This window comes from Onychomys torridus, chromosome 10 (assembly GCF_903995425.1).
Source record: "Onychomys torridus chromosome 10, mOncTor1.1, whole genome shotgun sequence".
Taxonomy (NCBI): Eukaryota; Metazoa; Chordata; class Mammalia; order Rodentia; family Cricetidae; genus Onychomys; species Onychomys torridus.
Genome location: NC_050452.1, coordinates 35,313,148 through 36,466,580, shown reverse-complemented (window position 1 = coordinate 36,466,580; position 1,153,433 = coordinate 35,313,148). Strand labels below are relative to the sequence as shown.

General features: G+C 43.9%; 7 protein-coding genes, 1 long non-coding RNA gene, 1 other non-coding gene and 1 pseudogene across 21 annotated transcripts; 5 read left to right on the top strand and 5 right to left on the bottom strand.

Annotated features, from left to right (window-relative positions):
- Positions 1 to 58,774: 58,774 nt before the first annotated feature.
- On the bottom strand, positions 58,775 to 133,760 carry Usp46 (ubiquitin specific peptidase 46). Its single transcript, XM_036201009.1, has 9 exons — positions 133,585 to 133,760; positions 103,594 to 103,674; positions 98,802 to 99,015; positions 95,858 to 96,087; positions 80,154 to 80,230; positions 70,196 to 70,279; positions 67,902 to 68,099; positions 62,673 to 62,751; positions 58,775 to 62,127 (listed from the first exon to the last, which is right to left on the bottom strand). The coding sequence occupies exons 1-9, from the start codon at positions 133,618 to 133,620 to the stop codon at positions 62,026 to 62,028; spliced, it is 1,101 nt and encodes a 366-aa protein (XP_036056902.1). The 5' UTR covers positions 133,621 to 133,760; the 3' UTR covers positions 58,775 to 62,025.
- Positions 133,761 to 157,904: 24,144 nt separating this feature from the next.
- On the top strand, positions 157,905 to 159,327 carry LOC118592385. Its single transcript, XR_004946071.1, has 3 exons — positions 157,905 to 157,987; positions 158,213 to 158,274; positions 158,741 to 159,327. It is a non-coding gene; the product is annotated as an uncharacterized LOC118592385 (long non-coding RNA).
- On the top strand, positions 158,412 to 158,533 carry LOC118592641. The gene has a single exon (XR_004946106.1). It is a non-coding gene; the product is annotated as a small nucleolar RNA SNORA26 (small nucleolar RNA).
- A 98,191-nt stretch (positions 159,328 to 257,518) lies between the features above and the next one.
- On the bottom strand, positions 257,519 to 258,566 carry LOC118591867 (translation initiation factor IF-2-like). The gene is made up of 3 exons (XM_036200327.1): positions 258,554 to 258,566; positions 258,140 to 258,458; positions 257,519 to 257,913 (listed from the first exon to the last, which is right to left on the bottom strand). Exons 1-3 carry the CDS (start codon positions 258,564 to 258,566, stop codon positions 257,745 to 257,747), a joined length of 501 nt encoding a protein of 166 aa, XP_036056220.1. The 3' UTR covers positions 257,519 to 257,744.
- On the top strand, positions 258,432 to 262,832 carry Rasl11b (RAS like family 11 member B). Its single transcript, XM_036200880.1, has 4 exons — positions 258,432 to 258,764; positions 259,255 to 259,311; positions 260,519 to 260,595; positions 261,453 to 262,832. Exons 1-4 carry the CDS (start codon positions 258,626 to 258,628, stop codon positions 261,921 to 261,923), a joined length of 744 nt encoding a protein of 247 aa, XP_036056773.1. The 5' UTR covers positions 258,432 to 258,625; the 3' UTR covers positions 261,924 to 262,832.
- Positions 262,833 to 268,640: 5,808 nt separating this feature from the next.
- Positions 268,641 to 588,817, bottom strand: Scfd2 (sec1 family domain containing 2). Its single transcript, XM_036201528.1, has 9 exons — positions 587,841 to 588,817; positions 583,951 to 584,119; positions 558,873 to 559,000; positions 536,826 to 537,001; positions 469,353 to 469,602; positions 302,034 to 302,179; positions 288,386 to 288,520; positions 277,878 to 277,997; positions 268,641 to 270,601 (listed from the first exon to the last, which is right to left on the bottom strand). The coding sequence occupies exons 1-9, from the start codon at positions 588,676 to 588,678 to the stop codon at positions 270,509 to 270,511; spliced, it is 2,055 nt and encodes a 684-aa protein (XP_036057421.1). The 5' UTR covers positions 588,679 to 588,817; the 3' UTR covers positions 268,641 to 270,508.
- An 8,708-nt stretch (positions 588,818 to 597,525) lies between these two features.
- On the top strand, positions 597,526 to 661,648 carry Fip1l1 (factor interacting with PAPOLA and CPSF1). Of its 11 annotated transcripts, XM_036201293.1 has the most exons (19): positions 597,527 to 597,881; positions 598,913 to 598,957; positions 599,044 to 599,083; positions 603,653 to 603,710; positions 604,745 to 604,848; positions 608,416 to 608,480; positions 609,070 to 609,177; positions 609,740 to 609,870; positions 610,144 to 610,212; positions 618,755 to 618,864; positions 625,925 to 626,032; positions 632,331 to 632,424; positions 633,664 to 633,820; positions 645,395 to 645,421; positions 647,313 to 647,367; positions 649,081 to 649,136; positions 654,870 to 655,089; positions 659,135 to 659,272; positions 659,908 to 660,121. In XM_036201293.1, exons 1-19 carry the CDS (start codon positions 597,800 to 597,802, stop codon positions 660,053 to 660,055), a joined length of 1,815 nt encoding a protein of 604 aa, XP_036057186.1. In that variant the 5' UTR covers positions 597,527 to 597,799; the 3' UTR covers positions 660,056 to 660,121. The 11 variants fall into 11 exon arrangements, with proteins under 11 accessions (XP_036057194.1, XP_036057195.1, XP_036057186.1 ...); XM_036201301.1 differs by lacking the exon at positions 654,870 to 655,089 and having other exon boundaries at positions 597,526 to 597,881; positions 659,908 to 661,648; XM_036201297.1 differs by lacking the exon at positions 625,925 to 626,032.
- Lnx1 (ligand of numb-protein X 1) lies at positions 660,851 to 745,710 on the bottom strand. Of its 2 annotated transcripts, none has more exons than XM_036201291.1 (10): positions 745,359 to 745,710; positions 694,069 to 694,310; positions 693,262 to 693,414; positions 688,880 to 689,082; positions 685,342 to 685,713; positions 677,317 to 677,451; positions 673,213 to 673,390; positions 671,574 to 671,799; positions 661,944 to 662,102; positions 660,851 to 661,391 (listed from the first exon to the last, which is right to left on the bottom strand). In XM_036201291.1, the coding sequence occupies exons 1-10, from the start codon at positions 745,448 to 745,450 to the stop codon at positions 661,256 to 661,258; spliced, it is 1,896 nt and encodes a 631-aa protein (XP_036057184.1). In that variant the 5' UTR covers positions 745,451 to 745,710; the 3' UTR covers positions 660,851 to 661,255. The 2 variants fall into 2 exon arrangements, with proteins under 2 accessions (XP_036057184.1, XP_036057185.1); XM_036201292.1 differs by having other exon boundaries at positions 677,317 to 677,412.
- Positions 745,711 to 1,081,022: 335,312 nt separating this feature from the next.
- Chic2 (cysteine rich hydrophobic domain 2) lies at positions 1,081,023 to 1,125,646 on the bottom strand. 2 transcript variants are annotated; one of them, XM_036201307.1, is made up of 6 exons: positions 1,125,204 to 1,125,646; positions 1,108,578 to 1,108,632; positions 1,108,050 to 1,108,205; positions 1,090,201 to 1,090,257; positions 1,089,983 to 1,090,038; positions 1,081,023 to 1,082,489 (listed from the first exon to the last, which is right to left on the bottom strand). In XM_036201307.1, the coding sequence occupies exons 1-6, from the start codon at positions 1,125,320 to 1,125,322 to the stop codon at positions 1,082,477 to 1,082,479; spliced, it is 456 nt and encodes a 151-aa protein (XP_036057200.1). In that variant the 5' UTR covers positions 1,125,323 to 1,125,646; the 3' UTR covers positions 1,081,023 to 1,082,476. The 2 variants fall into 2 exon arrangements, with proteins under 2 accessions (XP_036057200.1, XP_036057199.1); XM_036201306.1 differs by having other exon boundaries at positions 1,089,979 to 1,090,038; positions 1,125,204 to 1,125,645.
- A 4,028-nt stretch (positions 1,125,647 to 1,129,674) lies between these two features.
- LOC118591866 lies at positions 1,129,675 to 1,130,922 on the top strand (annotated as a pseudogene).
- Positions 1,130,923 to 1,153,433: the final 22,511 nt, after the last annotated feature.

Here is a 1,153,433-nt window from a genome sequence, read left to right as displayed (position 1 = left end):
CTGGAAATCATTGTGTCTCAAGTCTTCACCAGTCAAAGGCTTGGGTGCATTGGACCTCCCACTGGCCTGCTCTCTTTTGTACTGAACTATTCTGGAATTCAACTTTATTCAAGTTTCTTCCCAAACGGCGGCTTTTCTTGGAGTCTTTTTATGTTGGGGGTCCTTAGGTTTTCACTCCTTTAGCCCTCGTGTTGACCTAGCCACAGAACAGTTCCCTCACCATTGACATCACCTTATGTTCCCTTATTCCGTAAATCCCACCCTCATTTGGTTTCCAAGATGCCAGGATAGTAAGCCAGTGTCAGGTAAGAACAAGGGCTCAGTAGACAGGCAAGCTAACAGACTGACTAGCGGTGAGTTTATATACATGGCTTAGCAGTTAAGAACACTGGTTGCTCTTCCAGAGGACACAGGTTTGATTCCTCACACCCACATGGCACCTTACAACTATCTGTAATTCCAGTCCCAGAAGATACAACACCCTCTTCTGACCTCTGCAGGTACAGTACTCATACACATACAATAAATTAGAAGAAAATGCGATGTTTTGTTTATGACAGCTTTGTGAGTGCATATGATCAATTTTAGTCATTTTCATTCCCATTACTTCCTCTCACCTCCTTCCTCTCCTGCTAACACCCTTTTTCTTCCCAACAAGTGTGACCCACTGGATTTAATTACAATTGCTTGCATGAGCAAAGGCGGGAGGTTATTCAATGGAACACAGACATATCAGTGGCAAGCCCACTGAAGAGAATGACACCCCTTCTCCATCAAGGTAAGGTGTTCTTCCTAAGCCCGATCCCCTAATCTGTAAAATGAGCATCGCAGCAGCTTCGTAACAACATTACTGTTGTGACATCAAATCCTATAGCGCAGGAAAGTCATGAGCATTCAGTAGCATGCTAATTGTTCTTATACTTTTCTGCTGTTTATCCATGCTCTGCAACTACCTGTTAGAATCCTTGTCTGGCTTTCTCTTCTGTGCCTGCACCCTTAATGTATGTCTTATATTCCTTTGTCCCACTCCCCTGCCTCATCCACCCACCCAGTGTGGTCTCCATACCCAGCCCAGTGACCTACTCTGGCACCTACCAAGCACAGCACATGCCGATAGTACCCAAAGCCTTCTCACTACTAACTCTAGGCTCTAAATCCAACTTACACATGTGTTTCTAATGATTCTCTTCATCACCTTTGGTATGATACACTCCCCGAGAAGAACCCTCTACTGTCCTTTTTAGCCCATTTTGTCTGCAGAACAGTTAACTGACTCAGTCTCATGAAGACCATTCCTCCTTCACCAAGCCTAGCCCCAGCCCTGGCCCAGGCTCCCACTGCCTTGGTTCTCATTTTCTGCACAGCACACTGTGTAAAGGAATCAGCCTCCTGTTTGCTGCCTCTCCCCTCACGTCCTGACTCCCTCTCATAACCACTCACCCTCCAGTGTTCCACTTAATTCAACTTCTTCAAAAAATGAGCTAAAGGAAGCTGGAGGTGCGGGTTCATACAAGAGTGATTACAGCTTGTCTGAGGCCCCAGGTTCAATCTCCAGCATCAAAACAGAAAATAAAATGAACCAGGGCACTACAAAGGTATTATCTGAATGCATAATAAAGGGAATATCTGAATAAATATTTAATATGAAATATTGAGAGTGTAAACAATAATGTCAAGAAACAAACCAAGGGTGCCTAATGATAGTATTTAATATTATCTGGCTTTTCTACTTCAGCATAGTTAAACCCCAATCCCAGCTAGAATGATTGCTTACCCCCTGGGCATCTACCTCATTTCGCTCACACTTTTTTTATTCATACATTCATTTAGTATGTATGAAAATTCTGCTCCCTCTCTCTGTTTAGCAGACATCATCTGCATCTTTATATTCCAAGATTTTTATGCCGCTTCTAACAAGAGTCACAGCTTGCTGGGAAACAGAGAACAATCTTGCTGTTGGCTTTCTGTATTTCCCTCTAGAAATAAAGACAATTAAGATTTCGTTTGAAGTCACAGAATAATATTTTTTTTTAAACAGCAAAGTCATCTTCCTCTTCATGGTTCAGAGCTGATATTTCAAACCCCCTTTGTTTCCGTCTACCTTAAAGCTTAGAGACTCGAGGAGTGAACTTGATTCCACCTACTAAAAAGTAGGCACTGTGTAGCTTTGCATTCCAGAGCTGCCTTTCTATTTAAGTAAGTGGATAGACAGTCTTTTTCTTTTGCATGTATGTATGTTCATGTGTGTGCCTATGTATCTGTTCATGTGCATGCCTGTGTGTGTTCATATATATGCGCCTATGTATATGTCCATGTCTATCTGTATTCGTGTGTGTGTGTGTGTGTGTGTGTGTGTGTGTGTGTGTGTGTTCATATGAGTGTGCACATGTGGAGGACGGATATCATGGAGCACCTTCTCCTACCACTCTGTTTTAATTTTAATTAACATTTCAGTCTTTGAGACAGGGACTCCCACTCAACCTGGAGCTCACTGATGAAGACTAGCTAGCCAGCCAAGGATTCTCCTGTCTCTATCTTTCCCTTGCTAGATTTACGGGTGTGTACAACCACATGTGGCCTTTTTATAAGTGGATGCTGGACAGCCAAGCTCAGATCCTCATGCTTGGGCAGCAGGCTCTTTGCCAAATGACCCATCTGCCCTGACCCTGAAAGAACGTCTTGAAAGAACCAACAGTTGGATCAGATCATGCAGCAGATCATGTTTGAGGGAAGCCTTGCTGCTCTAGCAGGTGAGACTCTCCCGATACTGAGACAGAATCAGATTCTCTACTTTACACATCTCCAGATGCAGGGTTGCATTTCATAAGGAGCCATGGAGTCCAGGAACCAGGCTGCAGCCTAACTCAATTCCCAAAGTCTGGTGCAGGAAGCACAGTGCAATGGAGCAGGAGATTGAAACTGCAGCTCCCCAGCCAAACCTCCTGAAAGGGACCGTCACTGACTGACATCACTGAGGCCAGGAAACTCAGATTTCTTATTTAGTCCATTAGCACAAGTCTGCAGTTTTCTCTCACTTGTAGAGCTCCCGTCTTAAATTCTCTTTAGGTGAATGACATCTTCAGGTTAGCACCAGGCTAGAAATATAAGCTACAGTTATCATCAGGCCCAGATGTTAAAGTTGGGGATATCGGGCACCTGGCCCTGATGTGCTTCCAAATTCTGGACTGGAGTTTTAGTGGCCTAAGTCAGAGTGCTATTTCTCTGAAAGCAATCTACAGCAGCCAAGTGATCCACTCACTTGCTTGGTAAACAGTGTAGTGAACAGAATTCAAGGCCAGGGAAGACGGTTGATGCGATGGATAGTTGTGTCAACTTGGCACAATCTAGACTCATCCGGGAAGACATTCTCAATGAGGGACTGTCTATATCAGGTCAGTATGTTGGGGGAAGACTGTCTCAATTATGTTAATTGATGTGGGAAGGCCCAGCCTAAAAGTTCTTGACATGATTCCCTGGGTTTGGGTCCTGAGTTGTAGGAAAGTCTACTATTGAAAGTAAGCTGAGCAATAGGTGTGGTGCACTCTCTCTTTGCTCTTGACTGTGGATGTGACCAGCTGCTTCTGGTTCTTGCCTTGACTTCCCTGCAATGATGGGATATAATCTGGAATTCTGAGCCAAATAGATGTTTTCTCCCCAAGTTTCTTTTTGTCAGGAAATTTTTATCACAGAAACAGAATCAAAACCAGAACAATGAGTTCTCTGGTTGCCTCTGCCCATCCAGTCCTCAGCCTATCAGACTGGGGAGAATCTTCTACTCTTTGAAATCACAGTTAGATGCTTTCTTGGGGTTTCTAGTTGCTGTGAAGAGACACTATGACATGGTAACTCTTATAAAGGAAAACATTTCATTGGGACTGGCTTATAGTTCAGACATTTAGTCCATTATTATCATGGCAGGAAGCATGGAGGCATGCAGGCAGACATGGTTCTGGAGAAGGAGCTAAAAGTTCTACATCAGGATCTGCAGGCAGCAGGAAAAAATGCCACACTGGGCATGACTTGAGCATATGAGCCCTGAAAGCCAACCCACAGAAACACACTTCCTTCAACAAGGCCACACCTACTCCAATAAGGCCACACCTCCTAATAGTGTCACTCTCTATGGGCCTGTGGGGGCCATTTTCAAGCAAGACAGTGATAAGCACTTTTCCATGGCCTCTGGATCAACTCCTGCCTCCAGGTTCCTGCCCATCTTGCATTCCTGTCCTGACTTCCTTGGGTAATGAATAGCAATGTGGAAGTGTAAACTGAATAAACCCTTTTCTCCAAACTTGGTGTTTTGTCACAGCAATAGAAACCCTAACTAAGATAGTCTCTAAATAGTGGTATTACTTTGGGAGATTCTAGAAACTTTAGGAGATTGGTTCTAGCTGAAGGACATGAGTCTCCAGAGGCATATTCTTAGAGTCTCTATCTTGACATGGTCCCCTCTCTCTTCCTGGCCACCATAATATGAGCTTCTTGCCTTCCTTGCCCATGTATGATGGGCTGAAACCTCCACATTCATGAGCAATAATATATCTTGCCTCCCTTAAGTGGTCACAGTGATGAAAAGCTGATGAACATGGGTTCCCACTCTGCAGACTTTGTACAAGGGAAAACTAAACTTATGGGTTTTTTTAATCCATTATGCATCTATGAATTCCTTACAAGTTCTAGAATCACTTTAAAGACCACATCTGTCCCCATCATCACAAACCTGTCCTTCCTAGAACAGTGTCCTTAGCATAAAAGAACTTAGCAGAAACCCAGGATTTTTCATGGAAACCGAAGCAGGGGCTGACACAAAGTAAAGGTTGCCATCTTCACGCGGGAGGCAGACCCAGAACTTGATGGAAGAGTTCAGCTGTCTACGTTTGTGAAACCAGAGCATGTGGTGAGGAAGAAATAGAAGCCCTGTTCTCCCAAGGTCATTGCTCTCAGAGTTCATCAATCGGACCAACCAGATCCAGAATTACCTGGTGCTAGTTCATTTAGAGACTGTGGGAAACGAGAGTGCTAGAACACACAGGAAGCAATTACAGTGTGAGAAGATTCTGAACAGCACAAGATCCACAGACAGCTATTTAAAGAGGATGGACCACTGAGGTTGCAGAGGATATTAGGTGTGCACAAATGGACCAAATTAAAAACTGGAGGAGTGGAGTGGCCCCCAAGATGGTCTTGTCCTGGGACAGTAAGAGAACCAATAGTAGTAACTGGAAAATGACAGGTGACAGATGCCTAATATTATTTTCAATTGTTCTCTCTCTCTCTCTCTCTCTCTCTCTCTCTCTCTCTCTCTCTCTCTCTCCTCTCTCTCTCTCTCTCTCTCTCTCTCTCTCTCTCTCTCTCTCTCTCTCTCTCCTTCATTGTGTGTGTGTGTGTGTGTGTGTGTGTGTGTGTGTGTGTTATGCATGTTTGTCTGTGTGCATGTGGTGCCATCTTATTTTCTAAGACAAAGTCTCTCAATGAACCTGGAGCTCAGTGATTCAACTACGCCTCCTGCCCAGCAAACCCCAGGCTAACCATCTCCCTCTGCCCCTAGCAATTGGGTTTTAGCTGCATATCAGTGTCCAGCTTTTTACACGGATGTGGGGTGGGGTGGGGGGTTCTGGACTCAGATCCTGGCACTTGAATGGGAGGCACTTTATTGACTGTGCTGCCTAGTTTTGTGTCAACTTGATACAAGCCAGAGTCATTTGGGAGGAAGGAACCTCAATGGAGGACAACGCCCCCTCTAGATTGGCCTGTGGGCAGGCCTCTGGTGCATTTTCTTAATTGATGATTGATGTCAGAGGGCCCAGCTCATCTTAGGCTGGTGGTCCTGAGTTCTGTAAGAAGTCAGGGTGAGCAAGCCATGAGGAGCATGCCAATAAACAGCACTCTTCCATGGTCCCTGCATCAATTCCTGCCTCCAGGCTTCTGCCCTGACTACCCTGAATGATGGACTACAAGATATAAAATGAAATAAACCTTTTTCCTCCTAAAGTTACTTTTGCCCATGGTGTTTTATCACAGTAATAGAAACCCTAACTAAGGCACTGAGTGAACTACCTCTCCTGCCTATCCAAATGCCTTTGTTTCCCTGAAAAGTTCTGCAGGATGAGTCACAGCAAGTTGAGTGTGCCACCAAGGACACGTGAAGTTGTACATCACTATAAACATCTACTTATTTCCCACTATCATTTCTAACCAAAGAAGCAAAATACCAGCTTTCCCCCGCCTCATATTTTACTCTCCATTAAAGAGAAAAGCAGTCTAATCAGGCAGGTGGCAACCTACAAAATGTGGTCTTGGGCCAAGAAGGCCATCAACAGGAGAACGGCACTGGAGGTGGGGATGGTGGGGAGCATGAAGATGTGTGTGGGATGGGAAGTGGTCTAGAAGCTCGCACAGCCATCAGCCCCACATAGAGGGTTGTTACTCAGTGTTTCTCTCCACTTCTACCCCATGACCTCACATGCTGTGTCTTGTGTTCCTATGCTGGTGCTTGGACAGACTCCTTCAACTTAGAAGGAGCATTAGGTGACTGGGTGAGAAGTCTGCCCGGTGGTAGGAGTGTGTGTGTGTGTGGTGGGGGGTAAGCCTCCAGAATCTACTCCTTGGGAAGTGAAGGGGACAGTCTCAACAATGAGAAGTAAACGTGTAGGGAAAGAACCTGTGCCTGGTAGCAAGAGAAAAGGGTCACAGAGAAAACGCAGGCCGTTAGAAAGATGATAAATGGTCGAGGGAAGCTGAAACTATGGAACTAGAGTCAGCAGGAGGCGTGAGAGGACTGATATCCAAATATGTAAAACATGCTGGGAGTGGCAGGCTTAGAGCGGGTTTGAGGTAAGGAGAGATGTAGTCCATAATAGTTGACCTAAGTCTACACTTTGAAGTTTCTGGAATGGAGCAAAGACTAGAGGAGGCCTAGGGAGCAAGATGACTGTGGTCCAGGCCAGTGAGGTTACTCAGTGGCTGTCCAGGTCCCATCATTTATTCTAGACTCTGATGTCCCACTGCCTTGAGGGGACCTTTCTCTTCTGTGGCATCTGGTAGCTTTCCTCCCAGTCCTGAAAGCTCAGAGAGCAGGTCTGAGAGGTGCGTTTTCATCATTTCCAAATATATCTGTCTTCCAAATATAGTCCTTCTTTACTTGAAGTAACACAAGTGAGTCCCTGGCTTACAACAAATGGTGTGAGTGGATGTGGATGTGTGTTATGCGTGTGCATGTGTACATGCTCCTAATGTAGATTATGTGTGTGTTACAGAAGATGAAAAAAAAAAAAAAAAAAGTTGAGTGGTACGTTTGGAAGGATGGGTAGGCACCAGAGTGTGAAAGTCTGGGAGTGGTTGTACAGACCCACTGGGGCTTCTTAGTGTTTGTCTAGAGTGCCACTTCTGCGACTTCCCTCAGACTATCTCGCTCATAAATACACTGTATATCATATGGGCAGTAAAAGTGACATGCCCTTCTGTTTCTACTGTGGATCATTTTGGTTTTACTCAAAAGTTGGTTCATCTTCTCTAATAAATGTTTTGCAATAGGCTGGAGAGATGAATCAGTGCTTAAGAACTCCAGCTGCTCTTACCGAGGACCCACATGGCCTCCCCAGCCTAGTCCACCAACATCCTTGGAGCAGCTGCTCTCCAGGATGGTGAGGATAACTTCCATTTGAATCAAGAATTAGACCTTTAGCCAGGGCTATGGAGAGGAAGCCTCTCAAGTAACTGTTGTGGTCCCCACATAACCTCACTTTGTAACTGCTGTCCAAACTGTTATTATCCTAACTAGCTCTGGTCAGAACAAAAGGATCATCTGGGGCACCTCCTCCATACACTGCTGCTCCCCATTTGGCCAGTAGGAGGCAGCACTGAGCCTCCTTGCCTGCCCAATGTCTGATGTCTGGACTCCAGGCTTCTAGATCAACAGGAACAGGATTGGTTAAAAAGATTTTTGTCTTCAGAAAATTCTATCACTTTTCATCTGCCAAAAATCTCCCAGATTAATCTAGCTTTTTCTCCTCTTTCCAGGCCTCAAATTAAGAAGAAAAAAAAAAATCTGAAACCCTAAAGCCAGAAGGACCTTCTGTATACATACCATAGCCATCCCTGGTTTAAAGAGGAACAGGCTCACAGGGGCAGAGTCTCAATTATACAAGTTTAATATTTAGTAGAAAACTGTGAAGTTGTCAAGCACTAAAAGCAACTGAGGCTATAAGATATCTGAATGAGCTATCGGTTGCCATTTTGGAAGGTAGAATTAAACTTTTAGTTGGAAAACAATACATTCATTTTCAAAGGGCATGGTGGCACATATTTTAATTCCAGTACTCAAGAGACAGAGGCAGGCAGATAGCTGTGAGTTCGAGGCCAGCCTATTCTACATATCGAATTATAGACCAGATGGGGCTACACAGTGAGACCCTATCTCAATCAATTGATCATCAATCAATTGATGAAAGAAACATCACAAACCTTGTTGCTGGAACCACAAGAGGTTCTGCTGACTACCGCTAGAAGAAGTCAAAGAACTCGGAGGCGGAGGCAAAGGAGGACAGGCTTACTCACAACATGTCTGCATGTTGGATGGTACAAAAACTTCTCTGAGAAAGCTGTGCACGCCCAAGAAGTGTTCTTCTGCCATCGTTACAAGGAAGTTGGGGGAACCCAGGGGTACTCCTGTCCACCACCTTTGTGATGCCAGCTGAGTACACCCCAGCCTTCCTGCCATTTTAACCTTTAAACATGCGTTCAGAACCCCAAGCTAAGCATGTCTAAATCATGTCATCCACCTTTCCTTCCCGAAGTCTGACCTTACACTGACCATGCTCGGGAACTTACCTCTTAACTAAACATGTCCAGGAACATACATGCCCCTAAAGTGCTTTCCTACGTGATCTTTGTAAATTTCCCGAACAAAACCCTCACTGGTCCTTTGTTCACAGAGTGGGAGTGCGTTGCTTTTAAGTACTTCCTGTGCCCTCCTTAGCTGCTGCATGTAATAAATCTTCCTCCACCATTAGAAAAGAAACAAGAACCAACTACCTTTTAAGAAGAAACATTTGTAAAACTTAAGTGGACCGACACTGTACAGCAGAAACACAGCAGGAGCCCAGGCTGCAAGGCAGAGATGGGATTTTACAGGGCTACCTAGGAAAATGTGTTATGGCAAAAGAAACGGGACAAGTGGGGCCATCAAAGGTGGCTCAGTTGGTAAAGGTGCTTACCACTCAGACTGAGTTCAGTCTCTGGGAACCACATGGTGGGAGGAGAGAACTAAAGCCCGGAAGCTGTGTTCCGACCTCCACAAGCATACCATGGTGGTTCATGAGTATCCCCACACACGTACAGCAAATAAAATTAAAAGAAAGAACAAAAGAAAAACCAAAAAAAGAAAAAAAGAAAAAGAAAAGAAGCCGCAGAAGTTAAGGGAAGAACAGATTAAATGATGCTTTCCTATTTAACACAAAGACCAAATGTATACTATTATTTCACCAAGCAACAATACTTTTTCCATTGTAGGTGTTGGGCATTTGCTCTTCACATTTGCTACACATTTGAACCGTGTGCTCCATGGTCACATGCAACTGGGCCTACGAAATAAGACAGTGCAGACTCAAACAATGGGTCAGCGCAGAACCTTGCAGAATCTTCAGAACACACTGCAACAGACGTTTCTACTCCAGAGGGCAACTCAGGAGAAATGTTTCACACAATTAGAACGTAATGGGCTGGTGTGTTTTTGTTTAAAGGTTGCTATTTCAAAATCATGAACTTTCAATTCCATATCCCCTTCTCAGATCCACTCCCAAAATACCAATGGCACCATCAAAGTTCTTAAACAGTGACCTACAGAGACACTGGCAAAAGCCGTGTCTGTGGAGTGTGGTGGAAGAGGCTACCCTGACCCATCACAGGGAGCCCTGAAGCTTGCTGAGCCAGGAGTGCTACACACAGTATCAGCCAGCTTCCTGAGAACAGTGAGCGCTTTTGCCCCAGTACTAAAAAAACAGGGTTTGATGCAAGAAGCAGGCTGTAATCACAGTGTGTTAGCTAAGGACAAAGTAGAGTACATCAGGAGGGTTGCTCTTTCTTGACAACAACTGGCCAAAACAAACACAGCTTTGAGATTCCAAGTAGTTGTTAGATGTTCCAGAAAAACACAAACAAACAAAAACCCACAGCAGTTTCCATCACAAAGCTAAGGTCAAGCAGGGTGCCCTTGAGAAGCAGATTAACAGGGACACCCATTTGTGTCCCCAAGTCTGTCCCCTGCCACTCACATCAGTGTTCCTCTTGGGTGGTGTTTCATCATTCTGGGCAACCTTTGGGATCTATTATGGGCACAGTTGCCCAGTGAGGGTCTGTTGATGCCCCTAACATACCCCAAGGGCTGTTTCTGTCTTGGTGGTAACCCCTGAGAGTGAGAGTTTCTCACAAACAACTCCACGGACACATCTTAGCTTGCTCTTACACATTTTAACAGCCAAGACTCCCTCTGATTGTGGGTTCCCTTTTTGTAAAATAATCTATGGTAATCACGTTTGCTGTTCTGAACTTTTGTTCTAAAAATAAGGCCTGGCATTCACTGACAACTTAGGACAGGCCCCATCTATCCTGTATATAATTCATTTAGTGCTCTTCAGGGAACAGTGATTCCAAACTCCATCTGAAGAGCTTCATATATAGTATGAGCTAGGGCCACCATAATGGTGCAGTACCAACTGACTGATGTCACCATGTCTTCTCAGACTTTTCTCACTTATGACCTCTTAAGGACTCCAGGTATATGGTGTCAGGTCCAAAGGGAACCCCAATTCCCCCATATCCAAAAGTCAGTGCCAATGTGTAGGTCCCAAATAGACTATCTTGGCTCAGCTCAAGCTGAACTATAGAAGTATGGCTAAAGCCTACAGCCAGAATTTCTCAGGGTTTCTGCCTGCCAGAAAAGGTCTCTTCTCTTGGTATATACCTGCTGATTGCCTATCAAAGCTCATGCTAGCCTCCAGGCTCCTTCAGTCCCTGTTCTCACATACTTGTTAGGAGTTTCAGAGTCCTCCCTAGCCTCCTGGCCCTTCTCACCTCCCCCACGCCTCCTCTGTTCCAGCTCCCAAGCTGTTCCAGATTATAGCTCTCTTCTTCCTCTCTTTATAACGGCAAGATTCCCCCCTCAGCCCCCCACCCTGCTCTTCTTGCTATTCTCTCTCTTGTTGTTTGTTTTTGCTCTTTTGGGGGACCCGCCATGCAGCTCTTAAATAAATCACAAATGGAGACTTATTCTTAGTTATGAATGCCTAGCCTTATCTTGGCTTGTTTCTTGCCAGCTTTCCTTAACTTAAATTATCCCATCTATCTTTTGCCTCTGGGCTTTTCCTGTTCTCTTACTTCTGTGAATCTTACTCTGACTCTGTGGCTTGCTGTGTAGAGGCCCTGGAGTCCTCCTCTTTCTCTGGCTACTTCTCCTTTCTCCTCCAAGATTTCTCCTTCTATTAATTTTCTCTGCCTGGCAGACCTGCCTATTCTTTCTCCTGCCTTGCTATTGGCCATTCAGTTCCTTATTAGACTATTCAGTCCTTTATTAGGTGTTTTAGACAGGCACAGTAACACAAATTCAGAGTTAAACAAATGCAACATAAACAAAAGTAACACACCTTAAAATAATATTCCCCAACAACCTCTTGCTATTCTTATTTCTCTCACAGAGAGCCCTGACCACATCTAGTCTTCTTTTTCTCTCTATTTTGGACTCTTCCAGATACCTCAGGATGTTCTCTCTCCCTTCCCCTCCCCTCTTTTTCTCTCAGCTACAATAAAAACCTTCTCCCCATTCATGGAGTGGCCATTTTGGTGTGTGTGTGTGTGTGTGTGTGTGTGTGTGTGTGTGTGTGTGTGTGTGTATGTATTTTACTGTGCCTTCAATTACACATAGATGAATAAAAATGGGCATGGAGATAACCATTTATTGACAAATTGTCTTAGTTTGGGTTTCTATTGTTGTGAAGAGATACCATGACCACAGCAACTCTTATAAAAGAAAACATTTAATTGAGGTGCTTACAGTTCAGAGGTTTAGTCCATTGTTGTCATGGTGAGAAGCATGGTGGCATGCAGGCGAACATGGTGCTGGAGAAGTATCTGAGAGTTCTACATCTGGATCCCCAGGCAGCAGGAAGAGAGAGCAACACTGGGCCTGGCTTGAGCTTCTGAAGCCTGTGACACACTTCCTCCAACAAGGCCACATCCCTAATAGTGTCACTTCTTATGAGCCTACGGAGGCCATTTCATTCAAACCACCACACAAACCACAAATAAATACATTTTCAAATGACTCTTTAGGGGGTGTCAAGCAATGGAGTGCCCCCCTGAGCACGCACTTGGCCACCAGGCTCTGGAATGGAACCAGGAGAAGGACAGATGACGGTAAAGACTACGGGAGGCTGCTGGAGTTAATGAGAAGGGGTCTGAGGGTGGACACTGCAAAGAAGCCCAACATGGACACACCCTTCTCCTTTCTCTCCATCTTTCCTTGAATTCTAGGGGAAAGCCACCGAGTCCTGGACCCCCAGCTCCCCAACCATGCCAGTGCTGTGGCTGGTTGTTGTTTGAAAGAACTTCAGTTGCTCTCTCCACACAATCCTGTGTGCTTTAAACATAATGTCCCACCACCTCTTACCTGATAGATTCTAAAAGATACTGGCTGCTGTTTGCCCAATATTTCACACAACTCTTCTCTAAAACAATTTTATTCACAATCATCATGTAAAAACTCACCAGAGGTAATGATTTCATCTTGTTCATGTCTGTATCCTGAGTCCCCAGACACATTGATCATATTGTGTAATGATTTCCCATCTTAACTTGCTAGGCAAATGTTCTCATCCCTCTAGCATGAACCCTGTCAGCACTTAGTGAATCCTGAGGCAGGAGACAGACTCTTACATTGACACAGGGATTCCAAGCAGAATAAAAGCAATTCTCTGTCCCTGTGTGTATGGACTATTACCAAGAAGCAGCCATTACCCAGCAGGAATTAAATCTGCCTGCTGTGCAGGGCATACCTGGCCTCCAATACAGCCTTCACCCCTCTCTCTGTTTAATCTATGACTCACAGCATGGCCACTGTTTCTTAGGATACAGTGCTCGCTGCCCAGTTAATCTTTAAACACCTGTTTTGCTCCATAGATTCTAAACATGGTATTTTACACATGGTGGGCATTCTATGTGGGAAGGGTATGTGGATAAAAGTTATAGTGGTGCCCTAAAACAGTTAGATATGAGGAGTAAGCTAGGGGCTGGAGAGATGGCTCAGACTTGCTGCAGAGGAACCAGGTTCAATTCCCAGCATCCACATAGCAGCTCACAACTGACTATAACTCCAGTTCCAGGGATGTGATGTCCTCTTCTGACCTCTTCATGCATTAGGCATGCATGGAGTGCATGTACATACATACTGGCAAAACATTCATGCACGTTAAAAAAATGAGACATTCTGTAAAGAGAACGAAGGAATCTCTGATATTCTGCATCACACTAGGATGTTTGTAGTAGTTCATGACTATTTAATACTTTACAATACTTTGTGGCTATCAAGGAGAGGGGAGTTTGAAGGTCGCCAACACAAAGAACTAACAGATGCTTAAGAATATGTGAAAGTTAATTACTCTACTCTGTTCATTACACATTGTATAAGTGGAATCAACTTATCACTGTGCTGCACACATATAGACATTTATAATATGTCATCAAAAGATGCCAAGAATTACTCTGTTTTTCTAATTAAGGTGTAAAAGGGGGAAATAGTACATTTTCATTTCTGTGCTGGCTAATTTTATATCAGCTTGACACAAGTTAGAGTGATCTCTGAGGAGAGAGCTCTAATTGAGAAAATGCTCTGGAGTTCGTTCTCTCTCTCTCTCTCTCTCTCTCTCTCTCTCTCTCTCTCTCTCTCTCTCTCTCTCAAGCTGACTCATACAATTGGGCTGGTAGGCAGGCAAGCCTGCAGGGAATTTTCTTAACTAGTAATTGATGAGAGAGGGACCAGCTACTGTGGATGGGGACACCTCTGACATGGTAGTTCTGAGTTCCATAAGAAAGCAGGCTGAGCAAGCCCTGAGGAGCAAGCCAGTAAGCAGCACCCCTCCATGTTCTCTGCATCAGCTCCTGTCTCAGTTCCTGCCTTGTTTGAGTTCCTATCTTGACTTCCCCAAATGGACTGTGACTCGGGACATGTAAACCAAATAAACCCTTTCCTCCCCAAGTTGCTTTTGGCTATGGTGTTTTGTCACATCAGTAGAAACTTGAACTAAAACAATTTCTTTAAACATGGCAGCCTTTGCGATAACCATGGGGATCAACATAATAGGCTATTTGTAAGAGTGTTTCAGTGACACCGCCTGGCGCCTGACCTTGATCCACTTCCTTACTTAGGAACAACATTGTCTATCTGAATTTGAGTGTGTGCCACCTCTAAAGCAACGGACCACTAATTCAAGACTTTGGTGGTAAATTTGAAGTATTGAAGTTCTCATTTGTGGTTTGTTGGCATAAACACTGTGACATAAAAAGAGGGCTATAGGCCACAGTCTAGGTGTCTAGAAATTGTACTTTATAAGATGAGTAAGTCATCAGAGAACCAAGGAGATTGTAAACGGAACTGACTCTGTTTCAGTCACCTCAAAGTGTTTAGTCTCCTTACTCCCCAAGTGATCTTGTCCATTTGATTTCCATCTCCTTCCACAGAAAAGCACACTCTGTGAGAACTGGGTCTTCGTGTGTACTGTAGATTCAGTCCCTTGCACGTGGCATACCTTTAATATGTATAAATTAATATGCATAAATTAGTTTAAAAAAAAAAGAAAGAAAGAAAGAAAAGAAAAAGAAAAAAATTGAGGCAACCCCTGATTTCGCACTATTTCCAGATAATGCCTCGGTAGTTAAAAGCACTGGCTGCTCTTTCAGAAGACTTTGGTTCAATTCCCAGCACCCACATGTTGGCTCACAACTATGTTTAACTACAGTTCCAGGAGATCCACAGACATCAGGCACACATGTGGTTTATTTGCAAAATATATGTAAGCAAAAACACCTGTACACACACAAAAAGGATGCTTTTGGTTCTCTGTGCCCTTGTTACTAGTTTATTTGAGTCTGGTGAGACAGAACACCACAGAAGCTACACAGATACCAAAGGACAGAAGGAACCTCAGCTCCCATACAAGTGTGTCCCCAGCCCAGGGAATGTTGAGGTACATAGTCTTTTTTTTTCTGCTTTGTGTGTGTGTGTGTGTGTGTGTGTGTGTGTGTGTATGTGTGTGTGTGTGTGTGTCTCACTAAGAATCGAACCCAGGGCCTTGTGCTTGCTAGGCAAGCACTCTACCACTGAGCTAAATCCCCAACCCGAGGTACATAGTCTTAATTAAACATGTCCTGCTACAAAGCAGCCCACCCCTGGACCTTGTATCCTGGGCAGTGTGAAATGTTAAGCCCAAACCTTGAAGGACATCTTTTTTCTGGGGGTGAATAGAACATAGCCAGACTCTTTGGGACAGCACCCTGCTACCACCACCCCCTCAAGGACTCACAGTCTTGGTGTTTTCTACAGTTATGTTTGAGAACTACAAGCAAATCAGTGGGGAGCACTCAGTCTTTCTTAGGCCAGCTGTCCTAAAAGTTGTTGACAAAGGGGCACTAGGGAGACCCAGTGGAAAGTTTCTGTTTAAAGGTCACTGACACTTGTTGGAGATTCTTTGACTTTCTCTTCTCTCCAGCATCCAAGTGATTCTGCCCATGACCGCATTCCAAAATGACGTTTTCAGGGTTTTCTTAGCCCTCCCAGGTACCGATATCTGGATTAGTTACCAGTTACTGCGTGAACTGCTGCCCTGGAGCTTAGCATCTATGGAGAGCAGCCTGAGTGACTCTGTGATGCACAACAGAGCTTCTCATCCTGAGACACTCCACTCCATTGCAGGACAGGTACCAAGATGGAATGGTGCTGCATCCTGCTTATGGACACGAATGACCCCAATCTGCACATCACCACCATAAGGCACACTCTGGTCCATGGTTTCTTCATGCTAATAAACAGCAACCACTTGCGAGCTTATCAAATTAAATGAGGAAACACAGACACATGGACTCACTGGACCATACTGAGCACGAGAGCTTGCCAAGTACACCAGACAACCTAAGAGGCAACCTTTTCGCCTAAGACATACACCAAGAGGAATACCCCAGATTGTGCATGAGATACAGATCTATCACCTTGACACAGACCACTGCAGCTCAGCTCAGCTTAATTTCCCTGCCACTAATATTTTCCAGTGCTGTGTGGACACACCTCCCCTGCACTCCCACCCCCAGCAGGCTTGCATCATGTGTTGATCTAAAGCCCAATCACATTGGCTCCCTACATTGTTGCTTTTTCTTTTCTCTTTCCCCAATGATGGGATTCAAACCCAGGGCCTTGCCCATGCCAGGTAAGTACTCTGCCAAATCCTTGGGGTTTTTTTTTCCAACAGTGTTCCCCTATGTAGCCCCGGCTGGCTTTGAACTCCTGACTCTCCTACCTCTGCCTCACTTGTGCTGGGATTATAGATACATGCTGCATTTTTGCTTCGCTCACACTGCAATTATTATGGGTGTAGGCTGCATCTTCAAGTCCTGCAGTCCCTTTACTCTTTGCCCATATTCTGTGGCCTGATAGAAATGCCTAAAGAGTGACACATGATTTGAGTGCCAAGACTGTCGCATGTTAAGATGTTAGCGATTAAGATTGGACTGGAACAGAGAACTCTTGAGGGCCATGCCCTGACACCAAGCGAAGCCAGTGGTGTTCCACAAAGTAAAGCCAGAGAAACTGATGTAGCCTATGAATCTACTGGTCTGTGATGAGTTCTGACACTGTGGAAAGGCCCAAATGCCTAGGTCTGTGCTGATGGTGTCGCTCCCTTCTTTACAACAATAGCATAATCAATCCTGGTAAAATGGAAAATACGTGTTTCCTCTTGGCTCCTGATTCCTGGCACACACCTCCTCAACCTGTAGAGTCTTATGATATCAAAAAAGGTTATTTCTCGATGGGTGTAGTAGCAAGTTCCTTTAATCCCAGCACTCAGGGAGGCACAGGAAAGGGAGAGCTCTATGAGTCTGAGGCCAGCCTGGTCTACATAATGAGTTCTAGGATAGCCAAGGCTGCAAAGTGTGACCTTGTCTCAAAAATAAAATATTTCTTCATGATAATGAGAAAATTGTTGGATGGGTGCCCCTGATAGATTTGGGATGGGGACCAGTCACCAGTAAGTCCACAGAATGGCTTTCTTGGACATCTAGAATGGACCATGGACAGCTCAGACACAATAGAACTTCCCTCAAAGCAATTGCCCTAAGAAAGCAAAGATCTGTGTCATGTGCTTTGTGTACTGTTTTGTAAGTGACAGTTTGTGATTGTCCTTCTGATGTCCTGACCAACTCATCCACAGAAGAGAATTATGCAGAAATGTCACTACCAGAAGCAAGTCTCTTTGGGAACCATCTTGGGAGTTACTGACTCATACCACTCAGATTCATTTTCTGAAATGTTTTGGATAATAAGTTGTTCTGATCAGCTGTAAGCACTCTGAATTCAGTCCACTTGACTCTTAACATGAGAACTTCAGTTTCCAGCAATAGGAAACTTTCTGTGTGCATTTGTGTTTTACTCTGGGGGACCTTACATGAAAATGTTCTACTTTTATTGTACCTCAAGTCTTAATATGGGTATTATAAAATGACTATGAAATTAAGTAATTTGAGAGCCACGGAAAACATTCAATACTGAAACTCTCCCACAGGGTCAGCCCCAGGCAAAATCATGAAGCTAAGAAGTGTGTCATTTCTCACATACCTCTGCAGCCCTCCCCTGCTCCAGTGCCCTGAGTGTGGACTAGTCAGTCCTATAGGGGGAGAGAGACACATACTGTGCAGGATGTCCTGTTGCATACCTTGGAAGTGCCAGTTGGAGATAATGATCATGCATGAGTGAATGTTCCATTCAAACTTTAAAAATACATCACTAAAACTTTGGTTGAACATCTGGTGATATTGTTGCCTTTTAATTAGCAGTTGAGTTGTATGAAAATCCTTAATGTTTGAATATTTGTTGCGGAAAGATTATCCGGTTTCTAGATCTCCCCAAGAGGAAGCAGGCTCCCACATCTCTATATCAGCTCATCTGTAGAGCGTAAGTGCTGAGTAGAAGGACAATCAGAGTTCACTTGCTTTCTCAATCAGCTCATGTTTTCTGAGTTTCCTTTATGTCAGACTATGGGGGCCCACAGACACTCAATAGTGTGGCCTTATTCCATCTTGACTCAAGGCTGGCACACACTTTTAATCCCAGCACTCAGGAAGCAGAGGCAGACAGATCTCTGGAAGTTTAAGGCCAGACTGTTCTACAAACAAGTTCCAGGATAGCCAGGATTGTTATACAGAAAGACCCTCTCTGGAAAAAATAAATCAACAAATATAAGTAAATAAATAAAAGGGGTAGAGAAACAGCTCAGCGGATAAGAGCACTTACTGCTCTTGCAGAGGACCGAGGCACCCACGTGACATCTCACCATAGTCTGTAACTCCAGTTCCAGGGACCCTGATGTTGCCTCTCACCTCCAAAGGTTTCTGAACACACATACATATAAATTAACTAAGTAAATTGTTCAAGAGAAAGAAGAATATAAAACAAATGCTCCAGTCAGACTATGGCTTCTCACAGAACACGCTAAGTGACCTTGTTAGAAAACTTAGATTCTCATCAGGCAGGGGTGGCGCAGGCCTTTAATCTCAGCACTAGGAGGCTGAGGCAGGAGGATCTCAGTGAGTTTCAGGTCAGTCTGGTCTACAGAGCTAGCTCTAAGACAGCTATGGCTACACAAAGAAACCTTGTCTCAACCCCCACACCCCCCCAGGGGGGGGCGGAAACAGAAACAAAGCCTAGATTCTCAAGACACCCAAGGTTCCAGTTTCACACTCCGTGTGTGTGTGTGTGTGTGTGTGTGTGTGTGTGTGTGTGTGTGTGTGAAAATACAGTTTTTCTTTCAAATGTAAATACTCCTGAAACACAGCCATGCCCCATTTACTCTGCCAGTCAACACCTCTGAGGCTTAAAGAAGAAAACATGTTTGTTTTTGTCTCAAGTCGGGTCAATCCAAGTCATCAGGTACAACCTACTCCTGTCAATAAAGTTAAGATGACCAGTGCCCCCTTCGCAAACTATGAAAACGACAAGCCTCATTATGCTCTCCAAAAGCCCCAGGAAAACAAGTGCATTCCACTGACAGTTCAATAGAAAGCAGGACCCACGGCACAGGAAGCATAGTGTAACAACTGCCGTTAAACAAGGGAGCTGCAGAGAACGGATTAAAGGGCCTCATCACACACAACCAACGGGCGTCTTTACAAGATGGTTAATTAAAGTGCGTGAAGGCGGCAACTGACTTCCACAGCATCTACAAGCTCTCAGCAGAGGTCATTATGCTTGTCTGCACAATGAAGGTTAGATATAAGGAACTCTTTTTCTAGACAGAAAACAAAGTGGGAACCAAAAGCATTCTATATCAAGACCAGCCCTGCACCAGCCAGAAACGAAAAGAAGACAAGAGAAGCAAGGGGGAATTACTGAAACCAGCAATTAAGAGCTGTCTTGGGAAGTAAAGGAATGTTCTGGTGGGGAAGGGACACACACACACACACACACACACACACACACACACACACACACACAAACCTTTGTGGTTTTGTTTCCTGTGCTGAAGGAAGAAAGCACTGATTGGCCTTGCAACATGAGACACGGTTGCCGAACCTGAAACTCTGGAGCAGAGCTGCTAGCCACACAGATGGTCTCAACCCCAAATACAATGACACCAGGAGTCAAGATGTTCATTCCTCCAGTCGCAGCATTAGCTAAGTCCTCAGGAGCCACATGTGACCCAGGTCAGCACAGGCCTAGGGCATCTCCTCACGGCAGAAAGTCCTAGAAGACAGCCCTGCTCTGAGCTAGACAGAAAAGCAAATCCTGGCCAGGGTCTGCACCAGCAGACCCTCATGTTCTCCCATCCCAAAGAGAAGCAGGATAGCCTCCCAGTGCTGGAGTCCACCGTCACCATGGCAACTGAGGTCCGGATTCCCGCCACTGTTCTTCTTTAGCTAAATAACAGTTATACATGGTAGATTTCACTCGGCATTTTTACATCTGGGTATTTTGATAATATTCTCCCCTTTTTCTCCCTTCTCCCTCTCACTCCTGCTGACCCCTTCCTCCTTCTAACTGCTCCTCCATGTTGCTCTCATGCCTTCTTTCCCTGACTGGTTTTTTGCTGTTGTTGTTTCTTTTTTAACCCAATGAGTTATGCTGGAGTTGTTTACAGGCACATAGGCATGCCACTAGTGACTACCCCATTGGGGGAAAAGAAGTCCCTCCCTCCCCCAAAGTCCATTTACTGTAAAAATCCTCACGGAGGGAGAAAACTCATAAGCTCCACATCACTGCGTGACAGGACGCTGCTGAGCACAACCCTGTGGAGAGCTTGTGCAGCTGTGAGCTCCAGTGTACAAGCTGTGTTGTTGTCCCCTACCCCGCCACCAGCCTACCTCGCCTTCTGCCAACTCTTTCCTTCTTTCTAGCTGTCCTTCCAAGGCTTCCCTGAGCCTTGTGCAGGTGATCAACCCTTCTCCAAGTGAGAAGCATCCGCACACAAGTGCGTGTGTTGTCATGTGAAGCATTGAAGAGCATGTTTATACTAACGTGAATAAAATGCAATCTAAAACCTGTCTGTCGTCATTCACATACTTTGTCAAGGATTAACATAAAATCAGCCAGTTACTATAATGCTATCAATATAATTATTGTATTATATATGGGGGCTGGAGGAAGGAATCTGTGCTACTGCTGATGTCATGTATTGTTCTTACGGAGGCCCTGCGTTTGGTTCTCAGCACCCATGTCAAGCAGCTCACGACTGCCTGTAATTCCAGCTCCAAGGGATCTGACACCTCTGGTCTCCATGGAAAACTGCATTCACATGCACATACCCACACACAGATGCACATGCATATACAGTATGAGATTATTTTTAAAGAGATCTATTTAGCAGGTTACAGCAGATTGAGTTCTCCAAAACTAGCCAAGGCTGTTAATCAGTTTTCCATCATGCTATCAAATTACCTAAGATATTGGGGGAAAAAAATAAAGCTTTATTTTATTTATTGGTAAAAGCAAAGCTTTATTTTTGGCTCAAAATTTTAAAAGTTCTAGGCCATGGTTATTGGGTCCTATCACTTTGGAGCTATAGTATGTCTTTAGGTTCAAAAAACTTTTCAGGGCATTTAAAAGCAACAACTGGCCTTAAAGATAAGCTGAGGGGTGTACAGGAAAGACCTCCTCCCTCCAAGCAGTGTGCCCGTTCCCTGCACAATAAAATGCAAGCGCTTTTTTATTGAACGATCAAGCTACATTTTCTTTTATCCAATCCAGTCCTCAGCTTGACAGGTAGTGGGAGTTTCAGACAAATGAAAATACTCTGAAATGATACTGGAACTGTATACATAACTGCTATCACTAGGAAGTCTGCAAGCATGTCCCTGTAAGCATTGTGGAATAAGAAATACCTGTGATGTCTGAAAGGCTTCCATGCGTTCCTACTCAAAAGACACGGTTTGAGAGTGAAATAAACCTGGAAAGCCATGCTAAACCAGACAAGGAAATAAACAAGCAACCAGAAGAAAAGAATTAATGACTAGATCTCACTTTCTTCTCAAACAAGTGCTCAGTCGGGAGATTTGAAGAATTCTTGGATGAAAATGGAAAATATCTAACTGCTCTACAGGTGGCTTGCGAAGGTTTGTATTCCTTTGTTCAAGCAGAAACGGAGGGGTGGGGGTAGAAGAAGATGGTGTCTAAGATGAAGAAATCTCTCAGTCAAGTCCCCCCCAGGGTGGAATGAGAAACCTACAGTGTAACAAGAAGAGGCCTGAGGAAATAAGCAAGCATTGGGCTAAGCTGTACAGTGCATGGTGCAACCAAACTCCACTCCCTCTCCGGAGGTAGCTTCCATCCAGGATCTGATGGCGTCAGGGGCTAAGAGTCCATTCAGGTTGATTCAGTGTGGGGTGCACATCAAGGGACATTGTCCTGGATGCAGCAGCAACCTTCCTTACCACTACATCTTGGTCCAACTTCTCTCTCTGCCCATGCCTGCTTCACACAACCCACCCCTGTATTTGAGGATGGTAAAAGCAATCCCCCCACCCCGATTTTACCTCCTGCATGCAAATCTTACTTCTGAATTCCTTTTGCAGGAACCCACCTCTCATACCCCCTTCTACATTGACTGTGCTCTTGGATACGGAGTTCCTCAAAGATCCCACCCAATGACACAATTAGTGGTCTGGATTACATTATCCCTACAAGGATAGCACCAGAGAGGTTGTTGTAGGTAATGCCATCTTTAAACTGGTGTTTTGAACCTTCAGAGAGCTTTCTTCAACATTTTCTAAGCCACTCTCTGGTGCCTGGGACCAATAAGAGACAGCGAAGTCATCCAAGAGGGACACTCACGCCTAGATCAAAGCCCACCTGGCCCTAGTCCACATCCCTCGCCTTCCGGACATTCTCTGATGCGCCTCTGTGTGAAAGATCACCAAGATACCCTGAGAGATCACAGATCTCTTCCCTTTGTGGTGCTGTTTCTCTGTGGCTAGCACTAGTTCGTTCTAAATGGGTATCTGGCAAGCAGATGGCTCCTCCTAGCCAGAACATTTCTCTCTCAGGATCACTTAAGACTTGGCTGACAGATGGTACCAGCACCATGTTTTGGACCGACTTTCAGACACAGAAAGAAATTCTAAGCTCTGGGCTATCACTCACTCACCACCCACTTTCAGGCTTGAGTCATGCTCATGGAAAGGCGGGAAGGGTGACAATGACATTTCGCATTTACCACCCTCCCCAACAGTCACCTTACCTCCTCTACAAACAGCCTGTCAGGAACAGCCATCCCCTGTGTGGCTATGCCTCTATTTCTCGGGTATTTTGTGACCTTTTCTCTGAAACTTGAATAGGTCCTCTGATTGATTTCCTCCCTTGCCCTCAGTGGACATTGTCCCATGTATGCGCTCCATGCTGGGCAAGGGACAGACCTTCCTTGTGTATACAAGACTAACCTTCAAAGGCACCTCCTCTCTCTTCTCTTCTGATGGCCACATGCAGATGAAGGGGTGCCATGAGCACTACAAAAAAAGCTCAAGACAGGGGTGGAAGATGTCTCAGGGGTTAAGAATTCATAACTGTCTGCAACTCCTCCAGGGAATACACCACCTCTGGCTAATTCAGGCACCTGTACTTACGTACACGTACACATACACACACACACACACACACACACAGAGAGAGAGAGAGAGAGAGAGAGAGAGAGAGAGCGAGCTAACTAAAAATAAAACAAGTCTTTTTTAAAGAAGGATTCAAAAGAAGGCATTACTAAGAGACATACTGTTCTATATTTATGCTTTAAAAAAATCGGCAAGTAAACACATTGGCACCCACATTTTCCAACATTCCAGGTTGCTCATGTGGTCACTGTCAACAAAGTACAGGCACAGTCTTTAAGGGAATTTTAGAATGCCAGTAATCATAGTTGGCCTGATGGATGATTCAGTGTTGTGCATAAGTGATGTGATCAGCTTTGCATAAATGGAAATGGGGGACTGAAGAGACAAGAAAACCTGTACTGCTTCAGTAAAAGAAAAAAAAAAAAGATTGCAAACTACTAATGCATTGTGGGTAACCATAGCATACACTCTCTTGGCAGATGGAGGCTATGAAGTCAGCCGGAAATGGTCAGTTTGACAATAAATAAGACAAAGTGATGGTTTCCGAAACTAACCAGAAAGAAGCGGTCCCTGGGTTCTAAGAAGAGCCTTCTCATGTCCTGATTTTACAGTAAGTGAAGACAGCCTTTTCTTTCCTGCTCATCATTCTAAGTCTTCACTGATAGTCACTATACATCACATGGGTCCATAAACTGTGTAGTGTAGCCAAGTCAGGAAGACCCCAGTGATGGCTGCTCCCTGTATCCATCCTCTTGGGTAATCAATCACAATGCTTTTGGTTCAGGAGCTGGATTCAGAAACTCTCTAATTCACAGAACATGACAGACATGAAGAGTATCACTTTTGAAATTGAGTTACAAAATGATGATGTCTTTCAGTTTAGGGACTTCTCTTGTGCCCCTGCCCTCAAAACCTTGTCTGTGTCACACATGTGCTCTTTCTGTCAGGCCGGGGGAACAAGCCGCCATGTTGCAGATCACCCTAAGAAGAAACAAGTGGTGTAAGGAACTGAGATCTCTCCCCAGCACCCAAAAATCCCTGCCATCTGACATAGCTTGGAAAAAACTATTCTGTTGTGTTCCAACAGTGAGTGACCTAAGAGCTTCCGACAGGTCTCCCGGTCAAGCCCTCAGCAACCCCACTCACAGCTTGAAGGAAACTTTATGGAACGTCAGAGCAAGAGCCCCTCAGCTAAGTATCAATGAAATTCTTAAGTCAATGAAATTATGAAATGATAGGAATTTTCAAGCTATTTGGGGAAATTGGTTATAAGCAATAGATGGTTCATGCATTGCTGATGAAGAACAATTCCTCCTTAGCCAGTAGGAGGGGAGAGATACAAAGGCCCTCAAACCAGAAAGTCTAATATCGTCACGAATAATGACCAGACCATTTAGTCCCCCAGTTCTCCTTGAGCCTGTCCTCCATTAACAAATTGGCCGCCTGTAGCTCTTCCTCTCCTGGGCAGCAGCCAGCCACCTCTCTCTCAGCTCTTTTGCTCCTAAAGCACACACTTTACTCCCTAATTCAGTGACACAACAAGAGACAAAAAGTGGTTGGTCAAAAGCGATGAAGGAGTGTCTTAGTTAAGGTTTCTATTGCTGAGATGAAACACCATGACCAAAAGACAAGTTGGGGAAGAAAGGGCTTATTTGGCTTACACTTCAGCATTGCTGTTCATCATAAAGGAAATCAAGGACAGGAACTCAAACAGGGCTGGATCCTGGAGGCAGGAGCTGACGCAGAGGCCATAGAGGGGAGCTGCTCACTGGCTTGCTCCTCATGGCTCGCTCAGCCCACCTTCCTATAGTCGGGGTGGTACCTTCCACCATGAGCTGGGCCCTTCCCCATTGATCACTAATTGAGAAAATGCCTTACAGCTGGATCTCAAAGAGGCATTTTTTTTTTTTCCAGCTGAGGCTCCTTCCTTTCTGGTGACTTTAGCTTGTGACAAATTGACACAAATCCAGCCAGTACATGGAGAATTTTCCAAACCTAGAACAGAACAAAGTTTTGAAATCGAGTGTGGCTTTAAGAATGGCAGGAAAGCCTTTTCGCTAGATGCCTTGAGAAAGGTTCTCAGAAGGACTGAGAAAAATGGACAGCAGATGATAGGAATGAAATGGAGCTTCGTGAGAAGAAATAGAGAGAGATGGGAGGTAGTGAGGATGGGCAATTGGGGTATAGAGAACCCCCATTTTAAACCGAGAATGGAAAGTTGGACCCGGTCCTGAAGCTGGCAGGGGAGGAGCTGAGCATGCTGAGCAGGAAATGAGTGAGGGAATGATGCTGGATTCATGAGTCTGTCCGCAGGTGGTAGATGAACAAGTTTAGAGATTACCTTTAAACATGGGTACCTGACCCGCCTCCCTTCATCTCAATCTATGGCAACTGTCTTTCCATCAGCATCACCTACTCCTGAATACTCATCTACCCCACAACACAGCAACTTAAAACCTGTATTAATTCAGCTTCCATGAGTTAGAAATGCAGATGCCTCTGACTGGGCGGCCGGGGTGGGGGGGGGGGGGGGGGGGGGGGGGGGGGGGGGGGGGGGGGGGTCATGGCTCATGATTCAACTGAAAGCTTAGTTGGGGAATACAAGTTAGTCATCTAAGCAGGCTTCTAAGATCACGATTCAGACAGCTGGCTGATAGCCTTGCCTCAATTCCTTACCACACAGGCCTCTTTGAAGAACATCATTAAAACAAATCGGGTCTTCTTCAGTGTGGGCCAGTGAGAAGAGGGGCAACACAGAAACCCCTGTCTTTGTGGAACTCCATCCCAGAAGCGATATGCCATCACTTTGCCTCGCTGTTCGTGAGAAGCCAAGTTCAGTCCACACCCAAGTGAGAGGATTGTGGGAGTATGAGAATGCCAGGGAGCCAAAGAATAGTTGGAAGCTTCTGAGAGGGTTCCTGCACACCACTGAATTCACTCACTGTAACCAAAGCCAGCTCAGTATGAAGTGGTGAGTGCCGGACACACGCAGCATTCTTTTCCCAAACCCTGTTCAGTTGGTGTCATCTGAGTTCTTGATATTTGTTTTGCTTTGCTTAGACAAAGGTCTCCCTATGTAGCCCTATTTGGTCTAGAATTTGCTATGTAGACAAAGCTGGCCTTGAACTCATAGAGATCCACCTACTTCTTCTTTAGGCTGGGATTAAAGGCATGGGTCATCATGTTATTTATGTATGTATGTATGTATGTATGTATGTATGTATGGTTTTGAGACAGGGTTTCTCTGTACAGCCCTGGCTGTCCTGGAACTCGCTCTGTAGACCAGGCTGGCCTCGAACTCAGAGATCTGCCTGCTTCTGCCTCCTGAGTGCTGGGATTAAGGGCATGTGCCACCACTACCCAGCCCATCTGTGTTTTTAAATCTAAAATTACCATGTTTAGATACTATGGTATAACACATACGCCCTCTTAGTTTTTCAGCCTCCGTGTCCTTGTCTCTTCCTTGGCATTTTCAAGGAAGCATTGACCCTGGAGAAATCTGCCTAGGACATCTGGTTGTGAACTCACGCCCTCTTACCGGGCAACTTGTGAGTGTACTTCAGAGCCGACTCTCCCAGTGGTGTACATGCCTGAACTCATGAAGGGTTGCCAGGAAAGTAAGTGTTCCCCCTTGTTCACTTTGAAGTGTGAACCTCTTATTTTCTTTTTCTGTTGGTAATTACAAGCTGGCAACAGAATCTGGGCAGAAATCAATCCCAGCGGACTTCAGTGTCTCCCTATTGATCTCTACTCTGGGTTTTTCCATCACCACAGTCACTATTACTGATAATTACCAGCACTGATAATTTACTGTGTGCCAGACACGAGGCTCCAATATTGTCACTTGTGTCGTTTTCCTGCAAGAGGACCTGTGAGTTAGTTATTATTGTAACTCCACGTTTTAAGTGTAAAGCCAGTGGCCTAGCGAAGTTAAATAGTTCAGCGGTAGTCAGACAGTCTGCAATGGTACAGCAGGTTTGAGCCAGTTCTAGAGCCTCAGGAGCTGGGGCCTCTCACCGCCACACTCCCCACACAGGGTGGAGTCTTCCCTCTGGATGCTAGCCTGTCTCAGTGGCCTTTCTCTCTAGACCACGGGCATAACAGAAGATGGAAACTAAGAATACCTTGTTGCCATACCCATTTTCAATAAGGAGGCCAACTTCAGCTTTGCTGGGAGCAAGAAAAGATAAATTTAGCCACACTGCACTACCTATTGGGGTGACATAGTGATATACTTGGGGACATCAGAAAGAAATCTTCTCTGAGTTGCAGAAGAAAAGCTCCTTTTTCCACTTCACACAGTGAGTTCACAGAGTACATGGTAGGCCCTGAGTTGTTGAATCGCATGATTGCTTCCTTCAGGGGAATCAGAAGTTCTAACCGATGGTGCCTACAGAGTATGAATAACCCCTGAGTCTCCACATAGCCACCGTGGCAAAACAGACATCTGAGCCAATATTCCCCCTGGGGTGTGAACGCTTTCAAGTCAACCCTCACAATGAAATTTTTCTCATATTTTTGTTTTTCAAGCCAATGCCTGTTTGTCTCTTTAGTCTTTTTTAAGGGAATCAATAGACTGGTGAGTTAGAAGCCAGGGGCCCTGACAGAATTTCTAAGAACATGGGAATATATCCGCAGCAGGGATATATTTTCCTAAGGGAAAGTTAAACAAATCTTCTCTTGGTATGCTGTGGAGATGCTCCCAAGGAGAGGCAATGTATGGAAGTGGAGTCTTCACAAGGATTCCATGACAATCATCACTGAGGGGGATGGTGTAATAAGAGAAGAGAGCTGGGAGACCTGACTGGCTTTGATCTTGCAGACACTGCATATCCTCTCACTGCGTCAGCTCTCCCTGGAGGTGCCTGTTGAAAGAGATGTGGCCCAGTATAGCAGCCCATGCTCCATACTGACTGAGTTTGAGTGTGTGTGTGTGTGTGTGTGTGTGTGTGTGTGTGTGTGTGTGTGTGTGTGTGTGTTTACAGGGCATCTGTGCAGCCTTTCCTAATATCATCTTACATCTCTACCTATCGTAAAAGGCCTCATGAACTAGCTCAGGAACAAAATAAGAAAAGCGTAGATACTCTTTTGCACAGGGCCTGTGGACTGGTGGGTTCTTTGGTAGGGCTGACAAGCCAGCTATCACAAAGTCTTAGGCATCGTGGGATTCATGACTGAGGGTTCTAGAAAACTCCACACTCTGTGGCTGTCACTAGGCTCTAATCCTCAGCAGCAGGGCCACTTTGGCCTTGGGAAGCACTGTCCCAGGGGTCTGGGTACAAATGAGGCAGTTCAGGTCACTTCCCCCAGTGAGCTGTCCCTGATGAATTCAGAGACATCAGGCTTCTGCAGGTGGGACCACTCTCTCCCTGTGATTATCTCTCTAGAGAGTTCTTTCTGTGTCCTCAAGAATGACAGTTCTCTGGATGACACCCAGCAGGTTTAAGCCCAGGATGCTGATGGATGAGGTGAGGCAGCGTATTTTGTACTGCACATTCTCTCTCCTTACACTCTGAGGGCACACTAGGGAAGAACGGGGGAGGGGAGATCTTAGCTTTCTTGATGCTTCCATTCTGCTGGCGATGTCATGGGACCTACATTTAAACACAGCAAGACCAGTTTTAGGGACACCCGAGCCACCCACTCTTAAGTGAGAAAGCATTTGTTATACACTTGGATATCTACCTCTTAGCCAGCTCAGAAGGATGAACACAGTGGCCACACTGGAACAGTGACAGTGAGTGACTCCCCACTCTGGAGAGTCTGTACTAGATGTCACTGTCCCACTGACTGGTAGGCTAGGGACCCAACATTCCAGCTTTCAATGTCTGTGCATTCTCTACTGGACACAGAGACACATGTCAGTGCTGAGGTTAAACACTGACTGACGCTACAGTTGTGGACATCAGCAACCTTCCCTTCTCTCGTTGGTCAAGGCCCAGCGTATACACAAACAATGTCTCCAACAACATTCCATTTATCTGAAAATCCGTTCCCCAAGACGCTTTAGATTTACAATCAAGATAAAATTTATCACAGAACTCCATAGTTAGAAATAGTGGAGTCCTCTTTTATCATCAAGGTATTGAAAGTTTCCTTTTATCGGCACAGAGGGCACAGGGTTGAGCAAGATTGGTAACAGGTGTTTGTTGGTCTAGGTCATCCAGTGTCCTTTCGCCTCCTTCTGCTACCCGTGGCTGTTGTCATTTTCTCTGGGAAATCCTCCCTCTTCTCCCCATATGACTCAGGTGCAGGCTGCCTCCCCAAAAGTGACTTCACAGAGCACATGTGACCTCAGCCAAGCTGTGTGTTCAAAATTCCCACTCGCAGTAACTGGTTTGAGCTACAAGGACATGCTTGCATCAGGACCAGTGAAATGCAATGGGACCTTCAGTGGAAAATCTATGGTTAAAAACAACCTGTGTTCTTAATGAATTTAAAATCTCAGACAGTGGAAGAGCTTTTGAAGGGGGAGTGGGGGTGGGGGGTGGGGAGTGGGGGTGGCGGGGGATGGCAAAGAATAGAGATACAATACAGAATTCGAGTCAGGGAAAGAGGAAAAGATCCTGGGGATGTTATTACTACAGCCTTGAATCAAACTGTGCTGGAGCTAGAAATGGCCCTAGGCTCCCAGTAAACGAGCAAGCTGTCTGCCGGGCATCACTATAGGGAGGTTTATTTATTCTTCCTCACAGTTCTGGAAGTGGCAGTCCATTGCTGACTGGCCCTGTTGCTTTTGAGCCATCTTGGTAGGGAGCAGGTAGCAGAAAACCTGCTTACCTCCAAGGGGGACTCTCTGGGGTTGGGGAAAGGAGATCAGCAGGAGGGAAAGGAGCAGACAAGGGAGGTAGCAAGTGGATGAATGCATGCAAAGTATGTTTGAGAATTATATGACAAAAGTAAGCCAAGCACAGTTATGGGCATATAGATATGTATGTATATATATATATATACATATGTATGAAAATATGTGTGAAATGTAATATACATATGTGCATAAAAATCATACAATGAAAACTATTATTTTGTAGACTAAAAATAATTAATATTTGGAGGATGAGAGCTAGAGCTGTGACTCAGTGGTCAAGAGTGCCTACTACTCTCTTGTAAAGGCTCCATCTGCAACTCCAGTCCCAGTAGATCTGACACCCTCTTCTGGCCAGCCATGGGAACTGCAGGTATGTAGTATACATACCTACATGCAGGAAAACACTCAAATACATAAAAATAAATGTCTTCTAAAAATAATTCTTTAAAGAGAGGATTCCTGCAATCTAGCAATTCCTTCTGGGTATGTACACTAAAGTACCTGCCTAGAGGTGCAAAGACAAGAATGTGCATTGTACCTTAGTTCTTAGTAGTGGTGAGTGTCGGATGAGAAGCATCAAAATGTCATCTGCAGGAGAATTAATGAATCACACACAGTTGTCCAGTAGAATACCCTTCTATATGTTATTACAAATAAGTTATTTCTATATACATCAACATGACTGAATTTCACAAAGTTCAGGAAAGAGCAGATGGCGAATGTGTATGGTACTTATTTTTGTATATTTTTTAAACACATGAGAATGCTAAGCACTAAATTCTGAAGCATGGTTGTCTCTGGATGTTGGTGAAGAAGATCAACAGAAACTTCACAGGAGTCCTGCTGAGCTCTGCTCTCTGTTCGGAAGGCAGCCCAGTGTGCTTGCTGTTACACTCTGTACCCAAGCCCGGTAGGCATCATGTTATACTCTGTACTACTTTTCCAGCTAGAAAATGTTTTCCAATGCATGAAAATACACTTACTGAGAAAAAAAAAAAAGAAGAAGAAAAGAAAAGAAAGAAACTTGCTTACATCATGACTGGGAAGTAAAAAACAGGGGGTGTGGATGGCGTTAGGATCCCACTGTTCCCCAATGACATCATACTATGTCTCACCTTCCAGTATGGTGATAGACTGAGGGCCATGCCTACAACAGACACACACATCATAGACTTTCCCATTTTTCACTTCAATTTGTTTATATTTACAGCCTCTAGGAAAGCTGGAGCCCAGCTATTAAGCCAATGCAGCTACCATCACATAGTAAGCAAGAAAGGATACCCACCCCATTGATATAATTTGAAGGAAAACAGGTCCTCTCTAGCTGCCAACCAGAAGGCTTTCTAGGAGAGATGTGCAAACAACAGACCCTGACAACTGGGAGCTCAGAAAAAGGATGCCACTCTGTCAGGGAAGGCTATGCCTCTCTGTTTACAAATTGAGGGAGGACGTGTGATTTAAGTGTTTACAATTAGGAGGCTAACAGATTGCCCTATAGAACATGATTCTCCCAGGGTCTACCATTTGGATTCACCCAAAGAACACTTATTTCTAAACCCCAGAATCCATTTTAAAGCTGGGGTATAAAATAAACCACATGATGCTGTAGAGTTTCGGATCAATCCTGATACATTACAGCCACTTCATTTACATTCCCAGCTATCATAAAGCTGCTCTGGTTTTTCAAGGCTGCTCTAGCAATTTAGAGTCCTGCCCCGAAGTGTTGGCCTACCTCCAAAACCAAAATGCCCTATTTTCACGGAGTGCATAGGGTTCATTTTGTATTTTTCTTTCATTCCAAGTATGAGCCTGGTTTCTAAAATGGATATGCTACCCCTTGCAGCTGATCAGACAGATCTTCTAAAGGGTTCAGTCAAGAAAAGTAATCCCTATTCATATGAAAGACTCCTGCTGTGAAGGCTTACCTGGGACCACATTCCACAAATCACACAGCCCCAGGAAAGCCCCCTTCCCAAATACAGGATTGCACTTAAGGTTTTTCCAGTAGTGCTCAAGGCCCTGTGAATCTTGTGAGGGCTTCTCCATGGGATAATGAGATTTGGGAATAGGATTAATACCAAAGCATGTATTCCTGAAGTTTCAAAGAATTTATATTCTTTAAATCCACTATTCAGTTGGTTAGAAAATGAAGTTAAAAGAACCTCAAATTGTTTCTTGGCTTGTTGTTTAGTTAAAATAACATAGAGCAAGAATGTTATCTTTAGTCCACCAAAAAGAGAAGAAAGGGGAAAAAAAAAGAAAGAAAAGCAAGCATTTTCTACTCAACTAATCCAGGTTCTCTATCTGGGCTAAAAATAAAATAAAATGAAACAGAACAGAAACATAAGTATTGTCACCCACTCTTTCAAACACTCATTATTAAGGCAAATAACTTGATCTCAGAGGCTTATCCCAATATTGTTATTGATTTTTTTTCTCTTGTTCATAGACACCTCTGTTGGCTGTTGGGGAGGCAGCCTAATGTATCTACTATCTTACAGCTTGTCTTGGGGTGTCCAGGGAGCTTTGGCAGCAGAGGAAGGAGAGCAGACAGAGCATTCATGAGCCTGCTTGCTGGGGATGTCTTTCTGTATGCTGTGAATGTGTTGCTCTGATTGACTGATAAATAAAATGCTGATTGGCCAGTAGCCAGGCAGGAAGTATAGTACAGGCAGGATAAGCAGAGAGGAGAATGCTAGCAAGTGGAAGGCTGAGTCAGGAGACACTGCCAGCTGCTGCCACCATGAGAAGCAGGATGTAAAGTACTGGTAAGCCACAAGCCATATGGCAACTTATAGACTAATAGAAATGGGTCAATTTAAGATTTAAGAACTAAATAGTAAGAAGCATATCACGGCCATACATTTTATAAGTAATATAAGTCTCTGTGTGTTTACTTGGGTCTGAGCAGCTGTGGGCCCTAGTAGGACTGGAGAAAACTCCAACTACACCTGCTGCTAGCCATGGTCATCTGTTGTGGTTTAATGTAAAATGTTGCCCACAGGCTCATATTTTGATTGTTTGGCCCCTAGCTGGTGCTGGTATTTTAGAAAGCTGTAGAAACTTTGGGAGATGGGGCCTGGCTGGAGGAAGTAGGTCACTGGGGCTAATCCGTGAAAGGTATATCGCATTTCTGGGCTGTTCTTCATCTCTACTTCCTGTCAGCCATGATGGAAAGTGTTCAGCATGCCTTCCCCATCAAGATGCAGGCCGAATGAAACCTTGAGCCTAAGGCAATCTTCCAGACTTACATTATTCTTTCCAGTACTTTGGCTAAAACCATGCAAAGATAACTAATATGTTGGTGTAATTGACCCTTGGGCCAGAACTCAATATAGTATCTCTACTGACTCCAAAGGAGGCTGGGAAATGCTTTTCTACTCTGCTCCCAGAAAGAGGACAGTGTTGGGTAATTCCTCCAACTATTCTCTGTCACCCCTGTGATAATCATCATTTGATGTAGTCCTTATCAAAACCAAAGCAGTTTCTTAATTTATAATTTATAAAATCCTTAAATACACATTATACTTAGAAGCATTGTGAGAGACAGTCTTTTGTTTGTTTTGTTGTTGTTTTGTTTTTCAGAGACAGGGTTTCTCTGTGTAATCCTGGCTGTCCTAGAACTCTCTCTATAGACCAGGCTGGCCTTGAACTCACAGAGATCCACCTGCCTCTGCCTCTCGAGTGCTGGGATTAAAAGCGTGCACCACCACCACCACCACCACCACCACCACCACCACCACCACCCGGATGAGACAGCCATCTTGATCCACACTTTAAAGAAGAACACACTGAAGCAAGAGAGAATGGACAGTGGAGCTGGGTCTTGACCCAAGCCTGGTGACTAATGTGTCTAGGGAAGTGGTCAAGGAATCTGCCTGTGTCACAGACTACAGATATTAAAATCCAAGCTCTGTTAAATGACAAAAGCCCAGGGCACTCTGTAAAAAGACTTACTCTCAAGAACCCAACATAAGGCAGTCTTTGGGCTGGATACAAACAGCAAACCCTTCAGCACCATGGGGAATTTATAGTTATAATAACATCACACCACACTTCCACAGACTCAGTAATTTATGAAGATGCTTTTCCCTTTCATTTTTGCCCTATGTATGCCTCTCAAGGGAGACATGGAAGGTAGTATTCCCCATTTCTGAAGTCCAGTAAACAGGGCTGGGCCTATGGTTTATGATTTTAATCCCAGCACTTGGGAGGCAAAGGCAGTAAAATAAAATCCAGCAAACGAAGTCATCGGTTATGTGACCTGGAAGAGCCGGCTGCAGGGCTATGAAACAGCCAGGTTCTACTCGAGCATGTTGGAGGATAAAGCATTACTGCCTTTCTCGGGATGGAGTCTTAGGAGTCCATGAGAAAAAGACTACAAGGCATGCATCATTTTAGAGGCCATCCTCAGAAGTGAGAGGGATAAGGGAGAGAAGGTGTGTGCTATAGAGCAGGTTACCCTGTGGATGACTGAGGCTCATCTGCCAGGGAACTCCTAGAGATCCTCTAGCCAACCTCCCGTTATTGGTTGACAACTTCCTTCAGGGCCATTAGCCTGTTAGCTAAGAGCCACTCTCCATGTGGAGCCTCCTTAGGGATCGCAGGAAGATTTTCATTAGTTTTTAAGAGGGTCTCACTATATAGTAGCCCCAGGAGGCGCCTGGAACTCTCTAAGTAGAACAGGTAAAATTCTTCTGGGAGAGGGAAAGTGGATTTTCTCTACGAGTGTGGCCTTGGTAACCTGACCACACAGCAGTGCAAACTGGCCTTGACTGGAGGAGGGGGACCTCTCTTTGGGGCTCCCACCCGCTGTGACCGCCACACTCCATTTTTTAAAATATACCGTGTAGACTTCACGCTGTGCTTTCCTCGCCTCATCCTGATGTTCCTTCTTTAGATGACTCTGATGGTGTTTACCTGTCCAGAATAGCCAACAGCCAAGTGTGGGGCAGGCCCAGCTCTGCTTGGCTGGCTGACTCCTGTGTCTCCTCCCAGCATACTGCCTACCTCATACCCCCCCCCCCTACCTGTCTCCCACCTCTGCACCTCACACTCTGTCCCATGATGGGTCTCATGAATGTCACAGTAAATTTCTAAACCCTAAATATCGTGAGCCTTATGGCCAGAAAGTGCATCCCTTTAAAAAAATTTTTTTTGGTTCATGCATGGTCATATAGTAGCCTAGGGGGTGGGGGATGGTTTAGTGGTAGACTATAAGGTCCTGGGTTCAGTCTTCCTCTGGTGCACATGCCTAACACACACACACACACACACACACACACACACACACCATGTCTGAAACACTACAGAGGAATTCACTCATTCCCCAAAACTTTAAAGACTTTTTAAAAAAAATATTTATTTATTTATTTATTACGTATACAGTGTTCTACCTGCTTCCCTGCAGGCCAGAAGAGGGCACCAGATCTCATTATAGATGGTTGTGAGCCACCATGTGGTTGCTGGGAATTGAACTCGGGACCTCTGGAAGAACAACCAGTGCTCTTAACCTCTGAGTCATCTCTCCAGCCCAAGACTTTTTTTTTTTTTTTGAAGATTTTTTTGTTTTTGGTTTTTCGAGACAGGGTTTTTCTGTGTAGCTTTGTGCCTTTCCTGGATCTCGCTTGGTAGACCAGGCTGTCTTCGAACTCACAGAGATCCGTCTGCCTCTGCCTCCCGAGTGCTGGGATTACAGGTGTGCACCACCACTGCCTGGCCTTTGAAGATTTTTTTAAGTACTTTATTTTTATTTCTTATTTTTAAAAACTAAAGTTTAATTCCAACTACACGAAAAGTGTGCTTTATAAGAGGAAGGGGGGTGCTGGTTTTACTAACAGATACAAAATGTCTAGTCTAAGTTCCAGTTTCCTCAGTTTCAGATCAAACTCTCTGGACTGAATAGTTACTCTGAGAGGTCAATGGGTGTCCTAGGGCAGCCATACTAAATCACCATACATTCCACAGCTTGAAACAACAAATACTTCCTTTCTTTGTTCTGCTGGAAGACAGAGACCTAGGCGTTGTAGCCAGGACTGATTCCTTGTAAAGACTCAGGAATCTTATCTCCGTTTCTCACCTCACCTGGCCTCACCTCTGGCAGTGGTCTTTTCCCAAGTTCTTGGCTCGTGGCACATCCCTCCACCCTCTAGCTAGCGCGTGCCCTGTGGTTTTGCCCTGTGCTCTGTGTTGATTACCTTTTCCTTCTAAGGAGAGTAGTCTTTTGATTCAGGATTTCCCATAAGTTCAGAATGGTCTCGTTTGAGATCCTGTACTTAATTGCGTCCACCTCTTTGCAATAACTTCACACTCATGGGTATCAGGAGTCAGGACTTGAGTGTATTGTTCTGGAGGCTACAGTATATTTATTAGAAAGCATAATTGTATTGGGGGGGTGGAGGGGAGAGAGAGAGAGAGAGAGAGAGAGAGAGAGAGAGAGAGAGAGAATTTACAAGTTTTAAGGATGTATAGAAAAACATCCGCTTCCTCTTTGCTGCCAAACATTAATTTGTTCACATTGTTTATTTTTTGTCTTCCCGAGATGCCCTAGAGGAAAGCAGAGTTTTCAGTAGTTACCCTAAAGTTTATGAATAAACACAGGAAACAAAGGATTTGTTCCCTGGTTCATGGCCTTGGAGATGTGTACAAGTTCTTTCAAGCTAGCACTAATTATTTAGCTTAAAGGCTGATCATTTATTTGCCAAAGAGCCAGAAAATAGCCAGAGAATAAAGAGCAGCTGTGGATGAATTAATTTTATCCCTGTCACATGAATGAGAGCTGGAAATTTACCAGGAACAGAGCAAGTAGAAGAGCTGAACATCTTAAGTGTGTCCATTAGCCTTCAGCTGATTATTCCTGTCTGTTTTCCACAGCAGCAGATACTAATGGTACAAAATACTGAGCATTCGCTTCCTGCTTACCAGTCACTGCTTGGAGCACTTTGGAGGAATCTTCTCATTTCATCTTCACAACAACCTGTGGCAGTGACCACCCCTTGCAGAAGAGGGCACTGGGGCAACAACTCACAGAGTTTGGTCAAAAAGCCACTCTAGGGAAAGGCTAGGTCTTAAAGAGGGGCAAGATACCAGAGTGCCTACTCCCAATGTCTGCTATTTTAAAAGTTTTTTATTATTATTATTTAAAACTACACAGACAGCAGAGATTTTGTTTCCTGCCTGCTAAAGGTCAAAGTATTGGGTAGAATCTTGCCTATCAAGTACCAACCCTATGTATAGCTTCCCTCTTCCTACCTTCAAATCACTTGATGTGTTGATACATCTTTCTCCAGAAGAATAAGAAGTAAGATCATGCTTCTGAGAGTGGTGTCTCTACTTGCCTGTCCATCCAGCACTGGACACTAGGCATTGTGGACAAAGCCCACATGAAAGATGCTGTGCTGGTTTAAATGAGAATGGCCCCCATAGGCTAATACACTTAAATGTTTGTTCCTCAGTTAGTGGAACTGTTTGGGAAGGATTAGGGGGTGTGGCCTTCTTAGAATAGATGTGGCCTTGATGGAGGAGGAATGTCAATAGGTGTGGGTTTTGAGATCTCACAAGCTCTCACCAGGTTCTCTCTCTCTCTCTCTCTCTCTCTCTCTCTCTCTCTCTCTCTCTGCTTATAGATCAGGATGTAAAGCTTTCAGCAGCTGCTCTAGCACCATATCTATTTGCCTGCTTTCCACTGTGATGATAATGAACTAACCCTCTAAAACTGTAAGCAAGCAAGCCCCCAATTAAATGCTTTCTTTTATAAGTTGCCTTGGTTATGGTATTTCATCACAGCAATAGAACACTAAGACAGATTCCTTCCAATATCACATCCAAGAAAGTCTAGACTATGGATTGTATAAAATAACTTTTTTAAGGTAACAAAAAGATCAATTATAAGAAAAAGAACATTAACTGAACCATGGTGTTCAACCATATGCACTAGGTAATACAATTATTTTTAAAGACCCAAGAAAGTGATAGCTATGTAAATAAGGAGAGTGGTTGCTTTTGACTAGGGAAGGACACGTGGAGGGAACTTCCAGAAGGATCTGCCAGCATTCTGTTTCTTGGCTCATAGTGATGGCAAGAGTCTTCAATCACAGTGTCAGCCACTGGCTTTGCATGCTGTTTTGTATCTGCTTTATTTTACCTATTTCAATGTGTATTTAACATTGAAAATTTTTGAATAACATTTTGGTTTTGAAATAATTTATATTACTTATAAATGCAGGAGCAATCACCGTAATAAATGACAAGAATAGATGGAGGTGGTTCTTCTGGGCTACTGCATTTCTAAGAACAATGAATGCCTGTGTTTCATCACAAATTTTTGGTGCTGTTTGAGATTTTTTAACTACACAGGTATAAGATACAGATTTACAAATCAATTTTAACAGAGAACAATCTAGAGATAGTAAAGATTTACATGCAGAACTATCAAAATGATTTATCGATGAGCACAGACTACCTAGCCTCATGTTCAGCTTGCAGTAAATTCTTAATAAATGGTTGTGGTTCTATTTATTCTTCTGCACAAAACTGTAAGATGGGTTATCAATCCATAGATTCCCCCAGCACTGCACAGCATATGCCACACACTCAACAAATACACATTTATTAAACAAGTAAGTGAATAGTCTTTTTTCATCAAATCCAAAATATCTTCAACATAAATGAGTTTCCCAGCACTTTTACCACTGTGAACCAGCTAGGAAATGTGGCATCACACTAAGGCACTTGCTATCACTATTAGGAGATATTCAGACTGGGGCTAAAGTGATTCAAAAGATTGTAAACACTCCATCCCAAAATAATTGAAAATAAAGAAAGAAACTAAATTTTAAAATCATAAAATAAATACATATACTAAAAACCATTAAGGCTATTGGTTTAATCTCCACTCTTACTTATGAGGTAGACTTAGTGATTTATTTCCAAAAATTGAAAATAGCATAAGAAATATAGAAACTTTTGTAGGGTGTGATGGCACATGCCTTTTATCCCGGCCCTTTGGGAGGTAGAGGCAGGCAGATGTCTGTGAGTTTGAGTTCAGCCTGAACTATATAGCAAGTACCAGGCCAGCTAATGCTACAGACTCAACTAGTCATCTATGATGTCATGCTGATAGCAAGCCCTCCTGATTGGATGCCGTGAAAAGAGGACCTTGCCTATGTGGAATTTCGAAAATTCACAACCCCGTATCATCAGGAAACAAAACAAAACAAAAAACAGACAAGCCCAAATGGAAGGACATTCCATAAAATCCCCAAATAATACTCAAAACTGTCGAAAGCATGACAGACAAAGGGCAGAAATGCAAAGCTGTCTCAGACAAGACGAGGAAGACATGACCGCTACATGTAATGATGTTTGCTGGGTTGCATCAGCAGCAGAACGGGCTAGTGAGTGGGAAAGTCGGAATAAAGGATGCAGTTTAGTTAACAGTAAAAATACAGCAACACTGTTTTCTCCGTGTTAACAAAGGAGCACACTGAGGCTATGGAGGATGTTGAAAGTTGAAAGTGGGTGAAGAACACAGGGGCCTCTGCAATATCTTGCCAATTTTCCTGCACTTCTTCTATTCCTTCATGCCCTCCAACTGTGTGAGAACAAGTACACAGAACATGGGAGCCACCCAGGACACCAGAAACTTACCTGCCAGCACACCGACACAAATCCTTGGATTTCAAAGCTGTGCCTTGGTGAACAGCTTCACCCCTGTACAGATCCATCTCCTGGAGCCTCAGGAACATGGGTTCTTCTGTGAAGCGTTGTGTTCCATCCAGAGTGGAATTGTACAGCACATGTTACCAATTGTAGCTTATCATTTGACCAAGTACTCTAAGTGGAATTATTTAATCCATTTCCCCAGCTTTATAAATATTAGCACACTTGCTCTCTATACCTAAGAGACCAAAACTGTTGGGAATAATAACAAAATACTTTAAAGTTTTTGAAAAGCTACATTTTTAGATTCTCTTATTGAAAAAAAAAATCTTAAACACAGAACAAGCACCTGCTGGAGTCATGTGGCAGTTAGTGAATTGTCTTAGTTAGGTCTCTACTGCTTTTATAAAACACCACGACCAAAAGTAAGTCAGGAAGGAAAAGGTCTGTTTCACCTTACAGCTTAGAAGTCCATCAGTGAGGGAAGCCAGGACAGGAACCTGGAAGTGGAGCCGCAGCAGAAGCTGCAGAGGAACAGTGTTCACTGATTCACTCCTCATGGCTTGCTCAGCCTGCTCTCTTATCCAACCTGAAAGCAGCTGCCCAGGAGTGCCACCTCCTGTGCCATCTCACCTTAATCACTCGTCAAGACAACACCCCCCAGACTTGCCTAGAGGCCGATCTGACAGAGGAATTTTCTCAGCTGTCTTTCCCTCTTCTCAAATAACTCTAACTTTCTCAAGTTGTCATAAAACTAGGCTATACATGTGTCAAGTACCCACACTCTGCCTGTAATCATTTTGTTATTGCAGCCATGACAAATACCTGAGAGACATTATTTGGAAGGAGGAAATATATTTAGTTCCCGACTTCAGAGGTTTCCACTCACAGTCATTCGCTTTCCAATATTTCTGGAGCAAGTGCAGCAGAACATTATGGTGGGAAGGGTTTGGTACAGCCAATCAGCTTACCTCATGGTGACCTTGAGGCAGAGAGAGAGCAGGTCTGTTAGTGGACTTCCATCCTCCTGCTTCTGATCCATGTAGGCCCAGCATATTGGATGGTGCTGCCCACAGTCAGAGTGGCTTCCTGAGTCTACTTAATGGATGTTAGAAACACCCTCAAGGACACACCAGAGGTGTGTTTTAGTAACATAGGTGTTTCTTGACCCAATTCATTTGGTAATCCAGAGTAATCATCGCACTGCTTCTTATCCAAAAGTCAGGAAGTTATGAGAAGCAGGAGCAAAAAGTTAAAAACAAAAGTTACCTACAGGCACTTCCCTACTCTCTCCATAGCTAAACTCTTGAGGTGAACGGACTAACTAATGGGAAGCAGAGAAGACAGGAAGACACCTTTAGGGAAGATACTTGAGTCGGTCGAGGGACTAGACAAAGCCAGCAACAGCCAGAACATCGTGAAAAGGAAAAGGAGGTGGGACAGAAGCAGGGCCAAGGTGTAAAAAACCTTAGTGACAAAGGTACAGAACATTAACCCAGTGAGATGCCCCTGGAGCATAAGATGCTTGGCGGAAGTACCATAACTGCTTCCTATTGTTCAAAGGACCCTCTGCCTTCTGACAGATGCTGCAGAGAGCTGTGTCAATCACCTGTCCTGGGGAATCCTCCAGCAAACACCAGTGAAACAGCTATCTGTTACTGGTCTGCACTCTTCAAGAGTCCTGACTCAAGAGGCAAAGCAAGCCTGGGGTTAAAGAAATCGGAAGACACACAGCAAGATGTCCAGGGTCATCACCTAGAGTGGGAGAAATTATCACACGTGCTATGTTTCATCAACTGATGAAATAGGAATGTGGACTATTTGTTAGATAATGGTTTTGAATCAATGTCTGATTTCTTGAATTTGATCATAGTGTTGTGGGGTGATATAAGAAAATGCCCTCTGAGGAAATCACAAATTGAAGTGTTTAAGAGTTAGGTGCCATGCTGTCATCAGCATACTCTCCAGTGGGTCAACAGTTACAATAAATTGCACATATGTAAATATAAGAAGATATGACAAGGTTATTAAAATCAGAAAATCTACACAAAGGGTAAATATGCATATTACTCTATTCTTGTAACTTTTTGATATGGTTTATGGTCTTTCAAAGTGAAATATGAAGGAAATCCCTTAAGCTGTTATTCTAGGGATATACTGAATGGAGAAGAAAAAGTCAGACCCAGAAAGAGCAAAAGACAGGTTGGGCTCAAAACTTGGTAGCAGATATGGAACGATGCTTCTGTTGTTCACAGATGTCTTGGAGATGATGAGTAAGTCTTGGGAATGAATGAAAAACCATGTTTTATTCGTATATGTCAACAAAATTGCACTAGTTTATTATAATTGGCCTGTTAACATACTACTGATTTCCAAGGTATCATAATAATTATTGAGATCATCATCAACATAAGTGTTATATGTCACATCATTGTTATGATTATTACTAACTCCATAGTAACTTGTTTCCATTATTGTAATAAAGTATCAAGAATGAGCATGCCAAAACTCCAACCAAATGCACCTGTGGTCCAGGAGATGTTGAGAAAGGCAGTGAGGCTGGGTTGTTGTTGGTTGTGGTGGTAGTAGTGGTGGTGCTGGTGGAGGTGGTAGTGGTGTTAGCACTGTTGTTGGTAGGAGTAGTACTGGTTATGTTGATATTGTTGTTGGTAATGGTGATTGTTGGTAGTGGAGGTATTGGTGGTGATTTTTGGTGGTAGTATTAGTGTTGTTGGTGGTGTCTTTGGTGTTGGTGGTATTAACAGTGTTGGTGATGTTGATATCGTTGGTGTTGGTGGTGTTATAGATTGTGTTGGCATTGGTAGTGATTGTAGAGATGGTGAGTTTGCTGATGGTGGTATTAGTGGAAAGCTCCTTCTATTCTGAAGTACAGACTGGTTAGTTACCCATTGCCTTGGGCATAGTCTGAACTCTAGACTCTGATAATCTCTCAGAGTTTCAGAGCAAATATACCCTTAGGTTGCCATTGCACAAGGATTGTCCAACAAACAAAAGATTATGCAATAGACCTTCAGCCTAAAGTGAGGGGAGATGCCATCTCTCCCTGGGGGCTTGAACTGGTCTACTGAGTCTTCTCACCACGCCCTGTCCTTCAACTTTTAAAATTTATATCTTTTATCCCAAAAATAGGCACACAAAAAAGTGAAAATAAATTTTGTTTCATGTACAGTGTCTGTGGTGTGACTGGCAATGATCACAAAACAACAACAAATCAAAAAGAGTATTTCATCAGGAAGACGAGTTTCACAACTGGACTGGTTGGAAATCCTGGAGCCTGTTGAAAGAGCGACAGTGGGAAAATACACTATCAACTTTCAAGCCTCTCTCAGCCGTAGGAAACTTGAGAAGAAAGAATTCCACACACCAGATGAGGACAGACGTTAAGCAAGTGATGCTGTCTTCTAGCAAATTTGAAAATGTGTCTCAGTTTACCATACTTGGATGATGGGTTGTGTATATCAACAAGCATGAACCTTACACAAGACTCTCTTGGCATACTTAAATAAAACCAAATGGTGCTGGGTTTCGGCTTGTTAGCTCTTGGTCCAAAAGACTTAGTGAGGCCCTCCAGTTTCCCCAGTTACATATTCTGGGCTAATTTAGCACTCACACATGGATACAATGTTGCCTTCTATGTCTGCTAGTGTAAATCCTTCATGCTTGGTGTGGAAAAGTTGCAAGTTTTAAAAAAAATCCTGTTCATTCAAAGATATGTACAAAGATATGCACTGCAATGTTGCTTATAATAGCAAAAAAAAAAAAAAAGTTGCAAATAACCTTTAAATAAATGATGGCACATCCATATTTTGGGAATATATGCAGTGGTTTTTATTTTAATGAGATAGAAAGAGCTTCAAAACTACCAAGCTGAAGAGAAAAGCAAGCTCCCCACACAAATTTAATGGTGCTAGTTTTAAAAGTCAGTCAGTTCTGACTCATGTGGCGTATACACGGATACATGTGCTCAAGGAAGGAAGTTTGAAAGGGCCTTCTGCAAACTTTCATTTGGGGAAGAAATGTAAGTGGATTGAGTAAAGGGAACTTTCTGGCTTTCCTCTATTGAACTGGGTAGTCTAAATGTTTAACAATAGTCATGATTGGTATTCATTTTTGTGATTTTATCAAAAAGTAAATGTATTCTAGTCAATGGTAATAAAATGGCAAAAAAATCCTTAAGATATTTAAGATGGTTTTGTATTATATTTCTTAATTGTCAACTATTTATTTATTTATTTTGGTTTTTCAAGACAGGGTTTCTCTGTGTAGTCCTGGCTGTCCTGGAACTTGCTCTGCAGACCAGGCTGGCCTCGAACTCAAAGGTCCATCTGCCTCTGCAGCACTGGAATTGAAGATGTGCGCCACCAGCACCAGACTCCACTGTATTTTTAAAATACAGTGTCTTGTCTGTGAGTGGTGGTGCTGCTTGGGAAGCTGAGGCAGGAGGATCCTTTGAACTCAAGAGTTCAGCATAGTGAGATGCTGTCTCAAGAAAATAATAGACCAGCGACCTCAGCACTTAAGAGATTGAGACAGGAGGATTGTGAATTTGAGATCAATCTGCACAGGATAGTGAATTCCAGGCCAGCCTGGGCTACAGAACAAGTGTTGACTAAAGTTTTCAGGAAAACCCCATACTCACATTAAACATTGCACAAGGTAGATAGATCAGCTGCTTAGCAGTTCACTGACTGGTAGAGGGTTAAAATGACAGGCCCAGAGGCTAGTGATCTTGAGCTGTCATAGACCCTAAGTAGGCACTTACTGCCTGACTCTGTGCTTGACCAAACAACCTTGTGACAGCTAGGTAAATCATTTTGGAGTGTCCAAACAGACCCAAGCTTCCAGCAGCCCCAAGCTAAGAATGCACAAGGTAGTATCTGAGGCCCACAGGTGAGAGTTCCCCACCTTAAAGCCTTCATACCCACAGTTACACACACACACACACACACACACACACACACACACACACACACACACACACGAAAATGCCTTGATTGATGATTTTCTTTGTTTTGTTACAATAAAAACTTGGTGAAACTGTTGCCGCTTGGAACATGGAATTTAAGGTAACTTAAATCTGTTTTCCCAGGCCAGGGTCACTCACACTCCAGAAAAAACTCTTATCCTGTTTGAAGGAGAGCTGTGTTTTTCACATTGACCCAAGATCATGTGTCTCACAAAAAGCAAACAAACAAAAAGTAAAGCGTTTGGAAACAAAATGATGCATAATTTGCCTCAATGAGACTAGGGGACCCAAAGGCAGTTCCAAAGAAGAGCCCAGGAGATCCCAGAGTGGCTCCGGGAACGTCTCTTGGTTCCTGGGTTTATGATACAGTGAGAGAGCCTAACCTCAGCTTCAAGGATGTTTAACCACAGAGGCATCCTGACCTTTGGAAGTTGCAAGACAGCAGTAACGCCATCAGTTCCCTCTCTTCAAACAGCTGATCTAATCGGGAGACACATCTGCCAAGATCCAACTCCAGTCTCATTGCTTCCCTCCCATCTACTCCTTCCCTACCTGGTCTCTCCAGGCTGTTATGAGCACTAGTGAGCCAAGTCATGTTAAACGCTGTGACAGCTAATCACGATTGTCAACTTCCCTGCATTGAGAGGCGCCTCAGTAAACCACATCTCCGTGACTGTGAAGGTCCCAGAGACAATTGCATCAGGAGGGTTCCAACTTCATCAATGATTTAAAATAGTTTTGTTTTTATTTATTTTTAAATTGTATGTATGTGAGTGCTTGCCTGTATGTATGTATGTATGTATGTATGTATGTATGTATACCAAGTGTGTACTTGGTGCCCACAGAGACCAGAAGGAGGCATCAGATTTCTAGAATTGGACTTATAGATGGTTGTGAGTCACCATGTGGATGCTGGGAACTGAATCCAAGTCCTCTGCAAGAACACCAAGTGCTCTTAACCACGGGGGGGGGGGGGGGGGGGGGCATTTCTCCACCCCCTTAATCAATGGTTTAAACCACTGACAGGTAGATTTTGAATGAATTACTGGTAGTTGGTAGAACTGTGGAAGGTGGTATTTCCTTCCAGGAAGTGGGGGTGTGTCTTTGAAGGGTACATTTTGTCCCAGGCCCCTTCCTGTCGTGCCTTTCTTTTTCATGACTACTTTCTTTCATCACATCCTCTTTGCCATGATGCTCTGCCTCTACAGAGGCCCCAAAACAATAGAGGCAGCCAGCATGGGCTAAGACTTATAAAACCACAGCCAGAATAAATCCTTCTATCAAGCGTTTATCACAATGACAAACAGTCTGAGTAAACGAAATTGCTTAGCTTACCACCCAGCACAAAAATAATTACTCGATGAACATGTGATAGAAATCATATATGTTTGTGGAAGAATACCAGTCAATATATCAACCAGATTAGTTTATCAGTTCATCTGCCAACATTCAACCAAGGCACACTCTGGGTCTTGTGGTACTAAATGAGGAAGTCTTGATGGAAGACGACAGAATATATATATTGCACAGCACCTCAGGAGCACAGTGTGTGTTGGGGGAGGAAAGCAGGTGGCATAAAATATGCAAATAAAAGCAAATAGAATTCCCAGCCAAGGCTCCTAATCCAGGGGGTGCCAGTAGTCCTCCTGTGGGATGACTTTACTTGGGTCAGGCTCAGCCCTCACTTGTGGTGTGCCAGCAAGAGGGGACAGATGAGGATGAGATGTGAATGCAGGGACCGTTGGACAACACGCTGCTACATCAGTCTCTTTCCGTGCTCGGTGACACTGAATGAAAGTGAGGTCAAGGCCACCTCTCTGGGGGAAAAATGAGGCGTGTGAGGGAAAAGCAAAAGCTGAAAGATGTCTCGGGTAAGAACAAAAGGTAAGCCTTGCCTTTCAGATTGATGGCTTTCGAACTGTGTTTCATCAAACCCTGCTCCAGGAGTTCCACAAATCTCTTCATTTAGAATTTCATTTTTACAGTATATCTGGGCTCGGTCACCTACCAACACCCTCAAATGTGCTATAAATGAGGTTTGAACTTGATGGAGACTTGAGGTTATCTGCGAGGTGAATTCCCTTCCAGGAAGAGCCCTGAAACAAAGGCCTTCCCACTGTTCTTGTTTCTTTGAGCAGATGTTGCAAAGCAAATGTTAAAAACAGAACAATAACCAAAATCATGTCGAAAATAATACATCTATGTATAGTGGAATTATCATAATCCTATGTGAAACAAAACAAAATTCAGATATTAACAGGTTACAGTGTTCCTATCACCAATTATCCCTGAACGTTCATTGGAAAGCTATGTTGTTCTCACTAATTAACTTTATAAAATCGTTTTTGAGGAGTATATCAGATAACTCATGTAAAGTAGCACACACATGCACACGTGCATGTCCACACATACACAGTTCTGCATCATTTGAAAGCTATGGGAGGTGAAACCCTACCTATACAGCTCTAATTGTGTGTCTCCCTTGACTGCTAAGACCACATCCTCCTCCTTCGTGCCCAGACCCTTCAGACCCACATGCTCCCCTGAGGTGTTGCTTGCAGAATCCAGAAGAGAAGCTGGTATGGAACTAAAATGGAGTTCCCGGGACTGGGGAATGGGCCGCTTAGCAAAACGCTTGCGGCCTAAGCATGAGGCCGTGAGTTCAGATTCCCAGAGCCTGTGTGAAAAGCCTAGTGTAGCAGAGGGCAACTGTAACAAAATTTGGTTACAGTGTATCTATAAACAAAGCACAGGGCAGGAGGCAGAGACCGAGGGATCCCTGGGACTTTCTGTCCAGCCAGTCTAGCCAAACCCTCTCAAGAGACCCTGTCTCAAAGTGTTGGGAGACTAACACAAAGGTTCTTGTGCCCACAGATCTCCAGAGAAACCAGGAATGTTACATATATAGGATTGTCTTTCCAAGGGGAAAGATGAAAAAATCTGTTCTACCCAGAAAGCTGAGAATTGCTAGTAACACCCTGGTGATCTGGGTCATCTGTTGGGCCAAGCCATAGCAAGCTCTTACAACCAAGACTGGAAGTGGCTAGTAATCTAAATGATCCTGATAGCCAGAGGCTCCCCCAAGCTCCCACAACCAGGACCAGAGGTGTCTAACAGTCCAAATAACCTATACACTATCTGTATGACTGAGACCAGGCCAGACCCTTAGGCCCTTAAGTTAGTACATTTCTTGAAGGAAATGACCTGTACCCTGGGTTCAGTTTCAGTGTAATTATGCTTCTTTGTGCAGTGAGGATTGTATTATACCAGGAAACTCCCCCCCACCAAGTTGTACTAGGCTTAAGTACCTTGGGAATAAACCACCTGTTTTTAGATCCCCCGAAGTCTGGTCCAGGCTGTCAAAGTCAATCTGCACCAGGTTTGCATTCTTATGTCTTTGTGTGGTGCACTTCCCTGAAGGACATCTGCAGGGACTCCACTCAGCGCGCGCGCATGCATGCACACACACACACACACACACACACACACACACACACACATACTCTCGCACACCAGTGGACATATACAAGCACAAGAGAGCTCACACCATTTCCACCTGTGTGGATCACCAGTATAGGGGTGCTGCCTTGGTGGAGCATCTCCACCTGGCCCTCCTTATTACTCTAGGTGATACCAATTTGGAAAACCTTGAAAGCAAGTCTGGTTAAGATGTCAGGGCTTCCTTTGGGAAGTGTGGCCTGTTTTTAAGAACTCCCTCCTGTTCTGGTGTTGGGGAATATTATTTTAAGGTGTGTTACTTTTGTTTATGTTGCATTTGTTTAACTCTGTGAAGTAGTGTTACTGATTAGAACACCTGATGGTCTAATAAAAAGCTGAACGGCCAATGCCAAGTCAGGAGAAAGGATAAGCAGGGCTGGCAGGCAGAGAGAATTAATAGAAGGAGAAATCTGGGAGGAGTAAAGAAGAAGGAGTAGTCAGAGAAGGAGGAAGACATCAGGACCCAGCCACCCAGCAAGCCACGGAGTAAGAAATAATGAAAGGTATACAGAAATAGAGAAAGGTAAAAGCCCAAAGGCAGAAGCTAGATGGGATAATTTAAGTAAAGCTGGCTAGCAACAAGCCAAGCTAATGCCAGATATTTATAATTAAGAGTAAGCCTCTGTGTGTGATTTCTATGGGAGCTGAGTGGTAGGCCCCCCAAAATAACAACAGCAAAAATAAAAACAAAAACACTACTACCACCACCACCAACATTCTGGCATTCTTTAACATCATCCAGGGATCTATGAAATCTGTAGATGACCTGCCACCAGGCAAAACACCACAGGGAAAGGTCAGAATGAACCATCAAGTCTGACACCTTTCTTTTTTTTTTTAATTGAAATAAAATTTTTATACAATATATTCTGATCACAGTTTCCCCAGATATTTCCCACCTTCCTACCCATCTACATATCCCCCTCCTCTGGTAAACAAACAAGCAAAAGAAAGAAAAACCCACAAACAAACCAGAATAAATAAAAGGTAAAAGAAACACAGATATGCATACACACACACACAAACAAAACCCATAAAACCACAAAATGAAAACCATAATATGCATGATACAGGATAAAAAAAAAACTGGTCAAGTTAAAAAGGAGAGAGAGAGAGAGAGAGAGAGAGAGAGAGAGAGAGAGAGAGAGAAGGAGGAGGAGGAGGAGGAGGAGGAGGAGGAGGAGGAGGAGGAGGAGAAGAAGAAGAAGAAGAAGAAGAAGAAGAAGAAGAAGAAGAAGAAGAAGAAGAAGAAAAGCACCCAAACAAAGTAATATAAGACAGAAAAAATCTCCAAAAATACCACTGAATTCATGTTGTTTGCTCTCATCTACTGCCAGGAGGCATGGCGCCTGCCCTTAAGGGTGGTTTCTAGCCTCAGACTCCATTAGAGAAAACTACTTTCTTTGCAAGCAGGTCCTATGCATGCTGCCACAGTCTCTATGAGTTCACATGTGCATCAGTCCTGTTGTGTCTGGAAGGCACTGTGTCCTTGGTGTCTCCAACCCTGATGGCTCTTACAGTCTTTCCTCCTCCTCTTCCTCAGGGTTTCCTGAGCTCTGAGGGACAGGTTTTGTGGTGATATATTGTGATGTGGTGATATAATAAACTTGCATGAGGATTAGAGGACAGAGCCAGCCACTAGATTAGACATAGAGGCCAGACAGTGGTGGCACACCCTTAATCCTGTCACTAGGAGGCAGAGATCTGTTTGGATCTCTGTGAGTTCAAGGCCACATGGAAACAGAGCCAGGCAGTGGTGGCATACACCTTTAATCCCAGCACTAGAAAGCACACATGCCTTTAATCCCAGGAAGGGCAGAGAAAGGTATATAAGGCATGAGGAAACAGAATCTAAAGCAGTTCAGCTAAGACCCTCCTGGGTGAAGACTCAGGATTTCAGTCAGAGGATTCATGGAGTTGGTGAGGTAATAGGTGGTGGCTGTGGCTTGCTCTGCTTCTCTGATCTTTCAGCTTTTACCCCAATATCTAGTACCAGTTTTTTGTTTGTTTGTTTTTATTAAAAGACCATCTAAGATTTGAACAACACAGTTTGACAAAGACATCTCATTTAGGACAGAGTGTTCGAAGGTCTCACTCTGCACACAGTCCAGGTGTGTGACCCCATTCTTTTGAAAACAAAGAAAATCAGAAAAGTAAGTGGGTAATTGGAAAGGTGAAAAGCCTAGACAGGGGCATGATTTATGTAAAAGTTTCCACTTTTGCACAAAGGTATATAAAAGTATACTCATGCGGGAGGGAGGGGAAGAGGTGGGAGAAGGGAAGGGATGGGGAACTGGGGGTGGTATGTAAAATGGAAAAAAATTTAATAAATAAATATATTGTTAAAAAACTACACCCATAACTATTTTCATTTTAGTTTTCCAGATGGAGGTAGCCACTCCATCTCCCGCAGCTCTGATTAAGAGGGGTGACAGATAAGTGGTTAATCCTCCAGAGCTGGCTGTCATCTGGAGCACATTCACACCTCCTGCATTCACACTTGCTATCCAGGTGACTTTCCAGTCCTTTCTGACCATCCTCTCAGTCTACAGGCAGGTTGGCCAGAGTTGGCTGCCTACCACCTCCTGGCAGGAGGGAAGGTATTTTAAAGGAGAGACACTTGGGGGTCAGGGGTGGGGAATGAACCAAGGCACTGGAATCCCAACCGGCAACCCCCTGCTGGGGAAAGGGGATGGCTGAAGCCCCTCCCGAGAAGAGATTTCACACAGCTCTGACTGCTTGGCAGAGACAACAGCGGGCAGAACCACACCAGGGCCAAGGCTGCTTGTCCATGCATGCCTCCTGCCCTGTGTTCAAACCTACACATCGAGTCACCGTGCTGGAGGAGAGACTTGGAGGTCACTGGACCCCTCTATCTGTTCTTCTTCCCAATATGGCCACATTGCCTAGGTCTCCTTTCTTTCTCTCCTTTTCACGGTTAGCATGATGGGGACTGGTACTTGAGCCCCGCTTGTTGAGCCTTCCAGAGCCTGGGCTCTGACCCTAGCAAGAACTTCCGTAACTGTGGGCTCAGCCTCATTCTGTATTCTATTCTACCTTTATGCATTTTTAATTCCCCATAATAAGAAAGTTTTCTTATAAATAAAATATATCTGCCCTCCCTGAAGTCTGGTTTTAAAATAAATTCCACGAGGCAGCTCCTTCTAAATCTTAATGTGACAGAAGTTACTAACTAGCCATGCCTAGGAGGACTAGCGTGTTCTTCGTCCCTGGGCCTTTCAGCTCGGCTTTGCAAGTCTTTGGCGGGTATTCTCACATGTCACCATTCACTTCTTCACGGCTCCTGTTCCCAGAATGTCACTGCAGACTTGGTCAGATGTCTCACTCCCCCAGCGAGTCTGCATGCGGAGAAGAGACAAGTCCTGAGGCTCCTGGAGTCAGAGTTCTAGGATACGGCCTAGAACTGGCAGACACAATGACAAATAAACGTCCCTGGCAAAAATAATGTAGGGGTGTTCCAAAGTGCAAGCCAATTTGCCAGAAATTCCACAACAGTGAATGGGTCTTTTTGCATACAGAAGGTCTTAGATACTTTGTGTGCCTGTGTGTGTGTGTGTGTGTGTGTGTGTGTGTGTGTGTGTGTAGGTCAAAAGACAACTTAAAGCAGTAAGGTCTTTCCTTCTTCTTCCAGAGATCTAACTCCAGTTATCAGTCTTGGAGGCAAGCATCTTTACCCACTAAGCAATCTCACCGGCTCATCATATAATTTTTTGTCAGCAGAGTTCCCTGGGTTGGAAAGCATTGTATCAAAAGATTGAACAGTAGAAAGCTGTTCTTGACCCTGGGCAGGACACCAAGGATGGCAGTTGTGCTGTGTGGCCCCTTTTGTGGGCTTACTTTGGGCGGTCTCCCAACACTTCTTAAAACAAGAGTGACCGACCCCTAGGTCTTCCATCTATTTTATTTCCCCCTTTCCTTCCTTTCTCCACTGGAGAGTGTTTCTCTGTAACATTAACAAGTTAAATGAGAATGGAATCATTGCCTCTGACTCTTCCATCTCAGCTCACTGAACTGAAGACCCCATCCATATCATGTACATGTTTCACGCAACAGCCTCTTGAGACACAAGTTTTGAGAGACAAGCAGGACACAGACTCCAGGAGCCCACTGTCTCCTTTTCAGGAGTCTCCTGCTCCATGGCCTTATTCTGCACAGAGATGAGAGCTGCCTGACTTCAGCCTTGGCTTGCTGTTGCAGAAGCAGTCATTGGTTTGGCGTTTCAGTTTGGGATTTTGTTTAGCAGAAAACCCACAGGCAGTACCCATGAGACCACGCTCTCCTGAGAAAGCTCAGGGGTGTTTTAGCCCATTCTCACTAGAGGGCACCAGACCCTACACTTGTGTCCTGGGTCACCTCGACAGCTAGGGCTTGTACTCAGTTCAAGTCCAAGCTTAGGGTTATGGAAATCTTTCGAGTGAACATAATAAGGTAAGAGAGACTGGGATTCCTGAAATAGCCTTCCACAGGGAAGGCTCCGAGTTCCCGCTTCAGGGTTTAGATCCTCCAGTGGGGATTCTGGTGCCTCGGCAAATTCAAAGGTTCTGGAGACAGACACATCTGAGCCAAAGGGACTCCAGGAGAGTGTGGAGGCTCATGCCAATGTGCTTTCCAGAGGCTTCTATGCATCATAACTCTGCTGTGTCGATCTTCCTGCTATAGGGCAGGGAAGACTAACGTCATTATTTAATCAAAGTTGGAAGACTCGGCGTCCGGACCAATACAACCAAGCCTTTAGACAAGAATCGTGGTATTCATGTGTTCTGCAGTCATTTTTCCTTCCTGCTCTTAGACCAGCAAGGCACAGGAAACAGCTTACCTCTCCTTCCAGCACATTCCCGTCATCACCCTCCAGCCAGACTACACACACAATTATGGTGTTATGATAAGTCCAGTGCTCACTGCAGCAGAGACCATGTGTCATTTGAACCCTGGGCATCTACTAAGGAGGCTTTAGAGCCTGGAGCTTTGGCTGGGACTGTGGAGGAGGACAATGGCTTTTCAAGATTGGGCACTGTCAGTAGGAATGATTGTGTATCTTGCTACTCTTATCTGGGTCAGATGCAAGAGGAGGTATAGTGGGAATTGGTAAAACAGCAGTCCCCCCCCATCCCCCCTCACCCCCCCTATCCCCCCACCCCGTCTTCCATTCAGACTCACGGAGCAATGCAATGCTACCATTTTACCATTTACACCGTGACCTTGCTCTCGCCTATGCTTAGAGAAAATTACGAAGTTGACACGTTTCTTGTCTAGCTTCATCATGGTCACAGCATGACCTTGTCTAAGGATGCTGTTCTGTGAGATTGCTTGTGGCAAGCTAGAAGCCCCCATGGCCTAGCTCTGAGCTGCAGGCCAGCCCCTGACAGCTTCTGATACGCAGCGTTCTCAGGCTAGCTCTCGGCTGCCATTGGGGATTTCCCCTCTCTCACCTCATTTTAGTGTTGTCTTTATGCCTAGGAGCACTCATAGGAAAAGAGAAAGCATTGTCGGTCTCCATGTTAGAGTTCGTCTCCAGATGGAGAACTGGTGCTTATCTACCCTGGTGCCTGGTGTGTGTGTGTGTGTGTGTGTGTGTGTGTGTGTGTGTGTGTATGTGTGTGTGCCAACGGGCTTGACTTCTTTGAGCAACTAGCTATTAATAGTTTTATCACTTTACAACTATGTTTTGTGCCCCCTTAAGCATCTGTGCCTGAGTCCCATCTGACTCTCCCGGACAGGGATGGGATGTAGCTCAGTAGTACAGTAACTGCCGATGATATGTAAGGCTTGAGTTCAATCCAAGTCCCTTAAAGGTAGGGCCACCAAACCTAAATTGTGGCAGGGTACCCCAAGGCTAGAAGATAAGCATTGATGAGTCTTAACCTTGTTCCCCAACTCTTTGCCAAAACCCATGCCTTTATTCACCTGCAGTCTACACAGGCCCTCACCCAGACAGGTTCTTCAGAATGTTCCTACTTCATAAGCCATTATAGGCTCCTCGGATGACATGCTACCTAAAATCCCAGCTGTTGACAATCTGTCCTTTCCACAGGCTCCCCACAACTTCTGCTGAAGTCTTCTATGTCCGACCTGGCACCAACATCAGATCCAGGTGACAATCGATATTGTTGTCCCCTGGGAATTAAAGGTGGTGGGTGGGGAAATATGTAGAAGCTATTTGCTTTTAAGGAGTTTTCAAACAAAAAGTCTTTAAACAATTCCTTACCTGAGAGAATGAGGACAGAAGGCAAGTTTCTCTTTACACAGGTTTCCTAACTCATTTAAAAAAGTACTCAGGACTGAGAGATCAGGAGATGTGGAGTTAGATCCCAGAACCCACATAGACACCAGGTGTGGTAGCACACACTTGTGATCCCAGTTCTGGGGAGGCAGAGACAGGCAGAACTGGGGTGCTCACTGGCCAGTCAGCCTAGCATAACTCCCAGTGAGAGACCCTGTCTCAAAAGGCAAGGTAGACAGCTCCTGAGGCACAACACCCAAAGATGACCTCTGGCATATGTATACAGAGAGAGACAGAGAAAGACAAGAGAGAGAGAGAGAGAGAGAGAGAGAGAGAGAGAGAGAAGACAGACAGATAGAGAGTATGTGCGGAAGCAGCAATTCTCCACCTGGAGATAAATAAACTCTAATATGCAAAGACCTAGCTTTCTGCAGGTTTCAAGCCCATCTTCCTGTTCTTCTGATAGTGATTTTTACAGCACATGAATTCTCTCTGGCAAGGTCTACTAAGACAGTCTCTAGAATGTGAATACAGTCTAGTTGATGCACAGGGGGAAGAATGAATATATGGGAAGGGTGGTTTCAATCATGGAGTTATTTTGCTTCCAACTGAGTCAGAGCCAAATCTCCATATTCATCACCAAATCCCCAATGTCACAAGGGGGTGAAACAAAATAGAACCAGAGCCTGTGACACTGGCCTGCCTTTCTGCTTTACATACAGCACACATGCTCACTCTTGAGAGATGGAAAGTAAAGGATAGACCTGTGTTATAACATGTCCCAAGGTTAACACATTACAACCACATGGGAAATTAACACAAGATCAGGCATCCTTTTTCTCTTCATTTCTGACCCTAGACTTTCATCACCAAAACGAAGTTAATCTTCATTTGTCTTTAAGTCCCTCAGGTGTAGTTCAAAGCAATTTTCTTCAGATGGGCACCTAAAAATACCAACACTGGTTAGAATGCCAATATAAAACTACTGCTCACCCCCAACTGGATCAGGCCCTCTGGATAAGTGAGACAACTGAATAGCTTGAACTGTTTGGGAGACACCCAAGCAGTGGGACCTGGGCCTATCCTTAGTGCATGAGCTGGCTGTTTAGAACCTTGGGCTTACTCAGGGACACTTTGCTCAGCCTGGAAGGAGGGGACTGGACCTGCCTGTACTGAATCTACCAGGTTGAGCTGAATCCCCAGGGGAGTCTTGGCCCTGGAGGAGATGGGAATGGAGGAGAGGGGATGGGGGGAAGGTGGGGGCGGGAGTGGAGAGAACAGGTGAACCCATAGCTGATATGTAAAATTAAAACACAAATAAAAAGAAAAAAGAAAAAAAAAAAAACCTACTGCTCACATAGCTTCAAGACTCTCATGCCCCGATTCATTCTGGTAAGTCTGGGTGGAGTCTAATGGCTTGGTCATAATGTAAACAAGCTGTTAGGACAAGACAGATACTGGTGTTCACAAAAGCTACCATCTGGACTTTCAAAAGAATGATTTTTCCAAAACGATTTAGTTTTAATCATGTGTCTGTGCACACATGTGGGTGAGGATGCCTGTGGAGGCCAAAATAACCCTGAAGCTGGAGTTTCGGGCATATGTGAGCTACCAGACATGGCTGGGAACGGAACTTGGGTCCTTTGCGAAAGAAGTATATGCTCTCAGCCAATAAGCCTTCTCTACAACACCAGAAAGTTGATTCTTTTATCATAAGATTAAAAGGCAAAACACTCCAATCCACTAGTGAAAGAAACAATGTGTTTGGTTTCTCCAACTGCTTTATATGGGCATTTAATGCTATGAATTTCCCTCTTAGCACTGCTTTCATAGTGTCCCATAAGTTTGGGTATGTGGTGTATTTATTCATTTTCATTGATTTCTAGGAAGTCTTTAATTTCTTTCTTTGCCAGAAAGCTCCAGGAGTCCAATCGGCGAGAAAGAGGAGGGATTATATGAGTGAGAATTGTTGAGACCATGATTGGAAAAAGCACAGGGACAAATAGTCAAACTAGTGGAAACACATGAACTATGAACAAAGAGCTGTGGAGCCCCCAGCTGGATCAGGCCCTCTGGATAAGTGAGACAACTGAATAGCTTGATCTGTTTGGGAGGCACCCAGGCAGTGGGACTGAGACCTGTCCTTAGTGCATGAGCTGTCTGTTTGGAACCTGGGCTTACACAGGGACACTTTGCTCAGCCTGGGAGGAGGGGACTGGACCTGCCTGGACTGAATCTACCAGGTTTAAATGAATCCCCTGGGGAGTCCTTGCCCTGGAGGAGTTGGGAATGGGGGGTGGGCTGGAGGTAAGGTGGGGGGGCAGGACAGGGGAACCCATGGCTGATATGTAAAATTAAATTAAATTATAAAATAAAATAAAATGTTGTCAGCAAGAGAGCAGAAAAGAAAGGCAGGCAACACTAAATGCAGAGAGGAGAAAGTGGGCCCCAAGGAAGAGAACAGGGCTGCTTGGGGCCGCCTGCGCAGGGACACTGGAACCAAATGCCACTGCCTACCCCATGTGTGGTATTTCTATAAAGTTTAATTTTTTTCCCACACAGACTTTTTCTGAGGCAAGAAACAAGGGGGAGGGTGCATTTGGCTCATCTTTCTATGTCTCCACAAGTGTTAAGTAATTAATGAGAATCCCTCCACCTGGGATATCATTAGGAAAAGTAAGCAGTCTGCTTTGATACTGTCCCTGAGATAAAAATTTACCCTCAAGAAAAGTGACTCCGCAAGTGTCCTTCACACTCATGGAAGGAAGAAGCCATGGGAATGGGATTCTCTGTTAAAGGTGTGGGCTGTCTGTTTGCTGAAGGTTTGTTTTATGTGTAGGAGTGTTTTGCCTGAATGTGTGTATTTGTGCCATGCGCATGTCTGGTACCCAGAGAAGGCAGGGGACTCCCCTGGAATAGAAGCAATGGATGGTTGTAAGCCATCATGTGGGTGCTGGGAACCAAACCTGGGTCCTCTGCATTAGCAGTCAGTGCTCTTAACAGAGCCATCTCTCCAGCCCTGTTAAAGCCGTTTTCAGCATCACTGAAAACAGAAGAACACTGGATGAAGAGGGTGGCTTCTCATTCTCTAGAAATAGTTTTCTGAGTGGCTTATAGCGACAGGCCTGCGCTTAAACCCATTTGACAGAGGACAAAAACAAAGCCTGGGGGAAAAATATCTTATTCCCAAGAAGGTCCTCTATTCCTCTGGTTATCCTGGAAGTCAACAGCCTGCTTGGCCCAGGCACATTCAAGCACATGAACCCAACTGAAGATGCAGGAACAGGGAGACTTAGAGTTAGTTATCCACAGTCCTGGCCCATAGGGTCCCATACTGATGCCAAGTGACTGACTGACTCAGGGTCACAATGTCCAGTCCACACACAGACCCCTTGAAGTCACTAGCTGGGAAGAAAAGCCCAGAGTCTGGCAACTGTGGGCTTTCTTTTTGACTACAGGGTAGGACCTGAACTCATGTATGTGAGTAGGAAGTAGGCTGCATCCAGCTTAGAGTTTTGAGGGCAGGGTCCCCACAAATCAGGCCTGAAAGGCCAGTTCTGGGAACACATTCCTTCTCCTGGAAACCAGTGCTGATGGGACCCCAGAGTTGGGAGCCACATCCTTATTTTGGGAATTGCATGTTATAACTAATAAGATTCCACACAAGGGGAAGTCTACTGTGAAGTCTAGCTAGCTGGTGCCCACACTCTTGCCACTGATTTTCTCAGTGTGCTGTTTCCTCACTAGCAGTTTGTGGCTCCTGTTGTACAAAATGAAATATATTATGTCCAGAACATGGGTCTTACCAGCCTCCACTGAGCTGCTGTCTGTCTTTCCATAGGCTAATAAGCAGACTCTCTTTCACATTTTCAAAATTCAGGCCCCAATGAGTCCCTGCACAGGGGCCTCACCACTGGCTCACATGTGATGCCAAGGACTTGACGGTCACATGTGTGACAGTACTTAGTTACGGTTCTCTATGGAGATAATTCCTGTTTTATTCATTTTTCTTGCAAACACTTCTAGAGGCAGAGTGTTAAAGCAAGTAAAATTTCAGGATACTGACAACATTGCTTAAAGTGTTTGAGTTGGTTACATTAAAAAAAAACAAACTGAGATACAGATTATTTTAAATAGAAACTACAAGCTTTTTTTTTTTTTAAGCAACAAAATCAAGTGAATGTCACACACATACAGTAACTATTTTGGTTACAGAAATAGGAGCCAAAAATAAGTTAATGTAATACTAGAAAAACAGAAATTTAATTAGGCAGAAAAATAGGCAATAATTTTCTCTGGCCCATGCCATTTGCATGGGCTAATCACAATGGTGCTGGCCAATCCCTTGACCAGGTAACAGCAAACCAGGAGAGAACATTTAGTGCACGATATTTTAATACACATGAATATACAAAATTGATCAAAATGAAATGTTTAAAAGATAAAATCCATCCATAATAAAGCTACACTCCAGTATCTAAAATAAGCCTCAAGTGCCAGTTAGAACACACTTTCGAGTTAGACATGCCCATGAGATTAAGGGTACCCATGAAAACAAAGTCACAGGGACCATTTCTGTCATGGTCCATTTTATGTTAAGTCCAAACTATAACCAGGACATTAAACCACATGGGAATGGCTTCCTATTCAGACTGACACCCTGATTGTATTATCTCTGGCTTTCTTCAAGCCAGGCTACCTGATGATGGCTTGGAATGGAAAAACACATCATTGTAACAGCACTATACATGTCACCATTTCACTAAATTTTGCTTTGAAACAAAAGATTTTAGCATACTGTACCATAATCTAGATGTTAAACTAGCAAGTAACCAATAAAACAAACATTTCATTTTTTTAAAAAAGTTTTAAAGTCTCTTCAAAGACACTGTAATTTCTTTTTAAATACCCAGCAATTAGAGAAATACAGCAGGCTTCCTCACTCCTGCTGAAGAAAACACACAAAGCCCCATCTGAGGGGCTGCTGCTGGGTCTTTGTGCTATCGCTGCCATGACCTTGGAGTGGTCTCACATGTCCCACTGTCACTGTCGTTGATACTAGAACCAGGGATGGCAAGTGAGAACATGACTTCTCTAGGAAAAGAAAAATGATGGGGGTGAACAGAGCTGCCTCAGGTTTGTTTTCTTGACTGAGAAAGAGGTGGATAGTTACCAATTAGTCCTACGCTTTAAAAACGGATGGCGTGTGGATGGAGATTTGTATTTGGTCTTCTCCGATCTTTTTTCCCTGTACCACAACCAGCTGAAGGTCAGTACAGTGGTCTCCATGCTTATCTCTTTCTGTTCCAAAAACCTCTTCATGAATACTGAATTTTAACTTGCTTTTTCTGTTAAAAGCAATGACTTTGGTTACATTATTGGGGAAAACTTTACATGCTCACCAAAGAAACAAAGCAAAGGAAAAAAAGAAAAAGGAAAAAAAAAGCACTTTGGACTGCCAATTAAAATATTTTTTGTCTAATAAATTAGCTTCAAGAGTTGTTTCAAAGATAATTTTAATAATTTTTGTTCTATGATCAGTTCCAAATAGATTAGAAACCAGTAACTATTTTCTTAATCTTTGTAACCCACAGTCAAATATATGGACTATATGTGGTACAATCATTCCCCTCCATCAATCACTTTCATTTAGAAAGTTCCTCTCTTTAAAGAATAAAGTTTCACCTCCAAGGTAAGTGATTAATAAATATGCTTCATGGAGAGGGGAAAAAGACACAATATTTATAAATGTGCATTTGCCTCTAACCAAAACAAGGTCCATTTTCGCCATTTGCATAAGACAATAACATGAAATAACCCTGTTCCGTCTTCTCCAGTGAAGAGTGAGACATCCTCCTTCAAGCATGAGCAAGTGAAGTGTTGGCATGCTTAAGTTCTGAGCCATTAACAGTTCAAGATATTTCAAAAAAAATCAAAAGTCCAGTTTTCACCTAGATAAAGTGCTATATCCTCTTCATTGTTGCGAAACGGCCACTGACGTTTTTCAATTACAGTTTTAGTTCACATTATGCCAAGAGTTTGCATGTTCATTCGCCGATGTATTAGGTCACAACATAACACATTCACAGTATATTATAGTGTATGGAAGTCAACTGACATCCCAAGGGAACCCAAGACCTATGACTCATAGTATTTGTAGGAAAACTAAGATTAACTCAACAGTAAAAACACCAAATCAACCCTTTTAAGAAAAGGTACCAATATTCAAATTCTCTAATAAATACACACATAACAAAAGGGAAAATAGTGAGATGAGGTTCTCCCAGGACACTGTCTTGTCAAGCATTCTAGAAATCTGAGCCAGAGAAACAGCAACCATCTTGTTCATCCTTTCCCCCACGCCTTACCACTTCCTGTGACCCATCTTACACTCCACTAACTCCAGCATTCCCTCAGGGAGAGTTTTGTTTTAGCCCTGGAACTCACCAGTGCCCCCGTAAACAGACTGAATATGTTTTTGTTTTTTAAATGAAGCTGTACAATCTGCTGATGATCGTCAAGGCAAAAAGAGTTGTTGATTCATCTTCCTGGTCTAGGAAGGATGTTGGTATTCACTGGCTAGAGAGAGATGTGCCAGAGGCAGCCAACTGGTATCCCAGCCCTGATGCCACTGACTGCAAAACATCAGCAGGATTGGAAAGCCAGCTTGAAAAGCTGAGCAGTGCCAGAAGAATACAGCTACAGGACCCAACAGAAGAAAACTGTCACTGAAAAGGGACAGCATCACACTGTTTTCCTGAAACTCGGCTTTTGGTAGAAAGATAAGGAACTTTTCACTATCCACAAAAACATCTTCCTCCTGGCTTTGCCTGCCCTGAGCTCCATAGTCTTAGCCCCTGGGATTCTACCAGCTAGGTAAGCACAGTTAGGTGCAAACACTGGCCACCAAGAGCCTGGCTTCACCCTGTTCCAATACGGAGGATGATTTCCGCATCGAACGTCACTCACGTTTAAATATTTTCACTTGCACAAACTTAAAGCTATGGCTGCAGCCTTACTGGGAGAAGATCTATCTCCTGCTGTCAGGAGAGGCAGGCACGCTAACAATGGGTAGCAACGCTTCCCGGGACATGTCAAAGGAATGCATGGAAAAGAGACCCCGGAAACCATTCAGGGAGCTTAACAAAGACTCAAAATGGGCTGTGACATTTACAGGAAATGTCACTCTGACTTAGCCAGACATGACAAGCCACATAACATTCACCTCAATCTTCAAATTAGCAACAGTTATTCATCTAAATCTGACTACAATCTGACTGCAGTTAACTCCACCTCAGACCAGGACAAACCCAGGAGTTGTGCAGCTTGTAAAAACACAAAGGAAGAAAGTTGAACACTGCCAGACCAGTGGGCATCAGTGATAACGTCAGTGGGTTGTGGGGGGAAAGAAAGGTCTGCAGAGAAACAAGGCTGTAGTGCTTTGAGTATTTCCCCCTTGAATTAGTCCCACGTTCCGCTAAGTTATTCTCTTGATTGATAGAATAAAATATATCCAGATTCTGAATTTTTTGATATATCTGATGTCAGGCCATAGAATTCTTCAATAGCTTGAGCATCTATTTTCTGCAATGAAGGGGAAAAAAATAATGTAATTATTTCCTATGACTCCTGGGAACACAGATTCTAAAATGTAAGAAACATGAGTTGGTGTAAAACTGTAATTAGGAAACTTTGAGGGCAAATCATTCATTCTATAGATGTGGCAGCTGCCAACTCCTGTGGGAGAAAACCCAACCCTTTCCTCTAACCATAACTGTACATAGATGTCCTTGGAAAAACTTAGGAAGTCCGTCTTCCAGATAGTAATCTGAGGACTCTGGGAATAACCTCAGCTCTTCCAGTTCATCAGAGCTCCTTTCCCTTAGTGCCCATTCCACCAACACAGCTACCCTCGAGGGCTAAAACAGATGCCACCTTTGAGGGTAGAATTTATAATATTCTTTTACAAAGAAAAAAAAAATCAATACATGAAGTACATGGATGTAATCTAAATATTTCTTTACCACTGGAAGGCAGGTCTAATTTAGGTACCATTTAACAACAGTTGCCCACCCTAAATCCCTTCTACACCCTATGCTCTCCCATGGGAGAGCAACCTACATACCCACCTCTACAATGTCATCATCGAACAACAGCCAGAAGCCATGACTTTTCACAATGGTGATGTAATGTCCACGGTTAGGACCACTGGAAAAGAAGGAAGGAGTGAAAGTCACCAGGTAAACAAGTCCTTCTTTATAACCCTCCAATTATCAATGCAAACATCTAATGTCATCAAGTATAGCCAGCCCACCGGCAATTGCAGGCTGAGGCAGGAAGTCAAATCCAGCCTGGGCACCACAGAGATATGCTGTTTCCAAATTAAAAGAATTGTGGACTAGTTCTTGTCTAAGTGCGCAATTTTGGCAGAGTACCTGGGTGCATGGGGAAGGGGTTGCGGTACAGAGGCCCAATGGGGAAAGTATACATTCAGATTCAGTTAACACTGAGAATTACTGTAACCTACTACATGTCAGAAAAACAGTGAGCAAGACAAAGTACTTCCCCCTTCTCTTGGGACTTGGTGTTATAGGTTAAGTGTGAATCCCAAAGTTTATGAGTTATTCATTTAATTCTTGGTCCTCCGTCCCTATAAGAGTGCACTTGTTATAGGGATCAGGCCCCTTTCCCCTTTCTTGCACACTTTTCCCACATACTGTCTTCCTCCATGCCCTGATGTAATAAGAAAGCCCAACATAGATGTAGTTTGGGGACTTGAATTTACCCACCTTAAAAAAAAAAAAAAAACAAAAAAAAAAAAAAAAAGATGAGCCAAATGACCCATGTTATATAAAACTTACTCGGATGAGTACTTTGTTATAATAGTACAAAAGAGAGAGGTGCCTGGGGTGGGGGTCCCACTGGCTATAAACAAACCAACCACATAAGCACATGGGAGAGTCAAAGCAGGGTGCTGGGAAAGTCATGTTGATAAGCAGTGACCAAAGGAGAGCTCTTGAATGTGTGACGCTTGAAGGAGACGGGTCAGGGAGAGAAGGGTCAGGGAGAGAAGTCATATGACTGGATGATGAATGTTTCAGCCGAGTAGAAAGCAAATATACACCAATCAATGCAGAAGTCAGAAAAGCTGGGGCCAAGAAACCCCAGGAGAGGACAAAGGGACAGACCTTCCCTGCACCACAGCACAGTAGCTAAGATCTCTGTCTTTTTTCCTGAGCACACCAGGAGGATGCCAGGGAATTCTTAGCAGAGGCATGATCTAATTTAAGTTTCAGAAAATGTTACGATGCATTATTCCATGCTCTGGGATGCACACCTCTATATACTATGCACTATGAAAAGTGATGGGGTGGGGGAGTGTAACTACATAGTTGCATTTAGATTTATATAAAATGGAGACTTCAATCCTAAATCTAGAATTGTTTCTTAATATACATACTACTAAAATTGAAAAACTGAATTCTTTTCCCCTCATCACTTACCGTGTGTGTGGGTAGTACATGCATGAATGTGGGTGCACACATGTGCATGCATATGTGTGTGTAAGCCAGAGGTTGATATGGTGTCTTCATCAGTTGCATATTCTGGATAGCTCTCTTGCTTAGGGAATTCGCTGTTTCTAGCTCCCAAACCGTAGGAATGATGAGCAGGCTGTCACACTCACCCAGCTTTTTACCTTGTTTCCAGACTCTGGTCCTTGTGCTTGTGAGGCAAGCACTTTATGAGTAAACCACCTCCCCACCCCTTATTTACTTTCTTTACACACAAGATGCTGCACAAGCTCAGTTCCCCATCTCTCCCACCCAACTACTTCTCTCTCCTGAGCTCCAGCCTGCCGAGTTCCTGTCTCCACCACTTGTCCACCTGTGCGTGGTCCCTGCAGCACTTCTAACTCTGGATGAAAAGTGCCTCTTCTACCTTAGTAACCATGGCCCATTCCCCCCACTCAACCTCCACAGACAGCCCTGTCCTGGCCAGCATCCTGAAACCAGCATCCTTCATCCCCTTCTCTTTCCTCTTCCTGCTTCCAACTCTGAGCACCAACTAGCATCCTTCGTTACCAAGCAGAGGCTAAGTTTTGATGATGCAGGCATGTTGGGGAATATTATTTCAAGGTGTGTTACTTTTGTTTATGTTGCATTTGTTTAACTCTGTGAAGCTGTGTTACTGTACCTGTCTAAAACACCTGATGGTCCAATGAAGAAAAGAATTACCAATAGCAAGGCAGGAGAAAGGATAGGCAGGGCTGGCAGGCAGAGGGAATTAATAGAAGGGGAAATCTGGGAGAAGAGGTAGAAAGAAGTAGTCAGAGGAGGAGGAGGAGGAGGAGGAGGAGGAGGAGGAGGACTCCAGGGGCCAGCCACCCAGCTACACAGCAAGCCACAGAGTAAGAGTAAGATTTACAGAAGTAAGAGAAAAGAAAAAGGTCTAGAAGTAGATGGGATAATTTAGGTTAAGAAAAGCTGGCAAGAAGAAAGCCAAGCTAAAGCCGGGCATTCATAATTAGGAATAAGCCTCCATGTGTGATTATTTGGGAGCTGGGTGGCAGGTCTCCAAAAGGGTAAATGAATAAAAACCAACAACACAGGCCACTGTGTGGGCTTGCCCATTCTCCATCTTTCCCACCAGACTCTAAACCTGGCAAGGGTAAGACCCATGCTGTGTGTTGTATTCACTCTTCTGATTGGTTCATATGTTCAGATCCTGACACAGAACCCAGGAAATAAGAGTTCAAACCCCAAGAAGCCATCCATTCCCTACACACATCAGCCCCATCCTACATAAAGGAATGGATTACCTCTACAGGGAGATGAAAAGAGCTGTTTGTAACATGTGAGAATTGGTACTCATTGTCCCTGTGGCTGCTGAGACCTTGTATCCCCATTAAAGAAACTGATGATTCCAGAGTCTGATCTCCCCAGGGATCTGCTAAATGGGTTGGTGCCTTGCCCTCAATGGTCTCCCAAGGATAGAATCGGTCCCCAACAAAAAGCCAAACTCAAAGTGTTCAGGTACCCTGTGCATCAGTACCTCTTCTTCCTCCTTGCCCAACCTCCCTGGAACTCCTCACTTGTCCACTCTTTCATCCCTTCCCATGATTCCCACCCATCCCCAGGCCCTGCGTACCCATGATCTCTACTCCACCCCACTGTGGGCTCCCCTGTGTTCATGGCTGGGTTGTGATCATGGGAGCCCTATGTTCTTTAGACAAATAACCATTAGAACTGTTCAGTGGATCACAAAGTTGAATCACAACTATCCAATAAATAAAACTTACTGAGAAGAAAATATCTAGCGACCTGAAGTGGCGTACTCAGGACAGGAATGGGGTGTGTCAGATGTGAAGTCACAGTCTGATGTGGTTCTCCCCATGGCTGGGCGAAAAAAATGAAGCAGCCTATTCCTGACATGCTGACAATGTCATCTTAGGAAAGGTGTGTTTGCAGTCTCCAAACCAGGCAGAGAGGAAAAGATATTTGTAATATGATGTCCCACAAGCCAAAACCCATACCCAAGGGGGACCCTGTGCTTGTCCCGAGAGAGAACATGAACCTACTTATCCACCCGAGCCAGATGAAGAATGGATAGAAAACAGGTTAATTTTCAATGTACTTCCCCATGATTATACCAAATATGAAATTTTTAAAAATGTGCCAAGAACATTCAGTGAAGCCCTTGGCTTCTTCATTTCTAGGGGCTTCCTTTCTTTTCCTCATGTAAACCTTACTATAGACTGTGGGGAAATGGAGCCAGGAAGGTGCTCAGCAGGTAAAGACATTTGCTGCCAAACCTGACGACTTGAGTTCAATTCCCCAGGATACACTGGGCAGAAAGAGAAAAACAGCTCCCACAGGCTGACCTCCATCCGCTCTCAGGCTGAGGTGTGTTTGGATGCACCTGCACACTAAATATTGTGATCTTTAAAAAAAAAAAAAAAAAAAAAAAGTTGTGTTTTTAAAAAAAAGAATAAATATTGTTAAGAATAGATTTTTTGATTAGTCAAAATGCCACAAAATTACTACATCTGATCTATTGCTTCCAGGTTTGGTTCATACATAGTAAAATACTTTTCAGATCATGATTTTTATATATACACATGCATATATTATGTATGGATGGCTCTTTATGTTTAATTTTTAATTATGTGTGTCTGTGTGCTTGGGGCAGAGGCCAGAAAAGTGTAAGACCTGGAGTTGCTCAGGTCTAGAAGAGCAATACACTCATCCATCTTGCCAACGCCTATACATAGCTTTTCTAAACATAAAATCTGGGGTTGTAGAGATGGCTCACAAGTCAGGAGCACCCAAGTTTGGTTCCTAGCACCCATGTGAAGTGACTTACAAACATCTGTAGCTCCACCTCTAGAGGACCCATTTGGTCTCTGTAGGCACCTGCACTCACATGCATATACCCACATGCAGACACACACCTATAATAATTAAAGTAAAAATCAATCTTTAAAATAGATAAATAAAATCATAATAGCATAAGCACTTATTTAACCATGTTATTTTAAACTCATCGTCTGCATCATTTCCTTACAAAGGAGATGAAATTACTTCCCTGAATGATAGAACATTTGGATTATCATTGTTCTCATGTTATTTCATGTGTCTTTATAGATATGATTATGAACAGCCATGTGCTACATACTGACATGTCTTTTTCTTAATGACATTGGCATAAGTCTGTAGTGATGTGCTGTGGAAGGTTCTGTATGCTGTGAAAATGTGTTGCTATGACTGATTGATAAATAAAATGCTGATTGGCCAGTAGCCAGTCAGGAAGTATAGGCAGGACAAGGAGAAAGGAGAATGCTGGGAAGTGGGAGGCTGAGGCGGAGAGACGCTCGCTGCCAGCCACCATGATGAGAAGCAGATGTTAAGATAACCGGTAAGCCACAAGCCATGTGGCAATTTATAGGTTAATAGAAATGGGTTACTTTAAGAGATAAGAACTAGATAGCAAGAAGCCTGCCACAGCCATACAGTCTATAAGTAATATAAGTCTCTGTGTGTTTAACTGGGTCTGAGCGGCTGCAGGAGCTGGGCGGACACAGGAATGCTCCAGCTACAGTGCTGTACTGTTATATCACCTAGTCTTAGTTTGTGCTAAGTACCCTTGATGATGACCACATGATGAAGTCAGGCAACACTGTATTTCTAGGGTTCACCTTCACATTAAGCATTTCTGTATATTTGGAGGTGATCAGTAAGAATCTGAGTGGCACTTCCAGAAGTGCTATTGCAGTCCTGTAAGGGTGTGGCTGGGTTTATCCTGATGAAGAGATAAGCCCTCTGTTGATCACAGAAACTTGCCTCCCAGCCCACCTTTACCTTCCACAGTGAACAACGACAGCCACCAGGTCGTACATGCGGTCCAGGTTCACAGCGTCACTGGAGGTGTTGAAGAGCCGGAGCTCTAGAGGGAAGACCACCCGGTAAGACAGCTTGGTGTACCTGTGCAGCTGCTCCATGTACTTGAACCTCTTTAGGTGCAGGGCCAGAATCATGGGCAGCTTTTTTACCCTCATCCTAAGAAAGCGAGACACGGAAAACCATTTGCAGCCAATGCCCGTTAGAGGAAGCAAACACACCATTGCCTACACAAACAAGAGCTGGAGGGGTCCAGCAAGTATCCAGACTTCTCATTAGCAGAAAGGTGTGCTCGTCTACAGAGACTAGTACATCCTGCATCTTTGGCTAACCCAAGTAGGAGAAAAGCACAACCATGTGGTCATCGTGGCAGACATTCTCTCGCTATGCCTCTCTGCCAGCAGAATAGAATGTATGTGGACAGTCCACTCCCTAGTATGTGGACAGGAGGGCTGAGAAATTAAGAAAAGGAAGCTGGGAAAAGGAGCAGGCAAAATGATCCAGACAGAATTTCAGATGCTAAAGACCAGCAGAAGGAAGTTTCTGGCACATACCTGGGCATCAGACAACACGGGTGCCAGGTCCATGCCTACTCCTCACTCTGTGATTTCATGCCACATGGGTCCCTTACTAGGATCCTTACTCTCTGCAGGTGTCACCTAAGGGCCATCTTCACAAACTAACAAACTCCAAGGTCCTGGTTACATTAGTAAATTGAGGGGTTGGGGTATGGTCAAGTTTGAACAAAGACTTCTTCCCATGTTGAAGCCTCCACATAGAGTAGTGCATTGAAGGTTTTGAGAAATACTGCCCTGGAGGAACTGTTCTGGTCCCAACCTTACATAAACAGTTCTTCCCCCTACTACCTGACCACTAATTAACATTCCTGGGTAAACTGTCACACAGGAACAGCTTGGGTAGACAACATGGCTAGTGAGAAAAGCACCCAGTTCTCCTCTGGCAACCCTCACCTCCACCCCCACTGATGAATGTGCTGAATTAACACAAATGCCGCGGACCTGTGCACAGTTTAGTTTGTATTGTTTGAAAGGGACTGATTCTAAGAGGCTATCTATTGAGGTATTTACTAAGGCAAAAAGCCCTCTTCACAAAAATAAAATAAAAGTATCCCTAGAGACAGACATGATAGCACAGGCCTTATAATCCCAATGCTTGGAGGGAGGTGGAGATAGGAAGCGGGCAAGTTCTAGCTAGACCAGCCTGGGCCACACAGCCAGACCCTGCCTCATAAAAACAAATTAGTAGAAAAACAATAATTATATGAAACCTCCACATTTCCCAGGAGCATATGTCATTTCAATACATGAAACCTCCACGGCTGAACAGAAAATACCTTCACACCACACAGGTACCCAGACTGCCTGAGGCAGAGTCAATGTCCACTAATGTAGAATACTGGCTGCCTGTTACAGGGGTTGCCCTTCTGCGTTGATGCCATGAGGAAAGATATGCGTAGGTAGTGTGGAGGGTGAGGGAGCTAGGCACCATTGAGTATTTATGAGCTACCTTGAAATCTCCGAAACAAACAAGATAAACTTATCCCAAATAGGCGTTCACAGGAAGATTAAATTTTCAAGTTTCTTGGTTTCTGGGATAAGAAAACGGGGACCAACTAATTAATTCAGAATTTCCAAGAGCTGTAGCTGGAGGGAACTGGTGAAAAAAAAAAAAAAAAAAGATGGAGTTTTGTTTTGTTTTGGTTTTTTGTTTTTTCCGAGACAGAGTTTCTTTGTGTATCCCTGGCTTTCTGACTTTCTCAACACAGGTTCCTCCAACTGATGTGTCCTTGCCTTACACAACAGATTAGTTTTAAATCTCTGGCTGTAAATAAGAGAGCCAAGGTCTATAGCCGAAAGCAGCAATGCTGTGTATACTGTGTGTTATGCATGATGCAAAGTACCTTATATTTTTTATCTGTAAGCCTAAGGGCATAGCGAGTACATCGGAGCCCCACTTGTTCGCCAGCATAGGATCTGGCACACAGTGACACTCGGTATTTGGTGAGGGCTGAAAGAACGTGCAGACAGACAAATGGCAGCTTCTCCAGGACAGCGCTCCTATCCAGGTTTCCCTGATGAGGAAGGTTCCTGACTCCCAGGCTCTGTGAAGCTGAGATCCCAGATCCACGGAGCCCTTCTGCCAGGAGCCACCCCCTCAGCCTCCCCACGCGACCCCCCTCAGCCTCCCCAACCCCCCTCAGCCTCCCCATGCGACCCCCCTCAGCCCTCACGCACCTCTTCTGAGCCTCCTGCTTGCTACAGCATGTTTCACAATAATATTTCTGTTCACTACACAGCGTCTCTGTGTTGCTGAAGTCTCTGTAGAGAAAATTATTTTCACCTCTTAAAAAAAGCCCAGACATATTTAGTGCACCACATTTTACACCCCTCCATTACCCGAAGGGTAATTTCCCAGTGAAAGTGGAGAAAACAGTAATCACAAAGAAGCCTTCTTAAGGCTGGGACTGTTCCGCCATTAGAACACGTCTACAGGACGATGGCTTCACCTTGAGAGGTCTGGAAATACAGCTTGCTCTAAGGCAGACATGTTGGCACACACCTCTAACCCCAGTACTCGGCGATTAAGGCAGGAGGGTGGGGAGTTTAAAGCCAGCCTCAGCTACACTGTGAGTTCAAAAGCGGCCCCTGTCCCCAAACAAAAACAAAACAAAATTTTATTGAAGGACACCCAGACAGATACAAACTAGAGTTTCTAACAGACTCAGGAGTGGGAAAGTCAGTATTTAGTAATAATAACAATATCTGTAAGTTAGATAAATACCATCCATAGCAAAAGCCTACTCTTAGACCCCGATGTCCCAAAAAGGCAATCATAAAATCCAAAGTAGTATTTTTCTATATTAACTTAAAAATGGCATGTTGGAGGTTCCATGTTTCAAAGATCAGAACTATACATAACTGTCCTAACTTTCAGCTAAGAGAACCCTAAGAAGGGTCTAGGGGTATAGCTCAGGTGGTGGAGTTCTTGCCTAGCACATGCCAGAGGCCCTGGGTTCCACCCGTAGAGCTGTATAAACTGTGTGTGGTGCACTCCTATAATCTTTACACTAGGGAGGTGGAGCAGATGGATCAGGGTTCTAGGTCACCCACCACCTAGTGAGTCTAAGGCCAGCCTAGGCTATATAAGACACACACACACACACACACACACAAACATTCTTTCGCGCGCTCTCTCTCTCTCTCTCTCTCTCTCTCTCTCTCTCTCTCTCTCTCTCTCTCACACACACACACACACACACACATTCTTGCTCTCTCTCTCCTCTCTCTCCTTCTCTCTCCTTCTCTCTCTCTCTCTCTCTCTCTCTCTCTCACACACACACACACACACACACACACACACACACACACGACACACACACACATTCTTGCTCTCTCTCTCACACACACACACACGTTCTCTCATACACAGACACACACAGACATACACACAGACACAGACACACACAAGCAGTGATGACCTTCCACCCACCCCTGCTCTCCCGCACACCCCAGGATAAGCACTCTAGTTCACTGCCTTCTTAAAACAAAGGCCGCTGTGGCTGTGCTGGTACAATCTCATCAGAAGGTTCTACTTGCTGCTTAGAGTTTTCACTTTCTACATGTCACAGCCTTTCATTCTTTTTCTGTGGCTGGCTTCAAAAGGCTAAAAACAACATCTAGAATATACTGTGCTGCAGTTTTGAAAATGCCTGTTGACACTTCCTTCTTCACAGACTCCCCCGTGGGGGGGCAGCAGAATGATGAGGTTTTACTAAAGAGAAAATGGTGTTAATGATCTATCACTTATAAAGAGCGCATCAAAGGAAGCCATTATCCATTTGCTAAATTCCCAGATAGGCGCTAGGTCCTCGAGATTTGAAGAATAACTATGCTCATACAGAGACAAGTGCAAATGAACAAATAAATGTAGCTTAGCCACAACCACTAGAGGTGATTTGCCTGCCTAAGGTCCCCTCTCCTAAAGTTTCCTCCTGCACTCAAGAGAAACAGTCCAACTCCCACAACACAGGCCCTGGGCACCAGACCCTACTAATCAAACCCTGCCTCCTCCTTTACTCTGCCTCTTCCTGAGCCAGCCATCTGGGCCTTGGGTAGCCCTCTACTCAAGGGACACAGGTAGGGGCTACTTCCTCAGCAATGAGAGTGCTTTCCAGAGGCCTTGTGGCTGGGAAGGCTAGCTATTCAGAACTCAGTGGATTTCTCTGACCACTTAAGGAATCCCAGCAGGCTCTGATCCCACTGTGGTTGGTTCCTTATGTTTGCTTGTTTTGTTTTTAAAGGTGTGTGTGTGTGTGTGTGTGTGTGTGTGTGTGTGTGTGCACGTGCGTGTGTGAGGCCAGAGAGGGCATTGGCTGTCCTTCTCTATCACTTTCCTTATCTTCCTTTGAGGCAGGTTCTCTACCCAAACCTGAGGCTCATGTTTTCTCAGCTAGTCCTGAGATCCAACCATTATCCTGCCTCCGAATACCTCAGAACTGTGGTTACCTCCATGCACAAGATGCCAGGATTATTACATGATGCTGGATCCTGAACTCTGAGCCTCTGTATCCACACAGTGAGCACTCTTAACACAGCAGGGAAAGACCTTGTCTATTTTGCTCACTGGTAGATATCCAGCCTGACCCTGCTGAATGAATGAATGAATGAATGAATGAATGAATGAATGAAAGAAAAGACAGATAAAGAATGAAGTCCATGGGGAAAACAGAGAGAAAAGAGAAAATAAACATGTACCAGAATAATCAAGGTATTTTTCTAAGAATCAAAGTCCACGTCAGGTTCTCACAGAAGGAAGTGTATCAGGGAGACACAGATGTAAGGCACAGCACGGGGGGGGGGGGGGGGGGGGGGGGGGGTTGGGGGGTGCAGGAGAGTCACAGCTACAGGGAGCAGCTCAGCCTCAGGTATCACTAAGTAGCCAGCATGGCCCCTACAGCCCAGTGGCTCCTGAACAGGCCTCCGCACAGGAAAGACAGAGGCAGGCAGTGTTCCTGAGAGCTGCTGCTGCTTTCAACAGCACTACAGAGAAAGTCTTGCAAGAGACCAGGCGATAAGGAGACCCTTGACAGGCAATCATGACAAACCTTCAGATTTGTCCTCAGTGAGCAATCAGACTCAACCGCCACTGAATGAAGACCTCACCAAGAAACTGCTGTGGAATTTTGTTTGCGATCGTTTCCTTGATCAGAACAATCAAGTAAAGCATAGCAAAGAGCAAGGAACCAAACACATTTACATCTTAAAGACTAAACATTCTTTGTAGGTGGAGATAGGATAAAATAGCCAGAAGCTCTCCCTGATTGAGCAACCCTGGTCTCAACATCCCAAACACAGCTAGTCCCATGCATTTAGATGATGAGGACTCAACTTGTATTCATTTAAAGGCCCAGTTCAAAATTGCCACCGTCCTCCCTAGTCTCAGCTGGTCAGAAGCACAATGCCACACTAAGAATCATGACTGCTGTCTTGACAGTGAACCTGGAAAAATGGACAGGGAAGGTAGGCCCTGAGGGGCCGGCCCAGCAGTAATGGAAGCTGAGCAGCTCTGTGAGTTCACACTGGTGGTTAGAACATGGTGCTGTCCGCCTGTCAGTGCAGTGCTCGGGTGCTTAGGCAAGGAGGCTCAGGAGGTCAAGGCCAGCCTGGAATGCATAAAGAGAGTCTCTCTCTCTCTCTCACATCAAGATCAAAATAATAATAAAGCGAGCAAGAAAGGTTGGGGAAGTTTCCGAAGGCCAAGTTAAAATAGGCAGGAGGCAACAGAGAGATCTCTCTAGAACTCAGGATAAAATTTCTGATGCACGGAGAAGGCTGGGGAAGGACAGAGTGCTCTGTGTTGCTTTAAAAGGGTCGTAATAGCAATCAAACATTATTTTAAGATTCACCATGGGAACAAATCTAATAAGAAATGCATGCCTTTATAAAGAAACTTGAAAGCTTCATGGAGACATACCCAGCCTGAGTAAGTGGAGGAAAACTGTTCTTGGGTGGGAAAGCATTCCCATGTTGCAGAGAGCTAGCTTGCCCAACTAATGAACAAACTTTATAATTTCAATTAAAATGATTTTTTAAATAAAGTTTTTATTGCATTTATTTTTCGTTATGTGTGTATATATGTACGTGGGCATGCACGAGGTCAGAGGACAACTTGTGGGAACTGGCTTTCTCCTTCTATCACCTGGGACCTGGAGCTTGAACTCAGATCTAGAGGCTTGGCAGCAAGCACCTTTCCCCACTGAGCCATCTTGCTGCCCTCAATTAAAATCTTAATCTAGTCAATAAAATAGAACCAACTGGTTTAGAAGAGAAAATTATTTTTTTTAATTGAGAATTCATGTTACAATTCTAATTCTAATGTCCCCCCCATCTCCTCCTAAACCTAATCAACCCCACCACACCTTTTTCTCTGTGTAAAACAAACAGGCAAATAAACGAACAAACCAGAATTTAAAGGGAGGAAGAGGAGGAGGAGGAAAAAAAAGTACAGAAATACACACATACAACATACAGACACACTCAAAAAACTCAGAAACCAGAACATACACACAAAAGACCAGTAAGATTGAAAAACAACACAAACCCTGCCCAAATAAAGAAACATAAGCCAAAAAAATCTACATAAATGCCATTGACTTGTTTGTTGTTTTCTGTTGTCCACCCTTAAGAAGTTTGTATATCCAGTGAGACTCGATTGGAGAAAAGCCATTTTTCCTCTGCACGTGGATGTCAATTGGAGATAGCTTCTTGGTTAGGATGGGAGCTCATGCACACTCCCCCCTCTCAGGGCTGGGGAGGAGAAACTTCTTAGGCAATGCCTCTGATAAGCTTCATGATGTCCCAGGGTAAGCGCATTGGGGTAAACTGTGTGGCTGCTCCTGCAAGCGGTTGTGGGTTATGACAGGCCAGGCTGTGTCCGTCTCTCCAGGGATGAGGGGTCAACACACACCTGTAACCCACGTTCCCCAGTGCTGGGAAGCTTTGTTCAGGGATCTTGAATGCTGCTCCCCTTTTCCCACCAGCTAAGCATTAGAAAATGTGACCTTTGGGCTTAGAAGATGGCTCAGAGGTTAAACTGCCTGTTTCACAAGCTTGGGGACCTGGGTTTGGTCCCCAGCACCTATGTAAGAGCCAAGTGGTGAGACAGAACCCATCTGTAACAGCAGTGCTTGGGAGAGAGGTTATAAGGAAGCTCCCTACAAGCCAGCAGAGCTGAATTAGTAAGTTCCAGGGTCAGAGAGAAATCTCAAAAACAAAAGCCAACAAAAAGAAAAGAAACAGGAAGTCATTGCCCATTGAGTGCCTTATTCCTCCTTCTGGCTCCTTTACAGAACCTCAGCTTTGTCTTTTAAGTACTTTGCATTTCCACTTTTTGAAGATTTGTTTTTGTTTTTAGTGGTCTATATTTTGCTTATGGTGGTGGGTGGGTATGTGCAGGGGAGTACAGGTGTGCCAACTGAGGCCAGAGGCTTCAGATCCCCTAGAAATGGAATAAAAGGTGGCTATGAGCTGCCCAACATAGGTGCTGTGAACTGAACTCAGGTCCTCTGCAAGGGCAGCTAGTGCTCTTAACCACTGAGCCATCTCTCCAGGCCCAAGGGCTCCATATTTTAAAGATTTATTTATTTAGTATGTATGTATGCATTCATGCAGGCCAGAAAAGGGCACCAGATCTCAAACAGATGGTTGTGAGCTGCCATGTGGTTGCTGGGAATTGAACTCAGGAGCTCTGGAAGAGCAGTCAGTGCTCTTAGCCTCTGAGCCATCTCTCCAACCCCAAGGGCTCCATATTTTAAAAGCAATTTCTATCAACACTCAGTTCCATCTTACACTCCCACATCAGTCAAGTCCATCAGATCCCTCCAGGTAAAACCCAGGCACAACTTGGTTCCACCAGACCAGAAATCCCACTGAGCTGCCAGAGTGGAGACCAGCTGTTCCAGTATACCCAGATGTTAGCATGCAAATGAAACACTTGGGGAATCTGGTCAAAATACAGATTCTGATTCTAAAGACTACATTTCTAGTGACATCCCAAGCAGTGTCAATGGTGCTGGTGGTCCCCATAAGTTGGAACTGAGCTTGGTGTTTGGTGTACCAGAATCACCAGAAGCCCAGCGTCACGAAGGTTCTTATCGTGCTCTATGCCTCTAGTTTTGCTAATATCTCAGATGATTCTGCTACATGCACCAAAGTATGAGAACCACGGACTTGAATGTTAAAGAAACAAGAAAGGAGGAGGAGAATGGAGAGACAGACAGAGGGACACAAGAAGGACATACACTATGGAATTCAGTAAAGAGGATCCTCAAAAGCAAACAAACAAATAAAATAAATGGCTTAGCTTACTACTACTGGATTCCTACTTGGAGGCCTTCTAAGTCAGCATACCTCAGAGATAACACATCTATGATAACTGATACCTTATTCACAGTACACAGAACCAGCATAACACCACAGAGACACTAGGACATCCATGCTGACTGCTACAATTCACAAGAGGTAGAACCATCCTAGATGTCTATCAACAGGTGAACAGATTAAAAAAAAAATGTGGTACATATATACAATGGACTTTTATTCTGACATAAATAAGAATGAAACCATGATGTACAGGAAAATGAATGGAACTGGACATCACTATGTTAACTGAAATAAGCCAGATTCAGATATGGAATCGGTGTGTGTGTGTGTGTGTGTGTGTGTGTGTGTGTGTGTGTGAGTGAGAGAGAGAGAGAGAGAGAGAGAGAGGAGCGCTAATGGAAGGGAGGCAGGAGGGAGGTGACAGAAGAGATGAGACAGCTATGACATGAAAGCAGAAGGGCCATGTGAAGGAGAGGGGAACAAAGAAGAGAAAGCAGGGGAGGCGACAAGGGTCGTGGAGATGAGTAAATAAGAACAAATTATGTCTGAAAATGCCACAATGAAACACATTACTTTGGAACCTAACTAAAAAAAAAAAAAAATCAATTAAAAAAGTAATCCATGAGTGTCCAATCCCAGGAAATTCCATATGTCCCTAATGACAAAACCTAAAACAAAGGTCAGCAACGTAAAAGGGCACATAACATAACAAGCAGGAAGAGTAACAGTGTTGTAAACTCAGGACATAAATTAGTTTCTCAAAGCAGGTAGAAACAGGATTCCCACAGATCAGCTTTCACAGGGAGAGAGTGCAGAGAGATTCAAAGGGCGCTCGGACACCTGGTCGACCTCCTGGCCAAGAGAGGATTTCAGGTGAGAGGAAGAGCGGAGAAGGTCCTTTTAAACCTGAGCTCTTAGAGGCGAAGTCTGGGTTCTGTGAAGAGCCGCGGGGAGAGGCAAGGGCACTCAAGGGGAAGAGCAAAAAAAAAAAAAAAAAAAAACCAGAAAGGCTTTGGAAGAACAGTTAGGACAAATGGAACACAGGCTAAGCCTTTGCCTGAGGGCATCGCCGAGCTTTTCAAGGGGGCGGTGGGGGTGGGGATGGAGATGGGGGGGGGGCTCACCCTCTTTCTTAGAGTCCCCAGTCAGAGGCTTCTCACCCTGCCTAGATGCTGAGGTCTGAAGTCTGAGCCTTGGCTCAGATGACAGTGTGGATTTGTGGCTTCTCTCCGTCAGCTCTCTGGATTTTACTGTTATTTATACCACGTCTCTGGGACAAAAGTTCAGTAAGGCAACTCTGGAATCTGTCACCCAAAGCCCTTCTGGAAGGAGAAGGCTGAGCACTTACTTCAGATCCCAAGTTTTCAGCTTGAGTCCTGAACAGCCATTAAAATAAATGAAAGACGGGAACAGCACAGCATAAAACAGTAATGCAGGGATGTCAAAGAGCTGAGTCCTGGAGGCCCATGCCTTTGTCCTTCCTTCTCCCAACTCAAAGACACTAATTATTATTTATCATTTATTCATTTCCCTATTTGAGTCCTGGTTATTATGGAACTCACTATGTATACCAAGCCGGCCTTGAATTTATGAAAGCTGGCCTGCCTCTACTTCCCAAGGGCTGGAATTAAAGGTGTGCAGCACTACAATCATCTTAATCCAAAGATTTATCTGACAAAAACAAAACAAAAAAAAAAACAAAAAAACCCACACCTAATGGATCTGCTGGTGTTATCTACCCCTGGGTCTCCTGTACTTCTGACAGAAGCAGGGAAGCTGGGGCACTGTCACAGAGCCCTCGATGGTGAAGGATATAGGTGAGCCAGCCAAGATCTAATTTAGGGGTGTTATGAAGTGCTGGAGTACTTATCAGGAATGCTGGTCTGAAATGTCCATTCAGTTAGGAGTTTGATGGATTGAAAAGGCCAGTTTGAAACCTATAATAAATAGTTCATCTCCCTTGCCAACTTGAATGGCATTAGGGGGACTTAGGAAACATGTTTCTAGGGGTAGCTGTGGGGGTGTTTCCAGAGAGGAGAATTGGGAACAAATGGCCCTCACTGATGTAGACAGCATCATTGCATGCACCAGGGTCTAGGACTGAATAAAAACAGGAAGAAGCAGGGTGAGGGGGAAGGTGAGCTGAATGTGAGCATTCACCTGTTTCCTAACTGTGGACGTGGTATGACCAGCTGCCCTGTGATCCTGCCACCCTGCCCTCCCCACTGTGATTGACTATACCCTCAAACTGTGAGCCAAAATCAACTCTCCTCCCCTTCAGTTCCCATTTGCCAAACATTTTATCACAGTAATGAGAAAGGTAACTGACTTAAGAGATACTGCATGCTCCCCCATCCCAGCTTTGCCATTTCCAACAGCCTCGACATTTCCTTTACTGGGGAAACTGGACCGACACTCACATACCTCCCTGGAAACAGAAACCTGTTCCAGTGCTACATCTACTACTGCTACCTACCTTCAAACGGTCCAGGAACTCTCCCACAAGGTGCACAAAGCAGCAGTACCTCTTCAAATCCAAATTTCTACCACCAAGGGAATGGGCAATGTCCTCCCCCCACCCCAAAGGATCAATGTTGGGACAACTTTCTTTTTCCAGGCAGATACATTGGGCATCCACTCACTATAGTCATCAAACTCTGGGGACTGCAAAGATGGTCTGTTTTTACAGGAATGTTGAAAACCTGGCCTCTTCACAGAACCAAGCTGGAGAAAGGCCAACCTACAGAACAGATTGCAAATTCTCCTTGCTTGCTCCTCACTGAGAGTAAAGAGGAGAGAAATGGGTAGTGGGCAGTGCTCAGGCCCCTGGGCAATACAAAAGCTATTTGCTCCCAAGTGGGGGTCTTTGTAACAATTCTAAGAACAGTTTCTTTCCTTTAAAAAGATTTATTTAACAAGCAGTAACAACAGTGTGTGTAAACTCAGAACATAAATTGAGTTTCTCAAAACAGGGAGAAACAGGACTCCTAAAGATCAACTTTCACATGGAGAGAGCTCTGAGAGATTTAATGGGTGCTCAGACACCTGGCTAACCTCCTGGCCAGGAGAGGATTTCAAATGAGAAATGGATATAGCTAGGGAGGCCACAAGCACTGGATCCCCCAAAAGCTGGAATTGCATGCAGTTGGGCATTGCCTGACATGGGGGCTGAGAACTGAATTCAGGTCCTCTGGGAGAACAGTGTGACCACAGAACTACTTAGCCATCTCTCCAGCCTCTCTGAACACATTTTCAATGCACAAGTGAATACATTCTATCTACAGCAATCCTAGGCGCATAGTGTTTAACTCTGGCTCATTACTGCCTCTCAACACTAAGGAGAGATCTCTACAGAACATTAAAACAATGCAGAATTCCATCCTAGTTCTCAAAACACACAAAATTAACCTAAGTGGTTACCTTAGAGAACGAGTTATGATTGGCATTTGTATTATTTATTAACTAATTATGTGAATATGTGTTAACTAATTATCTGACAGACAGATGCACACATGCAACATAGATGCATGCACACACACAGAGAGCCAAAACATAGATCTGTGTTAAAGATTAGTTTTAGTTTTAACTATAGTGACTAATTACTTCCACCTGATCCTCTCTCTGCTCCTTAAGACCCTTCTTCAGACTCTGTGTGTTTAATTTTAAACTCTTGAAGAAGAAATACCAAGTAATAAGAATATATTGGTTTAAAAGCAAGATTACATCTTGAAGAAATGTGAGATTGGATTTCCCATATATGTTCACTGACCAGGTCAAAAGCTCAAACACCAGCCAGAATGTAAGCGGTTACCTCAAACAGTGGGTGATGGAAGTGTTCTGCTCCACATCAACAGAGAGGTCAAGAAAATCTTCATCTTTGCTACTCACCTAAAGCAAAAAAAAAAAAGGGGGGGTTAGGTACATAGCAGACATGGCAGCTAGAGCTTTGAGCATTTACGGGTGACCTGACATGTGCCAGCAGTAAAGGTCACATGTGGTTCCGACTGCTCAGCAAACCAGTGACTTCAGAACATCCCAACCAATCCCAGATTCCCAATTCAACTTCATCCCTTTCATAATTCTGATTCAAAACCTAGTAACTGAAACTCAACCAGGTTTCTCTTCCTCTCCAGCAATGTTCCTCATTTTGTTCTGACAAGCATCTACAGAGCCCATGCTGACAGAAGATGGGCACAGAAGAAGGACAAGCAATAAGAAGCCTCCATCCAGATGGTGGCCCTTCACCAAGTCCAGTCCGTTGACATCACTCCCTTCCTCCAGTGCCCTGTCAAGGCCTGTGAGACCAGGGGACTGGATTGTCATGCTAATTCCCATCAAGCTGTCCTTCAAAAGTGGTCACCATGTATAGAATCCTGTGCTGTCATCCCTGAGCTGGTCACACAGCCCATCGTGACAAGGGCCCCTCTCAGGCAAACCAGCTCACTGGTCCTGGTTGCTCCTCAGGACGTCATATGTTTGTCAAAGCTCACCAAGTGACTGCGTAGACTCCACTCACTCAACAACCCTGAGGTTTTATAATTTTGCTGGTGGCGTGGGAGGAATCAGCTGACCCAGCCACAAACTTGAAATGTTCAGTCAACTATGATAAAATGAAGATCACGTTCATGTAAAAAAGCAACTACTCTGTAACCACAGATTCTAGAAAAAGAAATGACCTAGAGAAGTACTCAAAGTCGCAGGCATGCTCTCTGATACTATTATAGGTAAACATAAAAATGGGGCTGTTCCTACTGCTTTTAAAGTGGATGAATTGAGGCCATTACTTAGTCTCTCTATACCTCAGTTTCTTCGGTGGGCTAGGAAGGACACCTTCTAAGACTATATTGTAAGGTATATAATATATGCAAGAGCTTTAACAAGTAACTGTTTAGGGCTGGTTGGTGGAACATTCTTATCCCAGGACTTGGCAGACAGAGGCAGGTGGATCTCTGTGAGTTTGAATCTACATAGCAAGTTCCAGACTGGCAAGGGTTACATAGAATCCTAATCTCTAGCAACAACAAAAAGCTGGATGTAGTGGTGAATGCTTTTAATCCCACCATTTAGGAGGCAAAGACAGGCAGAGTTTGAGGCCAGGCTAGTCTACATAGAGAGTTCCAGGGCAGTCAAAGCATTCAGTAAATGGAGGAGAGGTAAAATGTTTAATGGTCTAAAATGTTCACAGAGCTAGAAATGGTTTGCTACATGGTAGTTACATTAAATGAAAAAAGTAGGCTACACAATTCTGTTCACTAACTCTAAGTCTGTTTAAAAGGTATGGACAGCCTTTCTGGCTCCCGTCACCTGCTTTTAACTGTGTAGAGCATTTATCCCTGCTGTGGTAGAAGCCATCCGTGTGTGTGTGTGTGTGTGTGTGTGTGTGTGTGTGTGTGTGTGTGTGTGTGTAAGAGAGAGAGATTTTGAGACAGTGATTCACTATGCAGTCAAGCCTGGCCTTGAACTGAATTCTTGATCCTCAAGCCTCAGCCCTCTGAGTGCTGGGATTCTAGATGATTGTAGACAGGCAGCCATGCACCAGAACACCCAGCTGTTTCCCCTTCCCTTTTTTAAAAATTCATTTTATTTTATGTGTATGAGTGTTTTGCCTACATGTTTTTCTGTGCATTCCACGTGTTTCTGGTGCCTGCACAGACTAGCAGAAGGGGTTGGGTCCCAGGAACTAGAGTTATAGACAGTTGTAACCCATCATGTGGGTTCTGGGAATCGAACCTGGGTCCTCTGAAAAAAAAGCAGCCAGTGCTTTTAACTGCTGAATCATCTCTCCAGCACCATGAAACTGCTTTCTTGTACTTCTGCCATCACCATAAGAATGCTAAACCCAGGAGCTGGGCATTGGTGGCACATGCCTTTAATCCCAGTATTCGGAGGCAGAGGCAGGCGGATTTTTGTGAGTTCAAGGACAGCCTAGTCTTCTTGGTGAATTCCAGGACAGCCAGGGATACACAGAGAAACTCTTTCTTGAAGAAGAAAAGAAGAAGAAGAAGAAGAAGAAGAAGAAGAAGAAGAAGAAGAAGAAGAAGAAGAAGAAGAAGAAGAAGAATGCTAAGCCCAGGCTGACCCTGCAATCAGGAAGAAAGTGGAAGACCCCAGGAATTGGGTCTCAACTCTGACACTCATCTAAAGCAAAGCCCCCAGCCGACTTTTGACACAGAAGGAATAAGCCGGCTTCAGCCAAGTCCAACCTAAATCAGTTGACCCTAAGCCAACACATAGTACATGAGTTACAGTAACACTTGATGGTTGCACTCAAGCAAGCCTCAGAGCTATGAGGGTAGCTGATAGCAAACAATAGAGGACTGATAGTACCACAAAACATTATATATTTTCTATTTTCCTTACTAAAGCTCAGAAGGTTGGCTTTGATGGTAACTAAGATTAACATGCTTCCAAAAAGCTATTAATCCCTGTAGGTAATTATATACTCAGGTAACCATCCATGAGAAGGAGGCCTCAAAAGATGTTAGAGAATGAATATAGACAATACCTTCCTGAAGGAAGAGCTGTACAGAATGAGAGATAGAAAGGGATCATGGGTCACTATCTTTGCCTGGGTGTCTGTTGGGCAAAAATGCAGTCTTTCTGGTCTGGGGGTGAGGAGACTCGAATCTGAGAAATTATGTTCACCAGAAAGGAGCAAGTCTGAGATCATTCTTCAGGTTTGCCCACACCTGACTGACTACCTAGCTCCACGTGCTCAAAGCACCCGCACTGCACTCAGCAGACCCAATATTCAACTGCCACCCAACAGGCAGAATTTCTGGTTTCAGTCCAAGATAAACACCTACAAAAACTAAGAAAAACTAATATTCATTGAAGAATAATAACAGAATCCAGAATCCCTGCAACTTAACGTCTCAGGGTCCTTAACAAGACCCAAGCTTACAGCACACAAAGAGATAGGAAAATGGAAGACATTCTAAGACAAGGAAAAACCGACCGAGACCAACCCTGGGATGACCCAATGTTAGGATTAGCAGCCCAGGATTTTAAAGAGAAACCCCTCTAAACTCAATCCCCAATACCATGGAAAGAAAGGAGAAAAAGAAAACAAACCAACAAAGACACTGCCATAACCATCTTCAGCGAAATAAAAGAAAACACACTTGTGGCAGGGCATGGTGGCGCACACCTTTAACTCAGCACTTGGGAGGCAGAGGCAGGATGCTCTCTGTGAATTCAAGGACAGCCTGGTCTACACATCTTTCCAGGACAACCAAGATTACATTGTGAGACCTTATCTTGAAAACAAAAATAAAAATGAGTTTCAGGTCAGCCAGGGCTACACAGAGAAACCCTGTCTCAAAAAGAAGAAAGAAAGAAAGAGAGGGAGGGAGGGAGGGAGGGAGGGAGGGAGGGAGGGAGGGAGGGAAGGAAAGGGAAGGGAAGGAAAGGAAAGGAAAGGAAAGGAAAGGAAAGGAAAGGAAAGGAAAGGAAAGGAAAGGAAAGAAAGAAAGAAAGAAAGAAAGGAAGAAAGAAAGAAAGAAAGAAAGAAAGAAAAGAAAGAAAGAAGGGAGAAAGATGCTTGTAATAAATTAAAAATGAGTAGGGTGGTGGTATACACTTTTAACCCCAGGACTCAGGAGGCAGAGGCAGACAGATCTCTGTGGGTTTGAAGTCAGCCTGGTTTACAGAGAGAGTTCCAGGACAGCTAGAACTACATAATAAAAAAGATCCTGTCTAAAATTAAAAAAAAAAAAAAGGAGGGGGTGAGGCAGACCAGAGAAAAGACAAAAACAATAAAATAGAAATCACAGAAATTAACAGAAATGAAAAATAAATGGGATGAATCTCCAGCAAACTGGAGATTGAGGGGAAGGGGTTACATGAACTTGACCTAGCAATGGCAATTCCGCAGTCATAGATAAAGGAGAAGGATTAACAAATGTTCAGGGGCCTTTGAAACATGACTATACAGAGAGCCAGAGCCCTAGAAGAGGGCAGAGAGAGAACTATGCAGAAAAACTATTTGAGAAATAATGACTGAACAGTGCCTTGGTTTGATGAAATGTATACATATAAATAAATTCAAGAAACTCAACAATCACCAAGTGAGACCAGAAACAAAGAATGCCTGTCAAGAAATATCAAAGACCAATTGTTGGGATCCAAAGACAAAGAGCAAGTTATAAGTATACAGAAGGAAAAAAAGAGACATTACATACAGGAGAATGATTCGAGCAGGAATTGAGGTTTCACCCAGGGAGGTCAGAAGACAGTGAAACACCATCTTTAACGTGCCCAAAGAAACCTTATCAATGCAGAATCTTTACATGCCACAAATAAACCCTTCAAGAGCAGAGGCAAAAGGAAGAGAATTCTTTTTTGTTGTTTTGTTTTGTTTTATTTGTTTGTTTGAGACAGGGCTTCTGTGTAGCCCTGGCTCTCCTGGAACTTGCTCTGTAGACTACACCACAGACTCGGAGATTGGCCAGCCTGATACTAGTGGTGATGGTGGCAACAGTTGTTGTTGTGGTGGTGGTGGTGGTGGTGGTGGTGGTGGTGGTGGTGGTAGTGATGGTGATGGTAAAGGTAGTGATGATAATGATGATGATGGTGGTGGTGATGATGGTACCGCTTATAGTTAAAGGCAGATTCGTAGTTTAAGCATGCATATTCATAGACAGAAGAACAGGGACCATCTTTTGTAAGTACTCTTCTTAGTACCTGACATCACTTCCAGTGTGCAACAGGTACCCAATAAATACATACTACGTGAATTACTCGACAGAAGAAATAGAAAGATAGCTAAATCAGTGGCCTCTCAGAGGCAGAGATATGGATCATTTTCCTTTTGATACATAGTTCCCTTTTTACAGTAGCCCACAAATATTATACATTTAAATTGGTAAAGCACTCTCTTAACTGAAACAGCCCTTCCCTGGGAGAAGATAAAAGGGTTATGGCCAAGTGGAATCACACCAAAATTTTGCAGGATGGGGGTACAGAGAGGCGGGGAAAGACAATATTCTGTGGGACTGGATGCAAATCTTGTCTGACGGCTGCGGGAGAAAGGTCGAATCTCAAGAACCTGAAGGAAGTTGCTGACCATTCTCAGTCCTGAATGGAAAGATCTCCCACAATGAGTGCGCTAACGTTCTGCTCAGTGAGTCAGCCCTGGGGGAAGCCGGGCTGGGGGAGAGGGGTATCAAAGCCTGACACACCTTCCCATCTGGACTTTCTCTGTCCCAGCCCCAGGAAGTCCCAGTCCAAGTGAGGCATGGTTTAAAAAATAATAATAATACACTGTGGAGGTGTTTAGATTTTTGACGAGGAGGGGCTGTTCAGCTTTTCGGTCGGGTGTGGTTGGAGGATTTTCTTGAGGGGAGGAAGGGTTCTCTTCTTCAAGCAAGCTGCCAGGAAAGCATATTCTTCCCCCACAAGGAACTGGTCTAAGGGAAAATACAGCTTGTCTCCAAGGAAACACATCTCTAAGAAATTCCAACAGTCTCAGCATGAACAGCCGACAGCCGCTTCTCCTTTCTTCCCTTAAGTCTGAGCCTGGTGTCCTCCCCACCTTACCCTCCCCCAAAAAAAAGAACCTCACCTTTAAAAAGAGGATAAAGAGACCCTATTTGTTCAGTTTTAAATAACTATAATTCAATAAGTAGAAGAAATCAGCCTATTGGCCATACACATACATCATGAACAAGTGAGGTCATCTTTAAATGTGCTTCTAGCTCCCCTGATTCCGGGGTTAGTGGGAAAGGTGACAGCTCATTAGGTCTCTGCCACGATGACATTGCCCTGGCTGGTACCCAAGGTTGGACAGGGGAAAGCAGCTCCTGATCCCGTCTGAAGGCTTGGCCTCCCTCCTGCCTCAGCCCCTATCTGTGGAGCTCTCAGAAGCTCTGCCGGGGTAATATGGACCTCTGCAAACTAGGCAGTAAAAGCTGTAGACTTGGTACCATCAATACAACAGTTCTTTGCACATTAGTTTGGCTCCAGTAGCAAATATAAATATGTCGTAATGCCACTGAGAAGCTCTGAAAAGCCACGGATGTGCAAGGCAAAAACTCAGCTCGACATAAAAAGAGGAAGAATTCAAATAAACAGCAGCAAGATTAAGCTCCAACCGGCCTAATCAATCTTCGGAAGCAAACAAAGGAACAACCAAGGGAATGGTTAGGCTCGAGTGGAAAAATCCTGAAATCTCAAATTCAGAAGTGCCTTTGTCAAGGTTATGTGGACAAGGGAGCCCTGCTTACCCCATGAAATAGCTCCTCCACAGCAGAGGAGAGCATTGGTCTCCACAAATCCTTCATTTGACTTCTGCACTGCAATCCCAGGAAACACTTTGCCAAGAGAGACCTGGCGGAAAATCAGCCATTGTTTCGGAACTTGAAGCCTGGCACAGAGGTTTTCCACAATTGGAGGAACAAGGGGCTGAGGTGGGGACAAAGGTGCCCTCCAGGCTAATTTGCTACTTGGGATCTAGGGTCATTTAATCCACTGTGAGATTTTGGCAATTCTGATTTTAGGGAGTACACAGCCTGTCCTAGGACAGACCTCAAAGGGGTTCCCAAAGGAAACTTAGAGCTCACGAGATGCTCTATGAAACCTAGTCCTGCACTTCGACAGCAGGAAAAGCCCACAGGCCATGCACTTTCTTAGAAAGTCCAAGGCTTTCTAACAAGTAGGGCTGGCTAAAAATGGAATGCATCCTTGGGAGATTGGCTTCCCTGCCTCTGGCCAGGGTCCAGTGGATGATGGTGACCAACTGGCTGGGACATCATAGAAGACACCCGGGCACTGCTAAAACAAGGATTAGATGTTTCCTCAGAGTCTGTCTGGTTCTGGGATCTAAGAAAATAGAGGGGACTATCCAAGTAACCAGAGAAAGAAAAATAAATAAATCTATATATACTCTTGTCTCAAATGATTTATCAATGGGGAATATCTTTTTTTAAAGTTTGTTCTATCTGGATTTTAAATGTTATGCCACGAAGAAATGATAAGTATTTGAAACAGTGGATACACTAATTAGTCAGATTTGCTTTATATAATGTACACAGTGTGGTATTGTGTTCCCCACAATATTGTGCACCCTAATAAATTTATCTGGGGTCAGAGAACAGACAACCACTAGAACAGAGCCAGAAATGGTGGCTAGAAAATGGGTCAGAGCAAGCCATAGCAGAAGTTGGGCGGTGGTGGTGGTGGTGGTGGTGGTGGTGGTGGTGGTGGTGGTGCATGCCTTTAATCCCAGCAGTTGGGAGGCAGAGCTAGCCAGATCTCTGAGTTCAAGGCCACTTTAGAAACAGCTAAGCATGGTGACCCACACCTTTAATCCCAGAAACCCAGCCTTTAATCCCAGGGAGTGATGCAGAAAGCAGAAAGATATATAAGACTGAAAACCAGGCACCAGAGTTAGTTAAGCATTTAGTTAGTTAAGCATTTGGCTGGTTTAGCATTCAGGCTTTGGAGCAGCACAGTTCAGCTGAGAGACATTGGGATGAGGATTCAGAAGCTTGCAGTCTGAGGAAAGAGACCAGCTGAGGAACTGGCGAGGTGAGGAAACTGTGGCTTGTTCTGCTTCTCTGATCTTCCAGCATTCACCCCAATAACTGGCCTCAGGTTTGATTTTATTAATAAGACCTATTAAGATTCATGCTACAACACAGTTTCGAAGCATAACATTGCAGTGCAGTTTATATAACATTAGATATCACTTTAAAATAATAATAAACATGTAAGTTTTTCATTTTGTTTCCACTTTTATTATTATTTTATGCTGCACAGGTGTTTCGCAAGCATGTATGGCTGTGCATCATATTTGGTGCCCATAGAAGCCAAAACGGGGCTTCAGAGCCACTAGAACTGGAGTTACGGACAGTTGTGAGGCACCTTGCAGGTGCTTAGATTCAAACCCAGGTCCTTGGCAAGAGTAATAAGTACACTTAATCTGTAAGCCATCTCTCCAGCTGTTGTTTATTTTTATTTTGAGTGTTTTGCCTACATGGATGTAAGTATACCACGTGCATACAGTGCCCAACAAGGACAGAAGAGGGCATTAGATTCCCCTGGAACTGGAGTTACAGATGGTTGTGAGCAGCCATGTGGGTGCTGGAACCCAACCCAGGTCTTCTGCCAGAGTAGCTGGTGTTCTTAGCCACTGAACATCTCTCTAGCCCCAGTGGGAATGTTCAAAATCAATTTTAAAAAGATTGTTTCTATCCTCCAGAAAGACATACTTGTAGACTATAAAATATAAACAGTTGGAATCCCATTACATGAATGCTTCCATATAATTAAAGAATTGGGGTGGAATCTTTGCATATAGGTTCCTGTCTGGGCCTTTGGGAAATAAGGCTATGTAGTAACTTCTACAGCATGAGTACTTAATGCAATAGTTGTTCTGTTCACGGATTTTTTTTTTTAAGCTATAAAGTATGATGGAGCCTATTATCAGAGTCATCCTGAAAATCCTCACTGAATACTGCCAGGGTCGGTTTAGGCATCATGTTAAATTACAACCTCAGAGGAGAAGCCAGGTTGTAGATGAGGTGCAGACTTCCCAGTGGCAACCACACAGCACAATGCCACACTGCTCTGCTTTCTGTCTCTTAAGCACATAGAATAGTCTCTGCTTCCTTCACAGGGTATTGTGATCACAATTATATAACCGATTATTCCTCTTGGCCTTTGGATCTGGTTCTCTGGCAGAAACACAGAGCAAGCACTGTATCCGGGTCTTAGCTTTCCATAGCAGTGTGTACTGGAAAGACATTCACTGGCTGGCTATAAGAACACTTACCCAGCCACTAGACAGCAAAGGTGATGTTAGAAAAGGGGCTGAGGTGCTAAGAGTGCTCTTACACGTGCTGAGGAGGTGGCTCAGTGAGTAACAGCACTTTCTCGCAAGCATGAAGACCTCTGTTCAGAACTCTAGCAGCTGCACAAGAAGCAGGCACAGGCAGCCATGCGTGCCCATAATGCCATACTAAGTGATCCCTGCAGCTTGCTAGCCCCCAGCCCAGGGGAGAACCAACAAGTTCTTGGCTCAGTAAGAGACTCTTTCTCCACCGACCAAGACATAATGCAATAGAGGAAGACATCTGACATCCTCCTCTGGTCTCCATACGTGCCCATACATGCCTGGCTGCACACACATGCGTACACACATAAATACACTAATACAAAAGAAAGAAAGAAAGAAAGAAAGAAAGAAAGAAAGAAAGAAAGAAAGAAAGAAAGAAAGAAAGAAAGAAATAGAATGCTCATATAGGGTGGAAAGTGATATAACATCTTGGAGAGTGGACACATTCTAATGTTATCAAATGATAAACATATCATAATCTGCTCTCTCATAAATTATTTCCATAGTATAAATTCCTAGAGAATTTTGGATTCTGTGGCTAGATTTTATGTATCATAAGATCCATGGCAGCACTGTTCACAGTTGCCCCAAAGTAAAAATGACCACATAGCCATCAACCACAAAGTAGGTTAATAAACCATGACATTCATGCACTAAGTCACCACATGGCAGTGTTAAAGAATAAAGTATCATGCAGTGATGCAGTGAATCTCACCAGGGATCCTAACCAAAGGGACCAAGACACAAAAGGCCACGTGGTCATTCATATAAACAACATCAACAGGCCAAACTGGAGCAGGTCTCTGAAGAGCGCAGAGGGAAGTCCTGGCGGACATGCAGAAGAGAGAGCTGTCAGAATGACTGCAAATGCTTCCATAGAAAAGCGATTTTGCAAATAATGCTGATTCCCAAAACAGACAAGCACACTATGAGAAAGGACAAGTCCAAGTCAATTTCACTAAAATCCAGTGGCAAAACATTAAACAAACCATCACATCTCAAAATCCGAGATGTATGCAAGAGACAACGAGCAAGCTCAGTTACTACGAGAACACGAAGCAGGGTTCTACTGAGTAAATCTACTAAGCTTACTCCCATCACGTTAGAAACCATTGACTTTACCTAGTACACCTGAAGAGGTGCATGTCCTATGACCAGCAATTCCGTGCCCGAGGGGATACCCTAGAGAGAAGCTCTCTCTCTCACACACACACACACCCCAGATGTGGATAAGAAGGCTTCCAGCAATGTTGTCTCAGAAAAACCTAAACACCAGACATATCATCAAAGAATGGAAAAATAAGCTGTGGTACACTCCAAAATAAAATGCTACACAACAGTAAGAAACAATGGACCACGCTATACACATACAAATACTGAATCACAAAAGCATGAGAAAAACAAACCAGAAGACTGTGTTATATGATTTCGCGCGCGTACACACACACACAAAAGCATAAATGTGCAGAATTAAGTACATGTCTAGGAGTAAACATGCAGAAATATTATATCTAAAACTTCAAAGCAGGGGGCTGGAGAGACGGCTCTCAGTTAAGGGCACTCGCTGCTTTTTCAGAGGACCCAAGCTCAGTTCCACAGCACCCATGCCAGGCAGCTCACCATCTCTAACTCCAGCTCCACGGGCTCAGATGCCTCAGGCCTCCACGTGTACTTGCACCCACACGCAGACACACACACCTACACATAACTAAAAATAATAAAAAAAATAAACACTCTTAAAAGCTGCAAAGCACATACTGGTAATATATAAAACAGAAAATAATGATGAACTAGAAGGTATCAGGTAAGAATAGGAGAAAAATGAAATTTCACAGAAGCAGAAGGTGACAGGGTATGGGTGATGATGCTCTGTTTCTAACTCAATTTGCTGGTGACGTGGGCAAGTTTTTGTTTTAAAAATGCTGCTCCAAAATCAGCTTTCTCCAATGGAACGTCACTGCGTATCAGCCACACTCTAGAGCAGGTCCCACACCCAGGAGTGGTTGGCCAACACGAATCAGACACCACAGGGTTTTATGAGCTTTTTGTTTCCTCTTGGTTGTTTTGTTTGTTTGTTTTTTGTTTTGTTTTGTTTTGTCTTGTTGGCTTCTTGCTTGTTTTGATTTTCAGTTTTTGGTTAGTTTTGTTTTGTTTTGTTTTAGGAGAGAGCAAGAAAGAACATGAAGCTAGGTGAGAGACAGGGGTAAGTTGGGGGAGGGGGGGAAAGATGATCAAAATATATTGTGTGGGAAAAGAATTAGATAAAATGCTGCTCCCAAGCCTTCCTTTGCAAGTGAGTCTTTTGGTACATATGCATGGGCAAAAGTCTTTTCAGAAACAGATCTACTAGGTAATTGCTGGCATTTTATTGTAAAACTTAGGTAAATGAGGAGCCAGAGAGGTGGCTTAGGGGAGGGACGTAGTAAAGGCTCTTGCTACCAAACCTGATGACCCGCTTGGTAGAAAGAGAGGACTGACATCTGAAAGCTGTCCTCTGGCCTCCCACCACCACCTTGGCACCTGCACACACACACACACACACACACACACACACACACACACACACACATGTAATTTAAAAATTTTTAATTAGGTAAATAACACCACACAGATATTTTCAAAATGTAGGAAATACTATAGGACAAACAACCTGATTTCTCAAAACAAATTAATCACAAGAGAGGAAGGAGGGTGGGGATAAATTATAGATTTAACACACATACTGCTATATGGATCGTAAATTAACCAACTTTTGCCCTGGGGAGATGGCTCAGTGATTATTCATTTGCTGTGTAAGCAGGAGGACTCGGAATTGGGATTCCCAGAACCCACTTAAAGGCTCAGTGGTTATGGTTACCCACTTGTAACTCTTGCCTTGAAAACCCCAAAGCAAGCTGGTTCCAGAGATCAGCTAGATCAGTAAGCTCTGGGTTTGACTAAGAGACCCTTCCTCGGTGAACTCTAGGCTTGACTAAGAAACCCTTCCTCCGTGAGCTCTGGGCTTGACTGAAAGACCCTTCCTGAAGGAATGAGGTGGAAACTGTAATGGAAGGTGATTCTAACATTGTTTAGACCTCCACATGCATGTGCACTCACATGCACTGACCCCTCCAGCACACATACCCAAACACATAACGCACACATGAAAATGGAAATTAAAAAATATAATTAACCCACTGCTACAAGAACAGGACATAGTCAGGCTTCAACACTGAGTGAATAACGGTGAAATTATTTTGAGGTGTAAAAATGGTATTGCCCTTTAAAAAAGACTTATCTTTGAATGATATATACAGATAATAAGTTAAGTACAAGTGAAATGATCTCTGGGATTTGCTTAAAAAAATAAACCAAGTTGAGAGAAGAGAGATGTGGATGGAGAGAAAATGAAGATGAGCCAGAGTTACCTCTCTCTCTCTCTCTCTCTCTCTCTCTCTCACTCTCACACACACACACACACACACACACACACACACACACACAGAGCATTGTACATTTCTCTATTTTCACATCCACTTGAACTTTACTGGAAAAAAAGGAAAAAGGGATAGAAAAGAGGGAGAGGAAGAAGTAAGATAGAGATCCAGATAAATAAGTTTGTGCCAAAAACACCTTGTTGGTTACATTTGCAAATGTTCAAGTGTTGATCTCTAGACTAATATAATCACTTTTTTTTTTTTTTTTTAGAAAATGCCATAAATTTTTCATCTCTGGATGGGAAGAATACTTGTAATTCTCAGTCTTCTTTTGACTTATCTATGTTTTCTAACCATTTCTATGAGGAAATGAATCAAAATCTTGATTGGCGCAGTTGAAGAGGACATTAAAAGGACTGTCAAAGGTGCAAGGCCTCCCGCCCCTCTCTGATACTTAAGTGTGAGTCTACATTTCTTAGCTGATTAAGGATCACAACCTGCAAAGGGCTGTCGTGACCTCCTAATGCTGTCATTGACTTTCCACTCAGGTTACACGTGTGTGTGGGAGACCCGCCCCCACATTTATGACCAGGGAACTCTTGAGTAGGGAGAAGTGAGAAATATTTCAATAGAAATATAGTGGGGAGAGAGAGACAAAAAGACAGGACAGCCTCGGGTAGGCCTGGATCCTTATCCACCAGCCCCTTCTGTCTCTTCGAAAGGGCTTTGTAAAGGCATGCCAAGAGGTGGAGCAAAAGACTGCTCCCTGGCACAACCAACTGCAGACCCTTTCCAATCCCCTGGTAACCATGCACGTGGTCAAGCCATCCTCTAATGCAGCTCTGCTGGGTAAAGCAAGCTCAGATCTCACTAGGAACCTTTGTGGGCCTCCACACTTGTGGATGAGAGCTTGCTTTCTCTGTCTCTACCAGACGAGAGTCCACATCAGAGTCCAATCAAACTGGCCTCCTGACCTCAGTCCTCCTGCCTCCAGAACTGTGAGGAGTAAACCTTTACTATTCGGGGGCTCCATTCTTAAACTGTGGATTGTGACCCCACACGAGTTCACCTAACTAAATGTGAGAGCTGCAGAAAACATAGCAATGAAAAGTTTCTGAACATACAATGGCCAGAACTAAGCAAAATCAAACACACAGTGAACCTGAGGTGTTTCTGATGGCCCTCGCCTACGTTGCCCTGAGATTTCACTGCAATTCTGGTCCTGAGCATACAACATACTCATTTAGCGCCGTGCATGCCATTTCACCACTGACAATGAACATTGCCCAGAACATGTGGGCTCAGATCCGAGACTATCGTATTTTACGCACTGCAGTGTTTGTACTGCACAAAGTTTCTGCTCTCATAAAAGCAGTGGGTGAATTACAGAAAACAGTCTTTTTTACATTTTTCTGCAATCACTCCTCAGCATGTAAGTATTAAATTAGCATATGTTTGGATTGTGTTAGAATGTTTGATTTTAAAAATCAAACTTTTTTTTAAAAAAGTTGCTGACTTGAGCTTCTTTTAAAGATTGTTAAATGGGGACTGGAGGGGTGGCTTCGTGGCTACAAGTACCGTGTGTTCTGAACACAACACTGCTCTAGTCCAGGACCTGGATTTGTGTTCCAACACCTACACAGGGCAGCTCACAACCACCGATAACTCCAACACCCCATTCTGTCCTTCAAGGGCATCTACATGAATGTGGTACACGTAAACTCATACAGGTATATACACATACACATAATATATATATATATATACACACATCTTTCAAAAGCAAAAATAAAAAATTGCTAAATTAATTTTTTCTTAGGATTAGAATAGAATTTCCAACACAATATGAAATGGTCCTAAACATATTTCTGTCAGTTTTTTTCCTTTGTGTTTATGTGAAGCAGTTATGTGAATCCGCACTGCTGATTATAAAATCAAAATATTGATCACCTCTGAAAAACACTGAAGATGTTCTGAATCCCACAGCATCAAAGAATCAGCCACTACCAAATTCTTTGTGTGGAAAATAAACAGGTAAATCCATCTCATTAGAATGCAAATATGCTTTCACCTTTAATAAACGGTAAAATTATATGGCCCCCAAAGAACTGTTGTAAAATAAATTTATGATTATTATAAATGTTTAGTTTATATGCCTACTTTATAAACCAGTTGCATAAAAATTGCTTGGGCTAAAGGCGGTTACAAGTGGAAAAAAGTAAAGCCCTGGTTTAAATCACCCATGATGGGTATCACCAGCCCTGGTTTAAATCACCCATGATGGATATCACCGTTAACGGCAGCTGGACAGACCATGACAAGGGGCCCCTAGCGGATTCTGTTAAAAGCCACTTATCTCTCCTCCCCAGAAAAATGCATATTCAGGCAGATCTGTCCAAATCAAGAAACTCTGGGGGGCTCTAAAGAGCCACAGACTTTCTGTGGGTTTAGCAGTTAGAATAAAGGACAGATGACATTCATTACATTCTCTGCCGTGTGTCAAGTCAGCCTGGTGTTTAACAGACATCACCAAATCCTTCCCAGACACCATTGGGATAATGTGTGTGCATCATCCCTATTTTACAGATGAGGACAGTGAAGACAGAGAAGAAAACTACAACTCAATGGCAAGGTTGGAAAACTGTGAGAATCAGGGCCAGCATGGAAACTCAGGCAGCTGGGCTCTCTCCTCACAAAAAATGAAGGCACTCTTAAAGTTAAGTTAAATACAAGAAGTAAATATGTCACTCTGAGTCACTCTCTAGGGAGGATGTCCTTAAATCCAGCTAACTTCAGATGCAACCAAGCACACATAATACCCAACCCCCAAAATACCCTATGACAGGCCTCTCACCTGGCCAGTTGACTAGGTACAAGCCAGAATCGACCGTCCTGTGCCTCCATCTGCACCACAGCAGACTCCCAGAAGTCAGGTCAATGGTCCCTACATCACTCTGACCTCTTCATGATGAGAACCTTACTAAGTGGGTCTAGTTCAATACTTCAACGTTCAGCCCTAAAATCTGTCCATGGAGTAAAATAACCCAACATTTAAGGACACTGTCCTCCTCACTTCAATCCTCCTACCTGAAATGACATCATGATTAGCCCACACTTCCAAGAGTTTGCACTTCAGTTTCAGAGGCATGCTAGACAGGATGGCCCACATGTAAGTGTGTGATATCTCAACACACATATACGAGAAAGACGAACATCATCATTGCCCCTGCCCCACCCCTGCCCCTGTCCCCCAGGACTCACGGTTTCACAGTTCAAGCATCGGGTCTCATTGGTGAGTGTTCCCTGAAAGATCTCGTGGACCCAGGTGAGTTCTGGTTTATTACTCTCTGCGGGTTCGTTCATGTTGCCATTTTTTAATTTCCCGTTTTGTTTTTCCTGTTTCTTCTCTTCCTGCAGGATGTCCGCAATAGTGTTTAGCAAATAATTTAAAAATTCGTGAGCATCCTGCTGCATGTAGTTGTCAAAGAGATCTGGAAAGGAGAAGGCCATGATTTCACACTCTGCATCCTGGAGAGTGGACAGACAGGGTTTAGCTCTCTATGTCACACTCCAGTATTTAGATCGAGAGTGGACAGGGGTGGCATTAAATACATTTCATCTCTACTATACAATTACGAAAAGTAACTTTCCAAAGACTCATTCCTTTCTATTTCCTACCACCCACCAAACACTAATATCTCCTTACAGTCCCCTGTAATAATGAACTAACGTTTAATTATTCTAGAAAAGAACCAAAATTACTAGACAAAAGCCCTGATAAAACATCCATTTGTTTTTGTGTGTATGCATGCAGTGCACCTGCTGGGGGGATGGGGGCACGCATGTGAGCAGGTGCACACTTGTGTGTGTGTGTGTGAGTATGAAGCTGGCGGAGGCTGACACTAGTGTCCTCCTCAGTCACGCTCCACTTTATTAGGAAAAGGTCTCTGGCTAACTCTGGCACTCACTCATTTGGCTGGACCAGCTAGCCTGCTTGCTCTAACCATCCGCTATCTCCACCCTCCACCTCCCATCTATTGGGATTACGGGCTGCCTACCACACCTGCCCAGCTTTTCATGTGAGTGCTGGGGATCTGAAATCTAGTCCTCTCGCTTGCTTGACAAGGACTTTATCTCCTGATATTTACCCCTGAATATCAATTCTTAATATGTCGTGACCACCAGTGACTAATTAGCCATTGAGTCATTCTGCTATAGCAACTAGATTCTCTTCCTGAGAGTCACATTAAACCTAAGACCAGCCTGGAAGAATCTTATATGAAAGATGAAAGAGAAATGTGGAGCATATGTGAACAGAGCCTCTGTGAACCAGCTCAAACACCCCAAATCTACTGCTGCCCCTGCTGTCAGGACAAGCAAGCGACTGGAAGCACCTATTACTAGTCCCGCTCACAACTACACTGGGAGGGTTGGCTTCCTTCTCTATGCAGATCACTTTTACTTTAGCATACACAAAATATTACAACTTGTAAAAGGTAGCTATCAAATTCAACAAGACTGTGTAAGACAAACATGGGGCTAACTGTGTTAGTGTCTTGGAGTAGGTGACATCTGCAGCAGATACAAGTTGACACATCAAATAGCCCCATGGTCAGAAAAATTAACAACGTAAAACTTCTGGAATACACAACATATTTCAATCACCACTTCCCTTCCAAAAACAAGCGATTAGGAACCTTGTCATCGACTTTTGTATTACTCAGCTCATGACTGTGACAAACACCTAACCAAATACACTCAGAGGAAGATGGATTTCTTTGGTCTCACAGTTTCAGAGGGCTCTGCCCTTGGTTGTTCAGCCCCAGACACTGAGCCGGCTCCCTCACAGTGTACAAGAAGCACAGAATGAGGGGACTAGGAACCAGGTGTCACCTTCAAAGGCACACCCCTGTGATCTGCTTCATAGCTAAGTCCCAGCTCCTAAAGTTTCCATGACCTCCCCAAATAATACCATCAGCAGAGAATCAGCAACCCCAGACTGAACACACAGGAGCCTACAGGGGCACATGTCATTCAGCCTCTAACACTCATGTTATTTTTAACACACCAGAGCCACTGATTAGGTAACCTGTGCTTGCTTTAATCACTGTTCATAAGACATCACTGCTCTGCTCAGTGATTACATCAACATATTTAACCCTATGAGTATATGAGTATAGCGCTCAAAAATCTGCCTTGGTCATTTTTTTTTTTCTGTCTTACAATGATCCTTCCAGAATGCAACATGCTTAAAAAAAAAAAAAAGAAAAGAAAGAAAGAAAGAAAAAGAAAAGGAAAGGAAGGAAAAAGAAATCGTTCTAAATGGGATGTCAAATCTCAATTTTAAAATTTCTATTATGTTTCCTGTTTCTTGTAAAATGGGAAAAGAAGAATGTCTTCTCATGGATGGTGGTGCAGGCCTTTAGTCCCAGCATTAAAGAGGCAGAGGCAGGAGGATCTCTGTGAGTTCAAGGCCAGCCTGGTCTACAAAATGAGTTCCAGGACAGCTAGGGCTATAAAGAGAGACTCTGTCTTTCTTTTCTTTCTCCTCTCCCTTTTTAAATTTAATTAATTAATTTTAATTCATTTTTTGCAACAGGGCCTAACCATGTAGCTCTAGGTGGCCTGGAACTCATGGTTATCTGCCTCTTTCTGTCTCCTGAGTGTTAGGATTAAAGTTAAACACCTGCTTTTGCTTTCTCTCTCTCCCTCCTCTCCCTCCTCTCCCTCCCCTCTCCCTCCCCTCTCCCTCCCCTCTCCCTCCCCTCTCCCTCCCCTCTCCCTCCCCTCTCCCTCCCCTCTCCTCTCCTCTCCTCCCTCTCCCTCCCCTCTCCCTCTCTCTCTCTCTCTGATTTTTTTCCACTGTTATTTATGTGTGCATGTGTGTTGGTGGGGGGTGTCTATGTAAATGTATGTAATATGTAGGGTATCCGTTCCCCTGGAACTGGAGTTACAGGTAGTTGTGAGCCACCCAACATGGCCCCTGGGAACCAAACCCAAGACCTCTGAAAGCGGAGCACGCACTTTGAAAGTGCTCGCTCTTCACCACGGAGCCATCTCCCCGGTCCCTGAAAGCACTGCACTTCACCATCCTCACTTTCCTTTAGAGAAGAACTACAACAAGCGTTCCCTTTGGAAGCTACCCAGGGCCGCTGCTTTTTTGCTTCCTCGGGAGCCTGAACCCCACGACGGCCACACCACTCACCGTTCTCTTTCCTCAGCCTCGAAATGAACTTCTTTGGTGGGATGACGCCGACCTTCTTCTTCTGCGTGGCAATGCTGTGGAAAAGGTCTGCCAGGCACGTCAACAGGTTTTCCTTCTTTTTCTGCTGGGCCTTGTATGCCAGCACATTCTCCCGGAACGGCCGGCAGAAGTACAGCGCCTGAAGTACGGAGTTGCAGTAGCACGTGTTTCCAAACTGCCAAAGCACAGGAGGAGGGTTGGTTGGCTGGAATCGTTGTCTGGGGAGCAGCCTCCTCTGAGCAGGGGAGGGGTGACAGATGCCGGGATCCAGGAACCTGCCAACCCCTACGTTCCCGTATCAGAGCCCAACATGCCAACTGAGATAACAGTGGATCTGATCGACAGGGATCGGAACAAAAGCGACTTTGTACCGCAGTGGTTCTCAACCTTCCTGGTGTGGCGACCCTCTAATACTGTTCTTCAAGTTGTGGTGACCCCCCCCCCCAAACATAAAACTATTTTTGTTGCTACTGTATAACTGTAAGTTTGCTACTGTTATGACTCTGTGCTTTCCGATGGTCTTGGGCGACCCCTGTAAAAGAGTTGTTCGGCCCCCCCAGAGGGGTGGCAACCCCAGGTTGAGAACCACTGCGGTACAAAGTCAGTCACTCCCGCCCTTAGCTACAGGTTTGCTTGTCATATTTTCAGTTATGGGGAATCAACCGCGGTCTGTGAACATTATAGATAAAGTGACAGAAATAAATTATCTATCCCAGTTCTGAGCAGTCATCCTGCACCATCCTGCCTGGGATGTCACTCATCCGCTAGTCTAGTGTAGACGCAATGTATGTGGTACCCGCCCACCAGCCACTTAGTAGCCGCTTGGGCCTCACGTGTAACCTTTGTGTTACTCAACAATGGCCCCAGCCTAGTAGTAAGAAACAAAGTAGGGGTTGGGGATTTAGCTCAGTGGTAGAGCGTTAGCCTAGCAAGCACAAGGCCCTGGGTTCTATTCTCAGCTCAAAAAAAAAAAAAGAAAAGAAAAGAAACAAACTAATACTGATGACTTACTGTAACTGTTCTATTTTATTAGAACTTTACTTAATCTCTTGTGCCTAGCATATAAATTAAGCAATCACTAGTGTATACATATAGGGAAACATCGTCTATAGAGTTTGGTACTATCCAGTTTGAGGCATGCGTTGGGAGTCCTGGAGTGCATCCCCCACAGAGAAGACTTCTAGTTCTAGAGCTTTTCTCATCCATCAAAGTCTAACTTACAGCAAGCACTCTGACTGGGACTCTAATGAGATCTGGTACTTAGAAAAGGAGACCAGAAACCGGGCGGTGGGGGCGCATGCCTTTGATCCCAGCACTGGCGGATAGCTGCAAGGCCGTCTGGTTTACACAGCAAGTTCCTGGATGGCCAGGACTTTTATACAGAGAAAGCCTATCTTGAAAAAAGAAAAGGATACAATTTAAAAAAAAACAAAAAAAACAAAACAAAACAAAACAAAACAAAAAACTATCTAGCATGGAGACTCAGAAAAGCAGCTGGCTAAAGCCAAGGCACAATGCTGTATAAAAAAGCTTCTGCAGACATAGTTCATGATCCCAGCTCTTGGGGAGCTGAGACAAGTGGATCATCATTGCAGGTTGGAAGCCAGCCCATACTACACAATGAGTTTGAGGCCAGCTTGAGCTATAGAGGGAGATCCTGTCTCAAAAAAACAAAAAACAAACAAACAAACAAACAAAAAAACTGCTGGGCGGCAGTCCACGCCTTTAATCCCCGCACTTGAGAGGCAGAGCCAGGCGGATCTCTGTGAGTTCAAGGCCAGCCTAGTCTACAGAGCAAGATCTCGGATAGGCACCAAAACTACACAGAGAAACCCTGTCTCGAAAAACCAAAAAACAGCAAACAAACAAAAAACAAAAACAAAAACCTCCTATGCCTATGAAAATTTAAAAAAACAAAATCTGAGAAGACTGGGGATGTAGCTCAGTGGAAGATGTGTGTGTGTGTGTGATATGTGTATATGTGTACATACATATACATACGCATGTATATGTACACATATACACACATACACATATAATGGTGGGAAGGATTATTTGAGGAGTTAGGAGCCACCTGCCCAATAGAAACCTTTAGGGATTAGACCTTGTTTTTCTCTGTCAGGATTGCAGTGGCCGCTGCCCTCGGGTGCAAAGTCTCACTTGCTCCAATGCAATGGAGCAAAAAGTCTCCATAGGCCACCCTCCCATCTTCCTAGCTCTTACCTTTGAAATTACCCTGCTTCGTGTTTCTTCCAAGGTGGCAATTGTCCCAATAAGGTATCGCTCAAGTTCCTGGTCCCCCTATAATCAGATTAGGGCCCACACAGCAACAGTCTATCCCTCTCCAGGTCACAGACACTGAGATTTTGACTGCAGAGGGAAAGTCATTATCTCACTGGTTTCTAAGTGGCTGGAAACCTAATTCTGTGGGAGGACCCAGCTGAGACCTGTACTTTACAGCTATTCCCACTCAGCAAATGATCAGGAAGCAATTCCAGAGAAATAACAAGATTCATAGCCCAGATTTCGAAGGTCAAAGGGAGCGTGGGCACCTTCTCTGAATGACTTGTGGGTGCATACATCTTTGGTTCCTATGTATTTTAATGTTCCTTGACACAACCATGTAATGGGCGACAAACCCCTTCACACAGGGGCTGGCACCCCATAAATTACCAGTCAAGGAATCATAAATGAAGCTATTAATAGTTACAGCTTTCGTAATTCTTCTGCTGTCTAGGCAATAGCCATAATTCTCCACTGTCTGCATTTGTATTTTCCTTAGGAAAAATTCCCATGGATTAAATAACTTTCTTCAGAGAGTTAAGTGGAGGCCCCTGCACAGTGGCTGAAATAAACTGTATTAAAGTTAGTAGACTGGGATTGGCCAGTGTGACACCCTGTATTCCCAGGGCCTTGCATAGCCTTCCTCTGCCCAGTCTTTACTCTGCTTCTCGGTGTCTTTTACCCAGACACTCTTCAGTCATGACTGGCCCAAACTAGTGATCAACTCTGGGGAAATAAAAGGGGTATTTTCCAAGTGTCTACAACATGCCCAAGCCTCCACCGGGGCCTCACATAGGGGCTCTCGTCCACCCTTCCCTGTGGCTCAAGAGGGAGAAACCATTGCAACCACTATTAATGTGGAAATGGAGGGCCAGAAAGGCCACGTTCCTTGCCACAGTTCACACCACCAGTTATCAGTACATGGAGAATAAAAATATAGTTCATTCCTTTATATCCAAGGCAGCATTTACTTGCGAAGAATGTGTTCAACTTCTCCAAGCACACTTCACAGCAGGAAACGACTGGCAGAGCAGCTGCACCAGAAATCCATGTGTCTGTGAGCTAACACCCTTATCACTTAAAACTTATATTCTGTAAAAAGGGTACAGTGAAGTATAAAGCCCACAGGGGTGATGGGCAATACCACCTTAACACCTTGGCAATACCACCTTAACACCTGACTCACCACCTTACCAAGGAAGCACAGCATAAGTAGAACCAGGTACTAGGGGGCTCCTGCTCAGCACAAAGGAAATGTGTATTGTAAAACAGTTTCCTCCAAGATTGAAACACCACATCCTCCGGGGAAGCTCCTTAGGTAGGAAAGTAACCAACTCAAAATAGTTTCAGGAAGTCCCTGAAACTGACTGGATCCACTAGGCCCCACCCTGCTGGGGTGAGCAGAGCTAAACTACAAAGAAGACTCTCAGAAGAACAAAAGCTGCAAAGACGACTCTGAGGCTAGGCAGCTGCCTGGAAGGAGCGGAAACCAGCCAGGCTGCCTGGAGGAGGCTCAGACCAGTCACCTGGAAAGGACATTGTCTACCCTGATGTGCCGCCTATAGGCTGTGCAGTGTGCTCCAGTTTTCCCAACTTTATGGAGCTGTCTGTCACCCATGCTGGGGTGAGCCTTGGTGGTACAGCTGTCTTTGACTCATTTCTGCTCCTCTAAGTAACCCCTCACCTGTATTTCTGTAAGTAACCCCAATAAAACTCATTGGTTCACTAAACAGGACTTTGATGGTATCTGTAGTTTGGTCTGTTGTGAGCTCCCTATTCTGGGGTGAGCAGTGTGCATCTCCTAGGAAAAGTTTTGTCACATGACAACGGGGACAAGTAATTCTGGGATAAATGACTCTTGGTCCTTGATTGACAGCTCACCCCTACCTCAAGTGAAGATCCTATTTATATTATTCTATAGCTCTAATATAAACTTTATTATTAGCCAAATGCAGGTCAAGTTGCATTGGCCCATGCAAAAACAAAGACTGGAAAGTTCATGCTGTGAGAAACAGAGGACAAACCCAAGCAGGTTCGGCCACAAATGCTAATGAAACCACTGTGAAAGCAACATGTACAAAGGGAACCCCTTAAGGCATGCAGGAAAGGGGTTGTGAATTCAATCAATAATGTAATTAAGTCCTTTGCTGGGGACGATTAGTACATTTTAAGTAGTAGATTAAAATACCCTTCTCTAGTATTTGCCTCTACTACTCACTAAAGCACCGTTTTTTAAAAGTGAGTAATGATGGTGATGACTGCAGAGAGCTGAGCGTGGTACATAAGCCTGTAATCCCAGTGCTCAGGCAGAGGCAAGAGGATCGCTGCAAGTTCAAGGCCAGCCAGGACAACACAAGGAGTTGGGGACCAACAGAGCTACATTGCTAGATTTTGTCTCACAAAGCAAAAACAAAAAAGTCAGAAGAGTTACCTCAAATACCCTAAAATATTGGAAACAACAGATACTTACATTGACCAATCCGAAGTAGTGTTCATTGATCGGAAACTGCTCTGGACCAATGTCTTTTTCCAGAGCAGAGGCATTGGTGCCCTACAAGAAAACATAACAAAAGTTTTGTGAGATGAAAATAGATGAGGAGATAAGGGGATGTGAGCTGGTCCACTCCTGACACAAGCATCCCTTGTCGACAATATATGGGGGATATGCAATGCTAAACATCAGCCAGGAGACTTGCTAGCAACACCATAACGGTACTTCTCATCCAACCTGTAAGGTGCCCTGCACTGTATGGTTTCGGTTGCCTCCCGTTAGAAAAGGATATCTGAGACAGCTATGTAAATGAGAAAATGATCTTCTGAATAAAACACCCATGACAGCTGCAGCAACTTTCAGAAACAGAGTGCCGAGAAGACAGGACCACTTTCAAAGTCAATTTCTTTATTCTGATAAGGTTACAGCACAGCACACATCTGTTGAGCCAGGCACTCATCTCAAGATCCAGGCGTTAATGAGCATGGTGACGGGAGAGGCATACATGCCTACTCTTGTGGAGTTCCATTTTCGTACATGAAGATAGCCTGAACCATGAAGCAATAAGACAATCCACGTGGAGATGATGAGTATAATGAAGAAAAAAGAACTAAGAGATGGGCTGGGGATGATGGGATGCTGTGGCTGAGGGGCATGAAAGCTGTTAAAGCCACACAACTGTATCTTTAAGTAATCAGGGAAGGTCTTACTGAGAAGGCATTATGTCCAGAGAAGGTTGCAGATAATCAAAGGATCCAATGGAACACCTGACAGCTGTCAGAGGCATCAGATTGCGAAGCCTGGTGATAGGCCAGCATAGCCAGTGTAGCATCTCCTGTGTCCTCTGCCAGGGACTGTACAGTTTATCCTCATGAAGTTTCTAACAACTAAGAACCATTGGTGATGACTCTTCTTAGTTGTCTACGTCTGGAATTAATTCAAAACCCAAGAGCGTGGGTACACCGGTCAGGGACTTCTTTCTTAAGTCATTTGCAGTAGGAAAACCCACTTTGAATCTGGATCTTTGGAGGTGGGAAGATCCACCTTTAACCTGGGCCACCCCTTCTCCTGGTAGCCTGTACAAAGGACATGAAAGAAGGAAGCTTATTCTCTTTGCCTGCTTGCTCTTTTTCTTCACTGGCATTAGAGCCTACTCCCTTGGGATGCTAGCATATACTAAAGACAGGCTGAGACATCCAGCCTCATGGACTGAGCAACTACACAATGGGCCTTCTTCCATTGGTACAGTCACTGTTAGACTAGCTGGACCTGCAAGCCATTCTAAAAAATTTCCAAACTGAGGAGTCAGGCTCAATCTTATCCAAATGTTGTCAGAGCCTATCCATCAAAACAACGATGAAGGCCCCCTACCTGGAGCCAACCACTGGTGATGGATGGTCATTTCTCCCTAAGATCTGAGAGGTTGGTTGTAAGTAAGAAAAGCTCACTCCAGTCAGGTACAATCATTGGCCACTGGAGCAGGCTCCAGGCCCCCTGGAAAGTTACTCAGTTCCTTTTCAAAATGGTATAGTCAGTGGTTCTCAACCTTCCTAATGCTGTGACCCTTTAATATAGTTCCTCATGTTGTAGTGAAACCCTAACTATAAAATTGTTTTGTTGCTACTTCATAACTATAATTTTGCCACTGTTGTGAATCGTAATATAAACACCAGATATGTGACCCCTGAGAAAGGGGTTGCAACCCACAGGTTGAGAACCAGTGGTATAGTGGTTGCTTATAACCTATGCACACCCTCCCCTGTGTCTTTCCTACATTACTTATAATACTTGGTATAATATAAATGCTATATTGGCTGTTAGAACACTGTATTGTTCGGAGAATAAAAACAAAGTTGGAGCACTCAGTGAGATGCTTGAATGCCTCTGATCTGCACTTAAATGGTCTGTGAGTGTAGAACCCATGCATGGAGAAGGAGCAGTGGGGAGGATCAGAGTCCTTTGCTGATGCTGTTCCCTCACCATCTGCAGCCTTCTACTTCTCAGGCTGTCATGGAGGACCCAGAGTTCACAGGGACACGAGGATTTGGAAAACAGAACAGAAAGCTGAGTGTTTTCTTCTTAGAAAGTAATGCTACTGGGCCTGGAGGGATGGTTCGTTAATGAAGAGTGTATACTGCACTTGTAGAGGATCTGAGTTTGGGACCTCACACCTAAGTCAGATGGCTCACAACCACCTGTAACTTCAGCTCCAGGGGATCTGAGGCCCTCTTCTAGATTCCATAGACACCTGCACACACATATACAGATATACACACACACATACACACATGCATAAATAAATAACAATAAATTGTAAATGATTTCTAACATTGTATATTCCTTTATTTTTTTATGTGTATGAATGTTTTGCCTGCATGTGTGTAAGCGCACTCTGTGTGTGCCTAGTACCAGAAGAAGGCATCAGATCCCCTAGGACTGGAGTTAAAGATGGTTGTGAGCCACCATGTTGGTGCTGGGCCAAACCCAGGTCCTCTACAAGAGCAACAAGTACTCTAACCATTACGCTATCTCTTTAGCCCCCTCCTGCTGTATGCTCCTAACTCATATAATTATCGTCTCCTCCTCCAGGAAGATATGACCATGAAGCAGACTGAGAACTAGTCATATTGTCACTTGCCACAAAGCACAGTTTAAATAGAAAATAACTCGAACCCGAGCCAATTGAGTAGAAGTATGTCAGTTTCATAACTCCCATTCTTGTTCCCATGTGATCTCCCTCTCCGCCTCTCCCTCTCCCTCTCTGCCTCCAGTCTCGACTCCTTTACTGCCATCTGAGAGGGGACTTAAACACAAGCCACTTTCAGTACATTTTCTTCAGGGTTATGAGTGAAAGCGCCATTGTCTCCACAATGATGTGGCTTCAGTCTACAGATGAACTTTTGAAATACCAGATCAAATTATGTCAGGATTTCACCGTACAGACAAAAAAGAAAAAAAACAAAAACAAAACAAAAACAAAAAATTACTAACATTTTTAATGAAGTTATTTCTAAATCACAAATTAATGTAAATGATGGGTATTAAACAGACCTACATCTATCTTTTTTTCAAGAAAATTAGACCATAGGATGGGGAGATCAGGACAGATGTAAGATATGAAACAGTGGTTAGAACAAGATCTCATTAGTTCTTTCCTTTTGAAAAAAAGGCAACATAGAGAAGTTAATACATGATTTTTTCTAGGTAAGCCTTGCCTGTCTTAGCACCAACTTTGCCATTTGTAGAAATGGAGCCTGGAAGTGAGGATGAAGATTTGTACTGAGAACAGAGAGTCCCTGAGGTGACATAGTATCTGCTCGCACCAATGGAAGGATTATTATACTCTACCCATTGGACTTCCCAGCCAGCAAAGCAGGAACCCATTGTGAACCAAATTCTCCATCTTCTTCTGAATGGACACCCAGACAAACATGCAGTACTAGAGGGAAAGAAAGGTCCAACAACCACACTGACTAGATTCACCCAAATCCACTCAGTTCTGGAGGCCTTACGAACATTCAAGCCGGGTGTGGCGACACAAGCCTTTAGTGCCAGCACTCAGGAGGCAGAGGCAGATGGATCGCTGATTTCAAGGCCAGCCTGGTCTACAAAGCAAGTTCCAGAACAACTGGGGCTACACAGAGAAATTCTGCCACATAAAGAAAGATAGAAAGAGAGAGAGAGGAGGAGGGAGGGAGGGAGGGAGGGAGGGAGGGAGGGACGGAGGAAGGAAGGAAGGAAGATAGATACTGCATTCCAACATCGTAGAGTATAATTGCTCCTCACTCTACAATGACTATTTCCAACTTTTCTTGGGCATCCCCTTTACCTCTCTCTAGCTAAATACGAAAAAATAAAATTTATACCAGCAGTCAAGGACTCCCTTAATCGGCTGCCGCTCATAACCCTATGTGCCTCTATGATCTAAGCATCTTTCCTTCTCAGTCCATCGCATCATAGGCTCAACATCCTTCAGCATCCCTCATACCTCACATACTCCATCCACCATTGCTACCCCAATCTTATGTCTCCTTCAGAGCTTAACATCTTCTAACTGTTTCTACTGAAACACATACAAATCAGAGGGTTCCTAAGGTTGGTGAAGCAGGGAAAGGTACAGAAGGTGATAAGGCCATGTGGTCGAAGCTGAGTGACAGGTGTGGGTGGGTTCACTGACTATCCTGTTTATATTTTTACACCTACAGTCATGGATCTCTTAACCATGAGGACATGTTCTGAGAAATGTGTTATTTAGGCCATTTTATCATTGATGGACATAGAGAACACACACAAGCAGACTGAAAAGTACAACCTATCACCTACCTACACTATATGAAGTGTGTATTGCATATATGCACATCTGGATGGAACAACTTATTGCTTCTTGGGGCATGACAAAGGAAACAGAAGATCAAATCAAGTGCAAGAGAAAAGGGTGAGACCAAGAAGGCACATTGGAGAGCTGCATCGATGGCTCACTGGTTATAAGCACCCATTACTCTTGCAGAGGACCCGAGTTCAATTCCCATCACCTACACAGCAGCTCATAATCATCTACAACTCCCTGTTCCAGGCATCTGATGTCTTCTTCTGGCCTTCATGAACTCCTGCACCCACATGGAGCGCATAAACCCACTCAAGCACATGTGCATGCACAAAAACAAATAAAATTAAGGAGACACACAAGCAGGAGCCATATGAGGATGCTTCTGACATTACATTGTACACTACAGGAAGCTTTTTACAAATGGAGTGCACTCGAAAATAGTCCAGAGCACAGTAGATACATAATGCAACTACTTAGCTGTTTTTTATCATTACCAAGTGTTTTGTGCTCTGCCTAATAGTATGTGCTATTCTTTCATATAACTAGCAATAGGTTTGTTACTACATGTCATCACAAAGATGCAGAGCAAGTCACACTGAGGAATAGGTCACTCTGTCCTGTTACATTGATGGCTTTACTTCGGACAGTGCAATAATGTAACAGTGCCCTCCAAGTTAAAATGTTCTTGCCAGAATACAGTGAAGAGGTTCCGGGTAAACAACCTCACATGCCTGGGAAAGCTGGAATGCACAGGATTCATGGAGGCCCCTCTTGAGAGCTACAGAAGCAGTAAGCTGCTGGGGGAGGGGAATGTGACCAGTCTCACTGCAGAGAGGACGTTCTCTGACCTGAGCTGCCTGTGGGTCTCAGTCTCACAGAGACTCCAGGGTTGCAGCTTCCATGAGTGCTCAGCCTTTTCTCAGATGCAGCTGCTTTGGAGTCCTACTTGCTCCTGTAAGTAACCCCTCACCCAAACTCCAGTGAAGAGCCCAATAGAAATCCATTGATTCACCAAATTAGACTTCTGTACAATCATGACTTTGGTCTGTCCTGGTTTCCTTTCTGGGGGAAAAAAAAGAAATGCATATCCATACACACACACACACACACACACATACATGAGAGAGAGAGAGAGAGAGAGAGAGAGAGAGAGAGAGAGAGAGAACGAGAACTATGCCTCCCCAGGGGAAAAACATCTCTCACATACTACACTAGGCAGTAAGAATTTTTTAGCTCCATTATAATCTTATGGAATCAATGTGATAAAGTGACCCAGCATTTACCAAAACATTATTCAGCAGCACATGGATGTGTATATAGGTAGAATAACAGTCCACCAAGGACACCCTTGTCTAATCCCCAAAACTGGTGAATACTTTATCTCACGTGGCAAAGGAAAATGAGATGGTTTTAATTCACACATCTGGGGGTCTGGAGAGATGGCTCAGCAGTTAAGAGCACTGGCTACTCTTCCAAAGGTGTGAGAGCCCATAGAGGTTTCTTAGTGACTTCTGAGTTTGCTTTACCCAGCAGGCCTGCAAAGGGGATGATTGGACCACTGGCCTGAGTGCCAGGTGTTTGGAAGGGTCTATGCTTGGTTGTATCTGGCAGGGGGAGGTGTTTTGCCTTGCCCCTTGGCATTGTTATAAAAAGCCCTTTGAATAAAGTTCTGGGCCAGTGGATAAAAATCCAGGCCTTCCCAAGGCTAGCCTATGTTTCTGTTTCTTTTCCCTCTATATTTCTATCTAAGTCTCTTATCCCTCACTCCTCAAGAGTACCCTGGGGTAAAAAGTGGGAGCTGGTCCCCCACACAAAAATCCTGAGTTTGATTTCCAGCAACCATATGGTGGCTCACAACCATCTAGAGTGGAGTCTGATACCCTCGTCCACCATAAAGGCATGCATGCAGATAGAACACTCACATACACAAAATAAATAAATAAAATCTTTAAAAAATAAATTTGAATGGGGCTTGCTCTGAATTATCCAGTGGGCTCAGAATGCTCACAAGTGTCCTTCAAAGTGAGAGCAGGAATAAGGCAGAGCACAGCAATGCTGTGTGACACCTTCTGAAGCTGCAGGTGTACGGGACACAGCCAAAGCATGCTCCAGCTGCTGCACAGAAATGCTTGAAAAGGAGTCTCTTCTGAGCCCTCCAACAAGGATGCAGCCCTCTAGCTGGGCGGTGGTGGTGCACGCCTTTAATCCCGGCACCTGGGAGGCAGAGGCAGGCAGATCTCTGTGAGTTTGAGGCCAGCCTGGTCTAGAGAGTGAGTTCCAGGACTACACAAAGAACCCTGTCTCGAGAGAGGGGAAAAAAAGAAAAAAGAATGCAGCCCTCCACCAACTCCAACTAGGCCTTGGCCCAGTGAGACCTGCTTTGGATTTTCAAAACTCTAATAAAGTCAATGTGGGGCCAGCAAGATGGCTCAGCAGGTAAAACACTTGACTTGCAAGGCTGGTGACCTACGTTTGATCCCCAGGACCCGTGTAGAGATGGGAGTAGAGAACTAACTTCGGAAACACTGGCCTCTGACTTCCACACATGCACTGTGGGACACAAAGCCCTCACACACTAACAACAATAAATCAATCATTACTACCTAAGTTGGTGTTTTTCAAAAATAGTAAATGTGGATTGTTCAAGCCATGAGAAAACAGAATTGGATACAGCAGCCTAGGAAACTAACACTGTGTTTAGTGATTCCCTTCTGTAAGGACTGTCTGTACTTCCTCACCTCCATATCGCACCTAGCATTTGCAAGGACCTTCAATTCAATCCCAGTACTCCAAAGGGGGTGGGGAACTCATGGATTTCACCCCCACATTACCCGGAGAAGCTACAAACACAGTAAGCTCTCCAGAAGGGGCACTTGTAGACAGCTGGCTTTTCCCAGAGGTGGCCCAAGGGCTCTCCCTGCCTCTCTCTCCAGAGTCCCTGCAGAAGCCACTGCATGGTCCCAGTCAGCGCCTGCAAGACAACCATGTCTAACTATCTGTACCCTGCAAACTTCACTTCGAGCTCCATGCTGCATTAACACAACCCTTCCCACACGCCTATCCATCGGCCCTCAACATCCATCTACTCCAATGGGACATCTCACTACTCTGGTATTTTCCCACTTAGTAAATGGCCCTGCCCTCATCAGGGCTCAGGCTGGAGCCTCCAGGTCACACCCAACATCTGCTGCTGCATCGTCCCCATCCATCTCTGTGCTCCACTGACAAATTCCTTCAATCTCTCCACTCCATGCACATCTTTTTCACCTGCAGCTAGACCAGGCTGCAGGATCCCTCATCCATATCATCACCAGCCCCTCCAAAGCCTCCACCATCCTCCTTAGCCACCCCTAACCATGCAGGAGAAGTGTTCTTTTGAAACACAAAACTGAAACTTCACCTGTCACTCACTCTCCTGCACACCCCGCCTAGACCAATGGCTGCCTTCTGGTCTCCAGTCACCCAAGGTCTTTCCTACTCACTCTCCTCTGCCTGTACCATACAAGCCTAACTTCAAGGCCAGCTCCTCGGGGAATTCTTCACAGGGCAGCCCCTTTCTGTGAACCAGTGCTGTAGTTGGCAGAATGACGTCCCTCCCAAAATGTCCACTTCCTATCCCTGGATTCCATCATGATGTCACCATGCATGGCAAAGGGGACTTTGCAGATATGACTAAAGGAAGGATCTTGATACAGGAACTTTGTTCTGAATTCTCCAGATGGTAGATGGACTTGGCAGGATGCTCACTGTCCCCACAGGTCAGAGTGAATGAAGACCGATGATGTGGAAACAGAGCTCTGGCCCTGGGGACAGAAGGACCCATGAGTCGAGGAACACAGGCAGCCTGCAGAAATCCCAAAAGCCAGGAAGCAGATGCACCTTAGAACCTTAGGAGAATGAGCAACCTGGCCACACACTGTAAGCACTAAGGCTGCTCTTTTTGAACTACTAATTTAAAGTGTGTGTGTGTGTGTGTGTGTGTGTGTGTGTGTGTGTGTGTGTGGTCCATGCATGTGTGTGCAAGTGCACATAGTTCTGTGCAAGCATAAGAAAACCAGAGCAGCAGGGCATTGGGTGTCATACCCTATCACCCTCTACCTTATTCCCTTGAAGCAGGGTCTCTCACTGAACCTAGATCTGGCAGCTAGTAAACCCTAATGGTACTCCTTTCTCTGCTCCACCCCCAGCATTGGAATTATACACACAAGCTGCCACACTTGCCTTTTTACTTGGATGCTAGCATGGGAATGCAGATCCTCACACTTGCACAGCTTGCCTACTAAGCCATTTCTCTAGCCACTAGGGAATTTTTTTTTTTTATAGCAGGAAGAAGAAAGAAACTAATACACCTCCTCCACATCTCTCCATGCACACTATCTCCCACACATGTGACAATTACTATTTATATAATCATTAGCATTTGGCCCCTAAAATCTATATGTGTGGCAGCAAAGACCATATGACCATCTCAATACCACATTCTCAGTGATGAGCACATAGTAGGCCCACAGTACCTGTAGGCTAAATGGATGGCCAGATGGATGAGCACAGATGGGTGGTTAGGGATGTCTGTGATGCAACTGTGTGCATGATAATTTGGACACAGGTCTGTATATTCTCTCAGTGCACTGTTCAATGAAGTATGAGTAGTCCCCTCTACAACTTCCCCATTCTCCCATTCCCTTTATAGACACTCAGGAATTGGTTTCCATGGATACAGAATATAACAGATATTGACATTTGGAACTAAGCTCTTGCTTTTACATCCTAGCATTTTCCTTTGGTAATATGAATCTTTGTATAGTTTCAATAGATTTGGGGATTGTATCCATTAAATGTAAATACATCCACAATACGGTGATATAGACATGATGGTGACTATCTCACCACACAATGATAGTAATGATGATGAATGCTTAAAGGTTAATTAGGATATCAATTGTGAACTTAAATGACCATGTCCCCCAATCCTGCAATTCTACTTTATTATATAGATATATTCATACAGGTAGGTACAGAGAATGTGACAAAGACAAAACTCATATTGTGACACAATGAATGTTCACAAAATGAAAATCCATTTGTCTCATTCACATGAATGTTCAAGAAGATGCGGGGCAGGTCTGGTGCAGCAGCCCTGCAGTGCTGTGGAAACAGGATCCTCATATATTGCACAACTTTGTTGTGAGCAAGAGTCAGTTTGCAGCTTTGGAGCCAAGATCAGTCTTAGTCCATATAGCTGCAAGGGAGCCTGGCATAGTAGTCATTACCTAAGCATTTGGGACCAGTTAAGAATTTCTCTTACATTAGACATAGAAAGTAGATATTGAAGGGACAATCAGAAGGCAGTGTCTCAAATAGTCCTTGCAGCAAGGGCTGTAACAGGAAAAATTAGAAGTACCACAAAGTGATTCAATAATTATAGTAATCTATATAACAGAATACCATGTCAGTATTTTCATTTTTGTGGTACAAGAACTAAACTCATGACCTCCTGCATGTAAGGCAAATGCTTTACCAACTAAACAATAACTCACTCCTTCTCTGTAGGTAATTTTTAAAGTAAAATTTCTTTTTAGGTATTACTATGCAAAATTGTACAAGACAAATGGTAAGTAAAACGCAGTATAGTAGCACTGTACCTAGGACAACCCTGGAAATGTCATTTATCCAGGCCACATACAACTGCCCCTGTTTGTGCCTGCTATGTGCTCCACACTCTTCTGTATCTGAATGAAGCACAAGGTGAACAAAGGCAGCCAAGCCACTGTATTCAACATCTGCATTTTAGTGAAAAGTTCCAGAATACTCGAAAAATTACTTGCTTTTGGCTTGGGGGTTTGTTTTCATTTGGTTTGGGGGGGGTTGTTTTGTTTGTTTGTTTGTTTGTGGGACAGACTCTCCCTACACTGTCCCAGGTAAAGCTCAACTCCTGGGTTCAAGTCATCCTCCTGCCTCAGCTTCCAGAGCAGCTGGGGTAGCGGGTGCATACCACTGCACCTGGCTACCACTCAATAAAATATCAATAATGCCACCCGAGAGCAGGGCTAAGGGGTGAGAAGGTCACAGGGACTTTTCTTTTTTAAAGATTTATTTATTTTATGTGTATGTGGGTTTTACCTGCATGTATGTATATACACTACTTGTATGCCTAGTGCCCCTAGAGGGCAGAAGAGAATATCCAGTCCCTTGGGACTGAAGTTAAAGATGGTTGTATAGCACCAATATGAGTGCTGGAAACCGAACATGGGTCCTCTGCAAGAGTGATAAATACTCTTAACCACTGAGCTATCTCTCCAATCCCAAGAGCTTTCCTTTTTAACCTTTTAACTCTGAACATTTTACTTTGAAGTTATATTATGTTGGAATTCACATTTAATAAGTTTAATAAAAGTTTAGTAAGCTAATCCTCTATACTAGTGAGCTAAGTGTACACATCCCTCTCTGCTGCCTGCCCTTTCTTGCCAGTATTTATTTGTCTTTGAGTTCTGACCCTTCACCTCTTTGGAGCTCAGAGGTCCTGGTGCTGATGTCCAACCTGCCTACTCCAAAGGACAGCAGAGAGGCGGAACATACAGTGAAGGTTTTCGGCACTATATCAGCCATGAAGGACGTTATTTACACAAAGCTTGCCCTCCTGTGCCAAGAGCAGGACAGCACAAACAGCAGGTAGAGGCCCTGAAAACACAAATCCTGTATGACCAGATGCTGAACCCAGAACCAGTCCTTGTGGGAAAATCACAGGATGCGAAGCATAAGAAACAAAGTTCTTACTTCAGTCAGTGAAAGAAAGTGGGAACCTTTTGAAAAACAATACAAAGAATTTTATTAAAAATAGAATCTGAGCTGGGATGAGTTCCAACAAGACTGTAATGTTAGCTTTTCAAAGCACCTCTACAGACTACCGAGGGAGCTTCCAACGCACACAACAAACAACTCTGGAAAGATGAATCATGAATGCACAGGATGGCACAGAAAGGAACTTCTTTTTAAAACAATTTTTCAAGGCAATTTATAAGGAAAACAAGTTAGAATTCCTCCAGAGGAGGGAGGTTGCCTGAGAGAAAGAAATAATTAGAACAACATCATGATAAGGTCAAGGTCTATAAGCAACAGTGAGCACATTGCTGTAATATTTGAGAGCCAAAAAACAAAAAACACTGAGGCCAGAAGGGTCCTTGGAAGAGAGCTAGACTACCCCACAAGTGTAAAGATCAATGCCAGAGAAATAAATGCCCATGCCCTAGATCTCCCCAAGGCAGCTCATTTATCTGCATCCAGGTCATGCCCCCTCTCTTTTAGTTTTGTCCAAAATTGAAAGGGGACCCAGGGAGAGCCAAAGAGTGCATCTAAATTCATACAGAAGAAGGCATTGATTATAGAGAGTGAATTAAAACAGACAACAAGGATGGTGAATGTTGCTGGTAAAACTCTAGATTTATGTTCGAAGAGCTACTCATCAATTAGCTGTCTCTAGCACAATGGAACCTTCAAAAGGACTGTATTCCTGGACTTCTGGTGACAAAGGTCATCACAGCCCAGGGACAGGATGCAGCCCAAGTTTGTGAGATGAGTCAAGAGCCACCAATAAGGCTCAGGAGGAATAAGGGACCTGGTGCCTCATGTGTACTCAATAATAACAACAGATAAGTGGGAAGCAGCATTGATGCTTAGTCAATTCTCTGAAGGCCTTACGCACATTTTACTCATTTTAATCCTTACAACAATCCAGTGAGGTGAGTACAATTATTCTTCCCAGTAGGAGAGAAAAAGGGAGAGGAAGGGGGAAAGGGAGGGAGGAAGAGAGAGAGAGAAGGGGAGAAAGAGGGAGGGAGAGAAGGAGAGAGAGAGAGAGCGCGAGAGAGCGAGCTCTTGAGTGCCCATTCATGTGGAAGTAAGAATATGTAAGAATGATGCTTGGAGTCTATCTCAATCACTCTCTACCATATTTTTAGAGACCAGTCCTCTCACTGAATCTGAGCTCATCCATTAGGCTAGACATTAGTGAGGTGCAGGAGCACCCCTATGTCAGAGGCATCCCCTGAAATAGAAAACATCCCAGTCCTCTTAAACAAAATCTTCATCAGGGGAATGGAGAGATGGCTTAGGGACTGAGAGCACTGTTTGCTCTTTCAGAGGACCAGGATTTGATTCCCAGCACCCACAGGGAGGCTCACAACTTTCTGTCACTCCAACCCCGCAAGGTATCCAACTCCCTGTCCGGCTTCCTTGGGAGCCAGGCACAAACACGGTGCAGACATACATGTTAGCACATAACCATACACAAGAGTAAAACCAAATCAACAAAACCTTTACAGGACACTTGCAACCTGCTTGAAGGAAATGAACCACTGGGGCTGGCAGAAATGGGACATGAGATGTCAAGGGAAACGCCTTTTCCATCCCTGTTTCAAGGCCTTTACCCAAGTATACCACTTACCATCAAATAATAAAATAAGGTGCAATCTTACCCCCTCCAACTTCTAAATTCCTGCATAGATACTGCAGACAACAGAACAAAGCAAGGGAACACAGCGAGAGAGGATATATGTAATTACAAAGAGTACGCAGAACAAAAATGTCTTAGTCTATCCGTACAGCTCATCTCTCGGTAACAGGGCTGGGGGTGGGGGGGAGAGAAAGGAGAAAACCGGAGTTGGATTAGATAGAGCAAAAATGTCTGTTTTATCCAAAGCAAGCTGAAGTACATCTACCACACCTTCAAAACCTACAAAAGCAGATTGGGATGTGAGACCCTTGGCTGGGACTATATCTAGGCCATGGCTCCATCCCTCAGAGTTGCGTCCTGTCTGGCACACGCTCCCGTTCCACCTGTCTCTGCCTCCATGTGGCTTCAATGTCACTTATTCCCTGACCCTTCCTTCTCACAGACCTTGTGCTGTTTCCTTTCAGCACTTGCCCTAGTTTGAAACCAAGTAACTTCTTAGTTGCCATGTCTTCCTACTAGAAGCATGTGTGCCAATTACGCTCACAGACCTACTCCAAGCTACCAACTGTTTATAAAGTTTTACTGGAACACATTGGTGTCCACTCATATATTCTTTGCAACTACGTTCATGAGAGAACAGTGGGATCGTGGAGTTGTGGCAGCGACATTAATGACCCACAAAAATCTAAGCTACTTACTATCTAACCCTTTACAGAAAAGCCCACCAGCCCTACACTAGACCAATCAATCCAGAGTCTCCTCAGGAAGTGATTATGCCTGGTTCATGTGCCAACACCTAATGGTGTTGGCCCTAGAAAGAACTTGACACATCTGCCCTTTGAACAGACTTGGGAAAATGAGGAAGGCTGGTGAATGGCATGTACTCAGTTACTCCAAGAACTGCACATCTGCACACGCATGTAACCTCACCCACCAACCCAAGGCAGAGTCCTCCCATCCTACACATGGAAATGTTGAGGGAGAGCTGCCGGGTTCACGGAGCCAGTAAGAGCAGAGCCGGGGACCCAAACCCACAGCATCTGTCTCCAGAGTCAGCTGCTGACTTGAGTCAGGCCAGAGAATGCTTCCTTCACAGGTTTAGTAAGTCCTTAGCTTCGAGGGAAGGGAGCAGGCAGATGTCCAGAAGTAATTCCTGGCTGCTGACTGGGCACATCCCTGAGTGTTATGAACGGCCATCCTGGGTACTAGCTAGCAAACATCACCACAGAGCTACTGTGCCAATAAGCGACACTGAACCTAACCCTCCCTGCCAATAAATCTCCGATGGGCATGCCCCACCCCCACCTCACAGGCAAAGGAGAAGTGTGGATGATGAAGCTGAAGAACCTGAAGTAACTTGCCAAGACCAGGTCTCAGCTGAGGCGGAAGTCGGTGGTGGCCAAACTCTACAACCCCGGCTCCAGGCTGGCGAATCTTTTCCTAGCACTTCTCAGAGCTTCAACAAGGGGGCCAGCTATTCAAGAAGGCAGAGCATTTCATCAAGTACATGACAGCGTGGGTTCCTGTCACTTCCATGATCCTGAAAGGGGTCATGTTATTCAGAAGGGGTGGTTGTCTGAATGAAAATGGCCCCCATAGGCTCATAGAGTGTGTCCCTCTTAGGAGGTGTGACCTTGTTGGAGGAAGTGTGTCACTGGGGGTGGGTTTAGAGGTCTCAGATGCTCAAGCCAGGCCCGGTGTCTCTCTCTCTTCCTGCTGTCTGCGGATCCAGATGTAGAACTCTCAGCTACCTCTCCAGCACCATGTCTGCCTGTGCACTGCCATGCTTCCCACCGTCATGATGAGGGACTAAACCTCTGAACTGTAAGTTGGCCCAAATTGTATGTTTTCTTGATGAGAGTTGCCGTGGTCATGGTGTCTCATCACAGCAATAGAAACCCTAACTAAGACAGAAGACTGGCATGATCTCATACAACGACTGTTACATGGAAGCCCAGTGTCCACTCCTGAGGGAGCGAACTGTAGGACATCTGACACTACACAGTGGCAGGAAGTCGTCCCACCAAGGACTATCTGCTAGAGGCTTTGACTCCTAAACGGATGCAATCAAGTCCTCACACAGAAGTTAATTTCAATCAAGAGCATAAGAGAAATGTCAGGGTCCATGTCTGCTTTCCAGCTGAGGGAGAGAAGAACAACACAGTCACCCAGCCACTGACCACAGTGAACTAGAGACAAGAACGTCACTCTCAGTCCATTGCCCTGAGATCCCTCCTCAGGGATGATGTCCCTTTGATTCTGTCTTGCCTTTATGTTCTCTGCTTATCACTATCCAAAGAGGTATTGGTAGGGGTGGCACCCTGGCAAGGCCCCAGGGTAAAAGCCAGCCCTGGAAATGTTTACAATACAGTCATTTCATCCTTTCATTTCCTAGTCTGCCATCCCTGTCTCCAGTGTTCAAGGTCTTCAGTGAAAACCATGAGCCAGGCAACCTCCTCCCAGCATGGGTAGAACAGAGGTAGAACCTAGGTATTAGCTGCCTCACCACCTGTAGAGAACCACAGAAGTGAGACTTTATTCAGGGCCAGAGAATCTGAGCTTGCTTAACCCAGCAGGTTAAGCATAAGGGTATGATTTGACCACGGGCATGGTTGCCAGGTGTTTGGAAGGGTCTACACTTGGCTGTGCAGTGTGCTTTGATCTAGCAAGGAGGAGGTCTTCTGCCCTGCCCCTTGGCATTGTTATAAAAAGCCCTTTTGAAGAGCCAGAAGGGACTCTTGGGTTTTGATCCAGGTCCTCCCGAAGCTATCCTATGTTTCTGTCTTTCTCCTCTTTGCTATCTTTCTATCTAAAAGTTTCTTAGCCCTCTCTCCTCCTCATGGGAATCCTTATAAAAGGTGGGAGCTGGCTTCCCACAACCACCTTTAGGAACCACATCCTTCCAGATCAGCATGGCACCCTTAGAGACGTTCTAAGATGATGAAATCATTGGCCATGGCCATTGTGAAAGCAGAAATACAAAACTCGGCATTGTCTCCCCTCATGCCAAAGAGCGAGATGTTGGGAGAAGGAAGACTAGGAGTGAGCAGCACTTCAAAATAGTATTACTTGAAAGCACTAGCCCCAGCCCCCACCAGGCTCAGAAAGTGCAAGCTGAGGGCCACAACAAGCAGCCAGAGCAGTTTTGTATCCGTCAGGAGGAGTCATTAAATAAACAAACAAATGAATAGATAGATAAATCGGAGCTTCTGTTTTATTTATTCTTGGGTTTTTATTCCATTTTGCTAGTGATCCTTCTTTTTTTTTACCCAAAAAATATGGGCCTGAGACAGGTTGAAAATAAAAATACAGCACACCCTTCCCTACAAACTCTGAAAATAATTGCCAGAAGCAAACACTGACATGAAATCGAGTTATTCTCTTACATGTATGAACACCTCTAGTAAAAAAGATGCAAAGAAAAAAAAATACACCAAGATGCCATTTGCCCCCATCCAACCAAGTGCAAAAGGTTTCTGGGTGATATCAGCTAAGGCAAGGCTGTGGGCAACCCAAGCTGCACATGTGGTTAGGGGAAGACAGTTTGGCAAAATCTCTCAGTTACCAAGACAAAACCATTTCTAAGAAGTCAGTGCACAGATATGCCCTTCCACTGACAACATGATGTATGAACAAGTTGGCCCTTACAGTTTTGTCGGTAAAAACCAAAGATTAGGAAACTGCTCATCAGTGGAGAGCTGCCGAAGGGAATCTGATACACCTCAAGCAACTGAATATTCCACAGCAATGAGAAAAAGATGAGCATGCTCTTTACAGAGTTCAGGACGGAAAAACAAGAGGCAGATCAGGGCCATCGTTTGTACTAAAAAGACTGTGCTTTCAAAAACCAGGAAACGGGGTTGGGGATTTAGCTCAGTGGTAGAGCGCTTGCCTAGCAAGCGCAAGGCCCTGGGTTCGATCCTCAACTCTGGGAAAAAAAAAAAAAAAAACAGGAAGCTGAGGCTGCAGAGAGGGCTCAGCAGTTAAGAATACCTGTTGCTCTTGCAGAGGACCTGGGTTCAGTTCCCAGCACCCACATGGTGGTTCACAACCAACCATAACTCTGGCTCCAGGGGAGGTGACACCCTCTTCTGACCTCCAAAGGCACCAGGCATGCACATAGTTCCCATGTGCATGCAAAATACTCATATAAAATAAAATGAGACAAAACATATAGATTTAACAAAAATTTTAAATATGTATTTTAAATAAAAATCTTAATAAAAATTAAAACTAGGAGTATGAACATATTTGCCTGAACCTACATCAGATGCTTCATGAAAACACAAAAGCTATATCATCAGTAGATGTCAAGGGCAGGAATGGGAGGGTACTTGTATTCTTTAACATTTTTCCTTTCACACATCTTGAAAATTTTGCCACGTGAATGCAAATCAAAAGTTTGATTTAAAAAATTAAAGGGACTGTACTTAGTAGGTATGAATTTCCCAGTTCAGAACACCTAACGGCACACCAAATAACTCAAAAGGGGGTGGCATATACTCATGGGATGACTAAACAGACCATGGGCCCTCATTATCAGAGAATGGAAAAATCATCCTAACTGAGGATTCCAACGCTTGGCTACACACTATCGGCCTGGGTATCCTGATGACATTTCAGTCTTAAGTCACAGACCCTTCCTCCTTATGCCTTCCCTGACTAAAGCCGACGTTAGGTTCCAACAAGCCATTCCCGAAGCGAAGGTGCTCACTGTGTAGGCCCCGACGAGTCAGAGACCTGCCCGACATCGGTGAACTAGAAAGAGTCGGGGTCCAGCGATCCGGGATGCCTAGCTCAAGGCTTCGCTACCTCCACTGTCTGGACTCCTCTGTTGATAGGAAAAGGAGAGGAACTCAGAATGTACGTCACAGAATGCGCGGACACCATATAAAGCCCTAGACAGAACTGATTCCTTCTGAGCCCAACAGTAAACCAGGGAGGTAAATTCATTCCTCACCCCTGTGATATGGATGGGAACGGAGTCTGGGGGAGATGGGAACACTGAGCTCTCACACTCGCCCAACAGCGTGGAGAAACCCAAACCAGATCTCAGGCACGGGCTGTCTTCCGTCAGGAAGCTCTCTGAGGTTCAACTGAAACAAAATCTACAGACTTAAGGCAAACTATGAGATACGCTTAGGTGAAAATCAGCATTAAGAGTCACTGACCAGGGCTGGAGAGATGGCTCAGTGACTAAGAGCACTGGTTGCTCTTCCAGAGGACCCGGGTTCAATTCCTAGAACCCACATGGCAGCTCACAACCATCTAGAACTCCTGTAACTCCAGTTCCAGGGAACCTGAAACCCTCTTCTGGCTTCCACAGGCCACAAGTTGTACACAGACATCCATGCAGTCAAAGTACCCATTCATATAAGATAAAAATTTAAATCTACTCCATCATGTTTTTCTAGAGGAAGAGGAATTGGGAGTTATTCACCCTCGGTGTACACGTACACACACACACACACACACACACACACACACACACACACACAGAGAGGAGAGAGAGAGAGAGAGAGAGAGTTCTGAATGTCACTGTACTTAAACTTTTAAATTACCCTCATTTCTCCAGGCCACATGCCTTCTCCTAGAACAAGGAGACAAAGTCCCCTCCACTTATCAAAGTGCCCTGAAGCCTGGCATTTAAATGACAGTGTCCCATGGTGGCTGGCTCTCAGGGTGTCTCCCTGAATAGCTCAGGCACAGCGGAGTGACCAATGCCTTACAGTCATCTTTAGCATTACCTTCCCTTTCAGAAGTCTGATTTGGACAATCAATCACACAGTCTCCTGTTACAGTGCAAAGCTGATTAGGAGACAGCCGTGGGCTTCTCTCTAGCTGTCTCTCTGACAACACAGAAGCAGCGAGACTGGGCCTCCTTCATCTCTGAAGCTCCCATAGTTAGGATGAAGGCAAGGGATGGATTTGTTTTATTTGTTGTTTTAGAATTTCATACAGTGGGACGGTGGTGGTGCACGCCTTTAATCCCAGCACTGGGGAGGCAGAGCCAGGCAGCTCTCTGTGAGTTCAAGGCCAGCCTGGGCTACAAAGTGAGTTCCAGGAAAGGTGCAAAACTACATAGAGAAACCCTGTCTTGAAAAAAAAAAATCATCTAGAATTTCATACAGCGCTCTTGCGCTCTCTCTCTCTCTCTCTCTCTCTCTCTCTCTCTCTCTCTCTCTCTCTCTGTCACACACACACACACACACACACACACCCCACATACACACACACACACACACACACACCCACATACATACACACACACACACACACACACACACACCTTAGTCCATTTAGTGTTACTCTAATGTACATGTGCTTAGGGCTGACTGCTTGGGATGGGATAACCTTTCAAAGAGCCAAGACTGATTCTCCTCTCTCAGCAGCCATTGATGGCCTGTAGCTCTTCATTTAGGGGTAAGGCATCATGACATTTCCACCATCCACACAAGCATGTCAACTGGCACTATCAATAACCAGGACACTTACTGCTAGATAGTGTCTTACAGACGTGATGGGGATGCTACACCCATGAAATCTCAACAAAGGCATAGGTTTGGCCTCTGTACCTTCAATGTCACTACTCCCAAAGCCAGATGGAGCACACCACCAACCACAAGTGGCAAGTCAAATGGAAAGCAAGTCTTCTTGGGCCTTGAGAAATTAAGGGCTTTGTGCTGTCAGCAAACTGAAAGGAAGATACTAACTCACTTCCAGAGGGAAATAATGATAAAAAAGCAACATGCACAAGGCCAGCACAGCTTGCTGAGTGTTTCCGCAGGGGAGTCCCTTTGATGCTCAAGAAAACAGGGAAAGGGGCACTCAGCTGCTTGCTTTTCTTATTAAGGCATGAGGAGATGGCTCTGAGTTTACCAAGCAGGATTCCAATCCCAAGCCCATCACCTTACAACCGCACGGTAGGGAAGCCATCCTTCTGTGTTCCTCCTTAGATCTTGCTGCTCTCACAGGGCTCCTACCAGATGCACCTGCTTCCCCAGGAAAGGGAGCTGCAGGGGCAAAATCTCCATCTCATTCCACACCTGCCAATCAGAATCAACGTGTTCACAAGCTCTTTACATTCTATACCCACAGGCACACTGACTGATGGAAAAGGTCTGGGGTTTGGGCTGGGTTTGTTGTTTTGTTTTGAGTCCAAGCTGGCTTTGAACTCTGAACCCATAATCTTCTATTCACCACCTCTCAAGTGCTAGGATTACAAGTGTACACCACTACACCTGGCTACAAAGTAATTTTCCCATGCTACCAAGCTAGATCTCTTTATTCATTCATCGAGAATTATTTATTGAACATCCATCACCTGAATGTGCTAGGCACCACACTGACAGATGGGAAATTACCAAAAGATAAGCCTAGCTCCTGCCCTGGGGGATTACCAAACACATGGTTTAGGGACACTGAGGTGGCTCGGGTTGTAAAGCGCTCGCTACATGAGACTGATAAATACAAGTTTCATCCCTGGATCCCACATCAGGAGAGAATCAAGACCTGAAAGGTGTTCCCATACACAGATCCCTTAAAGAGTAACATTTCCGCTGGACAGTGGTGGCACACGCCTGTAATCCCAGCGCTCGGGAGGCAGAGCTACAGAGAAACCCTGTCTCGAAAAAAAAAAGAGTAACATTTAACAACCTCAGCAACTCATCAGAATTAACCATCACACACACACACACACACACACACACACACACACACACACACACACACCAACCCAGACTATATACAGTCTGAATATGAGTATAAGGCCCTTTAGCAGCTGAGTATCAAATTCCCACTGACAGGACCATTTTATAGAACACTCTGACAATAGTTAATGTATTTACTCCATCTTCCAGTGCTATAACAAAATATCCCAAGACTGGGTCTCATAAAGAAACAGGAGCCAGACATGGTGGTGCACATCTATAGTCCCAGCACTCAAGAGGCAGAAAGAAGCAAGTGGATCTCTGGGTTCTAGGCCAGTCTGGTCTACAAAGTGAGTTCCAGACATCCAGGACTACACAAAGAAACCCTGTTTCAAAAAAACAAAAACAAAGAAAGGAAGGGAGGGAAGGAGCTTATTTAGCTTACACTTTTAAAATTATATTTTATATATTACATTATATTACACATCCACACACGTGAACATGCATGTGTACAGCAGGCAGTCTAAGCACTACAGGAAGCTTGTGGAATCATAGGACCATTTGTGAGAACTGGTTTTTGTCTCTCCACCATATGGGTCCCAGGGATCCAACTCAAGCCATCAAGCTTGGCAGCAAATGCCTTCACCTGCTCAGCCATCTCTCTGGCCCCAAGTTAACAGTAGAAGAGGCTGAAAGTCAAAACAGCATATGGTGAGGGCTCTGGTAAGAGCCTCACATGCATGGCTCACAGAGACAGGCACACATGTGGCCAGGTGTGGTCTTTACACTGAGGCAAGAAGCCACAGGGGAGGACTTGCCTCTCTCATGACAGTTCATCAAAGAGCTCAGCAGAATCCCAGGAGAACACTATCAGTCTCTCCCTAGGGCATGCCTGATAACCTAACATCTCCCTTTATGCTCCACCTCTTTTTTTGTGGGGGGGGGGGGCATACAGTGAACTTTATTGATGGTGTTCAAGAGAATAGGGCTTCCTAAACCCCTCCTGTTATTCTGGGGGTCTGGGATGGAAACTGAGGGAGATGCTCAATGTCGGGGGCTAAGTCTCCACCATCCTACTGGGGAACCAAGCATTCAACACATGAACCCTCGAGAGACACACTAGACTCCTGTACCCAACACCTAGCACCTGATAAAGTTGCAGATGGTATATCCTAAGAGAGGCACATCTGCTGCAGGACTCTAGGACAAAGAAATGAAGACAGGTACAAAGACAGGACGGGCACGTCCACTGCAGCCCTAATTTCAGAACAGAGTACTTTAGAAGCTATCGAACCTGCCCCTGAAGAAGAGAATGAATAATGGAACCGCAGCCACGCTGCAGAGAGCCGTCACAGAGCAATTGGGATGAGTCAACTGGATTTCTGAGTCAACATACTCTCAGCCATAATTGGTGAGCAAAGCCAGAGAGTTGCAAAAGGCCGCCCGGCACATCTTACACACAAACATTGACGGACTGCCTAGAGAAACACAAATAAAGGCATGCATGGCGAATGCCCTGTCAACTCCAGAAATGATTTAAGTTTTCTAAGTTTTTTTTTTTTTTAAGGCTTCACAGGTGATACACAGCCAGCACTCCGAATCTCTGTTGTAAAAAGGAGAAAGTAATAAAACCATAGTTGTTTAATGTCAAGAAATACAACTAGAGAACAGCAACAATCTATGGCTTTTGAAGTTAAATCACCACCTTAAATAATTTTACATTGATTTTTGAAAGCCTCTCACATGGCAGGTAATTTCTCTAAACAATATTTTTATGAGATTGGGGCTATTACCCAAGAACTTGGTATTTCTCAAATCTTGATCCTCAGAGTGTGCCCGGGATGAAGTAAGAAGGCATAGGCATTTTAAAATGCAGGTTCCCAGGCCCCGCCTGAGCCCTGCTTACTCAAAGTCTCTGAGGGCAGACTCCCTGAGTCTGGCTTTGTTTGTTTGCTTGTTTGACAGGGTTTCTCTGTGTAACAGCCACGGCTGTTCTGGAACTCGCTTTGTAGACCAGGCTGGACTCACATTCATTGAGATCCACCTGCCTCTGCCTCCTGAGTGCTGGGATTAAATTCTTAATAAGAGAACACACGGGTGTGCTCCATTTTTTGCTACACAAAGAGCCACTAAATTATAAAGCATTTTAGCATCTATTGTGCTCAGTGTGGTGACATTCGTGTGGCATCAGAGTTGGGGTAAAGGGAATGGTTTCTGGTACTGGACACAGCACTCACACCAGGACATTCAAGCCAAACCTGATGAACAGCGGACTTCCTGTGCACAGAACCTACCCTACAAGACAAAGAAATGCGCTTTAATAAGATCGGCAACTTCAAACCCTAACTGGGTCGACAGGAAACTCTCCAAGTCCGGCCCTGCAGCTGTGAGTGCCAGAAGAGGCCTGACATGATTTTCACCAGAGCCAATTTCCTTCAAACAAAGCATGGACTTGAACTGGAACAGGGCTTGAAACACAAGGGGCTAACACAAGAACAGATCCAGAATGCACCGCCACACTCAGATCGTCCCCACAGGTGTGCACCACCTCCATGCTGCCAACCTCCACCCCGCCCCGAGCACATGTTGGCATGTCCGTCCACTGTGTCTTTGGATGTCTCCCCTCTCTCCGTGACCTTTGCTCCCTGATTCTCCTCTTCATCATTCCACGCCCTGTTTCCAGACAAAACCAACACTGATCCTGAGTTAGAGACAGCGAGGCACGGTGTACACATGAGATGCTCAGCCTCACCAGTAAAGAGTAAAGTGCAGGTTCAAACCACAGAGATGCAATTTCACACCCATCAGATTGGCAAAGTGCCACATCTAACAATATCAAGTGTCAGCAAGCGTGTGGAACCATTAGACCCCCTCCCCCAACCATGCTGGCTGGAATGCAAATTGGTACAACTGCTTCAGAGAGCAATCTGTCAATCTATTACAGTAAAAGATGCCCATTCCCTTTGACCCAGTCATTTCCTTCTGGACATCTGCCACAGAGAAATTATAAACATTCACGCAGGAAGACAAGTTTAAAACTGTTTATAACAGGCAGGCGATGGTGGCAGTGGTGCACGCCTTTAATCCCAGCACTTGGGAGGCAGAGGCAGGCAGATCTCAGTGAGTTCAAGATCAGCCTGGTCTACAAAGTGAGTTCCGGGACAGCCAGGGCTGTTATACAGAAAAACCTTGTCTTGAAAACACAAAACAATAACCAAAAAACTGTTTATAACATTGAAAATACTAACAAAAAAATTGTAAACCACCATGATTATTAATAAATTGAATATACAGTAGCACATTCATTTGAGGAAATATTATACAGAAGATAAAATAAACTAGAATTATGAATATCTTCATGAATAAACCTCATGATTATTGAATTAATATTAAAGAACTGGCATAAGCTCAGATTTAGAGCTTGTTTAAAACATAAGAATCAGTACTATACCTGGTTTGTCAATGCACCAAGAAAAAGTATGAAACACATGATAAATGCCAAATTTGGAATAATGGTCGCTGTGTCTGTGGAGAAGAGGGATGGGGTGGGGATGCTCACGGGGGTTTTAACTGTGTTTGTCATAGTTCACTTCTTCCCTGGGTGGGGAGTGCTGGCTGCCAGCTCTATTATTCCACATACCTTTCTGGATTCCTAAAGTTCACCACCACCCTTAGAAGGAATTCCAGGATTGGGTTTATTTACTCTGTGAATTCTGAAAGTAGCTGGAGGGACCAATGAATGGCAAGAAAAGCATTGGGAACCACTGGTCCCCTGCCCTTGATCTTTATAAGGGATCCCCAGTAAATAATCACACTCAACGCCATGGTGAACATGGGATAACAATGTCCCTTAATTAAACATAATCCCAGAACAGCAACGGTGTAAAATGCCTATAACACCATCGATAGACAGCAAACAATACAGGACATATTTATCTGAAGAAAGTTTGTGCTGGTTCATTTGGGGGCATTTTCTCTCCAAAGACCATTTCTCTCCAAAGACCATTTCTCTCCAAAGACCTTTTAAATGCCTAGACAAACGCTGATATCACCACAAATGACTGTCCTTGTTAACAACTTGCAAGAAAGTATTTAGACCATACGCGTTAGCCAGATTAAGAAACGCCACCTTCTATAACTCTTCCGGTCAGCTTGCTTTGGAATGGCTTCATGAGGACACTAAAGCTCAAACCAGCAAGAGGTATCTTTCTGATGATGTCACCAAGCTTAATGCCATCAGAAAATTTCAACAACCTGCAAAGACCAGGCTCAGATCTGGTGGACAGGGACCCCACATCTAACTAGAGAAGGCTATCTTGCTTCGAAGTCAATGGAGTTCAAAATTATTTTCAGTTTTAATCCGAACACCTGAAGATCCCACACTACGTGAATAAGCAGGACCTCGTGTATGGTTAAGTAGAATACTGGGCTTCTAACTCAGAAAACAGATCCCAATCTTCAATCCTAGCCAAATATTGGTGTTCAAATTTGTCTTCCCTCAGGAGTCCAAGGAAAAGAGACAATTCTGCAGACTTAATTGTCAGGTTTTGACCTAGAATAAACTCTAACATATTTGACAAGGAAGGCCAGGAGAGCAGGGTTTTGTTTTTTTTTTTTTTTTTCTTTAAACATTAACCCACCTCACCTCAGCCTGCATTTGTTAAACACCTAACAATTACCAGAATGGACCTCTATTCAGAACTGTAACTTCTTCCAACTGATACAGTAAACTCCACATCCAGTGGCCAGTTATCTTTGCAAACAGAACTCATGAGTCATGGAAATAAGTTATCTCTTCATGCAGATTGTGAGACTTTTTTTAATTATTAAAATAAAATTCTAGGCAGGGCAGAGCCAGGCGGAGGTAATGCATACTTTTAATCCCAGCACTCAGGAGGTAGAGGCAAGCAATTCTGTGAGTTTGAGGCCAGTCTGGTCTACAGAATGAGTTCCAGGACAGCCAGGGCTACACAGAGAAACCCTGTCTCAAAAAACCAAAAAAAGAAAGAAAGAAAAGAGGGGGGGGTTCTGATCATTCTCAAACTATTTGCTTTAGGTACATTGATTTATTAAGATGACACCTTTTTATATAAAAATCCACATTTGGGGAATGAAAAGATGGTTCAGCAGTTGCTCTTACAGAGGACCGGGGTTCAGTTCTCAGCACCACAGGGCAGCTCACAACGGCATGTATCTATGCTTCCAGGCTCCCCCCACCCTCTTCTGACCTCTGTGGGCATCAGGCACATGGCACACAGACATATAAGCAGGTGAACATATACATAAAATCAAATTCTTGGCTTTGCTGCGGATGTTTACTGGCCTTACTTTTCCTTCATTTGAAGATGACTTCATCTACATAAAAGGACTCAAAGCTGGCACACAAAGGGACCTCAGAAAACATGCTACAGTGGTGCATTGTAAATCACCAATGTCTGGTGTGAGTTCAGGAAGGTTCGAAACAAGGTAGGTAGGAACCGAAGTGACTGAGTCAATTACGAGAGGAAGGGCTTTAAGAAATACGAGTCACTAAGAAACATCATGACCAAAAATATATTAAACAGTTTTACAAGATGAGAAAAACTATGGTCCCCTAGAAGTATAATTCACCAAAGGCCACCAATACTGTTCTGGTTCTGTACACATCAACACTGAACTGGAATGACTCCCAAGCATACAGCTGCAGTTCTAACTGGTGTTGACTGCGATCATGGCCTCATGAAAAGTAAAAACCTGACCACTTCCCTACTCCTAAGAGGCTGTTCACCCCATCCGTGTGGCTATTACACTGCATTGAAATTGTCTCACCTTTGCCGACGTTGGGCCATAAGCTCAGGGATACCTGAGCTCCTTATTTGTTAAGAACCTGCATATGGTGTGCGCCAATATTAACACTGCTGGTCCTTGAGAGATGTCATTCCCAGGTACAAAATGTGTGTTACACATACACCCACACACACACTGCTGGAGACAAAACCCAAGACTCACACAGGCTAAGCAAGGCACTCCACCCCTAAACTACATGTTCCACCACCCCCCTCACCCAAACCTACCGCTTGATATACAGGCATTCCCTGCAAAACACATCTTAACAACACTACTAACAAATGAAAGGAAGAAGAGTTGATTCAGGCCTTTTACACCAGTACAAGTCCCATTTGGTTCCTTTTTTAGAAAATTCCTCAATTCAGACAGGAAACAAAACATGACCACAAATAATCTCTTCCATTGGAAGGACCATGAAACACACAGGGAGTGAAATCCATAGCTCAGAACAACAGAGGATTATCAACAGGGGACATTTCCTTGTGCTTATGGCAGCTGAAGCATTCTCGAAATTACAACACACCGGCCAAACAAGCTTTACTATCTCCAACCACACACTGCCATGTGGTCAGGCTGACTTGCCCTAAGAGAGCTGATCAAGCATTACTATGGGAGGCATTCACAAGAAGTAAATGGGAACCAGTGCCAGACAAGGAAACCTCAGTGGGATGGGTTGGAGGAAGGGAGGGATGCCACTCAGCTCTCCATCACAGGAAGGACTTGCTGCCAGGCGTATTTAAGCTCTGCTGGGCTCCCCTCCGATGGAGGAAAAGAGTCAACCTTTCAGAGCTAGCTCTTCATCTGTTTATCTTCCCCCAAGAAGACAGCATCTTTAAACACTCTTTCAGAACACACAACAGAAAAGGTCTGAAATATACCAAGTGCCTTCTCTTATATAAAGCAGCCTGAATGTGTTGCTCTATGGGAGAGTACTTCCCTACCATGTGCAAGGCCCTGTTTTGAGCCACTCAGTACCAAGTAAATATAAATTAAAACAAAAACAAGTAATCCTTGCTTGCTCTACAACTCCTTAAACAAGCTGAGATCAAAAGGAGAAAAGAAAGCAGGATCAATTAAGAGCCCCAGTGAGAAGGACAGTCACAAGTGAGACCAGGAACAGACCTACCTGGAAACAATTCATCATCCAGTGAGGTCTCTACGCGGAGGTACAGTGAGCCTTTATCTCACTGTGGGGACAGAGACAGCAGTCCAGCAGTCTCCTCATCACCACCCTTTTCCTCTGGGAAATGAGAAAGGGAGGAGCAGCAGAAGCGACCTGAGCAGCTTTTATAAGGGGCGGGGCTTCCAGTTCCCACCCCAGCTTCTCTATAGTGTAGTTCAGCCTGCTTTGCCTAAGTGACCCTATGGGTTGTTTCTGTTCGGGTAGGAGAAGACAAGGTTTCCATGGCCCCTTAAACAACTGGAAGGCAGCATCATAACAAGAGAGAAGGTGCTGAGCATAGCAGCTGGAAGTCTCTGAGAACTACTATGTCCTGAGCCCTGAGCCCCGGTGACTCATTCAACATAACCATTGTCAGCCCATTTCTACAAATGTACACCAAGGCAAAGAGCACCATGCTCAAGGACACAAAACTGGTGTGCGCTTGAAGCAGGACCTACTTGCAAGCTGGATGAAGAAGAGCACACCTGTCATCCAGTGCTTAAGGCAATCTCAAGCTGGAGGTCTACCAGGGCTTGAGAGACTCAAAAACACAAGCCACACACAAATACATAAGCAGGATTGAACCTAGAGTCTCACCTTAGAATGCAAACATCTCTCCACAGAACAGGAAGATAATAGGTTTACTTCAGTAGGGGAAGCTGGGTAAGGGCCTTAACTCAATACCTTTTAGGTCACCAGAGAAGTGTTGATTCTGTGGACACAATATTGCCCACCCCTCTCATGCCCTCCCAGAAGCTTGCCTCTCTGGCTGAGTGTCACTGAAAACAGGTTGTGACATTCTGTCCAGGTGTGCCAAGAAATCCTAGCTACAGCAAGGGCAAGGACAAGCCGGAGGCAGATGTCCTCTTGGGACACGCTAGCTCTTGAGTTTCCACTCTGTTTCAATACTGAGAAGTGTCACTGAATACAAACTGGACAAGACCAGCACACAAGCATCAGGAGCCTGTGGGCCCAAGGCCACCCCCACAGGCAAGGGGGGGGGGGGGGGGGGGGGGGGGGGGGACGACACAGCATTCATGCCACCATGGTTTCACAGTTTGCCCCAGGAGCTGGGTCACAGCAAAGACTCTGAGAAGAAACGCATTGTCTTCCGGAGGCATCCAGCGACATTAATGCCACTGGACAGGAAGAAGCAGGAAACCTGTGTCTTCAAGCAGAAAGGGGAAATGTCAAGGCTGCAGGAGAGCCACTGCGATCATCTAAGGAGCCCGGTACCGCCAAGCAGACAGCCATCACTCTGGGAGCTCCTGCATTCGCTCTGCTGGCAAGGCCTTGGCTGCCAGTGCTGAAAGCTGGAGCCAGCCGGAGCAGGTCTCAACTCCACCTGAGCTAACACATGGCTCCTTAACGCTCTGTACCATGTGTTGATCTTGCAACAGAATGTGGGACAGAAGATTTAAAAGACTGTGATGGGGGAAGGGAAGCCAGATCACCTTACCTAAAGCCTTCTTAATCAGGCCTCCTCAGATTCCCTTTAGGGGCTAGTATTACTATCTATCATGGGGAGTGGGGAGTAGGGAGGGAAGGATTCCCCCAAATGGCAAAAACAGCAGTGTTCCCGCTTGAAGGGGCTCAGAGCGGGGAGAGGAGAGTATCAGCAAAGAACATACCCTCAATCCCCACACCAGTAAGGTAATGCCTTGCTCCAAACTCACCTCCCTAAGGCTCTCACAAGTGGGGGTGCCTGCTGAGGATATCCAGGGGACCCCAAGGCTGGAAATGGGTCCCAAGAAAACTAAACAGGACAGGAAAGTAATGGGGAAAATCCAAACTGAAGTGCCCGCTGGGTCATGCCCCACCCCCGAGCCCATCAGCACAGAGACATGCCAGGCAGTACCCAGGCTAAGTGGCGAGGAGGCGGGGAAGTATGGCCCCTGCGGACTTCCTCACACCCACAGCCGCCTCACTCCCAGGGCCTGCAAATGTTTACAGCCATACACTCTCTCCTGCAGGTGGGGGAAACTGAGGCCTCCAGAACAAATTGCCGTGCTTCCCAATACCCGGCTTTACTTCACCTCTCTAACCAGATTCTGCACTTGGATTTTTTTTCTTGCCACAGCTTGTACGTCTATCCAATTTCTCCTGATAAGAGCACTGCTGTTGCAAAGTGAATCTTAAATACAATCGAGGCTGAACTCCAAAAGGAGACGAGGACAGTCAGGGAGTCCAACAGAGGGTTTATTTACTGCACCAGGAGGATGTCCCTCTCCGGACTCGTACCCTCCCGGTCCTTCCCTGGGACATCGGTGTGCGGCCACCTCGAGCCCTTCACCCTCACCCACTGCCCGCACCGCAGCTAGAGGGCGGGGGCATGGGGCCGCCCTGGGGATCCCCGGGATCTACTAGGTCCCCAGCTGGGACAGAGGCGGAGGGGGGAAGGGGAGGGAACTGCGGTCAGCCGGCCCACCCCTGGGGCCGAGAACTTCTGGCCGCACGGCCCCTCCAGCCACGACGCGCGTGCAGCTCCAGCCCGGGGTTCCCTTTCTTTGCCTGGCTCGCCGCGGGCGCGACCCCCGGAGGCTCGGTGGCCACTCACCATATTACAGATGGAGGCGATGTTTCGGACAGTCATTAGTCTAAAGGTTGCAGCGATCGCGCACCGCCATCTTTACCAGGGGAAAACGGGACTGTCCATGGTGGCGCGCAGCGAGGCCGGGAGGCGGCGAGGCGGCCTGGGGCCGGCTTGCAGTGGGGTTGGGCGAGAGAGGCCGGGCGGCGGCGAGGGCGGGGCGGCGGCGCGGGGCGGGGAGTGGCGGAGCGACGCAGCCGGGGCCGCGGCCGGCGGGAGGAGGAGCCCGGAGCCGGGAGGCGCTGAACCCGGGGCCCTTACGCTCACACGGCCCGCCGGGACTCGCTCGCCCAACCCCGCTGGAAGCCGTTCTTGCTCCGTTGGCCCCAGGGTCCCGCTCTGCGCCGGCTGCACCGGGAGGCCGGCCCCGGACCAAACCCAGCACCACGGCCTTCCCGCCTCGACCCAGGACCGCACTGGGCACTGGACACTGGCCGATCGCCGGCCAGGGACCCACACCTCGGAAACACCGGAGCTCGGGTCCCGATTTCTTTCTCTCTGCCTGTTCCTGCCGGTCTCCAACAAGCCTTGGGCTTTAGGGGTTGGGTAGAGGAGGGCATGAGGAGTAGAGGGTGACTGTAGTCTAACTTTAAAGTTTTTTTTTGCCAGGGTTCTAGCCAGATGGCATCCGCCGGAACCCAAAAAGTAAAATATGACCAGGACATGGGCGTGGCCAGAAAGCCCTAGCCAGCAGTAACCCAGCAGCTGCCTGGGAAAAGGTCTCTCAGAAAGGAAGGAATTCCGGATCTAGGCAGATGCACTCTGGCAGTTTGTGACATTAACTTGCACAGAGGTCTGGGCGGTACTGAAGGCTGTCCAGGAATGATCAAAACATTGGCCATCCCCCACCCGCAGAGCTCCTGATCTCAGCTTTGTGAGATGGACGCTGTTGGAGTTTTTACACGTTCCTGCAGAGACTTCAGGCTCAGGGTGCAAATGTGTACCCCGCTTGAAGGATAAGTTCATGAGAATGGAAAGAATCCATTTCAAACGCGGGGGAGACGGGGACAACTGTGCAGACAAGGTAGCAATTCCGTGCTTCCCACAGGGAAGCTGTGCGTGTGGAACGTGATAAATTCCTGAACCGATGTGTTTTGTGACAAATTAAATTAGGAGATAAATTAATATAATTGAAGACAGCTTTATCTAGCCAAGAGTAACATACTAGGGGGCAAATAGGGTTATACACATAACATGTGAGAGTTGTCCATTGGTAATTCTTCTAGGGCCTGGGGTGGAAATAGAAGACAGATACTACTGACTGAAGGTTTGTGGGGGACCAAGTGGATACTGTCTTTTTCAGTGTGTAGAAGGCTTAATATTCCCCCTCACATTGAGTCATCCTATCTCACTTTTACTTTCAAAAAACTTTTTTTTGCTATTCTCAGTTAGGATATACTTTATGATTCCTTCAACTTCTACCATGACTATGAAGTAATAGGCGTGATAGTTCCATAAGGCTTAGGAGATCAGGTATCTTACGCCAGGTTCTGAGTTACCCACATGGTACAGATGAAGGTATGCTAACCTCAGTTGGGCACCATTTTGGGAGAAGACATTGGTAAAACACCCAAACTATAACTGGCCAGAGTATTGAGGCCCAGAGAAGCTTAAAGATTTGAGAAATATTGGAAGCTAGAGGCTTCAGTTACACAGGTGGTTGGTCCAAAGCTTTAAATATGGATGTTTTTCTAGTGATAAAGTCCATGATTTCTTCCCATATGGATGCCCTGATGGCAAAGCTTCCAGGATTTAAAACACATTTGAGGGCTGGAGAGGTGGCTCAGTCAGGAAAGTGCTCACTGCACAAACATGGGCCCTTAAATTCAATCCCCCAGAACCCACCCACAAAAAAAAGAAAAAAGAAAAGAAAATGATCACAGTATATAAAGATCCCAGTGCTGGAGAGGCAGAGACAGAATACCTGGGGCTTGTGTTTGCTGGCCGGTGAGTCTAGCCAAATCTTAAGCTACAGGTTCAGGGAAAGACTCTCTCTGTCTCAAAAAGTAAAGTGGATGGGCTAGAGAGATGGCTGGATGGTTAAGAGTACAAACTGCCCTTCCAGAGGACCTGAGTTCAGTTCCCATCACTCACCAACACCTGTAATGTCACACTTGCAACTTCAGCTCCGAGGGATCCCACTGTTTCTGGTATCCTGGAACCTGCATCATGTGGGCATACCACCTACACACACATCCATAGTTAAAAATAAAAATCTTCAAGCAAAAAATAAGGTGGAGAGGGCTTGAGAGAGACACTCAACACCTACCCCAGGGCTTGGCACACACATGTACTCACACAGGAACATATATACATGTTTACACACAAAAACACTGTTGACACAGTGAAAAGTGACCAACACCTGATTCCCAGGTTCTGTGCCAAGAAGAAAAATTATTTCTGTTCCCCTGACCTCCTAAAATTAAGGACACATTGTAGACATCCAAGTTGAAACCCGAGTGTGGTGTGGTAATCCAGCACTGGAGAGGTTGAGTCAGGAGGGCTCCTACACATTCAAAGCCCACCTGGTCATAGTGAGTACCACAAGGCCAGCCAAGGCTAGGTGGCCAGACCCTGTCTCAACCTCTGACTCTGGAGAAAAAAAAGAGTTGAGACTCAGGCTGTGGGTTTGTCAGCAAATCAATTGAACATAGCAGAGTTTATCCAACTCATGAATGATTAAATATGTTTTACAGTTCGACCAGGTTGATATTCACAAGTCTCAATTACAGAAGGCTTGGGTTGAAGAAGAAAAAGGATTGTAACCTTAGCTTCATTCAGTGAGGAAATATTACTCACTGGTGGAAGAAGATAAAAATCTTGAAAATGGTGCCTAGATGAAGAGGGAATTTTGAGGGAAAATATTCTACATAGAGAGGACAGCTGGTATGAGATCTACAGTGAGTAAAAGAATAGCCAGCGGGAAGACAGCCTGTAGGCCAGCATCAGCCTAAGTGACCCAGAGGGAGGTGGCCACTCCAGGTAGTATGCTCCTCGCTGTAAAGGGTGGTCCATGGGCCAGCACTAGCATCAGCTAGGATGCTGTGAGTTGACCGAACAGGTCAAACCCTGCCTCAGCCAACCACTGTGCTGGGATTCCTGATGTGCCTGCCCTGGAATCATTCTGTTTCTTCCAGTAGCTGCTCCTGGACCCACTCTGGGAACTTTGCCTCTCCCATGCTTAGATTCTAGGGTTCAGGTGCATCTTACCTTGCATGTAGAGTCAGAGGGAAGCCTCATGGCCCAGCTCCAGAGACTGATTTGTTCAGTAAGGAGTCAGACCTGGGACTTCATGTGCAGTGAGTGTGAGTACTAGTACATATGGGTAGTGTGTGTGTGTGTGTGTGTGTGTGTGTGTGTGTGTGTGTGTGTAGAGGCAAGGTTAATATTGTGCATCTTCCTCAGCCACTCTCCACCTTATTTTCTGAGACAGGATCTCTCACTCAAACTGGAGCTCACTAATTTCTCTAGGCTGGTTGGCCAGTGAACCCCAGGAATCCTCTTGTCTTTGTTTCCCTAGTGCTGGTGTTATAGATGTGTGCTAACATGCTTATCTTTGCACGTGGGTGCTAGCAATCCAAACTCAGGTCCTCATGCCTCCATTGCAAGTACTTTACCTCCTGGGCAATGTCCCCCAAATGCATTTGTCTTGTTTTGGAAGACAGAGTCTCATTATCAGCCCAGGCTGGTCTCAAACTTGGGCCAGTTCTACCCCTAACCTTTGAAGTGCTGGGATTGCAGGTGTGAGCCACCACCACACACAGCTTTCATCCCTGAGACTTCGGTGGGGAAAATACAGGTCCTGCCCCCATTTCTGATTCTGAAGAGCTGACGGGACATGAAGCCAACATAGGAAAATGGTCCTGGAGCATGGAGGAGAGATCATATCATCCTTTGTTCTACTTCAACCCGATCAAAACCCCAGACTTTTCAGTAACCCCAACCAGTGAAATTACTCTTTTCCCTGACCACCTGCCACTGGAGACTGAAGGAATCCTAACTTCATCAGTGTCTCCCGACACTGGGAACTCAAGATGCAAGTTCACTCTACGCCTTGTTTCTTGCTTCTGTTCTCTGCCCTCTAGCCAGGCAGCTCAAGGTCTGCCTCCTAGGTTGCTCCTCCCTCAGCCGCTGCTTCTCCTAACCTCGGCAACGACGGTTTGCTTTGCCCCCATGTTACCCTTGAGGGACCAGTGCACTGTGCATTGGAACCATTATCTCTGAATCACCGTGCATCCAACAAACACTGGACACCCTCTGCACTACAGCCTGTGAGCAGTACTGGTGGCTTGGGGTAGACCAAGATGATGGGTGCTTTAGCTGGTCTGGTTCTGGCAGCATTTGTGGGCGCTGTTTAGGAAAGTCTCTGCTACTTTGGGGGTACTGTTAGTATAAGGTAAGGCCAGCTTTGGAATGAGCATCATATCAGAAGCCCTCCAATGCAATGGTTCTCAACCTGTGGGTCCACACCCCTTTGAAGGTGGAATGACCCTTACACAAGGTCACCTAAGACAATCGGAAAACACAGATATTTACATTATGATTCATAACAGTAGCAAAACTACAATTATTAAGTAGCAATGAAAATAATTTTATGGGCCGGGCAGTGGTGGCGCATGCCTTTAGTCCCAGCACTCAAGAGGCAGAGCCAGGTGGATCTCTGTGAGTTCGAGGCCAGCCTGGGCTACCAAGTAAGTTCCAGGGAAAGGCACAAAGCTACACAAAAAGCCCTGTCTCAAAAAAAAAAAAAAAAAAAAAAAAAGAAAAAAGAAAAAAAAAGAAAAGAGTTTTATGGTTGGGGGGTCACCACAGCATGAAGAACGGTACTATTAAAGGGTGGCAGCATTAGGAAGGTTGAGAATGTTCTAACGGAATAATTGCATCTAACATCCTGTTATAGTTTCACTCCCGGTGTGTATTTCCTGGGGCTGCAGTCCTCGCAAGCCCTCAGAATAATCAGCCTATTTTGATGGCCACTGAAGGACTTTTGAGCTAGATTGGAGCATGATTAGATTTTTATTTGATAACACATTGTAACTGAAAAAGCATCGCTGCCTTGGTGAAGGAGAGTTGAAGGGCAGGGATGATGCTCCAGGTGAAGCCAATTAGGAATCTGAGCGGGCTGGGGAGATGGCTCAGGGTTCGGATCCCCAGAATCCACACAAATTCCATGTGAGCACAGCAGCCCATTTGCAACCAGCACCCAAAAAACAGAGACAGGAGAAGGCCAGACTAACCAAGGTGGTGAGCTCTGGGTTCAACTAGATACCCTGCCTCAAAAAATAGGCAATCAAGGAAGACTTCTGGATGTCAACTTTGGGCCTACACACACACACACACACACACACACACACACACACACACACTAAAATAAATAAATAGGCATCTGAGAGGGTCCCAGAGTTGATGGTAGCCTGCATTTAGAGGGGTGGCCATGGGGGGGGGGATGGGGTGGACAAAATGAAAACTGGCTTTTGCGGTCGACTGAAGTGGAAGACAGGGACCAGCCCCAAGTTCTGACTAGAAATAAAGTGTGTGCCACTTTTATTTTTAATGTGTGTATGGATATTTGGCTTGCATATATGTCTGTCCTCCATGTGCATGCCTGGTGCCCACAGAAGCCAGAGGAAGCATTAAATTCCCTGGAACTGGAGTTCCCGACAGTTGTGAGCTACCATGTGGGTGCTGGGAATTGAACCCAGGTCCTCTGGAAGAGCAGCCAGTGCTCTTGACAGCTGAGCCTTCTATTGAGCTTCCCCACCCCACCCCCACACTTTTATTCTTTTTTAATGGGACATGCTGAAGGCTGAGACTCAGGTGAGGGTGATCAGGAGCCTGGCTCAGGGTGTGGAGTTTGCAGACCAGCACCAAGTGCTTGAATCATTCCTCAAATGAGCCCTTAACTATGAAAGGCTGAGGCTAAGAAAAATCTTCACTGGAGAGATCGGTCTATGAGTGATTAGTGTATCGATGATGGCGGACATGAACTCTGGAGGAACTTGACCCAGGGGAAGTCAGAACAGAAGACAAAGGGATGGTGATCAGAGAGCTCCACCCTACAAGGCAGGCATGGGAGAAGAGGAGCCAATGAAAACCAGGAGAACCTCTGAATTAGAGAGGACAAAGGCTGGGGGTGTGATAGGAACAGAGTGTTCAAAGAGCAAGGGACTGTAAACTGTCAAATACAATCATAAGATCAGCAGGTCCTACCACCTGGCACACACCACCACAACCAGCAGGTATCAAATCAACATATCTTACCACCCGGCATGCACCACCACAACCTGCATCTGCATAATGATGTCAGAGAAATAATAACGGCAACTATGATCTCTTTCCAAACAGGCTCTAAGATACGTGTCATCCTCACAGTTCTCTGAGAAAGGTGGTACTAGCTTCTGTGTTCGGGAGGAAAGAGAGCCGAGGCTCAGGGAATTTAAGAAAGTTGCCCAGAGCTGGTGTGTGCTGGCACACACCGTTAATGACACACACCTTTAATGCCAGCATTTCTGAGGCTGAGACAGAGTTCAAGGTCAGCCTGGTCTACACAGTGATTTCCAGTTCAGCCAAGTCTACATAGTGAGATATTGGGAAGAAGAAAGAAAAAGAAATCCAGAGTCAGGTGGGGGGTGACTTGGTGGCTAAAGGGGCCTGCTGCCAAGCCCGACCGCCTGAGTTCTACCCCCCAAATCCACACAGGGTGAAGAGAAACTGATTCCAAGGGTTGTCCTCTGGCACCCAAACATATACAGAAAAAAAGAAAAGGGGATGGGAAGACACAGAGAGAGAGAGAGCTCTCCAGAACCACGCAAGCATCAACTCTAAAGGCTGCTCCGTCACTCTCTTGAGGGTAGTTTGGGTGGAAGGCTGAGACACAATGTGGGAAATGGTTATACGGTAAAAGGAGAGGAGACAACGAACTCTGAGAGCTTTTGGCTGTGAGGGGAAGGTCGTGAAGTGAACAATGGAAGAGTTCAAAAGTACCTTCCATGAGGGGTTTCTCCCTGACTCAGCCTGTCACCCCCACTCCATGCTTCCAGGCCTGCACCCACACTTGTCCCTACCATCTTCCTTCTGCTTCAGGTCCACAGATTCCTCAAAGCTTGCTTCTCTCAGGAGAGAAGGCTTCCTGGTTAAGTGGCCAGCGCCGTCCCGGGACGGATGACTTCAGATGCTCCCTTTCCCGGGCCCTTATTTTACCAGAAACAGTCAGCTCACTCCGTCTTAACCATAACACTCACCATCTTGCTTTCCTGAAAAGGGTCTCTGCTCCAGTCCCGGTCTGAATTAAGTAGAACTGGAGGCTCTGGTAGATGTAGGAGGGCGGGGTTTGCCGGACGGAAGTTGAACCGAACTGGCTTCGGTGGAAGTCAGGCATCCTGAAAAAGTCTGGCTATAAAATTAGGATGACTCTCAAGCAAAAGCTTGAGGGAGGTGAGGGACTCTTGGGCTTTCCTACTTACTAGTTTCTCTTGTCGAAATGGTCAGTGTGGGAAACAGCAAATGTGTTTCTCATCTGAAAAGAAAGGGCCTTAGGCCTGGCAGCAGGGGTCTATAATCCCGGAAATTTAGGAGGCTGAGGCAGAAAGATTACAAGTCCAAGGCTTACCTGGGCTGCACTGTAAATCCAAGGCCAACCTGGGCAACTTAGTGAGAACCCTGTGTGTGCTGGAGTGCTGTGCTAGCATGGGTTCACTCCCAAGCAGTACACGAGGAAAAACCAGTGTCAGCTGTTCTCACAAGGGGTGAGCATCAAGGCAAATCAAAGGTCCCAAGATGGAGGACAGGAGGAAGCCCTTCCCTTAGGATGAGGAAATTCTTGTGAAAGGATACCTATCTTCTTAATGAAGCAAGAAGATATATATTCTCCAGGGGGGTCTGATCTCTGTTCACAGCTGGATCCTTCAGACTTGTAGGCACATAGTAGGTGCTCAGAGCATAATGAGCATTCAATGAGCGCCTACTGAGAGACAGTAAAACTGGAAGGAGACTAAACTAGCTGCTAGCGCCAGGTGAGTGATCCTGTAGCCAGATCAGAGTGAGAACAGGTGTTCCTGGGACCGTCATGTGCTTTCCAGCCCATGCAATGAAAGAAAAAATGGCCTCCTTCGGCCTCACACCTCAGTATTCCCCCAGCTCATATGGGCTCATTTCCATTTTAACAACCCCTCACCTGCTCTGGCTGCTTGGAGGCCAGGCTCACAGAAGCGGTACCTGAGACACTGTCCCTCAAAAGGCCATCATCACCTACAGTTCTCTTTGTCCCTGTCCTAGGAAGTCACAACTAAACCGTGTGGCCCACAGAAAGCAAAACAGGACTGTTCTGAATTCTCACATTAGATTTTATGTTATTTAGTATTAGTGTGTAAGTGTGTGCTCACAAGTGCATGCATGGGTGTGTGTGTGTGTGTGTGTGTGTGTGTGTGTGTGTGAAGTCGGTTCTCCCTTTCTACCTTCACTTGGGTTCTGTACATTTTTATCTTTGTACTGCAAGCACATTTACTTTTATGGGGCCATGTCGCAGGCCCATCCACTGCCCCTCTGTCAAGTGTGAGAGTCCCAGATCTTCATCTCTTCTCAGGAAACGGGGCAAACAGACAGAGTGTGGTCTGCCCCTTCAGGTCATGTGAGTCTCATCCTCCTAGGAGCAGCTCTGCTACTCAGTGCCCTGTGGACATCTACATAAATGCGGGTCACCAGTCACTGTCACAAGTGGCCGAAAAAGGTAGTCACGGAGGACCTGACAGGCTCTGGGGGCTGCATTCAGTTAACGAGCCTTTTCAGGATCCCGAGAGCTGGTAACTGGGTTCAAGGGTCTCTCGAGAACTAGTTGATGCAAGAGTTTTATATCCTTTTAATGAGATTTTCGTTCAGTTGCAACCTTGTGTGTGGGAAGACACTGGGCAGTGTAGGGGTCTCCATCTCAGGCACTCACCTCTGTGGGGGCTTGTTAAATGAATGACCATGAGGAGTACATGCCAGAAATCTTCGCACTGAGGACACAGAGGCCAGAGGGTCAGGAGAGCAAGGTCATCTTTGGTTATACAATGAGTTCCAGGTCAGGCTGGGCTACATGAGATCTTGTCTTAAAGAAACAAAACAAACAGACAAATCTCCAGAAAGAGTGCAGGTTGCTCAGTGGTTAGGGGCACTAGCCTCAAAGCCTGAAGGCCTGAGTTCAATCCCCCTGACCCACATGGTAAAATCGGACAGCTGACTCTGACAGGTTGTTCTCTGCCCTCCACATGTGTGCAGAGGGGATATGCACAAGATCACCACCCCACACATACATAATAAATAACAAATAAGATTTTTAAAAGAGTGTAGACACTTGCGGCGGCTTCCATCACCCACTTTTCTGAGAATTTGAGTCAGAAAAGTCTAAGCTTTTCTTTTCCTTGTTTTATTCTTTCTGTTTGGGTGTGTGAGTTTGGTTTTTGAGACAGGGCCTCTCTATGCAGCCCTGGCTGTAGGTTTTCTTTCGTTATCTTTTTTTTCAGGTTTTGGCCAAAGGCGAAGCACGTTTCCCCTGGCACCGTGGGCTCTTTGTTCTCTGCATTCGGTTAAGGAGCCTTTTTGTGCCCCCCACTTTTGCCATGGCTGATGGGTGACCTCCATTGTAAACAGCATGGCTTGCCTTCTTCCTCTTCTCCATGTTCCTCACGAAGCTGCCAGGACTCACAGCCTGCCTGCCCTGTTGTTTCTCTCTTATGTGCTAATAAAAGCATTCTTGAGCTTCAAAGTGTATAAAATAAAATAAAATAAATAATAATAAATAATATATAGACTGGAGGTGTGCTCAGTGGTAAAGCACTTGTCTTGCTTGGCACCCGGCACTGATAAAAATCAAGCAAAAAATACAAAGATAGCGTTATTACGTTTTAAGACGTCGGTTCTCAACCTGTGGGTTGCAACCTCCTTGACAAATTTCTGTCTCCAAAAAAATATGTACATTACGATCCATAACAGCAGCAAAATTACAGTTATGAAGTAAGAACAAAAATAATTTTGTGGTTGGGAGTCAGCACAACATGAACTGTGTTAAAGGGTCGAGGCATTAGGAAGGGTGAGAACCACTGGTCTAGATGATAGTCATTATGAGTCATTTGATAGAAGTCCTGTAAAAACAATGAGCTTCAGCTCCCAAATGGAAGGATTCTTACAGGTTTTTACAACATCGAAAGACTTCTCATATCTAAATAAAAAGATTGTAACCTTGTGCTTTTATTGTTTAATTAAGACGTAACATACAGGAAAGCACATAATACAGGAGTGCTGATTAAAAAAAAAAACAGACACACCTGTGCAACGGCCACCCAGGTGAGGGCATAGAACAGTGCCCATCACCAGGATGCCCATCCCCCAGCACCCTCCCATGCCGATCATTCTTCCATTTCCCCAGGAAACCCCTTCCTCTTTTCCAACACCGTAGTTTGGCTTTGTGTGCGTTTTTTTTTTTGTTTGTTTGTTTGTGTACATTTACATAAAAAACGTGTAGTTTGTGCTTTGGTTTCTTTTCCTAAATATATTTATGAGATTCATCCATGTTGCTCAGAAAAGTTGTGGTTCTGAGCTGAGCCACAGTGGTAGAGTGCTTGCCTACCATATTGCAAGGCCTAGAGTTTCATCCCTAGTGTAAAAAAGAAAAAAAGCAATAATTAATTAGTTTCCAATGCTGCACAGTACTCTAGCCTATTATACAAAAATCTCTTAATGCACTCACAATGGATTTGAGTGTGGTTGTTGTTGTTTTTCTATGACCTCATCACCAAACATGTTGCTGGAATTTTGTATGTCCTCCAATGCACATGTACTCATTTCTGCTTGCTATCTACCTCACGAGCATGAACTTTGGGAGACAATGTTAAACTGGTGCTGAGGTGATCCCATTAACTTATCACCAACAGAATGTCAGAGTTCTCTGTCCCACAGTCTCCAAGGACTTGGATAATGGGCTTGATAATGAATTCTAGTGAATTACAATACAGTTATAATCACTGCATAATTTGTTTTAAACACTGTATTTTAATAAAGCAATTTTGGTTTTGCTTTTAGCACAATAGGGCAAACCATAGGTAACTTCATAATGCTCCTGAATATATTTTTGGGCAGCACGTAGAAGACCAAGGCAGGAGGATTTTGAGTTCCAGGCCAGCTTGGACCATTGGCAAAGGCCCTATAGCATCCTATTTCCTTTCACTCTGGTCTCAATACAAAAACACGAAGACAGACATGAAAGCACCAGTGAGCCAAAGGACTCATCTAACATCCTTGTAAATGAGATGGACAAGCAGGGCTATAGCTGAGTGGCAGAGAGCTGCCTGAAGGCTGTGGGTTCAATTCCCAGCACTGAAAACTGGAAAAATAAAATAGAAGTTAGGCAAATTAAGTCAGCAACTATAAACAGCAACAGGGAAACAATCAACTTTTAAAAAATAATCAAATACAGAAGAGTAGATGGGTCAGTGGTTAAGAGTACTTACTGGCTGCACTTCCAGAGGAGCTGGATTTGATTCCCAGCACCCACATGATGGTTCACAACATCATAACTCCAGTCCTGGGGGACCTAACACCCTTCTCTGGCTTTTAGAGGTACCAGGCACACAAGTGGTACACACACATACATGCAGGCCAAATACCCATACACATAAAATAAAAAATTTTAAAAATTTAAAAATAAATAAAGAATAAACTAGAATGACTAAGCATGATGTGGAGATTCCTCTAATTCAACCAAATTAGAACCCAAAGTAGTTCAGTACCCATAACCTCAGCAGCAGCAGCAGCAGCAGGCAAGCCAGAGTTAGAAGTTTGGCTCATACAATACAGCCTCCCAGAACTGCTCTCCGACGTGACTTCTCTTAAGTCTGACATTTCTCCTGAAACTCAATGTAACTTCTCAAGTTTGGATTCCTTTTTAAAATGTACTCAGTTACAGGTCGGTCTGTGGGCTGTAACTGTAGAGCTATGCTTTCTCTCCCTAGTTAATTAGCAGACAACGCTCTGCTGAAATCCAATCCCAGCAGGACACTACTATCTGCCCATCGCTCTTCAGAAAGGCAAGTGCGGTCTGTCCAAATTGCTGCTGTTTCTCTGACAGCAAGTCAAGGCTTGGAGCAGTGGTCCTCACCCTTCCTAATGCCGTGGCTCTTTAATACAGTTCCCCATGCTGTGGTGACTCCCAACCACAAGACCATTTTGTTGCTACTTCATAACTGTAACTTTGCTACTGTCATGAATTGTAAATACCTGTTGTACAAGGTATCTGAATGTGACCCCGGTGAAAGGGCCATCTGACTGCCCTCACAGGGTCACAACCCACAGGTTGAGTAATACAGGCTTAGAGTCTTATCAAGCAGCCTCTGTAAATACGCTGCTCCCTTTCCATCTGATGAGTATTGACCTTGTAATAGGACAGCCTTCACACAGAAGGACCACCAACACTGGCTCACAGTCCTCAGCATGTGAGCTTTGAGTGACTGGGCTTGAGTGATCCATTTCATCCTGAGCAGCCCGGTGACAAGGGCTCCCATCCACAGAAGCCTGGCCTCCGGTTGCTAACCGTACGTAGCACATTTGTCCCTGCAAGGGCCATGGTTTGAGTCTCCCATGACGGCTTTGACAAAATGGCTGTAATGTGATTTCCATTCATCTCTAATCTGATTCTCTTCTGCTAGTTTCTGGTATTCATGTAAAGTATTTATGTCCCCTAAATCCAAAGTTCTAAAGTGATGGCCCATAGGCAGATCTAGTTTATTACTGTGTTTAAGATCCATTTGAATCCATGCCAATAATCTAAAATATAATGAGTTCGCATGAAACTTAAATTATCACAGCCAAGCATGATGGTGTGTACACCTGTAATCCCAGCACTTGAGAAGAGGAAGCAAGAGGAATCTATAGTCTACTGCCAGCCTTGACTACATAATGAGTTTGAGGCTAGTCTGGGCAACATGATACATTATCTCAGAAGAAATTTAAAAAGAAAAGAAAAGAAACCATCATAAATTCAGATTACTGGGACCAAGGAAAATAGTTCAGTCAGTAAAATGTTTATCCTGTGTCTTAGTTAAGGTTTTTATTGCTTTGAGGTGACACCATGACCACAGCAGCTCTTATAAATGAAAACATGTAACGAGGGTGGCTCACTTACAGTTTCAGAGGTTCAGTCCATTATCATCATGGTGGGAAACATGGTGATGTGCAGGCAGATATGGTGCTGGAGAAGTACTAGAGAGTCATACATCTTGTAGGCAACAGGGAGTCGACTGACACACTGGTTGGTATCCTGAGCATAGGAAACCTCAAAACCCACCCCCACAGTGACACACTTCCTCCAACAAGACCACACCCACTCCAATAAAGCCATACCTCCTAATAGTGCCACTTCCTATGAGCTTATGGGGGCCAATTACATTCAAACTACCACATCCTGCAAGCATGAGGTTCTGAGTTCAGTCCCCAGAACACACTTCAACAAAGCCTGGTATGGTGACAAGCCCATGTAACCTAGTACTAGAGAATCAGAGACAGGAAGATACTTGGGATTCCCTAGCAGCCAGCCTAGCCTACTCAGTGAGCTACAAGCCAAAGACTGTCTCAAAATACAAGGTATGCAATGCCTGAGGGATGACTCCAGAAGTTGACTTATGTCTCCCACGTGTACTCACAAGCATCGACAATATGTGCATACACACAAAAAACACATATATACACTGAACAACACTACCAACAAAATCACATTATTAGTGTCTTTGAGCTATCAAAAGCTTTAGCCATTCAGGGTCCCACATTCCTGGTTGTGGCTAGAAGTAGCTGAGTGGAGTGGCCTCCTTCAAGGGTGACATGTCTCCCTGACTCACAACAATCTTTTATCCAGGCCTCCTCACCTTTTATGTCACCTTCTTAGCAACAATAGGCATTTGAGTTTCCAAACCCTGACCTCAACCAGTTCTCCTAAGGACAGGTGTCCGCCTGAACACAACAGTGTCAAGGCGTCGGCAGCAACTGCGGATTCTCAAATGGGACAGTGGTAATTGTGCCCCCTGCAAGGTCCTGGTAGAGTGCCCAGTCCTTTTGTTGCTGCCCTTTCTGTGTGCTGGATACTGGCAGGACTCCTCTGGCACACACAGGAACTGTGCCCATTGGAGAGTATCAGGATTTCTTCATCCCTAGGAACCTATTCCACATCCTTCTTCCGAAGCACATGCTGAGAAAATTACTGTGTGATGTGATCTAGCTTTCTCTGATGAGCAGGAAACACAATTGACATGGAGATCTGTACATCCGAAGCTCTCTCTCTCTCTCTCTCTCTTTTTTTTAAAGCATCACATTTTCCCTCTGTGAGTCAACACATTCAACAATGCTATTTAAAATTCAATAACTAAAGACAAATGAAATGATAAAAATGGAACATCTTTTATGGAGAACCGACGAAATACATGTTTTGTTCAAAATGTCAAGCATCAGAAGACTTAAATAAAATATGGAAAGTGTGTTCCCTAGGGGAGATGAGCAATTCAGAACCCTGAGTGGCTGACAACAGTGCCAATTCATATTTCAGATAAAAAATGCAAGAAGAAGATGTGTATCACCTGCTGAGATAACATAAACCAAGAAAGGTGGGGAAGGGGACCTCTGGGGCCAGAGGGAGAACAATGCAGGATGTGAGGAGGTAGGTGTTGCCACACTGTGTCCCTGATGATCCACAAGGGAAATTAGTTCTTTGTCAGTAGGACTGCGTTATACCGGATCCAATGTTGGGGGGAATGTCCCTAGGGTTCTGAGAAGGCTGAGCAGTTGAAGCCCAGTCAAGACCCAGCCCTTCAAGGAATCCAGGACTAACAGCCCTGCTCACATCTGCTGGGCCTTGCCAGGGGAGCTAAGCTGTCCTCTCTGCCTTCTTGAATGTCTGTAAACCTATTAAGAATAACTGCAGAGGGTTTCCCTCAAGCCCTTGTCCTTTACTCCCAGTGTCTGATGGCATGCTGCAGCCATTTTAGGAACCCCTTTCCGAAAAACCATCATTTCCTGTTCCTGAAATCCATGTCTTTTTTTTTTTCCTCAAAGCCCTTGCAAAAGTTACTTTTCTATTACTGTAACAAAATACCACAACCGAGGCAACCTGGAAAAGAAAGCATTGAATTTGGGGGCTCATGGTTCCAGGGGGTCAGAATCCATGGCCATCGTGGAGAGCAGCTTGGCAGCAGGCAGGCAGGCGGGCATGACACTGGAGAAGTGACCGGATGCTTAGAGGTTGACACAACCATCAAAAGGGCTGAGAGTCGTTCTGTGGGCTTCTGGAACCTCAAAGCCTCACAGCCCTCAGTGACACACCTCTTCCAACAAAGCCGCACCTCCCAATCCCCAAACAGTTCCACCAACCAGGGATGGAGCACGCAAACATGAGTCTGCGGGGCCATTCCCCTTCAAACCACCACAGTCCCCCAAAAGTATCAATAGTTTCCCTCTGCTGTTTTATCCTCCCTCCCTCCCTCCCTTCCTTCTTTCCTTTCTTCCTTCCTTCCTTCCTTCTTCCTTCCTTCCTTCCTTCTTTCTTTCCTTCCTTCCTTCCTTCCTTTTTTGGTTTTTTGAGACAGGGTTTCTCTGGGTAGCCTTGGCTGTCCTAGAACTTGCTCTGTATGTAGCCCAGGCTGGCCTCAAACTCACAGAAATCCACCTGCCTCTGCCTCCCATGTGCTGGGATTAAAAGTGTGTGCCACACCACTGCCCCGTGTGTCTTACCATTTCTTTAATAGCTCATGAGATCAAAGTAATTGGAACTCCATATGCAGCTTGGAGGTCGGGCATTAAAACACCCTTAACAGCACTGTTTTCCTATTAAGGGATCATAAACACGTTTCCAGGAACATGAGAGAAAACAATTCCTCATATTCGGGAGCTTTTCTGTTGTAAAATGCATTGTTGACACAGTGACAATATGAGAGCAGTAGTGGTCACCCTGGGTTATGGCCTACTTCTAGGGTAAAATGATAGCCATCTCACAGCAGTCACAACTTGAGTTGTTCTGGGTCAATTTAAAGAAAGTGGTATCGGATCCATAATTTCGGCTTCCCTACATTCGGGCTGGGGAAGCTCTTTTTGCCAAGCCTGGTGACCTGAGGTGCATCCCTGGATCCCAAAGTGGAAGAGAATCAACTCTCAAGAGTTGCCCCCTCTGACCTCCACAAGTACACTGTAGCATTCTCTCTCTCTCTCTCTCTCTCTCTCTCTCTCTCTCTCTCTCTCTCTTCCCCATAAAATCAGTTTCCCCTATCTAATTAATTAATTGGAGTGTATTTGCAAATCTGGAGGTCAATACTGTAAAGACCTGTACAATAAATTAGTTATTAGAGGCACCTGGTTTTCATCACCTATAAAGCTAAACTTGGCTCAGGGTGGGAGGTTAAAAACACCACACATAAATCTCATGGCCATCATTCTGTCAATGGTCCAGCTTCACCCCAGAGTTCAGGCCCCGTTTAGTAATTCTAAAAGTGATGTTTGAAAATTTATGTTTTAAAGCATTAGGGAACCTGACAGATGTTTTAATGGCATTTCCTGTGTAATGCTAAGTGTTGTTTAAGTCAAGATTTAGGGACACTTAGGATTTTTTTTTTTTATTTATAGTGTTCTTACATACATGTGTCCAAATTATGTTCAGTATCTGCGAACAGAGCAACTGATGTGTTAAACATACAGGGTCCCAGCCTCCACCAGAGAGCACTTAGAATCATTCTCTGGGACTGGAGAGATGGCTCAGCACTTAAGAGCACTGGCTGCTCTTCCAGAAAACTCAAGGCTCCGCACAGCACACATTTGGTAATCTGATACCCTCTCTGATACCCTCAGCCACCAGGCAAACTCATGGTGCACAGAAATCCATGCAGACAAAATGCCCACATACATAAAATACAATAAATCTATTTTTTAAATGATTCTCATGTAATATAACCTGGTACTCTGTATCTCTAGCAAGCAGACCAGTGGATTTATTTTATGCACTAAAGTTTGACAGTCAAACCTTCAAAAACATGAAATTTCTCTCAAGTTTATGAGAAAAACAGAAATAATAATGCCAGAAGTAAGCAACCCATCAAACCCTACAAGCAGAAAACTTCAGGACAGTGGCCTGGTCTCTAGAGGTAAAAACTAGAGTGTGGTGACCCATGCCTGTCTGTAATCCCTGAAAGAAAGGTCAAGGCTAGCTGTGGGTACACACAAGGAATTCAAGGTCTGCCAAGACTGCAGGGTACAGGAAACAGATGACACAGAACCTGGCTAAACAAAATGCTGTTCATTATAGGGCAATTATTATATAGGTCAACCATAAACTAAACTGATGTGTGATTCACGATATAACATGGAGAAAGCTTGAAAACAAGTATAAATGAAGGAAGTCTAGTTTAAAAGAAAGCCACATGTGTGATTCTATTTCTATGAAAACTATAGAAAAGAAAAATCCACAGAGAATGTTTTCTAAGGACTAGGGAAGTTTTGGGGGTTTTAAAAATTTATTTATTGGGGCTAGAGGGATGGCTAAGCGGTTAAAATTTTATTTATTATTTATTTTTATGTGTGTATGTGTGAATCTGTGTGTGAACTTGTGGGTGTCCAGAGAAGCCAGAGGAGGACTTCAGATCCTCTGGAGCTAGAATTACAGGCAGTCATAAACCACCTAAAGTGGGTGCTGGGAACTGAACTTGGGTTCTCTAGCCCCCCCCCCCCCCACCACCACCAAGAGGAGCAAGTGTGCTTATCTGCTGAGCCATCTCTCCAGCTGCCATGGGGTTTGTTTTTCAATAAAACACTGACTGTGCAAATGATCTGGGAGCAGACGATGGTGCTGATTATAAAACTTAGAGGAATATTAAAAATACTGATTTGTTCACTTAAAAGGGTGACTTAGAACACTCACATTCAACCTCAAAAAGTCATCTAAAAAGTCACAGACATTACAAAGTAGCTGATTGTTTTTCTAGACCAAAAGAGGCTTAAAAGAAACACAAGCAAGCATAATGAAGAGACCTTGTTTAAGTCCTTATTGAAAGGAACACGCTGTAAAGTAACATTGTATGACAATAGAGCCATTGTTTGCTCCAGCAATCACACTGGCATTGTACTCAATCATAATTCTGTCTTTTCTTTCAAAATAAATACTGAAGTTTTTATTTAGAGGGGGGGATAAAGAGGCTCGAGATTTTTTTTTTAATGCTTGGATTAAAAAAAAAGATGATAGCTAGAATGGGTATGCAAAGCAAGTGGTCTGGGGTGAACAGCTGTTTGCTGGGAGAAGAATGCACAGGTGTGGCTCCTTGAAGGCTCTTTTGTGTGCATGTTTGAGAATTTTCTTTCTTTCAAATTTTCTAAAAATACATTTTATTATTAAAAGAAAACTTGCAAATAAAAATCATCTCACACCCAGGAAATTTAAGTAAGTTAAGCACACATCCAGGGATGGTGGTGCAGGGGTGGGTGTAGTCCTTTCTATTCAGGAGGCTGAGGCAAGAGGATGGAAAGTTCAAGGTCAGACTGGTAATTTAGTGAAACACTGTTTCAAAGTAGAGGATTTTGAAGGTGTAGAACATGAGGGAGGCCAGGCCCCCAAACCAAAACCCAAAAAAGAAAGAAAGAAAGACAAGAATACCTGGGTATAGAGTGGTACACATTTCTGTAATCCAGAGCTAAAGAAGATAACAAGTTGGAAGCATGCCTGAGCTACACAAGCTATTGGCTGTTTAGCTCTTTATTAAACCAATCACAGAACTATATCTTCACACAGTATACAAATGTCCCACAACTTTCCCCCCTTTTTGTCTAAATAAGGAAAAGTTTTAACTCTAACATAGTAAAACTATATACAGTAAGGACAACTAGCATGTGTTGTCTAAATAAAAAGGAAGGGTTTTAACTCTAACATAATAAAACTATACACAATAAGAACTATTATCAGGCCAGGTGGTGGTGGTGGTGGTGGTGGTGGTGGTGCATGCCTTTAATCCCAGCACTCGGAAGGCAGAATCAGGTGGATCTCTGTGAGTTTTGAGGCCAGCCTGGTCTACACAGTAAGTTCTAGGGCAGGCTCCAAAACCTACACAAAAAAAAACTCTGTCTCAAAAAAAAAAAAAAAAAAAAAAAAAAAAAGAATTATCAGGTAAGAATTACATTTACAATATCCAGTCCATTTGTATTTGGCAAATTCAGAGAAAGTACTGTATTATCTTTCCTATCCTGATGAATCTAAAGTTTTATACCTAAACTACTTTTTATTGTAACTTGTATTACCATCCTAAAAATATCTTTTTAGATCTTAAAATATCCCTTTTTATAAACAGCTTAAGCTTTTATGTTTCTCAACCTTATAAATTTTATATCTCTTATCTAAGTTTCTTTTCTGAATTTGGTAACAAGAAAAACTGTAACTATCTGGTCTTCAATCACATAAAAGACCTGAGAAGGATATAATATTACCTGAGTAAGCAGGAAGTGCAGAGAAAGCAAGTTACAAAACTATAGAAATGACAGAAACAGCTGGCTTCCGGGACAGTCATCCAAGGTTCCTCTGTGACATTGGGTATCCATATTCAGCCTACAGGCCTAGCATATCTGACAGACTTTTCTGTGAAACAGGAATTTTGAAGGACTGTTCTGCCTTGTCTTGGCAAAGTTCAGCAGTCACTTTCCTTTGTGTCCTGCTTGTCCAGTTTGGACAGCATACTGTCAGCAGTGGAGGCAAAGGCAGTTTCTTGCCCAAATGGCTAGCTTTTCCATATTGAAAGCAAACTCCATATGAAGTTTCTTTGATGCCCATCATCCTTTTTTGAAGTAAATTTGTGCTGCTAGGACCAGACATGTCTCACTGTCATGAAAAGCCTTATATTATTAAAAAATTTTAAATGCCACATTCTGTAGGTCTTTGAAGTGATTGAAGACCATCTGTCTATTTTAAATATATCTGTTTGATCTTGAAAACATACCAAACATGAAAACATACTAACATAAGTTTGATTATTATAGATGACTAACTACTAACTTGTATTTTTTAATTATACATGTTAAATGAGCTACATAGGTACAATATCTTAAACAAGAGTAGAAACACATATACAGTATAACAAAAATAACTTTAAATTTCTATCAATATACAAAAATCCATACCAATGTAAATTTTTGAGATTAGTAGTTTTTTTTTTAGTTCAAAAGTAGACTCAACAATCCACCCTTTTATCCCATCATTTCTATACACTATTCCCCCTTTTTCCTTTCAGAAACAGATATCTAAATCTAATCTCCTTTGATCAGCTTTCTTCCTGACCATGACCAATGACAACTTGTAACGAATACCACTAAATGATGACAAACATCCATAACCCACCAGATGACCAAAACCACCCAACCCACCTCTTGGGAATATGGGCATCATGTTCTCCAGACTGCTTCCTGTTGTCTGGGGGTGATGGCATCTTTAGAGGACCCTGAGAAAATTGGGATAATGGTCAAATCCTGGGAGAGCTAGCTGCTGTCCGGTTTGGAGTGGTGGGAAAGTGCAAGGCTTATCTGAAGTTCTGGCTGAATAGTCTGTAAAGTTGGACCATCCCAGCTAGCAGCTTTGAAGTTGTTCTGGATGCAGAATTTTGAGGAAATTGCAACAGAGGCATTCTGAAAGGCTGGATCACCTGGGATACTCATCTTTGTTGGTGATTTATTGGTCCTTTTTTTCTGAAAACACACAAACTTTTAAAGGTAACATATTTATCTGCATTAACACAAATATGGAATGTGCAGTGTGCACAAGTCAGTGAAAGATGATTTTTTTGTTCTGTGTTTGAGCAGGTAAAAGGCATCTGTCAATTTTATAAGCCCATTTTGACTACATAACCAAATATAAAGCCTGACTATATATTTGACTACATAAACCTGTATGCATGTCCTATGAAAGAATGGCATGTAGTAATAAGTCATGAGGATTCTGTAGCCAATAAGATTAATCATGTCTCATCCAGTCTCAGAGCTGTTCCGACAGTAGGGGGACCAGCATATGCATCACCTGTCCTGTAGTCTTTCTTGGTTTCTTTTTTTCATGTCTGTAGCCAAGATTTTCAGGAGGTCTCCCAATCAAATCTGGTCTTCATTAATTTTGAAGAGAACCATAACTTTTTGTTTCCCATGGAAGCAAAGGCATAACCTCTCCCCCAACACAACACATTTTCCAACTTCCATTTTGAAGCCCAAAGCATTTCTAAAGTATATAGGCTCGTTTAATTCAGCAGTCCCTTCCATAATCCAATGTGTCTCAGAAGCTGCCATTCACTCAACAGCATTAAAAAAAAATCCAAAGTCAACAAAGCACCATATAGGATCCAGATGTCCTATGTACTTCCCATATCTTAATTTTTTTTATATTACTTTACTCTTTCTTTAAAGACTATTACTTTTAAACTATTTTTCTATGATTGCCTATACCCATTTTCTTTTCTTTCTTTAGCATCTAAGTGCATTTGAAAGAATATTACATCTGTTCAGAGATTTTTTTTTTTCAGTCTGGATCTGACTTTTTGCATGTCTGCAGCTTTGCCTGACCATGTGAGCCAAATCTTAAACTGTAAGGCTACTGCTGCATGGCTCTGCTTAGCACATGGCACTTGCACATGGCGCTGGTAACTGGCTCTAGCCCAATGTCAGCAGCGGGTAGCAGTGTCTCTGGACACAGTCTCTGGACACAGAGCACCAACCTGCCTAAGAGACTGCAGGATAAGAAAGTCTCATTCAGGTCCTTGTCCAGAACTTTTCTTAGCTTCCTCAGGCCCTATGTTTGGATATTTGAGCCTCCACATTGGACGAAATATATAATCGATTTTTTCTTTGGGCTGCCAGCTCACAAATAATGACATGGAGACCTATTATGAAAGTTCAGCCTATAGCTTAGGCTTGTTCCTAACTAGCTCTTATAACCTAAATTAACCCATTTCTATCCATCTATGTTTTATGTGACTTTTTTTATCTTTCATTCTTTATGTTTGACTCCCTCCATGTCTCTTTGGCATCCCTCTGCCTCTTGATTATCTCCTTCTATTTCCTCTCTCTTCCTGGAAGTCCCACCTATACCTCCTCCCTAGCTATTGGCTACTCAGCTTTTTATTACACCAATCACAACAATATATCTTCACACAGTGTACAAATATCCCACAACAACAGAGCAGGTTAAAAAGCACCCTGTACACCTAGGAGAGACCCTATCTCAAAATAAAAGGAAAGGCTAAGGGGGTAGCTCTGTGGTAGAGCACAGTTGAGAACATGAGAACTTGGTGTGTTTTGATCATCTTTGTGATAGTGCCGCTTGTATGTGTGTGTGAGGTTGTCAAATCTTAGAGTGACAGACAGTTGTGAGCTGCCATGTTGGTGCTGGGAATTGAACTGGGGTCCTTTGGAAGAGCAGACAGTGATCTTAACCACTGAGCCATCTCTCCATCCTTCCTTTCTCTTTTTTAAAAAAATTATTCATTTAATTATTTTAATGTGTATGGGTGTATGTCTGTGTACCACTTGTGTGCCTGGTGTCCTCACAGACCAGAGAAGAGCATTGGATCCCCTGGAACTGGAGTTATAGATGGTTATGAACCACCATGTTGGTGCTGGGATCAGAATTTGGGTCCTCTGGAAGAAGAGTCAATGCTCTTAACCACTGAACCATCTCCAGCCTCTCCCTCATCTCTTCTATCTCCTTCTGAAACACTAGTCAAATCTGAATCTGTTCTTTTTTGTTTGTTTGTTTTTTGAAACAGGGTTTCTCTGTAGTTTTGGAGCCTGTCCTGGAACTCACTCTGTAGACCAGGCTGGCCTCAAACTCACAGAGATCTGCCTGCCTCTTCCTCCACTGCCCAGCCTGAATCTGTTCTTATTGTTCCTTTGGACAACTATAGATCCACCTAGTATTGAAGACACATTTAGTACACCTATGATCCTATCTTAGCCGATGAAATTTGCTCAGAGCACTGAGGTCAGGCTACAGTTGGGCAGCATCACCCTACCATATATATCCTTCCAGGTTGCCAACGAATGACTGAATTAGTGTCCTAAGATGTATTTATCAGTTCTGAGAGCCTTCGTTTGTAGCTGGGCTACAATTGCCAGTTAAACAAAAGTAATATCTCTGTTGTCCAAATAAACTGGTTGTTCGGTCATAAACTGGTTGTTCGGTCATTTCAACATGGTAGTGGCTGGCTGCTAATATTCCTAAAATTGGTTCAGTTTTTCTTCTATCCAAATCACCTTAGTTAAACCTTAACAACTGACACCAGAACCTACCATTCTCCTGGGCAGAAACACTGGTGCAGCTTTTCAATTATTCTTGGTATAAAACAGAAGCCAACAGGGCCCTCGGAATGCTTTCTTTCTTCTTTTTCTTTGGAATGCTTTCTCCACAAGCACTCTCTCACCTCAAGCCACACTGCTCCTGTATCTTTAGATCCATTTACCCTTTGGGGCCCTCAAGTTGGCAAGCACCTTTCCTTTTCTACCTCTGAGCTAAGAGCAAGCTGCTCTTTCAACCTCTGTATCTTCATCTCTATAGAGACGCCTATCTCCAATCAAACAGCACGACTCATTCAGCATTCAGATGATCTGAGTTCAAATCCCAGAATCACCCTTGCTAGGCTGCTCTCGAGCCCAAGTAAGTCGCTCAACACGTCCCCGTGTCCATCTACACCTTGAGGATGATTAAAAAGAGCTTTGTGAGATTTTTAACTTGCAAACAGATCGGGAAGCAGGTGGAAAATGACATCATTTTACCAATATCCAATTTTACTCCGTTCATCTATTATTTGCCAAGTTCAAGTCCGTCACCTTGAGTACACTGATGGTGGCCCACCTCACCTCTCCCCCGCCTCCAATCCTACTTCTTGATGATTATTCTCCACGAACATAGAAAATGAACACGGAAAAAGGCTGGTCTTTCCAGGGGAGGGCGAGGCCCTGGGAGTGAACTAGCTGAACAAGTCGGAACACATCGAGCACCGGCACGGCTTTAGGGAAGGAATGTTCTTGACCTGGAGCAGCCTCGAAGAACTGGAGATCACTCGGGAGACCACCAGAGGCCCCGCGAGGAGGACGACGCTTAAGTACAGGGTCTCCAGCAACATCGCAAGGGGTGGAGGACCTGCCGCTGGCAGCCAATGGCCCCGCGGTTCCGGCGATGGACAGCCCTACCAGCCCCGCCCACAGTCCTTCTGAGGATTGGCTGCTCTCTTTCCTGTTCTGCCCCTCCGAAAGGCCCGCTGATTGGCTGCGGCTTTCTGGCCAGCCCCGCCCCGCTCCCTGGCGCTTGTCTCGGCGCAGAGTGCAGGAGCTCGGTCTTTCTGTCCCCGGCTCGGTGGTGAGTGTCCTCCGGGAGGGTGTCCTGCGGGAGGGTCGGCACGTGTCCCCTCGAGCTTTGCCCGCCCCGAGCTCAGCTGCTCCCGGCGGCCAGAACGTAGGGGTAGAGCAGTCCTCGGTGGCCCGGGGGGCGGGCGGCCGTGCCCAGCCCGGGGCCGCGCGAGACACAATGTCCCCTGCGCTGTCCGGCCCGGGCGCCCTCACCACCGCCCTTTTTTCTCCGCAGCCCGACTTTCCGGAGCCGATCCCCAGGGCTCAGTCGTGCGGCCGCCTCCGACCCAGACGCAGGTACGTCCCGGCGTCGGTCGAAAGGAGGCCCAGGCCACGTGGCCCAGCCGACCGATTGTCCCGTCCCCGCCCCCCCCCCCCTCCCGCCCGGCCCGTGTTTGTAGAACTGCTTAGGGCCTCCCGAATCGCCCTTTCCTGTGCCCTTTTAAGGTTGTCACGGTACTTTAAGAGGCTAACACAGAAGGGTAAAGGAACTCTCCATAAAACCCACGGAGGAGATTGTACGCCTCCTCTTTGGATCCTGTCTGGAGTCACAGATGAATCAGAAGAATTAACGTAGCTTCTGGAGATTAGGAAGGAGTGAATTAGAATTTAGAAAAGAACTGGGCTACTTAGTTTAATCTGATCCGGACAGAAGTCCAGAAGAGTACATTTACTTGCCTAGAAATGAAGTATGAGGTCAGCTGAAAAGAATATACTTTAGTATTTTCCACTTATCTGGGACATTTTCAATCAATTTTTACAGGTTGAAAACTACAAGAAAGAAACCAGTGAGCAGAATGCCTTGAAGCCGGATCCAAGTGGGTAATGCCTCCAAGGTGAAGTAGTCTGGCCCGCGTCCCGCCTTGGTATTAGGGCGTGGTAGCAGATTCATCAGCATTTTGTTGCTGAGATAGGTGCGGAAGTCCCTACAGATAAAGAATGAGGTCCCGGTGAGAGGATCCCTAAATGGTCTTGTAGTAATTGATTGCACTGAAGGTAGTCTCCCCCAAATTATCAGTATGACAGGTGAGGTTTTTTTGTTTGTTTGTTTTTGTTTTTTTGGTGGAGGAGGTTCGAGCTGGGGATTCTCTATGCCTGGCTGCCCTAGAACTCAGAGATTGGCCCACTTCTGCCACTACATCTGGCTATGACAGGTTAGGGACTTTTAAGGTGCGAGCAAAAGGGAGGTTGAAAAGACACTCATTTGCTAGATCATTAGAATATGTTGGTATAGCATGCTGGGACAAGTTCTTTGCTAGGGCCTAGTCATGAGCCAGCAGTCAAGATGTTATTAACCTGTATATTGCTGCATATCACTCATTTTCCAGAATCTTAAATAAAAGCTTTTCCTGTGTCAATTCCATAATGGTCTTTTTTAAAAAATGATGTGTTTTCTGTGTCCTTATATTGGAATACGTGGGTGTCAGGACAACTTGGGGTGGTCTGTTCTACCGTGTGGATCCCTAGAATCAAACTTGGGATGTCAGGCTTGGTGCCAGGTAGCTTTAGCTGTAGGGTTGTTTTGGCCTTTCCAAACATAATTTCTTATATATTGAATGAGAAAAAGAAGTAAAAAGGTACATTGGAAGAGAAACTTTAGTAGATAAGAGAAACCGTGGGTAGAGGCAGTCATCTGACTGAGCCCAAAGGACATAACCAGACTGGGGTGGCCACGTGGGGAGAGGGGAACACATGCAGCATCCAAGAGGCCAAAGGGTGGGTACAACTTCTGGAGGAAGGGCAGCCCAGCGCCTGGGCTGGAGGGTTCAGGTTAGAGGTGGGGTACGCCAGCCATACCCTGTAACAGATAGGGACTGAGGGATGCTGGGAGAACTTGGCAGTCAGGTTCTATTTGATAAGTAGGCACCTCAACCTTATTGAAACTTGAACCCTTGATTTCCATTCTGCTGGGCAAAGTCCGTGTGGGAAAGACCAGACATGTACCAACATATGCAACTTTACATGTTCCCAGGCTTGTGGAAACTTGTGGGCTGCATGGTAGGCACTTTTACCATTTTTCAAGCAAGGTCTTGTAGAGGAAGCTGGCATCAAGATACAATGTATAAAATTATCAATAACAGTTACAATTTGTGTTTTAAATATAAATTGTTTCTGTTTACACAGTAGCTTTAATGTTAAAAGCACTAATGTGACCCCACTAGACAACTCAGCTACAATCATTCTGGCAACATTGTCAGGGCTCAGTAGCCACATGTGGCCCAGGGACAGTACAGTAATTTTCTGTTTGTATAGGTTTGCTGGTGGTGCTGTTGTAAAGATTATATCCTGTAACATTGATTTTTTTTTTTTTTCCCCAAAAACGTACAACCTGGGTTGGGGATTTAGCTCAGTGGTAGAGCTTTTGCCTAGCAAGCGCAAGGCCCTGGGTTCGATCTTCAGCTTAAAAAAAAATGTACCTGTAGACCGGCCTTGGTAGAGGAATAAGATTGAAAGACTAGGTCCTAATCTGACAGGATCTGATGAAGGGCTTTGGAAATGATGCTGAATAAAACCCTGGTGTGTCCTGAGGAATCAGAAGATCTTAAGTGGGGGGGAGGCAGAAGACAGAGTCAGGAAGCTGGAGGGGGAACATTCCTCCACTCTGAATTGGTTCAGTGAAACTGACTAATCAATAAGATAAGAACACAAGGCTAAAACTAGGGTTGCCACGGATCTCCTAATAGCAACCTGAAGGCGCATGCGCTAGCCAATGGAAAGTGCGTTAATTGAAAGGTGTAATTGATAAAAATTTTACTGAAATTAATGGGGAGAACATTTTTGCCCTCTATCTATATTCAAGCTATGTAGTTTTGACTTTCTCAGAAGCAAAAATAGGTCGTTTGGTGGACTTTGGTTGTCTTTCACACTGGTTTAAACTGGAATCCTGGGAAGCTCTGAAAACAGTTTTGAAAGTAGCAAAGCAGGCTGGAGAGCTGGCTCACCAGTTGAGACAACTTGTCGCTATTGAGGAGGACCTGGGTTTGGTTTCCATCACCATGTGGAGACTCACAACCAACTCCAGTTCTAGGGGGTCTGACACTTCTGACCTCTGGGTACCAGGCAAGCTTGAGACTCAAACTCTAAAATTTAAAAAATACCCAAAGTACCTGGTGTGGGCTTTCATGTTGTTACTTCTGTGTTTCTGTTGCAATGTTAAACAAACAGGAGGTCACACAAAGACAAAGGAAACAGGTATAGACTTGTTGGTTTCTGAGTATATACTTGAGTCCATTTAAAATAGAAATTTAAGATATATACAGAATACAAGATAGTCAAGTTATAAATTTTTACAGTGATTGAGGATAAAGGAAGAATGCAATTTTAAACTGTCCAACCCTCCTCATCCCCTTCCTCCCCCTCTCTTCCCCTCTTTTTTATTTTTATTTTATTTTTTTGTTTTGGTTTTTTGAGACAGGGTTTCTCTGTAGTTTTGCGCCTTTCCTGGACTTCGCTTTGTAGACCAGGCTGCCCTCGAACTCACAGAGATCCGCCTGGCTCTGCCTCCCAAGTGCTGGGATTAAAGGCGTGCACCACCACCGCCCGGCAACTGTTTTTTTTTTTTTTTTTTTTTTTGAGACAGACTCTCCAGTCCTGTTCGGCCTAGAACTCAATGTAGACCAGGCTGGCCTCAAACTCAAGAGACCCGACTCTCCCTTGGATTAAAGGTGTACACAGGCATGCCTGGTGCTTCTATTCCCTTATGATAAGACTCCAAAACAATCCCGGCAGTGGTAGCACACGCCTTTAATGCCTTTAATCCCAGCACTTGGGAGGCAGAGCCAGGGGGATCTCTGTGAGTTCAAGGACAGCCTGGTCTACCGACAGAGATCCAGGAAAGGTGCAAAGCTACACAGAGAAATCCTGTCTCAAAAAACAAAACAAAACAAAACAAACAAAAAGACTCCAAAACAAGTTGGGTGGTGGTGGCACACATCTTTACAGATGTCTTGTGAGTTTAAGGCCAGCTTGGTCTACAGAGTCAGTTCCAGGACAGCCAAAGCTATACTGAGAAACCCTGTCTGTCTCTAAAAACCATAAATAAAACTCCCAAAGGGGGAAAAAATTCTTTTGAGACAGGGTTTCTCTGTGTAACAGTCCTCGATTTGTAAACCAGGCTGGCCTTGAACTCAGAGACCCGCCTGCCCTCTGCCTCCAAAGTGCTGGGATTAAAGCACTGTTAGGAAATTTCTTTATTGCAGTCTTAGTGTTTCTGCCTGCCAGGACCGGTCATTCCCTCAGAGACATTTCCATAGATAATCACGTTGGCCTTTAGCTTTGCATTGGCAGTTTACAGTTTGCAGGTATCCGAGAGTTTGCACTCACCTTGAACATGTGAGCCCTGTGTGCTCTCGGGCTTAGTCGCTCTTCACCCAGAGCTAGCTTGCTGGGCTCTGGATTAACAACTCCATGTATTACCACTCCACAGTTTCACAGGCTGCATGATGCACCCAGGAAACCAATGAAAGATGTTTAGAGATGTTCAGCCTGTGTCACATGCTGACATTTTCCCAAGACCAAGGGGAACACCTATGTACCCTGAATGTATACCCAAGCTACAGGTTCTTGTTCTGTTTGCTTTGGCCTCTGCAAGATCAACAAAAGTAGCACTAAGAAAGTCTGCAGGGGTTTTGTGTGCAAGTTTTCTTTCAGAGTGAATTAACTTTGCCGCTCCTTTTCTCATAATTGGCTGTTGGTACACCTCAGATTTCTGGCCCTCAGTCATTTCATGGATTCTGGATGAGGTCTCTTCAGATGTAACAGTTATCAGGTAACTTAGCACTGTCAGTGGTTCTCAGCCTTCCTAACACTATGACCCTTAAATACAGTTCCTCATGCTGTGGTGACCCTCAGCCATAAAATTACTTTTGTTGCTACCTCATAACTATGATTTTGGTATTGTTATGAATCATAATGTAAATATATCTGATATGTGACATCACACACACACACTCAAAAGGGTTGAGACCCACAGGTTGAGAACTGAACCAAGTTACGACCAATACCAGCAATAGCTACTATGGTTAATTTCACAAGCTACTCATGAAGTAGTAAAGAAGAAAAGTACAAATTACCTGTGGAGAATTGAAGGGTTAGGTACTAAACCATCTCAACCTTCGTTTTTTCCACCTATTAAAGGGTAAGTTTATGTTTCCCCAATTGTCAAGGAAATGGGAGTGATGTTTGAAGTACTACGTTATGGCAGACAGCATCATACACCTGAAAACTGCCCTTGGGCTGTATATTTTAGTTTGAACAGGGTGTGGTAGCTCACAACTTTCATCTTTGCACCCAGGAGGCAGAGGCAGGCAAATCTCTGAGTTTGAGGCCAGCCTGGTCTACAAGGCTAGTTCCAGGGCAGTGAGAGCTGTTACATGCGAAACCCTGTGCCCAAAAAACAACAACAACAAAAAACCACAACAAAACAAAAGAATGAGCTAGTTTGAAGCTAACAGTTTTTCTATGGGTACTGGGGGGTGGGGGGATCAATACGATCAATTTTCAAGTACCTAACAATGTGGATGCTGATGTCTCCTGTCTGAATAATGCACTATGTGGAGCTGGGTATCTAGAATTCTTGTTCTTTGGAACCCACATTGCAAATACTGCATACATTTATTTTTTGGAGTTGAGTGTAACACTGAAAACGAGCTGGACGTTTAGTTTTTCAGGTCAAAGTCTGGGGAATTATTTTTAATTGTATGAGTAAATTCTCTGCATGTAAGTGTACTTCATGCTTGCCCAAGGGCACTGGGTCTCCTGGAACCAGTTAGAGGCTGCCATGTGGGTGCTGAAACCAAACCGGCAACCACCCCACTTTCTCACCAGGAATGCATAAGCACTTCGAAACACTTTCCAGGTTTTGTGAACCTTCTCACTCAAGGTTTGCAATATTAAATATTAGATAATTTGAAGTTACTTGCTAAGTGAAGGAATGTGATCTGCGTTGATAGTCCTTTACTGGAGGGGTCGCATTACCTTTGAGGCAAGAGATAAGGACTGCGGTAAGTGTTTGCACGGGGAAAGGCACTTCAAACTATAAATGTCGCCTTATCCCACTTAAGGAAAAAAAAAAAATCATGAGCCAGAGAATGAGTTGGGAACAGCAGGACCAGTTAACTCCCTTACCCAGGGTACCAAGCCCTGCCTCAGGCACTAAAGAATACTCCAATGGGACCAAAGAAGCTACATTTTCACGGCAGGGGTAGATGGCAGTACCCTTAGGTTAACCCGAATGACTCAAAAGGAAACACCCCGGGGACCTGACAAAAGCGGCTTGGTTCGCGGGACCCGAAAACACTGGTAGACCCGTCTGCCAATCACCGGTGGGAGGCTCCGGGTGCATGTAATAGGTTAAACCCAAGTCCCAACTCCACCCCTTCTTCCTGAATCTCCGCCTCGCCAGAGTTCTGGTCCTCTGCTGACGTCCGGAGAAGGAAACAACCGTGGCTTGAGCTTGATGTTGGAATTCAGAGTACAGAGGCGTCCCGTTTCCTCGGACTCATTTCACGCCTATCTGACGGGTCCTGTTGTCTCTTTCCTACCGTCGGCCTAACGTCCTGTGTCCTACCATCACCCAGTCCCAAGCAGATGGCGGTTTTGCCTGTGTTTGGAGGAAGATGGGTCGCCTAGACCTTGTCAACTCATTTCTCTTGAAGCCGTCTTAACGCTATACTTACATCTCGTTCTGTATAGTTAGTTATACAAGAGGCATTGATCTCGTGGGGGGGGGGCAGGAATATGGCAATTACAACTAAACATTAAATCATTGAAGTAGCACCCAACCGACAGTTATAAACATTGTTCGAGAAAGAACTCAGAGACAAGAAGGCAAGTCCCATCACGCCTGCTGTCTCTCCATCCACCGTAGTCTTTTCTTCCGGGTTGCGCTTGCTTTACATCCAGCCAAGATTACTCCTGCAAACAGTCTGGTGAGGCCTCTCTCCTGCAGATCCTGTACTTATCTCTTCCTAATGCAAATCTGATTGTGTCTCTCAAATCCGACCTGAGTCTCTCAAATGTCAAATCCTGTGATCCCTTGTTGCTTAGAGGTTCTGGCAGACATTTTTTATTCCACTGTAACAGCCAACGGGTAAATACACGGAAAATTAATGCAGTTTGTTGAAATTTCACTAACAAATCACACTCAGGCATGAACATAACCAGCATCCTGGAATGTTTCCCCTCAGACAAAGACTCTCCTCCACCCAGAGGGACCATATCCTATCTTCTGGTAGAGAATTCGATTTGTGTTTATGCAGGCCCAGACATGTCAACATGCATTTTGTTTCTGGTTTCTTTAACTTGCTGTGGTGAAGTTCACCCATGTTTTTCGAAGTTTGTTTATGAGGATGCGTTGCATTCCATTGTGTGAATGCAATAAAATGTATCCAGACAAATGCTGATGACCACTGGAGTCATCTACATTTTGAAACTATTAAAATAAAATATTGCTTCTGTGGCCATAACAATGACATGTTTTGAGTATGATACATGGTAAGTGTATCTCTTGGTCATATGCAAAAAATAGAAGTCTAGGATCAAGGATATGTCCATGTTCAGATTTACTGGATTTTTTTTTTTAAGTTTTCTGAAGTGTTTGTGTTAATTTACACTCCCATCAGCAACATATAGGAGTTGAAGTTCAACGTTCCCATCAACACCTTTTTTTTCCATTTTGGTGGGTGATAATTGAGTTGCCTATGTTTTTATTTTTTATTTGCATCTCTGTGATAATTAAATAGAGTGATTTCATTTTGTTTGTTTTTATTATGAGACAATGTCCAATATAGCCCAGACTGGACTAGAATGCATCATGTAACAGAGGATAACGTAAAAAAAATTTTTTTTCTTATGGGTGGGGTTGAGGAAAGGTTGTCCCATGGTGTACACATAGAGGTCAGAAGACAACCCCATGGGGTTGGCTCTATCATTCTGTCCTATGGGTTGTGGGGATGGAATTCAGGTCATCAGGCTTGACGGCAAGGGTCTTTTCTGCTGAGCCGTCTACCCACATGCTGGGAATGATCTTGGCCTTGATGAAGAATGTGGCTTCTTCTCTGTACAGACATTCACTACCATGCTAGCCCGTTGAGCACTTTTTCCATCTGCTTATTAGCTACTCAGAAATAACTTTGTGAAGCATCTGCTAATTTTTTTGTGCCTTCCCTATTTTTCCCCAATGTTTTGTATCTTCCTGGCATTTGAATATGAAGCATCTTGAACATTCAACAATTTTTAAATAATTTTATAAAATTAAATCCCTTAAACTTACCATATATATTCTGTTGCTAATAGTTTATGAAACTGGCTTTATGATATTTCCAGCCATTTCTCTATCCAACTTAACACGTGCATTTTGTTGTTGTTGTGGTTGTTTTGTTTCTCTGTGCAGACCTGGCTGTCCTGGAACTCACTATGTAGACCAGGCTGGCCTTGAACTCAGAGACCTGCCGCCTGAGTGCTGGGATGACAAGTGTGGACTGTCTTGCATGGTTCTGTTATGCTTTTATAAGATGGAGGTGGTATAAGCTTGGAAGCTCAGGGCTGAGTGATTGAAGAAGGAGGATCTCAAATCTGAAGCCAGAAGGGGTTACAGTGAGGGCTTCGGACTGAGAACCCATCTGAAAACACGAAGAGGGCTCAGCGGTGCCAAGCCTGACAATCGGAGTTTGATCCCGGGGACCCACGTGGTCAAAGGAGAGAGCCAACTCCTGGAAGGTATCCTCAGACCTTCACGTTCATGCTATGGCACATGTGCATGTACAAGCACACTTATGTACAGGCATGCATGTGTACACGAACTAAATAAATGAATAAACAAATGTAATTAAAATAATATTGAAAACGAAGCAGGCATAGTAGAGCAGGCCTTTAATCCTAGCACTCAGGAAGCAGAGGCAGGCAGATCTCTGTGAGTTCAAGGCCACCTTGGTCTACAGAGTGAGTTCCAGAGATACATATGAGACCCTGTTTCAGAAAAATAAAAAAAAGTGTTACATTTTGTTACATTTAATATCCTGAATATTTGTCTACATTTACTGAAAATATTCTTCCCCTTCTGATTTCCTTTTGATTCTTTTAATGCTGTCCTTTGAGGGAAAATGTTCTTGGCATTAAAATAGTCTAATTTTATTGTTAGGGCTTCTTTTTTAATGTGAGAAATCTCTGCCTTCTCCAAGTTTTAGTTTGCTCATAGTCTGCCATCCATGGTTGGAATGGTGAGTGTCCTGCTTTATCTCAATTTTACACAAACCAAAGTCACCTGAGTGGAGAAACCTCAAGTAGGAAAAAAAAAAAAAAAAAAAAAAAAAAGCCTGGAGGCCATAGGTTCTCAACCTGTGGGTCATGACCCCCTGTGTGGGGGGGGGGGGGGGGGGGGGGGTGGAATGCCCATTTCACAGGGATCGCCTGAGAACATTGGAAAACACAGATATTTACATTTCGATTGATAACAGTAGCAAAATGACAGTTATGAGGTTGTAACAAAATAATTTTCTGGCTGGGGGTCACCACAATGTGAAGAACTGTTTTAAAGGGTTGCAGCATTAGCAAGGTTGAGAACCACTGCTGTAGGGCATTTTCTTAATTAGTGACTGATGGACGAGGATCCAGCCTATTATGGTTGGGAACAACCTTGGGCTAATGGTCCTGGGTTCTGTGAGAGAGGAGGCTGGGGCCGGAGAGATGGCTTAGTGGTTAAGAGCACTGGCTGCTTTTCCAGCGGACCTGAGTTGAATTCCCAGGAGCCACATGGTGGCTCACAACCATCTGTAATGAGATCTGGCACGCAGGCAGAACACTGTATACATAGTAAATAAATAAATCTTTAAAAAAAAAAAAGAGAGAGAGAGAGGGCTGAGCAAGCCACGAGGAGCAAGCCAGTAATACCCCTCCACGGCCTCTGCTTCACCGCCTCTGCATCAGCTCCTGCCTCCAGTTTCCTGCCTGGTTTGAGTTCTTGTCTTGACTTCGTTCAGTGGAATATGACTTGGGATAGTAAGCCAAATAAACCCTTTCCTCCTTGTGGTATTTTGAATGTAATTGGCCCTATAAGCTCATAGGCAGTGGCATTATTAGGAGGTGTGGCTTTATTGGAAGAGGTGTGGCCTTGTTGGAGAAAGTGTGTCACTGTGTATGGGGGTGGGGGCGATTTGAGGTCTCATACATAGCTGTTAGGGAATGTTAGCATTCTGGCATGCCCCTTGGGGACCTGCCCAGCATCCTGACATCATCTTATGTAAAGTCCCCTTTAAGAGAAAGCCCCTCCCCCTTCTCTCTCTCTCTCTCTCTCTCTCTCTCCTCCTCCTCCTCCTCCTCCTCCTCCTCCTCCTCCTCCTCTCTCCCTCTCTCCTTCCATGAAGCTGCACGTAACTCCTCTTCCTCTCTTTCCCTTTCTCTCCCTCTTTCTTCTCTTCTCCCCTTTAATAATAAAACTTTCCATGTGGATGCCATGTCTGCATGGTGTAACATTCCCCCATGCCACACAGATGCCACCGTGTCTTCATGGTGTGTCTCCCTCACCCACCTGGGGTACCTTGGTTCAAACCCACCAAGGTCACAGTGTGCCATTTTACAACACAAGCTACGCCCAGTATCTCAGACTACCTCCTGTTGCCTGCAGGTCAAGATGTAAGAATACTCAGCTCCTTCTCCAGCAACATGTCTGCCTAAATGCTGCTGTGTCCTCCCATGACAATAATAAACTAAACCTTTGAACTGTAAATGAGCCACCCCAATTAAATGTTTTTTCTTTATAAGAATTACCATGGTCTAGGTGGAAGTTTCTGTCATATCAGCAGCTCCCAAATAAACACACTGAAGCTTATATTAATTACAAATGTTTGGACAATAGCTCAGGCTTATTACTAACTAGATCTTACATTTAAATTAACCCATTTCTATTAATTTCTCTATTGCCATGTGGATCACGGCTTTACCTGTCCTCTAGCTTGTCTTGCTCCCTCTGTGTTTCCTGGTGACTCCACCCTTCTTCCTCACAGCATTCTCAGTTTGGCTGTCCCACCTATACTTCCTGCCTGGCCAGTCAGTTTTTTATTAACCAATGAGAGTAATATATATTCACAGTGTACAGAAGGACACCATGGCCATGGTGTCTCTTCACAGTAGTAGAAACCCTAAGATACTCCTCAAGTTGCTTTTGGTCATGGTGTTTCATCACAGCAATAGAAACCTAGTGAAGATTGTGGGATACAGAGGTGCCCACATACCATTTCTTTGTGTGGACTCTTCTAGTATGTTTCATTGAAAAGATCATATCCTCACATGGAGTTGTCACAACTGGTCATATCTAAATGGACTAATTTCCGAACTCTATTCCATTCTGTCAGTTGGACTGTGTATCTTTGTATCAATACCAAATGTCTCTACTACTATTGCTCTTGTGACAAGCCTTGATGGTCTACCAGGAAATTTGGTTATAAGTTCATTTAAATGTCTATGCAATCTTTGGATACATGGTAGACAGCATAGATAAAGTACATGTCAATTCTCACTGAAAACTTTTTGGAGTAGCCCCGCTCTGGAAGGCATCTAGATGTCAATTCAGGGGCCTTTGTTTCATAGCTACATGCTCCTGAGTTTAGTGATGGGATATTCTTCAGATTATTTGTCTATGCAGGGGCTCAGCAGTTAAGAGCACCTGATGCTCTTCCAGAGGACTCAGGTTTGGTTCATAGAACCCACATTGTGGCTCACAACCATCTGTAACTCCAGTTCCAGGAGATCCAACACTCTCTTCTGACTTCCATGGGTACCACACATGTGAGTAGTACTGTGGTGATGTATTGTATCCCCCAATATATTGTGTCTCCCAATAAAATTTATCTGAAGATCAGAGGAAAAAGCCAGCCACTATATAGAAGTCAGGCAACAATAGCACACGTCTTTAATCCTATCACTTGATAGGAAGGGATCTGTCTGAATCTTTGTGAGTTTAAGGCCAGACTGGAAACAGAGACAGGTGTGGTGGTACAAGCCTTAAATTCCAATACTAGTTAACCATGGAGGTCTGTACAGACAGACAGGAAGTGACAGAGCTGGACAGGAAGAGGAAGTGATGTAGCTAGACAGAGAAAGCAAATCGGATGGCAGAACAGCAAGGCATATAGGTGTGGGTAGACAGGGAAATCCTGTCTTTGGAAGCTGAGCAGTTGGTGAGGTGAGGTTAGCATGTGGCTTTCCCTATTTCCCTGATCTCTCAGGTTTTCACTCCTATATCGGGCTCCGTGTTTTTTATTTAATAAGACCATTTAGAAATTGTCTACATAGTACACATATATACATGTAGGCAAAACAGTCATATCATGAAATAAAATAAGCAACTTTTTAAATATGAAAATATTTATGTTAAGCCTTTTTACAAGAAACTCAGAACACAGTTTCTTGGCAAGCAGAAGATTCTAGAACTGCACGAATTGGAGATGTGCCATGGCTCCTGCCATAAACAGTACTAATTCTACACGTCTCGTGTAGTCTGTGTATGCCTGGAAGCATGTGTATGTATTATTTTACAGTTTTGGAGAGATAAATAAGATACCAAGTTTTTTTTTTTTGCATTTGTACTTTTAGAAATGAAAATATAAAATGGGTTTCTTTGATCAGTCAGGATGAAATCTGTACCTTCAAATCATAAAAAGATTCCCATTGAAATACAGTGGCTACTAGACAAGGGCTAACTGTTCATTTTGTTCAAGTGGGAGACTGAATAATGGCGTGTAAATAGGCCCACACTCTAATCCTGGAGCCTTATAGAGCAAAAAGGGCTTTGCAGATACAGTTCTGCGGGCACCATGGGCTACGCTGCTGGCTTTGAAACCGGAAGAAGGAGACCCTAACCAAGAAATGCAAAGACTGCAGCTTTTGACAATGGGGCTGGTAAAGAAACATTGTCTCCCCTGCCTCCAGGGCGTGTGGCCCAGTTGACACTTTGATGTTGGCTCAGTGAAACTGATTTCTGATTCCTGGCCTCCAGGCCTCCAGAACTGTATAATGATACATGCATACTGCTTCAAGGCACATACATGTTACATTAGCCGTAGGAGTTGATACAGTCTGTACAGCAGCCGCACTGGTATGGAACACCTGGAATCAGTGAGGGCCCAATCTTACTCTTGCTAAGGAAGCATATGTCACAGATCTCATGAACTCTGTTTTCTGGTGCAGACGCACCTATGTGTGTCCAACATCAACTTATCACAGAGTGCTTTGTGAAGGACACTCATGCCTGGAAAGGTTGCTAACAACATCCGATATAGTGGAACTCTAGGACTACAGTCCCTGAGGGGTTCCCTTGACAATGTTGTCTGTTGCTTTTCATCAGCCAAGACCACACATAAATTGCCTCATTTTTTCCTCACAAAAATCTGATACCAAAGAGAGATGTTTTAGTTCAATTCAAATTTCCCTTTGGAACACTAGAAGCATCAAGTCAGATGCAGCTCACACTTCTCTTGATAACTTATGTCACTTAAGAAGTAGTGATTGGGGGATAATGACAAGCCATTCTCCCTTCAGTGTAGAATTCAAACAGCTGCAGCTGCTGCTCATTAGATCTCACTGGACATTCAAAACAGGCAAGAACCAGTGGAGGGATGGCTCAGTTTTGTTTATGTCCATGTGCATTCCAGGCAGCCCTGCATCAAAGGTGTGAGGGGGATTGAAACACCTTTAATCTTGGCTTCAAAAGGCTCCACACACAATGGTCTTTACAGCGGAGCTCTGCAGATTTCAGCTGCAGGCTCTACTTGTCTACACATGTGTGAGGGTGTAAGAGCAGCTAACAGTTTTTTAGCAAGGTGTAAGTACTGCTTCCCTTGAAAATGGTCTGAGGAACTGGGTGTGGTGGTGTGCACTTATAATACCAATATACTTACAATCCCAGCACTCTGATGGTTGAGAAAGGATGATTGCTATAGATCTGAGGCCAGCCTGCGCTACATAATGAGTTCAAGGCCAGTTTAGGATACAAAGTGAGATCTTATCTCTAGAGGGTCCCAACAAACAAATATACAAATAAATTAATTTTTAAAATCCAAGTAGGGGACGGAGAAATGGCTTAGCAGTTGAGACCACTGACTGTTCTGCCACAGGACCTCAGTTTGGTGCCTAGGACCCATGTTAGGCAGTTTACAACCACCTCTAACTATAGCTTTAGACGATTTGATGGCCTTTTCTAGCCTTCACAGGCACCTAAACATATGTACATGCACACATACACTTAAAAATAAAATAAAACTTAAAAAAAAAATAAGTACTGTGTGGTGGTTTGAATAGAAATGCCCCTATAGGCTCATATATTTGAATGCTTGGTCATTGGGGAGTGAAATTCTTGACAGGGATTAGGGGGTGTGGCCTTGTTGGGGATAGGTGTGGCCTTAATGGAGGAAGTATGTCACTGGAGGTGGGCTTTGGGGGTCCTGCAGATCCAGATGTATAACTCTCAGGGCCTTTCCAGCACCATGTCTGCCTGCACCCTGCCATGCTCCCCACCATGATGATAATGGACTAAACCTCTGAACTATAAGCCAGCCCTGATTAAATGTTTTCCTTTATAAGGGTTGCTGTGGTCAAGGTGTCTCTTCACAGCAATAGAACACTAAGACAACATAATAATGTTCTAAGAAAACAATCATCACTAACAAACTATTAGTCTCTCCTAAAATAAAAGATCTATATTATGTTCCCTGATACTCTGAATCTAGCTGAGAAGGGACGTTTGCAACTATCCAATGTGTATGTGTGTGTGTGTGTGTGTGTGTATGTGTTTTCTTGTGTTAAAATATATGTGATCTTGGCATTTTGGAAATGGAAGCAGGAACAGAGGTTCAAGGAAATTGTTGACTACCTAGGGAGTTTGAGGCTAGCCTGGGTTTCACGAAACCCTGTCTCAAACAAATAAATAATATGGAATATAAAATGTATCCTTTTTACCATTTATAAGCATACAATTCTGTGGCATTAAATACATACAAAATGTCATGCTACCATGTCATTCCTAGGAGGTTTTCAACAGTCCAAATAGAAAACTCCGTACCCATTAAACAACAACTTCCCAGGTCCCCTTAGCCCAACTAGTATACTTCCTGTCTTTGAGAATTTGAGTATGCTCATTTTTATAAACGGGATCATATATTTGCTTATGGTTTGCCTTATTTCACTTAGCCAAGGTTTGTCCATATTGTAGCACAGGTCAGAATTCTCTTCCTTTTTAAGGCTAGATAAACTCTCCCTATATTGTACACACCACATTTTGTCTACCCACTTATTTATTGCTGGGTACTGGGGCTTCCTCCTTTGGGCTATTGAATGGTGTTGTGATGAATGTTGTTTATACACTTCCATAACACATACTTGTTTACTATAGGTTTCACAAACGAATCTGGAATTTGTATAATATAGGCAGTAGGCTGATTCTTGTGTTTGTATTTATTTCCTTCTTCTTCTTTGAGACAGGGCCTTACTATGTTGTTCTGGCTGTCATGGAACACTGTGTAGACTAGACTGGCCTTGAACTTGCTGAGATCTGCCTGCTTCTGTCTCCCAAGTGCTAGGATTAAAGGCGTGCACCATCACATCAGGAAGGAAATAGCTTTAAGAGTCCTCTGAGTTCCTGGTTGGGATCTTTATGTCAGAGCCCTTGGAGGTGAGACTCAGGTATTCATGTCAGTTGTAAAGCTTACCACGTGATTCAGTTGTGCAGCCATGTTTGAGAAATACAGCCCTGAAAATTAATCAGTAAATACTCGTTATGGTTGAGATGAGAATCTTCCCCACAGGGTCATTGCTGACTGCTGAGTCCTCGGCTGTTGGCACTATTCTAGAGAGTTTTGAATACGTTAGGTGGTGGGGGCTAGATAAAGCGGGCCCCGTGGGGGGGGGGGCTTATCTATCCATGCCTCTCCCTCTCTACCCTCTCCCTCCTTCCCTTCCTGGGTTTCTCCTTCTCCTCCCCTCCCTTTCTGCTTCATGTCAGCCAAGAGGTAAAGATGGTCTTCCGTCCAGAGCTGCAGATGCCAGAATGCTTTGTCCAAGTGCATGGAACTAACTGAGCAAGCGTAGACTGAACCCTCTGAATCTGTGAGCTAATGAAGCTTTCCTTAAGGTTGTCATCTGGCGTATTTTGGTCACTGAGATGCAGAAGTGATGTGATGCAGCTTCACCTAATGCTCTTGTTCTCTTTGCCTCCACATTCCATAGGATATCAATGACTACCAGACCTTCCAATGTAGTCAAATCTAATTCACTTCCATACTTTTAAGACTCTTAAGCTAAAGTATTAAACACCTGTAATTAAAGATCAGAAAAGTTGATATGGTGGTACATGCCTGCAATCCCAAAACTGGGGAGACTGAGGAAGGATGGCCATGAGTCCAAGATCGGCCTGGAAGACACAATAAGACAATGTCTGGCAAAACCTACAACAAAGAAGAACCAAGTAGCAGCCTAGTCTCTTGAGCAGCCTAGCTGGTGCTCATGATGAAGGGAATAGTGGCCCTACCAGAGGTATGAGGGACCCTGTATGATGAAATGTGTAGAACAAACTTCAGTAATGAGACTTTAGACGTATTCATTTCAGGACTGAAAAAAACTAATTTGAACACAATTAGTACTCACTACTGCTTTAGAATATGTGAAGTTTTCAGAACAGTTCTATAGAATACAGCCAGTGCCATTTCAGTGCTAGCTTTTAGCTTCATTAATGGGACTCTTGGGGAGGGAATTGCATATATGGGGCATTGCTTCCTGGCTTTTGGCTAACATCTAGTGTGATTGTACAAAGAGCGTGTTCTTCAGCACAGTGAGATTGCCTCCCAAAAGATGAAGGGAGAGAGAGAGGCATTGAATGGCTGGATGCATACCAAGTTCTGAAGCCCAGGAGTAAGTATTTTATATGCCTGTTTAACTCATAATTACACTAATGCACATAAAGTCGGTGTGTTAGTACAATGACTGCTAAATATAAAATATAGGGAAGACGTTTATAAAAATCCACAGCAAGGAGAAGGACACGTAGTTTGACTAGAGGCTTGCATAGTGTACAGTAGGCCCTGGGTCTGCATTACAGTACCATGGAGAAAAATATCCCCACACAAAAATAAGTGAATCTGATATGAAAGAGTATATAAAAAGAAAGGCTATTATTAATTTTTAGAGTCACTTATGCAGCAATTAGAGAATTTCAGTGATTTCATAAAATTTTACTACAGTGATTTAAAATATAAAAACAAACACTGCTATGTTGTTCCAAGCTTTAAGAAGAGAGTAAAACAAAACTTAAATTGGTGGAAATTGCTAGGGAATGGTTGTTTTGAGGTTGTTTGCTTGCTGGCTTGTTTCTTTGTTTGTCTTAAGTCAGGTTGTTGACTGGCCTGGAACTCACAGAGATTTGCCTGCCCCTGGGACTAAAGGTGTGTGCCACATGCCTAGCAGAAACAAGATTTATAACCTGCACTTGGAGGAATTCAATAGAAAAATACTGGAGGATCTGAGGAAGCACCTTATGACTTTATCTGTAAATGGAAACAAAATAACCAAGAAGAGCCTATGAGGCGTGTCGAGGGGGCTCAGCTGGCGAAGGCACCTGCCTTCCAGCCTGAAGACTTGAGTTCGACCCCAACACTCACATGGTAAAAGAAAACTGTCCCCCTCGTCTGTCCTCTGATCTCTGCACATGCACGAAGCACACAGCACATAAATGTAATTAAAACAATTCTTCAAGAGCACATGGTGTTTTAAAAATCAAGATAAGGTCTAGGAGATGACATAGTCGGTGCGAGGACCTGAGTTCTAATCTCCACCACCCCAGTCCAGGAATAGCTATATGCTTCCATAACCCCGGTGCTGGGAGGGGGGTGGGAACAGAAGGATGTTGGTTGGGGCTTGCTGGTGGCCAAATCACAACACAAAATGGTGAGTGCCAGGTGCAGTGAGAGCCTTCTGTTTCAAGGGACTAAGAGCAGGGCATCTGAAGGCTTCCTTTTACATTCACCACACCCCCACCCCACACACAATATAACACACACACACACACACACACACACACACACACACACAGGCAAGCACACTCACATACACCAATTCGAACGCCCAAACAACGCCCCCATAAAACAAACAAACAAAGAAAACCCCAAATATCCTGGCAGAGTCTTCAAACTTCCGAACTGGTCCTCCTGCTAACCAGGCCTCTGCTGCTCTCTTGCTTACCTGGAAGCCCGTCCTCCAGCGTGCTATCGTGAGATCCTTTTGGAGATCTTAACAAGACTGGGCCAACTCTCACCATGTCACACTCCAAATTACCCTCATGCCCCACTTGAATAAAATCCAAATCCCTAGGCAGGTCTACGAGGTCCCATGTGACCACTCACCTCCCCAGACGCAGCATCACTTTTTGGACTGCAATATACGTCCTCAACCCACTGGACAAGACTGGATCCTTTTCATCTTTTAGGTCTCAGCTTAAATGGTTCTTTCTTGTAGAAGCCATATGCAAGCTCTGCATTTAAATAAGAAAGAGGTACTCAATGTTCTTCTGTATGGCAGCAACCAACACTTGATATTCAGTACACGTTCTCAGAACCCAAGGAGACAAGGTTCTATTATTATCATAGGCATCTTTAGCAAGTGAACTGAATCCCAAGAATTAGGTAAAAATTCCAGCAGGCTGCAAGAAAGTGGCTTAACAGAGCTGTCACTGGATTTTTCTGTCCTGCTGTCCACAAGACAGCTTGCTAGCAACCCCAATCACATGATCTGCTGATTTTCACTTGAGCACATTGCAAGGTGCTATTTCTTTGATAATTGTCCCTTCTTGACAGACTGAAAGAGGGTGTTTTGTCTGCTGTCTTGTCTCACACCTAGAATATGTGTAGCATATGCTAAAGACTCCATGAAATGCCTTTGTTCCATTCAGGCCCTCAGTGAATTGGCTGAGGTCTACCCACACCAGAGAGAAACCTGCTTTAACTGGAGTGTTGTCTACAGATTTAAATGTTAATCTCAGCTGAAAACTGTCCTTACAGGAACAGCCAAAATGCTTGAACTATTTCCTGGGTACCCCCAAACCCAGTTAAAGTACACATAAAATACCCTTAGTGTGACTCAGGAAGGCAACTGGGAAAGTGGCCAAGTGTGCAGAGTGGAGCTATGCGTTCAGCTAAGGACTGTAGGGGCCTGAATGATTCAGTGCCCAAGAACACTTCTTCTCTCACAGAGATCCTGAGTTCACTTCCCAGCTCCTATGTTCGGTGACTAACAACTACCTTTAACTCCTGCCCAGGAGATCTGAAACCCTCTCCTGGCCTCTGTGGGAAGCCACATATATGTGGCACACAGATACATACACATAAATAAGAATAAATCTGAAAAAAATTTTAGTAAGATTATTGGCAAGATGGCAACCAGGAAAGTTTTGATGAGCAATTCCATTAATAGACGCTTCAACGAAGGCATTGAGGGTGAGTAGGAGGTGAGGATACTGATATATGCAAGGGTGCTTCATGGAAAGAGAGGTGACTGTGGATACTGACCAGGGTAGGTTGACAGGAAGAGGATAATCTAATTGCTTCTATTCCCAATGAAATATGAGGCAAGCTCATCTGATGAGAATGTAAAGGAGGTGGCCTAAGAATATTCTGAGAGGGCTGGTGACATGGCTCACAACCATTTGTAATAAGATCTGGCACCCTTTTCCAGCCTGCAGGAATACATGCAGACAGAACATTGTATACATAATAAATAAAATCTTTTTTTTTTTTTAAAGAATATTCCAAGAAAACCCACAAAGCATGATTTGGGGCTTTTGTTTGCTTACTTCTTTTGAGATTTTGAGACCAGGTCTCCTGGAGCCTGGGCTGGCCTCAAATTTGTTTTATAATTGAAAATGACCTTCTACCCCTGATCCCTTTGCCTCCGCCTTGGAAGTGCTGAGTGTATATGTGCCACCACACTTGGCTATGACCATGACTTTGAAGAGCACAAACTGGAATTGTGAGGCAGGCAGTGGAAGTCTATCTTGGATTTATGGTCCTGAACTTGGAAAGGAGCCTGATTCTACATTTAGACATTAAATGCCAGCCATGCTCAGGTGCAGGCCAAGAGTAGAGAGCTGCTGAAGGCTAACCAGAGCTGCCCTTGACCAGGTAAATGCAGTGAGGGATGGAAGGTAGGGGATAGGAAATAGTTAACAATATATTTTTTATAAGTATAAGCTCAGATTCTTTGAATATCCTTGTAAGATTCTATACTGGGAACACAAATGGGGAAGAAACTTCTCTATTATTAGGAAGGTATGAGAGGGTAGAATATTTCCTTAAAATGCTCTCTCAGTAAAATTTTCAGCCAAAGAAAACAGGGTTCTAAATATCCCATTACACGTGGAACAACTAATGTGATCTCACTTGAGGATTTAGTATGACCTTAGTACAGGAAAAAAGCTAGGACAATTTTTTTTAATGTATACACATTTAATTTTAATTAGAAGCTTTAAATATCACTTTTAAAACATTTTATTGTGAATTGTGGTTTCTCGGAAACTTGAAAAAACAGTAGAGAGGTTCCATGCAACCCTCACCCAGATTCCGTACACTCTAGGCCACCAAAGAGTGACTTCAAAAGCAGGAAGCTGACACTGGGACATGGCACCAATGTCCAGTGGTTTTCAAGCCATATTGTCACATATGGATATGAATTGATACAGAATCAGGTCCTCACAAAAATCTCAAAAGTCCATCAGTACACCCCACAGCATTTGGTTGGGAAGATACAAAATATCACCTCCGGTTTCCTTAGGCAATTACTTTAGTGTGCCTTTCTTCGGTTGTAACAATGTATACCACGATTGTTTTTGTGGACCAGCTCATCCTTCGCCTTTTATTTTCCAGACCTCAAGGTGTTAATATAAAATAAGGGGTTACAAAGTTGTTACAAGAGAATAATGAAACTGCTCTCCCTGACAATTGGTTAAGATTGCTACATTCAAGTACTATTTTATAAAGTTGCAAAACAGAAACCAGAGAAGTCAAACTTACCTGGTCTGCAGTAGTTCATCTACGTAACATTAAAGTTGAGCAAGGAGAGGGACTGGAGAAAAAGTCCTGGCTACTTTTCAGAGGACCCAGGTTTCATTCCCAGCTCTCACATGGATGTTAGTCTCAGTGGATTTGACATCCTTTTCTAGTCATCCTGGGCACCAGGAACACACGTGGTACAAAGATATACATGCAGGCAAAACACTCATGTACATAAAAATAAATAAAAAAATGAAAGGAGGAAGTATCTCAAACAAAGAGGGCTTTTTGTTTCTTTGCTTCTGCTGTGTACCTAGACCATCCAAATTCCAATATTAATGAATTAACTTTAAAATAAAAGATGTGACTATGTATGCACATCTGGAAATCTGAGAGCAGACTTAACTTTTATTCTTTTGTGGTGTTAGGGACAGAATCCAGACATGCGAGCTCTTTCTCCAGCCCTCTTCTTACTTTGTGAAGACCAAAGACTCACCAAGTTGCACAGGTTGCCCTTGAGCTGATTCTTTCTTTACAGGCAGGCTTTGAACTTGGTATCCTTCTGCCTTGGCCTCTCAAGCAGCACAGATTACAGGCTCACACTGCCACACGAGGATTTCAGCCTTGATCTAACTTTTGTTCTTGCTTTTTGAGACTAGTCTCACTGTGCAGGCAGATGGGCCCGGAATTCATAACAGTCCTCCCTCAGTACCTTAACCTTTGAGAGCAGTGCTTAGACTGGATGCTGGTAAGCTGATGAGAGAGGCGAATTCCGTATTGATGCCGGGAATTCATTTCTCACGGGGATACGGCTTAGCAGTCTGCACCTCATAGAATTCTAAGCACAGCAGAATTGAAGTTAATAGATCTCAAGTGACAGGAAACAGGGCTGGCTGTCACAGAAATGAAGCTACAAACCATAAAAGGGTAAGAATGAAGGGTGCTGTGCTGACTTGATCACTGGGGGAATTGGTATGAGCATCCTAACTGAGAGCATTCTAGATATGTAGCATCTGTGTATACAAGGATTAATATATGGACGACTATGGACAAGCTATGTCCCCAAGGGAGGCAATGTATGGATACCCAACTAGTGCAAGTACTGAGTGCATCTCATGCCCAGATCTTGGTGGTTGTTGTTGTTGTTGTTGTTGTTGTTGTTGTTGTTGTTTTTTAAGCTGAGGATTGAACCCAGGGCCTAAATCCCCAACCCCCGATCTTGGTTTTAAAAACCATTTTTTAAAGGGCAAGGACCATGTTTTTCCCTGTGTTTGGTGGGGGTTTGATGGGTAGGAAGACTACAAGATGAGTCTGGAAGTACTAGAAAATGTATGCTGAACCCCCACAACAAATCCAAGAAGGTCAAAGGCATGATGTCATAAGCACCAAGGAATCTACTTTAAAGAATTCTGAAAGGCCAAAGTTGGAACACACACACACACACACACACACACACACATTCTCCAGGAGTCTATCCTGATAGAAACTGAATAACAGATCTTCTCTATGTAGACAGAAACAGAAAGCTAAAGTGTCTGTGACCCATGACCTGTGAGCTAGTTAACAAACTTTTGTTAATCAGCTTGGTTTTCTTTTCAAGTGTGGCTATTAAAAGAGCCCCCTGCCCCATCATGAAGGCTGAGTGCTGGGGCTGGAGAGATGGCTCAGTGGTCAAGAGCACTGGCTGCTCTTGCAGAGGATCTATGTTTTGTTCCTGGCACCCCAGGGTGGCTCACAGTGATCTGTCACTCCAGTTCCAGGAATCCAGTGCCTTCTTCTGACCTCTGTGGACACTACAAGCATGTGGGGCACTTAAAAACACATAAAAATAGAAGATTTTCTTTATAAGTTAAAATGTTCTCAAAAGTTGAGTTTTAAATATTAAAAATGACTTTATGTCCATCTTTAATGATTCTAGGACTCTCTCCCACAGCCTGCAAAGGGCCAGGATTAAATGTATACACCACCACACCTAGCCCTATATTCAACTTTTAAAGTATTTATCTCCTTTGTCCTATTTAGATTAATTGTCTATTTGACACATCCTAGAGACATCTGGCATGAAAGTCTTGATTGAGGAATTGCCTAGAAAACACTGGCCTATGCACATATCTGAAATGGGAAGGGGGGGGGGGTAACACTGATTATTAGCTAATGCAGGAGTGCTGTGAAATGTCTTTCTGTATGCTGTGAATATGTGTTGCTCTGACTGGTTGATAAATAAAGCCATTTGGCCTATGGCAAGGCAGCTTAGAGGCAGGCAAGAAATCCAAACAGATAGGCAGGAAAAGAAAGGAGAGGCAAGGCAGATGCTGTGAGCTGCCACCAAGAGAAGCAAGATGTAAAGTACCAGTAAGCCAGGAGCCACATGACAAAGTATAGATTTATAGAAATGGGTTAATTTAAGATGTAAGAGCTAGCTAGCAAGAAGCTTGCTATCGCCATAATTTAAAAATAATATAAGCCTCTGTGTGTTTATTTGGGTCTGAGCAGCCACGGGACTGGGCAGGACACAGGAAAACTTCTGGCTACACAGGAGGGCCCAGCTCACTGTGAGCAGCAGCATCCCTAGGCAGGTGGTTCTTGACTGTATAAGAAAGTTAGCAAAGCATGAGTCTGAAATCAAATCATCAAGCATGGTTCTCCTCAAGACTTTTGCTTCAAATTCATGCCCCATTTGAGTTCCTGCACTGGCTTCCTTCAGTGACTGTTTATAACCTGGAATTATTAACCAAATAAAGTAAATCCTTTTCCTTGCCTACGGAGCTTTTGGTCATGGTGGTTTTCAAAGCAACTGGGAGGAAAGTGGAACATCCTTCCTTGTAATCTTTCATGAGTTTTGACTTACTGTTGCACTTTTATTTGCAAATACACATATGGCTAGGTAATGTTTTTGGTTTTGTTTTTTATTTCCTCCTTTTCTTAGGAGCTTACTCCAAGGCTAGGAAAAATGAAGTGTTTGAGACAATAAATGTTTCCTTTACAACATCCATATGGTCCTGATCTCATCCAGTACCCAGGGTGCTAAGATGGCTGCCTTCAGATCAGATGAATACCCTGAGACTTGCAGGGGTCCTCAACCTGCCACCCTTTAATAAGTTAGTTCATGTTATGGTGGCCCCAACCATAAAATTATTTTCATTGCTACTTCATAACTGTAATTTGCTACTGTTAATGAATTATAATGTCAATATTTTTAGAGATAGGGGTTTGCCAAAGAAGTTGTGACTCACAGGTTGAGAACCATTGCTCTAGAGCAAATACATCTAGGAGGTATGTAAGCAGAGGCTATTTGGCTTAAATGCATTATAGATTTCTCCCTAAAGAAAATAGTTTCAGTAAGTCCTCAAATGTATAGGATGACTAGCCAGCTTATTCTCTCTGGGGTGCATTCAAAAGAAGAAAAGCCAAGGATATAGGCATACATTTGAATTTTCTACCTTTAAACAAAATCAGTGTTTTCGAATTCTCTTATTAACATACTCTGGTCTATTTGGAAAAGTCTAGAATGTGTGCCTGAGAGGAAAACTTATCTTCTACCAACTTAGTTTCCAAATTGACTTCATGGTTCATTTTCTAAAGCTTAACAGGTCAATAAGAAAATGGCATATTGCATACAGCGTCAGCACATTCTACAAGGAACTCTTTAAAAGAGCTGGGTTGGGGTTGGGGATTTAGCTCAGTGGTAGAGTGCTTGCCTAGCAAGCGCAAGGCCCTGGGTTTGGTCCTCAGCTCTGGAAAAAAAAAAAAAAAAGAGCTGGGTCAAGGAACTGGAGAGATGGCTAAAAAGGTTAAGAGCATTAACAGCTCTTCCAGAGGTCCTGAGTTAAATTCCCAGCAACCACATGGTAAGCTATAACCATCTGTAATGAGATCTGACGCCCTCTTCTGGTGTGCATGCAAGCATGTAGACAGAATACTGTATACCTAATAAATAAACAAGTCTTTTTTTTTTTTAAAGCCAGAGCAAGGTAAGAGTGGTGTGTGTGTGTGTGTGTGTGTGTGTGTGTGTGTGTGTGTGTGAGAGAGAGAGAGAGAGAGAGAGAGAGAGAGAGAGAGAGAGAGAGAGGTCTATTTATGTAATTCAGTCCCTTGGGAGGTCCTAGTGCTCATTCTCCTGGCTTTCAGGAGGCTCCCTTGTGGGGCGGGGGGGGGGGGGGCGCGTTGTGACAGCTGGATCTGCAGAAAGGTCTGCACTACTCATCAAGAGGCAGTTTAGATGACGTTCTTCCCTGCAGCTGTTTGCTCAGTAGTTTGTAGGCCATCCTGACGGGCTGTCAGGCCCTTCACTGGCCCCCTAGAAAGCTGGCCTGACGTCTCACTGGCCACAACAGCTGCCTTGATTGCAGCAGACAAGACTTTGGTGAGAGGTCAGGAGTTACAGCTCCATGGAAGGCAAGAACACAGATTAGAATGAGGTTTAAAAAAAAAAAAATGCTCACAAGATCAAAGAGAACCGCACAGCCTCGTGTTCCACTAAAAAGGGGTCTCACTCCTGGAAGCAGGTCAGTCCAATTAAATGACGGCACAGCCTTTATTTGATGTTGGGCAGTGACCTGTTCATCTCTACACTGTAGATCAGACATTAGTTCTTATTTACACAGAGGCAGTGCCGCTTACCAGCAGCTGCAGAAGTTTCCCAGTTGTCTGCTCAGAGTGCACAGGACAGTTTGGGAGCGCAGGGGTGGTACTGCATAATGGCAAGGAGTGTTGTCCCAGGGAAACAGTCAGATCTGCTTTTTCTAGATGGTAAGTTTTCAAACTTGGAAAAAAGGTCCACATTGCTCAGTGAGTTTGTGGTATTTGGGTAGACTATCTATGAGTTGGCTGCATCTAAGTGGTGCTCCATGAAGGACCTCAGGTTTGCAATCTGCTTCACAGCTAAGGCGGGATATGCCTTTGCAGTCACTCCTGGAGCATCCCCTGACAAGACTGCATTGCTCATGGGTCAGTAAAGGGCGCAGATGAACCATTCTGGAGTATTTCACGTCAACAGCTATTTATATAGAGGAAGCTGTGATTCACTAGTACATGACCTCAGATTGGACAGGGTCTCCATGCAGAAGAAGCACATTAAAGGAGATGTGGAGAGTGCAGACTCATCCATAGGCCAGCTACCAGCTACTCATGCTGCTCCAGAATTCAGTGTTCTGACTTCTGGTAATACTCAGGAGCATGATGTGCCATGCTTCTTAATTGGAAGTGCAGTGTGCCGGATAGGCTGACTGCCAGGTCATGTGTGAATTTTCCCCTACAGGAATAGTTGTTAGGAAGGTGACAGATAGCCAAGTCCACATTATCTTGATCATTGGGGATCTTTATATAACTTTTTATACATAAATTACAGAGAAAAGGGCCATTTTCAGACAAAGTTAGAGTGATACCTGTGACACACAAGATTGAAATCTGATGCCTCTGTGATCTTTATTACTAGTTATGTTGGATTTTACACATCTCTGTTTTCCATGTGCCTCTGTTGGGCTCGAAGACCCCAAACAGGTGAAATGCACAGCTTGTCCTGGTTTGCTGCTACTGTGATAAAGACCATGACCAAAAGCAACTTGGGGAGAAAAGGGTTTGTTATTTGGTTTATACATCCCTATCACAGTCCATCGCTGAAGGAAGCAGGAACTCAAGAAGGGCAGGAATCTGGAGAAGCAAGAATGGAAACGGAGACCATGGTGGAATTCTGATTACTGACTTGCTTTCCATGACTCAATCAGCTTGGTAGTATTAGTTTGATATCATTATTATTTTACGCACAACTGTGGGTGGTTTGATTGAGAATGGCTCCTATAGGCTCAAATGTTTGTGCCAAAGTTGGTGGAACAGTTTGTGAAGGATTAGGAGGTGTGGCCTTGATGGAGGAGGTGTGTCACTGGGAGCAGGCTTTGAGGTTTCAAAAGCCCATGCCATTCCCAGTCAGTGTTCCCTCCCTTCCTCCCTGCCTCCCTCTCCCCACCTCTAACTTGAAGATCAGGATGTAAACTCTCAGCTATGGCTTCAGCACCATGCCTGCTTGCCTGCTGCCATGCTCCTGTTATGATAGTTGTGAACCAATCCTCTGAAACTGAAACTCTTTCTTGCTAAGTTGCTTTGGTTATAGAGTCTCTTCACAGAAATAGAAAAGGAGCTAAGACAGCCTGGGGCCACTTGCCTAGGGATAGCACCACCCACAGTAGAACAGGCTCTCCCACATCCTTCTTTAATCAAGAAAATGCCTCATAGACTTGTCCACAGGCCATCTGATGGAGGCATTTTTCTCAGTTGAGATTCCCTTTTCCCAGATGTCAAAAAACTAACCAGTACAACAGCCTTACATTTCAGAATGACAACTTGTGGGGGTTTAAAAGAAAATGGTCCCCACAGGGAGTGGCACTATGTTGGCTTTGTTGGAGTGGGTGTGGCCTTGTTGGAGGAAGTGTGTCACTGTGGGGGTAGGATTTGAGGTTTCCTATGCTCAAGCTACACACAGCATAGCACTCAGTTCACTTCCTGCTGATTGCAGCTCAAGTTGTAGAACTCTTGGCACCTTCTCTAGCACCATGTCTGCCTATATGCCACCCACCATGAAGATAATGAATGGACTAAACCTCTGAACTGTAATCTAGCCCCAATTAGATGTTTTCCTTTATAAGAGTTGCCGTGGTCATGGTGTCTCTTCACAGCAATAGAAACTCTAAGACATAGCTCCAGGAAAAGGTGTCAAAAGTAATATCAACGTCAGGGAAGGGAGTTCCTTCAAATATATGGAGATGAAGTTCTTGGTCCAAGATAAAGATTATTTCATTGTGTAATTTACTGTTGGAAAAGGCTCTATGAAGTTTTGGTTTGAGGTAAACCACAGGGAGTACCTTCTGATTATCACATGATGACTTGGCTCCAGCTTAGCTGCCCTGAGTCCAGGGATTTCATTTTGATGGCAGTGTAGGTGATTAGCAGTGCTTTATAGGAGTCCAATCTGGTAGGTGACAATGAGTGTTCTTCCAAACAGTGGTGGATACTTGAGCATTTGGATGAATACATGGCAGGGACTGTCAGTAAAGACCACATATTGAAAATATGCTCCAAGTATAACAACTCGTTATGACTGTTTTTCAGTGCTGGGGGCCAAACCCAGGGCTAGTTTATACAGGTTAAGTGGGTACTCTGCCACTGAGCCTCATCCTCAGCACATTCCTTCATATAACAAGCTATTGTATGGCACTATTTGCTCATGCTATCCTATGTAGCTCAGGATGGTCTTGAACTCACTATGTAACTGAGGTCAGTCTCAAATTTGCAGCAGTCTCCTGTCTGAGATTCCCCAGTGCTGGGATTACAAACCTGTGCTACCACTCTTGGCTTCCAACACCTACTTTAAAAGGTTATGCTCTGCTGGGTTGGTGGTATGTACCTATAGTCCCAGTACTGGAGAGGTGAAGGCAAGAGGATTAGGGGTTCAAAGCCAGTTTGGGCTACATAAGACCCTGCCTAAAAAAACAAACAACAAACAAAAACCAAAGATCATTGTTTCTATGGGAAAAGTCTAGGGTTTTTTTTCTTTTTTTTTTTCGGGGCGGGGGGAGGATGCATTTGAAACAGGGTTCTTCTGTGTAGCCCTGGCTATCCTGGAACTCACTCTACAGGTCAGGCTGGCCTAAAATTCACAGAGCTCTTACTGCCTACACCTCCTGGGTGCTGGGATTAAAGGTGTATGCCATCATCACCACCCAGCTAGACTTTTTTTCCTTTTTATGTAAGAGACAATGGTCATGCTTATGGCCATTTGAGTAGAGTTCTTTTTATGTTTTACTTGTCCTGAGGATTAAGTAGAGAGGTGGAAGTCTAATGGCCAGATTCTTTACAAGCAAAGTGAGTTCCTAGGTGAAAAGTCTTGCTGAATTTGTTACGCAGAGAGTGGAGGTCAGGACTGGAAAAGGGCAACACCAACTTCAGTGTTTTAAAACAGACCAACACAGGGAGGCAGCCATGGCCATGACCAGAAGGGCTAAGACTGGGGATCCATTGGCTATAAATTCCTATCTTTTGTCCTTGGAGAAGGATGGACAAACTGACTCAAGGCATTTTGATCAAGGGATATGAATACCCTGATCTATTTTACACCCTAACTGGGAAGAGCTATGCCTACCCACTGTCTCAGTCAGCCAGTGCCTTAGTCTCTGACCACAGAGTACAAAGGGTATTTTCTATGTGGTTCTGGTGGTTGGACAGGGTTAAGTGTGAATTCATCAGTTGTGCTATGACTTCGAAAAAACCTTCACAAGGACGAAAGTTTCTTCTGGTTCAGCTGCGACTTCTTTCGAAAACTTTTACAATGGTCTTACCGGTTTCTGTGTCAGCCTTAAAAGATGCAGGAAGGGGGTGTTTTGGGGTGTTTTTTCTTTTCCTTTTGGAGGGAGTTTTTCGCGACAGGGTTTCTCTGTGTAGCCCTGACTGTTCTGGAACTCGCCCTGTAGACCAAGCTGGCATCGGACTCACAGAGATCCGCCAGCCCCTGCCTCTCAAGTGCTGGGATTAAAGGTGTATGCCACCACCATCTTGCTGGGGGGTGTTTTACTTTTGTTTCTGTTAAAGCGAATGTCAGCTCCGGCAGCTGCAGCAGACGTGTTCGGGAACGCTCAAGATGTCTTGGTGTCCACGTGCTCGTGGCCTGAGCCATCCCATTAGCTCCAGGCCAGAAATACACTTGCTGCTTGGAGCCTGCTGTGGCATTGGGGACCAGCCCTGGCCGATCGTTTCTGTGGAAGCGCTGTCGTCAGGGTGCCGGGATGCTCTACCCCTCCGTTCTGGCCACCGGGAGCTCAGGACGTGCAAAGCTCGTGGGGACATGGGGAGGCCACCCGGATGCCTTACCGGTGGAGGCACTCAATGCCTGGCATCCTAAAGCCAAGCCCAGGAGCCAGCTGTGCCCCGAAACCTGACAGCTTGTCGCGGGGCGGGGCCCTCGACAGACAGCCAATCCAAAGTAGAGTGCAGCTAGCAGCCAGCCAACCCCAGCGAATACTTGGGGCGGGGCCTGTGCGGGTTGCAGCCAGTTCCCGAACCTGGCCATTGGCTGCCGGAGATCTTCAGCCCGCCTCGCCACTTCCGGTCCTGGGTCTGGAGGGAGAAGCCTGGGAGAGTGTAGAGTACCCTCTCTTGATGGTGGGCTACCAAACCGGATTCGTCAGGCTCCCACCTGTTCCTGGTGGTAGTGGGTCTAGCGCTCCCGGCCTCCAGGCTTCCCAAATGGCTGTTTCTTACGCCGCAAAGATCTGGGCTCCATCCCCAACATCACATAAAGTAGTAGTCGTGGTGCAGGCCTGTAATCCAAGCATTCTGTGGACGGAGGCAGGGAGAGCCTGGGTTCAGGGTTACCTATGACTACCTAGCTAGTTGAGATCAGCCTGACCTTTTTGGTTTGTAAGACTAGCTTTAATAGCTGAGCCATCTCTCCAACGCACCCTCACCCCACCCTGCCCCATCTCAATGTATAAGGTAGAGCGTTATCAATATCAACCTCTGGCTTCTAAACACACATGTGCATATGTTAATCCACACACATGTGAACACGTACGCACACCACACATACAAGCAAAAAAAAAAAAAAAAAAAAAAGTGAAGGCCAGAGATGAGACGTATGTGATTATGACATAGTAAAGGAGGGAAATGCACTTTCTGTAGAAGAGACACATTATGTTGGGATGTCAGTTCATTACACAATCAGAGAGCATGTGGGAGCACTGTCAGTCATGGAGAGAGTAAACAGTGAAACTGAAGTCCAGCACATTGACCCTGGACTGTGGAAGCTTAGTGGATCAACATGAATACAAGAACCATTTTAAGCATGTAAAACTATCACTTATGAGATATTATTGGGGGGGGGGGAGAGAATGGAGGGATGATTCACTGGTTAAGAGTGCTGGGTTGCGCTTTCAGAGAACCTGGCTCATTTCCCAGCACCCACGTGGCAGCTCACAACCATCACTAACTCTAGTCCTGGGATCTGATGCCCTCTACTGGCTTCCTCGGGCACTCATGTAGTGCATAGGCATACATGCAGACAAAACACTCATAAAATACATATGTTTTAAGAGGTATCATGATGAGGGTCAATGACACTGCCATGAGGAAGGGATGATGATGTAGAAAGATAAAGATGACTTTATGAAGCAAAGGAGAGGCAAGAGTCTCATTTCCAGTAAAGGGTAGACCAACACAGAGCATGCTCCAGGAAGAACCTCCATGCATTCATGGAAATGTGGACTGGCCGCTGGAACTTCTGCACCAGCAGCCAAGGGCTGGGGTAACAGGTATGATGTAGTGTAAGGATATCAACTAGGCAGCAGGGGTAGGCGCTGCCAGAGATTCTGGGCTGTCAGATGTGGTTGATACTTGATGTGGTTGAATGTATTTAAAAATCTTTGAGGCTGTAGAGATGGCTCAGCAGTTAAGAACACTGGCTGCTCTTCCAGAGGACCCAGTGTCAATTCCCAGCACCCACATGGCAGCTCACAACTGTCTATGACTCCAGTTCAAGGGGATCTGATACCTTCACACCAATGCAGACATAATAAAGTAAATAAATCGTTTAAAAAATAATTGTAAAAATCTTCAAATACAAAGCTGGGCATGGCAGAACACACTTCTACGTGTGAGCCCATTGCTTGAGAGGCTGAGGCAGCAGGACTGATGGAAGTTCAGGCCAGCCTGGTCGACTCAAGGAGTTCTTGGCCAGCCCGGGATACGTACTGAGACCCTGCTTCAAACAAAACAACAAAATGCCCTTAAACAATATTCAATAGCAGCATGTGGCATAAATGCAGATCAATAAAACATTGGTATTTATAACCAGCATATGTTCAGGCAAATATGTCAGGTAATAGTAGCTGATCTTTAGTGCATATTTATTCCACTCTCTTTAGCTGCTCTCTGCAGACAATCTGGAGCTGGGCCTGGTGTCAGATGCCAGTCATCCTAACACTTAAGACTGAATTGGGAGCCACCCTGGGCTCCTTGATGACAATTTGTCTCAATCAGCAACAGAAATAAGTCAGGTGTAGTGCACATGCCTGTCATCCGACCACCTGATAGGTGGAAGCAGGGGCTGGAATTCAAGGTCATCTTCCACCAAAGAGTGAGTTGGAGGTCAGCCTGTGCTACAAGAAACCTTGTCTCAAAACAAAATAGAAGCAAAAACCCAATGTTGATTCCATTTATTCCACCAATTACTCTTCCCAGCAGGATGATTGAACTCATTTTAACCTGAGGACCCATGTATTGCTAGTTGGGGAAGCTATTTGACCAACCAGTGTAGTAGGTGACATAAATGCATGAAGGATTCCAAACACACACAATCAGTGAGGCAGCTGGCCACTCTAGCCCCAACTTTACACTTGCACACTTATGTTCACAAACATGGACTTAGGAGTTCTGCAGTGGCTAGAAAGTAGACACAAGGTAGCAGGCAGACAGCATGGGAATGTCCATGCTTATACCATCTGTATTGGTATATACTATTACTTTTCTGTGAGTGTGATCAAACACCATGACCTATTACAAGATATTTGATTATACTGTGTAAATATATGTCACTGTGATTGGTTTCAATAAAAACCTAAATGGCCAGTAGCTAGGCAGGAGGTATAGGTGGGACTTTCAGACCAAAAGAGCTCTGGGAAGAAGAAAGGGGTAGTCACCAGCCAGACACAGAGGAAGCAGAACATGTAGGAGGAGAGGAAAAAGCCACAAGCCATGTGGCAACATGTAGATTAATAGAAATGGATTAATGTAAGTTATAGGGACTAATTAAAAACAAGCCTAAGTTAGGGCTGAGCTTTCATAATTAATAAGAAGTCTCTGTGTTGTTATTAGGAGCTGGCTGGCAGGACAGAGAAAGACTCGATACAATGACCAAGGCAGCCTAGAGAAGGATTTTATCTGGGGCTTATAGATACAGAAGGTTAGAGTCCATGATGGCAATGTGGAGGTAGCAGGCATGGTGCCTGGAATAGAAGCTGAGAGCTCACATCTTGAACTACAAGCAAGAAGGAGAGAGAGAGGGCACTCAGAATAGCATGAGTCTTCAGAAACCTTGAAGCCTGTCCCTCAGTGACACACTTCCTCCAGCAAGGACACACCTCCTAAGCCTCTCCAAACAGCCATCACCTGGAAACCGAGTATTCATCAAATGCCTAAAACTTCTTGTGTGTGTGTGTGTGTGTGTGTGTGTGTGTGTGTGTGTGACAATCTCATTCAAACTGCCACATCATTTTTAGGTGCTTTTCCTAAAGGTGATTGCGGGTAGAAATTAGAATCCCTTAAAATTCAGAATTCTATGAGAGTAGCCTTGTTAGAAGTTACCTGTTGACCAGATTGACCCAAGTCACACAGACTCCTCTCTTACAGTATTCAGTTATATTGGATTTAAATCTTGTTTATGGGCCGGTCGGTGGTGGCGCATGCCTTTAGTACCAGCACTCGAAAGGCAAAGGCAGGCAGATCTCTGTGAATTTGAGGCCAGCCTGGTCTACAGAGTGAGTTCCAGAAGAGGCTCCAAAGCCACACAGAGAAAGCCTGTCTTGAAAAAAAAACAAAAAACAAAAAAACAACAAAACCAAAAATAAAAATCTTTTTCACGTTTTTTGAAGATTTTCCTTAGTGTCCAGTGTACTCAATGATATTATAAATACTATTTTCCTGGTTAGTTAAGCTAATTAGCATAAGGTTTTTGATTTGAAATAAGCCAATTTTTTTGGTTGTTATTATTTTGAGAAGGAGGTTTCTTATCTAGGTGGACCTGGACCTCACTACGTAGCTGAGGATGACCTTGAATTTCCAATCTTCCTTCTTCCACCAAGTGCTGGGATCACAGGCATGCACCACCACACCTGCCCAACTGATTAATTCTATTAAAGAAAATTGAGTGACAGGAGAGATCTGATTCCTCTATAACATGATTTAATGAGGCTGCTTCTACATCAAACAAGGAACACAAATCCCCGAGGTTCTATTTCTGGCTCTGCTGAAGATTTTGCTGTTATACCCAGAGCAAGATGGGACCTGTTAGTTCTTTTCTATCTGCAAAACGTAGGCAATGCTTTTGGCCTTTTTCATGGAGAAGCAGGATAAATGAGCACCGTGAGTGACCTTGACCTATTTTGTGACTGCAAATGCATCTTTATTGCTGTAATTTCATGAGAAATGAAAATCATTTCATGGTGGGCGGGGTGGGGGGGAATCTGACAAGTTAATACAAAGCTAAATCTTTAAAATCTAGACCAGCTGCTCTTTAAAATTCCACTTCACACATTTGAATAAGAAGAAGATAAATATATATTTCAAGTAATGAAACTGAGAGGGAGGTAAAAAGATGCCTTCTAACTTGGGGTCAGCTTGTTTGGGGAATGAATTCTATTTTCAGTAAGACTAGTAAAAGCGTCTAAAATACATTATTAAGTCTTAAGTCAAATGAGACTGCCTTATTGGAAAAAAATAACATCAAAGTGAATTTCTGTGTCCATGGGGATGTAGGATCTTAGTCTCTAATCCCAGCACTCAGGAGGCAAAGGCAGGCAGATCTCTGTGAGTTCGAGGCCAGCCTGGTCTATACAGTGAGTTCTAGGCCAGCCAGCACTATGTAGAAAGACCCTGTATTAGAAAGAAAGTAAACTAGCTGAGAAGTCTGGGGTAATGTGCTTTAGGATGGGTTGACCCCTCTGAGATCTCTTCATCCTGAAGTAGGTAGTGATGACTACAATCTCAGTTCTTGGAGGCTGTAGCAGGAGGATCACCACGAGCTCTGAGCTAGTCTGAGCTCTAGAGTGATTTCCAGCCTAGCCTGGGCTCCAGAGTGAGACCGCCTCAACAACAACTGGCCACCCTCCCTTGAGAAGACCACACCCTCCCTTGAGAAGACCACACCCACCCTTGAGAAGACCACACCTACCCTTGAGAAGACCACACCCACCCTTGAGAAGACCACACCCTCCCTTGAGAAGACCACACCCACCCTTGAGAAGACCACACCCTCCCTTGAGAAGACCACACCCACCCTTGAGAAGACCACACCCACCCTTGAGAAGACCACACCCTCCCTTGAGAAGACCACACCCTCCCTTGAGAAGACCACACCCACCCTTGAGAAGACCACACCCACCCTCAGGTATGTCTCATTCTTTCCTGGAGTACCTCTCAACCCCTGGGATGTTTGTTATTGTTGTTTGTTTGTGTGTGTGTTTGCTTTTGAGACAGGGTCTGTCTACATAGCTCTAGTTGTCCTGTAACTCACTACGTAGATCAGGCTGGCCTTGAACTCACAGAGATCTGTCTGCTTCTGCCTCCCAACGTTGGGATTAAAGGCGTACGCCATCATACCTTGCCCTTGTTCTTAAATTCACTTAATATGTCTTTTAATGAACTTCAACTCTGAAAAAAAAAAAAAGCTACCTTAATTCTGATGCTGACTTTCTGGGCAGAGGAAGAAAGAAGTGCTCTTAAATTGGGCCATTTTGCAGGGCTTCTGCTAGCCAGAAGATCTTTTTTATCAATCATAGTCTGTTCTCCATTGCTATAACAGAATGCCTGGGTAGTTTATACAGTAAAGAGGCTTGCTTGGTTCTTGGTTCTGGAGTCTAGAAAGGCACCAAGATTTGCTCAGCTTCTGGTGCGAGCACCACATGGCTTCCTTCATGATGGAGAGGAATGGATGAGGATACAGGAGCAGCTGTTCACAAAAGCGACCATACCCTGAGGGTAGGTGCCTTAGATGCTTTGGAGATAGCTAACACAGTCTCTCTTTTAAAGTTTTTATTGCTTTTTTACCATGCTTCTGTGTGTCTGTGCGAATGCATGTCAAAAGTTTGTTCCCTCAGAGGTCAGACGAGGTATCAGATGCCCTGGAGTCAACAGTGAACTGCCGGACATGAGTAGTAAGCATCCTTAACCCCTGAGCCTTCTCTCCAACTTCCAAACTTCCGGGAGCTTGCTATGTAGACCAAGTTGGCCTCAAACTCCTGGAGATCCATTTGCCTCCACCTTCAGGGTGCTGGAATTAAAGACGTGTGCAATCACAACTGGCTCTAAGTCAGTCCCTAGATAAAGACTTAAATCCATTTGTTGGGGAGTATTATTTAAAGGTGTGTTGCTTTTGTTTATGTTGCATTTGTTTAACTCTGTGAAGCTGTGTAATTTTGCCTGTCTAAAACATCCAGTGGTCTAATAAAAAAAAACAAAACTGATCGACCAATAGCAAGGCAGGAGAAAGGATAGGCAGGGCTGTCAGGCAGAGGGAATATGTAGAAGGAAAAATCTGGGAGAAAGAGGTAGCTAGAGAAGGAGGAGGACTCCAGGGGCCAGCCACCCAGCTACAACAGCAAGCCATGGAGTAAGAGTAAAATTTACAGAAGTAAGAGAATGGGAAAAGCCCAGAGGCAAAAGATAGACAGGACTAATTCGAAGTTAAGGAAATGCTAAGCTAAGGTCAGGCATTTGTAAGTAAGAATAAGATCTATTTGGGAGCTGGGTGGCAGGCCTCCCAAAGAGCAAAAGAAAAAAAACACAACATCCATTCATCCAAGTGTTGCCCCTGACCAGACCACCCAAAGAACACCACCAACTGAGAGTTCATTTTTCTTCCATGTGAGCATGGCAGAGCTCAGGCAAGAATCATTCTAAGATGCCAGGAGAGCTCCACCCATATTCACCTGTGAGACACAAAAAGTAAGTTGACTTGGTTTTTGAAAGACAGCTTAGGTCAGAATCAAAACCAGTGACATCAAGTACTTTAAAATGTTGAATTGCAGAGCTGGAGAGATGGCGTAGTGGTTAAGAGCACTTACTGTTCTTGCATGGGACCTGGGTTCTGTTCCCAGTACTTACATGGTGGATCAAAAACTATCTATAGTTCTGGTTCCAGGGGATCCAGCCTTCTACATGATAGACATGCAGACAAGCAGGCAAAACACGTACACACATAAAACAAAATAAATAAATCTAAAGAAGAAATTTTAAGAATTTGAGATGGTAAGTGGGTAGCACCACTATTCCTAAGTCAGTGGATTTCAAGAGCAGTTTCTGGTAGGTACGATCTGTCTCTGCAGTCTTCCAGCTTCTTCCTGGGGGAGGAGGAGAGCTCCACACAGAAGTCTGAAGAAGGGACTGAGCAGGAGGCAGGCTCTCTCTTGTTTCTGAGACCTCTAACTAGTGTGAATGTTCTCTGAATCAGAGAGAGCCTTCTCACACACCTGCTTGACGCCCTGCCAGGATGCTGTTAACATTCATCATTTGGACCCTGGGATGAGGTTTATAAGCAGTGAAGATGGGGGCTGTAGAGAGGGCTCGTGGTTAATTGCACTCATTGCTCTTACACAGGACCTGGGTCTGATTCCCAGCACCCACAGGGTGGCTCACAACTATCCATGACTCCAGTTCCAAGGGCTCTCATGCCCTCTCCTGACCTTCAAGAGCACCAAGAATGCACATGGTGAATATACAGCACACATGTGCAAGAAAATATGCACACACACAAAATACATCTTTAAAAAGAACGAAGATGATCTCTAATCATACAGTCCTCAAATCAACACACTTTGATTTACTAACACAGAAGGAAAACTACATTTCTGTATGCTAGAATTCAGACATTAGAAAAATACATATCTGTATTTTGCTCTTGCTTACATTCTCCCATACTTATTATTATTATTATTATTATTATTATTATTATTATTATTATCATTATTATTATTAGTTTTTTTCTTTTCCTTTTATTTTTAAATAGGGTTTCTCTATGTAGCACTGGCTGTCCTGGAATTCTCTCTGTAGAACAGGCTGGCCTCAAACTCAGAGATCCACCTGCTTTTGCCTCCTGAGTACTGAGATTAAAGGCATATACCTCCCGCCTCCCATACTTTTAAAAACAGATTCTCTGCTCTGTGGGCCAGGCTAACCTCAGACTCATGAGCCTTTAGTTTCAGGTTTCTTTTGCACTCTGGAAGGCAGCATTTTAGAAGTCAGAGTGAATGGGAAAGTATAGTGCTTTTATTACTTGAAACTAAATTAGTATTTGTTGACTCTGAATTATTAAATTTAAGTTTAAATAAAAAATAATCACTTTTTAACTTTTTTAATTTTTTGAGATAGGATTTCACTGTGTAGCCTTGGCTGGGCTGGAATTCACTATGTAGACCAGGCTGGCCTTGAACTCACAGAGATCCCACCTGTTACTGCCTCCTGAATGCTGGAATTAAAGGTGTGCACACCACACCAGCTTCACAAGTCATTTTAAGGCATTTCCTAATTAGATTGCAGTGGCCGAGTCCCAATTCCAGAGAGCCCATGTCTGATGACCTTGCTTTCACAGTAAGGAAGCACCAAGCACTGTGGGACACAGCGATGAGGAATTAGCCCAGCCTGTGAGAGGTCCAGGGGCAAGGCTGCCTTCCCCAGAAGAGTATCAACAACTCTTAGCATCAGACTTTGCAAAGATGACTCATTCCTGGGAGAGGCAGAGTGGAATGGGACAGTGGAGTTCCGTGGAGGTTCTGGAGAGGAAGGACAGCTCTTCAGACATCACAAAGAAAGTGAAGTCAAAGAGAGAAACATCTTTCAGACATATTTGTGGCCAGGACTCAGCATCCCTTTAAAATCAGTCTGAGGAAATCCTGACTGGGGGGCAGGGGTGGGCAGGAAGATGTTCATGAGCTGAAATTTCTAGTAACACACAAGGATAGAAATGGCAGGTATTTGTGCTGTAAGTGTTTTTATACCACTTTAGAGGAGGCTCGTGGCTTCTCCGCAAGTTTTCAGCATCACAAAGCACACGCCTGTTTAGACAGGTTGAGGAAAAAGGCTGATTGACATTCATTTCAAACTATGGCTGGGAAGGTGTTTTTGTTTGGTGGCTTTGAAGTAAGGATCAGAGGTACTTCTTTGTCACCCTCAAAACTTTGATGTATTCCTGCAGCTACTGTTCACAGCCAAGGGGCAGAGGCACCATGCATATGCAACATGCACCATCATTTCGTGATTAGGTGGGAGATTTGTTAAGGGGAACGCAATTTGTTAATGCTTAGTTGTGACTTTGAAATGCCCGTGGGATTCCTGGACGGAAGCTAGCTCTGGATCATAATCATTCATATCATCTGGTAAATGACTGTAAATGCATGCATGCATCCTACTGCTAAGACAAGCACTTGCCCTTGGCTGGAGTGGGAGCATGGTTAAGCCTGGGGTTCGGGGAGTGCATGGGCTCAACTTTGAATCCTGACTTTGGCATTGACTGGCTGGGTGCCTTCAAGCACACATCATCCTTTCAAGGATCTTCACAAATAACATGAGGATAATAATATTCTCATTAAGGTTAAGCACAGTTATTCATTTAAGGTGCCCAATATGTAAGTGGATGGTAGATATATTATTAATCTTGAGCAAAACTGTCATTTCTTAAAATCACTATGGAGTTTCAAGTGACAAGGTTCAACTTTTGCTTTGTTTATTAATATTTATTTATGTGTTTGTTTATTCAAGCTCTCTACTACTGAACCATCCTCAACTGTCCCCAACCTTGGTTCACTTAAAAAACATTTTTTTTTTAGAGTGACTCACCAAAAGTTGACCAGATTGGCCTTGAACTCACTCTGTAGTTGAAACAGGACATGAGTTTGACTCTCCTGTTTTAGTCTCACAAATAGTTGGAACTATTGACCTGCACTTCCAGGACCAGCTGTGGCATGGATTTTAAATGTTAAAAAAAGCCCCCAGTACCTTGTCCAGATCTTCTTGTGTGTTAACTGGCTTCTGTTTTTCTGATTGCCATAGAAAGCCAGGACAAAAGTACCAGAAGTTGACTTACTGAAGGATACACATGAGATGTGACAGGTAAGCAGAGAAAAAACCCTAGGCATTTCATCCATAGCTACAAGTCTTCCATTTATATGAATGTAGCAATCTATGGTTATTGTTGGCTCTGTCTTCTTAATTTATATGACATAGTATATGTAAAAGGATGCAAAACTAGTGCTATAATTTAGTCAGTAGTATGATTGCCAACCTGTAAAAAATCCCACTGTGCCATGAGGCTTCTTTAGAGAAGAAAGGTGAGTGATTAATTAGGGAAGACCCACTGGGTCTACTTGCACAACCAGGTCCATCCATCCATGTATCTATCCACCTATCCACTCATCCATCTATCTGCCCACCCACCCATCTACCCATCTACCCATCCACCTGTCCACCTGTCCACCTATCCACCCACCTGTTACATTTTTGGGATCTTGATCAGGTTCGTGGTTTTTGCCAGTTAAACAATTAAAAATCAGGACAAATCTTTATGTGTAACAAATATAAGCAGGAAAAAACTGACATGAGGAAGGGCTTTTGTTAGGGCTGAGGAAACACACATGGCAAGGCACACAGAGAGAAAGACCCTCTGAAAAGCAGAGTGCCAGACTCAGGGGCCCAGAGTCCATTCTCTCCTCTAGGACTCAGTGTTTTAAAGGTCTTTGAGGAATCCTTGGGCAGTCTGAACAGAGACAAGGAGGCTGAGAGACCCACAGCTTTGTGGTAAGTATGTGCTGATCCAGTTTTGAACTTGTGTGCTGGACCCACTGACAAGGGACCCTACTGGAAGGAGAGAAAGCCTTTAGCAGGGGGTCAGGGGTGTGAGGAAAAATCCACAAGGTTGCCATCTTTATTATCTGTCTGTGGCCCTTCTTCCTATCTTGCTGTCCATCAGGGATCTGTCTAATTCCTAAACCCTCAAAACCCACTCATACAGCCTCTTATTTGCACCCCTCCACCCACCCACTCCTCCACCCACCCATCCATCCATCCACCCACTCACCCAACTCACCCATCCATCCACCAACCCATCCATCCACCCACCCACCCATCCATCCATCCATCCACCCACTCACCCAACTCACCCATCCATCCACCAACCCATCCATCCATCCACCCACCCATCCATCCACCCACCCATCCATCCCCCCACCCATCCATCCCCCACCCATCCATCCCCCACCCATCCATCCACCCACCCATCCATCCACCCACCCATCCATCCATCCACTCACCCAACTCACCCATCCATCCACCCACCCATCTATCCATCCACCCACCCATCCATCCATCCACCCACCCATCCATCCACCCACTCACCTATCCATCCACCCACCCACCCATCCATCCACCCACCCACCCATCCATCCACCCACTCACCTATCCATCCACCCACCTATCCATCCACCCACTCACCTATCCATCCACCCACTCACCTATCCATCCACCCACCCATCCATCCACCCACTCACCTATCCATCCACTCACCTATCCATCCATCCATCCACCCACCCACCCACCTATCCATCCATCTATCCATCCACCCACCCCTCTACCCATCATCCACCCCTCTACCCATCCACCCACTCACTCCTCCACCCACCCACCCACCCATCCAGAACAGCCACTGGGGACTTCCCTAGGATCACCAGCCCCACCTTTAGTCCCTTCTCGGCCAGCTGCCCCAAGTTCTGAAGAACTAAATCTTACAGTGAGTCTCTGTCCCCTAGCACTTAGAGTTGCTAAGTCCACTGGCTGCTGCCTCCACAATAAAACTAAAGTGAACTTCATTTCTTTAGAATTGTGTTTATCTACATGGTAGAAGGAGATAACTGACTCCTACAGGCTGTCTTCTGACCTCCACATGTCTGTTATGGCACATATGTGAGTACACACACACACACACACACACACACACACACACACACACACAATTTTTATTAAATTAAAAAGCAGGCCTTCAAGTGCCATCAAAATGATGGCTTGTCAAAACAAGAGCTGAAGAGACAGCCCAGCAGACTATGGGCTGCCACCACCTTGATGGCCTGAGTGTGTTTGATCTTCAGGACACACGTGGAAGGAAAGAATCAACCCCTGAAAGCTGCCCACAGCATGTGCACACACACGACACATAAATGTAATCAGAACAAATGAAGGCTTGTATTATGGTCATGTCATAGCTGACAAATGAACTTTCAAACCTCCCAGACCCCCAGTTCCACCTCTGGTGCACACCCGGTATTGGATTCTTCTGGACTTGGCTCACCTAGCAGGTCTGACAACTTCTGCACTGGTCCAGACCCTGGTCAGCCAGATTTGCCCACAGAGATGTCACAGCATTTCTAAGTGCTTGTTCTATGTTGCTACTGGTATAAGCTAAAGGCTGGTTGGTGAGTGACCATGTAAGTAGCCCTCATCTAAAGGGTTACTAGTTTTGATGCTGAGTGTAATGTATGCTACTGTGGGGACATGCAGTATCAACTACATGTGTGGCTAGTGTGGTAGAGATGTGGGGACTATTCTCTCTCAGTTCCCTTTCCTTTTCTTTTCTTTTTCTTTCTCTTTCTTTCTTTCTTTCTTTCTTTCTTTCTTTCTTTCTTTCTTTCTTTCTTTCTTTCTTTTTAGATTTCTTTCTTTTGATCATTAACCTGCTTTTAAAGATATGATTTTATAGTTTACGTGTGTGTGTGTGTGTGTGTGTGTGTGTGTGTGTGTGTGTGTGTGTGTGTGTTGGGTCCTCTGGAGCTGGAATTACAGGCAGCTTTAAGTCACCCGCCTTGGGTGCTGGGAACTGAACTTCGGTCCTCTCCAAGAACAGCTTGGGCTCTTAAGCAGTGAGCCATATCTTAGTGTTCTTTTCATGTTTACCCACCGTATCTAGGTCTTTGAACTTGGACAAATGCCAAGTTCATGAACTTAGACAAATCTGTTAGCTCAGTGAGCAGATTGCCTGGGCTGTGTTAGAAATGTAAAGAATGCATTTGAGCAGATAAAGATTAGTGCATGGTACAGTGGGGTCAGAAGGCGCTTCAGTGCTCCACCCAGTGGAGCATGCGTAGAGGGAAGGGGATAAATGGTAAGATGTTTATGGAAGCAAAAGAAAGAAAACATTTAATTGCTCAAGGTGGATACGTCCTAATTGGTCTGGTTAAGCTTAAACTTTGTTTTACCATTAACACTGAGTCGGGCTTGGCTTACTTCAGCAGGTGTCTTAGGTAGGGTTCCTATTACTGTGATGAAACACCATGACCGTATCACCTTAGGGAGGGAAGGTGCTTCCACATCACAGTTCATCACTGAAGGAAGTCAGGACAGGAACAGAAGCAGGGCAGGAACCTGGAGGCAGGAGCTGATGCAGAGGCCATGGAGGGAAGCTGCTTACTGGCTTGCTCCTCATGGCTTGCTCAGCCTGCTTTTTTTTTTTTTTTTAATAGAACCCAGGACCACCAGCTCAGGGATGGGACCACCCTCCCCCATCAATCGCTAATTAAGAAAATGCCATACAAGTTTGCTTGCAGTCCAATCTTATGGAGGCATTTCCCTAATTGAGGTTCCCTCCACTCAGATGACTTTAGCTTATGTCAAGTTGACATACAACTATCGGGCACAGCAAGAATCCAAGTCCCAGAGCTCTCCCAGGATGTGGCTTCCCAATTAATATTGCCAGGAGCTCCAGGTTGATGATCCTCACTGGACCTGGGCAGGCTCCACTAACCCTACATGGCTCCTGCTGTCTATCTACAGCATGGGGAGAATGGCAGTCACATCCTTTAATGGGACACATAACACTAAATTTATGGCCTGAATTACACAGAAGGTGGTTGGACCACAGTCTGGTGCTTCATTACCATTCAAGAATTATTGAGATTTTCTTATGACTGCACATGGGTGTGCTTTTTCTTGACGTGTGTGACGGTTAGTTTTGTCAACTTGGCAGGATCTCAAATACCCTGGGAAGGAAGTTTCAATGAGGAAATGTATAGATTAGGTTGGCCTGTGAGGGATTTTCTTAATTGGGCTAATTGAGATTGGAAGACCCATTCTAAATAAGGGTAGCACTATTTAATGGGCTGGCACTGGGCTGAATGAAAAGGAGAGAGTGATCTGGGTACTAGTTTCTGTGGGTTGATTCACTGCCCTCTGCTCTTGACTGTGGATGTAATGTGACCAGCTCTCTCAGGTTCCAGCCCCTCTGGCTTCCCTACAACAATGAAGTGTAACTTGGAATTGTGAGCCAAGTAAGCCTTTTTCTCTCTCAAGCTGCTTTTCATCAGGGTGTTTCATCACAGCAACATGGGAGGGAGAACCCTATAACAACATATGACATCAAACCCTTAGAAAATTACTATATGTGGTGTAGTTTGAACATAATTGGCTCCCATAGATCTCATAGGGAGAGGCACTATTAGGAGGTGTGGCTTTGTTGGAGTGGGTGTGGACTTATTGGAGGAAGTGTGTCACTATGGGGGCGGGCTTTGAGGTTTCCTATGCTCAGGATATCACCAGTGTCTCAGTTGACTTCCTGTTGCCTACAAGACATAGGATTCTCAGATACTACTCGAGCACCATGTCTGCCTATATGCCGTCATGCTCCCGGCCTTGATGATAATTGGCTGAACCTCTGAAACTGTAAGTGAGCCACCTCAATTAAATGTTTTCTCTCTTAGAGTTGCCATGGTCATGGTGTCTCTTCTTAGCGATAGAAACCCTAACTAAGACATATAGGTTACATTTTAAAAACTGATTTGGTGATATTGTCTCTGTTCTGAATCAAGTTCTTCCTTTCCTAGGAGGCAGTGGTGTAGGGGGGTGTTGCTTTCTAGGGGTTGGGGAAGAGTTGTGGAGTAGCTAACAGCCTAGGATTCACTATGTCACAAAATACCATCCTTTGGGGTTAGTGAGATATTTCAGTGGAGAAGGGCACTTGCTGCCAAGCCTGACAACCTGAGTTTAAGCCCCATGACTCACATGGTAGAAAGTGAAGCAACTTGCAAAGAGGTCCTCTGACCTCTACACCTCACCCTTGCACCCCAGAATGGACAAATACATGTAAACCGCTTCAAAGGAACTGACATCATCGGCAATGCAGCCGTCTTTATCAATTCTTTCTGCTTTAGCAATGAATAGTTCAGCAAAACGTTGTTTCATTTTTTTTACTTACTTATTTTTGTGGCACTAGAGGTTGATCTCAGGGAGACCCTCACACCCTTCAGGCAAGCATTCTACCAACAGAGCTACATGCCCAGCCCCCAAATGTGAGCCGGATAATAAGGTACAGGAAAAGCCTCTAAAGCCTCTGCCTTTAAATCTGTCTAGGACAACATGAAAATGAGAAGGCTGCTGCTGTGGTATTTACTGGGGGAGACTTCTTGAATGTCAGTGTGGAAAATGCCTTTTTCTGGTGGGGTGAGCTCGCTTCCACCTCTCCATGAAACAAAGCCTGTCATTTACTAAAGAGCTTCCAAAGTCAGAATTTCCCTAATAGGATTTCCCTGTGAAGTCCTGGATGGGTTCCTAAGTTGAACCAGAGCTCTGATCTACATACTGTGTTCCTTGGCTCTAAATTTGAAGAACTTGGCACTAGTTCTGACCTCCCTTGTTTTATGGCAACCGTTAATTGTCTTCACTCTACGTTGATACTGTCATCAAGTACTTAGTGTATTCTAGTGAGGCCGTAAGTCAGTGCGTCTACAATACACGCGTCCCCTAAGGGTTTTGTTGAATGATTATTCATTTTTAATTAGGTGATTTTACTTTGTGTGTGTGTGTGTGTGTGTGTGTGTGTGTGTGTGTGTGTGTGTGAGTGAGAGAGAGAGAGAGAGAGAGAGAGAGAGAGAGAGAGAGAGAATAGCGAGAATAGCCCTGGCTGTCTTGAACTCACTATATAGATCAGATTCGCCTTGAACTAACAGATCTTCCTGCCTCTGCCTCCTGGGTGTTAGGATTAAAGGCATGAGCCACCACACTTGGCTTATTTTTTATTTATATTTATGTGATGAAGCAAATAACTAGTTTTATACTATGCCTGTATATATTGGCATACATAAAATTCTAGTTATTTAACAGGAAGAAAGTCAGAGTTACTCTTTCAAACAATCTATATTCTAAGGGAAGTATTGTCTACAATGCCTGGGGAGTTCATGGTAAAGGAGACTCTCTTCCTTTTCTTTGAAACAGTTCCCTGTGTCGCCTAGGCTGACTTCTAACTCCACGTGCCCAGGCTAGCCTTGACCTTGAAGCACTCCTCCTGACTCAGGTGCTGAGATTACTGCATCACATTCTAGGCTTAGAGGTAACTTTGGCTTTGAGGCACTGTATAAAACATGTTTGATTACCTTTTTCTTTATTTTGTGTGCACATGTATATGCATATGGGCACAAGTGTACATGGGTGGACACATGTGTATGTGTGTGGACACATGTGTGTGGAGGCCAGAGGACAACTTGACTGACTGGTTTTCTCCTTCCACCATGTGGGTCCCCAGGATCAAACTCAGGTTGTCAGCCTTATCAGCAGGTGCATTTACCTGCTGAGCTATGAAGACACCCTCCTTGTTCTTTATGTCTCCCACAGTCCAGGCATCAAATACCTTCTTCTCAGGCTCTCAGAGCAGGGCAGGCAGATGGCTCCTACACTGTGTTTCCAGAGAAGCAGATTCTCTTTTCTCATCGTCCTGAGTGAATAGACACATAGCCCGGAGGTGTCTTCTCAGGATTCTGTCCTTCAATAAAGCCGTCTTTTTGTTTGTTTGTTTGTTTTGTTTTGTTTTTCGAGACAGGGTTTCTCTGTGTAGTGTTGGTGCCTGTCCAGGAACTCACTTTGGAGACCAGACTGGCCTCAAACTCACAGAGATCCACCTGCCTCTGCCTCTGCCTCCCAAGTGCTGGGATCAAAGGCGTGTGCCACCACCGCCTGGCCATCTTTTAAAGTTTTGATTGATTGACTATGGTGCTGGGGATCGAACCAGGCCATTATGCATGTTATGCTAGAGCTAGATCTATGAGTGACATCCCCAGCACTGCACATATACGTGTGTGTGTGTGTGTGTGTGTGTGTGTGTGTGTGTGTGTGTGTGTATGAATGGCCTGCGAGGTTCCCCAGGAAACCTTATTAGTAGTGACATTGAGATGATATTGAATGTATAGATTAATATAGAGAACAGAAGTTTATGGTGATATTTTATTTGTACTGAAATGTAATTTTATTTGTATGTTAATAAATAAAGTTGCCAGGGGGTCAGAGCTAATAGCAAGCCATAGCAGAAGTTGGGTGGTGGTGGCGAACACCTTTAATCCAGATCACATTAGAGACAGATCTCTGTGTGTTCAAGGATACAGCCATATCCTTTAATCTCAGTACCAACTATAGAAGACCTGAAGGTCTGTATAGACAGGCAGTGACAAGGAGATCATATGGTTGGGTTTACAGCCAATGAGAAAGCAGAACAGAAAGTCAATAAAAAAGACAGATACACAGGAAGTAGCTCTCTTTCGGAGGGGAAGGACAACAGTGGCAGTGAAGGGTAAGAAAGGTATTGGTGAAATTATTAAGGCCACTCCACATAGTTAAAAGGGAGGTTTATTTTGTGGGGTAACTTACAAATGAAGGGGTAGGTTGCAGGGTCTGGCAAAGGTATAGCACAGTCCGGCGGTGTTCTCTGGAGAACTCTGCTCGGTCTACCTCCTGCGTCCAGGGTCCGGGAACCAAGAGAGCAACCTCCTCCCGCTCCTTGGTCTTCCGCTTCCTCCTCCACCCTGCCTTGTGGGCGTGACCATTACCGAAGCCTCAATGGGGGTTGGAACTTCCAGGCCAATGCTGGGATGGCTACCCACTACAGAAAGGTTTTTTAATATCAGCTCTTAGCTATTGCTTTGACCTCCTGGGCTTTTAACTCTGCATTTGTTTTTGTGTTTCTTATTTAAAAAGATGGTTACTTCTACAGAAGTCCTCAGAACAATGTTATAATTAATATTTTGGCAAAAAATACCCATTAAAAACATCTGAACATAATTTGTTTTGTGGAAAGGAGGAATTTTAAATGAAAAAAAAAGATTTATTTTATTTATGTGTATGACTGTTTTACTTGCATGTCTGTGCACTATGTGAGAGTACCTGGTGCTCATGGGAGCCAGATTAGGGCATCAGTTCCCCTGGAACCAGTAACAGAAGGTTGTGAACTACCACGTGGGTGCTGGGTCAGTGCTCATAACTGCTGAGGCATCTCTCCTGCCCTGGAAGGAGAGATTTTAAAAATTCTTTCAATATTTATAGGCTGTGGTGGATTTCATTCTATGTTTTATTGTCCAGAATCTAAACCACCTTCCTGTTTGGGGAATTCTGTATTTTATGACTCTTGGCCCAAAGCAGAGCCTGTGTTCCATTATGATGGCGGTAATGATGAAACATGGTTGTCTCTGCCAGCCTGTGTGTATAGGACAACAGGAATGTCGTGTTGGCTCAGCTAATGAGATTTTTCTCATGCAGAATTTTAAGGCTGGAACATAATAACAGAGATTCAAGGACTTTGGAGATTCTTGTGTTTTGTTTCATTTTTATGTAAGGTGATATTATAAGAAATAGCATTACAGGCCAGGCAGTGGTGGTGCATGCCTTTGATCCCAGTACTAGGGAGGCAGAGCCAGGCGGATCTCTGTGAGTTCAAGGCCAGTCTGGTCTACAGAGTGAGATCCAGCACAGGCACCAAAACTACAGAGAAACCCTGTCTCAACCCACCCCCACCACCAAGAAAAAAGAAAAAAAGAAAGAAAAAAAGAAAGAAAGAAAGGAAGGAAGGAAGGAAGGAAGGAAGGAAGGAAGGAAGAAAGAGCATGAGACAGTGGCTGTCTTCCAGATATGACATCATTCTGCTTCTACAATTAAAACATTTACCACTTCATTCCATAAGCTCACACGTCACTTTGTCTATTTGCATATATGTCCATGAGGGAGTCTGACTGATGTCGTCACTCATTTTTATGCAGCTATGATAGAATGTCACAGCCTGAGTGACTTATAAGTGATACAAGTTTATCTGGCTCATGGTTTTGGGGGCTGAAAAGTCCAGGAACATGGCTGGGGGACAAACCAAGTAGCAGTTTCCTGGCTCCTAGCTAGGCGGGGCTCACTTCCTGCTGCCTCTGCTCTATGGGGTACCAAAGCATTGAGCCCCTGGGGGGTTAGAAAGGAATCCTCTAAACCAGATTCCACCTGACTCGACAGGGCTAACCACTGCCCATTTCTGTGCCTATGAAGGACCACTTCATTTGACTATGGGTATGTGCTTTAAAGTTTTTTTTTTTCTCCGAGACAGGGTTTCCTCTGTGTAGTTCTGGCTTGTCCTGAACTCACTCTGTAGACCAGGCTGGCCTCGAACTCACAGAGATTCACCTGCCTCTGCCTCCTGAGTCCTGGTTAAAGGTGTGTGATTTAAATTTTTTTTTTTTTTTTTTTGGAGCTGAGGATCGAACCCAGGGCCTTGCGCTTGCTAGGCAAGCATACTACCATTGAGCTAAATCTCCAACCTATTAAATATTTTTTTTAAGAAGACATTTGTCCATCATTTTCTACCTGTTGAAAGTTGGATTGGGACCAAACCAATGAAATGGCTCTGCAGGTAAAACTGTCTGCCATCAAGCCTGATGACCTGAGTTCAATTCCTGGGAAGACACAGAGGAAAGAGGGAGGCAGCAGATTGCCCTCTGACCTCCACACGTGTGCCATAGCATGTGAACATAAAAGAAAGATTGACTTATTTTTATTTTATGTGTGTAGGTGCTTTGTCTGCATGTATGTCAATGTACCACTCGTGTGCCTGGTGTCCCCAGAGACCTGAAGAAGTTGTCAGATTTCTGAGACAGTTGTGAGTACAATGTGGGTACCTGGGATCAAACTTGGGTCCTCTGGAAGAACAGTTGGTAGTCTTAGCTACTGAGGCATCTCACCAGCCCTCAGGACTTCATTTTCTGTCATTTCAACTACCAAAGTTGTGTGTGTGTGTGTGTGTGTGTGTGTGTGTGTGTGTGATGGTGTGTGTACTTATGTGTGCATTGAAGAGGCCTAAATTAAAATCAGTGCAGCCATGACAGTGTGCAGACTAACAATACTAGACCCCACCATTACAAAAACCAGGGAAAGCCACAAACTGAACCCTGCAGGGACCAATCAGAATTGAGACAAACAAGTACTAGATGCTCTAAACACTAAGGATAGCTTACATCACTGTTTATAAGTTGCCTATTTCCTTACAGTAATGCCGGTACCAATCATTGTTTGACAAGACTTCTGTTACCTCATCCTGCCCAATCAGGAGTTCAACCCCCATCTGAATCCAGAGTTCCCCTACTCCCCCATCCTTTACTCCTTAAAAACCCTGCAATAACTGAGCTCTCCCTGATCCAACCCCTATGTCGGAATGGACAGAGAGCCAAGCTTGAGCTTGCAATAAAGGCTCTTTGCTTTTGCATATGAACTCAGACTCCTGATGATCTCTGGGGGGCTTATGATGCGGGCATAACATGTATGTATATGGAGCATGTATAAGTGTGTGTATGTTTGTAGAATTGTGTATAAGCAGTATGTATATATTTGTCTATGTGTAAATGTGTGTGGGTATGTGTGTATGCTTATGTGTATTAGTATGTGTGTATCCAAGTCTGTGAGCATGTATGTTCAGATATGTGTATGTGTGTATACATGTAATTTCTAATTGTGTGCATGTGTATGTAAGTGTGTGAGTGTGACTGTGATCTGTGAGTATGTGAGGAGATGTGTAAGTGTGGGGGTGTGAGAGTATGTTTGAGTATGTGTGCACAGATATATGTTTATGTTTGTGTTCATGTTTGTGTGTATATTTCTCATTAATAGAGAGCCTTACCTCTGCTTTAATTTTCCAGAATTAACTTGATAAGGAATCAATTCATGATTTGATTCTAAAGAGAAGATAGATATTGTCTATTTGTTGGTGCAGTTCTGTGATCCCAGCTCCCTAGGAGACCGAACTGAGAGGATGGCTACTTTCCAGGCCTGCCTGGACAGTTTAGCAAGACTGCTTCAGGACTGAACATTGAAAATAGGCCAAGGATGTAATTTACCTTAGAATACTTGGCAAAAAAACCAAAACAAAACAAAAAACACAATGCTAACACAATTTCATGTTGTTGTTGTTTTGTTTGTTTGTTTTTTGGTTTTTGGTTTGTTTTTTTTTTTTTTTTTTTTGGTGGTGGTGATGGTGGTTTACATTTGCCAGGCTGGTCTCAAACCCACCATCCTCTTGCCTCAGCTTCTCTAGCCTCTGGGATCACAAGCTCTGCCACAGTGCCTCACTCAGGTAGATGTTATATGATTAGCCTTACCCCTGTGATTTCCCAGCTACCCACAATTCCTTTCACCAGGCAGAGGTCTTCATGGCGAGCTGTGAAGTGCTCTGGCTTTAGGCTTCAGGATATTTGCCTGGGATGGCTGCCATCACACGGTGACTATTGCGAGCAGTGGTGGGGTCTATTCTGGAAAGGACACTAGGGTCCTCTGTGGTCGTCCTACTCCAGAGTGTGTGTCACCGAGAGATTCACCCAGTGGGAGTGCCAGCCTTCTCCTTTCTGGCCTTGGCTGCCTATGTTAGATAGGAGCTAACATCCAAGGGCCTTCCTCGGGTCCTGCCACCTGATTTCTGGGTCTTTGGAGTTCAAAATGGAGAGAATGGCTGTGAATGGCAGGGCAAAAGGGAGGAATTAGAAAACACAGGTTTCCAAGAAAGAAGAGCACCAAGGTTCGGATTCCAACAAGATGAAGCAGTGTCCCAACAGGAGCATTGGAGCCTGAGACCATAGGGAAACAGCCACATGGGGCACATACCAGATGATTTTACACTTTCCCCAACATCCACATTATAACTAGGATTAATTTTTAACTACTAGTTCTTTTTATTTTACTTTGTCTTTGAATGTGTTTAATGCTTACTTCAGCAGTGAGCCTAGCTTGTATCTCGTTTATACTTGGATCAGCACCTCCTCTATTTGCTCAGCTCACTGACTTCTTATCTACGCCTAGCTAGGTTTATCCTCTCGCCCACACAGGGCACTTGCTTTAGTTTGGGGGCAGGGCAGTATACCTTGAAGGGACTGATAGCCAACTGGCTTTTCTTTAATGGGGTGACACTTTTTAGCTTTATCTTATGCCAGGCTCAGAGATTGCTCAGCACAGGGCTCAGGGAGCCGCACAGTACTTGATGGGTATGCATAAGCATGGTTGTGTAATTGTCGAAATGGTGGTCCCTCCAGGACCCTGTGATTAGCAGAATTTTCCTTATGGGAAGTTGGAAAAATATTGGTGTGTAACCCTGCACACTCTCAAGTTCTGTCTTCTCTAGATTACTTATAATAACTCATACAACAACTAGGTAGACCGAAGTCATTGAACTCTGGGAATCTACCAGTCTCTGAGTGACCCCTGTCCCAGGGTTAGAAATGAGAGCCACTATAGGTTTTTACACGGGTTCTGGGATCTGAACTCAAGTCCTTGCGAAAGCAAGGGCTTACACACACACACACACACACACACACACACACACACACACACACACACGCCATCTCCCCAGCCCCTAGTGTGAATTCTTGGTAACCAGGCAAGCCACCTTATCAGTCTGGCCCAGTTCCCTATGGGCTTTGTACAAGTGAAAGAGAAATGAATTTGTTTTGTAGGCTACTGGTTTTCCATGGTTCTTATCTTAGAGGCAGCTGAATCTAGTCCTCAATGATTAACCAGCCAGATATGCAAATATGTACTGTTTAATGTGGCGAAATGTTACATTGTGTTTTCTATGCACACTCTGACTTTTTTACTTTTAAGGAATGAGGCATCATAGTTGCAGATTGAGTAATCAGATAACTGCTTAAGAGGACAGGCTGCCAGGGAGGACAGCTGTGGTTAACAATGATGGTTACAGTGTCGACCTGGGAGAGTCCACTCCTCCAGTAGAAACTGGTACTGTTCAGATATTTACTATGTACCGGCATTAGTTACTTTTCTCTTGCTGTGATAACACACCATGACCAAGGCAGTGTCTGAGATTTTAACTGGGCTTACAGTTCCAGAGGGTTAGCGTCTATGACGGTGAAGTGAAGGCGTGGCAGCAGCTAGCTGGAGCAGCCCCTGAGAATTCTCTTCCTGTCTTTGTGATAGCAACCAGAAATGGACACACCACTATGGAGCCACCTTGTCCACACAAATGATGCAGATGATATGTATGATTCAATGCCGTGTTAATAAAACAACGTCTAGTTAGTAAAGCTCCATGTACAGTATGATTCCATTTATTAGTTATAACATGAAATATTAACTCTAGGAAGCATTTCATGATTTTTTTTCCATTTGTTTGAGACAGGTCCTCACTATGTAATCCAGTCTGGCCTTGCACTTGGTACTTTCTAGCCTCTACCTACCAAGTACTGGGATCATAGGCACATGCCACTATGCTCAGCTTGGAATGTGTATTTTTAAATGAATTACATTATATGACATGACATAAGTGTGTAGATGTCACATTTCTCCACTCCTAAGCCCTGAGTCACAACTTGGGACATAGTTGCCCAATCTTGGCCAAGACAGCCAGCCTCCAGATGGAATGTGTGCAGAACTAACTTGCCACTTCTGGGGTAGGACTTCTAAGAAAGGGCTCATGCACTTTTGTGTTTTCCTATGCCCCGGGGTAGCTGGGTGCAGAAAACAGTATGGAAACAGGGGCTGTGGAAGGGACTCTGGTCTCACAGAGACAACGGGGAGGTACAGTGACTGGCTAGGTAACACTGCTTCTTGAACGTCTATGTGAGTGAAACATGAACTTCTGTTGTGCTGTGCCATAGAAATTGGGGTGTCACGGCCCCCTAGTTCTACCCTACTTAACACCAATGATGGCCATTTTGATTTTTATTTTCCTTTTATGTGAGTTAGTCAAATAACAAAATAATACCTGAAGGATTCAGAGCTGTAGTTCTTACAAGGAATGCCTTTACTGCTTTTGAACTCTCCAGACTTCCAAGACCCACAGAAATTTGTAGAGCTCCACAAAGCAGAGGGCAAAGGCTGGTCAGCTGTCAAACTACCCCAGAACGTTTCCTTTTATTCCAGAATAGGAGCAGTGTAGAAGTTCCCCGAGCATCCCTACACTACCATTGTGCTAGAGCCAGTGTAGAATGTCACCAGAGCATCCCTACAGAATTACTGTGCTAGAGAAACAGATTCGGGGACCAGCTGCTAAGAATTTTGCTTTTCCTTGAGTGCTCTTTTATGTCTAATAATTATGTGTAAGCATGGGATGAGATTACAAAGTGCTCATAAGGGCACAAAGAGGCTGAATAAAAGACCTGTCCACCCTTCACCATGATACCTTATATAAGCAAAGGCAGCTGAATCGAATAGCTCACAGCCTCCCAGAAATCACAAGGTTTTAGAAAAGCCTAGCGGTTCTCTGGGCTTCATTTCCAGTGAGCTATGGTGATACACCTAGTCATCGACAGAAACAGTGAGAGGCCTTATCAAACCACGAGGCTTGATAAGAACCTGACCAGCCCCTACTGGGTAGGGACTTATGAGGCTATAGGAGTCTACACCTGTAGCTTGAGCAATGAGGAGACCAAGGCAGAAGAATCACGAAGTTAAGGCCAGCCTGAGCTACATAGCAAGTTCCAAGGCAGCCTGGGCTATAATATGACACTGTTTCTAAAAAAGGAAAAAGAAAAAAAAAATCAGACAAGCAAACAAAGATCCCAAATCCCAGAAGACAGGAGGAAGGAGACTTGTAATGACTTACAAAATCAAAATAGCTTTACTGCTTGGAATAATCTAAAGGTCTAATAGTCATTCTTGGTTCCTCAAGGTTCTTGCTCCGAGTTCCTTCCTTTAGTATCTATGTGGTAACTGGACCCGAACTCTGTGCACAAAGGCTTTGTTCCTGACAAACCAGTCACATGCTGCCTGATTATGTCCACACAAAACCTACTATATATAAAGCCAGATGAAACAAGGTCTGAGTGCTTGTACAGATGTGTCCAAATATGTAGATGTAGATGTCAGTTTAGTGGACAAATCTCAGACAAGTACAGGACTTTTATTTTTAGACTAGCTATTTTTAGTACAAAATTCTACCAGTGTTCAGGAATAGATGATGGGGCAACTACTTCAAATTCCTGACCCTGGGAAGGGTCCACATACTCTGAGAGTTCTCTGGAAAGAAAGCAGTGTATCCCTCCAGGCATCCACGGTACCATTTCCCCTGTCACTTGAAACCTCATCACTTATATCGGCCGTTCTGAGTTACAGCTGCACCGGACAAGCAGTCACGTGGAAGCCAAGAAGTCATGGTGTGGGGCTCATGGGCAGCTCAGAATACATGAGTACACCTGACAGCCAGCCGGAAGACATTCACAGCCTCCCTTACTACATCTATTCCATGCCAGTATCTGAAGCCACATCTTAACACAGTGTGATACCAGATTCTGCCTGGCTCTCGTGAGGGTCCTCAAGTGGGTGATATCTCTGCAGTGGCAGCCTGTGAAGAAGAGGTCACGTGATGAGAGAGGACGCAAAAGACTCAAGAGGGGCTGCCTTAAAGTAACTACCCACTCTTACAGGAACAAATCAGCTTTGCAAGGGCAGCATTAGTCTCTTCCAGGTGTCGGGGGGGGAGGGGGGTCTGCATGACCTGATGACCTTACACAAGGGCCCTGCCTCTTAGAGGCCCCATCACCACCGCATCGGGAACAAAGGCTCCAACCCACAATCCTCTGGGGGACCCAATCACAACCTATCCAACAGCTCTGCAGCTCCTTTCTGCTCTCTGAGACATAGTCAGATGTCCGTGAAGGTGGCAGACACTGAATCCGCCAGCACCTTAATCTCACATTTCCATGGGCGGCAACGTGAAAAACAGCATCCTGCGGTTTATGACCTACCTACAGCAACCTGACGAGACTGAGCCTCACCTGTGTCAGTGACTGCTGGAGTCAGGACTTCATTCGAGCCCTCTCTCAGACTCTGGGAGATCTGTCATCCAACCGGATCGCCCGCTGGTTGTGTCTATGCGAGTGTCTGGTAGACACACCTACGTCCTCATGGTCCCTGTATTTGTTGCTTTTTTCATAGTGTGAGAGAATGCCTTCCTGAGGAACAATTGGTTGTGGCATTTGGTGTAGGGAAGAGAGTACACCCCAGTGTGGAAGGCTTAGAGGCTGTATGAGGACCCAGGATGGCTGGATGTGTAGAGACAGAAGTCAGGGAGCAGAGACTGGAATGACACCCCACCCCCACCCTGTGACCTACTTCCCACTTTCTCCAGCTGGAACTCACCTCCAGAAGATTCTATGAGCTCTCAAAGTGGTGCTAACAATCTGGGGACCAGGTGTTCAAACACAAGCTGGCAAGGGACATTTCACAGCCGAACCGCAACATCTTCTTTTAGTCAAAGGCAACTCTGTCTGAGGTGATTCAGGCATGGTGATGCACAACTTTAGTCCCAGCACTAGGGAGGCGGAGGCAGCCATATCTCTGTGATTTTGAAGCCAGTCATCATGAGATTCTGCCTCGGAGGATGGAGGTAACTGCTGGACCCCAATCCTCTCACACCCACATCTGCTTCACAGCCACAGAAGTCCTACTGAAGCCATTCCAGAACACATCTGGCATGAGGCTGCTTTTGCCCTCTTTGTAGTTCCACCCTGGTTGGGTCACCAACACCATCCCCTGGGGAGGTCCCTGGCCAGGCTCTCAGTTTCTACCCTTGCTTCCTGCAGTCTACCCTAGCACATAGCCAGAGGGAGTCGCATAGAACCCATCAGGTCATGTTACTCGCCTGCTCTGACCCCTACAGGAGCCCTTCACTCCACAGAGTGGAACTTTATGTTCTATTCTCTTAGTGTGGTGTTCTCTCCCCTACCTGCAAAGTCCCTGTGACCCCCACAGGTTCCCCACCCCTCTCCCCTCTCCCTGGCCACTTGCTCCAGCCCCAGGCCCCTGGCCCTGCCTGCCTCACTGTCCTCCACCTACCTGGTGTTCCCTCTTTCTCCCCTTCACACTGGCATCTCTTCTCCTTCCCTTCTTAAAGTCCACCCTGAGCCCCTGAGTTCTGGGAAATCCTCTGCTTCATTGCTTCTCTTTCCAACCTGCATGCAGTCCCCACTTTTAGCATCAATCATCCCTCATCTCTCAAGAGCTCCAGGAGGACCAGGATTTTCATGGTGGTTAACTGATGTCCCCTACTCCAAGGCTGAGTCCAGAGTCTGGCACGCCACAGGACACTCAGTTGATGTAGTTGGAAAGTATCAAGTCAATGGGCAGAAGAAGCTGGCTCTAATTCTAACAGTGAGGATGGCAGCTGACATTTACTTGGCACCTACAGTATGCCAGGCAGATGCCTACCACATTATCTCACTGAATCTTCAAAACAGCCAAACGGCATAAATGCACATAGTTCCCTGTCTTCAGGTGGGAATTTTCTGTAATTTGCCCCAGGTGACATGATTGGAAGTTGGCAGAGCCAAGATTTGAACCCAAGCTATACACTCCACTTCCCAACTTCCCAGCCATTCCCGCTCATTTCTGAAGTTAGTATTGATGAATTCACCTGTTTGGGGAGGGTAATTTGTCAGTATAAGAGGAGTTTTTAGATGGATATATTCATACTCTTTATTCCGAAGAAACTAATATGGATGTATGTAAAGATCTGTCAAGACCATCTTTACTGATTTTTTTTTTTTTTGTTGTTGTTGTCATGGTACTTAGGGGAGTGAACTTTCTAGCAAGTTCTGTATCACTGAGAAACACCCTCAGCTTCTTTGAAATTTAATTGTGATTTGAATGGTCTTGCTTAGTCATCCAATCATGCCTACCACTCCAATAAGTGGGGTCACAGGCGTGTGCCACTGTGCCTGGCTGTGGGGCTTAATGTTCATCGTCGGGTTGAGTTATGTCTGGGAGATTCATCAAGTACAATTCTGAGTGTGTCTGCGAAGGTGTTTCCAGAGGTGATTGACAGAGAAGCCACAACTGAGGAAGCAAGCTTGCTCTGAGTGTGGGCGGCACATTCAGCAGACTGAGGTCCTGATATGTCCAAAGTAGTTGTTAAGTTCTACTTCTGTGAGGAACACTTTATGTTTGGCTCTCTTAATGGGGGAGCAAATATCTCATTCCACAGCAGAGAGTACCCCAGAAGTTGTTTGAAGAACACTGCAAATAAGATACATTTACCTTGTGTCATCGCATTGAGAAGTTACTCTGTTAAGTGGCACATTCCTAAGCAATTACTTACATTAAGTTTCTCTTTTAACTCCATTCCTGGAGACTTATCTTCTTGACTTGGAAAACAACACTTTTTTTTAAAGCCCTGATTATAAGCCTTTCTGAGAGCAGTCAGAAACCCACGTAGCACAAATAAATACTGTGGGGAGGTTTCTCTTCACATCCAAAATAAGGACAATGCCAAAAAGATTAGTTAACTTACTAAACAAAGAAAGAACAGGACACATTTAACTTTGCTCATGGAGCTTGACAGATTCTAAAAGGTTAGCGCTCCTAGATTAATGGTCCTAAAGTGATTTTTAAAGTGTGTAATTCTTCAAGTCCAGATAGAATCTTGCAACACATTCTTTTGGGTTTAAAGGAGAAACGCTTCTATGCTGGAGAAATGGCCGAGCAGTGAAGAGCATGCACTGCTCTTTGCAGAAGAGGTGTGTTGGGTTGCCCACAACCAGGTGTAACTCCAGCTCCAGGGGATCCGATGCCCTCTTCTGGCCTCCTTAGACACCTGCACTCATGTGCACATGCGCACGCACATTTAAAAATGAAAACACAGTCTTTAAAAAGGAGAAATGTTTCAAAGGCTAGGAATAAGTTTTTTTCACAGAAAGGATACAAGGAGAGTACACAGGCAGATAGAAGATGATGTACACATGGGAGGGGACGTGCAGGTACATACTTGTGCATACTCACAAGAACACACTCGGGTGTAGAAGTCATCCAAGTTCTGCACACTCACTCAGCTGTTTTTACAGACCCACAGCAACCTGGGTCCCAGTCAGACTCTACGGAATCTCTTTGCTCATGGAAGTGAGCTCAACACAGAGATGCTGATGACACTGAAGACATAATGTTGGAACCTGCCACTCAAATGGCATAGACCTGAATTTTCTGTCTACCACATAAGATGGAAATGATGGAAGAGAGCGTTGCCTTCCAGGGCATCACAGGATGCAACACAATAAGTTAATCTCCACCGTCATCGTGACAGACAGGATCTAGAGTCATCTAGTAGACACATCTTCAGGTGTGTCTAAGGGTGTTTCTAGAGAGCTTTAACTGAGAAAGGAAAACTTTTCATCCTGGATGTGAGTGGCAATCCGCAGGGTCCCAGCCTGGAGTGAAAGGAGAAGAGAGGTCAGCTCCAACATTCATCCCTCGGTTTCCCGCCTGCGACTGTCACGTGACCAGCGGCTCTCGCTCTGGTCATCATAGTTCCGCATCATAATGGACCGTACCGAGAGCCAAAATAAACCAACCCTTCCTAAAGTGGCTTTGCCAGCTCGTCTCTCACAGCAACCAGAAAAAGTAACTTCTGTATACATGGACAGGGGGAGAATAATCAAAGGGGCCAGCGATTCCCAGCCAAGGGTCCACGAACAGCGGATAGCCTCCCCACAAAGCTGTTGTGTCCTTTCCCATCATCCTCGGCTCCCTCAGAACCTGGCCAGTCTTTCTTCTAGTCCTTCAGCAGCAGCAGGCAGCAGAAATCCCCCCTCCCCCGCCTCCTGACCCCTAGGGAGCAGTTGACCCAGGTCATCATTTTCCAACTCACAGGGGGACAGAAGGCACCAGTGTCCTGTACAGCCCCTCCTTGGAACCTACTCTGGAGGTGGGGCACTTCTGTCTCATACCCACTTCTTTTCTTTTTCTTTCTTCCTTTCCATTTTTATGTGCATTGGTGTTTTGCCTGCATGTATGTGTGTGAGACTGTCAAATCACTTGGAGCTGGATTGTACAGACAGTTGTGAGCTGCCATGTGGGTTCTGGGAATTGAACCTGGGTCCTCTGGAAGAGCAGCCTGTTCTCTTAACCACTGGGCCATCTCTCCAACCCCAACCTCATAGCCATTTCTACACATGAGTAGTAATCTGAGGCTTGTCTTCAGCCACTTGGCTAAGACTTGGCAGCAACGCCATCTAAAATCACTCAGCTTTTCCTCAAAGCTCAGATTCTTTTAACCGTACCATACATCAACGGGAGAGTTGCAGGCTCAATACTTAAACCTTCTTACCAACTGTGGGTTTACTTTAGACCTTTAAAATGGCGGCAGACACTTGTGAGAGAAGCTGCCTTTTGGAATCCTGGTTCTGAGGTTTCCTCTTTCTCTTCCCCCACCCTCTCTTCTTCTCTGATCCTGTCTGGATCTTTTCTTTCTTTCTGTCTAACACAAAGCTCTAACTCTGCCCCTTGCTGGTCAGCCAACGAAATCTTTGATGTACACAATGGAATTTCTATCCGACCTATCAACACAAGGCCTCACACAGGTTTCTTGGGCCCACCCTAAAGGGTGGTTATCACCCTTGATTGTCACCGAGGCAGCCATCTCCTTGGGGAAGTTCTAGGCCCCGATGGAGGAGGGTTGTGTACTTGTGTCAAGGACCATCTAAACATCTGATGTGTCTGGCCACGGAAGACGACAGACCCAGCCATCCCCTCCCCTCCTGCACTTCTGTAATCTATGCCATGCATGGAGAGCAGTCCTGGCTCCCCATTCTCCTTACCTTCCACAAAGAGACTGAGTGAGAAGGTCTGGGTAGATGTGGGGTGTGGACCCCTCCACCTGAGAAGGGGCCGGAAATGGAACCCATGCTTTGATCTTTTTCAATGTCAAGCCTTGAGTTTTTCAAGAGAATACAAATGCAGCCTGGGGCTCTTGGCAGAAAAACAAAAGTATGAGCCTAGCAACAAGGGGGAATGAAGGTCATGGCAGGCCTGCAGGGAAGCAGAACTGGCATCTTTTCCACCAGGGGCTGCGAGCAGCATCGTCACTGGCCTGCCTCATGCTCCAATGCTCAGGTGCTTGCAAAAAGTTCCAGACACCGTGAGACACAGCAACCATGAAACAGATGGACTGAGGTTCTGGAAGGCCCACCCAGCCATTGTTACAAGGGTAACTAGAGATGTAATTGGGAGGGTTCTACAGAGGGATCAAAAGTCGTGTGTGTGTGTGTGTGTGTGTGTGTGTGTGTGTGTGTGTGTGTGTGTGTGAAGCATGCTTTCTCTTCATGGCCACTTCCCCATGGCCGTGAACCAGGGCCACCAGCTTCTGCTCAGTTGGCACCTCCTCTGAGAAGCCTTCTCTGATTGCTTCTGGAACCATCTCAGGGAGGGTAGGTCTTCCTTGCTCAGCATGGCTCAAACTACCCAGCCACACATGTGTTCACTCACATTACTCTCCTACTCACTCACATCATGGCCTATTTTCCCATCTTTCCAGGAGCCCTTGAATTCCTGGCCCCCATAACACCAACATTCAGCCTACAGCCTGGGGTGTAGCAAGTGTTTAAGAATGATGACCTGTTCTGGAAGTGAGGCACCGAAGGCTCTGGGCAGGTGGAGGCAGAGTAGGACTCAACGGTGGGGGAGTCACTCCTCCTGGGGTCAAGTCCTACCTCCAGCCTGGAGTAACTATGGGCTCTGGGGCCTCAGTTTCCTCATGGTCCACTAATGTGTGATTATACCCACCTGTTCAGGCTTTGGAGCATTGAATCAGACAAGTAAAGAGTTTAGTCAGAGCCTCTCACTCACTTCACTTAGGAGGACATTCATACACAAGAGCTTCTCTGTGCTGGGCCTGAGGATTGGGCTGCCGACAGGCACAGTGTAAACTTGGCATTCCTGATAACTGTGATAACACCAATCCTGTCTGTCTACTGATAACCAGGAGACATCACCTCCCAGTGTATTCACTTGAGGCTGCTTTCTGTGATACAGGAGGAACATGGGAAGACAGTTTGATGTTTCTTGGTACTTCAAATCTCTGAAATTGATCTCAAGATGAACCACATCACTACAAAGAATAGCTCACCCCCTTCAGTGCTAATGGCTTGTATCATCTTACTTTATCAGTTCAGAACCTGCTGATGAGATAGAAGATGTCTTCCTCTGGACAGGACCTGGGATCTCAGAGAAGTTTCATGAATTAGCACAAGTACCCAGAGAAAGTACTGTGTGGGGCCTCACTGTGCAAATTGAGACCCTTGATGATGAAATCAGTATTCTATTTAACAACATGTTCAGGACATCTGCCTGTTATGTTCATTGTGAGAGAATTCACAGGAACCAAGGTGTGAAAACACTGTGACTTGTGTGCACCGATAGACAAAGGGTAAAGAAAATGTGGTGTAGATCCATGCTGATGAGTATTGGATAGTCGTGCAAGGGAAGGGGTCTCTGTGACTTTGAACATCATGGATGAGCCTAGAGGACATTGTGTTTAACAAGATCAGCCAGGCCCAGGAAGAGAAATACTCACATTTGGAATCTGAAAGAACCAAATTCCTAGCAGCAGAGATGCTGCTTTTGGGTCATGGGGTCTGGGGGTGACTGGTGAAGAGAGAGCAAATGGTTCAGTCTGAGTGAGATGGAGCAATGAGTTTTAGAGACAGAGCACAGGGCACAGAGAGAGGAGGTAACCATATCTCACTGCACATTCCAAATTGGCCGCATGTAGATCTTATGGTCTTACGAAGAAACACCAGGTCTGGAAAGTGAGAGGCAAGAGAGTCAGCATGTTTACCATTCTACCACGTGTCCATACGGCATGTATGTCCAATACATACAGAAAATTGTCTTTCCGTTAAAATAAAACAATGAATATAATTTAAGAGTTACACTTTCACTGGCTTCTCCAGCTTTTTATATGGAGGGGGCGGTGGTGGGGACAGGCTCTCACTCTGCAGTCCAGACTGTGAAATCAAACAAGGGAGAGTCCTGGAAGATGTCCATTGGAGCCATAGAATTTCCCTCCCTCAACGACTTTTTTTTTTGGTCTGGTTGTATTTTTATTTTGATCTTGCTGTCAGACTGTCCTCAGTTCATAGTGTTCTCCCTGCCTCAGGTCCCTAAGTGCTGGGGTTATAGTCTTCAGATACCCTGGCTGGGCATTTTTTTCAATCCCGAGGGCTAACATTTTAAGTGGGGAGGAAAGAAGCCCTGGACCCCAAGCTTTTGCTGGGCAAATGAACTTGGAAAGCACTACAGAGGCTGTAGTGGGGGTTGGTAGCTGTCTGGCAGTCAGGGCTCCCATCTTGGCTTACGTGTAAACATTTGGCTTACTCAGCTGGGGCCATCAGTGTTGGTACCTCCAGTGTCTCGGACTCAGCAAACTCTGGTGGGTAGCTGTCAGCAGTAAGCTGCTCTGTGGAGGTGGTTTTGAGCCCCCCTCCCTGACATTAACCAGACCCTATTGAGGGGCCAGTATGAATTCTGTGGAAGAGTATACGTTTCTAATTTGGAGAAAGAAATGTTTACCCTGGTTAGCTTAGGAACTGTTTGACACTGAATCAAATCAACCAGCAGGATGCTCAGGACGTGGGCAGCTAAGAATTTGTCTGTATCTCTACTGGGGATCTCTCAAAGGTATACTTAAAACTCTGTCATCTCATTTGAATCCCCAGACATTCTTGACTTCTGTCCTATGTCAGGAGCCTTTGGAGCCCTGAACCTCTGTAACACATGACACTTATCCATTTAGCAAGAACTTAGTGAACATCTATTATGTACCTACCATTGTTAGAGGTGTACTGATTCTTGTGTTGTGGCCAAGAACAAAAAAAGCTTTATGTTCTAATGGAAGGGAAAAAAATAACAATAGATCGTCATGCAAAGACAAGTAGAGTATGTGAAAAATGCCAAATGCTGAGGAAATCATAACAGACCAGAACAGGGCAGGAGTTATTGGAGGTGTGTGTGTGTGTGTGTGTGTGTGTGTGTGTGTGTGTGCATGCACAAATGTTCCTCCTCCCTCCCCCTGTCAAAAAAAAGATATGCCCCCATCTTGACTCCTGGAACCTATACAGGTGACCTTATTTGGAAGATTTGGAAGTAGGGTCCTGGTAGACACAATCAAAGTTCTGAAAATGAGGTTGTCCTGAATCATCCAAACATCTCTACAACCAATGACAAGCATCCTCCTGAGAGAAAAGGCAGAGAGAGATTTGAGACATAAGGATCCAGGTGGGAGGATCCCACAGTTTCAAGCCAAGAAGAGCCTGAGCCACCAACGCCAGAAAACGTCAGGAAGAATCATTCCCGTGGGCCTGGGTGTAGGCCCGGTGGCCCTGCTGGAACTGTGGCTTCAGGCTTTCACCTCCTGAATTGTCAGGGAACAAATGTCTCCACATGTTTGAGGTGGTTTTTGTTTGTTTTCTCTGCAACCCCGGGAAACTGAGGCAGAGCAGCAGGCCTCACAGAGCAGTGACCACTGGGCCAAGTCTTAGGGGAAAGCAGTGGTGTGTGTTCCTGTAAGAGGAATGGTGTGTGCCTGAGGCTGCTCCAGTGTGCATGGACACAGGCATTAATTACACCTGCAAACGTAAATGGCTCTGTACTTGATTTGTGAACACTGGTTTGAATCCCTTATTTGGCAAAAAGGTGAGCAAAGGTAGTTTCTGGATGTCATCATTAGTGTCAAACTTACCCCAAGATCCCCAGGAATCCACTGTTTGTCAACTAACCAACAAGGCACATATGGCTTGTTTTTTAAAGTCCATCTGCCTAGAGAGCACCAGGGGCCGGGAAAGGTGAGATGGGAGTGATTTCAGAAGAGGCCTCGGAGATCAGGAGTCACTGAATGACGTCCCAAGATACGAGATAAGAGATACCAAGAGTTTGAGAGCGTCACCTCTGCATCCTGCAACATGGTAGGCGTGAGTATAATTCAAAATACTCTTAAGTTGTATATTTTTTAAGTCATAAGCCTATAAACACGGGATTGTGAATCTCCAGAAGAAAAGCCCCCAACCCTAAAGAAATGGTAACCAAAGAGAAATGCTAAGTTTCCTGATTTGATGCATGTATGTGCTGAAAAACCATACTCTATATAACGCATATGTACAATTATTACACCAATGTATTATAATAAAAATTTAACTTAGTTTTAGATGTATTATGTCTTAAGTTATTGTTAGATTTGTTTGTTTTGTTTGAGGCTGTGTTTCACCATGTAGTCTTGACTGTCCTGGAACTCATTCTGTAGACCAGGCTGGCCTCAAACTCAGTAGAGATCCACCTTCTTCTGCTTCCTGAATGCTGGGATTAAAGGCATGCACCATCACCCAGAGATTTTATATATGTAAAATCTTAGTACCTGGAGACCACACAAAGCCACTAGAGCTTGGCAGGGGGCGGGTAACATCGCTACCATTACAGCTAAAGACCAGTAAATGTGTCCCCTGAGATGGAGGGTGAACAGCCAAAGTTTGACAAGAGCCACCAATCACATATATGTAGCAAAAAAAGTAGGATTTTAGCTCCTGGGAAAATTTAGAATAGTGAAGTACTCAAATACAGAGTTACTGTATTGACTAGGAATATTTCATGCTATGAGTAATTTTTAAATCTAGCCTCCCCTAATTGGGTAGTGGTAGCTCATGCCTTTAATCCCAGGACTCAGGAGGTAGATGCAAGTAGGTCTCTGTGAGTTTGAGGCCATCCTAGACTATAGAGTGAGTTCCAGAACAGCCAGGACTACATAGTGAAACCCTGTCTCAGAAAAACAAACAAATAAACAAACAAAAACAAAAGCAATCTAGTCTCACTCCCACATTCTGCCTTCGATGGTTGCTGGTGAGTATGACCATCCTGCTGTTGCGTTCACTGATATCCTTTCCTAACATCAGATCCAGTCTGTTCAGCCTTCCAACATGAGCTAAAGACCAGAAATGATCCAGGGCTTCAGCCTCAGATTGCGCCTGGCTGAGGTACCCAGCTTCATGAACGGAGCAGCTACCAGGTTCTCAGCCTCTCCAGTGTGCAGACAGCCATTGTGTGCTAGTGCAGAAGGTACAAGGCAATCCAACATCATATGTGTGTGTGTGTGTGTGTGTGTGTGTGTGTGTGTGTGTGTGTGTAAGACTATATATAGTTAGAGTCTCACTATGTATCCCTAGTTGGCCTGGAACTCACAGAGATCTGTGTAGCTTGAATTTTTTTCTCCATCTCCCACCAAGCCCCCACAGTCCCACAACCCATGTATAAAGTAATCAGTCAGACTCTTATATTACTTATAAACTGTATGGCTATGGCAGGCTTCTTGTTGTCTAGTTCTTTTATCTTAAATTAACCCATTTCTACTCATCTATAAGTTGCCACGTGGCTTGTGGCTTACCAGTACCTTACATCTCGCTTGTCATGGTGTCGCCTGGCAGGTCTCTCCGCCTCAGCCTTCCACTTCCCCCAATTCTCTTTTCTGCTTGTCCCACCTATACTTCCTGCCTGGCTACTGGCCAATCAGTGTCTTATTTATTAACCAATCAGAGCAACAAATTTGACATACAGAACATCCTACAGCAGATCTGCCCACTTCTGCAGCTCCCATTTACCTCGGCGAGCAGAACATCTACCATGTTCCACTAGTTACCACACCCCCACATAGGGGACATTCAGTCAGCTTGTGGCATTGCACAATTCCTCCAGAAGCAAAGGCAGAAACTCAGTTACCTTAGCCACAATGACTGTGCTTAGATAATGTGGGTAAATATTATTCTGGAATTTTCTGTGTGGGTGTTCTGGGCTGAGATTAGTCAGTGGACTTTTGATAAAGTACTTGGCACTCCCTAATGTGGGCCTCACCCAATCACTTGAAGGCCTGCATAAGAGAAAAGACTGGTCCCTGTCAAACAAGAGGGAGTCTCTATCTGATGGCCTTCAAACTTGAACTGCATGTTGGGGTTTTTCTTGCCTGTCCGGCTTGCTCTCCCATCCTGACGATTGGGAATGTCCAGCCTCTGTAATTGTGTGAGCTGATTCCTTAACATCTCTCAGTCTTCCCCTCACACACATATGTTATAACTTCCACCCCTTTACCCATCGAGGATGCATTCCTAGACTCCCATATAGAGGCATGAAACCTTGGAGAGTATTGAACATTATGTACACATGCACACCTTCCTATCCATAATGGAGTCCCTCCAGGACCCCCATGGACATCAAACCCTGTAGATTCTGTACCCTTTATATAAAATGATGCCATTTATATACAACCTATGCACATCTTCCTGTGTTGTTTAAATCACCTCTAAATTCCTTATAATGCTCAAAGTAAATGCTGTGTGAATAGTTGTTATGCTATAGTATTTAGGAAATAGAGACAAGAAAAGTCTACACACATTTAGTAGTAGACATAACTTCCCACCAAAATACTTTAAATCTCCAATTGATTAAATCTATGGATATGAGACTTGTTAATATAAAGAGCTAACCGAAAAAGAAATGCCAGATGGTTTTATGCGCGCGTACATGTGTGTGTGTGTGTGTGTGTGTGTGTGTGTGTGTGTGTATCTGTGTACGATAAAGTTTATAGATAAGACACAGTGAGATATTAACTAACAATTAAGCAGCATAATTATATAAACTATAATAAGAATTATATGAATATAGTCTTTCTCTAAAAATATCTTTCTGTGGCGTGGCTACCTGTTCCCTTCTGTTGATGCTGTGCGATGATGTAATGCCTCCATTATGAGATAGAGCGAGGCGAATGGTGGCGATATTGTGAGAGGCAGTAGGCTAGTCCACAAAAATTGCTTGATTTGATTGTTTGCAGCACTGTGACAATCTCTCTGATAACCAAGACAGCTAATATTAGATAGCTGGCAGGTGGGTAGTATATACAATATGGATACGCCGGACTATGAGATGATTCATCTCCTGGGTTAGATAGAGACCAATGGCATGAGATTTCAGGCAGTGTACAATTTTAAATGTGTGAATTATTTATTTCTGGAATTTTCCATTTAATATTCTTGTACTACAGTTGACTTGTGGGTAACTCATTTTTTACGAAAGGTAATCAAATCATGGATAAGTGAGTCTGCTCTATGTATATTTTTGTTTCTTTCTCTGGAAAATCTTGACAATTACAATGATATGAACTAATTTTATGTTCTCAAGGCTTTGTAAATGGCAATTTGTAAGCGATACTGAAATAGACAAAGTAATATAAACCCTTACATTCCAAGCACTTAACTTCAATGATAATTTACCTATGAACTAGAATTTTTATGATATGTGTCTACTCACTTAATTACCTCCTGTATTACTTTTAAGACAACCCTAGACATTCCACCATTTCATCCAGACACATTTCAGTGTGCATCTCTGGATGGTAATGACTTAAAAACATAACCACAAGACCATTGGCACACTTAAAAATAAAGCCGATTCCCTAATATCATCAAAGATTCAGTCCTACTCAATTTTATAGCACTTACCTTTTGTAAATTGATTATTTTATGAGTCCTTTAAAAAATCAGCACAAACACAGTAAGTGCATACTCTCTGGGAAATGCAGGAAAGCACATAGAATAGAAGTTAGAGTCAACCACAATTGTTGTGGCTGTTGCGAGCCTATATGGTGCCATTTCATAAACAGAGGAAAAAGAAAAGACTCGTTTCAGGAGGGTAGCATGTGCCAAGACACCCGCCACCCCTCTTCTCTCCAGTAGATGCCCATGTTCTCTTCACAAACTGAGCATTGTGTGCTCAAGCCCCTGAGGGCTCTCTCAGTGTTTATATTTTGGAGAAAAGCCTTCCAGATTTTCTATGGATATATACATAATTTTTGCATAATTGTTTTCATATGGTAAACTCAGTTTTGCAAGCAGCCTTATTTTTTTTTTTTTAACTGAACAGCAGACCATAAATATTTTTCTGTGTTGTGAAATTTGCTTCTCAAACACAACATTCTATGACTACATAGGGTGGTGCACTGTGTGGCTGTCCTGTATGGGCTCAGCAATGGCCAGTTGTTTAGATCTACCGACCTTGGAGTACACTTTCCATCTCTGGAAGACAGAACCACAGGCAAGAACAGTATATTCTTCATGGTAGGAACATGCAGACACGCAGGGAAATTTCTACACATGCATTTGCATGATCACAAAGGCTGTAAATTGGTTCCCCCATGGTTGGTTTGGAAAGACAGCTAAGGTATGGTTCTATTTAGTTCAGCTCATGCCTGGGTTGGGGGACAGGAAGAGCTGTCCACATGTTTAGACTCTCAGCTTTTTCATAGTAAACAAGAAACTTTAGTGAAAAGCTGTGAGGCAAGAGAGAGAGTGGAACATAGTTACAGGACAGTTATTCCCAGAGTTATGCAAGCAAGAGACATGGGTTCTGGAACCAACCTCCATTGACATGTGAGACTGACAGAAAGCAACAGGTGTGTGTGTGTGTGTGTGTGTGTGTGTGTGTGTGTGTACGTGTGCATGCGCATGTGCATGCATGTGCAGAGATGGTGGTGGAGGGGTTTGTCCTGTGTACTGGCCTTGTTGGGTATTAGGGCAGGAGCAAGGCTATTTCTAGATGTAAAAACCACCTAACAGCCTTGTAAGAAACACCCTCATAGACTCAGGAGTTGGTTAATGGAATTCTTAGAAAAATTGCCAGCGTGAAACCTCCATCTCTTGAGAACCAGGATAAACATTGAGGTCAATTGCAAAGCACCCATTTGCCCAAACCCACATCCCACAATCAGCCCAGAGCTTGAGTGGGGGGTTTCTGTGCTGGCTCTTACCATCTGTACTGAGTCCACAGGACTAAATGACTCCGTTTAATGGAGTCTGTGCGACAGGGTGAGGTCACAGGGCAGATGCTAACCAGGAATTCCTAACTTCAGGGGCCACTCAGAAGGGTAATAGAATTTCCATGTTGCAAAGCCTTGCTGATTGAGAAGGCCACTTCCATGCAAGCTTGGAGGCCACCTGTAGAAGAATGAAGTGGAAATGCTCTGGGTTCCTATCAGCCTACAAATTCAAGTATGAAAGTTGATAAGAAGCCCATACCATTGGTAGAGGGTTTTTCTCAGGGTAAGAGGAGATACAGAACATCGGGTCCCATTTGAAGGTGACTTGTACACCAAACAGGATCTAGGATGTAGTCCTGATTCCCAAGGCTCCCTCTCATCACTGTCCAAAGAATATTTTGTACCAATTCCACCCAGGGTTTTATCAGGAACATTATTGTGTGGCATATGAGTTTCCTAGGATTGTGGTCACACAACGTGGGTGGCCTCAAACAACAGAACCTTCTGTTGGTTCTCGAGTGTAGAAATGTGAAATCAAAACATTGGCAGTTCCTTCAATACTTGAGGTGAGGTTTTCTTCAGGAGGCAGTGGCTTTATCCAGAGGGTCCTGGGCTGTGGAACTGATCTCTGCCCCTTCATGCGTGACTTTTTCCTTCTTGTAAGGACACTAGCCTTTCTGGATCAGGGTCCACCTTGATGACCTCATCCCAACATCACTATAGCCACAGTAATGGCAGCTACAGGTCATGTTTGTAAGGATTAGAGGTAGGACTGGCTTATATTTGAGTGTGTGACACAATGAAACACTGTAATTAAAGAGTAAAAACATTTTAATTAGCTAGGCATGATGACATTTGTCTTTAGTCCCAGCACTGGGAGGCAGAGGCAGGCAGATCTCTGTGAGTTCGAGGACAGCCTGGTCTACAGAGCAAGCTCCAGTCTGGCTAGAGCTACAGAGTGAGAACTTTTTTTAAAAAGGAGAAAAAACAATCTGGAATCGTATATTCAAGTGTTTCACTAATGCTGTGTGTTCTCCAACCACCCATTTATCAACACCAGGCTTCAGGTCCCCGCCACTGTCCCCACAGGAGACTTCATGGCCTGCAGGTTTAATGCTGTTCCCATCTAGTTAGTCTCCGAAATACTGAGACTGGATAAGTGGGAAGGGTTAGTCCGATTGAGAGCAGCCTTCCTACTCTGAGAGGCAGTGTAGGGGCCAGACAGGAGGGGCTATGAGAAAGAAGTCCCTAGACTTCTTTATAGTCCAGTACCGTCCTGTCTTAGCCCCTCAATACTGGAGTTATAGGCAGAACCTGACTTTGGCAATAGCTAATCTACAGACAGACTTAAGAACGGCCAGACCAATTGCCCAATTCTTTTTCCCAGCTCCCCAAGCTACCACACACCAGTTCAGTGTTCTGGACAAGTCCCAAGGCCCAGGGCATACATTCAAGGGCTCTTGGCTCTCACTATGGAGCTGGCATCGGCAGGTGGGGCCCCGGTGGCCCAGATGGAGCATGGTTACACTCGGCCCAGCTTCAATATTTGGACAGGCACAAGGCATGTGTGCAGGGGCTGCAAGTGGGTTGAGAGGGTTTCAGCTCTGGGTGAGACTGAAGGAGTTTGACATGTTATTGAATCCGGGTGCAGAAGGTGAACTCTGGGACGCCACGCATCCCAGGAATGCGGATGTAGTGCTCTCAACGCAGATCTGAAGCTGACAGGGGTTGACAGTCCCCATCTGGGAACAATAACCCAAGCTGCACGCAGGGCTGCTTCCCACCCCCCACCCCCGACTCTCTAACACGGGGAGAGGGAGCACAAGGAGGGAGCTTCGCCTCTCTTGCAGTCTCCTGAATCCTGGGGACCACTGAGAGGGGCAGCCTCTCAGATGCTTGCCATTCCCGGAGCAGCAGGCTGCGACATGGTCCATTTCTCCTCTGGGAGACCTGAGTGGAACGCCACAGGGAGGCAATTTGGGATGCCAACTGATCACCCAGCCGGCTGATGGTCTCCTCGCTTCAGGGAGGCCAGGGTAGTGATGTGTTTGTATCCCAGTGAACACCTCAGGGCGTTCTTTGTTCGCTTGGGGAGGGGCTTCCACAGTGAAGTTCAAAGCACTGGTTCACAAGCCACATATCCTAATCCTCTCTCTGATCTGGATTTTGTCCTGTAACTAAACTGATTACAAGACTTAGGCACTTGGGCTAGGCTGGGTCTTTGGGGTAGCGTTCCATAGGCTTCGCTGCCACGTGGTGCACCAACTGCATCACCCATGGTGATGTGGAAGAGTTCATGTTGTGGAGAGTTCTGGAGCAGGAAGAAACCTGGGGCCTGAATCATGCAACATTAGCCTACCTCACTCTTGGCATGGCATCACTCATCTCCCCCCCCCTTTCACCCCCCCCATTGCATCTCCGACCATACACGGCACCTCTCCTAATCCTGTTGTGCCCAACAGTATTGCTCTTAGATTTGGGGGTCCATCCTGGTGGGGTAACTGGAGATCCCCACTCCTATCTCTTTGAACTCTGGCCTTCCTCAAGGTGGCAGCTCCTCCAATGCCCTTGATGCCCTGGCGACCTGGTTTCTGTCCCAGGACCCAGAATTCCACGCCTCTACTATCTGTCCATAAGCTCTTTATAGGACACTGCCACCACATGGCATACGGGCCCCATGCAGGTTGGAGGGCCCTGTGCCAGGCTCTTTGTGGCTCCGGTAGAGGGCTTGGCTTTGAACTAACTGGCCTCTCTCAGAGCCAAAGTCTCAGGTTTTGGCCTACCCTCCTGCCTGATCCCTTTCCATGATACCTCACCACACAGTTATGAAGCAGCAAACCAAACACCATGTTTGAATTCTTCATGTTTGCTACTTAATCACCAAGTTTGCTTGTGAACTCAGTTAACCCTGTGTGCATTTCCTTTTCCCCACTTGAAGTACCTTCTGCTCTCCCGGGGACAGCAGCAGTGGGGACCTTTCTGCCTTCACACCCCCGTCCCTATCTACAGTGCACACTTTGCACTGGAGCCGGAGGGAGCCTGGATTTCTTCACTCCTCACACCTGAATACCTTCCACTTGCTGTTCAGCTCTCAACTTGGAGGTCAAGGACCTGCATGTGAACTGCCGAGGAGCCTCAGGCTTGACCTAGCCTCACCCTCCCACTGTGACGACACAGTTCCTATAATCTCTACTAGACATTGACGGGCTCGGTCCTTGGGATGGCGAGGGAGCAGTGTATTGGGCAGGCCAGATGCGGGACAAGTTCTTGCTGAAGGAATGAAGAGTCTGACAGACAGTGTCACTGTCAGGATAGAACCCAGGTCTTTGAGTCAGAGGCAGATGTGAGTGGTTCAGACAGGAAGTGCTCAGGCCACCAGCCTTTAGGAGACTTCGGATTCTGCTGCGAAGGTAGCACACACTGGGAAATGTGCCAGCATGGCACTCCGCCAGAATGCCCCCCACCGGGGGACTATGGTACACCATTGTGGGAGATGTGTTTGATCACATTCACGCCCCATTACCCTTTTTTATCCCCTCTCACTTCAGATGGAGCCCCACTCCTCCCAACAAGCCCTCTCATACTTTCAAATCTTTTTTCTTTTCTTCTTTTTTGTGGCATGCTGAGTTTAATTAGGATTGTTTGCTTGAACATGGGTCAGGGTGTATCTAGAGGAACATGGGCAACCTCCAGTTAAAGAAACTAAAGGGAGATCTTCCGACATTCTGTGGGAACACTGAGTAACAGAAGGTAATAAACACTTGGCTGTATAAGGCATTTCTTTTTCCTAGAGGGCACCAAGGCTAAAGGTCAGCGCAGACTTGTTCAGGACAGTCACATGGAGCCCCTACGACTCCCGATACTCCCCATCCCTCCCTTCTCTCAGCTCTCCCTCAGTACCTCCATGCTTGCCCAGCCTTCTCTATAAATAGATGTGGCTGCGTGTTGGAGCTTTCATCATAAAAATATGGGATTCTCAGAAAACTCTATAAAGGATAAAAGGCGTGAACCTCTTCTGCATTTGCATGACATTCGCGTTTCCTGGAATGCAAATGTAGTGGGCAGAGCTCCCGACAGCCATGTTGGTTCCCGAGACAACTTTGGGAGCTAAAAGAGATCATTAAGATTTCAGGCCAGAGAACTAAAAGGAGCTTAGTTCCTTGATATTGAGATACTCTAAATTATTTGGGGGGGAATTGGGAGAATAAACCTCCCGCTGAAGGTACCACAGGTAGAATTCTTATACTAGCCACTAAACACAACCCCCAACTCAAGGGCCAAATGAGTAGCTTGCCTGAGGTCCTACATGCCACAGTGGGGTCTGCTCCTGGCCCTTAGCCCGGGACTGTTGTTTCTCTCTCTTTTCCCTCTTCCCACATTGGCACAGCCAGGGCACTCAATGTCCCCTGCAAGCTGCTCATGAGCACCTACCTCCCATGTTGACAAGATGTACCCAGTCTTGCCCAGACTTAGACCTGGACAGGGAATTTAAAGCTAAGCAAGACCCTGGTAGTGACGGGTGCATGGACACTCCTTCTCAGAAGTGTGGACATTTGTGCATGGCCTAGAGCCTCTTCCTGGAACAAGTTAATGAAATGTGATGGTTTTCTTGAAATTATACCCAAGACGCCAGCAGCACAGGGTGTTCAGCGCGCTCTGTACAGCTCTTCTAGGATCTGGATGATCCAGCGCTTCCTTGGAGAGAACATAGGGGAGAAGAAGCACAGGCCAGTTTCCCACAGTCAACACTGCTTCTGGCAGTACCATCCTGCTTCCCATTGCATGACCTTGTCTGCTGCCAATGGCTGTGGCCTCCTGAACATGCTCCTGCAAAATCAAAATCAGGCTCTATCTTGGAGTTAGAGACAGAAAAGGCACTCACTCTCCTTTCCCTATTGTGTTTTGACTGAAGCACCTCGGAGGGCAGGAGCCACCATCTCTGAGGTCCTGAAGCCAACCCAGAGGACATTCTCTAACAACAATTTGCAGCAATAACAGTAGCAGGGAACGGCCACTGCTTCCCTACCACAGAAGAAACTTCCTTTGCGTTGGACATTCTCTGTAGCTTGCACACTCCAGCTCCATTCATCTTCAGAACAACCTCACAGGCCATTCCAGTCTCTATTCTGTAAGTGAAGAGAGAGAGGCACACGAAGGTTAAACACGCGCCCAAAGTCACTGCAGGTTCATGGTGGCACTCAGGTGGAAGGCCCCCTTAGCCCACTGCATTTTCCATCACAGCCCAAGTACTCCAGAAAAGCCATCTGCATCAGAATCCCTTTGGAACGTGACTTGTCTTTGGTGTCTTTCTGGGAGGGTCTCCTCCCTTGTGCACGTGATCAGAGGGGGAAAGCATCAGTGATAGGCCAAAGGTATATACATTGTTGGGACATGAAGTCCCAGGAGCAGAGGAGGCTTCCCACCGTCTCTGACCCTCCCTCCCTCCCTCCTGGCATTCCCTATCTCTCTGCAGGGCAGGGAGACACCTCTGGGGAAATGTGAGGAGAGGACTTCTGGGTGATTAAACCTGGGGACAGGTGACATTTTAAGCAGCAGCAGGCACAATATAAAAAGCTGGGCCTGAGTCTTTTACGATGGCTCCTGATAAAAAGCCTCAAAGCAGTACACATGAAGCCCAGCTCACGACAGGTCTGTGGAGACTCATTGCCAAACCCTGCCATTGCCCACCACCCCTGCCTCACCCTTGCAAGTGTTCTTAAACAACTCTTGTTTAAATATGAATATGTATGTATTTTTTACTCTGAAATATTACCTGATGTTCCATGTTGGGGCTGCTTTCTACTCACAATAACACGATTGGTCCTCAAGGACTGTGGGGAAACAGAAGAGGATCTGGATAGGCCAATAGGAAGATGACTCCATGGCTAGTGGGTTGGTCCAGACCCTGCTGTGGTGCACTGGATCCTCTGTTTCCCTCTGCCCAGATCCTCAAGTGGCACCCGTCTACTTAGCCTACACTTATGTTCAGATGCCACTTGGCATGTCCACTTGGATGCTCAATTGGTATGCTGAATCAACCAGATCCAAATGGAACTTCAAAGTACTCTCGAACCTCTGGCTGTCTGGTCACCGCCCTCCTCATCCTCAGGAGAGCTGTCTATGACTTCTTTTTCTCACACTCAGCATTAGACACTCAGGCAATCCAGTGGATTCAATTGTCACCATGTATCCCACATGTGACCACTCCTTGATTTGGGTCACTCCTTGTCACGGCACTGATCTTCCACATCCGCTCTTGGACTACAAGGCCATGTTGGCCTACAATGACATGGCAGCCTGAATAAACAAACACACAGAAGCAAAGGGTGATTGTGTCAGCGCTCTGCTAGGAACCTTCCACTGGCTTCCTCACAGCTCTGATTGATTCTAAGTGCCTATGTGATTTAAATCATTCCTTCCCATTACACTGCTGATCTCATCTTCTGTGTCCTGCAAAACTCCGCAGCCTGCCCACACCAGTTTCTTGGCTCTCTTTTCCCTAAGATTGAAAAAGTGTTTCTTTTACGTGCATGTATGTTTTGTTTGCATGTTTTTATATGCATTGTGTGTGTATTTGGTGTCCACAGAGGTCAGGGGGAGCACACACACACACACACACACACACACACACACACACACAGACAGAGAGAGAGAGAGAGAGAGAGAGAGAGAGAGAGAGAGAGAGAGAGAGATCTAGTTTTCTGCAACTAAAATAGAAAACAATACTTTACAGGGTTGCCTTAGCTAGACATTTTTTTCCCATCATAAGCAAGAGGCAGATGCTGAACTGCTCCGGCTGTCTGCTACAGTTATTAACTTGATAGTTACCTTCCAAGCCCATACAACTCACCAGGCAAGTTCCAACTGCCGTTCCCTAGCTCCTGATCAGCTGTCCCCAAGTCTCCGCACCACCTCCGTCAGGTCTGTCTGTCCCCTTCCTCTTTCCTGAGGACTCACCAGCTGCTTCATCATGTCTTTTCTCTCCTCTGTGTGACTCTTTGTCATCTTCATTTTTTTCTTCCCACGATTCAACAGCTCACACTGTCGTCTACAAATTTTACCTGTGCCTGAATGTCAACAGGTCATGGAAAGGAGGGAACCCCAAGATTCATAAGATGAGCTCATCTGAGCAAAGTATAATAATCACTACTGTAATCTCTAACATCAATACGTCATTTTTTAGTTGATAAAACAGTATCATATTTTGTCAAGTGGCAGAATCCTGCCCTGGACTTCAAGTTCTAAGATGCTTCTGTGACTGCATGAAACATAGCTTGTAGAAGATCCAGGCTTATATCTTATTCTCCCTAGATCTAAAGTCCAGCATGTCCCACTCTAAGAATCAGTTGCTTGCAAGAAGGGCAGTGCACAGTTATTCATTTTTTTTCCCTGTGTGTGTTGTGTACATGCATGTCAGTATGTGGATATAAACACCCATGTACGTGCCTGTGGAGGCCAGAGGAGAAGGTGAGAGACCTGTTCTATCACTCCCCACCTCATTCCCTTAAGACAGGGAATCTCAGTGAACCTGGAGCTTGGTCAGGAGCTAGACGACCACAGCAATCCTCCTGCGCCTAGTCCCACAAAGTGGATGAGGCAGGTGAGCATAGGGAATAGCTCAGCAACTCAGGACTCCACTTGGCTTGGGCTGTGCACACACCTCTTTCAGAACAACACATCTAGCAACATCTAGCTCTAGAACTTCCTGCATCCGGCTGCACCCACACTCTGCTCTGAACAGTGGGATACATTTCTCTTCCCCTATAGGACAATTAAACTTGGATAATTTCTATTCAAACAAGTTCTCAGTATATCCTGGTCAGAGGGTAGGAGGGCTGCTCTTGTCTGAACTGGTTTGGAGTTCATGGTCAATAAGGGAATATCATATCTCAAATGCACTTTTAGGGGGACTCTCCTATTTATTACTTTATGGGAATGCAAAATTAGGTATGCATATGATTGAAAGCAGATGCATTATGGGGAAGAGTATACATAGCAGAAAAAGGATCATATAATTATAATATAATCTATTGATCACCCAGACAACCATTCTCACTATGTCTCTTAGTAACCTGACTCCTTCTCTTGAACCCCATAGATAATTGGGGTGCTTGGGTACTTTTAACCGTGTGATCCACTGCTCTCTTGCAGCAAATTGTTATATAGCTTATCTTTGAATAGTTCCTTTGTTACTTTTGAAAATCTGTGTGAGTCTTTGATTCAATTCCTTGAAGAAGAGGCTAAGAACCTGGAAACACCTGGCCTAGGCTCCAAACACCCGTCACATTAGGATAACAGATAACGCGTGTGGCCACTCCTGGCTTTTTAAATAGGTACTGCGAACTCGGGTCTTCATGCCTCACACAGCAAGGGTTTTGCCCATTGAGCCATTCCGGCCCCTGGATTCAATCATTTTCAACAAATATTTCTACCTACGTAGACATTCTTTACTTTTCTTCATTCTTCATTTTGCACTGTGCTGGGGATGGAATCCAGGACCTTGCACTGAGCTGGGCCAGCGCCTTACCACTGAGTTCCGCCCCAAGCCCTTGAAACAAATGTTTCTAAAGAATCATCAATAAATCAAGTGGACTACACCCCTGCCCTCGTGAAACCTAAAGTTTTCGGGGCTAAAGGGCTAATTGGGGACTGCGAAAGAAACGTTAAACAAATAGTCATTCGAAGATTTCACCCTGTCACGTGATTCCTGTTGTTGCTGAGGGATGAGCATGGGGTGCCAGGAGCATGTTCTGTAGAACATGTGGGCTGATCTCTCTGACTCACTTGCCCCAGCTTGTCTAGGCAGGCAGACAGACAGACCCCCACTTTCCTAGATTCTTGGAAAGGCCACTTGGGTCAGCCTACGGGACTCAGCCAATGGGAGCGGTTGACTGGCCACTGGAGGGTGGGGCAAAGGGAGAAAAACACCAAGTGTTCCTGGCCCTCCCAGCCGATTGATGGCCTGAGGTCGGCTTGGACCATTTCCTCTTTTGTCTCTCCAGCCTTGGGTTAGTGGCCGCTTCTGCTGTGGCCGGTTCCAGGTTGTCCCACCAATTTGTTGTCCTAGCTCTTCCATCATTTCCCTGGACAGGACTCCCTGTTTCGAATACAGGGTTACTGGGTTTCCCTAGTTGGCCCTGGATGACTGTAATTACCCTTTGCATTTTCAAGCCCCAACCCACTGCCTTTGCTGGTGGCTTGTTCCTGTGACTGAGCAGGGCTGTGACTTCCTAACAGACAGTGTCTGGCTGTTCCCTGTCTTAGGTCACTGCAAAAGAATGCAGCCTAAGGCTTGCAGGCTGGCGTGGCTGACCGCGTGGACCACAAGGAACTCTGGAGGTATAGTGAACGGAGAGCTTTGAGAGAGGACTTCCTCCGAGAGCCTCACGTTTCAGATTCTGAACTTACTTCCTTTCAGCGATGGCTTGTCATCCCAACCCATTACCAGAGCCCTCGGGGTCCCCTACTCTCTGCTCACCTCCCTTCAGGGCCACCCTAGCAAGAAGGTCTGTTCCCGCACCTACCCCAGTCATAGCTTCCATTCCTGAAGTGCTGTGGCTTCCAGAGAGCCCTAGGTGGGCTGAGGAGACACGGGTGAACTGTTCCAACAGAAAGGCAGAGTTTCTAAGCTGGGGGATGGGCATCAGAGTGCTCATGTGGCAAGCTGGGGCTGAAATGGGAGGAGCAGAGAAGGAAAGGGTGGTCCCAGAGCTGCAGTATCCCCAGGGACACTTCTATCTCTGAGGCCAAGACCCTCAGGGTCCATCACTCATTAATTTTTTTAATTATAAATTTTATTATTAAAAACCTTGCAAATGAGCAAAAACATCACACCCTAAATGAAGCAGATCCAAAGTCCACGCATCACTCATTTATGCCAAAACAGAGGCACAGTGTGTTTTATTCCCTGGGTCTGGCATGGTGTGTGCCATCCAAGCAGGATCAGGACCAGTCAGTATTTTCAATGGAAACAAATGTTACTCTCATCTAGGCTTCTTTGCAGAAAGCCCAGCCTCCTTAGAATGGCAGCCAGAAAACTCCACACTCTCCTAATCCTACAGTTCCCCACTAATCAGACGTCTAGACAAGAACGGCCTCTGCTCCCTTTCCTGTTAGCAAATCTGCCCTGACAAGTCACATCCTCCGCCGATGCCATTGAAATGTTCTCTATGTGCTCTGCGGCCCTTCTGAGACTTGGCTCTGGAAATACTATCAGCTCCAGGATCAAGTCGATTCTCTTCGAATCACGTTTGGATTTTCCATTGTCTCAAGAGGAGCTCTCTGTTCACAGGGCAATTAGCACGGCTTTGAATGGAAATAGAGTACTATGGGGTTTGTGTCTGCATGATCAGCGAGCTGACCTTCATTCATGGGTCTGGTGACTTTGGAGAGAACACCATTTAGACAACACAATGGGCTGCCTTAATCTGCTGTGAAAAATGGAGTGGAGACATTCCTATTTCATCCATCTATTGGAGATGGGACCAATTATTGCTTGGTTTCTCTCTGTGCTTGGCTAGATCCAGCAATGGTGGCAAAGTCATATCAAAGAGATTTAAAGCAAATGTTAATTTGTATATTTTAGAATGAGCACCAAAATAATGGCAATCAGAGGCTGTCAGAGGAGTTGGGGAGCCTGGACACTGGTTACAGAGATCTTCCCAGTCCTACCTCTCGTCCTCAGGTTCTGTAGCCCACCCTCACACCATGTCATTCAGAGCCAAGCTAGCCTATTTAAAAGACAGCCTATTCTGAATAAGTAGTGCATGGATACGGTGCAGTCAATACCTCATCTGAAGTTTTCATTTTCAGAGTTTCTGTTTCCCACGGTCAACTTCAGTCTGAAAATATTAAATAAGAAAAAAAGTCCCCCAAGTAAATAATTCTTACATTTTACCACATTCATCATAGCGTGTTATAACAGTTTTATTTTATTGTTAGCCAGTGACATTAATCTCTTGCTATGCATAATCTATAAATTAGACTTTATCTGTACACAAATATATAGGGAAAACATAGTAAATATAGGGCCTAGTACTACCCCATGGTCCAGTACTGAGGGTCTGGAAATGTATTTCCCACATAAGGGATGACTATCGAACACTGGTCCACACTGACAAGATCTACTACAAATCAAAACATAATGAAAATGTTGTGTTTCGCCAAGCCCTGTGGACACAGCTTTTTCTTAGAGCCAGTAGATGTGGTTACCAAGTGACTCCCGCCACAGTCTGAGGGGACTTTACTCCCTGCCCCCTGGCCTGCCTTCCCCATCTGCCACACGTTTCTCATCTGTGGGATACTAATGTTTCATGGAGCACTCTGCAAGGAGAGCCCTCCTTTCCAGACTCGTCAAAAGACAGCTCCTTCAGCGTGCTGAAGCAACCCAGGAAGCATCTTGTAGAGGACTGAGTCCAGACAGGATCCCTGAAGTCCACGAGAGAGGAACTCATGGCAGCACACAAGCCCATGAGAGGTTATTGAGTTTGCATATGACGTTCAAGTATCCTTGGGCATTTTTAGAAGCTGTTCCAAGAAGACAAGACAATGCATAGACTACAGACACAGGCTAGTTTGTAGAAGCATTTGCCTTTTGAGCACGATTTTCCTAGTTTTTTCCAGTGTTTCCAGAAACACACAGGGTAAGCCATTATAAGTGTAAGGCAGTATATATAATTTATCTGATCTCTTTCTTTTTCTTTTTGTCTACTATTATTTATTATTATTACTTTTGGTTTTTCACGACAGGGTTTCACTATGCAGCCCTGGCTGTCCTCTGTAGACCAGGCTGGCCTTGAACTCACAGAGATCCACCTGCCTGTGCCTTCCAAGTGCTGGGATTAAAGGTGTGTGACACCACCACACTCGACTTTTCTTCTTCTTCTTCTTCTTCTTCTTCTTCTTCTTCTTCTTCTTCTTCTTCTTCTTCTTCTTCTTCTTCTTCTCCTTCTTCTTCTTCTTCTTCTTCTTCTTCTTCTTCTTCTTCTTTCTTCTCCTCTCCTCCTCCTCCTCCTCCTCTTCTTCTTCTCCTTCCTCTAGTTCTTCTTCTCTTCCTCTTCCTCCTCCTTTTTTGAAAGCTACTCTATAAAAATGTTAACTTTTAGCACCACAGTGGTGATCGTTCTGGAATATAGTCATCTTCCACACCCAAATGGGCCTTGACCTATTATAATTTCAGGCAGAAGCAACAATAGCACACTGCAATATTATCCAACATTCCAGCAACGTCACAAAGAGAGAATTATGTCTCAATTCCTCTCTATAATGGGAAACTAAGCCTGCAGGTAAAGTTTTGAATGTTGCTAAATGTGTTTGAAATGATCCAAAGGTCAACTGGGAGGCAGCTTTGCAAAAATAAAGATCAAGATGTTCGTTTATAATCTCTTGCATCTGAAGCCTCACTGCAGAAATACCAGTTATCAGTAGTGCCACACAGGCTGCTTGACCTCCATCAGCCTCAGTGACTTTACCTCTGAAATGGGGGTAAGGTGTGCCATGAGGACCAGGTGATCGAAATGATGGCCCTGGGGACAAGGCTGGAAGCAGAAACTCAATGCGTGCTTTTCCCTCATGGAGTTTTTAATGCCACTCAGTCCTGAGCCTGTGGAAACACATGACTGATGGGAAAAGGGCTGGCCGCTTCCCTTGTCTTTTTTTCCTTTTTCATTTTGTCTTCACAGAATGGGAGAGAGGGAGGGAGCCAGGTCTCCAGCCTCACAAAAGACCAGTGTCTGTAACTCGGCAATGTCTGGGAGGCCCATTAGGCTAAAAGGCAACCGTGCCAAGTTTACATATGGTTTTCATATCACCAGGCTTGTTTTGACTCCTGCGAGCTTTTTCTGTAACAATTCCTCTGGAGGAAAGGAAGTGCAGGCAATCTGAAGGCCAGAGCTGTAATTGCAGAGGCAACTAGGGCACAAATAAATCAAAATACCTCTAGGGCTGTTCAGGATCCCCATAGCCGTCCCCTTGGTAGCCACCTCCTTGCTGGCTTTCCAAGGCTTTCAGCTTCTGGTCTGTTCTGGCTTCCAGAGGACTCAGTCATGTCTGAACTCCCTTCCCAGAGGACGACAGGCAGGCAGAAGAATTTGGCAGATGCACAAAAGCCATTAGCAGCGTCTGGTCTGCTGTAGGTGGTGGTAGCATCTGTAGTCCACGGGCTCTGGTAAGCCAGCGTGGGTTGCCCCTTCCATTGTGGCCCTTCGACAAGTACACGCCAGCTCAGCTGGCCGGAAACAAAGATGGGTCAAACAAACCACTTCTTTCTAGGTGTTGCACAAACAGAGTGGCCTGTTGATGGAAGCTGGGTACACCTTGTAGCTGCAATAATAATGATAATTTATTGAATTACATTTATGAATGGGTATGCTTGCGTGTGTGCATGCATGCATGTGTGCATGCGTGCGTGCGTGTACATACATGCCACAGCACACGTATGGAGGTCAGAGAACAACCTCAGGATGCTGCCACTCACTTTTCACCTCTATAAGGTATTTTATTTAGTATTTCTACATGGATATAATGTATTCAGGTCCCACCCACCTCCATCCTCTCTCCTCCATCTTCTCTCCTTTTGAATACAGCCCCCACTGTGCCCATCTAGTGTTGCCATTTCCTTAGCCTGATTATAATTTAATTAGACAGCTGTTTCTAGAGATCCTAGCATTGTTCTAATTCTGGACAGCACAAACAACAGCAGCTGAAGATTATCACATCAGTATGTCATATAAGATATTTATCAATTCATCAGCTTGTTCACCGTATGAAGTAAATGTTATAATTACCCTCTTCTTCAAACCAGGAAACCGAATCCCAGAAAGGATAAACACGTTTTTAATTGTGTTCTGTTTTGAGATAGGATCTTGCTGTATAGCCAGTCTGACCTGGAACTCACCATCCTCCTGCCTCAGCTTTCTGAGTACTGTGATTACAGGTGCGAACCATGCCAGCTAAGGTTAAGCATGCGCCAGATGGCATTACCAGGCTAGGAACCACACTTAGGGCTGCTCCATGACATGTAAATGGAGCCAGGTCTGGACCACACTGTGGCGTCTACCCTGACCACAGCCTCAGACATCCACATCAAGATTTTTGTTGTGTGAAGCTCTGTCTAAAATTAATGAGTGGTCTGTCCAGCCCTGTCTGGAGGTGAGATCTTGACAATAAACATTTTGCAGGGCTCTCAAACCTTGGCCTTGTAACCTTTCTCTTTTACATCCCCTGGGGCTTTCCCCAGGCCAAACAGAGGGAAGGGACCTCAGGAACTCAGTCTCATGTCACAGTCTCCTAGAGTCAGAGAGTCACTGGTCTCATTACTAAGCGCCTATCTTTTCTCAGAGGAAGTCACCATTTCACATGACTCTTCTGCCTTGCTTGTCTGGCTTCTCCGGTTTCCTTGAGACTTCCTGCATGGAGTCTGCCCCTAGGGATAGGGAAGGAAGAAGATAAGCTGCCAGGCATAGGTATCATTTTGCTCCAATGGGCAGGTAGGCAGGCAACAGAAGGATATGTTGGTGGTCTGCTCTCTCAGTTCAAGTAGCATAGACTCTTTGGTCCCTATGTCTTCTGGGCCTTTGTACTCTTCTCAAAATCTGATCATCATCATGATAATCTGTATCATAATCACTGCCAACATCTGCACCCCAATTTAGACTCAGCTTTACAACTCCTCCCCCACACTAGCAACTGAAACAATTACCAGTCTCTTTGGGGGCCAGGGCTGGGCTCAGAATGTTGAAATTTAGCCAGCCAGTCTTGGGGCAAACCAGAGACCCAAGTGGTGCTAGAAGCTTTAGGAAAGAGTGGCTGCCACAAGAACTTTTAACCAACGTTGGAAAACAAGTCCCACCAAGAGTGGGGTGTGTCAGGGAGGCTACAGACACAAGCCAAAAAGATCTGAGCTCAAACCCTAGCTCGACTTCTTTCTGGCAAGACGGCTGTGGCGGGTCCCTTGGCTTCTCTTGGACTTGCTTTTCTCAACACTCGAACCCGAGTAAGATGGACCATGTGTGTGTCACCCAAATCACAGGAAGGACTCGGTGCATTATCCTTATAATTATTCCTAGTAATAATCCTTCAAGTCTTTCTCATCATTCCAAGCATTCATAGCCCCAGCTTTCAGAGGTAGGAAACATACCGTATTTCTGTCTCTCCAAGGGGGAACAGAATCTCAGGAAAACTAGCGGATGGAAAGAGCGTATGAGAAGCAAGTGGTAGAGGTGGAATGGAGACCTAAAGGCACAACGATCTCCACCCTATTCCACCTCTCCAGAAAGCGTCATGTGCAGCCATTTCAATGCAAAGCCTTTCAGGAGTGACTACGAAATTCCATTTCCCCCCTGTCTTCCAGAAAAACTCAGTAAATGAGAACATGGGAAGTGAAGAGCTCCTCTAAATCCTCCAGGACTGGGTACCCGGCTGTATTTCAACATTCTGAGCCCAGCCCCAGCCCCCAAAGAGATTGTTGATTGCTTCTGTTGCTTTTCTAGTTGCAGAGACACAAGGAAGCTGGGGAAGGGTTTATCTGTGCTCACAGTTGGAGGGGATACAGTCTATCATGGTGGAGAAAGTATGTTGGAGTTTGAACTCATTGTCTCCTCACATCTCTGGGCACAAGAAGCAAAGACCAGAAGGATATTGGTCTGAACTATAAAGCTCAAGGCCATCTCCCAGTGGCCTACTTCTTCTAGCAAGGCTCTACCTTTTGGGAACCACATGTTCAAATATAGGATCCTACAGAAGACATGCCACATTCGGAACACAGCATTCATTTACATGTGGAGATGATGTACGTTGGCGATCTGCCCTTTTACCCGCCTGGCATCCATTTCCCATTCATGACTGTTTTGTTCTCATTCTTACTCCAAGACCATCAGGAGAGTAGCCCTCACCTTCTCCTCTCCAAGACTGGCCTGTGACCTAGGCCCAGACAACAAAATTTTTCTATGGTTTTGGCTGAGAGAATTGGTTTGGTTTGGGAATGTACATACCATCCACACAGAGCTTATCAGACTCGATTCAGGAACTTTTGGTGGAGCAACTGGGAAGGGGACTTGTCTTCTCTTTGGGCTAGGAATTGCTACGTCTGAGGCTGAAACAACCCTGGAGCTTCTAGGGAAATAATGTGACCAGAGAAAAAGACAGATAAGAAATGAGCAAGCTCAAGGCCTCTGTGGGAGCCCACAAAGGTTTGCGAGTGAGATCTGAGCTTGTTTTACACAGCAGGCCTGCATTAGGGAATGGCTGGGCCATGTGCATGGTCACCAGGCATTTGGGATGCTCTACACTTGGCTGTGCTGGGGAAGGTCTTTTATTTTTGTTTTTGTTTTTGGGTTTTTTGTTTTGTTTTTGTTTTTGTTTTTCGAGACAAGGTTTCCCTGTGTAGCTTTGTGTCTTTCCTGGAATGCTCACTCTATAGTCCAGGCTGGCCTCAAACTCACAGAGATCCACCTGCCTCTGCCTCTCGAGTGCTGGGATTAAAGGCCTGCGCCACTACCGCCCGGCAGCTGGGGAAGATCTTTTAGCTCATCCCCTTGGCATTCTTTTAAAAGTCCCTTTAGAAGGGGCTGGTGGATTAGGATCCAGGCCCTCCTGAGCTATTCTGTATTTTCTAACTGTCTCTCTCTCTATATATATATATACTTCTATCTACAAATTTCTCACTTCTCCCTACTCAAGAGTACCCTGGGTCATAAAAGTGGTGGTTGGTCCGTCACAGGCCTCTGGACATGTGGATGTCACAGTGGTCTGTGGACCTAGCCATGTACGAACTCAACAAATCCATTTTTAACTTTTCCCATTAAACAAGCCCACAGATTCATCATCTTGATCCTTAAGTCACCTCTAATTAGGCTTCTGTCATGCCCCTTCCACCCCCAGAAAGATCCCATTTCATTTGAAAAGAGATTCTGTTCCTATCTTGCCTAGAAATCCATTTGTCTCCTTGGCAAAGTGAAAACCGCTTCAGTCAGCCTTCTCATTTAGCTAATGGTACCATGCTTCCATGTCCAGCATCAAAGACTGATACAGCAGCTGACACCATCTCCAACAATGACCTGGGATTTAGGGATTTAAGTCAGAGTCAGATACAGCAGTGAGGAGAGGCTCACTGAATCAGCCTTTCAATGGAAACTTCTATTCATGTTCTTAAGCAATTAGACATCTGCTGTGACATTATGGACAGCATAATGCCATAAAGCCACTCATGTGAACATTAATGTTGACTTCCCAAAACACCCTATGCTCACTGGGTGTCAGGGTTATAACTGTTAGACCATGTTCCGTAAATCATGTATACAACAAGGAATAAAAGCCAAAATCATGCAGGAATTGGGGCAAGGCAGTCTATAAATTTTGACTGATTTCACTTTTCTCACTCAAGTAAGTGTTGAATGAGGTCAAGAGGAAGGTGTCGTCACAGTTTTGAAATTGTTCTCCACTTCCAACCTTCTAGAGGGAGCAAGCAACTTATTTACATATTTCCCCACACAAGTTTCTGAATCTCAGATGTGAGAGACAAACTTCTCTCATGGATGGTATACTAACCACCCAGGAGCTTGTAAGAGAGTGCTATGTAAACCCACTCTCTGTGTCTAAGCACGCTTTAATTTCTAGCTGTCCGCCAATATATAAACACTCTGCAGTTTGTATGATGTCTGTTCTGAGCTGAGGGATGGGGATGAATACAGTTGTGGAGCATATGGTATGTACTCTGGGACATTTTGGAATATGAAAAGTTCTGTTCATGTTTATTCTATATCATGCACTAGAGTGATCCTTAATATAGAAAACAATATAAATGAGGGCACCTGGGATTGAGCAATTTGGTGATTTTATGAATAGATGAGCCCAGGAAAGAATGAAAGATGGATTGAATAAGTCGATCAAGGAGAGCTTAAATGAATGTGCTCTCTCTCCACCGTGATTCACATCTCTCTCCTTCCCGTGAGCTGTCTGTTCCAGCCTGTTTTTTCCTAACATAAATGTAGCACATGACAGGCACTCCACAGGTACTGCCTGAACTTGTACCGGTCTCCAGCTTCACTCTATTCCCAGGTCTACTTCCTATCTGGGCAAATGTTACACTTACTTTAGCTTGTCAATACAATCTGCTGAAGCAAATAGTTCTGTAGAGTTCTTCTCTTCCCCTTCCTTTAGATTTGAGGTCACCTAGGTTTGACCCTTCACCTTCTCACCCGACTTTTCCTTGCTCCTGCTGGATCACACATGTAACATGTGTCTCTGGAACACTGATGTGCTTTGTGCCTTTGAAGCTCTTGTTGATTGTGTGATGGCATTGAGAGCTTGGAAGAGGTGGGAACTTGAAGAGAGAAATGGATAGTAATGAGGGATGGGAGTCTATGGTAGCCTGAACAAAAATGGCCCCCCATAGACTCATAGTTTGGTTGTTTAAAAGAAAATGGCCCCAAAAGACAGTGGCACTGTTAGGAGGTGTGGTTTTGTTGGAGTAGGTGTGGCCTTGTTGGAGGAAGTGTGTCACTGTGAGGGTGGGCTTTGAGGTCTCCTGTGCTCAAGCTACACTCAGTATGGTAGATAGTTGACTTCCTGTTGCGTACAGATCAAGATGTAGAACTCTCTGCTCCTTCTCCAGCACCATGTCTGCCTGCAGCCACCATGTCCCACCATGTTGATAATGGACTAAACTTCTGAAACTGTAAGTTACCTCAATTCAATGTTTATGAGTTGCCATAGTCGTGGCATCTCTTCACAGGAATGAAAACCACACTAAGATAGTGTCTATCTCATTGGATCCATTAGTAACACCAACAGCAGGTTGTCACAAAGTGAGTGTGCACCCTTCTTTGGGCTCTTTTATGCACATCTGGTTGACTTTCTGCATTTCCACCATGTTATGATGCAGCACGAGGTCCTTGTGAAATGCTACACCACACCCTTAAACTCCTCAGTTAGACCTGGGTGACACCATTTCTTTGGTCCGTCATTGATGCTCTCCCAATCTGCAATGAATAAATGTTATTTTATGTCTCTCTAGAGACATAATGTTACTCAAGACCACAGTGGTGATTTTCTGACCCTATTTGGCACTTCACACCTTCTACTTCTAGTGGACATCATTTGTTTTTGTTTTTGATTTTTGAGACAGGGTTGGACTGTGTAGTTTTGGCTGGCCTTGAACTCACTATGTAGACCAGGCTGGCTTTGAACCCATAGAGATCAGCCTACCTCTGTCTCCTGAGTACTGGGATTAAAGGCGTGTGCCACCAAGCCTAGTACTTCTGGCAGATTCTGAAATGGATCTGTCTTCCCTATTGGCTCCAGAAGGGTGAGGCCTCTCCCATGTATTGGAATCTTGGGGTTTCCAACTGTGTCTGGTTACTTAGGAAGTACCAAGGCTCAATTCTGAACTGCCTGCCTCCAGGTCCTTCCAGAACTGAGTGATTTCATAGATATTGGGTCCAGGGTCCCACGCCATCTAGCACAATTCCCCTGTCAGTGCTGTCTTGGCCACACATTACCAAACTGCCTCACCCTCTAAACACATCCTTCCACCCAAACCTTAACAACCCTTTAGAGGCCAGTTGAGTTTTTTTTTAAGAAGATTTATTTTCTCTTATGCCTATGTGTATGTATGTATGTCTGTGTGAATGTACCCCACATGTGTTCAGGTGTCTGTGGAAAGAATGTCAGACCCTCGGAGCTGGAGTTACAGGTAATTGTGAGCTCTCTAATATGGGTACTAGGAACCAGCCTCAGATCTCTGGAAGAGTAGCCTGCTGTGGATATCGCTCTGTATAAATAAAATGCTGATTGGCCAGTAGCCAGGCAGGAAGTATAGGTGGGACAAGGAGAGAGGAGAATTCTGGGAAGTGGAAGGCTGAGGCAGAGAGATGCTGCCAGCTGCTGCCATGAAAAGCAAGATGTAAGGTACCGGTAAGCCATGAGCCACGAGGCAATTTATAGACTAATAGAAATGGATTAATTTAAGATATAAGAACTAGTTAACAAGAAGCCTGCCATGGCCATACAGTTTGTAAGCAATATAAGTGTCTGTGTGTTTACTTGGTTGGGTTTAAGTGGCTGTGGGACTGGCAGGTGAGAGAGATTTGTCCTGACCATGGGCCAGGCAGGACCAGAAACACTCTAGCTACAGTAGCCCACGCTCTTGACCACCGAGCCATCTTTTCAACCCTTAATTCTTGTTCTAGCTCCTTGAGGACACAACATATGGCCACTCCAGCTCTTATTGACCTTATCCTTATCCCTCTCCTTAAATTTGATGCTTTATGAATCAGTGTTTACCACCGATTCTTTGTTATGGAAGTCCGTGCCTTCCTCAGACTGTAAATTCCCTAGGGAAAGACAGCCCGTCAAGTTTGTTTTTGTTTGTTTTTCAGTGACCTGCATATTGGACATACCGTGTGCATGGTGATTTAAATACAAAAGCTTTATTGACTCTACATCGTACTTAAATACATAGTGTTTCTGGTAAATTAATTTTTTTAATACTTGAAAAAAAATCAGTAACCTTTCAACTTTGGAGGATCACTTTGACGAGGACACTTGCAGGAAAGCACGTTTCCCTGGAAATGAACTTTCTGCCCCAAATAGTCAAATAAATTGGTTTCCTAGGAAAGAGGATTAGAAATAGAATTCTGTCCTCCACACCTCTGCTGGAGCCTGTTGCCTATCTATACATGCTCGTCACATGGGCAAGACATATGAAGCAATCAAAGGTTTTGTTGATGATTGAAAACTCAAGTGGAGATGTGGCATTTGTCAATAGCCACCAGCGTTCAGCAAATGTGCTCCACGTCATTGGGCACCGGCCCCATTGTGAAGCATTATTTCTATTCTGAATGGGACTGACATTATGTAACAGGACAGAAGGTACGAAAAAGCAAAACAAGAAATAGACTAATGCCACCTTTCCCTTTTTAAGTGCCTTGTTGAGTGCCTGGCTAGGAGTTGGATTAAATTGAATTCCATTCCTCAGACTCAGCTCTGAATGGCTGGAGGCCTTTTCAGACCTCGGGATTTCAGCACAAAAGGAAGAGCCAAACATGAAGTCACATACAAGAGATTATATTCTTTATGAAGCCTGTGTTAAACTTTGTGTATGTGTGTGCTCATATGTATGTTTACATATGTGTGTAGAGGTGAAAGGTCAGTGTTGGTGTTGTTCCTCAGAAGCATTGTCCATCTTGTTTGAGGCAGGATCCCTCACTGGCCTGGAACTCACAGGTTCTCTCGATAGACCTTCCCGTTTGCAGGCAAATACTCTGTCAGCTGTTCCATCTCTCCAGTTCTAGCCTGTGCTAAAGTGTGTATACGATGAGCTTGGACAGCAGAAATAACACATGGCTCAATATTCTACTTTGGCCACACACACACACACACACACACACACACACACACACACACAGGCAGAGAGAGAGAAAGAGAGAGAGAGAGAGAGAGAGAGAGAGAGAGAGAGAGAGAGAGAGAGAGTCTCTAGCCTTTTTCCTAACCTGCCTTCTTTTAATCCTTGCATTTCACACATTCCATTCCAAATACATACCTCCTCCAACCCCCGAGCTGAAGGAAAGATTAAAAGGGGAGATACAGGCTGAGGATAAAGGGCACTTTGCCCTGGGAAGCTAGACAGTGGAGTCTATTGAGAGGTGGGCTATGTGTTCTGAGTTGTGCGTCTCTGGAGCCAGACTGTCTGCTCAAAAGCTGCAGCCTTTCCCGTGTCCTAGCTGTCTCTCCTTGGTCCCCTTGGGTAGACTGCCTAACTCCTCTGGCCTAGATCTCACATGTGGCTTCTGTTGTGACGGTGTTGTGAGTCAATACACCTGGAGTTCATGGGGCAGTGCTGGCACGTAGCCTGTGGTCAGCTGGTGGTCAGTTACTACTGCAGGTGGAGGCGGGTAAGTCCTGTGCGGACGGGCTCAGGACAAGACACCCAGGAGGAAGTACAGCAGAAGCCATGAAGTGGGCAGGACTTTTCACCAGCTGTTGTTTATGGAGGGTCTCTGCTGCTGGGAGTGGAGAACACGGACACGAAAAGCCCAGTACAGTCCCTGCCCTGTGAGTTTGTGGTCCAGCAGGAAGGGCTATTTCTAGCCTCCCTCTGCATGAGATGCCCTTCTCCTGCAGGTCCACAGTGCCTGTCCTGTGCGAAGACACTTGTTACTACTGAGCCTCTTTGGGTGGGCTCCTCATAGACATTCTTGATTCTTGACTGCTCACTTTAATTCCATATTAGCTACTCACTCACATCCTAGGCCAGCTCACCCCTTGGCTGTCTGCAATGCCCTCCCCCCACGGCAAACCACATGCTCTGTCCCCCTTGAGATGCTCTTTTGGTCCTTGGCTGCAGACACTGCCCACCTGCCTGTTCCCCTTGTCTCCAACTCCCCTACTACCTCCTCCATTTATCTCCCATCCTGCCCCAATGACCTTGTTCTCCCTCCCTGAGACCCAAGCTGGCACCCGTCAGGATGCTCTCAGTCTTTTGCAATTTCTGCAGACTTCAAATCACCCTCTTCCTCCTAATGGAATCAGGACAGAGTGAGCCAAGGCTGAGTAACTGACTGGAGAAGCCTGGGGGGCCTGACCCACCTTCAAAGCCAGTCTCTACCTGTCCCTCAGCTTTCCCTCCTTTGGTCACCCATTGCTACCAGCTTAACTTCCTGTGACTCTATCCGATGTCCCTTCTCCTCAGTACACTCAAAATGCACAGATCCACCTACCCACCCACTCATAAATAGACACATTATTTGATAGCATGGGCTCTGTGGTAAACATGTCCCCAGGTTTTGAGGGACAGAGCAGTGAATTCACAGGGCTTATATTCTGGAGCTGAAAGCTGATGAAAAGCAACCAAATAGAACGTGGTATGTGGAACCAAAAACTGAAAATACCCAGGGGGGAAATGCTTGTACAAAGGATGGAGAAAGGTAAGTCTGCTGTAAATAGGACAACCTGTGGTTGTTGAAGTTACTTCATTATGTGAAGGAGGAGCTGCTGAGGGTTCCTGTGCTGGAACAAGCTGTTGAGAAACTTCTAGGGCCCCTGCTGGACTGTCTAACAATTTGGACATTGTTCTCCCTAGTGTTCTGGGGCTGGCATGTGCTGGATCTGTAAGAAGCCAGTCCTCAACTCACAAAGGATCTGCTTGACCGTCAATGCAATAGCTAGTCCGAGGCAATCATCCCATCTCTTCTTGGGGACAGAGGACAGAGGACAGAGGAATGTCTTGACTCCTGGCTGCACTGCACCCTTGGCCAGTGAATACAGACAGGCTTTCGTGGGGCTTTCCTTCTATCTCCTCATCTGAGTGCAGTAATGAGGGGTCAGGGAGAGAAGCTGACAAGTTATAAATAACTACCTCTCCACCACTGATAAGAGACCAATGTGGGCTTGAGAATTTGCTGCCTCTTTCTCCCTCCATCATGAAAATACAAGAATATGAAGCTTGTATAGTTTGTCAGTCCTTTTTTAAATAATTCATTTTTTTATGTGCATTGGTATTTTGCCTGCATGTATGTCTGTGTGAGGGTGCCAGATCCCCTGAAATTGGAGTTATAGGCAGTTGTGAGCTGCCATGTGGAGGCTGGGAATTGAACCCAGGTCCTCTGGAAGAGCAGTCAGTGCTCTTAACCTCTGAGCCCTCTCTCCAGCCCTGTCAGCTCCTTTTTTACAATGGGTCTCACTAGATGTTCGACATACTGTTGTGATACTCAAATCAGCTATACCTTATTTACCATCGAATTACAAATACACCTCCCAGTTAGTGTGTGGAGTTACACCTGCATTTTGGAAACAGATATTTTGTTGTTGCATGCTTTGGGGGTCAGTTAAGAATCAGTTTAAACATCCTGCAGTTTTCCTACCTTGTAGTACTTAAGGTCTAGGGTAGATAGTTTTACATTCCCAGTGAATTAATAAGAACTCATAATGAACTGCACACAAAGTTCCCGGCAGAAATGACCCAACATACCAACCCTCACACTCCTTGGAATGTACGGTCCTTCTACCAGCTCCATTCTGCTGTGCACACAGCTTCTATCTTGGATCTAAGTTGATTCTTTATATAGAAGCCAGTGCCTTTGTTAAATCAAGAACATGAGTCATTCGTACATTTCCTAAAAACCATCCCATCACATTCTTCTCAGCAGCTACCCATTTTCTTTTGTAATCAGGAGAAAAATGCATTAATAATGAGAACATCTCGGTGAGAAGCCTAAATGCTCAAGGACTAGGTAGAGGGGAAATGTCTCCTCGGCGGTGACTGAATTCCAAGCCATGCTTATTTAAGAAACTCATTATGTCTCCGTTTGCATTGTCACCAATTTGGTAACTTCTGTGTTAATTTGGCTATCAGCTCATACCATGACTTCATACTATGACCTGGAGAGTTCAGGTGTGTTGGAATGGACCGAGTTAGTGGCCTGAATGAGGGGTTGGACAGTGGTTGATGGACACTGCAATCCTGATAATGCAATGAGAGCCAGAGGCTTGGGCCCCAAACACAACTCCATAGCTCATTCTCCAGATGACATGAGGACCAGGGTACAGACGCTTGCTAGTTTACAGGTGGATACAAAATGCTTCCATTTCCTCTTAGACTAGTATGCCCATGCGCAGAAGCTTAGGGTTTGGTGAGAGGTCCTTGACTCCTGTGCAAAGATAATAAGGATCCCTAAAATGGCCGTAGGTGGTCCTGCACACCCAGGGGCAGGAGGAGGGTAAATATTACAAATGCCCAATCAGCTTAGGAATTTGAAGCCAACAGCGAATGTTAAAGAACCACCTCAATTGTCTGAGTCTTTCTGGATCTTTCTGCCTGTGTGTATCTTCTGATCATAAAATCTTATCCAGGATCTTGTTCCTCTTTCTGAGGACCCGAGGCTGACACTCATTTATTTTGCTTTGTGATCTTCTGAATAAATGATGCGTTAGCAAGATGTGACCTGCTCAGAGGAGTCGTCCTGCTAGAGAAGGGAGGAAAATGGCCTAAAAGACATAGTCCTGTGTTACCAGGCTTTTTATTCTCCTCGAGGAACTCCTAAAAATGGCCCTGTTAAGAATGTAGTCATGTCAGTTCCCAGTACTCAATACTCCTACAGCCTTGGCTCTGCCCACTCCCCGTGAAAGCACACTGGGAACGCACTGTCCCAAGTCATCTTTAAAACTTGAGTTTATTTCCAACTGTTACCGTCAGATTGCTTGTCAAATGGATGCTGTCTGTTCCCAGAAAAAAAATGACCTGGGCTGTGGTGACAGAAGCCACGGAGAGTGGAGGACAAATTTCAGACCTCTACAGGAAAAGAGTCACCTCTACCTGCCATTGGTGCACTGGATTGAAAGAGAAAGTGGAAACCGCCCAGCTAGAGACAAAAGCTGACAGTTCAACCAGAGACTGGAATCCTAGGACACTATTTAAAGAGGAAAATGCGGCTCCTTCTGCTGCCATAGAAACCAGCCAAGGCATGAGGGGAGGGAAGAGCCTCCTTGAGAGTCCTCCTGCCTAGAATTGAAGACTTTTGTTGTTGATTTTGTTTTTTTTCAGAGTTACGGTTTTCTGAGACAAGATGCACATGTGTGTGCATGCATGTACGGGTGTCTCCTTTTATTTAATGGAGCTTTCCTTGGCCTTTGTCTCTATTTTGTTTTTTCACTCTAGATTCTGGCTGTCTTTCAACTGTGATTAAATCAAAAGGAAGGTTGGGGTTTTAAAGGGGAAAATCCCCATTGATACCTCGCTGTGTGCCAGTGTGGCTCTCTGGGGTGGACTGCACGGGCCTGTCTGCACCTGCACACACTTTGGGGAATCACTGGGTACAATCCCCCTGTCTTGATTCATTGTCTGCCCTGTCCCTATTTGCAAAGCTCCAGTGTGGCAGAATAAACTTTCTGACCTCCTTAATCCAGGGGCTGTTTCTGAGCCCCAGTGCGCTTTAGCTTCAACATTCGAATATATAAACCGTGATTGCAGAGCATGCTCTCTCAATCCCAGTGCTGGAGACATACTCTCATACTTGCTGTCTCTTCAGGATTCCACATAGCAGGCCACAGCCATTCCTGGGTCGCAGTGTTTCCCAAATAATGTGGAAGTGAAAGCCAAAACTGGCCGTCATTTGGAAAGTTGGTGAGCGTGCCAAAGTCTGTCTTTTTAGGAGGAGGCTACAGGAGAGAAGGTACCAAGTCAGTGTGGACATGCCACTGTGGGTGTCGGGAAGACTTAGAACTCTAGTGATTCAGCTACAAAGTTTCTTAGAGGGGATAGTATACAATGGGTAAGGGATTCCAAAGGTTAGCCAGGAGTTAGACTGATGCCCTATATCTGTTTCCTCCCCCAATAAGAGGAAATGGACTTTCTGGGTTCCTTTGTGATGGTTTTACTTTTCATTTTATTTTTTTATTGCCTATACTCCAATGTACAAAGTGATGGAGTTCATAAAGGCATTTTCATCCACAGATAACCTGTATTCTGACTGTGTTCACCTCTGTATCTTCCCTAGATTTTCTTTTTTTTAAGGTAGATGTACAATAAGAGGCAGAGAGAGGGAGGGGAGAGAGACAAGCTAGGAAGAGGGAGGAAAGATGATGTAGGTTCAGCTCCCGAGTACTTGACTGTGGTCCTAGCTCTCTCTTATCATGTTTTCATAATAAGACAACTTTTGATAATGATAAAACTAATCATGTTTTGCTTACAGTAGCCAAAGATGTATCTATTTGCTAGATCCACATATAAATAAGCCTCAAAATAAATAATCAAATAAAATTACAACTCTTGGCAAAAGCCCACGTACTTTGACACATACCAAACTGGAAGCCACCCTTGGAGATATGGGCAGAGTGACACTCATCTGGCTCCTGTGGACATGTTCCTGGGAAAGAAGGAGACCACATCAGCTTCTCTGATTCTGACAAAGTGTGGGTGTCCTTAGAATTCTCCTGTGCTCTGCTCTCGGTCTCCCGGGTCTCTGTTCCATGATTAGCTCTCCTCACTGGGAGTGAGGCGTTTGTCGTATGCTCTTGTTCTGATTCCGCAGTGCACAGATATTTACCAGCTTCCTCTGTCTAGGGGCAAATGCCGCTTCCAGACTAGCTCCTCCATCCTTACACATACAGATATGTACACACATACAACACACAGCTGTGCAACTGTCCAGCCCTGCTGTTCCTTAACTAGAGTCGAGGTCCTTAGTCCTACCAAGTGCCCCTGTAACCCCTGAGTTTCTTTTATCAAGGTATTTTCTCACATTGTATTAGAATTGCTTGGCCACATTTCCTCTTCCCATGCTAGATGTAACTGGAGTCACCAGAGTAAGTCACCAGCCCCAGCACAGTGCCTGTTAGACTCACAGCCCAGATGTTAAATAAATATTTATTAAATTTGCATTCTGGGATCCTAAGGACTTCCAGACACCAAATTATCTCTGGAAGCTCTCAGATCAAAGATAGACTTTAGAGATCAAAGAGAAACTCCAGATGCTGAGGCAAAATCAAAACTTAGCAAAATATTTCTGTCTTTACTTCCCCCCAAATCCCTCCTATTTGAATCTCCCATCCTCTTATCTTTATTTAAGAGAGAGAGAGGGGCAGAGGAAGAGAGAGACAGAGAGGGAGGGACAGTGTGAGAACATCACTTGGCAACATACCATCTTCTAGCTGTTCATGTATGCATGTCTTTATGTGTGGGTACATGTAGGTGGGTGCATGCACATGTGTGTGAGCAAACCTGTGGAGGTCAGAAGTCTATGTTGGGTGTCTACTTCAATCGCTCACCATCTCAGTTTTTGAGACATAATTTTTCACTGTTAGACTGTCTGGATGGACAGCAAGTCCCGAGATGGATCTCCTTCTGTCTTCATATCTCCAAGGCCTGGATTGTAGGTGTGTGTGTCATGGTGCCTGTGATTTTCTTTTCTTTTTTTCCTTTTTTTTTTTTAAGCATGGATGCCGCTGTGAACTCGGGCCTCCATACTTCCTCACAAAAAACTTTGCCAAATGAGCTATCTCCCCAGCCCCATTTAGTTGGTTTTAAATATTACTGATCACCTGCAGATTCATGGTACTGTCTATTATGGGCTGTGTGATCTCTGTGAAGATGTATGTGAAACTTTGTTCTCTCGCTTTTAAAGAAAGATGGTCACAGATTCTTTGGCACTATTTCTAAAGGTGGGACCAGTGTTCCTCCTCTTCCCACTTTGGTTTGGCTGGGTTCTGTGTGCTTGGCCATTAGCAATAGAGCAAGGCTTAGCCAGATTCCATATACAAGCTTTAAGAGATTGGCTTCTCTTTCGTGTCTTGAGTGCTCACTTATGAGAAATCATGTGTTCTGAGGCAGCCTGAGCTATGCCCAATGCTTCCCACCTTTCTAGCTGAAGTGTAGGCATATGAATAAAGACGTCATCCTGGATGCCCAGCCAGAACCTTCCGATGATACCTGACCCAGCTGCCATCTGACAGTGTCTCCGTGAGAGACTCCGGGAAAGAATTGTCCGGTGTCTGGAGAAGGACCGTGAACCGGTTTATGGGGCAGCAGTGGGTATGGTTCCTGGAAGTAATGATATCTGCCTCAGATTAATGTTGTAGCATCCTCCCGTTTCATTCAGGCTTGGGGGTGATGGGATTATAGGTATGTTCACTTCCCTTGCTAAAATTAGAGGTAAAAAGTGAAATTCCTTTCCTATAGTCTGGAATATGGTAAACCCTCAATAGATATCATGTCTCCTGCCCTGTCCCTTCACACCCCCCACCCCCCGATTTGGATTTCCAAGAAGTGATAACTAAGTGCCATTGTCTGAGTTTAACCAGATGCAGGTAGGGGCTACTGGGGAGACGCCTGTTAGCTAGCATCCCTTTCTTCTTGTCATTTTCCTCAACTTCTCTGTCTCTGTGTCTCTGTCTCTGTCTCTGTCTCTGTCTCTGTCTCTCTCTCTCTCTCTTTCTGTGTGTGTGTTAAGTACAGCCAGTTCATTTTGACTTATAATAAGAATACTAAATTCATCCTCCATGATGCAGACAGAAAAATCACAGGTTTGGTTAGTTTCGTGGTAATGAAAATGAAACATCAGAAGCTAAAATGATTCAAAGCAAAATTCCCTTTGAGAACTTTTATCATGTCTCTGTGTGCGCAAAAAACAGCCAAACAAATACCGTAGACTACATAATTATTTCCCATGTAAACACTACAGAATTGCAGGCTGGGGGAGGGGGGGCAAGGGTTGAAAGGCGCATGCTACCTGTAATTATAGCTTTGTCTAGTTTCATTTTATAGGCTGGCAAAACTCAAGTTTGACTTAAACCACACAGAAAGACATGATGCAAATTGGACATGGCCTTTTCTCCCTGATTCAGATGCTGACCTTACTTCATTCCAGTGTTCTCCCTAGAAGGCCACAGTTATTGCTCAGCCTGTGTGCACCACTGATTATGTGTCTGTCCTAGAAGGCTTACCAACGAAGTTCAACAACACCTTTCTGTTTCCTTTCCAATTCCTTCAGCCCTTCAGACTGTTAATAGAGTCCATCACAGTCTGACCAGAGTAGGGTGGTAAATTCTATTCAAATACCTGGTAAATAAAGTCCAGAATGAAAGGTGATTAAACAAGAAATTGTGTAGATACCGGCAGCAGCTTCTTTTACATTTCTACCTTTAATACGGGGTACACAAAAACTCACAGACTTTGCTGTCTTAGGCACCAAGATAAAAGGGCCCGAGGGTTGTAAGGGGGTGGCGGCGATAAGGTCTAGAAGGTTGCTGAAGTTAGGGTTTGGCGAGCCTTTGACCGTGTGCTTTTCGCTGGTAAGAACAATGGGGTGCTAGGCATTTTATGAGTGCTGGGTCCTACATCTTCCTTGGCGTCAAGCCACTTTTAACTAACTCTGTCTTTACGACCAGACTAAATATGGGGCCCTTCTGCCTCCCAGTGAGTCCCATCCAAGCTACAGCGACTGTTTTCTCCACCATTTCACAGCTCCGATCCGGGAGGGGATGTGAGTGACTGGGTGAGAGGTGCAAGCTTGTTCCAGAGACTTCTGGCTTGGTTTTGCCTCTGGGGGAGTAGCACTTGCTTTCCGCGGTGTGTGTGTTCTCATAAAATGGATATTTTGCCCCAAAGGCAAATGCCACATTTAATGGAGGAGAGGGTTGTCTTTGTTTATGGATACAATGGTGGGAAAATGTATAATCCAGTACAATACTTTGGATATAACCAAGTTAGAACAATCAACGTCTCCAGCGCATGAACAGAGCACAGAGCCGGGCCTCGGGCTAGTGGCCATCGGGTTCCGGTGCAGGTTCCTTAGGGTCAGAGGTGGAGAAGCCAGTTAGATGCAGGCAGCGGTCAGCTAGGCTAGGGGACCTAGGACTCAACACAGAGAATGCCTAGGGAGGCCCGGCGGCGAGGTGGGCAGACAAGGATGGGTGCCCCTAAACCCACTGCGGATCTGACATCACCCCACCCCAGCAAATATGACAGGTCCCCCACGCGGATCTGAGACCCAGAAGACACGGACAGGTCTCTCACGCGGATCTAAGACTCGGCAGAGACGGACAGATCCTCCCACGCGGATCGGAGTCCCGGTGACCCCGCAGCCACCGCTGAGGCCTCGTGCTAGCGCAGCGGGAGCCGGCTGGATCCCGCACGTTGCCTCCCTCGCGCCCGCCGCCCTGATTTCCTCCGGTCTCACGGGGCCCCGCACTAGCTCCCGGCTCCTTTAGGGGCGCAGCTTCTCCCCGCAGGCCGGAGGCGGGGCCTCGAGCAGGGCGCCCAGGGATTGGTCGCCCGGGGCGGGGGCGGGGCCTGGGCCGGAGAAAACCCGCGCCGGGCCCGCCAGCCTTCCCAGCTGCGAGCCGGAACCGCTGAGACCCAGACCGGTGTCTCTTCGTCCTCCCTGGTACCTTCTGCCCTCCCTGGACGCACGGCGTCGGACCCGATTACCCTCTCCGCGCATCGCCAGCCTCTCCCATCCTCACTCTCCTCCCCGCACCGTGCAGCCCGGCCGCAGCGGCGATGCGCCTCATCCAGAACATGTGCACCATCGCCGAGTACCCCGCCCCGGGCAGCGCCGCTGCCGACTACTGTCTGGGGGCTGCGGGCCGCCGGCTGGTCAAGATCGCCGTGGTGGGGGCCAGCGGCGTGGGCAAGACCGGTGAGTCCAAGCGAGGAACCTGCTTGGTTGTGGGGCGGGACGTGGGAGACCCCCCCTCCGCCCGGACTGGAGAGGGCAGAGGTGGGCGTTGCAGCGGAATCGTCCGCCCCTTCATAGCCCCTGCCTCAACCGAAGAGGGCCACTCGGGTCCACAGTGGCCCGCCGACTTTCGGGCCGGAGTAGATAGAACTTTAGGGCTTTGAGCCTCTGGTAGGATCTGTGGGCAGAACCGAGAGTTCCGTAGGTTAGGAAGACACTCGCCTGCCGGAAGGTTGAGGTGTGGCCCAGCTGGGCTCAAAGGAGGGGCTGAGCTACAGGACCCTCCCCTCTGGCTGAGCCGTAACTCACCCGGCTTCTACCCCCTAGTGTCTGGCAGAGGGGTCAGGGAGCTACAGGGTAGGCATTTCTCTCTTTTGGCCGAGTTGTGTTCTAGATGGGGGAGGGGTGGAGACCCATCTAACTTGTTCTTGTTCTTGGCCCTCAATTGCAGCATTGGTGGTCCGGTTCCTTACTAAACGATTCATCGGAGACTATGAACGAAATGCAGGTGAGGAAACACACTGAGGAAAGGCCCTGTTGGGATTGCTGCCCTCGTTTCTGAGTGCCTTCAAGGACACTTCCTTCAGAGTGACAGTGTGAGCATCAGGATTCTGCCGCTTCCAATTCTGCACGCCACCCTCCCTCCTCCCCCCGCAGCTGCCATCTGGCCTCATTCCATTCCAGGCCCATTCATCATTTTATCAAGTGCCCGAAAGTATTCCCAGTGGTATGTTTTAACTATAGGGACCCCAGTTGGAAGCACCCTGTGTACTCCAGGGCCTTTTCCTTTAAAACATGCCATGCCTGCAAAAGTCATAAAAAAAAAAAATTTAAAAAAAAATTAAAAAAATTAACCCCCCCCAAAAAAAACCAACCCAGAAACAAAACAAAACCCAAAACTGCAGGCCAGCTCCTCCCCCACCCTCTCCCTCTGTTGGCGGCCTTTCAGGGGTGACCTTTCAAAGCAAAGGCCAAAGGAGGGTGGTTGTAAACCTAAAATCCTTTCCTTAACAGAGAAAAATAACTAGCTGAAGAGTTTAGAAGGGAGAGCTCCTGGATAATAAGAAGACAAATATTTCATTCTCAATGATCAAGACTAGCCACTGTCCCAGGAGACCTCAGGACTTTCTGACTATGACCTGTTAGCAAACGGCTTAAATGAGTAGCCTGTATAAAGTAGCTGTTGGGGATTAAGGGGAAATGAGCCATATAAGCCATCCCAAGATAAGATATGGCAGCCTTCTGCTTTGATAGAGAGTTGATCATGTCACATTTTTATGCCAGGGATATTAACTGTGCATTTACTAATCATAATCACCCATGAATCTAGTACAGCCCATGGACAAAATATAACTGTTTAGAGAATGATAATGTACTAAAATAAAAACAGAAACCCTGCATATACTGAGCCAGAAAATTTGCTTCAAGGAAATATTCTAAATATGGAAACAGAGTTTAAAATTAGACCAGCAAAGTTTCTAAAAACCCACAAACTTTGACCTGCTTTTAATAAATCTACTAGCATGGGGTTAAAATTGCAGCTGGCCTTTAAACAAGATCAGAAGGAAACCCATTAAATAGAAGTGGACTACATCTTTTTTTCTTTTTTCTATGTGTATTGGTGCAGGCTATACTGCATTAAAAAACAAAAAACCTCACCTTTCAGAAGGCTGCGCCTGAAAGAGGAATATGATCTCTTTTCTTTGCCTTCATAGGTAATCTCTATACCCGACAAGTCCAGATAGAGGGGGAAACTCTGGCTATTCAAGTCCAGGACACCCCAGGCATTCAGGTGAGAAACGGTGATGCTGAGTGGGTCAATGGGAAGACTAGTGGCCATGGAATTGTCCAGTGGTTCATCAGTTGAAGGAAGAGGAGCTGTGGGGAGTGAGGCCCAGACTTTTGCATGTTTGACAGTTTAATTGTATCTGGCCTCCGGTCAGCCTTGGCCTGGCTTAGTTTGGGAGATTGGGTGAAGGGCAGAGCCCCTCCTGGAGGAGGGAGGAATCATCACAAGCAGGGGCAGGGCGGGGGTGGGGTGGGATGGGGTTTGGGAGAGGGTGGGTGGGGTGGGAGAGGTGGGGGTGGGTAGGAGGGTGGGGGCTGGGGGGTGGCGCACACCAATACTTGGAATTGGCAGTGTTTCCTTGCTTTGGTTTTTATGTATGTGCCTTTGGCATTAAAAACCAAATATGTGGGTCCAGTCTTCAGCACTCGGAATCACTTTTACATTGTGGAAAGTTTCTCTGTAGACAAAAGAGCTCTGCTAGTATTTTTTTTCTCCTTCCCCGTCCGACACTGGGCAGTTATCCAGGTTTAAATGCTTCCAGCTCCTATCTTTACTTCCCCAGACTTACTGTCTAGCCAGTTAATTTCCCATTTTGTGCAACTACAAAGTCTCTCTGCGTGGAGTTCTCCACAGGTCCATTTTCCACTTGAGTGTGGTGAGCTGCCCTGTTATTTATTCTCAACTCCGAGCAGCTGGATCAACATATTGACAAGAAAGCTGAAGTGTGTGGGGACAGGTCTTGTTTATGGCCTGTAGCCTGCCATCAGCGCTATGAAGGGTTCCTTTGAATTCAGGGTGTGTGTGAGCCAGAGCTCTGAGCTGTACTCACTGTCCACCTTGCTCTCTCGCGGTCTCTGCAGGTACACGAGAATGGCCTGAGCTGTAACGAGCAGCTGAATCGCTGCATCCGCTGGGCAGATGCCGTTGTCATTGTTTTCTCCATCACGGACCACAAGAGCTATGAACTCATTGGCCAGCTCCACCAGCATGTCCAGCAGCTTCACCCCGGCGCTCGGCTGCCTGTGGTGGTTGTGGCCAACAAAGCTGACCTGTTACACCTCAAGCAGGTGGACCCTCAGCTTGGGCTGCAACTAGCCGGCATGCTGGGTTGTTCCTTTTATGAAGTATCTGTCAGTGAAAATTACAACGATGTCTACAACGCTTTCCACATCCTTTGCAAAGAAGTGAGCCACAAACAGCAGCCCAGCAGCACACCCGAGAAGCGGAGAACTTCCCTCATTCCCAGACCAAAGTCACCCAACATGCAGGACCTGAAAAGGAGGTTTAAGCAAGCTCTGTCAGCCAAAGTGAGGACTGTTACGTCTGTCTGAAGTGGGAGACTCCTTGAGGGGGTTTGGTCTTCTGGACAGAGGGCCTGAGGTTCTTAGGCAGGACCATCACAGGCTGATGGCAGTTCATGGTGCCAGAAAGGGCTGCAGCAGAGGGGCCTAAGGGGCTTGTGGAATTCTGCAAAAAGGAAGTGTTTGGGGCCCGAGGACAGATGGACAGATATGTGACTTTTCTGCTTGCTCCTTTAACGTGGGGGTGGGCCATGTTTTTGTTCCTCACTGCCTTATGAATGGTGGTCAGTTTCTCCAGATACATTGATGAGAATTAGGGTAGGCATGAAAGACCCGAGTAAACATTCATAGGCTTTCTCTCCCTTCTCCATTTTTTCCCTCCCAAGAGAGAGGTTTGCTTTTCTCAGTATCTCCAACATGCTATCATTATGGGATGCCTTTCTGACTTGAAGGATACCCAGATTTTTTTTTTTTTTTTAAGAACAAGGAGGGACCCTCTCCACTCCATAAAGGTCAAATTTTAGGAGAAAATATTCTGTGTAAAGACACCTGTGAGCTGTGATCTACAGGAAAGTGCTGGATCTCCATGTTGAGGAGCTGTGAAAAACTCAACCCAGGACTGCCCGACTGTGACAATGTACAGTTGTTTGCTTCTTTTTTTCTTTTTTTTAACTGTGGCATCAGGTACAGAAAAAGTGTTAATTGATGGTGGTGTGGCTTGTGGAAATGACTCATGGCAATGACGTTGGGTTGCTTCGTGGGCCTGGCAGAGTCATGGCTATGGGTGGCTGAGATACTGAAATGCTGTCTTATAGAGGGACCAGATGCAGACCTAGCTGCCAAATCCCCTACACAGATGCACTTTAAGAAGCCATTCATGCTTTGGCTCAAACTGTAATTAATTTATTTTATGTACAATAAATCTCTCATTTGATAAGAGCAGCCATCTGACTGCTTTATTGAAATGTTTACCTTCATCCTCCAGAAAGCCTTGTGTAGGATCCCTGTTTACTGACCACGTTGAGTCAGGGGATATGCCTTCCAGGTGCGATCTCTTATGCCTCAGAACATGTGACAAGTGATACATTTTATTATCCACATTTTACACATCATCACACAACATCCTTGCAGAACAAGTTCAGTAATGTGAGGGCTTCAACCTATAGGCACTGTTGATTGTAATTTGGCCTTTCTGTTCCAGAGTTGCGTGTCTCCTGCTCACTTGCTTCGTGGTCTTCTGGGTAGACCCTGCCTGTGTATGCATCTCAACAGAGCTGAGGGCATGCATGCTGCTCCACATATGAGTGCTGCTGAGGGCATGCATGCTTCCCCACACATGAATGCTGCTGAGGGCATGCATGCTTCCCCACACATGAATGCTGCTGAGGGCATGCATGCTTCCCCACACATGAGTGCTGCTGAGGGCATGCATGCTTCCCCACACATGAGTGCTGCTGAGGGCATGCATGCTTCCCCACACATGAGTGCTGCTGAAGGCATGCATGCTTCCCCACACATGAGTGCTACTGAGGGCTTGCATGCTTCCCCACACATGAGTGCTGCTGAAGGCATGCATGCTTCTCCACACGAGTGCCGCTTCACATGCGACTCATTTAGTAAAGCTTGTTTGAGTATGCTGTGTCCCCAAACTACACTTTCTTCTCACAGAAAGAGCTTACAACCATTGATTTGGAGCTATTCAGGAGCTGCTCCCGCAGAGCTATTGTGACACACATGTGTGCCACAGCTGCCTGGCCTCTCTCTTCTGCTGCCATTGGAGCCTGGAAGGCCTTTCATGCAGACTCAATGAGTCTCCATCTCAGTGGGCAGGGCATTGTCCTTCCATCTGGGCAGCACGTTCTTGGTTAATCCCCCCAGATAACCCTGAGAGGAGGGGGAGCTGACAACGACCTCACAAATGAGTGATGGATGTCCTCAAGCTCACATGAAGGAATTCAGTCAGTGTCTTCTGACTATTCAATGACAGTTATTTATCATGTTTCATATATAAAATGCATACAGCCACAGAAGTGAGGTAGTGGGATGTGTTGGGAGTCTGCTATGATACAGGGCTGGGCTGTTTAAGCTTATATTCCCAGGGGAACATCTGACTGCTCTTGACATTCTGACATTTATGTCTTGTTATACCTAGAACTTGTTACTCTTTAAAAGCAACAACAACAAAACTCTTCAAACCTCACCTCACCTTACCTCACCTCACCTCTGGGAAGGGTGTGTGTTGGCAGCAGGGTGGGGAATGGTGCCCACCGAAGACAGAGACAGTACAAGGGCAGAGATAGGTATCTATATTCTCCTCGGTCTTCCTCTTGGGTGATTGCTAGCAATGCCCAATCTAACAATCATCTTTGCACACTGCGCCTGGGCTCACCCACGATCTGCAATGGGAGCTTTGCGGAGGGTAGAGTTTCGTAGCACAAGGCTGAGTGGAGCTAGCCTTCTGACCACCAGCTGTCTCCTCTTCCCCACCCATCACGTGCATCTCTGCAGGGCTCTGGCTGGTCTCCTCACAATCTCTGCACCTTCTCATCTCCTGCCCGTGGGGCACTAATGACTGCTCCTCATCCCCTTACCCCTGTGCAGACTTGACCTCTCACTTTGCCTGGGTGGGTCTTTTGGCTACGAGGAGTTTTTGGCTACAGAAGGATGAAGTGGAGAGAGAGGAGAGACAGACTATGAAGGTAAGAATAAATCTCTGAGGAAAACCACCCAAGACCTAATCTAGGCTGCTGGTGACATCTACAAACCCTGGCCCAAGACGCACGCACGCACGCAGGCTCCTCTCCCACTAGGCAGGGGAAGGTATGAGTCTGGTGCAGAGGAGAGGAATGAGGGTTTATTGAGGATTTACAACCTGCTCTTTCATCTTTGGGGGACTCCTGAGGGAGGCTACATCACTCCTATTTTAAGACAAGGAAACCAAGGCCTAGAGATTATGTTAGTTTAGGGCCAGACAGTAACAGTGCTCTAGTTCATTTACTGACTGTCTGGGTAGCAGACATCGGAGATGTCTGAAACAAGGACATTGTACACATTCACTCCACTATCTCTCTTCAGGATCCTATACAGCAAAGGGGGCAACTGGCTCAGCTCTCAAGAAGCTGATCCTGGACTCCTAAGCCATTCTGAGGCCAAAGCTTGTCATAATTCCACCCCTGCCCTTTTCTCCCCTACACCCAGTTGTTGATCTGGGCCTTCCCCTGACCAGCCTACCCAGCTGGCCCCAGCTTCCTCCACCTCCCTTCTGCTACAGGCTGGGTTACTGCCTGGCCCCAGGGCTCCTGGCAACAGGACTACATCTGCTGTTGCCATTAGCCAGAGGCTGCTGGCTGCTTTGGCCTGCAGCCCCCTCGGTCATAAAGACGTCCAGGTTGGAGGGGCTGCCTCGCAGCCGCTCTGTCTCAGAGCCCAACCCATGTCTGTCATGATGTCTGGCTTTCTAGTTTCCTCCCAGCCTCAAATCAAAACCATCTGCAGCCCTGGCTGGGCCTGGGACTGCTGTACAGTGGCAGGGGAAGCTGGGAAGGAGGCTGTGAAACTGCCTTGTGTCCTCATCCAGTTCCAGGTTTGTCTGTCCCGCAGCTCAGAACTCCGAACTTTAGGGGCTATGACTGTGTTTATAGAGAGCCCCTTATTTATGGGGGGAAAAAAAAGAAAGGGATTTCAGCATTGATCTTTTACCTCAAGAGGGAAGAAAAAACAAATCTATTTTCTGAGCAAGGGAACAAGTTGTGGGCAGATCCCCACAATGGAGCAGTTGGCACACTATGGTCTTGCTTAGCAGAGTAGAGATGGCAAGCACGCAGCTGTGGAGAGCTCCCAGAATCTCCTGGTAACAGCCCAGCAGGGAGATGCCTGCCTGCTTACAATAAAGAACCCAGAAAGCTAACTGGGTACTCCTCTGAAGGTTTCAGCAGGTTCTTATTGTCTGAGTCAGTTCCTGAATTGGAGGAGAGAATGGGGTTAGGGTCATTAGTGAGGGTGGGGAGACCCTGCCACTCTCCTGCTCTTTCTGGCCTGGCTTGCAAGCCCCTACCATCTGGTTTTCTGAAGTTCCTTTCAAAGCAGAGATGGCATTTTTTGATGTTTCTTGGGCAAGCCAACAGACCACATTTGTAATATTGGATTATTTGTTGTTGACATGCTGTTTCTGGTAACTAGGGTAAGAAGAAACAATAGTGATCTTGAGAGAGGGGGTATGGAATTATTTGTTATGGAAATAACAGTGTAGCTGTAGGGACTCTGGCACAAACAACTATCTGCATGGGGCCCAACCCTCTGTGTGTAGTGCTTCCAAACACTTTGCTTGTGCCCTATGCTCATGGGGTCAGGACTCCAAAGAGCAGACCTCAGACTCCAAAAAGCATTTGCTGGGATCTTAATTGTGTATTAAAAAAAAGTGGGTGCAAGGCCCTTGGTAGGAGATTGGCCTGTGTACGCTTTGGCCAGCATGGTTTAGGTGGTAAATATACTCAGGCTTGAGAGTCACTACAGCTCCTCAGCTGGACCATTTGTGTCAGCTTCAGGTGGCTACCATCTGGGGTGTGGGGGAGGTCCCTTTAAAATTCATACATCTGGATAATGTGGAAATGGTAAATGAAGCTTTCAACCCCAGATGACACATAGCTGCTTTCTGACTAACAGTGATGGGAAAGTTTCTATTGGAAACATGGATGTGTGTAGGCAATCATCTGACATTCATCACTAGTAGTAACGTCTTAGGGTTTCTATTGCTGTGAAGATACACCATGACCATGCAACCAAGGAAAAACATTTAATTGAGGTGGAGGCTTACAATGTCCATTATTATCATGGCAGGGAGCATGGCATCATGCAGGCAGACATGGTGCTGGAGAAGGAGCTGCTACATGTTGATATGTAGGCAACAGGAAGTAGACTGAGTGTCACACTGAGTGAAGCTTGAGCAAAAGAGACCTCAAAGCCTGCCCCAACAGTGACACACTTCCTCCAACAAGGCCACACCTCCTTCAACAAGGCCACATCTCCTTCAACAAGGCCACACCTCCTTCAACAAGGCCACACTTCCCAATGGTGCCACTCCCTTTGGGGGCCATTTTCTTTCAAACCACCACAAGTAGTGATTCTTAGGTATAGTTATGCTTAGATCTAAAAGCTCTTCCAAAGGCTCGTGGGTTGAGAACTTGGCTCTAATGCAGTAGTACTCAGAGGAGGGGCTTTGGGGAAGGGTAACTGGATCATGAGTACCTTGATTTCATCAATGGATTAATCTATTGAGAGACTCACAGCTTACTGCAACACTGGGAGGGAGTGGAACTTTAGAAGATTGGACTCTCCAGAGGAAGCAGGTCACTGGGCTGTGTCCTGGGAGTGTGTAGTTTATCCCTGCCCTTAGCCCCTCCATAATTTCCTGGCTATCATATGTCAAACATGTCTTCACCGCTACATATCCTTTATCACATATGATGCTCTGCCTCACCATGGGCACAGAAACATCAGAGCCACATGACTGTGGACTGACACCTCTGAGACCATGAGCTAAAATCACAGTTATTCTCCTGCAAGTTGATTTTCTCAGATATTTTGTCACAGTGACAGAAAGCTGGCCTTCCATTGGAGCATAGAGTACCTTACCCTGAGCCATATTCTTTTTTGTTTGTTTGTTTTGACTGTTTTTTTGTTTTTTTGTTTTTGTTTTTTTTTTGAGACAGGATTTCTCTGTGTAGCTTTGGAGTCTTTCCTGGAACTCACTCTGTAGCCCAGGCTGGTCTTGAACTCACAGAGATCTGCCTGCCTTTGCCTCCCGAGTGCCGGGATTAAAGAGCTGTGCCACCACTCCCCCCGGTCCTTGAGCCATATTCTAAGTACCACTCTTTCAGTTTGTACCCAAACCCAGTGTGGTATGGCCTCCTGGCATCTAATTTCATGTTCAACCAAGACCTGGACAAATGAACTGCCAGATATATAACATGTGCTCCTGACCTACATCTTGGTTAGACGGCCTTGGCTGGACCAAGACTTTAATTCTCTTCCATTTCTCCTCTCTGCAGAAAGGCTTTCAAACTCTCTACTCATTTACTGTCGTTCTCCTCCTGATGCTTTGTCATTTTGTCAGCAACTCATTGGTGTCCTCAGCAGTAACAGCCACACTTCCTGGAGCCGTGTACCAGCCATTCTATTAGAGGTGGCTCCCTAGCAGCCTTCTCGGCAGGAGGCTCCATTACCATCTATTTCACGGATGTTGGTGCAGCCTTGGATAACCATGGTGCTCTGAGAGGTATAACTGGGACATAAAGTCAGAGAGGACCCCAGAGCCTTGACCCGTGGGTTTCTTCACACTGGTGGAGGATGCTTAGCATCCTCCTTAATCCCACGCTCATCTAGGAAAAGAGCAAACACCCATATAGTGCCCAAAGACTTTGCCCCAGGTTAGTGCTCCACTGCCCAAGCCACCCTCTTTCTCTCATTTGTTCACAGCCATTTGCAGGGTGACAACTAAGCTTTTATTGTGCTCCTGCTGTTTAACATCAAGGATCAGGATTCTCTTCCATTTTTCCAGTCTTCTTCTCCAAACCAGACTCCAGGTATCGGCACCTTCTTCCAGCTCACCTGTCTCCAAAAGCCTCCATCCCTGACAGTCCTCCTGTTCCATTTCTTCCAGCCAGAGGCCACCGAGATGGAAGAGGATGGCTACAAACTAAACTTTTCACACTTCTCCCACCCACCCACCCTGACGCCAGCCATGGCCATACGCTTCCTTCAGTGTGAGCGCATTCTAGAATGCTAATGCAACCAGTAACTTTATCTTGTTAGAAGAGTGGAAGTTTCTGAACATTCTTTTACTAGGTAGGAAACAACTTGCCAAGATAAACTATTCAACTCACAAAAGCAACACACAAATACATATTTGGAGTAAAAAACTGAAACAGTCTAGAAGTAATGGGGGTGACCCCCCTTTCCTACGTTCCCCTTGCTGTGTCTTCCAGATGTAACCGCTGGTGAGCAGTCTGGTTTGGTACCTTCAGATTCCCTTCACATGTAGACGTATGGTGTGTAACTTAACCTTGAGAAGAAAGCCACCGGGGACCCAGGCATCCTGTGAGAGCCACGGAGTCAGGGTGCTGTCTGCTTTGTGACAAGCGTAGCTCAGAACTTCTCAGGGTGTCTGGAATGTTCTCCACAGGTTCCCATTCAACACTGGAGAATAAATGGCTGAATGAATAGAGTTTTGAGTCACATGGCAGGTTACCTTAAATTTCTTTATTTTAGAAAGTACTTATCTCTGCATACATATAATTTCTTTGAGGTTAATGTCATTTTCCTCTTATTCAAATGTAAGACTTTCAGCTTACTGAGATTTAAAAAAGAGTTGCCTTATAGTTCAGCACCATCAAAGAACTGGTGAAGGTCAAAAGCACATGTGGGTGTAAAAACGAACACATAGTTTCATAAAAATTAGCTTCATTCATCTCAAAATGATTCTAAACTCACAATTCTATTTTTTCTACTTCCTTAAAATGACAACATTTAATAGAGAATTAAAATGTATAGCCATGTCTTGGTTTACATTTTATTTGGTCTTCCTGCTTAATCCACACTAGAAATTGTTTTTCGGCTTTGTCTCCTTTCAGACATCCATTCCTCATGCCAGGAGCTCCCATTGGCCATGTACCTGTAAGTGGTATCTGGGTTCCAAGCAGTTCTTTCTTCCTTTTTCCCCAGAGTTCTCACATAATTTCAGTAGATGCATCTGGGTTTTTCTGCTATGACCAGAAAGAAAATATAACGTCCCAGAAGAACGCTATTTCAGTAGGAATTCAAAATCACAAAGGCTTGGGGGTTGTGCTTCCAATCTAGACTCCCTGGGAAGAAATCTTTTCTACATGGGGTTTCCACTGGACCTGAGGAAAGCATCTGCAGCCAGGACAGCCCTGGGTCACCCTCTTTGTCTCTCCCACTGCTGTTCCAAGTAGCGGGGCTGCCCTGCTCCTTGAACCAACTGGAACAAAGCAGCCCTTTGTCACTCTTGGGCTTGGTGATTTACCACTCATGGAGGCCACCAGGCTAGTACTGCCAGGCCCTCCCTCCATTCCTTGTCTTTAGAAATGCTTGGAGTCAGGGAGAAACAAAGTCTCAGGCTCCGCCTGCTACATCCCTTCCTCACTTACACCATCACAAGGACCATCTTGCTTTCCTCAAGCAGAGAATTCTAAGCACATTTAACTTTCCCTAATTCACTTCAAATCATGATGCTCGTCGCTGCCACGGCTTGCAGGCAGGCATTTTACCCAGAGCTAATGGACTTACAGAAAGATTGTCGCTTCAGGAAATTACAATAAGTGTGTGTGGGGGATCAATGAAAGGATTACAATAGGTGAAGTCAGCTAAAGACAGCTTGACACCCTTAGGAGAATGAACACTCCAGTCTTTATTTTGCATTGGAAGAACAAGAGATGTCCAAACAAGCTGTCTTCGGCCTGGTTAGGAAGCCCTCTCTGGCAGAATTAAGTCATACCTATAATTAGTAACGGGGACACTGGCTTTGGAGGCATATCTGGAATGGTGACAGATGGGTATTGGTATTTCCAGCTCAAACAGGTCTTATCTTCTCTTAGATGTCAGAAGCCTAGGTCTGGGTGTAGCCGGTCAGTGGCAAAGAGCAGCTCAGGAATGTTAAGTGGCTTCAGGAGTCTTGTGGACAGCACGATCACCTATGAAAGGAGGGACAGGCACAGCACAATCAGGGAGGTCAGTTATCAGGGGCCTGGAAAGGCCTTTGGAAGGAGGCACGGGGTGAGGCCTGAAGAAAGCACATGTGGCACAGGGTCCCTCATCTATAACCTGGCTACTCAGTGTGGCTCATGCTTTTCACACCTACTCCACGTGGACCCTTGGGATCACCTGCCTGATATTGGGTGACTTCCCTCAGCCTGGACTTCAATGTGAGGCCAATTTCTAGAACACCAAGACTTGCCTGGGGGCATGCTTTGCTTTGTAAGGGCCAGGTGAAGGTCTGCCCAAGCAGGCACCAGCACCTCTCGATAAGAAACTGCCCATGGGAAATTAGGGAGGTAGTCCAGAAGGAATTCCACAGGCCAGCACCAGAGTGTAGCATGACTGGGCTTCACTGGTCCGTGCGACATTGGACAGGTGCAGGTTGGACACCTCCCTGTCCTCTCGCCTGCCCCCAAAGTTATCCCAGGTGGAATGAAATCAGTGAAGTAATCAACTCCAAATTCAACTAGTTCATTGGTGCAAAACAGAGGCCACATTCCAACTCAAGGCAGAACAGGGCAGGGTCATGGTCAAAGGAGGGAGGAGAAAAGAAACATTTAGAATTTTGTTTTTCTTCTTGAAAATAACTTTTTTTTTAAACGACCTTGTCAAAGAGTCCCCTTTCTTCTCCCAGAGCACTGCCTTTGAAGCACTGTTCTTGGAAGACAGTTATCTCAAGAAATACATGGCTAATGCTAGACAACCCATATTTTTGGCAGGGGGAAAAACCCACTGAAACCCGAATTTCTTATTCCCCCTGAAATCTATGCAAAGAGGGCTTGAGGACAGTGGTGACCATCAGCATGTTTTCACCACCCAAACTTGTGTGCTGTACCTAACCAAGTAGGCGTATGGCAAGGGGGCTCCCAGGCCAGAGCTGCCAGCAGAGGCTGGGGAGAGCTCAGCTCCCCGCTGGTTGGCTGGCTTCTCTATGGAAAGTCATTTTACTTGGAGCCTGCCTCTCCCTCCTCATCTATCCCAGAAAGAAAGGAACACCCAGGCTTGCAGCACGTCTCCTGGGTTATGTAAGTTCCTCTGCTGAGAGCCCAGGAAGTGCTCAACTCCTGTGATTCTGTGATGGGTTTGCAGATCTCCTTCCGAATCATTTGAAAGCACAGAATTTTCTAGAAAAACACATACAGGTTCATATAGTTTTAGGGGACCGTTACAGGATTTGTAAACCATCATTAGGAAGCCCACTTTAAAATGTATACATAGGGCTGAGGAGACAGTTCAGTGGGCAAAGTGCAAGCATGAGGACATGTGTGCAACTCCCAGAATCTGTAAGAGAACTCTGGGTGTGGTGGTGTGCTTCTGTAATCCTGGGACTCGTAACGCAGAGGCAGACAGGTTCTTGGGGTTCCCTGGCCAGAGGGCCTACTTGATGAGCTCCAGTTTAGTAGAGAGAACTTATCTTAAAAAACAAGGTAGACAGGTCCTGAGGAATAACAGCTGAGTTTGTCCTATGGCTTCTACATGCTTGTGTACACACACACACACACACACACACACACACACACACACACACACACACATACTCTTTCCCTAGCCTCTGGCTACAGACCCCTGTGAAGCAGAAGAGACCAGCAGTGGTTAATATACTCCATCCCCATGACTTGCCAGTCCCTGTCATACTGCAGCCCTGCATAGTCCTCAACCTGGTCTAATGCTAGTGGATTCCTCTCCAGCTGATGTTAAGGGCTCCAAAGAAGATCGGGTCTTGTTGTCAGCTTGGAAGAACTTGGGAGTGGGGCTGGCTACAAACTCAGTTGATGTCAACACTGAGATCAGCAAATGGCGCCTGAAGAACTTGTCCCACTCAGGCTGTGCTGGGCTCACAGCCATGGCTGACAGATTCTGGAGCGGTTTGCTCTGAGTGCGAACACAGAGAGGCTCCTCTCATCCAAACAAGCAGGCCCATGAGGTGACAGCCTGTTGAACGCCACAGCTGAGGGCGTCTGGGGCCTGCTCTGCATCAGGTGGAAACAAACGATAGGAAACAGAAGCAGTTTGTGAAGTAGGTTAGGGGGCCTGTGAGGAAGGGAGAGAGCAGGGCTGAGCCCAAGGACTCTTCCAGAGCGTTGTGACGGGGGCGAGCACAGGCTCAGGCGTGTCCAGCTGGACCCCAGCTAAGGTGCCTACCCTGGAGCAGTTGCTTAATTCCCCGAGTCCCACTTTTTTCATCTCTAAGGCATGACGACACTGCCTGCCCTGGATGAACCTTGTGCAGAACACTGACAACAAGGCGGCCGCTGCCTTCCCTCCTTGCTGTAGCCCTTAAGTGGTGGAGGGGAGAGGAGGTCACCAGAGTGCTCTTTCGGGGTAAATCTGTTACTTAGTGGATTCAAACCCTTACTCTCTTCTCACCAGGATTGATAAGACCAGCCCCCAGGACAGCATCCCAGGCCTCGGAGTCTGCTTCCTGGGGCTTCTCAACAGTTCTTTCCTCCATCGCTTTGTATGGTCAGTCCCACGTGTCAGCTACCCTCAAGTATCTGCAGCTTCACAATGGGCTCTTCAGAGATGTTCCTTTATCTGGGCAGTGTTCTGTACTCTTTCTGTGGCCTTTCAATCTGCTAAGATGTCTCCGCCTCCAGCAAGCCTTCCTGGACCACCCTCCCACCCTCCAGCCTGAGGATGTCCTGTGGTTGTTTGTCTTGTTTGTCTCACTGACATCTCCCATTGTTTCTTTAGCACAGTGCCTGGTACGCAGCAGGGCCTGCAGCAGTGAGTTCACAAATAACTGAGTAAAAGAACTGACTGGGCAGAAAAGGCACACAGTGAAGGAGGCAAGGGCTTCAGCCCTGGACAGCCGGAAGCTTTTCACGAGGAAGGCCTCAGGAGGGACAGACAAATGACTGCGTACATTTACCCTATCAGTTCAGAGAAACCTACTGTCTGAGGCTGCTGGTTAAAACCAGATCAGGTCATACCACCAGGGTTTACACCCAACCAACCAGGTTACCATTCTTAAACATCTAGAGTGTTTTTCATTTCATGTGTATGAGTGTTTTGCCTGCATGTATATGTGTGTGCCACATGTACACCTGGTGCCCTTGGAGGCCAGGCGAGAGTGTCAGGTCCCCTGGAGCTGGACTGACGGATGGTTGTGAGCTGCCATGAGAGTGCTGGGCATTGAATTGGTGTCCTCTGCAAGAGCAACAAGTGCTCTTAACTGCTGGGACATCGTTCTAGCCCACGAGCAGCACTTTTTACATCCTTGGCATGTTTGACATTAGACTGCGTTAGAGTATTTTCTGTTTTGTTTTTTTCTAAGTTGATGCAAACAAGACTGTGACTGCATTGTTTGGCTAATTGTCATTCTGAAAACTTGGCTCCAAATGGGAGGAAAAAAAAAAAAAAGCAGAGAAGGGTTTGAAACTGGCCTATGAGATGAAATGTAAATGTTTAAATACAGCCATTGATTTGACGTTGGAGAATACCTTCCAGAGAGCTGGCCTTTCACAGGAGACCTGGGCAACAGGCAAACTCCAGGGACCACCCCGCTCCTAGCCCACAAAGGGTTCTTGTTCTCTACATTTCTGGTCCTCTTTCTCCAGCTCTCCTTCTCTCCTCTTAATTCTTAGCTCAGGCCTGATATCATTCAAATTTGAACAGTGTTCCACTCTGACTCCTCAGCTCTCGACTGCCCCATCTCCATCTGTCATCTGCCATGTGTGGCACTCAGAAGTGAGAACTTCTTCACCAGGACCCAAGGTGCAGCCTGGGACACCTTCACCTGCATTGTGCACTGCCACTGACCACAACACCTCCTACAAGCACCACCCATGCAGAAAGAGTCATGGCTGACTGTCCATAGATCTCACAGTCTAACAGAGAAGCAGCATTTAGCAGAGACACATCATTGGTCTATGAAGAGTCCCAGCAGAGCCCCAAGCAACTGTGATGGGACATTATCAAGCATGGCTGACAGTGGAGGGTCTACCACAGACTGTCCGGAGATGGAGCTTACTCACATGCTGGCTGACAGTGAGACAGCATGTGACAACCTCAGTGTCCCCAGAGCCAAGGCGCCAAGTCCTTCCAGCAGCCCTCTGCTTGGTATGTGCTGCACTCAGTTGGGGAGGCCCAGCCCTGGGAGGCCTGCTGGCTGGTATCCCTCTTCTCCAGCCACACTATGATTTGCAGATGCCAACACCTTTCTGTTCTGTGTCTGCTGAATGCAGACACGGCAGTAAAACCTAGGATTTGGGTATCAGAGCGCCCTATTTTCTAATACTGAGAATCAAAAGGAGCAGGCAGTATTTTTTTCTTTCCCTTTCTTCTAAGCCCAACTCCCTACCCCTTGACCCTCCCCAAGTGACCACACGGCACAGCTGCCCATGTGACCCTTCATCCATCCAGCAGAAGCAATGGTTTTGGCACACAGATATTGGAGGTGTGATCTAACCCTGCTTGTACCCGTGCTATACTGCACACATGGTTACACATCCACCTACTGGGGCCAAAACCTAAAATGTTCAGTGGTTAATCCAGGGAGACAGCTATCCTTTTCAGAAGGCCTATGACCGTCCGACCTGCTGTCCACCTGGTCCCAGATGTCGGTGCTGGGGGTCAGCTCTCCTGCAGAGCTTGCACCGTGCAGTCCAGACCCCTTTGTGCTTCATCCCTTCTGGTGTGGGTGTTTTTGCTAATGTCATGGATCTCAGCATCCTTGGGGTTCCCTGTCAATTTGATAATGATTTGGAGCAGGTTGGTACCTAGGTTACCCTGAGCCCCTAAAGATGTATGCAGAATTGTGTAGGGCTAGATTTCTGGATTTAGTTTTTGTTTTTAAATGCTTGTGATTCTCACTGTGCTTCAGACATGTGGAAGTGTGTGAAGGCATGGTGTCCACACCCATGGATGAAAAGCGGATGAGAGCCAGGTAGCTTGCACGCTTGGCCTTTCTTTCTTTTCCTGGCCTGGCTGTTTTTGGTGAGGATACCTCCCTATTACTGTCTTCTTACAATCACAGGCTTCTGTGGGCCTCAGAGCCACCATTCAACAGCAACAGAGTTCAGCTGGCCGGAGCAGCATCTGGCCACAGGGCCCCATGCCACATAGCAGAGTGAGGAGACAGCGCTGGTACCCAGCACACACGCTTTGAGGAACGGAACCTAAGGAGACTCTTGACTTGGTCTTGCACCTGTTTGGGTTGGGTTGGGAGAGTTCCCCTCCTTAGTCAAGTCAAGGAAAGACTTAGTATTTTCTCTTATCAACCGTCCCTGGGTGGGATGGTAAAGGCTTTCTTTCATTGTGTGGATGGATACTGCTCACATATGGTCATGTCAGCAGTGCCTTTGACAGCCTCCTGGTACATTGCTTCTTTGGAATCTGCCCCTTCAGCGGGCTTCACACATACCCAACAGCAGTGTGAACACAAGCAGAGAACAGAACTGATGCACATACCATCTGAATACAGCTCACACAGCAAGACCTGAATCCCAGGGTGTTTCTAAAATCGGAAGGCTGAGCTTTCCATTAGCTGTTGGCTAGTGTGACTACTACCTGCCAGGTGAAGGGGAAGACTCCAGTGAATGTCATTCTAGCATCACTCAGGCAATCTCCCTGCCTCCACAAGCTTAGAGACCAAAGGCATTGTGGTGAGTAGCCGTCCCAGCTTTTCCCTGCTGCTGAGAGAATCTTCTTAGGCCTGATAATGCCTCAGGGAGTTTTCACACAAAGGACAAGGAGTGGTCAAGCCTGTTCCTTAAGCCTCCAACACTCTGAGATGCTCTGTCTGCAGATGAATGGGTACAGGGCCAGACGGGAAAAGCCACTGCTGATTCTGGCTTTTGCCTCCATACTGTCACCAGACTTTGAAGGCATCTGCACTCTATCCTTTTAGAGAAGGGATTAGAGTGTCTGGCAGGCTGTCTCAGTGCACAGTTGTTCTAAGGAATTAGGAATGTGTTTCCCATGTTAGGGACAGCAGAAAGGTACTTACTTATTTGGGGGAAAAAAGGCCTCATTAAACAGATTCCTAACTCTGCTGGCATAGGGGTACAAAATGAGGCTAGGATGATTAGTTTTCCAGAAATTCACCAGCTCTGATGATAATAGATGATAATAGTAGAAGGGCCACATGACTGGCTGTTCCCAGACCTGAGCCTGTCCCTAAACACCCATCTTCTCTTTCCTAGTTGTGAGTTGGTATATAAAGAGAGATTGGGCCTTCTTGATTTCACCAGTAGGCTCAGGCACTCAACACCACAGACTGTTTCTAGCGAATTCTTTTGGATTCAATATATGTACTAAAACCCAGGCTTACCAAGCTCCTGCCACATGCTCAAGCCTAGGCCGAGCAGTGGCAGAGACTATGTTGGCAAATATGGAGTAGTCAGGGAACAGGCAAGAACTTTACTGCACGGTGTGGATTAGGATGCCAGCACAGACTCAGGAAGATTCTGGAGCAGCTGGCAGAATGTCACAGGAGGAGAGAATGCTGGCTGTGTGGATACAGAGAGCTTGTGGAATCAGCAGGAAGCCACATCACCGCCCAGGTAGGCAGGCCTGGGCTACAATGCTACTGTCCCCCAGCTGTTTCCTGTGAAGCTGTGGGGACAGTATTAGCTAGTGTCTTGATGACATCTTGGACCTCTTGATGGCACTCTTTCCCCCTGACTACCACAGACAGGATGAGGTCTCTGGAGTCCCTCAGCATCATAATTTGGAAGTATAATGTCTCCACAGGCTCATTCAATTCAATTCTTGACCTCAGCTGGAGGCTCTGTTTTGGGAGGCTGTAGAATTGTAGAATTTGTAGCAGGTGGGGCTAGCGGGAGGACATGGGATGCTGGGGGCTGGAGGATGCTGGGGGCTGGAGGATGCTGGGGACTGGAGGTCACATGGTTTTGACAGCCTTGCCCTGCTTTCAGCTGCCACCATTTATTATGCAAACAACAGGGATCCCTTTGCTTGGTGTGAGAAGGTAACCAGTTATAATGGACTTTGCCAAAGTGGTAGGTCCTAAACCATAAAGAAAAACAAAACAAAACAAAAAGCCCTCTGGGGAGATGTGGGTGGGCTTGGTCTGGCCAGGAGGATGGCTTTGGGGAAGGAGCCAGAAGGAGAACATGGTAGGTAACAGGATGTGGGGAGGAGGAGAGGACAGAAAAGCAAGCAAGCCAGAGGAACCACGAAGCCCCCACCGCCACCCTTCCCATTGCTGCCCCTGGACTCCTTCCTATGCCAGCCACAATGCAGTACCTGGGTTCCCGGCTTCAGAGATGCTACAAGGTCTTTGACCATTTTGGCTTCAGAGACTGTGACGCCGCCCACCACAAAGAGAATCAAGAGGGGATGGTCACTGGGATGGGGCCGGCTCACCTGCAAAACAGAACAACATCAGGTCAGATAGCAGCCAGTTAAATGCTTCCTTATAAGAGTTGCTGCGGCATGGTGTCTCTTCCCAGCAACAGAACCCTAAGACAGTGCCATGCTGTGTAGGCAGGCATGCTGATGAGACTTGGTGACATTTCTGACTGCTGGTCCCTTTGGCTCTTGTGATCTTTCCACCCCGCCTTCCCTAGCCTCAGGAGGAGGGGCTGTGTTGTAGATGCACCAGTTGGGGCAGGGCGCTGCGTGGTTACTTGTTCTCTGCATTTTGAGGGGTTGCAGTTTTCTGTAATGGCCTCTGCTTAGACATGTCTCAGAACCATTGCCTTCTGAGTAACCAGACCCCGAGAGACCTCCCAGCCCCACAAACAACTGTTGTTATTAATCCTGGGACGGAAATACAACGGGCCCTGGAACTTTAGCATGGCACAGCATGTTCCTCGAGACATATGCTTTCCATAAGAGTTTGGAATCTGAAGTGCATGCTGAGAATCTTGGAGGGACCCAGCAGAAGATGCAAAGGGGGTAGAAAATGAGACACAGTGACAACAGAGAGCAGCCCCTGGGGGTAAGGGATGGGGAGTGTTGGTCTAGGCACAAATGCATGGGTCCAATTAATTCATGCTGGTGTTTGCTAGTTTGATTTCAGTTTAGATTTGTGTGTTGATACCAAACTTTCTCTTCAGAGCGTGTCAGGCTAGCAGGCTGCTGGGAAGAGGGGCTGTTCCCAACCCAATCCCGCATTCCTCCTAAGCAGGGGTACATGACTGCGCCCTGTCTCTGTGTTAGTCTGTGGGGTGACAATCTGAAGAGGAAAGTGTGACACAGCATCGGTCACTGCACATGCAAGGTTTAAAAATCAGGTGGAGTCTCTGCTCTCTGTCACTTGAGCCGCCAAGGGCTGGGATTTGAGGACATGGGCTCTGGTGAGAGAAGATGGTTCCCTGCTCCCAGCACCCCCCCAAACCCAGCTTTTCAGTGTGGTCTATGGGGCCTCTGCAGGGGTGGGCTCTGGGAGCACTCTGAGGTCCTGAGGTCCGGATTGGCTTCCATGCAAGAAATGTCAAGGAGGGAAACTGCCACTCCCAGTGTTTGGAACTTCTCAGGAATTCTGGGAATCTTGCTGCTGAGTCCCCTCTGCATATTGCTCCTTTACGAAGTTTCTCTCCATCTGTGACTCTCTCATCCTCAGAATGGGTAAGACCAGTTCCCTATTCTCCATTAGTGGATCCGTGCCTTACAGAGGCAGCGAGCCTCTTGGAGTTAGAGAGAGCAGGCCCTGAAGAGACCCTTGCTGACTCTGAATGGCCGCCAGGAGTCATTCACAGCATCACCACTGCTACCTTCTGACTTTCCTGTCATCCATTCACGTGTTTATTGAACAGCTACCGTGGGCGTGGGAGGCACTGCTCAAAGTGGTGGGACTCAGCAGTGCCCAGAGCAGCGGGGGGGGGGTGGGGGGGGGGTGGGGGGGTCCCTGCTGCACACAGCGGAGGACAGTGCCCATGAGAGAGTGCCGAGGAAAGGAGGGGAGGGGGAGGGAGAGGGAAGGAGGGAGGAAGACAGGAAGGAGGAAAGACAACCAGTAGAGGGGGCCAAGCATTGTCCCAGGCCATTCCTGAACTCTCTGACTAGGTAAGGGGCCATCTGCAGAGAGAGACAGATGCTGAGGATCCTTGAGGACACTCAGGTCTAAGCACTGCATTGGGGTTAGACTGAAACCTGGCTCTGCCTTGCTGAGGAGCTGGAGGGAAGCGTTCTACCTTGAAATCTACACGCTGCCGTCTATAAACGAGCGAGCGCTTCAAACTAAAGCATTTTCACAGTCACCGTTTGAAACTGCGTGCTGATCTCTAGAAACAAGAGCCAATTACTCGGTCCTCATAGGACTCTGTCGCACTGTGCAGGGGTGCCCGGCAGCCAGAGCCATTGGATTGTTGAGATCCATGCTGTATCTCGGCAGTCAAGGCAGTCATGGCCTCCTCTTTCCTCAAACTTCCCCCTGCCCTTGACTTTCTAAACCTCCAACTTCCCTTTCCTCCTGGGCTCTTCTGTGATTTTCTTGTCACCTCAGTGTCCCTGCATGCTCTGGCCTCTGGACCTTTCTCTTCTCTTGACACTTGCCTGGTGACCCTATCCCTACCTACACTCCATGGCCAGTGGCTCTGGCTTGTCCTGTTGGCCCAGGCTGCTGGGCTACAGAGGTCTCTCACCAGCCCCTAGACTTAACAAGCCCCCAAAGCAGGTCACCCTTTTCTCCATTCCTGTTGCTCAATCAGGACAACATCAACCCATCCACCTAGGTACCCAGAACACACAAGAGACCTGGACAACTGCTTACTGGCTATGCAACCAGTACCCACCCTGGTGGAAGCCAGTGACTCTTCCTGGTCCCCCCTTCCCTCAGCCCTCCTTAATTCAGAGCCCCATCTTTTCCCTTTCTTGTCTCGCCTAGTTTCCAGCTCACCCTGGTTCCCTCACCCAGTGCTTCCAGGGCAAGTCTTACAGAGCACATAGGAATGTGTTACACAGTCCCAAACATCACACAATGGTACTCTTCTAGATCGCTGTCTGTTGCTGTCATAAAACATTGACCAAAAGCAAATTGGGGAGGAAAGGGTTTGGGTAGCTTAGAAGTCCTAATCACAGTCCGTCACTCAGGGAAGTCAGGGCAGGAGCAGAGATGGAAACCACAGAGGAAAGCTGTTTACCGGTTTGTTTTCTATTGTTTTCTCGATTTCGATCTCAGCCAACCAGAACCATCTGCCTATGGATGGTACCCCCTGCAGTGGGCTGGGGCCCTCACACATAAGTAATTGCCAATCTGATAGGGACAATTCTTAAACTGAGGCTCCTTCTTCCCAAGAGTCTCAGTTTGTGTGATTTGACAACAACTAACTAGCAAAGGTAACTTTTTGTTTTTGGTAAAATTTGGTAAAAATCCACATTTCCAACTCCTGTTGATCTAGCTCCAGCTTCTGTTTACCTCTGTCACTGTGTTCTCTTCCTCTCCAGCCATCTGGGATGACATCTCAGCACTTTGGGCCTGACTCCTGCTGGTCTGTCAGTCCCTAACGCCCTCTGACTCCGGCAGAATTCCTCACATCACTTCTCTTTCTTCCTTGCAGTTTTCCTCAACATACTGAGACCCACATGAGGCAAACTCTGCTATGACAGGCAGGTGTCTAGTCCATGTATGTCTCCCTTACCCACAACAGTCACTGCTCCCTGTCAGACAAAGTATGAAGACTGCCACAGTCCAGCTTTTGCTAAATAATTCATGCCAAAGTCCACTTCATAGAACTCTTGGAATAGATTTTGCTAATGTGAGATAGAAATCAAACCTTACCTCATAGCATGCACCATAATTTAGGAGAATTTAAACAGTGGTTATAAATGGTTGCAAAGAGGAACCACACAACTTGTACTTATTTAACCAAGAAACTCAGTGCTGACACAGTTTCATCTAATCAGAAATGCCATTAAGTACAGTGGACCCCATCCAACAGTTTCTCTCTCCGAATCTTGTTTTCCTTATATGAGTAATAAGGAGTAGGTCTAGATGACCTCTTAGGTATGCTCAGCTCTCACAGCTGAAGGATCTGACATCGTCCCTCACATGAAGCCCAGCATTTGCCCCCACCCCCTTCACAAAGCTTCCTTTGGGTGATTGTTTTATCTATAATCCAATCATCTGCTCTCAGCTCAGAGTGGGCTGCTGGCAGCCATGTGGTTATAGTGTGATCCTGCTGTCCAAACATGGTTTTTGGGTCATGGAATGAGGTCCTGAGCCCAACTGGGCCTCTGGTAATCCAGTCATTCTAAGGCAGATGAGGCTCTGTGGACACTTGGCTATCGAGGAGAACCAAAAGGTATGTCTGGACACTCACCCATGTGTTCACCTACCAGCTGAGCATCTATACTACTCTGGACATCATTTAGCTTCTTCTGCAGAACACAGTGAGTCTCAAGGACTGCTCTCCTTCCAGACAGGCCTTCCAGTTCTTGGTCTAATCCTTCTGCATTGCTGTTTTTGGGGTCTCTGGACATCCTCTGGTCCTTAAAATAAATTAGCCTTCCTTTGATTAAGTAGCTGTGACTTTACCATCTCATTAGATAAAGCCCACCTTCTTTACACCAATTCTAGCAGAGAAAACATCTTGACAGATCCTGTCCTTTAGTCAAAACAAACCGAGGTTCAAACACATGGAATAGATATTAAGTATATTACTCTCGGGAAACTGAAATCCAAGCCACAGATTTCAGAAATGCACTTTCAAAGGGCTGCCTATTAGACATGCGAGTTTTAAATTAAATTCCCATTCCACGGAGAGGGGAAAGTATGTTTTGATTGATTCATTAGGTCAAGATCAAGCTTTACTCAGAGGACCTCAAGGTGCTCTATGTGGGAGTCTATTAGGGAACTGGGCTTTTCCATGGCAGCTTCAGCCCATGTTGGTCCTCCCAGCTCAGTGGATCACCCTCACTGGCGTGTACGTCCCTGGAGGATGACAGCCTTACAAGTCCTTCTACTGGCTGAGAAGTGATCAGGCTGACTTGTAACTCTTCCTTAGATGATAGGGACACTTGCTCTCCTAAGCTTCTCATCCAGGAAATTGCTCTTTAATAGACTGTTTAAAAAATGGACAAATAGCAAGTGGCATTTATTTATTTCAGTATAGCCATTCTGGTAGCACTGATTTTGAAGTCAGGTCAGAAGTGTGAATGATTTCAATGTCTTCCAAGAAGGATGGACATGTAGGATCAGTAGGCGCTGCCTTTACTGCCCTGGACAGCCAGACAAGGTAGATTTACCCGCATATAGATTGTATTTTTCAAAAGTGGCCATGACAATACTTCCTGCCCTTCTGGCTCTTGACTCCTTTTCAAGAGGAAGAATGCAAGTTTTATTTCCTTAAGGCGGACTGCCTTCACATGTGGAATGCTGTGCAAGTGATGTCAGCTGACGTTCAGGCCATGACACCCAAAGTCTTTCCCCTGGCTGTCCCTTTTAGAGCACTGACACCATGCAGAGGTGCTGAGGTCCTGGACCACAGGGCCTTCGGAGTTCCCACTAGACACTCAGCTTTGGCTCACTGACTATGTGGGAGAGCCTCTGGGAGGCAGATCCTGTCCTGTGAAGCTCTTCCCGGGGTACAACCTTCTGAGCAGAATGAATGGGGTTCAGGATGACTGCTTATTTGGTACTCAATAACCAGAACCAGTGGGAATGAGAGATTTCTGCAGCACCCGATTTAAGAGCAGAGCCATTCAAAGAAAGTACTTTAACTGCCCACACTATGACACAAGTGAACGTCTGATTCCATGGAGGCAAGATCCTGCTGCCAGGACTTCCTACCCATGGAGAGTTTGTCTGGCAGAGACAGATGCACACCACTTTTTCTTAAGTGTTTTGGCCTACAGAAATGTGTGGACACAAGTAAAACTGAGTTAGGGGGCCACGTCCAAGTGTCTGCAGCGGGGCTAGCACTTGTCACAGCACTGAGGTGGCAGCAGATCTTCACAGAATGTGGTGATGGTGTAGAAGGGCATCAGGACAGTCAGGACCTGAGTCATCCTGGGTCCAGCCTCAGTGTTCGGGGTGGCCAAGGCATGCATGTTTTGCTCCCCCCCCGCCCCCCACAGTCTGCTCGTGTTACTAAGACTGTGGAGATCAGTGAATTGGGCTCACAGTGGAGAGAGACATGGTCTGGAAAAGAGCATCACAACCCATGAACATGGCTCCAGGGACATGCCACAAGGTCACCCAACTGCTTGTCTTCTGGCAAGTGGGAACTACTAGGGATTTACAATGCTGAGACTTTTGTGTGGACAGTGTGTGTAGTCTCTTCTTTGTTTTCATTGAAAAGCAGGTTCTCTATCCTTTCTTCTTTTCCCCTCCAACTTTCTTTTGCTATTTGAGTTTTTTGAGACAGGGTCTTACTGTGCAGCCAGTTTGGCCTGCAGCTCACTATGCAATCCAGGTTGACTTTGAACATACAATCCTCTCACCTTTATCTCCTGAATGCTAGGATTACAGGCATATACCACCATGCCTGACCTCTTCCTTCCCCCTCTCTCTCAAAGAGGTTCTTGCTAATAGCCCAGGATAGCCTCAAACTCATAATCTTTCTGCCTTACCTGTGTGCACCTCAAACACTGGCTGTGTATAGGGTATAAAGATAGCCAACATGGTTCTTTCTTCAAAGATACAGCTTGGCAGGGACCACAGAATCTTAAGAAGCAGCACTGACTACAGACAGCCCTGGTGCTGAGTGCCAAACATGTTATTACGTATCTCACAACAGCTCTACTGCCATCCCATTTTACATATGAGAGAACGGAGGCACAGAGAGGCTGAGTGATGCTCATACAGCCTGGCTGGAGGTGTGTGGCTCTGGTCTCTACCGCCTCCATTGCAGACAGACCCTGGAAGGAAGTTCCCAGAGCATGTTCTAGATGGGTGTGTGTGTGTGGGGGGATACAGATGAGAGAGCTACCTATTATTCAACTACAAATCAAACTACAGAATAAATGCGATGTGGAGAAGAGACCCCAAGCCTCCCCAGCATCTGCTCCCCTTATCTACCACTCTGTAGGGGAGTTCTTCCACTCTACAGCATCAGCGCCTTTGTGTCTGCCCTGCTCTCAGGGAGGCGAAGCACCAGGAGAAGCAGACTTCAGTGCCGTGCTGTGGGATAATGACGGAGTAGAGGTAGACTTCCAACCCAGTGAAGTAGATGCACAGCTGGCGTTACCTGCTCAGCAGCTGCTGGACAGGAGGGCAAGGACAGCTGATGAGGCTCACTGGAGTTGGCTGATAGTACCACTCACTCAAGAAAATTTTGGATGAAGCTTCAGGCTTAAGGGCCAGGCAGCAGTTTTCCTTATCCGAGGTTTTATGTTCCACATTTTCAGTTATTTATAGTACAAAAAGAAACTTCTAGAAATCAATCTCTTAAATTTTATGTTGCAAATGATTCTGAGACACATGATGAAATCTTGCCCTGCTCTCTCCAGCCTGGACATGAAGCATCCCTTTGTCCAGAGTGCCCATACTGCACATGTACCCCTTCCTTAGTGACCAAGAGACATCCCTTTGTCCAGAGTGCCCATACTGCACATGTACCCCTTCCTTAGTGACCAAGAGACATCCCTTTGTCCAGAGTGCCCATACTGCACATGTACTCCTTCCTTAGTGACCAAAAAGCCACCTGGGTTATCAACCAACATCGCCAGCATCAAAGCATTGTGTTTAAGCACCCCCTAATTTACCTGACTATGGCTCCAAAGTGCAAATTATGTCCCAAAAGCAGGGTGCTGGCCAATCTGATAAGCCAAAGAAAAGCTGGAAAGTACTTTAGTGGGAAGATGAAAGTTCTTGACTTGATGAGGAAATAGATAATTGTCTGTGGAGGTTGCTAAGATGCGTGTTAAGAACAAGCCTTCAACCACTGCAAGTGTGAAGGAGGAAAAAGAAGGTGCTAGTTTCATTGTCACACTTGCAAACTGCACACACTATGACCACAACACACACCATTGGCTTAGTGACAAAGGGCACTGCATTGCGTGTCCAGAGGGCTTATACCTGTGGTTTCAGGTATTCACTGAGAGTCTTGGAAGGCGTTCGCTACACTCAGAAAGACTTTTGTAGTTGGAAAGAGAAACCAATGGCTTCAAGCTACGCTACATGGACTCTGTAATCCATCTTCTCTGACCCTTCCCCATTAGTGAGTACCTGCTGTATGCAGAATGCCTAGTGCTGAGCATCCAGAAGATAAAAACCTAGACCAGCCATCCATCCAGGCTCTAGCCATGGTTTTCACAGTCTTCCCAGTCAGCTCTGAACTGAGAAAAATGTCCAAGTCATGCATGTGTAGACGTAGGAGGCAAGGCTGGGCTGTTTGACCTAACTAGGTGTAATGAGTTCTGGTCTAGTCCATCCCCATGCAGTGCTCACTCCAGCCACGCAAACCATCTTAACCTGCCACCCACGTACAATGGGTTATGTGGTATATTTAGAAAAACATTACTCTGAAAGACATCAGCTTGGAGAAAGGCAACTAAGACACATAATTACAAACCAATTTATAAATACAGCCCCGGAGCATGTACAAAAGAGAGCCCTGAGGGAGATACACAGGCCAGGATCACCCTTTCCTGCATTCTTTCTACCACATGCTATGAGACTCATGCCATGCTTCCTGTGGTATGACTGTGGGCCCTGTCTCTCCATGCATTTCTTGTCAGCTCTCCGATCTACTTTCATTGTCCATTTTCTGCATCATGGGTAGACTGCCTCTGCTCACCCCAAGTCCACCAGGAAATGCCTCTGAGTGCAGAGAAAGGACTGACCAGGGACAGACCAGTATTTCCCTTCCAGCTCAAGGTCAATTTTGAGAATGTTCCCGTTTGCACAACAGTAGCCATGCTATAGGGCAGGGACTGCTGTGACAGGCAAGTGCTCTGGAGTGGGCAGGACTAGAGGACACACCCCAGAGCTGCCATTTACTGTGTACTCTTTGGAAATCACATGAGAACAGGAGAGAAAGAGACGAAATCCAGGCTTTTGGAAATTTGCATTCACTGCTTAGCCATGTGGGGCCTCAGTTTCCTCATTGGGCAAAAGAAGGATAAGGATAGGATCTACCTGTTAAGGTTGTCATGAGGATGGAGAGGAGGGTGGACGGAAATGCTCTGGTCCACATGGGTTGTCATTATCCCTGTGTGTGGGAGCCTGGGCACTGTTCACACCTCCATGAGTCTCTCTGTACTCTACCTCCTTCCCTGTCCACAGGCATTGGGGTAGAATGGACGTGCTTCTGTCTAGTCTGGCCTCTTTCTTAACATGGCTTTTTGAGAGGTTATAGCAGCTGGGAGAACACAAATTTTCCTCCTTAATCTACTCCTGGGAGCGTTCCCTCTGAAATCAGCTTGCTGCTGAACGCTTTCTTCAGGAGTTACAACAATGGGGCTGAATATTCATTTCCCAAGGCCACATAGGGATGGCGGGGTAGCTGAGCACAGGACAAGAGGGAGAAAAAAACTCCACAGAGCTTACAGGGGAACTTTCAAGTGTGACAACTCTTGACTCATGGGACAGTGACAGCAAATGCACTTGGGGAATCAACTCACAACTAACATCTTGCTACAGTCCATGGCCACCACCAGATGCCCAAGCTTGTAGAGGAGGCACTTACGTGCAGAGGGTTGGGACCATGAAACCTTGGCTATTGGCTATTCCAGAAGTTACTGCTGTTTTTAGTTTTCTCTTCTCTTCCTTTCCTTTCCCTCCTTCCTTCCTTCAATCTTTGCTTTTTTTTTTTTTTTTTTTAAGCTAATGGCTACCAGGAAGAGTTACTCAGGACAGATGAGCAGACAGTGGACCAACAACTCTGGGCTTAGACTCAGCACAGGAGCCCTGGACACTTTTAAGAAGTTGAGCTGCATTGCTTTATTAAGGAAAAAAGAAAGAAAATGAGCAGCCAGCATTGTGTCAGAAGCTTCTGGTACTTAGGAAGAGCCAAACAAAGGGGGAAGGCCACTCCAGCCAATCTACTGCTTGGTTTCCAGTCTGATGTCTGGCTTCTGTCCTCTCTGCTGTTTGGAATGGACCAGTTTTCCTGGAATATGCTTTTATTGAACTCCAAAAGGCTGCATTTTTTTTAAATTGCAGATTAATTCATGATTTCAAAGACTCTTTGAAGCTGGCAAAACATTCTGTTATGTCCAAGAGTTATTACTGCTGAAATTCGGGCATAGCCTGGGAGGTCAGTTTGCAATCTTGTTTAGATCCTTTTAAATTTAGAAACTTTACAGTGGCTTATAAATAGATCCCATCTGTGTGTTCTCTCCTCCTTTCTTCCCTACTCCAAGGGCTGCTCAGTCATTCTGACCCACCCCAGACACGAGCCAGAGAAATTCACAGAGTCTGCTGGACCATAACAAGTATCATCACTAATGAGTCTTGGGGTGATATTAGTCATAGGAGTATGCAGAGTTGTTCATCATCTTACAGAGTAAGTACTAGAACCAAGAGCAAAGAACACCACTAAATCCGGTAAACAGTAGTATATATACTCCTGTTGGTAACAAATGGATCATGAGTGTAAAAGATTTCCAGTGGTGTTCTTGAGGATGCCCTGTGGTCCCACCAAGGCTATATGTGTTGTTGAGGAAAGACGATAAGACTCAGGTCCAAAGAAGCTGTTGGAGGCTGTGACTCACTCTGCACACATCAAATGGTCAATGAGGATTGCCCTGATTGTGGAAGACCACTGTCTTCCTGGTACTGGGCAGGGCTAACTGTGTGCCAGTATTCCCATGCTCAGCAAAGGGGACATTGTGACACTGAGGATGACCCCTCCATGGCTCCTTACCTTCATGAACATGCTGAATCCAGTTTTAAGGAGATCAGTGAGGCCTGAGGACGTATGTTCAATGTCAATGGGATCTGGCTTCTCCGGATTAAAGATTTCCTCCACAACCTGCTTCAACAGTGGCTTATAGGATGCCTGGAAAGACAGAACACTGTGCTGTGAGCAAAAACACTTCTTTGCTGTATCTGGAGACAGGTTTATCTGCATCAAAGGAAGTAAAGAGAGTTTAGTTTGATACTGAGCAATGGCTGTGATTTTGTGTATGCAAGATTATAAAACAACCTTGAGTCTTTAAAAATATTTTTTAATTCTTTGAGAATTTCACACAATGTATTTTGATGATATTTACCCCCACCCTTCCCTTTAATTTCTTCCAGATCTGCCCTTCTCTCCCTCTCTCTCTAACTTTGTGTCCTTTGTATTATTATTAATTTAATACCACAGGGACTCCATCTTGTGTTCATGCAATTCTCTACCACTGTCCTACCTCTCTAGTCCCTCAACAGAGCTTTAGTCGTAGGAGGACCAAGTGCTCAATCTAGCTTGAAAGTGAAGCTATAAACATGAAGATGGTCTCTAAACATTCTTAGACTCATCCCCTCTGCTTGGAATGTGAATGTTTATTTGCAATGGCTGTCAACATCCAAGCTAACCCCTCTTCCCCCACAGAGCTCAACTCCATGTATGACTATGGCAGAAAAAGAAGCTCAGATAACAGAAGGAATCTGACTCAGGTCAGGGTGGAAGCAGGTCACTGACACTGTAGGCACCTCTGTAGAATAAGAGTGATGTTAGATCACAACACTTCTGCTTTGATGGATGGCGCTGAGCACTTTCCTTTTCTGTGACCTAAATACCCAGCACGCCCATATTTAGTTCTGTCTGGAGGGAGCTGTCTTACTGACCTTTCCTGACTTCTTACTGGAAGTCCTTCCTGAGTCCTCTTTTCTCACAGGCTGAGCCACCTTCCTCCGATCCCATCGCTCCGGTTTCTGCTGCCCCACACTCATCTGGCAGTGCATCGGGGGTGTTCAGCACAAAGGTGTTCCCCTCCCACACTTTCTGAACCATCACCACTCCAGGAAAGCCAGCTTCTAGCAGGGTGTCGCCCAGAGGCAGCTTGTCCTGAGCTCTCTGTAGCTCTTTACATGGGGCAAACATGAGGTGCCATAACCATGGTTACAGATACACAGTGTACTAACCTCATCTCTAGCTTGGTCTTGCTCTTCTTATAGGAACCCTAAGTTATTTTTCCATATTCTAAGTCTCCTAAAATATCTCAGAAATGAAGCAGTGTATCAAATAGCAACACCAAGTTTCACCACACAGTTGGGAGGGCCCAGTGGAAGATCCCAGTCTCTTGATACTTACTGGTCAGTGAGACCATTGTACACTGAGAAATTTCATGATTAATGATTATGCTGAGTGAGTACTGGGCAGGAACATTGATAAGGCAGAGATATAGCTATGGGCCAACCTTGCTTATAACTAGAGGAAATCAGATTAAAGTTACAGCAAGATAGGCTTTCTCTTAAAGATTTATTTATGTGTCCATGCCTTCAGAGGCCAGGGTGGGGTGTGTGTATGATTCCTTGGAGTTACAAGCATTTGTGGTCACCTGACCAAGATCAATTTTTTAAAGATTCAGACTGAAAACATGCTTTAGACTTGGTCCTGGGGTATTATTAGACACAGTCAGGTTGGGTGAAGAGGAAACTGTTTCAATGAATGCAGAATGTAATTTATTAATACCTATCAAAACTCAAACTGCATCTGACACAGCAATTCCACTCCTAGCAATTTATTTTTTTTGGCTATGTCCATGTGTGGAAATGCACTCAGAAATACCATTTATTATTTGAAGTAAGAAAAGATGAGGAGCCACTGTCTTAGTCACTGTTCTATTGCTTAGAAGAGACACCATGACCACAACAACTCTTATAAAAAGGCGTTTAATCGGGGCTGGCTTACAGGTTCAGAAGTTTAGTCCATTATCACAATGGAAGGGAGCATGGCAGCCTATGGTCAGACATGGTAGCTGAGAGTTCTACATCCGGATCCACGAGCAGCAGGGGGAGAGAGAGAGAGAGAGAGAGAGAGAGAGAGAGAGAGAGAGAGAGAGAGAGAGAGAGACACACACACACACACACACACACACACACACACACACACACTCTGGTCCTGGTGTGGGCATTTGAAACCCCTAAGCTCACCTCCAGAGACACACTTCCTCCGACAAGGCCATACCTCCCAATTCCTGTCATTAGGGAGTATATAACCAAGCATTCAAATCTAGGAGCCATTAATTCATTTTTATGGGGGCCGTTCCTATCCAAACCATCACAGGCACTCAAGTGTCCAACAACAGGGGCTGTTTAATAAGTGAGGAATGTCTCTAGGGAGGAGAGCTGCAAACACGACAAGAAAGACTCTGAGGTGACAGGGTTGAAAGCAGGGTGCAGATGGGCATGTGAGGGGAAGGTACCAAGTGAGGAGCATGTGTGTGATGGGCTAGCGATTACACAAAGTGGCAGATTGGAGCTGCTGAGAAACAAATGGAGTGAGAGCAACATCTATCTCCAGCAGTGATTGAAGGCGGGTGCCAGGCCGGGGATAGAGGTCAGTAGAACTCTGTGTTGTGTGCCTTTTGTTTTTCTAAAGCAAACCATCAACACAAATAGACCCCTTGTTGCTTGTTAAAAGTTAAAAAATTATTCATGTGTGGAAATAAGATTGGGATGAAGCACACTAAAATGTTAATCCTGGGCTCAGGAAGTAGCAGGTATTTGTATTTGTTTGCTTTTCTGTCTATATTTTTCAAATTAATAAATTAACTTATGGATTTGTATAATAATAATCTAATAAAAATTTTAAGTAGTAAAAAAAAAAAAAAACAGGCCTTCAGTTCCATCGACAATCTTCCTCATATAAATGGTATGGAGAGCGAGCCGATCTACCATCAGAGCTCTTCTGGACATTTCTTCTCTCAGATGCTCAATCTTTAAAGCCCTCAGGACAGTCCTTACCTCAGCAGCACTGCACTGTCATAGAAAAGCACACGGCTTCTTCTCAGGAGGCAAACTGCTGTGTTTTCTTTGCTGTGACCAAAGACCTGACCAGAAGGGACTCCTGGGAGGTGAGGCTGAGTCTGCCTCCCAGCTCAGGGTGTCTGGGCTACTGTGGCAGGGAGGCCTGTGAGCATGAGGCAGTCAGAAGTGGAGCAGAGTCAGCTGGAGGCGCTGGGCTGGCTGTCCCCTTCCCTTTCATTCCATCTGGGATCTTAGTCCACAGGAGTGGGCCACCCATATTCAGGTGGGTTTTCCTACTTCCTTATCAATCTTCCCTGGAAAAACCCTCACAGACACACCCGCAGATGTGCCTCATCGATGCCCCAAAGCTCAGGAATCCAATGGAGCTGTCTGTCATATTTTCTTAATCATTACAGTAACAGACTCAGGGTTTAGTCAGGTACATTATCAACTGACAGGGGTTGGGAATTAGCTCATTGGTAGAGCGCTTGCCTAGCAAGCACAAAGCCCTGGGTTCGATCCTCAGCTCCAAAAACAAACAAACAAAAAAACAAACAAACAAAAAACCAAAACATTATCAACTGACTGAAAGACCATCCTCCAGCTTGCTATATAGCTGGGGTAGCTGCATTTCCAGTTTCTGGGCAAAGAGACACAAGCAGGAGGATCCCATGCAGCTTTCAGAAACATGCCTTTTAAAATGGAAACATATCCATGTCTTCGATTTCTCTGTTCTGTTGCATGGAACACAAGGATATTCCTAAGGCCACAAGGCAGAGACTGGAGAAGCTGTGCTCATGACCTACAGGGCTGCTAAGACCACGACACAGACCGTCTAACAAGGACCACTTCACGTGAGAAATAAACCTCCTCATGTGTTAAGTAACTGGTCTCCAGATCACTGTTACCTGCAACTGAATGAAGGGCTGATACAAAGCATTACAGGAACAAAAGGCATAAAGGACCATTCCTTCCTTTGAATTATTTGTTTGCTTGGTTTATATAAAACTGGCTATGTAAAGCAACTTCAACCAGAACAACAGAGAAATACTTACAGGCTGCCACATTAAGAGAGAGAAGCCGGGTGGTGGTGGCACATGTTTTTAATCCCAGCACTTAGGAGGCAGAGGCAGGCAAATCTGAATTGGAGGCCAGCCTGGGCTATAAGTGAGATCCAGAATAGGCAGGAAACTCTGTCTTAAAAAACAGAGAGAGAGAGAGAGAGAGAGAGAGAGAGAGAGAGAGAAGAGAGAGAGACCCCATGACCTATGACCTCTACAAAATGAAGTAAGGTTGTTGCTGTCCATAGGGTGTGCCTACCACAGGAAGGAAGAACAATGGTTGGTGGAGGGTTCAGTCGCTGGTCGGGGTGGTTCTGACCCCAAGCAGAAGCACTGTACTATGCTCCTCTCTCCAAGGCAGGGTGTGCCAGGGCTGATGGGATTGTCCTCAGGACTCTGGAGACCCTGGCATGGATGGGGATTGGTAGGAAGCACAGAGGATTTAGGAAAAGCATGGACACTCTTCTCTCCTCTCTCTTCTCTCCTTTCTGCTCTGCTATGAGGATGAACACTATCTGTGCTTGCCAGCTGGGCCGGCCTCCCTTGGAGCAGGGGTTTGAAGGCATCACCTTCATTCTTGCGTCTTTGTGACTGCTGTGCCTTACCTGGGGAAGGTTAAGTATCTTTCTTATTTATTTGAAATAAACAAAGCACCATGCACTTCTCAGCCAAATACTTAGAATGTGGGAATAAACCATAATTAAAAGTACAAGATAGCTAAGACATCACACAAATCCACAAGAGCCATGTACACACCTTTTTCTACAACCTCTCAGACTCTATTCTCATATGACAAAACTTTGGACTCAGTGTGTCTCTTTAGAGATGTGACAGCGACTGAGGTATAAGCCCTTCCTCCTATACGCAGTGGTGAAAGGCTGGCCTGTGACTGCCAGCCACACTGGTGCTTTGCCAGCTGAGTCTGACTCAGGAGGGGGTTGGCAGGCAGCAGGGACCAGCAGGGACCAGTAGCACCTTGGGGCTCTACTAACGCTGAATGCTTCCTCTTACTTTCATGCTGACTCCCACACTTGCTGTGGATCCCACAAATCACCTTTCTAGTAAAAGTCATCTCTAGTGCTCTTCCCTTTTCCATTTTCACTTCTGACCAAAGCACAGTAAATAACAGAAGTGGTGGCTATTTTAAAAATGGGTTCATAAGCTCGGCCACAGAAGTAACAGATCGGAAAATTCCTGACTTGTCTATGAACGCAACAGAGAACAAAGGAACCAAGGCTCGCACATGTAGAGAACACTTTGGGGAGAGCTGCTTTGGGTAGAAAGTGGTACTTGTCCTTCCCTGCCTGGAAAGGCCAGGGCTCCCAGTGTGAGCTCTGCTGCCGAGAACCTGGCCCTCCCTCCCGGCCACTCAGGTGATTTCAAGTCCCTGGACCAAGCAGCTTTGCCGGGGACTTTCCCCTTTGTGAAGCACCATGCCCTTCTCAGCCATGGCCGGCAGAAGGTGACAGGTGGGGCGTCTCTGGAGTGGCACCCACATCTTTTTTAGATGTTAGAGTCACAGAGGGCAGAGCAGCTGTGTGGTCTGCTGTAGAGTTAAGCAGGGGTGTCTCTGGAGTGGCACCCACATCGTTTTTAGGTGTTACAGAGTCACAGAGGGCAGAGAAGCTGTGTGGTCTGCTGTAGAGTTAATTAAACAGGTCCTCACTTGTCATTTAGTCTTTGTTTCTGTCACAACTACTAGGAACTCGGGGGTGCGGTGGCTCTGTGTTTGGCAATCCACTCACCTCTGGTCCCACACAGAAGTGGTTTCAGTATTCCTAGGGCCTTGCAGCCCTGCACTGGAGACTGTTCATCTGACAGCAGGTCCAAGAGAAAGGGACAGGATGCACAGAAAGATGTCACAGGCCCGGCATGAGAATGTACCACTTCCACCCATAATTCACTGACTAGAGTTGGTCACGGGTCCACATTTACCTGCCAGGGAATCTAGAAAACGTGGTGTTGCTTGTTCCCAGGAGGAAAAGGAAATGGGGTTCAAGAAGACAGCATTGTCTCAGCCATGGACACATTAAGGATGAGATGGAGTAGTAATTTTGTGCTTTCCTCACTTGTCTGTGTGGGCAGAGGATTATTAAACCCTTTGTGCCCTCTGCACAGGAATTTGACTTCTGCTTAACTTTCCAGCTCTGTTTCCCTGGCAACCTGATAAAGAAAGAATGTCAAGCTAGGAGACAGGCAAGACTGCTAATGGCATAAATGACCCATGCATGGTGCACTGCTGTAGACTGGGGGGAACTACAAATATTTGATAGACAGCTAGAGCTTCGGGCTTCTCCAGGTCTGATGACTCTTGAATAATAATGGGGAGTCCCTTTGAGGAATGCTGGAACTATAGAGTTGTGGCTGAGAAATTAGCCCCTACAGGGGATGAGGTTTCGAAGCCAAGGGAAACCTTAGCACCAAACAGCTCCCAGATGACTGTGAGGACAGAACCCTGCCTCACGGTGCTCACAAGGACTGTCCCAGGTAAGGAAAATGACCACTGCTCCTCTGACTATTTTCTGGTTCTGGGAACGCTGGCACCGGGGGCTGTGACCACAGAGCTAGCCCTGCTGTTAGGCCCAGAATGCACAACACCCATATTCTGATTAGGAGCTTATGAAGATGCCTTCATTTATAAAAATCTCAGATGGGAAAAAGTACGTTGAGGTCAAAATAATGTTTTGGCTTGAAATATTAGTATATTTGCCTTTATATCAATTCACTGACTGGGGAATAAATACAAATATGCTTATAATAACATGTAAATATGTAAAAATGAAAACTATATATATAAATATAATAAAAATAAGTATAAAAATTGTAATCAATTTTCCATTAGGAGGAAAACTGATTTCTCCTCTCCCATCAGGTAGCAACTGGGGTGGGACTTTGTGTCCACTGCAGTATGTTTTCAAGAACAAACTGGCTTAAAAATATTATACTTAAAGTATGAAAAACAAATACTAGTGTATGTCTGTTAGTTCTGTGGTAGAGATAAGGTGTGGTTGTGTCTAGAAGCCTGAGCTGAGCTCCTGAGGAAGGGGACCAGGTACACAGTGATTTCTAACATTAAATATTACAGTCTAACTCCAGTGTCTTTGGAATTAGGTATCTGTTGCCAAGGAGACCTGAACTGGTGCCCAGCCTTAACTCATCAATGAGGCTGCTGACTTTGCTCTGCTGCCTGGTGCTGGGGGAGCTGGAAACCCTCGGTCCTGCCTCTGAAGAAGCTCGCTTCTCTCTTTTCTACACATGAAGCCATGTACCAGCATCTTAGGAAAACTGGGCTCATGGAGGGTGTCTAGCTTGTTTCAACCCAACACTGCATAGGGAAACATCTGTTCTGAAATGCTGGTGGCTTTATGAGGCAATTCCACGCCTATTTATTTTGCTTTTTGTGAGACTATGATCTTTTTTCTCCTTTCATCTTTTTAAAGGAAATGGTTTGTTTGAAGATAAAAAAGTATTTTAATTTATCTATTCATCCATCCATCCATCCATCCATCCATCCATCCATCCACCTACCCATTTTTCCTTATATCCAGAAGCAAATGGTTCCTTAAAATACTGAATGCAGTTTTTTCAACTTCGATATGAAGAAATGAAAGCCAAGCTTAGTAAAGAATTTCCTTGAATTCACACTCCAGTGTGAAGTGTCTTTGGGACAATGTCAAACTTCCTGGTCCTTAGTTTAGTTCTGTTTGGTGCTAATTACTCCTCCCACCCTGCAAGGTAGTTGAACAGGTCCAGGGTGGGCAGACATTAATACAGTTAGCAGGGAGAATAGAGGCTGGCTTAGGATGTGGACAGTTGTTGGCTGAAGCTGGGGGTGTTCACGAAAGAGATGGGGCCCAACGTCCACCCAGGGAGCCTGACTTCCCGGGGACGAGATGAATCAAGCCTCTGTGGGCACTGAGGCACTAGACTTCCTTGTCCAGCTGCCAAAGGCATGGAAGAAGGCCCACATCTGTGCCGCATTGGCTCCAGCATCTCTGCCTTAAAGACTAATGAACCAACAACTGTCATCATTCTGGGGTCAGATGGCATTTGACTGGAACAGCCGATGAGCTCTGTGCCTCCAAGACATTGCTAATATCCTCCTGATGAGGCATGCGGCACATCAAACACTGTACCCTAGGGAAAGGAACCTGGGGATCATGCAGTGAGAAATGGGCAGGGTAGGAAGACCCAGGCCTAGCCACCTGGGGGGCTTAGGCTTCTAGTCTACAGGGACAATCCCTAAACCAAATCATCACACAAGCAAATGTCAGCAGTGACTCTCCTCATGGAGGGCCATGGTCCTGTCCTGGGCAACTGGAGTTAGTGGTCTGTGACTAGAGAGCCAGTGTATTTATTCTTTATGTGGCAGACAGATACTGTCATAGGCCCATGTTACTTTTAGAGATCCATGGGGAAAAAGGCCTTAATATTTTTGTTGTTTTTTGTTTTTTTGTTTTTTTGCAACAGGAAAAAAAATGAGATTTCAGCTCAAAGTCATGTTTTGACCTAAGAACGGTGCCTTTTCTGGGTGGCTTTTTATTTTTCCTGATGTTACTACAAGCACTTACACAGTACGTCCTGTTTGCGTGTCTGAGACTATCACAAGAGTTGGACTGACATCAATTCTCCAAATTCTTTTTTTTTTTTTTTATATGTGGAGCTGATGATCGAACCCAGGGCCTTGCACTTGCTAGGCAAGCGCTCTACCACTGAGCTAAATCCCCAACCCCAATTCTCCAAATTCTTAAAGCATCTTTGTGAGAGTGTGTCCTTCTCCAGAGGAGGAATTGGCCACAAGAGGTAGTGACTTGCCTGACCACACAGTTAATAAGAGGCACAGCTGGGCCATGAACCCAGATACTAGCATCTACACAGCTGCCTGTCTATCAGCCCACAAGGGGCAAGTGCAAGAGATACCCACAGGTTCACAGAAGAACTGCTTCCAGTCATGTGCTATGATCTTCCAGTCAGGAGCTGCAGTAACAGCCTCCGTGTCCCCATTCCCCCAATGTCCTGACTGGATCTGGTCCTGGCTTCCTAGGACTTCTGCATGTCAGGTCTAGATCCTCTTCTGCTTCTTCCAGAGATTTGATCATTTCTTTCATAAATCATGCTCACCTTCAGATGAGTGGAGCGCTATCTGCACTTTACATATGGACCAAACTGACCTAAAGGGAAGCAGATAAAGATGAAGTATAGGTGCCTCCAGTGCCAGCAGGAAATGAGTGACTCAGAGACTGAGCATGCATGTACATGAGCAGGAGAGAAGGCATGAGGAAGCCTGGTGCTACAGGACTCAGAACTCAGGGCAGAGAGGCCAGCACAGTGCAGAGCAAGTGGAGGACAGGAATCCAGGGCAAGACCAGGACTTGTCCTGTCCTAGGTGTGTTGGGACATCTCAGCTAAATTTTGTGTGGTGATAGCATGTTCCTGGTGGACAGCATACATTTTCCCTCAAGCTATGGGACCAAAGGCCAGATTGGAAGAAGTGAAAGGCAGAAATCTGCCTGGTGTGATATGCAGTTTCCTGAGAGAAGTCAACCCACAGGGGGAAGCTTGAGTTTGGCACACAGCTTCTGAGGGCTGTGGGTGTCTGACGGCTTGTCGTGAGGTGGTTCATTATGGCAGGTGTGTGTGGTGGAAGAGACAATTACTTTCCAGTGGCCAGAAAGTGGGTGAGGTGGGGTGCATGGTCTTGGTGTATCTTTCAGGGGCACACTCCCAGTGACCACTTTTCTTCAATGAGGCCTCACCTTCTAGAGTTTACACCTCTCAGTAGCTCCATCAGGAGAGGACCAGGCCTACGGCACAAGTGCAGTTAGGGACACTCAGGGCCAAACCATGAACCCTGCCAAGTCCTGTCTTCAGAGCCAGAATGGCTGCCGCAGACTCTAGCCTACACCTGAACTTTCCCGCCTCCCTGCCTTGTATTGGGATACGGCCTGTTACTCTAAAGATGTTGTCACCACACAAAGGTTTAATGAGCACCTCCTATGCATAAGCTGCCTCTGGACCCCGAGGATGGGCCAGTGGATAACACATCATCAGCATTGCTCCCATGGGACTCACAGCCATAACTTTAAATACTTTAAATTTACAACAGCTTGGAAAGCCAAAACCGGGTGAAGATGGTCGATAATCCTGTCTAAAGGGTTTGCTTCAGGGAAACAGAGGAGGATCTGCTCTCAGAGAGCTGGAGTGACATGTCCAGTGTCACACAGGAGGAGGCTCAACATTCCTTCTTGGTCTTCAGTCTCTTCCCACCTCCCAGAGATCTGCTTCTTACATTTTCCCCTAAACTCTTTTTTTAACCTTTGCTTTTGATATAATTTATTTTATTGTATGGAATTTAATTTTTTTATTATTATTTTATTTTTTAATTTTATAATTTAATTTAATTTTACATATCAGCCACAGATTCCCTTGTCCTCCCTCCTCCCGCTCCCCCTCTCCTCAGCCTACCCCCCCATTCCCATCTCTTCCAGGACAAGGTCTCCACTGGGGATTCAGCTCAGCCTGGTAGATTCAGTTGAGGCAGGTCCAGTCCCCTCTTCCCAGGCTGAGCAAAGTGTCCCTGCATAGGCCCCAGGTTCCAAACAGCCAGCTCATGCACTAAGGACAGGTCCCTGTCCCACTGCCTGGATTCCTCCCAAACAGTTCAAGCTAATCAACTGTCTCACTTATCCAGAGGGTCTGAACCAGCTGGGGGCTCCTCAGCTATTGGTTCATAGTTCATGTGTTTCCACTAGTTTGGATATTTGTCCCTGTGCTTTTTCCAGCCATGGTCTCAACAATTCTCAATCATACAATCCCTCCTCTTTCTCGCTGATTGGACTCCTGTAGCTCCACCTGGGTCCTGGCCGAGGATCTCTGCGTCTGCTTCCATCAGTCATTGGATGAGAGTTCTAGCACGACAGTTAGGGTGTCTGGCCATCTGATCACCAGACTAGGTCAGTTTGGGCTTTCTCTCGACCATTGAGGAATGCTCAATCGTACCACAAGGGCATTTGCTTAGCTATGTTCATAGCAGCATTGTTTGTAATAGCCAGCACCTGGAAACAACCTAGATGCCCTTCAACTGAAGAATGGATAAATAAAATGTGGTACATATACACAATGGAGTACTACTCAGCAGAGAAAAACCAATGACATCATGAAGTTTGCAGGCAAACTAGATCTAGAAAAAAAATCATCCTGAGTGAGGTAACCCAGACTCAGAAAGACAAACATGGTATGTATTCACTCATAGGTGGATACTAGATGTAAAACAAAGGATGACTAGACTGCTACTCACAACTCCAGGGAGGCTACCTAGAAAACAGGACCCTAAGAAAGACACAGGGATCGCCCAATGACAGAGAAATGGATGAGATCTACATGAGCAAACTGGACGTGAGTGGGGGTAATGAAGGGCAAGGATCGAGGGAAAGAGAGCTTAGGGGAGCGGGAGATCCCAGCTGGATCAAGAACAGAGAGGGAGAACAAGGAAAAAGAGACCATGATAAATGAAGACTCCATGGGAATAGGAAGAAGCAAAGTGCTAGACAGGTCCCCAGAAATCCACAAAGATACCTCCACAATCCCCTAAACTCTTTAATAGTTACTAAACATAAACTTCTCTGTATTTTTAATTTTATAGTTTGTTACATCCTTTACAAAACTAGAATACTGTTTCACAGAGTGATCCATCATGTTTTTTCTCCCCCAAAACTGGGACTCCCCAAGAAGTAGAGCTTGAGGCAAGGATTCAAAGGCAGCTGTCTCTGCTTCATTTATTTTTCTTTCTACTGCTGTGGAGTATTTCACTACGTTTACATTACTACTAATTTAATCTTCACAGTGTGCACTCATCACTCCATGTATCCTCATTTGTCCCCTGCCAATACTGGGGAGTTCTATTGCGTGTGTTGATGTCCCTGGCTTAATATAAGGGGAAGGATACTCAACATGGGAAATTTCATTTTCCTGAAGTCATGACTGCAGGACAAAGTCCCGAGGCCTGCAGAAATGGCAGATGGGGAGACAGAATCCGGGTAGCTCGTCAGTGTCCTTATCACACCCATGATTCATAGCGAATGTGTGAAGTTGGCCAAATCAGTGCCCCATGGTAGTCATGAAATGGAAAGACCTCATTAATTTTGTGGTTTATTTCTCTGCCAACTATTGTAGCCATTTGCCTTCCGACGTTCTCTGATCTAAATTTCACCAGATATTGTCCGTTTCAGCATGTCTTTTGGAACTAGTCCACAATGCAGGATTTAGAATTGTTGATTTTTTTGAAGGGCTATAATTGCACATGTGTAGTGATCTGAGTGACATACATGATCTATATTCTGTGGTGGTGGTGGTATTCTCAGATTTTTTTTTTTAAGGACGGGAAACTCTACAAGTACCAAACTCTATGATCTTGACATCTTGGTGGGTAATTTTGGATGACCATCAGCACTTTTAATTAATACTTCTAGAACCTCTCTTAGAACCAATGTACATAGAGTCATGACTGCAAAGACTGCCACCTACCCATGGCTACTATGTATATGAGGCACCCTTTGGAACTCAGGCCAGGCTTCTCTGGCCTCGTTGCTTTGGAAAGCAAAGGGGAGACCAAGGCCAGGAGTGCTCATGAAGTGTCAGCTGCTGTAGCAAAACCCAGGAGGCAGAACTGGGATTCGGCTGGGTTGTCATGGGGGACATTTGCTTATCTCTACATGCACTCAAACAATCATCAGCCTGAGATGAGTTCCTCACTCTCACAGCCCCCTACTGTGGCACATGAAACTCACCAAGAAGCCTCTATAGATAAGCAGATGTTCTCAGAGCCATCATGGGGAAGTGGAGGGGAGATTCCCATAGCCACACCAGTGATCATATTTGCCATGGGTCCCTAGCTCTGACTCTACATTGACCACGAGGAACTCCCAGGCTCCAGAACACCAGGCGCCTTGTCTCTTTGTACTTCCCTTGGGAATTCCTGCATGGTCTCCCATTCAGGGTTTCACATCCTCTCCCATTCTGGATTGTCATATCATCTTTCTACTCGATGGTCAGTCAAAACAGTCTCTGTAGGTTCTCCTACTGTCCTTAGAAAGCTGCAGGGGGAGTTTACGAACAATTGCTTCTCTTATCATAAAATTTCCTCTTCCTTTCCACAGTCAGTTAAATCCTTGCCTTATTCTGATTGCTGATAATGTTGACGAAGGACTAGAGCTAAAAATTGGGACTATGTAAAGCCAGTCCCTCATTTGGAACCAACAGCAGCTGGGTCCAAAGCAAAGGCCTTGCCTCAGGCTATAGACTACCGTGGATACAGACCCATGTCTATAAACGGGTAATTTCCAATCCAGTTTTCACTAGTTACATTAAGTCTCGGGCACAGATGAATTGAGAGGCTTTCAGACTTAGTGGAGCCCCAAATGGTCCATTTAAAGGGAACTCTGGAGTCCATCTAGAATGGAACCCTTATTCTAAAGGGGTTGAGGGGAAACTCCCTTGTGGCCATGGCCTCTGAATCCTGAAGCACAGCAGCAGACAGGTACTGAAATCACATACACTCACCTGATGGGTATGATTTCCAGGGACATACACAGACTTAAACTGTTTCATGAGAGTTCTAGCTCCGGCAATCTCTTGGAGAGACGTGAAGACATCATTCACAGCAATTTGAGATTTGGGAAATGTCAGGTTAATTGCAGAGTCACAGCCTGAAACAGTCCAGAGATATTTTCATAAGTGGGCAAATCTTTAAATTAAATTTTCTTCATGACAGCTTGAGCTCAATGTAAGAGTCTGGAGTTCTTTCAACCGTATTTCCCCTGGCCTTTTGCTAACTGGGCTGTTGCAATCACTAATGGGACATGAGTGTGGATGCTTTGGACCCAAGTGGGAATTGCCTGGCACCACAGCCACTGGCCTCAGACACTAGACTGCAGAGGCTTCATGGGAAACAGGCTCCCGAGGGGCTTTGCGTCTCAGACACTGCCTTGGAAAACCAAGAGGAACACAAGGAAGACAGGAGTGACTGCTGTGATGAACGTCTGTCTGTACTCCACTGACAGTTTCCAGAAGGTCTGACAGCAAGATGGAGAAAGGCAACAGCCACCCCAAGAGTGGAACTAGCTGGGATGGGCAAATTCAAAGTGGTTGAATGTGCTAAATAAACAGGGTGCCAGGACCAGTGAAAGGGAGCAAGCAGCCTAAGCTAATAAAAACACAAAGGTGGCCATCACTCTCCCTGATTGATTACTCTTCTGTTAGGCATCCATCCAGGAGAGAAACAATCAAAGATAATACAGAGGTTCACAAAACATGGATACATTGAGAGCACTCATCCTCAATTCATAGATATACCAGACATATCAACTCATCACCTCTCATGTGACCCCTGTGAGGTCATAGGTACAATTTCCCCCCTTTAGAGCAGGAGGAAACTGAAGTGCAGGTTTAGGTACTTCTGGGAATAGGCACTGCCATGTACACTCAGTCATCCAGGCCTCACTTGTAGGGTCCACAGTGCCTGTATGCTCTGCTGTCCATCTGGAACACCTGCCTGCCTGCCTTTCCGTCTGTCTATGTCTCTGTCTCTTCCTGTGGGGGCTTTCTCTGGTTGCAGCAGCTTGGTGGGCCTTCATGTGGGCAGGCTAGAAGTTTTGGGCACTATATATTTGGAGAAACAACCCCTACTTTCTCTTCCCTCATGGGGATTAATTGTGAGTGATGGCCTCCACTGCCATTCTGAGGGGGCTCAGCTGCCCCACAAGAACTGGTTCATTAACATTGTATTCCTTCCTTCACAAGAGTGGTCAATGATCAGACACAGGCAGCCTGATCTATACTCTGACCTAGTCTGTAACTCTGACAGCAACTTTATTGACATGTAATTCACATACCAAGTGATTCTCCATTTAAAGTGTCTACAACCTAATAGTTTTCTGTATATGCATAGACATACAACCATTACCCAACAGTTGAGTTCTGAACACCTATCTCACCCCAACAGGGAACCCTAAATCTGTCAGCCTGTGCTCTCAATTCTTTCCCTTGCATGCTCTCTACTCTGTGGATTCACTGACAGGACATTTCATATAAATAGACCATAGATGTGGCCTTTTGCAGCTGGTATCCTGGATTTGCCCTGTTTTCAGGGTTCATTCAGGCTGTAGTAATATCACTACTTCATTTCTTTTTACTGCATGGCTATAGTGAATTCTATTGTATCAATACACTACATTTCATGTGTCTACCCACATGTGTACCCACCACACCCAAGGCAGGAAACTTTAGAAAGAAAATAAAGTTTCTCAGTTGGTAGGTACTTGGGTTGTCTCTGTGTCTACGTTACCATGATAATGCTGGTAGTTTGCATGGACAAGTTTTCATGTGGACATGTATTTTCTTTGTTTTTCTTTTTTCTTTTTTTTCCCAGAGCTGAGGACCAAACCCAGGGCCTTGCGCTTGCTAGGCAAGTGCTCTACCTCTGAGCTAAATCGTCAACCTCATGTATTTTCATTTCTCTTGTGTGTACTTTACTGGCCACTTTGGGTTAATCTTTTGAAGAATGCCAGAGCCACACTGCTTCCCAAATGACTCACTACTTTACCTTCCCACCAACACTTGAAGAGGGTTTCAGTTTCTCTACAGTCTTATTAACATTTATTATATCTATTTTCTTCACCATAGTTCTCTAAATAGCTGTGAAAGAAGGAGATACTTGTCAAGTTTGATGATCAAGGGGAAGGAAGAGGTTGAGTCGAACAAGCTTAAACTGAAAAAGGATGCATCTAGCATACACAGAAGCATCCAACAGACCCCAGCTGCATCCATGCAGAGAGGTGGTTGGCATGTGAGTGGTAGACCCATACTCTTAATTAGTATGTGGCACTGTGTGTGGTAACCCTTAAGGGTAGGCAAAATTCCCTAATAAATACTTGTTTCCAAAGTTCCCCAGTAAATATTTGTTTCCTGGTTTCCACAAATATCTGACTTGTGTCATTAAAAAAACCCTGAACTGTGGCATAGTGGTTTAAATGAGAAATGTCCCCCATAGGCTCAGGTATCTGAACGCTTGGCTCTCCAATAATGGCACTGCTTGGGGGAGATATAGAACTTTCAGGAGGTAGAGCCTTGCTGGAGGAAGCACGTCACTGGGGATGGGGTGTGGGGTGGGGGAGCTGTCGTGATAAAAACGTGATTAGCTAGCTAGCTTCTCATTCCTTCATGATGCCTGCCTGCTGTCATACTCTTCCTGCCAGTACAGACTCCGTCTATCCCTTTGTAACCAGAAGCCCAGACAAACCCTTCCTCCCAAAGTTGATTTTGGTCATAGCGTTTTATCACAGTGCAGAAAAGTAACTAATACATATGGTTTTACTAGTTTTGTTACAGTGAAACACTAGAGGCTGGAGCCTTACAGAGAGAGTTTCCATTATAATCTTGGAGGCTGATAAGCCAAGATCTAGTTAGCCTCTGGTGAGGAGCCTCTTGGCATCATGACGAGAGAAGGTGTGAGGGGGGCAGGGCACATGGTGAGACAAGAGGTAAGGGCAGAGAGAGGCCAGTCTTATTCTCTTCACAAGTCACTCCTCTAAGAACTCTTTTTGCAGAACCAGAACTGATCCCTTCTGGAAAGTGTCAGTGACCTGTTGACCTTCCCCTGTCTTACCTCTTTATGTTCTACCACCTTGTCATATCAGCACCCTGGGGCTTGATCTTTCAGCACAGGAACCTTTGGGGATAACCCACACCTAACCCGTGCAGAGGTGAAGACCAGTGTGAGAAAACCTCTCTGTGTTCAGTAGACTTTGTGTGTATGGAGGACTCTGGGGGCATGTAGAAGGAAGCTGATGGAGAGAATGCAAGAGTCCACACAAATCCTTGGAACAACTCCATGGCAAACCTCATGGGAAGAAGAAACCTGTAGTTTTCTGAGATGCATGCCTGCAACTTCTTCCTGAATCCTGAAAAGGTTCAAAACTAGGAAAAGCTGGACTGTAAAAGGCCAGTGTGGAATAGCCTCCCACCCTGGCTGCTATTTGCACTGAAGTTCAACCTGAAACAACACAGCTTGTGCATTGTTATCAACAAAAGAAGGAAGGCCAAGGATGTAGCTTTTCATTCATTAATGAGGGTTCTTTCTGTAAACCCATGTAAGAAAATCTGTCTAGCACCTATCTATCAATCAATATACCATCTATCTATCATCTATTATCTAATTTATCATTTTAGATTATTCATTACCTTGTCAAGAAACAAAGACATGAAGACAAGGAGAAAGAAACATCCCTAGCTCTAATACCACACAACTGTTTTTAATTCCCCTAAAGGACTAACTAGTAAACTAATACTTTATGTAAATAACTCATTTTCTGTAGAATTGAAAAAGTCAGTCAGTTTTCCATACAGCCCATTTTAATTTGGGGGAAGAGTAAAAAGGAAAACATTTATCCATTAGGCAGAGTTTAGCATGACGTCATCTAGATTGAGATAATTTACTGAAAAGTCTAGACTATTTGGGGGAACTTGTGTATTATATATCAAAGTTATGGCAAAAGCCATGACCTCACATAGGTTAAGGGCAACTACAGAGCAGGCTGGTTAACAGAAATGAGTATGGGTTACTATGAAACTGAACTTAAATGAACCCAACTGAACAACAGAAACTGCTGGAAGGAAGACACAGTCCAAACTTTACCAATAAAGTAAAGATCTTTAAAAACATCTACTGTTCAAACTGCCCACACAGGGTCACTTCTGTTCAAACCGCTAACCCTCCCCAACTTCCCTGTCCTCTTCACAGCAAGTGTCCTGGGGAGCCCGTGTTCTGGGGACAGTGGTAGTGGGGGATTCTCTTCTAATGGCTCTTCAACCATTTTCCATAATTTACTTCATTTTACTGTTTCACATTTACTTATCCAAAACATATAGTAAAAGCTGCACACATAAAATCTTTCCGAAACAAACAGAAACAAACAAACTGGAATGGGACAAAACCAACAAACAGAAAAGGTATCTTACATTCGTCGTCATCATCATCATTTTTAGATCTGGTTGAATTGTAACGAAAGAGAGAGAAAGAAAGGTGTGGACTTGGGGGAGTGAGGAAGTGGGGAGGATCTTGGAGGAGCTGGGGAAGGGAAACCAACCATAACACACTATATGAAAACAATCTATTTTCAAGTAAAAACATTTCCAAATAAGGGTTTGTTGCTAAGTATGATAGCTACACCTATAATTTATAGCCTTAAATGGCTAAGGCAAGAGAATTGCAAGTTCAAGGCCAGCCTGGGCTACATAGCAAAATTTTGTCCCAAAGACCCAAACAAAGAAATGATAAAACAACAGAAAAAGAAACACAGGTCAGATATCAGCTCCTCCACTAATGTCCCTGGTAGAGACAGGGTTCAAGGTGTCTCTTCAATTGTAGACGAGTAGATACCAGGATTCCCACCATCTGGGGAAGCCGTTTATTCATGTTTGTACTGCAGTTAATAGAAAAGAGGGGACATGAACACAAAGGCTGATCATGGGATGCAGTTACCTACATTATTAGCAATCTCTGATCTCTGATGTTCATTCTAGTTCAGTGGTTCCCGACCTTCCTAATGCTGGGACCCTTTAATACAGTTCCTCATGCTGTGGTGACCCCCCCAACCATAACCTTTCTTTGCTACTTAATAACTGCGATTTTGCTACTGTTGTGAATCATCATGTAAACAGCTGTGTTTTCCAATGGTCTTAGGTGATCTCTGTGAAAGGGATGTTCAACCACTAAAGGGGGTATGACCCACAGGTTGAGAACCACCGTTCTCATTGCTAACTACACTAAGAAGTTCATGCACATTAGCACTTCTGATCTCTACATCAAGCCAGCGTGGTAACACGGTAGACATTGTTACTGTTCTCACTTTGCAGATGGAGCAAGTGAGCTGCGGGAAAGTAACAGAAGGCCACCCCAGCAATCTGTGGCAAAGCTAAGAGCTAAGCCATCTCACTCCCAAGGTGGCTTACGCGCCACTGCATGATTCCATACATGTTAAGAGCATGCGAACAAATGAAAAATTAAAAATACGCTTAGTTCATCTTTATACTAAAGAATTTTTTTATACTGCAGTGGTGAATGCCTTTCTTACTGGGAAGAACTGGGCCTGCCCCAGGAGTAGACATTATGGGATGGTTTGCAACTAGACCCAGGTTTTTCTTTCTGGCCATGCAAGGTGTCAGCCTTTCCCAGGCTTGCTGCTCAGCCCCTTTTGAATCTGTGCTCTGTCATGTACCGTATTCAGTTACTTCCAACACTCCCTGGACTGCCTGCTCCATTAAGCCAGTTCACTTGATAACAGTGGGTTGTTGTTTTTCAAGTCAACTCAAGTATATGATTCTAGGCAATGCTCATTTAAGCCACTTAGTTAAAGAGATACTAAAGCAGAGGCAGGTGCCAGCCTTTAGCTGAGCATACTCTGTACACTTCAGAGGCCTACTGCTTGATAAGGGAGGCTCCCAAACCCCTAGGGCACCGCCGTGTTCTTCTAAAATGGGGGATGACTCATGTCCCCACCATGTCTTTCTGTGGAGGGCTGGTGGGTCTCTTGGGCAGTGTCTAGTTACTCCTTGGAGGAACTAAGACAAAGCTCCTGTGTTGCCACCCCTCCCTCTGCTCTCCTCACACCCTTCTCATTTACTCAAGGCTCGTTACTTCAGCCTTGGGAAGAACAGTGGTTTCCATAGCCCTGAACCCTGGAGTGACGGCCCTTTCCAGCCACAACACTGTCCAAATGGAGGGAGGCTTGGGTAGCTTAATGGTCTCCTGGGATGGCTGAAATGGCTCACCCCTCCTCGTTTGGGGAGGCTGAGCTGAATTTTCTTCACTTTTCCCAGGGGCCAGGCTTGGGGCTCCCTGGTTCTTCACAAGGTACTGGCTTTTCCCATGTTTGTCCTTATTTCTCAGGCATTCAAGAGAGTGAAGCATCTCCACTAGGAGGTTGTGCCGGTCCTGGCTGGAGTTGAAGTGGCCCTTAGGTAAACCCTTCCACATATACTTGCACACCTGTGTGCACATGCACTTGTGCTGATCAAACATACAGCGCAGGCACTTGTGCAGTTGGAGATGCTGAAGAGAAGGGAATAGCTAACAGGGTTTGAAATCACTCCTATTTACTGATACCATTCTCCTTAAAGTTCTAAAAATTCCCCCAGGCCCTTGAAATCTCTCTGGGAAATACTGGAGTCAGAAATACACATGAAGCCTGACCAAAAGGCAGTTCTCCTCCAGATCCAAGCTGGTACCCCCATCCTTGTACTGCCCGGGAGTTTTAGCTCCCAGCCCATTTTCTTGTTGCATGCCAGCCATTGGGGTCTCAGCAGGCTCTAAGCAGCAGGGGCTGGCCTCTATGAGGTAGTTAGAGGAAAGGTCATCTCAGGTCTGACATGGCCAAAGAGGTCAGAGCACTGAGAGGTCATGACCTCCCTCATCCATCCAGCAGGCTGACATTCCCTTTTCTTTCTTTTGAAATGATTGCTTTTTAACATGGAGTCTTTTCTTGGGGTTCTCACTATAATTCTTGGTAAATGAAAGCAAAACTTAACAAAATGAAAACCAAATAGACTTTGGAAATGACATGACATCTGAAATCTTCTAAATTTGAATGGGATAAAACAACCCCTGAGGAGGGAGGTCCCTCCTGAGCAGGTGAGCCAAAGGACAGCCCTAGTCCTCTCTCTAAGTCTGCCCAGGATAGTGCAAGAGAATGGGAGATTAAGATCTGATTTCTCATATACATATCGGTAGTCATTTGTCTACCCACCCATCTATCCATCCCCCAAATACAAACATATACATATATACACATCCATCCTCCCAAACACAAACATGTGCACGTACATATCCATCCACCCAAATACAAATGTGTATACACACATACCCACATCCACCCACCCAAATACCAATGTGTATGCATACATATCCAGATACATCCCCCAAATACATATACTCAAATATTTATATCTGCATGTTTACCTACCTACATATATGCAAGTATAATTTTGTTTTAAACTGAAATCTAGCTGTGCGCATTCACTAATGTTTCAGTGTCCTTGTTTGGACACTGTCTGCTGCAGAGTTCTTTTCTCACAAACCGTATGTCTTGCTAGGATTTCTGACTACCGTGTAAGTGGACCAATAAGTTAAAGAAGCCCAAGCACAGTCAGAGGGCAGAGTTCTTGTGGATTTTAACGTCTCACTCCCTCCCCAAACCTATTGCAGTTGCATTATTCAGACTTCAAGAGCACTGTTCAAGAGTGACTCATTTTTAGAGACTTTTGAAAGCATTCAATTAGCTTTGTCACTGAAGACAGTTTTTTTTTTTAAATTTATATTTCATCAGTATGTGAAAACATTTAATTAAATATTGCAATTTAGTAACAAGTACAGCCAACAGAAGCAGGCCTGAGGACATGCATAGTATGACTTTCCAGAAGCACCCAGCTCCACCACGAACAGCAGTCCTGTGCAGACACAAGGCCGAGGCTTTAGAAAAGGGGGTGGGGTTGAAGTCTTGGCTTCCATTACATTTTATATAGGGATTAAAGAATGCTAGTTATTCTGGTGATGGGGTCATGTGGAGGTTGGTTAAGAAGGTGAAGAACACATGTGTACACATGTAAAGTTGTGCCCGTGTGTATAATACATATGTATTTCTGAGGGCCTGCATTTAGACTACCCAGGAGCTGTCTGTGCCATTAATCTCATGTTTAGTGATCTAGGATGGCTTGAGAGTTCCCATACATAAAAGTGTAATCTGCGCCGTCAGGTTTCAGGTCTCACAGGGCCACCTTTCTCCTTTGTTGCTCCACAAGTCCTGGAGCTACACGTGTGGCAGGGCCCTGCGTAAGTGTAGTGGCAATGATATTATGTTTGTATGAACAAATAAGGCTGCCTAATAAAGTCCACACCAGAAATACAAATGTCGAGGTCACAAGGAGCTCAGAGAATAATTAGACACCCCTCAAAGGCTGGCCTTCTGGCAGGCATTCTGCAACCTTTCTCTCTGGCTCTGGAGTCTACCAATCCAAAACCCCTCTGTCACTGAACCTTGACCATTGTCCTCAGTCTCTCAGACCATACATTATCGGTACCCAAGTGACAGTGGAGGGCTGGAGACAAGCTCCCATGGGAGTGGGGATGCTGGGCTGTCTTTTTTTTTTTTTTTTTTTTTTTTCTTTGCTGGTCTATCATAGTGCCTGGCTCAAAGAAGACAGCTGCCTCCTGAATAAATGAATGTGGAAACAGAGAGACTAGTGGGGAAAGTTTTGAATCAGACCAAACATGCCGTAAAGCAACAGTACTGATTTTCTTGGGCCGATGATAAATTATCCCTGCAGGAAATTTCAAACAAAGAGCTCCAGGTTGGTTCTGAGCAATTGCAGGCTACTAGGGGAGGTGAAGGAACTCCCAAAAAAGCTACTGCAGAAGAGCAGATTCAACTGGCAGAGAAATTCTGTTTGTGCAACATGAAAAACTAAACCACATTCCCCTTAAGTATATACATATATCTGACAAAAGTGTTTTAAAAAGAAAAGAGAATGATAAATATGGATCTCAGAGAACTGGTTACCTCTGGAGAGGTTGAGGGTGGGGAGGTAGGTACTGAGCAAAGGAGCAGGATAGGAGGATGGGACTGTGGGTACTTTTATTTAATTATGTTTTCTAGGATGATTACACACACACACACACACACACACACACACACACACACACACACACACGTACCAACTATCATCTTTAAAAGTATAACAAAAACCAGTTTGACTACTTTCTAAGCCTCCAGCAAATTCAGCTTTTAAAAATAGCTGATTAAAGGAATGAATAACAGCTGAAATCTGTTATTATTAGGCAGGTCTGGGATGCTGGTAGACAAGGGAAGACTTGTATATTCAGATGAGAATATGGAATAGTTGCACATGGCGGCCCAGAACTCTAGTCCCAGTTCTGAGGCTTTTACTATAGGTAAGGGGAGGTAGGCTGGCAGCAATATTCTGCAGAACTTGCATATTTAAAAAAGTATTTTTTAGCATGTGTGTCGGGGGGGGGGGGGGGGGGGGGGTTCTCCCATGTGTGCAACCAAGAGCCAGAGGTAGTTGGTACTGGGAGTCATGCTCTACTTAAGATTTTTGAGATAGGGTCTCTCACTGAACATGTTTTGGCTACACCCTGGGATCATCATGGTCCCACCCATCCACCCCAGGGGTCCCAGGCACATGACACTTTCATATGGGGATCCAAATATCAGGCTCACATGGTAAGTACTTTAGTGAATGAGCCATTGCCCAGCCCTGACTTTTTAGAGATAACTTCTCCTGGGAGAGCACAGAGTCAAATTGTCAGAGAGGCCCAGAAAGCAAAACTCTTGTCCCACATAGGCAGAGGGATTGGTGGCCCCCAAACCTAACTTCTGTAATGCTTCAGAAAATACCTAGGCCAGAGCAAAACAGACAGTTCTAGACTACCATAAAAACAAGTCAAGTAGCCCCAGCTATTTCTAAACCTTGCTTCCAAGATGCCTCCGAGAAACCTCTCCAAAGCAGCTCTACTGAAGCCATAACTGTATGTGGCTGAGTAAGGGCGAACCTCACAGACCACGTGATGCAGGTTATGGATACAGTCTCACATGTTGGCTGTTACGTTGTCTGTCAAGTCAACTAAATGCACCACAAAGAGATCTGGAGTTCTCCACTCAGTGTTTGAGTCCATGTGTTGAAGAAGGTGGGCATCAAGCTTCTAGTCACATGTATCATCTGTCCTACTGGCACCGTGGCAAAGACAGATCTCTTTCATATCACATTGACTTGGCCCCTTTCCCAGTCACAAAACTTTCTGTAAGTGGGAAAATGCTCACACATCTGCTTACCCCAGATCTCATGTTCACCAGCTCTGACATCCCCACAGGCAGCTGGCACACGGGCTCCCGCCAGCAGCCACAGCCAAGGATTCACAGTGGCAGATCTCATTGTGAACCTTCCTAAGGGTAGCTTGTTTTTATTATGCTTAGTTGATTCTATTGAACTACAAACTTGCTGTTTACACTCTATGACAGTTCCCTGTCAAACCGTGTGGACATTTCTGGTGATCTGAATAGCACCAAGTGGCCTGACTTAGAGACCTTCCCTCCATCTGGTTGTTTTCAATAGCTGTCAGGTGTAGGCAGTTGGCTTCACTTTGCGCACTACTATAAGGAAGTGAGGCCTGCAAAGGACTCCTCATAACCTGCCCGTGAATGAAGCATGGCTGGTGGTTTTTCATTACAGTTTGCTTACTTCCTAAGGGCTTCTGAGGGTGGGGTGGGATGATGTAAAAAATGAACAGTAAAGATACCGCAGGATGGATATAAACCTGTGGCTGGGACTTGCCTACATGCTTTTCTCTGAGCTGAAAAGAGTTTGCCATTATTGGGTTCTAGAAAGAAAATGCTCTCAGTGCAGAATTTCAGAACCAGTGTTCCAGGCCAGTAAGTCAGAAGGCATGAAAGAGAAGCCCAGAGGCTCCTTCCACAGGTGGATCCCACATGCCCTCCAGGGGTGGGGGTGCCCTAGGGTCATTTTCTTTGATGGGTCCTGAGCCATGTCTCACTCCAAATCCTGTCTCTTCCTGTTCTCCGTCACAGGCTATGCGTGGAGGAGAGAGAGTGTGTGGTGGGGGCTTGATGGGTCTGACTTGATAGGAGTGATGAAGGACCCCTCTCACCTGGAAGACCACCTGGAAGGCTTCCTGGGGTTGTGGCCATAAAGAGCCGTGGAAGACCATGTCCAGACAGCACTTTCTCCTCCATCTGAACCTCCTATTGGGGAGGGCAGAGGCCTGGGCCCAATCTGTTTGCTGGTTTCAAAAATGCTCTGATTTTCCCCCAGGAGATAATGTTGTACTTATTTTAGAAATGGCAATGGAATTGTGTGGGGAGGGAAGAGTGGAGGGCTGGTACAGTGCCCTTTCTAGCTGTGAGGTGCCCCTGGGATAATGTTCTTATCCTTGAATACTCGCTTGTCTTAGAGTAATGCATGTCCAATAGTTACATAACCCTGCACTATAACTAATTGTTCATTTGCAGAGAAGGATGAAATCAGATGTTCAAAATGAGACATATTTAAAAGCCTTTCAAAGGACTGTCTGGCCCTTCAGCCTCTTGTTCTCACAGCCACTTAGAAGATTGCTTTGAAACCTTCTTTACCATTGTGTTCCTTGAGCTTGAATCTCTGAGCTGACTAACAGAAGAGTCTGTGAACACGGGCTGGAGTGTGGGGTTGGCGGGGGTGGGGGTGAGGGTGGGGGTGGGTGGGGGTTAGTGTCTCCCACACCATACTTTTAGGCAAGCAAAGGTGGGTAATAATCTGGAATCACTTTCTAATCTATTTGAGAGGAGCAGAAGAATAGATGGGAAGCCGGTTGGCTTCAAGTTTCTTTCAACCCTCTTGTTTCTTTTAAGAACAGAAGCACAAATGGAGTTTATTTTTCTTCCAGAAGCAGACAGATCAAATGTGCCCAGGCCTCTGCCCTCCCCCAATATGCACACAAATCATTCTCTGCCCCCTCCCCCCAGAAGTCCCCTGCACCTGCTGTTGTAAATCTCTATTGACCTGAGCCAGCATCGCTATGCTTGAAATTTAAGCTTCTTCTAAATGAGGCCCCTTATCTATTGCTTTTCTGTACTTTATTCCGAAGGCAGCGTGGATTCATGTGCGGGTTGGTCATGCCTGATTCATAGATGGGATGTGGGCCAGAAAGGCTGCTAATGGGTCTGGGGCAAGAAAGAGAACAGTAAAAATAGTGCCCTGCTCCGCACCCCTTTTTGCGATGCAGCAGGGGTGCCCTGAGAGTGGAGGACAGAGGAATCCAGCAAGCCTTCAGGCAAGCACCTGCCTCCAAAGTCTGATTGTCCAGGTTCCAAGCACATTCAGGTCTTGCTCCAAGGGGAGCTGGGATGCAGAAAGGGCAGGATAGAAGCTCCAGGATGGAGCTGGGCTGCCGGTGGAGGGAGGAAGGACCTCTTGTACTAGGAGGATGGATGCAGCCTTCCTGATGCACCTTGCCTGCTCCAAGCCCATGTTGACTTAGGCTCCTACACAGGCTCTCACCACTTCTCTAGCAGAGAACTCGAAGATGACTAGCAATGCCTAGGGGGTGTCTTAAACTCTGTCCGCCAAAGTAAATGATGACGAAGACTCAGGGTGTCTAGTGTTTCAGGTGCTTCTGAGCAGGGTCAGTTTCAAGCCAGCAGCTGTTTTCAGAATTCCTCCCTGTCCCTGCTGTCGTGGAGAGTGACTGAGTGAAGGAACAGGGTTCAGAGTTCTTCCCTTTTGCAAGATGGGGATCCAAGGCAGGGAGTCAGAGCTAGCTCTGTGTCCTGCAGGCTGAGAAGGGCTGTGGGAGCCCAAAGGAGAGGACTGAGTTAGTTTAGAAGTAAAGACACCAAGATGATTGGAATTCCTTTGGAGCCTCCATTACAGAGGGAAAAACAATCAGCCCTGATGGGCCAGGTTGATAACACTTGCAGTCTCTTTACACACCAGCGCACAACTGCCTTCATGTCTGCCCACTCCCTGCCTCCTTCCCAGGCAAACACCATTTCCAGAGCTGGGGACCAGGCTTAATGACACCCATGTGTCCCTTGCCCCTCCTCCCAGGCCACAAGGGTTCCATTGTGCACTCACAAAACTAGACATGGTGCCTTCTGAAAGCTGGGTATCCAGGAGGTGGCCAATAAAATTATCATGAGCCTGGATACAAAACAGGCTGTTTGTGTGAGTGCACATGTGCTCACACACGTGTGAGTGCATGAGTGTTTATTTGGGGGGGATGGCACAAACAAACAAAACTGAAACCACCCTCTTTAGAGTGGATGGCTGTAGGCAGCAAAAGGGGCTGATGGAGGCAAGAAGTTCTGGAGTCTGGAGCAATTAGACACGTACCTCCAGGACATCTGTGAAGCCCCATGAGCTGGTGAGAGAGCACTGGGCATCGACTGCCTGGCATGCTGCTAGCACCTCACTGGACATCACTGATCAGAGAGCAGAGGACCCAGATGCAAGCAGCAAGGGCAGACTCATGATAGCAAACTTCAGAATTAGCCAAATGTCTGTTGCTAGGAGGTCAGAATGAATATGTCTGCTACTGATTAATAGACGACGTCCACGCTGGAGTAAGTGACAAGAGGAGGTTTCTGAACAGTATATAGAGTAGATATACTGAACACTCTATGTCTACCATGTCTTATAGACATGCACGCCATATAGAGGTATCCATGTATGTGAGTGTGGGGTAACATAGCACAAACTTCCAGCAGTCATTATTCCTCTAGAACAGTGGTTCTCAAACTGTGGGTCACAACCCCTTTGGGGTTACATATCAGATGTCCTGCATATCAGATATTTACAGTACAATTCATAACAGCAGCAAAATTAGTTATGAAGAAGCAATGGAATAATATTATAGTTGGGGGTCACCACAGCATGGGGAACTGTATTAAACAGTCAAAGCATTAGGAAGGGTGAGGACCACTGCTCTAGAACATCATTGTTCATAGGACTTTCTGCAGGGATAGAAAGTCTGGATCTATTGCCTAACAATAGCCACCAGCTAAGTGGCTAAGTATGGCTACCAAGCTCCTGAAATGCTGCCATTGTAGCTGAGGAATCTGTGGCTAGTGCTGCATAGCGGTATAGAGTATGGCCAGGGAATCCCGAGGCCTGTTGTAATGACTGATGCATTTGAATATTCTACCACAGTGTCTGTGCTGAGCACATGTAGGTGTTTAGTTTGTAGTTGTATGAAATAGACAATTACCAACCCAGGGTTGTTTTGTGTGGAATGAAGGGAGATTTCTACTTGAGGACTCTGTCATGGTGACACCATTTGTGATAGTCAGCCATCAGAACTGTTTTCATAAGCATATAATTTAAGCGTTTAGTGAAAATGACATCCCTCAAACCCCTTATAGTCCAATTTTGAAAAGCAACATGTCAATCTCATTCTTTTAAAAAATATTAGAGAATTTCATACATTATTAGACCACTTTGTGTCCTTCCCGCCACCCCCTTCTAACTCCTCCCATGTCTGCCCAAAGTTGTTTCCTGTTTGGCTGGTGGGGAGGATGGAAGATCTGGGGCAGGTTTATTCCTGGGTACTCAGATTGACCCTCTACAGATGAACACTTCTGGATGTCACCAACCACTTACACAGCCTTACAGAAGGCACAGTGAACACTTCATACTTTACTCTTCAGTGTGGACTCAGGGTTTCCATAGCCCCGGTGAGGGCAGTGGCAGAGAATGTCCAGAGGAGATGCTGTTTCCACCTCTGAAAATCTGGGGAGCCACAGCTCTCACTGATCACCTGGGGAAGTTAACTGGCCTCAGTGATACAACCCTCTTCTCTTGGCCGCACTTCTGTACAGTCTGTTTGCTAACCTGAGTCCCGCCCACCTGCCCTAAGCTCCCTGCCTCAGCTTTGGAGAATGCCACTGTGTGACTTCAGTGTCAGGCTGGCCCTCGACTCTTGCCCTCTGTGGTCTTCTTCCATACCCACAGGCTAGCCCCAACTTGTGAGCACCCACTGCTCCCCTCTGCTAGATCACAGGCACTGCCAGCTCCATCTGTGTTCAGAGTGTCCGTGTTCCCCTTTCCCTGTCTTTCTGCGGCATCAGTGGGCTCTTGTCCTGAAAGCTGCCGCCACAGTCGTTAGCTGTAAGCTGAGCCCTTCTTTCCACACATGTTTATGGAGTACAAACTGTTCTAGGCACCGAAGACACAGTTTCTGCCCTTCTGTGGACTCTCCTGCTGGGGAGGGAAAATGGACATAAACAAACAAGTGAATCCTAACACGTCACGGGAACTTTGCACCTAGAGGTGGAGATAGAAGACAGTGTAAGGAGGCCTCCAGAGGGTCTTGGCAGAAGAGGAATTTCGGCAGAGATTGTGGTTGAAGTCAGTAGGCACACACTGCAGATACCCAGGAGAAAGCTTCTAGGCAGACAGGCAGCAAGGACAGAGGTAAGATGAGGCTTGGGAGTCCCAGGGGAGCAACAGCCTAAGTGGCTGGCTGAGGGGGACAGAGGCAGCTAGGGCCCAGTCACTTTGGGGGCCTGGTACAGAGTCCCTCCAGGAGGGGGAAAGGGAAGAGCTGATCACCCAAAGGGAAGATGACTCCACAGTCCAATGCTGCCTGTGCCAGAGTGGATGGCCCTGGAATGTGTGGGCTGGAAAGCAGACGTTCACCTAGACAGGTTGTGGAAGATTTCTGAATTTCCCGTATTTTTGGCATCTCTCAGTCCTCTGGTCCCTTCCTGACAGCAGAAACATAGTGACTTACAGGGAAGCAAAAGCCCTGATCATCCAAACCACAGAGGGAAGCTGGCGCATCGGCATGGCTGTACTGTCACCAGCCTCTGCTGATCCCTGACTCTGCCATGACAGAGTCACCAACTGAAGGGAGAGCAGAAGTCAGGCCCCAGAAAGCACCAGCAAGGGCAGGGGCCATGAAAACCCCCTACCACTGAGATCAATGGCTGATTTCCATTCAGATAATGAGAATTCAAGGTTGGTCAACTCTCTGGGAAGGAAGGTTCTTATTCCTTCAGGAGAAGAATTAAGAATTAAGCTGCTGGTTAAATTTCATGAGGGTACATCCCATGCAAATATTTACTCAGCCCTTGCCCTGGGCCATGGCTCTGAGAAAAACAGGACAAAACCAAAACAGCCCAACATTGTTGCCTGTGTGGAACTCTCTGCAGCCCCAGGTGCCTAAGCTAACTTCATAGAGTGCTACAGCAGGCGCTGCTCTAAATTCCCAAAAGGGATCCATTCATTTACCCCTCAAAATTGTTGCAGGTAGCCCTGCTATCCCCTTCACACAGATGAGACTCAGAGAAGCCCAGTGACTCTCCCAAGGTCACACAGTCATCATAGCAGAACCATTAGTTTAAGGTAGGCAGTCGAGACCCAAAGCCCAGCCTCTCCATGGTATGTTTTTATAGGCAGCTGGTAAACACCGGAAGGATTATCAATAAGCACAGCATAAACACAGTAAAACAGTTTGAATTTACCCAAGGAGCAGGAGGGAGATCCAAGCTGTGGCAGCCCTGAATGACCGGCTATTTGGAAAGTTATCTGTTTTTCTTACTTGCAGGCACACACTGATAGGGGCTGATCTGTGAGACAGTAACCAGCTCAGGTCTGTTGCCTGCTGCCAGGCACAGTTAAGACTTGATTGCAGCAGGGGCCAGCAGCTCATCCTCAGCACTTAGCATCCTTACAGTACAGGAAGGACCTTGAGAATACCACTTCACTGGCTTGACTCTTCCGCTCAACTCTCTTCACTCACAGTCCAGGTGACAGTGACTTAGATTAGTAAGATTCCATTGTAAGAAAAAGAACTCCCCTTCTAGGCCTCATCCTCAGCACCAATGGGCAGTCACAGGCGGTTAACAACACCCCCATTCTCTTCTTTCTGACAGGTCCTGGATTTCATACTTCCCTGAGTGAGGTGGGGCCATAGGATTGTAAAGTGGAAGCCTCTTGAAGTCCATGTGCCAGTTAACACTTCCCTTGTACCTGCCTTTCTGACCATGGAGGCTTGGAGGCCATGGTTGTCTGGCCAGAGGCCCACAGACCTGAGGGGACACAGCCCTGAGAAGACACTAATCATCATTGTTGAATATTGCAATCCAGCCTCTACATCCGAGGGTTCAACCAACTATAGATAGGAGATATCATAAAAAATACTGCACCCACACTGTACATGTATAATGTGTAGGCTTTTCTTATTCCCTAAAAGTATAGTGTAACAACTGTCTGCATAGCATTGACATTATCTTAGGTATTAAAAATAATCTAGAGATGACTTAAAATGTACAGGCAACTAGCTGTATGTAGGCTGTACAAAAAGTACATCATTTTATATAAGAAAATTAATTGGGCATTTGAGAGTTTGTATCTTGAGGTTTCTGTGAATAACAAGGGATGACTGTCCTGAGATCCTATACCTGTTTGTTGTTCACATCACCTAACTGATCCAAACGTCAAGACTCCAACTTCTAGGTTAAAAGAAAATGAATGGAGAATCTATATCATTGACTGGAGAGGAAATGACAGCACTGGCCATCACTGGGCCTTCAGTGTGTACATTATGCACACCTAATCTTGGTAACATTGAGACTTAGGTACTACCTCCAATTTATACACATGGAAACTGAGGTCAGACAGGGAAGGAGACTTAAGTCAGAAGGCAAACAAGAGTGAGGGGTTTCTGGGTCTTGTGGTTCTGTGATGCTGCCTGTGAAAAGCATGTCCAGCTAGATTACTCTATGGGCCAAACCGGGGCTGCAGGACAGTTCCGGTGATGGGCTACAGTTGATGAAGGCTGCAGTCATCCAAAGCAGCAACTGTAACTGGATGGTTAGAGTTTCCATCTAGGACAGGGGTGGGGCAGGACTCAGGAAGGAAGAAAGGAAAGTGAGCACAGAAGGGGAAGCTGGAAAAGCAGCAAGGAAGAAGAATGGCCAAATAAGGAGGTGCCAGTGACACACTTCCCTTCCTGTCCAGATCTGCACACATTCGGTAAGAATACGCCATATGTCTCACCCTGGCACACACAGCCATTGAGGCATACTGCCATTGGCGGGTGGCATCAAAGCCACCCCCAGCAGCCAAAAAAGAGGCCACTCCACCCTCCTGTAACAGCAGCCCCCAGCCCAGCTGGCCTAGGAACTCAAATTCAAGCAGGCAGTGCACATTCCAACCCAAGAGCGAAAGGCAGCTCTCCACTGATTTTCCCTGCTGAGGACTGTCACTGGGCAGAGAGTGAACAGGAGTGGAGTTAGCCCCATGTGGAAGGAAGCTGAAAGGCTATTTAGCAATGATTCAGCTGATCAGCCCAGCACTGGACTCCTGCTCATTCTCCTTACACTCAGCCATATACCCTGAATCCTGCACTTCAGAAACAGATCCCACCTACTCGCAGACTAAGAAATGGGTGGTTCTGAGGCTAGAGAGGTGGCTAGCTGGTAAAGCGCTTGCCATGCAGCCTGGGGACCTGAGTTCAGATGTTCAGCACCCATATAAAAAGCTGGGTGTGGTGGCATACACCTGTAATCGCAGTGCTCAGAAGGACGAGCCAGGAGGATTCGGCCAGTCTTGCTGTTCTGTTGAACTTTGGGTTTAGTAAGAGACCTTGTCCCCCAAAACAAGGTGGGAAACTATAAAGGAAGATGCCCAACATCAACCTCTGGCCTCCACATGAATCTTCTACCCAGCCTGTCAGAAATAGGTAGCTTTCCTATCTAGGTCCATGGAATCTTGACAGGGAAGCCAGTGTTACATTAAAATCCACGTCCTGTGTACCAGCAGTTTGAATGGAGAAGCTTCAAGCGGATCTGAAGATGACCTGAAGGGCTCTCGTGACCTAGAGTTCCCAACTGCAGCTAAAAAGAGGCACACAGCTGAAATGGCCTGAAATAGGAAGCATTGCTCCACAAATTCAGATCTCAGAAGGGATGTCCAGAGTCCCTAAGTGGAGGGCAGGAAGTGGACAGTGCTGGGGCACTGGGAAGAGGGCCTTCCTATAGGAATAAAGAACAGACGTGGGCTGAGAAAGACAGGGACAGAAGGGCACTGAGTCGTGGGAAGAGTCCACAGCACTCTGCAGGCAGGCTTTCCTGAAGGGAGTGGTCAAGACCGGGCTCTCAGCTCTTGGGAATGCTCCTTTTCCTTACCACACCAGCTCAGATGTCACTTTCCCCATGAAATCTCCTTCAGTCCCTCAGAGACCCTTGATGAGAGCTTTGTAGCCTTGGTGCTCAGCTCCTTTCTCTGAGCACATGAGGGATACTGCTAGATTCTGGAGCTTGCCTTTACCAGCAGGGGCAACCTCACTCTCCTTGCTACGGGCTAGACATGGCACCCGTGTGCCGATGGGTCATGTGGCAGAGGCTTGGTTCCCAATGTGCCAATGTTGGTAGGCGATGGAACCTTAAAGAGGTAGGGCTTTAGTGGATGACTAGGGCACAGGGGCATTGGCTTCTGAAGGGGTGAACACCAATGTGTGGAGTGAGATGCTTATTCATGATCAAATTGTTTCAAAAAGCAGCAGTCCATGGCTTCCAGTTTTGCTTCATGACTGCTGTTGCAGGCCTGTGACTGTAACAACATCTGCTACAGAGCTCGCATCAGATCTAAGCAGAAGTGGAGCTGCAAGTCCTGGCATTTCCAGAACTGTGAGCTAGAGAAAATTCACTTCTTTGTACATTATCCAGCATCTAGTCTTTTGTTACAGCAAAGGGAAATTGACTCATGCACTCTTCTCAATACAGCTTCAGAAAAGCTTTCCTCTGGTTGAATTAAAATGTATTGAGTCTCCACTATGTACCCAATACAGTTCTGTAGGGTTAAAACTATGAACAAGATAACATTCTTCCTTAGTGAACAGGGTTACCTTTAGGTAACTGCTAGAGCCACACCTCAGGTTAGAAGAGAGGAGTGGGAGACCGAGGGCCTAGGAGAGACCAATTCACTCTAATGAATATGACTCAAAACAAGGGGGTAGGAGGTCAATCTTGGAACTGTGTTAGCTCTGCCGAGTGTCTTGATATGAGAATACTCTTCGCTAAGTGGGACTTGTCTATATCACCAAACTGTATAGACAGCTAAGGAAATGGCCCATTTTATAAAGCCACATGCAAGAGAAAAGGGAGGGGGAAGCAGAAGGGAATTTGGCCTTATCTAAATAGACTAAAGACATCTTCTAAAATGGTACAGAATAATTAAAAGATGTGTGAGTAGTTCAGTGAGTCTATCTATATGTGGGGCTGATGCAGGAGGCTGGCTGCCCCCACCCCTCCACACTGGTGACAAAATCAAGCCTTTGGTAACACACTATATATAACAGCTCATGTTAAGAAATCACTTAGTTGGAAACAAAAGGATTAGACATTAGGGTTGTGGGTTTTCTTGGTTTTGTTTTTGTTTTTGCCTCTGAGCATAGTATGATACCACTCTGGAGTAGAGATGAACTTGATTCAGTATTCATGGCAACCAATAAGAATAAAAACACTTTGGTAACCAGGTCTAGTGGTAATGGAACTGTTGACATTCCCTAGTAGATGGAGGAAGCCAGGGTCTCAGTATCCAGCTAGTATTCCTACCATACTCCCTGGCTACAAACGATTTCTAGAAATGTTAGACCATATAGGAAGTAGAAGACTGATTGAAAGAAGTCTATGATGCAGCTTCCAAGAAGTCATCATCCCTGATGGTGTGAGACTGTGAGGTGGCACAGGAATTTGGGAGTTACTCAGTACCTTAGTTGGGCTACTATTGCTATGATGAAACACCATGACCAAAAGCAATTTGGGGAGGAAAGGGTTTATTTGGCTTATGCTTCCACATCACAGTCCATCGCTGAATGAAGTCAGGACAGGAACTCAAACAGGGCAGGAATCTGGAGGCAGGAGCTGATGCAGAGTCCATGGAGGGGTGCTGCTTACTGACTTGTTCCTCATGGCTTGTTCAGTCTGCTTTCTCATAGAACTCAGGACCACCAGCCCAGGCATGATGCTGCTCACAATAGGCTGGGCCCTCCCACATTGATCACTAAGAAAATGCTTGCCTATAGCCTGATCTTACAATAGGCTTTTACTCAATCGCAGTTCCCTCCTCTCAGATGACACCAGCCTGTGTCAAGCTGACACAGAATTAACCAGCACACTCAGGCTCCTAGAGACAACTCTTCATCACTGTTTTATAAATAAGCCCAATAAAATTATTGGTTCACCAAGCAATAAACTCATTGGCTTGCCAAGTTGGACTTCAGTGGACTCTCACTTTGGTTTGCCATTGTGCTCTATTTGGGGTGAACAGACATTTGCTCACATGTCCCCAGGAAAAGATCATGTAATAGTCAATTGTGTGGCTCAGTCCATCTGTACAGATTTAATAGCTGAGAGTGTTATTTATGAAGGTCAGAAACTTCCTCCCTCACAGTTCTGGAGGCTGGAAGCCCGAGATCAACGGGCCAGCATCTGGCATGGGCCTTCTTGCCATGTTCTTGCAGAAAGAACTCACTGCCCTCATCAGGCCCCTTTATAAGGACTTTAATCCTAGTTCATGAGAGTAAAGGCCTCGTGGCCTCCTATGTTCCCTCTTTGATGCCCTGGCTCTTAATATGATCTATTGGCAATAGCCGCAGTCTCGGGGGAGGGGGTGCATAGTCAGTCTCCCCACAGCAGTGTGGAAAACAAACCTCCAGGCCTGTGATGCTGTGCAGTGGATCTGTGTGACCCATATCTTCTTCCTTGTTCTCCTCCCAACCCCCCAATGCATCTAAAATAGAACAATGTGGGAGGGAGGCACACATGGGATACTTTTATTTTTAGCTCACTGAGAACATTACATTTATCAAACAAACTAATGAAATGAAAGCCTAGCATCCGAAAATACCTAAGTGTCCAAATGTCAATGGCACAGCAGATAAGCCCTTAGCCATTGACAAGGATAATAAGCATTAAAAATATTCCCTGTGGGCTTTATTGAATGGTAGGCAATGAATGTAATTTTAAGCCCATCTGTCTTATTTAAGTGTGATTAATACAATTACAGAATAATTGTAATTATTAGCTTAACACTAAGGTCAATGTAGAACATGAGTAAGAACTCTATGATTTCTTTGTTCCTACAAATAACATATTACATAAAAAATATTTCTATGCTGTAGCAACATTACACAGGCCTATAACAACAGATAGGGGTACCGGGAATGTTACACAGGTCAGTGACTCATAGGGGACATTGGGAATGTTACACAGGTCTGTGACTGGGGAGGACACTGTGAATGTTACACAGGTCTGTGACTGGGGAGGGACATTTGGAATGTTACAGTTTTCCTAACATCATAGATCAGAAATGTTCACTTCCTTTCTGTGCCCAGATAACTGGGACTTGAGAGCTGTACCTTGACCTATGGATGAGCATTAGGGAGAAAGACCCCAGGTCAAAAGTAGTCATAGCTGTACAGTTCTAGCTTTTCAAAAACTGTGTTTTAAACCTTGTTTTTTGATTTTTTTTTTTTTTTTTTTGAGACAAGGGCTCACTATTTAGCTAAAGGCTGGCCTAAAACCCATAATCCTACTGTCTCTGTGCCCCCAAGAAATGAGATTATAGTCCAGTCCCACATGTCTAGCTTGGGGTGATTCCTTTATTGACCTCAAATTAAGGGTTCTTCTTGTTGTTTTTGTTTGTTTTAGCCTGTTTTCCATCCTTTCAGTTTTGAAAGCACTCACAAAAATTGCAACTCCCCTTCTCTTTCTTAAGAAAACTGAATGTGAGATTTGTATGGCAAACCTCAGGGGTGCTCTTATTCTTCTATTTTTATATTAGCTAATTTTAAAGGCAAACCATAACCTTTTAAAATTGTTGTCTTGCTCTTATAGTTTGAGAAGAAAATAAAAGCTTGCCGACTTGGAATGATTCATAATGGTGCTAAAATGAAATAAGTTACCAGTAAAAAAAAAAAAAAAAAAAAAAAAAAAAAGGATAGGACAAGATGCTTGACTCAAAAGCACAGAAAAGCTCCTAAATAGATAGCCAGAGTCTCTGGGAGGGTGGCCACGGTTGGTGTGATGGTTCATCAGTTAAGTTCTCTCCTTTGTTTGATCACAAGCCATGGACTACACGGGCTTATCTTAGAAGGTCAAAAACATCCCCACAATCTGACAGTAAAGGATTTTAAAAGTTTCTAGTTAAAAGTACATCCCATTCAGTTCTTTCAGAAGGGTGGTGTGATGATGGCTGTTAGTATTGTCATCTTGATAGGATCTGGAATCTACCAGGCAATGGACTGCTGGGTATGCTGGTTGGAGGTTATCTCAAATCTATTAATTGATGTGGGAAGACTCACTCTAACAGTGGGGTGGGATTCTTCCCTGGGCGGGGGACTTGAGACTGGACAAACTCTAGAAAGCTAGCTGAGCACTACCAGCAAGCATGCTGGATTCATTGCTTTCTGCTTCTTGACTGCACAGACAACGTGACCAGGTCCTTAAGACCTGCAGCTGTGAGCTCCTTGCCATGATGGACTGTAACCTGGAACTGAGAGCCAAAGCCCTTTCTCCGTTATGTTGTTTTTGCCAGGGCAGGTTACTATAGCAACAGAAGAGAAACTAAGGCACATAGGAACATTATGTTCTAGCTACCAGGGAACTTCTAATCTAAAAAGTTGGGGTTAAGACTGGCTCTCTTTATTTCTAAGTCATCTTTTGCTGTGTCCAGTTCAAATTCATCATTCCTTCTTGAACAAAGACAAAGTATTATAATTTTCATTGGTCTTCTATAAATGGAGGTAGGAATGATTTTACAATGATAATGGTTGTGATTAAGTCCATGAACAATCACTAAAGTATTTAATCTTTCCAACCAAAAGTATCATTTATGTTTCTATAGTCTTCCATAATACAACTATGTATTTTAAATTCTAGAAAATTATAAGAGGCAAAAGAAGTAGGCCCTCAGCTTTTAGACACTGCTGTTTTCAGCATTCAAGTATGTCTGAATAGAGGATGGATGTTATTAATTAGCACTTGGAATCCAGGGACTGTTTTTCTTTGACTTTTAGGTATTTATGGCAGGAAAACTGGAACAGACCAGTACACATCAGAAGAAAAGGGTAATGATCTTGAGAATGGAGCTGGCTGGCCCTGTGGAACTCAGCAGGAACACATTGCTGTCTCTTGACTCCTGCTTGCTGCAGCTCCACGCACATCCACTCTCCTAGAGTGCTCTTCTTCTTGCCACCCCAGGGTTCCAGCTCACAGAGCTGTGTTGGCCCTTACACTGTTCTTGCAGGCTTTCTTCTCCCTAATTACATGTAGTTGATCACTCAGCTAGAAAAACATCTTGACAAATCACGCTACAGTAATCATTCCCCTCTTCAGCTCACCATTGAGAAAACCATCTGCTGTAATGAACCCAAGGTTCAGTCAAGGATGGCCATTCAGAGAACCTTCCATTCCAGAGAAGTTGCCAGACAGAAGCTGCGGACTTTTCATACCCATGAGTGAGATTGAGCCTTGGCCTTCATATGTCCATGGCACATGGAACTCAAGTTCATCACTCTCCAACTCAACCTATAAATCAGGTCCAATCTCAACAGAAATCATAAAGCATTGTGCATGTGCAATACAAAGGATCCTATCATGTCTGTAGATGAGCATAGTGCTAAGAACAGCCAAGGAAAGGTTGAAAATGAGCAGACTTCCTGTGCCTATGTAGTAATTAAGACAGTGTGGAACTGACATAGAGACAGACAAATAAACACATAAAGGCAAACACAGTTTTATCAGTTCCGGGCATGTATGGAAACAATATGTGGCTGAGATGGCACTGAAAGTCCATGGGAAAGTGTGAAGTATGTAATAAGTTATATTTACAAAACCAATACAAAACTTTGCCCACCCTCATATTATAAAGTATATGGGAGGGGGGGGGTCCAGGTGTAAGACCAAAATGTGAAAAAAAATCCAACTCTTTGAAAGTTAAAAAAAAAAAAAGAGAGAGAGAGAACCATAAATAATGTGAACAGACAAGCCTTAACCTCCTATATGGCATTTGTAACAAAAGAGCCAGTAAAAGATTAGCTAGCAGAGGAGAAATCAGTGAGAAAAATCAATCGGAAAATGTCAAACATCCAAGGTGAAAACTAGACATAGAATATGGACTCAGAGATCAGAGAAAGACTCCTGTGAACAAGACATGTAGGAAGTGCCTTCGACCAGAATCACGGAAATAAGAAGGATGCATATTTAGAAATCAGATACACCCAAGCCCCCCCACCCCACCCCATGCCAGAGACACAGCAGGTAAGATGGTACAGCCTCGTGACCAAGACTTGGACAAAACCTAAGAGGAGTCTGGTGGGTTTGCCAGGAATCTAGCAAGTGTTTCCTGGATGTACCACGGCCTCCATCATTGCCACCGGGGTTCCAATCCTTCCACTAAAGTCTGTCACCCTCCCAGACTCAGGCATCAGTGATGTGGCTGTGTGCCATAGGAAGACACGGTGTTTTGAGTCTGAGGACCTGGGTGTACAAGCTGCCGGACTTTGGATAGATCTGTGAACTCTGGGTCTGTTTCCACAAAGACAGACAAGACCACAGGGCCTGTGAGTTAGTGAGAGTGTGCTGGCAAAGTGCAGACCTGCCCAAATCAAGTTCAGCTCCTAGAGACAGCTTGCAAAGTCTCCTCACTGTAACTGATGGTTCTTGCATGGAAGTATCTGAGTAAGGTCAGACTCCTACCTCCCTGTGAGAAGTGTGAACCTCAGAAGATGCGACATCAGCTAAGTTCCCAAAGAAACAGGCATAGCCTTTTTCCCCTGCCAGGGTGTAGTGTCAGGGGGGCGGACAGGCTGCATGGAAATCAGTGGGTGGGTTGAGTCTTTTTCTGTATCTGTTTCTAGGGCTGTAATGTATACTTTCTATCTTCCACATCCTGCTTTCTATCCCCCCCCCCCCCCACACACACCACAGGCACTTTAAATACTGATTAGAAGAAGTAGGCATCTTAAGAGACAGACTAAAGGGACTCTCGCCCCATCAGACTGAGCTACTGTTCTGAGCATGAAGGTTACTGGAGAAGAAAAACAGGATGGGCAGTGAGAAGATGGATCACCTTCTCTCTGTGGGGCTCAGGCAAAGTCACAAAGATATCCTCAGCATAATTCTTACAGGATAATAAAAGGGCCCTAGAACATGTGTTTCCTACATGCACACTTCCATGTTCATCCTGCAATGGCGGGACCTTTTCCAGGACACATATCATGGGTTCAGAGCTGAGGGCAAGCCCAGGGGCCTCTTTGTGGGCACATCATACTCATTTGTTTCTGAGTCGTGTTCCCAGCTGCAGCTGTCTCTGAAAGCAAGTACTTCCCCTTTGATGTCAGGGTGATCACTTTCAATTCTGACTCATCCAACAGGTGTTCCCTCACCAGCTCTGTTCTACACCAGCTGTATTCCCTCGAGGTTCCCAGCAGAGAGGCACAGAGACAGAGCCCCTGGCCAGAGGCTCCATTCACAACTGGAGTCTGTGGTGCTCACCCTGAAATCGCCTTCTTCTCCACTTCATGGAATATGCATAGTTACTGGGAGAACCACAGAACATGGCCAGACATGAATGCTCCACTGAAATAATGACAGTCCAAATCATTTATTCTCTGACAGAGGAAAAGGTCATGATTATACCAACAAGACACTGGAATGGGCCAAGCAGTTTTGCCCCTTTGTTCAGAAACAAAGAGAGCTTAGAGAGGCATTGCTTCTAGGCATGGAGTCCCATGCAGGGCACAGAATCTGGCACTGCAATGTGTATGTTGACTGTGCTTCGAAAGCTGCTACAGGTCTGCTCTGGGCAGAGCGGATGGGCGGTGGCACCAGCAAACAGAACTGTACACATTAGTGACAGAAGTCGTGGTCCATGATGCTGCCCATAGTTTAAATCTGGGGACAGGTTACCCCGGGAGTGGCAGCAGCATGGCAGGACACCATTTTGTTTTACTTTTAAAAAACAGCATTGTTTTAAAAAATCCTTTATTTCTATGTGTATTGCTGTGTACCGTGCATACAGTGACTGCAGAGGCCAGAAGAGGGCATCAGATCTCCTAGGACTGTAGTTAAAGATAGTTATGATCCACTACGTGGTGCTGGGAATTGAAACCAGGTCCCCTAAACGAACAGCCAGTGCTCTTAACCACTGAGCCATCTCTCTAACCCAAGCAGAATAATATTTTGAAACATAAATGTAGAGCACATACATGCATTGAGTTTCATTTCTTTTGATTTTACAATCCATCTCCTCTGTTAGGATGAACTGTTTTGGGTACATAGAAAATAGGATTGACAGAGGTAAGAAACCTGACCAGAGAAAGGTCCCTGGATGACAGGTGGTGTGGTACTGGGCGCTGCTCAGGAAAGAGGAACACTGTCAGCAACTCTGCACCTTTGAAAAAGGGCAAGTCGGCTCCCTACCCAAACACACAGAAAAGCTAGGCACGCGTGCGTGCGCGTGTGTCTGTGTGTGTGTGTGCACGTGCGTGCGTGTGTGTGTGTGTGTGTGTGTGTGTGTGTGTGTGTGAGAGAGAGAGAGAGAGAGAGAGAGATACCCCTAAGACATACATAGGTGAATAGAACAAAGGGGCTCTATGCTCTTGCTTGCTTCACCTTGAATGGGGCCCATGAAAACCATAACAGAGAAGAAATCTTTGTGCCATCTGACAGACCATATTACAGAGCACTCAGTACTGTCTGTGGTCTAAAATAGCTAGGACGAACTAGCACAGATCCTGAAGACCCTGAGCTCCTCTTGCATAAGGGCCAAAGAGCCTAATGGGGTTTAAAAACAATACTCACATGCACACTAGATGGACAGTTCAGCAGGAATAGCGTTGGCCTGGGGCCGAGGAGCACTTGTGAATCTGAGACTGTAAAGTCTCTATGGTGTCTGGTCACATAGATGTTGCCTACAGGTGGTTGCCAGCCATTTCAAAAGGCATTTTTAGCAAGGCATTGCAACGCTAATGAAATGTCCTTAAAGTCTATGTTTAGTATTTGTGAGGGGGGAGGTAAACTTTGTTCTGGAATAAAACTAACCTGGCTGTGTTTCGTTTCTCTCAGGACTTATCAGCTTTCCCAATGCCAGGTCTGGGACTGTGCATTCCCTTTCAGCGGACTGCTGGGGTGTCGGAGTGGAGAACAGCTGCCTGAGAACGTTCCTAAAGAGATCCCAGATTGGCCTGTGCCACTCTCTGCTCACCACATGGACCCCATCTGCAGCAGGGGCATGGCAAGGAAGGGAGACCAGGGAATGGCAGGGCAGGAAGTGGCATTCTCCTTCCTCTGTCTGGTGCTTTCCACCCAGCCTCTTTTCCAGCCAGACATCTGCCCCCAACTCTGGGTCCCGCGTCTCGAGAGCTCTGCCACCCTGCTCTCTGCCATCCCTCTCAGCACTTAAGCCATGTGTTTCTTTGATATAAGAAGAGCTGTGTAAGCCATGGCTAATTTATTTACTCCTCTGTCCCTCATGACAGGCAGGGACTTCCCAAGTCTCCTTGCCATCAGTCAGCATGAGGCAAAATCAGAGCAGGGCTGAGCAAAGAACATTGTGACCTAGACAGGAGGCGCTTTCCCCCTCATTCTCCTTCCCTACAGCCAGATTTCTACGGCCATCAGTTTACCCTTTGGTGGCCACGACTCAGCAGCAGCAAGTAGCTATGGTCCCATCTCTAGAGAACTTACTTTACTATCTGAAACTTGGAAATATTCATTTGAACAATATGAAAGTGCTGTTTGGGTACATTAAAAACAACTAGAAATCAGAAAATTCATATACTTCAACTCAAACACACAAGGCAAAGCTTGGAAATGTGGCAATAAAGAGGAACAAGCGGTCTAGCAAGCCGTAGAGAGAGTCTGAAGACCAAATAAGATAACCATGGCTTACACAGCTGCATCCATATCCGAGAAAGACACCACCTGAGCCCAGGATCGGCCTCCAAACACAAACATTCTCTCAAAGGCTGCTGGGACTGCAGAGGTAGGCATCTTGCTAAGGAGTGGGAAGAGGGGGTATTCTTTGGGTCATCCTTTTCAAGGCCAGCTCCTATCTGCAGGGCTGCATACCCCTCTTTCTTCTGTGGCTTTCCTCCCTTGCTCCCTCTGATCCACAAGAACCTTGCCTCCCCTGCCTCCCAGTGCTAGGCCCTTCTGTCACTCTAGGCCCTGTTCAATCTGTCTTTGCTCTGTTTGGTAGCAATGTACCTCTCCTTTTTGAATGTCACCTTCAGGCCCCTCTCTTACAAAGGCACTGGAGGGCAGCCAGTGGCCTGACTTCCCACATGGGTGGCTGGTGTTCCCAGCTGTTTCTTGTCCCACTAGCCTTAGGTAGGAGTAGGGTATAGTGCAGTGGGTACTCAGCACTGTGCTCTGCATTGGACCATGAGAAGGAGTCACACTGGCATGCTTCTGCTTCCTTCCTGCATTCCATTGGTCTTCTTCATGCCAATGTGAGTAGGTCTCATTTCCCAGAAGAAAAACTAATGACTCTAATATAAGAAAGCAGACCCATGGAGAACAATTATTTTTTATTGCTATTTATTAAAAGGGTTATCAGCATGATAGACCTGATCGGACTTTTCTAATTTCAACTCTTCACAATGGCTCCATGAAGCAAGTACTATCATCATCCACACACAACACATCAGGACTTACTTCAGGGGCTGGCATTGGTTGGCAACAGAACTTCAAGTCCAGCCAGGCAGGCAGATTCTAGAGCTCTGGCACTCAGCCTTCCTGTAAAACACCCCATTCCCCACAGCATTGCAGGACATCCATAAAAAGCCTCTGGCAGCATTCTACCTCAGCAATTAGAAACAGAAAAAAAAATCCAACATATTTATACAAAGCAATAGAGAAAAACACACTTTTCCACAGGGTTACTGCAGGCTAAAAGCAGTGGCCGGTGGTCAGTGGTAACAAATGAAGAAAGAAAACCATCCTGAGTGCTGGAGGAGGCAGAAGGCTGCCGTTCAAAGAAAAGTGGCCCTTTGGCTAAGGAGAGATTTCTCAAGAGCAGAGAAGAATTGATTAAATTCACCTGGGGCCACAGTCAGTTCCATGAAAGAGAGCTGTGGGCTATGATGCTGTAGAGACTTGACTGTGGGGACCTGAGACTTGTTGGTAGGTGAAGGCTATGATGAGTCCTTATGTTCTCCCCAGTTTCTGAGAGGTCACATGAGGGTCCTCAAGTAAAGTTCTCCACAGCATGCGCTCTATGACTGTAACAAGCCCAAGACCACTTGGTACAAGTGTAAAGAAGTGCCCTGGAATTGTCTCCCCATAGAACTGGATCTGGTATGTGGCTGAGGGACCAGAGGACAGTGGAGTGGTTTCATGACAGATAGGGCTGAGGTCACGGGCATTGTTATGAGATACAGAAATACGGCACAGGTAACCTGAAGGCCAAGAATGTGCTGGATCATGTAACCTAGCCAACCTAGGACACGGAAGAACAGTTTAATTTTCTTATAGTCTGGTGTCTCCTGTACAACATAAAACATGTCAATCATGAGCGCATCATCCCAGCCTTATGGTAAAGAAGTATACGAACCCTTTCACTTTTGTTAGTAAAAGCCTAGACAAGAAATCCACAAGGCCCATTTATTGTGGCTAAAAAGGTGAGGTACTGTGATTGACAATCCCCACTAAAATCTAGTAAGGTGTGAGGAGAGTGGCCTTCCATGAGGATTCTGTCACCAAAGACCTTGCAGTCTCTGCAGTAGAGTGGAGCCCTGCCCCTGGGGGAGTGGCCATGGAGGGCACCAAAGTAATTGAGACAAAGGGGCTGGAGTTGTTGAAAATCGGGTCAAGAGGAAATGTTTTTCAAAATCCAGGTCTTTTGTGTTTGGGGGAATTCCTATGACCAAGCAGACCAAGGTCTCATAGGGAAGAAGGCAAGAGGATCAAGACATGCTACAATTCCAGAAGCTTCCTTGAGCTTTAAAATCAGAAGTAGCATTCCAGAGGAGGGGGCTTGCCCATGTGAGAGTTGGGGAATGCAAGCTGCCTCACCTGAACTGGGCAGACTACTGTGACAGCAGGCCCAGGACAGGCACAGCAGAGGAGGCGAGCACTGTGTGAGCAATTCCATTTACATCAACAACCCTGGCATACTATATAAATATCAGATAAACATGAAAGTGGCAACATCTGGAGAAGCGTCACCATCTGCCACTCTGAGAGGTTGCTTCACGAAACAGCAGGAGAGGAGCATTATGTGTCAGATTTAACAACAAACAAACAACACAAAAGCCATCGGCAGTTGCTGGCAGCCATCAGCTGCCGAGACTAGCAGTGGTTCTTCCTGACATGGCACTTTATGGGCTCTTCCAAATCCTGGGGGGCCCCTCCCAAAGCCCCTGAATATCACAGGGCTCCAGCAGCCATTCCTCACCATGCACATTTGCAAGGCTTTGTTTCTCTTCCATCCATAGCCTTACAATGGCATGCACACACTGGACTCCAAAACCAGAGAAAAGAATGGAGAGGCTACCCCTGGAGAGATCTGTCAGCAAAACGGCCATCCTGTGTCCACGTTCGCCTACCCAGTCTCCATTTGATTGTATCCACAGCACCAAGACTTCTACCTACACTTTTATGAGCTGGGCCACTGTCCTCACCTGGTGAAGGTATATTTACAGCAGACCACGGCCATACTCACATTTTCATTTGCTGTGGAATAATCCTTCTGTACTCTGTGAATATGTAGTACTCTCATTGGTTAATAATAAAGCTGATTGGTTGATTGGCCTATAGCAAGGGAGGATTAAGTTAAGTGGGAAAATCCAACTGAGGACTCAGATGAAGAAAGGCAGAGTTGAGAAGGATGCCAGTGAGCTGGCCCAAGAAGCAAGATGCTTAGGAGAGGGCAGGTAAAGTCAAGAGCCATGTGGTAATACACAGATTAATAGAAATGGGTTAATTTAAATGTAAGAGCTAGTTAGTAATAAGCCTAAGCTACTGGCTGGGCATTTTGTAATTAATATAAGCTCCCGTGTTTTTAATTGAGACGGGGAAGTCGGGACAAAAAACTCCATTTACATTCATTGTTAGTATAAACCTAAACTAGCAGCACTCAGCAATGGCTGGTTTTAATTAACAAGGCAATAGGTACTATTTTAAAGGGAGTTCCATTAAATCTGACATTGAGTCTCCTTGTGCAGCTAGCTCAACAGTAGAGGTGATTACAAGCCAGTGGCCATCTCCAGATACCCCTTTGAACACAGGCTCATTGTACATGAGTAATCAGGTTAGACACAAAGAAACAAGGCTCATTTTCTCTTATTGCATTCAAACTGTTCCTTCAGACTAGGCAGGGCTATTTTTACTCCCCAAGGTGGGGGGAAAAACAATGACATTTTAAGTCCATTTATGAAGTAAACCTATGTGTGCACACTTGATCCTCCTTTTTATTACAAGGTCATGAACTTGGGCTTACATATTAAAATCCACCTGGGCTGTGAGGCCCTTTGTTAATATTATAAGGCAGGCACTGCATGTTTGTTTATTCCTGGCCAGGAAGGGAATTAACTGGGCTCTTATCCCAGCTCGGTCTCCAGTGGATCCTTCTCTCACTTCTTAGTGGTGGGAGGTGGGGTGCTGGGCCAGAGGACTTCTGAGGTTCCTTCCAGCACTAATGTTCTTCACGTAGTGGTGTTTTTTACTTGATTCAGGAATCTGACTGTTGACCTTCCCTTACGGTTCCCTCCTCCACCCCCCAAGCTGACTTGAGTCTGTTTACTATAATCTGATATCCTTGTGTCCACAGACAGACGGATTTACTCACCCCAGCACGGGCACCAGGGACAGAAGAAAAGTTCCCAGCAGGGGGTATTTAAGTCTCACAGTCAGTCAGTCACAGGCTGCCAGAATGTCAGAAGGGATTTCAGGTCAGGACTAAGGATACAGCCATCTTTACACAGCTTTGGAAGACTCATGCTCCCAAAGATATTTGTACCTTCTAAAAAAATTCTATGGGAAGGAACAATTTAACCCGAGAGCCAGTTACCACATATGAAAATCATAAGCTGATATCATACTTATGAGCCTAAACTCATTTTCAGTAGGCTGGATGATTCACATGTATTAGCATATGGAATCCTCACTATATGCCTCAAGAGGAGGTTACATTATTCGTTCAACTTTAGTAAGAACCTAAGGCTTAATGAGGTAAAGTACCCATGTGAGGTCTCACTCTGGAGGTGGGTACCTGGCGTTGGATGGGCAGACTCTCCCACTGTGTTTCCAAAGCTCTTCTAGGAGAGGTACAGGAACAAGGCTGTGGCAGGGTCAGGACACCCACTTCAGTCTAATGGCTCCATGAATTTCAACAGGTCCCTTCTCAGTTACCAAAGGCAGTTTCTTTGCATTAGGTAGTGGGGTGAGTGTCCTCAGAGATGGTAAGTAGAATCTCCCACAGAGAGTGGGAGAGTGTGTAACTATCTGGGCACCATTCCAAATCTACAAAATCCAAATGCCTGGGGACAAGACCCAGAAACGTTATCTGTTAATAAGGACCCAAGCCGATTCTTAAGTATGTTTAAATCTGAGATACCAACATACACGATTCCTAAGTCTCATGTAGCTCTCAGAATGGCCCATGGCTTTCTTCAATAAGAAACTCTTCAGGAATGCAAGGTTTTCTCTTTCGCTAGATCTAAAGTTAATCCTAAAACCCCCAAAAACCTTCTTTTTAGATCAGCCTTACCCAACATCACAATTTTGCTCCTTATATGACAGGCAAATGCTTCGTTCTCAAAAACAGATTCCAAACAAATTCCTGCCATTTGGAAGGCGTGCCAAAGCAAGATGACATGACCTTGGTTAAAAGGGTTTTCTTAAAGCAGTTTTACCAATGGAAGTGAACAAGCATATGGAACTAGTTACTAAGGAGAGGTCATTAGATCAGAGGCCAGCACAGTACACGGGACAGAGGAGACTCCGATGATGTACTCTCAGGAGAAGACGGCAAGAATTTAGCTACTCAACAACAGGAGAGCAAACAGGCATCCTTTCACTCAGAACAAGCAGGCCTCGTCACCTTTGGCCATAGTCTTGACTTGAGTTGTCCTCTTAATTTATGCCATGACTTTCCCTTAAAAATGCCCCCTTGTCTCTACTCTGTCATTTTGACTGGCTTTTGTCCCTTCATGCTGAAACTGAAGTCAGAGTGACAAAATGACTGGGTACCAAGGAATTTCATCATCTTACTCCCCAAGATAAAAAATAATACATGATCTCCTTACCTGAGGCCTTCATCTAGTTACCAAGATGGCCAGATGCTGGCATCACCACTCAGCCTCCAGGATAGAGACTGCTTGCAGACATGTTTCCATGAAGGTGTGAATCCCCTCCAATGCACATTCCCTTACACACACACACACACACACACACACACACACACACACACACATCACTTTCAGCAATACAAACTCATTAAGTGTTGATTATGTAAATCACTATCTCAGATGGTCAGAGGAAAACAAAGATGTAAGTTGGAAGGTGTAGATTTTAGCATCTAGGTATAGAGACCAGGAGTCCTGTAGGACAGTAAAAATCCATAGCCATAGCCATAGCAAGTGGTCTAAATAAAGAAATGACATCCTAGGGAAGTAATGCAACTCAGGCCTTGGAGGAGAGGCTGGGGACCAGCAGGGCATTTGGGGAGAGGAAACAACTGTATCTCCATTCTCATTTCTTTTGATCTACTGTACACTGGGTCACTGTGAGAGTTTGTAAATAGGCCACTGATCTAGACCAATCTAGTCAGACTGCTGGAGCAATTGTCATAGGAAAGCTCTCCTTTTTCTGGAGTTGCATGCTCAGAGGATAGGCCTGGCGCTATGGTGGCTGTTTCTGCTACCACACGGATGGGAGAAGCTGAGCGTGAAGGCAGCATAGGAAAGTATAACCAAAACAGTCAGACTCCCAAGGACAGAGACAAAGGGAATGAGATCTGACCCCAGTCCTTAATTTAATATGAACCAGTCATTTTAGTTTATTTTATTGAGCTAATTTGGTCTGATTAGAAGCTATTGTAATTTGGAATACCTGTGAGGGAATTCATAAAATAGTAGGAAACCAGACATATTTGCTGGTGTTGAAAGATCCGAGGTGAGATAGGGCTACTAGCTTCTGGCAGAGACAGAGATGAATGTAAAGCTGAGAAGTAGTTGTTTGTAGCTAATATGTAGGAGAAACCATTGGCAGCTTTTAAGTTAAAAAGTACAGATGGGAGAAGAGATGCTCTAATGTGGTGAATGGAAGACTGAGCAAGATAACACATGGGTTTCTCTCCACCTGAAGCTGAGGATTATGGACAACATGGATTTAGAAGGGGTGAGACTAAAAAACTGCCATATTCAAAGTGGCTAATGACAGGCTGGGGTTAATGATGTAGGGGTCCTGGTGAGAATGAGGAAGGGACCTCGGAATGATGTATACAAAGAATTAACACCATATTGATGAATGGATGTAAGGATTGAAGGAAGGAGGCCGATGATGTTGAGTCCTCTGCAGCTCAGAACAAAGAGGATGATGCCTCCACTGGTGGAAATGAGGTGTAGAACAGGTTTGGGAGAGGATGGATTTTCCCTGAGACTTCCGGAGGAGTGGGTAGAAAGGTTGGACAGGGCCTTGAGGTCCTGTCCAATTCTAGAGCTCTCTGGTTCAGGAGCAGATCAGGTTGCAAATGAAGATCTGAGCACAAGAAAACTCATACTACTAAGCAAGCTAGAAGGTACCTAACACAAAGATCCACCTATGGCAGAAGTGACCTTGCCTGATGCTCCCTTTCAGCCGAACACTATTCATCCTGGCACTTCACAACTCCTGATGCCATCAGCGGTGGCCTCTGGCAGTGCTAACACGAAAGAGTCCCTTTTGTAGAGGTGAAGTAGTTTTCCCCAATGAACTTAATCTATAGTTACAGCATCTTCTCCTGAAGATGGCATGGCTGCCTGGGACGTAGGGTGGAGGTCATTTTCTTTAACCACACTCTCGGGAAGCTGGAACAGCATGCCAGGCAATAGTCATTCTAATGCTATGATGAGAACAGTTCAGGGAAAAGAGCAAGCCCAGGGGACAAATTACCAAGTGTCTCAGCTACCCCCCCCCCATCCCTATCAGTGTAGGAAACCAGACTCACCCCAGGCTCTCCTGGTGGGATTTGGCTCTGTGAAGTTTAATCCCTTTGCCCAGGACAGCTTATCCAGTATTTTACTACCAGGGTCATTTTGAATCTTTCTTTTCCACATTCCATATCTCCATGGAAGACACAGCTAAAGCTCTGTGCTTGGCTGAGAGCCCAAAGGGACAGAACAGAAAGAATGGCCACTGCCTGAAAACCACACAAAAGAGACTTGTTTGTGTACAGTTTATGGACGGCCTCTTCTCCTCCCCTAGCCCAACACACAAACACTGGCTTTGTTTAACTCAAGAAGTTCCTAAACAAACACGGTTTTACAAAGCTGATGTCTCCAGAAGTACTCTATTACCAGTAAGGCATTTTAATTACCCTGCTAAAAGGAACAAATGTAACTTCCTAAGTTTGCAAACTGTTATCAGAAATAGTCTGGTCATTAATTAAGTAGAAACAGTAACAATGGCACAGTGAGATTATTATTGGGACTATCTGGGTTCTTCTATTTTCTTTTATTGAAAAAATTAGTTTACTCTGTTATTGTTTCTACCACTGGTTTTTTCTGAGGCAGTTTGAGACTGGAGGAACAGCTTTGAAAATGTTTACATGTACTTAATTCTTTTGCATTAGGAATTTCCCATTGACTTCTCTTTTCTATTCCTCACAGCCAGGTTCAAAGGCAATCTAACTTTCTGAGAGAACCTATGTTCTTGTTGACATTAAAAAAAAAATCCTCCTTCATGTTCCCTATCTAAAATGGAACTACCTCAAATATAAGTGTCTCAAAGCATAGTTACAAACTCAACCATGTTCTAAAGACTCTCCGGGGATCTGAGGGGAATAAAGTTTGGTGTCAAGACCTTGTTTTGTATGCTCAAGGTTCTACAATTAATCTTTAGCAACATAAGAAAAAAAAGCTTCCCATCATACACATTCAGTTACTTTCCCCTCTCTCTTCTAGCCACGACTTTCTGGTTCTCTCTCTCAGGCTCAGTGTTCCCACCACAAGCCACACCATAAACAAGCAAGGGTGGGGCAGAAGGAAGCTTCCTAATTTCACCATCAGCTGGGCAAGGGAAGGTGCAGTAACTATGGGATTTTAGAGGTTCACACTAAGTTGCTTTGTAAATGGCTAATCCAACACAGGAAAATCAGAGCTGCTTAAGAAAAACTGGACCCTGGCATGCAGGATTAGTCATCCAGCTCCCCTTCCTGCACTGCGTTATTCTGTTGTGATTATTTGAGAGGAAGAATAACACAGAGACTGTATTGAATTATTTCCATTGAAAAGCTCAACAGTAGATTAATGAAAACCAACATCTCTTTCCTAGAACAAGCTACTTTCTAATGATCTGTGTGCCGATTTGAGAGATTTTAGAGGCCCCCAAGCTTTTATGTTCCAAGACTTTAGACTTTCTACAGAGAAATTATTTTTGTCTATGCATCATGTGAGGATTCAATAACTAGGTCAGGTCTTCTTCCACTACTAGTTACGTTCGGCACTGGTTGAGGGTACAGGAGCAGAGCAGAAGGTGAAGGCAGACTGGATATGGGCCACTGTTAAGTCATTAGTTAGTAGGAGCTGCTAATTGCTTTAAACCAATCTGCCCAAATTTTCCAAATTAGGAAAAGAAGACATTTGGTTATAGAATGAATGACCTCCATTTTCAGGAAACCAGTGTCTTCTTTAGTGGCCCCTGAAAGAACTCTGTCTCCATTCATATGACCAGGCAGGCACACTTTATTAGCTGTAAGCTAACTGACTTGAGTTTTCACTCTACTCAATGAATAGCTCAGACTCACCAAAATTGGCTCACTACATGAAGACAACACTCTGAGTTACTATAATCAATTGCCAAGAAAATGGAGGTTACGAATAAATGAACTCAGAGTCAGAAAGGACCCTTGAGCCTAATCACAAACTTCCAGCCAATGTAGTAAGTAGATTGTTCATCTCTTTTGCTAGAGTATTCTAAGAATAGCCCAGCACATAACAAGATGGCCTAAGATAGGCATCTTAAATAAAATAACAGCACCATGGTAGCTTAGTTACCATGCAATTCAGAAAATTGTGCCATACTTTAGGCCATCCCACAGTGGAAAAGCCTTTCAGAAGCTATGAAGAGTTACAAAAATGATGTTAATTATTGATTCAAAGCAGAATGTGTGACAGACATAAAGAAACAAAAGGCTTACATAATAACCAAAACAAAACACATGCATGTGTGCAAACACATGGGCACACAGACAAACACACATGGACATGGACACACAGACAGACATACACACATGAATATTTATTTCATGATGCAACCCTTCATTCTAAAACATGTATTGAACACCTATATGCCACAACCATCATTTGCTAGAGACTAAGCTGAAGAATATCAGATTTTTGCACTAATTAATATTAATTAATAATCTCCCCATATCTATATCCTAGTATGTATTTTTTCCCTTTTCTGGGTGCCATATTGAAAGTGCTATAGGAAATTAAGTAGGTTCTGGAAGTTCACACATGGGAGGAGTCTAGTACTGCTATCTTTCTTAGCATATGACTTCTCACCTTTAGAGTACAGTCACTGCTTACTGATTTCCTGGTGTAGCCCAGGTCACATTGCCCCTGAGTTGTCCCACCCCAACACCCACTTTCCTCTAGCTGCCGAGTGTTCCCTTAGTCATGCCCCCACCACAGGAACAAACACTCTGTCCCCACTGTCATGTGTCCCGGACAACCACAGCTTCTGTGTCAACTGGGCAGACTCCCTATGTGTCCTGTCACAGTACCAAATGGTGTCTGTCCTGCAGCCAGCTCTGGCACCCAGCAGGAATGAGCAGAGGACATGGTAAGGCTGGCCTGTGCCCACCTCAGCTCTCCACGCTTCCTTTAGCACTTCTGCTGTAAACAGCATGTCTGTCTGGACCTGGCCACTAGTAGTCACCTTGCCACCATGTACTTAGCCCAAACCTGTGTGATTTCATTCCATCTGGTTTGACAGTTGTTATAAGAGGAGCTTACACTTCACAGTTCCTTCTTCCATAGCCATGACAGAAAAGCCACAGCTTGATTCCTTCCACTGTCACTGTTACTCACGTGACTTGATTTCCTCTTTATGATATTGTGGCAATAATATTAATTAGTGTAAGAATTAAAGCAACATGCAAGTATACCGAAAGCAGAACTTCCTGGGAGGTAAAAATGTATTGTATTTGAATCTGACTCACAAAGACTTTCTACGGACTTTTAGGGGCAAGAACAAGACAAGATTTAAGATACACAATCCTCTAAACCTGACGGCTGGTTGGCTTGCTTTATCAATACTTGGCAGCTGAGCCCTGACAAGTTTGGGTCTGCACCAGACCACCTAGCCTGCAGCTTCCAGCTCCTGCTCAGCTCTGTGCCATCCTGTCATCTCTCACTGTCAGCGTTCGGCTTTGTTCTAAGGAGGTGTGCAAAGGTTTAGTAGCCCTCCCATCGGGAATATGGGGCACATGACTGATTTGTGTGTCTGTTCTTCTGGCTCCCTGCTACAAAGGCGCAGAGGGAGGGCAATGTGAGCATTCGTTCACTGGGTGACCTGGCCCTTTTCCAGCCAGGGCCAGTGAGCACCATGAACCCATCACTGTGACCAATCATCTAAGGTTTTAAGTTCCCCTCTTCCCTCCCATTTTACTGTCCAGACCACATTTGTAACCTGTTTTCAGGCCAATAATGGCCTTTCCAGCAACGTATCCCATTCCTTATTCTACCCAGTTCTTCTCACTTCCTGAACCTTACAGAAATAACCTTTAGAATACAGTTTTAGACTTACTAAGGAATACTGTGAATGGGAGGATTCCAAGAGTTGGTCAAAGTACAACTTGGACAGAGACATGGACAGGAGGAATCGTTAAAGAGATCACTGTACAAGATAGAGACCACAGTTAATGACAAAGTACTGTACCCTTGGGAATTGCTGCTAACATAGATTGCAAATTACATTGAACTATGAGACACTAATGGATATACCAGTCTGATATAATCACTTCATAAGCACACACACTACAGACAGAACAGCACCATGTTGTCCACCATAAATACAATTTTTATTTACAAGGAGTTAGTAAATTTTTGAAGTATGAAGATGTTACAGCGATTTCTCATACATTTCTGTATGCGGTTTTCCCTGCTGTTCACATGTGACATCAATGCGGTACACTGTTACTATACACCTTTTAAAAGCTTTCCTTTTAAAAATTGAAAGTAGCCATCTGAAAATTCTTTGGCTTAGGGTCAGGTGTAGCTCACTGGTTGAGGGCTTATCTGGCATGTGGAGGCCTTGCATTAAATCCCAGTGTAGGGAAAAGAACAAGTGTGTAGCTCACTGCAGTCAGTACATCCCACTACTCTGCAGCTATTGCCAGTGTCTCTACAGAGCTAGTCTGCAAGAACAAAACTTTCCATTAATCAAGAACTCCCCAGTCCTCCTACTCCAAGCTCCTGTCAATCAGTGCTTTAATTCTGCCTCTGTGGGTCTGAGTACTCTGAAGACACGGTGTAAGCGCGGTCATATAGTATTCTCTCTTTCTGTGACCGGCAGGGTTCATGGCTCCCTGTGTTGGCCACAGGCAGCATCCTCGGACAGCTTGCCAAGGGGCAGACCTTACATTCCCCCCTCCTGTGCTTCATTCCCCCTTCCCAGAGACGCTCCACTTGGCAGGCGCTCTCAGCCCAGCCTGTTTCTAGTGCTGAGACTTCCCCTCAAATCCTCAGCACCTGAAATCTAAGACCCCCGAGGAGACATTTTAAAAACACCAATTAATGGCACTCCTTGTCCTGAGCAATTTTACAAATCTTAGTTAACTTCAGAACTTCCTGGCGAGGCAGGGACTAGTTTATGTGATTCTACTTTCCAGCACAGCACGGGGAGGTGCAGTGGCTTTCAAAGGGAACTCAGTTACCACAAGGCAGGTCCCAAACTTCCTGGGGTGTCTCAGTTCCTGCCGGTCCTGGCTCTCCTTCCATGGGTAGCTGTTCAGTTCTCTGCACTCCTAACACACGCACAAATAAACACACTGCTTCGCTGACTGCAGCTGGGCTCTTTCCTCTTCAACTCTGCCTCCACCGCACTGCGTGTCAGCTTGGGCCTCATGGTGCCAGCATCTCTGGGTCATGCCTGAGCTTAGAGGCTCCTGTTCCCGACCTACTGACCACTCGGGAGGCCCTGTATCTTGCCCTGGGCCTCCATCATAATATCAGTGGAGATCTACTTTCCAGTTTCAACTTAACTTCAGCTAGTTTTGTGAGTCCTTAATGTTAAGTTCAACATAACTATCCAAGACCGCTCAGGTGGCTTTCATATCCCACTACCATCTTCCTTTGCTGGAAGGCTTAAGTACACCCTAATTCCATGTCAAACCACCGTATTCCTCTGACTTGACATCAGAAGACACGCTGCAGCTGGGAGGCACCACCACTGCTACAAGAGCAGCACAGACATCAGCATGTCCTCTTCTCACTTCTGAAGTCATCTCTGTTCTCAATGGACGCGGGCTACTGTGTGCCGGGTACGGGGGTGTGGGTGCTGTCATTGGGCTGAGCAGAGGGAAGTGCTGACATTTTAGGTGCGGGGGTACAAAAGGTAGAGTCCATGGCTGTGGTAGGGAGGAGACAGGTGCTGAGGAGGACAGGCCAACTGAAGAGCATGTAAATCCCAACACACACTGCTTGTGTTATACAGCTGAGCTTAGCATCTGATCTTCCATCGATGCCACAGGGCAAACAGGTGATCGTGTGTGTGTGTGTGTGTGTGTGTGTGTGTGTGTGTGTGTGTGTGTGTGCAGTTGTGGCTGGCTGCCTCAGAAGACAGATGCTCTTATAAATTCTTCACTGGGAAACAGGAAGCTCCCACAGAGGTGGTCAGGACCTAAAGTGATGTGACAAGACCTCTGATTTACGGTCCCTTCACTGTAAGACAGAACTAGACAGTGTGAGGAAGGAGCAGCTGCTGTGGGGGCTGGCAGCAGACCGAGTGTGGGTGTGTACATGCTTATCTGTGTAAGAGAGACGTGGGGGAATTGCGCACACTAGGTATCTCATGTTGAGACAGCCAACTGTTACTTGGCGATGATGTCATAAAACATATTCAATCCTAAGTTCTAAAATCCCATAGCTTGGTGCTTCTATCCAAGAGCAGGAAAAAGGCTTGGTAAATTATAGTTCATGATAGAACTTTGGAGTTATATAGGCCATTCTCAAATATTCCATCTTGTCTTTCAGGCACACAGATATTGTATGTATGTATAACTCCACTTCCCTGAACTTGGCTTGTGGTCTGACTGCCTCTGGCTGGTGGAAAGCAAGCTGAGGTCACAGGCACTCCTTCCAGGAAGAGCATTTAACAGCCACTCTGTAATTTGTGGCTCTTCCCTCTAGCTGCAGCAATTTCTGATGTCCTGGCCCGCCTGACCTCTGGAGTCCAGGAGACTATGTGAACAGAGCCCTCTGCTGGCTGGAGTCAGGAATGCAGTGAGTGAAGCCTGACAGGCTTTCTCTCTCTCTCTCCTCTCTCTCTCTCTCTCTCTCTCTCTCTCTCTCTCTCTCTCTCTCTCTCTCTCTCTCTCTCTCTCTCTCCTCTCTCTCTCAACTAATTTTTCATTTATTTTACACCCTAATCATAGTTTCCCTTCCCTCCTCTCCTCTGTTCCTTCCCTCCCGCCTCCCCTCTGCTCTGTTTCTGTTCCGAAAGGGGAAGGCCTCCCTTGAGTGTCAACAAAGCATGGTGTACCAAGTTGAGGCAGGACCAAGCTTGTGACCGTCCTTTGCTCATCCATTTTCTCTTTAGTGAGAAGTAGCATCTCCAAATGCAGGAAACTGCTGCCTAGGGCCACAGCAACCCCTGACAAACTGACCAATTCAGCAGGGAAGGGCTTCTGCAGCACATACTGGATACATGGGGAGCCCAAGGACCCACAACAGAGCTGGGCTGAGCCAAGTCAGAGGCAGTAGGCCCCTGGGATGTAAACATCCTCCACAGGACAGCTGGCCTCCTGTGGCTGTCAGGGGTGAGAGCAACATTCACAGGGGAGAGGGCCTCTCCAGCTGCCCAGCTCTCCAGCTCCCAGCAGCATCAGAGAGACACCAGGAAGGTATTAGCATGAGCTCTGGGGAAGGGCAGTTGAGGTCCTGCTGAGCTGGGTAACTTCAGCAAGCTATCATGTGCTTTCATTTTCTCACTGGTAAAGAGAGGGACAGTAGCGAGGATGACCTCCTATCAGTAGAGTCTGAGGTTGAAACCTCACACAGGCGACTCCCATGGCTGTTTTCATTCCTCCCAAATCCCTTAGCTCCCCCAAGATAGAAGTGGGGGAGGGGGACTTGGAAAGGTTGTATGCAGCTGATAACTACTAGAGACACTCAGCTTCTATATTCAGTGAGTCAGCACCACTAAGGGTCTGAAGGGGCTCCTTACACCTGACTAGACTAGACACCATGGGACAGAGTGTAGCACCATTTATGAAATGGAATATTTCCTGAGGGTTTGGGACACCCTTCCTAACAGTGTTAAGAGTCCATCATATTGCACCCTATGGTGAAGAAGGCTAGAATCCTAGAGGACATTGAAAGGGGCTTAAAAGTGAAAGACCTGTATGACAAGAGCTTCATGTCTCTGAAGAAAGAAACTGAAGAAGATATCAGAAGATGGGAAGATCTCCCATGCTCATGAATCAGTAGGATTAACATAGTAAAAATGGCCATCTTACCAAAAGCAATCTACAAATTTAATGCAATGCCTATTAAAATCCCAATGCAATTCTTCACATACCTTGAATGAACAATACTCAACTTCATACGAAAAAACAAAAAACCCAGGATAGCTAAAACAATCCTGTACAATAAAAGAACTTCTAGAGATATCACCATCCCTGACTTCAAGCTCTACTACAGAGTTATAGTAATAAAAACCACATGGTATTGGCATAAAAACAGACATGTGGATCAATGGAACTGAATCCAAGATTCAGATGTAAATTGACACACCTATGAACACCTGATTTTTGACAAAGAAGCCAAAATTATACAATGGAAAAAAGAAAGCATCTTCAACAAATGCTGCTGGCATAACTGAATGTCAACATGTAGAAGAATGTAAATAGATCCATATCTATTACCCTGCATAAAACTCAAGTCCAATTGTATCAAAGACACCAACATAAATCCAGATACATTGAACCTGATAAAAGAGAAAGTGGGAAATAATCTCGAACACATTGGCACAGGAGACAACTTCCTGAACAGAACACCAAGAGCATAAGCACTAACATTGACAATTAACAAATGAGACCTTATGAAATTGAAGTTTCTGTAAGGCAAAGAACACCATCATAGAACAAATGGCAGCCTATAGAATGGGAAAAGATCTTCACCAACCCATCTGACAGAGAGCTGATATCCAAAATATATAAAGAACTCAAGAAACTAGCTATCAACAGACCAAATAATCCCACTAAAAATGGGGTATAGTCTAAACAGAGAATTCTCAACAGAAGAATCTCAAATGACTGAGAAACACTTAAGGCAATGAACATCCTTAGCCATCAGGGAAATGCAAATCAAAACGACTCTAAGATTCCATCTTTCACCTGTCAGAATGGCTAAGATGAAAAGTACAAATGATAGCTCATGCTGGAGAGGATGTGGAGCAAGGGGAACACTCCTCCATTGCTGGTGGGAGAACAAACTTGTATAGCACTTTGGAAGTCATTGTGACAGTTTCTCAGAAAACTGAGAATCAATCTATCTCAAGTCCCAGCTATACTACTCTTGCGCATATACCCAAAGGATGCTCAGTCACTCTACAAGAACACTTGCTCAATTATGTTCATAGCAGCATTATTCATAATAGCTAGAACCTGGAAAAAACCTAAATGCCCCTCAACTGAGGAATGGATACAGAAAATGTGGTACATTTACACAATGCAGTATTACTTGGCTTTTAAAAACAAGGACACCAGGAAATCTAAGGCAAATGGATAGAACTAGAAAAAAAAAATCATCCTGAGTGAGGTAACCCAGACCCAGAAAGACAAACATGGTATGTACTCACTCATAAGTGAATATTAGCTGTAAAGAAAAGGATAACCATCCACACACCCAGAGAGACTAGTAACAAGGAAGGTTCATGGAGGGATACCCAGATCTCCCTGGGAAGGGGAAATAGAAGAGATTTTGTGAGTGCACTGAGGGCAAGTGGGGATGGGAACGTGAGTGATCAGGTTTGGGGAGACAGAGGGAGAGAGTACTGAAAGAGATTCCTGGAGGGGGGGGCATTTCAGGGTCAGGTAAAAACCTGGCACAAGGTAGTCTCCCAGGAATCTACAGGGAAGACCCCAGATAAGATTCCTAGCAATAGCAGAAACGTAGCCTGAACCGGCCATCTCCTGTGACCAGATTGGTGCCTGGCCCAACTGTCATCAGAGAGGATTCATCCAGCAACTGATGGAAACAGATGCAGACCCACAGCCAAACATTAGGTGGATTTCTGGGAATACTGTAGAAGAGGAGAAAAAAGGAGTGTAGGAGCCAGAGTGGTCAAGGACACCACAAGAAAACTCACAGCATCAACTAACATGGGCTCACAGGGACTCACAGAGACTGAACTGACAACCAGGGCGCCTGCATGGGACTGACCAGGCACTGTGCATAGATGTGACAGCTGTGTGGCTTGGTCCTCTTGAGGGACTCCTAACAGTGGGAGCAGGGGCTGCCTCTGACTCTTTTACAGGCTTTGAGGACCCTGCTCCTCATACTGGGTCCCCTTGCCCAGCCTTAATTCATGGGAGGTGCTTAGTCTTACTGCAACTTGATGTGTCATGTTCTGTTGATACTCTGAGGAGACCTGCCCTTTCCTAAACAGAAATGGAGGAGGAGTGGACTAGGGGGTAGGAACAAAGGGTGGTGGTGGGGAGGGACTGAGAGGAGAGGAAGGAGAAGAAACTGCGGCCCAGACGTAAAATAAATAAGTAAATAACTTTATTAAAAAAATAAAAGAACCAAGCCATTAAAAAAAGAAAGAACTTAAATTTCAAAATAAGACTCAGGGTAGTATTTACCTATATTCTGTCTGCACCCAATAGTGGAGAAAATTGTCCCCACATAATGTACATTTTGGTTCACTGCTATGTTGTCCTTAGAACAGAAGTTAGGTACAGAAAATGCCCAATAATTTCTCATGGAGAGGCTGGATGAGGGACTGGCAGAAGTGTGGTGGGGAGGGCAGTGGGGAGAGCAAACAGCCATCCTAAGTGAGAGAGGAGAGGTGTTGGGTGCTTGCAGCCACCAGGCCGACGCAAGGGGGTGGTCCAGACGCTTCAGGGTCATGGCCAAGGAACAATGAAATAACTTGGGGGAAGAGTGTATCCTAACAGGCCAGACATGATTCTGCAGAGCTTGACCACTGCTCTCCCTGGATCCAATGTTTAGGCAAGCCAAGGCACCCCCATCAGGACTGGGGAGATACCCCAGTTCTATGCATCTGAGCCCAACCCCACCCCCACCCCGCCCCATGTGGAAAACGGAAGCACTGAATCCCTCAGGGTGGCTGAGAAGATTAAATGCAAGGATAAACTGGATGTGATGGATTGTGCCTATAATCCTAGCACTGGGGCTAGGGGAGTACTGAGGCAGGGGGATTGTGAGTTTGAGGCCAGCCTGTACCACAGAGAGAGTTCTGAGTCAGATAGGACTCCATGGAGAGAACTTGTCTCAACAAAATGAAACACAGAACAGGAGACCAGTGCTCAGCAAACAGTAGCCATGTTTTGAAGGTACCAAATTGTACAGGTGTTTTATTTCTTCAAAGTTAGTTTTTGGGTTGTTTTCTAGTTACTAGGTGCTTATTAAAATTAGTCTTGGACACTTACCAGGGCATATTCTGCTCTGAAAGTAGGAAACAAGCCAGTGGAGGCAGCAGCCCTGGTAAACATGGACGGACTCTGAACCTCAGGAGCCTGTGCTCGAAGAGCGGGTACTGGAATATGAGTGAGGCCCCCAGAACTCTCTGTCTCTAGCCCTCAAGAGAGAGGGGACATTGAAAGGTGGTAGGTTTGATAAGTGTCACACAGGGAAAGGACTCAATTCTTGACAGAGTAGTTCAAAGTAAGATGCATAGAAAATGCATTGCTGAATTGAAAAGTGCTAGAGAAATCCAAAGTTCTGTCCCTGGGTGAAGGGGACTTCTCTGGAGCAATGGGTGTGACAAATGTCCAGCTGCATAGGCTTGCCAGGGGCTTGGGCAAAGACACAGCCTTTACTCTTTGTCTCTACCATCTCCAGGATGTTTGGGCTTATTTTTACAAAAAGGATACACACTCAGACCAAATTTTCTTGTGTGTCATTAGAAGTTCACACTTACATGCAATTCTCTATGCTTCATCATTTCAAACACACACTGACACAGTGAAGAAATTTCCCAAGTAAGTCAGAGGCTTCATTTGCATGAACCCCTCTTCCTCCATTTGAAAGTTGAAAGGTGCCTCAAGCAATTAAGACCATCAGTCCTGAGATAACAAGGTCAGCCCTTCCAGACAGAAGACTGCTTCAGTGAGGACTCAGACAAGGTTCTGGAATTTGTCCTGGAACTGAACTTTGTCACTGGGAAATAGCCAATTCCAATTATTTACACTCAAGGGGAAGAGACACATACTTAACAGAAACTTGTGAACAAAAAACAGAATTACTTTCCTTTTTGATGGAAGCTGGAGACACACATTCCGAGATATCCAATCATATGTGTTTATTGCCATACCCCACCTCACCCCTTGGCACACCCACCAATCAGAAACTTCCTCTCCCATTATCCTTCCCTACTCAGTTGGTTCCCCAGCATCTTTCTCCATCTCTGTTCCACGCTTCCTCTCTAGGGTTTCATCATGCTGCATTAAGTCTTGTTATAGTCTACCCAGAGCTGTACACAGCCTAGGTCTCAGGGTCCCATTTAAACTGCCTACCTAAGGGAGACCGTCTTCTGGAGGTGGAGCATCGCCTGTCTCCAGCCCTCTCCACCCCCTCTACTATCTTTGTATGGTTACACTATTCTACTTCCTAAACATGAGCTCTAATCATAATGACGATACTGAAGATGACAGGTCCCAGCCCCAAGCGCTTGGTATGATCCTATTTCATAGCTGATGAGGTTCAGCAGTATTGAGTCATCTGCCAAGGTCACATAATTTCCATGTTCCTCTTCTTTTAGAGATAGAACTGTATCAGAGTGGGACTCAAGGAGGGGCTACCAGGCTGGGGTCTCCTCAGAGGCTTGAGAATTGAATGAATCATGTCATGGAGGTGGTCTGGTGGGGCTGCAACAGAGCAGTGTGTAGTTGTGTCCCTCAGGACTGAGCACGAAGCTCCTGAGAGGAGCAGGAACACACCAGGCCCCTACACTGTGCTCATACCCTCCTGAATCCCAGCTACACCCAGAGGAGCATGTGATGGACTTCCAGTCTTTCTGCACACCTGGTTCCTGTTCATCCACAGGTAAATACCATTCACCCATCCTACCCCTCAATGGTGATGATACCCTTTGTTACTCTAGAGTTCATATCACCTTCCGCCGTTATGTCACTCAGTTTCTGACATCTTTCTACATATGGTCTTTGTGCTGCACTGTGGCCCTTTTGTGAGCATGGCTCAGGGTCCATTCAGTTCCTAGTCTATACTTGGAATGGTGCCTGGCACCCTGAAGGTACTTAGTAAAGTATGCAGAAAATGGATTGAATTAATGAGGAGCTGGCTCAGTTTATAAATAGAGACAGTTTAAAAATTCGCCTCATTTTCTATGGCATATTGGTTTAAGAGCATCTACTAGGCAATGGAGGAACTGTGGTTTGGGTGCCTGACAGTCCACTGGAAACTTTCTGCCGTGCTGGTGAAAGTAGCGTCACACGTTATTAGGAAAGAGTTTAGAATTCCAATCCAGATGCAAACCCACAAGAACATGGTGCATTCAGAGAGAAACTGGTGAGGGGTCAGTGAGTTCACGTTCTGTGAAGTACATCATCTCCTACCCTGTGGGCATCAGAAGTTTTGCAGGGGTTCTCAACCTTCCTAATGCTGTGACCCTTTAATACAGTTCCTCTTGTTGTGGTGACGCCCAACCATAAAGTTATTTCCATTGCTACTTTGTAATTTCACTACTGTTATGAATCCTAATGTAAATATCTGATATGCAGATGGTCTTAGGTGACCCCTGTGAAAGTCATTTGACTCCCCTCTCCCAGGGGTCTTGACCCACAGGTTGAGAACCACTGCCTTAGGCCTCTCACAAAGTTCAAAAAAATCCCTACAGTAATTGAGACCATTGCTACTAGTATATACATCTCATTTCAAAGCTTGCATATTCCTGTTCTAGGAAATATTTTCCAGTGGGCCTGTGGCTAACCTCTCATGTTATTTCAGGATCAGCTCTGGTAGAGATTTATTGAAAGAAAAATTCAAGAGATCCACTGTCTTTCCAAAGGAAACAAAAAGGCCATAGCTAGAACGAAACATACTCCCTTAAGAACACATGCAAAATCTAGGGTCCAGAAGGTTCAACAACATCAAATCGTATAGCCCTCAGATGAGGCAGCAGCATGAAGGAAAGAAATCTCTGAGTCAGCAAGCACGTGAAGCAGGAACAGGGCGAGGCAGCTACATGCTCAGGCTTGGGGGACCACCATCAGAGTCTCCAGTAGTGTCCTGAGATGAAAAGGAGGCAGTGAAGGGTGCCGCCCAGGGAAGTGTTCCATTCCAATCTGTTTTCAGACACAGGATCACAGGAGCTGGGAGGAGGAGGAGGGCAGGTAAAGGGTCACAGCAAGGTGCAGGCTAATGAGCACAGGGCCCTTGGTGGGCAGTGCAGGGCCTGGAAAGAAGCAATAGGCTTCAGATTCACCTTTTATTTTAGGCTTTCAAATTTTTGAAAAATAATATATATATATATATTTTCGAGACAGGGTTTCTCTGTAGCTTTGGAGCCTGTCCTGGACTAGCTCTGTAGACCAGGCTGGCCTCGAACTCACAGAGATCCACCTGCCTCTGCCTCCCAAGTTCTGGGATTACAGGCATGCACCACCACTGCCCGACATTAATTAATTTTATGTGTATGTGTTCTGCCTGTGTGTATGTATGTGCACCACATGTGTACAATGCTCATAAAGCTCAGAAGTGGGTGCTGGATCCCCTGGAACTGGAGTGGTGTATGTGGAGAGAATGTGGGTGCTAGGAATCAAATCCTGATCCTAGCAAGATCAATGACTGTTCTTAACTACTGGGCCACCTCTCCATTCCCCCCACATCCCTGCTCCCCCTTTTGAGGCAGGTCCTGTTTAGCCCAGGCTGACCTTGAACTTGCTATGTAACTGAAGATGACCTTAAATTCCTGATCTTGCCTCTATCTCCCAAGTGCTGGGACTACAAGCATGTGCCATCATCCTTAGCCTGCATATATTTTAGCATTGGAATTATGAAAATTTGACATTGAAGACTTGGAGGTAAGGAGGAGGAATCAAAGATGAGTTCTGGGCAGATGGTGGTATGTTTATAGCTAGGAAGAAGTGAGTACAGGGAACTAACTGGTTGGCTTTAGACACACTGCCATGTGAGACTAGAGACAGAAACAGTGCAGTAGCTGTGGCATTATAAGGTATCTGGCACTGAGAAGGCATGGCTGCCATCATTAGTGTCTCTGCCCCTATTACTGCCAACAACAGAGTCACCAGGACCAAGGGAAGCAGAGCAAAATAACAATGCTTGTATTAGAGCTGGCTTGCCTACAATGTAAGTATCAGACATTTATTGGTAAATTGGTTCACATGCCTTGAATGCTGAATGCAGATTGACATTCACTGATATGACATCGGTTTGAATGGCTCTCTGTAACTCACTCACTCCATGAAGGCCTGCTTTGGGAGAGCACTGACACAGAATGGTTACTGAATGTTTCCATTCTTCCGAAGTGGAAAGCTTTAGCTCAGAATAAAGCTTATCAGTGTCAACAGCAGCATTCCTACTAGAGCACTTTCTATCTGGATGCTATTATGCCTTAGATGCAGTTACCACAGGAGAAAGTCTCTTTAGCTTCTAGTGGACGGTATCTTAAGTGAGCAAAGCTCATCTTGATTTGTTTTTTCCCCTGAGCTCTTGACTTATCTGGGTAATGTGCTCTCATACTCCTCTACTGCTCTCTACTGTTCAAAATGAGTCAGCAGCCAGCAATGTCTGCAACACAGTAAGCGCTGGGGAGGCAGCAGGCTTGACAGTCTCTGCTCCATCCACATTTATTTCAGGAAGATAGACATGGCAGACACAGTTAAAAGAACAATCCGCATGGGGAAACAAATAATTAAGAAACTCCATTGTCAGGGTCTTCCTGTGGGCATAATTTACGATTGCCATTCCTTGCTCTCCCCTCGAGCCTGTTTTAATTGGGCTCCAATATGTACTACTGGATCCCTTACTTTCCTGTGATGGTTTTTGACAATGGCATAGTTCAGCTTACACAGAGTAAGTGTCTACACCCTGCAACCTGGATGCTGCCAGACAAGAGTCTTCAAAAGTAAATGAATAAATGGACAGACACGCATGCTAAGGGCAGCAGATTCACAAACCAAATTGAAATGTTTCAGTCATTTCCCACTTCTCAGTGCCAGGACTTATAGACTTAGTTTCCATGGTGGATACACACAAACTACCTCACTGCAGTGCGTTGTAGTAAGTAGCATCTATGACTCTTCTTTCTGCTACATGTAAAGAAGAAAAGCCCCATTTTAAAGCAGATAAAATAATTTATGATTGTAGTTGAGTATGTGTTCAAAGAAGGTGCATTTACTTTCTCTTCATGAGCATCATCTCAGATGCCAATGTTTAATCAAAGTGCTTTAATAACAAGTATGGTCCAGACAACTGTTAGTTTTTCTGTGTGTGGAATCACGTGGCCTGAAGAAGATCTCTTCTCAGTTTTGGCAGCTGAAGGGTCAGCTTCCCAGATCCCATCAATAATCTGTGGTTATAATTTATAGATTCCATCAGTTCCTTTATTTAAGACTAGAGACTCATTCAGACGATGACACAATGGTGACCACGGCTGACCAAGGGAAGCGAGTCCTTAGCTGGAGACCAGCCTCTTCAACTGTTGCAGCCCCATGTGGGGCCTGTGACTGAAGGTGTGGGTTGTGGAAAAGCTGGCAACAGCAAAAGCTCTCAATGTGCAAGAACCAAAAACGAATTCAAAATCCAATGTGTGAGTCCTGGGTGTTTCTGACAGTACTTGCCTGGGTTGCATTTTCAAGCAACTTCATTGCAACCTTGGTTCTGAACACACAACACCCACAGTTACTGTGTATGCACATCACACAACACCAGGAGAGAAAACATGGGTGAACAGTGGTTTGTCCCAAAAGTAGTTCTTTTTTTTTCTCTTTTAAAAAAAATTAATTAATTAATTTATTATTATTATTATTATTATTATTATTATTTATTATATTTGTGTTTTAATTTTACACATCAGCCATGGGTTCCCCTGTCCTTAGTGCATGAGCTGGCTGTTTGGAACCTTGGGCTTACACAGGGACACTTTGCTCAGCCTGGAAGGAGGGGACTGGACCTGCCTGTACTGAATCCACCAGGTTTAAATTAATCCCCAGGGGAGTCTTGGTCCTGGAGGAGATGGGAATGGAGGGGAGGTGATGGGGGGGAAGGTGGGGGTAGGGGCGGGAGGGGGGAGGACAGGGGAACCCAAAAGCAGTTCTTACTCATGTTGTAGTCCGGTTCTCCAACAGGAAGTCACTGATGCCACAGAGCCCAGTGGGGGAATTAATCTCATGGTACTTTGTGTCAGATATATTCATATCAAAACAAAAGGAAGGAATATATAATAATTTAACATCACTAGTAAAAAGTTGGGGAAACTGAAAACAGGTGTATCTTTAAAAGTAATCTTTTTTACTACTGATCTATAAAATACCTACTTCAATAGTGGGCCAGGAAACCACATAGATGGAGGTGCTCTCTGAACGCTGCTCTGAAAACCCAAGTTGCTCTTTAATTCTTTATCAGGGAAACAAAAAATGCCCCAAGGTAACTGACACTGGTACCAAATACTTCCCAGTAGGAATGCACTGGAAAAGAACTCACAAATTTAAGTTTCTCTGAAACCAGGTCTTTTGGTAGGTGCATGAGTATACACGACCTAAAAGTGACTGAGACGTGACAGAATGAATGGTGAACAGTTTATAAAATGGGATTCCTAAGCAAGACACAGTAGTTCTTGTTGAGTCAGGAAGGGGCACACACCCCCATTTAGTAAACAAGGTCACCTAAAAAGAGACTGTAAACAGAGTGTTCCTAGAAACAATGTTTTTGCTAAGAATAATCCCAACAGAATGCCCCTCCCTTCTGGATTATGCAGAAGGCATAACAAAGACAGACATGGGACTAATGAATGTAGATCAACAAGGGACAGTCAAGATGACCTAGGGAAGCCTCTTGCAGATCTCTAAGTCAAATTCAGTCCAGTTGTTTCCTGTCACCATGGAGGAAACACCTTCCCAGAGCAATTAAAGAACAGAGACCTTTGAAGTCTCCAAAACGATTATGGGGCCCCACAGTGAAGATTCCACAAGGACTATAACACCACTAAACTGAAAAACACCACCTAAAGATCAGCTTTGGACTACAAACTGCTCAGGACAATGCTTAACCTCAGGTCCTAAGTATTTAATTTTGTGCCCTGTTGGCTTTGTGGACTGTCTTCAGTTTTCCCAAACAGCTGTAAAACAGCAGCTGGGTTCTGGACTTCTCCCACAATGGAGATAGGGGAAAATGATTCTGTTTACCTGACCACACCTTTTATAAACCCATGTATGAACAAGTATCAAAACTTTCTGAAACCTATTAAGCTGAATTGTGAAGCCTAGAGCACATTTTTAAAATAACTAAACAAACAAACAAAAAGCTATGGAGAATTTTGAGCAAGACATGGCATTAAACACAGAACTTACTCATTTAATGGGATCCATATAGCTAAGACTCAGGCAATGTATGCTTTCCAATTTCTCTTGGGTCTTAGAGAGTATTGATCATAACATACTTATTTAATTTTGTCTGAATGCATGACTGCTCCCTGGTAAAGGGGCAATCCTTGCCAAACTTTCCCAACTCTGGAAAACTGGGCAGAACATTGAGCATGTGTTAGTGAAAACATATAAGCATACTCAGCATTCTTCAGAGGGTCTGGAGAGGGCCCTTCCTACTGCAGCAAAGTCATTTTGATTATTTCCAATAAATATTTATTTCATTTGGCACAGAGCTTAGTGCCATGTTTTATTAATTAGCCTTGTGTTTCCTGGTAAATACTAAAATAGAAGTCTTTCAAGTTCCTCAGGACACAAGAAGCATTTTCAGTGGCATGCTATTATCACCTTGGGGACTTTGGGGATTTGAGTCCTGATACTGGATGGGTGTCTAGCGCCATACAGAACCACCTTACAAAACAATGTAAGTTTTATTAATAATTCACATCCCCAAAGGTGTCTGCAAAACTTCCTTTAGAAGATCTCAAAGCACCAGATGTGAATTTTTGTTTAAAAAAAATAGCTTAGAAACACAAATACTCGGTGCTTACAATTTTAGAAGACACAGTATCTGTCTGGAATTTTGGGTCAAAGACAGCAGGTTAGGGTCGAGTTAGGCTTAAAAATGTTTGTTCAAATATGCAACAGATGACACTGCAATTCCAGCTATGTTCACCCTTTCTAGAAACATCCTTCAGTACACTGGGGAATGTCCTTGGATAAGGAAAACAACCAGCAAGGCTGAGGCTATCTGCAAGTGGTGCAGAAACTTCCTAGAAATAATTTCTCCTACAGCACGGAGGGGACAGAAGTCACAGGCCATTCTTCACTGTGGGAAGCCAGCTCCCACATTTTAAAGGGTTCCTATGAGGAGGAGAGAGGAATAAGGAATTTGTAGATAGAAAGATAGCGGCGATGAGACAGAAAGAAACACTCCGTCTCTTCAAAAGGGCTTTTTATAACAATGCCAAGGGGCATGGCAAAAGACCTCCCCCTTGCCAGATCAAAGCATACTGCACAGCCAAGTGCAGCTCTTCCACATACCTGGTAACCATGCCCATGGTGAAGTCATCCCCTTATGCAGCCATGCTGGGTAAAGCAAGCTCAGATTTCACTAGGAAACCTCTGTGGGCCCCCACAGCTCCCTCCTCTTAATATAATAAAGGGTCCCTCAGGGTCCCCAGATACACTGTGCCTGCCTTAGGTCATCTACTTCAGCTAGACAAACCTTGCCCATCATGGAGATACACTTTCTGTCAGGCATAATCTGTCTTAAGTCAGAAGCTAGCAAGAAGAACGTTGCCAGTCTTTGACTACCAGCCTCTGGCAGGAGGGGGTACAGAGCTTAAGTCAGCTCTGACTCAGGTCCCTACTAAGAGCTTGCAAGCAGTTGGAACAACCACAGCAATCCCTAGGCTGCCACTCCCCCCAGTAAAGTAGTAGAGGATGACCAAGATGGAGTGTACTTTTTTGAATGGGTTTAAGATGTCTTTAATAGCCTTAGCTGTGCCAAGCCCTTTTTAAAATCAATAAACTCTTGATGCAAATGCATCAAATAAATTGCATCAAACTTAAAAGATTCCCTTATCTTCACCAAACCATGGTGCATTAATATCAACTAATTAACATAATTCTAGTATGAACATTACTATACATATTTACAACTCTCTATAGGACTACCTTACAAACTTTAGCAAACATCTAAAAGAGATCTCTTAACAGAACTAATTACATTTTCTTCCAACAAAACAGAGAGTACATGAAACATAAATCACCACAATTAAAATTGCAGGTGAACTCAAAACTGCTTCATTTCTGAAGTTTGAAGTTCAGAGTCAGTTTTGATAAAATCCTTAAAGTTTTACTAACAGTTTGAAATCAGAGCCTAATTTGTCAGTGGCTCAAGAGAGTCTTTATATCCAACTCCCTCGACCCTGGAATTTTGTGAGTGCTACTGCTAGAGGGCTGTAACACTCGGAATGATGCCCTCCGAGCCATTCTGGAACTGGTGGAAGTGCGCCCAGTGGTGGATGATCGCAAGCACTTTATGACAGTCTTTCCCAAGAACCTTGTTTCAGGGCAAGGATGGTCACCATTGTAACTGAGCTGCCTCTCTGCTCAGCTAGTAGGACTCAGGAACTGCCTCTTAAAGGGGCCATACATTAATTTGCCACTGGTAAACAGAAGTGGTAGGGTTCTGTGCTGTTTCATTACTAAATGGTGATAAAACCTTCATCCCAACTTGCCCCTTTCCTCAAGATGCAGAGTCCCTGATGCTGCTGCCGCTGTTCAGGCTCTCTGGTAGTAGCTTTCTGTTCTGGGGGTAGGGGCTTCCATCCTCATTTCTGCCTAGTTTGTACAGCCGAATGCAGCCTCAGCATTTCCCATGCTGCCATTGCAGCTACTGCTACGGACTTAGACTCTGCTCCTTTCACTGCAAGGAGGATTTCAAAGCCTCTGCTGCTCTCTCCATGCCAGGACTCATCACACCTGGCATCTTGTCAGCTGGCAGCTTTCCCCCGGGTCCTGCACTACCTCTGCTGAAGTCCCACTCTTGGGGATGCTGCCTGGCGACCACAGGAACCCCAGTGTCCCCAGAACTCACTCAAACTTGGAGGTGCCTGCTCCCTGGCCCTCCGCTAGTTGCCTCCCAAATGCTGGCTTGAAGAGAAGACAAAGCACTAAGAGCATGGGTTTGCAATGTTTCAGGGAATTTTTATGCTAGGGCAATTATGGGTGGCTTTTCCATTCGGATAGATGTTCCCTCAGGTGAGTCTAATTCCACCCCTACAGAAGGAAAATGAGACCTGAAGAGTTTCCAGCTTTTGAGAAATAGAAATTACTAAATTTTTCAAGCCTTCCAGTTCCTCCCTTGTCTCATCCCAAGACTTCTGTTTCCTAAACTTGGCTTCATGGTCAAGAGGGAACTGACCCTGATTATACGGTGCTGTAAAAGTGTTTTCAGGCACTGCTGGTGGACCAGAGGGTTTTGCCTCACCTGTGTCTGCCTCAGGAAAAATTCCCCCCTGCACCTCAGGGCTCAGATTTAGGCTGTCCACGGTCCAAAAGCTTCCACAGGAATCTTTTCCAGCCCATTTTCCTTGTAGCATTTTTGCATTTTGACTCTGACTCTCCCCCAGGAGTCTTTGTCCAGACTCACATAGTTAGAGAACGAAGGACACAGCTCCTTCTTGTGTACTTGTTGCTTTTCTACCTCACTCTAAGTTTTTTCCTATACTATATTCCTATACTTAACCCGATATTTTTACCTAAGTTTAATAAACAGAAATTAAGAGAGAGAGAAAGGAAGAAACGTAGACAGAGAGAGATACTCGCTGCAGCCTAATCCTTTCTATATACAATTTTTGATTCTGAAGAATAAAATACCACTGCCTTCATTTCAACACAAAACCAGACATGTCGAACTGCTTCCATGGGGTTTCCTACGCTCACTTCTCTATTCTTGCACCCAAGTAAGTCCCTAGTTCTGGTGCCATCTGTGGGAGGCCAGCTCCCACTTTTTAAGGGTTCCTATGAAGAGGAGGGAGGAATAAGAAATGTTTTAGATAGAAAGATAGTGGAGATGAGACAGATAGAAACATAGGATAGCTTCAGAAGGACCTGGGTCAATATCTAATGACCCCTTCTGTCTCTTCAAAAAGGCTTTTTATAACAATGCCAAGGGATGGGACAAAAGACCTCCCTCTCCCTCTTGCTAGATCAAAGCATACTACATAGTCAAGTGCAGACTCTTCTGCACGCCTGGTAACCACGCCATGGTCAAGTCATCCCCTTATGCAGTCTTGCTGGTAAAACAGGTTCAGATCTCACTAGGAAGCCTCTGTGGGCTCCCACACTTTGCAAACTCTGCTTTTGTTCTGTCTCCTCTGACGGGTGGAGAGAGTCACAGGCAATCTAATCTTGTTCTTCCAGCCTCTCTTGAGTTTGGTAGGTGTCAGGGGCTGAAGTGCACCCACTCTTGCCTCCATAGAAGGCAACACCTTCCATCTCTCATCTCTCCCCTTTCCTGGGGTTATTAAAAAGGAAAATCCTATGAGGTTTTCTTAAAGCTGTTGATCATGTATAAGGTTTGGACCTTTTTTGTTTGTTTGTTTAACTTCCTGCTTTGTATATCAGAGAGAATCTTATTCTGCAAACTAATAGCTGACAGTGAAGGGTCAAGTTCTATGCCTCTGCTATCTAAGAGGTGAGGGATTTGCTTCCTCAGCAGCTACCATGCTCTCCATGCTGTGGGGATGCATATACTTGTCTCACAAAATGAGGATCTATCTAGATGCACTGAGAAAAACACCTAACTTAAAACTTAAAATGTGTAGACTACAAGGAAGATTTTGTGATAAGAATATAAAACAGAAGTCGAAACCACATGAAATGTTACGTGATCAGTTTTCAATGTTTGTAGTGGAAATTTCACATAGGAGATTCACCTAACACTTTATGAATGGACGTGATATTTTGTGATTTTCTGTAACAATCTACCAGGTGTGGTAGAAGAGTATTTGAAATGAGCAATTAGTGTGCTGGTCCCCTCCCCACTTATTGAGGTTGGCATTTTAAAAACATAGTTGAACAAACTCTGGTTTTCTTTTCCACAAGTATTTCTCTCCAGGATGTTTCTCCATGCACACAACGCTCTAGCCACTGAGCCATGGAGCAGGAAGTGTTTTTCTAGGTTCTATTTCCTTTTGCTATCCTTTTCTTTACATCTCTAGAGAACAGGTTCCTAGCTGGTTTCTCTTTAAATGGGGTTTACAAAAGGTGAGTACTCCTGAAGAGGAGAACTGCCACCATCTTCATATATCCTCAAAAGCCAGGGTAACTGAGAAACACATCACTGAACTGGCTCCAAGCTGCAATACCTCATGGTGCCTGAGAAAGACAGAATAACATCCCTCCAGCAGAGGGAACAGCAAGAGAGAAATCACTGGAGGAGGGTGACTCCTAAGACCCCTTCCAAGGTACAATAGAGGAAGATCCAGGTTGGAAGATGTGCTGTGATCAGGGAGTGAGATACCCACATATAACAAAATTTTTTTCTTTTCAATCTGCCTGATTATTTTGTTTTGTGAAAGTCTCACGTCCTCTGTTGGGTAATGATGACATCTGCCCTCTTGCTGAACCTTTTCTCTCCACCCTCATTCCTTCCTCCACACATCTCCAAGCTGGCCTTCCCTTCCCCTGCTTTCATGTTCCACATACTGGCCTCAGCTCCCTGACTCCCTCCCTCCCTCTCATCCCTCACGCCTCCTTCCCCCTCCAATCACCCATACTGCATGTCTAAGTAGGCTAAGGTGATCTATCACTCATCCAAATGGTCTCAGATAATCTGCTGTGGCATCATATGGACAGTAGTTAATGTCAGCAGTCAAATTTAACATGCTCGTTTCTTATCCTCTTAGAAGTGCAGAGGCAGGGTCAAAGGGAAACAACAGCTTATATGATTCAGTGGCTCATGAAGGGTGAACTGACCCTAATAAGAAAGCTGTCTTCTTATATGCAAAGTTAGATTGCACATGTGTGCTTAATAAGACAAATGTGTCACAAACATGTGTAAGCCCTGAACACTATTAGTGTCACCATGGCCAGTGCATTTTTCGTTAGCCTTGTTTTCTGTTAAAGTGAGTACTAACTTGCCATTGCACACTACCAGTGTGCTGCCCCTGAATGTCCCTACTGATCCATTTAGAGTTAATTGCCTTATTGAAGGCTTTTCATATAGTTGCCCAACTTGTGTATTACACCATGGAGTTTAGACAAGGTGGAAAGGTGAGGCTGCCCACCAGTCCACAGGTAGAACTAACTTTTTTCCCATTTTTCAGATGCTAAAATGAGGCAGAGATGAATTATAGAAGCACAGTTGAGTTATATGGGAGAGTCACATAGACTGTGAAGCTCAACGAGGGCATTGCAAGTCAAATGGTGATGACAAATGTGTGATCTACCACACAGAACAAAACTCCGCTTTTATTTTTCATTGTGAGCCTAGCTTTTACTGGCTGAACAATCTCTCCAGCCCCAAATTCCCCTTTAAAGCAAGCAATTATCAGGACTTTCTCAGACCATCCTGAACATGTCTATCTGGTTTGTCCTTATTGTCAAGAGTAGTTTAGAATGAGTGACAGAATCATTTTAGAATAGATGACAAAAGAATCATGAAACATTTTATATTAGTCAGGGCTCCCTAGAGAGAAACAGAACTGGTAGAATGAATCTGTCTATCTATCTATCTATCTGTCTATCTATCTATCTATCTATCTATCTGGGATTTATTAGGGTGCCTTGCAGGTTATGGTCCAACTCTTCCAACAATGGCTGTCTCTGAATGGAGAACCCAAGAGTCCAGTAGTTTCTCAGTCCACAAAGCTGGATGTCTTGGTCGGTCTTCAGTATATGTGGGATTCCCGAAGAAGTAGGCCCTAATGCCAGAGAAGGAATGAACTTGCCAGTGAGAGCGAGGGTAAACAAGGATAGAGCAAGAGCTTCCTTCTTACATGTCCATAGACTGCCACCAAAAGGTGTGGCCCAGATTACAGATGGATCTTCCGACCTCAAAGGATCCCAATTCTTCCCACTTCAAATGATTTAATCAAAGGAAATCCATCATAGGTGTGTCCAGTTGCTTGGGTTTTAGTTAATTCTAGATATAGGTCAAGTTGATAACCAAGAATAGTCATGACATAGCTAAAGGACTGATTTTCTCCCCAATGAAGAGAATATGGCAGTCCTGAAGAAAGCACCCACTGCTGTAGCTCCTCAGCCTTAGTTTCATGTTCACTTCTGTCAGAACCAGTACTGAGGAGGGAGCAGGTATGTCTAGGCAGACACACAGGAACCTGCAGCAGCCTGGGCAATAGCAGGTGGGCAATAGCAGGTGGGCTGCTTTATAAAGAATCAGGAGAGTGGGCAGAGAAGGATAGCAGGAAGAAGGGGGAATTGGCTCTAGTGAGCAACTCTGGAGAGTTCCTGGGGTAGAAACACTGAGTAGACCTGGCTTGAAGGAAAGCTTGTTTCCAGGTCTTGGGAGCTGAATGATGGGTGTCCATTGGGCTCCAGGAGAGTTTTGTTTACAAAAGATGGTAACCTTGCAGTACTGATGTGTTGAATCCCATCTGAAGCACTCTGTGGGCACTGAACCATCCCACCCTATGCCTGTGGATCTCTGAGACCGATCCAGCTACACCTCCCATTTAAAGATAAGGAAACAGCAGCTAAGGAAATTGTCAAGCTTTCAGGTTTCAAGAATGGTAAAAGGCAGACATCCCAGATCAAACTTCCCCTTCTTGTCCTTCTACTGTAGGAGGTGGAATCAGAGCAGAAAGCGAGACTTCCTGCTATCAGGAGGACCAGGGTGAAGACAGAAGGTCACAGAGCCTGGAAGAGCCGGGAGATACATGTTTTGAGGGTGGGCTCTGTTTTGGGAGCAAGACTGACTCAGGGATGAAGCTGGGGCAAGGAGGTGACCCCAGGAACAGACCGCATCCTAGAGCGCCCTCTAGAGTGTCCTCTGAGTCAAACAGCCTCCAGCTGTTCATCCACTGCTGAGCAGGAGCAAATACCTTCAGATCCAAAAAAAAAAAAAAAAAAAAAACATTGATTCTGGAACCTCAGGCAGGGCCAAAGCTGGACAAGGCAGGATACTGTGCAGGCAGGAAGCTATTCTGACAATAACATCTTGATCTCTTATTGTCCTATCTGCCAATATTTCTCCTAAAGCTATCTCAGGTTCTTTTGGAATGAGGTGAGGTATAAACCTAAAACATGTAGACGTCTGTAAAACAGATTTATTTCCCTTAGGCAGGATGCTGTACTTAAGGGCTGAGATGAGCTGTCTGCATGCCTTCTGTGGCAAAGCATGAACACGAGTGAGCCGCTCCATGTTTTGGTCTTCAGCGTTTGGAGGCTCCATGTAATTTTTTACATGTGCCGTTTCTCCCCTCCAAATGACTACTTAAAGACGATGGAAGGAACAGACAGTGGCAAGGCGCTGGCACACACCGAGCCTGTGGTGAAACAAATGCCACTCACGGGTGCCAGGGGAACTCTGGCAGCATCGCTGGAGTGCCAGCCCAAGCTTCCAAACTGTGATGAGAAAAGCAGCCACAGGCCTAACAGAAGTCTGTGCGGCTCTAGGATGGACGGACAGGTATTTTCCTCCTGAGACCGAGATTCTTGGACTCAGAGAAAAGAGCTGGAGACAGGAAGTATGGAAGCTGACTAGAGATGTCAAACAAATGATAGGGTTGGGGGCTGTCCTGGGGTGCAGGGGGGCTGTCCTGGTGTGCAGGGGGGCTGTCCTGGGGTGCAGGGGGGCTGTCCTGGGGTGCAGGGGGGCTGTCCTGGGGTGCAGGGGGCTGTCCTGGGGTGCAGGGGGCTGTCCTGGGGTGCAGGGGGCTGTCCTGGGGTGCAGGGGGGCTGTCCTGGTGTGCAGGGGGGCTGTCCTGGGGTGCAGGGGGGCTGTCCTGGTGTGCAGGGGGCTGTCCTGGTGTGCAGGGGGCTGCCCTGGTGTGCAGGGGGGCTGTCCTGGTGTGCAGGGGGGCTGTCCTGGGGTGCAGGGGGGCTGTCCTGGTGTGCAGGGGGGACTGTCCTGGGGTGCAGGGGGGACTGTCCTGGTGTGCAGGGGGGCTGTCCTGGTGTGCAGGGGGGCTGTCCTGGGGTTCAGGGGGGCTGTCCTGGTGTGCAGGGGGGCTGCCCTGGTGTGCAGGGGGGCTGTCCTGGTGTACAGGCCTCAGTGGCTAGGGTTGGGGGCTGTCCTGGTGTACAGGCCTCAGTGGCTAGGGTTGGGGGGCTGTCCTGGTGTGCAGGCCTCAGTGGCTAGGGTTGGGGGCTGTCCTGGTGTACAGGCCTCAGTGGCTAGGGTTGGGGGGCTGTCCTGGTGTGCAGGCCTCAGTGGCTAGGGTTGGGGGGCTGTCCTGGTGTGCAGGCCTCAGTGGCAGTACCACAGAGTGCAGAGGCACCTTACCTGTCCCTCAGGCATCCTCCCGAGGCTGGAAACAGACAACTACAGCTGAGACAGGACAGCACCAGAGGTGGCTCTGAGGGCAGTCACTGGCAGCAAGGAGCAGGTAATGTAGTGAGGGAAATAAAGACTACAGACTATTTCAGTATGGTTTCAAGATGAAATGTGCCCCAACCCACCCCCGTGTTTAAACATCTGGTCTCTAGCTGGTGGCAGTGTCTTGGGGAGTTCTAAAACCTTTAGGAGGTGAGACCAGTTGGCAGAAGTGTGTTGCTGGGGACAGGCCCTGAAGGTTATAGTGAAGCCCTGCTTCTGGGTCCCCTGTCTCTGCTTCCTGGTTGGAGCTACGCAAAAAGGCAGGTGTAATCTCCTGCTGTGACAGACAGATCCTCAGCTGCCACACCTCCCTGTCATGATAGACTGTGTCCTCAAACTCCGAGCCCAGATCAACCTTTCTTCTTGGTGTTTCTTGTAAGGCACATGAGTGTTGAGAAAAGTGACTAATACAAAACCTCAAAGCTGTCACCTCTGTTCCCACTGTTCTGTTGGAAGCGGCATTTATTGATGCACCGTTTGCTTTTGATGACATAACTCCTCTCTCTCAAAAGCACCTCCAAGGAAAGAAGTAAGGGAAAGGAAAAGAGGGAAGGGGCCTGGAAAAAGTCTCCGCCAGGTGCCAGGTGCTGTAAGTGGACCCCTGTGGAATTCCACATGCCTTCTGCTGCCTTTTCTCCATGAGCTCCGTGGTTACCCACTCCCTCCTGCATGTGAGGCAATGGACATACTGTGCTGGGCTCTCTCTCCATGCCAAATCCAGCCAGGGACCACTGTGTCCAAGCAGCACTGAACCAATGGCTGAACTCTTGAGGCTGTCTTTTGAATCTCTCTCCCCGTACCTAGTTTAAAAGAGCAAAGGGTACAAACGGAAGCTCAACTCGACAGTGAGAGGACTAGCTACCACACTCCTGCCCCAAGTTAGAAAAGGACAAGACCTGAAATTTTAGATGCCGAAGGAGGGTTGGAGTGACATTCCAAGCCTCTCTGACCATTAGGGCCCACTGTCTCCTGGTTGCAACAAGGACTTGGAGACATGTGTGCAGCTGGAGTGGCTGCCTGAGCCTCACTGGAACCCCACCCCTGCTTCCTAGGCAGTGCCTATGCAAACACGCTGGGGTCATTCCCCTTTAAAATGTGCTTTACGTGTTTCATTCAGCTTTCAAGGTGTCCCTGACTCTGCATCCCAGCACCTTCACACACCATCTCAGTGGGTCCATGTTCCCGTGGCCAGAGCTCTCCTCCCTTCCCTTTGGAGGAACGGGAGGACTATTTTGACTTCAGGATGAGCAGCTGTCGGAGTTTATGGAAGACGAAGATGAGCATGAAACTACCCCGCTTAGGCCATCGCATCTCAGAAAAGCAGAGCAGGACTGTTTACGAGTGTCTGCCTCATAGCCATGCCTGTGTGGTCTGTGGTTAGTGCTCCTCCCAGTCCAGAAACAACCTCATGTGGGGAAGAAGTAAGGTCAGCGAGAGAGAGGACACAGGGAAGACTGCATGCACTCCAGGCCTCTCCAGAAACTGCTAACTGAATCCCAAGCTAACCCTGTTTCAAAACTTAGGACGAGTACTCAAATGCACGGGCAAGTTTAAGATGCTCAGAATGGAAAGCAGCATCAGACAGCTTTCAAATGTTAAATTTTCATCTTGCGTTGGGGGCATGCACAGCTTCACACAGGCTACAGACTAGGTTTGCTTCCAGGAAACTTGACCTGCTTGCCCCAAACCCAGGGTCCCTCCCTGGGCTGCGGACTGGAATCCTCAGGATTGTATGAGCTGATCCCCTTGCAGGCCCCTGCCTGTGTACAGTGAGCTGTTATTGTTGGCTCCACGGGTAGCTTTTGAAGAGAGCTCCAGGATGCTTTCCTCTCCCTCAACCATCCACAGAGAGGCCCTCTAGAGTGGATCAAGGGCTTAAAAGAGCTCTTGGGAAAACACAGGTGGCCTCGGCCATTAAGGCTTTCTGTGGTAAGAATAAGAGGCAAAAAGCCTTTAGTGTGGGTTCTCTCATTTTCCCCAGGGGCAGGTGCAGAGAGTCCTGCTTATGGGCGGCCCACTTCAGAGTGGAACTGGGTATGGGAGGTCTGCTGTGGATGTGCCAAGCAAGCATTGGTCTAGCTTTCAGAGACTTGGAGATAGCTTTTCAATTGCTTGTGGGCCTTAGGAATATAAAACATCCAAAAGGACAACTTGGCTGGGTGTGGTGGTGCATGCCTTTAACTCCAGCATGCAGAAAACTGAGGCAGAAAATTGGGATTTCGAGACCATCCTGGGTTACCAGTGAGATCCTGTCTCAAAAGGCCAAAGAGGATAGGTTTGGGCCTGGAGTAAGAAGTCCTTTTACTTCTTGGGAACAGACTTTAAGCAATGAGATCCTTAAAGGAATGTGCGTGGCAGAACCACTCAGTGGAGATGGGTAAGCAAACGAGGCTTCCACCCATTTCTGTGACCTGGATCAGTGTCATCTACACAGTAAGATGGCAGAAAGATGCCATGGAGCTAGAGCCTCACAGAGGGCAGGAATCACTGCATCCTAAGGATGAGCAGTGCCCACAGACTGCTTTCTCATCAGATGTGACTGTATTCCTCTTGCATAAATAAAATGGCAGTGGGAGGTGACGGCAACCTGAAGGAATTGTGGGTGATATCTACATGCATGGGGACATTTTTTTTTTTTTTATTTTGGTTTCTCACTTGAAAATTTTGTGAAAACAAAACAAAACAAGAAGACAAGAACAATTTATACTGAACATCTGATGTGTCTGACAATAAGAAAACATTTTTCTCTCTGGATTCTGTAGTGAGTGAGTGAGTGAGTGTGTGTGTGTGTGTGTGTGTGTGTGTGTGTGTGTGTGTGTGTGTGTATACACCATGCTATAAAGTAGGATGGGTCACGCTTCCCTGCCAGCTTCTGTTAAGTGTAGTGTGGTGACAGGGAAGACAGGCAGCCTTGGGCAAGCCAGAACGTCACTGTGATCCTTTAAAATGTGTTCCTTGTCACCCACCCAGCTTCGTTCCACTCTCTCTCCTATGCACTGCAGCTAGGCTGCTTCTGAGGCCTTTGAATGAGCGATTTCCACTACCTAGAACATTCTTTTCCCTATCCCCATCTTGCTAACTCCTCCTTACCTACTGGGCTCAAGTTTGGTACCACTTCCTCCAGGAAGCCTCCCATGGGGTTTAGCTGTACTGAATTTTGAACTCAGCTGAGCCCATGGAAAATGCCTTAACCACAGCTTGTACTTTTCCAACATGCAGTTTTAGTGGTGAGCCTTCTCTACCATGTGTCCTGGGTTTTGATCTTGCTAGAGAAGGCCTGAGAGAGACCAGGGCTGTTCCCAGAACCACACACACTGATGCTCTTCAGGGAGTACAAACCAACAAAATGCCAAAGGCCTAAGTTTCAGGTTGGCACACTTAGATGTCTCTGCACAGCATGCTTCACGGTTTGTGGACGGTCCAGCTAGTTATCTGCTTCATCTGGGCCACCAGGCCTGCTGTTGCTCAATCTGCTGTCCACCTGTGCAAATCAAAGACTCCAGAAGACATGCTCTGCAGAGCTGCGCACTTAGGCCTCGAGGTAAAACCACAGTGGTGTTTTCTCACCCACACCCTACATACATAGGGGGAGGGGAAGACCTTTGCCCTGAGGTACCAGCTATATAGATGTCTTCTGATTTATTTCACTGTTATCCAAATATGGAAGTCTCCATGCCATATTCATGTCCCTTTGATCTTTAGGTTTATATTCAGGCAAGCCATGACTTTGTAAAGTCACCTGATAAGGCCCATCAGGTTCCTGTGGAGTCTCAGGAAGTGTGAAGAGGACCTCCCCTTGTTCTCTTCAAGCCCTCCTGGATTGCTGTGGGGACTGGGTTCTTGGAGCTCGCTGGGGCTGCATTCTCCAGCACAGAACAGGGTATATTGAGCATACATGAACAGTAAGTGTCCACGGCAGGTGGAGGGACGGCCCTTAAAGCCATGTGCTTTCACAGGTGGTTCCTTTTGGTCATCAGGCAGTGAAGCCCAGGGGAAGCTTAGGTACTCTTACACTGGGAAGGCTTATAGGCAGTTTGGTGACAGCATACAGATGAGCTCTGCCAGAAACCTTACATTGATTTTTCTCCCAATATCTAAATATCAAGATGATTTCACACAGGAACAGATATTTCTAATGTCTCTTGAAAAATCCCACCTTAGGTCTGCATTCCACATTGGCACTGACTGAAATACCAATTGCTTCTTTAGGGGTGATTTGTTCTCTTACCATCCACATTTTGCACTTATACTACACACGTGACTACCAGCCCTGATCCACTGGAACACCGGTTAGAAATCCAGCCACACTGTGGACAGAGGAGCCAAGGGAACTCTGATTGGAGTCTCGAGTCTCCCACGTCTCAGAACAAAGCACTAGCATCAGCATCCAGAGCCTTGGCCTGTCTTCTGGGCAGCCTATGGGGCTTGGTTCCAGCCATCTGAAGCCTCTGAGCCATTCACATATGCTTCTGGAGCTTGGCATGGCAGTGTGCACTTGGAACCCTGATAATCCATGATCAGAGGCAGGAGGCTAGCCTGGGCTACATGGTGAGGCCCTATCTCACAAATCAAAACACATAATAACTACCTCCTTGTGGAGTAAAATAAACAAAACTATGTATATATCACTGACCCAATTTACAAGAAAGATGCTGTACCAGGACAATAACTGATTTAATCAACTTGTACACAGGCGCAAAGAAAACTGGAGATCCTGTACCTGAAGAGACAATGTTTCTCCTTGAGTTGCAAGACTTTAGACTCTTAAAAATGAAAATACAAGAATGCTAAAAGAAAAGCTATGCTGTCTGAAAGTCCCCAGGATCCAGATAGAATCCTCCTCTAGTGGGAAGCCATTTGCAGCTCCTCAGTGCTTCCAGATCACATTCTCAATTTGAGAGAGAAGGTTTTTTGAAGTTGACTCAAACCAACCTTCTGAGTACATACTCCCTGCTTCTAACATATTCTTCCTATCTATCTATCTATCTATCTATCTATCTATCTATCTATCTATCTATCTATCTAGCGATCTAGCGATCTAGCGATCTAGCAATCGATCTAGTGATCTAGCGATCTATCTTTATCTTTCTCTCCCCAACTCAGCAACTTGTAGTCCAAATGTGCTATGTTCTCTGGTATCTCCGAGTCTTGCTCACCTAGAAAATGATTCATTTCTCCAGCCCACTGTAAAGGGAGGGTGGAGCAGGGCTCCAGAGCATTTGCAGCCCTTGCTCTGGTGTGGGAGTCCCTTGAAGGCAGGCATGTGTTCCCAGTGCTTTGCACCTATCACCTCACAGTTGGGAGTCCAATTTCTATTTTCTATGTTATTTATATTGTGTTTGTATTGTAGATGAGCACCTTTTGCAATACCCCTGAAGTTCTAATGAAAGATTTGAAATGAGATTAAAAGTTGTGAGGTGCATTTGTATGGGCGAGGAAGCCTGCTTCAGCCGAAGAGCAGGAAAAGGCCCTTCTCAAAGTGAAATGACAGCTTAATGACAACTCCATCTAGATCTTCTGCATGGATAATCTGAAAAGTGAGCACACTTCCAGAAAGGAGCACAAGAGCAGCCTACAACCCCAGGGGAATTCTCATTAGCAGGGGATAAACAAGATGCACGCCCTTATTTTAGAAAATAAAGAGTTTGCAGTGAGTGTCTGAAATAGCCCTCGCTCCTAAGTATCACTATGCCCTTCAAAATGAATGCTCCAGGAGGCCTGCCTTCTAATCAGCAAACGTGCTCGTCAGAGCCAGCTATAAAAAGAAGCAGCACTTAGGTGTCCATTCCTCAGCCACAGAAGGAAACTGAATAACAACACACACACGCTCTGCGGTCAGCGAGGGAGACCTTTGGGGTCTGATTCAGAATAGCTCTCGTCCTAAGCAGCCCGGTCTGCTGGGCACCTAGCAACACGAGAACTACAAGATTGGCGAGTGTGCAGTGGAGACATAAACAAGGGCTACATAAACCAGGGTGGGAGACATCAGGGACCAGTGTCTGCTGACCCAGGAAGGTAGTTATCGTGCATGAAGATGACCTGGTGGGTGGGTGGACACCCGCCCACTGTCACTGTCATCAGAATCCATCCCATAACTGTCACTTAAATGTCGCTCCACAACTTAGGCTGCATTCTGATTCCTTCTGACAAATGAGAAAACTGTTGCAGAGGATACCTTGCTGGAGGTCACAGATAAGCAGGAAGGAGCCAGCTAGAATGAGACAGAAGGACCAAACCAGAGTTGGATGGTAGCAGGACTCAGCGTTTTCACATACTGTTGGAGGAGGTATCCTGGAAACTTTGCAGGGTGACCCTCGCAGGGCAAGCCTCTGAGGACAGGCCATGTACCACTGAGGGAGGGAGAAGAGAGTCAGGGAGCCCGCTCACAGCTGGAGGGGATTTTAGGGCTAAGTTATCTGCCTCCCTGACCAGCCAACATAGTCTTGAGCAAGATGGGAATTTTTACTCCAGTCTAAAGCAATACAAGTTGAAGAGATATGCCAAGTCTGTACTTTTCCAAAATCCTATGGGGAGTGAACATCAGTTGTCCACAATTGCTTATATCTGATGGTGGGAAAGCCCCTGGCTGCCTTGCTGGAGGTCAAGCAGCTGACCCTGATCAACAAGGACCCACAGCTTGGCCAACTCTACCCACAGCCACTGAGTCTTTCCTAAAGGGGTGTTTGTGGGGTCTGCTCCTCCTCATTCATGAGCGTCAGCAAGCTCTTCATCCACAGGCTTATGGGATATAAATACACCAGCCCCTTCTGTTAGGAAAGATGATTTATTTTCTTATTTGTGTCTATACCCTGAAGTCCCTTGTTTCCCTAAAGGTCAAGGTATAATATGATAAACAAGAAAACTTTCAACCAGAAACCCAAAGAATGGCATGCTTACAAAGAGGCTTATGTGTGCACTTAACAAGGATGAAGCAAGCCTTCCAGTGTGGTTACAGAAACCTCCAGATTCTGCTGAAATTGCCTACATGGTGTGTATTCACAAGTGTCAAGGGCATCATGACATTCTGCTCTGCCCCTTACAGGAACAACAACAGCACTTGTCTTGGAATACACACTACAGTATGCTCGGCATTCTACCCTACACTCTAAGAAGAAAGGAAGGGGCCAGAGTTCTGCCTGCTGCTGGCTGAACTCCCCATCCCTGCTTCTCCCCAGTGCATTGGCCTGGGCACTGCCAAGCCTGGCCTGACACAGCCTATGGCTTGCCTTTTGTACAATTGCCACCTGAGGTTCCTGGTCATTCCTCATCATTCCTGCTCTCAATTTGTCTCCAAACATGCCGGCTCCAGTTCTGTTTGCCCCCAGCCCAGCTCCCCACATCTCTTCTGGGATTCATGTCTACCGGCAGCCCCTTTGTTCTCAGTTTCTCTGATCTCCTTTGCATTTTCATACTCCACCTAAAAGTAGGCTCTCTTCTCTCTTCCTCCCACAATGGCTGTGCTCTCTCCTCTAAATCTCCTGAGACTAGAGGAAGGAGATAGTCTTCATTAGGAGTGATGTTGCCAGGAACTCCCAGATTGTAGACAGGGGCTTTAGAAGCTGACTGAAAGAATAAAGCACAGCCCAAGAACAAGGATGCAGCTCATGTCTGGGTGGAGTCACTTTGGAAACCCAAGTTGTTTTTATAAGTCCACTGTCTCATCTAGGAGAAGCTACTCTATTGTGGGGGTTGAGATAAATTTACAAACTGGACTTGAGTTCACGAAATGAAATGACTAAGGACATGAAGTGCTTCCAGAAGCCCTGACACAAAAACCACTCTGGTGACCAAGCCCCAAACTTGCTGATGGGCAGAGAGGAAGGTGCATAGACACAGGGGTGGGGCAGGCTTGTGGAGGCCCTCAGATGTGGAGTGCAGACACCACACTAGAAGAGGCCAGCTGCCACTTGCGTTTGCTGAGTGGTTGCCATGACCGATGGGTGTCAGCAGCATATTCCATAGTTCTCCAGGAGATGCTAAAAATGAGGATTTTAAATAAAATGAGAATCCCTGATGACAAGTTGAAATGGCAACTTGAAAACTTTAACACACGGTGACTGGTGCCTTGGTACTGTACTGAGAATATGGCTTTTGGAACTGGATTGTCTAAGTTCCCACCCTTGCTCTGGTGCTTCCTGCAGGTGTATCCCAGGCCAATCCATCTAATGTCTCTATTGTCAGAAGCTGTACCTGCCAAGTGGAGATGATGAGTCGCCATTCTCAAGTCTACAATTTGCTTGCCAGTAATGCGAGGTACTCCACAAAAGTCTAAGAATCAGCAATTTGCCATGAGTCAGGCTGTACCTGACTCGGAGTACAGAGCATTGATCTCAGTGCACTTAAGTCACTATACAAGGGCATTTTTGAGTAGATAAGAGGGGCAGAGGGTAGAGGCCAGGGAGTCTCCACAACAGATCCTGTAGAAGGCAGACTTCCTTAAGGTGAACTTGAGCTGCCCTCCATTGGATGATAATATTGGCCAAGCAGCAGAAGGACAGAGAAGGTTAGGAGAATGTGAGTTAATGTTAAAGTTTGGACAGGAAACAGATGACACATGCATAATGGTTAATTTGAAGAGAGTTTACTGGGGGCGGGGTTGCTCCTGCTTATAAAGATGTGGTCAGGGAAATTAACAAGTAGAGGCCTAGTGCTCCAGAGCTAGTCACAGGCCAGGGTTCTGTCTGAATAGACAAAGGAGTTCAATGGAAATGGTGGCTTTATTCCCCTACTACAACCTTCAGCTGGTGCTTCCTGACTTGGAATCCCTAGCAGAAGCCTCAGGGCCAAGGGAGCACATGTGCAGTCCACACAGGACACCAGGCTTTCTCCTGAGCCCTTATGCTTCTCCACACCAGCACAATGGAGAGTGTAAGAAGGACCAGGAGCAGGAAAGAAGCAGCAGCACAAGAACAGACGAAGTGTGCTGGCTTGTGAGGATGTTGCTAGGGGAGCCTTTTGCTCTCCCTAAAGTCTAACAGCAGGGACACTGCACAGAGCTGAAGCCACTGGAGAGTGCTAGAGCCACACTGTAGCTATGTAAACACCTGGGGGTGTGTGGGCAAGGGAGGGGGAGAAGGGAGAAGTGAGTTAATGGATGCTCATGTAAAACATTGTTTTTCCAAAATAGTGAAAGGTATCTAGATGTGGGGGATAAGACAAGTCTACAAAAATGCTGAACTTGAATGCCTAGCCAAGTTTTGGGGGGACAAGATATAGAAAACAGCTGACATTATTGTAATGGGCATGAACACAATGGAGTATGACTTACTTCAAAGTCCAAGACTATTTTTCAGCTCCATATTGAATACTAATGTCTACTGATGTTGCCAAAAGTTAAATGAGTGTCCTCAGTGTACTCCCCTCTTGGTGGAGCAAAAGAGATACGTGATCCTGATGGAATAATCTACACCCCAAACCACTGTGCAGACCCCAGTTTGTTCGTGTGGACTGTCATTATCCACAGATGGCTGGAAGCTTCTACTCCTTGGAAACTCACTTTCCTCCAGTGCTGGCTCCAGAAGCCACAGATTTCACAGCTGTCAGGCAGCACTTTTCCTGTCTTGGCTTAACTTTCTTCCAGGGATCTTAAAAAGATCGGAGTCCAGTCTCCCCTAAAGTGATGTCCGAGCTCCTCATAGGAACGAAGTAAACAAAGGATTCCATGGCTGGACAACCCAGGGAAGCCCTGGTTGCACAATTAACTAACTGTCCTTAGGGATGGCATTTAGAGTTTTTGCTATTCATTGTGAACAAAGAGTGTCCTGAAGAAAACATGCTATGCAGAGATGTTCAAACTCACTTAGTGAGAAAATACCTTTTTGCAATAAGCACTTTGTAGGACAGGGGCACTGTTGGATACTGGGGTCTAAAGAAGTGCACTCTCTTCCTCAAGGCTTCATACCTGATTATATTTTCTTCCCTGAGTCTATAAAATTGAAATTTAACGCTGACCTCACATATAACCTTTTTAATAGATATAAATTGCCTCTCACTCCATTTCTACAAACTGAAGGGTCCCAACCAATGTGTTGCTTCCTAACATTGTATCTGACTTCACTTCTGAACTTTGCTAGTGACTCTTCTGGGCCTTGTGATAAAATAAAGACAGAAGCAATGTAATAAAAGGGTTTATTTTGTCTCATGGTTTGAGGGACTTAAGTTCATCATGGAGAAGGCATGGAAGTTGAACTTTGGAGTGGTGGGAGGATGTGGTGGAGTTTTTCAGATCAGGAAGTAGAGAGATCAGACTGGAAACAGCATCAGGGTACAAATACTCAAAGGCCCCCAGTGACCTACTTCTGACATATATACCCTAAAAAAGGCATCCCCAACACCATCATCATCTGGGGATCAGATGTTCAAACACATGAGCCTCTGGGAGGCATTTCAGATCTAACATGTAGCAATTCCAAGCCATCTTTCTTGAGGAATGAGGCCAGGAACAGCATGCACACTCCAGGTGGGACACAGGTCAGCTATGTCCGTGTCCTGTATCTTTCCCAGCCTCTGGCATGCAGGACCTCACTGCTCACTGTGCTTAGGGGGCTGTATTGAGAGCTTGGAGCATATCATCTTCTAAGTCTAGGGCTTTAGTTCATTTCCTCCCCTGGCTTAGGCTGGAGACAATCTTCTCTGGCCTTCTATCTCCCACTGTGTCCACAGCCTCCACTGTGATTAAAACTTTCTGAAAGTCTTACTCTTGGTTGGCCAAGTTGAAATTTTAGAGGTTTCTTCCCAAATTATTATTGCGCTCTGGCCTCCAGGAGAATATATTTGCCAAATTTCTGCAGCCTTTGCAATATCTTGGTGTTTATATCTGACAGTTATCTTTAGACTTACTTCAAATTCATAGTTTCTTTCTTTAGGTTATTTAAAAAAACATTCTCTACATACTGTTTGGGGCCTATTACCACTTTCTAAGATGTCCCAGAGATTTATATCCAATTAAAGATTGCCTCTAAGGCAGATGATGGCTTTTGCACAACATCAAAGATGTTGATAGTAAAAAGAACAGTTCAGGCAAATATGTTTGCGCTTGTAGATGCAGAATGTCAAGGCTGACTGGGGAGTCCAGCTGCTCCCTATACTACAGCAATGAGAATGGAACATTCTTGGCCAGAGTCCCTGTCCTTGTGGGCAAGTTGCCTTTAAAATAGACCTCCCAGTACCTGGCACAGCGTGCTGAGTTCAGTAGATGCTCAATAAACATGTTTGAACAGACTATTGATTGAATGAAAGAGTGAACAAGAGGACAAAGAGACGACATGGAAACAGAATATTGCAGGCACCGGCTTGGCCTTGGCTCTCAAGCAGAGCTTTAGTTCTCAGTGATTGTTTTCCATGCTTTGGGGTCCAGCCCTTCCCACACGTGTTTTTATACTCTGCACATATTCCTCCAGTACAAACGCAGTAGGGGGTAGTCTAGTCAGCCACATCCTTAAAAAAATGAAAATTCACAACTTCTTCACCTCTTTTGTTCCAAGAATAATTAATGTCATGAGACATCAATGAGAAACGCTGCATAATGCACTCAAGAAATGAAGATTTCTACAGCTCATCTTGAGAAAATACTCCGTTCAAACACTTGCAGTGCTAGTGATGGCTGATTTCATACTTTACATTTGGACTTGATTTTCCCCCTAGAAAAACAGGCAAAAAGACAGTAGAATGCTGTCTGCCAATTCATGGAGCAATTGTTACTATTTTGTATCTGTTTCGGTGAGGATATTGTTACTCAGCTGCATTTACAATAAACCCTCCATCTGAAATCTCTGCACACCTTATGCATTTTACTTCATCTTAGCTTTCCCCCCAAAGAAGTCACTCAGGTTCCAATCCTCATAGAAGCAAATCGCTCCAGCCTTCCACAGCTGCAGAGGCTTAGGTCCTGAGAGATTTTCAATGTTACAATTCATGCTTCCAATCAAAACAGTGCCAGAGTTGACATGATTTAGTGAGAAGAAGGACTTGATTAGGGTCCAGCACATTACCAAGCAAATATTAAACGACAGGGAATTTTTAATATGCAATAGTTGCTCTGTTCGCAACAAAAACAAGCCAGAAACAATTTCCTGTTCTGCAGCTCTGTGAAATGGCAGCTTGTTTTGAGGCTGCTGTTGTGTGGTGTGCACATTTCGGGGAAGCAGGCTGCACCTAGGAGAGGTGCTGGTGCCTTAAATAACTCCATCCTTGCTTCAAATGGAAACCAGCAGTCCTTCTACACAGTAATGAGGACAACTATCTGTGAGGTCAAGGCTGTGCTGGAAGACGCCTCCCTGATACTCAAGTCTCTTTCTGGGGTTCTAAGCTTGGCCCACACTGAACTGTCAGGGACAACCTGTGGCCTGGAATTTAAGTCTTTGATGCTTTCAAACACTGTCATCCTTTTTCTCTCTAGAAATATAAATAAGCACGTGATATGCTATGAATTAGAGCCTGAAATGGACACTGATTTGAGGGACAGGAAGAATGATTATGGAAAGAATTTGCATATTATCTGTAGAGAAAAAGTGACTTCCTTTGAGTAATTTGAGTGAAGTCCATCTTTTCATACCCAGAAACGTAGTTTTAAAAAAAACCCAACCAACCAACCAAACAAAAACCCCAAACCAAACAACAAGTCACTCCTCTGGGGAGTAGCATGCTGCACAAGTGAAATGACAGGAATTTTATTATCGACAGGAATGGTCCCACTGGACTAACTGTGTCATACCCACAGAAGAAACGAGACGAGGAGCTGCAGAGTCCCCTACCAATTCCACCAACAAACCCAGAATGCTTCTATGTTCAAAAGCTGGAAGGAGCTCCAAAAGGAGCCACCTCACAGACCAGGAAAGAAAATCCACGTAGAAAGGACCGTCACTTCTTCACACCTAGCATCTTCCAGGGACGTCTCATTATTAAACCTTCAAACGGCATTACTGCATCAAATTACTGGTCTTGGACATCTATCCAGTATTGGCCTAAAATAAGCGATGCTACATTTATGGCCTTAATTTCCCCAGAGACATGCATTTTACTATGGAGTCATGGGCTCTTTTTTTGTGTAAATAAGTACTGGAAATGCTTAAACAACTCCTTCCAACAGAGACTGTCCACTTGTGTCCTTGTAGACAATTATCCCTCCCTTCCTGAAAAGTCCAATATCAGGGAGGACATCTCTCTTTCTACTATTTGGACTGTTTTAGTAGCATTTTACAATTTTCATTTTTTTATATATAGACAACAGAAGTCACTTAGCTTTTGTGTGTAAAAAGCTATTTGGGAGACAGTCAGCCCTTTTTCTTCTAGACCACTCGATGGAAGTCTCATTAATATTATGTGGGGTCTTGGCAGTAACACAATGCTTTTTTAGTATTTAAGTTAGAGCTCCCAAGGACCACGTTTGCCACAGCAAATGTCTATGATCTTAGACCTGCCCTTGATGTGCTGATGAGAGCAAAGGTTTGGGAGCAGACCCTAGATTATGCACCTCCTTTTAATTTTCAAGAAGATACTTCTTTGGAACAACAAAATGGCTTACCAGGCAAAGGTACTTGCCACCAAGCCTTACAACCTGAGTTTGATCCCTGGAACTCACATGAAGGAAGGCATGAACTAACTCTACAAAGTTGTCCACTGACCTCCAAACATGCATGTATGTACCTACACACATGTACACACACATACAAAATAAATAAATGTAGCAATAATAAAAGAATATACTTATTTTCATATTAAGATAAAACAAAAACTAACACATCAGAACTAGACAAACAGAAGGAAAAGAGCCCAAGAGAAGACACAAGAATCAGGCACTCACTCGCACACTTAGGAATCCCATAAAACCACTCAACTGGAAGTCATAGTACATACATAGGGACCTGGTGCAGACCCGTGCAGGTCCATGCATGCTGCCTCGGTCTCGGAGTTCATATGAACTTTGATAGTGTTGCTTTGCGGGTCTTGTTTTCTTGGTGTCCTCCGATCCCCCTGGCTCTTATACTTTCCACTTCCTCTTCCACAGGCTCGCTCCACTCCCTGAACCCCGAGGGGAGATGTTTGATAGCGACATCCCATTTAGGGCTGAGTGTTGCAAGGTCTCGAAAGAAATGTATTTCTTTATGGTCCTCCAAACCCTCTCATGTTTATTACTGTAGAAAAAACATGAGTGTTTGAATTTTATATAGAGAGGGCTTTTATATTCCTCTCATTTTAGCAACAAATAAAAAAGGATAAACCTCCAAATAACTAGGATCCTGAAGTTACATACAGAGATGTGACAGGGAGCCATTAGGAATTAATTATCTGATTTGATCAATGTATCTTTATTAAGACCTGAGATACCACAAAGGGCCGGGTACTGATAAAAAACAGACACACCACCCTTGCTATGGATAGAGGAGATGGGAACACACTGTGTCATATAGTAGAGTAGCAGGCACTGTGAGGAGGATGTGCAGGCTACTGGAAGGAACAGACCTCCTGCAGGAGGGAAGGAGGACAGAGCTGGCAATAGCGGCTGTGATGCTCCAGGCATGAAGAATGCCTTACATTAAGACCTGGTACACAGGGTTTCAGAGCTTTGTAAAGTTAACATCAGCAAACATGCAGGAGGCAGGAATGGGAGGGATTCCAGGCAGAGTCTGTTTTACCCACCACACCTACAATCCATGCGTTCCTTCCTTGCCTTGCCCAAGTGAACATTCTAAGTGGAATGCAATGTTATTTGTGGAGCTATTCTCACTATTCCCAGACTGACTCGACAGTACACATAGGTGACCCGCTTGCCCTGAGAAGGCTCCAGATTCAATCCATGCAGCATTAGTGTGCACCTCACGTGCACATGTGCCACTGTGCTGCCTTAGCCAGCTGGGTGTGCATGATTCCATGACAGCCCAGGGCATACTGCATCAGCATGCATGGAGCTCCTCACAAGGTTGGGGGAAAACACTCTTATCTACATCCATATCCCACACAATGCCAAGTACATGGTAAGAAATCAATAAATAGCTGTGGAACAAATCCATGAATTTATTGAGATACAGTTCTATTCTCAAACATAGTCAAATACACTTAAAAAAAATCCTACATAGCACATCCTGATACATTTGGTTAGGGATCCCTAGTCTGTGAAAACCAGCATAATTCAGCATTCCCTGCTGTTAGGGAATAAAGGACTACATTTACTCTAAGCTAGTATTCCCTAGAAAATGCTACTGATGAAGCACTGCTGGAAGATGTTTTGAATAACAAATGGACATTGCAAGGTAATAATTTAGCAGATAACTAAAAGTTATAAAGTCACGAGGGAGAAGCAGAGGGATGACGCTCAACGCCTAGCTTCGTTACAGGGGCTGCTGTTTTCTCCCTCAGTTTCTCAGTAAGCAAAGATCACTATATTTAAGGCAATCTAACAAGAGTAAATACAGAGAAGCACAGCAATAGAAACTAAGAATATGCCTGGCTGGTTAGGGGCAGGCCACAATTATGGATTTTATGTCTTGGATGCATCATAATTGGTCCTTAGACATTTCCTCTTCACCCCACGGTGAGCTAGGCTTTGGGCTGCACGTCTGGGGTGTAGAGACGAGGAAGACAACAGCTCTCCTCTGAAGGAGTTGGCACTGAGGGATACAAGAATGTGCATGCGAAAGTCCCAGCTATAATTCCATCCCTGTGTACGGAAGAAGCAACAGGAGAGTTGGTGCAGGCTTGGCCAGGGAACATCCCACTCTCAGGGGTATGCTGTCAATCACGGGCAGTTCAGAAAAGACTGGAAATTGGCCAATATGTGCCATCACCACAGTGCAGCAGCTCAGCGGAGGCCTCCAGCCATGGCCCTGTTCTAACAGCCCAGCTCTGGGGCTCCCTATAGCTTGCTCAGAACACATTCTCAAGCTGCGCCTGTAGTAAAACACACCTCTGTCTCTAAGAATTTTCTAAGCGTGGGGAGGTGAGCACGCTTCGTTTTCTTTCTGTAGTAACCTATGTGGGCCACCAAGAGGCACTATGGATTAACAAATGAGTGAGCACCGATCTGTGAAGGGCTCTGGAGAGCAAACAGGGCTTAGCCGGCCTCGGAAGGCCAGTAACTCTTGCAGGAAGACGGATGTTTGTCCAGCACAGAATACAGATGTTTTTTGACCAGAGTTCCAAAATAAATCTTTCTTATAAGGTATGGTTTGAAGGCAGAGCCTGTATCTTACAGTGGTTTCTAAAGCTAAAAATAACTGCTTTCTCAGTGGGCACCTGGTGGGGAAATAGAGAAACAAAACATTAAACACCACCACCAACAACAACAGACGAGAAAAGCCCTGACAAGCTCACATGAAGCCCTGGGGACGATGAGAACATCTCTTTGCAAGGACACATGCTGGAAGCAGCTCTGATAATGTCACCCTTGGCCTTGGTTTAGAATGACCCTATTCAAACAGAACTCGTCCTTAACCTTCAGGCGGGACTGGCCAACATTGTGTGTTTGTAACATTACAGCCAGTTGCCATGGGAAGTGATCTACCGTCACAGACATCTTTAGGGTCACCACTCCTGGATCACACAGAGGCAAAAGCAGCCAAGCAAATGGTGTCTTTCCTGTGCTAGCATGTTCTTTTCAGGGCTCAGCGAGACTCAGAAAAACTGGACAGAACTGTTATAGTATGAATTTAAAAAATCTTCTAAATACTTGAGCTAAAGTTTGGAAGTGAAATTTCCACTGATCCACACCACTCTAGAACTCACTGGTCACGGACAAGTTTCTCATTTTCTTTGTACTACACAAATTAAGGCCAGTGCTATAGATGAGTAAGTGGCTCCAATTAGGATAAAAGGGAAAGAGACTCAGCTTCCAGAGTTCAGAAGGTTTAGTTTGAAACTAGCTGTGAAAGTATTTTTCAAAAGTCTTGTAGAGGACCTGAAAACACAAATATTTCCTAAGGCTTCTTAATGTGTTCAACAGCATTAAAAAGTGCCCCAAATATTACCCCGCTTTTCCCTCCCACCCACCTCCTCTCCCCTAGAAGAGAGAAGAAGCACCAGTCTGCCGTAATAATCACGTTTGGGTGGGCCCCACCGGCTAATTATAACACAATGGACTATTTTCAGCTTCCTAAAAATAAGGGGAAAACTCATCGTGTGCTGGGAACGGTTGTGTAAGGGCACCACATGGACCATATGACACTCACAAGAACTAAGCGTGGAAAACATTCAATCACATGAGAGAGAGAGAGAGAGAGAGAGAGAGACAGAGAGAGAGAGAGACAGAGAGAGACAGAGAAAGAGAGAGAGACAGAGAGAGAGAGAGAGACAGAGAGAGAGAGAGAGAGAGAGACAGAGAGACAGAGAGACAGAGAGAGACAGAGAAAGAGAGAGAGACAGAGAGACAGAGATAGAGAGAGAGACAGAGAGAGAGAACACGGAGGAAAACAAGCTAAATGGAAACACACCGTTGTAATGACATAACTTGCCCAGACTTCCAATGAGCTGCTGTGATCTATTCTGTGTTGATTCATGAAGAATAGCGAGTGCCGTGCAGTTTTGCGCATGAATAAAAGTAAATAAACAAAAATGTTTTGAGATGAGTGCTTAATATGTAGCCCAGGCTGGCCTTGAACTTGACATCCTTTCTGCATCTACCTCCCAAGCACTGAGATTACAGGCATGCTCGATTATGCCCGGTCCCTAAATAAAATACTTTTTTTTAAAGTACTGTTACTTCTATCTTTTAAATTAAAGCCATTTGGATTTCATCAAAATATGAAGCTTAAAAATATCCAATGGTAGGAACAATACATTATTTTAAAATCAATTTTGGGGAAAAATAAGGAGCTACTGGTTGTAAAACAAAGGTCATGGGGTTAGGAGTGAGGAGACTGGACTGAGAACAGCTCGACACCCAGGGTCTATGTGCAGTGGGGAGGCTACTGCGCCTCTTGGGTGGGCATCTGACTCATCTGTAAACTGAAGAGTAGAGCCGGATGGTTTCCAAGGCCTGTGTGGCTCCATCAGCTCCAGACTTTGATGTCACAACTGAACTCTTAGAGTTACATTGTAGCAATACTGAAAGAACAGCAGCCTCACCGGGGCTGCAGAAGGAAGGCCGCAGAGGCCGCTGCCTAATGTCTTTGAGGTTTCAATGGTCCCTTCCTCATGGAAGCACAGTGTTCATAAGCACAGATTCTTACTCCTCCTGCATTGCTCTGGCCCACCAGCCTCCTGCTCTCCTGCATTACTTATCCTCTCTCTGGTCCTCCCTGACATCATTCTAGCTGGCTGCCTGGCCTTTTGTTATGCAATGTGCAGAAGCCATCAGATGAAACCTTCCCTGCTTTCTCATCCCTCCTCTCCCAAATTCTGGCCCTGTGCCAATGTACTCCTTTCCTCCATGTCGGTGAACAACGTGCCTCTACTGCCAACCCAAATCAGCATTAAATAATGCCACCTCTCTGCTCTCTTTCCATACAGGGACAAAGTCCCTATGGGAGTCATTGAGGTCCCCCACCCTGTCCTAAGTTCTGTCACTTTATCATCTAGTTTTCCTTGCTCCTTCTGGCTCTCCTGGATGTGATCTGGGAAAAAACTCAGCAAGCCACAACATCAAGGCCTTGGCCTTGGTATTATGTGTGGCTGGTGGGTCCTCTCCCATGTCCAAAGGCACACTGCTTTGCCCCATTCAGGTCTGTTCAGAATCTCCTTCAAAGATCATCTCTTCAGCCTTGTCACACAAAACAAGACATCTGCAAACCACACTCTACTCTCCTTACCAGACCCCACCCCTTTCTCCAAAGCCATTATCAAGTGTGTGAGAATACGTATCTGTTCACTGGCATCCACACTATACTGTAAGTTCCACAATGGTGGGACTTTGCTGGTTCTGTGGACTACTGCAGTCAACCTTGGGGTCTTTGACAGGTGTAGGCACTCATATTTACTCAATGTTCTGATTCATTTTCCTATTGTTAATCATTTAAGAAAAAGTTGGACAAAATTTGGTATTGTTGCAGAACACACTAAGCATCATAAATATAAATAGTATACCCTTGCCAGTTGTGGATTGTTAAATTAGAAAAAGAAGTAAGTGGCACATGCATGCCCAGAGAAAGCTTAGAGCAGCCCCAAGTCATAGGGAGACGCTGTATTCCTGACAGGCATTGGCCCTGACGGCAATAATCCAATGCTCTCACACTTCAGAGGCCAATTTCCTTCTGGTGATTTCTCCCTATTCATCCTGAGTGGGCAGAATCACACAAGTCATGGTGATTTAGATTCAGTCAATCAGTTTTCTGTCAGCAGGACAACTCCAGTGGGCCCATGAAGTGCAGTTTTCACGCTTGGGGTTCCATTCACTGTTGGACAATTATGGGAAAGAGACCCAGCATGCTGACCCTGGAGACCACATACAACCTTCCCAAAGGATGCTGAGGACACACAGATCTAAGAAAACTCAACCAGAGCAGTCTTGTTTATGAGGAACAATGTCAGTGTGTGCTCCTGTGGGTCAAGTCTTAAGTGGCTGTGTCTTCTCTCATTAGCCTTTATGTGAGGACAGCCACAATAGGCTTTGTTGTAAATGGATTTGGGGTGACCAGGTATCTCACAGAGCACAGCAGAAAGCTACAGAGGCCAAGGCACGTCCTATTTCTGCTTGGTAAGTGAAGAGCAGTGCCCCAGGCGAGGATGACTTTGGGCAGCAGGCCCTCTTTCCTGCTTGGTGGGAATGAACTGCAGCAAATTTCCTGAGGGTACATGTCAACCCAAAGTCATCAGGAGCCTGAAGAGTGATCATAACCTTTGGCCCAGTGATTCCATTTCTAGGACTTTATCCTACGGAAGTAATCAAAGATAAGGACAAAGATTTATGTACAAGGATGTTCAAAATCTGGAAGCAACTAAATGAACAAAAATAGAAAAGTGCCTAAATAAATAGTAGTAAGTCTTAGAATATAATTCATATATTACAATAAGTTTTTATAAACAAGTCCCTGAAATAAAGGTTAACTTTTATCTGAAGTCGTATATATATATGTATATATACACATACACATATATGTGTATGTATATATGTATATATATGTGTGTGTGTGTGTGTGTGTGTGTGTGTGTGTGTGTGTGTGTATTTATATATGCTTACCAAAATATCTATAGTGATTATCTTTGGGTGATGGGATTAAAAAGTTAAAGCTGACTAAATATTTTATCTTCATAATTTTCTACTACAAATAGATCTTCTTAATATGGAAGAGCAGTGTTGGTTTGATTATACATGGACACATCACAGCATCAGCAGAAGATCAGGGCTCAGAAATCCCATTTGGGTTCAAAGGGGTTTGTTTGATAAATGTGTAACTGTATCAACGCCACTAAAGCCCTCTTTCTAGTAGGCATAGAGTTTTGTCAAATCAGTCTTAAAGACTACACACCAGCACCCAGTTGAGCCACCGGGCACAAACCCCTGTCATTCTAATTTAATCTGATGAACATGGCAGGTCTCCACCTGGGATCATTACGGTCACGAAGGACAAGCTACTCAGAGGGCTCAAGGTTCAGCACAGAGAGCTCTGCTGCATTTCTGTTATTTGGTTCATGGAACTATAAAAGTCTGGTGAGTCAACAGAGAGGATCCAAACTCAGAGGTCAATGCTGGGCTACTGATCTTGCTGACCCTACCCCAGAGCCAAGAATTGCAGTGTGTAGCCTTCTCCTCCCACGCCCAAACCATTAGCAAGCAGCTCCTCCTGCTGGATTCTTTTACAACCCTGTTTTGAATAGGTAATGGCTCTTCCGGTGCCCACACACTAATTTAGCATGTCATTTCATGACTTTTCTTTACAGTAAAGGCCTTTCATGTATCTATAACAGTACTGAGCTTGTTAGTGCTAATTCACATTAATTAGATGATACCCCCTTTGAAATCAAGACTGTGATCCCTGAAAGTCATAAGGTCTAGAGTGGATGTGGAAGCCAGTTTATACACATCTGGTGTCTTAACAGGTCACTGTTTCAGGCAACAGGCAAACCATTCCAAGCCTTGCTCAGTCACATTTTAGAAATGTCTTCAGACACAGGGAAAGGTTAAGAAACTGTCAGTACTACCCTCTATCTTTTTAATTTCCCATCTATAAGCTACTAAATCTGCTGGTTCCAATCAATACCCTTGGCAAGGTTGGGGGCAGTGAAGTGCTTGTTATAGCCTGTGTAAGGACCAGGACTTAAATTCTAGCACTACAAAAAAAAAAAAAAAAAAAAAAGAAAAAAAAAAGAAAAAAGAAAAGGAAAAGAAAAACAAAGTCTAAATGGCTCTCTGCGTGTGGCTTTCACATAGCTCCAGTTCTGAAACAAGGCTTTCTGGGAGATGTTTCCAGATCTCTTGAAACCAGATAGCAGTTCACCAGGGTGCTAATGTCCTCTTTCTCCTGAGCCCTTAGGAGACCATGTATCCCAGCCTCCCTGCTTGGAGGAGGGGGTATGTGACCTCTCATCTACAATGGTACATACCATCATTAAAGATGGATTCTGGGTAAGGTACGCTTGGTTGTGAGGCAGTGTGAAAACCTGTCCTTTGAGGAAAATTTGGTGTGGCAAGTTTTAATGCCAAGAAAGAAAGTCATATTGTCCCCAGCTATTCCTCATTCTGGCACTGTTGCTGTGACATACAGCCACCTCTCCCTAAACTGTCCATGCTTGTCCCAAAGGGACAGGCTTCTTTTTAAATAGTTTCTTTTTTGAAAACTGTGTTAACTAATCTATGATTCTTGTAGAGAGCATGTCAGCCCAAGTGAGATCACTTTGTTCCCACCATACACACACACACACACACACACACACACACACACACACACGCACACACGCACACATACACATATGTGTGTGTGTGTATATACATATATATATACACACACATGTATACACAAACACTTATACACACATGTATACACAAACACTTATACACTAGATGTAATTTAAAGTGAATAAAAAGTAATACGACTCCTTATAGCTTTATCCCCCTGACATCTTTAGTGTATGTAGTACCAGGCACAAGAAACTCCTCTTTGAGTTATTCATCAAGGGAGTCCAAGAGACTCTCAAAAGAATATGGGCTACTGCTGTTGCTTTGGGGTGCTTCCCAGTAGTAAAGGTAAGCCACTATTGCAGAATACATCATGCACTTCAGATACAGGATCCAAGCTGGATCTAACTTGAGAGCTTCTTCCCTGAAGACTAGCTTTGGTAGTACCAGAAGGTTCTATGCATGCCTCCAAAGGAGGGAAGCAACCAACAGTCCTATCCAACTGTGGCTCCTATGAACCACAACAATGACCAGCATTGCAAGGTATCCCAAAGGCACTTATATTGGGGAGGTAACCAACAACTGTCTAATTGGTCTTAATGCCCATTCAACAGGAGGGGTCATGGCCGGAACTCGAAACCTAGTCAAATTTCCAGGGCTAGTGAGATCATGGAACTTTGAGGAGAACCTACCCCTGCCACTGTACTAAACCATCACAAGTCCTAACTGCATTCTAAATACATATTCTTTTACCTAGAGATAAGTAGAGCTCTCACTCCTCACAAAATACATTTCTCCTTGTACCAGACAGAGACCACTGCAGAGAACCACATATGGTCAAATACAGAGAACAGCTGATTGGGGTGTCCAGCCCCAATGGTACATGTACAGCTTAACTCCTGGATGTACACAAAGAACTATAGGCATCTAAAGAATGCCAAGAACAGGGTAGTCTTCCCAAAGGATGAGTCCCTACATGGTTATGCGATAACAAGTGGTCAGTCCTGAAATACACATACATACAAAGTAATACTAAATGGACTGAGCAAGGAGCAAGTTTTATAAACACATATACATACATATATATATGTGTGTGTGTGTATCTATATGTAATGAATACATATATGTATGCATTATATATTGTATACATACACACACATATATGGAACAATAACAGTTAAAGAAAAAAGAGGCCATGAATTTGAGACAGAGCAAGTAGGTGGGAAACATGACAGGGATTGGAAGGAGGTATGGGAAGGGGAGGAAATAATGCAATTTTAAAAATAAAAAATTATATGTATGGGCTGGAGAGATGGTTCAGCAATTAAGAGCACTGCCTGATCTTCTAGAGATCTAAAGTTTAGTTCCCAGACCCTCATGGTAGCTCACAACTGTCTGTAACTCCAGTCCCAGGGTAGCTGGCAGGCTCTTCTGGCTTCTACAAGCAGTAGGCCCACATGTGGGACACAGGCAGCCATAAGATAAAATGCTTATACACATAAAAATAAATAATTAAAATCATGTGTATGTGTGTGCTCGTGAGTGGGTGTGTGCACATGTGGACAGTGGGGGTGTGCACATGTGTACAGTGGAGGTGTGCACATGTAGACAGGTGCCCTGAGGCCAGAGGTGTCCCACTGGAGCAGCAGTTCCTGATGCAGGTGCTGGAGACCAAAGTCAGCTCCTCTGGAAGAGCAGTGTATCCTCTTAGCTACTATGCCATATCTCCATCCCATGACAGAGTTTTTAAAAGTCTATATGTATCTCTTAGATGATGATGTACACATACTATGAAACTTTTGACTAAAGCAGAAATCCATTTTAGGACAAGCATGAACTTAAACCATTTAATTGATGAACCTCAGTTAATGTCTGAGGTCAGTTTTAAATGATATTGAATAGTTTCAAATATCCTATCACTTTTCAACAAAAAGAAATTAAATTATTTCTATTTTTTTCCTTGGGAAAAGATAGTCTCTCAAACACTGAACTTTCCATTCCTAACTTTTTATGAAAAGAGAAACCATTTTTAACCACCATGTTTTAATATCTTCCAACGTGTTTGAGTCCTGTGGGTCTAGTTTACAACTAACAGAGATTATTAATGGTCTCTAAACTTGCAAATCATTTCCTTAAGGGGAACACAGTGTATGTTATCAACTTCAAAAGATACAATGCCTTCTTTCCTTTGAAAGTTTCCAGTTCAGTGGGAGAGTGCAAGACTCAATGAGCAATAGCAGCACACTACCTTAGGAAGCGAGCTTTCGAGGGCCTTCCAGAGAAGGTGACATTTGAGATTTTTCAGGATTTGAAGATGTAGGTGTGGTGGGTAGCTATTCCAGCTTTGACCTGGAAGTACTACCCCAATGAGGCTTCTGGTAACTATCATGCCTACCTATGCCCTGCCCTGGAGGCAGGGCTGAGACAGGAGCCCTTAAGACCAGAGATCCGGATGTGCTGGCTCTCTTGGTTCCTGGTGATACTGGATGTTGGATGGTAGGCCAAGCAGAGTTCTCCAGAGAACACTGCTGGACTGCACTTCACCTCTCCTGGATCCTGTAACCTACCCCTTTACTGGCTGTAAGTTACCCCAAAATAAACTTCCCTTTTAACTAAGTGGAGTTGCCTTAATAAATCCCCCATTATATAGGGGAAAGGGAAGGAAGAGAGGTGGTAGGAAAAGCCTCTCTGGACTTTTTGACTAGAAAATTTCCTAGTAAATTTCTTTTATACAGCAAAATCTTGTTTCGTTTAAAAAAAAAAAATCAATTGTGCAGACAGATAAATATGGTAGTCATTCTGTGGAGCCTTCACCGTGGCCCTAGAGACCATTCCAGGTGATACTCTAGGATGACGTGGGCCCAGCCAGCAGATGGAAACCATCACTGAGACAAGTCTACCCCAGTGACAGGATGCCAGCACCCCTGTGAAAAATGAGGAGAGGATCACAGGTCCATCACAGAACATGATGGCTAATGCCACTGGGGATGTTGTCAAGTGATCTGTACGATTTTCAGAAACTCTTCTCTCTCTAAAGTTCTTGATATTGAGAGTGAGAAAAAGTGAATTGTAGGTTTGGAAAAGGCGTTGGCCTACAAAAGGGTAGCAAGTGAAAGCCAGCTATTGAGAGCTGCATGAGAAATGCAAGAGACAGGAAGAGACAGTATTCTTTTCTTACTGAGTGGTCAGAATGTGGGAATGTTGTTAGTGACAGAGACTAAGAACAGGGTGTTCTGTTCTGTATCTATAAGCCAACCCTGAAAATGTGACCAAATCTGTAAGTTCAGGTCCTCTGAGGCTATTTGATGCCAACATTAAATCAGGTGTGGGGGGGGGCCTAGGAAAAAACCCTCTGTTTAGATTATTCCTTCCTACCCCACCCTTTAAAAATCTGTAAAAATCCATGCACAGGCTCCATGCTGAACACTTGGCTCCTAGCTGGTGGCACTGTTTTGGGAGGCTGAGGAATGTTGAAGACATGGGACCTGGCTACCAGGACTAGGCCTTGAAGATGGAGTACTACCTTGGGTTGTGTCCCAGTGTGCTTTCCCACACACTACAGGTATTCCCTGCCAGGATAGGCTACACCTCTGAACTGGGATCCCAAACAACGCTCTTGCCTTCAACTAGCTTGTGCTAGAAAGTCAACAACATGCTGTCTGGATATTTGTACCTATGGTGTCACAAAAGCGCTGACGTTCTCCATACAGCAAGTTGAAGGCGAGGAAAGAGCAGAAATACAGAGCTGGGGAAGCAATCTAAGCAAGGTTAAACACTGGTGTTGGGAGACAGGGTCTCAGCTCTGAAGAACCTTTGGTACATCTGAAACTCTGCTTCATCCCTCTGGGGGGAATTCATTCCTGCCAAACTTCTCATAGGAGAAGTCAGAGACAAGTAAAAGGGAGATAGTCTGTAAGGACTGTTATTAGCTAAAAAAGAAAAAAAGAAGTTTTTCTTCTTACCATTCAGTAACAACAAAGTAATAATTACAAACTGCTTGTGTGGAAAATTTGGTAATTTTATTCATTGTTTTATTCCTAGTACCTGGCCAACCTGGACTGTGAAAATTATTTATTAGATAATTGAAGGAATGAGTCTAGGGAAAACTATAGGTCATGTGCCTCTTAGAGGATGTTTGAAAGTAATCCAAAAGGCTAAAGAAAGCCACATCATACCTCCTTTGTATATCATAGGCAACCGATTTATTATCTTGAAGCCTCTCTGTACAGAGAGCTCAGTAAACATTTAGACACATGGGTTCATGGTCGAAATGTTAATGACTCCAGAGAGGAAAACCCTTCCAATGATACATCTATTTTTGAACCAGTTCACTTGTCCATATCTCTTTCCTTCCTTCTGATTTGAACGTGCCCCCCACCAAAACATGAGTATGTAAGATGAGAAACTGAAATCTGTCATTGATTTGTGACCTCTCAATGAACTTTTGAGGATACTGAGGATTGAACCTGCAATCTTGTGCATGCTAGACCTTATCACTGAGCTACATCCTCAGCCCAATTCAATGAGTCCTTGACTCCAACGCTACACAAAGGCAAGTGAAGGCCATCAGCTCCCAGCATGCTTCAGGAAAAAGAACAATGAACAGATGTGAACCCTGAAAATACTGTGCCACTTTCAGGAGGCACCAAGAATCCGGGAAGCTCAGGCCTTACTTTGAGTCCAGTCAAAGAGATAGAAGGGGGACTCTATGAGCAAGGAGCATCAGGATCATGATGGGGAAACCTACAGAGACAACCGAACCAAGCTAGTGAACTCATGAACTTTAGACCAACAGCTGCGGAGCCTCCATGGGACTGGACGAGGCCCTCTGCATAAGCGAGACAGTTGTGTAGCTTGGTCTGTTTAAGGGGCCCCCATGGCAGTAGGATCAGGATCCATCCTGGGTGTGTGAGCTGGCTTTTTGGAGCCCACTACCTATGGTGGGAGACCTTGCACAGCCTTGATGCAGGGAGAGGGGGTTGGACCTGCCTCTGCTGAATGTACCAGGCTCTGCTGACTCCTCATGGGAGGCCATACTTTGTTGGAGGAGGGAATAGGGGGTGGGTTTGTGGGGGAAGGCTGGAGGGGTGGGAAGAGGGAAGAGAGGGGAATCTGTGGTTGGTATGTAAAATGAATAAAAAATTCCTTAATAAAAAATTACATAATGTAAAAAAAGAAACGGGGTTTAGAATTAAAAATGTAGTATTTTTCATTGTCCTTTTATGGTGGATTTTTTTAAAAAAAATTTTTTATTAATTCATTAAGCATTCCATGTAATGGATTTTGATCATATTCAACCCCAACTTATTTAACATTCCTCAGATCTACTCTCCCCTTTAACACCTTATCTTCATGTCCTTTTAAAACTTTTATTTTAAACTTTATTATAAAAAGCTTGTGAATAAAAGCATCACACACCAAAAATTATCCAGACCCAAAATCTATACATCTCAGTGAACTTCTATACAGCTAGAACATCTACTCTGAAGCTGTGAGTCTTCACACTGGATTTTGCATGCTTACTCTCAAATATATTTTTATGCATCATTATCATCATCTGCCACCAAAAATGAAAAAACACATGACAGAGTTAGAGCTGGAAAAACAACTATCTTCGTTTCATCTTTCATAATTTGTCAATTGCCAGCCCTAAGGCCTTGCTCATCATCTAATATTTACAATACTTTGTTCCTTTTCCACATGCTATATTGTCCTCCCAGAGACATTTGTTTACAAATATATGTACATTATTGGCTTTGTTCTGCATATGAGAGAGAGAATGCAGTTTTTTTCTTTCTGAGAATGTATGACCTCACTTAAAATTATACATTCTAAGTCCATGCATTTTCTTGCAAATTTTGTGATTATAATTTTCTTTAGAGCTGAATAGTGTTCACACACACACACACACACACACACACACACACACACACACCAGATTTTCACTACTTATACTCATTTTTTGATGGACACCAAGATGGACTGCAGTTATTTGCCATAGTGAATAAATGTCAGCGGTGCCATTCTGTGGGCTGGGGCTCCAGACTGAAGGAAGTGAGAGCCTGAGCTGAGCACCAGCGTTCATCTTTCTTCACTTCCTGAGTGTGGATTTAATGTGATCAGCTGCTCCCACTCCTGCCACGATGCCTGGCGTGCCTCCCCACCATCAGTAACTGTATGCCTTGAACTATAAGGCAGAATGAGCCTTTCCTCTGTCAGGAAATGAAAAAGTAACACAGGGATGCGGCTTCATCCCTCAGCACCCCCTACCCCACGTTCTTCTAATTTGTTACACATAAACAAGATTTAAAGCCCCTCTTAAAATGCAGCATGACTGACGTGGAATAAGATGCCTCGACGCCTCCACCGCCGCCAAGTCAGGGAGGGGACAGAGGCTGAGGGCAGCGACAGGAAGGAGGGCGCCATTGCACACACGATGAAGGAGGAGCTGCATGCGTGAGCAGGAGGCTAAGACACCACCAGCTCTTAGGAGACGCTTTGGTTTGACCTGCTCTCAAGATGGCTGGATATACTGGGTTGGGACCAATACTGTTGCTGAACTCTTTAAATTAAAATAGCTTGTGTAGTTCTGTAAGCAGTCACGGGGCTGGGTAGGATTGTTAAAAGGCTGTCTAAAGACCTCTAGACATTTCCCTTGGGTTCAGCCCCTCCAAAAGAAGTTTTCACCAACCCATAGGATGGCATTACCGTGAAAGGTTTATGTTATCTTAACTCTGACTGTCCTCATCTCAATAACCATACTTTGGTCTAGATAACTGCAGGGCAGAGGCAATTGGAAGGAAGTCCTTGGTAACTTGGCAATACTTGAAGCTCCTAAGTTACATCCCCCACACTCAAGAATATCAGCTTGGACTCTGTAATCCCATTTCATTTGGTCCATGGGTTCTACTGTATCTTACTCGGTCACAGTGAATGTGGCACATGCAATGACTCCAACCAGTGAGCTCCTCCCCAGCCCTACTGTGTGGCTCTCCAGGAAGCTTCTGTTATTGTAGGAATAAAAAGAATGGAATGAGAAAAAGAGAGGGACAGAACAGAAGGGGAAGGAAGGTGGCGGAGCCCTTCTGGGTGGCAATCTATACTTGCTCATATAAATACCACATTAAGTTAGCCAAAGTCTCAAATCATATTTGTGCACTTAAAAATATCTTTATTTCCAAGTGTGGATGAAGCACAGATGGGGACATCCATTTCATAACAAAATGAGAAAATCAACACTAAAGCAGACATTTCTGTTAGCCCATAAAAACATTTTTACTTTAATTGATACCAAATAGCATAGATACTTCCAAAGCAAGAGCACATCAAAGAAGTGAACATGCTCTGTGCTGTGGAGTGTCTAGTGAGCACAGCTTAGAGGAAGGAGCCCACCACAGGCAGACAACTCTTCCCAATGGTTAGCATGTCAGTTAAAGCACAGCTTCTCCCTGCCAACACACAGCGACTTTTACCTTCATGTCTTCCCAGTATATTCCATCAGGATGATACTCATTATTCAAGAGCAAAGTATTTCCATTAGAGAAGTTAATAAGGGGCTGGAGAGATGGCTCAGAGGTTAGGAGCACTGACTGCTCTTCCAGAGGTCCTGAGTTCAATTCCCAGCAACCACATGGTGGCTCACAACCATCTGTAATGAGATCTGGTGCCTTCTTCTGGCTTACAGGATATGTGCAGGCAGAACACTGTATATATAATTAATAAAACAAATCCTTAAAAAAAAAAAGAAAGAAAAGTTAATAAGCCAGGCAGTGATGGTACACGCCTTTAATCCCAGCACTCAGGAGGCAGAGGCAGAAGGATCTCTGTGAGTTCAAGGCCAGCCTGGTCTACAGAGTGAGTTCCAGGACAGTCAGAGCTACACAGAGAAGTCTTGTCTTGAAAAACAAAAAACAAACAAATAAAAAAAGTCTTTAGATGAGAGCTGGAGAGTTGGCTCAATGATGAAGAGCAATTGTTGCCCTTGCCGAGGACCTGGGTTCAATTCCCAGCACCCACATTGCAGCTCACAACCCTCCGTAACTCTAGACACTAGGCATATGTGGTGCACATACATACATACAGACAAAACTTTTTAAGATTAAAAAGAAAAAAGAAATGTTAATAAATCGAGATCAAAAGTGAAATAAAAAGCGACTCAATTCATGCAGGAAAACTACCACACTGTGTGCTCCTTAAACACAAGGACCATGCCTCATTCACCTTAGGTGTTTACCCTACATGGGAAAATTCAATAACATTTTCCTCCCCAATTAAGCTAACATTATTAGGAGGAAAAAAAATCCTCTTTTAAAAACTATTGCTGATCCCCCCACCCCATACGGCTTGCTTGCCCCCAGGTTTCCTTTGGTATACCAGGCACCTTCCCGCTTTCAGATCAGAGCATGCCTGTTGTAAGGGCTTTTTCCAAATGTAAAGAAGGGTTGCTCAGAGCCTGAAATACTTCATCACTTTCAGATGCCTAGAGCAGGCGAGTACAAGCTAGGAGTGGAGAACGACAGATTCCAAAGTCTTCCAGGTTTTTCTTGCTAGTAAAAGTGTGAAGCTGTAGTACTGTCTGGTCAAGTGAGCTGAGGGCGTTCTTCTGTTAGAAACAGCAGTGAATTAACTGCCAACCTAAAAATCTGACGGAATCTACACTGCTAAGCAGATTCCTTCAGTTCCCACTTGATGTGTGAAGAGAAAGACCTGTGTCTAATGCAGAAGGCTTGATTCTCCGGCATTCTGGAAACTCAGGAGCTCCCTCTGAACACGAGTGCACTCGAGCTGCTCATGTCTTCCCAATCTCCGGGCCCCTTCTGCCTTGCTCACTGTTGCTTCCTTACTCGGCCACACACATGCATCTTCTTTGCTACTACATGAAGCGATCTCAGAAGTTATTTACAAGAAAGAGCTGCTCCTGAGCTTGGTGTGGTAGCACGTACTTGTAACTCAGCAGATGAAAAGGTGAGGACAGCCTGGACTACACAGTAAGACCCTGTCTCAGAGAACTAGGGGGAAGGGCTGGGAAAATGGTCTAGCTCTGAAGTGCCCTGGGCAGCATCCTTGCTTTCCTGACAGGCACAGACAGGGTGATTAAAGAAGTCCCCCTAGCCCCATTGTCTATAATTTCATATATCTTACCATTTGTCACTGTGACAAGTCAAATTCCCTTCCTGAAAGTCTGGTGGTGATTTGCAGATAAGTAGCAACAATTTACAAACACACCACACACACACACACACACACACACACACACACACACACACACACACACAGAGAGAGAGAGAGAGAGAGAGAGAGAGAGAGAGAGAGAGAGAGAGAGAGAGAGAGAGAGAAGTATATTTTTATGTTAATACAAATTTTATTATTTTCTCCTTTCTGGGTCAGATTAGTAATAGCAAGTATTAAAGTACTTTTTAAAAAACATGGTTGTCCTGGAATTCACTGTGTAGACCAGGCTAGCCTCAAACTCATGAAGAGTCACCTCTGCCTCCCTGGGACTGGGATTAAAGGTGTGCTGCCATACCTGGCAAGTATTAAAGTTTTCAGAAACATGTATGAGAGAAATGCTTAAAATTTTTTATGCACTAACATTTTTGGCAAATCAGACAAAACTATTATGTGTTATTAATTTTTAAAAGTACATCCCAGTAAAGACAGGTTTTAGAGCATCATTTTTGTGAATCCCACTATAAAATTATTTATGTTGGATGGTGGATGTTCTCTGCCTAACGAAGAGGGGCTGCCACTCTTTCTCTCCTGTGAGTCTCTTAGTCTCTCTCTGTAACATGTATTGGCCCTGGCTGGAAAGAAGGGAGTGAAGCAGAGAGGAAGGGATGAAAGGCAGAAGGAGGGAAGCCCTCCCACCTCCTCCTCCTCTTTTCCTGGTCAGGCATTTTATGAGTTACTATAACGGGGGAGTGACTGTGTGGCTCTTTTCAAAATTTGGGAATTTTTTTTTGGTGGTGGGGGGGAGATTTTTCTCTGAATTCTCCTGTGATTGAGTTACTTATAAAATGTCCCCAGGGTTTGGAGAGGTAGGTGGAGTCAGTGTACAGTAAGTTAGCAGATAGTAAGGGAAATACAGGGGAGAAGTAGGTTATTTCTGAACTATCCACTGGTAACTGTGTACTACACATGGTGTGCACTTACTTAGAGATCCTTTTATAAAGGCAGCAGTTTTTAATACTTTGTTCTAATACAAGAAGAAAGGAAAGTTCTTAGCAACAAAAAAGAACCCAATTATTTTCGGCTTAAACAAATATCAAACATTTCTGAGCTATAAAGTTTTCCTTCTGATGTGGTGTGTGTATGTGTATGTGTGTATTCAAGGAAAAATCCTTCTGTAATTTCACACTTTCCCTATTAGGAAGAATCTGGAGAAGTTTAACACCAATTTTCATCTTTGGAAAAATCCTACCAAAAGTATTTAAGCCCAAGAGTGCACACATTGTGTTGCATTAACTCTATTCTTCTCAGTCTGTCCACCCCTGGAGAGTACCACAACCTATTCAACTGCCCTAATGGAGTAATGTAATCAGAGGCCCAGAGAACAGAAAGACCCCCTAAGATGTTCTTTCAGACCCTTTGGAATACCTTGTGCCTGTGCTCCACTTTAGAGACCTACTCCTCAACAATGAAATGTACTCACTCTGCCTTCACTAATCCATAAACAACATAGTCTAAATGGAATTTGGTAGCTGTACCTGGAAAACTTCAGCACTATGATGGGTCTTTGCAATTTATAACTTTGGAACATACTGAGATGAAACATATGTGCATATATATGATGGTGACGGGTAGCTAAAGGCAGGTCAATGGAGAAATAATAAGCTTTGTAAGGAATGGTGCTTACTTACTTCCAGAAATGAATCTTAATTGATAATTTGCATGAAAAATTAACTAAGTGGGAAATAGATTTGAGTATAAAAGTTAAAACTAAATTTAAAGAAGAAACTACAAGAGAATGTTTTTGAGCCCTTATGTTAGGCAAAGATATTTTAGATATGACACCAAATTCATATTCTGTCCATAAATAATAAGTAGGTTATCACTGAAGTTTAAAACATTTGACTGGTAAAAAAGAATTGAAAGAACAAAATGACAAACAGCCTGAAAGAAAATACTTGAAAAACAATGCCAGATAAAGTATTGGTATCCACAAATTAGAAATAATTCTCAAAACAAATTATAAATAATTCTCAAAATTCAGTTATAACAGAACAACCAAAAAAAGGAAATAAGACGCGAACACACATGCTAGTTTAAAGGTGTGCCAGTGCAAATAAATCTGTGAAAAGAGACTCAGTATCATCAGTTACCATGGAAACACATACTAAAACAACAATGAGATACTACTAGAATATACCAACAAGAATGTTAAAAAACAAAACCAAGAACCCTGATGATGCTGGCAAGCTATTCAGAACTGGAGCTGTCACAGAGATGCACACAGACACTTTGGAGATATCTGGCTGGTTTTATAAGAGACCCTGTCTAAAAAAAAATCAGTCAACCGACTGATAGATCAGTAAACATAAAAGGAATAAAGAATGAAATCTGAGGTTGTCTTCTGATCACCTTTAAGTGTGCATGCATATGTACATGTGCACTCCTGCACACACACAAGCATGCACACACACAAATATGTAGACATATATAGTAATAACAATACAGAAGAAATATACCACAAAATAGAAAGAGATTTTTTTTTCTAAGAAATTGGAATGATAGGGACTTTAATTTTTTAATGATTCATCCATAATAATAATGAGGTCTGAATTGCTTTTATAACATAACACATGCCAAACTAAAAGACATGCAAGCATTTTCCAATAAAAGCAAAATGAATTATTTCATGCTAGGCACTTAAAAATGGATTTTAGCAATAATGCAACACAGAAGCCTGAGTTTGAGTTTAGGGTCAGATTTGAGAGTGAGGCTGGGAGCATCCCCTTATAAGCTAGCATTTGCATGTCGTTTCAGAAGCCCAGCCCAGTAGCACATTATAGAGACATTTGGGGTTGCCAATCAGTAAGTGCCTGCCCAAGTTTAAAAGAACATTCTTCTAGTGCCAGTGTAATAATGGCACATTTTATACAAGAATCACTATATGTAGATTAAAAGAAAGTTAAAGAGGGACTACATTTTAGAAGTTAATGAATGAAAACAAGTTAATTTTTATTTCAGAGCAAACCAAATGTGGGAGTATAATAGTAAAGAAGATATAATGCATTAAAATACCACATTAATCATTAAAAGTTATCTATGAAAAAATTAATTTATTTGACATCATTAAATCTTAACAGTGTAGTGAAGGACTGGAAACTAAAAATATAAAAGAATGTTCTATACAGCAAATGAAAAATGCAAACCCATGTGAGACACACTGTAATCATGGTTCATCCAAGGCTCAGCCTCTAGAAGCCTGCAGTCTTACACTTCACACCGAAGGCTGAAGGCTGTCTTTTCACAGAAAAATGTCTCCTCATTGTAAAGCCACATACTCACTGTAGGCCAGAGAATGCATCCTATCCAAAGTAGGCTGAGGGAAAAGATCTATGATAAACATGACAACAACCCAGCAGGACAATGTCACAGTCCAAGCAAACCCTGGGAAATACAGATCTTGGATATTTTCTTGGAACATTACACCTTACTGTAAGCCAGAATACAGAAATTTTATGAAGATTGTATTCAGTGAAAATAAAATGATTTTTGCCATGGATTTTTGAAAAGTGCTGGCCAACATTAGGCTGTAAATGTAATACTTTTTGAAAATTAATTGGAAACATAAATTGACTCTAGAAGAGCCACATGGTTCCCAGAATTTTCCTTAATAAGAACAATATGTGGAGGAGATACTTCTGAAAAGAACAAAACGAATACAAATCTAGAAAAGCAGAATTTTCTGATTTACCAAGTTATTTACTGGCACCCACTGGAGTCTGTACCTGTGCCATAGGCAAATCCTTTTGTGAACTGAAGAGGATTATACAGAGCAGCCCTCTCCGTGGATGACTTTGCCTTACCTTGGCTCAGCCTCAACTGTAAAGGCAGTAGCATTTTCTCAGATATTTTTCAGATTGATAATTGGGCTCCTGTATATTATTTTACAGATGTTCAAACGTTCACAGAAGGGCTCATTTTTACTCACTCTCACTGTAACAGTCTGGTTGTGATGAAGAGTAGATTTGCAAGGAGAGTTTTGCATATCAACCAAGCCTCTCTGTCTGAAGTCTGTGAGCCTTCCTGTCAGGAATTCACTGTATGCACAAAAGGATGGGGGAAAATCACTGAAACACACACAGAGTGTATGTTACAAGTGTAATTACAAGAGTATTGGGTAAGGATAAGAAGAACAAGGTAATAATACCACACACACACACACACACACACACACACACACACACACACACACACACACACCAAATCCTCTCCATGCACCCACATACACCATTTTAACGCTAAGGGAAATCTTTCTATAGATTCTCAATGTACTTTGATTGAAATTCAACTATTTTTCCCTCTATACCTCAACTTTGTTACTTCAACTTCATAAGAAGGGGTTCCTTTAAACCAATTTAATTTCCTATAATGCGATAAAGTAAAAAATGAAATAAAGTGATCTGTGATGCTATAGTTTCATTATGAGAGCTTTACTAGCTCTTGAGAAGTGTATATATATATATATATATATATACTGGCTGCTTGGCCCAGGATCCGGCTGCAAATGTCTGTCAGGGCTTGAAGCTGCAGGATGATAAACACCTCTGTTCCTCAGGTCTCCTATCTTCTCTGTTACCTCAGTCATATGGGCCTCCCATCTCCTGGCAGTGGCAGGTTCATGGTCCCCCACATTGTTAGTGAGTGTCCTTGATAAGTCTGAAATCTTAATAATTTTGAGAAGAGCTCTATCAGCAATGAAATGAGAAGTGAAATGAAAAAGGTTGAAAAACTCTAAGTTGCTGGTATAAAATCCTTTGTGACCTAGACAAACCCTTGCTGAATGAGACAACTGCCCAAGTTTAGCTGTTTCCTCGCCTTCCTATTGGTAAGAGGGGTGTAGAAAACCATGGGGACTATTTACTCTATAAATTGGCTCCCAGACACATGCTCTGTGCATTTTCATAAAGACTTTTATTATGTGGTCCTTAAGCAGCATATCCATGCCAGATGGGTGGACTGGAATATAAAGCACATCTTAGAAGAAGCTATTATTGGGTCAGTAATATGCTAATTAAAAGGGCTTACACAACCATCTGTGAGACCTCAATAGCAAAGGCTTATTTCTAGACCCTCAGTGTGGTTGCACCCTATATTACCTCCGATAGATTTATGAATGACTGAGAAATTACCATTGTCGGTATTGAGGAGAAGGGATGGCAAATCTGCTGGGTTCCCAATGTGTTTTATAGGCTTGATAGGGATTTACAATCACTGCCTGGCTTGGCAGACTTAGTTTTAATGGCCAGATTTCTGTAACAATTCTCTGTAAGTTACATCACTATCTTGCTACATTTATAGATACACCACCCATGAGCCCAGTAAAATGGCATTTAAATCAGAAGATGAAATAAATGTATGGTATGACCCACCAGGAGAGTGATTTGTACACCCAAGTGCCTAAGTTGAGGGTATCGTAAGAACAGCTTTGGGTGAGGACGAGAGGCAACAAATGACCCACACTGTTGAGGCCTCTGTGCACATGGGACAGGGATGCTGGTCTCAGGAAACCCATCAATGGTTGCTTCAAACACTTACTTATTCATCACTGTGGTGCTGTGCGTCTGCCCTTCAGCCAGTCCTATCTTGGGCTTGCAGGCCCTTCATTTGATTACTTGCTATTGATAGGACTTTTATTTTTGTTTTGTTCTCCTTTTTAGTGTAACCATGCAGCACATAAATACGCCACTCTGTTAGGACAGGTGGAGGGACAAAAGGCTGTCAGTTTAAAAGCGTGTCCCAGATACACTCAGGAATCAAGAGCTAGTCTCATGGGTCAGAATAAAACATCCATGCTCTGCTGGGCTGACAAAGCCATTCTTGACAGGGAAGCCTAGATGATTTTCTTCTCACTCTTTTATGGAAGCCCTAATTCCCCAGCCCAAATTGGGAAGTGCATAAAGTCACTGCTTTGGCCTCAAGAATTCAGTGCCACAGAATTCATTTCTATGTGGGTAACACATGGCTTCTCCTTAAAAAAAAGTCAAATCACATGTTCTGACAATCCAGGGCCCTCATTTCTATGGCTAAACTCAGCTTAAGCTAAACAGCAAGGCAAGATCTTGTGTCTGACTCAGCTTGGTTCAATAAGCCACGCTCTAGCTTTCTTGAATCAAGATGGAAGAGAAATGAACACAAGACTTCTCTGAAGCTGGAATTTTAAGGCAAGATCCAATATCTAAATAAACAAAGTACTACGTCCAGGAAGACATCCACAGAAGAGTTCTGGCTTCAGATAAATACCCTCTAAGAAGAACCACTTATTATCCCAGTCTCCCCCTTTATTTGGTCCCAGCCCATTTTCCCCAGCAGAATGCTAGGATTTGATCCTGCTTCCCTCTACCCACGCAAATGTTACGTTCCTTCAGGCAGGGGCCAACAGGGGCCTCCACCACTCCGCTGACCTTCCTCTGAGCAGCCGCCAAGGTTTCCTTTAGGAATTCCATGCTTGCTATCAAAATAAGACCCCTGGTTTGTCACGGCTAGAGGGATAGGGGCTTTCTCCAGCTTCTGGTCATCAGACGTCATAAGCTAGAACAGTTGTGGGCCACAGGGACCTTTTCTGAAAGAAACCATCACTTCACCATTTGTAACCAAGGCAGCATACGTGACTATCAACAAACACTATGATATCATGCATTAGCCAGGGGACTTCTTGTTAAATAAGGGAAGGTGGCTAGGGAACCAGCTCAGTAAGACTTTACTTCAAAATGATGGCAGCAGCCGCTGCTCAGACGGAAGCAAGGAAGGCACAACGAGGAGCCATCAAACGAAGATCCCGTCAGTGAAGAGTGAAGTCAGAGGGATGGCTTCCAGCCAAAGGAACTCAGGAAGCAGATGGCAGCCAAATTAAAGTGTCATGATTAGGCTGGAGATCTCAGGTGGCTGTCAACTAGCAAATATAAATGCGTCAGGAGGACTCAGCGTTGAGAGAAGAACCCAGCCATGCACAACTCTAAATGATTGCTGTGGAACTCCATGCCTGTGTAAATAAAAATTAACTCAAACAGGAAACGAAATGATAATAAGCATGTGAAACAAAATATTTAGCTAATTACAAGAGAACATGAGGACTGGGACAGGAGCAGGACGCCTCTGCGCTGAGCTTTACTGTGCTGAATACACAGAAAGCAATGAGCACACCATTATTGTCAGTATTCTCCCACGTTTGAATAGTAATACATTATATACATACAAAATAAAATACAGGAAAGAAAAGGCTGTCTGAGGGCACACACCTGATATTCCAGTGGTAAAAGGAAACATTTGGGTCTTTATATTATTTATGCTTTTTAAAACTTGAATTTCCTTTCAAAATACTTTTTTTTTTTTGAGCTGAGGATCGAACCCAGGGCCTTGCGCTTGCTAGGCAAGTGCTCTACCACTGAGCTAAATCCCCAACCCTCAAAATACTTTTTAAAAAAAGAATTGAGAAATATTCCAAAATGATGAAAATTTCAAAAAACATTTGCAAAGCACAGAATGTCACTTCTTTTTTGGACACTGACATGCTGATTACATGCACTGCATTTGATGAGCAAAATATGTCACAATTAATTACAGACAGAGTGGAAGCTCTGTCCTTCACTGTCCAAAGTCCTTTGAGAAAAGGCTTGCCTTTGTCTGTCTTCAAGAAGCACAGTTAGTGGAGAGCCCCCAGGGGCAAGCCAGTGTACCATCCTCAGCTTCTGAGCCCTGGCCACGGTCCCCCAGAGTGGCTGAGAAGAGGAGAGAGCTAGTCTTGTCCATTTCCTCCCAGGCAGGCAACTCTCTCCTTCATTGTCCCCAGGGTTTCTCAACCCTGTGCTCGGAGCTTACCTGCATGGAGGCTCTCCGGTCATCCCAGTCACGGTTTTGCTGTCCCGGCCCGGGGTCAGAACGGTATCATAGGAGAAGGCTCCCCCTTTACCATCAAGGCCCTAAGGAAGCTCTTGTCCTTCCAGTTCCACCCAGCATCGCTCCATAGGGAGCCAAGCAACACAGACCAAGGTCTGTGGGTGTCTCTATATGCCCCAAGCACTCTTCTCCCTCTGAGGGCCTTCGCTCTCCACCTCCACTCCGGAAGCTATTGATCGAATTCCCTCATAGAGACGGTGGTGGAGAAAGTCAGAGCTTCCTCTTCCTCCTCAAACACCTTTTCCAGTTGTAACAAAGCACCTCAGTGATGCCGCACAGCTGGACTGACATCGTAAGGTACTGCCACATACGCCACAAGTCTGTTTGCCCACAGTGAGGCTATTAGGAGTCCAGAGTATTTCTTGCTGCTCTTCTTTCCTTTTTGACAGCTCATCAGCTGTCCTGACCCTAACACCCACCTCTGCTTCCTGAAGAACAAGAGTTGCCTTAGGTCTGTGGTAAACCTGTTACCTGAAACTTACAGCCAGTAAGTCCCAGAGATTTTACCAGAACTAGGCTACAAATAAACAATGCAACTGCAATAAGCGTTCAGATAAATACCTGTCGTCTGCCTCAGTGGACAAGAGCAGGATAACAGCCTGCTGCTCTCATAGCAGTGTGAAAGCTCAACAACACTTCTCAACACAGAAAAGACATGCGCACCACAACTGCTCACTGCACCGAATTGCACGATGCCATCTCTTGGATAGCAACTCCTTTCCTGGACTTCATTGCCTCTTGTTTTGTAATATAGCCTGTCACTTACCGGCATTCCGGGAAATATAGTAGTGCTACTTGCTTTTCTAGCCCAGGGGACCTTGTGGGTAGGGACACTTTACTTATCAATGCAATTTGCATTTTGTCACTTGCAATTTACCATTGCATGGCAGTTAATGTTTCTTAACAGACATGAAATTCAGCTTTAAAAGTGTAATTTTGGGCTGGCATGATCGCTCTGTGGGTAAAGCACTTGTGTAAGCCTGACAATTTGAATTTGATCACTGGGACCAATATACAGGTGGAAGGAGAGAACTGAGTCAACAAGTTATTCCCTGACGTGGCACACGTACCATGCAACCGTGTAAATACCCACACATCACACAAACACACAAACTTGTCATATGCACACAAGTATATACAAATAAATCAATCAATCTTAAAAGTGTCATTTTGATGGTTTGTAGCATTTCTATGTATCAGAATATATTTCTCACTTTCTGTCTGATGAAACATACTTAGAATTATATTGTTTCTAAAATTTTCTTATAAAACTAGATGGCTTCTTGTAATTCTGCCAAACAAGCTATTTTTTATGTACACATAGCACATGATAGTGAATGTTCCAAATGCTTATTGGATGATCACACAAATTAATGGATTTATACTTTGTTACTGAACTTGGAAGATCATACTAGTCTGTATCTATTTAACTTAAATTCAATCAACTAAGAAAGATGTTGCTCTGAGATGTTCTCATAGTTAAAAATATAAATTTTTACTAACTACCCATGCAATGTAAAAAAAAAATTCACAGTTGTTTAGAGCTGGGGTGTCTCTCAGAGGTCATTTAGTGGACCACTACATTTTAATGATGAGCAAAAATGTCATACTTCAATCCAAAGATCACATCCTGCCACTAGACAGGTAAGTAGGCTCCTAGACTTCCAATTTGGTTTATAGTTCTCTTCTATAAAGAGGCTAAGGATCCACACTTAAAATAGTTTTAGTACACCCAATAATGTTCAATCATACCACAAGTCCACTTGCTAAACTATGTTCATAGCAGCTTTATTTGTAACAGCCAGAACTGGAAACAATCTAGATGTCCCTAAACTGAGGAATGGATATAGAAAATGTGGTACATTTACACAATGGAGTATTACTCAGCTGTTAAAAACAATGACATCATGACATTTGCAGGCAAATGGATGGAACTAGAAGAAATCATCCTGAGTGAGGTAACCCAGACCCAGAAAGGCATGTCTGATATGTACTTACTCATAAGTAAATATTAGCTGTCAAATAAAGGATAACTATGCTACAATCCACAGACTAAGAGAAACTAGGTAACAAGGAGGGCTTGCGGGGAGGGACATACCCAGATCTCCCTGGGAAGGGGAAATAGAAGAGATTTTATGAGTGGACTGTGGGTGGGTAGGGATGGGAACATGAGCAATCAGGTTGCAGGGAACAGAGCAGGGAATACTGAAAGAGACTACTAGAAAGGGAAGCATTTTGGGGTCAGGTAAAAACCTGGCACATGGGAATCTCCCAGGAATCTACAAGGATGACCCCAGCTAAGACTCCTAGCAATAGCAGATATGTAGCCTGAACTGGCCATCTCCTGTGACCAGGCAAGACTTCAAGTGGAGGAATTGGGACATCAATGAAGCTACATAACCTTTGACTTACAGTCTGTCCTGCCTATTGGATGTGCTAGGGTTAAGAGTGGCCTAGAGATTGAGGAAGTAGCCAAAAATAGCCTAAAACCCATGCCAGGAGAATAAGCCTACCCCTGACACTGCCTGGAGCACCAGGACCCACAGGATGGATGACCCAGGGACCTAGTAAAGATTCAAACATGACTGGATAAAAAAATGTCAATGTAATGATGCCTAATGATAATCTGCTATATTCATAGTTTGGTGCCTAGCCCATCAGAGAGGCTTCATCCAGCAACCCTGGAAACAGATGTAAACCCACAGTTAAACATTAGGTGGAACTTGGGGAATCCTGCAGAAGAGGGGGAGGAAGATTGTAGAAGCCAGAGGGGTCAAAGACATCACAAGAAAACCCACAGAATCAACTAACCCGGACTCATAGGAGCTCACAGAAACGGAACTGACAACCAAGGAGACTTCATGGGACTGACCAGGGCACTCTGCATATATGTGAGAGTTGTATAGGTTGGTCCTCTTGAGGGACTCCCAACAGTGGGAGCAGGGGCTGTCTCAGACTCTTTTGCTGGCTTTGTGACCCTACTCCTCATACTGGGCTGCCTTGCCCAGCCTTAATACACAGAGGGGAGGGGTTAGTATTACTGCAACTTGATATGCCATGTTTTGTTGATACTCATGGGAGTCCGCCCTTTCCTGAACAGAAATGGAGGAGGAGTGGACAGAGGGGGCTTGAGGGGAGGGACAGAGAGGAGAGGAGGAAGGAAAAACTACAGGTGGAATGTAAAATAAATAAAGAGAAAAAAAGAAAAAAGTTTTAGAAGGATCTTGAGTATCTATGATGATGGGGCATTGCAAAACAGATTGTTTAAAAATATGTCTCAATTTTTCAACAGCACAGATTGTTCTTGTGATACTCAGAAAAATCACAAACTAAGAACAAGCTTTGAAAAATGATATTTCAGAAGTAGAAAGTTTCCATTTTAGTGGTACCTGGCAGTCCCACTTTAGCAAACTATGGTGGCTGCAATGGTGCATGGAGTGAGTATTTCTTGGCGCTTTCATGTCCTTTGTACCTGATCAGTACACTCCTCCTGGATGTACCACGCTAAGCAACTCTTCTACTCTAAGTCAGAGCATGAACTTCTCAAAATGCAGCTCCCCGAAGACTTTCGCAATAGTTGCTTCTTCTTACTCCACAATGACCTGTCATTCACCTACGTAACTACTCATCTACACATCCACAACATACTAGTGTGCCCATATGCACACACGCCTACAATCCTACCTGAAGACTAACATGTTTAGCCCTCTCTGTTTCGAAATTTAGATGACTAATTTCCCATTTTTGGCTTTGTAGTTATACTTGGGGTACTTCTGCCTAAAGAAAACCATAAAGACATACTTGTCTGTTTCCAAAAACTTGTTCTTCTTAGAGAAATGAGGTTAAAACCTTCATGCAAACTGGGATCTCTGGGAACATGGTCCTTAGTTTAAACTGATAAATATTTGGTAGAGGTGTCGAATTCTTCTGAATATGTGACTGCCCAGAGGCTCCTCAGGCCTCCTGTCAGGATGTACACAGTAAGGAAGATGGTCATTTTGGCTAATAATGGTTCAGTTGGGCCGGGCATTCATTCAGCCTGTACCTGAGACCTTGAGGCATGTGGTGCTGGTCAATCTGGATGGCTGCATATAGAATGATACAAATAGATTCGTATTTATCATCCTGCACAAAACTCAACTCCAAATAGATCAATATACGACCCACTACTCTGAATCTGATAAAAGAGAAAGTGGGGAATAGTCTAGAACTCATCAACAGAGGAATACACTTCCTGAACAGGACATTGATAGCACAGGTGGATAAGACCAACATTTAATAAGTGGGACCTCATTAAGCTGAAAAGCTTCTGTATGACAAAGAACACCATCATTCAGACAAAGCAGCTGTCTACAGAATGGGGAAAGATCCTTACCACTTATACATCTGATAGAAGGTTAGTATCTAAAACATAAAGAACTTGTATCAAGAAAACAAATAACTCAATTAAAAAATGGGGTATAGAACTAAGCAGAGTTCCTAAAAGAGGAAGCACAAATGGCTGAGAAACAAAGAAATGTTCAACATCCTTCGCATTAGGAAAATGCAAATTAAATTACTTTGAGATTTCATCTTATCCCAGTCAGAACAGCCAAGATCAAAAAACAGATGACAGCATATGTTGGTGAGAATATATAAGGGGAAGACTTGCTCACTGCTGGTGGAAATGCAAATGATACAGCCACTATGGAAATCAATGTGGTGGTTCATCAGGAAGTTGGCAATAGATATATCTCAAGATCCATCTATACCACTCTTGAGCATATACCCAGATACTTGCTCATCCATGCTCATTGCTGCTCTAGTCATAATAGCAAGAACTGGAAACAACCTAGATGTCCACCAACTGATGAACAGAGAATGAGAATGTGGTACATTTACACAATGGAATATCATCCAGCTGTTGAGAAAAATCAAATTATGAAATTCACAGGTAAATGGATAGAGCTAGAAAAAAAAAATCATCCTGAGTGAGGTAACTTCAAAAGACAAATACTGTGTGTTTTCTCTTATATGTGGATGTTAGCTTTTAGCTTTTGATATTTGATACAATCCAAATAAGCACAGAAGTTAGGTACCTAGTAAGGGAGTAGGCAGGAGCAGAGGCTCTCTCAAGGCAGGGGAAACAGAATACACTGTTATGAAGAGACAGGGAGGAAACTGGAGTGGGGATTAAATAGGGAGGGGAGTGGGAGAGAAGAGGAAAGGATGGGTATGGGGAGGGATAACAAAGATGAAAAATCATGGAAACCTACTACCGCTGAAGCTTCCTAATACACACACACACACACACACACACACACACACACGGAATCTAAATGGAGTCACCAAACAATAGTGGAGAATCTCAACTGGACATTTTATACCACCAAGAAAAGACTCCAGTGCCAGGAATGAGTTACATCTTGCTGAGTTGTCAGTCCAAAGGGCCTCGCAGAAACCCTCAAACATCACAGGCTATTGCCAAGTTATTCTCCACAACCTGATGGCGGGCCCATTACTAAGGATAGCACTTCCTTATGTCATTGAACACAGAGAAGTTAAGCTGGTGCCTAACTTCACTCCTGACTAATGGCCATGGTACTGGAAGGTATTCTGCATGCTGCTAGAAGAGAAAAGCAACCATCAATGTCACCCAGCTACAAACCCTGCATTCTACAATAGTCACCTGTAGGACATACTCGTGCCATAGTGGCACAAATGTTACAGGTGTGACCAACCACTTGACTGAATTTAAGGCCCACTCTGTGAGATGGAACTCACACCTGACACTGCTAAAGTGGGCAAGACCCTGAGACCATGCAGATCACGAGCCCAGGGGAAAACCTATACTATTATTCTGCTAAAGCAACAAATGGCTCCTAATGACATACCACTCTACCAACAATCAGTGCCTAACTCAGCCCACATCGGAGAAGCTTCCTCATCTTGAAAGAGCTGGCAATCTACACAGAAACCCATAACTGGACAATGTGCCGAGAGTGAGAGATTAGGAAGTACTTAGCACTTAGTGGAATGTTTTTATCAAACCCCTTCTCCCACTCAGGTGCAGGTATCCACTCAGAAGAGAAGACAGAAAGATTGTAAGAGCCAGAGAACGCCTCAGAAGCAGTGTTTTCCACACACCGCAGTGCTGATGCACAAATTAACTCCCAGACTATGGCAGCATGCACAGGGCCTGCTCAGGTTCAAGCCAAACAAGGTTCCAGCACTGAGAGGGGGAGGGCATGGGTTCCCAGCCCGGATCAAGAAGCTGTCTCCAATGGAGTCTCACTGATAGATTAACCACACTTCAGGGCAGGCCCCACCCTCAGGAGTAGATGGCCAACACAGAATTAACTCAATGCTGTTCTTGTCAACTTTTGATTTCATTTTGTTTGATTCTGGATTTTTTTTTGTCTTGTTGGTATTTTGTTTATTTATTTTGAATTTTGTTTTTGTGGTGTTCTTTTTGTTTCTTTTTTTAAGAGAGAGAGAAGGATTTGGATGGAAATAGGGGAGGGGAAGACATGATCAGAATATACTGTATGAAAAATTTCAATAAAAAGGACATTAATCTTGGAGATTTTTTTTAGTTTGCACAGTAAATCATACAAAGACTAAAAATTAGAAAGTATATACAACAGACTAAATGTAACGGAACGGTGTGCCTGACTTTAGACATAGCCTGCTTAATTGAACACAAAAGTGTCATGGGTTTATTTCCATGTGGAAAGGCATTTTCTTCTGGGAAACAAACTTAACCTGTGAGTCTGATCCATCAGTAACAGACAATGGCATGTATATGATGCTAAGTTCTGTCCTATGTTACCGCTACAAGTGTGCACAGCAGCACCCTGGCAGGCACACTCAGGCCTTCACGTGGGTGGCTCAGTGATCCTGGGCCTAGATTATCAGCAGTAACAACAACAGCAGCAATGATGACAAACACACACACACACACACACACACACACAAACACGCACACGCACACGTGAACAAGTACAATGTGCCACACTCTGTGCTATGCACTTTTCCCAACTGGAACGTGAATACAAGGTAGCTGTGCATACCTACACAAGCTCTTCACAAGACTGAGTCTTCCTGCTACAGATGGGGGAGGGGCTTGAGAGGGCTCTTCCCCCTATTGGCTATTGGCAGCTAATGGTTTCTGGGGGAGGGGTCTTTTCTTCAGTGGTGTAGCCACTGGTAGGTTTCCATGCTCCAGCCAATAACTCCCTGCCTGTGCTTATGCAAGCAACTCCACTCAATTCAGTATGTTACGAAAAAGAAAATACAAGAAAGTAGGAGGGTAGAAAAAGGGGGTCAGCAGGAGTGGAAAGGAGGTGAGGAAAAGTAATATGCAAAATGGTCTGTTCAAAGCAATTCACTGCCCAAATGCCCTGTCTAGTGGTGGGGTTATGGGCTACTTCATTGTTACATTTTCTTTTAGCTCTGTTAATTTTTCCTTTAGGATTTTAAATTTTTAAAAATTATTCTTCAGTTGATGTGAATTCTTTTGGACATTTATTCACTCAGTAAATACTTATTTACTTCTATAGTTTATTGTGGACAGAAAAGCAAAACTTAGAAGCTACTCAGACATGTGTACCTAAGTACAAAAACACTCTGTGTGGAAACAGTTGTATAATGGAGGGAAGCCATTATTTCTCTTTCTAAGTCTGTGTTTAGTATTGTTCCCATGAACACTTCTGAAATAAGAACAGAGTTCATAAAAGTCCTTCTAAGTACTGAGCAGAATCTCAACTTTCCTTTTCAGTAATGGGATCAGACCGTCTTGCACACATTATACAAGTGCTCTACCATTGGGTGACATGCCTGGCCTTGAGAAGCAAGATCATGGAGGAGACATCTTATCCCCCGATAATGCAGGAGAAATGGAGTATCGATTAAATGTTTTCAGAATGACATAAGAGGAAGGCAGAGTCACTGTGTCCTATTAGCTGGAGATGAAGCGGCAGCCCAGTTTCACCAGCCACAGTCTGGCTAACAAGCTGACGTGATTAACTGAATCAAGGCAGATAGCAGAGAGGCCATGAGGAACACTTCAAGATGACAAAGAACTCAGAACTGGATTTTTTTTTTTTTAAATTGTAATTCACTTCAACAACATCGATAGCATCTGTCTGGAACTGAAAGACACCAGTACACTGGAGCCTGAGCACTTGCTCACAGTGGTGGGAGGCTACAGGGAAGAAGAGAAGGCAGGGAAAAGCAGCCTGGATCACTCTCATGTAGTCTCCACTTGAAGTTGGGCTTTTATAAAACACAGGGACAATTGTGTCGCGGCTGAGCTGACAAACCTCAATGGTTTTGCCCTAAGTCTTTTATTTCTGTGGCCCAGCAGACCCCGGTCACCTCAGTTTGTCCTTCCAGCTCTCTGGGCTTTAACCCATGCTTCCTTTAACTCCTATAACTGTGGTGCCCTTCTTGGTCCCTCTGAAACATGCCTACTTCTGTCTTAATGGTGTCACAGGCTGGGGACTAGACTGCAGGGAACACCACAGCACCAAGGAACAGTGACCCTTTGCCCCTTTAGTGAAATCTCCCCTGCTTCCCTGGGGCTGAGCCAGGAACATCTCTTTGTTCCCCTGAGTATTTTCATCATTCACACAATCTGTGACAAATCGCATTTGATGGTTTTGGTGGCTTTATGTGCCTGCTTCCCTGTTAGACTAAAAGTTTCTTGAGAACAGAATCTTGTGATATCCAGCAGGTAATTTAATACAAGATTAACTTGGTGCCTTGCATGGTATCCATACTATTTATTTGCTGTACTTGAAAAACTCCACAGTAAAGCATATAATAGGTAACAAGAGGACATTTTAATTCATGTCAATCATATAACTAACTGCTTTTGGAGTATAAGAGGCCAAATACAGGTAAAGTGAAACATCCAAATGAATGTCTCAGACTGATGGACAGAGGGCTCAGTGGCTAAGAACACTGGCTATCCTTGCAGGAGACCTGGGCTCTCTATTCCCAGCACCCACATGGTGGCTCACAACTGTTTGCAACTCCAGTTCCAGGGGATATGATGCCCTCTTCTGACCTCTGCAAGCTCAGCACACATGTGGGTCACATACATGCAGACAAAACACTCATACATACTCATACTCTAAAAACAATTGTTACCAAAAATAAACTTTGTTTTAAAGTTAAACTTCAAAGAAGAAAAAGTTTAACAGGTTAAGATGAAGGAAAAAGCAATGCCAGTCTTGAGAGGGTTTTTGCTTGCAAGTGCAGAGTACCCGCTGGGGTAGTCACAGCAGAAGCATAGTATCAGCCAATCTCAGTACCTACCTGTTGTGGGATGACCTTTTCTACACTGTAAAGGTGTGGCTCTGCCTAAGGCTCCTTCTGATTGGCTTAATAAAGAGCTGACTGGCCAATAGCTAGGCAGGAGAGGTTAAGGGGGACTTCTGGGCAGAGAGAGGAACTCAGGATGAATCTAGGCCCAGTGAGAGGAGGAGGGAGTCAGACATACAGAACGGAGGAGAGGTAAAGAAACACGTGGCAGAACGTAGATTAATAGAGACAGGGTAATTTAAGCTATAGGAGCTAGTTGGGAACAAGTTAAGCTAAAGGCCAAGCTTTCATAATTAAGTCTCTGTGTCATAATTGGGGAGCTGACAGTCCCAAAGAAAGTCTGACAAGAAAGTCCAGCTACACCTAACACTCACTCAGCACTTCCTATGTCTGAGGCAATTTGGAGCCACTATCCAGCTTCATCTTCACAGTACTCGCTGAGGGGCTGCCATTATTCTTTGCTTTATATATGGGGAAACTGATGCTCCAAAAGGGCACCATGATAGAAGTCTCATCCACAGGACGTGGCAGTATTCAGATTCCAAGCTAGGCCTGTGAGACCCCAGAGCCTAAGGCAGTGGGATCATGACCAGCCACAGTCCCTTCAGATTCTAACCCAGGCTGTGAGACTAAGAACAACCAAGGTCCCAAAAGAACTCCTTGGAAACTTACAACATGGTGGGCCGACAGGCAGAAAAGCACTCTGGGCTGGCCTCTCAGTGTCTACCTTCAGCATTTCAACTTCACAGCTGCCAGGGAGCTGTTCTCGGGAAAGAAGAGCTGTGAGTGTCAGGAGTTTGAAAAGCACACCCAAACAGGCCTATTTAGAGGCACATACGGTGATGTGTGGTGGCTGCGGGATTAGAACCACCCTGAACCCACAGCCTAACAGATCTGAAAAAATAACTAAAACAGCCACCAATGTTTTAGAAAGGGGGGAGGGGAGGGAAGAAGGGAGAAAGGGAGAGTGAGAGGGAAGAAAGGAGAGAGGGAGAGAGGGAGGGAGGGGAGGAGTTAGGGAGGGAGGGTGTGCATGGGGTTTAACTAGCCTTTTTGACAGACATACAGGTCCTGCACTGACCCACAACAAACACTAGTAAACGCCCTGTACACCATATGTCTTCTAGCTTATTCTGAGCAAATCTTGGACACAGTATATTTAGTGGCTTCCTAAGGTTTTTGGCATTTGAGTGTGTACCCATTGGCTTGGCATCTCCTCCACTGGCCTCAGCAACAGTCACTGCCCCGCCCATAGCAGACCACCCTGGACATACCCAGCAGCCCTGGAGAGATGCTTCATGTGGTTCTTCCATCCCTGGCACTTTCCTGGGGAGGAGGAGCACTGAATTACCCCAAGAACATGCGTATTCCTGGCACTAGAGCCAGAGTATGTGGCCAGACTTTTTTATGCCACTCCTCAGGGTTCCTTCCAAAACTAACATTTCCAGGGTGTCCTACTACTCTGTAATGTAGCTAATTCTTTTCCAGGTCATAAGGGAAGGCAAAGGGACACATTTTTTTATTTTATTTTATTTTACATTGACAGGCCTAAAAACTAACAATGCATTGCCTGTGCTATACAATGGGCCCTTGTACTTTTACAGCTAAACTGCACTAAAATACAGCCAGTGGACCTAAACTAAATCAATTTAATGACCTAAGGTGAGACCCCAGGGTTGTCCATTCTTACAGCAAATCCCTACCCTTCTATGTCAGCCACAGTTTAACACTGAGCCCCACTGACATCTCTACAATGTTAATGAAATGTATGTTCTTTTTCTTCTCAAAGAAAGGACAGATCTTGCACTTAGGGTACACTGTGCACAGAAATGTGAATTCTGTTTTATTCTCAACAAGTAGATTGTCATCTGTATGTTCCTAAGTGTTAGGCAATTAGATATCAGAATGAAGCATGTTGGGTAATTTGTTGTAAGTAGTGTGAACTGCTTTGCCATGCCAGGACTTAGAAACTGGATTTTCCATTACATATTGTATGCTGTTCAGCTTCCTTCATAGAGGAACAAACCCCAATTAGCTAGCAAAACTTGGGCTCCGCCATCTTTTCCTCCATCTCCCATAGTTTCGTGGTTTTCGTATACTGTAACACTGTAATGAAAGGGGAGAAGAAAGGGCACTGAGTGAGGAAACTGTAAAAGATGGAGAAGAGTAAGGAGGACGTGGAAGGAAGTACTGGTGGAGAGGGGAACGGCAAGTCAGCTAACTTGCAATGCCAGGGACAGGTGACTTGCTCATGACAGCGGGGCTATCCTGATGTGCTAACTGAGGTTTGGAGGCAGGAACACTAGAGACCTTAGCTAGTTTCTCACACGGGATACTCTTGTGCTGTGTTAGCAGCCAGAGAGCAAAGTTCCCCACACTAACACTGAGCAGCCACAGGGCAGGGCAAAGACTCCCAGAAAGTCAATGTCAGCTTGCAGAAGGGAGACTGCTTACAGGTAGAAAAGCATGCAGCACACAACATGAACCATCTCAGAAAGTCAATGGAAGGCACAGTCCCTTCAGCATATAATTCCCTGGATAAGCAATGTGATCAGACTAAATCTGGCCATGCAACAGGCAGATGAATTCATTACCAATGAAGCTAATTATAAATGTGATTAGTTTTTTGACACTATTTCTTCTATAATGAACTTGAGAGAGAGGTAATAAATTTCAGTACATTTATAAGTAACACTTTACCAATAAAGTGTTTTATATATATAGATAATTGTGGGGGCATAATATAAGGTTCATTCATGTCAAAATATAAATTAATGTTAAATTTATCAAGACAAAAATAATACATTTAAATATACCAATCAGATAACTTCATAGAGAGTTTTTACTACCTTTAGTTCAAATATACACAATGTCCTGGCAAAATTGGCTATTTCAAAAAAGATGCAAAATTTCAGGTCCAAAGTCTTTACAGTAATGTACTAGTGTAGTACTGACACATGGTGTCATAAATGAAGTTAAAAAAACCAAAAAAACCCTCTAGTACCAGGTCACACATAAGGCCAATGACATTAGCTTGGGTATCAGGCACCAATGCCATGTAGTTCTCTAGTGACTCCAATCTGTAGTCAAAGTTGAAAGCTTTGGAAAGCAATACTGCCCCAACTACCTCCCTTACCTGAATGTCTGGGTTTGGATCTTTGAATCTGGAGCTTTTATCAATTGCTTAAGAAAAAATGGTGGGAACTTTCAGCTAAGTGTGGAAGCTCAGAGTGTTTACTCCAACTTCCAGAATGGGCAGTAAGATGGTAAAGGAACTACAAACCCACAAGGACAGAGTAAGCAGGACAGGCTACAAACACAACTCAAGAGAAAGAGGATTCTAGAAGATGGGAGCACACAGATGAGTGCCTGGGAATCACGGCAGAGAAAACATATTAAAGCACCATCCCGCAGTGTCCCTTCAGTGCCCAGCAGCCAGGGCTGTGGCCAGCATGGGGACTGGAGTTTGTCTGAGGAGCAGTTTAGAATCTAGATTTCTTTCTCCAGCCAGCCAGCCAGTCCTCCCCTTACCCCAAGAGGACAAGAGGTGGATCTTAGCTAAAGAGTCACAGACAACTCCTAAAATCAGAGATACCAGAAACAGCAAAGGCCTCTGCCATTCAAACCTCTCAGCACTGTGCAAGAGAACACCATGAGAGTCCATTTACAGGGGAAGGAAGCTGGGGAGGGGCAGGGCCTGCATTCAGAACTTCCATGGGCCTGCTATGGCAACACCTTTTCTCCCTCAACATAGGGGTGACTGTAAGACATATTTTAGGCTCTGTTTCAGTGAGGAGGGAACAGGTTTAGCACGTGTCCATGTTCCTATATTCACCAAGTGGCAGAACTGGGAACAGACCCTGGCTGTGTCTGACCTCTGAAACCAAGCCTTTGAACACTAACAAAGCCGAAAGGAGGGTCTGTGTGAGGGCCATTCTTGGTTGTCAAATTGACTACGTCTGGAATGAACTAAAACCCAAGAGGCTGGGTCCACATGTGAGGTAAGTTGTCTTCTTTTTCCTTTCCTTTCCTTTCCTTTCCTCTCCTCCCCTTCCCTTCTCTCCCCTCCCCTCCCCTCCCCTTCTCTCTCTCTCTTTTTCTCTCTCTCTCTCTCCCTCTCTCTCTCTCTCTCTCTCTCTCTCTCTCTCTCTCTCTCTCTCTCTCTTTTTGAGACAGGGTTTCCCCATGTAGTTTTGGTGACTGTCCTGGATCTTGCTCTGTAGACCAGGCTGGCCTCAAACTTACAGAGATCCACTTGGCTCTGCCTCACGAGTGCTGGGATTAAAGGTATGTGCCACCGTCGCCTGGCAAGGAAAGTTTTCTTAATTAAATCACTTGAAGCTGAAAGATACACCTTTAATCAGGTTCTTTTGAGGTGGGAAGATCCACCTTTAATATGGACTACACCTTCTGGTGTCAGCCTACATAAAGCACATGGAAGAAGGAAGCTTGTTCTTTTTGCCTGCTTGCTCTTGCTAATAAGCCCATTCCTTCACTGGCAGTAGAGCCTACTTCTTTGGGATTCCAGTTTATACTAAAGACCAGCTGAGACATCCAGCCTCATGGATTGAGAAACTAGTAGATTACTAGACTTTCTGTTGGTAAACAGCTATTGTTGGACTACCCAGACCACAACCTATAAGCTATTCTATTAAATCCCCTCTGTGTGTGTGTGTGTGTGTGTGTGTGTGTGTGTGTGTGTGTGTGTGTGTGTGTCCATCACTGTCCCAACAGGCAGGCACAGAAACTGGAGTGGGATGGGGATGCTGAGAGAAAGAGAGAGAGAGAGAGAGAGAGAGAGAGAGAGAGAGCGAGCGCGCTAGCTCACTGGGAATGGAAGGATGCTTTGAACCCTCAAAGCCCACCTCCAGTGGTAAACTTCTTCCAGCACAGCCACCCTTGCCACAGCTCTCCAAACAGCACCACCACTGAAGACCAAGTGTTCAAATACATGAACCTACAGGAAACATTTTCATACAAACCACCACACACTCACATAAGGAAAACACCTTCCATAATACCATATCAAGATCATTGTCAAGTTCATTGTATGTGGAATGAATGAAGAACAGAAAGGGAAGAAGTGGAGGGGAGAAGACAAGTTGTAGGATTAGGTCCAAGGAGCTAAGAAACAAGAAGCCTTGTTGATTCCACTTCCTCTATGAAAAAATACTGTACTCCATATTACTCAGAAGGTCATCACTGGGGTAAGTGCAGTGTTATATAGGCCCCTGACATATGACCACAATGTAGGTATGTGGCATGATACCCACGAGGTTTTCATGTGAGCAGCCACAGAGGCATTGTCCTGTGTGTTCTTGCCTGGTAATGTGTAGCACATGGCTCTCATGTTTGTAAAGTCCTGCTGCTGTACACACACTACTGCAAGGCCAGTCTTGAAAAGCACAGGACATCATAATTGATGATGAGGACAAATAACTACAGCACAGTTTCTATTACTGGAGCACATACTTAAAAAGAAGTTGCTAGGAGACAGCATGCCAGGCTACACTGGTAGCAGCTTCCTACAGCCCATGCTCACAGAGACTCTAGAAGGTCAAGTGAAGAGACAGCCAGGGATGCAGCATCTACTCTGATGTCCACAAAATGACATCATTTCCAGAATGTGTCCCCACAGTAGGGAGGCACGACTGTGTGCTCTCTGTCTCTTTCTCTCCCCCTCATATCTGAACAGCAGAGCTACCTGAGCTGTGACATCACTGCAGTCCACTGATTCAAAAGGAGAAGAGGACCTCCCTGTGTTCTATTGAGCAAGAGATACAAGGAATTTGTTAAAATTTAGAGCATCAAGCAATATAAATGTGTATATTTTGTTACTATTGAAAAGAAAATTTTTAAAAACTAATGACATATTGCTATGTTACCATGTCATGAGTTTATTATTTTCAGGCTTAAGTTATAATTGATAAAGAGCAACAGCTAAGACCCATATAGACAAAAGCCTCTGGGGGGTTCTCATTCTTTATAAGAGTTTAAGAAAGTCTGACACTCATATAATCTAAGAACTGCCACTGTACTAGGTCAAAACACCCACAAAGTGAATTTAGAATTCATCTTATAATTAATGTTAGAAAATGTGCCAACTATATTTTTGGTTAAAAGTTAAAATCAAGAACTTTTATTTTTAAAGTATATAATGTAAATAATAAAAAACATATTTAAAATATACCATAATTTTTATGAATCTGTATGAATATTTCTTATTTAAAATATACTAAGAATTTCTTCAAAATCAAGCCAGGCAGTGGTGGTGTACGCCTTTAATCCCAGCACTCAGGAGTTCAAGGCCTGCCTGGTTTACAAAGTGAATTCCTGTTTTATAGAGGAATCCAGTCTCAAAAAAAAAAATCTTAACAATCAAATCTTTCTTGAATTTTGTCCTTCTGTTACTAATGAAAAACGAACCTGAACTGTTTCTTTTTGCCATACCCAGTCTAAATGGTGAACACTTACCAAGATCTCTACACCAGGCCTGTTTCTCAGAGCTTCCTTCCCACTTGCTCCCCACTAACCCTACAACAGTTCCTGGAGGGTACTGCACTGAGGCCTAGGTGGCTTCAACTAGACTTTCGGGGGTGGGAATGTCGGTGAGTGGGAAAGCCAGGATTTGATCTCTGGCAGTTTGACTCAACTCCAACCATCAGTGGACAGCTAAGACTTGTCCAGCGCCCCCTGCCTTCAGAGGAGCAGACACTGCAAGTGAAGATGGGGAGAGGAAGCACACAAATCAGGCAGGCTTTCAAGAGGCCCAGAATGTGGAGGGGTTCCCGGATCTGCCTTCTGTTCCTTTTACACAGGGCGCTCCTCCAGGGCAGAGATCTGCTGCTGTCTTTGTGTTATCTACTCATCTGGAAAATAACACCCTATGTGTGAGATGCTTCAGGGCTAGGCAATCAGATGGCATTTGAAAGAATTTCTCCCCTTAGGGAGTATGGTGCATGAAATTCTCATAAAGGCAATATGTCCCTTCTTCCATTATGTAAATACAGCTGCTGACTCAGTCCCCCTCCACAAAGGTGGTTCTAGTTATATATGGTGCCACACTTTAATCCAGAGAGGGGGCAACATGCCTTTCAGCGACGTGAAATACGCATGCCACCACCCTTACAGTTGTAAGACAGGGAGCACTGTAATGGGAGTAATGATGGCAGCTATCACTGTCTGCTCTGAAGACCTCCATCCCTCCCCAGCAGGCCTCCTGCTCCCTTGCAGAAGCAGATGATTGGATGGTTTCCTCTGCATTCCTGCTAAAACTCGGATTCTCGTGGCTGGAAAGAGGTTTAACTGGGGAGAGAAAATCTGTCTTGAATGTGGTAGCCCCACCCCACTGGGGTCCTGGGTAGAATAAAAGGGAGAACCAGAGAATATGCCAACAATCCCCTTTCTTGGCCACTGACCTCCGATGACATGTAACTAGCCCTCATGTTCTTGTCGCCATGCCTTCCCTCCCAGGATGCTAGGATGCCTGCAAACTGAGACGCTTTCCCCTTAAAAACTACGAAAATGTGAATGATGTGTGTGGAAGGAGGCAAGCTATGGGCACACACTATGGAAGTGCTCTACCACTGAGTGAGAAACAAGACCATAGCAGAGGCATTTTAACCCCCTGACAGTGTGGGAGAAATGAGGTGCAGATGAGATGTTTTCAGAATGATGGAAGAGGAGAGTGGAAGGCGGAGGCACTGTGTAGGTGGCTGGAGATGAGTGGTCACAGATCCCTTGAAGCCCAGTGTGGGATCTGGGAATCGAACTCGGGCCCTCTGGGAGGGCATCTTCACTGTCCGCTCTTAAGCCGTCTTTGCTGGTTATTCTGTCACGACAATGAGGAAAATAACTGACAGGAGAGTTACATGGCGCACACACTTACAAGCAAGAGCATCCTGCCTCACCAGCTAAAGAACTCCAGTCAGGAGACCAAGATGAGCCCCTCTGGCTGATGGAAATCTTTAACAATTTACTCAGATCTACAACTTACCCAATCATGATATTAAATATAATATTAGGGTACAGTTATGAATTCTTGGTGGCAGACAGAAAACTAATATATTTTCACTTCACATGAGAAAGAAGCAAATCACACCTACAATTTGATTGTATGTAGCTGTGGGGAGGCCCGAAACAGCTTGACCACACAGCTGCCATGACAGGCTTAGAAGCCCAGACACAGCTCTGGCAGATAGTACCTGGACCCAGGAAAAGCCATAAGCTGACCCCAACCAGGGAGGCCTGCATCTAAGGGGAAATACCTGACATTCCAAACATTCCCTATACCCTAGACAAATGTCAGCCAATCAGGGTCCTGAAAACCCCCTCACTCCAACCTCTGCTACGATAAAAACCCCACACTGTCTAGGCTCCAGGCTCTCTGCTCTCACCTCTGCATCTGACAGAGTCCAAGCTCTGGGTTTGAAATAAAGACTCTTTGCTTTTACATGTGGGATTCGATCTCTGTGGTGGTCTTTCGGGGGTCCCCATGATCTGGGCATAACATAGCTTCCTAGGATTTAGTCTCTTTTGTAACAAAGCTGGTGTTATTACATGGAACTCACAGCATTGAATAGATACAGTGATATGAAAATACCATAATAAATGTAAATGACCATACCTTACCCAAAATACACTGTTTACCTCCTAATATATTTCTTCACTGACTCAAACACAGGCACAAACAAAGCCAGTAATGTCGGGGGCTCAATGGGAACTCACAGAAAGGACTCAGTTGAGCACTGGCACACAGAAGGGACTCAATCAATCACAACGTACAGTAACAATCCTCCTAGTTTTTCTGTTGGAACATTCCTCATTTCCAAGCATATTTATGGAAAAGCATACTTGGTTTTAGAAAAAAGCCAGTTAGTTTTTTCCAACAGCTACAAAAAGGCATAAGGACAACTTTAATAATTAAAAATGCAGAGAGTGTCTCGAGGATGCCAAGGGTACTTTTAAGAGGAATTCATCTCAGGAGAAAATTGCTACAGGAATGGCAGGCATTTATTTACCTAGCAGCCATTACAGGCCACCTAGACCAGTAAGCATAGTAAATCAAAGGAAGCGAAGGATATTTCTACCACATGCAAATTACTTCAGAAGTATAGACCAAGTAGCAGCCTGGGGAAAGGATGCAGATGCGGGTATAAATTTGGAAGGAAATCAGGAAAGAAAATGAATACTTCTGTTGCAAGAACATTCAAAATACAAAGTGAGACATCTGATTGGGAGAAATCTTGGTGATCTCTGCAATCCTGCTGAGGCTGTCAGAGCAAACTGTCAATAACAGTTCATTTGATAACATTTATTATACTTCTTAAGCTAGAGTCGCTTTTTAAAAAGACAAATACCACCCTGGTTTTACATTAACAATATCATACTTCAAAGTTGTCATAGTATCTTTTAGGTCAACATTATTCAATATGCATTATTATTCTACTCCCAAAAAGTTTTATATTAGGAGGAAAAAATCATAATAACTTTCTTTCTATTTTGGCTTCTATTTTCACACTACATCAAAGTAAAAAATTTGGTTTCTTTTTTAACTTAAAATTAAATACACATAACACTTCCTACTGCCCTTGTACTACTACATAATCATTTATCATTTCTAACCATTTCCACACATGCACAGCATGAGCTTCTACATGGAGAAATGAATATGATCAATAAGTGAAGTTTTAAAAAGAACATTATTAACTTAGTCCTTGACTAGCAACACCATATGTTCTCTATTCATTTTCTTGCTACTGTAGTCAATGAATGAACAAGAGTAAAACTTAAAGGAATATTAGCTTGTGGCAAGACCAGACAGAATATTCTGGAACTGTGCTTTGAAGTACAATCATTCCCTTACCATCAGGAGATTTAATACTACCATTTCACCATGAAAATAATCACAGCTGAATGCTCTGACCAAGACTAATTGTCTTTGAAGTACTCGGAGTTCAAGCATTCTAAACAGTGCTCGACAAAACTCTACCTTATCAACAAGTTACAAAGAAAACAACTGTGGAAAAGACCCAGTCCTGGGGGGTGTATATCTAAAGATCAAAGCAGGACCTTGAGCAAAATGAGAAGGTATAGCAGAACATGTCATTAAGACAGCCCCCATGTAAGAGTTTGACCTTTTGTCCTTCTTTTACAGTTATCAGGGTGATGAAATAACTGCCGAGTGACAGTATGAATTTAGTAAACAGGATCCGAACATCCACCATGTGTGCTCTTTCCTCCTGATTGCTTTATGATATGCATTCAAATTCTGTACCAAACAGTACAGCTGTGAAAACAAAGCTCCCAGCCAGTGGGGAGAAAACACTGGAAGAGAACAGAACAGGTTCACAAGAGTGTTTCCTTCTACCCGGTGTGTCCCGAGAGGTTGTCTAGGTCGCAATATAGAAAACTGGAGGTTGGCCATGATGCTTTGCGGGCAGCTATCAGTGCCAGGCAGAGCTGCAGCGCAGGCTGCTCCTCCTACCTGGAAAAGCTTTCATTCTCCCCAGCTCATGCCAAACCGTCCATCAGGGCTTAAGTGAAGTGTCATTTTCCTGGGCAATCTTTCCTGACTGCCAGTTTCAAGCTCTCTATTGTTTGTGTACATTTCCCACATCGGCCTTGACACAGCTGCAACTTTATATTATTATATTGATATTATTATTTGATCAGTTCTCTCACATTAGACTGTAAGTTTCTGAGGGTGAGGACTTATAGGAGTCTGTTCCTATCATCACAGTCCCGGCTCAAAGAGCAAAGCTAGGTGTACATTTAACTTGTGTTTAGGAAAAGATGAAAGAGAAAATGAGTAAGACTGAGTAATGAGAGTTAATTAGTTAAGTGGTTACTGGAGTAATGAGAGTTAATTGGTTACCTGGTTACTGAAGTACTGATAATTGGTTAACTGGTTACTGGAGTAATGAGAGTTAATTGGTTACCTGGTTACTGGCCACCACTAGACAATAATAATGGTTAGGAATAGACCTCAGGACAAGCACCACGGGGTGGTATACCATCCGCCCATTTGACTGAGCATTCTGCCCTCCACTCTCGTCTTCCTACAGCCTTTTGTTCAGGGAACCTGAGTGGAAGGAGGCACGGAGCCCCACCCTGCAGTTTTGGCCTAGAGTTCCTGCACTTAGCTCATACATACTTCAGCATCCTGGACCTCAGAGCTTGCTTGGGGACAATGCAGTTAGGATTTATATTCACCTTGCAGTAAGGGCAGAGGCATAATCAGAAAAGTGGTCATCAGGGCACTGTGACAGCCTTTCAGAAGGAGCATGTGCACGGAGCATACGGAAGCCCCTGAGAACCAGAGTCTCCACCAACACAGGCATCAAAGGCGGAGTCTGCCTGGATTATGCTCAGGAGGGGATGAGGCTGGTGAGGTCTGGGTTCCAAAGGCCTAGAGGAGCCAGCCAGATAAGGAACAGTGGTGGCAGCAGTTTCCAGAGTGCCCAGTGAGTACGTCTTTTTAGATGACAAGAGTGTCTGCTCACAAGCATTGCCCCGTGCCTTGTTAAGGCTCAGGAATGCCATGCTTCTTCTGGTGTAGAGAGAATAAGCCCCAGCTAGGCAGTGTGAGTTCATGAAGAGGACCCTTAGAAACTCTCACACACTGCAGAGCTGATTTAGGCAGACAGAAAAGTCAGCTCCCAAGCTCCACAGCATCCTCTAATGCTGTAAGTATAACAGGGGAAGAAAGTGTTCTGAAATCCGTCCCCTGAGCTTCCCATCAACGGGAAAAGTCTCTAGTTAGTGAAGCTTCAACACTAATTATTTGAAATGATTTAAATTTTAATTTTCTCAAAATTAGAAAATGTAATAAATACTGATGAAGGAGAAAGGGAAAGAAAGATGGTAAATTTACATGTAATTCTTTACTTAAAGCTAACTACAAAAAGTGTGTTGAGCCCATTTTCCTTTGTATGTGTAATTTACATTAAAAAACAAATCTGAGACAATAGTGTATACACTGTTTTGGTTAAATAGTTGGAAAGTATCCAAGTAATAAAATATCATAGACAACCTTGCACATTATTAAATATTCTCCACAACTGCTTTTAAAGGCAGAATAATATACTATTCATTACAAAAACTACAATCTATTTATTTAATCAGTATCTCTTAGTTTTGGACAACCAATATTTATTTGTGAAACTGTAAGTATCTTTCTCCCCAATTCATTCTTAATGCATCCTTAAAGAACAGTACTTTGTAGACTTGGAAAATGAATGCAGCAAGACACTAGATAATTGATTTTATCTTCACACAGGATCCTAGTGTTGCTGGGAAGGGAGAGAACAGCTCCGCCTATGACCCTTATTTAACTGGGGACGGATGTGTATAGTCCAAGGGCAACAAAGTGATAAATAGGTTTTGGCAGCTCAGTCTCCCTACCTTGAGTAGTATTACAGTGTGTCATTGGAGTGGGTCATTTAGAACAGGAAGCCAGGGACACTATGTGGTGTTCTCCCAGGGTAAATTCACAGATACCTCATAGAAGGCTTTGGCAGGATTCTCAGCAGGCACAGAGAAGCACAGAAAGTGGCTTTATTTTTTAAGGCTCAAATTCAGATGAAAGATTCACAGGGAATCCAGCAAAAGGGAATGCCTGGGCTCGAGCTAAAATAGCTGATTTATTCTGCTTTCACAGTGCACAAAAGCTTTACTGATCTGCCCCACAATCATCTGCTAATCTCACACCTTAGGATAAGTAACACACACATCTTTATTAACACTGAATCCTCCATTCTGATGGGAAAGATATTCAAGAGATTGGATTTCTAAATTCACATTGATTTATTATATTTTTCACATCTTACTGCAATTCAGTGCAGTAATTGCAATTCAGCCCACTACAGGCAAAGCACACATCATCAACAGACACACACATCAATCACAACTCTCAGACGCTGTTCTTCAGAATCCCAATCCATTGGTCATGAGGCACACTGTCTTACCTGCTAAGTGGCTATTTTTATAGACTCCAGCTTGGGTGGGGCAGCTCCCCTGTTAATTGATTTTCTGGTAACCTAATGTTTCTCCAAAATGGAACTAGCTCCTTGTCCCATAACCCTGCCTCCTAGCAATAGAAATAATCAAACAGAATACTGAAAAAAAAAAAATCCATGGACTACAAGAGAGAAACTCAAAAGTAAGAAATTTCGATTAACCTCATAGGCCAAAGACAGGTGTTATGAAATAGTTTGACAGGTGATATTTAGTATTAGAGATTTTCTTCTCCCTGATCCATAAATATTGGTAGAAACATTGGGCATGTTTGCTGTGTAACCTCTCTATTTGACAAATACACATATATATCTTGCTGTTGATTCATATTGTTTTTACAGCTGGACAATTAAGTATTTTTAATACTTTAAAAGTCCTGACATAAGTTTACTTTGACAATTAAATTAGTAAGACCATTGGAATGATGTGTTTCAACGTTGACACGTGGCTTCTTTTGAAAGAGGGAGATTTCTTAGTGGACATAAATTAAATAACCCAACCATTTATAGCTACAAAGTTCAGACTAAGCACAGAGAGTATGCACAATAAAAACAGAAACAAAACCATTAAAACGTCTCCAGAACAGTTTGCTTTTCTAAGGCTGGCTTTATCAGTTGTTTACTCTCAAACCCAATTAAATTATAATTTTTGACATTTTATGTGTTGCTCAACATGTGTTACTTAAAATGTGAAAATGAAAAGCTCAGATGATTTGTACAAAGCAAAAACATTAAAGGCAAAAATTGAATTAAACTAAGAAAGCTGTTTACTAGACTTTGTGAATTAGAAATTCAATTATGAGAAGCAAAAGTCAATTAATTCTCCAAAGGAATCTTGATTAGAATTCAAATGATGAAAGAAAAGTGTGTAAACTAGCTTGTGTGAGAATCTTTTCACATGATGAGGAGAGTGCATGACAAAGAGGCCATTGGTTTCTAATGTGTAACAGTCACTATCAAATGACAGCCCCTAATCTGCTCTGTGACCAGCTAGTCATGTGTTCACATCACAGATAAGAATGGCTAGAAAGACACTTGTAATCTCTAGGTTTCCATAACAACGACAACAACAACAAAGTTGTTGGAACAGTGAGATGCTTTTAAACATGTTTCTATTTTATATGTCTTAGACTTTGATAAAAGCTGCAGGTTCTTTCCTTATGCAAAATACTCATGTTATAGACATGCATGATTCTCTCATTAACCATTCTCCCTTCTTCTTTAGTTATTAAAAGCTTAGGGCCAGGTGGTGGTGGTGGTGCATGCCTTTAATCCCAGCACTTGGGAGGCTGAGCCAGGAAGTTCAAGGCCAGCCTGGTCTACAGAGTGAAATCCAGGACAGGCACCAAAACTACACAGAGAAACCCTGTCTCGAAAAACCAGAACAAACAAACAAAAAACTTGGAATAAAGACAACATATTTTAGTTCTTTTGGTTAGATGAGTCATGTGAGCAAATTTTGGTCAATAGGACAACAAATATAAGTACCATGTTCAACCTCCAAGAAGTAGGCTTTACTTTAAAATTAGAGTACATGACCTATACAAAATAATGAGTTTCATTATGTCATTTTCATACATGTATACAATGCACTTTCATCATGTTTTGTTTGTTTCTTATCAATTTAATTCATGAATCTCAGAGGGTGAATAAAATTAAAATGGGTTCAGAGGAAGTGGGCCACAGGTGTACAGGCAGAGAGGGGCAATGAGGGGCTTGCACCACAGCTAGAGAAGAGAGATGCCCTTTTTCCTTCCCATCCCACCCACCCTAGTCCTCCATAGGAAATTCCCCACAGATGCAACTGTAAAAGACACTGTATTTGGCCTGGTATTCAAAGTAGTAATTAACATTTGCAAGGCCATCATTTTCCCTAACTGCTCTCCAGAGGCAACAACAATCTCACAGGCAGACTTGAAATCCATGAGTCCCATATTCATAACAGTACTATGGCAGGGGACTGCCTAGGTGCCCATAACTCACAGCAGCTGTTCCCAGAAATGGCACTGTTTGGAGCCCTTTCATTGAGGCTCTGGGTAGCCTTGGCCTCTTAAAATGCCTATTGCTCTGCATTGTGGGGGCCTGGCTTGCTGCTTTCCAAGAAGCAGTGAACTGTGTTTTGCCTCTGGTTACAGGCCTCTTGTGATATCTCTTATTTCTCCACCTGGGACATGTCCTCATACTCTCCAAGCCTGGCTACTGGTCCACGACAAGGCCATGGCAGCCATCACCCATGGCACATACCCAGCAGTGTGGGATCTAACTTGTGGTAGAACTTGTCATCAGTCCCCACAGCTCCAGTTCTGACAGGAGTCATAAGCCTAAGTGACCCTTGTCACATATGCTGCCATATTTGGGCTTCTCTCTTCTTTTCCTAGATTTAGGCCTTGCTTAAGTCTCCATAGCACCAGAACCTCTTCTCACAAATACCAGAACCTCTTCTCAGAAATCAGGTGACCACACTGCAGTTAGGCAGTTAGGCAAGAGTAGATAAATAATCCACATAGCAACATTCCCTGCTGGCCGAACAACCTATGATTAAAGTCCCCTCCTTGCTTGCACCCTCATCCCCACCCTGCCTATATATGCCTAGAGAGGAAAATAAAATTTTGGAGCTTGATCAGACATCCTGTCTTGCTCTCATTCTTTGTGTCTCTTGTCCCTCTCATTCGCCAGCCCTGCCTTGAGGTCCCCGTTGAAGGTCCCGCTGGCCAGAGCAGAGTTCCATGAAGGAAGCAGGGTTGGCCACCACCAGTTCTAGTCTGTACTTGGACTCTGTGATGCTGAAGGAGGATTGTGTTGCTTCTTGGAATAGAAGCTGATGAAGAAGCCACTGGTCGACAGTCACTGTGGGGGCCAGTGTGCCCTCACCTCATCTCACTGTGCTCTGTTATAGCCCACAGACCTGCTCAGCTGCTTCATATCTGCATTACCCACCACCTTATCCTCTCATCTCCCCTTCCCACACTTCATCTGATCCCTTCCTCATCACAAATAATCCCTTGTTTACTTTCCTGGTTTTTGTTTTTTGTTTTTTAATCTAGATCCCTTCCATATGTGAGACATACAATATTTGTGTTTCTGGTTCTGGCTTATTTCACTTATCAAGATGATCTCTAGAAGGGACATTTTCTTAAAGATGGGCAGTATGGCCTTCTATTCCTTCCTCTCTTTTACCTTTATTGGTGAGTTGCAAGTAGACAGGAAACTTAGATTTGGATGGCTTCTCTAGAGCACTTAAATGCTCGAGAGGGCAATGAAATGAGACTTGTTAAGCCACAGTTACACAGCTGTTCTGTTCTCATAGCTGAACCTAGTATTGACTTATATGAGTTAGCATTTCATTCATAGGGAGAAGTGTCTAGAGGCCTCGAATTTATACTATCACATTCTAAATATAGAATTATACTCTACAATTAATTGCTTTTTATGTCATTAGTCTTTGTGATCTTCACAATCACCTATATAGTAAATATTGTTGATTAAATATAAACAAACAAACTGTGCACAGAAACAAGCCCTTCCTCCCTTCAGTTGCTTGTGCCAGGTTGTGTTATCATAGAATCAGGAAGAGAACTAAGAAGTAGCTTAAGGTCTTTACCAACTCAAAACTGAAGCCAACTATGAGATCAAACTTCTCAAGGCTTTAAATGTCCAATGTGTAATCCACTTGGGGATCTAGCCTGAAGAAACACTAATATACGAATGTTAATATATCATAATGTAGTGGGGGGGAAAGAAACTAGAAATAACCAGCATGTCATTCTAAGGCAGGGGGACATAGGAGAATGAAGGACATGTCTGGCTATCTATAGTTAAGACGCAATCACGCCTTCCCCTGCATCTGCTCTGGTCCCTCCTATTCGCTTGCATATGATGTGACTGGGATTTGCCAGCCCATGAGAACAATGAACCGAAAGGAACTGGAGTGTAACACACTGAAGATACAACCTCTGAACTCGGTTGCCTGAACTGTCACAGAACAGTTTCTGTGCTAGCGTAAGCCCTTGTTAGAAACTGAAACCTGCATCAATACATAGACAACTGACTCCAATTAAGCTATTTTTGGCCTTGCATTTGGCTTATTAGGGGTGGGGTTACATGTAGAACTTGCAGTGTACAGCTATATTAGGACATTATATCCCACAATAAAAAATAATTTTATCAAAATCAAATAGTGCAGCTTCTTTTAAGAATGAGTTAGACATACGCCAACTTTCTAGAAAGTGTCCTTAATTCATTACACAAATAAATGAAAGATGAGTAACACAAATTTTGAAAATCAAATCAAATCAAACATCAAAACCTATATATGCATGTCGATAACATCAGACGATAACAGAGAAAAGTATACAAGGATACACACATTATTGCAGAAACATTGGAATTTTGGGAAAGGAGCTGAAGGGAAATAATTAAATATTACAATTAAAGATCTCATAATGGTTTTATAATAGAAAATTACCAGTGATATAAAACTCAAAACCAGTTACATAAGCCAAATGGCAAAAGTTAATACTGGGTATGAATCCTTATAGTGCTTTAAGCTACATTTAAAAAACATCCTATGATTGATCATATTCTCATCTATTGATTTATTTTTTTCATGTTAAGGAGAATTTGAAATCTATACAAACCTTGAACTAAAAGCTTTGCTTTCCACACTAGAAAGCCATAGACATTTGGAAGTCGCTCATCTTTCTTGGATCAAGTCAACTCTGTGGGTCTAAAAAGGTTGACTGAGTCCCTGTAATTTACTGTGCCATGTTTTTGTATCCTGCAGTACATAGTCTTGAAGGAGGCTAGCAGACAAGCATCCCAAGCCCTGCTTACCTCAAGGGCTGCATTTAGATCCTTCTGAAAATAAGAGCAAGATTCTAAAAAGGCAGGAGCCATTATTTCTTCTTCTTTTCTTGGCCAAGAGATTTGTAGACGTAATTCCAGCAGTTGGGAGGCAGAGGCAGGCGGATCTCTGGGAGTTCGAGGCCAGCCTGGTCTACAAAGTGAGTTCCAGGAGAGGCGCAAAGCTACACAGAGAAACCCTGTCTTGAAAAACCAAAAAAAAAAAAAAAAAAAAAAAAAAAGATTTGTAGACGTTAAGTGGGCAAAATGACATCTGTGTGTGTGGGGATTATTTCAAAAACTGTAAGAGAATCAGCTTTCCAGCAAAAGGTGTAGTTTCCTAATGACATTTGATGACCTCTGGGCCTGGAAAGCATTACTCTCCTCAGCCTTAATTCCCATGCATCACAAGAGAAACCACCTATCACAGTTACAACTTTGTACTTAGATATCTGGCTGGTTACTCAACTCTCTGCTAGACTTTTTGAAAGAAACCTTTTATATACAAAAACCTTTAGTTATTTTCTTTTGGCTGAAAAAAAAATCCTATCTTATAAAGTAGGTGTTCTCTACAGCATGAAGGTTGATGAAAACCATACCCTTGAACAGGAAACTCAAAAGACAGAATGGCAGGCAAGAGCTGACCCATCTGTATGGAAACACGTTCCCATCCTCCGAGGGCCAAAACCGCTGACAAGAACACCCCATTCTTCATGCAGAGCTCTGCTCCCTGGCTCTTGTCAGCCTCCTTCCCAAGCCACTGCAGGGCTAAGCGGGCCTGCTGGTATCTGCTGGTCTCATGTCCTCAGAGCTGTCAGGAACAGAGGTGCTAGTGACATGTGAAGAGGAAAATGTGGTGGATGAACCAATCGGTGGGAGGAGGAGAAGTTTAAAAAGCTGTGAGGAAGAAAGGGCCTGCCAAGGCTGAACGTTTAAATATGACTCTCCATCAAACTTAATGAACCTTTAAATGGTGATGAGCAAGGGGAGAGACTCCTTGGCAGCATTTTTCTACACTGGCCCAGAAGAGGTGTCTGGCCACATTTGGGTCTGTCCAATGCTTTTTCCTATCTGCCTTTTCCTTTAGAAAAATTTCCTTCTTCTTCCTTCTCTCTCCATCTCTTTCTCTTTCTTCCTTCCTTCCTTCCTTCCTTCCTTCCTTCCTTCCTTCCTTCCTTTCTTTCTTTCTTTCTTTCTTTCTTTCTTTCTTTCAACTTTGGAAAACAAATTATTTCTTCATCCAGCAGGAGTGCAGAGCACACTAATTTCAGCACCAGAAGCCATCATGTGTCTTGATCAATATATGCTGAGAAAATTCTAGAAATATAGCTTAGCTAGATGGAGTATCATTGCTTTAGTACCCAATTTTGTAGAACTTACACCATTTCTTCCTGTAAGAAAGACTTTCCTCTGCTCTTCTGAGAGAATCAAGCTTTAGAGCAGGAATACATACATACATACATACATAGGTACATACATATATGCATTCATACATACGTGAGCATGCATACATACATACATACATATTCAGCCTAAGTGTGACCATGTTTAATTTTAAACTCTCAGAGTATGTCATGAAACGTAACAACAAAAAGGTAGAAGTTTTCTACACATAGTTGTTTCAGTGTAGGGGGGGGGAGGGTCAATGTTCTCCAAACTTTATTAATCATTCTATTAAGTGTTTAAATGTGTTGGACAGGTCATCTCTCTCTTTTAGGATCTGGTTTTCACTTCTCCTATCCATGAGCTTTCTCAACAAACCATGGGGAAGTTCAGTAATACCCTATTTGACAGGTACTCAATGTCTCCATGGCATTACACGCCATTCTATCTTTCCTGGAGTCATGAACAGTTCTCTCTAAATATGGATGACCATTTATGTGGTCATCTTGATCAATTCCCCAAATTCAGAACAAGACACAGGACAACTGAATGACAGCTTACACAAGCACACATAGTTTTCTTACTAGTTTGCTAGGTTTTTACATAGAAAATGTATATGACTTTTTTTCCCAATAAACTGTCTTGCTTTGAGTTTAAAATTCTACAGGACAGCTTGGTATGCCATGACTGTTCTTAAGTTCTAGCTTTTTAAAGAGTATCATAAGACAGGCTTACTAGAACCATGTTGTGTTGTGGTTTAAATATAAACCATGTGGCTGGGCGGTGGTGGCGCACGTCTTTAATCCCAGCACTCGGGAGGCAGAGGCAGGCGGATCTCTGAGTTTAAGACCAGCCTGGGTTACAGAGTGAGTTCCAGGAAAGATGCAAAGCTACACAGAGAAACCTTGTCTCGAAAAAACAAACAAACAAAAGTCCCATGTGGTGGAACTTGGTTGCCAGCTGACAGCCTCTGGGAACTGAATGGCTCTTAAATGCTCTTACATAACAGATGCTTTAGTCCCATGCTCAAGCCATAATATGGCATCCTTATTGGACAGTGGAGGAGGTGGCGTCCAGGTGCATGACATCCTTGGCCCTTCCCTGTTACAGAGCTGTTATAAGATGCCTAGTCTCTGTCACAGCCCATTCTTGAGCTATTCTCCTTCAATTAAGGCCCAGGGCAATGGATTCACCGACACTGGCCTGAAACCTATGATGATGTGAGCCAAAACAAGTTTATCCTCCATAGTTGTATGTCAGGGATTTCCTCACAGCTTGTATTGATTTTCTAAATCCTTTCCATGGTCAATAGGAAGTAGCATTGCTAAATGACAAGGATCAGTTGGGAGCACCATCATTTGCTTTCTACTGAGACAGATCAATTGCTGGTTTACTCTCATGTTATACATACACCAGGACCTGTGAGGCTCAAAAGAAGTAACTACCTGCCTGAAATCGGAAAGTGGTAAGTGATGGAATGAATTTCAAACCAGGACTATATAGGATTCTCAAACCCAAATTCTTCCTAATACATTGATCTGCTTTTAACCTAAATTTATTCTTTTATTTGATTACTTTTTATCAGTATGTATAACATGATGTATGGGTGTGTGTGTGTGTGTGTGTGTGTGTGTGTGTGTGTGTGTTTATATATGTGTCTGTGTGTATGCTACATGTAAGTGTGGATTGCATGGATGCACATATGTGGGGGTCATAGGTCTGCTCTGGGGATCAATCTTCTTCTGTGGGTTCTGGGGCTGGATTTGCACAACAAACACTCTAATTTGCCAAGCCATCTGCTGGCCCCCAGTTTGCCCTTTTTTATTGTAAATAATTCAGAAGAAGCATTCATTGTTCTGAAATCTATTTTAGTTCTGAAAGTGGAAAAGGAACCATCATAATTAATTAATTAATAATTTGGAGCAAAGCCCAATTCTAAGGTTCATTTTGACAGACAATTTATAATTCTTTTCTATCTGGGTGAAAATATTCTCAGTATTCCCCTTTTTGTTTTGTGTGTCATATGCACTTCTAAACAATGGAGTCTAAAACTATGACTCGTTCCCTTCCTTGCTTATTCCATGTACTGCTAATGTTTGAAGTGGTTCGTGTATAAAAATTCACCTGTGAGAATAATGCTCAAATCAGGTTCAATAATGCTCAAATCGGGTTCAATGGCTAGCTCCAAATTACAGATAAAGAGCTGGGGCACAGGAAAGCTACCACCTTGCTCAAGAGCACACAACAAATAAGCACTAGATGAGCCCATGTAATCTGATTCCAGTATTCATAGCATTATCTACAATGTTGTACCTTGATACAAATTAAAGCACAAGTTTATCTGCCAAATGGCTATTACCTATATTGTAGTCATACTCACATAGTATACGTCAGTGTTCTCCAAAGAAAAATAACCGTGTGTGTGTGTGTGTGTGTGTGTGTGTGTGTGTGTGTGTGTGTGTGTGTGTGTGTTGGGGGTGGGGAGAGTCCATCTGCATCTAAAGGCCCAAGAATGGGAACAGACAGTATTGATCACATTAAGTATGGGTCTGAAACTGAAATCCCAAGAAGCAGGAGCCATAGGTTTGACAACCTGTCTATAACTCAAGTTCCAGGGGACCCAATGCCCTCTTCTGACCTCCTTGGGCACAAGGCAAGCACATGTTGCACAGACATCCATCCAAGCAACCACTTATACACATCAAAGTAAAGAAATCTTTACAGAAAGAATCAGAAGCTGGACCATCCACCTTAGAGTGCAGTCTTGTTCTACTCAGGTCCTTGCTGCATTGGTGTAAGCCTGCCTCCACTAGTGAGGGCAATGGTGGTCGTTACACACCCAACATCTAATTAATTATCACACTGGGTTAAAGTAGAACAGACAACATGTAAATTAAGGAAGAACACAACATTCTCCTGGATCTGAAATAGCCTTTCATGGGACGTCCTGTACTTACTCTACATGTACTATCACAGGCTATATATCCTGAACAGAGGGAACTAGGTAAATATAGCACTAGAATTTATTCACCTCTTTGTGGCTAGCCCTGAAAAGAAATTGTCCAGTGCATGTGGTCATCCTGGTGCCTTGCAAGTGCCTTCATAAAAAGGAAACTTACAGAAGCCAGAGAATGTGATACCTTAACTTACTGTGTGATTACAGCATCCATCCCCCATGAACACATTCAGTACCACAAGCACACATTCCTAGCGCTTATAATTGCTGTGTTCACTATGTGAAAAGCAGCTTGTTTACAGAAGCCTCAGCATGCCTCTGTGTGCTATCTGCTTCTGTTCCATGAGAGAAATTAGTATGTAATGAATCTTTCATATACCATCAACATACTCTATTTTGTAATCTTTTTAATGTTTTTTAATGATAATAATCCAAACTGAAAAGCTTGGGTATTCAAAGCACTCAGTAATTATTATTGTATGGTCCTGGCACGGTGATTACTAGGCTCTTCCTGGCTGCTCACGCTTTGTTTACATTGTGCTTTGCCACTTGGACTAATCCAAATTCAAATCAGAGGTCTGGGGAGAGAATGAGAATTGTTCTCCCTGTTATAAATCACTACTGTGCTAAAATCCCTAGGGAATGTCTGATGGCTGTATAGCTTATCTATGTTATAAAGAACATACAGATAAGAAAACTTACAGGTATGAACACACACCTCAATAGAGACGTGAAGAAATTCCTTTCTCCATATAGGAAGAGTGGGACAGATAGTAAGGATTTATACACTTAGTTAAAAATAATGAAGTTCTGCCTTGGGAAAGGTGTCATCACACAGACTGACTAGGTGTCCAAGAAGGAAGATGTCCCTTTTCTCTACAGTCCTCTCAACAATTGCTTCTTGATATAAGTTTGCTGAATTCTTATGACATATTTAGAATTTTTAGAAGCATGACACTTGCAATAACCATGTTCAGTTTGTATTTGAGGGTAAAACAAACATTTTGGAAACTATGATTTATAATATAGTCCTAGTTTCTAGTCAAGAACCTTAGACTTTCTGGTTTAAATACCATAGAGAAGTCATGGGGGAACTTTGAAGCTAATTGCATTATAGGCTATTTTAGTATCATTACAATGTTATATCAATAAAATTATTAAACTCGACATTTCTAATGAAAATAAAATGCAGAAACACACACACACACATACACACACGCCACTCAGGAAAACATTGAATGCCAAACCCAAGTCTATGTGACCATACCCAGCAGAAACAGGATTTTGGACAGCCTGATTAAAGTTCCATTTTTCTCTTTGAATTGCAGGTGGGACACATCATAGGCCTTTTTCTTTCCACTCAACAAAAATGAAGAAAGGCCATCATTAATTTAAATTTTTCTATACACAGTATATGTATGGAGGTCAGAGGACAACTCATGGCAGTCAGTTCCTTCCTTGAACTCAGGCCCTCAGGCTTAAACTCACGTATGTTACTTGCTGAGCCATTTCCAAGGCCCCAAAGCCATCATTCTTCATGTTCACAATACAAAATGACCAGGAGGGGGTGGAGGAATCTTTTCTTTAACTCCTGAGAACTATTGTTATGCAATTAGGAGATATAGCAACAACCAGTTGTAAAGCTGTAAAACAAACCCACCACTGAGGAGCATGCACTGGCAGTGCTATTGACTACAAACAGCCCTTCAGGGACTACAGAGTTAATCTGACATGGCTAACTACTCCACAAAGGCATTTAAAACAACACACACAATCCATAACTATCATATTTCATCACACTTAAGAATCAAACCCAAAGACACTAACATTAAAAAAACAAAACAAAACCCATACATGTCTCCTAGACTAAGTGAAACACACATGTGAAGCTGCAGCCTCAGAGATTATCCAGTGCATTATTTCAATGGCTTGTCCCAAATTATTATCTACTCCCAACTGCTCCATAAACGCAGCCCATGAATAAGTCTATGTTGGCATGCATCTGAAGTAGAAGTCCAGCAAGTAATGCTGCCTCTGTGATCTTGGCATTTTAGGAATGTGATTTGTACATGTAATTCATATTCCTAAGCATTTTACCTTTTTAATAAGATCTTAGGTGAGAGTCAGAGCTCTAGAGAGAATTGTCACATCGGGATGGCTATATGTTAGTTGATTTTTTTTCTTTTTTGTTTGCCTTTTTCTAAGCTTTTGCTCTTTTGATTTATTTTGTTTGTCCTATGATGATGATCTCCCTCCCTCTTTCCTGCTCTCTCCTGTATCGCTCAGCAACTCCCTGGCAACTACTCATATTTATGTCCCTTTAATATAAATGAACTCATACAACACGTGGCTTCTGTGTCTTGCTTTCATTTTCAAGCCCCGTCCATGTGGTGGCATATGTCGGTACTCCATCTAATTTCAGGACTGAAGTCTATGAATATATATTGTGCTAAATAAACTGTTGGTTGTGGTGACACTGACTGTTTCTAATTTGAAGTTATTGAATAACTCAATAATAGCTGAACATTGATGGATCAGTTTTGTGTGTACATCCTTGGGGATAGGGGTGTAATTGCTAAATTAATAATACCTTAAAGTAGAATTAGTGGATGCTATGAGTACTTTAGGTTCAACTTCCTCAGGCTGCTAAACCATTTTTCCAAATGTTACTATTTTACATTGCTACCAGTGACAGAAGAAGGTTCAAACATTTCTATATCAGTTCTTGTCTTTTCTTTTTATTATTATAGGTCATCATAGTGGCTGCAAAATAATGTGTTTGTGGTTTTCATTTGCAGGTCTTACAAAAGTTAATTAGGCTTAGCATCTGCTATGCCTTCTGGTTATCCTCTTTGGAAGATGAATACTTAATCTTATATGTTAACTTGACTGAACTAAAGGATGCCCTAAGAGTAGGTAAACATTAAACATTATTTGTGTGTTATGTATGTGCAAGTGAGGTTGCTTGCAAAAGAGATTAGCAGTTGAATTGGTAGACTGAGTAACAAAGATGAATCTACTGTGGTCTGAATAGAACAAAAGGTTCGGCAATACCACACACGTATTCTGCTTTAGTTGGGACTTCCATCTTCAGTCCATGGTTCATGGCCTTAAGAATTCACCACTGGCTATCCTGAGTCTTCAGCTTGCAGACAGACTGTACGGTTCCTCAACCTCTACAGATACATAAGCCAAACTTATAACAAGTCTCTCATCTCTCAACTCATATCTTTTATTGGCTCTATCTTTTTGGAGAACAATGACAAATATAGATTTTGAACTGAGAATGAAGTGTTACCATAACAGAATCCTAAAATATTAAAGTAGCTTTAGAACTGGATAATGGATGAAGACTGGAAAAAATTTTGAGGTGCATGCTAGAAAAATCTAGATTGCTGTAAACAAAATGTGAAAAGTGACTTTAGTTAGGGCTCAGAAGAGAAGAAACATGGAGAAAAATCTAGTCTCTTAACAAACAGCTAAGGGATCATGTACAGAATGTTGGTAGCAATATGGATAGGCAGGGCTTAGACTAAACTGAATGTGTTACTAATCATTGTAGGAAAAATCATCTTTGTTATAAAATGAACTTCACAGCCAGGAACTTGGAAGCAATGTGCAGTCATGCCCAACTGACTGCACTCCACTAGATGGCAATTCACAGACTCCACTCTTCCTTTCATCCACAAACAGGCTGTAGCAAGCTTACACTGAACATGCCTATCTGTCGATATAGTTTTTCTAACAGTGTGTGCCCATTTTGTGTTATATATGGTGAGTCTTACAATATTTTTTTTGCATTATTATTATTACATATGTATGGTACTCATTGATGTTATTATTATAATTGTTTTGGGGTGCTACAGACCATGCTCATATACAGTGAAACATTTTATCAACAAATTGTGTGGTCTGTCTTATCTACCAACCAGCCACTCCCTCATCTCTTCTTAGATCTCTCTATTCTCTGAGACACACAAGTCTTGAAATTAGCCAAAATGGCCTCTAAATGTTCCAGAAGAAGAGAGAGCTGAACACCCTTCCTTTAAATAAAAATTAGACATGATTAATGTAATGAAGAAGATATGTCAAAAGCCAACTGGGTGTCTCGTATCAAGTCATGAGGGAAAAGAAAAGTTCTTAAAGGAAGTCTTACTCCTAAAGTTAGATAGCTAGACAAGCATTACAGGGCTTGTGAGCCACAAGGCTGGACCCTTCCCCTCAACATTGGATTCCATTCCCTGTTCCTTTCATTTTAAATTACTAGATGAAAGGAGGAGGATATCTGGGCTTTGCTGACCCCACTAAGGGAATCTACTTTATCCTGCTCAAAAAGTACAAGCTAAGTTCACCCCTGGCTCTGTGTGCCTGCCATCCTAAACTTCCCTAAACATAATATACTATGATAGTCTCTTCCTTTTATGAATTAATCCAGGTGGGACTTTCAATCACTTGGCCAGGAATGCATACACACAACCTAACTTTTTAAGAACTTTATGAAGATGTGCTAAGGAGGAGGAAGGACTGAGTATCCCTTAATGATGTGACGTACTTATACTTTCTGGAAGCCTCTCCCTGTGTGCAGCTGACCATAACGTGATGAAGCTTATCTGTCAGAAAAGCATTACTTTCCCTTTTTTCTTTTAAATATTTTTATTTTTTTATTATTTCTTTTTTTCTTTAAATTTTTTCATTTTACATACCAACAACTGTTCCCCCTCTCTTGGATAGTCAACACAGGCTGGCATACTAAGTCGGGACAGGACTAAGCCCCTCCCCCAGCATCAAGGCTGAGTAAGGCATCCCATTTTGGTTATCAGACAAATGTCTAAGCATGCTTTCCTTGGCACTCTGGACCTTTTCCCTCTTTCTCTGAAGGCCACTCTCTTACCCCGTTTCCCCATCTCCCTCCTCTGTGAATCTGTTCTGTTCCTTTTCTCTCAAATTCTAGTAAAATTGTCCTTGAGCTTCTGTTGTGTCTGTTTTTAAATTTTTACTAATGAGACTGAGAACTAAAAAAAGGAAACCGGTTTCCCTGGGAACACTGTGAACACATGAATGACAAGAAAGCAGAACAGCATTAGTGCTGAATATAGAAAAAATGTTAGTGATCTGAAGAGGCGATCAAACTAGCCACAACTCTGTCTCAAGCCAAAGCCCAACGGACTAGGGCCTGGCCCTCTTCGAGTCTGCCAGTGGATGAGATGGGCGAGGACGTTTAAAACCTGCAAGGGTTCATCATGAGGTTTAAAGAAAGAAGCATCTCCATTGCTGAAAGTGCAGGGGAGCAGAAAGTGCAAAAGAGGACCTGTAACTAAATTTCCAGGCTCAAGAGGAGTGGTTGATGAGGCTGTATCAACTGTGAGATGTGTTAACCATGAGGCTTTTCCATCAAGTGCTATAAACCCCGTGTTTATGACAGGAACTCAAATGGTGTATCTTCCCTCTCCACAGACAACCGGTAAAATCTTTGTCTACATAAAGACCTCACTACACTCTCAGAACTAGAGTGAGGAGGCCAATTCCTCACCCCTGCTTCCCTTCACTCCCTTTGCTCCAACTCTTCAAAAATTAGCCAATCCCAAAAACTAGAGGTTGAATCCAGCCAATAGGGAAAGACCCTCGTCACCACCTGGTTAGATAAAAGCCAAGTGCACTTCCTGCCCTGTGCTCCCTTTTCCCAGAACACACTCTTGATCAAGAGCCAAGTTTTGCCATGTTCAGACACTCAACTTAAGTCTCTTTCCTTGTTACCATGAACTTAGTGTTAACACAACTGACCAATTTTCCATCAACAAACAGATTTCTCAACCAATCATCATCATTCTTGAAGAAGATGTCATCTAAGATTTTCATTGTTAGAGAGAAGTCAATGCCTGGATTCAAAACTTTGGAGATTCTGTTCTTAGAACCTAATAAACTGAATTGAGTGCTTCTTTCCATTTGCAAATCTCCTAGGGTCCTTAAGAAAGATGTTAAGTTTGCTCCACACTTTGAGAAGGAACAAAGCCTGCATGGGAGTAGCACATCTGCTCACAACATGGTTACTTGATATTTTAAGCTCCTACTATGGGAGGGGTATCTTTTCAAAGTATTACTGATCTTGCCAATGCATCTGGTCCCCCAGGACCTTCAATGGAGACATACAGTGAGATTCATATTGTTTCCAGAATGTAGCCCATGGATCAAGGAATGCTTTTGGCTTTCAAGTCTTATTATTTAAGACATACATTTCATAGGGCTATAGCTACCATAGGTAATGACTCTTTTGATGGATTGGGGAAAAGTACATTGAAAATCTTATAGAAAAGATTAATCATTCTAGACTCCATTAAAAATGCTGGTAATTCATAGGAGGATGTCAAAATATATCACCATTAACAGGTGATTTGGAGAAGTGGATTCCAACTGTTGTGGATGATTTTGAGGAGTGCTAGACTTCAGTGAGGGAACTAAAGTGCAGATGTGTTGGAAATAGCATAAGAATTAATGTTAGAATTAGTAGTGGACTGAAGACATGTCTGAACTACTGGGACACATATAAAGCATTCATGGAGCCTGAGCGATTTTCAAGGATGAGCACAGAAAATGGCTCCTTGAGACAGAATCTGCTGTTGCTAAAGATGCTACAAACCTTGCTGGAATGATGGTAATGCCTTTAGAATAATTGTGTTTGAAAAGATCAACTTTACTTTGGAAAACAACTCTACTGTGTATAAAACACTATCAAGTAGCACCTAATGATACTGAGAAATCTTTCACGAAAGGAAGGGCCAATGGATGCATCAAACATCATTACTATTTTGTTATGATCATATTTTACTTTGTACGTGAAATTTTCACAAAATAAAGAAAAAAATTTCAAACGTTCCCATAGCACCCAACCTTCAGTAACCACCACTTCTATTAGTTAGTGACACTATCACTGAAGTCAGACTCAACAGCAGTGAGAAGATTGACTAAGCAAAGGGCCAGGTGACTGTTAGCATTTTGCAGTAAATTATTCTTTAATTAAGATATAGACATTGTTAAAGAGATTGTGTTATTAGATATTTAACAGAATAAGATATAAAATAAACCTAGTTTTTGTAAGCTCTGGGAAACACACACACACACACACACACACACATGCACGCACACACACCCCTCTCATGTACTCACTTCTCTGCAATATCCATTCAGTCTAGAACTGAACTTGTACCCTCTCCTAAATGCTTCTGTTTACCTAAAGTTATTTCGAAGAAAAATGCTGAAAGTAAGTTGTGATTATTTCTCATAATTTAGAGCAAAACCAGAGATGAGAGGAATGCTAAAGGATATAGAGATGGAATATTAACTTAAGATTTAAAAATGTTTGTTCTATTCATGTTAGTGAAAAAAAATGAAGGCTCTGTCCATGGAAGAAGTTGATAAGGACATTACAGACCTGTTACCACGACAGGAAACAGGGAGGATTCTGGGCTACTGAAGACTGACACTGACAATGGACAGAACTTTTAAGTGCCGGGTCCTGAGTTTCAGAATGGATGATTATCATCTCGTTTTCAACCACCTAATGACTTCCCTCCAGAATTAAAGGGAAACTCTGCCAAAAGCCTGCAACCATGGAAGCAGGCCCACCTAGAATCCTTGACTCAAGCTCTGTCCAGCAGAGCTGCCCAGCAGAACCTCCACTAACTCAGTGGGTCTAGAACACAGGACCCCTGCTCCCGTGGGCACCGAAAGCAGGGCACAAAAGCAAAGAAAATGTGCGTAAGCTTCAAGAGCTTGTGGAACTTGTCTTGTGTTTTGAATTTATTTAGGTTCTGTTTCCCTTTTCTTTATGCCCATCTCTACCTTTTGGAATGGAAACATCCTACTACTTACTATGTTTTAGAAGCATATCATTTATTTAGTTTCCCAAGTTTACAACCAGAGAGTAGTTGCCTTCAGAATAACCATATTCTATTGCTCTCCATAAGTGAGATGGTCATATGTAATGACACTTTGAATTTTAGGCTCCAGTTCGATGCAGGAATGAGTGATGACTTTAGGGGTGCAGTTAGGATGCAATGAATACTTTTGCATCTAAGAAGGACATAAAGTGAAGGAAGGGGCTAGCAGTGGGCAATTTAGACCAATTTTAAGCCAAACGCAAACAAAACAACAGCTAAAGTTTACAAACTCCTCAGCCTACATGTTACTTAAAAAAAAACTGAGATAATTAAGGAAATGACTAAGGAACAAGTTGATAAAGACATCACTATCAGTCTATGGATTCCCCAAATTCATAAGGAGAGATTTTTAATCCCAGTGTGACGGCATTAGGAGGTAGGCTTCGGTAGGTGAACAGGTAGTGTGATGGCATTAGAAGGCGGGCTTCGGTAGGTAAATAGGTAATGTGATGGTGTTAGGAGGTGGGCTTCGGTAGGTGAATAGGTAATGTGATGGTGTTAGGAGGCGGGCTTTGGTAGGTAAACAGGTAGTGTGATGGCATTAGAAGGCGGGCTTCGGTAGGTGAACAGGTAGTGTGATGGCATTAGGAGATGGGCTTCGGTAGGTGAATAGGTTGGGAAGTAAGAGGAAAGCTCCAAAAGGCTCCCTCAGGCCTTATGCTATGGGAGGACACCACAAGAAGGTGCCATCTATGAACTAAAGCAGGCCCCAAGCACATGCTCAGTCTCAGCCATCAGAACTGAGACAAAAAATTCTCATCTATAAGCCAGCAAGCCTATGGCAGTTTGTCCTAGCAATTCAAGAGACCAGGATGAAGACGCATTAAGACATTTCTCACATTTAAATAGCTTTATTGGTCTTTTTCACTTGAGTCATGAGCAATTTTTATATAAACTTAATACTAGATTCTTATCAGACATATGATTTGCAGTATTTTTCTGATTTCTTTGAATTGTCTTTGTTGTTGTTGTTGTTGTTAGTGTCCTATGAAGTACAGTATGCCACTTTGATGAGGTCAAACTGAGTTTTTTTTAATACAAAATTTGTAATGAAATTTACCATTATGATAACAGTGACTAAAATGAAAATGCATTTAATAGCTACTTGTTTTACTTCATTCATTTGGCAAATAATAGCAACAGGAAGTAGTTTATAATCCCTCTGCTAGCACAGAAATCAAAATTTCTTTTTATTCTGAAGTCACAAAAGAGACACATCTATGAAGTGGATGGATTAAAGATGTCACAAAAGCTCCAAGTTCATTTTGTCATGAAATGTGTAGTAATAGTTTTTATACTTTACAACTCCAGGGACACTGTCTAGAAATGATCCTGCCAGTTTAAGGCACAGCTGTCTCTAGACAGCTTGTCTGCTCACAGAAGTCCCACACTTAAAGTTTCTCTTAAGGGCTGGAGAGATGCGCAGTAGTTAAGAGCACTGGCTGCTCTTCCAGAGAACTTAGCTTTGATTCCCAGCACCTACACGGTAGCTCATAACCACCTATACCTCCAATTCCAGGGAATCTGATGCCCTCTTCTGGCTTGTAATCAGACACAAACACAGTGCCAAGATATATGCAAGCAAAATATCCATACATATGAAATAAAATAATTGTTTAAAATATTGCTTTAGAATCTACATATGAGCTAAATACTAGTACTAATCCCCAGAAAATCTTTGTCATCTAAAGTTGTGGAGATATAAAAGCATATTTGCCCCACAACATTTCAAAACATGCTCAGTCATTAAAATGAAATTGATTTTCAGACATCCATGCCAAAATACTTGATATACTTACCTCTCTTAGACAGAGCCCCAACAGCCAGCACTTCTCCTTGGTAATAATGAAATATGTTATGGTGATTGTCAAGCACTGTATAGTTTTGCAATGGAAAACAAACTAGGGAGGCTTTGAAGGCTGGTGGCAAATGAGATTTCACTGGGCCCAGGGGACATTGTGAAACCATCTCCCCCGCCATCTGTTGCTTTGTATCTGTAATTCTTCTGGAAGCCAGTCCAAAAAAAAAAAAAAAGAATGACAAGAGAAAACAGTTTGGCAACCAAACAGAAAATAAGGAACTACTCAACCAAACATCTTCCCACAAACAGGTGATCTTTCTGTTGATCAATCAAGACTGGCAAGGCTTCAGCAAATGCACAGGCTCAACTCACTGCACATGCTCAGATCCAATGGGGAGGGGAAAATAGCCAGGCAAGCAGCTTCATCAGGAGCAGCTGGTCTATTTTACCCCAGAAGACAGAGGCTCTTTCAGGGCAGCATGTGTGCCTATTCTACACTCTTAGTACCTCAGTGCTGGCCCCATAATACACGAAGGAGAATCCGAAGGTTCTGATTGGAGAGAATGAGTTTAGTTCAGGTAAAGCCATGTCATGCTCCAGGAATCACTGACTAAACATAGGTCTGCCTAGCCACTAAGCCTCTAAGCTTACTTCTGCACAGCTCCATCACCCACTCATCATGTGACCATACTTTTATAATCACTGTGCTATACTGTTTAGTTTGGGGCGATAATTATAAAAATTAGTGTTATGCCATCTAGTCCTGCATTCTTCCATTCCGGTCATTCACAGATGAGAGGGAAGGGTCTCAGATTTGTGAAGTGTAAATCCACTGGCTCAAGAAAGGCAACTTTGTGCTTCTGGTGATTGTTGCACAGGAAGGAGAAGGGAATTAGGAGATGCAGTCTTAACAGATGCTCCCAATGGAAAAGGAGCATACTATGAGCATGTTTAAGATGGAAGGGAATTCTCTCATACTACAGATCATTCAGAATGCAGACAAAGAGGAATACTGGTGGCATGGACAATGTCAAGTAATTACTTTAAAAGATATTCAAAATAAAAAGACTAAAAACGTCATTTGAATATACATTGTTGCCTATGATGCTTCCCCTAATTCAGATTCTGGTAAAAACCTTACAAGGTTCTTGCGTAATTCTCCAGGACTGACATAAATATTATTGCTAAGTAATTGCTACCACTTTCTGTTCCATAAAATGCCAATTTAGGTTTCACTCTTAATAGTCCAAAGTTTCAATACATAAAGAAGCCCTTCCTGAATCTGTGGTACAAGATTCATAAAAGCCACTTAGATGACCTCCATTCACAGGCTGCCAGAAGGATTTCCCAAAGAAGGGATGCCCTATCAAGAACAGGACCGTGGAGTCTGGCACCAAATCCAACTATGCAAGGCCTCATTATTGAGACACTCTGGGTCATGCTCATTTACCTCTTATAATGCCCAGTTTTTCTCTCAAAATAATTCTTTTAATTTACATTCTGTTGTGATATCAAAACCCTTAAAAGATGTAATGATTTTACAAATACAGAAATGTGAGGGGCTAGGGATATGCTAAGTACATGTCCAGCAAGCAGGAAAAAGGTTCTGGGTTCAACCCCCAGTACAGGAAGGAAGGAAAGAATGGGGGGTTGGGGAGTAGGAAGGAAGGAAAGAGGATAATCTTCCAGAGTCAACTCAAGTATCACTGAGGGTCTCACCTAAGTGTGGCTGGAAAGCAGACACTGAAATTATTACAATGATATTTTTGAGACTAATCTCACTGAGTAAAAGCTAAACTAAACATTAGAATGTGACCTGTTATGGAATTATAACACACTTGTGCTTCATGTAACCAATATTGCAGACTGTAATAGGATCTGTGTTAGAGAAACATAGAGACAGAACTCAGTGTCAGTCTTTGCTAAACGCATGACATCAAAGAGCTACCTTTTTCTTCAGTGTCTTCACAGGGAGATACTTTTAATCTCACTAGCTGAAATGTAAAATGATACAGCTACTCCTGGAAACAATCTGGCAATTTCTTTAATCGTTAATCATACTTTACCACCCAGTATTTCTACGTTCGTGTATGTGTCCTACAGGACAGAGATATTTACATCCACTCAAAAACCTGTACATGAATGTTCACAATGGTTTTATTTGTAGTGGGCAAGATCCAGAAATAATCCACATACCCATCAACAGACGAAAGGTTAAATAAACTGGTGCATAGTTACATGGACTACGTACTCAGCAGAAAAAAGGCTACAAAAACAGGGCGCCAAATAAGCTGCAGATACATGGAACAACAGGGGCCGGGGAGAGAAGAGAAAGAGGGGAGAGGGGGAAAGAGGGAAAGAGGAAGGAAGGAAGGGAGGGAGGGAGGGAGGGAGGGAGGGAGGGAGGGAGGGAGGGAGGGAGGGAGGAAGGAAGGAAGGAAGGAGGTGTGAGAGAATGAATGTGAGTGAGTATGACATGTCTTCTCCTTCTCCTCCTACTTTCCTTCCATCTGCTCTCTCAGCCTGTTGGATGATGCTCTCTTTCTCATTTGTTCTACCATATGTCAATCATCTGGAAACATGCTCATAGACACTGAAGAGAGCTTTATTAATCCCCTAGGTGTCTCTCAATCCAGTCAAGCTGACAATCAACATTAAACATCATACCGGGCTGCACAACAAGGTTAAGAATAGCCCAGGCAATTGCAGCAAGACCCTTTCTCAAATACACACATACACAGGGCAGAGTTGGGGGGTGGGAGATGGGTGAGAGCAAGCGAGGGGGGAGGGAGGGAAGGAAGAGAGAGAGAGAGAGAGAGAGAGAGAGAGAGAGAGAGAAGGAGAATTGTAAGTCTTCACCAGCCTTCCAAATCACTAAGGTCAAATCACATAGGATTGCTTTGGCAATCTCTCTTTCCATATGGGATCACAAAAATTCACAAACCAGAAAGTTCAAATAGAAAAAAATAAGTTATCATTATATTATTTTTACCTTACTCACTAAACAAACAATTGCTGGTCCTATCCTCATTAAAGATTCCCCGAACGGTTCAGTCTTTGAGGGATACTACAGTTGAATATGAAATGTCTCCTGAAGGCTGTTTTTAAATGCTTGGTCACCGCTGGTGGTATTGGGGGCGGGGGTCGTGAAATGTTGGGAGGTGGGGCCTAGGTGGAGGCAGTAAACTGGAGGCAGGTTATTGAGGTGACACCATCCCAGGGCGTTTCCTGCTCCCTCCCTCTCTTTTCTGGTCAGCCATGAAGTGAGGGGCTCCCAGTGCTTCCACTGCCACGAGGTCCTTCCAAGCGCACAGGCCAAGGGAGTGCGGAGCGGACTTTGAAACTGGGATCTACATGAAGCAGTCTTTCCTTCCTTCAGTTCTTTCTCTCATTCATCGTGGTCACAGAAACTAAAACAAGATTGCAGGAAAGTAACCAGTGTTTTAAAAGTGTGTTCATGAGTGAAAGCTATGGAATGTTTATAAAACATTGAGCTGATCCTCATTCTAGCTCAGTGGACAGAGGAAATCTAAGGGCAAAGTTAGTTAGAAGTATTAGAAATATCAGTAAATGATGGGACCAGAGCTGGTGATTCAATTCTGTTAGCATCACTCTGCTATGGGTCATTTTGAAACCTAGAACCTTAGATTTAACTTCTATTATCATTAAGAACTCGGGAACTAAATTACCAATATGTAAAACTTTCCTCATTTTCTCATCTGTTTAATGTAAATAAACAACGAATGCTTATTAGAGCTTCTATTAAGAATAACATCTTTGAAATAATGGCCAGTACAGAATTATACAACTATTGTTATTTTTTAAATTCTAAAAATATTAACATTCCTAGTGATGGCTCTATGGCCAATCAGAATTATCATCATCATGGTGATGAAAGATTAGGCAATTTATACAAAAATAAATGTGTACAAATATGAGTTCTGGAAAAGAAATGGTGTGTGTGTGTGTGTGTGTGTGTGTGTGTGTGTGTGTGTGCGCGCACACACACAGGCATTCTGGCTTGTGCAATATGGAGGTCAGAGGTCAATGTCAAGTATCTTTCTTCTATTGCTCTCCATCTTATTTTTTGAGGCAGAGTGGTTTATCGTAGTGAGAGCTCACCTTTGCAGCTACACTGGGACCCTTCCGCCTGCCCCCAACTCTCCCATGTTCCTCCATGCTGAAGTGTGCCACTGTGACTGGTTTTTGTATGTATACTAGCAATCTGAATTCAGGTCCTCATGCTCTTGTGACCTACACACTGTCTCATTTCTGCACCTAAGGCATGAGTTCTTTTTTCTTTCTTTCAAAGATTTATTTATTTATTATGTATACAGCACACATGACCAGAAGAGGGCACCAGACCTCACCACAGATGGCCATGAGTCACCATGTGGTTGCTGGGAACCGAACCCAGGACCTTTGGAAGGGCAGTCAGCACTCTCGACCCCATCTCTCCAGCCCAAGGCATGAGTTCTTAAACTGGTAACTTATCTATGAACCATTTTTCCATCCCTGCTTGTTAGCAATGTTTAGTAGCCTTTGTTAAATTAGGTGTTGAAGCATTATTAGGATCACATTACATATCCCCATTCTTTAAAGGATGGTTCTATAGGTATTCTGGCAAAGCATCCAATGAGAATATTATCTGGATGAGGAATGAGTAATAAACAAATTCATATAACCAGGCCAAACTTAGTAGGTATCAAGAATAAGTTTCTGGGTTTATTCCAGCATTTTTCTGGGTCTTGAAATTTTACTTTTTAAAATGTACTTTTTAGTATTTATCTTTATAAGTACATGCAAGATATACCAAAGTTGAAAGTAATTATAAAGAAAATAATTGTGAGTTTCAGTAATATTTTCATGACCATGCAACCATTCATAACTTTTACATATGCAATCACTACTTCTAAACTGTATTTCAGAATAAATCATGCAAACCCACAGCTGTGAGATTAAGTAGAGAAGAGAAAAATCCCCATTTCTGGCACAACTTCAAATGCCTCAACCAAGACAGAAATGTCAAACACAAAGATTCCATTGATGCTCTGCAGCTCCCAGGGGCAGAAAGAAGCCGCCAAGGCTTTCCGGATGCTAACATACTTAACACACTCACCTCCGCTACATTATAAGAAAGCCTGGCTAACGGGAACTCAGGACCAGTGGCTCCATGGGGTCATGCCTGGCACTCCTGTGCTGCGGACGAGCTCTGTTTCCAAGTGCTGATGTGGTTAGAAGGACAATGGGCCTCCTTTGGTCCTTTCCCTCACTTGACTCTTCTTCAGCATTCCTGTCACACTGATCGGAGGCAAATGCAGTTTTCAGCAGCTATTTTCAGCTGGCAATGGTTGGTCTTTTAAAGCTACACAATGCAGGGTTCCACTAGATCCCAGTTCACAGAACACATGTGAAGTTTCACACTTATCTATTGACACTGAGGAAGTTACTCATGGAAGAAGTTTCTTTGGTCCTTGAACATAGGCTGGCAATGCTGCAATGGTTTTTTGAAATGAAACAAAAACAGAAATAAAAATATCCCAATAGTGTAGTAAGCAAATTTTTAAACTAAAATTTTAAGAATTTCTAGTGATGAAGAAACCCCCACTTGCAATAGCTATGGAGAAAGATTTAATTCTTAGGAATACAAACTTAAAGAACTGCTACATACAGGAACAACGAACAGACGCAGATGTGAGCAGGGGAGCAATGTGCCAATTCTTGCTTAGGATGTTTAGTTTCTCTTATTAAACCAGTAAATAATTTCTAAATCACAGTTTAAATTATTTTTCTCCTGGAAGTAGACAAATTGACTTTCCAGCATAGAATTTCACATGAAAAAGTAACCAAAGAATATCAAGTAACTAAGAAGAACTATGAGGCTAGGGATATTGAGACCTTCTTTGAAATCTCTACAGCTAACATGGTGTCCTGAAGCACCAAGAAACACACAGACCAGTGAAACAGAACAGCAAACCCACAAGGAGACATGACCAATGGGCAAAGTCTAATACATGAAACAGGTGTGTCAGCTCTGAGACCAAAAATATAGCTTTAAAATCCATCCACCAGTCTGTCCATCCATCCATCCATCCACCCACCCCCCTATCTACCTACCTATCTATCATCTAGCTAATTATTGCATTTACTTGTGGGGAGCTGGGGTCAGAGGACAAGTTTATGGAGCTGGGAGATTCTCTTCTTCCGCTGTGGGTCCTGGGGACTGAACTCAGGTCATCAGGCTTGGCAGCAGGTGTCTTTACCATCTACGCCATCTCACTGGGTCCCAAATTAGACCTTTTAGCAGACAATGTTAGGAATGGATAGCAATTTGTCAAAAGAAAGTTTGACTTATTCCTAATGTCAACTATAAACAAAAATTCCAAAGTGATCCAATAAAAACAAAAATGACACAATTACCTTTTGATTGGGTAAGTTCCTACATATTTGAGGGTAGAAAATACTCTGTAGTCATCACTCAAAATCCAGACATAATTTAAAATGAAAATCATTACGTTCGAGTACTAAAGAAAATTAAGCAACGAAATACCATAAATAAAATCATAAGACAAATTATATGCAGATAGATCATAGAGAACTAATGTTCCTAATTTACAAACAAATCAAAATTTTGATGAAAAAGACATCAAAAATAATGATTTTTAAAGGTGAGCAAAAAGCATGCATAAATAATTCACACAAAGGATTAAAAGTTAAATTAAAATATGAAAATATGTTCAACTTCACTTAAAAGAAAAAAAATCAAATTGGAATGATACCTGATACCAAACGGGCATTATCACCCAATAGATTGGTAAAAATTCAGACGCTTAATACTGTGGTGTACTGGTGAGGCTTCAGGAAAACAAGCTCTTGTACATATGACCAGTAGGATGGCAGATGGTATGACTATGCAGAGTCATTGGTAATGATTAGTTATTACCTGTATGCCAAAGGAACCGAGACTTCCTGTGAGAGTGTGTCTCCCAGCAATGTCAAAAGCTATACCCGGGGTTTGGGGATTTATCTCAGTGGTAGAGTGCTTGCCTAGCAAGCACAAGGCCTGGGGTTCGATCCTCAGCTCAAAAAAAAAAAAAAGCTATACCCGTAAAGTCTCATCAAATTGACTGCCTAACCATGGCTGAACAAGAGCACCAAGAGACATGCTAACATGGTTGGGAAAAGTCCATGAGGCCTAAACCCTACACAAAGAACTACAGTCAACTAGGGAATCCTGAGGTTGGGAGAAATAGTCTTCCCCATAGAAGAGAATACCAATTGGTTATCTAATACCAAGTGATCAGCACTGAAAACATATATGTACAAATAACATAATACCAAGACGATTGTATTTATGTATTTGGGACACACATGGACATACACACACACACACACACACACACACACATTAATGGAAAAAAAGAGACAATATATGAATTTAAAAGATAGTAATGAGGGGCATTTGGAAAGGTTTTAAGTGAGGGAAAGGGGAAATTGTTTAATTTTATTACAATCTCAAAAAGGAATATTGACTGGATTTCTATTTAGTGAGGTCATATTGACCCATGCCACTTCCTAATATGTAAGTGAATCTGCCACAATTTAGACTTTAGACAATGATTTTGAGTTTTATTAGTGGTGCCTTTTTAAAATGAAGCTGTCTGTTTAAACCAAAACTAAAAATAAGAACCTCAAAATAAACAAAGGTCCCTAGGAAACCTGGGACAAATGGCTAACTGAGGTGCCTATTAACATATCAAGGCGGATGCTGGCCACCAGTCTGCCAGTCTCTCTCAGCATCACAAGAACCAGTTACAGAGCCCTGGCCCTACCCTAGGCCTCTCCAGCCTGAGCCTTGCTTCCCTGCCCCAGGTTCTCTTCCTGGTTAACTCAGCCATTTTGGCTGTGTGCTCTCTCTCCTGCTCTGCTCTTGGCCTTTTGGTGCTCTTGCTCTTTGTCCATTTGTCCTGTCTCCTCTTCCTCCTCTCTTCTCTTCTCCTCTCGCTCTCCTCCCCTCTCTCTCCTCTCATGGCCATGTTCAGTCAGGAATCTTCCAGATGCCTCTGGCTGTTCTCTCCCACATATTTAAAACATAAACCTCTTTAACCATACCGAGGAGCGATCATGTCCTCACTTTCATTCAGTGTTTATTAAGATGGAATGTAATAAAGCAATGCTTTTATAATGAAAAAGACTATAAACAAATAAAGCATCAAGACAGGGGGGCCCATGAGTGGAAAAAGTTTAGATTATTCTGTTTCCTTTAACCATTTCAGTTCAGTTACACTCAGTGTATACCAAACACACTCCAAGAACTTACTGCATACCAGCTACTATGCCACATGAGAGGAAAGTAACTATGAATAACAAAGGATGTTACCATGAAGGCATAGGCTCTTTGAGGGCATAGGCCTTTGCTAGCTTGCCTACAACATCCCCCAGAACCTACTCTTGCCTGGCACATAGGAGGTATTCAATGGTAAGAGGCAGCTGATGAAATGACCATTTCAAGAAGTTCATGGTCTCCTGGGAATTAAAAGTTAGTAACACCAGTCCTAAGGAGGAGTGCATTCACCACCTGTGCTGGCTAGCTTTCTATTGTTCTTGTTGTTTCGTTTTTGTTTTGAGATAGAGTTTCTCTGTGTAGCCCTGGCTGTCCTGAAACTTGCTTTGTGTGGTGGTATGGTGTCCTCCAATATATTGTACACCCTAATAAACTTATCTGGGGTTAGGGAACAGAATTGCCACTAGACAGTCATAGAGGCTAGAAAATGGTGGCACACCCACCTTTAATACTATCACTTGAGAGGCAGAGATCCATCTGGATCTCTGTGAGTTCAAAGGCCACGCTGGAAACAGCCAGGCATGGTGACACATGCCTTTAATCCCAGGAAGTGATGACAGGAAGCAGAAAAGTATATAAGGCGTGAGGACCAGAAACTAAAGGCTTTTAAGCTTTTAGGCTTTTAGCAGCAGATCAGCTGAGATCCATTTAGATGAGGACACAGAGGCTTCCAGTTTGAGGAAACAGGATTGGCTAAGAAGTTGGCGAGATGAGGTTAGCTGTGACTTGTTCTGTCACTCTGATCTCTCAGACATCACCCCAATATTTGGCTCCAGGTTTTTTATTAATAAGACATTTTAAGATTCGTGTTACAGCTCTGTAGACCACGCTAGCCTTGAATTCACAGAAATCTGTCTGCCTCTGCCTCCTAAGTGCTGAGATTAAAGGTGTGTGCTACCATGCCTGGCTCTGGCTATTTTTTATGTTAATTTGACAGAGGCCAGGGTCATCTGAGAAGATGGACCATCAGTTAAGAAAATGTTTCCATATGATTGGCTTGTAGGCAAGCCTATGAAGTATTTTTCTTGACTAATGAATGATGTGGAAGGGCCTAGCCCACTGTGGGCAATGCTGCCCCTGGGCAGGCAGTCCAGAGTTGTACAAAAAGCACACTGAGCAAATCATTGGGATCAAGTCAGTAAGATGCACTTCTCTGGTTTCTGCTTCAGTTTGTGCCTCTAGATTCCTGGCCTGCTTGAATTCCTGCCATTAATCCCTGCAGTGGTGGATTGTTACCTGGAAGTAAAAGATGAAACAAATCCTCTCCTCCCCAAGTTGCTTTTGGTCATGGTGTTTCATCACAGCAATAGAAACTCTAAGTAAGATGCCATCTAGGAATAGTTACTGATTAGATCAAGAGACTATAGTGATCAATACAATCTGAGGTGAGACATGAGCACAGAAAGTTCATCCAAACGTTCTATCAGGGAAAGATTGCTTTGCAAGAGCTTGAGAACACAGCTCTTCCTCATAGTTGGAGAAAGTAGACTATTCTTCCAGGTTCCATGCAGAACAAGGAATGCCCACAGTTGCAGCAATGACAGTGTGCTATTGACCGTGATCAGCTGGAGCACACTCCTCCCACCAACAGACGATTAACTTGAGACATCAGAACTTGCCAGAGTCACAGGCTGAATTGTCAAGGATACACTCAGTTGGGCCTCCAACAGCAGACTCCCTCCCTGACCCCTCTTCTGCCTTTTAAACCCTATACTTTGTCTGGAAGGGCGGAGCCAGAGTGTTAACAAAACAAGTGCTCCTTGTTAACTTAGACACAGCCTTCATAGGAGAAAAAGTACTAGGTTAGACACAGTCAGGCCTGATCAAACTCAAGAGGACACTTTCTTGAATGAAAAGAAAGTGTGTTGAAATTTGTAAGGTCACCAAAGTTCAATATTCCCCAAATGGCTTTTGGCAGACAGTAGCCAAGGTAACCTTTCACAAATAAAAATAAAACCCTAGATTTTCTGCAAATGGAAAATTGCTGGTCACCATCCAAAGTCTGCAGGTATTTAAGGATGTAATTAATATTCCCAAGCTGCCTCTTCCTGTCATCTTCCAACAAAGTCAATGACCCTGAATCCCCTAACACTCGGGATTCCAGTGGCAGATTTATACAGCTAACAAATGTTTCCAAGAGGCTCGTGTACCACCGCTGTACTTGATGCATTTCTGGATCTCTGAGGACACTTGTGCCTGTTGGGGTCTCAAGTTCCTATCTACAAGTTCTGTCACATGACAGAACAAGTGGGCCATTTCCAAGTACATCCCACAGACAGGGAGGTAGCTGTGAGCACCGCATGTGATGGTACAGCAGAAGCCACGCGCTGCATGGCATTTGTGGACTATTGGCAATATTACAGAATGAAGCAAGGAACAGATTTCAGAGGAGCATAGGTCCCTAAGAAGTAGCCGCCACTCAGTTCCAACCACTCCTTGCATTTTTAACATGTTTTTCAAACAGAAAACAATACCAGCCAACTAATCTAGTGAGCTATCTATTCACATAAAGTCTATTTTTTCAAACTGGATTTGGACCCAAAGTTCGCACAAACACTGAGTAGGCCAAACTAAACAGTGAAAGCTTTATGGCTATGTGTCTACAATCCAGGTTGCTTCTGATAGACAAAGGGAAAGAGGTGCAGAACCAGGAGATGCTGTCATATACAATTCCTTCAGGTCCTTTCCAGTGCTATAAGAGAAGTGACCCCATGAGTTACTGGGGAGCCAACTGAGGGCCATGCTTACACTCAGAGGGAGTGTACTGGAAGGACAGGAGATGGGAGAAGCTGCAGAGAGTGTGATCTTGATACCTGTGGTGGGAGAAAGCGGCATTCCAGCCATCTTGACTGCATGCTGTCTCACAAACAAACATCACTAACTGGTTGCGGCTGGTTCAGAGATGATCTCATTGCCAGAGTGACGATTACTTTAAAGCGAGCATTGATCTAAGCACCGACCAAGAGCACTCTTATTTTTCTGTCTTCATTTCCGGAATGGGCAAGGGTTTCAGCTCCCATCACCACATCACGTTATCTCCATAAACCTGTGCCAGACCCACTGGGACCATAGCCATGGAATAACTTTCTAAGATCCACTTACTGTGGTGCTAAGAAAAAGGTACAAAGGAAACAAATCCTGGGCTCCAACTCTAACCCTGACAGGCTCCAGCCCATCCTGTGTGGAAGGGAAGGAAGAGTTCTTGTCCTGCCAAGACCTTCAGCCACTAAATGGACCAGCTGTGTGACAACCAACAATGGAAAATAAAGAGGACACATAAGGGGGGACGGTGGAGAAGCTCAGTCCAGTCAGGAGGCAACACTGCAGGACACGGAGAACCTTGGCTCTGGCCCCGCATGGCCGGGTCGATGTCCAGCTCCTCCACTTACAGTGTCTTCAATAAGTAGTTACTTTGCCTGGCTCATCCCATCTTCTCCTCTGTCAGACGGGGTAGCAACCCCTGTGTCAGGGCTTTGCAGTGAAGACCAAATGAAGAACAGTTCTTAATAAATAGAAGCTGCACTTCTATTTATTCATTCTTAATATTATAATTGCATCTTATTCATACAAACAAATTAAGATATTTCTGAACTGTGAAAGAGCTGTAGTAGTCTCTAATTCATGTCCACCATTTTGCTGTTTGTCTTGAAGTGCTATAGACAGAGTACTCTATTGGCCATTCTCCAGCCAGCATTATTATCACATCATGAGAGACGTTCCTTCCCACAACAATCAGATTGGAGAAGGCCATGGAGTTAAGAGATGGATTTAATAATGGTTTGACGGGAAGTGTTGAGTACTGTGCTCCTTGTCTGACCAGGAAAACCAGGTGATGGGGCAGAGGACAGGAACGACGAGGAGAAAAACCAGGCGAAATGTGGGGAGACACAGCTAACTGAGCCAGAAGTCTCCAGAGTCTAAGAGTTTGATTGTATGAAAACACTAAGATGCAAAGACAGTTGCTATTCTCTGCTCTCACTGCACAGAATGTTGCCCTGACAGTATTTCCCACCGGGAGATGTCACGACTCCCCTTCCCTACATGGTCCATGCTCCTCTTCAGGCACCATTCTGTTGTCTAAACAGGCCCTCGATAACTGGCCCCACATCTGTGCTCTTGCAAAGTATCACAGGAAACTCTGAAACAGAGTCACAGCTTCCTTCTTTGTTGGTATTTACTGTTCAGTTAATACTTAGCAAGAGCATACTGTGTGCCTGCAGACAAGATTAGCACTTGAGGTACAGGGGTGTGCAAAACCCAGGGAGTTTATGGTCCAGAAGGGAAGGCCAGACACCACTGAAAATATTACACAACTATATAATAAATCATGCTCACTTAAAAACACACAGTAGGCTGGGGTGCACTGAAGCAATCTGGAGGGTGGAGGAGGCTGACCTCAGGCTCTGTGGTTTGGAATGAGCTCTAAAGGGGTTAACTGCACTGCCCTGGGGAATCATGGGGGTAGTATAATATATTTAGGTAAGCACAAGACTTGTGGTAGGAACAAAGGCAATGAAAGAAGAAAGCAGGCCCCAGAGGGAGGTGATCATGGAAAAGGATACTCTACTGCTCTACAAGGCCCGGTACTGAGGGCGTGTTGCTGAATCCAGACACAGAAGACGCCCTGGGTGTAGCACACTATTTGTAATTGTTTGGGGCTCCTCCCTACCCTGAGGAATAATATCCCAGATTTTTTTCAGCCTGATCATGTGTACTTTTACTGTTCTATTATATTTTAGGAAAAATGTTGATTTCCCCACCACCACCACCACCACTGTCAAATAGAAAGAAAAACAAGAGCCGATCAAAAACCCACAATATGGTGCTTCGTGTATAGCTCGGTGTTGGAATGTTGCCTAACACCATTATGGTCCTAAGTTTAATCCCTACTCTGGGAGAGGCAGACAGGGGAAACACAGATACAATTTTTCCAGAAATATTTTCCTGATTTTTTTTTCCACACATTAAATATGCATTTAAAATACATTTAGGCTCAAGCAGGAACTGCCAAGATAATAGCAATAGAAATAGCTAATGCTGGTTCCCCTCGCACATGGACCATCCAAACCCCTACCACACACACATCCCCATGACTTTTGTTCTGCTGGAGGCTCTGAGGATGGCTTCCCAGACACTTAGGGCTCCCACACCTCCAGCCTGTACCTAGCAGGGCTGCTCCTCTGAAATGCCATAATCACCCCTAGTCAAAAGCCTTTACAAATGCCTGTTTCTAAAGAGGCAGATGATGTCATTCTTGTCTGGATTCCTTCTCCCTGGGAGAACAACTGGAAATAATCAAGAGAAGTGTGCTAACTCCTCAAGCACCCAGGCACCAAGGTGCTCGGTGCCTGCTTTCAGATTTCTCTCGGAGAGGTGTGAGATGAGGAAGAGGAAAGAGTGAAGCTGACAGCAGGAGATTAAATTTTAAAAATTAATAAAACTATAGTTGCACACTGTATGGAAACCAGTTTCTAGGAACACACTGTAAGGCACTCTGCAGTTGTTAACTATGAACATCTGTGCTGCTTTACTTCCTACAAAACACAGAGGTGAAGGACACTAGCAGCTCTAACTATAGTTATTCCTGTGTTTGGTTTCCACACTCATGAAAAGGGTGTGCATTCCCAGCCAGAAAAGTATCCAAACACAAGTAATGAGGAAGAAACCTTTCTGGCCAGTGTCTGAATTCCTTGCGTGGTGTTGATGTGCACAGGGAAGGAACCTCAAATCCTACACCACTGTGTGAAAAGAATTGTTCAGATTAAACCATACACGATACAGATAAGGAAGAAAGAGTCTACTCATTTCAGTGAATGGTTTGGATAAAACCACAGCTTCTAAAACCTAACACACTAACTCTTGTTGCATTAGAAAATGTAAATTGCTAATGAGCACTGCACCATATCAGCTTCCTGTTCCAGTTGGCTCGCTGTCAGCTTGGCAGCAAATCAAGAGCCTGAAGAAGAGGTGCAGGCATGTGTTTTGCTGTAAAAAATGAAAGGAATAAAAAAAAAAAAGGAGGGAGGGGGCATTTTATACATGCTTCAGTGAAAATCACCACCCTGCTTGGGGCCAATTCAGTCCAGGTGCTAAGGACAGAGTAAACAGGCAACACACGAAGACAGACAGGCAGCCTCTACGAGACTTACATTTCTGATTACATCTATTGCTATGTTTCAAAGCCCAAGTCAGTGTGACTGTGCGTGTACACATACATGCCCCTTTCCGTGTCCACCATGTCTTTCACTCTCCCATCATCCAGGAAGTCTCTGCTTAGTGTCTGTTGTATCTCTTTCTTATCATCCATCCACCCCATCTACCTATTTGTCCATCTTTGCCTCAATCTAGCTATCATCTATCCATCTGTCTGTCTAATCTATATACATGTGATTTCATCTAAGGCATCATGACTACAATAGACCAACTCCAAAACATGTAAAACACAATATTGACTGATACTGTCATCTGGCATTTATCACATTTACTGATTGATTTTGCACCAGTACTTATTAAAATGTTGGGAAGCTTTCTCTGAAGAGTGAGTTTACAAATGATTTAAATTCTATTGTGATAATTAGGGAACAAATGGGAATCACTTTTGTATTCAAGAAAGTCCAATCATAAACCATCCTTAAGGAAATGCCTGCCCTTCAAAAGCTTACACTCAAACAATTCTAGATAATTACACAACAATCACAATTATTAGCGCTAACTGAATGTAGAGGGGCAACTATACGGTGCAAGAAGCTTTAGTCCTTTGTCTTTCCTCTTCCTTTTTCTCTTCCTTTTGAGATAGGATCTCATTACATAGACTAGGCCTGAAACTCACTATGTAGCCCAGGCTAGCTTTGAACTCATGACCCTCCTGCCTCAGCCCCCTGAGTGCTGGGATCATGAGCCTGTGACACCATGTCTGGCAGCAGTTTCAGATATTATTTCAGTCAATACCTGCTCTGACGCTATTTTATAAGATGCTAGAACAGCAGTTCTCAACTGTGGGTCATGACCCCTTTGGGGGTCACATATCAGATATCCTGCACATCAGATGTTTATATTACTATTCATAACAGTAGCAAAATATAGTTTTGAAGTAGCAATGAAATAATTTTATGGAGCCGGGAGGTGGTGGCACACGCCTTTAATCCCAGCACTCGGGAGGCAGAAGCAGGCGGATCTTTGTGAGTTTGAGGCCAGCCTGGGCTATCAAGTGAGATCCAGGAAAGGCACAAAGCTACACAGAAAAACCCTGTCTCGAAAAAACAAAAAACAAAAACAAAAACAAAAAAAAAAAGAAAAGAAATAATTTTATGGTTGGGGTCACCACAACATGAGGAACTGTATTAAAGGGTCACAGCTTTACAAAGGTTGAGAATCACTGAATTAGAGAAATTCGGGTTGCATTCCAATGGGCATATTGAAGAAGCAGGTTTTCTACCCATTCTGGTATTTTTGGACATACCTGGCCCCAACAAAAGCTATGTTTCAAAACAACTACACTTGTATATCACACATTCTTCTATTATTGGGAAATTTATACCATATCTACTATTTATAAAACCTAGTAAAGCCTCTTAGTTAATTTTCAAATCATATGCATAATTATAGTCATTAGCTGCTTAACAATAGGGGTGTGTTCTGAGAAATACATCATCAGGTGATTACATCATAATGTGAACACCAGAGTTGACTATACAAATCTAGATGGTATAAGTTATACTCTATATGGCTTCTTGATATAATCAAGAGACAATAAACATGAGTCACTCTGTGAACCCACTGTCACATATGCTGCCCATAGCTAACTGAAATGTCATTATTTGATGCATGACAGCACTACATTTTTTATACTGTTTGCAGATATAAAATTTGGTGACATAGACAGTATACTCTATGCCTTTATACACATATAAATATCAGCACAAGAAGATCTGTCCTAGTGTTATAATTAATAATGTTTGCTTTATATGATGTGTCAAGGAAAAATGAAGTGCTTGAAAAATAATTTGGAGGGATCCCTTACGTTAGTGAGAGTGCTTTGCAATAGGCAGCTCTGTATTTCTTTCTGCACAGCTCGTGATGTATTTTAAATATGTAGTAAACATTTTAAACTTCACTTGATATGGCTATTTAGTAATATGTGCTGTGGTTAACTGTTTTAATATGTTGGATAGTAAAACCAAATGTAACAGTTCCAACATTTCTCGGGGGAGTGATCGGGAAGCAGACATATGGTATTCATCAGAGTTTGCAACAGAAATCTTAGAAATCGAGAGAAGTGAGGACCCAGGTAGTGAAATGAATTGCAAGCCACGGTAGAAAACAACTCGATGAAGCTCTCTGTTTTGTTCTGGCAGGCCTGAGACAAGAAAGGAAAGCAATCTTTAGTGGAAGCACCTGATACCTACATGCCATAATACAGGAGAATCTACAGGTTAGAACCAACAGACAAGGTGAAACCTTGCATGGATTTTTATTAATCCCAATGAGCTCCTTTAGCTGTATATGTTGATTCTGTGGTCATGGGTTGGTACACTATCACCTACAATAATGAACTAATACTCTTACTCAAGTGTATGAAATTCAAAGGCTAATAATGGACTTACAGAATCACTCTTAGGGTTATTACCAAGCCAGAAGGAATGCTCAAGAGAAAGATTTGTAAAGTCTTGCAGTGTTTTTTAAATTGGAATGGTCTCCATAGGGACAGAAACATAGAGAATGCATCACCTGAAATTTGATGTATTACTGAGAGAAACCTATGAGATGAGAAAAGGATGCATACATGATAGTAAAAGAGATCTCAAAGGAGAAACTCATACAACCTCCTCTTTTGTTTTCTTTAACAATTCTCTGTTTGAAAATGCTTCATATTTTACAAGAATTACCTTCCACAAACCTAAGGAAAAAGTTTAATAAATCACAGGAGACCTGCAAATATTTGTGTGTTCATATACGAGAAGTAACACTGTTTCTAGATGATTCCTGAAGTACTCTATCTGGCGGACCTCAGCTGCAAGTCTTGTGTTTCTGCAGGGACATATAAAGCCAAAGTTGAGAACCACCGCCCTAATAATAACTCTAGACTGAAAATCCAGAGACAGGCTCCAGTCCAATTCCTGCACTGAACAGGATATTTGGGTGGTGCTTTGAGGGAAGGCAGTTACCATTGGTTGTCTTGATTTCTTTGTGTGCAGAGTGAATATACAGGGGTAACTGCTGAGAACAGTTCCACTATCAAAGCACAATAGTACTTTGCCTTATGGATTCTAGGCATAAAAATCTAGGCAACTACAAAACTGTCAAAGAGTATGCCTGGATTTATTGTAGAAAGCAACTCTATTAGTTACTTTTCTATTGCTATGGTAAAATACCATGAGCAAACTTATAGAAGGAAGGGTTTGTTTGGGCTTACGGTTCCAGAGGGATAGGAGTCCATCACCACCACAGCTGGGAAGCAGGGCAGCAGGTAAACATGGCAGACAGAGCAGAATGCTGAGAGCCCCCATGAGGCTTTGAAACCTCAAAGGCCTTCCCTGGCAATATATTTCCTCCCGCAAGGCCACACACACCCTTTAGACCTTCCCAAACAGTACCACCAACTGGGGACCAAGGGTTCTAACTCACATTCAAACCCTCACAACTGAAAAATAAAAACATGGTGAAAATTGAGACTCTATTATTTTTTGTTTTAGATATAACTTTGTCTACTGTCCTAAGACATGTTCAAAAACTAGTAGTGCAATTGTGAAGAAATTATCACAGAGAAAAGCTGGCACTTCAGGTATGCTTCACTGGAGCTGAGATGCCAATGTTTGTGAAGGAATTATCACAGAGAGGCTAGCATTGCAGGTATACCTCATTGGAGCTGAGATGCCCATGGTATGTTTATTAGACATGCAAGTTTATAGACTCTTACTTGTGTATTCTTTGCTATCCCAGGGAGATATAGATGAGCGTGCTTTTAACACTACAGTTTTATTACTTAGGATTATCAGCCAATTACTTAGGATGTCATCACCTGGTATTACAACAAAATTCTGTTCCTAAGAAATCCTTTTTGGTCAGACTCGACTCAACAATGGAATTCACTATTGATGTATAACAACAACGATACATTAGGCATCAGACTTTATGTTGGGCATTTGGGCCATTTTAGCTCATGGGTTTGACTACTACATCTATGTGGACGCATTTTAGTTATAAAGAAGCTGAGAACCTGTGAGGTTAAATGACCCACAATTACTGAGAGTCAGAATCTAGACCTGACAGCTACTGCTGCCCCAGGGTTTCTATGCTTGGAGAATTTAGAATAATGACAAATAAAAAGATGTGTTCAATCAATACTGATAAATTGAAAATGTGATATAAGCCCATGACAATATATTATTTTAGCATTTGAAATAAAAACAATTCCAATATTCTAAGTATAAAATGCAAACATGTGGGTTATTACTTTACCTTAAGGTATATCATTTGGCTTTAGAATTTCCTACCAAGAATGTCTGCAGGGATAACTGTGACAAATGTAAGTTCCTACCTATTGTCCATTCCCACATTCCTTCTATCAGAAAGCTTACTTTGTTGTCTCTGATGAAGCTCTCATGAAAACTACTGTTTCCCTAGAGAGAATGATGGAGTACAGATGCAACTAGGAAGTGCCCTTGCCCTCTACCTTTTCCTTCTTATCTAAACTGGTAGGCAGGTGGTCTCTGGAGAACCCCACCTCAAGACTACAGTGATGGAACTGCAGCTTCAGGCCACTCAAGAAGACCATCTCTAGTCTTTCAGAGAAAAGCAAATCCTCATCTGTTACGTTCAGCTAGTGCAATATATCCTGAGGCACTGGGGCCCAAACCCCTAATCCCATATCATCACAAGGGAGCAAAATAAATTTAACTGTGCATTATGCTATTTCTATAGTTTCACCATGCCTCGAGCTTAAACCACAGAATTTTGAGATACTCAGAATTATTCATTCTCTCATTTTGCAGTAAATTGAACTAAACAGATCTAGAACCCTATGACCTTGTATTTAAAGGCACCATAAAAACCCAGTGAAAATAAATGAATGAACAGTGACAAAAACTAACCAAAAAGTTTATACAAATTAGTTTTATGAATTAAAAGTCAATATGTTCATTTGCAGGAAAACAAGTAAAGACACTGTGTTAAGCTAAATAAGCCAAGAACTGGAAGACAAAAGACCTGAAAATAGAAGAGGAACTATTATGGAGGCAATGTGGTATGTGAGACTGAGTAGCAGAGGGTACACTTCTAGTGGAGGACAGAATACAAAGGAGAGTGGGCATAAACACATTAAAACTCATTAGTATGTGCAACTAATGTGTTTTAATAACAGTTTCAAAATGTGGTTTCCTCTAAAAGAATATGGAGGCTTTTCTTTCTTTTTTCTTGACTTGGTGCTTTCTGACCAATGTCCCCTAGATCAGTGGTTTGCTCCTAACAGGCCACGGGTCTATCAAGCTGATGTCTTACCTTGGTCCACAGGTCAGCTTCAAGCCCAGAGTAGCTAATGCCCCCTGGGCCAGATGCCTTGAACCACAATGGTCTGCCCACTCATATCAGTACCCCATATGTCTTAGGGTATCTATTGCTGTGATGAAACACCAACCAGAACCAGCTTGGGGAGGAGAGGGTTTATTTCATTTTACAGCTATAGTCCATCATGGTAGGAAGTCATGGCAGGACCTCAGGGCAGGCCCCTGGAGGCAGGAACTGAAGCAGAGGCCACAGAGTAATGCTGCTTACTGGATTGCTTCTCATGGTTTGCTCAGCCTTTCTTATACCATCTACCCAGGGGTGACACACCATACTCTGACTTCAACCCCCATCTATCATTAATCAAGAAAAAGCCCCACAGGCCAATCTGGTGGGGGCATTTTCTCAGTTAAGGTTCTTCCTTCCTAAACAACTCTAGCTTGTGTCAAGTTGATTTAAAAACAACAACAACAACAACAACAACTAGCCAGACCAAGTGAGTTCCAGGAAAGGCACAAAGCTACACAGGGAAACCCTGTCTCGAGGAGCTCAACCTATGTGACACATGCTAGTGAAATAATTATTTATTTACAACCCCAAATGGACCCCAAACTAGTTTTCACATAGAACATCATTTTATGCTCATCAAAATCACAAATGATCTATAAGGACAATATCAAGGCTCAAGGCCAGGGAGCTGCCAGCTAGCACCACATTGCTAAGAAATGGCAGGGCCAGAACTTTTAAATCATGGATTTCTGGGTTTGGGGATTTAGCTCAGTGGTAGAGCACTTGCCTAGCAAGCACGAGACCCTGAGTTCCACATTAAAAAAAATCATGGATTTCTGCATTCAAACTTTCTGCTTTTTCCGGTACACCTCTCTGTAGGACAACATTCCAAGAGTACACTTCAAAATCTGAATTAAATTTCATTCTCTGAAGACAGTTCAAATGGATTTATTTTTCTTGTGGCTGGCAAGCAAACACTGAAGTATACAGAAACCCATATTCTCTTTGAACTTAGCAGGACTGAGGAAGCATAACACCAAGCAGCATAAGCAGGCTGGGCCAGTTTCCTCCTTCCAGCTTCCCACCCACAACACTGAAAAGCCAATCCTGGCTTTTTTGCATGAATAGAAAAGAGTTGCCCACCTCTCTAGAAATGTCCCTGGGAAGTACCTATTTAAAAGAGTGTAGATTTAAAAGAAAATAGCATCCTGCCATTGACCAACCTGTCCAGCTTTTGTTTTGTTTTACCAATCACAGTTTCTTATCATCCTTCCCATACAAAGGAAGAATACAGAGACACTAAAGAAACTGTCAAAAATAAATTACATAATGAATAGATAAAAGAAAATATGAATTTTAAACATGGGCAATTACTGTCAAGAGCTATTATTGAAATAAGCAGAATTAAAGCTTGTTACTCTTACTTCTAAAAGCCAGGCAACCAATAGACTTCTATGGCTATAAGTAATATTGTAATTTATTACAATGCAGAGAAAAGAGGATACATGCACAAAAACAGGGGGTAAGGCAGAAATGTCCAACTATGTAATAGTGATGGATGAAAAGCAAAGGCGATATCTAAACTATTAACCACAAGACTGGTTTTCTCTCCATATGCTAATGGAATGGCTGGGCATACATGGCATGAAACAGTGTGGGGAGCAAGCCTGAGCACAGCGTGCAATGGATGTAGCAGTTATATGGGTTTGAAGCAGGTTTTATACCTTACGTCTAAAGACATGGGTTTCATAGTCACAAAACCTGGAGTCAAATGCTAGCCCTATTAATTAGCAACTGAGAAAAGGCAGCTTGGTGAAGCTTTTAACAGAGAAAACAGGCCATTTTGTTGTCCTATAAACAGGTAAGACGGTAAAATAGTTGATGCAGAATTCTTTTATTGATTACTTATTTTCAAAATTACTTTCAAAATATTTTCATTAACTACAAAATATCCATCAGGAATTGAATAAAGTCTGCTACTCATTGTCAAGAAAAGCAAGCCTATGCTTTGGAGTGTTATAAGCCCAGTACTGACAACAGGCTCCCTGTGAAAGCCATTAACCTTGGTACAGCATACTATGTATTTTTGGAAGATAATGTATTTTTTGGATACAGATTGAAGTATCCATTCCTAACAGGACTCAATCACAATTACTCCAATACTATGTGATTAAGTTTTCACCCTGATACACAAATGTTACATTTTCCTTAGCAGCATCTAAAAATATAAACCCTTCTTTTAGAATATTTGAATTTTCAATGTCATTAATAAAGATATGTCCATACCAACCAACTACAAAATTATCTTGAGAACTATAGTCCTTTGGGTGTATTCAGAAGCTGAGAGAGAGAGAGAGAGAGAGAGAGAGAGAGAGAGAGAGAGAGAGAGAATGTGTATGTGCACTCATGTGTATGTTTTCCAGTGACTAGTTCACATATGCAAAAGTAACACCTTCTGTACCACTTAAAATAAATATTCAAAGTGAATATTGGTAAAAAAATGTATGCTTAGTATTTTAAAAGAAAGATTTAAGCCAAACTAAAAATTCCACAACTTATTATTTTTTAATTTTTAAATTGTGAGCTAGCAATTTTTTTCCTGTACAAACATGAATTCACAGAAGTGTTTTCAAAGCAAGAAAATGCAATATCCTGAGCAAGTGTAAAGAAACTAATAAAAAATGAACTGTGGGGTAAATGAACACCTTGAGTGAATATTAAGAGAATATTCCTAGAGCATTCATTACTTTAGTTCCAACAATAAACTGTCAACATACAAACGTTATAAAGCTTACCCAAACAACTGTAATTAGAACACGCACACTAGCCTTGTTGTCTGACTCGGGAATTACTCATTTCAACATCATTTCCAATGAAATTCCTCTAGCATCCAAATTTACTTTAAATCAAAGCTCTGTTCTAAGCATTGTATAAACCATATTAAAACCATTCTAAGTCAATATTTATTTCCAGCCAAACAAACACACGTAATGGCAGATAGTGTTGTATTTAACGGAATGGCAACAAATTCCACAAGTTCTACTTGAGTAGATTATAAACTGGCAAGCAGGTTCCTTTTCAGGCAAGGCAATACTTCCCGTCTGTGGAAACTGAATGAAGTTTCCATCTCATCAGGGATTTGCTCTCCATAACTGGCCACAGGAAAGGTCAGAAGTGAGCACAAAATAAAGCACACATGCATGGGACACTAAGATCTCCAGCACCATGGCCTGGATCAGAGATGTCTCCATACTTCCCCCAACGAGGCCCACAGGGGTCTAGAGGATGCATAATTGGCCTCACTTGAGCTTTGCTGAGCAGGATGTCTACATACACATAAACACATACATACACACATGTGCAAATTAATGAAAGAAAACTTGGACTGCTTTCAAAGTATTCATGCTTTTATTAACTTCTAGGCATGACTTATACCACTGAAATTAGCTTTACACAAATATAAACTATTGAAAGAGTCAATACCCTAACATGTGGATGCTTTCATGAGTGATAACGCAGCCCTTACAGGAGATGGACCATTACAGTCTCTGATAATCGTAGATTCTCCCCAAACTAGCACAGACTACTTTACTGGGAGGCTAGGGTGTCATTTGGGATAGACTAATTAATTAAAATTCAAATGAGGTATAGCAGTCTCAAAATAATATAAAACTCCTGAAAATGGTGATTTCTAATCCCAAGACACTGTAACACCTTACAAAACAATTTTTCTCTGAATATTTTGCTGTTTGACCAAGGCTTTGACACTAACAAACATGGATTCTGATAAGCACTTAGCAGACCATCCCACTACCACTACCAGAAAGGGAAACTATGGGAAAGACAGCTTGACCCTGCAGGTGGCTGGAGACAGTGGCCCCCTCCTCCTGTAAGTCCTGACTCAGAAGCCTGCCTTCTGCGGTCACAGGATACGTGTTCTCTGCGGCACTCCACACTCACCTGTGATTTTCTGTAGCAAAGGAGACAACCCTGACTCCTCAGAGAGGACATGGGCCAATGCCTCCTTCACCCTTTCTTCAGCTTCGCTCAGGTCTTTGTCCATTGTGAGCTCTCCGGTGACAGAGTAAATGTATATGAGGAGGATTAGCAGTTCCTCAGGCCCGTAGTCATCGCTGGTTCTCTGGCTTGGGGACTTGATCATGGGTAGCAGCTGATTTAGCACAACAGTCATGGTTGAATCCCCAAGGCTCTGAAACAGCAGCAAGGACAGGAGATATGTCAGCCGTCCACAAAGACAGAACTGGGTTCCAACTAGTTCAAAGATGGCTTGCAAAATTTGTATGGTACTCGTTGGCCACACTCTTTCATGTCTGTGTTTATTAATCCTGGCTAGAAAACTGCAAGAACTCTGGCATTAGAACTTTTATTCTGAAAAACCTATTTGATAAAATGGCAAGTGACGTCGCAGGCCCTTTGATAATGATCTTACTGTGCTTGGAGCAAATAAGATGGTGATTTTTTTTAGAAATAAAATGTAAGTGGTTCAACAGGCAGGGCATGGAGCTCAGTGGCAGAATGCTTATGCAGCACATACAGGCCCAAGGTTTAAGCCCCAGCTCTGCGAGAAAATGTAAGCTCTTTGAAAACTTGAAATCTAAATGAAAATGTAAAGTAATACAATTTGAACAAGAAACCAGGCCAATTATCTATTCAAAGGAGTGCTGATGCTCCTTTAATGGCATCCACAGATTCATATGAGTGCTGATACAGGATATCCTTTCTGATATCTACTATGTTGGGCAAACATTGGTAAGAATATTTATAGCAACCAAAGGCCATTTCCTGCTAAATCTGACAATTAGAATAATGGCTCAAACTGGGCATTTTCACTGAGGATGGGTTCAAGATTTCTTTTGGTGAATTTGAAGGTAATTCACCATAACTTCTTAATATATATTTTTAAATTTTCTTCACTTATTTTAATGGTGTTTTACTACATGTGTGTGCACTATGTGCATGCTGTGCCTACAGAGGCCAGAAGAGGGCATCTGATCCCCAGGGACTGGAGTGATAGTTGGCTATGAGCTTCCATGTGGGTGCTGAGAATCAAACCGAGGTCCTCTGGAAGAGTGGTAGTGATCTAACCACTGAGACATCTCTCCAATCTACCACCTCAAATTTAAAAAAAGCTATTAGTTCTTGTACCAACTTCTTAAATGACACTAGGAAGATACTTTCAGGATTCTTTACATGTGGTAAGAGTACTGCATTGCTGGAGTTACTATGTCAAGGAACTGCACACATCTTCAGCACGAATCTTGAAGTTTTGGGTAAATAGGTACTAATTTTTATATTCACATTAAAGGTCAAGTTATCCGAGCTTGAAACCTCATTTATAAGTGCCCTTGAACACCTACTATGTTGCATTATTCCAGGCCTGAGAAACAGAGCAGACATGTTCTCTACGTTTGTAGTTTATGTCAAAGGGGGAAACACGATTGAAAAAATGAGAAAGTAAACGCTGTGGTGCAGAGTATGATGGTGAATGCTACAGAGGAAAAGGGAGCAGGAAAGGGAGATGAAGAGACTGGACTTCAGGGTCTTATCACTCTTTACAGGATAGACGCCATAGCAAGAGGACATGGGAACAGAGAAACCCTGCAGAGTGCTTTAAGCAGAAAGATGCAAACAGTTGAAGGGAATTGCAAGGAGAGGGACACCCCAAAAGAGCTCTTCTGGCCACTTCCATTCAAGGAGAGGGACACCCCAAAAGAGCTCTTCTAGCCACTTCCATTCAAGGAGAGGGACACCCCAAAAAAGCTCTTCTGGCCACTTCCGCTCAAATTCAGATGGATCATTTCAAGGTAAGATTCAGAATTTTATTTTGTACATACAAAGGCAGCTTTTACCATTTATTTCTAATATAATTATAAGTCTATGGCATATTGTGCAAAAATAAATCTTTGGATTGGATAAGAACGGAAAGGACAGAGATTTTACTAGTACATGGTAACAAGATGTGGTTTACCAGGTAAAAGTATATTCACCCTTCACAGTACCAGGGGCAGAAAGGTCTGCAGGAACCCTAGGGCTGGTGTACAGCTCAGGGGTGGAGCCTTCCAGGGTGCCCTCCTGCCAGGTGCCCAGTCACCTAAGGAAGGAGCCGTGTGGTTGGCCTGTCCAGAGAGGGTCACAGAGGCTGCAGCTTGCCTACTTGTTTTTCACTCCGTAGCCAGCTTTGTGTGTGGATGATAAGCAGCAGATTCCTGCACTGCCTCCCATCCCATCTCCTAACAGTCAGGTGTAACACAATGTGTCTACTCTGCAGGAGCCCTGCACCCTCAGAGAAGAAAGCCTTTTAAAGGATGGGTGTAAAGAGTGAGTCAGGGCAGGGACTCACTTGTAAAGATGCACTTGCTAGCATCTGCATTCTCAACTCTCTGGCCTAGGACATCTGCTAGAGAGAAAGACCCCTCAGTAGAGACACAAGCATGACTTCCATGGTTCACACAGCAAACATGACATTCAAAATATGCTTCATGCATCCCAAGAAGTCAATAGTTGATTTGATACAAAGCCAAAAGCAGTGGGCAGTTACAAAGCTGTGAGAATTATGGGAAAATAAAAATACCCCATTTTGAAAACCTAATTCCAATTCTGACTGTTCTATTATTTATTTCCTTAACATTATAGGATCTCTTCATGTTTAAATGATACGCTCTGATTACAGCCGTGATTCTCAACTTGTGGGTCATGACCTCCTTGGCAAACCACTACCTCTAAGAATATTTACATTATGATTCATCACAGTAACAAAAGTACATTTATGACGTAGCAACAAAAAAATTACGATTGGGGTCAGCACAACATGAGGAACTGTGTTAAAGGGTTGTAGTATTAGGAAGATTGAGGACCACTGGTCTAGAGGATGGCAGAGGAGGAAGGCACATTTTTCCAGGCTCTCCATTTACTTTACTACAGACAGCAGAAAGTAGTAAGTATATATATTCTTAGTGTTATCTACTCAGTAAAATACAAACTACCCCCCAAAAAGGAAAAAAGTAACTTTACCACACAGACAGAGAAGTTCAGAAATAACATGAGAGTGTGTGAAGTAGGTGGGCTGATGTAGTTCAGCTCTGTTCCATGGGCTGGCCTAACATCCACAGCACCTCAGTGGCAATGGACACACCCAGATCTAGTCTCTGCTGGTTTGCTTTGGTAAAAGAAACCAGGAATCTCCAAAGAGGAGACCGACACCAAGGCTATGGGGGAAAACACAGGATGAGCCCGGAAGATCTTAGAATGTTCCCCTCCACCAAGAGAGATTAGGAATGTGTCAAAAGGACCCATGAACCAATTGCAAGACTTCCTAGGTGGCCACCGTCGGGATAATTTTAAAAACAACATAAAGTAGTATAGTGATATTTTATTTGTATTGAAATGTGATTTTATTTGAATGTTAATAAAGTTGCCTTGGGGTCAGAGCAAGCCATAGCAGAAGCTGGGCAGTGGTGGTGCATGCCTTTAATCCCAGCACTTGGGAGGCAGAGCTAGGCGGATCTCTGTGTGTTCAAGGATACAGCCAGCATGGAGACACACGCCTTTAATCCCAGAAAGCGCCTTTAATGCCAGGGAGTGGAGGCAGAAAGAGAAAGTTATATAAGGCATGAAGACGAGAGCTAGTTAAGCATTTGGCTAGTCAAGCATTTGGCTGGTTAAGCATTCAGGCTTTGAAGCAACACAGTTCAGCTGAGATTCATTTGGATAAGGACTCAGAAGCTTGCAGTCTGAGGAAATAAGACCAGCTGAGGAACTAGCAAGGTGAGGAAATTGTGGCTTGTTCTGCTTCTCTGATCTTCCAGCATTCACCCCTATAACTGGTCTCAGGTTTGTTTAATAAGACCTGTTAAGATTCCTGCTACAAAGTAGCATTTTCGTATAACCTAAAGTACACAAAAACATCCATCTGTTCTTGTTGCCATACTGTGGCTGAGCTAGGGCTAGAGGACAGACAGCTCAGTCAATACAAGGGCCCGAGTTCAATGCCTAGAACCTGTTTAAGCTGAAGTTAGAGATGACTGAGCCACCTGACCTAGGTGCTAGCAACAGAACTTAAGTCCTCCAGAAAAGCAGCCAGCACTCTTAACCACTGACCATGTTTGCTAGCTTGCTGGTCATCTTCTGATGCCTGCTTCTCCTCATAGGAAGAAAAATCAGAGACCCCCCCCCCCAGATTGAAGCCTTCTTAAAGCAAAAGAAGTAATTTCAACAGGAGTAATAGGAAGGTATAAATAAGGTGGTATTTGAAAGGATCTGTGCCATAGGCCGTATGACCTTAGGGAAACCATCTAATATTCCACATCTCAACTTTCCCATTTAGGAAATAAAAATGCCTGACTATTAGGTAGCCCCATTACACAGGCATGCATTTATATAACACTGGCACAAATTGCTTCAACCACTCTGCTTCAAAAATGAAGTAACCCCCACAATAAGGTAGTCTTTATAGAGACTCAAACATCACTCTGTTTTCTGAGGGCTAACTTTGCAGAACACATTCGATATCATTTAGGAATATACAATAATGGCCATACTAAACCCAGTTGTTCTGTGAACTTAATAACAAAAGCGAGTCACACAGCAGGGCCTGTGGCATCTTATTCCGTTACCACCACCCAGTGCTCTATGATCTCCTTTTCTACCCAGAAGGACTAGTCGAGAAAGCTGGCATGGGCATTGGCACATGTTCCAGGGAAGGACATTTGCAGTCTCAGAGGAGAGAGGGACAGTCTACAAACATGGAGTGTAAAGAGTCTATCATGGGACTTCAACAGCCAGTGAAAGGCCAAAGAAAATCAAATGTTACAAAACGCTGCTATGGAAAGCGTGGAGCAGGCAAACCACAGCCGAGGTGGAGGGCTTTAAAAACTGGCTTCTTTGTAAAGCAACCGGGATTAAGTTTTCCATTCACCTTTACAAGAGCAGACCTACTAGTAGACAGTAGAGGACCTGAGCTGTGGCTAGAGTGACAAAGCACCTTGTTATTTCTGCAGTCTGGGCTCTTGTTTTTCTTGACTCGGTCCCCAGCAGCTCCATACAAAGGCCCTCTTTAAAAGGCATGCCCTTAGAAAAGCTGACTGTGAAGTCAAGAGCTGGTCTCTGTTCTGGCATGAGGACCACAGTCCACAGGGCAGCAGGCTGGGCCAGGCTGCCCCACACCTGCTCATCGGAGAGCAGAACCTGCAGACACTCAGTGGAACTCTGAGCCACTAGCAGAGAGCTCCCGTCAGCAGTCCTCAGTCAGCGTGTGCAGGCTGGTGAGCTATTACAACAGGCGTCTTTGAAAAGGGCCCAAATACCTGCTGTCTCCAAACAGTACCGGCCAGAATTAAAACCAATCTGTTATCTTGGATAATTTTGAAAGAATCTGAATTTCCTTTTGTACACTTCATACAGAATGTAAAAATGTAAAAATAATTCACTGATATGTCCAAATATCAACATTGTGCACATAGATACAAACACCAAGTAAGTACATCATTTAATTAATTGTAAAAGTAATTTTAGATAACAAAGAACAAAGTGAGACACAGGCTACACAGGACTCAGGATGAGTGGAAGGAGGAATAAACAGCCATGTCATGAGAAAGTTCTCAATAGAGGTATCTACATTTGCTCTGGAAACACCCAAATCCTGATAGAGGCACATGCCAACTGGGTTTTAAAGAGCCAGCACCCAATATGAGGGAGGAACAAAGCTCTAAGAAATGAACTATAGGGTAGGGTCCTTCTGTTAGTTATTTTGGTGCTCTTACCCCACGAGGAACACGTCCCGAACACGACAAATCCACAGAAGAGTTGTTTATTAAGATAGGATAGGAAGAGGCAGACGTGACAGGCCTATATGAAACATATATGTGGTCAAGAGAAAAGGAAGAGAGGAGAAGAGAGAAGAGACCTGTGCAAAATGGCGCTGGCTTTTTAAAGAGTGGGCCGTGCATGCATGCATACAGGACCGCATGTGGCTACTCCATGCATGTGCATAGATTACATGGTCGCGTGAGTCATGCGAGATGTTTTGTCCTGGAAATGTCTATTTTGAACTGGAAATAACTAGGCGGTCTGCCGGGCAAGCCCAGCCGTGTGGGTATGTTGTGACTTCATATCACCTTCTTCAATAAATATTTCGTGTATATCTACCAAGAAGGTAGGCTAGGCAGGACAATGCCCACTTCCTGGAGTCAGTGACTATGTTACCACATGTGGGCAGACTTGGCAGATGTGATGAAGACTATGTGGTAGTTACTTTCATCACTGCAATCAAAATGCCGTCCAGAAACAGCACAAAAGAGGACAATTATTACAGCTGATAGCTGCAGGGAAGTTTCCGTGTTTGGTGTGTGAGAAAGCATGAGAGCAGGAACAGCTCAGTCCCTGGCAGTAGCCTGAGGCAAAGGCTGTTCACATTGTGGCAGACAGAAAGGAGGAACTCGGGCTAGACTAGGGGGAGGTATAAACTGTTCCTAGTGACCTACTTCTGCTAACACTAGCTGCACTGCCTTCAAATAGTTCCATAAGCTGAAGATCCAGATCTGAAGCAGGAGTCTGTTGGGGATATTCCAGTCGAACCATAAACTATTATGCCTGGTTCAAAACAGAAACAGGCTTCCCAAAGAAACATTTCCCAAGGTCCAGATGCACAAGCACTCAGCAGCCTAGGGCTTTCAATATGTGAGGTCTTCCCCTTAAGAAACATTGCGTATTTCCCCAGTGAAAAATATGTACTTCTCTCTAATGCAGTAAAGCCTCACAGTTATAGCTGCATTACCTGTGCCCACATCTGTAATTACACTTATGTTCTTTTGCTTGCCAGGTGCCAAGTATTTAAAATCGTTCTGTTCTGCTTTTGCTTCAGACTCTCACTATAAACCAGGCAAAAAGTAGCAAACAATAACTATGCCACAGCATGAATACTATACTTTGAAATCTTTATTTCCCAAATACATTAGTCCATTACTTTTTCAATGTGGTCATACTCAAATTTTCAGGACATGGCAAAATATAGCCAGATTATTTTCCAGAAGGCCTAAATCCCAATAGGGTCCACATTCCCATCTGAAACTTCATGAGCAATCTTTACCTTCTGCATTTCTATTGGTAGTCTGGCCTTCTGAGTGCCCATCAGAATACCCCATTAAGGAAAGCTTCCAGGGGCTAGAGAGATGACTCTGTGGTTTAAGAGAACTTGTTGCCTTTCCAGAGAACCTGAAATTGGCACCAAACCAGATGCTCACAACCACTTGTAACTACAGTGTAAGGAATGCAGCAGCATCTTAGGGCTTCCTCAGGTTCTGACACACAAGTACACAGTCATACATAATACAACACACACACACACACACACACACACACACACACACACACACACCACTACCACCACCACCACCACTACCAACAACAACAACAACAAAAGAAAACAGAAAAGTTTATAGCATCTTGGAATTTCTCTAGCCTTTATCTACAATCTCCTCCACACTTTTGAAAACCAGGTAAAACACCTAACTAGAACTACATGGTCATGTTTATCACAGCAGCAACCCTATAAGAGGGGTTTCTGTTATAGGCTAGTCACACTAAGTAGACAGGAAGCTGCAAAGGCAGGTTGGAACCCATGGTAGTTATAACCTTCAGAGGCCCACTCCCAGTGTCTTCTTCCAACCAGGCTCTATTTCCTAAAGGTTCCTAAATTTTCAAAACAGCACCACAAGCTGAGGCCTCCTCGTGAAAAAACAAGAGCCTGTGTGGGCATTGTAAGGTCAAGCTCTAACACTAGAGATCTTGAGATGTAGCAGTGATCCCATGTTATTTGAGTAGGTCCAATCTAATCACAGGACTTCTTAAAGGTTTCCCAGCTATGGCCAGAAATGAGATGATTCACAGATGCAACAATATTGTCGTAGAAGATTGAGGAGAGAATCCATAAGCCAAGAATACAGAGCTCCCTAGGAACTGGGAAGGACAAGGAAACAAACCCTCCCGACAACCTCTGGAGGGGAATACAACCTGATAACATTTCATGCCAATTCAGTAAGATCACCACAATTACAAATTAATAAATGTGTGTTTTGAAGTTTGAGGTCCTTTGCTATAGCAGCAATAAGGAATTAATGTAAGAGGTCTGTGAGGGAGAAAATGAGAAGCTCCATATTAGAGCATATAGCTCTCACTGAGAAACTTGCTTGCCATAGGGTATGATAGTTTAAATGTTTGTCTTCTCTAAAACTCATGCCAGAACTGAATTGCCAGTATATTATACTAGGGCCGAGGCCTTTAAGAGGTTGTGTTGTAAGACTAGCCCCTAGGAGTGAGACCAATGCCACTATAAAAGGCTCTCACCTGGCTCTTTCAATGTCCATCACAGCATGATGCAGCAAGAAGGCCCTTCACAGATGCTAATACCTGGTACCAGACTTTGCAGGCTCCGCAACTTTGAACCTGTACCAAATTCTACTCATTATCTTACCCAAGGCTAATTATTCCATTGTATTAGCACAAAATGAACTAAAACATAGGAATCAATAAAACAATTGTCAAATGATTCAATGGACAAGCAAGAGCCAGCATGAATAGATAGCTCAGTGATATTCATTTCATCTCTGTCCTTAGGGAACCATGAGAGTCTTCAGGGAAATGACAGAAAGAAAAGGCATAGAGTGACCAGAATTCAAACTCATGTAATTTGTCTGTTACTAGTCAGCCCTGAACCATGATGTCTTGGAAGCCAGCACTCATCTTATTATACAGGCTTTCTAAGTGAGATCCAGAGACTTCTGAGGTCCCAGAAAGTCTTTCAAGAGGACCAGGAGTTCAAACATACTTTTATAATAATATCAAGGCATTCCTTGCCTTATTCCTTGGGTACACAATGGCACTAACAATATAAATGTATGGTGAGTTAAAATTGATGAACTTGGACTGGGTAATAAACACCTGTAATCTTGCTGGGCGGTGGTGGTGCACACCTTTAATCCCAGCACTTGAGAGGCAGAGGCAGGCAGATCTTTGTGAGTTCGAAGCCAGCCTGGTCTACCGAGCGAGATCCAAGAAAGGTGCAAAGCTACACAAAGAAACCCTGTCTTGAAAAACAAAACAAAACAAAAAAAAAAACAAAAACAAAAAACACCTGTAATCTCAGTCCTTGAGAGACTCAAGCAGGAAGTGGGGGAGTGGAGGAGAAGGAAGAGAGACTTCAACCATATTTTTAACAGTGTATACAACAAAATAAAAACAATGCATAAGCCAGCCCTCTGTACAATGACTTTTCTCTGGGCAAAGCACTTTGCAAAGGATGAGTGGGAACTGAACTACTCACTGGTCTTGTGCAATACATTGTTCGTGGAATGGTGACAGAGATGGCACTTACTAAGACTGGGGCATCTGGCAAACAACTAGTCAAGGGAAGTGCTGGGGTATGGTGGCAGATGCCTATAATGCCATCTCCTATGCAGCTGAGGCAGGAGTAATGCCAATCTAAAACTGGCCTACAACACACAGCAAGTACAAGGCCAGAGTGGGCTACAGCCAGACCTTCAGTCAAGGGGAAAAAAAACAGCAAGAGGGAAACAACCGATAAGGCTCTTAGCTTCTAAGCAAAACTTCCAGTTTTAGAAAACATCTACCTGCTATTGCCAGATTCTCTATTCTTACAGATTTTTCTGATCAGTTAGTGGTGACGTTAAAATGTGAATTTTGTTTTACAAAATTGCACAATAAAACGTATGAACATTTGTAAGGTCTATAACTGTTAAGGAACCAAAGCTTCTAAAATCAGGCATAGGAGAAAAAAAAGTCCATCCAAATACAGGCCAGTGGTTTTATTTTATTTTTTTTTTAAAGATTTTTATTTAATTTTATTTTCTGTGCATTGGTGTTTTGCCTGTATTCATGTCTGTGTGAGGGTGTTGGATCCCCTAGAACTAGAGTTGCAGACAGTTGTGAGCTGCCAGATGGGTGCTGGAAATTGAACCTGGATCCTCTGGAAGAGCAGCCAGTGCTCTTTACTGCCGATCTCATGGCTATGTCTTCCAATTCTACATTACAACTTCAAGAAGTCAGTACTTGCAGAGTTTAAATATGGTATCAAAAATAATATCCACAAACACCTGGGAGAGCTGTCAAATGCTGCTTTCCCAGGACTCTGTCGTTACACCCTCTCCAAAGTGGCATCTGGCAGCCAGTAAACAGGGACAAATGAGTGTCTGGCTGGTTTCTATCAGCAGAGATTTAAAGTTTGAAAACATAACACAAACCAATGACATCCTCACTTTTTGTTGTTGTTGTTGTTGTTGTTTTTAAAAAATAGTTACTGCTGTCCTGGAACTAACTGTGTAGACCATAGATCAAAGAGATCCACCTGCCTCTACCTGCCAAGTGCTGGGATTAAAGGCGTGCACTACAACAGGTGGTTGGACTTCTAACTTTAAAGTAACAATTTTAAATTTTAAACTTACTGTTTTAACAACCAACACAGCCAATATTATATTTAATAATTTGAGTAACATTCTAAAGAAAATTCATCTTTCTATTCTTCTCTTTCTCATAACTTAAATGGTAAGTCAGCTGTTGCCATGTTCTTTGAGAGGAGGGCCAAGCAATAAGATAAAAAGAAAATGGATTTCCTGGGTCAGAGTTTCTCAAATGCAACATGTATATAAACAACTTGGGACTCCTGCTAAATTCGTCAGATCTGAGACAGAGCCTGGTGAGGCTGTCTCTCTAACAAGTTTCCAGGTTGATCTTGATGTCATTTGTTCATCCACGGATCCCATTAGTTGAGTGGCATCTATAATGGGCCACTCAACTCTTTCTAGACTACAGCACAAAAGTGAAATAAAGAATCCTGCTCAAGTCACTGTGTGGAGTCTTTTAGTTCAGTACTCTACCACTGACTGCTAACTATTAAAATTGACAGAGGTATCAGCTCTATATTGACAAAAGCATCAGCTCTACTCTAATTTCTCCCCTCCCCCCACCCTTGCTGCAAACCCAGCCAACAGCTTATTGGACATGTAACCAGTAAATTTAATTCAACAAATCTACAGCTAAGCTCTTTCCCTCACACACTGTGGTTTAACCTTCTGAACCATTTCTATTGGCCCCTGAGTCTGCACATGCTCATCTCTTTATGCAGAATGTGCTTCTCCTTTTCCTCATTTGTTTCTCAAGCTCCAGCTCAAGAACTATCATCTCTAACTTCTCTTTGGTTTTGAGTTAAATGTGCCTTCAGACCTGCTCTTCAGGCTCTGTCCCTATGCTGCTATATGGTGCCATCATCCTCCCAGTTGACCAAGTTAGAAATTCAGCCCATACTGGAGTTTCCCCTTGTCCCTGCCACATCAAATCAGTCAGTGAGTGCTGATGAGTTTATGTATGCAGCCTGTCTCCTCTGTTCCTTCTCCTGCTGCCCACATTGCAACTATCATCCCTCCCAGCCATGAGCTAACTCATTCTATAATAAAAAACATGGAGTTCTTAGACTTATTTAATGGCATGCATGCCTTTTACCTTCTTGGCCTTAATTAACTGTTCAGCCCATCCATCATGAATCTTTTCCTCACAGATTGTGGTTTAACCTTCTCACCCACTTCCACTTGCCTCTCTGTGTTTACACATGCTTATCTCTTTGTATAGATTGTACTTTTCCGTTTTTTTCAGTTGGTCTCAAGCTTCAACTCAAATACTATCTTTCCTAAACTCTGGTTTTGAGTTAAATGTGTTCAGTTTACGATCCTAGAGAAGCTTTTAAGTCTTCTTAGGTCCTTTTACCCGGAACTTCATTACCCATCTCCAGTTGCCTTCTAAGAGAAAAAAAAAAATCATAAAATAAACATACAAATGTAGACTATTTCAGTCCTCCTAATTGCCCTAAATCATAGGTAGTAATATTTCAGAAGATCCAGGACGTCAGGTATTAGCTGGTTTGTGTGTACGGCAGATGCATGTGTATGTACTTGTATGTGTGCACATTTGAGTGCCAGTGCATGTGGACTTGGAAGCAAGAAGTGGCCATTGTCTTCCTCAATCATTCTCTGACCACCCCACCCCCCTGCTTTTCTTTCCTTTTCTTTCTTTTTTTTTAAAAACAGGGTCTCTCACTTAACTTGGAGCTTGCTGAATGACCAGATTAATTGACGAGGAAACCTCTATGGATGCTACTATTTCTGCCTCCCCCAAGGTGGAATTAGAAGGAAAGCCAGCTTTTTACATGGGTCATAGGGCTCCAAACTCAGATCCTCATGCTTATGCAGCAAGCACTTGACAGACTGAGCCATCCTCTCAACCCTGAACTGGGATCTAGCCCACCATTGTCCGGACCACATTTCTTCTCCAGTGTTCCCTAGTCAGCAACGTTTGTGGGAAAAGAATCTAGACCCTTGGGAAAGGGAAGGTTGTTCCAATGATCTGAGCTAAAACAAATAGTCAAAGGAGACTGACTCCTGAGACAATAGATGAATCATAAAGTTAAGGGCAGCAGGAGATGAATATAAGCCAGCAGAGGTGAGACATTGATCTATGATTCCCAGAGCCCCTTGGCAAGGCACATGACTAGCTGTGGAATCTTAATCAAGGTGGTTCCAGATTTAAACATTAAAGTGAACTGTGATTATGCCATGTTTACCTCACTCTCTAGCCCTAGTTACAAGCAGCTAGAGTCATTCAAAAGCACCTCAGACAGAAGATAGATCTGGTTCTGAGTTCTATCATATAACAACACCCAACTTGTGCTTTATAAACAGCAGAGTTCTACATGTCAAGTCAGCAAGATAATTCAATATGGAAAGATACTTGCTACCAAGCCTGATGGTTCACATTTCATTTCTTAAACCAACATGGTGAAAAGAGATAACCTATTCCCACAAGTTGTGCTCTGACCTCTACAAGTGTGCCATGGTACATGTTCTATCTCTTCCTCCCTTTCCCTCCCCCCCCCCCCCTCACACACACACACATACACACACACAATGAATAAACAAAATGAAATAAATAAATGAATAAATGCACAGTGTTCATTGTGTGCTTACCAGTATGTGAAAAAGAATGTAATGCACTGAAGAGATATGCACGAAAAGGAGCCTAATTCTGAAGTCAGAAAACAGGATAGCAATAGTCTCTAAAAGCAGCTCATTTTAATGTGGTAGACTACAACTATGGCAGGAGCCTAAAATGGGAAGAAGCAGGATGAGTGTTTGTGGGAAGGACACAAGGAAAAGTGACTGCTAGACCTTGCCAAGCCAGGATAGGACAGTCTTTCAAATTTTCTTGTTTCTGAAAATGCTCTGTCAGATATTCTAGGCCTATAGCCAAAGTTGGATGCCCCAACACTGCAGAGAAACATTGAGTGACTGTCCAGGAAGCCAGCTGTTTCTGTCATTTCATTCATTTTTAGGAAGCTGCTTGTTTGCATTTCCTGCTTGCTCAGGTAATATTATTTTCCTCCTCAGGTCTTGGATGGGATTGAAGACTAGACAGTTACAGTTACTGTCCTCTCATATCTTAGCTAAGGTCATATTACATACAAGATTTAGACTCTTCAGGATTGGACGGCTATTGGACTAATCTCTGTAATTTGCCGATTACCCATGGTCTGGACATTTAGAATGTGTTTCTTGCTTGATGTTGTTCTTGTAGGTTGTAGTTCCTTTTTTATGTTATTCCCTTTTTCTTTCTTCTGAACAATACTTGATAATTGTTCCTATTATGTATAGTTTTGTATTAGGATTAGAACCTTCTTATTTAGACAAAAAAGGGGAAGTGTTGTGGGAATTCGATCCATTCAGTCAATGGCTTTGGGGTAACAAGCCCTAGGGTGTGATCTTGTCTGCATACATGACTGCTGAAAAGCTGAGGGAGAGGAGTCGAGTGCTCTCTTTTGAGTGGTTGGATCAGGAGCAAGCAAAAGCTTGTGATTAGTTCTCATCACTCTTGGGCAGAACATCAGGACAATAACTGGATCAGCAGTGGTGTCTACTCTTCTGTTTCATGAGTGTCCCTTATTTGATTTCTTTCCATAATAAATTTTACCTGGCCCATTGCATCAGTGTCTCACTTCAGATGAGTCATACCAATGACGCATAAGCTGTCTGGATAGGCTCAGTGCTCTTAGGCAGGGAAGTGGAACGATGGTGAGCGATAAGGAGAATGAGCAGATACCCCAGAACTGCTTAGCCAGCTGGTTGCCAGAACTTTTGCTTTTCTTCTGAGCTAGAATTGACAGGAATTTTGAGCAGAGAATTGCTGTGATCAGATCTATTTTAAAGATTATCAGTCAGGGTGCAGGGAAGAGAACAGAGCATGGAGAGATGGGGTAGAAGCAGGAAGATAGGAGCAAATTCAACAATGCAAGTGAGAAACACTGAGGCCTGAACCAAGGCAGCAGCATTGAAGGTAGTGTCACCATTGAACTGGGAAGCACCTTGACTCTCATGCCAACACAGTGTGCTGACAGGCTGATAATGGAGAAGGTTTCAGAACTATTTTAAAATTTTTGCATCAAGAATCATAGAAGGAGGTGGTTCAGAGGAAATGGCAGACAGGACAGAATGTTTAGAAAGGGGGATGTTTAATTAAGTACAGGGCTACAATGATAAAAAATAATGGCATGAGAAAGAGGCTAGAGCAGGCCGGGTGGTAGTGGCGCACGCTTTTAATCCCAGCATTCAGGAGGCAGAGGTAGGTGGATCTCTGTGAGTTCAAGGCCCGCCTGGTCTACAAAGTGAGTTCCAGGAAAGGCACAAAACTACACAGAGAAACCCTGTCTCAAAAAACCAAAAAGAGTCAAGAGCAGCACACAGAAGATGAAACAGAGTGGAAAGCAGATGCAAACACAAGGAGGCTGACCTCACAGCATGAGGGTTTGCTTACATTTAACCTCTGTTTAGGGATTTGGAACTAATTGGTTTGCTGTGCTTGCAGAATAGATGATTCCAAGGGACTGAGAAACAGTGATGTCCTTGTGGTTGTAAAAAGAGGTTCCACAAGCTTTCTCTCCTATTAAAAATGCCAGAGGTGAGCATGGTGACAGAAACCTTTAGTCTCCATGCTACAGAGGCAGATGCAGGAGGGTATCTGTGAGTTTGAGGCTACCAGGTCTACACAGTAAGTTCTAGGCCAGCCAGGAACACATAGTGAGACCCTGTCTCAAAAAATAAAACTCACCCCCTAAAATGCCCCTGAGGAAAATCTAAGGTAGTCACATAATGGAATACAACACCACAGCAAGAACGAATGATCTATACTAGAAAGCAAGAGCAAGTATAAATCTCAAAATACAACACTGCAAAGTCAGAAAAATAACATTTGTATTATCCTCTTTATGTAAATTATAGAAACCATGGAAAAGTAATCTGTTTTTAGCAATCTTGCCCCATGATAAGAAGGAGTGGGTAGGGGCAGGGGAAGGCAGGCCTTCCAGGGCTGCTGATAACTATCCAAGCCGATCTGGGTAGTGATTACACAGCTGTCTTTGCTTAGTAAAAATTCATCGAGCTGTACATTTCAATATTATATTTTACCTCAATATGTTTTTAAAATGCCATTACACCAGGCAATGCTTCCTGCATCCTGGGAAGAACAGAGCCATCCACTTAGAGTTCTTATTACAAATTAGCATTTCTCCAAAGCAAGAGCAGGAAAACATAAAACGTTTACAGGTTTCATCAAGTAATCTCCCTGGGACACTTGTACCTTTGGCTAAGGGGGACAGGGAAAGGCCCCGATTTCGGGGAAAGATGGAAAGAACGACTTCAATGGTTGTTCAGTTTAAAACATGCAGATGTTTCAAGGGGGATAGGTATGTTTTTGTAATGTTTTCTCCGTCTCTTGGGAAATGATGTGATGCTGGGCTCTGACGGAGCTGTCCAGCTAAGCGGCTGTTTTCTGTAAACAGGCCAGCAGAGCCTTAAGCTGCATGAAATGAGGGTCAGGGGACTTCTGAGAACACCACAGAGCACCAGGGGGGTTTAGAAAGTGTTCATCCAACAAAACCACCAGCCATTTGTCTCTATCTGGCCACCTTTAATGATTTAAGAGCTCTGTGTCATGTTATCATCAATCTATTACCATGATGGAACAGCTCTCAGAACTGGGAATTTTTAAATGCAACTATCCGTGACCTAAATTTCCTGCTGGTCCTGTCGGCCCCAGGTTAGGCCTGTTTGTCTATCATCAGGGGAAACAATATAAATAATAAAAGCAGGTCAGTGTCCGACTTTCCAAAGCCTCACTAAGAAACACTAAATCACACTCTTGTAATAGGTACCAGCTCAGTGTGTCCACTCTTGGCTTGAACTATTGGTAGATCCTGTCCCAATTATAAAATATCCCACAGATGGTTGTGAGCCACCATGTAGGTGTTGGGAATCAAACCCAGTTCTTTTAGAACAGCAGCCAGTGCTCCCAACTGCTGAGCCATCTCTCCCTCTCCTTGCCTGCTTTTTAATATGGCCAAGAAACAATCCCATAACTCTTAGCATGCAGCAGAAATTATATGAGTTTGAGTTTTGACAACCTAAGAGATATCTGAAAATATAAAATATTTTATAAAGTATAACATTATAAAATAATGTTAGTTATCTCCATGAAGAATATGATAATGAATTCTTCAGCCTGTGTGGAATGTGACTTCCAGGATTCTCAGGGCAAGGCTAAGAGAACAAACCCTTGGGAAGGCTGGGAAAACACTGGTGAGAGGCAATGGGAGAGCTGCCACCTTGAGACCTGTTTCTGTGCACTTCACATGCCACACTGGAGCAAGGAGAATGGCCTGTTAGAGGCCAAGGCCTGGGCTCCCTTAGCAGAGTGACTTCTCAGGAACAGAACGCTGTGGCTCACATTCACGACCTCCAGCTCGAGTGCCGGATGTGGTCTTGTCTTCTAGCAACAATGCAGTTGGCGGGCCACAGACTAGATCTACTGAATGATGGGACAGAGGCCAGAAGCAAACCATGAAGTCAGCAGTTTGCCCACAGTCCCTGCTCTCCATTCTGACTTTGCTCCTTTCTGGTCTCTTCTCAGAACTCCCCAGGTTCTGCCTGTGAGAATTCCTCCTCTCAGACACGGAGGTCTAGAAGGCGGAACTCTTCCAAGACAACACTGCATTTAAAGAGAGAAGCGGCACCCTGAGAGGAAGCAAGATGACTCCTTGGTGGCTGAATTTCTGATTTAATGGTAACTGGGAAGCATTTTGGCATAGAAAATATTTCTGGGTTTCCTCAAATTAGATTTTACAGAAATTAACTGAAGGGCTCTTAGTATTGTTCTCCTATTTTTAAAGTGCGCTGATATAAATTTAGAAGGTAGATTTCCTATTTCTGTAAAGGAATGGTACCAAAGGCTATAATTCAAGCTACTGCACAGCATTTAAATCTCAGGGTCTCGAGTTCTTGCACAGTACCCCACTCCTCACCAGGCTCTTGTAGGAAATAAATAAGATGAGCCCTCAGCTTTCAAGTGTGTGTGCTAGCACTTCCATTACTGTTTGATTAGCTTGCTCTCCAAAGGGAGGCTTAATGGAGAGGGCTGGAGAACTGGATGTATTTACACACCCTCCAACTCCCCCGCTACACATACACACCAAGACTGGCCACTGGTTAATGGGATACATCAGTCCGTGAGGTACTGCACTACCACATCCCAGCACTGCCCACTCTTTCAGGCTGCCTGGAGAACAACTTTGACACAGATATATAACATTACAAACCAAAAGCCTGATGCCTGCGTTCAACCCAACTGATCCCATGGAGCCTCTGGCTTTCTGCATGACCATGTAGAGACACCAGAGGATCCAGCACAAGTGAGGATGGATAGCAGTTCTTGTGACAACCTTTAAAAACAGTGAGAGCAGGGGGAGACAGGCATGTACAGGAGCTCAATGATACATTCCCAGCAGGGCTCTGCCCCGTACACTGGCAGGAACAGCGACAATACACAGGTCCCTTCAGAGTTCCCTCACAGCTGCACAACCATGGTGTGCCTTATGCAGCCATGCAAGTTCAGAGATGTAGGCCTTGGATTTGCTTCTCCCTTCCTCTATGACTTTCGGTTTCCCTCACCCTGTGACATCAGGATTATGCCTGCATTTCCTTTAAAGTAGTTCCATATAAATTTTCCATCGACTCTCTTTCCTAAGGAAATGAGAAAAAGCTACTGAGAGGCCACAGAAGTAAATTACGTAAGAGGAAGAGTGGCCGAGCCCCGGAACTATTTGATTGATAGGTGTTTATTGTTTAACATTTCCTCTTAGAACTACTTTTGCTGTGTCTTACAATTTTTATTATGGTGTTTGCTCAATTTTATTAGTCTCAAAATATTTTTTTACCCATTCATTGTTTAGGAGCATATTGTCTAATTTCCACATATTTGTTAATTTTCCAAAATGTCTTCTGTTATTGATTTTCATGCCATTGTAACTTCAATCTTTTTTATTCAGATATTTCTGTGGCCTTTTAAGTGACTTATCCAGCTGAGTCAGCATGCCAACCCTAAAATATATTCTAATAGGAGCTCCAGAATTTTAAAAATAGAGAACAAACACACTGGATAAGATAATACATATAAATTTCTAGGATTGGTTAAAAGCATAAAACACTAGATACAGGATGTACAACACCAGATACAAGATATACCAAGTAGGGTGAACGTTTTTTAAAAATCCAGAATTAAACATTACAAAACTAAAAAAAAAAAAAGTATTAAAAATAAAAAGAGGAGGAGGAAGAAGAGGAGGAAAGGACCATACATACAAAAGTCTGAAGAGAAATTGAATATGAATCACACACAAAGAAATTAGCATTCTAATATTGCAAATGGCCCACCAACAGCAGATAGACACAATGGAATCACCAGTCAAAGTATTGGGCTAGGAAGATGGAGCAGATAAAGCATTTGCTGAGCAAGCATAAGGACCAAAGCTTTGACCCCTAGAACCCATGCAAAGCCAGATGTGGTAGCATGTATGTATCTGCAATCCTTCACTCCTACAGCATGATGCAGGGTGGACATAGGAGGACCCATGACAGCCCCTGAGCTGGTTATCTTGGTTTATGTGGTGGTGAACAAGAGGAGATCTTGACTCAAACAAGGTGGGAGGTGAAGGCTAACACCCAAGCTTGTTCTCTGACTTCCACATATGTGCCATGGCATATGCCTCTCTCTCTCTCTCTCTCTCTCTCTCTCTCTCTCTCTCTCTCTCACACTCACACACACACACACACACACACACACACACCAAGAAAAATGTCAAGTCAAAGCCCTGGTTATCTTTAGGTCCCTAGCTTCTACTATCAGGCTAAGTATACCCTAACACACACAGAAAATGTTGGTGGGATAAATTAACTGTATTCTCCATCTCCATTTCAATCAAATGATTAAATCAGACATTTGGAAGAATAAAATGAGACTCACATTAATGAAGTCTGAAATTGGTTTATTTCCTCACTTTGTTAGAATTCTGGGGTTTCGATGGGGGTGTGCGGTAAATTCACCACAAAGTTAGAAACATCTGCCGACATGAAACAGTGAGTCCCCACACCCCTGTCTTACCCTATGTCCCCAGTAAAAAGAAATGCCTTTTCTTCAGTAAAGTTAGCATGGAGAGTTCTGAGCATAATAAAGATTCCTATCAGCCATGCAAACGCTGTTGCCCGCCCAGCACAGCACACACAAGGTTGTGCATATTTGCGGCAGCCCATGTGACTGCAGACAGGCTCACTCTTATTTCAGCTTACTCTGGGGTTTCCTATTCTGCTGACTCCAGCCAACACCTCCCCCACAATGGCTGCATATTTTAGCCATTTCCAGGGGTCTTCACAGGAGGTTGAACTGAAATATAGAAACTCAGAAGCTGCCCTAAACAAACAGAGAAACACTTAAATCACTCCTAGAGTTAGTAACTTTTCCACTTAAGAGCAAAAATTATTAGAAAAGAAATATATTTTTTCTTAAACCTATGTAATAAGATACATTATAGCTTGCTTCAGGTTTTTGAGTTTCTTGTCTTTAGAAATTAAAATGCTGGATGAACAAATTCACTTAATACAAAAAACATGTAATCCAAATTATTAAAATACTACTAAATTTACCTTTCCCCTGTATGTGTAATAAGAGTGAACAGCATTTTAATGTGAGTCGTTTTGTGGGTTTGTACAACTCTGTACTTGTGAATCTTTCCATTTTATCTAGCATTGACTCTATGGACTCAGTCCTCCATGACTGAAAAGCACCATGAATGGGATTCACACAGGTTGTTGATGTTTGAATTTCCTGCCCTCTCAGAACACGTCTAAAGAGGAGACAGATGACAGGTTCAGAGCACTGTCACCTTGCAGTTTGCCTCTATGGATGGCACAAGGTAGGAAATGGATCAAATTTTTCTTTTTGGAAAGCCAAACAAAATATTTTCTGAAACTTGAGAAATGAAAACTAACATTTAGCAGGATTACAAGAAGAACAAGTCTGGTCTGATATCCCATATAAATTTCCACCTTCTATACATCCTGGTGTTTAGGATGGCAGTGACTAGTTAGTAGGTATCTGACAACATGTTTTAAGAATAAAGTTGTACTAGTTTCCACCTTGGCATCTACAAATGGTCTAACAGTATAGCAGCTGCCTTGCCCTACATGTCTACATGACAATGCTGCCCAGAACATTAGTGTGAAATGTAAACACCTGATCAAAGACAGACTTAGTCAATCCCATCAGCATTTCCAATGTAACCAATGCCTTTCCCAGACTGTAATTAGCTAGAAAGGGTAACCTGCTAACAGGGCTGAATGTGAAATGTCCCCAACAGGCTCAAATATTGAAGCATTATGTCTCCAGATGATGATGCTGTTTGGGTAGTTGTGGGAACTTCTGCACATGGGAGCTAGCCAGCAAAGCTGTTAACAGGTGCTGTGAAGGGACAGAGATGGGGAATAGGTTCTAGATGGAAGCCAAAGGTCTTTAGAGAGGAGGTTAGGTAGAGCTTAGGTCTCCAAGAATGAGCCTTTATATGTTGCACCTTCAAGAAAAGATTGGTGCTAGGATGTTAAAGCAGAGGTTTTCTGCTGGGTGACCCTGAGCCTTTGTGAGCATCAGGAAGTGGAAGTGGTTAGGCTGACACAGAGGACGATGAGCCTTAGGGCAATTATTCGCATTGGAGGTAGAAGGGGGGCCCACAGCACTAAATGGCCCTCAGTGTCCAACACAGTCCTGCACAAGAACTATGGAGTCCAAAACACTGACTGCCTCTTTCCAGGAGGAAAGGTGGGGAGGCTGTCTCCACTCAGCAGCCTCCACATATCCAAATCAGCAATGAAAAAGCATCCAGGATGCTTCTTAAGAAGTTTGTTCACAGTTGGAAACAAAATGGAGTTCTCCCCATCTGTAGTAAGGAAAAGCACTCTTGTGTGTGTGTGTGCGCGCACACACACACATACACACATACACACATACACACACACACACACACACACACACAACTACTTGAATTATTTCAATTTAACTGTGATTACAATCTATAACTGAGACAGTTAGGCTTTCTTAATTAAACTTCTTTCTAAGATTAATTCACAACAAATGAATAATTTTCAAAATAAAAGCATTATATATAAAATTCAATAAAACTGGCTCCAAGTTAATTAAGTTTATTTTCCTTCTCTGATAGCCTGACCTCCTTCAAGCACAGCACGAACAACTCTGGAAAAGCACAAAAACTGCAAACCAGCTATGAACACAAAATCATCAAGAGGGAGACTCTGCTAGGCAAGTAAGTGCACAAGGTGGAATTCCTCCACCACTGGCGTTTTCCCGTCCTTTGTCCTAGTAGTGATCATGAGAAGTGACTGCATGCCAGGCATGTTACACACACACACACACACACACACACACACACACACTCATTTGATCTTTACTGTGGCCCAGTGAGACAGCTCTATTATTCCCACATTACAGGCTGAGTTTCTCCTGCCTTCAAAACCTCTCTTTCAGTTCCACTCCCTCCAAGCCCTTCCTTAATGCCTCTCATCTTCCCATCAACTGTTTTCTGCCTCCCCACTCCAGCCCCTGTGTGGCTCTTCCATAGTCAACATAGTTCATCCTGAAGTTTCCTCTGTGCATTTCTCTTTATATTACCTCACCAAGGATGGAGTCCATCTCACGCATGTATGCATTCCTACAGTGCCTAGGAGAGATTCTTGCACAAGGAACAAGCCAAACAAAAGTTTGTTGAACTAACAGTATTAATATGGGGGGAAAGAAGAAAAGAATTTAGCAACAGCTTTGAAAACAAAGGAAGAGTTTTGAATGAAAAGCAACAAGTAATTATTCTGTGTCTACAGATGAGAAAACAAAAGTAATCTCAGGAATTATGATATAAACATAGATATGAGTTAAGCCTTAAGTCATAATTATACTAAAAGAAAACACAAGTGAATGTTTGCATCATCCCGAGAGGTAGAAGACTTCAACATAACATCAAAGGTAAAACCAAGTGGAACTAAGCTGGAGAGAGCCAGCTCATACTGAGGCTTCAGAATCCCAACTTCCATCCTGCCACTGACATAGTCTGTCTCCTCACCTGCCAAGAGAGGGGAACAATAGCTGCTGCACATAGATGCGTGGATAAATGGATGATGGAAGGCATTCCATAACATCTTCCATGAAATTTCACAAAACAAACCAAGGAAAGAAACAGATTTGGCTGCATAAAAATAACATATATGCTTAAAAGTATCAATAGTTAATATCAAATGACAAGCATAAAGGTGGTGGTGCACGCCTTTAATTCCAGCACTTGGGAGGCAGAGCCAGGCGGATATCAGTGAGTTCAAGGCCAGCCTGGGTTACAGAGTGAGTTCCAGGAAAGGCTCAAAGCTACACAGAGAAACCCTGTCTCGAAAAAAAAAAAAAAAAAAAAAAAAAAGACAAGCATAATATATGAACATAACAAGAACATGAATATCATTCACAAATTGGAGGAAAACTTCTATAGGAAAAAAAAAAGAGATAAGGATAAAGGGAACCCCCAAAAAGAAAGAAAGCAGAATTTAGTATTTCAAGGCATGTTAATATAGGCAACTGGGACAACCGGACATGAAAAATACCCACCTGACTTAAGTAATTACAATGTGCTAAAGAGGACCGGCTTGTTTTTATTTCTCTTATTAAATCGTCAGCGCTAATGATGGTGCAGTGCAATCAGCAACTTCTGGAACTCCGTACAGCACTTAAGTTGATGTATTGCTGTTGGCCCTTTGCCAATACTGAAATTCTTAAAATGCCTCATGATGTACAAAAATTAAGTATTTATGTTAAAGAAATGGTTATTGATATATACAAAGACATAAACTTCAGCCTTATTTATAACGTAAGGTCTGGGCATGAGCTACTGATCCAATAGAATAATGAGGACATTGAAGGTGTGACCGTGAGAGCTGTGACTGTATGGAAGACTTACAATGGCATGAATAACAGAGAAAACTATGGATGGGTGTTGCTGAGTGGGTCTGTCTTCATGAAAACAACAATAATGACCTGTCTGTGTGTGTATAGAAAGGATATGAAGAGAAACATGCCAACATACTAAGAAGATCTCTAGATATTGAAACTATAGGTCACTTTAGCAAGCTGTAATGCCTTAATTTTGTATGGTAAGCATATAAGCAAATTGTAATCTTTCCCCCAAAGGAAAGATTCAGATGCCCTGACAATAAAATATACACGTGATGGTGGCTGCACTATGTTCCTCAGGAAAAGAATACGAAGCTGAGCTCCCACTGGCTGTAGAAGCATAGAAACAGTGCAATGATAGGGTTAACTAACTGCTAAAGCAGCTAAGGGAGTATCTCATGCTTAATGCTCAGATGGCAAGAGAAAGAAAAGGAAACTAAGTAACAGTGGATAAAACTAAAGCCATAATCTCATGCTTACTCAGCAGCAAACAGAAAAAAAAACAAAAACAAACATTAATTATGGAAGATTTAGTGTTCTGCATGGTCACACTTGTGGAAATACTTCCAGTGTGTTTATCTATACTGTAATTCATCACTTTCTGCACATTTGAAGAAACTCCTTTGGCTCTCGGTGGAAATACTTGGTCACAGCAAAGAGAAAAAATTAGTTCATGCTTAAAAAGATGGTATATGTATATGCGTGTTTACTAAATGTGTGTGAGTGTGTATTAGTATGTGTGTCAGTATGTGAGCATATTTTGTGGATTTCCAGCTGCATAATCAAAAAGGCCTTAATTTCAAACAAAGCCAATATGCAACCAAATGCACGTAGTCTTGTCCTCCTCAGCTGGCAAAGAAGCAAGCAGACCACTGTGCTACTAGTGTGTACATTCACTCTTCCTGACTATCCTGACCCAAGTCCAAAAGGCAAAGGGAGTGAGAGCCAGAGCATTAGTGGAGAGAGCAGTGCCCTGACTTTTATTTTTAAACCAATGAGAAAAGATCCAGTTGAAGACTCAGTTTTATCTAGTAAAATAACCTTGAAAAAATAAAAGAGGTGTCAAACAAATACCCGTTTAAGTTGCTTATCCACTGCCCGTCCTCTACATAATGACACTCAGTTTTCTCTTGGGTGGCTACCGATCATATGTCAGCTCCTATGGAAGTTTTCACCTCATTTCCCAACTTTAATAACTGACAAGGAGCCCAGCAGTGGCCATGGAGGAAATCCCCTCCCTTGAGGGAATGGCCTGCACCAGACAGATGGCCTGTGCCAGGCTCACTGGAGACAGGGACTGAGAGCTTTACTTTCCCTTAAGTTCTTGGGAAAGAAGCATGCTCTTCTGCCCTAGTCCAGACTTCTCACTGTTATCGACACCTTGGAAATACTTGGAAAGAGCCTCTCCCCCTGCCAAAAAAAAAAGCACTAAGGAGAGAATGGAACTAAGTTATACACTCCTGACAAATCCCCTCTAGAAGGCAAATTCAACCATGCTGAAACCATCAATTACCGGTTGATACAACCTTTGTCATAGGAAAGCAAAAGGAGTTAGTAAACATGGGGGGTTTGGAAGGTGGACAGCTGCCCCCTTCCCCCAATGAAGCTGCCTATCTTAGTCACCACAGGGTACTGTAATAAAAATACTCCAGACTAGTGGCTTAAACAATAGACATATAGTCTCAAAGTTGGAGAGTCTGGGGGAATCTGAGATAAAGGTGCCTGCAAAACAAGTTCTAGTTGGACCCTCTTTCTGGCTTACAGACATTGCTGACTTCCTACTGTGTCCTCGGTTTGTATGTGTATAAACTGGAGAAAGAAATAGAGACAGAGGTAGAGTGAAATCATGCATATATACATAGAGAGGGGAGGAAGAGGAAGAGAAGAAAGACACCCTGGCTGATCTTTATAAAGACACCAATCCCAGTATGGGGTTCTCATCCTCATGACCTCATCTAAATGTAATTACCTCTAAAAAGGTTCTGGTTTACTTACAAATTATAAATTGTCACTTCCTCCCAAAAACCATCACATGGAGAAGTAGTTATTCAACACAGGAATTTACACATCTAGTTCATTAACAGACCCCAGACTGCTTTTCAACACAAAACATGGGCTGGAGTTGGTCATCCTGTGGCCCTCCAATCACTGTATTGGCACACATCACTAGCATATTGGCTATATCTATAGGTACATATCAGTGCTTAACCTCGAAGACTAGTTTAGTGCTGGAATAAGAACGTCATTCCGTAAATATTTGCAGAGCAGTAAGAAGGAAGGGAGAAGGGAGGAGAAGGGGGAGGAGCAGCAGCATCAGTGGCCAAACCTCTGCTAACCAACCAATTCCATGAATCGCTGCATCCCCCACCCCATGCCCCTAAAGGAAAATGAAGAGGATCCTCCAGAACCATAGAAAAAGAAGATCTGCAAAGCTGTCTGCTAACCTGCTCCTCCACAGAAAGAAGCCAAGCTTTAAAAAAACCTTCAAAGGTTGGGCAGTGGTGGTACTTAACTTTAATGCCAGCACTTGGGAGGCAGAGTCAGGCAGATCTCTGTGAGTTCGAGGCCAGCCTGGTCTACAGAGCAAGATCCAGGACAGGCACCAAAACTACACAGAGAAACCCTGTCTCAAAAAACCAAAACCAAAACAAAACAAAAGGCCTTCAAAGAAGGGAGAGAAGATGCAGCAGAAAGCAGAGATGCCCAAATGAAGCAGGCAGAGGAAGCTGAAGGTGCTGGAGATGCCAAGAGAAATGTGTACATTTTTGATGACTGTATAGCTTGAAATACTGTCTTTACCAAGGTTCATGAAAACACTGGGCTTTGCTTGACTGCTTTTAAGCTGTGTTGTTAGCACACAGACTACTTAATTGTTTTGTAGGGAAAGAACTTGTATCGCTAACAAACCAAGCTGGACTAACATGGAGGAAACACCCTTCCCTGGGCTTTGAAAGACTCCTCTTGGCTCCCAGGAGCAATTACCTGATATTGACACATGGTGCCACCTTAGCACCAAACACCTGTGATAAAGGAAAACTTGAAATTCATTTTTACATCCTCTGCCCTCTCGAGCACCAACATATACTTAACTCCCTTAAAACCAGAGACCTGGCTGGGAGGTGGCGCACACCTTTGATCCCAGTACTCAGGAGGCAGAGGCAGGCAGATCTCTGAGTTCGAGGCCAGCCTGGTCTACAGAGTAAGTTTCAGGACAGGCTTCAAAGCTACACAGAGAAACCCTGTCTTAAAACAAAAACAAAAACAAAAACAAAAAACCAGAGACCTGTTGGGACCCAACCCCCTACCACTGGTGATGCCAATAGGTGGGGCAATCTGGCTTTGCATTGACATCACTGAGATGGCTTTCCTCAAAAGAGCAGCGGTTCCTTTTCTAAAAGATTGTGGATCTTCAGAATGAGAATTCTGCCATTTTTACTTCATTTCCTGACAACCGGGGTCAGCTTGTGAAAAGAGGTTCAACGGCATGCTTATATCAGTCCTCACTCCAAACTTGCCCTGTTGACAGCATCAGTGAAGACGTCATTAGATTTTACAGCGGCTTTCTGATCTTGGTAGTCTACTCAGGAAGGAGTTTGGAAGGCCTTGTATACTATTAATGACTGCTGGCTCAAATCCTGCCTGAAATACCATAATTGTTTATCAAAAGTTTCCTTAATAAAGTTAAATACAGTTGGACTTAGAAAAAAATGAGATATTTGCTAAAGGAAAGAGCAGGAGATGTACCTTAAGGTACGAGCAAAGGTAAGGACTTTCTGAATAGGACCCTAGTTGCTTAGGAAACAAGTTAAACAAGTAACAAACAGGCCTTCCTGACCTTAAGAAGGTTCTGTATGGTAAGGGAAGCAGTCAATTAAATGAAAAGGTAGACTACAAAACGGGTGAAACGTATTTTCCAGAGATAAACTCAACAGAGGTTAAGTATCTAGACCACTTAATGAACTCAAGAAACGAAACCAAGAAAACAAATAACCCAATCAAAAAGGGACTGTGAACCTAACACAGAGTTCTCAAAAGAAGAGGACGAGGAAGAGGAGGAGGGAGAGGAAGAAGAGACAGACAGACAGATGACTAGTAACCTTTTAAGAAGGTGTGCAACATCATTATCATCAGGGGAACACAAACTCCAGCTCCTTGGCGAGCCCACCTCATTAAGAATCCGTGACAACAAATGCTGTTGAGGATGTTGGGAAAGGAGGATGCTTGTGTGCTGTTGTTAGAAGTACAGACTGTGTGATCACTACAGAAATCAGTAAGGAGGATGCTCCAAAAGCTAAACATATAGCACAGCTACATAACTCCCGGGAATACACCCAAAGCACTCCAATCCTCCCACAGAGACACTGGCATAGGCATATTTCTTGCTGCTCTATTCATAATAGCTAGGAAATGGAGTCAGCCTAGATGTGCACCCACTAATGGATGCATAAAGAAATTTTGGGGCATACACACAATGCAGTTTTAGTTATCTAGCTCTAAAGAAAAGTGAAATTTGAAGGGAAATAGATTGAACTGGAAAATATTACACTAAGTGAGGTAACATACACCCAGAAAGACGAACACTGCATGTTCTCTCATATTAGAGCCTGCATTGGAATTTAACTTTTCTTTTTATGTGTAACTTGCAGTGCCTGTAGGAGTCAGGAAGCTATAAAGGGGTCTGTGGGAGAGGGCCTGATTGGGAGAAGGGCAGTAGAACACACGGGAATGAAGGAAGGGGTATGCTGGGGCTAAAGGTTCAAACAAGGATGGGCTAGTGCAGGATACTCAGCTTAAAGAAAGCACTAGAGGAGCCAGGCTGGTCAAACACACAAGTGGGAGAAACCATGGATTAACCAAATCTAAGAGTGTGTTAAGAAGCACGACAGAAACCCATTACTTTGTGAACTAAACTTGTAATGACATTTATAAAAAGGAGTTCAGGGAGTTGGAGAGATAGCTCAGCTCTTAAGAACCCTGGCTGCTATTCCAGAGCACTCAGGTTCAATTTCCAGGACCCAATGATGGCTCACAAACCGTCAGTAACTGCAGTTCCTCCATGGGCACTGTATGTCTGTGACACACAGATACCCATGCAGACAAAATGCATACACACTGAATAAACATTAAAGAGGAGTTTGAATGGAGGCGCCCTACATGGGTGGACAAGGCATAGGAGACATGGGCTACTGAATGAAAATCTCAGTGCGAGGCATGGGATACCTCTCTATGAGTTATTCGTCAGAGAGCCCACCAAAAGCCTTAAAACAACACAGGCTATTATTGCTCTTAGGTGCCCACCTTAACTACATGTAAGACCCTATTCTGAAGGCACTGCACACTGGGTTGTGGGATATAGAAAAATCAAGTTGGACCTGGCCTGAAAATTTCCTCTTTGTTGGCTAGCTTTTAGAGTGGCACAAGGTGTCTTAGAGTATCTATTGCTGTGATGAAACACCATGACCAAAGAAACTTGGGGAGGAGAGGGCTTATTCATCTTATGCTTCCGTATCACAGGTTTTTCATCAAAGGAAGTCATGACAGGAACTCAAGCAAGGCAGGAACCTGGAGGCAGGAGCTGATGCAGAGACCATGGAAAGGTGCTGCTTACTGGCTTGCTCCTCAAGGGCCTGTTCACCCTGCTTTCTTATAGAACACAGGGACACCAGCGTAGGGGTAGCACCACCTATGATGGGCTGGGCCCTCCCCATCAATCTCTAATTAAGAAATGCCTTATAGACTAATCTTGTGGTAGCATTTTCTCAATTGAGGCTACCTCCTTTCGGATAACTCTAGCTTGTATCCAGTTGACATAAAAACAAACAAACACAAAACACGCCAGGTAGTGATGGTGCACTCCTTTAGTCCCAGCACTCGGGAAGCAGAAGCAGGGCAATCTCTGTGAGTTCAAGGCCAACCTGGTCTGCAAAGCAAGTTCAAGGACAGCCAGGGCTACACAGAGAGACCCTGTCTCAAAAACAAAACAACACAAAAAACGAAATCTAGCCAGTACAACTGACCCCTTGACATACATACCACTGTTAGGCCACAATCTTTCTTTTCTTGTTCATCCCCAAGTTGACACATTAATATCAATATCACAATATAAAACATTTTATAAACTTAAAAAGATCCAGTCTTTACAAATTCAAACATTTTAAAATTCAGTCATTTCAAAATTCAAAGTCTCTTTTAAAACTTAAAAATCTCTTTTAAAATTCAGTCTCTCAACTATGAGCTCCTATAAAAAAAAAAAAATTAGATACATCCTTACTTCAAGAGGGAAGAACCAGGGAACAGTCACAATCTGAGCAAATACAAACTCCAAGGGTAAATAATCCATAACTGGAATTCACTCATGATCTTTAGGGCTCCTCGAAAGGGCTTGGGTCACTTCTCTGGTTCTGCCCTCTGTAGTACACACAGTTTGTCTCCGGCTGGCTTCACTCCACTGTGCTTTTGATCTGGGTGTCATCCCATGGCATTGGCATCTCCAAAACCCAGTTCTTCTCCTGTATCTGAGCTGCACTTTCACTCAGAGCCTTTCCTAGGCTCTCTTCATGGTGCCAAGCCTCAACTTCTCTGCATGAGTTCTTCAGTCCTAGGCTTCCAGCTGCCACTGAGGCTGCCCCTTTACCACTGGCCTTTTCTGGCCTCTCACAATACCAAGTGTCAGCTGCTCTCTATGACCCCTTTATGCCTTCAAAACCCATACTACTCGGGTGACTCTTACACATTACCAGGTCAGGCTGTCAGCATGAGGTACAACCCTGACCATCTCCAGAACACAGCCTCTGTGTGCTGACTCTGAGGAAACACTTCCAGAAGACTTCACCTCCATCCTCTGCACAGCTCTTAACATTCTTATCTTCTAAGCTCCTGCAGAACACTGCACTGAGCTCTCAACACTCAATGGCTTTTCTATCCCAGAACTCCAAAGTCCTCCCACAATCCTCCCTAAAACATGGTCAGGTCTGTCACAGCAATACCCAGCCACGTTAGTACCAACTTGCCTTAGTTGGGGTCAGTATTGTTGTATTGAAACTCCATGTTTCATTATGCTCTTGCCTACCCAGTGCTAGATTCCAACCTACTGCAGATTAGCATGGAAGCAAGGCCAACTGGACGGAGCGACTACACAGGTCACTCATCTCTCTTCCCTATCTGTAACTGGAGAGATAGAGTTCTGTCACCCTCCTCACAGTTTTCCTGTGATGAGAAAATGGATAATGGGTATTTTAAAATGTATAAGCACATAGTAAATGCTTATCTTTGGGCAAGACTGAATATCTTTAAAATATTATAAAGGCTGGGAGTATAGTTCAGTGATAAAACAACTATCTAGCTAAATGTGAGACTACAGGCTTGATTCCCAACATCACAAAAACATTGTAAAATAACAGTAATCTCTGATGAAGTTCAGCTCAGGCAGGGGACAGTCGGCCAGGGCCAGACATCCATGGGCCCACCCTTGTCCACACTTATGGCACCAGGCAGGTGGATCCCATTACGGTGAGCAAATATGTGGTGGAGAAATGGGAGAGAAAGGGAAATGGAATGGTTCATGTGCTGTGGAAAGAGGCAGAAAGGAAGAAGAGAAGGCAGTGAGGAGCAGGCTGATGTGGGAGGTATGCCTGCCACCTGGGGCCATAGTGATATCTGAGCCAGGCGGATGCCAAGGGCCATGTATGGGTCCTTGATCCTACCACAGCCAGAGTCCCTGTGGATTCCATGACCCATGCTGCCACCAAAGGCCATAAGGATGCCTACCACTTGTGACCATGTAGATGCCCAGGGGCCGCCACCAGAGCAAACTGATCTGGTTGGCCTATGCTGCCACCTGGAGCCATAGTATTGTCCAGACCTGAACTGCTGCCAGAAACCATGTCTGGGTCTGTGGCCCTACAGAAGTCAGGGTCTGTGCTAATGTCCATGGCCCATTTTGCCACCAAAGACCACATAGACACCTGGGGTCTGGGCCACAATCTGTGGCCTTGCTGGGGTCCAAGGGCCATGCTACCACCAGAGCCATGTTGGTCTGGATAACCTATGCTGCCACCCAGGGCCCTGATGGCATGGGTGTAGGGGAGCTGGCTCCACCCCCTCGCCTGAGGTGGGTGGCCCCAGTGGTCAGGAATAACCAATTCAGCTACCATTCAGGCCCACAGCAGGGCCTTGGGTTGGCCCATCCTAACATCTACACTAACTAGGACCTGCTCATGAAGTGACTGGGCTTGTGGAGCAATATCAAGGGACTCTAGGAGGCTGAGGGATATCCCAGAGGAGTTCCAGTGAGGATCTAGTGATGATGGTGTACCAGAAACCAGAGGCCTTAAACCAGACCAGTGACTCATTGCAATGAACACTTGCTAGTAAAGCTGATTGAACACACTGGTATGTACTACATGACACACCAAGGCTCCCAGTGCCACAGGACAAATGAAGAGGGGCTGGAGAGGCGAGAAGGAGAAATGAAGAGGTGGGTTGTTTTTGTTTGGTTTGTTCTGATCTTGTTCTTGTTTGCTTGTTTTGTTTTGATTTTCATTTAAATTTTCTTTTGAGGGGCACTACAGCGGTGAGGGGAGGATATGGGGGGGACTGGGGGTGAGAAGAAATAGGGTGCATGATCTGAAATTCTCAAAGAATCAATAAAGAAATTATGTTAAAAAAACAGTAATCTATGAGCATTTTTAAGGGTGATACACCAAGAACTGTTGATTATTCAGTTTACTAGCATAAAACAAACTAAGGCTATGATTATACACCCAGGAAATGAGAAAAATATACATGTTGAAAATGGTCTCTCCATTGAAAGAAACCATGAGCATAAACAACATCTCCCTTGTCCCAGTGCTGAACTGGGAGGTGACTGTATTTCCTGAGAAGTAAAGATAAGTTTAAGGTCAAATAAGTTTAGCCAAATAGGTTTTTAGAAAAAAATAGACATGACCAAAAAAGTCAGTCTAGGAATGACAATGTAAGAAATGAGCCAAAGTCAATCTGCAAAGGAAACTGAGAGAAACGGAACAATGATGTTAAGATGCATGTGGTGGGCTGGGGTGAACACTACTTCCAAAGAGAACTCACAGGATTTCACTAAGTGCTTAACCAGCTTTAAGATTCCAGACAGTCAAGGCTGCTGCATGCTGATCTGTTACAAAGAAATAGCCCTCCAGGTTATGGGCACATCCTGGTAGCAAAACCAAAAGACAAACATAATCTACGAGGTCCTTGAGGCATTGTGTCGCTACATCCATCATTTAAATCTACCGAGCTTGGTAACTTGGGATTGAAGATTAATCAAAACGGTCCATAGGTCATTGGTCAGGTTTATTTAGTCATCAAGAAAGCTAGCCTAATTAGCCAAGTGGATTATGAAAGATGTCTTTTCTGGAAAGCCTCACCTTACCCACAAAGGGAATTTTAGGGACTAAACAAAACCAGGAACACATTTGTGCTTGTTCAACGTGATTTCTCAGCTCTCTGCACAGGGGAAAAAGAAAAGTGTGTGCAAGACAGGACATTCCTGACGACAGAGGGGAGAACCTGAGCATCCTTTAACTCCACCGGGTTTGTCTTAAATAAATCTTACTGCTCTCAAAAGAAAGGAATGAACACACTCCATAAGATTCAATTCTAAAGTATCAAGTGGTACACAGGGAAAATCAGCAGCACCGTCTCTTCCTCCCAAGCCAGGTTCCACTTCAAAGAGGAAACTGCTTTCTGGTGGACACCAGGTTTGGCTGCTCAGAAGCTCAGCGTCAAGTCATTAAATAGCACGCCATACCCTTCGGTGGCAAACCCCTTTGTTCAGCTTTATCTACTGCTTTCGCTCAGAGATAGAGCAGAATCAGCCCCTTGTCCCTGACACACACACACACACACACACACACACACACACACACACACACACACACCACATTTATATCACAGTTTTCAGTTCACTGTTGTAGATCAGATAGTGACAGCTATACCACTGTTTCTTCTTTCATCAACTATAGAGCATGCCTCTTGTCTCACCTCTTGAAACCCTCTTGAAGAGGAGGGAGTACTTCCCTTTCTCTTCCTCCATCCTCCTCAGTTCTGCCACCACTAGGTCTGCTTGTGCCTTTGGAATGTTTTCCTTTCTGTTCAGTGTTTACCCCAATTATGTAAGTGGAGAATAAATTCACTGTTATCAGTCACAACCTCTTCAGACCTTACAATTACACGTTCGTTACTGCTGGTTTACTTTGGTGCCTTGCTTTTGGAGACCATTATTCATTCTGAAATCCATGTTAACTACTTATATTTTCTTTTCCCCATGTATAGATGGGCATGGGTCAAACTTCTCAAATGACTAAAGTTCGCTTAATCAAGGAAGTAGTGGCAATAAGTGATAAGACTCTGTTGCCTTTAGCACAAGTTCAGTTTATGTTCAAACCTGGAGTCTTTCATGGTACAATTTTATAGTGGCAGTGCTAGAAAATACAGGAAGTATCAAAAAGACTTAGGGCATCTCAATCACATGAAGGAACAGATCTAAACTATGTGCAGATGACAGGAACCATCCATCATCTTAATCCTTCTGCACTGAGTATCAGCCTCCAAGACCAAAGGGTTACCTTCACCACTACCAGGATGACCTCTGCACAAATCACCTTGCATCCCATCTGCATCCAACATAAGTTCCCCTTGCGTTCAGGGCCTCTCATCTGTGCATCGGGTCTTTGGGTGCAGAGAGCTGCTGAGGAAAAGTCCATGGATCTCATCGGAGCAGGTTGGACACCTGATGGGATTACAGGTTGTGTCGTGATGTAAACACCCCAAGGGGCTTTAAAAATGAAAAGTTCAACATGCATTGTGTAGTGAGTAAATGAGTAAGAAGGTTAGGCTCTTGAGCCAGAAGAGCTGGTCACAGCAGTCAATGTCACCCACAGTGGATGACCTGAACATGTACCCAAACTTCTAATCTCAGCTTCTTCTTTTCAAAAATGGAGTTGCTGCAAAGTAAAGACATATATAAAGTACTTAGTGTGGTACATGGTACATGTAAACCTTGATATATGAGGCCCAAAATATGATCAAAATATACTGCATGTGTGTATGAAATCCTCAAAACTTAATAAAAAATAATAAAAGTTTAGAGACCCAGTTGAATTATCATTAGTGTTAGTAGTATGGTACTAGTCAGAAAGCCCAACTTTGACTTCACCTATTCTTTGATGTCAGCCCTAACCAGATCTTTCATTTCTGCACACCTGTTAAAGGCAAAGGAGTGGCTTTTCTTGCCATCAAAGCAAATAAACAGACCTGGTGGGCAAAGAGAACACACTGACCCTTCTGGGGGCTGTACAATCTAACACACTCAACTCCACACTCTCCTTGTGGGTTCTGACTTCATGTCTGTCAATCACAGCCCCTCATCATTCCCCTTATTACAGTAGCCCCTAATTTAAAGGTGCATTTCAAATAACCTTATGTTTGGACCAAGCTAAAAATGCTAAAAACAGATGTGCTATCCTCCAGGAAGGTTGGAGAGATCCTAAAGAAAGTGGATTCAGTACCACCTGGATTGAGACTAGAACCCATAAAACAGTAGCTACTATTAACAAGCCCAAAAGAAGAAAGAGGATTTGATTTTAGTGCCCTGTTAGACATATTTGGTGCAAAGGAATGTGTATTTCTGTGGAAAGCTTCAAGACACTACAAATGAGATAAAACCAAATGAGAAGAAAACAGACGTGCAGCTCCTGGACCTCAGCTCACCATATGTGAAGTATCAAATAAATAGCTATTCTAATCTCAAATGCTAATCTCTCCTTTCAGTCTTCCTCATTTTATGGGACCAAATATTTCAAGCATCATCTGGATTCTATTACAATCTCAAAGACAACATGATATCTAGGAAAGCGTTTATATGTAAAAATCATTTTAAATCAGCCAGTGGTATAAACTCATGTCCAGACTCCATTACCCCCAGATTTCATATAATTATGTTGCTTTTTCTTTAACTCCAAAATGATAATTTCTCCTTTGGCACAGAGTTCCTTTGGTTCCACGTCTGATGCCAATGTAGTCTCACTGTGAAAACAAATTAGAAGTAGGTGGTCTGGTTAGTCTTCACAATGCTACATTTTAATCAGGCAAAGCAGTGGAGGGATGGCTGTGGAAATGCTGGCGTATCTTCAAACAACAGTGCACACTGGCCATTTTACTCACAATGAAAATGCTCTTCGGGAGATTTCGATAACGGTCCCCTCCTACTCAGAGTCCACATTTGTAATGTTTACATAAGTGGGGGTTATAAATCTTCCTCCAATAGACCCCACGATCTCTAAAGCTGACTTCTTGTTATAAACTGCCTCTTTCCGTTTTGCCTGCCTAAGCAGGGCAGGCAAAACCCGTTGGCCAGAGACTGGAACTAATTTAATGTGCTCCAGGTTTAAGCCCCTAGCCTGTGCGCCTTTACAGGGAGATTTTACACAGTGGATTACAGCTGACTTTAACAATGATTCATATGATAAGTGGCTTTCGATTTGTTTTTTAATATCTGAAAATATGCATTTGCAAAGGACGTGTCATTAAATAATTTTGTTAAAGCAATACCCGTTTTTTAAAAAAAAAAAAAAAAAAAGGAAGGGAAAGAATTCAACTTCTCATCAAAATAAAAGTCTAAATCTTACTTATGCCGAAGGCTCATGCACATGAATTTAAGGGTTCTATTACAAAAAATAAGACAAAGTTGTTTATAGACAGTTAAGCCTGGACAAGCTCCAAGACGTGATTGGTTAAACTGATACACTTTACCACAAGGTTTGCTCCTATTATTAAAAACACTAAAGCCACCATGAAAATGGACAAAAGCCCTGCTCTTTCCAGCCTCAAAGATTTCCTGTGTGCTTTTTTCAAAGATGCAACATTCCTTGAAACAAGCACTAATTGAAACAAAAACATATTCACAAAACCTCCAGTACCATCCGTTGGGGAAAGAATGTTTTATCTGTTTAACTTAGCAACGGCCTCACTTAAAAAAGCAAACCCAAACACAAAGGCCTGGATTTTACTATTGTTCTGGGTTTCTCTACTGAGGGAGCCTATACTACTCTCTAGAACGTGCTTTTAAAATATCAAATGTAATTAGACAGACTTGTTGGTTTTCTTTTTCCTTTTTCTTTTTTTCCTCTTGAGGCTCCCTTCAAAGGGCAGGGCCAAGTCTTACAGCAGGGGGCAGTGTTGCACCGCCTTGCTCTCACTTGAAAAAAACCAAGGCCAGACCAAAGGAGGAAAACAAAACAAAACAAAACAAAAACGGCCATTATTCTTCATTAAAGCTTAACCACCCTAGCATAATTACCCTAATTTATTACAAAATTTCAGAGTTCTCCCTTGTAGACTACCTGCCTTTTTACCACCTACATACCATATGAAGATGTTTTAAGTGATACAAAAACAAATGCTTTAATAACAAAAGCAAATCTATGCAAATATCTGAGACATGGCTGACTGCTGTTCAACAGTTGAAGAACTGTTTGTTGAATGTCATATTTCAAAAGCACGAAGACTTCTCCAATTGCAAATATCCAGATGTTCTTTATTGTAAATATAATATTACATTGGGAGAGGGTTAAAAAATGAATGACTATTTCATCTTAGCCTAAAATGAAATGCAGAGTTGGTTTATAAAACACAAGTCAATGTGACCCTTGCTAATTAAATGTTAATTTTTAAAATATGGGGTAAGAAAATATTTACAAGTACACAAATGTCTTCATATCTTCCAGAAATAAACTTTTTTTCCCCATCTGCCTGGGATGGTTCTTGGCTGGCCTGCTAGAAAGTATGGAAACTGATACTTTGTATTGCATGCTTGCTTCCCAATACTTAGACTACTAATACTTTGTACTGCACGCTTGTTTCCCAATACTTACACTACTTTGAAGCCTTGAGTGGGAGGCAAAAGGGGCAAAGCCTTTCCCAGATCCCAAGAATATGTCACAGCAATTTTAGTTACCTTACATAGTAATTTTATTTACATACACACACACACACACACACACACACACACACACACACACACACACACCACATCTCAATACAATACTACAGACTTGAATGAAACTTTTATTTAACATTTGAAAACCTAAAGGTTAATAAACAAAACAATAATTCATTATTTGATTTTTTTTTTAAAAAGTCAAGGGGCTGGAAAGATGGCTCAGCAGTTAAGAATACTTACTGCTCTTACAGAGGACCCAAGTTCACTTCTCTGCATCCATATCAGACATCTCACAAGCACCTGTAACTCTACTTTCAGGGGCAAGTCTGATGCCCTCTTCTGACCCTTCCTGGTAACTGCAAGTATGTGATACACAAAAACTTATGTAGACTACACACACACACACACACACACACACACACACACACACAGAGAGAGAGAGAGAGAGAGAGAGAGAGAGAGAGAGAGAGAGAGAGATTTGTGTGTTTATTTAGTTAGTTCATTTTACATCCCAGTCAATGTTTCCCCTCCCTCCCCTCTTCCCAGTACATTCCCCTTTCCTTCCCCTACACCCCATCCACTGCTCCTCCACTGTGTGACATAGATATGTTTTTAAAAATTAAATAATTAAAATAAAATCAAACCTCCCACAGTCTTAGCAAGTTATTGTCGTTGTCTTCAATTTCAACTTTAAGATTTGTTTTTCACTTGCATTAAGAAATAAGGTTGAATTTAAACAAATTTTTTTTTATAATTTCATAATTCCACTGGGAGAAAAAACATTAAAACCCACAGCTTTAGAGACATATAAGCTAATGTTTTAAAATATACAAAGGAACTCTAAGAATACAAAAATATTGTTGAAACATCATAAGCCAGCAAGAATCCATAGAATCATATTTCAATGCTATAGCTTTGAAGTGTTAGTACTTTGTTATGCGGTGGCTTGTCATATCCTTGAGCATTTCTTTGTTTTATGTTGTCCAGGGGTGTGTGTCCACGCACCAGATTTGCTTACCGTTTCTACAAGACTCCTCCCTCCACATGTGCTGTGCTTTTTCACCAAAGTTTTTGCAGTTGGGACAGGCTCTTTTTCAAAACTTAACAGAAACACTAGCCCTATAATTACCACTAAATTTCCTTCAAATTGAGCTCAACATGTGAGCTGCCAGATGGGACATAATTCTTCATAATTATTGCAAAAAAGGGCCTGTGACAGTTGCAACAAAGTAATTGGCTAATGGAAGAGCATTTCCCCAGGTATGCGTTTTCCCAAAACATCTGTTTGAAACTCTGGGTCATTTGAAGAGTCCCTAGAAAGTCCCATCTTCTAATTAGCTTCTCACCAACCACAGTATCGCTGCCAAGACTGTTTGGAGTCAGGTGAGGGGTCAAGGCTCTTCTGTAGTCAAGCTGATGCAAGCACTCTGCCCTTGTAAAAGCATGTACTTATTTCATCTCCCAATAATGGCTCCGAGATGGAAAAAAGGGAGCGTTTTCTCCTAAGAAGAACATGTTTTCCTTATTATTTCCCCCATTTCCCCATCAAAAGGAACCTGTGCAGACTACACAGATGCTTACCTTTTTATCTCTCTTCCTTTTTACACATCTTACGATGAATGAGGAGATGACTAGAAACAATGAGGAATAAACTCGGCATTGTAGGAAATAGTAAGAAATACATTTTGGCTTTGTCTCTGATTCCTAACAAAGAGCTCCTAAACCCCCTAGAATTTCCTGAAATAGAAGTGTCTTCAGGCGAAAGAGAGATATCTTAGTGGATAAGAGCACTTGTTGCACTTGCAGAGGATCTAGGTTCAGTGTCCAGCACCCACATGGTAGTTATCAACCATCTGTAACTCTAGCTCCGAGAGATCTGAGGCCTTCTTATGACCTCCTTGAACACCACCCACACACATGGTGTGCATACATACATGCAAGGAAAACATTCATACACAAAATAAATCAATGAAATGTGTTCAGTGTCTCCAGTTACTCCTACAAGCCTCCTTTGCACATGAGCTTACATGAATGCAGGAACTACTATAGGACCCCTAGATGAGATCATGATGAGGTTGGTCACCAGAAAGATGAAGTAATTAAAGTCCTAGACTCCCATCTCCATCCACCAATCAATGGGAACATGAGGACTGGAGACCAGGCTCTACAAAAGCTCTTGAACAAGATTTTGTGACCTTAGGGCTTAAACACAGGGACTTGCTGGGGCAAGTAACCTACTGGGAAAGGGCATGAAAATGTTCTGCCCTTTGCCTTGTCTTCCTTTGACTGGTTAGGATGTGCATTCTTTATAACAATAGATATCCATAGTTTCTTATCTTCTAAAACTTATACCAACAAATTATTAACATGAAGACAGCATTCGGGAACCACAGCTTTATGCTCAACTGGGCAGAAGAAAGAGTGGCGCAGGACTTGAAACACATCTGAAAAGGAGACAGTTCTGTGGGCTGAGCCCCTGGAAATTGTCATAGCTGACACTAAAGCCACTAAAGTATCTAGAAAACTAGATCAGTGTGAAAAAAATATCCCCAACATATATTTCCAGAGTATGGACAGCCTGAAGCCAGACTGCCTCCCAATTGTCAGTGACAGGGTATCTGAACAGACGAATCAACTTTGGCTGTCACACCAAAAATACTGTAGATCAGGTGGCTTTGACAACACAAACTACATTTTCTCACAGTTCTAGAGGCAGGAAATTAGATTTACAGTGTAGGCAGGTGTGAGAGAGAGTTCTCTGCTGTAGATGACTGAACTTCTTGTGTTCCCACATGGAGTAGATAGAGAAGGAGACTGCTACCTCTGTTGATAGAATACTAATCTTGTCACAGTAAGGGTCCCATTGATGTCATGACCTCATCTAAACCTAACAACCACTCAAAGGCCTCATGTTATCACAACAACTTTACGACAGTAGATTTGGTGGATGGAACCCAGGTCAGATCACAGCACAGTGATCACTAGACAAAATCAAAAATCCTGCTCATAATGAGGGTTAGCCCTTCCAGCCAGGGGATGGATAATCCTTCTGGACCTGAATGCTTCACACCAGACTATTAGAAAGCCGGTGAACTTGGGTCCTTGTGACGTGTGGAGGCTTTACTCTATTCAGCAATGTCCAGCCTCTTCTGATCCTGCAACCTCTAAACTCACCCTCAACAAAAATCCAACAAAATACAGGAAGTGCTAAAAGAGGAAACCGAAAATTACAAACTATTAATGTGACTGCAAATGAAAAGGAAAATGTACTGTAGCACCCTGACTTAATCACAGTTGGAATGAAAGCTTATGCACTGTCTCCATGACTAATAGCAGATCTCCTCTACTCACAGGGAAAGCAATAATCTGTTCCTGGAAACAAGCCTGCAGCTTCCTGTTTGGAAAGGCAGAAGATAGTGTAAGCACTCTGCTAAGAACCAAAAGAGTTTGCCTCCATCCCATGCAGAGTCTGCTTTAGGCTAAGTGTGTTCAGACCAAACCCTGCATTTACTACTGGGAGATAAATGGAGATAAAAAGTACATTCTGTCTTAACAATATCAATTGAATTTGCATTATGCCCTGCATAGCTTCCAATAGTCCCAAAATAACAAACAAAGGTACATGCTTACCCAAATGCTCAGTGAGCTCCCCTGAGAACTCACCAGAACCATGCAAACTCACCCTATATGTCAAAACTCTAAAAATCCTATAAAGTTTTGAGTATTTGCTAGGAAAGAAAACATTTACCATCATTTACAATTACCAGGAGCTTGTATCTTAGAGTCAGTGTGGTCAAATAGTCCTTTAAGTGGTATTTGACTCCAATGAAGATTACAAGTACTATGGTAATTTTAGAAAGATCAAAGCAATTCGAGTTTCTGGTGGCAAACTGAATATGCACATAAGTATACTACCTTATAAACTCTACTAAGAATAGCAAGACGAAGCCTAAGGCTTTAGTCTTTATCTTTTATTTTTTAATAAGGCATCCCATGAACATGAAGTATAGAGGAGATGATAACAGGAAACTTTCTGAAACTAAAAGCAACTAGATCGATGTTAAAGAAGTCACAAAGAGAGAACAGAATTCCAGCTGCAGGAGAAGCTAAGAAACAGACCTTCTGGCACTGGAGCAGCCTCATAAGGCTTGGGCACAGCAGGTGAAGATGCTCTGCAATGGGGAGGGCACTGAGGTAATAATGCAGATGTAAAGTCCAAGACAGGTAGCCAAGCTTTCCTACTCCATGCCAGATACTGGAAGGGCACTCTTTGGAGGATATACCTCACTCAGGAGGAAAGTCTGTAGTGATTCTAATGGCTCAACAGCATATCATCCACCTGATCCCATGTATGTATGCAATTGTGATCAAGCACAAACCAACAAGCCCACCAAAACCTCATCGTGTTCAACCAGCTACATTAGATCTTTGCTCTCAGCTCTTACAACCGGAAAGAGTCTATGTCTGAAAAAAGCTGTTAACATGCAAGATAAAGAATAGAACAACTTAAAAAATAAAACAATGTAAGAAATCACACAACACAGAAAAAAGGAAATGTCCAAAACTTACATCTGAAAATGAAGAGGAAATACTGTAGCTGTAACACAAGAATGACTTGTTTGTTTATCATGACACACATATAGAAGTCAGAGAACAACTTCCAGGAGTCAGTTTTTGCCTTTCACCCATGTGGGTCCTAGGGACTGAACTCAAGTCATCAGGTTTGGTCCAAGTGCCTTTACCAGCTGAGCCATTACATTGCACATCCCCCATTAAAATCATTTATTTGTTGAGGTTAATATATAATTATATAATTTCCCCTTCCCCTCCAAATTCTCTCATTTACCTGTCCTTTTTCTCTTTCAAATTCATGGCCTCTTTTTTCATAAAAAGTGTCATTGCATACATATATGTATACAAATAATAACATATAAACACATAAATAAACTCTGCTCTGCATGTATATTTTCAGGGCTGACCATTTGGTTTTGGATAACCAATTGGTGCACTCTTCCCTGGGGGACCATTTGCCGACTCTCGCCATTCCTCGCTTGCCTGTAGTTCTTTGTGTAGGGTGAGGCCAAGCAGGCTTTCCCCATCCACTTAGCATGTCTGTTGTTGTCCTTGTTCATCTCATAATACAGTCATTAGAGTCTTTATAGGTGTAGTTTCTGACATGACTCAAGATTCCATCTCACAGCAAACTTCCCAATCCTCTGGCTCTGACAGTCTTTCTACCTGCTCTTTCTCAACGATTCCTGTGCTTTAGGTATGGGAGTTGTTTTATAGGTGTATCTGTTGGGACTGGACTCTACAACTCTGCATTTTGATTAGTTGTGGTTTTCTGTACTGGTCTCAAACTGTTGCAAACGGAAGTTTCCTTGATATGGGGTGAGGACTGCACTGATCTGAAGTTATGAGGACAAATACTGAGAGCGTTGTTAGTGATTATGCTGATGTAGTAAAGTAGCAGTTGCAGGTTCTCCTCCAAGATCCAGGACTTCATTAACCTGGGGTAGTTGACTAGGTTTCCAGACTAGGTATGATTTCAGTTCTGTTGAGCAGGTCTCAAGTCCAATCAGAGAGTTGTTGGTTATTGCCAAGACACACATGCCACTACTTCATACTTAAGGTTATAATGCCACACTAATCATTGTTGTGGTTCATAGGCATTACAGCTGGAGAGACTGTTGGATGCCTCTCTCCTGTGGAAGCTCACATAGTATCTTCTCATATCATGAAAGCCAGTCCTTGGAGACTAGGCTTTCTGCTCAGTTCCAGCACAGGAGCCTCTGGTCCCTGCAGCTGAAGTGCACAGTGTCACCTTCTACCTCTGGGGAAAACTAAGGGCAACAGCAATAGCCTGTAGTGTTGTGGAGTATCTTGGAAAACCCTGATCAACTCAAAAGAGCTCAGGCCTGGTATTGGGGTTTTTGTTGGTGGTGTTTGGCTCTTAGAAGGAGCATTGTCAGCCCACAGCTAGAAAATTTCATTTAAAGTATGTATGTGTATTTATATGCAGACTAGAATAAAATAACAGCAATTATATCTGAAAAAGTCATAAGTAATTGTACTATTAACCATCTACCCTTAAAAAACCCATAATACCCTCATTTTAAAATATTCAGATATAGACATATATACACGCATTTAAAATAAAATCTGGGAATGGTGACATGAATCTATAATCTTAGTACCAGAAGGTAGAATCGGTAAGTTTCTGGAACTTATTGGTGAGCTCCAAGTTCAGGGAGAGATCCTGTCTCAAATAATAAAGTGGAGAGTAACAGAAGATGACATCTTACATTGACTTCTTGCATGTACATGCGTGCGCGCGCGCACACACACACACACACACACACACACACACACACACACACACACACCAAAACAAAACAAAAAAAACCTGAAATGCAGTCAGAACAAGGAAAGAAGTAAGTCGTTTGCAGAAATAGCATGTAACTGGAGATTATGCTAACCAGACTTAGACTCAGACAAGTAACTCACATGCTTTCTCTCGTGTGTAGACTCTACATTTTACATGATGTATAAAATAATGTGTATATATCCCATGAAAGTAAGAGACACTTTCTCGAGCACTGAAAACAGGAGTGGGATGGGAGAAAACAGAGAGAGCATGGAGGGATGGGGGACCCAGTCAAATCCATTATAGACTTTGTAAGGATACATGTATGAAAAATTTCCTTACAAAGCCCAGCACTGCCCACAATGAGTATGTACTCGTAATAAAAAGAAACTGAAAAAAGAGCACAGGCCTACCTCATGGTTTTAATATATCATTATGTCATTTCAGAAAACATACAACAAATTCAAGTCCCTGTTAAGTTTCCATTAAGAGGGAGAAATGTGTTTCAAAGGATTAGGAACCAGAACAAGTTCAGCCATCTCAAAAGCAACACAGAAAGCTAGAAAACAATGGAGATTGTCAGACCTCCAGGATTGTTTCCCAGTTCCACTCTGTTTGAACTGTGTCCCACCAGATCAAGGCAGTAAGCCAGGAAAGATAAGGGTAAAATGTGATAGATTGTGACTCTACCCTAGGAAAAATGCAAATGAAATCTGAAAGATGGCCGAACAGTGATGATTCCCAGGATGAGAACTAGGCACAAACAGAGAGAAGAAAGCTTTAAAATAAAAAGCTCCATCCCTAATGCGACTAATTTCATACAAAAGTATAGAACCAAAAATGGCTGCTGAAGGATGTGCAAAAATATAAATATATATAACATAAACTTACCAAACTGTAAGTATTCACTAATTTAAGAAAAACGGAAAGTAACTTTCAAAAAGGGTAATTGGGGGATGGAGAGATGGTTCAGTGGTTAGAGTACTTCCTGCTCTTCCAGAGGACTGGAGTTTTGTTCCTTGCCCCCATGGTGGGCAGCTCACAACACTGTAACTCACATGGCATATACTCACAAGACACAGGCACATAAATAAAAAAATAAAATAAAATCTTAAAAGACTAGCACATTGGGAGACTCAGCATTGAATAGTTTGCCTAGTCATAATTAGCACTAATAGTTAATAGCAGTTCCCCCAGATAGATAGATAGATAGATAGATAGATAGATAGATAGATAGATAAAATAAAGGGCTAACTGGAGGTGGAAACAGGCCAACAGAGGCACGAGTGTATCAAAGCAAAAGTGGCAACTATTTTTAAATAGAATGCACTGTCAATTGAGTGCACATGGATTAGAGATGAACTTATCTACGGAACAGAGAAGCTAGTTGTGATAAAGAGGATGAAGGTCTGAAAGGGAAAAGTACAGGAGAAAAATTTCTCATGGAGGAATTCCCAGAGGCCTTTGTGGAATCCACGTAAAAAGGATACAATTTTAAGTTGTGCTGAACTGAGGAAGGATGATGGCATGCCATCAAGGCATAGAAAAGATGCATGGTCCAGGCTGAAAGTTCCACAGGGACCAAGTAATACTCGGACAGCTTTTGGTCATCATTGTATAAATGGGAGGAAGAGGATGAGCCACATGTCATCTCAGCAGCTTTAAATCATACGTTTCGTTGTGTGAACTTCTCCTGGAGAGACGTGAACATCTGCTCACCCCTGAGAGGGCACAAATCACACATCCAAGTGTGCTTCTAGCAAAGTCTACCTTGGCAAACCAAAGAGTTTAATGGGCCCACTTATAGAGAATGGGGATGGCGTTTGCTTACAAGAGTATGGGTGACCCCAAAACAGCTACACTACCAGGAAGTCTCACCCCAGCAAGGATGACAACTTCCCCCTCTCTGCACAAATGGAGGACCCCTTCAGTTGACTTCCCACCCTCTATGTGTTCCAGCATTCTCTCATCCCACAAGGCCTCGTGCAACCAGGGAAGAACCACACCACTGGCACAAGGGTACACAGGCAGCAGCTGGGACCTCAGGTGACAGTCAATGGAGCCTCGAGCCTCTTCTACAGAGGACTGTCAACATGCCTGATTGGTCTTGAAGGTCTCTTGTGAGTAGTCACACTGCTCTGATGGGCAAGGCAATGGCTGGTAGGCTCAGAAGACAGCACTCTACAACAATGCACTAAACAAATGTTAACTTCCCCATAGAAGAATAACAGGGTAAACGGGATTTCAATGTTTGGACAAAATTTGGAACAAGTGCAATTTCCCCACAGATTAGGAAGACTGAATCACACAGCTTCAGCTTACTAGTCACTTTTACTGTCCTCTAGTATAGCCAATGAGAACTACTTACATTTGACTATGAAATTTATACATGCATATTGCCATATAAAATCAAATTTTTAAATGCCATTAGGGGAAAAGAAGTATTAAAAAAAGAATCATGAAAAAATTCACATTTTCCCCTTCAAAAATTCATTATTACTATTATTGTTGTTGTTGTTGTTATTATTATTATTATTATTATTATTATTATTAATGTATGTGTGAGAGAGAGAGAGAGAGCGTGAGCATGAGCATGCACACAGACATGTATACAAGTGTGGGCAGGCACAACATATTTGTGGAGGTCAGAGGACAACTTTTGGGAGTCAGTTCTCTTCCAGCATGAATTCTGGAGAGTAAACTTGGGCATGTGCAATAAACTCCTTTCTACCTCTGAGCCATTTTGCAGTCCTACATTTTGCACGTTGTATTACCAAACTAATAATTCTTGGAAAAATGTTTTTCTTTATTTTACGTGTATGAGTGTTTTGTCTACATGTGTGTCTATTCATTGCATGTGTGTGTTGCCCAAGGAGGCAAGAAGAGGATGTCAGGCCCCTTGGAACTGGAGTTGCAAATGGTTGAGAGCTGCCATGTGGTGCTGGGAATTGAATCCTGGTCTTCTGGGAGAGCAGCCAGGGCTCTTAACTGCTGAGCCATCTCTCCAGCCCAAACTGTTAATTCTTAATATCCAAAGAAGCCAAATCTATAAATATCATGGGTCAAGAGAGGAAGAAAGAATATGTCTGGGTAGTTTGAAAAGAAGTATTAGCAACCTTACATACTTACATTTGCAAAGAACTAAGAAACTTGACAAATGGAAGAATAGTTTATCAGGAGAGTAGGGGCTGGGTAACACATCTATAATCAATACTGACTCTGGGAACATTTACTGAAAATCTCACTGTGTGCCATACATTTAATACAAGCTATAGGTGTTAACAATTAGAACAACTTTGTGGCATTGCCATCTCTCCATATCCACACATTCTGAATTCAACCAATTGTAGATATAAAATATTCAGAAAACAATTCTAGGAAGTTCCAGAAAAGTAAAATTTGAATTGCTACATGTTTAACACTGAAGAATCCAAACCAATAAAGTTATGTGTTGGCACCCTGTGGTGGCAGCCCACAATTTCACAGATCTCAAGTCTCTCCAGCATTGGTTTGAGCATCAAATGCTTTGTAGACTAAGCAGTTAGACCAAAGGTGATTGTATCTGTACTAAACACAGACTTTCCTTTCTTGTGTTATTCTTTAAAAGTGCAGGAAAACAGAGTTGGGGATTTAGCTCAGTGGTAGAGCACAAGTGCAAGGTCCTGGGTTTGATCCTCAGCTCCAAAAAAAAAAAAAAAAAAAAAAAAAAAAGTGCAGGAAAACAACTATTTTCCTAACACTTACATTGTTGTGTTCATGGACATAAGCCAGAGAAGATTCAAAGCATGCATGAGGATATATGTAGGTTATATACAAATGCCACGCTACTTTAAATAAGGAACTTGAGCACTAAATGCCTTAGTGACCAGGGCTGGAGGGCAGGAAACTGGAAGCAATCCTTTATGGACAGAAAGAAATGGCATACCTTAGATGAAGTGATAGCAGCCAACATGGTTTGCACTTTGAGTAACAGCCAGACTTTTGGCTAACGTTGCATTCATTTTATTCATGGCTAACTAGAAGCTGATCATCTTACGTACAAAAGAATGTCTACCTGACCATTCCTTGTACTGCTAATAGAGTCATAAGATATCATTTATAAAGAATTTTGTTCTATAACCTCTGCTTCATGCCCTCAGGCATGCATATTCAGTCTGTTGAACTAACAAGCTCTCACACATATCAACTCTACCAATTAAGACCAGCCACAGTGTTAGGACTAGAAAAAAAAAAAAATGGTGAGAAGTGGCCTTTGTTCTAAAGAAACTACAGCATGAATAAGTAGCCAAGCATTACTTTCAGAACTCAGTGTCTTGAGCATGATATGAAGATCATATCTCATTTTTTAAAAAACAGAAAACCAGAAATACATTTTTAATGTGGCTCATACAAAGAAGAGGGAGCACTCTAGTCAGCAAACATTGACTGAAAGACAAGACTTGGGACCTGTATCAAAAGATTCCCATAGTGACCGGGGCATGGTGGCACATGCCTTTTATGTGCCAGGAGGATCTCCGTGAGTTTGAGGCCAAGCCTGGTCTACAGAGCAAGATCCAGGACAGGCACCAAAACTACACAGAGAAAGCTTGTCTAGAAAAGACAAACAAGGTTGGGGATTTTAGCTTAGTGGTAGAGTGCTTGCCTAGCAAGCACAAGGTCCTGGGTTCGATCCTCAGCTCCACAAAAAAAAAGAAAGAAAGAAAGAAAGAAAGAAAGAAAGAAAGAAAGAAAGAAAGAAAGAAAGAAAGAAAGAAAGAAAAAAGAAAAGACAAACAAACTAAAAAGATTCCTATATACTTTATACTTATATATTCCCATATATACTTTATAAATTCCTAAAATGTTAAGATAGGTATCTTTTTATGATTCTCCTTTGAAGGACTGTTCAGTTAGCCAATCACCTTCACAGCATGATCATTGTGGAAAGGACTTCAACTCCAGTTTTTAACTATAGAAAGTGAGCCCACCGCTCACCAACCTAAGACAGAATGCCTGTGTGGCCTGGACAGGTGTCTCCATGACAGGTAAGGTGACCTGCTGACGTCCCATGCAACCTAAGTTGGAAGCTCATTTTTTAGTAATAGGAGGGGACCTGTAGGGCCCTGGCTCCCATTTTGGGTAACTGTTGCTGACCTTGACCATGATATCATCCCTATACTAATTCCCTGCGAGATTCCACCCTCCTGAATGCTTAAGGGAAGCTCCCTGTCTGTGTATCCAGCATATTGGGTGTTAATAGCTTAGATGCAAGATTGTAAAACATCAGAAGTGGGGCTGGGGATTTAGCTCAGTGGTAGAGCGCTGGCCTAGCAAGCACAAGGCTTGGGGTTCTATCCTCAGCTTCCAAAAAAAAAAAAAAAAAATCAGAAGCGAACTTCTGCCCACCAGGGTTCTCCCATTGTGCTGTAAGCCTGTATTTAAGACCTCCCTCCTTCAATAAATGGCATTCAGCTTTCAAAAAGAAGAAGAAGAAGAAGAGGGGATCAAGATCATGATGGGGAAACCCACAGAGACAGCTGATGGGTACTAGTTGGAGCTCACTGACTCTGGACTAACAGCTCAGGAACCTGCATGGGGCCAAACTAGGCCCTCTGAATGTGGGTGAGTTGTGTGGCTTGATCTGTTTGTGGGGTCCCTGGCAGCAGAACCAGGACTTATCCTAGGTGCATGAACTGGCTTATTGGAGCCCATTCCCTGTGGTGGGATACCTTCCTCAGCCTCGATACAATGGGGAGGGGCTAGGCTCTCCTTCAACTTGGTATCCCAGACTTTATTGACTACCATGGGAGGCCTTACCCACTCTGAGGAGTGGATGGGGGTAGAGTGGGAGGGAGGTGAGGGAGGCGGGACAAGGGGAGGGAGGGGGAACTGCGGTTGGTATGTAAAATGAAAAAAATTTTAATAAATAAATATATTTTAAAAAAAGAAAGTGAGCCCACTTGTTCTGAATTAATCCCTTTCTTAAAGGAAGGAGTGGAAGACTCTCCAGTGATGAACATTTGTCCTGAAGACCACACTTGACTCTATACTTAAGACCCTGCTCCCTAAACTACAGGGCAGCTGGGAAAGCAATTGGGAGAGAGTGGCTGGTACCAACCCAGAAAGACTGTATGGAAGTGCATGTAAATAGGTGACTCTGAATATTGTTTAGGCCCAATGTTCCTGTGGTCAGGGAACTCTTACAAGACTTTTCCAGAGGGTCCATGAGGTCAAAATTATTTTCATAATTATATGGATACATCATCTGCCTTTTCCACTGTGGCTCTCTCAGGAGCTCCCAGTGAAGTTTTCCAGAGGCCATGTGATGTGTGATCTGACAACAGATTGAGTGCAGAAGTGTACAGGGGAATGCAGCTGTCTTCTATTAAGGCAGACATTAAAGAGATTTGCGAAATGCAAAACAATGTTATTCTTCTTACTAAATATGTCTGATCTGAAAAACTGAATTATTTTCATAAAAAAAATGTATTCATGTCACTACACATAGTTATTTTAAACAAATAATAATTATTCTTTTAATACTTAATAAGTACTTTTAAATGTTCTAATTTTTAAGGTGGCTAGGATCAATAAATACCACTAATCTACAAAAGCAAAAACTCCTTGACACTGGTGAAAATGTTCAAGAATGCAAGAGAGTACTTTGAGAAAAATGACTGTAACCCACTGGGTTAGACCATACATAGCAGGACCAAAGGCCCAGCCAGGGATTCTGATGTCAGGCTCAACAACGCGATGCCTCCCTTTTCTGCTGCTTCAGGTTTGCTTTCCGCCCCCTCTTCAGTTGTCTTACAGTGCTTGTGGCCTCTCCAGCAGCAATTCCTCCAGTTAGGTTTTAAAGGATGCAGGCAAAGCACCTTTGTTCAAACCTCAGTAGAATTCACTGTCAGGAAACCTCTGTCCCTTGAAAACAAATGTTCCTTTCCCCCCCCCCGAAAGCCAGTGAAGTTGGCCGTGCACCATGGCCTTGCAAGAGTCACACACCACAAGGGAGGAAGTCCATTCAGGTCCGTGTCACCTCAGGCGCAGCCAGGCTGTTATAATCACAATGAAAATAATGAACTGATAGTAATTATTTGTGCATCTCACATCCCAAACCAAGAGCACAGTCTGGGGCAGGGAGAGTGTTCAGTAAGGAGAGAAAATACAGGGAGGAAAAAACAGCACAATGAAGTATTGGGGGAGGGAGTAGGGAAACATAGAGATCCATTAGAATTACAGACAAATGGCTAACATTAAAATATAGGAAGAACTAATCTTAGTATACATGGAGTTTTAGGGTACAGTCACCTGGAATCATCTTTTTTCTTGACATGATTGTAGTTTTAAAATGAAAGGCAAATGGATCAAATTCTGCTTCCCAGATGAACTTAGCTCTTCACAAAGACCCTATCAGTAATCCTTGGGCAGCACATTTACTTGTTCTGTCTTGCCTCACAATGGAGCTAAGTCAGGTGTGACACACATCTTCACTGTCACCACTCTCAAAACACAGACAGGTGGACTTCTGGGAGTTTGAGGCAGCCTCCTTTACATAGCGACTTCGATGCGCCCACCCAGGGATACATGGGAGACATTGTCTCAAAAATAAAAGAAAGAAAATAGAGGCTAGAGAGACCACTCAACAATTAAGAACACTGCCCAATTCCCAGCACTGACATGGCATCTTGTAACTGTCTACAACTCCAGTTCTAGAGGATCTGACACTCTTCTCTGGCCTCTAAGGGCACTAACCACACACATGGTGCACAGATATACATGCAGGCAAAATATCTGTACACATAAAAAAAAATAGAAGAAGAAAGAAAGAAAACAGAGTTGATTAAAAATAAAAATAAAAATAGAACAATTCTACACATAAGAGAAAACTAAATAATTAACATGGTGCAGGTATCCAGGTGACCAAGGCATGCGCTCAGTCTGTGTATATTATCCTGGCTTCTCTAGTTATTAAAATATGGAAATACTTCAGTAATAATGATAAATGAGGTGTGCATAAACACACATGGTCCCAATAAAAACTTCCTAGCTATGGCGATTACACAAAAATTATTTAGTAGGCTTTGTGCAAAATGCACTCTTTTTCTTTTACAGAGTTGACATCTAAAGACAACCTAACTTCACATAAAACTCTAGATATGACTGTCTCAAGCATAAGCAGAAAGAGATTAGTGAAGATAGAACTCAAGACCACTAGCTTTTATGTTTTATTGCTGCAGGTGTATAAGAAAAAAATTCCCCTGGAGATGCACAGTGCCAAAATAAAACCTCCAAAGATGCTTTGGAATAGAGAAAGAAAAAAAAAAAAAACTGCCTCAGAGTTAATTCGTTCTTCAGAAATGTGACATTTGACAAAGAGGGTTTGAAATTAAACCCAGACCCCAAAGCCCTACCTGCCTTCAGTCAGACCCCACTAAGAGAGAAACTAGAACAACTCGAGTCCATACACAAAAGCTTCATGCTAATTCAGGCTAAAGGATCAAGATGTACAGTAAACAACATCATAAAGAGTCTCGGTGAAACTTTAGACCAAAGAGCTCTTCAGACCTCCTTATTCGTTGAACTAAGAATACCATATGGCCTCCACCCCTTACTATTTTAATATATAATAAGAACAAAATATAAGTGGCAGTAATAATGCTTTTACCACTGCACCCACAGGGTACATGAAATGCTTTATCTGTCCTTTCAATAAAGTAAAATAAACTTCCTGTGAAGAATGTGGTAGAAGTTCATTGCAATGGTATTGAGATGCTATGTCAATGACAGAAAAGTCTAGCATTATTAACATACTGGCTAATGAGGTGGTAGGCAGCTGAGGAGCCAAACAGACAGCAGTTACTGCAAGGATCAAATCTCTACCTTCAGCACCTAAAACCAGCAGCATGTGGGACCTTACCTAAAACCACACAAAGCTACCTTAATTCCACAAGTGGGGAAATAGTTTTGAAAGGTCAAGCAGCTCTCCATTGAGTCCCACGAGTGAGCTAATCCTGACCATTCAGACTGTCCTCAAGAAAATAAGGAAGAAAAACAATATCTTATTTCATTAAAGAAAAAATATGGATAAAAGTATTTAACAATTGAAGACAATATACTTCAAGAGGCTGGCAGAGCAAGCATGAGGACCTGATATGAGGACCTGAGTTCAAATCTCCAGCACACATGCAAAACAAAGCCAGGTATGATAGTACACAGAAACAAATGAACCCCTGGGCTTTCTGGCCAGCTAGCCTAGGCAAATACCAAAGCTCCAGTTTCAGTAATGGACACGCACACACGCCCTTCAACTCTTGTTTGCTGGACTCTTGTCTTTTCAACCTGGAGCTCAGCAGCTGACTAGGCAGGCTAATGAGCTCCAGGGATCTGTTTCTCTTCACCTGTGCTGAAGCTACAAGGCTTTTACTGGGTGCTGGTTCCCAACTCATGTCTTTATGCTTGCAAGGTAGGAACTGTACCAATGTACCCATATCCCCAGCCCCTCCACACAAATCAATTAAAAGAATTTGCTAATAATCGATCACAGCATTGCAATTGCAATCTAAGTGGGATCGTCTCCTCACCTGTAACCCCTCCAAAGGCGGGTCATGACCGGAATCCCATCTAATGACTCATCTCCAGACTTAAGGTTAAGTTTCTGAAGTTATTGCTCTCCCCACCCAACAACTCAGACACATTTCAAATCAAGATTGTACTGTAGTCGGGGAGAACAATTGGGGTAAGATTAAAACAGACTTCCAGGAGGCAAATGCAGGAAAATAAGAACAGACTGGTTTTGCTGGTAGATGGTGATGAGGAGCAAGAAGGCTGGTGATACCCCCAGGCCTCAGATGCTAACACTCGCTGGAGAGGCATCAGAGGAATAACAAAGTGCTTAGCAACAGGTGGAAATGATTGTGGCCCTGCACCCTTTTGTTCCCAAGGCACCTGACATCACTCTGAAAGAGTGAACTTCCAGCACCAGTCAGTTCCCTGGCCATGCTGTTTTCCCATCAGGCCTATTACTAACGCAGCTTTGCACACCGTGTAACATTTGGAAAACATGTTCCAACGCAGCCATATCATCTGGACTGTGTCTCTCCCTTTAGTCTCTCAGGTTTTTGTTTTGTTTTGTTTTTGTTTTGTTTTTTTTTTCACACAGAAAACTGATACAATTTGTACTTGTGTTGTAAAACAGTGGGAGAATCAACAATGGCTGGGGTTAGGAATAAAAACCTCAGTGTTGGAACACAGAGTTGTATTTAAATCATCAAGACAATCTTCAGCACCCGCCAAGAAATATGTATATGCTCTGACGTTCAAGGCTTTGATTGAAGAGATTCTTTTCAAGTGACTGTAGACAGACTGCTAAGAGTGCTTGCCAAAAAGTTTGTCATTTTACAAACAGGACTGTGGATGTCTAGGAAAAATCTGAAAAACATTGAGTGACAAACATTTGCTAATAATATCTTGGACTCACTGTTTTATTTGAAGTGTATATTTAGTTTAATAGCAGATCAGGATAACTTTTCTAATGACAGTTCTGGAGGAAGTGAGGACAAAAAGACTTGAAACTTCAACACCACTTAAACTCATTAAAACGAAAAGAGCCATTCCAAGCAGCATTTCCCTTTTAGTATTGATTCCAAATGACTTTGCCAGTGCAAGTCAGAACTCGTTCTGGTTACCATATTTAATCATGATTTCAGAGATATGTCAAGACATCAAAGAGATATCATGGAAAGTAATGGACTGGGAGAAAACTGGTGCCCGGTGGTTTAAAGCCCTAATTTGTACTGTGTCTTGTTTCGTTTCCACGAGCTATGAAGAGGGCTATAACTTCAGAGCTACGCATTTAATTTGGGGCCCGATATTTGCAGACAAGGACAGTACTAGATTCTGTAGAAATGTATCTATGCTGTTCCTCAAAGGGAGTTTTGGGCCCCCCTCCCAAAAGAACACGGCCTGGCCACCAGATGTGGAGCCCATATGGCACAGGCACTCAGAGCCCTGGATAATAAGAAGGGCGTTCACAAGCACAGCCAGCAGGAGTGACACTCTGGATGACTGACCAATGTGTGGTGCTCTTGACTTTCTTGGGGAAAAATACATAAATCACTATTTAAAACTAGAAATAGGACTTGGTCAGTTGTTTTCTACAAATCTTTCATTTTTGAACATTTTACTTTGAAAAGAAATCTACCCATATGTACTTCATTACTTGGTCTGAATTAAAACAAACTTTATGCGAACACTAAAAGAAAGGAGACTGGCTTAGGAACAGACAGAGACTGTAGGCTGGGACTACAAAGCCTCTCACCTTAGCTCTTAACTCTGTTACAGCAAATTAGTCCCCAAAGCCTATGCACTCTGTGTCTGGGTCATCTCTTGAATGTCACCCTTCCTCCCCGGGTGTCATCCCTTTCTTCACAAATGTGTACCCAACATCCAGCCCATCCCAAAAGAGATCCTATGATGTTCACACATTATTGGATATGTAGTTCCCAGCCTTACCAATCTCTCACCCTTCCTACCTAATAAGTATCCTTCCTTCAAAACATAGATTAAATGGCAGTTGCACATGGAAAACCTTTTGGATAACTTAGTCAAAATTATGGGCTGCATTGCCCCGTGGTTGAGAGTGCTTGATGCTCTTCCAGAGGACCTAAATTCAGTTCCCAGCATCCATGTCAGGTGACTCACAGCTGCCTTTAACTGCAGCTCTAGGGTATGTGTAATTCCAGATCCAGGGGATCTAACACCCTCTGCTGGCCTCCATAGGTACATGTACACATGCAGCATTCAAGTGCACAGACACACACACATACACACACACACACACACACACACACACACAGACACATAGATAAAAATAAATCTTTCAAAATTATGAATTATGTCTTTGTGTATTTGTGTGTGTGTGTGTGTGTGTGTGTGTGTGTGTGTGTGTGTGTGTGTGTTGCTCATGCCTGTGTATCTAGAGGCAGGTGGGCTGGCCAGTGAGCCTTATGGACACTGTCTCTAGTCGCCAGCACTGGGATCAAAGCCAACCATACCATGTCCAGCTTTTTCATGTCGGTTCTGAAGGTAAAGCTCAGATTCTCATGTTCACAGCAAGCACTTTACCAGCTGAGCCATTTCTTCAGTTCCCACATTACATCTTTTTAAATGAATGTAACACATCTTAGATTATATTCCACAACACTAAACCTCATGAAAAGTCAATGACTAGGGAGATCATAAGCCACAGGAGCAGTCTACTGTTGTTCTTTTGTGAAACAGTCATGTCAGAATGTATTCTAAATATTTATATTTATACTCACATATTTTTTTTTTCTTCTTTCAACTTTGGTCAATAAAGCTTCTTTTGCAGTGAGTAGTAGTTAATGCAGGGACTCATGACTGATCAAAGTGTCAAGTATAAATAAGGCTGAGTGCTCAGCTGTGGATGGTCATCCATACAACTTTCCACCATCCAGGGCTCAGAGAACATCTTGGAAGCAGGGTTAGAAACAATGTTAGGAGTGAGAGTTAGGAGGAGAGCTATGTAACGCTGACTTCTACCTATGACAGAGCTGCTGACTCATCAACTCACAGCAGCTGTGGTAATCCGCACAAAAGATGAAACCAGTCAGAATTCAAGCACACACTAGGAAAGGTCCCTGAGGTGCCACCCTGACCAGAGGAGGTACTGGCAGTTGATGGCTGCTGAGGGAGGGAGAGTTACCCTTGAGGATGTGGCTGCTGGTAGGCTGTTCATGCCCCAATGGATGGTCCCCACCCATGTGCATGTGGGCAGAACTATTGAACTCAGAGGGTTACTAACAACAACACAAACAAACATGACTCTTATAGGGAGATGGGATAAGGGGCACTCACAGCAATTGGAGGACAAGAACATGGATGATATGATTAATAGAGTGTATAGATACAAGGAACTGTCAAAGAATACACATTTTAAAAAATAAAATCATGCCTTTAAGTTATATCCAATATTTCTATAAATGGACATAAGCAAGATATTTTTTCCAAGGGAAAATAATGTCAAAAGAAACTCCATTACACCGTGTTATTTCCTTTCATTCTTAAACATTCATTCAGATGTTAGGGCTAAGACTGTGGCCCACGGGTAAAGTCCTTGCCTAGTATGTGCAAGGCATGGAATTAGATTCATAGCACTCCTAGAAACTTAAAGATGTTTAACAAGGAAAAAGAAAATAATAATCTCATCCATCACTGGTAGCCAGTGTGGCACTGACAGCAAAGGCTGAGGACAGAGGGTCAGTGCTATGAGACACATGCCACTATTTTCTCTTCTGGTCAAGCAAAACAGAAGGGCTATGCAACTCTTGTGTTTCACTAAAAGAAGACCCACCTACACATATGCAGCACCTCCAACTACCAGAATAAAGTCTGCACTTCCAGTATTTTTGGTAGACCCTAACACACTAAGAAACAAAACTGTCAGTATTAAATTAACTGGCCTGATTATTACTCTGGCTTCCAGCTGGAATAACACATGATATCATCACTTTAGAGACAAGCCAAGTTTAAGAGCACTAGATTACATGACCTCCACTCTGAGTCCCTGTCTAATCAGGCGCTTGGCACAGGTTCACCTGCTCCTAACCTGTCAATGCCTCCATGTGGGCTCAACAAAAGAATAACAAGTTCATGGACATTATTTCTTAGTTCAGATTTTTTCTCTCTCCTCCTCCCTCTCCCCTCATTGTTCAAAATAATAGTGCCTTAATGATTTGATATGCTGGGAAAGAAGTGCATTAAAATGAAATATTCTGTAAAAACAGGTCAAATTGAGATGGTTAATACCCTTATTGTCAAATGTGTCACACCTTATGAGGTCCAATCAAAGGCTCGCTAAGGAAAAACCCTAAGGTAAGAGTGTAAGTGAGGGGCTGAAGAGACATCTCCTTGGATAAAGTGCTTGCCATACACGTATGAGGACTGGATTCAGGTCCCAGAACCCATGTAAAAGCCAGGTATAACAGAACTGAGAGACAGAGGAGACTAGCCAAAATGCTGAGCTCCAGGTTCAGTGAGAGACAGTGTCCCCAAAAGTAAGGTGGGGGTTGATGGAGGAAAACACTCAAGGGTGACATTTGACTTCCACATACATAAACACACACACACACACACACACACACACACACACACACACACACACACCATACATCAAGTATCAAAGAAAAATTAGTTGGAAATGTTGGACTTTAGTGATTCTAATATTAATAGAGAAAATTACTGACTTATATATATATATATATAAACTAATCATTCTATTAACAGGTTACACAGACTATCATATTCTGACAACTTCCTATCCTCGTACTGAGAACAAGTGTAGAAGAAAAAGGGATCAACAGTCATTTTGATACCTTACCCCAGTATAAACGCTCTAGGAATACATAGTTATAAAGGATTTCAGCATCGGACAGACTGGCTTGCAGCTTAGCTCCCAGCACTAACAGTAAGATCATGGTCAGTCTCCTAACTTACTCATTCTCCACCACAGTTAGTGCCAACCAGTTCATGAAATTCATTTAAAATGGGTTGACTGGAATCGAGGACTTGTTTGTATTACAGGGGAATACTAACGCAGCACTGAGACACAGAGCTAAGCCTAAGAAATGCCGTTCAGGCCTGCGTCCCTCCAGACACTCCCACAGGGCTGGTAACACTGCCATCCATCTGCCTGCTACAGAGTGGGGAGTACCCACAGTCAACAGCCACATGGCTTTCTGGTTTCACAGCTTCCCTGTCTACCGACTATGTTTACTCAAGAAACGGTTATTACATGGAATGAAACAATTCTTTTGGGAACAGCTTTTTAGGTTGGTTTTTCCTTTTATGATTTGGAAGCATCACGTCTCTTGGCAAAGAGCTAGAAGTCAAGGGCTTCTCTGGAGAGAGAGGGAGTGATGGAGAAAAAACATGTTTTTGAATTAGTCAATTTTAAAGTATATAAATTCTCCTACTTATAAGCGAGACAGTGTCTCCAACCACACTAGGTGTTATGGACTGAAGAAGAAAAAAAAGGTCAGAGGTCATGCTAATCAAGAGTGCCACCATATGAGCACCTGAGGATCCCATATGTTAAGCTACCTAGACCTCCTTAATTCCTACTACCATTCATCAGGATTTTGAAAACATCTTAAACACCATCAGTCTGGATAAGTAAATTTTATGTAGCATGAAGACACATGTATACACTGTATGAATACACAGTTCAGTTAAGGACCAGCCGTCAAAGCTGGAAGCCTAGTGCACTTGGTACTGCGGTACTGAATTCAGGCAGCCTTCTGTTCCTGGTCACAGGCAAGCCTTGACCAGGGCAGGCCACTGATGAAGGCACAGGGCAAGGCAGCGGCCAGACACAGACAGCTGGTTCCAAAGAAAAGAGGAGAGGGAGCAGCGGCAGCTGTAGCCTTGGGAGCAGGGCCTTTCCAAGAGGAAAACAGGTCCGGCTAAACCAAGTGGGTCAGCCACATTTACCAATGAGGTGGAACACCACTGTTACTAGGAGACCACGTGGATGATGAGAGAGGCCAAGAGTATGCTAAGGAAACCCCATGGGGATGGAGGATGGGGGTGACATCTTTGCTGCTTATCTCTGGGATTATTTTCTTTTTTAAAAACGTTTTATTTATGTACTACTTTTATGTGTATGGGTGTTCTGCCTGGATGTATGTCTGCACACCACATGCATGCAATGCCTGTGGGGACCAGAAGAGATCATCAGATCCCCTGGGCCTGGAGATACAGGCAGCTGCCACATGGTCACTGGGACTCAAACTTGGGTTCCCTGGAAGAGCAGACAGATGCTCTTGCCTGCTGAGTCATCTCTCCAGCCCTGGGACTAGTTTTCAGTATATTTTTGTGGAAAGTACACTAGACAACTGTCCTCAGAAAAAATCCTATTGGAATCACTACCTCTCTGAAACAGCAGCACCCAGGCCTGAGTTAAAGGACCATTGTTTTCTACTTTGCTCAGTCTTTATTTAAATGTTATCATCTTGGTTTGTAAAATGGCAACAAGGCTGTGGGACATAATGACCCTGCTATCATGGCCTCAGGCCAAAGAAAACCAGACAGGTCTGACCATCTTCCCAGAAAAACTCAATCTTAATTATTATAAATGGCTGGAAACAAGGCATAATAAAACAGGACCTCCCAAGGCGATGGCCAATCAGGAATAGTGCGATAATGACCATTATGTTTCCTAGCCAAGACTTGTGGTTTGAAAGCTAATACAAGCATCAGGGAATTCAGAAAGTAAAGCCACCGATGTTACAGGACTAGCAGACATACTACTATTTAGCTTATTAAATGTAGTTTGTTTTGGAAAGGGGTAATCTAAAATTTAATAGATAAAAAAATAAATCTTACCCTTTAACTGCTTTAGCAACTTTAAAAATCATATGCTTATTTTTCATTGATTGCAAAGGCAGATAAAATTTAAGCTACAGCAATATTATACCTGTATAGCCTTGAATTGATTTATAATTCATTTAGTTTTTCATTTAAAACCTATTTTCCACCCTGGATGGTTTTACATAAAGCAACAGCCAAAGAAGGATAGTACATACATATATATATATATATATATATATATATATATATTTTTTTTTTACAAACTGTGTGCTATGGGAAGTATAAACACAGCTGCTTCCTCTACCCCATAGCTTGCTAGCATTTTATAACTACCATAAATTTTATCACACCCAATAAAAGCTTTTTCTGATGACAATTAGCATAAAAACATCAGCTATGTGCTGCAGATTTAAAGGGAAGTACTGCTGAGTATTATCAAATAGTTAACTTTTAAAATACACCATTTTTCTAAGTGGCATTCATTTTTCTTCGATAAATTTTAATTTAGGAAAACAAAGTTCAGGGAAGAATATATTAAAGGCACAACTTGCAAAAATAAATTGATAGTTTAAAAAATTTGCTCATCTGAAAGAACAAATGATAATAATTCCTACTTGCTGAGTGAGCACTTGGTATATACCCAGCACTGAACTTAGTGATGTGTGCCTAGAGTCTCATTCAGTCCTAAAACAACACGAAGATACTGCATTTGTATTTCAGTTTTACTTTCTTATCTCAACTTTCTTGCTATTCTATAAAAATGGAAAATTCCACCTCCTTACTGCGAAGCTGAATAACTCTAGATTTGGATTTAGGAGGCTAGCGCTGCAGTCTTAGTGTGCTGCTGCTGCACAGCGTGGCAGCCTCAGTAACAGCAGCAGCCACAGAGGACCACACAGTTCAATGCAACTGTGAAGGAACTTCGAAGGTTTCATCACAGAAAATAATGTCAGACCTGCATTTAATCTGTTGAACACTACAATGTACACATAAACCAAAACATCATGTTATTCTGTTCATGTGCACAATTTTTGCTTTCTTATACATCGGTTAAAACTAAACCTAACACATGAAAATGAATCAGTGTGGGTACCAGAGAGGTGGCTCAGCAGGTAGGAGCACTGGCTGCTTCTTCACACGGCTGGGGTTTGATTCCCAGCACCCACAAACCATGTGGAACTTCAGCTCCAGGGCCCATACCCTCTTCTCAATTCTATGGGCACATATATGTAGGCCAAAACCCCACATAAAAAATACAGTAATAAAGTGATTTAGGAAATCAGTGCCCCAGTTATAAACTGAAAAAATAAAATAAAATAATACCATTTGTTAAGAAAAGGCGGGGTTGGGGATTTAGCTCAGTGGTACAGCGCTTGCCTAGCAAGCACAAGGCCCTGGGTTCGATCCTCAGTTCTGGCAAAAAAAAAAAAAAAAGAAGGAAATAAAGAAAAAGAAAAGAAAAGGCAGTTGCTTTGTGATCATGTCCATGATTAGCATCACAAGTCTCTGTGTCCGGGTTCAATATTCCATTTGTAAATAGAATTAATGACAATTATTATACATATGATCAATATATAAAACACTGCCTGGGCTGGAGAGATGGCTCAGCTGTTAAGAGCACTGACTACTCTTCCAGAGGTCCTGAGTTCAATTCCCAGCGACCACAACCACCCATAATGAGATCTGGTGCCCTCTTCTGGCCTGCAGGGACACATGCAAGCAGAACAATGTATAAACAATAAATACGTAAATCTTAAAAAAAAAAAAAAAAAAAAACACCACTGTGGACCTCAGGGATTAGGAGAGAAAAAGAGTCATTAAGACCTTTTATCTCTGATTTTTTAAAATACAATTACTGCCAGTAAATATGGAGATTTTTCCCACAGAGAGTCTGTTTTAATACATATAATGGTCTTTCTTAATTAAAAGCCTGGGTCAGTAGATTTGTATTTCAGAGCCAGAATTGAAGTCCTCGCAGCAACTCTGAATGTAATCAGTGGGAAGAGTGAATGCCATGTGCCACTTTTCCAAGACGGGAGTCTCTCTTCCCTAGGGTTGTCTATTCTGTGACCTAGGCCATAAGGTCAACACTGAAGCTGCAGTGATGGAGGCCTGGAAGGCAGTGGTGGAAACGAGTCTCCACAGAAGTAAGCAACTCAGCTCCGTGAGAGTTCTCAAACCTTTGGGAAAAGCTAAATGTTGCCCTTGTGCTCAAAATAAACTCCACTTTCTAACCAAAGTCTGTAAAAGGACACTGAGCATATCTTATGACTTGTTACACTAATGGATAAGTGTATGCTATATCAAATAAGAATATTCATAAACAAAAAGCCATTATAATGGCTAGTTAATGGTTCTGCCTAGGCTAAAACCCTGAGCACACATTACCAACCAGAGCGATATGCAACTAGAATCACAGTAGAGCTTAATAAGTTGGATGTTTTATTCTTGTGTCTTTTTGTTCATTTTCCAATTGTTGAATGAGTACACTGATGCCACCACCACATCTAACAGTCTAGCATGCAATGAAGGACTCAAATAGTTCATTACAAATGAGACAACACAGAACTGATATTTTCAAGTTTCCTCAGGAACCTGTAGTAAGTTGACAGATTACCTGAGAGAAAATCTCTATCAAATCTTGTTTTGAGATGCTTTGATTCATTTTGAAGCCTGAGTCTAGTTTTAGCATACATGATTGGTATGGAGGAGCAGAGTCTGCCCCAAGGTATATCAGGAAACACAAGAGAGGTTTCTCCAATGGCTTAGAGATAGTTATGAGGTCAGGAGAGGCGACACTAGCCCAGCGCAGGCTGTTAGAGCCACAGCATGTTAAGGAGGTCATCTGAGCGTAGGGGTTAGGCCTAGCAGGGGTTGGAGGAGGAGGGTACCATGGATCGGTTAGAAGCAGGGCTACAACAGTGACGGATGTCTGTGTTCCAGCAAAGAAAGGCAAGCACTTAGTGAGAAGGTGTCAACAGTGGTTTCTAGACCCGAGTGACGGGGACATCTGTGTGGACTTGGCAACAGCCTTGACTAGGAAGGGAACTAGGTGGAGAGAGGGCACCCGTGGGGGCTGGCAGCAGCACAGACAGAAGTGTGATCACACACCAGGGGATTTATACACCTGTATATATGTGTATATGACTCATACACTACGGGCAATAGAGGAATGGGGACGGAAGGCACAATCATGGGCAGAGGAGTTCTGGGTTCCAAGTCAAAATATAAAAAAGGTGACTGGTGAATACAGTCATGAGACATTTAAACACTTGTCTCAGAAGATCAGTCAAATACAAAAGGGAGCAAAGAAATTATAGCTTTAAATCACCCAAGAATTAGTGATTGTTTATACTATTGTTGTAAATATAAACACAATAAAGCAATAAGTCCAGATAATTCTTCAGACCTGTTTTATGTTCAAGCAACTAATAAATTCCTTTTTGTAAAACAAGTAATTTCACGGGGGGGGGGGGGGGGATCAAACTTACATTGATCTTACTAAATCACTAAAACCTCCTGTCAGAACCCTACAATGGCAGCACAATGAAGAAAAAGTGTTAATTTCAACTATGAGCATATAGGAAAACATCTAAGGAAAGTATTAACAAGCAAAACTGCACACACACACACACACACACACACACACACACACACACACAGGGGCAGAGATAGAAAGACCAAGTTGAAGTTGCCCCCGAATACAAGAATGACTATTTAACATTTGGAATACTATAATTCAATTCCTCACATTAACAGGCTAAAGGAAGAAAACAGATGTCTAAAAAGTTCCAAATCTTCATTAAATCAAACTGAGTTAATACAACATCAAAGGGCAGAACTGAGGCAGAGGTGTTCAGAGTTGGGGATGAGATAAAGAAGCCTGTCCTCCTTCCCTCGACTGAGTAGTGGCCGCATCCTGTTCAATGCACCATCTAAGTCTACCAAGACCAGAAAAGAAAAACTGCTGTTCCTATCCACACATATATGTTGTTGCTTATACTTGGAGACCCAAGAGAATACTAAAGAAAAGCAAGACAAGGCAACTATGTCACAGATACATGATCAGTATTTAAAGCTGAACAATTCCAGTAAACAAAAGCTGGAAAAATCACTTTTATTTTAAACTATCCATGAAAATATCTAAATATCTTTTAAGGAAAAGTCTGAGATGAATCAGAATTTCAACCATGTGAGAAAAAATATTCCCCTAACATAAGGGGAGGAAAATTATGTTAAAGATGTAATCTGTATTAGTAAAGTTAAACACACACATATATGTGTGTGTATACATGTGTTATATGCTGTGGGATATTACTTTAACTAGACAAAAATGTGTTACATTTATTTATGTTGCCTATGTTTAACGACATAAGGTGTGTGCTTAACTGTACAAAGATGTGTTGCATCTGTTTCTCCTTGCCTGCTTAAGGCACCTGAACGGTCAATAGCTAGGCAGAGAAAGGATAGGTGGGGCTTCCAGGCAGAGAGAATAAATAGGAGGAGAAATCTAGGCTCAATAGAGGAGAAGGAGGAGAAGAGAAGGAGGGAGAAAGAAAGGGCGAAGCCCGGGTCAGCCAACCAGGCAATAGACACAAAGTAGGACATACAGAAATAAAGGTAAAAAGCCTCAAGGCAAAAGATCGATAAAGAGAAACAGGTTAATTTAAATTAAAAGAGCTAGTCAGAAACAAGCCTAAGCAAGGCCAAGCATTTATAACTAATATTAAGTCTCTGTGTCATGATTTGGGAGCTGGTTGGTGGCATAAAAGAAAAAGCCTGGTACAGTTTTGTGTGTGTGTGTGTGTGTGTGTGTGTGTGTGTGTGTTTGATTATATGTATGAATTTATATATGAATACATATATACAAACACACACACAAACAAGAGAAAATTAGATCTAACCAGACCATAAATAAAAACAAATCTAGATGGATTCAAAATTCAAATGTTAAAATAAAACATTTTTTAGTGTAAAAAAAAAAACATTTACCAATTGAGGATAAAAAAGGATTAATGATCCATGCAAGCCATATAGGATATTATTTATTAACTAGACTATGTAAACAGGAACTGGGTGAAATATTTATACCATATAACTTTTAAAGCCTAACTTATAAAAGCCTATCTACCACTGGGCAGTGATGGCCTGTGCGTGATGGTGACCATATTCTCAAAAATTTTAGCCCTAGAGTGGTACTGCACGCCTTTAATCTCAGCACTCGGGAGGCAGAGGCAGGCAGTTCTCTGTGAGTTCAAGGCCAACCTGGTCTACAGAGGGAGTTCTAAGGCTACACAGAGAAATCCTGTCTCAAAACAAACAAACAAACAAAAAAAGTTCTTTGTTACTTAATATATAAAAAGTGGGCAAATAATAATAAAAAGAAGACAGCAATTCAAACAAGAGGAAAGATGAATAGCTGATAAATATAAGCTGTGCAGGCTTATCTACTACAACTGTGAATTTATTGAAATGCTAGATACCACACTGAGAAGCAAACAGTCATCCTTCGCAGAAACACCCTCAACTGCAATTTGATGATACTGAGTAAAGTCAATAATGTGAACAGTCTGTGACCTAACAATCCTCTCCAAATGGATGCCCTAAAGGAACTCTTCTCCAAGTGTTTCCAAGGGTTTCAGACACCTTCTTTTACACACACTCTTAAGTTGGAGCAGACCTACTAAACACCAATACGGTTACATATATCAAGTGTTTACTCACGGTATGGTATAGGAAGTTTAGAGACAAAATCAATTATTTAAGGATATTTACAATATAATGTAACGTATGCAAAAATTAAAGCCCATAGTAACTGTACTCTACTAATTACATAGAAAAATAAATATTTAGAGAAAATTTAAAAAGCAAGAATCAGGGGTCTGGATAGATGGCTCAGCAGTTAGGAACACTGGCTATTCTTCCAGAGGACCTGTGTTCAATTCCCAGCACTCACATGGCAGCTCACAACTGTCTGTACCTCCTATTGCAAGGGATCTGACACCCTTATACAGACATACATGCAGACATAAAATAAACATAAAAAAATATTTTTTTAAAAAGTAAAAAACAGAGCTAGGACTACCTATAGAGGGAAAAAAGAACCAGGTTAGGGAACATCTTTATCAAAGATGCTTCACTTATCTCTACTTTTATTTCTAAAGGTTAATTATGAAAAAAAATGGTAAATTATATTGTACCTGTATGGAAAGTTCATAGATGTTAGCTGTATTATGTATGTTTATCTTTTATAATGTTATTTAAAATGTAAAAATATTAAATGTGTATTTAAAAAATACATATGTGTAAATGCTCTATAATTTATACCCTATAATCTAAAAATGCACATTTTTAGACGTTTCCTATGAAGACAGTTCGTAAATCATGGAAAGTTCTTCCTCTACAAACAGATCTCTTACTAAACACTATAAGCAGGATTTCTCTCCCTCTATCTGTTGACAAGCATTATGTTAAGGCATCTGATCTACCTTGATTAAAGACTACAGACTAGGTAGTGCCAAAAGAAATCTAAATAGCTGGATATTCTTACAGAAAAAGTAGCAAGAATTAAATAAAGACTACGAAGATCTAGAAAGATCCAAAGGCCATAAAACTGAAATGTTTCCAGAAGTTAGCAAAGTGGTCAAAATTTTCCTTATAGTCAAGAAGTCAATACAAAAATGTTAATTTTTATAATAATGTGGAAGTTTCTGGTTGAATGTTAACTGGATGGCATGTAGAAGATTGGGTGCAGGGCACATGTATCAGTTATTTTCCTATTGTGTGATACAACTCCACGACCAAGGCAGCTTACAGAAGGTAGGCTTTATTTGGGCTACGGTTCCAGAGGGATAAGAGTCCATCACCACTGCAATGGGCATTGCTGTCCATTGGAGCCACACCACTGCAGTGAGGCAGCAGGCAGCCATGACAGTTGAAGCAGTGAGGTGAAGGCTCAAGCCTTCAACCACAAGCAGGAAGCAGAGAAAGCAAACTGGGAATTGCGGGAGGTCCTGAGTCCTCAAGGCCTGTCCACAGTGGTGCACTTCTCCTATCAAGGCCGCATCTCCTAACCTATCCAAACAGCACCACCAAGCAGAGACCAAGTAGTTCAACATCTGACCCTCTGTGGAATATTCTCATTCAAACCATAATTGCACATGTAAACACGATTTTACTCAGGTAATAATAGATATCCAAGTGTTTTCTTGGAAGTCAAAACTTCAATCAGTAACATAGCAATAAGTTCACATAACAACCAACATACCTGTAGAAGGAGCCTTTCAAATGCCAGAAAGTTATCCCACTTGGCAGTCTGTGGGTGTTTCAGAGTTTGAACTGTGGCCATCCCAAGCTGTAGGAGCCCACAATGATTTTTAAGAGCTTTCAAGTTGTTCTTGAAGAGTTGAAGATAGGACATGAGCTGCCCTGGTGTGACTCTTCCTGGAGAAACATAAAAATTTATCAATGCAATCTCTTTACTTTTACTAAATAATGACAAGGAGGCTGTGAACAAACCCTGTCTTATCTGTGCATAGAACTCCAGAACTGATCAATCTTTCCTAAACTATTATGATTCTTCCAACAACACAAGGACAACATCAAAGCTGATCATATTTGCTACTTTTGCAAGAAAGAAAATAGGAATTAAGCCAACTGGTCAAAGCCATATTGCTAGTAGGACTCATTTTATAATTTCCTAACATCCTAAAATGAGTTTTCAAATAAAGGCACAAAAAAATTTGTTGATCTCAACATAGATATCTATGAATAACATATGACACAAGAATCCAAAAAGTAAATGGAAAGCTTTTTAATTGTGTGCATGTATAAAAAGCATGTTACAGTCATGGCTAAAACCTTAACCACTGGTATCAGAGACTTCATAACTGCATTCATGAGGTCCAAGGCCATCTGTTACATGGCACGAAAGTATATGACAAATGAGGGTAAATAGCTAGTGAACATACAAAGTGCATGTAATCATGTGCACACAGTGAACCAATACACTTCCTTCATTGTCCTTTGATAGACTCATCTCCCACTCTCCAGTTTGTTACATTTCATAGCTGATAGTCATCAATGCTTTACACAAGGATCCTTCCTATACACCAAATTCTCCCCAAGAGACATAAAGAAGGCAGTGAAGCAAACATAACTGTAAGTCAATAGATCATTCTTGTAGATCTCACCAATGCCGTGTGTGTGGACTGTTTTCTGAAACTGAATTTCAACTCTTTATTGCTATACTTAGTTTTTTAAAATTGCTAATAAAACCACCTGCATTAACCCAGCACATGCATGCACGAAAGAAACATACCCTTTTCTGATCCTCAGAGCAACTACACAAAGTAGCATCTATTAACCTCACCCAAGGTGCTCAGAGCTGAGTGTCTGCCACAACGTTAGCTAGCAGATACCACTTAGTAAGTAGCTGTTGTTGAAGATTAGGATATACACAAAGCAGACCTGGCCATGAGAAACTTAAAAGCCTGAATCACATTTGCTCTTTGAGTAAATGTTTTTGAGGAGATTAAAAAAAATACTTAAGTTCTTTCTTATCAATATATCATGGCAAGCATCTAAAAAAAAAGAACAGGAAATGCCTATACCTCCTGAAGTTCTCTGGTTCTTTAACAAGGTACAGACTCATCCTGATATCCATCCATCCATCCATCCATCCACCTTTGTGTATCTCTCTAGTTAGCATACAAAATAATAGGTTTCATTTGTGACATCTTCATATCATAAATCATTGAACTTTACTTTCACTCTCCTCCTCAACTACCTTTTCCCATCCCTGGTTCTCAAAGTGCAATCTAACAATTTACTTGTTCACGTACTAACAAAAAGAAAAAGGAAAAAAAAGAAAAAGAAAAACTTCATCATATACTTCTTCCATTGCTCTTAGGTTTATTAAGCTATTGTTTATATAAAGTTAAAATCCACCCTTTTCTGGTATGGAGTTCTATGAGTTTTGACACATACATACAGTATTTGTGTTGGATAACCACTACCACAATCTAGACGCACATCATTTCTATCATTCTAACACTCTCGCTCTTTGTAGTCAACTCCATCTCCAACTCTACTCCTTGAGGAGCACTAAAATGCCTTTCTCTGATTTCTGTTTGCTAGTTTTTGCCTTTCTAGAGTGTCCTATAAATGGAACCACACAGATGTAACTATTTGAGTCTGGCTTTTTTCACATTAGCATAGTATATTTGAGATTCATCCATGTTCTTGAATTAAATAATAGCTTTCTCCTTTCACTTGCTGATATTACTTCATTGTATTAGACTTACTAAAGCTTAGGCATTTAGTTGTCTTTCCACAGCAAATGATCATTGGGGTAATCTTCATTCTTAAAACTGTAAATAGTCCTTCACCAACATCTGAGTTCAGGTTTTCATGCATATACACGCATATATGTTTTCATTTTTCTTTGGCAAATTTCCAGGAGTTGGGTCATATGCTAAGAGCACACTTATTATAAGAAACTCGCAACCTAAGGCCAAATGGGCCAACTCACATCAACGTGTGAGAGTTCTAGTCACCCCACCGCCTCACCAGCACTGGATAGTGTCAGTTCCATTTATTTTAGCTATTCTAACAAATGTGTAGTAAGAGCCCCTTGTGGTTCGAACTTGCATTTTTCTAAGGACTACTAAAGTTGATCATCTTCTCAGGTGCCCATCTGACATCCAACACTTTTTCAAGTAAAATGCCCTTTCAAACCTTTCCCTGTGCCTTAATTGTTTTCCTTATTGTTGGTTTGTACCACTAACTTTCAACTATGTATTAATTTGCTATATATTTTCATGCCAGGCACAGAAATAAACACATTGCTGCTAGTAATAAACTTATGGACAAATGTCTCCTTGATGCTCTCTTGATTAACTCAGGTTGTCTCATGAATTACATGTTATGTTACATACTTTTTGTATAAATGATTGTCATTTTTGTGCCACAATATCTGACACACACTTATTATATTAAATATGTGAAAAGAAACATTGGTATAAAGTGGTTAGACCCCAAGATTGGTATGAACTCTGAACTTAGCCCACTGCTGGCAAATTGTGCTGGACTACACCCTCAGCATCTCGATGCATTTTTTGCTGTGCAACACAGCAGATGACATCAGTGGGGCTCCTGGAAGGCACATTTCAGTCAACTGAAGGAGACATCCATGCTTGCCTAGCATGTGCAAGGCTCTAGGATCAATCCTTGGTGCTAGGGTGAGGGTGGAATGAGCTAAGGATATATATAGCTCCATGGTAGAAGGCCTTCCTGGTATGCAGAAAACAGTGCATTCATTCTTCAGCACGACAGGAGAGTGATGGGTGAGGTGGGATGAGGAGATCCATATAAGAATCATACAAATTTTATTCAACATGATGATAACAATAAAGAAACATAAGTCTCCAGAGTGTGACAGGCTCCATGTATGTCATGTGATTCTGTTTTAGAGAGGCTATAGGAAATTAGAATCAGTAAAGAACTTGCCAGATGATCTGCTTAGATTTTTATTATAATAACTCTATGTTCTAGTTTTGCCTCACCTACTCTAGGCAAGTGGTCTACTACTGAGCCCCAGCCTTGCCTCAGCATCTGCTTGTTTTAAAGATAAGGGTGTCTCCAATTAGAAGAGAGAACTTTTACTGTTAGCACTGCTCAGACTTCACTTAGCCACTACACCTAGGGAATGCCTCCTTTCCACATAAGGCTTGTGATCTAAAGAAACAATTTATTTCTTAACAAGGCCAAGCAAACCCCACACCAAGAGCTGACAATCACTAAGCATCAGTGCTCAATCCACAGTACATCCTCTTCTTCCATACCCACGCTACCAACATGTCGCTAGCTGTGCTACGACAGCAGGTCACTTCTCTAACTGGAGGAACGCACAAACTGGAGGCTGGTAAAAGAGTATTTCACATAGATGCTTTAAAATAAACTTGTGACCATTTTTGGAATTTAAGCACAACCTTATACCAAAAAAAAGTAAACCAACCAATTAACAAAAATGCTTCCATGATCATGCTTGATTCTGCATGATGAGTCCATCAGTGAGCTGTAATATAGGTGGATTTCCCTACTTCTGTACCTTTCATCTGTAAACTATTTTTACTAGGGTGCTTTATGTGGTTTAAAGCATTGCATTTACAAAGTGAAAATGCTGTAAATATTGTGTATTTCATGTGTTTGTAGTAAAAGTTACAAGTAATTAGACAGAAGTGGTTTTGCATCAATGTTATTACGTCAAGTAAAGTCATCCAACCCCCCGTCCAAAAATGCTACCATGGGAAATTAAATAAAACTCCCCAGTTCCCTTCAACTAGACAGCAAGCAATAAGAACCAGGCATTGAAGAGGTAACAGAATAGTCGGCCATCCTTCACTTTATGAAAGAGAAGGGGGACCTGTCAGGCAGATTTACATGGTGATTTCAAACTGTCAACGCAGAGGCTTTGCAAGACAATTTTAAGGACCATAAAAAAGGTTACTTTACATCAAGACCACAATGTTATACAGCAATTTTTTAACAAGTGACACATTGACACTGGACAAGTGACTTTTAAGTCTGTAAACTACTAATTCACTACATGAAAGCAAACTTATTAAAATACAGTTCTGTCTTGGGGAAAACAAAGTAAATGGGCAGTGCTGAGCAGCACAAGCTACGGATAGAGCCGAGTGCTAATGAAGCGATGCCCATCTGCAGCTCTGCCTCTCCGCTCTGCTGGCCATGTTTGTCCTGGCCTGCATCCTCCTCAATGGCCGCTGTCTTCAATGCTTTTCCCTTTGCCTCCAGTGCTAAACAGCCTCCTCTTCTCTACCACTTGTCTTCAACTCTTTATATCAAGTATTTATATCAAGTCCTATAGTTGCTATAAGATTAATATGTAGCAATTAAATATATCTTTTTAACTGTACTAGTATTTATTAAGATTATTATTGTTTTTGTTAATGCTCTGATTACAAGGTGTGTGTGTGTCTGTGTGTGTGTGTGTGTGTGTGTGTGTGTGTGTGTGTGTGTGTATGTGTGTGTGTGTGTAATGGGCTGTTTCTGAAGGTAAATTCTCCTTTCACAATGAGCCCTGATGCCTAATGTGATTTTTACAAAGCACAAGTTTTTTTCAGGAATGCAGATAAATAACATATAGAGCAGGGAGGCAACTCTGCTAAATGTAACCATTCATAGCAGACAGCACTATTGGAGCAAACAGAACGTTGACTTAATAGCCCAACGAAAAGCCGAATGTTGCATAATGACAAGTTAATGTAGAAGGGGACTTACTGGAAAAAGGGTTTCAACTGGCAGAGAAGAGGATAATAGGGAAAACATAATCAGAGTGCATTGTAAGACTGAAAGAATAAACATAATTTTTATGGCTAAGCAATCCTGTAAATTATGTACAAAAGGCCGAATGTCTGCCCTCTATACGCGGGTTTCTCAGGAGAACCCCAGGAATGATGGGAAGCAACAGAAAGAGATCATGATGTAATCTACATCAGACAAAGGCATTCAATACCCCCACCTGTTGCTTATCATAACTTGCATTACATGCTTAAGTTGTTTATCTGTTGACGTCCACAAAAGACATCACATTGTTCAAGTCCTAAAAAGATACTAAATCCTTCTCCATTTTTTTCACTTCTCAGCTTCCTGCCTTTCAAATCATCTGTCCCTTCATTTGTGTCTGGTCAGAGTTTATTGGTAAATACATTTCATTTCAGAAGCATAATTTTAGTATTACATGCTTTTTCTATAGGTTTCATCTAAATGTTCAAAAGCAGTCAACACTGTTTAAATCAATAAAAACTATATAACTATTCATAGCAAAGCTCAATTATATGCCTGCAGTTATATGCCTTATTCACAAGTTACTTTGAGAAGCAGATGGTGAGGGCAGGGGCTGGAGGATACTATACTAGTGCTTTATTGCATGAATGTGATCATCTGAGTTTCCCATAGCTTGTACTAGTATCTCTTCTTTAATACTCTCCTGATTCAGAAACACAGTAAGGTCTGTTTCATAGAGAACGGACAGATGTTCACTTTTCTCTGGGAAATTTGACTTTATTACTACCACTGACTTGTACAGTGGGTAAAGCTCTGTCTTTCAACAGCCACAGAAATTGAGGAGTAATAGTAACTGCCTGCTTCCCACTTCAACTGAGGTCGAAGGGTAAAGAAATATGGCTAAGGTGCAGATGGAGAGATTTAAGCCACACATGAGAAAAACATTTCCTGGTCATGATGACTATTAGATACAGAAACAGATTATTAAAAGGGAGGGACAGAGAGAGAAGAGCACATAAATCTTCCTCCACAGGGATGTGAAGGGCAGTATACACAGCCATCTGTGTATACTGTGTACAGTGAAGCTTGGACAAAGTGCAGCTGTGAACTGATGTCCACTTTATAACCCCATCAATACTCAGGAAGAGTTGGGGGTAGGCCTTGATACTATGTGTTCTTGTTACACATGCTTTTTAGCCCTGTGGTCACTGTATATATAGTCAGAGTAGAAGAAGAAACGAATGTGAAAATCGCATGTAGTTCTATGAAGCAAATCAATTCAATGGGTCCAAAGAAATCTGCCAGAGGATCTTTTCTGAGGCTGGTCTGGAATAAAGTACAACCATCCTAGGATCACAAGTCTCAGAGAGAAAATAAACAGTTCTCACTAAAGTTACACAAAACGGTGAAATATGAAACCACCAGAAACAGTTATGGCTTGCCTTTCTATGAACCCCTGCCTCCCCAGGAGTAACACTCAGCAATTACAAACCCAGTGGACAGGAAGGACGAAACTCCTGTTATCAAGGAACAGAATATCAGGTGCCAGAGGAACCTTTCCTTCGTAAGTCCACTCTGATGCAAAGAACTTCTGCTCTTAAAAGGACTTCTGATAAAGAAACTCCCACTCAGGAGCCAAAAGCCTTTTTGCCATTTCATGCTCTTAGGTTGGTTTGTTTTTTAACTCTGGCCCCAAATTCTCTTGTTCAGAGTCCCTTTGTATAAGCAAGATGGCTCACTACAGGAGCCTTAACACTCATACCACCTTCCACCTCCAGACAAAGGAGCTCTCCAGTAAATAAACAGCTACATTTAGAAGAGGGCAAGAGAAGGAGAGTTCTGAAGCATGTTACATCAAAAACTCAGGATGGTCACACAGACCAAAGGAAACCTCTTATCTCAGCTGTCCCTGCTCCTACTAAAAAAAAAAGAAAAGAAAAAACAGGGCCAGGTGGTGGTGGTGCACGCCTTTAATGCCAGCAATCAAGAGGCAGAGGCAGGAGGATCTCTGTAAGTTCGAGGCCAGCCTGGTCTCCAAAGTGAGCTCTAGGACAGCCAAAGGTACAGAGAGAGAGAGAGAAACCATGTCGAGAGAGAGAGAGAGAGAGAGAGAGAGAGAGAGAGAGAGAGAGAGAGAGAAGGGAAGGGAAGGGAAGGGAAGGGAAGGGAAGGGAAGGGAAGGGAAGGGAAGGGAAGGGAAGGGAAGGGAAGGGAAGGGAAGGGAAGGGAAGGGAAGGGAAGGAGAGGAAAGAGAAAACCAGGAAGGTGGTCTTGAGAAACAGACCAGTAGTTAAGAGTGCCTACTGATTTGGCAGAGGACCTGCATTAAGTTCCCAGTGTGCTGCCCACATTAGGTGGTTCACAACTCCCTGTAGATATAGCTCCCGAGGATCCTGGCCTCTCCCCAGATACACACACACACACACACACACACACACACACACACACACACACACAATTAAAAATAAAATAAACCTTGAAAACAAGCGCGGGAGGGACATCTTCAGGAAATGGAGCTGTCTAGGACTCCAGTGGCCCACATCACTTCTGCAGATCTCTGTAGTCTTCACTTCTATAGAATCATGCAGGACATAGGTCCCGATCTCAGCTCAGGGAGCAGCCTTGCCTTGAGCTGACTATAGAGAAATTCACCTTGTGATTACAGAAAAGAAGCTCACAGTGTCTTGACACACATCACTCACAGTGTAGCAAAATGCTTTGTGCCGTGCCATCTTGAAATGGGGTAGTTCTAGAGTACATCCCTACTAGAGGACCTGACAGGGGCCAGTGATCACAGCATCCCTTCATCTCCCAGACTCTGTCATCTTGTATCATATGGGCTCGTACAATAGGACATCATTCCCCAGCCAAGCTGTTGCAGCTCACTACCCTGTGCCTACAAACCTCCTAAGAGGTTTTCCACAGCTTCCACCCTCTGCCTACTTGGGGCCTAAGCCCAGCTGTGAAACCCTACCCCTGACACCTATACCAATACAAAACCCAGAACCCTGGGGACCCCTCAGTCCAAGCCCAGCAAAGCAGTTGTGACACAGCCACAAGCTTATTCTCTTGATAGATTCATTCATTTGTTTACTCATTTGCTTCATTGGGCAATTTTTTTCTCCCCCTCCCCCTTGCCCACCACTTTATTGACATCTCCATCCTCTTCCTGGCTTTTTGTATCCACACTGTACTGTACTTACTATAGTATTTGGACTTATCTTATTAGCTGTATTTATTGTTGCTAATGTTTCTTCACATTAAAAACTTGCATCTTTTTTATTCCCCTTCTTACATGTATCTAACTAGGGGAAGGGTGTTGAAATACTATTTTAGAGTTATTTTATTGTATGTGTATATTTTGCCTGAAGGTATGCATGTGTACCATGTGCATGTCTGATTCCCAGGCAGGTCAGTAGAGGGCATCAGATCCCTGGTACAAATGGTTTTGTGGGTGCGAGGAATGAAATAGGTCTCCTGGAAGAACAGCAGGTACTCTGACTGACAAACATCTCTCCTGACCCTTCTCACTCTGTGTTCAAACTTTCCCATGATTGGAATTTTGTTCTGATTTTTCTTCTCTTCTAATCTCTTGCTCATTTTTCTTCCTCCATAATATTCCTCTATACTTCTCCTCTCTTTTCTTTTCATTTATATAACCTTGCTTCTCATGTGTTTTCCTTTTTCTATGCTGTGAAAAACAGATCCAACTCTGTCAAGGCTTTAGAATACTTGATCTCAAACTATACTACAGAGCCATAGTAACAGAAGCATCATGGTACTGGCACAAAGATGAGACATGTAGACCAATGGAATAGGCCTACCTTAATCCACTTAATTTTCAGCAAAGACATCAAAAGTATACATTAGAAAAAAGATACGTTTGCACTGGGGAAAACTGGAGATCGACAGCTATGACATGAATATAGCTCTCTATCTTACCATCCTGAACAAAGGGCAATTCAAAATGAATCAAGGACATAGGAAGTGTTAGAAGAAAGCATAGATAAAACACTTCAAGACACAGGCAAGGGGGCTGGAAAGATGGCTCAGAAGTTAAGAGCACTGGCGGCTATTCTAGAGGACCACTGGTCAATTCCCAGCACCCACATGTGGCTCAAAATTGTCTGTAACTCCAGTTCCAGATAATCTAGTGCCCTCTTCTGACCTCTGTAGGCACCAGACACACATGTGGTACATAGACTTACATACAGGCAAAACACCAATCTATATAAAATTAATTCGTTTTTTTAAAATGTAGACATAGGCAAAGACTTTCTGAACGTGACTACAAAAGCACATAAAATAATCCCAAGAAATGATAAGTGGGATGACGGGAGATTAAAAAGGGTTTTCACAGCAAAGGAAACAATCATGTGAAAATAGCCTAAAGGACTGAAAAAAAATCTTTGCCAACTATGTATCAGACAGATGATTACTATCTAGAATATATAAAAGCTGCAAAAAATAAATACCAAATAATTTTCAATCGACAAATGAGCTAATCAAAGAAATAAAAATGACAAAGAAATATTTGAATTAGTGTTCACATCTTTTGTCACCGAGAAATGCAAATTAACACTGCTTTGAGATCTGATCTCACCCAGGTCAGAATGGCTGGCAACCTGAAAACAAATGCTGACGAGGTTCTGGGGGAGAGGGACCCCAATAAATTCCGGTAGGAATATAAACTGAAATCACTATGGAAGTCAATGTAGAAATTACTCAAAAAGTGAGGGTGTGCAAATGGATCAGTGGGTTAATAATGTGCATCTTGCCTGATGACACCAATTTGATCACCAGAACTTATACAAAAGGCAAGATGCATTGGTTAGATATAGATATAGATAATCTTAGCACTATTACTGAGAGAAGGGAGGTGGAGACAGGGTAATTAGCATAGTTCTCTGGTCAGATAGCCTGATGTACACTGTGCAACATCAGAAACAAGAAAGACCCCTCCTCAATAAGGCAGAAGGCAAAAACTGACTCCCAAAAGTTGTCCTGTTAGGTGGGTGGTAGAAGTGCACACCTTTAATCCCAGCACTCGGGAGGCAGAGGCAGGAGGATCTCTGTGAGTTTGAGGACAGCCTGGTCTACAGAGTGAGTTCCAGAATAACCAGGGCTGTTACACATAGAAACCCTGTCTCAGAAAAAAATAAAATAATTTTAAAAGTTGTCTCTGACCTCCACACAAGCCCTCACTCATACACATACTCATACATATACATGCATACACACAATAAATCAATAACATAGTTTTTAAATAAATATAGAACTGCCATATGATCTAGCTATTCCACTCCCAGATGTACATCTAAACAATGCTAAGTTACCATACCACAGAGATTCTAGCACATCCACGCTTATTGCTACAATATTTGCAGTATCTAAGAAATAGAACTAAGCCTACCTATCTACCAATACAAGATGGATAAAGAAAATGTAAACAAAATGGATTCTTGTTCAGCTGTACAGTAAAACCATGGTAGATAACTGGTAAACCATGGGCAAGTAAATGTATAGAACTAAAGGACATTATGTTAAGTGAAATAAGTTCTATAGCCCAGACTGGTTTAAAATGTATTACATAGGCCAGATTAGCCTCAGAATCATGGCAATCCAGTCTCCAAATTGACCCCTTATAAGAAAAAAAAAAAAGTTTGAGTCAGGTCTCATATAGTCCAGGCTATGTGAACTTCTGATCCTCCTGCCTCTGCCCACTGAGGGCCAAGATTACAAGCATGTACCACCAGGCCAAATTTTATCCAGTGCTGAACTGAACCTAGGGTTTTGGGCTCACTAGGCAAGACTCTGCTACAATCCCAGCCTTCATTAGATTCCTCAAGGAAAGTCTCCATTTAGAAAGGAAATGATGGTAATTATTATCAGGAAAGTCTCTGAAAGTATAAAACTCATTAGTAGAAATGAATACATAGTCCAATTCAGAATACTTCACTTCTGCAATGGCAGTGTGGAAACCTTTTAAGTCTCTAGCCTGAAAGCCAAAAGTTAACGTTTTCAAAAACAACTGCAGCTATAGGAAGTTAAAGGAACATAAAAACAATATGTTGATTGTAAACACAAAAAATATACATTTGGGGAATAGAGTAAAAAAAAAAAAAGCCTAGGCATTTGTTTGTGATCAAAGTTGTTGTGAGCTTAAAATAGTCTATTAGAACAATATGTCTTCTGCAAGCTCAGGGTGAGCACAGAACAGAAACCTACAGCAGATGCCCAGACAGGAAAAAGAGAAATTAGAGCTTCACACTGCAGAACAAACACCACAGCCCAAAGGTAAACACAGCAAGGGTAACAAATAAACCAACAGAAAACAACCCTATGAGTCTTGACAAGAGAGGACCAAAACAGAAAGAGCTGAAGTGGCCATCCCAAAGATACGAACTGGCTGAATGGGTGGAAACCAAGATCTAAGTGTAGGCTGAGTACAGGGGACACCTTTTAGCTTAAAAGACACACTGGACTGAAAGTAATAGATGAATAAAGATAGCTCATAGACACATTGGACAATAGAAAACAAACAAATGGTCTATACTTTATAAGACCAAACAGTATTCAAGCCAAGACTGTTGCAAGAAGTGGACATACATAGTGTAAATACATCAAGGAGATGAGGGATAGGTGAGTGGTTGAGGGCATTTATTGTTCTTGGAGAGGGCTTGGGTTTGGTTCCCATCATTCACAAGGAGCTTACAGGGGATCCATCTTCTGAAATCCACAGGTACCAGGCACATACAGTGGTACACAAACATGCAGGCTAAACACTCATACACATAAAATAAATCAATCTTTAAAATTTATGTATGAATATATGTCAAATCAATAAGTGGATAGAGCAAATATTAATAAATCTAAAAAGAGAATTAGGCTCTAGTTCAATAATAAGAGACTTTAATGCCCTACTTAGTCTAATTAGACCTAACAGACAGGCATGAGACCATCCATCCAATAGTAGTGAAATATGCGTGCTTCTCTAGGACTCAAGGAACACTCTAGGAAGGAAAATTCTCTCAGGGAGATAGAATATTAATTACAAAACAAGTCTTAGTGAGTTCAAGATTGAACTAGTTTGGTATGTGCTCTCTGACCACAACAGCACAAAGTAAGAATCAACAACAGAGGAACCTTAGAATGTTCACAAACATGCAGAAGGAAACAGCATACTCCTCCTAAGAAACCAATAGATAATAAACTCAAAAGGGAAATTTAGAAGCGATTTGAGACAAAAGAAAGAAGGAAAAAGAAAAGAAAACAGGGCTGGAGAGATGGCTCACAAGTTAAGAGCACTTACTGCTCTTGCAGAGGACCTGAGTTCAGTTCACAACCTTCCTAACTCTAGCTCCAGGGAGGTGCGATGTATCTGGCCCGACCTACATTGGGCATCTGCACTTATGTTCATGATCTCTGTCTCTGTCTGTGTCTGTGTCTGTGTCTCTGTCTCTGTCTGTGTCTCTTTCTCTCTCTCTCTCTCTCTCTCTCTCTCTCTCTCTCTCTCTCTCTCTCACACACACACACACACACACACACACACACACACACAGTAATATCACCTATAGGCTCTAACGTCTAACACTTGGTCCTTGGCTGGTAATACAGTCTGGGAAGGTCTACAAGGTGTGGCCTTACTAGAGGAAGTAAAGCATGGTACCATTCCTAGTGTGTATCCCTCTCTGTCTTTGTCTGTCTCTCTCCTTCACTCACTCTCTCTCTGTAATACACACACAATAAAAATAAAAAATTCTTAAGAAAAAAATACACACAACCAATCAAAATCTATGGGGTACAACATTCTAAATGGTAAATTTAGGCCAATAAAAACTTACAGATTCCAAATAGTCTAACACTGAACCCAAAGAACTAGAAAAAGATCAAACCTTAAGTTACCATAAGGAAGAAAATAATGCAGATCGGAACAAAAGTAAGTCCAATAAGAAAACAGAAAACCCTCAAAAAATAAATGAGTAAAATCAGAGTTGGTTTTTCATAAACAGAAGCAAATAGTCAGCAAGAGAGATGGAGAAAGAGCACCACGTACTCTTCGAGATTCGGGAGGGTGGTGCGGAGCTAGAAACCACACAAAGTTGGGCCTAGACAAACAGCAATGCAAAGGGGCTATATCTAGCAGAAGGCCTGTGCTGGACTCAAGACCCAATGACCACTGGGTGAGGAGTTCGTCATCTTTTATCCCGTGACTCCCACCTGCCCCAGACGATCAGAAAACAGCAGCCTGCTTTTGATATGACCCAAAGGAGCTGGCTGCACCACTCATTGGTCTGCTGTGCTCAATAAGTTCCTAGGCCTGGCTTTCTGATAGGATGTTCATACTCATGCATCTGTGTGGTGCTGGTTTAATTTGATAAGTTCCCAGATGGTAATGATTTACTTGTGTAAATAACTCTTCTGTCAGTCTATGGCTCTTATTTGTGCTGGACACACAATGATTGTTTACTTACACAAACACACTCAGTCATTCAGAATGCAGCCTGAAAGCTGAAATTTTATATAATATAGAATAATTTAGAATATCTGCAGCATGCTCTCCTGCTCTACAAGAACCTAATAGATAAGAATACACATAATACTGAAACAAGGTCTAGCTGTGTATCCCAGGATGGTTTTGAGACAGGGTTTCTCTCCTGGAACTCACTCTGTAGACCAGGCTGGCCTCAAACTCACAGAGATCCACCTGCCTCTGCCTCCCGAGTGCTGGAATTACAGGTGTGTACCACCACCACCCAACTTATCCTCTAACTCTTGCTCCTCCTGCCTCAGCTTATAGTCTCTAGAAAGAATTCCATGAGTTGTCTTATTTTAAATGTAAATGGTTTACTTCTTGAACATTTCATGCATGAGTACTGTATTAGTATCATTTCCACCCCAACGTCTCCTGTTCATACACACTCCTTCTCCAACTCAAGACCTCTACTTCTTTAATTACCGTTGTTACATGTTCTACCCCCACCCTGAATCCATCTGTTGCACATATGCTCATGCATTTGAGGCTGACCACTTTGGGACTGAATGACCAGACAGGACTGTCTCCTTTTTGACATCTAACAGTGACTCCCCTGGGAATTGGGCCAACTTTAAATCCCACAGATTATGGCAATCTTTTCAATAATGATTCTCAAAGATGTCCTATGAACCCACATTCCTAACACACTTTAGGCAAGCTCAACTATGTTCATAATATGGAAGTTCTGTTACTGTGCTGGTTTTGTACTTTTGATGTAAAAATGATGGTGGTTGAAAGTGTGGACCTTAACACCAATCAAGACAGTGGCACCAAATCGTACAAGTTGTCAGCTCCACTTTGGAATGGCCATGATGCAATGCTGCTCATCTGACCACACTGCAGCCTTGGGAACCAATCGCAGAGGAGGCGGTGAGGTGGCAGAACGGAGACGTTCTGGTGCGCCTCTGCAGAGTCCGGGCACCAAGGAGAAACTGCATTCTATAATGTGAGCTAGAGGAAAAGTTAGGAGTATAGAGAAGAGAAGGAGGGAAATCAGGAAGCACAGAGAAAGCTGGGAGATGGCCCCAGGAGCAAAGCATTTGCAGTGAAAGAGTGAAGCCCTGAGCTCAAGTCCCCAGGGCCCAGAGAAACCTAGCCCAGCACTGCCCTCAATAGCCCCAGTGCACTGGAGTGTAGGGAATGTGTGGTCTGTTTGGGAAAGTGAAGTGGAAATAAGGTGAGAGGCTAAGACTAGAGGTTCATAAACCACATTAACTGAACTCCATGTGCTAGGCATAACCACAGATAACAGGTCTATACAGTAGCAAACTAGAAGGAAAGAATAGAAGGCATGAATCTACCAAAAGAGGAAATTATCAGAAAAGCAGGATGACATGAGGACAATAGGGGGACATTCCAAGAAAGAAGACATGACAGATGCCCCAGAGACATCGAGTGGAACAAAAACATCAGAAAGATAGTCTGTAAATATAAGCAGCTCCACATCACACTAAAGCAGAAACACTGACAGGTTCTTTCCATTGTGCCCACACTTGGTGGCAACCCATTCCCTGACCCAAGTTCGACACCACCTATCAGGTACCAGTTCTTTAAATGGCCAGGAAGACAGACACACTGTCTGGGGTGGTTTCAGATTAATGTACATTACACCATGGCAGGTGCTAAGAAAGGAGTGGTGCCTCCTTAGAACCTGAGTTACCAACAAAGGGGTGGAAGGTGGGGAACATGGAAATTAGTCATTAACTCTTCAAAGAAAGTAACACACGGTAGGTCAAGAAAGACAACATGGGTTTGACAATGAAACACAAAGATATGAGATCGTGTATGCACATGCTTGGGACCGTATGCTGGAAAGTGAGTAATTATATCAGTGAAGGTTGTGACAGAAAAATGATAGTACACACAACCGGGAAAACACCTAACTCTTAAAAAAGGGGCTTTTTACTAGCGTGTAAGCTAAGAACCCCCTGCAGTGTTAGTAAGAAACCCAAGGGGAAGGAGCACAGGCAACGGCACCCTGTCAAGAAGGAAGGCCAGCAATAACCCTAACTGTGTGTATCCTCAACTCACAACTATGCTCGCTCCTCTCTCTAGTTCACCCGACTGCAGGGTAAAGGGCAGAGAGCCTCTGAAGGCAGTCCTGGAGGTCAGCCTCCAGGGTGTGAGAAGACAAGGGGAGAAAGCAGAGCCAGAGGAGCAAACAAATCCAAGTATTTCAGACAGCAGGGGCCTGCTTCCAAGAAGGCTCCTACTGAGGAGCAGAGGGTCAAGGGAGAAAGCCAGGGAGCACACGGGAGCACCCCAAAGCCTGAAGGCCTCGAGCTGTTTAGAAATAGCATGCCCTAGGTCTGGGCAGCTTTTCGAGGCAATGTGGACCCTTGGAGGGTTTTGAGCAAGGGCATGACACTGTCACTGCTGCACTTGAAGCAGTATAGCCACCCTCTGGACTCCTCTCTCTAGAAAGAGGCTGGAGAAGGAAGTCAGACAGACCCAGGCTTGTATCTTCACTTAATTTCTACGTGACAGTGTCCCAGCCCATCCTCAAAGAGGATGATACTCCCTTCTCTTGGAATTGTCCATGGCCAAAAGTTCCTCAGTAAGGACTGGGGCCTGGAGAGTATTCACAATATTTAGGTATCTATTTCTTATTATCTATGGTTCTCAACCTATGGGTCGCAACCCTCTTTCCCACAGGGGTTGCATGTCAGATATTTACATTATAATTCATAACTGTAGCAAAATGACAGTTAAGTAGTAGCAATGAAAATAATTTTATGGTTGGGGGTCACCACAGCATGGGAAGTGTATTCAAGGGTCACGGTGTTAGGAAGGCTGAGAACCACTGCAATAGACAGAAAGCATATACAGCTATTTGAACACAGAAATTTAACATGTACAGTTGTTAACTGGCTAAATAGAATCAGAGGAACCTAAGGGCATCATGGGAAGATGCAGTTGCCAACACCATGGTGGAGAAAACAAAACTAAAGAGACCTGTGGGTTGAATTTAGAGCCCTGAGAATGGAGCACTCCTCAGCGGGCTGGCCCCTCTCAGGGGTGGAAAGCATAAAGCTGCTTCTCTAGGTGTTGGAGAACTGCAACTGTGACCCGGGGAGCATCAGCCGGGTGGTGGTGGTACTCACAGGACACAAGCAGACAAGAAGGAGCAAGTACTTTCCTTATCCTCCAGCCCCAGTCTCCCTCAGGACTCCTTATCAGCACAGCCTGTCAGGGAGCCAGACAGAAGAGAAGTGTGCTCTGCTGAGTCTCAGCACCCATAGCATGAAACACAAGTGGAGCCCTAATAGGAGAGACAATAACATAACAGCACAGGAGTCCTGCAAAAGAAACTGAACTTTCCTAGGTCTCAGTTTTCGTGATCTGTGAAATGGGTATGAAAATGGATGGCAAACTCACATGATTATTAAGAGCACTGAATAACCAAACTATGTAAAAATTCAATAGCTAGTCAGTAAAAGCAAATTTTCTTGTCCTTTCCAAAAATTAGTAACAAATAAAACATAAAGACAATGTGAGAGTTAATCAGTATATGTGGCCCCAGGACATGGCTAGATTTTCTCATATTTTGTAAATTGCTCTTATTACATGGTGGTCTTCATTAGTGTTTAATCTCTCCTTTTGCAACATTTGCCGATCCCCTCTTTTTCCCTTTCGGCTTTGCTCTCTCTTTCTCCTGTTCTTTCTTTCTCTCCTTCACACACACACACACACACACACACACACACACACACACACACACACACATACACACACACACACACACACACTCACTCACTCACTCACTCACTCACGCACTCTCTCTCTGTCTCTCCTCTTAGTCACAAACTTCTTCCTAATTAAAAACAAACAAACAAACAAACATAAACTCAACAAAAGCACAGCTGGTACCAGCCCAAACACGGTGAACTCAAGGACCAAACCCAGGAAGCAGAGCACTTTCATGCTGCTCAGAGGTTTCATTCTCAAACTCCAGCCAACAGACCTTTGGCCCGGTTTTATGGATAAATTGAAACTGGGCTAATAAACCACAGAAGTGTGACCCACTCTCGGATATAACTGACTCTGTGTCCTTCACAATCTGGAGAAACTAAAGTTACAGAAAACACAATGTCCCGTAAGGCACACAAGGATAAGGACGGAGAAAACTGTCCTCACAGTTAGTGGTCTGGGGAAAACTTCAGTGCAAAGGTATCAGTGTCCAGTCTGCAGCTGACTAAGAAACACTAACTCCTGGCCCTGATGATCACAGACTCGTGCTCTGAAACTGTAAGCAAGCCCCCGACGAAATGCTTTCCTGTATTTAAAGCAAAGCACTGAGATAATAGAGGTCTCAAGCATGGACCTCTATTATTATATCTATTATATAAGATGATTCTTTCAAGACATCCAGCTGAAGGAAAGGACAACAATGTTTCACTTCAGCTCTAGCAGGGCATTCCTGCCACAACAGAGAATGTCCCTTGTGCAGGGAGCAAAGGTCAAGCTGTGAAGACCCTCAGCACAATGGAACTCCAGAGAGGAGTGTGCTGGGAACAGAGCAGAACCTGATCGACAAATTTCTATTCCTGTCTTCTCTGCTTGGCTTTTTGGGGTGGAAACAAATGTATTTCTTGGGGTCTATTTGTTTCTTGACTTTCAGAATACATTTTTCCTTTTATGAAAGTCAGTGGGAAAAAAACAATTCCCTTTCCAGTGTTTTAAAAATCACTTTTCTGGAACGTATCTACTTAAATGACACTTTAATAACAAACTCTCAGTAAGATGACAGATGTTTAGATATACAATGATAAAATGAAGTTTTGTCTTTGTTTTAGCAATTACTTTTATCATTTAAGAGAACCAAGTTTATTTCTGTTGGTGCTCATAATGCTGGGGGGTTTTATAGTGAAGATCTGAGGTTTCCAGCAGGAAAAACCCTCTCATAAATTTAAACACAAGCGGATCCTCAGTCTAGAATCAAAAATCTGTTTAATGTCTCAAAAACCCAGAAGCCTCAGTTACAGGCAGACAATTCATACTTTAGGAGAACTTACAGCATTGGGCTGGGGAGTCCTGAGGAGTTCAGTGTACATTTTGCAGTCCTGACTGCTTTCCCCAGCCCAGGCATTTCAGACACCAGAATGTGACTGTTTCATGACAAGCTGGATGATAGGCAGCTTTCAAATACTGATGTCTTGGTGTATTTAAAACTTCCAATTCTTTTTCTTACTTCTCATGGCTACGGATCTGTCCATGGGAACGAGACCCACAAGAAATCATGGCTAGTGACACACAGCAGAAGTGGGTAGCCACACTGTGTTATCTTTAACTAGCTGATGTTGGCACAGGGATAGAGCATGAGCTGACCCTGCTAACAATCGACTGTTTGTTTCCTCCCCTCAACCCCCACCTCTCCTGTCTGGAGTTTGGGGATAAAGAACACCATTTTATCTTTTTTGGATAGGGGGAGTTGATAGGAAAAAAAATCAAACATTTAAATTTGAATTCTTCATGTAGTTACTCATGGGTTTTGTTTTGTTTTGTTTTGTTTTGTTTTGTTTTGTTTTAAATTTCTGGCTTTGGTTATTTTTCAAAAATAGAGCTCTTTAGAAAAGTAGAGTTTGTTGATTTTTAAAGAGTCCAGTGTTGAGCTATAAAAGTTGATTTGTGCTCTGCAATATCATCATAAGGTTTATCATTAAAAAACGTATAAGTCGTCATCCAGATCATCTGTGCACTCTGGCTCTTCCTGGTTCACACTATGAATAAGTTCTTGTGCCAGTGTGCTTATGAGTAAGGAACTCCAAACTAAACACACTTGATAGTATCATACACAAGGTTGTGGAAAGAATATCAAGACAAGGAGCTCAGCATGGTGGTGCATCCCAGCACTGGGGAAGCTAAGGAAGGAGGATACTGTTCAAAGCCAGCCAATTGGGGAGTTAGGGGGGGGGGAGGTAAGAGATCCCTGGACAACCTGACTTTGTAAATAATGTGGGGAGTTATGAAGCAAGATACCCAATGATGTCAACCTCAGGTCTTCATATGCATCATACCTATAAATACATGTGCTCATGTACAGTCAGACATGCATGCACATACATATACACATACCACATAATACATATGTTAAAAAAAGAGAGAGAATAAAAGAAAGTGGGGAGAAGAGAGAAGATAGAAAAGTAGGAAAGCAGGGACTGGAATTAATAGTCAAACACCAAAATGGTTTCAAAGCAGCAACTTCTACTCAAAACGGGTTCTGCGTTGTCTACGAAGAGTTAGTGCATCCTATGAATAAGTGCATCTTCTCTGACATCAGATGTCTGCATCTGAATTCCAGCCCTACTCCTCAGAGATGGGGCAACTGGAGGTGACTTTTTTGGTTCTTGTGTGAAAAACAATGGTTACACAAAACAACTCCAGCTTTCAGCAAGTCCAGGGCTTACAGTCATTTGGGTCAGGTTGTAGTCAGCAGCTGATGCTTGGATGTGTCTGTCAGCCAAGAGACAGACAGAAACTAGGTACAGAAGTTAAAATTTAGGAGTTGCTAACGTCTAAAAGAACTATAATGATTCAATAGGATGGCACACTAAGGAGAAGACCAGACATCTTTTAGGTGCTCAGTACATATCAGCTGTGCTCACTTTCCATGTCATCCTTACATCCCTAGAAGCTGTCATTTACAGTCACCAAACACACTATAAGTTACGATTGTAGTTTCATGTTGTCATCTCTAATTTGTTTCCTCCTAGCTCCATTTACATTCTACTTCCAGAATTGGTTCTATTTCATCTTGATATTTGATGTTTGTACCCATAATAAATCAAGAACTTAGACAACCAACTTCTGCTTCTGCATTGTGTTAGTCACTTATTCCCTATGACTAAATGCCTGACAGAAACAACTGAAAGAAGAGGTCATTTCAGCTCACTGTTTCGGGGTGCAGTCCACCATGACTCTGCAGTCAGGAAGCAGACAGCAACGAAGGCCTCAGCCTGTGTTCTCCTTTCTATCCAGTCTAGGTCCCCAGCCCCAGGGATGGAACTACCCGCATTAGGACAGGTCATCCCACCTCAACTGACTTAACCTATCGATTCCCTCACAGACATGCCAGAGGCTGTTTCCATAGTGACTCTGAATCCCGTCAAGCTGACACTCAGACCAACTTTCATTCCCATCCATTAGGACATACTAATACTTACTAGCTATCAGGGAGCACATTACAAGAGAGAAAGAAACTTTATCATTAAAAGAGAAATATATTTTCACACATTTCTAGAAGCAAATGCTACCTATTAGCCAGATTGAAAATTCATATTCAAATATTTCTATATTTTAAATCATTATCATATTATTTTTTCAAGATTTATTTATTTATTATGTATATAGTACTCTGTCTACTTATATTCCTACATGCCAGAAGAGGGCACCAGATCTCATTACAGATGGTTGTAAGCCACCATGTGGTTGCCGGGAATTGAACTCAGGACCTCTGGAAGAGCTGCTGGTGTGCTTCACCTCTGAGCCCTCTCTCCAGTCTTCCTCATATTTTAAGAAACAGAAATGTAAAAGCAGGGTGGACCCTGAGAAATGACTCAGTGGGTAAGCTGGGCAAGCATGAGGACCTGAATTCAGATCTCAGCACCCACGGAAAATAAAGAATAAAAATTATAAAAAACAAACCCTGCCATGAGCCAGCACACACCTTTATTCCCAGCACTCAGGAGGCAGAGGCAGGTAAATCTCTGAGTTTGAGACCAGCCTGGTTGACACAGTGAGTTCTAGTACAGCCAAGGCTACATAGAGAAAACATATCTCAAAACATACACAAAAAAGCCACACAAACCACCCTTGTCATGACCATGTCCCTCTCTGACCCAGTGCTGCAGGGTCAGAGAAAGGGAGATTGCTGGCCCTCGCTGGCCACCAGCCTAGCTCCAGCCTCAGTGGAAGAGCTTAGAGCAAGGGAGGAGGCGAAGAATGACAGAGCAGAAAGCTAAGTGAGGACCAAATGAGAACAAAGGGAGCACTTTATTTTCCCAGTGAACAAGACTCAACCATCACTGAGCGGACAATTAGCAGGGTGATCACTGAGGACAAGGGACAGGATAGCCTGTCTGCCTAGTCAATTGCTAGTCAATCATTGATTCAAAATTGATGAAAGCCCATTCACCCATCATGGGGGCCGGGGGGAAGTAGGTATAAAATAGAATTCACTGACAGTGGTTCAGAGCAATTTTTACAGTTCTACATCAATTAGGAGAGTAAAAGAATTAGTCCATATATTCAAAGACTCTCCTGGAGCTTTCAAGTAAAAACTTAGAAAACTAGTTACTACTGAACCCAGGGACAGCATGCACATATTCCTTCTCTTCGTCACTAGTTCACAAAATAGTCAATACTTCTATCTAAATTCCATTTTGGCTAGATTGGCCAAGGAGAAGGTTAGAGAAGTTTCCTCTGAGCCTGCCCACCATGGCTCCCCTGGAAGTGCATAGAGAGGCTTACCCATACTCATCTTGATGGGCAGGTTTTCTCTGCTGGCTGCTTCCACTAGATGTCTCCGGACTTCCATCACTGCCTCCTTGTGCTTGGTGTTCAGTAAGGCTTCCCACAGGGCCTTGGCTGAGGCATCACTACAGAGGAAGATGAGACAGCTTAGGATAAATTCCTACTGGGAAATGGGAAGGGTTGGAAGAAAAAAAAAATGCCAGCATTTCCTTATAAGCACTAATACAGGCATTCCCACTGGTAAGATTAACTCAATATGAATGAATAGCTCATTCATATAATGGGCAGAATATTGAGGAATTAAGGGGACAACAAAAATCAAGACATAAGGGAGAAGAAAAGCTACATTGTTCCATGAAAATATGAGAAAATTACGTGTTAGATATTTTTTTGAAATTTTTCAATTGAAAGTAATTTGTAGTGCAATTCATTGGTAAAGAAACATGAATGTCATATAAGCCAAAATTAAATGTAAGGCTAAAAAATGACTTATCAATAGTTACAAGCACTGTGTCAACTTGAGCCTGAGAAGCACAGCGAAATCCTCAATGAGGATTCTTGTATGGCTTCTCAATAGACTTCCTAATCAGCAGACTTCCTACTGAATAAAAATGAGGGCTTGCACTCAGGAGCAGGCCTGAAGTATTCCACTCCAGGCCTTTAGTTGGAAGGATGGCACTTATGGAAGCCTTTACAATTATCTGTTGATAGCAGCTCCAAGCACTGCATTATGCAGGGTCTCATCTGGGTTCACTTCCCAGTAGCTCTCTGTCTCATCCGCCATGCTGTGTCCCCATTATAAATGAGTACAGTGTTCTTTCCGGAAGGCCGCTGCCACAAAGCCAAGTATACACATTTGTGGTAACGTTTTCAAAACTCCATAGAAAGGAAACAAGGATGACTTCTGTCCTATCTCCACTTCAAGCCCCACTAACTCAGACACTAACCTCTCAATAGAGGAGTAGGTCTTATTATCACCACTTTTCCATAGTGAAGTAACAGCTTTAAACACTCAAAACTATAACTCCTCTGATGGTTATCTTGGCTACAACTTGACTGACTCGGTGATACATAGAAAATCAGTAAAGCACATTTTTTAATATCTGTGAGGATGTTTCCAGAGGGTCAGGAAAGACCTGACCTGAATGGAAGGAACATTGACTCTTAAGTGTGGGCATTCTGTCACTGACGCCACTACACAAGACTCTATGTTCAGCTTTTGAATGCACACTCACATCAGAGACTTACAAGAAGCTTCCAGGCTTCCATCCTAGGCCTTGGGCTAGACTTTGCCCCTCACTGATCCCCTACCTTGTCTGAGGCATCCAGCTTCTTCAACAGAGCAGCTACCTCTAGCTTTCCAGCTGCTCACAGCTACTGTGGGACTCTCAGTCTGCAAGCGTCTAAGCCCTTTTGATAACTATACACTCAGGCTTTGTGCGCCTCTAAGAGACCCTAACAGAACTCTGCATCTATTATCCTTAAGTTTAAATAAATGAATGGGCAAATTACATGGCATGCCCTATATGTGGCTGGCATACACATAAAATAAACTTTCAATGACTTAAAAACTGGAAGCTTACATATTTATAATATATAGGTAAAAACATTACAAAAATGTGATACGAGTCATGACTGACGAGTAAGTAGATTCTACGCAAATATAATCCTATTTTGGAGGATAGGGGCTAAGAGAATAATTTCTACTATAAATAATAAACATAAGCTCTAAATTCAGCCAAAGGAAGAAGTTATAGCTCACCAAAAAAAGATAAATAATGGAGTATTTTCTCTGAATTTGTCAAATATTAATGGACTAGATATTGTGATGTAATTATTGCCAGTATATATTGTATATAGTTATTATACTTATTGTATATAGTTTTTCTTATATTAGTTATAACCTTCTTTTATCATTTTAGACAAAAAAGGGGGAAATGTGGTAATATATTGTTTGTAATCTAGGAAATAAAGCTCGTCTGAAGATCAGAGAACAGACCAAGCCACAGAGTTAGCCAATGAGGTCAGGCAGTGGTGGCACACACTTTTAATCCTAGCACTCGGGAGGCAGAGGCAGAAGTCTGTCTGGATTCCTGTGAGTTCGAGGCCACACTGGGCTACAGAAGATTAAACCAGTCTAAAAGAGAAACAGAGCCAGGCAGTGGTGGCAGGCACACACCTTTAATCCCAGCACTAGGAAGGTAGAGACAGGAAGTGATATGGCTAGACAGAGAAAGGAATATGGGTGGGAGGAGACAGGAATTCACTCTTTCCAGGCTGAGGAGTTGGTGAGGTAAGAGGTGTGGCTGTGGCTTGCTCTGCATCTCAGACCTTTCACCCTGATATCTGGCTCTGGGTTTTTACTATAAGACAATTTAGGATTCGTGCAACAGGAAATAGACACTTGGATATTCAGCCTCAGCTCTCTGTCTCTTTTTTCAGTCTGGAACCTAGCCCTCAGGAAACTGCCACTCACATTCACATGGTTCCTCCCTCCTCCATTAAACTCGCCTGAAACACCAACACAGACTCATTCCTGGGTATGATTCTAAATCTCAAGTTGAGAATCAAGATTAACCACCACAAATTCACTTCTTATCAAGTCAATCCTCAAATATATCAGTTTTAAACCTTTAGCATCCCACTCCTGGTCCTCAAATACCCATGAACACCTTATAGTGCACAATACATTTAGCTAATCTGCAAAAAGTCTTCCAAGTGTTTATAGCTCTATTACTGTTCAGATGCCCCAAGTCCAAAGATTCCTGAGAATCAAGGCAAAGTAAGATCACACAAAATCAAAAACAAGTTACATATTTCTATTATACAATGGCACATTCCAAAGGGGAGGAATAGAGTTATAGCAAGGAAATAGCAAACCTATGTAAACCCAAAATCAGCAGAGAAAACACCATACCCTACAACTCTGTATCTAACATGGGGGCTTTTGGTGGTGGTAGTATCATCTGGATTCCAGTGGACTGCAGCAGCCCCACCCCTCTTGTTTTGCTGCTTATTATTAAAGCCTGCAACACATGTGGCTCCTCTCATGGACTAGCTCCCTTCTATTTCCTCAGTGCATGGTTCATAGTCCTGGAACTTCTAACATCCAGGGGTCTCCACAGTAGCTTAGGCTTCCCCATCACAGTTTTATGTAATGGCCTCTTAGGATCTCCTTGCAGGGAATCCTGTCCTATTAGACACTGACAGGCCCCAGCAGCTTCCTAGGATTTTGGTAAAAAGTTGCTATAACCCCGTATGCCTTGCTTGTGTGCCTAAAAACCAACACCATGTGTGGTGATATTGTGTTCCCTAATATATTGTGCACCCTAATAAATTTATCTGGGATCAGAGAACAGAACAGCCAATAGACAGACATAGAGGCCAGAAAATGGTGGCACTCACACCTTTAATCCTATCACTTGTGAGGCAGAAATCCATCCAGATCTCTGGGAGTTTAAAGCCACACTGGAAACAGCCAGGTATGGTGACTCATACCTTTAATCCCAGGAAGTGATGGCAAAAAGCAGAAAAGTATAGAGGGAGTGAGGATCAGGAACTAGAGCTGGTTAAGCTTTTAGGCTTTTGAGCCACAGTTCAGCTGAGATTCATTCTGGATGAGGACTGAGAGGCTTCCAGTCTGAGGAAACAGGATCAACTGAGGAACTGGCAAGGTGAGGTAGCTGTGGCCTGTTCTGCTTCTCTGATCTTCCAGCGATGACCCCAGTACCTGGCTCCAGGTTTGTTTTTTATTAATAAGAACTTTTAAGATTCATGCTACAACCATGTAGTGATGATACTACCAAATTCTGCTGCCAAGTAAAGATGCAGTCTGATAGCCACCTGTCCCACACATACACTTCTATTACAGCAGTAATGAATTCTGTGTGCTATAGAAGCTTAACTTGGAAATATGGAGAAATCGAGGTGTCATTAATCAGGAAGTTCCTTCCTCCCTGTGGGCTGGCATCTGTAGTATTAGAAGGTGTTCTGCATACTTCTGGGGGTGGGGCAGAGAATACTCAACAGTCTTACCCAGCTGTGACCCGTGAGCTACAGTAATGATCGGTGTGGCAAGATACGAACATGAGTGCAACAGTGGCAAGAATGCCACGGGAGTAACCAACTGCTGGGAGAACTCAAGGCCTGCTTCACAGGGGGAAACGCATGCCTGGGACTATAAATCTGGGGAAGAACTGGGAACTCAGGGCCCCCAGAGGTGAATTCACTACTATTATTTTGCTAAATGGACATAGTATCAAACTAACCTCTAAATTCATTCTTTATAAGCATAGATTAGCACAGCTCTCAGACCTTATCAGTTAAGGGCTTTGGGGCAGTAAATGATAGTTTGAATGTAATCAGCACCATAAGCTCATAAGGAATGGCACTATTAGGATGTGTGGCTTTGTTGGAGTAGGTATGTCCTTGTTGGACGAAGTGTGTCACTGTGGAGGCAGGTTTGAGATCTTACATATGCTCAAGCCACTCCCAGTGTTTCAGTTCACTTCCTGTTACCTGCAAACCAAGAGGTAAAATTCTCAGCTCCTTCTCCAGCCTCATATTTACCTTCACACCACCATGTCACACCATGATGATAAAGGACTAAACCTCTGAACTGTAAGCCAACCCAATTAAATGTTAACCTTTTTCAGAGTTCCCATGGTCAATGGTATCTCTTCATAGCAATAGAAACCCTAAGACAGAAGTTGGTACCAGGGACTGGGATATTACTGTGATAGGCTAGAACATATGGACTTTGGTAGTTTGGGTCAGGAAAGCAGTGGAATGCTTTAAGCACTGCTTAATGAGCCATAATAGTAAGAGCATGGAAAACAGCAGGTGCTAAAAGTTATTTGAACTGTGGGAGCCTGACTCAAGCGGTTTTAGAGGAGAAGATTATTAATAATGTGGCCTAGAGATTGTTCTTGTCATATTTGGAAAAAATGTGGCTGCTTTTTGCCCTTGTCTGAAAAGTTTGCCTGAAGCTAAAGTGAAGAGCTCTGGATTAATTCCATTGGCAGAGGAAATCTTAAAATAGCCTAGTATTGACTCTGTTATATGGTTACTAGTATTCAATCTAATGAAGATTCATAATGAACAGGAGGAAGCTGGGCAAATAAAAATACAAAATGTACAATTTGAGGAGAAAGGGAATACCAGGCAGTGGAATGGAATTAAGTCCTGTGTCCAAGAAGATAAAACAGATTAAGAAATGGAATAAGCTGGGCAGTGGTGGCACACGCCTTTAATCCCAGCTCTCGGGAGGCAGAGCCAGGCAGATCTTTGTGAGTTCAAGGCCAGCCTGGACTACCAAGTGAGTTCCAGGAAAGGTACAAAGCTACACAGAGAAACCCTGTCTCAAAAAACAAAAACAAAAACAAAAAAGAAATGGAATAAAGAGAGTGGTGACCTTACAGCAAGATTCCACCTAGCTAAGTTTCCAACTTGAGAAAAGGAATTAAAGAAAAGCTTAGAGCTGGGTGTGGTGGTGTGTGCCTTTAATCCTAGCACTCCAGAGGCAGAGGAAGAGGCAGGTGGATCTCTTGAGTTTGAAGCCAGTCTGGTCTATAGAGTAAGTTCCAGGACAGCCAAGCTTAGTCAGTGAAGGAAACCACTGAAAACAGAAAGTTAATGATTATATTATTGAACAAGGGGTCCATGTTCCAACTCCAGCAAGTAGTAGAACGTGACAACTTCAGTCACATGGTTCTAGTTTTATAGTCAAAGATAGAAGAAGAGTCAAAGAGTTATGGAATCTCCCTCCACAACTAAGGCCAGGTATGTGTGAGGGGTGTCCCTTAATGGAGGCCTAGAGAGGCCATTAAGTGAAAGTGTGAAGTTGAAGCCTAGATTGTCTTGAAGACCCCAAGATGTTGTTGATGCCAAAGGTATGGGATATCGGCTGAGGAGAGCTGCTAACAGGAAGTGGATCCACCTAAAGAGAAAGAAGAGTGTTGCATTTTGACATCAGACATGGTGAGGCAGAGTTTGGAATTTGCCCAGCTGATTTTCAGTCTTGCTTCAGTTCAGTATTTCTTCACTATACTTCCTTTATTGTGTTTTGAAATGGTAGTGTATATCCTGTGCCATTTTGTGTTGAAATTATGTGATCTGCTTTTTTATTTTGATTTTTTCTTTTTTTCCCTTTTTTTTATTTATTATATTTGTGTTTTAATTTTACATATCAGCCATGGGTTCCCCTGTCCTCCCCACTCCCACACCTACCTCCACCTTCCCCCCAGCTCCTCCCCTCCATTCCTATCTCCTCCAGGGCCAAGACTCCCCTGGGGATTCAATTCAACCTGGTAGATTCACTATAGGCAGGTCCAGTCCCCTCCTTCCAGGCTGAGCAAAGTGTCCCTGTGTAAGTCCAAGGTTCCAAACAGCCAGCTCATGCACTAAGGACAGGTCTGGGTCCCACTGCCTGGGTGCCTCCCAAACAGTTCAAGCTATTCAACTGTCTCACTTATCCAGAGGGCCTGATCCAGTTGGGGGCTCCACAGCTTTTGGTTCATAATTCATGTGTTTCCATTAGTTTGGCTATTTGTCCCTGTGCTTTTTCCAATCTTGGTCTCAACAATTCACACTCTTACTATCCCTCCTCTTTCTTGACTCCTTTCTTGGACTCCTGGAGCTCCACTTGGGGCCTGGCTGAGGATCTCTGCATCCACTTCCATCATTTATTGGACGAGAGTTCCAGCACGACTGTTAGGGTGTTTGGCCATCTGATCACCAGACTAGGTCAGATCAGGCTTTCTCTCATCCATTGCCAGAAGTCTACAGTGGATGTATCATTGTGGATTTCTGGGGACCTCTCTAGCACTTTGCTTCTTCCTGTTCTCATGTGGTCTTCATTTATCATGGTCTGTTATTCCTCGTTCTCCTTTTCTGTTCTTGATCCAGCTGGCATCTCCTGCTCTCCTAAGCTCTCTTTCCCTCAAACCTTGTCCTTCATTACTCCCACTATCGTCCAGGTTGTTCATGTAGATCTCATCCATTTCTCTGTCATTGGGTGATCCCTGTGTCTTTCCTAGGGTCCCGTTTTCTAGGTAGCTTCCCTAGAGTTGTGTAGCAGTCTAGTCATCTTTGTTTTTCATCTAGTATCCTCCTATGAGTGAGTACATACAGTGTTTGTCCTTCTGAGTCTGGATTACCTCACTCAGGATGATTTTTTTCTAGATCCATCCATTTGCCTGCAAACCTCATGATGTTATTGTTTTTCTCTACGGAGTAGTACTCCATTGTGTATATGTACCATATTTTCCTTATCCATTCTTCAGTTGAAGGGCATCTAGGTTGTTTCCAGGTTCTGGCTATTACAAACAATGCTGATATGAACGTAGTTGAGCAAATGCCCTTGTGGTATGATTGAGCATTCCTTGGTTATATGCCCAAGAGTGCTATTGCTGGGTCTTGGGGGAGTGGATTCCCAATTTTCTAAGGAAGTGCCATACTGATTTCCAAAGTGGCTGTACAGGCTTGCATTCCCACCAGCAGTGGAGGAGAGTTCCCCTTGCTCCACATCCTCTCCAGCGTAAGCCCTGACATTAACCCACACACCTATGAACATATAATTTTTGACAAAGAAGCCAAAAATGTACAATGGAAAAAAGAAAGCATCTTCAACCAATGGTGCTGGCATAACTGGATGTCAATGTGTAGAAGGCTGCAAATAGTTCCATACCTGTCACTGTGCATAAAACTTAAGTCCAAGTGGATCAAAGACCTCAACATAAATCCAGTTACTCTGAACCTCACAGAAGAGAAAGTAGGAAGTGGTCTTGAACGCATTGGCACCAGAGATCACTTTCTAAATATAACACCAGTAGCACAGACACTGAGAGAAACAATCAATCAATGGGAACTGTTGAAACTGAGAAGCTTTTGTAGAGCAAAGGACATGGTCAACAAGACAAAGTGACAGCCTACAGAATGGGAAAAGGTCTTCATAAACCCCACATCTGACAGAGGGCAGATATCCAGAATATATAAAGAACTCAAGAAATTAGACATCAAAATGCCCAACAGCCCAATTAAGAAATGGGCTATAGAAATAAAGAGATAATTCTCAACAGAGGAAGCTCAAATGGCTGAAAGACATTTAAGGAATTGCTCAACATCCCTAATTATCCGAGAAATGCAAATCAAAACAACTCTGAGATACCACCTTACACCTGTCAGAATGGCTAAGATTTTGATTTTATAGAGAATTACAGTTAAGAGATTGCATGAATCTCAGAAGAGACTTTGAGCTTTGGACTTTTAAACATTGCTAAGACTGATAGACTATCAGAACTTTTGACATTAGACTAAATGCATTTTGCATTATGATATTGTTACAAGCTTATGTGGACCAGGGAGTGGAATATGGTAATTTGAATGTAATTGTCCCTTATAAGCTCATAGAGAGTGGCATTATTAGAAGGTATGACCTTGTTGGAGGAAGTGTGTCATTCTGGGGGTGGGCTTTTAGGACTCTTATGCTCTAGTTATACCCAGTGTCTCAGTTAACTTCCTGTTGCCTATAGATCAAGATGTAGAACTATCAGCTCCTTCTGTAGCACCATGTCTGCCTGTACACCACCATGTCCCACCATTATGATAATGGACTAAACCTCTGACTAAAACTCAGTTATATGTTTTCTTTTATAAGAGTTGCCATGGTCATGGTATCTTTAGCAACAGAAACCCTAACTAAGACAGTGGTCATTGACATAAGTCTTTAACAATTATAGCTGTTTCTCTGCAATAGTCTCCTTAGGAACTTTAAACTCATTCAAGTTCCTTTCATCAAACAAGCTGCACAGTGTTCACCTGCTGTTTCTTGCTGTAGAACTAAGAACAGCAAATAGTAACCATGCCACAACCTGGACATTAGGTTATCGTAAAAGGTCCTTCTAAAAACAAATGTGTTCATTAGTTTTTAACTCAAACTCACTCAGATTCTCAGCACAAAAACAGAATGTAGCTAATTCACTGGCCAGAAAGTAACACAAATGATCTCTAGTAGAGTTCCCAATAGAGTTCTTCTTGCCTTCTAGAACTGTATGAGCCAGACCTGCACTGCCACATTCTCATAAGAATGTCCCTGAAAGATCTTATACTACAACCTCAAAGAAAGCACATTGCCAGTAGGTCTTATCTACACCTACTCTAAGCCCTTTGTGTCCTGTTTTAAACCTACTTCATCTTGCTCAGATGTTTTTTCTAAAGTTCAGCAACAGCTGACCAACATCTTTTTAATAAGTCTAGCCTGAAACAGCTTTGCCCCTCCCCATTACTACATAAGCTTTCTGTGGGGCTGGAGAAATGGCTCATCAGTTAAGAGCACTTGCTGCTCTTACATAGGACCCAAGTTCAGTTCTAGCACCTATATGGCAGCTCACAACTGTCTGTAACTCTAGCTCCATCCTAGCCTCTGTGGGCACCCCCTGCACACACACACACGCACACACACACACACACACACACAAATTTTAATACTTAACTCTTTCTTTAATTTAAGGACTTTTAAAAGATAAATAAAACAGAGTTTTAAAGTATATTTTCAGATACTCTTATCACATTCTATTTTCAATGCATGTTAGACTTTATAAAACACATTGCTTTGATTCTTTGCTCAGGCTCTATGCCGTGATCACTAACTCAATCTAAAGAGCCTCAGAGAAGCCAAGCAACTACCTCAAGTACACTCAGCCTGGAAATGGCAAAACTGGAGATTGTGTTCAGGTAACAAACTTTTAAGTTCGGTGAGCAAACTATCAAAGAGGGTCAACTAGGAAGAACGCTGGCTATTTTCAATAGTCTATGTGGGGTTCCTTTCCAGTCCTAAATTCCATAATATCCACTATTCTCCATTAGGTTGGCACATGGCCTTCCACAGCTAGAATATAAGAAGGAAGAGGGAAGTAGAGACCAACATGTTAGGAAGCACAGGCCCTCCAGATAACCAGGCCCTAAGCTAAGAGGGCTGCAGGCAAGTCAGAACACAGCCAAGTGCCCCACCCCCACCAAGGAGAGCCTGACTACTGTCACATATGTGCCACACACAACCACCCCTCTACTCAGAGAAAGAGTCACCCCTACCACAGACCCCCATCACTGTGCTGTGCTGCCTGACTAAGAAATCTCTTGCTTGAAGGGCAATTTAATTCAGCTCCTCTCTTCTCACACTCTCTTCTTCTTCCTATTGCTACATAAACATGTAAAGAAGATAAAACTGTCTCAGGGTTTTATATTCTTTGGTTGTCTTGTTTTACATATTTTCATATTTTCCTCTAGTCATCATTAGTCACTAACAGTCAAGTTGTTTCTCAATGTTCATTATTTCCCACTTCAACTTTATTGTATAGATGCCCCCACCCAAAAAAAAAAAAAAAAAAAAAAAAAAAAAAACTTCCTAAGGATGGGGAGATTGATCCAGGGGTAAACACCTGCCACAGAAGTGTGAACCCGTGAAAAGAATGGGTCCCAGTAATATAGATCTGTAATCCCAGTGGCAAGGTGGGCCATAGAGACAAAAGAATCCCCAGAAGATTGTGAGCCAGCCAGCCTGGTATACACAGTGACAAAAAAGAGAACATGTCTCAAACAAGGTAGAAAGTAAGGGCCAACACTTAGTGTGAGCTATCTGTGCCTCTGAATAATTCACCTGATCTCACCTGCTATTTTGACTATCTCATTGAATAACAATTCTCCAGGGTATCATAACCCCATTTCTAAATGAAGAAGCAGATTCTTTAAGAAGTGGCACTACTAGATTTTGTTGGGTCTGCCTGCCTTTCTGATCCCTGCCTCAAAAGGTATAGCTTCTCCTTTTTCTTCCTGTCTCTTCCCTTTGGATGCTGGCCAGAGCCTGAGTACACTTCTTTGTACTGTGGGCTTTCTTACTCTTTCTCTGAAGATCTCCTCCCCACAGTGTGGCTGCTTCCTGTCATGTGACTGACTTCCATGCCCCTAACTCAAATGCCATGGCTTTCCCTTTCCTGTTTGCCAACTTCCTCCTCTAAGCAGCTACTGAGATTGACAGCTCATCTGTTTGGCCAGTTTTTCTTTTAAATTCTAATAAATTGTTCTTGAGCTTCAAAAACTGAAAAAAAGAATTAGTTTGCCCAAGTTATATAATCTGTACATTGGTATTTGGACCATGTCCCTGTAAACTCCATATAGTGAGCTTGGTTGCATACAATTGTGTGAAGGAAAGAAGCTAGAATGCCAGCATCGAAGGACAGATCTCTGCCACATTTTGATCCTCCAGATGCACATATGAATTTGATTTAGACTCCAAAGTACATCAACTTTTTTTCCCCCTTTCACCAATCTAGTAAGAGAAACAAAGAATTAACGAAAAGATATCCCACATACTTGTAGAATGTGAATGAAGCACTTTTCTACCATCTCTTCTGCTTCTAAAGGCTTGTTTTCCAGACCTAAGTTTTAATTCATTGTGATTACTGAAATACAATTTTGTTACAATTCATTTTTTGAAGTATATGATAAAATCGTAGATGTTTGTCTTATGAAAAAGTCCATTGTGTTGCTATGAGATGTAATTAGCCTATATATTACAAGTATGTAAAATGCTAAACATATACAAATGTATTTTTATAAGCTATCTTGTATCCCTAAAACTAACACTATTTTGACAGATGACCACATTTGAAGATTACAAGCTAACAATCACAACCTGCTACAGATACCATCTTAAAATCTTTCAAGAGACTTCTTGCATGAAGATATGGCCCTTTCCATTCATTCCTGGCTCTTTATTCACCATAATTACTCAGCTCTTAATGGAATTTTAGAAGTTGACTTGGTTTGGCAAGTATGAAATGTCAGATTCAGTCTACTAGAAATAAACAGGAAATATTCACCACTAAATAAAATACAAAGACGGCAGCATTAATTTTTAAAAGGTGCTTGGATGTTGAGTCACAGTACTGCTCCATCAAGCAGAAGCATGTAATTAAGAGGCGGGTGCACTATGAACGCACGCTGTCATCCTATGACTAACTGGGGGAAATGCTTTCTTCATGGTGTGCAGGGAAGCCGAGCTTACTCACGGGATCTGTGTCACCAGTCTCAGCACCCCAACATAAACACAACAACAACAACAACAACAGCACTGATCAACGGAACAAACACTTCTCATCTGAAACAGAGCAGGCTGAGTCACAGTTTGTTACTGGGAGGAATAATGGCTTCCATCTGTGTGAGCCTGATGAGCTAAATAAATCCCTCAGACTTCAGGAGTCATCTTTACTCTTGACTGCTGTTTTAAACAACTCAGCTTTACGAAACATCCACTTCAGCCTTGATCTCAATAAAAGAGAAAGAATTACAATGTAGGAGACATGAAGTGGACACTCGGAACTGGAAACCAGTCTCTTCATCGTTCTTCCAAGATCTCAGCACTCCCTGCAGCTGAATGTTCATGGAGCAGCTCTACCTCTAGAGCGAGCTCTAACAGAGAACCAGGACAGGCATGTTCCTTCAGGGGGCACAAACAGCAGCCCGGGGAGGACAAAACAGTGGTCTAGGTGATGGGGAAAGGGCAGAAGGAAGCTGAGGATGTGGTCCAGGAGAAGCTGTGCAGGGAGCAATAGCCAGACAGAATGGAATTAGAGTAGATGGAGCTACAGTGGCTGGGGCAAGGGGCCTGAGAAGTCCTTTCACGGAGATGAAAGAAGTGTGGAGGCAGCCAGCAGACCCACTTTGACCCCTTCCTAAGCAAATATTAAGTCATTCCCGGCCTGGTGGCTCATGTCCGAGATGGCTGACTTCTTCTAAGGGTAACAGAAGGGTCTATAACAACTGACTGCATTGTTGAAGAATCGCTTGGAATTTACAGTGCCAAATGGATCTGAGAACTGAATTGAAAGCTGCCTTCTGCCACTGAGCTACACCCCTATACCTCTTCTGACTTTTTATTTTGAGACAGGGTCTCACTAAGTGGCCTAGGCTAGCCCTGAATTCACTCAGTAGCCCAAGCAGGTCTTAAAATTTGCAGTCCTCTTAACTCAGTCTCATGAGTATCTGGGAGTAGAGGACACCACCACTAGGCCTGGCTTCAATATTTGTCAAGAACCTACAATATAATGTTCTAGGTACAGATAAATGGTTTTCTTCCTGAACCCCCTCAAATGTGACCCTGTTCCAAATCCCGCTTCCTGTTTTATATTTATAATACTTGTCACTAACAGGAAATTATCTTAGTGAATTTTTTAATAAAAATAGCAATGAAACATTAAGAATATAAGCCTTTAATTTAATGTCACCATCCTGGGCCCATGAATGGTCATAGTCCGCCACCAATATCTTATGGGCTCTGCATTCTGGTTTGATAGAATACAAGAATGGAAAGGTTAAGTATAGAGTTTCTCTAATACGCATTTAAAGTCTGGTCACTATAAAATCGTGATTATAAAGTCATCCTGTATGAGACCATCTGCCATTAACCCCAACACTTCGGAAGCAGAAAGGTCACTGTGAGACCTGCTTGGTCTACATAGTGAGATCCTAGATAGATAGATAGATAGATAGATGGATGGATAGATAGATGATGGATAAATAGATAGATTGATAGATAGATAGATAGATAGATGATAGATAGATAGATGATAGATAGATAGATAGATAGATAGATAGATAGATAGATAGATAGATAGATGATAGAGAGAGAGATAGACAGACAGATAGATAAACAAGTCATCCAGCTTGAGCTACTACAGGAAACAGAAGGCACTATTTACTGGAAGCAAATATAAAGGAGCACAAAGGAAGCAGCAGCAGTGTGTAGGAAGGCCCCAGGTGGACAGCCAGAGCACTGAGCACCCGGACGGCATTCAATGCAGCCGCAGTCAATAGATGAGCATGTGGGAGGAAAGAAAGAGGAGATGAAGAGAGGGTTGGCACAGTAAGGACAGAGCAGACCCACACACTTCCTCAAACTCCAGAGCTAAGTGTTTGCCCAAAGGGCTGAAGAGAGCCACCGAGAGACCTTCCCAGGGCACTGGACTAAGACTTAGCACTAACTGCACACCAGGATACTGGGCTTCCTGGTCTGTATTTATAGTATATCATCTTATAGTATAATGAGTATTCCTTTTTTCCTATTGAATGTTCTTATTTGGGGCTTTTTTCAGTCAACACATTTTTGAGCATTTACTATGCACCAGGCACTCTTCTTGGGACCGAGGGTCTCAGACCATTCCTTAGAAGTCATCTCCTCTACTTTTTTCTGGGGTCCACAGAGGTGTCCTAGTGAGAGCTGAACTTGCTTTACACAGCAGAGCTGCATAAGAGGATGGACTGACCATGTGCATGGTCACCAAGTGTTTGGAAGAGTTTGCACTCGGCTGTGCCATGCGGTCTAACAAGGCGGAGGCCTTTGCTCCACCCCTCGGCATTCCTTTAAAAGCCCTTTAGCATAGGGTTGTGGATTTAGCTCAGTGGTAGAGCACTTGCCTACCAAGCGCAAGGCCCTGGGTTCGATCCTCAGCTCAAAAAAAAAAAAAAGCCCTTTAGCAGAGACATAAGGGACTGGTGGGTTTTGGGCCTGGTGGCTCCTATGGTTTTATCTGTCTCTCTCCCCTCTATATTCTATCTAAATATTTCTCACTTCTCCCTCCTCTAGAGTACCCTGGGGGAAAAAGCGGAAGCAGGCCTCCCACAACCAAGAAGAAAACTATCATCATGATGGATCAAAACTACCTTGGTCAAGCCGGGTGTGGTGACATATGCCTTTAACCCTAGCTCCCAGGAGGCAGAGTCAGAGGGATCTCTGCGACTTTGAGTTCAAGGCCAGCCTGGTCTATTAGCAAGTTCCCAGACAGCAGGGCTACATAGAGAGAACTTGTCTCAGAAACACAAAAACAAAAATGAATAACAAAACCAAACCTTTGGTCGTCATAAAGTTTTGATTGAAAAGTCACTGTGCTTTAGAAGACAAGAACTCCACAGAAGCTGCTCAAGAAGGAAAAAAGCAGAACCAAAATCAAACAAAACCCACACTCATAGCAACATACACAGCCTCTCGTGTAGACTCAGTATTTTAGAAATCTGTGTCCACTCTCAAACGTACTTTCAAAAAGTAACTCTCAGGGCTGGTGAGTTGTTGCTCTGGTTAAGAGCATTGGTTGCTCATCCAGAAATTACCAGTACCTCCAAAGGGTACAACAGTCTTTGGGCCTCTGTTGCCACCCACAAATGTTTCTCTCTCACACGCCCATTTTTATTTTATTTATTTATTTATTTATTTATTTATTTTGTTTGTTTGTTTGTTTATTCATTTGGTTTGTCGAGACAGGGTTTCTCTGTGTGGCTTTGTGCCTTTCCTGGAACTCGCTTTGGAGACCAGGCTGGCCTTGAACTCACAGAGATCCACCTGGCTCTGCCTCCTGAGTGCTGGGATTTAAGGCATACGCCATCATAACTACTATCAATACAAAAAAAGGTCCTCAAGCAAGAATGCCAGCAAGTAAGTGCTAAGAGAAAGCACTGTAAAGACAGCTGAGGGTCAATCTGAACATTCTGCTGAGTAACTCCCATCTCCACAGCATGAGATTTAGACAGAACCCAATATGGCCTGCAATTGGTTATCTCCCCTAGAGTCAGATTTTCAGAGTTTGTACCTATTCTTTCTTGGCAGTGACCCCAGCCCAAGTAGGAACACCAACACTTACTTGTCACTCAACTGCAGTAAGTCTCTCCATTCCGCCTTTTTCCACTGTAGCGAACTTCAGAGGGTTCCTGACTGTGTTTAAAGGAGCCATAGTTTCCACTCAAATTATGAATCCCAAAGTTACAATGACCTAGAGTTCACTCTTCTCACAGAGACCACAAGCCATTCTAAATTCTTCAATATGGAAGAGGTTTAGGGAGTTGAACACACATTCCTTCTGACAAAGACACAGTATGACAGCAATTTGAGACATCTACCTGCAAGCACCTCTCAAAATGTAATTCAAGCAGAATTCTGAAAAGTATATATGTTAAACACAATTCTCCATCACAAAAAAAAAAAACAGCCCATAATAGCTCTGTTATTTTCAATTATTTCAATACTTCATAGTGGGCACTTTTATTCTTTAATTTTCAGAGAAGAATCCATAAATTATTCATAAATTCTGCTTTCTAAAACTGTAGCTGAGCCCAGAGGATCTCCAGGTCTTTTTTTTTTAACTTCTATAAAAGTAAATAAACAAAAGAATAATACCTGCCTTGTAGAGTTGCTTTTTAATAAATTGTGACAATATATCTTAAAACACAACGCGACATGGAATGCTTTTTGTTTCTTTCAAAGTGACACGTCAATGAGATGCATTTGGAGGAAGAGCAGTTGTTAGAAGCCAACAAACAAAAACCCAATAAAGCAAAACATACATCTGCATACGCAGTGCACACACACAGAGACAGACAGACAGACACACCACACACACACACACACACACACACACACACACACACACACACACCAATCCAGAGCTGGGGCATTGCTCAGTGGTCAAGTCCTAGCATGCGCCATGCATTAGGTAAAACCTCAGCATCAAAACAAGACAGTGTCATTCAGAGGTTTTATGAAATAAATCAGATAGAGACACAAAGCAATAACACAACATACAGTGAGGTTCCACTCAACCGTGGGCCACATTCAGGATGGTGCCCCTGTAAAATTTAATGAGCTGGAGACATTTTTGCACAAAGCATCATTCACATTTGTGGTGGTACTATGCTGACAGTTACAGGAAAGTATAGTGCATACAATTATACACAGTACCTGATTCTTGATGATCACAGTAAATACTGTTAGTAGTTTAATGTATGCATTATAATTTACTTTTATTATTTTAGAATGTATTCCTTGCTTTTTGTTGTCAGTGTGTATGTGTGTGTGTGTGCGCGCGCGCGCGCGCGTGCGCGCGCACGCGCATGTGCGCACATACACACACACACACACAAATGTGCACATGCATGTCATGGCACTCATGCGGAGGTCAGAAGACAGCTTGCAGGAATCCATTCTCTACATCCACTGTATGGGATCTAACTCAAGTTGTCAGGCTTGGTGGCAAGCACTCTTTCACATTCTTCCCCATCTCTTTTGCCCTCATTTCTACAATATTTTGCTAACACAATGACTATGTTTAACTATTCAACAAGTATAATCTAGAAAGCCCATGTTGTTGTTTGGCTTACCCTTCTCTCTCTCTCTCTCTCTCTCTCTCTCTCTCTCTCTCTCTCTCTCTCTCTGTCCATAACTCACCCTATCTCCATATCCTATTCTTGGTGTACATAAGGAGCACCCACCACCCTTCACTCACTCACTCATTTGTTTTTCCATTCAATAGCTCAAGTGCCAGGTATGGGACTATTCCAGGTATGGGACAAAGTGGTGAATAAAACTGACAAGTATCTCTACTATCATGGATCTCTCTGCCAGAGAGTTAATCTCTATATATAGTAGAGAACGAGACCGAAACAGAACATAGAAAGAGCAGTGTTGAGGGGCAAATGCAGGGAAGATGACAAATACAAAGTGCTAAGATGGGGCTGGAGAGACGGCTCAGCAGTGAAGGGCACTGGCCGAGGTCCTGAGTTCAATTCCCAGCAACCACATGGTGGCTCACAACCATCTGTAATGAGATCTGGTGCCCTCTTCTTGGGTGCAGGCAGAACACTGTATACATAATAAATAAACATTTTTTAAAAAGTGCTAAGATGGACAGGAAAGTGCTGGGAGCCATGCAGCCTAGTGTCAGACCAGTATATAAGTGCTTATCAAACAGGTTCCCAGATGAGGCAAAGCCCACGGGGACAGTCTCACTTGGCAAGGACCAGTGAACTTCAGGATAGCATAGAATACTGCTGGACCATGTGGTCAGCATGCTCTCTTCTCTCTCATAATACTGATGATTCTCTTGGAAGTTTTAGCATTATTTTGTCAGCCATGCATGGAACAGATGAGATTATTCCAGGGAACCCCATTTTTTCTCAAATATTTTCCCCTAAAATTCTTTGGGGACTGATGCTTCTCAGGTTTCTTGTCTGGGGACACCAGCTGTCAATCCAGACCCTGGAAGCTGTTCTGATTCAGTGCTGACAGGATCGGAGGCAGATCACCCTATTTCTGTAAATGTTTTGTTAAGTTTTGAACAATACTGTTGTTCTTGAAAATGTGTGCCTATGTTTATCACATTTTAGTTTTGTAAAGACGGGATGTACCTGGCTTGATGTTTGGCCAAGCTAGCAACATGATAAATGTTGTTTTGGTTTAAAGATGTTTTGATGTAAACATTGAGGGAAAAAAACATATTTGACATACTTGTTTTTGATAGAAGTTAACATTGGAGAATGGGAAAAATGTGTCTGTTAGTATAGAAAAAAATGCTTGTTTTTGATGTATAAATAAAGGCAGCTGGAACTATTCGGGGCCAGCCACTGTGTGAAACTTATCTTGTGGTCAGATAATTCATTTCTTCATGCCAACACCCCTTCCCCATCTCAGGACCTAAACCCAGGCTGTGACAGGACTGCAATGCTATGGAATAATCCTCTGTACACTGTGAAAATGCATTGCTCTCCTTGCTAATAAAAAGTTGATTGGCCAATAGGTAGGCAGGGTTTTCAGGGCAGAGAGAATGCTGGGAAGAAGAGCAGTCAGAGGAGTTGCCAGCCAGACAAAGAGGAAGCAGGATGTGTACAAAATGAGGTAACAAGCCATGAGTATGTGGCAGCAAGTAAAGGGACAGAAATGGGTTAATTTAAAATGTAAGAGTTAGCTAGTAACAAGCCTGAGCTATTGGCCAAACATTTGTGATTAATATTAAGTGTCTGTGCATTTATTTTGGAGCTGGTAGTCCTGATAAAAATTCTGCCTACATTGTGACAAGAAAGGACTTGCTGAAAATGAAGAAAAACTTGGGGCAAGTGTGAGAGAAGAATCCAGGTGCAGAGACCATCGGGAGCCAAGGATTTGAAAGAGGGCACTGGAAGCCTATGCAAAGAATAGTAAAAAAGCCAGTGCAACTGGAAAGGGGCAGATGAGGAGGTGAGAAAGAGAGGACCTAGGAAGCCAGGTGGCTCTCAGTCTTGGGAATCTATCATAAGTCCTTTGCTTTCACAAGAAGAGTGCAGGAAGAACAGGAGAAATGGGCACTGCAGCCAGAAAATTCTGCAGTCCTAGGCCAGAACCAGTTGGGGTACATGCAGTTGGAGAATCAGGTAAAGGCTGAAGATACTGAAAGTCTAACAGATTAGAAAGAGTGGGGCTTGGGGCCAAGAACAGGAACCCATTTCAATAAGAAAAAGGATTCTGCCTTCTTCATGCCAAAAATATTTCACATAATCCAGGGAGGGCAGATAGGGATGGCCACACCATGCTGTAATGCATTTATGTTCTCAATTTCTCATTTGCATTGGCAGGAACTTCAATGGCTGTAATTGCAAACAGCCTATTATAAAAACTGTATTAGCAATAAATTTTTATTATAAAAGCTTATATCATGCTTAGAAACTTGCTTTTCAAATACTATTCCATTGCAGGCACATTTGTTGCCAAGTACCCATCTGTTCTGCATTTGATCCTCACTCCTCTCATTGAGAAGCTTCTGAAGAGCTGTCAAAGGTAGCAGTGGTTATTGCTATTGTGATGGACATATGGTGTATGCCAGGAAAACTGGGATTTATTTCAATTCCTTTGTGGACAAATCATCCAATGTTAACTCCTTCATCAGTCCAAGCAACTGAAACAAAGCTACCATTTTTCTCCCAATGAATGCTTATAATTTTCTCAGTATGTATCTCTGTGTCTTCTATAATGTATTTCCATCATGATCATTTCCCCAGCTCTGCCCTCATTAAAGCTTTATGCTTTACTCAGACCCTTCTAGAACTCATCTTTGGATGGCACTTAACCTCGTTTTCTGTAACATTTATTCATAGTCTAACAAGAAAAGAAAAGAGCACCAAAGAAGGCAAAGACCATACAAATGGACACAGCCTATGTAAGTGCTCAGAGGTGGAGCAGAAGCTTAGATAGTATGACTTTTGTTTAAAACACAAGAGGCTTAGATATCATTGAAAGCAATGCTCTCATTTTTTGGATGAAATAAGGTACAGAAAATGTGTCAGCATGTCCTTGGTTGTGATTACCTCAAAACAGTGATTCAATTTAGCTTAAACAATGAAGAAATATATTTTACTACATAATTTGAGACTCAAACAATGTGGGGGCATCCAAGGATTGCTCTTCTTTACAATACTCCTAGTCATTGACCTTCCCTGTTGCAGCAGTTTGAGGAGTCTTGGGAGTTAGGGAGAAGAGGAATCGGGAAGAAGCCAGGGTTTTACTTGAGTCACATTTAGGAAACAAAGACATGAGCAAAAAGACATTCCCTCCTGCCTCATGCCCATTCTTTTTATTTTAACATAATTCTGTTGTAGAATATTAGTTGAAGATGTATTACATTGCTTATGCTGTGGAACATTTAATGATGCAAAGATGTATTGCATTTTTTATGCTGCATTTGTTTAACACTGTGAGGCTGTATTGCTTTGCCTGTTTAAAACACCTGATTGGTCTAATAAAGAGCTGAGCAGTCAACAGCAAGGCAAAGGAGGGATAGGCAGGGCTGCCAGGCAGAGAAAATAAATAGGAGAGAAAAGAGAGAAGGAGAGAATGATGCCAGGGGCCAACCACGAAGCAGCACAGCCAGCCATGGATTAAGGAAAGAAAGAGACACAGAATAGAGAAAGATGAAAGCATAGAGGCAAAAGGTAGACAGGATAATTTAAGTTAAGAAAAGCTGGCTAGAAACAAGTTAAGCTAAGGCCGGGCATTTATAAGTAAGAATAAGCATCAGTGTATTTATATTTGGTAGCTTGGTGGTAGGTCCTCAAAGAGAAAAGGGGAAAAAAACCTACTTAATTCTTTATTGATTCTTTGGGAATTTCACATCATACACCACAATCCCATTCACCTTCCAGTTCCTCCATATCCACTCCTCACCCCTACAGCATGTTCCCCAAGTCCCCTCCCCCAACTAATTAAAAACAAAAACAACCCACATCCCTCCTCCATCTTTCCAACACTTCTTCATTCATCCTGTTGGCATTGGGAGCCACAGTGTGCCATGCAGTATAACCTTTCGACCAATTGGCACCACCAGCAAAATGTTCATTGCAATGAGTCATTGGTCTGGTTCAAGGCCTCTGGTACACCATCATCACTGGAGCCTCACTGAAACTCCTCTCAGAGATCCCGTTGTTGCTTGGAGTCATAGAGATCCTGCAGTTATCATTCTGCAGGACCAATCTCTTCACATGCTCCAGCAGGTCATAGATGGAGTAGATGTTAGGGTAGGCCAACCCAAGGCCCAGGATGCGGGTCTGGGTGGTAGCTGAGCTGGTTGCTCCAGGCCACTGGGACCACCCTCCTCAGGCAAGAGGCAGAGCTAGCTCTCTTAGGCCCATGCCATCAGGACCAGCTCTCCCATACCTGTGGTGATAGGCGGGGCCGTCTTTCCTCAGTAGGGGTTGGGGGGCAGCTCTTCCATGGGGGAGCAGTGTTGTGGAATATTCCTTTATACTATGTGAAGATATGTTACTGTGATTGGTTTAATAAAAAGCTAAATGGCCAATAGCAAGGCAGGAGGTATAGGCAGGACTTCTGAACAGACAGAGTTCTGGGAAGAAAAAGGCAGAGTCACCAGCTGGATGCAGAATAACCAGGATGGACATAATGGAGATGAGGTAACAAGCACATGGAAGAATGCAAATTAAAAAATATGGGTTAATTTAAGTTATAAGAGCTAGTTAGAAACAAGCCTAAGCTAAAGCCAAACTTTCATAATTAATACATCTCCATGTCATTTTTTTGTGAGTTGGTAGCCCCAAAATAAAAATCCATCTATAGGGCAGGGACAGCTTTCCTGCTGCAGTGTCCAGAAAGGGACAGGACCAGCTATCCCAGGGCCAGTGAGGGGCAGGACCAGCTCAGTAGGCCCTTGGATTTCAATTGGAATGGCTCTAAAGACCCATCCCCCCACGTAACAGAGGCCATAGACATCATCACAGACTCCAGCTGCAGCAGGAACACGGACTCAGACATGGCTCTTGGCAGCAGCTTGGGCCCAGACATCACTATGGCCCCAGAGGCAACATAAGTCATCCAGATCAGTATGACCCTGGAGGCAGTAAGGCCCTCAGACACCAACATGGTCTCAGGTGTCATGCCCATTTCTTAAACAATCACTTGCAAGGGAAAAGGCACTTCAGGACAGGCCCTGATGTAGAATGGATGCTGGAGAGACTAAATACACTGGCCACAATCATAACATCTGCTAAGGATCTGAGGCTGCTTTCATTCCTTTGTCTGTCCTGTCGAATGTGTAAGAGTTCACATGTTTTCTTGTACTCTAATCAACCCAATTCCTCTCATTTTACAACCTTTTCTCAGAGCTTACTTGCTCTTTTTCTTATTACTGTAGGCTTCTATGAAAGAGACATGGGGTAATGGGAAGCACTGACTCATAGCCAGCCCTCCACATCTCTAACTGCACATGACACCTTAAGTCACAAGACAAAACTGACAGGATTAGAATGGGGAATGATGGAATCTGTCTTACAGATTTGAGAGACATGAAATCAGTGAATATCTTAGGTGTTCAGGAGTGACATGCCAAGTCCTCTCTTAAATGTACTTTCTTACCAAAGGGCATCTCTGGTCTGGTCTCTTTTAAGTAAGTCTATAGACATTCACCTCCCTGCCATGCCACATGATCTCAGTATAGTTCTTAGTATGAACAGCTCCCAACCCCTACTGGGAAAAATGGGGACAAATGGCAAGACAGGCCTGTCCTAAGCAGAATGACTAAAAGACAGGAGGCAACTAAAACTAAGGCTCTCTGATGTCAAGGCCTTGAAGAGGCTTTTCCTGAGTTCTTGCTCCCTAGACTCCAACTATTTCTACTTTCAAAAATTTGATCAACAGTCTTCCTTTGATTCTACTAGCTGTTAAATACCTTTTAACACCACTGTTTTACTGAAATACGCAAATATATTTTCTGTTTTCTATAAAAATCACCATGAACAAACAGGACTTCTTGTATGAAATACTGACGTGACTTTATTTTGTGTCTTATTGAGTCCCTGAGTCTGGTCAAGAGCCTACCTCTCCTCTGGGCTCCATATGGACAACCCAGAGGGGAAGACAGTGGCTCTGAAATCAGACATTCTGGGTGCATTTCTAGCTCCACATCTATGTAATTTACTGTCTTGTTACCTCAATTTCTCTACTTGAAAAATGAGGAAATCTCCCTCATGGATTTACTGCAGAAACTTAAAGTGACTTCCCAACTACAAGATGCTTGGGGATGAGCTTGACACAATAGTACATTCTGGAAAATGTTAACAGAGCTGATGACAGTGGTGCCCTGTAAAGATGTCTCTCTTCTTCACCGTCATCACATCAGGCCCTGAGCATCTTCTTTCTATATCCTTCCCATGTGGACCTTATTTCCAAACCTTGAGACACAATCAACTCAAGGAAGGCCCACTCTTCCACAAGGTCAAGCTGATGAATTTACCTGACAGCTATCTATATGAATTTACCTGACAGCTATCTATAGGAATGGTCCCCAGTGGCAGTTCAACATCCCCAGTGGCAGTTCAGGTCAGATCAAATCTATGCTTTTCCTACTGTGCCTGAACATAACTCATGACACTACCACAACAAAAACAGTGCTCCATGAAGACAGGAATGCTGCTTCATCTTCTTTGGTGTCCTCATTTTTCTTAGCTCACAGAAAGTACTTAACTATTAGCTTCTGAGGATCCTCCAATCCCAAGGACCTCAGAAGAGAGGCAAGCTCTTGCTCTAGTTCCTCATTGTTTATATAAGCAGAGAGAAGACAAAGAATAAAACTTCCAATTTTCTTCCCACCCTAGGTACCAAAAGAAAAGCTGAAAACTTCAGATACTACAAATTGATTCTAAAATGACAGGAAATTTTAAATGTATTACTGTTTAGTTTGAAACTATAACGTCAAAACATCCTCTTTTGTTTAAAAATACAAAATAGATAAAGAAAATAAATATTCTATTTCACTACTAATACATTTAAAAAACAATTGCAGGGGCTAGGGAGCTGGCTCAGCTGGTTAAGGGCACTGGCTACTTTTGCAGAGGACCCAAGTTTGGTTCAAACACCCATGCGTCAGCTCACAACTGTCTGTAACTCCAGTTCCAAGAGCTCTGACACTTTCTTCTAACACCCATGGGCAGCAGACATGGGACACATACAACCATTCAAGGAAAGCACTCATACGCATAAAGAATAATAAATAAATCTAAAAAAAAAACAATAATTCTCCTAAGAATTGTAGATGAAGTACAAAGTTGAAAAGGTGTGACTATATATGTTTTTATTATCATGTCTAAAGAAAAGTCTTTTGTTTTTGAAACACTGCATGACTTCAAGGACACATATTCTTTGTTTGATTTCTCAAAGTGTATGGCGAAAAAAGATCTGCCTTGAAACGAAAACATCACCCAGTGATGCCCAAAGCATATTATTTAAATATAAAATATGTTACTGACTCATAGCTATATGGGTTGCATTCAGTCATCTGAAAAAGCCAAGTATGAAGAGAAACTGTGGAATCCCAGACTTAATCCCTATAAAACTATCTATCAAATGGAGAGCCACTCACGGACTCACTTCTCGGATGCTGGAAAAAGCACAAAATGCCACACTCTCTGGTTTACTATGCTTATTACTGATATATATAAGGTGGCATTTTCCTAAATATCACCCATTATGAATTGTTCTATTTGAGTAGTGTGTTATTCACTCACTCTTTTCTTTCTTCTATTAAAAACAGGATCGCATGCAGCCCAGGATGGCCTGGAAGTGGCTAACTAGGCAAAGATGATCTTGAACTCCTGACTCTCCTGCCCATCTTCCAAGTGCTAGGATCACAGGTTCATTTCTTTTCTATAGAGACATTCAGTCTTAGCTAAGGAAAAGGGAAGAGGAAGGAGAAGGAGAGAAAAACAAAGCCCCATGTCTTACTTGGATTGTGCAAGGCAGCCTGGTGCAATCACGTTCTGGTTTTCCTCCAGGGCCTGGACAGCGGTGAGCTCTGCCATGTTGACCATCACATCGTTGGTGTGGCCTGGCAGCTGTGGAAGCACTGAAATGATCTTCTCTACAAAGTTGTCTCCATGATGTCCAACCGCTCCTGTTTAACCACACAATCAAATGGAAACTCAGAGCGGACGGAAAAACATTGACCTCATACCGTCATCAATTCAGGGTCACTCAGGAGCAAAGGGCAAACACTGCACTTCTATAACATTAATGCACCACATCCCCTCCATTTCAGTACTCTTAATACTTGTGCGGCTCACTACATCTACACTAACACAGCCATAGGCTATCACTCATTTCACAGTATTAAGTAACTTATGGTCTCATCAAGTAGAAATTTCCTTTTATTTAAACAATATAACTTAGAATACAAGCTTTTAGGAACTGAAAACGATCTCTATATTACTGATATAGAATCAAAACACTACAGTCACACATCTTTGTAGCAAATGAAACTTTAAGCTGACCATATGCAAGATAACTTGGATGATTACCCAAAAAATACCCGATAGAAATATTTGCACTTATAAGCTTTAGGACCAGTAACAAACCAATCTAAATTACAATCTACCCTAAAAAAGTCTACTCGATCTTTTCTATAGGAAAGCGTATCATAATTCTAAAATGAAAAAGAGATGGGACAGTTAGATGGCTCAGGGGAAAACGGTGCTTACATCATTAGAAGTCAGGTCTAATAATTTGACTTCATTCCCTGGAACCCTCATAGCCAAAGTAAAAAACCAACTTCTGCTGGGTATAGAAATTTCTTGGCTTCCACTATGCCAAAAGGTGATTATTTCCAGACAGGAACATAAGTCAGTCTTAGATCCACATAGCAGAGGCTAAGCAAGCACATCATGTCCTAGAAAATAATCATTTATGTCTGGCTTCATCACCTCATCAGACTATTGCCCCCTACCAACATATACATGTGACCTCATCCCACAGGGGAGATACCCTCTAGAGGTGCAGGAACTCATTCTCTAGGGTGATGTAAACATCTACTCCCTCCAATGACAAACCAAAGCATGCTTCCACCAAAGTTCAACTTGGGGAACCAATGAGATTGGTGGGGTCACTCACAGAGCAGGAGTGAGATTAATGGCAGGACCATGAGTGACCCAAAACTGCCTCCCACCAGACTGTCCTATGGGCATTTCTGTGGGGCATTTTCTTGATTAATGGTTGATATGGAGGACCCAGCCCACTGTAGGACCAATGCCACCACTGAGCAGGTTGTCCTGGGTTATACAAGAAAGCAAATCCAGTAAGTACATTACTTCATGGTCTCTGATCTGGGTCCTGCCTGAGTTCCTGCCCTGACTTCCCTCACTGATGGAGTATTACCTGAAAGTCTACGCCAAATGGACCCTTTCTTCACCAAGTTGCTTTTGGTCATAATGTTTATCACAGCAACTGAAAGCAAACTACAATACGTGAATACTATGGTGAGAAGACATAGCAAAAAAAAAAACAGCAAACCAGATTTATGACTGATAAAATCACACAGCAAAATCACCGAGTGCTTATCTATCTTTTGTATCTTTTATTATTTAATTGGGGGTGAGCCCATACGTTTGCTGAAATGTTTACCCTTTCATGTGCTTGTAGAAAGTAGAGGTAGACAATGCATGTCTTTCTCTATGGCTCTCCATCTTATTTTTTGAGACATTCTGTTGCTGATCCTGAAGCTCATCAATTGGCTAGCTCTGCCTCTCCATACCAACCACCACCACCACCACCACAAACAGCACTGAGGTTACAGATGCACGCTCTCACACTCAGGCCATCACATTCAGCTTCTACATATGTTCTCGGGATCCAAACTCAGGTCCTCACACATGTGCAGCAAGCACTTTACCCACGGAACCATCTCTCTATCCCTAAATTTCCTTTTACTCTTTGCTGTGTTCTAGTGTAGTAAACACTAATCTGAGGTTCAGGGGGGAAGGAGTCCTATGACTCATCCATGGATTTGGAAACACAGAAGTCACTAACAAAGCCATTATCTGGGAAGTTTTAAAAAATAAAAGTTTAATGGAGTGGAAGTAAAGAATAAAAACTGACATAGATGATTGTGGAAATGGCCCACAATCTAGACAATTCTCAAGTCTGCTACAAAATGAAGCCAAATATAAAGGAATTGAAGTTGGATGATGAGGAGGAGTCAAGAAAGGGTATGCTCCATTCTGCCTGTATGCCAAAGATGAAAGTCTGGAAGAAAAAATAAATACATAAAAAGGTGAAAATGATCAACTTAGGGGTACTGGGCAGAAGCAAATCCATGAGAAGTGATGAGAGAACACTGGGCTAGGCTACATGGGTAAAAATGTTAGGAGGGAAGGAATGTTCCCTTTAAATATGAAGGAAAGAGGAAACGGTATAGAATGTGTAGTAGATTTGGTGACGGGGAGGGCAGAAGCCTTCTGCTGCCTGTGTTTTGTGGAATTCTGCCCTCAGGGCATGACATGGCCATTGCCCTCTTGGAATTAGCTATGATTACCATAGGTACAACCCACTAGCAGTCCCTCAGAACTACATCTTAAAAATCCATCTAATTAAGGTAAAATTTCAAAACTACTTCCTACTAGTTTTATAACATCACTCAAGTTTTATTTCTAACCTGCAAAATGAATGCCTACTGTTATCAGTTTTCTGACCCTGAGTGGCTAGCACATGCACATACTATTATTAAATTATATCTACTTAACTTTAGGACAAAGTTGACCTCTGAAAATAAATGCTCACATCATATATCAAAAAGCACTTTTCTCTTCACCTATTTTAAGGTTAGAGGTATTCCTTTCACATATAAATAATACTTTGCCAAAATTTGAGATTGCTATACAAACTTCAACAGAATGAGAGCTAAGAATAAATCAATACACATTTGAAAGTATTTTCTACAATTCTTTTTCCATCTCCTTACAGGTAGGGTCAGTTCCACTTTTGTGTTTTGTTTTTTGAGACAGGGTTTCACTGTGTAGCCTTGGCTGTCCTGGAACTAACTCACTATGTAGACCTGGCTAACCTCGAACTCACAGAGATCCAACTGCCTCTGCCTCCCAAAGACTGGGATTAAAGGTGTGTGCCACCACCACCACCACCACCACCACCACCCAGCCAGCCAGTTTGAGTTTTTTAAAAATTACATTTACCTATTTATTTGTATATGCAGGGGCATGTACAAGCCATGGAGTCTTGCAGAGATCAGAGGACAACTGGACAACCCTCAACCATGTGGGTCCCACAGAACAAACTAAGATCATCCCCTGGGCTGGTGGTTCTATAAGAAAGCAGGTAGAGCAAATCATGAGGGTCAAGCCAGTAAGCAGCGCCCCTCAATCAGCTCCTGCCTCCAGGTCCCTGCCCTCTTTGCGTTTCTGTTCTGACTTCCTTCATTGATGGGACTATGATGTGGAAGTTTAAGTCAAATGAACTCCTTCCCTCCCCAAGTTGTTTCTGGTCATGGTGCTTCATCAAAGCAACAGAGACCCCAAGACTAAGACAACTGGTATTAGGACATTTCGAATAGTCTCCGGACTAAGTGCAGTTGCTTAAAGCACAACAACAACGCACACTAAAGCCATATTTGCCCCGTTACAGCATTTAACAAATTATACTGTACTTGGTCTATACCCACCCCCTCCTCCACCAGACAAAACAACTGCAGACGCTGTCAAATCAGGAACTGATTCATTTAGTTCATCTTTCTATTAGCAACCTCAATATGAGGCCAACAATGCTGTATCAATGAAAAGGTCCTGTAGCTAGGTGAGTGAGGAAGAAGAACTCCTACAAATTCCACTTACCTGTGAGATCCAGAGTCCGATCTACAAAGACCACGGACGCCCTGCCTGTAACAGTCTTCTTCCTGTTCTTGGCAGGGGCATAATTTGCCAGATCTGTAGCGATGACCCGACTGAGGGAACCCACAGCGAAACACTCCTCTCGTACGCCTAGATGCTCACACAGAGAACTGAGGCCTGACACCAGGCATCTGATGTGCAGCAGCAGCTCAGGGGTCAGGGCAGTGGCATCCACTTCACCCAAGTTGATCAGCCTCCTCTTGTCGGGTCTGGCACTGTTAAGGAGATGCACATCCCGAGGTAGCAGTGGGAAAAGGGTAGCAAAGGCAGGAGTAAAGGCAAGGTGGGGGGCAGCCGGGGCGAGCAACAAAGGGATATGCAACACCTCAGCCGTGTAGTTCATGTTGCCCATCCACTCGCAAAGCTTCTCCTCCAGCTGTTCGAACACCGGCTGCTGCCCCTCTAGCTCGGCCGCTGCAGCTGCTGGTACGTGGTTAGCAGTGAGGTGGACTGCGTGGCTCACGGCTGTGACCACCACACAGTACTGAAAGTGACTGCGGCGGATGATGTCTCGTAGAGTGTCTACCGTCCGGCCTTTCAGCAGGCAGCTCAACACGAACACCGCCCGGGGTTGCTCGGCTCCACCGCCAATTGCGTGGGGCTCAAATTCCCTCAGGTGGCACGCTGGACCCTTCACCGCCTCCAGAAGCCTGCTTGATCCGCAGCTCCAGTGCAGGCTCTCCGCGCAGGCGGCGTCCAGGTAGACCACGGACCACTTCACTTTGGCCAGCACCTGCTCCCAGCCTTGCTGGGCAAAAGACAGTACGCCCGCGGCGCTCATGGTTCGGTACTTGCCGGCTGGCCGGGAGAATTTGCCGGCTGGTGGGCAGAACTTCGGTCAGAACTCAGAACTTCCGGATACTGAGTACCTTGAGACTTTTGACAGTCAACACAGTACACGTGGGCCAGTCTCTGACGCGTCCAAGAGTGCGCACGGTGATGACGTCTCAAGGCGCTGATTGGCTGGCCAGGCGCGCGGGCTGGCGGGAGGAACCTGTACGCGGGAGGAGGAAGCCCGCCGCGCAAAGGGAGTCAGTCATCCTGAAAAGTTGGCGGCAGGTGCTTTCTAGGAAGGAGTTGAAATGGGTTGTGTTTGTTCGTCTCTGTCAGCTCACGGCACCTTTTCCTTCCAGTTAAGTGTTCTGAGGAATAATAAAACCTAGCCTGAAGTTCACTATCCTCCGCACAGGCACTTCCCCATCTCAACTTGGAGCGGCAGGAGAAAACAGGGATAATTACCGCTACACAGTGTATACGTTATCTTCTGCACTGTTGCACACAAGCCTCGTGAAACACCTACTGGGACCAGCAAGATGGCTCAGCGGGGAAAAGCTCTTGCAACACAAGCCGATGACCTGAGTTCAATCGTTGGGACTCAATGTAGAAAAAGAAAATGAAGAACATGGCGCCAGCAGTTCTTGCCCTCTCGCATTCCCTCTTCCTTGCTAAACCGTTAGATTATATTCCTAAATCTAGCCACCAAGGTCTCGTCTCTTGTTTGACCACTTCCTTATGCCTGACTGAAACGCCTAGGTCCAGCTATCAAAACACCTGTAATCCCAGCACTCGGGAGGCAGAGGCAGGTGGATCTCTGTGAGTTCGAGGCCAGCCTGGTCTACAGAGCTAGTCCAGGACAGGCTCCAAAGCTACAGAGAAACCCTGTCTCGAAAAACAAAACAAAACAAAACAAAAAATCATTATTTGGCTACACTGGCTAACATGTCACCAATTCATCCTAACACAGGCTTCTCCTTTTTCTCCTTAAAAACCACTCCTGCAGAAGAAACACCTGCTGCTGTCTTTGCCCTATCCAGAGTGCTCCCGTGGGGCGGGGAGAGGGGGGGGGCGAAGTAACAAAATCTTTGTGCTGAGAATTTGGTGTCTGGCTGCATTCTGTACTGACTCCGAGGCCCCCTTCCAAAAGGACTCAGGGAATGTTGTCCTCCTTCGACCTCCACATGCTCACTATGGCAAGCGCACAATTCCCACCCTCAATACAACACACACACACACACACACACACACACACACACAATCAAATTTTTTCTCTTTTCTCAATCTTTCCTCCTACATCTAAATCTAAATCTTAATCTGATTCAAAACTCCTACTTTCTAGTTCTTCATCCTTGCTACTCTCCCTCACTCCCGAGCCAACTACAATGATTTCCCACCATTTCTGCATGCTAAGCTTCAAAGATCCAATGTCCAATTGAAACCACTACCTAACGTACAAAAATTTACACCTGGTAAATCTTGCTCTCTCAAAGCAAATTCCAATTCTACCTTTCAGCTGATGGTATTTCCCAGATCATCGCCTCTACTAATCTTTTGTCAGAACTGACTGACATGTAGCACTCAGTTGAATCATTTACTAAAAGTGCTTGTCACATCATTGAGCTAAAATTCTAACATAGCTGTTTGTCTTAACATATTTATCACTAGGATGGACACTAGAAGACTGGAATCCCCCAACCTAAATTATCATAGCTGAGATGTATGAAGAAAAGTTCTCAGAAGAAACATAAACAAGGAAGTGGAAAAAGAAAAACCGACAAGACTAGGACACGTCTTTACTTTCTCGTCTAAGTAGTGGGAATTTTTAATGGGATTTTAGTGTAAGAATAACTTGTTTGCCTGTGGATTTTTTGAAAAGGGGTTCCAGATTATTATGTGGAAAACTAATTTGAAATGTTTTACACACACACACACACACACACACACACACACACACACACACACACAATCATAAGGCTTTTTGGTTCATTTTACAACTACCGAGTCACGCAGGAAGTACATTTCAAGAACAGAGTGGGCAACAGTGACCAGTGCCAGAGAAGGGAGGAAGTAAGGAGAAATTTTCAGAGAATCTACTAGATTTGAACCTGTGCAAGAAAACAGGCAGGGAAGACAGGCGGAAGAGCAGATGGGGGGGGGGGGTGTCGGTAAGAACCCTAGGAACTCTTTCCATGATGTTGAAGAAAATAAGGTTCTAAAGGAATGAGGAAGAAAGTTGGACAATTGTAAGATTAAAGTCAAAGAAAGTACTGGGCCTCTACATTTCCTGGTGAACAATTGCAGGATAATAAAATCCACGGATAGCCTTGAATGTGGACTGTTGGAGTAGAGGAAATGGTGAAGATGGTTGAATAGATTTCAGAACATAAACGAAGAACATAAGACATGTAGGATATGCAAGTCATTCATTGTGATGCTGAGTGGTGGGGAGGAGACAACTTCATCCCATGTTCGATCCTGACGTCATCTGTGAACAAGGGGAAGCGAAGAAGCAGGGTAGAGTGGTTAAGGTGGGTGGTATGAACTAGGAAGAAGAGAATTTTCACAGGCACCTGGAAACACAATGCCCTGTGGTGGCCTACAAGGACTAGAGAACCAGCAAATATTATCTCCAGACTCCACAGCTAGCTCTCCTATCCCTTCTTATGGGGACAGTGATCTCCATTCCAGTAAGAAGGACCTAATTCTTTCCTAAAGGCTGTTCTTTAAATACCATCACATAGTAGATTTAAGGTTTCAGCATAGACATTGTAGGTGGGGGGCTTGGGCCACAAATAGTCAGTCAGTAGCGGTAAAATGGGGAGCCAACATATTTTAAACCTCTAAAGTATCAGTGTAAATCCTGAGTGGTCCACACTGTACATGTATTTAGTAGGCCATGAGCAAGGAAGCTTAGCTTTCTATTTACAGTAAGAAATCGCCATTGAAATGTTGTGTGTGACTTGAATTGTTGTGTGGCAGCGGAGCTATAGAAAGGTGGGCAGATTTGGGGTACATTTTTATAGGAAGTACTAACACGTTGGCAGTGCATCTTTATAGGCAGGAGAGGTATAGCTGAGAGGAAAGGGAGAATCAGAGGTTTGAGGGGTTTGTGCTGATAAAATGGTTTGGATGTGGTTACTAACAGTAAATGCACACAGCCTGCGGAAATGTGAAAAGGGACAGAACAAGCATGGAAGAACAATGTGTTAGTCCTACTTTGAGCATCAGTTTGAAGTATCTATTATCTATCCAAGAGAGTGGCTAGGTAAACAGAAAAAAGCAGGGGTAAAAATCCTTTCTTTCAGATGTTATGGTGTGGTAAGTTGATTTCTGATTAAAAAAAAAACTGAGCTGTTTAAGACTATTAACCATATGAGGCTACAATGTGTACTTCCCTACAGAAATGGTCATTATGTCTCATTCCTTAGAAAAGTATGTCCCTATCCTCTGTGGGTGTGGTCAGAGCTAGGTAGAGGATGCAGTGAGGGTTTTCCATGCAGTGACGTTATGAGATAGGATCTGGAGAGTACAAAGAGAAGGACGGTTTGTTTTTAACATTCAAAGGTGGAAGAACTTCCCACAGCAGCACAGAAGTGAATGGGAGATTCATTCAATGTTCCAGAAACAAGTAGCAATCTAAAACTCCACGTCAAAAGATGCTAACATACAGAAAGGAGGACTGTAGCTGGGGCTTGATTCTTCAGAACAGTGTCTTAAAAAGGAAAGTTCTCCTCAGGTGCAATTCCTCTGGCATGTAAAAGGAGAAAAGGCTGAGTGCACAGCACACCAACTGGCCTCTGTCTAGTCAAATGTTTTCTTTATCCATTTTCCATGCAGGTGTATCATGCATGTGTATATTCAGGTATGTGGGTGCACATATATGTCAGGGTGTTTGTGTGTGTGCATATGTGAACATATGCATTGGGAGTCCTGAGGTCGATGTTGTGAACCATCCTCCATTGTTCTTCCATCTTATTCATTGATTTAGGCTCTCTCAATTGAACCCAGAGCTTGACAGTATGGCTAGTCTTACTAGCACGCTTGTTCTGGGGAACCCCCAACTGAGGCTAGAATTACAGGTGGGCTGACAGGCTCACTGTCAGCCAATATTTATGTTGGTTCTGGGCATCTGAACACTGGTCTTCACACTTGTATGGTAATTACTAAAACCGCTGAGCCATCTCCCCAGCACCTAGTCAAATGTTTTCATGTTTGAAACCTCCATTGTATCTGCTATCCTTTCAACAAGTGCATATAAAAATGTATGGCTTTAGTGATGTGGAAATTAAAGAACACTGAGATTTTATTTAAGTGACACATATCATATATTAGCAGCAAATGGTGACATAGAGCCTAAGCAATATATTCTTTTAAAATACCTTTATGAACATGGCACTTCCGCATACTAGCTACTGAACATGACATTTTCATTTGGTTTTACCTCTTGGCATCATCTAGTTTGTTTGATTGGTTGGTTTTGTTTGTTTTCAGATGGGGGAGGTCTCTCTCTACATAGCCCCGGCTGTCCTGAAACTCAGAGATCTGCCTGCCTTTGCCTCCTGATTGCTGTGCTTAAAGCATGTGCCTGGCCTCTTGGCATCATCTTCATGGTGATTTATTGTCTGATCACTATAATTATGCACTCCTTTTCAGTTCTTCTCAAGAGTCTATGTCATATTAAAATATATCACTATTACTGGCATTATTGTGAGATGGCTCTTACTATGCTGCCCATGCTAATAACTTGTGAGCCTAAGTGAACCTCCAGCCTCAGTCCCCACAATACCTGGGAGGACAAGTGTATACTCCCAGGCTCAGTTTAGTATCATTATCATCATTATTATTGTTGCTAAGAATAAACCATAATAAATAATGAAGTGGAAAACAAATTTACTGAGGATTGATGTAATATTGTAGTATGATGAAGTCATAATATAGGAAGTGAGAGGTGGTCTATAAATAGTCAAATTACTTATCTTCGAAGTTTCCCACGGTAAATGGAGAGATAAAGACACCTTATCCATCCATATTCATAAGGTTAAGTATACCCATGCAAGGAATTCCGTTTGGGAGGGAGGAGGGAAGAAGCCTTGAAGGATGGTTATTAATGATTTATGGGCTTCTCTGCTTGTAGAAATCATTTCAAAGCTTAGCTCAAGTGCTACCTCCACTACACAGGCAATTCTAATGCATCCATCATCATCCATTAATTCTTTGGTTTAGTCTAAACAGTGCTCTGAAAGGCAAACTCCTTCTAGACTGGAAGGAAAAACAGCCTGCTCTGCAGAAAGACAATCAACTTTCTTATGAAACCACCAAATTTTATTATAGATGCACAAAACAATGAAAATAGAGACAGCCACAGTGATCGCCTATGGTACTCCCAAGCCGATAGTAAAGCTTCTTTCTAGTTCTTTTATCAAAGGCCGAAAAGATACTGTGCACTCACTAGGTGGCAGATGGGAGTGTAAGGTTGCTGCAAGCCACAAAAATATACAAAGTAGGATATGACAAAGCTAACACCTGGAAGAAGCCAAGGACCTTCCAGAGGTCAAGCTAAAGTTCAAGGAGCCTTGGTGATATTTGGGTTTTGATTATCAGCCATTTCCTGCTATGAGTCTCTTGTGTGCTATTGTAGCTTTTCCATCATTTATTGGGCACCATTTCCCCTCTACTAAAGGAATATTTAGATAGCATGCACTGACAGCTATGCACAGCCAGAACCCCAGTTCAAGCCTCCCTGTAATTGTCGTCATTGGCAGCATCCGGCCAGGTCCATCCCCAGACGTAGAAAAGTACCTTAACAGAGACACCTCTGTACTCTCTAAGAACAGACTTAAGCATCCAAACTACCTGTTTGAGAAGGCCTGGCAGATGTGCCGATTAAGCTTAACTACCTCCTTTCCCAAATCTTAACTCTAGTTCCAGATCTCCCTTTAACTATCACTAGAGGCATTTAGCTATACACAGGTTGCCTAGCGACCGGGCACACCTTCCCCCACCCTGCAGAAAAAAAAAAAATGACAGATAGCTTGGACAGATAGGAGCCACAAAGAAGGACAGATAGAAGGCTATTTTATTTTCTCCCATTGAACTAGCAATTTATAGATTCTTAACATTATCTACCAATCATGATTAAAGTTATAGTTGAGCACCTAAGATCTCTCTTCTTAGATATTTGTAGTTAGAGTTTTCCTGCCTGGCCCACAGTCAGGACAAATCTCTCTCACCCTCCAGGCCCATAGACGCTCAGAACCAACCAAGTAAACACACAGAAACTTACATTGTTTACAAACTGTATGGAGTGGCAGGCTTCTTGCTATCTACTTCTATCTTAAATTAACCCATTTCTATTAATCTATACTTTGCCATGTGGCTCATGGCTTACCTGTACCTTACATCTTCCCTGTCATGGCAGTGGCTGGCAGCATCTCTCTACCCAGCCTTCCACTTCCCACAATTCTCCTCCTCCTTGTCCCGCCTACCCTATCCTTCCTGCCTGGCTACTGGCCAATTAGCACTTTACTTATTTTAACCAATCAGAGCAACACATTTAACATACAGACCACCCCACAGCAGATATTACCTGAATTTAGCCTTTAGTTAATTCATTTCCCCATTAGTCACTTCCTTTTTGGGTTGCAAATGATAATTAACAATTACTGCCCCTCTATGTGATTCTTATCACCCCTCTGTTTGACCCTGGAAGCCTGGCTTTCCACTGCTTGTAAGTGTATATACACCGGGACTTCCAGGGCACAGGGGTACGGAGAAGAGCAAAGAGAATGGAAGAACTAGATGGGTAAGAACTTGAGAGGAACAAAGTGAGACAGGGAAGAACTAGATTGAAGTGCTAGAAGAGAGTACTAGAGGAACGAGATGGAAGATGAGGAAGAGCCAGATGGGGAAGAACAAGATGAGGAAGAGCCAGATGAGAGAGAAGGAGATTGGAGAGGAGATGATATGGGAAAGAACTAGATGGATGAGAACCTAGAAGGGGCAGAACTAGATGAGGGAATTTAGATAGAACCTAGAGGGGACAGCAGATAAGTGTAGAGAGAAATCAGGCAAGAAAGGAGCTAAAATGAGAGAGAATAGAAGCTGTGTAGAGAGAGAACTGACACAGAATAATAAAGTGTGTGGACTAAGGAGTTTCATGTACATAGATTCATTTCTTTTCTTCAAAGATTAATTATCAGCTGGTTGTAGATTCTTTCCGGACCCTTAGAGGTGACTATCAAGGGACTGAACCCCCATAGTCTCAGATAAAAGGTAAACAAGATGAAGGCAGATTGTGATAGACATGTCTTAGAAGCAGCATGTAGTCTAAATGAGTTATTAGCTCTATTCCCCTCACACCCAATCCTGCTGATCTCATCTGCTTGCTCAGCTCATTTGCGTTCTGCCCCTCATTCTTTTGTTTGTTTGTTTGTTTTGTTTTTTGTTTTTCAAGACAGGGTTTCTCTGTGTAGCTTTGTACCTTTCCTGGAACTCACTCTGTGGCCCAGGCTGGCCTGGAACTCACAGAGATCCGCCTGCCTCTGCCTCCCGTGTGCTGGGTCTGCTCCTCACTCTCAAGTGCAGTTGGGTGCCTAGAACTCTTCTGTCTCCGGGCCTTTGCATGTTCCTAATCTCCCTGTCAAGTCGTCCCTTCTCAGGAATCCACAGGGCTTCCTGCCTCTCTCCTTCAGGTGTCTACTTTTTTTACTCATCTTCCTGGCATTCCTGTACCACTTGATATACGATTACACCTCCTCCCTTCTAATCACTTTGCTCCGGGGCTCCATACAGCTATTATTGTTCTTAATCCTTATCAACATGGTGTATTTCTTTGTTTCAGGATTTACTCTTCCGTGAGAATACAAGCTTCAGGAGAGGAAGGATTTTTATCTTTATTTTTTTATTTTATATTTTTACTGCCTAATCTATATAGCCTTGAAGAGTTTCTAATACTTGGGTAGACTTTCATACATATTTGTTGAATTCAGGAAAGAGTTTACAGAGGAGATTGTACTTAGAAGTTAAAACGATATAAGAATTTTTGACAGGGAAACAGCTCATAGTAGGCAACATTGAGTTCAAAGCTAAGAGCAATTAAAACCCACATGATCTATCTATTCAGGAATGACGGGATATTGATAGAGCCTAAAGCTGGGCCCTCCTCACCAATCAGGAATGAAGAAAATGCCCTGCAGGTTTGTCTACAGCAAGATCTTATGAGGCATTTTCTCAGTTGAAGTTCCCTCTACTCAGATGACTAGCTTGTGTTAAGTTGACATAAAATGTTCCATCCAGCCTTAGCATCTCTCTATATAGCCCAGGCTATCCTGTAACTCACTATGTAGAGCAGGGTGGCCTCGAACTCACACAGATCTGCCTGTCTCTGCCTCCCCAGTGCTGGAATTAAAGGCGTGCGCCACTACGCCCCGTGCTAACACTTTTTTAACCAAAGAGAACGCATTCTGCATATGTTTAAAATATTTTCTTATGTTGCTTGTCAAAATTTCGACGAACGAAAGAGTCCATGAGAAACCGACAGACAAGTATGATTTTGTATCAAGTAAACCCGTGAGGGATGATGGCCTTCAGGACTTAAAAATAAACAAACGGTGGAGGGAGAAAGCGACAAGGACAGACAGAAAAGAACAATGGGAAACTGAGGATTGGAAGGGGGTTGGGGGAAGGGAACTTCAAAGAACACCAGGGGCCAGAGCAAAAGCCACTCTGAAAGGCAAGCTGGAATCTTGGGCAGGGCGGGGGGGTGGGGGGCGGAGACGACCAGGCGAGGCGGGGCGGGGCGGGGCGGGGCGGGGCGGGGCCGGGCGGGGGCGGAGCCAATCGCGCTGCGCACGCGCAACGAGGCCCAGGTGCCTGCGGCCGCGGAAGCGAAGCCGCCAAGAGACGCCGTGCCGCTGGGGGTGCCGCTGCGCATGCGCAGGCGGGCCCGTGGCCGAGTCTTCATGGTCGCTCCCTCCGCTGCGGTCGGCCTTGGCTGAGTCTCGCGCTCTCTTCGTTCGCTTACCGGCGGGTTCGCTCCCCTTCTCGCGACCTGGGACGTCGAGGCTGGGGAAGGGGTTGAAAAGGGGCTGTTGATCGTCTCCTTGAACTTGTGCGTGGGGGCCGCCATGTCGGCCGGCGAGGTCGAGCGCCTGGTGGAGCTGAGCAGCGGGACCGGCGGGGATGAGGAGGAAGAGTGGCTGTATGGCGGTACGGAACTTCCTGTCTGTCTCCCGGGTTCTCTCTGGCCTTCCTCCCGGCGTCGCAGGCCCGGGCGTCCGGGTTCTCTCGTACTAGTCCTGGCCGGCCTCCGTTAGGCCGAGCGCGGCCTGCACCTCCCGGCCCTCGCCCGGACCGGCAGCCGCTCACCGCGCGGTGGACGCGGGCCAAGGAGGCCGGGCAGCCCCGCTTCGCCCGCCTCCCCACCATCCCGGCCTCCTCGCTCCTGCGCTCTCTGTTCATGCCCTTTTTCTATCGATGCTGAGCTGCTTCGGTGTGTCTCTGGCTCGGTGGTTGTTGGGTGCCCTTTCTCGTCCCTTTGTTTCAGAAACAGTCCTTCTGTAACTACAGCTAAATAAAGTTAATGCTGTGAAACTAACGTCTTGTTTCTTGATGGTCAGTTTGTATGGAATGCACCTGCAAGGGTACCTCCTTGTTTGAAAGACGTGCTTTAAAAATACTAATTGAGAGACAGATGGAATACACTATGGTCCATAAAGAAAACCCTGAATTGTCTCCTATATTAAGGTGAAGTCTATCTTTTTTTCTTAAAAAGAAAAAAAAATTCACGTCGTAGTTGTACCTCGTGGCTCTCCCCGGAGGCTTGTTTTCAGTGTCAGGGGTTTCTGTTTGCCCCAATTTAATGCATCATGTACTTTGTTTTTGTTAGGGGACATGTTTTATGTCTGGTTTTTAACCTTAATTAAGTTGTAATCCCTTTTGTCTGTTATACCAGATTTGAAAGTATTTTATCCTTACCTAGAACATAAATCCTTGACTGTTTTAGAATATTTTATAAAAGTTAACATTGGAATCTAGGCAGCCTTTGAGCGATGTAACTTCGATAAACTTGTACTGACCACCCTTAACATGTGAAATGCGGGGTTTCTTGGACTAAGATGTGTAAATCCTCATTACTTCTTAAAAACTCATATAGCAGTGATTGTCTTGTTTTTTTTTTTTTCTTTCCATAATGGATGTATTTTGTTTATAAAATGATCTAACTGTGGCTATGCTTGTAGGCCCATGGGACGTGCATGTGCACAGTGATTTGGCAAAGGATCTAGGTTAGTGCTCATTCCCTTCAGATTTTATAATGTTTGTTGCTTTAAGCTTGATTTCTTAATTTACTCGATTTTATCTTACTTGGTAGATGAGAACGAAGTCGAAAGGCCAGAAGAAGAAAATGCCAGGTTGGTGAACTTTCCTGTTGATGTTTTATGTAGGTTGGGTTTCCAGCACGTTGTCAACTGTTTCATTATAGTCCTTGGCTTAATTACATTTCTACCAAAGTGTGGAGGACTCTATTTCCAGACCGATTCAGTGTTGGTTTCTGGTAACTTATAAAAGACAGTTTTTGGAGTTAAGTGTTTGCCATCTTTTCACATTGGGTAACTTTTTACTCTGAACTGAGCTTAGTAGTGGAGTATATAATGTAGTTGGTCTTTTGAGTTGTTGTTGGTTTTTGTTTTTGTCTCCCTCCCACACCCTCCAGGCAAGTGTAGTCCTGTAGCCCTGTAGCCCTGGCTGTCTTGGAACTTGCTTTGTAGACCAGGCTGCCCTCAAACTCCGAGATCTGCCTGCCTCTGCCTCTTGAGTGCTGGGACTTGTGCCACCATGTCTGGCTGAATGTTGAATTACTGAGAAAAAAAAAATAATTACTGTAAGATTTTAAATAATAACTGAAAATTGTTGCTTTCATAATTTATTGTTATTATTTTTTTAATCATTTATGTTTGGTGTAATTTGTTTTGAGGCAGCCCTTACTCTGTGGCCCTGGTGGGTCTGGAAATACCTTTGTAGGCAAGGCTGGCCTTGAGCCCACAGACATATGCCTGTCTCTGCCTCCTGAGTGCTAGGATTAAAGGCATGTGCCACTCTGCCTGGCTTGGCTGTAATTTCAGTTCTTTATATTTATTTAAATTCATAATGGAACTAATTTTTGGAAGGTAACCATGCTCACTTCTATCCCATGGACACAATAGATGATTTTTTTCTTTTTAAGAAGTTGATTTCTTTTGATATTATACCAAACTTTGTATTTTACAGAGTGTGTTCAGGGAACCAAACATCTACTCAAAAATCAGTACAACTCAAGCATATAAGTACATGGCTAAATTGACTCTACTTTGATCAGATGACTGTTCAGATAACAAGGGAGGAGTGGTTTTTGTTTTTAATTTATGTGCATTGGTGTTTTGCCTGCATAAGGGTGTCAGGTACCTTGGAACTGGAGTCACACACAGTTGTGAGCTGCCATGTGGGTGCTGGGAATTGAACCCAGGTTCTCTGGAAGAACAGTCAGTGCTCTTAACTGCTGAGCCATCTCCAGCCTGGGAGGAAGTGTTTTAAACAGAGTGATTAAGGGCTGGAGAGGTGGCTTGGTCGGTGAGATGCGTGCAGCCTTAGCATGTGGACGTCCAGGAGAGACTTAGTCAGCTGGATCTCTAGCACTCATTCTCCATCCACTCTGTATGGTGAACTCCAGGTCAGTGAGAGACCCTCTCAAAAGAGGAGGAAGATGAAAAGCTGTTGAAGATAGCTGATGTTTGGGGCCTCTACATGGCTTGCTCAGGTGCATGCACAAACCTATCACACACACAACGCATTTACCTAGCAGGATAATCCAAAAGGTGGAACAGCAGTGCTGAGGAGATGGAGAACCTGGACCATTTGAACACATTGCTGAACTACTGGAAAATTGTGCCCCTTCTTGGAAGGGTAAGCTGGTAGCCTCCTCACGTGTTCAACTAGAGTCTTCACTAATTCAGCAGTTCTACTCTGTTTAACTTAGAGAAGTGAAGACATACGTGAACATAATAAGCACTTGAACATCAGTGTTCTTGGCATTAATCATAGCTAGTCAGGAAAATGGACATAATCCACCTGTCCACCAACATACAAGGTAATAGATTCGATGCAGTGTACCCTTATATTCATGGTGGAAGGAAATCAAGTCCTGACTTGTCACATGGGTGAACAACACATTAAAAAGAAGCAGCTACAAAAGATGTGTCTGATTCGATTCTAATTATAAATTATCCAGAAGAAACAAATCCATAGAGACAGAAAGATCAGGATCATGGCATAGGAGAAAATGGGGTGACTAGTGACAAGATTTCTTTTGGGATTTCATACGTAACTGTTACACTATGAACAAAATATATCTTTGGCAGAGCTGTATTTCTGTATTATCTGAAATTTAATCATCTATGTTTGGAGTTTATGTATTCAACTCACTGATAGGAATGTATAGTTTAAAAAAAAAAAAGATTAAGCCGGCGGCCCACACCTTTAATCTAAGCACTTGGGAGGCAGAGCCAGGCAGATCTCTGTGAGTTTGAGTCCAGCCTGGGCTGTAGAGCGAGATCCAGGGCGGGCACCAAAACAACACAGAGAAACCCTGTTTTGAAAAACAAAGCAAAACAAAACAAAATTATTAAATGGCCAGGCCTTTATTCTAGCAGTGGCAGGTAGATCTCTGTGATTTAGAGGCCAGCCTGGTCTACAGAGCGAGTCCCAGGTCAGCTAGAGCTACACAACAAAACCCTGTCGCAAAAAAAACAAAACAAAAGAAAAAAGATGTTTTTTGCATATCCATTTTATTAAGTGTCAAGAAGTTGATTACAGGGTAGTGTTATAATCAAATATACTAATCCTTATCTCTGAGTTTTATGAACTACAATTCTAAGTTCACTTTGATTTTTTTTTTAATGTGTTTTGGTATTTTTTCTACATATGTGTCCATGTACCATGTTCATGCCTGGTGCCTATGGAAGATAGAATGATAGAAGGCTTTGAATCCCCTGAGGCTGCGATTTCAGATGGTTGTGATGGGTGTTGGGGCTCAAACCTAAGTCACACTTAGGTCTTGGACGAGCAAAACATGCTCTGAACCACTGAGCCGTTTCTCCTTCCTCAAAGTTCACTTTTTCATTGAACCTTCTTGAATTCCCTGAGACCCAGTGTGGTGGTTCATTGGAGTTAATCCACTTCTGCCTTCTTCGATTGCTGTTGCCTTTATTTGTTGTTAGTTTCATTTGGAGAGCTATGCGTGTCTCATTCCCTGGGAGGACATTTGTCTTTAAATTTTTACTTTTTTAGAAAAATCTTACAATTTTATCATTCTTATATTTTAGTGATGATAAGGAGCTGGAAGTTCCAACACATGTCTAACAGGGAAAGGAGTTTAGGCAAAGCTAGCCTGCAGCTTGGTACAGCCTTGCTTCCCGCCTAGGCTCCAGCTGTTGCATTTGCCCATTTTCATTGGGACTGGTTCATTGCTAAAGCCCCTGTCCTTAAGCATTGTGTTACACAGCTTTCAGTGCTGTTAGGCTTTTTGTGTCCAGGTTTTAGCTGACTGTCGGATACTGTCCTGTGAAATAGGAAGCACACTGAGGGTTCATCCTACTGCTTGCAGTCATGTGCATGCAGACAAGTGAACAAAACTTATTTCTGGCTCTCTAGTAGTTTATATAAGCAAATTATTAAATTAAGAAGGATTATAGTAGAAAATTTATCTTGAGTCCTGTGTTAGGACAGGAAAAATTGAAATTTTCAGTTTCTTTCCTAATTTGCTTTACTTGGGTATAGTGTTCTAAATTGCCACTAAGGAGTATTATGAAAGTATTATAATGAAAAGAGCATTTTACTATGAAATGATACTAACAGTTTCAGTGACGTGGGCCAAATCAACTCATTGTTTTGTACGGTTTTTCTGTTTGTATAGTTTTTCTACTGTCAAGAAACTTACTATACTATATAGTTCTGGAAGTATTTTTTGTTAATAACTTGAGTCTCCTGGAAATGTTTTCTTGTTAAATGACACAGTTTTTGTTGCAAAAAAACAAGTCAAATTCGCCTTCTAAAAGTGATTAGTTACTGTAAACTAGAGGGTAGTCTTCCATGAAGATAGTTTCTTTTTAATCTTGAAATTTTGTATTTGATAGAATAAAAGACCTATCTGATAAGGTTAATGGAACAGCAAAGTAGGCAGAAGCATGTGTGCTAACTGAGCACTGAAAGAATTAATATGATTCTGTCATACAGAATTTCATGGGTACCAGGGAGAAGAGAAACCGTATTATGTAGTCCTTGACTGTTTTACAGTCCTTGCCACACAGCAAATGCTTAGTAAAGACTCAGAAAGGAAAAGTATGATGTGCAGTGTAAACTTAAGTTGTATGCTACCATCAAATTGTATGTCATTAAGAAATTGTTGGGCAGAGGCTGAACAGTGTAGCACATGCCTTTAATTCCAGCACTGAGGAGGCAGAGGCAGTTGGATCTCTGTGAGTTCCAGGCTAGCCTGGTCTATAGAGTGAGTTCCAGGGCAGGCTCTAAAGCTACACAGAGAAACCCTGTCTTGAAAAACAAAAACAAACAACACCCCCACACACACACACACACACAAAATAACAAGAAATTGTTGGGCAGAGAGTGGTGGCACACGCCTTTAATCCCAACATTTAGGAGGCAGAGGCAAGCAGATCTCTTGAGTTTGAGGCCAGCCTGGTTTACATGGTGAGTTCAAGGAGTCTGTCTCAAAAAAACCAAGTAAGCCCAAGTCTTACTTCCATCTGAATATTTACTTTATGCACACTGACAGGAAAACCAGACAGATTTAGCATCTTGTTCTCATCTTGCAGTAGAGATAATAACTTTAGGAACTCTCCAAGATAGCCCGAGCCTGTAGTGTAATCTGTCTTGAAGCAGCAGCAGCAGCATCCTCCATCCTGTCTCCCTGCTTTCTTTTGTTGCAGTGCTAATCCTCCAGCTGGAATGGAAGAGGAAACTGCCGAAAATGGCGTGTCAAAACCGGTAACCCACCTCTCAGGCTTTGAAATCCAGTTACTTTGAGGTTTCAAATCTTTAAGAATGTCACAGTTTATTGACAAATAAAACCAACATTCATCATAACCTTCAACATCCTGTATGACTTGACCCCTTCTTATGTTAACTGCTCCATCTGATATCATCAAAAGAATATGTAGGACTTAGGAGAACAAATACTGGGAAGAAACTTGGAGTACATACAGCAGATGCAAAGACTTGCTGTTTATTGTTTCAAATAACTGAGTAGTTGTAGATCAAAAGACTGTCATAGGTGAGCTTGATTTCCAAAGCCAGCATCGAGTCCACAACCTGAACTGTCTCTTACAGTTTCTTAGGAATGCTCTCTAAAGGTTTTACTTCTGACTCTGTGGCTGTTGAAATGGTACCTGGTGCCCTCTCATAGTTGTACATTTTAATCCTGAAGAGAGAAGGAAACTTGTTTTTGCTTTTTCTTTTTCAAACTGAAACCTATAACCAAAAAAACATTTGCCTGGGTGATATGATTATCTACACTATGTAACTAAAATATAACAACATTTTAGATCCATACTAAAATCATGGTAAGCAGATCCAGTTTAGTTTGAAAAGATACATAATGCTTCTCCAATCATTTGCATGTAGAGTTCTTCCTATTTTAATTGATGACTTTGCAAAATGAATGAATCTAAGGAAATGTAGTATCTACTGTAGAATTGTTTAAAAGTAAGTACTTGAGAAATTCTTATGAGTAAAACATTTGTGAGATTAAATGTCAGTATTAAAAATTACCAGATAGTTAAATTAACAGAGCATTGAAAATGTGAAGCGTGTATTGTTCTCTGAAAGATGGGAGTAAAAGTTCCATTTCCTATTTATAAACTCAATTATTGTAGTCCATCAAAGTTGGAATAACAGTTTTAGAAGCTTGTAATTTTTACTCTTAAACAAGTCCAGAGAACATAGAATCAGTTTTTATTTGTTCATGTGAGGTGCTGAGTCGGATTATTGAGTGCATTTTGTAATTGTTTATGTTGGTATAGAAAGTGACTGAGACCGAGGATGACAGTGACAGTGACAGTGACGATGATGAGGATGATGTTCATGTCACCATAGGAGACATTAAAACTGGAGCCCCACAGTACGGGTAAGTCAGGGTACTTTATTTGTGTGTCATGGTTTGCATGCGTCCGCCAGAAGACTCCTTGCAAGAGTCATGTCTCTGTTTCCACTTAGGTCGTTGGGGCTTGGCTACAAGTGCCTTTGCTCTCTAAGCCACGCTGGCAGCCCCAAGTTCTGTGTATGAATGCTGCCTTGTGAAGTTTAGACTAGATTGTCAGTGCTTGATTCTATTGATACTACATTTCCTGTCTTACCATGCTAGGAACGAACGTGTGACAGTTTCAACAGGTGCTTAATTACTTCCTGCCTACTGAATTCTGTAGGGACGTGGAAGCAGCCATAGCTGGTCGCTGCATTTAAAACATATTTTTCCTGAGGATTTGCTAGGATGAGGTCTTTGGTTAGAAGTGGAACACCTAAACTGTCACGTGCGTTCCTGTCATTGGTTCATTTTATTATACAAAACCTTAGTTTAGGTCTTCAATTTTTATATCCAATACAAACTAACCCATTTCTTCGTTGTTGCCATAATTTTTTTTTTTTTTTTTTTTTTTTTTTTTTTTAGTTAATTATCTGTCAGGACTTTTAGGCCAGTGTGTTGGTAGCAAGATTTACGTTCCATGTGCTGGAGCAAGTGAACGCGTTCAAGTGGCTTGTGGGTTTGTTACGGTGGTAGAATTCAGAGCTTTGGGGTTTTAACTAGCTGTGTAAGATGACTACTGAGACTTTGTCCTTATCTTTGGGAGGTTTGGGTTTGGTGATGTTGTTTGTTTGTTTTTTATCATTAATCATTTTGAATGGGATGAAGTGGAATCCCAGTGCTGGCCCTGATGGCTAAGATGTCTGTTGGCTATAAGGACTGTTTGTTCATTTTTCATGAGTCGTTTATGGGTTAGGTTGTATGGGTTTTTGGTATTTGCTTTTGAGTTCTTTATATATTCTGTATGTTAATTCTCTGTTAGATGTGTTGTAGACGGTCTTCACTGACACTGAGCTGTATTTGAAAGAGTTTGAATTCCATGTAATTCCATTTGTCAGTTCTTGGTTTTACTTCCTAAAGTACTGGGCTCCTTTTCAGAAAGAACTTGGTAGTGCCTCTTAGTGCCTCTGGTTTTCCATAGCGTAGCTTTTGAGAATGCCAAGTTCGTAGTAAGGTCTTTGACCAGTGTGATAGACTTTGGTTCAGGGTGAGGCGGAGGGTTTCCTTTTCTCTTCTGTAGATGCACATGCAGTTTCTCTGACATCACTTGCTGTAGTGGTGACGTCTTTGTGGGAGCCTAGGTGCCTGTAGCTGTGTGAGATCACTCCTGAATCCTCTGTTCATGGATCTGGTGTCTGTTGTTGTACTGACTCTGCAGTAGTACCATCAAGTGTGGGGTGGTCCCGGTGTTGCTGAGATTACTGCGAGATCCTCCATTGCTTCCTTAGGAATTTTAGGATTTGTCTGCTTTTGTGAAGAATGTCACTGTTATTTTGATGGGGATTTTATTGAGTCACATCTATAGATTGCTTTTGGTAATACTGCCATTTCACAATAAAATTGTCATTGAAGAGGTCTTTTATTTCTTAGGTTTTCTTTTTTCTCTTTGTTATTTGAATGGGATTGATTTCCTGACTTTATCACTATGTTCCTTATTAGTATATAGGAGTGATACTTACTTTTTAAAAATTAATATGAATTTTATTTCTTGACATCCTCACATATATAAAGTACATTCTGGCTACTGAATTTTCTGGTAGAGCCTGGGGGAATCTTCTAAAAATATAATCATAATATTTGCTAATAGAAATTATTTGACTTCCTTCTCCCATTTTCTTTTCCTTTTCTAAGGCTTAATCTTTAAGCCCTGTAATGAGTAAGAGTAGAAAGTAAGCACATGCTTGTTTCATTACTGGCTTTAGTGGAACAATCCAATATAGTGTTGGTTATGTGTTTGAATGTCATGCTGCTTTGCTATGCTAAGAGACTTTCCTTCTATTTCTAATTGCTTCAGGATTTTTAGTGAAGGAATATTTGGACTTCATCAAAGATAAAACATACAAACAATACCTATTTATTTTGGCAGTGGTAGATCTTGAACTCAGAGCCTTCCTTGTACATGCTAGGCAAGTACTCCTTCATCACAGTCCACAGAGACAATTATTGAGCAGAACAAAAGCAGGAATCATCATCATAGGTTTGGTTAGCTGAAAGTCTAAGGGAAAAGAGCAAAATTAAGTAGAATGAATAGGGTATGAAACATTAATCTTTCAAAGTCTTGAGTATGATCTGAAAGCTTACTAATATCTTTCTGTTCACTACAAATTCTTACTGTTCATTCTTACCTCATTCCCTGAGTCTCCTTTTCTATACACCCCCAACAGTGTGGAAAACCATTTCAGTTTGCACTAATACTTGATTTTGATTTTTCTACTCATTAAAAAATATTGCCGGAATTAAAAGGCGGTGGTACATGCCTTTAATTCCAGCATTCAGGAGGCATAGGCAGGCGGATCTCTGTGAGTTTGTGGCCAGCCTGGTCTACAGAGTGAGAGCCAGGACAGGCACCAAAATTACACAGAGAAACCTTGTCTCGAAAAAACCAAATAATTAAATAAATAAATAAACAAACAAACAAATAAATAGATTAATTAATTAATCAATGTTGTTTTGGTTTTTGAGTTTTCTTGAGACAGGTTCTCTCTATGTAGTTCTGGCTGTTCTGAAACTCGTTCTGTAGAGCAGGCAGACCTCAGACTCACAGAGATCCACCTGCCTCTGCCTCCCGAGTGCTGGGATTAACGGTGTGCACCACTATATCCAGAGGTGAACTGATTTTTAAGGAAAATCGTAGCCGTTGTGGTGCCTTGCACAAAGTTGCATAACCAGTGTATGAATATGGGTTGGTTTGACTTCAGTTATTTGTCACGTGAATATGTGTTCCTGCGGTCACCCCAGACAAAGCTGTGGAAGATTGCAGGTGTCCTGGAGCATGTCCTTCATCCCTTTAGTTAGTAACCTCCTGCTTTCCATGTGCTCCAGATGAGTTCTTTCCCGTTCTTCTAAGTGAATTCATTTTATGGATGAAATACCCCTGTGTGTTGGCAAGAGGTTTGACTGGTGACATAAGATGTGAGAAAGAAAAGTGGGGCCGTGGGATTGGGAGTGTGTCAGGGAGCTTTCCCTGCTGCAGGATTGCTGGATGTCAAGGAACTAGGAGAGAACAACAAAGGTGGTTCTTAAGATTTTTGCTACAGTGGCACATTGAGTTAGTGCCTGGGAGACTTTTGAGATAGAAAGATGACATTAAAAAATATTTCAGATGGAAAAATGTCAGGCCTTTCTTTAAAAATTAGTTCTTGGGGCTGGAGAGATGGCTTAGCACTTGTTCTTGCAGAGGTTCAGTTCCCAGTGCTCACAACAACCCATGACTCTACTTCCAGGACCCAGTGCCCTCTTCTGACCTCTTGGAGCACCAACCACTCTTGTGATGTCCATTCTTGAGGGCCAACAGTGCTGATTCACTCACTCACCATGTGCTTTTATACACCTTGACTGTCTTCCTATTTTGTTACTGTATGTTTTTGAGGTTAATTTTTATTCTATTTTTAGGAGTTATGGAACAGCACCAGTAAATCTTAATATCAAGGCAGGGGGAAGAGTGTATGGAAATACAGGTAAAATTTGTATTTGCAGCTGCATCAATATGAAAATGTCTCAACTAGGTCCCAAGCAGATTGTCTCATCTCTTTTCATGAGTAATGTTTGCCCCCCTTGACACACGGAAGCAGACTTTCTGGGGAAGACGTCTCGGGCAGCAGACGTTTGGCCTGCTGTGGTTGTGCTGCTTTGCTCATTGCAGAGCCTTTAAGAGAAACTTTTCTTTGCCCACAGTGATGTAAAACAGCAGTTCAACATGAAACAGCAGTTTAACATGTGGGCATTAGCAATTCCATCGATGTAGTAACCTTTTGTTTTCTGAGACAGTATCTCATGTAGCCTAGGCTATCCTTAACCTAGCTGTGTACCCAAAGCTTACCTTGGATTTCTGGTCCTCCTGTGTCCTTTTCCCAAGTACACAGATGTAGGCCTGTGCTACCATGCTAGGCCGTAATGTCTAAATCCCTAGCCTTTCCATCCTGTTAGTCTTAAAAGTTTGCCTTTATCTAGCGTCAGGATGGATGGTAAGGGACATTGGTGTTTCCTCTTTTGTCTTAGCTCCTTGCTAATGTGGCTTCTTTGCCATTTTGCATTTCTGTAAAATAGGAACCAAGGTCAAAGGGGTAGACCTTGATGCCCCTGGCAGCATTAATGGAGTGCCACTCTTGGAAGTAGATTTGGATTCTTTTGAAGATAAACCATGGCGGAAACCTGGTAGGATTATTTGGTATTACATTAATCTCAAAGATTTTTAGTGTAAAATGATCAGAAAAGTATTTTGGATCGCAAATACAGGTCTTTTTTTATTGTCTTAAACTAATAATAAGTATTGAGTACTTGAATTATTAAATCTTATTAGTCACTGAAATTAACATAAATGTGGACTCACAGTATTTATTATAATGCCATTTCTAAAGGAAATCATTTTGATGAAAATTTTTTTCAGTCTTTGCTTCATTGTGGTAATTTTGAGAACTAGTAAAAATGCAAGGGGTGTTAAGACCAATGTCATCAGCTATAAGTATTTCTCCTAGCATATATCATTAATAGTGATGGGTTTCCTTATGACATCGTTGCACGGGTGTGTAGTCTGTGTTTGGAGCGTATCCACTCCTTTGTCCTCTCTGACCCCTCCAATCCCCACCAGTCCCTCACTTCCAAGTTTGCTCTCTTCTCTTTCCACATCTCCTCTAAATTACGTTTCTGTACCACACCAGATTTTTGACGCTGCCATAGAGTTTAATGTTTGTGTCCTAAAAGTCTGTTTTATCTTCAGGTGCTGATCTTTCTGATTATTTTAATTATGGCTTTAATGAAGATACTTGGAAAGCTTACTGTGAAAAACAAAAGAGGATACGAATGGGACTTGAAGTCATACCAGTCACTTCAACAACAAATAAAATTACGGTAATTAGTAATCTTGCAGAGTGACCCTGCCTCTTTGACTGTCCAAATACGTCACTTTCCTCTAAAAAGGTGATTAAATACTGGGTGACAGTTTAGTTTCTTGTTGTCTTGACCATGTTTGTTTTTCCCTTTCCTTCCCTTTCAGTTCCATGTTAATGATTACCGTATGTTCTTAGTTCAGATCACAGACTAGCCACAGCTAGTTTGTCTTTATGTGGCCTATCATTTAAATATTGTGTGGTATCTTAATGGGGAATGTGTTATTTAACTTAGGCCGAAGACTGTACTATGGAAGTTACACCAGGTGCAGAGACCCAAGATGGCAGATTCAGTCTTTTTAAGGTGAATTTTAGTCAATTATCCTTGGTTGCTCTCGTTTTTGTTCTTGAGTCTGCTCCATACCACTGTCTAAGGGAGAAAATTCAAGTGGAAATTGCTACCTTTTTTCCCAGACCTTCAGCTTCCTGGTGACTTACCCATCTGTTGGTTGTTGTTTACTTTCGCAAGCATGTGAATTTGTAGCCTGTCATACTAACAAACTCCAAGCAAAACTACTCTTTGCTGTATGTTGTGACCTAAGGATAGTACATATTTGTGGGATGTGAAAGTCATGGCCACAGGTTCAGCACTTATTGTACATCTTACTCTTCTCCTTAGCAAAATTGGAAGCTTTTTGTTTTCCCAGTTCTTCAAAGGAGGAGGGATGGCAACAGTGTTTATTCTCCGACGCTGAAGGCATTGGTGTAATAGGTCATAGTTGAGGTCCATTAAGGCTTTCAGATGTTCTCTGACAAACTCCTAAGATTTGAGCAGAGCCATTGAGTTTTAAAATTAATACTTGAAAGGAATAGGTCGATGCATGTGACATGAAGGTTGACAGGATTAGGTGACATCAGGTCTGACTTGTGGTTTCTCGGGTTCAAAGAATACCACATTTCCGTTGCTGCTTTTCCTGAGGTTTGGTTGGGTAGCCTTTCCCTGCCTTGGAGGAAATTCCAATTCTTATGTCAGATGGCACTGGGTCAAGTTTGGGTTAGGTGTCTCAGTGACCTTTTGTGGTCTGGATAGAGAACTTGGTGCCCTTTTGGGGACACCAAAATACTGTCTTATGCAATACATGTGCTATATCTGCAGATATAGCTGCTGTCTGGACACAGTTCTGTGTAGAGACTTTGAATTTTTGTTTACAGCCTACTATAGCTGAGTATTGGTTCTTTTTCTCTTGGTAATATTTTGAAAGTACCTGGTAATATTTACTCTATTGTAATGGTCTCAACTTTTTAAATGTCTGCTGAGGCATTGAATATTTTGTGATAGATGACTTAACACATAAATCAGCAAGTTTAATCATGAGCTCATTCATTTCATTGGTATTTTTTTTCCCCCTATGAAGAATGAGAACTATCATTAAAAGCCATCAACTTATACATAGTTTTTTAATCTTAGATTTGTAAACAGTGAAATAAGAAACAACTAGGGCTGGCTTCTCTTGAAAGTTGTAGATATTTATTGTACATAGAGGCTGTCTGTTGAAGAATATTTATTGAGTTCCTTTTGATTGAGAGGAAGTCATTAATTTTTTTCCATTTCTGAATGATTGATTCATTCTGAATGAATTTTATGGTTGTTGTCCAGTGTTTTTTTGTTTGTTTGTTTTTGCCTTGATCAGGTGCTTAAATACTAGTAAATCTATTAGAAATTGAATAAACACTGTCACCATCCCTCTTCCTTTGAAGAATTGGGGATGATTAATTTCAGTGATTTAATTAGGCAAACACTCCCCCCATCCCTTTGGTTATATTGTGGTCTGTAGGAAATGGTGGAAATAAAGCTATGTAAAAAGACCTTCATCTTAAGCCATTGTACATATTCGTGTGAGCTGTGGGCAGTCATTAGAAGGATCTTGAGCAGTAGATATTTATGCAGATCTGGTTTTTAGCAATGAAATGGCAGCTCAGTGGACTGTAAGAGACATAAAAGGTCAGTTGGGGGTTGATGTAATATGTGATATATAGTGGAGACGGGGCCAAGGCATAGACTGCTGGAGAGCCACAGTTTAAGTGCTCTTCCTACCGCGAAGAGAGTCATAGTAAGTGACAAACAGCCCAGCAGCCTTTAGAAGGCGTCCTTCCTTTTTATGTTACATAAGCTTTGGTTACAAGTCCAGAGAGTGGTAGAAAGCAACCTCTAGATGCCTTTAGCATCGGTTATCAACATTTTGATATTCAGTAAGTAATAGCCTTTTATGTACCTTGACATGAATGAGTTTTACTGGTTTTCTGTTTTGTTTTGTGTTGAGAAGGAGTCTAGCCGTGTAATGCAGGATGGCCTGGAATTGCTAGGTAGCCCACTCTGACCTTAAGTTCAGACAGAATACAAGTTCTGCCCCAAAGTGCTAGGATTACAGACATGTGTCACTATATCTGTCTGGCTTTGTTGTTGTTGTTGTTTTGTTTTGTCTTTCCCTATGCCAAGTCAAAGATGAAACTTGAGGTATAAAAGCCTCTCAGGTACAGAAATCTGGTGATTATATAATTTGGAGTGAGGGGTTCCAGGAGAAAGTGACCATTAGGAAAAACATAAACTACAACCTCTCTCCTTTCCTTTTTGATACTTTCTTTCATTTTATGATTTTATTTCCTGTTAGAGTTTCCCTGACTAGCCCAAGCTGATTTCACACTGGTCATCTTCTTACATCAGCCTCCAAATGCCCAGAGTACAGATGTGTGTCACCTGTGTAGCTTGTAACCTTTTCTTCAAAGTAGTTTTCTAACTGTATGTTGTACAGCATGAGCTCTACACATATGTATGACTTTGTTCACCAGGATTGGGAACTTGACCCGCTTCCTTTTAGTTTGCAAACATAGGCTTCATATCTGAGAGCCTTTTTTCTGCTTCACTTATTACACTAGTCCTGTAATGTCTGGTTTTGCTCTGATTTTCCCATCTCATCTTTCTGGGAGGTTTCTTTTGACAGTTGGATTCTTCGACTTAGATTTTCGTTTCTGCTGTTAAGTTTCCCAGAAAGTTTTCCCTGCTTGTCATCTTCCTTAGTTTTTCAGTCGCCTCCAACCCCCTCTTTCAGAGGATCTTAATGGAAGGCTTGTTTTAAGTTTTTGCTTCTGCTGTTTTCTTTTTCTGCATCGTCTCTTTTTTCTGTTAATATTTACCTTTGTTGTTTTCAGCTTCTAACTTGGACCTTTCTCAACTGTTCTTTGCCTTATTCTTCTTAGTCTTTCAGTAAGAGTGGACCCTACAAACTCTTAGAAGCACTGTTAATGTGACTAAAACTTACTAACGTAGGCATTTCCATAGGCTTGTGATTTGTTTATGTGCTCTTAGCTTTAAGTTGTTTTCCTATATTATTGTGTTAGTTTTTCTTTTTGTGGGACTCTGACTTTCAGAACACTTCAGTGTTGAGTGACTAATGACACCAGCAACTGCATATTTACATGTTCCGTGTTATTTGAAAGACTGAAGAAGTGATGTTCAAGCAGACTCTAAAACCAATTAAATAAACTTAAAAAAAGTATTGGCTCATTCACGTCCTGTTCTCCAGACACTTCGGATGCAGAGTTTTTATGTAGTCAGTGTTTTTAAAGGTCTTGTAGTGATGATAGGCAGATAGCATCATACAGCAAAATATTCAGATAATGATACTAATCAGAAATTTTAAGAAGAAAATAGAAAATCACAGGAGGGAGTCTGGGAGTGGTCAGAAAGGCTACTCCTCCTATGAGGGATCACTTGAATGACACAGTAGCCTTCTTTTGGCCACTGGTATACACACTAAGATCCCTTGTAATGCCTGAAACTGGGTAGTACTAAACCCTGTACCCTCTGTTTGCTTCTCCACATGCATAATCAAGTTTACTTTTAAGTTAGTCACAGTGATTAACAATAACAATGCAGAGCAATACAGTAAAAAATATTCCAATATGCTCAAAATAATTATAGCAGATGATGAGTTTTAGTTTTCTGTTGATGTAAGTCATTAACTTATTGAGAGGAAGCACTTGACAGCTTCTCTTTGCCAGTTCTGAATTGTCAGCATCAGTACTTTTGTGCTTTAGAAGCGTTTTTAACTTATTGTAAAGGTCAGTCAAACATCAACACTTAACAGTTTTAGTATCCCAAGCAGCTGAATGATTGATTAATAGGATGCTGAAGTATGCATGTGGATGCATAGACAAAGGGATGATTCATGTCCCAGGCAAGATGGAATTGGAAAGGTGCACACTCTATGTGGTTTACCGTACCAGTTGTCAGTTTTTGGACTTGTCCACTTTAAGTTATTGTAGTTTGTTTCTGATCCGTAATTGAAAGTCCAGAGGGCAACAGCATAGATGGAGGTATGGAAGACTGCTCTACTTGAATTAGAGGAGGCCATGATCTGGAGAGGGGATATTCCAAACAGAAAGACTGGTCAAGTCAGAAACCCTGACAAGAGAAGAGGAGCTGACATGTCCAAAAAGACAAGAACAAAGGCTATCATGACTAGCAGTGGTAAACATGGATGGAGAGAGAATAGAAGACGAATTTGGAAGGATACAGTGCCCAAACCATACAGGCAATGTTAAGACGCTTGTTTATTTTGCTTGCATTGGGAAGCAGTTGGAGACCTGAACAGAGGAGAAACATGAGTTGACATGCATATGTGGTAAGATTGCTTTCCTCTAGACAGAGTTAAGACCAGAAGTGGAGAGGGTACCACAGTAGCTGATGCACACTGATGGATTTGCCTGGGGTGGTGCCATCCTGTCAGCTGATGGCTTTTGGTAATATTGTAAAGGTAAAGCTGACATCCTGTATGTTAACATGAGCTAGATAGAAGCTGTAGTGCTTTGTTTTTGAGAAGTTTAGGAGGTGACAATGCTGTTTTATTAATATGTGGAAAATATGGGAAGGATCAGATTAGGGGAAATTGATAGTTTAGTTTAAGACATGATCATTTTGAGGTGTCAGTTTGATATGCCAAGAAACTGAATATAAATTGCTGGTATTCATGGGGATAGTTGGGACCTTAATGTTAACCAGCCCTTTAGGCAGAGTAATGTGTTTCTTTTACATCTTTTACCTCATTTTATTTTTTGAGAAAGAGAGAGAGAGAGAGAGAGAGAGAGAGGCTTTGTGTCTACGTACACATGCTGTGGTGCATTTGTGAGAGGCAGAGGACAGTTTTCAGGAATTGGTTCTTTCCTTTCATGTGGGTCCCAGGAATTAAACTCAGGTTGTGGGGCTTAAAAAGAAGTAAGCACTTTACACACTAAACCACCTCATCCCATAGTCTTTCATAGCGTTTATTGTACTGTGCCCACTATTTTTGTTGTTTTCTCTGAGAGCTAGAGTTTGGGTTTGGTTTGGTTTTCTTTCAGTAATCTAAGCTCTAGGTAAAGAGTAGATAGTAGATGTTTGGTAATTGAGTTGTTTACTTCCCCTGTCACCATGTCCTGGCATTTTACCTGTCAGGTGTGTGTTAAATCCATTTCAGTCTTTTATTTTTGTCTTCCTTGCCTTAGTGATGATCCTAATATCCCATTAGAATCTGTACGTTTTGAATGAATTTGCTTTTAGTAAGCAGTAGAGCTTGTTTTCAAATGAACTCAGTGTTAAGGCTTAATTATAGGTAGGTACCAACTGGGTAAAACTGGTCACTACTTAATAGAGGTCTGACTCTTTAAGTTAATACTTAGCTTTATTTCATTAAAAAATTATTTAATAATAATTTTTAATATTTTGACTTATAATTATATTAATCCCCCCTTTCCATTCCTTCCTCCAGCCCCTCCCACACATCCCTCTTGCTCTCAAATTCATTGCCCCTTTTTTAAAAAGTGTTATTAATTTTTTCTTTTGTTTTGTATTGTTGTTTTTCGAGACAGGGTTTCTCTGTGTAGCTTTGCGCCTTTCCTGAGCTCGCTCTGTAGACCAGGCTGGCCTCGAACTCACAAAGATCCGCCTGGCTCTGCCTCCTGAGTGCTGGGATTAAAGACGTGCCCCACCACCGCCCAAGTGTCCTTAATTTATACATGTGCTCTTAAATAGAACTTTCTTAGTCTGTATTAGGTGACTTGTATGTATGTGATTCCAGGGCTGGTCACTTGGTATCGGATAACCATTAGGGGTTCTTGTTTAGGGAAGACCATTTCTCTCACTTTGAGCAGTCCCCAGTTTCCCATAGTTCTTAGCTAGAGTTGAAGACCCTTGAGCTTTCCCTGTGCTGTGTCAGTGCTCCCATTGATGTGGTCATTGTTTGGGTCTTGTTTAGGCAGGCATGCTGATAAACCTGACATTCCTAGGAGACACAGCTTCACAGCAAACTTGCTGTCCCTCTGGCTCTTAAAGATCTCTCTGTCCCTCTTTCCCTCCATGATTCTTGTGCTCTCGGTGCAGGAATCATGTTGTACATGTATTGAGTGGGGCTGGACACCACATGATCTTTTGTGTGCTGCATTTGATCTGTAGAGGTTTTCTATAATGGTCTACTTCTGTTGCAGAAAGAAGTTTCTTTGATAAGGGGTGAAAACTATACTTATCTATGGGAATAAGAATAAATATTTAGGATGTAGTTAGGAATTATGCTAGTTTAGTAAAATGAAGTGTTCTCCTCCAAGATCCATGACTTCACTAACCCTGGGTAGTTGACTTTATTTCCAGTACAAGGCATTGTTTCCCTTTTACTGAGTGGGCTTTAACTCCTATTAGACAGCTGTTGGTTACAGCCAAGGTTTGCATGCCATCCTAATATCCCTAACTAATACCGTTAAAATAGTCAACTTCCCTAATTATGTCACACCATCAGTTAAATATGCCCTCCTACTCAGCCTTATTCCCCTCCCCTTACTCTTCACCCTTAGGGTTATCATGCCGTGCAGGCTGTTGTGGTTCATGGGCATCATAGCTGGCCAGAACTGTTGTTTGCTTCCCTCCCTTGGTAGCTGGAGTGATGCTCTCTGGTACCATGAAAGCTAGTCCTCAGGGAGGAGACTTTCAGGTCAGAGATCGAACTCTTACTAGCTTAAATGCATAATGATCTTTTTGTTTTCCTGATGTTGATTAATTTGCAGATAAATGATTTCTGAAAATAAATTAATGATTTCAATATATCAATCAAATTATCTGAGATTCTGTTGTCACTTGCTTCATGAGAAAGGGGAATGATGCTAAATTTATATGGAGCAGGATAATAGAATTTAAGTAGGGCCTAAAATACTAGGTAAAAAATACTAAGTAAGGAAACAGAGGACTGATTCTTAGTATCTAGGTACGTGGAGCTGGTGTGATAGGCATTGTTGCTGGTGATAAGTTATGGATGTGCAGGAGCAGACTTTCTTTTAATTACATTTGTTTTCATATAGTATTTTGAAGCATATTCTTTTTCCTTCTCCAACTTCTCCTAGATCCTTCTTATCTCACTGCTCACCCAACTTGATGTTCTGTCTCTTTCTTCCCTCTATCTTAAAAAAAAAAAAAAAAAAAAAAAAAAAAATCAAACCATACTCCATAAGACAAAAAAAAAATACCAAAACAAAAAGTATACAAAATCCAAAAACAAACAGAAAACCGCAAGTAGTCTGTTTTGTGTTGGTCAACTTCTGGGCATGAGGCCTGACTTGTAGTGTAGCTAATATACCCAGTGACACTCCATTGGAGAACACTGATTTTCCTTTTCTCAGCAGCTATCAGTTGCAAATAGCTTCTTGGTTATGGGTGAAACTTCGTGTCCACTTGCTCTCCTCCATGCTCCTATTTTTCTGGTTTGAATTTGTGCAAGTCTTATGCCTCTCACAGTCTCCATGAGCTCACATGGGTATCAGTTCTGTTGTGTCTGGATGATGCTGTTTCCTTGGAGTCATTCATGACCTCTAGCTCTTACAGGTTTTCTACTTCTGTACGGACGGGTTCCTGAGCCTTGGGGGGGGGGGGGGATATGGGGGGGGGGGAGGGCGTGTGTTGATAAAGACATCACATTTAAGACTGAGTGCTCCAGAGTCTTTTACTCTCTGCATATTTTCAGTCCTAGTCTCTGTGTTAATTACCATCTACCTCATTAAGCTTCTCTAATGAGTCTTGAACAATACTCTGAACTATGAGTATAGCAATATGTCATTAGGAGTAATATTTTTGCTATGTTCTTGAGCTGATAAGAATAGGAGGTTTCCTCTTAGAACCTATGATCTAGCTAGTCCCAGGTGGTTGGCCCTTTTAATGGTCTGATGTCAGAGGCTCCAGCTTAGGGACTGGGCCTTAACTCTGATCAAGAGGGGTTGATTGCTCCCCAAAATGTTGGGTGCACCAGTATATCTGCGAACAGGTGGCTGTTGGACACTGTAGGGTTTGTAGCTGGGGAATAGTGACGGTTAGTTTTCTCCTCTGGTAATGTGTAGGACCATAAATGTTAGTCATTAGGTGTGAAGTGTTTAGTTGGGCAACAGTATGATTTCCAGGAACAGATTCTTTATGTTAGTGTTAAAGCAAATCACCGTGTGAAATGAAATAGCACATGGTCAGATTGCTAGTAATCTTGTGAGTACAGAAGGGAAAACTTCAAGGCTTTCCTTGAACTCAGAAACATGGAGTTGTAACCAAGTATATCCTAGACTGACTTTGCTCATGAACAGTTTGTGAAGAGTTACTTTTGGGTTTATTGGGGCTTCAAAGTGACAAACTGAACATTTTAGTAATTGGAACATGTTGATCCTCAAGTTCATCTTTGATGCGTTTCACCTAATGCTAGTCTGAGATAGATCTCTTTTAATACAGATCCAGGCATGGTACATTCTTCATATTTAACTTCAGAGCAAATGCTCCAGACTTAAAAGTGCCTCGTGCTTGAGTGTCTGCTAAATTAAGCAAAGTAGTAACCCCATTTTTCTTTTTGAAGGTACAGCAAGGGAGAACTGGAAATTCAGAGAAAGAAGCAGCGCTTCCATCTACAAAAGCAGAGTTTACTTCTCCGCCCTCGTTGTTCAAGACTGGCCTGCCACCAAGCAGGTTAGTTAGATCCTTTATAGTCCCAGCGTTGGGATCTTGGCGCTGTATCTGCGCTGTAATGCTGTGTTAAATATGAAGTCTCCCGGGGTTCTACCAGTACAAACTGGACACTCGACTTGTAGTTTGAATCATTATAAACAACTTCTCAGGGTGCTATTCAAAACACCTGAGTCTGCACGAAATGAAGCATGGCATAGTTACAATAATCTTCCATGCAGAAGTGGTGACTGCTCTTGCTGCTCACTGTGTATATTATTCTCACATAAAGATTTATTAGACTTCCTAGGTCTAGATCTATGGACTTAAAGGGATTTATATAAGAAATAGAAATTTCACCCATAAAAGTCTTACGGCATTCTTTGTTTTCATATAATTCCCAATTTTGTGTTTATAAAATACTAGATAGAAGTAGTAATTATGCAGAAAAAAAATGTCCTTTTCGGTCAAATGTAACAATTGTTTCTTTGTGACTCCATTATAAGGAAAATAGCAAAGAATAAGTGAAGACCAGGGAAGGTTGAGGATGCCAGCAATTTAGTCTTGGATTAGATTAAGGTAACAAGTCTGGGCCTGAAATGAGTCAACTCAGCCATTACAGAGTCTCTGCCAGATTATTTACCTTCTGTTGCTTGTTTAAATGTACGTTCTAGTTGCCTCTTTTCATTTGTTCTTCAGTTTATTACTGACCTGAGAAATTATACTTTATGATATACACTAAGGGGGAAGAGTCCTTAGAGAAGCATTACGTTCATCTCTAACTAAAATGCTCTTTTATTTGTTTAGGGTTTGTTTGTTTGTTTGAGACAGGATCTCATTATATAACCCTGGCTAACCCAGAACTTGCTGTGTAGACCACGTTGGCCTCAGAATCACAGAGATCTGCCAGCCTTTGCCTCCCACATGCTGGGATTAATGGCGTGTTCTGCCATGACCAGTAAAAATAAAGATTCTTAAAGCTTTAATCCAAAATGGAACATTTATAAGTGAGCCAAGATTTATATGGATTGCTATAGAAATATCTCAAATGTTGTAATTTGAACCAAATGAAATTTCATAAAACGTTTGATTAACCAATTACAGAAACTAAAGAGTATTGATCCTTTAATAGATAGTATTTTGGATTTCGGATTTTTCTAAAAGGTCCACTTCATTTCGTCAAGTTTCTGCTTTCAAGTTTTGTTAAGAGGTTGGAATCTTGCCTTAGATTTCTGGGTTTTAAATTCTAACTCAGCAGTCTACTAGTTGAGTGTCCTTGGGCCGACTCTAATTTTCTTAGGTCTGGGTTCCTTAATTGGTAAAATGTAGTAATAATAATACTTCGATTGCTGCATTTGTCAAATGGATTAAGTTCTGTAAAGTGTTGTGGAACTGTTTGTCACATGGAAACTTCCTCTAGATACTGTTACAGTGAAACTCTTTAAGGATCATGGAGTCTTTGTCTCTTTTTGTGTTCCCCTTCTTGTGGGGAGCCTGTTGAATTGTATCACATCTTGTGATGATATAAAAGCTTTGCTTTGTGTTTTCCTCTATTTGAAACGAATGGGGAGCCACATTGGGGTTTTTGCAGGCCGGTCTGATTAAGGTTTTCAAGTCTTAATTTAGCTGTTTTACTAAGAGCAGCTTACAGGGGATAAGGTGTAAGAGACTGCAACAAGTGTGTAGGCAAGAGATAATGGTGTCCTGGACCAAGGTGATGAGGATGAATGATCAGCATAGTTAGCTACTGGGTGTATTCCAAAGGCTTGCAGTGGCATGTCTGGGTTGATTTGTTGAGTATTGTAGAGAAAGGTTATTCTCAATGAATTCAAGGATTTTGTCTTGCTCAACACAAATGTCATGATGGGGTTGTCATTTACGAGATGGAAAGGATTACAAGAGGAATGGCTTGGAGAGAGAAGACAAGTTGAGGGACCAGAAGTCAAAGTGCCGCTGAAGTATGAAAGTTGGATATGTGTCTGTGGAATAAGGAGAAGAGTATTGGCTAAAGATAGACACTTGAGACAGTGATCACTGTTCCAATGCTATCGAAAGTGGAGCTGGGAAATTTAACTAGACCATCAAAAACCTATTGATCCAGAGTGGATAGAGGACAGAGCCTTGAGATACTAAAAGAATGAATGGTAACCAGTAACAAAGGACCAGTAAGGAGGCATAGATGAAAGTTAGTATATGGAGTGGTCAACTTCAAACATTAGTGATAAATTGGTCAGGAAGATGATGATCAAATGTCTATTAGATTTTTAGCTGTGATAGTCACTGATGATCCTGACCAAGATCATGTACAAGGTAAATTGAAAAGACTTAAATGGCTTCAACAGAAACAAGAGATCTTCCTTTACTACCAGCACTTAGGAGACAGAGGCCCAGGCAAGTGTCTCTCTCTGAGTTCAAGGCCAGTTTGGTCTACAGAGTGAGCTCCAGGACAGGTAGACTATATAGAGAGAGACTTTCTAAAAAAAAACAAAGCAGAAATGAGAGAAATTGAAAAGTAAAAGTATGAACAGTTTTAAAGACTATTTTCTCTTGTCTGTGAGGCCAAAACCAGGGAAATAGGGACATGTGAGGCCAGGTTTTTCAAGGTAAAAAAGAAACTGCAGCATATGATGTACTTGAGAATGAATTAATTAGAAATCTTAATGATCAAGAAGTAAGGAAGGGGAACAGTTGTAGAGAATGTTCTTAGTTAGACCAAAGGGAACAGGGTATGAGTGCATGGGCGGTAAACAACTTCCTAACTGGAGAGAATGCGATAGTTGGCGTTTCCAAGTCTCAGTTTAGTTTCTTTGCTAAGAGCAACATGTAGAGTGAGAAAAGGAAGGGACCCTTGTAGGAGATTGCAGCAAGTACCTAGACAAAAAATAATGAGAACAATGGGACGCCCTGATAGATTGCTACCCTTTTTCCCCCTGGGAAAATAAGATAGACTTAGCAGGACAGACTAAAGACGGTAGAGTCGGTGTTAATGTTTGAAAGAGAAGCCTGAAGTAGTCTTTTTTTAAGAGTAGGTGAATCAACTTTTGTGTAAAAAAATAGGATCACTTGGCAGTAGTTGGAGAGAAACAGAGTACAAAGGCTTACATCAAAATGGGAGAAACAGTGTTTTTATATGTTGATAGAAGTGAGTTAATAAAATGAAGAGCTAATGGATTTGTGTTTGCAGTTTGTTAGATTGAGGCCAAGGTCTAAAATGAGCCAAGTCAAGTGTGCTTTAGATGTGTTCATGAAGAGTAGTTACACTTGTATTTCACAGGAGTGGAGGTTATGCCAGACAGTAACTAAGGGACAGAGGGCCCCCAAAAGTGAACGAGTACTCAAGGGGTGATAATAGTGATGACTGGACCTAAGTAGAGATAAAGACATTGGAAGATCTGCATAAAGATGGAATGGAAAAGGTGGTAAGGGACAGAAAAACACCCTGGTGAAGGAAGGATGGGAAATTCACAGGCCGTCACCACTTCAAGTATGAGTACTTGCCCTTGCAACTGATAGCAACATGCCTAGCATGCTTTTCTCATCACTTCTGAAATCAAAGGGCAGTGCTCATTCCTTGTTAGGAAAATTTGTTTCCTGGATTTATCTTCAGTTAATCAAAAAGTAGACTTTTAGAATCTTGTAAATTATTTCCCTAAAAATCGTGTGTGTGTGTGTGGGGGGGGTGTCATTTTACATATATGTGAAAATTGGATAAAATCTTTGGAAATAAATTTTTATTGAGTTTAGGGGGAAGATAGTATTGGCAGTACTGAGACATAAAATAGATTTAAGAGTAGTGATCTGTGATACTGGCCTAAGCACTAGATCTTCATTGCTAAAATCTTACATGCCTTACTACTGTGTGGGTGGATGTTTGCCGAGACCTTCTGAAATTTGGGACTGGTAGAAATGGTGAGTTTACAACCAGTTTCTTGCTAGAACTGCCCAGCAAGCTTGCATACTTAAGGAAAGGTCTACATTTGCTATATCAGAATGCTTTGTTTAGTCTTTTTAAGTTCTCATATTATTTATTTTCTTTGAAAATACATATCTATGGAAAAGTGATAGGAATTTACAGCTTGATAAGATTTTACAAATACAGTATATTGTTGTAAACTAGCAAGTAGATTGGAAAATGAACCTTTGCTATTCTTTCCTTGTTTTCATTTTGTACTGTTCTGTTTTGACAAGTATTCAAACTTAAGAGAGTTCCAGGTAAAGCACGGAGAACCTCATCTACACAGTTCACTAGGTTCTAACATGTTGTATTTGCTTCTTTAAAATACTTCTCGCAACTGTTGGATGCTAATTTGGATGGTAACCATTGGATGCGTGCTTCTCTTAACCTCTAAATCTTCACCTTGTATTTCTTAGGAACATGGATGGATGTTTTATTACATAACTGTAAATAGGGCAGTTACCAAAGTCAGGAAAAGCTAATGCTGAATCAATCCTTTGTCTAATATCCCGATCATCAATTTTGCCAGTTATCTCAATATTGTCCTTTACTGAATTCCTTTTCTTTTTGACCTTGGACTCAGTCCAGGGTCGTTCATTTACACTCTCTCTTCAGGTGTTTATCAGAGAGCAGCTTCTCAAGCCTTCGGTTGCATTTTAGAAGAGTGCAATCCAGTTGTTTTAGAGATGGTTCCTCAGTCTGGCTTTCCCAGTTCCTCCTCATTATTAGGTGGGCTTGTGCTTTGAGACTGTTGTGTAAGTGATGCTGTGTTCTCCTCTTCAGTGCACCAGCCTCAAGAGAAATAACCCGTCTGCCCCACTTGTTTTTATTAATGATGATAAATCTAGTGAGTTACTTGTGCTTATGCCTTTCTGGCTGTACATCAAGTTCCTGTTTCTCCTTTTTTTGCATTTAAGAAGTAATTTTTGCATTGGGGATGTTGCTCAGTTTTAGAAAAACTGCTTGCCCTTAGCATGTGCAGGGCCCTGGGTCTGATTCCTAGCACCATTAAGAAAAAAGTAATTTTGCAGAGAAACTAGGTATAAATGTCCTAACTTCCCAAGAACTTTAGCATCTGTTGATGATTTTTAGAATAACTGAGCTGCTACTATAATGTCTTTAAAACAATGATTAACTTTTAAAATTTTGTTTAAATTATCTTGTTAACGCGTATGGGTGTTTTGCATGCATATAAGTCTGTGCACCGTGTGTGTGGTGTGTGTGTGTGTGTGTGTGTGTGTGTGTGTGTGTGTGTGTGTGTGTGACCACAGAAGTCACAAGAGTGTGTTGGATCCTTTGGAACAGACAAGGCTGAGACTTAAACCTAGGTCTTCTAGAAGAGCTCTCAGTGCTCTTGACCACTGAGCCATCTACCCAGTCTTACTTGCTTTTATTTTGCCTGCATATTTGTACATGTACCATATGTGTATCTGGTTCCTAAGGAAGCAAGAAGAGGGTGCTGGATCCCTTGAGATCATATGGGTGCTAAGAACCAAACTTGGGTTCTCTGAAAGAACAAGTGCTCTTTACCACTGAGCCATCTCTTCAGCTCCTGCTTTTTAGTGTTTTTGAACAAGATTTTGCCATGTAGCTTAGGTTATCCCTAAACTCATAGTCCTTCCAGCCTTTTCCAGTGCTGGCATTGCCAACATGCCTCACTAAGTGTATGAGTTCTTACGTGTGGAAGGACGTGTGTGTGGGGGGGTGGGGAGCACTCTGCTTTTTGGCATTCGCAGGGTATTCTGAGCTCATCTTGTACTTCCCTGATTTCTCTCTAAGACATTTACTTCTCTTAGGAGGAAATACTGATTCAAAAGCAAGATTAGGCTGGTAACTATGGTCATTGCACTGGGGTGTCATTATTTATTTTCAGGGCCTTTTAAGCACTTAACAGCTTGGGGGCAACAGCAATTTCAGTGTGAAAGTGTCACTTACATATTTTAAAATAAAGTTTGAGTCATGAAATCATGTTTCTTTTACATCCAGTTTGACAGCACGGATGCTTCCTTTCTCAGAACTAGTTTATATTATGTCTCTTTGTTCTCAAAGTGATAATCTGTCCCCCAGCAGCTTTGGTCTGGTACTCATTGGTAATCAATTGTAACCTTCATGGATTTGAGATTTCTGCTTAGCCAATAACACACAAACACAATTAAAGAGTTCTCGCTACTCTGGTTTGGACTGAGGGTGAATGGGGAAGCATTTCTTCATGTGCTTCAGTGTCACTGGTTCCTTTGGTCTCTTCACTGCAGCATCTTTTCCTCCATGATTACTGGTGGAGTTTCTTTTCCCATGTGTGAATATTGAACCCAGAGCCAAGGACAGGGCTGTCCAGTGGATACGTGGAGCTGTCAGTTTCTTTTTTTCTTTGATTTTAGTGACAGATTCTCCTCAGTTCATTTTCCCTGGGTATGTGTTTACAGAAGTAGACTTGGAAATATGTGTAGTTTTAGTAGCTTTGAAACAGTCTTTCACAGGATTGGCGAGAATGGCAATAGCTGGACTTACTTTTGCAACAGGGTCTAACTGTGTAGTCAGCTGGTAACCTTCCTGCCTCAGCCCTGTGAGTGCCACTGTGCCTAGCTAAACTTTGGATGGAGTGTCACTGGAGAGAAAATAGCTTGGGAAATGTGCTTGGAAAGAGTTCCTTTGAAATGAAATTTTAGTTTATCATAGGTTTTTCTGAAACAAATCCAAGTACTACTATAAACTGGTTGTACTGACAAATATGTGTTATTGAGGAGCATAGAAGAAAACAACACCAGTTTTGAGTGAGATTTTGTGGAACAGCAGAAATTGTTATTAATTCATAAAGGCACAGAAATTTGTTTTTTGATGATTTTTTGGGCGTACCCTTGGTTCATTTTTCATTTCTGCATCTTGACACCATACTATGTTGAAACATACTTCTAACAGTATTCTAGAGTTAACAAGATGGTGATAACAACATCTAAATTAAAATGCCTGCAGTAGTCAGTTCTACAGCAAGTGCTTTATGACTTGAAAAGAATGGTACTGTAGGAACATGTCAGAGCACCTTAGAAAAAGCATGCCAAGGAAAAATAAACAGAACAGGGGGGTGAGAGACAACAGTATGTAAGAAAAAACATAGCAAATTTATCTCACCAGAAACAGCACCTCTTCTCAGTCTCAGACAAGTACTGCCTCGAGAAAAGCCAGTTCAAGCGTGGGCAAGTGGCAGGATCGATATGGGAGGGCCGAGTCACCCGACCTAAGGTAAGGCTCTTTTTAAACCTTGGCTACTTCCTCGTCTTTAGATCACTGGTGTTACTGTGTCTCTTAGTATATAATAAGGTAACTAGTTTTGAGACTATACCATATTTCCCCCCAATGATGCTTTTTCAGAGTGCACTTGAGGCGTTTTACTGAGACCCAGCATGTGTCTTCCTTATCCTTTGGCCTTTTATAGTATGTAATTGTTACATTGAACCACACTAATTATGGTGTTCTGAACTTACTTTTCTCTCCCCCTTGTTGCATGTTAATTCTTTGTTTTTATACATTCTTTCATGATATTCTCAGCTATTTTTCACTGCTTATGCACGAAGTGTAATTTTCTGAACTAGTTTAGGACTTGCAAATTTGACTCCACAGAATTTTTCTAGTCCTGTGTCTCAGCCTGCTCTTCCTGTAAGTGGGTCTATACCAGCTGCCCTAGGTTGTGTACTTCTCTAGTTAGCGGGTTGACTCATGATCCCGCCATCCATAGAATTTTGATTCATGTTCTAAATGTCCTCACAATGTGTACAGCCATAGACACACTATAAGTTCTCTATGTCAGCGAAATGGGAATAACTTCATTTCTGAAGGATGCAGTGAGCAGTGCTGTCCACGTAGAATGTATTGCTAACAGAAGTTAGTATGAGAGATAACATTTTAGTGTACAACTCAGAAGTATAGACCAGGTTAATTTTAACGTGCCCTTTGAGATTATGACAACCAAACAAGGAATAATTTTGTTTGGCTTTGTTTGTGTTGTTGAAGAATTTTATGCTTCCTTTGTCTAAATCATGTACTAATGATCTGATGGTGGTTTGCTCTTAATCACTTTAATGTAAAAGCTTTTAGATGTGCAAATTATGGCAGATGCTTTTGATTGTAGCATTTTACAAAAAGCAAAGGGAGCAGTACTATCCAAAGAAAGTTTGATTTTCATGTTTTTTTCCCCCATAGAAGCTTAATTACATGTTCTTAATGAATTGTAAAAATTTCTAGTCAGTTTGAGGTTTGCTATTAGAAAAGAATAAATTATTTTTGTCAAAAAAAAATAAGCATTCTTGTCAGAGACAGTATTTTGACTTTTTAAAAAATACTCTAACTATCCGTCTAGTAACTGAGAAGGTAAAAATTTTCACAACAATTTTATGTGGGTTTTTTTTGTTTTTTTTGTTTTTTTTTTATGGGTTAAGAATGAAAAAAAAGAAAGAAAGGAGGAGGCTGGAGAGCTGGCTAAGAGGTTAAAAGCACTAACTGCTCTTGTGGAGGACCAGGTTAGTTTCCAACACACAGTGTGCTGGTTCACAATTACGGTAACTGCAGTTCCGGGCAACCGATGCCCTCTTCTGCCCTCCATGGCCACCAGGCATGCATGTGATGATGCACAGACACGTGTGCACACAAAACACTCTTACCCAGTCAATAAATAAAGCCAGCAAAGTACACAGTCAAAGAATGAGAACAGTGACTTATTGGAATAGTCATTATTAGCAAATTTTAATTATACTTAAATGACACTAAAATTTTACATATGTAATCAAGAGAAATTTAAAATTCTTTTAGATAGAGTTCTGATACGTGGAGTCAAATAGAATGAATTTTTTCATATTGTTAGCAATTAAATGTAATTCCAAATTTTAATGCTTGTATTACTTCTATATAATAATGATTTAGTGTATAATAATTGAATTTTTGTTTATCCTGACCAGCAGTTTTACTGCCCAGATTGACTTAGAGGCTTGATTCTGGATTGGCTGAAAGGTTCACATCAAATGCTAGCTTGCAGTGGAGTTTGGCAGGAGAATGATAGCTGTAACTGTAACTCAACTGAGAGTTGGCATTGGGTAACATTTAGAGCCTCACAGAGTCCTGTATGTAATGTTCATTTAATTTCTATTTTATGCCTCTTGATTACCAGCCAGTTTCAGAAGGGTATTATGTGTTTTCATTTGCAAGCTGAATGATGGACAGTTTTGCAGTAGACCTACTGCACAATACTCCTACATTCTTTCTCTTGATTTGTGCTCTTCACACCATCTAAAATATCCTTCATTTCCATTCATGTATTTACGTTGATCTTGTGTGTCGCTTCCTTCTTTCCTGTAGTAGCTTAAGAGGTTACAGCCATATATTTAGAAATATGACCTGATTGAGACACCTCACCAGCCATATCTGTCTTCTATGTGGGAATATGAACATTTCAAGTGCTGGGGTTTGGAGAGATGCTCAGTGGTTAAGCTCACTTGTTGCGCTTGCAGAGGACGTGTGTTCAGTTCCCAGCACACACATGGAGCCTCACAACCATTTAACCCTGGGTCCAGGGGGTCACCCCCCCTTCTACCTTTGTAGATACCACACACAGTGTACAGACAAGCATGCAGGAAAAACATCCATACATATAAAATAAATAATTGTTTTAATATAAGAAAAATTCAGATGCTTTTGGAAATTTCTTCTTAATATTTTCTTAGAGAGTAAATCTTTGAAATGGCTGCAGAGAACATTTTCTTCAGAAATATAAAGCTAGAAAATGTTCTCGATTTTCTTTGCAGCAGTAACTCATTTGTAAACTTGCTTCACACAGTGGTCTCTCATCTGCATTTTACACACACACCCAGGTTTGGGATTTCTTGGTCCTTCTTCGAAAGCTGTCTGTGCTGGAGCACTTGCTCTTCCTTAGATGAGACTTGACCTCTATTGGAAAGACTCCCCTGATTGAGTGAGCACCACACTCTGATGCTGTACACAGCATTGGAGAATGGAGCTGTGTATTTCACTTTTGCTTCTGGGGTACAGATACTGCAGTTTGTCTGGTTTCAGTGCTTTTCAAAGTGTCTGGTTGTAACTCATTTCTCAGTCCCAGTCAGTTTGGCGATTCTAAGTGATATTTGTTGAGTTTTGTCATTATGCTTTTTATAATAAAATCATGTTTGCTTTTAATATTGTACTTTTCCTTTACAATATGCATCATTTTTAAAACTCCTGTTTTTTTGGTTTTTTTTTTTTTTGGTTTTTCGAGACAGGGTTTCTCTGTAGCTTTTTTATAAATGTAATAAATATGTTCTGGATTTCTTAGGCAAAACACATTTCTTGTGTGTTTTATTACCAGTAAGATTTAAGAACTACTGCAATCTATCATACTTTCTTCCAAAAAGAATTCACAGAGTACAGTTTTGCTCCATATTCTTGTATGTAAAAATGTGAATAATAGTTGTTGTGCCATAAGTTATGAGTTATAAATGTAAGTAAAGTGCTCAGTTAATCCAAGTGCTAAATTCCCAACAAGCAGTCTGCAACTAGTGCTTTATTTTTATCATATGCACTAAAGAGCTGTGCACTAAGGATGCCTTTGACCTGCCTGCTGACAGTGGGTAGCTTAGACATACAATTATGATAGAGATTAACAAATAGTCCGTGCCTGTCTTCATGTGACCTCTAGTTGCCATTGAGAAATTCCAGTTTTACCTTTGTTAGCAACCCTTAACTCTTTCTGGGACATCAGAATCATCAAAATAAGACATTTTAATTTGATTGCAGAGATGGTTTCAGATTTGCAGGATATTTACATGATGGAAACTTAGGAACAAGAGCCTATTTAAGCTGTAGATAAACTCAGATATCCAGAGTGCTTAGTCTGTCTCTGCTTCTTACCGTACAGTTGCGTCTAATACCAAGAATCGTGAGAATAGCAGTAGCTGAGTCGCTGTCCTGAACCGATCTGGGGGCCTGGTTAGCTAGATGCACTATGTTGATGTCTGAGTTCTGGCAGCTTTTCTTGTAGTGAAGCACTGCTGAGAGTTTTCCTGTAATAAATAAGCTGTCTGCTGGGATTTTTCATGGAGAGCTGGTATAGAACCTGCCTAGCATTCATGAGACCTTGGGTTTAATCCTTGGGATGGTGGAGTGGGAACGTTGATGGGGACACATTCTGGGACTAATAAGATTCAGTGTATTCCATCATGTGGCTCAGGACTAATGGAGTTTGACATTAGTCCATTGTGTTATATGTTACTTTTGTTTACTTTGCTTCATCTATGAACATGTCATAATCCACTTGTGAACAAAATTTCAAATTCATTCTGATAAAGGGGAATTAATTGATGTGGTTTATTAAAAAACCTGAGCAAGGAGGTCTTAGGGCATGGAGGCAACTGCAGTATTTTGGACTTCTTGGGGGTGTGTTCTGAAGATTGATTTCTTCACTATTATGTTTTACAAACATGGTGTTTACCATCTTGCATTTCTTGTGATTACTCCAGTGAAAGCTTAGAAAACTAATGTGCTCTTCATTTAAGGTAAAGTTGAAGAGCTACATGCTTCCTGGTGTCCCTGGAGTTTTTAAAGCCACAGTGCTAAGAGACAATTTGTTAGGAATCAGAGAAAAGTTGGTCTTGTACTGAGGCTTACTTTTCAAGGGATGTCTTATGGAGTCAGAGAATTTGCAGTCTGAACTATAAATCCAAACAAATGTGGCAGGGTAATTTGGATGGGAATACATTTTAAAATGTCAAGAGGGGACCAGTTCTGTAGTGGAGAAGAGTAGGAAATGAAGTAAATTTTGATATTGAAAATTTCATGAATATAAATAGTGAGGGAAATAAGCACCATATCTTGACGGTATGTTGGAATCCAAGGGCAGAGGGCACGTGCTTTAATAGGAAGCAGTGATCTGTATAATTTTGTATCATTCTAAGTTTTAGGATACAAATTGGAGGACTATTTGCTTTCCTCATGTTTGAATTTTTCTCTTATATGTGAAAGTTTGGGTATTTCCCCAGTTATAGTGGAGGATATTATGAATCAGGGGCTTAGTTGTTAAGAAAGCTTGCTGCGCTTGTAGAGGACTGGTGTTTGATTCCCAGCACCCCACATCCTCTGGCTGTGAGCTGCCTATAACTTCAGCTCCCTGGGATCTAACACTTTCTTCTGGCCTCCGTGAGCGTCTGCAAACACCTGAATAAAAATGAAAGTAAACCTTTAAACAGAATGTCTCTAAGTTGTGTGTGCTGCTCTTGCTCATTGCTTTTATGGGAATGCTAGGAAGGCAACGATCTACTGAAATTAGAAAGGCTTGAACGTTGTTTTATTGTATTAAAAGTGTACAGAAGAGAATCAGTACGAAATGGTCATTGTTGACATTGGTTTGTATCTGAGCTTTTTCCTAGATGGTTGAGTCTGGTATAGAAGATAGTGAAGGATGCTGACTTGTACTTGGATGACATCTCTGATGTCCTTGTGTACTTTAATGGTGGGATCTCTTTATTCTTATGGCTGTAAAATAATAGTTACTGGAAACAAACTGGCTAATGCATTATTTCCAGAAAAGTCCTAGTGTTTTCGAAGGTGAATTAATTACTTTGTTGGAAGGAAGCATACATAGTTCATGGGTTTAGAAGGTATCAGGCATGAAAATTGGTTTTGCCATCCAGTTATTATGTCAATTAATTATACTCTGCACTTTGATGTTACCATATACAACAATTATACACTAATTTTGTTTTATATTTGTTTAAGCTTTAATGGATTTCATTAAGGATTTTTTTTTTCTTCTGTGAAGTTTTAAAGTTTGAATTGTTAGAACTGAAAAGTGAAACAATTCTTGCATCTACTTTTCATAGCCTGTTTCTGAAGTGATTTCCTCTTTCTTGTTCAGCATATATGCTTTCAAAAGTCCTTCCTCAGCTACATAATAGCTTTTATTAAAAAAGAAAAAGTAGCCTACTGTTTCTGTTGACTTTGTAGTATGGTTTCTGGTAGACTATTTATCCTTACCTCTCAAACTTGAGAGGGATCGTAAATACCAAGGACAGGTAAGCCAGGCTTCTGGGTGCTTACAGTGTTTATCTGAAGGAGAGTCACTAGAAAGGAGAAACTGGTTTCCTTTTTCCTTTCAATATTTCACAGCCTGACTATATCACTAAAGAGAATGGTGGATGTGCTGTGTTTGTGTGTGAAAATGACCATTACCTCTTTTCAAGCCTGTTTGGAGAACTAAGTGTTTGAGGAATAGAATTATTTATTGGATTAATTGTCATGGCTAACAGATTTTATTTCAGCTTGTCTAGCATTTATTACTGATTCTATTCCATGAAGGTAATTTGTTTGCAAACTACTTTAGTAAAATTATATTTTTTTAAAAATCAGATTACAAAGTAATGAGAATCTACATCAGAGAAATTCTTTCAATACATTTTTATTTTAAAAGTACACCATAAAGGCTGTGTATTTGTTAATGTTTCTATTCTTCTTCAGTCATCTAATTAGATGAAACTGAATCGCTCTAACTCTTGTGTTTCAGGAGATTACCTGGTGCAATTGATGTCATTGGTCAGACAATAACCATCAGCCGAGTAGAAGGCAGACGCCGGGCCAATGAGAACAGCAATATACAGGTTTCTATTTCAAAGCCAGCCATTGTGTTTAACTGATGCCATGTGTGCATGTGTGCATGCATGTAGACCCCCATAGTGCTAGTCTCTGTTAGTTGCTCTCAGTGTTATGAAGGGATTTCATATGCACAACCATCAGCCTTATCTATTATTAGAAAAACTTGCCATTTAGAATTTATAACCTCTCAATTTCTGTGAATGACGTTTCCCTTCGCTTGTTAGAAACATACCATATAATTTCATTGAAAAGAAAGTGAAAGGGAAATCAACTTAGAATTCTACCACCTAGATGTTTATTGTCAATAAATTATATAAAAATGTGCTTTTTAGCATGTATATGCTTCTTAGCATTTTAAAGGTAATTTTTGCAAAACAGAAGACAGTTCTTCCTATCATTAAAATGTTATGATTTCTTGAAATGGTTTTCAATTTTAATAAGTTATAAGTAGAACACTCAGAAGATTATTGTATTTAAATGTAGAAAAAAGTTAATAAACATAATTACATATTTAAATGGTATGTTTTAAGTGTATATATTGCGTTAGCTGGCTTTGCTATTTGTAAACCTCATTGCACAATCAGAATGTGTCATGTGACAATTGAAAGTCCCAGTTTGTGGTGGTCACCTTCTTGCATTGCTTTAATATGTTTGGGTCTTCCTGTTCGTAGCTAATCACACAGTCAGTGCTACACTCTTTGCTAGGGGAACTTTTGCACTTACAGAGGCTCACATGAAAAGTTACTTACATTCATAACTGCTTCTTTTCCACCCATTAACACGTGTTTAACGCTTTTCCATGTGGTGAGATTAGGTCCTCAAATGCCTGGCTTACTTGCATGTGAGTTTCTTAGGGCTAGATCTACACTGGTCATTGCTGCAACTAACTCCAGTACTTGAACTTTGCCTGAGGTTAAATTCTGACACTTGCTGTATTGTGTTTACAAAGTATGTGTTTATAACTTGAAATGCTTTGATTAGTTCTTATTGAAAAAAAAATTGGTAGTCTAGTTCTTTGAACTGGGTTTTGAGTATTAACATTTTAAAAAGGAGATGTATGAATATGTACTCACATGTGTACATACATATACAAGCATATATCACATAGAAATGTTGCTCCCCCAATAGTGTGAGAACTAAAGCCATTCTTTATCTCACTGTTTAGAGTGGATAAAGTGAACTTACTAAGATTCAACTTTTAGAACATTGACTCATCTTTCTAATTAATTATGCTTTAATTTTAGGTCCTTTCTGACAGATCTGCTACTGAAGTAGACAACAATTTCAGCAAACCACCTCCATTTTTCCCTCCAGGGGCTCCTCCTACTCACCTTCCACCTCCTCCATTTCTTCCACCTCCTCCCACTGTCAGCACTGCCCCACCTCTGATCCCACCTCCAGGTAAGATGGGGAAAGGCCTTCGATTAACTAGGGTTCCTTTCCTTTGGGCTGAAGTGAAAATATATATTTGGAAATACTGCTTTGATTGATTATACTACATTAAAAGTAACATTTTATCTTCAGTAGATTCACACTGAATCTTGTTAATTCTTGTGTTTACTATTTATTATATCTTGTTATTTCAGCATAGTGGAGATAATATTTTAAAGTAGAAAAGAATAAACAGATATTAATATTGACCTGGAAATATAATAATAAGTACAAACTGAAGTTGCTCTTAGTGTGTGGAGAAATCCTTACCAAATATTAAACTGTATGTTGACTTGTATTGAAAAAGGTTCTAAAGTGACTTTTAGAATTAAATAGGTCCAAAAAATGGTATTTTGTGAGATTGGAATCAGTCTAGTGTTAAGTCTTTTGTGTGATGGTTTCCATTTAGGAGATGACCACTGAGTCTTGTGTTTAATGTTTATTTCTTCAAGCAAGACAGAAAATCAGTTTTATCATGTTTTTAACTAGAAACCCAGAACCTTAGTAATATAGGAACAAGTCTGCAAGCAGTCTCCACAGCTCACCCAGTGGACTCTTCCCTTCCTTCAGTCAGTTTTCAGTGCTTCTTGCCATCACGAGTTCTCGCTGTCACACTGGCAGGTGGATTGAGATTTCCGTGACATTCTGTTGGCAGTGGAGAATGCCAGTAGATGGACAGCATTAGCTTCAGGTCCTAGTTGAGTCTAAAGAAGCATGCATTAGGATTTGCCTTCTCCTAGTAAATTGTTGTTAATAGACATGGTGAGTGAGCCGCCCTCCTACGGGGCCTGCTGTGCTCAGTCCAGAGCCACCTGCCTCTTCCCCAGTGCTCACCTTTGACCTGCAGTGTCAGTTTCTCTGTCTGCACTTGTGTCCTCACACCTTACAGTCCTTCACTGTCCTTCAGCTCTCAACCAAAATGGGAAATACCATGAGAAATGCTCTTTTGGAAAATCTGTTATCTTGGAGCAGAGCTTTTGAAATGCTGTAGGACTGATGTTCCCTCCAAGATAGTATTTCTAAACAAACCAGAGCACAGACCATTGCCAAGTCCACCCTAGACTAGACCTGTGAATCTTTTGATTCATAATGATGATACACACGTTCCTAAATGAAGCCCTTATTTTCTCTGAAGAAAAAAAAAAAGTGTTAAGGTGCAAAAATAATGAAATTTTGAGTAAAGTACTAAAGTTCTTTTTGAAAATTTAAAGATCTTTAAAAAATATTTTTAATCAATAGATATTATAATTGTTTATGAGGCACAATGTGTTTTGATTTATGTATTTATACTGTGGAATGGTTTTAAGCTTACTAACATACCTTATTTCACATACTCAACATATTTTATGGTAAAACTACTTAAAATCTATTTTAAAGATTTTGAGTTAAAATGTGTATATGTTTGTGTGTGTCTGTGTATATGTTCAGATGTCCACAGAGGCCACAGGTACAGATCCCTTTGCAGCTGGAGTTACATGCTGTTGGGAACTGATTTTAGATCCTTTGGAAGAGCAATATGTCCTCTCTTAACAGCTGAGCCATCTTTCTAGCCTCAAAATCTATTCTTTTAGCTATTTTGAAATAAACAATTGTAGTTAACTGTAGTCACTGCTGTACAGTAAATGTGTAAGACTGAAGCTTTGTACCCTAGTGAACATTTCCCATTTTCAACTCTCATCCTAGCTTCTGACAACTTCCACTCTACTCTGCATTTCTCTGAGTTTGTCTGTTAGATTTCACATGTGAGTTCATTCATTCAGTGTTTGACCCCTTGTATCTGTTTTGATTTGCCTACTATAATGTTCTCCAGATGCATGCATGTTACTGCAAGTGACCAAGAAAATGAAGAAGAAAAAAAAGTTCTTATTTACTAATAAAGGAGTATCCTTAGAAGGCTAACTTTTTTTTTTTTTTTTTTTTTTTTTGTCTTTTTTGAGACAGGGTTTCTCTTTGTAGCTTTGCACCTTTCCTGGAACTCACTTTGGAGACCAGGCTGGCCTCGAACTCACAGAGATCCACCTGCCTCTGCCTCCCGAATGCTGGGATTAAAGGCGTGCGCCGCCGCCGCCGCCACCCGGCCTAACATTTTTATATGTATATTTAAAACGAGTTTGCCAATGAAAGCAGAAGGGAAAAGGTATGAAATAGTGAAGAATACTTTGCTGTTATAAAATACCAGGAGACTGTGGGATATTGCTCATAGATAGGCAAGGGCAGTATGTGGAAGATTTTCACTTTATCAAATGGCAAAATCACACTCACTTCTGTTGTTTTTCTTTATAACTGTGGCTGCCTTTTAAGCAGTGGCTGTCCTAATCAGAGATTGCAACTCTGCAGCTATGGTTAGGCCACAGGGGCTACAGCCTGAGGGAATTCTGTTCCCTCAGGCACTGACCTCTTTCAAAGCTACTCAGGGAACTTATCTAAATCCCTTAAAGAACTTAAGATTCAAAGGTTAAGGTGGAATTCTTCTTGCTCAGAGAGGCTGAAGAACAAGTGCTAACCTTGTCCCTTCTGACATCTTCCAGAAAACCTGGTATTCTTCTCTCAGCCCCACTAACAAGCCCTTGCCACACGTGGTTCTTCCTACCACTTCCTGTCAGCTACTTGCTGACTCAGCCTCCTGCTTGCAGGTTAATTTTATTTAATCAAACAAATGTAACACATCTTTGCATTGTTAACAAAAGATGTATGAAGAAATGCAACACACTTTTAAATAATATTCGATACACATTTCTTTACCACCTTACCCGTGTTTATAATAACAATAGGTCTTAGGTGGACCGATGGCTCACTAGGTGGAGGCACTTGTTACCAAGCCTGATGACCTGAATTTGATTCTCATGATTCATCCACATATGAAAGGAGAAGACTGACTTCTTGACCTCTGCTTGATTCCCTACCTCCACCACCCCCTCCCACATACAAAATAAATAAAACGGAAAAAAAAAAAAATAGATTGTCTTTTAAAGCTAACAAGTCTTTGAATAATGTTCAGGTTATCTGTGACATTATAATATACAGTATATTTGGTTTTCCCATAGGCTAGTCTAATTATATACTTAATGCTCAGCTTCCTGCTTTTTAGCCATATTTAAGTAGTATGTAACATAGCATGTTTGCTAGCTGGAGTTATAAATTCACTAAATTGTTAGTTGAGACCATCTGAATTAGTCCTATATTTACTGTTGTGTGCTATTGTCAGGAATACATGACGTGCCCATCTGTGTCTCCCACAGTGATAGTTTTGTGTACACTTGGCATTTCCGGAGTATGTTAGCTGATAGAACTAATTAGCCACATATTTATGTTTTCATAGCACCAGAGGTGACTTTCAGATTGCCAGGTAGTACATTCACTCAGCTTTGCACAAGCTGAACTATGGATGTGTAGGTACATACCAGTGAAATGAGAGCTGTATTTTTCAGGTGCCATTTGCCATAGAACCACCAGCACACTCTGATGTGCTGTAACCACTGGAATTTAACCATTGTAGAATCACATGCACCTTGTAAAAGGAAGCCGTATAGGGTAGGGTCTCTTCAGATATTGCCTCTTGAAAGGTATTATGTTTTTATTATATACCTCCCCCCTTTTTAAACATAAAGGAGGAAACCCTTTGAGACTTTCTTTATAAATTTATTTTAATGTTAACTTTTCATAAAATTAATTTTCTCTAAAAACAATGAGACAGAGTAAATTTGTTTTTGTTTTCTTTTGTTTTTCGAGACAGGGTTTCTCTGTGTAGTTTTGGTGCCTTTCCTGGATCTTGCTCTGTAGACCAGGCTGGCCTCGAATTTACAGAGATCTACCTGGCTCTGCCTCCCAAGTGCTGGGATTAAAGGCGTGTGCCACCACCATCCAGCTAGTTTTTTTTTTTTTTCCCTGTTAAGAAAATAAAATGATGGGACTAGAGAGATGGCTCAGAGGTTAAGAGCACCGACTGCTCTTCCAGAGGTCCTGAGTTAAATTCCTAGCAACCACATGGTGGCTCACAACCATCTATAATGAGATCTGGTGCCCTCTTCTGGTGTGTGTGCAAGCAAACATGGCAGACAGAACACTGCATACATAGTAAATAAATAAATGAATGAATGAATAGCTTTGTTTTTTAAAAAAAGACAATGACTACATGTCTAGATTTGCTTGGAACAGTAACTTATAAGACCAGGCTAGCCTTGAACTCACAGAAATCTGTCTGCTTCTGCACTGCTGCCGCCGCCTGGCCTACCTCATACTTTTTATCACAGTGTAACTAAATTCGTCTATATACCCTGGTTTGTAAGTTAAAATTTGTGGTCATCACTGGAGGTTTATAAATATGACTCATCATATAAATATTCTTAAATATTCTTAAAATTATGAGCTGATAGGTCTTGAGAGATGGCTCAGCCACTAAATGCTTGCTGCTCTTGTGAAAGACCTGGCTTCGGTTTCTAGCACCTACATGGTAGCTCACATCTATCTGTGACTCCAGTTCCAAATGTTTTGATGCCCTCTTCTGACCTCCAGGGGCACTGCGTGTGGCACACATACACATAGCATCTGAACATTTTCAAAGAGATAGGAGCTGACAGAAACAGCTCCCTCTCAAGACAGCGTGCAGTAGTTGACAGGAGGAGTTGTATTGTTTCCTCTTTCCCTTGGGCATCCCTCTGCAGACATGCACGAACCTCCTCAGGAACACAGCAGGATAGGCTATCTTTGACCCTCACAGAATGAAGAGTAGAGGAGGCTGCTTCAGACGGAGATGGAAGAGGCTCTTGGGAATGCTAAAGTACTTACTAGAAGCACTGTAGTAGGAGTAACTTGAAAACAACTAGCAATTAGTCATGGCTTCTGGAGTCAAAAATCTGTTCACTGTCTAATGAATCAGAAAATTCTCTTCTGTGAAATTGCTTGAGGAACACAGTAGTATTAGTCTGTGCTTTTCCAAGTAATAGTGGAACCACTTAACCAGTATCTAATATATTGAATGCTTCCTTTGTAAGGTACTGTTTTGAGTACAGTCCATTAGTAAACTCATTTTGTTTTAGAATGACACCTGAACTGGATACTAGGGAGGTTTTAAAATTTAAGCGATTAACTTGAAAATAGCATAATGCCAGGCAGTTTTCTGGTCTGTTTTCTTTATTTACCAAGTTGAGGTGGGTCTGTACCTGCTAAGAAGGCTGTGTCACAGGACTATGCACATACACAAGAGCATCTTAGAATTGTCCCTTCTCCTTTGGTGTGAGGTGCATAGATACTTCTGAACACAGAGGTCAGGAAGCTTAGGAAGAGCAGAATTAGACATTATTTAATCCATTCAACTAAGGTTTCACTATCTGCTGGGCTTGCATTCTCTTATATTTAACTGACTGCATCAGTTTTGAAATCATTTGAAAAATTGAGAATAAAATACTGTAAAATTAGTAGGATTAGTGTTACAGGCTAGCTTCTTTTATATGTCAGTTATTGTTGTCAAATGTTTGTATTCATTTTTTTACCATTTGTGACTTAGTTATTTTGTTTCATCACTGTACCTGAAACCTTTCTGTCATCCCCACCACGTTTGCTCCCTATCCAGAGTGACTACATCCATTCCCAGGGTTGGTCATCTCTCTTCTGCTTCCTGTCTCTGAATTTGCTTTTCCTAGGTAGTGTATAGAGGAGTAATCATATTTGTCCATTGGAGTTTGGCTCATTTTGAATTTGATGATGATGAACTAATTTTAGGGAAAGTTTATAATTTAGACTTTTAAATGTTAATTTGCTCTGATGTTATGTTCTGTTTTGTATATAAATTTTATAGATATTAAAAGCTTAAGATGAGTTTTTAATGTCCTCTTTTGTATGGATACTCAACTCATCGTAATGTCTGTCTGTGTAGGGGGTGGGTGTGCACTTGCCTGCATGTGGTGTGCTGCTGTGGAAGTGAGAATTCCCCTCAGGTGTCTTTCTCTGCTGTTGTCTGCCTGGTTCTCTGAGATGGGCTCTCTTACCTCTTACTTACTGATCCTGGAGCTTGACCACTCCGCTCGGCTGGCTAGCCACTAAGCCCCTGGACTTACCTGTGTGCTCTGCTCCTGCCTGCCTGTGGCATTTGGGTCGCGGGTCCACACCTTTATCCTCCACGTTTACATGGCTGGAATCTCAGGTCAGAATGCTTCTGTAGAAAGCCACCAGCAGGGCTTAAAGTAAAACAGTTCTCTCTATTTAGTCCATGCTAGCCTTAGACTGAGAGCAGTCCTCTTGCCTCAGTCTACCCAGATGTTAAGAGTACAGGCATGAGTCCCATACTTAATTGTTTGGTTGTTTTAAGATATGGTCTGTGTAGCAAGGGATGGCCTTAAACTTCTGTTTTTCTTGTCTCCTCCTTTGCGGTACTGGGTTTACAGGCATTTGTAGCCACGCCCAGTTTGTGGAGTTCCGGGATCAAACCCAGGGTATTGTGCAAGTTTGTATGGAATAAGCCAAATCCTCAGAGTGAATTATTATATTCAGCACACCATTGGCTGTTTGTAGAGCTGAAGTGTAGTTTTAATATCTGCGTTTTGTTGACTGTTTTTCCAGTTACTTTGAGTATGTAAGAGCTGATAAACTAAGTTTTCTCTAAAACATTGGCATTTCTATCGAATATGTTTTAATTGGAGATGGAATTTTATTTTCTATAGTAATTAAATTTTATTAAATTTGATGATATTAAAAAATATAAAACCTTGTGCTTTTTTACTAGCTTTTTACATAGGAAATATGCTGGTAACTTGGTTGATTTAAGTTTTGTGATCATAGCATTTTAATAAATTCACAATGACTTTCTTCTTATGCACCTTGAAACCCGGTAGTTGATGGTATTCTGCAGTGTTTTGTGTATGTATGTCTGTATGTTCATGTACTTGATTTGTAAAGCATTTCTGTCCAATAATTTTCTTTTGTAATATACACATTTGACTCTGTCTTCATACAAGCTTCCAACTTTGGCTTACTGTAGAAACAGGGCTGAGGTAGGGCTTTTCTAGCCTTTTATTATAGTACTTATGGGATTTGGAAGTTAGTGAGAAACAGGAAGCAGAATTCATGTAATTCTGTCCTTTTTCCCCTTTGTTTTGAAATTACTAGAGAAAAGATAGATAGGTAGGTATGTATTGTGTTTCTGTTACTACATTACAAATTATGTAGAATGTAGTAGCTTAAGAAGCATATTGTTGTCTGGGTTAGGAGTCTAGGAGTAGCTTACATTCTCTACTTGAAACTTTCTTAGACTTCACAGTCATTTCTGAGTATTTCATGGAGGAAGGCTTAGTCTCTAAGCTCGCTCACTCTGATAAAAATCAGCTTTTTTCTTTTTAATTTATTTTTATTTTACATGTATGAGGGTTTTAATTGCATGTATGCCACATGCATATTTGGTACCTGTTGAGATCAGAATAGTGTCAGATCCCTTAGAAAGGAAATTATAGATGTTGGTGAGTAACTGTGTGAGTGCTGGGAACCAAACCCAAAGAAGTCCTCTGTCTAGCATCCTTTTCTTCTTTTGCTAGGTTGTGGGCCACATAGGCTTGAGTTCACTGGCTTCCTTCTCCCCACCATCTGAGGGGCAATTGAAAGAGTGCCAGAGAGTAGCCTAGTCATGAAGCTGGCCTTACCATCTTTGCTGGCTTTGTGTTGTATATGTCTTATGGTGACTGTGATTTCCTGCTCACTCAGAAGAGGATTCAAACACCAGAACTATATGCAAAGGCATCTGTACCAGGATGAAGGAATTTTCATCAGTGATTTGTAGATCCATGTTAGGCAGCTTCTGACATGGTTCTCCAAATAACTGATGAAAGTGAGTTTATTTAAAGATAATTTGGTTTTGGTGTTTATTTTTTTTATTTTTTTTAAATGTGTCTTCAGAGTATTTTTCGGGAATTCCTGGCATGAGTCACTTTTTTTTTTTTTTTTTTTTTACTATTTAGCAGGAATACTGCCTCTCTGTTTATTTGCCTCAATTCCTCAGGTGAGATTTTTAGCCCCCTCACTGTCCCCCCACCCCACCAAGTTTCTCTGTGTAGCCCTTGTTGTCCTGGAACTCGCTTTGTAGACCAGCCTGACCTCAAACTCACAAAGATCCCTCCCAAGTGCTGGGATTAAAGGCATCTGCCACCCCCATTTATATTTAGGAATAATCATAACATACTGGAAAAGCTAAACATTCTCTCTGTGTGTCTACCTCTATTCAATTCCCCCACCCCTGCTGAGTATCTAACGGTAATATATGTTGTCCTTGTGCTTTACTTGTGAAAACAATGCCTTTGTTTCATAAAAATTTAAAGTTGATTGTACTTTTTAACTTTATTACTGAGTCTCTTAAAGTTAAGATTAGAAGTGTGGGTTATAATCCAGTATTCTCAGAGTGTGGTCCCAGGCTAACGACTTCATTTCCTGAGGATTACTTGGGAATGCAGATATGTTTTTATATTACATTAGACATTTTGAATGAGAAACTTTGGAATGTCCCAGCAGTCGGTGCTCACAAACTCCAGGTGATTCTGATGGTAGGAAAGTGCTTGAATGTGAATGGATAATTTCTTTGCTGAAGCTTTTAGTATATTACCATTAGGGAAGGCTTTCCAGGCAAATCATCATTTTACATTTTGCAGATAAATAATGTAAGGCCAGAGATGGTGGTACAGGCCTTCAATCCCAGCACTCTGAAGGTAGATGCAGGTAGATAGCTATGAGTGAAAGGCCAGGTTATTTACCTGGAGAGTTTCAGGATAGTCAAGGCTACACAGTGAGACTTTGTCTCAAAGCAAAACAAAACAAAACAAGCATGCATGCATACATACATTCATACACATGCAAATATGTATATACATAACATATATAACGGAAGCAAAGTACTTGATTTGTATGTTTAAGTCTATTGGAGTTGTCCAGGGAAAAAAAGGGGGATTTTTGGAATGAATTTTCCATTCCTTACATTATTTTTTGTTTTGTTTCCTTAATAAAACATTAAATACTGGAGATTTTTAAGTGAAAATGTGGTTTTCCATTATATCATTTACTAAAGTTCCTTAGTTATTGTTTGAAAGTGTTTCTGGGAGTTGTCAAGGTATTGGTTTTATATTTCATCAACTTTATAGCCCTTTCTATAACCCAAGTGCTTACACTGAAGTAGATTCTTATATAAAATAAAGGTCTCACTGGAAGATCCCTTCTAGTGTGCAATCCTTCTGTTGTATAGGCACCAAGTGGAAAGCCAACCATATATAACATATATTTTCTTTTATTCTGCTCTTAGCTCCAGTTGATTTTTAAAAATCATTTCTGTGATATTACTATAGTACGATTAAAATTAAAGGCAGATAATAATGGTTTTAGTTAGGATTTCTAATGCTGTGATAAAATACTGTGACCAACAGTAACTTGGGAGGGAAGGTTTACTTGGCTTACTCTTCCACTAACAGTTCACCATCAGAGGAGTCAGGGCAGGAGCAAGGAGGCAGGGACTGAAGCAGAAGTCTTGCTGCCTGCTGGCTTCTTCCTCCCAGTTTGTTCTGCTTGCCTTCTTAGACAGTTCAGGACCCTGTTCAGTGCTGGCTCCTCCCACATCCGTCATTCTTTAAGAAAATGTTGGACAGACTTGCCTATAGACTAGTCATAGGGAGGCATTTTCTCAGAGTCCTTCTCCCCAGATGACACCAGCTTGTATCAGTTCGACATAAAACTAACCAACACAGTCATTTTCCTGCTTTTGGAGGTATTATGCCTTCTATATTTGTTTTCACAGTTTAAATACTTTAGAGGACTAAGTTTTGAAGGCCCCCAATTGTAACTGTGTTATTTTTGCACAAATTCTTATTTTAGTAAGTGTAGCTAAAGTAGTACTTGCTACTCGTAAACACACTTAGATGATATTACTAGAATGAAAGTATCACAGGGGGAACTGATCTAGCAGTAGTCTTGCACATTAAAAATAACATCATTAAATGTGAAACCAAGTCAGTGAAGTTCAGTAGTGTTTTAAATATCTGCACCTTTGTAAAGAATGTTTAGTAATATATGTAAAAACAGTACTGTTCCTGCCTGCCTTCCTTCCCCAATTTGGGGTTCTTGGTGCTATCTGTTAGGTCCTTAGACTTCAGTGATCCAAGAGGCATCAAGCTAAAACCTTGGGATAGATAAAAATGGGATTGCCTGTGGGCTAGCTTGGTAGGTTGGGAATGCTGTGGCTGCCTTACATACTTTTTCACTCTTGCTGGTTTTATAACCTTTGATTTCATGGGGTTGGATTGTCTGTGTTTTAAGGACATATACTGTCGTCAGGTCTTTTTTTAGTTTTTTGAGATGGGGTTTCACTGTGTAGCTCTGGCTGTCCTGGATCTTGCTCTGTAGACCAGGCAGGCCTCAAACTCACAGAGGTCTGCCTCCCTCTTTCTCCTGAGTGCTGGGAATAAAGGCGTGTGCCACCACCAACTGGCTTGTCGTAAGCCCTTATTCATGACAGCCTTCTTCCAGTAAAACATGTCCATCAGAACATTTTACAGTCAACCAGCAGCAGCTTTCCATGGTCACGAAAACATCTGAAAGTACTTCTGTTCACTTGCATGCAGTTAGCAAGTTAATTTGTTCTCCCTCCTTTGAGCTAATTTTGATACAATTTTTAAAATAAGATTTAATAAACCATTTGAACAGTTGAATTTATTTATAATATAAAACTTTTAATGAAAATGTTGTTTGAATTTTTCCCTGTTTTCTTACTTTGAGACCATTATTTTTCTTCAACTAAAAGCAGTTCCAGCTTGCATGTCATACACTGGCGTTCTTATATTTCTTAAGTTTAAAATTAGGATTTAATTTTAGTTGCTTAGTACTTAACAGGGACATTTCACCAATGTAAATTTAGAATGTTCGTGCACAGTTTATTTCCTAAAGGCTATGATGTTTACAAAGAATCGAGACACTCAATGTTAGATTGCCAACAGTGTAGAAGGCAATTATCTGTTTATGTTAATATGGTGTGTGGGTATGGGTGTGTGCATGTGTCCATATGTAAGTTTCCTAAGCCTTCTTTTCCACTTCTACAAATCAAAGAGTATTGACTATTGACTCCTGGCAGCAGCAGTAAAACAGTCTTCTTCCTTGAGTAGCCCACACTGGCCTTTACAGAAGCAAATGATAGCTGTAATCTTTCCCTACCTGCAGTATTTACATTAAAGTGTTAAGCCAACAAAATCGGTTTCTGATGACCGAATTTAGTGAGTTTTTCAACATTACGGAGTTTGATATTTGTGTATCACAAGTGTGCTTTTTAAGTGATGTGCCTTTTAACTTTATTTGTGATTCTAGCTAGTGGGCAATCTTGTTATGAAGTTGGTAGACTGGTTTTTCATCAGTGAAGTTGGATGCTGTACTTGAATCGTTGTCCTGCAAGAAACCAGAGCGCTTTTCTTGAGTGCTAAGCCAGGGTGCTGAGACAGGGGTTTATTGCAAAGTTTGTGTTGGTGATGGCATAAAAACATACCAGCTTCTGAAATCCAGTTACTATATTAAATTTCATCACTTGTTTTTTAGGTATTCCAATAACTGTACCACCTCCAGGTAAAACTTTTTTCATGTTTTCTCCATCGTTGTTAATGAACATGAAATTTCAAGTTTATAGTTACAGGAGGGACGGTGTTGATGCGGTTAGAATGTTCACTAGGCCACTGGGATTTCAAGGTCCTATTTTCAGCTCTGCCTTTGCTTCATTCCAGTTTTAAGACATTTCATTTTCTTAAACCTGTCTTGCCCATTTCTGTAGAAATAGATATTCTCGCCTTCTCAATTTGTGAGGAAGACAGTAGATATAAAATAAAATCACTGTTTGAAAACCTTTTAGACCAATCATTTTTGTTGTGTGTAAAAGTGACTCAAAGAGAAAAGAAAAATAATTTATCTTGACTTTATCATGGCTTCTGATTGTTTACCCACTGTCATAAATCATTATCATGAGAAAATATGTTCTGAACTACACAGCAATTGTATGGCTTAGTAACTCATCATGTACTTGTGCTTAGAGTGGTAATTCATTGGGCATTGTGATGGTGTAGTCAGTAGGAGTGTTTATGTGGCCCAGTGTTTTTTCACATTTTTGTCAGTGACTTCTTTTTATTGTGTAATGGTGAACCCAATAGAAATAATATTTACTGAGGTCAGTGTAAAAATCAAGGAGTATGAAGAAAATGACTAGGGGTGCTCCTGAGAAGAGAGGGTCTCAATTCCAGATCACCTAGGTGAGTAACAAGTGGAGTTTAGATTGCAAAGGTTAGTGTACATACTTATCTAGGGATCCAGTCACTGACCATGTGTGAGTGTGGCTGAGACAGGCTGGCCAGGGCCAGTCTGAGGGATTGTTGTGCCTTTTTAGTCCAAAAGACAGTATGGCTGTGAAACGGTGTCCTGTAGGACGCGGACTTGACCTCTGGTAACTGCTAACGCTGGGCCTGCTTTGATGTTAGAAGAGTTGCAGATGCTAAAAGTGACAGGCACAGGGAAGGCGGAGCAGTGTGAAGCAGAGCTAGAGATTGAGAGAGAGCTGGGATTCATGTCCCAGAGAACGCTGGAAAGGAGCCTCCGTAGTGGGGAGTTGCCAGTACGTAGAAGACAGTGTGTACAGCAGTGGACTTGTCTCCGTCAGGCTGTGATCCAGAGGGCAGAGAATTGAAATGGTTGAATTTGGTGTATTTCCTGATAGTGGAGGTTGTTAAAACCTGGGGGGCAATAGGTATCAGAAATTGTGGAACTCTGAAGTCTTTCCTGCGACACTGTTACATTCTGGCTTTGGAAGTATAGAGGAGACTAGTGCTGAGGTCCCTTTAGCCGTGCTGTTCTGTGGGACTTCATTTAGCCATGCAAGTGACTGAGAGTGACCTCACAATACCAAGGGCAAATTAGTTGTCTCAAGACCAATTCAAAAATTCAGTTATGTGCCTTGCTTTGTAAAGTAGTTCATTGGGGTTGTATTATTTAAAACATTTCATGGCAGATGTTCTTGCTGTGAACATATTTACTGGTTAAATTTTACTTATAAATTATACACTTTAAAGAAAGTTCTATAAATCTGAAACTCAGGCTATTTTTAAATGACGTAAATGCTATTTTATTTGTGTTTCTTCAAAACAAAATCTGATGGCAAAACTACTACTTTTGTTGTGGAAAAGGTAAGGCATTAAAACTAGCTTTCTTATACGCACAAAATGGGCTATGTGTGGTGCTGAAAATAAGACCGGGTGTCCTGACAATCTGTGCTGTGTTAGACCAGACTCTTGATTAACATCATTGCTCTAAAACACTGTTTATAAGTTTCAGCTCTGTTTTTTCCTGTTCATAATGACGTAGAGAAGCACGTTTGTGTCCCCAGAAAATATTAGTGATGCTCAGCAACTGTGTTTCACTCTTGAAGTTACATATGCATCCTGTTAATTATCTTATCCTATGTTGGCTGTTTCAGGTTTCCCCCCTCCCCCAGGCGCTCCACCTCCATCTCTCATACCAACAATCGAAAGGTAAAGCAGTGCGGATACTCTGGAGTGCTTATCATTGACAGCCTTGCAACAGAACCGTACACATGTGTCTTTGCTAATATTTTCTGATGTTAATTTTTATAGACACAGCACCTGCCTGTTAATTCATAAGTTTAATCTCTGTTAAGTACTTTTATGTGACTGTAGCCTAATATCAAAACAGGGCAAAGAAAATCTTTAAGAAATAAAAATACTGTGTTAGAAATTATTAATAGTGAGTTTGTATCCATTGGAAAGGGAAATGAACTACTGTTCCTGTACTTTAATAAAGAAGAAATGCTGTTTCCTTCCTGCTACCCCGATGCATCTCCACTTCCACACGGAGGACTAGATCTGTCCTCCATGGCAGTGGCCTTATTTTCTCATGGCTTGTATTTAATTTTCTTAGTCTTCTCCATTGAAGACTATTCCCCCATGGTAGTAGTATGTGTTTAAACAACCTTAGGGTTTCAAGTCTGTGTTGTTAGCTTACGAAGGTTCCTGGAAGGCAGAACTCACTAGTAAACAGGAGCTTTCCATTACTTCATTCTTGAGTGGAGATGCTCTAAAAACCAGGAGTCAAATTATGTAAAAGCAGAGGACCAGTGGCATCAAGCCATCCCTGTAGTTTCAAAGTACTGCTCCAGAAAGAGAATTGTGGGAAGTAAGGATTTGGTTTTCTCAAGTTCCCCTTGGACACATACTTGTTTCTTAATCAGAATGTCTATTTAAAGTACTGTCAATTGATTCATAACCAATGTTGTTGTTTGTTTGTGTCTCTTTTTGGGGCATTGCAACCCAGTTCCCAAGTAAATCACACACAGAGACCTTTTTTTTTTTTTTTCTTTTGGTTTTTCGAGATAGGGTTTCTCTATGTAGCTTTGCACCTTTCCTGGCATTCACTCTGTGGTCTAGGCTGCCCTCGAACTCACAGAGATCTGCTTGGCTCTGCTTCCCGAGTGCTGGGATAAAAGGCGTGTGCCACCACCGCTCAGCCTAGAGACTTATTCTCAATTATGAATGTCCGGCCTTAGCTTGACTTAGTTTCTAGCCAGCGTTTAACTTAAATTACCCCATCTGCCTTTTGCCTCTGGGCTTTTCTCTTCTCTTTCTTCTGTAAAACTTACTCGTTCTCCATGGCTTGCTGTGTAGCTGGGTGGCTGGCCCCTGGAGTCCTCCTTCTCTCGCTCTTCTCCTCTCCTCCCAGGTTTTTCCTTCTGTATATTCTCTCTGCCTGCCAGCCCCACCTATGTTTTCTCCTGCCTTATTATTGCCCATTCAGTTCTTCATTAGACCATCAGAGGTTTTAGACAGACACAGTAACACAGCCTCACAGAGTTAAACAAATGCAACATAACAAAAGTAACACACCCTAAAATAGTACTCTAATACAAACCAACTCATAGGCATTAAAACCAATTTATTAAGTTTTAAACCTCATTCTGTTAACATCAGAATTTCCCTATCTTACTGAGAAAGCTAAAATTGATTGTATGAGTCATACTAAGTAGTACCAGCGAGTAACTGTACTAGGTCTTAATGTTTTTGAGGTGAAAAGGTCTTTGTTGTCATATTAAAAAGTAGCAAGACCCTATAACAAATAGTTCAAAAGTTAAATTTTGTTGCGTTGCTGTCTTTTCATTTGTACTGAACTATTAAATATTAAGATTTAGTACTTATTTGCATCGCACATAAAGATACTTCTTTCCTCCACAGTGGTCATTCCTCTGGTTACGACAGCCGTTCTGCAAGAGCTTTTCCATATGGCAATGGTAAGTTATTCGCCACCCAGAACCACTGTGAATCAATAAAGTATGTAGTGGTAAAGAAATAGAAACATGTTTTCATTGGTTAAAATGACATCTTTACAGAGTAAGTAAGAAATAACAATTGAAAGAGTTAAGTCAGTATAGATGCCAGATTACTTAAGAGAATATACTTTAAAGCATCAATTGATGCTTTAAAAAAATAGTGGCACAACAGGTATAGGTAGTTCAGCTTTTACTGAAATTTTTCATGAAATGATTGAGATTTGTCTCAGCCTCATTGTTTTTGAGTTATGGTATCCAACCAACCTTATTTTTTTCCTTTCACTGACTTAGTTTTTTGGAAGTCATGTGTATCCCCCCCCCCCCCCCCCCCCCGCCAACTTTTTATTTGTAGCAACATTAACCACACCAAGGGCATACCTTCCTTCCTTTATTTATTTTTCAAAAGTATACATCGTACTAACTTAAGGATATGTGAGTTATGATGGTTATCCTTACCATATTCATTGGTCAGTAAGGAGATAGGTAGGTGACCAGATAGAAAAGGACTTGTCCTGAGAATTGAGTGGAAGGTTGGTAACAACTTGCATGATGTACAGAGGCATGGGGCAAGAGGAAGCGGTAGACTCATGAACTGGAAGTGTGGTAAGGCTGGAGCCCAGAGAGCTTGTGCTCACACACTCAGCAGTATAGACTTATTTTGGAGATAGAGCAAGTTTGGTTTCCAGACCAGTACAATAAAGCACATATGATAAAACACATTGTGTAAAGTGTTTTATATTAAGCTCTATAAATGGGCACTATCATGCTTCAAGAAGCATATACCCTTACTTTAAAAAAAAAAAAATTGTTGCTAAAAAATGCTAGTGATCACTTGAGCCCCTCGTGAGTTATGATCTTTTTGTTGTGGAGAGTTTGCCCCAGTCAAGGTGGTGGCTACTGACAATTAGAGTCACTGTGGCATTATCTTAACATTGCAGTGAAGTTTATTGTATATTGCATCTTTTATGAAGGATTTCCCTGAGCAGTATGATGCTGTTTGATGGTACTTTCCCCCAGAGTAGGATGGCTGATGGAATCAGTTCTCTCATATAGTGCCACTACTTCAGGAACCAAGATTATGTGCTGTTCACTCTGTTGACACTTCTGTAGTGTTCACTAGAATACATTCTGTCAACTTTTCTCTGCAGGTTCTTGCCCCACAGAAGTCCTGAGTCTTTCCTCTTTCTTGTTGGTTCATGTTGATGTCAGTATTTTTACCTCTCTTCTAAATCCTAAATATAAATGGCATCCAGAACCAGAAGATTTTGATTTATTTTTTCTGGTTATATCAGAGGAACCACTATGCCAACAATAGCCTTAGGAAATTAAGACTTGAAATACAGAAAAACTCTTGAGCACAGATTGCAGAATGAATTTAGTGTGCAGACATAAAAACAACATGAATTCCACCCCACATTGCCATCAGTGCTCTTGAGTGACTAGATGCATCGTCAGTGAGCAGAAGTATTTTGAAAGGACCCTTTTTTTTTCTAAGTAGTAGGTTTCGGTGTTGGGCTTAAAATAATTAGTGAGCCACGTTATGGACAGTGTGCCTCCACCCAGGTCTCACTGCATTTACAGAGCACTGGAAGAGCCCTAGAACTTCATGAATGGTAAATGGGCATTAACGCCAACTTAAAGTCACTGGCTACTGTAACCTGGCAGCCAGACTTTGATTTGTCTTTAGCTGTAAAAGCTCTAAATGGCATGTTCTTCTAAGAGAATTCTGCTCTCTACTGAAAGTCTTTTGGTTAGTGCAGCCAGCCTCCATTGACTCTCAGCCTCTAGATAGCTTGCTGCAGTTTCTCTGTCTGTACCTTGCACTGAACTTGGTTGAGACCAATTCTTTAGCATCACAATCCAGCTTCTGTTGTCTTGGAATTTATTTTTGTAACTTTCTTACTTTGCCCAGCTTTCATAGAATTGAAGGACTTTGCTGTTGGTTGGTACCTGGGTTGCTCCATCATGTAAAATAGCTACAAACTTTCAATTTATTCAAATAAACAAACAAACAAACAAAAACAAACCAGAAAGCATTTTTTGAAGCTCAGTAAAATCAAGTGTACTTCTGTGCAGTGTTATGGAGTATGAATATTTGCCACAGGGCTATGAGGCTTCTGTTAATTTTATGCAGAGTTGTAAAGTTGCTCTATTGACATTTGATAATGCCCTTTCTTTCTGCTTAGTTATTGTGAGGCTAGTATGGACTTCAAAGTGCGGAGAAAGGCTGGAGAGCTGTTAGGCCTTCCTGCACTTGGGGAACAAGTAGACGTGTTGAGCATGTAGATGAGTGGGACAAACAAAGCTGTACAGAGTTGTTAGGTGAAACACCCTCCCAGAAACAGATAGGAAGAGAAAAGTGTGCTTATTATCTTGTATCACTTGTGTGACACCAAAGACACATAGGCTTAGAAGAGTCTGGCTTATATGGCATCTGTAACAAAGACAATAAATGAGAGACTGCAAAGGGCTGTCGGTGTCTGTCCCTAAATGAACGTCTGTATCACCCTTGCAAGGTTCAGGCAGCATCAAAGGAGATAGGGGGGATATGGTAAAAGCAGTGTCTGTCTCCCAAGTATGCCATGGCCATTGCACTTGTTCATAAACTCACAGCAACTTTAGTTACCTGTAATGACTGGGCCCAAGAGGCCCCACCATTCCTAAGGATATGTATGCAGCCAGTTAATAGCCGCTCGGAGAGGGAGGGGCATTTTCCTCTGTGGCATTTCATAGCCATTGTGTCTGTAAATAACCACCCATCCATGCTCCTGTAAGTAACCCTTAGTTAGGGTTCACCCACTAACTAACGAACTGACGGAATAAATGATTCAGGCTGTGATTCCATGATGAATGCTTGACCAGCATGTATGAGGGCCTGGGTTCAGTCCCTGCTGCTGAAAGAAAATGAAATAAAGTCATTAATAAAAAGGGAGCTAGTGGTGGGTCTCCACGCTAAGCGTCTCCAGTGACGAGTTTTCATCCTTCCTATTAAAGAGAGCAAGAGGTATACCTGAGCTTGGGGGTTTGGCTTCCAGCCTGCGGACAAGTGCAAGAGGACAACGCTATGCGGCTTCTCTGTTGCCTGTACCTCAGCATCGTTCTGACAAACGTTGTTTCTGAGCAGCATGTTGTGGTCTCTCCTGTGGGAGTAAGCCAGAGGCGGGCGTTATGGTGGATATCCTGTTTCCTCCACTGAAGGTGGAGATTTTAATGGCTTTCAAAGGCATTTGGGGGGTAGAAACTATGTCCTGGGGATATGCTTCTGAATACCTTTAACTAGGTGTTACAGGCTGTGTCAACCCCAAATTGTGTTAGTTACATTTGCTTTTCAGTCCCCCAAAGTTAGTGTATGGTCATGCTCGTCTTCTGCTCACCCTGCCTGGGTTGGAATCTTGCTTTGCCCTCTCTAGTTACGAACCCTTTGTTGGTCTTCAGTCATTAACCTGAAGGTAAGGGATTCCCCTAAGGCCATGGGATTACCTTGAAATACCTTCCCTGCTCTTCACCGGTTGTACCAGTGTTAGCTCTCATTTTTATAATCACCACCATCTCCAGCAAGTTAAAAGCTCCCTCCTTCTTCTCTACCCCTGAAGCAGTAGGAAGTGATTGTTGAAACGGGCTCTGTGGTTCCCTGTGTTGGGGTCTTGGGGTCAGCTTGTCTTAGGTAACCTTAGATGAGTTAAACTAAGTCTTTGCGTCACGGAAACGAGCTGGAATTCAAGCTTAGCACGATCCTGACAGTATGTGAGCATTCGATAGGCACTGCTCATTGAGTGCTTTGATGACATCAGACGTTTGCTGTCACCCTTTCCCTAGATGTTTGCTTCAATACAGGGGGAACCCAGTGACTAGCGCACATCTGAAAGTCATTCTTGAGACTAGTGCCCCAGCCTGGTAGAACTTTTTAAAACTGTGAACTACAAACTCTCAGAGTGGTAGGTGTATATTTCTAGTGTAAGGAAGCATTGCACACTTCCTTCCACCCCAGCTCTCCTCCCAGGGACAAGCCTTCAATTAGCCACTGGTAAAAATTAGTAAAGGCGGGTAAGAGGTTTTCCCAATCCCAGCCAAATGAAGCTTTCCAGTAAAGACAACAAGGACAGCTTCTTGGCGGTCTGTTTCACCTTTGTTTACTTCAGAATTTATAATTCATCTTCATACCCCTGAGCAACACAACATGGTAACTTTTCTGGATTTGATTTGAAGACTGCTTTTGAAGTGAAACCTAGTTTTTAAAAAAAGATTTTACAGGAATATTAAGAGACAAGCTTTTCATTTCTTTCTTTCTTTTTTATTTTGGCTCACAGATTTAGAGGTTCCCATCCATAACTTAGACCAACCCATGACTTTTAATTAAGCCTTGTGTGAATTGTGTAATGAAGCAAAACCATTAGCCTGATGGCAAGAACAGAAGTGAATGAAAGAAGAATGTATGACCCACAATCCTAGAGAACATGACTCCTTATGACCTAAAACTTTATAATAGGCCCAATTTCTCTTCTTAAAAAAATACACGATTTTATTTTATTTTGTGAGTTTGGGTGGTTTGCCTGCATGTCTGTCTGTACACCAACATGAGCATCCTTAGTGCCCAGGGAAACCAGAATGGTCAGATCCCCAGGAACTGGAGTTAAGATGGTTGGGAGCTGCCATGCAGTTGCTGGGAGTCAGCCTTGGGTCCTCTGGAATAGTAGCTAGTGTTCCTATCCCTTCATCTTCGTGAAGTGCCCCTCCCCCATCCTTTTTCTGCATGTTTTTAGAATATAGACTTTTACAAAAGACTTTTTATGTATATGAGTGCTTTGCTTACATGTATGTCTATGCACCATGTGCATGCAGTACCCATGGACACCAGAAGGGGGCATTTTGGAACTAGAGTTAGAGTTGTGAGCTGCCCTATGGGTGCTGGGAAGTGAACCTATGTCCTCTGGATAGCAGCCAGTGCTCTTAATCACTAAGCCATCTCTCCAGCCCTTAGAATGAAGACTTTTAAAAGTAAAGTCCACACACTCTGCCATGTAACTGATGAAATAATTGTTGTTTTTAATACAGGTATTGAGCTGTTTGAGATCTTTCCATTTCCATCCCTTCCCTGACTTCCTGGATCGATTATGGTGCTTTATTGTTATTGTTTGTTCTTTATGAATACAGCTCCCAGTTTTGAGTGGTTTCTCGAAATTTCCTATGTGTATTTAATAATATATAAATAATATGTGAACTCTTCTTAATCAGTACAGAGATGATAGTATCTCTTAGTTTTTCTCTTGTAACTTACTGAGGTTCCTTGTTTTATTCTTTTTTTTTTTCCTTGTTTTATTCTTAAAAGGGATATATAGTTTATTTGCTCAACTATTTTCATTTTAGGTCTCCTTTCTAAAATAATTTTCCTTCATTGTCTTGGATAATAGTTTTGCTTTATTTTTGTTGTTTGTTTACAAATGACTTTGTTTTATTGTTAAAATGGATTTGCTGTTTGTTTTTTGTAGATGTGGGTATTGAACCTATTGTTTTGTGCATGCTAATAGAAGTACACTTAAGTCTTTAAAATACGATGTTTGTATTTCATTTTCTCTTAATAGTTCAGTGATGTTCTAGTGTCTTGGTTTCTGCTTTTGATACTGGGAAGTTTCATGCTGAGAGAAGACTGTCAGACTGAACCCCACAGCCTTTGATTTCATGTGCTTTTTCCCTTAGTGGCCTTCCCCCATCTCACCAGCTCCGCTCCCTCGTGGCCTAGCCTTGTGGACACCACCAAGCAGTGGGACTATTATGCACGGAGAGAGAAAGACCGAGACCGAGACCGAGAGAGAGACAGAGACAGAGAGAGAGACAGAGACCGGGACAGAGAAAGAGAGCGCACCCGAGAGAGGGAGCGGGAGCGGGATCACAGCCCCACCCCCAGCGTTTTCAACAGGTTTGTTAGGTGTGAGGGTGTTGGACACACTTCATTTATACTTTGCATTTTTATTTGGTGTGAGGAAGTGAATTCCAGTTCACTGGGAAAAGAATGCTCGAGGTGTGGCTAGAAAAGCCATTTGAAATCACACTCATTTCATTCTTGATGCTTCCCATTACAGTAAGCAGCAATTTTCACATTGCTCACTTGGCCCTTGGAAGAATTTTGTACCCCTCCCAGATTTATTTCCGTCTTAGCACCTAAAGCTCGTTTCTCCTTACGTTTAATTAGTTCATAATTCGTATATATACATTTCTAATATATATTTTAAAATAAAATTACTACTTTAAATACGTACTGTGATTTTAAAAATACTATGCTTTACTGAGCATCATACCCATTTTTTTAAAAGCATAAATAAGCTAACTTTAGCAGTTGGAATTTCTTTGTGTGCACCTGAATTTCCATTTGTGTATCACATTTCTAAAGGAATACTCAAACGTTTCTGCAGTGCATGCAAGTCAGCTTAAATAGGTCCTAACTCGTATGCACAGTCCTGATGTCAAAGGTTGTGAAAACCAGAATACTGTGTACTTTTGTGTATGTTCTATAGATGTGTGTGTATTAAAGATTTACTTGTATACCTGCTTTAGAACCACAGCTGACCTCACTTTACTGGCAGTGAATGACTGTCTGAATCAGGCAGACGTTCACACTCTGAATTGGCATACTGCTTTATTTCATCCAGAAATATACGTAACAAGCTGTGCAGTTTAATACCAACATTTATCTATCTATGTATGAAAACAGGTAGTGTAATTAAAAGTTATATTTCATTTACTTTAGTCTACACTGTTAATAGAATGATGACCAAACCCAGGTTTTCAGAGTGATAATGTTTATAATGATAGACTCAAGCTTAGAGATTACTCTAGAGTCTAAATGTTTCTGTAAACCGAGAATATGATAAGTCAGCATAAGTCAGAGATTACAGTACCAATAGAGCCCTGTTAACTGCTGGAGATGTGGCTGTGGTGTCATTTAAAATTCTCTATTCTCTTAAAATTTGTTTTTTTTTTAAACTCTGTCCCCTTTCTCCTTTTTCCTTTCAGTGAAATTGACTTAAAAATTCATTTTGATTCATGTGATTGACATTTTGAGCCCTGTTCTAAGCCAGAAACAGTGCTGTATCCCGAAGATACATAAATATTCATACATTGTCTTTATAGATTAAACTTAATAGTACTGTTAAGCTGACTAGGACAGTTTTCTTAGTGTATGGGTGTATGACAAAGAACAGGAAAAGTTGATTAAAATACCCTTTCTTCCACTCAGTTTACTCATGACTTACACATAGTATGCATTTAACACAATTTATTGATGAACTAGGTGAACAGTGGTAAGGCATGTGCATGTGAGTGGAACACACACCAGTCCATGATTCTGCTCAAGTTCAAGGGCAGTAGTTTTCAGGAAGCTGGCTGGCTTCTGCTGTAATTGAAATGGTATCTTTGAGGTAGCACATCTGTAAAATATGCACGCCATAGTGAAGGAACTTAGTGCAGAAATGCGTAGGAAGACGATTCTTGTATCACACACACGTGCTTAGGGCCTATTGAGTTGCTAAACTGGACAACATTGGTTAAACCATGTTTTCATTTTCAGATTTCTGAATTCTAGTTCTACTTAAATATGAGTAAAAGCTTAAGGCCAGAAAAGCAAAAGGTCGAGGAACTCTGTGTTCTGAATTGTTCTAGGAAAAACCTGCACCGGGGCATGTACATGGGAAGTAAAAGCTCTTTGCTTCTAAAGACTGATAAACATGTTTTGAAGCAAAATGTATAGAGTGTGCGTTGTATTACAAATTACAGGGTCATTGTTTTGAAAATGAGAGACCAGTTTTAACATCTGTTTTTAAGGCAGTGTAATTGTGGACCAGAAAGGCGGCTTGGGTGCTGTAGATGTCTGAAATGTGCTCTAATGAGTTCCAGGCCTGGAGAACCTTTGCACTGCAGCACCTAGCAGAAAGGGGTGGAGGGATGTTGCTGTTTTCATGCAGGGAAACTGGCCAGTGGTCTCTTCTTCATGGCTCCCATCATATGTCTGCCATCAGAATCTAAAGGCCCCAACGCTAGCAAGACTTTGCTTTAGGGCAAAGGGGAAGGGGGCCACTCGTGACACAAATGCGAAATAACTCCTGCCTCACTCTTATGTAACCTGGTTGGAGTCGTTCACAGAAACCTCATTTGTTGATAGAGTTGACTGCAGTGTCCATTTGTCACTGTGCTGTTTTGCTTTGCTTTGGAGAGAGATTGTTAGAGGCTCAATAACCTTTGTAGGAAATGGTCTGCTTCTGATAGGTATTAAATTCATCAAAGAGTTCCATTTATGTATTACGTTGTGTGTGCACACGCATGTGCTTGTCCCGTAATCCCTCTTTAGAGGCCAAAGGACAACTTGGGGGAGTCATTTCACTCATTCTACAATATGGAACCTGGGGATCAAACTTTAGGTTGTCAGGCTTGGCAGCAAGTGCCTTTACCCACTGAGCCCCCAAATTCCATTTATTGATTGCCTATTTTCACACTAAGAGCTTGATCAATATAATTGTCGGTGTTATAGAAACCTTGAAAAAGGTTGTCAGCTATAAATGGGAAAACTGAGATGTCAAGGAGTGAGATTCTAGCATTAAAAGTGGCAAAGGCAGTGTGCTGGGCGTTCACGGCATGCTGCCACTCTGCACTGCCTGTCAGGGTACACACCTACCAGTGACGTGCTTCTTGGGGGAAAACAGGGTGTACCCATACATGTACATGTGCATATGTGTACATTGAAACATGTTTTTGTAAAGTGTTTTACAATCTTAATATATCCTAGGTCTTTATTTGGGCAGCAGGGTATTCTGGCATTAAATAGCATTATTGAACCACTCCTTTTGCTGGGTAGCCACGGGCTGGTTGGTTCTTTTATACGGCTTAGGCTTTCCCTGATCTATTATCCCCACCCAGATTCTTGAACAAGATGTTGTTACATACAAATTGCTAATTATTTGTATTGAACTTATTTTTAAAAACTAAAGCTTTTTGGCAATATTTTAAAAAATGTTTGTTTATTCTAAATGACAGAATTTCCTGATACTAGGTTTTAAAAAATCTTGACTTCCATGTGAAATACAAAAAGGAAAAGCCAGGTGTGGTAGTACAGGTGTGTAATCCCAGCATTCAGGAAGGGGAAGCAAGAAGAGTGAATTCATAGTGAAAAGAAAAGAGAAAGATGTCAATGGGTTAGTAAAGTGATGGAGAGAAGAATGTCAGTTAAGGGATATAAGAGAAGAAAGGCCAGAAAAACACTGTTAACTCTGGCAGTCGATTCTGTTTTGTGAGTCTCTGTAACTCTATCCAAAATCAGAAGAGAGTGTTTTAACTTGTATTTACGCATTTGAAGGTTTTAGCCACGTGTCGTCTTTAACACACAGTTAGGGTAGGAGGACAGAGAGCGATGTGTGGATGAAGTAGCTGGGATGTCCAGTTTGTGTGTTCTGTGTGGGTATGCGGGCATTGATGTCTTTTTTTCATGTGTATTCTTCTGCACAAGGTGAAAGTTGCACTATTTCTGCTGGTAAAAATCAAACACTTAAACATTTTTATCTGTCTGCCTTCTACTGTGGAAGCCATTGTGAGCCATGCGTACGTTCTTAGAATCTTGACCACATGACCAGTGCTTTGCAAATAAGATTTTTTTTTGTAGATGTCTGAGATGTAGAAATACATTTATTAAATAGGAGCAAAAAGAAATAGGCCTGCTGATTAAATTTTAAAACAGCTGTAGGTCTCATTTTTTCCCCAGAAATAAAATCTGATATTCTAATGTGAAACCTGTCATAAAAACTGATAGCACAGGGCAATTGAACAGAAGGCCATGTTTCTAGTGATCGGTTTTCTTAAGTTAGATGTGCTCCTGGTTTGTGGCTCAGTCTAGGGAATATTCGTTTTCCCACATAAGCAGCTCTTCCTTTCACAGTCAGCTAACAGTCCTGCTATTGGTGTTTCCGCTTCTGCTGCAGTGATGAGGAGCGCTACAGATACCGGGAGTATGCAGAGAGGGGCTATGAGCGCCACAGAGCTAGTCGGGAGAAAGAAGAGCGACACAGAGAACGACGTCACAGAGAGAAAGAGGAGACCAGACACAAGTCCTCGCGCAGGTCTGCTCTCTCCTAGTGACCCACCTTAGTCTGGGGGAGGGGGTGCGCACAACACGGTCGGCCCTGTAGGAAGCCAAGATACAGTAGCCCACCGATAGACAAGACTGTTCCTAACGGAAAGACAGGAACAGTCTGTCTAGTTCCTTCCTTATGGGTGTCAACAATTTTTACAGCTAACAAGGTTGCATTTCTTTATTACCTCCAAGACAAAATTAAAATAATATAAAACAGGAAAAACCACCCAGGTATGTTATCTCTTTGATAGAGGGGAATTTGGTCATATGAGCAAATCTTTATAATAAATATTAAAGTACTGTTTGGTTTAAGGAAAAAATTGGAGTCTTGCAGTTCTAAAATGAAAAAAAAAAAATAGAATCAACTTTAATGCTATAAAATAGTATTACCTGCTCCAGGTCATCATGTTTCAATGTCTTAGAGACTTTCTAGGAGTCTGGGATGGTATGGGTGAAGATAATCCCATAATACAATCTGTGTAAAATCTCATGCAAAGTGACCCTCCAAAATATGGTTATCAGAAAGTGAATAGGTTCAACCTAAACCCAGGCTTATTTGACCAGATTGATTTGGTCCTGTTGGTTATTTCAGCATAGTTTAACGCAATCCCTCTCCTGCAGTAACAGTAGACGTCGTCATGAAAGTGAAGAAGGGGACAGCCACAGGAGACATAAGCACAAAAAGTCCAAACGGAGCAAAGAAGGAAAAGAGGCTGGCAGTGAGCCGGTCCCCGAACAGGAGAGCGCCGAGGCCGCCCCTGCCGAGTAGACGCCACCTTTTCTCTGTGTCAGTCCCGGAAATAGATGCTGTAAATCTCCTTATTTTTCTGGATAATGTTGAAGAAATATACCTTTAATCTTGTTCTGTTAGAATGAAACGTTAACTTCTTTTCCAAAATAAAAATGTGCATTTTTTTGTGTTAAGTTAAAAATCTTTGTCTTGTAATATTTAAAGAATAAAAGACAGAAATGACTTTATATCCAAGGAAGTAATGTGAGTGAGTCAGCAGGGGATTTCGAGCTAAGGTTGGCTGTATACACAGTATGATGAAGGTCAAGGACTCACCTTGGCTAGCTTCTTAGTCAGGTACTGTGGCAGAGAGCACTGCACAGACCCCGTGAAGTGATTCCCTCTTGTCTTACGCCTGCATGTTAGTGATAGCGGGTTTTCAGTGTTCTAAAGGGGGCCAGGGTAACGAGGTGGGCCAGTTTATATCTCGATGCATAGATGGTAGAGGCCTTTGGGTGGTTCCATGATGTAACGTGTACTTTCCAGCAGGTACACATACACACAGACACAGCTGTGACTGGCACAGGGCTGGACCCCTCCATGGCCATCTGTTTGGGCCAGAGTCAAGGTGGTTTGGCTGCTGTTAACATGTTTTCCAAGGCCCATTGGTGAAGTAGAATGTAGGGTGTTTTTATAGCATTACCATATTACAGACGAAAGGAAACTCAATGACAGTAGTGTTATCCCAGCTTAAAATCTGGATGAAGCCAAGGAGGGAGTACAGAGTAGCGGTGGTGCTAGGAACTCGGTGAGAGAATGACTCAGAGCCACAGGGAAGAAGACAGCTGCCATTTAGAAAAGATTTATTTCTCATTTTAAATCCTCTGCCATTAAATTTCAATGCCCGTATTGTTCTTTCTTGAACTCCACGTATACCATATTTTTACTTGATTTGAATTGTGTCATACAAACCATTTTAGATTTTTTATGGGCTTTTTATTGAATAGAAAAATATAAACTTAAAGGTTTGGAGTGATGAGAAATCCTCCACACTAAATAAAAACTTACCACTTTTTATTTTTGAAAACATTCTCTGAGGTGTAGCATCTTTTCACAATGTCATACTTTGCCTGGCATTTTTTTTACAATATATTCTTTAAATACAAAAATTGACAAGATAAATACAGTTTTACCTAGCCTATCTGATCTTTTTCTGTTTTTGAAGATCCATCATTGATTTTATAAAAAAGTACCAGGCCAGGAAGCAATAGTGAGAATAATTCTCCCTTTCAGTCCCTTGAGCATCCTTGCCAAGCAAGCGTGCATCATGCCGGATGTGCTCCGACCATTGACAGCGAGAAGAATGTCACCACATCTAAAAAAAAAAACAGCATCGTGATCAGAATCACTGTATGATTGAAAAGTTACTCATGGTGACTTGGGTGGTCCTACTGTTTGCCATATTTGTCCATTTTAATTCTAATTAGATGTTCCCCTCTTCACTTAAATTATCCAAGCTCCATACAGCTTACATTAGAAGATATAGTAGTATAGGAAATTGCAATATGGGGTCAACGCCAGCTGTAATTTTTTATTTTGAATTTTTGAGACAGGGTTTCTCTGTGTAACAGCCCTGGCTGATGTGGAACTCACTTTTGTAGACCAGGCTAGCCTTGAACTCACAGAAATATGCCTGCCTCTGCTTCCCAAGTGCTGGGATTAAAGGCATGCGCCACTGCTGCCCAGAGTAATTTTAAGTTTATTAAACCTGACTAGTACACTCATGTTTTAATTTCTCACTCTTCAAGAATGTATAGTATACACTGTAGTAAGTACAATGAAGAATACGCTTTCTTTCAAGTGGGGCCAAGTTTTTACCTGTAGAAAACAAGATACTTGAATATTATTTTTGCTAACTAATTATTACCTAATTCTTCCATCGTTGTATGCTGGTGTTCCTTCGACAATGGATTTGATAAAAAAAGGTTTGTTCCCATTGTATTCTTCATAACCTCCTACAATGCAGAAGCCCAGACTTCCTGCTGTGTTCCTCCGGAGTGTCACGTCTTTACAGTTAGTTAAGTACCTGAAATAGAATATAATTAATGTACAGTTGGGTTCACTACTTGTGACTTCATCTCTCATTCGTTTTTTTTTTTTTTTGACATTTTAAAAAAGTAAACTAGTAACTGCATATGTCTCCCTCAGAAATGACAGTAACTTTTCATGCTCTTAGCCAGCTTTTGTATTTGATCTCTTTTCCATAGCTGAACACCCTTTCAACAAAAGGACTTTGTTATTGGGTTCAGTTTGTGAATCTGCTGAGAAAGATGGCTGTGTTTTGGCTAAAGACACCATAATGCATGGGCTTAATATGACCCCAAAATAGGATATGCCTCAATACTTCTAATGATAAGCCAAAGTGGAGCATACTGAGGGATTATAATTTTTATATACTTGTGGGTTTACATGATTCTTCAAGAAAGCAAACTTGCTTTGAATTAGTGATTCACAATGAAATAATCACGATGAAAATCATTGTAACTTAAGCTAGTGAACTTCATTAAGTTTAGACTTTCTGTTGACCCTCGGGAGACACTAGTTTATACTCACATAAACAAAGAAGACTGTAGACATAGATGAATGGAAATTGGGTCAAGAGTAGACCAGTTGTAGGAGTAAATCAACATGGCAGAAACTGAAGCCCAAAGGACAAAAGGAGCTGGAGAGGGGAAGACCACAGCTGGCCTAAGGATCGGTAGAATCCTCAACTAGGGTAGTTGTGAGTGTTAGAGCGAAGTGCAGACTGCTGTGTGACAAGAGAGGTGTGTCAGGAGCTGGAGTTTGCTCTAGGATCCTTGTCTAGCATGTGTGTGTCTGTGGTCCAGGAACTGCTTTGACTGGAAGATAGCATTTTTATGTTGGTAGAAATGAAGATGTTTTGTTTATAGACTGTACCTTAAAAGAATCAATTGCTTTTTGATAATCAATAAAAATGATCTTGTGAAATGGTAAGCATTGAAGTTTGGTCATTATACTGGTTGTTGGCTTTTCTCATTTAACTGTCATGCCTACTCTTGGTTGCAACTTGACTACATCTGGAATAAACTTAGTGGCTGGGAATACCTGTGAGGGATTTTTTTTCTTAATTAAATCAGTTGAAGTGGGAAGACTACTTTGTCTTTTGAGACAGGGTTTCTCTGTGTAATGGCCCTGGCTCTCCTAGAACTCGCTCTGTAGACCAGACTGGCCTTGAACTCAGAGATCCTCCTGCCTCTGCCTTTCAAGTGCTGGGGAAAAAAAAGGTGTGCACCACCACTGCCTAGCATGGGAAGACCCACTTTTTTTTTTGAGCTGAGGATCGAACCCAGGGCCTTGCGCTTGCTAGGCAAGTGCTCTATCACTGAGCTAAATTCCCAACCCGGAAGGACTCACTTTTAATCCAGATCTTTTGAGGTGGGAAGATCGACCTTTAACCTGGGCCACGCCTGCTGGCAGCCTGTATAAAGGACATGGAAGAAGGAAGCTTGCTCTCTTTGCCTTCTTGGCTCTTATTGGCATTAGAGCCCAATCTCACTGCCATCAGAGCCTAATTCTTTGGGATTCTAGCATATACTGAAGACCAGCTGAGATATCCAGCCTCGGGAACTTAGTTACTACTGGCTTCTTGGACTTTCCATTGGTAAACAGCTTTTGTTGGACTAGCTGAACCATATCCTATAAGCCATTCCAGTAAGTCCCATGCATATCAGTTCTGTTCCTCTAGAGAACCTAACTAATACAGTGTTTTTTAATGGTGTTACTTTCATTTGAAATGGAACAAGCCTATTTTTGTTTTGTATGCATTGGCATCATGTACAACATTACTCGTTGAAATAACAAAAAGTATAAATGTGTCAGTAGCACATGCATCCTGTAAGAGCTTTGGTCTACTGGATATCACACTGGTAAGTTCCAGTTTATCTGACTACTTAGGAAGAGTGTCACACATTCCCACGTTGGTGGGCAATGCTTCTCAATCTTCCTAATGCTGTAACACCTTTAATACAGTTTCTCATGTTGTGGTGACCCCTAACCATAAAATCATTTTCGTTGCTACTTCATAATTGTAATTTTGCTACTGTTGTGACTCATAATGTAAATATTTTGGGAGATAGAGGTTTGTTGTAGGGGTTGCAACCTATAGGTTGTTGTTGGATATGTGCCCAGTTTTTTTGGTAGAAAAGTAGTAATTAGGTGATTCCTGTCCAGGGGTGTGATCAAATCTTCCAGTCATAACCCTTTAAAGCATGTAAGTATGAGTTCCAGAAAAGGTGCAAATCTACACAGAGAAACCCCGTCTCCAAAAAAAACCATAACTATATAGCACAGTCTCCGGAACTAATGCTTCCCATTCTTTGGACCATTGTTGTGTGTTGTATTTTGTTTTTTCAGTAAGTATTTCTATGGGCCTTATTTGACTGTCCAAATATTTTATCTTGCTCATCTATAAACACAACTATCTAAAATTATTAAAGTTTTCAACCTAATATTAATTAATTATAAGTGTGTTTTCCTAGACTTCATAGTGGAGAAGGCATCAGCTTTTAGATGATTGTGTATATATCATGCACGTGGCATTGGGGGATATCGGTGAATATACAGAATACTTGTCCTGTAGCATCCATTGAAGAAGGTCCCCATGGTCTACCCTTTTATTTGCCTTTAACTCTATTTGCCTTTGTTGCAGCCGCAGAATCTCACTATGTTAACCTCTCAGTGAGGCTGAATAGTTGGGACTGATGACTCACTTTTTCTCTTTTTTCTTTGCATTACTTCATCCCCCACTGGGAAAACCTGGCAGCTGGTTTTGATCAGTGACCTTTGAGATTAAGTGACTTTACCCCTTGGATGTAAATGTGAGCTTTTTTCCTACTCTGAGCTCATTCTCTCAATTTAGGCGTAATTGAGAGAGATTTGGCATAAGGAATGGCAAGGGCTTTGGTCATTCTTCCCGGTGAGGTTATGGTTAGGCTCACCGACAAATTTGACTCCAGCGAATAAATTGAGTATGAGAAGTCCTGAGCTGCTCAAGACACAAAGCTCTGGAGCTAGAGTGGCTCAGCAGTTAAGAGCACTGACTGCTCTTCCAGAGGACCCAAGTTCAGTTCCTAGCACCCCCATGGTGGATCATAACTGTAAGTCCAGTTCCAGGTGATCCAAATAACCCCCTTCTGACCTCCCAAGGCACAAGCATGCATGTGGTACACGTATCTACATGACAGGCAAACACTTGTGGTGGTGGTAAATAAAATGGCCTCCAAAGGGAATGGCAGGATTAGGAAGAGTGGCCTTGTCACTGTCGGGGTGGCCTTGGAGGTCTCTTTTGCTCAGGGTTCTGTCAGTGTGACTTCCAGTCAACTTCCTGTTGCGTGCAAAATGTAGCACTCTCAGGTGCTCCAGCACCATGTCTGCCTGCACACCACCACGCTCCCCGTCATGATGATAATGGACCGAACTTCTGAAACTAAGTGAGCCATCCCGGTGTTTCCTTTGTAAGAGCTGCTGTGGTCATGATGTCTCTTCACAGCAATGAAAACCCTAAGACAGCACTTAAACATATAAATCTTTTTTTAATTTCCTCTAAATTTCCCTCCTATGTCAGTTTACTCAATAAAGCATTTGAAACACTGCTTTGCCTGGGTTTAAGTCAGAGGGATACTAAGACAAGGAAGGCACTGAGTCTTGAAAAACAAATGCCAAAACAAAAGCTCAGCCTCACAGTGTAAACTGAGTCCATCAGCCAAGCTGGATTGATTGTACGATTTTTTTTCCCATGGTGTCAAACTCCAGAGATCATGAATGTGTTCACCATACTACGGAGGATTGATTTTATCCATAGAGAATTAACTAATTTTAAATACTTTGGTTTTAATTTTACCTATGTCTTTTTTTTTAAAACCGTGTTCACCATTGTTTTTATATTGGAATCACAAGTCCAAAGCACTGTCTAAGCAAATATATTTATAGAGGAAGAACAACAATGGCTGAGTTTGAGAAAACAATTGATGAAGTTTATCTTGTAAACAGAAAGTTAACCATGTAACCAGTTTCTATCCTCTTTTGAAATTGTTGTTAGCCCTGCCTGTTCGGATACTTTAACTTTTTGCCCTAACTCATTTGTAAATATTACCACTAATTTCAACTCTGGGTATAATGCAGAGCTGCTTTCTGTGGCTAACTCCTGGGTCAGGTTCGCTTTGTACCTCCCTTTGGGCCCCTGTGTTGACTGCTCTCCCTGCTACTCTGCTTCATGTCACGAGCAAAGTGCCTCTTTAGCCACCTAGGCAAGGAGCTCATCTTATCCACTGGGGGTAAACAAAGAAAAAAGAAAAAAAGTCTGCTCCAAAGGGGCACTTAGTAAATGATCTGCGGACCATCCACGGCAGCTATAGATACTTTTGTCATGATACCTACTTGTCCTCTCGATTCTGAAGTCTATAAAAAGTTTTCCTAGCACATAAGGGACTCATTATTTCATTAGTAAATGTTTACTCAACAGCTGTTCCAGATCTTCAGAAATATGGGACATTTTCTTTCTTTTGAAAGGTCCTTCCTTAATAGTAAACATTAAAATGCATCATTTTACATACTAAATATAGGTAGGTTTGGGGGCAAGTGTTCAATACATTTTTAAAAATGACTTTGCTCCTGAAATGATGTGGCCATTGACTTGACTAATGGGACTTTACAATCACACAGGAAAGGTGGTAAGGGAAATTACTAGAAATCATAGGCTACCTAAGCGGCAACCGTGAGAGGGATCTGTGCTATCCTGTGCAGGAATGTTATGTGAGCTCCTCCAGAACTTGCTGCTTTATGGTAGAAAACAAAAAGACAAAGACTTAGCAACTTTCTAATGAATCGTGATTAAAATCCTAGACTAAGTTGAGAAGGGCATGCTCAGCTTGTGGTTCTGCCATACAGCCTGAGCATGACACATGACTGCCCTGAGCCTTAGTTTTCTACTGAGTCACAGAGCCTGTGATTCTCCAGGAAGTGTGAAGACCATGTGAAGACCTCAGAAGGGACCCTGGCTCTTACTCAGGGCTCATAAACATCAGTTGCTCGTTGGCTACTGTTAGACTGCATGGCTTAGATGTACCAGCACAATGGACCTATCTTGTGATGAAAGCATCAAAAAGTTTTAGCTAGAAAAAAAAAATATTGATGCCTGTTTCCTTACCATTCAATATTGACAATAATCCTGATTAAATTAAAATATGTTAGGGGCCTCAGGAAAGGAAAGGGTTAAATTCTTAGGCAAGAAGAGAAGTGAGTTAATGCATATTTCTATCATGCTAGTCCAGATGAGAGCATGCTTTGAAAGACTTCCAGATGTGGAATGTGGGCCCTGAGAGCCAACAAAGTAAAATGTCATCGGTGTTCTCTGAGTCTCCTGTTGAATGGCAGCTGATAATTAGCATAGCTGGCAGAGTGTCTGGAGCTGTGCTATCAACAAGTGCACTATTAATAACACACTTGTTTATCTGCTTCTTTATCACCGACTCAGACTCTTTGCCATTGCCCAAGTCTGACGCCCACTGCTTCCATCCACACAGGCAATGCCAGCATAGCATCCTAGGGCTGCCCTCTGCCACATTCTTGCTCTGTGATGCCCAGCATCTCAGGATAGAATGCTATGGCTTTCACGATTCTAGGCCTGCTGACACATACTTCTTCACTGCAGGAGGGCCTTAGGTACCTGGGCAATACCGTATATTGTTGAGTGAAAGGTGAAATGTATTTGTAACATTTTTGTGCATGTATTTTAAAGGTTTATTTGTAGTCCGACAATTCAGGTAAACTGCATTTTGCCAAGGTGTCGTTTGGAATCTCTTACCTCATTATGACATCACTTACCTCGAATGACTAGAGACATGTAAGACAATGCTGTTGTGTTGGTAAGGGAAAAGCTAGGTTTCTTGAGGCTCTGAGCACTCAAGATTAGAGGTGTGAGTGGATCCCCAGCCCACACCCCACTGCAACTGAAATCATACTACTAGAGCTCACACCCTGAGAGTACCGCAGTGCCTAGGACAGGAGCAAGCCGGGACTGAGGCCTGAAAAATGCCAGTGTTCTTGTGGTTGTGTCAGGTTTGGATACTGTATCAAGTTTCAGTCTGGCAGAGTGAAGATCAAGGTCCCTTTGTGCATGAAATTTCACTATCAAATAGACTAGGGAACCTGGAAGTGGAAGTGAGGTGACCTTAGGCAAAATGAAGAGCTATCATGTGTGAAGTAGAGCTGCCAAAGGGCATCAAAGATGAAATTTGGCAGAGAGGCCATGACAGCAGAGAAGATCCAGCAAAGCTGCAGTGAAGGCCTGCTCTAACCACACCAGAAGTAGGCAGACAGGTTTCCCTAAATTCAGCTTGACAGAGAAGACAGAGAACCCAAGCAGACAGCCAGGTGGGAAAGAGGAGCCTGGGTAGGGCAGCATGTCATAAGAGCCTGCTAGGCTGACCTCAGTTGGTTTAGGAGAATGCACAAACCCTTTACCAAACAGATATAGTGCCTAGAATATGACCAATCCTTTGTCTTATCAGCCTTCAGCAGATAGCTACTCAGAAAAAAAAAAATTATCCCACTCAAAGATTTTTGAACCAACGGAGTTAATAATGCTACACAAGAAAGCAGGTGAGGAGAGGTAGCAGAAAAGAAATAAGGAAAAATCACTCACTAGACAAGTGCTACACAAATGAAATGCCTCCTTAGAATATGAATTGATAGCTAATCATATCAGATTTAAAATACCTATGCAGCAATGCCCTATGTAATCAGCAAGAGCTCAGTGCAGAGAAGATTTCAAAGATGATGCCAGGCATGGAAACACATGCCTATAATTCCAATACTTGGAAGGCAGAGACAGGAGCATTGCTGCAAGTTTGAGGCAAGCCTGGTTTGTCTCAAAAAGAGTGAAGCCGGGCAGTAGTTGTGCATGCCTTTAATCCCAGCACTCAGGAGGCAGAGGCAGGCAGATCTCTGTGAGTTCAAGACCAGCCGGGGCTACAGAGTGAGTTCCAGGAAAGGCTCCAAAGCTACACAGAAAAACCCTGTCTCAAAACAAAACAAAAACAAAAAACAAAAAACCCCACACAGAAAAAGAGTGAAGGATAGAGGGAGGAAGGAGGGAGAAAAGAAAGTTAAAGATGGCACACTGGGAAAAGGGTAGTAGATAGAAGAGAAGGGAAGCAAGCACTTGGAAAGGAAAGTGGTCACAAAGGAACAGCCGTATGACTGAACAGTGGGGAGCGGAAGAGCTGATAAAAACAAGCCCAGAAAAGAAGGAAACAGCTGAAACAGTCTAGAAAAAAAATGAAAGAGCAGGTGTCAATAGCACACATCTAGAGTCCCTGACAGGCTGAAGCAGCAGGACAGCCTCTTGACCATCAAGGAAAGGGACGGCCACATGTGGCGGAAGGGAACGAGACCGCTTGGTCTTCACACAGCTTGACCCTGACTATGGCAGGTGCCATCCCTAAAGAACAAGGGTGACACAGTAGTGTGGCAGTCACCTAACCTGCCACCTGGCTTCACAGATAGGCAGTTTGACCTGTCCCTGCCGGCAGTAGACGTTGATGGCGCACTATCATCACGCCCCAAATCAATGACTGTGTTTCTTTATTTTTTTTAAAAGCTTTGAACAAAAGAACTCAGAGGCCACTGTTGTGTTGGAGGACATTGCTATCTAGACCAGGGGGCATCGAGCAACAGCCAAGCCCACAAGCTTTCATTTGCCATGGTCTTTGGCTGCCTCCGTGCTACAGCAGTAGAGGGAGCAGTTGCCAAGGCCCCATACTCGCCAAGCACGAGCTTGCCAGCCTTTTGCAGAAAGGACCAACCTCTGACATAGTCTTTCCCAGGAAAAATACTCAAAATGTTAATAATGCTGGTGACCTTTGTGGAGTTCATTGAAGGTCTGGAAAAGGACAGATAAGGAATTCCCGCTCCCTCTGCTCTGGTACCCTCTGACCTGCCCATCATGTCATTAAATATTGCAGGGAGGGGGAAGGAAGGGAGGATAGGAAAAGGCTCCGAGGTTCTGGAAGACCCTGTCTTCTTGTGTTGCCATCACATGACATTTCCTTTCATACTTGGAGGGAATGAGTGGAGTTAGACACCCCAGAAAGAGCAAGGAATTGCTGCCAATGCCAGGTGGCTCATGGGAGAAGGGAGGAGACACGGGCTTGGCGTTCTCTCCTCAGACACAGGGACAGTGAGGAGAATGACATGGGAGCTTTCCAACAAAAGGTGCAAATGCTCTTGGGAGTCTTAGTTCCAAAATCTCTTTTTAAAGAAAAATGTAGAACTGGAGAGATGGCTCAGTGGTTAAGAGCCCTGACGCCTGTTCTTCCAGGGAACCCGGGTTCAATTTCCTGCACCTACACAGCAGCTCACAACTGTCTGTAACTCCAGTTCCAGGAGACCTGAAACCCATGGCAAAACACCAATGCACATAAAATAGATACAGGAAAATTTACTCAATATAATAGCCTCTTCCTTAGGCCCAGAGGTAAAGTGCTTAAATGGCCTCAATGCTCAGTGTTCCACTCTCTAAGGACTTTCAAAGACCTACTGATTTAAAAAGTAATGTACCAACTGGTGGAGACTCCAAAGAGAATCTAGACCAGTTTGTATTTGAGGCTGGTTGTATTTAAATCAATCAGAGTTACCTCTACCTTCAAGAAAATGTTTCAAACCAAATACCCTGCCTGCTTCCACAATTTCATCCTACTCCAGTACATCCATCATCAGTGACACCATTTTTAACATTTAAGCTACACTTTCAGAGGCAACCATCTAAAGACCAGTAGATTTTGCTCTGGTCCAGAGAAGCAGACATCAATTTTTTCTGTCCTTTGAATAGTCACAATTCATGTACGTAGCCATTTTGGGGCTGTCTCCAAATCCTCCTCTGAAGTCATCGGGTTAGGTCATTTTATAGTTCATTGCAAGGCTCCAGTTGTACCTCGGTAAATGGCAACCCAGTTGCTTCCCTAAAGCACTTTCCAGAAGAGTCACAGAAGAGAGATGCCCTGAGAAGAATCCCCAACTACCAGATGCTTCACTATGAAGCCGCAGTGCCCTACTGTATATATGTATATGTATAGTATATGTATAGTCAGAGCCTCTAGAAGCCTGAGTGAGGCCACAGCTGGGCTGCAGCTCTCCATCATCTTCACGCAAAGATGAAACTTGGCCTGAGCAGAGCCCAGCTTGTGAGTGAGGACACAGGCTGTGTTTCTGCCGTCAGCTGAACTCCCTGCCACATGAGCCACCTGATGACTCTGAAAACTCAGGAAAGCACCTAGAAGCTTCTCCATCTAGACTTTCACACCCACCCCAAGATTTCTATGTGGATTTTCATTTGCCAACAGAAGACAGAATTAGTTCAGATAGCACCGAAAACAAGACTGGTTCTTATTAGCAAGATGCTCGTGCCCATGAATCAGGCCAAGACAGTGAAAGAGTGGTTTCAGAAATATAATCATAGGGGTGTTAAATTGGGACTCACTGTGGTAATTCCAGCCACATGACCCAGGATGGGGACCAGTCACCAGGCGGGGTCACGTTGTGGTTGGAGTCCAGGGCTGCTGGGCTGCAGTCTTCCTGGGGCTCCTGTTCCTTGACTTCCAAGGCTTTGAGTACCACTGAGGAAGATGTGCTCTTCAATATGGCAACGGCCTCTGTCCGGCTGACCTCTGTGAGCTCAATCCCATTCACATTCAATAAAATGTCACCTGAGGCCAGAGAAGCAGAAGCATCCTCAGTGAGTGCAAATGGGATTCTTCTCCGTGTGTGAAAGGACAGAGGCTGACTGGGCATGTGGACAGGGTGAGGAGAAGTGTGTCTCTTGAGCTCATACTGACATGAGGCTGGGTCTTATTTAGCAAATGGTAAATAGAGCACATGGGAATGTCTAGTTGGGAGTTCTCTCCAGTTTTAGTCTGAATTTCCTGTTTTCTTTAGCACACAGTGAGAGCAATGGACAAAGGGCTTCGGTGCCTACACAGAGCCTGGTGTGTGGATGTTACCAACAAACAGGGACTGAAACAGGAGTTAGTGTCTGGCACAGGAGCCCAGAGCGAGCAAAGACTAGGCCTGAACTCGGGCTTTCACAGAGATGGAAAGCAGGTACCATTTCTAGTTACTGCATCCCTGGGCTGTGCAGATCTAGCAATAGCTAAGTGCCTACTTTGTGCAAAACTGCTCCTGTGTGTCACATGCCACAAGTTCTCTCATTAAATCTCCTCTTGTCGGACCTCATCATTCTCCACCCGGGTGCTTGCCAGACAGCAAACGATATTAAAAGATGCCTTCCTGTCCTTGATTTCTATTTCATTTATCTCCTCTAGTTTTGTTTTGTTTTGGGGGGGTGCCTCATCTTGTACATCATCTTATCTTCACACAGAATCATTGTAGACAGTAGGAAAACAACAGGGGATGGCCTCAAATGCTTACTGACTCAAAAAGAAGCACCCTCTGATTGTCTGACTAAATCCTGTCCCATGCCACCCCTACCCCAGCTCATCAGGCAGACTGACTGTACTTGAAAAAAATGTGTTTCTTTTTTTTCCTCTTAAATCTGAGCTCTTAAAAAGCACAATCCCTCTACCTAGGCAGCCTCCGCATGTACTTGAAAGTGATATCCTTGTAGAGGTAAACTGGATAGCTCTCTTCATGTAGGAGTGGACTGGGCATGTGGACAGGAGTGGCCAACAGAGGTCCACTTCTCACCAATGAGCGAGTCCCTCCAATGATATTTAATTATACCACTGAATCCACATCTGTCAACTCATTTATCCCACAAAAGGGCACAATTCATAAATCAGTTTCACCACTGGCAAAGAACCCATTAGAATGCATGGAACTAAATGATGCCTTAGAAGTAACTTGGCTCCTGGGTGTAGTGACTGCCTGTCCAGCCCAGAAAGTCTAGGGGCTCTCGCTTTCCTATCAAAGCTGCTTCATGCCCACTCACATGCACTAAGAGGGGTGAGCCGGGACTACAGCTACAGTCATGCTCATCCTGTATGCACAGCCATCACAGCCAGCTCCCTCTCTCATCTTCTCCTCGATTCAGAGAGCAGTTACCTAACTCAGCAAGCTGCCAGCTCTGGCACCCCAGCACCTTCATCCTCTTCATTTTGTACCTGTTTTTATTCTTCCATCTCTGCTTATGACTCCTCCGGGCTCAACACTGATGACATAGATAGGCAAGTCCCATTCCCTGTGTGACGCTCCCCCTCCAACGGTCATGCCGAGAGATTCGCTGGGGTCTTTTCGGACACTTACAACCTTCTCATGACAAGTGGCTGCAGGCTGGAGGGGCTGAAGGCACAGACACAAAGAACATGGCACATGCACTCATGAGGCATTTCCACAGGCACACATTTTTCAATGCATCAATAAGGTGGTGGTGCCTGGTGTGTCCCAGAGAGCACACCAAGAGAACCAGCACGTAACAGAGTCAAAGATTCCAAAAGTTTGCATTTCAAAATGGAATAGCAAACATAGAAAGGGAACAGCCTGAAGACCATGGTAGAAATCTGGAGCTTACAAAGTGAACCTTATCCCAAATCTCTCAAGGGAGGCATCTGTTTTTTGACAGTGGTAGGTCACCTTCATGATTCACGAATATTAGTCCATTTTTTCATATTTAAAATTTACTGTGTGTGTGGAGGTTTTGGGGGGGGGGCACATGCTTTAGCATGCACGTGGAGGTCAGAGGACAACTTACAGAAGTTGGTTCTCTTGCTCCACCTTATGGGTCCCGGGAATCAAATGCAATCTGACAAGCTTGACAGCAAAGGCCTTTACCCATTGCACCATCTTGCTAGCCCAGCAAGCTTGTCTATGTTTAAAGTAAAAGAATAAAATAATTGACCTGGGGTGACGACTTGGTGCCTAAAGTACTTGCTGTACAAGTCTGAAAGCTATTGTTTGGATCTGCAGTCCTCCTATAAAAGCCAGGTATGTAAAAATGGCGGCTCATGTAATCCAGAGTTCAGGGATCCACAGAGCAAATGGAAGGTAAGAGGCAAGCTCTTCGTCAGCCAAAGACCCAACCTCAGTAAATATGGTAGAGACCAGCCAAGGAGGACACCTGATGCCATGCTATGGCCTCTGCGTGCACACACTCACACATGCACATGCACCCACATATTTCTAAATATGCACACACGCACACGCATGCAGAAATCTGACCCGTTTTATCCATCTTTCCCATTTTTGGTACTTTCCAAACAGCCTCGGCAGCACTGAGCAATACACTCTGCTGAACTGAGTGGCTGAACACCAGGACCACACATAGCCTGTGTCTATGATGGCCTTCTGTCTTCTCCACCAGAGGGAAGGAGGGTTGTGTGAGAGAGACTGAGGGTAGTGATGGAGAAACCCAAACCTCTCAGTAAATTCCTCACCCTGAGTTGCCCAACGTGATGCAGGAGGAGGAGAGCATGACAGGCATAATCCTTTCTGTCTGTCTTTCCTCCTCACTCCCTACTTTGGAGACCTTGGATTGCTCCCTAATGCTTAAAAATCTGACCTGTGGTGAAACACTTCAAGATGATTAAAAAATATGGGCCACTAAGAAGCTCTATGGAATATTTATAGTTTAAAACATTTACCTAGGGTTTAAAACATCAAACGTTTTAGACACCTAGAGAGCATCAGGGCCTACCCATGCACCCTATAGCTTGATATAAAATCACTGCCAGGCTATGGTTAATGTGTCCCGGTGACACTTCTCTGGTCCCGTACCCCTTCCTCCCTCACACAGGGGACTTCAGGACTAAAGACGGTGCCTCTTAGTGCTTAACTCTTCAACTAGATAGCTTTGCTCTTCCCACTTTCTTTGGTATATCTTGGAAGCATTTAAACTCCTCCTATTTTCAAATGCCATGTTGTTTTCCTACATCAGCTTAAAGACCAAATCATCAAATGGCCCCGTACGTCACTTTTCGAGTGGTGGGGGCTTTTCAGAAGGCAGGTAGAAGTGTAAACAAGAGTAACTGGTTTCCCAGTATGTTTCTAGGAATTCAGACACACGACACAGGGCTACAGCAAAGATCCAATTAGACTGCCCTGGCTTTTCCATGGCTCACAGCAGGCAGGGAGAAGTAATTATAAAGCCTCACTGCTAGTAGTTTAATGGATGAAAATATGATACGTTCTACTTTTTCAACTAAATTCATTAATTAGATACTAGCTTTATGTAAGATTTTTGAAGATCTTGCATATAGCCTGATATTAATGAATACTGTCAGAATAATTTTAAACACTCTATTTATTTGGAAGAAGGTACCAGGGAGTTTAATCCATAAAATTCTTTAGCAGGGTGTACTTGCTCTGTCTAGATTGCTTCCCATACATAAATATGGAACTGAATGGTTTGTGGAGACATACCTGGTTGGAGATTTAAAATAAAGGTGATCTCAGGCTCCCTGAATACAAAGCAGAGAATTTTTTTCTGCAAAAAAACTCAACTTATGGCCGAATGTGGAAGAAAAAGGCATTCATTCATTCATTCATTCATTCATTTCATCCTAGTTCCGGGATAGCCTACATATAAGGGTGTTTGGTTGTTTTTTAAACACTGATTTTTTGTTTGTTTGTTTTGTTTTGTTTTTTCGAGAGAGTTTCTCTGTGTAGCTTTGCGCCTTTCCTGGAACTCGCTTTGTAGACCAGGCTGTCCTCGAACTCATAGAGATCTGCCTGGCTCTGCCTCCTGAGTGCTGGGATTAAAGGCATGCGACACTACTGCCTGCTTTATTATATATATGTATGTATGTATGTATGTATGTATGTATGTATGTATGTATGTATGTACGTACGTATTTATTTATTTTTTATTTTTTTGGTTTTTCAAGACAGGGTTTCTCTGTGTAGCTTTGCACCGTTCCTGGATCTTGCTCTGTAGACCAGGCTGGCCTCGAACTCATAGATCCGCCTACCTCTGCCTCCTGAGTGCTGGGATTAAAGGCGTGCACCACCACCACCCAGCTTATATATGGGTATTTTGCACCATGTATGAGCAGTGCCCCTAGAGATAAGAGAGCACTGGATCCCCTGGAACTAGAGTTACAGATAATTGTGAGCTATCTTGTAAGGTGCTGGGAACAACTGGCATGGCAGGGGTGGGTTGGGGGATGGAAATTCTCCTCCAGGAACAACAAATGTTCTCAACTACTGAACCATCTCTCCAGCTCTGTTTGTTTTTAGTAACAACATAATGACATCAGCTCTCAGGGAAAGTGGCTGCTAGAAGCTGATCATCATGACAGAATACTAAACCAAGGTCATAGGATTCTTAATCTGGAGTGGACAACATGTTGATTAGACAACCGTCTAAAGGAAGTATAGACCTTGCATCTAATAGAAGCCAAACATAAGCACAGACTGGGCGGAGTCACCTCTCTTGAAGGGAGGCTGCAAAAAGGAAGGTGGAGAGACATATTCTCCTCACAGATCCATTCTGCTGGGTCCACAGTAGTTGAAATTTGTCCTGGGGCCACGGAGGTGACTTGGTCGGTAAAAGAAGCTGGCCGCTAAACCTGATGATGTTAGTGTAAGTTCTGGGACCAATATGGCACGAAAAAGAGAACCAACTGCCACAAGTTGTCCTCTGGCCTCTACACATGTACCATAGCACATGTCTACATACATACACACCTAGACCCACAAAATAAATGAATAATAATTTGTTTTTAATTTCTGGATTTGAATGCTGTAAGACAAGACACGCGCTCCTGGCTTGTCTAAGCACTGCCCTCCCTAATGTCCCATGGGCTTCAAGTGTTATAGGTATCTCCCTAGTCCCCTGTACAAACACAAAAATATTAAAAACAGCAGGGGAATCATCATCATTCCCAGGTAGGTTGGAAAACTCAAAAACCAGAAACCAAGCAAACTTCTCATTGCATTTCAAAGTGAATGGAAAACAATCCTTATGCAGAAGGAGCTTTGGTTAAAATGTGACATGCATTTGGCTTAGGCTAGAATCAGGTCCCTTTAGAAGGACTGCAAGCTGGAATTTAATAACCCCTGCCCCCAACAGCACCTCCTCACTCCTGCTTGGATGAGAGACACCTGTCACCTCCCAAGTATGAAGATGGGGACTTTGGCCTTTGAATTTCATGAATAGCACTTCTTAAAATGACAAAGTCCAGAGATAACCCTTAGAGACATCCAAGTATACAGCTTTCCCAAAAAATAACCCTTTGTAGGAGCTGCAGCCATGCCTGGCTGGGCCTCACCTTTGAAGCCATGTTCCTCTCCCCTAGGCCTGGGGACCACCGGCCATTGCTGATCCGGCCAGCTTCTTGGAAGATGTCTGGGCTGGGCTGTCGAACCTGGCGGGACACGACGAGATGAACACGTCTTTCACTGGCCTGGACAAGAGGACATTAAATTAGCTACTTGCATAGACCTGGCTCTAGGGCCTTACCAGGATACCACTTTCATTTTGACTTTTATTTAATGGAAGAATAAAGTGTCAAGCCTTTCTTATGTGGTGCTGAAGACTGAGCCCAGGGCCTCTGAGCATTCCAGATAAGTACTCCACCATTGAGGTCCACCACCAACCCTTCTAGATTTCTTCATTTTTAGGGCTGGAGAGATGGCTCAGCCGTTAAAGGCTAGGCTCACAACCAAAAATAGATTTCTTCATTTTTAAAAATGTGGCCAACACTAGAAGGACATATATTTTAAAACAGATTTATTTTTGATTATGTGAAGATGTGCATATATGTATGTGGGTGTGTACATGTGAGTGCAGATGTCCTCTGAGGCCAGAAAAGGGTATTGAATTTCCCTAGAGCTGGTGTACAGGTAGTTATAAGCCACAGGGTGTGGGTTCTGGGAACTGAACTCAGGCCTTCTGTAAGGACAGTGTGCACACTTAATCACTGAGCCATATTGTTAGCCCCCACCCTAGATTTCTCACGTCACTGCCCAGCTTCTACTTTGGCAAAAGCATACACTATTTCCTTGAACTTGAAACCAGGGACTAACCATGGCTTCAAGAAAAACCCTAAGAAAGGTCTGACTCATGCACGTCTTTGAAGAGACACCGTTAGGTCTTGCTAATGTACAGTGATGAGCTCTGCTGCAGACAAGCATGACTGAAAGCCTTTCTGAACAGAGCAAGGTGCATAGTGTGAAGTTGTTTACATCAGTTCTAACTCAATGATCAGAAGGAAAGAGAAACAGGGTCAGAGGCAGCAACCCTGAACCTGAGAAATGAAAATACTATGTCAGTCTTAGAGACTCAGGCATTGAACCTTTGGAATACAGGGATGACAGCCAGACTAAAGCCATCACCTTGACCATTTTTATATGACTACCACTAATTCTGATCCTTATGTACTTAAGCAGAAGATTCAGAATAGCAAATGTATTGCTTATTGGAAAGGCTTATTCCACACAGGAAATTACTGTAGCTTTCTGCCATAGGTCAGCTTCCTGTGTCCTTGATTGCAGGTATCAGAAGCCAGACATGCCAGTGCCCGAGGTTTCAGATCTGCAGGGCAGACAGAGGAGACACTAGGCCTGAGGAACTCATAGGAACAAGGCTGATTTCCGAAACTGAAATGGCAAATGGACCCTCCCATTACTTCAGTGAACATTGGCAATGGAAGAGACATGGAATCAATTTGGTTAGAAAGGTAGCTGGGCAAAACTAGGTTTGGGAACCAGGAAGATGGAAAAATATAAGGTCTAATAGTTCACCTTGTCATTCCAGGTCTCGACTACTTACTGCAGCAGAAACAGACACTGATGTGCCTGTCTCTTTCCTGCATGGGTATGGGGCTGTGGAAAGTCAGGTCACAAAAGAAGGGCCAGGCAGTTCCTGCTTGTCTCCATTAGCTCAGACAGTGGGAATCAAGATGTTTGCTTTTCACTGGCTATGGTTTGAATGTGTGTACCCCTCATCTGTGGAAATCCTAACCCCTGAGGTGATGGTATTACCAGGTGGGCCTTTGACTCAGTCCCCAAGAGTGGGATTAGTTTGTTCCTTCCAGCACATGAGGATACCAGAAGAAGATACTGCATATAAAAAAGGCACCTGGGGATGGAGATGGTTCAGTGGATAAAGAACCAGCCGCACAAGCACAAGGACCTGAGTTCGGATCACCAGGTCCAAAGATGGGAAAGGTAGCAAGGATCTGAAATCCTGGTGTTCCTAGGATGAGGTGGAAGGCCAAGACAGGAGAAGCTGGCTGGCACATGGAGCAGCAGACAATAAGAAACTTTCAAGTAGGGTGGAAGTTAAGCACTAACACTCCAGGTTGTCCTCTGACCGACACATGCTTCCTGTGGTATGTCCATACCCACACTCACACACATGAATGCATGCACACACACACACATACATGCATACATCACACACAGAGATTTAAGTGAGAGGGGGCATTTCCAGATACTGAACCTGCCCATATCTTGATAGTTGGAATTGTAAGACATGCATTTCTGTTGTTCGTATGAATAAAGCACTCCATTCAGGGGACGTTGTTTCCTAGCAGTCACAGAGACTAAGAGACCACTTCTCCCACCTTCCTTTTCAGAGCACATGACTCCCTCTCCCTGTTAGGAACTAGGACCTTAAAGTACCAAGAGCTCTGCCAAAGCAGTTAGGTCCTCACAATTGTCTAAAGCACTGACCAGCCCAAACCTTCCTCACACTGATTTCTCTATTCAAAGGCTCTCTTGAAACTCGGGGGTCATCAAGTGGGCGGCTATAAATTAGACTAATTTTTAATACAATTGCTGGGGTGTAGTAAGAGTATTATAAATATCACAATGGATGGTCAACTAGGTGAGCTGTTCATTCCATATCTGTGGTAGAAAATGCCACCAAATGGCTCCATAGAGGAAGCTTGAATTTAGCCTCTTTTCCTTTATGCACAGCCCTAACTAACTCAGTCAGTGCATATGTGCCTTTTTGCTAGCCTGTCTTCGATTCCCTGGGGTCCCTCACCACATCTGAAGCTTACATCAGAATGGCACAGGTGCCTGCCTGCATGCACGCGCGCACACGCACGCACACACACACACACACACACACACACACACACACACACCCAGGTAACACACCATGAAGAAATGCACAGTGCACAGAACACAGAACTATGGCATCACCAACTGTGCTCAATTTTGGAAGAGAGTGTTGCAATAATTGTATCTCTTCCTCTGGACTGCAAGCCTCACTAAAAGGTTATCAGAACTCTCTGAAGCAGAACTCATGGCAAGATAAGAAGCAATGAACATTCAGGTCAAAAACCTCAATCACAGAAACTGAGTTTGCTCTCTTATCTTTGGGGAAACTCCACTGTTGAGAAGGCTGTTGGCAGAGCTTTTGCTCTGGGCTGGAACAGTGTCCTGTTCATCTTGGACAGTGAGCAGTGCATGCTTGGAGCAGCACTTTATAAGAAATGTGAATGTTGCAGAGTTATACACGACTCAACTCGACAGGCAAAATCCCAATTGCCAAGGCGCCACCTGCACGAACTATTTCATTCACGTTTGTGAGCACACATTTCTCACTGGGCTTTCAAGGGCTGGCTCGAGAATGAAGCCTTGGCAGGACCAGCACCCCAATAAATAACACTGGTATCAATTTACTTGCAAATAAATTCTCTGCAAGGCTGGCCCTGTGGCTCTTACCAGCCACCTCGTGAATCGTTCACAGGGAGGCTCTTCGGTGCACTTTCTTTCACAGCATTGGAGATATGAGGTAGGCTAATGGGTTGGTCTTGGCACTAACTCTCAGGAGCAGCTGGAGGCAGGCTTGAGAAAAGGTCCCGGGCACTAGAGCCTTTATTCCCACTGGTGTGACTGTGATACATGAAAGGGGAGACAAGGTAGAGGTACAGAAAGGATGAAGGCAGGAATGATTCCTGGTTTCACACCACATATATGAAGGAGATGGGCTCATCAGAAATGGGAAATGGTGACTAAGAAGGCCAGTGCTAAGTACAGGCAGAGCAAAAGTTGACAGAGAACCTCTACATGACAGTGTAAGCTTCTCATCCAGCCAAGGGCTACCTCTATTTGTAAGGAAAATTGAAACTGAATAAGGCATTTGCACTTCTTTGGGGATGTGTGTGTGTGTGTGTGTGTGTGTGTGTGTGTGTACACATATATATGTATATATGTATATATATATATATATATATATATATATATACACACACACACACATATATATATATATATACCCCAATATATAATATATATAATGTATATATAGGTTATAATATATCACACACATATATATATATTCTATGCTTAAATTATGTGGTTTTTGAGACAGGGTCCCACTGTGCAGCCATGACTAGCCTGAAACTCACTATGTAGACCAGTGCATAGAGGTCCATGGCCTCTGCAGGAGTGCTGGCATCAATGGTGTGCACCAAGTGAGCAATAGCTCACATGGGTTTAACCTGCTGTGTTTTTGTCCTGGCTTTATAGACTTGAAGGAGTCTCCATCTCCTCTGGCATGCTGCACAGGGTTATTCTGCACAAACACATGACGTGGGGGTGGGGACCGAATTGACTGCTGGCTATCATAATTGTGCTCTGTGCAGCAGGTAGACCCTGGGCACAATCTGGGTCCAGAGGAGATGCATATTTGAAAGGGCCGTGCCTTGACACAGGCAGGTGAGAGCTGGGCGGGGGACCTACAGAAGCAGCAGGTGGGCCAGCGGCCTCCTGCTTCACCTTCCACCATGCATAGGGGTTTTCTTGATCATGTCTTCCTTCCCCTCAAGACAGAATCTTCTAGGAATAAGAAAGTGAGTGGTGATGGCAATACAGCTGGTGGCTTAGGCAGGGTCATAGAGATGCCAACAACAGAGTCCCTGAGTCTGCTGATGGCTGAGTCAACAGACAAAGCCACTCCTCTGCCTCAGCTCCTCTTCTCTTCAGGGAACAGGAGGCTGCTCTTCCCGGGATGATTTCTCTTCCACGGTAAAGGAATAAGCATGGAGGGGATATTGCACTGGAAAAAGGGCAGCGGGGTTTCCAGGCCCTTCAACCCTTGTGTGTACAGCTGCACAGAAACAGAAGATTCCTTCGCATAGAGTTTAACTTGAGTGGCTGTACTGCTTTCCAAGTCTCGCTTTCTTGAGCAAACAGGGAATTCTGAGTCTTATTTAGGAATCTTTCAGGCTTTGAGAACTGAGTGTAAGAAGATTTAAGTTTAGTCTGTGTATGCTAAATTGACTACAGGGCCCTGGTAAGACAATTTATGGAAGCAGGGGTTAGATTCCATATGAGCTGTGCTGATCTGTACACACACAGATCTAGCAGGTCTTATTTCACTGACAGTTCTTATTGGCTCCCAGGGACTTGAATGTTTAAGTTCCCACACAAGTTCTGCTTTTTCCTTTCCAGGTATGAATCACCACTCCTGAGCTGGAATCCCATCTTGAAAGTAAATGTAGGTAATATGAGCAGGGCACTGTTTACTTCTGGGCTCTGTCTGAAGCCCTATCACATTCTCTTTAAAACTCTGAAGAGGCTGACTTTCAGTTCTTTGATGAAGTAACTGTATGTTTAAATAGTATTTCATCCAAGGAACAAAAAAAGTCACACATATGGCAGTATTACTGAATGCACCTACTTTCCCTAACCTCAATATGCTGATTTGAATTTTTTTTTGTTGTTGTTTCTGGAGTTACAAAGGAAGGAAGGAAGGAAGGAAGGAAGGAAGGAAGGAAGGAAGGAAGGAAGGAAGGAAAGGAAAGGAAAGGAAAGAAAACAGGAAAGAGAAAGAGGAAGAGAGGGAGAAAAAGCTACTAGCTAGATAAGAGCATGGAGGGTTACTCAATTTGAAATTCACAATTGTTTTCTTTGTTGACTGTATTTATTTGAACTCCTAGACAAACATAACTAACTAATCTAGAATTGCATGTAGATGGGAATTCCTCAAAATAAGCATTTCTCTTAGAATTCACAGGTTCTTGTGGTGATAACTGGGTGGAATATGCTGGCACTCTGGGATACAGATGTTGAGACATCTTTTTTTCTCTTTGATCTGTTATCTCTTTGATCTGTTATCTCAAGTATGACATCAGATAGTTCTAAAGAGTTTGTATCAGGCAGTGGTGGCGCACGCCTTTAATCCCAGCACTTGGGAGGCAGAGGCAGGTGCAGGCAGATCTCTGTGAGTTTGAAGCCAGCCTGGTCTACAGAGTGAGTTCCAGGAAAGGCGCAAAGCTACCCAGAGAAATCCTGTCTCGGGGAAAAAAAAAAAAAAAAAAAGGTTGTTTTCTATATAGTTATTCTAGTAAGGATGCTCAAAAAGCTTGAGAAGTTAACAATGGTGGAGACCCACGTGGTCCTGGCTAAGCTGCTAAGAAGTCAGTTGCTCCATGCAGGAGGTGTCTATCTCTTTAAGGTTTTTCCTCTTAACAGGCCTTGACTCTCCATGTGTCTTAACTCTGCGGACTTGTCTGCCCAGGCTGCTGCTGAACAAGCGGAGGTGAGGGGCTCAACATATGTAAAGTTGGTCCAATTTAGAACAGTTGTGGCCCTGTAATAACTCTTCCCTGAAGTAACATAGGAAGAAAAAACAAGTGTAGTTTGATGGGAGAGAACATGACCAAGAGGAGATGTTGTCTTGGAATTTCTTTGTGAGGCAAATGTGATTCATGGGGGAGACACACATGGGCAGCATAGCCAACGGCCAGGGCTGGGTGGAGATTTGAGTCTCAATCTTTGAAGGGTACTGAGTTTAATCCCTGCAGCCTGGTATGTGTTATGAGTATCACATAAATAAAATCGACTTTTCAGAGACAGCAAGCTATTGCTTAGCTTTTTTTTCTACAGCATCTAATTTTTTACGTTTCTTTTCCAACTAGCTTTGCCCTAGCCTTTCTGAAAAATAAGTTTTCTTTCTGCTTATAAAGCAGATTTGCTTTGTTTAGTAAGCAAAGGGATTTTTGTAAGGAATTCCCACTATTAGGCAAGATTTTACTTCATACATTTACTTTGTCGGGGAAAAACATGTTCTTCTGTTATTAATCTTCAAGAGTAAAATGCCATGTGTAATCAAGATTTTTCCAAATAACATAACAGTTTTTCTTCTGCCTGTTGCGAAAGCACAGTTGGCCAAGAGCTACAGGATGGGAGTTGCACGGGGTGGCCTGCAGAGGGCGCTAACAAGTGCAATGTGAAAAATATTGACAATCCCCCTTAAGGTTAAGGTTTTAAAGATGGAAAAAAAAATTAAGCTAAGATAGTGTCTTCCTGAAGGGAAAAAAAGGAGGGGGCTTCCCTTTCATGTACGACTGTTTCATCTTATCTGTTTTTCTAGTCTAGCTCTGCCTTCTTGGTTGTACAGAATCAGGGGGTTTTCAAGCTCTGAGAAGCAAGCACCCATAGCTACCTCATTCACCAGAGTACTGGGCACTGCTTAGTGTAGAGAGGTTGCTCAACTAATGATAACTGAGCAAAGTCAAAGGGATAAAAAGAGATTATGTCATAGGGTCAAAAAGCATGCAAAAAACAAATATAGATCTGGTTTTTGTGATAAATGGTTTGACAAAAAAGATCCCTCAGAGATGGAATTAGTGAGCAAAATGTATTATATATATATTTATCTGTTTCTAATTTGACTAATTTATTAGTTAAATAATTACATATAATAAGCACATATTCACTGAGTGCTTAACCTTGCTAGGCATTGTTTTAGGTACTTTTAGAATATAATGTGCTACACTACACTTTTCTAGATTGGCAGGTAACCATAAAATAGAGGCAAAGCAGAACAGGAGGACAAAGGTAGGGGGGAATGGGTGGAGAGAGAGGGACAGGGGAGAGGAAGGGAGGAAGAGAGAGGGAGAGAGAGAGAAAGAGAGCGAGAGAGAGAGAGAGCGAGAGAGAGAGAGAGAGAGAGAGAGAGAGAACAAGCATATACTGTAAGACTATCAGTAGAGGTCATGACCAACCTGAGGTACACCATTTGTGTCAATGGGGGTGTTTTGTTTTGTTGAGACAGGGTTTCTCTGTGTAGTTTTGGTGCCTGTCCTGGATCTCGCTTTTATCAAGAGATCTCACAAAGATCCATCTGGCACTGCCTCCGAGTGCTGGTATTAAAGGCATGTGCCACTGCCACCGGCCAGCAACTGGGTTCTTACTTGGACGGTAGCCTTGAAACTACCAATCCTTTCTTGACTTCCCTAGAGGGAGGCTCACAGGGCACACATGATAAGGGTCTAAGTGTTCCTGCTCATGAGGATGTTTCTGACTGGATCTTAGGGTGACTTCTGACCCACCTGAATCAGATGAGCTGCACTTTCTGGACTGCCAAATCGAAGGTCATGTCCATTGATGGCCAGCACACGATCATTCTCCTCTAGCTGGCCGTGTCGGTCGGCGACACCACCATTCAGCAAGTTGAAGATGAAGACCCCAGGTTCATCCACCCTGCGCACCAGCTTTATGCCGAGCTGCTCCTCGGGGCTGCTTTTGTGGAGAATTACGTGGAAGCTGTCATCCCGAGGTCCATAGGAGTCCAGGGCCTGTCCATTGCCTCTGCTGCGGAACTTCTGCTCACGAAGCACTGTGAGCCGCAGCACCTGGCAAGGCTGCCGCAGGAGCCGCAGGGCGTAGTTGTGAGGGACATTGCTGATGTCCATTCCATTAACCTGGGGGTGGAGCCATTTGAGAGTGAGTGTACTTACCATAAGCCTTCTGAAAAGGTCCAGGCCAGCATGGATTTGGTCCTCAGCGTCACAAAAATCAAATGAATACAAGCCCAAGAACACAGAGTAATCAGGACATTGTCCCCTAGCCTGCTCTGCTATCTCTTTTTAGTCTATATTCAAATACCTCATTTTCCACAGTAATTTTCCATCCTCTATGGCTCAGCACTGCCTTCCTTCACCCCTCTCCTTACACAGGCCTGTGTGTCTATTTGCAAAATCCTGTTGATTATTTCTGTTGCCTGCCAATTTTAGTTTTTCACTGATACAGAAGGAAGGAAGAAAGAAAAAAAATTGAAAAGAAAAAGACACTCTCCTATTATACTTAAATGATACGGTTTCTCTGTGTAGTTTTGGTGCCTGTCCTGGATCTCACTTTTGTAGATCAGGCTGGCCTTGAACTCACAGAGATTTGCCTGTCTCTGCCTCCTGGGTGCTGGGATTAAAGATGTGTGCTACCCTGCCCAGCTCAAATGACTACATTCTTAAAGTGAGGTGCATGCAGAGCATAGGCCTAGCCACTGATCTGCACCCCAACACTAGATGGTGATATCCAGCACTATTTAGACCAAAAGGAGTTTTTTTTCTTTCCAAACATCAACAAAAGTTTTCTTACTGAGTTACCTATACTTTCATCTCTAATTACTCCATCTTTTTGTGTATTTGTGTATGTGTATGTGAGAGAGGGGGGGGAGGGAGGGAGAGAGGGAGAGAGGGAGGGAGAAAGGGGAGGGAGGGAGAGAGAGAATATGAGCTTAAATGTGTGAGTGTGTTTGTATGTAGAATATCTGTGTGAACATGCTTGAGCATGTGTTAGTGTTTCCTGTTGTAGTATCTGTGAGTGTGCCTGTGTGTATGTGAGCGTATTTGCATGTCAAAACATCTGTGTGAGTGTGCCTGGCAAAGTGTGTTTGTACATTATGGTATCTGTGTGAATGTGCCTGAGTGTGTGCTGAGTGTGTTTTCACTTTATGTTATCTGAGCGTGTGTTTGCATATTACAGTATCTGTGTGAGTGGGCCTGAGTCTGTGTGTGTTGTATGATATGGTATCAGTGAGTGGGGCTGAATGTATATGTGTTGTTGACACAGAATATGTGAGTGTGCCTAGGTGTGTGTGAGTGTGTTATATGATATGGTATCTGTGATTATGCCTGTGTGTGTGTTATATGATACAGTATCTATGAGTGGGCCTGAGTGTGTGAAGGGGCTGTTGTATATGATATAGTATCGGTGAGTGGGCCTGAGTGTGCATCTGCAGGTGTGAGTGTGGCAGTGTGTATAGGAATGTCAGGTACTGAGGTGGATGTCCGTAGGTCTTCTGCTGCTCTAACTACAAAGGATTGTGGGGGCTTGGATAATTCCAAACAAATTAATGCGCAAGGACGCTTCTAGGCTATTTACTGAAAGGCCGATCACTCTACAACACTCCTTTGGTATCCCAAAGCTAGGCCTCTCATTTGGACCTCTCTGACAACCCCCAAGCCTGCTGCTGCATCTGACTTTCTGGCTTTAATTACCCAGGCTCCACAGGCCCAGCCTGGAGGCCACAGCCCCCAGTGTTTGTCACTGCTCTGAAGAAAACAGTTCCCAGCAGCCCTGCACTCTGCTTAGATTTCAGGAGTTTGCTAAGATTGCTTGTACTTGAAGCCAATTGTTAGAGGCACGTTGGAATGAGCTTTGAAAGGGCCTTATTTAAGGCCAACCACTGCCTTCTTCCTGCTGCAGCTCAGAGATGGACGGGGCTCCCTCAGTGAAGACAAGGTACCCCTTTGTCCAAACACAAGGGAACTCTACCCGGAAGGTGGTAGAGTCTGCTGTCCCATTAGCCCCGCCCCCCAGGCAAGGAAAGTCACGGTCACCTGGTAAAAGTCCCTGGCATGTCTTTTATCTTCAAGTGGCCCCCAGGTGAGGGACAAAGAATAGAATTTTCTTACGCAGCACCCCACCCCACCGCAGCACCCACCCCACCGCCTCCCCCCAGGCACAACAGTTTCCACTGGAGCAGGGAGAAAGCCCTGCTGTGACTGGGGTCCCAGTATTTGTGGCCCACTTGAGTGATGGGCCCTGCCTGGTGCGACACTCCAGAGACCAGTGGGAATGTTAACATTTCTGCAGGAACTGCTTTCAATCATGTCTCCTCTTATCCCAGTTACTTTGCCAAACAAATAGCTCATGTTGGGGGACAGGAGTTGTCCCTCTGCTGGCCACAAAGGGTGAGATGAAACTGTTATCTGAGTATCAGATTAGAAGTAGATGAGCAGGGAGTCCCTTTGGGCTCACATTTGACATCTGTCTGGTAAACAACAGTTCTCCCCACCCCCTTCCTTTCTGTCCTGAGAATTCTTCTGTAAAGCCTTCCTTTCAACCATGCCTTGGAGGACAGGGTGCCCAAGCCAGGTCACTCCACTCCTGACTCCTCAAGAATGCCTCTGGGTCATGAGACTAGATTTTCTGTAGAAGGGGCGTCTGAACAGAACTAGATCAAATACAACACTTTCCATTCATCTGCTTTCCAGTTTAAGAAGATATATGCTCCAGTCTTATGTTATACTAATGTTTCCTTTAAAAGGAGAGGCCACAGGAGCACGAAGAGAAAGAAAAGAAAGAGTAAGTGGAGAAAGAAAGGGGTAAATGAAGACACAGTCGCTGAGGAGGGGAAAGAAAGAATGAAAGACCCATCCCAGTTACATCAGAATTCTTCATATGAGATTTATCTCAATGTAACTGTGGAAGGGGAGTGTCTATCTTTATTTCATGATACCCACTCCATTTGTCATCTACCTGTCCCCTTATCCACCCATCCATTCATCCACTCACTCATTCATCCACCTGTTTACCCATCCACTCATTCATCCATCCACCTATCCATTCATCCATCTAATTATCTGTCCACTTACCTACTTATCCATCCATTATCGGCTCTGAAGGATTCCACCTATTCATCCACCCATCTACTTATCCACCCATCTTTCTGCCCAAACATCTGTCTATCCTTCCACCTATCCATCCAACCATTATTTACTTTTAAGGATTTAGATTATGTGCCTTTCATAGCCTACAGCTCATGATCTTGCAGCTTATAGTTACACGATCATGCCTTCTGGGCACCTTGAGAATGATGTCTCCCGGCAGCAGCCGTCCATCTCTGGCAATCACTCCATCACGGTAAATATGCTGGATGATGATGTGGACCAATGGGGTTTCACTGCCTCCCACAAGCCGAATGGAGAGGCTTTCACTGGGATCCACTCTATTGATTTTGATGCTTGTAATTTCCCCATCTGGAATCAGGTGGTACAACCTTGGGAAGACTGAAATGGACAAAAACAGTATTTGTTTCAGACCTTCTTGCCAAACTAAACTGTGCGCTGTTCCTTGTGCGTGTTTCCCACTTTCCTGCTTTGGTGCCAGCATACATTTCTCTGCTGGAATGTTTTCCAGCCTGGGCCCAAAACTCAATTTTCCCCCCAAGGCATGCATGAAATAATCCCTTCCAATTAAACTCTACCCCAATCCCTCTTTTCCTTGCTGTCTCTAAACACATGATTCCTATAAGGCTGACTCTGCTTCTCATGGCATTCAACCTTCCATTATTGCTAGCAGTGATGAGCTCTCATATCACCAGCTGGACTGGAGAATCTAGCAACCAGCTTCACTATCAGGCTGCGTGTAGCTGTCTTGACCTGGCTCTTCCCAATGTTAATAGTCCTTGGTTGACTGCTCCAATTAATGTTTAAACTACTTGGATTACACATCAGAGGCAGTGATTTCTGGCTGCTCTATGGGTCTGTGCACAGATCTCTCTGTACATGAGAGTCTTCAGCTGATGCTTTCTGCTAGAATAGGAACAAACTAATGAACAGATGTCTTCAGGAACAAAAACAGAATCTGCTCTTCTGTCCTCTTGGATTATTTCGGAAGATCTCAGAGACTCTGCTTTTCAGGGTCCAGGTATTCTCAGCCCTCTGGCAGATACTGCTGCCATTATCAGGCAGTCAAAAGACCTCATTCATAGTCATGAAGAGGCCGAGATCACAGTCTTATGACCACCTTCTGGAGGTGTCCCTCATCTACCTGGATCACTGAACTCAGTGCTAAAGAAAGGATCAAAGCTCATGGGAGCGGGTGTTTCCTAACCTTAGAATTTGACCCAACCCTGGCTGTGCCAGATAGCAGCGGTGTGGGTCACTATACAGCTCCACAGTGATAGGCAGTCCTTTATTCACGTGTGCGTGAGAGAGAGAGAGAGAGAGAGGGGGGTGGGGAGGGAGAGAGAGAGAAATGCACAGAGAGGAAGCTGTGAAGTAAGGTGACTGTGTCAGGAACACCAGGCTTCTAAGGACAGGCACACTCATAGTCTCAATAGTTTCCCAGGAGCCAGGTGTTCACAACCAGGTCAAAGGTCACAGGGGCAGGCCCTAGGGACCAAGAACCCAGAAGCACTGACTGGCACTGTCTTTCACCCGGGCTGGAATGTAAGTATCTAGAGAGGACACCAACTGCTAAGAATAAGTCACACCTAGTCCAGCTGGGAGGTGGCTCAGTTAGGATGCAGAAGGCAGGGACAGTCAGTGTCCAGTAGCTGCTGACACTGCCTTCATCCCCAGGGTCACCTTGAGTTCTGTTACCTGGGAAGACAGGCTACGAGCCTGGTTCTGTATAAGCCACTCTTTGGGACTGTTTTCAAAACCTATAACCATAGTTCATTTGTTTCAACAACTCAACTCTCTATGAAAATTATACAGGAAAAAGATTTATTTACAATTACTATACAGGCTAATTAATGAGGTAATGTAGTGGCTAGTGGAAGCCTGTGACATTGTGAATGTGGGTCTTCAACTCCAGATTTAATTTAATGTCAGTGAATGGTTTCTGTGAGGCTATGAGTAGCAGTTGTAATCTGTCAGTTTCTAGTGCGAACAGTATGTGGGTGACTGGGCTCAGTTAAAGTTCAAACTGCTCTGGTTGTATTAAGTTGGCGCTAAGCATGTGTCAGAACATGTCTGGTATCAAGGGGATGGAAAATTTTTGAAAAAATTATTTTAAAACCAAGAAAGTTTTGGAAATAATCATCAAAGCTCCTGACTCTCCCTTTTCCTCCTTCCTCCTTTACAACAGACACAAACATTGTTCTTCTTCAATGACAAGAGGAGAGCTGATTTGATTTGAAAGGACATGCCCAACACCACACTCTTAATTGATGCTCCTTAGAGCCAGACCAATGAGATCCCTGTGAACTTTCAGGGGTTAAAATGATTTTTTTTTAAAAAAAAACTGTCAAAATGGTCCTAGTATAGACACAGAAGAATTTGATCAAAATTCTGTCTTTGTCTGAAGATTATAGGAGTTAAAAACATTCTTATCTGTGCACTGAACTAAGAAATTGGAATGCGTATTTTCAGTTCTTCCAATGACCCTGTGAAGGTGGCTTCGTATCCCTGTTTCCAGGTGAAGAATTAGGTTGGCCGCAGGAAGGAGATGGAACATGCAGGTTAGCCAGCAGCTGAGACACAGGCAGGAGAAGCCACATAGGCCCAAAGGACAGCATGGAGGGCACGTGGTGGGAGGGCAGCACAGACAAGCCAGGGGTCTCATATGGTGCTTGGGAGTTTTCCAAGGGCATAGTAAATAAAGCCTGGGGCTTTAACTTTCAACTCCAAAGAGTGTTTGGGAAGGTGTTAAAAGAGCTAGAGTTTGAAGTTAAAACCCTGTCGTGTGTGTGTGTGTGTGTGTGTGTGTGTGTGTGTGTGTGTGTGTGTGTGTGTGTGGTGGTTGTTGAGCTGTGTGCCTTTGGGCTACTTACCTAACCTCGAGATCATTTTCCTTATCTGAGAACTAAGAATGACAACCCTTATCTCAACATTCTTATGACATATGCGTGACTCAGAGCCCTAGCTGGTAGTGAGGAGCTGTTCTTAGTTTTAATGCTATTATTTTACTGTATACGTTTAATAAAAACCAGATGTGGTGCACGCCGGCAGGCCCAGTACTCTCAAGAGGCAAAAGAGGGAGGATCATGGCGAGTTTGAGGTCAGTCTGATCTACACAGTAAGTTCTAGACTAACCAAGACTGTAGAGTGAGACCCTGTCTCAAAAAAAGGGAAATTTAACCTAAAAGCTTCAATATGAAATGAAAAAGGTGGAAAACAATGTCTCCTCAGCTCCACTTATACTGGGGAAAATGTAAATCACACATGAACTAAGATGATAACTTTCTCTCTGTGGCTTCACGGGTCAACAGGGCATTTAGAACAACTTGCATAACCTCTCTAGGCCTCAGAATACTTTCCTGAAGACAAGGATGATGACAGTGAATCATCCTGAGAACCACACCACGGAGATGCTAGTGACCTTGAAATGTGCCCTGGTTCTTGTGATGATTAAATAAAAAAAAAGGCACATAGAACTCTTAGAGTGTCTCATGTGTAGATGTAATGAGATAATAATGTAGCAGGTCTATCAGTATGTGTTAGCCTGTCAAAGATGCTTTTTCAAGGGCCCTTGAGATAGGTCAGTAGCTCAAGGCACTTGGTGACCTTAATTCTAGCCTCAGGCCCCACGTGGTGAAAGGAGAACACCAACCCTCACAAGGTGTCTTTTGCCCTCCACATGCACTGGGACACATGAGTGCACCCATCTCCACCCACACACAATAAATAAATGAAGAAAATTAAAGCAATAAATGAAAACAAAGGAACGAACTTGCTGCCTATCGGTTCGTACAGTACTCACGGTATCTATGGTATTTTCCCGTTTCAACAGAAGACTGTACAGTGCCGTGTGATGAGAATGAAATAAAATGCTTTTCCCTCTCTAACTATAGTAATTATTTTCAGACGTATTAAGCTGGCCCCTGAAGCCCAGGGAGCAAATGCGTTTTCTCTCATCTGCGTAGAAAGATGACCACAAAACCAAAAAAATCAGTCCTTACTCAGATGGAGAGGCAAACCAAGGTGAAAAAAACAATGCTGTGCCCTTGGAAAGAGAGGAATCATGGAGGGTGGGTGGTGATCAGACTGTCATCATTCCTGAAGTGACTTTGGAAACCCAGTAGTCTGTGGCCAGCCTGGGGGTAGGGGTGGCGTGGAGACCCACAGAAGCTTCCTAGTGAGACCTTACTCAGGGTCAGAGATTCTGAGCTTGTTTTACCCAGAAGGGATGCATAAGAAGATGATTTGGCCACGGGCATGGTTACCAGGTATTTGGAAGAGTCTATACTTGGCTGTATGGTGTGCTTTGATCTTGCAAGGGGGAGATCTTTCGCCTCTCCCTTTGGCGTAGTATAAAAAGCCCTTTTCAATAAACTTCAAGGCTGTTGGGTATTGACCCAGGCCCTCCTGAAGCTATCCTGTGTCTCTGTCTTTCTTCTCGTTGTCTAGGTCTATCTTTCTATCTAATATTTCCTCGTTCCTCTCTCCTCCACCCAAGAACCCTTCAAAAGGTGGAAGCAGGTCAGAGCTGGACTCTCACAGGGTGGGGATTCTGATTACCTTCAGGGTCAGTGGCATTCTCAGAGTTCTCCCTGCCCTGGTCAGTGTGGTTGGCAATGGTATTCCCGCTCTTTGTCCTTCGAAGAACACTCAGAGCTCTGTTAATCTTTTTGAAAGATCGGCTTCTCATAGTGGAGCGCTCAAAGGGCCGTGCTGAGGAGAGACATAACGGAGATGGGAGTTACAGGTTCATGGCCATCATTCTTTAGCCAAGTGTGCTGCTCTGTGCCTGTAATCCCAACACTCAGGAGGTTAGACAGGAAGCCGAGGAGGTCAAAACCAGCTGCGGCACAGAGCGAGACTTTGCCTCAGAACAAAAGGGCGACAACAGCCCCAAAGAAATACTTTATGTATAAAATATATGAAGTGGGACAATAAGATATTGAAACAGTGATTGTCTCTTAGTGGTAATAATTTATCCATACTCCTAAATTTTTGTAATGAAAAAGTGTATCTTGCTTATGTAAAATCTTTTCTTCTCCCTTGGGTAAAAGTGAATATAACAACACTTTCTACAGCAGGCAGAGGAGATCCCCACACTGGCAGGAACCGTAAAGCCATCGGGCCTCACCTCAGACCCCTTCACCGAGTCAGATCACACAGCCATAAAGTTCTGAGCCCTCACAGTTCCATTTCACTGTGAGTGAAATTGGAGTGGAGAACTGGACGTGGAGTGGCTGCCAAAACTACCAGAACCATTTCCCCTTTAAAAACCACTTCTAGAACTTTCTGCCACGAGTATTCTACAGAGGGCAATCCCAGGGAAAACCAAGAGCCCGTTCCCAGACACCCACCCATTTGACTCACCCCTAGTTCGGTTACTCCGGCCAGAGTCTGAGGGGTTGGTTACTGGCTCACCATCCTCTACTGTGGACACGTAGGCAGGGTTGTCTAGGCCAGGCTCATCAGTCATTAAAGAGATGGTGGCGGCTGCAGAAGCTTCTGGGGAGAGTGGCATTGCCGTGAGGCTGGCACAGCCATCAGCGCAGCCATCTTGTGAGCGTCTTTTCCGGTCCTTGGTCAGGCCATAGTGGGAGGCACCTTTGCAGCTGGAACAAACCCAAGGGGGAGGTTAGAATGTTTAGTCAGGACTCCCCCAATACACACATCTGTCCCTGCACACCCCTCCCCTTTCACACCTATGAATACAATATATGCTTGCCAGCCAGAGACATTACTGACTTGAGACAGTCATTTTTAAAATCGCCTATTACATTCTCCTAGCACAATCTCCACATTGGCTGCCGAACAGTAGGCCATCAAATCTACCTGACTGGGTGTGAGGATGGAGATCTCTAACACTTGGACTTGGTGATTGCTTCTTGCTGGTGTCTATTTTGACTACGAAATCATCACATTCCCACTCCTTTCTTTTGGGTTCAATCCCACAGCATCGGACATAAATATATGAGGACACTCTTAGGTCCCGTATTTAGCTGACCAAGGAAACAGAATCACTCTTGCCACAAAGCCACAAGGGTTACTTGGAACTGCTATTCTCTAGGGGTAGGCGTGGTGGCTTCCATTCCTGTTCCACTCCTAGGTGTGGTAGGGCCTCCCGGGCTCTTCAGAGGGACCAACACCAGGGACTCTCTCACACTGGAAAACATCATGTCTCACAGCATCGGAAAAGAAAAACATCTTTGATGGTTTATTATTAACAACAGAAGCCCCTTCTGTCCATTTCCATTTTTCTATCCATCTTGCTGATTTCATTTCACCAAGAACCAGACTTTGTAAAGGAGACCAGTCATTGGCAGAACGGGGAAAGGATGGTGTGCTCAGGGCTCTGAAGACCAATGTTTGAGCCAGCTTAGATCCTTACTTTTTCACAAACACATTCGTTACCACTAGGTTAGTCATTTCAATTTACTGACAAAGGTTTTGGTCAGGAACTGGGGGTGTTTTTGCACTGTTGGAGAGGGTAGCCAGATGACACAGCTGCTGTCCCAAAGGAAACTGTACTAATGAACTGCTCTGTGTGGCCATTTGCCTAGCATAGGTGTGCTGAGTGCATTATTCTTAGCCATTTATGACACAAACCCCCGTATCAGCAGTTCTCAACCTGTGGCTAGCAACCCCTTTGGGGGTTGAGCAAATCTTTTACAGGGGTCTCCTAAGACCATCCAAAAACTCAGATATTTACATTATGACTCATAATTTACTCTATGGTTCATGTAGCAAAATTACAGTCATGAAGTAGCAATAAAAATACTTTTATGGTTGGGGGTCACCACAACATGAGGACCTACCTATATTAAAGGGTCGCAGCATTAGGAAGGTTGAGAACTGCTGATGTATATGATTGAAGTCTTTTATTTTCTGTTTATTTGCTTATTGTTTTTTTTACATTAGCATACACACACTTCCATTTATATTAATTTACTTACACACACACACACACACACACACACACACACACACACACACGACCTCACCCAGGAGTCAGGGAACACTTGTGGGAGCCATTTCTCTCCCCCTCCCATGTGGGTTCGAGGGATCCAACTCGGGTCCTCAGTTTGATCCACGAGTCCACAGGCCTGTCAGCAAGTGCCACTATGCCCATCTCTCTGGCTCTCTCTTTATTTTTATTTTATTCTTTTTAAAGAAAGAGCACAGTATAGCTTCACTGTGACTGAACTATTTAAAATAAACTTACATTATTTATTTATTTATCTATTTACTTAGGTCTTCTGAAACAGGCTCTTGCTATGTGGTCCAGGCTGGCCTAGAACTCACAATCTTCCTACCTCAGCCTCTTGAGTGCTGAGGTTATGGGCATGCACTGCTGCACACCACAGAATAAACATTTGCAACCTTGGGTGATGCTTGGTGTCCTTGAAAGGAGATGGGAGCTCCTGTGAGTCTGCCATTGGTGGGTTTCAGACTGACTATAGACAAGCAGAACTGACTGGAGGGATCCTAGAGGCGGGATTGGAATACTTGCCCTGATTGTACGTAGCTGTGTGACTTGAAGTAATTAGATCAGATGGTTAAAACAACTTCTGCCCTCGGGACTGGGGAGACTCAGAGGTTAAGAGTTCTGGTTGTTCTTACAGAGGGCTTGAGTTTACTTTCCAGCACCCATGTCAGATGGATCGCAACTACCTACAACTCCAGCTCCAGGAGATCTGACACTCTTCTGGCCTCTGTGGCACTCTCTCTCACACACACATGGTCAATCAATATACTCTCTGTAAACAATTCATACACCTCAGAAATGAATTTGACAAACACTGAAAATTATCTAAGCCTCTTAAGATTTTCATCCTACACGTAGGTTTTGGCATAAAGTTTGGTTGACGTGAAGTTCGGCAAGGAGCATAGCACCTTGCTAGATATATGGTCAGTTCTCAGGAAATGGGAGCCATTCCTTGAACTCACCCATTCTGAGACACTCATTTCTCTTACTGCCCCATGTCTGAGGATCAGGATGTACTGAGGAACCATGCAGTATCTACGGCCGAGATTAAAATATATTTATGAAGAGGCCATTATGCTTCAGCACTGGAATGAAAAGTTACTGAATATACAAAAAAAAAAAAAAAAAAAAAAAAAGAGCAGAAGCATGCCAATTTTGTTTTAAGAAGCAGACATCCATTCCTAGAAGAATGTCTACAATGTTATTTTCTTGCAAGGGAAAAAGCAAATGCTTTGTTTTCTTGGTTTATTTTAATTTATTTTATGTATATGATTGTTTTGCTTACATGTATATGTCTGAACTATGTACATGCTTGGTGCTGGCAGAGGTCAGAAGAGGGCATCAAATACCCTGTAGCTGGAGTTACAGATGGTTGTGAACCACCATGTGGGCACTAGGAACTGAACCCAAGTCCTCTGGAAGAGCAGCTAGTGCTTTTAACTGCTAAGCCCTCTTTTTGGCCCCCAAAGGCTCCATTTCAGGGCTGGAGAGATGGCTTAGTGGTTAAGAGCACATATCATTCTTGCAGAGGACCTTCATTCAGCCCCCAACCCCCATGTCATGTGATTCATACAATCTCTTGTAACTCAAGATCCAGAGGGATCTGACTCCTCTGGCCTTCAGGAGTACTCCTCCTGTACCCATGTGCATATACCCTGATACAGACCACACACAGACACACACACACACACACACACACAATGTAGAAATAAAATGAATATTTAAGAAAAAAATTTTTTCATTAGAAAGACACTCCTAAAGAGATGAAAAGCAGTACTACATTTGTCATGGAAAAGGATCGTCTATTTCACACCAAACAATGCAGCTCAGGCCAGAGGGAGTTGCCGGGTTAACCTAAGTGCATTTTAAAGCCAATGGAGCCTGGTGTGAACAACCTAGCCATGTTTAATGGTGTTTGGGGTAATTTAACTGGAGACACATTTTAAGACTCTCTTTGCTTGTCAGTCAATACAATACAATGCCTTTAATAACCAGTGGCATTTTAAATGTGATGAAATGTGGTGTTACTCTTAGTAGAAAGGGCCTGTGATTACACAACTTTACACCCTTATTTTCTAGAAGATGGATAGGCCAGTACAAGCCAGAGCTTATACTTTTGAGCTGCCCCAAGACCTCCCCACTGGAAGCTTTAACATCCCTTTTGAATTGGTGAGGTTTTTACCAGCCTCATCAGTTACTTTGGCTTGGAATTTTTCTGCTCCAGAAGAGTAAAGTGGTTGATATGGGGAATTTAAAAACTGGAAGAAATACTGTGTGACGGAAAAAGTCAGAGCCAGCATGCCTTAGAGAGCGCCAAAGCTGTAATCCGAGAGTGGAACACGTCTCTGTAGGCCAGCTAGCATTTGGTCAGCCGTGCATGGAAAGGAAGTTCATGACTTGTCAGTGGATTTGGAAACAGCCTCTCTTTGTGGGCAGCAGTGGCCTTGACCATCTGCTCAGCCAGAGCAGAAAATGCATTTCCCTCGAACACAGGTGTCCAGAATGGCCCAAGCTATGGCTTCCTTTGAGGGACATACCCGGACCCATTGAGAAAGTTGCATCTCATTCTGGTGCCTTAAGAGAACTGGAGAGGATAAATTCCAAAGTCCCTACTATTAAGACACTGTCACTGTCTCAGATTCCTGGGGGCTCTAAAGACATATTTTTGAGCCCAGAGAAGGGAAACAGCATTTAATGAATGACTAGACTTCTCCTTGGCACTCTAGCTAGCTGTAGTTATAACAGCTGGGGAGGGTGCAGAATCTACATGGAAATATTCAGACTCCTAAGCTCTGAAAGAACCCAGGGTAACGACTCATCCTTTTGTAATGTCAGTTTTCTCCATCTTCTTGGCTTAGCCTGAATCTGAGACACAGAGTGATGGATGAAAGTAGTGGCTTGTCCTTGCCCATTATCGCTTCTGCAGTGACTAATGCTGGGGGGCTCTTGATTTACAGGCAGGAACGAGGGAGGGAGAAGGGGATAGAGCTGATTCATATTGGCCAGGACAGGAAGGTAGGCTGTACCCTGGGCTGTGTTCAAAGCCAGCAGGATTTATGCTCCCTTCAGTTACCCTGAGCCCTAAGTATTCTCAGGTGGTGATGGCCATGAACTTGAAGGATGAACATACGGAACACAGAACACCATTTTTTTTTTTTCAGCCCAAACCACAGACTTTGGATATGCTGTCTGCCCAAACAAGCATCCTGAAATCATTTTTCTTGGTACTGACGAAGTCCGTCCTGGTCCCAAGCTCCTCCACTGAAGCCAGCATCGAGTGACGATCAGTCTGCTTCTGAGGACACCAGTACCAGGTGCCCTGAATTTTGGGTTGGGAGCAGAGCATTGAATGTGTGAAGAGAAAATGAACCCTCTTCCTCCACAAGTCCTGAGTCTGTGGTATGAGCTGCTAAGGGGAGTGGAGACGAAGCTCCGGATGGACCCCAGACACGGTTCACAAAGGTCCTCAGGGGGAACCTCCACAGAGCTCAGCCTGCCGGGTGGGGGTGATACTAACTCATTTGCAGGCAAGGGCTCCCTGCTGTCTGTGAACTGGCCCACTTATGATAGCATGCAAGCTGCCCACAAGAAAGCAAGCCCCTACCCTCACAGCATCATCCGAACAATGCAACCCTCCCTGAGGCGATCTCCTCACTTCCACTCCCGGTGCACTTCTGATACAAACCTGACTCAGCTCCGCACTCAGAGTTCATTAATTGTCCAGTCTGCTCCCACTGTAACCCAGGGACTGAACTCACAGGATAATGAAGCAAGGAAGAGAGGAAATGAACGAGGTAAGCCAGACAAGGGCCGCGGTGAACAGTGCTGATTATAGTATGGACTCTGTTGCCATCACAGAGCTTTGCCGAGAAGGCCAGTCCAGTGTTGTCAGAAGCAAGCAATCTGGATACTAAAACCCACATTTTAATGTGAAATCTTTTTTTTTTTTTAAATGTTGGCAACAAATCACACCTTAAAACACTGTGTGGTCCAAACAAAACGCAAACATGCATGTAGCACACATCTATCTCAAAGGAGAGCACATTCTAAACACTGGTAATAAGACAAAATGCCAGTGTAGGAAAATTGGGCCTGTTCCCCTTTTTGTAGTTCTCTAAGAGGCAAAAGGAAGCTGGGCAGTGATGGCACATGCCTTTTATCCCAGCACTCGGGATGCAGAGGCAGGTGGATCTCCGTGAGTTCGAGGCCAGCCTGGTCTATAGAGCGAGATCCAAGATAGCCAGGGCTACACAGAGAAACCCTATCTTGGATTCTCTGGCATTCTGCTTTCTGCTACTTGTATGAGGTCTGAGGAGCATGTGCACACAGAGGCAAGATGGGCACTCAAGAGGGCTGCCCTTTCTCCCACCTGACTCAGGCCACTTTTCTGATGAAGCTGCAGGTTGAGAGTGAATTCTCAACTGTTCTTTTTTTCAAAAGAACTAACGGTTTATATGAAACTAGAATTTAACTGGAAAGGAGACATCTGGTCCTTCTAGATAGACCTCCAGGCAAAGGGAGTCAATGGTGGAGGGCTCCAAGTGAGTTTCCTAGCACCAGCTGGCGCTGAGGCTTTTGATGTTTCATTACCTCCCTAGCATAGCATGAGTGGCCCTGAATCTGTGTCTTGGGTGGAGGGCCAGGGGCCAGCTAGGAGGCTCTGCTGCAGGGAGGCAGATGGCTCCAGACCAGAGCAGTGTCTGTCCCTTATGGAGGTCATTAGGAAATAAGCTGTGTGCTATTGGGGTATTGGTAACCCCCAAGGAAGAAGCATTGCTCCTGGGTGCTCAGCCCTAACTCCTCTGGGGATGCTACCCTTGCTCTGGCCCGTCTGACATCATACCTCTGTGGCTTTGTGCATGGCCTGACCTACTTTCCTTCCTCTGGTTTACAGCTGCTCACCTTCTAATCCACTTAACCACACCGAAACATTTCCTCTTTATTCAGAAACTCCTTGGGAAAATGTTCTCCTTTGCTAGTGGGATGGAGTAGGAGCTTCTGTTGACATTCCAGGACTTCCTTCATCCATATTACCCTCATGGTATCTAGTGGAGTCTGGCGACTAAGAGGAGGCTGACTAGAGGCGACACACACCCATCAGTCTCTTGCTATGTTTTACAAATGTGGCCTCATTTAACCCCTTCTCAACTGTCCGGGGACACTAGTTCTCACGTATCACCTCTCCCATAAAAATGAGGATGGCAGAAGGGAGAAACGCCTTGTTCAAGGTCACCATGAGAAGCTGGGGTCTGAACCAGGTTGTGAGTTCCACATTTTCTTTCCTCAACACAGCCTAACCTCCAGCCCAGAACTTCCCTGAGCTCCGGACTCACCTATCAGACATTCCACATCCTCACTTTGACATCTAATATACACCCTCTACATAATAGCCACACATCCCAATTTTCCCTACCAAGCTAGTTCTTTTCACATCATTCCCACTGTGTTAAATAGCTCTTTATATCCATCCTATCCATTCAGGGACCAAACCTCAGATTCAGTCTCGATTCCTCTCTTGCCTTTGTCATCCCAACAACAAAAATTATCCAGAAACCAGCAGATTTCTCATCACTATGGTCATCTTGCTCCACCTTGTCACTGGGTTAGTGGTCTAACCCCCTAACTGTTCTATGCTCCACACTTGTTCTTCCCCATTTACTCACAACACAACATCTGCTATGGTTTTTAACACGCTTTGAATGGAACCCTCAAGGGTTTGTGTATTGAAATTTAATCCTCCTGTGCTATTATATGATTATGGAATTTTAATCTGAGCATGGTGTTTGGAGATGGGGGATCTTGGGAAAGTGATTAGGATAAGACAAAGCCAATGTGATGGATGCTTGCTGTGGGTGAATGCCACTGGTCTTCTAAGAAAGACAACAGTCTCTCCTGTCTTTGCCATGTCATACCCTGTGCTTTCCACAGCACTCTACAGTCCCAGCACAGAGGCTGGACCTCACCACCTTCATGCTCAGACTCTTGGAGATAAGGGTTCTGAATCTCTAACAGAGCATGAAAAACAGTTGTAGGTAATGACTGCTGAGATGATGATCTTCATAAAAAAATGTTTACCCAACGAGTTACTTAGTTAAAGTAAATATCTTAAAAATTATTGCAACTATTCACTTATGGGGGAGGACATTTGCAGCACATGGTTATGGAGGTCAGAGGACAATTGTAGAAATTGGCTCTATCCTTCCACATGTGGGTCCTGGGAGACAAGCTCAGGTCATCAGGTATAGTGGGTAGCCATCCCAGCCTTGGCCTGGAAGTTCCAACCCCCATTGAGGCTTTGGTAATGGTCACGCCCACAAGGCAGGGCTGACGGAGGACACTGAAGACCCAGGATCGAGAGAAGAGGTCTCTCTTGGTTCTGGGACCCTGGACACTGGAGGTAGACCGAGCAGAGTTCTCCAGAGAACACCGCCGGACTGCGCCATACCTTTATCAGACCCTACAACCTATCCCTTCATTTGTAAGTTACCCCACAAAATAAACCTCCCTTTTAACTACGAGGAGTGGCCTTAATAATTTCACCAATAATCAGGCTTTGTGGCAAGTGCCTTTACCTGCTGAGTTGTCCAGCCAGCACATGGAACAATACTTTAAGACCTAAATACACCATCCAAGTAATGCAGTTAATGAATTTAAGTTCCAAATGCAGGGACAGTTTCTATACAAGACTAGTATAGTTCCTATACTATGGTATGGACAGATGTGACAGCACACTTGATATGACCAGATGTGGTGGTAGCACATGCTTGCAATCCCAGCATTTAGGATGGTGCAGGAGGACTTGAGTCAATGTCAGCCTGGGCTACACAGGAAGACTGTCTCATAAAAACAAAAGAGCACAAACAAAAAGAAATGAGAGTATTTCACAGTGAGATGAAATTAACTAGTTAAGTATCTCAATCAATCCAATAGAATGAACCAGTGGCCATCCTCTCCAAGATGAAGATGCAGCATCCCCCTCTAGGATGGAGATGCTGTCTTCTCTCTTCTTGGGGCTTGGGAAGAGCTGGCTCATGGATTCCTATGTTTGTCATGGCTGGTGGTAGAGACACCAGTTTGACTTCCATTAACTGGTTAGCTCTGGGCAACCACAGGGCTGTAAGTAAACATCTGTTGAACCCAACAGAGTCACAGTCATCCTTTCAGCATTGTGTTGACAGAAACACCGCACTGAGAATTGCAGGATGCTCCCACACAGCCCTGACAACAGACAGTTACCTGTGGTTGACTGTGATATGGGCTTGTGGCCCCTTTCCCTCAGCAAGCTCATCATATCCCCTTTTCAGTCCCACATATTCCAAAACCAAAATGATGAGGAAAGGAATAAAAGACAGAATATATTTTCAACTGGCCTTTATTTTCCCTCCATAATTCACTCTACAACTTTGACAGTTTTATTGCTTTGTTTTGTTTGGGGGTGTGGAGGGGGGAAGGTTCTCACTACAGTGTGGTCCAGGCTGGCAAGCTAGCCTTGACTTTATAATCCTACTTTAACCCTTTGCATGCTGGGATTATATACCTGTGGCCTACACTCAGCTTCAGTATGTGTTTTAAATTATGCCTATACTCAACACTAATTAGAGATTCTGACCACATACCTTCTTTTGATGCATTATGCTAGTACAATGGGGGCTTTTTAGAATAGTACTAAAATACATCTTCTCAACCAATGAATTTGCGGAGGGCCATGTAAGAAACACAGGATGGTGGAAAAAATAGAAGACTTTCAGGTCTTCTGAAAACATCTAGTTGGGAATCAGGTCTGCTTCCCTACCACCGTGCAAATCTAGACAAGTTCCTCGGTCAGTGTGCCTGACTCATTTCCCATATGTCAATGGGCCCTGTGCTGTTTATTCACTATGGGGTTAAAATATTCGTGTGAGTGCCCAGCATTCCCTGGAATTCAGTAGCAAGGCAGTGGGCAGTAACTAGTGTAATTAGTATACCTCAAGGTACATGATAGACACTGTGGATGCAATGAAAACACACTGTACAATGTACAACTAGGGGTTGACATGGAGACAGGAACACCATCATGCCTTGCTAGTGGAGAGATGCAGATAGAAACTTGTGTTGGGAGAGTTCAGAGGAGGAGAGCAGTCACTCTGCTTAGAAGCGTGAGGGAAGGCTTTTCAGAAGAGATGAGTCCAGAGAAATGAGTGATATCAGCTAACAGCCAAGATATAGACATTCCATTCAAAGGCCCCAAGGATGCAAGTACATGGCGAGTGTTAGGAATGGGTGGATTCCACACAGTGATGGCGAGTGTTAGGAATGGTGGATTCCACACAGTGATGGCGAGTGTTAGGAATGGTGGATTCCATACAGTGATGGCGAGTGTTAGGATGGGTGGATTCCACACAGTGATGGCGAGTGTTAGGAAGGGGTGGATTCCACACAGTGATGGCGAGTGTTAGGAATGGGTGGATTCCATACTGATGGGGAAAGAGCAGGGTGGAAGTGAGATCAAGAGGAGGAGAAATGTCAGGGTAGAACTGTAGGTAAAACCTGGGACACATGGCTGCCAGCCCCACTCCTGGGCGTCGGCAAGGCTAAGCTGTACTCTTGGGGCCAGGACAGTAGGCACAGAGAAATCTGATGCTAAGACTGGAGAGCAAGGAGGCCGGAGGAAGCAGACTCCAAGTCATTTCCTTCAGGCTCTCTGACCATCGGCCTGGAGAGGATTGCCGCTGCCAACTGCCAGCCAGCGTTTCATGTACTTATAGTTAGCATTCAAAATGCCTCCCTTTCTCCCTCCATTTCTTTCTCATTCTTGATTTTTTTTTTTTTTTTTTTGAGATAATCTTGTAGTGGGTAGCCATCCCAGCCTTGGCCTGGAAGTTCCAACCCCTATTGAGGCTTCGGTAATGGCCACACCCACAAGGCGGGGCTGAGGGAGGAAGTTGAAGACCCAGGATCCAGAGGAGAGGTCTCTCTTGGTTCCGGGACCCTGGACGCTGGAGGTAGACCGAGCAGAGTTCTCCAGAGAACACCGCTGGACTGCACCATACCTTTGCCAGACCCTACAACCCATCCCTTCATTTGTAAGCTACCCCACAAAATAAACCTCCCTTTTAACTACGAGGAGTGGCCTTAATAATTTCACCAATAATATCTCCTCACCATGTAGTGCAGGCTGGTCTGGAACTTGTGGTCCTATGTTCGTGCCACTGTATTCAGTGTTTCCCTTTTAAGTGACTATTCCTTCTCTCTCAAAGAGTAGAGCTTGCAAGGGAGTCCACTCATGCCTGGTCTGACCACCTCTAAGCCCTCAGCACCGGGCACAAAGCACAGGCAGACAGCGCTGTAGCACAAGTCTTAGATGTTCTTATTAATAAAATCAAACCTGGAGCTAGGTTTTGGGGTGAACGCTGGAAGATCAGAGAAGCAGAACAAGCCACAGCCACCTCACCTCACTAGTTCCTCAGCTGATCCTGTTTCCTCAGACTGGAAGCCTCTGAGTCCTCATCCAAATGGATCTCAGCTGAACTGTGCTGCTCAAAGCCTAAAAGCTTAACCAGCTCTATCTAGTTTCTGGTCCTCACACCTTATATATCTTTCTACTTTCTGTCATCACTCCCTGGGATTAAAGGCTCACTTCTTGGGATTAAAGGCGTGTGTCACCATGCCTGGCTGTTTCCAATGTGGCCTTGAACTCACAGAGATCCAGAGGGATTTCTGCCTCTGGAATGCTAGGATTAAAGGCGTGTGTGCAACCATTTTCTAGCCTCTGTATCTAGTGGCTGTTCTGTTCTCTGACCCCAGATAAGTTCATTAGGGTGAACAATATTTTGGGGAACACAATACCACCACACAGCTTAGGTCCGAGAGTGGCTATTTTTCCCCTCCTATTAGACAATTTCTATTTATGCTTCTAATTGTGCTGGCCTAGACACGGTTTAATAGTTGCAAGCTGCCTTAATGCTTTGGGGAGCGGGGGGTAGGGGGGAGGGAGAAGGCAGGCTATATATTGTAAATATACGACAATATTTCATAAGTCTTCAATGTAAAGCACTAGAAATCTCCATTGTGCTTGAGATAAAAATAAATGCATCAGGCAGTGCAGTTTCCATTTATAGGATTGCTCTAGTCCCCCAGGCATTATGGTCCTGAACACAAGCCCCCTACCAGGAATGTTCTGAACTCTGATTGGATAGACGTTAGGTGAAATTATTCTTAAGGTTCGTTTGATCCTCTTTCCAGGTTAAAACGCCTGCTCCCTGGGATGGAACGACTTACAGGTAAGCGATCAGTGAAAAGCAAGGACCCGAAATGACGCTAGTAATAATCATTAGTGCTTATGTGTGGTCTTGGGTGAGGGTGGCGTAAGTTAATAAGTCAAGGAGGTCACCCAGGGGACAAGTGCACCCTCTGGTAGTCAGGTTAGAGCCAGAGTATGAATTTGAACCTAGATGAATCTCATCTTAAAGAGCCAACAGACTTCCTATCTCCCCACCAGCCACACACTGCCTCTCATTAGTTCCTCTCCTTGGTCTGCAAACCGCTGAGGGAAATGTCCCCCGGTCTCCAACCACCCGGTTCACTTGTTAATGAACACCAGAAAGGAAAAATTCAAAACAAGCAGAGAAACCATGCGAAATGGGAAGTTGGGTTCCAGCTGCCTGAGGCTCTGGGGGTAGACATGGGGTGTAAGGAGGGGTAATGTGCCCTCAGGACAGAGTTCATACAAGTAATGAAGAGTCCAATGCCAACCCCAGTAGACACGCCCGACTCAGTTTACCCAAGGTGCTGCACATGCCTGAGATACAATTGGCCAGTCTCTGAACAGGGCCAGTTTCTATTTGGGGGTGGGGTGAGCTGAGAAGAAAGCGTAGTGGGAAGTCAATGTCTTTCCCCTTCATAGAAATGGCTTTCCTCCTCCTCTATTTTTTCCCCTATTAATTTACAGAGTCAGCTTCTGTAAGAATCCGTTTCTGTATTTTGATCCTTCGCATCTCAGCTCACCATGCAGGATCAATAGTTAGGGCGGTTCACCCAGACAGTTCACTTGCTATGGATTATGGCCCAGGCATGTTGTGGAACACTTCCACATGGACTGATTCCTTCAACCCTTACTCCAACTCTAAGAGGAAAATATCACCATACCCCAGCTTGCCAGTGAGAAACTAAGGCACAGGGAACCTAATAACCTCCCCAGGCTCACACAGCAGGTAACTGGAGGGGAGGGTGGAATTCTCTTTGAGGCATGCACATTAGGGCTGTAAGATGCCTACATGGCTGGTGGCTGATAATTGAGGGGTGCTTGGAAGATGGGAAGCAGAGGAAATACAAGGAAAATTAGAAGCATGCTATTGGGAACACCCTATTCTTTACTACTGTATCATCCCCTGCTGCTGCTGCACTGCCGAGAAGCACTCAGGCAGGATGATCCGCCAAGTGTAACCTGTGCTAATCAAGCCTGTGCCTTTAGGCCTGCAGCTGAGAGACAGAAGCCACAAACATCACACTGCCTGTGTCCTTGCCTCTGCCCTGTCGCCAGGGCCTTTTGCCAGCAGAGTGCACATCCTAGGCCCCTGAATGCCCTTGGGCTTCCTGCTTCACTGCCATCCTTCATCTCCAGAAATAACCTAATTATCTCTGGGAATAGTTTTGGCTTCTGCCTCCTAGAAACAGAAGTTTCAAAGGATCCTTCTTTCTGGGCTTGTGGACACTGCTAGGTGGATTATTTATTCTGCCTCGAGAGGGAGCTCTTTAGCTCTGGAGTTTATACACTCCTGCAGGAAGGCGGCAGGGCATTTGCTGTTGAAATCAGGCTTTACCAAGCGAGGAGGTATTGCAAGTAGTCCACACACTGCTGGTGTGCCCTGTTTGCTTCTGTTCATGACAGTTCTGAGATTGGTGCTTTTCTTTATTAGAAGGCATGGAATTGGGGCTTAGCCTATTCAACATTGTCTTAATTGGGTGATGTTATGCCCTCCCCCCCACTTTACAGGTATAAACAATGAGGTTCAACATGGCAGCAAGACACAGCTTTGGGATTCTGATGTTAATCTAAATTCTCTTCGTCTCTGTCTTATGACAATGTTAACAAGGTCACTGTCCTGGATGTGGCTCACAAGTTCTGAGCACTGCATGCTCAACCTATTTGATCGCCCATTATAACCTAGCAGGGAGGTGTGATCAATATCCTTCTTTTGCAGATTTGGAAACAATGCACAGTTTAAATTGTACACTGTCACTGTTAACCTCTGGTGACTAGCAGTCCCTGTTTGCCTGGGAGTAACCTGCTTCTGAGATGCAGAATTTCCAGATTAAAACTGCTCAGTCCCAGGCATACCTGATGAGCTGGTCACTTCATCAGTGGCACACGGTGTGAAGTCAGAGATATGACTCTCAGTAGGATGCTCTTGCTGGTGACACTATTGCATCTTACCCCATTTCCTATGTTTTGGCCCCAAGATTTAATGAAAGCTACTTGGGGGCTGGGGTGAGGATTTCATGGTTTCAGATGCCTCCATGTGTATTCTCCATTGTATGCTGTTCATGGATGCCCAAAATGGCCTTCCTTCCAATGGCTGCTTAAATATGTTCCTTCACAGCAACCCTTGCAGATCTAAATTGTATGCAATTCCAGGGCTTCCTGGATACTCAAAGAATCGACTCACTGTTTAGTTTAGACAAAGCCTAACTGATAGCCAGGAGAGTCTGATAAATATGAGCGCTGCTCCCTGGGGTGCTTCAGAAGAATTCCAAAGCCCAAACCAGATGTGCGATTGACAGAAGTTGATGAGGGATGGTGGAGGGTTTGGGCACAGTCCACATGCCAGATCAATTCTTCATAGAGACGTCAGGGTAGTTGATCCATCCTATGACTCTCTGGCTCCTTGGAGGTCATCAACTTCTCTTCCTGGACATTTTGGGGGAGGGGAACTGGTGATTCCCAGGCTACAGACAACGGGGTTTTTCTGTCAGCTGTGTAGGGATTCCAATGTACGTGAGGCAGTGGTGAAGGAGGCCATCTATTTCCTCACCTGTTGGTCCCTGCAATTTTTGTTTCCATTGAGAATTATTCTACTTCCTTTTAAGTGCTTGGAAATGTGCTTAGCCTGGTGGCATTGGCCTGTGATATCAGCTGCTTGAGGTCTGAGGCAGGAAGGCCACAAGTTCTGCTTTATCTAGAGTGAGTTTCAAACTGGCTTGGCCAACAGAGTGAGGCTCTGCCTCAAAGGAAACAAAAAAATATTAAAATAAAATACAAAGAGGGCTGGAGCTATGGCTCAGTGGTAGAGCAACCACATAGCATGTCCACGGGCCTGGGTTCAGTTCCCAGTACTGTAGCATGCATTCATGGGAATTCTCACACACACAAGGACAGACACATAAATAGCACATTTTGGAGAACTAGGCTATGGAACAACTGCTTTTCACTTCAGGGTTGATGGGAAATGGCTTTGCGGATAATAGGAATCAAGGCAGCCTGACCACTGTGGTTTTCTGGCTGACTTTCCAAATTGCCTGGGCACCCAGATGCCAGCAAGAGTCTTTTTTTGGTCTTTGTGTTTTTGGGAAGTCCATTCAATCTCAGGAGCTGTGCAAAGGGGTCACAGCTCCATGTGGAGACAGACATGGGAGAAGGTGGCATGGCACTCGAGAGGAAATTGTTTCCAGATGACATTTCAAAACTGTCCCTCCATTCCTCCACATCCATCATGTAGCACTCCTTGGGTAACTACGAAAATGCCCCATCTGTCGAAACCCTTTCCAGGCTAGGCATCCCAGACTCTCCAAAGCTCAAGACTCGACACTTTGATATTGAGAAATTGTGTTCTTCCTTCCTGCTTGCCAACGTGTCACGGCAAGGCATTTGGCTCCTTTGTGTTCAAATCTTTTTTGCACGAATCAAATGAAAAAAAAAAAATCCCATTTTTCCAACCAGTTTCCATGTTTGCTCAGTGAGCTTCCTCTTCTTCCCGACACATTTGAAGGAAACAATAATAGTACTCTCTCTGCAAATCATGTGTGGTAACCTCACAAGTATGTTATGCAAATGTGGCGTGCAGAGTGCATGCTTCTCCCATCTGCAGGACTGCGAACTCTGGGTTGGGCCCCTGGGTTCTCTTGTCAGAGCCCTCTCTTAGCTACGGCTCTGCTTGAGCCCCCTCATAGGGCACACTTGCTGCCACAAGACCAGGCCTCTTGAAACCCAAAGCATTAGCACCTGTCTCTCCTCATGGCACCTATTTTGGCTGCATGTTTGTGCCCACGCTGGCCTCTTCCCTGTGGCTAGCACTCAAACAAACACTGTTTAACTCAAGGCTTGCTTCTAATCTCACCTGGAAGCTTCATGGTATATTATGGGATTGGGGGTGACACTTGAGACCCTCAGTGGATGCCTGAGAGCTCAGATAGGACCAAAGCCTTATTACCCCAAACATACATCTATGTGATAAAGCAGCTACTAGACAACAAGACAGTGTATGAAAGCTATGTGACTATGATTGTCAAAGCAATGTACTACTGTACCACACTCTCTACCACACCTAAGTGACTATGGGGAAAAAAAGTATATAACCTCACTGAACTCATTCATTCATTCATTCATTCATTCATCCATCTATTCATTTCATAGACACTTAAGTGGCCACTATAGTCAACTAACTGTCAGACAGAGGGTCAGGCACTCCTCATACAGCCCTGGTTGTAAGCCGGCAATTTCACACCATAATAAAACAGGCACGCCAACAAGGCCGACATGAGCTATGCAGCCATCCCTCCAACATCTTCAGGTTCCACTTCTGGGCACACAACCAAACATAAATAGTGCACATTTTTAAGTCCAGAAGATTCTAACGGTAATGTGAAATGTAAAACCTGAATGTGCCTCATGCAGACCACTGTGTTGCACCCACTGTAAGGAAGAACAACGTACCACGATGTAGTCTCCCATCATTTCAGAGGTGGCAGTTCCCTGGCCCCATGCCCGTCTCACACGGCTTTTGTGTCTTTCAGTTTGTATGTAAAACTGTGGTTATGGTCCACATTCACTAAATACCTCCTCAGTTTTATTAGAACACAACAGAAATAGTTCCTCTTTTCTGATTTAACCTCCAAAGCAACTGACAGAGGCTGGGAACATGGCTCAGCAGATTAAGCACTTGTTATGCAAGTATAAAGTGTTAGTCTATGATTGCCAGATCCCAGGTAAGCACCAGGTGGGTGTTGGCAGTCCCCTGTAATGCCAGCATTGGGAATATGGAAGGCAGAGACAGCATCTCCAGAGCACCTCATATCAGTGAGCTCTGGGCTCAACTGAGAGACTCTACCTCAATGACTAAGGTAGAATAACTGGGGGAGACTCCTGGTGTCAACCCCAGGTCTCCATGTGTGGAGACACATACATGTATACTACACATACACACACCAATTCCGCTGTTAGTCATTTATTTAGATGATATAGTTAAAACACAGCCAGGCAAACAGCCCATCAAATGGGGTGGTCAACATTATCAACTGTTTGTGGAACATTTGAAAAAAGATTTACTCTGTGTGTGTGTGTGTGTGTGTTTGTGTGTGTCTGTCTGTCTGTCTGTCTGTCTGTCTGTCTGTCTATGTCTGTATGTTTGTGCAAGTTGAATGTATATGTTCTCCAACACTGGAGCCATCTGATCCCTTGGAGCAGGAGTTACGAAAGTGGTTGTAAGCCACCTAACATGGGAGCTGGGAATCACTGCAAGAGCAGCAAGTGCTCTTAAGCCCTGAGTCGTCTTTCCAGCCCTTAGTACTTGAACTTGAACTCTGTATCTCAAGGATTACATTGTAAAATCATCCTAACAAACACAGTGATATTTCTGGACTTAAATCACATTAAAGGCTTTTTTATTATCTTGGGATACTAAGCCTTTGGAATCTATGGAATCTGCAGCCCAAGTGATCTGTGAGGGGAGCAACAGGCAGCATTGGGAAGTAGTAGGCTCTCAGCTCTCAACGAGCATCTGTTGAAGGGTGACGTGGGAATATTGTAGCAATTAGCCATAATTAAGATCGTGATTGTAATTACCTATGTGAAAATTAGTCACCCATATCCTTGTTCAAAAACTGCATGTAAAATTGAAATAACATTCAAAATAACTTCTACTTTTTCATTATCTTACTTAATTTCTTCTTTTATTTCTCAGCACACATACACAACTATAAAATTCTTAAAGGAGTAAATGTCACAAAGCCTTTATATGTCCAGCATAAGTTCTCAAACATAATTTTTGATGAACAGAAGTTTTGTATGTTAAAAACTTTGCCTTTGCTACTGATACTTTATTAATATTCCAGTGCTTAGCTCCTCCCCCATGTTTATTTATTGTTCTTAAATCTCATGTATTATATTTTTGGTCATATTTACCTCTTCCCCCCATTTCTCCCATATCCACCCCCTATCTATCCAGATTCCTGTCCTTTATGTTTCTTTAAGCCTATCAGGTATGGTTTACACTGCCCATATACTCTTGGTTGTGTGGCCTTCACTGGACAGTGATCTACCCACCAAGGGGCACACTTTTTAAGAAAATAGACCCTCCTTTTCCCAACAGCCATCAACTGTTCTCATGCTATGTCCAGAAAACACTCACTGCCAAGTTTTAACTAGTGCCCTAATTTGAATTCTAAACATGGCCCTGGCTCCTATTTTTACTGAGGTTGCCTTTTAAGCTTTAATCCACTTGGTTTCTTTTTCTTTGTTAACTTTTGAAGTACTCCACAATCCCAAGAGAGGAGACAGCAAAGGACTTAGAAAATCACACAAATGGAACTTAAAATTGGCCTTCTGCTGACCACCCAATTTATTACTAACCTTGTTCATGGCCAAAATCTGTCATCAGAAAATTCCACTGAAATCAATGGGGTCAAATATTTTAATCTGCCCAACTACTCCAGAAGGAGGAAACAGAGTCCCTAGCTTCATTGGGATATCATGGGCTTCCTGGTTACTCAAGTGAAGCGTTTGCCCATTTGCTAGAATGAAACAGGAGACCAGGCTGAGAAGCTGCATGGCATTAGCATAAGCATTGCCATGGTCATGGTGTCTCTTCATAGCAACAAAAACCCTAAGAAGCACGGCCACAGTGAAGCTGTATGGCAATAACATAGTGTGGTAGTTTGAATGTAATTGCACCCCCCCCCCCATAATCCCAAAGGGAGTGGCACTATTAGGAGGTGTGGCAATGTTGAAGTAGTGTGTGGCCTTGTTGGAGGAAGTGTGTAACTGTAGAAGTGGGCTTTGAGGTTTTTTTGCTTAAGCTTTGCTCAGTATCACAGTTGACTTCCTGTGGCTTGTAAGATGTAGGATTCTCAGCTACTACTCCAGCACCATGCTCCCGCTGCCATGGTGATAATGGACTGAACCTCTGAACCTGTAAGTGAGCCACCCCAAATAAATTTTTTTTTAAATAAGAATTGCTGTGGTCATGGAGTCTCTTCATAGCAATAAAAACCCTAAGAAATATAGCCACAGTGAAGCTGAATGTCATTAGCACAGCCACAGAGATGCAGGTCTTCCCATGAGGGAACTCCATTTTAGCAACCTTTAGATATTGCGAGTTTTTATGAAGAAGTCATTTCATACATTGTGAGCTGTTCGTTATAACAAAGGCAGATAATTAACTGTGGATATCTCCAACTAAAAAAATCAGCCTCTTGACAAAGATTAAGGAAAGGACCACAGCAGACACAGCATGCCATGTTGGTAATTCTGAATGTGGCTGTGTCAAGCTGCGTGTGTTCCAAATACAGGCACACACACCTCATATAAAGTCAGACAGTGCAGCAGTAGAGTGGAGCGGGGCTGTCCTGTCTCACTGCTGAACCTGGAAAAATGACCCAGGTACTTAGAAAACACGGCATTCAGGAGCTTTCAGACATATAAAGTAATCAACAGCCCTTTTGACTTGGCTGATCATCTTAAAGTACTCAATGAGGACTCCACTCAAATCCTCCCCATCCTCCTGCTTGCCTGTCAGTGATAGAGGATCTAGATAATTACAGGAGAGGATTTGGCTAATTACAACGCTGAGAACTGACATCCAGAAGACAGCGTTCTTTTCCATGGACTTAATTACAATCTGGCTGGTCAACCTTACTCTTAAATTGACCATCAATTGGATTACATAAAACTGACATTTTGGATAAGGGTCTTTGTTCCATCAGAAAACCAAGAGGTTGTGACTCACCATTGCTCTTTTGTAAACAGTCTTCTGAAAAAGATACTGTTTGATAAATAGTCCTGCAGCTTAAAGTGCGTGCGCGTGTGTGTGTGTGTGTGTGTGTGTGTGTGTGTATACGTTCTAAAATAAAATTCAATAGGTTGTCCCTTGACCTTGCTATCACTGTGGTCATTGTTAAGCTTTAAATATGAAATGTCCCCTATAGGCTGATATGTTAAGGTTTGGTCCCATGCTAGTGACACTATTTTGGGAGGTGGTAGAAACTTCAGGATATGGGACTTCGTTGAAAGAAGTGAGGCATTGGCATATCTTTGAAGGTTTTTTTGTTGTTGTTGTTGTTACCTTGTTTCTAGTCTATTCCTTGTTCTTTGCTTCCTACCCACCAGAACCTCCCTAACATGTACATCCACTGACACGACATTCTGCTCAAGTGCATGGGGCCACACAACCAAGGACCTAACTCTCAGAGATGGAGCAAAATAAATCACTCCTCTTTTAAAGTATTCTCTTAGGTATTTTGGCCACAGCCACACAAAGGTAGCAAATAGAGTCATTATCTTGTTGACACTGTGATGGATTTGAAGAACTGTTGATGGAGAATGGAGGCTTTCTGTCTTAGACATAACTAAAGAGCAAAGCTTGGAAGTGGCATTGGCCCCTAGGGAAACAGTACATGGAATCTCTCAATTCTATAACCATTGCCAAATCTGAGAACCAAGCTGGTGCTTGCTTTTAGAGATTTTTCACTTGCCCAAGGTAAGGATTTTTCCTTGGAGATTCAGTTCTAACACAATTAGTAAGTGACAGATAAAAAATAGTTCTCTATGACTTCAAACCCACACACTACCAGTTGAGGTCACCTCCAGGACTGATTTGACTCCCAGAAAGCCAACAGCACTTCTGACAAGTCAACAAGATGAAGTCAAAAGGCACAGTTGATCCATTGGGGTCTGCATATGTGTGCCCATCAGAGATGCTGTGGGGACTGTCACCCAGTCATTGCTCTGCTTCTCCAAATATGTGCCAAGAGGAAAAGGTCCTTTATTTGCAAAACAGCTCCAGTCATACCAAAGGATGCTTGTTTCTAATGAGCACAGGATCTGAAGGCAGACATATAAGGAGGGAGTCATAGGGTAGACACATGGGGCTCCCGCATGACTTGAAAGCTTCCAGAATGCTTTTGTATATTAGGAAAATAGTTTACCCTTCTTATCTTTGATACCCTAGCCCTTCACATAACTCATACAATCTCACTGTGCATTCTTGGCCTCAGAACTCCCAAAGCTACCCAGTGTACCCTATGATCCCTCTTCTAACAGATTTCCCCAGCTCCACAAAGGCTTTGTCCTTATCCAAACTTAAAGAGCTGGCAAATCCGGAGGACTCAAGCCTAAGACTTACCACTTTGTGAGTTTTTTCCTTTTGCTGCTTTATGATTCAGCCTATCTGGCTGCCCACACAGATCAAAGATGCTGGCGTCCTGGCTGCAAGACCAGCTCTACGGTGACTTCAGCTGATCCCAGGAAAGTTTGTCTCTTGTCAACCAAGTTCCCTGGCCATCATCCACCACGTGGTGAGAATTATCAACCAGGGTGGCAGACAGTCAGAGCCCCAAACTGCTATTTTGGGGGCTCAAGACTGCTTACCCTTCCTGTGGACTGTGTCATAGAAGGTTCTTCTTAGATGGAATCATGGCAGGCTGTTCTGAGTTTCCTAGGATGGTACTGGGTGGGGGTGGGGTTAGAGAAACTGTGGTGTAGGGGAGGCAGCAGTGGTACCACTGGATCTGGGAACTAAGTCCTTTGTGAGCTCACATCTACTTTTTGGAAACACCACCTGAGCAGTGCCAGCCTGTGCCCTGTCATTTGACAGAAGCAGCAATTTGCAAATTGCATGCTGCAAATTGCCAGTACCCATCTAATTCTTGTTTAATCAAAATAATCACTCGGCAATTGGCATTCCATTTTGCAAAGGACAGCTTATTTGTCTGGAAGCCACCTAACGAGACATGATAACGGTTGATTCCTGATTTAGACAGGGCAACTTAGATTTCTGGGCTTTTCATGGCAGGCAGACAATCTGCATTTGCCAGACTCTGAATTTTGATCCTCTCCCAGCCCTGCAATGTGGTGCCATCCTGTCTCATGATGCAAAGCAGCAGCAGGGAGCCCCAGAGCCCAAGCATCCATGTGACTTTGAAGAACAATCAACATCAGCAACACTATGCTGTGAGGCTAAGAAGTCAATCAGCCACAGTGAGTACTGCCAAACCAGGATATGTGTGCACATTCAATGGGGTCAGTAGGATGGAAACCCAGCATAAGTTGATGAGCTTCTGTGGATCATATTATCTTTGGGTTGGGGAGAAAGATGCAAACTCTGATATAGCCCAGGCTGACTGCAAACTTGTTAGGTAACCAAGGATGACTTTGAACTTCTGATCTCCTTGACTTTCAAGTGCTGGGATCACAGGTGTGTGTTACCATGTCTGGGTTATGTAGTGCTTGTGATCGAAGCCAGGGCTCCCTGCATTCTAGACAAGTTCTCTATCAACTAAGCTGCATCCCCAGACCATGTGAACATTATGAAGTATTTTTAGGAAAGAAAAAAAAATTCCTGAATAAAACATCAAAATTTCTTCTATTCGCTAGTATGATGAACAAACCATAAACCCAGTCACAGGATGTACTGCTCACTGGACGCATTCCTGAGTATTAATTTTCATGTTTGTGTCAGAAATGTCATTTAGGGAACGTAAGAGTGCTGATCTAAAATGAATCCTGGTTACAACATCAGTGAATATAACATTTACTTATGAACTATTTCTGTAAGCCTGAACTCTTGCATCTGAATTACCAACCAATGAAGTCATCAACCCCTGGCATGAAGTAAAGAAATCAACAACTATGCATTTTAACATCAGAGTGACTACCTTTGGGAAGAGACTTTGAAGCCAGTGAAAACTCTTTGGCCAAGCAGCTGATGAAGACAGCATGGATTAACCCCCGGCGCTGTAGCTGCCATGGTGAGAAGCACATTCCCCTTGCTACACAGACCGCCTGTCTTGCTCCAGGCACCCAAAGCCACCATCTCAACGCATAGGAACTGTGGGGAAATGCCTTTTCTCTGTTTATCACTCAACAGAATTTTACTGTCTTTCCAACTTCAAAACCCAGTTCAAAGACCATCTTCCAAAGGCTTTTACTCTAAGCCCCAAGGCCAAAGTATAGTGGACTCTCTAATTCTGTGGTTCAGGTAAGCAGACACAGAAAATACTCAGGAAGTAACTGTCTCTGGACTGAATGTGTGGAGGCTTTCTCTCCGCCGTGTCATCGTTCTCTGGTTAATACACTGTAAAACTGTTCACACAGTATTTACATTGCATTAGATACACCAACAACCTCGAGATGGTTTTTATAGTAGTACATGGGAAGATGTGTGCAGGTGGTGTGGAAAACATTATGCCATTTCATTTAAGGGTCTGGCGCATTCTCAGGCTTTCTTCTCCTGTCCAATCTGGAGAAGATATTGACAGATCACTATGTTGTTTTTTTTGTTTTTTTTTTTTTTTCCTCTTAAACCACTGGCACTTATCAAATGTGAATTTATCCATTCCTCTACTTAAATTTTGGGTCTCTTATTGATAACAATACAGAACACAAAAACGGTGTAATACTCTTACATTTTCAGCAATTGACTCATAGAAGGCTCGCAATGTTGGCAGAATGAATTAAAATATAGAACAAATTCTTCTCTGTACTTGTATATAATTATCACTCTAAAAGACTAGAGAATCAAAGCCAAATGAGGAGGGGTGTGTGAACTAGATGACAAATATATGCTGGATGGATTATAGCTTCAGAATCCCAGAAAACACAAACAGGTTGGGCATAGTGGCACAGCCTTTAATCCTAGCACTGGGGAGGTAGAGCCAGGTAGATCTCTGTAGTTCAAAGCCACTTGCCCAACTTGCGCTACACAGTCCCAAGCCAACAAGAGTAACATGGTGAGGTCTGTCTTAAAATCAAGCAAAATGCAAACAAAACAATAACAGCAATTTAGACCAATAAAACAACCCACCCAACAACCAACTCAACCCACCCTGTTTATAGACATCAAACACATCACTGGGGATGAAAACACTAAGCTCTATTTAGTCAGCACTAACTTTCTAACTTTGTAAATCCCTTCAAGAGACTTATAATTCCAAATATAATAAGGTTTTATATCTATATGTTCAGATAACTTGCTAATTCCCAGGTTGCAAAGTTATAATTGAGTTGTATTTTGTAAGTCAGTTATTCTTTAATTATGCTCTTCTATGTCAGGGGTATGCCTACTTACATGTGCTTTTCTAATTTGCAGTGGAGCTCATTAACTGATAACTACAAATTCCTCCAGAGGAATAGATTTAGGGGATGTAGTATGTTTACATATATAGAATATACATGAAATATTATTCAGCCATAAAAAGAATGAAGTTTGTCACTGGCAGCAATATGAATGGAACCAAATATTATGTTAAGTGAAACAAGCTGAACAGAAACAAACAAAAAACAAACCCTCATGGTCACAACCAGTAAGTTAGCCCTGTAGAAGAAGGGAGTGGAACAGTGTCCATTAGAGATTGGGAAAGGCAGAGGGGTATAAAGTGTCAGAAAGAGGTTCAGAAAATGGCAACAGAACACAAAATTGAGGAATCATTTCTGGTTCTTTCAAAATATTTAGAAAGCAGGGATAGCCTGAATTACAAGTGGTAAGGGCAGATAATTGGCCCAAGCTGGTCTAACCTGAATGAAGACAGGGTGAGAGGGTGGACAGAGCATGACATCACCTCAATGGTCAAGACATCCATAGCAAATGGATTTGTCCCAAGATGGCCGCCTGCCCCATCCATCAGAGGTGGATCATGTACAGTCTTCCCTCGGGATCCCCAAGGAGGTCAGTACAGGGCCTCCATGAATGCACAGGTCTCTTATATAAAATGGCAGAATATTTGCATATAAGCTGTGTACATCCTTCTATATATATTAAATTGTCTCTAGATTACTTGTAATTTATAATACAGCATCAGTGCCAATAGATTACATTGTTCAGGGTGACAAGGGAAAAAGTCTGTTAAAGTACACAAGTTGGTTTTATTTTCCAGTTCTTTTAGTATTTGAATCTGTAGGTTAAAAAAACTCTATGCATATGAAGGCCTACCACTGTATGTCTCATTGACAGGAAAAGGCTGCCTGCAAAAATCAGCCAGTCTTGAAAAAAGCAGGACCCTGACAGTGAGCAACAGCCACCACACTGAATCCCAAGAGCTAGTCATGTCTGGATTTATAGTGTGTAAGCCAATCTGTTTGTTGGCTTAGTGGTATCTGAAAATGTAAGTACTGCCTAATACACACACACACACACCCACCCACACACACACACCCCCCACACACACACACACGCACGCACCACACGCGTGCAGACAGACACATACACAGAGAGAGAGAGACAGACAGACAACACATAGACACAGACAGAAACACACACATACAAAAACTTAACAAAAGAAAAACAGAAACACTCAAACTAGAGATGGCAATGCACGTACACCATCTAGGATATATAGGCATTGAGCACTTCAAGGCTGCCAGGACTCATGAAACAGAACAGAAGCTGACCGGCATGGTGGGAGGAAGAGAAAGTTCTTCCATGCCCACCTCTGTCCCCTGGTCCAAAGATCTAGGACCATTCCTCCCATTAAAGCACAGGGAAATGTGGTGCTGACCATTAAGTCTACCGCACTATTATCTTCACGTTCTGTGGAGAGTCCATTTCCACTTCTGTATAGAGTCGTGATGCCCAGGAAACAAGAGAACAAAAGTCAAGAGGGAAGGAAGGGGCGACAGTGTTGTATCCTGTGAAGGACTTGTCCTTGTTGGCAAGGACAGACGCAGAGAGACTGGGGACAACGTGAACATGATGCTGAATAGCATCAGATAGCATGAGAAACCCAAGGTTGGTGGTTATAGCAACCCCAACTTCTATGGCAGAACCTCTCCAGAGAGAACTTCCCCCACAGAGGGGCTGAGCCAGGACTCTCCTGGCTCAGTAGTTGTGGCTCTGAGACAAGGGTATGGTGCTCAGCAAAGGAAAGGGACACACATTATCCAAAGGACAAAAGTCTCAGACTATGCAGGGATAGAGAGAACAGAGTTGACATGAGACCTGTGAACACAGACAAGACCTGGAAAAAACAACATATACTTTTCAGACTTTCATATGTGTGTGTCAAAGAAAGGCAAGGATTAAGGCTTGCTGTGTTTCACAGAACAGACACTTCTCACCATCAAAACAGATCCTAAGCTGACTGCAATTATGTAAAAAATGTTTGTCTTCACTCACAAACCAACTAGCAACTAACAGTCGTATTAGAGAGGAGTAGTTATAGATATTTGTGTAAAAACATTCCTTAAGATTGTCATGAAATAATGTGTTAAGTATACAGGGCTGGGGAAATGGCTTGGTATTAGCAGTAGTTGCTGCTCTTACAGAGGATTGGCTTCAGTTCCCAGCACCCAGATGGGGCCTAACAACCATCTCTAACTCCAGTTCCAGGAGATTCAACACCCTCTTCAGACCCCCCTTGGACACTAGGCAGGCATGTGGTACACAGACATACATGCAGGCAAAACAGATATATAAAACAAATACATCTAAGAAATTTTTAAACAAATAAATACAGAAAGAATTACTAGTGGAATTAAAAGAGCAATGGCAATAATGGGGAAATAATTGTATTGTGTCATCAAAGAATTGATATCTTTGACATATTATAAAGAGTATATTGAAGTCACCCCAGAAAAGCCACTAAAAATGACTTAAATACTGACAAAAGGGACATGGGAAATAAAACCAACACAAGCTTGGTCAGCTCACTTGTAGCCAAAGCAGCGTGACATTGGAATTAATGACGCTGTCGAGGACATCTTTCCGTGTATGGAATCGGCGATGGTCCCATCCATGACTGGTGAGGCTCCTCCGCTGAAACACTTCTCATGAAACTCATATAGCAGTGTGCAGTTTGAGAATAAACTTAGCATGTTTATTTCATTACAAATTTTTAAATCTACTTGAATCAAAAATTCTACTTTAAAAATTAATCATAAAATTGGACATTTGAAGAGAGGCTCATTATTAAAAATTACTAGGGACAGCAGAAGCCTAAAAATTACAGCCATGTGTCTAAACAAACACTGCCATGTCTAGGGAATAACACCACCAATTATTCACCCCGAAAGATGAGTATTACTACATCTGGCTAAAATCAGCTACATTTTTCCTGTTTTTTTTTTTTTTTTTTTAAATCTTCAGGACAGGGTTTCTTTGTGTAGCCCTCTCTGTTCTGGAACTTGCTTTGCAGACCAGGCTGGCCTGGAACTCAGAGACCTGCCTGCATCTGCCACCTGAGTGCTGGAATTGAGGTGCATTTTTGGTTGAAGTGTTTTGGGATAAAGTTATATAGACTCTGGAATGTGTTTTAAAATGCTCTAGCAGGCTGGAGAGATGGCTCTGTGGTTAAGAACACTGGCTGCTCTTCCAGAGGTCTTGAGTTCAATTCCCTGCATCCACATGGTGGCTCACAATCATCTGTAATGGGATCTGGTGCCCTCTTCTGACCTGAAAGCATATATGTAGGCAGAATAGTATATACATAATAAACAAACAAACAAACAAATAAATAAATATTTAGAAAATAAAATAAAATGCTCTAGCAAAAAGGCAGGTTAAGAGGTGCAATAAAATTACAAAGTGATGATAGTTATTAGAATTGGATAATGTATCCATTGGGGTTCTTTATATGATTCTCTATACATGTTTGAAAAATTCTATGCTAATAAGTTAAAATCAGTTATAAATAGCATAAAATGAGATCACAATGCTTAGCAATAAATAAGAATCATAAGATACAAACTTTCATACATGCATTTATATTCACACATATTGTTGCTCTTTTAAGAATTCCACAGGGAAACTGGACATAATGGCCTGTGCCTCTAATCCTAGCACTTGGCAGGTAGAATTAGAAAGGTCAGGGGTTTAGAGTCATCCTCAGCTATATAGAGAGCAAGTTCATGGCCATCCTGGACTACCTGAGACTCTGTCTCAAACCCCCCCAAAATAAAATAAAATATATTGAGAAGATATGCTACCCGCCCAAGTTCTGCCTATCTTATTGTATTCTAAGTCAGTCACTTACTTTCTCAGGGACATGAGTCCTAAAGTATAAAATTTGTTTTTAGACAGTCTTTACAGTCCCTATAAATGTCAAGATTCTGTGTCTCAGCCAGGTTCAGCCTGTGTCCTTTGCAAACTTGTCACCACAGCTCTCTGGATGAGGCACACTAAGACAGTGGTCAGGACAATATTTAGTTTGGGGAAGTGTTTGCAGTATAACTTATTTTAGCCGACAACTAGCTGTCAGGTTCGGCCTGCTCTGATGCTTCTCCACCCTGTAAACACATACGCTTGGGGAGAGGGGAAGGGGAGGGCAGTGAATACATATCACCCTGTAAACTGAACAGGATCCAGCGTGTGACTGAGAAAGCCCATGTTTGCTGTGCAGTGGAACCACAGTGCGGGTCAGCCACAGCGTCTGCACTTCATTTTTCTTGACGTTAGGCCACAATTAACACTCAGAATTCTGAGCGATATTAGGACCCTGAGATCTTAGGGTGTTGTTGTTCTTATAATACCCTAGTGTTCTATTTCTTTCTCTCCGGGGACATTTAGGGGACAGATACAATGTGACTGCTTGGAAGAGTAGAAAACACCTTCTGCCTCAGTTTCTCTTTTTGATGGAGAGGGGTCAGTACTCTTATAAAGAAATATGCCTGCTGGAAGCTGCCATCCTAAGGGGACTATTTACTCTTCCAGTGAGAATCAAATAAAGAGGACACTATTTCTTAATTAACTGTAATTCAATGGCTCGCGTACTAATGGAAGAGGTGTTCTGAGGACACATACCACCAACATGTTCAGTCTCTGTCAGAAAAGCACCTGTTGACACTAAGCTCGCTAGCTCCAAAGGCTGTAAAGGGCCAAGGGGCAGCCCCAGAGGGGAAGACTTGCAGCCAAGCTACTTTTAAACAAAATATTCACATTCCATGAAGAGTAGCAGGGGAAGTTTTTCCCTGACGGAGCAGTCGTTCAGAGTCCCGCACTTTGCGAGGCCGTAGGAAATTCTCCTCATGCCAGTTGGAAAAGAATGTTCTCAGTGCGAACACTTGGGGAGGAAGTTCCAACCACAGGAGACAGACTAAACAACAGAATTCCCGAAAGCGTTTGAGTCACACGTGTGTGTGTACGTCACATTGCACTTTCCTAGCGCCTGGCTTCCGAGGGACCGCAGGGTGCTGGTGAACTGTGCAGATGGCCTGGTTATCCCTATGCCAGATACGTCCTCCTCCACTTCTGGGTCAAAAATCCAGGGAAACAAAACCTGCTGTTTCCCTGAGGTCTCACAATGTCACCTGGGACATTACCTCCAACAGGGAAGCCTGTATTAAGCCTAGGTCATTAAGCACCTGTGCTTTCTAGTTACAAGAGACTGAGCCACATCAGCAGACAGCGTGGTGATGTTTACTGGCAGGCTAATGGCCTTTTAGCTAGCACAGGGGGCCTGGGCTATGGAGGGAAGAACTGGGCTGTGTACCTCTTAGGATAGATATTGACCTCCTAGGTGGCCGTAGAAACAGGGTTAGAGTACAGGGGCTGTTGAAAGGGAAGAGAAAGCCCCATTGGTTGTGCAAAGGCACCAGATTTGCTGAAAAGCTTGTAAAAACAGAAGCCTAGGCCCCTACTTTCCTCTTAGGAATTAGAACCCCAGAGACAGTGGTCCTCAACCAAGTCAATAGTTCCCCCTAAGGGACATCTGACAGTCTGGAGACCTTGATTTGTCACAACTTGGGAGGGTAGTGGATAGGGGCTAGTGGTGCTATCCACCATCCACAATGAATAGATCAACCCCACAGCGGAAGAGCATCTGGACCAAAATGTCAATAGTTCTGGGGTTGACTTCTTTGTGGGAGGAGGAGTCTTGAATCCGGGGGCTTATTTTGTATGGTATATGTGTAAGTACATTCCCATGTGTGCGTGTGAAAATCTGAAGCTGACACTAAGTTCCTGATCAATCTCCATGTATTTACTGATGCAGGAACTCTGACAACTGAACCCAGGGCACACAAATTAGACCAGTCATAACTAGCCAACTTACCCTGGCAATCCTGTCTCTGCCTCCAAAGCATAGGGATCACAGAGGCTGCCTGCCCATGCTTGCCCGGTTTTTACATAGGTCCTGGGGATTCGAACTCTGGTTCTCCTAATTGTGCTGCAGTACTAGATCCACTGAGCCATCTCCCTGATATTTGTGTTTTTAACAAGTTCCCCAGGAAATCCTGATGGCCGCTGGTTTGAGAACTCCGTACAGATCTTGGCATCTGGTCAACAGATCAGGCAGGAAGGTGGTGAGGGTGGGAAGAAGTGGATGTCCCAAAGACACCATTAAGGACTGTCCCAGCCTCCTCCCTAAAGGCACCGGGAAGGTCTTTCAGAATGGGTGAGTGAGCCATCCAGAGCAGAAAGGCCAGAGCTCAGAAATGTCACCTTCACTGCCAGTTATATCACCAGAGCTGGGGCAGCCTTGTTGCTATGGCTTGGAAGAGTTTAAGGTCTCCTCTCAAGGGCACCGTACTTCTTCTACACAGGGCCTTGTCTTCAGCTGTGAGTGTCATAAGCTGATAATAGATAGGGAGTGGGGGATTTGTAAGCATAGACTTTCACTCTGTGGCATACAGTGTGGCAGGGTTTAGCAGAAACTGCTCCCTATCTGCTAGGGTTCAGGAACAACATGCCAAGAAGAACTTCTGCAGTCCACTTCTCTCTCTTTCATCAGCCATATTCTTTGATGAGGCTGGATGTTTGGAGGTTTCAGTGTCCTTAACTCGCCACTGCACAGCACCTGTCTAGCTATGCACTGTTGAGAGAATGGCCGAGAAAGGCCTTTTAAGGAGTTGTCATGGAAAAAACCACTTCCTGGGGTGCAAGGAGGGAAATTGGAAGCGGGAACCTGAGCAAATGAGATTGTTCCCCTGTTGTTATGAGGCTGGCAGAGGTGGGGGATGCTTGTCATTTTCTTGAAACAGCTATACATCCTCATAGCTAGCAGAAATACATAAGATTTAGAGGGGGGTTTTGTTTTGTTTTATTTGGGACACAAATTTTGGGTTGCTCCTTGTGCTGACTCCTCTTGTTATTTTTGCAAATTCTATGTAATCACAGCCTACATGTTAGTGTTGCCACAGTGATTAAATGTTGAGCAAACTATTCCCATCTTTTTATTCACAAGGACACATGAGGCACTGAGCTAGTCACACAGATTGGCTTACTTACTATACTGTTTTGAATTTAAAAATTATTTTATTAAATTTCATCACTGTTAATATACTAATGAATACTTCACAACACTCTGCTGTGTTCTCAGTGACCAGTGTTACCATCACTTGAGAAAACCATTACAATCCCTTGATACTGGTTGGAATGAGATGTGAGGGGACATGAACCAGGCACATGGGTTGGATTTCTTTGGATAGTTGGTTTTGGATCCTTGAATCAGCTCCCCGAAGCCAGAGTTCCGTGCAAACCAAGTCCTTCCTACCTAACCTCCCCTCTATCACTTTGCAGTTCCTGCCTGGCCCTCTGGCCCTCTCTCCCTTCATTCTATCCCACCCTCTTATTGGCTGTCTCAGTTCATGGGGCCATAGGGCTGGGATGACCTGGGCTTCAACCTTTGGTGTCACAGCATCTGACAACTGTTACCAAGACACCATCAGCTCATTCTGCTGTGGGATGTTCTGTATGTCAAATGTGTTGCTCTGATTGGGTAAAATAAATAAAGTGCTGATTGGCCAGTTGCCAGGCAGAAAGGATAGGGTAGGTGGGACAAGGAGGAGGAGAATTCTGGGAAGTAAAGGCTGAGAAGGAGACTGCCAGCCGCTGCCATGACAAGGAGGATGTAAGGTAATGGTGAGCCATGTGGCAAAGTATAGATTAATAGAAATGGGTTAATTTAAGCCACAGCCATACAGTTCCTAAACAATGTAAGTTTCTGTGTTTTTACTTGGTTGGTTCTGAGCGTCTCTGGGCCTGACGGATGAGAGAGATTTGTCCTGACTGTGGGCCAGGCAGGAAAACTCTAACTACATCATTCCACAGATGGCAGCGCTCAAACACTAGAGAGTTATACTCAGTGAGGGGCAACACTCCTGAGGTCTTTAGAGCCTCATCAGCTGCCAGACCCATGGGCTAAACACTTAATCTTGACCTGAAGTCTTCCTTCCTATCTGTAAGAGGCATTTTCAGGGCTCTGTTGATGCCTTATCATTGCTGGTTTTATCAGTTATACCTTATAACAGAGGGGCGTGGTTTTCCTTACATAGCCATGAAAAACTGGATGCCCATGGTCAAGTACAAGTCAAATAAGTGTTCACTAAAAATCCCATGGGAAATGACAGCCACAGAACATCTTCCTGTGACTGAAGCCACTTATCATCTGCACAGATGCCACATCTCATTCCGAAGAGGACTCTGATACAAAGGTCTTATCCCCCAAAGAACAGCAGAGTACCTAGATGTACTGAACAGAATATTTCCCAAGTCACACACAATTCTTACAACAAAGCTTTCATCGTTCTCTGACCTTTACCCCAGAACACAATGTGCTGTATAGAAGCAAATTATAAAAATGTGTTTGGCAGTCCAGATGTACCAGCTCTGGATCAAATCTCAAGGCTGTTCCATTTCCAGTCTGGAGCTCCCATTCCCACGCAAATGTTTTATAAGAGATTTACAAATGCTTTAGTGGCTGGCTTCCTTGAGCGAGTGTTCTCAGTGCCTCTCCAGAGCTATATGGAGGATGTGCATGCTCACAAATCATTCTTTTGGGTCTCTATCATCAGTTGGCTCTAATCCTCTTAATTCTGCACCTAATGAGGCATTGACTTGGGTAAACAGCAGGGAAGCTGAGATAAATTACATTTATTACACTATGATATAGATACCAGCATCTGTGTGGAATTTCTGCTCCAGCTACAGGATCTTTATATAGAGAATATAAATAATATAAATTCTTTCATGGTAGCAGAATCCAAATATCTGTAACATGTAGTTAATAGTCATCTGTAGTGGGTAGCCATTCCAGCTTTGACCTGGAAGTACCACCCTCTTTGAGGCTTTGGTAACTCTCACGCCTACAAGGTGGAGCTGAGAGAGGACCCCTGAAGACCCAAGATCCAGATGAGCCGGCTCTCTTGGTTCCTGGATCTTGGATGCTGGAGGTAAACCAAGCAGAGATCTCCAGAGAACACCGGTGGACTGTGCTTCACCTTTCCCAGACCCTGTAACATATCCCTTCATTTGAAAGTTACCCCACAAAATGAACCTCCCTTTTAACTACATGGAGTGGCCTTAATATTTAAACCAATAGTCATCATTTTCTAATCACTTGGGAAGATGTACCTTTGTGTTTATCACTTTACTGAACACCATTAAACATGCAATTAGGTAAAGACTTTTTCCTCTCATCTTGAGTCTAGTGTGGCGAGTGGAGAAGGTAAACTGAGTCTCATGTTCAACTTGATTTGTCTTTAAAACACTCATAGGTTTGAATACTTGATTACCAGGGAGTGCCACTGTTTGAAAGGATTAAGAGTTGTGTGGCCTTGTTGAGGTTTTTAGATGCCCAAACCAGGCCCAGTGACTCTCTTTTCTCCTGCTGCCTGTGGATCTGGATGTAGAACTCTCAGCTCCTTCTCCAGCACCATGTCTGCCTGCATGCTACTATGTTTCCCACTATGACAATAATGGACTAAACCTCTGAAACTGTAAGCCAGCCCCAATTAAATACTTTCCTTATAAGAGTTGCTGTGACCATAGTGTCTCTTCACAGCAATAGAACACTGACTGAGACATGGAATAACTCAAATTGTGAAGCAATAACTAGCATTCCTATGATTTGACATGGCAAACAGCACCCTTGATGTCTAAGTATAAAATTATCTTGGGTCCATTGGTTCTTAACTGGCTTCTGCCATCTGAGGGCAAGGGAAGGAGGGGCTACAATGCTTCTGTTGACTTCTCTATACAGCTTTGGAAAACACTATTATTAGTCCTTTTATCTTAAGTAATTGCAGAGTAGGCTGGCTTCACCACGTATGTTCTTTTAGCATTCTTTCCTTCCCTCTCTCCGTTTATGCTAGCCTAACTGTGCACTTGGCTCTTGTGCCAGGCTCATGAGGCTCTTGGTGCCCTTGGGGTCCACTCAGCTGGGCAGCTCTGAGCACTCTTCCCTTAAGCTATCTCTCCACCCGTCTCTGGTCTACACCCCAAATTCTCCAGCGCTGATCCACCATAACCTGTAGTCTAGCCAAGGAAGGGAATGTGAGTGAGTGACAGCAGAGAAAATAACTATCAGTATCACCTCTCCGTTGTGAAAACCAGGTCTGCCCCATAAGCTGCTTCTTTATCGCAGGTGGTGTAAGGAGGCTGGGACCAGGGTAAACTGGGCCTGTGCAACCCAGACAAGGACCCAGTGTCCTACAGCTGGGCAGTTAGTTTACCTGCTGACACTGGCTGCTTTTCTTAATCATTCTCAATTTAAATATGAAACAGAAGAGCCAACGTATGTAAAGACATTTGCTTGGCAATTTAATCTGCTACTTGCTGAATATTAACGCTTCACTGTACGTCAGGTCCAATTAATGTGAGCTAGCTGACATTATGTAGAAAGTCAGAGTCAGTCACCCTGTTCTGTCAGAGACTCCAGACTGATGGTGTGGTATGTGACTTGGTTACAACCTCTTCCCCATGCAGCCCTGGTCATCCCTTGATGCCTCTATGACCCCAAAGCTATGACTGAAAAGAGCCTTCAGATGCACGGTGTTCACCTCACTGGGGACACCATGAGGCAGCCATTTGTATACAGTCTCATTCTTCCCATGGCTGGGCAAGGCTCAACAAGAACACCTTTGGAGTGCAGGGGGTGGGGGAAGGAAAGGTACCCTCAGACAGGAATGACGTGTTCTGGAACTTCCGGAAGCAATCAGAAGGAGTGAGCCAAACAGCTGATTAAGGTTTAAGCACAGTCTTACATAGCCAAGTCCAGGATATCTAACCAGTTGAAGCAGGTATAGGAAGGAGACTAAATCAACCTGGACCCATCAAAAGCAGAGTGAGGTCCAAGGGTGTAAGAATTTTTAAGGTTTGCTTTTTTTTTTTTTTCCTTTTAGTAAGTTAGATTCCCCTGATTACAATCTGATCAGCATGCAGTCACATGCTACAGCAAAGGAGGTACCACGCTTTACAGCAAACACACTGATCAAGGGTTCCACTGGGTACCAACAATCCCACACAGATCTTACCAAGTGAAGTTACCAGATGCCTGAGGTTGTGTGATCTGAACTAGGCAAGTGTCCATGTGACCCCTCCCCAGAAGACAGTTTCCTAGCCTTCCAGTCCTGTACAGTCTTGACAAGTATGGAAGTTGTTTTAGCCTCTTTCAGTAAAAAGAACAGTAGAGTTAATAGTAGAGATATTTGCTTATTGAATTACCTACAGACTGATGAATGGCTCAGATGTTCCCTAAAAATCTTCAAGTGATTTATTTATGCATATGATTTTTAAGACTTTGAAAACTAAGATTTTAGAACTCTGGAATTTCTTTAGTTATAGAAACACAATCCTAGGAGTAATTTTTCATTTCCAGAAAGTGATTCGGTGCTAGCTGGAGTTTAATTCCTATTCCTATTTATTCCATGTGCTCGTGAACACACGCATGTACAAAAAGTCTCTATACCAGAACCATCGGCATCAAAACCCTCCCAATCAAGGGCATTGCCTACTGTGGACCTGTAAATTGTGCTTCCAGACAGGGCCCATGGCTTCTTGCAATCTACTAGGATGCCCAGCATAGCAAGGCTACTCTTCTTCGTGACTGACTGGAATTGTTTAATTTATACTGCCCCTGCATGGAACACCTACTGCACAAGTTACCTTGGCCCTGGAGTTAGAAGCAGACCTTTGCTGCTTTCCTTTGCTCCAACCATTTTTGCCCAGGGTGTTATTGCCAAATCAGAGGCTATTTGAGTAAAGTAAAATGATACACCAAATACTCTGTTCTTACTAACAACAACTGACAAAGAACTCTCATCTGAGCACAACAGAGCTGGGGGACCACACTGCCTTGTGAAAGCAGCCTGTTAAGGCCTGGAGTTAGAAAGCAGGGAGGGTCACCGGCACAGAGTGGCCACAAATCCGAGTGTCCTCATGTGTCAGGGTCAAACATTTGTCTTGAGTGAAATAAGAGCATTGGAGTCTAAAAATAAATGGCAAGACCATAGGCTATGGTTTCAGGATTCCCTAGTGGGCAGGTGGAGGCATCAAACAAGTTAGCATACCATTAGCAACTGGGTTGAGTGCAGCAAAGTGCTCTCTAAAATCATACCGACTTGCCAAGGCTGGGTTGAATAAAATTATTTCTCCGAGGAAGGGTAAATATTAGTGCCAAACTATTTGCATGGTGGAAAGTTCTCTCCTTCGAGAGACTTAGTAGTTTCTATGAAGCAGATCTGAACAGCAAATTCCACTGCTCTTTCTTTGCAAAAGAAATTTATGGTTCATGTTTCTTGCTTCATTCCAGTTTTGAAGTGTTTATAATCAAGGGCAAAAAGCAGGCCCCTCTCCAGGCACATGTCAGAAGCCCCCAGGATCAATGAACAGTTTGGCAAACCAGAGGCAAACAAGAGGCTAGGACAATGGCCTCTATCAATGAAGGTCTGCAGAGAGAAATCACAGGGTTTGCAACAAAGCAAGCACTTTAGGAACAGCTCGAAACACTGGTAAGCGCATTCTGAGTCACAAACATAATAGGCCAAGCAGCCTGAAAAAAAAAAAAAACAACAAACAATTTACAAGTAGAAGGGACAAATATTGAAAAAAAAAAAAACAAAAACCCACTAACTCCCCCTCCCCAAGATAAACTCTTTAAAAGTACACGTAAGGGGAATCAGGAGATTTATGAACTCATGTAGATAAGTTGGGACTAAAATCTAGGTAAAGGAATATTTGGCAAATATGAGGACACATAAATCAGCTGGACCAGATGACAGAGGGCCTCGGGGAATGAAGGAATTTGACTAATACGCTTACTGAACAATGGCGCAGTAAAAATGAATAATTATTTCTGAAAAATTACCTTGCACTCAGGGGGGATGTCAGAAATTGGAAAAAGCCCAACAACATGTGATACTGAGACAGAAAGCAAGCAAAAGGAAAGAATAGTTTAGGGAAAAAAACAAAAACCAGTGACTGATGTATGTTATGGTTGGGTTAAAAGTTGAGGGATGAATATTAGGGAAGTAAAATTTTAAAGGAAGGATGGAAAACAGAAAGAAGCCACATTTCAGTTGGCTCCCATCCCCCAATGCCTATGAGAGTGTCTTGAAGATTGTTAAGATTGTGAGGGGTGGGGAGAGAGCTGGGCTAGCTACACCGGATTTCAGGAAAGATTTCACTGCCATCATTAGTCCAAAGAGTCAAAGCTGGGAGAAAATGGAGGAAAATGGTGGAATCACAAACATGGGGTTGAGCCTAGTTCTATGGTTTCTCAGAGTGTACTCTACAACCTGCCATCACGCTGATGTGAACAAAAGGTGGAGGACCTGAGAGTGTCATAAAATTTATGGATGACACTCAAGTGGAGGAATGTCCCCAAAGACAGGAGGCAGGAAGAGGGAGGAAGTAAACAAACTTGGCCACATATGGACAGGGTGTGAGTCAAGAGAATTTACTAGAAACAGATATGAGCAGGCGTGGGTGGTGGTGGTGGTGGTGGGAGTGGGGGACTTGAAAGCAGCACAATTTGGAGATGAGAAAGCTAGTCATGAACTCCCACCAAGCAGGGATGGGATGGAAGGTAGGCTTTGGCATACATGGCTCTACTAAAATCTATGTTTAGAGTACATGACCCAGAGTGATGTTAAACCAGTAGAAAAAGACCCCCCTCTCTTCTCCTGGAATAATCCAGCAAAGGTGAAAATAAGTAGAAGTAGCAGGAGCTAACATTCAGGGCCCTGCCCGTGTCAGCTCCTATCCGTTACTCGTGGGAATGTGGGATGCAGGAATCATCATGCATACATAGTTTACAGATAGGGACTTAGGAATCTAATTGCCCAAAAGGCCTGTGTGTCCAGTCATCTTGACATTAGATGTTTCTGACCCCTCCCATTCTTCCTTCTGGCATCCGTTCCAATACTCTCTTTTATTGAAGGCCTTCTTAAGGAAAGCCCCTCTCCTCTCTTTGCCCTGTTTCTTTCTCCTGAGGTTCTGTATACTTGCTCTTTACTACTGCATTTCACAAGTATTTAATAACGCTTATTGTTAAATTGTACTCTTCCTAGGAGTGAGTGTTTTCTTTTGAACCGAGTGTAAACTCTTCATTCATCTACAAGAATGGCACCTAGGTTGGAAAACCACACTTAGAAACCAACAAACAGAGGATCAGAATTTATAAGAAAAGCAATAGAAAGCATCTTATTGGATTTGTTTTCCAGAACATTTGTTTACATCTACTTGCTGAGAAAAGCCCGCTTTTAAATTGATATTGATAGACATTCCTTGTCTTTGCTGAATGTCTAGCAAATGTTAAAGAAACTGAACATGCTGGGCACGGTGGTGCATGCCTTTAGTCCCAGCACTCAGGAGGCAGAGGCAGGTGGAGTTCTATGAGTTTGAGGCCAGCCTGGACCATAAAGTGAGTTCCAGGACAGTCGGGGGTTACACAGAGAAATCCTGTCTCAAAAAAAAAAAAAAAATCAGAAAAATAAAAAAAGAAAGGAAGGAAGGAAAGGAAAAGAAAATGACCACAAATGCTAGAAAGCATGAAGGAAAATGAAGTTTGGAGCCCCAGGGGCCCCCAGCCTCAGCCTAACACTGCCAACCTCTCCAGGGAAGGAAGAGGTGGGTGGTGGGACAAACACTGTTTCAATAAGCCACCTGGAAAGTGGACGGTCACCCTTGAACTTTCCTTACATGACATTGAGAGCCTATGAAAAGACATTTCTGGTTATCTTGGGACTGAGGAGAACACATTATTCTCCTCAGCTTCCTTCACCTCTCCAGTTCTATTTTTAAGGTCCAGATACCATTTCTTAAGACTCCAAAGCAGATGGTGAGTGTCTAGGGGCCTTGCATGGGGAATCAGCCTCTCTCAGAGAGTTCAGAAGCCTTTTGTGAAGTCTAGAGGAATTCTGATTCCCCGAGGCATGGAACCCAAGGAGACCAAGGGAGACTCTCAGGGAAGGCCCTCCAGTCAGAAGATACCACCACTGGCAGGCTTTCCTTCTCTAAAGGAAAATAGCTCTCAGGGAGTGAAAGAAAGAAGCTGGCTTGTAAAGCAGTCAAGGTCGGAACATAAACAGCATCAATGGATGATGCCCCTGTGCAGGTGGTGGGGCAGCATGCCATTGCCTCGGTCCGCATGACCTCACCAGTACAACAGCCATCACAACTCAGAAAAGTTATGGCCATTGTTCAAGGACATACACCTAAAACATGGCAGATCCTGGTATGCCTGACTTCAGTTTAAGAGAGATCATTCTAGAATTCCCCAATGTCACTGCAAAGCTACCATCGGGGTTTATGTCACAGGGAAGACAGACTTCTACCCTGCTGGTGGTAATCAGATATTTATTCATGTGTGTGTGTGTGTGTGTGTGTGTGTGTGTGTGTGTGTGTGTGTGTGTGTAGACCTCAAGTGTCATTACCCGGGAACCCGTTATCTCATTTTTTGAAAACAGGGTCTCTCACTGGGACCTTGCACTAATCAATTAGGCTAGACTGGCTGCCCACAAAAGTCCCAGGGATCCTTCTGCCCTCTGCTTTCCCAGAACCAGATTATAAAAGTAAGTGCCAGGATGCCTGGCTTCTCACCTGGGCACTGGGGCTTGAACTCAGGACCTCATAACTCTTCCCACCAGATGTTCTTGCCACAAAAACTGTGGTGGCATCTTCTGAGAGTGAAGGACTAGTCCAGAGCACGCTCAATAGGGGTTGATCCCCTTTAATTTAGCATCAATTTAGCTCATAAAACCAAAATTATTTGTGGCTGACCACTTTAACAAATGTCTTTGGGACTGAGGCAAGATAAAAGACATGGGAAATTATGGAAGAATGTAGAAAGAGGAAGGATCCTCTCATTCTAGAGTTGGGTTGAAGGCTTTTGCTAGCTGAGAATCAAGAATCCTAGCACATAGAGGCAATATTAATTTCCTATAGAGTTATTTTCAAATAGTAATATTAAAATAGAATCAAACCAGGCTTGTGCCCTGAGCATATATAGCCTGACTATGACTTTGTTTTTCTCCCTCAAGGTTTCTTGAAATCTCACAAACATGACTGCTTAATAGTGAAGATACCCTAATCTGCGGTACCCAGGTGGTCAGAGGATACACACACGCACATACAATAATTCTGTCCCATAAACCCTGAAGCCACTTTGTGATTTTGTTTAAATTTCACAGTGACTCTTTGACATAGTAACTTCAGAACTCAAAGTACCACATATATGACTACTGTAAAAGCTGTGAAGCGTGCCTCTCTCGTGAAAAGCACACACCCACATGTGGGCATGTCTTGTTCCCCAGGAGTCTCTCTATTAACCTCTGCCATTTAAACCCACTAGAAATCCCTCCTTCAGAAATCATCTCCATCCGGCTTGAACTAGTGTGACTTACAGGCCAGGAGTAACTTGAAGACCTGTGCCAGCAATGCTATTGTCATGGCAACAATGGGAGGGGCCATGAAAACAATAACCCACTGCTCCGGTGCCCGCAGGCTCGCCTGCCATCGCTTCCTGGACCTCATTCCATTTCTGTGCTCTGGTGCTGAAAAGCTTTGTGCATCTGCTGCACAGGTCAGCTGAGGCCACTAACGTTTATAGCACACTTGCAGGCTGCAGGTCCCCAAGTGCCTCACGTATGCTGTGTCTGAGTCTTGACCCCAGGAGGCACGCACTATCGCACTATCGTTAAGGGAGCCTGAGGTTCAGTAATCTGCGGAAGGTCACGTGGCTATGAAGTGCCTGGTCAGTGTTTGAGTTCAAGTCTAAGTGGCTTCTGAAGCCACATTTTCTTCTTGGCTTTTTCAAAATGCTTTTGATTAGCACATAGTAATTATATTTAGAAAATGGGTTTCGCTAGGACATTTTCATACACATTCATGATGTAATTTGGTCATAGTCGCCACCCTTAGTTATCCTCTCTTGTCCCCTTCTCAGCCTTGCTAGTATCCTTCCTCTTCCAAAGCAGTCCACTTCGTGTGTGTGTGTGTGTGTGTGTGTGTGTGTGTGTATGTGTATGTGTGTGTGTGTGTATGTGTATGTGTGTGTGTGTGTGTGTATGTGTGTGTGTATGTGTGTGTATGTGTGTGTGTATGTGTATGTGTATGTGTGTGTGTATGTGTGTGTGTATGTGTATGTGTGTGTGTGTGTGTGTGTGTGTGTGTGTGTGTGTGTGTGTGTGTGTGTGTGTGTGTGTGTGTGTGTGTGTGTGTGTGTGTGTGTATGACCTGGTAAATTTCATCAGGGCTGTTTATAGGAGCATGGATGAGAGTTTGTTTTCAGGAACATGGCTACGTCAGCAGTGGCTAGACCACCAAAAAGGCCACTTTATTTTTATTTTTATTTTTTTGCAGCTTGTAGCTTGCTGTAGATCTTTGTATATGAAATCCTTAGAATCCCAGAAAGAGTTGGAATGCTGCATTCAAATCTACAGCTTTCTTACCATCACATGGCCCCAGATTGCACTTGTACAAAATTGAACAGGGGAATCCCATGATGCCACTTTCTGAGCATGCCCAGGAAGTCAGACTCCATCAGAGGACACCCAGTTCCTCATGCGTGATGTGCAAGGTCACGTGTCACACCTTATGGTGTTATGTCACCCAATGCTGTTAGCCAAAAATGCTAACAACTAGTCTTACTGCTCCTGAGGGCATGTTGAACAATAATGAATATGTTGTATGTAGCCAAATGTCATGACTTATTCAGGGTCACACAGCCTGTAACTGAGAGGACTGAGTCATTTGGGTAAACTATGATGCCTCAGTTTCTCCATTTATAGAACAAGTTGACAGAGTCCCTTGAAGACCTCCTGAGGCTCTAAGCAGCCACAATGCTAGGCAGCAGGTGTCAGACTCCACCAGCCAAGGAATGTGCGGGGTTGAGTCCTCTTCTAACCGAGGAAGTGGGAGACAGAGAGGGAAGAGGAAGTAGATGCTGTGGTGTCCAGGGAACAGGAAGGAGGGAGCCGAATAACTAAGGAGTGACTCCTAAGGAGGAAGGCAGGAGGTGTGGTCCAGGACCCATTGCTGAGGCAGGAGCCATGCAAGTGTGGCCCTCTGCTGACAAACAGCTCAGGTCTCTCCTGAGACTTCACTCTAAGATGACAGCCACCCCGCCTCAGAAGTCACTTCACTCCAGTGAAGCAGGCAAAGAGGAGCCATGTCACCGATCCCTCTGCTCCGTTTACCCATGCTCACTGGAGCCAAAGCTGTGATCCAAATTTCCTCATATTCAAAGACTCTGTCTATTGGGGAATGTTCTGTTTTTTCAATCACCAAGAAAAGCGGGACCACATTTCTTTGTATGCAGTCTGTTTCAGAGATAATAGAATGGGTTAGGGGTTATATATTCTTGCCATTACTAGCAAAATCTACAACACAAGGGCTTCTTCTATCCCAGGCGGTGTAGTAAATACTTCATATTTTGTCCAGAGCTCACAACCACCTGTGAGGTAGGTGTTCTTACCTTTTTGTGTGAAGAAAGCTCAGGGGGGCTGAGGAACTAGCCCCCCAAATTGCCCTTTTTAAGGAGTCAGCCAGCCTGACTCCAGAGTAGGCCTGGTAGCCACTCACCAGGCCATGTCACCTCCCTCTTCTCATGAGGACCACTTAGTTATAGTGTTGGCCTGACAAGAGGGCGCCTTTCTGTCATGAAATCCTGGCTTCTTCCCTTTCTCATTGTTTTGGGTAGAAAGATTTAGTGAAGGGAGAGGCTTAGGAAGGGTGCCCAGAGCCTCAGTAGAGTGTGCAAGAGGGAAACAGGAGAAATGGGCTGGAGGGGACCACCACGCCTGCTACTCCAAAGACATGCAAGAGAACAAGAAACTCAGAGTCAGAGGAAACATTACCTGCACCGAAGCAGGATTACTATGGGGCTGAGCATGGCCCAGGGTTCCTGGTCCATGTGCATCCCTCAAAGAACCCTAGCTGGCCTTAGCAGTCTTAAGGCCTGGGCCACTCAGGATGTCATGGCAGCAGTGTGGGCAAAAGAGGGCTCCCGGGGAGAGAGGCCACCGAGGACGACAGTCCCTTTCCTTTTTATAGAAAGGGACCACGACTAAGAAAAAAAGGATGTCTGCTGCTCTGGCCTCAAGCTTTATTTGGCCTGCAAGATCGGGCCATTTCCTGCCTGTTCCTTCCAAGACCCACCCCAGATTGTCAGGGAGAAACTGTCCTGTGTTGACTTTGAGAATGTTGTGTTCTTATGCCAAGGAGTCCAGAGAGCTCATGTCTCAAGGAGCAGTCGCCAAAGTGCAAGGAAGCCGGAGCAGGGTGAGGGAGCTGCAGTACAGCTCCAGCAACTTCTTTGCCTTTTAAAATGGCTTTGCCCATGTTCGATCAGGTATTTATTAATGTAGGAGTAGACGTGTGCAAATTATAGACACCTATAGTATGACAAAACATATAAACTATGTACAGATGATATAGATTACTAGTTATATATCATGATAGTATATATGGAAATACATGCACATGTCCATGGAGCTATACATAGCTTACATAGCTCTGTATAGAAATAACTATACATGACAGGCATATGAATATATGAGTATATCTTTATTGATATAAACCCATAATTTAAAAACCTTGGGAAACTATTACTTTGGGGGAAAGATATTTCCCTCTTTGTGTTCTTTCAGGTTCCTCCAAATGTTGAGTGGCTTGTCACCAAGAAACTGAACTCAGATGAAATGGCAAATAAATTCCTAAGGACTTTAGCACGCGAGGCTTTGGGTCTTTTGGGAGACGACTTCTACTTGAATAGTAAGTTACAATCTATGTTCGTCTAGCATGTGTACTTTCTCAAAGGTATGTTTCTCCAAATTCACTTTAACAACACTCTTCTACCAATGCAGCATGAATGAGAATGAGGAACAGGAGGAGGAGGAGGAGGAAGAGGAGGAGGAGGAGGAGGAGGAAGGGGAGGAAGGGGAGGAAGAGGAGGAAAGGGCAAAGGAGGAAGACAATTAAATATGGTAACGAGTTACAACCCAACTGTCAGAAGACAATGAAAGGCAGCGGTAACTGGACCTGACTGGTTATTTGCTACTACGGAATTGGTTGCTTGTCTTGTTGTGATACTAGTGTTGTTGTCACATTTCTTAAGAATTTACTTTTTTCTTGGGAGTGGTGGCACGTGGTCACAACCCAAGAACTCGGGTAGTTGAGGCAGGAGGACCCCAAGTCCATGGCCAGCCTGGGTTATATAGGGATATCCTCTCTTAAATAAAACCAGCAGCAATAAAAAAGGAAGAAGCCAAACTAAACAAACCACCTTTTAGAGATGAAATGCTGAGATATTTACAGATAAAAATGGTAGTCATGTCTAGGGTTTGCTTCCAAGCAGTTCAAGGGCATACAGATGAAAGAAACCTGACCATGGACTGGTAACTGCTAATGATGGATGGAGGAGACCCAGAAGGTCTCTGTTCTCCTCTCTCCTTTTGTTGTCCCAAATTTTCCACTGTAGCAAGTTAAAATGAAGATGAAAGTAAAAACCAAACCTGAACTAATACGACTATTAAAAAAATCCTAACTTTGCCTGACATAGTCACGCAACTAGAAAGATAAACACAACTGGCCAACCCTTGAGTAGACTCTTGAAACTGCTGGGTTTGGATGGAGTAGAGGCTTTTCCAAGGAAGAACGTTTTATACCAGTGAAGAATTAGGAAACAGATTTGCTGCATTGTTGCCAAAAGAGAACTTGTGGATTATCCAGGAGAAAAAAAAAAAAAAAAGAAAGAAAACCATGGAACAAGGTCACCATGCTCTGTGAACATCAAAGAATCATTACAAAGAAACATTATACAGTAAGCCTAGTATAAATGGATCAGGAACATACAGCTTCAATTTCCTTCCAAATACACAAGTCTAAAACTTAAGGGAAAATGGGAAAGCATGTGCTAAAGGCTGAGCATGGAACACAGCGGGAGAACACTTGCCTGATGTGTGAGGCCTTGGTGCCCTACCCTCCCACCCCCACCCCCACCCCTGACCCAGACTGAAATGCTTTGAAGACATTCATTGAACCCAAACCAACCTTGAAATTGAGCTTCACCTGTGTTGGGATATGGCTTCTCCACCTCACCCCATCTTATCTGTAAATGTTATCTCCTTCCTTTGAGTCCTATCAAAACTTGGCCTCAGCTGCTCAAAACATATAGCAAGAAAAATCCAGAGACTTTTTTTTTTTTTTTTCCTTTCAAGATCATTGAAAGACAAACAAATTCTTGGAGAGTCAGTTTGGACAACATTGGCTGGCAAATCCATAAAGCTGAGCCAGGCAGTGTGGCCTTCAAATGTGTTGGATGTCATTGACAGAGTGACAGTGAGGAAGAAATGGGTGAAGTCATTCCTTTTGTCCCTTTTCTTCCTCCTAGAAGAATCCAAAGGCAGTAATCTAGACACACGTGTGTAGATCTCTAGTCCCCCTGAGGCTCCATAGAAGATGCCCCCCCTGCTTTCTATAGTCCACTGACCAATAGCCAAGGTCAACAAGGGAGGAAAAACAAACACTGGGATTACTGTTGTAAGACCTTGACCTAGAAAAAGGACAGCAAGCAGCTAGACCACCTAGTGAGTGACAGACACAGCGAAGGCAAGCCGACCTCTCACTTCCAAGGCCAGAATGCCCAACTGTACTTGACAGCTCCAAAGCCAAGCCTCTGGTGCAGAAAGTCGGGGTGATTTGTCACAGGTGTGCTTGGCAGATGCTTTTCGAAATACTTTGCGAAAGTTCTTCCAGGGAGGTGGCGGGTGTTTTGTGTCCTTGGTCCTAGGACACTTGGTGGGTGATCTGGGTCCCCGTGCCCTTGACTTGTGGACTGGACCCAGTTTGCAAGAAGGACGCACACAGCACTCCCATCCCGCCTGCTGTTCTTGGCAGTTCCTCCAGAAGGCCTTGCCCCGCCCTCCCACACCCCCAGCCCTAGATAATTCAAGTTGCACATTTAGAATCACTCATCTTAGCTTCTCTAGTACAGAACTCTGGTGGAAACAGGCCATGTCCATGTAGATGACTATCTCTTCTATTTTTGGTTGTGAGCCTAGCCTTAAACGGCTGAGCCATCTCTCCAGGCCGGTAGATGACTATCTCACAGGGACCAGGGATTAGAATGTAATTTCTCTCTCCAGATCCTGGAGTGGCTACTATGAATAGTGACTGCACTCACAAATCAAAACTGTTTATCAAGTTAGAGAGCGATGGTACTTCCTGAGAAATCACAGAGCTAAGCGGTCACATTAATCTCATGGACATGGGTTTTTCTAGTAACCATGCTGAGCCGCCCTTTGAGAACTCCCTACAGTGGACAGAGGACTCTAAAAAGCCAAGCCTCAGTACACTTGTCCTGCATGCCTGCTCGCAGCTCACTCAGTCTGTCCCACCGGCACCAGCAGGTCGCAACAGCCGCCAGAGAGCAGCAGCAAGGAGCAAGGCCCCCAAAGCTGATAGGGACTAGGAACTTTGAAGGTGGAGGAAACGCGAAGCCTTCCAGTTCTCAGGACATGTTCCTAAAGGTTCGTGTGGGCAATGAGATGCATGCTGTACTCCAAGCACCAGTGCTTTTCCCTGGAGGTATTGCTGAACTAAATATGTGGTTTGAAGGAAAGAAATGCTATGAATGCACTGTAGGCCACTGAAGAGGTGATGACTAGACCTCAGTTCTCCAAGGGCAGAGCTGTGTTCTGGACCTTCTGAGGGAAGCTTGGCTGGGATTATCGTGTGCAAGATCAGAATTCCTTTGTTATCACAGCTTCCCTCAATCACAAAGGGGCCAAGAGGGGAAACAACCTCATCTAGTTTACCTTAAGCCTTTGGGCTCAGCTTTGCAGAAGCTGGGCATGTGGGCATTCTCCAGCATCTCCTCACCCCTCCTAAGCACTCACTACTATGTGATGAATGCAACTCCAAGTCCTCAGGGATGCCCAGAGAAGGGCCATAGACACACAAAGCACAGAGGTGGCGGCCATCAGAGAAGTCAGGGGATGGTGGCTCCCAACTGGAACAAAGGGCTCTTTAATAACCATGCCACAGAGTCACCTGGGAAAGCTTGTTCCCTATGGAAATAGGAAATGGTGGACCACGTGGGTTATCTGGATAGTTCAAGGAGGAAAATGACGGCTCCACCCCCAAAGAGGTTAATTTTACTAGCGTTGAGTTAAGGCCTAAGAATCACAAACTTTAAAAAGCACTCTGGGTAGTCCTGAGAACCCACCTGTCCTCAGACCCTCATAGACACATCCTGTGTGCTCCTTCTTCCACGGGCCCAGGGGTGAGGGTCTTGCCTGTGTTCTCTTCAGGGTCTAGGAAGCTCAGAGAGCAGCTTTCAGTTCAGCACTGTTGTGTGTACAAATGTGAGTATGGGGGCCTGGGATAGAGCCCAGGCCCTGTGCACGTCAGGCATGTGTTCTCCCACAACCATACAGACCCCAGCATGAAGCACGTGTTTTGACAGTACAGTCTGTGGGACTGCCCTAGACTCCCTGCTTCTAATTACAGATTAGAACCCACTACCTTGGTTTTAGGATTCTTCTCCTGGGTTCCCTTCTCCTCTAATCCAAGGCAACAAATGACAAAGGTTGTGTTTCAAGAGGGACATAGTTGCCAGTAAGAAACTCTTGGTCCCCGAGGCCAAACTGAGCATGCGTAAGCCATCTGCTGTGTGGGGCACAGTGTTGTTGCTTGGGATTAAATTAGTTTCAAATTAAATTTGAATGCCATTAGGTATTATGCACATAATGAATTATGAATTATATTACATATTATATGTGTTGTGTATATGTACACACACACACATATACTACTACTTCACATAGATTTTATAATTGACAATAGACCTCACCATGGACTTTGCCTTTTACCTGAGTGACTTCTATTTTAAACATTTCCTAACAGGTTCCTGTAGGCATGTGAGTTGGGACAGTCCTGTGCCCAATTTTGAATCATTTACTGATTAGCTCCAATGTCCCAGATCAGTCCCCAGTGGGCAGAACTTGGTGCTAGTGGGTAGGGAACTCAAGGGAGACTCTGCATCTGGAAGTACTGGGGACCTAAAGCGAGCTTCATCTATGTGACAGAGCCTGGTTTGGGGAGCCAGAAAATCCCATGGTTCTGTCTCCAAGGTCCTGGTGACCATGATAGACAGGAGATGAAGTTCTTCACCTTAAGGACATAGACTCACCTCCTGCTGCCTCTGCTCAGGGCATTAAACTAGCTGAGAAGTCTCATACATGGTTCGGAATTTAATTGGTAAAGTTTTGGTAATAACCAGTGCTATTTGATTTGGAAATGCTTTCTCTACCTCTCATCATGCCTAATTCCTACCTACTTCAAGGTCCAGCTTACACCCCCAAAGTTCTCCAGGAACCAGAAATGGACAGTTTTCACCTCCTCAGTAACTGGAGACGGTTAACAAGTTCTGACCAATGGATTTAGAAATGCTGTCCTGGAAATTCTAAAGCACCACACTTTCTGAAGAGCTTCAGGGTGTCCTGCCTGTGTCCACTCAGATAATCTGAGAGAGACTTTGCCTCTGAGCCAGGTACCTACAGGACAAAAACTGATAAGCTGAAATGAAAATCCTTCCTTCAACAAGGCTATAAGACTGAAGGTAACTAAATGGAAGAGCTCTTCCGTAGCATCTAAACTAGGCCAAAGGGTAGGCCCCCAAAGCTAACTCCACTCAGCATTATGTGTGAATGTGACCTTATTTAGGTCAAGTGCCTCAGGACTGAAATTAAATTAGGCTAAGGGTCTCACAATATGATCATGCTGGCCTATCCAACTGGGCCAAAACATAGTGACAATATCCTCACAAGAGGAGGAGCTGGGACACTGTTCTGTGGCTTCCTAGCATGTTCAAGATCCTAGGTTTGGTACCCAGCACTGCAGGAAAAGAAGAAGAAGAGGAGGAGGAGGAGGAGTGGGGAAAGAGACAAACAGAATTGGAAAGATCACAGAAGAGAAGGTCACATGCAGACACAGAGAGAAACTGGAGTTACAGAGCCACAGTGAAAGGATGCTTAGAGCAGCAGACACTGAGGAGTACAGGGAAGGATTTCCCACTCTGTCAAAGTGGATGTGGACTCATGCCCCAATTTCGAGTATCTGAACTCCAAAACACTGAAAGAGTAGGTAGCTAGAGAGCCAGTTTGTGGGCATTTGTTGCAGCCGTCATGGAACACTCACACAGTGACTGTCAAGGATACAGGTGGCTGGAATAGGCAGAAAGGATGCTGTGGTCCTGCATTCCGGAGACCCCAACCTCAACCACCACTGGGAGAGGGGAAGGAGACTTTGCACAATCCCAGTGAACTCTCCCACGGTGTATTTTTCCAAGGAAGGCTTTTGCAATGTCATAATCTCCCCAGGGACTCCCCCAATTGAAGTTGAGGCCAAACACTTTATCTAAGTTTTCTGATCTCAGGTGCACTAGGGTTACATTTCAGCTAGGTAGACCAGACACTCCTGAAATGCAGCATCTATAAAAGGAATGCCGGCCTGGCGGTGGTGGCGCACGCCTGTAATCCCAGCACTCGGGAGGCAGAGGCAGGTGGATCTCTAGGAGTTTGAGGCCAGCCTGGTCTACAGAGTGAGATCCAGGACAGGCTCCAAAGCTACAGAGAAACCCTGTCTCGAAAAACAAAAACAAAAACAAAAACAAACAAACAAAAGGAATGCCTTGCCTTCAAGCATCTTACTCTATTTGCTAAGCATTTCCTGAGTAGCTACTGTCTTTGACAAATAGACATACTAAGCACAAAAGCAGCACTGGCTGTCTCCATACATCCATGAGTTCCTTTGCAACTGAAGGAAGACCAGGTAAGTTTTTTAACCAGAGCTCTACAAACTCCAATTTAGATTTCCTATTCTCTCTCCCATCCCTGGTAGCGCATACCTGTCCTCCCAGCACTCAGGGAACTGAGGCAGGAGAATGAGAGTGCCAGATCAGCCTGGTCTACACAGAAAAATCCCATCCCTGAACGAAAAAAAATCATCCTTGCTGTAATCTCTTGTCTGGTTAGCAAGGAGGAGTTTTATAAATATTGTTGGCTGAGCAACACATCTTCTGTGACTGATAGAAACCACCCACACTAGCCTGCAACCCTTTCAACAAAGGAGCCAGAAAACTACTTAAAGTTAGGGGTCTAGGTCATTTCCTCTCATGAAATAGACTTTAGGCATATAGAAAAATATATTTATATTTTAGAAGTATACTGTAAAATATTTGAGGGTGAAATTTTTATGACAGTTACATTTTATTCAAGACAATTTTAAAGCTATACATGTATATATGTGTGTATGTATATATCTTTATATGTGTATGTGTATATATGTATATGTATGTATATATTTTTTGAGGCAAAGTCTTGCTATATAGTTACAAAGCCTTGGATGGCCTGGAGCTTGCTAAAATATTAATCTTGAGATTGATATATATGATTATGGGCATCAGGGACATGGTTCTTTATTTCCATATATTTTTAAATTATCAAAAATACAAATTATACTTTTAATGCATAAGTTTGTTTTTTCTCTTTACTGACACTACACCTGTCTTCAGGTATTGGCTCTGATGGTCTCAATAAAGAAACTGTGTTAGTCATTAGAACCCCTATACAAGATGCACATCTCTGCGTGCAAGCCCTGATCTTAATTGTTCTCTCAGTTCTATTTATGGAAAGGAAAAGAAGTCAATTTATCAAGAAAAGGCTGAACACGCACACACACACACAGCTTTAGCACAGAATTGGGGGGATGCCTTGTTGGGGGAAGCAGCAGGACCATTAAGATGATATTTTCTGTTAAGTCACAGAGTACTAAGCATGCTGCCTAGCTGCCACAAGGCATTTCATTAAAACACATGCAATATATGCATAATTACTGCCGGAAACAGAATAGACCAGCTGAGAAAGTGACTCTGAAGCCACCTCCATCCACACCACACACACACACACACACACACACACACACACACACACACACACACCGCAGGGGGGGGGGTATGGAGGGGAAGGGACAGATGCGGGCGCAGAGAAAGGACTCACAGTTCTGAGTACAGGAAGTGGAGGTTGCCCACATTGTCAATGTAGTTAGCAGGACTCAGCCAGGGCAGAACCAGAAGCAGAAGAGCCTTCATTTTCTGATCAGCTGCTGCCTTCCTCCCGACCACCTCAGTCAGCCCAGTGCCGCCCCTTTAAGCAAATCTGTTCATGTCCCCACCATCAGAAAATGATAATGCATCTATCTTGGAGTCTGTAGATTAAGGCACGCTATAATTCATGAGCCAGTAAGAGGATTAGCTCTGGGCATCTCCAATAACGTGATGGGAGGTCGGAGAGACCCACCATGGTTGGCAAGAGGGCTTAGGCTGAAGGCAGCAGGCTGAAGCCTGGGAGAAGGATGGGCCCCTCCTGCAGGATTCGGACTGGCTCCTGGGAAGCAGCTGGTACATTTACATCACTGGCTAGGAGCAGCCAGGCTCTGAGAGAAGCCGTGTTGGAAGAGGGCACGGGCATTGGCACATTCAACTCCAAGTGTAAATGAGTGAATAATCAAAACCTAGGCTGCTGCCTGGTGCAGAGAGACACTCAGAAATTAGCATCGCTAGAGCCAAGCCTGGAGTCTCTGGGCTTTATGATGCCGCCTCACAGGAGGTGCTGACAGCAGAACTGCCCCTCCTGGGCATGGATGCACTTTCAGAATATGAATTTGTGACACTCTACCCTTCACTATCTGACACATGTGATCACAGGGATGCTGTGCTGGTCAGTTTTTGAAGATGGGCTTTTTCTAGGAGACCAGGCTGTTTTCTTTGAAAATACTAACGAGCCCCAAATAGACAGCAGTGCTGTGTAAACAGGGTCTCTGACTGGCTGAGAAGAGAGTCACTGTCGCTCCTCTCTGAACTACATGCTGGCATTTAGTTGCACTGTCTGAGCCTCGGTTATAGAAATAAAGTTAGTATACGTGGTTTCTCATGGGACCTGACTCTATTATTTCTTTCAGCTTCAAGTTGGATAAGGATTATGTGCCTGGGCTCTGGACCGCCAAGATGCTCCCAAGACTCCATATTCAAGAAGAATTTGTCCATCTTGTCAACTCAAAATCTAAGTCTTAAGAGAAATGGCTCAAAGGGACAGTTACATTCGGGATTAGCAGACTGAACACCTGTGAGGAAGAGGAGAGCAGGAGTGTCTACAGAGGGAGAGGAACTGTAGTCAGCTGCATAGTAACAGAGTTTGACATCGGAGCTGGGCATGGAGGCGAGGCAGATCTGAGAGAGCTTAAACACAGCCGAGCATTGCCTGTGCTCTGAACTTGCATGGTCTAGCTCAGACACATGCAATCCTGATAAAGCCTTTCTTTACAATCATTGCTGATTTTGTTGAGGCCCAAACTTGAACTCTCTGGCAGGGAAGGCCGGTATGCAGGAGTGAGTCAGAGCTAATGAACAGCAGTAAAGAGGAAGTCGGGTTTGGTATTTATGCTGAGGTGACAAGCTTGCAATTTGAATCCTAGCTCTGCCTCATGCTGGGTGTACCAGGCATGCTGCTTACCCTCTCTGAACTTCTGTTTCCTCCTCTGTAAGAAAATAGCAGCAATAACAGCATTTAACTCAGAGTATTGCTAAGAAGGTAGAATAAAATTAGGTCTACACCAGTGAGTCGTTACTAATGACTATTAGTAATAGTGACCGAGCCTGGCTGTTGGCTTTTTAATCCTTGTCTCATCTTTTCTGCTCTCTTATACTGAGGAAGATGATATGCCTCCTTTTCCTGAATGTGGGTTCAGCAAGTTCTGGGACAAGCTCTTTTTAGAGGTGCAGACCCTAGAGTATAGACCCTAAGCCATGAACAGCATGCTGTATCCACCATAACTTCACCCGACCATGGTGGGGTGCTACTGATACTTAATATGTATTCTAGGAAAAATGAATGGTGCCCATCCATTTGTCTCCTTGCATTTCAGGGTGATTGAATGAATGAATGAATGAATGAATGAATGAATAGACTGCAACACAAAAATGAAAGGATCCTTCCTGTTGTTCCCATGTTACCATTGTGGCCCTTTGCTGGCTGCCCACCAGACATCTGCTCTTCTAATGGAACCTGGGTTTGTTCATAGCAGGAATGCACTCAGCCCCTCCTGCAGATGAGTGGCCCTGGATCACAACTCAGGCCAACAAGGCATAAGCAAAACTCACAGGTGGAGACATTCCAGAAAGTTCTATGTGATGATACTGTGGCAAATGGCCATTTTGAGAGCATACGGTGACAAGCTCAAGGGTCAGCCACTAAACTGAAAACCAGAAGGAAGCCTGGATTCCTGATGGCATCAGGGTGACATCATCCTGGTCCTAGCCTTGCTACCTGAGACTTTGTGTTCCATGAGAAAAATACAACTTCCAGCCCCTTAATCCTATACCACTTGATGTCTTCTTGCCTGCCAGATGTAATCCTAATTAGTATAATTCCCGAGGGGATAAAAGCCCTCACTTGGAATAACCACGCATTGTTCTACAGCTTCCTTGATAGTAAACAGCCCTAACCCTAGACCTTGTCCTGGTGCTTTGCTGGCTGTCCTCTCTATGCTGGGCAAGGCCACCTCAGATATCCACCATCATCTCTCAGTGTCTTATTTCTTTCCTCTTTGCTAAACAGAGGGGAGGGGAGGACCACACTGGATTCAGGGTTAGGAAGTCACAATAAGGCCTGGCATTGTGGTGTATAACTTTAATCCCAGAACCAGAGAAGCAGAGGCAGGTGGATCTCTTTGAGTTCAAGGACAGCCTGGCCTAAGATAAGTGAGTTCCAGGACAGCCAGAGTTACCTGGTGAGACCCTGCCTCAAAAAAACAAACAAAAAAAAAAAAAAAAAAAAAAAACAAAACAAAAAACCAAAAAACAAAAAACCCAACAAAATCAAATCAAATCAAGTTACTGTAGGAATATGTGCCAGTGTGAATGTCCAGACAACCTGAAACAACCAGTAAAAAACAAACAACACAAACAAACAAACAAACAAAACACTGACTAGTAATATGCTTACAGGTTCAAAGTGATGCCTGGGGTTCCTTTCTCCCTGCAGTGAAATCCTGCCTAGACTGTGGATAACCAGCTAAGCCTGGATTATACCGAAAGCATCAGAAAAGGGCCCCAGACAGCAGTCAAGGTCAACAGAGGGCCCAAAGTAGATCTTTGAAGAAGGTACTCCTAGGACAATGGCCAGACTTAATCAAGACACTCCTCCTTGGGAACCTGCAGCCAGGTGGGGCTGAAGCCAATTCAATCATGTTTTCATTCCAGCTTCTTTCAAAACACTGAACAATGATCTCTTTTTCCTTGCCAGTACGTCCTTAGGGAGGGCCAGTTCTATTATCTACCACTTTTAAAGAGTAAGAGAAACCAGCTGGAGAGATGGCTCAGCCACTATAGGCTAAGGCTCACAACCAAAATGTCAAGAGGATGAGAGACAGGGGGTGGGGTGCTTGCCTATGAAGCAACTCAGAGGGGTTGTTTTCTTCTTTTCTTCTCTTCTTTACGCTCCTGAGATCATTTCCTCACAAGCAGAACTTGGTCTCTTGCACTGGGACTTAGACCATTATGGCCCTTGATAAATGTCATGCATGCAGAAGAGGTTGTCACAAAGTGAAAACGAGGTGTTGACTTGTCTTGATCAGAAGCCAGAGGGTAGCAAGCTGGTGTCCACCCCACTCTCACAATGACAAAGGTGTGTCCAGTCAAGCCTTTTGCAGCAGCACCATGACATCTCCTGGAATTATATCTTGGTTGGGAAGGCTGCCATCCAACTCAACCAGCCTGGCCCCCTACTGGGACCTCTTTAAGCAGACATGTGACATAATCTAAAGGCATGTAAATAAGAGGGCAGAAGTCAACAGCACCAAGCAGATTCCACACACTGGGTCCCTGGCTCCCAACACTCCCAGAGTGCTCTAATCTGAGGCAAGTGTCAACCATGGGCTACTAAGCTCACAGTCACAGTTCATCTTGCATGTTTTACCAAAGCTTCCCCCCAGCTCAGGCTCTGAAGGTCACTGTGTGTACATGGCCAGAATCCCAGAGATCATGGCATCTGTTTACAGATGTGATGCAGCTGTACCCCAGATGCAAGGCTACCGTCTGTAGAAGATGTGAAAGTCAGTGAAATCAGAGGAAGAAGTCAATGAGCCCTCCTTTCTGATATTATCAATGTACAACAGATCTTGTAAGTTTTCAGCACCAAAAATTAGTATGAGTAATGCATGTTAAATACCTTCATTAATCCACTCCACAATGCATTAATATTTAAAGGATGATGCTATACACCATAAATATATTCTTGGAGACAGGGTATTAGGTAGCCTATGCTAGCCTTGAACTCCCTATATGGTTAAGAATGACCTTGAACTCCTAATCCTGCCTCTACCACTCAATTTCTGCAATAACAGGTGTACACCACTACACTGGTTTATGTGGTGTTGGGGATCAACCCCAAGGTTTTGTGTGTGGTAGTCAAGCCCTCTACCCAAGTAAGTTACATCCCCAGTGCAGCAATTTTTGTCAAGTTAAAAAAAATTGTTTATATGTTTATGTACCAAATAAAGTGACAATACAGAATGATCTAAAATACTAAACTGTAGCCAGGCAGTGGTGATGCATGCCTTTTATTCTAGCATTCTGGAGGGAAGCAGACAGATCTCTGAGTCTGAGGCCAGCCTGGTCTGCAGATGAGTTCTGGCATCGCTGGGAATATAGAGAGAAACCCTGTCTTGAAAAATCAAAAAAAACAAAAACTAAACTAAACTGTATCATTTGGTCTGTGGTCCCAACACTCAGGAGATGGAGGCAGGAGGATCAAAAATTCAAAGTCATCCTTTAGCTACATACAGAGATCCAGGCCAATTTATTCCACAAGAGACCTTGTCTCAAAAAATGAGAAAAAAAAAAGGCAAAATGTCTTCACAAAAGCTCTCCCCAGCATATCCACAGGACCATGGTCCCAACCGTCAGCCACAATCCTTGAGGCCCCATGCCAAGGGACACTTACCTCCTGGTCATCTGAATCTTCCTTGCTCAACAGACACCTAAAGCAATAGCTATTGGGTCATCATTTTTTTCTTTTTGAGACAGGGTTTCTCTGTGTAGTTTTGGTGCCTGTCCTGGATCTCACTCTGTAGCCCAGGCTGGCCTCGAACTCACAGAGATCCACGTGGCTCTGCCTCCTGAGTGCTGGGATTAAAGGCGTGCACCACCACCACCCGGCACTATTGGGTCTTCCTAAAGTCCCTTGTAAGGGGAGGAGAAGGTGGTTTACTGACCAATGATGGCCAAGGCCTATGAAGGATCAGAAGGCACGTCCAGGGTTGGTTCCAAACTCATAGTCTTTGCCAACAAATGCTAGGGCTGGTAATGGAGGGCATCTGTGTATATATTAAGCACTTGATGACTAATATGTATTTTGGGAAATGCTGGTGTCAACCTACTTAGGCAGCTCTAGTGTGGAAGCAGAGGTGCAAGCGCAGGTGTTGAGGCCCATGCTTCCCCGAGGTGGGGGTTTCCTCCCCAGAGAGCCACAGCCTGAAGAGGTGACTGGATTTCTGTCAGTCTGGGGTTCCTCCCTCACAGATCTTTCCCAAGTGCAAATCATTACCAACTGTGTGATTGCCAACACTTTCCCCTCAGCTTCCTTGAGAAGTTCTAGTCACGGGGTAGCGTGGGCAGGAGATGAATGAAAGTTCTGTTGAGGCAGCTAAGTATGGAGTCTCTTCCCTGTAGCCCCAACATGTTGCCACAGTCTACACCAGTGATGCTATCCCTTTATCCCACCCCGGGGAAGGAAGCATCTAGAAGCTGACAAGGGTAAGATTTGAGAGCCTCCCCTGCAGCCCAAAGGAATTCAACGCAGAAACCCCATGATGTTGGTTGGGTGACACCCATATTGAATTTCTAACTCTGAGGTAATAAATTTGAGTTGTGTGAAGTCAGAAAGCTTGTGATCACTATTGTAGCAGCAACAGGGAACTAACACATCCCAAATAGAAGAAAAGATGGCAACATGGCAGGAACAGGACATTGGCACATGTGCAGAGGCATTTCCACCAGGGTCCTTTCTCCTTAGGTGTCCTATATTCCCTACCCAGCGTGTCCCCTGGTCTTGGCAAAACCTTATCTTTGACCTTGGGTTTACTTTCCTCTCCACAATACCCCTGACACCTGGCCAAAATTATCAGCAAAGGTCACCAATAGGCTCCCTCCCACAGTCTCCTTTTACCACACCTTCTTTTGGGAAACCATAGAGGTGGGTCTCCATGTCTAAAACCAGCATTTACTGCAAACCTACATTAAAAACACCTGGCTGGGCATGAGTCCACTGGCATAACCAACATGGTAATCATGTGCTAAGCACTACACTCAGGCCCTTGTATGATAAAAACTTTCATGTTAGAGAATCTACTTATGTCTCACAAGACAAAGCCACAGATTCATGACCTAAGGTATGTGACCTTAAAAAAACCATAACATGCACCTGCCTCTTGCGCTGGCTATGACAGGAACCAAGATAAATGCAAGCCTGCAAATTTCCTCTTACAAAAATAATTGTGGTATTATTCTTCACCCTTCATTAAGCTCCTTAAGTGTGCTGAGAAGAGTTCCTCAAGGGGAGCAGGCCCAGAGCCCCAGTGAGGCCACCCGCACAGGAATGCCCAGGCACGCAACAGTGAAAAGGGCCGAACTGAGAAGGGGGGGGGGGCAGGGGGTGCCAGTCACCAGCAGCAAGAAGCACATTTCATTTCTGCCATCATTGTGTGTACCTTGGCCAAAAGAGACACAGAAACAGTCACTCAGAGGGTATCCTGGGTAATTTTATAACAGCTTGACACAAGTGATAGTCACCTGGACAGGGATCCTCAATTAAGAAAATGCCTCCATCAGATTGCCAGGAAGCAAGTCTGGGGACATTTTCTTGATTAAGGGCTGATGCAGGAGGGTGCCCAGCCCACTGTGGGTGGTGCCAACCTTGTTCCTGGATGCTGTAAGAAAGAACACTGAGCAAGCCAGGAAATATGCCAGTAAACAGTGTTCCTCCATGGCCTTTGCTTCAGTTCCTGCCTCAAACTCCTGCCTTGGTTTCCTTTAATGATGAACAGTGATTGGGATGTGTTAAGCCAAATAAACTGTTCTTCACAAGTTGCTTTGGTTGTGGTACTTATCACAACAATAGAAGGAAAAGTAGAATGAAGGGTGATAGTTTTCTGAATTTCTCATTTAAGGACTTAGTTGATTTATTTGAAACAATTTGTCATTATAAAATCCAGTACTCGGGCTGGAGAGACGGCTCAGAGGTTGAGAGCACTGACTACTCTTCCAGAGGTCCTGAGTTCAAGTCCCAGCAACCACATGGCAGCTCACAGCTATCTGTAATGAGATCAGGCGCCCTCTTCTGGCATCCAGGCTGACAGAACACTGTATACACAATAAATAAATAAATCTTTGAAAAAAAAATCCAATATTCTATATAATGAGCATATGCCAATAAAAATTAAAATTGAAAATAAGTAAGTGAATAAATTTAGATCCTACACCAATTAAAAAGAGAGATGGCTTGCTTATAGAAGGATTTATTTGTGCTCACAGTTTCAGAGATTTCTGTCCATCTGGGTGAGGAGGGCAGCCAGGAAAAAGAGAGAGGAAACAGGGGCATAGCATAACCTCAAAAGTGTGCCCTCAGTAAGCTATCTCTTCCAGCTAGGCCCCATCTCATGAAGCTTCTGCCACATCTCCAGATGGCACCATTTGGCCAAGAACCAGGCATTTGAAAACATGACCCAGTGGTGATAACTGATATCTAAATCCTAACATTTCACACCACCATTTTTCAAAACCATAAACACATAAGGACATACACACAACACAATCCCGCTTAGTGATATTTACTCACACTGGCTCACTGCCATAAACACCTAGACTGTGTCTTATTGAAACAGACACAAAGAGAAAGAACAAGCATCCTGTGGAGTGCCAGGCCCTAGGGAGGTGAGTGAATCCTCACTGTACCTGGTTGGTGTCTCACTCGCTGGCCTCGGGAAAGGAGGAAGGGTTCCTACCTTGTCTGGAAATGATGCTGGAGATCGCAGCGCTGCAGCACCTGAGTGCAGTGCTCTGGGAACGGGCAGGTGACCAACAACTTGTTAAGAAGCTTGTTGACCAGGATGCTGGACTTCTTGCAGTGCTGAAGAACCACAGGCTTGCGATCCACCGGGCAGAAGTCTTTCTCCACCAGGAAGTTGGTGAGACACAGGGTGCAGTAGGTGTGTCCGCATGGAGTGTCCAGAGGGTCCAGCAATGCTTGCAGGCAGATGTGGCAGATGAGGTCGTCGTCCACGTCTTCCGTGTAGGTGTAGAAGTGGTTTTCTTCTGGGGAGTGGTTTTGGCCGCACACCGTGCACAGGGGCTCAAGGCTGGGATCTGGGTCATCAGCTACGTCTGGTTGGTTCATGACGGAGTGGGGAGCAGGAAACTCAGGAAAGCAATATTTCCTCGGGAACAGGTCAAGATATTCTGAGAGCCGCCCAAGAGACAAACCTGCAGAGAAAAAGGCAGCTCATGTTCACGTCATAGCCTGAGGGGACCAGGGCTTATGTGAGCGGGGACTTCCGAAGGCCTGGCTTGAGCATCTACTCTCTTTACCTCACTGTACCTCCTTTTCACATTGTAGTAAGAATGGAGACCTACAAACATCCCCAGGCTGATGGATTAATAATCACTAGGGTTCTGTCTACTGGTGAAATGTGAACATCATACAAGAAATATGATTTGTCAATAGAATCAAATAGATGTTTTACCAAATTCTTTGTCAGACCAGAGCAAGAAATAATAATTTCAGGAAAATAGACTGGAGACTCTTTGCCACCTTTCTCCAAAGCACAAACACGGTTAGGACACCAGAGCCTTCAACAAGTCACCTGAGCTGGTGTGTCTTCTGTATTTTTACTATGGTTGTGGCCTAGATGTCTGTCTTCATTACCACCCACACCTGTCCAGTTATCACTAGTTAAGTGGCCTCGGAGTTCAACCTACCATTACTGTGTGTGAATGCCTTTAACCAGGAAAGGGTTGACAATAGCCCAGCTTATAGGGCTGATATGAGGATTACATAAGTTCAGTGAAGATCTTTGATTCGTACCAGGCATACACAGAGTACAAATTAACTTGTGATTTTTTTCTCACGTGTGCTCCATAATTTTTCCTGTCTTTAGTCTAGCTCTGTTGGCCTGGAACTGAAGCTTTGGTTCCTACAAGGGAATCTTTCTGCTTTATCAGAATAGTAGTCTTTGATCCAATTATATATTAATGTTTTCCCAGAAAAATACCATGGTGGTATATCTTTTCCATTGATACAGAAAGAGTCCCCAGAGAATGGGTGTTTTCAATGTTTGATTTTAAAACTTGATATTTCTTAGACAATCAATAAGTACTTTCAGTTACTAACTCTAAGCCAGGCTGTGAGTTGAGGGGGAGACCTCAAAAGCACATGGAAAGAATGTAGCTTTAGGGAGTCCCCAGTCGACAGAGGAGGTGGGCATTCTCAACTTCGCAAAGAGGAGGTAACAAGTGCCCGCCAAGTCTGCCACTGTTTATGACAAGAGGGCATCTGGCTTCCCCTCACCTCCAACACAACTTTTTTTCAAAAAGTAAAGACTTTCAGCTTTCCTCAGGGCCATGAAGACGCTGAACTAGACAGAGGGGGCCACATGTGCAAGGAGCATGGTGGTCATACACTGCTCTGCATCCTTCTCCATTTCCAAACATTCTGAGCTTGTTTGTCCAAACAAAGCCTTATCTCAAAGAAAATATATGCCTTCCAACTTTCACGGACTCAGCTTTGATGTTTACATTTCCAGACTCAGCTAGGATGCCTGAAAAGAACAGTCTGGACACAGGGGGCTGAAGTAAAATGCCTGAAAAATCAGAGCACTTGGGAAGCACAGCATTTAACTTCTCTCTCACTGAGACCACAGATGGCAAAAGGTTGAGGGTTCAGGAAGGGGGGTGAGTTGCCGTCAGAGTGCAAGGAAACCTACATAACTATTTGTTCTCGAGGCTCTAAGTAAGGCACTGGAAGTTCACAGGGAGAAAGGAGACTGGAAACAGTTAAAAATAGATCTGAGAATGGAAATGGGCCACCCAAAAAGTGGTCATCTTACTGTAGGGAGAAAGGTTCAGAAGGGTAAACTGAGGCTCTAGATCTTTGAGGATTCTTCTGGAGTTCTGTCACACCCCCACATGCTCTGGCCCCGTTCTTTCTCATGCTGTGGTAGGAGACAGTCTTAACAGGAAACCAGGCTACAGCTCCAGGTACTAATGAAAACGCCACTGCTCACCTGAGCACCACTCATCACCCTCCAGTGACGTGGTGGTGTAGACCTGTATGGATGTGTGGTTTGTCAAGTGTAGGAGTCATGAGCCTCCCTCAGAATCTTCCAGAGGCTGAAGGTGGGAGAAGACAAGGAGAGACCTTGGCTCATCTGCTGAGGTCTGGGCAAGTGCCTCCCAAAGGTCCATGTGTTACAGGCTTGGTCCCCAGAGAGCTGCTACCGGGAAGAGAGGGTATGGAGCCTTGAGAGGTGGGGCCCAGGGCAGATCATATTGGGATGTGCCTTTAACATTCTTTTTATTAAAAAGATCACAAGAAGTTTCAAGCAAGTATATAATGTACTCGGAAAATACTCCACCTCGCATCCCCACTGCTCACTCCCTTAGACCGCCTTTCCTCCCATCATGTCCCTTGTATGTCCCAGCTCGTCTGTATGCTGCCGTGGTCATTGGTGTTTGCACAGCATTAGAAAAGGATGGACCCTGACTGAGGCCTTTCATTATTGTAACATGAAGCTGATTAATGGCATCTGCCCTACCTTGCCTCTATTTCACTGGCACATCACATTTTTTTAAAAAAATAATATTCTGCACTAAGAATCCCACCTTAAAACAAGTCACAAACCACTACAAACAAAAAGACCCTGTAGGTCACCAGATTAGATAAAATCCTGTTCACAAATAGATGTCTATGATTCTGTGTTATGATGAAGTGTTTTTGTTTTGTGCTTATGATATTGCGTGTGAGAGAGTGTGTGTGTGTGTGTGTGTGTGTGTGTGTGTGTGTGTGTGTGTGTGACAGAGTCTCACTATATATGAGACCAGGCTGGCCTCAAACTCAGAGACCTGCCTGCCTCTGCCTCCTGAGTGCCGAGATTAAAGGCTTGTGCCACCATGCCCCTCCAGATGGATATTTTTTTTATAACTTTGCTTCTTAACAATTAATTTCCCATGTGCTAGGTACTGTGCTGAGGACATTATTAGATTGCTTCATTTTATCCTTACAGCACCTCATGACATTTTTTTGTTTTTGTTTTTGTTTTTAATTAAACAGATCAGGAAACTGGAATATGGCATGTAAGTGACTGGCCATTCAGGCACACCCTAAAGGAAACTAGCCCGGCAGGGCTCCTGGCCTCTACCTTCCCATCCCTTTGTCTCCCAGAACCTTTCTCCACTATAAAATGGTCAGAACTCCAATACTGTAACCACTTCAATATAAAAGACCTAGGGTATCAGAAGGATTTAAATCTCTTTAGGTCTCAGTGTAGGGAGAGCTGTCAAAGCTCTGAGGAGACAGCGTCCTTGCCTGTGAGGAGAACTGGAGGGGCCCCAAGAAAGAATTAGCCTAAGCAGGTTAGCAAGCCTAGCAGGCTTCTCCTGCTTCCTCCCTCCCTTACCTCCAACCTCTCTTTCCTTTCTCCCAACCCCTCTCTTTTTCCTTCCCTCTCAGAGTAAATGAATCCACTGGCTCTTGGCCAGATGGTAAACCAATTTCTTAATGTAATGTTAATGTAAACACCACTTACATATATTTTTGTGAATTTTTCTTTAGACTAAATAAAGCCCACATAAATAAAATCGGGCCAGGGGGAGGGCTGGCTGAACAAGCCCTTTGGGCCCCACAGCAATGAACAAGGTAGACTTGGAAAAATAAGATCCCTTCAGTTTACCTGGCAGTTCTTTTCCGTTTCTATTTTATGAACATATAGCCTCTCCTGCTTTTGGATGAATGTGAGATGACAGGATTAAGTAGTATTTAACCTAACAGATAAATGCTTTTCTACCCTAAAATGTAAGGTTTGGGGGCCAGGTAGGTAGGAGTATTTATCTAAATATACTTAGTATGGTAGGCCAGTCCTTCTGGTTCTGGGGGCTGGGGGGAGGGAGATGTGGGATGTGGCTTTCATACAGTTCAGAGTGAGAAAATAGAAAGCATAAGTCCTGCTTTCTTGGTCTCCCACACTGAGAAACAGGCTCTCCCCTTCTCTTTTCATTTAGAGCAGGGCAGAAGAACAACATGAATTTCAGACATTGACACTACCTAGGATCAGCTGGGAAGAGCGCCTCAATGAGGGATTGATCAGCTGCTTTGGGTCAGCCTTGACTCACGTCTGTGAGGGGATTGTCTTAATTGATGTGGAAAGACCCAGGCCACCGTGGGCATCACCATTCCTTAGGCAAGGGAATCCTGGACTGTGTAAGAGTGCAAGCAAGCATGTATTCATTTTTCTCTGCTCTCAAAGGTGGATGTCATGTGATCATTTCTCTCAAGCCCCTGCCACTGTGATTCCTCTTTAACAATGAACCATAACCTCGATTGTCAGTTGTAACAAATCCCTTTCTCCTCCAATTAGCTTTTTTTAATAAAAAAATCACAGCAATAGAAATGAACCTAGAAAGGGAGCCCACTAGAACAAGATGGCCGTGGTGTGTCTCGGGCACCCTCTTTCTTCTTCCAGGGCACCCTGAAAGCAAATGGTTGAACACATCACTTGGCTCCACTGAGAGTTCATATTTCCCTATTGAGAGAACCAAATTCACCCCTAAAACATCTCTGAAATTGTTTCCAATTTTCTAACAGTAGGAGATTCCATAGTATCAAAGGAATCCCAGCTGGCATACAGAGCTCAGGAGTGGAGTTCTTATCCATCAGGCACAAGGCCCACCCGGCACTGTCAAACCAAACAAATAAGGAAATAAATAATGAAGACGCCCCCTCCACTTGTAAAAATGGCAGTTATATCTTGTATCAGTATCCTTCACACATGACACACAGAAGCTGCATTGAAAGGAACTTTAGAGGACTGGAGAGATGGCTCACAGGTTAAGAGCACTGGCTCATCTTCTAGAGGTTCTGAGTTCAATTCCCAGCACCCACATGGTGGCTCTCAACCATCTGTAATGATATCTGGAACCCTTCTTCTGGTATGCAGGCATATATGCAGGCAGAACACTGTATACATAATAAATCTTTTTTAAAGAAGTTTTGAGAGTGGTCCTTACATAATACAGTAACGGCTTTATAAAACAGATCATTCTGCCTTCAGGCTTATCTTTATACCAGGGGAAATGTTCACACACCATATGAGAATTTGTCTCCCTATAGCTCCTTCCCTCTCCGGGGTACACAGTGTTGCCCATGGGGAGCTTCACAGAGTATCCGTAGTTGCTTAGTACTTTAGTATCTTGGAAGATACTAAAGTACTAAGCAACTACGGAACTGAACTGGATTCATCCAGTGTTTCTTCAGGTTTCTAGTCTCAATGAGGCTGACCAACTCTTCACAGCAAGTACCCCAATCTGTTAATGTGTCTCCTACAATGCCTGGAAAGGGTAAGCACCAAAATTCCAGGACAGAGGGAGGCCAGTATGGAGGCCAGTATCTGTACCATTGATACGATTCTCTGTCAGCCTAGGATGCTTCCTCGCTGCTGATGGATAGCCACCCACGAGATGCTTCCCGGAGCACTAGTGGGAATCATTGGTTATGGAGGGGAGGAAAGAAAAAAAGAGAGACGGAGAGTGGGAGAGAGGGAGAGAACCTCCATGTGTGAGGGTTCTAGATCAACCACAGGTTGGGGTGGGGGAAGGCATCTATGTTAAATATATAACCTCCCCCCTTTATTTTTCCCTAAATCTTCAGCAGAACAATACATTGTATTAGATAATATAAGTAATCTAGAAAAGATTTAGGCTACCTAGAAGGATGTGTGACTATTAAAGACAAATACTGCAGCATTTTATAGGAGGAACTTGAGCATCTGTGAATTTGGGTGTTTGGGGAGGGAGTTCTAGAAGCATCTGCACTGAAGAGGGGCAGCACTCTCTCCACAGGTAGACGGATTGAGAGATAAGATCTGGGGTTATAAGGACAATCATGACACTTCTAAAAGCATAAACAAGGTCTGTGGACATGGCTGAGAAGATGGAAAACTATTTAGTGGCTTTATATAAACAGAGGGCAGCCTTCAGCAGCTAAGTAGTCTGGTATTAGGATCCACAGTATTCTGTGAGTCCCTAGAACAGATGGCACTGGGGACATTGCAGGCTCCTATTTTATTAATCTCATTTTTAAGAGTATGAACAACACACAATGCAAGAGAACTAAAATGGAAACCAGTTAAACAATCAGTGATATTCCCCCCCTCAAAAGCACAAATATTAATATTCACTAAAATTTACTAGTATGTGAAAAGGTTCAAGTGCTGAGCAGAGAGAAACCCGTGGAGGACTGGCAGGAAGAAACAGAACCTCCAGCCCCAGCTACCTCCTCCACCCCAAAGAGTACTTGTAAAGGAGAGTGCCTGAAGAGGCTTGTCATCCTAGATCATGACAGTTGTCCCAACCTGGGGAGGAGACACTAGCTGAACAGACCTGCCTACAGAAAACTCCTCACTATCATAGTATGTCGAGAAACCCCACCGCATCCATCCCTAAACAACAGACACACTCATCCCACTGGTGCTGTGCTGAGCCACATCCCAGCCTGGGATGAAAGACTGTGATGATGATTCCTAAACCACCATAGCTTACCCATCTGATCTCTAAACTAGTGCCGATCCTTTGCCCATTGTGGGTTGTTGTCTTGCTTTTGATTTTTTAGAAAAGCACAGAGTATTCATCTTCACTGTCACCATGGCAACACGTAGGTCTTTCACTGAAGAATGAAGACCCTCTCTGAATGTGGGCAGTGCTGGTCTGGGACCGGAGTCCTGGACTCACTCCACAGGGGAGGAGGAGGGACTGAGCCAAGCACCAGTGTTCATCTCTCATTGCTTCCTGACTATGGTCCATGACTGTGGGACCATGTGACCAGCACCTCACACTCCTGCCTTCCTTCCCCGTCATGATGGACTGTACCCCTTCAAACCCTGAGTGGGGGTGGAGGTGAGGGGTGTCTTTCCTTAACTTACTTTTGTCATGCACTCAGTCCCAGCCAACAGGAAGACTAATAGACTATTAAAATCACCATTACTGAGGTTTTTTTTTGGGGGGGTGGTGGGGAATTCTTAAAATTTGCACCCCAAGGCGAGTGCCTTATTTGCTTTACCTATAATCAAGGCCTTATCACTATTTTTCTTAGAAGTCCAAGTAGGGAAAGTGAGGTGTCGCCACCGTGGCTTAGACCAAGCCCTGGGATTAACACAGCCTTGGTGAGTCTTCCTATTTTCCTTGCATCACCCCTGGTAGCCAGCCAGGTGCCATCAGGAAATTGTGGGCTTGGCCGATGTATCAGAGGCCTCCCACTAGACTTTAAGCTCTATACCAATTATAGCTCCACCTCAGTCCGCTCCAGGGAGACACACCAGGGCCACGACTTGCTGAAGGGATCACGAGCCAAGAAGGACAGGAAGTATAGAGCTCTCTTCCAGAGGGGTCGACAAAGCAACTGGGTCCTGCAAAAGCTTTGCTGCATGTGTACATGAGATCCTAGCCAAGCAAGAGCAGTTCTTGCCATCCAGGACATTGCCCAGAATGTGCCAAACAGCAGGGACTCTACCCTGCTGGAGTGGTGTTCAGTCTAGTGATTTGGGGGGGAGGAGGGAGCAGGGTCTTCCTATTTAACCCAAGCTGACCATGACCAAGCCATTCTCCTGCCTTAGCCTCCTGAGTGCTGAGATTACAAGTGTTTACCACCACCCTGGGCATTGCTTTGTAATGATGACATAAACTTGTTCAAAATCTTTTTATTCCTCAACCAATCCTACTGGTTTACAATGTACTTCAAATGTGTACAGACTAAGCCTATACCAAGTGATCCCTCTGGTAACTTAGCTCCAAGAAATGGAGCCTGAGGAGAAGGGCTTGGAGAGATAACTCAGCTGCTGAAGGACTTGCCTTGAAACCGTAGGAACCTGATTCAATCCCCAGATTCCACCCCCACAAAAAACCCACCCAAGCAAACAAAAAAGCCAAGCCTTATGGCATGAGCTTTAATCTCAGCACCGAGGAGCCGACAGATCCCTGAGCCAACCTAGCTTGACTGGAAAGCTCTAGGTCAAATGGAAGCCCTTGTCTCAAAACAAAACAAACAAAAATAAAACAAGGTGGATGTGCCTGAGGAATGACACACCCAAGCTTGTCCTCTGTTCTCCACATACACATGTGTGCAGCCACACATACATGCATACCCCCCATGAACACAAACATATGAAATAGAAGCAGAGGCTGGTCTAGAGGTGTAGGCTCTAGGCTCCAGTGATGATGTGCTTTTCTGGGATATGTAAAACCCTGGGTTCAGTCTCTAGCATCACAACATATCAGAAGAAAAAAAAAAAACTTTAAAAAACCTGAGATTTTGTTGATGATGCTTTAAAACTTTGGGTGAGACACATGGGGACTCAGTATTTCAAACCGGCTGCTGGGCCCATACCCTAGCCATTGCCAGGACACTCACTCCTAAGCAGAAGCTTAGCCATGGAGAAGCCCAGTGGACCAGTGCCAATAACTGCTTCCCACAGTGGCCCTGGCCACCTGCTCTCTTTCTAAAGGAATTTGCCCAGCAGGCAAATTGTCTCAATAGTGCTGCCCTGGCTGACCCTCTTAAAATGGATTTGCGGAAATCAATTCCCAAAGTCAAGATAAGCCCTATCTTTCCTTATTAATCTTACTTACATCTTGAATTTTAGACACATTGAGTGAGCACTGAAGGTTCTGATCATGTATGATCTTTTTAATAAGTACGGATTAGGAACTAAGATACATTATTCCTTGGTTTACAGACTTGTATATAATCAAGACAAATGCAGCACCTTCAATGACCTGAATACAGAGTCACATATAGGATAAAAAAACTATCTCCAAACTATGAGCCAGGGTTGGAGGAGGCATCCGGGGAAGGGCGTGCAATTCACCTTGGGAGACTGAGGCAGATACTCGCAGCCTGCCGCAAGGGGTTGTGGTTAGCTCTGCCTCTGCTTAACTTCTAAAATCAATGGTCTCAAAGAGGGAGCGAGCGACTCATTAATGAAATCTGTGAATGACATTCGCCTGCACAGTGTTTCAAACACTAGGAAGAACAGAAGAAAACTATAAAGGGTCTCCACAGAGGTCAGAATCTGCCAGGAAATTACAGAACCAAACAAGAAGAGACGGCTGAACACATCTGGAGCCAATAACTGGGAACACAAATTCAGAAAGTGGGAAAGACAAAAGAAGCGGTTGAACGAACAGAGTCCCCCATGGTTAACCAATTACAAATGAGTGCTGGAGGCCAGGGGATGGCTTTTCACAACCTTCCAGAAAAGACCTTTATCTCCCTTGACAGGAGACCTCACCATTCTTCCCCTGGAGGTCATGGTACACCTGCTATCCTTGGGTCTGTAAGTGCTCTGTCTCAAATAAGATGTCCTCCCACTTCCTAGCCTACAAACATGGACTCCTGCAAGGAATCCACAATTAAGGGGGAGTATTTCATATGAACAAGGGCTCTACTGTTGCAAAGCATCAACACTGACTCCTGGGAAGAGCTGACACTAAGGAAGTACGGGAAACAACCTGTAAGCTGGTGTCCGACCCCTCAAAGCTACCGTGTCAGGAAGGGAACTTGTTTTTAAACCGTTAGTCAAGTTTTAGGAAGGACATAAAGAAATATATTTGAATTCTCAGTATCTTCCAACTATTTCAATTTTTACAGATGTATGCTGACTGCCCAGTCATGAACTCAGTGGGGACTCCCAGAGAGAATTCAATGCCGTCTTCATGGAGTTCAAGTTTAATTAGGAAAATAGAGGTTAGATAGATAAATGCCATGACACAGCCAGCAAGCTCAATTGAAGTGCAACGAAACCCTGGAGGAAAAGGAGCCAGAGAACCACATAGCAAGGGCCAGCAAACTTATCGGACCACTGGTTTCTAGGATGGCTCACAATATGGCAGGGGGCTGGAGCTCAGTTGACAGAGTGCTTGCATAACATACACAACTCCTGAGATCCAATCTGGGCACTGGTGGTACATGCCTTAATCCCAGCACTCAGGAAGTGGAGATAGAAGTTCAAGGTTATCCTCAGCTAGATAGGGAGGTCAAGGCCATCCTGAGTTACATGAGACTCCGTCTCTAAAAAAATTATTGAACAAAACCCACAGACAAACAAAAGTGAGTAGGTTTTTGACAAATGAGAGAAAACCCCGAGAGGGAAGGGCCTGATCAAACACATCCATCAAGGATAAGATTGTACATGGGGCTTGGTACCTCCATGATTTTAAGACCTTTTTAAAAATGTTTTATTTAGAAGTCACAGATATTTTGAGTCAAGGCCTACTATATACATAGCCCAACTGGCTTCAAACTTACAGTGTAACCCAGGCTGTCCTCACACTCATGACCCTCCTTCAGCCTCCCAGGTGCTGGATACTGGTGTCAGCACTGTGGCTGGCCTAGAAATGACAAGGTTTGGGGGTTGGGCAAGGATCTTAGGTTCTCACCGAGTGGGGGAAATGCTGCTTCAAACATACCTACGGGTGACATGCCAGTTACTCTTCCAAATGTTTCCAGTGATAGAGGCCTGGGCAGTTTTCGAAGATTCAAATCTTTGTTACCCTGGCTGTTGGCACTTGTTTTTTTCAGGGGTCAACATATATATGTCACACTCTCCCTTCAAAACATGATCCCTGTCCCCAAATTAAAACAGCACTGGGATTCTCCTTTCTCTTGTCTCTGGTCCTACTTACTATCTTCATGAGTGGTCACAGTGATGGCAACGGCTCTCCTAGGACACTTTCGAACTTGTTAAAGTCCCTTGAAGCAATGGTATCTCGAAGTAGATATTGATCTGTTTATCCTGAATGGGGGAGGGGGTCAAGATTCAGTGGAGTGATAGTTCCTGGAATATGACATGACCCATCTCTACTACAATCTACGTTGGCTTCTACTGCCTTCCTTCTGGAGATATGTCATAGTGTTGATGGGAAGAATACATTAGAGCACAAAACCCTTCCCATCCCACCATGATCACAGGAATAAAGGACGATAGTAGTAAATGCTGCCAATTCTAACTCTTCCTTGCCTGGATTTCACTATGTCTACACCAGTGGTTCTCAACCTGTGGGTCATGACCCCTTTGGTGGGAGAACAACCCTTTCACAGGGGTCACATACCAGATATTTACATTATTATTCATGTAATCAACAGTAGCAAAATTTACAGTTATGAACTAGCAATGAAGTAATTCTGTGGTTGGGGGCCTCCACAACACGAGGAGCTATATTGAAGGGTCGCAGCATTAGGAAAGTTGAGAACCACTTGTCTACACAAAGATTTCTCCATAACACAGGTGGTTGTGAATATGAACATCAGCTATAGAGTGAGTGCAGTAGGTAAAGTGATACCCCCACCCCAAGGACATGTCCATGGTTATCCCTGGAGCTTGGAAGCTGACCTAATTGGGAAATTGACTTTAAAAGATGTCATCAAGTATTGGACCTTGAAATGAGACCACATTGATTACCTGAGTGATCTCTAAATCTAGTATCCTTAGAAGACAGACTCAGAAGAGGCGGCAGTATGAGGACTTTGCCACAGGCCATGTGGCCTCTGGACCCACTGGAGCTGGGAGAGGCAGGGGTAAGTTCTCTCTTGCCTACATCCTTCAAAGGCAGACTGCGGCCCTGCTGATGTCTTGATTTCAGACTTCTACACACTCTAGAACTGAAATACTAAACAGAGTTGTTTAAAGTCTGAGTTTATAGTCATCATCTAAGGTAGTCCTAAGAGACTAGCCCAGGAGACTGTGTATTCCTAGAGGTGAATCCCACAGGAACAAGTAAATATTCCCAGTGACCCACTCTAACCCTTCTCCACATGGCTAAGTGACAGGGTAAACATTTTGAGATGGCAGCCACTGAGACTCCTGTATACTTAGGGGTAGCAATCCTTCCCCAGTGTAAGACTCTAATGATTTCCTTTTAGCTCACTAATAAGTTATAATGCAGATGTCTTTAGAGGGAGCCATGAAACCAATTTACAAGGGCCTCCAGGGGTCACAGATGGACTGGCTGAGTTTGTGCATGCTGTGGAAGATGTCATACGAGAATGACCATAATATCTAATGAGGAGTTTAAAAACACAAGGTGACTCATGTGTTAATGTGAGGATGCATGAGCCCAAGCATGCAGCATTCTAAAGAGGCCACGTGACTAACAGCCTTTAGTCACAAGCAAGTTATACAAATCATCTCAACAGATAGCCATGACATATTTAAACCTCTCATCATGCATCTGCTGTTGCCATGCTGTGTGCCAAGAAGCTATTAAAGGGATTCCTAGAGAGCTTCCACTCGGCTGCTGGTGAGGTCCCAGGTCCCTGTGACAAATACATCATACAAGAAGCCAATCCGAGTCACTGGCAAACAATGGTGGTGTTAAAGTGTACGTGTTCCAAACTGAAATTCTTGATGTCATAAAAACAACAAGAAAACCTTCCTGGCTAACTGGGTTGGAACTCGGGGGCACATATTTGAAGTACACCAGTCAATCTACAAACAATGACAGGGAACGTGGCTCCCTGGGCAGGGAAGAGGAATTCTTTGAGAGGGGTAGAAGAGGCAGAGAGGGATAAGAAAGGAAAAAAAAAAAACCTATCCTAAAACCTGTGTATCTCGAGCTTGGGAGTCAGCTCATCCACCCTGTCTGAAGTGGGAATGCCTTTTTCCTTTCTGTTTGAGAATATAAAATTTTAATTTGTTGTTACTACTTTCAGTGAACAATTTTCTACAGGTCAGGGGAGATGCTGGTAATAGACATGAATTTTTCTCATGCAATCTTTAAAACAGTTGATTGTACATTATTTATTTTCATGCCACATGTGAAGATGTCTCAGCTGAAGAAACACAAACTTTGGTTATCCATCCATCTAGACATATGTCTTTCATCAACCATCTATCTGTCCATGTATCCATCCATCCAATATCCATCAACACATCTATCTATTCATCATCCATCTATACATTTTTTTTTTGAGCTGAGGATCAAACACAGGGCCTTGCGCTTGCTAGGCAAGCGCTCTACCACTGAGCTAAATCCCCAACCCCATCTATACATTTATCTATCCACACATCTATCCACATCCATTCACTCATTACCCATATATCCACCTGTCCATCAACCCAGGCACATAGCCACCAAACATTCCAGGTGTTACAAGTGCCAAATAGTGATCACTTTCAGTGACAACATATTCAGCACCTCACTGGGTAACTTACTGTATTTTTGGAAATACCAGTTCATAGAAGTGCTTTCTCCCCTTGAAGTATGTATCTGTGTTGCTAAGCAATAGTTCACTATGGTGTCCTTGTGCCACAGGACACAGAATATGGAGGAGGTGGCAGAAGGGGGAAGACAGCCAATATTCCATGACCCTGATCTCAGCTCCCTATAGGTCTCTGTACTTAGTGACTTTTATGGTTTTTACATCAATCCTTATTCTTCGGAAACAGTACATGGTTAAAACCTAATTCATCCAGGAAGAATTACATGCAGTCTCCTTCAAATAGTTTTGGAAGGCTCTTGATTGTTTGGAGACACTGTCAGAGGGCAGTCAATTTACCACCCACATAAAAGTGAGTCTGTACTGCTGGCACATAAATATCAAGAATAGTTCCATGCTGCCAGGAAGTCCAGAGATACCAAGGAGGGGAAGAGTCATTAGAGAGCCTCTGTAGCCCTGAGCCAAGCAGATCTTGACTCTACCTTAGGTGTGCAGGATTCTAAGAACAGGAGAGGAAATGCTGAGAGGAGCAGCCATGAGTCCATGCTGCATGAAGATGCTTGGACCTCATCTTGTACATCAGATTCTTACACCTGCTGGTCTATAAAATACCAGACATCGCCCCCAGAAGGACGAGATAACATGGTCTTGGTTAACATGCTTTCTTCTAAGCCTATGGAGGTCTTTCCAGGAACATATCTGCCCAGTCAATGGTTGTTTCCATCATTATGTCCAGACTGAAGCATGAGCTAAGATGTCCGACTGTAGTTAATGTAACATGTGTCCTGGAACACTATAGCACTTTAACTGAGCACCTAGCATGTGCCAGGTACTTTACACATGACCACTACAACTGTTTATCACAGGCATCCTGGGTAGCTAAGTATCCCACTTTCTAGGAGATCAGACTGAGGCAAAGATATTAAGTGCTTCATGTAGGCTAGTAATTATGTTGACAGAACCAGGGCTGTCTGGTCCCCACTACCATGCCTTCTTTTCAAGAAAATCACATGGGTACTAGGTTAATGGGGTGCCAGGGCCATTCCAAACAGGTTTTAAAAAAACCTGCCCAGGGCAGAAAGAAAGCACACAGTAGGACTGGGCTTTGGGTCCAGGCGGTCTGGTGCTAAAGACCAGTCTGTTGTGGGATGCCAGCACCACTTCACCCGGAAGTGAGTAAGCCCATGGTCTGGGAGGCACTGCCCACCCCTGCTCTCCATTACTCTGACCCAGGAGTTCAGGCGAAGAGTCCCTCTAGCTTCCACTGTAGGATGCGGGGGGGGGGCCTCATCCCTGGTGGGGGGCAATGGAAGGGATGGGAGAGGAACTTGAACTTTTTTCTTAAAGTCCTCTTCAGCAAGCTGTATATGGTCAAGGTTAGAATCCATAGTCCTAGGTTCACTGGGCCCTTGCTCTTGAATGGCAGAAATGTGTTATGCTTTGGGAAGAGCGTGGGACCAGAAGCAGCTCCAAGGGGGTCCGAGGACACATCTGCTCTGATGCAATGATTCAAGGTCATTGAAGGGCGCAGCATATTCTATTTATGGGGGTGAGCCTATTCAAAGAACTCATGAGTCTCCCCCTCACAGAATGGTTCACATTGCCAATTATCTGTCCCCTCTCATACTGGCCTGGCCAAGTGCTCAAGGAGCCACAGGTGGAGGATGTTTATTCACAAGATTAGAGAGGACCAAGTACCCCAGGCTACTCAGGTTGATGGGTGGTAGCATGATTAAAAATAGACCGAGCTCCCTGCTTGTAGCTGAAGTGGGAATGCCTTTTCTCCTTTCTGTTTGAGGATATTTGCTTATAGCAAATGACAATGAGACCTCTCCCAAAAGCCTACAAGGAACTCCTACTTTGTGGATATCTCCAGAGAGCCTTCAGCTGGAGAAAGGAAGGAATAGAGACCACCCTCAGATTTTGCTCAGCCAAGGGGGCTGACAGACACACGCTGGCTGGCCCAGTGAATGACAGTTCATTCATTCTCTTCCCTCCAGACTCTTGTGTTTCTCCAAACTGTTAACGATGGGGTTAATTACCAGCAATTAATTACAGTAATAAGAGCTGGGTTCCCAACAGTTGAAGCCACAGGAGAGCTACATAGGCTCCCACAAGTCCTCTAAGCTCCCAGGAAAATTCCTCCAGCAGAGGCAGACCTGGCTTCTATTAGCTTCTGGCTCAGTACCAGGCACTGCTTACTCCAAGCTCTGCCTATGCTCAGAGCCACATTATAGCACATGGTACTTATCTCTAATCCTACTTAGGAAGAAATGGAGGTCCAGAGAAATTCAGTAATTTGTTAGAGGATGTAAGATTCCCCATCACACCTTGTATACACCTGAACCAATGGAGTTGTCATGGGAACTACTCAGGAAGCACACGTGTAAGTTGTCCAACAAGCTGCTCCTATTAACTAGACAGTCAACTCTGGTTCCTGCCTTTTGTTCTTTCTTATATTAGGGGCAATGATATATACAGCATTATATTTCTAAGCAGTCAATGATGAAATGATTTGATTAATGGTAAGTCTATTGTAAAACCAACTAATCAACCAGGTGAGCCAGAGGGGGTGAAGATCTGCAGAGGTTTGGGATATCAAAGATGAATTTATACCTAGGAAATCCCAGCCACGGGGAGTCCTTTCTCCCTCTGCTCACAAATCTCTGAATCCACTGAGAACATTTGTAAGGCGTAAACAGCTGTCACTCTGCAAACATGTGAGCTTAGAGGACAATAATAGGCACAAAGGTCAGAGAAGCAACTATGAGCTTCCCAGGAGTCAGAGAGAAATCGGCAACAAGAACAAGGTTGATGTTTAGCAGTAAGCAGCAGCAGCTTACTTGTTTGAGCTTATACTCTGGGTTTCAGTTTCTACAGACGAGTTTTAATTTCTGCTAACCCAACTCCCAGAAAAGCAACTAATGAAGGACTATGAAATGAAAGAACCCAGTTGTTTATTTCTCTCCTGGAGTTTTCCCAGCTAGTTCAGCAAGAAGCTGGCTTAGGAAATGGTCCCTCTGCTCTTGTCAATAACAGTATCTGGTGGAGGGTGGCTCTTGGGGCTGTAGAGAGCCAGGTGTGTGATCCAGATTAAGAAAACAAAAATGGGTCCTTAAGACAAAATTACTTTAAAAATCAGGTCCTAGCAGAGCAACCACCTCCGTGTATTTTTTTTAAAATATATCTTATCTTTATTTATTATATTAAAAAGCAAGATGCAAACAACAAAAGAGTTCCAACCATTTAAAACTCAGACCTGGCGTTTACATTCTTGTGGACTCAGAGGGGTAATCTTTACTTTAACCAAAGGTCAGCAGGCAGTCTATCTGGCCTAAGGTAAATAGTTCTAATCCAGACTGCTAAATATTTTCCACAAGCAAAGGAAACTGCAGGCTTTTTTTAAAGGTTAAAAAAAAAAAAAAAGGCTTATAATAGGGAACCAGAATTTACGGACTTCAGGACTCTGTTGTACACAACACAACATAACATAATCTGGGGAAGTATTACAGAAGCATGAAATGAATGCAGAATGCAAGGGGAAAAATAAGACAATCTGAATTTGGTGAGTGTCCCCAGCCCCCCATAAAACAGGCTGAACTGGTCTTCACATTTAAACTAAGTTTCAAAACTCATCTTGCCTTCCTTTTCTCTGGGGTTTAAAAAGAGTCAGATAACTTCACCAACAAGCAGAGGCTAGATCAATAATTACGGAACAAAAATGATTAAATATCTGCCCAGAGGCAACGCTACGAGCCACAGAGAAGTCTGATACGGACATCCTCTACTCTCAAGAGTGTTACCCTGGACTGAGCCGTTCAGTCAGCGCTGTCCTTCACATTCCCTGTACACCCCTTAAAGGTCAGTGGTCTAAAGGCCAAGAGGGGAGAATGGAGCTCCGGCTCACCTGTTCAAAGGTGTTTGGGGCTTTCAAAGCAGCAGTAGCCAGCCAGTTTTCATTTCTTCTGGTAGAAGCTAGGGCCGCCTGAGCTGTGACCAGTCTCAACTTTGGTGTACAGGTGGCTAGAGGAAGGAGGAGGGCATTGGTTGGCTCGGAGCAGGAAATGTGTGACATCACGGAAGTCTGGCTAAGACCTGAGGGACTAAAACATCCCCGGAGGCCCCGCCCCCACCCCTGTCAATTACCTGAATACCTGGGAGCAGGTAGGTGGCGTCTCTCAGAGTACAAATGAATCAGTTAGAGCGATTTGCAGGATGGAATTTACTTTCCTTCCTGAGCATAAGCACGTGTCCGGCCCCGTGTACAGAGCTGAATGCATATGCCTGATTGTTTCCCAGGCGGACCTTATATGCCTGCCCGATTGTTTCCAGGGCCCTCCCAAGGCCACACAGCTGCCAACATCAGGATTAAAAGGGAAGTTTTGTTTGTTTTTTGTTTTTGGTTTTTTGGTTTTTTGTTTTGTTTTTTTAAAAATGGGTGCAAAAAAAGGGAAAAGATTGTGAAGATTTGCAATATCTGGGATTTGTCCCCAAAATGCCTTTTTGAATCCCATCCATTTGAGTCCCTAGTGTTTTCCTGTTGCAATATTATAACAACTGGAGGTGACTTTATTAGTGTACTTCTTAAAAAATCTAAATCTGATGCGTGTCGGCTTTTCCACACCCCCTTACTGGCCCCCAGCACTCTAATAGTACATTCTAGGCATTGGTAAAACTTCGGTCATTCCCACCTGTCTGCTTGTCACATGGTGGTTACAGTTTACTGCAGGCCTACAATTAGGAGTATTTGAAATGATTCAGGTTAGAATGATAGCGCCTTACTAAGGGGATGTTGTCCGCTGGGAGAGCCGCAGAGGAGGAGGAGTCAGGGTTATTTTAGTCCCAAGCTTGGTGTGTGACCCTGGACAAGTCATGGTTGCTTCAGCTTTTCCAGCGGGAGAGAGAGGCTAATGGCACGACTCAGCTGGCACCTGAGTGGCAACTATGAGGAATCCTGCCTGCTGGTTAAGGCCTGTGGCATCTGTGCCCAGCGCGGTGAACAACCCCCATGAGCCTGCTGAATTGCTGTGTGTGCCTGAGGCTCAGGGCCAGCCTCCCTCCCCAATTTATTCACTCTCTGGAATGTGCTACCTGAGGACTCTTGGGGAGTTCTCCTCCTGGGCTGGTCCAGGCAGACGTTTGCCCCTTAAATAAAGCACCTGCTGAAAATCCTTCCCCCTTCCGATCTCGACACTGTGGGTCTCACCTGCTCTAGCACCTGACTGCTTAGCAGGGGTTTGTTGGGCTGGGCCTGAGGAAGGTTGGAGGAAGAAAAAGAAAACCCAAGCACCCCATCCCCCCTCCCCTGGGTCCACATTGGTAGTTCCCTGACACTCAGTACCTGGTAAAGCGAACGGGAAGGCGAGGAGAAGGAAATCTAGTCCAGGAGGCAACTTCAAAAGACTGGCTCATCCCAGACAGGCCTGAACTGTGTCTCTCCTACCTGGGACCCAGGTACTCTTTCAGCAGCGTGGGAAGCTTAAAACAAACACAAAAGCAACTCTTTACGACTTTATCCAATAGAGACTAAGTGGGGTGTGGCCACCCTGTACTAGTAAAAGCCAAACAATAGAACTAGGAGGCATACATGAAGGCAGCAGAACCCTCCACGTGCAGGTATTTCTGGGATGGTGGAGGGGAGGCGTATAATCCCACCAAGACAAAGGCTTCTCTTTCCTGAGACAAGGTGTCCCCGGGGATAGGAGGAGACCCGGCTAGCCCAGTTGAATCAGACGGAAGGCCACGCCCCTCGCTGAGTCCCGCCCTCCGTGTGCTGTCAGTCAGGCCTCACCTTGTCCAAGGGACTGGCTCTGACTTGGAGAGGCAGGCAGTTAGAGTTCCTGGCACTGGGCCCCTGGGCCGAGGAGCAGGAGAAATATATTTGCATAAAATGTGCAATAAAACGTACGCGCATAGAACTTCGCGGAAGGCCTCTAGCCTGTGGGGATTTTTCTTGCTGTATTCACAAACATACCGCCTCCTGCCTAGAGAAGGGACATAGGAAAAGTGAATAAGCATTAAACTGGGAGCGGAGCTAAGGCCCAGGTGCCGTGGATGAGAGAAACTCCTGGCTGTTTTATATGATCAGCCAAGCCAAGGGAAGAGCTTTTCTATGCTACTGGGTGTAGCGTATCCTTTAAAGACTACAGACAAGTTCCATAGGAACGCCATTGTCCCGTTCAGGCTGTTGTAGCGTTTGAGCCAAGCCTTAGACTCCGAGGAACCGGAGAAAAGGTGGAAATGATAACCACAAAAGCAAACACGAGAGAGTCGTGTCAGATGCTACTTAGCATCCCAAGCACTTTATACCTCAACTCCTTAAGTCAGCTCCGAGTGCTTTAAGTCAGCTCTGAGTGCTATTCGCAGAGACACAACAGGTCGGGGAACCAGGGCACAGAAAATTGGGGAACTTGGCTCATGCAGCAAGCGACAGGGCCAGAGCAGTTTGTAACCAGGGCCTTTCTAAACCATGAAAAGAAATCAGGCCCGGCGGTGGTGGCCCACGCCTTTAATCCCAGCACTTGGGAGGCAGAGGCCAGCCTGGTCTACCAAGTGAGTTCCAGGAAAGGAGCAAAGCTACACAGAGAAACCCTGTCTCAAAAAACCAAAAAAAAAAAAAAAAAAAAAAAAAAGAAATTAGAGAGATTCTAATTGTACCTTCACTGAGTAAGGTCCTAAATGTCAGTTTAACTATCTCACTCTCCCTCCTCATCTCCCCATCTCATCTCCCCATCTCCCTCTACACAGGGTCTCTAGCTCAGGCTGATCTCAAACTCCCTACACGCCTGAAGATGACCTTGGCCTTGGACCCTTCTGCCTCCATCTCCTGAGTTACATCTGGGGTTACAGGTGTGAGCCTCTGCATCTGGTTTTATATAGTGCTAGGTTCACACCCGGGGCTTCCTGAATACAAGACAAGCACTGTCCAACTGAGCTATGTTCCCAGCCTTGCCCATCCCCACACATTTTGAGACAGGAGCTTATGGAGCCCAGGCTGACCGAGGTTGATCCTGTCTTCACTTCAAAAGTGGTAAGATTTCCAGTCATGCACCACCATGCCGGGCTGACCTCAGCTCCTTCCTTACCTGTGCATTACTCTGAAGGAAGAGACTAGTAGCTGCAAGAATTGGACTAAGACCTTCAGCTGCAAATGAGCAACTGTTTCATACACAAAATATACAGATGTAAGATCTATATTCTTATGTATGCAAATGTATGGATATATAGGTCTATGAAAGGCCTCCGGAAACCATTGTGGTGGTATTGTGCACTCTAAAAACTTATCTGGGGTCAGAGAACAGAACAGCCACAATATTAAACATAGAGGTTAGACAGTGGTAGCACACACCTTTAATACTAGCATTCCTGAGGCAGAGATCCGCCTGGATCTCTGTGAGTTCAAGGCCACAGTGGAAACAGCCAAGCATGGTGACTCATGCTTTTAATCCCAGGAAGTAATGGCAGGAGGCAGAAAGGTATTTAAGGCATGAGGACAAGGAACTATAGCCTGGTTAAGCTTTAAGGCCTTTGAGCAGCACATCCAGACTGAGGGAACAGGATCAGCTGAGGAACTGGTGAGGTAAGGTGGCTGTGGCTTGTTCTGCTTCTCTGATCTTCCAGCATTCACCTCAATACTTGGCTTCAGGTTGGATTTTATTAATAAGAACTTTTAAGATTTGTGCTACAAACCATACTACTTCTGGGGGTATTCTTGAACTTACCTTTTAGAGACCTGTCAAACCAAACCCAAGAATGAAGGAGAGCTTGAGGGGCCCCTTGAGAACGACCAATGATTTCCTGTGACATCTTCCATGGTCATTTCTAGCAACACACTCTTTGAAGAGCTAATAAGATCTGCATACAGTTGAATGCCTTACTGCCAAAGTGAGTAGTTTGGACCAGAGTCGACAGACAGTAGACACACACTGCTTCTCCCTTCCCCAACCATTCTCACTGGCTTTGCTAAAGGGCTCAGGGGCTCTGGAGCTTGAAGGGGTCATACAGGACTGTCACAGACTGTACCAGGCTTTTTCTTTGGGACCACCAACCAGCTCCCACATGACACAGAGACTTATTAGTTTTGAATGCTTGCCCTAGCTTTGCTCTTTTCTGGCTACCTCTTTTAACTTAAATTAGCCTATTTAATCTACCTTTTGCCTTGGGGCTTATTACCTTTCTTCTGTATAGTTTCACTGTTTCCCGTGTCTAGCTGACTGGTGGCTGCCTTGTTCTCTCCTCCTTCTTCCCTCATTTCTCCTTTGAGCCTACATTTCTCCTCCTATTTATTCTCTCTGCCTGCCCGCCCCGCCTATTCTTTCTCTGCCTAGCTATTGGCTGTTCAGGTTTTTATTAAACCAATCAGGTGCCTTACGCAGGCAAGGTGAAACAAATGCAACACATCTTTATATAACTAAACAAATGCAGCATAAACAAAAGTAACACACCTTTCCACAGTTAAGGTGATATTCTACAGCCTGAACAGATGTAATGCGTCTTTGCCTAGTTAATATTCCATAACAACAAACTGCCACTGTGTTCATGAGTTCAGCTGTGCTGGTTTACAATGGCTTACCACAGCTGGGCTTGTTGACTGTGATGTTCTCTCATGGGGAGGGGGTCATCAATAGCTCCCCCTAGCCAGTTGTATGCAATTTTGCCGTAATTGCATGTGATATCAGGGAAGGGCTAGAAGTAAATAGGCTGGGAAGGTCTAGGAAGGGTGACTCCCATCTATTGGTCCATTGGGAAGTCCTCATCCATGCTGGAACATCTTTTGGTATGCCTACTTCAAGGCCATCCACCCTGCTGCCCATATCCCCCACAGACCTGTAAGTAAGCCTAAAAAACACAAATGCATTGGTCCCCAAGTGAGATTTGGTGGAATCACACCTCAGTTTGCCATTGGGACCTTCCAGGGAGGGATAAGCTTTGTTTACATCTCCCTAAGGGAAGAAATTGTAACAACAGCTTGGAATGTACCAATTCTACCTCCAGGTACACTAGTAGTTGATGTTAACCCTCCCACCTAAAAGAACATATCATTTCTAGCCCGACTTTGACAGGAAACGAGAGGAAGAGTTGGCTGGTGTTGCCGGGGCTATTGGGGAAAGCTTCATGACAACAGACATGTGAACTGGACCTGGAAGGAGAGATGGAGGACAACTCATAGAGCCAGAGGCAGGAATGATAGGACATAGGCTGTGTGTGGTGAGGACATGCGTGGAGGAGCAGCAATACAAGGAGACGTTCACAGAGGATCCACCGGATGGATGAGAAGGGGCCAGATGAGGAAGGAAGGCTGGCTGGTGGGTAGAGGTGACTGGCAGTGAGTGGTAGTGTTCTCAAGGGTTGGGCTGCTACTCTGTGGCTTCCTTCTCTTTGGGAGCTGGCCTCTTCTGCTGGGACTAGATCCTGGAAAGTTCATTTTCTGCAGAGGCAGGTGGGAAGCATTAGGAAGCCTACAGAACTCAAGGCTAGGCCCTTCCCAGTTCCTCGGCCGGCTCATGTGGGCTTTGTGATTCGATTGAACTCTCATCTGTCTTGACAGAGCCATATATACAGGAGGGGAGGTCTGTTCTCCAAGCTCTTTACTTCTTGATCCCCACAATGAAGGCTGGCGTTCTCAAGGCTTCCTCGTGGCAAATGAACCTGTGGCTAAAGCATTCCTTCTGAATCAGAAGAATTACTCCGTCCTGTTTGCACCCTTATTTTACTTTACCCCCAGCATATTTGTGGGCTTTTCTAAGATGGCAGCACGCCACAATAGGGAACAGACTTCATCTGATTTTAATAAAATCATCTTTAGAAAAAGCCTTAGCTACATAATTTCTGAAAGTATTCTGCATTATAAGATGAAATCGTTCTGTATACATTATATCACATTGGCCTTGTTTTTTTTGTTTTTGTTTTTGTTTTTTAACTAGCTCAGCTCCAAGTCTTCCATTAGCTAAGTACAAGTACTTAGCATGATGTGGATAAGCCAATCTCCACAGGGCAATTCTGGGGAGCAGCAGTGGAGACTGAGGCTTTGGGGCTCTGTAATGGGAGACATCCCATCTCACCCTCCCCGCCAGCCATGAGCTGCTTGCTTTGCAGACTTTCCGCTTGGTACCCTACCCACATACATCATAGGAAACACTCATCTTCTGGTTCACTTGGTTTTTGCAGGGAGATGGAAGGTCTCCAGGCAGTTATAATTACATCCATTATTTATGAGAGGACACTTTTTGTAAAAGTTCCCTATGCAAATTATAGCCAGCATACTCTCATTTAGCAAAAGGAAAACAAGGACCATGTTAACTGCTCTCTTTGCCATTGTCAAAAGTGTAAAGCCGGTGATAACTACACTTCTGTGTTTACATGAGCTCATCCTACCATAAACCGTGTGAGTTCCTTTCCAGTGACTTTTAGTGGTGGTGGTTGCTACTTGGAAGTTGCTCATGTCTCTTTCTCTCTTGGTTACTTCACGCTTTGTTTTGAGACAGTCTCCCTATACGGTCCATGGCGGTCTGGAACTCCCGTCCTCCAGGCTCAGCCACCCACCTGCTGGAATTACAGGCACGGACCACTATGCTTCTTCACACTTCAGCTGGCCCAAGTCCACGTGCCAGAAGTTGCAAAAGATTTCTTCCTTTAACTTTGACCTCCATCTGAGGACCTCTACATCTTGTAGAGGACCCATTTGGTATCCCTTGACATCCCGATAATGGCAATGACATTTACATACATACATACATACACACACACACACACACACACACACACACACACACACACACACCCTTCTAGAAATAGCCCATTCTCGGGCTTACCCCTTAGAAATTTTTATCAGCCTGTCTGTCAAACCTGTATCACTTCTTAGTTCTTTCTATGCACAGAGCAGCAGCAGCTGTTCCCTGCCCCATGGTAGAGGACAGCATGCTCATTCATGGCCTTGTGACCACAGGAAAAGAATTTCCTAACGCACACTCTCACCCACCATATTCCACCTTTTTCTCACTCTGCTCCTGACAGTCTCTGAATGGTCCCCTGGGAAAGAGCAGTAGGTAGGCTCACTTCTGCTCCTCCTCTGTCTTGGAGGGAGCCCATGTCCTGCTGGGTTGCCCCGTGCCCCCACATTTTTCCTGTTTATGAATCTGCCATACCCGTCTGCCCAGCCTTCTAGTATTGTCTTCCTAGTTCTAGAGTTAGCCTCTGATTTAGTCTTGATCATTTCAAAAGTGACATGTGAGTTTCCATAAGGACTTCATTTTTTCTTGTTTTCTGAACACTAGTGGAAAAGAGGGTCATTGTTTAAATGGGGCATCCCTAATACATGCCAGAATCTGATTGTTTACGGTTCCCATAGCAACCCGTGTCTCCTTTGTTTAGGCTCTTGTCAGTGCTTGCCCTCCTAACTGTTCACATGCCACTGTCTACAGTGACATGATGCACCTATGTCACTGTGCTGAGCCCTGGCAGCATCCCGTATGCTAACTAACTGTACTTGACGTGCAAAAACCAAGCCTGAGAAACTTGTCCAACATGCCCAGCTGGTTGCAGGCAAGATCCCCTGCTCCACAGCCAGCTACCTGGTGTATCTCTGTGGGGAACCCTGAGGAATTTCTTCCCACGGTACCTTCTCTGACGTCTCCAAGCAGATACTTGTTTTCTGATGTCTCCAAGCAGATACTTGTGTGTGCTCTCTACAGGTCCTACTTCAGGACTTTGCTGCTGGTAGTGTTCAGAGTGTCTCCTCTAAAGGTGGCAAAGTATGCAATGAGACTTTGCCGATCATCCCAGGGCTCGGCCCACAGTCTGGAAGGAGCATAGGAAGCCTTCAGTGCATTTCACTTTAAAGATCAAAAAGAGACCAGGAAAGAGATAAAAAGGAGTACACATTGCTAAGTTGAATCAATCCTTCCTTTCCCCATAAGCTTTGGGGAGTTTTCTATCACATTTCATCTCCCTGCAATGAACAATAATCTAAGCATTCATTATCCACTCATCCACATTTGTTGAGTGCTTTCTATATGGAAGTCAGTGTCTAAGAGAAGGGCTCCCAACTTTATGTATTTACAATCAATGGGGAACGAGAGTGAAAACAAAATGCAAGGTAGAAATCTTCCTAAAGAAGAATGCTACAGATGGAATTACCCGAGAGAAAGAGGCTGTCTTGAGCTAATTTAAAGTCTCCAGGTTCTACACCATCAAACGGCAGAGCTAGCCGTAGTTCCTGTGGTAACCTCAGACCTCAGCAGTCTTCCCTTGGTCCAGATTGTGTATATTACCAGATGACCTAAACCTCTTCTAGCTTTTTTCCTCTGCACAATGTGAGAAGTGGGTGCTCTGAGTGGATAGGCAGACCAGCCATGTCTCAATTACAGCCTCTGTCTCATGGCCATGGTCAGGGCTGGCTGGCACCCAGGTAAGAACTTGGGAACAACCTGGGTTCTTTCTGCCAATGACAGTACCATCTGTAGACACTGAGATGAACTTCAGTTCCTTTAAGGTGGTGTTGATGGCTTAGGAGTCCTTTAAAAAAAGACCCTACTTCAAACCTCAGCTTTTAAAGTGTTGTGTAGCTTATGTGTCTCTTGATTGTGTTTATGTATGTTCAGCCCTCAGTGAAAAAGAACAAGTTGTCATTTGCCTCACCTCAACCCTCTGTGGACTTGCTGGTTTGGTGCTCTCTATGAAATGCCTCTTTCTAGACTTAGGAGACCAAATTCTTCAAACTTTTCCCCAAGAGAGTTTAAAATTCATAGTCATTAGTGACCCCAAGTGACTTAAGGACACACACATGTTCTGCTGGAGGACTGTAGTAGAAAGGGCACGCGTGAGAAAGGAACTGTGCTGATGGTCGGGTGGGGTGTGTGAAGTCCCGGAGGAGCCAAATTCCTAGGTGGAGAAGTGTTTTCCTTCCCAGTGAACTTCCACCTCCATCCAACAAAGGGCAGGTCCTCTGAAGCAGGGACCATAGCCCAGGAGCTCTCCCCTGCACCTTCCAAGTCAGACGAAGAAAGCCACCGTGAAAACCACTCACCATCAATAGAAAGGCAGCCTTGGTCAGATTCTGAGCATCAGCATCTCCAGAACAGGGAAACTCAGTTGACTTCTCTCAAATCCCGAGTGTGAAGACAGTCCCTCTTAGTTTGCTCAGGGAATTTAGACTGGCGTCTGATCTCCTGAATTCTCTGTGGGCACCTTGTCACTAACCCACAGTGAGGTAGCTGGAGCCAACAAGATTGGGCTTCCTGGGAAACCACTAGCCACAGTGCCTTGGAGTGTCAGGTATAGAACTGGGTGGCGTGCAGGAGGACCTGTCCATGTCCGCTGCTGGTGACTTTGGCCCCAAGTACAGCCATCTCCTCTCCACATGGAGTCTGAAAATCCATCCAGAGTTCAGCTGAGTAATGAGCACTTCCCTGCCGCTGTCTTTTGTCCATTATAAGAGTATGGGTGCCATTGTGAAACTTCCCTGAAGAGCCCCATTCCTAAGTAGTCCAGTTAACATGCAGTTGGAAATGTGGACTTCAGCTGTAATCCAGGAACCAAATGACAGATGAGAGCAGAAACTTGTTCCTCTTGGGATATGAGAATGTCGGAGAAGAGACTTGTATGTTGTCTTCAACTCTACTTAGCTCATCCTGGTGAGTTGCATGGAGGGTTAAGAGCTGGGAATGTGTTATTAGCCAGTCTGGGTGTTTAGAGGCCCCAGATCTCCAAGTTCCCTGTTTGTGATGTCTTAATTTGAGCCTTTGACAGTATCAGGATCTGCTATCAGCCAAGCTTGCCGGACTGGTTTTTCTAGTAGCCCTAAAACAATGAGGTCCCCTTCTGACTCACTTTCTCTTAGTCTTTCAAGGAGATAGACCAGAAATAAAGCCTTGACAAGTCAAGCTACTGGTGTGCTTGCATCCCCACACTGGGTGACTTCCACTAAAATACTTCCCAAGGAGATCAGCCTTGCAAGTAATCAGCCTGTCCCTGGACTAACACTATTTCCCACCCATCACACACAGCTGCTGTGACAACTGCAGGGATGTAGTAGCAAGATGGCATCCCAGAGATTTTGTCTTTGATGCTATTTGGCCACTGGGTTAGGGACAGGGTGGATAGCAGTTGTGCAAAAGGACGCCTCATCCTCGACTCTGCCACAAGGGCCAAGTGTACTGTCACCGACCTGGAGATGTAGGGAGAAGATCCATGATGCTGTGTTACCTTCAATTTGTCTCAAAGGATATCTTTTCTAGGATAAAGGCCTCACATGTCAGAGGTCACCAACATGTCAGTCCTAAGCTGCCAGTCACCCAAAAGCCACACTCTCCCAACTGGTTATCATGATTTCTACCTGCCCCCATACCTCCCATACCAACTATCCACTTTGTAGAACCAATAGCCATCTACCCTCAAATCTCAAATGACTGATTTCTCATCTCCTATCAGCACCATTGAAGTTCTCTGCTAAATGGGCAAATCACCGGAAGTTTGTGCACATCTCTGGACAAGAAACAAGTGCTATAGTCAAGCCAGGTCACTGAAAACAGTTTACAAATGGGACTATCTCCAAAGTGACATTCAGGATACAGAATGACCCCAGAGAAAGGACTGAGTTAGGTGATTACCGTATGCCCCAGGAGTGGGGTAGGTACAGCCTTTGCTGTGCATCTGGATCCAAATTGATGCCAGTTAGCAGGACTATGCTGTAGGCAGGCTAGATATGAACCCACAGGGTTGTGCTGCACCCGAACTGTCTTCCCTTGGAAATGATCACATAAGCTTTCATAGAAAAGCAACATGGCCCCTCATTAAGAAGTCTTAGGCATCTACAGTATGGCAGCAAATTTGAGAAATGGAAAAATTTCAGATGTGAGGACCCGTTGGTTTACACCCAAAGCAGAAGGTCTGAAGTTACCCTCTGCAATGAGGACCATGGTGCCAAAGGAAGCAAGAGAGCTCTGCCACCTGTGATTGGACACTCCCAGGATCAACCAGCTAGTCCGGAACTGGAAATGCTGGCTTTAACATCAGTCCTGTGAGTAACAAGTGCCCAGAAGAGATTAAATATGCAAGGGCTTGGTTAGGAAGAATGGCATGGGGTAGGGGTTGGAAAGGCTGGCTAGCTGTCAGACTGCATCCCAAAGCCAATGCCAGTGAAGGAGAAACAGGAAAGGCTGATGCAAGTGTGCTTGGGACAAAGGGCTGTCATATCTATCTGTGACAGGTCATATCTCCCTATTTTAAGACAAAATCAATAGACTTGAAATCCAAGGAAGTTGACAAAGAAAGTGTGGAACTAAGCGCACTTTTAAGGCTAGAGAAGGATGTGAGAAGACAGGAGGTTGGTTCTGAGTCTGGTGGACCATCCATCAGCTCTCAAAACCCCATTTCTTCTTCTGTAAGAAGACTTTCCAGGTGTAAAAATTATAAAATTAAATGATGCTCTGAGCCACGAGGCTGCTAATGACTGACAAAGTTTCTATAGGAAGGAGTACCACAATGGCATAGTGTTTAGACCACAAAGGAGCCCATTGAGTCCTGATGGTCATGGGTTATGCAGGACTCCAAGGAGCTGTGGGGCTGCCTGAGGATCAGAGGATCCTCAATGCCTTTGAGAATGACTCGTTTTTCTACTCATCATGCCTAGCAAAATGACTTCACGATATGAATGCACAGATGAACAAAATATATCTAGAGAAGGGGAAGAGAAAAGAGGATTTGGATACAGAATGATATGAATTATTGGAGTTAGGGTGTAGGCAGGGTATATGAACTCCATAGGGCTGCACTACACCTTTACTCTTGAACTCTGTTCTGGTTGGTTGATGCTACACTATAACCACTGTTGCACCTGCAGACCTGGGCTACCAAATTGCCTAGAATATTTGGAGCTGGTTTTCCAAATGGAAATCAACTTATTTCTCATGGCCACCCCCTGTTATTACATTCTCCAATCATATGAACAATTCTTGTAGACAGACGTGGACAGGGGGAGCTGTCAAAAACAATGTGTCAAGCAAGGCATGTTTACTTGAGTAGCTGAGACAAGAGGATTACTGTGAGTTTGAATCGAGCCCAGATTGTATTGTGAGTTCCAGGTCAGCCTGCGCTATACAGCTAGTCCTTCTTCCTCTCTTCCCCTTGCTCCCATGCTCAAAAGATGAGAAGGAGGAGGAGGAGGAGGAGGAGGAGGAGGAGGAGGAGGAGGAGAGAAAGGAAAGAAAGAAAGAAAGAAAGAAAGAAAGAAAGAAAGAAAGAAAGCAAAAAGGAAAAGAAAAAAATCAGCTTATTGTTATATGAACTTGTTGGAGACTGATCTACCAAATGGACAGTGTATTTATTCAGAATCGCTGCTGATTTTTGTTCAGTCCATCATGGGAAAGAATCCATGCTGTTGTTTTCTCACAGCTAACGGTGGTGCTTTCCTTATCGTCCTTATTTTCTGACCACAAGGAAGTGTTCATTCCTTAAGTTTGGAGGAAACACTGAACTAAGGCTGAAGGAAAAGAGACCTGTCACATCATTAGTGCTTGACCTCACACGATGCTTGAGGCAAAGGACACTCTGGAGGGAAACGGAGAGAGCTCCAGGGTTTACAACCAGCTGCATAAGACATAAAAACAACTGGATCCCATGCAGAGGCAGGAAGAAATGAGAGGAAGCCCAGGAACTCACTAACAGCAAAGTAATGGCAGAGTTCTCTGGGATGGTAGTAGTAGGTTCTCCTAGGTGGTGGTACAGAGTTCAGGCCAAGCATATTTTTGTTTTAAAATCTTTTATTGTTGTTATTGTTATTTTATTTCATGTGTAGAAATAGGTGCTCTTATGCATGTCTGTATACTGTGTGCATGTCTGGTGCCCATGGAGGCCAGAATTGGGCATCAGATCCTCAGGACTTGAGTTAGAAATGGTTGTGAGCAGCCATGTGGGTCCTGAGAATTGACTTTGGAGTCTTTCAAAGAGTGTGCAAGGGCAGAGCTGACATCTGAAATATGCTCCGGTTCTATTTGGCTTCTACAACTGAAAAGGCATGATGATATTGGTTACAAGTCAGACACAGATTTAGTTGTCTTTTACATAATGAGCTGACCTCATTTCTGGATTGCCCCTGGGTGGACTGGCAGGTCACAGGCTACAGTTCCATGAGGGTGCTGGGGCAAGAAACTGGAAGTCCTGTGCTCACAGAATCTTAAGAGTGATATGCTGAACCACAAGTGTCAGAACTGCCCTTCCAGGGGAAGTTCAATTCCCAGCTCCTGCTTGCCAGCTCACGGCCCACATGTAGCTCTAGTTCCAGGGGAATCTGATGCCCTCTTCTGGCTTTCTCAAAACTGCACACACATTGTGCATAGCCAAAAAGGCAGGCAAAACATCCATACACAAAAATAAAGTAAATCTTAAAAATCAAAGCATCTCACATCATAGGAGTGCCTGGGTTTCTGACAAAGAGTATGAGCTTTTGCACAGCAATAACTCCACCCACCCCCTCCTGGGGCACACACTGTTACTATCATCTGGTTCTGCGTGTTTCCTTGGAGTCATTCTGTATCTTGAATGCCCCTTTGGAAATGGCCCCCTTTGTTTTCAGTGACCTGGCTTGATTATGGCACTTGTTTCTTGCCCAAAGACGTGCAGAAACTTCTCCAACTTCTGCTGACTTGCACTCTTAGGAGAAAACTTAAGAATACAGGAAATAATATGAAGTCACAGCAAGATCTGGGGACCCCATTAGCATGGAAAGGGGCTCAAAGGCAGTCAGGGGCAATGCTGAGAACGGACCTGGCACAATTTCTCCATATTTCAGTTATTAAAGGGGTTGCAAGGCCCAGGGCTAAAGAGATGGAAATGGAGGTGTTCCAGTCACACTGCAAAGACACACTTTCAATGCCTAGAATTTGAAATGAAATAAATCTAAGGCATGCAGTGTGATATTTTGATATACATAGATAGTTGGGCACATTATTGCAGTCAGTCGGTTAATATAATGTTAATTGATTAACATACTCACCATCTTAATTTGGATAAGTGATTATGTGTTAAGTACCTAAAATATACTCTCAGCACATTGCCAGCACACAACACTACAATCTGTATGCCCCACACTGGATCTCTAGAGTTACCCATGCTACATAACGTAGTAGCTTTGACCTACATCTCTCCAGCTGCCCCCTGTGTTTCTGTGTATCCAAGCCCCTGGTCTCAGCCTCCCAACATCTGTGAAGATATGGCTGACCCAGCTAAAGTGTTTATTTTAGTGAGTGTGCCAGTGTAATACAATAGTCCCTTCCTATGATCCTGATACAGAAAAGCTTTCATCATTTATTATGTATCTGCAGAGAACTTTTAAAGACTGGCATGGCTATAAACAAAACTTCAGCAAACTCAAGGGGTAAAGGCACTATAATTTACATTGTCTTCTGACCTCCATGAGCACCTGTATGCACATGCAGACAGACACACACGAACACACAAATACACATAAATAAAAAAACTTTAAAAAGAGTGGCTGGAGATATGGGTCAGCTGTTATGAGCATATACTGTTCTTGCAAGGGACCAGAGTTCAATTCCTAGCACCTAGGAAATGGATGGCTCACAATCACCTGTCACTCTAGCTCCTGGGAGATCTGACACCTCTGGCCTTTTAGGGCACCCACACTCACTTGAAAATACAGACATATATACACACCACACACACACACACACACACACACACACACACACATATATAACACACACATACATACACACACACACACACACACACTTAAAACAAATCTTTAAAAATAGCTAATAAAGAAAACTTTAAAACTCTTTAAAAAGTAATAGAACATACAACTAAATTTAAAATTTTCTATAAAAATGTCTGCACAATCTTCATGTGACTATGAGCAAGTCTACGTTATTTAAAAGAGAAAAGGCACTGGGTGGCGCACGCCTGTAATCTCAGCACTTGGGAGGCAGATGCAGGTGGATCTCTGTGAGTTCGAGGCCAGCCTGGTCTACAAAGTGAGTTCCAGGACAGCCTCCAAAGCTACAGAGAAACCCCGTCTCAAAAAACCAAAAAAAAAAGAAAAAAAAAGAAAAAGAAAAAGAAAAGAGAGAGAGAGAGAGAGAGAGAGAGAGAGAGAGAGCAAAATGAAGAAAGATCAAGAAGCAGAAAGTATGGGCGGTGGTGGCACACGCCTTTAAACCCTCTTGGGAGGCAGAGGCAGGCGGATCTCTGTGAGTTTGAGGACAGCCTGGTCTACAGAGTGAGTTCCATGACAGCCAGGGCTACACAGAGAAACCCTGTCTCAAAAAACCAAATAATAATAATAGAGAAAGGAGAAAAGAAGCAGAAATAGCAGACATTAATGTGGTGGTATTGTGTTCCCCCAAATATTGTGCAGGCTAATAAACTTATCTGGGGTCAGAGAACTGGAGGGCCACAATATTAAACAGGAGGATAGGCAGTGGTGGCACACACCTTTAATCCTAGCATTCCAGAGACAGAAATATCTCTGGATCTCTGAGTTCAAGGCCACATTAGAAACAGCCAGGCTTGGTGACACACACCTTTAATCCCAGAAATTGAGCCTTTAATCCCAGGGAGTGACAGCAGAAAGAAGAAAGATATATAAGGTGTGAAGACCAGAAACTAGCAGCATTTGGCTGGTTAAGCATTTGGCTGGTTAAGCTTTTAGGCTTTGGAGCGGCAGTTCAGCTGAGAGCCATTGGGATGAGGACTCAGAAGTTTGCAGTCTGAGGAAACAGGATCAGCTGAGGAACTGGCTAGGTGAGGAAGCTGTGGCTTGTTCTGCTTCTCTGACCTTCCAGCATTCACCCCAATAACTGGCCTCAGGTTTGATTTTATTAATAAGAACTTCTAACAATTCTGCTACATATTAAAATTCCTAAAAGCATTAAAAGATAGTATGACTTAAAATTCTATGGCAACAAATTTGAAAATGAAATAATCGCTGGAAAAGAAGAGTTAAAAAATAATATCGACTTTTGCAGATGATATTATTGTAAACCAAGAAAACCCAAAGGACTCATCCAAATCTCTCAGAATTACAGGAATTTTTTGAGGTCGGTGGATCCAAGTAATGGATAATAATCTGAAATACATCATTATTTATCTTCTAGGAATTAAAATAGGGATGAAAATACCCTTAAAATAGTGATAAACAAAAATTATCCCATGCTAAATTAGAGATGTAATGGAAAGATGGATACTCAAGCCATGGAAAGATGGGTTGTGATGGAGGGTGGGGAGACACTGCCATGAGGCACAGAGCTCCCTGTATTGTAACTGTGATGACAAAATGGATTTTTTTCTGCCTATTTTTTTTTCAAGTAATTGTATAAGTGATCTAAAACTTTTAGAGGAAACTCTACATTCCAAGAGAAAAGCATATCATTTTGGAAAAATAACTAGAGTCAGGGCAGGCGACTTTCTCAATGGTTTCTGGAACCTGGGCAGTCAAGTCATCCACCTTAGTCTTCTGGCTGCCGATTTACTGCACATTCAGTGACATAGTGCAGATGTGGGAGTGAATAACAAAGTAAAGCAGAGCTCTTGCAAGAAGTTCCACTGTATAACATGGTGCCGTGCAGAGACGGGAAACCTTCCTAATCTATCTTCCTTCCAAGTCAAAACCTCCAGGAGGGAAGCTAGATACAGTGGTCTGTAAATTACAACATCTTAAGACAAAGGAAGCATAAAAGTACCATAGGTCATGACACAGTTAGAGAATATGCCACATAATATGCTTAGCTTTTTAGAACATGATGACTGAGGGTAATTTGAACATGAGAAGAGTAAGAAACGTGCATGGGCCACTTGAGTAATGGCCAAGAAACCTCTGCAGGGTCCCCAAGGGTGGAAAGACTACAAATCTACTAACAGGGAGGTCAGGCTTTCTGCCCATCAGGTTGGCTACAATGTAAAGAGTCTGTAATGCTGTTTTGTGCTGGGAAAGTCATGAGGGAGGGAGCATGGCCACGCAGCATGCATGAATGAGAAATATGACATCCTCTTAGAGACACAGCAGCATCTATAGAAAGTTTAAGTTGGACGCACTCTCAGCTGGCCTGGTGTCACGGGGTTATATCACCTGATTCTTGGGAGGCTGGAGGCTGAACTGCAAATTCAAGGATCATCTGGACTAGAGAGAAAATTCGAAGCTTTGGGAGACTCGGTCTCAGAAATAAAACCGGGGACAGGGACATAGCTAAGTGGTGCAGCAACTTGTCAGGCTTACACAGAGCCCGAGGTCCAATATCCAGCCAACCAACCAACCAACCAACACACAAAACAACAGCAAAATACAAAAACCAAAAACCAAGCTAAAACCAACCAAACAAAAACATGCTCTTCCAGCCAGCAGTCCTTTCCCAGAAACTCTCCAATGGGACATAGAATCACCAGGATGTAGTGTGGTTTTCATGATTTGTTTTCATGTTTGCTTCTGCGCGCATTTGTTGTGTAGAAGTTAGGAAGTATTCATAGGATGAGGGGCATGGCTAAATAAACCATGGCCACCCCTGAGATGGGGGGACACAGTTTCTAGGAAGAACGGATGAGAGTTGTGCTGGCCAGCAAGAAGGACTTCAGAAGGCGCTGCTGATGGAGTCAAGCAGATTACTAGGGGTGATGTATCACACGGCTGATTTTTATAAAATAAACAGTGGTCAAAAAGCACCTTGTGTGTCTGTGTCCGCACATAACCATAGAGCCGTGGGAACATAGGAAAGATACTAAATAGACAATAGTGAGGGTGGTTTGGGAGTTGACATGTGTGATGGAGAAAGGAAGCATTGAGACAAAAGCGAATGTTAAAAGGAAAGCAAACCGAAGGCACCCGCACGTGACTGCACCTATGCATTTACCATACACTGTTCTTTTACATTCTCCAGGAAAGAATTTCCTATTTTTGTTGTTATTAATATTTTAATTTATTTTTATTTTTGAGATTATAAGATAATTGCAACATTTCTCCTTTCCTTCCCTCCCTCCAACCCTTCCACATAACTGTTCCTACTCTCCTTCAAATACATGGCCTCTGTTTTCATTAGTTATTGCATGCATATACAGATATGAATATGCATATATATTCCTAAATATAACCTGTTCTTAATCTGGGATTTTTAAAATAATATTGTTTGTTTGTTTATTGGGACAAGGTCTCTTGTAGGCCAACCTGGCCTCAAATCACTGTGTACAGAGCAGGCTGGGGTCATAGGCCTGTGGAATTCCTAGTCTTTAACACTGTCTTTCCTGTGACCCTGAGTTTTATCTCAGAAATGGCATTAGAGAGGCTTTAACACGCTCACGGAAGTGGAATTCCCTGTGGAGTTTCCGCTTCCACCCCTTCTTGTCCACACTTCCTTCTCTGAAGCCACCCTCATATCCACTTTTCTAGATTTTCACAGAGTTGTGTAACTTCTCCATCCCCATCTAAGAATCCAGAGGGAAAGAGCTACATCCCAGGTGCCCTGGGAAATGAACAGTTGCTCACTGGGTAATAGGCCTTAGAAATTTAGAGTGTCAAGAGCGTTGACTTGCGATGCCTCTAGTGAGCCTCTGTGGGGTGAGCTCCATGCTCCTGCCTCATCCTTGATGCTCATAAAGTGCTTTCTAGCTCATGTTTGCTCCTCCCCTGCCCTCACAATCTCCTTGTGCAGCATCAAGAACCTTCAAAGGAGTCTCCAAGGGTGTGGTCAGACTCAGAGTCTCGCTCCCTGCTACATCCTCTTCATTTCATTCCAAGTTGACTTCCAGAGCTGTTCCTCACTTCCTCTGTCAACTCTTGAACTCTTAGAGTGAGAAAGATAGATATTTTTCCTTCAAGTCACTGACACTTCAAACTAAGTAATTGCAGAAAGAAACCAGAAAGCTATTTACAGATGCCACAAATAAGAAACTGTCACAGTTGAAGGCGTAATAAACAGATGAGGGAAATTTAGTGTAATCCTGGGATGCTTTGCGACACAGCAATGATTAACTGATGATGAATGGTACTTCCCTCCAAGCAGAGGCAGGCATGCTCCTGATTCCTGTGATCTCCCCGAGTGAGAATTCACTGTGGGAATACTAGAGACTTGTGTATTCTTGCCCTTGTGGAACTTATGATTAGGCAACCAAGCTATAAGGATACCAGCCCCATCAAGGAGTGAATGAGAGACCTACCCCATCAAGAGAACTGAGGCTCTGGTTATCAAACAGAACCAACTCTCTGGCATGAGTGAAGCCATCTTGGATTTCTCACTTAAAAGCAGCCTCCCAAGTAACTACAGCCAAAACTCACAGAAGGATGCCTCAGCCAACCCACAACTGTGGCAAATAATATTTAGTGGTTGTTTTAAACCACGAAAACTGGCTATAAAGCAGCAGCGTATTATTAGTATAGGAGCTTGGTCATTCGAATTTAATCTATGCTTTTCTAGCTTTCTGCATATAATGAGACATGTTTTTCTACTTCCTTTTTTTTTTTTTTTTTTTTTTTGGTATTTTGAGACAGGGTTTTTCTACTTCCTTTTTAGGAATCAGGGAAAACACATTCCTAACATGATCACAAACAATCCCTATGTACTCCACACTGTAAAGCTCACAGGAATCAGACACAGGTACAACATCTTCTTTCAACTCTTCAGTACCCTCTTCCTGGGGCAACAGGGATTGGCCACTGGGAGTTTAGTGTGTCTTGATAAAACGACATGTTTCATGCAGCGCCTGATGGGCTGTTGTCTCGCTTTCTTGGAACTTGAATGTGTCACGAATGAACACCGTGGTGCTCTAGATTTAGTCAGCCACCTTTGCAGATATCCCTACGGTGCCTCATTTTCCCTCGAAGACAGTTCTGAAAAGAAGAGAGCCTCTTCCCAGAGAATGGGGAGCTGGGCCCCTTGGTCAAGGCCACAGTGCTTGTAATCCTCTCACTGATAGCAATCGCAATTAACGTTTTCTGAAAACTTACCAATATATTGACCATGGTGTCATGCACTTTGACTAATTTTGTTAGTTCTTTATCATTTCCACAAGGAAACTGAGGCACACTTGGATTTGCTGACTATTCCAAGCTTATGGAGTTAACTCATAACTCTTAGCAAACCTCTGGCTCTAAGTGTGGCTAGTTGTGTAGTTAGAATTTACACCAAAGGTTAGTAAATATAGCTGCCTATAAAAATTGCCCAACTAGAAATCGCTCATAAACTACAATCACAAAAAATTTAAATACCATTTATTATGAATCAGAAAGCAAACATGACTGAGAGTATAATATGTCCCTGATTGCATCAGTTATTCTAGAGAGTGATAAAACATATGAGTTATAATAAAAATAGCATTTGAAGTCTTGGCTCTAAAGAGGCTTACATTGTTTTGAAGATATCAGACTTTCACAGTGACAAAACCATAGGACAAGACAGGATGTAATAACTTTTTTAAGAGTAGAGGAATTCAGATCTCTCATCCGTGCAGGAAGGCTGCGTGTTGTGTTTCAGGCCTCTTTCTTCCTCAGAGTGAAATCACAGCTTTCACTTTTGGATGTCACTGCACTAAAAGATAGTTCAATAGGCCAGGCTAACCTGTGTTAGCAACCAGGAGTAGTCTCCAGAAAAGAAAATTTACTTCGGGGTTTAAGATGATCAAAACTGATTACTTCTCAAGAGGTTTAGAAACCCAGCGCTGTAAACACAGCTGGGGAAACACTTGAATGTGAGTCCATAAAAAACCCAGCAAAGAATCAACCCTTCTCTCCTGGCAGGGTCCCACACTCTGTGTGTGAGTCCATAGGAAAGCAGTACATAATTTTAGACAAGCTTGTCGGTGGGGAGAAAAGGAGAATATGTAGAGACATGCTCACCCACCTCATCCAGGAGTGCACTGTAAATAACTCTCTTATTTTGTTGAGGTAAAGGCACAAGGATTATTCTCAACTAAGCCATTGAGTTGTGACTCAGGGGTGTTATACAAACAAACATGTAAAAATTGGAGTCTTCTCAAAAGTCAAAGTGCTACTAGAATTATTTTTTATCTGTTTAGTATTTTATGCATGTGGGTGTTTTGCTTGCATGTATGTGCACCACATATGTGCCTGGTATCAATGGAAGTCAGAAGAGGGCATTGGATTACTTTGAACTGGAGTTATGAATTGTCGTGAACATGTGGATGCTGAGAACTGAACCTGGTTCCTCTGCAAGAGCAACAAGTGTTACCCGCTGAGCCATCTCTCCAGCCCCTAGAATTAATCTTAATTGAATGAAAAGAAACTTGATTTGTTGATTTTCTGCCCACAACAGAAACTAAACTGATTTCCTTTACTTGGAGACATTCTTCACTAAGCAAGCCTTCTGTTCTCCCAGGAGAATGAGCGTCTGTAGATTCTACACATTAACAATAAGTCTCAGATAAGGGTTTAGAGTTTGTTTGTTGATGCTTTTGAACATTTTCAAAATAACATTTATTGTTATTTTAATCAAAAGATACTGTGACTTCTAAGAAGCAATTGGCCTGCTTGATTTTCTTCTTGAAAGACATTTAGATATCACTTACATAAAAATTGTTAATTATTTTGTCTGTCAAAAAAATCATTGTGTTTAACTCATTTTAGAACAACTTTCCCTTCTGGGATTGTCTTCTAATTAATTTGTATTCCTTTGTAGATACACGGCAAGGTTAATGATATTTTGAGGCAGGATTTGAGCTTTGGGAAGAAGTTCATCCAAAGAGGAAAGGAATGAAGTCTTCAGAATGTATTTCTCAGCTGTCTCACTGTGATGTCATTAGCAAGAAACACACAAAGTCCTTTCTGAAATAATACTGGCTCGGAACCCCCTCGTGCTTTGCGATAACAAGGCCCTGTTATTGCAGGTGGCCTTCTACTCAAAAAAACAAAGACAGAAACATCCATTGAATTAGCCTGTTTACATGTGTTGAGCCATGCTAATGAGACAGCCATCAAGTGCCCACTGTAATGCCCTTTTATGTAAGGGGAAGCCTGCCTGACTTCACTAGCCCAGATGCACGTACTGACTGTATCTCTAAAAAGACACATGCCACATTGTTTAGCTACTTTTCAATTGATGGACCTCCCCCACCCCACATTTTGTATTCTATGAGCAATGATTCTACAGACATTCATATACGTTTTGAAAGAACATATTTTCCAATTCTGCTGAGCAAAATCTAGAAGAATTGAGTCATATTCTATGTTTAACTTTTGATGAAGACCAAGCTAGCTTTCAAAGTGGCTGAGCCCTTTTTATAAGCCTACCAACTCTACATGCAGGCTCTAATTTATCCATACTCTCTCTAACCTTTGTTATTGCTTGTGCTAGCTCACATAGCCATCCAGAGACTGTAACAAAACCAGAGTCAGCTAGTGCTCTCATGAATTAAAAAAAAGATACTTAAAATTGTGGTCACAACAAATGCAACAGGAGCTATGGTGTTCTTATAGTCCTAAAAATATCAAAGGAGATGGGTGTGATGGTACACACCCTTAACCCCAGCACTTGGGAAGCAAAGGCAACTGGATCTCTCTATATCAGAATGTGGAAAGAACTCCCAAGCTCATGGAATGGCAGGATTAATGTTGTGAAAATGGCTGTGCATCAAAAAGCATTCTATGTAGTCAAGGTCTTTGCTTTAAAAATTCCAACACAACTTTTCACAGAAATTAGTAATCATTTCTGAATTTCATATGGAAAAAACAAATGACTGGGGATATCCAGAAGAAAACTAAATATTAAACATCATCAACAGCAATTAAAAAAAAAACCTGCTGGAGGTATCATCATACCAGATCTCAAGTTATTCAATCATAAATACAAAAACTGGAGTTACAGTACAATAATAAATACAAAAATTATACTGGAATAAAAAAAGTTACTTATTCTCTGATCTACATAGTGAGTTCTAGGCCAGCCAGGGCTACACAGTGAGACTCTGCCTTCAAAATGGGGAAAGGAGAATGCTGGAGAGCTGTCTCAGCAGTTAAGAACACTTACTGCTCTTCCAGAGGACCTGGGTTCCCAGCACCCACCTGGTGGCCTGTAACTCCAGTCCCAGGAGATGTAGCACCTTTTTCTGACCTCTTCCGGTACAAGGCATGCACATGGTGCATTTACCTACATGTTGGCAAAATACTCATAGAATAAAAATAAATAAATCTTAAAAAAAAAAAGATTAAGGTCTAGTATTAATACCAAAGATGGGAGAAGAAAGACCACTGACCCATCATGGCCAAATTAATTTAAGCAAGCTTTTTTATTTATGTTCATGGGCTGTCTGCCTCTAAAGCAGGATTTGAGATGTCTGCACTGGATGTGAGGAAAACAAAGTTTTTATAGCCCAGGAGTAGGGGGTTTCCAAATGCAGGATTTGACAGGCAAAATAGGCGGGGTTACAGGACCAGAACAAGTTAGCCATAACAACTTCCTGAAACAAAGACATGATTGCAAGGTGGTTGTAACAAGGTAGTCATAACAACTTTTTGAAACAAATATGGGGCGCCAAGAACAAAAACATGGCTGCCATTTCTGGAATAGAGAACAGAATCATCTGTAGTTAAGGTTACGGGTGGGGCATAGCCCAATCTTTGAGAAACAGAGGTTTAATCATAAACAGGAATGAACCACGTTTGTCTTTACTATAAGATGGCTTTTAAGCCTAAGATGAAGGCAGGCTGCTGCTGCTTTAGGGGGTAGGTGTATAGCTCAATGGGAAAGGTTACTTACTGTGTGAGGATAAAGTCCTGAATCTGAATTCCCAGCACTCATGTAAAAGCTGAGAGAGACCATGCAAACTTGTAACCCTAGGACTAAGGGGAGGGACCAGGAGAGATGGGCAGGTTCCAGGAGCTTGGTAACCAGTCAGCTACTCTAGCTAAACTGTGAGTGAGCGTCTGTCTTCAGTGAGATACCCTGTCTCAAGAGAATAAGGTAGAGAATGATAAAATAAGACAGGCAATGCACTCTTCTGATCTCCCATATGGGTACATGCACACACACACACACACACACACACACACACACACACACACATACACACACGGAAAAAAGCTAAGTTCTTATTTGCCCAATCTGTTTGTAAATAAACACACAGGGGCCTTTAATTCATTTTTAAAAGCTGTTTTATCTAGTGTTGTCAGCAGGGGAGTTGAAATCTTGGGCAATGACGGTTCTGTCTTGCTGTTGCTGAATCCCCCATCTGCACTAATACAAGCGTTTCTCCCACTGGATCTGGGGAAAAGGTATTATGACTGTGTCTGCAGCTGATGGCACCATGCTGTGTGGCTCCAAGGGACTAAGCAGCCACTTAGAGCCTGTGCCCTTAGCCAGTAAACTACTTTGTTGAGACTTGGTATGAGGTCACTGACTATTTCTTCCAGACCAGTGTCTATCAAAGTGAGGGTCCCAGACCAGCAGATGCTCTATTGCTTGTGAACAGAGTAGTAAAGCAAATCCATTCATTTTCCTCCCCTCCTAACACATACCTGGGGTGGAATCTGGTCATCTGTGTCCAGGTGACTCAGACACAGGCTAATATTTAAGAACCTCTGCCCTAGAGCAAACACAACAGAGACCTAAGTTTGCAGAAAAAAACCGTGAGCCAGACCCAGTACGAGGTGATAGGTACGTTCAGTTTGAGAACTCAAAGCAGAGAGAGACAAAATTGTTCCCTGTTGAGATTCCAAGGGAAGTTAGCAGAAGGACAAATGATGTTAACTTGTAGTGCAAGGCAGTCAGGTTGTTCAAGGCTGAGAAAGCATCCCTGCAGAAGTGATTTGGAAGCATGTGAGGAACCCAAGTTAGAGGCTGGAGGCTACTGTTTATGTTTTCACTCCCCTAAACAAGTTTAAGCCCACTGTACCAAATGTGCCTGATTGGATATAGGCAGGAGGTATGTAGGCAGGAAATACATTAGGATATATGCTTGCCCCTGATTGGACCTGATGAGAAATATGGCTTTATGGTTTTGCCTTTCTCAGCCTCTGCAAAATGTGACTTGTCGCCATTTCCTGGCAACCCCAGCAATTATCAGGTTTAACAAGCATCCAAAGCATACAGCAGCATCCAAAGCCCACAGCAGCCCCTAGACAGCGAGTTCATGCTTATTCCTCTTACTTCTAAGACATTCCCAATTCCACAGCATGGCTTTCCAGACACAGCTGGTCACCAACTCCACCCTCATTTCCCTGAAGTCCTGTATTTCTCCAGCAGTGTCCCACAGAGCATGCTGACATCACCAAGGGATTGGGGCCAGGTGGACTTGCAGCCTCCTTTCTCACCTCCAGCATTGGGGTCTGCATTTTAAGAAGGTCCCCAGATGACTTGGATGTGTGTGAAAATCCTACAAGCTCTGTTCTAGGTACTGGATGTGACTCAGCTCTCCAAACCTGCCAAGTTCTATTCCCCGTGTGACATCCTCGGCCTGGGATGCCCTTCCCTTTGCCTTCTCTGACTGCAGAGAGGCTGGACATCACCCAGAATGTAGTTTGTTTCTTTATCTGTTTGTCCCCAACACTGCACTGTGAGATTCTCTATAGTTTGCAGGGATCTGGTCCTACTTGCTGCCTTCGGATAACAGAAGGTTAGCCAATGTACCCTCGACAGGACAGTGGGTGGGTGAATGATCCACCCGCGTAGACAATCTGTGGTCACTTCACCTAAGGGCTCACATTCCACTTTGTCTACTGACTTGTCTAGTCAGTTCTCTGATTCACTCGAGTCAAACCGAGAGTTGAAGAGACTGGGATGGGGAAGGGGCAAAGGAGGGGATACAGTGTCTACTTGGGAAACATCCTGGTGGCATTCTGAGTTCTCATTACATTTCTGTTTATGAGCGCCTACCTCAAAAGGCAGAGTCAGTGCCTGAAATGAACACTGGGTTGATGGCTTGACTCCCAATCTGACATTGATCTAAGGTGGGGGTGCTTTGGGTCTTAGCATTTGGGCTCCAGGCCCTAGTCTTCTGAGGCTCCTCATTCCTGAGTGAGGATGTTGGAGCAAGCAACTTTACAGAACTCCCATATCCCATAGTCTTTGTGTGTGTGTGTGTGTGTGTGTGTGTGTGTGTGTGAGTGAGTGTAGGCCAGACATAGATGCTGGATACCTACTTCACTCTCTATTTTTCGAGACATGGTTTCTTTTTTTTTTTTTTTTTTTTTGGTTTTTCGAGACAGGGTTTCTCAGTGTAGCTTTGCACCTTTCCTGGAACTCACTTGGTAGTCCAGGCTGGCCTCGAACTCACAGAGATCCTCCTGGCTCTGCTTTCCGAGTGCTGGGATTAAAGGCGTGAGCCACCACCGCCCAGCTGAGACATGGCTTCTTAATGAACCTGGAGCTCCCTAATTTGGCTAGACTGGATGGCCAGCAACCCCAGGAATCCTCCCATCTCTGCCTTCCCAGCTTTGTAAATGCAGGCATGCCTCACAGCATCTCTGGCTTTACATTTTAATTTAAAGATTTATTTGATGTGTTTTTGCCTACATGTATATGTGCATACCATGGATGTTTGCTACCTGTGAAGGTCAGAAGAGCATGTCAGATTCCCTAGAGCTGGAATTATGGATGGTTGTGAGCCACCATGCAGGTGCTGGGAGTTGAGCCTGGGTCTTCTGCAAGAGCAACGCGTGCTCTAAAGCGCTTAGGCCTCTCTAAAGCGCTTAGGCCTCTCTAAAGCGCTTAGGCCTCTTTCCTGCCCCACACCTGGCTTTTTTATGTGGGTTCTCAGGATCTGAACTCAGATCTTCATGTTTATATGGCAAGCGCTCTGCCAGCTGAACATCTCCCCAGCCCCCCATATGTCTTCTTAAGGACAAAAATTCTAATTTTTATTGGCATGCAGACCACATTGGAAATTAAGGTTTTATTTAAACAAGGCCTCCAGAGGTTAATAATCCTTTCTCGTGATCTGTTTTACAGGCATGTTACACTAAGATACATGGTTCTCCTATTTCCCTAGGGATGTTTATAAACATCACTTAATATATATTCAGTGTCTGGAGACAAAGAAGCGATTGAACAAAGCCTGCCTTTGGGAAGATGTGGGTGTACAGTACACCCAGAGAAGTGGATTTTGATTGAGAAAGTTGCCATTTGCTCGCAATCCAATTCTGTTTGAGCAATTAAGTTCTCTAGAAAACCCACTGACGTGTCATAAAGAGTGTGTGGATTAGAAAATACTGACAGCTTTGAGACCACTGGCCTTGCATGTGAATGCCCGGGTGTTGTAGCAGTGAACAGTACAGCCACTGTTGACACAAACTGGGCCACTCAGTGTTCATGAAGTCTATGTGAGCTGCCCCACATGGGAAGAGCACAGCTCCCCTTGTTCCTCAATGTCCCTACCCCTGGGGCAAGCAAGTCCTGACTACTCCCAGACTGCAATGGACCATTATCTCCCATTCTGACATTTGAAGATGGAATCTGAATGCCAGGAAGGAAGTTTGCCAAATAGGTTTAAGGGGAAAAAAATCCTCTTATGACAACAGGATACAGTAAAGAAAACAAGGAGGAAACTCATGAGAGGAGAGAGGATGAAACACATAAACAGAAAAATACTTCAGAGAAACACAAGCCACCCAGAGAACGCAGTGCAGTTACACTTGTGTTTACTGAGAAAATGCTTGGTGCTGGAGGGGCAAGGGTGTTTGGGGGGGAGGCTGACCCACATGTCAGAAACTGCTCACTGTCTCCTGTGTCACAAGACTTTAACGTCTGCCCTGGGTAACCGGGAGATGCTAGCATTTTCTTTTATAACTTCATTTCTCTCATAAGCAAAATATTATTCCTTGGGAAGGGAATCTGACATTTTGCTGTGTAGAATTGCACAAGAAAGATGGAGACAGATTGCCCTTTCATTACACAGAAATGCTGGAGGCTGAAAATGTTGCAAAACAGGGTGCCAATCCCATCATTCAGGGTTCAGGGGCCTGGATGGATCACTTAGATGCTTTGTGTGGCCAGAACCGGTCTGTGATAACTCCATCTACTCCAGACGAGATGATTCTGGCCTCCATGGAATAGAGATTTGACTCCATACACTATAAAATAGCATGGATGAAGAGGGGATAGGAATAATTCTTAGAGCCAGGCGGTGGTGGCGCATGCCTTTAATCCCAGCACTCGGGAGGTAGAGGAAGGTAGATCTCTGTGAGTTCGAGGATAGCCTGGTCTACAAAGCGAGTTCCAGGATAGGCTCCAAAGCTACACAGAGAAACCCTGTCTCGAAAAAACAAACAAACAAACAAAAAACAAAACAAAAAACAAAAAACCCCATCAAAAACAAAAACAACAAAACAAAACAAAACAAAAACCAGAATAATTCTTAGTAAAATGCGTGTTTGTCAAGATTATTAGGCTGCAGAGGAGGAAGAAGGCCATGATAGATAAACTATTATTTTAGCCAGCTTTCAACTGAAGCTGCTTGGGTGTTTCGGTTTTTGTTACAGCTCCTAAAGAGCCACAGCTATCCAGAACTTGTGACTTGCAGGGTCCTTGTGGCGGTCGTCCCTCCTCAGAGGAACGGGAATCTCTGACGTCTGAGTCACATCTAACCTTAGTGTCTATGTCGTTCGGCTTGCCTCTGAGGACCAGGTCTGTTACTCTCCCTCGAGCCGCTTTATACTTTCTATTTTCTGCTCCCATTCCTCTCCTCAAATGCACTCAGGCTTCCCTTGTGTGGCATGGTTCTATGACTCCTTTGTGCCCTAGAGTTGCTATCCAGTTTCTCTAATTTTCAAAACAAATAGTGTCTATAGTGGCCATGTCTCAGCATCCCCAGCTGCCCCCTCACCCAGGCTGAAACAGCACATTGCAGAACACTCTTGTTCCAATCAGCACAGTGTGGGCCTTTCCCAAAGCGCCCCTCACCCTGACCTTTCTGTAGCATTTGACCTTGCAGATCACCCACTCTTTGGAAGACTGTATGTGTACATTAGGCAGAAAACTATTAGAGGACCAGTTAGATTAAATATTCCAACATTTTCAGAATTAATATAAAGTTAATATGACTAAAACCAGAAAAAATATACATATAAATGATTTTTTATAGATTTTAAAAAGATTTTTATTTTTAAATTATGTGTAGGTGCATGTCTATGTATGGGTATGCACATGTGAGTGCAGGTGCCCGTGGAGGACAGAAGAGGGCAGCAGATTGATAGGTTTACAGGGGTGCTGGGAACTAAACCCAGGTCATCTGCAAGAGCAGCACACACTCATGATTGCTGAACCATCTTTATAGTCCCAACATTCTATATTTTAAATATTTATAGGGAAAAATGATTCAAATTAATGAAACTGTTAAACATTGTAGCAGTAGCAGACCCCTTTTTTTCCCAGAGAAAGGAATAAATGCAGTTTAATTTTTTTTAAATAAAATATATTTTAAGGTATGTATTTTAAAAAATTTTAGGCAATCTATCTGTAAAAATCCACTCAAAATGGAATCATTGGTCTACATGTAAGAGAAAAAGCTATGGAACTGTTGGGAGGAAATAATGAGAAAATCTTTATAATCATGAAACAGGCAGTGGCTTCTTAGCTAGTAAAGGACACACACATACACACAATGAATTGGTCTTTATCAACATAAAAAAATGTTGTGCTGCAGAGGACACCATCAGGAAAATAAAATGTACCCAGGACGCTTCACATAACCATCACCAAACCTTGTTTGTCAGGTAAGTTTGAATTCTGTGATGACTTTCTCCTTGACAGAGTTTTTCTGTGATTTCTAGTTAATGCCAAAGTTCACTGAACATCAAATACTACATTTCAGTATAGATATAACCTTTCTTTAATGTTGACTGCTTAATTTTGTTATAATGTTTACAAGTTTGGTGTTCTTTCTAAATGTGTGTGTGAGAGAGAGACAGAGCATGCAGGAAGAGAGAAAGGGGAGAGGGAGAGAGGGAAAGAGGGAGAGAGGGAGAGAGGGAAGAGGAGGCAGAGGGAGGGAGGGAGAGGGAGAGGTATTCTGGGGGCATTGAACTCAGGTCCTTGGGTTTGCATGGCAAGCATTGAGCTATATCCCAACTCTAACTGTAAAATTTCCTTTGGGAGGTAAACCTAATAAAATTTAAATTATCATTTAAAGCTATATTAAGGGTCAAAATTAACTTCAGTAACTTTTGACAATTTAACATCTGTGGCCAATGTTAGTGGTATTTTTTAATGGCATATTACCTTAACATGACTTTGAAGAAACTATTATGTTAGGAAAATATATCTGAACTTTTTTAATGCTTCATTAAAACATTTAACTTAAATTATTTGACCATTTCAGCCCATGCACTGCAGAGGCCCAATTTCCTGTCAGATCCATGTCTTGTTCACTGCTCTGTATTTTTGCACAATTACTGAAGACAAAAAAATTAGCTGCCTTACTGTATAAAAAAAGCCACAGGGTTGTGCTCTATAGCACTTAAATAGCATATAGAGAGACTCATTATCACTTACATTTTTTTTTTTTGCAAAATAAATATCCCATGTCAGAAAAAAAATGCTAGCAAGATGACTCAGTTGGTTAAGGTTCTTGCTACCAAGACTGATGACCTGAGTTCAATTTCTGTCGAAGAAAATAATGAATTCCTATACACATGCACACAGTGATACACACTTATGCATACACACACACACACACACACACACACACACACACACACACACACTCACACACACATCAAGTACATAAATATAAAAAAAACCTTAAATGATAAAATAAAAATAAAATCCAATTTCTGTTGTTGTGATAAAATAGTCTGGCCAAGGTGTCTGCAGAAGGAAGAGTTCATTTGGGCTTATGGCTCCAGAGATAGGAGTCCACCCTGGCAGGGAGCCATGGAAGCCGCAGGCATGGCAGTAGGAACAAATGGGGAGAGAGATCACATCCTCAGTCATGAGCACAAAGCAGAGAGAGTGAGCTGGAAGCAGGGGTGAAGTGCTGAACTCAAAGCCTGCCCCCAGAGGCATACTTCCAACAAGACCATGCCTCCTAAATCTCCCGCAAACAATGCCGCCAAGTCAGAACTAAGTGTTCAAATACCCAAGACTGTGGGGGACGTTTTTTCTTCAAATCACCATGTTCTACTCCCTGGATCCCACAGGCTCATGGCCATACCTTAAGTATCAATGTCCAACTTTTTCTGACTTCAGAAGTCCCCATAGTCTTTCACAGTCTCAACACGGTTTATAAGCCCAAGTCTTTTGACAATTAGGGTAATTTCTTGACTGTATCCCTGCTGTCAAATCCAAACTCCAATTGTATACTTTCACCATACAATGGCACAAGATATGGGATGGGCTCATAGTGAGGAAATGCTGAACCAAAGCAAGACAGGAACCCATCAGGGCAAACTCCAAATTCTGTGGCTCCATGTCCCCTGTCAAAGGGCTTAGATGTCTCTGCCCCTCCAGCTTTACAGCCTGTAGCTAGCATGCATCCCTCTCTTGGTCTGGTTCCACTTCCTGTATGAAACTCTCCTTGGCCAATGTCTCACAGTTCTGGCATTTCCAATATCTTAGGGGTTTCACTGAAATCCAGGTTCCACTCTCAGAGGTGGAATGGCCTCTCAGGGCTTAGCAGAGGGTCTCCTACCATGTGCTGCTTGGACTCAGAAGCTCTTTGAGACTTTGGAAGAAGAATCCATGGCCTTCTCTCTTGCATCATCCATACCTTTCAAGCAAGCACAATGTGGATGACACTGCTAAGCTTGGCTACCATCTTGAGATGGCCTCTGGACCCTTTGAATCACATTAGCAGTAGTATTCTTATTCAGTTGCTTCCTAGGAGCAGATAGCTCTGGATGCTTTCTTTCACAAACTAGAAGCTTAGCTGAGCAAGGGCTTGCCCTGGGGACATCCTTCCCTTTGTTCCAGTTCAGAGAAGGAGCTAATCTCCTGAAAAATTCCAGCCTCTCTTCCAGACACATCTTGGCTACAACATTAAGCTTGACAGTGCTCCTTTTCTCTTCAAACTCCATTTTGTATTTCTGTCCCACTCGTCCTTAGCATTGTAGCCCTGCATCATGTTAGGCGTCTTGAAATGTCCCCGGCCAAAGAAATTTAACCATTACCTTTAAATTTTGCTTGAGGCAAGTTCTCAAGATGTAGACAGAAGGCAGCCAGACTTTGTAAAACTATCATAGGACTAGCCTCTAGCTCGGTCAGTATTATCACCCTGCTCTGAAACCTCTTTAGCTGTGGCTTCACAATCATACTTCTCTCATCTCTACTGTCTTCCAGGCTCCTACTAAGATGGCCCTTTAAGCTCTGCTGATAGCATTCAACCACCTTCTTAGTCCAAAGGTCCAAAGTCTTCTATATTCCTCAAAACAAACAACAATAAAAATCACGGTTGGCTTCTTCACAGTAACAGTCAACAGCTGGTACCAACTTTTCTGTTGGCTGTGATAAAACATCATGACTAAAGAAGGCAGATGTTATTTGTGTTTATAGTTCCAGAGGAATCTATCACATCGGGAAGGCATGGCAATGGAGGAAGATGGGGGTGTAAGGTCTCCTGTGAGGGTGATGATGCGTGCTGACGTTTTACAGTATTGATGGCTAAGCAGCCTTGTACACACATGCTGAGCTGTAGAGGCTATCTCACAGTATGGAAAATATATTCAACAAAACCCAGTACACCCATGAACCAGTTAATGAAAAAGTGAGAGTTCACTACCTACAGACTAGAATTCATTTTGTCAGTCATTGATTTGCTAAATTTTTGTTGAACATGCTGAGTCAGGAACTATGAGAAGTGTTGAGCATAACTGTGCTTTGCAAAGATTACGTGGCTTCAGCGTGGACAGAGACAGGGAGGGTGAAACCATGTGGACAGCTAATGTGGTCAGGGACTAGCCAAGACAGAAATCTCTGCTTATTTAAATGTCAATTCTTTACATTTTTCTTGCCATAAGCAGGCAAGAAAAGGACGAGATCTGCCTTCTGTCCAAAGAAAGTACCAGATTTCTCAGGGACCTCAGAAGAAGCTTTATGATGATAGAAAACAAAGAATTAAGTATTACATTTGTTATTGAAACTCGATGAGAACCATCCTACGTGTCTCTCTTCACCCGGGGCTGCAGTGCAGTGGAGTGGAAGCCAAAAGCATGGGAAGGAGTTGAGCCTTTGCTCTTCATGTGCCTTTGAGAGAGAGCGGCCAGGGATCTAAGGCCAGCATAGCATGTGTAAACTCCTATCCCCTTCCGCTTCAGGGACATGGCTTCCAACAAAGCCATGGTGCAAGACACTGAAAGCTGTCCCTGGTCTTTGTTTCACAGACTATGGTGTTTCAGAGAGAGGGAGAGGGAAAAAAAGTTTAGTGAGCAGGATAAGCCCCGCCTCCATGGTGTGGTGGGCCTGTGTGGGGTGTTTGGGTTACTGAGGAGTTTCCCCATCCACTTACTCACGTCCCTGAGGGTTCTGAGTGGCCCAGAATGCACTTCCCAAATAAGGGGCTACTCGTCATTATGATCAAGGCCCAATCACATGTTGGTGACCGAATTCTAACAGAATTAAGCAACTTTGTTGGAACAGATCAACTCTCACATTATTTCCAGGAGCATTCCTGCTGACTCTGAAGCTAAAAGCAAGTCATTGTTTTGAAGGGGTCCCCTCCTCTAGAAGAGGAGATATAACCCCAAACATAACTCTCACCGAGAGGAAAGGAAAACGGGGGATGAAGGGATAGGATCAAAGCATTGTTAAATGAACACGCAGGTGTGAAGCCATTTCCCCCTTTGTGTGGCTGTCTGGTATTGGTGAAATTATTAAGGCCACTCCATGTAGTTAAAAGGGAGGTTTATTTTGTGGAGTAACTTACAAATGAAGAGATAGGTAGGTTGTAGGGTCCGGGCAGTGTTCTCTGGAGAACTCTGCTCACTCTACCTCCAGCGTCCAGGGTCCGGGCCCCAAGCGATCCCTCTCATTTGGATCCTGGGTCTTCAGTGTCCTCTCTCAGCCCTGCCTTGTAGGTGTGACCATTACAGAAGCCTCAGTGGGGGTCGGAACTTCCAGGCCAAGTCTGGAATGGCTACCCACTACAGTCTGGTTAGTTTTGAGTCAGAACTCTGAAGTGGGAAGCCATGTTTGTTCATAGCAAACTTCAGGACATGAGCCTCCATGGCCACAGTGGCTCCTTTAGAACAGACTATAAGTGACTGGGACAGGTCTCCATGCATCCCTTCTCTGCAACGCCCCCTCTTGTGCTTCTTCCAGGAAGACAGGGAACCAACCCCATGTTTAGTGGGGGCCCTCAGCTTTGGGTCAAGTGGACCCAGGACTTAAATAATCGCATACACCCCATGCATGTGCGCTCTAGGGAAAACTATATTTAAGACACAGCCAAAGGAGAAAACCCTTGGTATCCACTTACAAATCTCCAGCTTGACACTGTGTTTTGTCAGCCTCTCTTCACATTTTCAAGTGGGGGTGAAAGTGAAATTCACTAAAAACTAAATAAGCAGCCTTTGGGGTGGAAGGTTGGGGACAAGTGTCAGCCTCCCAGAATCTCCCTAAGAGCCAAGCACAAGGGAGGTGTTGCTTACCCGGCCAACGAGGAAGCGACTTGAAATGACAGCAGTGCCCTAAGCCCCCTTCTTTCTGTCCCTAGCCATCACGTCCTGAACCCAGGAACTGGAAACAGCAGGAAACAGTCCCTGGACTCATGGTCGTGGTGTCCTTATAATCAAGAAACAGACTGAGTTTGGGCTAACTCTAAAGGACAGAACTTCCTCACTAAGTTCCCCATGGTTTTCTCCACCTTCTCTGTAGCTCATCTTTATCAAATGTCCCAGGCAATGTCAAAGTTTGGCTTCACTCCAGCACCTTGAAAGAAGGTGAGTTATGGCAGATGCAGTCTGTCTTCCAAATGGTTTGCAAATGGCTTGTCTGTACCACAAGCCACTGCCTTGCCCAACATGCTCTAAGCCAACAGCCAAGCCATTTGTCTAGTGAGTGAAGCAACAGAGTTGAAGTGAGGGGAGGGAGAGGCTCAGAGCCGGAGCATGGGAAAAAGCCGCCCATCTCAGGATTTGCTCAATCTTTGGAAAAGGGATGGTGGCGTGGTTAGCCTGCACCTCTTCTCAGCAGATGTCCCCTGTAAAACAGGAGGCCAACACTTTGATTTGCATGTAGCCTTTCTTGTTTGTATGCTCCACAGGTACGCCTTCGTTTGAGTTTTAAACCATCTGTGGTTTAAAAAGTACTCATCATCTTTATTTTAATCTGGATGCCAGGCTAATCAATTCTTTCCTAAAGGTGCAGCCCAGGCTTACTATGGTTGTTTTATGGCCTTGATCCTTGACATCGTGAGATCCACAGTTACTGTGTGTTTAAAATGTTTAAATAAAGTCTGCCAGAGAATACCAAAGCTGGCAGAGTCGAGAAGGACTTGTTAAGAGCACGTGAACGTAGTGAAGAAAAGATCAAAGATCCTGGGTCTCAAGATCCTAATCCAGTTCTCACTTGGAGGGGATGTACGAGAGTCCCTTCTCTCCTCAGTGTTCGCATTGGCCTTCATTTCCCTTGGCCAGGGTCATTGGTGTAAAATGCACTCCGATGCCCAAAATCCAGGCCCTCGTTCTGTGGGCTGTGCCAGGGAAGCTGCTTGGAGGTCACCAGTGTTGGTCAACCCGGCAGAGTTAGGTTGAGTGCCTTTCTGTAGACAGGACTTGGGGGACAGGTTTGCGGCTTTTCCTGAAACAGTGTTTAGCCAGGGAAGCCTATGTTATTTTCCTCACACTGAAATTTAAAGGCCATTAAAAACCAATCAGAGTAGGGCTTGACAGAAGAGCCCTCATCCATTTTCCCCCAATCAGAGCCAAAAGCCCCCCCCACCCCCAGCAGATCCTGCAGTTAGGACAGGAGACAGAGTTTATAGGCTTGGCCACAAACTCATTTTGGGGCTTTGGGGAGATTGCATAAGCCCCTCACGGTCCCATTTCTCCATGATCAGAAAGGTTCTAGAGTAATATATGTGCCGGCTACTTCACAAGGGCCTGGAGAGAATTCATAACTTAGTATTTGAGAAGCACCAGAACTCTGTTCAGAAGCTGTGAACAATACACTTTGTTACTAATACTGTATTAATAACTCCATGGAACCATTGCAAATTGAGTCACTGGGGCATGGAGTCCTTTAACCCACGTCTGCTGTAGCAACGCTCTACCCAGAAGAAAGTAGGAATTAGAGACACACATCAGCCTCGGATACTCCTTATCAACAACTCAGTGGGCTCTTTATTGTAATTGTTCTCACCACACCCTCGGAGCAGGCTGAGGTAAATTAACACTTGTTTGTCTGCTCAGCTCAGCATTTCATCCTTCTTCTAGCCTTATCTCTGTTGGATTGTCCCTTCTCTGTCATCTGACTTCAGTCATGAGCCGACACTGACCACTCCGCTCACCACCTCCCACGTATGAAGAGTTGGGCCCAAGACTCAGTTGCAGAGGCCCACAGCCCAGTCATGAAGATCAACCCGGAGTGCAGCTCATTCACTCAGTCAGCCAAACCCCTTCCCCAGGGTGTCTGGAGTGGTCAGTAGCCTCATCTATTGTGTGAGAACAAGCAGTTAGGGTCTTTCCAGTCACAGGAGGTGAGGATGGGTAAGAATGACATCAGAACCCTACACAACAGACCAGTGTGCAGTGGCCAGATGTGGGGAAGCACAGCAGCTGCAGCATGGGAACTAGAACTACCTCTCTTGATGTCCTAGAGTTTGTGAGCCTGCAAAGTCCCTCTTTCTTAAGTTTATATTAACTTAGCCTCACCACAAAGCTTGAAAGGATATATCACTTTGAAAAATATAAATTTCCATTTATATGGATGTTCTTTTGGTCAACTATCATACATGAACTTACCCTTGTTATTAGGAGCCTACTATGTACTGATATATTAATAACTCAACATTATTACAAAGGGAAGTAAGACTCATACCTTATAAGTATCATTTACTTCATGTAATGGTTGATTGGGAACTAAGGACACAATTTGATCACTATTTACCCAATTCATAAAGCCTCCTTAGTACAAAACATCAAAAAACATCCACAAGATTAAAAGGAACAAACACTAGTGCTAAGCTTTGCCTGTGTTGGGGTTTAGTATAGATGAGACTGTATCTACGTAATTCAAGTTTACATTTTCTCCATCTGTTTTACATGTACGTGTGTCTCTATGAGAGTACTTGTCCTGAATGCAGCTGGGAAGATATTTAAAGATGTAAATATTTACTGAGTGTGAACAAATAATAGTGTGAGCTTATTCTGCTGGTGATGGAGAATCGGGGCTGAGAAGCATTGACGCCAAGTGGGTGACCTTGGGCAGGTTAACTAACAGCTCTGTGTTCTAGTGCTGTGTGTTCTTGTTGTTCTTCATTCCAAAAGCTGAAATGTGGCTGCTACTTACAGCAAAAGTCACAGAGGGGTCTTCTGGAGGCTACCATCTATTACCTTTTCTGTTTTTTGAACGGAGAAGGGATGGAGGTGAGGGACTCTGTCTTTGCTTGGTTTAGGGAGAAAGTGGTTTAAATGTCTCAAAATAAAAAATGAGCATGTAGCTGTTTATACATGCCCTCATGGTAGGAAAACAGGGCCCAAACAGAGCAGCTGGGTTTGGAGTGGCTCTCAGTAAACATCTCAGAGGACCAGGAAACAGAATAGCATATCCTGCCCTGTTAGATCTTCCTGTCCGTTAGAAATTAGGTCGAGGAGAGCTTTAGGTAAGTCATTTCACCTTCAAGTGTCAGTGTCTACGACTTTAAGTAGAAATAGTAACAACCATATTAGGGAGTGTTCAAAACCCTTACACAAAATGGTCATCACATAGAGGAAGCATGACAATTTTTTTTTTTTTTTGCCCTTCCGTTTATCCACTTGGATAGTAATTATGCAAGAAGAGAGAAAAGAAGGCCACCTCCATATTTTACTGTCTAAGAGCAAACACTGCCCTCGGCCCTCCCATGCACGAGGAGACTCCAGTGACATTTCTTGCAGTTCCATCTCTTTCCACCGAGAAACCACCATACACAAGGAAACCTGCTCCCAGTCTGTAACTGGAGCATCCGTTCAGAGTGGAGATGCTGGGAGCTTCTCTCCCACACAGAGCAACACACTCATGAAGAAGAGAGCAGTTCACACTGACAGGATCTTAGAACCCAGAGGACAGACTCCCAATCGTCCAGACACATACAACCTCCTGGTCCCACATGGTAGGCAGCACTGCCCTTGCTCCAAGAAACTGAGGTTTTCAAATTGTTTTTGTAATCTCTTTCCAATGTCAAAAAAAAAAAAAATGTTAGGACCCAATGTCTAAGATCATTTGTAGCAGTGATTATTTGAAGGAGGTTCAGTAACGTCCTAGAGATCACGGCAGAGCTTTTACAAAGTTCCTCAAACAGGTTGAAGAAAAGGAAAGCGATCTGCTTGCACCATGCACCTCTTTCTACACGTTGTTCACCTTTTCACAACCCTGTGAAGTTGCAGAGTGCAGTGTGGCTCTGTCCTTACGACACTGTGAGGGAGGCATCACTAGTACTCTGTTTCGTCACTTCGCAGAAGCCAACAGGCGGGACGCACACCCTGATTTTATGTGCCACCCAGAAAGAAAACAGAAGACTGCCAATTAAATTGCAGTGCACCAACAATTATAAAACCAAACCAAACGAAACACACAGTTTCGGAGATGCCAAGCCGTGACATGATGACTGTCTTGCGAGTATTGAGACATGGACTTTCTCCTTTGCAGATGAGAACATTCATGCTGTGTTCAAGGGTTGGTTGCCGATGCAGTCTGGGCCACTATTGGACCTTCTGACTTTAGCTCAAATGGACTCCATTCAAGCAGACCTAACAATGGAAGCAAGACAGAAGGCTTCCACCATGTAGTCTGACAGCGGGTACTGAAGAAGAGATGCTTCATCACGGGTAACTGCAACACCCCGGTAGTGTCTTTACCAAAACACAATCACCTGTTTCCCAAGGGAAATCCAAGTAACTATCACCTGTCTTCCTGATACATTGCACGAATACAACAGGGGTGCTGCCAATCATCATTGATACATTGCACGAATACAACAGGGGTGCTGCCAATCATCATTGATACGTTGCACGAATACAACAGGGGTGCTGCCAATCATCATTCGTGGACTCTGCAGTAGATAAAATTTCACTATGGGTTGGAGAGATGGCTCAGTGGTTAAGAGCACTGACTGCTCTTCTAGAGGTCCAGAGGTCCTGAGTTCAATTCCCAGCAACCACATGGTGGCTCACAACCACTTGTAATGAGATCTGGCGCCCTCTTCTGGCCTGCAGGGACACATGCAAGTGGAATACTGTATATATAATATATAAATCTTTAAAAAAAAAGTTAAAAAGAAAAATTTCACTATAATGCAAGTCAGTGCCCACTGGTGCTTTCGTGTGCATTTGCAGATAGGCAATGAACAGGGAAAGTATGAGGTGGCAGTGGCGGATACACTTGTTACCAGCTGAGGCTGAATGAGGCCATGTTTGCCTTTTTGTTCCGGCTCTCATACCACAAACAAGTGCCCTTTGTACTGTCGTCAAGTACTGTGGTTCCCCCCTTCCCCCTTCACCGTTTCCAGTGGCCCTTAAGCACAGCTCTGAAGAGCTGTCTAGTGTTCTAAGCCTGAGAAGGATGTGTGGTCTGCAGGAAAAAAAAATACTTGTGTTAGGTAAGCCTCATTCAGGCCTGAGTTGGACATGAGTTAAAGAATCAACAATAGGTACTAAAATAGGTCTCTTTAAACATAACCACACAGGAGACAAAGTTCTGTATGAGCACTTGATGAAAGTGTGGCCACAGGCTTCCAGAGGAATCTACCTTCCTTCTCACTAATAAGAACTGACTGCTCTGAGGCGTTAGCATGTGGAAAGGGCTATTTCTTCTACTGTCAGCCTGTCTGCCTCTCATATCGCATGACTGCAAACCCTGTGGAGAAGTCAAGTAGGAGGAGCAAACAAAAGTGTGTGGGCTGAAGAGATGGCTCAGCAGGTAAGAGGGTCTGCTACATAAGAACAGGAAATGGTTCAAATCCCCACGACTCACTTAGAAAGCTGGGTTTGGTTGCATGAATTTCTCTAACCTCTGGGCTGTGGGGATTGTTGGAACTTGGTGAATGTGGACTGTGTTTTTACAAGGTAAGTTAGAGGGGAATGAGATAGGACAAGTGATATCCCGCCGCCTCTGCACAGGAACACACGTGCCCCCCCCCCACCACACACACACACACACACTCAAGTACACACCAAGAGCAGAAAGTAGCAAGGTTTGGTCGCACATGCCTATAATCCTAGAACTCTGAAGGCTGCGTCAGAAAGAGAGCGAGTTGAAAGCCACATGAATATGCACATATTAAGTAGACAAAGATGTGCGGGTTGACTAGATCTTGAAGACACAGCACAGTGTCATGATGATATAGCAGGAATGCATGCTTGTGACATCTGTTTGTCACAGTTTCTTGGTGTAAGCATTTCTTCTGGGATTTATGTGGCTAAAAGCAGATGGTCAAAAAGGAAGGAAGTTAGCCCAACACAGCGGGGTTTGGAAAAGTAACCCAACCTGGAGAGCCAGAGAGGTGGCAGTGACTGCTGAGCCTTTGTGACTGTGAGGCAAGCTAGCTCGGTTACAGAAGCAAGGGGCACCCTGTGAGTGACAGAGCCTGGCTCTGAGAAGTCGGTGGGGGGAAGTGAGAAAAGCCATGCAGAGTGAGTCCAGGGCCTCACTGCTCTCCCGCAGAAGCGGAAGCATGAGCCCAGCAGCCCACACACCCCTTCACCAAAACACAGGGTCACAGGTGCTCTGTTTCTGGATGTGATGTTACCAATAAAGAGCCACCAGTTACCATCACCCTGGAAAACACATCAGGGCAAGGGAAGCTGTTGTCAATTGTTAAAACCGCCAAGGAGACCGCACTGTGGGGAAAAAACACCTGCCTCTGTTTTGCAAGGTGTCTGGCTTCCTTGGGTCCACTCACTGATTTCCAACAAAGCTATGCATTGGGCAGTTCTCACAAGAGGTTTGGAAAATGATGTTGGGTTTCAGGTTTGACTCACAGGAGTGACATTTGGGCAGGCTTTGTTCGCTCCACTCTGGTCGGCTCCCCTTCCGGGCCGTTTTCCATCCTGGCTGTGGCTGTTGTTCTGAATGAAAAGGTATTGGGAGCCTGAATGCTGTAATTGGAGCTTGCACCTGCAGACCCCAAGCCTGGGAGGAGGCTCAGTGCCGGCTGCTCTCTCTGCACGTGTTTATGGGTGTGCATTTTATTTCCTCAGTGAACCCGAAGATACTGCACAGTTTGTTTTGGGCATGAATATGCTGGAGGGGATCCAAGTTGCTCAGCTACTTTCTCTATTCTGAGAAAGTGGGGTCCACCCCTTTGCTCTCTAAGAAGGAGGATTTTTTTTTTTTTTTTTTTTACACCATGAAAACATGCCCAGTGTATTTGGGTCTAAGGGCTCCTAGTCCCAAGAGGGGACTTTGCAGATAAATGGTGCCCCTCAGAGAGTGAGCAGACCCCACAGTCAAGCTCTCTTTCACCAACAAGCTGATGAATTTTTTATGAGTTTCTCAAGCTTGCCTTTAGTAACATTATCCAGGCAGTGGTGAGAACCACTACCCACAACCTCTGAATCCAGCCCCAGAAGAGAGAGATGGAGGAATCTCTCAAGTGAGCAGATGATGATGCCCTGTCCTTGGCCCAACACCCAAGGATCTAAATGTACCATTATAATGCTTCAGTTCCTCATGTCTCTGTGTCATCTTTCCTTGGTTCCCCAACAATATTCTAGGCAGCCACCCATGTGTTTTCTGTAACCATAGATTGCTTATATCCTCTGCAATTTTATGTAAGTGGAATTTCCATGTGGCTTCTATCCCTTAACATGATAATTTTGGGATTCATTATTATTGTGTGTCAACTGCTCATTCTTTTTATAACCAGTGTTGTATTATTTATTTACTTACTTTTGGGGGCAGGGAGACCAAGGTCAACCTTAGGTGTGGTTTCTCATGTGACAATCATCTTGTTTCAGAGACAGCGTCTTTGGCTGGCTTGGAAATTCCCTGTTCAGCTAGGCTGACTGACCAAATGCACCTTGGGGATCCATCAGCCTGTCTTCCCACCACTAAGCACACACTACCGTGTTAGGGACCTCAGACTTTGCCTCCCCACACACTATCACACAGACTATTTCTTACAGGGCTTCTAGGCATTGAATTCTGGTCCTCATATTTGCATAGCAAGGATTTCACTGACTAAGACACCTCCTCAGCCCTGTTCACCTCTTTTTTGCTGTTTGTTTGATCTTGGTGTCACTTTTGCTTTGATGGTTTTTGAGATAGAATCTTGTTATGTAATCCAGGCTGGCCTAGAAATCTACCTGCTCTGCCTCAGTCTCCCAAGTATTTGAATTATAGGCATGTGTGGCCCACCCCCAGCTCATCATTCACCTCTTGATGAGTGTGTTAGTCATACATTTCTCAGTGGGGTGAACCAGCTAACAGGGAGGAAAGGTTTATTTATTTAGGCTCACAGACTCGGAGACTTCAGTTCATCATGGCAGGGGAAGCAGGGAGCAGCAAATGTGTTTACATCACAGCAGCCAGGAAAATTCCATACCTACCCTGGTGTGATAGGTCACAGTCAAAACAGAAGCATGCTAAAAACATGCCATAAAATTACCTCCAGGCAATGCCTATAAAGTATGCACACAACTTAAATGCATTTTGTGATTAGACTTGGCTCTCAACCTTCACAAGCTTAGTACTTCTGGTTCTGAAGTTCTCAGATAAGGAATAGCCATCCTGAGCTGAGTCTGGGGGACCTTTATACACCCTGCTGTTGTATACAGTGTTTAAATAATTACTCCAAATGATAAGATATTACCTGGAAAGTTTTCATGAGGTTTTTTCAACACCAGCCAGAACACGAGGAGAGTAATTTAGCAGTTCAGAACTTTCTGGCAGTGGAGATCATGTTCTCCATGTGCCTTTGTGTCTTCTCTGATGAAGGCAGGCATCAAAATCAAGACAGACCCAGGCCACTTCCACTTTTTGGAGCTCTTGGAATATTTAAAAAAGGAATTTCGCAATCAACCTATTTATATGATATGTGTTTTAATGTATATATGGAACAAATTAGTGATTTTAAATATGCATTAAAAATCTGACATGTAACATTGGAGATGATGTTATGATTTATGCTCAAGTCTATGGTGGAGCTTGGGACAAAGAATTCTCTTGCCCCCCCCCCCTGTGATAGGCAGTGCCAGCTTGGGGCCTTTCTCACATGGACCTTACAACACTAAATTTAGATCTAGCATGGCTCCCCTTTAACACTTTTGGGAGAATCAAATGAGTGCTATGAGGACAATTGTGGGTCATTTGCTTCCTGTAGGTGTGCAGACTCCTTGCCCGAATGGCAAAAATGGAAAGGCTTTGTGCCTTTTGGAGGAACACTGTGTTCCGTAAGCCTGCAAGCTGAGGGTGAGGGTATGAGACCGAAGCTCCCATCGTCTCTTTCCTGCTCAGTGTGGGGTGAAAAAGACATCCTGGCTATGAGAGGGCTTCCCATGTGGTCCTTCCTGTCATGGGAGCTGCTACCATCACCCCTGTGGGGGATTGTTCTCTCTGCCTCTGTGTGTCTAGGATGACGATCCTTCGAGTGGTGTGACTTTGCCCTTCAGTAGACACTGGCATTGTCTGGAGGCATTATTGCTCATCACAACCTTGGGGATGCTAGTGAGCCTGGAGTGTAGTGGCTGAGGGTGTGGCTGAACATCTTGCAACACATGGCTGGGAATAGCCTAGCTCCAAACACCAGGATGGCAAAGCCAGAAACCTTTATGAGGTAGTCAGCAGTCAGCCAGAATGGACAGAAAGCAACTGATACAGAATCTGGAAGGGGTCCAGTTCCTCAGTCAGACTACAGCCGAGACATAGCCATAGATTGTGGGTCACAGGCTTGACATCACCAGAGAACGGGCCATCTCTCTCCCACTTCCCTTCCCCTTTCCCTCATCCCTGTCTGTCTGGTGGTTTGAATAAGAAATGCACCTTTAGGCTCATGCATTTGAACTCTTGGTCCTCCATTGGTGGCACTGTTTGGGGTGACTGTAGAGCCTTTGGGACCTGGGGTCTTGCTTGAGGAAGTATGTCACAAGGGGCGGGCTTTGAGACTTCATTGCGTCACTGTTCGCTCTCTTCTGCCTTCAGCTGGTTGAAGATGTGATCTTTCAGCTTCCCACTTCAGCTGTCCCCTGCCATGCTTCTTCCACCATTAGAGACTTTCTCTGAAGCCAGAATCCCCAAAAGGCCTTTCTTCCATAAGTTGCTTTTGGCTGTGGTGTTTTATCGAAGCAACAAGAACATTTGCTAGACACAGGGCACTTGGTGTTTCCTAACCGTGCAGCACCAGCTGAGGACCATTTATTTTTAGTCTTCAAAATGTGAGGATGGGGCCATGGCTTTGCAAGCTTGAGGACCTCCCAAACCCACACAAAACACTGTGTGTGGTAGTACATGCTTGTAACTCCAGCACCTGGGGGAGAGCGGAGACAGGCTTGCCCATCAGCCAGTTTAGCTGAAACAGTGAGTTTCATGTTCAGTGAGAGACCCTGTCTCAAAAAAGGTAAGTGACAAGCAACAGAGGAAGGTACCTAAAGTAGAATTCCATACACACATGCACAGATAAGTGCACATACACACACACACATGCATACACAACATGCACACAAATACATGTGCATGAGCACACACACAAGCACAGCGAGAGATATTTAGTGTGCTCTAAAACAATGACCTTGCCCTGCAAAAGCAAAACTTAGTTGAATTACATTTTGCCCTTATTTTATCGATAAAAGACACATATGGAAAGTGTATCTCAAACAATGTGTTATACTGGGGGCTGGAGAGATGGCTCAGAGGTTAAGAACCCTGGCTGCTCTTCCAGAGGTCCTGAGTTCAATTCTCAGCAACCACCTGGTGGCTCACAACCATCTGTAATGTGATCTGGTGCCCTCTTTCGATGTGCAGACAGAATACTGTGTACATAATAAAGAAATAAATCTAAAAAAAAAAACAACCCAAAAAACAAACAAGCAAACAAACAAAAAGCAATGTGTTATAACCTGAAGCTTTAGATTACAGTCTCTGATAACAAATTTGGGTGATGAAGCTTATTTTAAAGCCCAGTATTGGCCTGGGGCTCTAGCTCAGCAGGTAGACAGCTTGCCCAGTAAGCATGTAACTCCGAGTTTCACTCCTGCACAGCATCAACATGGTACATACAAAAACCAGGAGGTGGAGGCCAGAGAACGAACTCAGGTTGTCCTCAGCTGGTTAGGGAGTTCACAGTCAGTTTGAGCTACATGAGATCCTGTCTTAAAAAAACCCAAACATAGATCCAGTGTTAGCGAGGACTCTCATATCAAATCCTCAGATGTTCATGGCTGCCTCACTCCAGAGTGGAGCTGGATTCCATGTCAGGTGACTTGGGAGTCTCTCCAATGGAGTGGATTAATGGGACACCATAAGGGCCGAGTTCTAAGGGACCAAGCAGAGCCTGTGAGATGCCTGCTAGAGGGAGCTCTGGGCACTTCTGGAAAGACCTTGCTACAAGCTCAGACTCAGAGAACCAGTTTGTCAAGGTTGAGTCAAAGGGACAAGAGGTGTGGTGGCAGGGTGGAGGAAGCCTCACTGAACCTCTCTCAGGGTTCAGAAGAGGGAGGGACAGAAAATGCCTGGGCCTGGCTCTCAGAGAGCTGCCCAACTCTTGCCAACAGGGGGCGAGTGTGTCCGGAAAGTCCTAGGACCCAAAAGATAATCCAGGCAGGAAGAATTTGGCCAGGCAGCTTCCCTGAAAACCAGAAGGACGGACTTTTGGATTAATTCTGATTTGCTTGTTATGTTCCCCATGCCCCCGGACATAAGCACATTTGGAAGCCCACATACAATGTACATCTGCAGGTACAGGATGGCAGCAACCTACTGACAGTGCCCAGGGGAAACACTTTTCAGCAAGGAAACTTTTTTTGTTTGTTTGTTTTGTTTTTGTTTTTTTGAGACAGAGTTTCTCTGTGTAGCTTTGGAGCCTGTCCTGGATCTCCCTCTGTAGAGCAGGCTGACCTCAAACTCACAGAGATCTGCCTGCTTCTGCCTCCCAAGTGCTGGGGTTAAAGGCATGCGCTGCCCCCATCTGGCTAGCAAGGGAACTCTTAGGAAACCAGGCAATTAGACCATTGTCTAATTGGGGATGTTCTAGAAGGCATACAACATTTCCTGGCCTTGGTCACCAGCCTACCAGTGTGGCAGAGCTCTCTTGTACAAAGAGTGAATGTGGAGATTTAGTGATTTATTCCGTCATGTGGGCTTGTCTTGGGCATTAATGTATCAGCATGTTGTGGACTATGCTGAAGTTGAAGATATGTTACATTTGTTGGTTCTGTGGAACATTTGTTTGATGATGCAAAGATGCGCTGCATTGCTTTATGTTGCATTTGTTTAACTCTGTGAGGCTGTGTTACTGTGCCTGTCTAAACACCTCTGATGGTCTAATGAAGAGCTGAATGGACAATAGTGAGGCAGGAGAAAGGACAGGTGGGGCTGGCAGGCAGAGAGAATAAACAGGAGGAGAAATCTGGGGAGAAGAGGTTGAGGAAGGAGAAAGAGAGAAGAGGGGGGACAAGAGGAGGATGCTGGGAACCAGCCACCCCGCCACACAACCAGCTACGGAGTAAGAAGGGAAGAGAAGATATACAGAAATGGAGAAAAGCAAAAGCCTAGAGGCGAAAGGCAGAGGGGATAATTAGTTAAGAAAAACTGGCTAGCAACAAGCCAAGCTAAGGCGGGATTTCATAAGAAAGAATAGGCCTCCACATGATTTATTTGGGAGCTGGGTGGCAGGACCCCACCAACAGCTAAGAGTAAAAAACAAAAACAAAAGCAAAAAACCAGCAACGACATCAGCAGGCATACACTTTGGTGTTTTTCCATGGGGCTATTCCAGAAAGGGAAGGAAATGTTTCCTACTTCCATTACATACTCAAGGACTATAGAAGATGCCTTTTAGTAATAACAGGACTGCCTGCCCTGAGGCCCATCACAAGGAGCTTCTGCCTTCTTGATATATAGGCAGAGTAAAAAAAAAAAAAAAAAAAGATTTGGGGAAGGAAAACATTTGAGTAACAGTGATTCTGTTAGCCTTTCTCTGAGAACTGGTGTCACTGGGAGCTGCTGGTCTGCCTGCTTTATCTTTGTCTTGCCACAATGCCCATGGGGCTGAGGTTGGTTAGGTGAAGTATGCCCTTGTCTCCGTGGACAGCAGAGAAAGAGTGTCTCACATTTGTATCTCTGGTACTTATTTTAATACTTCAGTGGAGGTGTTCTAGAGGGGTGTTAGTATGACCACACTCCTGGCTACATCTGGTGTGGAGGTTCAGCATTGTTTCGTTCAGTTCCCTAACGAGCCTGACAGAGTCAATTTCTACTCCAAGTTCAGAGAAGGAAAGCTGTATATTTATAAAAGCGTGGCTTTATTCCTTCCTTTCTGAAAACGAGTGTGATGTCACTGGAAATATTTTCTTTTGCTGTGGTTGCCAGGAGGCTCAATGAAATCTGATACCCAACACGGATGATCAGGAAGACACTCAGGCTGGGCTCACTTCTTATTTCCTCAATTCTTGTTGTCTCTCTCACTTTTTACTGAGCCTGTTCCCCATTCAAAGTCTGGTTTGTATTTGCCGTCATTTCATGGACGAATTCACAGCTCCAGAGTGAGTCTGGGATAGGGCTTGGTGAACCCTGAGCCAGACTGAGGCTGTCTTCCCTGGGTGTGCTAGTAAAATCACATTGTCTCCTGACCCACAGTCAGTCTCTGGCCCTTAGTCCTTATGTCTCCAATTTATTCATAGCATTTATAATTTCCTATAGCTACTTTGTGCAAGTGTGTATATATATGTATGTGCACTCCCTAGGTGCACATGGGGTGCAGGTATGCATGCACATGCATGATCCTCTCCATCAGAGCTCATACTGTCTTATGTTGGAATGACAGGCATGTGTTGTCCCCCTCTGCTTCTCCATGGGAAAGAACTAGTTTTGTACCAGTGTCATTTGCCTGGTACATCATAGCTGTGCTTTGTGTACACCATAGTGTACCAGTGATGAATAAAGGTATGTGTGTGTACATGTGTGGTTGTTTGTATGTGGAGGTGTATGTGTATGTGTGGAGACACCCAGAGGTCAGCCTTGAGTGGTGTTTTTGAGGCAGGGCTACTGTGGGATGTCATTCTGTATATTGTGAATATGCATTGCTCTGATTGGTTGATAAATAAAACGCTGATTGACCAGTAGCCAGGCAGGAAGTATAGATGAGGCAAGCAGCCTAGGAGAATTCTGGGAAGAGGAGGCCTGAGTCAGGAGTCGCCAGCCAGACACAGAGGAAGCAAGATGACAAAGCAGAACTGAGAAAGGTACCAAGCCACATGGCTAAACATAGATAAGAATATGGGTTAATTTAAGTGTAAGAGCTAGTCAGTAATAAGCCTGAGCTAATGGCCAAGCAGTTATAATTAATATAAGCTTCTGAATGATTATTTTATAAGTGGGCCACAAGACAGTGGGGGCTTGGTGGGACTGGAGAAACCCTGTGTAGTCAGAGGATCATGCACGTGCAAGCATACCTGCACCCCATGTGCACCAGGAATCTGCCTCCCAGGTGCTGAGATTACAGGTGTGTGCCCAGTTTGTCTCCTGGCCAGGTATTCAGGAAGGACGGACAGAAGGTTCTTCATGCTCCATTGCCCCCTTCCTTATGTCCCAGGGCCAGTTGTTAGACTGACATTTCCCTTCTCACACACTGGGACCTTGAATTTAGATTCAGCCTCATACTGGGTCTATACATTTTGATGAAGATCTAGCCTGTCGGGGTGTGTATTTTTTTAAATGCTCTTCTACACCACCCTCTGGCTCACCAACTACCTGTTAAGAACTGAAAACCTAAAATATTTCTGGAGCACGCATACCTGTGCACTCAGACTGCACTGACTACCTAGTGTATGTGACTCTTCATTTTTGTATCTTCAATATAATGGTGATCCTACTTGTTTGAGGGGGTGACCTCCTCATGTGACTCATTGTCAAGCTTGTGAGCTCTTTGTGATTTAGCAGAGTTCATATTACTAACTGCTGAGAGCATTACCAAGGCCCAGCTAGGACTTGCTTTTCTGTGTATTTTTAGTTGAGCAGAGAAGAACCTTAACATACACTAAAGTACTAGAATTTATGTCTTTACCCCTGTGGGAAATTTCTCAACAAGTTCTAGGACTAACCCTCCCTCCCCCCGTCCCCCACCACCCCTGTCTCTTTTCATTTCTCTCTTTCTCTTTTTGAGGCTAGATTTTATGTAGTCCAGAACAGACTCAACCTCATAACTCATGATGGAATTGCTGATGACCTTGAACTTTTGACCCTCCTGCCTCCACCTCCCAAGTCCTGAGATCACAAATGTGCACACCACACTTGGCTAGGACTTTTACCCCACTTCTTCTGTAGTTATTTTTGTTATTTCTATCCTCCAATTATTAGTTCATATTTTTAAGGGAAGGAAGCATGAGCTTACTGACATTTTAAAATTATGATAAAATAGACATAACGTGAAATTTCATACCTTAATCCCTTTTGTTTTGCACTGCTGGGAACTGAACCCAACTTTTTAACTAACAGTATGCAAACATTATGCCAATGCATCCCAACCCATCTCAACCATTACTAAGTGCGCACGCACACACACACACACACACACACACACACACACACACACGTTGTATACCATGACTACTATCTTCTCAATGCTTTACCATGCATGAAATTCTGGACCTTTTACAAGCTAGTTCCCTATTCCCTGCCAACTCTGGCAACCATTACTCTGCTTTCTGCCTCTGTGGAGATGACCTCTCTAGTACTTCATGTAAGTGGAACATCTCTTATGTGTCCTTCTGTAAATGGCTTTACATTACCTAATGTGGTGTCCTTGAGTTTTAACCATGTAGCATGTGTCAGAATTTCCTTCTCTTTGGAGACTGAATTGTATCCTGTAGGATATCCTACATTTTGCTTATCCATTCATCTCCCAGTGAATGAATGGGTTCCTGTCACATTCTGCCAATTGTGAGCAATGCTGTTACGTACATAGATATACAAACATCAGCTAGAGTTCTTGCTTTCAATTATCTGGGATAGACATGCATGTGATAGTTAATTTACATTGTCAACTTGACTGGATTTGGAATCGTCTAGTGCTAATGCTGGGACCCTTTAATACACTTCCTCAGGTTGTGGTGACTCTCAACCATAAAATGATTTCCATTGCTACTTCATAACTGTAATTTTCTACTGTTACAAATCATAATGTAAATATTTTGGGAGAAAGAGGTTTGCCAAAGGGGTCATAACCCACAGCTTGAGAACTGCTGACCTAGAGGGTTAGTGGGTTTTTAATATTTTGATAAACTGTTTTGTTTTCTATAGTGACTGCACTATTGTCCATTCCCATCAGCAGTGATGTTTAATTTTAACAGTGGGTTTTAATTTCTCTGCATCCTCTGTAGCGCTTGTTAGGTTTTTATTGCTTGCTTGTTTTCAGTTTGAGGGACATGGGGAGCCATTTCACTGTGGTTCTATTTGTAATTTCCCAATAATTTGTGACATTCATATTAGTTCATGTGCTGCTTCTTGGTCGTTCATGTCTTCTGTGCAGAAGTGTTCATTTAGGTGCTTTGCTCATTAGGTTCAGTTCGCTTTGTGTTGTTGAGTTATAGGAGTTCTTTATATAGTCTAGAATTTATCACATGCTTGACTTGCACACATTTCTCTCCTTTGTGGCTTATCTTTTCACTCTATTGGTTCTTTTGTTTGACTCAGGGAAGTTTTTATTTATTTATTTTCTCTTTTTTTTATTTAAAATTTGTTTTTCATACAATATATTCTGACATGTTTCCTCTTCCCCAACTACAGCTCCTTCCCACATCCCTACCCACCCAACTTCATATTCTCTTTCTCTCTCCCTCTCTCTATCAGAACAAACACAAAAACACAAAAGTGAAAATCAAAACAAACAAAAATAAAAACACAATAAGACAAAAAGTGCCGTACTTAAACACAAACCCCACCCCCACCCTCCAAAAAAAGAAAAGGAAAAGAAAACCCATGGAGTTTGTTTAGTGTTGGCCAAGGACTCCTGGACTTGGGGCCTGCCCTGGAATGTGCTAGATATACCCAGTGACACTCCATTAGAGAAAACGGACTTTCCCTTTGCCAGCAGGCATCAACTGCAATTAGCTTCATGTTTAGGGCTGGGACTCTATGTCCACTTCTCCCTCTCAGTGCCAGGACTTCTTATAGCTTGAACTGTGCAGGCTCTGCATGCTGCCACAGTCTCTGTGAGTTCATATGTGCGTCAGTCCTGTTGTGTCTGGAAGACACGGTTTCCTTGAAGTTGTCCATCACCTCTGGCTTTTCCAAGCTTTCTGCCTCCTCTTCTTTAAAGATCCCTGAGCCTTGGGGGGGGGGGGTTTGATGAAGACGTTCCTTTTAGGACTGAGTGCTCCAAATCTCTCACTCTCTGCACGTTGTCCAGTTGAGGGACTCTGCATGAATCTATGTTAATTCCTGTCTACTGTGAGAAGTGAGAAGAAGCTTCTCTAATGAGGGTTGAGTGGATCGCTGATCTGCAGACGTAGGAGTCATTTTATTGCTGTCTTCCTTTAGCAAAATAATAGTAGTCAATTTTCTCCTAAGCTCACGACCTATCTAGTCTCATTCTTGGCCATTTTGGTAGTGTCAGGTATTTCAAAACCATTGAGTCTAATTTGTGCTCCTGAAATACTCTGTGTATGGTGGCCTACCAGGGGTCTCACCCTTAAAAAATAAAACTAGTTCTCTCTCTCTCTCTCTCTCTCTCTCTCTCTCTCTCTCTCTCTCTCTCTCGTGCCTACCTCCCCGCTCCACGCTTGAATCTCATCTGACTTGGACTTTCCAAATCCTTGTGCATGCTGTCATAGCCCCGTGAGTTTATATGTGCAAATGGTAGTTGTACCCAGAAAGCACTGTTTTGTTGTCATTGTCTACTAGATATTTCTCTGAGGAGGGTGGAGAACTGCACTGCTCTATGGGTCCAGCAATAACTCATTAGGAATCAGTCTTAATATTGTGTCCATTAGCAGAATAATAGTAGTAGTAGGTTCTCTCCCAAAGCCTATGACCTATCTAGCCACAGGTTCTTGGACCCAATAACAGTGCCAGGTATGGATTACATCTTTTTATTTTTTTTAAGATTTTTATTTATTATGTATACAGCATGTATGACTGCAGGCCAGAAGAGGGTGCCAGATCTTATTACAGATGGTTTTGAGCCACCATGTGGTTGCTGGGAATTGAACTCAGGACCTCTGGAAGAGCAGTCAGTGCTCTTAACCTCTGAGCCATCTCTCCAGCCCCCTATGGATTACATCTTACAGAGTGAGCCTTAAATCAATCAGAAAGTGTGTGGTTATTTCCATAACATCCATGCCGCTCTTACACAAGTGGGCATATCCTGCCAGGCCAATTGTTATTGCAGCTCCTAGGGTTTGCAGCTGGATAAGTGTCTTTACCAGCTATGCATCTGACAGAGGACTAGCACCTTGAATATATGAAGAACACAAAGTAAACATCAATGATAGAAACAACTAGGCAGTGGTGGTGCATGCCTTTAATCCCGGCACTTGGAAGGTAGAGGCAGGTGGATCTCTGTGAGTTCCAGGCCAGAGCTGGTCTACAGAGCTAGTTCCAGCATAGCCATGGCTACACAAAGAAATCCTGTCTCATTAAAAACAAAACAAAACAAAAGCAAACAAACAAAAAAATGAAAAGAAAGAAAATAAACAATCTAATTAAAAGTTGGAAAATGGAACTAGAGAGTTCTCAAAAGATGAAATGCAAATGAATGAGAAATAGGTTTTGGGTTTTTTTGTTTGTGTGTGTGGTTTTTATTTTTATTTTTATTTTTTATCTTTTTTTTCGTGCTAAACAATTTGAGATTTCATCTTGCCCCAGTCAAAATGATTACAAACTTTTAAATGGCAACAAATGCTGGCAAAGATGTGGAGAAAGAAAAAAATTATTCACTGCTGGTGGTGGTGAAAACTAGCACAGTCACTATGGAAATCAGTGTGGAGGTTGGTCAAAAGGGTAGAAATAGATCTTATCACATGACCCTGCCTTACCACGGTGGTGGTGGCGGTGTGAATGAGAATGCCCCATAGGCTCACATATTTGCAAGCTTTGTCCCCAGTCTAGAAGGATTAGGAGGTGTGGCCTTGGTGGAGGAGGTGTGGCCTTGGTGGAGGAGGTGTGGCCTTGGTGGAGGAGGTGTGGCCTTGGTGGAGGAGGTGTGGCCTTGGTGGAGGAGGTGTGGCCTTGGTGGAGGAGGTGTGGCCTTGGTGGAGGAGGTGTGGCCTTGGTGGATGAGGTGAGGTGCTGAGGCTGGGCTTTGAGGTTCCAGGCCCAGTTTCTCTCTCTGCCTGCTGCCTGTGGATCAGGATGGAAGGCTCCCAGCTGCTTCTCTATAACCGTGTCTGCCTCCCATATAACTTCTGTTTCGGCCAGGCATTATCTTGGTGCCCCCTTTCTTCTTCCTCTCCTGACCCCCTAGCTCCCAGTTGTATCTTTTTCTTCCTCTCTTGCTCTCCCCTACTGTCTCATGGCCCAGTCCAGTCTGCAGGCCATGTTCAGTTTACTACTTTCTCTCCTCTGGACTCTTACAGATGCCTCTGGCTGTTCTTTCCCTCATGTATGCCATTAAAAACCTCCCCCTCAAGCTTACCTCGGAGCAGTCATGTCCTCACTTTATACATTAACTTATAAATTCACTGTAAGTTAGTACTATTACAAGTCAAAAATATATTTAATACCCCGAACCTTAAGCCTTAGCCCAGCCTACCTGCAATATGCTTGAAACACTTCAGTTAGCCTACAGTTGGGCGACATTATGAACACAGAGTCTACTTTCTAATAGGTATTGGCTATCTCTTGGGATTTGTTGGATATGGTACTTTAAGTGAAAAGAGAGTAGAGCGTGGTGCTGGGAAGAGGGATTTGACTGAAAGCATCTCACTGTCACATGACAGTAAAGTTGAAAAAAAAAGGAAGTGGACCATCTTAAACCAAGAGATGTCTGTGCACACACAAACCTGAACCCCAGTTCTTAAAGAAGGAAGGTGCATGTGGATGTGGATTGGGGGCAAGGCAGGATGGAGACCCTAAGTGGAGAGAGGCTGTGTGGGGAGGGACAGAGGCCCCGACAGCAGCTGGGAAGGAAGAATAATAAATATGTGAAAGAGAGTGGAAGTGGGGCTCTGACTAATGTTAGAGGGAGATGAACTTTGGGTTCTGGATCTGACTCAGAAGAGCCAGTGTGACCTTATAATTTCCAATACATGTAGATCATCATCAGATATTAAATATATATGTGAAGAGGATACACACAGTGTCAAAAGCCAGGTCTATGTAGCTCTTCTCCCCATTTTATTCCAACCCTAGACACCCAAGGCCTCTTCCCATCACCAAGAGGCCTTTCCAGTGGTCCTGTCATACCTACCCAAAGACTTCCATGTGTACCTCACCCTGTGGGTCATGACCCCTCAGGGGTCAAAGGACCCTTTCCCCGGGGTCGCATAACAGATACCCTGCATATCAGATATTTGCTTTACAATTCATAGCGGTAGCAAAATCACCACAATATAAGGAGCTGTATTAAGGGGTCCCAGCATTAGGAAGGTTGAGAGCCACTGATCTATACTCTACTCCAGAGGTTATTGCATGTGGGGGAATGTGGGCAGAGACTTTTTTTTTAAATCAAGTGTGATTCCACCTGGTGGAGGAACAGGCCACCTTATATTCATGCACTGTGGATGGGTTTCCAGGTGGATGAGAAACCTTTCCTTCACTTTCCTGAGCCCTGTCTTCTAGATACAAAGACTACACACCCTACTACTGTTCGTGATTCACTGTCAAGCCTTGGGAAGTACAGACCCAAGCCTGAAGGCAGCCTGGAGGGGGGTTCCCCAGGGAGAGCCCCCTGAAGGGTAGCAGTATTAGCCTTAGTGACATCTGATTTGGACAGGCTGAGATGCTCTTTACCTTCCTCCTGCTCTTGACTCAAGCCAGGATGCTTTTGTTCATCTTTGAAGCTGCTGAGTCAGGCATACAGAATGCCTGGATATTGTTTTCCTGCAGCCAATGAGAAAATGAGCCTGGAACCCGGAAGGCAAGACACTAAGGAAACAAACACGGGGTTTTCTTTAGTTCTAGGACATCACCATGCTGGGCCTAGTTCCTGAACAGGCAGAGCAGCCTTAGACGCTTGCCCGCATTTTCTTATTTTTAAGGATGCAAAGAGGCATGCGATAAGATCTGCAGCAGAAACATCAAGTGAGTCTGACTTTTCCCAACAAAACTGCCAAAACTTTCAAAGATGCTGTGCACACAGTATTGCTCACAACTGAATGTTGGCCAAAGTAAGAGCTGTGGAATGAGCAAATTAACAGCTGACACGAGATAAAACATTGAATCCTAAAACCGTAGAGCTGGCTAAGCAAGGATTTCTTCCACTCTCTCTTTGGCAGGATTACCAGGTGAGCAGCCTCTTGGCTGCCATTTGCCCAGTGCTTACTGTCTGCCAATTCTTAAGTAAATTACCTGACCTGTATGTAATATTTCATTCAGCTCTCACCATTAGCTTAAGAGGGCCACTCCCTTCGTGCAGAATAAGGGACTCAGGGTTGGAGATGAAGTCACTCCCGTACAGTGACCCAGTATCTAAGTTTGCTTCCTGTTGCTATGATAAAGAACACTACCAAAAGCAACCCGGGGAGGGAAGGGTTTCTTTGGATTACACACGTCTGGAGACAGTCCATTGAAGGATGCGAAGGCAAGACAACTTAAAGCAGGAGCAGAAGCAGAAGTCATAGAGCAATAATGCTGATTGGCTTGATCTCCAGTGGCCTGCTCAGCTTGCTTTTTAAAAATACAATGCAGGGCCACCTTTCCAGAGGTGGCGCTACAGTGAGCTGTGCCCTTTCACGTGATCATTTATCTATACCATGTTCCATAGACTTGCCAACAGTCCAATCTGATGGAGAATTTTCTCAGTTGAACTTTCCTCTTTCCAAATGACTCTCTAGCTTGAGTCTAGAGCCAAAAAACAAAACAAAACCAAGTTAAACACCAAAACATGGCCTGTCTAGGAGTGTGCTACTCCAAATCTGGCTTTTCCTATCAGCTGTCTTGAGCTCTTCTGAGAGCTGCCGGCAGCTTTGATGGGTAAAACTTTTGCTTCAGTAAATGCTTTGGGAAAAGAGTTCCAGAGAAAAACTTTTTTTTAGCAATTCAAGGTGGCTCTAGGCTTACGTGGTGTCAGATGCAGACCAAGAATGGAGCTGTGAGAGGAGAATTCTGAGGGCTTGTGCAAAAACTCCAAGGAAACAAGACAAGAGTCTTGTGACCTCCGTTCTTCAAAACACAGAACTGTTGTTGAAATGTTTTCACGCTCCTCCCAGGTGTGGCAGATAAGAGTGAGTTTACTTCAGATTGTTCATTTGTTTATTGCCTCTATGGAAAAACATATTTTTGCCACATGCAGCTTGTATATAATGCATGACTTGTCCCTGTAATTGGACACTTTACTCATGTGAATCCTCTTAACTCTCAGAGTATAAATTGTCTGATGCTCTAAATAAAGTTGGCTATGCATGAGACTTTAGTCGGCCTCATTTATCGGCCCGTCTCCCAGGTCCCACCGCCCATTAGAGCAGTAAACAATAGGACACATAATAACCTAGGTACACTGTCCTTATTCCCAGGTGACATTGCAGGCGGCTGTGACTTCTGCTTATAAACAAGAAAGCCATGGCTAATGGCTGCTTTGTCCTTTTGCCTATGGGAACCTATCTTTTAGTAAGTAGCCCATGGAGTGGCTGACACTAAGTTCCTATTTTGAGAAGGAAAAATCAGCATATGTATTCACAGCCTAAGGTCAATTCTTTTTTTTTTTTCGTTTTTTGAGACAGGGTTTCTCTGTAGCTTTGGATACTGTCCTGGATCTCTCTTTGTAGACCAGGCTGGCCTCGAACTCACAGAGATCCACCTGCCTCTGCCTCCCGAGTGCTGGGATTAAAGGCATGTGCCAGCACTGCCTGGCTCCTAAGGCCAATTCTTTACTTTTCTATATGTGTCCTCATCTTTACCTCCAATTGTGAGCCCGTCTGTGCCATGGCTCTTATCCAGGCCACCTGGCTGCTGGTGAAGTAGAAGTCCGTCAATTAAGGGACAAAAAATGTATGTCTTCCTGTGGGATCCAAACTGTCTGCATAAAGAGGAGACTTCAGACACCAGGGCAATAGCTTCCCTTCTGTCACCTTGGATTCTGCAGATGGTGCCTTTGACATTTTCTCCTGAAGACCCACCAGCCTTTAAACCCAAGGTTGCTCAGTCTTTTGTTCTCATGGAGACTGGAGACGGATGTACTGGAACTGCTGTGACTGAGGGGGAGGTTGGAAAGAGGCTGGCATTTAGTTCAGATGGCATCATGCTTTTCTTTCCTAGTGGTGTAGAGTTTGATGCAGTATCTAGGTATGTCCAACCTTATTGGACAAAATGATAAAACCATTGTATCGGGCAGGAGCTGACATCACCATGGGGGCTTTCAAGTTCCCCATCTGCCTCCCTCCACCCCCCAGCTTTCCACTGCCAGGAGAAAATGATAATAAATCTGAATACTGTCGGAAGCTTTCTGGGGTTTTCCCAGAAAGGTAAGGTAAATGGATTTCTCTCTCATTCCTCTCTTGTGAGTTTCCTGACGAGTTCTGACTGATTTGGTTCCAAGAGTTGAGTCCATTCTGGGATTGATAACACACACACACACACACACACAAACACACACACACCAAAACAGGTTTTCCTGCATGGTCATGTAACCAAAGCAGCTGACTGCTTTCAAGTGGAAACAGAGAGAAGCCATGGATGAGAAACAGGACATATTAATTTAGCCTTACAAATGTGCCCTTTTCGAACGCCAGCATTACTCACTCTTGGCGTTGACCGCATGAGGCCTGAGTCTGCTCAAACACCATGGCTCTGAACTGTCCTTTCCATTAGTGGAGGGCTTTCCAGCTAGTGACATGCTCCAACTCTGCATACATGTGCAGATGTAACCCAAATCCTAATGGTTACAGGAAAGCCAACAGCTTCACCATAGAAGTGGTGCGTTTTTGATGGCCTCAGCAAAGGGATATGCCCAGATAAACATGAGGGGATCTTATATTTGGTGCATGTTGAGGGAGGAGGAGGAGGCTGAAAGCTGGGAAATGTAAAATGACAGGGAAACCATTTCTGTCTTCTAGCCGAGATGAGGTTGGAACCTGAGCCAACCTTTTCTAAGGATGTTTTCCCTCTCGAGAAATGTTCCAGTTGTGATAGGAAGTGGAGAATGGCTTCTTTTCAGGCCACAGACTAATGTCTTTCACCTTCTCTGCTGTACCTATCTTGATTTACCCACTTTCAGTACAAATGGGGGAGGCAGTGGGGAGTCCAGAGCTCCTCCCGTGATTTCCATGCTGTCTCTCCACCAACAACTTCCAGCTTTGAGTCTCTGCCCCAGAGTCTGGCACTTTTTGCTCGGTTCCAACTGGTTTCTCGTGTCTCACAGCCACCTTGAACTTGCACTCAAAGCCAACTCTTGCCCTGCTTTAAAAAACCTTCTTCCTGTACTCCCATCTCAGCCTATGGCTCTTCCATCCATTTCACGTTTCACCCCTACTCAGCCTCATTCTCTGATCCCCACTTTCACTGCCATATCCATATTCTCTCCACGCTCCACCTTATTCCCACCAGGTACCTGGCTGTGCTGCCGCCCACCTCACTGAAGTTCTGATCATCGTCTACTGATGAGGTCTTCTCACTTTCCTGTCTGACCCTGGACCACTCCCGCATCTACACTCCTGATTCCAAAAGACAAGACTTTCTAAAACACAATTCAGAATGTGCCATGAGGCTATCTATGGGCCATGGATAAGTTACATGACTTTTCACGTGGCCCCGAGGGTTTGGCATGATGGGATGGCTCACTTCTCCACCATTACCAGAGTGTACATTAGCTTGCTAGCAGTTCCTCAAATGCTCTGAGCTCTCCTGTCTCACACCTTTTGCTCTTGCAGGGCTGGTTGGTTCTGAGCTTACCCCTCTCACATACAAACTCTATTCCTGTTTTCCTCTCTCATCTTTCAGATCTCAGCTCAAATTTCCTTAGAGCCCAGGGACATTTGTGCCCTTCTCCATCCCTGCTCTCATTTCCTCCATAATATTTAATATAATTTGGGTGTGTGTATCCTTTGCATGTGTGCACAGGTATTCATATGTGTGTAGTTCATAGTTATAGAGACCAGAGGTCACTCTCAGGTGTTGTTCCTTAGGTGCTATCCATCTTGATTTTTATTTGTTTGTGTTTGAGATAGAACATCTCACTGGCCTGGGGCTCACCGGTTAGTTTAGACTGGCTGGCCGAGGAGTCCCAAGATCTACCCATTTCCACCTTCCCTGTGCTGGTGTTACAGAAGTGGACCACCATGCTCAGAGTTTTTATGGGGATCCTGGTGATTGAACTCAGGGCCTCATGCCCACATGGCAGGCACTTTTCCGATTGAATGATCTCATGATTCGTGTATATCCTGTGTCAATTTGCTTAATATTTGATTTATAGTTTACCTTCCCATATCCATGTTTCCAGCACAGCTAGGTTTCATTTACGAAGGCAGGGGGAGGGTCTATTGTGTCCAGGCACATAACAAGTCCTGAAATTTTAGTATAGACAAGAGCCACTGAATAAGAAAGGAAATAGTATTTCCTTTGAATGTAGGACATTTAAGGAATTTGACTATATTTTTAATTTAAAAATGATTATTGTTATTATGATTGGAGGAGGGTGAGTAGCATGATTGTGGCACTTAGAAAATTATTTTGCACAGTTGGTTTTCTCCTCTGTGAGCTCTCTGTGAGCTCCAGGGGTTAAACTTATAGGCCTTGAAGGACAAGCATCTTTTACCTGCTAAGCTATCTTGCCAGCCTGAGTGTCTTAAATATCTTCAGAGAGGAGCTTAATGTTCTCACTCAGATGCAGATACAGACTTCCCAGGCAGACCAGAGAGCTGGCAAGCAACTGTGGTCTTGGAATCTGCAAGCACCCATCCCCCAAGCACACATTCCCTCTCCTGTCCCAGTTCTTTCCTAGGCCAGGGAAGGGTTCTGGTGCGCTCCAGGACTGCCAATCCCATGCACATCCACTTCCCATGTTAGACTGTATAATTCATTCCTCATGAAGACAATGGGGAAGAGAGAATATTGTACTCATATAAAAATATTTGGTGACCAGCTTTGGGAAACAAAGTACCATTTAACTTTAGAACATCAGTTTTAAGAGGGCGTGTGTGTTCCAAATCCTAATAACCAACATATTCACCTAAAGTTGCTCATAACTAAACTCTAAACTGGGAGTTCATCTGTTTTCTATGAATTTGCAAAACTCCGGTGACTCACCATCCCCAGCCACACCCCTTCTTACCCCTCTTGAATCCTGGTTAGCATGTGTTAGACAACACTGGATGCTGACTAGATAATTTATTCACACAGGGATTGTATTTATTTGCATTGAGGCAGAACCAGGAAACAATTTCCTGTCTATATTTGGAATAGACTTCCTGTCTCCTGGGAAAGAACTGTGAAAATTGTGTGGAACCGTTCCGTGGCTTTCCCCAGCCTCCTGGGCTGTTCCTGGAAAGGGAGCAGTAATGGGTAACCTGGCTGGTGAGGTCAGGACGGTAGCCCTTTCTGGGGCTGCATTTCTGGGGCTAGGGAGCTGTATTGGAAAAGGAAAGGTCTCCTTCCCTCTGCCTCTCCTATCCTCATGCTGAGGCTTGGCAGGCACTGAAGGGTGTCTGGGTAGCCTCTCCTCTCCTCTCCTCTCCTCTCCTCTCCTCTCCTCTCCTCTCCTCTCCTCTCCTCTCCTCTCCTCTCCTCTCCCCTCTCCTCCCCTCCCCTCCCCTCTCTTGTTCCCCTCCCCTCCCTTTCCCTCCTTTCCTCTCCCTTCCCCTCTTTTCTTTTTGAGACATGGTTTCTTTGTGTAACAGCCCTGGACCTTGCTTCGCACACCAGGCTAGCCTCAAACTCACAGAGATCTGCTTGCCTCTGCCTCCTGAATGCTCATGCAGCCTCTAAGCTCCCTGCTTTAGGCAGGCCACACATACACAGGGATGCCAGGCCAGCTGAGACAAGTCTCTGTTTCCTAGCTTCCATTTCTTCCCTGTCACTCTTCAATGGGTGCCTCAGTCAGACTCTTGAGGGTCTCATGGTTCATGAATCACTATCCATTTGGCTCCCCAGAAAGTCGGTGTATCACTTACGGTTCCTGGTCGGCTCTTATGTGGTTCCCACCAGACTCTTTCTTTAAGTTTCAGGAATTGATACTGTACTTTAAATCGCTTCTTCCTCCCTCTCTCCCTGCCACCCTTCCTTCCTTCCTTCCTTCCTTCCTTCCTTCCTTCCTTCCTTCCTTCCTTCCTTTCTTTTTTCTCTTTTTAAAATTGAGTCAGGGTTTTATCATGTAGCTCCAAATGAAACTCACTATGTAGTCCAAGCTGCCCTCAAGCTAGTGTTTTCCCATCTCAGCCAACCAAGTGCTGGGATGGCAGGTCTATGTCGCCACACCCTGCTTGAAGTGTTTCTCTCATAATCAACTTCGGATGTACCTGTGTAGAACATGTTTGTAAAATGAATCTCACACCGGAATCACAATGATGTAAGTCAGGGTTTGCCATATCTGAAAAACAAAGAACAAGTGTTTTCTACATTCTAGATTTTTCAAGGAGACGTAGGTAAACTCCCTGAGGAATTTCATTAGACAGTTTTACCATCAGTCAACTTGGTCAAAAGAGGAGCCATGCATCCTGTCTCTGTGGCTGGGGTTTTGTTCCTTTCTTGGTAATCATTCCAATAGTTTCATGGAACTTTGCTCTCAATACTTATTTCATTCTTGCCACTGAAGGAGAGAAGGTCTGGAAGGACTGGGTCATGTCTGGGAATCTCAGAGAGCCTTGAAGCTGAGGGAGAGAACAAGCATGATGTTCCCATCTTTCCCTTCTGCTTTTCTCAATTGCTTGCAGAACCCACCACAGCTTCCTCCTGAGAAGTTCATGTTGCAGCGTCTGGCCGAACAGCCTTTTCCATTATTTCTGCACTAAGAGGGTCCCACTTGATTCCCTCCAGGATAGGATTCGGGTGCAGAGACTGGTCTAAAAGCAGAGAGGGCAGATAAAATAGAGTTATAGAATTAAGAAAAAACAGTTTTGTCTGTAGTAGCCTAAACTTTAAATCAGAATAGAAGCAATGATTACATTTAAAATTTCCCATTAAATTCCAAATCATAGACAGCTTGAACAGGTCCATGCATGGTGCTAGGGATGAGGGTGATGTCATCGTCCCGACACATCTGTCTGTTTTTGTGTTTGTTTTGCCTTCTTCAAGTTAAAGGCATTTCTCTTTGAAGTCACCTCTTTCTTGGCTCTGTGCAAGGCTGCAAGACTAACTCTGGCATCTCCCTGGACAGTCACGGAGAAGAGACTCAACCCTGGCTTCATCAGGCAGGGGCTACAGCTTCCATGCTTCGTCTCCAACGCTGGCAACAAGATTGTCTTTTCCTAAAAGCAGTAAAAACAGCAATAGTAAACATCCCAAATGAAAGGAACAGTGTGTGGGGCACCACGGATGTCCTAAAAGAGGACAATTTTGGTGTTATATCAAACTTTGGAAAGCAACAATATACAACAACAACAACAAAAGCCAAGAAACCACACTGACAATTATCTCTGTTTTTAGTGCACAAAAGCCGTTAAAGTTTGAATTTAAGAAGCCCTGGTCAATCACTGCACTCATTAATTGGTTGGCCCGGAAAATCACGTTTGCAATGAAAAACGATTGGAAAATGTAGGAGAATTTCATTTTAGATGTTTTCTAAACTGGTTCAGGCAGCTGGGTCCCATTTTGTGTGTGTTTGTTCAAACAGGTTCTCAGTGTTCCAAACCAGCTCCAGCTGCATGTCCTAAGTGTATTGCAGAACCTGTGTGTCTTTTTTTTTTCCCTTGGCAGGGGAGGGACGCACTTTTGGAGAATGAATACTGAAATCTCACTATTATTTTTTTATTTATTTAACATTCATGTTATCCTTCACCTGAGTGTTCACCTTGGGAAACCATGACTGAGCATGGGCTCTGGGCATGCCGTGCAGTCATGACTAGGACAGGCATGCTAGAATCCTTCAAATGACTCTCGGATGGGCCAGCTCCCTTCCCGACACCACTAGTGTTCAGCATGAGCTGTACAAATGTCTCTTCATACTGGGAGATTATTGTTCTGTTTTAAAATTACAGAACTGATGTTGGGCATGCTGTCACACACCCATGATTTCAGCAATCAAGATGATAGTGCTTGGCAGATCCAAGCAGAGTGAGTTTGTGTGTGTGTATGTGCAGGCTCACACATAAAAGTAAAATGCTTTTAGTGAGAAGCCTCAGATGACTGTAAAAAAGGCCCCCAAAAGCAAAAAGAAATGATTGTATTTAATCTGTTAGGTCCCAATAACATACACAGAGAGATAGACAGAGGGTGGGAGGGAGGGAAGGAGGGTGGGAGGGAGAGAGGAAGGGAGGGAGGGAGAGTGGGAGGGAGAGAGGAAGGGAAGGGAAGGAGGGAGGGAAGGGAAGGAGGGAGGGAAGGGAAGGAGGGAGGGAGGGAAGGAGGGAGGGAGGGGAGTAGGGAGGGAGGGAGGGGAGAGGCAGCTGAGAGTTCTAAGGGTAGATGGAATAGAAACCATAGGAGCAGAGTTAAAGGAGGCAGTGAGACCTGGGAAGAGCTGAAGCTGAGAAGATGTGGGTCCTGGCTGCTGGAAGGATCCCAGGAAATGGCCAAGGACAGGGAGAGAAAGCTGTCCCCATTGTCACTGCTCAGAAACATGTAAGTGAGCCCAGCCAACCACACTGAGCAGAGATAAAAACCTCAAAGATGAGTTCAATTCACAAGGCACGCAAAACTGTGAACCAGTGAATGATTGTTGCTATAAGGCATGTGAGTGCTGGGGGATTGCTACCCAGCAGTAGAGAGCTAATGTAGTATGACGAGCAGGATCTGTGTTTTGCTGTTGTTGTTGTTTTTATCTTAATGCACCATTGGCTATCCTTCCCTGTAAGTATGTACATTTCTCCTTCATATTTTAAAAAATGTTCCAATATGGAAATTTCATAATAAGCAAATGTTGTAATTATTCAGCGTATTTGCTATCACTTGATATTTAAATTATTTCTAAAATTATTGCTAAAGCAGGCATGCTTTATGAATTTTTCCACCCATTGCGTTTGTTTATGAGGGTGGAATTGCCTAGCCAAAGGAATTAGAGATTTTAAGTGTGTGTGTGTGTGTGTGTGTGTGTGTGTGTATGTGTGTGTGTGTGTGTGCCTGCATGTGTGTGCGCATACACGTGCCAGGGCACATGCATGGAGATCAGAGGACAATCTATGGAAGATGGTTCTTTCCTTCCACCATGTGGGTTCTAGGGCTCAATCTCAGATCATTAGGCTTGGTGACAGATGTACCCACTGGGCTAGCTCACCAATTCTAACTTTAAAGGCAAATCCTATTAGCTCATTTATGACCTCTTTGAAAATTTGCTTCAATTTGAAGTCAGGCAACTAAAAGACAGTTGGGAAGTGGTAAAGGACAGCTTTCATGAGACCAGCAGAAGACACTGTACGTGAGAGTAGGGTGAGTCTGTGACAGGGGCAGTTAAAGCTTGGAGGAGACTGACGGTGGCTGTCATAGAACCTGGAGAAATTTCTCTGTATCTGAAAGCCTTTTTAGAAATGAATTTGATGGGCAAAACCGATGAACATAATTACTAAAACAGTATGAAAATACCTGGGGGACTCTCCAGTAAGAAGGCCAATGAGGGTCTGCCTCTGTGTGACCCTGAGAAGAGGCTGGACCAGAAAATATAGATGGTGCCAAGGGAAAAAGAGAGGAAGGGCTTCAACAAGTCACAAAGGTAGTGAGTGGAAGGACACCGGCAAACTGTGGGGCCATGACTGCATCCAGTAGGAAAGAAGGATGCGAGACACCGCTCCAGCCCTGAGGTCCCCTGGTGGGTGGAAGGGAAGCAGTAGCCCTAACCAAATGGGAGCCAGTCCTCCCCAGGGAAAAGAGATGCCCACCAACTCAGCTGGAAGCAGTTTTTCGGGAGACACGATGCCCCTATTCCTGTTCACCCACTTTTTTTTTTTTTTTTTTTTTTTTTTTTTGGTTTTTCGAGACAGGGTTTCCCTGTGTAGCTTTGCGCCTTTCCTGGAACTCACTTGGTAGCCCAGGCTGGCCTCGAACTCACAGAGATCCGCCTGGCTCTGCCTCCCGAGTGCTGGGATTAAAGGCATGCACCACCACTGCCCAGCCCACTTTTTTATAATAAGCAAAAAGTCTTGAATGTTAGGATCTGCCACTCCAGCTGTATGACTGCACAGTTCAGTAGCCAAGTAAGGGGTCTTATACCTTATGTCATTAGTGCACTGTGTTATTTCACAAATGTGTGCAACATGGTCATGCAATCAGTGCATGTATGGCATAGCTCCGTAGGCCCACCTGCCCATATGCAGGGGAATCCTTAGAAGCCAGACACAGACTTCTTCCCCTCTCTCTGCTCTCCCCCCACCCACTCTCTCTCTCTTTCTGCACATGCCTCTTTCCAGGCCTGGTTACTCTCTTCTGTCCCCACACCCTCCTAATAAAGCTCTGACCCTGGGTTTTGTTGCACCTCGTGACCTTTCTGCACGCTAACATCGCTGCTTATTATTTAAAACCAACAGTGGTGCCCTGACTTGGAGTCTCAAATCCAGCTAAGGGCTTTCAGGAGACAGTGGTCTGCTGGATGGGTCAGCAATGGAGAGGAATCCTATTTTCTGACTTGGTATGATTTCAGAGGCAGGACCAGATGCCACTTTGAGAGGGGAATCTATTGTTTAAAATAGGTATGGCCTGAGGACCTGAGAACAATGAGTAACCACAAGTTGGAAGGTTAGAATTTAACCTGCTCAGATGGGAGACAGTTTTAAAAGGTGGGTATGGAGATCAGGAGGGCCAGATGCAGACAAGCCCAGGAGTGCATGCAGCAGGAGGCCCTGGTCTGGCAGGCAGGTACACAGGGAAGGTGGCTTTATTGCTGGTGGCAGGAAGCAGACCTTGTCAACTGAGAATAATACTGGAGATTGATAGCTGAGGTGAGTAGGTAGGTCAACCCCTGGAACTGTGTGTCTGGTGTTTACTGCTGTAGAACCCGGATGTGGTCTATTTAATGTGGAAGTGGTCTTCTTGACATCCACCGATGCACAATTAAATATCTGAAATTGTATAATTTCTTCCCCCTCCCCCACATTTTATTTTATCTGTATATTCAGGATCTTCTTAATAGTTCCAGAAAGTTCTCTGTCTAAAGCCCTGTGCTGGGTCTGCTGGCCGTTGTTGACTATTGGCTATGCACAGTTATTCTAAGGGCTATAATGGCAGTTCCCAGCCCCCACCCCCAGGTGGGACAGTGGCCAGGTTCCACCCTACAGTATAAAGTCCCACCAATCCCTGAGTTTCCACCAAGATCAGGCCACATAATCCCTCCAATCCCAGGCCACACTGGAAAACTCCACCCCCAAGAAACGCTGTGCAAACCTGTCTCCTGCTCAGTTCTCTGCTGCTTCTCTCCCTAGCAGAGGCAGTCACCCTGCTGGGCTTTTGCTTCCCAATAAATCTCTCATGTGAGGTTGTTGTATGGTGTGACTTTATGGTATTCCTTGGCTCCAGACTGTCAGGATACCTTTCCCAGGAGAGCGGTAACACTCACTTAGACAATGCCACAAGAAGGAATATTTTCATTATGTTTAATGTTTTTCTGTTTCTTTTTGTCTCTTGGTGGCTCCTTGATAGCTTTGATGATCAGGGCAGAGGCAGAGGGGCTCCTGTCTTGAGTGGTCAGTTTCACTATCCTCAGACCTTTCTAATCTCTGTTGCCTTGATGATGTCACCAACTTTTCTTGGAAACAGACCCAGGGGACTGATTGGGGGGCCAAGGCAGATGTGGTGCCAGCATCATGCCTCCAGTTCACCCCAGGCACATGACTTTGATCTTTTTGGGATCGAATTTGAGAGGCCCGATGGAAGTGGCTGGTGTCAGATCAATCTTGGTTCAGTACTTTCAAGGAAATTGCACTGTGGTGTCTTCTAAGCTGAAAGCCAAAAGGAAAAGAAAAAAGAAAATCACATTAAAACTTTTATTTTCCTACTTACATTTATCTCATTTCTCAAACTATCTCATCATTAAATATTTTAGTTTTTTTTTTCTTTTTTCTAATCTCTTGCTCTGGTCTCTTCCTCTATAACAGTCTTCTCCACTCCTTCCTTTTTCTCTCATTAGGATTTGTTTCTCCTTGATTTTCCCTTCCCCTGACTCCTTCCTTTACTTTACTCATCTGCTATTTACACATGTACCTTAAATGATTTTTAAGGATACCCTAATAATTTCAGTGTGTCCAATGTTGGCTTTCTCATTTTATATGTTGTGGTTTGGATGAGAAATACCCTCAATAGACTCATGTATTTGAACCCTTGGTCCTCAGTTGATGGTGTTGTTTGGGGAGGTTATGGGACCTTTAGGATATGGAGACTTACTGGAAGAATGAATGGGCTTTGAGGAGTTACAGCCTGGCACTACATCCTGCTTATTATCTGCTTGTAAGATGAATTGCTAAATGGTCTTATTAATAAAAATAAAAATTAAAATTAAAAAAAAAAACCAGAGCCAAATATTGGGGTAAAAACTGAGAGATCAGAGAAGCAGAAAGAAGCCAGCCATGTTCTTACCACTAGAAATCCTCAGTCTAAGAGAGAACTACTTCCTACATACCCATACCTATATACTTTCTGTGTGCTACACTCTTACTTCCTCTCTCCACCCAGCTACATCACTTCCTCTTTCTGCCCAGCTCTATCACTTCCTGTCTGTCTGTACAGACCTCCAGACCTCTATGGTTAACTAGTGCTGGGATTACAGGTATGTACCACCACATCTGGCTCTGTTCCCAGTGTGGCCTTGAACTCACAAAGATACAGATGGATCTCTGCCTCCCGAATGCTAGCATTAAAGGCATGTGCTACCACAGCCTGACCTCTATGCTTAATATAGTGCCTGGCTTTTTCTTCTGATCTCCAAGTAAGCTTTATTTATTAGAGTACAAATAAAATATCACCACATCTGCTTCCTGTATGCAGTTGAGATGTGATCAGCCAGCTTCTTGCTCTAGCCACATGCTACCATACCCACCCTTTATTATATAGATGCTAACTCTCTGGAACAGCAAGCCAAAATAATAAACTGCTAACTTATTTAAGTTTCTTTTAGTCAGAGTGGTCTTTGTGGTTTTTTGTTTGTTTGTTCTTGTTTTTTTTTTTTATCACAGCAACAAAAAGTATCAAATATGTATGTTTTGTGGTCACTGGTGATGTAGGATGTAATTGATTTTCAATGAGTAGCTGTTTCTTGCATGATTAGATGCCACTGCTGTTTCAGTAATGTCTTCTCCTCCCTGAATGATATTGGGAGTGGAGCCATTCTCAAGAAAAGGATCCCCAAGTGAAAGCAGAAGAGGTACACACACCAGCGGGTGCTTAAGTCACCACACGGAAACAGGAGAAACATGAAAATGACAAAGGCAACATCGTTCCTACAGGGATCAAATGCCCAAGAAGGAAGCTAGATCTGTATCTCTCACTCTCTACGAAATCAATTCAAAATACATCAGAGATCCTAATGTAAAACCCAAAACTCTGGAAGTGCTAGAGGAAAACATAGGTCAAACACCTCAGGTTACAGGCTGGGCAGGGACGGTCTGAAGTAGACCCCAAGTGAACGGAACTGACTGCATGGGAATGCATGACACTAAAATGCCACTGTACTGCAAAGAACACAGTTAACAGAGTAAATGGACAGCTTGCAGAATGGCAGAAAAATATTTGCCAGTTATACAGCCAACAGGGTTAAACTACAATCAGCAAAGAACTCCAAAAATTAAATACCCAAACCATCATCCAATGAATAAGTGGGTGAATGACCTGAAGAGACAGCTCTCAAAGGGAGAAATGCAAATGGCCTGTAGATGTTTGAGAAGGTGTTCAACATCCTTAGCCATCAGGAAATGTAAACCAAACTGCTTGGAGATTGCAGCTCATCCCAGTCAGAACGGCTATCATCAAGAAAACAAATGGCAACCACTGCCAGTGAAGATGTGGGCAAAGAAGAACACTTATTCATTGCTGATGAGGATTTAAATTGATGCTTCCAATGGGGGAAATCAAAAAATGATGATTCCTCAAAAAAAAAACATAAACTACCACATGGTCCAGCTATATGGTCTTAGATATATGCCCAAAGCACCCTAAGTCAACATGCCACTGAGATGCTTACACGAAATGCTTACACATCTTTGTTCATTCTGCACTATTCATAGTAGCCAAGATAGCTTAGAGGTCCACCACGAGGCAAAAAGCTAGAGAAAGTATGGTACATATGCACAATGGAACTGTATTCAAGTGTAAAGAATGACAATATGATATTTACAGGAAATGTATGGAATTGGAGAAGACCATGTTAAATGAAATAAGCCAGACTCAACTTGACAAATGTTTCCTCTTGTAAGTGATCTATGTTCATATAGTATATGTCTATAACATGTGATATGAGAGATCTATGACATGAATATGTACAAAGGCAACTGTGGGAGAGGAGGAAGAGAAAAGGAGGGACCAACTAGAGGGACTGCACTGGCTGGTCTTGTGTGTCAACTTGACACAAGCTAGAGTCATCAGAGAGGAAGGAGCCTCAGTTGAGGAAATGCTTCTATGAGATGCAGCTGGAAGGCATTTTCTCAATTAGTGATTGATGGGTGGTGCCACCCCTGGACTGATGGTCCTGGGTTCTATAAGAAAGCAGGCTGATTTTCATTCTCACAATCCTATTCATGCTGGAGCAGTACCTACATCTCAGGAGTGGCTATGTGCAACATTTTTTGGCTTTCTGAAATTCATTTAGCCTCCTTTGAAGATACCTTAAAATTTGTGAGTCTGAATGTAGCTATTATGAGACCATTAGTTCTGCTACTTGTGAGCTGCCTGTTTTTTCTTTATGGTTCTTAGTTGTTCTTTTGCAGAGCTGCCAGCTTGGGTCATGCTGGGATCAAGAATAATGGGCCTTGGTGGTTCGTGTTCCTGGAGTTGTGTCCATGCCAATGGATACCCACACACTCCAGAAGAGAATTTGACATCGCTGCTGCCATTGTTGCTGTTATCACAGTGACGATCACTGCTACTACTGTTTCTGGGGTTGCCATTTCATAATTGGTTACTACAGCTAGCATAGTGGAGACCCTGGCAGCAAAAGTAGCTACCACAGTTAATTAATCTTTCATTCTATTGGGCATGACAAATTTAAATCAATAGTTATATACATTTTGATTGGCTTTGAAAGTTATAAATTTACAAACTCAAGTTCCATTTGCTCTCGGGATACTATCTTACAAGGACTCCAATTTACAGTAAGGGTCGTTAAGGAAGGGATCACTCAGCTGCCTTTAGCCTACCGGCTATGGGTGGGTTAAGACTTCTGTTGGTCTTTTCTGTGTCAAACACACAGATTGCAAGCCCAGTGCCACTTAGAGATCTTTGGCAACAGTTAACTCTGTAGCTCTCACACGATTGAGATGATATGTATGATAATGAGTATTCAGAGATGGGTAATTCCTGGGGGTGCTCACCAACCTAAGACAGAATGCCTGTGTCGCCTGGACAGGTGTCTCCATGACAGGTAAGGTGACCTGCTGATGTCCCACGCAACCTAAGTCAGAAGCTCATTTTTTTCAGTAAAAGGAGGGGGGGAACCTATAGGTCCCTGGCCCCCGTTTTGGGTAACTGTTGCCTTTCTTGCTGACCTTGACCTTGATATCCTCCCTATGCTAATTCCCTGTGAGATTCCACCCTCCTGAATGCTTAAGGGAAGCTCCTTGACTGTGTATCCAGCATATTGGGCATTAACAGCTTAGATGCAAGATTGTGAAACATCAGGAGCAGGGGTGGGGATTTAGCTCAATGGTAGAGCACATGCCTAGCAAGCACAAGGCCCAGGGTTCGATCCTCAGCTAAAAAAAAAAAAAAAAAAAAAATCAGAAGCGAACTTCTGCCCTCCAAGGTTCTCCCATTGTGCTGTATTTAATACCTTCTCCCTCCTTCAATAAATGTCATTTGGCATTCAAAAAAATTTAAAAAGAAGAAGAAGAAGAAGAAGAAGAAGAAGAAGAAGAAGAAGAAGAAGAGGGGATCAAGATCATGATGGGGAAACCCACAGAGACAGCTGACCGGTGCTAGTTGGAGCTCACTGACTCTGGACTGACAGCTCGGGAACCTGCATAGGACTGAACTAGGCCTGCTGAATGTGGGTGACAGTTGTGTGGCTTTTTCTGTCTGTGGGATCCCTGGCAGCAGGGCCAGGACTTATCCCAGGTGCATGAACGGACTTTTTGGAGCCCATTCCCTATGGTGGGATACCTTGCTCAGCCTTGATACAATGGGGAGGGGCTAGGCTCTCCTTCAACTTGGTATGCCAGACTTTGTTGACTACCATGGGAGGCTTTACCCACTCTGAGGAGTGGATGGGGGTAGAGTGGGAGGGAGGTGAGGAGGTGGGAGAAAGGGAGGGAGGGGGAACTGGGGTTGATATGTAAAATGAAAAAAATTTTAATAAATAAATACATTAAAAAAAACCACAAAAGAAAGCAGGCTGAGCAAGCTATGGGAAGCAAGTCAGGAAGCAGCACCTTCCATGGTCTCTGCATCAGCTCCTGCCTCCAGGTTCCTGCCCTGCTTGAGTTCCTGTCCTGACTTCCTTTGATGATGAACATCCATGTGGAAGGGTAAGCTGAATAAACGCTTTCTTCCCTAACTTGCTCTTTGGTCACGGTGTTTCATTGAAGCAACAGAAACCCTAAGACAAGGACAATGGGACACCTGTGACATGAAAGCAGAAGGAAGGACTGTTTGGGGAGCCAGCAAGAAGAGAAAGGGGGAGGAGGCAAATATAATTAGATATATACAAAAATGAAATCGACAACACAGCCTTACTTTGAAGGCTAACTGAAAATTAGCTTAGAAATTGCATGCTGGTTATAATGCATTGTTTTGGGGGCACTGAAGTGGAGCTGAAGCTACTTTGTGCAAGGGTGACATATTGACATATCCAGATTTGCTAAGCAAGCAAAATAAAGTAACTATTCACTTAAGAAACAGGAGAGAATGACCACCACCAAGTCTTAACTAGTGTCCTGGTTAACTGGTGCCACGTAGAGGCATCAGATCCAATTTGCCAGTCAGTTATTTTAACTCCCTCATCTGGCTGATCCTCTGGTCCCAGGAAGGCCTTGTGACTTTAAATATGTGGAGAGAGAAATGCCTAACTCTCACCATGTGACAGATGTTATTAAAATGATGTTACATCCGGTTACATTTAAGTCCTACAGCAGATGAAGAACACAAGTGGCCAAGTCACTCAGTTGAGATTAAGTGACAGTACGTAGAAAAGCCAGAGTCCTCCCACCTGGATCCCAGTCTGGACCGTTTCAGTGTGTACTTGCTCACAGTTATACAAAGCATCTAAGCATCTCTGTGATTCTGACTCTTAAGGAAGTCAGAGTTGGTCCTGGAATGCAGGAAAGGTTGCCACACTAAGCACAGGACTCAGATCTCTACCCTGCAGCTTTGAGAGTAAGGGTGGGGCAAGTTCAAGGCCAGCCATGTGGCAATTTTAGTTTGGCAAGGCAGCTGCCAACAGTGTGAGGCAAGCCCTGTGGGCAGTGGATGCCATGCCAGCTCTTGCGGTGGGGCTCAGCACAGACAGGGCAGGTGAGGCAGGCTAGACTTCTCCCCAAACATGTGTTTCTTATTCCCCAGTCTGGGGTCTTAGAGGAAAAGAATGAGATTGGCCAGGATTTTAGAGCAGTGTGGTTGTGTGCTTGCTGGTTTAAAATTTCTTTGTATTAGTTTTCTCACTTTAAAAATGAAAACATTTGGGCTGGAGAAATGACCCAGCCGTTAATATGTATTGCTCTTTCAGACAATTCAAGTTCAGTTCCCAGCACCCACATGAGTCAGCTCACAATTTCTTAAAACTCCAGCCCAATGGAGATCTGACATTTTTGGCCTCCAAAACTAAAACAAGATTAAACATGGTTAAAACGAGAGAGAGGGAGGGAGAGAGAGAGAGAGAAAGAGAGAGAGAGAGAGAGAGAATGAATCCAGAAGAAAATGTTTAACCATCCAGAAGCGAATATAGGAAAGGTGAAAGTCCCTGGTTATCTGCCCTTCATTACTCTGAGGCTCCATGCCTGTGTTATCCTACATGCAAAAATAACCACTGTGATTCTCTGGGTGTGGAACCTTCTAAACATCTTTCTGCACACACAGACACACAGACACACAGAAGACACACATACACCAGGCTATTTTAAAGACAGGAAACCATTCCCATGTTCTAGAGATTGGTACTTAAGCAACTTTGATTGCACTGATATATATTTATTTACTCCTTTACTCACTTTATATATGCAGGCACATGTGGGGGTCAGAGGACAACTTGTGAGAGCCGCTTCTCTCCTTCCATCATGTGGATTCTGGGATCCAGCTTGGTCTTATCATGCTTAGTCTCATGTCACTTTCACCACTGAGCCATTTCAATGGCCCTGGCTGATACTGTTTGTTACTGTTCTAGAACACTCTAGAAAGAAGCAAGCTAGGAGTGTCTACTTGGGCCTGCATTCCTGAGTTCTCCAGAGACCTCCATAACTAATTTGAATTAATTAAAATTTATGAACCACTCATGAGCAGTGGCTACTTTGTTGGATAATGTGGCTCAGGGAAGGAAGTATTTCTCTGCACAGTACCTGGTAGAAGAGTTCTGTCCCCACATTTCCCCTGGTGGGTGCCTCTTTCTGTGATCCAACCTTGACCCATGGAAGAACATGGGACCCTGAGGATGAAAAATACTATGTGGAAATTATTAAAAATGTCCACAGTCATGGGATGTCAAGGTGGAGAATTACATTGATCATCAGTTGCCATTTTATTCTGGGAATTAAAGAAAATATAAAGTCTGTGTAATCCTAGGCTGGGAAAATTCATGGGAAAAGTCTACTTCTTTGCATCAATGTGAATGATTAATCACACAACTCAAGCCTATCGGATGATCATGTGTCCATAGCAAAAAGGCCACAGAAGGAAGAAGCTGTTGTGGTTTGAATGTGAAGGGTCTCCCACAATCTCGTGTGTTTGGACACTTGTTCCTTGTTTGGTGAGGTTGTTGAATTCAGAGGAGGTGGAACTGGAGGAAGTGGGTCAATGCGGGGCCAGAAGGCTTCCATTCAGCATCCAGTTTCCTGACTATGGATGTATCTTGACCAGCCAGTCTTCTGTGCCTTCTGTCGTGCCTGCCCTGTCGTTGTGGAATGGTCTCCTTGAACTGTAAGCCAGAATAAACCCCTCTTCCCTTAATTTGTTTCTTCTTAGTTACCTGGCCACAGCAATGAGAAAAACACTAAGACAGAAACCAAGGCCACCTCATCTCTCCCAGGCAAATATTAAATTGTATCCCTCTAAATCATTTAGAAACATTTTGATTCTGTCCTCTTCCTGGCACCTCACAAAGCCAAATGGCCTTCATTTCACTGTTTTCCCTTGACCTGCCCCCCACCTGCATTTTTGTTGTCCATTTGTGGAGATTTTGGTGGTGGTTTTTTTTTTTTTTTTTTTTATTATAGTGCTGGGAATTAAACCTAGTCTTTGTGAATGTTAAGCATGTTCTGAGGTATCACTGAGCCACACTTAAAAACAAAAACAGAGTCACTAAATCTCCATATTTGCTTCATGAGCTTCTCAAACCAGGTTTGCAGGTAATATAATCACCTGTAAATAGCTTCCTTTGCCCAAAGTGGCTGCAATCCAATGCTGAGAAAAGTTCAAGATGATACTGCATGGAGATGAAGGGTTTAAATTTCCCCCCTTTTACAACTGAATTTAGGTTGCAGGTCTCTGAGAGGGGCGAAGAGATGTCTCTCCCAACAAAAGGCCATTTATCAACAAATTACATCAGGGATAGGGAGGGAGCAGGAACAAGGCCTGAGTCAGCCCCCCAATGTCTCAAGGACAGTTCCTGCAACCCCCTTGAAACTTACCCAAGGATGTCCAAAGATAAAACCTCAGCCAACTAAAAATGTACTAATGTAAGTGCTGCTTGTTAACCAATCATATTTGAGACGATCTAACGGTTCCTGAAATTCCCCTTAAAAGGTGCCTGCACGTTCCTCTCAGGGTTATAGTCATTTTGTACAGGTGAGCAACCCTGCGTGCATGCTGGAATGCTGATAATTGCTCTATGCTCTTATATACTATTTGAGTCTGGGGTCTTCCTTCAGCGTTCCTTGAACCCTACAGAGACAAGAGGAATGTGAGCCTGTTGTTGGAACTTTCCAGAAAGAATTTGATTAGTAGCCAGCCCTCCATACCCCAAACTAGATATGTATCTTGGTTTCTTCCATTTCTTCTCAAATTGCCTGTGGAGTCAAGGATGCAGTGTTGACCAGAGTCATGTCAAGACCTCCAAGCAATCATATTTGAATGTAGTAGATGTGCATGGTGGCCTTTTATAATTTACTAAATGAAAAAATCCCAGTTTTAATTAAAAAGGAATTTCAGTTCATTATTTATAAATAAAATAGAAAATCTGGAGGAAGAAATTAAAAAAAATAACTAAAACCTTCAATCAGTGATCATAACTATTGGTATTTGTGTGACTATCATTTCATATACTTTTCACTGTATGGATATACATGCTGTAGAAAAATCTTTGTATACTGTAAATGTGCATTGCTATCATTGTTAATAAAAAGCTGATTGTCCAATAGCTGGGCAAGAAGAGATTAGGTGAGACAGCCTGACACAGAGAGAGTTCTGGGAGGAAGAAGGGCAGAGTTAGGAGTTGCCAGCCAGCCAGATGCAGAAGAAGCAAGATGAGAATGTTGTACTGAGAAAAGGTACCAAGCCATATGGCTAAACATAGATAAGAATTATGAGTTAACTTAAGTATAAGAGCTAGTTAGTAATAAGCCTGAGCTACTGCCTGAGAATTTATAATTAATATAAGCCTCTGTGTAGTAATTTGGGAAGCAGCTGCCAGGTACTTGGGAGTTCCTGGTGGGACAGAAACTAACATCTACATATACAAATATATAATTTTGTCTTTAGGATTGCAACATCTGGAAAGGTATGAAGGCAAGTCCAGATTCTAGGAAGAAGAGATGGAGGATCACTAATGTATGTGTGGGTCTGGAAAGTGCTACAGAGCATAACCTTCCTTGTGTATCCCATTCCCTGTGGGCTTCTGGTCCTAGGCATGTTCTGTTTTCTCACTTTCTCTTCACCATCCCCCACCATAGTCCCCACACTCATTTTTTTTTTAACCTCTTCCTAGTCCCAGGGATGTAGAACCATTCCAGAAGATGGGAATTTCTCTCAGCTCTTCCAAGAAGTCTTTCCCCCTCACAGAGTAGAGAAGTAGAAGAAGTACATCTGGAATCTCACAGATGCTAGCTATGAGGGAAAGCACCCACAATCATATTTGTCCTGAAAGCCGCACCCTGTCTGCTCAAATGCCTGCGTTGGTTAGCCTTCCATCACTGTGACAAGATGCCAGAGGCAGACAACTTTAAAGGAAGGGAGGGTTTATTGGAACTTGTGGTTTCAGAGGTTGGTCCTAGTGCTTTGAGTCTATGTTGAGGCAGAGCATCATGGGAGGAGTACATAGTAGAGCAAAGGTCCTGGTGGCTGGGAAGAATAGAGAGGAAGAGTCTGGAGTTCCAGCAGCGCCTAGTGCAATGGCTAACTTCTTCCCAGTAGGCCCCACTTTAAGAAAAGTTATTGTATGTGTATGGGTATTTTGCTTACAAGTATCTCTATGTACCATGTGCATGCCTGATGCCCAAAGAGGCCAGAAAAGGGTTTTGAATCCCATGGAACTGGTACCACAGATGGTTATTGGCCACCTTGTGGGTACTAGGAATTGAACCTGGGTCCTCTGGCAGAATAACCAGTGCTCTTAACCACTGAGCCATCTCTCCAGTCTCTAGACCCTAGTTCTTATAAGTTTTACCACCTCCTGATAGTGTTATAGGCTGAGGACCAACTTGTGTAAGAGCCTTTGAGAGACATTTAGGGTCTATATGACATCATTTAGGGTCTATATGACATCATTTAGGGTCTTTATGACATCATTTAGGGTCTATATGACATCTTTCTACCATTCTACACTGGGAAGCTGTACAATGAGGGGGAGTGACTCAATTTAGTATTTTGAGGATAAGGGAAGACATCAATAAAACTGATTTTCATCACTTTTTCCCCATTAGGCCAGAATCATTCCTGAGGTATTTCCTTTAAGCATTGATGGTTTCATCTTTAAACCAGGAATAATGCTATCTTCTTCACAAGGCTGTTGGGATAGGAAAGAGAAATACGTATTGCAGTATGAAAAAGACCAAACGTTAGATGCCTTGGCTGCTGTCTGACACTCCCCAAGAGGACTCGAAGGGTATCAGCCTTGTGATGTTCCTGGATCTGGTCCTTAGCTTTCAAAGTCTAGACTTAGATAGTTCATTTAGCTCATTGTCAAAACTCATTAGAGACTAAAGTACAAGCCAAAAAAATGTAGTCTATGAACATTACATGTGACATGTCCGGCTGGTCTCCAAGTCTGCAGGGAAGATAAGTTATAGGGAGTTGGTTCCTGGGTGAACTTCCAGGGCAGGAATTTGCTAGGATCTTGACTGACATTATCACAGCTACCACAGCTGAAGGGCCAGTGCTGCTGTCTGGAGAGCAGGCTGGAAGCATGTGGTCACTGCAGCTCTTAGCTCTCTGATTTTTCTCCTCTGGCTGCCACAGTGACTCAGCCGCAACTGTTTGAACAATTCTCCTTAAGCGGCAGAAATTGATTTACACCATCTCAGATAGAAATTGGTGCCATTGAAAGTCAATAGGTGTTGATACAAGGCAGCATGTTGTCGTGTAGAAAAACCAGAGTCAAGAAAAGACTAAGTTAAACAGTTGTTTTTTGTTTGTTTGTTTTTGTTTTTTAAACAAGCTGGGGCTGAGGAGATGGCTTAACTGGTAAAGGACTTATCATACAGGCACAAGGACTCGAGCTGGCCTCTCCAGTGCCCATTATAAGGCAGGCCGAGCATGCCTTTATTCTCAGCACCAGGAGAGTCCCTAGATCTTGCAGGCCAGTTCGTCTGGCTAAATCAGAGAACTTGCTTAGAGCATAGGGACAACCTTGAGCAAGCCTCTGCCCTCCCTCTGTTGATGTTCTCATAGCAGCTTCTGCCTCACGGGGCTGTTCGAGGGAACCGGTGAGTTGATGCATGTGACGTCTTAGAACAGTGCCTGGCACATGTTTTGTGTTGTGCTTGCTCTTATCACTATTAAGCTGGGCTTGGTATTTTTAACTTCCATACCTGTTTATACTGTCGTTACATATGATATGTGCATCCAGATACACAGGGGCTATTATTTGGGGTGTTTTAGAACACGGAATAAATGGAAATCCCCAGTTCACTTGTGAAACCCATCCACCCGTGTTTTTCTAGTCTTGTTCATTTGTTCAGTCCACTGTGTCAGATTTTCTTCCTATTGTAGGAAGAACACAATATGGTTAACTAGTCTCCTTTGCTTGGGCATCTCTTGTTAGTCTTTGGTATTATAAATAATTTTTATATAATATGATTGTGCATGTCTCCTTATAGACATTGTCTAGATACATTTTGTGGTTTTCTTTCAGGCAAATCTTGACTGTGGGATCCTGTTATTAAGTTCTTAGGGGGATATGAGAGATTACAAAACATACTGAAAATACAATGCATGGCTCAGAGACACTCCCACCCCGTGGTTCCATAAACCGTTTTCATCTCTCTCATAAGCATAAGCCCTAATGAGGATGGGAAGCAGGAAAGTCAATCAATAGGCTCTTCTGAACAACCTCATGACCTTGAGGCAAGTTGTGGGCTCTTTGAACCTCCATTTGTTCATTTAGAAAATAGTGGTTATCACTCTGTGCTCTTTTAGACCCAGAGTCTTGAGTGTCTACACTCTTCCAGACTCAGAATGGCATCAGAGCAGAGAAAGCATCCCATGAATCCTTGTTGATTGAATTGGGGCCAAGGTGACAAGATGCATTTTTAAATAGCTGTTTGGTGAGCACCAGAACACAGCGTTTCCCACAAAAGAGTGGAGAAAGAGATGAATAAAAACCCTTTCAGGAAACCTAAGCAACAGGGAAATTCCCCGCACCCCCTCCTCTTTCCCCAAACATAAACTGGCCAGATTATCATAGAAGGACTATCAGGAAATTGCACAATTTATAGGAATGAGATTTAAAACACTAATGGAATGAGACATTCCACTTTCAAGAGACAAAGCCGGAAGCCAGACCTAGTTGTGGCTCAGCAAGAAATTGCATCGGAAGTGGACAGCTCTAAACATCCTCTCTCCACAAAAGGTCTGCCTTGCTGGGAGATTTTAAACAAGGGTGGAAGGTTATCACTCCCAGCACAGACAGAATGTGCTGTGTCTCCATCTCTGAGTTCTCTGTTTTGACCTTGCTTTGTCCTCTAATTATCTTCAGAGGGCTTGCATTACTGACTCCCAAACTCTTTCTTCATTCTTGAAGAGAAATGGAAGGGGTCTCTGTGTAAGATAACACACCCAAGTCTCCTACTGATGCCATAAAATAACTTCCAAGTGTGAGCATGAACCATGTTCTTCCCTGGATGCAGAGTGGAGCCCACACTGCATAAGGAGTGTAAAGGAACAAAGGAAGTGAACAAGGGAAAGAATGGCCACCATCGAGATGTGGACATGAGCTCACCAGAAAATGGGATGTTGCTACTGAGGTCCTAACTCTGCTCCCCCAGTAGGAACCTGAGCCAGGTTCATGGAAGCTTAGCCACAGAGCCTGTCTCCCAGCCTACTTGGCCACTAGGTGTGACCACAAGCTAAGGATATGGCCGGTGGAAACTGAATGCTGGTTGAAGTGCTTGTTGACTCCGAGGGGAAAGGATTTGCCTTCAGCTGACTTCCTTCTTATTTTTTGGCTGGAAGTGTGATTGTTAGGTGGCAAGCAGAGTAGCTCTGGGACATATTATATACTGAATTGTGTCCCCAAATAAATACAGGGAAGTCCTAACTCCCACTGTGACAGGATTTAGAGATGGTGCCAACGAGAAGATGTTTACAGTTAAATGAGCTTGTGAGGGTAGGAGTCTAACCCAGTGGGTCAGTGACTTTATTTTTAAAGGGAGGATTTCACTATGTAGCCCTCATTGGCTGAGAATTCACTATGTAAATGAGGCTGTCCTCAAACTCCCAGAGTTCCACTTGCCTCTGCTTCCTGAGAGAGTGCTAGGTTTAAAGCTGTGTGCCACCATGATCATTTCCCAGTGACCTTTTGGAGGAGAGAAGCAGGTACCAGTAATGTGTACAGAGCAGACCCCATGTTGGGACATGGTAAGATGATGGCCTTCTGCAAGGCAAGAAAAGAGACCTCACCAGAAACTGAGTCCTGGCACCTGGTCCCAACCAGAACCACAAAAGACTAACCATGAGCTGTTTAAGCCAAGTCAGCGTAGCAGCCTGAGATAGATAGACATCAGGGTGACAGGTTTATAAACCAGAGTCTGGGGTCATGGTGGATTGAAAATTGCCCACCCTGGATATCCATGTGAGAGCATACAAACTTCTAATAGTCTTTGTAATATTTTGGAGTCCTTACTGAAGCTGGGTAATTTTTCTTTCCTTCTATAGAGTTTTTATTGATTTTTAATATATTAGATTCGGGTACACAAGGCTGTTTTCATGCCAGTATATACATGTTTGTCTACTTGATGGATTAAGAAAGACCAGTGCGTTAATGAGGTGCACATGGGGTTTATCTATAATGGTTCTTATAGAAGTTTAACTAAGGAGAGAAAGCCCACCCTGCAGGGGCTGGTGTCCTTCACTGACTTACAAGGAAAAACAGAGAAAGTAAGCTGAGCACCAGCGTACACCTCTCTCTTTGCTTCCTGATCATGGCCACAGTGTGGCCGGCTGCCTCATGTATCTGTTCCCAGGCCTTTCTGCCACGATGGACTGTATTGTCCTTAAGCCATGAGCCAGAGCAAACCCCTCTTTCTCAGGTTGCCATTGCCAGGTATTTTGGCCCAGCAATGAGAAAAGTAGCTAATATAACTACACTGTTTAACTTAACTGTATTTTGTTAGTTTCTAATTCAACCATCATCAAGTGAGCTATTGTTAAATCTACCGTTTTCATGCATGTCGCCTAACTAAATCCCCAACTGGGTATTGGTTGCATAAACACGGATCTGTACCAAGATTTGCCCTAGTAAATCCACACTGTCCGAACTGGAGCACCACCAAGGATGCTTTGGTACTTCTGCTGAAGTTACCTATTCCATCATCAGCCACTGGATAGAAAGGAAGGTTGTACTGTGGATTCAGAACGTCTCTCTGGAGCTAAGACCCATGTGCTGGAGATCTGGTAGTCAGTCAGTGGCTCTTTTGGGAGGCAGTAGAACCTTCAATAGTTTTGACCTATCAGAAGGAAGTTAGGTCACTGGGGGTGTGCCTTTGATAGGGATATTTGAGCCCAAATCGATCTCTCTCTCTCTCTCTCTCTCTCTCTCTCTCTCTCTCTCTCTCTCTCTCCCTCTCCCTCTCCCTCTCCCTCTCCCTCTCTGTCTCTCTCTCACTGCTTCTTGGACACATGAGGCAAGGACCTGTCTTCCACATTCTCTTTGCCATGACAGTAAGCTTTGCAACAGGTTACCTTTACCTAAGTGACCTCAGAATCAAAGTCCAGAAGCCGTGAGCAAAGATAACCTCCGCAGCTTCAGGGTGATTTATAGTATAAACAACCTCGGGTAGTTTATCACTGTTGGAAAAGCTAGCACGGGCATCTCGGCCACATCTCTGTGTTTCAGCTTGGTGCCTCACACACCCTTACAGAATGAAGCTGAGGAGCGAAATGGTGATGACAGCTGCTACCAGAAAGCCCCAGAAAGGGGGGAAAGGGAGCCTGAAAGGCATCTGTATGGTGCTTAAATTCATGACGCTTGGTGGTATCTTTGATCAAGAACTCATGTTTGAGTGTCTTCCTCTCTTCACGTAGACTGTGGAAACAGATGTTAAAATCTGTCCTTAAAGTTTCCTAAAAGCAACAAAGCTCTTCCCATTGAAATAACTTTTTGAAGTTGATAGAAGGGATATGCTGAAATCGGTTACGTTTGGGTGGATGGAAACCTTTCCCCTTTTCCTTGCTAAAGAAGGCTTTGGCAGCCTGTGAGCTATTTATACAGTGCACGTGTGTGTGTGCACAGTGCACTCATACACTCTGTGTGCTATCTGTCTTCCACCTCTCCAAAGCCCTCTTCAGGCCTGGGGTTACCTCTGCATTTGTTTATTTCCCGTGACACTCGCCATTTCTCTGCATCTGGCACAGCCCCTTCCCTTCCAGTTTATATTAACCAGTCTGCCTGTTAGAGATCCAGGGAGACCTACCCCTGGCTGCTGAGAGTGCTCTGAAAATGGATGGCAGTGTCTTTGCTAAGTATTTTGAGGATTTGCAACATCAAATATAAACGTTCCATTTGTCAGTCCCAGAGTGTGGGAACCTGACCTTGGATCTATGGGTTGTCTTTCCTCCTCCATTTCAGAGAAGCCCCTTTTCTTCAGCTGTGGAACTCTAGGCTATAGTTACTGAGCATCTTTGATGTGCCAGCTGTGGTATCTGTCTCTTCTCTTGGTGTCATCAAGCCAGGGTCACTCACACCATTATTCCATAGGAACAGAACCTAGATGCCACTTGAAGAGGAAGCGGACTCGGAGAAGAGCCTGCTTTCCTCACCTGACCTTGATGTGACAGTGTGTGTGATCAGATGGCCACCTGATAGGACGATGCTGACCCTGAGGGAGGTTTGGGAACTGCTTTCGTTTTTCTGATACAGGAGACAGAGGCACGAGGCATCACCTCATCTTCCCTCTCTTTTGTTGTACCTGACATCCTGATGTGGTGACCGGAGCTGTGGAAACCATCTTGCAATAGTTTGTGCCTGCCATTCTTTTCCCACCTTTACACTAACCCCATTTGTTTCTCTCTGCTTCCCTTCTTACATCATTTATCTGCTTCCTCTAATTTTCTGTTTGAGGCTTTCTTCTGGTTTGCTTTCTTCCCGGAGTCTATTGGGTCCCGTCTATCATTGTAATGATGATATCTAACTCAGTCCCGGGGGTGATGCTTTGGTGTCACTGTCCCCCATCTCTGTCTTTCTGGCTCTCACTTACCACCAATCCCCACCCACCCACCCCCGGGCGTGCACCTTTCCTCTCAGTGTTCCTGGTGAGTGTCTACACAACAAGCCTTCACTCATCATCCTTGGTAGTAGAATCCATCTATCTTTCCATATAGGTAAAACTGTTGATGCTGATGTAATGAAGATTTTTAACTGTTCAAAAGATGACACTAATTTCTTTGCCCTTGTCTGAAAAGGTCAAACTCCGTGTCTGTTTGTGCATGTGGCCCACCTTTTCTTTTTAACATACCTAAATCGTATTTTGATGACTCTGTGATCCTTTCAGCATCTCTGGGCTAGTTCTGTTGACTGCATTATCCCTTGACAGTAGATTTCCTCTCTCCTTGCTTCCTTTGTGCCTCAATTTCTAACTGAATGTCAAGCGTTGTGTTTGAAGAACAGTGGTAGCTGAGACAACTGGTATTTATACACAGAAATGAGCCTGTCTGGGTTTCTGGCAGGCCCTTAGTGTGGAAGGATTAAGGTAGGTTTGGGTTTTGCTACTGAGAGCCTTCACTCAGTGGGAGGCCTTCCTCTTCCTGCTGTTCTCTCAGATCCCAGCTTTCCCTCCATGCTTGTACCCTAGAGAGTTTCCTTCCTACAGTAGATACCTTGGCCTCTCAGAATGCCTACTCCCCCCCTTACTACCCATAGCCCCAAACTCTTTCTCAGATGGTGTGCATTCTTGGATGGTAAAGATTTCTCTATGCTTTCTCAGTGGCAGTAGAGTAAGGTTTTGGGTGTGTAGAATCTTGAGGCTCACAGGGCCCCTCATTCCTTTTCTAGGGAGAGTTGTTTTTTGTTTCAACCCATTCCCTGGAAGTGGTAGGTCTTTGTCTATACTTATTTACTGTGTACTCAGAGGCACTTGGGCCTTCTTTGCATAAACCTTTCCAAAGCTGCACTCTTCCAGCAACGTGAGGCTTCAGCTGGGTGAGTAGGGAACATTTTCCAGGTTTCCCAGCAGTATCTGGCCCCTTCTTTCAACTGAGGCCACTGAGGGGTGATCTGGTCCCCTGCCCTGCCTTTAGGAACACCTGTGGGGAGGGGCTAGGGAGTGAGGATTCCCCTGTGTCTAGTTCCTGGTATACTAGCCCACGCTAAGTCTTTAGGAATGTCTGACCCTTTCAGCTCCTTTCTTCTTGCTCACTCTTTGGCAGCCATCTTTTCTTTCTCTGCATTGCCAAAGCCCAAACAGCCAGCGTGTCTCATTTCTCTTGGGAGAGTCCTGACTCTTCTTGGAATTCAATTTCTTTGGTTGCCTTGAAGCCTCAGCTCTCTGATGGGCTCAAGAACAGAAATGATTCTGTAGATTATCCAGTTTGCTCTCATTGTTAGCATGAGAACAATGTACTTTTGCGGTTTTTACATCCTAAGTAGAAGCAGAACTTGCAGAAATCTTACCAGCTTTGCATCTAAAATTTGTCCAGTGTGTAAGTAGAAGTGGGACTGTGCTGATGGGCCAGAAATGCTCTACAGGAAAGAGGAGGGGAAAAAGGGAAAGCCATGGGGTAGGGGCAAAGAAAGGGAATATCCAACTTTCTCATACTAGATCTCTCTCTCTCTCTCTCTCTCTCTCTCTCTCTCTCTCTCTCTCACACACACACACACACACACACACACACACACACACACCACAAAAGCAGAAGGAGCACTGTCTGTGAGAAAGAAGCCAAAGGAGACTAATAGGGCGAAGACAAACAAAGTACAGTAGTACATGTGCGAAAATGTTACAGGGAAAACAATTGTTTTCTAAGCAAAAATAGTGATAGTTTTTGAAATTAGTGCTATTCTATAAATTTAAAAACAAAATTTGTCTGGCATCTGACCACTTACCATTATCTTTTTTTTTTTAGCTGAGGATCAAACCCAGGGCCTTGTGCTTGCTAGGCAAGCGCTCTACCACTGAGCTAAATCCCCAGCCCTCATCATCTTGATGCCTCCTACAGTGGTTGGAATGAGAACGGCCCCCACAGACTCATATGTTTGAACACTTGGTTCCCAGTTGGTGGAACTGTTTGGGAAGGATTAGGAGGTGTGGCCTTGTTGGAAGAGGTGTGTTGCTGCAGGAAGGCCTTTAAGGTTTCAGAAGAGTCACACTGTTCCTAGTGTGCCCCTGCCCTCTACTTGTGGGTCAAGATGTGAGCTCTAAGCTCCTCCTTCCACTATGGCTTTGCTCATCTATCATGAACTCTAACCTGCTGAAACCATAAGAGCAATTCAACGTCTTTCTTTTATACCTTACTTGGGTCATGTTTTTTTGTTTTGTTTTTGTTTGTTTGTTTGTTTGTTTTGTCACAACAACAGAAAAGTTACTAAGACACCTCCAGTCCTGGTTGCATGGATCACCACATCCCACTCAGTTTGTCACAAAGCATTCTGGACAGAGCCCTGGCTTCTCCTCTTTAACACGGTCTCTTCTAAGCATTCAGCCAGAGTGATCTTTGAAAAACATCAATCAGTTTGGAACATTGCTTGGCTCGCTTTCCAATCATTCCTCACCAGATAGGAAAACCCAAATCCTTCAAATGCCCTTTGTGGCCATCCATTATCTGCCATGTCCTCAGTTCCCTCAGCTCAACTGCCTGCTTGCTATAGCCCAGCCCTGAACCCCTCTATACCCATCCCACATCAGGGGCATTCTGATCTTAGAGCTTTGCCATGGCTGTTCCTGAACTCTCTTCCCTGGGTCATCTACAGGACTGTCTTCTTCTTGACCCTTCAGTGTCTGAATGACACTCTTGTCAATCCACTGCAGTTGTCACCCCCCCCCCAACAATGCCTGCCCTGCTTGATTTTTCCATATCATACCTACCACCTTCTAAAATGTCACAAAATATACTGATTTCAATAAATACTTTTGGTTATATTCTACCTTCCTCTCTGCCAGATACAGATTGTGACCAGCAAAAAAAATATAATAACCAGGGGTTGGGGATTTAGCTCAGTAGTAGAATGCTTGTCTAGCAAGCGCAAGGCCCTGGGTTCGATCCTCAGCTCCAAAAAAGAAAAAGAAAAAATATAGTAACCTCCTCCTGCTCCCCGACCCTGCCCTGTGGTGCTAGGGACGGAAGTCAGGGCTTCATACATACTATACAACAATTGTACCTACCACTGAGCTCCACCTTCAGCCCATGGCTTTTAGGGACAGACTCTTTCTATGTGGCCCAGGCTAGCCTTGAACTTCCAATCCTGTCTCTGCCTCACAAATGCTGCAATCACAGATGGGTCCTGTCAGCTGAAATCTTGTTTGTTTTGCTTCATGATTTATCTGAAGCGACAGAGCCACACATCTGGAACATAGGAGTGCACCCACCAACACTTCGAAGATAATGAATCCACACTGACCTTGGTGGGTTTTGTAGGTAACAACTGTTGAAAGCAGTCGGCATTCCCATCCTTGGGGCAGCGGGAGCTAAACGTTGAAACTGTTTCGTGCGGCCTACCTTATAACATGCAGAAATTAAAATGCCCAGGGGACACTTGTGCATGTTTGCAAACAGGGATAGCAACAGCAGTGTGTGCTGCACACTTTAGAACTGGTGGTGGGAGGCAAGGGCAGGAGTGTGTTAGGGGCAGGTAAGAGGAAGGGAAAAGAAGAAAATGAGAGGAGAAGAAAGTCTGGGGCTCCCAAAGACAAACTCAAATAGGAAATAAAACATGGAACTAAGTTAATTCAACCCTAGTGGTGGCGAGACATTTGAAAACGCCCCTTCTAGAACTTCCACTAACTGTTCCCCCCTCAGTGGCTCGGAACAGAGTTTACTATGACTGCCCTCCTGTGTGTGTGTGTGTGTGTGTGTGTGTGTGTGTGTGTGTGTGTGTGTGTGTGGTGGGGGAGCTGGTTCAGGTGGGATAAATTATGCAGAGGCCAAGACTGAGAAGCCATCCCCTCTGTGCCTGAGGGAGGGGCCCCATGATGCCTTGGGCCAGGAGTGATTTATAGTGCAGCCCAGGCAGCTGAGTCTGCAGTGGTTGGGTTGTACTCCCAGAAAGCCTCCAGTTTCTGTCCAGTTTCCCTCCTTCTGACATCTCCACCAGTAAACTGTTTTCAGTCCAAGGACAAGCTTGTACTTTCTGTCTGCTGCTCAGGATCGGTTGTGGGCTTTTGGGTGGCTTCTGACGTCTCTGACCTATAGAAAGCTATGAATGAATGCAATAAATCTCAGAGTCACCAGGCACTGAACGGGAGGGGCTCTGTCCCATGTGGTTCATATATTCTGCTGTTTTCCTGGAACCGAGCCTCACATTTCTCTGAACAGGAGACACATGAGTATTTATTGTGAAACTCTCTGAATTGCAGGGGACAAACATTTTGTTCCTAACGGCACCGAATAGAGCCTTCGCTCATCCAGCTCAGTGGGTAATCTGTGCTTTTGTGTTAGAGACAGGATTTAGTACCTTTCTCAAAAAGATGCTTTGGGGCAGGATGGAGAGAGGAAGCAAACCTGTGCTGTGCAGGTCTCCGTTGCTACTAAATGTACTTTACTTTTGCATTGTCATAAGGTGGAAAATCTTAAAGGAACGGTCCTAACTTAAGGGTCCTCTGCAGGGTTTTAATGTTCAGATGGAGCCATTAAGACGGATCTTAGTTCTGCTGTGTCTAGTGCCTTTACTGAGAAGTTTTGGAGACAATACACATCACGAGAAGATGAAGGCAGACCCCAGAGTGATATTTCTTTTTCTTTTTTAAAAAGATTTATTTATTTATTATTTATACAGAAGAGGGCACCAGATCTCATTACAGATGGTTGTGAGCCACCATGTGGATGCTGGGAATTGAACTCAGGACCTCTGGAAGAGCAGTCAGTGCTCTTAACCTCTGAGCCATCTCTCCAGCCCCAGAGTGATATTTCTATAAATCAAGGAATGCCGACATCAGCCTGCAAAGCACCAGAAGCTGGGGAGAGGCCTGGAAGACACGCCCTCTCACCCCTGAGCAGGAGACAGCCTTACCAACCCCTCTCCATTGCTCTTCATTGCTGTTGTCTAAAGCACCCTGGGAGGCTTTGTTAGGGCTGCCCTGACACACTCATGCAGCCTCTGTCACACAGAAGTACCTGACGCATATCCAGTATTTGATGAAAACTCTGGGGATGAATAACTGAATGTATGAATAAGTGATTTTTGAACATACGAGTCATCTCTCACTTCCCCTCCCTTGGGCATTTTTCCACTGTTCGGAGCTGTGCATGGCGCCAACCTAGCCAGAGAAGAAGGCAGGAGAATCACGAAGACACGGAGAAGCAGCCGCCAGCAGCTGCATTTCCCAGAAACTCTCCCCTGGCTGCAGATGTTAGGGTCTCAGCCAGGCTGCTACCTTGAGGGAAATTTGCTTAGGAAAGTGGAAAACTTACTATTGATTATTCAAGCTGAGAACATTCTTGACTATAAATTGATTTTGTTTTTGAAATCAGCAAAACAGCTTAAAATATATTTAGAAGTTTTGGAGACCTGGGGGAACCTCTGGGGTGCATTTTCAGAGAGTATTTTTCCATTTTGTTGTGAAAGACACCTGAGTTTCTGGGGAAATGGAATCCTATGTTTCGGTCCATTTGTCCTAAAAACTGCAGGAAGACTTGCTTCATGAGCACCATGAAAGAGAGAGGCTAGAGGCCTTTCTGCCCCACTCTCTTAGTGAGTAGATTTCTTTTGCCAGCTTCTTAACCTTAACACGTTAAACTTCCAATTCATTCTAACCAGTTCCTTCCACTTGGGAAGAACTTTATGGCTGTTTCTATTGATGGGCACTCTACTAGTCTGTTTGCTGTTACTATAATGAAATGCCTATGGCTGGGAACTCATAAAGAAAGTGGAAGTATTCAGGAGGTTCAGTGTACTAAAGATAGTTTTGACTGATAATATCTCAACTTGCAACATGCTTACATGTCTAACTCTCTGTAAGTCAAGAATGTCTATGGCCCCAACTACAGTTGTGTTCTGAATTATTAGGCATCAAGAATTCAAGTTATGAATTTAGAAGGCACACAATTCAACCCATCCTGTATTAGTGACCTTTCTTGCTCTTATGATGAATTGACAAAAGCAATGTAAGGAAGGTGTGGGTAGCATTGGCTCAGAGTTTGTGTGTATAGTCCCTCACTGGAAGGCAATCACAACAGCAGGATCTTGAAGCAACCACAGTCAGTGAGTGGAGAGAGGGTGGTGAACACTGGTACTCTGCTCAAGTTCTCCTTTTTATTTAGTTCAGGACCCCAGCCTGTGGAATGGTACCACCTACCTCAATTGACCCAATCAAGCTATCCCCTCACAGACATGCTCAGAGATTTGTCTCCAAAGAGATTCTAGATGCTAGATCCTGCCAACATTGTGTGTGTGTGTGTGTGTGTGTGTGTGTGTGTGTGTGTGTGTGTGTGTGGAGAGAGAGAGAGAGAGAGAGAGAGATTATTATGCAGTCCTGGTTGGTTTAGAACTCTCTATGTAGACCAGGCTGATTTTAAACTCCCCGAGGTCTACCTGCATGTAACACCCAAGTGCCAGGATTAAAGGTGTGTACCTGATGCCCAGCTCTTGACGATGTCTGCTGGGTTAGTTATTTCCTTTCAGCTGCACATGAATCTTCCTTTAAACCTGGGAGCCAAGTGTCTCCAGACATAAGTCAGGAAGTAGAAATTCTATCTAGATGGTACCTTTGCACCTAGGGATCCCTGTAATAGCATCCTCAGATGACTACATTAATGGCCTGGTGGTGCATACCTTTAATCCCAGCATTGTGGAAGCAAAGGCAGGTAGATCTCTATGGCAGGTAAATCCAACCTGGTCTACATAGTGGGTTCCAGGATAAAAACAACAACAAAAACCAACCAAACAAAAACTTTTTAGAAAAGACTGACAAAAATCTTACTTCTAATCTGATTCATAAAGTTAGGGTGTTACACAGGGTCCCTATTTTTCTTGTAAGACTATAATTGGGCAGACATTTTTTTCCAAATGTTTTAGGCCAGTGTCCTTGTTTTGTTTGTTTTGTAGCCCACAAATTGTGAATGGAATATACTTCTCTCACCAGCAAATTATTATAATGTGGTATAGTGGGTAGCCATTGCAGCCTTGGCCTGGAAGTTCTAACCCCCATCCTGGCAGCAATAATTTGATCCCGAGAGAATGTTGGGCTTCTAAGACATTTCCATTTGAAAGTTTGTCTTCTTGGCACAAAATGGCCTACTGGGCAAAAAACTGCCCTTGCCTCAACTGCTGACAGTATGAATGCTGTCCTTTCTGGACAAGCAAGATACAAGGAAAGTGACCACTGTACTTTGCCAAGACAGGGTAAGATGGTCTTTCAGAATTCCTGCTTCTGAAAATGGTCTGTCAGATACTCTAGGCCTGAAGCCAATTTGAATGCACCAATGATGCTGAGAAACATTAGGTGACTGTCCAGGCTGCCAGCTGTCTCTGTCTACTCTTGCAAGACTCCCAAAAGTTGCTTGTGTCCTTCTCCCATTTCTCAGATATTATTATATTCCTTCTCAGGTCTTTAATGAGGTTGAAGACTAGCAGTTATAGTTACAACTTAGTATATACATATAATATCTTAGATAGACTATATTAAATATTAGACTCAGGTTCTTTAGGATAGGACACCTTTTGGAATGATCTTTGTAACATGCCACCTACCCACACTCTAGACTTCCCTGGATTTTAGTATGTGCTTTTTGCTTGATATTGTTTGCATTGATTGTAATTCCAACTTATCTTGGTCATTATCTCTCATTACTCCTGGAAAATATTTGATAACCATTTCTTTGTATATAGTCTTGTATTAGGTTAGAACCTTCTTATTTAGACAAAAGGGGATGATGTAGCCATTCCAGCCTTGCCCTGGAAGTTCCAATACCCATTGAGGCTTCAGTAATGGTCATGCCTACAAGGCAGGGCTGAGAGAGGACACTGAAGATCCAGGATCAAGAGGAGAGGCTTCTCTTGGTTCCAGGACCCTGGACGCTGGAGTTAGATGGAGCAGAGTTCTCCAGAGAACACCGCCTGACTGCGCCATCCCTTTCCCAGACCCTGCAACTTATCCCTTCATTTGTAAGCTACCCCACAAAATAAACCTCCCTTTTAACTATGTGGAGTAGCCTTAATAATTTCACCAATAATGTGGTCTGGGGGAGCCAAAACAAATTTAATAAAATTAATGTTATTTAATAGAGGTAAAATATTCTAACACAATAATTTTAAGATTTCTTTTGCTAATGTTGAATAGTTATTTCATAGACTATGGAACTGGGGAGTTGGGGAGATTGGGAGGTGAAAATACCTTTAGAACTCACCCCACCAAACAAGAAATCAACTCCCCACACCTTTATGTTGAACTTGGGAGGCCACTGTCCTGAAGAGATGGCTCATTCAAGCCAACAACCCCATGTGTCTTGCCTGACAATCATTGTCCACGGGTCATCTCAGTTTTGATTTGTCTTACTTTTTTGAGACAGGATCTCACTAAGTAGTTCTACCTAACATGGAACTCACTATCTGGATCAGACTGGCCTGGAACATACAGAGACCCACCTGCCTCTGCCTCCTTAGTGATGGAATAAAAGGCATGAGCTCTCATGACTGGCTAGGTCTTCTCAGTTTTACCTGTGACCACACGGATCTGAGCTGAGAGGCAAGAACCGTGGCTCCAGATGACTGGGCTTTGCAGTGAGGCTTTCTGAGCCCAGTCAGTGATTCCCCTGCTCCATCCAGTTTCTGTCTCATCTTGCCCCATCCATGCATTGTATATGCTCCAGGAACCTCAGTAAAGGACAACCGTCACTATCTCTTGCCACAGAGGTAGTGTAAGTCCCTGACACCAGGCTGAACACCATGACAAAAAGTGCCACTCTGGTTACAACATCATCACGAGGCCTTGGAAATTCTTCAGCCCAACTCAGCTATGTGCTCCTCTCTGAAGAAAGTATCTCTTTGTCCTTTGTTGCTTTCCTCAATTTCCTTTAGAATAGTCTAGAAGTTCCTCTCTGCAGTTTTTCTTGGATTCCTAACACATGTTGTCTGTGCTTGAGGCTGCTAGCTGCCCTCCAGCATCCAGTTACTTTTTTTCTTTTCTTTTCTTCTTTTTTAGGAACAGAATCTGCATCTTAGTCAGGGCACGCAGCTCCCTGGCATTTCCCAGCCTCTGTCACAACTCGGTGTACTCACAGAGTTCATTCTGGCCAAAGTTCTGTGAGCTGGACCCAAGTGTGCAAAGACCGGGCCATCTTCAAGGAGACAAAGGCACTTTTTCCTCCTTTCCATCTGGATGCCACACACAGCTGGGAAACACCGTGCCCTTCGGCTGGCCAGAGATGCAGACAACACCAAGGAGTTACCTGTTGTGGTTTGAATCTGAAAGGCCCCTCACAGGTGCACAGTCTCTGTGTTTGCTCCTCCCTGGAGGGGTTATTTTAGAAAGCTGTTCAACTCTTAGTCAGAAGGTGAATCTTGCAAAAAGTAAGTCCAGCCCTTTGTTCCTGTCTTGCTGTTTGCTTCCTAACCCTGCATGATGTGAATGGCCCCTACCACGTGTTCACACCACCATGAACTGATCGATGTACCTTCCCTCACCTGATGGGCAGAAACCTTTGGAACTGTGAGTTAGGGTACATCTTTCCTCTTTGAGTTGTTTCTACTGGGTATTATGGTCACAACCACACAAAAGCAGCCATACAGTTGTAGAACCAGGAGGTAGAAGGAAGTCTGAGAGTTATGTGTGAGAGAAAACGCTAATTCAGTGTGCTGATGTATGTTTGTAATTCCATCTCTTGAGACAGAGGCAGGGGATCAGGAGTTCAAGGGCATCCTCTGCTACATAACAAGTTCCAGGCTAGCCTGAGTTACATGAAACCTCACCTCAAAACAAAAACTCTCATCTTGTTGAACCTATTATCTCTCTGTCATGTAGATCTGCACCTTCTGAAAGAATTGATTTTTTTAAAACTTCTGTCTAAGGTGTTTCTTCTATTTACTCACATTACAGTAAACACAGCATTTTAAGTTAGATTGACCTAGCTTTGGACTCCACTTCTTAGCTGGGTGCCTCTGATTTTATCCTGGGACCCTCTTTAATTTCCTCATCTATAAACGCCGGAGACAGCCACACATGGCACATTTCCCCACCATGGCAAAAATTGCCTATTTGCTGTTTTTTTCCTTTTGCTTTCTGCTTTTGGTTTTGAGGCAGGGTCTCTCTTTTGCAACCCACAAAACCTCACCCTCATCCTTGTAAATTCTGGAATTATAAGCACATGAGCTGTCATGCCCAGGTCTCTCAGTGATTTTCCTCATGCTATGGGGACCTCATGAGTCACTCTAGGAAAATACCAACCACAGAAACAACATGGTCACATCTGCAGCTCAGGCTTCCTAATCTATGAGCTGGAAAAACTGACACATACCACTCCCCCTCTCCCTTCCCTGTGATCTGAGCAGCCATTGCCCTCTGTAGAGTGGAGGCTGTGATTCACCCTTCTCCAGCCCAACTCTGCAGGAAGAGGCTGCTAGACTTCTAAGTTCCCAGCTCGTTCCTCACACACTCGCAGATGCGTACAGTTACAAGGTACTCAGTGGCCATGTGGTCCAGTCTTCCTTATGAAATAAACTCAGCCCTGGGGAAGGTGTCCCTCTGCAGTCAATCTCACCAACAGGCACCTGGCTTCTCTTGAATGCTCCAACATGCTCCCATGGCAGTCTGCTCTGGTTTCTGACAGCACAGTCATTATAGGGTCCTTATGATATTTTTACCTCGTTTCTGGAAGACTCATCACTTAGACATTTTCACTCCCAACACAGGACAGGATAATTCAGGGGCTGTGCTCTGCAGAGCCAAGTTAATTCATTATCGACTTCTTTGTGTCGTTATGTGGGGGTTGGCTACAGTATCTCATCTGCTGCTCTCTCCATGTGGTTAGTGATTTCCAAATGTCTTCAGTCAAGCGGTTCCACCAGTAAACACATTTTCGGCAAACATTTCTCAACATACACATTTTATTTATATGCATATATGTGTACTCAATATATGTCTGGTAACATACTATAAAATCAGGGACATAAGAACAGATGTTAAGGGTAAAAAGAAAAGTCAGAGAGGAAGTTCTACTTTCTAACCCGGATCTCCGGGCATGGTACAGCACTTCTCTGGGTTCCCAGCTCTGTCCGTGGAAACCACTGATCTGTGCACGGCCTTCCTCTACAGGATGACGGCTCTTTGAGTTCAGAGACCGACTTTTGCTCCCTGATGTACTGTAGTGTTTAGGATGGTGTCAGTCACGTTGGATCTCCTGGGACATGCTTCTGGAATCAGAGTTGTTCCCAGTCAGAGCAATGTACCTCCCCCCACCCACTCCCAGCTAGCATCCCTGTGCTGTTTGGTTTGGTTTTTAGCACAGATTCCTTCCACCAGGCCAATTCACCTGGATCTCCTTAGCTGTCCCAAACCCAGCTCGTGCCAGGCTCAGCCTGGCATCCTGTAGCCCCACAGGATCTTCCTCCACCAGAGCATCACCATTTGCTTTTGTCCCTGCCTGGCTTCATCCAGCTAAACTGGCTGGAGTCCCACACATGCCAGATGGGCAGATTTCACGTTACTGGCTTTAATGTGTTCATTATTTTCCAGACAGGGTCTTGCTGGATGTGTGGACCAGTTTAGCTTTGAACTTGTGATCTTCCTGCCTCAGTCTCCTGCATCTGGGTAATAAGGTCTGCCTTATCACACCTGGCTCCATCCTCACTTTAAATTAAGGACCTTGGATTTCAGGTGGCCACTGGTCACTCGTACTGAAATATTTTGCTGAGGAAAACAAAACAAAAAAAACAGAGCTGCCTCCTGTCCATGGGATGGAATCTACCACACTTCCAGCACCTGAGGTCCTGTGCATCACTGTGCCCTTGCAGCATGTGGCATTGTGCCTGCTCTGAGTAGCAGCCTCTCCAGGGATGCACTGTGTTCCCCTACCCCGATACCCAAAGTGTTGACACCGACTACTCATCCCCTTTGTCCGATACCAGTGATGTTCTTTCCGCAGTGATCACCATCTGCGCATATGTCCACTCTGAGACCGCTGGCCTCACTCCTCTTCGTTCCCTGCCTCATCCACACCTCTGTGTTCCCTGTGCTCTGTGACTGCCTCCACTCTAGTCATCACCATCTGGCTTCCGGTTCTTTCCCGAACTTCATTGCCGCCACGGTGCTGAAGCTGCTCCTGCTGGGGCTTCTGGGATCCTCACTTGCCATGTCCGCCCTCCACCCTCCCTTTGCTGGATTTGGAAGCAGCATGTCACCTGGAGAGTCACTCTTTCCTCCTTCACACGGCTTCCCCGCCGGGACCACTCCTGGAACGTCTTCCCTTTCCTATCAATATTCAGCTTCTTGGGTGGGCTGGCTAGTTTTATGTCAACTTGACACAAGCTAGAGTCACTGGAGAGGAGGGAGCCTTCACTGTAGTGGGCAGCCATCCCAGCCTTGGCCTGGAAGTTCCAACCCCCATTGAGGCTTTGGTAATGGTCACGCCTACAAGGCGGGGCTGAGGGAGGACGCTGAAGACCCAGGATCAAGAGGAGAGGGCTCTCTTGGTTCCAGGACCCTGGGCGCTGGAGGTAGACCGAGCAGAGTTCTCCAGAGAACACCACCGGACTGCGCCATACCTTTCCCAGACCCTGCAACCTATCCCTTCATTTGTAAGTAAGTTACCCCACAAAATAAACCTCCCTTTTAACTACGTGGAGTGGCCTTAATAATTTCACCAATATTTCATTGAGAAAATGCTTCAATAAGATAAGGCTATAGGCAGGCCTCTAGGTCATTTTCTTCATCAGTGATTGATGGGATAGGGCAAAGCCCATTGTGGGTGGTGCCATCCCTAGGTTGGTGGTCCTGGATTCTATGAGAAAGCAGGCTGAACAAGCCATGGGGGAAAAGCCATGGGGAGCAAGCCAGTAAGCAGCACCCCTTCATGGCCTCTACATCAGCTCCTGCCTCCAGGTTCCTGTCCTGTTTGAGTTCCTGTCCTGACTTCCTTCAGTGAAGAGTGATGCAGAAGTGTAAGCCAAATAAACCCTTTCCTCTCCCAACTTGCTTTTGGTCATGGTGTTTCATCACAACAATAGTAACCCTGTCTAAGACACTGGGCAATCTCACTTAGTCTTGCCATAGCAAATACCTTTACATTTCTATCTCAACAGGACCATATCCTTCAATTCCTGAACGCCATCACCAGCTGTATTTCTTCCTGGGCTTTCCACATTGAATGTACCTAAAATAAAAATGGATTCCCTCTAGCCATCTAAACACCTACACTTCTCCTGTACTTTTCAGTAAAGAACACCATCTGACACTCATTCCAGGTAAAACTTAAGAGGAATTCCTGGTTTTGTTTGTTGTTTCTTTGATACAGAGTTTCTTTATGTAGACCAGGCTGGCCTGGAACTTGCTATGTAGACCAGGCTGGCCTGGAACTTGCTATGTAGACCAGGCTGGCCTGGAACTTGCAGCCCTTCTTCTGCCTCCACCTCCCAAGTTCTGGAGTTGCCGTCATGTGGCACCTCCCCCTACTTAGGAAGGATTTTTAATATAATACGTTATTAATTCTTTGAGGCTGTCATACATACATACAGTGTATTTTGATGACACTCACCTCTACTCTCCCACTATACCCCTCAGATCCACCCATCTCCCACACCCTCCCAACTCCCTGTCCTCTTTGGGTGTGTGTATAGAACCCACTGAGTTCAATCCGTGTTGCCCAGATACACGTGGAGGTGGGGCCAAGTACAGGATCACGTTCAATCTACCAGAGGCCGCACCCTTAAAGAAAACCGACTCTCCCTCCCATCCCAGCACAAGCTGTCAGTAAGATCTCAGCCAGGTGTGGGTCGCTTGTGAGCCCCTCAGGGAGAGTCATGAGTTCTATTCCCCCTCACCTCCAAAGCAGTGGTTAAATATCCATTTTCCCCCATCTTAAAACAAACAAAAACAAAAAACAAAAACAAAGAAGAAGGTGCTGGGTGTAGTGGTGCATGTCTTTAATCACAGCACTTGGGAGTCAGAGACAGGTTCAAGGCCAGCCTGGTCTACATAGTGAGTTCCAGGACAGCTAGGGCTACATGGTAAGACTTTGTCTAATAAATAGATGGATGGATGGATGGTTGGGTGGGTGGGTGGATGGGTGGGTGGGTGGGTGGGTGGGTGGGTGGGTGGATGGATGGATGGATGGATGGATGGATGGATGGATGGATGGATAGATAGATAGATAGATAGATAGATAGATAGACAAAAAACTCTCACAGTTCCAACAGCACCATCTTCTGTTGCCCTGCCCTGCTTCCATCCCCGCACCCCTGAAACATGCTCTATCTCCCAATCTAACACCACCCCTGAGAATGCCCTGGCTCCTCCGTAAGCCAAATGGGCCCCACCCCTTTATCATATTCTATTCCCTCTGTAAGGCTTGTTACAGCCAAGCTTATATTACTTACTAATTTATTTGCTGACAGGCTCATTTGCTGATTATAGGCTTCCCAAATCAGGGCTTTTTCTGTTTCATTCAAAGCCAACTCCCTAGTGCCTGGATTAGTGGTACAGAGAGGGTTCCCAATAAGTAACTACTGGCTGGGGGTTTATATGTTCACAGTGTATTACAATACAGATTACAAGCAGTACAACGCTACTTGGGGACTTTTCATACTTTTTCATCTCCAGCCAGCGCCCCGTCCCCCGTCAGTGGGTCAGAGAAGGTTTTGGAGTCTGTGATGCCAGCAGTTTTCAAGCACTCCCTCTCACCATGCCCACAGTGACAACCTGCTGGACTGTAGTCTTTCTGTGTGTCATTTCAGCCACCTGTGAAGCTGCCCTCCTGTCTCCCACTCCTAGCATCTCCAATACCTTTCCTCAGGACTTCCCTCGAAGTTGCCTTGCAACATAAATCCCGTTGAGTCTCCGGCTTCCACCTGCCAGTGGCGCCCGCCACCGGAACAAGGAAAGAGCAACTCCGCACTTGCACGGGAGTAGCCATTGTTCCCCTGTCTTCAGTCTCCTCCCTTTCCACACCCACCTTGTAGTCCCCCCAAGAAACATTCTTTGGTGCACACTCTTGCCTCCACTCAGTTGACTCTCCCTCTCTTTAAAGCCTGGCTAAGAGCCACTACCCTGTGACACTAAGCACCAAGTCCCCCGAGCATCAGCATCCCGGGTTTCTGTCACCAAAGAGGATCCACCCTCTATTCTCTTCCAAACCATTCTCTGCATGGCATCTTCTGGCTTGTTTCATAAATGTCTCTTTCAGCCAATTATTTGCTTTATTAAAAAATTGATTCTTATTGAGCAGCTACTATCTTCCAGGCACTTGAGGTACAAGGGGACAGAGTTGGAAACAAACCAGACAAAAGAATTGTTCTTAAGAAGTAAAAAGGTGGGGGCGGGAGGCGGTGGCGCACGCCTGTAATCCCAGCACTCAGAAAGCAGAGCCAGGTGGATCTCTGCGAGTTTGAGGCCAGTCTGGTCTACAGAGCAAGATCCAGGACAGGCACCAAAACTACACAGAAAAACCCTGTCTTGAAAAAAAAAAAAGTCAAAGGGGAGATGGTCAATGAAAAATAAGTAAGCTGTACAATATGCTTAGAAATTCAGAATGCAGTGGAGTTAAGGAATTTGGGAGAGGCACAAAGGGAGGCTCAGAAGTGGGGAGCAGGGCTGCCATGTTGTCAGGGAAGACATCACTGTTATGGCATTTGAGTCAAACAGGAAGGAGGCGAGGACCAATCCACACAGACATCAGGGACGAGCACCCTTGGTTGAAGGAATAGCAAATAGCCCTTGATGTGGGGATGTGCTTGGCCATCTTTAGAAGGAGCACATTGGCCAGAGTGCTTGGAATATGGTGCAGGAGAGGAAGGCAGGTAGGAGATAGAGCTTGGTTTTGCTTTAATGAGACGGGAAGTGGGAGGATGCTGAGAAGCGGAGGAATACATCTGGACACATGGATCTCTGCATCATGAAGCAAGGGTACCCGGTAAAGAAGCCCCCGAAAGGCTTTGGTAACTTAGGCCAAGATGGCTGACCTCATTAGCTTGGGAGCCACAATCACAAGACCAGATCCCTCTGTTGGGGACTAGATCCCCCCAACACCCAGCATTGCTCACACAGCGGTGTTCACAGGCATGGAGAAGTGAGTGGACCCAGTTGTCCAAAGGAGAAGCCAGGGGCTCTGCAGCCAGCACTCTGTTTTTCTGGGACAGTTTGAGCAGGATTATTTCCAGTGGGCAAGCCCTGTTTTCTGGTTTTCCTAATTGAACTTCCCTGGGGCCACATTCTGAAGACAGCGTGGGTGTGTTGGCACAGAGGCCAATACAATCAAGTCTGATTGTGAAATGTGCTTTTAAATTACCTCCGCACACATGAAACGTGTTTCAAAAAATAAAAACCACATGTTTCTCCAAGGCAGGCTGCCCTAGGTAATCGTGACCTCAAGACCACAGGTGCATCTTAGAACATAGTCAGAACATTCTGGAAGCACAAACAGGTCTCTGACTGTCAGAATCTATCTTTCTGGTTCTTATTTATTTATTTAACAGTACTGGGGCTTGATTCCAGGGTCTGCTACATTCTCAGCAGTTGCTCTACCAGGAAGCTGTAACCTTAGGCCTCTGGTTCTAATTTGAGGAGAAAAACTAAGAAAGAAGTAGTGACTCACATAACTAGAATCCTGACTCTTGGGTGGCTGAAGCAGCAAGATCCAGAGTTCAAGGTTAGCCTGGGTCACATAGTGAGGCCTTATCTCAAAAGTTAATTAATTAATTAAAAAGTAAAAATAGCATTTAAAGAGGGTAACTAAAAATGATTCTTTCTCTCTCTTTCTGTGTGTGTGTGTGTGTGTGTGTAGGTGCATGTCATGTGTAGGCACATCCTTGTGGAGGCTAGAGATGTAGAGATAGGGTGTTTCTTCTATCTCTCTTGGGCTTATATAGAGAGGGAGGATCTCTCTTGAAATCCAGAGCTTGTGGATTTGGCAAGTCTTGTCAGCCATCTTGTTTTGGGGCTGCTGTGTCTGCCTGCTATACTGGGATTGAAGACAGGCTGCCATACCCACCTGGGATTTACACGGGTGCCCATCAACATGGGACTCCAACTCCAGTCCCTATGCTTACGAGGCAAGTACTTTACCCAACGGGCCCATCTCCCTGCCCATCACTTATTTAATAAAGGGAGATCTGGAGGAGGTAGACTGGGAAGTGGACAGTCCTTAAACTCTCAGTAAAACTGGGAATTATTTGGGCTTGTAGAGCATTTGAAAGTCTTATTGAAAGGAGATAATATGTCTAAAAGGACTGAAAGGCCCCCTACTAGGACAAGGTCATATTTCTCCCCTAGTAGCATCGGGCATACAATGTGAGTTTCATAGGCCTTCCTCTCCATAAGAATGTCAATATGGACATTCCTTTGATAAACTTCCATCACTTCAACATTACATTTAGTTTTGATTTGGAGAAAATTTAATAGATTTTCATACACACTAAAATGTTTGTTTTCAGATTAAGACAAAAAAAAACATTTGAGAACAGGACTTGCTTTTCCTTCTGCTTTAAAAAGGATTAACACCTCCTAAGTGTGGTAGGCACCCCCAGACATGTTAGGCCTGGGACCTGATGGGTAAGTGATGTCCACGATGTCAACTTGAGGCTGTTCAAGGGTCTCATGTCAGGGGAAGTTTTACCTTTCCCTCTAATGGGATTTCTTCCTTCATTGACTGGGGTCCTTCCAGAGAGATGGCAAGGGGGTTCATGGTGTAAACCCTGCCTCTTCTAACTGAAGACAGACAAAACAGCAAGGTAGAACCAGGGCCTGTAAAACAGGACAGAGACCTTAGGGGACACCTGACACTGGACTCCAAGACTGTCAGAGAAACCACCTGACCCCTGTCCAGACCCATCCTCAGGGTCCTCAAGGCGAGTCAGAAGCAGGAGGGAGCTGTTCTTGAGAGACTCACTGTGCTTTGGGGGCAGATGAATTTGCACCCCTAGAAAGTGCTTGAGACATATCTGGATACTCCCCTGCCCCTGGACCAGGGCAGATGCTTTTAATACAGGACAGGCTACTTCTGCATCTCAGGGGCATTTGCTTGAATGAATGAATGAATGAATGAATGAATGAATGAATGAATGAAAGAAATACCAATGGGTTGGTATATCAGTGATTAGGCTTCATGGGCCAGAGCTGCTAGGACTGAGCTAACCATGAGCATTATGATCTAGGGATGTCTCTTCTGGGTTGCCGTACTTTTTCGCTTATTTTGTTTTGTTTTGGTTGTGTGCTGAGATTGAATCTAGGCCCTGTGCACACTAATTACATGGTCTACAGTGAGCCCCACCCCAGCCTCCTGGCTCACTCTTCCTTCCCTGGAGGGCAAGTAGAGAAGCCCCTTGACAAGGCTGTCCTTCAGGAAGGTTACTTTCCCACTATCCCAGGAATAGAAGAGATGAGACAACAGGCTTCTTTATCATTAAACCAACCATTTGTTTCATTATCGGCTGATTGACAGTAGACACGGCATTTCTTCATTTATTCAGCAAATGTTTGTTGAGAACCTACTATGTGCCAGCACTATCCTAGGTGGTTGGACTATAGCAATGGACAAAATGAAGATTTCTCTGCCTCGTGGAGGAGACATTCTAGAATTAGGTTAAAAAAACAAAAAACAAAAAACAAAAACAAAAACAAAAAAACCCTATCACAATGCTATATAGTCTGTCATCTCTAAAATGACAGTGACAGAAGACAAGCTAGAATTCTGTGTTGTTAAGGGGAAAACTGCTAAGTAGTTGTTACCAGCTGCAGAATGCATACTGGTGTCATGTATGCTAAAATGAGGAAAAAAAATCTTGCAACTTGGAATTCACTATATATTGGAGATATATTGTCTAGAAGATGCTTATGAAGGAAAAGGAAGAGAGAAAGCTTGGGAGGGAGTCAGGGTTGGGATGTAGAGTGTCTCTCGCAGGCTTGTGTGTTTGAATGGTTCATCTCAGGCTGGTGGTGCCATGCAGGGAGGCTATGGAGCCTTTGGGAAGCAGAACCTTGTTGGAGGAGATGGGCCACTGGTGGAGCAGATTTTGAGGGCCATAGCTCTAGCCTGCTTCCTAGCCAGTCCTGCAAGTCTCTGTGCTCTCTGACAGCTGAGGTGATTTAGCCATCAGCCTCACCCTCCCACAGCCAGGTAGCTGGGATGGCTGCCATGCCCTCCCACTACAAGGAGCTGAGAACCCTCTCGACCATGAGCTGAAATAAATCCTTTATCTCGTAGGTTGCTTCTTAATGGTTATTTAGTCACATTGAAAAACAAACAGCAGAGGAAATAGTGTCATGAATGATATACTTTAACAAAATGAGTCACTAAGTTAGTGATGACTGCTTTTAAAGCATCTTAATTATAAGTCGTGTATCACAAACTCACCTAAAATGTATAACCCAGTACATTTTAGTAAACTTGCAGAATTATGCAAACATGATCACAATCTAGATTTAAAGCATTTATCTTTTCTAGTTGCAGCAGGAACGATTAACAGGAGACTGACCTTAACAGATTCTTAGGCATGCTATGCAATATTGTTGAGCAGAAGGACCATATCACATAGGAGACTGACCTTAACAGATTCTTAGGCATGCTATGCAATATTGTTGAGCAGAAGGACCATATCACATAGGAGACTGACCTTAACAGATTCTTAGGCATGCTATGCAATATTGTTGAGCAGAGGGACCATATCACACAGCCCATGTTTAGAATGCCATCGTCTTGAAGTCAAAGCTCATTCCACCCTTCCCTCAGCCCTTTCCTCAGCCCTTGCAACGACTGCTCTGTCCTCTTATTGTGGGTTCATGTTCATTTCAGACGCGCTGTTCTGTCCCCACTGTGTTCTACTGTCGTGATGAAACACCAGAGCCAAGACACCTTACAGAAGAAAGCTCTTATCTGGGGACTTGCTTACACTTTTAGAGGACTAGTCCATAACCATCATGGCAGGGAGCATTGGTGACAGGCAGCAGGCATGGTGCTGGAGCAGCAGCTGAGAGCTACATCCTGATCTGCAAGCCAGGCAGAGAGAGAGAGAGAGAGAGAGAGAGAGAGAGAGAGAGAGAGAGAGAGAGAGAGAGAAATACTGGGCTTGGCATGAGCTTTTGAAAGCCCACCCCCAGTGACATACTTCCTCCCACCAGGCCACACCTCCTAATCCTTCCAAACAGTTTACCAACTATATGAGACCGTGGAGATCACTCTTACACATCATCACATAGTCTCTGGGTTACATGGGTTGTCACAAGTGACAGTGTTTCCTTCTTTTCAAAAGCTGAGCTATAGGACTGGCTTTTTATAGCACTTGCTGCTTTGTGAGAGAACCTGAGTTCAGCATTCAACATCCACGTCAGGTTGCTTACAATGGCCTGAAATTCTAGTTCAGGGAATTTGATGCCCTCTTCTCGCCTCCTTGGGCAGATGCATGCATGAGCACACACAAATGCACTAAAGCCAATCAATCAATCATGAATCAATCAATCAATCAATCAACCAATCAATCTTTAAAAGCAGAATCGTATACAACATGTTCATCTGCTGATGAACATTTGGATTGTTCCCACCTCTTAGCAATTGTCAGAAACACTACAGTGAATACAGGAATGACATGTTCTCTTTGAGGTCTTTATTTGAATTGTTTTAGATAAATACCTACAAATAAAATTGTTGTCATAGTTTTTTGTTTATTTTTGATGTTTTGTTGAACCCCCATAATATTTTCTGTAACAGCCACCCTATTTCATGTTCTCACCAGCAGTGTGCCAAGGTCGCACTTTCTCCATGTCCCTCAACATTTATCTCCTGTTTTGTTTTGTTAGACAGTAGGCATTCCAACACGTGTGGCAGTATCACACCTCTGTGGTTTTTAATTGCATTTCCTGATGGTTAGTTATGTGGGACATCTTTCTAGATACTCTCTAGAGTGGTGACTATCGATCAACCATAAGCTCCTGGAGGAGGAGATCATTGTCTATATTATGTCCCCATTGCTAAGGTGTCCGACACATTACAAATATTTATTAAATGGGAGGGGCATCATATTCTAACACTCCACAGGTATGTTTCTGGACTCTTATCAAATTCCAGAGGTCAGTATTACTGTACCTCTGGAATTATGGATGGTGGCTTTGAGGCCCAGATAGGTGAAGTCACTTGCTTCTAGGCATATGGCCAGGCCAGAAAGATCTAGAACTTGAGCTAGGTGTGATGTCCCTCATGTATCTCTGGTATCTTTGTTTTTTACTTATCTAGTATTATTCTTTAGGTGAAAATTGGAGTATCTGGGGATTGAGGCTCCAGACTTTCACAAACCAGAACAGAGTGTCTGGGAAGGGAAAACCGAGACACTGCCTGGAGTAACGCCACGTTTACAGATCGGCAAGCACTTTGGCTTGTTAGTGGAGTTCTCACGTCTTAACTGCTTTTGTTTCCAAATCTACTATTTGATTGGATGACGACTTCCTACCCTGACAGAGATGATTTTTATAAAAGTTTTCCTCTGACTCCAGTGACCTGGCAGTACCACTGTCAGAACACAGGCTTGCTTTTATGTTTTACAAAGCATGAAGCCAAATATCGATCTTTGCAGGATTTGGAGAAATGTCTTGTGCATAGGAAAATATCTAAGTTGAAATGCATTAAGCCATTGTTGGCTTGATTCAAAATTATACCAAATTTGAAACAACTGTTTGACCTTGGTCAGCTAGCCAGTCTATTGGGTTTTAGTAAGAATAAGAGAGTCCAGAATCGAAGTTGAGTTCTTGTCCCAATAAAGCATGCTTCATATTAACCAGGCTCTAGTGGGAAGCAGTCCTGCTAGGGAGCTGGCATCCTTCTCTACCCTAGAGTGAGAAGATTATCAGCACATAGGCAAGGTCCTAGAGACTTGAAAAGTTGCCTTCAAACATGAGGAAACAATTAAAGTTGCTCCTAATGAGGAACTATTGGCAGGTACTTCATTTGTATCCTGCTCAAGGGAAAGCGCGGATGAGTATGGGTATGGGCACAGATACAGGCATGGACACAGATGTGGGCGTGGGTACAGATATGAACATAGGAACAGATGTGGGCATGGGTACAGTTGTGAACATGGGTACAGATGTAGGCATGGGTATAGATGTGAGCATGGGCACAGATATGGACATGGGGGCAGATAAGGACACAGATGCAGCCATGGGCTGGGAATGGGTATAGATATGGACATGTGTACAGATGTGGGCATGTGTACAGCTGTAAACATGGGTTCAGTTGTGGACATGGGTACAGATGCGGACATGGAGACATATGGACATAGGGAGAGATATGGGCATGGGTAACCCTTTCTTGTTGGCCGAGACAGAGTATTCCATTATTTGAGTGTACCTATGTTTACTTACCCATTTTCCTTTGGTAACTTTTGGGTTGCTTCCAGTTTTGAAACACTAAAAGTGAGGGAATAATTGTAGCCTCAGGCCGGGTACTGGGGCATCCAATAGTGCTATGCCCTGCACGTGTCCACAGATGCACATGTTTGAGTCCTAAGCACCGATAGTCCAGGGCCATGGTGAGAGGAATCAAGATGAAATAAGGCCATCAAGCTAGAGTCCTGGCTTAATAGGATTATGTTTTTAATAATTGATCTGAGAGCTTGCCTTTTTTTCTCCTCCTACATATTTGTGTTCACAACAGACAGCCATCTGCAAGCCAGGAAGAGCCCTTACCAGACTTTGTCTACACTGTACCCTGTTCTTAGAGGTCTACCCTGCAGAACTGTGAGAAATCCATTTCTGCTGATTACATCTTCCAGTTGATGGTATTTTGTTAGGTCAGTTCTATCACACTCTTATAGGTAGATTATAGGTAGATTGGGGGGTAATGGGTTATTAACCCTAGAACCTGCGTAATGGTTCTCAACCTTCCTAATGCTATGACCCTTTAATATAGTTCCCCATGTTGTGGTGAACCCCAACTATAAAATTATTTTGTTACTACTTCATAACTGTAACTTTGCTACTATTATTAATTATAATGTAAATATCTGGTATGTGATCCCCCCCAAGGGTTCATGACCCACAGGTTGACAACCCTGTAGGGCATGGAGGGCCATAAGTTAAGTGGAAATGTTTTTATACCTTGATTTGGTTATTTATATCTTGACTTTGAAGCTAAGCAAACTTGTCAAATTGTCCATTTAAGATTTATATGTCTTTAAACATGATTTAAACTTATAAAAGGGCCCCCTGACTAGTATTTCCCAATTGATATTCTTTTTTAAAAAGATGTAACCTTACTGCATGCTTTGGTTGTAGGACACAGAAAAATCAAGGTGGACTTGAGCTAGGTGCTTTGTTTCTACTAGCTCATAGGACTGGAATATGCTATGTAGGCTGCTCGGGAAGAAAAGTCTTCCATGGTCCTACTCAGCCAAGGACCCTGCATGCTGCAATTCTGACCTGCATGGCAAGCTCTGCCCACTGGTACAATAGTAGCATCAACCGCTCTGAGACTGCGGCTGAGGCTCTCTCCAAAGCAGAGGACTCCTGTCTTGTGTTATAAGCCTGATCAAAAGCCCACCCACGACTGGAGGAGGCATCACCCTGTCAGGGAATCTACGACAATTGTTTTGCTACCTGAACACATTGCCTTCTAAATACTTCATTTTACACCCATAGAATAATGCTGCTCTCTGTCTTGGCACAAAAAAAAAAAAAACACACAAAGGTGTTTTTTTCCCCCAGGGGCGCAATGGTGTATGCAGAGATTCAAAACAGGCCAAGGTGCCAAGACTAAGTGACTCTGAATACTCAGCCCTAAGTGACACACCTATATTAATTATTCCTTCCAAGGTCCAAAGAACATCACGGAAGAGGGAGTAAAAATGTGATATGAAAAGCTATCTTCAGGATATGACGCGGCCATTGCCCTCATAAACTCACAGTAGCTGTGGTTACCTGCTCTAGAGTGGCCCATCAGTGTTCTATCATTGGGTGTGTGTGTGTGTGTGTGTGTGTGTGTGTGTGTGTGTGTGTGTGTGAACAGGGCTGAGTATTCAGAGTCAACTGTCTTAGCACTTTGGCCAGTTATGAGTCTCTGTATTGACCACTACTCCCTGGGGAAAAAAAGACCTTTGTTTGCTGAGGCAGAGAGCAGCATTAGTCTATGGGTGTAAAACTAAGTATTTAGAAGGCAATGTGTTCAGTTAGCAAAACAATTGAAGTAGATTCCCTGATAGGGTGATGGCCTCCTCCAGTCATGGACTTTTGATCAGGTCATAAGGCCTACCTACCCTCCTCAGGAGCTCTTGGCAATTAGCAGGTTATCAGGGGGAAGGGAAGTCATTTTCCTCCTAGACACAGGTAGGTTGCCCAAACTTTGGTAAATACTTCCCTGTCCATGCTCACCGAAAACAACCCTAATTAAACTCAGTGAGTCACAAGGGAGGGGAAAAAAGAAAGAAAAGAAAAAAAACATAGGAAGGTAGGAGGAGGATTGGTTGGAAGGAATCTGGAGTTCAGCAAGAGAGGGACAAGAAAGAGTGTTTGTGTTTGGGGGGGTGAATCTGATCAAAATGCATTATAGATGTATATAAAATTGTCTCTGTCTCTCTGTTTCTGTCTCTGTCTCTCTGTCTCTGTCTCTCTCTCTCTCTCTCTCTCTCTCTCACACACACACACACACACACACACACACACACACACACACAAAGAGTCCATAATAAAGTACAAAAACATGAAGTGCCTATATTACCTGATTTCTTAAAATGCTGTGGTCTTCATGCTCTTGAGAAGGCCTGAAAGAAATGTAATTGACATATATTATTATATGCCTCTGTCTATGTCTGTTCTGCCTCCATAGAGTCAATGAACCACAGACAAAAATCTTTATGAAAAACAACTGCGTCTGATCTAAACATGTACAGCAATATACCACTACTCACAGCGCTTACATTGTATTATATGCTACAAGCAATCTAGAGATTGTGGGTCTTATGCAAGCGCTGTCCATTTCATGTAGGGCACTTGAGCATCCTTACTTTTGGGTATCCACCGGCTTGGAGCCAATCACAGGGCCCCAAGGAATGGCTGTTTATATGCTTTTGCAGGTAAAAACTGACTTGTAAATTAACCAATTCAAGACAGCAAGGATCGGGTGTGGATCTGGATTCAGATCTGTGCTTGCAGAATGCACAACAGCATCCCAGACCTGTCAGGAGAGCTTCTCAGCTAAGGGAATGTGTAGGGAGGACACCGTGGAGCAGGAGGAGACTGACAAGTGGCCAGGACAACCTGCGGTCAGGAAGCGACTCTCTGGAGCATAGTGTCTGAGGTACTATCTCTTCTAGCATCGTGGCTACTTACAGCTTGACTATTCTTACTCTAGAAAGGGAGCTAAAGAGAGGGATACTGCATTGAGCCTGCGAGGCAGCAAACAGCTCCAGGAGAGGAGCCGCAACAGCAGGGTAGCGAGCCAAGAGCAACAGGAAGCTCGAAGCTCCGCCCCTGCTCAATGAGTGAGCGCAGGCCTGGAGGCCCCGGTTATTTGCTCCAAAGGACCTTGTGCAGATGTTACATAAACAAAACCTCCACTGACTCCAGTTCTGTGTCTGGCCTAAAATAGCCCTGGGGCTAGCTAGACTCAGCCTCTGTCATCCCTCGTGGTCCCCCATGTGTGCGAGCTACTGCCCTCATTGAACCCTGTGTGTGGACGCACTGCAGTCTCCTCAAGGGACAGCTTCCCCTAGGACCAAAAGCAAGGCTCCTTGGCTGCCCATGGCAGCTCAGACGCATGGCATCACTCTAAGACTTCGGATGGCTGCTGGCCAAGGGACAAATCTCCTTTCCCCAGGGAGGCAGGAAGTTGGGGGAGGAGTGCTTTAAAAGTCCCCTCCCCCTCCTTCCCTCCTTCCTCTCTTCCATCTTCCCCTTTCTGTCTCTCTCCTCTTCCTCCTCTACTTCCTTCTTCTCCCCTCTGCTCCCCTCCTGTGTCTCCTTTTCCTACTCTTTTGTGTAAGGTAGAGAAAGCCCCAAAGCGAGCTTTCCAGGTTACAGTGGGAGATTTCCTTCTTGGGGTTTTTATTTGCAATTGATTTAAGACTGTTCTTGTCTGCGTGGTGCTTGTACAAGTTTCCCAGACCCTGTTTGGGTTTCGGCTCCTTCATTCTGCAGAAAATCAGTCCTGTGTGAACATCTGGAGGCTGGAACATCTGTGCCCCAGCAAGGGGGTCACTCTAGCTTTACCACTCCAGCGTGGGTCCCTGGGAATCGTTAATCATCTTTTCTCCTTGGCTGCTTGCCTTTCTCTAGAATTGTAGCTGATAAAAACAATAAAACAATATCTACGATTCAATACTGATGCCAGATATGTCCTATATGTTTAGTACTCTGGAAAGTATTTGATGTATTTCGTTTTACTTGATTTTCACTGAACAGTCCTATGAAATTTGTGGGTATTGTCTGCAGGCAACAGAAAACAGCAGGTTAGAAAAATGATGGGACTTGTCAAGAGTATCTACCGGGGTGGGACGAAGACCCGAGTTGTCAGGAGTGAGTGACACGTCTTAGCGGCTGCGGCACGTGTGTCAGGGATCTTCTGTCAGGGCTCATAGCGCCTCTTGTTCCTGCTCTTCTCTCTACGCAAAGTCCAAGCTACTCTATCTTTTGCCCTCCTAATTAAACCCAGCAAGCAATGTTTATCTAACATGATCTCTGAGACCCAGATGACCAGTATGCTCTTGAAGTCAGGCCAAAAAAAAAAAAAAATAGTATCATGTATACTCTTGAGATTGTATTTTACTCATACTTGTACTTTGAAAGAGGTCTTCATGTTCCCGTGGGTTAGAGACTTCCAGACACAGTTTTGAGTCCTGAGCTAAAGTTCTAACGCATACAGAGGAGAGAAAAAACAACATGGAGGTCAAGAAGAGGCCTGTGAGAGGCCAGCACTCAAACCAGGGCCAGCGCCAGGCTGCACCGAGCTAGTGGGGGAACGGGTCACTTGGGAACCCTTGGCTTTCTGAAGATTTTGGTTCAGATTTCGATGGGTGGTTTAGTCCAGGACCCTCAGGGATATTGACTCTAGGAAGACACGCCCCTTGCCCTAGACCTAAGGAAACTTTGCCTTTAGCCTGGATCAAATGGTGTTTACAGGGTGGGGTGGGAGTACCTATGTGTCACCTATGGGAAACATTTAAGTGGAAGAATTCCTTTGACTCATGGTCTCAAAGGGTTCAGTCCATGGTTACTTGGTTCTGTGTTTCTGGGCCTGTAGAGAAGCAGCATATCATCTTGATGGTGGAAATCATGGTGGTGAAAATGTGTTTGCAGAAAGCAGGAGTGAGGTGGGGGTTTGGGACAAGTGACAGCTCTCAAGAGTATGCCCGTTTTGACCTGCTTCTTCCGGCTAGGACCTAAGGCTTCTAGAACCTATCAGAACAGCACTGCCAGATCCCATTCAAATCCTACCCTACTTCTGTGAGATCCTGCACTTTTATTCTTTACTCATTCATTTCTTCATCAGTCTGTCTATTCATCCATTCATTCCTGGCAGTCCTGAACTGTTCACTATGTGTGGATACAAGGTCCCGAGATGGCAGAAATGAATGCAGACAGGGTCCCTGACCTCCGGGAGTTCAAATTCTAGAGTGAGAGATTAAAAGAAAACACTGTGGTAAAGGCCGTGGCAGATGCCCAAGTGAAGCCTCCTTTGGGCTGTGTGCTATGCACTGGGCGTTATCTGTGTGCCCACCTGTGCCGTGGCAGAGGGATGGAGCGTGTGTATGATGGCTTCCCTGGAGAGACTGTTTGGTGCTCTTACTTACATCTCTGGATACTCCATTTGCCCAGGACTTGGGCTCCAGTACCAAACACCATGCCTGGCCTCTCCCTGTGCCCTTTATTCATGTCTCCCCAAGAGAGCAGGCATGATTTATCTGATTGGAGAGTCAGGGGTTCAGCAGAGGAAACTGGGACAGGGTGACTCAGCTTCTCTGGGGTGAATCACTCCCTTCTGTGCCTCTGTGTAGTTTGCCAGGGTGCTGACTGTAACTGCGTGAGTGAGTTCATCGGGGGAGGGGAGATAGCGCAAAGCCCAGTTGGCTAATATATCTAAAACTACTTTCAACAGCCTAGCTTTCATTAGTGTTTCCTGTTTTGATCTCCTTTTGCCTGATGCCTGTGGCAAGGAAGAAAGTAACTGGACTCATTTGAACCGCAACACAGATGATACTTTAGTGGGGTCCATAAGTGGATGGTGGGCCTGCACTTGTCACTCTGGCTTGATTGACAGGAATGTACATCTCCCTTCCTCACCCCCCTTTCCCCCCTTGCTTGATCATTGCAGAAAAAGTTGCCTTGCCCCACCCCCACCTTTGTGGCTCCCTTCTGACTAGGCTCCTTAGTGAACAAAAGGAGAAGAAAGAGTCTGAGATTTCTGTTCAGGTGTGTACCAGTTCCACGTGGTCATGAACTTCCTTTGTTTCAAGCCTGGAGCTCACCTCATCTCTAGAGAAGACTCTCAGGATAGTTGCCCTTTTTTCCTCCCAGGATGCCTTTGATTTGGAAGGCCCCTTTAGGAACATCTTCTGGCTTACTTTTCTGGGACACCCACGCCTTCTTGCTTCTCATGAATGTCAGTTTTCTGTGGGCAGAACTTCGGGTTCTATTCGTCCCTAGAAGACATTTCAACCATGGTCCTCACCCCTTAGGTCAGGGTTGCTGCCTCTCTTTCTTCAACGATGGATGACTGAGAAGCAGAGAGGTAAAGGACCACCCAGAAAGGATTGGCAAAATCCCAGAGAGCCCCCACCGAACCACTCCACATAGTCTCATCTCAGACACTGTGCTTGACTCACTGATTCTATCAGCCAGTTCCCCAGTTGGCAACTAGTTGATTCTTTAAAAATATACTTTCATATTTGTTTAATTAGCATACACAAAGTTAGGTTTCATTATAACTTTCATAAAATAGGTTCTCATTAGGCAGCCAGATTTGAACTAACAGACATTGGCCTGCTTCTGCCTCCTGAATGCTGGGGTTAAAGGCCTGTGCCATCATGCCCGGCATCATTATGGCATTTTCCAACCAAGTTAGTGGGTTGTGTTCCTTCCCTCTTCTTGCCCATCACCCTGCCTCTCCTTCTGCCCACTGCCCATAACCTCCTGCCTCTGTGTCTCACGTGTTCCCCTGCCCTCTCCCTGCTTCCTCAGCACGTCTCCTCACCACCACACTGGTGGCCTCCTTCCCAGTTCCATCACCTCTGTCCACACTCATGCATACACACATTGATATTGTAAGCTAGAATCTGCGTGAGAAAGAAAACATGGGATTTTTGTCTTTCTGACTCTTTTTTTTTTTTTTTTAACTTCACTTAATGTAATACTTTCCAGATCATCTCTTCTTTTCTTCCAAAGTTTTGACACAGAGAGCTTCAGAGTTAGTGGGAGCCCAGTAGAGGGAGCCGTTACAAACAAATTCTACAATCAGCCAAGCAGGTGGTCCTGTGTGTGCTTTGGAAACTCCATCTGTTCAAAAACTCTGAACCAGTCCAGAGCTTGTGCAAGGTAGCATCCCAGGTTCTGTGGGCTCCCCAGGAATTTACATCAGCAGAGCTTAGTTTGGGCCCAGTTTGACAGTTTCCACAGTTGAAACCTTTTGGATTCCTTAGGCAGCCCTGGCTCCAGCTGGTGCAGGAGCTGGTCAGTTCCACTGACCTTGTACACATACACACCAACCAGTGTGCTATTGATTGCCATCTTCAGAGAGAGAAATCCTGGGTCAAAAAACCTGTAGTTCTGATCCATAATGTCCAGTCAAAAGGCCCAGTCAAGCCAAGCATGTCTGTAATTCTAGCTCTGGGGAGGTGGAAATGGAAGGACCCATTGGGGCTTTTGGCCAGTCATCCTCCTGAACTGGTGAACTCTAGGTTCAATGGAGACCCTGCCTTGAAAAATAAGGTGAAAAATGATTGGGAAAGTCACCTGACACTGACCTCTGGATTTCACATTTACAAGCACACATGTACACATGTGCCCCCCTGACCCCTGCACACACACACACACACATATACATACACACAGACAATGGAGCCTGAACTCACTGACTACATCTAGCTCCTTTGCTCTGGACTAAGTTCAGATTCTATGTAGCCATAGGTGTGGTAAAGGCTTGCGGAATAAACTTGCATGACCAAGACAACTGCTGAAATGTGGAGCAAAAGCACTCAAAATCTGGGTGGATGGGTCTAATTTGTATTAGAAGAAGAGTTTTCAAAACTGAAGGTGGGTCATGGAAGATATCTGCAAGAAAAAAAAAAGAGCTGGAAATACCAGCATCTTTGAGGACTTAGTCGCTGGTTTATAAGCAAAGCTATTGCAGAATAAGAGGGGCCCAAGATGCCAAGAGGCACATTCGTTTTCCAGGGATGTTCTTACCAAGTACCATAGACTATGTAGCTTCCAAAGCCAGCCTTGATTTCCTCACAGTGCTAGGGTCTGGATGACAACATCACAGCATTGGCCATTCTCCGACAATTATGGCTATCCTCTGTGCCCCCACATACCCTGATATCCTGATATCTCTAAATTTTTTTGGAAGCTGAGGATCGAACCCAGGGCCTTGCACTTGCTAGGCAAGTGATCTCCCACTGAGCTAAATCCCCAACCTGATATCTCTATTTTCAAAATGGTACCAGTAATGTTAAAGTTAGATTCCCCCCAAGTGGGTACACACACACACACACACACACACACACACACACACACACACACAGAGCTTCATTTCAACTTATCTCTTTATCTGCAATACAGTTATGCTCCGAGATACTAAGAGATGGGACTTTCATTTAGTGAATACAAAGAGAGAAGGCATTGCTCAGTACATAATGTCATGTGGGTCTATGAGACTAAAGCAAATGTGTAATTATGCTAAGTGATGCCAATTGTTACAACAATTGTTAGGGTAGTTTTCATGGGCAGGGAAATACATTTCTAGTAGCTGAAGATTGAGATTCCTATTTGGGATACAGCCATACAGGGACCTAGCTGCTATCTTAAAATAAAAAAGATTTTATTTTATTTTTATTTTAATTGTGTGCATGCATGCATACACACACACAGAGAGAGAGAGAGAGAGAGAGAGAGAGAGAGAGAGAGAGAGAGAGAGAGAGAGAGAGAATGAATGTATACAGATGCCAACAGAGGTCAAAGGCACTAGATTCCCTTGAACTAGAGTTGAGGACTGCCTGTCATGGGTACTAGGACCAGAACTAAGGTCCTCTGGAAAAACAGTATGCCCTCTTAATTGATAAATCATCTCTCCAGTCCTGGCTGCCATCTTCAGCATGTATTATATCCAAAGACACTGTGGATTGAGAACAGGGAAAAGTGCAAAAGGCATAAAACCATTCTGTAACCCAACAGTGATGTATTATACCCAGTTATATTGCAGTAAAAAAAAAAAAACAAAAAAAAACAAAACTAGTTTTCTGTGCTCAACTGGATGAACAGAACTTGGGAAATGTAGTTTATATGTAAGACTGGGAAAGGAATAGAGGGTTTGGTAAACATTGAGTCAGTTTGTATAGGTCAGTCTCAGTTAAAGTATGATCCAGTTATTCTGGGGAAGTAGTCACCATACCAGTGGTCCTCAACCTTCCTGATGCTGTGACCCTTTAATGCAATTCCTCATGTTGTGGTGACCTCCAACCACACAATTATCTCATTGCTACTTCATAACTATAATTTTGCTACTGTTATGAATCGTAATGTAAACATCTGATGTGCAGGATCTCTGATATGTGACCTGCAAAGGGGTCATGACCCACAGGTTGAGAACTATTGCACTAGATAGCCAAGAAAATGGCCTTGAAGATAAAGGCATCATGGATCTCCTAAATCCCCAAAGCCACAATGAACCTTGGTCTTGAGTAATACTCTCCTACCATCTCCAGGTCACGGAATACATAGAAGACAATTCTTATGCTGTACACTAGACTCCATAGACAAAGCTATTTGAGGGCACTGTGGAGACTGAGACCGCTGATTACACTCATGTGCTGCAGCTTACAGGTAGCGAAGAGGATGACGTGTGGGTAAGATGTGGATTCTGGGAAAACTAAACATGTTGCTACCATCATACAACAACAACAGAACAGGAAAATCAAGCATTTTAAAAGCCAGGTGGCCCTGGGGGACTCCGAGAGGACAAAGCATTGAGACCATAGACTCTCCCTTCATCTGGAAGCCATGCTCTGTGTGGGAAGGCCCCTCTAGCAAGAGGTTCTAGTGACTCAAGCTGTTGACCAGGTCCTGTTTGGAGTAGGCCTTCCTTTTCCCTCCTGCATGGTTAACTGGCAGAGAATTAGAAAGAGACCCTGACATGGACATTATTAACCATCAGAAAATGCAATGAATAAGGAAACAGGATGTTGGATTTGGACATTTTTCCCCATAGGCTCAAGATTTCTATAATGTATGCATGTGTCTTTGCTTTGGTTTATCTTATCTACTTTGAACTCACAAACATTTCGTTTCATCGATAATAACTCATCTAACACTTGCCAACTGCAGGAAAGTAGTTACATGACGACATATCAGAGAGGAGGTGGAAAGCCAGTTTCATAAAGCTGAGATGCTTTCTTAACAATCACTTTACTAAAAGAAGACAATTTGTAGCCCCGCGATTATTGCCCCATCAGAGAACCTGAGCAGTATTACTAGCCTTGGACACATTAGATTACAAATGCTTTATAGCACTTAGAGTTCGGCTATGGTGTATTCTGAAATTAAACAACATTTTTGCCTAAAACCAACTCTTTCACAGAAATTATTCTTGATTTTCACCAAGTTATGAAAAATAAATTAGAGGAATCTCCTATTAAGATTTTAAAAGCAAGCAAATAACTTTAAGGATAATATCTAAATCCTTGGTCGTTCCCTTTCTCCGTTTTCATCAAATATGGTTCCGTTTAACCACACAGGAAGAAGTGGGTGGATTTGGAAAGTTGCTGGATTCTCTAATTTGAATCAATCCACATTAAACACAAGCTGCTGTTGTACTAGTCAGCGAAAGGTAAACACAACTTTTGCTGAGTGGATTGTGGATGAGAAGTTGGTTCTCTGTTGCTCATAAACCTAAGGAGAAAAGAATGTTCTGAGACTGGGAAGAACCAAGCCATTCGTGTTTCACATCCTTGCTGCTCACAGCATCCAGCCTCAGTGGGTCATTGGTTCTTAAGACCTCTCTACCACTAGGTCCAACAGACAATGCTCTAATTGCCTTTTTCAGCTCTCATACTGTAAATAAGGGTCTGTACAAATGAGATCTATTGAGTGTCATTGCCTCTTTATACCTTTGTGCCATTGGTTCATCCCAATATAGTTCTTAAGAGTTGGCTATTGTTTTAGACACAAGAAACTGTGTAAGTTTCATTAAAATGTGAATTATGGTGCAATTGGCTATGAGTTCAACACTACTGAACCAACCATATATACTAAGTAAGGTTAGGATACAAGATTAAGCATTGACCTATAAAGATGTTGTGACTCAAAGGAACCTAGCCTTATATTATCCTAGGAGTAATGGTCCAGTATGACTGATTCAGTGTTTGTGGAGATATTACAGAACACAAATGAAAATAAACTATAGTGGTAGAGGTGGTTATGGTAGATATACCACTCAGATCTTCCAAGGGAGGCTTGGCTATACAGCCATGAGGAATGGGGTTGATGAGCAAGCTCTAACTGATAGGGTCCCCCTCATCCAGAGAGCCAGGCTGCCCAAGGCCATGCCCTTCTCTGATTTTGGACCCTCTCATAATGTCTAGCCTTCTTCCCCACTCATAGTATTGGGTGAAACTTTGTCAGACCTTCCCAGCAATTTGACTTAGCTATTATTCTGCATCCTCTCCATTCTGGGGTGCTAGGTCCTGGTGAGCACCTTGTACCCCAGCTGTCATTGAGCCCCAGTGTCTGAAAAAACTGCTTGCTACAATACCTTGTGCATGTGGCAAAGTAGGGAGAGATTCTTTGAGGTCTTCCTTCTCCATCTTCTACCCTCCACAGGCTGTCTGTTACCCCTCCTTCACCCGCTCTGTCCTGGTTCCAGGGTCATGGTCTCAGTGCACATGCTGACAACTCACCCCAAGCCCAGGGTCACTGGAAAGTTCCACTCAGAGACCCACCAGAGATGTACCCAAGCCAGCCTCACACCAATAATCGTAGGTCACAAGGAGGGAATATGTTGCTTGGTGGCACTTTCTCCTCATCAACTCCTGGCAGGTGATGGTCTAGGTATGGAAATGGCGGTCTCTCCTTCATCCCATATGTTGCTCATGGCATTCTCCTACCTTTCCCATTCCTGATCTCTGGACCTCAGCTGCCCTAAGGAATGCTGGCCTTTGTTCCCACCTCCTGCCCTAGCATATTCCATTGAATGGGCCCTTTCTTGGGTTCCCTCACTCCCAACTCCTCCAAGAAGATAGTTCATGAGGAAAATGCAGAATCACTTCCATTTCCAAGCCTTCTACAAAGGTTTCCCCTGCAGATATGCAATGCTTTTGCCAGGAAGCCCCTACTAGGGACAGCCCACATCCTACTCATTCTTAGTCTTTCTACAGCAGATGTGTATTTTGTATACTACAAGAAAGACCGCAGGATGTCTCACTGGACGTCCTTCCAAGGAGCTGAGAGAAATTTATGGAGGACAAAAAAAAGCTAGTATTTACTGGGACTTATGCTATGTCAAACATCCTGCTGAGTGCTTTACATATTTATTTCGCTTAATCCTCATAACACCCTTAAGAGGTTGGTATGAATGGCTGTATTCAGCAAGTGAGGAAATACAGGCTTAGAGAGGTAAGTGATTTGGCTTGTACCTAGAAGTCAGCAGAGGCGAGTTCAGACACACTTTTTGCTGTCTCACTCCAGAGCTAGATGGAGCATCTAATACCACATACAGAGACAGACTCAACCCACAGAACAGCAGGACAGAATGCAAGAGTGGAAAGATGGATGGGCTTCTCCTTGGAGTCAGGGGAGAATGGTGCTCTTTGCTCTCTTTAAAGGATTCAACTACAGCCCCAAATTGAGCTGGGAAGGAGATCTGAACATTTGAGGTTGGTTGGCCTCATTTTAATCATGTGCCTAATAATCTGTCATCATTTAAAGGCCATTTCCTCCGCACCTGCATCCAGAGTGCATCCAGAGGCTGAGGCCATGAGGAGGAATCACAGAGCCCTTGTTCGGCTCCTTCTCAGCCACGTGTCCTACTTTCAACCATGCACGGCTTATAGGTACCATGGCTTCCACAGCCTGGAGGATGGGAATGGGGGAGAGGGGAGGCAACCATGCTCCTGCCTGTTAGCCTTCCTGACATGCCAGCCTTGGGGGTGACAAAGATAGAATAACAAAAAGACAAAACTGTGGATTTGGATGTAATTGATGTCATTGAATCTGGGAGAGACCTGAAGATGGACAGTTTTCCACGGATCTCTGCTTGGATGTTTTTCTACACTTTGGAAGAAATTCACAGACCCCAAATCTCATACCCAGATGTTTAACACTGGATCTTGCTCTGACAGTTTAGTGACAGGCAGGATTTTTTCTTCATTTCTATTGTTCCAGTGTTTGTCGGGGAAAACATTTTATATGAGTAGACTGATTTATTTAAATAATTTAATATATACATATATTTGCTTCTATATTGAGTCATAAATCAATGACCCAAACAAGGGGGCAATGGCATTCCAATTCCCCTTTGCCTATCTGGTATACCAGGTACCATAACTTCAGCTTATTCTCCTTATTCTCCCCAGATCCTGGGGTTTCTGGGGTTCTACTTATGATGCTGGCTTCTACATTTCCCTAATCCAGATCTGGGGACCTGGGGACATGCCTTCACTTTCAAGTGTCTTTATAGTACTCACTCGCTTGTTCAGAATACAGGCCTGGGAAAGAAAGCAAAATTCAAATTTGTCCTTTAAGAATTTTGGTAGTGGAGTCTGGAATCCAGCAGACCTGGATGAACCCCCCCCCATCCCCTCCACTCCCCCACCCCCGCTTGTTAGCTGCTTGAACTTGGACTAATTAGGTCACTTTTCTATGAGCCTCAGTTACTCATCTGCAAAATGGATGTTGTCATGTACAGTTCATGCTACTACTGGGGTGAAGTGGGAGTGTGTGTGCAGAGCCCTTCAGCATGGGGACATGTCCTATGTAGGACCAGTTGGTGCTCTTAGGAGAAAGGTCAACATACCACACCAAGCTCCCATCTAGAGTCCTAAAAACACTATTAAGTCAAAGGAAGCCATAGACAAAGTTCACGTGTTATCTAATCCCTTATATAAAACGTCAAGAACGGTCAGTATTATAGAGATGGGCTGTAGACTAGTAACTGCCTAGGGTTGGAGGTTGTAGGGCTGGGGCTGACTCCTAGTGAGCATGAGTATTTATCTGGGAGTGATAAAAGCATTCTGGAAATGAGTAGTCACAAGGGTTGAAGAAATGTATGAATATACTAAAACCTCACTGAAATGTACACTTTAGAGGGTTGAATTTTATGTGTGTGAATTTACATCTTTAAGAGTTTTTAATAGAAAATTTGTTATGCAGCTAACAGCTTGAGCTCTGAAGCCAACTTGTGGAATCTCTCCCCCTCTCCAGCCCTGCAAGAAGGATGAAATGTCATCTTCCTGGAAGCCTGTGCTACTTTCTAGGTAAATCATTTGTTCTGTGAAGACTGTACAATAAATGTCAACCCAGTGCAGTTTTGGCATTTGTGGGAGCTGTAACACACAGCTCTCATCTTCCTGTGTGAGGCTGCTGAGCAGTGTGGATTTATGGACAGGAAGAACCAACCACCTAGTCTCTCTAAGTCCAGAGTTTCTCTGTGTCTTGTCTCGTCTGGGAGATGGTCCAGGTGGTAAGTGAGATATCTTCTCTCCATCTGTAATGGAAAAACAGTAACTGGGAATGGGAAAAGTTGATCAGATGAGCTGTGAATCTTTTTTTTTTTTTCTTTTTGAGACAGGGTTTCTCTGTGTAGCTTTGCGCCTTTCCTAGAACTCACTTGTAGACCAGGCTGGCCTCGAACTCACAGAGATCCGCCTGGCTCTGCCTCCCGAGTGCTGGGACTAAAGGCGTGCGCCACCACCGCCTGGCTAGATCTTTTGATGTATCATAGTCATTGGTTCAAACCGAAATGAGGACCCAGGTGTCCATGCACACATGTGCATGTGCCTGTGTTCATGTGCCCATCACTCACATCATGGAAGGATGAGAAAGGGACTTTGATAAAGGGAAAATGGGGGACTTTGGGATGAGTCAGTGAGCATTCCAAGACTGGAATGTATTAATTCTGGAATGTCATTGAGTCCATTCAATGCTTCCAAAGTATGACTGAAAAAGTGCACAGTTCTCTGACTCAGCCTAGGACAAAGCTGTCAGCACCACTTAGAGACAGTTTCAGCATGAGTAGGGCTACAAGATTTTCATGAAAAATTATTTCTTCACTGTTTGAGATGTCCATGTAGATTTGTGGCCTTTTGTTTTATTTTTAAAATGGTTAAATATGTGTTTTTAAAAATCAAAGACTTTTGCCTTGTTTTTTAATTTCTTCCAGATTTATGCCTGGCCAGTGTTCTATATGTCACAGTAAGTGCTTTGGAGAACCTGGAGCTGAAATAATGTCAAGTGAGGGGAAAAAAAGCTTATAAAAAGGCAATCTTTTTTCCCACCACAATAAAACATCAAGAAATTTATAAAATTCTTTACTGGAGAAATATGAGGTGTGTGTGTGTATGTGTGTGTGTGTGTGTGTGTGTGTGTGTGTGTGTGTGTTAGTGAAAAGTGTACATATGTGTGCCCATGTGAGTCTATATTGAGATCAGAGAATAACATCCAGCTTCATTCTTTAGGCACCACCCACCAGTTTTTATTTATTTTTATTTGGGACAGTTTCTCCTGGTCTGGAACTCACATAGTAGGCTAGACTGGCCATCCAGCAAGTCCCAGAAACCCACCTGTCTCCCTGTTCCCAGCACCTGGATTCACAGGCCCAGCTTTTTCATAGGTGTCCTGGGACTCTAAACTCGGGTCCTTACGCTTGCAAGGCAAGCGCTTTATCCACCAAGTCATCCCCATCTCCCCAGCCCAGAAGCCTCGTGTTGAGAGCCAGTGTTTTAGAATCTGTTCCCTGAGTTTCCCTGCTGCCAGCTCCCCTAATTCCATGCTCCTGCCGTAGCTCAGAAGCTCAGCCATTTTGCTATAGTCCATCTAATGAATGCCAAACAGTCCACCTTTGCAATCGCCCCTTCCAGCCCACCCTTCCCTAGAACCATTTTGCTCCAAAGAATTTTTTTTTAAACAGTGAAACTTCTCCTACTGAGAAAGTGTTCATTTTTTCCCCATTGCTAAAGACTAGGTTTAATCTTCTTAAGATTCCTTATTATGACTTTACTGATGTTTAGGACTCACCTTTGCAAATATATTTACAGTGGAAAACTCCCTACCTAGACCAGGACTGGATTTGATTACAAGCGAAAGAAAACTAAAAATAGCAACAGTTTCACTATAGAAAAGCTGTTTTTTTTCTCCCTTCATATATGGCAAATAGCTTCCAGCCTTTTAGAGACCAAGTTCTTCTGTGTCTTTATTCAAATTCTCTCCACATAGCTTGAACATCACTGACCAAGATAGCTGCCTGAGATCCAGCCCTTGAATCCACATTTTCATACACAGGAAAGAAGAAAAACCAAAGCTCTTGCCCTTCCCCATTGTGATCCCTTCCAAGATGTTCCACTTAGGAATTCCTGTGGAGTTCATATGTAACACTGTCACACAGATACATCTAGGGCTAAACAGAGTGGGAAATGTGGTCATGGGTTTTGGCAACATTTGTCCAGTAAAAACAAAAACAGAACAAACAAACAAAAAACAGAGATCCTGTTACCAAGGTGATAAAAGAAACTGGAGACATCTGATATTCTACTCTGGCAGTGGAACCTCCAGAAATGGTTCTTTCTGCTCTGGGGATCAACCTCCAACCCCATGCTTTTCTGTCAGCTGTGACAGAGCTTGTGTTCCTGGAATTAGAGAAGTCTCACGGGTGTGGGTGACCATCAGGTACCGAAGTTCCTGGGTTTCCACTTCGTTTCTTTAAATAGACCATTCTGCTTAACTCTAGTGTGAAAAGCCAGCCTTAGACATCTGAGACTATGACCTGGGTTACAATTCTGTAAGAGAAACATTCACTGCAAGCATTCCCCAATGGCCCACACAGGGTAGCCTGTTGGAGGGGAGATCGGACTTTGTCCTGAGACAGAATCGGGAAGAGTACAAGTCAGTCGGGGGTCTGAGGGAAGAGCCTTCTGGCCAGAGTTCAGTGAGGGCTGTAGCCTGGAGGAAGGAGGGGCTTAGCATTTTCAATCACAGAAGAAACCAGCATGACTAGGGAGTCGGATGGAGGGACGGCAGGGAACATGGTAGGCACAGTGGGGACTGAACACTCATGAAGGCAGCACTGTGGGAAGGTCACAGTAGGGACCCAGGGTAGCACCCTTGGGTGACCTACGGCTCCAGCATGTCCTACTGGAGACTTGAATGAGTTCATCTAGGCCTGAAGTTGTTCATCTAGGCTCAGCACCGGAGTACTTGCCCAGTGTGTTTGAGATCCTCAGCTTGATCTCCAGCTGGAGTTGAGGAGAAGGATTAAGTTATTAAATCTCTCTGTGTCTGTGTCTCAATTTTTCTATCTCCAAATAGTTGTAGAACAGTATCTTTACAGCACGGTTGTTTGGTTTCATGAGTTTAACATGTATAAAGTACTTCACATATGCCTAAAGCATGACAAGCTTTCATACCTGTCCTTCAACGACGTGTCTAGCTTTCTGTTATGCTCTTCTTTCCTCTCCCTACCCCATCTCCTTCCTCCCTCTCTCAATACATCCCCAAGGCTTGTCACGTGCTATACGGCAGCTCTGCTTTTCTAATATCTTATATCCAAACCTCAGCCCCTACTGTACCCTACTTACTCTACACATTCTGTTAGTTGGATTAGATCTGACTCAGTGTATCAGAAAAACTCTAAATATAGCAGATTATAAACATAAATCTTATTTTTTTCTTTTAAGTAGAAACCAAAATGCTGACTCCATGGCTGTCAAAGACCCCATCCATCCATCTAGGGCTCAAGATTGTTACCCTACCTACTCAGCTCTGCCACGGTCCAACAAAAGAAGCTAATGTACAGGTGACTAAAATAGGACTTGGGAAATGGCATTTACTCACGGGCCAGTGTTCTCATGAGCAGCGTTTGATCCATGGAGAATGAACGAATGCCCTTCTCCTTCAAGAGCCTGCCATGGGAAGACCATTAACACTTTAACAGATAAATAGTGAGTTCCAGAGAAGTGATTCAGATTACCCATGTTGACATTCTCATTAAAACTCCCCCCCCCCCTTCTTTCTGTCTTCTGTATCTTCTTCCCTAAAAGCAGGTTTTGCTGTGTAGTTCAGGTCGTCCTTGAACTCACTCTCCCTGTCTCTCCTAGTGCTGCTGGGATTACAGGTGTGAACCACCACGCTCAGCCAAACATTTCCTAGTTCAGGACTGATGAGGCAATAATGCTTTGGGGTGGTATTTGGAGATCTCTTTGGCTGGTTAATCTCATTTTTAGTAAAGATAGAAGTCAAGATTGTCAGCAATCTATAGTATCAGGCCAAATCTTACCCACCATTTATTTTGTTTGGAGTGTGTATGTGTGTGTACAGAAGCCAGAGGAGGACATGAAGTGTCCTTCTTTGCTACTTTTGTTCCCTTGAGACAGGGTCTCTCATTGAACCTGGAGCTCACCATTTCAGTTAGACTAACTGGTAAGTGAGCTCCTAGAAGCTGCCCATCTCTGATCACCAGTGCTGGGGTTACAGGCACATTCAACCATGTCCAGCTTTTATGTGGACCTTCGGGATTCAAACTCAAGTCCTTAGGATTATATAGAAAGCTCTTTTACCCACTGAGCCATCTCTGTGGGCACCTCCACTTGTTTTCATAAGTAAAGTATCATTGAAAGATAGCCCCAACTGCTTATGTCCATGTTTCCAGTCTACTTGGCATAGTCCGGTTATTTCAACAGAGACCATGTGTAGCCAACAGAACCAAAAATATTTACTATCTGGCCCTTTGTGGAAAAGCTTGCTGATTCCTGAGCTAGGGCATTTGCAATGTGGAGTTTGCATGAGCACAGACTGTGACGACAAATCCAAGACCAGCCTGTCATTTTCCACAAGTCGTGTTGGGCTATTACATCACCTCTCACAGACACGGTTTTTTGTTTTTGTTTTTTTTTTTCCACTTCTAAAATAAGGTGAAGGCTGATATCACAAAGCTATTGTGACTCATTTTTAAGACAGAGTTTTGCTATGTAGCTCAAGCTGGCATCGAATTCACAGTCCTCCTGCCAAGTACTGGGATTACAGGGTATGAACCACCACATCTAGTTCCCATTATGATTATTCAATGAGACAATATATAAAATGCTCAGCACAGTGCCTGGCACACTATTTTTCTCTCTCCTGTTGTTCTCTCTGCATAGCAACTGATTAGAAAATAATACCACATTTATTTGGACTTATCTATTGAGCAATTCTTGAACATTAATAGCATTTGCAGTTTAGATACTATCTGGGCAGGAAGAGTATTACACATGAAAGATTTCGAGATTCTTCCAAAGTGAGTTTCAAGCACTGTTGGCAATTTTGCATGCTGTTCATTTTATTTACAAGTGACATAAAACCAAAGCCAACTACTGTTAGAGAAAGATCAACATCTATTGGTCCCATTAACTGAAAGTCACTGGGTTACATCTTTGGTACATGGTGAGCCTAGACACGCAAACCACATCAGGAAGAATCTGTTCTCCTGGCAGGGTCTTCAGTAGGCAGGTTTCAAGCTCAGATTTTCCCCTGATGTGGCTGCACACTCATAGCTTTGCAAAGAGTCCCCACAATGTAACCCTCAGGGCAAATCCTAGCTGTGACCTAGTTCAGTAAAGTCTGTGGGTTAAAGAAAATGTCTACGTGTGTGTGTGTGTGTGTGTGTGTGTGTGTGTGTGTTTTTGTGTTTGTTTGTTTTCGAGACAGAGTTTCTCCATGAAGTTTTAGTGCCTGTCCTAGATCTAGCATCGTAGGCCAGGCTGGCCTCAAACTCACAGAAATCTGCCTGGCTCCACCTTGAGAGTGCTGGGATTAAATGTGTGCGCCACCACTGCCTGGCAGAAAATGTCTACATTTTTAATGAGTTTTTTTTTTTTTTTTTAAGCACAGAGAAGATTATCCAACAATAGGAAAGGTGAATGGCAAAGCCAATGACAGTGTCATCTGTCCCTTAAAGAAGAGGAGGAGGAAGAGGAAAAAGAAAAGGAGGAGGAAGAGGAAGAGGAGGAAGAAGAGGATAAAGAAGAGGAAAAAGAAGAGGAGGAGGAAGGGAGGAGGAAGAGGAGGAGAAGGAGGAGAAGGAGAAGAAGAAGAGGGAAGGAGGAGGAGGAGGAGGAGGAGAAGAAGAATTGGTTTATGCACATAGTAGCTCAGGTACAAATGGAGTAATCCTTGTTCACTGCACTGCTCCCAGGATAAGAATGAAGGTTGCTTTGAAGGGACCCTGTCATTTCCTGTGGTGCCTTCTGGAATTTTGCTCATCTGTCTGAGACATCTGAGAGTGATCAAGGTCAACGGCCTCCCCAAGTCTCCTTTTGGCTGCCCTGGAGTTTTTAACCTTAATGAGTGTATTGCTCATCGCTTCAAGTTCTATTTAGTGTTTACTTTAAGACTTTTTGATGGTTCCTTCTTTTCCTGAATACTTCTTTTATTCCTTTGGTCCCTTTGAAGATTCTTGTAGTCTCTATCTCCTATCTGAGTTTGGAGACACTTAGATCTGTTGATAAATTTATCTTCTGTGATGTTTGATCTATGGGAACCCTGGTCTCCTGGATCGAGGGACTCAGAACTCAGAGTTCTGGGGACACCTGGGAACGGTTTCCATGCTAATAAATACCCGAGGACTTCACCGCACAGGAAGTACAACTCTGAACCTCCATGTCAGTGACGGTAGTCCTAGGGTTGCAAAAAGTTTTCCCCATTCAGAGATCACTTAGAGGAAGCCGCTTCCTAATCACTTCCTCGGGGTTTTTGTTGTTGGTTTATGGAACGTAGACCCATTTCACTTCCCACTGTCACTCAGGGTGGTAGCTTAACATGGGGTATCGACTTTTCCTTCTGTCCTGGACTAACCATTAAATCTCAGACCTCTTGGCTTATGAGATCATCTAATAGCCTCAGGCAGCCCTAAACTGGAGTCTGCAGGTTATACTCTAGTCTTTAGTGTCCTTTCATTTCGGCTCCTGGGATTTCCTCTTCATTCTTTTGAGCTTTTAGAGGGATGCTAGTGGTATTTTTATACTGCTTTTACAGGTGTCTCCTAGCAGGAGGGTCTGTGTCGTGCAATCCACCATATTACTCCAAATGGAAATCCCATTAGGCCTGAGTAATCTCACGAGAGATCGTTTGAGCATCAGGGCCACTCAGGCTAGCAAACGCTGAATGAGGTGCTCACAAGATGTGTGCAGAGACAGAGCCTGGGTGAAAGCCCAGGAGAACACAGGCAGGCCTGTTGCTAACAGGTTTTAAGCATAAGGAGTCTATCCACTTGGGTGTGGTGTAAAGGCAGCAGCTTGGATATGTGTTTTAGACTCATAGTTGCTAAGTTAAATTTGAATTCTTTTATCTCCTATGGCAACTCTGGGTTTATCATTTAACCCTTCCCTTTCCAATATGCAGACTGGGAGACAGGCAATGTATACAATGGATGGCCATCGATGCAGTGTGCTCTATGCCTGTCAGCTTTAGAGAAAGGACCAGGGATTGTGTCCTGTGCTCTGTACATGTCAGTCCAAGTGGAGTCAGAGAAAGGACCAGACCAGTTCTGTCTTCTCCAAGATCTTATGGAAGATTAGGGTTGTTAAGAGCACAAATGCCCATCAGGATTAATCTACCCCATTTCAGAATTTTAAAAAAAAAAATAGCTGTGAAGGGAAAATGAGAAACTGAAGGCTTCTACCTTCATAACTGAGGAGAATTTTGGCTCAGGCTTTACAGAGAGGGAAACTGTGAAATCTAAGAAATGCTCTCTGAACTGAGGGATGGAGTGGGGGTGAATTAGAGTTCGTGTGTGTTGGGGGGCCATAAATGGGACCTCTCAGAGGGTCATAGGGTGGTGCCAGGGCCAGTGGAGCCCCAGTTTGGGAGGGTATGGGGAAAATCAGCAAAGTACCTTGGCCTTGAACCATGGTAGAGATGGCAATGGGAGGAGGCAAGGTCTAACCTCGGCCACCTGAGAGCTAAGTACTACCACGGTGAATCCTCTGCTCCAGAGAGGACAGTATTGGAGTGCCAGACACTTTCCTTAGTAGCTTCCCAAGCTGAAATATTGGCTCTCAAAAGAACAAACAAATAAAACAACAATAAAATAAGCTGATGTAAAGGCAAAATTTTAGATAAGTTTCTCCTGCAGGTTGGGACGAGATAGTGAAAGCTTGAACTTTTTAAAAAAAGTATTTATAAAACACGCTGACAAGAATGTTGCAAACAGTGTTTCTGAACAGGTTGTTTGCCCCGGCAAAGCAGGGTGTGCTGATTAGCCAAGCACTCTGGAGGCTGCTTCCTCCTGGGATGCGGTCTGGGCCCTGGGAAGTGTGTTCTCTCTCAACAAGTGCTTACTCAGTCCCCAGAGAGGCAGGGAGGTGGTAATGGCCAGCTCTCAGCAACCCTCCATTGAATTTTTTTAAAGATTGCCAACAGAGGTAGGGGCAATTATCTCTGAGCTTTGAACAAGGGTTGCATAAGGTTCCATTGCATTCAAATGGAAAGCTCACTAGGGAGTTGAGCTGGGCTTTCCACAACTCAATTTTTTTTTTTTCTTGCTGATGTGCATTGTTATGGTCTGTGCTTCTGTGTAAAATCTTCGAATCTTCTAGGTTATTTTTTTTTCTTTGTAGATGTTACTGTCCCTATGCCATGACATTTTTGAAGGCTGCCCATTATGCCGCTTGCTAAGCTCAGCAGGTTGAAAACAAAAACAGCATGTTTTGCCTAAATATAGGCAGATAAAGTCTGAGAGCTTTGCCCATCATGAGCTCCCCATCTTGGAAGGTGCAAAAGCCATCTTATGAGACTAAAACACACAATCTTAGATTTATTGCAACCTTAAGATTCTATGACTTAAAAAACAACACCACAATATTTGAAACTAGGCATGTTGTTTATAACTTTAATACCACTTTGTATCCTGGGCTACAAAATGAGTTCCTGGCCTACTGGGCTACACTCTAAGGCCTGTTGTCTCAAACAAACGACAACCAAACAAACCAAAAAACAAAACCATTGTGCCTGTACTTCAAGTTTTTAATGCACTTTACATACATGAACCCATTTTTTAGTGGAAGTCAATTTCTTGACTGTGATAAATAAAAACAAATATAAACAATATGACTCCTGAAGAAAGGTGGCAGGAAAAAAAGAAAAATAGAGACTCTCTTCCATCGAGTCTAAAATATAAGTGAAAATAAGTCGTCCAGTGAAACAGAAAGTGGGAAGGGAATGGGAATAATGCAGAGTCATAGACTGCAAAAAGGGAAAGTTGAGGAACAAAGGGCAGATTCTTAAAATTATACTTTTATTAATTAGTTGAGTATTTTACAAAATATTTTTTGGTTACATTCATCTCTCTCCCCCAACTCCACCCCAATCTCTTCCTCTTTCTACTCACTCTACTTCCTGTCCTGTCCATCTAGAGATGAAAATGATAACTAGTTGAGAATGGACATGCTGGTGGTACACAAGAGAATTTATCATGAACACATAGTCTATTTGATCCTAGAACTGACTGATATTAAATAATTATGGAAGAATGTCCCCACAATAGCATATAAACCTTATAAATGGTAAATACGCAAAATTAGCCAACTTGGGAGGTGAGGGACCGACAGAGAAGCACAAGTTTGAAGATTTTCTCATTGTTTGTAATTACAAGTCATTCAATACAGTGGAAAATTGAAACATGTTCCTAAACAAATAATGACTCCAACCTCTTCACATTTTCCATGATTTCTTTTCTTAACCTTATTCCCCCAAGAGGGAGATTTAAGGAAACAACATCTCTTGTGTTAAAGAGCATGGAACCAAAGGGCAACAACGCCTTGGACTCCCTAATATTAAATTCACGCAACAGTAAAATCATTATTTTATTTTAAAATAGTGTGAGCAAATATGCTTACATTTTTGTAAAAATTTCACACTCTCGTCAGCATAAATAGAATCCCCCCTCTCCTAAATTTACTTGCATTATCCCATTTAACTTTTACAACATATCCACAAGCAAGGTGACATTGTTGCCATTCTATAGACAAATATGTGTTTCATTCTGGAATTCCTTTAAGAGGAGACAAAGCCTTTAACAGCAAACGGAGAGCAAAGATTTGTAGTAAACACATGATGAAGAAAATTGGCACACAGGTAAATAATGTTACTGAAAATGTAAGCAAGGGCAGGAGCAGGTCTTTCTAGTTCAATAGGCCTGGGACCCAGAAACTGAAAGCCACAGGCTTCTAGAAGTTAGGGGTGGCTGGATTTTCCAGCCTTATCAAAGGGGTGACCCGGAGTTCACCCTGCAGGAGAGAAGGGCAAAGAACCAAGTTCAGAAGGCCCCATGCCAAACCCTACAAAATTAGCCTATTCCAAACAAGTTGGCAAAGAAACTGTTTGAAAACTCTCAGCAGGGGCGGCCAACTGAAGCCAGTGCCACTGCCAAAGGCACAGAGCCACTCCAGAGTGCAGTGAAAAACCTGGCTCCTTACTACGCTAAAACGCACACCTAGGGTGGAGTTTTAGGATGCTAATGAGGCATGTGACACACAACAGCCGAGGTAGAACTCCAGGCAACAGAGCATGCACAAAAAAGGAAACAAAGGCACCGTGCACATCCTGGAAAGCTTGAGGGAAGGTAACATGAGCTCCCAACGTTTCGTTGGCCTTTGAGAGGCTGAGTTTGCTCTGTTCCCATCCAGTTCTGCCTCTTGTGTTTCATCTTGACAAACGGTGGTCCCTGCTTCCTTTGCAATCATGTGTCTGTTCATTTCTTTGTCCTGGGACACAAGAACCTGGAACCTCTCTCTGGAGGTGTCCTCTGAACTCCACTATCAGACAAAATCACTGGGCACGGGCACTATCTAAAATTAGGACTCTGGTGTTTTTTTTTTTTTTTTTTTTTTTTTAAATAGGAAATAACGTTCTCGGAAATATGAACTTGAGGAAGGAGAAAACTGTGTCACTTTTTCAGTGTTGTGTCCCTGATAGTCAACACTGCATTGCTGGTAGCCGGTGCTGGGGGGGCGGGGGGGGGGAATGCTGGAAAGAAAGGATGAAGGAAGGGAGGGAAAAGGCAGAAAGGGAAGGAAGAGAGGGAGGGAGGAAGGGAGGGAGGGAGGGAGGGATAAAAGGAGGGAGGGAGGGAGGGGATAAAAGGAGGGAGGGAGGGAGGGGGAAGGAGGGGGAGGGAGGGGGAGGAGAGGGTGTTAAGAAGGAAGGATTGATTTTATGGTCTCTCTCCTGACCCACTCACCTAGCTCTTTCCCCAAGCCAGTAGCATCCTAGATCACCTGGGCACCTTCCCTACAAGCTGGCAGGAACACATATGAATGAGGCAGGAGCGTGAACCCCCTCCTGAAACCGTGGCAGAGACACTACCCTCTAGGGATGATGAAGTAAAAGGACAGAATTCTGCTTAAGCCACAACCACCGTCCTAGCTGGCCTCGCAGACTTCTCCATGGCAGAGAAACGTCCAGCCTGTTTAAGCAGTTGTATTGTGAGGTCTATGAAATAGCAGCTTGGCTCTTGACTAGTTCCAGTTGATCCAGCGGGTTCTAATAGAAGCCATAGCTACCGGGATGCCAAAACCATAGCCATTTCTGTAGGGTATGCTTTGCTTTTTGAAGTGGCCTGTTTCTCGAAGTTTGCCTGGCTTGGTGGAGGTACTGGGTTGAATGATGAACGGTTCCAAGGAGACTTTGGGTCCCACCCAGGTACTTAAGGGTTAGGGCATGGGGGTTCCATCCTTTTGCCCATCTCTGGGCTCTGCTTTCTTTGTTCTGAGTTGACTCTTAGGCTGGCCCTTTCTACAAATGGAACCCTGAAAGTTCCTGGCTCCCATAACCCTTAGAGACAGCTGTGCCTGTGGATGACTCCTTATTTCCAGGGCGCTTATAGGAGCCTCAGGACTGATGTCTATTGGCTTATCTGCCATATTTTGGAGCCAATCAGCTTCAGGAGTAGAGTATGCTCCTAAGCAGAAAGATGTTCCCCGAAGAAAGTTCTAGAACCTTTGCTTTTGTTTCGTCTTTGAGACAGAGTCTTACTCATCACGCAGAATGGCCTGGAACTCAGAATCCAACTGGCCTTACACTTGCCTTTTGCCTCAGCCCCTGGAGTTGGCAGATGTACGTCATCCTGCTGGCCTCTCCGTGGAGTTCCCGGAAAGAGAACAATAAATGTAACAGGTACCATCCAGAGGTCTGCCATCATTCATTTAAAGAAAGTTGGTTTTGATTCAACAACACTCATTGGGCTCAGAGAGTGTGCCTGGCTTGTCTTAGGTGCTGGGCCTGCAGATTAAGGCAAAAGACAAAATTCCCTGTCCTCTTTCCTCACCTGTCCAGGCTGCTATAAAAACAAACAAACAACAAACAAACAAAACACCACAGATGGGGAGGTGTGTGGAGGGACCACAGACAGCAGAAGTTTCCTACTCTATGATGCCTCAGAGTTAGCTACTCTGTATGTAGTTATGCTAGCTACTCAGCATCCGGTAAAGGTCAGAGCTTGCTTCCTGGTTCAAAGACTGGATCTTAGCTGTGTTTTCACACAGTGGAAAGGGCAAGGCAGCTCTCTCTGGCCCTTTGGATTCCAGGGGTTTTTGTTTATCTGTTTTTACTAGTTTGGTTTTTGTTTTTGTTTTTTGTTTTGTTTATTTGTTTGTTTGTTGAGGCAAGGTCTCACTATGTAATCCAGGCCAGCCTCCAGCTCATCCTCTCTCTGACGTAGTTTCCCAAATCCTGGAATCACAGCTGTAAGCCATTATGCTTAGCCGGGGACACTTTGTGTGTGTGCTGTTGTCCCTATGAGCCAGCCATCTTGCCTTTTGAGATCTTTCACTGGCCTGGAGCTGGCTGAGTGAGCTAGGCTGGCTCAGAACCCACTGAGTGAGCTAGGCTGGCTCAGAACCCACTGAGTGGGCTGGCTGGCTGGCTGGGGAGCTTTGGAAATGTATGTGTTTCCCCTTCTCCTGTGCTAGGATTATGAGCATGAGACACCAAACTCAACATTTACAATGGTTCTAATGGTCAAACTCAGGTGCTCATGCTTGTACGGCAAGGACTTTACTAAGCTCCAGCTCCAGGAGACTTGTTTCTTAGGACACTACTAACCACATTCAAGAGGGTTGCAGTCTCATGATTTAATCAGTTCCCAATGGCCCCCACCTCTTCATACCATCACCCGGGGTCACTTCACCCTTCCAAAAACAGTTCTTTATCTAACATTATTGTTTATTTTTATTAAATGTTGAAGTTGCTTCTCGTGTCTGCTCAAGAAACATATGTGTACCAGGCTGGGTGGCAGTGGTGCACACCTTTAATACTAGCACTTGGGAGACATAGGCAGGTGAGTCTCTGTGAGTCTCAGGCTCCCAAGCTATACAGCTGTCTCAAAAAACCAAAAAAAGAAGAAGAAGAAAAGGAAAGAAAAATAAAGAAAAAAGAAAAAAAGAAACATGTGTACCATCTTCTGGGACATTATAAAGTTACCGTGGGGCTCTAGAACAATCTTTAGGCTCACAGGAAGTGATTTGCATTTGTACATTGTGAGAGAGCAAGCAAAGACTGGGTGTGGTTTGCAACTGAGAGGCACTCACAAGGACATGAGGAAAAGCAGAGGTAACCTCCTGAGGGTTTCCACATGCTGCCGTTGTATACAGATGAGAGAGAACTCAATGACTGTCTAGCCGCTCATCGGAGCTTGCAGCAGGCTTTAAAAGCTGGAAAAACTTCTATAGTCCGACACATGGGCACCAATGAGGCTTTTATAGGTCTAAGACACAAACTACTCACTGCTAGAGTGAGTTCCAAGTTGGGGGGCGGGGAAGCAGTGTAATTCGTCTCTGAAGAAATGTGGGAGCATTTGCCACTGCATCCTGTTTTGCACGCTGCCCTGTACCATGCCAGCTTGTCATCTGGATAAATGTATTCTCCGAAGTGGTGGGACATATGCTTGAGATTCTAGGGAGGGAGGTGCTGGAGATAAGGTAGAAATTGTCCCTGAAAATGAACCTCAGTGAAACTGTCTTCCAGCCCCATGCTCCAAGACACATCACATACCCACCCTCCCACCCCCACCGCCCAAAGCTGCGGCATCAACAAAACTGATCAGAAGTCTGTGCAAACGTCTGCCACAGACGCTCATCGTATTTCAAGCAACACATCAATATTTGCTTTGTGCCTGTCCCCTCAGCTGCCCCGACTTGGCAGATATTGACCATCAGAAGGTTCTGGTTTGCTTAGCAAACAAATCGCTGGAGAAGAAAGGACAGACTTGATCTCATGGTGGCCACGGTCAAAGGAACACTAGAGAGTAATGTGAACTGAAAGATAGGAATGATTGTCATGCTCTTCCGGGATCTAACCTGCTCAGTCCTCGCCAATAAAAGGACCAGCTTGCTTGAAGCAAAGAAAACTTTTGTAAAGATCAACTGTGATTCAACTCAGTGCCACCCCTCTCCCCATGCTCTGGATTAAATCCAGGCCTCATGCATAGTAGGCAAGCATCCTATAGTACACGGCTAGGCTAAATGTACATCCCTAAATCCATTGGCTCAACTCTTTAAATCCAGTGGTTCTTAACCTTCCTAATGCTGCGACCCTTGAATACATAGAGTTCCTCATGTGGTGACCCCCAACCATAACATAGTTTTCATTGTTACTTCATTATTATCGTTTTGCTACGGTTATGAATCATAATATAAATATCTGATATCTGAGAAAGGGTCATGACCCACAGGTTAAGGATCACTTTTTAAAACTCTTCCTCAAATTCTTTAAGCACATGACCACAAGTGGCTTTCTCTGAGCTTCAGTTTTCCCCATCTGTGAGGTGATATTAGTAACACATAGTTTGGGGAGCTGAGAGAGGATAAAACAATGTAACCCATGAGAACATGCAGCACACTGGCTGGCGAAGAGAGGTACCAGTGAAATAAGTGTTCACATGTACACACAAACACAGTGTATGTTTGTAGAACTACTGTGTGTACTTCTGGGGCTGTGGCCCTTCCAGAGACAGATGCCCATGCCTGTCATGTCTCTATTCAACTTAGGAGTCACCCAGGTGTCGGGTGACAAGACTGTTTGGAGCCACTTAAAATCCAAACATAGACAGTGCTCCTTGATGGCCAATCTGTCCCCAGCCACAGAGAGGCCATTTAGATAACAAAGGCAAGTCTGGGATGCAGAATGGCTGATAGTGGCCCCGATGAGGCAGATTGGGGTGAAATAAAAGCCCCGTGCTGCCCATCAGTGTCAGGGACACCTTCATGTGAGATGTGGGCCTTGCGCATGCTTCCCATATAAGGCAGCAGATGCTCTCTGAGGCAGAGAGGGGAGACCTTTCTTGGATCTACGGCCTTACTTCGCAGATGAAGACTCAGGTTGAGAGAGGTTGGCTTGCCCATGATCCCACTGTGAGACGAAGACAAACTCAGGATAAAATCCCAGTTCTTCTACTTCAAAGCCCCACAGGACTTTCTCCAGTGTTTCCTGGGATCAAGGGAACCCGGATGGAGCCTGAGATTAGTCATTTCATACAAGTCCCAGAGCAAGGAAGTTTCTGGAAGCAGGAATCTCTCAAGGAAGAAAGAAAAAGGGTGCTTCTGGGTTTTTGTTTTGTTTTAAGTGAAAGGGAATCGGTTTTTGAAGACAAGTTTGATATGGGTTCATTAAAGAGAAATTTAAGCAGTTATGGACTAAACAATATAAAAATTAAGAAGCCGCAGCCTCTCATCAAATTCAGCCTGCTCTCTCATCCTGTTCCCTAGAGGCGAACCTGGTACCAATGGCTAGGGCATCCTTCAGCCTGTCTGTGTGTCTACAGTATAGGTGTGCAATTCGTTCCCCACAGGTGACATTGTATGTGCTTACTGTTTAGCAAGATGTTCCTTTGTTTTACTCAATGATGCGGTGTGCACATCTTCTGGCTTCCACACTTGTAGATCTGTCATTGTTTTAAGTGGCTCTGCCAGCTGAGCATAATGGCTCACACTGGCAATTCCATCACTGGAGAGGCTGAGGCAGAGAGATCTTGAGTTCAAGACAAGCCTCTGCTACATAGTGGGTTCCAGGCCAGTGTACAACAACAACAAACCCAAACCCAAACCCAAACAAAACAAAACAAACAAACAAAAGCCCCTCATTAAATTAAGTGGCTCTGCAATGTTTGACTAGATCAGTAGTTCTCAACCTGTGGATCCTGACCCCTTTGGGGGTTGAGTGGCCCTTTCCTAGGGGTTGCCTAAGACATCTGAAAACTCAGGCGTTTACATTACGATTCACAACAGCAGCAAAATTGCAGTTATGAAGCAGCAACAAAAATAATTTTATGACCAGGGATCATCACAACATGAGGAACTGTACCAAAGGGTCACAGCATTAGGAAGGTTGAGAACCGCTGGACTAGATGAACACAGCTTTTTAAGCAGCTCTCCAAAAGGGACATACACCAGCCGTAAACATCATGTTCTGATATTGTGTGTCCCATGTCACCTTCTATGAACATGCTAGCATTGGGTCAAAGGATGTGTACACCTCAATTGCTGATGTTTAACCATCTTCACTTTGAAAGGCGGAGTCCTTTTGCCCAGCAGAAGTGCTGGCCGCTCTCGCTGTCCCTCAGCACTGAGGATCAGCCGCCCTCGAACTGTTTTATGTGGCTGGTTCATGTATACTCTTGAATTCGGAGTAGGGGTGAGCATCCATTTGTTTGATGAACAGTCAGACTTTTGTTATCAGGAACCAGTTGCCTTTATCCCTTGTCTTTTTTTCTGATCCATTTTTTTTTTTTTTTGCCTATAGTATGTGTAGCAGCTACTTATTTCCTAGAACCACTTACTTATTCCCATAAAACAAATCCCTACTCACATACACACAGTTTTCAGGACCCCATCTGTTCCATTCACCCTTGGGTTCACTTATGCACTAAGCCCAGTTCTATTTTCAATGCTGCAGCCTTAGGTTACATCCTAACACAATGCATCCATAAAATAAAGTCTGTTTGCTTGTTTGTTTTCAAAGGAGCCTTAGTTGAGGCCTCATAGAGAAGGCATGCTCGTCAGGTTTCTGCCAATACATACATAAAGTCTGGCAATGGGCATCGCCAGTTCTTCTAAATCCAAATGTGTCCCTAAGTCTTGGAGCACATGGTAATTGAAACTAGTTATCTGTCTAGAGCGGTGGTTCTCAACCTCCCTAATGCTGTGACCCTTTAGCACAGTTCCTCATGCTGTGGTGACCCCCCTCAATTGTAAAATTACTTTTGTTGCTACTTCATAGCTGTAATTTTGCTACTGTCACAGGTTGTGAACTGCTGGTCTAATGTAATGGCAACAGGGTTTACTGTGGTAGGTCCTGGGGGAGATGAGCAACTCCTCCTTGCAAGGAAAATGTTACTGCTGGGTGTTTTTTGTTCGTTTGTTTTCTAGTGAAGGAAAAGCTGGCCTCTTCCAACATGAAAGATAAGAGAGGGAGGCTTAGATTAGTGAGAATATTAAGCAGTTGGTTCCTATATGACCCCACTGTGGCTCTCTGTCTCATTCTGTTGCTTCAGTTTCCCAACTTCGGCATGAGAAACTCAATAAGGCTGTGAACTCAGCTGACACTGTAACACTGCAATACTCCCCAATTAAATTTCATACTTGAGTTTTAATTATTTCAGCCTTTGGTCATAATAAAAATTCTTTTAGGACAGCCTTGGAAATTTCTGTTCCTCAGGTCATGACTTGAACAGAGAATGAAGGATTTTTTTCCTTTCTAAACATGCTCCAGTACTCTCCAGAACACCCACCACCACAGGGCACTGCGGAAGGATGTGTGCTTCTGTGCAGATCCAACCCGATTACTAGAATGTGATCACTTGCAAAGCTACTGCATGGCATAGATGCTTTGTGTGCACTTCCTGTGGGCAAAGAGTCTGTCACTGCACATGAGACAAAAGTCATAGTTACGTTTATACCTAGCCTCATGTTTGAAGTCTGTCTTCTGGGACCCTCGTGATCTCTATTCTAAGCCACAAAGCATAGACATCAGTATTCGAATTGAGGGAATTGAATATACAGAATCTGGCTACCAAAGGACAGTCAGTTATCAAAACAGAAGGGATCTAAGCATAGGAAAAAGAAGCCTCTCCTCTGGAGGAGAGGCTATAAAAGGAAGGTCTGAGAAGTCAAATATGACTCTTTCCCAGGCTGAAGCTTAGTCCTTACCAGAGGCTGCACATATAGTACACACACACACACACACACACACACACACACACACACACACACACACGCACGCACGCACAGCCTTTCCATGGTGAAGAACTGTGCCAGAGTGGGGCCCATCTTGTCTAAAGAAACATCTTGCTAGGTAGTTTGGAACTCACTAGCCGGAGCAGATCTGAAGGACCTGCAGAGCTGGGTGGTGAAGGAGTTCTCTGGACAGTGCTGACAGATGAACTGGAGAGAAGTGACCAACTAGGAAATCCGAGGACCCAGACTGACTACAGGAAGCCACGGCAGCCACGCTGGCTGATTAGAGCTTGCTGGAGTCAGTTTTAATGATCAGTTTAAAATCACCTGGGGAGAGAGTCTCAATGAGGGGTTGTCTGCATTGGATTGGCCTTTGGGCATGTCCGTGGGTGGAGGGTCTTGATGAAGTTAATTGATGTAGGAAGACCCTGCCCACTCCTAGGACAACACCATTCCCTAGTCAGAGGGTCCTGAACTGGGTAGGAGTGGAGAAGTCCAGCCACCAAGTGAGTGACATGCACCCATTGCTCTCTGCTCTTGACTGTGGTGTCATGAGACTAAAGTTCCCGCCACCTTGATTTCCATGCAATAATGCAGTGAAACCTGGAGGAATAAGATAAAATAAACCCTTTCTCCCCCAGGGTCTTTTGTCATCAGAGTATTTTATTCCAGCAACAGAGCTGGTCTAGAAGAAGTGGTCAGCTAGCTACAGGAAAAACTTGCTGTAGAGTGAACTACCTGATCCTCCAGCTGCTGGCAGCTGTACATGCTGGAACTTTGGAGGTAAGTCTCTTCCTTGCCTGTGGCTTTCCAGCTTCATAAGACAAAGCCCCCTCTGTTAACAAAATCTACCACTGAGGCAGCTAGGAAAGGGAAAGTGCTTGCAGGGCCCAGCTGCACATTCCACAGCAGAGCGAGCTGGGGGTGGTGCAGGGTGGTGGTGGGTTTTCAGCCAAGAAGGAACAAGGCAGGGATTGGCACACTTGTGCCATTTGTCTCTTTCAGATTCAGAAAATTTGTTCTAGAAGTCTTCCATGTTGGATAAAGATCTGGCGTCAACAAGAGAAACACCCAACCCTTTCTCCCCAAACACCCAACCTGAAACTCCATTTTCTCAGGTCTCCTTTGCCTCTCCACATTGTGGCTTTGAAATCTGCCATGTAAGCAGGACCCACGCTCAGATTCATGTCCTGAAAAATCTCCCGGGCTACACAAACTTCATGGAAGATAGTGGTCACCGTCTCAAGCATGAGAGTCAGGATCTGAGAGTCCCTTATGGAGTATGGGAGTATGAAAGTGGCCTGGAAATCCTTTGAGCAGCAAAGCGGTTTCGGCTGAGGTAACAGGTTCTCGACAGAATTGAAGACACCACTGAAGGATCTGGCCTGCTATAAGAATCAAGTAACACTCAGCTATCTGGAAACAGTTTACAAATATACAAATACAAATAGTCCCCTTCCCAGGCTTACTCAGCTGGATGCTGCCCTGGGCCCAGGATCTGCAGTGTAACAAATCCTCGGTATCAGGAGCTCCCATGTGAAGACCACAGGGTTAGGCTGACATGAAGTGTGACTCCCCCACCCTCAACCATACCATCTGATCTAATTTCTAATCTCACCCTTAGTTTCCCTACTGCTAAACTAACATCCAGAACTTAAAGAGCACCTGTCACCTAGTGCTCAAAACCTGCTTTTACTTTTGTTCTATTTCTCAGTCACCGCTCAAGACATAGTGATTAAATGGACTTGGGCTGTGTGGTTGTTCACTTGTGTCTTGCTACCTTGCCCAAGCTGGCCTTGAGCGCCTGAGCTCAAGTGATCCTGTGATGTCAGCCTCAGGAACACCTGGGATGACAGATGTACACCACCACATCCGGCTTGTGTGGGCTGGTGTTTTTTGGTTGTCAGCCCAGCCTTTAACGGCCGAGCCGTCTCTCCAGCCCATGGGCCAGTGTTTTTAAAGAGCTTAAAGTAGCAAACACAAGGCACACAGGAAATAGTCACTGGCAGTCATAAAGGTGGTATTTCTCCTAATGCCAACACGGTGCCCACCTTATACCAGGCATGGGCACGAGCCCTCTGCACACGACACCTTCATGCTCAACACCCCAGCAGGAGATGGCTGTAGAGTATGGATCACTGCTGTGGAGACGAGGAAACCAAGGGTCAGAAAAGTGAAGTGTCCTCTCTGGACTGGTATGGCTACCAAGGGACAGAACACAGGTTTAGAACTGTGTTTTCAATTCTTAGAGCCTGAGTTCTTAGGCAGTAACCTGGAAGCTATAGGAGGGTGAGGGATGGAATACAACATCATGAGTCACAGATTTTAGAGGGAAGGTCTTTGTTCAGAAAACAGGAACCACCTTCTTGTACAGTTTACAACCCAAACGCGATGAATCGTTCTGCCTCCAGCCTGAGGTTCGATTCCCAAAAAAAGGAGGCAAACACACAACAGGGGCCCAGGTACAGACATTGGCTGGGTTTCCATCTTTCTTGAGGGTGACAACCTGGGAGGCAGGTCACCTGTCAGTGTAACTGGACCTGGTATTCTTGGGAGGTACTCAAGATATGTGAATGAGTCAAGTAGAGGAAACCTGAGTCAAGGTTTCCATAGAAATAATCCAAACAGCCTCGAAGCAAGGGCAAGAAGAGGCCAGTGACACACAGGTCCTTTATGCCTTCTAGCATGGAAGGGACAGTGCCAGTGTGTTCTCTTAGAGCGTGAAAGACAAAAACAGGAGCAGCTGCCTGAGGGTGGAGGAAGAGGCATGGCTTCCTCTCCTCCCAGCCTGTCGAGACAGCCTGGAGTGTGGCCTTTGACAGGCGCAAGGGGACTCCAAAGGTAACATGTATCTCTCTATATAGATGGATAGATAGAAATACGAATATATCTTAACTCAACAGCCTTGCATGATAAAGGATTGTCTATTATCTCTCGTAACCCAGAACCTAGAGTCCATTAGTTGACCAGCAGTTAGGCAAGGTTACCAAGCCTGTTTCTCACTCAGTTTTATTTTGCTGTTCTCCATGTGTTAGCTCTGCTCCGGGAACACCATCCCTCATGACACCAGATGACTGCCAAAACCCCAGCCATTGCATCTAGACACAACCATGTTCCCGTTCAGTTAGCTTTTCTCTCCAAAGTGTACTTTTCCCAGAAGCCTCCCCTCAAACTTGGTATCTTATTATCCAAAGTGGTTCTTCAGGCTCACATCCATCTAACCCGGTGCTGGGGTAGGAGGTAGATCAAAACCTCATAATTAATGTAAGCCACCAGAACCCACCACCCAGGAGAAAGGGCCAGTTGTGAAGATGCTATATAGGCTCTATTTAAAAGGGCAGATATACTGAACAACATCGCTTCTTTTTTAAAAATAGCTTTATTTGGGTATAATTGATATATTAAAAACTTCAAAAATCTAAATTGTGCAGTTTGGTGAGTTTTGAAATAAGTATCTATACTTCTGAAACCGTCATTACAATCACACTAATAAAAGTAGCCATGATCTGAGAACCCCTGCCTCATGTAACTGACTTCCCATCTGACTGGTCAGTTTGCATCTCCTAGAGTTATGTAAGTGAATGCGGAGGTGGGGTGTGTGTGTGTGTGTGTGTGTGTGTGTGTGTGTGTGTGTGTGTGTATTCTGTTTGTCTCTCTCCTTTCCCTCAGCCAAATTATTTTAATATTCACTTGGTGTTTGGTGTACTGACATTTGGGTTTTTTTTAAATTGCTTAATAGTATGCTGTTGTGTGGCTAGACTACGATTTGTTTGTCCATTCACCTGGACATTGGGCTTGTTTCCAGTTTTGAGTTCTGCAAACAAACAAACTTGCATGAACATTCAAGTAGAACATGTATGAAGATCATTTCATGCAACACGTGTGTCAGATAGACCTCTAGGAGGGATGTCTGGGTTCACTGTGGGAACAGGTTTAACTCTGTCAGAAACTGTTACACTTTCTTTCCCAGGTTGTTACACATTTACCGTTCACACCAGCTGTGCTCCAGCATTCCAGATGTTCAGTATCCCCACCACCCCTTGGCAAAGACAGCTGTCTTAGTCCATGTCCTAATGGGTCGGCAAGTCTCGTTAATAATAAACGTCCTGTAATGTTCCCTACGGTATCCTGAAACAACATTTATTATTATGCTTGCCTGTAATGTGTCATGATTTGAAGAGACAACCCAACATAATGAGTGCCTTAACCATGAAACGAAAGAGGAACAGAAAGACCGTGTGTGTGTTTCGGTGTGTGGCTAAGGAGGCCTGAATGAAAGACTTCCTACAAGTCACTGTCATACTCAGTGTATGACTCTGAGGACTCCGTGACAATGCAAACCAGCACACGTGCACTTGGCCTCAGACACCAGAGGCAGCATCCCCACCAGCAATGCGATTTTCCCGAAGAGTCACAATCAGTATTTAAACTCACACAAAACAAATGTGGCACACTGGCCCTCGACTGGCCTGGTAATTGCACTTGAATTAAACTTTATGTTTATTAAAACTATGGAAAGTTGGTTTGTGTTTCTTTTGAAAACAAAGTCAGGGACTCATCTCAGAAACCAAAGTTTGTTTGTGTTTTTACTCTCATGAATGTCCACTGGGGTGTTAGGAAATACGGGGGAAAGAGTTTGATTGCATTTGATTGAACTGAAGAAATCTCCAAAGGCTATTATAGGCACACTTTGGAAGGTCTATAAATATGGGCTCTACATTCCTAATGTAAAGTAGAGCTGTACTCATGTTAAATCCCCTGCACGTTACTCCTCTACTTGTGTAGGAGAATGTCCTTGGCACTAGGAAAGAGAAGTGGAAATAATGAAGAGTAAATTATTATGATGACTGTGATTAAATCTCAAATGCCTCAGCCAGAGAAAGAGACAGACAGACTGACTGACTGAAGGACAGAGAGACCAGAGGAAGAGAATGATCTAGCCCTTGGTATGTCCCCACTGTAGGAACCATCCCAGAAGGGGACTTTGCTGCTAGGGGTCAGGAGGACTGACAGGCTTTCTCTCTGCGTCTCCTATGTCTCCCTCCTTCTGACAGCAGCCGGGATCTACACCTGCTGCTCTCCAACCAGTGAAATGGTCATCTAGCTCTGGGTCAACTTTTAAATTCTTTTATCAATGAGACTTTGAATAACTCACCAACAGGAACTCCAACTCGCAAGTAGCAAACCCCACTCCCTCTCCAGTTCCGGCTTTACCCAAGAAGATGTTGAAACTCGCCTGCACACAGGACGGCTCTGCAGAGGTCAGTACGCAGCCATTGCTCCTGGTCTCGAGAACTGAGCCTTTCTTCACATTCAGGGCCTAGGCAGCACAGTCCAGCTATGGCTGCTGTCCCTAAGCCCCATGGCACACAGCTTGCCCTCAGGTCATCAATGCCCTGACCAGGTGGGTGTGACTGGGCTCTGGGACACAAATAGTTGGAAAACACCTTTACTGGCACCTGGAATATGCTAAACTTTGTCCAAACATTACCCAAGTAAAGAAAATTCCAGACTCCGTAATGAGTAGTCCAAGCTGAGGCAACGTGTAGCTGGAAGAGTCTCTTCTTGCTGTGCTACACAATGGAACTGTTTCCACTTCGGTGCTAAAGCTAGGAAAATAGGTAGCAAGAAGCTAAGAGTGACACGCAAGTCCCCTTAGAACTCTTCTGGGCTGGATTTGGTGACTGCAGCTAGGTTGCTAAGGGTGGCTGGACAGTGAGGCCAGCCTCCCAAGGGAGAGGACAACCCAGTTAAGCCGGGGTGGGTAGCCCTGACGATTCCCAGGAGGCAGCATCTGTATACAAAGCCTGGGGACAGTTGCTGCATAAGGTTTGTAGAAGTCTCTCAGATCAGTGGTTCTCAACCTTCCTCACGTTGTGAACTTTTAATACAATTCCTCATATGGTGGTGACCCCCAACTATAAAATTATTTTTGTAACTGCAAGTTTGCTCCTGTTATGAATGATAATTTAAATCTTTTTGGAGGTAGAGGTTTGTTGAAGGGGTTGCGACCCACAGGTTGAGGCCACTGATCTAAATCCTCTGCTCCTGGCCCTGAGGGGTTGTGCATTCTCTCTCAGACCTGCTGCCTATCAGGAACCAACCTGCTGAGCCAAGACTCCTCATGATAGTCACTAATGCAGCTGTTGCCTTTCTCTTTTTTCTCCTTCCTTCCTCCCTCCCTCCCTCCCTTCCTCCCTCCCTCCCTCCCTCCCTCCCTCCCTTCCTCCCTTCCTTCCTTCCTTCCTCCCTCCCTCCCTTCCTCCTCCCTCCCTCCCTCCCTTCCTCCCTCCCTTCCTCCCTCCCTCCCTCCCTTCCTCCCTTCATCCCTTCCTTCCTCCCTCCCTCCCTCCCTTCCTCCCTTCCTCCCTCCCTCCCTCCCTCCCTCCCTCCCTCCCTTCCTCCCTTCCTTCCTTCCTCCCTCCCTCCCTCCCTTCCTCCCTTCCTTCCTCCCTCCCTCCCTCCCTCCATTCCTCCCTTCCTTCCTTCCTCCCTCCCTTCCTCCCTCCCTCCCTTCCTCCCTTCCTTCCTTCCTCCCTCCCTCCCTCCCTTCATCCCTTCCTTCCTCCCTCCCTCCCTTCCTCCCTCCCTCCCTTCCTTCCTTTTCTTAACGGATATCGGTGTCTGTGTATTGTGTGGGCACACACATGCAATGGCAAGCATGTAGTAGTCAGAGGACAGCTTGTTGGAGCTGGTTCTCTCTTTCCATTACGTTGTTTCTGGAATTGCAACTCGTGGGCAGCAACTACACTTACTACTGAGCCATCTTGCTGGCCCTGGGTGGCCTTTCATCATACCACTTTGCAAGAACAAATGCCAAGAAGTCGACTCAGATCACCATCTGTGGGAGCTCCAGTTCACCATTTCCCCCAACATCACCTCCCAATCCCGGCCCAAACTCTGGGCAGGATGAAATAAAGGCTTTCCTCTGATGTAAACTAGGGTTCACTATACAATCTGAGGTGGTTTGTCAATTTTCTTACCATCCAGAACACAAGGGCTGTAATAGCCAGCAATTCCAAATTCTTTTACCGCCCCAGGGCTACCCTAGACACTGCCTTTACAAATGATCATTTACCTCTTAGACAAGCTGTCGTGATTAATTTATGATCTGAGATGTTATTAATTTATTGCTTAGCTTTGTGTAGTGACTTGTCTTAATAAGGCCAGCAATTAATCACAGCTCCCTGCTCCAAGGCCCGGTTTAACTTCCTTTTATGGTTTTACACATATGCATGAATTTGAAACAACAGAACAACCTAAAAGGATATATGAAACCCCAAATTGGTCTTTTATATGTTCAAAGAGGGCAGCAAACCCAATTTAAAAGGGAATCTTACCATCTAATTGGAAATGGCTGTGGCTAAGTTCTATGTGTTTGAATGCAGTGGGGCCAGCTTCCAGCATGTCCAAGGGGAGGCAGGGAAGCCAAGCACTGAGACCAGGCTGATCCCGAACCCAGTCCCAGCTGACCGATAAACACAAAGCAAACAAAGGCACAAAAGTTAAAGAACACATTGTCAACAACAACACAAAAGTTAAAGAACAGAATATGTCAGCTGCATAGTCTTTTCTCGTACATTTTCTGCTATTGTTTTACAAAGTTGGAGGAAGGAAACCTTGGCAAGCCCACTCATATTTCAATCTTAAATGACTTAAAAAACAAACAAACAAAAAAAAACAAAACGCTATACCCGGCTCTGGATCAATTGTGATGGATGTGAGATCATTAAACGAACTAAATAAAAACCTCAGAGGATTGACTGCCTTTTAATAGATTCCAAGAATCTTGGTGTGGCGTCAAACCACAGGCACACAGGCAGGCACAGTACCCGGGAGAGCTAATGCTTGGGCCTCATTTCCTGCTGGTGCTGTGTTATGCAATGGTCAGAGATGAATTGTGTCTCCCCACAATTTGTATATTGTCCCAACTCTCAGTATCTGAAAACAAAGCTCTGCTTGGAGCCAGGATCTTTATGGAGACAATTAAGGTAACAAACAGCTCTTGGCATAGGTACTAATCCAGTATGGCTTACCCTCATCCTCCTAGGAGGGCAACTAGAAACACAGGCACCCAGGGAAGACTGGCCTTAGAAATCACCCTGATCTTCAACATCAAGCATCCAGAGCCACAAGAAAATAAATCTTTTGTTGTTTAAACCACCCAGTTTGTGCAATTTTGTTATGGCAGCCCTAGCAAACTGATGTGTCCAGCTTTCATTGGGGGCTTATATCTGCTACTTAAACTCAGGAGGACTATGGTTAGAGGTGGGAAGGTATATGTGTTTATACTGAGTAGATACCATCTGAGAAGAGAACGTGGACACCACAGAGCATGCTCCTAGCTGTAATGTAGTCAAGATTGGCCCCAGTGGCTTAGTCGATGGCCAGGTGGGATTCAGACCGTTAAGTTTGGCCTTCTGCTTTATAGGTCAAGAGGAGATAAACTATACATGAGATTAGACACTTCTCCCAATTTCCTACCCAGAAAAACAGAGTCAGCATAATGAAAATGGATTCCTGCTAGGAAAAAAAATATATATGACTTGATCTGAACAAAATATGTATGTATTTTGACTCAGGGTGTATTATGATAGTTAATAATGCACCATCATAATGAACATTCCTCAAAACTTCCACATCTTTATAGGGAAAAGTTCAGTGTGCCTTCACATAAAACTCAGCATGACTTTTCTTCCAAGTAGTGACTCCAGGATCCTTCTGTCTCGGGATTCTGTCATCTCAGCATGGGGCTCTTAGGTCACTATAGTAGAGGGTAGAGAGAAGGGAGAGGCAAAGAGGAGAGAAGGGGCAGAGGGAGAGGAAGGGAGGGGGAGGGAGAGAAAGGGCAGAGGAGAGGGAGAGGGTGGGGGGAGAGCAAGAACACTCTATCTTTTAAATGCCTTAGCCCAGATGTGACAGGCAGACTTACTGTCTAGCACCGAGGGAAGCCAGGAGACGCAGTGGAGCCCATGGGGCATTCCGATGGCCTAGCTGTCCTCTGCTGCATTGGGTACATTTTCGTTTCACGCAAAATCCAGTGAGAGGGACTTACATACGATGTCTTCTTGCTTTAGCTGTTTTTTTTCTACCTGTGAACACTGAGATTCCGAGGCTGTGAGGCTCAAACTCATAGCTAAGTAAACAATAGAACCAGCTGGGAATTTTGATCTGCTTCCAGATGTTCATCACTAGATTTGACAGGGAATTTTCCACCAAAAACCTCAAAATCCTTATCTTTGGTTTTATTTGATTTCTGAATCACTCTGAAAACCAAGGGGAAGACAAAAATCAAAGTCATGTAACACTTGAAGAGGTCCCCTTGCTCTCCACACCCTGGAAGATGCAGACAGCTGATTTTAAGACGTGGAGTCAGACTCATTCTAAAGTTAAAATATTTTACAAAGACGGACCTTGCTTGGTGTGTGCTTTGCCTAACAGGGAGATCTTAAGGCATCTCACACACTTTCAACAGACTTTCCCCCCCAAGGTCAAGGAAACCAATCATGAATTAAAGTGATGGCACACAACTTACCTGGTGGAATTTTCACAAACACCCCAGAAAAGGAGACACTGCCCTCAAGATAACCTGTGGCTCATAAACTATGGGCTGAGTGATGCTGAATGGTCAGCCCAGGTCTGCAAAAATACTAGAGCAGGGAAAGGTCACTGACTCCAAACAAATCAGAACCTGGCCTTCCCCTCTTGGCTGACATTGCTTCTCAGGCCCAATTGCACTGTGATGGATGAACATTTTTAAATCATTATCATCTCTAAAATATGCTCTTTGGTTTGGGCCCAAGACCTACTCAGCCCATTGGTTTAAACACTCAATAACTTCAGCATCGCAGTGACTTGACTTGGTAAGAGTTATTGAGAGGCACGTTCAGATGACTCAAAGCACAATCCTCCTGACCTGCGAGGCTCGCCCTTGATTTGACCTTGTCTTCGAGAACCTTCCCAGAGACAATAGGGAAACCTCAAATATTCAGACTAATTGTGTGGTGGGGGATAGAAACCAGATGAAGGTAATGGAAAGTCTGAGTTACAAAAGAGTGTAATGAAGACCATTCCATTTTCTCCAGCTTCCTTCAAAAGGAGAGTGTTGTATTAAAAAGCAAAGGCTGGACGCATGCTTGCACACACACTTGTATCGGTGCCAGTCAGAGTTGGGGTCTTATCCGCACTGATTTGAAGTAAAATAAGACAAACCAGAACAGCGGGGTGACTTGTTCATGGGGTTAAAGTTATTCAGCTTTTAGATTCTTGTGTTACTTAACTCCTACACTTTTAGTTAACCTTTCTTTAATAAAATGATGGTGAGCTGTATTTTTAACCACACATTTACTGATTTAAACCCTTGGCAACCTTTGCCAGAGTCCTGTGGACTTTGAAGCTTTTCACTCATTTAGAACCTAACTGTATTGGGCTACTGTCTCTAGAGACCTGTGGTTTTCAGTCAGAAAGTGGTGAGTTGCTAGTTGTCGGTGTATGAACGTCTGGTGCTCTGGAGGCTGTAGAGACAACACTTTGAAGGCTCCAGAGCGTTGTTTAGTAGGCTTTGGGATCAGTCAGACTTCAGCTCCCAACCTGGTCGCACCACAGCAGCGTGAGAGCCTGGACAAGTCATGTGATGTCTCCATACCTCTCTTTCCTTCTCTATAAAATGAGAATAAAGACAGGACAACATCTGTTTCTTTCTTCTGATCCATCTACATTTATGTGTGAGAGTGAGAACATGCCACAGCACCTGTGTGGAGGTCGAAGTTCAACCTCAGGAGTTTATCCTCACCTGCCTAGTCTGAGACAGGGTCTTTTGCAGTTTGCTGCTATTTACCCTAGACTACCTGGCCTGCAGTTTTCTGGACATTCACCTGCCTCCACTACCCATGTCACCAGAGGATGGCTGGGATTGTAGATGCATGCTACCTCATCCACCTTATGTAGGCTCAGGAGATCTGAACTCAGGTGCTTACACTTGCATGGTGCATGACCCACTGAGCCCTCTCACCAACCCATGTTTCTAGAAGTGAGACATGAGAGGTGAACATAAAATGATCCGCACACAATACAAGCTCAATGAACATTAGCTATTAATGTCATCATTACTATTATTAGTAAGTAAATTGCCTGGCTTCTGGCCCTTGTTATGTGAGGCCAGTTTTTAGATTACCGCATGTGGAGTAGAAATGTTTTGCCTGGTTCTAAATTCTGCAAACGCTGAGGGATAGAAGTCTTCTGTGCCTCCCCATGCTGTCTTGGGTCTGAACCATGTCATACACTCTTCATATAGCTCACTCAATGCAGCAGAAACAGTCAGAGATGTGCAGATGGGCAATGCAGAGAGCTCTCAGATCACAGCTATAGGCACTCCCTCAAGGAAACAGGTTTGCCTGGTGCTATTTTGTCCTTGAGGAAATTGATGTCTAAATGGCTGAAGTCACAGGGAACAATAGAGTGAAGGAGGAAATAGGTCAAGTGGAGATTGAGTCTATGTTTAAAGTCGTAATTCTTCACCTTTAACTAACAGCATGCTGTATGAATAAGCTAATGTCCATCTCATGGCTCAAACACGTGAGCACCTATCTGCCACCAAATGTGGGGTGGAGTTCAACTTGGGGTGTGGTTGAACTTTCTGCAGTGCTCACACTGTTTACCACACCAAGCCCTTCATGATGCTGTTAGCATCTTCTTCCTCCACATCTCCCAACCACCCAGTGATCTCAGATCACATGTTGCCAGTCTCTGTGAGCCGCACCCCTACCTCCAGATGCTCCTTTATCAAGTTGCTCTTCTTCCCTCCTAACTCAAAGGGACTCAGTCTGCTTTTGTTCAGCACTACACCTCTCAGCTCTTGGTACAATGCCATGAAACATCACAGGCATCCAATAAATGGTTTAAATAAAGGCATGGATGGACAGATAGATGAATGAGACACCTATGTTATTAGCTTCATTCCATGGAATTCTAGGATTATGATCTGTGGTGGTTAATGGGGATGGTTAACTGCACAGGATCAGCTAGCATTCTATATCCAGCTACATCCTCTTTGTTCACCCCAAATCATATTCATGAGTGGATCGTCTACCCTGTTGATCAAATGTGAGGATCTTTCTGGACACCTAAGATTGTCCTTGCTGTTGTTGAGATGATTCACACGGCTTCTGTTCTGTTTGTTGGCTCTTCCTCCAGAGCAGCAGTCTAGTGTGGCCATCAGCCTCATGGGTGAGATAACCACTCCAGTGTGGCCATCAGCCTCGTGGATGAGAGAGCCCTCTTTACCCAGGGCAATGGGTTTGAAAGCAGGACAACCAATGTTGGGAAGTATAAATTCTGGGATAGAAGGGGTTTTCTTCTCTTGGTTATTTGTAAGTAACGGTGTGGGATTTGCTGAACTGAAGTCGATGTAGAGCAGAGACAGGTGGCAGACAAGGTCTTGCCAACATATGGTTTCTTCAGCTTGGAGCATGGAGACTTATTCCTAAGGTAACATTAGCATCACGCCTCACTGTTGGCCCCAGAATTGCCAACAAGCTATACCCTTGTCCCCTTCACATCCCAGAGTGTCCCACTTGTCCCGTGGGGGTGTTTACCTTCCTGACAATGCCCTTCTCAGCACCAGTGGGCCAGCTGTACTGTTGACTTTGCCTACAAGACCTCAAAACCCTCCTTTTAAACCCTTTAAACAAAGGTGTACAATGGGCTGTGGCTCACACACCGGGCCTGTCCCCTGAAAGGTCCTGATTGTAAGGAAAATAAAGGAGCATGGTGTAATAGAAGGTGAGATCCAAGGACACGGATATGAAGGCTGTCACCAGGAACCACAAGAACTTCAGAGCAGTGGCATCACCCCTGCCCAAATCTTGGTGGCCCTGAAAACCCATTAAGGACATTTAGTAAATTGGGTAGGGAGACAGGGAAGGACAAAATGTGACCCAAATTCCAAAATTTGTGGGGGTAATTATCTTAGATTCTTTTAAAAAAGAATTCTGTTCTTTGGAAGACAGCTTTATGAGATCACAGCCATCGTGGGTGTGATGTAGACACTCCTGACTTTTCTCAGCTGACACTGGTCCAAAGAACAGATGACATGAGAGCTCTGGGCTGACCACATGAAAAAGGGTCAGATAGAGTCTGCCTGCCACAGAAACGGGAAGATGGCAAGCTTGGTCTTCTTCCATTCTCCACACAGAAAGAACATCCCTCCCCTACCACCTCCAACAAGTGCTGGACTTAAACCCAGGGCCTTCCACATGCTAGACAAGTGTTCTTCTACAGAGCTATATCCCAATACATTGGGGTTCCTTTCTTTTCTTTCTTTTCTTTCTTTTCTTTCTTTCTTTCTTTCTTTCTTTCTTTCTTTCTTTCTTTCTTTCTTTCTTTCTTTCTTCTTCTTCCTTCCTTCCTTCCTTCCTTCCTTCCTTCCTTCCTTCCTTTCCTTGTAAAGATACAGTTTCACTGTGTTGCTTTCTACAGAGTTTTGTTGTTGTTGTTGTTGTTGTTTGTTTGTTTGTTTTGTTGTTGTTGCTGCTGCTGCTGCTGTTTTTAAGACAGGGTTTCACCATGTGACTCTGGCTGACCTTATTATATAGACCAGACACAGATCCACCTGCCTTTGCCTCCAAAACACTGGAATTAGAGGTGTGTGCCACCACGCCGGGTCTTCCCCCAGTTTTTAAGGAGTCCTCAATCTCTCCTGAGTTGATCATGGAACAAGTTTTAGCAGCTGCTCAAAGTTAAGTCTGTGCTTCGCTCCTGACACCTGGCAGACACTTGGGAAATATTTGTTGAACAAATAAACTATTTTTCAGAGAGTTCTGATTATTTATTAAAAACCCATTTCCTCTTTTTATAAACTCTTCCATTCCTATTTCCTCATTTTATCCCCAAATCAACTGTCTTAGGTTTGTCACCATTGGGGACAAGGCATGATGGGACAATCGTGTCATCGTTTATCAGGTGGGGGGGATGGATGAGGTATGCTTAGATAAGGTCACTTGGGCAAAGTCTGGAGAACAGGGTGAGCACTGGGGCTCCTGACTGGTTTCCCGATTCTCTTTCAGGATGGCCCCCTCTCAGGACCACAGCTTCCGCTGACTGAGGGTGCGCTGTGAACCAACCATTGAGCTAAAAGTTATGCATGCATTAGCACTTTTAACCCCACTGCTATCATCCTCATTTCATAGAGAAGGAAAATAAGGTCTACTCAAAGTGGGGAAGTAGAGAAGGAGGTAACAGCACAATCAATGATATGGCATTGATAAAATCCCAGAGTATCTGGCTCAAATCCATGCATTTGATTAGCATACAATTATTGTCTTAAGATGCAAACAATACAGTTATTACTCTTCAAATTTTTTTTTTCCTGAAAAAAACAAAACAACCAGAGGAAGAAGGAATATAAGTTCCCTCTACTACTGAACTCAAGAGTATTTAAAGACCCAGACAACAATATTCTTTTGAAGACCGAGACAGCCATATTCTTTCAGGCTGGGAGCAGTAGATATTGCTCTACAGATACTTCACTGTCAGGGATGGAAAGATGGCTCCACGGTTAAGAGCATTGGTTGCTCTTGCAGAGGACTTGGGCTGGGTTCTCAACATCCACATGGTGACTCATAACCACCTGTAACTCCAGTTCGAGGGGATCCGATGCCCTCTTCTGGCGTCTGAAGGCAGTGAGCACACATGTGGTACATAGTACATAGACACACATGCAGACAAAACACCCATGTATCCAAAATATATTTGCTTTTTAACACCCTCTCAAACAAAAAATAAAAATAAAATAAAATAAAATAAAACACACATTATCTTGAAATGTATTTGGTTGAGGCAAATTTTGTAGGGAACATCCAAATGCATTCTGGTTAAGGCAAAAATTCTGGAATGTTGCCCGACTTTTGCTGATCTTGCTCAATTTGTGGTCAAAAGGAGTCAGCTCCATGCAGAATCTATTCTTATCCCAAGCCCAGTGGATTTCATTAATTGTCTCCAGCTCGTATCTCTGCTCCCCCAGTTCTGTCACTGTGGTCATGAATGCCACAGTAACTATCTAGACCAGGAAGTTCATGACCAGCAGACAACTCCAGAAGAAACAAGTGGTCACGGGTGCCTAAGACAAAAACTCGGGAAAACCTAGCCAAATGTAGAGGAACATGACAGTTGTATTCTTTCATTTTTTTTCAGAACTCATCTTGGTGACAAGACAATGATTTATAGTTCCTTGGGTTATGGGGAAAAAAAAAAAGAGCCCAGACACAACACATTTGTACAAGAAGAAAAAGCTCCCAAGAAAACAGGGAAAGGAACAGAACAGAAGGAAGGCTAGAGGCCCCAGGAGGGTCAATAGTTCTGGAAAAGAGTGAGCAGGAGCCTAGAGATTCCATACACTCTTGATCTACTGTTCCTACTATCCTTAATGACACTACATTCCCATGGGAAGACCCACTTAAAAACAGACAGACAGACAAAAAAGGACACAAGAATCTCCTGGAGTATTTAAATGGTCACAACCATAGTCTCTTACAATCTTATGATTGTGTAAGGCTTATTTAATTTGGAGGAAATGGGATTTAAATCTGTTTTTGTTTTTACTTTAAGCCAGAAGCTCCCTGCACAACTCAGGCTGGTCTCAAATTAACAATCATCCTGTCTCCACCTCTCAGATGCTGATATTACAGTTGTAAGCCACCACAGTTGGCTGATTTTAATGTTTTTTCAGCTGCTGGGGAAGCAGCTTGGTGCAAGGGTCTTACTGAATAGGAATGCAGCCCTGGGTTCAAAATCCCCAACCTGTAAGACATTAAAATAAGTAAAATAAAATCACAAAGGAAAGAGAATATTTCCAAGTGTACCAGTAAATAAATTTCTTGGTACACATAACTAGTAAAGGTAGGGACTGGGTGGATGGGCCTTAAGACTAAACGCTGGCCTCTTCTGTCTCTCTTCTTCTGTGTCCCTGTCCCCATTTCTGCATCCCTCTGGCCTCACCATTTCCCATCATGGCTACCACAGGCAGCATAGAGTAAGTGGAGCCTGGCCTCAGCTTCAAATTTCCGAAGAAACCGGGAGTCTTTCATCTCTGAGCATATAAATGAATAACCTCAAGGGAGGATCCTGATTGGTTCCATTATTCATGTGCTCCATGCTGGGCCAATCACATGTTCCAGTGGGCAGGTCTCAGATGGTCCGAGTGTAGGGCACACCTTCACTCCTGTAGTTTGCTGAGCGCTGGAACATCCATTCTAAACTACAGGCCTAGCTCCTCACAGGGCCTTGGAAGCTGTCAGTCAAGCTGGCTAGTATGATGAGTCTGTGGCTCTGATGGGAGTGAAAGCCTTGGGTCAGACTCAACTCTCATTCAGATTTCTTTGTGGAAATTAAAGTTAAAATAGACCTCTTACCATAGTTGCACACACAAAACATGAACACACACACACACACACACACACACACACACACACACACAGCTACACTCATCCTAGAAAGACACACGTTTTGTTTTGTGAATCACGGACTCTCACTAGCCATGTGTGTCCTAGAATGAATGACTATCTTTTTTTTTTTCCTTTGGCTTTTCGAGACAGGGTTTCTCTGTAGCTTTGGAGCCTGTCCTGCACTAGCTCTGTAGACTAGCCTCGAACTCACAGAGAGTGCTGGGATTACAGGCGTGTGCCACCACCACCCGGCCGACTATCTCTTTTTCTTCAGTGCCCTCCTCTTCAGTGCAAGCCAAGGTGTGCTGTGCACCGTAAGTGCACTGATATATACAAGGCAGCTGGTAGAGTCCGTGGCACAAAGCACACGCTCTGTAATTATTTATTGTTGTTGCTGTTACCTTGACAAGTTGTATTCCTACTTCAGAGGGTAAGATTAAGCACCAAGTGTGGTGGTATATTGTGTTCCCCAATATATTGTGCATCCTAATAAACTTATCTGGGGTCAGAGAACAGAACAGCTACTAGATAGACATAGAGGCCAGAAAATGGTGGCACTCACACCTTTAATCCTAGCCTTCTGGAGGCAGAGATCCATCCAGATCTCTGTGAGTTCAAAGCCACACTGGAAACAGCCAGGCATGGTGACTCACGCCTTTAATCCCAGGAAGTGATGGCAGAAAGCAGAAAGGTATATAAGGTGTGAAGACCAGGAACTAGAGCCTGATTAAGCTTTTAGGCTTTGGAGCAGCAGTTCAGCTGAGATCTATTTGGATGAGGACTCAGAGGCTTCCAGTCTGAGGAAATAGGATCAGCTGAGGAATTGGTGTGGTGAGGAAGCTGTGGCTTGTTCTGCTTCTCTGATCTTCCAGTGATCACCCCAATACCTGGCTCCAGGTTTGTTTTTATTAATAGGAACTTTTAAGATTCGTGCTACAACCAAGCATATTGCAAGCCAGCAAGTCTGGCCATGATCCGGTGGAAACTGTACTCAATTTGTAACTCCTGCTCCGTTCCTGAGCACTCTCCGTGGAAAGAAAATAAAGGTCTGGTGGGACCCTAGACCCTGTTGGTGACTCCTCACTGCTTGTGTAAGCCACTGTCTCCCTTCAATATTCATCATAAGCTTCACAACCATAAATAGTTTTCACATTTTACTTAAGGACATAAGCAAAAAGTATGCTTTCAATTGTGAAAGAGAGAAGGCAATTTCTCACCATTTGAACAAGTCATATATTTTTTTTTGCCTCCTCTCTGCTCTTTCAATCTGCAGACACTTTTTGAAATTTTAGCCTACTAGCCCATAAATATCACCTAAATCACAGGATGTGAGAGCTGCCGACAGCTAACCCTTCTGATAACGGTTAAGGTGGTACTGTGAGACGCCTTCAAGCTGTAGTGATTCCTGGAGGGAGAGCCCACAGCTGTCTCCTGCATCCAGCCTCATCTTAAATACTTTCTGATATAGAGTTTTATCACCGTCTCCTCTGATGCAGACCAGCCTTGTTATATCACAGCCTTGTTTTTCCACAAGTGGAGTCTGACTTTAGGCTTCCAAATTCTGAGAGTAGCCTAAGTAATGAGACACATCAAGATCCTTGGCTGCTTTAGGAGGATTATTTTCAGATTGTCTTACTCTGTAGCCCTGGATCTCACTAAGTCAACCTCGAACTCACAGTGATTCTCCTGCCTCCGCCTCTCTGACAGCTAGGGTTAAGGCATTCACCACACCCAGCTCATTTTAGAGAGATTTTCCAGAGCCTAAACTATTTGGAGTTGTGTGTGTTGTTTTTTCCTAACAACCCAATTTATTCATAATAGTACAAGGCAATAGAAGAGGTTCTTGGCTGGGCGTGGGGTGGACAAAGGTTTTTGTTTTGTTTGGCAGTTTTACAGAGGGTATAATTGGTCTGAAGTCAAGTGCACACATGTAGAATATCACATTGGTAAATTCTGAGATATGCATCCATCTGTGAAAACCATTGCCACAGTCAATAAAAGGGGTTTGTGACTTGGTCCCAGAAGTTCTTGATGAAATTTTTTTAATGTCCCTATACCCTACTCCCCTAATATGTGGCTCTTTTCAACATAGACACAGACATTATTTATAATTAGAAGGAAAAATACTAATACATATGAGGGAGGTAAAGAGGAGCTGGGAGTTGGGGGGGGCAACTCTTTGGAGCTCAGAAGGCCTAGCCACCCCCTTACGCAGAATACCTGCTTTCCTTGCTGTGGGCCTGCTAGCCATGAGGAGACGTGGGGTGAGGGATGAATGTTCTTTGAGGATTTCTGAGCACTTCATAAACTGGGCTCATCCCATTTGCAGGGCCCTTTATATTATAAACAGATGGGAAAGCAATGTATGTAGGTTTCCCAGCACCCCTGTGCAGTCCCCCAGAAAACTTCCAGGATACTGGGGAGTTATAGAGACATATTATCCTTGATTTCTGACTTCAACAAGACCTAAGAGTCCTGATAAAGCTCAAAACGTGCACTTAAAAATTAAAGAGGGGGTGGGGGGGTGTCAGAGCGAAGGGGCCATCCATCCTCTTCTGAGCGCCTGCAGCTTCCAGGCTGGATCCCTTGTGAAGGACTGAAAGCTTATGAAAGGTTTTGGCTCAGCGGGAGGAAGGAGTGTTCACCAGATTGTCTTGCAACACGCAACGCAGGAAATTATCCATCAGGTGGGAGAGGATGATGCAGCAATTCCATCCAGATGAGCCACGATCAGAAAAAGGAACCGTCTAGCTTATGAAATGAAACAAAGCGAAAGGCAGGCAAGCGGGATGGGGTGTGTGTGACTGGTGCTAAGGATGGATGACAAGAGCTGGGAAAAGAGATATGTCGACTCTGTGTATACCTGAACCTCGGGTTTGGTTTGGGGGTTGGAGGCTTATTTTGTTGTTGTTGTTGTTTTGTGTGTGTGTGTGTGTGTGTGTGTGTGTGTTGTCTTATTTTGTTTTGTTTTCTGCTAGCTTACCACAAAGCCCTGGCTCACATCTCCTAAATTCCTCAGGAGCCCTAGAGTGGACCTAATAGGAGGGAGGAGCATGGCATCACTTGCTCTCTCCTTCGGGGGTCAGGGCGTGATATGCCGCCGCCGTTGACGTGGATTCAATGTGACAGAGCCTAAACAAACATAGGCTCTATCAGTCGGACATGAAAGGGCTCAGCTAGACGGGGAGCCTCTTCCCCTGGACAGCAGAGAAGCCAGCAGGGAATCTTATCGTGAGGCGTAGAACGCAGAGGGTGATGTAAAGCAGCCGGCTTCCAGCCCACACCAGATAGGATCTGGAGACAAATTAGGCCAACGGATACCCACTCGCCCGTCCTTCCATTTTTCTTCTCTCCATAAAAGTTCAGATGCATTCATGGGGAAAAGACAGTGGGGGGTTTAAGAAACACTATATTCCTAAAACTAAAAGGGAAATCTGCAGTCTGTCTATAAAAAGGCCTTTTTCCTTAACGCAGAAACAGAAAGCCAGACTTAGCACAACCTGAGGATTTCTTGCCCAGGCCTAAAGATCAAAAGCCTCCCATTCGGCTCAAGCTTGCTTATCATCATGTCGGGGGCTCTCTCAGACCCAGGGAAGCCAGGCATGGACACCCACCAGGACATCAGAGGCCTGATCTCACATTCAGCCTTCTCCCAGAAGGGGAAGAGAAGGATGCTTAGGGACACTCCTGTTAAGGACGCAGGCTAGCATTCCTTTTTGAACACGATTATCTCCACCCATGGCCATTTGTGATTAGCAAGGTATAGATAGGAGAGAAAGAAACCCATTGTTAACATTTCTCGAATATTCTTCAAACCTTCATCTATAAAGTCAGTGAAAGATGACACAAAACTGTTTTATATTTATACCTTCCTCCTTCTTGGTCACATAAACAGTGAGTACATTGTAATATATTCAACTAACTCTTCTGGGTGGGGGTAGCTCAGCCTCTAGCATTTTATTATCAAGAACAGCCTGTAGCTACCTCTTCCCCTAGCTCAGTTCTGCAGAGCTGTTGAGTCAAAGATACGTACACCTATGGCTTCTTAGAGTGGCTGCTGAAAAGCTGCAGCCTTTCAGTCACCCAGCGCCACCTCCCCAAAGGCCTTGGCAACCTAACTCCCAACGGTGTGCCAGAGGCTGACTCTGATACAGTCAATCTTGTAAACGTGCTGTGTCTGTTCTCTTCACTCCTGTTCTCTAGTTAGGTGAGAGCAAATTATTTTTCATACATGCATTATTATTATTATTATTATTATTATTATTATTATTATTATTCATTTGTCATTCATGCAATTAGGCTATTATTTACTGTGGTACTTATCCTTTCCACCATAAGAATCCTTTATAGAGTGCACACCTTTAATCCCAGTTCTCAGGAGGCAGAGCCAGACAGATCTCTATGAGTTCGAGGCCAGCCTGGTCTACAGAGCGAGATCCAGGACAGGCACCAAAACTACACAGAGAAACCCTGTCTCGAAACCCCTCCCCCCAAAAAAATCCTTTATATAAAAGATATTTTGTCATCTCTGAATACAACTTATACAGTTATTCAAAGTTTGCGGTTTGCCCTTTACATAGTAGTTTTTCAATACACTTTGTGTATGTGTTCATGCATTCATGTGGGGGTGCATGTGCAAATGTTTGCGTGAACATGTGGAGGCCAGAGGTTAACCCTGAGTGTCAGTTCCTCAGGAGTTCTCCACCTGAGTCTTGAGACAGAGTCTCTCACTGAACCCAGAGCTCACTGACTAGACTAGTCTGACTGGCCAGTGGGCCTCCGAGACTCTCTTTGCCTCCCCAGCACTGGGGTTACAAGTTCATACTCACATGCCTCACTTTTTTACAGGGCTCCGGGAATCAAACTCGGGCCCTCACACTTATACAACAAGCACTTTCCTGACTGAGCTACCTCCCTCCTGCTCACTGTACACTTGTTTTCGTTTTTCCAGATTAAAAGAAGTACATAGTTATCAAGTTTATCCCCTTTCTCTGTGTGTCCCACAAGAGGAGGTAGTGGCTTTGAAATGAAACTGTGAGCATGGCTTCACCAAGCCTCCATACTGTTTGGTTTTTGGTGTTTATTTTGGAGGTTGGGGCAGAGGCCCATGGCTGGTGTTTGAAACTAGGGCCTCACACAAGCTTAGCAAATGCTCAGCCACTGAACTATATCCCCAGCCCTTTAAAATTAAAAAAAAGAAAAAAAAATCCCATACTGGCCTCAATCTCTCTCCGTAGCTCAGGCTTCTCTGAAGTTCATGGTGGGTGCATGTCCTTTGGGAAGGCTGTGATTGCTAAATTGGGTCATTTTGTACACTAGAATATGCCCAATATTAGAAAGCCTCTCCATTTGACTAAGTCTCAGAGCCTGGGATGTATCTCGATTATGTCTGACTAGTACTTCAATTTCTTTTCTTGGATTGATGGGACTTTGGGTCCCCCCCCCCATTCTGGACACATTTCTATTCTTATTCTTCCTAATGACATATTTCTCAGAATACATCCCCCTTTGCTAAGCAGTGTAGAAGTATGTGTTTTGTTGATGGACGTACTATACTGATATAGTTTCTGATACTTGAATAGGCAGAACAGAGATTGGCTAGACTTGGCCAATCAGTAATCCATTCACCCATGATATTGTGATTGGTTGGTCAATGTGTATATGACCTAAACTCAACCCGTACAGTTCAGGTCCTGAACTTGTGTTGTTATTGCTGGAAGAGCAGCATTCACAAGGAAGCTGGGACTTTTGGTTATTCTCTTCTATTACCGTGGATAGAGCACACCTGAAGGAAATTAGTGCAGGAAGTAACCCAAAAAACAGAGGTGCCTGAGTCCTGATGACAGGGCAGAATCCTTAGACAGCCCTTAACTGAAATTGGCTTCCTCCTGAACTATTTATGTATCCAATAAGATTCTTTTTCTGCCTGAGTCTGTGGAAGATGGATCTCACCACCTGGCCTATGCTTTCTGAGACAGACAACTTCCTATGAGCTCTGGACACCTTGGCAATGAGCCGAGTGTGGAAGAGGTCCTAGCCTCGGAGTCTGGGTTGAGCTCTCTCTCCACTAACTACTTTCAGATCTAGGAACCAGTCACTTCATCAGTGTGGGTTCGCTTGTCTTGCTGATAGAAGAGACCATTGGGAGAGAGAAATTCTAAATGTCTCTTCTAAGGCTGTTTCTTGGCTCTGTGATAGCATAGTGTCAACACTTCAAGCTAGTCTCAGGCTCTGCCTCCAATTGCCACCTCCACCACCCCATGACAACTGACACTAACGTATTTTAAAAGTTGGAAAGCAAAGCCAAAGAACTACTGTGTGCTTTGAGGAACCAAAGGCTAGGCAAGACCGTCTGAAACATTGCAAAGATGTGGGTTCTTCCGGAAGTGCGTTAACGAGGTGAGTGATGCCTTAATTCATCAACCACTGCAGCCATTGTATAGATTAGTAACAAATATTTTGTTGTAAAAAGGTCTGCTCCTTCAGTTTTGCTGAGCCAAAGTAAACAAAGACCCTCGTTATATCAACAGATGATGCAGTGCTGCCTGGAGGAGAGGCCAGAGAGGCTGGCCCCACCCTGGTCTCCTTCATCTGATCTCCACTATTTACCTTGAGGAGTTAACAGTTCTTGGACATCAGACAAGGTTGTGGAATGATCTTCCAAAAGATCCAATCAACTGCATGGTTCTCCAACTCTTCATGGGTCCCGGTGCCTTAAGGACAAAGTTCAAAGTCATTGGCAAGGCAGGAAAGCCTTTTGTGGAATGAGCCTTGCTTTTTGTTCCATCTTGCCACGCCCATAGCCTCTCACTCTTCTCCATGCACTGGGTCCTAGGGGAATGCTGAACTTTACCAGTTGAATTACCAGCTTCCTAAAGACATATTCCTGGCCCATGGGCATGCTGTCCTGAGTTCATCCTCATCCTTCCTTTGCTCTGTGTTCCTTCATCTTGTCTAGCCCTTGCTGGCTTCATGTCACAGGCTCCTGGGTTGCATACTTCCAGCTGGTTGGGTGAGGCCAGAAGGAAGCACAGGCAAACTCATGATAGTGGTAGGGTGGGTAGGAAGAAAGGAGACCCAGGCTATTTTTTCTCTGTGCTACTTTAAGTGGCTTGTACAACAGTAAGCATCTCTGTGGGAATATTAGCTCTTTACAGGCAGGCTCCCAGTGACTTCTGGGCACTTCTTTCCTGCTCTAGCAGAAGAGTGGAGGCTTCCTGCTGATGCTAATCTCTGTGTGGCCTCATCACTCTGTATTTTGTTCCCAGCATCTCTCTCTAGCACATGGCCTCACCAATCCCTTACATTAAATTCTTTATACTGTGGAAAGCTGAAAAGACATCTGCTTTCCTGCAGAGACCTGATTGGTGCAGACAGCACTCTCACACACAGTGGCCTTGGCTTTACCTGCTTGGCCTTGAGACGAACTCTTAGCTACAGATTAGGATGCTGTTCTGTGGCTACTTCCTCTTTGTAGCTGTCTGAGTTTCTCCACCCCCTCATCCTGAAGGGTAAAGTGGTCATCCCTCCTCATCCTGAGGGGTAAAGTAGCTCTCCCTCTTCTATACACTGCTCATAACAAGCAATTTCTTCATTTCTTCCTTCCTTCCTTTCTATCTCTATGTAGACCATGCCAGCCTCAAACTCACAGAGCTCTTCTTGCCTCTGCCTCCCGAGTGCTCAGATCAAATGTGTGTGCCACCACACCCAGCTAACTCCCAGCTTTTGATTTTTTGTCACTTGAGGCGAAATGCATTTCTCATGGATAGATGATGTGATCTGGGGAGGAGCTATTGTTGTTTACTCACCCCCATGTTAAGTTATAATAAGATCATCTAATATCTCTGGATAATTTAGTGAGACCAAGGGAAAATAGTAGAATGCTGGATGGTGAATTTTATGTGTCAACTGAGCCAGGTCATAGTATCTAACTATGTAGTAAAATACTATTGCTGGGGGAATGTTTTTTGGGGGACACACAATTTTAAATCCATAGACTTTAAGTAAAGCAAATAATTCTCCCTGATGTGGGAGGGCCTCATTTAATCCCTTAGAGACCTGAAGAGGAGAAGAACCCAGCGGTTTCTAAGGAAGGAGAACTCTGTCTGTCTGTCCACAAACTATAGAAGTAAGCAGCACCATCACCTCTTTCCCGGATTTCTGAACTGTGAGCCTGTCCCAAGGATATTAGACTGACCAGCACCACCATCATGTGGGCCAGTACCTAGGCCCACACACACACACACACACACACACACACACACACACACACAGCTCGCTGGTTTTGTTTCTCTGGCCAGTACACTGGGTTAAAAGAACTCAGAGAAAGAGTAAGCTTTTAATAGAGAACAAAGACTCATTGCAATGTGCCTTAGTGGAAACAGTTAAACATGATCATTTCCAATTTCATTAAGCATGTTTATAATTATTCTTTGATAGAGAACCTGATTTATCTTTTTCTCTTTTGAGCAAGGAGTAACCTCTATTCCTTCCAAGGTCAAGTTTACTCCCCATCAGCTCTCTCCTTCACCCTCCCACAGACCCCCATGGGCCGAATCTTCCAAGTCGGTTTTCTTCCAAAAGCAGACAGGACTCTATCAGCCATTAGGAAGCTCAGTTAACTGATCCCATTCCCGCCCCCAGGGGTTTCTTAGGTGTCATCGGTAAAAAACTGGCACCCTGTATTCTGCAGCCAAGAATAAAAGGCTGGGGGTGGACAGTGCCAGGAAGATGTCTATTATTATTAAACGCAGAACTGGGAGTTAAGCATTTAGCTTTTGAGCATCTTGCTGGGTTGAACTACTGGCAGTGACAGCCCTTCTGAGTTGTAGAACAAAAAGCCATATGGAGGCACAAACACCTGTCTGGTTCTCACAAGCTTCTCACTGGTGACTGCACACCTTGGAAGGAGCTGGTTCAGGCAGAGGAGACAGTGTGTGGAGACAGGCCTCCGGCTCGATGTCACATCCTTTAGTCACCAAACCCCTTCAGTAGGTCCTTACCTCTGAGGCCATCTCTGCGTGTCCTCTCTTGAGAGAAAGCCAGCCAGCCAGAAACTGCCTTTTTTCTCAGCTCTCCCCTGTTCATGCAGATGGGGATCTGCTCAGAGGAACTCCATCTGTTTAAACTTTCATCTAGCAGGCATGGCAAATACAGGAGCCAAATCTGTCCTTCATCACCCACGTGAGCTTTCTTTCCTTCTCCAGTGAAAACTACAAGGTTGGGTAGGGTAGTGCAGTGGTAGAGTACTCCCCTGGTACGCACAAGGTTCTGGGTTCCATCTCCAGCATTAGAAAAGGAAAAAAATTGCATGAGAAAGATTATGTGAGGGGCTGGGAATGAGGATGATAGTGACTTTAATCCCTGCCTTCGGAAGGCAGAGGCAGGGGGATCTCTGAGTTTGAGGCTAGTCTGGTCTACAGAGTGAGTCCCAGGCCAGCCAGAGCTACCTAGTGAGAGAACCCTTGTCTCAAATAATTACATGAGTAAGTAAATAAATGAGATAAAAGGAGGGGTACAAGTGGGAGTCTGCTTGGACTTTGTATCTTTGGGTAGTCTCTGTATCTTTGTAGGTTTCCTGGCTGCTCTGCATCCTAACAAAGGGAAGATTCTAACTCCTATCAGCAGTAGTGTAGGCATGAATGAGGGGGAGGGGTGACTGTAGCATGAGCATTTTCCAGCCCTGTTTGGAAACAGAACCAAAACAAACCTCCAGGAAGACAAAGATACAAAGTCAGGGCTTTGTATGTAGGAAGTGGATGTAATGTTGATGATACCTCTGCTGTACTATTGTGGACTCTGCTGAAAATCAAATGATAGCTGGGTGTGGTGACTTGCGTCTATAATGCCACCACTCAGGAGACTGAAGCAGGAGGGTGGAGAGTTCAAGCTTATGCTATGTAGCAATAACCTGCCGCTGAACCCATCCGTCCATGCATCCATAGCCAGAGTTGTGCTGTAGCCTGTAAAAGACTCTTGGTCTTCAAGATCTCCTGCCCAGACTGCTGTGCCCTCCTGCTGCCCATCTCTGGGCTTCCAGCCACCCCCGGCTCACTTCCTAACTCTTTACATAGGCCCATGTGGTGTAGAGGGACAAGTCGGCAGGAGATCCACAGAGCTGAGTTATGTAACCATGTAATATAGCCCAGGCTGTGGGAAGTTTGACAAATGGGAATCTGTGTTTAGATTCCTAACCTTGCAGACATCTCAGGGAAAGGAAGACCTGACTATGTCCCCCCAGATGGCTACAAATGGTTTCACTCTTGTGTTTGGTGAGGTTGCAGCTGCCCCTGGAATACAGCTGTTTACAGAGTCTGGGAAGCAGAATGTGTGGGGAATGTCAATGTCACAGGGCCTGCTTCTTTCTCACTCAGGAAAAGAGAACACAGAGTACAGCCTGATGTGAGAACACGTCTGCCCATTCAAAAAAAATTTATTGTAGAATTGTAGAAAGTTGAAGACACCAGTCCTGCCTAGAGTGACCCTAAGATGCCATGTAGAATGGGTATGCAGGAGGATCTCCTGGTTGCTATAACAAATGACCACAGAGGATATGGCTTAGAGGAATAGGCATGTATTCTCTCATGTCTGAGAAGCCAGAAGCCTAAATTCAAGATGACAGGAAGGCCACACTCAGGGTGAAGATTCTAGGGGAGAATCCTTGGTTTTTCTAGGTTCTGAGGGTTGTGGCCTTCCTACAACTGTGTATAACTGTCTATAACTGTGTCACCCCATCTCTGCTCTATGGTCACATTCCTCCTCCTCTGTATCACTGTCTCTTCTCTGACTCCCATAAGATCAAGTATAGTTGTTGGATTTAGGGTCCATTGGGAAGATGCACAAGATGCATTCTTCATTTCCAATTTGTTAACTGTGCCTGCAAAGACTTTACCTCAGATAAACCTGCATTCACAGGTTCCAGGAATTAAGACATGGGCATACCTTTTAGGATCCCCACTGAGCCCATTGGAGAGAGAAGAATAGAAAGACCAGAACAGAGTGTAAACCAGCTACCCACTACACAGGATTCTGCCATCAACTAGTCAGCTCAGCCCCTAACCAGATTTCTGGGTCAAGGAGAAATGCATCATTTCCAATTTGTAAGCAGTGGTGAATATCAAAGATACAATGACTTACATAGTGCAGGGAGTTCTGAGAGGAAAACAGCCCAAAACTCTCCCATTGCTGTCCCTTCTTCATGTGGAACTCAGTCATCATCTGTCCAGCTTCCATCACCACATACAGAAATCAGGTTGCTGAAATTTCATCCCTCACATGCCTATGTCAGGAAGGAAGGAAGAAGAAAAGTGATCAAATGGTCTGTACCTGCTGAGTTGCTAATTTAAAGAGCTTTCAGGAGAGTATAGTGCTGACATCTCACTGGTGAAACCGTAACTCCTAGCTAGCTGCAAGGGAAGCTGTAAAAGGGAATGCCTACATTCAATATAAGTGTGGTACTTAAATAAAACAAGGAGTCTATTAGTGGGAAGAAGACAATAGGTGTGGTAGACTCTCTTCCACAAGGATTTTATATGTCACTTAAGTTTTAGCATCTATGTGGCAGAAGCTAAGAACAAAATTTATACCTTTGCTCTTGTAGTTTAAAAAAAAAAAGGCAAAACACCCTGACATTTGATGATTGCTTACCCCGTGTCTGGTGCTGGGCTGGTGCTGGGCATTGTTATAGATTCCTCAACCCTTGCGACCACCCTTTGAGGTGGACTTATTACCTCATTGCCCTTCAGAGATGAAGAAACTGAGTTTGGGGAAACCAAGTCATTTGCTGAGTGTCCTATGTCTAGAAAGTGGCAGAGCTAGAAGTCCATAGCCTGAGCTCTGTGATTACTGCATCACAAGGCCACACTGTAGTGAGACCTTGACAAAACCTGAAGGGGCTTCAGCTCACTGTCTGCACAGGCTCCCACATGTACGTGGATAGGGAGGCCATCTTTTCTCTTCCTATATCTGTTGCACCTGAGTAGTAACTCTGCACCTCTTAGTTCATCCACCAGTCCACTAAAATCTTCCTTACTCTTCCCACTATCCCTTAGCTCCCAGCCTCCCCGGCACTGACATTGGGGCAGGAGCTCCTCACTGGTCACTAGAAGAGTCGGCATGCAGATGGTGAGCAGAGTGCATTAGTTAGTTTTCTTGTTCCAGGGACCAAATATCTGACCGAAGCAACTCAAAAAGGAATTTACTTCAGCTTACAGTTCCAGAAGTTTAGCCCATCAGGCAAGAAAGGTGTAGTGGAGTGGTTCTATGGTAGTGGGATCATGTCATGTAACACGTGGCTCTGTGGTGACAGGAGCCTGTCACACGGTGGGCTGCTCTGTAATAGGGAACTCTATCATTTACTTCTCTGCCTTTGCTTTCATATCCTACCTGTCTCTCCTCATTCTTCTTGCTTTCCATTTTCATCCTTTCCTCCCCCTCCTCTCTGACTGCCCCCCCCCAACTCTAGCTGTGATTTTAGGCTCCTTTCTCTCAGTGTTGGTCTGCACCGTGTTTTTGTCCCTTTGTCCTACTCGAGGCTGTGCGTCTTTCAGGATATGCCTATTTTAAAGGCCACTGACACATCTTATGGTTCTTTATGTGCCCTGAATCACCCCACACACTCCTACCTTCACCCTCCCCTACCTATAAAGTGGTCACAGCGCTTTGTAGTACCAGCTGCGTAAATGCTTAACCCACGGAAGGATTCTGTCTCTGGCACATATGCCTTTGAATTGCACACACAGAGACATGCCACAGTCCTGGCCAATTGGCTGGTATATACAGTGCAGAGAAGGGATGTGGTCCAGCCAGCCAGGAGCAGGCATTTTATCCTCTGCTACTAGGTCCCTGTAATGAGCAGCTGTTGGCAGTGTTCCATGAAGCTAGAGTCTTCCAGAAGTGAGAAGGCATCTGGATTGCCAGGATTGCCCATTTTCCTTTTGGCCTCAGTTTCAACTAACAGGAAGAACTTTCATTAAGAACGTACCTATTTCCACGTGAGGGGAGGTTTGTAAACATTAGCTGTCCTAGATTTGGCAGGGCTTGGCACTAGGAAGACCCCCTCTTCCTGTAGTAGAGGCCAGGCTAGTGCCCAGTGTATCTGAGACATCTCTGCTTCTAGCTCTACAGCACCCCTGGAGCCCCTCTGCCTGCACCCCCAGCAGATGGTCTCTCCTTGTCACCTATGGAAAGGTGCCCATCAGAGAGGAGCCATAACTGACACGAGGCCGGCCATCCACAGAGCATGGCAAGGAGTACATGTTTCTCCAAGTATTCTGGTGCCAACTTGGAAAGCCTCTACGTGGCAGCCTTTCATAGACCTATTGACTGGCTGGCTGACTCAGCCTTGCCGAATTTTCTTAGTCTCTGACAGACCATTTTTCATCCCAGTATTTCCACTACCTGCCCGACAGCTGGCATTTCTATTTGATTTCAGTCTGTGTGCCACCTCATGGTGTGATCAAAAGGAACTGATTATCTCCCCTATTTTAAAAGTGACCAATCTACTCAAGCTCGCTATTTACTCAAAGGTAGGTGGGCATGACTTCACTTTTTGGAAGTCGGGCACTAAGTTTTGTCACAGTAGATTAACGCTGTAGGTCTGGGCCACCATCTAGGAAGTCCTACGGGATGAGGAACACTGCCTTCTTTGTTAGAGACTGGAGCAGAAGTCTTACTCCCTCTGTAGGACACCCTGGAGGGGAGCCTGTGATCTGGCTCCTTCCCAAAGAACACGCCAGAAAGGGTTGAATTCTGCCTTCATCTAGAATAAGCACTCCAAAGAATGCTGGTTCCATGACTGGCTCATCTCACATACTAATCCAGAAATACCATTTCTCTAACAATCTGAATATCAATCCTTGTTTCTGTCTTAAGAAGGAAAAGGCAAGAATGTCGAAGTCTGTGTAGGAGTTGGTTGCCAAAATGTGTTTATGAATCTTTGGTGTGACTGGGAGGAAAAAGAAAAAATATATATATATGATCTTGCCTGAGGGGTTGTGGTAGTTTGAAAGTAATTGGCCTCCATAATCTCATAGGGAGTGGCACTATTAGGAGGTGTGGCTTTGTTGGAGTGGTATGGCCTTATTGGAGGAAGTATGTCACTGTAGAGGTGGGCTTTGAGGCTTCCTATGCTCAGGATACTACTGAGTGAGTCAGTCAACTTCCTGTTGCCTGCAAGATGTAGGACTTTGAGCCACTACCATGTTTGCCTGCACGCCACCATGCTTCTCTGTCAGGGTAATAATGGACTGAACCTCTGAAACTATAAGTGAGCCACCCCAATTAAAAGAGTTGCCATGGTCATGGTGTCTCTTCACAGCAATAGAAACCCTAACTAAGACAGGGGTACACTGATTACAGTATGGGAACCAACAGCCCAATAAACCAAGATCACTTATTTGTACTGGAGTTCACTCTTGGTGGTGAACCAAGGTCCTGGCAACATAAAAAAGTACATATCATTCTAGGACCACACTGAACAGTGTTCCTGCTGTCAAGACAGAGCGCCCTCTATTCACTATCCTGTCAACTGGCAGTCGCTGATATTTTAATTGTCCCATAGTTCTACCTTTTCCAGAATGCCATAGAATTGGAATCATAATATATGTACCCTTTCAGTTAGGAAAGCATTTCTATTTTCCCCACACCTTCTCATGGGTTGATAGCTCATTCCTTTCCCATGCTGCACAATACTCCACCCTGTAATATGCCACAGTTTGCTCAATTTTTGAAAGACCCAGTTGCCTCCAAGTTTTTGTAGTTGTGAAAAGGCACTCTATACATGTCCATGTGCAGGTGTTTATAAAGGTCTAATCTTATCATCCACTTTTAAATATAAATGAGATCATCACATTGTTATTTATTGTTTTCCTTGAGACAGGGTGTTTCTGTGTAACCCAGTCTGGCATTGAACTCACAGCAATCCTCTTGCCTCAGACTCTCAAGTGCTAGAGTAACTGCTGTGCACCGCCATGGCCAGGTAGATGGTTTGTTTTTAAGATGAACTTGACAGACACCATCTGGGACACCCATCATTATAAACACAGCTAAGCACAGTCCGAGTGATTGTGTGATATGGAAGATTCTTCAGGGTGTTTATAGGAAAGGATACACAGAACATAAGGAGTTTCTGTCCTTGGTTTATGATATGGAAGAAGTCAACATGTAAACCCACTGAGAATCATGACAGAATGTAGAGTAATGCGAATGGAGAAATTGCAGAACAGAGAAGTGGAAGTTTTAAAAAACAACATTAATTTTAAGTACACCCCACTCTGTCAGCACCCCACCCCATCCCTTAGCAGCCTTCTCAGGCCAGGGGAGACATACGGTCTGTTTTGAGCATCATCACCAAAGACAGGAAATACTTAAAGAAACAAGCCACATGGAGAAGTAAATGAAGGCACTGTGCAGTGGACTGGATTGTGATGGTCCTCAAGGAGAAATCCTGTCCTGAAATCTGTGGTATGGTCTCACTAGGGAAAGCACAAACAGAGGAATTGGCGATGTCGAGATCATCCTACATCATCTGGATGGGTCAGAATCCAATGGCAAGTGTCCTGTTAAGAAACCCAAATGGGAGACAATAGACACAGGAAAGAGAGGGGATTTTAGCAGCCATCAGAAGCTAGACAAAGCAAAAATTTGTTCTTCTCCAGAGCTTCCAGGGGCTAATGTGGCCTCATCAACACCTTAATTTTAGACTCCTGCCTTCTTGTTTAAACTATTTAGTTTGCTTTCACCTGTCACAGCTTCACGAAACAGAAACATCTGCTTCTCAGTACATTTTTTACTTAACACAGACAACCTATTGATTACTAATACTTGTTTATTGGAATTGGGGGACACCCAGTGTCTGAAGCCCATCTCTATGTGGAGTTACCACACATACAATAAGTTTCCTTTAAGTACAATTACTCATTCTAAAAACTTCCAGTCTATCAGATTTTGCTGAAGATCCAGGTGACCTTGGAAGTTGTACTCAGGCTCCTTTCCATCATCCATGTCTTCTCCCGTTAACCCGAGAGTTCCTCAAGTACAGAATCCACAGTGTCCAGGAGTAGAGAATCAACAGGCTGCAAAAGTAAGATCATCAGGCCTTAAAAGACCCTGAACGTGCTAATGAATCAAGGAGGCACCAATCATGCTTCTAGAAAGACAGATTCCTAACAAGTCCCCTTTCCATCCAATCTCTTTCTCTCTAAGCTACCCTCCAAATAACATATAAATGTTGTAGCTGGAGTTATCTCCAGTCCCACCCAGGCCTGTAGCCACTCAGACCCAAACAAACACACAGAGACTTATATTACTTATAAACTGTATGACTGTGGCAGGCTTCTTGCTATCTAACCCATTTCTATTAATCTATAAGTTGCCATGTGGCTCATGGCTTATTGGTATTTTACATCTTACTTCTCATGGCGGCAGTAGCTGGCAGCAACTCCTGACCCAGCCTTCACTTCCCAGAATTCTCCTCTCTCTTTGTCTTGCCTATACTTCCTGCCTGGCTACTGGCCAATCAGCACTTTATTTATTAACCAATCAGAGCAACACATTCACATACAGATATCCACAGCAAAATGTAATGATTGTCACATATTTTTATTGTGCTTCCATTGTATATAAGATGGAGTTGAGCACTTCAGAGACCATGGAAGGGACCTTATAGTCTGGCTCCAAATCTTCTTGGAGGCTAATATCATTTATTTGCATTCTTGACCTCATTTCTCATCACACACACACACACACACACACACACACACACACACACACGAGAGAGAGAGAGAGAGAGAGAGAGAGAGAGAGAGAGAGAGAGAGAGAGACCTATGTTGTAGCCACTTTCCAGTTCTACAAAGGCACTATGATCTAAAACAAACACAAAAAGAAATCTCGACTTGATTCAGATGTTCAATATCACAACATGCTGCCTCTTTCCCTGCAATCCCCCAGTTCTCCTCTCTATTATGTACAGCTGACACATTGTGCCATAAATGATGGTTCACATCTACAGAGCCATCTCCTTATCCAGTCCCAATGTACCCAGTCCATGTCTAGCTCTCTTAAGTGTTGTCTGGTGGGTATGATACCCATTACTTTTTTATGGCTTCTAAAGTGCCCTGTGGATATTTCTCTGTACCCTGTTTCTCCTCCTCACCATCTGATAGCCAGATGTGGAAGAGCTCAAGATCCCAGAGGACTGTGGAGCCATGAGATAATCCCAAATCCCAGAATCACCATCTGGTAAAGCATGCATCCAACACTAAATTACAAGTGAGAAAGAAAGGTTTAGAGTGTTGGTCTGCAAAGAGGTTGTTTGTTACAACATTAGCCTGTCCTGGCTAATACAGTCATCCTCATATTGTAGCTAAATGACAGTTTTTATGAGTTGCTATGATGAATACCATCAAAAATTCAATCTTTTCCTTTTTGACTTCAGTTTTCTAGGAAGAACTCTCAGAAAGGAGTTTATTGGTACTGATATTTTATGGGCGTTATATTATTTTCTGACTGCTCTCTGAAACACTAGCTGTGTCTTTGACCTTAGAATCAAAGAGTAAGAAGACCACATTACAACCTCCTCCAAATTATTACTTTTCTCTTTTGTATATATGGGGGGGGGGGCAGCTCATATGTAGAGGTCATAGGACATCTTTGGGCATGGTCCTTGCCTTCCACCCTGCTTGTGACAGGGTCTCTCTTGTGTATGCCAGGCTAGCTGGACTGGTTGTCTCCTGTGGCCAGTGGGACCCCTGGGATGACAGTTGTTGAAGCTACTGCACCTGCTTTTCTAATGTGAGTTCTGGGGAATCCAAACTCAGGTTGTCAGGCTTATGTGGCAATTGTTTGTCCCGCTGAGTCACTCTCCCAGGCTCCCTTCACCCCAAATTATTCATACTGTCCCTAGCAAAACACCATACAGTATATCAGTGGACAAATCAAACAAAAGTATCTTTCCCATCACATTTCTCTTTCTCATGAGATGGTAACTATTGCTTGTCTTGTCTCCCTACAGGTTCACTGTGACAGCCACAGACTGGGGCTGAGCCTCTAGCTTTTATTTTAATTATTTTCCCATTGTCATTCATCATAGAGAAGACACTTGACATGGGCCCGTGAGTGGAGAAACCTACTATGTAAAATACGCCTCGCATAGTTCAGCTTTTGCAGCCACGGTAGTCAAAACTTATTGCCTCCTTATTGCCACCAACCCAAGGATGCTAATTCCATGAATCTCAACCATGTCTGCCTGTCAGCCTCATCTGGCAAAGCTTTGTTGGTGGCGCCTCTCTACTGACCAAGTCAATCTGTCAGTGCCCTTGAAAACTTCCCCACACCTTTAGTATGTGCTCAGGATTGAAAACTACAGGAGAAGCTGGGAGGCTAGCAAGAAGATCAGGTGAGAGCCTCTGGGACGGGTGTCTTCTGGCAGAAAATAGCTAATTAAGACTATTGTCTCCACTCCCATAAGAGTAGGACCCATTAATCTGAGTTTTTCCTCAAGAGCTCTTGACAACAATGTGGGAAAGTCCAGCGCTGATATTTCATGGAAGGAATCATGCCCCACAGATACCAATATAATCCCGAAAGCTACAAAAATGAAGCCCATGAGCATAAGGCCTTTGTTCTATTTGTCACTGTGTCCCCAAAGCCTAGTACCAAGTCCGGGGATGCTTGTTACAGCACTTAGAATATCCTGACTGATCTACTTCTTCAATTTTTGTGAAGATTTCTTCCATTTTCCTGGGAGTAAATGAGACCATCACCCACCAGGTAGTGTTTTTTGTTTGTTTGTTTGTTTTTGTTTGTTGTCTTACATTTGCCATTCCCAGAGACAGAAGAAAATGCCATGATCTAAATGGCATTGGTTAAGGACACTTCTTGCGCGAGTCATCTGTGGGCTGCTATGCTTAAGCTGGTATGTTCCCACAGGCTGGAAGAAGAAGTAAGCACAGTAGCCTGCCAGTTGTCAGAGTCTATGGCCAGAGTCTATGGCTTTCCATAAGGACCACTTCATCAGATGGTTTGGAATGGGAAATAATGACCGAGGGTGGAGAATACCGTAAATAGACCATCTGGTTTAAATTCGTGCACTGAAAGAAAACAAAAAGGATAAATGCCATCCTTCAAAGTGGTCATCATCTTTTCTTCTACTGCTGGATAATAGAAATCCCTAAGCCAAGTTCCTTTGTTTTCTCCAAGAGTGTTCGGACCAAGAGGCCTTGTTATACACCCGGACAAAGACAGTTTTTCCATGAGCCCTTGAGTTGCTCTCTCTGTGAGTCAGTCTTGCTGTCTTACATATTGTGAGTACTTATTTGGTTAACGTGTTCTGGTAATTAAACCTTGTATGGTAACGGTGATATGGAAATAACAAGCACCTAGATCTGCGTGGTATCCATGTATGGGACAGGGATTTAAAAACCTTGATTCTCTACCACATGGCAAGCAAGAAATGCTTCTTAGTTTTTAAAAAATAATTGAACTCTGTTTTAAAAAGAAGGAGGAGGAGGAGGAGGAAGAAGAAGAAAGGAAGGAGGAGGAGGAGGAGGAAGAGGAGGAGGAAGAGGAGGAGGAGGAGGAGGAGGAGGAAGAAAACCAGTACAAAGTGTAACAGGCAATCATGAACTAATTTGTGACTTGATCCTCATGAAGAGATGCTAGTCAGTGTTAGCGTCTTTTTCCCTTAGAGAATCATTTCTAAGAACAAAGAAGAAACTCAACTCTTGAAAGAGCCAAGAAGAAATCAGCTGCTACCCCACTGCTTCGCATGGATGGAGATCCATTTCTTCACTGTATAGCCATGGCCAACAACTGAAGTTACCATCTTAGCTTTAGTGAAGGAGCAGGCCTAGAGGAGTCACTCTCCTTTCCTTTCTACTTCCATTTCCAGTACTTTCTACAGTGCCCATCATGTAGGCAGGTCACCAAGAATGTGTTTTTAGGTTTGGGTCAGACATGGAGATTTATTCCTACCTCCCCCCCCCCCCAAGCGATCATGTTCATGTTCTGATTGAAATTCTTTAAGCTCAAAAGAATTCTGTTTTCCCTCCAGGCTGAAACTACCCTGCAGGACTTTCAGTATTGAGAAATCCAAGAATTCCTGCACACACTAGTTGACATGTTCCAATATATTTTAAGAAAATATCCAGCCATTCCAGCTGAACCAAGTGACATCTAAAAGGAGCATTTGGATAGGAAGCGGTAAACAGCTGTGGGGGGCAGGGGAAGAGGCAGGGTTATCTTGAATTTATATGTCTTGCAAATATTTATTCAAGGTGCTAAAAAGTAGCATGTCTCCCTCTTAAAACCACTGGACCAAGTGGGCTATGACTTTACTTTGTAAGTAAATAGTGCTGTGCCATTCTAAACAGATTTATTAGGCCTGTCACCAACAGCCAAATATTTATGTAAGATCCATGGGTTGAAAAGGTAGTTTAAGAAGGCTGTTTTAACCACAGCTCTGTAAATGTTTAAGGTAACATCCTGTCCCTTTGAAACCATCCCACCTAGCTGTATTGTCGTATTTATAATAAAGAAGGCAGCATGGTCAAAGTGATGCATGGCTTCCTGTCATCCAAACTGAGGCTTCTACCCTTCCATCGTAACCAGAAAGAAACAAGAAGTAATTTTGGAGATCCTCCTATTGAATACCTGGGAAGAAGGCTCAGAGGTTAATGGTGGGCATTGAAGAAGAAACATAATTTTTGCAGCAGATGGAAGTCACCAGAAATAATACTGAAGAATGTGATTGGGTCTCACTTGAAACACACAAATAGAGTTAATGGCTGTATTTATTTTTAACTGATTCGTTTTTCTAGAGAAGGACCTCAGGAGTAGTGGAGTTGGGTCCCTACGTCTGCTGTGGTTGTTAGAATAAACCATGTGTCTTGCTGAGCAAATCCTCGGCTTTGCAAAGCTCTGATCAATCCCACCTGCTTGTGGTCAAGCTGGTCTCAATATCAGATGATGAAATATTGGCCAGGGCTCTTACAGTTGCAGGTAAAGGAAACCAAACTCCTCCAAGCTTAAACATTATGAGCATTTGCTTTTCCATTGGAGAGAGCTGGGCGATCCATCTTCAGGCCCAGCTGGACTCAGGTGTTCAACTTTGCTGCCAAAACCCTTTGTTCTTCTTTCTGTTCCTTTATTTTTAGGCAGCATTAGCTACTGTGGTGGACAGGATGAGTAGCCACAGGCTTTTATGGTACTAGCTGAACATACTCCAGACAGACAGAGGTTTGGTCCCAACTCAAATACATGGCCTTTCTCAGCAACTGTGTGATTTGTGTGGTTTAACCAAGAACCAGAGATAATATATGGTGGTCAGGGTCAGCAAGCATTCACCTCATCAATTATGAGGAAAGATGTGGTTATCTGGCCGGGAGGAACTCCAAATGAAATATCACACACACAAAGGCTCTGTCTAATGATTAGAGGGAATGATCAATGTCTTTTAGGATTAAGCACAAAGACAAAGGCAGATTTTCAATTTATAAAAAATGACACTAAGGTATATTTGTTTAGTTATTTTCTAGAGATCAGAGATTACCTGCAAAACTCAATGACATCACCAAGACCTTGTTTTATGCAGAAATAAAGATGGTGGGGAGGTCATTATTACACTCATTTGTGTATATGTTTACAAAATATGAATCTCTAAGAACTTCAGCAGATCTGACCAAATCTGCTAGCGCCCCAGCATTGGTTAGCCTATTGACACACATCGTTAAGGACTAGGAGAGTTCATCCCCAAGCCTCAGCCCTCTTTCTCCTGAGCTCTTGTGCAATGCAGATTCCTGGACCCTGGACCTCCTTGTCATTCTACCTGGGCACAGGTTATCCTCATTTTAATATGCTTCCTAGAGGTACTCCATGATAAAACCTGAGGATTCTGGGCTATGGGATATATTTTCATTCAATTCCCTTCAATATTACTTGGTGGATATTAACTGCACAAAAGGCAGCGATCCCTGTTGTGGCTTGAATCCCAAATGCTCCTCACAGGCTCATGTTCTGAACACTCAGTCCCCAGTTTGTGGTGCTGTTTAAGGAAAAAGGCCAAACTCCTGAAAGGAGGCGACTAGGGGAGAGGAAGGGAACTGTCTCTGGTTCCTGTCTCCTTTCCTGTTTCCCGGCACTGTGAAAAAGCCGCCACTCCATGCTCAGACAGCCACTAACACTTCCAGGCCTCCCTGTGGTGAGGAACTGGCCTCCTTCTGAAATGTTGAGCCCTTAACAAACTCTTCCGGAATTTCTGTCAGGAATTTGTCATGGCAATAAGGAGATTAACTACCACAGTCCCCAGAACGACTAGTGTGATGATACAGCGCCCTTCAGACTTTGGTGGATAGAGCCAAGGTGCCCCACGGTGGGTGAGGCAGTCACGGTATGCAGATGGCGGCGGCTGGCGTGGCACCATGAAAGTTTCTCACACCCAGGCACATGTCTACGTGGAAATGGGTTTATATTGACAGAAAGATAGAGAGAATGAGAGGTGGGGAGGAGAGGAGGTGAGGATGCACACCTCATGTCAGGGAAGAGAGGAAGGGTGGAAGGCAGAGAAGAAGGGAGGGGTTTTTCCTTAAAAGTGGATTTACATCAGGACGCAGGGCAGGTCCCCAAGGAGCATGTCAGAAGACTAACAACTAGACTCTAGCTGAGGTATTAGGTCCTAAAGGTAGAGTGGTGGATTTAATTACGGGCCTTAGTTCTTCACTTCAAGAACTACATTCTTGACTTGATATTGGCAGAAAGGATGCTCTGGCGCCTAGCTTAGAGTTTAGTCCTGTGAGTTGCTTTGGACAATGGACTGTAGACCTTAAGATACCTCAGCATCTCCATTGTCCTAAGCCCTGACAGCAGCTTGCCCTGCATCCATGCAACATCCCATTCTGGACCCAAAGCGAACACATGTGGAGCAAGGACCCCCAAATATAATGAAGTCAGATAGACCCACAACTTGAAGCTTTGCTTCTCTCACAAGCCAACCCCGCCATCACTAACAGATTCATAAATACCTGCCGGGGGACAATTTTTCCCACAGCATTGCTGTGGAAATAGCCCCTAATTGTGGTTTGCTTGGAGTTCACCCACTGCCTCTGCAGAAGAAGGCAATGTGGAGAGCAAGGAACTGGAAGTTCACTAGTGAGGAAGTTTAGGTGATGTGTGGTCCTTCCTCCATGGAAGGCAGAAGAGGGGGATAAAATCTGTGCATGTTGTCTGCACCATCACCATTGCCAGCAAACATAGAGTGCACCCACCACATGCCAAGGGCTGGGTAGGGATTACAGGAGACCTGCAGCAGAATTGGAAATAGAGGAGACTCCCAGGTCCTGCTGGGAATACCACATGAATAGATTGGCTCCCTCTGGCCGGAGTGTTCTAAGCTTATTGGTTAAAAATTAAGGTCCTTAAAGGAAAAATGCCTTGCCAGTCCGCCCTCCATGCTAATACTTACATCCGTCAGCAGCACCTTCTTTCTTGAGAGGAAGGACTTCCCAGGGACCCAGGAGTTGGTCAACTGACCTGTAGCTAACGACTGTCAACAGTCCTCCTCTCTGTGAAGTTCCTAGAGGTTTCAGCATAGAGAGCTAAGAGGTCACTCGATGGAGTAGGTATAATCAAAATCCTGTTTCCTAAGCCAAGTGTAGTGATGCTGTCTGTAATCCCAGCACTCTGTGGGCTGAGGCTGGACTGTGAGTTTGAGGCCAGCTTAGCTGCACAGCAAAACGTTGCCTCAAAAGAAAAATCCATTTTCTCCATGATGCTGCTCTTCTTACTTTATGAGGGAGACTGATCCCCAAGACGAGCTATGTTTTCTTCAGGGCTCAGAGCAAAATGAAAATTCAAGATACACTCTCCAAGTTATTCAGAATTACAAGATGGCAGCCACATTGCATTAAACTGCATACGGACACTATTGAACGGGATCCAGTGCCACTGCACAGATATGCCAGACGCTAACTGTTGCCACACTAAGGGAGTTCTGACTGCCAATGCATGCATACGTGTTAAAGACACAACCAGAGTCCTGCCCAGGTGTAGAATCCAGAAAATGACCACAGTTTTTCACTCAGCAAACATCCATGGCACCTACCATCCCCAGATCTTCCTCAGGCAGTTTGGTGAGGTCAAGTAATGGCCAACTCCAGTTGGCCTGCCATTTCTAGCCCAGCCAACGCTAGGTTGCTGGACCAATGACCAGATGGGTACAGGAGAGACTGAGAACCATTCAGTCCCCAACATCCCACCAGCTGGCTCTTCACAGTAATTCATCAACCATCTCTGAAAGCACCCCCACTCACATCCCCACCAACAGAGTGCTTTACACACAGCCCAGACCTGGCTGTAGATTTGAGTGAGTGCAGCTGGACTGGGAAGGCTGTACAAGAAGCTTGCAGTGGTTTTTCCACTGTCACGAGAGATCTTGCTCTGGGCTCAGGACAGCAAGGAAATGCTTGTGTAAATTCACCAAGGTGAGAGATTTGCCCTGAAGCCTCAGATGCTCAGGCCATCCCCACCAAGCTGCAGCTGCTCATCACACAATGACATTTGGAAAACAGGCTTTGCTTTGAAGCAGCAGCAAGGCAGGGGCATGCCCTCCTGCTAGGGACCAAAGGGCCGTTGATGGAAGAAGTGTTGGACCAGGCTGCCCAACTCTTGCCCCGAGACTGAGGAGTAGCCCTCATTTGACTATAGAATTACATCCTCTGTCATCGATGCCAGCTTATAACGACCAGCTTTTTTGTTATCTCCATGCATGTAATCCCTGACTGCTGGGGTTCAAGGCCAGCCTGGATTGATTAGTGAAACCTTATCTCAAACCTGATCCAGTCCAAGAAAAGAAAAACGTGTATTTCCCTGATGACCTGTAATGCTAACATCTTTTCATGCACAGGTTGCCCTATTTATGCCTTCTTTGGCAATATGTCTAATCAGGTTCTTTGCCCATTTTTTTAAATGGGGTTATTTGGTGCTTTACTATTAAGTTGTGTGTGTTCCTTATATTGTTTGGCTGTTAACTCAGATAAATAGTTCGCGGGTATTTTCCCAATCTGTAGACAACGTTCCCACTCTGTCGATGGTCTTCATTACTTTGCAGAGCCTCCTGGCTTAATGCTTTTTAAGTTGACTTTATTGCCTGAGTTTTTGCTATGGTGTCCAGAACAATTACTCCCTAGGCTGATGTCAGGACCCCCTCCAGTGCTTTTTGAGTTTTAGGATTCTAAGTCTTACATTTGGCTCTTTAACCCATTTTGAGCTGATGTTCACGTGTTTGGGGATTAGAATCCAAATTTATTCTTTCCCATGTCAATACCCAGTTTTCCCAACACAATTGTTTAAAGGATATTTTCCCCCTGCTATATTCCTGGTGCTTCTTATTAAAAGTGACTTGGCTACATGTGCTCATGGTTGCTTTTGGGTTCCTGTTCAACTACTAGTGTGTGTGCTTTTTGAGGGACTTCCATGAGACTAGCTGTCTTTGACGAAGATGAAGTGGGGATTGAAACAATGGAATATAGAGAGAAAAGTCAGACCAGAGTAACAATTCCATCCAGCTGTAGTTTGGTGAATCAATGGGTTTCTGGGGCTCAGTGACACAGTATAGATGAGGGGTTACTTACAGAAGCATGGATGACCTCTAAGTAGCTACACCACCAAAAAATCTCACCTAAGCATGAATGACCACTTTCCTATAAACCACATAGACAGAATGTGCCCTTCAGTTAACCTTCCCCATTCTATACACTGTACCTCCTCCCAGGACCACAAGAACACACGCAGCTTAGGTAGAATCACATACAATAATTCCACATGTAATTCTGGAAGGAGAGGCTGGACTCTCAGTGAGGGTCGAATGACCCCCCCATCCACTTGGGGGGGGTCTCTGTTGATTTGTCACAGCTGCTCTATGAAGATGTAATGGCCACCATGCTCAGGCCACAGCATTCTACAACACTCCCATACTTGGCTCTTTCAAACCAAAACAAAGTCCATTTGCCATCCATTAAGGCTGAGACAGGGGGAAAATGCTATGTGTATATTGACGAGTTATTGCGGGGTTTTTTTTTTTATGAACACTTGAATAAAATATAATTCAAATTAAAGTTGATAGCACAGGCTTAGTCTGTCAGCTCTCAAGGCACGTGTTTATTTAAACAGGACCTAGTCACAAGATAAGCACTTTTAGTCACAGAGAAGGTGAAAGGTAAGACAGGGACTCCCCAGAGCAACTCCAAGGTCAAAGCTTAAGTGAAAACCTAACCCTGTGAACTTCCAAAAACAATGGTTCTAGTTGTAAGGGAGTTAGCTGCAAAGCATCTAGACGAGGAAACACTCTGAAGAACAGGTAGATTTTTCAAACAAGACAGGAAAACACATTGAGCTAAGCAGTTTCCTAGGGAAAAAAACTCAGCCTCCCAAATTGGCAGAGACTGGGACTCATGTCCTTCAGCAAATCCACTGAAGTCAAATGCTGGAAGATCTGGGTTTCCTCCAAAGAGACTGCTGCAACTCTCCCACTGTGGGTCCCTAAAATAATGCTTGTGGGTCTTTATGGGACCCAGCTGGGACAGAAAGTGCTGAAAGTAACAGCTTCAATGTAACATGTGCCACACACCTATGACAGATACACTGGCAACCATGCTGAGCCGTGACATCTTTGTCCAGAAAGTCAGATAAAGAACCATGACTTGGGAAGACACTGTCCCAAGCAGGCATCAGTGGGAAATGGAGCCATCCCTTTCCTGTATTCTCAGCTCCCATCTGTTGAGAATTCACCATGTGTCAGGTTCTATTCTGAACACATAAGGCAAGTTATAAACCTACTGCACAGTAGAGGAAACAGAAACACACATTGATTAACTAAGTCTTGTTTGCGTCAGGCTATACTGCTAAAAACTCATAGTTCCAGAATTCATGTTTAGTCAGCCAGGCTCCAGAACCTGGGCTCTTAACCAGAGCTCTTCTTCGTACAAACACAACCTGAGGTGAAGGTGGTCACACTACCCTGAGGTGAAGGTGAGCACAAAGAGAATTGTGTCCAGTTTCTTCCCCACCCCTACCACCAATAGAAAGCAGGACCTGAGAGAAGCCTCGGGAGTTGGCAGGTTTAGTACTTGGCCACAGCTCAGAGAATGTGTTATTATCAAGAGACGAAATAACCAACACTTTAGGGGAGAAAAACTTTGCCAAGTTTATTCAAGCAATAAATGGATACTGAATCAATGAGCTTCATTCGATTAAATGTGTGTTCAGCTTGCAGGGGGTCTGGTGAACCATAAATCAGAAAGCCCAGGGCTTTCATGGATCCTCTGTTCTGGATTCTACTTGGACCACCCCAGACCTCAGCCACAGTTCTATGAAAGTGAGGCTCTCACCGCAGGACTCTGGGGACTGGCTCATGCTCGCTTCTTGACTATTGCTCGGAAGTGCTGGCAGGTCCTAAGGGTAGATGGGAGGCCTCTGTATGCATATCTGCCCCTCTCCATGGCCCCATGCACCTGGTAAGACTGCTGCCTAGTGCCCTAATGGATTATCCACCCCCACCCAAAGAAGTACTTTAGGGCAATGGCTTATGTGGGTGTGGTGGACTATGAGGGCTTCTGAAGAAAATAAGCCAGGCCAGAAATGAGTAGGGAGCCAAAGGGCTAGCCTTGGAGGCAGGACTTGGTAGCATGGCATCTCACCCAGGTCTTCCTGTTATGACATGAAGTGAAAGAGTCAAGGAAGAATCCCTCATGGTGTCCTTAAACTGACCCACTTACGAAATAACCTCTTTTTCCTGGAATCCTGGGAGACTAGTGTTCCCACCTGCTGCGTCTAGTTCATGGTGTGTCGTGTAAACTACTTCTGCCAGAGAGAGCTGGCCCTTGCCAAGCTTGAAACAGAGCAGGCAATGGTCCAAGTGTGGGTTCTGAGGAAGGAGCGGGTGGTGGATCATTTCCAAAGGGATCCTGTAGAGGGCGTCCAAGGTGACCAAGAGAAGCATTCACACCAGCAGGGGCAAGAGTAGCTAGTTAAAGGAAGCACCCGGTCAGTGGAGCCTCAGATGGGAAGTCCTCAGACATGAGGGCCCCCAGGAACCCAGGGGAAGAGCAAGCTTTGGGCACAAAGTCTAGAAATGCTTGGATGCAGAACTGTGACAGCCTGCCTGTTTTTCCCACATCCTCCCACTTCCATACCTGTCATCCCATTCTGACCTAGAGAGAAAGCAAAAATGGCCTACAAATAGGGAGGACACAGTGAGGAAGGAAGAAGAAATGACTATATCCTTTCCCACTGGAGGCCATTTGCCTGGGATGAAAGAGAACACGTTCTCATTGCGCGCACGCGTGCGCACACACACACACACACACACACACACACACACACAGCCCTCCTCATGTATTTCAGAAGTACGAGGAAGTTCAAAGTACAGGTTGGTGCTACATGGTTCAAAGATAGTGTGGTGTCACCACAGCTGGAGGAGTCAGGCAGGTCTATCCCGAATGGCAAAGATACCAGGCTACTTCCTGGCTCCTTTGAAGAGAGAGCATGATCAAAGGTCAAGAATTTGTCTTTTAAAACTCAACATATATAGGTTGAAATTGTATTTAGTGGTAGAAAGCTTGCCTGGTCTGCATGAAAACCGGGATTACATACCTCAACCTGCTAGAAAGGGGCAGCGAGTGTACACAGCAAGAATACAGGAGACGGGAAAACGGCGTTTGGGGGTTTCCAGCCAGATAAGCCCGTGTGGACAAGGCAAGGTCAAGTGCCCATTCTGTGACAGGTTTAAAATTATTTGACTTCATTTTCTGGGCTCTCCAGAATGTTCTGGGAACCAGCAGGGTTTGCAGGTGACGTTTTAAAATAATATGCATTTCCACTCTCTAGCAGAAACTTCTTACACTCTTGACTCATAACTACAATTCAATTACCTTCTCTGCAAAGAGCCGGGGTTTCACAGGAGGGATGTGCTGTGGAACTGCAGACATCCACTTTCTAATTGTGCCTCTTTTCTAACAGAGTCTGTATTCTGAGAAAGAGTCAAGTTGTGTTTAATGAGACAGAATGGACGCCATTGTCTGGAGACAGCACACCTGGGTGGTGGAGTGTCCTTCTGTTAGTGATTCCTTAGAGGGTTTTTAATGGCCAGCTCTGAAAACACTTTATACAATTTAACTGAACATTAAGTATTTTCAGATTGATCATACAGTCCCAGAAAAAAAAGGAAAGGAAAGAAAAGCTAAGTAGCTGATTAAATAATGCCTCTAACTCACCAATATACTGAACACTGATGATTCTTTATGTCACACTAAGAGACTTCAGCTGCAAAGCCTTTAGCTCTGGAAACTTCTCTCATGTAAAAAGTCCAAAGCCTGGGGCTGGAGAGACAGCTCAGTGGTTAAGAGCTCCCACAGAGGACCTGGTTTCCAGAAATTCCTAGCACCCACATGGCAGCTCACATCTGTCTATAATTCCAGTCCCTGGAAATCTGATGCCCTCTTCTGGCCTCCACAGGTACCAGGCACATGTGTGGTGGACACACATACACATAGGCAAAACACTCGTACGCATCAAATAATAAAATAAGTCTAAACAAAACAAAAAAGAAATGTAGCACGAATCTTAAAAAGTCTTTTTAATAAAAATCAAACCTGGAGCCAGGTATCGGGATGAACGCTGGAAGATCAGAGAAGCAGAACAAGCCACAGCTTCCTCACCTCGCCAATTAATGTAACTTTTGACTGTATATATTGTATATACTTATTGGATAGTTTTTCTTTGTATTAGTTATAAGCTTCCCCCCTTTTTCTTTTTAGAGTAGATTCAGTGATCTACCCATTTATCCTATTATTTCTTTATCTTTTTTCTCTGAGTAGAGTCAAGAATCTACCTCATATCTATATTCTCTTCTTTCTTTTTCCTTTTTTTAAAAACAAAACTCTGAATCTAATCTCCTTGTTCAGCTTTTATCCTGACCATTAACAATTAACAACTTGTAACCAACCATCATAAACAATGACAATATCCAAAACTCATTAAACAACCAAAACCTCCCACCCCTCCTCTTGGGAATGTGGGCATCATTTTCTTAAAATTACTTCCTGCTTTCTGGGGGCAAAGACATCTTTAGGGGACCCTGTAAAGAAAATTTTGGGGTTAATTGTCAAGTCCTGTATTTGTCCAGTTTCTACATAATGGGAAAGTTCAGGGCTTATCTTAAGTCCTTGCTTGAGTAGTCTATGAATATGGATCATCTCAGCTAGCCATCTTGAAATTGTCCTGAGCAGTTTGTAGTCCAAAATCGATCTTTTGGTGGTGCTAATCAGTTTAATGGCTTTATCATAGTCCATGTGGAATCATCATTGTGGGATCCTGTCATCCTTTTGAAGATTCCAAAGTTGCTGTTAGGAGCAAACACAGTCTGATAAATGTCTGTCTCCCGGAACTATGAATGTTCTTCCCTAGAAGAGAATATCTTCAAAGCATTTTCTCCCCACCATTTGCCTTGCCAAATGTTTCCAAACTGACCTTTGAGGATGCTTTCTTGTAACAAGATGGTCCTGGCAATTCTTCTCTGAACAAACAGCAGTAAACACTCCGTCCCATGTAGCAGCATCACCACAGTCACCAACATGAGAAGAAGCCAGCAACTTGGAGCAGCAGCAGATGCCTTCATGGTCCCACAGCTGCCACCGTTTGTGGCTCAGCCCCAGCCAAAGCCTCCTAGGCTGGCTTCAAACTCGGGATCCTCCTGCCTCTGCCTCCTTCAGTAAATCCTACCAGTGTGTCACCACAACCGGCCAAGTGTAGCTTGGGCCTGAGCTGGGGCTCACAAGGCCACAGGCAAGCAGCTTTTTCATGAATTCATACTACGAACATTGGGCGCCAGATGTATCAGGAATCTTAAAAAGTTCTTATTAATAAGATCAAACCTGAGGCAAGTTATTGGGGTGAATGCTGGAAGATCAGAGAAGCAGAATAAGCCACAGCTTCCTCACCTTGCCAGTTCCTCCACTGATCCTGTTTCCTCAGACTGGAAGCTTCTGTGTCCTCATCTGAATGTCTCTCAGCTGAACTGTTGGTAAAAGCCTAAAAGCTTAAGCAGGCAAATGCTTCCAGTTTCTGGTCTTCACACCTTAAACATCTTTCTGCTTTCTGCCATCACTCCCTGTGATTAAAGGCTGGATTTCTGGGATTAAACTCGTGTGTCACCATGCCTGGCTGTTTCCAATGTGGCCTTGAACTCACAGAGATCCAGAGGGATTTCTACCTCTGGAATGCTAGGATTAAAGGCATGTGCTACCACTGCCTATCTTCTACGTTTAATATTGTGACTGTTCTGTCTCTGACCCCAGATAAGTTTATTAGAGTGCACAGTATTTCAGGGAACACAATACCACCACAAATAAAAATTTAAGTTCCAAGAGAAGCAGGTGTTCATGGGTGGGCAGAAGGTTCAAATCCAGCAGCCCACTGAGGCCCTGAGGTTTGAGATCTACTCTCTTCAACATGGGGCTTCCACGTCTGAGCACAAAAATGCTGTTGCATGCTTCCACAACCACTGCCCAGTGGCCAGAGGATGAGCCAGATGTTGAGAGTATCACTTGCTTTCACATTCCCTTGGCCAAATGTGGGCACAAGGCTTCGTCCAGCTGCAAAGAAAACTGGGAAACACAGCCTCTCACAGATCACCCACGTGCCAGGCTGCAAGACAGGGATCCTATTTCTAAGTAAAAAATGGGAGGCTGGGCATGGAAAATGACAAGCTGGGCTTGAGAAGAGTCCCCCCCCCCCCTCACCCCACCCCCGGTGCCCTAGTCAGTACTGGGATGAACTGTAACTTCATTTAACAAACATTTATGCCGGTGTGCCTGTATTCTAGCTCACACAGAGATAATCTTCCAAGAAAAAGGACTCTGTGAAAGGAAATATCCCAATATATCTGTAAATAAACTACACTAAAGGCTAAGGCCATTCCTTGCCTGGCCTCTCTTTGAGGGAAATTGTAGCAAAGGTGAAAACTTTGTTTCTGGTCACCTGAGAAGAAGTCAATTGCATTGAGAGGTTTGGGGCAGCCAAGGATGACAAGGCATTGATGAGCCCATGGTGACACAAGGCTGTCATAATACTCACGAGGGGCTCCACAACAACCCATTTGGGTCTGGGGAGAAAAGTCCTGCCAGGGCTGCACGTGACCGTCAGGAGGGCTTTGCTGTGTGTCCCTGTCTCCTCGTTCTCATACTTCAAATTTAGTCCTGCCCCAAATAAATGCTCTGCAGTTGCCCTCTACCAACAGAGAGCTCTGGGAAGGGTGGAAGAAACTAGGGGAGACACTGGCTTTGATACTGAATGTCTGTGTTGCTGAAGAAATCACAGCCAGGGACGAGGCTCTTGGCCCCTTGGGCACCCCACAAACCTGCGGCTGTCACCGGCCACGCAGGCCGGTCCTGAGTCTGTGAAGTTTCTTCTAGGACTTGCCTTCTCTCTTTTTTCCCTTTTCCTTTTCCTTTTCCTTCCTTCCTTCCTTCCTTCCTTCCTTCCTTCCTTCCTTCCTCCCTTCCTTTCTTCTTTCAAGGTTATATGTACATGAGTCCAAGTGCCCACAGAAAACAGAGGCATTGATCTCCTGGAGCCGGAGTTACAGGCAACTGTGGGCCACCTGACCCAGTGTTAGGGATGAACTTGGGTCCTCTGGAAGAGCAGTTTACACTCAATCACGAAGCCATTTCTCTTACCCTTTTTGGAGACACAGTCTCACTACGTAGCTCTGGTTGGACTGAAACTTACAAGGTTGACCAGGCTGGCCTTGAACTCATACAGATCTGCCTGCCTCTGCTTCTCAAGTGCTGAGATTGAAGGTGTGTGCCCAGTTTGTGTGTGTGTGTGTGTGTGTGTGTGTGTGTGTGTGTGTGCAGTGTATACACTGGTGTGTATAGGCTAAAGGTCAACATTAGGAGTTATTCCTTAGACACCAGACACCTTATTTTTTGAGATCAAGTCTCTCAGTGGCCTGGATCTCACCCATTAAGCTAGGCTAACTGACCAGCAAGCCCTAAGGATGCTCTTGTCTCTGCTTCCCTGGCACTGAAATTACAAGCCTGTGCCACCACGTCTTGGGTTTTATTTGCAGGGGCTTGAAATCAGGACCTCATGCTTACATGGTAACCACTTTACAAACTTATCTTCCCAGGTCCCATGTCTCATTCGGGTGTCCACACCTATTCTATAGACTGTAGACACTGTGTGCACAAAGTAAACACTAGGGCTATGAATGTTTATGGCAGAAATGGCTAATTATTTCACGTTCTTCCACTGTAATGGAATCTCTGGTTTTCAGCTGAGCACAACCGTGCTACTTCACCTCTCCTCAGGAGCTGGGGGCAGTCATGCAACCAAGTTCTGGTCAGTAGCTTGTTAATGGAGGCGTTGTATGCGGCTTCCAACAGTCCCCTGAATGAATAGTGGCTATGGTCTTTCCATTCCCGTTCCCTCTTGCTGTTGGCTGAGATGCAGCATGGTGGTGAGTCATTTTGGACCATGTGAAGGAGGGTGACACCCAAAGATGGCAGAGAAACAAGGTAGAAGCAGCCTGGCACTCTACTTCTTTCTAATAATTCATCCAAACCATGGTGGCTTAAGCAGCGTTGATAAACCCACTGTTTCCCCCTAGCCAGAAGAGAAAGCACAGCTCTGTAGGCCCCTCCTGGAGTCAGGGTTTGTCTTGAGGCTTGATCAAGTTCTGTCCAGAACTTCTGCATCCCCAAGCTTAACTAGGGGAGGGTCGACTTCCTAACTCGTTCATGTCACTGCTGGCAGCCTCCAGGTCTCCGTCGGCTGTGGGTCACAGACATGCAGATTTTTTTTTTTTCTGCCACATTAACCTCTTCACAAGGCAACTTACTTCATGGCAGCTGGCTTCCCCTAGAGACAGTAAGAGACAGAGAGAACACGATGGGATTTAGCTCTTTGATAACCCAACCTCAGAAGTGACATCCCCTTACCCTTACTTCAGCCACATGCTGTGGTATTTTGCTATTTGCCTGTGTGTGTTAGGGGCAGGGGGAGAGCTTATCCCACCCAAAGGGAATTGATTATGCAAGGCCGTGAATGCTAGTAGAACAAGACCCCAGGGGCCATTGTAGAATTGTGGGCTACAGATCTGCCCCGAGACGCTGCTGTCTTGTAGCCGGTCTGTTAATGCTACAAACTTAATGCGTGACGACGGAAATAAACAGCCATCTTTTGAAAACGGTTCTTTGCTCTTGAGGATTCCATACAGGTATAAATTGAAATATGACCCTGTCCACCCCTCATTACCCCTTCCAACCTTCCCCATATACCCTACAACAACCACTCCTCCTATTATGTCTTTTCCTTAAATGACAGACTGACTCTGGTTAATGTGGCCCAGATGTGCATGGGTATGGGACCACTCAATGGAGCATGGGGATCCTACCAGGGACCACATGCTCTCAATAGAATAATTTTTCCTCCTCTGCCTCTATCGACTGCCAAGAGCTTCTCCATAAGGGGGCAACCCACTATTTTAAGGCTAAATTTGCATTTGAGTGCCAACTTGTATTCTAATCAATAGTGCCGGGTTCGTTCTATTCTCTGGAACATTTCCTGCGAGTGAGAGCCATGTAAGAAGCATTTTCTGGAATGTCTGCCTAGAAAAAAAAATCTCAGTTGCGTAGCAGTTTTGGCTAAGATTAAAACCTCCCGTCTCAGAGGAAAGCTTGTTAAGACATGGGATGTTAAAGGGGAAGTGAGACCAGAAACTGTTCTAAGGAAAGGAAACATTCCACCCTCCAAGAGAGCTCCTTAAGCTGGGGAAGTAAACAACTCAGTAGCTTCAGGAAGTCACTGAAACTGACCAGATTCACCAGGCCCCTCTGTCCACCAAGTGTTGTGTAAGCAGTAAACTGAGAGATACTTTCAGACCAGCCAGGCTCACTGGAAGAAGCAGACACCAGCCAGGAAAAGAACTGTGAGAGAGAGGACATTGCATGACATTTCCCAGAAAAAACAGAGACCCATCTGAGTGACCTGGAACAGGCTCAGGCAAGCTGAGCCACCCAGAAAGGACTTTCTCCAACCAGCTGAGTTGCCTGTAGGCTGTGCAGTGTGTTCCAGGGTCCCACCTTTTGTGAGCTGTCACCCGTGCTGGGGTGGGCTTTGGTGATGCAGCTGTCTTTCAATCATGTCTGCTCCTGTCAGCAACCCCTCACCCATATTCTGTAAGTACCAACAAAACTCATGCATGGTTCACCAAGTTGAACTTTGTTGGTACCCTTGCTGTCTGGGGTGTCTTGTTCATGTATCCCCCAAGAATGGTGTCACACAACTTCCCCCAGTGTCCTTCACTTACACCCCAGCTTCCTTTCCAGAAACCTCCAGGATTATTTTGTAAGAATTCATTGGCTCTCCCTAAAGACCCTCTGGGCTAAGGTGTGAGTCTGCCCACAGGAATTTGGAGTCTAGATGTCCCGGTCAAGGTCTCCTGAGAACTGGACCCATGTGAAACCTGAACTGGTCTGTATGGGCTTTCGAAAGGGAGGAAGCCAGCTTGCAAGGGCAAGAGAAGGTAGCTATGCAGAGAGAAGCCTGCAGAGGGGCCTCAGTTCCAGGATTCCTATTCTAGGCCTTCTGAAGCAGGCTGGATCCCCACCGCCAGGTGTATGAGATGCTTCTGTATGGTTCCAGAAACACGTCCTCCTCCTCACATAGCCATAAAGTAAGTCTCCACCAGCTGGGGTGCATTTCAGCTCTTGTGGTTAAACAATCTCTAACTGGGAAAGGTCTTTACTGCTTGTGAACTTTCAGTATCCAGACTCAGCATCTTCTCAACAGCTCACAGCATCCTTTTCTACACTCCCACCAGAAAAGCCATGAAGTCTTGCTAGAAAACCCATGGGGGGAGAGGGGGCAAGCAGACTCACTGGAAAAGAACCAGGCAAGGGAAGGACATTGCATGACATATGTATGCTTGGGATGTGGGTCATTATTGTACTGGAGGTCAATAAATGATTCCTTAGTAGCGCTAGGGATCAAAGGAATCCTGCCTTGCTTGGACCACACGCACCCACATAGGCTTGTCTTCCCTGAGTTATCTCTGTTCCTGCATTGATAGGGAAAGTCCTTGCTTTGTGAATTGACCCGGGCCTCTTCTCTGAAGTGCCTTTGCTCTTGTTCCTTCTGAATCCCCCTGATGGGCTCTGGGATAGCCTCTGTCTCCACACTCCCTCTGTGGGCTACTTTCTGACTAGATTGTTTACTTGGGAATCCAGGCCAGGGTGCCGGGGATGGTTGTATTTTTTCAGCAGAATTCTGCACTCCCTTTCTTGAGTAACACTCTGCATTCCTTCAATGCCTCCTCTGAACTGGTGCCGTGTTTTGCAGCAAAGTCATCGGCCGCACAAGCCCAGGAAGACTCTGTCCTCAACCTTGTTCTAGGAGCTGACCCTCTGGTATGGAGGGGGCAAAGTGAGACGTGGTAAACAGGAAGCCAGCAGGCCCAGCTTGGCCTGGGGATCAGAAAACATCAGCTACCACACTCAGCCCTGGAGCCAGATCATAACCTTCTGGGGTTACAGCGTCTTCCAGGCTGGTTCGGGGTGTGTTCTCAACAGTTTGGGATTGTCAGAGCAGCAGGAAGAATCTGTCCTAAGACACTGACTCAAGAATGCCATGTTTCCAAGGTTACTGTGATAAATGGACAAACAGATAAGCTAGAGAAAGGCAGAGAGAGTAGAGTGTGAGGGTGGTCAAGGGAGGCACCCACCTGTACCAAGTGTTACTTTTTTCCTCTGCCTCAAATCCTCAAGCAGGGTTGCACTGTCTATACTTCTCAAGTACTCTACTTTGCTTTCCAAGTCAGTATCCCCACAGCAGAAACCAAGTGCTTGAAGCTAGGTGATCTCTGCTCATCAGAGCTTCTGACCCTATGTTATGTGTCTGGCACACAGCAGGAGTTCTGCCACGATTTGTTGAATGCATGCATGAATGATTTTTCTGTGAAGATGATTTCCACCCTTCTCTTACAGCATTTCCTTTTCATCTGTCTGCTGTCCTCACAATGGGGACACTCTCTTCCAGTTATGCCTACCAATCCTACTCATCTTTCAGGTGTCATCAGGTCCAAGCCAGGCTTTGTGGGTAAGAGCTGGGCCTCCCAGGAAACTAGAGAGGGGTCTTTTGTAGAGAATGTGCTAGTGGGCATAACAGATTATATATAAAACAAGAGTCAAGGGGCAGAAAGCTGGGAATGGAAAGGGTTAAGCAGGGAGGGGCATGGGAATGTGGAGGAAGCCAGAGAGGGTGAATGGGAGGGCTGGATGAAAAGAAAGAGTGGGTGGAAAGCCACATGGACGCCACTATCCCGCAACACAGTTTTCAAAATAATTGAAGGGATAGTAAAACAGACACACAAAGGGCAAGACTGAGGGGATGCTGAGTGTTAAAGGATTAAGTGGCCCCAGAGGTCTGAAAAATAACACAGGCTATTGTCATTGCCCTTGGCTGCCCTTTAAGACCACATGGTAAGACCTTATTGCTGAAGAAACCATATACTTTGACTGCAGAATATAGAGAAACCAATCGCAAAGTGGTCAGGAAACTTCCTTCTTGCTGGCTAGCTTTCACAGTGCCCGAAGATGCTCTGCAGACAGCTGGAGGAGAAAGAGTATCAGTGGTCTGACCCTGCATGCTGCAGTCCCAGCCTGCCACTGTATGGCATGACTGTTCTGGAGTTCCTAACAGCTTTCTGATTGGATCTGAGACCTGCTCCATGGGATGGAAGTTCATGCCTGATAATGGAGCCAGTTATTGGGGTGAATGCTGGAAGATCAGAGAAGCAGAACAAGCCACAGCTACCTCACTTTGCCAGTTCCTCAGCTCATCCTGTTTTCTCAGACTGGTAGCATCTGAGTCCTAATCCAGAATGAATCTCAGCTGAAGTGCTGCTAAAAGCCTAAAAGCCTAACCAGCTCTAGTTCCTGGTCCTCATGCCTTATATACCTTTCTGCTTTCTGCCATCACTTCCTGGGATTAAAGGCGTGAGTCACCATGCCTGGCTGTTTCCAGTGTGGCTTTGAACTCACAGAGATCCAGATGGATCTCTGCCTCCCAAGTGACAGGATTAAAGGTATATGTGCCACCATTTTCTGGTCTCTATATCTAGTGGCTGTTCTGTTCTCTGACAGATATGTTTATTAGGGTGCACAATATTTTAGGGCACACAATATCACCACAGTGCAAGGAACCAGTATCAGCACCCACTTACCCTCACTAAGACTCAGGAACATCTCAGAAAAGGAGATAGGAAGACTCAAAGAGCATAGGATGGGGAGGAATGAAGTGCTGTCTTCTGGACATGCCATGGCTGTCACCCTCATATGCTCACAGTAGTTGAGATTATCTGAATAAGGTCTCTACAAAATCAAGTCAGCCCAAATTCTGGGGTATATGGGTAGATGAGCTCCAGACTGCACCCATTACTGAGGAGCTATTGGCCGTTGATGGTGGCTGGGGACAATGTGGATAGTGGCTGGGGGCAATCCTCCTGGTAGGGTTGCATGCTTTGGTGCTTTGGTCCCACACCCATGTGCACATGGGCAACACTAACTGGACTTAGTGGAGGGAAAACCATGAAGTTGAGGAGTATGTTTTTAGGTAGGGAAGAGAGAAAGTATGGGGATGAAGCAAGGGAGACATACGATCATATTTCATTGTGTATGTGTATTCTCAAGAATAAGTAAGAATTAGAAAAACAACCAGGCTTCCAGGGTGCAGATCCCTCCTCCCCTCCCTGCCATGTTCCCTGGAAGCCTGAGAGTTGGGACTCGACATTCTCAATGCTTGCTCAGTTCTCTTACCTACTATAATTATTCGGAAGGCAAAGTGATATGATCAGAGACTAACTGAATTGACATGTGGCCCCTGCTGGTCCTGAGTTGGGTGCCTTCTCTCCCTCCCTCAAGAGTCCACATTTCATCTTGTCTCTTTAGAGATTTCATGGTGTTTTTAATAGGATAGCCATGCTTGCATGTGTGGTGTTTTCCTGTACAAAGTCTCCTTCAACACAGTGCTTTACAGAAATAAACTCTGAAGAACCCTTGTGGGGTACTTCTGTGCACGGCCTCAAATGAAAACATCTAAAGTGCAGGAGGGAACAGTGCCTGGAGGGTCAGGACAGAGAGGATTCTCAGAGGACACATCAGGCCTTGGTGGGAGGATGGGATATTGCAACACAGAAACACACAGGTAAGGAAAACAAATCCACTTCAGCATTTCCCATCCCGAGCTGCAGCTTGGGCTAGAATGAGCTGTCCTCATTCTAGCGAATCAGAAGTGTAGTTCAAAGGGAGCTGGTGAAGGGCACAAGGCAACCCCAGGCAGCAGAGCTGGCACGTGAAGAAAAGGACCTGCCCCTTCCCGGGACAGGGACCCCCAGGAAAGACGTGCGTGATAAACACTGCTGTGTGTCTGCAATCTGGCTTTTATCCCTTCAAAGACTCCTGAGCTGGGGGCAATTAACAGTGCTGGGGCAGCCAAGAAACTGCCCTGTGAGGATAAACAGGCTGACAGGACATTTACACAGCAGCTTCAAGCAGAGTTCTGGTTCCCAAGTGTGGAACAGACAGGAAGGAAGTATGGACATCGGGAGATGCCTATTGTCCTCTTTCTGGGCTGAGGTTCTTCTGCCAGGCATGTGGGAATCCTGGTTCAATTTAAGGAAAGGCTGGGTGATTCTCTGGGACCTCAGGGCAGTGGTAGACAGAAGGACCATCACACTGTCCCCACCAGGGACCACCAAAGCTCTTTTATAGGAAGCAGAAGCCATGGTCAAGTTTTTACCCCCTCAACTTTATGAAGACCAAGTTGACAATCCCCAGCTCTTGGTAACCATTATTCTCTTCTTTGCTTGTATGGACTTGGTCATTGAGATTACCCATATACATGAGATTTGCAGCATCTGGACTTCTACATCTGGCTTATTTCACCTAACACAATATCCTCCAGGTTCATCATGCATCATTCATCACACAAATGGCAGCAGTCCCCTCTTTTATTAAAGGCTAAATAATATTCTAGGGTGTGTGTGTGTGTGTGTGTGTGTGTGTGTGTGTGTGTGTGTGTGTGATTTTCTTTATCTGTTTTCCTGATGACAGACATTTGGGGGATGTTTCTTCTTCTTGGCTGTGAATAATGCTGTAGTGAACAGGGGGACACAGATTCAACAACATTGGGAGAAAGCAAGTCAAAGGTGCTTCAAGGTATCACCACACATCTATTAAAGTGACTGTTACCAAAGATACCAAACATGAGCACGGTCACCAGTAAGGTTGTGGAGAAAGGGGAGCCCATGGACACTGTGCTAGAAATGAAAGATAACAGAGCCAACCTGAGCTCACTAGATTGTCCACAGTCAGGATTCCACAGTGACCCCGCTGATCCTTCCCTGGCTGCCAGACAAGCAGGGAAAGCTCAGCAGCTAAGAATATTCCCTATTCTTGCAGGAGATGGGGGTTTGGTTTCTGGCACTCATGTGGCATCTCACTACAGTCTGTAACTCCAGTTTCAGGGGATCCAACTCCCTCTTCTGGCCTCCATGGTTTCTTGCATGCAAGTGGTACACATACACTTAGTCAGGCTCACATACAAACATACATGCATATACCTAAATTTTGAAAAGATAAATAAATCTTTTTTAAGGTAAGCTGACTCGAGAGGCAACAGTGACTCTTTCTTCTCCCAACTGTCACAGCAGGCAAGTGATTGGCCTGTCTAAGACTTGTCTTCTCTTCCTGTGGAATGGGACTAAAGTCATGGTGCCCTCTTGCTGGGATTCTCTTTAGGATGAACAACACAAGTACATGTCAACCTGCCAAACACTGTCAGTGAAGAAGGCTGGTGTGGCCATCACTAAAGCATGAAGCTGGGCATTGCAGGGGCACACTCCTGTAATTCCAGTGCTTGCAAGAATGAAGCAGAATTTCGAGTTCAAGGCTACCCTATCTAAAAAATAGACAGACAGACAGACAGATAGGGAGAAAGAAAAGAAGGAAAGAAAGAAAGAGAGAGAGAGGGAGGGAGGGAGGGAGGGAAGAAGGGAGGAAGGGAAGAAAGAAAGAAAGAAAGAGAGAGAGAGAAAAAATAGGCCCTCATCTCCTGAAAAAGAAAATGGGATCTATGCTCTGTGGCTCTTTCCCTGAAGGAGGGAAATGAGTTGTTCTTTCGAACCCCTGAAGTAGGGAGCCGCATGGCTGACTTTCCTATTTGACAAGGCTGTAACTCTCCAGGGGTGGATGAATATGGTTACTAGATTAACTGCAGCCATGCCAGAGCTACACATGGATGTCAAGACCTATTAAAGGGTGTGTCTTGTTCATGATTTATTGTACAAAGCTGTGTTCAAATATAACAATAAGTATAATTAAAAGAATGAACTTTCAGTATCAAAAAAGCCTTAAGGGCAGTGATGTCCAGGCAGATGCTCACAAGTAGACAGACGCAGATGGGCAGAGACTTCCCAAGTGAAACGACACTGTTCACATACAGCTATTGCTCTATGCTCAGCATCCCTCTACCCCTTCATATGCCCAGATCCTTTATCCTGTAATCCCCACACCAAACCCATCTCTCGTAGAAGCCTCAGTAGACCGCTTGGCCTCTCTGCAGTTGTGCCCACTTGGGAAGCTAAGGTATTACCACACACACCATCATTTCTCAAATAACGCCCATGACCTCTTAGGTTCTCTTCATCTACCATTTAAACTATTCAGCTTATGTACTTGCTGTGATGTAAGCTTCTGACGTTAAGCACATGACACGTGACGGCTATCTCCTTGGTGTATAAAACATAGTTGTAACCGCCGGCTTGACTTGCATCACTCCGAACCCCTGGTCCATTGCTATCAAGTGCTTCTTGATGTGACCAGACCATCAGCCACGACTCCTGTCGATTCTACGTAAAGATTCTGTTTCTGATGAATCCCTTGTATATATCTGTGGTGGCTTTCCACGTGCATCTAACAACTCTCCTACTTGACTCCTGCACTAGCTTGAGTGCAGTAGAGTTTAAAATACTTTTCCAGCTCTTTTATATATGAACCACATAGTTTTAAGTCCCAGCTGAGTGTAGGCCCTAGGATGTAAGGTACTTGGGAACAGCTTTAAAGCACCAGCAAGTAGCAAGCCCATATCTACCCATTATCCTAATCCTTTCATTTCTGTTTGTTTTCAGTTCTCCTAGAAGCCTACTGGCGTCTAATAGCTCATCTCCCAGAAAGGGAATGACATTTATAACCGCACCAACTCCTGCAAATGGGGGAGTTATCTGGGGACTAGGGACATGCCCCCATGCACTCTGATATCTCAGGGAGCAGTCTCAGCCTGGTGCCCTAGGAGTGAGCCGCAAAGTCGGTGCTTAGCAGCCAGACAGTCTCAGCCTTGAGCATGAGCGGAGGCTGAGAGTTAGCAGGACAGTTCCAAGTATCGTCTTCCTGTTTCAGAGGACTGCTGGCAGGTCTCTGGAAACCTGCAGCTTATTTATGTCTTTAATCCTGGGCTCCCTGCCACCACTCATTTCAGAACCAGAGCAGCCCTGTTTAGTAATAGGCTCTTCCCACCCACCCCACCCCACCCCTGCCACCACCCCGGTGAATGGAGAGTGAGCAGGGATGGGCTCCATCATGATTGGTGCCTGCCAGGGAGGCAGTGGCTGGGGTTACCACGGGGATGTGCCTTTGGGAAGCAGGGACAGGGGTCGTGTTTTCTGTTTTTCTGTTGTCCAATAAAAGACAGAAAATGGCTTTTTGAGTAGGAATTAAAAATGCAGAAACATTTAGGAGAAAATATTATTTCCCCCAAACAATCTTTGTGGTTATGTTTTTCCTTCTAAATAGTAATTTATGGCTGAATGAATTGTTGGTTATGATTCCTAGGCTGTTTTCATGTCATCAATGTGCATTTCTTTAGAAAACTGAGGGGTTGGGAGGCAGAAGAGAACAAGGGCCTGGGGTGGGGGGTTGTCGATGTTAGGAATTGTTGGGAAGAATTTACAGCAGCCACAAGGAAGGAGACAACTGAGGCAGGCCTGGATTAAAGAGTGAAGAGAGGGAGCAAGCAGCAAATGGGGAGGCCTCTGGCCTGGGAAGTTCAGTGCCGATTCATTCCTGTTGTCTGTGTCCACGCAAACATTGACATTACTCTCGAGGCAGATGGCAGAACCAGCTTCCTTTTCCATCCAGTGGCTCACACTCCACATACACGTACACACAAGTCACATACTTCCTTCTCAGTAGCAGTCTCAGTATGGGTCTGATGGCCCATACCCCTGCCCCCCTCCCACACTACTTCAGGAAAAAGACCCCCCCACCTGGGTCCCAGTAGGTGACTGTTGCTTAGTTGAAGCTAATCATACTACAGTTGTCCCTGCCTACACACAGATCTCATATTCCTGAATATAACCAACTGCGGACTAAAAACAGTTTGGGAAGAGCTTGCTCCTGACCTGACGATGTGCAGAGAGACCTTTCCTTCCTTGCTATTCTTACCAAAGCAATAATACAGTACAGCAATCACTTACACAGTACTGTCTAATTAGTATTATAAGTAATTGAGTTCATGACTTGAAGTATGTGGGAGATATGTAAATATGATGCTATTTTATACAAGAGACTGGTGAATTCATGGATTTTGCTATCTGTGGTGGTTCAAATAGGCTCATATATTCGAATGCTTGGTCATCAGGCAGTGGCACTACTTGGTAGTGATTAGGAGGTGTGGCCCTGTTGGAAGAAGTGTGTCATTGAAGGTGGACTTTGGAGTTCCGAATGCTCAAGCCAGGCCCAGGGTCTGGCTTTTGTTCCTTCCTACAGATCCAGATGTAGAACTCTCAGCTAGTCTGCACCATGTCTGCCTTCATGCTGCCATACTCCCTGCCATGATGATACTGGACTAAACCTCTGAAACTGTAAGCAAGCCCCATTTAATTGCTTTCTTTTATAAGAGTTGTCATGGTGTCTCTTCACAGCAATGGAACACTGACTAATAGTATCCAAGAGAAGCCTCAGTACCAATCCCCTACAGATGCTGGGAACTGGCAGCAATTCCTTCCCTTGCCATAGAGTATTTTCACAAGGTCATATCTCCAATCCTTAGACCACTCGGCCATCCTGACACATCATATCTCCAATCCTAACAGCTGAAACCTGGAAGACAACCTGGGGGGCTTCCAAAAGGATTTTCCCCTGGACTCTGTAGACACAGGCACCCAGGAGGAAACACCCCCTTGTTGGCTGGGTATGAGTTTTCTACATGACATGCCAAGAGCTTCCTCAACCACCATGCAACTCAGGGGAAGAGGAAATTGTGGGCATCATGACTAGGGCAGAGTAAAAGGATGTAAAATACATTCTAGGTAACATACCAGTGGCTAAATCTGTCCTGGGACCCTCCCTCTCAGGGAGTCGTGCTCAGTGAGATACTAACTCCCTCTTTTTAGGCCAGTTCCAGCTGACTCTTCAATCCCTTGCAGCTGGACGTCTAACAGTAAGAGCCCATGTGCATGTGTATACACACACACACACACACACACACACACACACACACACACGCACACACACGCACACACACATACACACACACACACACCTGACAGAACACATCTAACAACCTGAGCCATCCTTGGCTGCCCAAATCTTGGACAAACTCTGCTTTGTCCCTTCAGTATGTCTTGTCTACCCCCTGCTTGTGGTGGGTATTGTGTTCCCTGAAATATTGTGTGTTCCCCAAAATAAACATATGTGGGGTCAGAGAACAGACAGCCACTAGAACAGAGCCAGAAATGGTGGCTAGAAAATGGGAAGAGTAAGCCATAACAGAAGTTGGGCAGTGGTGGTACACACCTTTAATCCCAGCACTCAGGAGACAGAGCTAGCCAGACCTCTGAGTTCAAGGCCACTTTAGAAACAGCTAAACAGGGTGACCCACGCCTTTAATCCCAGGGAGTGGGGGCAGAAAGAAAAAGGTATATAAGGTGTGAGGACTAGGAACTAAAGAGAAAAAGCATGTAGTTAGTTAAGCTTTGGAGCAACACAGTTCAGCTGAGATTCATGTGGAGGAGGACTCAGAAGCTTCCAGCCTGAGGAAACAGGATCACCTGAGGAACTAGCAAGGTGAGATAGCTGTGACTTGTTCTTTTCTCTGATCTTCCAGCATTCACCCCAATAACTGGCCTCGGGTTTGCGTTTTATTAACAAGAACGCTTTAAGATTCATACTACACCTGCTCAAGCCCTTCATGCCTCCCACCTGTCCCAAACCTGACTCCTGCTAACCCCAGCCGCACATTTGCCAAATGGCACGGATGCGTAGTCCCATGGGCCTAATTCAATTCCACATTTGCCAAGGGCTGCAGGTCCATGGTGCCTGTCTTTTCATCTCGGCTCTACCACGTGTTTGATAGTCTTTATCAGCATTATTTTAATTCTCTAAGCTTGGGCTTTCTCACCTATAAATCAGGGGAAAGGTCTCATCTCTTAGACCATTTTAAAAATTAAATAGGGGTTGGGGATTTAGCTCAGTGGTAGAGCACTTGCTTAGCAAGCTCAAAGCCCTGGGTTCAGTTCTCAGCTCAAAAAATAAAAATTAAATAATCCAGATGTGGTGGCACACATTTGTATTGCCAACACTCAGAAGTTGAGGATGAGGCTGGAGAATCGAGAGTTCAAGGGCAGCCTGGGCTGTACTGCCAGACCCTGTCTCAAAGAAAAGGAAGGAAAAAATAACTTCAACGAGGGATATTGCAAAGAGCTAAAGCCAGTGTTTGATGTGTTCTAAGTGACCTGTAATCACAGCCTAAACAAGAAATAAGTATTTGAATGGAAATTGGTAATTACTTTGTATTGACTGGGTCATTCAAAGAGTGGTGGGGTATTACCACATCAGTCCAGCAGCGAGGAGAGATGGCCAGAACTAGCCCATTGCCCTATAATTGGATGTTTTATGCAACATATTTTTTTTTTATTCCACAAAGAATGCTTGATTTCTTTCTTCTTTTTCTGGTGCTGGGGTAGAATCCAGGGCCTCAAGTACAAGGCAAGTGCTCTACCACTGAACCGCATCACCAGCCCCAAAGAACCTTCTAAAATGTCATCAACACATTCCCATTTTCCTGAAGCAACTGAGGTGAGAGAGCCTCGATAAGTGCCTGGGCTCACAGACCGAGTAGCTGAGATCCAGGCCCTCGTCTCAAGTATACATACTGTCCCCAGCACAGTGTCTCAATCACGTCCCTGCAGCCCGCTGCTCTTGACCGCTCTCTGCTTCCCAAGCTCTGTCAATAGCTCTCTGACTCACTTGGTGGCTGTCCACGCAGCAGTGTTTATTATACTCATGGCACTTGAGAAGGTCAGCTAGTGTTTCTGAAAGCCCTTCTGTGTTGGGGAGAGGAGAAGGGTAACCAGCCTGGTGGTGCAGCGAGCCTTGTGGCTGTACCAATACAAGCAGCTCCCGTATTTGGCAGTCAGCTGAGCCTTCACGCCACTTCTTAGCCTTTCTTTGTTTACCCGGGAGGTGAGAGTCCAGGATAAGGCCTCTGTTGATGAGGTGTATGTGACTAGCTATTGACATGTGCTATTGACACTGTTTACCATTTCCTGAGTGTCAACGGGACCCATTGGGTGACTGTCAAAAGATACTCATTCAAACAGAGAATCAAGGACCGGGTAGTTCTGTTTAAGAAAAATAGAAATAGATGGGAAATTGAATAGGAAAATCTCTTGGAAATTCAATATTAAAAAGCAAGCAAACAAACAAAACAACCTGCAGAACTTAGTGATGAATTCCAAGGCCTTTTTATCCAAGTCAGCTCTCAGTAACATTCTCATATGACAGCCTAAGTTTTCATTGTCAATTCAGGGATTGAGAAATGCCAAGAGGTTTAATGAGGCATACCCCTCGGTGTATCTGTAAGGACATTTCTAGAGAGAATGAACTAAGGGGAGATGGAGCCAATCCTGAATGGGGACCACCGTCCTGTGAGCAGGGCCTGGGCTCTGGTCCAGTAGAAATGAGAAAAGGAGAGAGCTGGTAAGAACAGCTGTCTCACTCTTCCTCACCAGAACTTCTATGATGTCAGGAAGTGTGGTGACATTCATGGTGTCCCCACCACCAACTAGCCTGCCTATCCAGCTCACTCCACTGCCAATGAGGATCAAGGTCAGCCGCCTCACTGGTGCAGGGTTTCCCACCAGTGTCTCAGTCGCCTGCTATCATATATGAACACACCAGCAACTCTTTCAGAAGAAAGCTTTGGACATCAGAGATTATGTCACAGCCATGAGAGACGAGCAGGAATCAGTCAAAAAGGGGTCTTGAAAATTAAAATCTCAGAAATTCATCAGAAGCTCAAAAGGAAGAAAACCAAAGACAAAACGAAATGGAAAAGGTAAAGCTATGAGACAAGAGATAAGAAGATGCGTGAAGACAAGTCCCAGAGCGCCCCCCGCATCTGAACAAGAGGAGTTCCAGACAAGGGGTGCCCATTGTATAATGCTCCAGGACTGACGAGCATGGGTTTGTAAGGGGAAGACGAGGGCTGTAAAGTGTCAAAGCACTTGTCCAGATGACACAATTGCCCTGGTCCCCTGGTCCCCTGTCCCCTGTACCGGGCAAGTGTGCCCTGCAGCTGGAGTGCTGGCTGCCCGCTATCTGTTTCTGCTTCAGTAACAGCACAGAGACAGGGTAATTTAGGAAGAACAGAGTTGTGGAGTCTGGGAATCTGAGAGTTTGACATCATCATGGTCTGGTGAGGGCCCCCTCCTGACTGATCATGTGATTAGGAAGAGCAAGTGTTAACTTGGTTTTCCTCCTCTTCCAGAGTCACGGAGGCCATCATGGGGCCACTCTCATGATCTCATTTAACTTAATTACTTGCAAAGGTCTCATCCCCAAATGATCATTATCATATGACTCGGGGGATTAAGTTTCCAACTTTGGAGAGACAGTCAAACCACTGCAGGGCCATGTCTCCTAGCACCCTTCTCTGGAGAATTCCCTCACCCAAGCAGAAGCCGTGCCTCATAGCAGGTCCCACATACTACTACTCCCTGCACAGAATAGTGACACATGACTGACAGATGTGAGGGGTCAAAAGGCCAGTCACTGTTTCTCTCTCCAAAGAGAGCCAAATCTGTGGTGCAGTTCTGGCTACAGACCCTCCTGCCAGTCAGAGGGTAGAGTCCTGGTGACACCACTTCCTTTATTTCCCCAGGTCCTTCACCCCTTGTCTCCTGAGAGTAATCTCTCAGTTACACACACACACACACACACACACACACACACACACACACACACACACACCTACTCACAGATTTGAGGGGTCTTCTATTTGCGGGGCACCCAGCCTATTTAAATCAGAGATAACAGTGTAATGCACAAGGCTTCTAGAAAGCTAAAATAGGTTTTACACACACAAAAAAAATCAAGACTCAACATGCCAGTTTTTTCAACAGTGCGAACTGGAAGACTGAGGAACAATTCCTTAAAATTTCTGAAGAAAATGCTTGGTTCACAGGCATGGTGACACTCCAGTAATACCAGCACTTGGAAGGCTGGGGCTTCATGAGTTCATAGACACCTTAGAGACCTAGTGAGTTCAAGGCCAGCAAAAAACCAACTTAAATAAATAAATAAATAAATAAATAAATAAATAAATAAATAAATAAATAACCAAGCAAACAAAATATCATGAGGGTAGGATTCCATGTCCAGCACCTGAGAGGCATTTTTGGAATCCAAGCTCTCAGAGAATGTTCCTATGCACACTCTTCTCCGGAGGTGCTTTGGCAAACCAGTGGAGTAAACCAAGAGAGGGGCTCACGTGAAGAGAAGAAGCGAGGAGAGGGTACAGGGGAAGTAATGAAGGAGATGCCAAGATGGCCACAAGGGCAGGACTGCAGGGATCCGCAGCAGAGGAAACCGAGGAACATCGTATGTCTTACAAGATGCAGTGATGCCGTTGGAGGAGAGTTTAAGAACCTGATGGTGACCTTGGGCATTTCTGTGACCTTGCCAATGCTCAGTTTCCACTTGTAAATAGGAAGAATAATAGTTGTTTTCTCATAGGTTTTCGTAAGAGTTAATACATCTCACAAAACACAGAACTCCCTCATAGGCCTGCTGAAGGTCTCTCCGCTGTCGCAACAAACTGAATCAGACCAAACTGGAAAGCCCAGGTTCAATGAGTGAAGTGCTCTCAGGCGATTCCCCGGCTGCAGAGAGGAGACGGGGACACTAGAAGGAAAGAACCATGAGTCTGTTTTCTGGGATACCCCCTTATATATTCCCCTGTGGGAGTGGTCTGAAGAATCTCGGGGGAGGAGCTGTGTTTGGCGGGCTTTGAAGGGGCGGATGGGGAGGAGCTGGGGAGGGGAGCTGAGGTGGATCTTCCACCAGACAGACTCTTTCCAAACGTTCCAGACTCTTTGGGTATGGGGATGCCAGCCTGCCAGGGGTTGCGGTAAGCTCCCACCCAAACACTCCCCAGCACAGTGAGCACTTGATGAACTTGTGAGTATGCCCTTCACTGTTTCAGCCTGGGAAATGCAAACTGGCTGAGAAAAGGGGTTTAAAATCCTCCATGTGTGGGTGTGGCTTATCATGCAGATGACTCAGGTTGTGGACAACTTTTTTGTCTACTCCTTTACCTTTGGTATTTAGAAGATTATTTTGAGTTTTAAAGGAGTGCGAGGGTATCTGCCTATTTCCACTCAGATTTCATCAAATTCACATTTTCTCAATCCTTTAAAAACTAACTCATTCCCTCCCTTACTCCTTCTCCCTCTCTCCCTTCCTCCCTTCCTCCCTCCCCTTTTTCATCCTTTCCTACTACTCCCTGTTTGATAATGACTTTTGAAGAGGTGAAGCAACAATAGGCAAAGAAGAGCCCACTCTCGTGATACACAGAAGTGCCATTGGAAGGCACACCTGAAGAACAGGAAACCCCCAAAATGTTCTAAAGACAATTACGTTCATGGAACTACTAATTGAATTCATTGCGAAGTCTTCTTTTTTTGAACTGGAAATGCATGCACCGTATTCTGATCACAGTCCCCTCCTCCATCATCCCCCCAGGTCCTCCCGCCTCCCACCCATCCAGTTCCAGGCTTCCTCTCTCTCTTTAGAAAACAAACAAGCACATCAAAAGCAAACAAACCATATTTTTAAAACAACAAGAAGCACACACAGAAAGACACAGATTAAACAGAAAAGGGCTTGATTTCCAACAAGGGGACAGTGAACTGAATTAGCAGATATGTCAGAGACTAAACTAGTGCTGTGAATTAGGGTACAGGTAGACACATGGCCCTACACCACCAGAAGCTCTGGGAATGAACTAAATCTTTCAGTGAACCTTAAATTGAAGCTTAAGGTGTGTGAGCGGGAGACAGTTGTCCTCTCTCAGTCAGTCTGTCCCCTTACTCCTACGTTTCTTGAGACTTCTAGTTTGTTCCAAAACAGCCAACACTGTGGTTAGACTTTGTCCCCCAGGAGCTGGCTTCTGAGCATGACAGGTAGATTCTGGGAGAGACACAAGCCAGCCTTTACATGCAGGGCGACGGCCACTGCCTCAGCACCGGCTCCCTGTGTGTTCCAGGCAACGAGGCCAGCCAAGCCCATACTTGGAGCAAATCTGGAGAAATTTATGCTGACACTTGGTTCCACATCTGGAAATGCTGAGGGACAGCCATGGTCTCAACATTGTGGTCATCTCTTCTGGAACATAGGTCCCACACACCTTGCAGGCAAATGCTTTTCCTTACAGATGCCTGATAAACATTCAAAACTCTCTTACCCAAGGGGGAAGGAGGGAATGTTCGGGTCACAAAGCTAAATTTTTAAGGCTGTTACTTGGAAAAATGCAAATCTGGGCAGGGCTGCTACCTGGTATGTTGTGGCCACAAGAAGGTATACTTTAAATAACACTCCTTGGATTAAATATACCATTTAGAATTTTGTTTCTGCCAAAGCCTTCACATGTGTCTTTTAGGAATTGATTCAATCTATGGTTATATACCACAACTTAGCCCTTTCGGAGGAGAAATTGTTAAATTCTTTTATGAAAAGAAGCAAATGGAAATTCTTTTTATAAAGTTAGGAAACCAGTTAAAGGGAGTTTTTGTGGTTCTATTTCACATAAAAGAAACCGGTCTGCTAAAGAAACCATCTACTTTATGATGTAGAGAATTTTATCTATAGATTTTCTTGCTTTATAATTTCTCAAGAGGAAAACATGTTTTGTTCTTTGTTTTGTTTGTTTCTAGGCCCTGACCAAACTAGAGACATAGGGGGAGAATATTTTCCTACCAAGTACCTTAGGTATAGAGAGCAAGTCGACAGATAGGCCACATGAGGAGGAAAGTCTGTAAAACTGTATCATGCTGGGGACTTTTGCACAGCGTCTGCCCAGGTTCAAGCCAGGCATGGTCCCAGCCCTGAGAGGGGGAAGCAGACTTGAGCCCCCATCCCCAACCAAGACGCTATGTTCAAGTGACATCTGCTTTCAAAGGACAAAGTAATTCTCTCAAGGGAAGTCTCACTGTGCGTATGAACAATACTTCAGGGCAGGCCCATCCCCAGCAGTAGACAGCCAACACAAAATGAACTCAACGGCATTTTTGTAGACTTTGTGTCTCATATTGCTGCATTTGGGCATCTTTTGCCTTACTGGTCTTCCGCTTGTGTATTATGGTTTCTGATTTTGTGTTTTTATGGATTTTGTGTATGTCTATGTCTGCATGTTTTTTCTGGTTTGTTGTTGTTTAAATTCTGTTTTATTTGGGTTTTTTGTTGTTGTTTGTTTGCTTGTATGTTTTCTAAAGAGAGAAAGGAAGGGCATGGAGTTGGGGAGTGGGGAGCTGAGGCTGATCTGGGAGGAATTAGGGGAGAGAAAACTGCGATCAGAATACATTACATGAAAAAATTATTTTCAATAAAAAATGCACACATAAAAAGATGTAATGCGTTTTGAAGACCTGTATCGTGTTGGGGACTTTGTCGGTAGATTTTAGATGCTCTTGTCAAAAATAAATAAAGAAGTGCCGCGTGCGATGAGAGACGTGGCCGTCTGTTTCACTGCTGACAGCTCTTTCACAGTCTGTAGGTGTCCCTGAACACCATGTTGTAAAGCCCAGATACACGCAGTAAAATTGACTGGTTTTTAAGTACTTTGTCCACTCATAAACTTCCATTCAGAAGTGCTCTACCCCGTCTCCTCCCTTCTCTTTTGTCAACGATGTGAATTATAGGGTCAGTTGCAGACTCCACTCTGCTAAAGCCATTTCTTCATGGATTCTCAGCCCTGATCCCAAGCACGCCAGTGCCCCGGAGACCTCTACACAAATGCTTGTTCATGGGGGTCCTGATTCAGCTGGAGGCTCAGGGTGTGTGTGTGTGTGTGTGTGTGTGTGTATGGTGTTTGGGGGTATGTGGGGTGTGAAGGCATGGGGTGTGTGTGTATCTGTGTCTGTGTATGTGTGGTGGGTGTATGCATAGGAGTGGGGATGGGGATGGTGTAGACGTGTGTATGCAAGTTTTGGTGTGTATTGTGTGTGTCTGTGTGGTGTGGTATGTGTGTGTGTGTGTGTGTGGTATGTGGTGTGTGGTGTTTGTATGTGGGTGCGTGTGGTATGTGTTTATAAATATGCGTGGGATGTGTGTATGGTATGTGTGTGGTGTTTGGGTATGTATGGGGTGTGTGTGTATGTGGTGTGTGTGGTGTATGGTATGGAAGGCAGATGTGTATATATGTGTGTGTTGTATGGTATGTGTATGCACGGGAGTGGGGATGCAATAGTGATTGTGTGTGTGTTTGTGTGTGATTGTGTATATAGTGTGACATAGTGGTTGTGTGTATGATAGTGTATGTGTGTGTGCATGTGTATGGTGTGTATATGTATGGTGTGATATGTGTTATGTTGTGTGTGGTGTTTGTGATATGTGTTTGTGAGTATATATGGGATGTGTGTGTGTGTGTGGTGTGGTGTATGTGGTATGTATGTATGGTATGGGGTAGATGTGGTGTGGAGGGGTATGGTATGTGTGTGTGTGTGGTATATAGTGTCTGATGGCTATACTGAGTCTGCTTACACTTAAGGCAGTTTTTCTTTCCTAGAACATGTAGTACACATTGTGACTGAACATGAGCCCCTCTTTGTCCCTCTGTGCCAGTAAGACAGCCCTGACGCTGCAGGCCAGACCAGCCCCCACCCACCGTCCACCAGAAGGAGAAGCCAGTGGGGGGCTGATTGGGCATGGCAGATGAAATCGGACCACCCATGAGCAGAGAACATGTGGGTATGGGGGGGTCACGGGATCCCTATCAGATGTGGACATCTAGACCTCCTGTTCTGGACATGTAGTATAGAAGCAGGCTTTGAAAATCTGCTCTTGCCTAAGTGTGTGTGACCCAAGGTAAGTGAAAACACCATAAAACCTGAACTCCTGACTCTTCGTCTCCTTAGGCCTTGAGTCATTTCATCCAAGAAGTTGGGAAGTGTGCAGTTTTGAAACATGCCCCGGAGCCTGCCTTTCTGGATCTGGACCCCAGCCCTCGCTCTCTCCAGCTGGGTAACCTCAGGGGAGTTACTCAGCTTCTCTGTATGTTTTCCTGTAAAAGGGAGACACCAATTGTATCTGAAACGTAAGATTACCCGGAGAATTCACATTTGCTAAGTATTTAATTAAACCAGTCCCTGGGGGAGGAATTAGGAACTAGGGAGATATTTCTCTACTCCTACTCTGTCTCTGTCTCTGTCTCTCTGTCTCTCTGTCTATCTCTTTCTGTTTCTCTCTCTCTCTCTCTCTCTCTCTCTCTCTCTATATATATATATATATATATATATATATATATATATATATATATATATATATATATATTAGACGTTTTTCCCAGTGTGAATGGGGGGAGGGGTTAGGTAGCTTTTTATCATGTGTTCATCCCTCCACGTGAATCACCCTTTCTATGCTTGTGAGATCCAAAGTGGGTAGAAACTGCATCAACTGGCGAGAATATCTTGACAATAAAACATTTCAGGGAAGTCTTCCAGGCCTGGCCTGTGGCCCTCTAACCTCAATCAGTCAGCAAAGTAAGATTGTCTCACACCTTTCATTTTCCCCCAAGCCCCATGTCGGGGAGCAAACAGGCCCAGAGCTGCTTTGCCATTTCGACAGAGCCTTTTGAGAGGTAAGTGTTAAGGGGTTCCCCATACCATTTTTTTTTCATTAAAAATGATCACTTAAAAGGCTAGTAAGATGGCTGGGTAGGTAAAGGTACCTGCCACCAGGTACACACATGGTAGAAGAAGAGACCCATAAGCTGTCCTGTGTGGAACACACACACACACACACACACACACACACACACACACACACACACACAAGTAAATAAAATGTAATTTAAAGTTTACCATTTAAAATGTGTCAAAATCATTCATGATTTTCAGTTGTCCAACATTTGTCCTATATACAAATTCTGTGAAGAACACTCTCTGGGAAGGAGATGCATCAACAAAGACTGATGAGTGGGTTAGAACTGCAGTGACATGGAGAGGTTGGAATGTTGCAGATCGAGAGCCTAATTAGAACTTACCTTAGGTGAGCTTTAGCCCCCTAATAGACATTCCTTGACCATCTCTGTGTCTGGAACTAGCATCCAATGAATAGATAAAAACTTTATGAAATCAATTAACATAGCAGACAATTAGCCTCCACCAACCCTAAAGCTAAGGATGCCATTAGATAGCATCTAAGGGCTAAGGAGAGTTTTCCTACCTCTGTGTTGTTTCCACCAACGTATGTTTTAAGTTTCTTGGTTTATAACTCTCTTTGTTCTGTTATTATAAAACTCCAGGAGAATGTGGAACCTGGGGTAACCAAGCCCCATAGTTCCCAGGCTATGGTTACTCAAATTGGGCTCCAGAATAAACTACCTCTTATTTCCTTTGAGGTAAGAACTGTCTTGTTTTGCATCAACAGTTTCTTCTTAACGTACATATTCTTTCTCTCCAATGTCAAGTTTAAGACTCCAACTACTCCTTCAAGACCTACTTAAAATATTGAGCAAGTTACTGTCTGTGAGGTTTGCTGACGCAGAGGTGCTGTTTGTTTTTACAAATAAATGAGTGTTCCCTGGGTGCTGCTACATCACTCCACATACTTCCTTGAAGTGCTTATCAAATCCTGGAGGAATGACTCTCATAACTGTCTAATAACTGTCATAGACCTTCAGTTGGCAGGCACATATGCAAATCATGAACTCGGGGGCTCCCAAGTCCTCCCACTCCTCCCAGGAGTGCTCCCAGCCCCACAGACACCGATGTCCTCTCTCAAAACAGCTTGCAACCAGCTCCGTGTTAGAGGGTACCCACAAATAAATACAGGCGCAACACTTTCTGTGCTCACTTTGTCTAACTTGACCTACACGTCACAGATGTGGAACTAGTGGGAGGTGGTGAGGGCTCGAGAGCAAAGGGGCTGGTGGGAAGACTTCAGACCACTGCAGACATTCCTCAGAGGGGATGGTAGGGCCTTAGCTCTCTCTACTTCCTTCTTCTTGTTTCTGGGATATGAGGTAAGTGGTCTGGGTCTGCCACAACCTCCCCACAGGCCCAGAGGCAGCTAGACCAACCTCTCCAGAGGGAAGCATCCTCAGCTACTAGCTGATTGTCTCAGGTATTTGCTATGGAAAGATATTTGGGGACATAGTTTCACATTGAAGAATACTACAACTTCCAGGCCAACTAGACTCATGCCAATGTGCCCACATTTGCATTCTTTCATCCCCATCAACCCCCCCTCCACCTCCTTGTGCTGGCGCAGGGGATCCTGGCTTCTTTAAGTCTTGGGCTGTGATGTCACCAGGAGTGAATCTGCAGTGATGAAATATTGCTTAGCCCTGGGAAAGAGTGCAACGATGTCATTTCTGACACATGGATGAACCCTTTATCGCTCAGTCCTCATCAGACTTTATGGCCAACTCATCAGACTGAAAACAGCTTTTGGAGGAGAAGGAAGAGAGACAGCAAGGAGTGGGCAGGGAGGAAAGGAAAAGACGGCAGGAGAGGAGGTTCAATAAGAATATAGTGACGGAGATGCCGGAGATGTCATAATTCAATCATCACTTGGGATGCTAACTTCAACTTTTTAACTAAGAAATACATTTAAAAAAAGAACACAGTTTAACTAGGCCTCCGCATGCCCTTACCAGCAAGCTCCCTTCCTGTTTTTATAAGCTCTTCACGTTTCAGTCTTTGAGAACCTCCTTCTTGACCATTCCTAGTCTCACGATGTCATAAAAGAGACAAAGCAGAGCACTTGGGAAGCTGAGGCAGGAGGATTACAAGGCCATCCTGGACTCCACACAAGACACTCTCCCAAACAAAACAAAAGACATACACATATATCCACCCTCATGCTTTACAACACGTGTGTTTTCCGCTGTGCTTTTACAAACTGAACTGAAATCTGGCCACTGCTACCAGATTCATATTCTAATAAAATGGCAAGGAGTGATTTCCCTAGAGCAATAATGAATCAGCGTGTGTCAGACAGGGCTGTGCTGCCCTGCCCTTCCTGACTGGAAAGCAAAGCTGAATGCTTCACACCAAAAGACTGCTTTGGGCTGCAGAAAGAAATGACTGAGTAGTTGACCAAGAAAAACACCCCAAGGAGATGAAGTGCTCGGAATGAGGAGGTCTGCTTTCCTGGGGGTCAAATAGGAAACTATTTCACCCATGAAGGCATGACACTGGTATTACTCAGACAATTCCAGGATCCATGCTTTATGGGGGAATGTGTTGACTTCGTCATAAAATACTGCCCTAAGAGAGACCCATGAGCATTCCTTGGCATAATAAAGTTTGACTTGTCTTGAGGATAAGCTGGCTCTCTTCGTGACCCTTGCAACTCTTCTGTTAAGGAATTATGAACTTTTACCACAGAGAGGGTGACTGGGGAATGGGATTGTAAAAGAACCCTCTACCCTGAATGGCAGACTGCTCAATGAACACAGGCTTACTTTTTGTTTGTTTGTTTGTTTCTCTAGGCTATCCCAAACCTAGCAAAATGGTTGTTTTTACAACTAACTGCAGTCTGTCAAGCTATCAAAACTCAATCCATGCTCTCTGTGCCATAGACAAAAGCTCAGTGGCATTGAGGAACAGGATGTAGTATGTATGACTTGTAGGAAAGACTTATATGTTATAGAATTATCAGTCTATTGGCCTTTAAAATGCACGGGAAGGCTCCATCCTGAGACTCACACTGATGGGCTCAGGTTGGCTTCCTAAGTTACCCTGAGCATGAACATCTAATCACCTATGGATATTGATGGAACGGAGAAGATATGTGAGAAGGTGTCTTTTGTTTCTGTTGCTGTGAAGAGACACAATGACCATGGCAAATCCTACAGAGGAAGCATTTAATAGGGTGGCTTACAGTTTCAGAGGTTCAATCCATCATCATCATGGTGGGACATGGCAGTGTACAGGCAGACATGGTGCTGGAAAAGGAGCTGAGAGTCCTACATCCTGATCCACAGGCAGTAGAAGGAGACTGTGTATCATACTGGGCATAGTTTGAGCATATAATACTTCAAAGCCCTTCCCAACAATGACACACTTCCCCCAAGGCCACACTTACTCCAACAAGGCCACACGTCCTAATAATGCCACTCCCTACGGGCCAAGGATTCAGACACATGAGTCTATGGGTCCACTCCTATTCAAACCATCACAGGGTCTCATTTCTCTCTCTGATTCCTGACTGTACATGTAATGTAACCAGCGGCTTCATACTTCAGAAGCCATGTCTTTCCTGCCATGATGGAATAACCGTATAACTCCAAACCATGAGTCAAATAACTGTGGCATGTGAGCATGTGTGTGTGCACATGCATGCATTCACACACAAATAAATAAATCATTTTTAAATCATTTACTTTAATTGACAGATACAAATATATGTACTTATTACATGCATCATGCCGTTTTTGAAGTCTGTATACACAACAGAAGAGCTGGATTGGGACAACTGGCCTATGCACTACCTTTTCCTGTTGAGGACTTAAACTTTGTTCTCTCAGTGCTTTTCAGGAACTCTGTGTTAGTCACCTTTCCATTACTGCCACAAAACAAGAACTTGAGATGAATCAACTTGTACGAGGAAAGACTTACTTTGATTCATAGTTTTGGGGATTCTGGTCTGTCGTTGGTCAGCGCATATACCTACAGCATTTGTTGTTATTTTGTTTCCTTAATAACTGACAGTGACTGGGATAAGATGAAATCTGAATGTAGTCTTAATTTGCATCCCTCTGACGGCCGGTGGAGCTGAATATTTTTCCAAGTGTGTATCAGCCATTTGTGTATATATATATATGGTATTAATTCTCTAACAGATACATATAGCAAAGATTTGTTTTTCCCCACTCTATAGCCTGTCTCTTTGTTCAGTTTACTTCTTCCTTTGCTGTGCAAAAGCTTTTTAATTTGTGGATCCCATTTTCCAGTGGCTGCTATTAGTTCCTGAGAAACTCAAGTCCTGTGCAGAAAGCTTTTGTCTGCGTTTATATCCTTGTGGGAGCTCATTTTCGGGTTCCTTGTGATTTCACCCAGCAGGTCCGCATGGAGGATGATTAGGGCCACAGGCCTGAGTGCAGGTGTCTGAGGTGGTCTGCACTTGGCTGTGCTGGGGGAGGGGGGTCTTTTGCTCCACCCCTTGGTGTCTCTATAAATACCCTGGGGCAGAGACAGTCTGGGCCCGTTGGAAAAGGTTCCAGGCCCTCTCGAGGCTATCCTTTATTTTCTGTTTATCTCCGCACTATAAATCCTTCTATCTAATATTTCCTGCTGCTCACACTCAAGAAAACTCTGGGGAGCTGTGGGATTGGTGGATAAACGCCCCACATATCTTAAAATGTTTCCCACTTTGTCTAGCTGGTTTGCATCTTACATTAGGGTCTTTGATCTGTTTGGACAGGTTGAGAGATGGGGATCTAGCTCCAATCTTCTGCATGTGGATGTCAATTTTCCCAGCACTATTTGTAGAAGTGACTGTCATTTCTTCAGTGTATGTTTTTAACATATTTGTCAAAAACCGGGCCAGGTGGCTGTAGCTGTATGCCTCATCTGTATCTGGGTTCTCTGTTCTGTTCCATTGATCTATATTTCTGATTTTGTGGCAGTCCATGCTGTTTTTGTTACTATGGATCTGTAATATAACTTAATCATGTATGGTGATACCTCCAGAATTATTCTTTATATGCAGAATTGCTTTGGGTATATGAGATCTTTTGTGATGCCACATGAATTTTAAGATTAACTTTTCTATTTCTTTTTTTTTTTTTTTAAAGATTTTTTTTGTTTACTATGTGTACAGAAGAGGGCACCAGATCTCAATACAGATGGTTTTGAGCTGCCATGTGGGTGCTGGGAATTGAACTCAGGAGCTCTGGAAGGGCAGTAGGTGCTCTTAACCTCTAAGCCATCTCTCCAGCCCAACTTTCCTATTTCTATGAACAGTGGCATTGAAATTTTAATGGCGATTTCATTGAATACATAGATTGCTTTTAATAAGATACCCATTTTTACATTAATTCTTCCAATCCTTGAGTGTGAGAGATCTTTCCATCTTCTAGTGTCTTCTTTGACTACTTTCGTCCAAGTTTTCAGGTTTTTATTTCACGGATATTTCAGTTATTTAATTAGGGGTGGTGTCCCTGATTTCTTCCTCAGTTTGTTTTTGGTAGAGAGTAAAGATATGTCCCAGCACTGTGGCAAAAGTGTTTATTGGATCAAGAGTTTTCTGCTAGTCATTTCTCTTTATTTTCTTTATTTTTAATCCTCTGTGTATGTATGTGTATGGATGTGAGTGTGTGTGTGTGTGTGTGTGTGTGTGTGTGTGTGTGTATGGATGTGAGTGTGTGTGTATGTGTATGGATATGTGTGTGTGTGTGTAGGTATGTATATGTATGGATGTGTATGTGTATGGATGTGTGTGTATGGATGGATGTGAGCGTGTGTGTGGATGTGTGTGTGTGTGGGTGTGGATGTGTATGGATGTGTCTGTGTGTGTATGGATGTGGATGTGTGTGTGTATGGATGTGAGTGTGTGTGGGTGTGGGTGTGTATGGATGTGTGTGTGTGTATGGATGTGGATGTGTGTGTGTATGGATGTGAGTGTGTGTGTGTGTGGATGTGAGTGTGTGTGTGTGTGTGTGTGTGTGTGTGTGTGGATGTATATGGATGTGTGTGTGTGTGTGTGTGTGTGTGTGTGTGTGTGTGTGTGTGTGTATGGATGTGAGTGTGTGTGTGGACATGAGTGAGTGTGGGGGGGGGGGGGAGGCCGGAAGAGTGTTGGATGCCCTGGAGCTGAAGTTGCACGCAGTTGCAGGCCACCTGACCTGGTGCTGGGAGAAACTAGCTCTTTTGCAGCAGCAGGGTCCTCACCTAACCTGGAGCAGCTCTCCAGCCCTGGGAGTCTTTAGAGTCACTTTTGTATACATTCATTCTTGCAATTAAGGACAATATGACCTCTTTATTCCTATCCCTCTTTTTTTCTTTTTCGAGACAGGGTTTCTCTGTGTAGTTTTGTGCCTTTCCTGGAAATCACTTTGTTGTCCAGGCTGGCCTCGAACTCACAGAGATCCGCCTGGCTCTGCCTCCCAAGTGCTGGGGTTAAAGGCATGCACCACCACTGCCTGGCCTTCTATCCCTCTTATATAACCTTCTTTTTTTTTTTTTAATTGTTGTAGCTAAGATTTCAAGAAGAAGGTGTATTGAATAACAATAGACAACATGATTTCAGTAGAAATACTTTGCATTTTTCCTCATTTAACTTGATGTTAGTTATAAGTTTGTCATATTTAGATAGTAAATCTTTTTAAATTTATTTACTATGTACAGTATTTCTGTCTGTATACATGCCTGCATGCCAGAAGAGGGCATCAGATCTCATTATAGATGGGTGTAACCCACCATGTGGTTGCTGGGAATTGAACTCAGGACCTCTGGAAGAACAGTCGGTGCTCTTAACCTCTGAGCCATCTCTCCAGCCCTAGCCTATACTATCTTGGGATACAGTTATTCTATAGTTTTTCCCCGGGGGTTGGGGGGGGGATATAGAGTTTTGTAACAGGCTTTTCAGCATCCACTGAGATGATCCTTGAGTCCATTTATACAATATACTACACTTAGTATTTGCCAATCTAACTCTTCATCTTTGAAATGAGGCTAACTTGGTTGTACAAAATGCCATGATTCTGTTGGCTGAATAGAATTCCGTTGTGTATACAACTGTGTTTGCTTCATTCATTCATTCTTTGGTGGGCATTTAATTGTTTCCATAGCTGGAGTAGTGTGGATAACACTGCAATAAACGTGAGCGTCTGAGATCTTCTTAGTGTCCTGCTCATTTCCTGTAGGAAAACAGCCAGCAGTGGACTCTTCTGGAGGAATGTGACAGAGCCACATTCCCAAGCATCTTAGCGGGTAGGGCAGCGTTGACTTGATAGCGATTACGTGTTGAAAATACAGGCCCAGGGGCTGACGATATGGCTCAGTGAGTAAGAGGGCTTGCTGTGCAAGGTTGAGGTGCTGAGTTTGGATCCCAGCCCCCATGGAAACTCACAGATGTGTCTGCATGAGCCTGTAATCCCAGCACTGCAGGGAGAAGAAACCAGAGGGCCACTGGGTCTTGCTGGCCACCAGCCTAGCTCGAGGTTCACTGAGAGACCCCATCTCAAAGGAACAAGATGGGCAGTAGTAGAGCCAGGACATCTGATGTCCTCCTCTGGCCTCTGAACATAGACATGGGCATGCACACCTACTGTACACACATACCGCACACACACACACGTTCTACTTGATCATACAAAACTTCATTATTTTGGTGGCTGAATAGAATTCCATTGTATATACATGATAGAGAGAGAGAGCAAGAGAGGAAGAGAGAGCAAGAGAGGGAGAGAGAGAGAGAGAGAGAGAGAGAGAGAGAGAGAGAGAGAGAGAGAACACATCGGCTCAGATTCTCACCTTTTGTCCCTCCAGGATACGTGCCATCCACGGTCTCTCCTATCTGGTTTCCCATGCAGAGAATTTGCTTTGTCCACAGAACACTTGCTGCTAAGAAGGCAGCTGGAGCATGCTCAGCCCTTGATCCCAGGACCCTTCCCAGAAAGGGACCTGACATTATGTGCTAGCTACATCTCTGGATAGCAAAGCTTTAAGCCACACAACACAAAGAGTATCTCTGCAGCCTTGGTCATCCAACTGCCATGCACAGCCATTGCAACCCAAAGTCTCCTAGGATGTCTGTCACATTGCAGACACTCAGGGACTCTCGCCCTCTGCTTACTGGACAGATGTCAACCAACTCTCAACACGGCTCTTCTTTTCCTACCTGTGACAGAAACAAGTGTTTACATGAGGGATTTATCTGTGAACCATCAGAAACTTCTCAACACATGGTTTTACCCGGGGCCTCCAGCAAGGTGATGTGCAGGCGAATTGTTTTTCTTTCTATTCCTGGGGTTTTGTTATAGGTCTCTCTTATGGTTACTTGGGAAATGTAGCCCATTCACCTACACAAGGTTTGGGACTGTTGGTAGGAATTGAACCCATCCCCAGACTTCCCAGTGAATGAGATGATAGAGCTATATATGATGTATCTGTTGCTTGCAGCCAAAGCATCTGAACTCGTGTGTTCTGAGGCATATCACAGCGTAATGGAAAATGAGATCCCAGAGGCCTGCATCAGGAGTGCCAGGCTCTTCTGCCAGGGAAAGAGCAGAGCAAAAAAAAAAAATCATTAAGAGTTGGCAACCATTTCAAGGTGGATCGGATTCCAAACAAACTAGTCTGTCTCTTGCATCTGTGTGGGGTGCTATGCTGACTGACAGGCAAGACCAGTTGCAACTGTATATGCATCACCTTGCAGCAAGCTCTGCCTCTGGGTTCCCAGCTGCAGGCAATGGGCTGGGAAGGAGCAGCTGAAGCATTACAAAATAAGAAGTCAAGAGAAAGTGGCCGGAAGTCACAGATTCGAGGCCACCAGTGTCTCATTATGGCTTATGACTCATTAGAACAACTGTAGCTCACCTTTGCCTCATCTTTTCCACAGAAGACCAGAAACAGCCACCAGAGGGCTGTGAGAGGGCGTCTTCCCATGCTGTTTTTACAGACTTCATACTCTGTGTCCACACGCAGGCTTAGCTGGCACACTACTAACCCAGTCTGAAGTAAGGAAGAAAGTTTTCTCCGTTCTCAGTGTTTCTCAGAGTCTCACCCCAGAAAACGCAGAAGATGTGAGATCAGTGTTCTGGAGGACAGAGGGGTGTATGTGCATGTGTATAATTTAACCTGGCCTGGAACTCACTACACAGCCCAGGAGAGCCTTGGCCTTGAACTTGTGACAATCCTGTTGCCTCAACCTCTCTAGTACTGGAATGACAAGCATGAGCTCCGACATTCAGCTTCAAAATGTCTTTCGTTAGGGTTTGGGGAGATGTCTCCACAGTTAAGAATGTATACTGCTCTTTCAGAGGACCAGAGTTAAGCTCCCGGCACCTCTGCATGTCCCAACCACCTGTAACTCCAGCTCCAGGGCTCTGACACCCTCTTCAGGCTTTTGTGGGCACAAACCCATGCACAGGCATAAACACATACCCATAATTAAAATAAATCTTTTAAAGATGTTCGTGAATGTTCAGACCCCAGGCTACATTAGAATACCGAGATGTCAGTGAGTATTCAGAAATAAAGGTAAAAAAGGCTTTTCTAAAATGGGCACTTTTTTTTTAACGACAGCTTTAAAACCAACAAGTGACTGCAAGAGTGTTTTTGCTTAATGTAATGAAGGTCTCCGTTCATACCTGCTGCCTTCAGCAGGCCACGGCCATTTACTAAAGACTTTGCACACAGCGGCCCTGAGCTAAGCCCTTAATGGTATCCCCTATAAACATCACCACGATGCTCTTAGGTTACTTTTGGCCTCCCTGTTGTATTCACAAATTGGCGTTTTTACTGAGTCAGAGAACTTAGATTAAACAACTCACCAAAAATGCACATAGTGAAGTAAGAACGTAAGAAACAGCCTTTCAGCTCTAGGGATGAAGTGCAAGGACCACAGCACACCGTGCGGTGGGGACAACGGACCCAGCTCTGTTCTCATCTGGGGGAGGCCAGCATCTTTTCAGTCTCCATTGCTGTGGGGGGGATACAGGCCTGGTGACTTCAGAACTCCAGTTTTTGTTTATTGTTTTTGTTTTGTTTTGTTTTTTTCTTTTTTTCAGAAGACAGCAGGAATTCGAACTTTTATGTGAAACTGAAATCTTATTGTTAAACACTGGCAATCGCTACAAAGTTGTCTGTCTCTGGGCAGCCAAACAAAACACAGCTGTGAGCTGGGCTCAGCCCATAGGCTGCCTGTTTGCAAACTCCATCCCCCTGGCCTGGGCAACTGGGAATCATTTCAGATTCTTCTGTTCTCTTAAAGAAACATGGCTCCTTCAACCAGGCTCCAGAGGGCTTTATATTACCGTTAATGGTTCAGCTCTAGGGCTACACTACTGCCCACCCACTGGCCCTCAGAAATAAAGTGCCCATCACTATTCCTGGTGACGCGGGTGTGTAACTTGGGAGATCATTAATCTGTGGGACTTTAGGGAGCTGTGGAGACCTGGGGGTGCCAAGGAGGAACAAGATGAGAGAGAGGGAGAAAAGAGTGAGGAGCGGGAGAGACAAGAAAGAGGGCAGGGAGTCCCTGCTGAGCACCGTCCACCCTCTAGGTCCCCTTCAGCACCCCTCCCCCCCATCACTGGCCCTTATCTGTTGTAACCATTCAGACCCCTGAAGGCCAGCAGTCAGCCTCAGCCCACCATTCTTCATTTCTGATTTCTCTCCTCAGAGGAGATAAGGAGGTCCCAGGGCCTCTCAGTGTGTTTTACATCAAAGGCCACTGAAGGGTCCTGACAGGCTAGACGTCAATGCTATAAACAAACCATTAATCACCCTGCCATTTCATGGACACGCTCTTCCCAGAGGGCATGAACTTTCTCCAGGTCACTAATATAAACCACATCTCCCCGGGTCCCCAGCCAATGGAGGAGGCAGGGTGGGATGTCTGACTCAACAGTTTGTAAATAGCCAATGAAGAGAGAGATGGTCAAAATGAATGAGACAAACAAGTCACAGCTTTGGGGGACATGTAGATACCCTCCCACCTCTTCTGCATACCCCATCTCTGAATCAGGTACAGAAAGGAAGGCCAAAACAGCATCCTTTGGCAACCCTCCGTAGTGAGAGTGGTGAGGACTGGAACCTAGGGAAGTCTTTCCAGAACAGTCTCTCCTCTGTGAGATGACACTGGGATCCCCAGACCAGTGGTTCTAACTTGGCCAGTATGATCCCCTGGCGGCCAAGTCTTTGGGGTAGAGGCATCCGTCCACTGAGCTTCTGCTATGGGCAATCTCCAAGCTCAGAAACCAGACTGGAGAGGTCCTAGCTCTCATGGCTTTTCCTTCCTATTAGGGGAGGCAACCACCAAACCTCCCCTCAAACCTCAGTTCAGGTAGCAGTAAAGCCATAAAAACCTGAAGAGAGTGTTGGGGGTGGGTGGGTAATGGTTTGAATTGGAAGAGAAGAGAAATCGTTGACTAACCCTGGTGCTGGAGTGTACATTGGTGTGAATAGCAAAGAAAGCAGTGCCTATGTGCAGACTCAGCTCATCAGATGAGAGGCCATAAGAAATGGTATCTGCCTCCCACAACAACACAGACTGTTGACATTGCTCTTGGATGTCCATGAGAACCTGATAATAAAGTCCTGTTGCTGAAGACACCACACACGTTGGTCACAGTACACAGTACATGGTGAAATCAAGTTGGCACCAACCAGGAAGTCTCTTCCCTCCTGGCCAGCTTTCACAGTACTGGAAGGTGTTATGCAGGTTGCCGGAAGAAAAAAAAAATCAACAACAGTCTTACCTTGCTGTGAATGCTGGGAACTACAATAATGACTGGCTTGGCAAGATATGCCTACAGATTCAATAGTGTTATCACCAATCACTTTCTTACTTGATATAAGGCCTAATCCACAGGAAGAAAAACATGCCCAGTACTGTAAATCTGGCCTAGAACCTATCTACTACACTAAATGTTCATAAATGCCCTCTAAATGTGTATCTCCCCACCTAGAGGTCACTATAGCTCTCAGAGAAGTTTCTTTCTGCAGTGGATGGTGGTTAAAGCAGAAACTCACGACTGGCCAAAGTCCAAAGAATACATACAGAGCTCTCAGCCGCAAGTGGAACATCCCTGTCAACCACACTCTCATCCAGAAGACCCCCATGGAAGACCGCAAGAGCCAGAGATCGGGGAGAGCCCAACGAAATTGTGTCTTCTGCATATGGGACCACTGTATCAGAAACTCACAGCACCTGTGCCTGTCTGCACACAACCTGCAGTCAGCATTTTAGCACAGAGTGGGAAGAAGGGGTTTTCAAGCCCCCACTTCTAACCAAGAAGCTATGGACAATAATGGTTTCTGGGAGAAGAAGAGTCAGTTTGTTTGACTGATTGCTTGCTTGCTTGCTTGCTTGCTTGCTTGATTGATTGATTGAGTAGTTGATTGACTGACTGACTGACTGACTGACTGATTGATTGATTGATTGCCTGATTTGAGACAGGGTCTCACTCTGTAGCCCTGGGTAACCTAGAACTCTTTGTGTAGACCAGGCTGGTCTTGAACTCACAGTTAGCCACCTGCATCTGCCTCCTAAGTGTAGGGACTAAAGGAGTGCACCACCATGCCTGGATTTAGTTTCCTTTAAAGGCAGACCATGCTCCAGTAGACGGCACAAACTGCGCTCAACTGTTATTCTTTAAAAAGAAGAGCACATGACGTGGGGAAGGACAGGGGAGTGCGGGTGGATATGATCACCATGCTCTGTATGAAATTCTCAAAGAATTAATGAAACTATTTTTTAAAGATCACGATCCAGCCACAGAGAGGATGTCTGTATCATACTCCACTCTAGCTGAGGCTCAGGGGACATCCTAGAAGAGGAAGCAGAAAGATTCTAAAGACCAAGGTCAGAGAGGATCAGCCTGAAAGTGTCTTTTGGACATGACAGGGCCACTGCACAAATGAGCTCACAGTGTGGGCCATCTTCATAAGACTTGCAGAGACCAAACCAGTTAACAGTCAAGCATGGAGATGGAGGAGCTCGCAGCCCCGCCCCTCGCTGACTTAACAAAGAGAGAAATGACCTTTATGCAAACTGCACACAAACCAAGAAGCGGGAAAGCTGAGGTCTAAGCAACAAGGCAGGAAGCAGAGCAGCTGAAGTAAGGTGGGCAGATTTCTCAGAGAGTCTGAGCAGTGGGAAATACACCGGGCGTCTAGGTTGTGTTTGGGAAAGAACTTAGACTCTCCCTGCATTGCGCCCCTGGGAACTGGTCCAGGGCTAAGATGCTGGACTTCCAGGCAGAAGAGCAAAGTAACACCCCAAGGTCATATTTGGAAAGGTCAGAGATGGAAGAGGACATTGTCCCTGCTAGTTCCTCTGTCTAGAAAGTACCTTGTTGAACTGGGCCCTGTGGCACACACCTGTAATCCTAGCACTCTGGAGACAGAAGCAGGAGAGTTATTGTGAGCTGAGGTCCAGCAGGGTTGCACAGTGAGTTCTAAACCAGGAAGGGATACATAGTAAGACCTTGTCTCAAACAACAACAGCACAAACAAATGTTAGAAGGAGTTAATCAGTAAATTACAGTTTAGTACCAGAACTAACCCGATTTCCTAAATACAGTAAAAGGCCTGTAAATGTTAGTGATGTTGCTGCCACCAATTACGTTCTAGTTCCTTTATGGCCACCAATTACCTATCACTGAAGTGCTATATTACTAGTTAAGTGTCATCTTAACTAGTCTTGGACAAAAGGAAGAAAGGATGCACCTTCTTCACATGTTTGCTGATCTGAATCTCCATTAATTCAGCCCTGACTCCTCTCTGCTCCTCTGGGAGGCCTTTGCTGTGGGATGTCTTTCTGTATGCTGTGAATATGTGTTGCTCTGATCAGTTGATAAATAAAGCTGCATTGGCCTGGGGCAAGGCAGCTTAGAGGCAGATGGAAAATCCAAGCAGATATACGGAGAGAAGAAGGGCAGAGTCTGAAGAGACTCCTGCCACTTCAGAAGGAGCAGCAAGATGCCAGCAGGTCAGTAATGCCACAGCCACATGGCAACTTATTGATTAATAGAAATGGGTTTAGTTATAAGAGCTAGCTAGCAAGAAGCCTGCCATAGGCCATGCGATTGGTAATTAATATTAAGCCTCTGAATGATTATTTTATAAATGGCTGAGGGACCACAGGGCCAGGCGGGACCTGAGAAACCTTCGGGTACAGGCCTTAGCTGAGGATGTCCCTCAGAAAGTTACTTCCTCCATCTACCCGGTTCCTTTCCACCACTTCTCTGAGAGAGGTCCTTCAGAGTGCTTCACTATCTGACATCTTTGTCCCTTTGATTGTTAGCTGTCTGTTGTCTGGGTTCCCACTTCAGAAAGTGCTCTGTAGCTGACAAAGAGGCGGCAGCTACATCTTCATAGCTGGGATGCCACCTTGTACATGGCAGAATGGGAATGGGAAAGGGTGTCACTGACAGGAAGATTAGTGTCGTGGTTTGACTTTTAACACATCCCCTGGGCCCTTGAAAGCCTGCTTGCCCACTGGCAGGCTTCTGAGAGGCGGTTAGTGAGGATGCTAACCTCATCGATGAAGTGATAAGGGCATGGCTGAGTGGACTGTTAGGAGGCAGGCCTAGTTGGAGGACGTGGGTGACTGGATTTGTGCCTCTGAAGGGTACCTCTTATCCCTTCCTCTTGTTCTGTACACTTCCCAGCTGACCTGAAGTGGCAGCTTTCTTCCTTTTTTTCCTTCCATGCCTTTCTACCATGATTCTCTTCCTCACCATACACAGGCCCAGAAATAATGGAGCCAAGACACTGTGGAGAGAAACCTAAAAAACAGTGAGCCAAAATCCACCCATGATTCATGAAGCTTCTCTCTCTGGTGTTTTGTCATAGCGAGGGGAAAATAACACAGAGAGTGATGGGCTTTTATAGGCTTAGCTTGCCATGACGCTAAGTCAGCCAGGTGCATCTCTGAGGATGTTGCTTGATGTGGTCCCAACACTGACTCCCCCAGTGCTGTAGCCAACAGAGAAGCAAAGCATTAGGACTGGGATATGCAACATGTGGACTCTGGACTCTGGACATTCAAAGAACAATGCCTCATCTAGACAGTAGATAAGACATTAGATTGTGTGTATAATATACAACCTCATAAAGCAAGGTGGACCTGAGATGGCCTGTTCCGTAGTATCTCATAGAAATGGTGAATAAGTGCCCTTGCTGGTGGGACTCTACTCTGCAGAAGTGGTCCTTGAGGAAGACTCTGAAGGTCATGACCCCCAATATGTTTATCAAGGTGAGTGTGTGACAGGATTGTCCCATGCAGTAGGTATTTGCCATCTCTACAGTAGGATTACACTTGGCTTTCGTTGTTGTTGTTTTGTTTTGTTTTGTTTTTCGAGACAGGGTTTCTCTGTGTAGCTTTGCACCTTTCCTGGAACTCACTTTGTAGACCAGGCTGGCCTCGAACTCACAGAGATCTGCCTGCCTCTGCCTCCCGAGTGCTAGGATTAATGGCATGTGCCACCACCGCCCAGCTACACTTGGCTTTTGTTCAAGGGAATTTACTGCCATGGACTAGCACAGCCAGCACTGAGCCTTAGCATCTGGGGGAGGTGGGGGGCAGGCCCTTTGAATCACCTGCACGGCACAAAAACAAATGAACCAGATTTTGACAACTGTGCCTGGTATTGCAAGGCAATTTATGTTGTCTATAATTCATGACATGATGTTATTTTCACTTTATAAATAAGGAAATTCAGGATCAAAGAGTTTAATAAAATTATCCAAAGCTACAAAAGATGAAGACAGGATTAGAATTCAGATAGGGGTAACCCCAGTACTCATTCCTCTACCATACCAGTAGTTATCCGACGTCAGCCCATCTGCCTGATCCATTGCATTAGTTCATGAACAAAATGAGAAAAGCAAGGACAATATGCTTATTTCCTTAATTCTGAATTATCTACTCTAAGAAGACAGTATTTAAATAATAGAGAATATAATATCATGTATATACAGATTTATTTTCTAAATTAAGATTAGATGATGTCCTAGTAAGCTTTGACTATCACTATGACACAGCCTAGGGTCATTTGAGAAGGAAATGTCATTTGAAGGTCTACCTAGATCAGGTTGATCTACAGTCATGTCTGTGGAGCTTGACTCATTGTTGATTGATGGAGAAGTGCTCAGCCCACTGCACCATCCCTGGGCAGATGGACCAGGACTGTATAAAGAAGTTCACGAGGCATGAGCCCTAGAGCAAGTCAGAAAGCAGGGTTTTTCCATGATTTCTTCTCCAAGTTCCTGCTTGAGATCCTATCCTGACTTCCTGCAATGCTAGCCCATGACAAGAAGTGGAAATTCTGTCAGGTCAGAGTGTTTTATCACAATGAAAGAAAAGAAACCAGAGCAGATGATGATTTCAAAACCGTTAGTGTGTGATAAAACTGTGTGTTGAGTCAAAGAAATGGAGAACATGCCATTACCAGAGTCTGCCTTCATTTTAAAATTCTTCATTGACAGCGAATTTGTGCAATTTCTCAGACTTTTGGGTAGGATCTGTATAGTGGTTAATTTTTATTGTCAACTTGATTGAATGGAGAAATGCCCAGGGCGTTAGAGAAACACAGCTTTGGATGGGTCTCTGGCGTGTTTCCAGAGACTTCGAAGAAAGGCCCACCTGGAATGTGGGCAGGAGCAGCTCATGGGCTGGGGTGCAGGCTAACTAAGCCAGAAAAGAGGAGAAAAGTGTGCCAGCATGCCCTTCCCTTCGCAAGTGAGCAGTCTGCCACCACTGTGCCTTCCTCACCCAAACAGACAGCACCCCCGAACGTGAAACACCCCTCCTCTCCAGTGCCTTTTGCCAGGTGATTTGTTCAAAGCAACAAGAGAATCTGTTCTCATTAATTCAATATTGTGAATCTGTGATATTGATATTGTGGGATATTTGACTCTTTATTATAAAATCATACGATTATAAAGTTGCTTCAAAAAAACCTTAGCTGGCACAATTTAAATTTGTTATCCTCTCTTATTGTTCAAACTCCCAAATGTTTAAGAGATAGTACCACACACCATGCTGACCCACTCCTGGTGGTGGATGTAAGATTGTGGGCTCCTAGGTCAAGTCCAGACCACAGGAGTGCTCAGGTTTGACCACAGTAGGTTTATAAATGTTGCACTAACTTACAGTAGGTTGTTTTGTTTTGTTTTTTTCATTTTTTATTTTACTCATATGAGTGTTTTGTCTGTGTGTATATTTGGGTGCCACATGTGTGCGATGGCAGCAGGGGCAAGAAGAGGACACTGGAACCCCTGGAATGGAGTTACAGAGAGTTGTAAGTCACCATGTGGGTTCTGAGAACCAAATCTGGTTCCTCTGCAAGAGTAAATGCTCTAACCCCTGAGCTATCTCCCAAGCTCCAACTTACAATATTTTAAATACAGGACTCTTCACTTGTAGCTGTTCTTCCAAAGTCAGAATTGAGCCACATTGGACCTGCCTTTATTCCCCCATGGAATCCAGAGGTGTGTGGCTTCTGATACCTGTAGGGGAGGTGACTGTCTGGTGCTCTCTGCCACATCCTATTGTGGGACACGTGGTAGGGTGCAGGAGGGGAGACTTCAGTAGGGCCAGATTGTTATTCAAGCCTTTGGGTGGTTCTCTCCACACTCCGTGACACTGAACTGGCCCATGCTACTCTCTTTGGTCAAGGAGACACATAAAAGCAGGAGCCTGACAGATGCTTACACATGAGGCTTTGTCGTCTTTGACTACTGAGAGCCCTGGGACCACCGTGCAGCAAAGCAAGCTTGTCACTGCAGGTCACCAGGAGGAGCAAAAGCAGTCTGGCTGGCAGCCTAGAGTGACTGCAGATGGTGACGACTTTTTAGAGCAACCAGTTCAACCGATGACTAAAGCCACATGAACAAGTTTAGGTAAGACTAGACAGGACCAGCAAGTGGCACCCAGCCCAAGCGCACCACTAAAATGAGCATAGTTTTAAGTCACAGCCAAGCGAGTTTGAGATAAACATTCAGATGTCGCTCATCCATCCTGTCTCCTGAAATATGGTCATTTAAGTTTGTGACTCCTACCTTAACATATTGCAGGCCTTCACACACACACACACACACACACACACACACACACACACACACACATTCAGCTAAAGGCATTTAAGTATTAAATAAGAGATAAAAGTTTTAAATTTCCTCTTCACCTGAGAATAGTCCCTAGAATTAGTTGGCATGTAATAAATATTTTTGAATGAATCCAATGAATTCACAGATGTTTTGTAAAGTAGCTTAAGATATGTCACCACTCCCAGGACGCTGCCCTAAACGAGCCTCTGAGATAATTTCCAGGTGGCCTTGCAAAGCATAGAACACCCACTGCAGCTGGGCCCACTGGCATCCCCAACCCCATGCTGCATCTATGAAGAAAATCAGCACACAGGAGCCAGCACAGAAGGGACTGGGATTTGGAGATGATGAGTAGGAACAACCTGCCTGTCCTTTCTACTTTGCTTTCCTCTGCTGTGGACAGACTAAATGGCAAGTGGACTGTCCTAACAGGGCTGAAGGAAACATGATGTAGCTGTGGGTATGAGCTGAAGGGAATGTCAGAATGAGAGCTGGATCCTAATCACCAGAGTTGCTTGTGACTGATATTTTTCAAGGGATTGAATACAATGAATGCCAAGTGAAGGAAAACACAAAATACTCCAAGCACCCTGAGATGAACACCCATGTCGTAGTTTACCCTAGAGATGATTGAGTAGAGTTATTGCCTCTTGCCTTTTCCCATGGGCTTGCTCTTGTCTACCTTTTCTCAAAAATAAAATACATAACCACAATTATTTTGGGTGCTATAGATGAAAGATTACAAGGTCAGCTCAAATCAGTCATGATGCCTGTAATCACAGTCCTTGGGAAGCTAAAGCAGGAGGATTACAAGCTTGAAGCCAGCCTGGTCTACATAGCCAGAACTTATCAGAAGTAGATGAAGGAAGGAAGGAAGGAAGGAAGGAGGGAGGAAAAAGGGGGAAAACTGTGAACATTAAGTTAACCAAGGACACTCCTCTGGGCAGCTGTAAAGAATCCCAGAAAAGTAACAGCAGAAACAGGAAGAATTTGAAAGGACCACCAGAAGGAGAGCTGGGCTCTACTGGGTCCTACTCACCACAGTGAATTGTGGGTGTTGTTGTCATGGTATTTACAAAGTGGAAGTCCCAGATTTTAGTCCAACATCCTGCTTCTTAGCCACTTTGTGACTGAGCCTGTCTAGATCCCAGTTTGCTCATCTCCAAGAGGATAGAAACAATATTTGCTCTGCCTGCTGCATAGAATTTTTGAGGTTTAAAGGGTGCCTTTCAAGCATTTGTGATTTTCACCATCCACATTGATATGTCAACTGGTGTTGTCATTGTTCAGGTCTTGTCTAGGCAACCATATTGTTGAAGTTTGACAGGTACAACTTTGCTGTCACATATAGAAAATGCTATCTTACAGACTTCCTTGTCTTTTTGCTCTTACAATGTTCCTACCCCTCTACAAAAATGTTCCCTGAGCTTTTGATACAGAAATTGTATTGTAGATGTATCAGTTGGGGTTGGACACACCATGGTTAGTTGTTCTCTGCATTTGACCAGTTGTGTGTTCTGTAATGGTCTTCATCTACTGCAAAAAGAAGCTTCTTTGATGAGGATTCATGTCTATTCTTATCTGTGGGTATAAAGATAAGTATTTAGAATGCAATTAGAAATTATACTGACTTAGGAAAGTGGCAGTGATAGGTGCTCCTCTAGGGTCCAACTCCCCGTGGAGTTGGCTATATTTACAGTACCATCATGAATTTCCTCTGATTGGGCAGGCCTTAAGTACAAGTGTACAGTTGTTGGTTACTACCAAGATAGAAGTGCCACTATTGCAGTCTTGAGGACATCTCACTGTGCACGTCATTGTTGTGGTCGATAGGATTTACCACTGGGTAGGACTACTGATTGCTCCTCTCCCTTGGCAGTTAGCATAGCCCCTTCAGATCCTACAAGAGTCAGTCCTAAAGGAAGAGGTCTCCAGGAAAGTTCCAGCTTGCCACATCTAGTCCTGTCTCCAAAGTGTGTAATATCTTTAACAATAGAATCTTACTTTCAAGTTATGAGTAACAACCAAGGGCAACATCAATAACCTATATTGTTTTGGGAGTCACTTGGACTTTTCGGACCAACAGCTCCATTTCCATGCATGACACTGGGCTTTTGTTAAATAGTCTATGGCTCTTGTGGGGAACACTATCACCCGAGGTGCCATAAATTCATTTAAACTATACATGTATGCTACTTTGTCTCCCTGTTTCTCTCTTGTCCCTTTGGTAAAAAGGAGATAACAGAAATACAGGTGCCCATCTACTGGTGTTTTATGAAAAGTACCTAGTTTCATATTGGGAAATAGCCATGCTTGGTACATAACAGGAACTATATATGGATTTGTTCAAAAGTAAAACACACAAAAATCCTTCTCAGTATGCTGGCTTTTAAAGTGAATTTTGCTGAACTAACTACAAGCCATTTGATGCTGTGAACAAGATCAAAAGAACTCAGCAATAGGTCTTTTGTGTCATGTAGGCTTGGGGTCAGTTATATTAATTGACCCTTGGTTATTTTGTCTGAGAAGAGGAGGCTAGAAGTCCCCCAGAGAGTAATGAGGCATCCACCCAGTGGTTCACACTGACAAAAGATCTTAGAACAGACAGCAAGGATGCCCCACCTCTCAGATTGGAGATTCAGTATTGGAGACTTTTGTGTGTGCATATAATCAACACTCTCTTGACATTCTGGGAAAACTACCCTTCTGACTCATGTAGCCCAGCCTGCCCTTGAACTCCTGATCTATGATGAAAAGTTTAACTTTTTTTGCTTTCTAAAAAAAAAAAATCATGTTGAAATTTAAGTCCTCCCAGAACAGTATTGGGAGTTGTGGTTCTGAGGACATGACCGGGTTATGAAGCCTCCACCCTCACAAGTGGCATAGTTTGCTCTATGAAAGGGCTTGGTGAAGGATTATGCCCTTTTTAGTCTTCTGTGAGGACACAACTTCCCTTCCCCTAGGAGGGTGTGGCACTCAGGACACCATCTTCCAAGAAAAGTCTTCAACAGACATCAGCCTCCTGAGGCCTTGATCTGGGACTTGATGGCCTCCAGAGCCATATATATATATGTCTGTTCCTTGTATAAAGAGTTACCAGTGTGTGGTATTTTGTTGTAGTAGCACACAGACTAAGACCACCCTTCAGCCGCTGTCCTCCCCTCACGCAGTAATGGAAGCCCATTTGTCCTTTCCCTGGGTAATAGGAAGGCAGGGGGCAAGAACAAGAGGTGGTCAGTGGTCACCAACTTGACCTACAGCTGGAGAGATCTCATGGGCTCAGGATTAACGCCTTTTTTCTCTAAGCTTCCATCACCACTTTGTGGTGGTTGGAATGAAAATGGCCTCATAGGCCCATAGGGAGTGGCATTATTAGGAGGTGTGGCCTTGTTGGAGGAGGTGTGGCTTTGTTAGAGGAAGTGTGTCACTGGGGGTGGGCTTTGAGGTTTCAGAAAGTCAAACCCAGTGCCATTTCTCTCTTCCTGCTGCCTGTGAATCTGGATGGAGAACTCTCTGCTGCCTCTCCAGCACCATGTCTGCATGTGTACAGCCATGCTTCCCACCAGGACAACAACAGACCAAGCCTCTGAACTGTAAGCCAGCCCCAATTAAATGTTTTCCTTCATAAGAGTTGCTGGGGTCATGGTGTCCCTTCAAAGCAATGAAACTTTAACTAAAACACCTTCTTCTCCATAGTGTGTCTCAGGAGCTTCCTGATTCAGCACACTCCACATGCTCAGTGGACAAGGCTTTGCACATCCACTCAGTCTCCAATGAACTCCGAAATCCCTTCTCAAAATTTTTATCAGAGTGCCTCATCCTGGGCCTGTGTATCCTATCTTTGTTGTGGTTATTTTAAGCTCTTCATATGCCCTCAACAGTCTTACTTTGAAGACATTCCCCACTCCCCACACACATACCATCAAAGCAGATCACGATCGAAAGTCAGGACTATTTATCAACTACAGACACATTCTAGGGCCTATGAACTCTTCAAAGGTCACTGAAAGTATATTATTTTGAAAAGTCTAGCTTTAAAATAGAAAAAGAGAGCTCCAATATTACAATTTAAAATATCTATTTACAGGGGTTGGAGAGAGAGCTCAATAAAGAATGTTTGTTGCTTCTCCAGAGAACCTGAGTTCAGTTCACTGTATCCACAATGGCCTCAGAAGCTTCTGGCTTCCAGGAGCCCTATCACATGTCACACACACACACACACACACACACACACACACACACACACACACCCTTTATGTCCATTATCAGACATAATTTCCACACAATTGCAGTTGAGTTCAGCCACAACTTAGCTGGTAAATGATTGCTTTGTTAGATATTCAAACAGACATTTTAAAGATATCTATCTAATCAGACTCTATTAGACTGTTTTAGAGTGTGATTAGTATTTAAATCAATAGACTGACTGATAAAGCAGTCTTTATTTCTGCCCTCCCTAATTCAGACAGGCCCTATCTAATCATTTGAAGAGCTGAACATTGAAGAGAAATTGACCTTCCACCAACTAAGACAGCTTGACCTGAGACAGAAAGAAAGATACATAGACAGACAGACACTGACCTTGGACTCACACTGAGACATTAGTTCTTTTGAGGTCTCAAAGCTGGTAGCTTTGGACTGGAAACGAAATGGTGGGTTCTCCTGTATCTCCAGCCATGGACTTCTCAGCCTCCACAGTCATATGGGGCCAATGTTTAGAGTAATTATTCCTATTCTCTCTAATATCTGTCCCTGTGGCTTGTCCATAGAACCCTGACTAATACAGCAGTCTCCCCTGAACACTTCAGCAAGTGACTTCTACAAACACCCCATGTGAGGCAGAGAGGGGATCTCCACGTACATATCCTTTGTCCTCTTAGAAAAAAACAATAGGACATTAGCCAGCATGTTATCATTTTACCTTATTGTGAATGAACAAAGATATGTGTTGGACCTAAATTATAGATAACAGAATTTGAAAAGCTTCAAACGCGCCCAGCTGAAACTGACGGAACAGGACAATGAAGGACAGGAGAGCCGATCGCTCTGCCTTCCATCTTGGAGTTTGCATCTACTTTGGGAACTGCCATTTCCTTCATTATACAGAGGGTGAGATCCTACTGGAAATGATAGGTAAGGCTAGTGCCTTGATCAGGCTGAATTCCTTTTGGGACACCTTACACTCTACCCACATGTATCATTCAATATAATGTATCTGTAATGGTGTGATTGATGGGTGGCAATTGACTAGTTGATGTGCTATTATGCTATATTTATCTAATTAAATGTATTTATTTGTGAATTTCAATTCTCTGACCCATGAAGGATAGGTGTAGGCTTAGGGCAGCAGAAAACAGCCCTGTGTATGTGGAATGAAGATGCCTAGCTTTGCAAGTAAAGAATGAAGGCTGGGGGCACCTCGACCATCAGGAGTCTGGGAACTACTAGGGAGAGAGGATTAGTCTTCATCCCAAGCAGATCGATAGCTCTGGTTTTGCACCTAAAATAGAAATGGCCTGGTCTGGTGAACAGGATTATGACCTTCATTTTGCTACCTGAGACAAATAAATTAAACCAATGAAATAAGGCAGTTTTCTTAAAGTTATCCAGTGCTTACCATCAGCAAGGAGACCATTTGGTCAGCTCCCAATGCCCAGGGGAACCTTAGGAATTCAAGCCATGTACGTGTGTACAGGATCAGGGAAAAATGACTAACTGGACCCCAGTTACAATTTCTAGTGCTTGAGAAGACATTAATGCCCATAGTCATTAACTCCAGTCTTCAGCACCCCGTTTTGACTCATGGAGGAAGGTGGAGTCTTTTTTTCTTTTCCTTTTTCCCTTGACAATGATGACAGAGATGCCGATGCCGACCAGTTTGACTGCCCAGCCTCTCCAGGGAGGTCTGGGTTACATTGCTTTGAACTACTAGCTGGTGAAGAAACATGGACCATTCGCTTTTCTCTCTCTGCCTGCCAGGGTCATTACCCCAGCTTGATGTATATAACACAGCTCTTACTGGTTTAACTATAGGGAACCTTGAACTCACTCTCTGCTCCTCTCCAAGCCCATGTGCTTGGCCTCTGAATGGAGACCTGGACTGTTCCATGTCCCAGCTGGGAAATGCCATGTTTTTAAACAGTGTTGCTTTCAAACTGCCCTTACCTTGCTCTGTCTGGCCAGGCCAAACTTCGGCCACAGTTGTATATAATTAGTTAACTTCACTCACTGTCTCCTGTGTTTACGGTTTCCTGCCCAATTCCAAGTGACAAATGACCATCCCAAAGCCATGGGCTTGACCCCAGATGACCTCACGCCTGATTGCCTTCTTCCCAGTGCATGGGTCAGTACTCAGAGACCCCCAGAGCCCTTGCTCGGCTGGTAATTGATTGTGTGTGACTTCACGGGCCACTTGGAAGACCTGGGCACTGGACACAGCAGAGGGCGGTGGGGACAGCCACTGACTCAGGGCAAGCCCTCAGATACTCATTTCAAATGAAGGCCCGAGTGTGAAGAACCTTGCCACCCAGGGTGAGGAAGGGCGGATGACCTGAGAAAAAAGAAGTCCTGTCCCAGGGTAGCCAGGACTGATGAAAGCAAGCCAGAGTTTCCCCAATAGCTGTGCTGTTTCCCTTTGGTCCCTTTGCTGACTGATGTCAATCAGCTGTCAACCAATGCAGCACAGTGTCTAGGTCATTCTTCTGCTCTCCACGCCTCAGTCTGTTTGTTTATGCATCAAGTATCCTCTCTTCATAAGAGTTCTTTCTATATCAAAGTATAAGAGCGCTGCCACATCTGTTCAAGTTGTGGTGAAGCGCAAAAAATCCTAGAAAAAGAAGGCTGAAAGCCTGGGTAGAGATCTACTCTCATTCAATGCATAGTTCAGCAATGATTTCACCATTTGGCCTGGGGTCTTTCATTTGTAGAAGGAAGTAGTGTAGTGGGTAGCCATTCCAGCCTTGGCCTGGAAGTTCCAACACCCATTGAGGCTTTGGTAATGGTCACACCTAGAATGTGGGGTTGAGGGAGGACACTGAAGACCCAGGATTGAGAGGAGAGGCTTCTCTTGGTTCCAGGACCCTGGACGCTGGAGGTAGACCGAGCAGAGTTCTCCAGAGAACACCGCCGGATTGCGCCATACCTTTCCCAGACCCTGCAACCTATTCCTTCTTTGTAAGCTACCCCACAAAATAAACCTCCCTTTTAACTACGTGGAATGGCCTTAATAATTTCACCAATAAAGTAGAAGAAGGATGAAGAAAGCAAAAGAAAAGTCAAGATGCTGGAGAGATGGCTCAACTCTTAAGAGAACTTTCTATCCTTCCAGAGGTCCCAAGTTCAGTTCTCAAGACACATGTCCAAGGGATCACCATTGCCTGCAACTCCAGCTCCAGGGGATCAAATGCTCCTCTGCTCTCCCTGAGCACCTGAGCATGTGTGTGTGTACCTACACACACACACATACAAAAATAAATTTTTAAAAACCTTTTATAGAGACATCAAGAAATCAAGGAAGCCAGGCAGGGAGGGAGGGAGGTAAGGATGGGAAGACAGAGCGGTGAGGCCAGGGGTGGTTTCAATGTCCCCAGCTCTCTGCTTCATTTGTTTTGAAGTTATGTTGGTAGTTTAATAAACACTTAGAATTGTATCTTGTTAATAAACTGATTCTTTATTATGAACAGCTTTGTCACTAGAAATAGTCTTTGTTCTTAAACCCGGTGGCTATTAACCAACCACAGCTTTCTTTTCTTACGCTAGCAAGCTATACTTTTTTCTACCTTTTTCCTTTTAACCCCTCTGTGCTTCAATACAAAGTATTTTTGAGACAGGGTTTCTTTGTGTAGCTTTGCGCCTTTCCTGGAACTCACTTGGTAGACCAGTCTGGCCTCAAACTCACAGAGATCTGCCTGGCTCTGCCTCCGGAGTACTGGGATTAAAGGCGCGTGCCACCACCACCCGGCCAAAGTAAATTTTTGTATTATCATATAGTTAGATCATGTTCCCCCCCCCCTGCCCTTTAAGTGGAAAATGTAAAACACTTTAGGACATTTACTCTTAGTGAAATGATCAACTTGGTGAGTTTTAACCTATCGTCTTATTATATATGGTTTTTTTCTATTTGCTGTTTTATTTTTGAAACTTCTTTTGGGTTGGTTTCATCTACTTCTAGCTGTGACTATTCTATGATATTATAATTATTGCATCAGACTTTGAAGCATAGGCCCTTTTTCCTTAATTTTTACCACATTTTAAAATTCATTTTATGTGCATGTGTGCATGGATGTGTGTTGGCATGCACATACCACAGCATGAATATAGGGCATCAGAGGACAATTTTGGGGGATCTGTCCTTTCCTTCCACTATGAGGATCCCAGGGATTAAACTTAGGTCATCCGACTTGGCAGCAGAAGCCTTTACCGAACAGAGCCATCTCCCTGCCTGAATACAAATCTTGAGCTTGTCTCAAGTGATATCATTCCACTTCGCACATCATGTAAATATTCCTGTAAATATGGAATAGTGCCATCTGTCCTCCTCCATCTTCTACACAGTTGTCATGTGTTATCATGGTATAAATCCCCAAACCAAGTTATTATTATTATTATTATTATTATTATTATTATTATTATTATACATTGTTTTTATTTTTTTGAACAGGGCCTCACTCTGCAGCCTAGGCTTGCCTAGAATTTATTATACCAAAGGCTGACCTGGAACTAAGTATGCAGCCACATCTTCTTGAGTGTTAGGATTATAGGTATGAGCCCACCATTGTTATTTTTAAACAGTTAAAATTTGGGGGAAAAAAACTTTAAAATCTGAATGCAATTAAGTTAGAAAACTTCAACTATCTCCCATGTGTTGCTATTCCCAGTACTCTTTCCTCCTTTCTCTTTAAATATCTATGTATCTATATATCTACCTATGTGTCTGTGTATCTACCTATCTATCACCTACCTATCTACCTAACTAACTAACTCTGTGTGTGTTGGGGGATTGTGCCTAAACGTGTGTATACATACTCCATGTGTGCAACAGCCTAAAGAGATCAGAAGAGGGAAACAGATCCCCTGGGACTGGAGTTACAGGCATTTATGAGTCCCCAAGTGGGTGCTGGGAGACAACCCAGGTCTCACAAGAGCAGAAAGTGATTTAACTGCAGGGTCTTCTTCCAGCCAGGTCCTCCTTCCTTCACAGTCGCTGTTCCCGTCTTCCTTGTGGAAGGACAAGCAGGAAGACTTCCTTGTCTATGGGAGAGCCTATCTCTGAAATAAAATGAAATCAACAAACAACAAGAGCCGCTCCTCACAGGACAGATTTGCTGTTGGCCTCTCTCTCTCTTCCTTATTCTTTGAAAAATTCATAGATGTATATGATGCATCTTACTCATATTATCCCCGACCCCCTTCCTCCTATTCCCTGTGACCTTCTTCACAAACTTTGAGTCATCTCTGCTTTTGGTTTGTTTGTTTGTTTTATAACTCACTAATGCCAATTAGTGCTTCCCATATGCACATGGCTGTGGGGTCATCCACTGGGGCCTGGGCAGTCTGCCAGTAGTCAACCTCCAAAGAAAAATCTCTGTCTCTCCCTGTCTCTCTCTCTGTCTGTGTCTCTCTCTGTGTCTCTCTCTGTCTGTCTCTCTCTCTGTCTCTCTCAATCTCTCTCTCTCTCTCTCTCTCTCTCTCTCTCTCTCTCTCTCTCTCTCTCTTCCAACAGTCATCAACTATCAATAGCCCCTGAGCTAGGGATGGGGGGACACAGGAGCCTCTCCCTGCTCCATGTTGGAATTTTTGACTGGCTTAATTTTGTGCAGATAACCAAAGTTTCTATGTGTTCCTGGACAACAGCCATGCCATGTCCAGCATTTCATGGCACTCCTCCCCAGCCTCTGGCTCTTGCACTCTGCAATGTTTCCTTACAGGTGGTGAGGTCTCAATATAGATGTCCCATCATAGCTGATCACTTACAGTCACTTCTTCTCAGCACTTTGAACAGCTCGAAGGCTGTATTAACCACTGTCCACTGCAACAGAAGCTTTTCTGACCAAGGTTGAGAGGAGCACAAACATATGGATATAACAAATATTTAGAAGGCCATTAGACATTAGCAAAACAACATCAATGGGCCAGCCATGAGTTTTAACCATGTTCACAGTACCAAGCATGAATTCCTTTCTGTGGAATGGGTCTCAAATCCAATCAAGGGAGCAACTGGTTACCCCCATAACAGTCTTGCCACTATACACTATTAGCAGCGCAGGTCAGTATTGTAGCATGCAGTATCCATCACTGATAAGACTATGGTGTCTTTTCTTTATCAGCCACCTGTATAGCACCTTCTGAACTATGAAATCTAGCCACCAGCTGACTTCCTTTAGTTTTTACAACCCTTCAAAAATGTATACTCCATCTTTAGTTTTGAAACAGTTTTCTGGGTACAGAACTCTGAAGACAAAGACAGGCCCTTACACATAGTAAGGACTCAATGAGCATTGTAGAAGGAACTGACAAGCCCATGAACCCCATCTTCATGTCCTGACCACACTGAGAAGCAGCTTGGGACTGTTGACAAAGTGACAGGGGCCACGTTGGGGGTTGGACTACTGGCTTGCCCTGGAAGGGCTTATGTATCGTGCCTACTGTGATACCTCCCTCCTAAAGCCTTGAAGGAAAAGTCACTCTGACTTTGCAAAAAGAAAAAAAAAAACTGGCTGGCTGGCAGATCTCTAGCCAAGAGAGGGTTCCTTGGGGTCAGATCTCTGACGTCTGGGCAGAAGATGGAAGGTAGGGGCCTCTCCTTCCAAACTCCCGTGAAAGACAGGAGGCCAGAAGGAGGACCACCATCCAAAGATAGCGACATCAACAACCCAGTGTTATTTCTGAAGCTCTGGATCAAACCAACTTAAAGAAAAAAAATAAATAAATAAAATAAACAGAGGAGGCCAAGCCATGTGTCCTGCTGCTAGGACATTTGGGAGCACACTATATTCAGGAACGAGAGCTTGTCTGGGAGAATAACAAGTTTATATTTTGTTTCGGGTTTTGGTTGGTTAATTTCCAGAGGCAAGGTCTCACTCTACAGTCCATGCTGGCCTAGAAATCACTAGTTAACCCAAGCTGGCCTAGAACTTACAGCAATTCTCCTGCCTCCACCTTCCTAGTGCTGAGATCGCAGGTATGCAGTGTCACCCTGTCTGTGATTCCTTGGTATGCCTGCCCCTTCTGTCTCAAATGCTCTCACAACACAAGCCCTGTCACCCTGTCACCTGACTGCCAAAGTCTCCTCATTCACACTACAGTTTAAATAGCCAACTTCCACTATTTTGAACACAACTAATAACCTGAATTTGAACTAATTCAACCTCTAAATTCAGAACTTCTATTAAAAGACGAAAAGGAAGAGGAGGAGAAGGAGGAAGAAGAGGAAGAGGAAGAAGAAGAAGATCATAAAGATGATGGTGGTGGTAATGATGATGATGATGATGATGATGATGATGATGATGATGAAGCCACCGAAGGAAAAGCAACCGAGCACACCTGGAGCTGTGGTAGAGCCTGACAGACCAAGGACAACTCCAGCTGGAACTGGCTGACTGGGAGTGAGGGCTGAACACTCAGGACATCAAGAAGGCAGCTGTTCCTTTTCCAGCAGGCACCGAGAAGGGAATCTTGGCTCAAGCTCCTTGCTACACAAACTGGCTCTCAAACCAGCAGCACCTGGGACTTTTAAAGATGAAAAGTCTCTGTGGCTCTGGAAAAGGGAGTGATTTCTAGTGCAGAAAACCAAGTGTGCAAGAAGCCCAGAGGAAAACAGACTGGACACCAAATAGATTGCAAGTTTGCGCTTCCAAGGAGACTGTTAAGAAAGGGCTGAGTGGCGGAACACTTGTCTCACTGCCCTAGGTATGGTTCCCCAATACCACACACAAAAAAAATTGTTGTTGTTGTTTAGTTTTATGTTTTTAAAGCCAGGAACAGCGATTCTGCAGTCCCAGTGATGTGAGAAGCTGAGGCAGGAGGATTCCCCTGAGCTCAACATCAAACCAACCTAGCAAATATCATGAGGCTCCACCTAGAGGAGGATGGAAGATGAGAGGGAGGGGGAAGAAAAGAAAAGAGGGAGGGAAGGGAGAAAAGGAGGGAGAAATTCCAAGTGAGGAAGGGAGAGAAGGAAGGGTCAAGAGGGAGGGAGAAGAGGGGATGGAGAAAGAGAGAGAACACGCAGAGTTGTCTTATAATCCAGCAATACCACGTTTATGTACATGTCCAAAAGAACTGAACAAGTCCACTTCTTCAGGTGCAGTGGTACACACCTTAATCTCAATAGTAGGAGGCGAAAACAAGATCAGGAGTTCAAGGCCAACCTGAGCTATATAGTGTGTAGTGAGTTTGGAGCCAGCCTGGGCTACGTGAGACCCAGTCTCAAAAAAGAAAGAAAAATAAAAAGAAGAGAAAAGAAACAACAATAAAAGCACAAAAAAGCCAACAATGTCCCTCAGCCAGTAAAGGCGACCTGTGACCTGCGACCTGCGACCTGCGACCTGTGACCTGCATTCAATCCCGAGCTGGAAGGAGGGGGTCGACCCTACAATGTTGTCTTCCGACTGCCACACATGTGCTATAGCACACACATACCTACATACCTGAACTCACCCATACACATCATATGCACACATCTACATCCAAGAAAAATATTTTTTCATAAAATAAGAGAGAAACAGAAAATGTGCCTGGGGCCTGGAGAGTTGGCTCGGCACTTAAGAGCACTTGTTGCTCTTACAGAGAGGACTTGGATTCAGTTCCCAGCAACCAGATGGTGACTCTCAAGTTCCAGGGGATTTAGCACCCTATTCTGATTTCAAAGGGCATCAGGCACACATGTGGTGCACATATATATATACACGCAGGTAAAACACTCATATACAAAAAGTTAAAAAAAAATTAAAGAAGTATATTCGGTCAAGAATTCATGCACAGATATACATAATATCAAACTTGTACACATTGTACATAGGAGCCCAAGGGTGTCAGCAACCTCATGCCTGTCAGTTGAGGAGTGACTAAACAGTGCATTATTTCCAAGGCTGGGCGATGGCTCAGCGGTTAAGAGCACCTACTGCTCTCTGAGAGTTCCATTAGCGGCCCCCTATCAGGCCATTCCCAAACATCTGTCATTCTAGCTTCCAGGGACCCAGCATTCTCAGACTCTGAGGGCACTCAACTCACACACAGATACCCACACATATATAAATAATCTAAAACTATTTAAATGCATTTTAATGTATTCCCATCCAATGTAACCAAAAGGAACAAGCACTGATTGATTTACACTACAGTGTGAAGGACCTTGAAAGCACTACAGTTAGTGAAAGAACCCAGACACACAAGACAGATATTGAATTATCCCATTTGTGTTTTGTGTTTCTTCGGTTTTGCTTGGTTTTGAGCTAGGGTTTCGTTACAGAGTCCATGCTGTCCCAGCACTCACTATGTGACCCAGACTGGCCTCCAAGATGCTGCTGCCTTAGACAGCCCACCCCCGGTGTGTAACACCACATGGGATACATAATTGCATTTGTGCAAATCTATAGACACCCAAGTTGGTTTTCATGGGCGAAGAGGAAGGAAAATGGAGAGATAGTGCATATGAGATTTCTTGTGGGAGTGATGAAGAGAGTCTGAAATTAAAATTAAAAATTAAAATTGACCTGCCGTCAATTGTGGTGTAAAATTAAGAGTTCCAGAATCAGACAGCTTCTAAGTTTCTAAGTGCATTCTGTGACGCAATCTTACAGACTTACTCTTCACCACTGTGTGGGAGTCATCTTTGTCCAGCATACCCATGCTGGCCACACCACCTATCCATCCACTAGTCACTTAGCATCAGTCTTGGTTTTCAGATTGACTACTGAAGTGTCTGTCAAAGGGCTGCGTTCCAGTGAGCCATCCGTAGTCACCTGACAATGTGTCACAGTGTATGCATGGCACATCGTACTTCCTGTCACATGGCTACTGTGTCATTTTGAGAGAGTGAGATACACTACAGCCATATGAATTTACTACCGTCTATTGGGATTTACTTTCTTTTAATGTGTACACTATTGTGCCTGCGTGTGTGTAACTGCACCACACATGTGCTGGTGCCCAGAGAGGCCAGAAGAGGACATCAGAGGCTGCTGAAAGTGGAGTTACAGGCAGTTGTGAGCTGCCACGTGAATTCTAGAAACTGAACCCGGGTCCTCTGCGATATTAATAAGTGCTCTTTACTATGAAGTAAACTCTCCAACCTGTACTAAAGCATATTGTTATAATTGTTCTGTTGTCCTTGTTGATACACTACTATGTATCATCTATATTTGTATTTATAAATGTAACCTTTTCATAGGCATTTATATAAAGGAAAGACATAGAATAAATAAGCCAACCATTGGGAGACTTATGACCTATCCTTAGATGATAAGTGGGGACCACTAAAGATGGCCAAGATGCTTGTACAACCTTACTAATGGGCTAAAAAAGTTCTTGAATTATACTTCAAAAGGGTAAATCTTGTGATAAATGAACTACATCACAATACAAAGAAATGTAGAGAGATGGAAAAAATTTCAGGCCCTCAGCCAGGCTCGCATTTTAACATCCTGCATTTTAACAGGATCCTCAGATGACTGGAGAATCCTCCAAGCTTGAGAAACACCATTTGTGGTACAGCTTCCCACACTCAGCGGCAAGTTAGGAATCACGTAGGGAGTTTTCAAAACTGTGCCCTGGCATATAAGCTGTTCTTCATGTTGTCTGCCCAACGCACATGTGAGTTCCTGGAACATCTGGCATGGCCTGACACCTCATCTGGGCTTTCACTCCATCCAAGTCATCTCTTGGCCCCCCAAAACCTCATTGCTGGGTGTAAGAGGGATGATCTGGACCTGGCTGCGTCATTAGAATTGCTGTGTTGTTGACCAGCCAAGAGACCTTGAACAAATTGGCGAACACCTCAGTTTACTGAGATGATGACAGTTTATACTTCACAGGGCTGCAGAATGGAATAAACTAATATACACAAAGCATATAGAATAGTATTTATATGTACTAGCATTATATATGTGTCCATATCAGGTATTATTATACAGGTAAAATTGTATTCGCTTATGTTATTATGTGATAGTTAGCAATTATGGAACCCTGACCATGTGCTAGGCATTGAGTTGATGTTTCTCATTATGTCATATAATTCTAAGTCTTACTTCTAAGAGACAGAAATTCATACAGCAAAGACTTAGTGAGCATTATGTGACCACAATAAGAAACTGAATCCAGAGACACTGAGTGACCTGCCTGGTCACAGGACTAATGGCAGAGGAGCTCCATCCAACTCTAGAACTCTTGCCCATCAACTCCTGGAGCCAACCATGCAAAAACAAATGGCTAGCTGGGGCAAGGGGACTCGGGATCCCAAGCAAGGGCCGTGGAGTGGCCCTAATGGACCAGGACTTCTGGTCCCCTATGAGATGGACATATGTACAGCCTAGTGGAAACTAAGGCACTGGGGAGTGTAGAGTCCCAGGTATCTGGCTTGGGGCTCTTTGCCCCTTCTATGACAGGAAGCATTCTCCCAAGCACAGTATGCAATATCTCCTGTTAACTCAGCAGCCAGCTGCTCAGGATGGAAGACCCCCACAAAGCAGGAGACAGCCCCTAGACTTAGATAGCATGGCGTATCATGGGCGTCTAAACCTCTGCCTCCAAAGCAAAACTCCATACATAATCCCTCTGGGTTTTCCTGGGGACTTCATGCTTAGAAGCTATTGGATTCAGGAAAAGAGAAACATTTAAGCCAATCTCAAAATGACCATCAGGAGTTGCTAAGACTTTGGGACTGGTTAATTTTGGTTGTGCTGTTTCTATTAGCAGTTCTTTTTAATAGTAAAATGTATTTTTAAAAAATTTAAGTGAGTTGCTCAGACCTACAGTGTCCCCATGCCCGCCAGAAGACCCCAACCAAGACTCCACACTCTTTACTGTCCAACGTTCCAAATATCCTGAAAAACAACATCCTCCGCAGGCTCTAACTCCACCACCATTAAAACAGCAGACATTTAATAAGCCCTGCCACTCTATATTTGGATTTCAAAGTGGGCTGTTCCCACCCAGCTGTCATCGATGAGGTGACTGCCCTCAGTCAGAGAACCGGCTGAGAGCCTCATAACGCTGTGCTCCCTAACTCACCGCTCAGCTGCCGTTTCCAAAAACAGACTGTCTTTGATGGAAAACACTGTTTCGTCTCAGAATCGTGGCTCCCCTCCCTGTCCAACTCTCTTCTCCTCCTCCCCACACCCAGCCAGAAGGCTCTTTCCTAATGGAATCCCGGGAACCACTTACCAGCTGGGAAGATGCTAGCCTGCTGGGGGAGGGCGGGGACAGCTGAGAGAAGGAGCCAATGGAGGTAGACAGGAAGGAAGGTGGTGGTGGTGGTGGTGGTGGTGGTGGTGGTGGTGTGTGTGTGTGTGTGTGTGTGTGAGAGAGAGAGAGAGAGAGAGAGAGAGAGAGAGAGAGAGAGAGAGAGAGAGACTTTGTGGCATGTGTGGGTGTGTGTGTGTGTGTGATATGTGTATGGAGTGTGTACAAAAGTCTGTATGTCTATGTTTTGAGCAGTGGATAGATAGTGTTTGCTTTGTAAGTTAAAGAATCGAACAAGTATGCATCTGGCTGCTTACTTAAATCATAATCAAATTTTATTTTAATTTCATTTTCACTTTTGTGGATTTAAATGGGCACTAAGATACAACATCATTGAGACATGAGTCCATAAATCCTTTGGGGGCAGGGAAGAGTTAATAAGATTAGATCAACTTTGGAACTGTATAAAAGTTAAACATTTTGAATGGACACAAATGATCTCATCACTTAAATGCCCCCAATACAGCCTCCCTTTCACTTTATTTCATTTTGGGACAGAGTCTTGCTATGCCGTCCAGGCTGGCTTCAAACTCATGATCCTCCTGCCTCCAATTCCTGATTGTTGGGATTATAGGCATGCACCATCACTCGGTTCCTTTTCATGTGGTTAAGCTTGTTGTTTACTTACAGTCTCTGTTCTGAGTCCAGATACGGGAGGTGGAGCTGGTTAGGTCTAAGAGGGCCTGTCTCCAGAGAGAGGACAGACGCCAGGGGCCATGAGTCTAATGGAAAGAGTGCAGAGTTCAGAGTCAAAATGTCTGGAAGGACTTAGGTGTAGCTCAGTGCTTACCTAGCATGAGCAAGGCCCGGGGCTAGATTCCCCGGCACCATAAAAAAGAAAAGCATGCCAGGTCTTTAGCCTGCCTTGGTCACTTCTCAGCATGATTTACCATTTGGACAAGTCAACTGATTTTTGTGAACTTCGCTCCAAACCATCTCTTTGGGAGAGAGGACTCATGGAAGCTTGTGGCCCCGTGTTAATGTCTTCTCTCTCAGTGTTTGGATGAGGTATGCAGTCAGCCTGCTGGCTTCTTTGTTCCACCTAGCTGGCTGGTTAAATGCATGCACCCTCTTCCCAGTGCTGCACCTTGAATAGCATTCTAGTCCATGCCTCGGATCAAAAGGCTCAATTTTTGTTTTCTGGAAGTGATAGAGAGCATTTGCCCCGTTGTGAAGCAGCCACTTAGAATAGCAACGATGGTTCTTTTGTTTTTTGGTTTTTTTTTTCTGCTCTGGGCCAAGCACTATTGCTGTCTCATAGCCTGGATGCTCAGTTCCAGCACTGTTGACCTTCAAGGCTAACTGTTATGAACAGCATCCAGGCCTGTCCCTGTTAGATATAGATTTTAGCCTCTCCACCCAGGGTTCATCCTGTCTCAGCCTTCCATCTTGCCATAGGAGCACCGGGATTCCAGATGTGCTACCTCATCCAGCTATAGCTGGGTTCTGGGAAAACAGACTCAGCTTGTGCAGCAGGCCCTTTACCCCCTGGGTCATCTCCTCAACTCTGTCCTGTATGTCTCAAACTCTAGCCTTTCAGATAGCCTCTCCATGTAGTCTGAGCTGGAATTCTTCAACTTGGCCAACAGTTATATTGTTTAGTGGGCAATGGACCGGGGTGTCTGAAGGAATTCTCTCAGGTCTAAAGGCATTTGGAGCTCATAGAGATTGGGGAGAGGACAGCAGACACTATCATGATACGCAGGACCATGGGCTGCCATTTAAACAATTTTAAGAATCAAGTAAGGCCACATACCCAGCCATAAGAAACTGTTTTCAAATAAAGGAGTCATCTAGAAGATGCAATGCCATATGGACATTTGTGGAATTTTGGGTCTTTTATATGAGCTGATGTATTTTAAATAAATAATGCATGCAAAAAAAATGGTATATAAGCTGAGCATCATGGCACATGCCTACAGGAGACTTGGAAGGCTGAGGCAGAGGATTGCCTCAAGTTTGAGGCCAGCCTGAGCTATAGAGTAGAATGCACTAAGTAGCTTCAGTTAGCCAGCTTTCTATTCCTGTAACGAAATAGCATAGGGAAAGTTCATCTGTGCTGACAGTTTTAGAGGTCTTCATCCACGGCCTGTTGAATCTGTTGGCTTTGGGTCTATAGCCAGGCAAGAGAGTGTGGTAGAATAAAGGTGCCCTCCTCAGGGTAGCCAGGAAGTGAGCAAACACTCATCCACATAAAAATGATGATAAGTCAGATAAAGCCTCACTGAGTTGCTTTGTGAATAAACTGAGATAATGTTTGAGATGAAGTGGCGTGAAGGGAAAAACGTCTCTCACAACTCAGCTTTGTACATGCGGCTGGAGATCCTAACCTGGCCTTCAAGTTATACAGGAAGTGCTCTTACCTACCAAGCCATCTCCCCAGCCCTGTTGTTTCTGAGCATTCCATTCCATGTGACTTTCCATCAAGCAATTAACATGAACAATGTTATTGATTGTACCATGCACATGTTGGTCAATTTATAAGGTCCACTTCTAAAATGAATTCATTTAACCCTGATAACAAGCATAGAAAACCCCACTGTCATCTCCATTACAAACAAGAAAACTAAAATTTTTAATTTTTTTAGTTTATGTCAATGGGTGTTTTACCTGAATGTGTGTCTGTTTACTACATAGAGGCCAGAAGAGGGTGTCAGATCCCCTGGAACTGGAGTTACAGACAGCTGTGAGCCTTCATGTGGGTGCTGGGAATCAAACCTGAGTCTTCTGAAAGAGCAGCAAGAGCTCTTACCACTGAGCCATCTCTCCAGCCTTCCTATTCCATTTTTAAAAATCGTCTCTACTTGCTTGTATCAATTAACTTCCTATAGCATTATATTATACGGTATAACTTGCCTTAGGACACGCCCCTTTGACTAGAGTGATCCTATATTCAGAATCTAACATGAAGACATGGCCAAGGGTTTTCTGAGGACTCTTTAAAAAAAAAAGATACAAATTTTAAATCATATTTATATATCTAACAAAAATGACTTTTTTACTAAGATTTACTTTTATTATTTTTAATTATGTGTATGAAGGATCTGAGTGTGGGTATGTGTACACAAACGCAGATGCCCGAGGGAGTCAGAGAAGCCAGAGGAGTCAGATTTTCCCCTGGACTTACAAGTGATTGTGAGCTTCTCGGCATGGGTGCTGGGAACCGAACTCAGGACCTCTGCAAGAACCATATGTGCTTTTAAGCACTGAGCCATTGCCTCCAATTCCATAATAAAAATGGCTTTCAGCTGGAGAGGTGGTTCGGCAGTCAAGAGCACGTGATACTCTTGCAGAGGACCCGGGGTCAACTCCAAGTCCTCACATGGTAGCTCCCAAACATCCAAAACTTCAGTTCCAGGGGATCTGATGTCTTTTTCTGATCTCTTCAGATACCAAGCACACAAGTGGTACATACACATACATGCAGACAAAACACTCACACATAAAATAAAGTGAATAAATGTTTTTTTTAATTACTTTCATTGAAAAGAATGGTCTTACATCAAATCAGAACTAGGCTGGCAGCTAAGACCAAGAATGGCCACCTATCTGAGAGTACCTGCCTCCACAACCCCTGTTAGGGGTCTCGTAGGGGTTCTTGGGATCCTTCTGTTCATAAACCTCAGTATATTTGAGAGCATCCTTCAATTTTATCTTTAGACAGAGGGATCCATGTTCTTCTGGGTGCAGCCCTGTCTCACTAGAGACCAGTTATGAACAGGACATTTAGAAAAGCACCTTTTGGATTTGAAGTCTAAGGATGGCTCATTTCCTGAGGCATTTGTGCTGCTGCATTTCAGCAGAAGGGCTGACATGGCTGACCCTCTCAAAGGAAATCTTAAGTCCCAGAGCTCACAGAAAACTGAAGAATTAAGATGGTTTGCTCATGGCAGAATTGGCTCCAGAACAAGAAAGGTTAAATTATAAATCTTCAGCCAAACACGAGTTTCTCTACATCATTTTCCTCTGGAACCGAATGAGAAACAGCTGGGTGCTGGGATAGAGAACCACTGGAAAGACTCACGGTGGCCAGCAATGCCTGCCCCAGCCCTTCCTACAACCGATGCATGATCCCAGACTCGGCTCAGCTGTCCCCTTCCCCAGAATCCCTTTCCAGAACATTCAACCTCTTGCTTCCTCTCAAAAACAAACCCCCTCCATTCAAGGCAATCTGACTATCAGGAATTACCTTAGTCAGCCTGGTTGTCATCTGTCTGCTTGCCACAGTGTGTCACAAAAGCAGCAACCTTGCCTGGCTGTGTAGCATGTCCCACTCACAAGACTATTTATCTGGAAAAAGAGATCGTCAGCCAGCCTGACTTCCAACTCCACCTGAGATACTTAGAAAGTCAATCCAATGCAGGTTCCTACGAGTTCTGGAAGATAAACCTTCCTCTCACTTCCATCTCCCTGGCATCCAGAACTCTGTTTGGCATTTAAGGCATACTCAATAAATGGGTAGATTTTCCCCGGTTACATGCCCTGTGTCATGCTAACCAGTATTCCTAGCCATCTCTCTCATTTAATCACCACTACAGCCTAAGGAAGCTGAATCGTAAGCCACATGATCATAGATGAGAAAACAGAGGCTTAAAGTTTAAGTTTTAAAAACAAAACAACAATAACAAAATTCTCCAGTGATGGGGAGAGAGCTGGTGTTTGAAGGTGGGTCTCAGCCACCAAAGCCCTAGAACTGTCTTTCCTAAATGACCCTAACACAGAGTCAATCAGCCAAGTTTTCCTTTTTGGGGCCCAGTGGGGTCAACACTACATCATCCTATAACTGACTTACCCAGATTTTAACCTGATTACCACTGTATGCAGACCAGGGCCCGGCATGGAGCAGGCGTTAGTGAGCGATAATGAGCAATTGGTTGGAAGAAAAGGAGTAAGCGGACCGGGTAAGGGGAAGCAAAAGAAGGGGTGGGCAGGGGCATCTCTGGAGACACACCCCCCCCCCAGGAAAGGCCAGAAGATCTTGGGTTTTCTGAGAAGGTACCGGACCAGAAGCATTACAGAAGTGTAGAGTCTGATCCTGCCTTCCTCAAGGAGTTGTTGACACCCCAGGGAACCCCAATGCTTCCCTACCCCACCTGCCATGCCTCTAGAGCCATCAGCCTTTCTGCCTGGCATTTGGGCCCTCTAAAAGAGAACCAGTCCTGGTTGCGTTGACCCTGTGACCTGCTGGGAGGGAGGGAACAAAGAAACACTGTCTGAGATGGGAATCCCCATTCCCACCCCAATTCCCTCATCACACTAAGGAAGAAGCTTTAAGGCCAGATTCCTGGGGTGAGTGTAGCTCCGTGGTAGAGCTCTTGCCTTGAATGCACAAGGCCCTAGATTGTGACGCTCAATGTGGAGAAAATAAAAGAGAACAGGCCTGGCAAATTGGCTCAGTGGGTATTGAGCCTGATAATCTGAGTTCAATCCCAGAATTTACATGGTAGGAGAGATTCAAGTGATCCTCTGACCTCTGCAAGCAAGGTCAGGCACATATACATACACGCACATCAATACTTAAATAAAAGTGATTTAAAATTTTTAAGAGAGAGAGAGAAAACTTTCAGAAGTCCAATGCTGACTTCACTTGAAACAAGAATGGGCTGAATTGGGGGTGGGGAGGCTTATGAAGTTGCCTTTGATGACTGTGAAGCCACAGGCTCACTTTCTTAGATGTGGTACTCCATTGCTGTTCATCTGCCTGTGTTCTTTGCAGATAGGAGTTGTGATGATTGTGCCTGCTTTCTTTCAGCGTAGAGCCAGCCCCACCACAGGACATGGGCCCTGGTCACATGTTTTAATTTAGGCACTCAACACATACTAATTGGATGCAGGTCTATTCCAAGTTCCGAAATCTAGCTTTTTCTTGAAGTTGGCAGCAAGCTCCTTGGGCAAGACTCCTGGCCTGATCAGATACCAGGCGGAGAAGAAATTTTCTGTGGTCCCTGATGCATCCCAACAGCTGTGGTCATAGCACAGTTTAATATCCTCAGAATGAAGTCAGGCTAAGGCTATGTCTCTCTGACCCAGGAACAGGGACTGTCCCTTAGCAAAGCTCAGCTCTGGCTAGCATGTCTTGAAATTGCCCCTTCTAAATCCCATATCTCCTTTACTTGGGGCATGGGTGTCCACAGATCAACACACATATGTCATCAAAGGCGTGCTGGGCACCACATTGTCTCTCCAGCACCTGTGGCCTCAGTGAGAACTGTTCCTGAACCTGCCATCCTAGGCCAGGTTGTCGCAGTGAGAGGCATTTCCGGGGAAGCCAGTCCTGAGTGTTTTGTGCTGAATACTGCTATTATTGTTGGCTTCCCTGGGTCTTCTTGTTTGAGGCAGAGTAGAAACCTCAAAAGAGGTTATGTCTGTAACGAATGTGCCTTTGTGGTGGGAAGGCCATGTGAGTCTGGAGGTAAAAATGAGCAGAGGCCAGTCAGGAGACGAAGGAGCATGACCAATCACCAAATTGAGGGTTATTGGCCACACACTTTATTGGGCCATAATGTCTCTCTTTCTGCTTTAGATGTTAGCAGCTGGTGACAAGCTTGAAGGCGATGTGTGTAGGAAGCAGCCACAGATTCATCCCTCAACTTAACTCACCTTAAAGCTGTACACTCCCCTTCCCTGGCCATCTTCTCAAGTGAGTGCACACATTCAAGAAGCGAGAGCTTGCCCGGACACTAACCCCCAGCAGGACCTTCCACATCCTTCCCGGTTCCACAAGAGTATTTATTTCCTCCAATTTCAAAAGGCTAATGATATGTCTGAGGGGAAAAAAGGAAGACACAGACAAATGGAGACAGTAGAGTCACGTAGAGACGGATGTTTAAAACAGCCAGTTCTCCTGTTTGGCTTCTACAGAGCTGCATCTGCCTCTGCTGAGGCAGATCTTGGATCTTCAATCATTCTGGCCCCCTCCAGCCCCTTCCCAAGATCTCCCACAGAGACTAGGTCTCCCTGGGTCCCTGGATGAATGGTCCAAGCCTCTGGAGATTTGATGCTCAAAGCTGCTTTCACCGCTATGAGTTTTGAAGCACAGCAGCTTAGGGCTGGGGATGCCAGCCCACTTGGCGGACTGCTCCTGTGGCATGCATGGAACCTTGGAGCCCATCCCTAGCATGGCGTACACTGAGGATGCTAGTACACCTGCAGTCCCGGTCCTCGGGAGGTGGAGGCAAATGTCTTCCTTGGCTATGGGTTTTAGGCTAGCCTGCATACAGGAGCCCTGACTCAATCAAGGGGGGCAGGGAGGAAGAAGAGGAGGAGGGTGTCAGGTGAACAGTTATCATTCACAGGACACTCCCCAGTTATGAGAGTCTTCTACTATGGAAGAGCCGGAGGAGTTCCGAGAGATAAACCGCTGTGACCCTCTGCCGTGTGTGGTGGCATGTCTGTACCCCTGGCACTCAGAAGGAGGCTGAAGGAAGACCATTGCTTTGAGTCTGAGGCCAGCCTCGGGTTCATAGTGAAATCTTACCACCTTGTCTCAAAAAGCAAAACTAAACAAAAACCTTTCCTTCATTCCTTGGTTCCTTGGTTCCTTGGTTCCCAGAAGTCTCTGAGCTCTCCTTCCTGAAGACCGCATTTCCCACACATTTCTCATTCAATGTTCAAAGCCAAACTAGGGAATGCGGTCTGCCAGATGGCAGTCAGTTCAAGCAGAGCTCTCTGCCTAGCTCACTTCACTGCCCACTGCATAGAACCCGCCGTTCCTGAGACACCACAGCTCTGAACCTTCCATTCATTTGTTCAGGGTTGCAAAGGCTTAAGCCAGGCTGTGAAAGAATCTCAAAACATTGGACCCCAGGGCCAGGGTGGGTTGATTCCTAGACCAGTTGTAAATCAGTGTGTGTTTGGCAGACTCAGATCCTCGTGGAAAGGCTAACTAAACAGTTTTATCCTTTATATAAAGGTGCCTGCCCAGTTTTTGTTATTTTGGACATATCAAGTGAGGCCTGGGAAGAAGACTGGTACCAGCACAAGGCAGCGTCCTGGCAGTCTAGCCCCACAAAATTCAAATATAAGGAGGCAGTAGCAGGAGAAATACGGTAACGTTCCCATCAACAGCATTGATTCCAGGCTGAGCCCCTGGGATGTAGCCTCACAGAGGTGCTGTCCCAAGCTTGTGGCAGCCCAGCCCTGCTGAGACTTCAAATGATTGAAATGCAATCGACCTGTGGTCAGGAAAGAAGGGGGGTTGAAAAGAAGAGAGATAACGTCTTTAATCAAAGTGCCTGTCCATCACCTCACTCCCTCCAGATGGGTTGCCAAACACCAGACTTACCCAAGTGAAAGAAATCACTCTTTAGTTTCTGTCCCCCCCCCCCCCGCACCCCCATCCCCCTACCCGTCTGCTCCATAAACTAACTCTGTAGACTGGCTTTTCCCAACCCTTACCCTCACAGCGCAGCTCTGCTCTAAACCACGCCTGCCCAGGAGGACAACTTTGACAAATACTGCACTGCAGAAACCCAAGAAGCTAGTATTCAGTATATCATCCAGGATTAAAGGAATTGACTAAGAGACTGGAGAGATTTGAGAGAGCTTCACACACACACACACACACACACACACACACACACACACACGCACATGCACTTGCACATACAAACATACATACACACATACATACACAAACTTGAACACACATACACACATGCACATGTATACGTACACAAACACACATATGTACCCACATATACATGCACACAAACACACACACACACATACACACATGAAAAAAATGTAATTAAAGGTTTTTTTTTTTTTAATCACCCCTTAGTGCTGGGTATGGTGGCACATGCCTTTAATCTCAGCCCTGGAGGAACAGAGGCAGGAGGATCTCTGTGAATTTGAGGTCAACCTGGTCCACACAGTGAATTCTAGATCAACCAGGGCTACATAAGTCTCAAAATAACAAACAAAACCACCCTTAGCTTTTGAAGCTGTGGGAGAGTTTTCTTCCCTGTACCCTGACTGAAACTTTTTTCTGAGGAAATCATGCCAACCCAGCATGGCTTTTCTCCCCCATCTTTAGGTATCGAGCTCTAGCCAGGCAGGAGATGGGGCAATCTTTTAATCCCAGCACTCAGGAGGCAGAGCCACTCTCCAGGACAGGCACCAAAACTACACAGAGAAACTCTGTCTCAAAAAACAAAAACAAAAACAAACAAACAAACAAACAAAAAGTATCGAGCTCTGAAATCAGTCCCTGGGGTTTGCAGCATAAAATCGTGTGTGTGTGTGTGTGTGTGTGTGTGTGTGTGTGTGTGTGTGTGTGTGTGTGTGTGATGTCTCTATATGTCTGTGTGGTTGTTGTAAGTTGTATGTTGAGTGTGTATAAAAGCCATAGGTTGTCTTCCTCAGTCAACCTCTACCTTATATTTTGACAGTGTCTCCCACTAAACCTGGAGTTCATTGTCTCACTAGGCCAGCAAGCATCATGGGGACCCTTGACTCTGCCTCTCCAACACTCTTAGCAAAGAGCCTTTTCCAGTGATGTCAGCACACCAACCATCCCACCCAGGCCACTATGGATAGATCAACAGCCGTCATTGCAGACTTCAGACCCAGGTATCTGAATGGCTACCCTTACTGAGATGTGCCTTCTCAGCATCACACTGTTGGAAAATCCCCACTGTTTATCCACCTGGTGTCCAGAAGCCAGCGTAAATGCCCATCAAAAGCCCTTCCAGAGAACAAACCTATCTATCGCCTGACTTTGTTCTCTGATGTTTTCATCTCCTTAAACAGACTTCACTCTGATAATTCAGAGGTCTGTTGCTGGGGAGAGGGTATAGAAGATAGTAGTAGGGCCAACACTCCTTCAGGAGCATTGACATTCCTGGAATGTGCAGTCACAATGCAAGCTTTTCACAGGGTGGCAGACACTCAGGGTCCCCAGGGACCCTTCCCTCATGAGGGTGACTTTATGTCTATGTGATTTTATCTAGTGTTTTCCAAGCTGCCAGTCAAAGTATACAACCTGAAAAGCATAAGCTACTAGCTGGGCATCTTGGAGTCAAATATCTGCCCCTAGAACCATCCTGGGAAATCAAGGACTTAAAGTCACTGGAATTTGAGCTAAAGCTTAGGAACAAGATTATATACTGCTAATTCCACAGTTTCTTCCCTATCTGCCTGGATCATGATCCTCCTATTGTCTTGGGTCCCCTGATGCCTGGTTGGGGTCCTGATTAAGAGTGGGGCAGATATACCAGACCTACAACGATTTGCTGATAGGTCAAAAATCTCATAAATATTATTTTTTGAAGACTTTCAAGCCAAGCGAAATCACTCGTACGTATTTGGGAAGAGAGCAACAGGACTCCATACTGTATCCCTAAGTGACTCTGACTCTTCACCCCTGTTCCCTGCACCCCACCAACCCAAAGAAAGAAACAGGTGAGAAGCATGATTCAAGTCAATCAAAAAATTAGACCATGCCAATCTTTAATTTCTACTTGTGATTCCTAGTTTTATCTATTTAAAAAAATCAAAACCGTATAAATAGATCCACAAGCAGAGGTGTCTTTCTCTTGGTAGGGTTGCCTCCACAGAGTCAAGCATCATAGCGCTGTTTGGGTGCCACAAAAACCATCCCCATGCAACATATTGATGAGCATCCTGATCAAATTATGTGGAAAGAATTCCTCAGCCCACTAAGAGAAAGGCCTTCTCTTCCAAATGAGTGGTTGGGACCGAAAGAGAGATCCTGTGTGTGGCTGCTGACGTGTCGCTTTCTGCCTGGGGTTTTTATCTCAGCTCAATGCTCAATCCTAGCGGAGCTGAGAGACCTCAGACAATGAAGCCTCTTTTCTGCTTCACACCCACTCTTCGGAGCTCAGCACTGAGCAAGCGTCGGGAAAGAGTGTCTGGCGCAAAGCGGCAGCCTCGGATAAGTTGAGATATTTGTGACACCAAAACAAAAATGTTCCACGTCTCTGAGACCTCATAGTCACACAGAGGAGCCAGGGAGATGGAAAGACGTGCCAGGGCTCTCTCAGCGGCTCTAATCCTCCTCTGCTTGCCGGGACTGTGGAGAAGCCGCAGAGACCCAAACGGACGAAAGAGGGCAGTGTTCGCTGTGGCTTTGTCAGCACAAGGCAAGTGAGCCAAGAGAGCTATGCCCAGCATTTCATAACACAGGAAGTGGGGAGTAGATTAGATACCCGGCGCCGCAGTCCCCAGGAGGGAGCCGAGAGAGACTCTGTAAAAGTCACTCCTTTCCCTATACAAAAACCATTGCGGAGGTCTTCGTTTGGGTATCTCTTTTGGTCTGATTGGCTGAACTTCTCAGAGAACTTGATAAAATGTGTAGTGTTTTCAAACCATCAGAGGTCCAATGGATGGACCCTGTAGTTGAAACGATTCCTTTTGCAGATGAGGGCCAGATTTCTCCATTTATCATCTGTTTCCCTTTGTGCTCAGATGTTATCGCTGTGTGAGGAGGGAAGGGCAGATTTCCCTACAGGAGGTATTTAGAGAATTTGCAGTCATTTCAAAATAAGACACACACACACACACACACACACACACACAGTCCCAGCAAAGGAGCCCTATCCCCAAACCCTGTGTGTCATCAAACTTTGAAGGATTTTATTCATGTTCTATCTGGATGTATTCTATCAGGTTCTATCCACATCTGTCTGTGTCACTGTACACAATAAAGAACTGAAACCCCAGCAGCCAAGGGGTGCCCATTTTGCCAAGGTACCTGTCTAGTCTGAGCTGCAATCTTCTCTATTGAAAAAGAAGGATGCTCGCTTCAGAATAATTCCTACCTGCAAATGTTTTTGAACCCCAGCTGTGTAAGGTTATTTTGTTTTATTCTTTGAGACACAGTCTAATACTCCCTGTGTAGCCCAAGCTGACCTCAAACTCCTGGGAGTCCTCCTGCCTCGGTTTCCCAAGTCCTGGGATTACAGGAATCAGTCACCCAAACTGGCTCAATACCCAGGACACAAAGAGCTGGTGAGGACATAGTGTTAGCCTTGAAGAAAGGAAGCATCAGATAAGACGTAGAGCTGGGTTATAACTCTGTAGGAGAGCTCAATCCAAGGTCACCGGTTCAATTCCAAGTACAGCCAAGAGCTTTGTAAAAGAAGGATCAGACAAAACTATTAATGGTCACAGTACAATACAGAGCAGGGTCCCCTTGGAAAAATGTTATTCGCAAAAGAAGAGATTGCTTGCATCTGGACTAGACAATTGAGGAAGACACACAGAAGGGAGACTTCTACTTGAGCTCTGAAGAACCAGAGGGCTTTAAGAGACTCACACATGGTGGGGGAAGAGGTTCCAAGGCTGGGAGGAAGCGAGGCTTCAAGAGCCAAGCACGGTAGTGACTACTTACAAACCCAGCACTCCAGAAGCTAAGACGGGAAGATTCAAAGTTCAAGGCTAGCCTTGCCTACATAGAGGGACCCTATCTCCAAAGGAAGTCAAGCTTTAGAAGACTGTGGACCTTTTAAGAGTCAGTAAGAAAGTGAAAAACTTTGTTGCTCATGCTAAAGTGAGGTAAAAGGGCTGGGAAAGCTCGTTATGACCTCTCCAGACACTGCAACTCAACAGCGGATGTGATCCAAGAGCCATGGCTAGAAACGCACGTGTGTTTGGGGAGGGTTTGAGGGACAAGCACAAGAGAAGACAAGAGTAGAGGAGGACCCACAGTGATTTGGCAGCCAAGTGAATGCTGAGAAGTGACAGCGGAGGGCAGGAAGTGTCACCAGTACAAGGCCAAGGGGAAGTGAGGGGAAGAAAGGCAGGGGTTCATGCCCTGACGTGTTGACTTGGATGCTACCACAGAGGGTCAATATGGATTGGCCCAAAGGACAGCTGAGAACCAGGGCTGGTGCTCCAATGAAGATCAGGCATAGGAGGGACACATTTGAGATGAAGCCTGCTATACCTGAAGATAACCCCTCAGGAGGGCCATCTTGCCTCCCAGTTCCCCATCCATGCTCCAGGTCCTGGGCTGCTGAGCTGGGCATGTGGCTTGCCTAGACCTTGCTTGTGTGCCACTGACTTGACCACTGACTCAAGAAGGCTGATATTAAAGTAAGGACTGATATGAAGGTGAGTGAGTCCTGGGAAGAGGGAGAGAGAATTCTCTTTCGCTGTGTACAGGGATTATTCTCATAAAAACATTTCATCACAGAGCCCTATTGAAGGCATATGAAGCTGAATGGGGTGCGGAGGAGCTCAGGACGCTGAGACAAAAAGATCTTAAGTTCAAGGTCAGCTACGGACATGTGATTCAAGACCCTGTCTCAAAAAGTCGAAACACAGACTCTGAAGACATTTTCAAAAACATGATCTGGCTTATAGATAATCAGTTCAACAGCTTTCTGCACAAACTTCCACTGAAGAGAAAGGTATGGCCTGTACAAGAAAGTGATAGATAGTTCTATCCAACAATATCTTTGGACAGAGTTTGGGGAATACTGCTCTACAAGGCTCTCAGCACAGAGCAGCTTCTGGGGACCTCGGTTTCTCCACTGTGGGCCACTCTGGCCCTCTGTGGTCTCTGATGAACCCCTCCACCTTGGCATCATCCTGTGTGACTGGCAAGGGGCCCCCATGTCCACAGCTCTGTTCTCTGGCCAGTATTATTTATCCACAGCACATCTTGACCATCAGAAACATGGGCTCTTAACCAAAAGGCAAGCATTTCAGACTCCCGTCAACCCCACCACCTCCAGGCAATTCTGAGTCCCAGAGAATAACCCATCCTTCCTCCTGGCACTCCAGAACTAGATGGTGCCTTTCCTGGCTCAGAGCCTCTTGGCTGTAGGGAAATGTCACACGATCGTCCAATAATGACATCATTGAGTACAGTCCATCTGTGCAGCGTCCCTCCCTGTCCTCCTTTGTAAAGTGTACATGCACAAAACATTCTTTCTTCCCCACCCCCAAGACAAAGCTTTGGGTGAACGATGAGGCAGTTACAGGCACAGATGAGCGGCTCCACATCTCAACTCCGGCACTCGGCAGCTGTGGCAGCTAGGCAATGACTCGGTCTCTCTGTGCCTCAGTTGCTTCCTCTGCAAAATGGGACAGCAGCACCAGCTTCCCAAATGTGATCCCAGAGCTCACTTAAGATGACGGACTGTGAGGACTCCAAGAACCCGATGCACAGCTCTCAAATGTTGCACGAATCCTAATTGGTCTTATAATAAAAACCCGGAGCTAGATATTGGGGTAAACACTGAAAGATCAGAGGAAACAAGTCACAGCCACTTCTCACCTCACCAACTCCTCAGCTGAAAGGTCAAGATCTTGTCTCCATGAAAAAAAAATATTTGAGTGGTGACACACATCTTTAGTCCCAGTACTTGGGAGTCACATGCTTTTAATCCCAGCACTGGGAAGGTTGAGACAGGAAGTGATATGGCTGGGCAGAAAAAGGAATATAAGGCAGGAGGAGACGGGAGTTCGGTGGCCCTTTCGGCTGAGGATGCAGGGGCATTCAGTCTGAGGATTCATGGAGTCTCTGACCTACCAAGAAACCAAGCAATAAAGATTTAATAATGAAATTCCCTGAAAAGGCCAATTTTAGTTGGCATGATAATAACATTCCCTCTTCAATCCTCATTTATTTAATTTTTTAAAAAAATTTATTTGAGAAAGGAGTTGAAATAGGGTCTCACGCTGTGGCTCCATACTGGCTTTGAACTCACTATATATACCAAACTGGCCTCAAAATCCTCTTGCCTTCTGCTTCCAGAGTACTGGGGTTACAGACACCATGCCCAATTATTTTTCTTTTATCTGTTTCCCTGATCTGATTTTTGCTGGGAAAGGGACCCTTTGTTCTCTGTTTCTGCTCTCAGCGGGTCTTCCACAAAACCATCCCCACCCATTCTTATGCTGTTTAATGGGAGAAAGTGTTGCCAAATCCTAGAATCTCAAAATAAAACTAATCGAGATCTTTAGAAGAGCAGGGCATGATCACACACATCTGTGATATCAGCACTCAGGAGGCTGAGGCAGAGGATTGCTGCTAAGGTGGAAGCCAGCCTGTGATCCATAGAGAAACCTTATTTTAAAAGAAAAGGTCCTTGGAGGAAATTGCTGTAGGTTTGTCCTCTGGTGCCTGAAGATGGAAATGGAGGGCATGTCTGGCCTGTTTGGACTGGGCTTGGGGTCCAGAGCTAGGGTTTCAACAAGATGGAAATTTGGGGAAACCAAGGGTGAGAACTTCTGCTATACTTCAAATATTCTAGAAGCTTCTGGGAGCCTCTGTCACTTCCACCCAGCTCCCTAGCCCTTGCCTCCGCAGCCCAAGTCTTCCCCACGGGGCTCCCCTTGGTCTCTGGTGGCACTCCTGCCACTTCATAACACTTTCGGCCTGGCACCCACCTGGGAGTGGTCCACTGTCTACTCTCCAGGGGTGGGGCCTGCTCACCACTCAGCATCTCCCCCCTCTCCATCCTTTCACCTTCTTCAAGTTTTGACCAAATGTCCAGAAAAGACATGTTACAAACGACTGAAGTCTGAGTTGTGCTGGGGGTGTGAGTTAGTGGGAGAGGTGTGGGTTAGTGGTAGAGCTCTTGCCTGTCATGTGGAAGGCTGCAGGTTCGATCTCAAACGCCACCAAATAGGTAATGTTGCACAGCTATTTGCTCAGAATTGAAACGTCTCCTTCTGAAAGGAGGCCATTAAGACTCAGGGGACCAATGGAGCTAACTGAATTTTATGCTGCCTTCCCACCACCACTTTTGGAGATAGTGTCTCATGTGGCCAAGACTGGCCCCAGCTACCACTGTGTAGCCAGGGCTGGCCTTTAATCTCTCTGATGTTGGAATTACAGGTAGGCAGCACAATCAACTCTTGGCTGCTTCTCATTTTATAGCTGATGATATTATAAGCATGTGCTGCAGGCTATCCATTCATCTGTTGAGGGATATTTGAATTGCGTCAGCCTGATGGCTACCATGAAGCTCACACTTCCTAAATGTGAAGGAAATAAAGGGATGTTCAGGATCCTATACTGATGACTAGACGTTTCCCTGCCCCCACAGGATCCCACGTAGAAGTTACAGTCTCAGGATGATTCATCTTTTCCCACATCTGTGCTCCTCTGAGGTCCCTCCCCTACACACAGAAGAGACAAACACAGTGGGCCTTGCCCTACCCTACTGGTTTGGCTGGCTAACCACCTAGGCCCTCACTAGGTGAGTCTCTCTGTCTGCCCCACGTTCCCTCTAGGAGAACCAGGCCATTACCAAGCCTCGCTGAATCTTGGGCTCTTACAAAGACTCAGTTTTCTCAGGGGTCAAATGGGGGGAAGGAGGAGGGGTGACTCGCTGTCCTAAGTTACCTGGGATTCCAGGTGTGTGTCACTCTGCCAAAACTAGTTGTTCTCTTTAAAATGGTCCGGTTTATACCTATTTCATCTCAACCTTTTATTTGTTTAAGCCCATGAATGTGTTCGTTTGTGTGATGGTCACATGAATGTGTACGGTGGATATGGAGATTGCCTGCTAGCGCGATAACTGAGCCCAGAGATGCCAAGGGCCTGGCCAGAGCCTCGCAGCTATATGTGAGACTCAAAGGTAGGATCACATTGACCCCAAAGCCTTGTGGTCTCTGAGGCACCGGTCACTGGGCCCAGGAAGTCAGGTCTAGAGAACCTCCGAGTTCTATTCCTCTGGGGACTGAGGGACAGTGAGGGTGCTAAAGAGTGAAGGGGGCGGGGACAGAGTCAAAGTGGAAGGAAAGCGTTTGCGCAGTTTCAGTATCCCACCTTAGGGTAAGCCCAACTCAGCCTTAAGCCTTTGGGCGGTCCTCCAGCCCTCCAGCGGGATCAACCTCTCCATCCCTTCTCTCCGAGAACACCCAAAGATGTGGATAAAGGGTGAGGGTAAACAGCAGGCATGCAAAAAGAGTCAGTAGGCCAGCCTTTAGTCCCAGCACTCCAGACGCAGAGGCAGGCGGATCTCTAAGTTCAAGGCCAGCCTGGTGTACAGAGAGGGTTCTGGGACAGCCGGGACCTCACAGAGGAAATCTGTCTGGGGGAAAAAACAAAACCAAAAAAAGAAAGAAAGGGGGAAGGGAAGGGAAGGGAAGGGAAGGGAAGGGAAGGGAAGGGAAGGGAAGGGAAGGGAAGGGCAGAAAGAAAAGACAGTTGGAAAACCCCAGCATACAGGCCCACCGGCCCTCTGATACATAACCATCTCCTCCATTGCTTTGGCTTGAAGCCCTGACTGACTTGAATGAAAACATGTTTTGAAGGAAGAGCCTACTCTAGGGCGTGTCTCTGTGGAAGATGCGGAGGTGTCATGCATCATTCAGCTCGAGGCGCTGGTGGGCAGATGGAGACAGAGAAGGATGAGAGGAGAGGGCGGCAGGGTGACACAGGAGCAGTGGGATGTATTCAACATTTCAAAAGCTTGGCGGTTCCCAGGAGACAGGCTCCAGCGTCGTCGCGAGGCAGAAGACATCCATCCCTGCCTGGAGCTTCTGCTCTTCCATGGCATCTCATCTTTCCTTTCAAAGCTTAACACCTCTGGAAGATGTTGCCACCTTAGCAGGGACATGAGACCGCGACAGAGAAGCCAGCAAACTGGACTCCAGGGAGCTCAGCTGCCTGGAGGGTGCTGCAATGTTGCTAAAAAGCATCCCCGGATCCACACATCCCAGAGCAACTGCACTCAAATGCCACCACTCCCTTCCTGTCTGGCTGCTGCCTAGGTGAGCCCACGTGGAAGCCATTCAGAGCTGTTCTTGCCTATTGCCCGCTGAGGACCCTGAGCCTGAAGCCCAGGCATGTGGAGGACTCATTTCCACGCAGATAAGGAAGGCTGAGCCAAGGGAAGATGTGTAGCAAAAGGTCTCATTCTCTCTAGGCTCCGTAAACTCGGGGTGTCAGAGAAGATGAAAGAGGTCAAAGGGACCAGGACCAAATGTGCCAGTCCCCCATGCTGGCAGCCTTAGGTGAGGATCCGAAGTTGTCTGTGAAGGCTCCGAAGGCCCCCAGGTCTTGGTGCAATTCCAATCGGCTCTGAACCGCTAAGAATCCACTCCCCAAGACACGGAGGCAACTGACATCTGGGGGAAATTGCGTACAGCTGTGAGATAAAGACAGCGTACAGGGGTTTGCTTCAGAGACGTTCTGCGCGTCGCCTTTGAAGGGCTTTCTGCAGCCTGGTGTTTTAAATACAGTATTAAATATGAGTAAAATATTTATTGGGGGAAAAAAGATAAAAAGAATTGGAATTACGTGGAACAGCAGCAGATGTGCCTGGAAGAGAGGATGATGGGGTAGGTGGAAAGTGGGTCACAAAAGAGGGAAAGGGTCTTTTGGATTCGCTGATGTCTCTAGCCATCCTCCCATCTGCCTTCCTGTGAGCCATTTCCCAATTAGTGGTCAAAAGGTCAGGCAGTGGAGGCAAAGGTTCAAACTTCGACTCTGTCCTTACACTGAGTGACAGAGGACAAGGACAGAGCCTCTCTGAGCTTTACTGATCTCCTCGGTGAAAAGTGGATACTGTAATTATGCATTTGATACTAGCTTCAAAGGTTGGGCACCAACCTTGGCCAAGAAAATTAGCTTATGTAGTCCAGGGCTCTCCAAGGGCTTTTTCTTGAATTTTTGTTCTTTAAAAATACAAAATACATACATACATACATACATACATACATACATACATACATACATACATAAAAAATTTAAAAAGACTGCCAGCCTTGGTGCATATGCCAATAAACTCAGCACCTAAGAATGGCTGAGGTTGAAGGATCAGGAATTCAAGGCCAACCTGGCTACATAGAGAGGCCTTATGTAAAAGGAAAGAAATGAACTAAAGTAATAAATTACTTCTCTATAGGAAAGCTGTTTTATGCCTTGAATACCTAAGCACCTGCCTGGGCAGGTCATTTTAGCCCTTCCTTATACATTGACTGTTCCCCTACAGAAACAGTTGGCTCCTTCTGATTCTTTGGGCTGTAGTAGAAAGGTAGCTATGGAGGCAAGCTTGGTGTTCCAAACCTACAATCCTACCACTTGAGAGGTCATGAGTTCTAGGCCATACTGAGTCCCGATCCTAAAAAGAAAAGCATCCATAGTGTTGTCCTTGTAGTGTCTGTGACAGTTTATGGGCAATTGATTTTCACACAGTTCCATGTTTAGTCCCAAATACGGACCTAGGAAAACCTGCTCGTGTTTACGTAGAAGTGATAGATTCTGAAACCTCTTGCAAGTTTACTACTCCCAGCAGGAAGGCAACGTACATATCCTCAGATGAATCCCCAGGAACAGCATGGCTGCTCTTTTCTAGGCCCAATTCACCACAGGCTCCGTGCTACATTGGCTTACGTAAGTCTCTCCCATACACCTCCACTCCTAGCATCCCTAGAGGCCTTTAACAGATGAGGAAATGGGCTCTGAGTCAAACGAGGGTCCCAGCCAGTATCATCTGGCTGCAGGGTAGCCAGCCATTCCTTCCAGACCACAGGGTATCCAAATTTTCTTTCGTGTAATTTCAGAGACCTGCAGCAACGCTTTCGGGAACTTAACCATGTGTCAGAAAGTTCTTGATGGTTCTAAATCTCAGCAGCTGCACCTTCCGCCTCTCCCTGGATAGGTGACACCTCCCAACACCATTGTGGTTGATCCCACAATGTATTATTCACCCTAAGCCACTGTGGATTAGATGTGTCTCCTAAAAAACTGGAAACAAGGAGATAGGGTTCAGTGTGCCTGTGCTCCCTGGAAACGCTGTCTGTACCTATGCTGCATGGAGGGTGGGAGAGCCTGCCAGGGCCTGTGGCTTTGAGCTATGTAGTATATACACATCTGGTCGTGTGCAGAGAGGAAATGGGAGAAAAGTCCATCAAAAGCCAGGCTTGGTAAGTCCATCATAGTGCAGGCTGCCTCTGACCTCTTCCTGAAATGCCACCATTGTTCAAATTGTTTAGAGAAGCCACTCTCAGACCACAGAGGTCACACCACCAAAGAAAAGCCCAAAGCTTCAAAGTCACACCAACCTCAGCAGGCTTGGGGGCTTCCCAGATCTACTGGGGAGCTCCTACCACAGGGGCACTCCAGTCGGGAACACAGCACAAGCAAAGTCCCTACACAGGACATCTAGAGACCACCCTGAGGGGTAGTTCATCCTTGGAACCCAGATAATCAGTCCAGAGACCCCAGGACTGATAAGGAGAAAATTGCAGGTTCAGTCTGCACCCGAAAGCAACCAGGAGGCTACCCACAGAACCATGCTCTGGAAACCTTGTAATTCTGCAACCCTCAGGGTACTGGTCCCATGGCAGGCCTCGGTGCTTTCTTTTAGATCACAGTCACAGGACATGGGTGAAAATCCTGAGCTCAGGGACGTTAGGCTTGTCACCAAACTGTACAGAGCCTTCATAATTGTTAAAGTTAGCACGTAACTCCAGAGGAGAACTCTCAGGAGTCAGTTCTCTCTTCTGCCATGCAGTTCCTAGCCATCAAACTCAGACCATCAATCTTGTGGAGGGGTGACCTTCCCCGGCTCGTCTCAGCATTCCAAAATTGTGTTATTATGATCAAAGCAGCACATTGACTGACGGATCACAGAATTAGGGGCTGAGGATGTAGCTCAGTCTGTAGAATGTAAAAAGGATGGGAAACAGGATTACCAAAGGACCTGGGTTCAATTCCCAGCACCCACATGGCAGCTCACAACTATTACTCCAGTTCCAGGGGATCTGACACCCTCACACAGACATACATGTAGGTCCAAACACCAATGCATATAAAAATTATACTTTAAAAAGAGAAACAAGGGGCTGGAGAGATGGCTCAGAGGTTAAGAGCACTGAATGCTCTTCCAGAGGTCCTGAGTTCAATTTCCAGCACCCACATGGTGGCTCACAACCATCTGCAATGAGATCTGGCACCCCCTTCTGTATACATAATAAATAAATCTTTGAGAGAGAGAGACAGAGACAGAGACAGAGACAGAGAGAGACAGAGAGAAACAAGAGAAAAAAAAGAGAGAATGAACATGACTTGGCTCTAGGTTTGATTTGAAAATCTTAGGTGATCCTGTGGGACTCAGGATGCTGGGAGTCCCTCTACTGTGTGTGCTGGGGCTGGGCTGCAGCTCAGAATGCTGGGAATCCTCCTACTGTGTGTGCTGGGGCTGGGCTGCAGCTCAGGATGCTGGGAGTCCCCCTACTGTGTGTGCTGGGGCTGGGCTGCAGCTCAGGATGCTGGGAGTCCCCCTACTGTGTGTGCTGGGGCTGGGCTGCAGCTCAGGATGCTGGGAGGCCCCCTGCTGTGTGTGCTGGGGCTGGGCTGCAGCTCAGGATGCTGGGAGTCCCCCTACTGTGTGTGCTGGGGCTGGGCTGCAGCTCAAGATGCTGGGAGTCCCCCTACTGTGTGTGCTGGGGCTGGGCTGCAGCTCAGGATGCTGGGAGTCCCCCTACTGTGTGTGCTGGGGCTGGGCTGCAGCTCAGGATGCTGGGAGTCCCCCTACTGTGTGTGCTGGGGCTGGGCTGCAGCTCAGGATGCTGGGAGTCCCCCTACTGTGTGTGCTGGGGCTGGGCTGCAGCTCAAGATGCTGGGAGTCCCCCTACTGTGTGTGCTGGGGCTGGGCTGCAGCTCAGGATGCTGGGAGTCCCCCTACTGTGTCTGCTTGGACTGGGCTGCAGCTCAGGATGCTGGGAGTCCTCCTACTGTGTCTGCTTGGGCTGGGCTGCAGCTCATTGCTGGAGAACATGCTTAATATACACCAGGCTGGCTCCAAACAAGAAAACAAAAGCAGTAAAGGTTCCATTTTTAAAAGATTTTTGTGTTTTATTTGCTCGTGTCTGGGGCTGGGGGCAGTCCCTGTGGAGGCCAGAAAGGGGCATTGGATCTTCTGGAGCTGGAGTTACAGACAGTTGTTAGACACCTAATGTGGGTTCTGGAAAGCAATTGATATCCTTTGGAAGAGGAAGAGCTTCAAGCACGCTTCATCACTGGGCCATTTCTCCAGCCCCAAAGAGTTTTAGATAGCTAATAGTGAACAAGAGACATTAAAAAAAAAAAAAAAAATCCAAATGTTCCTCTTTTCAAAACGAGTGATAAGCGTTTATTAAGCATCTACTATTTGCAAATGCATTGGTCATGCTCTCTTTAGAGACATTAGAGATTTTGGAGGCACACATTCCCTTGGAAATTTGAGCGTTGTATTCACCCTTTAATGGAGGAATCAATAGTGGGATCCCAGTTTGGGGTGCTACTGCCCCTGAACTCCAGTTTCAGTGTATCCATCTGGGCTGTAACAGCAAGGCAGCCTGGGTATCCACAAACATCATCTGGCTTGGCAGCCACACCCTCCCCGATTTAGGACCGATTTCTAGCAGTGACCAAAGGCTTCTGATAAAGGGGAAGCTGCCCAACTATTAGACCTGCAGAGCTCCCAGGTAGATTTCCACAGGCAGAGGAGAAAGAGAGAGCCTGTTTTGCCTGTGTGGGAGAGACAGCAAATGTAGCAGAGTGAAACATGAACCCAGCATTGCGGGCGGCCAGCTCTGAAGGGTCCTGGCTAAGACTACACCTGGGCAGTTTGACCTCTCCCTACCTGTGAGCCTTGGCGGAAATGAAAGGCAGAGGGGGTTGGAAACTGAGACATTCAGCGCCACCTCCGCGGAACCAGTCTTCTCTTCTACATCTGCCTCTTCTCTCTTTGGTTTTTGATGATCTCATCCTGGGGTTTGTTCCCGCCATTCTTCTGTTACTAGGTAGCTGGTGAGCCGCGTCATCCTGGAGGCTCATGCATCTCTCCACCCTTCTTCCACATCGTCAGGGGCCTTCCTTAATGATCGCCCTTGAGAATCACCTACCTGCTGCTTCACAAGACAACGGTGGCGGTGGCGTTTGCTTGGTGCTCCCTGGAGTTATGTTTCAATCTTAAATAGTCCCCTCGGCTGCAGACTTCCGTCTCTTTACATTATGAGGACACCCACCCCTTCTTAGGGAGCCCTGGCTTTTCAGTGAGTGTCTGTGGATACAGTCCTTGGGAGTTTCTCTCACACCACAGGCTTGCAGCTTCCCCTGACAGATCAAAGGACATTCCCCCATCCTCTTCAGCCATTAGAAGCTGGGCGTTCACAGAACCACCCGGAGCACAGCTAGAGGGCGCTCACACCCACACATTTCTGAGGAAGGACGTGCCAAGAAAGATGTTTTCCATTAGTCTCCCACCTTGAGTTTACAGACTTGGGGGGAGGGAGACTCAGCACATGAAATAGCTGCAAAGAAACCACAATGCGTGCGTTTTCCAAACAAATTGATGTTTTGCGGACACAGCACGTTAGATGCAGTTCTAAGTCCCCAACAGCACCCCACCCCTTACCACAGACATGTACTGAAAAAAAAAAAGTACTAATAGATTTGGTAAATTTGCCTAGGGCTGAGGCAGAAGTCAACTCACGCATCTTGTACCAAAACCACACTTAATAACAATGGACTGGTTGGAGGACAGGACCAAGAGAAGACACTGAAATGGACAGCTGGGGTGAGGGTATTGAGAAAGTATATTACTGACCATTTCTTCACATCTTTGTACTGCCTAAAATGATTTCACAGGCCTAAACTACCAGGTGCATTTTGAATATTCAATCATTTTTCTAGGGCCACTAACTAAAGCTCTCGGTGGGAGAGTACTGGCCTGTATGGGCAAGGCTCTTGTGTTCAAGGCCCTACACCATGAAAATTACAGTAGTAATAGTAATAATAGCTGGGTGTGGCAGTAAGCATTTGCAATCCCATCACACAAGAGTCAGGAGAATCAAGAGTTCAAGGTCAGCCTGGGCTACGTAGGGAGACAGTATCTCAAAACACTAATAGCAATAATTTTTATGAGACAGAGTGCATAGAACAAAGTGCAACTATGATCAAGGGTGGACTTGGCACACGTGGGTCTCCAACTATATATAGGGTGGGGGGATGCTAAGAAAAAGACCTTATATTTTTGGTTGTGAGCCTAGCCTTTAATGGCTGAGCCATCTCTCCAGCCCACACAGAGAAACCCTGTCTCAAAAAACCAAAAAAAAAAGAAAGAAAGAAAAAAAAAAGAAAGGAAAAAGACTTTAAAATAGCAATGTGAGAGTACAAAATCAAGCACGAACACAAAGTGTTTGGTTTACTTTTCTGAAATAGAATGTTTCCCAGGTTGTCCTCAAACTCCTGGGCTACAATGGGTCTCTTGCCTCAGCTCCCTAAGAACCAGTGACAGTAAGTTGTATGTCACTGGACTCAGCTAGTAGATACTGTTTAGATTGAAGATGAAATCACAACAAATTACAACTTTTAAAAAATGTTGCAAATATCAAAGACGTAAGATCCTGGAAATTCATATACTTACACCTGTATTGTCCTATTTTCATTTTGTTTGTTTATTTATTTATTGCTGCATAACTTTTTTTGTTCATTTCTTCAATTTCATAATATAATTTTCATGGAGAGAAAAGAAAGCAATCTAAACATGTTTTTAAATGCCATAAGAAAGCCATATACTAGTAAGGAAAATGATGTTATATTGGATCGAACTGTATAAAAGTTGGGTGGAATTGCTCTTACTCTATCGATAGTAACGTGGAGATGGGTATTTTGTCACATTCACTTACTTTGGATGTCAGTGTTTCTGGTATCACCAGATTCCATCAGGAGAAGGTGTATCAGATAAACTGAGATTGAGTCAGTATGTGAGAAGACACAGCAAAGCAGTCTAGTATGCCAAAGAACAACACTTCACAGTTAAGGGAATTGTTCTGGCTGTGTGCTCCACAAACACAAGAATTCTAGTCAATTCTATTTTGCCTTGATTCCCATTTTTAAAGTACCACGGTGTGGTGTGTGATGGTTGTGTACATTTACATGTTAAACAAATAGGCCAGACTCAGAAAGACAAATATCGTATTCCCCTCATATGCAGAATTTGCATTAAAAACAAAAAGAAGAAAAGGCATGAAAGTAGGAGGGAGGAAGAGGAGGTGAGCAGGAGGAGGAGAAAGTGAAGTACATACATGTAGGAAATGTCATAATGAATCCATTCTCTTATCCAATTAGTATATGCTAATAAAAGAAACTAAAAGTAATCATTTTATGCATTGAAATGGTGGATATTTTTCAAAGGTAATTTCTGTCTTGACATCAATGAAAGCTAAAAACATTCCACTCACGATTTCCTACAGCTGATGTGTCAAAGAACAGCCATAGTTTTAACTCCTGTTTCTCTCCCATTACCTGCCACTTTCAGAGTCAAACTTTGTGAGACATACTGGACCCGTAACAGGAGCTAGGATGCCACTGAGGATGGTGCTGAGGCATCATCTACCTAAATTTCTACCCTAAAAAGACTAGCAAATTATTTAGTATGAATGAAAGTAAGTGTGGACCATATATGAAGAGTCTGTAGATCCCAAATAAATGAATCTCAGATTCTATTCCTACTGCCTCCCCTAAAGGCCTCCTTGCCACCTCTCCATCAACCCATGCCTCCTTAGGGGAAATGCTAGAAATGGAACCCAGTGGGAAGAGACAACATCCCTACCCTATCTCAGGTAAAACCTAACTTCCAATGTTGCTAAAGGCTTACAGGTTAGGTGACCACTTATAAAGCCCCTCCCAGAATCTTAGAAGTTGCCCTTACCGCTAACGAGTTCTGTCATACACTCTTCTTTACTGGACTGCTCTGGCTGCAGTGAAGGTGATCACCACATGGTATTACCCACTCAAGCTCCCACAGAGACAGGCACTGTGCTGTACCATGAGGCATTGGGGGATCTAGTATGCTGAGATGTGGGAAGGGCCAAAGCCACTGCGTTTCTGCTGCCTGCCAAAAAGTAGACATGCATGTATGTAGATGTTGAATGTGTTCTCCTGCCAACAAAAACATTTCTACATCCCTAGCTTAGCTACTACTTCATGTGAGCCAATTGCAAGGCATTTGTACATCACTAAAGAATGAGAAAGGGCACTTTCTCCCCAGCCCCTTCTGCACAGCCCAATCAGCACAAAGTCTCTCCCAAGCCAGGACCAAGCAGAGCCACAAGGCATTTGGCACACATGTGTGCACTGCCTGCTTCCTTGCAACCTGAGGATCCAAGAATCTGGCACAAAGGCAGGGAGGGCCAAGAAGTGGTCTGAAACACAGGTATCTGATAGACCAGGAAGTATAGCCCGGAGAAAGCTTGTTCAGCTGGTTGGATGGAGGAAGACCGACATTCCATTTTCAACCCCCTTTTCTGTTGTAGCTTTGAGAAAGAAAATCCATGCCAGAGAGAGCAGCCGCCCCCCATCTGGAAGCCTTAAAGTTGATCTTGGCTGTGTTCTCTTGCTGGTGTCTGACAAGCTACATTTGACCCTCAGTGTTCTGGAATATCAGAGAAAGTCTCCCCTCCAGTGAGAGGATTCTTAGAGGCTGCTCAAGGAACTCCAAGGTCAGAGCTGTGTCATCAACAACAGCCCTGGTCCATCACGAGTAGCGAGCAATGTTTAAAGACATTCAGTCCTTCAGAATTCATCAAGAACATTCTTCGAGCTAAAATAGTGAGGAACGAGTTCCCAAATGACTTCTTTCCTACCAGACCATTAATGGGATGGTTTCCTGTAACTTTGTATCTAAGCTGTTTGTAATCTATTGTTTGCCCAAATTCCACATCAACCCTAGAACTCAGCCATACTGGTTCTAGGTGATCTGATGCGTTGGAGACAACTCCTGCCCACACTTGTCACTGGGCTGGCCTCCTGCTGATGAAACAGTTGTGTGGGCCTGAGCAGGACCCAGGGGGTGTGCAGGTGGAGAAAGGTGCACAGGCAGCATTAACCCTGGCCAGACTGAATCCCTCTGACTGTGGGTTAAAGGTTTAGCTACTGGACAGTTTCCTGAATCTTAACTGTTGCAGTGACACCATTGATTAGCTAGCTCCTGCTCTCCTCTTGGGATACTCACAGGACCCATGTTGGATCATGGCCCAGAGCTGGGGATGAAACTTGATGTTAAAGTATTTTTCTGTCATGTATGAGATCCTGGGTCGTGCCACATCATGCTACTATCTATAAAGAGTAGGATCCTAGATCCCCCCCTTAATCTCTCTCCACTTTGACTCTCTTCTCTGAAAAACAAGAGAAGGACATGATCCCCACACTTGCTTGAGGAATTCATATTTTCATACTCTCCAGAGACAAGCTTTATCTATGCTCTTGGAATAGGTGAAGAGTTCTCAGCTAGGACTCAAAATGACTTGTTGCAGTAACAAGTTCAAATAGAATGGAAAAGTTCTTACCAACCAGGTTCTCTATAAAACGCTCCTGTTCTTTTAAATTGCTTTTATTAAAATGGCTTGAGCACAGTTGCCTTTGGCCTACTGGCTATGGGTGGGTTAAGACTTCTGTTGGTCTTTTCTGTGTTTGAACACACAGATTGCAAGCCCAGCGCCACTTAGAGATCTTTGGCAACAGTTAACTCTGCAGCTCTCACACGATTAAGCCTGTATGATAATGAGTATTCAGAGACAGGTAATACCTGGGGGGTACTCACCAACCTAAGACAGAACCTGTGTGGCCTGGACAGGTGTCTCCATGACAGGTAAGCAAACCTGCTGATGTCCCATGCAACCTAAGTCAGAAGCTCATTTTTTAGTAAAAGGGGGGACCTGTAGGTCCCTGGCCCCCATTTTGGGTAACTGTTGCATTGCTTGCAGACCTTGACCTTGATATCCTCCCTCTGCTAATTCCCCTCGAGATTCCACCTTCCTGAATGCTTAAGGGAAGCTCCTTGTCTGTGTATCCAGCAATATTATATTGGGCGTTAACAGCTTAGATGCAAGATTGTAAAACATCAGAAGTGAGGTTGGGGATTTAGCTCAGTGGTAGAACACTTGCCTAGCAAGCGCAAGGCCCGGGGTTCGATCCTCAGCTCCAAAAACATCAGAAGTGAACTTCTGCCCTCCGGGGTTCTCCCATTGTGCTGTAAGCCTGTATTTAAGATCTCCTCCCTCCTTCAATAAATGGCATTCGGCATTGAAGAAGAAGGAGGAGGAGGAGGAGGAGGAAGAGGAAGAGGAGGAGGAGGAGGAGGAGGAGGAGAAGAAGAAGAAGAAGAAGAAGAAGAAGAAGAAGAAGAAGAAGAAGAAGAAGTAGTCAAGATCATGATGGGGAAACCCACAGAGACAGCCGACCGGTACTGAATGTGGGTGACAGTTGTGTGGCTTTTTCTGTTTGTGGGGTCCCAGGCAGCAGGACCAGGACTTATCCCAGGTGCATGAACTGGTTTTTTGGAGCCCATTCCTTGTGGTGGGATACCTTGTTCAGCCTTGATACAATGGGGAGGGGCTAGGCTCTCCTTCAACTTGGTATGCCAGACTTTGTTGACTACCAAGGGAGGTCTTACCCACTCTGAGGAGTGGATGGGGGTAGAGTGGGAGGGAGGTGAGGAGTCGGGAGAAGGGGAGGGAGGGGGAACTGAGGTGAAAAAAAAATTAATAAATAAATATATTTTTTTAAAAAATGGCTTGAGCTTCTCCAGTGTGAGAGAAACAGACAGACAGAAAGAGAAAGACACACACATCCTCTCTCTCTCTCTCTCTCTCTCTCTCTCTCTCTCTCTCTCTCTCTCTCACTCACACACACACACACACACACACACACACACACAGGGGAGGAGGGGGGCTATTTCATAATTCTTTTCTTCTTTTCAAGCTGGCCTAATTCAAATTGTGTCAAGTAAAACTCAGCACTGGGGACTGGAGAAACAGCTCAGCAGTTAAGAGCACTGGCTGTTCTTGCAGAGAGAACCCAAGTTTGGTTCCCAGCACTCACATGGTGGCTCACAACCATCTGTAACTCCAGTTCAGGGGACTTGACACCCTCTTCTGTCCTCCACAGGCACCAGGCACTTACATGCTGGCAAAACACTCATACACAAAATAAGTAAATCTATTTTTTTTTAAAAACTCAACATGGTAACCTCAAACAGCTAGTCATGATCACTGCTTTTGTTTCATTTTGTAGAGTAAATAAGGCAGGGTGGCAATATCATCAGGAAACAGTGTCTAGAAATTTGAAGCCCTGATAAAGAGAACAGCTGGGTTTCAGAGGCTTTTGTGTTTACAGTTGCCACTTTGTGCACTTAGAAACACAAAAGTGTGTCTTGTCTGACCAGGTGACTTTGTAAAGTGCTAACTTAATGCACGCTGGCTTCACACATGCTAGAGAAGCATTCTGTCACTGGGCTACCTACACCCCAGCATTAACTAGCTCACTTATGAGCTTGCCATACTACTACTCATTTCCAGAAATGTAGCAGTTTGATTTGAGAAGGGGAGGGAGGAGCTTATTTCATCTTGTGTATGTTGGCAGACAAGATAGGAACCCTACACTCAGTTTTTTTCTAATTAATTTATAGAACATTAAAACTCTAAAACAGCTGGGTGGTGGTGGCACAAGCCTTTAATCCCAGCACTCGGGAGGCAGAGCTAGGCAGAGCTAGGCAGATCTTTGTGAGTTCGAGGCCAGCCTGGGCTACAGAGTGAGATCCAGGAAAGGTGCAAAGCTACACAGAGAAATCCTGTCTCAGGAAAAAAAACAAACAAACAAAAAAACCACTAAAACTCTAAAAACAAGTATGTTTCCCAATGATCCTATGTTAATTTTGAACCCCCAGATACATTGACAAGAAAACCTGATTCTCAGTCATCCGAGATCTAAGCCAGTCTGTTCCTTGACCTCACCCATCTATGCCTTTAGAGTAGAGGCCCACAGAGGCATCTCTCAGCCTCTGATGACTTTCTCTAAGACTGAGTCTGTGACTGGGAAAAGCTATACATGGTTCTTGGCTGACCAGGGTCTTGAATATTGTTGTTGGGTTTTGGGTTTTTTGTTTGTTTGGTTTGGGATTTAGTTTGATTGTTTTTGTTTGTTTGTTCATTTGAGGCAGGGTCTCACACTGTGGCCCACAAAGCCTGGAATTCACTATGTAATTCAGGCTGGCCTTGAACTCAAGGTGCTTCCACCTCCTGAGTGCTGGGATCAGCCATGCGCCGTTAGGACGGCCCAGCTTGAGAATGACTCCTCTTCTTCCTCCTTCTCTCCTTCTTTGTGTGTATGTGTTTGTGGTATGCATGCATATTTGTTATGTGGTCCACACATGGGCACATGCACATGTATGTAGAGGCCTGAGGTTGACATTGGGACTCTTCCTTAATTGTTCTCCACACTGTTTCAAAGACAAAGAGTCAAGAAAAAGGGATAATCATTATTGCTACAAATCCAGGTACTGTCAAGGATCATTAAAAACAAGATTCATTCGTACCATCTAAAGCAAAAGCCTTCACCCTGTTTCACAAGTCAGGGTGTCAGGGTGGGGAGATGGGTTCTGACAGTAAAGGCACTATGTAAGGTGATATTGAAAATAAAATCCAGCATGGCGCTGCATCACACTCCAGTTTTTCCCGTCTTCTTCCTTCTCCGTGAACCTTCTCTTCCCATGACTCTTCTCCTTCATGTCTTGCTCAGGCATCTTCTCCCATTACCACCCTTTCTCATTTTCTCAGGAGCCACGGAGGAATGAAGGATTGAAAGAGCACACATGAGCTGCGGAAGGATGCGCTCAGGATGAGTGAGAGAGTAGAGGATGGATCCCCGAGCAGCTCTGCAGGGACCTAGGCTTGGTGTGGAAGAACTTTGAGAAGTGCCCAGAAAATCCTCCAAGAGTTTCCAGAAACTTCGATGTTTCCCAAGTGCCTAGCTACCACATCCTGTCAGATGTAAGTGCTTTAGGCACTGTGGTTGATATGTTGTGCACCCCAATAAACTTATCTGGGGGTCAGAGAACAGAACAGCACTATAGTAAACATAGGTTTAGGCAGTGGTAGCACACGCCTTTAATCCTGACATTCTGGAGGCAGAGATCCATAGGGATCTCTGTGACTTCAAAGCCACACTGGAAACAGCCAGGCATGGTGACACACGTCCTTAATCCCAGGAAGTGATGGCAGGAAGCAGAAAGTTATATAAGGCGTGAGGACCAGGAACTAGAGCCTGATTAAGCTTTTAGCTTTTAGCAGCAGTTCAGCTGAGATCTGTTCAGATGAGGACTATGGCTTCCATTCTGAGGAAACAAGATCAGAGGAGAAGTTGGCAAAGTGAGGTTGGATGTGGCTTGTTCTGATTCTCTGATCGTTTAGCATTCACCCCAATACCTGGCTCCCAATTATCTCATTTATAAGACCATCTAGCAATTTGTGTTACAAGACACTATCTCAGATGTGTTGTGGTTGACTGTACCAACACAGGCCTCCCTCCTGTAGTATAACAGGAGACGTGTCTGGTAAGTGTGTTCCCTATTTATGCTGATTAATCCTCACAAACCTCCATGAGATGGTTTCTGTTCTGCAGTTGAAGAAACAGGCTGAGAGGTTATTTCATTTGTCCAAGGTCCCACAGTTGAGTGGCAAATCAAATAAGTCCCACTTCAGTTCTTTTCTGTTTATTTTTAACAGAATTAAATTATTTGTATTTTTAAATTAAACTAAAACAGAATTGATTATGTGTATGTGTGGGGGAGGTATACATGTCTGTGAGGGTTCTCAAAGAGGCCAGAGACCCTCTGGAACTGCAGTTACAGGAGGATGTGAGCTACCTGCCATGGATACTAGGAACCAAATCTGCGTCCTCCCTTAACCATTGAGCCATCTCCCCAGCCTCTCACTCCAATTCTTAATTTTGCTACTCTAGGAAGCAACTGAAATTTCAAAGACACAATTACCGCTCTTCTTTTGAGACAGGGTTTCTCTGTGTAGCTTTGGTGCCTGTCCTGGAACTCACTCTGTAGCCCAGGCTGGCCTCGATCTCACAGATATCGCCTGTCTCTGCCTTTCAAGTGCTGAGATTAAAGTCATGCACCACCACCACCTGGCTTACCACTCTTTAAGCACATATATAAAACTCCACTGACCTGCAGAATAAAGCATTTCCCTGCTGGCCTTCCTCAAACCCTACCAGGACTCACCAAGGGACAGCAGCAATGTCCTGGAGATCTTCACAGGGACACACAGACCCCCTAGCTAACTTAGCCTACCTGAACAGGAATTCTCCAGAACCTGTCAAATTCTGATAGATTTATTGTGCATTTATTATTATCCTGGGTTCCCAAAGACACCCTCCAAAAGCTCCCATTTTCTAGCTGGACTAGTTTGGTACTAACTCATTTACTTACCGAATGATATAACTTAAACTCCCTCTCTGGTAGATGTCCTGCCAACTTTTTTCTCTGCCTTGGATAGAGTGATGGGCATGAGTCTTGAGGTCTTTGTACAGGACTCAGAAGGCCTGGTTCCCCCAGAAGTGTTATGAAGAGCTAAAGAAACGCTCTGCAGACTTGGATGATGTCCAAGATCTTAACACAGATCTCCTCCTCTTGTTTTTGGTATGCCATCGTCTAAGAGGAGCTTAGGAATGTGTTAATAATTCTCTAGAGAAATCGGCCAGGATTACCTACTCATGACTAATGAAGCCGTCATCCTCTGTTCCTCCCCGCTGTTTAATAAAATCTCCCAAAGACTGGCTTATGAAGATGGATAGGGCTGTAAGCGGCACCCCAAAACTGGCACTCTGTCAACCTAAGTGGATGCCAGCTTGTTCCGCATGCTACTCTACTTTTCATTGTACTTCACAATAACGTGTTATTAAATGAAAATGAATTTGCCATTAAGGACCAGATACTACTTAACAACCATTTATCAATGTTCCATGATTTAATTTTTAGTGTTTTGGTTTTTTTGGCTTGTTTGTTTGTTTGTTTTTGGCTTTTATAGCTAGTACAGCAGCCATCTGAGTACATGTCATTCTGAATTAGATGGGTTGGATTTTCTAGAACAGTCCTAAGTGGAATTTATTCAGTAACATGTGATGTGTTTTAAAGTTCAATTTGAAAAGTTCTTACTTTGAATTTATCTTTCTAAATTATCAATACAATTAGGGAGTGGGGATATAGTGCCATTGGGAGACTGTCTAGCCAGCATGCAGGACGACCTGAGCCAATCTCCAGGGCCACACGAATATTTATGCCAAATACATAGGTGACAATACACACTGGTAATCCCACCACTCAGGAGGAGGAAGCAGGAGGATTGGAAGTTCAAGGTCATCTTTGATACATAATGAGATTGAGGAAATTAAATTAGTTAAAAATCTAAGTAGCCCCTGTCCTTTCCATAAGCTGAAAAATGAAATGGAAATTAAAAAGAGATTTGGGGTTGTTTTTTGCTATTGGTTTGTTGTTAGAGATCTTTTTTTTTTTTTTTTTTTTTTTTGCTTTTATTTATGTGTGTGTGCACCTATGAGTACAGGTGCTCTTGGAGGCCAGGAGAGGGCACTGGATCCCTATTTGGTGTTACTGGTGGTTATGAGCTGCCTAATATAAGTGCTGGGAAGTGACTTCCAGTCCTCTGCAAGAGCAACAAGTGCTATTAACTGCTGAATCCTCTCACCAGCCCCCAGTGGTTTATTTTTGTTTCAGTTTTTGAAAATGTATTCCTTTTTGATGTGTATGGGTGTTTTGCCTGCATGCCTGTCTGTACACTGTGTGTGTGCCTGGTGCTCTCAGAGACCAGACATGTCGGATTCCCTGAGACTGAAGTTATAAAGAGTTGTGAGCTACCATGTGGATGCTAGGAAATTGAATCTGGGTCCTCTGCAAGAGCAGCCAGTGCTCTTTACCGATAAGCTTTCTCTCTGAGACATGGTCTTGCTGAGAAGCCAGCTCAGGCTGGTCTCAAACTCACAACCCACTTGCCTGGAATTACAAGTGTGTGATATCCAACTCAGCTGCTCTAGCTATTACTGACAATTCAAAATATCCCTCACAACCGTCCCTTCATCTCTCTCTGGAATAAAATAAAATAAATATAAAACGAAGCCAGAAAACATGCAGTAAAACCATTTGTTACTATTAACCAAGACAGACGTTGTAACATGGTTGCCTCTGCCTCAGATTGAGACGTAATAGAACAGATGGATGTCAAGTTTCTTATGGGTTCCCAGCCCACTCCACTCCGCCCACCGAGGGCTCGCCACACTGACATGAATTTAACGTGGAGACTTCCAGAACACATTTTAAGACTGCTTCATCTGTTATTGTCTATAAATAACGTCTGGGATTTCAGTCTTTTCACGTCACTTACTACGCTCACAGATGAATTTAGAATCATCTTGTCCAAATCCCTGTAGAGTCCTTCCTCAGATTTTTATTGGAGATGCATTAAAGGAATGTATGACTTTGGGGAGAACTGACATCTTTATATTATTTGGTTTTCCCTCCAGGGACAAAGGATGTTTTTCATTTACTCAGGCTTTCGTTATAGTGCATCCCTTTGTAAAATATTGTTATTTCTTTCTTGTAGATCCAGCACAAATTTTGCTGACTTATCTCTAGATAATCTTTGATGTGTGTTGATGCTGAAAAGAGGATTTCGTTTTTGTATTGTATTATGATTTCTTTTGTTGTTGTTGTTATCATTACTTTTTTGTTTGACTTTTGAGACAAGTCTCATGTAGCATAGGCTAGCCTCAATGTCACTATGTAGCAGAGGATGGCCTTGAACTCCTGATCTTTCTGCCTCTTCCCCATTGCTAGGATCACAAATAGACACTGCTACACACAGCTCTACATTATAACTTGTGAGTCATTATTACTGATATGCTAAAAGACAGAAAAATGTAAAATATATATTCTGTATCTGGTTGTATCACTAGATTCTTTCCATGTCTAAAATGACTATTTTTCAATTGATTCCTTTCTGTTCCTCTCAATCTCTCTCTCTCTCTCTCTCTCTCTCTCTCTCTCTCTCTCTCTCTCTCTTTCTCTCTTGGTTTTTTGAGACAGGATTTCTCTGCCCTGGCTATCCTGAAACTTGATCTGTAGACCAGGCTGGCCTCGAACTCACAGAGATCCGCCTGCCTCTGCCTCCCGAGTGCTGGGATTACAGGCGTGTGCCACTGCACAGCTCCTTTCTATTTTCTTGTTAGGCAGTTGTACATTGTGCATAACATTACATACTTGTAAATAATGATAGTTTAGTCTGCTTCCTAGTGACTCCATAGTCTCCTTTCTTATCAGGCCTCAGTTTTCTCGTTTATAGAATGGGAGGCAGAACCAGGCGGATCTCTGTGAGTTTGAGGCCAGCCTGGTCTACAGAGTGAGTTCCAGGACAGGCTCCAAAGCTATACAGAGAAACCTGTCTCAAAAAGAGAGAAAGAGAGAGAGAGAGAGAGAGAGAGAGAGAGAGAGAGAGAGAGAAGGGGGAGAGAGAGAGAGAGAAAGGTGTAGCTGGAGTTTTCTCCAGTCCTGCCCAGCCCCACGGACCCCACAATCGCTTATAAAATAATCACTCAGAAGCTCATATTAATTAAACTGCTCAGCCATTAGCTCAGGCCTACCACTGTCTAGCTTTTACACATAAACTCAGCCCATTTCTATTAATCTATACCTTGCCACGTGGCTCGTGGCTTACCTGTAATTTTCATCCTGCTCCTTATTGCAGGGACTGGTAGCATCTCTCTGTCTCAGCCTTCCACTTCCCAAAATTCTCCTCCCTCTTTGTCCTGCCTATACTTCCTGCCTGGCTACTGGCCAATCAGCATTTTATTTACTATCAATCATCCACAGCAGAAAAGAAGGAAGGAAGGAAGGAAGGAAGGAAGGAAGGAAGGAAGGAAGAAGGAAGGAAGGAAGGAAGGAAGGAGGAAGGAAGGAAGGAGGAAGGAAGAAGGAAGGAGGAAGGAAGGAGGAAGGAAGGGAGGAAGGAAGGAGGAAGGAAGGAAGGAAGGAAGGAGGAAGGAGGGAGGGAGGGAGGGAGGAAGGAAGGAAGGAGGAAGGAAGGAAGGAAGGGGAAAACAGATCTTATTGACTTTGTAGCATTGTTATAAGTAATGAGTAGGTTGTATTGTAAGTAAAGTGCTGTTTTTGGTACATCATGAATATTTGATAGGAGTAACCATTGTTTTAAGACTTTAGCCATGATATGTGCATGGTAGAGTCTGTATGCTGGTAATTCAATCAGTTGGGAGGCAGAGGCAGGAGGATTAAGGATTTAAGGTCCTCCTCAGCTACAATAAACTCTGTCTCAAGAAAACAAAGCAAGAAGGGCTGGAGACATGGCTGCTTTTCCAGAGGACCCAGGTTCAATCGCCAACACCCACATGGTGACTCACAGCTATTTGCAACTCCTGTTCCAAGGGATCCAAGCCATCTTTCGACGAGTGCTTGCACATGGTATGCAGACACACATGCAGGTAAAACTCTCTTACACACAGAATAACAAAGAAAACATGAAACCAACAAACAATCCCGACATTGCCAAGGCACATGCCACATAAGCCAAATGACCTAGAGCAATAGAATTAAAGGCATGAGCCACCAGGCCTGGCTGCAGCCTAGGCTTTATTTATTTACTTATTTATTTGGTTTTTTTCCAAAACAGGGTTTCTCTGTGTAGTTTTGGTGCCTGTCCTGGAACTCGATCTGTAGACTAGGCTGGCCTCCCAAGTGCTGGGATTAAAGGCTTGTGCCACCACTGGCCTGGCAGGCTTTTAACTGTCTTCAGTCCTGTCCAGTTATTAGATATGTCTGACTTTGTAAAAGTAAGTAAATAATGTTTTCATTAAGATAGGGCTGGGTGTAGTAGTGCACACCTCCAATCCTGGCACTCAGAGGCAGAGGCAGGTGGATCCCTGTGAGTTTGAGGTCAGCCAGAGCTGCAAAGTGAGACCCTGTCTCAAAAAAAAAAAAAAGTAGATTGTTTTAGTCTTTATTGGTGGAAATATTAAGGCCACTCCATGTAGTTAAAAGGGAGGTTTTTTTGTGGGGTAACTTACAAGTGAAGGGATAGGTTACAGGGTGTGGGAAAGGTGTAGTGCCGTCCAGCGACGTTCTCTGGAGAACTCTGCTCAGTCTACCTCCAGTAACCATGATCCAGGAACCAAAAGAGCCGGCACATCCAGATCTCGGGTCTTAAGGGCTCCTGTCTCCACCCTGCCTCGTAGCCAAGACAGTTACCAGAAGCCTCAATGGGGGTAGTACTTCTAGGTCAAAGCTGGAACAGCTACCCACTACAAGTCTTAACAACACAAATAAATTTTTAGGAATAATCCTATTTTTTTTTTTTAAGATTTATTATTTATTATGTATACAGTGTTCTGCCTGCATGTGTCCCTGCAGGCCAGAAGAGGGCGCCAGATCTCATTACAGATGGCTGTGAGCCACCATGTGGGTGCTGGGAATTGAACTCAGGACCTCTGTAAGAGCAGCCAGTGCTCTCAACCTCTGAGCCATCTCTCCAGCCCCTCTTTTTTTTTAATTGCACATGTGTGGCTGTTAGAAGACAACTTGCAAGAGTCGGTTTCCTCTTTCTGCCATGTGGGTCCTGAGTTCGAATCTCAGGTCTTTGGGCTTGGCAGTAAGCACCTTTACCTACTGAGCCATCATCCCAATCCCTTTATTCTTTCCCTTTATCAGGAAGAAACACATTGTCTCTTCTAGCTTTAACATTCTACGATTGCCATTGATCCAGGAAAAAAAAATTTAATTCCCATTATGAAAATCACCATCCAGCCACTCATAGCCAGTTCCAGACCTAAAGCGGGCAGGACCAGGTCTTGGCTCTCCCTTGGTTTAGTCCATTTGGTAGGGAGTTCTGTGGTGGGCAGGGAATCCAGGTACTCTGCAGAGAAGACTTAACCGCGTGGAGCCTCATGCAAACAAATGAGGCTAGGGATGGCGTTGGGGTGGGTCCTCACGTTAGGGCTAGGTAACAGCAGCCCTATTCAACACCATTAGGAAGTTGCTGAGCTAGCAAACTGAAAGGTTACAAAGCCTGCAGCTGCCACAGATCAAGCCAAGCATGAGGTCAGAAGACTGGAAAATTAGGGTGGGCCCATGGAGAATTCTGAGAGCAGAGGTCAGCCACAAGCCCCGGGTAGAAGTCAGAATGGCTAGCCTGAGGCTATGGAACCTACCATTCCTAAAGCTCTGGTGGGAAGGTGGACGCCTGAAAGCCTCCCCGGGGACGAGACAGGGGAGGAGGGTCCAGTCGGTTAGGGCCGAGCTCCTCACCCGCTTGCCCTGGCTGCTTAGGCTCACCTTAAACTCCAGCACCCAGGCCTGGGGGCCTTGCCCTGTATGAGAGGAAACTCAGAAATAGTTGTTGCCTCAAACTGACCCCAGTGAGTTCAAACCTCAGGGGTCATCACACAGAATAAACCTAGTCTCTGAACAGATGTTTCCCGCCCCCGGGATACGCAGGAAGTGTCTCCAGAAGTGAGCAGAAGGGCAGTCTCCACAGGAGCAGCTCTGACTTAGTCAGATGGCTGAACAGGGCTGGAGAACTCAGACGTGGATGCCTCTGTGACTTGCTCTTCCCAGGCTGGCTGCTTTCCAAAACACCCGAGGCCTGTCAGCTCAATATGCTATCCTCACCCCTTCTGCTCTCTGACAGGCCCCTTCTAGCAAGGAAGCTGAAAAAATCCAGCCCGAGGTCCGAAGACTGCCCTCATACTCTGTCTCCCTTCCCAGACACTTTCGTCTTTTATAGGCAGACTCATGATGAGTTTGGGTCTTCAAGGAAACGCTGTGGAATAGTCAAGGGGTAGTGGGATCTTACCTGAAGGGTGGACAATTGGTCCTCGGTGTTTCCAAACTCCATGTTTTCAAACTCACTCGTATTAGTTTTCGTTTTGTTGTGTTGTTTTGTTTTTGTTGTTGTTGTTGTTTTTTGTTTTGTTTTGTTCTGTTGCTCTTGCTGCTGTGTCCAAACACCTGATAGACACAGTGCAAGGAAGGGAGGGTGTGTTGTGGCCTACACTTTGAGGGTAGAGTCCATCGCGGCAGGGAAGGCATGCTGGCGGGAGCATGAGGCAGAGAGCAGAGAGAGAGAGATGAACACTGGTGTTCAGGGGTCGTTCTCCTTTTTATTCAGTCCAGGACCCCAGTCCATGGAATAGTGTCACCCAATTCAGGGCAGGTCTTTCCTCAGTTGCCTTTCTGGAAATATCTTTATAGACACATCCAGAGCTGCATTTCCATGGTGATTCCAAGTCTACTCAGTTGACAATAAAGTGAACCACCACAAATCCTGAGTAAAATGTGACTCTGAACCCAACGCCTAGCAAGGACTTCATGGTCATGCAAAGACCTACACATAGTAGTTTTTTGTTGTTTTTTTTTTTTTCAACCAATGGGCACTCTTTTAACAGAGGCTGAGTAAGGGACACTCTTGCACCTCAGTTTCCTCTCCCAGCCTCTGAACAAGCATCCTTTCTGCTGTCTAGACAGGGTCAGATCTTTGCATTTCTGTATTCTTCCTGCTTAAATGGCTCCCAGCCAGGCACAGTGCCACACCCACCTCTGATACCCACAATCAGGAGGCAGAGGCAAATCACAAGAGCCAGGCTGGGATACACGGCGTGACCTTGTCTCAAAATAGTAACAATAATTAATAATAAAATCAACAAAAATCAAAAATTAATGATTACTAATTAATAAGATAAAATGTACCACGGGCAGCACTCTAGTCCCATATATCAGCAAGTCACAATATATATTAAATGAGTGTCTTTAAATAGAAACCCATCTAAAGTAAGATTATGTTCTGATTGGTGGATGAGAACTGTGACCAGAGGTGGGTGGGAAGTGTTCCCAGGGTTCCCCGGGAGTTCTTCCTGTGCCTCTACAGCATGTGACTACCTGAATAATAAGAATTGACTGTCCCGGGCCCCGTATCCAGCTACTGACTCATTCTAACACTGTCCCTAGGAAATGTTTCAAGGGCCTATTGAATGACTGCTGCAAAGAAAAATAAAAATCTTTGGAAACATTTTCAGGATCTTTATTTCGTTTTTATAGGCACAGTCCCAGTTCTGCTTGACAAGTTCCGAATGTGATGGTCCACTTAGGACCGGATGTTCTGGTGCAGAAACAGATGAAAGGCAGCTGTGCAGCAATCTACCTCGCTGTTCTTATGGCACATCTCACTGTGGAACATATCACTGTGGATCTCCTAGGCGGACGCCTACACAGGAAGCCAGGGAAGAGGTGAATGGGCAGAGGTTCACCGAGGGCTTATCAGCCCCACTCCAGTGGAGTTCACCAGGTCCTAACAGAGCGAAACTTTTCTTTGGCAAAAAGTGTGGACTTTTTCTGTCTCTGTTGCAAAATCATCAGCCTGGACTTGGGACCTAACAACACAGTGACAAGTTTCGATTCAACAGCAGCAGGCGATGGAGGTGGGTGCCAGGCAGAGGCTCCTGCTGACTGAGTGGACGCAGCCGGGACACAAAGCCTGGGTGACATGTGGACCTCTTCTCAAACTTCTCTTGCTGTGAGGATTTGAAGTCAAATGTTAGCTGTTCTCTCTTGGGTCCTACGGAGGCTTCAGTCACCTGAAATCTTTCCTCATGGCTATAGGCTATAGTGACTTCTAGGAAGCTATTCCAAGCCACAATGTCAGGCCCTTTTACCTGGATTTTTCTTTTCAGTCCAGTTGAGGTAAATTTCTTTTCTTTGTGCTTAAATTTATGGGGTAAATAACTGTTTTATTCCCTGGGCTCTTATTAAATGCCACATCCCAGACACTCTTCTCTTAGAGAAAAGAACTTCAAGGCCAGTCAGTGAGGCCTCCTGTGGTGGTGGTGGTGGGGAGGGGCTTGCTGCCTGCCTCCTTCAGGGCCTCCCAAGCATCCTTCACATCCAGTTACAGTGTTTGTGTGGCCATTCCCGGGAGGAATTCACAACTGGGGACCTGACCCGTGTCACACGCCTTCCGGTTTCCTACTTGGAGACACCCTTTCTCACACAGGGGTCAAGAGTGAGGGCCTCACAAATGAGCGTTGGAGATGAGCCGTTAGAAATGTTTTCTTTGCAAGTCTTTTCTCTCCCCTGAGACTGAGAGAGTTTGGCCCCCAGACCTTTCAATCCTTTAGCAGATGTCATAAACCACAGCTATGTCCCATATTAAAGGACATAGAAGTGACTAACCCTGTCCATTGGCCTCAGCTGGCCTGGGCAGTCTGCCAGGGCGGGGGAGGGGGAAGGAGAGGGGGAGGGCTCTGCCTCCAGCCCTGAGAGCCTGTGAGAGCATAGAGGTCCTTCCTGGCTTGTATCCCCAATTAGTGCTCAGAGCAGGCAGAGGATCCAGGCACAGCCTTGTGCCAGACTCCAAACCAACCAGTGGAGGTACATGTAGAATTAACACAGTCCGGGTTTTCTTCTTTCTTCTTTTCAAGTTGCTCATTATTTTGCAAACATTTTTGGCATATATGCAAGTGTGTGTGTGTGTGTGTGTGTGTGTGTGTGTGTAAGAGTGGGGGTTGGGAATTTGCAAGAAGGTATATGGATGAGTCTGGGTGCTCAGCTAAACAGGTGGGGTAGCTTCCTGTCATCTCCCAGTCAGACCCTCCCTGCAGCATGCTCCAGGTCAGGGATGGACAGAGACCACAAACAGCAATGAAGGCCTGAGGAGAAACCACTTGTCATGTTCCAGGGCCTTCTCTCCACGATCACCAGCCTTGCTGCACACTTGCTAATATTCCCAGTACAGCCCAGCCATGCAGGGTCCGAGCCTCCCGGATGACAGATGGGACGAAATGGGCACAGTCTGGGGTGACGTCCCCAGCACCGAAAGGCCCTCCTCTCTGCTGCATCCCGCGCTCAGGCTTCCTCCACCTGAAGCTCTTTCTTCACAGCTTCTGCCTTTTGACTCGAAATTAGCAAGATCTGCATTCTTGCAAAATGCAAATGTTTTCAGGGTGAGAGAGTACTTTTACGCGGTGGGGAGAGATGGCTTAGTAGGTAGTTGAGAGCACTTGTTGTTCTTGCAGAGGACCCAAGGCCTGGTCCCCAGCAGCCACGTGGTTGCCCACAGCCATCCAGGTGCACCTGCACGTGCACGCGCTGCACATAAAATAAATAAAAATTTAAACACAAAGCAAGTGCTGCTTATGATTATGAATACAGAATGCCCCGGATCCAAACACCAAATGGGAACATTCTACAAATCATTTAATTGTTTTTTTTTTATTTGATGAATTTTATATGCTAGAATTTTTATATAAAATGAATCATGAGTGTTTTAAAACTATTTTAAACAAAACTTTGAGAGGAAATTTTACCCCTGGATACACATCTCTCCTCTCCATATACCATACAGCAAGCATAACCATGCTGGAGATGTGTGGCTGTCTTAGGGGTTCCTGTGTGCACACCATGTGTACATATGTGTACACACTATGTGTACATGCGTATGCACACTGCTGCTTTAACAAAGACGGCAAGCTCTCCATGTACTGCTGTATAGCTTGCTTATTTTCCATCCCCTGCATTAGAAATCTCTTTTCTGATAGAATTTTTCTTAGTCTGTCTATATTACCTGAGTTTTAAAAGTTAAATTTGATTAGCTAGTCAGGGCGGTGACTAGCCTGACATTTCAATACTTGGGAGACAGGAGGATTGAGGCCAGTTTAAGGCCAGTTTAGACTACAGAGCAGAATGGTGTCTCAAAACAAACCAAGAAACAGAGGCCAGCCAAAGGGCTAAGAAGGTTAAAGAAGCTTGCTGTGTAAGCCTGGTGTCCTGAGTTTGATCCCTGGCACCCATATAATGGAGATAAAAAAGAACTTATTGTGTGAAATTGTCTTCTAGCCTCCAACCTCACACCATGGCACACATGCACACATTTACACACACACACACACACACACACACACACACACACACACACACACAGAGAGAGAGAGAGAGAGAGAGAGAGAGAGAGAGAGAGAGAGAGACAGACAGACAGACATACCTTTAATCCCAGCACTCAAGAGGCAAAAGCAGGCAGATCTATGACTTTGAGGCCAAGCTGAACCAGTTCCAGGCCAGCCAGAGCTACGCAGTGAGATCCTGTCTCAATAAAACAAAAAACCCACCACCCCCAAACATTACCATCTATCTTAAAAGTGGGCTCTTGGTTGTTTTTATTGTTCCTGGCCTTTATTAAGCAGAAGAAATGATGGGTTTTTAAGGCAGTGTTGCCTCTCATCTCCTCCTCCATTGGTGACAGACAGTCCTTTGGGTGCTCTATCTAATGTAGTGGCTACTAGCCACTTGTGGCCACCAAGCCCTGAACATGTGACAAGTGTGACTGGGGGACTGGATGCTCTGGATACTTAGTTTGCTCACTCTCACTTGATTTCATGTTTCTTTTTAAGACAGGGTCTCCCTGTGGAGCCCAAGCTGGTCTCAAACTCACCATCATCCCGCTTCAGCCTCCAGAGGGCTGGCACCTCAGGAGGGCACCACATCTGTCTTAATTTTAACTAACTTTGATGCCAACTTCAGTAGTTACAGATGGTTCCTGTCTTTTGTATTGGCAGATGTGTTCCTAAAAATTGTGGACAGAATAGATCATCTATTACTAGAAGGGAGACAGAGACTTTGAAACCAGATTTTGAACCCCATAATTCCTTCCATTTTTCTGGCTCATTACTTTGAACAAGCTATTCAAACTGTCTGAGCCTCAGTTTGCTTATCTGTAAGGTGAGAATAATAACAGAATACTTATTGGAGTGTTCACAAGGGTCAGTGAGTTAACTTGTGTAAGTCAGTTGAACTTGGACTTAAGTACATAGCGGGTCTCTGTTAGAAAGTGATTTATTTGCAGTCTGGCATGGTGTTGGCACACACCTTTGATTCCAGCATGAGGGAGGCAGAGGCAGGCAGATTTCTGAGTTCAAGGCCAGCCTGGTCTACAGAGCAAGCTCCAGGACAGCTAGAGCTACATAAGGAAACTCTGGCTCCAAAAAACAGAAAGAAAGCAAGAAAAAGGAAAAAAAAAAAAAAGTAACTTGTTCTAAGACTAGGAATGGAGAGAGAAAGCCCGGCGCTGGGAGGGGAGGGCTGGGGGAGTCCGCTGACTTGAATGGAAGGACACTTTATTCCATCAGCAAAGGTGGGTCCTAAGTGCTGAGAAGAGCCCCTCCATCCTGCTTACTTACACCTCACTTTGGCCAATAGTTCCAAGGTAGGACTTTTCCCTCCCTGGAGGACACAGGTCCCCTTAAGTCCAGGCCCAGCTTGATTCCCCTGCCTTGGGCCAGGCAGGACAAAGACCTGCCTCAGGTCACCCCTCCCTGTGCCTGCAATAGCTGGCAGGCACTGAGGTGGTGTTCCCACCCTCAGAGCCATCCCTGTGCTGAAGAGGTTTGAAGGCTAATTCCAATAAGGATGGCCCAGAATGGCAACCTCACTGCAGAAGCAGGAACCCTCCTCCCAGGCAAACAGTCAATACAGTGTAACCATTCCATGAAATGTAGGAAACCGTTTTTTCCGGGGTTCTTTACCGAGTTCCTGATTCTATCAGACCATCCACCCACACTACATGGAGACCTGGAGCCGGGAGAATGTATGTTTCTCTGGCTCTTGTCATTAACTATGACACCAGTTGGCCACATTTCTTGACTCACTTCTAACCTCTGCCTGTGAGTGGTTCACAGAAGAATGAATGACAGGCGGTTGAATGGACCCTGGAGAGTTTGTACTCTTCTTCTTCTTCTTTTAAAGATTTATTTATTTAAATTATATGTATGAAGGTTTTTCCTGTATGTATGTATGTATGTGCACCGCATGGGATCCTGAGAGGTCAGAAGAGGGAGTTGGTTCCCCTCGAACTGGAATGGTTGCTAGCCACCATGTGGGTGCTGGGAAGCAAACCCTGGGTCCTCAGCAAGAACAGTAAGTCCTCTTAACTGTGCGGAACTATCTTTCCAGCTTCAAAAATTCATATTCTAACCTACATGTTCTCTAAGCATATTAAGTTGCTCTACATATTTAAGCAAGATTGAACCATTTGTTCTGCAGTGCTGGGGACAGAACCCAAGCCCTCATTCATGTAGACCAGCATGTAACCACTGAGCTACGTGGCCTCAGACCCTGATCAGGGATTGACAATAGGAAAATGTGATCATCTTAGGCTTAAACTGGCACAGGTCAGGGAAAGTGCCCAGCAATGCATGCTGTCTTAGGGAAAGGTACTGACTCCAGCCCTGGCCATCAAGACAGACAAGTGCCCAACTTCAATACCAAGCTCTATCATGAACCCTGACTTCCTTTTTTTCCCCCCAAGAAATCAGAGAAAGGCCTACTTCGGGTTTCCGGGAACCTGGAAGCATTCATCCTGCCCACCACGGGAGGCTCTCTCAGTGAGATGACCCCTTTTAGCCAGTTGCAATGGCACAGATAGGAAGCCACCAGACAGCCTATTTCCCAGCATTGCAAGATGCTGTTGCTCTTCCTGCAGCTTCCAGCAAGGCCTGCCCACAGAGAGGACCCCAGCAGTCCTCTTCCTCCAGCCCTAGTGACAGTTCTGATCTCCACTGCCTTTGAGTGGGGATTTCCTTTCATGGACCCCTCCATTCAGAGGCTTTTTGGACGCCTTCTGTCCTGGTGCAGTGAAGCAGGCCTGCCTCTTTCCCACCCAATGTCCCAAAGGGAAATGACATTCACCAAGAATTTGGACAAACTTTTTTTTTTTTTGGAAGGAGAAACGGTGTGAAAATTGCCCGGATCCTTGTTCCCTCAAAGCATCTCAGAAGCAAACTGCAGGAAGTGGTGGATTCCGACATAAAGGACATCGTTTGCCTGCCTTATTATCTCATTTTCCAGCAGGGCTGACAGGACAGCTGCCTGTTATTTCAGAGCGCACCAGGAAGTGATTTGCTGCCAAACAGAAAAGAGGACGAGAGGGATTAGCGTGCTCACGCCACACAAACGGACCTCTTGCACCTGGTAGGCACGCAGCTCCATTCCTGGTCTTCACAGGGTACAGATCTTAAATCCCATTTACAAGGGAACAAAAACAACCCCAAAAGGCGCCTTAATGTCATTGTAATTATGATAAGCATCAGCAACCATTTTTCGGTTTTTGGTCTCGATTAAATGGACGGGTGGTAGCCTCCGTCTCACCGCGCTAATCTCTTTCTTGGGTTCTGTGATGTGGGGAGTTTACTCTTCCAAGTTGCGGACCTAATGGGTTCTGCAAAATGAAAGATCAGTGACAGCTTAACCCTCCTCCGTCGTCGTTGTAGCAATGGAGATCTCCCTGGAAGGTGGCCGAGCGCTCTGAAGTGACATTTCAAAGGGAAGAGGTGATTTCCTTCCGTTTCTCAATTTCTAATGCACGAGGAGGGGGGGGGGCGTGCTCCTTGTGCGGCGTCAGACATCAGAAGCTGACAGCCACAGAAGACACAGAAAGGTGATAGGAGACCTTACATGGCCCTCTTGTTCACAGCAAAAGTGACTTCAGTTCCCTCAGGCTGATCCCCTGGGAAGCCTGCACAAGAGGAAGAGAGTCTTGGATCCTTTGAATTAAAAAAAAAAAACAAAAAAAAACAGGAAACCTTGAGGGCTGGGGATGTAGCTCACTGGGTAGAGTGCTTGAAACCCTGGGGTTGATGCCCAGCACCACATAGAGCTGATAGGCTAGCTAGGCTTTGCCTTTGGTCCCAGAAGGAGGATCAGAAATCCAAGGTCATTTTTAGTGAGCCCCCACAGCCATCAAAACAGGCCCGTAAATTGAAACAGAATTTAGATCCAGCCTTTTTACTCAGTTGTCTTGTGGAAAACCGATTGGTAACACAATTTCGTTTTTGAAAACCCGGCAAAGGGCACAGAGGGATCATGAAACATGGAGCAGAGAGGTGCTCAGAGAATTTCAGATTCCTCTAACGTCTAGAGTGGTGAAGGGATGCCCCAAATTCATGAGGCTACATCTTAGGGCGACTCAGGTGCTGTCTCTCCTTACCAACGGAAACACTGAGGACTGGATCTAGGCTGTGAGGCCAGGCTAGATGTTCTCTGACTGCACCTTTAAAATGTGTATTTCAAGGTAAGTTCTTGCTGAATTGTCCAGGCTGGCCTCCAATCTGCTGAGTAATCAAGACAAGCCTTGAACTTTCAATCCTCTTCAGTTCCTCAAGTAGCTGGGATTACAGGCATGCGACACGGTAACCAGCTTTCAAGTGTTCCCAAACACCAATGATGCTCACCTTTGTTTTTGTTTTTAACATTCATTATTTATTTCGGGGGGGGGGGGGGGGGGGAGAGGGTCACATGTGTACAATGATGTGGAAATCAGAAGATAACTGGGACCCAGTTCTTCCCTCATTTGGGTCTTGGGGATTGAACTCAGTTTAGAGGCAGGCACCTTTACCCACTGAGCCCTCAATTTTTGAAATTTAAAGCCAGAAGTTACCAAATACCAGGCTACATCTAATGAGGTACTGCATCCCACTTCATCCCGACATTCATATGTTTCAAGGAATAATTAATGTGTTTGGTTATAGAAGGCACAGGGGGACCTTACTGGGGCATTTATAGACACGGACCCTAGAGCCCTCCCACAATCTGAAATACACTTCTGGCTTACGCTGGCACCTGGTTTCAAGGGGCTTATAAAAACCACTGAATCCCTAGCAACCACCATTAACTCCAAACATTTGCTCCACACGAGAGCACCCTACGACTAGCCACCATCCCACCAGGCCCACATACTCCACTAGGGCCCACCTCCATTCCCTCATCTCCCCAGTTCCTCCCACCCTCCTCCACTGTGAGACTCCCTTCCCTTCTTCCTGCCCCCTCCCCACACAAAGTCACATCTTCTCTTGTACCTGGCTTCCTTCCGGCTCGCTTCAGACCCTCCCAACTGTCCTACTTACTCAGGGAAGTTACAGGCTAGGGAAAACGCAAGCCTGCCTGTTTGCAGGTGCATGAAAATGTCTAGCAAAAAGTTCAACTTACTAACTGGTCCCTGAGTTTCTGATCACGAGCCCTTACGATGCTGCTTAGCAACCCGTCTTGCCCCAAATACTTGGGCCATAGATGGTTCAGGTTTTTATTTAGGTTTTTTAATACTTGCAGTTCTTACTGACTGGGGATCCCTAATATGAAAATCTAAAATCTGAACTTCTCATGTGGGTGAAAAGGTTTTGGGTTTCAGAATATTCTGGACTTTGGCTTTTCAGGTCAGGGATGTTCAACTTGTATGCTTTTGGGCATTCCCTCTCTGATTACGCGCAGTAGAAGTTCACACTGCCTTCTCTCTGCCTAGACTCCTAACACCCTCTTCTCCCCTTTACTCTTGGCTGCTTAGACCTCTGTTTCTGAGCCAAGGAGACTCCCACAGACTCCCCCAGCCACATTCACCCGCTCACCGCTCCCTCCATCCTCCCAGCCAGTCTGTCGGAGTGCTGTAGGAACCCCCATTTACTCAAGCTCCCACACTCTCTCCCCTCTTCCTGCATCATCCATGACCACTCAACCAGACCCTTCATACACCTGGACCATCAGTAAACACAGCCACTTCCTGCCCCTCAGACCTCCTCTTCCCGAAGTCTTTCCCATCTCACCCTAAGCTCTGTGGAGGGCCTCTGTCCCCACTGTTGGCTTTGCCTTGGCCATTCTAGACACCCACAAGGCAGTCCCTTCTTGAGTTTTGAATCTTCATCTGGCGTCGGCTTTGGGTCTACCTGACCCTATTGCGGCTGCTTCCAGCCCCGCACACCCTTCCACGCGGCAAGCAACTCAATCCTGCAGCACGATTTTTGTTATGCTTTTTAAGTAATTAATTGTGCAGTTCTGGGGCTGCACATGCTAGGCAAGTGTTCCACCTTGAACTACATCCCCAGCCCTGCTCCGCTGTGCTTAGCACATAGAACCTCGAACACAGCAAATGCTTACTTTCATTTACTTATTTATATTTATTTATGTATTTATTTGTGTGTGTGTGTAGGGGGGTTCCAGACAGGGTCTCTCTGTGTAGCCCTTGGCTGTCCTGGAACTCACTCTGTAGACCAGGCTGGCCTTGCACTCAGAGATCAGCCAGCCTCTGCCTCAGGAATGCTAGGATTACAGGCGTGCACTACCACCGCCCAGATCATTTATGGTTTTTTTAATTGTTGTTTTTGTTTGTCTGTTTCCACCTTATTTGTCCTTTGCTCTCTCCTGAACTGTCACCACACAAGGACCTTTATCCTGCTGGCCCTAAACGTCCAAACCAGTGCTTGTAACACAGTGAGCACTCAATTCAAGCTGAAAGACTGTGATATTTTACAAAACAAAAGTATGCATTGCATTTTATATGATCCTTATTTTACATAGGAAGAAACTGAGGCAGAGGGGAGTGTGAAAACCATGCCAGGACTCAAGTCGCAAGGCGCGGAGAGCCCAGCAAGCCGTCTCCCTGACACCACAGGCTGCTAGCCCACCAGCCATTCCACCACTTGAGGAAGGCTTCCCCGGGTGTCACTGTGTGGTTTGCAATAAGCGTGTTGAATTAGATCCACCATAACTAAGCCACCATTCAATGCCACGATGTCTCACCACGGCCCCTTGGGAGACACGGCCGCATGGTAGTTTGGATCTAAGATCAAATGCTGCTCAATTCACTTACTCCACAGAATAATAGACCCCAAACCCTGCCTGTTTGCGAAGGGGTGGCTTTTCGTTCATTTACCCATTCATTCGCCCCTTGAGGGAGCACAGGCCACCGAAGCCGTTCTATGGGCTTCTGAGATGGATGCAGGCAAAACTGGGAGCTCCTTTTAAATGACCATGAAATAAAAAGATGGCCACATCATTTTTGGGAGGTAGAAGACGATCTTTCCTTCCACTCCCTCAGCTTGCTGTCCCTGGGACCCCATTTCCACAAAAGGAGGTGTGGGGTGCGGCTGCTAGCCTGCTAATTCCCAACAGCCCTGCGCTGGAATTTGGAAGGAATGTGTGCAGTGCTCAATACAAAGCTCATTTGGCTTCAGGGACCATTTTAATTAAATTAATTATCTCTAGAAGAAACACTTAAAGCTGTTAGGCCTAAACAATAGGTACTTGTTCTCAGTTCTAATATGAGCCTGTTGTTCAGAGCATCCTCTTGGCAAGTTGAGGACAATATCTTACCAGATACTTAAAAAGGCATATACCCCGTGCTCTGTCGTGCACAGAGACATTTACAGACAGCTGACAGATGCCGGTGCACACCAACAAACACACTCTCCTTGGCCGTCCCTCCCACCCTTCTCTGTTGGTCTGTCTTGCATTCTCAATAGTCCCCAGGACTATCTTCCACTTTGGGGAAGGAAAAAACAAAAACAAACAAACAAACAAAAAAAGGCAGGGGTTGGGGATTTAGCTCAGTGGTAGAGCACTTGCTTAGCCCTAGCAAGCTCAAGGCCCTGGGTTTGGTCCTCAGCTCTGACCAAAAAAAAAAAAAACAACAACAAAAGGTGATACAGCATCCTTGAGGCATTGGGGAGCATCACCTCTGTGGCCTCTGCCCCTCCTGCTGCTTTCCCCCCTCACGCACCCTTTAAGAGCACCATGCTGATAGTCAACTGGATCGAGGCAAAAGAAAGGAGTGACGTGGCTCGCTCCTGTCATTCTTGAATCTTTTTTGCAACAGCAAAGCAAGGAATTGAAATAAACTAGCATCCTTCATCCCACACCTCATTCCCTGATCCTTGCAGCTGGCGACTGTCCCTTGGAACAAGCCAGCAGAAGAGCTTTCTTACCCTGAGAGTCGTGCACTATAGGGGAGAGTTGCTTTTGCGAGGGCTCTCTGTTGTTGTTTTCCTGAGTCGAGACCTTGCTGTGTAACTCCATCCCCGTGCCTCAGCTCCCCAAATGGCCGAGATTACAGGCATGTCATTACATGTCTGCCTTATGCTGTTTTGTTGCTATAGATGCTCACTCTTCAGCCCACACTGGATGGGAACTCATGAACTTCCTACCTCAGTCTCCCAAGTTTGGGAGTGACAGAAAAAAGCAGCTCTCTAAATCATGTTTTATTAAGTTCTCCTTGAAGGGAGAATGGAATACAGCGATGCTTCCTCCCAGGACCCTACATCTTTGATATAGTAAACTGTATCAAAGTCCCTGGACTCCTTAGCTTTGGCCTCTGTTCTTTGGGTCTTTTAATGAGTGACCAGAGAGCAGAGAACAGTGAAGAGTCAGAGTTGATTGATCCTGGCAGGACTGGGCTTGCCATTGAGTGCAATGCTAAGGGGTGGAGCTTTTCTAATCAGGTTTCCATAATATTACTGTGCACTTGGTGTTGGGGCAATGGCCATAGCCCCTTCTAGCTTCTACTGTTCATAGTTACCACTCTACGAGTTGGATGTGGCCAGGTGGTGGTGGTGGTGGTGGTGGTGGTGGCACATGCCTTTAATCCCAGCACTCGGGAGGCAGAGCCAGGTGGATCTCTGTGAGTTCAAGGCCAGCCTGGTCTACACAGCGAGATCCAGGACAGGCTCCAAAACAACACAGAGAAACCTTGTCTTGAATCCACCCCCCCAAAAAAAAAGTCGGATGTGGTCTGCAGCATAGTGGTACCTCCAGGATGCTCTAACTAAAATGGTAAATAATAACAATGCTCAGAATTATTTTAATTTGCTTTCAATATATTCTAATTCATTAATAACAGACAGACATGTGAGTCAAAACCTTGTCACAGGGACAGAATGCCTAACATGCACAACTGGAGAGGAAAGATTGATCTTGGTTTCGTCTCAAGGTTTTGGTCCATCCTGGCAGGGAAGGCATGGTATAATCAATGACCTTCTCATAGTGTGATAAGATACCATAACCAAAAGCCACATATGAGAGAAAACATTTATTTGGGCTTCCAGTTCCAGAGGGATAAAGAGTCCATCATTGTTGAAGACAAGGCAGCCAGAGCATCTACTAAATGAATGGTGGTCACATCTGAGAGATCATATCTTCAAATGCAAACATTGAACAGAGCGAAAACTGAAAGTAGGGTGAGGCTATTTCCTCTCAAAGCCCACCCTCAGTGACATACATCTACCAGCAAAGCCACACCCTCTCAACCTCCCCAAACAGTACCACCAATTGGGAACCCAGTGTTCGAATACCTGAGCCTATAGGGACCTTTCTCGTTCAAACCACCACAAGGAAGAACAGGAGACCAGCCAGGAAGCACTGGACCAAAGCACAACCAAATCCAGCATGGCGGAGGATTGTGGAGCTTGTGGTATTGTGGTTGGGCCTGCAACATGTTTGGGCATGTACTCCTATGATCCTGTTTACAGCCCACGTGGCCTCTTCGGTTAGCTGGCTCCCCTCCTTGCCCGCGGCTTGATAGACAGTCCATGTACCTGGCATCTCTAACATCCTGGGGCCTCAATTCCTAGTTCGGTTTCACCCTCACAGCTTCAATGCTGTCTTAGGGGCTACCTGCAGGGTTTTTGACCCCATTGCATGTTAGTTGGCTTTCAAGGCTTTCCTTTGGAATCTGGTTGGAGACCCCTATGACTTTGTAAGGCTTGCATTCTGTATACCTGCAACACTAGCATCATATGGATAATGCCCAAGTCTATCACCAGACTCAACACTATCCAGACTGTGGTGATATTTTATTTGTGCTCTAACAAATAAAGCTTGCCTAGGGATCTGAGGATAAAGCCAGCCACTATATTAAACATAGAAGTCAGGCAGTGGTAGCACATACCTTTAATCATAGCATTCGGGAGGCAGAGATTCATCCAGATCTCTATGAGTTCAAGGCCACACAAGGAACAGAGCCAGGTGTGGTGGCACACACCTTTAATCCTAGCACTAGTTAACCATAGAGGTCTGGAGGTCTGTACAGACAGGAAGTGATAGAGCTGGGCAGAAAGAGGAAGTGATGTAGCTGGGTAGACAGAAGCATATAGGTGTGAGTATACAGGAAGTAGCTCCCTCTTGGGCTGAGGATTTCCTAGTGGTAAGAACTTGTTCTATCCCTCTGATCTTTCAGCTTTCACCCCAATATCTGGCTCTGGGTTTTTTATTAAAAGGACCATTTAGCAAGTCATGTTACACCAGATCCCTTGGGGTTCTTGTTGGTGGTGGTTGTAGTGGTGTTTTGTTCTGGTTTTTGAGACACAATCTTACCAATAAGCTCTGGCTGGCCTGGAACTCACTATGTAGACCAGGCTGACCCTGGAACTCATGGAGATCCACTTGCCTTTGCCTCCTAGATGATGGAATCAAATGTGTGTGTACAGACCCTCTTGAACACAGCTGCAGCAGCCTCCGAGAGCAGGAGAATCTGAGCATGAGTCCTGTGGAAACAAATTTCTAGGCAGCCCTGCACAAACAGGCCACCTTGTAGGTCTTCTCTTCCCAAGGGCAAGCCTGTGACACACAGGGTCTGGCTAGCCCCTGAGATACCCGTCATCTTTCTTAATGTCCAAATGCAAAGTATTTCCCTTCTATTTAGTAGTGCTAATCTCTCCAGAAACCATGCCTCCCTTAGCCCCAAATAGACCCTGGCATTTCTGAAAATCTACAAGTGTTTCAAACCTGTTTTGATTTTAGTTCCTATTTTTGCACCTCAAACCTGGCTAAAAGCAACTAAAAATAATCACAGCATGGCTTAAATGCTGACTTGCTTTGAAATGCCCACCAGACTAACTGGCTCATCATTTTAGACTCAAATGATCATCTCATTTCTGTGGCAATCCCACCTCTCATTTTTCTTTCCCCTTGGGGTACTAGAGGTTGAACGCAGGGCCTTGAGCAGTCTCAGCATATACTCTGCTACTGAGCTACACACACATCTTCCACTCCTCGACTTTGGCCCTAGAAAAATGGGCCTTGTTTATCCCACCTCTCTGTGTGTTCATTACATTTTACCTCATACACATTCCTTATTTATTGTTCACTGGAAGAAGCTGTGAAGCCTGGCATGGTGACGTAAGATCATCGTCCCAGTGCTTGGGAGGCCAAGGCAGGAGGGCCACCCAAACTACAGAGTGAGTCTCAGAAAGCCAATAATAATAACAACAACAGTAATAGTCTCCAAACCTTGTCAAAGAGGGCTCAGGGTGCAGCTCACCAGTGTTGGAGAACTCACTCTGCTTACATAAGGCCCTACATTCAATCCCAACAGTACTTTTAAAAAGCCAATCCCTTCAGGGTAAAAAGATGTTAATGTATCACCATAGGCCAAAAGGAAAAAAGTCAAGATAATGACATGCTATTAAAACCTCTTCCTTCATGTTGAATATTTAACCCTTGATTTAAATGAATAAGCATATTTCTCTCTTGTGGCAAATAAAATGGGACATATAGCACACATGGGATCTGAAGGGAGGCGAGATGAAGGTGTGGAACTCTGTTGTGGGATATTTGTACAGTATGAAGATACATTGCTGTGATTTGGTTTAGTAAAGAGCTGAACAGCCAATAGCTAGGCAGCAGGTATAGGGAGAGAGAGGACTCTGGGAAGAAGAAGGCGGAGCTGCCAGGCAGCCAGAGAGGAAGCAGAAGGTACAAGATGAAAGAGAAGTAATGCCAAGTGACAGAATGTAGATTAATATAAATGGGTTAATTAAGTTATAAGAGCTAGTTGAAACAAGTCTAAGCTAAAGGCCAAGCTTTTGAAATTAATAAGAAGCTTCTGTGTCATTATTTGGGGCTGGCAGTGGGAAAGAAAGTTGTCCAATATGGTGTCCAATGTGGAGACTAAATATATGTTGGCAGAGAGGTTAAACCTTTGTTTCTACAGGAAACAAAAACTTATGGTTCTCTTCAAAATTAATGAAGATCAGATTTGATTAGGGGAGACCTCATGAAATTCTGACTACAGACAAGAAAAAAGAAACCCAAAAAGACTTCAAGACAGGTGATGAATATGCTGATCCCTCTCCTATGAGAACAGCTCTGAGACTGGATGAGACATGATTAATCTTGTTGGCTACAGATTCCTCATGACTTATTACATGCCATTCTTTCATATGGCACGCGTAGAAGTTTGGTTATACAGTCCAAACAGACTTATAAAGTTGACAGATGCCTTCTACCAGCTCAAATAGAAAACAGAAAATCATCTTTAACTGACTCATGCACACTTGTGTTAATGCAGATATATATGTTACCTTTAAAAGTGTATGTGTTTTTGGGGGGTGGGGGAGAGAAAGATGAGACACCAATAAAGACAAGTAGCCCAGGTAATGCAGCCTCCAATGCCTCTGTTGAAGTTTTCTCAAAATTCTATATCCAGATCAACTTCAAAGCTGCTAGCTGAGATGGTCCAGCCTCAGAGGACTATTCAGCCAAGACTTCAGAGAAGCTCTACACTTTCCCATCACACAGAGATGGGAAATAAACAAAAAAATAATACGGCTACTCTCCCAAGACTTGATCATTATTCGAATTTTCTAAGGGTCCCCTAAAGAGTCCATCTCCCCCAGAAAAAAGGAAGTAGAGAATATGACACCCACATTCCCAAGAGGTAAGCTGGATGGTTTTTGATCATTTGGTGGGTTATGGATGTTTGTCATTGTTTAGGGGGGGTTGGTTACAAGTTGTTACTCTACAAGAAGATGCAACTAACTCCCTAGCTCCGAACCACACTCTTTCTTATTCAAAGCCAAGTCATCATTTGCCTTTATTTCTAAGCCAGTTAAAAGATGCCGGTTTCTACGTATTACCCCACAGCACAGGTAGCTTTAAACTGGTGTTCAAGAGTCCAGGTTTCTTTGAGGGCAGCTCTGTCACTCCAGGTCATTTTCCTATTTAAGTAGTTAAAAACCACTGGATATCCCTTGTGACTTTGATACATTTTGTTTGTTTGTTTGAAGACAGGGTTTCTCTGTGTAGTTTTGGAGCCTTTCCTGGAACTCACTCTGTAGACCAGGCTGTCCTTGAACTCACAGAGATCTGCCTGCCTCTGCCTCCCGAGTGCTGGGATTAAAGGTGTGCGCCACCACTGCCCGGCTGACTTGGGATGTAATTTTGATGAGAAATATGTCTTCATGGACTTACTACAAAGTCCATCAATAGGGAAAACAAAGGAAGTAAGTATGGACTGGTTTATGTCACTTATTTGTGGAAAGGTGACATGCAAGAGTATAGAGACAACAGTGATGGGAGACAGTGGTAAGACAACTTCTCAGCAATTGGCCATCCCACAACACCAGAAAAACTACAAAAACTATCTTACAAAAAGATAGATATTCACGAAGGTCTTTACAACTCTATGATTTTAAAGTATACTGTTCAGCTACATTTGTGTTAACAACAAAAGCTACAGCAATTTCAGAAGAAGAAACCTCAATTGAGAAAATGACCCCACCAGGCTGTTGTATAGGCAAAACTGTGGTGCACCGTCTTAGTTACTGGTTGATATGGGAGCTCACTGTGGGCAGTCATCCCCTGGCTGGTGTGGTACTAGGTGCTATAAGAAAGAGGGCTGAACAAGCTATGGGGAGCAAACAAGTGAGCAGTACTCTTACAAGGCTTCTGTGTCAGCTACTGCCTCCAAGTTCCTGCTTTCTTTAAATTCCCTCCATTGACTGTGATCCTGGATATGCAAAGGCCAATGAACTCTTTCCCCCCTAAGCTGATTTTTAATTAATTGGAGTTGGCAAAACGGCTCAGCAGGTAAAGGCCAGCCTGAGCCACCAGCCTGACAAGCAGAGCTTGATCCCTGGGACTCACATAGTGGATGGCGGAAGAGGTCCTCTGGTTTCTGGTCTTCACTGTCATGCTCACACACACAAATAAATGCAATTTTAACTATTATTATTATTATTATTATTATTATTATTATTATTATTATTATGTGAAGGCACATGTGCACCACCACCCCCCCCACACACACACACACAGGCCAGAGAACAACTCTGGTGTCAGTTCTCCTCCACCTTAACTTGTGGAGGTCCAATTCAGAATGCTAGGCTCTCAAGGCAAGTAGGTCCCAAACAAAAGACGTAACCTCACATTTGTAGTCCTCCAGTCTCTGCCTCCTCAGCAAAACCTACCATCACGTAGCAACTGGCAAGGCTTTGAGATGGTTTTTATGGTGGCTGGACCTCTCACTTTTGCCACAGAACAATTGTGTAGGCCACGGGACGCACCTTTGTGGAGTCCGTTCTCTCCCACTACCTTTATGGGGCTCTAGGGATCGACTCAGGCACCAGGCCTGTGTGCCAAGCACCTTTATCCAAAGAGCCATCTCACTGGCCCAGGGCTTTACACCAATTCCAAGAGATCACTTTTGTAATTTTTAATAGCCTATTTTTGAAAAAGGATTCTACCTATGGTAGCACATATACCTCTAGGCCCCATATGTGAAGTCAAGTCAGATCCCTGGCTTTAGGCCTGGCACTGTCACTAACAACTGATGGCCTTTAGTGAGTTAACTCTCTGGGTCTAATGTTATAAAATTAGGTTAGAATGGGAGAGAATTTTTTTTTTTAATCATTCCTCAGAAAGATATACACGCTCTCCTCCCCACTCCTTAGTTTTCGTGAGGTAGATGTGTACAAGCGTGAGTATTCAGGACCAAAATGAATGAATAAACGCTTCCTAGTTGGGTGGGGTTTGTTGCTTTCTTTCCCCCTTTGCCCTTTCTGGCTGAGGTGACGCCTTGCTATGTAGCTCACGACAGTGCCTGACATTCCTCCTCCTTCAGTCTCCCAGCTATTAAAACTGATTACTTCGTGTGTACAAGTGAGGAGATGCCATGGCGCACTAGTGAGGAGGACCTTCAAGAGTTGGTCCTCTCCTACCTCTGTGCATCCCGTGAAGAGAATTCTGGGATGTCAGGCTTGGTGGCAGGGGCCTTTACTCCCTGAGCTATCTCACTGGGCCTTTTGAAAAATGAGGGTTATGACTAAAGACCCAATGTTGACAGAACCAGACAAGAAGATAACGCTTTCTCCACCCTGGAGCAATTTCAGGGTACCACCTAATTATTACAAGTTCTGACTGAAGCCATTAGATGGCCCACCTCATTTTTGCCCCTTATAAGGAATGCTACCTTCGGGATTCTGAGCATCCTACAAAGCCCCCTGTTAAGCGTGTTCCCATGGTGGTGCTATTGGGAGGCAGTAGACACTTTGAAGCCGTGAGAGGGATTTTAAGTCACTGAGGGCATGCACTTAAAGAGGGCCATGGGCTCTGGTCTCTTCCTTTTTCTCTTCTTTTCTAGACATAAGCAAGCAGCTCTGCTCCACCATGTACTCTCCGCCAAGATGCGTTTTCTCACCATGGACACAAAGCAATGGAGTCAACCTACTGTGCACTGGCACTTCCCTACTCCAAATAATTCTTTTCTCTAAGAGTATCTGCTATAGAGAACAAGGCAAGGACTGAGGAAAAACAAAACATACAAACAAATAAACACCAGCAAGACAATCAAGGCAGAGTGGGTGATTTCTTACATTCTTTTAGAAAATTTTCACCCAACAGGATTGGTGGTAGAGTACTAGCCTGGCTAGCATGCATGAGGGCCAAAGCTTGATCCCTCACGCTGCCTCCACCTAGAAAAATTATCAGGAGTATGCTTCAAACAGAAAGACTGAAAAATTGGCAGAGCTCAAAAACTTCAGAATAATAAATTCTACATGTCATTGTGACATGGGTGGGTTTTTTGCTTCATTTGTTGTGCTGAATAAACCATGCCACACACACACCCTGGAGGTATGTTTCCCTATGCTTCCAGACTCTCCCAATATAAGAATTTTAAAGTACAAGTTCCAGTAATTTTTTTAAGTTCTTAACACACATAAAATATCTTATTGTTTCACCTATTTTGAGATACGGTCTCTAGCCTAGGTTGACCCTGAACTTCCTGTCCCTAATTCCCAAGTGCTAGGATTACAGGTGGGCGGGCCAATGTGCCTGTTTTATGCAGGGTGAGGACTGGAAAACAGGACCTTGGACACACTAAGCAAGCATGCTGAGCTACATTTCCCAACCTTAACTTTAGCTTTATACACTACAAGAATGGTCCCGTTAATACACAAAGCATTGATAGATCCTGCAAGAACTACACGTTGGAAGATAAACCAGGTGTAAAAATACTGTAAGGGACAATAACCCAAACTGTAGTATTTTTTGACAACTGACAAAATTAGTCACATTTGGTCTGCAAATCTGTATTAAGCAGTGGCCAACAAGCATCTTTAATGGAGGGAAATGTACTGAAAAAAAAGAGGATAGAGGAATTAGATTTCTACTTCCCAGTGACAGCAGGATGCCTCTACTTATCTTGCCAGACCACTTGTTATTAAAGAACCATTAGTTTCTGCTTTTCTGTTGCTGAACTAACAAATTCTTAGAATTTTCACCTCGAAATAACTCAGGAGATACTTGAAGTGCTTCCTTTATGATCAATTTTTAATTTTCCCAGACTGCTACAGCAATTTTTCATGATGTTTCCATTATTTTTTATTTAAGTCTCATGCATCCCAGGCTGGCTGGCCTTGAACTCATTATACAGTTGTGGATGACCTTGAACTTCTGATCCTCCTGCCTCTACCTCCCCAGTGCTGGGATTATAAGCACCACTTACAAGGTGCTGGTGATTGAACTAAGGGCCTCATGCATGCCAGGGCAGCACACTACCAAGTAGCTACATAACATTCTTCGTTACACATGTGTAGTTAACAACAGGACTTGTGACATGTGAACAGGGTTGGGACATGGTGAGGATAAACACACTCTGCTTAAAGCAGCAGCTCAGGCTGGTGTCACCTGCTCAGAGCTCCTAGGTGTTATAGTAAAGCAAGGGTTTGGGCAGCTGAGATGTGATACAAAACGAATGTGACCAGTTAGAATTTTTTTCCAAGGAGGTTTGAGTATGTCAGTCCTGAGAACCGGAATTGATTCATAGAGGACTTCATTAGCAACGGAAGGTCAAAAGGTGCATGAAGCCGGCCTGGCCTCTGCCAAGCTCAGGACTCAAAAGACTGCGGACCATCTCTTGCCCGAGCTGGAAGCCCGGCTCACTTTATAGTAGGCCTGTATTGGTGAGGTCATCTATGGGGTGCCAGCCCCGCTCCAAAAGTGGGTGGTCTTTGCAGAGGGAGGTGCTCACTCACTCTACCTCTGGCTGGAGCCAGTTCCTGCAGCTGGCCTGCAGGCAGCCCACAGACTGCACTTGCACATTTCTTCATTTCTCACTTGAGTGCCCTTCTTTGGGTCCCTTTCAACTGCCCACTTTAGATCGGCTTCATTACACCACCGCTCCATTTGTCATGTAAATTGGGGGACTCGGGGAAGTTTTTCTTTTGGCCTTGTCTACGGAAGAATACCAAGAGGTATTCAAAACGTATTAACACAAATCAATGGCACCAATAAAAGCGAAATCTCCTTAGCAACATAGTCTTGATTGCAAAGGGGGAACGGAGAGCATTTAGTGGAACACTGGCCCACATGGAAGACGCATTTGTCTGGAAGAATCCAGCACAAAGCCTAAAAGAGAGATTTTGAAAAAATCCAAAATTAACTCACAGGGAACAGTTACTCTTTTTTTCAAAAGTCCACAATTGGCTACATTAAATCTATCGTGTGCTTTGGGCTCTGCAACATTGTATCTCAGAGCTTTGCAAACTGAAATTACAACACCCTGCATGCTTCACATGAGTTACAGGGTGTTTTTTGTTTGTTTTGTTTTTTGAGGTTTTTTCCTCCGTTGATTTCTTTGGTAAAGCAAACAAAAAGTCTGAAGAAATATTCATCTCACACACAATGTGAAGAAAACTGAATGGCTATTTAACAATATCGAAGACTGTAGGTACAAAAGGTTGCGCTATCTTTTAGGCTTTCTGCAATGGAGTCTAGATGCTAACTACTGCAGGCAGCAAGGGCATTCTGCAGCATTTGCACCGGAGAAAAAAGACATGGAATACTGTTCTGAGAATGCTCTCAGTTTTGTCAGAGTGAAAACAGTAAAAAGAATGGAAATTCAGAAAATAAGGTACCAACTCTTTTAAAAAAGTCTAATACTCAAATGATTCAAGGAAACACAAAATTCAAAAATAAAGCTTCTCTCTTCAAATATTCCATGTAGCATCACCATTTTGCATCTTGAGTAAAACAATTCAGGCAATGGAGGTAAAAACATCTTTGCTTGCATACTACAGAAACATTCTTTTTTGTTTTTGTTTGTTTGAGACAGGCTTTCTGTGTAACTCTGTACTAGAACTTGCTCTGTAGACCAGGCTGGCCTCAAACTCAGAGACGGTCCTGCCTCTGCCTTCCGAGCTCTGGGACTAAAGGTCTTAAAGTAAACTGAGTCCAGTATTTTTGTCACAATGGCACCTCTATGTGCCTTTCCCTGTGTCAAGCACACAAATGCACACCTGAAAACAAAAGACTGACTTTCTGTAAGGCTGTTAACAGACTAGCCTGTGTGTGTGTGGGGGGGGGGGGGGGGATGCTGTCAGACAGAGCTTGATTACAACTTATGTTGGGTTACCTGTATCATTTGTATCATTAGCTGGTCGGCAGCCATTTCTTTCTTTTTTTTGGGGGGGGGGGGTGGATATTTTTCGAGACAGGGTTTCTCTGTGTAGTTTTGGTGCCTGTCCTGGATCTCACTCTGTAGACCAGGCTGGCCTCGAACTCACAGAGATCCACCTCTCGAGTGCTGAGATTAAAGGCGTGTGCCACCACCACCCGGCTCAGTAGCCATTTCTTACACCCATGTAAACAGATCAAGCCTTTCAACTATATTAACAGGCCACTGGCTCCCACCACCTAAAAGGCTAAGAATCTTGTCATCAGACAGCAGCTGAGACACACAGCTCACTGCTGTAACTCACCTACCTGGTATTTCCACCAAAGTGTTTGAAAAGTGCCTTGATTGGTGACTTTTTCTGTTACTATAAAAATACAATGAAACATCTGCCACACTGAAACATGGAATTTAGGATAATCTCAATCTGTGTTTCCAGGCCATGGCTGCTTATATTGAGCTGCAGAATAAACTCTTGCTTTTGCATTGACATGTGTATATATCTATATGCATTTTCCACATTAACAACTGGAATCTGGGTCAAATAAAATGGGACAAACCTCATGTGGTTAAGCCACTTGATACAATGCAACATACAGACACTGCTCGATGTGTATTTACAGGGTAATAGCCAGAATTATTTCTGCCTTCACCTGAGAACTTGAGAGCCTAACAGAGTACTTGACGATCTTCGAAAAACCTGCATTCATTTGAGAATTTAAGGACAACCTTTGGAGCAAAGGAGTAAGATAGAAGTTACACTTTTTCTTTCTCCCCCCCACAGTATAGCAAGGGCCTCAAGCATGCTAGGCAAGTGATCCACCACCAATTGGAAAGTTCACAAATGCCTACTGCAAACTCTTCAAGTTTACCATGCCAAGTCCTAAATTCAAATTGATAAGGATGTCAATTTAATTGTTTTATTCCCAGACATCTGTGAGAATGCTATCCACTCTAAGTGTGTGCATGGGTGTGCACATCACTCAGTCATGACCACAGACCTTTCTCAGTCCACCAGTTTCCTGTGATGTGATTTAGACAGCCTCAGTTTGACTTCATCCATTACATTCTACAAAAACAAAATGCTGTGCTTTGACCACAGCATTATCGGCTGAAACCATGTTCTGCAATAGATTCTGCTAAAAAAGTAAAAAATCAACTCTTAAATGGAGGGAATGATCTTATTTAGTGCCTTCTAGATGTTTTGTGGGGGTTATGAAAACTTAAGACAGGGTCTCACTACGGAACCTTGGCTGGCTAGAACTCATTCTGTAGACCAGGCTGGCGCCCAAATCAGAAAACTTGCTTCCGCCTGCTGAGCTATGGGATTAAAAGGCAGGGCCAACACACCCAGCTTTCCTTCTAGACTTTACATTTAGCAGTGTGTATGTCAGGATAAAGAACCAGACACGATTTCCTGAGGCGGGAAGCAGGAGGATGCAGCTCACAGCTCTGTTGTCGGCGCTCCTCTCTTGTTGCTCTTTGAGACTGTCTAGCCTCTACATCTTGTCACAGCCTCCACAGTGCTGGTACCCAGGTTTGCACCAGGTTCTGGGGGAAGGCATCTGCTGCTGAAGGTTGGTTGATACTGTTTCTTTAAATCAAAAACAGAGCTATTGATAGCTAATTCATCAAAAACAAAATGTTTGGTGTTCAGTTCACTAAAATACTTCTGAGACACAAAGCTAAGAAGGCAATATGTTATTTTTCAAAAACAGAAAAAACAGTCAATTCCCAATTCAAGAGTATCGTGTTTAGAAATGCAAGGGAGAACATGGGTTGATGATCTCAGGTGTAACTAGGTTTTAAAAGATCACATTTTTTTTCTTTCAATATTATAGTCAACATTTTCCCAATCTTTAAACACAAAATATTGTAAGTACATATGGGGAATACCCCACCTCTAATTTTTCTAATTGTTTAACATTTTTCTATTCTTCTCTCATATATTACATTCCAACCACACTTCCCTTCCCTCCATTTCCTCAGTTCTTCCCCTAGTTCTTCAACTTCCAGGTTCCTCCCTCATCTCCCTCCCAGAAAAGATCAACCCTCCCAAGGAAGGACATTAACAAAACATGACACAAGATACAGTACAACCAGGCATAACCCTTCACATCAAGGATGGGGAAGGCAACCCAACAGGAGGAAAAGGGGTCCAAGAGCAGACAGAGTCAGGGACACCCCAGTCCCACTTTCAGGAGTCCCACAGAACCCCAATAATCATCACATACATATAAAGAAGTACAGACCCATGTAGGCTTTGTGAATGCCACTTCGGTCTCTGTGGCCCCCGAAGCCCCCATGAACCCCGTTAGTTTGATTTGGTGGGCCATGCTCTCACGGAGTCTCCAACCCCTCTTGGCTCCCACCATTCCTCCTCCCCACCTCTTCCTCAGACTTCCTGAGCTCTGAGGGGAGGGACCTGGTGGAGACCCAGAGCCTGGGACCTCTCTCTCTGCCTAATGTTTGGCTGACCCCACCTCTAATTTTAAAACACAAAATTCAACAATATTATTTATGCTGACATTCCTCGTCCAAATAATTACCATTAAACCATCTAGGTACATTGTTCTCACATAAAGCTTAATGAAAAGAAAAAATAAACAACAGCTAGACAAAGGTAACATCATGAGGTAGTCATATCATAACATTTTCTTCTTTTGATAATGAAAGCAAAAATAAAGAGGCAAAATAATCTGATGACCTTGTAGAACAACAGAAATGTCCTGAAATCAAGATGAGCATCTTGTGGCACCTTAGCTAATGTCTGCAATCCTCGGTTACACAAAAGGATTGAGGCCAGCCTGGACTACAGGAGAACCCATCTCGAAAGAAAACAACAGGATCAGCATCTTGAAATCTGTTTTCAGTGCTATAGAATGAAAACATCAGCCTGCTACAAGCCTGTAATCTCGGTGCCTGTAGGCTAGGGAAGGGGACTGAGAGTTGAAGACCAGGCTAGTCCATCAGAAAACAAAACAGACCAGAACAAAACAATGATAAAAAAAATTAACATCTTCAATGGTTTCTTTGAGGAATGAAGATAAAAGGCAATTCAGAACTACTCCCAGGTCTAGGTGGGAATACTGGACCACCAAGAGGGCAGCAGTGTTTGGGAACGTAGTTCAGTGGCAGAGTGCTGCCTATCATCAACCAGGCCTTAGATGCCACAGCCAGCACAAGGTCTGTCAGGACAGAAGGGTCCACAACTAGATGCTGGTGTAGGGTCAGGACAACTTTAACATACTTTACTTCTGATTCAGTGCTAGTGTTCAATAGCAAGTAAAAGCAAATCTGTACAATGAGACATCAGGCATGCAGCTAAACTTCACATGGTAAACTGTGAAGCCAAACATCATGGGAATTCAGTCTGATTATGTACAGAACATGTAAAACCAGTGCATCCGAACTTGCAAACACAGGTCCCAACAGCACATATCACCGTGGAGCAACTTCCCCACAACTGCAGTGGAAACTGTCCAAAGCCTTTACAGCTAGCTTGTGTCTACAAGGAAACAATCAGGAACACTCCAAAAATACCATGAAAACAACCATGAGGATAGTGCTGTTCTTCCTGACTGAAAACTGTTCACTTATAAAACTATGCTAGTAATTAGTGGAAATCATTGTTTACTATTATTCGAGGTTTTGTTAAATTTATTTTGTGGGTTTTAAAACACAATTACATGGCTTCTATTCTGAATAACTAGAATCTAGTCGTTAAAGACTCTTGGCGTAATATCTGCTGCTAATTTAGACAGATACAGTGAACCCTTCATGAGAAAAGGGCAATATTCACCTCAACCCTGAAAATGTCACATCAGTTTTACCACTGCTACTGGACTCTGGAATAGCTATTTTAATCCAAACAGCCACAGTTGTGTGTAAAATATAATAGTTTGCAAAATATATTGTCTGGAGGGCTGGAGGGATAGCTCAGCCGTTAAAGGCTAGGCTCACAACCAAAAACATAAGAGTTCGGTTCCCAGCACCCATAGTTGTCCCTCCGGCTACAATAAAATATATATATATATATATATATATATATATATATATATATATATATATATATATATATATAGTGTCTGGGAAAAGTTTCTGTATAGCAATAGTGACTACCTGTTAAAAGCCAGTGATATACAAAAAAAAAGATCACAGGTAATTTATTAGCTTATATACAAACCTATACATTGAATTTTCTGCTAATTATCTATTTTCTATTATCTATTTTCTTGGCCAGTCTAAAAAGCACTGGTGGTTCATGACTTACAAACTTAAGATCAGAAAACAGGAGCTGAGGAATAACTTCCATTTAAAATATTTCCTTGGACTGATGTTCATATAACAAAGGTGCCTCTGATATATAATATCCAGTACATGGGCACTTAAATTTATCATTTAAGAAATAATAATACTGTAAGCCATTAATGAAAGCTCTAAATGCTTGAGGTGTGATTGGTTTATGGTAATGCACATACCATGGATCTTGGCTCTTCTCTATGTACATCTGAGGTGTGGGAGTACACATTTCTAGGGACTTTTTCAGTAGGGAACACATTTCTAATTGCAGTTATAAAAGCTTTTCAAATCCTATACTTAACATTAATTGTGAAAATATTCCTACAACAATATAATTTTGACTAACAAAAGGAGACAATCGGCCTCTTAACTAGGCCCAAGTTTCCTCTGAAGCCCATGGCTGTGGGTTCTACAGACTGACAGCTGTGTTCAGGGACACTTGCATAGCCTGCATGGTCATCATGCTTAGCTGCTCTTTCTGAAGCCTGGGGCTAATTCAGCACTGTGTGAATATACAATCAGTTCACACTGAAACACAGAGGAACACTGGAGTTTGGGATAGCAGTATGTTGAACTGCATTAATTATGGTGGTAGGACATACCTACCCTGGCTAGATAAAGGTTAAAGAAAGGTGGGAACCATTTAAATCCTTTGTACTCTGAGCACTTCACAGAAATGTTTTCTATGGATTCAAGTTGTTAAGTTCTCGTGTGTGTGTGTGTGTGTGTGTGTGTGTGTGTGTGTGTGTGAGAGAGAGAGAGAGAGAAACACACACACACAGAGAGAGAGAGAGAGAGAGAGAGAGAGAGAGAGAGAGAGAGAGAGAGAGAGAAACAGAGAGAGAAAGAGATAGAGAAAGAGACAGAGACAGACGTTGGGACATTATCTTAAACCCAAGTTTTAAAGACAATTCCTAAAGTGAATTCCATATAGGATTTGAGATATTGGCATTTAGCTATTCAAATTTATATAGAAGCACAGTACTTTAGAGAAGTACAAAGAAACACTTTTTAAAAATACAGGTATATCAATTAACGAAATTGGTATTTAAAAGGTTTAATACGGGGTGGGAGGGGGAGGTAGTGGTACCAATTCTTAATACAAATTATTAAACATAGTTTATATAATTTCAAACATTATTCACATTATTGCTCGATACCACAATTATATGGAACAAGTTCTTGACACACATTAAAAGGTGTTTAATTTTAGGCTTATAAAAAACCAAAGTCTACACATTCAGAAATCTATAATGAGGAGATATGTACAACTAAACAGAAAAAATACATGTACGTGTATATTTTAAAATAATAAGCTAAAAAAAAGTAATAAGCTAATCTGATCTGAACTTAAATATTCAATTTTCAATCAAAAAAGTACATAACTGGATGGGTAGACTGGAAATAGTATTAAACATACCATTTCTTAGTGACTATCTACTCTCTATAACAATATACTAGTGTTATATCAGATGATTTTTAATTCTAGAAGTTTGTTTTCTTTCCAAACTATCAAGAAACACATCCATCCCACAATTGTTAGAATGGAAACATTTTAATTTAGAAGGGGTAATTCTCTATTTCTGTAAGATACGCTGAGCAGTAAACATAACTGAGTACAGATGCCTTTCTGCCTGTCGACTGGCACTGAGGACAGATGCTCCTCTACAGTGCTCTCACTGAGCCCTAGCAACCGCTGCTGCATGCACACCATTCGTGATGTGTCTATTCTAGGAAAACGACCTTTTGAAGACAGAGATTTTTCAAAACCATTGCTAGTTCTTCATAAAGCTAAAGTGTATCTGCTGAGATGGAGCATCAGGAACTGTGAAAGAAAGGTCAGTGTAGGCCCAAAAGGCTATGTGAGAAAATGTACTGGTTTCAAATACTACTGTGCAAATTCTAAAGGGAAGGAAAAAAAACCAGTACAAGAGCATGTTAGAACAGACAACAAGTATGTTTTTCTTTAAGGAACTGACAAAGGACCATTTTTATGCTAAGTTCAAATGTATTTTTTTTTTTTGAGAATACAAAAAGTAATCCTTGAAAATCAGAATACATAACAGAAAAGAGCACAATAACTTAAGTATTAAACATCTGTATGAAATAACTTGCAAAGTCTGACAAATATGCACACAGAACATGCGGTTATTTAAAAACAAAACAAACAGAACCACCACCCGATTCTGTAGAACCAGCATCATGTCACCAGCAGGAGAGCACCAAGCAAGGCACCTTTGGAAAGACAACACACTTGCAAAGTCTCTATAAATAAAGCAAATGCTAATCTGGTCGAAAAATCGGTGTCTTTGGTAAAAATTCTATGAGGATGACCTGTAAAAGGAGAAGAAAAGGGTTGTAAACAACTTAAGGCAGATATTTTTCTTGATCTTAAAACATCAGTCATATTCTGTTGCTTAAAACTTGTTTAAAAAAGATGTAAGGCCGGCGGTTGTGGCGGCACACGCCTTTAATCCCAGCACTCGGGAGGCAGAGGCAGGCGGATCTCTGTGAGTTTGAGGCCAGCCTGGGCTACAGAGTGAGTTCCAGGACAGTCAGGGCTGCACAGAGAGACCCATCGTAGAATACAAAAACAAAAAGATGTAAGAGTAGAAGAGGGACAGACTGGGAAGAACAAGAAGGAAGGGGCTCAGTGAGAACAGGACACGGACAAGAGAGAATACTGGAGGTGTGAGTACAAACAAAATACACTATGTATACATGAAAATCTCATAACGAAGCTCAGCAAGTATAATCAGTACATGCTAACAACACAAAATTTTATTTTGAAAATCCACACACATTTCAAAACTTTAATTTTATCTTTTTAAAGACAGGTCTGACTATGTGACCCTGGTTGGTCTGGAACGCTTTATGTAGACCAGGTTGGCCTTGAAATCATAGAAATCTGTGTCCCCCGCTTCCCAAGTTCTAGGATTAAAGGCATGTGCCACCATGTCCACCCTAATTTTTAAAGCAGACATTTATTTGATAACTTTGAACCTCAACACTAAATTTTCTTTTTATTTCTGGACCTTTACCAAGTGTGAAATATCCTTCAATTCTATGAAAAAAAAATGAATAAAATAATGGAAGTCTGTTGTGGGTACACTGTGAAGATGTATTGCTATGGTTGGTGTAGTTAAAAGCTGAACAGCCAATAGCAAGGCAGGAGAGAAAAGCGGGACTTCCAGGTAGAGACGCAACATGAGGAAGAAGGTGGAGTCACCAGCCAGACAGAAACAGGATGGGAATTAATAGGTAACCAAGTCACACACACACAGAAAAGTAAGCTAAAAGATAGGGGTTAATCTAAGTTATAAGAACTAGTTAAGAACAAGCCTAAGCTAAGGCTGAGCTTTCATAATGAATAATAAGTTTCCATGTCTTTTTTTGTGAGCTGCCCCCCCCTCCCCCCCCCCCCCCCCCAAAAGAAAATCCGTCTACAGAAGTCCAAGAAGGTAATTAGAGGAAGGTAACATAGGTGTTCCACTTTATATAAAGTAGTATGTGTATACGTGCATGCCTCGAAGAATGAGAAATACTGAGAACTGAACACAAGGGGTTTCAGTGTATGGCTCTATTTAAGCCCAACAACCTAAGTATTATTGTCCTCACTGACAGACAAGGAAACTAATGATCTAGACCAGATAGGGTGTGGTGATATTGTGTTCCTCAAAATATTGTGCACCCTAACAAATTTATCTGGGGTCAGAGAACAGAACAGCTACTAAACAGTCCAGGAAATGGTGGCACATACGCCTTTAATCCTAGTATTCCAGAGGCAGAGATATCTCTGAATTCAAGGCCACAATGGAAACAGCTAGGCATGATATCAAGAGCCTTTAATCCCAGGAAGTGAGGGCAGAAAGCAGAAAGGTATTTAAGGCGTGAGGACCAGGAACTAGATAGAGCTGGTTAAGCTTTTAGGCTTTTGAGCAGCAGTTCAGCTGAGATCCATTTAGATGAGGACACAGAGGTTTCCAGTCGGAGGAAACAAAATCAGCTGAGGAACCGGCGAGGTGAGGAAGCTGTGGCTTGTTCTGCTTCTCTAATCTTCCAGCATTCACCCCAATAACTGGCTTTGGGTTTGTTTTTGTTAATAAGACCTTCTAACAATTCATGCTACAGACAGGCACGATGATTTTGCAGAGAGGGCACTTGCCTCCAAGTCTGATGACCTGAGTTCAAGCCCAGGAACTCACATGGAGAAAGGAAAAAACTCCTGTAGGGTGTCCTGACCTCCACATGTGAACTGTAGCATGTGCCCTCCACCACCACTACCCCAACACACACACTCACACAGATACAAAGTAAGTAAATGTCAATAAAGTAGAAGAAAATGGATGACCTCACATCCTGTAAAATCAAGAACTAGAAAGGCAGAAAAAGCAGACTGTGTAGGAGGCTTAAGAGATAGCTCAGAAGTTACAAACACTTGCTACTCTTCTAGAGAATGCAAGTTCAGATCCTAGCTATGTCAGGTAGCGCACAACTACCTTCTAACTCCATCCAGCTCTAAGAGATCCAACACCCTCACCTGTCGTAGACACCTACTCACACATGTCCTACACACACACACACAAACGTAACAAAATGTGTGTTTTAAAGAGAAAAATCTGGGAGGCAGAAACCGGCATATCTCTGAGTTTGAGGCCAGTCTGGTCAAAATAACCAGTTCTAGGACAGCTGGGGCTACGTAGGGAGAGACTATCTCCAACGGACAAAAGACAACAATAACAAAAACTAAATTCCAAAACTTTGCCTTTTCTACCATACAGTTTAGAGATGCGTACAGTTTACCACAGCAGGGCAGATGAGCTCTGCATGAGTACTCCCTTTCTCCCTCCCTCTCTAACTTTGAAGACAGGGTTTCCGGATCAACTAGATTCGCGGTATAATTCAGGCTGGCCTTGAATTCTCACCCAATCCCCACAGTGCTGGGGTGATAGTCAGGAGCACCCTGCCCAGCTCACATGCATGCCCTCACTCTCTCCAGGAGTTCTGCTCACTCTCTCTCTGCCTCTTCCCCAGACTTCTTTTTAGTTCTGGGTACCGATTTCTTAGGAATGTCTGCTCTCAAACTAGCAGTCCTCAGAGACCTTAGCCTCCATCCAGAAGGTGCAATCACAGGTGTGTACCTGTGACCCAACTATTCCTTTTTCCCAAGCTCTTCTCTTGGCAAAACTAGTAAAATTGTTCCAATGGCACTTTTAGTAGCAAACCAAATGAAAGGGAAAATATTGTAACATAAATATCCAAGCTGACTACAGCTAATTTTTATTCTGAACTTGAACTATACTATATATTCAATCTTTCCATGCTCCAATTCTGGATAGGATAGAGGTAAAAAAACTGTTTGTGGGAGCTGGAGAGACGGCTTGGAACAGGACTCACGTTCAATTCCCTGCACTACCACAGCAGCTCACAATCATGTCTAACCCCAGTCCCAGGGGTTCCAATACCCTGCTCTGTAGTCTCTGGGACCAGGCAGACACTTGGTGCAGAGACATACATGAAGACAAAATATTCATACATATAACATAAAAACAAAATCTTTAAAAAAGTATGTGAACAATAAAAAAGTCAAACTTTATAAAAAATATCTTTGACAAATAGATACAGTAAAGCTTTTTTTTTTGTTGTTTTGAGACAGGGTTTCTTTGTGTAGTTTTGGTGCCTGTCCTGGATCTCACTCTGTAGACCAGGCTGGCCTCGAACTCACAGAGATCCACCTGTCTCTGCCTCCTAAGTGCTGGGATTAAAGGCGTGTGCCACCACCACCCGACCAGTAAAGCATTTTTATTGTTAAAAAATTATTTGATATGAATAATTTCTAAAGTTGGGAACTCGTTTTTTCTCAGAAACTGTGTCTTGACATGGGAGGCTCTGATCATGTACTTGATTAACCATCTCGGCCAGGGAACTTTCATTTTCATCTTGGAGTTCTACTGACTTTTTGATTTCCTCAATAAAGAAAGTACTTCCCTTCTTGGTTCACAAACACTCCTTTCCCTTTCTAGTTACCCTCAGGAAGCCTTAGGGTCACCCATGCCACTGTCCTGACCTGTTACTTTCATTACAAGACGTTCATTCATTAGCTTCCTAGAATATGTTCCGCACTGAGAAGTACATGTTGAGTGCTCAGCCCTAGCCAAAGCATCTCTATTACTCATGCCACGACAGAGGCTCAGATAACATTGAGGAAGAGAAGGAGGAAAGAGCCTAAGGAAAAGAGCACCAGGAAACTGTCTGCTGGACATGGCGTGCTTATTGCACCACGAACTCATAACAGCTGTAGCTACTTGCACAAGATTCTGCAGGTCAAGATTCTAGGGTAGATGGAGGAAAGACTCATGCAACCTCATCCCTTAACTGGGAAGCAATTGGCAATTCCTAGCTGCTGGGAGAGGGAGTCCTTTTTCTTCAGGGGTGTAGGCACCGGTAAGTTGCCCATGATCCAGTAAATAATCCTGTACCAATGCACATGCCAGCAAACCTAATTAAACTCAGCAGGTTACTTTCAAAAAGAGAGACAAGCATGGAATGTAGGAGGGGCTATGTTGGGAAGAAGGGCTCCAGAGGAAGTGGGGAGTAGAAGTTAAGACATTGAGAAAGGAGCAGTGAACAAAATACATTCTACATGTTTAAAATTGTCCAAGTATAAATAAAATGTATGTTTAAAAAAAAATTGTAGGGCTGGAAAGATAGCTTAGTGGTTAGGAGCACTGGCTGCTTTTGCAGAGGACCTGGATTCGCTCCCCAGCACCCACACAGTGGCTCACAACTCCAGTTCCAGGGGATCCAAGGCCCTGCTCTGGCCTTTGAGGGCATCAGGCACAAACATGGTGCATAGACATATATGTAGGCAAAACATTCCTACATATATAAAATAAAAATAAATGCATCTTTTCAAAAAGTACTTTTTTCCTCCACCCAGCTCCTTTATTTGTGCTCGATTTTCCTGTTTCTCATGTTCCTCATCTATAAATAAATGGTTGGACTACATGAAAAGGTTCTTTGTAGCTCTAAAAGTTCACGATTAAATATTCAAATGACTTGCGAGTTCACACTGAATAAATATTTCAGTATTCAAACATATCTTCCACTGTATTGTTTTTAAATTTCAGGCCCCAGAGGTGAGTACACCATTTTACAGTGTATATGCAAAGTGTAAAACAGTGGCTATTTTTGGCTGACCGATGGTGGTGCACACCTTTAACCCTGGCACTTGAGAGGCAGAGCCAGGCGAATCTCTGTGAGTTTGAGGCCAGCCTAGTCTACAGAGGAAGATCCAGGACAGGCTCCAAAACTACAGAGACACCCTGTCAAGAAAAACCAAAAACAGTGGCTATTTTTTATTTTTATTACTTTATGCACATTTATGTTTGGCTGAATGGATATACATGTACTATTCGTGTATATATAAGTATGCACCATGTGTATGCCCGGTGCCTCAGAGGTTAGAGGAGAATGTCAAATCCTCTGAGAGAGGAGTTCCAGACAGTTATGAGCAGACATGGAGGAGCGAAGAATTAACCTGCTGCACCCTCTGCAAGTATAAGAAGCACTCCTAACTGAGGAACCAACTCTCCGGTCCATGGAGACTACTTTTAACTCTGAATCTGCCTTAGTTTTGAAAGAACAGTGCCCTGACAATGTTTTCCTTCACAAACCCCACACGTGCTTCATACCCGAGTGACAAACAACAAAACAAATAGTTTTGCACTGTTATTTATTTTCTAGATTACTTCTAACAGTCCAAATATAATTGAGGGGAAGTACTTTGCTTTATCAATCAGAGGTTGTATAAATGATAGGCAAAGGCATATATGCACAGCAGAAAGGCTCAAGTTCATTAAATAAGGAGGCTTTTTCTTCTTATTAGACTATGTGTGATTATGATGCTCAAATGTTTTTAAAGAGCTTCTGGAGCTTTGTTTATTTCTATCTTGATCTACCACAAATACGCATACTCTAAGAATATCTAAGGTGGAGCACGCCTTTAATCCCAACACTTGGGAGGCAGAGGAAGGCGTGTCTTAGTAAGTCCAAGGCCAGCCTAGTCTACAAATCGAGTTCCAGGACAGCCAGGACTGTTAGAGAAACCCTGCCTCCCTGCACCCCCCAAAAAACAAAGACTATCTAAAAAAATCACTTTAAAAGTAATTTTAAAAGTACTTTTTGTATACCTTCTATGATAATATGAAATGCAATTCATTTAAAAGTACTTAATTTTGTAAAAATTCAAGGGAAATTAAAATTTTTCATGAAGTATACAGTTTAGAATGTTTTAAAAAATCACTAATTTAATTGTAATGAAAGAATTTCTTAAAGATAAGAGAAAATAAGGTTCATATGCCATATGAACGAATGCTCTTCATGGCGCTCCACTTGGAAATCACATAATCTAGATTTCTTTTCTCAATGCAGGAAATCCAACTCCTTGTGTGGTAGGCACTTGCTCTACCATTGGGCTATTTCCAGTTTGTTATTTAACTTTCATTTTTTCCTTCCCGAAGTAAATTCACAAACACGTAAAAAGTAATTAAAGCTTCAGGTTTAAGACTGGTGTTTGGGTTTATAAATGTCTAACAGCAATGAGTGTTTCCTGAAGCCCTGGAACTGTCCCCAACGGGTAAGAGAACTCTTCCTATCCAGGGTGAAGTGGCTAGTGCCTGTGCAGGCCTCCTACCTCACACGGTCACTCAATGTCACTGTCTATGGCTGCGAAGCAGCAGCAGCACATGTGCTCCTCATATGTGACCAATGTGACCAACGTGCAGCGAAGACCTAAGTGCTCAGTTTGTCAACAGAGACAGTCGGGGGTGGGAGGGCATGTAAACCATCTTCACTGCTCAAGAAGAGCTCGGAGCCTCGATGTCTGATGGCGAGCGGCCAGGGAAGCGGTTCAATGATCACTTCTAACTAGTCAAACACTTTTGAACCAATCTTTTACACATATACACAATGAGGATGACACTGTTTCAGAGAACAGTGAAAATTCCTCAGAAATGTAACACCAGGTCCTTCACAAAGACTAGTTTTAGTTTCAACAATTAATTCCTTTCTTAAATCTTTTTCTTTAAATATATTAACTTTTCCAGGTTTTGAAGTAAAACACTCAAGCTCAAGAAGAATTAATAAATTCAAAACTTCTTAAAGTATTCTGAACTTTTCAAACAGTCAGCAATTATTCAAATAAATCAAGAGCATCAATAAACTAAATGTCTAAAATGATGGTGTGTGGACACATTTATGTATGTGTATGCAAACTTAGCCATACTTTAAAAGACAAAGCAGGCTGGCCAACATCTGTTTACATTTAAGGTAACTGTACAAAGCAATGTTCTAGTAACACTTTGGAACACTCTAAAGCCATGAGGTACACAGGCAGCCAGGGTCTATAAAGGCTTCTCAGGCTCCAACGGCTTGGCTGAAAGGTTCTCTTCCATACTTGGAAACTTGATTAGCATTATATAAAAACGCCATATCTGACGTGCTGCGTAACCAAGGTTGTGGTTATTCTTTATACAGCATCTAAAATTTCACACTCCATCAACACATGTTCAGGCCATTTTATCTTGGCAATTAATTTATTATTTTTCAGAACACAGTGAAGCCTTGTTTTCAAGTCATTCATAACTTTATAAATCAGTCTTGCACATGAAACCCAGGCATCTGTGAACCGTAGAAAATCCTTGCACTCAGGAGATTAAGCTCCTGACACCTTTGCTGATTAATAATCATGGAAAGAATAAGATCAGAAACAAAATAAATGGTCATTTAATAGAGAGACTCACAAAACAGCCCTTTAACTTACATACTCCATCATGTTGTTCGTCTCGCATTTCCTTTTGCTCAGTCTCCAGTGCAAGCACAGCTAGACACGAAGGAAGCGGAAGAAGAGAGATGAGCTTCGTTTTCCTGGGCACAAGGCTCACCCAGTCATCCACCCTTCATATTTGCAGCCCAACAAAGCATCTGTTGCCATACTGTGCAATTCAGACCCCAGCAGTCCGAAGCTGCTCCCCACAGTACTCACCTTGTGGTATAACCTATTGTTTTCCCATTCTAATAACTTCTCAATCGATCTTCGGGTCTGGAAGAAAAATGAGGCAAAGTTTACTCTTGACTGGTCTTAGAAAAGCTGTTTTGCAGCTGCTTTTTGTGTGAAGGGGGAAGAAGTATAAAGTGATGACAAGCAAGAGTGGTCTGTACTCGCCATGTTCCAGCACTAAGGAGCAACCTCATCAGAGACAGTAGTTTGTAAAGAAACACCCATTTTCTTTGAAATATATATGCTTAATTTGTAAAGTATTTTGAACTTACTAGCCTCTGATTTAAAACTATTAGTCTAAAAAGCAAATGCCATTTCATTTACTTAATTTAAACTTAAATCCCCACTTCTTTAGGGAACATTTTATAGTATTTAAATAGTAATGAAGATTCCTTAATCTCTATTTTAAAAACAGTAATAATTTGAATATTAGTTAGCAAAATACCTACAGCCTTTAGGGTATATCTAAAAAGACTACGAATTAAAGGTTAATAAAGGGGGGAAATTAGTTATAAATCAAACTAATTTGAGGATTGTATGAGAAAATTCAGTTTGTGGTTGCTGTAGTTTTCGAACAGAGCCCGATTTTTATTTAAGGCAACATGAAAGTGGTATCTGAGAGTCAAATCCGATTCTTAATCCAGGAGTACCGGCTCAGGGCCTCCCTCAGTTGCTGCGACGCACACTCTGCAGCATGGACCACTTCTCGCTTGGGAGTGTGGATAAAGCAGCTACTGCGTGGAGCCAGGTGTCAGGAGGAGACTAACACTGCAGGTGCAGAAGTGACAGTACTGTTCGGCGACCGACTGCAACTTGATGCAGCTGCAGCTTTCTTGTGGAGGAAGAAGGCGTCTACCCATATTAAATGTGGACAACTGAAATAAGTACTGATAATCACATAAAAACTGCCATGCCAACCAAGTCTGAGTAAGGTGAAAAACTGGTAGGAACAAGCTGGTTTTGAAGTCTGTTACATAAAAAAAGTTAGGATTTATTTAAAGTATCTACTGTAATCCAGTGTTACATTTCAGCAGGCTGAATTGCTATAAAGACACTCAAGTCACATAGGTGCCAATTATAATTCATAGCTAGCAACAAATTACCACGAGTGCTTATATTTTCCAATTTTATGTCATAAAAATCAGAAAATCAACTATTTTCTGGCAATAAAATGTCAATGACTAATTTATTACAATTTTTGAACAGTCTTTTTGGCAAGAATTTTAAAGAAAAAGTGCCCTTGTTAGCGATGATCAGCAGCCCTCACTTGTTTCTTTGTAAGATAGCCTTTTAGAGGCAGCTCTCCTTTTAAATGAAAATAGGGCAGCAGTTATGGTCACACTTTTTGTTAATTTAGTTGCCAGTCAGCCCCAAATCAAAAGAAAATAAGGCTGCAGAGTGTAATTAACATTCAGTTCAGTCGTTTGGTCCCTTGTCTAGCCCCCAAGCTTTGTTAAAATTGCCATCTGAATGCTGAAGGCTGTAGGGAAATCGATTGGATTCTAATCGCACCATGAAAAGAACATGATCTAACTGCTTTCAGCCCTCCGTAAATCTGTACTAGGTCTTTAGCACAATGCAACTTCCAATTTAAAAAGCACTGAATGTCTCGTCAATGACTTTGTGAAGAAAAAAGAACAAGGAGCAGACATAAAAATTCCAATAGTTGTTTAAGCATTAAAGTTCATTTGCATCACAGCGAACCTGAAAAGGGCTGACCTCTCAAACCGCCTCTCAGGTCTATGAAGTTGTAGCCTTGACAAGCTCACATTGACAGAGCTCATTGACTCTGAAAGGCTACTCTATCAATGGTGAAAAATGGCAATAGGTTCTACTATGAGCAGGCATCTGCCTGCCCACCCGCTGCTAAACCAATGGTAAAACCGTTTCAAAACCTGAATCCACCTTGTAATCTTCCTTTCTAGGACCTTTTAATAATAGATTAAGATTACTATACAATTTGAGGTTTTACTTGTACTGATGGTTTAAAAGAAGATGGGGAAATTAAAGAACTAGGGTAGGGAGAAGTAGCTTTTGAAGTCTGTTGTTTTATATTAAAATGATATAAAAGTAGTTCCTAAAAACTTAACACTGCATTCTGCAAATATTTATTATTCAAAGAAAAGAATGGTTTTTACCATATCAAGTTACCAGAATGTATAAGCCATGCTATGTACAGTGAGAACAGCTCATTATAACACATACATATATATACACATGCACACATACACATGGCATTTGCCAACTAAAAATACTTACTTTTACTTAAATCAAATACCAATATTTGTGTAAAAGATAATTACAAGGTATGAACCTAAAATTCTAAAATACTTCGAAGTTATTCTTTGCTTCTAATTAGGAGTTCAATGATAGGGTTGGGTATAACTGTATCCCATAATATTAAGAATTCTAAAGCAAACCAAGTTTGCTATGCCATATTCTGTATAATCATCTGAATATTCACTATTTCTCCACGGTTGAAGGCTGAAGTAAAGCTGTGAATCAGCACCATCTAATCTCACTAGAAGACGTCTCTCCTGCTTGACAGGTGAAAAAAAGGCACTTGCACGTGCAGCCTAATTAATCACTGCACTTGACATCGCAGTGATTTACGGCGAGGAGCAGGTGAGAACACACAAAACCAGAAAGCGCCCTTGATTTGAGGAGAACATTTCTAGCACACTAAGGTGACAACTAAGTGATTCCAGCAATGATTCTAAAAAAGGAAAAAAAAAAAAAAAGAAAAGTAAAGAAAGAAACTGTGCCACAAATTATTTGTTAGTAACAACAAAAGATCAAATTAAATGGAAGAAAAAAGGCTTAACCATGGAGAATGTTTAATACTATGCAATTATTTTTAGTTCAAAATATATTTTCAAGATAAAGTACAATACCAATTTGGCAGATAGTGGGGGAAATATGACAGTCCAGCATTATAAAAGCTATTTCAAAGCTTTTCAACTTCAGTGAGAAGAAAGCACATTTTAATTACAGTCATCTAGAAATAAAAGTTAAGTGTTTATGTCCACAGGGTTGTCAAATTCTAATGAAATATTAAAATTCAACACAGCCAAACCGAACATCTATTAACTGGACAAGCAAATCTAATCCTATAAATACCTGACATTTAATTTTAAGTGATTATAATGCCTTGCAAATTCAAAATATTCTAAGTTAATAGGATCAAAAAAATATACATATCAAACATGACGAACCAACAAAACAGTATCCTTCTAGGCAACTTTCTAAAACTAAGTCATATTATCTTTCTTAAAAGAATTTAGTGCTTGAGAAAAACACCAGCTTGACAGTCATGGGAACTAAAAAGTCTTCTGCTTTGCTGGAAGAACAGGAGAAAGGGAATGCAGCAGCTTCAGTAAACTCCTGCAGTGGGCCTTAATCCTTTTCAGAACTCACACACTGGGGTGGAAAGACAGGTTAGTGGTTCTTTACCAATGAATCCTTGGTCCTGCCTAGGCTATCAACAAGAAACCTACTTTTATCACATGCAGTCTTAAATTAGAACCAAGACTACCAACTTACACCATGTAAGCAAAACAAGGCTTTGTGAGATGCTATGGTGAAGTGAACCTGGGTTAGAAAGGCAGCTCCCAGCATCTAGACCTCAGCAACCTTCCTCATCAAAGCTCATTAGGAATGACAATGTTTTAAACAATATTAACATTTTTCATGACAACATCTTTAGTTATATTCTTCTCATTGTCAGCTAGTTCTAATGTAATTGCTTTATTAGAGTAAATAAAATTAAAAATAAACATTTCGATTACTGAAAGGGCAGTATAGACTTAAACTAAGCATTTGTGTTTACTTTTATCGTCTTTGGCACAATTTTTTGATAAAATCGTGGAAGAGTCAGAACAAAAAAAATGACAAAGAAAATTAAAACGTTAGAATTCATAATAAAGGATGATTAATCAACAATAGTAAATATGGCATACAGTTATAACTTCTAAAGAAGAATCGAAAAGTAAAGTAAGCTTAAAACAGTAAACATAAACCACCAAAATCTTTACTAAAATACAAAATTTAGACTTCATCAAAATTAAAATTTGATTTACTCTAAGGCCTTTGTGTAATTGTAACGAATAAAGTATTAATCCCATACACGAGTTCACATTTTGAGCCACTAAACATCAAGGAATCTTGCAGGACATGGAGCCAGTTATAGCATTTTGAATTTGCTACAATTACTTAAAATTCATCACCAGTGGTTAATTTATTCATAATCAGTTGTTTGAAATTTTTTTTTCAAATTTTTACAACCATTTACAAAAGTTCAACAACTTAAACCTGCACTTAAAACTTATTTGAACTGGATTTGTTCATTGTATTAAGCAATGTCAAGGCAAATTTCAAATGTTCAATTTCTTATTTAAAACGTTTTGAAATTCAAACTGCTAAATTTGTAATCTGTCAATTAAAATTTAATAAAGTCACTAGTGCACTGATTATTTTTAATCCTTGTGTGTTTTTCAAATAAGGATCCATCCTTTTGTATGTATACAAATGGAATTCATGGAAATAAGTGAAACAATAATGGTTTTGAGGCTACTAGAAAGAAATTGTAGAATTTAGAATGAATTACTTTTAACTTCAGAGAAAATTACTTGAATCACTTCCATTTGTTCTGAATTAATGTTAAATTTCACATTCCAGTGGTGACCTGAAAATTAAGTATATCTCAGTATCATTATAAATACAAAGCCTACAATTCACCAAGATAAACCAAAATATGAACTGATTCCTTAAAAGAAATTGTAAACAAATTTCCTTCCATTACGTAAAAACCTCTTAAAATCTGCGTATGAACACGGACTTTCAAAGTGTGCCTGCAGCAAGAAGCCCTGCCCAGCATTAGGACACGTTGGGGTTTGTTACAAGGGAGCAGTTAGATGGCGAGACCTCAATAACTGGGGACATTTGGCCAACAGAAAGCCTCTCTTCCCGCAGCGCTTGGGGGCTTTAAAGGGGCTCAGGATGCACAACTGCACGGCGTTCCATCAGGTTAGCAAGTGAATCTTACAGTCTTAAGGTTATACTGGTACTTTATGAATGATGAATGTTTTGGACTTTTTCTAGAAAAGTGCACGTTAGCACATACATAATATGCTGCACAAAATTATTTAGGGAATTGATATTTGAGAATATTTGAGAAAACTGTGATAAGATTTTTTAAAACTAAAATTTAATTTCATCTAACAGCAGAAAATTAGAAAAACTTTGGGAGTGAAATAATATTCATTAAGATAAAAATTCTATTAAGGAGTGATTCTCCTTAAGTATAATTCTGGGTTTTGTTTCTTATTTACAGATTTAAAAAAGAAAATTATGTAATTAGAAAAAATCAAAGCTTAGAAGTAACAGTGAGAAAACACTGAAAAACTAAAAAGCACCCGATTACAACACACAACGGGAGATGCGAGATTGGAAGCAATAAGCATGCGTGGCTTGTCACTCGGGGTCTGACCATGCTAGGTATTTTCCTTCCAACAAGACTACTAGGCAGCTTGGATAACTTTCATTTTACATACAAAAATGTAATCTTCCAGAAGACAAGAAACTGAAAGCTCCACTCAAGTGGTCCTGCAATCTAAAACCAAGTCTATTTATTATAGAGCATTCAACCTCATGTCGTTTCCATCATAGGACAGAGTTATGAATATGTAAAGAATGTTTCTGAAGCTATCCTAACAGAAATGTTAACTACTACATGCAAGTTACCCAAGCCACTAAGTAGGATATCCACCTTAAATAACCAACTCACCCTAAAAGTATGATTAATATAGTTAAACAAAAGAAAAAAGAAAAAAGCTGGGCGGCGGTGGTGGCGCATGCCTTTAATCTCAGCACTCAAGAGGCAGAGTCAGGTGGATCTCTGTGAGTTCAAGGCCAGCCTGGTCTACAGAGTGAGATCCAGGACAGGCACCAAAACTACACAAAGAAACCCTGTCTCGAACAAAGGAAAGAAAGAAAGAAAAAGAAAGAAAAAGAAAGAAAGAAAGAAAGAAAGAAAGAAAGAAAGAAAGAAAGAAAGAAAGAAATGAATGAAAACAATTTCAGAAGAGAAATCTTTTTAAAAATCATAAGGACATTCTAGGATAGTAAAATATAACATTTGATACTAAAAATTCACTGGTTAACAGCCAAGTGGGCATACAAGAGACCACATCTTCCTACAAAGCACCACATCAACAATATCATGTTCTAACAATTCTGAGACACATGTTAATACTGTAAATGTTGAGTTTGAGTCTTACATATTCAGTGGTATTACTGGGACCTTACAGATGTGTGTGAATCTGAGGGCTGGGAAAATGGCTCAGTTGGTAAAGTGCTTGCTGTATGAGCATGAGGACCTGAGTTCCGATCCCCAGCACCCACATAAAATACGACTGACGAATCTCATGCCTGTAATAGCAGTGCTGGGGGGGGGTGGGGGTGGAAACAAGAGGATCCCTGGGTCTTGTTGGGTAGCTATGCCAATCAGTAAATTCAAGTAGGAGACAGTGTCAAGTTGGAGCTGGGCAGTGGTGGTGCATGCCTTTAATCCAAGCACTCAGGAGGCAGAGGCACTCTGTGAGTCTGAAGCCAGCCTGGTCTACAGAGAGAGTTGAGAGAGTTCCAGGACAGCCAAGGCTGATACAGAGAAACCCTGCCTCAAATAAGTAAATGAAGGAAGGAAGGAAGGAAGGAAGGAAAGGAAGGAAGGAAGGAAGGAAAGGAAGGAAGGAAGGAAGGAAGGAAGGAAGGAAGGAAGGAAGGAAGGAAGGAAGGAAGGAAGGAAGGAAGTTGGGCACAGTTGAAGAAGGCATTACCTTTGATCTGTGGCCCACACAGGTGTATCTGCGCACATGCATGCACACACACACACAAGAATCAGCTCTGGGCAAAACACATGTTCTAAGGATTCTAATGTGTGTTCATACAGCAAACACTCAGTCTCAGTCAGTCTCTCTGTCTCTCTGCTTATAGTTCAGAACATAGTTTTCAGCTACTTCTCCAGCACTGTGCCTGCCTGCCACCATGCTCTTTGCCATGATGATAATGGACTAAGACTTTAGCAAGGCTCAAACTATAGGCAAACTCCCAATGAAATGTTTTCTTTCACAAAAGTTGCCTTGGTCATGGTGTCTCTGCACAGCAATAAAGCAGAGACTAAGAAGAACCCAATAAATTCCCCAAACTAAGTCTTATAAATAAACAAAGCCTGGTATGATGATACATATCTATAATCCCAGCATTTAGGAGATAAAAACAGGAAGATTGGCAGTTCAAGGCTAACCTGCACTATTTGAACTGACTCAATGATTTATTTATTTAAAGTAAAACAAAAGAGCTAAGATGTGCCTTAATGGAAGAATACTCATTTAGCATGTGCAAGGCTTTGGGTTCTATCTCAAGCCTTGCAAAAAATAAAATAAAATAAAAAGACATGAAAGCAAAAGCCAGGATTGATTCTTAGCAGTCTATAACCTCTCAGGTCCTATTCTATCACTGAGGGAAGTCAGGAACCTGGAAACAGGAACTGAAGCAAAAGCCATGGAGGAGTCCTATCTTCTGGCTTACTCTGTCTGCTTTCTTATACCACCCAAGACCAACTGCCCAGTGATGACACCACCCCTAGTGACCTGGACCCTTTCATATCAATCATCAGTCAAGAAAATATTCCACAGACTTGCCAACAGGCAAATCTTATAAAGACATTCTCATTTGGGTCCAAATGACTCTAGCTTGTGTCAAGTTGGCATAAAACTTTAATCAACATAATAGTAAAACTTTGTCTCCAAAAAGAAATAAAGTATCTGTAGATAGGGAAGGGCCCTCCAGGTGGGAGCTGATGGAGAGGACCCAGGAACAGACTTTCTGCCTGAGAAACTGAGATAGAAACCAGAAAGGAACTGCAGGCATGCTTTTGTCCTTCTGTTTTAACAGCATCTTGGTATGAAGTACTGTGTCTGTGGGTGGGAGTGTGTTTTATTTCTTCCTGTTATTTAAAAATGATCTTTCCCAGAACACCTACTCTTTCTGGACTCCATCACTGCCAAACATCCAAGTCCTTGGTTGTGATTACTAGTTTCTCATTGGCAAATGTGCACAAAACTGCCATGTTGAGTTTGAGTACAGACCAGTGATGCAAGAGAAGGGCAAGGAGAGAGAACACATCTAGGTGGGGGGTAACAGAGGTGGGGGAGGATCTAGAAGGAGCTGGAGGAGGGGGAACAATCAAAATATATCGTATGAAAAGAATTTAAATGAAAAATATTTTAAAGATTTATTTTTAATTGTGGGGGGGGGGCATATGAATGTATACACACTGAATGCAGGTGCCAGTGGAGACCAGCAAAAGGCCAATAGATTCCCTGGAGCTTGAGGTACAGTGGTTGTGAGCTGCTGGACATGAGTGCTGGGAACCAAATTCAGGTCCTCTGCTCTTAACCACTGAGCATCTCTCCAGCTTCTAAAGGTTGAGTTCTTCCTCGGTGTAAAATGGCCCTATATTATTCTCTTTCATAATTAGGCTTTTGTAGATGATTTCTGTCTTTACATTGGGGACTTTAGTTCTAGACAAACACCAATAAGGTTCAGGATCCTCACCGGATCAAGAGTACTGACAATGTTACAGGGGACATTTCTCTGATGCACAGACATACACAGAGGCAAAACTTTACCCATACACATAAAATAAAATCTCAAAAAGAAAAAAAAAAAATCCAGTAGTTTTTGTAGCTATTAAAAAGCTAAGCTTAAAATATACATAGAAAAAGAAAAACAATCATCCAAATAAAATCAGAACAAAGTTCCACAGCTAGGAATGTAGCTTAGCTGACATAGCCCTGCCTAAGTCGCAGGAAACAGAGTTAGCTGCCCAGCTCGTGATAAACCAATCCCTGCACTTGAGAGGTAGAGGCAAAATCAGAGGGTCATCTACTACAGAGCAAGCTCAAGGCTAGCCTGGGCCACATGAGATCCCATCTCAAAAAAGAGGAGGATGACAAATTTGCAAGACTCACCCCACTGAATGTTAAGCTAAAGTAAATAAGCTATAGTAAATAAGAGAGTGTGACATTAAAGTCAAGATCAACACAAATGGAACATAATGAAGTCCCAAAAAAGATTCATACAAAGTGACTGCCCATTAAATATTGAAAAGACATTCTTTTTAGCCAAAGGTCCTAGACAGTCATATGCCAAAACATGAACTTTGACCTCTTTGTCACAGCTATACACAAAATGCAGGACATCAAAATCTTTCACAACTTTGCCTTAGACAAAAATATTTAACATGATAGTAAAGGCACTGTGGAGAGCCACAGAGGTTTCCTAGTGAGACCTTACTCAGGGTCAGAGAATCTGGGCTTGTTTTACCCAGAGGGCTGCATAAGAGGATGATTTGGCCACGGGCATGGTTACCAAGTGTTTGAAAGGGTCTGCACTTGGCTGTACGGTGTGCTTTGATCTTGAAAGGGGGAGGTCTTTTGCCTCTCCCCTTGGCATTGTTATAAAAAGCCCTTTTCAATAAAGGATGAGGCTGCTGAATACTGACCCAGACCCTCCCAAAGCTATCCTGTGTTTCTGTCTTTTTTCTCATCGGCTAGGTCTCTCTTTCTACCTGATACTTTCTTATCCCTCTCTCTTCCTTCTCCTAAGAACCCTTCTAAAGGTGGGAGCCGGCCTCCCACAAGGCATTATATTTTTCTTTTCTTTTTTTCAGACAAAGTTTCACTAAGAAGTCCTGGCTGCCCTGGAACTCACTATGTAGACCAGGCTGTCCTTGAACTCAGAGATCTACCTGCCTCTGCCTCCTAAGGGCTGGGATATGTGTGCCTGGCATAAAAACACATTTTTTTTTTAAACTGATGAATTAGACTTGACCAAAATCAAAACTTTGGTTCTGCCAAAGACAGTGTTAAGAGAATAGAAAAGACAGGTTATACACTAGAATAATAATAATACTGACATATATCTAACAAGGTACTTACATCAGGATTACATTAAATATCCTCAAACCTGGCATAGTGGTGCATGCTTTATACTTCCAACACTTGGAAGGTTGAGACAAAAGAATCCTAAATTCAAGCCTCAATATGGATTACATAATGTGACCTTGTCTAAATTCAAAAACAATAACAAAAGCAACCATTTTAAAAAGTAAGACATTCAAGATTGGAGAGATAGCTCAGAGGTTAAGAGCACTTACTACTCTTGCAGAGGACTGGGGTTCAATTCCTAGTACCTACAGGAGGGTCACAACTATCTGTTAACTTTGGTTCCAAGAGATCTGACGCCCTCATCTGGCCTCCATAGGCTCCTGCATGCATGTGTTACACATAAATTCACACAGGCATACATACATACATACACACACACACACACACACACACACACACACACTCACCATTAAAAATTTTTAAAATACTAACTTTCATATTCTCTGCCCTCTCTTCAGTGCTGGGGTTCAAAGCCAGGTTCTCCTAAATGTTAAATGAGCACTTAAAAAATAATTCCCATCCCAACAAACAACCATTTTTAAGTAGCCAAGGTGTTCTTTCCTCTATCTTGGAGTCATGGAAATCTGCTGAGATCAGGAATTGTAAAGCCAAATATGTCTAGAAGTCTGAGGCCATTTATATATTGGCTATAGGTGGGGTCTCCAAAACCAAAAGGAGCACACAGCTAGTCTAAAAATAGTGTTTATGTGCAAAGTAAATCAAACTCTACTTGTGTAAGAGATATGATTTGTTCAAAGCAAACAATAACACATTCTTCCTGGTGACAAAGTGAACACAGTCAGTATAATTTGGGATTATCGGGGCCCATGGAAACAGTGGCATGATTTGTGTCAATTTCCAAAGTAAACTTCCTGCTAAAGCCCCTGGACAAGAATCTGTGTGATGCTCTCTCTCTCAAAGATTGAAACAAATGACAAATAGATAAATAAAAGTGGGTCTGTGCTCTAAAAAAATAATTAATTAATTAAGAAGGCTGGGGATAACAGCATGAGCCTTTAATCCCAGCATGTGGGAATCAAAAACAGGTAGATCTTTCTAAGTATGAGGCCAGCCAGAGTTACACAGTAAGACACCATGTCAAAAACAGGGGGAAGAGGGAATTTGTTTCAAGACACTTTATCTTTTATTTCTTGCTTTGTTTTGTTTTTGCGGTGCTAGAGGCTGAAGGCTTGCACATATGGGAAGGCACTCTATCACTGAGCCTCATCCCACAGCCCTCAATACTACAAAAGGAAGATGTACAGTGGCAAATAAACAGAGGATCATTACTTACAAGGGCAGGGCTACTGGAGGATCATGACAAAGCTACCAGAACGACTGGCACTTCTCCACACCAAGTCCTGGCCAGGACACTGAGTAACTGCAACTCCCACACTATACTCGCTTGAATGCAAAATTATTTGTCCACTTTTGAAAAGAGTTTGAAAGTTTCTCATAAAATAAAGCATACAATTATACTACATGGTCCAGTAATCCTACTCCTATATTCACGTAAAAATAAAGCAAGCCTTACTCAGAATCATCAAAACCACACACAATCCTATGATTTCCAAGTGATGCCTGGATAAACAAACCATGAAAGGTACATCCATACAACAATGGAGTGCATTTAATAGAAAGTGCTCATAATAAAAAGGAATAAACTACTAACATATAATACCAAATAGGTCAATTTCAAATGTGCTGAACTAAAACAACAAAGTCAGAATAAATAAGACTACATAAACTGGATAATTTCACTGATACAATACTCTAGAACAGACAAAACTATAGGGATATGTCAGTGACCACCAGTACAAGGAAGAATTTTGGAAAAAAACTGTTATGTACCTTGATTATGAGTAGCTTTGTGTGTGTGTGTGTGTGTGTGTGTATGTGTGTGTGTGTATATATATAATATTATATATAAAATATATATAAATTATAAAGCATTACACTAAAAAATGTTTTTTTATCAAAGATAATTTTCAAAAACAAAGGCAGTCTTAAAAGAAAGAATCTAGAAGACATAAAAACAGTAATACATAATAACAGTTTGTGGACATGGTCTCTGAAACAAAAGATACGTAAGGGGAAAACCAAGCTGATGGTGTCTTTTATCTTTTTTTGTTTAGTTTGAGACAAATTCTCACAGTATAGCCCTAGCTGGCCACTTTCTATGTAGGCCATGCTGGCTTCAAACTCAAAGATCTGCCTGTCTATTTGTCTCTGCCTCCTGAGTGCTGGGATGAAAGGTGTGCATTACCAATGGACAATTGGCTGTGGATATCGCTCTGTGTAAATAAAGTTCTGATTGGCCAGTGGTCAGGCAGGAAGTATAGGCGGGACAAGAGAGGAGAGAATTCTGGGAAGTAGAAGGCTGGAGAGAGACACTGCCAGCCGCTGCCATGAGAAGCAACATTTAAGCCACAAGCCACGTGGCAAAGTATAGACTAACAGAAATGGGTTAATTTAAGATAAAAGAAGTAGATAACAAGCAGCCTGCCACGGCCATATAGTTTGTAAACAATGTAAGTCTCTGTGTACTTTCTTGGTTGGGTCTGAGCGACTGTGGGACTGGCGGGTAAGAGAGATTTGTCCTGACTGGGCCAGGCAGGAAAACTCTTAACTACAGTTTATTGTTTTTGGTTTTCAAGACAGAGTTCTCTGTATAACAGCCTTGACTGTCCAGGAATTCACTTTGTAGATCAAGGTGCTAGCAATGAGTTTTAAAGCAAAGCAGTTTAGTTACCTAAATATGTGAGGAAGATAACTTTGAGCTGCATAACTATAGTTTGGGTCCTAATTTATATTGGAGTCAGAGACAATCATAGCCATCTAAACAGATTCTGTGTCACAAATGCAGAGACCATACAGGTTCACAAGCTAATGATCAGGCAGTACTTTGACCCATTTTAAAAATATTAATGCCTATAGCCAGGAGGCAGTGGCCTACGCCTTTAACCTCAGCACTTAGGAGGCAGAAGACAGGTGGATCTCTGTGAGTTCCAGGCCAGCCTGGTCTACAGAACGAGATCCAGGACAGGCACCAAGACTAGACAAAGAAACCCTGTCTCGAACCTCCCCCCCCCCCCCAAAAAAAAACAAAAAAAACAAAAAACTAATGCCTTAAATCAAGATCGGCAGAGAGGGTGTGTGTGTGTGTGTGTGTGTGTGTGTGTGTGTGTCTGTCTGTCTGTCTGTCTGTCTTTGCATGTGGTGCTGTGGACTGAACAGTGGGTCTTGTAATCACAGGGAAGAGGGAAGTGTTCCACCACTAAGCTACATGCCTACCCTCTAAAGGTTTCCTCCCCTCCCCAAGCCCAGACAGGGTTTCTCTATGTAGCCCAAGCTGTCCTGGAACTCATTCTGTAGACCAGGCTGGCCTCGAACTCACAGAGATCCACCTATCTCTGCCTCCCAAGTGCTGGGATTAAAGGTGTGTGCCACCACCACCTGGCTCCTCAAAGTTTCTTTTTGTTGGTTGGTTGGTTGGTTTTTCGAGAGGATTTCTCTGTGTAGCTTTGTGCCTGTCCTGGAACTCACTCTGCAGACCAGGCTGGCCCTGAACTCACAGAGATCCGCCTGTCTTTGCCTTTCAGTGCTGGGATTAAAGGCGTGCACCATCACCACACAGCCCAAGATTTCTTAATAAGGAATGTTGAGATAGAATGGTCAGAGTCCACAAGACCAACAGGAATAAAAATGCATCTTGAGTCTGCACCTCTAGCTGAAATGCACTGCACCTCTTTGGCTGTGACTGTGTGCACCTAACTGGAGTGACAGGACGGGAACGGTGCTTTGACTGCTTTCAGAAATCAGACTCTTCTCACCAGGCCACATTGTCATGGACCTGCTATCTTATTTGTATACATTAATAAAGAACAATCTGATAAATTTGTTTTAAAGCATTTTAGGTTTCCTGGGTTGTTTTGTGGGGTCTTGTTTTAGAACAAGCAAAGTCTATTTTTAGAATAAGCCAAGAAAAAAGGTCAAGTCCCACCCCTAGGACCTGGGCCTATGGTCTTGGTCTACCATTTATCTTTATCTTGCCTACCCTGTGGGTGGTCACTTTCCTGGAATAGGGGGAGGCTTTCACAGACATCATCCTTAACCACACTTCAGTGTTACAAGTACATGCATTAGATGCAGGGCCATATATAAAAGTGTAACTACTACACAGTTGAGCTTGCTAGGTGCCTTACTATGCTCTTCAGGAAGGGGCTCCACAGGAGCCAAATGGAACCTGCTGAGACTAGCTTTGTTTTTCTCAGAACTGTTTCCTCTTATTTGGTTACTTTGGCTCTCTCATCCCCACCTGTAAGCACTCTTTATTTGTATTTCCCTAGCATTAGTTTTAACCCTATCATTTCCCCTCCAAACTCCAAGGATTTGAGACACAATCTATTGGGGAATGGGTGATGACTGAAACTGAGCTGCTTCTGTTAAAAGGGGGATGTCACTTGGTGGGGTTCTTCTCCTTGTTCTGAGGGAACAGGGTAAGGGGACATCCAGTCTGTCTAGGGGCCCAAGTGAAACAGGTCATAATAGCAGTCAAGAGTTGCTATCCTCTGATAGCACTTCTTGGAGTGTTATGGCCTGGAGTGCACTGTAGCTTCTGCTTTCTTTTCTGAAGTCCTCCTTCTCTTCCTTCTGTGAATTCATCCACAGCTTACACATCGCCAGCCTTCTGTCACTGCTTTTCACTGAATGGCAGTTTAGGATTTCTTCAAACAATCTTAAAATGGTCTCCAGTTTCATATCTTAGTTGTTTGATATGTAATTTATTTCTCTGTAGTCTAAAATATTTTATTAATTATTTTAAATATATTAAATATTATACTAAGATAGTATTTATAGGCTTCTTTAGACCATCAAAGTGGTCTATGACAAAGGGCTAGAAATTCCTAATATTCTGTCTCCATCTTACAAAGGTGCTCTAATATTCTCTATACATCCACGACATGCAACAGAATAGTTTATACTCAAGGCAGGGAAATGTATAACTTCTTTTAAGCAATTTTTTATGCTCACTAGACACTACATAAAAGTTAAACACATCAAGCAGGTCATGTGCCTATAATCCTAGCACATGAGAGGTAGAGGCAGGAAGGCTGGGAGTCCACAGTCATCCTTACCCAATGACTTTGAAGCCATCCTAGGCTACATGAGGCCCTCTCCAAATCCAAAACCCAAACAAAAAAGAAATTACATGCATGAAATAAATGTTCCACCTAGTCACATATACAGATAGAGATCTTGAACCAAACACTACGGACTGAACAGGTCACACTTCCTGAAGCGACAGATAAAGAAAAACAAGAAAAGCACCGTTTACGTTTCAAAATTAAAAGGATCTCATGGAGTCATGTCAAGATGGATCTTAATTTTGTCTTCTAATTATACCATCCGTATATTAAAATATCTCATATTACTCATTTGAAAAGTAAAGAGAAGGAAGGAGGGAAAGAAAAGAACAAACGAAAAGGCTGGACCCTAGAGGTGAAGCCCATCAGTCCTTTGGGTTCCGTGACAGCAAAGAGCAACTGAAGGAGCTGGGCAGCCACTCGCACAGCAAGGCCTCCCCAGAGGAGGCCGTGAGAGGGCTGAACTAAAAAGACAGCAGGTGCAACCTGTCCAAGACAGATTTTTGTGACCTACAGACGATCTAGCAAGAATTATGGGATAAAAAAGTCTTAAAGTAGGACCAGCAAAAAAAGCCCCAGGCACACAAGCTCAATGACCCACTTAAAGGTGGGTGAGAACTGACTCCAATGTTCTCCTCTGACCTCTATGCACTCGCTGGAGTACCTGAACCTCCCTGGCTCAACACTCTAATGATAAAAAGTTTTAGAGAAATGTAAGTATTTCAAATGTTAAAATAAATAATTCATAAGTAATTCTATTATAAAAGCATCATGTCCATTCTATCAATAAAATAAATTAGCTCAAATTTTTTAGTAGAGTATATCCCTAACTTTATAATGGAAATGAGGTAATAAATTCTATGTGGTTTCTTTCATTTCCTTGCCATTATTTGCCACCAAAATGAAATGTTTCCATAGAAAACCATTCAAGGCAACTTGGTAGACTGACCCTCCCATCCCCTGACCCACTTTTGGTTTTCCAGGCTGGCGTTAACTTACTACATCATAGCATTCACAATCCTCCTGTCTCAGCCTCTTGAGTGCTGAGATTTCAGATGTGAGTTACCACATATGGCTAAATATTACTTCATCTTCATATGTGTAAGTATATGTATTTTTTAAGATAACAAAGGTGCTATGTTGGGCATGGTAGCACATGCTTAGAGCATTTGGGAGGCAAAGGCAGGCAGATCTCTTAGTTCAAGGCTAGCCTGATCTACATAATGAGTACCAGGCTAATCAAGTGTACAGAGTAAGACAATGTCTTAAAAAATAAAAAAACAAACAACTTTTAATTTGCATTATTTTGACATATCTATAACCAACATCTTGGAATCTTTTCATTATAAGTAGTAAAAATCAAGTCTTTGGATTATTTTTCCTAATCAGAGTCAGTGTATATTCGTTATAGAGAATCTATAAAGTACAAAATTAAAATGAGTTTCCTATTATCTTACCATAACCATCTTATTTCCTCTATAGGTACTCTCATACTAAATCCTTACTGACAGCTTCTATTATGGGTTGGATTTGAAGTATCCCCCCTAAAGCTCCTATGTTAGGGACTAGAGAGGTGATTTAGTGGTTGGGAACATTGCTGCTCTTGCAGAGAACCAGGGTTCAATTCTCAGCACTTGCATGGAGGCTCACGAGCACCTGTAACTCTTAGTTCCAAGGAATCTGAAGACCTCTTCTAATCTCCACAGACACCAGGACACATATGGTGCATATAATACATAAAGCCAAAAACACTCATATACATAAAATAAAATCTTAAAAAGTAAACAGAGAGCTGTAGCTATAGCTTAATCAATGCTAGAGCATTTGCTTGGAAGAGCCTGTACACTAAAAGGTGATTTGGATCATAAGGAATACAACCTAATCAATGGATTAAACCACTCATGGATTCTTATAATGATGGCCTTTTGGGAGGTGTTTCAAATGTCTAGAGATGGGATCTAGTGGAATGGGTAGGGGTCTGTTCTCAGGGACTACACCTTGTTCCAATCCCCTTCTTCCCTCTCTGATACCTGGCAACTGTAAGGAAAGCAGCTCTGCTCGGCCACCGTGACATTTTTGCTTGGACAAGCAGAGAACAGAGCTAGCATGGCAGTCCATGGACTAAAATCTCTAAGACCATGAGCCAAAGTCTAGACTTCCTCCTTTAAATGGTTTCTCTTGAGTATCTGAAACAACACTAAAGATGACAGAATTTCTTATACACTGTTCGGCTAAGAGTTTTATAAATAAGATTTCATTATATCCGTACAACACTTCTACTCAAATCATAGGAAAGTATTATCATTTTACAGTCATCTCAACCAGATTTAAAAAGGTTAAGAAATATGTCCACAGACACAGAGCTAAGTGGTAGAGCTGAACTCAGTAGCCTTGAACACTGTACCACTCTAGTCTATAATGAATGCACACATAAGATATAGAGCTGCATTCTTTGTTGACCATAATTTCTAATGCACAAAAATCATGAATACCTTCTACATAGCTATTTTATAACATTTGGATATATGATAATTTACTTAACTAATCTTGCTTTACCAGATAAGATTATTTTTGTATAATATTCAGAACAGTGTGGTTCATTCAACAGAAAAAACAAGGTAAAAATAAGACTTGTTTCACACCTCTATAGTAAATTAAAAGATGTAATTCAACTTACTCTTTTACTGAGGCAAATAACTGGCCACATACTGCAGCCTAATGTGCAGCAGCAACACAGGCAGCCACACAGCAACCACCGCACATTAACAGGCAGATTCTTCCTAAGACAGCTGTTAACTCTGTTGATGCTGGCTTTAAACTCTTCAGGAGCTACCTAAAGGAAAGTAAGAAACATAACTGAGATGCTGAATGATGATAAATGAGTCTCAGCACACATTTGTCTAATTTCTAAGGAAAACTAATTTGAGAAGTATAAACAGTAGGTCAATAAGAGAGACACTCGCCAGGCTATGGTAGTGCACACCTTAACCCCAGCACTTGGGAGGCAGAAGTAGGCAATCTCTGAGTTCGAGGCCAGCCTGAGCTACACAGAGAAACCTCGTCTTTTTTTTTTTTTTTTTTTTTTTTTTGCCTGGACCAAACACAGGGCCTTGCACTTGGTAGGCCAAGTGCTCTACCACTGAGCTAAATCCCCAACCCCAACCCTGTCTTGAAAACCAAAAAAAAGAAAGAAAGAGACACTCACTTTTCCAGTTAATGAAGAAGGGAATTCTGATTCAAATTTGTTGCTCAGTCCAAATCTGTTCTCAAAAAAGAAAAGAAATGTTATTATATGACACTGTGGGAACAGCATAAAAGCTTGAACTACCCAACTTAAAAGGTGGGGTGAACAGAATGTGGACCCCCCTCTACAGAGTGTCTAAGACAGAATGAAAGTCTTAAGACAAAATCATCATAATGAGCAACAAAATATAGCATGCAATGATTTTTCCAGTGGAATCAAAACTTATGTAATGAGGGACAATGTTTAATAACCAGCAATATATAAGTAAAAGAATAGACGGTTTACTTCATTTGAGCTATCACATATACCTTAAAATCATCAAAGCATATTTTAATCAGACAGCAAATTTTCTAGCTTTCACTGATTTGAACTTATAGTGCATTTTGTCTTTTAAATACCAATTACAAGAATCCAACTGCTTCAATTTATTTCATTCTTAACCAAAAATACTTATTCAATGTTTATTTTTGTTCCTTCCAAGTTATAGTGCTATTTTTAAGAATGAAAGTTGATAGAAGCATTTTACAATATTAATTACACCACATCTAAATGTATTACAGCTAAAACCACATACACTAGACAAGAGAGCCCATGAAGCAAGCCCAGTACTTGAACAACTGACTAGGACCTTTGTACTCTGAACAGTAAGCACACAAATGGGCACTGGCTTTAAGATCACTCAAGCCCAGGACTGCCTAGCAGCCCGTGGGGTGGCAGGACCCAACAGGGCTGTGCAACTCAGACAGGTTTTCTTTTTCTCTTGTCACATCTGAATATAAGACATTATTAAATAGATGGTTTCATGGGTAAGGGCTGAAATATACAAAAAGGACTTGAGTTTAAGTCAGGACACAGCGAATGGGAAGCCGGACGGACAGTCAAGAATAAACAGCAGACAGTAGAAAGCAGAAACTGTCAAGTGAAGAAGAAGTAGTCAGCAGTTCACACTACAACAGCAGAAGCTGGAATGATCAAATACACACATCACCATGACAGGGCATTGGACCAGGGAGCAAAAGACAGTACAGAGAAAAATAGCAGAGCCCCTGAAGTCCAGCTGTGCAATGGTGGAGCACTGTCCTCCTAGTCCTCAAGACATTCTTTATTCTTAATTACATGTGCACTGGTGATGTTGCCTGTATGTCTGTCTGTGTGAATGTGTCAGACACCCTGGAACTGGAGTGATAGACAGCTTGAGCTGCCATGTTGAAGTGCTAGGAATTGGACCTGGGTCCTTGGGAAGAGCAGCCAATGCTCCTAACTGCTGAGCCATCTCTCCAGCCCCATCCCCCAGAGCATTCGTAATTAAAATCCTACTGCTTAAATCGCCTTAAGTGTTTCTTTTATAATCTAATAAAGCCTCAACTTTCTTGTTTTTAAGATCCCATAATGATAGTGGCAAATGCTCCAAATAGAATTCTTAATGGAAAAAAAAACCTAAAATACTACTGCCTAAATTTAAAAAAAAAATGTATTTATTTTTATTTTATGTGTATTATGAGTGTCAGGTCCCTTGGGACTGGAATTACAAACAGTTGTGAGCTGCCATGTGGGTGCTGGGAATTGAACCCAGGTCCTCTGGAAAAGCAGTCAGTGTTCTTAACCACTGAGCCATCTTCCAGCCCCCTATTGCCTAAATTTTAATGTAATTATTGACATATGAAAATAGAAATCAAATCCATCCAAATACTAATGGTAGTTAACCCTAGATAATGAAGACTATGGATGGCATTTTTTAATTTTCATGTTTTCCATGACTTCTCTAATAAAATCTGTTAGTATTTAAGACTAAATTGAAAGACTAGGGATAGGACAGGGGACATGAGCCTGAGTCTGGATCCCCAGAACACACACAAAAGCCAGGCACAGCACCTGTAAATGCAGCACTGGGGGAAGACAGGAAGAAGCTCATGAGCTTTGGTTCAGTGAGTTTCTAGCTCAGAAAATAAAGGCAAAGTGAGAACGAAACAGGAGACCGCCTCAACATGTGTGTGCATACAAGCACTACATAAAAATGTACATATAACACACAAGCATGCACACAAACCCTCAAAGGCACACTGTACACTACAGTTTAAAAGTACATATAACACACACAGTACACAAAAACACACACCAAAAAATAGAAAGGAAAAAAAAAACCTAGGAACAATTACACAAAACATGAGCCCTTTTGTATCTTAATAATCCTAAATTTCATTTTCTGCCTCATTGGGAAATTCAACTTCCTAATTTTTAAGTAATCTGTATGCCTTTCTTTATAATTAGAAAAAGAATTAAAATATTAAGAAAAAATAGATGAGAGTTTTAAGACAGAATATGTATGTACAAGAGACGTGCCTATATTTAGATAATTCTAGTAGCTTTAGAGTGTATTTCAGGGCTGAAAATGCCGCTCAGTTAGTAACATTCATGAAGTTGCCTAGCGAACATTTAGCTCTGAGATCAATCCCCAGCATTACATACACCAGGTGTGGTGGCATACATCCAAATGCCAGAACTCGGGAAGTGGTGACCGGAAGACCAGGAATTCAAGGTCGCCTTCAGCTACTTGGGGAGTTCACTGTCTGCCCAAGCTACATGAGAACCTGTCTTAAAACAAACAACAACAAAACCCACCAACCAAAACCAAAAAAGTGTATTTTAAGTTTTTGAAAGGGTCTCTGTCTCTCCTCTCTCTCTCCTCTCTCTCTCCTCCCTCTTTCTCATATATATATATATATATATATATATATATATATATATATATATACACACACACGTATATATGTACACACACACACACACACACACACACACACACACACGCACGCACGCATGCGCACACACACACATCACTTTGGTCTGGGGGTTTTAATGCTTATTTGTTTGTATGTGTCTCTGTGAGGTATCCTTCTTTACCTCTCTCTCGCATATATACACGTATAGACGTATACACATACATACATACATACACACACACACACACACACACACACACACACACATCACTTTGGTTTGGGGGTTTTAGTGCTTATTTGTTTGTATGTGTCTCTGTGAGGTATCCTTCTTTACCTCTCTCTACTTATTCTTCTGAGGCAGCCTCTTTCTCCCTGAACCTGGGGTTTGCTCTTTCCCTGCTAGTCTGGTATAAGAAAGCTCCCCCAATTCTCCAGGCTTTGCTCCCCTTGCAGCCTGAGTCACAAGCATGCTCACAGTGCTGAAGTCCTATTTGTGTCTAGATTACACAGCAAGTGCTCTTTTTATGTTGCTGTTAAGTCAGCTAAGACCCTTCCATACCTCCCCGTACTTTTGTGTATTTTAGAAGATTTACTTATCTGAGTGTTCCTGAGTGTTTTGCCTGCATGTATGCCTGCGCACATGTGTGTGCATGGTGCCCAAGGGGTTCTGAAGAGGGTCTCAGATCACCTGAACCGGGAGCTAAGGATGGTTGTGACTCACCATGTGAATGCTGGGAACTGAACCCAGGTCCTCCGTAAAGAGCAACAAGCCCTCTTAACCGATGAGCCCTCCCTCCCGTCCTCCATCCATAAAGCCCCTCAAGGTCAGGCAGACTGTAGAAAACAGGGTATGGAAAGCATGCCGATTTCAAGAAAGCCAAGCAGTACCAGCAGGCTGACAACTGAAATGGTGAGCATGCAGCCAGCAATTCACTTAGGTCAGACTTGTTAACTGCCAAGTACAAAAAACTAATGTGGTGCAGCTGGAAGAGCAACACAATGTAAAGGGAATGCCGGAATTCTAATCCTGGTTACAATATCAATTCATCATATTATTAGAAAAGTAAATCTTCCCTGCAATTTTATTTGTCTCAGACAAAAGCAGACCAAAGAGTTAATGTTGTGCTATCCTAAGTTTTTAGTTTGTACAGTGCTAAGGATGACATCCAGAGCCCTGGCAATCACTTTCTAATAAAGCTCCATCCCAGTGTCATCTCTAGTTTTATTTTATTTATTAAATAAAATATGGTGACTCACTATAGGTCAGTATGGCATGGAACTAGTAAGCTTCCTATCTCAATCCCTCCCCCTCATTTTTAAACTTTGTAATTGTGTGTCTGTGTTAGTATAGTGTGTGTGCTGGCTAGTTTTATGTCAAACTAATACAAGCTAGAATTATCTGAAAATTATTTCTCATTGAGAAAATGCCTCCGTAAGTGTTGGAGCCCACCAAGGTTTCCTATGGCTTTACCCAGCTGGCCTGCATAAGAGAATGATTGGTCCACTGGCCTGAGTGCAGGTGTTTGGAAGGGTCTACACTTGGTTGTATCTAGCAGGGGGAGGTATTCTTGCCTCACCCCTTGGCATTGTTATAAAAAGCCCTTTTGAATAAAGTTCTGGGCTGGTGGATAAGGATCCAGGCCCACCAGAGGCTAGCCTATGTTTCTTTCTGTTTCTTTCCCCTCTATATTTCTATCTAAGTCTCTTATCCCTCTCTTCTCGAGAGTCCCTGGGGTAAATAAATGTGGGAGCTGGTCTCCCACATGTAAGACCTGGCTCTAGGGCATTTTCTTAATGATTGATGGGGAAAAGTCTAGCCCATAGTGGGTGGTGCCACCCATGGGTTCTATAAGAAAGCAGGCTAAGCAAGCCATGCTGAGCAAGCCAGTAAGCAGTACCCTCCACAGCCTCTGCATCAGCTCCTGCCTCCAGGTTCCTGCCCTGTTTGAGTTAGTGTCCCAACTTCCTTCAATGATGAATTGTGATGTGGAAATGTAAGCTGAATAAACCCTTTCCTCTCCAGACTGCTTGGGTCACAGTGTTTCATCAGAGCACTAGAAACTCTAACTAAGACACATGTGCCACAGAGCTCATATGGAGAGAAGGTGATACCTTTGTGGTTTCTCCTTCCACCTTTACATGGGTTCCAGGGATCAAACTCAGGTTCTAGGCTTGGATAACAATCATGTTTACACACTGAGCCATCTCATGAGCCCAACTCTCCCAATTTTGTTGTTGTTGTTGTTAGGTTTTTGTTTGTTTTGAGAAACTTGGCTGTCTTGGAAGTTTCCTATGTAGACCAGATTTTGAACTCAGATTCTCCTGCCTCTGCCCCCTAAGTGCTGAGATTAAAGGCATACACTAGGGGCTGGAAAGATGGCTCAGTGGTTAAGAGCACTGACTGTTTCCAGAGGACCCAGGTTCAATTTGCAGCACCCACCCACATGGCAGCTCACAACTATCTGTAATTCCAGTTCCAGGGGACCTGACACCAATGCACATAAAAAGAAATAAGTAAAGGCGTACACCACCATACCCAGCTCCTCAAATTTAAAAAAAAAAAAAAAAAATGCAAGATTTAAGGGTTCAATTACACTTAGAACAGTTGCTATAATAAGGGAAATGTTACTGAAGGTTTCTCTCTTTACAACAAGTTTATATTCTAGAGTGAGGTATAGAGGCACATGCCTGCAGTAGGCCCAGAATTTAGAAAGCTGAAGTGGGAGGACTTGAGGTGTGAGGCCAGCTACATAGCAAATTCTGGTTGCAAATAAATAAATGTATACTGTAGCATGTCTTGCTAATTCATGTTCTGACAGAAGACAGTTATGAAAAAAGAAAAACGTAGCAAAGAAGATGAAATGTTCTGACTTTTAGCAGGAGGACACACCTCTAACTGACAGAGATTTGAGATGAGAAGGACCTAGGTTCTGGGTATTAGACACAAGTATCCACAGAGAGGAGCCAGCCAGTACAAAGGGCATAGGCCAGAAACACACCTAGAATAATGGAGATGGAAAGGAAGCCAGTGTAACTAGAATAGGGTAAGGGAGCAGAAGGAAGAGTCAGAGACTGTCCACAGGGTAGGCTAGGTCAGGGACAGGCTTGCAGCCAGAGAAAGGGCTCTGCTGTGGGATGTCTTTCTGTCCGCTGTGAACATGTGCTGCTCTGACTGGTTGATAAATAAAGCTGTTTGGCCAATGGTGAGGCAGAACAAGGTGAGGAGGTACATTCCGACTGGAGAGAGAGGAGAAGAAAAGGAAAGTGGGGCAGACTCTGAGCTACCACCAGAATAAAGATGTGAAAGTACTGGTAAGCCATGAAGGCACGTGGTAATGCACAGACTCATAGAAACAGGCTGAGTTAAGTTGTAAGAGCTAGCTAGTGAGAAGCCTGAGCCATTAGGCCACACAGCTGGTAAATAATAAAAGCCTCTGTGTGTTTACTTGGGACCAAGAGGCTGAGAGACACACATGGGAGACATTTGTCCCGACTACAGGGCTGGGCAGATCAGAGAAACTTCCACCTACAGGACTCTAAAGGAGATGAGGTGCCAGGTAGCTGATAAGGAGAGACAGCTGAATTCTGCACTATGATGCAACTATGATGCAGATGTGCCTGCCAGTGGAGCTGCAAAAGGGGGAAGGGGCAAGGAGTGGAAAAGGGAAAATAGTAAGTCTAAGGCACAAGGAGCAAGGGGAACACACAGAAAGTCGTGTTTAAACAGAACTATTGGGTTGCTTGACACAATGGGTACAGAGAAAGACTTCTAAGATGTCCAAATTTTTTGTCTATGGGACACTGTGCTGGCTAGTTTCTGTAAATTTGACACAAGCTAGTGTCATCTAGGAAGAGGAAAGCTCAACTGAGAAAATGCTACCCATCAGACTGGCCTGTAGGCAAGCCTGTGGAGCATTTCTTCATTAACGATTAATGTGGGAGGGCCCAGTAGCGATGTGGGCGGTGCCATCCCTAGGCAGGTGGTCCTGGATTCTGTAAGAGAGCAGGCTGAGCAAGCCAGTAAAGAGCATTCTTCCACGGTCTGTTTCAGTTTCTGCCTCCAGGTTCCTGCCTCAGCTTTCCTACTCTAACTTGTAGACCAAATAGTTCTTTCCCCTCTGAGTTGCTTGGTCATGGTTTTTATCACAGCAACAAAGAACAAACTAGAATAAGCACCCACAGTCAGTGACTAATAACTGCCGCTCCAGAGGATCCAACACCTTCTTCTAGCCTCTTCCGGCACACACATATTCACGGCAGACACACACACGCACGCACGCATGCACACACACACATGCACGCACACACACACAATTAAATCTTCCAAAGATTTTTTTTTTTATTTTAGCCTAAATAAATCCAATGCTGGGTCTATCATCAACTGAGAACAGGAAAGCTGCTTTGAACAAAGTATTCTGAATTCAGTTTTGGATAAGAGAAACTCTGACACTCCTCTTAGCCAACCTGTAGGACCCAGAGTCACAGAATTTTACCTCCCATAGCTAGGACAAGACCTGTGCACATATGAACCAGAAATTTCAGACACAAACTAAACACATGGGTTATACAGACAGTAAATGAAGACAGAACAGTTTTCCTAATGCTGCATTTTGAACTCAATGGAATCAGATTTTTAGCTATTTGTGGAGATGAAATCATAATTATGGAAGAAATTAACAGACCCTGCTGTCTATAAAACATGCTTTAATTTACCAACCATCTCAGTATGTGAATATCAACACAGCTCAACAAGGACTGAAAGAAATAAACCCTTGCAGTTGAACATGGACACACACACACACACACACACACACACACACACACACACACACACACACGAGACAGAGAGAAAGAAAGAGGGAGGGAGAGAGAGAACAGGCCTGATACTAACAGTGTACTCTACCAGAAGACACAAAACCCCTGCAGTTGGAGACAAGTCTAACAATTTTAACTTTGGGACCATATTCTGGACCATGTTTAGATTTGTTCCATTCTATGGAGTTACCATCTCATTCACTCAACTAAAAAGCAAAAGCTGGTCTTTCATAGTTCATTTTAGGTGTACAGGTGCTTGGCCTGCACACAGTCTATGTACTGTGTGTGTGTGCCTGTTGTTCAGAGGCCAGAAGACACTGGATTCCTGAGACTGGAGTGCCATGAAGTGAGCTGCCACCTGGGTGCTGGGGATCAAGCCCACACCCTCTGGAAGAGCAGCAGGAGGACTGCTGCTAGAGAGCACACTTTTAGTACCAGTATTCCCTTCTCCTCCCTCTCCACGCCCTCTGCATGGGTGAGTGTGCATGTAAGTGTGCATGAAATCTCAAAACTCTAAGCCAAAATAAAACTTTCTAAGTTAATTAAAACTTTCTAATTAATTACTCCAGGCATTTTGTTACAGTAATGGAAAGCTTACTAATACAATAGGCCACCAAAAATAGTAACTGTAAGTAACATTTCCTACTATAAAAAGGCAGACAAAGAAAGCTGAAGAACTCCTTCACTGAACAAACCCAGACTTCACCATAAATAACCACAATGCAAGTAAAAGGAAACCAAGAGGCACTTGCCAGGCAGAGTAGCCCACACCTACAACTCCAGCACTAAGGAAGCAGAGGCAGGAGGGAGGAGGCAGGTTTAAGGCCAGCTGGAACCACACAATGAATTCCAGCCAGAGGGAACTTGGTTATGTATCTGTGATCAACAAAAGGGAACAAGGAAAGTTGTATCAAAGTCTAGCCAACTCTACCGAAGTAAGCTACATGGAAGAACTTAAAAAATAAGAACTTTTTTCAGGACCATTAGAACATTTCAGCCCTTGGTACTCCCAAGTTAGCCTTAAATGTAGATCTTTCCCTGAAATCTAAAAAATGAACAGTCTCCAAACATCACCCATATTGTAGTAAAGAATATCATTCCACAAATGTAACGAGGAAGCTCCTCTACAACCTGGCAAAGGCTGCTCTCTTGGCATATTAGCTGCCGATGGCAACAAGAGGTCCAGATATGTCATTAAAAATAGTCCCCAATCAGCTTAGCAAGGGCAGACCCAGTTCTTTGACCTCATCCATCACAGAGCCAAAATCAAACCAAATCAACCAAAGGAACCACATTTACACAAGTAAAGCTCAGTTGTTGCTCTGTTTTCCCATATCTTATGGAAAAGTTGTAAAATTTGATGTTTTAGACCTAGAACACCTCTTTCCCTAGGGACCACGAACCCAGCCAGGCCTCTCTCATGTTTCACCTAGATGACTGCAACTGTGTCTTCAATTTCACTCCAGCATTTCCCTCAGTAGTGGAGCCACCACGGCACACTAAGTGTGTGCCTGTAGACAGCCTTTCATTCACAACCCTGGAAGTAACCCTGATTGATTAAGCTCACTGGTCTCTCCATCAAACACGCACACACTCCTGTTTTCTGTATGGTCTAGCTGTAATATAACTCTTCTTCAGACTTACTGGGTTTACATCTCCGAGTCTAGTCTAGTTCTTCCTAAGACTGTTTTATCCTTCCTCAGCACCATCTTCCCTAACCCCAGAACTGTCAATCACAGCACTTTTCACTGCTTTCCTTTTCCTGTAGAACTCATCTACTAGCTGTGAACTGCGTGAAGACTCTTCATGTCTTTCAGAGCTCATCTAACGTCTGGCATTGAATGTGAGGAATACCTGTGAAGCTGGAGATACAGCCAAATTGGTCGTTCTCAGAGCAAATGAAACCCAGGGCTGCTCCTACCCAGAGCCACATCAACCAGACATGGAAACAACAGAACAAACAAAATAAGGTGTTGATAAATAATTAGAGCCAGTCTTGGTAGTGCATGCTTTTATCCCCAGCACTTGGAAGGTAGAGGCCAGCCTAGTCTATAGGGTGAGTTCCAGGACATCCAGGGCTACACAGAGAAATCCTGTCTAGAAAAACAAACAAACAAACCCAAAACTTCGTACCTAAATTCAGTATCTAGAATAAACTTTTTACTCTATACAGTCTTCTAAGATCGGTTGTTTCACTTGAAGTACACCAGTTTAGTGAGGTGGCAGGAGACTGAAGAAAAATGCCATTCAAGGAGGCTGGGTCTCAAACCAACACAACCTCAGGGGCCCTTCTGATAAGGCCTTTTTTGAGTAAATAGTCCTTTAGAAAAATTGACTAGCTGATTTATGCTCAAGATCTTGTTTTAAAGTAGAAAACACAGCCAGGCCTGCTGGCACACACCTAAACCACTACACCCCACCCCCACCCCCCGGGGAGGGGGGAAGATGGTGTCTGTCTACAGAGTTCCAAGAGAGCCAGAGCTACCCAGGGACCCTGCCTCAAAAACCCCAAAAGCACAAATAAAGCAGGGAAGTAATGTATCACATTTTGGACTGATTTTTTTTTTTCTTTTCAAATAGTAAAAATTAACCACAAAATGTGTACATAGGGAATAAAAATCAAATCGTGATAAATAAGAATTTGTTGAATGCCTATGATGGGTCCAGGTCATAAAATTAAAGTTGTATTTCTGAGTCTCATACCTAACCTCCAAAGTAGGTATTATCTCCTTTTGCAGGTGAGAAAAGTGAAATTCAGAAAAGTTCATCTATGGTTAGTTAGGAAGTATCCAAGAATTGAAACCGCTATGACTGATGTCAAGAACCAGTCTTTCCACAGCACCACCCATTACATATGAAATATGTCTGATATAAGAAACACCGAGTCTCATTAGAAAGAAATGCTTAGAGAAGGGCATGATGGGATATGCCTACTCCCAACTACTGGGGAGGCTAAAATTAAATGAGCATGCCCAGCCCAGGAGTTCAAGACCAGCCGATCAAGATCCCACCTCATAAACACACGTACCCTGGCCTTCCCCTTATGATTCTGACTGGGTCAAGTGAGCAAAACAAGCTTACACAGAAAACAGTGGTGTGCAGACACTTGGGGATATCAGCTGTTCCAAGTTAGAGTTAAGGCTTACCCTTGCTGAGAACAAAACCTCAGACAGCTGTATAATGTACCAAAAGCCTGCCAGGAGCAGTGGCTCAAGCAGCACTCTGGCAGCTGAGGCAGGAGGATAGCTCGAACTTCAAGACAGAGTAGGCTACAAAAGGAGACACACACAGGCTGGGGGAAACAGGGACACATGACCTAAACTAGCCAAGCCACGGCTATTTAAACTTTTTCCTCAGCCAGTACCTCTAGTCAGCTTCAAAGCTCAGTAGTCTTCCTGCCTCCACTGGGATACATGCATAACAATATAAACTCAAGGAGTCTCTCCAATTCAAAAATGTATTTTTAGAGCGGTATTAAGTTATTGTTTAGAATACTATTCATCAACATTAAATAAGTAAGCACAATTTACTTTTCACTATTTTGCTCCTGTATTCTTCTTAGCCAGCCAGGTAATACTTAAATTAGTGAATTTCACATCTCTGAATAAGCACAAATCTAACTTCAAACTCTGAATTCAAACCCTATGTAAATTTTCCAGTTCCACTACAGTAAAACTTTGAAACCTCAGCTCATTACCGTATCTCTCTTTGTTTTATTTTCATGGGGAAGGGCATGCCACAGTGCATGTGTGGGGTCAGAGGACACTTCTGTGGAATCGGTCCTCTCCTCTGCTTTGCACGGTCAATTCCAGTCGCCAGGCTTGTGTGAGAAGGGCTATCCCTCACTGAGGCAGCTCTCTAACTCTCATTTCTTCAAGGAAGTCCACCCATCAAAAGGTAATAGTCGTCCTATTCAACCCCCCCCTTCATATCCTTCCTCAAACTAAATGCCTGTATAACTCACTTTCCTGAAGTTTACCTCCTGTCTTTTCTTTTTCTCTCTTTCTTTTCCTTCTGGAGCTGAGGACCCAACCCAGGACCTAAATCCCCAACCCTTCTTTCTTTTTTTTATAAGACAGGATTTCTATATGTAGCCATGGCTGGCATGGCACTCACTATATAGACCAGCCTGGCCTCAATCTCACAGAAATCTGCCTGCTGGCCTCTGCCTGAGTACTGAGATTAAAGGCCTGTGATACCACACCTGGCTTCTGAAGTTGACTTGTTAACAAATGGATGATAGGACCTAAGTTAGAAATCAGAGATGATGCCCGCTCTAGGAAATCCTCAAGTTTGATTCAGATACAGAATGTGTATGGAATAAGACATAATAATGATGATAACTGTTAGCTTACTCAGCTAATACAAGCTTTGAATTACTTTTAAATTAGTTTCCTCAAATTTTAAAAATTCCTTTATACTACTAGCACATTCTCTAAGAGTTATCACCCTGGTCAGGTGGTAGTGGCGAACACCTTTAATCCCAGCACTCTGGAGGAAGAGGCAGGCAGATCTCTATGAGTTCGAGGCCAGCCTGGGCTATAGAGTGAGTTTCAGGACAGTCCCACAGAGAAACCTTGTCTTGGAAAACAAACAAAAAGAAGAGTTATCTTCCTTATAACAAGTCAAAGTTGGGCTGCAAAGATGGCTCAGCAGGCAAAGGTGCTTGCTGCCAAGCTTGACAAGGACCCACATGGAAGGCATGATCACTTTGACAAGAGTACATGTGCCCACACACATGCACACAAAGTCAGTGATTGATTTTAAAAATCAAAGTCTCCAATAAATTAGCAATATATTTTATTCTGAGATAAAGAACTACAAAATTTAAAATTATAAACCAGTGTCATCCAGGAAACTATACCATTTGCATGTCCCTTTCACAGTTTCTGGGCCCAGCCCCTGGACCCTGCCTGGCGCCTAAGCTGCCCTTCAACACGGTTAGAGTGGCCACCAACCTGATTGGCTGGAAGTTGGCTGACCCTGGGCACATGGCTTTCCTGTGGTTCTGTCCCATCAAGCAACCTAATGAAGGTGCTTCAACGTGTAAAAGAAATGGCTGGAATAAACCGTCAACACTAATGTGTTATGTGCTGTGCTTCCCCAGGACTCACCAATCTGTTTAGCGGGGAATGTGAGAAAAAGGGTGTATGGGAATAGCAACCAGTTGTGTCGGGCTGCTCTCCATTACTAAAGAAATAAACATACTTACATCCTTCAGATCAAAAAGGAGTAGTAGCTGGTGACCAACACTATCTAGTGTGCTTGCCATTTTTCTTTTTATTTTCATTACATGGTAAGAAGTCAAAGAAAAAAGAAAATATACTTTTGTAATTCAAGTCTTCCATATTACATGAATGTAAATACATACATGCAGGTAAATCAATGCATATAAAGCAAAATAAGTAATTTTAAAAATTGGAAATATTCAACTGCAAAAGCAAGCATACAGGTAGATCTGAATCTTTTGAGTCTGGCCTGGATTATTTTTGTGTTTGAGTGTTTTGCCTGCATGTATGACTGTGCCCCAAGGGCATGCCTACTGCTCATGGCAGTCAGAAGAAGCTGTTGAATCCTCTGTAACTGGAAAATGGATGGTTGTAAGCTACCAAGTGGGTGCTGGGAACTAAACCCCATCCTCTGTAAGAGCAACAAATGCCATCTCTTCAGCCCACATTTTACTATAATTATTAATAGCTTTCCTGTTTATACTTATAAAGGAAAGGAAAGTGAAACACATTCAACAGTGATAATAGCACATGAACACCAATTTCAAAAACCTTTGCAGGTGCTAACTATGCTATACAATCTAGTATGCCTAATATTATGCACGATGGCCATATGTAAGTTTTATATTACTATACCAATCTATATCACCACAAAACAGGCTTAAGTTTTCACTGCACCGAGATTCTATATATACAAGCTGTTTCAGAATAAAAAAGAATTAACTAAATGAATCACTGTTTGGTTTTAAAATGGCAGTGCTGATTTCTTTTTCTTTAAATAACTTACATATTTTTAATTCATGTGTATTGGTGTTTTGACTGCATGTATGCCTGTGTGAGGGTGTCAGGTCCCCTAGAACTGAAGTTACAGAATTTGTAAGTTGCCATGGGTGCTGAGAACTGAACCCAGGTCCTCTAGAAGAGCAGCCAGTGCTCTTAACTACTCAGCCATCTCTCCAGCTCCAATGCTGATTTTGTTGTTTTGTTCTTTGAGACAGGGTTTCTCTGTGTAGCTTTGTGCCTTTCCTGGAACTCACTCTGTAGCCCAGGCTGGCCTTGAATTCACAGAGATCCGAATTCGGGGATTGAAGGCATGTGTACCACTGCGCAGCCCATTGCTGATTTCTTTTTCTTTTTCTTTTTTTTTTTTTTTTTTTTTTTTTTTTTTTGTTTTTCGAGACAGGGTCTCTCTGTGTAGCTTTGCGCCTTTCCTGGAACTCACTTTGTAGACCAGGCTGGCCTCGAACTCACAGAGATCCGCCTGCCTCTGCCTCCCAGAGTGCTGGGATTACAGGCATGAGCCACCACCGCCCAGCCCAATGCTGATTTCTTACTGCTGTATTTTACGCATATCTTTCTCAAAGTAGAAAATTACCTAAGGAGGGTAATAATCAATAAAGGCTAATATTCCCTGAGCACAGCAACACACTGGTGCATTCTTTACATTCATTAGCTCACTTAATCCTTAATCTAAAAGGTCTGAACCCAGCTATCATCGTGTGAACTGAAGAGACAGACGGGTAATGTCTATAAGAAGTGGTGGAAGACAGTTACAACCAAACTATCAGAAGACGTGTCTGAGGAAGATCCCAAACATACTAAGGCTTACTGCTACTGTGAGCAAATGCCACCATCACCAGTGTCTGGAGCAGAGGTCCTAGCTACAGACCAGAATCACCTATAAGACTCTCCCCCACCTGATCATGTACCAGAGCCTCATCATATGTGGACCACGGACCTGGAAAGGGGGTGGAGCAAATGCTGGGGCTCCCCAGATGATTTTAATGGGCAGATAAACTCGACTAAATGAATCACTGTTAGACTTGCAATTGGCAATACTGATAATAATAAAGAGGCTAGTGTGTATTAAGCACAATGCCAGGTGATTTTAACAGACAGATAAGATGAAAAACCATTAATAATTATTTCCCACTCTGTTAACCACTCCAAATAGTCAACTACAACCAACATTTACTGACCATCTGAGCACTTTGCCTATTCTATTTCCCAACAAAGTGTTTAGCTTTTCTTCTTGAAAAGAGACATTACAACTATACTTGAATCTTTTTGTTGTGCTGTTCTGAACCCAAGGCAAGCACTCTACAGCTGAGCCTCATCCCCAGCCCTGGCTGAACCGCTGTAAATAAAATTCAGCCAGCTTTTATCTGACATGAGGATTTTAAGGACCATCACAGACAACATGAAAAAGTTTGGAAATCCTTTTGAGCCAGGGTCTCTCTATGTAGCCCTGACTGGCCTGTAACTCACAGATCCCCCTGCCTCTGCCTCCTGAGTGCTGGGATTAGACAAACGCCACCACGTCCATTTTCTGTTAGTAATTGCTTCTTAAAGCACCCATAGTCCTTAAGTTTAAAATAAGAAGAAAGTCCTAAGAGTCAAACTAGAAATTAAATAGCTGGTTATGACACTAAAAACACTGTGATAGACATTTAAGTTGTATTATTCATAATCAGCTATATTCCTTAATTAAGCGTGTAATGACAGTTGACACAGCTGTTATTACGGTGCAAGGCCCCTCTCCTCATCCAGGTAATGGGACAATGATTATGCGGTGTTTTTCAGGTAATGGGACAATGATTATGCGGTGTTTTTCCTGTGTTAAGTCACCTAAATACACACTTAACAGGTGCTAAGAAACCAAAGCATTACATAAGCACACCCAAACAACAACATGGGCTAGTCAGTATGACTGCTCTCCGCAACAATGAGAGATGGAAGGGCTCTGCGGACAATCGTAGAAGGAGTCTCACTGTTTCACTCACTGACTTATCCACAGCACATCCCACTCACCCTACATCAAAACACAAGGAAAAGTACTCCAGACATCTTCAGCCTCCCCGCCTTTCCATATCAGTGATGAAGCGATATGTAAGGACAGGAAGTTTGAGCTATGACTTTTAGCCAGAGATATCAGCTGCAAAAGCCCAAGTTGTATCAAATAGCCCACGTTGTACGAACTCCGGACTTTATCAGGGAAATGTTACAAAACTTAGAAAACTTCCTCCTTCCGGACAGCTCATTATTTGCTTCAAGTCTACACATTCCTTTATTAGTCATGACCTTTCGGGGTGCTTTCATCCCTTATTATCTGAATAATATTGGGCTTTTGATGTTGCTAATAAGCCTCACAAGAACCCTTATCAAACAAGAAGCCAACCGAGAGTCCTGCCCCAAAGCAGAGCGATTACAGGAAACTCAGTACTTACAAACATGTATCTTTCTGCCTACTTTTATGTCCACCTGTGTATTTCTATTATATATAGTGGCAGAAACTTGAACTAGTTTGGCAAAAATTGACTCTTAGGGAACTGGGAAGCCCTGTGGGTATGTGTGACAGACACAACACGGTAAACCTCACTTACCAATTGCCACTGGGGTCTTACATCCCAGATCAGACCTCTGAGCCATATGTCAATAGACCGTATGGCACAGGCCCAAAGAATAACGGGGAGGGGGTGGTTTACAAAGGTGGATCCCGTAAAATATACAGGCTCTTCCATCCCTAGGCTGAAGGGATGGCCCATAAGGCAGTCCATCTTCCCTGCTGGGAACCCACACATCCCCCGGGGCCGTGGGGCCTGCTCCAGGACTATGGAAGGGAGAGGAGGGAAGGCAGTGTCTGTCCCCATTTGGGAGTCCTAAACAAATGGAAACAGAGCAAGTTCTCACTTCCTGGTCGCCGGCGTTTCCAGGAGGCCCCCGTCCCGCGCCAGTCACCGGGCACGGGGGTTCAAGGAAAAAGGACTCCGAGGGGTACTGGGGCCCACCCAGCCCGCGCCTCCCGTCCTCGTCCTGGGCCTTACACGGTGACGTGACCGGAGCCGCGGACCACCACCGGGTCGGGCGAGTACTTCAGCAGCTGCTCCTCCAGGGCCCGCTCCTCGTCCTCCTCCTCCTCGTAGATCTCATCGAAATCCGCCATCCCGCGCCGGCGAGCCCCCCGCCCGGGGCCCTGGCTCTGGGGCGGCCGCGGGGAACGGCTGGCGAAGCTGCGGGCGCGGAGGCCGCGGAGCTGGCGCTCGGCAGTGTCGGCTCCGGCTACTGAGGAGACCCGGTCCCGGCCGCCGCCGCCGCCGCCGCCGCCGCCATTACCGTGGGCAGGAACAACAACACAATGTCAACATCCGCCGGGGCCGCCGCCGCCGCCGCAACTCCGGCAACCACAGCAACAGCCAGAGCCACCCCGCAAGCTGGAGCAGCCGGCTACCGCATCGCGAGACTTCCCGGGAGCGCGGGCGGGAGCGCGGGCGGGCGCGGGCGTGGGCGCGCGGGTGGGCGGGCGGGCGCGCGCACGCGGGAGGCCTCGCGCGCTCCCGGGACGCCGGGCTCTGCCTCCGCTTCCACCCGTCGGCGCGGCCCCGCCCCCAGGCTCCCGGGTCACCGACCCGGAAGGCGGCGTCGGCGAGGACCCGGGCGGTGACCCACGCCACCCGACCCCACCCTCCACCCCCGATGCGACACCGAAAAGCCAAGCTGAAGTCATCTCTAGCCCAAACCTCGAGGGTGGGCGGACGGACGAAGCAGCCCCTGGCTGGAAGAGAGAATGTCTGGCGTGGGGACCCGGCTGAATCATCTCATCTCGGTTTTTTTTTTCTTGTCGGTGTCTTTTTAGGACACGATGCCAACCACAGTTGGTTGACTTCCCCAACTTGAGACCAACAACAGGAACAGTGCGTTCTTGTCCGCAGTTCTGATTTCCAAAAAATCTCCAAAAGTCAAATATCTTGTCCTTCTAGCCTCTCAAGTACAGCCCCGAGGTTGTTTGTTGGGTGGTAGTTGTTGTTTTAAACAAGAAGTCTCGCCATCATACTATCAAACAAAGTTGACAAATTCTCCGCGTTCCAATTTCAGAAAATGCAGTTCTATGCTTCAACTCCCTAACGAAAGATAATCTGTTCTTTTCCATTAAAACCTTACCAGTTTCCTCCACAAGAGAGGAAGAAGGGGGGTGGGAGATGGGACAAGAGGAGAGGAAGGAAAATGGAAGGAGGAGCAGTTGGCTTAATAGATGGGTCACCTTGGACTTGGTTTCATAATCGAGAGTCTGCCAGGCATACAAACAGCCCAGGGACAGGACTCCTAAGGACAAAATGGACAATGGAGTAAGGAGAGTTTATCATTGTACTGGGGAGGGAAGCATAGCTGTGCTGGACCCAGGCTCCTGCAGACGGTTCTCCACATAGTGCTCACATCCTTGAAGTTCATTTGTGGGTCTTTGTCCAAGCAGAAAATGCACAAAGGTTAATGTGGGTGGTGAGAAACGCTGAGAAACTAAATATTGGAAAGAGTTGGAGAAAACGGGCAGTGAGCTAGGAAGGGAAAATAGTTGGTGTGTCAACCTTCCCAGATTTATTCATTCAATGAACACCGAGCCAACTATGTGACAGGTTGTGTGTATGTGTGCTAGAGTCCCTGGCAGTAACATCTGTCATTAAGCAATTGTAATTCTGTCAGGTGTTCAGAAGGTATGCCGGGGGCTCCATTGGAGCACATACGTAGGAGGCAGCTTAGTTTGGTAGTCTGAAGCCTGACCTTGAATCTCAGTCTACTACTTGCTATGGGACCCCGGACAAGACATTTAAGGTCTTGGTCTTTCCTATGTAACAGGAAGACATCCGTAAAACCCTAGCAGTTGAAGCAGGAAAATCAGGAATTGAAAGTCACTCTACAAAGCCAGTTTGAGGCCAGTTTGGGCTGCAATAGACCCTTGTCTCTAAAATAAAATAAAGATAACCGTATCTACCCCTCCGGGCTACTTGACAGACTGTCTTGACACATGTGGAATGCTTAAGAGAGAGCCTGGAACACAGTGAATATAGTCACAGGCAACATTCCTGATTCTCCCAGCTTTCTCCGCTGTGAAGACCACCGAGATCCTTCCGCATTGTGTCATGTGTTGGTGTCATGAAGTATCACTAGTTTCAGAGACCCTCTGTGACTTTCCTCTTGGTTCCATGTGCCTTTAATGGTCTCACTCAGGACTTCAACCCCAACACATTAGCTGCAGGAAGCTCCTGAACTTCCTCCTTGGCTGAAAAAAGGAGGGAAACAGGAGTAAGGAGAGGGAAAATAGGCCTTGTCAGGAGGGCCCACGCCCTTCATGCTGTGTGTGACCCAGAAGTCACCTTTCAGTAGACAGCAGCTGATCGAAGAGCTGAGAGCTTTCCAAGGACTGACTGACTGATGGAGCAAACTGTAACAGACCCCTTCCTTCGGCAGCACCCTCCACAGATCCCGCCTTAGCGGAAGATCATGTTTTCTGAATTGAGATGTCTCATGGCCGGCATGATTGCCAAACATTGGGAGTTAATGAGGCATAGGCGGACTTGCAAGGACCTCGCTCTCAACACCGGTGGGCGCTGTGTGGGGAAAGCATTCCTGTTGGACTCCACAGAGAGCTCATTCTAACTCGCACTGCCTAGGCGTTAAAGAGGAGCTGCTTTTTCTCCTTTTGACTCTTCTTCCTGTTCTGAAGAACCTACCAGTGTCAGAAAGAAGGGCGTGCGGCCTGGGAAGGAGGCCAAGAGGATGACGAAAGAAGAGTCAAGTGCTTCTCTGTAATAGTTGACATCATAATTCCAGGCTCCACCCCCAACCTGTTTCTTGCCAAACTACTTCCTCCACCTTTCCTGAGGATGGACCAGCCTTTTTGGTATTTCCCCCTTCTACCTCAAGAGTTCTCCTGTGTTCACAGTACCCACCCCTGCGAACATTTCTGTCCTTTCAAGTCCCTCTCCATACTCCTCATGTCTACATTTACCTTCAGACCAAATGGCTCAGAACAAACAGGACACCTTCTCAGTGACCCAAAGTTTTAGTTGCTGTTTGGGGGGTGTGGGAGTGAGACAGCACCTCACTTCATAGCCCAGGCACGCCTGGAACTTGTCCTCAAACTTGTGACAACCCTTTCTGTCTCATCCTCACAGATCGTGAGGAGTTTATTATTCCTAGATTTAAAGACCTCCAACTAGTCCAGTAGTGGTGGTGTGAGGTGGTGGCGCACAACTTTAATGGCAGCGCTCAGGAGGCAGAGGCAGGAGGATCTCTGAGTTGTAGGCCAGCCTGGTCTACAGAATAATTTCCAAGACAGATAAGGCTACACCAAGAAACCCTGTAGTCACGCTTTCTTGGGACGGCCAGCTCCCCAATAATGACATGGAGACATTATTATGGATGCTTGGGCTTTAGCTTAGGATTGTTCCCAACTAGCGCTTATAACTTAAATTAACACGTTTCGATTCATCTATGTTCGGCCACATGGCTTTTACTTTTCTTCCAATGTGTACATCCAACTTTCTCAATGTCTCACTAGCATCTCTTGTGTGCCTAGATTCATCCTGAGTTCCTCTCTCTTCCTGGAAGTCCCACCTATTTGTTCCTGCCTAGCTATTGGCCATTCAGCTCTTTATTAAACCAATCACAGTGACACATCTTTACGCAATGTAAATAAATATCATGCAACAAAATCCTGCCTTGAAACCCCACCCTACCCCATCCCCTCAAAAAAGGCCAACTTTTGTCAGGACAGAGCTGAGTGGCCTTGGGTACACTTATGACATATATTACTTTTTTGTGCATTGATGTGATTTTGCTTTCATGTATGTCTGTGTGAGGGTGTTGGATCCTCTGGAACAGAAGTTACATCTGTGAGCTGCCATGTGGGTGCTGGGAATTGAACAAAGGTCCTCTGGAAGAGCAGCCAGTGCTCTTAACCTCTGAGCCATCTCTCCAGCCCCCACATTTATCTTTCTAAGCTTCTTCACCCTAACTGGAACCTTTGCCATGTAGTTATGAAGGACCAAATGAGAAAATGAATGTGCTGTGGACTGCACTGTATCCTTCCTTAAAATTCATATGCTAAAACTTTAATCCTTAATGTGATGATGGTCTCAGGATATGGGGCTTTTGAGAGCTACATGGGTTTAAAACGATCCTAACAGCTGGATTTCCAGAACAGGATGTCTACCTTGATAGAGACAGCAGAAGCCCTACCCTCTTCCTCTCTGCCATGTGAGCTGATGGCTACCTGAAAGCCAGAAGAATGTTCTCCACACACTGGAGCCTTGGTCTTTGATCTCCTACTCTCCAGTCTAGAACTTTCTGATATTTAAGCCACTCATTCCAGGTGGGCAGCCTCCTCACCCCTCCCACAACACACAGTCCCAGGATTTCTCCCACACCCGTTCTGGGGCTTACCTGCCACCACAGCTAACTAGGAAGCAGCCTTTGATGATCAATAAGGAATATAAAAATATAGAAAAAGAATACCCATTTCTTTATGATTTGATGATGACCCATGGCCTGGAGTACAGGTTAACTGCCCAGTGGCTTCCAGATGTAACAGATGTGAAGGGAATGATTTTGGCATTCACTGACTTGTCCTGGGGACACACACACACATGAGATGAATGAACCCACCTTGTGATAGACAGTGTCCACCCCCCTAATGCTTATGCTCAGTTTGATGCATTACACCACAATAGTAAGGAAGGAGAATTTGGATGTTCTGACTCTGTCAGTGGGAAAACTGAAATAGAACCACCATGAAGAAGTAAACAGGGCTCCTTATACACCCCCCAACAGTGAGGAGGGAGACTTTGGAAGTGTTGGCTCTGTCAGTGAGAAAACAAATTGGAATCAAAATCAACCAGGAAGAAGTAAACAGGGCTTATTATATTCCCCTGAACCCTGGCATCATTGCAACAAAATCTACATCCAGTGATATTCTTGATTTTGACTACACAAAATGTCCTTCTACACCAGACACTTCTGGAGAGTGCAACATCAGAAGGAGGGCAAATCTCAGCAGTCACTTAGTTCTTCAGATGACATTAGCACCTGCCTATGGGACAGCAGTACAACTCCAAAGGAAGGAAAAGTGGTGGATGCAAAGACCATCTCGACAGGACATACGACTGTAGACATTTCTTGGCATCTGTTTTAGGCAGTTGTGGATGATCAGAAACTTAAGATTCATGATAGCTATTAAACAGTACTTCCAAACCAAGTCACTTAGAAGCTACTCACACTACTGAAGTAGACTGTCTGGTTTTCAGTCCTTGTAGTGAGCTCATTCTTGCCATAGCGTCAGCTGACAAGACTGTTGTTGCCTTGCAGGATCTGAGAAATCTGAAACTCAAGTTGCATTCCTTTGAATTACATAAGGGTGAAATATTCCAAGTTCAGTGGTCACCTCACAATGAGACTAACTCTTGGCTTCTAGTGATCGTAGATAGAGTGCCTGGGGTTTAAGTAAAGTTGGAGAAGAACAGCCTAGAAGATGCAGAAGATGGCCCACAAGAGTTGTTGATTATTCATGGTGGTCAGACTGCCAAGATCTTCGAATTCTCCTAGAAGCCTAGTGAACCTTGGCTGATTTGTTCTGTATCAAGAAATAATATTGCACAAGTGAGGCAGATGGCAGAGAACGTTTATAATGATGAATGCTTGAACATTTATAATGATGAATGCATGGACCAAGAGCATGAGGATCCTAGACACATCTGCATTTCTGATTTTTAGACTCCTCCTTTTCCTCTGAACCTTTTTTTTTGTTTTGTTTTGTTTTGGTTTGGTTTGGTTTGGTTTGGTTTTGGTTTTTCAAGACAGGGTTTCTCTGTGTAGCTTTGCACCTTTCCTGGATCTCACTCTATAGACCAGTCTGGCCTCGAACTCAGAGATCCACCTGCCTCTGCCTCCCGAGTACTGGGATTAAAGGCGTGCACCACCACCATCCGGCTCCTCTGAACCTTGAGATCAAATTTAAAACTGGTTTTGAGACTCAGGCTTTGTTCAGCTATCCCTTTAATGTTGGTGCCTCTAAAAATTATTAACCCAAACTGGCTGTTTTCTAATCTTTTCTAAAATTGTTTTTAGATTTTATTTTTATCTCTATATATGAATGTTTACCTGAATGTGTATCTATGTACCACATGTATATAGTGCCCTCAGAGACCAAAGAAGACATCAGATCACCGAAAACTAGAGTTAAACAGTTATGAACCACTTAGAACTGTACCCTGATCCTCTGGAAGAGCAGCTAGTGCTCTAAACCACTGAGCCATCTCTCCAGCCCTGTTATCTAATTCTTACCTGAGGACTGCATTAAACAAAGCCACAGACTTACATTTAAATTCTCTTGAGGAATTTCCTAGTAACAAACTAGAAACCCCAGGTTAAAATGGTTTCAGAAATAGGACATATTATGTGTGCTTATTTTTCTTCTTAAGCTATATGCCCAAGTTTCTAGGCCTTTAAGGAACAGAGCCAAGGGAGGTAGGTTGCTAAGCCATGACAAGTATTGTAAGTTGTCATTGTCGTGAAGGAACTAGGGGAGCTCTGAGTCATACAGATTCCCACTTTTAGATCCTTCACTTGACTCCTCAGGGTGCACAGTGTCCTATGTCCACTGTCTCCTCTTGGTTTCATTAAGACTTCATGTTCTTCCTTCTCCATAGAGTTTTGCTTGTTAGTGTATTTTTTTTCTTTGAGACAGGGTTTCTCTGTGTAGACTTGACTGTCCTGGAACTCACTCTGTAAACCAGGCTGGCCTCAAACTCACAGAGATCCTCTGCCTCTGCCTCCCGAGTGCTGGGATTAAAAGCATGAATCATCATGACCCGGTGCCAGTTTTATTATTATTTTTAATTATATTAATCCTTGATAAGAGTTTCTTTCTTTTTGGGGGGTAGTCTTTGACAACTTTGATACTCTCTCCATTTTGGTTGACTTATCTCAGGATCAAGCCTGTTATCTCCTTGACTAACTGTGTGAGTGCTTATAAGGAGGAAATCGCTTTTCTACATTAAAAAAAAGTCACCATCCCAAGGACTACATGTTTGTGTCCCCACAATGCTGTGGATATTGCTCTGTATAAATAAAATGCTGTTTGGCCAGTGGCCAGGCAGGACGTATGGGTGGGACAAGAGAGAAGAGAATTCTGGGAACAGGAAGGCAAAGTATATATTAATAGAAATGGGTTAATTTAAGATAGAAGAAATAGATAACAAGAAGCCTGCCATGGCCATACAGTTTGTAAGTAATATAAGTTTCTGTGTGTTTACTTGGTTGTGTTTATAGTCTGAGCGTCTATGGGCCTGGAGGGTGAGAGAGATTTGTCCTGACTGTGGGCCAGGCAGAAAAACTCCAACTACACCACAAAACTTATATATAGGTCCAGATGTGGTGGTTCACTCCTATAATCCCAGAATTTGGGAAGCTGAGGCAGGAGGATCAACAGTTCCAAACTATCCTGGGCTATGAAGTGAGACTGTCTCCAAAACCAACAGCATCAGTAGCAAGCCTGTATATAGAAACCCCAACTCAAAAGGTGATAGCATTAGTGGGTGAGGCTATCAGGAGATGATCTGGTTGAGGGGACAGAGCTCTCTGAATGGAATTTGTGCCCTTAGATCATAGCCCCCCAGAGAACTGATCTGTGCTTCCATTACATGCAGACACAGCAAGAAGACAGATGTCTACAAATAAGGAAGATACCATGTGTCTGAGATACTTTTCGATTGTGTGACAGACCAGCATGACCAAGGCAACCCATAAGAGTTTAATTTGCAGCTCACTGTCCCAGAAGGTTAGAGTCCATGGCAGTCACAGTGGAGAGCATGGCAACAGGTGGGCAGTAGCCGAGAACTTGCATCTGAGCCACAAGCATGAGGCAGAAAGAGAGACTGAGAAATGATGTGGGCTTTTTAAACCTCAAAGCTCACCTTTGGTAAAGGTGATGGTGATGGAGGTGGTGGAGGTGGAGGTGGTAGAGGTGGTGGTGGAGGTGGTGGAGGTGGTGGTAATTATGGTGGGGAGGAGGTGGAGGTGGTTGATGGTGGAAGATGTGGTGGAGGATGTGGTGGGGGAGGAGGAGGAGGAGAAGAAGGAGGTGGAGGAGGACGTGGTGGTGGTGGTGGTGATGGTGGTAGTGGTAGCAGGATTAGAACCAGGGCTGGAAGCAGAATGTTTCCTCACCATGTAGTCTAATCACCAGTAGAAGCCAGGCACGTTGGTAGATATATGTAATTCCAGCACTTGGAAGACAGAGGCAGGAGGATTGCAGCAAGTTCTCAACCAGCCAGGGATGCACAGCAAGACTCTGTCTCAAAATAGCAAACAAGTGAAACACCAAATATTTGGGTTACTTACACCTCTGTCTTCCCAACACCTGAAGGACAATTAAACTAGATTAATAAAATATAAAGTACATGTATGGAACCATTTGCTTTCAGGTTTTTCTGGGTCATCTCACTCTATGTATACATATTTAATTCAAATCCTGTCTCCAAAATATTTTCAACATAAATAAAAAAATTGGATTATTTTACATTCCTTCAATGGCATCTAATTAAAATTTATCTTATTTAAATCAAACAAAAACTATAAACAAAAAATACAAGTTGTATTCATTTTTCTTCTCTATCATCTTTTAACTTCACAGAATAATTTTGCAGATTATTCCTAGAACCCTAGGCTCATAAAACAGAGGAGCCAGAAGCCGTATAGTCCACACTGTCCTTCCCAAGTTTGAGGCGAGTCTGAGCTATAGAGCCAGAGTCCCCATTTCAAAACAGAAAAAAAAAAAAAAAAATGAGAAGAGGCGGGGTTGTAGCGCCAGGAGGAAGCTCCCTTGGCCTAGCATGCATGGAGCCATGGGTCCACCCCTAGCACTGCATAAACACAGCAGATAGTCCCAGTGCTCCAGAGGTGGGGGCAGGGGGGCTCAATTCAAGGTCATCCATAGCAAGTTCAAGGGCAGCCTGAGCTACAAGAAACTTAACAAATGAAAATCAAGCATACACCTATCAGTCTGTATGATTCTTCCTTCTCTAACTAAACGCACTCTAATTAGGATGTTAAACATTCCTATCTAGTAGAGCATATACGGGATTTGGCACCATCTCACAGACATACCTTCGGACCAAAGACCAATGCGCACAAAATAAATGTTTTTTTTTTCCATGAAAGAGAGAAAAAAACAAATAGGAAGGAAAAATATATGCATTTAATGAGAAGAAGAAGTTAACTGTTTTTCCTCAGTCTATTGAAAAATTGTTAAGTAGTCATAATGGAATTCATACGCCTCCTTAAAATATGTCACAATGTCAGGCTGATATGTAAGACAATGACGCCAAGTGTGGTGTGAATGTCTACAAACCCAGCTCAGTACATGAAGAGAGGAGGAGCCAGCACTCATGGCCATGCTTGGCCATCTGCCAAGGCCAAGCCTGGACGACAGGAGCTTTTGTTTCAATAACTGTTTCTTAAAAACAGTTATGAAAGCTAGGTGAGATGGAACCAGCCTTTGATTCCAGTACTTGGGAGACAGAGGCAGGTGGATCTCTGAGTTCAAGGCCAGTCTTGTCTACAAATCAAATTCCAAGACAGCAAGGGCTACACAGAGACCCTGCCTTGAAAACAATAAAATAAAATAAAATTTAAAAAATTAAAAACATATGAAAAAACCTAGAAATCAGTTGTCTCCACACCTGTTGTCTTTCTCTGCACTTAGATCTGATTGCATAGAACTCATGAAGCTGTCGTAAGGACTAAATGAGATAATTCATACAAGCACCAAATACATGTCAGTTACCATGGATGGTGTTTTTAATCTAGGTGAGTAGGATACTGGAGAGAGAGAGGAAGACATAAGTGTTTCCATGGTGATCATCCATCTTGGAGTCCCTTTCCTTCAATTCTCTCATCTAAGCAGTGAAGACAATATTACTAGCTGCCTCTTTCCCAGAAACAACTCAGCACCATGATGGGTCCTGTTCCAAGCACCATGATGGGGTCCTGTTCTAAGCAACTACAAAGCTTTGTAGAAATGCAAAGTGTTGGGGCTGGAGAGATAGTTCAGCGGTTAAGAGTACTGACTGCTCTTCCAAAGGACCTCGGCTCAGTTTCCAGCACCCACATAGCGTCTCACACAACTGTCTGTAACTCCAATTCCAGGGGATCTGGCATCCTCACACAGGCAAAACCCCAATGTACATAAAATAAATCTTGAAAAAAAAAAAAAAAAAAGCAAGATACCAGGCTGCAGTGATGGCTCAGCAGTTGAAATCACTTGCTACTTTTTGCCAGGTTCAGTTCCCATCACCCACACAATGGCTGTAACCATCATGTGACTCAAGTTTCAAGGGTCTGATGCTTTCTTCTGACTTCTATGGTACCAGACAGGCACACGATGCATGTACATACATGGAAGGGTACTTTCATATACATAAAATAAGTCTGAGAAGAGAATTTAATATTTAAAAAAGGAACAAAATAAGTTTCTGCAACAATGTCTCTCTTCCATTCTCCCCTCTTCCTGTTCTGAGCAGAGCCATGCTGTGGGGCTGTGGGAGCAGGACCAGCAGTCACCAATTCAGACCTGCACCATCGTCTGGCAGTCTTAAGAATTCATGGCTGAAGAAGAAAGCATGGTGAACCTGGCTTTATCATTTTCCAACAATCTAATAAGCAGCTCGAGTTGTCTATAATAGCTTCATTCAGATAACAATGTCCTGGCCACCTGAGAAATCTCTAGAATGTTATTTAGCTGTGGGTTACCATGGTGATAGCTTGTGGAAAGAGTTTTCAGAGATGCATTTTCTCAATGTACTCGTAATTCTAATGAGGATGCTGCTCACCCTACTTATGATCCTAACGTGGTCCAAAGATCCCACTCTACTGGTGGGTCATCCTATTGGAAACCCCCTTGACACCCCAATGCCAACATAAGTGCTTCAAGGGCACATCATGTGAGTGGGTTAGTAGCACAGGGCAGCTGATCATTTGTGATAAGTGTAATGCCAGCTAAATCTACACCTTGTGACATCAGAATGTGGCTCTAACCTGTCCTGTCTGATTTAAGATGCTTTAGGAATGACATTAGTTGGCAAACGAATCCTAAATCAAAACATTTTTGGAAGATAATCTTGGATTAACTCAGAGTGATGCCAATCTGTGTTTTTCCTCATTGATTCATTTAGAGTAGTTTTTGTTTTTTGGTTTTTTTTAATTCTCATATTACTGAAATGAGTTGACAGACCTGGGTCCTATCACAAACAAGTGAGTTGTCTTTGTGATAAACACCAGTGCCAAAGAGTGACATTGATTCCTATTCTCAGCGCAAGGTGATCTAAACTACATTTTGATGGCTGGGCTGAGCAGGACAGCTGAGTCGGATTTCATTCACTCAGGTTAGTTTGCACCGTGAGGGATAATTCTATAATTATTTCAAATCCTTCACTTGTCTTGGAATTATAATGAAAATAATATAGAAAGAATCTTATTAAATCTCGTTAACATAGTTTAAAATATTTATGTTGAGATTTACACTTTACTCTCTGCAAATCTTCCCCCCCCCTTTTTTAATAAAGAGACTCATGTAAACCCCACTGGCTTTACATTGCTTAGTAGCTAAGGATGTCCTTGAACTTCTGCTTCTGCCTCCACAGTGCTAGGATTGCAGACATAAGTCTCCACACTCAATTTACCCACCCAACACTAGGAGACCTTTTGTGACTTATAAATTACTGCTTTTATATTTTTCCTATGTGACATCACAAGTCTCATGCTCTACCAACTGAGCTAGCTGGGTGACACCCTTGTGCCATTAAATTATACAACCATGGAAATTTGACTGGTTTTTTTTTTTTTTTTTTTCCAGGAAGGGTTTTAAAACTTCCCTTTCTAGAAATCTGACTTTTATTTGTTCTTTTTAGGCTTTTCTCCCATCTTTTCCTATATTTTCTTTCCTCTGATCTAGTTCTTCCCTTTGAGTATTATTGTGAGACCTTTTTTTTTTTCTACACCCTCTTTTTTTTTTTTTTTTGAGCTGAGGATCGAACCCAGGGCCTTTCGCTTGCTAGGCAAGCACTCTACCACTGAGCCAAATCCCCAACCTATAAGACCTTTTTTCTTTGTCTTCTTTTACTAATAATGCCAAAGGTGTTTTAATTGCTCACTGAAAATGCTCTTAAAACTTTAAACTACATGCCATTTCTGAGGATTAATATTTAAGAAGATTTCTTCCACACAACAATAGATACTAAAATATTTCTTTAAAAACAGGATAAAAAGCGATGCTGGTGATTTGAGCACTTTTTTTTATCTTTTCTAGGATATTAGTTGACAGTTATCAACTGTCAGAATTAATGTACATGAGCTGACAGATGTGCTGATTAGCTTTACTATGGTGATCATTTCATGCACACATATGCCAAATCTGTATACTGTGGTTTAAGTGTCAAAGAGGCATGTATCAGAACCCTAAGCCTTCTCTGGTGGTGTTATGCTGGTGGAACCTTTGAGACAGTGGTTTTCAACTTGTGGGTCGTGACCCCTACAGGATTCACAAACCAGATATTTACGTTATGGCTCATAACAGTAGCAAAATTATAGTATGGAGTAGCAACAAAACAATTTTATGATTACAGGTCACCACAACATGAGGAACTGGATTAAAGGGTCACAGCTTTAGGAAGGTTGAGAACCACTGCTTTAAGAGGTGGAAGGTCATTGGTGTTGCCACACTTGGAAGATAATGAGCATAATTAATGTAATTCTCCTGGTAGCCTGGAGGTCACTGCACACACCAGGCCTTCCTACATACAGCTGTTTGGCTTCTTGCTTCTCAACATGCTCTAAGTCAGTGTGTTGGCATCAGTGCCCTTTCCTAAGGACCTCCAGAGATGTAGGTCAAAATAAACCTTTTTGATATTGTGTTTTGAGACAGGGTCTCCCTATGTAGCCCTGGCTGGCCTAGAACTATGTAGATCAGGTTGGCCTCAAACTCACAGAGATTTCCCCTAAAGGCACATGCCACACCCAGCTCAAAACAAGCCTCTTCCCTTGATCTGTTGTCAAATATTCCACCCCTGAACAACCTCTCCTCTTTATGACATAGTCAGCTACAAGTATTGTTTGGCTTTGTATTACTTTTGTATGATTTGGGGTGGGGCATGTGGAAGCCAGAGAACAACTTTCAGAAGTCTGGTCTCTCCTACCATGTGAGTCCTGGAGATTGAACTCAGATTGTCAGGCGTGGCAGCAATCAGCTTTACCCTCTCAGCCAAGGGGGCTGACCCAGCTTTGGGTATTTTGATTTGGCAACATAAAATGAACTAATACACAGAAATGAACATATACCATTTTTGTCACTTAGCCCTGAATAAAGCTAGGGAAGAAGCCATAAGCCTGAATCTGGTTTCTGCCTCTTAAACAAATGATCTCTTCCAACATTAGTTTCTTCATCCACCAAATAGAGGTGGGACCTCCCTCACTCCTGTTTGTTTTTGGTTTTTTGAGACAGGGTTTCACTGTGTAGCCTTGGCTGTAGCTCTGTAGAACAGCCTGGCCTCGAACTCATGGAGACCTGCCTGCATTTGCCTCCAGAGTGCTGGGATTAAAAGTGTGTGCCACCACCGCCCGGCTAGCTTCCTCACGTTTGATGGTGGCGATCAAATGTAATAACATTATAAAATGCTTAGTGAGGTGTCTGCCACCGCAGACACCGATGAATTACAGTGTTTATCGCTGTTACTCTCATCTTAGAAACTCAATTTGGCATAGTCAAATGGCCCATCCCACTCCTCCATCTCTTTAAGTGAAGCTGAGGACTAGTCTGAAAGATTAAAGATATATCCCAGGCATCCACTAGAGAGTCCTTTGTACTCCACTCAAGAAATGCGCAATCATTACCTCCGGATGCACTATGGAGAGAGAAAACCTACAGTAGCTGATACGGCCACAGGAGAGTGTAGAATCATGGGAGGATTCAGCACTAGGAAGAAATAATATAGAGGAGCTACAGTTTGGGGTAACACTTCAAAGGTTAAAATACGAGAGTGAGGAGGAGGAAGAGGCATGTTAAGTGGAGCAGGTGTCAATGAGATCATGGATGGGTAGGCAGCTAGCTATATGTGCAGCTAACACAACTGCCCAGCTGAAGTAACGGGTTGGTCTACACTTGATTTTATCTGAAGGCCAAGACATGATGGAAGGATGATCCAGAATGTAATGAGCTGAAGGCAGGTACCCAGATGGCTCATGAAAAAAACTCATCAGCTACAGTTGAGAGTAATAGTGACACTGTATTTAATCATCTGCAACATTTCTCTCTCTTTTTCTCATCCACATGGGATCTCAAAGATGACTGATTTCTCTCTCTGGAAGTGGACAAGACAGACCAATTAGCAAGCAGTTCGACTTCCTCAGGAAATAGGAGCAAACGTTTCTATGACCTTGAAAAGCCACCAAAGACTCTGGCTCAGCCTGGGAATCTGAGTAATGTCATGATAATTGGCCAAGGGACAACCCTAACACCTGGGTGCTCCACTCCATGGAGTCCCTGGCTTGCTCAGTTGTCAATTGGGGCTTTGGATATAAAGTCGACTCCGTCTGCAAATATGTAAGGAACTCATGGAAAGGAATCTTTGGAAAGAGCAGGAGGCAGAGACTGAACACCGTACTAGAATTTCCTTTCCTGGTGCTCTTTCTACAGGATGGGGTGAGGAAGAGGCCGCAGCCAACTTCCCAAGGCACCTGGAGGCTCTTAGGAACTAATCTGCTCACACCAGTGCTTTCTAACTCTAATCCCACATTCACACTAAACTGTCTTGTAATTTAGTGGGTATCTCAGTCTATTCCAGACCCCCCACCAAGTGGTGAATACTGGATTACCCCTAGACAGACTCACCAAAAGAACACACAATTCCTGGAATCAAGAAAGTGAGACTGGAATGGACTTGATTTCCTTTCTTTTTTTTGGGGGGGCGGGTAAGGATCTAACCCAGGATCTTGCGCTTGCTGGGCAAGCACTCTACCACTGAGCTAAATCCCCAACCTCCTTTCTTTCTTTTATAACTAAACATTTTAGGTAGCATACAAAACAATGGGTTTCGTTTATGATATTTTCATATGAAAATAATTGTATAATTCATATTTATCCCCCAACCCAGTTCTCAATAAATATGTTACATACCATTTGTCAACTACTGAATAGGTCCTGAGCCACATAACTTTAAGGCCTTTCCTAATCATCAATCTGAACCTGGGTAAATTTATCTCACCATTTCAGATATTACATACAATTTAAACACTGTAGGTTGCTGTCATATTTGATGCCAATCCCAATTTCTCTTAAAGTAAAATCTCTATTTCTACTGCCAACATATAAATTAAGCACTCTACCACTGAACTAAATCCCCAACCCATCCTTAGCCCTTCTTTTTTAAAAAAAAAAAATTACTATTTTTGTAATTGTGTATCTATGTATATTTCTGTGTGCATTTATTTGTATACATGAATGCAGGTGTCCACAGAAGCTAATGGCCTTGGATTCCCTAGGAGCTGGAGTTACAAATGGTTATGTAAACTTGTGTTTTTTGCAAAAGCAGTGTGCATTCTTAACCACTGAACCATCTCTCCAGCCCTATCCTCGGCTGTTCTTAAAATTCCAAATACTTAAAACCAAATATTTGGGGGCCAGCAATATGACTCAGGAGGTAAAGGTACTTATCACCAGGCCTGACAAACTGAGTCCAATCCCTGGAACCCATATGGAAAGAAAGGACAAAGTATTTTGGGTTGTCCTTGGACCTCCACACCCCTGCTGTGGCATTTGTGCTCTCTGTCACCACGCATTAAGTAAAATCAATCAAACAAACAAAAACCAAGCACTATACCTTCTTCCTCTCCTACTAGCTCTACCCACAATCTCATCTCAAACAATGAAAACTTGCTCGCTTTCTATCCATAACGAGGGTGTTCAACACCAACATAGTTCTTTGAGCTAGGAACGCCAAACTCCACTGCTCATATCCCTCTCTGTACTTCTGTTCCATCCAGTTAGTCGCCAGTGCCCACTGGTGCACACACCAGACTCTCGAATTTATCCCCACCGCTCATGGATGGCCATCTTATCTTCTCAAGTGTGGACCTCTGTATGTTTCAATCCTTTACAATGACATACAGTGACAGAGAGAGGTTTATGGTTATGCCTCAACTTCAGTGATCTGATTTACCCTTTTAAATCATTATTTATTTATTATGGGGGGTGCACATGTGACAGAGTGCACGTAGCAGTCAGAAAAGAACTTGGGGAATCATTACTCTCTTCGTACTTTTTTAAAGCATGGATTCTGACAAAATGATGTCACCAGGCTTGCCCCTTTAAATAAACTTTTTAAGACTGCCTCTTGTAGCCCCAGTTGGCTTCAGATACGGTACGTAACTGAAGATGACCTTGATCCTCCTGCCTCCACCTCCTAAGTGCTAGTATTACAGGCATGCACCGCATCCAGCTGGATTTCAAATACTATCCACTTAATATAAAAAGTCTTCCCATGCCACTCAAAGGCTTTGCTTTGGCCACCAAATAGCTCTTATGTCTTCCCTCTCCTACATGCAAATGTTCTAGCATGATACACAGTCATCTGGGTCTGTGCTCACTCTAGACCTTTGGCCTAGAATCTTCTCCTGCTGTTTTCACTGTTTTTCATCTGAGCAGGAAGAGAAACTGCTCTCTCCTCCCTGGTTCCATAACTTGATGTCTTCCATTAGCATTCCCAGTCAGAACCCACTGATAACTAAGGTTAAGTTGTAATCATCTGGCAAAGCCTGGTGATTCCAGATACTTGGGAAGCTGCAGTTGGAAGATCTCAAGTTCAAGACCCGCCTGGGTGTGGTGGTTTGAATGTAATTGACCCCTATAAGCTCATAGGGAGTGGCACTATTAAGGAGCTGTGACTTTGTTGTAGTAGGTATGGCCTTGTGGGAGGAAATGTATCACTGTGGGGGTGGGCTTTAAGGTTTCCTATTCTCAAGATACGGCCCAGTGTTGGAGTCTATATCATGTTGCTTTCGGATCAAGACATAACCAGCACCATGTCTGCCTGCATGCCAGCCACCATGCTCCCCACCATGATAACAGATTGAACTGATGAATGAAACTGTAAGCGAGCCACCCCAATTAAATGTTTCCCTTATAAGAGTTGCCGTGGTCATGGTGTCTCTTCACACCAATAGAAACCCTAACTAAGACACCTGGCTACAGAGGAACTTCAAGGCCAGCCTGCAACTCAGTGAGACCCTGTCTGGAAATAAACAAAGCAAAAGAGATACTGGGGGTGTAGTTCGGTGGTAAAGTGCTTGCCTTGCACACAGTAAGTCTAAGTTAGATCCCTTTTAAAAAAGTGTTAGTCATCTTTGCAGCCCCAGTGCCTACTACGTGTAGGAGAACAGTGCTGACTAAAGCCGAACTGGATTTCAGTAACAACTGCCTCCTGTTCCCATTTCCTCAAACAATCCGAGTCAGGCCTTCCATCTGAAAGTGGGCATTATTCTGAGGTACTTTGTCTTTTGTTGACAGCCAAACACACTTAAAGGACTGTTTGGACCAAAGTTATTCTCCAGCCAATATAAAGGGCATGGTGACAGTGTCAGCCACAGTATGTGGAACATAGTTAACTTATCTGATCTCAAACGAACAGATAGACAAGAGAATGTCCCAGTGGAAAGCCCTCTCCAGAGCAGCGGCCATTCACTACACTTCCTAGGCCCTTGCTCTTTTCCTGAAATAAGCCTATTGTTCATTCATTATTGTTGTCAATGCAGTATTAGAAGGCGCGAAACAGAAAAGCAGTGTATAAGTGAGATCAGCAGTATACTCTTCGTGGCAATAATCAATTACCAAATGTTGAATACAATTTCAAGAAACAATGATCAATAAACAATTATCTTAAAAGGACCAAATACTATACTTCCTGGTTCACATAAAAACAGTAATTTGGGCCAAGCAGTGGTGGTGCATGCCTTTGATCCCAGCACTCAGGAGGCAGAGCCAGGTGGATCTCTGTGAGTTCGAGGCCAGCCTGGGCTACAGAGTGAGTTCCAGGAAAGGCACAAAGCCACACAGAGAAACCCTGTCTCGAACAAACAAACAAACAAACAAAAAACAGTAATTTGGATTAGGGATAATCTAATCAACAATAGAGAGCTCAGAGTGAAAGGAAACCAAGCAAGTACCACTGAAAAGGCAAAGAGACAATTTGTCATTTAAATGATAACAATAAGATAACTTTTTATTTTGCTGCATATGAATACCCTTGAGCAAAAAAAAAAAAATAGCACCTTGAAAACTTGTTCAGAAGCATATGAAGATGGATTAGGGAAAGGTGCTTGCTGCCTAAGCCTAATGACCCAAGTGAAGAGCATTAGAGCCCCTGTAAAGGTGGACAGTGTGAATTCACCTCCACACATCTACTGTGGCATGCACAAGTGTGTGTGCACATGTACCCCCACACACACACCTTTAACCCCAGCACTCAACAGACAGAAGCAGGCAGATCTCTATGAATTCCAGGTCAGCCTGGTCTATAGAGTGAGTTCCAGAACATCCAGAGCTACATAGGGAAACCCTATCTCAAGAAAACAAAAAGCAAACAAAAACAACTGTGTTCAGAATTATTATAAATTTACATTTGACTTCTGACTTACTTAAAATTTGTTATTTTTAACTCTATGTGTGTGCAGGTGTCTTAGAGTCCATAGGTATCAAAGCCCCTGCAGCTGGAGTTAGAGGTGGTTGTGAGCCCCCATTGTGGAAGATGGGAACTGAACTTGGGTTCTCTGCAAAATCAGTATAAGCTCTTAAGGGCCCTCTCTCCACCCTGACTTACTTTTAAAAACTCCCTTAGCAGCTTACTATATAAAATTCTTCCCTGTCAACAGCCGTTGACTGATGTCTATTGAGACACCAGTGCTCTCTGGAGGGGATGCCAACAATCACGAAGCATCTGTAGGAGACAATGCTGCTGTGTGTGTGCCTGGAGAATCAGGGCCATTGTCTTGCTCAATCAGTTTGCAGTCACTGAGCTAGCTCATCAGCTAAGTTCAATGGACTGACAGAGAACTCAAACATGAGGAAGGAATGGTAATGTAGTAAGTCAGGCAGTGACTGGTTTGCCCAGAGCAGCCAGAGTCGGGATCATATCCAGCCAAGTTACAACACTCAGGCCAGACAGCTCTAGAAAACAAAACAATAGCTTTTCTTTTCAATCTAGTGCAAATTATAGAAACAAGAAGATGTGGCTACCACGCTGTTGTGCTTACTAGACATCTATCATGTAGCTTAAGCAGATGCATACATTCATAGGCAGACAGTGGCTAGAAGATACCCACCATGATCCCTAGGAGAAGCAGGCCCAGGAACCTAGCAGTTGTCTTCATTAGCCAAGAGATCTAGAAGCAAGTTGTCTCCCAACCAAAATGATGCTCAGATCTGGTTCAGGATCAAGACATGTCCTCTAACCTCTCAGTTCCTCTTGTGGAAATAACCATCCTAAGAAGGGTATTATCCTAGATAAGGATTTAGAAGGGGATGTAAGTGGGAAGAAATTCCAAGTGGGGGAAAGGAACAACGGCAGAGAATGAGAGAGGAAAGACAAAATATCACATATTGTCCCCATATTTGCAATGTGTGTGTGTGTGTGTGTGTGTGTGTGTGAGAGAGAGAGAGAGAGAGAGAGAGAGAGAGAGAGAGAGAGGGGGGGGAATGCTGTGTGATATAACTTTGCCTAGGGAGATGCAACATACACACCTACTCATCCCAGATGGGGAACCCACGGCAGACCAAAGTATGGATACCATCTAAGTACAACTTGGTGAGCCAATGGGTTTTACTGGGACTACTTATAGGAATATGGGTGAAGAGTCACTTACCGGGGCAGAAATGACTCAAAGAGAGCTGCATCACCAAGGTCCACTCCAGCAGAGTAACAGCTCACAGAAGCTTGGAAACCTGGAAGCACAATGCACAGCCTGTTGGCAGCTCAGTGGGTTGGAGGGTGTCCCTTCCAAGTTCTGCTTCTTCTGGGCAGCTAGTCTGGTCTCAGGGTCTTCTTAGCAGCTCAGCCTCCGGCTCTGAGAAGGACTTTATTGCATACTCTGACAGGGAGGGGCCTAGTGAATCTAGTTAGTTTCAGGGACTTCCTGAATACATTTTGAGTTATTTACCTTTCTGCTTAAGGAGTTTCCCTGTAGGATGGAATGTTTCAGTATCAGTGTGTGTGCATGCGTGTGCACGCACGCGCATGCGCACTCTAGAGAGAGGATTCCAATTATTGCTAAGCATCTTCAGAAGACAGTGCTCATACACTGGGTCATGAAAGCATAAGTGGGACTATTTGGTGGAAGGAATTGGGACAAGTGAGAAGGAGGAAGAAGGCCTAGAGGAGAGCAGCAGAGGGAGATATGAGCAAGATACGATATATACATACATATATATATTTAAGGCCAACATCAAGAAAAAGTCCTACATAATTTATATAATCATGAAGATTTAATAACATAACTTTTATAAAATTTTGTACGCCCCAAAGTTGCCGTACAGAGGTAAGGAAGAGTTGCGCCTAGGCACAAGCTGTGGGGAAACACCTTCCTTTCCCAGCTGTCATCCAACACTGGGTGGTGCTGTCTGCCGAGGTCTTAGGGGACCTTCATCTCTTCCAGAAGCTCTCATCCAGTAGGGAGATTCACACAAGAAACTGGCCAACCTAGCACATTACAGAGTATGGATTGAAAGCAATAAATGCTTTAAGAAAAAAAAAAAAAAAAAGGAAAGTGATGTCTGAATGTCTGAGGCAAGGGGAAGAGAGACAATGGACTTCTAGGGGAAGAGATGGCCAGGCCGGAAAGAAAGTTGAGGGCCCAGTAGGGCTGCAGTTGGAATGGTTAAGAGTAGTTGAAAGGGCCCTATCATGGAGGGTCTTTCTGTAGAGTCTCCCGTTCCTGCTCTGACTTATTTTGTCGTAGAAGCTACTTCATGCATCTTTGCTTACAGGCGGAGGCTAACATTCGTGCTTATCACTGACATCCTGCAGAGCAGTCACACAGAAACCGGAAACCCAAAAGATCAGCAGCAGCAGATGAGGCGTGAGTCCTAAGCTGGCTTCCCCAGCGCCTCGCGCAGAGCTTAGCATCTATCTGAGGGCACACCATCAAAGCTCGGCACGCAAATGAATGGCAAGATGACCTACCAGGCAATGAGCAAACCTAGGGCGTTGAAAGGGGTGACCCCCCACGGCGGTAGTATCCAGTCCCCTTTCACGGGGTGCGTCAGGGCTCTGACTTGAGGGGGCTCCCTTTAGATGCCCAAGTTGCCAGCCTCCAAGGGATGCCCATGCCCTTGGTGCGGGAGCTCACAGCTCCCCCATCCCACCCCCGCTCACAGGGCCCACCTCGCACCGGTGTGTGCACACTCTCGGGTAGCATAAAGCGCCGTCTGTCCCCACGCACTCCACACGCACACAGTGCGGACACGCACACTCCCCTTACACACTGTGTCTCACTGTCACCCAGATTCTCAAGTCCCTGCACTCCCTCCCACCCTACCCCCAACCCCAGACACAGGCGCTCGCCCACAAGCTCAAGTTCTCTCGCCTCACACCCACGCAGGCGCCCAGGCCGGGAGTGGGGGATGGGGTGGGGAGTGGGGTGGAGGGCAGTGCTCATGCGCACCTGTGGCAGATCGGAGAGGTCGCGGTGCAGGGCAGGTGGGTATGGGATCGCTGGTGTCATGTCTGGGAACTTTGGGTCGGTGGGACGGTGTGGATTCGCTTGTTTTGTCCCGCAAGCTTGACTAGGAAGAGGGGAAGGCGATGAGGGGCGCGGGGTGCTGGGGGACCCGCAGGATCCCCTGCCGCTGTGTGCTCCTCTGCACCCGGAATGGGACGAATGCTCGGACTTGGGACCCATGCTGCTGCACAGTCTGGGTGCTCACTTTCTGTCGGGGACACTGGCCGCTGGAAGCTGCACTTGGGAAACTGAGGCCATTCTGGGCTGCAGTGTGAGACACACACACACACCACAACTCCAACCCCCACTCCCGCCCCCAGAGGAAGGAAGAAGAAACAACAGTGGTTGAATGTTCTATCTCTGCCCTCTCCGGGTGTTTGACCGGCTTCAGTTTGTCTAAGAAATAAGAAGCCAGGCGTTCAACACGTATGAATTCTCTTCTGTGAGGACTATGGACAGGCTGTTTGACAAACACAGCTAGGAAAGATACCCAACCAGAAACTCAACCCACAGAAATTCAGATCACCAACTGTGGTGGACTTTTGAAGTAAAACAATGAGGTTTGGGTTTCATTCAGAGCTCCCTGTGTTCTGGGCACAGGTGCATAGAAGAAATCAGGATCCCTAGCCTCCTCTTTTGTCAGTCTGTCCTTTCTGTCACGCGGGCTAAGTTTGGCCGAGCCTTGGAACCTTTAATATGTTGGAAAGCCACACTGATCAAGGGTTGGACTATTAAAAAAAAAAAAAAAAGTACATAATGACTGTACCTTCCTCACAGCATCATTATGAGAAATAAATACTGTGTGAAGTATTACCCTACTGCAGATGAAACTCTGAATCCTGATTCTGCCATCTCTAGCTGTGTGTCCTAGGTTAAGTCTGAATTTCCATAGGCTAGGGCTTCTGCTACATAAACAGCCATAATAATAGCACCTTTTCTGGGAAGGCTACTGGGAATTGAATGAGTCATGTGGGCAAGGCTATGTTCCCCTACACACACCTCCCCCGCCCCAACAGAAAGCTCTTGGAGATGGTCGTTGTGGGGACTATTGCACACTCAAATGGAGCCTATTTCCTCCTTCATGAAGTGGGTGAGCAGGCAGCAGAGTTAGCTGGTTTCTCCGGGTCCCAGGAAAGCTTTGCAGTTTAGGATACAGTCCCAGGTGGAGAAGGCAGGAGAGGGGCTTTGGGCTGGGTGGGGTGTGGGATGTGGTGAAGTATCCCTGGCACCTCAGATCTATGAGGCTGCTGCCAGAAATGAAGGACTAAAGGAGACAGCCAGGGTTGTCTCCAGGGTGAGTGCAAAAGCTTCAGAGCCTATAGGTGAGGGCTCTGGGAGAAGCCCTGGACTGCAGGGTTCCTCACAGCCACACCTGAGCTTCTGAGACCTCCTGTCTGAAGGATTTTACAGCCTCAGGTCCTGACGATGATGATGATGATGATGATGATGATGATGATAACCAAACTTTAGGCATGGTGGTAGGCCTTAATTCCTCACAAACAGTCAAGAATGGTGACATTTTTTGTATTTCACAGGTGTAGAAATTGAATTTTTTCTTTTCACTGTCTCTGACTTTTCAGTTCTCTCAGTTAAAAAAGAGAAACTCGGCCGGGCGGTGGGCGGTGCACACCTGTAATTCCAGCACTCTGGAGGCAGAGGCAGGTGGATCTCTGTGAGTTCGAGGCCAGCCTGGTCTACAGAGCTAGTCCAGGACAGGCTCCAAAGCTACAGAGAAACTTGGTCTGAAAAAACCAAAGAGAGAGAGAGAGAGAGAGAGAGAGAGAGAGAGAGAGAGAGAGAGAAACTCATTTAATCCCAGCACTTAGGAGGCAGAAGCATGCAGATCTCTGTGTCCAGCCTGGTCTACAAAGCAAGTTCCAGGATAGCCAAGGCTACACAGAGAAACCCTGTCTTGGGGGGGGGGCGGAGCAAAGTTAATAAATAAATAAATAAATAGAAATTCTTCAAGGCTCTTGTGTCCTGTCCCTAGGTTCTTTGATCTTTAATAGCCTGAAACTTACACCTCATGCCTCTGTTTTTTCTTTAATACCAACTCCTGGAGCTCCATGGACTTTCTTTCATAGTCCCATGACCTTCTGCAACCTACCAGCTCTAAGTTGATTTGTTGATCCATTTAAGGTATTACAAACTCCCAGCTGGTCGGCCTTGTGCTGCTACTGAATTCTCTGGCCCGGAGCCTGGTGTATAGTAGGCACTCAATCCACACTTACTTTTGGGGTTGGAAAATGATGCTGGGATTAAGCATGGCCCCCCTTTGCCCACCAGGCAAATGCTTCATCACTAAACTACATCCCTAGGCCAATACACTCTTTCCATTATCAGAGAATTGAGTGAGGTCTATGGGGCTAAGTCAGTCTCTTCAGGTTCCAGAATGGCAGGAGGCAGGAATAAGCTTTTTCTCAGTACTCTCTTTCTCTCTGCTTTCTCTTATAAAAAATCTCTAGTGCTTTGGTGGGGGGTTTTCTTTGTTTGTTGAGACAGGGTCTCACTATGTAGACCAGGCTGACCTGGAATTCACAGAGAACTACCTGCCTTAAAGACATGCACCACCATGCCCAGCAAACACAGGTAACTTTGGGTGTTTGTTTTGGTTTTTTTTCCCCCCCCCCCCAAGACAGGGTTTCTCTGTGTAGCTTTGGAACCTGTCCTGGATCTCACTTGGTAGCCCAGGCTGGCCTCGAACTCACAGAGATCCGCCTGGCTCTGCATCCCGAGTGCTGGGATTAAAGGCGTGCGTCACCACCGCCCGAACTTTGGGTGTTTTTGTACAAGCTTTCTAAGTGGTTTTTGTAGATGACCAAGGTTGAAAACAAGAAAAGCTGAATCGTTTTAAAAGTACAAGCATTCACTCTCATCTGAGTAAAGTGAAAAATAAACATGAGAGGGTTAGGGACATGGCCCAGCTGTAGATTCCTTATCTGGCATATGCGGTGCTCTGGATTCATCCCCCAGAAGGAAAAGAAAACATGAAAGATGGCATGGCGGGGAGGAGAGAAAGAAACATGTTTTGATCCCCATAATTAAGCAGCTATATCAGCCCAAGGCTTGCAGCAAATTTCGGCTGAGCGAAGTAGGGGATTGGTATTCTGGGAAAAACTCAACTCTTCCCTGCCTTCCCCCGCTCTTCTTATGCAAACGCATCATTGCTGAAAAGCGTAGAGAAGCTGGGAAGGGCCAGAGGGACTGGAGTCGGAGGGAGGGAGGTGGGGCATTTGCTTCAATTATCCGGATAATTGTCCCCCACCTCAGGCCATTGTTCCTGGAATGAAACAATATTCTATTGGATACTGTCTTGGCCTTTTCATCGGGCTCCCCGTGGTGCCTCGCACACGCTGGGCACAGAGTAGGCACTCAATAAATTTTATTCCGATGACAGACAAGAGCTTTGAGGGTGGGAGAGGGGTGATGGTTAGGATTTGGAGATGAAGGATAGTCGCTAAGGTGAAGTGCAAAACCAAGGCATGGGGGGGAGTGGATTGGCTGCCATCAAAATTCTGCTCCTAGAGCTAGAAGGCCATGTAGATAGGCAGGCAGCTTTTCCTGAAATTCTGAGCCAAACCCCTGACTCCTTTCTCAGAAGATGCCCCCTCCCTTTCTCAGAAGGCTCCATTGAACTCCTGCAACTGTGGTGAGCACAAAGGGGAATTCAGGTTTCTCAAAGGCCCATCTACTCTGAATAAACACCAGGCCGAAGCAAAAGCACTTTTGGTACTGCTTCAGCCTAGGGTCTGCAACCTGTTACCTCTCTGGATTGGGCCACATCCTGATTTACATTAAAAGCAACATCACTAGGGCCTTTCAGTGGCCGATCACTCAGCCAGTGCAGGAATGTGGGGACTAGCTCCCAACTGCCCCTTTTCCCCCCTAACCCACTGCTTTCAAGGTGGGGAGGGGGTTGAGAGAAAGTACTTGCTAATTGCGCCCTTGCCTTTAATGAGGTTCTTTTACTTCCTAGCTCGTTTGCAGGTTACAGCCTTATCTGGGGACCCACAGTTTTCCACTCTGGCTACACATCCTGCGAACAATCGCCTCTCCAGAGCTTGAATGGAAAGCGAGCGCCCCATTTCTTGCTGAATGGCCGCCTCAGTTCATCTGAGGCGGACGGCTTTTGATGGCCACAATACAAGTTACGCCCAAAGAGTGTCTCTTTGGTCAGATCGACAACGCTTGGTTTCACGTTTGCAAGTTGAAAACCCAGCTGAAACTCCCACGCCTGACGCCAAGGACATTTCCCTCCACCCTGCTCAGAGCACAACCAGGGAAAGGGGCTGGGCAGGCGGAAGGGGGGGGTAAGGAGGGGGAGGGTGCTGGCTGGGAGGAGGGGTGGAGGAGAATGGGGTCCTGATTCACAGCAGCCATCTAGAAGTAGGTGAGGGGGGTTCTGTTTCTTTGGCATTTCTTTCTTGCTTTTAATTTTTTTCTTAAATTTTTCTTTGTTGACAGTTTTACCCAAACAAAAAAATAAAGCGAGAGCATTTTCTTCTTGTCTTCACCTAGGTAGCTGCTTTTCCTCCAGCCCCTGAAAAAACGTGACTCCTTCATAAAATCAAAATTTATGATTATTCAAATGTTGGGGACTGTGAAAAGAGAGGAAGAAAGAGAGAAAATTAATATTGCAGCTGTTCTTCTGATTAATGAGAGATAATTGCTCATGAGAAGTCACCCCTGTGGCATTTTGTTGTCTCCTGGATCTTTGTTCTTTTCCACTATTATTGAGGACTTTCTTGAAGACTAGGCGGTTCTTTTCAATTTTGGGGTATTCAGAAAGGGTTGCCTGGTTACAGAGAATGGGGAAATCTCGGGCTATATCGGGTAAGATGTGCCACAGACAGCAATATCACAATGCCACTTGGAGAAAAGGATGGATACACGTTAACGATGCGCTTTCAATAAAACATTCATAGACTTGTTCACGCTTTGATAATGACCTCATTAAAGGGAGCTGGGGGCAAGTAAGTCCTGTCTCCTGTTTGTGTTCGGCTAACAAAACCCAGCTTTGAGATCATTCATCGCTTTGGAAACTAATATGAAATCAATGTAAGAGGAGCAAATAAATCCGAGGCAGCCCAGCCAACTCCCCGGCTGTCCGGGCTCTGCTTGCTGCCTCAGTTTGTAGCTGGAGAACTATAGAGGCATACGCTAAACCAGAGGGGGCGGGGGGGGGGGGGGAGACTGAGGATGGGAGGGGGGCCTTGGAGGATGAAGGGGAGGTGCAAAGTGGGGGTTTTGCCTGAAAAATAAAAAAGAACGGTTAAGTACATCAACAGGTCAGAACTCTGAGGCCTGTTGAAAAGGCCGTGCCACTTTGCCCATGAAAGAAAATTGGAAGAAAGAAAAGTGGAGAAGGGATGTGAGGTTCGGGTCAGGTTCCATCACAGGCAAGAGGGGAAAGTACTACAAAACCATTGGAAACCTAGAATCCAAGCGTTCAAGGCTCAAGGCTGAGCTGGAAGGAACCCAATCTCAGAGCCCAGTGGCAAGAAGGCACCATTGCTCTTTTTACAGCTGCTTTGGGTTTTGTTTTTTCTAAGCTGAGGGCAGGATGAGAGTGCTCTGTCTGGGAAAGGGGAAAAGCAATTTTGTTACCTTTGCGTTGGTAACACTGCTTGCATCCAAGGAAGACAAAGCCAGCCAGCCTCCGCCAGCCTCAGCAAAAGAGAGGGAAGCAAAGGGCTTCCCCCTCCCCTTAGAAGAACTAATTTTCTCCTTGAATTATGAAAGTAACGGCCAAGGTAACAGCCTGTACTCTGTACCCGACTGCTTAATACCGAATAAATCCTTCCACGTGGCTCCCCGAGTCCTGGCAATTAGAGCTCATTATAGGCTCATAAGAGCCCTCATTTTGGGGCTTACTTAATGGACGATGAAATTTTATCAGACAGAATCACTGAGAAATAAAATTGTGCGCCGGGGCAAGCACTATGGGCATGTGCTGCCTGTCTGCCAGCCTGCTTGGGAGAAGGCTCCGTCCATCTGTATGGCATCCACCTTTGCTCTGAGCAGTTGGTGGTGCTACTCCAGGGGCAATGGTTGCAACTCTGCCCAGGATATGGAGGGTGGGCTTGTTGGAGCACGGGGCATAGGTGAAGCTGACCTAGAAAAAAAAGGGGGGGAGGGGGAGGGAAAAGACAGACACATGGAACTAGGGAAAAGGAAAGAGCAAAGGTTATAAGAGGGGATACAGCTCCAATAACACTTGCTCTTGGTGGGCCTATGCAAAGGCCTCTGGTGAACCAATTTCTCTGTCCAGCTCTCAGACTCAGCCTAGCCTGAAGCTTCTGCTCCCCTGCAGTCATCAGTACCACCCCCCCCTCCCTGGACCCCTCACCTCTCTCAAAATCCCTTGACAGTGGAAGCTGAATGCATCCACAGTCTGACATAAACCAAATAAGATGTAAGCCTCCTGCTTGACCGAGTCCCTAAACTGAATGGGTCTGCACACA

Excerpts from the sequence above, each read along its gene's own strand:
- Usp46 (XM_036201009.1), bottom strand. The coding sequence starts at position 133,620 with ATGACTGTCCGAAACATCGCCTCCATCTGTAATATG. Across the intron at positions 103,675-133,584 it reads TCGCCTCCATCTGTAATATG|GGCACCAATGCCTCTGCTCT; the intron begins GTGAGTGGCCAC and ends GTTTTCTTGTAG. Across the intron at positions 68,100-70,195 it reads AAGCAGGAGGCTCAGAAGAG|GATGAGGGTAAAAAAGCTGC; the intron begins GTGCGTGAGGGC and ends TCGCTTTCTTAG.
- LOC118591867 (XM_036200327.1), bottom strand. Across the intron at positions 257,914-258,139 it reads CTGCCGAGTCTTAGATCCGC|GAACCTGCACCGGAACCCGA; the intron begins GTGAGAGACCTG and ends TCTGACCCTAAG.
- Rasl11b (XM_036200880.1), top strand. The coding sequence starts at position 258,626 with ATGCGCCTCATCCAGAACATGTGCACCATCGCCGAGTACCCCGCCCCG. Across the intron at positions 259,312-260,518 it reads AGACTATGAACGAAATGCAG|GTAATCTCTATACCCGACAA; the intron begins GTGAGGAAACAC and ends TTGCCTTCATAG. Across the intron at positions 260,596-261,452 it reads AGGACACCCCAGGCATTCAG|GTACACGAGAATGGCCTGAG; the intron begins GTGAGAAACGGT and ends CGGTCTCTGCAG.
- Scfd2 (XM_036201528.1), bottom strand. The coding sequence starts at position 588,678 with ATGAGCGCCGCGGGCGTACTGTCTTTTGCCCAGCAAGGCTGGGAGCAG. Across the intron at positions 537,002-558,872 it reads GCCCATCAAGATGAGTATGG|GAAGAGTCACACCAGGGCAG; the intron begins GTAAGCCTCTCT and ends ATGTTTCTCCAG. Across the intron at positions 277,998-288,385 it reads GATTCAGCATGTTCATGAAG|GTGAGCCGGCCCCATCCCAG; the intron begins GTAAGGAGCCAT and ends TCTGTTTTGCAG.
- Fip1l1 (XM_036201293.1), top strand. The coding sequence starts at position 597,800 with ATGTCGGCCGGCGAGGTCGAGCGCCTGGTGGAGCTGAGCAGCGGGACC. Across the intron at positions 599,084-603,652 it reads CCAGAAGAAGAAAATGCCAG|TGCTAATCCTCCAGCTGGAA; the intron begins GTTGGTGAACTT and ends CTTTTGTTGCAG. Across the intron at positions 609,178-609,739 it reads TAAACCATGGCGGAAACCTG|GTGCTGATCTTTCTGATTAT; the intron begins GTAGGATTATTT and ends TTTTATCTTCAG.
- Lnx1 (XM_036201291.1), bottom strand. The coding sequence starts at position 745,450 with ATGAAGGCTCTTCTGCTTCTGGTTCTGCCCTGGCTGAGTCCTGCTAAC. Across the intron at positions 677,452-685,341 it reads GTGCAGCTCATCTGATTCAG|GCCAGTGAAAGACGTGTTCA; the intron begins GTGGGTCAGAAG and ends CCTCTTGTCCAG. Across the intron at positions 662,103-671,573 it reads ATGTGGCTGGAATTACCACA|GTACTTAACTAACTGTAAAG; the intron begins GTGAGTCCCAAT and ends ATTCTATTTCAG.
- Chic2 (XM_036201306.1), bottom strand. The coding sequence starts at position 1,125,322 with ATGGCGGATTTCGATGAGATCTACGAGGAGGAGGAGGACGAGGAGCGG. Across the intron at positions 1,108,206-1,108,577 it reads CTTCTTCATTAACTGGAAAA|GTAGCTCCTGAAGAGTTTAA; the intron begins GTGAGTGTCTCT and ends ACTTTCCTTTAG. Across the intron at positions 1,082,490-1,089,978 it reads CGAACAACATGATGGAGTAT|GTCATCCTCATAGAATTTTT; the intron begins GTAAGTTAAAGG and ends CTCCTTTTACAG.